This window comes from Nomia melanderi, chromosome 8 (assembly GCF_051020985.1).
Source record: "Nomia melanderi isolate GNS246 chromosome 8, iyNomMela1, whole genome shotgun sequence".
NCBI classification, from domain to species: domain Eukaryota; kingdom Metazoa; phylum Arthropoda; class Insecta; order Hymenoptera; family Halictidae; genus Nomia; species Nomia melanderi.
Window position 1 is genome coordinate 7,293,893 of NC_135006.1, and position 1,141,465 is coordinate 8,435,357.

Consider the following 1,141,465-nt stretch of genomic DNA (forward strand, 5'->3'; position numbering starts at 1 on the left):
GCTCAGTCTGGTTTAAAGCGTCGAGCGGTATAGATAGATCTAACGAGTGAGAAAATCGGAAAAGTGATTCTTCTCTTTGTAAATAAGTTCTTTTAGTAAAAGTTCTTTCGGTAAATATCATTCTGTGAGTTAATAATAACAATTAGAAGTTTTCAACCCATGTATTTATTCATTTTTTTTCATTAGAACAATGGCAAAACGTTCAAACGCGAATGAGTCTCATGACACAAGTAATAGCGAAGATGAGCTCCAGATAGACGTTTATACAGATATGTTAGAAAGACTAAATGTAGAAGAAAAAGATAGCAGTGATAGTGATATCGTCCAACCAACAAGGCGACGAAGGGATCGCATAGATAGTGATAGCGATGAAAGTGATACGGAAGAACGGTTTATCTCACTGTACAAAATTATAAAAAATAAAATATTGATTATTTTGCAAATATACATTGCTTGATATCAACCAATTTATACAAGTCCAATATCATTATAATACATGGTTCCAAAACTGTACTAAATAATACGAGGGTCCGTAAATGCACGTTTCCACAAAGTAGCGCTGAGTAGCTGGTAGCCAACGTCCAGAATGGTTCGGAGTGCAAAGGGTTGAAGTCTTAAAACCCTAAAAAAAAAAAGAACAACACCACATATCAATCTCTCATGACTCAAACAATTCAATAATTCATTCGCAGCTTCCAAATTTACACATCAAGACTTATGGTTACAAGTTGATTCGAAAATGAATTTCTGCGATTTTGCCCAGCCAGATATCCCAATCGGCGCACCGCGCGAAGAAGCGTGGTGGTCTGTCACGTCGGGGATCGGTCCGCATCAGGCACCGCTTATTTTTCTATTGTTAATTAACGTGTACGGCGTACGCACACTCCGCCGTAATAGGGACACGCGCATTAATGTCGGCTGCGCTCTCGTGGTACACACGCGGTACACGGCAAAAGCGTATGTATCCCCCTCGTGCTCTCGCGGTCTGTCTACCGGCTGCTACCTCATGCGTGCGTCCGCATTCCTAGCCTTCAATTACGTTAGGCTTACGTACTCGGGTTTGCATCGCGCTGTACGCGCCACGATCGTCCATTAGAGCCAAGCGCAAACGGCGGACAAACGTAAACCCGAGGCCAGGCACAGCCGCGTTATTATTCAGGCAGAACTGGCCGCTTTGTTGGGTACCGTCCGTTGCGCGGAGCTAACGGGCATGCCCGCGATCCGCCATCCGGTTTGCTGACCGCGGCGTGGCGCGGCGCGGCGCGACGCAACGCGTCGCCGTCTTGCGCGCCCGACGTTTTCGCATGTAAATCGATTTCGCTGCCCGTTCCCGGCTTGGATAACGAACCGCAGCCACTCCACGCTCGATCCTCGTCGATCTGATCGGAGGGTGCCCGATGGAGATGTCTTCGAGCGTTACGCTTGGAAACGATGCATACTGCGCTTTGCAACTGTAGAAATATTGTACTGTATGTGGGATCTCGATTAACCCCTTAACGCATAGTTTTTTTGAAAAAACTGGCCAAAAAAATCAATTTTGATATACTGCGCTTTTGTTCCATGGAAAAAGGCTATATTTTATTCTTGAATAAATAAGTGTTAGAGATTACAATCCCATGTAAATGACAAATATCAATAAAACGATTTTTTTTCTTTGCTCTTACATTGTTATTTTCACAGTTTGGCCTGTTTAGCGCGCTCGAATTAACTCGAGCGTGCGAGTTAAGGAGTTAAACCTTTCACTGAATTTTCCGGATGAAATTGTTCAAAAACTACCAGTCGGGTCCAAATGATCCACGCTTGGTTTCTTCTTTCTGCGATTAATGAAAAAACAATAGATGTTACTCTGAGCAATTGTTAAGGAAATCGCTGCAGCGATACGCTCTTTACTGAATTGGAAATCAATTAAAGTTTTGATAGATGCAATTTTGGAGTTATCATAGAGGAATTTCACGAAGTCAATTTAACTGCTCAGTAGTTTTAGTGTTAAATATGAGATTAAGTAGGTCCGTATAATCTTTGGCGGATGATTGTTGATTTTGAATTGGTATTAATAATGCGTCAGTTGATAAGCAGAACTAAACTGTATTGTGTATGAGAAACACTGGCTTTAGTCAAAATGATACAATGAACTAGATGTCATCGGACTCGTAGGTCTACAATTGTTTATAACCTAAGGAAAGCAAACCTAAGGGCTTGGGAAATGAATTGGACACAGTCCTCGTTTTTTCCTTTAAGTAAACAACAGACTTTCTGGCATGCTCTTACAGGTTTTTCCTTCACTTGGAGTACGACCTCCAAAGCGATACGACGTCCTTCAGCCTCAAGAAATAAAATGTTACTGAAAGAATTTACGGTATTAACGAATTATTTGAACCCATTTCCAATAGTTGATTTGACGGGAGACCCGTGAAAAAACAAAAGACACAGGGGAAAAGAAAGACCGTGGTAGTAGAATAACATGCGCGAGAAAAGGTTCTCTGTAAGATTATTAATAAAAATTCAATATCTCATTTCTTTAACAATACAATTCAGCAGCTGCAGTACAATTCCTAGTAATGAAAGCTTTTCGTTTTTACGGATGATTTTGATTTACGATGAGAAATCCGATATTTCATATCACACGATCTAATATGTGTGTCATATGTGTATATTTTTTCTTGTTTGATTAGAATTCAGTGTCTAATGTTAAAACGACGTTTTACTTGGCCGATGATTTACTATTAGCCATTAAAAGCTACTATTTAAGAGAAAGAGGTTGGTACTGTTATTACCATATCTACAGCAAGGTAATGAGGGAACTAACAGGTTTCATGATAAAAAGAAATAAACATTTATTAACCTTTAACACTTTGACTGCCACGTAAACACTCATCAAAACTCCCATGTACTCGAAACAGTTTTCTCTATTAACCAGAAACTGAGAAATTAAGATTCTTCTTAATAATTGCTCCACTATCTTTCTTGTATCTCATATATCCAACAAAATTCGGTACATTCGATACGTCATGAAAGAAATTAATGTCCACGTTTCTGTAAAATATAATGTCACCCGAATCAATTTATTATTTTTATCACTGTTATTATTGTAACGTTTACAATTAATGTGTTAATTATTTCAGAAGAAGTTAACACTTCTGTGAATTCCTTTCCGCTTATTATTCATGTTACGATATTTTTTTGCGATAAGAAAACTCGAAATACTTCCGATCCGTTAAGGGATAATACTTTCAAACCACCTCCAAGCTTCACTACTTAAATAATCTGCATCATCCGCGAATATTTCGATATTTTACATACTCTCGAATACACTCCCCGTTGATCACTAAACGTTCACACATTGTCGCGCAGCCTCCACGGGTAAACTCGCACCCGTAAACATACAGATTCACTCTGATCACATATTCTAACCTTTTTTATCGTAGTCTCTATCGCATCCCCTTAACATGCCATCATTATTCCGGCGTACCAATCGATCGAACTCGTAAAATAATAAATTCAGATTCCCCGTGAACGGTAGGATACCATCAGAGGTGAGATCGTTCGTTTCTTTTAATTCGTCGAGTCGGAAAGAACTTAATTGTTAAACGCGTCGTTCAAGTGGATCCGCTTTTTACCGGCGAGAACAACCTTTCGTGAGTAACGTAATTACTAAAATTCCCTGCGATATTACAGGCGCGGCTGCCGGATGTCTAAGTCCGCGAAAAACCGTCCGCGTAATTACAATGCAAAGGATCCGGCCGGCTAAAAAGTTTAATCGTTTCTAAAACACCGCTAGTTGTATTCACGGATGCCCGGACTGATGAACGAGCCGCAAAGAAATCTCGCGGCGCGGTGTTAATGCACCCGGCGCGGACCGATTGACAAGATGTCATTATTAAGTAAACGCGAAAACGGAAATCAACGATCAGGGGTTGTTACATTGGTACCAGCCACGTTTTTACGACCGATAAACAGTGTAATTGTGAGCGGCTCGCCGGACAATTAACAGCGACGCGACTCCGCGTCCAGATACAAAAAATCTGTATTGCTTCCTGCGACATCGACGCGTCTGCTTGTGGGAAATCGCAATGCAAAACTTCGGGAAATGCGACATCGACGCGTATCTGTGTCGTGAAAATGGAACCTGGGGGCATTTTTGATGTTTCGCTTATCAGCAATACATTGTAAATGTAATTGGATATCAGACACAAGCGAGATTTCAGTCGAACGATGGACGATACTAAATTATCTGTTGCAGAATATAATTAGCACTGAAATAATTAGTAAAATGATTTGTAAAGTGAAACTTGTTATTAAATTGTAAGATATGATACTTGTAAGTACAATATCATTACTTTGTTGCAGCACAGAAACGAAATGTAATGATTATACAGATGTATTACTTCTATATGATTCAATAAGTTATGGTAATTGTAATTAACAAGTACTTAATTCGTTATAGTGTTCTTTAATAGTACAAAAAGGAAGCTCTTTGATAATTAGCACTGAAATAATTAGTAAAATGATTTGTAAAGTGGAACTTGTTATTAAATTATAAGATATGATATTTGCAATTACAATATCATTAATTTGTTACAGCAGAGGAACGAAATGTATAATGATTATAAAGATGTATTACTTAAATATGATTCAATGAGTTATGGTAATTGTAATTAACAAGTGCATAATTCGTTATAGTGTTATTTAATAGTACAAAAAGGAAGCTCTTCGATAATAGCTTTCAAATCTAATATATATTCCGTACCGATTAACTGATTGGATGTTTAATTAAGAGACGCGTCGATTAAAGAATTGCGAAGAGTTCCGTGTCGATGACACGTAGAAGACGAATTCGTCGAAATAAATCGAGCGGTGATTACCAGCCGACTGGATGTTTTAGAAAAACAGGGAAAAAACGAGACTGGCTCCTCTGCCTTTTCCATTCTCGACTAAAAGAGACATCAAGGCCAGACGATGCCCGGACCACGTAGTAAAAGGGGGCCGAAAAATGGCTGACAGGGGACAAACGAGAACCATTTGTTATCACCAACTTGACCGTTCTAAGTACCGATGAGAATCATTCATGGATTGCCTCGGTCTTGCCACGGTAAAATGTGAATGATCTGGAGGCACTTTCGCATTCGTTGTGGTAAATTATTGTGTTCAGGTTCGGGCGATGCCGTTATTATGGGGTGGAGACACCGATGCTTGAAACAATTAAGGTATCACGTTTCTGAAACTAAATTTCGACGATGAGAGAATATGGTCTCCACTTAACATCGAAATAATGTGGTTGGGTCTTGAAACCATCAAATTATAACATGTCACTGTGTATTACAAATATACTGTAAATATACGCTACGAGAATAATGGCCATATTAAGGTGTTACTTTTTATAGTATTACTTTCTCATAATTTGTTATAGAATGAGTTATATTAATGCATTTATTATATGATTTGTTTTATTATTTTATTATTTTTATTTCAGAGTAATCACATACGTAATATAACTTAAAATTATTATCTCCTTAGTTGAACAATTAGTAATTAATAGACTAAAACATTAAATAGAATGTTCTTTTCGAACGTCGAAATAGTATCAGCAATGAATATTTATTACTTTAACACCTATTCACTTTTACTTATTTCTAATTAACGATTTCCTTAATTTAAAATTAGTGTGACATAAAATTTAGCAATATTACAAATACGTACTAACTACCGACAAACTATTAAATTTTCCAAGAACATCTCTTCATTCTTCTATACCCAAAGATTTCCATAAATAAACCCACAAAACAAACTCCCTTGATATTCGTTTTTCTGTCAAAGTACAGACAACTTCCAGCTGCCATTAGATTCAGGGCAGTAGAACAATAAAAGTTGATGTAGGTATTCAATTTCGTATAATGTATCGCACATTAAATACCGAAATAAAACACTGAAACAAAATTAGTCTTCGTATGACTTCCAAAAGTATCATGGATATTTCATAAGAAAAAAAAACAACGAACTTCGCAGTGAAAGACACTATCGAGTGCAAGGGGTTAATACTTCATACAATTAAATTAATAGAAACTCGCAATTGCAGTCGAAAGATGACTTGATGTCTAGAATCAGAGCAGTACAAGAACGCAAGATGTTTTTCTGCTTTACAGTTCTATAGCCTCGATAGATCACGCGAAAGAATATCAGAAATTAGAAAATAAAACCAACAGAAAATTGGGCGATGAGAAATGAAAACTGATCGATCAGCCGAATTCCTGTACTTCACCAAGTGATATCGTAGCGCAGTACTTCTATAACTCGCTCGAACGAAACCAAGGGGTTGCTCTTCGAATATCTAGCGGCGCACGATTCGAACGATGTGCAGCAAAGACAGGAGCCGTAAGATTCTTGAGAAGTTCGTTTCGAAGGAACGGACACGGGAAAAAAAGGAAGCAAAGTATGAAAGAAGAGCAGCAGTCCAAACGGCCGAGGAAGGGTAACGGACGTGCAACAAGGCCGGAAATTGGCGAGGCTAGAAACAATTACTGCGGTTGTATACGATGCTCTCCTCGCCTTTCAATTATACATTTCCGGGCGCGGAAATGAACTCCCAATGCTGTGTATATAATACACGCAACGATGGACATGGGACCGTGTTCGCCGAGGCACGCTTTCTCCCTTGGAAATCGAAGAAACTCCGAGCACCGGACCACCTTCCACGCTATTGTCTTCGATAATCGATTAATCGGTCGCACTTGCACCCTTATCCGGCCTAATCCCGCTGATCTCTTAAGAAGATTGACCCCGTTAAATAATTCAATCGCGCACAGACTTTCAGTGAACTGTGCCGATTTATTTGCGGGATTCCTTTCTTGCGACTGAAAAGAATTTTTCAACGTAATTCGAAGGCTTTAACGGAATTGTACGTTTAACTGTTCGGCTTATAATGGACTCGTGGTGAAGATTTCAAATGGAATTTAATAAATATAAATATTACTCGATTCGTTTGATTTCAAATTAAATGTTATTCTTCTGTAATCAATAGTATTACACTGTAGAAGCAGCGTGGATATAGAATATACTTAGAATTTATTTATCTTCTTTTCAATAAATTGTTAATGATAAAGTAGATTATGGTTGAGAAAGAAATCATAGGGCAAGGGGTTAAAGGAATTTTCTTATTCTCTGAGTTAATAAACTTGTACTTTATCAGCTCTGAATTAGTCAAATCAGATTCTACTATTAATCTTTTGAAGCAGAGTTTGAGGAAGTACAATTATCAATTGAATTATTTGAAACAAGACTGCTTTAAAGAAATAGGAGCACAAGGTTTTCTGACAATATTTATTGCTTCTGCTACAAGATTTATACCATATTTTTGTGATCAATCGATCGAAATGGTTTCGTATTAAACAAATACATTAGTCATGCTAATTATTAGGCTACATCTTTATGCATTTATGAATCTTTATGTACTTATCTATAATATATATATATATATATATATATATATATATATATATATATATATATATATATAATACAAATCATCGCGTACATCATCAAAACTATTAATATTCTAATTTAATTTTTACCATATTTAATTTTATAATTGATAAAATACATTTTTCTCTTATTATGAGAACGAGGACAACTCCGAACCTCTATTATTTTATAATTTCTTACTCAAACAATAAAAATTACAAGAGCCAATTACATCTTCATTAACCCAATTACTAAGACTTCCACCCTTCAACTGTGTTTGACGAGTACGCTCGTCATGACAAAATGATCAACCTTCGCCTATACTCAGCACGTGAAAAAATTAATTACCTTTTGCCATAAACGTTGAAATTTTTGTGAAACTTACAAATATATTTCGTTTGTTAGAACAGATTAATTGAATCTGCGATAGCTCTATTTATCGTGTAAAAAAATATTGTTGCACGCAACATAAATAAAATGATGTTATAAACACTCATAGAAAAGCCATCACTCATAGATACTGTACAAACTGCATCTAATACGATATAAAAACGAAAATGTAATACCAAAGAAACATAGTTCCTACAGCAACTAACCCTATGACAGTGGAATTTCATTTCAAACGTTCTCTTCACAGACGAAAACAATCGATGACGACTGTACTCATCGAACACCGTTGGAAGACCGCAGGGTTACGCTAATGAAGCTGAACAACTCACACGCGCCATCCTCAAATCCAAACTCGAGCGATCGAGTCCGTTCGATCTTCCCCTCACTTTTCCGTGTTCTCGAAAGTTCGAACGGAAACGGGGTGAAAGAACAACCACCTGTCAGTCCTCGAATGAAAATCCATTGTCCCGAGGCTCGGCCTGTCCGCGGCCGCGGCAACGCGTGCCGCCGACGACGCGATTTCTGGAGAAAAAAATTATTCAAAGTCCCAGAAGCATCCCCCATTCGCTTACGTCCCTGAATGGTTAGGGGCGCTTTCTTCTAGTTGTTGGCAGGAGGACCTTGACTGATTTCACGAGTAGGCGCGCATCTGCACGTACCGCGAAACCTTTTCGAGGGGAGAATTTACGAGAGGGAGAAAAGGACAGGTACGCAACAAGAGGGAAGGAAAAGAAAGAGAGGAGAGAAAGTGATTGTGCGAGTGCTGTTGCCATGCAGTTTGAGTACCTGCTACGAACGTGTACGCAGGTGACTTCACGGAGTCTCTCGTTCCCCCCTTCCCCCTCCCCCGCCCTTGCTGGCCCCACGTCCTCCACCTCTTTGTCCCTCCTTCGCTCTCCCGCCCCCTCTCACCATCCCCCTCCCGCCCCGTCTCTCTGTTACTCGCCTCGCTCCTCTTCCGTTCCTGCCCGTGTATTTTTTTGTTCTTCTTGTTTTTTTCTTAGAAACCCCTTCATTGCTTCGTACAAAGCTATAGTTACACTCGAAGAGGTCCGAGTTTACGAACACAGTTTTTGATCGGGACACTGGAACGCATCCCGTGCGCACCGACGAATTGACTCTGTTGGCCTGGGCCCCGAGTTGCGCGTGCAAACCGATGATTTCGGCTGTCCGGCCCGATACGATGCCTCGCGCAGGGAATATTTGTCCCGAGACGAGCGCGGACCTGCGAGCACCGCGTGTCTCGATAATTCTGTGCTCGCGCTGAAGCGTATTTAACGGACCAGCCGAGCTTTCGATAATCGAGGAGAGATGGAACAAGTTCGACGGAGGTTTCGGTAGATGCGCAGACGGAAATGTGGTTTATGCGAAGGTAGATGGTTTTATTGGCTGATCGAATTGCGAGCCGAGGAATAGAGGACACGTGAAGTTGGAGTTGCGCGATTAATCGAGTGATTTCTTATGCGTACATGTTAAATTTAAGATTGATGCTAGGATAATGAATTTAATTAATGCTTCAATTAATGATATATTTTATTGAAAGTGTACACTCGGTGTCTTTTAATTGATTGATATTTTCTAATAAATTTGAGAACGTTGAATTCGTGTCGTAGTAATGAAATATTGGAACGGAGATGTTTTATTACTTTTTTTTTGTGAAGCATGCGCACATTCTAAAAGTTTCATAATTATTGGTTAACCCAGAATGAATGTCATCATAGTGTTCGTTCTTAATACACGCTTCTGAATGGAAAAATAAGGTAATAATATTCTTGAGCACCGAGTGTTTCACTTGTGCGTTTTATTAGCGAATTGTTCGATTATAATTGTACTGCCTTGCGCAAGCTGTAAGCTTTCTAAATTCTTACGCGGGGTTCCTTCTTCGGGTCACTGTAAAGTTCAATAAATATTTTAATATCAAATAGTGAACATTTTATTTGACTTTTCCAGCATTCTTAGCGTCATGGGTTCGAAATAATTTAACCGACATTAAGTTAACAAATAAAAAATAAGACTTTCTCGTTGTAAACTTAACTTTAAACAAAATCCCGTTTGAAAGTTCATTCAAACAAAGAAATTTCATTTCATATTTTCCCTTATTTCTTCATACAAAATATCCATGTACAATCTTCCCAAAACCAAGTTCTCCAATAATCAAATTCTACTGCACATCTCCATCTCACTTTCACTCAGAATCCCACCCTGCCCAATGCAAACACCAGTTACACCTCGCGCAACATTCGACAAGAGCACAATACCCTCGCAGAAAAAACCTTCTCTGACAAGAAAAAGAAAAATGGCAGCAACCTATAATACAATCTAATGTGACAGAACGTTCAATCGTGAGGGGGTGCCCCACGGTACATCGTATCCTCCTAATTACTCGCGATGAGCCCCAGCAGCGTCAACGGTACAAAGGGACACATACATCTCCGAGGGCAAGAAAGGAGCCCGCTCGCGCGAGTGGGGTGGGTGGAGGCGAGTAGGAGAATAAGGCAACAAGAGGATCGATAAAAGTCACAAATAAAGAACGCGAGACAGAGAGACGGAATTCCTCGAAAGCTACGATTTCTATTTGAACGAGAGAACTCGCGTCGAGACGGTCGTCCCCGTGAGTCACTTGTCCTCCACGAGATCCCCGTTGGCCGAATCGTCGCCGCCACCGCGGCCTCTCAGGATCCCCTTCGGTTTGGTCCTGCTCCTGCGGCGCGGTGGTGTGGTGCCATTTTTATAAGGCTCATAAAGTCCGTGAACGGCAGTCGAAAAATAGTTTCGTGCCGTCCACTCGAGCTGTGCCCCGCGGGTAGACGTTATTAGCTTCAGGTACCCGCCGGTATAAAATTGACTTTTTATCGCGGCAACCACACCGGCAGAAAGAGGAACGGAGAGAGAAGCAGATGGAGGGAGAGCGAGAACGAAAGAGAAAAAAGGAGAAAAACGGATGTTCGGGGCTAGAGGGGCGGAAGGGGGAAGAAGAAGAAGAAAAAGAAGAGAGAGAGAGAGAGAGAGAGAGAGATAGATCGAACGTGCGAAGGGGAGAGAGGGGAGGCAGAAGGAGGTAGAGTGGATGAACCGTCTTGAAAATTAGTCAGCGACGTTTTCGAAGATTCCTGAGACGGTGCCCTGTTCGCCTGTCCTTTTTCTCTTCCTTTTAACGGACACCGAAATGCCATTCTATCGGTGGTTGCACCGACGCGACCACGCGCGCCTTTCACTCTCTTTTCTGTATGCGTTAGCTAGCCCCTTTTCTCTCCTTTTTTTTTTCTTCTTCGAGAATTTTTCTCCCTCTCGCCCGGGAACCCCTTCTTTCCCCCTTCCTTATTTCCGCTCTGCTGCAGAATCACGTGGACTTCTTGCCCCGTGCTTCGTGAATTACGGTCTTGAACGTGGGACGAGGACTCTATTAAGTGCGACACGTTCGTGTTTGGACATTAATAAGCGGCGTTCGTCAATATTCGAAGAATGCGGCTCTTTGGGAACTTGGTTATCTGGTTTTGAGTGTTGCCTGTTGCGGGTTGTAGAGTTTCGTTGGGATTTTGTTGGGTGGTGCCAGGGAAGAGTTGATTAGTATTGACCCTTTCAGTTGTGTCACCTTTTGGAGCGATAAGAGTATTCGTGACACTATTTTTCAATCGAACGTTTGCGCTTTGATATTGTGCATTGTTTGCGGGAAATCGTTTTGTTGATGAGTCTGAGCTTTTGATTAATCAATATAAACTTTATTTTAGATAATTAGAAAATTCAGTTAGAGTTGACCGAGAACAAGCGGGGAAAGAAACTATGTGTTAGTATATTATCTTCAGATAAGGAATAAAATATAAGGTTTTCAAATATTTATTTGTAACATTTACACAAATTCCATATAAAAACTTACGTATTCAACTAGTTCGTAATTGAAAATCTTACAGAATGTCGGTAATTAAGTAATAATTTCATTGATTTTCAATTTGACAACGTTTCTGTATTTATATGTTTCAATTATTGTACGCGTACGTTAAGGTAACTCAAAGTTTCTATTTAACGAATAATTAAATTATTTTCGAAATTTTTCATACCAAAGAAGAATAACTCCCGACGGCACTGTCTAAAGAGAGTTAGAATATACAAGATTTTCTGCTTTACGTCGTGAAATTGCTCTTATGCGCTTCTCGACCAAGTACTCCAGACTTAAGTTTACCTGACAGAGCTCTCTAGAGTTTAGGGTCTCAAAACGTAAATTTTAAAGAACCCTAGTGGCGGGACACTAAACTTGCTACAGTAAAACTCAAATAGTAAAACGCAGTGTACAGTTCTTAAAAAATAATGGAATTGCAATGTTACAAAATAGCAGAGATAAAAGACGTACTATCAGAAACAATGAGAAATGTATTCTTTTAATTGAGAAACTTCTGACACTAGAAATAATATAAAGGCATTTCCATATATTCAAATTCCATTGAGTTACACCCTCTTAAACAAACTGTGGTTAACCGCGTTAACAAAACAATAAAAGTTGCGATTAAAAGAAAATACTAAATATTAATTTAGAACGTAAAAAATGTTTATAATGTCCAGTTAAATAAAGAAATAATTAATTTAAAAACAAGTAGTCAAATTATTAGCATCTTATTTCTGTTACTTTTACAACAATCCATTCGTAAATCCGAAACACCATTATTTCGACAGAAATAAATGAATAGAAATCGAATAATAATTTCTGAAATAAATAATTCAGAATAGAACCGAGAAGTATTCCAAATATTTCATTTCGCGACAGGACTTCCGTAAAGTACAATTGGAAGCAACCAGATCGATCCTTATTAGCACATAAAAAGTCTCGTAAAGATAATCAGACGGTATCAATTTCACGCTACAGTTATTCTTTAGTAAAATTACCGTTAAAAATTTCACTTTACAAGTGATCCTCGAACGTTTCCCAGTGAATCGCGCTCAAGAAAAATAAAATGGCGCTTACGTTTCCACGGTACGTGATTGCACGCTAATAAAAACGGAGAATACCGTGTATTGTTTAGAAGATAAGGGGCAAAATTGCCTTTCAATTTTTCCGGCTGTAAATGAATAAGCGGTAACAGGGCTTTAATTTGCATTATTCTATGAGACGTGCCATTACGGGGGTAACCAATAATATTCTCGCGTGTACCGTATGCCAACAAATTACGGTACTGCGTTAGAAATTATGCTCGATGGATACAGCGTTTAATCATTATCTGGAGCAGAATAAATCATTCTGGCACGAAACAATGCCTCGTTCAGCATCTAGTGAAAACTGGTCGAGCTGATAATCAAATTTTGCGTAAGAGAGCCGGGGGAACGAGTCGTGTATACTATACATACATATATATGTATATGCGAGCTAGAGTTAAATACATGCATTAAATGCATATATATATATATTAAGTTTTGTATGTTGCATCAATATATGAACTATTGAAATAAAATAACTTTCCTTCGTAATTTATATATGTTTCCTCGTTAATTAATTTCAAAAAACATCGTCTGTATCTCATCGAAGAATATTGAATATTTCTAGTATTACTATGGTATAGATACATACATACACGTCAATGCTTACCGCATATTTTCTGATAATTGAAAAATTACAGGACATGCTGTAATAACAATCATAGTACGCGTATCTGTGCGAACGACGTTGCGACAGTTACCGATATTTACGACGCACCGGCGATTTACGATTGTATATTCTCCTACTTTTCACGACATCAAAACTTTCATTCGCGTATTAAGATAGAAACTGTCGGACTTGTCCCATTCGCTATTATTATATTTATTATGTATCGGATTTATTTCTTGACACCACTATCATTTATTTCTTGACACCTGATCCGGGAATATATATAGTCGCGTGCTACGTGTGTTTTAATGTATAGTAGCGATCGAAATCGGGAGATCTCGTTTGCAGTGATAATTTAATTTTAGTGCATCGCGATTGATTTTCAGGTTAGAATTATTGTTGTTGGAAACAAGGGAAACTAGACGCGTACTACTCTGTTACGGATATAAATTACCTTATTACCGTAACAATACGATTTGTTGAACTTATTACGAAAAATGTTCATTCATAAATTGAAAGATATGTTCGATTCATAAAAATAGGTGATATTTATATACGTTTACTACTTGGGTAAACATTACATTAAAATATGTAAATGTTGTAATATATTCAAGAATATGTGTATACACTAACAATAAGTGTATTTCGACCACAATGAAAGACCGATCAGTGTTGATATTTTCAAATAAATTTGAGTAAGAAAGGACCCTGTATATTATTTAAACAAAACAAAGGAATCCGTCGGCTATATACGTCACAACGACAGTTATCGCAAAACCATGATTAATTCATAAATAAAAATAAACTGAATAAATCACTTTATTACATACTTCTCATCGACATTTATTATAAAACCATAATTACGTCATAAACTTAATAACAACAAATAAATCAAATGAATCAGTTCATTATATACTTCGCATCGACAGTTATCATAAACCCATAATTAAGTTACAAGGTTAATTTTAGAACTCTTAACTCTTTACACTCGCCAGGCGATTCTCAGTCATTTAATTCAACACAAAAGAATTATAAAATTCAAAATTTAATATTACGTTCTGTATAAGGTATGTAGCATCATGCGAGACGTAGAAATAAAATAATTCTCTCAACATGTACGCTTTATTCTACTGTTCCTTGAAAAATTGATGTTTGTTCATTTAGATTTTAACAATTAGGGGTTTGATAATATATATATCCATGTAATTGCATCAGTCGAAACTATCGTAAACATTTACAAAATAATATTTATAAAATTCAATATACATCAATTTGATAGTGTCAATATTTTATCGATATTTCATTAGAGAATAATGAATATCGTGGGAATGGATGTTTTGAGTCTGTGCAATAGATGAATGACGCGACTGTGTGTGTGAGCGCGTTCTGAATGAATGTTCAAAGCGTTGGAATATTCTAGATTATATTGATTTTCTCTGTATGTTAATAATGTTCGTTTTTTTTATGAATCTAGAATATTCCAAATATATGTGAAGTTAATGCATGGCGATGAAAGAATGTTCTAGAAAGTGTGTGAGTGAGACAAGAGCGTCTGAGTATATAAATAGTGTGTGCGTTGTTTCATTTAGTGTTTTATTGTGAGTTGTCAAGAAATAATCATATTGTTTCTAATAAAATTCTCTTTCTCCTACAATATTTGTAATGAAGAATATATCGTCAAGTGCGAAGGACGAAAACCTGAAAATACGCTCGAACTACTTATCTCGAGCTTGCTCTATCGATGTCGTTCTCAACACTAGTCCATTTCGGCGACCAACACGGGTCATAGATGTTTCACGGGTCTCCGCGCAGCAACTTATCAAGACAACGTGTACGGAACAACTGATGGATATACCGGCGTGACGCGTACGCACAGTTATTATCGCAGATTTGTGGACCGTTGTTGCACCTCGTAAATTCACGCTCGCGAGCTCCTTTGGAAACGAAACGGAGGGGGAGGAGACACGGGTGGCCGATGACAGGTTCGCGCGGACGGGACGCCGATTAATACAGCCGTCGCGTCGCGTCGCGCAAATCTGAAAATGATTCACGTACGACGGTAATTCAGTCGTCCACGCTTCTGCAAGCTCAGAAATTAATTTCTAGGTTTATCCCCTTTGCGCCGGCTCTGATCCTAACTAACTTACAGTACCGTGAAATGTTCCTTCCGTTCTTAGAATCCGCAGCAAAATGCTCCGTGTGAAATTTATATGACAGGCATTATCGTTTTTCTTATACGCAAAATTTCTTAATTGCATGGCCACCCTTATGAGTTGGCTCTCTCGTATTTCTTAATAAACAATTCCGAGAAGCTTCTGAAACGTTTATGTTTGATTTGTGAGTAACGGGTTCTAGGTTACTTCTTGATAAATACGGGGAATTTTAATAATTATGATTTTAACGTGGATTTTTGTAAGTGTAATTTCATTTCGTGGATAATATAAATAAATTATTGTAATTCGTAATTTAATGGGTACAACGTCCTTGGAAATTGAAATCAAGGACTGGAACATAGAGACTACAAAAAACTATTATTGTAAAGAGACACTGTTTAATAAGATTGTGCTATAAATTGACAAATGTGGATTATCCGAAAACATTATTCTCGTTTGCCCTTATTCGTTTCTTCTTAGATATTTTATTCGTTGTACGTTTAATATAATTTCTTGTAGAAAGTAGTTTCTCCGAGACAAAAATGAAAAATACTGCAACTTCTTGAACAAACAACAACTTGGAATTGATCTTGATTTTAAGAACAGATCCAGTTTCATTTGAAAAGGAAACACACAGAAGACAACCTGTGTGTACAGGATGTTTTATTTTCCTTCTTGTAAACGTTTAATGCTCTGATCGCTTTACAGCACTTGTACGGTGTTCAAAGTTTATGGAGTTCACGGTGTTCGGATTAATTGGTTTGTTTTAATTGACTTCTAGGTTAATTGAGTACAGCGTGCCTTGAATTTCAGAAAGCGCGATCCAATTAAGGCCAATATGCAGTTTAATGATAAGTGTGTAGGATGCCCTGTACACATTAGTATAGTTCCTGGAGTATGCTACGATACTTATTTTACTATCATAAAATACCTCTAGATCCTTCTAATATTGCAATCAAATATTATTTACAATATTCAATTTAAACAAAAATACCCGAAGATGCAATCCAACACAAATTAAATCGTAACTCCCATCCTTCGTGTTTCAATTTCACCGTCCGCAGAAAAGAAATTTAATCAATGACAGTTTACTATAGATTTCCAATTACCATTAGTCCTTTTTATTATTCATTTTACTACTAACGAGTAGATTTATTTTATTCACCTATTGACTAAGATTAGTTCACGTGACTTTCCTACAAAAATGCATACTCCTCTTAATATCGACGTAAAATGAAATTAAATCAAACAAAATGTACAGTTTCAAACAAAAAAAATTTGATTTTCAAATCAAGACATAATCCCCTGAAGCAACTTTTAGCTTCACCTTAAATATCGCGAATTGACACGCGAAACGTTTCTCGTAATTACAGCAATCGGTTCATCGTTTTAGCATCCCATTTCTCACCCACGAAAATAGCAACTTTTGTTCGAACATTGTCGAGTAAAGCAAAAAAAAGAAATACTTACGAAATCCGAAACACGTTTCAGTAGACGGAAGAATGATTGCCTGTCGAGGAAGTATTTTTACGGTGAAGTCAAAATTCAATTCCGCGAAAAAGTGATACCCGATTTCTTGCTGTCTGTCACGCGTAATTATCTTGGCGGTCGTAAACTCGCAACATATTCTTGTTCACACCTATGAATCACGAATAACCGGCAAGAACGAGTGTACACGTAGAACCGGGAGAAATACGATCAACTCCAGTTTATTTTCTGCTGAAGCTTAGTTTCGCGAAACAATTCGTGTTTATTGTCGCGTATCTAATTATCGCGGTGCTTCGCTTAGATCCAAGGGAACCCGATCTCCCGATCGCAATGTCCGATGATTGTGCAAGAAATGAAGGAAGAAAAAAAATCATCTATCGTGACAAACAAAAGCATTTTCATCGAAAGAATTCGTTAAACTCATTTATTCCCGAGATTATTAAATGTATTAATAAGAACAATATTCAAAGTGTTCCTTTTATTCGGTTTACGTAATCGGTTCGCAACATTCTCGTCTCGTATCGATTAGAACGTACTACAATCGCTACGTTAGAAAGAAAGTTCATTGAATTTTAATAGGATTACTATAAAAATGTGAAACTTAAGAAGGATACGTGTATTACAAGTGCGACTCGAGAAACTTAATGTTACATTATACTCTAACGAATTGGTATTACTGTAATACGTTTAGCAAGTTTATGCAAGGGAAATCCAATTCCGATTACCGGCTATTTCAGCTATTACTACTATCGGCATTATTTTTTATATCACCATTACAATTTGTCTTTTATTATCAAATTAGAAACAAAGGAAATGAGAATAGTTCACTTAATTTAATCAGTGACCCATAACTAAGAAATACACAACACAATCGTACACATGGATAATCATCTGTATAATTTACAGTAGTTTCTAATGATCCAATCGAATCGTCGCAACTTGAAATATATAATAAAAAGAAATACCTAATCAAAATCTGTGAATCTGTCAAATAAAGACGTTTACGAATCTCTATCCAATTTTGATTCGATTTCCATCTCTATTCATCGAACACAATAAGGCTCAATACACGCTGTAAATCCAGCCAAAATTCCTTCTCCATTATTTCAAAAGTCACATAAAATCCAATGGAACGTTTAGTATCGACTGCACGACAGATTATAGCGTCGAATCGGCTGTCGCTAAGTTTCCTTTAATCGCGTCCGGTCTCGTTCCCGGTAGGAATTAATGAATGCGCGGATGTACGGCTGCCGTTTTCACGGAGATGCTCGTAAACGGGCCTGAATCGTAGACGGCCGCGTCGTAAAACACGAAGACAAGTGGCAGGAAACACGGCGGTGACAAGCAAAGAAATGGATTGGTCGCTTTAATCATCGAAGCCCTGAACGTGCGCGCTATCGCGGTCTCTCGCTAATATCACGGCCCTGACAAACCATTCCGCGAGGACACGGGACGTCCTGTCCTGTTATCGGCGAGGAGGATCGGTCGGTACCACTAGCGGAGAATTTATTGGCCGCATGGAAGTGCCTTACGCAAGATTGCCCGAGAACGCACATACGGCCGGCGTATTTTACTCGCGGTAAGGATCGCTTTATTACCGAGAAACTCTTCGTTTCTAATTGTGCGTTCGCTTTCCCAGATGCGAGCATCCCGTTCGACGAGTGAGATATCTGTCGAGCGCGAACACCTAGCCGGTTACCAGAAAATCGCTGTCGACAGATCTTCTGTCGGATAATGAAACCGCAGCTGTTTGGAATTGTTGGAATCGATATTCCAAATGTTGTAAGATCAACTCATCGACAACAGCAACATCTCATCACTCCGTAAGCACATAGAATCATCCGGCAACAAACATCCTAATCACACTATTCAAGCGCCTACTCATCTAGTCTCCTGTACCTACTGACTCATCCTGTCCTCTGCACTCTGCCCTTACACTAGGCTTTGTATTTCCATTATTCACCCCCTGACTCGATATATATATATATAAGACGCATCTTGCCACAAGGCTCAGAAAACGACATTACTTGTACTTGAGTGCGGAACTGATCGTCACATAATAAAGTCTCTGAGTGAGTTTATCTTAAAATTCAACACAAATTTGTACGTTGATCTTGGGGGAAAATGGTTTGACCTTTTACACTCCGGACGCGTCTCTCACTCGCTACTTGTTTTGACATAGATCGTAACATTTGATATTTGATATTGAGCTTAACCCCTTAACGCAGCTTTTTTGAAAAAAACCGGCCGAAAAAAATCAATTTTGATATACTGCGCTTTTGTTCCATGGAAAAAGGCTATATTTTATTCTTGAATAAATAAGTGTTATAGCTTACAATCCCATGTAAATGATAAATATCAATAAAACGATTTTTTTTCTTTGCTTTCACATTGTTATTTTCACAGTTTGGCCTGTTTAGCGCGATAGAATTAACTCGAACGTACAAGTTAAGGGGTTAATATTGAGATAGAATAGTTTTATAATTAATCCGTTGCCTTATAATAACGTGTCAGACCCGTGTTACTTATTCATGTGCAACATATAATTAAGTATTACTCCTCTATTATTAATCTGTCAGTTTTGAAGTAAATGTAGACGCAAAATAATTACAAAATTTGTTTCATTCTCTAGTAAATTGTTAACAACAAAGTTGTATTACCAAGCACGATTGAGAAGTAAATCAGAAAATATTGAGTATTATTAGAGAAGAATTTCTGGAGTACAAAGAGTTAATAATGATTGATAATAAGAGTAGATAAAGAGTAATAAGTTTATTCGTGAAAATATCAGTCAATTCCTTGTTAAAATACTCTAAACGTTGTTTGAAAACCTGTCAAAATTTCTGAAAATATAATTTTCCAAATTAACTCAACAACATTAATTAACTGGTACAACAAAAATATTTATTAATTCAATTAGAACAGTCAAGCATGAATACTTCTATCATTCCAATGTCCCAGCATCCACAGCAACAGCACTTCCCTTGTTTCCCGCAAAGTTACTCGAACCCCAAGATGGCCGCCGCGCGAACAAAAGCTCCTAACAGGTTCTCTATTGGATTCCATGTCTACCGAGCAATAATTTCCACCGCGATTCTGACGTGTAATCCAAAACAGAAAAAGATTGTCCGAGTAATTTGCGTTCTATCCTCGATCATAAAACCCGTGCGGCGGCAGTGCGCGCGCGCTCGCGCGCCCGGTCCTTTCGTCAATACTGCATATAAACGATGATTCAGGCGTTGATGGAGGAAATTGTTCGAGGAACGGTTAGGAGATAACGTATCCGCGGTATCCGACGCGGATTCGCGTTTGGCTAATGTCCGGCTGGTTGATGGTGCTTAGATAACGCCGGCGATTTCTCTGGACGCCATCTTGCCCCTGTGTGTTTTTTTTTTCTTCGGTACGAGGTGAAGCGTCACGGACCACGCTGGAAATTCGAAAATAATGCAAAAGGAGGGGACGGATCGGTCGCAATTGAAGCGGGGAGCTAGACCGTCCGTTTCATCCAAGACACGGTTCGTTTCTCTAGACACTCCAGTGCACCGGCGATATTTATAAAGCAAACTTCACGGTGCAAAGACCCCAGGGCAAGTGCGCGGAGCGAGCCGCGAGTTTAGGCCGAGCCCTTAACTCCTTCGGCACATCGCGCGTCTTTCATAATAAACTACTTCCAGCGTGGCTCGATCTTCATTATTTTTACGGCGCCACCGCAGCCTGCTCGCGACATTTGTCACGATTTCCAGGCCGCTTTCGACCGGAACGATCCCCGTCAACGGCCACGCTCTAATCGGCCCGCGTAATATCCGGATTGATTTGGCTCCTCGTGGTCACCCGGAATTTATGAAACGGAAATAGAATCCTAGAAACACCTTCGCCGATAGTCTCTTCCAAATGGGGAAAATGAGATAAGAGCTAAACTCCATCGGAATTTACACTTGATCGCGGTCTCGGGATCGCTTAACTGCCACGGATACATAAAAATCCGCGGCTCATGTTTCCTAACCTGTATCTCTGCTACGGTTTAGTAATTCCGTTAAATGAACAAGCGGGATAATTTATCGATAGCTTACAATTATTTGAACGACGGGATTTTACACCACGCTTAGAATTTCTCGTTTCAGTATCCGCGTTAATGAGTCTTCGTTGGAGTATTGAATTAGCATCGATTTTTATCGGTGGATTTATTGGGACTGTGGTTAACCGAGTATAAAATTGGATACAATCAATTTCCACCCGCGTTCAAGTCGTTTATTCGAAAAAAATCTGATCAGCGTACAAACCGGGCGACGAAAATATGCGTCGGGTCTGCGCGTACTTCCGAGGGTATGCTTCATTTCGGGCGTGGTAACGTTAATTTGTACTAAGCTCAACGATTGCTTGTCAATATAAATATTTATTGCTTGGATCAGTGATTAGTAATGTATGTGTAGCGGCAAAGTTGAAATTCGTGGTAACAAGAAAAATGCAATTGTCCCCAATCGCCGTGACGAGAAACACAGCGAGAGCGTTTCACCAGACGAGCGTGTACGACGCAATTATCACGACTAATCGGTGATTTCTTTATAACGTTGCTGAGTCTTTCGCCACATCGCCTGCTTCTTTTCCGTCGTCGAATCTAGTTCGATTGTAGGAAATTCGCTCGTTGCGCCGAGACCGGTTTTGCTGGGATTATTCGTCATCAGTACCTGCAACAGAAGCCGAAAACTGCAAGTCAGTCCAACGCACACTCTTTTCCGAATGCAAATTTAATTATGTTTTCCTCATTCGTTCATTCACTTACAATAAATTGGACAGGACTTTTAATATTGCTAGAGAAATAATATCAACGTCTCCACAGTTTTACCGAGCGAGTTAACTCGTCGATTCGTCATTCGCCTCTGCTATCATAGTTTTCAAGAAGTGTTTATTTTTTGCTTGTTTATTTCATAAATCATTCTTTCAGTTTATTGTGTTGTAGTATCTGCGCCCAATAGTAAGAATTGTCTGTATTCGCTAAATATTATGGTTTCTTTATTTATCTGTCCGGATTTCTGTTATAAATACTTAACACTAGATTTAAGGAACCCGTCAAATTGACGCATATTGGATTTTCGAAATATTATTTTGTAATTGTTTACGCCGATTTTGATCGATGCGATCACACTGACATGTACCCCAATTACCTACTATCAAATCCCCAGTTTCCACAATCTAAATAAACGAGCATCGATTCTTTTAGGAATAATAGAATCAAGTGTACAATAAATGCCCGTAAACCTAGTGTTAACTCATTGCGTACTGGTAACGAGAAATCGCGTTTTTTATAAAGACATTTAGCCATGCAACTTTGTTGTTTACCATAGCATTTAAAAAAATATTAAATTTGATTCGAATTGATTATCTATTTAAAATATATTATATAACAATATGATATCTGAATGTTTGTATGTATAGTCATATAAATTGATCTCACTGAAAATTGCCATCCGCGCAATTCAGTTTTCTGAAAATTAGTCGGTACGCAATGTGTTAATAAATAACGATTTTACGGAACACCAGTTTATATCCATGTAAATCGTGTTATCTATCGCGAGAGTTTATAAAGGCAGCTGAATAAAGCGAACGAGTTAAAAGTAAGTTCAAAGCATCGGAACCATCCCTGGCATCCCTTTGAAGCCGCCGTACGCATGTATGGCGTAGGAAAACATTATCGCCACCTTTGCTGCTAACAAAAATATTTTTGATAACGCAACCCTTCTTTTCAAATATTTTTAACATACCAGAATGATCGCGTTTCCAAAGATTATTTTCGTCCAGTTTATTCCCTATCCCGATGACAGTATTTTATAATAAAATCATTCATTCCCCTTTAAAAATCGAGCTAGAAGATCAAAACAAAAATCCAGAAGTAAAAATATTTCATTAGAAAACGTTCCTTCGTGGTCTCATTAATTCAAATTAACGGTATCATCAAGGTATCATTAAACACGATGATTTTACTTCCTCCAGTGCAATTATATTTACAAAAAGAATACTGGTTATTAATATTTATAAAAACCGGATAGGTAGGTTACCGAGACGAATCAGATCATAACAAGAATCCAGTCCACATTTGTTACATCGCGAACTATACTTCTCACGTCTCACGTTTCTCATTTGCAACAGGAAGATTTAAACATTCTGTTCCGCCATTTATTAATGTTCAAATATATTTATTTCTTCGCTGTTAAAAATACGACGATCCAGTTTGCCTTCGGATCTACCTTTCATTTTTCCTTGGATATAATAAACATAATAAATACTAGTTTCCACGAGAACCCTAAGAAAGTCTGAAAAATTTCTGTCTTAGAATTAACACGCTAATTTGAAGAATAAGGTACATCTGTCCTACGATAGACAGACCGAATGATCAGTCTACCCGATTGTTCGTTTGACGATCGATTCGACGGTACCGCCGTCGAAATTGAATGCGTAAAATATTCCGGGCAGGTCGGCACGACGAAAACGAGAATTATGTTATGCGCCTGGCGTTCTTATCGAGAGAGGGTTATTTTAAGTTTTGAGTCGCATCCACTGGGCAGAATACCCTCTCCCGTATTTGGGCCAAGTGGCCTACCCCGTCTGCCTTGTAAATGAGGCCCTATCTACCGTCGCCGACACTTGACTTACTTGGTTGAAAGGGAAAAAGACGAAAACGAAAGAATGGGAAAAGCACGAAAAAGGAAACAAGAAGAAAGGATTCCGGTGCGCCCGGCGAGAACACGAAAACAACCACCGATGTCTAGCTAGAGATAGAAATCCCCCGGGGGAAAGAATTTTTACCTCGAGTGCCGAGCGAAAAATGAAAATAAAGGGACAGCAGCGTGCCGGCACTCGAAGCTGCATGGGAAAATTTACATGAAAGATTTCTATCGCTGCGCCAGCGCGAATTTCATTCGATGACAACCCCTTCCGGTGGAGTCTGATCATTTGGCTGGGAATTTTCATGTAAATACGGATTCTTCTGTTGATTGTTTTCTAGAAACGAGGATCACTCGCGGACTCATTCGTTCAATTGGAAGTTTCGGGCAGTTTAACACTATGTTTACGGAACACGTCAATTTGACGCAGATTGAATTTTATAAACATTATTTGGTAAATGTTTGAATCGGTTTTCGTTGATCCAATTACACGAATATGAATTCTGATTGTCTATTCCTACGTTTACAATTTCCAAAATCTAAATGGGTGTTAAAGAGGAATGGGAACGTTGTTAAATGTCTGGTAGGTGGTTTATTGTTAGATTTCGTGAAATAGAATCATGGGTATTTAAGATTAGCGGTCTATTAATTTGTAAGCTGATATTCTATGAATCGCAACGTTTTGAAACTCTATTTGCTTTTTCTTAAGTTTAAGTGTTTATAAAGATAGTTTTCTTGCGTTATAATCGTGTATTAAACTTTACAAGCTGTCGCTTAAAAAATTCATGTTAGCGTAATCACTGTTATGTAACAAGGTATGCAACAGAATTAATCCGTAATACAGTTATCGATATTAAGATCTTGAATAGATATTTAAAGAATTAGTAAAATACAAAGTGAAACTAGTGAAAGTTTTATAAATATAAATATCTTTAAGTTTAGAACAATCGGATAAGAATATATTATAAATGATTACAGTAAATTTACTGGTAACCAGGGAAGAAATTATCAGACGAAAGGTTGTCAATGCTAAAAGAGAATTCACATGAGGTGAAATTTCACTCGTGATAGCCGCTAAGAGTTAACACGAGTTAAATTTGCAAATTTCTTTCATCGAATATTAGCTGTTAAAAGTTAAGAAATGTCTCTTGGGTTATAGAGCGCCAAGTACCCCAGAGGATCTTGAGATGCGCTTTATGCCTTTCCTTTGCTCGCTTTTTCTATGGCTTGAAAGAACCTCTTTTGAAATTTTTAAGTGGCCAGAGAACGCAACACCGCGAATAGTTTTCAGGCCTTAATTGAGCCAAGTGTTCTTACTTTCGCCTACGTTGAATTCATCGTGGCCGCAGAAATATAGCATTAAGGAAACAGCAAGGTAAGAAATGATGAAATGCGATAATTAACGTGGTTCTGATAAATACTGGGTCACAAGTTTCCACGCGGATATTTTTCTGACCAGCATCTGAATTGCTGTTTCATTACTGAACGTTTATCGTTGATTGATACACTGACCAATTTGTAAATCATCTTGCGAGGCATGTGGTTATCCAAATTAATTTTGTGATTGGAAGAAGTAATATTTAAAAATACTTTTAATCATTTTTAGCATTTGTTTCGAAACATATTGAAAAAAATAGATATTTTACTACTTCTTCGAAACTTCAATATGTATATATAATGTTTCAACTGTTTCTGGTAATTACACAATTTGGCAATATAGATCAAATTTGAAACTTTGAAATTGAAAGTATTTACGATATGAACATATGTTTACCATAAAAATTGTGTCTATTACAATATAACTGTATTTTAATTTATTACAATACTAACTATCAAAATCAAAATCTCAATAGAAATTAATTTTATTTATCATTAGTTAGACAACATTGAACATTAACAAAAATATTCGCATTTCCTAAAATCTCCTTTCCATTGCTTGTTCCACAAACTCAATGATCAAACAACAAAGTCTAATACATTTCCTGAGAATACAAAATCTACAGAAAATTTAGAATGGAATACAGACTTCGATGCTTCATTCAATTTCACCTCACTTTTGATTCGCGTAGAACATCTCTACGCTGAAAATTGAATTTTATTCAGTATCGATTCATTTAAATCTTCCCGTAATTAAATTAACAATGATTCTGATTACGGGCGCCTGCATCGAGCATTGACTCGGAGTTTCACTTTACGTTGAAATCTTGTCGGTGGCTGTATCCCAGGCCGCCAATATTCTCTGAGCTTCTTCCCGAATAAGAAGAAGAAACGGCTGATGGAGAATCGGCGAAACAGAGGCAGATGCAGCAGCAGAGGAAGAAAGACGAGAACGTATCATGATCGAGCGACAGACACGTTATCGTGCGCGTAAAATGAGCGCTCATTACTCGATTGACGAGCTCGCGAGACGTTCAGGAGCAAAACGGCTTGACTCGAGTTTCGCTTTCTCGCTCAACGATGATGACGATGATGCATCCGTCTGGCCTGTCTAGACCACTCGCATATATACATATATACATATATATTTGAAGTTTCAACTTTCCTCTTCTGAACAATTTAAAATTCGAACTTTCCTCTTTTGAAAAGTTTGTAAATACTCTTCAATCATAAATGTCGTATCTATTACAAACCTGAGCAATCTGTTTGAGAAGCACTTTTCTAGAACTTCGGGAACAACAGAAATATTTCAGGTTAGTTGAAACATCCTGTGCATACTTAAGCGTTGTATGTATTCTATATTTATATATATACAAATTTATTTCCTGACGTAGTAATTTTTTTTTAAATAATAGTGGTAATAATATTTTCCAGCGATCTTAATGTTCAGAATGAAAAACATAATTAAACATTTCGTAAACTACTGTAGCTGCACTAACGTTGTAAAGATAATACTGGATAGTTTTGAATAAAGAATGCAGTCCTGCAGAAGCATTTAAAAATTAATTCTGGACACTACTTATTATGTTTGTGTATGCAAAAAAGAAGTGCAGCAGAACATAACATTATGTATGTATATTACAACTATCACTCGCTTGTCTGTTTCCCCCCACTTTTCTCTCTCTTTTTTCTTCTCCCAGCGAGGTGAACCTCACGAACACATTTTCCCGATTTACGTCACACGAATGATTAATCTCCTCGCCGGGACGATGAAATTAGTTGTCTCGAATGGAATTACTGAGTTGGTACATGCAAAATGTCCTGTCGACGGAGTTCCTAGTTTGCGATATGATAACGTGCCTGACAATTTTTCCTCGTTAACCAGAAACTGGGAAAGAGAAAGGTTGTCGCTACATGTCCAGCACAATTGATTTTATTTAACAATCGAAAAGATTCATTTCTTCGATCCTTACTGTATACAATTATGTCATTCAAGTGTGCGCGATGTGTTAATTAATACGTTAATTAACTAATAGAATGTTCTATATCGAGTCACTTAGAAAGCAAAGCTGTGAATCATTGCAAGAATGGTATTATTGATAATTAACCAGTACAACTTTTCCGATATTAAACCATATTTCTTGTTAAAAATATTAAACCATGTATATAATTAAAGCAATTTTTCTAACGAAACGAACTGAAAAGTACTTTTCACATCGATTGCTTTATTCAACTTCTTGAATTTCATTATCCAACAAAATTAAGGTTGTTCGACGTGTGGCAAAGAAAATGAATTTTTAACTCTAAAAACAAATACAAAAGGTAATACACAAAATTCAGGAGATACGTACAGCGATCAAAGTATTAAAACGTATGTTTCCACGAATGGTTCGATTCGGAATGCGTTCGCGTCTAATTGACATTTATAAATATTGATTGGACCGGTTCCATCTTTTAACCCCTTGCCCTACGATTTATTTCTTAGCTATCATCGATACAACTACTCTATCGTTAATGATTTATTAGGAATAGATGCAATTTCTATGCTCATTCTATGTCTACGTTCGCTTCGAAGGTTAATGATTAATAACGGAAAAGTAGTATTTATTTTATAGTGAAAAAAAATATAAACAACACTTGGATTTCTCGAATTCAGTTTAAGATTTTCGTCACGAGTCTGATACGATGTTGTAGGTGAAGGGGTTAAAGGAGACGTTGGGCCGTCGACCGTTCGCCGCTAAACTTATCACAGCTGCTCGGGATGGACAGATGGCCGGGGCAATGATACCCGGATTACTTATTAAAAACGGATTAAAAGTGTCTGTGCCAAGATTGAACTTAGTTTCTTATGTACGACACAGACAGATGCACGTATATAAATCGGTGGCTGAACCGAAGGAGCTTCAGCGACGCGAAGCTCGGACAACTAGACAGACAGATATAACGGCGAATCGAACGACGCGTGATCATTGAATTATTTTCATCGGGTCTGATTAATTCTCGCTGCGAATCTTGCGACCCAACATGTCATGTTTACATTACGAGGAAATTTTTCTGCCCTCTGTATTCGAGTCGGGTCGAGAACGTATTCGTCCCGAGATTTCAAATAATTCGATTGTCCTGGATCGGTCAGGATACTTAAATCGATAATGATTAAATAACATTAAAGGAACGATCAGAGAAATTTCTCTTTGGATTCTGTTTCATGACATATGACGAAAATACGAACAGCTTCGAAATTAATCGACAGAAGAAAAATGTATAAGAGTGTACAGTAAACAAATGAATAAATGTAAGCTTGAGTACATGTAAAATGTATATTCCTACTACTATTGTTATTTATTATGAAGTGTATGTAAATTTGATTGTAGAAAATTACCAATACTCGCTCGAATATTAAATATTAAATATTAAATTTTAAATGTTGAACATTAATATTTAGCATTTACTATTCAAAATTGGATATTTAATATTTAGCATTTAATATTCAAAATTGGATATTTAATATTTAGCATTTAATATTCAAAATTTGATATTTAATATTTAGCATTTGATATTTAAAATTTGATATTTAATATTTAGCATTTAATATTCAAAATTTGATATTTAAATATTAAGTTAATATTGAACGTCTCGCCCACTGCAAGTACGCATGAGAAGATGAAGGACTGTACAGTTTCATTCACAGCTTCAGTGTCGAGAGCATAAAAGGACAACGCTCCATTGCGGATACGACGATAAAAAAAGCAGTACGCTAATACTTGCCAAGAGGACGCGAAAAAGTATATATAATATGATATAAATATATATAATACACGGTGCCAAGATGGGAGCTGAAGGGGTGAAAAATAGGCAAATAGGCCAAGCTGGCTGGATGAATGACACAGGCGAGCGGAGGCAATGTCCCGTGATTACCAATTAGACGATGCAAACTGGTCGGCGCGTCTGCGGTGTCTACGACCTCGTACCTATTTTTCCCCTCCTGCTCTTTTTGTTCTTAAATATTATCACTCTGTAGCGTTTTACTTTGCTAAATTGTGCATACCAATGAAACGAGATGAACACGAGAATCCGTACAATCGTCGGTTTTTAATTAGCCGACGCAATCAGGTTTACAAGTAAAATGAGAATTAACGGAGTTCAGATTCGAGCCTACTAAATATGACACGTTCACATTAAATTTTAAGTGTAAAGTGAATATTTATGGTGAATTTCAAATAAATAATAACATTCAACCTCAATGGCTGTAATATCGATTAACTTGATGCAACCATAAAACTTTTAAATTGGACGAACCAAAAACAGTTTTCTTATATTTATGTCTATCTTATTAATAATTGAATATTTCTTGTCGCTCAGCGATTTTTTGCTTCGCGTGCTTTTGTTAGAAAATTAATAACTACGAAGATATTGATCCTTAACACGTTGAGCCCGGCGCCGAATTTGCTGCTCTTTCCGTTCAGCCGGCAGCCGGCGAGCGATACAATGTTGCGACAAACATTCAAGCGAAATGATACCTGTGAAAACAAAAAGAGGATTTTTGCCAAAACCAAAAATTGTGGCTGCATATAATACAGCAAAGACTAGTATTGATTTGTCAGATCAAATGAGCGCATATAGCAGTCCTTTGAGAAAAACTTTCAAGTGGTATAAGAAGCTAGTATTTGAGCTATTTCTAAATACCGCTGTTATAAATGCCTTGTTTATGTATCAAGAAGTGACAGGAAAAAAAATATCAGTCACAGAATTTCGCAGACAATTGACGGATGAACTCACACGGAGGCTAGATGAGGAAACTCCAATCCAACGTGAAAAAATTATTCATAAATTATATAAAAAGGAAGGAGACATACATAAAGTCCGAAGGTATTGTTCGAAGTGTTATGATAACAATTCAAAACTATTTGGACGAAAGAAAGCTACAAATATTACCAAAAAAGTTGTTACGTATTGTAATATGTGTAAAGATAAGCCGCATTTATGTTTAGAATGTTTCAATAAATTTCATTAAAATTACATTTGATCACATTTCATTGAGACTATATTTATTTTTTAACTTTAATACTGTCAGTCCCATGGACCGACGCAACCCAAACGAAAATTCTAGTGCCGGTCCTCAGGGACCGGCGCCGGCCACACGGAAAGTTCACTGCCGGTCCCCAGGGACCGGCGCCGGGCCCAACGTGTTAAACAAAACTACGATTTCTATATAATTTTCTGACAGTGTCATCTAAAAACGTAATAGGTAACAGTCCACAAGCGTGCCAAGTTTCATTAATATAAAACTAACGTCTCTGGCAAACAACTGAATCTCAAATATGTATTTCCATTTTTTAATGACACAAATGAATCAACTGATTAGCCTTAGGGATACAATCTGAGAGTAATTTGGTGTCTGACGGTCACAATGATCACACTTGACAAAACTTATCGAGTCCCATCAAACTCTTTTTCTCGATAATCTAATTGCACCATAAATCCTTTAAATCTTGTGAAAATTAGACCCTAAAAAATACATGAATTGGCAGAAACATTTACCAAGTAATGTTCATAAAATTCAATATCCGTGAAACTGGCCGGTTTCATAGACCTAGTATTAATCCATTCGCTGCCAACAACAATATTATATATAATTCAACCAAGGAAGAGGGCCATCTCGCCCCAAAATCAATACATATTCGTACAAATGCTCAATGAGAATCGACACAACCCTTCACCATAGAACGCTTGCAAAATTCCTCAAACCTTGTAGTAAACAATTTGTACGATGCACAATGCACCGTACAACCTAGAATCACGGTACCGATGGGCTCGTAAACCCTCAAGATTGAAAAGGCAATCAGCCACGCCAGTTAGTTTTCCAATCCTCCATAAACCTCAACCAACCATCCCTCATAACTCGCGTCCGCGTACCGTAAAAGTACCGTTTACCTCACCATCCCTCCTGCCAATTTTCCTCCACCCTTACCAATTTCCAGAATTCCTAATCCAATCATCACACTCAAATTTTCCCTCATTTTGCATAGTTCCTCCTACATCCCTACCGATGCACCATAAACTCCTCCTCAGCAAGTTTACCTTTTTTGGCGACGAACTCTAGTAACGAGAAACTAAAGAAAAACACGACTAGTTAACTTTAAATAAATAAGTGTTGAGTTATAACACTGTGTACACCAATCACATTACCTACAAAACGCGTCCTCGCGACATTAATTCGCCGTCGAGCACACCGGTCAAAGGCTCGTCGATTACTTTCCGCGAACGCGAGTTCTAAGAGCGTACACAATTAAATAAATAATCCGAAGCGACGAGGCTCAACGCGAATCTCGTTTTGTCGTCCGTCACCGAAGCTGCGGGGTACGTGAGATTTCGATCCGGAAAAGGAGATATCTCGGCACGAAACCGACTGGGTGCACGTGCACCTTTGAACTTTCGGTATGTCCGATAGAGGAAGGAAATTCCTGGGTCGGGAAGCCCAGACGCCCGCAGTAGTCGGTCGGTCGATGCCAGTCGCCGGCATCCAGATAAAACGGTGCCGGTGGTACAATAACATATTGAGAATTCGCGGGTTTGCCGGGGCCGACGGTGGTAGGGTGCCAGACGGTCTGTGCCAGTTCGAAAGTTTGTCCCGGTTTACCCGTCTGGCATGCCGGGAAGCGACGCGGACGCACGTGCACCGCACCTTGACAGGTTGAATATGGGCTCCGGCGTGCGGAGACAGCATATTGGGTTCGAAACTTTGCTCGTTTACAACGAGCCCCCGCTCTATGTCTAGCCGGCGTCGACTCCGCCGCCGCCGACGACGACGCTGGCGACGGTACCTGCGAAATAAACGTCGCGCTACCTTCGTCTGGCACGGGTTTCCCGCTTTTCCTTCCGCGCCTCGGTACACGTCATCCCTTTTTCTGTTACTGTCGGCTCGCCGCCAACGAGACTGCGGCTGAAACGAGCCTGGGACGTGTTGCGTTCTTCCTGATGAACCACGATTGCTTTCTCCCTCTTCTTTCTCTTTTTCTCTCGTTTCTGTTTTTGTGAAGTGAAGAAGATTCATCGGTTTCGGTTGATGGGAGAAGACGCTTTGGCAATTGGTAACGTTTGGACGTTTGCTTGATTTTGCTACGGAGTTCGTGTGGGAGATAACGGAAGTTGAGGACAGTTTCTCTCTCTGTAACGTCGCGTATAGTAGGATTGAGGATCTGGAGAGATGATTCGGGGAAATGTTACGAGAAGCTACTTTTCGTTTTTAATTATGTTTGAATATTTTTTATGGAAACTTTAATCGTCGCGTTCGTTATTCGATGGAGGTAATAGAAAATGAAATATTTGGAAGATTATATGTATTAAGTTCGTAAGCTAATGAATGTAAATTAATGTCGAACCAAATTGAAATACTACTGATTTTCAACTGTAATTCTAATACAGTTATTAATGAAAAGATTTATTTGAAAGAATATCATTTACAAGTGAATTTATTTTAAAGAAATTTAAAAAATTATTTTGAACAATTATTACTTTCAAAGGATATACTTTAAACAAATTCAAAAGAGTATTTTAGGCTTATATCATTTTCAAAGGATTCGCTCGTATTACGTGTAGAGGGAATTTTAATAAAAGTTGACAGCGATACGTGCTTCGAAGTTACTTAAAGGCCGGCGCTCGGAAAATGTGGGCCAATTACTTTCGGTCAGCGTTTCCACCGTCAAATACACGAAACAGGACCGAAATGAAACACTAGAAACACTCATGAATCTCCTCCGCCCTTGGGTGAAAGATTTCGCGCAGCCATCGGTGCCAACAATCTCTTGTTCGCCGAGCCACGGGATGTTTGCACAGAATTAATTAGTATTTGGTCGTCTATAGACTCTGGACTTACTAGACCAAACTATATAAACCGTGATGGGAATCGCCGCCAGTTCCCGACACATTTGAATTGTGCGCGTGTATTCGTGTGATTCGCGCGAATATTGCTAGTCATTCGTCGACATCGAAACAGAAGTAATGGAAATTATATTTATAGATACTATAGGCGCAGACATTATATTACGCAAGAAAATGCGTTGACCTTATGATTCAGAATAACAGATCTAGAACATTATATATTACTAATTCCAAAATGTTTTGTATAAAATTCATTTATACAGATTTAAAATTAACTGTTAAACAACAGACATGCGAGTAAAATTTCTCATACTTCAAGCATGAAACACGAAATATAAATACAATGAAATACAATTAACTCTTTGATCTATGAATTCTTTTATAACTTATTGAAATTACATTGATAATTTACTGGAAACGAAGAACTTCATACTTTATCAACGTTTACTTTAAAACTTAATAACTGTTAACAGACAAATAATATTCGACTTGAAAAGAACCAAAAATAACTCACGAGTCTAACACGAGACATTATGGCAAAGGGTTAGAAAATTGTTCGTTCTTCGATGCAAACGTATCCAAACCACAAACAAAATCAACTGATATTTATGTAGTTTATGTAAATTGCGCTCGGGAAATTCGATGTTACATAGAGATATCTCGCGTGAAGATAATCCCTTTGCATAAGGAGAAGTCTATTCGTCGAGCACAATACGGGCAAAGTAACAATTATCGTTAAGCCACGTATTCATGGAACGAGGTTACAGATCGTTGTCAGTCCGCGTTGATCATTCACGTGTCTCTACTTCGCAGAATGCATTCGCATGCAATGTGCATCCGTCCTAGACAAGCATATAGACAAATAGGCGGACGTAGACTTGCATGTAGCATTCGGCCGCCTGCACATGCACGCTTTGGCGGCGTTATGGAGACCGGGCAAAGAAATGCCGCGCGTCCTGACCAAACTTGACGCGACGTTTCTGCAACATGCGAGCATGTTACCTTCCCAGCGTTCCCTCGTCTCTTTCGTTTCTCTTAGCTCTTTTGTTATCCTTGCTGCACCTTATATTATCATGGTACGCTATTATATACGTCAGACAAATATTTTGTGGAGCTTGATGCAGCATTTTAATACTGCCTTCCTGAACGAGCACGAAAATACATAAAATCAGAAGGATATTTTTACATCGAAAAGGAAATTAAAAACAGAATGCATATCGACAGGATCGAATAAATAGAACCAAATTATATATGCTTATCAGTTTGCACTGTTCGAAGTTTTGGGAAATATTATTGATACCGAAGATAGAATTTAAAAATGTAGGTCACAGAATACGAAAGCAATCCTTCTTCGTATTTTTAGGACTTAAATTGAGTGACAGATTTAGGAAATGGAAGTAGGTTTTCTATTGCCAGAATTGATATTGGAATATAACTAATAATACATTTAGAAAGATTATTATGATTAAATTAAATATTGAAATTCGCCAGTTTGATCATTACCGAGATAAAAATTGTTTTACGGGAGAGTTTTAATGCATATTGATGAAAATCACTTAGTTTTATATATACCGTGATATATTTCAATTTGATCAAAATTTTTATTCAACGAATTATTCAAGATATCAATTACCTATCATTAAAAATATTATTTATATTCCTGTTCGCTACACGAAGATAACTCAACGTCACGTTCACATTAACAGGAAGTGTTGTCTTGTACTTCGACTTTTGGATGCCATGAGGCGTAAGAGTTCTTTACGAGACACGTTAATCACTTTTTCCGACGACAAGGCTCTGCATAAGCGGAAATGGCGACCACGTTGAATATTTTAGTTAGCGGCAACTTTCATAGCATGTTCATGAAGCTACGCTATTCCTGATACACTAAACGAGGTTAATACAATACTCTTATCCGGTACCACTGACGTTAACAATAACTTACAAACAAACAAATGGAAAATAACAATCTACTTAAATAATCTTCTCCGATTAACAGATTAACTACACAAAAATTTACGTATTATATACAGAATGTAAAAAAAAAGTAAACGTCCCCTAACTTATAATGACCCTAGGAAAAATGTTGTATGACCTGTTATTACAAAGTGACAAAAGTTCGAATGTTCATTTTTCCATCAGTAATTCTTTAATTGTATACAGTAATATATATTTCAAAATGATCCCCATTTTACCAAATAAAACCCATTTCTAACCCACTCAAGCTATCGAATACAAATAGAACCTCAAACGAATGGTCAACGAAAAATGGACAAAGTACATACTTAAACTTAACAACCCACAAATAATACCTGTGTCACAATCTATATTAACCCATTTGCATCCTATGGAAAAATGGAAAATTGCTCCTTACCGTCAACAGAAACGTTTGTTATATTATAAAAATAAAAATGGATCGAAACGTATAGAAAATTGTAAACAAAATGGTGTAAGCAAAGAATTCACAATTTTACTTAATGTAACGAATTTAATACGCATATTCTAATTGTTCTGCACGCTATGAAAGTACTCGAAATGGCCAACGCATATATCCACACAGTAATTATTACACTCATAAAATGTACCTTTTCCTTTTTTTTTATGAATATACAAACTACACAACGTTCGTGAGTTTCTTTCGACGAACTTGTTTCAATGAATATTAGAAAATGTTACTAGTAAATCTTTGTGGTAACGATGGACATGGTATAACTGTTCTTCTTGTTCATATGCGCTCTAGTTACAATGCCCCAGAAGGTGGCGCACATACATGTGCTCCGGTGATACGGATCAGGAAAAATCCGTGCATATATGCGCTAATGATGCAAATAGGTTACCACGCTGACTACCACGGCGGTCACCGAAAACCGGAATTCCCAAATTATTCGAAAACAACTATAATTTGTCAGTTAAATAATGTCGAATGAAAATGTTTAATAACGTAAATAACTATATAACGGTGTAACGTCAACATTACGATACGAAATAATAAGTAACTGTTCCTTTTTATCTTTGCTGCAAACGAGTAAGCGATACATAAGACTCCAAAGGTTTTCGTGGCAGTAAACGCGTTAACACTTTGACTGCCAAGTATACACTCATCGAATCTCCTACGCGATCACAGCAATTTTCTTAACAACGCTGAAACTAAGTCAATATTCTTCGTAACGATTGCTTTACTATCTTTCTAGTATCTCACGTCTAACAGAATTCAGTTCGTTCGTTTCATCACCGAGAAAAGTAATGTTTAACCCTTTTAGTGCCGGACGAAAAACGGGTGTCTGTGCGAAGATAACCGGACGAATTTATTAAGTTTTGGGAAGAAGCTCATAAAAACCAAACTAAATATGATATTTACATAATTCAAACAAAATTCTTACAATGAAATTAAACCATTTATAACGTTTTATAAATTTATTTGGAGACAGAGTTCTCCCGCGATGCGAATAGTAAGGCGGTATTGGATGCGCAATGATGTATCGTCGCTGACACTTTTCGCAAGTGTTGCGAACGACGATATATCGTTGTCCGGCACTAAAAGGGTTAAGTTTATGTGAATCATGGTGTCGCCCGAATTCGGCTGACATGGCAGTCGAAGTCTTAAAAGACAATCGAATCCCAACATTACAAAGGCAATAACTAAACGCGTCGGCGTGCAACGCGTATCGAATCGCGACCACAGGACCCATGCCCCTTTCTCGCGACGCCCCGCGTCACCTCCGATTCCTCGTCCTTAACCTTTTCCCGTCTGCCGTGCCGCTCTCTTAAACTACTTCATCGGTCAATTCCAGACGAGTTCAATGCGTACGCGTACACGCCGATTCATCGGCGCGCCGGCGCGCGTACAGACGGCCGGGCAGGCAGGGCAGACACGGATCTTACGTGTAGTATTCGGCCGCGTGCACATGCACACTTTGGCGGCTTTGCGGACAGAGAGAGGGAAAGAGAAAGAAGCGAGACGGTGATGGAGGGCAGCAGACACAGAGAGCGCCGCACGTCCTGACCGCGCACGAGCATGGTTGCGCGATAATCCTGTGATGGATGTCCCTAGGTAGTCGGGTAAGCCCTGCCAACCGGGCTGTCTCGGTACGTCGGTGTGTTTACCCAGACGGAAGCCGTCTGGCGACGATAGGAGAGCCGACGTATCACGTGTGGTGCGTACCGGCGATACGTCGGTTCTACTTCGACTAACCGCCTAGGATATGCACCTCCGACGAGACACGCGGCGTATCTAGCCAGGAATAATCGCGCCGGCAGCAGGAGAGACTAGCAGCGAGCTAGGGTTAGAGGGTTTGGGGCAGGGAGAGAGAGAGGTAACACGGAGAGGCTCGACCCTTTTTAAATTTCTGAACTGATTGATCGCGCGATCCCGAAGATCCTTTCAGCGTCCCGCTGCTGCGGCCGAGCATCATTTATTCTTGACGGCGTGGTTCGCGCCGCGAACGTCGATGAATTTATTTCCAATTTCTTAGAAAAATTATAATAATACATTTCACGAATTTCGGAGGATCTCCTAGTCTTGTGTCTGTACAAATAGAGAAATTTCATTTCGAATCCTCGCGGAAACGACTTTAAAATCTAAATATTTATTTAGAAAATAAACAAATTCTGAAGTGGATTAATTTGACCTGTTTCGTTGTTCTAGTGTTAACGATCGATCATTTTTTTTAGTATTAGGATCGGCTGTGGAAGAGAATGTAGTATTGGATGATCAATCGTCGTTATCTAATGATTCAATGTTTTCGGGCATCTTTAACATTCTATATTTTAGTATATAAGTAGTCGAATTGTAAGCAGCAACAGCATTCAAATTCTAAACTTAGTACCGAAACTCCGTCGAATTCGCTACTCAGAAAGCTTTTTATTTACAATTCTTCGTTAATAATAATATATTATATTCACCCATGTGACTTCAGCATTTAAATATATTTATATATTAGTATATTTCGGCTTACCGATGTTTTCACCCGGTATACAACGATAGGACAAATGTGGACAGACCCTATGTGCTTTCTATTCTTGGTTTAAAATTTTTAGGAGGTCTGCTGCATTTGATGTTGTAGTTATAGCTCTGATGAGTGGGTTGTTTTTTCATTTAATGGAGATATTGAGAAAAGTTCTTCGAATAGAGAGATAATGGACGAAGATATGTTTCAGAATTTGATTGAGATTTTAAGTCAGCTCCTATGATCTTCAGGTGTTTCAGTAAGCAATTTTATGTTTGAAGGACGATGTAACAGAAAATCTCAATTACAAGTAACAAGTTTCAACAAAAATGAGATATGGAAGAATTTTAAGACTCCCAATGATTACATCCATCGTTCACTTAAGCTTTCATAAAATGACCAAAAACAGAACAGCTTCTACGAGCTCAATTATCAAAAAGCTTCCTTCCTCCAGTCAAAAGATTAATATTTCGTACAAAAAGCTAACGTAAAAAGAACATCCCTCGTAGACGACGTGGTAATGAAAAAAAAAGGCAAAAAGCAGCATCCTCTCCAACTTCCTCGACACGATTTCCCTGAAAACGGCGAGACGCGTCCGGCGACCCGCGCAGCGAAGAACCAGTTAGCGTTCGCCCGCGAAAAACGAAAGCGTGGAAGGTCTCGGGGCGACGTTGGGAAAAAGTGTCCCTATAAAATCGCGATCCGGCCGAACGCGGCCTGATGACGGTACGACCGGGCCGAGGAGCGAGCGCGAGGACGCCGCGCCGGTCGGCAAAAAAGTAACGCGGCGTAGATTAGCGAGAAATGCCGATGGTAAAAAACGAATAATAGACGCGTCGGCTGCGTCGAGTCCCAGAAGCGGGTTCCGCCATGCTGCGATACCCCAGGGAGACACGTAGAGACGGAACGAAATTAACCGGAGCTCAGCGAGGAGGAACCGGACGCGAGCGCATAATGCTGTGCACACAGGAGGGCCGCGCACACGTGCGCGCATAACCACGTCGTCGGGTTTAACAGTCTGTCCAACGGTGTGTACACCCAGACCCGGGCTGCGCGCTCTATACAGTGTGTTCCATTTAACTGGAAATACTGGAACATTGTAATTCCCAAGGAAGACGGAGATAATTTCTTTGAAACGCGCTCAAATGGAAAGTAAAGTAATTAGAACAGCAGATTTGATTTCTAAACTTGAATTACTTTGTCAGGAAATAATCGATGGAAACTGAGATTATAAATGAAAAGGTATTGATTGTAATAGTAATTGCGAAGACTGTTTGGAAAAGATGATTGAAATGGTCCATGGAGTTACCTGAAATCGTTTATTAACCCCTTGATATAGAATATGAAACTCGAAAGAAGTTCTTAAACGGAAGTATAGGATAAGTAAACACTCGATTATTTTGGGTTCGACTCGGATGCTTTTCTATTATCGATTGTTAGAGTATACAGGAAATGGGTATGAATGAATTGGGAATGCTTGTTTGGGTTCGGGTAAATTATTGGTGATGAAGTTATTTTAACACTAGATTTACGGACGTTTATTCTAAACTTTATTCTATTGTTTCTAGAAAACTACATGTTCGTCTATATAAATCGAGAAAATTATAACTTCAAAACCAGACTATTGCAATGCGTATTCGCATAATCGCACGAATCAAAATCGACCTAAACTGATACTAAATAAATAATTAAAAAATGCAATATCCGTCAAATTGACGAGTTCCGTAAATCTAGTGTTAACGAATGGAATTATGAAAGAAATCGTAGGATAAAAGTTTGACAGAATGTTTAAAAGAGAAAGGTACAGTTTCATTTTAGCTGGTTAACGCATCCGAGACCAGGACTTTTTTAACCCCTTGTCCTACGACAACGAGCGAAACTCGTGGTGAAGATTTTCAACATGATTCAACAAATATATGTATTACTCGGTTCATTCGAATTCAAAGTAAATATTATTCCTCTGTAATCAACTATTATACTTAAAAAGAAATATGGGCATAATATATGCTTAGAATTTTTCTCTTTTTCCAATAAATTATTAATGACAAAGTAGCCGTATCGATCAGGGTTGAGAAGGAAATCACAGGCCAAGGGGTTAAGACAATCCCCGAGAGCCTTCTTCCATGTATATTGAAAATTTAGAACAGATTTTTGAGATCTCATTAAAACTTATTTTGAAGTCTTCACTTAAAACCAATACAAGCTTTAAGCTTGACACTTATCAATCTGTGTGATTGGACTTTTTGACTAAGCATCGCATTGCGCGTCTAGTGTGTAATTCGTCTTGAATGGACTAAGTTGGAATTTAATCGAGGACTGTATGAACTACGGACATTCTTTAATCTTGCAATACTTAGTTAAGAACAACCATCTATAAAATATTAAATATATACTGTTTTGCGGTTGTAGTACATTACATAGAATAAGAAGAAATACTGAAGGGAAGATATTTTGATTTTTGCCGGATTTAATTTAATCAGAAGTGATTTTTTCTACATGAACAAATTCTTACGAGGGATATTCACTAATTTCTAATCGTTAACTTTAATAGAACTTGGTAGGCAAGTGGCTGAAAAATATTCGGCGCATAGTTTTCTGAGACTGTCGACACTTATGTCTACGAAGCGAAATTAATCCACAGGATTAGAGGTGAGAATCCTATTTTATGAAATATCTTGAAGACAGGGAAAATATTAAATATAAAAATTGTACGTCTTTCTGTAAGGAACAACGTGATTTGAAGTGCACGTTTGAAGATTCATGGGTGATGCTAGTGTAGCTAACATCTTGTAACTACCGTACAGCTTAAAATCAAAACGAAATTATACGCATACGGAGACACGAAAGCAACCGGTAATGATTGCATTCGTGAACTTACGTTGACGTAAAAGCGTCAGTTAATCAAAGAAATCCCTTGAAATAAGGAAGACCCGGGATCAACTCTGCGTCTGCTACTCGCAATTCACGTTAACCTAACCCTTTGGAAATTGTAATACACCGAATATCTATATGTGACGCACTGTTGCAATTATCTTCAACGCCCAATCATAATACAGATAAAAATATAATGTACAGTATTGAATTTAAAAAAGAATTAAATTGGTATTACAATTTTTTCTACAGTGCCATTTACAAAAAAGGTTATTTAAACATAAATTACCTTAACGACTTTCTGAAATAGAAGCACCCAAAATTTCTAATTACATAAAAAGAATTATATACAGAGAATCTTACAGTACTAGAAAATATTATAAGTACAAATTCAGACTGTCACAATCTGTTTTCCACATAATTGATTTACCACATATAGATAACCATTTCATACAATCTTTCCAAAGACAGGCAAGCAACAACTGTAATTCAAAGATATCTACAACTCGAAGATAAAACCAATAGGTACATATCCGTATAAACAATCTTTCTCATTTCTCCATCCTAATATTCATCCAAACAATAAGAAACCCGAAATTCTTTCTTCCTATTTGCTGTTTCGAAATCCGTAGAATAAAACTGTTGTAATCAGTTAATTGTGTTTGACGAGTATACACGTCCGCCTAAAGCTTAGAATAACACTAATTTTTTCATCGATGAATTACTTATTTTTTCAAATAAACAAGTAATTCTTTGTGTTGCTTTGATTCGCCATTAAAATATACTAGGTGCATTCGTCCTGCATTTGACGAATACAAACTTCGAGGCGAATACACACGAAACGAGATATTTTTAAAACTAAATTCCACAGTTAACAGGTCAAAACTCGATCAGCCGAATGACAGGTCGCAGAGGTCAGGCTCCAAACAGCGACGGCTCATCTTACAGTATGTATTTTATATTTTATAAGTGAGTATTTTCAACTAAGTATTTCAAGATTAAAAATTCTCTTGGTTCATACAGTCCTCGATTAAATTCTAACTTACGTCATCCAAAACGAATTACACACTAGATATGTAATGCAATGCCTAGCCAAAAAGTCCGATCATACAGATTGATAATTGTCAAGCTTAAAACTTGTATTGGTTTTAAGTTAAAACTTCAAAATAAGTTTTAATAAGATCTGAAAAATCTGTTCTAAATTTCCAACATAAATGGAAGAGGACTCTTGGGGATTGTCTGAAAAAAGTTCTGGTCTCGAATGTGTTAACTAGCTGAAATGAAACTGTATCTTTCTCTTCTATGCACAGCATACTCGGTTCGCAGAACGTCAGGACGAAATAAATTCGGGTAAACATGGTCCGCGCGTGGTTCCCACATACTACAGGACACCCTGTATATACGCGTCCGTATGTCGGCACTGTCCGTAACGTTATCCGGGGCTAGGAATTCAGCCAGGAGCGGTCGATCGGTCTAGACGAGGTGTGCGTTATACGCCGGCACGGCATACATTGTCCGAACAATCGGCCAGACCCGGCATACAAATATGTACAACGAGAGATCTATTAATTACAACCAGCACCAGCCGGCTCTGACTCGTATCGACAAGCTCGAACCGACCCGCTCCGTGCCGCGCCGGACCGGGCCTGGAACGAGGCGCAACGGGGGACAAGCGCACAGAAAGAACATCAACGTTATTGCGCATGATTAGAGGTTCCCTTTTGGGCTCCTTTCGTGAGACAATTGATTAAACGATTCTCTTCTTTCTCTTGTTTCTTTTCTTCTTGCGGTTGAAGATCCCACGTTATTCTGTTCGGTTGACAGGGAACGACAGATATCTCTTCATGTATTCGCATCGCTTCTGGAGGATTAACTCTTAACCCATTTGCATCAGCAGTGAATGTGTATGCTTTTAGATTAGGCTTAATGAATAGTTAATCAATGTTACTATGTTATTATATTATTATCGTTGTCGTTATTACTATTATCATTAATGTTACTTACTCTGTTATTATGAATTTATATTATGACCTATATAAGTACTTATTTTTACACTTCAATTATTCGAATAAAAACAAGAAATTTGCTGGTAATAAAACACTTTCAATTTTGTCGTATGACGCAAATGGGTTAATATTTTATCTACCGCCTATGACGAAAGCAACCACTTGCGTAGATTTTGGCCATCGCGTAGAAGTATATTTTCCTCCCTAATTTTTAATTAAACCCTGAATCGGTGTTATCCTGTTAGCATTCTAAGACTACTGTTATATATTTCTTATGTATGTGTTGAATGCAATAACGAAATCCCAGTTTTAAACATGATAAATATATGTTACTTCATCAAATTAAATGATCGCTACATTGTACCAGGAAAGTTACCAATCTTTCAACTCCTGTAACGCTATAATAAAAAATCCTGCAAAATACTTCCTGAGATCATTATAAAGTTTGAATTTTCCACAGCCACTTCCATAAGCCATTTTTTCTTACGGTGGTTTTATCGTATGTAACACATAGGTAAGTGAACAGATTTTTTCGTTTCCAACACTCAAATGATTAGATCAGCACAGGGGGGGCCTCAAATGACCCAGTCACCGTACTCTTGCTTAGGCAATTCTGTTTCCTTTCTGCATTACGCCGGGAATTGACTCCCGCCGATCGGGGGGAACGGCACGTTTAAACGGTACTTATCGACGAGCCGAATTAGCGGTACGCACCGGGAATACGCGGTTCATCCGGATTTTCGTTCATCCGGATCAGACGTGGTCCCATTAAGCTCCCGGATATGAGTTTCCACGGGCGCGTCCAAGGCGCGCCGCACTTCAGTTCAACTGGGCATTACGTAATAATTTTTTAATTATTGCCATCAACATTGAAATTTACATTTGGGAAAATTTTAAATGGTTCGAGTATTCCTTAATGACCGCGAGCTTTGAACTCGTCGAATGAAAATTCGTTGCAGAAACTATGCTCGTTATTAACTGTAATTATTATGAAGTTTATCATGAAAAAATATATCTCGATCATTTAATTCTCAAACAGGGATTGAATTTATTCAATTCCTATCTGCCAGAAGATTAGAATTTCAAGATTGCTACAGTTTAAAATACCAATAATTCGTCATTATAAAACTACTTCTGTAATATCAAAGATTCATCTCGATACACATAAAAAGTCAAGTCATCACTCGATATTTCAAACAAGAAAATCCGACAGATCACCCTACAGAAACTCTTTTAAAAAAAAAAGACATCCTTGACCCATGTCGAATGTAACGACATCAGATTTATTCAAAAGTATACTCCTCTGTCGAGACATTTTCAATTTATATCATATTATTATTCTATTTTTAATAGTATTAGCAAATTTAATTATTTACACTGTTCCCTATCAACCAACTATCTTTCAAACACACATTTCGTATAAAACACATAAAATATTGTAATACAAAATGATAGAAACAAAAATGTAGAAGGAACTCAGGTTCCAGAGTACAAAGGGTTGAAACTTCCTCCAGAGCAATATTCCAAACCAAGGGGTGTAAACGATCAGTCCCGACCGCACAACCGCGTGACGGGTGTCATCGATATTACGACGATGAAAAGTGCGCGCAGAAAGAACCGGCAGCGTTAACACGTTAAGCGCCATGTCAGTCACTGGTGACTGACGCTCCTGAATGACTAAAAAACAATCATAACATACAAGACAACCGATGTAAAATAAAAATGTTTAATAAAGCAACTAAGTTGATAATAGTGTAACGCAAACGTTGCAACGCGAAACAATTCATAATTATTCCTATCTTTCTTTGCTACAAAAGACAAACTCTATGGGAAAACGCTTAAGATTTTCGTGGCGCTTAACGTGTTAAACGAAAGTCAATAAAACGTCGGTTTGTTCGCGCTGATTCGAACGACCGAACATGCGAGTTTCCTGGCCCGCGGGGGGTTGGGTAGATGGGTGGACGATTGGGCAGAGTGCCGCGGAAAAAGGGGTTTGCCGAGCAAACCGGCGATCCGTGACACTACGCAGGCGGCTGGCCAATCCGACGGTGCACCCGCATGCACCTACCTCGGCGCGCAGCGGCGCGCTAGATACGAGCGCATTTACGCTTGGAAACGTGCGTAACAACGCCTGCACGATCTCTGATGCCGTCGTGTGGACGTCACCGTGTACCTCCCCCGCTCTCGCTCCGTCATCTTTCTTATCTTTCTCGAGCTACTTTTCTCGCACACGTTATTCCGCGTCGCACGCTCACGGCCCGTTCATCCACCGTCATCCCTCGACTGCCTCGGATGCTTACCGCCGCGCCGTTAAGGGTAAAGAAAAATAAACGGGGAGGGAGAAAGAAGAAATGAAAGAGAGGATGGCGGTGAATTAGAAGAAGAGAGTGTCAGATAGAGCGGAAGAGAGCCGAAGGGAACCAGGGAGAGCCAAACGGAAAAGAGTCAGAGATAACGAGGGAAGAAAAGAGCTGAAAAGAGTGAAAAACCCCAGGGAGAGCAAGAGATACGTAAAGAGAACCAGAGAGAGTCAGAGAAAGTCAGAGAGAGTCAGAGAAAGTCAGAGACAGGGAGAAAGTCGGAAAGAGTTAGGCAAAGCGGAAGACAAGATATATATGAAGAAGATAAAAAAGTAGAAAGATAGGAAGAGTAGAAAGAGTGAAAAAGAGCAGGAAAGAGCGAAAGAGAACTACAGAGAGAACGGAGAAGGAGAAAGTAAGCGCACGATAATCTGGTACCCATGGTTAGTCAGCGGATCGGCGTCTAGACGGCAGGGACGTTTGTGTTGGATTTATTTGTGACAGTAGGTTCCCACCTGTTGCCTCCCGCGTCCCTTACGAAACGCACCGCTACAACTTCTCTCTTTTCCCTTTTTCCTGTCTCCCCTCCACATCCTCCTGTTGTTCGCCTTCTCTCTTTCTCCTTCGGCTTCCGCGACGGTGTCCTCGGCTTCTTCCTCCTCTTTTTCCCTTCCCGTATCCCACCAGCCTCCCCCCGTCCTGAGCCCGCACCCCCTTTCCCGAGTCCGTTCTCCACTAATCCGTTAGGCTACCATAAATCCTATACGTTCTCCATTCACTCCGTCCGGCTCCTTCCTGGCATTCTCTCGTCGCATTACAAAACAACGCGCAAGAAAAGACCGGCTCCGTCCTTCCCCGTCTTTCGGCTCGGCTGTGCGTCCGTCTTTCTCGGGGTTCGCTCTCCTTTTCTCTTCTATTCTGCTTGTCCCTTGTACTCTCTCGCTCTTACACACGCACGCACGCACGCACGACGCACGCACGCACGCACCGCACTGCACACCCGCCACCCACGCGGTAGAGCACGATTGATGAAACGGGTGGTGGTGCACACGTTGTCCGGAGAATTAGCTCATATTGTGAGAGAGTTAGAGCGGCGGAACGAGCAGTGGAAGGACCCCAGCCACGGAAAGATTAAAGAATGCCTCGTCAGTGACTTTGGAAATTTGAACGACCGACTGACGAATGTCAGGGCGGGATTTAATTCGGCGGCGAACCGACGCATGCCCCGATGCTCACTCGTCCGGACGTTCGGGACTTACCTACTGGGCACGTGGACTGAATTCGATTGATTCGGAAGGTATTCCGAGCGGCCAGAGAAATTGATTATTTTTAGGGTGCAATGAGATCCCCGACTTATGTCCTAATTGGTCCCGGGGTGGACAATGTAAGTCGAAAAGGACAGAGTAGACATATATGCGTATGTGTGACATACGTATTTATACGTGTATTTATCGAATTAGGAGATACATTTTGTTTTAACCCCTTGCCCTACGATTTATTTTTCAATTGTGATCGACACAACAACTTTGTCGGTAATCATTTATTAGAAAAAGAGAAAAATTCTATACATATTCTGTGTCTGTATTTACCCTATAATATAATAATTAATAACGGAAAAATAAATGTATAAAATGATACATGTTCCATGATACTATAACGTATTACTAGATGGTCTTCTCTTATTGCCATTAATATACGTTCTTTACCTTTAAAATTTACTTTTTAGTTAATATCAGAACATTTTATTCCACTGTTAACCCTTATCGGTCGCTAGCTTTCCATACGTGATTCTCACTAGGTTGTAGCTGGTTTTGACGGGTTCATTCGTTGTTAACTCTTATGTGACGTGCGACCGCAGCGACAAAGTACTGCTGTCACGTGAAAGGTGGTTTATGACCGGTAAAGGTTAAATTGTTTTATTATTTCCAATTTAGTTTCTTAACTTATAGTAGTTCTGTTTTTAAGAATAGAATTTAAGGGCGAGGACATCTGACACAGTAGCGTCATTACACATACATAAATAATGGTCTTAACTCTTGATCAATTGCACTTGTGTACTTATATTTACTATAAATATATTTCTATAAGTTCTTCAACTGTGTATAAACTTATATAATCTGAAATTCTTTAACCATAATGTTAGGGCGGAGAAAGAGGGTGTAGAGTAGTTGTCAGGATAACAGAAACAGAAACTCGAACGATAACAAAATGCATCACGGGTGATTTCGGGAGAAAAAACTAATTCTCGCTGCTGTCGATGCGTTACTCTCCGTGTCGAAATTGACACTCGCTCTTCTGTTCGCATTCGCTCACGCGTTCACAGGAATTGCCAACGGTAAAACAAAAGATGTCCTAACATAACAATATCTCTCATAAGCATCACGCGATCTTCCATGCTTGGACATACACTCTCTCTCTCTCTCTCTCTCTCTCACACACACACACGCGCGCACACTCACTCCTACAGTAAAAACGTTATAAAAGTAATCTGTTGCGCGACGAATTCTTTACTCAAGTGACTTAATATACTCGTTAAATACTCGTTAAAAACAATTCACTATCGCGCAACGTAGAGACGACGTAACTGCGAAACAACGTAAATTGGAGCCCCACTGTAAATACTTGCGAGCTGATGGTTGTATTGTGCATGTATTACTTGATAGTGAGGTGGTATTTACAGATTGATCGGTTATGCATAACAGTATTGATGAATAGCTAGGTAGTGTAGAAAATAAGATAAGAAAAGATGAAAACTGACCAATTAGATGCATGTTCCTCAGTCTAGCTATCAAATGTGTATAGTTACACATGGACATACAATTTTCTTCTACTATATTTGTTAGATTTGCACTTGGACCTACGTACAACGAATTCATAGTTAGTTTTATAAAACTAGGATTTCTTCGTGTCTAACAAATCACTGCATAACAAAGGGTTAATCTGTGAAGTATTTCCAGGAGTACACGTTCGTTCTATGCAGTATTTTACCAAGGAAGCGAAAATTACTAATTAACATCACTAGAAAGAATGTTCATTTCTGTAATAAAATTGAAGATACTATCATATTCTTAACCAATCTCTCTTACGAACGAATTACGTAAAATAAACGATCTATTAGCCAACAGTTCTTTATCTTATTACATGCAATCAATGCCAATGTAGGGACAAGAACGTGGTATTAAACACAAATCCTTGAAAAATCATATTTCTCATTAACATTAGAACTACCGAGCATTTAATATGATTGATATGGAACCTGTATAAAAATGGTAAAAATAGATTATTCTCAGTTTCTTCGGACACTCATTATAATATTCAAGTGAAACTATTTCGAAATCATCTCGAATATTCAATGCTTTTAAGGTATCAATCATTTCGAAACAAGGAAACCAACACCAGTCATTTTGACTTGTTTTAGTGTCAACACTAGAACTACCAAGTAGTTAAATTGACTTTTTGAAATTCCTCTATAGAAACTCTAATAGTACATCTATTGAAGCTGCAATTGATTTATAATTCAGTTTGCACAATGCAACACCAATTTATTTAATAATTTCTCAGAGGAACATCTGTTATGTTTTTAATAATTGCAAAAAGAAGGAATCAGGAATGGATCATTTTGATCCGTTGGTAATTGTAGTGTTAAGATATTTCACTGAATCAAAAAGAATACAGTAGATTTCCACTTGATTTTATGTAGTTTTTTATTCTTTAGGTTGGATTTCATGAGCAATCCTTTAATGACAATACATCAATGAAAAAATTAAAACTTTGGTAGTTAACTGTAAGTTAGTGAAATTTTTAAAAAGTATTAGATTGGTGGAATATTATTTTTACAATTTACACCATGCAACAAAGACAATAGATTAACTCAACTATCAACTTATTAGTACGCGACAGATTTAAGAGATGATTAGATAGAATATAGAAAATGTATTAGACAGTGTTAATACTGCTATAACTGCTATAATCACAAAATCGATGAATATTCAGAACGATAAAAAAATATCTATGAACAATTACCAACAATTCATTCATTCAGCTTATAAGGTATGCGATGAATTTTTCGAATCGCAATTATAACTTTAAACTTCTCTGCGACTTAATAAACGTCGCTCGACGCAAGCGACACATCTCACCAGCAAGCGACACAAATTCTCTCCTGACCTCGCGAATACGTTTCTCTTGATCAACGATCGTTTAACGGAAGATTGATTTCGATGATGTCATTGGTTCGCGTATGCATAAACCAGCACGCAATGAGTGTGCAGATTAAAAACCCGTACACTCGCTTTGACGCGTATCCACGCGTATGTAGGCCCACATACCATGGATACCTTCTGTCTGACTGGAATCTGGCTACGGGTTAGATCTGTCCGTAGTAATGAGATCACAAAAATCCAGGTTCAAAGCTGAGGACGCCGGTATCTGCCATTTTTTTGTCTCCTCCCCTCCCTGTTCGTTTTTTTATTTCGACTGGCTGCGAATTTCAAAGCGTTCCCCCCTCCAAAAAATACAATCATTCGAGATTACCAGTTCCAAGTAATCATTATACGCGGTCTGACTTAAATTTGTGGAATACTTAAGTGCCTACAACAGTTGAGCATTGCGAGCAATTTAACGCTCCGACAATCGTATTTTTTATTGCAAAATCTGTCATTAATCCCCTGTCTTGTGATTTCCTTTACGATTGCGTTCGCTGTAACTATCTTATTGTTAATAGTTTATTAAAAGGAGATTTCTATGTTTGTTTTACATCTGCGTGTACTTTAATGGTTAACAATTGTTAATAGAAACATAATATAATTTCAACTGAATTGAATATAATGACGGTTACATTTGCTAACTGTTCGAAATTTTCATCACAAGTCTAACATGATATCATATGATAATGGGCTAATGTATTATTACACTGAAATGTATTATTAGATCTTTATATTGTATTAATGTAAGACAGATATTAATTCTTTAGCTGTAGAAGCAAACACATTTATCGCTTGCAAACTAGTAAAATCATTATTATTTGAAGCGTAGAATAAAGCAGCAATTTAATTATTCTTAAAACGAATATTTTCGACTAAACACTGTATGGTAAAAATAAGTATTTTAATGCAGTGCGACAGGTTCTGAGAACAGCGAAATCGCATTTGAGTGACACTTGCTGACAACTACAAATTAAAGGAAGTCACGCGTAAGTGATACATGCTGTCAAAGTACTACTAAGAATTTCATTGAATTCTCAATTCCTGTCCGAAAATTAGATGGAATCTCTAATAGTGTGAACTGGGTGTTCGTTTAAGTCCAGTCTCCGTGAATTAATTTGTAAAAATTAATATTTGCATAGAGGTTCGCAATCTACCTATTACCCGTTTTCGCATTTTAATTACAATTAATCTGGCAAGTTGACAGGTACTCAGCGATCCAGATATCGAATGCAAAATATAACATTTTCTATGATATCGACGCGAGGTCGAATCGATCGCCGTAAATATCCATATTGCAAAAATGCATGACACGGGACATACTAGAAAATGAACGTAATACGTGTAAATGATAATTTGAGCAGACTATAGGCACAAATAAAATAACGTGTTTACATTTTTACTGATTAAATAAAATCCTGAAATACGAAAGTAGCAAGTCGTTTTGCACGTAAATTAATATAGAAATATCGTAACTTCTCATAAGAAGACATGGACATTTATCATTCACCATTTTTCAAATACTTTTTCGAAGCCATAAAATATTATGTTCACTTCTGAATATACGCAAATACTTTCATCAATGATCACATTAACAATTTTAATTAAACACTCGCAATAAATTTAAAAAATGTAAATTTCTATAATATGTTTTTAAAACCAAATTTCGTCAGTTTGCAGTTTCTTTTTGCGGCCATCGGAATTTATACGAGGATCACACTATTGAAAAATTACATGGCAGTATTGGTTTACGACAGATACCGGTGGACGATAGACCTCAGTAATTTTCTGACCGAAATTAAATCAAACAGAGATAAATTACGTATCTCCGGGGACCTTTCACATGTAATTTCTTTTTAAATTAACTTGTAATAACCCCCTTATATACAAATACTCGTTCGTAACGATCATAAAATATCGCTTTCCGATTTAAATTTATTTAAATCGCGCGTACAAGAACCGTCCCGGATAGAATTGCCATATTTAATGTTAACGATCCGAAATAAACAAAACCAGAATCCATGCGAATACACGGCACGCCCATGGAACAGCACATGAAAAGACGCAATTACGGACCCGTTAAAAGTGGTACTGTATAGCATTATGTATGCAAGCGCGTCGAATTGAAGTACGTGGACCGCGTTAAAAATTTTGTCCGATAATTTTCATAATTTCACGGGTAGACGCAGCATTGATGTATAAATCACGGTAGGCGATCGGCAGCGAGCCTTCTACTGTTCCTTTTTGCACACCTTCGCGGGTGTGCGAAGAGTACAAGATATAGTCCCTCGGATATCCTTTATTTTAACTAATGATAATCGATTAAATTCGTTTTGCTGCGTCCCCCCCCCCAAAAAAAGATTTCACGTATATTGAGGCGCGCGTTTTATTTAGGGAACAACTTCGAAATATCGACGAATTCGAAAAACTACCAGAATCTTTGTAAAATCTAACTCTGGGAATACGTGTAATCGGAATTATAAGTCAAAATTCGATGGCATTCAAGTATTTTGTATAAAAAGAAAATTCATTGAAGGATCGTTTACAAATTTAACACCAAAACTACCGACCAGATAGAATAACTTGTTTCCAATTTTTTATAAAAATTAGAACAGTACGTTTCTCGACCTTCGGACGGTCTCCTAGTCTTGTATCTGTATAAATACAAGAATTTATTTCCAGATCTTTCGCAAAAGTGTCTTCGTAATTGAAATACTTACAAACTAAAAATTTTGAAGCGGATCAATTTAACCCGTCTGGTAGTTCTAGCGTCAACAAATTTATGAAAAATCTTACAAACAGATCCTCCTATGGTACAGCAGTATGTTCCAAACCTTACTGAAACGAAGGAAGATCTTTTTCTCATTTAAATGTAATATTTTCATAATAACACAATGAGGTCTCGTATTTCTTGCCCATAATACCAGCGACGCGGGTCCCGAGCATTCCCCATAAATATGCCAACGGTTTCTTAAAATAAATACGCGGACAACCGTTGATTCAACATAATTTCCCACCGCATCAGATTCTCGGACGCTTATCGGGAAGATTAATAACGCCATAATAATCTAGTAATAACTAAAAAAAGCGACGGCAAGGGCAGCGGAGGAGGAGGACGGGCCGAGAAGCAATACCAGGAGAAAAACAGCGGGGAACGATTACATTAACCGGGAACATGATCGCCATTTATCGCCGGTGATCTTTGCCATTATCGGATAATAACATTACGACCGCGGCCGTGCCGCGTACTTTTAATCTATCCGCGGCTGATGTATTAATTGCACACGATTGTGACTTATAATTGCGTAGAAGGCTCCGTCGGCTTATCCGCGGATCGAGACTACGTCCGTGGGTTATTAGCCGGCGTAATGAAAGTGTCCGAATGTGTGAACGAGAATTTCCAGGAGCGGGCGAGCGTGAAGAGGCGCGTACGCTGCGCTCGCGGGATATATTTTCCTGGCCGGAACGAATGAATGTTCGGAGAGAAACCGTAAAGCTCCTTGCACACCTTCGAACATGTTGCGATGAGTAGAGCGATTCCTATAATACAGTCAACGAGACGGAGCAGTACACGTGAGCAAAATATTCATAGGATGATTGGTAGGTACACTCGACTGTCTCGGTAGCACCTAAGTTAGTTACATTTTGCATTTACTGCCAAGTTTTGAGGGTCCTATACACGTTGTGGCATATTGCAATGCGTGCATCACTAAAAACTATAGGGTTAAGTCTACTTCTCAATCCAAACTCGAAGTAAAAAGTGAGTTTTCTTCTCGAGTGAAACACATGATCCAATTGAGTCCTTTTCTCAATTCAAATTCAATGTCAAGCTGAGTGTTTTCTTCGATTCGAACTCAAAGTTAAATTGAGTTTTTCTCCAACAAAAACTCAAATCCATCGCAACATGTTTCAGCGAGTATGGGAGCCTCATAGGTTTCATGAAAGCTGCATCAGAGTCAGTTTGCTACCGTACTACTATTTTCCCTTAGTTTATCGTGCAATAGCAGTTGCTTCCAATACCAGACTGCATACGTTGTAACATGTATCATGAACCCTGAGTATTGATGCATACCTCGCAACGTGCTTCAACACGATGATGAATTGAGGCTTTCGGGTGTGAATCAAGTCCAATAGGAAAGATTCCCCCACATTATTCATCATTACAGTTGGATTCATTAGGGGTCTGATACAGAGGATGTATCTTGAACCCCAGACGAAGCCAGCTGCAATTACGGTGAAACGTTAGGAAAACTTTCGTTATTGTACACAGGTTACACTTGAAAGTCACAATTCAGGATAATCTAATAGGTGGCGAAAGCATCAATGCTACTATGTTTCAATGTGTGTAGGGAGTTTAAGAAAGGCTGGAGCGCAGAAAGATGAAGACAAGAGGGTGTTTGCCCCGCGGAGCTTCTGGGCCCGATGAGAACCGGCGAGAATCGGCTGCGTATCTGCATAAACCGGCACAGCGATGAACGAAGATCGTAGATAAAGATTGCACATTTTTTCGCATAACTTTGTGCCGTTCAACCGTGACTGACGCGACGACGGCTCTCCATGGATCCCAATGTAATAACGCGCGCGCGCGCGCGTTCATGGTGGACACACTCTGGACGAATATTTCCACCGATCGGCGTCCTCGATGTGGAAACGCGATAGACACGCGACGATAACGCACGAACCGGCGTGGAAACGTTAGTTTCGCGGATCGTAGACGTTTCCCCTCGAGCGAAACTGGACTGGCGAAGAATTTACGACGAGCGAACGGTAATCTCCTCGGGTAAAGAGATGAACCATTTTGATCGGCGTGCTTTTTTGCGTAACGCGGCCGTAGGAGATCGGACATTACGCAGATGGTTCGACGAACGTGGAAAGTTACGTAGCACTGGTGAAATGTGGATTTTATCTTTTAATTTTTAATTTTAACTTGCTTCGTGTGGGTAGATTTTATGAACTCAATAGAGAATGTCCAATTCGGATATTCTTCATTTTTTTTCTTATTTAGTCAATAATTAAGATTGATATTCGCATCTCTAATAATTTGCTTTGCAAAGGAAATAGTAATACCTTTTTGAACAGATCCTTTCTTTAATCGACGTTTATCTTTCCCTCTTAACACTTTGACTGCCACGTAAACACTCATCAAAACTCCTATGAACTCGAAACAGTTTTCTCCATTAACCAGAAACTGAGAAATCAAGATTCTCCTTAATAATTGCTCCCCTATCTCTCTTATATCTCGTATATCCAACAAAATTCGGTTCGTTCGGTACGTCACGAAAAAAATTGATGTCCACGCTTCTGTAAAAAATAATGTCACACGAATTCGGGTAACGTGGCAGTCAAAGTGTTAAATTCTCAAATCCCATACACAAGTAGCAATGTGTCTCAAAATATTACAAAATAAATCACAGTGTAAAGAAATTCACGTCTAAAAAACTCAAAATCCAACAAAGACAAACGAACATAAACAAATATATCATTCCAACTCTGTGCATATCAAGCTTTTCAAATTCCTTGCGAAGCCTACGGAAAAGTACCATTTTACGCGTGCCCGAAGGATCACCTGTTTCCCAGTTGCACAATTCGCTACGCCCCGCCCCGCTTCATCCAACGCGCTTATAAATATCTCGTAATAAATACCAAGATAACCTGCTAACAGGCTCTTAAGAGGGTTAATGGCGAGCCGAAGGATAAACAAGTGGGCATGGGGAGGCGAGAAGGCTCGAAAACAAGAAAATCCCCGTAAGAAGACGGAGTTAGCGACGTATCATCGGTATTCCCGAGCGAACGGGCGAGTGGGCCGTTTCTCGTTCCTTCTATTTTTTTCTTCTCTTCAGTTTCCGATGACGATCTCTCAACGTTGCCCCAAATTCCAAAGACAATGAGTCCCCTTCGGAGCAACCGAGGGAGATCAGAGCTGATCCTTGCCGTATCCTTGCACGCTCTGGCCTCTCTGCATTACATAATATCGAAACGACCTTGCGTTCCATCGCACCACCTGCGGCAGGACTACAACGTGTACGCTGCGTGCACAACTTCCGCTCCGAACCCACCTCCTCCTCCGGCGGCCGCCTCCTCCTCGTACGCTTCCCTCGCGGCGACTCACTCCTTTTTCCTTGCCCGTCCCGACCACGCCATCTCTCTTTTGCCCGTCCCTCGACGCTTTTTCTTCCCTTATCACTATTTTTGCTTTTGCCGAAACGAAAAGGGAACACCATGGCAGCCAGGGTGGCGGGAGGGGAGGATCGCACGAACGGATAAATAGAAGAAGACACAGGGAGGAGGACGCCAGCAACAGGTTTCGGCGGACACACAGCAGACCCGGGAGGACCCGCGAGTCAAAACCTTACGATTCACTTTTACCCGGCTCCTAACTTTTTTTCAACCGCTATCGGACGTGGCGGGAATCAAAACAACTTGCTCGCCGTCTAGACTGTTTGGTGCTCGGCTGGAAGAACTGATCGCCATAACAGGACCGACAGGAGGGGAACTATATACGCTGGACTCCGCGATATCGAGTTAGTGAGCACCAATGGCGGAGGTAGAAAAATTTGAGACTGGTATTTGGTTGTAACTTTGAGTGATTTGTGTGAAACACGTTAACGCATTGTTGATCAGAAATTTTACGCAGAAGCTATCTTATATCATCGGTTATTATTCTGTAATTATATATGAAAGTGAAACAATTTAAACAAACTTCAATATTCTTTATTTATACATAATGAACTGAAATGAAACTTTGAACATATCTTTTATACAACTTTCAATATTTTGCTTTTGCAATATTCTATATTGCCCTGCGTTTCAAAAATTGCAATGGCTAATGCAAATGTAAACACAAGTTAACTCGTAACCAGTCAATGATGCGTTAAGGAATAACTGTAAGGAATATATTAAATTTGGACAGGAATTTTGTGGTCGATCGTGAATTTGAAAGTAAGGTAAATGAAGTGCAAGTACAGAAATTATGGAAAAATTAATTAATGTTAATTGGAGAAATATATTCGACCCTTATTGCTATAATAGCTAGTATTATTGTAATAGCTACCCGCTAAACTATTTTAAATAAAGTATAAACTGTAAAATCCAAGATTTATTAATGTTGTCATTTGTGACTTCTTGAATCTTAGAGACTTTAATTGGACTTTCTTGATTTTGTATTTTTTCCTTAATAAAAGGGTTGCTATTCATAAGAGAATTCTTTTCAAATCAGTTACAAGAAGAATTGATTCTTTTGACAGATTCGATAAAATGTCAGTGTTTACTTGAACCAATTTAGAAAGTATCACGCTACATCTGATCTCGAGATAAGATTGCTTTTATTCCTTTTTTAATTGAATCGCGTTCGAAACTGCTGAAACGCAAGACACGAGTGCTTATTGAGCGCATAGGATTAAGGGACTTGAAACGAGACCATCAGCCAGCCATAACACGATATGATAAATATCTGAGCCTGGTGCACCGTTAAGATTGCGAAATATTTAGATTGGACGTGCTCAGCCTGAGAGTCGGAATTCCCTTAACTGATTTCGATCCACATGCTGCAGACAGGAAATATAATTAATCAACAACAGAATTATGGCGCAGACACCGTTACGGCCGATCTAAACCGTTGATTCGCACTTCAAAAACCGTTTCTAACATTTCCAGAAATATCACTCGATAGGACACAACTCCCATAAAATTGTAACAATAAATCAATATCACGAATATTTCTTTTTTATTATTAATGGAAATCATATAAAACGTGTCAGAAACTGATACACCAAGTAACATTCGTCTAAACTATTTTATGTTTTAACGTTTTCATATGATATTTTCATATTATATTTTATATTATTTCGATCAAAGCGAATATAAAATTTCTAATACAATTGAACAAAAAACATTTCATTATCAAAAATTCGAGGATTTAAAACAAAGATCTGTTCAAAATATTTCAATAACCGAAAGCAAACATCGAATACCTTAATTTATAAGATTCTGGCTATCTTTTACGCTTTCCCCGAGAAATTTTAATTTATAGCCATGTAAGCCGTTTCGACTTTTCAAAGCGAAATCGTAGAAAGCTCTTCCCGGCTGGCGATTTTATGGAAGCACCACGAATCCTCATTCCGTCAAGGGGAGCCCACGTTGGATTATTTATTATGTCATTAATCAGTCGAGTTTTTCCTGGTGGTGGTATAAAGGGCAAGCAGATGCAATATGGAAATGAACGTAAATCGTAAAAGGCACTACCGTAGATGTTCACGCTGTATCCGTGAAATGGTCCGCGACGGTCGCCGGTAGACGAGAAAGTCCATAAAATGAAATTGTTGCAGTTTCCGGATGTAGTTTAAGAGTGCCTTACAAGGAACCGCACTGCAACCAATGCATTGATTACGCCGGGAGAAAACTTTACAGTTTCGAGTGAATTGCCACCGTTGTCATATTATTTACAAGCGACGAAAGAAAAACGTGTAATCCAACGGTGGAACTTGATAATATTGTTACGAGTAAGAGAAACTCTTCGCCTTGGATTAAATCAAAAGTTATGTACGCTAAGTGGCGCCAGCAATTTCTTCATTATCAATTAATGAAAAGGTGTAACGATGTTTTAAAGTAAGTTTCAGAATTGATCCAGCACAGTAGTAGTTTATGAGAGAAATTTTGGTAAGTTCTACAGTATATTTATTAATCATGAAACTAAAAAATTTCATGAAACAAAAAGTGATTAATATCTCTGAAACGTTTTAAATACATACAGAGAAATAATACTATTATTCCTTGTAATTCTTCCAATAAAATAAACCCAAGTTTCGCAATTCACGACAACTTACAACGATCCGTTCAATCGTAGAAAACAATATCTTTAAAAATACAATCCCCATCTAGAGAGTGGCCATAAAAAGCGGTTGTTAACAGCTACTTAATTTACTTAACAACCAGTTTCTATATCGGATTTAGACATGCACAGTGGTGCACGAGGTGTAATGTATAAATTAACTCTTTTAACATGTGGACGTTACCCATTACATTCCTAAGTCCTAATTAATAATTCAACCAGTCGTGAACAGGGCTTACGAGTCAATCGGGAAACGCTTATTATTAGACGATAAATCTTGTTCCGTGACAGGCCGATAATAAAAACCGCTCGCCGCGCGGCGAAGCACTCAAATAAATGAACCTGGCTGAGATTTCATTCGGTCAGATACGGCACACGTACCACCTACACCTGCTAACGGCACTTTCGCACCACTCGCGACAATTTTACACTTTATCGGATCCTCGCGGTTTTACTGTCAATCGCCATTCGAGGGCTTTACAATGTCTGGTTTACGGACTCTCGAATCGAACGCAGGCCCTCTTCATCCGGTAGTGATGTACCTTTTCGTTTTCCTTCGGTTCTGGTGCCGGGCTTTCACCCTGAAACCACCCCCGCGGCTGTATTTCCACTTTACGATGTGGCCGATGCGTTCGACAAAGACGCTGCGTCGCGTAAAAACAAATGGTCGATATAAAATTCTGATTGCCGACTGCGATGTGAAACGACCGGGACAGAGAAAGACTCGAGCCGATACTTCACGCAAACGTCTCTCAACTGCGAATTATAATAAAGGGTCTGGCGGAGTAAGCATAGGCAATATACCCGTAGCAACAAATTCAGTATTTATGTTTGCTGGGTAATGCTTCTTGCCTCGCATGCCATTCTTATTGTCCTCGTACTTGTAAAATTGAGATGGGGTGGCAACCCCTAACATTGTAAGCATTTTTCTTTATTACTATTTAACCCCTTGTTCTATGATTTCTTTCGCAGCTATGCTTAATAAAACTACTTTATCGTTAATAATTTATTACGTAAAGAAAAGAATTTTATGCTTATTCTGTGTGTACGTTTACTCTAAAACTTCATGACTGATGACAAAAAAGTAATATTTCGTTTATATTGAAAACAAGTGAGTAACATTTAGATTTGTCGAATTTAGCTTGAAATTTTCATCGCTAGTCTGACATGATATTATAGAGTAAGGGGTTAACACTTGAACTACGAACGTTTAATATGATTAATATGTAATTCTTATAAAAATTGTAGCTACAGAGTATTTTTGGTTTTTTCATATGTTTATTATAGTATTCAATTGAAACTGTTCATTTTTCAAATCATTTCAGATATTTAATAATTTCAGAATTAAAAAGAATAAAGTAGGTTTGTATTAGCTTGATTTTATGGACTTTTTTATTCTTTAGGTTGGATTTGATGAACAGTTTTTCAATGGCAATTAATCAATGAAAGAATTAAAACTTTGTTAATTAACTGTAAATTAATGAAACTTTTAAAACTAGTGGATTTAAATTTAAATTTAAATTTTGATTCAAATAACAGCATTTTACAATATAAACACATTGCACAGCTATGTTTTTACTTTATGATTCATATTTACATACATTACTATCATACTAATATTTTTATTAGAACTTTGAATAACACTTATTTAAATATTTTTTCAAATTACTACTCTTAATCATACAAAACACATTAAAAAATAGACAAGCTAGTAAAATTAGATAACGTAAGAATTTCATCTGTTTCAATCAAAACTTCAATGCTATCTTTAAATCGCTACCCTTAATATTACAACCGCAAGTTTCATACGCTTACAAAACTAAGCACCAAATTATTCATAACAAGTAACAAAACAAAGAAATAATAAAACCCAACAACACTTTCATTCTCATCTCGCTAAAACCCTGCCCGAAATTTGAGTTTATCAATTTCCTCGGAGACATCTGCGGAACGAAAACACCCCGCCAAAGAGTGTTCTACAGAATGCTAAAACAAAACAGCGAAGAGAAAAGACGCGGGGCGTGTATTTAGAGTGGCAGGAACAGTGTACCGGGGGCAGGGGCGGCAAACAAATTCGTCCGAGGAAAAAAAGAAGCCAGGAAGGCGAAAAGGAAGGCCGAAAAAAAAGGGAAACGTCGGACATCATAGGGATAAAGGTACAAGCAAATTAGCAGCATCGCTTCAAGGTACACAGAGACGAGGAAAAACAACAGTCCCCTTTCCTCTTTCCCTTAATCCGCCCCGCAACTCCTGTGTGCCCCTTCCTTAAGCCGGGAGGAGCGTGCAATAGAGCATACGATGCGTCTAGACAAAATAATGATTTGGATTTCAATACATTTGCATTCATTACCCCGGACACCCCGTCCCCCGTCGCCCCCTACGCTCAACGCCTCCCTCCGGTGCTCCCGTTTTCGTTTCACCCCCGGCCCCTTGACCCCCACGGATCCCCTCTACCATTCCGTTTCATGTCTCGCAGAGTTACGCTCGTTATCATACGAATGCTCTGCTCGTGCCGTCGGCGCTCATTTTGTCGCCGTCGAAATGTGATGCGGCCGGACGAGTAAGCAGCAGCCAGCCGTCTAGCTTTTCGGCATGCGGTTTTGTGCACGTATGTAGGTACATATAGGGTGTTTGAAAAATATATGTCACGACCGCCGCGGCGTGTGATTCTATACCTTTCGTTTGATGGGAAAGCAATTGCTCGCGAAATTCGTTCTGACCTTGGAACAAGGGTTGACATTTTTTATATAATGCTCTACTTATTGTGGAGGTGAATAGATAGGATAGTAAATAAATAAATGGTAAGGAAAAAGGATATTGAATGTCACTGTTCCTTACTTTTCCTTTCGAACTTCTACAACAATTTGCAAGTAAACGATTCGACTCGTGATTCCTTTTAAACTACGCCTGACCCTGATTTATGCGAAAATCCGTTCTACGTGAATTCGTTTTACGCGAATGAAAAAATAAACAAAGTCTGTCGGTACAAGAAGAAACAAAATATTGGAAAGAGAAGTTGGTATAAGTTTTAGAAACATATATTTGTTTTACATAGTCAAATAAAATCAATAACAACAATGACATTTCAGAAAACAAAAATACATTTTTTTCAATAAATAAATAAAATTTACCTTGCGAACTTCTACAGCAATTTGCAAGCAAAGCATTCCCCACCCACGGTTCTCATCAAAATATTTACCTTCGTTATAAGTAAAACATGATATAAAAAATGTTAAGCCTTCTTTTCAAAGGCAACATAAATTCTGCGACCCCTTTGTAACATATTTTTCCCTGAAACGAGAGGTATAGAATCAAACTGTGATGGTCGTGGAATATCCTAGAAACACCCTGTATCTACAACGCGTACGTGTGTGCACGTATTTACGAATCCGATAGGTCAGTCGGATGAGGGTGGCCGCGGAGGAGAACGGACATGGTACAAGGGAAGTTGAGGGGGTGGGGACAGAGTTGAGCGGTGAAAATTGTTAGCGCGGCGCGAAAAAGGCGAACAACCAGTCTGGATTGTGAATTGCCGCGCTGCGACCGCACCGACGGTCCGGCTAATGAATGGTCAGCGTGCGGCATCGGCCGACGCCGGCTTGTTTGTTGTGCACACCTTTTGCATCGGGCACACACGTGCTGCACCGCGCCACGCCGGTACCGAATCGACGAACGTGTCCCGTGCACGCCAATTGCCGATTGACGTCAGTCCGATATCACGCGCGACGCGGCGACGCTCGCTAATATACGAGCGCGGGGACCGTCCACGGCGACGCCGATGCTCGTATATGACCTAGGAGTCTAATTTGCCGTCTGCTAGACGAAGCATGGATGGAATTGACAATTGGGTCACTGCTTTCGTGCAAAGACCCAAGTTCCCCGTTCTATCGGGCTTCGCGCCTCGCTCGATCGATGGGGACAATGGACATTGTTCCTTGCACCCCGGATGTCTGGACCGTAACCGGAAAATCATGAAATTTTTCAGTTTGCTGGTAGAATCTGCGATAAATCTTAACACATTGTTCATCGGTCACGAGTTAACTCGTGTTTGCACTTGCAATAGGCATTTCAATTTTAGAAATGCAGAACAATATAGAATATTGCAAAAGCAAAATATGCAAAATTATATAAAAGATATGTCTAAAGTTTCATTTCAATTCATTATGTATAAATAAAATATATTGAAGTATATTTAGATTGTTTCACTTTCATGTTTAATTACAGAATAATTACCGGTGACATGAGATAGCTTCTGCGTAGAATTGTTAGTCAATAATGTGTTAAGTTTTAAGCTACTGGAACTAGTTTAACATTAACCGAACTGACACTTTTCCCACCGTAATCAGTCAAGCAAGTGGTTACAAAATAAAGATAAAGAAGTTAGATGATACATTTTTTTTAGTGAAACCAAAAACAAAAGGGAAGACAAACATTGAAAAACTGATTAATTAGACAATATAGAAATTAATATAAAGTTAAATGAACGCGCGAAAAGAATTATAAGTCCGACCATTTGACTGGTTTCCGGTACGGTTACTGTTAAAACTGGAACTATCTGATAAGTCAAAATGGGCCGTTCTTGATTTCTTCTTTTACAAGTACTGGAAAGGTACAGACACTTTTTTTAAGAAATTATCAAAGAAACTGATTTAGTAATATTTAAACTGAAATGTAAGCCGAACGCAGTATTAATAAATGTATGTTTGTAGCTTTTGTACAAAAATTTTGAAAAGTCGATTTATATGCTCGGTAGTTCTAATGTTAGGGATGAATGCGTATTCTTCTATTTACTTGTGTATCGTAGAAATTATTATACATGTAAGAGAATTGTTGGTTGAATTTTATATTTTAATAATGATGAATCTAGTTGTGTAATATTGATTTGTTATGTCAGATTTCAATTTGTAAAATAAAATATTGTGTGAAGTAGAAGCTTTATTTTATGGCTGCCTGTTAATCGTTAATTCTACTGAAGTATTTGTAGAATTTGAAGATTAAGATTATTTAATTTTCGTAATTTGCGTAAAGTATTTTATAAGAATCTAGATTCCAGATTAGTTATTAGATTCTATATCTATGTTCGATTGTAAACATTCTGTCTAGTAATTTGGCAAATGACAATTTATTTCCTATTTTTTAATTATTTACTTTACATTAAATGATGTATGTTTAGATATTTTTATAAAGTCCGCCTGTGTGTTAAACGCATATTTTAGAAATGAAAATAATTTTACTTTCCATTTGTGTTTTCCCTAATGTAGCTATAAACTGGTATGTTATTATTTGTATTATATACCAATCCATAAACATATCTCATAATGTTTCTCATATTAAACAATGTTCTACAATAAAATATATTTTTCATAAAATTGTTGACTTTAAAATTTGCATAATAAAAATAATTAAACATGTTCATAAGAATCTATATGTATATTAAAGTAGTATGATAGCAACAACTTATTAAAAATGTTAATTATATTTAGGCCTAAAACGTCGAATATTCCCATTGTAAGTTCAACGGTGCATTTATCACAGTTAAAATATTCATTCCGAGATACAATACTATGAAATGAAAAATAAATCAACCACTTACCGGTTCAGTTCGGCCATCTCCCTCTTTTCCCAGTGACTGACCCTCTGTCCAGCCCATCTTCGATAGTAGTTTGAAACCTCTGTTGTCCTTTGTTATAGACCTATAAATGAAATGAAATATGATTTATAAAATCATTATAATGATAAATCTTGAAAATAAAAAGTAGGCATGTATGTACATATTGCCAGATCAAAAGGTTAAGTAAATTAGAAACTGTAACTGTAAAAAAGAATGTCTTATTTCTTTTTTTAATTTTATAACTTTAGTTTTTATGCTTAAATACTATTATGAAAAAACACATAATTATAAATTGCTCATGATGATTTCAGAGTGAAAATATTTGGATCTTAATGAACAATTAAAGTACTTACGTATCCATTGAACTTTGTTGTGTTTTAGCATGATGATCCAAGGAACCAATGCATTGCCTTCTACTTTGTGCTCTGTCTTGGTAACCTGATGCCAACTGACTTGCAGTTGCAACATTATCCTTTTCCACGCCAAACTTATATTTTAATCGTCTCAATTCTTGCTTATAAAGTGTCTTTTTTGTAGTTTTATTCTCTTCCATGCTATTGCACTGTTGAATGAGTCCTGGCTCGCAATGGCCACAAGTTTCGTTGCCATTATGAATGTGACATAATAATTTGGTATTTCCAACTTGTATGATTGAACCATGTGAAACTTCATGAAACTCTGATTCTTGTTTAGCTACAGACAATCTTTTACCATTTAAAAATGTACCATTTCTTGATCCTAAATCTATGATTTGATACATTTTTTTTTCTTCATTGTATAATAATCGAGCATGATGCTACAGTGTAAAATATCAAAATTAATTTATGCAAAAGTTATTCAAATCAATTTTAAATAGCTAATTATCTATATCTATGAATACTTACTTTACTAACATTTATGTCTGGTATAACTACCGAGTGATCGCCTTCTCGACCAATTGAACCACCGGTATATGCGACAAGAAAGAGGCTACCAATTTTTAATTTAGACAGATTTGTTTCTCTAACTATGATTCTCATACATGGGGGATATATTTTTGCTAGATCTGAAATAAAAAATTTATATTTATATACCAATAAACTAATTAATATGATTAAATTCTTAGTGTGAATGACATATAATTTATAAACGCATACTTGTATTAATATAACAATAAAGTCATAAATAATAAATTTCATTTCACAATAAATAAAAGTGTTAAGTTATATAAAATAGTGAAATAAATAACTAAAGCGGAAATTATTTTTGCAGTGAGGCCTTGCTAATGTTAAGAAAGAAATTAAAAATAAACCTTGATCTTCTTCATGGTCACTGTCACTACTAGTACATAATTCTGGTGTAATGTCATTAGAATTGCTGTCGTTATCATTGCTTGAACATTCACCCTCCTCAAGTTCTTTATCATCCAAATGTTCTTCCCTTTTTGCAAGTTTGCGTTTTTTCCCCTCATCCTACAAGAGAGACATGTGTGCATATTAAAAGCATAGGATAATTACCTAGGGCTTGACGTCTGTATTTTTCAATTGCTATGTTTGAAAGGCCATTTATTAACTCATGTATGTCATCTGAAACCTGAAATCAAAAATTTTCTTCTACGAATGATCTTTCTTTAATAAATTTTAAATATCAAGAAATTAAATCTCAACCTTATTCGCCTTTCTAATCTTCTGCTCCTTCTTGTTTTGAACTTGCACAGCTGGATCATTCACAGACACCTGTGCTTGACTATGAAATTGATAAGTTCTGCTGGCTTCGTCATAATAATAGTACGTTCCTGTATTGCCATCATAATATAAACCTTGTTTCTGAAATACAGTTCCTATATAAAATTTAAACATTATTAACTTGATACAATGATTATATAAATACTTACTGCGTCATAGTAATATCCACTATTATAATCATAATATAAACCTGAAGTTTCCTCATAAACAAAACCAGTTTGCAACAAAGCTGATTCAGCTGCTTCTTTAATTTGATCTGCAATATTGACTGATGTTTTATCATCATTAATATTGCAATTTTCTTTCTCATATTCCAAAGGATTTGTTTGAGTTCCATAGTCAATTAATATCTTTTTCTCTAGCAACTTTTGATTCTTCTATAATATATATATATATATATATATATAAATAAAATATATAACTATGATAAATACATGAAAAGAAAGATGAAATCTAATATTTACCTGTTCATTTAGTTTATTTCTTAATTTAATAATTTTTTTATTCTGTTTCTTAATATGATCACGCATTCTTTTAATCAATTTTAAAACATGAGGAAACTCGGATAACTCCTCCTGAAAGTCATCTTCAAAATCTGACTTTATTTCTCCTTCATCACTTTCACTAAGAGCACTACTTTCTATCATGTTTAAAGTTAAATACTGAAAAAATAATATAATAATTACATGAATTCACTTATTCTCTATATTTTTCTTTTCTTTTTAAGTATAACAATTCTACTAACTATAATTTCCTGAGATTCCTGAAATTAACTGAATTTGAAAATTAATTGTGTAAAAAAACATATATCGCAACGAAACGTATAAACTTTTATGTTTTTTTTTACGTAAACAAAACAATTCATAAACAAAAATAACAAGGAACTTATATAACCTCTATTTAAATATAAAAATTCAATTGAATTTTTTTCGTCAAAACACAATTCATAATGCAACAATTTTAATTAAAAATATTTAAATTGCACTGTTATTTTACAAATAAAAGTATTTACAATATAAATAGATATAAAAGATAACTTTTATATACAATGAAATATTAAAGTCTATTCACATTTTGAAGTAAACTCTAGTCACATTATTTCGCACACATTCATTCATTGCGTGACACGTAACATGAATGATTTCATTACATGAATAAATGTCACTACGAAGTTTACGGTTTGTAAATAGCATAATAAATATCACCAATAATAAGAACTAAATCATTTTATTCCATTCTTCTTTTTAATATTACTATTCTTTACCTTCCACTCTATCCTTCGAAATGTATATCTCTATTGTTAAAAAACAATTTTAAAAAAACTAAATACTGTATAAAAAGTACATTAAGCGAGCGGGAAAAAACAGGAGTGTGTATATGCAAATGAAACAAGTTTTCTGTTCTGACTACTCTGCCATCTGGAAACAGCTGTTTGTTAACACCCCCGAGCATCATGGCCGCTCCCAGTCCGATGGAGCCGTTAAAAATGACATTTGTTGGCTGAAATGCTATCGAACAGTGCCTAAATATCCTTCATTTATACGACGAGTGTAAATATCGTGAACACAGTTCAATTGTATTTCATATTGCCCGTATTCGCCATTTCGGGGATGACTTCCGTGTGATTTCTTTTCAATTCGTATGCGAATGTTCCTCCTACGCTACTCGTCTTTTACAGATAGTAATCAGTGTTTTGTTCAGACATTATTCAAAATAATACACGTATTGCATTGTCAGGACATGTTACAATGATGCCGATAAAGGATAACCAGGATGTGGCGTGCTTTCTGGTCACCAAACACTCGTGGAAGGGAAAGTAAGTATATGTTTCTTTGATCGTTATATCGCATTGAAAGTTTCACTAATTTATTGTTCTAGTGTAACAATTTGTAATTGCATGTATGGTAAATAATAAAATTGATACTTTATCAACAGATACATGTAACAAATCGTTTATATGATAAAACAACTTGTTGTTATGCTTTTATTTATCTAAAGTTTAAATGTTATAATAAAGTAATATACTGTATTAATATTGTGTGATAATCTAGTGTGTACTAAAGAAGTATATTGCTATCTAAAAATAGTCAATCACACATTATTTATGTACATGTATTGGGATTAACAAGGTTCCATAGCTAATATTTGAAATATTTAATAAAAATATTCGTTATTTAATTAAAAATGTTTAGAAATATTTATAGAATACATTGTACTATTAATTACTTCAGATATTCTCAGGAATATTATTATAATGTCAAAGATGACATTTGTATCTTACATTATAGGTACAAACGTATTTTCTCAATTGGATCCATGGGTATAACAACATATAATCCTACTACATTAGAAGTCACAAACAAATGGGAATACTCAGATTTTATAAGTGTGCAACCGACAAATAGAAATCAGTTGGGCTCGCATGAATTTAGCATAACAATGCGCAAAGAACGTAAAGTTGACAATATGAAATTTAGTTCAGAATACAGAGCTGATTTATTAACTGAGGCTCTTAAGTATAGGAATCAATTCGTTGAAAAACCTAAAGAAATTTTGGTGAGTTATATGTAATTTATATAAAGCTTATCAGAGAAAGTTGTAGAACTGATATTTAACCAGGCATGTTATCAATCTAGCCATATGGCAGTATCATTTTGATTAAACTATTCTGCGTTGCATTATAAATGAGAAAAATTTAAATAATGCTATAATAGTAAGGAATGATGAATATATTCTTTCCTTTATTTTATGAAATAATTTATTTAATTTTAATTTGATTAAATTATATATTTTCTTATGACAGAGATACCAAGCTTACAAACATCATTGGTCCGATACAAGATTACCTGTTGTATTAGAAGTAACGCCATTTAGTCTTGACCAATTAGATCCAGCTACTAACATGGTATTAGCCAGTTATTGTTACAAAGATTTTGAAGGAATTGCCACAATGAAAGATTATCCTAATGGATTTGTAATTGTATGTGGCGGATTTGGACGTTTACATCTATTCGCTTCTCAACACATGGAAGAAATTAAGAAAAAGTTACATGATTCAGCTATGAATAATTTAGGCATTACAATAAAAGTTTTGAAAGAACCAATCAAATTAGATGATTTTGTTGCTCAAAGATTGGGCAAATTTAGTGGGGATGAACATATAACAAGTGTTTCAGAGTTTACTGTTCACAAATATTCATCTAGACATATAGATCCACAAAGAAGAACTCTTTGTCTCTCTGACACTTGTTTATTGGAGAGAGATCCTCAAACATATAATATTTGTACTCTTAGGCCATTGTCAGACATTTTTGCTTTGATTCGTGATAATGAAAACCCACAACTATTCACTATACAATACCTTAATAATCAGTCACGCAGTTACACTGCAACAGATAGAGATTCTTTACTGGCATCTTTATTGGATGGTGTTAGAGCATCTGGTAACAGAGATGTTCATGTCAGAATGTATCCAATTCCTCGAGGAAAAAGACTTGGACCTCTGAATTTGCCAGTTGATGAAGAAGTTGAAACATCTCATGTTAAATTTTTACACCAACCACCTAGTGGACGTACATTTGCTGAAATTTTGGAAAGATTTAATGCAAACATTCCCTACAGTGGTCTGAATTATTCTGTGACCCAAGATGTAAGACTATATATACATATATATTTATTTATTATATGTATTTATCATTGAACTTAAATAATGTTAATCTTGTGTGTATATTCGTTAATATGTGAATGTTCATATCAATACAGTACATTGAAGCGGTAATAACAATGACAATAATGCATTAAAATACACTTGTGCTATAACAAAAGTTATAGAAAGAGAAAATATTTATATTTAGCTAAAGTAACTTGAATAATGTCATTTTGTAATTTAAATTTAAATTACTAATGAATATCTGTATATAAAAATAATTTTTAATATTATACAGTTTCTATATTTTGCTTTTCAGTATTACTGACTACTCTTTGTGTCGCAGATTTTATACGAGGGCTAGGCGGATAATATGTAAAACCGAACATGAAGTGATTTCTTATGAAAAAATAAGGAAAACATGCAGAATAAAATTTTTTCGTCCGAGGGTTAGTTTTCGAAAAAAATCGAATTTGAAAATCCACCACATGCATATGCAATTCGCTGTAGGACTTATAAACAAAATGGATGTTATAAGTTATAACATATTTTAGCTATAACTATATACATACACCGTGGATTTTTAAACTTGATTTCCTCGAAAAAGTAAGTTTAGGGCGAACAAATTTGATTTTACGCCCATTTCTTATTTCTTTGTAAGAAATTATGCATGTTATTTGATCAAGGCCTGTATAGAGTTTTCAAAGCTTAGCAAGCTTAACATTGAGTAACATGTACTTTTTTTAATAAATAAATATCATAGTAAATTCAAAGTACATTTTCTTTTTTGTCTAGGATGTAACACCGCTTGAATGGACTGTAACAACGTTACAACTTAAAGTACATCATGTGATGCTAAACTACTTACAGGGTCTTTTCACTGAAAATAAAGATAAAATTATTCTCAGTGCTCTAAATGGGGTAGTCAACAGAGATTTAGAAACAAATGGCGAAATAGAGGCACAGTTTCATTGTTTGAGAAGATTAGTTGCTAGTAAAATTGGTTTCACTGCATTTACTACACTTCCTGGATTCAGAGAATCAATTGGTCATAAAGTTGTAAAAGCTTTAAAAAGGCAAGATTACGGTGTAACACAGGCTGCTATAGATTGCATTTGTGCTCTTATGCAGCCGATGCATGATGATTGTGACTTAAGACAAGAACAATTAAATAAAAGTAGTCTTCTCAGCAGTAACAAATTCTTGGAAAGTTTACTTGATATGTGGATCAATCATATTGTAAGTGTAGAAAAGATGAATTTATATTACTCTTCAAAATATTTTTCAAAAACTCTGTTATTATGTTTTACAATAGTTGTTCTTTTGTATACAAGATTTTCTTAGATACTACTATACTTTTAAATATTTTAGAATCATGGTACAGGCGCTCTGGTAGTTTCTGCCATGCTTGATCTTCTGACTTTTGCCCTATGTGTACCATACAGTGAAACAACTGATGGAAAACATTTTGACAACCTCTTAGAAATGGTTGCTGCTAGAGGCAGATCCCTTTTTAAATTGTTTCAACATCCATCGCTAGCTATCGTCAAAGGTGCAGGCTTAATAATGAGAGCAATTATTGAAGAAGGTGCTCCAGAAGTTGCAGCAAAAATGCAAGAACTTGCACTTGCTGAAGGAGCTTTGCCAAGACATTTACTAAATAGTCTTTTCACTGTTGGCACTGATGGTAGACTATTAACACATAGACAGTTATGCAGGCATCTTGTAGGACTCTGGGTTACAGGACATCCTACGGCTATGGGTTTATTAAAAAGAATCATGGTAAATTAACATTATTGACTGAACATACGATATTATTTTCACTAAATTGCTAAACTGAAAATATTTAAGTTTATGTTCATTGTGCATTTGTACAGCCTGTTGGTTTATTAAATTACTTAGACTCCAATGAGAAGGTTCCCGAGTCTTTTCTTGAGAAAGAAAGATTGAACAATCGTGACAATTTAAAAATAGCAATAGATCATGCATCGAAAAATAAGAAGAACCCACAGTGGATTGCGATCGAGCGCCAAATGCGCGTGGTTGAGAAACACGTGGAACATGCTCTTCAACATTGGGGAGCCAGGATCGGCATCGAGCGCAAAGAAAAAATTAAAGAACGTCCAATAGTATTAAGGAAACGAAGGGAAAGGATCAAATCAGAAGCGAATTGGAATTTGTTTTATTATAAATTCAATCAGGATCATTCGCTGCCAAATTTAATTTGGAACCATAAAACACGAGAGGAATTAAGAACAGCACTTGAAAATGAAATTCGCGCATTCTGTTCTGATAAAGATTTGGCTGGTGGGACACTAATTGCTTGGAATCATAGAGAATTTGAAGTACAGTATCAGTGCCTGTCAGACGAGGTGAAAATTGGCGATTATTACTTAAGGCTTTTGTTGGAAAAAGATAGTCCGGATAGTCCAATAAGAAAATCGTATGTGTAGCAATTTAATTTTCATTTTAATGTAACATTATTCTAGGTTTCAAGTAATTCAATGACATTTGTTGTAGGTATGAATTTTTTAATGACTTGTACCATAGATTCATATTAACAACAAAAGTTGAAATGAAGTGCCTTTGCTTGCAAGCAATGACTATAGTATATGAACGATATTATGAAGATATTGGTCCATTTTCGGATACAAAATATATTGTAGGCATGCTGGAACGTTGTACGGACAGAATGGAACGTGATAGATTAGTCATGTTTATAAATAAACTCATATTGCACAGGAGAAATGTAAAAGACATAATGGATCAAAATGGAGTACGCACATTGGTAGATCTACTGACGTTAGCTCATTTACATACATCACGAGCAGTTGTACCGACGCAAACTAATGTAATAGAAGCAGGACCACAGCAGCAGCAAATAATGGAAAAAGAATGGTATTATAACGATGGCGATCAGCGGAAAGGTCCTATAAGTTTGAAGGATTTGAAAGAGTTGTATTTAACAAATCAAATTACATACAAAACAAAAGTTTGGGCACAAGGACTGGACGGGTGGCGAATGATTTCACAAGTCCCACAATTGAAATGGACATTAGTCGCAAAAGGATCACCAGTAATAAATGAAAGTGAATTGGCAACGTTAATCCTAGATATTTTAATCAAAATGTGTGAATATTTTCCAAGTAGGGATGTTGATGACGCGGTAATCAGACCCTTACCGCGCATGAAGCGGTTATTATCTGATCTTCAGTGCCTACCTCACATTGTTCAACTTTTATTAACCTTTGATCCGGTTTTAGTTGAGAAAGTAGCTACTTTATTATGTGAAATAATGCGGGATAACGCAGATGTTTCAAAAATCTATCTTACCGGTATATTCTATTTCATATTAATGTATACTGGTTCTAATGTTTTACCGATAGCACGGTTTTTGCAATTAACACACACGAAACAAGCATTTAGGAGTGATGATGTAGGTATAGCTTGTAGTATTTGTTTTTATTACTTAAAAGACGCTAAGTAATTATTGTATACCTTATTTTCAAGAACGTCGCGTCTGATATCATGCAGCGAAGTATTCTTGGACAGTTATTGCCCGATGCGATGGTGAGTTATTTAGAAAATCATGGCGCAGAAAAGTTTGCACAAATATTTCTCGGAGATTTCGACACGCCAGAAGCTATTTGGAACGCTGAAATGAGAAGAATGCTCATAGAAAAGATAGCAACACATATTGCAGATTTTTCTCCAAAGTTACGAAGCCACACAATGGCAAGATATCAGTACATTGCTATACCTGCAGTCAGATATCCACAATTAGAAAAAGAATTGTTCTGTCAAATATTTTATCTACGTCATCTTTGTGATACCGTTAAATTCCCCCAATGGCCTATTCCTGAACCAGTAAGTTGTGGTTGAAGCAAATAATTATAGAATGCTTATGCATAAGATTCTGGTGCACATTTGATATGGTACGATGTAATATTTAGGTACGACTATTTAAAGATGTATTAGACACATGGAAGAAGGAAGTAGAGAAAAAACCACCGTTGATGACAGTGGACGAAGCTTATAAAGTTCTTCAGTTGTCTCATGGAAAACAGCATAATGAGGCTGAAGTGAGAAAATCATACTATAAACTTGCACAAATGTATCATCCTGATAAAAATCCTCAAGGAAGAGTAAGTTATCTTCGAATTTTAAGTAATAACAAAGAAGAGGTATTTTAAAAAAGTATACTTTTATTCATAGGATAAATTCGAAGCAGTTAATCAAGCATACGAGTTCTTATGTAGTCGGAGTTGTTGGGCTACCGATGGTCCGAATCCTGACAACATAGTACTTATTTTGAGAACACAAAGCATCCTATTCCATAGATATTCTGACGAACTTAGACCATATAAATATGCCGGTTATCCTCAACTAATCAAAACAATAAAATTAGAAACAGATGATGAACAGTTGTTTTCAAAGTCCGCGCCGTTACTAGCCGCTGCCAGTGAACTAGCATATCATACAGTTCAGTGTTCTGCATTGAACGCGGAGGAGCTCCGTAGAGAAGGGGGATTAGATGTTTTATTGGAAGCTTATACGCGATGTGTTTCTGTTTTAAATAAATCAAGCAAACCTAATGATATAGCAGTACAAGTTTGTATGCATATAACAAGATGTTTCGCGGTCGCTGGCTCGTTTAGGGGTTGCAAAGATAGAATTATTGAATTGCCACAACTGGTTAAAGATATTTGTAGAATATTACATTTCAAGGTTGGTATTAGTTTTTAATTCAATGATTGAAGATAATTATTTAATAGTTGTATCGATGTTTTTACACTTTCGTTTTGTGCAGCATTTAACAAAATTATGTTCAGTGGCCACAGAGTGCATCTCTTCTCTTGCTACAGACAGTGTACTCCAAATGCAATTGTTACAATCAGGTGCTTTGTGGCATTTATTGCTGTTTATGTTTAATTACGATTATACACTGGAAGAAGGTGGCGTTGAGAGAAATCAAGACGAAAATCGTCAAGAAGTGGCAAATAATTTAGCTAAATTGGCTGTACGGGCTTGTGCTAGATTAGGCGGTTACATGACCGGAGAAAATGAAACACCTGTTAATCCAGTTACGGTAGCTGCTTTAGAAAGTTTGTTAACACCTTACTTAGCACGGCAACTTGGAAAAAACAAGCCGGAGGAAATATTGAAAATTTTGAATTCAAATTGTTCAAATCCATATCTAATTTGGGACAACGGAACAAGAGCAGAATTAAACGAATATTTGGAAGCTAAACGACAAAAAAGATTAAATGGAAGTGAAACCTTTGAGCATGATTTTAGCGATTTTAAATATAGTTCTCATGCAGATGAACTTATTATTGGGGAGATTTTCGTAAAAGTATATAATGAGCAGCCTGTTTTTCCGATAGAGGTAACACATTCTTTTTTGTTCTAAATAATATCGAAATAATAAAATAACGAACCACAAATATTTTGCAGAATCCTAAAAGCTTTACAATAAATTTACTTGACTTTTTGTCGGACTCATGGGAATACTTGACATTAATAGGAAATGTAGCACTAGCTAAGAAAGATCAAAGAAAATTAAAACATATTGTCATGTCTCTAGAAGCCTTAAGAAATGTGATCAAGAATAATCCAGGAATAGAATTACAATGCATAGGGCATTTCAGATTATTATTTGGACTTTTAAATAGTAATAATTTCAAATTAATTCAAAAGCATGCTTTGGAGGTGATTAGTAGTGTTACAAGGAATCAAGAGTGTGTGGATGATATTGCGGCAAATGAAGTTATGGTATATTTGTTATTATCATTAAATACCTTAAAGGAGTGTCAACTTCTTATACTAGAAACATTATATGCCCTAATGAGTTCTACAAAAATTGTAAAGGATGCACTATCTAAAGGTGAATAGTGATATAGTAGATTTTGTATTCCATATTTCTTCGTATAATCTCCCGAAAACAATATTTTTCTAAATGTTTAGGTGCTGTTGTATATATTCTTGATTTATTCTGTAATTCAAGTAACACACAAATACGTGAAACAGCTGCTGAATTGCTTGGTAAAATGTCGTCCGACAAGTTGGCGGGTCCGAAAGTAAAATTAGATCTATCCAAATTTCTGCCTAGATTATTTAGTGAAGCAATTCGGGATGTTCCTAAACAATGCGTGCACATGTTTGAAACGAAACATGAGAATCCTGAACTAATTTGGGATGATAATGCCAAAGCTAAAGTCTCAAGGATTGTCGCCGAATTAAAAGAGGAGTATGTGAATGCTGTTTTAACATATTAATTTGAAATGAAACTGTCACTACAGTACCATACATAATTTCTTACAGATATTATGCATTGCAAAGGCGAAATCCCAATGCAATATTAAAGTTACCTGATACTCAGAATAATATTGATATCGCAACAAGTGAGCCCGTAGTGGGTGGTGTATATCTGAGATTATTTGTAGCTAGTCCTGCATGGGCTCTTAGGAAACCTAAAGAATTTTTAAGCGAACTTATGGATACCACATTAACACTTATGTCCAAAGAAAAACCTGATGTAAGTGTAATATTCAAATTTAACTAATCATAAATAAGAAATTTCATCAGTATTTCACAGTATCTAATATTTTAAAAATATATTATTCTTTTAATTAGTCGGACATGTTGGAATTAACAACACAAGCATTAGTATGTTTACTTCAAGCACAACCAACTTTAGCCGACCAAGTTCCATCGTTAGGACATATACCTAGACTTTGTCGGCAAATGGCAATACAAAATAATCAACCATCTGTGTATAAAACTGCGATATTAATACTTCATCAATTAGCGACCAGTGAAGTGAGTGACATAATTTTTTTTAATATTAAATAAATATGATCGTGTAAATCATAAACTTTTAGATTTGTATATCATCCATTTGTCAAACTGAATGCATAAGCCCATTGAAACATGCGATGCAATCTAGGAGGGATATGATAGCAATAGCATGCGAGACATTAAATAGGTTATTCTCAACTAACGAAGATAGACTTATAAAACAAGTGAGTTAAAAATTCAGTACATTATGCATAAGAAATTACTATTCTTATTGGCATTTTTCTACTAGTGTCACTATAATTAATATTTTAAGTTTATACATTATACTTTCGCCTGTATTATATTGTATTATGTTTTCTTTAAATTTGAATGTTTAGGCTTTGGATGCTGAAATGGTACCCTATTTATTAAACATACTAGAGGGACGATTAGATGCTATTGAAAATCCTGCAACAACCAAAGCTCAAATAGTTAAAGCTTTGAAAGCTATGACTAGAAGTTTGTTGCTAGGGGAAAAAGTCAATGCTATACTAGAGAAATCAAGTGTTTGGGCGGAATACAAAGATCAACGGCATGATCTATTCATTTCTAATGCTACTAACTCTGGTTACCTTACTGGTAAGATATACAAATGTTTTATATTAACTAACATTAAGTAATTAACAACTTAAATAATGTGTACGACAATATACTTCAATGTAAAATTATAATATACAGCTGGAACGCCGGTGTCTGCTGGTTATTTAACGGCTGGTCCAAGTACCACTATAACCACCGGTCCACCACCAGTGGACAAAGAAGATAGCTTAATTAACAGGAACGATAATATCTGATATAGGTAGCATCGCAAGTAAATACAAGAGGCAGGTAAAAATGCCGATCCTGAAATTCCTATCGGTATGTCATACCGGTGTAAAGACTACATTGCCTGTGATTTTCGGGTCCTTAAACTAAGGAATTTATCAATCGAATGTTTTTGTTAAATTTACATTTATATTAAGATTATTATGAATATATATATATATATACATATATATATATACATATATAAATATAATGATACTCTTTATTATGCTGTATAAGCAAATTACATGTAAGTAATGTCATTCTTTACGGCGTTAATGTGTGGCAAAAGATAGTATTCAATGAAAGTCTATTACTAAACAAATTTTTCTAGGAAAATACACATCTGAACGAGAAAAATCTCTTGTGTCGATTTTCAACGGTTTTTGTAAACGGACACTTATTTTGTAATTTAGCAACTCTTCCGACGCAACTTTTTATTGCTTACCATCAAAACGAACTTACGTTGTCGAGTGAATTCATCTGTATCGTATGAGAGATTAAGGCACAGATTCGTTTATCAAACTTCTAATGAGAATAAGTAACTTGTACTCTTTAAAGATCGGAGAAACGATTTTACATCCCCTTACAAAATTAAAATTAAGACCAGCAAAAAAAAAGGAAAATACGTAGAACAGAATCTTTCATATGTAGTGCAACAATTTTCTCTGTGATAGCATATTAATCGTGATGAGAATGTAATGGGTAACCATGTGCGTGAATTGTTTTTCTGATATGAAGGAGATATGAGTTGAAGGATTCACATTCCTTTCGAACGGAAAACTAACGTATGCAATGTTTGAAGCATTGTTGCTGTATCTAAATGCGATTAGTACTTCTTGAAAGACGTTTAGATATTTACAACCTACCGCGATATTCATTCAGTCAAAATTTCGAATGTTCACAACTGTATATATCACCGCCATTTTACTTTTCTCACATTATCGTAGCCATTACACGGAACGTTTATGTACATATTACATTCCCTCCAAACTTTTACAGACTACATAATCGCATTTTCCGGTACAGCAAAATGTATTCGCTTATTTCGAACACATCGAGAAATTCTTATCGAGAAACGTTTTAAGTCTATTCATATAAATAGAAGAACAAATACGATCCATTATTTTATACTTAGAAAGGATTCGAGGTAACCATTTTATTGTATACATACGGCATACTGTTACTTTTTCATAGTGGTTCGCATGTCCATTGATTTTTTAACAAATTTTCTATGAAAGAAACAAAAACACCAAGAATGCCTGCTAACAAGATAAACGATTGCAAATGAAGCTTTAGACGAACACGATCACCGTAACCGGAGAGTCGAGCGTACACTTTGCTCATTGTTTCCGTGAAGCGTGTGTTCTTGCTCCTTTCTTGTTTGTTTTTTTCTTAAATTGTTATGTATTATATTTGTATTATGTTTACCGCTATTCTTAATTTACGCTTCAGACCGAAAAAGCGCTAAAACTTTTCGGCGATTATTATATTCGAAAAACGATTATTATCGCATAGCGTTCCTTGGTTTAGAGTTAAATAGGGGTTAGATAGAGTTCTTTGGGTAGGAAGGAGAAAAGAATTCTCCTTTTCATATCAATTTCTAGTATTCTAACAGGGCGATCGATTCAACGGTCTTGAACATCCGTGCAGCTTCGATACAATACCGCATGTTGCATTACTCTTCAATTGCTTTAGGAATGTCCACCGTTCGTAATAGACTTTTGCTACTTGCTGATCGACCAGTCGGGCGTCTTCGGCATCCATGGAAGCAATCGACAGCAAACAAAACATGATACAGTTCCTCTAAACCGACAGAAACTTCTATATTTGCAACATTTATAAGACCGACGAGCTACCGAGTTCCTCGTAGAGTCATTCGTTTCCCTTGCAGCACTGCACTAAACAATTTTCGTTTGCTTGCACGCGCTCGACTCGTCGATCGATTTTAGGAACAAAAATGTAAAGGAGACTCTTGAATGGATCGGTTGAATGAACACAATGATCAGAGGAACGATCATTAATCATCGAGTAAATGAGGAGAAAACAAGAAGTAAACAAGAGAATTGGCATGCTTGTGCATGCTGCGTGTAATATTGTTACTGACAGACAAGTAACTACGAAGAAACACGGGAGAGCCTTAGTTATTTTTATGTATTTTGCGCCTGCGTTCTTAACACATTGCGTACGGCACTCTGCTCGCTTAATGCGCTTTCAGTGCCCGCATATTTCTGAGCGTTCCAAAAAAACTTTGTGCAATGCATATAGGCACTTTTTGAATTCACATTTGTAAAGTATTCTTAAATATTACTATATGTTTCTTTCTTTCACATTTTAAGTATTATTAATTATACAAATAAAATTAAATCGATTAATTATTATTTTTTCTAACGTAACGGGAAAAACAGTTCATTTCAAATTTCTTGAGTCGCGATACGCGCGCATGAAAAAACAAAACGAGATTACTTTGTAACCCGGCCGCAAAGTTCGGTTTGCTATATACGAGATATCTTGTGACCCGTACGCAATATGTTAAGGTCGAGAGTAAGATATTGTATATACACACATATGTATATGAAAGAAGTTATACCACAGATTATTGTACGTATAATTAGAAAATAAATCATTTTGCACATGGTAATACATACTTCGAACCGTCGACATGGAGGACGGTTGTACCTTGTTCTACATTTTCTTTTTTTCGTGTCGTTTAAATAATGCATTATGTACTTAACTCGCATGCTATGATTTCTCATGATTTTACTGTTGCACAAGTTTGCGAGTTTATTCTTCGATTATCCGGTACTGATCTTGATCGTCGCACAAAATCTTATCTATGATCAAGTATTCGTTATCGGATTGATCGCAAATCAGCGTGTCCAAACGTTCTCCCAGTTGAGTGAACGTGGGCCTACTTTGTGGTATTACGTTCCAACAGGAGAGCATAATGTCGTACCTACGATAAGCAAAATAAATATATCAACAGTTTATCGAACATTTTATCCATCTTTCAGTGTTCCACAACAATGTTGATGTGGCGTAAAAATGTCTAAGACCTCAGTTAATAAGTACAGTTGAGAAATTCACTTTCTTTCTTATTGAATCTTTGGAGCTTTTGAAAAATATCTATCATACGATTACATTTCAAAGAAGTTCTGAAAAGGATTCGAATGGATATTTTACGCACAGTTCAACGCTGCAATTGAATGGCCGTCCCATTCTATAGCCTGATTTTAAAAACTTCAAAATCGCATTCATAGAAACGTCAGGATATGGATGAGCGCCCATTGTAACAATTTCCCACAGTAAAATACCAAAAGACCATCTAGAAGAATTATACGTGTGTTAAGAAGAAACTTACGCAGGATTTTTCAATTAAAAAAAAGGTGGAAACGTATTTACTTGTATGAATGAAGAAAGACAAAAATAGAAAGCAAAGTTTTTTAATAACTAACGATTTCTTTTAATCTTTAGTAACGTGGAGATACCAATAGGTATCTTAATTGTTATATAAACTACTATTCATTAAAGTATTTCAATGATTAAAATGTTTTACTACTTGTTTAGAAAATCTTTTCCAAATAACTTACACGTCACTTTGAGTCGTATAAATTTGATGCGTTAGAGCTTCAATTGCCATCCATTTTAAGGGAAGTTTCCCATTCCCTTGTTTTCTATACAAATTTTCTTGATAAACATCACGACTGAGGCCGAAGTCAGAAATTTTTACAATTGCGCCTGCACAGACTAAAATGTTGCGCGCAGCCAAATCCCGATGTATTATTCGACTGGAAGATAGAAATTCCTGAAAATTATTATTTAATTATTAAGAATAAATGAAACTTACAACACGATAAGTCATTCCAAAATAAATTATTGTCAATTACATCTTCTTAAGAAAAATTATGTAAAAGTGAATAAAATGAACATTTACAAATTTATATTGTTAATCTTGATTTCATATTCTTATTCGTATTGTATATTTTCAACGGTAATAGTAGAAGTATTTTCATTATTCTTATAAATTAAAGTTTTTATCTGCATATTTAATATATACTGAACTCAACATACAATGCGATTAAAAATGAAAATTATACTTTGAAAATATACATATTAATGAAAATGGAAATATACTTTACCATTCCCGTAACGATCTGCCTTGCAAAGTTCAATAAGTCAAGTGCAGATACGGTTTCTGTACATCGTGCTACATCTGTAACGAAGAAATACAGTAACCATCAAGACAGAAAATATCCATATAAATATATAATTTTAAACACAAAAATGTAAGTTACCTTGTTGGATATCGTACAGACGATTCACAATTACATTAACATTTTGATAATTGGGCCCATTTCCAGCTTATTGACGCAAGAAAAGATGAAAAATAAAAATATACCCAGACAGATATTAATTAATTTATTGTTTTATGTGGCCCATAAAGGAACAAATAATAAATACCTGAATTGTTCGAAGAATGATCTATGCCGCTGTCTGTAAACGAATTTACATCACGTCCGAACGGTTCTCCGTGAGTAAAGGCAATGCCTATCATGTTTTGCCAAATCTGAAAATTATTTATTAAAAGATTTTTTAAAAACCTCTGAAAAACAGAGGTAACGATGGATAACTCACTGTTCTGAGATAAGTCTGTAAGTCTCCCTTGCAACAATATTCCACGACCAAGACTGGTTTATTATACAAAAAGCAACAGCCAATCAACGAGGCGATGTTTGGATGATGTCCAGCGAATTTCATTATTAATATTTCTTTGTGAAAATTTTTTATATCTTGCACGCTTGGATTCTCTATAATATAACAATCTTCAATTGCCTTAAATTCATTTGACAATACAGTTTCTAAAACTGTTTCTCGAAACAATCATTTCTTGCACCTTTCAACATTTTAACTGCAACATCGGTTGAATTCCCAAATTTATCTTGTAACGAACCTAGTCTTACAACCCCATAAGCTCCACTTCCGATTACATGATTGAGCTTCAATAATTTTGGACATAATTCGTATTTGTCGTGTACCAAACGACTACAATTAAATTCGGTATCGTAATCCGTGTGCAGCAGTTTCATGTCAGTTTCTATGGCTTGGTTCTTTTGACCGAAATTCTACATTACAGGTATTTTAAAAAATTTTAACAATGAATTATTAAGGGTTGTTTAAGGTGAAAACATCGAAGCCGTGAAAGCACCAAAGCTACTATTAGGAACACATTGTGTGCCGGCCATTTTGTTCATTCCGACTTATATCAGTTACATTCAATTCATTTATTTATTATTCAACATATTTTCGAGAGTTTCCATTGCAAATAGAAATACTTTCAATCATACGCAAAAGGAATCAACTATCTACTTTTGTCAAAAATGTTAATGAAGTTATACAAGTATTTATTTAGTACTTTAGTACTACGGTACATGAAGATAGTACTTTTACGTTTCCCGCATACAATGTGTTAACTAGTTAGTTAAAACAAATACTTTTATAATATTGACAACGAATTTCTCGTATTAAAGGAAGCATTTTCGCACACTGACCTCGAAATGCGTGCATTCCATGGTAAAGTGTTTGTTTCTACGTTTGTAACATTGGAAATAAATTACACCAATAAACAGCACAACACCCGTGATCACCACAATCGTCACTATCATTACCTTGTTAGAGAATTCGTTTACAACTGCGACAAGAAAGTTACGAGTGATTCAAAACACAGCTGTCAGAAAATAACGATTACAATACTAATAATTTTGTGGACTGTCATTATAACAATTTATACATGCATTAAATTTATGTAAATTTAATATATTGTCATAATACTAATATAATACACACAGAGGTTACATTATATTTCATTACCGGCGACACGTCTTAGGATTGACGTTATCCCGCTCATTCCACCTAATGACTCAGCGCAAATGCTCACTTCGTAATAGGAATCAAGTTTTACATTGGAAAATATAACATCAGTTCTATTCTGTAAGAAATAAAATAGTTCGATCGGACAATCTAATTCTTTTAATCTATTAAATAAATTAAATGAAACCTATTCATTTGTAAAGAAGATTATTAATATTCCTTCTCATTTATCAACATAAGGGTTGAACGAATGACATCGAAATAAACCGTCTACCTTGCAATGTTTTTATCAGACACACGCTGAAGATTTCAATAAAAATTTAACAAGTACATATATTATTTAATATCTCTAAGTCAAAATCAGATGCTATTTTCCGTTATTAATATTTAACATCCAGAGTGAAACAAAGAATCAAAAAGATTTACTCACGCCAGGTACAATTTTAGTTAACAGATCATATTCCTCCTTTCTTTGAACTTCTATTGTATAATTGTCCGGTTCTAGATTCGGTTTATCCCAAGTGATATTAAGATCGTAGAACTCTCCGTAACGATAAATGTGTTCAGTTTGTAAACCTTTCACATTGTCAGGAGCTAAAAAGATACTGAATTTGTATGAAAGCTTCGCTTGGAATCTTTAATGAACGTATAAACCATATTTCACATTATCGTGCCATTAAAAATAATTAAATATATCAATACGATTTAATACGCTAAACGTGAAAAAAGTGTCAAGCAAGTTTCGACAAAGTGTTAGCGATGATTGGTTCGCGAATGTTCACAAAATCATAACATTGAAAATGAATATTCTCACCGCAAATGGTTAAATTGTAATAATCCACACAAGGTGGCGTATAGATAACCATAGCCGTTCTGGGGCTCATTTTTGCACCAACTTCGTTAACCGATAAGATGTGTACAGTATTATTTGTATTGAATTCCAGTTGTCCTATTGAGAACTGAAAGACTCTTACCTATGAAACGAAAGGATCAGTTTTCGCGTGATAGTCATGATATAATATCAGTGATAAGTAGAACTACCTTCCTCAAGTCATAATCTTTTAAATTATGTTCTTCACTCCAAAGTAATATATAATAATCGCAACTTCGATCTGAAATTGTAATATGTTTACGTATTTTCAAATTGTATTCGGATATACAATACTTTCCTTTTATTTTTATCAAATCCATTAAATGTTGATTAACACGTGTTCGTGTATTCAACATGTCAAATTAAACATACCTAAAATATAAACGATCTAAAAATGTATGAAGCAATAATAACTTATTTCTAAACGCGATACGTAAGAACGTTTTGAAAGAACTAAATTTTAAATAGTTCTGCACAAAGCATCCACATTTTTGTCATCGAACGTGGTATTAAAAATGTTATAAGAAATTTAAAGCCAACACGTAATTTCCAGTTGTCAGAAAATGATTATCTTTCATGTATAATTTTCAGCACTCGTAATGCAGAATTAAAGAGATTAAATTGTATAAAATACGTAAAAAAATGTCGCTTGTCACCTGCAGACGCATTTTTATTACCTGTTGCTGCTTCAAAAGCAATATCGGCGTGTAAATGATCTCCATTTTTCTCATCCACCTCTAGTTTTAACAAAGATATATTTTGCACCGCTAACGGTTCATAATCGACTGGAAAAAAAATACGTGGGAGATAAATAAAAAATTTGTCTGTGCCAAATAACTGTATAGATACATTGTTGCTAATATCCGGCAGAAAAAAGACGCACAGTGACCGATTTAGCCTTTTAGTCGACCAAAATTGAACACACGTACAGTGAGTCACAGCCAAAATCGTACATCACATATACGAATACGTTTCGTCTCGTGAAAAAGTTCAGGAAGGATATGGGGGAAAAAATATCATAAATCTATATTGTAAATGTATCTATATTTATTATGTAGTAGTATCAAAAGGAACAAAGTTGTCTAAATATAAAAAAAACAAAGTTACTATAATTCAGCCTGGAAAACGTCTCACAGCTAAAATCGTACATTTGTAGAAAAGTGACCAACAATTTGTTTAAATTAAAAATTAATATTTTGTTGGGTGCCCACGACTACATTCTACCGCACGCAATCTATTTGGCATAGATTTTACCAATTTTTCAGTAAAACTGGGTTCAATTTTTCTCCATTCCTCCATTAATACCCTTTTTAAATCATTTTTATTTTTAATAGTATGTTTCCGGATTCTAATCTCTAATTCATTCCAGACGTGCTCTATCACGTTCAAATCAGGTGATTGTGGAGGTGCGTTTAGTACTTTAGGGCAATTATACAGTACCCACATTTTGTCGTTATAAAACTATAAACGAATTCAAAATCCCTAATTTTTCGGCACTGTCCCTCAAATTGTTTTTCAAAATATTTATGTAATCATATTTATTCATGTTACCTTCGATAAATGCTAAGTTACCCACTCCGGCAGCGGACATGCAGCCCCAGACCATTACTGATTGCCCTCCATGTTTTACGGTACTGTTTAAATTTTGTATTTTAAACTCCTCATTTGGTCGACGCCACACCGTAATTTTTCCATCTGAATGAAATATGTTAAATTTACTTTCGTCCGTAAATATAGTTTCTTTCCAAAAATCAAAATCTTTGTATATATATTCTCTTGCGAAACCTAGTCTCTTTCTTCTATTCTTCTCGTTTATAAGAGGCTTATTCCGAGCTGTACGACCGTGAAAATTATGTTTTCTGAGTATTCTTCTTATTGTTTCTGGATTTACACTTTTCCCTAAATATGTTTCTACTTCATTAGTAAGTTTAGGTGCACTGATCTTCGGATTCTCTTTAATTTTTCGTACTATCCATCTTTCGTCGTACGCGTTGAACTTTTTGTTTGGAGCTTTTCTTGACGCATTACTTATTCTATTTTCGTTTTGGTATCGTTTTACAATATACTGAACAGTACTGGCCCTTCTACCAATAATCTTCGCAATTTTACGATAGCTTTTTCCACTTTGAAAATTTCTTATAACTATTTGTCGCTCTTCTATCGTTGTCTGCTTCATTGTTACTATCTTTCTCTTTTTTTTCAACTACGAACCTTACGACGCTAAACGAAAACTGCAAATACGCCAAACAATGTAATCTTTCATTTGTTCCATAATTTTCATTTGTTTTCAGGGATTCCCCTTGGGGAATATTACAAAATATATATACTGTACGATTTTAGCTGTGAGACGTTTTCCAGGCTGAATTATAGTAACTTTGTTTTTTTTATATTTAGACAACTTTGTTCCTTTTGATACTACTACATAATAAATATAGATACATTTACAATATAGATTCATGATATTTTTTCCCCCATATCCTTCCTGAACTTTTTCACGAGACGAAACGTATTCGTATATGTGATGTACGATTTTGGCTGTGACTCACTGTATATATTGAATTTTTTCAATATATTTAAAAATCAGTTATAAAACAAATAATAGGTGAATAAATATTAAATATTGTTAATTATATACACATACATAGAAAACTGAATATTTGTATGGAATTGGTTACCTTATGTAGCATATAATAAATAATAATAACACAATAGGTAGAAATATATGATTGGAATCGATTATGTAATAATATAGAATAGGTTAATAAATATTAATTGTACGAGAATATAGTCGTGCCCGGACATTCGAACGCTTCTTGTCGCGTTATAGAAATTATTACAATTGTATTAATATTACAATTGTAGAAATATCACTGATTATAAATCACGTTTAAGTATTAATAATAACACAAAGATACATAACAAAATAATAACATACTATCAAAAATGTAGTATATATTTACCTGAGAAACTTTCATTTTAGAACAAAGTGTAGACAATTTCTTTGAAACGCACAAAAATGTTTCGAATAATTACAAGAGCAAATCGTACTCAATGAAAACTCTGAACTTTCTATAAAGCACACGAGTTTATGAGTGGACGAATGAAAAAAAAAACAATTTGTACCATATTCCTCACATATTCAATTATCTCGTGGAGCAAGAATTTTACAGCTTAGGCGAAATTTTTGAAATTGTCTTTTGGCCGCCTAAAACGGCCAAATCGGCCACTGTGCGTCAGCTGTCCTAAATGCTAAAAGGTCAGGGTGGCAAGGGGGTATTTCCATTCACAATATTTGAGTCACCTCGGTTTCCGACACGTGACCGTTATTTGCCACACGGCAGTAAGAAAAGACGGAAGCGAGACTGAGTGCGACGGAACAAGATACAACGATGGAAAATAAAATTCATAGTGCCACCAATTTCGTATTCCATCGTTAAATCTCACTTCATCGCATTCGATCTCGATTTCATCCTTTGTTATTGCCATGTGCCAATAACACAGTTAACTGTGTTCAACAAGTATACACGTCATCTTAAAATCAAAATGATGCTGATTCTTTCAACGACAGATTATTTATTTTTTTCAGGTCAACATGCAATTCTCTTCCGTTTTGCTTTAGCTTTTCGTTAAAATATATTATAGGTGCATTTGGCCTGCGTTATCTCTCTAACTGATCGTCTGTGAACGTCTTTTCTCCGCCGAACAGTACCTATCTATCGTATGTATTATATTGATTTACTTAAAAACAAAAAAAGAAGAACAAACAAGATAATTGACCGTGTTCAGTCGACAATAATCGAAGGAAGAATTCTTCGATCTGGAAAGAAATTCCCGAACTTTTTTTTCTATTCTAAACGAAAATTGAAATCAGACGTCACATCGAATAAGCATCCCAAGCCGACATACAATACACTTTGACTTGCATTCAGCTTTGTTGAAATGAGAATCAGCGATATAGAATCAAGGACTCTACGGATACCAAATCAGATACACATCTCACAGCAGAAGAATAAATTTCACTCTGATGTTTTCTATCAGTAACATGTAAACCTTTATTTAGTAGTTATTTTCGGTTAGCTGTAAGAATGATGAAAATTGTATGCTGACGAGGTAATTACTAAATTGAGAATAAGTAAGAAATATTGAAGGCTGGTAAGTAATATAGGTTCGTCTACAAAAATCAGTCAAGTGGTGTACCACTTACCTTTCTCGTTTAGTATCATTTAATTCGAACAAATTAACAAAAAAAGTTCTATTCTGATATTTGTTTGAAAATTTTAAATAAAATAATTGTTTGGATATTAATCAAAATTTCTCCGAAATTCTTCCAACTCGTTATTTTTATATTAAACTAGATACATTTTCAGAAATTTAAGCTTATCATGTCAGTATGTTTTTGTTATTAAGATCTATCAAGTTCAGAAAATTAAATGTTCATATAGCAATTGCAAAAAAACACGTGTTACCTTCGTATGTTGAAAACGAATCCGTTGTTTCTGCCCGCAAAATTCCATTCTTGATTAATTTATAGAAGCGGTATCGGTAATTAGTGCCCGCTGTTAAATTTGTAAACATTATCATGTTGCCATTGATCTGTAAAATAAAGTTACTATGTATAGTATACAATAACATGGCTGGTTTTTGTTTTCAATTAATGTGTTCGTATAAAAGAAAAAAAGAAATAGAAACTAAAAATAATTATTTATAAAATATTTAGTCCTTTATGTTGTTAATATAATTTCATAATTAATTTTTCTTACAAAAACATTAAAATATACATTTCTATCCCCACTATACTCTTCTAAATGTTATTAGTGATACTAATTATTCTTAATATTTTATTGTTATTATTACCACATTTACAAGTCTCCAAACGTTTTCAGATACATTTTGTTCAATTATATACATTCCAGAATTGAATTTGATCATCATCAAATTGGCAGCAGTACAATGAAGGCTTACGTTTGCTACAGTGTTTTCGTTCACTTCTGGATAAACTATTGAAACATAATCTAAGTAAGATTTAAACTTTATTCTTGTTAGAATCAATAAACAATTACAAATAGCTAATTTCTTATATTACAATCGCCATATCTTTATCACGAGGTTTTATAATTTTCTTAAAATATTGAATATTTATTAGAAATTTCTTTCTATAAAAATTGCTATTATGCTTTACTATTCGAAATGGATAAAACTGGCGTACATATCTAATAATAATAGTAAAACTGTAAATATTTTATTTTTACATACTTACGATTAATGTCGTATAAGTAATTGATACAAAGATGTGACATTTCCTGAAAAGCATTAAATACCATGAGATTTCATTTCAAGTTGATATATACAATTGCTGTAAAATAAATGCTGAGAAATTTGTACAAAAATTATGAGAAATATGAAATAGAAAATGTACAGGATATAAATTGACACTATAGGTATGGATGTATCATGTATAAAGTATCTAGTCCAATTTAAATTAATGTATAATGATGATGACTAATCAGAGTGACAGATTCATATCGTTAACCATCAGTTACGTAAAATGCATTTAAAACCATTAAAAATAAAAGAAAACTTATAGAGGGCACTATTCAGAACAGTTCCATAATTTCTTATGAAAGTCAAAAGAATGATTATATAAACCATATACATAGTTTACACCAGCTATTTAAAATTTAACTGAAATTTTGGAATTTTACTTATGTATCTGCTCTCTTCCTTATGAAAAACACAAAAGCATATGTTTGTTTGATTTTATTAATTTTAATTAATTCATAGACTAATGCATATTCACATTCATCGAAATTATAAGGGTAAGTTGTTCAAATTTGTGACTTATTACTGAAGATCGAATTAATGGAATTATTAGGAGAATAAATCATATTGAAAACAACTACTATGGATAACCTGAATTTGAATAAAATTTATTAAGTAATTAATTGATTCTAGACTTAGATATTTTATTGCATTACTATAAGAAAATGAAAGTATTTAATTCTTTATTTTTTTTTAAATAATGGTACATTTTCAGTCGAAGCTATCTTTGCACCTTGACCCAACAACTTTACTTTTATTTAAATAACAATAGACCTGAAGCTATTTTCTATATGGTGTAGGGCCAATGACATCATCATAACAAACCCTTGAAAGGTACAACACAATAGTCAATATACTAGAATTTTGTTATGTCTGAATCCATTTATAAGAGTATTTTTACATTCTTCAGAGTGTACAATATCACAATCTTTTCTTATAATGTACATTACATTCATGCACGTAAATTATTTTAACTTAGAATTACATCTTGAGTAATTATCACTTGTTGACTTTAGTCGTTTATATTTAATTCTAAAGTTAACTATAAGAAGTATAATAATTATGTAGCGGCACACATGTAAACTAAATTATATTTTGTACTTTTGCACAACTATTAAGTCCTTTTAGCTTCATATAATACTGAGCATTAAATGTTTAATATGGTTACCATTAAATACATTTTCTTATACAAATCGGATACTCAATATAATATTTTATTTTTATTATATTTCATAACAAAATTATTTATTTACTAGTGATCCACAAAAACAAAACAAAAATTATTATTAAGCACATAAAAAAATTAATACAGTTTTACTGTACGCAAAATGATAAGATAAAAATTTCTTGAATGGTCTCTCACGTTTTCGAAGTCGATTCAACCTTTAAGTATTCTTATCAAGATCTCATACGCTTATATTGATACATGTATATATGGTAAACATATACGAAATTTGAAAAAATCTGATCGATTCATGGATATGATACTCCATCTTGATCAGTTCGTTATCGGAATCTGCAATGCGTTCCAAATACATAGTTGACCTTCTCCCGTTACGAAAACTGTTCTGAAGGACAAGGAAATTGACTGCTCTTTTGTATAAAATTTCGATGGAATTTATGAACGGCTATTATTCGATTCATATCATAGCTTACAATTGTTTACTAACAAAGAAGTATCATCTTCGTATTGTAAGTAGTTAATGTTTATAATGTTTAAATGCTGAATTTGTATATAAAAATGGAGTTTATTGGATTATATAACATATATATATTTTTTTTACATATACTGACATATCAAACCATGCAATTTACAATTCTTTTGCTGGAAGAAACGTATCGATTCTATTAATTAAATATGAATTTTCAGTTTCGACTTCAATTTCTGTCAAATGTTAATGAATTGAACGTGTCTATATTTGTACAGTTGCCACATACATTATGATCTAGCAAATGATAAACGATAGTATGTGCGTATCTGACGGATGGAAAATTATTCGGGTTGCAGCGAAGAACGTTATCACAAATCATCTGACAGAATTAAAAATCATTTCGTACTTTATTCAAAAAAATAGGTTATCGAAAAGATATTAAATAATCAAAAATTGTGTTTCTTCTTCACGATATTTATCTTATCTTTACGTATAACTAACTTTTTTATACTACTATTCATTATTACATCATTTCATCATTATATTAGCTTATATCAACTAAAGAAAAAATAATCATTTTCAAACCGTATAAAACTTAACACACTAAATGGTTGTGTCGAGTTTTATGTTCACACACATACACAGTACATGATACACAAACCTGATGCGCAGAAGGTCTATTCTAATACTTTTACAAAAAATAAACTCTAATCCTTTTATAAATTGATAAGAATAATTCTATTAAAAATCAAAAGTAGTGTCAATTATTCTCGAAAATAAGAAATCACTTCTAAATGTTTTCCAATTCTACATTGACCCCTTATGCCACAATAATCACAAAATTAAATAAATAAAAATATCATAAATTTCTTTTAAGTCAAAATCAATTTTTGCTTTTTTTCGTCGCAAATATAATTTCTCTTTCGTCTAGAAAATTAATTGGTCGTCGAAGAAACCGTAAAGGATTAAATTCATGTTTAATGAATTTTTGCGCTTACGTTCGGATGGGTTTCCAAGCAGTTGATCAATGGCATGACATCTTCAACGGAAAATCCATAAGTGAAGATCATGAAAGTCAGGAACAATCGATAGATCATATTTGCCACTACGATCCACCGGATCACGAACAGAATTCACTGGAAAAACCTCAAATGTTTATCGCAACGGGGATGAAACGAAATTTCGGGAAACTGAAGCACTTTCGAACATTCCCTGAATGTGTTCGCGTTTGAAATCATATGAGTATTTTGTGGACACACAATCGTATCCCCTTCCATGCATTGTGTGCGGCTATGTTTCACAAAAAGGGGGAAGCCACCTTGAAATAATGTGACTCCGTCTTGAAATCCTTTCTCTTCCTTGTTCTATATATGTATATATATTTTTTATGCAATATGTAAATAATAAATATCGTATCTTATTTCATGCCAGAATAAAAATATTACTTACATCGCATGGAGTTCTTGGAATAGTAGACATTTATGTAAAACTAAGTAGCGTTTCACCTGAATGATACGAAAATCATAAAATTTTATTTTTAAATACTATATTTATATTCATATTTTGTAGTTCACTGAAATGTGTATGAACAATTCTGTATATACATTGAAAATAAAAAAACATTTAAAATAGATGGTTAAATACAAACTTAGGACATTTATTGGCTGTACTTCCGAAAACTTGTTAAATACGATTAAGCTAAAAATTAACATACAGCCCTTTTTTAGATGGAAATAATGTCTGCGAGAATGAACTTTGTCTATTCGAAAGTTAAGATCCAAAATTTCGCAAAAAATGTTTTGTCATTTTTGTGTCATTCCCTGTAATTTCATGAACTCGCAGACCGTCTGTGGTAAAACGCTCTTTCACAAAATTTTACGTCTTAACTTTAAAATTGAAAAAAATCCTTCTCGTAAACATTTTCCTATGCGAAATGAAGCTATCGATGCAATATCAGACTAATCAGAACATAAAAGCACAGAAGGGATATACGGATAGACTTAGGTATATATGTACAAGCAATGTAAACTTTTGTCTCGCGCTCTCGGGGGTCCTTGGACCTCCTTACTGTATTAGTGTCACGCCCTGTCATATCAACTTACGCTGGTTTTGCATGACAGCGCTATAAGCGATAAGAATTAAAATCAAAAGTATTGAATACACACTTAAACTACGTACCTACAGTGAGTAACTTCACGCGTTGAGAGTTTGAAATATGGTAATTTGTAACGGATACGTTTGATGCAGGCTTACCATATTTATTACTTGGTCAATTACGATCATTTTGTGTCATGTGTAGTTTTTCTATTGACCGCTCTCTAGGCGTAGAGGGCAGAACAAAACCTCTGATTTTTTACACAGTCGGTAATTCAGAACATGTAATACCGAGTTCCATAAGCTTGCACTGTTTATCCTATACTTCATTTGTGATAAAAGTTTCAGAAATTACCGGGATTGACACTGAAATGATAAAATACTTTTTTACCAAATTTTGCATCTTAATCTTCGCATCACAAAAAATCCCTTTCACGAACATTGTTTTTATGCAGAATGAAGCTATTTGCAAACTTTCAGTCCCATCGGATTTGTCAGATTTTCGGAAGTACAGCTGATTTCCCTTTCCGTTTGTGGATAATAGAATTTATTTATTTTATTTGAACACAGACTTAAGAACCTTAAGCTGCGATTCGAAGGTAATGTTTATTAAATGTGCCTCTAGAGGGCTATAACAAGGAAATGTTCTCACAAATTCTTCTAGATATACATGTCATTGTTTAAAAATAATAAAACCCTGATCCAAATATCCCCGCTATTAAGTTTTGAAACGTTAAACGTTATACCTCCGTATAATCTTTTAATACTTGTAAAAAAACAAAAACTGTTTATACAAATTTTCTTCAAAATGTAATCAGTGACTGCAAATTACTCAAAATAATGGCTGTCTGAACTACTTACTAATGTCGTTTGAAAGTAAATATATATACAAGCTTCTATCCACCTACAAGCACTTCCGGCTGATACTGTGATGTATATGTGTCATCTTCATGTATTTTTACCCTTCACGGGTAAATATCCACAAAACAGCTGTTTGGTAGAAATGTTTATTACCACGTTTTCGACATGTGTTGAAAGTACGGTTCCTCTTAACTGCTGAGATGATAAACGATAGTAATGTAGCATCCAAAATGATTATCGTCGTATAATTCTATTTCTTAGTAATACGTAACCTCGATCACCTGAATAGAGCTTTATAGGAATTATCATGGCTCAGTGTAAGTTAACCCCTCGCGAATTTATAAATAATGCTTTTTCTCCGCAAATCGCTGTTGTATGTTCAACTGCAGCTGATGCCACTTGTCAAAAAAACAATTTATCATTCGTTGAGCTACTGCAACCATTCTGCAAATTAAATACTGAAGGTAAGCATTTTACGGTTATCTTTGAGTTCGTATTTCGAGTTTTGATAATTTTTCATTATTTTTTCATCCATCAGTAAATTTAAATTTATGCAATTAAAAATTTTAATTAAACGAAGTACTATCCATTTAATATCTTCCTGTTTTTCTTCAGTGTGATACATTTGTAGTAGGATATGTAATTGTATTTAGTGATTTAGTACTTTCTGTTAATATGCCTTTTCATTTTAATAGGTCATTTTAAAGATCCGCAGGGAAACATTGTAACAGTTAGAAGTCTTCGACTTTTTATACAAGATGTCAATGCTCATCCACCAGAACCAAATGTTGCTAAAAAAATGCTGAATGAAGCAGTTAGTTCAATGATATGTGAACATACAACTTTGATCCGAATTGGAACCACAGAGCTTGAAATACCTGTCTCAGTTTCTTGGTTCGAAGCATGGAGAGAAATGTTTCTGAGCATTCAATTCCCATCAGATCATGAATTTACCAAGCATTTTCTTGCTTGTATGATAGTTGTTTCTACAGCAGAGGACAATCCTTTGGAGAAAATACAAAATATGGGTGCACAGTTACATCAGAGTATACCTGGGAAATTGCCAAAATGGTTTAATAATAATACACTTAGATATTACATTCTAGTACATGATATTGTACAAGATGATAAGAACAAGTATTTATGCTTTTATTTTATTAATTTTTTGTATGTTAAATGCTATGAATTTTAAGTAATCATTTGCAATTTTTGTAGGGCTGAAGTAGTTTTTACAGAAATGAAAAATGTTTATGGTGCTAACAATTGTTTTTTATTACAAATGAATTCAAGACCACCAGGTCAAATTGATGACAATACTCATTTGCCAGATCCTTGGAGTCAATTTCTAGTGAAGCATTCAGATATATCTGGAGGTAGTGAACAAAGTAGCTCTCCTCGTACTCCTGCAGATACTAGTGGAGTTTCTTCTATGCCTAATGAAGTTTCCACTGATACAGAAAAGTATAATTTTTATCACGCTCCTTTAATTGTTTAAAGAATGCATATTTAAAGTCTATGTTTTAGGACAAGTCAAGCTGGAACACCAGTAGCTCCACAAAATTCTGTACTTCTTTCTCCAGATGTAAATAGTACTATTAATTTTTCTCCTGAAATATCTGAGTCTGCAAATATGCATTTAGAAGTTGGTCAAGAAGCTGTTTCTGTTACAATTCATCCTTTAAGTCCAACTATCGAGAAGACACAAAATCCAAGTTCTGTTGTACATACAAAAGGGCAAGCCATTAATAATACACCATTAAATGTAAATGTTTGGGCAGACTCTCCTAGTTATGTAACAACGCAACATGGTGCTAGATTATCTACACAAGATTTAGAAAGACTACGAACATTAATAACAGAATTCTGTTTAAAAAGTTTATTACCTTATGTAGAAAAGCAAATTGGTCTACTAAATGATGTAATATCAAATAAAAAAGGTGTCAGTAGATCACTTTTTAGTGCAACAAGACGATGGTTTGGAACGAATAAGCCTGGTATACCAGGACCTACTCCATCAAATGCTGTAATGTATGTTGTTTATCAATATTTATCACCATCCTTTTGAATAATCTTAAGTAATATAGTAGTAGATAAGAAAGAAATTGTAAAATTGCATATATAAATATATAAAGATCCAGCTTGTTTGGATTTCAGTTACACAACAGAATCTCCAGAATTACAATTGCGTCGCTTAGGTGACTTGTGTTTCATGTTCAGTCACTATTCACTTGCTTACCAAGCATATCATAGTGCAAAAAGAGATTTTGCAGCAGATCAGGCTTGGCTTTATTATGCGGGTGCTCTAGAAATGGCTGCTTTAAGTGCATTCATGCAAGGTGAAACTAATAGAAAAACTATTGAATATATGGATGATGCAATATTGACTTATTTGAACAGTTGTAAACAGCCACAGTTTGCAACAAGAGCAACGCTTCTCAGTGCCGAAAGTTTAAAAGGCAGGAGTTTATATGGAGAAGCTGCAAAACAATTAATTCGCATGACTAGCGAGGAATCAGACTTACGTTCAGCACTTTTATTAGAACAAGCAGCTTATTGTTTTATTGGGCCGAAAATGATGCGCAAATATGCATTTCATGCCGTTCTTGCTGGTCACAGATTCTCAAAGGCGGGTCAAAGAAAGCATTCGTTACGATGTTACGAACAGGCGTATCAGGTACTTTTAATTAGTTATCAATTAAAATATTGGGTTGATGCAAAAATTTTGATGAGTTTTTAAAAAGAAATGAAAAAAAGAACTCTCAACTCTTCGGTGACTAAATTAAAACTAAATAAAAACGAAGAAAGAAGTGTCCTTTACACATGTTACAATAATTTGAAAACATTTGCTTTGAAGAAAACAAATTTTTTATTAACCACGTACAAGAAACACCAAGATTTTTCATCAATCCAATAATGTAGCAATAAGAGTAATCCATATTTATATATCTGTTACTAGGTATATGATGGAAAAGGATGGTCATTAGCCGAAGATCATATACATTTTACTATTGGTAGACAGGCAGCATCATTGAAACAAGTTGGCGAAGCTGTTACAGCATTTGAAAAGTTGCTAAATGCTGAGAGTAAGCAAGCAGCTCCACAGCAGGCTACATTTTTACGTGAATTTTTACATATCCATAATGTATGTATTACATTTGTTATTGTTAATTACAGATAACTTCGCAATTCATGTATGCCATATTTCTTTTACACTAACTATTATATTCTACAGTTATTGTTACAGGAAGGTTTAGCAAATCGTTACGAGCTTCCTATCTTGCCTTTACCATTAATAGATAGTAATAATATAAAAGTATTATATGGTCCTACAGCTAGGCCCTATGAAAACAGTGTTCCAGCAAGTCATGTTTCATTTGATACTGAAGAATGCGATGATGTAAGATGGTCAAAAATGGAGGAAATGTTAATAACAGAAGCACAGGGGTCACCACCTATGATATTCAAACCACTAGTTGCATTATATTCCAAAACAAGTAATAACAGTGTGAAACCAAATGCAATTTTGAACGAACCAGTGCATTTTTTTATTGAATTATATAATCCGTTACATATACCATTGCCACTATCTAATATCAGATTATTATGGTTGTTCACTTCTGCTGATAAACAAATTACAAATGACATGAACTCAACAGAGAATTTAAAATTGGTAGAAACGCAAACAATAGAAAAAATTATTTTGCAACCAGTTTGTAAACAGTATATTATGTTGTATCTTATACCAAAACAAGTAGGAGAGTTAAAAGTGTTAGGCTTAGGGTATGATTTATCTAATCCAGCACTTGCAGTAGACATGCCAATTGTTAATCCAACATTAGCTATTTCTGGAAAAAGGTTATTTGAAATTAGGGGTCCTAAATTAAAAAATGTTAAAGAAAAGCCTGGTGCAAATTTGTATGGTGTAGATTATAGATTGGAAATGAATGTTATTGAAAAAACACCATGTATGCAGGTATTTGAAATAATACTTTGAAATGCAGTTACTTGTAAAAGTTTAATATTTCTATTATTTAATTATATAAATTTACTTTTAGGTTTTCTTTAGTAACTTATCTTCAAAACTATTATGTGGTGAAATTCAAAAAGTAAATGTTAAATTAAAGAATGTAGGAAATGCACCACTGACAAATGTGTATTTAGCGTCTACAGATGCAAAACTGTTTTCATTAGGAGACAAGCATATAAATGTACAAGGTAAATTTATTTGATATATTTTATACAACTTTTAAGTATAAGATTATAAAATAATTAATTCACTAATTTATATTATTTACATTGATTCTTATTTCAGAGCATTCAGTGAAAAAAAATAAATTGACAACAAAAATTTCATTACCTTTTGATAATGATACATTAAATGTTGGAGAGTTTTGTACAATACCGTTATGGATACGAGCGCCACATGAAAAAGGAAATCATCGTTTAGACTTACTTTTTTACTACGAGAACGTTGATCCTAAAAGTGTAGTAAGGCATCGACTTTGCAGACATACGTGGCATTTCATGGTTTTGGATTCCATACAAATCAGTGCAGTCGCGTCGAGAAGTGTATTATTTAAAAATGTTTCACCCACTTTAAACCTAATTGTTTGCGTTAAGAATGCAAATCACGTTCATGATTCCATTATGAACGAAATTATATTGTCCAAAGTTCTGTTTCAAAGCGATATGTGGTCTGTATTCAGTTCATCTGTCCTTCCAAGTGACATTAAAATAGAACCTCAAGAAGTGTTTCATTTAATGCTGAAGTTAAGGAAAAAGTCCGAGGGCGAGTCAGTATTTTCTCATGTGTCCTTAACTCAAGAAACTAATAGTACAACATTAGATGTGAATTATCCTTACATCAGTTTTATACAAAGAAGACATATTCCACCATTGGATGTAAATGAAAATTCGGTTGAAATGCAACAACAATTTCAACGATTGTCACAAAATATAGAACAGTCACATCTATCAACCGCTGTGTCCTTACATTCTACTTTAATTCTTCAATGGCAAGCAAAGGTGGTTGAAGGTGGTACTATTTCTAGACAAGCGATTGGCCAACATCATCTTGACCTTGAATATTTGAATAAAACATATAAACATCCCAAAGAAATTCAAGTTGAGCCCAATGAGTATGGCGCACGCTTGAAAATATTTGGGCCGGATAAAAATGTACCCGATTGGTTAACTGTAACTAGTAAAGAACAACTTTTAGAAACGGAATTTTTGAAGAACGTCGTATCTTTTTCATTAAGTCACGATAGACAAATCACTCATAATTTCAATCAAAACCGTCTGTGTTTCGTTCCAGTAATGATGTACATACAGAATCATTTAGAGTCACAAATCGATATTAAAGTAAATACAATAGGTACTAGCAGGTAAATCACACACTAAACTATATTCAAAATTATATAAACACAAATTTCACAGATATTTTAATTATTTTATTCTTTCTTTCAGTGGATCACATCTTCCAAATATAAAATCGCAGTTATATTCTCCACAAGCTTCTACATTTTATAGATACGCATGTCATTCGGCAATTTCTTCTCATATAGGACCACTTACCAGCAATACTGTAAAATTACAAGCTGTACTTCCAGCCCCTGGAACGTATGATTTAGCAGCGCGTGTAGAAGTCTCTGTAAGAGTTGTAAATACTAGAGAATTCATCTTACAGAAGTGGAAAATGGAAAGCATATGTATTATTAATGGTGACAGTAAATAATTAAGAAGCATAAAAGCATTATTATTATTAGTAATATCAAGTAATGTAATAAATTTATTTCATTTATGTAATTTAAAATCATTCCTTGATGCTATGTAAATATCTAGTACAGGTCAAATTATTACTATTATATCTTTACTTATAAATTTAATGTGTATTATTTAACAGATCCCAGATTTTCTTTTTTTTTAATTTGTTACAGTGCTGTTTATAGTATACATCAGAGATGGAATAGTCCAATCTAAAAGATTATCATAAATTATATTATTATAAATCAGTACATTAAAGTTATTTTACGTAAAAATAAGATTAATTGCGATATATATCAAATAAGTGTCAAAATTGAATTGTGGAAACAAAACAATGTTATGAATATATTTTCTGAATTAGCATTTCCCATGTTTTAAAATAACATAAGAAGAAAAATGTATAGATTAATAATTATGAAATGCTGTAAACAATAAATACTTCAAACTTAAAAACTAAATGATAAATTTCTTACAATAAAAAATTTCAATTATAATATGCAAATATGTATTAATAGAATAATGTTGTAGATACAGAAGTAAATATTTAACACTTAATAAGAATCATATTAAATACTGAATCAATTATGCACAATATATGTAAATAATATGAAGCTATTTTTTAACAGACTATGTAATTTCAAGACTTGTTGAATTATTATCCATGATTATACATAAAACATATACAATTTTTATAAAACAGCGGGAACCATTAAAAATAAAAACCCAATGAATTCTGAGGAAATCATAGTAATAACACTTTCCACTATTATTTATATATGATACTTTATATTTTGTACAATTAACAGCACACAACAGTATTGCTAAATATTTTTACATAAATGAATAAAGAAATATAAAATATTAATTTGTATAAATAATTAATTATACATACTTATTATAAATGTGTAAATTGTTATGCGTATGGAATACATACAGATGTGCATACAAGCACATGCAACAATACTGATATTTTGACATAGCATTATCTGTACACAATAATTTACATTTTGTATAGTTCATATCAAATAACTTCTGGCAACATGGTTCCTGAGTTAAGTTATGACAGTAGTTACATAATAGTCAATTTAAATTATGTAGTAGATATTAACAAAATAATCATGTTATTTTATAAAGAAATAAAATAATTATATAACAAAAATAAAATTAATATATTAGACAAATATTCAATATTTTATAAAATTTCTATAATGTAAATGAATATTTCCTTTTCCCATATACACATATACTTTTCCGTTAGTAGAAAAATTATAAATTTCTTCTTATTTGTTCTTATTCATGAGAGCATTTAAAGTATATGTATATAAATATATATAAATGTACTTGCATATAAATTTCAATGCTTAATGTAAAATATGAGTCTCTAAATACATACATTCGTCACGTTGGTTCAATACATTTGTTTATACAATTTTTTAATTTGCTATTTCAAGCATAAATCGTTTTATGTAAAGTTAATATTTTTTTTAACTATTGCAATACAATTTGTACGTTCGTTTGTGCATCGATAAAACATTGCAGTTTTTGTAAATTTAACTATGCTGATTTCCATATGCATATTGCTAAATTTCCAGCACAATACATGTATAGTAAGTGCTTCAGCTGATAAGTTATTTCAAATCCATAGCCCTCGCCCACAACTGTGTGCCATGAAGCACCGAACTTCTTATCCATCGTCTCTTTGATCATACGAGAAACACTTTCGTAATTGTCCGCGTATTTTTCAGCCGCTGTAACGCACAACTCCATTGCTTCTTGTTTCATTTCATCTGACATATCACATTTCTGAAAATATAATTATTTAAATGTATGATAATCAACTGAACTTATAACTTAATTTTATAGAAATAACTCCCGTTTAAGAACAAAAATTTAATAATATGTTCCTAAATTATTCTATAATAATAATAATAATACCACAACAAAAAGATATAATTTCGAAACTATTTTTTTCGTAATAACTATTATTGATTAAACCCCGATGACAGTAGTTAGATATATTTTTTACAAAATATGTAATTACCATTTACATACAATTTATTTTACTTACTCTGCAAAGTGGGTATGTATGTAAAATTTTAACGATATCATCTTTCTTTACTTCAGTCATCTTTCAAATCAAAATTTCATAAAAATAGTGACAGGTACTGCTCCTGTTTGAGAGACAAAGTAGAATTTGCCATCTTCCAGGCGCATGTTTAACCCTCAACCCTTAAGACAGAGGTTCTCAAATTCTAGCATATCTGCAGGGGTTTCCTTCATCAAATTATACTTATTTGAAGTAAAATATTTTGTAATTTTACTATAATCTGGAGTATATTTGATTAATTATATATGATACATATGATATTTTTACATTCATTTATTAAATAATTTATACTTGTAATTATATGTTCACACATGTGATCTTTGTATTTGTCACAATAAAAGCTTTTGTTCCTGTCATTCAAACTTATAAAACAAAATGCGTAAAATATATTTGATCGTTATAAATTCTTAAATGTTTTCAAAGTTTAATTGTTTACATTCAGAAGTAGACTTAAGAAAGCATTATTTAACATAGTGATTGAAAGTGGGGTTATATTTTCCGTCTAAAAAAGTGATTATCAGATCCAAAAAATTAAAAGATTTTATAAGAGTTTTAAGTAATGCATGTAACAGTATAATTGATGTATCATTTTGTCTTTTAACATAATAAAAAGTTAGGTATCATACAAATTGTATGTATTTATAATTGGAAAATATTAAAATGAATTAATACATAATTCTAATAAATCTTTAGGTTATTTAACAAAAAATTTGTTTTTCTTTAAAGATTAAAACTTTGCGTTGTGAACTTTGAAAATATTCTTAAAGTATGATCGTAATAAATAATTATTTTTTCAGACAAAAATGACATCTCGGTTCAGCGGGGCTTTGCAATTAACAAATCTGGACGATTTTATTACTCCGTCACAGGTATTTACTTTAATCTTTATTTCTTTTTTTATGTATACCATTTTTTTACATGTAATTTCTTTCTGTAAATAAGGAATGTATTAAACCCATTGAAATTCAAGCATCAAAAAGGAAAACTGGAGCAAAAATAAAAATAGAGGAAGATGGTACACCTTCAGTACTAAATGAAGTATATTATTTAATTATATTTATATCAAAGTATTGTCATCGCATATCAATGTTATTTCACATTGTTTTATTTATAATGTATTTGTTAGATTGGACAACGTGAAAAGTTGCAAAAAGTTGAAATCACACTTGCTGATTGTTTAGCTTGCAGTGGTTGTATCACGTCTGCAGAGGGTGTATTAGTAACACAACAAAGTCAAGAAGAACTTTTACGAGTATTTAGGGATAAAGTTTCTCAGTGTCAAGTAATAACTATTAAAACAAAAATCATTGATATTATATTATGTATGAATTAGAAGTAATATTTTTTATGCATTTTTCAGAATGTAAATAATACATGTTCCATGTACATACTTGTTAGCCTCTCTGTACAAGCAATATTGTCCATAGCAGAACGTTATAGTCTCAATCCAGAAGAAGCATTACATAAACTCGCTGGTTATTTTTATGAATTAGGAGCAGATTCAGTTTTGGACATGACTGTAGCTGATGATTTTGCGCTTCTAGAGTCAGCTAAAGAATTTGTAGAACGTTATAAAGCAGCTAAAGGAGGTGTAGATAATCATTTGCCAATGTTATCTTCTTCTTGCCCAGGTAATACATTTAATAAAAAACAACACAGAATATTAATGTTTTACAAATTTAATGGTTCTAAGATTTACATATATTTAAACATAGGTTGGGTGTGCTATGCTGAAAAGACCCATGGTAATTTCATACTTCCATACATTAGTGTAACAAAATCTCCCCAACAGATTATGGGATCATTAGTTAAATATTATTTAGCCGAAACTATGGGTCTTTTACCAGACCAAGTGTACCATGTTACTCTAATGCCTTGTTATGATAAGAAATTGGAAGCATCTAGAGAAGACTTTTACAATCGGGATAGAAAATCTAGAGATGTAGATTGCGTAATAACTCCAAGTATGTATTTAAAATTTTACTTGTAATATAAATACCTACATGTATTTTATATTCATTTTGTATTTGTAGTTGAACTAGAACAAATGCTTAATGAATCCAATACAGTCTTAAATGAAGTAAAAGAGAGAGAGATTAAAAGGCCGTTTGGATCACAAATTGATAATTTGGAAAACGATCTATATAGCCATAGTGGTTCTGGATCTGGTGGTTATGCAGACTTTATTTTCCGTTATGCTGTGAAACATTTGTTCGGAGAAAATGATGTACATGTTGAATTTAAAAACCTCAGAAATCCCGACTTCCGAGAAGCAGTGTTTCAAAGGGATGGAAAAGTACTTTTAACATTTGCTATTGTTAATGGATTTAGAAACATACAAAATCTTGTGCAAAAATTAAAGCGACAAAAGTGTACATATGATTATGTTGAAGTTATGGCTTGTCCTTGTGGTAAGTACATCTATATATGTGTATATATATATTAGTGTAAAGGTAAGATACCTTTATTCATATATGTCAATTTAATTAATAGGATGTCTTAACGGAGGAGCACAAATTAGACCCTTAAATAATATCCAACCTCGCGAGTTGGCATTAAAATTAGAATCTACATATCATGAACTTCCTCAAAGCGATCCTAATAAAAATCAGATTATTCAAAACCTCTATAGAACTTGGTTAGGAGGAGATTCTACCAATAAAGTCTTAGCATTCTTCCACACACAGTACCATGAAATTAAAAAAATGAATACAGCTCTTGCAATAAAATGGTAGTTACACATTGTATTATTATTTCACTATATACAGGTGGGGTTCTAACAATTTTTATAATTATGAAATCTGTACTTCATAAATTTTTAATATGTAATCTATGTACATTAAAAAATTGTATAAATAGTTCATAACATAAAAGTTTGTTATTAAATTGAAATTAAAATGTAATCACGACTCTGTTATAATAATAATTATGTTGTATTATTTAAACAGTAGGTTTATTGCATACAACTATTTCACAAGAAGTAAAACATATAGCACAACGAATATAAACTATGTTTTTATAAAACAATTACTTTATGAATAAGTTTTTTCCACTATAATGCTAAAATGTACAAGAAATATAAAATAGAAAATTGTTTACATACCAATTTGTTTATCACATTTACATAGTAATATTATTTATTTGAAGTGCAAAAGATTGTCTTTCATATTATCTTATATTGTTTTATGCAAAAATCTAACGTGACTTGTAAGTACTACCTCCGTTCTAAAATAAATGTCTACATTATGTACTTTTATTATGCATAAATGGAATACTTACTTTTGAACAGAGGGAGTAATAAGTATTAAGAGAACAATTGTCATTTCAGGAAAAAGTGATATAGTTGTTGCTTAACAATGTAAATATGTATAGTATGTAATTGTAATTGCACATAGTATACAATAACAGCCTATAATATTTATATATGTATATAAAATAAGTGAATACTATTTTTTAATATATAAGACTATGTAAGTAAATTAATTACTTAAAATAGTGTAGTTTTTAACTAATAATACTGATGAAATCCTTATAAATAATACAGACATGTAAATAGAAACATTATAAATATTAATACTCTTAAAATAGTTACACTTCATATTATGATATTCATTTGAAATAAGAGTTTACTATACACAGTTATTAATGATACCTCACATTATATTTCAATTTTGCTTAAACCGATTGTATATGACAAATATTAACTTATCTTTATAGTTATAATAAAAATAACATGTAAAAGTCTTGTTACAAGTTCATCAAATCAACGATTGGTGATACATAATTTTATATATATATTTCAACATTAAAATTTTCTTTGTTTCTTTAAAACTTGATTGAAAAATATAAACATAATTATAATATAAAATACAACCGTATTTTAAATAAATATAAATCTATTAGCATAATATATTAACACAAATAAAAATTAAATTATCTTTTTGGTTCTATTATACATAAAAATGTATACACAGTTTTTCAATTCCCTGGAATCATAAGTTCTTGATCTATTGTCATTTTCATTCTAAATTTATTTGGCCTGAAGCATAAAATACATAACTTAAAGAAATTAACACGTTCACTGCCCCAGCTATTTAACATACAATTTCCACTCACACTTACCACAAAAGAATAAATTTAACACAGACTATACATTATATGTAAACCTGACAGAAAAAATGACCATACATCACATACATGCACAAAACAGTGAACGTGTTAAAGAACTTTAATTACCTAGAGTTTTTATTATCTAAAGATTCTTCATTTTCATTCATTTCTTTAGATTCCTCTTTCATTAAATTTACATCCGTATAAACATCTTCAATGTATGTTATTGAATTATGATCTACATTAATCCCTTCTTTGTTTGCATACGTATTCAATAACCATCCTTGATTACTGCCTATTTCTGTTGACACAACAAGAAACAACTCTTTTTCTTTACTGTCTATCTGGTCCTTTAGATACACAAGCAAATCGTGGTCCTATTATCATATTAACTTTTACTTAATATATTACTTTCCTTATGTTACTTTTAATACAGAAAATCAGTTAAATGTTTTTTACTGACCTTTCCTATGAGTTGTGGAGAATCCAGTTTGGAATCAAGATTATAAAAGGCACCATGAATTTTTTTCAGGGCAATCCAATGACGTCTTTTTAAAGGAAGTAACACAAAACCTAATTTATACTCTGTAGGTACGTTTAATATGAAACCTTCAATATTGTCTAAACATAGACATTTAGGATCTCTAAAAACGCATTATAAATTCACAATTAAAAATTTCTTTGTAATTCAAGAATTTACACTTATGAAATATCATATTATTTTTAATTACTTTCTGTTAACAAACCTGCGTTTATCAAACCAAACTGCTTCACGTCCCTTTTGTTGTAATGCTGCCATAATAACATTAATATCATAATTACCAAGACCTAACAATGACTTATGAGGATTAATCCATACATCTGGACTTAAATTGTAACAAATCTTATCTAATTCTTGTTTACTAAATCCTCTTTCTTGAAACAAATTGTTTAACGCATGTAAAGCACAAAGTTCTTTTACCTATAAAAAAATGATAAAAATTATAGTATAAAGGTTAATATAGTTTCATAAGCTTACAGGTAAAAACATTTAATGAATTACTTGTCTTTCATGGTATATAGATCCAATCATATCAGCTGTTGTATTTGCAACCATTTTGTTTACATAATTTTTTTCTGTGTGATATTAGCAATTTTATTAGTATTTCAACTGCATTGCTCACTATGATTTTTATTGCATAACAAAATTTAAAACGCTTTGCAGTAAAATATCATTTATTCATAATTTTCAATAGCTGTTAACTGTGTCAAAAAAATCAAGTAATTGTCAATTAGAAATTAATCATTCATAAGACAATTATAGTCAAAATATATATTACGGACAAAAACAAATATTGTCACTACAAAATACACTATAATTTTATAACAGATCAATGAAAAGTATTGCCGACAAACATCGATACAACATACGTGCTACTTGTTTGCGTTCATTCATAATTATAATTTGTTAGATATTCGTAAGACAGGTTTATGATTACATTTCCTTGTGTTATTCGAAAATGCTAGTATTCAATGACAATACGCAGTTGACACATAAAATATTTTAGCTTACTGGCTTACTTAATGCTACAAGGTGGGTATTACAGTTGGGGATTTTTAGACTAGCAACTAGATTGTTATTGCAGGTGTCGACTAGTTTCCCTCAAGCTAGTGACCTGATCAGGGGTTCCCCTATTACCTCTACTTTAGGAGCTTCCCGAGTTGTTAAGTAGATAAGTGAGCAGCTCTGTGTTCAGTACAAAATAGGTGAAAGTAGGTATGGAAAGGGTAACTCTCGCGAGGGGAAAAACCCTAGAGAACTTGTTAGCTCTCAGTTCGACACCTGTGTATATTGTACTATATGTTACTATTGCTAAAAGCGCAAACTTTTACTGATATCTGACGCTTCTATTTTAACTAATGTTCAAATTGCTTGAATTTAAATTAGAAATTTTATTTTACGATTGTATTACATAATTATAATGTTATTGCACTTTTTGATTATGAACAGTGCATACATGTATGAATTTAATAAAAATGTTAATATTAGTTAACCTATAAAATATTAGAAATCACATTGAATGGTTAAGTTAAAAGTCTGTATAGGAATATGATTGTATTTCGAATTTAAACAGTAAAATTTATAAAAATGTTAGAAAAATCATTAGAAAAATTAGGATTTACTACATTTAAATTACTTTATTCTTAGATAAGATTTTTTTATATATATATTTAAAATGGATATTGAATACAAATTTATAAGAGAAATAGATTGTAAGCAAGGAGCTGTGCGGTCTGTACGATTTAGTGGTATGTACTGTTTTGTGTCAGTTTTTTATATTTAATATGGATTTTTTTTATCAAGAGATATGAATTTTCATCAAAAATATTTTTTAGTTGATGGTACGTACTGTTTAACTTGTGGATCTGATAGAAAATTGAAATTATGGAATCCGCACAGAGGAGTTGCTTTAAAAACGTATGGAGGACATGGAGATGAAGTAATGGATGCTTGTGCATCTTGCGATAGTAGTCAAATTGTTTCATGTGGATTAGATAAATCAGTGATTCTTTGGGATGTTGCAACTGGAACCTTGGTTCGTCGTTTAAGAGGTCATGCAGGTCCTGTCAATACAGTAAGGTGAATACATACACAAATGTATTTTATGTATTTATGTAGCCCAAATATAATAAGATAGATTCTCTTTCAAATATTAGATTTAATGAAGAATCTACTATGGCCATTTCTGGATCAAGAGATAACTCAGTTATGTGTTGGGACGTACGTTCTAAAGTCCCAGAACCTGTGCAATGTTTAGGAGAAGCTAAAGATTCTATTTCCAGTGTTAAGGTATCAGATCACGAAATTTTGACAGCGTCATTTGATGGGAAGATACGCAGATATGACATCCGCGTTGGTGAAATGTATGAAGATTATATGGGAGGTTAGCAAATAACATATTACGTTTATAAAAAGAATAAGTACCCCAAATGTATACTGTAATTAAGTATAATAGAAATATTGTAGATGCAGTGACATGTGCTAGTTTCACAAGAGATGGTCAATGCATAGTGGTTAGTTGTGCAGATGCTGTAGTTAGATTAATGGACAAAGACTCAGGAGAGTTACTTGGAGAATTCACAGGTCACGTAGCAGATAATTTATGCTTGGAATCAAGCGTTGATATTCACGATACTCATATTCTTTCTGGTTCAGCTGATGGAAAGTTGTGGATATGGGACCTAGTTTCTCAGAAAGTTGTTGCAAAACTTTCAGGTATTAAACCTACAAAACATCCAATAGTGTCCTTGTGCGTTCATCCGCAAACCAACTGTTTCTTAGCTGCTAACGGACCAACCATTTTAATGTGGAATGCTGTGTCTTTGGTGCAGGAATAATATTTTATAAAGAAACTTCTATTATGTATATTCTCAATCACAAGTACAACGTTATATTGTAAAATAAAGTTAATCGTTAATTTTTTTTACTGTATACAGAGTACGTTTTAATGATAACAAATAGTGCTAATGCAAATCTCGCGATATACGATATTCAAGAATTCGTTTCCATAAACTTTCGCGACGTTACCGCAGTCAACACATGAGTCTGTTACCTGTACATGAAAGAAATAGAACATGCTTAGGTTAAGCTGGGTCTTGGCATACAGTTAAAGAAACAGGCTACGAGTACGCACGTAGCGTAACTTCAGTACGAGCAGGACAGAGAGAGGAGAATACCATTGAAAGAAGAGAAACGGGAGGGAGCACTTGCGCGCGCAGGTGGCGCGATATCGGTGCGTCAGAATCAGTGGTTGCCGCCGTCTCGCCCGGGTGAGGGAAAGAAAAAGAGAGAAAGAGGGAACAGTACTGTGCAGCGAAGGGAAATAGAATAGCTGCGCAGGAGTAAGAAAGGACGACGGATCCGTATTACGAATGAGAAAGACAGACGAAAAGAGGGAGCAAGAGATATACAGCGAGAGACACGGAGGTGCTCGTACACGGGGCGGGCCTGCCAGTCTCAACCACTTCGTGGAGTACACTTTTTATTCTGTATTCGAGCACGCAGCCACTCTCAATTGTCGGCTGTTTGCACCTACACAATCGAGGATCCGTGACTCGCCCGATGCAGAATAGAGGCTATTGGACCGCGTGGTTTCGCCAGACTTTACTGGTAATCGGTCAGCACACTGTGAGTGAGGATTGTTGATGTTGTTGTTGTTGATCGATCCCTCCCGGCTTGCCGGCTGTCAAAGTCACCGGAAACACTGAAATCGTGGACCAAGAGAATCGCGAACGCAAGCCGAATTCAAGAATCTCGGTGTCAGTGGCAGTGGTAGAGAGTGTAGTGGAAGATACAAAGGAAACGGGTGTGTGAGGAAAGAGGGTTGTTATGGGGCGAAGCTGTCGTCTGCTGGTACTTTCGCCGCTGCACTTGCTGACTATATTCGGCTTCCTCGCGGCGGCTGATGCTTTCTCCACTGACAGTAAGTCGCATTTTTCGAATGTCGGATCCCACCTAAAACAGAGAAAGTGCAAGGTGAACGGGAGCGGAATTTTTTTCTTTTGAGAAATTCACGCGATCGCGCGACATTTGTTGATTGACTGAGTATACGTGTATGGGGATGTGCCATGCGCCGGGTGTCGCTTACATAATCGACATATTCCGCGTGCATTTTTCGACGACACGTTCCTGTGAATACGGTCGACGTAGGACGCGGGAAACGAGGACAGTCTCCAATGTAAAAGAATATATCTGACACGCGAGCTCAATATCTCCGCGATCTCTACGAGGGGGATGCTGGTGGCGTGGAGAGGTTGGTCTCTCTGTAAATGGGGGAAGACCGCGATAGATGGAAGCACGTGAAGATCTCGCAACAACTGTGCTCCTCATCCGGTAGGATCAGGGGTATTCTTGAAAACTCCCGTACAGAGAACAGCAGTGTTAGATACACATCACTGAATTTTTCATTTCGTTTCCCATTTATCTGTTGTAATTCTTACGGACAATAGAGACGTTCGCGACGGAAATTTATTTCCACACTTTTAGAGGATACCTCGAGAGCTTTTATTTTCGCCGCGCCGGGAACAAAAGATGAAGCTTGTAAATGCGAAACTTTTCTTTTCAGGGGAAAAAGCATCCGTAGAATAATTGATGTATTTCATTGGATGACCGGGAATTGTATATTTTTGTTATTCGATATTAAAAAAATATATAGAGTAACTTTCAATCGGTTTTAAAATATAAGCTGATACGATTGTTTATTACATTTGTATGATATTGATTTCTTGGAATTGAAAAATAAATGAAATAAATAGTCTTTGTTAAGGTAATTTTCAATTTTATGCATGTACATTGTTTGTGATTGACTTAATTATTAGGTAATCGAAGTTTGAGAATATTTGTGTTAAGGCAAACAATTTTAGAGTACAATCAAAAAGAAATTCATAAACGGCATAAAGTTTTGTACACATCATGTATAAGAAGTTTCTTTTCTACTTGGTTACTTTTATTTTTATTATTATTATTATTATGATAATACAATAGTTATCAAAATTTTATTTTTGAAACGTCTACTATTACGTGTACTATGATGCGTACTCGATTATACATGTTTCTTCTTTACGGTCTAATCACGTTTCTATTAACCTTTACTGTCACGTGTGAAACAAGGTGCTTCCGATGAAATCGATATCAGAGTGTATATTTAATATTTATTGCAATTATAGGGTATTAAAACAGCAACCATACAAAGTTATTTAATAATCGAACGAAAATACAAAGCAATTGATCTTTCATTCAAAAGATGGCATAGTAGAAATTGAATAAATCGGTTTGGATTTACTTGTCGCATACATAGAACGTAAACGTATTTTGAACGTCGTATAAATTTTGCGCGTGTGGTTAATATTTAAATTATTATCTTCAAAAGCGCCGTTAAAGTCACGTAAATCGTATTTCAAAATCGAATCATCCGTTTCCATGATATAAATTAATATTTTATACAGGCTGATAATATTTTTCGTCAGCGAATCGAAATATGAATAAATTCGTTATACTATAGGATATGTTTCCACAGAAATCTATTTCATTTTTATAGTATACATACAAACAAAGGCTATTCAATGTACGTTATCATTGCGAAATTATTTTTGAAGTACCGAGATAGGTAATGCTATTTCCGCACAGGTACTTGAGCACAGTCATCGAATCTTAATAATAACCATAGGAATGTGAGGTTAAATTGTCGCAGCTGTTTCTAGCTTTGCGAATACCTCAAAGCCTCAAAATTACATCAATTTCTAATTTGTTACGCTCCCTTTGTGCGAAGTTAGTTTAAACGCGGGGGCCGGCGCACACGATCTGACAAACCGAACCGGAATTTCATTATTTCCTTTACCGACCATATTTACCATTTGTCAATTATAACCTGCATTTATTTCGACTGCGGAATGTCGTTTCCTTACGCGATTATCAACACACGGTCATTCGTTCGAGCGACAGGCTTTCGGTGCATTTCCATTTAACACCTTAAATGCCAGACAAACATATTTCCTATTTTATCTGTAAATCATAACATCTATTTATATTTTATGTCGTGCATTCGTAATCTCCGTGGCAGAAACAGAAATGCTTATCCTTAAAATTACAATATTTTTGTATACTTTTTTGTTTACAAACCAATAGAAAATTATTCAAAAAATGAAAATTCAAAAAAATGTTCAGTTTTTATATGAATATGACAAATTGTATAGATGATGCACAAATAAATATTCAAATACCTGTTTGCCTATATAAGAATTAGATCGATTTATATGATAATTTCTAAAAGAGACATTCATTTTGTTATAATTGTGAAACAAGAAACTCGAAATGGATTATTTTGACTCATTCGGTACGTAGTTCTACTACTAAAGGCTTCACAAGTGCGCGCGTTTTACCTGTTTACGTAACATTGTAGCAAAGGCATTGTTGCGTGCACGCGTATACATCGAACCGACAATATTGATCCTCTTATCCAGCATCTCTATTTCTGTCAGTGTAACATCAAAATTGACGCGAAAAGCCACCCCGTGATTTTCTTTTTCGTCGATCGTCATATTTTCCGTGAAATATATTTCTGGAATTTAAACGACGCGAGTTAAACCAGAATTACGCGACGTCGGATTTCATGCGCATCAGTCGGCTAATGGTATGATTAGTTCATGAAATTCGATTCAATTCAACGTGTACTCGTGATTTCAAAGATGTTCGTTAGCGTCGCGAATCTTAAAGTCTTATTTCCTCTGACGCGATTTCTAAGAAACGCTCAAATTACCATTTATGCAGATATTGTATCTTCATACATTGATCTTGTACGTTTCAAATCCTTACTTTTCGACGTTATTGTGACATGCTTTACAAGATGCAGACGCTTAGACGCTGTTGTTGCGCGTGTAATTAAGATTCTTACGTAGATGGCAGTACTGACACTCGAAACGAACCGTTACGTTTAGCCGAAAAGGTGGCAAAGTCTCCCTTATTTTAATTTCCTTAGAATTGAGAAAAAATATTCAGATGCATGGTTTACTTTTGATAAGTACAAGTATAATGTTCTTGAAAAGAAAAACACGAATACCAATAATGATAAAAGTTCAAAATGATAATGGAAATGTGACAATGAAATAGCGGCAACGGTGACAATGTGGGTATCACAATTCATTTCTCACTATATATGCGTTTTTTTTGTCTTTGATATTATGTTTCGCACGGGAATTTGACCGAGTGTTTGACATTAATCAAACGTCCATTACGGTACGCGTATTGCACATGGTGTTTTAAGGCGGATTTCATGAGACTACGTGATTCGAATATAAAATGTAATCGTTCTTCACGAAATGATTTTTATTGGATCGCGAATGAAATGTCAGTTACGTGGACGTTGGATTTTTAAGCGTGGCGGTAATAGAGGGCAAAGATCAACACCTGAGAAAGGTTATGTTTGCTTATAAAAGCGTTCGGTATTCAAAACCGGCGTTACGTCGTTAGGTATTAAGCGACAGGGGATACCAAAGGAAGTTGTAGACGATAAAATTTCAAAAGCGGCGTCGCGAATTGAACCGGGAATAGTTAGTTATTCTATGGCCGTTCCTTGCTAGGTAAAGATTGAAGAAGTAAGAAAGATGGATAAGTGGTTTTTCGCATGAGTTGAGCGGTAGCTTGGAACTTAAAACGAATAGGGACAGGTCGTTTTGTTACTTTGAAGAGAACAAACAAAATCCATTTTCAGGATAGGATGAAAGTTTACTTCCAACTATTTTTGTTTTTAATCTTGCTTTTGTAAATCTGGGCCGGTATTATATTCGACTAAACTTTAAAACTGTCGATCTGAAGAATAATGATAACCGCAGATATGCTGTGTCCAGTTATACCACCCAGTCTGGGGATTAACTATTGTTTCGTTATAAATATTTATTATTTTCTAATAAAATACCGATAACGTTTTTTAGAATTAAAGGAAAAGTATGTATAAATTAAGAAACAGAATGATTTTATTTCAATATTTCATGAATCTATCAGTTATTTATTTGCAGCTATTCGTCTGTATATTAAATTTTAAACATTTAGGTTATCTTTGAAAATATATTTAGCGTTAGATGCGATGTACAATTATTTATGCAGACGATAGGATACTAGAATATTACAAATGTAACTGTCTCTCCCTAAATAGGGGCACAGTGTTCCAATAATTCTTGTCATTCGAGCTATATGCTACCCAGCTAATTGTAAAGCGATCGAAATCATTACAGCAGTAATTGAATTCGTCACGCATACATGATTAACATGTAACGAGTGTGCATATGTGGCGTTGAGGAGAAATGAAATTTTATTATCACACTTATTTGTCGTTACTTTCGCTCAATTAAAATGTAAAATTATTTATTTAATTCCTTATCAAGGAATATTTATTTAAATAATTTCAATAACTTGTCCTAAATTGTTTATATATAGAATTAATATTGGGAAAAATTTTCTAAATATAATAGATACATTCAATTATTCGTCATTCAAATCAAAATAAAAAAAATTGTTCAAATCCTAGCAAGAAACTAGCACTTATTCTCTTCTTTTGATCATTAATTCGTCGGTTTCAAGCATTTCGCGGGTTTTTTTTTCTTTCAACGAATTACCTCAGAACGAGGAAAAATTTTTCATTTCAGGAATTCCGATTCCTGTCGAATCGAACTAACAAAGTCGTTTAATCATTCAAACGGATCTTATAAATAGTCCAGAAATGATATCACTAAAATACGACCCGCGTTGAAATAAAATGGAAAGTAATGAGGTTTCACGAGTATCGATCTAATGTTTTCGTCGAATTATTTCCGGTGGCGCGGGCCGTTGGGAACTGAATCGAAATGGCGACTGGATTTTATTGCTCGCCTTCCGTTATATACAGTTTTTTTATTTGTGTCACGACTATGCTAAACAAATACGACTTATCGTTTTTCTAAATTTGCGGCTGGGGATTTTCCGTGGAAAAGACTGCGGCGAGATTGAATTGCGAATTGTATTTAATGTTATTGTATAAGAAAACGTAAATTAAAATTGTCGCGCGTTTTGCGATTCAGTTGGCATTCAAACAAACGACAACGTTTCGAGTTTCAAAATATTTGTCAAATACAAAATCGATCGGTATGTTATCGTTTACTCAATATCTTATGTTATTTATTTGGTGTCAATACTACATATTTCGAGTGAAATTTACGTTCTCTCATTACAAAGCAATTTTCTCCCTTCAAAACTACTGCTTTTCGAATATTACGTTTCACGTGTATCGTCCAATACGAAATGAAAGTTCTGGCATGCTCTGTTAGAAGCACATTCTGGACAAACTAATACATTTATTTAGTATTCCATTGAAGCGTTGAAACTATGTTCGAGAAGAGAATATTTGCAATGGCGTTATTTAATTTTGATGCATTGACTGGTACGCTTGACACTTTCAAACTTTTGTGAGAAAGGAATATTTTCGTCTGTTCTTGGCATTCGTTGCGATCGCTTTTATATAATAATTATGGAAGCGAACGGAGTAGTATCTTGCAAATCGATAAAACTATTATTGTCACAACTAAAAGAGTACAATACTTGTTTATTAATGTTACACAGGAGCACTTAGCATCGGTATTTGATATTTTCCAAATGCACTTGGCAGCTGACGTAATAAAGAGTTGTTCACTTATAAGTCGGAAACTTTTGCTTGCAAAAATTGCTAATGGTTTCAACAGTCGCTGTTTCCCATTATAAACTTTTTCAATACCGGCCTGAATCACGTTATTATCCGATTCGTGACCTGTACCGATTCGTTTCCAGGGATAGCAAGAAGATTCGGTCGATTAACGATGTTCGCACGACAATATTAATTTTAACGAAGTTCCGATTTGAAATTGTGTGAATAAAGATCGTTTTGAATAAAAATTAAAAGTAATTTATTGGAACGCAGACTTCGAACGCGGGACTAATCGTTCGTCGTGCTTATCCACCCATTTCCGTTAAAGATAATCTGAACTTCAAGGACTTCCTCGTGTTTATCTGAAATGTGTACAAAAAATATCAGATAATCTACAGAAACTTTTTATTTGAGGTTTGCAGTCGTTGCATCAAATTTTATCAAAATCTGAGGGGATTTACTTTAATGTCTTGCAACCGTTCACAATGTTACCCTTGATATCGTCGGAGAACTATAATCTGGAGAGGGTCAGATTTGATAACGTACGAATATTTTCTGTTAAGAAAAATCAGATTCCGTTATTGTTCGTGATTATGCTGTGTAAGTGTATCGTTAATCGAGTGAGAGTATTTTACCGATGGTAATGAGTGTAAACACGTTGTGAAACGAATAATAACGTGGCCTAGGTCAGTAATGAAGAAATCACGGTTTCTTTCAATTCATTCGAATTGTTCTGTCCCCGTCATAGATGTTATCGTAATCCGTTAATTACTTTGTATCTTTCATATTTTCTTTTAATTCTAGAAAGTATCTTTCTGTTTAATAATATTATTTTCAACAACTTTCAACTCATTTTATCACTTTGAGGACAAGTGTCTCTGCGTTTCTGACACAGGGCTGTCCTATTTTACAATTTTCGTTATCAAAATTCACTTTGAAAGTAAATCTACAGTTACAGCGAACAAAAAAATGATCAACAACAAAATACTAGATATTGATCATTATATACAATCAATCATTTTACCATTAATAATTCGTACTATTACATCATTAATTTATAATAGATTACATTTAACGCTCAAGAAGAATAGCCGCGAAGGAAATCATACGAGGAGATAACATTCAAGGAAGCCCATAATGTCTAAAATCGAAAGTTGCGAATGAATAATTCAGTTGCTCGAATAACGAAAGGCTGATGTGTGGGTATCCTTACTTTAAGCGTTTAAGACTCCAACGTGGAATTCCGTTTCCCACGAAAAGCGTTACGCAGGAGTGTAAAAAACTTCTCGTCCGCGGTGGGTGAAAGCGCGAAATTAGGGGGGAACGCCGTGGTGCCCCTGCGTCGTCGCGCGCACTCGTGTTCCGTTTAAATTGAACATTCTCGGACAATTCAGCTCCGCATTTCCAATTCATTTTTTCCCGAGGAATCGTCATGTGTTCGTTCGCGCACTCCGCCTGTCCTCTCCTTCCTACACACGGCGTCCGTAGCGAAAAGGTTAACGCGACGGCTATTACTTTTGCATACATACATACGTAATATGCGAATAACGAAGCGACCGTCGAATGGCGTCCTCTCTTCGCCTCGCAATTGGGTCGGGAACGTTATTCTTTCTCTTCGGTTGTATTCCTTTCCGCCTTTATTCCGTCCATTTCGGTGATCCTTATTTCCTCGACGATCTGTCCTCTTCATCGTCGAATCCTCCGCCCGTAACGTCACGCGCCCCTTACGGATCTCGAGACGCCTTATTTCATTTTCTCTGTTTCTTTGTTTTGTTTCAGACAAGACTTGTCCTTTAAAGCAATTTCGATGTGCGAATGATAAATGTATACCGATATCGTGGATCTGCGACAATACAGACGACTGCCAAGACAATTCTGACGAAACCGACGAGAAATGCAAAGGTGAGCGATGAGAAGGGTTTTATTCAAATGTATCGGTTTGTGCGCGTACACTTTGTACCAGTGGTATCGGGAACACCGGCGTAGCGGACCCGAGCCTCTCCTATCAAGATCGAATAAAATACGAGCTGCGCTGCGCGCTTCTTCCTGTTTCCTCGGATAAAGAACGACGAAAAGGGAGTACGTATAACGCGGTCGCCTGGATACCGCGGGATAACGCTGATCGATAACGAAACTCCGGGTAAAAGAGGATAATAGAAAATTTGAGGAAATGAAAGAGGGGAATTTGATCGAGCGATTAGTTTTCTTTTTTTTCTGTCGGCTCGGTTCATAAGTTCATGTTCGAGTCGTATATATTATTCCTCTTTCGCGCGATAGTTAGTCTTTTTGTAGAATGTAACGAATAGATACTTGTAGGATATTAAGAAATTGTAGATAATGAAGATAACATTTTATCGATCAATCTTAAATAGGCGAATCTTCTCGATTTGTCTATGGCTACGTTAAAATGTTATTTAACCCTTTGAGTGCTGTGGTGACAATTATAAGTGTATTTGATTAATACACGTGTTTCTTGGCATTATTGTTTGGTAAAACTGAAGAATTACAATTTAAATTTAATTACAACTTAATTAATTATATGAATTGACATAATTTATCGATCTTTAGATGAGCAAGAAAATATTCCGTCCACACGGAACGTTTCGACTGAGAGTATTCAGCACTCAAAGGGTTAACACGTTCTTTGACACGAAAATCTTTAGCATTTTACTTTTATTTAGTATCATAGTATAATATTACTTATTTTATTGTAACAAAGACGAATGGCATTAGAAATAATTGTCAATGATTTAGTATCACATTAAAGTATTACTTATTCTATCATAAGCGATTGGATCGAAAAATTCAATGCAGCAGGATTAAAATGGTAAAATGTGTTTTGTTCGCGCTGCTTCGAGATTCCCGAAAAATACGAAAAAGTTTGTGGACTTATCTGGTAAATTGTAAAGATTGCTTCGCTAAAAAGAAGAGTTGCTTCGAAAGTGAAGCACGGCGAAGTTCCTTGATTCTGGGCTTCATAAATATGGATTACCGGATACCTTCGGGTTATATTCCCCTTTTTTTAAGTAGCTATCGGCGAGGGGAAAATTCTCGGACCGTTCGGAATTGCGGTTCGTATTCTTCAGGGATACACGGCAGGTCTGGTCCTTTTTTTCGAAATTAAAGAAACGAGTATGAATAATTATGAAGAACGGAAAGGAACGGGTTTCTGATGCAAGCAGGAGTTAACGTTTCTTGCAAGGTGCAGGAAAATTTGTAAATATCTGTGGAGTGACGTTTCCAGTTTGAAATGATACTGTGAAACGAATTTTAGATTCTTTTACGTTGCCCAGATGTCTATCAATTATTTGCGTGTTAATTGTAAAAATAGATATTAGTTAGATTTCATTTTAAACTCTTAATTTTCAAAACGAACTGTAAAATACTCGAACAAATTCGCGTGTTACGGGTTTCTTTGAAAATTATATGAATATATTTAAATATTTAAAATTCTCCACGATTTTAAACTAGAATTTTTGAATAAATTAAACATTTCTAGTAGATACTATGAAAATAGCTTTTATAGTTAATACAAAATTTAACTACGTTTCCAAAACTACATTTCTGAAAACTTCAAGAAAATAAATGAATTCACCTACCTGATTCAAGATAATTAATAAATTCTTCAGAATAAACTAAATCTACAGGAATCAAGCAGCACACACTCTAAATCAAAATTCCAATCGAATTAACACAAAATTTGATTTCTCTCTCAAAACTATAGATTCTCGAAACTTAACACGTTGAATGGCATCGCTATAACCACTATGATTCGCTCAAATAACAATGCTTATTTGAAAATATTTTTAGATTATAAATAATTCTACTTAAAATGGTGACATTAAGCAAGAGTGTATTAATAATAACGCAATTGAATGAAATAATTGAATGATGTACATCTTTTCATTTGAGCTATTTTGCTCCGTGAAGTCGTGCGTCATTTCGTAACATCAACGTGTGAACTGCTGGATTCACTTTGATGAAAAAAAATCCTATAAATGTCACGCAACGAATATTTCAAAAGAAAATCCGCGTTGAACAGCATAATGGTTAAAAGACAGCCGTACTGTTCGTTCCTTTACGGTTTCCGGGGTAAGTGTCGTGCGTTTCAACGCGAATTTTTTATCGTAGGTTGCACCCCCACTTTCTCAATTCTGCAAGCCAAATATCCCCGGGAACAATGTCCATATGTTTTAGGGAACGCTGTTCATCATTCCTTACTTTCTTTCACCTCTTTCGAATAAACGTTCCACCTACGACACGACCGATCGTTAAAAAAAAAGGATTGTTGTATTGGAATCGTTTCTCCCGCGACCACGTAGCATTACACAAACCTTTCATTCGGGCTTGCGAATATGCTTTTTAAGCGTCCTCAGTTAAAGAACGGGAACGAAAATCGATTAAAGCTGCAGCTTTCCCGTTCAGGTGAATCGGTTTCGCTGTGAATCGTGTTGTTGCTGGATGAATTATACATACAGTGTGGTCAAGGTTTAGGTTTTGCTATCCTTAAGGGCGAAGAATGATCGCGTGAACATAACTAGAGAAATTTTTCTTTTCGCAGATTGCTATTGGCTATGACAAAGTGCCTTAGGAGTTTTTAATCCTTTGCGGACGGGGATTTTTAATAATAATAGTTTATAATAATAATATAATATAATAATGAAATATAGCAATGAAATATAATAACACAATATAATAATAAAGTATAACAATAACAAATGTTGCAGTAACATTAAGCTCTAAACAATCACAAGAATTTCAGTCGTTAACATGAAGCTTAAGAATTCGATATCCTAATTAACTCTTTCGCTGCAATGTTTCGTCTTCACGATGTCGTACGTACGATGCTATTATGGTGACGAGATATCTCATCCATAACATCGTTTCATCAACATCATGATGATAAAATATCTCGTTTATAGAATTGTTTCTTTGACATCGTAGAATCGAGATGTCTCGTCCATTGTAGCAATAAAAAATCCTTATCCGCAAGTGGTTCAAATTTATCCATATATCGCCGCCACCTTGTACACTTCGAAGTGAAACTGTTCGGTAATATGGCTGTTATGTAGGGGGTGCGTAAACATATGTACTTCGGGAACCTGCGACCTGTGTTTTCCGTCGCGGACAATTTGCGTCATGTTTGTTTGTTAAACGAACTGTTTCTGTTGATAAACAGGATGATGTGCATAGTATTCGGTGGTCGATACGCCATTGCGTGTCGGCGGTGACGCGTGTTGCACGCTGCATAACGACACACTGTATTTAAAGGAACGTTAAATATATTGCGCCTTGGCCGTAAAGCGAGAAGCTGTGACCAGGATTTAATCATATAAGTTTTTGTTCGTGGGACCTGCTAATACACGAGCCTCCCAGTGATTTGATCGCCGCCTTTCAATACGCTCGAAACATGAAGAAACTTACTTTCCGCTCGCCAACTACGACGAACAGCGATCGGAGGATTTTGTTGCTGAACTTCAATTTTTCATAATTTTTCTCGAGAAAAAAGATTTTGGGATTCTGTAGTTTGTAGAATTCTCGATTGAAAAATTGTTTAAATACAATTAAACAAAGGCAAAATGGAGTATTCCATGTATGAATTAATTGGAAGACAAAAATTGTTGTGATCACTATGGCTATGTAGGCAAATATGGAACAGTTGCATAAACATATATACGTAAATGCTTTTTTAACAAGTTACGAGAGAAAAAAAGTATTGATAGATTGATTATTCATTTATTCGAATAGTATAAATAAGAATGTGTTTAGTTAAGCATTTAGAGAAACGATAAGAAATCGACGAGAAGTTTATAAAATAATCGATTCATTTCTCTGTAGCTGTTTATTGCGATTTTCTAAGAAGGAACAATATTTTGAAACGGTACTGGAGTAAATATCGCCAATCCGTTTCTCTGTTTGCATCGAACGATAAACTATAACGTTTGTTTCGTGTTTTTATGTTCATTTTCCGCGAAACTACAAGTAAAATTAGAAGTTAGAATGAGTAGCCTGATTCATAAAAAAGATCGCGACGACGCTGCACGAGTGTCCGTTGTTCGAAGGACAGTCTATAAATTGCTAGCATCGTGGTTTACGCTGCTCAGTTTGTGGAATGTAACCGATTTAACAATTATTCTACTATCATTCATACCATTGAGCAATCCACGCGCTGATAATCTTAGTGCAGTATATCTGTTTTATTTGTATACAGTCGATTATTTTTGTAATTATTGAATCATCCACTTTAATGAGATATACATACGATCATTGTATACTTTAAATTAATACATGTAACAATATTTGAGACGATTTTCAATTATTTAGACACTCATGAGATATGAAGAACAGATCTATCGAAGGCGACGCTTCCTACAAATATTTATGAAAATAGTTGATTCATTATTAATTAAAGATAAATGTTATAAACATCTTTGAATTCCTCTTGGAAAATACACACTTCTCTCTTTTACGAAGCTTAAAAAAAATGTACCTATTTCACGAAACTTGTTCATTTTACCAAAAATATTACTTCTCAAAAGGCAATAACAACTCCCATCCGATTTAATTTAACGAACTACGACTCCAACAATTACCGGAACCCCGCGGGGAGATGAGGCCAACCTCCTAGAGGCGCTGTGTTCCATAAAATCGCGCGGAGAATCCGAAACAGAGCCGAGCCGTAATTCGCGAGAAATTGAGTTGATACACTCCGAGCACGCGGTGTTCGAAGAACGTGCGAGTAGGTCTCGATTAATGCGATATTCGATTTAGAGCGAATTATAAAACGTTAGTAGGTCATATTCAGTGTGAACAAAAACTCGGTTAACCCGAGGTTCGCGAGACTTCGTTCATCGATCCTGTGATTTATAGCAAAGTCAAATTATCCGGACGTGGATTAATGTTTTTAATTGTTTAACTGGACTATTGTTCTTATACAATTGTTTATGGACAATTAGCAGCTATTAGTAACCACTGATCCAGAACATGACTATGGCTACATAGACACAGTTTTAACACTACTCGTTATTGCGAATTGGACAAATGGCTGATTTTAATAATTGATTGCAAATTCTGCGTTTTCTCTCGTTCATTTAACTTTATTTCGATTTCTACATTGCCCGATTAATCAGACTTCTAATTTTTGAAATAATAATATAATGTTCCATATTAAGAACCTACGTGTTCCTAAATAATTAAATAATTATCCTTACGTATTCCTAAATAGTTATTCCTACGTATTCATAAATAAAGAAAAATTACTTAAAAATATATTCTAAGAAGAAATTATTTTCTTCTGCATATTTATGTATGCAGCAAATTGCTTTTGAATAGTCAAAAGCAAACATGTTTAGTGACAAATGGTGACAGTGGAATTTAATTTTAAAAATCTCCTGTTTGCACGCAATAGCATTAAAAAATGAAGTGTGTACTTATCAAGTGCAGGACGAATTCACATAATGTATACTTTAATGGGAAACCAAAGCAAAACAAAGAAGAATTACATGTTTATCTAAAAAAATAAAGAATTCATTGCTGAAAGAATTAGTATCATTTCAAGATTTAAGATGACGTATATTCTCGTAACTGGATACAAAGTGTCGGTACGATTAGCGTTAAATGCTAAAAGTTAATACAAAATTAATATAAAAAATGAGAAAAAAGTAATTAACAGAATAATAACTTTGCACTAGTCCGCGCCTCCCAGTTTGTAAATCGTTCATTTGGACTTGTTTGGTCGCGATTCGGGATCCCGGTTCGGACTTACGAACATCCAGCGGCGAGTTCGTTGAATTGTTCAACGTTTCCTCGAACTATTCTCGGAATCCGCGGCACGTGAACACGCTCGCCGCGTTAGATAATATTGTTCCCTCTGTTATTTCTTAAAGTTCGCATCGTCTCACTCATCCTCCCTTTTCCTCGTTGCATATTGATCTTACGATGCTCGTAATCGGCTCTGATTGGCGGACAGCGCTCGGCAGAAGATCCGATGCAACGCAATTACAGAACTTTCTCCGACCCGCGCCAACTTTATCGCCGGCAAAATTATTCAATCTCGACGGCGACGCCAATGCCGACGCAGAATGCTTCGTTCGAAATCGTTCGAATACGATCCCCCTGTATTTGGATCAATTTGTACGCCGCAGCTGTTTGCGAAATCGGGGATCGAGCATCCGTGTTTCCGTCTACAGACCGTTTTGCGTATCAGTTGCCATTTCTACCATGAACAGCAAACGGACAAGGAAAAAGTTTCCTTCTTTCGGTGTTTCTTGTGAACGATTAGAGTAGATTGAGACGATTGATCTGTTTTTGTTGAGATTGTTTGAGATTGTTGAAGTTGACAGAGATGGTTTCTGTTTGTATAGGAGTAAAAATATTAGATCGTGTAATATGAAACGTCGGATTTTGGGGAAAAAAGGAAAACTTATTCGATGTTCTAAAAGACGTTGGTTCAATGAAAATATGCTCTATTCGATTCAATACACTTCTGCCAACGTGTTTATAATCCTTTACCTTATAACGTGTCAGAATCGTGGTGAAGATTTTGAAAACAATTCAACAAGCATAAATATTACTCAACTCTTTTGAATCTAAATTAACCAGTTAACTGTGTTTGACGAGTATACTCGTCATCTTAAAATCAAAATGATGTGAATTCTTTCAACGATACATTTTTCAGATAAACATGTAATTCTTCTTCGTTTTTTATAATATATATTATATAATTATCCTTAGAATGCATTATAGATGCATTTGGCCTGCATTAGATGAGTATACACTTAATTATTTGATTTCAGTGTAAGCATTATCAGAGATTTCTGAAATTATATTCCACAGTTAATAGGTTAACAAATGGAAGAATCCATTTCGAATGGAACATCCTGTAAGATGAGACGCAACGTTGGTGACCTCGCGGCCGATCTCGCCGCGCGTGGCTATCGAAGAAAAATCGCGTTCGGTATCTCGACTGATCCATTATTGGATCACGTATCGTTCGACTCGCCAGGATTTGATCCCGATTCGTTAATTCGCGCTCGCGCACGGCATCGCCTCGCCATTTATCGGTTTTGCAAAAGGCAACGGCAAATCCGCCAGATTTAATGCGTTGTCTGTCGAATCAACATTCATCAAAATTCTGTACAATTCAAATAATTTTCCTGACATGCTCGATAGGGACATCGTATATTTATGACATCCATTATTTCATAGTTTATGTAAATCAAATTAACGTTTTATAGATTTTTTGTTGGAAATTATAACGCACGGGACTGACATCTGGAACAGACAATTGCTTTTTGTTACACTTTTGAAAACATTTCATAGAGAAGACGGGCTTTTACTTTGTGAAAAATTATTAACGAGACAAATGGTAGTAAATTAACTTTTACAGTACTATGTCGGGGTATATTCAATTTCATTTCAATAGCCACGAGCTTTTTAATTTCTGTTGCAAATGTATTGTATGTAAGTAGAATTTTAGTGCTTTTTATGTGTTCTCGAGCAAATACTAATTTACTAAACTGAACTACACTGAATTACTTCGCTGAAAGTATTGTAAAGAACGCTCGAGTTAAGGAATTTCTATACTCACAATGGAAAGCTAAAAACACTTCAGTTGTCAATGAAACAGAAATCGAAAGGTCAAGATTTTCCATAGCTCGTTCGATACGTGAAGATGGAAACGAATTGAAGAAGATATTCTAACGTTATCTACTTATCTGAGTTATCGATGTAACTGTTTTCAGCTTACTCAAATCTATTTAACCCTTTGAATACTGAATACACCTAGCGGAAACGTTGCATGTGGACGGAATATTTTTTTGCTCATCTGAAGATCGATGAATTATGTTCACTCTTATTCGTGGAAACAGAGACAGGCACAGATCGAAGAGATGCAGCACGCGTTAAGTATAAACATGCAATGAAGGAAATTCCGATTGCAATAATTTTAACCCTACCTTCTCAATCACAATACTGATAGAATGTTCTAATTCTTCTCATAAAAATGAGTCCAAAAACACGACGTAAATTGGTAAAGTTTTATTGATTTGACGTAAATGAACCTTTAATTTCATTAATTACGTTAAGTCAGTAAAACTAGTCCGATATTCACCGTGTTGGGACACATTTTAATCACAACAATCTCAGAAATTCGAATTGAGGGGAAAAGGTTAAAATTACTGCAATTAAAAGTTTCTTCATTGCATGTTTAATTTAATTCTGCTCGGTTAATTTCCACTGATGGGACCCGAAATTGTGGGATTTAAATAAGCATTACTGTACAGGTGAAGGGGTTAAAAATTTCGTACTAAACGTGTCGCGACAGCGGCACGCGTCAACGTTGACGTTTCGTTTCGCGTGAAACCCGTCGTCGCTCGGGATCACCTTTCTAATCGGCCGGAAAAAATCGTGCGGCCGATAATTACCGTAATTTGACGACCGATTACAGGCTCTGCCGCGGAATTCCGCGAGCGCGGGTTGCGCGGGACGAAGGGTAGGAAACAAGCAAGCCGGTCGCCCTTGTCGCTCCTACAGTCTCCACTGTTACGAGACATGGGAGTATCGGCAACACGTAGGTTCCCGGCGATCTTGCGTCAGACAGGTTTAAGTTTCTAATGGACTTTTTGCCCGTGAATGCACGAGGGACCCCGATGATCGCTTGATCGTAGATCGTTCACCGCAAACACCGCCGTCCGTCGACGCATCCCGCCGTCCGCCGAGCAAGATAACAGCTTTAGGCGAAACGCGCGCAAGCGGTTTACTGGAAAATGCCGCAGCCACGACTCTTTCGGAGGAATAGAGATGTTACGGACTAAGTGATCAACGCTGGGTTTACCAAACGCGACAATCTGACGCATATTGAAAATTTATAATCATTATTTAGTAAATGTTCACTTTGCCAGGTTTTCGCCTCACAAAATGTAGGATAAGAAAACTTTATGTCTCGGTTCTTCCAAACAATCGACATTTTCTTACGAACCGCGTGCATTTGTCTTTATCGATCGAAAGTCTGTAACGTTTGGTGAAATGAAGATAATGTAGACGGAAAAATAAAATGTAATTTGAATTAGTTAAAGTAATTGTATTAAAACGGCAGGGAATTGTTTAAATTAAAAACGGAGTTTGATGTTGATTAAATGAGAAGGTAAATTGAAGTGTTTTAATTAAAAACGATTAATTAATTAAAAACAATTGTTTAAATTAAAAACAGTTTACTTCCTAAACTTTTAACATTTCTTTACAAACGCTCTTCAAAAAAAACTATTTGATGGGGGCATGGAGCCACCAGTTTAAAATTCAAGTGTTTATTCCAACTCACAACGCAAACTATACACATTCAGTTAGGATGCTACATAAAGGTCCTCCAGTTCCAAAAATTCAATCCTATAGATCAAATAAAGCCCATATGATGCGGGAAACCTCGCAGTGCGTTCGATATTGGTAAAAATAGAACGACAAAAAGTGTCCTGGTCAAATCCGAATATCTCGATCTCACTTTAGCTTGTCAAAAATTATAGATTGACTGTAATAAAAGGCCTTTTTTAAAAAGGTTGACGTTATGCAGGTCAACTGTAGCGAGAATAACAAAATACATACGGGGATTTAACAAACAGAATATTTTTATGGTTATTAACGTTTTGTACTCAAGGGGTGACTCGTAATTGTCACTCAGTTAAAATGAGAAAATTAAAAAAAAAATGAACAAAATATGTTGAAGAAAATACTAATTAACTAGTTTATAAAAATTTATAAAAATATTTTATGAATTACTTGTAAAATAGTTCTGTCCTTTAATTCGTACACTATGTTTCTTGATATTTGTATACATTTTAATCTATAAATCCAATTACCTCTGGAATTGTTCATTATTTTAAAAAGGCTCAAATGCAATTTTTCAAAATAGAATTGTATAGATGTTTAAATTACATCTTTTTCAATGGATGGTTTCACCCCTTCAAAGTGAAGGCACAATGAAAATTGCAATATATTATTTTTGACTTACTCTACTTACACAATGTTTCATAATACTTCGAATTTCCGGATTCGATACCTTCCCTTGTAAGCACTAAATTACTATTCTCTCAAAACAGAAAAAAATTGCATTTGAGACATTTTGTAAATAACGTATACTTTCGAACGTAGTTGCATACATTGATTAAAACTGAATACTCTACGTAATTGAAGAAAATACCATCGACGTTTCATTAAAAAGTGACGAATACACGTAGAAGGAAAACCCTTCTATTGTAAAAGTTTAAAATTTCAAGGATTTCGGGTTGAAGCTCGAGAGCCGTTCGTTTATCTATTTATTGAGAAACTCTATGAATTATACAAGACCGCGCTTCGCTCACTATCCACGTAAAAATAGCCCACGCGTCGTTTCCTCGAGATGCACGCTTGAGACGGTAACTCTTGTCGCACAGAGATAGTCGATTCTCCTTCCCGGTGCAACAACCCTTTCGCTTTGTACCTGATACCAGAAATTTGGTATTGACTCCTCAAGGTGGGAGCAGTGGTAATATTTGTCTTCGGTCAGCAGATAGGATCGAACTGCGAAGTTAGCTATGTAGTCAACAAATAGAGGTTCGCAACTGTTTGCTTTAGTTTAACTCTTACGCCTGAACTATTCACGCGAAGTTAATTCAACGTGTGAAGTCGCGAAGAACTGGCGCAATCGCGTTAAGAACTTAGTGGCATACAAATGTTCGGAATTCCAACAGGCAATAGAAACTCAAGTTCGTTATAGAGAAAATTAGTGACTTTGATATGTTTGTTTGAGTATATTATTTATCTTTATTGTATTGATACAGTGATGATTGTTAAAAGAAGAGGAATTAATGAAGAAGAAATGACAATTTCATAGAATTAGATAAAATAGGTGTGTATCTGTATAATAATTGTTGCAATCTTGTGTGGAAGATATGTGTGGTTACACAAAGTCAACAAAACTTTTTCCTTATTGTCGTGGTTTTCTCCTATTCGATGCAATACAGTTTAAATTTGGTATGATAAAATTATCATAGTAATTACCTTCAAGTATATTTTTAGCACTTTCCTCTTCAGTTTTTTTCTATTTTTGCAAGCTACTCAACGTTCGACTTTCATCATGGATTTTCAATTTCATCGATGAGTCGTCGTTTCATCATTTTTCTTTGTTATTACATCGTCGCTATTACGTCTTCACCGACAAAATACATTTAGCTCGATAATCTTGGGAATTATTAGACTTCCACGCATCAACTTAAAACGAAAAACAGCAATAAATAATGTTTATAGAATATTTTTTCTTTTACGAAGTTAGCAATATCTGACAATTGTTCTAAATACATTTTTCTTTTAAAATTTTCCATTGTTCGAAATTTGGATGAAATATTCAAATAAAATGATTTTCGAACCAGTGAGTAAATTTCATCTTAATTGCCAGAGTCGTGAAATGATGTAAAATGATCTGTGTTTGCATGAAGTTTTGTACTTCAGTTCTCGAGTGCGTCAAAATGAAAGTGTCTGACACGAGAATGACGTTTACACAGCCACTTAATTTTCCAGCCGCAGAAGTTGCCTTTCAATGTGTTTAACGACTATTTTTGTCGACTAGAAATGTTGTTTCACGCAGTGACAATATAATTTCGTTTACTTAAATTGGTAATATATAGAATAATTCATAAATATTCATACTTTAGATGACGAATCTATACATGAAAAAAAATAAAAAAATGTTTTACCAACTTTTGTTGTCCTATATACATTAATTTTTGGGTTGCACATAATTAAAAACTAACACACACTGTGATATACCATAATACCTTTACATTTTATTTAATACTAACAATATTCATCAATATGTCAACTCAAAAAGATTTGAAACAAAAATTAGAAAATACAGATGCTGTTCTATTTCTTGAGTTATAATTAAATGTCATTTTTCTGCTATAAATTTTTTATCTTTAGAGTAAATGTAGGAATAGGAAGACCATAGAATTCTCTTTTATCTCTAGTAAATTACTAACAGTAAAATATATAGTTCTAACGTGCTCAGTTGTAAAATAAATCAGTCGGCAAGGGGTTAACGAAATTTGTTTTTTGGGAGAGTGTCCAACTCACTGTTAAGAAGTACAATGACGTGCGTTGAAGAACAAGACATTTTTAATATTAGCCTTAACCCGAAAGAGAATATAGTATTCGAAGCAACAAAATTATTAACTCCTTGCCCTATGATTTATTTCTTAACTATAATCGATACAGCTACTTTATGCTTAATAATTTATTAGAAAAAGAAATAATTTTTATACTTGTCCTATGTCTATATTTACTCGGAAGATTAACGATTAATAATAGAAAAGTAACATTTAATTTATATTAAAAACAAATAAATAACACTTGGATTCTTCAAATTCAGTTAAAAATCTTCGTCGTGAATCAGACACGATATTGTAGATTAGGCGGTGAAATTATAAAATTTAAAATCAAATATCGTATAATGCATTAACATATGAAATATTGAAATAAAACAGTTCTATCTCATAATTCATGCAAAGTTTCCCTTCATCTCAGTAACAAACGATATCATCGATATTTCATCGGAAATGAATAAATATTTATAGTATAAAATATACTCGAGTGCAAAGGTTTAAACACTCATAATTCAAAAACCAAGACATAAAAACCATAAACTCATAGAATTCTTTTTTACTTTAAAATATAGAAATATATTTACGAGTCATCTTGCACAATTTTATATCCAAATAAACGTATTCTTCAATCTAATAACTACGATCTCGTCGCGAAATGACGTTAGAAGATCAGAAATAGGGTAATGCGAAAACGTGCTTACATTTATGAAGAAACGCACTCGAGTATCAGGACGGTGTCTGGGGGAGACGCCCGAAGGCGAAGTCTGCGAGTTGCGAAGACTATACAGAAAAAGAGCAAGCGAAGGGTAACGTCGTTTAAGGAACCGGACGACAGCTATAGAAGCAAAATACTACGCTTCGTTCTGCTTCTCGGAACATTTCGATCATTTACACGCAAAATCACCATCGTCGCGTTCCCCAGGATTATTTTTCAGGACCTCTTTCCAACGTAACTTAACGGAATTCTCATCTCTCGTGCATTCGTCAGCGTTTTTTCCGCGAAGCTTTTATTCAATTCCCTCTGCTTTTATTCAATTATAAGAAGATTGAGAATGTTCATGTGAAATTCTTAATTTCAACCCGTTAACAATGTTTGGCGAGTATAATCGTCACGAGAAAATGATGAGTTTTTGGTTACACAAAAAATCAATTACCTTCTGTCATAAACATTGTAATTTTTGTAACCCTTTGATGGTGAAATTATATTTTGAAATTCTTTAAGAATATATTCGCGTGTGTAATTGAAAACAAGCGATGACGAGTAATCCGTTCAACATGGTTAAAGGGTTGACAGATTATTTTGTGAGGAGTACAGTTAAAAAGTGACATTTTCATAACAAATATTTTATAGGAAATTTGATTATTTTGTACTGGAATTTAATTGTAATTTATATATTAATTTACCGTTTTCGTAGCTTTTTTATTAAAACTTCTATAAAAAAAAAATTCTTTTGATTAACTTCTCTGATTGTGTAACTTTCATCCTATTGATTTATGTCTTTTTCAGGTTTGTGGTAGTTTTTATGGCCATTACTCTGATATTAAAATATATTCCTTTCTCTGACAGTGAAACTGATAGAATTAAAATACTCATTTAACCAAAGTATCTTCAAATGCTACCGTCTCGAGCTCCATATCGTTTAATTAACATACTACCATCTTTTTGTTGCTTAAAATTCAAAATGACTACGCAAAATGTCAAAATTAAAAGTATTCAAACTAGGTTAATTGTAAAGAAAATCATGTTATAAAGTACTTATACAACAATCATTTTTCTGCAACGTCAGATAAAATGAAATATTTATCAACGAAGAACTGGGGAAAAAATGTTAAACTCTGTGTCCTATGATAAAATTAACGTGAGAAATCCATTTTTAAAACATCGCCTTTAACAACAAACCAACCGACACTTCATGTTTACCTATCGTGACCAATTAAAAGGACTGAACCTTTAAAAAAGTTACATTTTTTATTGGACTAAATCCTAAATACAACAGCTTTCATAAAATGACAAAATAAATAAATTTTTTTCCATTGCAATTATAACCTTGAAAAGAGAATTAACAGAGACAACAAAAATAAAAATAAAAAGTTAAAATTTAATATTTTACAGAATTATTTTAATGTATTCCGATTCAGTGAGCTTGCGAAGTGGAATGAACGTCTTCTGTTCATCATTCTTCGAATATTCGTTCAATCCATTGCCTTTGATTTACCGCGGTAAATAAACGCACCATGTTTGACTCGAAATTAGCCAATCTTACTTTATAAGCTGGTCTGTCTGGTCTCTTCTCAATCTTTTTTCGCCGTCAGACTTCTCTTACTGCGACTTTGTTCTCTATCTCGCTGATCCCTTCCTTTTTTTCTCCGATCCTTCGACTCTCGTTTCCTCCGCTCAGGAATACGGTGAAGTTGCCGTCGACTTCAACCAATCTCTGCGAATTAACGCTAGAACTACAGTATTAATTATCACTTTATCTATCGAGGACTCATCGACAGGTTTTTCAACAATTTATAATTTTATTCTATTATTATTATTATTAACTCCTTGCCCTATGATTTATTTCTCAACTGTGATCGATACAACAATTTTATCATTACTAATATATTGAAAAAAAGAGAAAAATTCCACGGATATTCTATGTCCACCTTTGCTCTAAAACATAATAATTGATAAAACTTCAACTGCCATGTCACCCGAATTCAGGTGACAGCACTTTTTCCATCAACTTAAAAATTATTTTTTTTGGTGGCGTATTGAACGAACTGAATTTTGTTAGATGTACTATATAGAACTAATATAGAAAGAACAGTAGGACAACCGTTGTGAAGAATTTTGACCTTTTAGATTCTGTTTTATTATGAAAATTGTTTTGATTGTGTGGGGGTTTTGGTGAATCTTTATTTGTCAGTCAACGTGATAACAGAAAAATAATATTTCATTTGAATTCACAAGAATTGAGTAATATATATGTTTGTTACATTCTATTTAAAACCTTCACGACGAGACTCACACGTTATCGTAAAACAAAGGGTTAATTACCAATTAATTTTCGATTAATTTTCCATCAGCCACTCTTATCTTAAAGTTCTGTATATAGAATATCTCGATACACAGCAAAATTCATCGATATGATCAATCGATATACCGGATGTTCCAATGTAACACGAGAATCGATTACCGCGTACAAAATGTACCGTCGAGTCGTGTATTCCGCTTCCGTTTGGCGAAATTATCATGCAGATTCGAATTTCCCGGAAAAAGACGGAAAAAGAATTTCGCTTGTTGTCAGTTGAATTAAGATAGGAATTTAAGTTGTCGGTCCTCGGCAAAATGTTTTTCCCAGGAACTTCACGGATTTTCATATTTAAATTAGAAACTTCGCGGAATTTCGTTGCGCGGTTATATAGACCGTAAAAACGCCACTATATTTTCATTATGACGCCTTTTTATGCATGCAAAATAGGGGAGGGACAAGTTTAAGGGTCGTTTTTACCCCTAAAAATTTAAGAACATCAAGAAAAAAGCGTTCCGTTGCACCCCTGTCGAGGTTTTTTACAATGTTTTCATATTTTGATAGTGTGCCTCGTGTAATTATCTCGTTATGAAATAAAATTGGCTGTAATTAATTATAGCGTTACAGCGGCTCTCCATATCTGATATATGACACACTAATGACATACTTGATACGAGATGTTCGCTCTGTAATCGAAGAGTTTTAATAATCATTTCCCTGACAACGTAATTTTATCAACATTTTTATAATTTCTGGGTGCATATTTCTGCGAATTAATTCTTTGCACTCGAGAAGTGATTCTTAGTTACCACTTAATTTGGTGTAGTAAAATTATGAAGTCTTGTATACCATGTTACGCTTTGTGTAATGCAATAGTTATTTCAAACATCGAAATAAAATAGCTTTGTTTCCTAATTTACATATATTTCCTCAGTAACTTAGTTTTAAAGAATGTTATCTATATCTTGTCGGAAAATGTTAAATATTTTTAGTGAAAAACTTAATATTTTCTATTATTGTCGTCTATGAGGTGTAGATGACATTTTTTAAGCTAACTTAACGAAAGATTACAGTTATTTGAAAAATTTTTATTTTTTGTTTCAATTTTAATAGAAAGAGCATATTAATATATAAATAAATGATACGTGCATGAAAAGAAAAGTCACAGGTGTATTTTACTGTTTTTTATCGATTATAGGTATAAATATTATAATATATTTAATGACAAAATTTTGTAGTTTGTAGTGATAAATTTTAAATGGCTTTACTCCGGAGCCCTCGGGTGCAAGGGATTAATATTAAATATCGAACTTAATTAAACTATAATTCTGCTATATCGAATGAAGTGGCGGATGAGTGGCTACTTTACTTTTGAGAGATACTTTCGAGTACAAAGGATTTAATAAATATATACTTTAATAAATTAATTTATAAAACAGCACACTCTGAGATAGTTTCATTCGCCCTGTCGCGCCTTTCGTTTCGCTGTGGCGAAAAGACATCGGAAGAACTTTATTCAAATTCTCCTGATTATTGCGCCCTGGAAATTCGAGATCGCCGTAAACGTATACAATTTCCAGTCTAATTAATACGTTTTTATTACCCATCGGACGTACGTTTGCTTAACGCGACGTCATCTCCTTCTCCTTTTCCCGAGAAAAATTCATATCTTCATCACTTTCTGTAAGTTCTCCGATGGGACGGTAGAAATAAAACGGGGATCCATTTCGTTTTCTTTTTTGTGAATAACGCGCGCTGACCAGCGGAGCTCGCGATGGTCTGAGGTACAGGAAATTTGCTCGCCTGCGTAAAAACTGAACTGGCCGAATCAAAAGAAAGGCATTCGAGGGTGGGGGATATCGAGGGAGAATCCACCGGTTATATACCAGAGTTTAAAGCAGGGCCGTTTTAACAGACTATAGGCTATGCCTTTGAAGACAGACATTAGTATATTGGTATCTTGCTGATTTATTTAATATTTGCTGCAAGGCGAATGAAATTATGTAATTAATTAAGTTAAATTTTTGTACACATGTTCGCGAACGTCGTGACTTCGGAGTTACAAAGTATATTCTGTGAATTCTTATGTGGGTATATAAAATCCAAAAATGTAGTTCAAACCTTTCATAACAGATAAAAGTGTTCATGAAGCTCAACATTTTCATAAGACCCAGAAATGCCTATAAAACCTAAAAATGTCTATAAAACTTAACATTTTTATAAGTCTCAAAAATGTACATAAATCTCAAAACTTTCATAAGATCAAATATGTCCATAACGTCCAGAACTAGTATAATACTCAAAACTTCCATAAGACCCAGAAATGTCCGTCAATTCCAGTATCTTTACAAGACCCAGAAACGTCCGTAAAGCCCAACGTTTTCACGAGACCCAAAATGTCCATAGTTTGATCCTAACTTCATCTAACGAGCATGCGGCCCTGGCTTAGTGGGTCCATTCGTTTCGGCTGGCTCGCCCTCCCCTCCGGGTGCCAAACTTGGCTCTCCCGTTCTGGTCTGTGCCTGGCCGGTAGTTTTTCTTGCTCTTCTTCTCCCCTCCTCTGTCCGGCGCGGTAGCCTAGGGCCATCGTAATTTGTAGCGCAAGGCCTGCGCCAGTTGCATCAGTCTCCTGCCGAAGAGTTCTGCCGGGAGAACCGATTCGGTCAGCCGGGTCCGAACAAATGGGCATCGTCGTGCGATGCGTGCTGGAGGGGGAAACCCGGCTTCTCTCGGTGCACCATATAATTATGGTGAAAGCCAGTTCCGTGGTTGGTGATCGTGCCGCGCGTAGCGATGGGTACGCGCTCGGTCATACCGGGTGTCCTACAACTGCTCGCGCAAATCGGAGGGTAGTAATTTCCAATGAAATTTTGTTTTAGTTTTCGACTTAACACCAGGGCTATCGTACTAATGAGAACGACTGGTTTGAATTCTTTTGTTTTGTAATCACTGGTGTATATTATAAGTATTATATATTATAAATTAATTTAACAATTAATAGTTCTACTTCTGCTGCGTCGCGAATATCAATAGACACTCGAAAGAAATATATTTTTATAAATTTTGTAAAGAGCGTATAGATATTAATCATAGTATTTGATAGTACTAGATTTTTCTGCATCAAATACAAGCTTCGAGGAACTTCAAGAGGAAATCTGAATTTTATAGGAAATGGAATTGCAAGATAACGAACCGATAAACGTTAAAGTTTAGACTAATTTAATTTAGTTTCGAGTAATAAGGGTAACTGAGAATTATAAGCGCGCTTATGAAAATTATGAATTTGTTTATCGAAATTACTTGCAAAGGAAATAAAACCGTAAGAGAACGGTTTGGCAAATGTTTAGCTTCAATCGCGAGAATGATTCGCAAGAAAGATTGAATTGCCTAAAAATAAAGTAATATGAAGACTTAGTTTCGTCTACTGTGGTCGTTTGTAATTAAATTAAATTTCATTCGGTGTCAAATTTTTTTCCTTGTCCGAATGCTCCGCAAATACGTCTGTTTGCGTACGTTCCCGCGGTCTAATTATTACATACCGTTGCTTTTTACCGGGAGCGGTTGCAACGTGTATGCTCCGGAGATATTCTCAAACTCGATTCTCTGGAAAATAGAGTCCCACATAAAATTCCTTAATTAGGTACACAAGTTTGATGAATAAACTTTTATTTCTTTCTTTTTTTTTTGGTTTCTAAGCTTGTGTTAATTTTGAGTTTTAAATTAACGTTGAAATTTTGTCGAGCAAATTACCCGTGGAAGATTTTATTGTGTGCGTCCGGCAAATTTTTTAATAGACAATATTCAAACCTTCGCTGGGAGACAAAAGACGCGTCGCGCGAAAATAATTCTAAATAAACGCTGAAACATTTTCAGGGAAGCTTAAGCAAAGAGCACAGAACATTCGGCGACGTCGTAAGTCCAATTTTCCTCTGTTCCTTGGTAATAAACGTCGCGGTGTTGCAAAACATTCCGAACCTGTTTGCACCGTATCAACGGTATGTTTTGTGATTTCGCGGCCTTCCTTCACCGGCAAAAATGGCATTAAAAGTTCTCGCCGTATTTCCCAGTATCTTGCAGAGTTTTTACGGATCTCGAGGTACTACGTACACCGTATAGTCGCGCGAGAAAGAATAAAAATGCAAGTTGCATTCGTCTAGAAGTTTTTCCTGTGGTAACAGTGGAACTGTCGAGAATTTTATACGATGGATATGTAATTGTTGCAAGCACTATGAATGAACATCTGTTTAAGTTCCTGTCAGTATTCATTACATCGTGCAAATAGAATCATTAATTTTTTAGTTAATTTCAGATACATAATATTTCGATGGTGTCAGTAGTTGCTGGATAAGGAAATTGGTATGAAAACGGTTGTAAATTGAATATGCAGTTTTTCAATATTAGGATAGAGAAACTGGCGTCATGATACGATAATTCATTATTTTTAAGTAAAGAAAAGAAAACAGATAATTCAAACACTGAACGTACGCCATTTTTCATGACAGAAATGCAATTCACGGCTGTTTGCCCTTTTGCGATAGAACGTTAGTCCTTCCATTGTACTTTCGAATGAAAAAGAAAGGAACTTCAAATACTGAACACATTTCATTTTTCTCGATTTACTGTTGCATTGTATCATACTTCGTTTTTTACAATTAACCCGTTACTGCGAGGAATTTAGTTTCAAAATTCTCTTATTGTGCGCGCAATAAAATCAAACAATGAAGTGTATACTCGTCGAACGTAGTTAACTGGTTAACTTTTCGATCATCCCCCATAAAAAACTAGATAATTAAAAATAGCTAAAGAAAACTAAAACTAAAGAACTGCAGAAGAACATAGAAAAAGTTCTTTTATTGCAGTTTTGAATAGAAAGCAGAAACTAACTCCAAGTATTGAACGCACTTTATTTTTCTCGATATGAATGCAACTTTCCGACCCTCCCTCGCATAAACGAGCTCACAGCGTTGCCTCGCGAATACGGAATAGTCGAAGGAACCGCCGCGTAATCACCTGCTCCAAATGACCCAGTTACCAGGCGCACAAGTGCACATGGTGTTCGACGAGCCCCATTGAGCTCTGACCCAGCCGTAATCCCGCCGAAAGAAACTGCGTTGGTCCGCGTGCTGGGACGAGCCGCTCGTCAGCTGATTTTCGATGAAAAACTGTAGCCCAACGGTGATCTTCTTTGTTCATCGTGGCGCATATCAGCGTTTCCTAAATTTCTATGAGCTGCAATCCTTTTTTTGCGACTCATTTTCTTTATGAAACTTACGATTAGGTCGTCCGATAAGTTCGTCCCGTGGTGTGTTAATACTTCTCGCGATACGTTTTCTAATAACAGAGTAATCGAGTTCGAACTGCTTCAATTTAGTTAGTAGAAAGTACATATTTGAGAGCGACAGGTCGTGAAGTTATAAAAATTTTATGTTTAATGAAATATTATTTTATATGGTAGGAAAATAAACAGCACAAAGTAATGGCACGACCTAACATAATTAACTGTATTACTTAAGATGATTCGGGTGAATATGTAAACTGTATCTCTGAAATTTATATCTTTTGAAATGTCCTGCGACTCGTCAAAAACCAACTCGCAAACTATACTTTGGAAATTTGTGATCTAAATTGTATAATTAAAAGAAAGGAAGTCCAACATTAAAGGCAAAAGAAAACAGATTAATCGATAATGAAATAATAAACGTAGAAAGTGATATGTTGAATATAGATAAGAGATCTGGCAACGAGGATGCTGAATGGTGCTAAATTACGTGATACAGATATATGATAGCAAATTAAAAATGATTAAAAGATTATTAATCTTATCGATAGAATAAGATTTCATGAATACACAAAAAATGATACTATGATCAGCAAGAAATTAATTTCAGAATTTTTCTCTGGGGATCCAACAATCTGGACCACTGTGTAGCGGTTGCACCGTCTCCACGAAGTTTGAGGGCCTCCCCAAGCACGCACATCGGTTTCCTCGAACAGCTGAAATGTCTGGGTCAGCACCTACTCCAGTTGATAAATGAAACACGGCGACCTCGTTTAGCCTGTTCGCAATCAAGCTTGTTTTCTTTTATGAATTATAGTTCTCCGGCTCTTAGTTCTCTTAGGGTTTTAATGGATCTTTAATCCCTTACCTGAAAATATTGTATCAGAATCGTGACGAAGATTTCTAACAGAATTTAACGAACATGAATATCAGTTTGTTTTCTTTGCGATTATAGTTTCCTAGGTTTATGTTCTCTTAGTGCTTCGATTGGTTTTTAGCCTTTCGTCTTGGAATATTACGTCAGAATCCTGGTGAAGATTCCAAACAGAATTTAATAAATCAAATATTGCTATTTTAATAAATTATTAACGACAAAATGCTTGCTATTTTCTTTCAAAACTAGTCGATTTTAATAGAAAACTGTGCAAAACACGTGAAAAACAAGTGAGGTTGATGGTAGTTTTCGCTCTTCAACGCGGTTTCAGTAGATTTGCAACGTTCCATCGGCTTTACGGAGATTTTTAATTGTTCCTATTTGGGAGCGCAGGCTACAAATAGGTTAATTAGCTGAGGACTGGTGGTATTGATGAAGCCCATTTTAACTGGTCATTGGGGGATGTCGAGTCGAATAGAAAAGCGCTCTAAACCAACCAAAAACAGGACTTGCGAAAACAGGATTAACAAAAGAAACAAGTCCCTGGAACAGTTTACTTTTATGTCCGACCGAGGGAAGGGATTGCCAGCGAGTGGCGTGAGTTGAATACGGCAGCGCTTAGAGCCTATAGACACCATGATGCAACCTTTCCTTTCGGTTTCAAACTTTTATGAAGATGGGAGAACCGTGTCGAGTTCAGAAAACAATGAAACCTGCCTTTTGCGAGCTTCTTTTATTTACTGTGGTAGATTTTAAGTTTATTTATTTGTTTCCCTTCTAATTACTTATTTTTCTTATTACCAGCTTAGAAATGAAAAAATGGAACGATCGCATTATTTCGAATTTTTAAAATGTAAAAACAGAAAAGCGTAATTCAGTTTTTGGGCTGAAAGAAGCGCGTTCTCGCTGTTTGGTGCTTTTCTACTGGGTTTTCACAAAGACCTGTGGCATTCAGACGGTTACCCAAAATCCAGGTCATAATTATAGCGACCGATATTTCACTCATTTTCCTCCTCTTTTTTCTTGAAAAAGTTGTATTTGTTACTTACAGCTACTTACAAAAGGTGCAAATAAAACTACTAAAAACAGCCTTAAATTTTGGCAAAGTAGTACCTTAACTAAATCGTTTAATATCGTAGTGTAATGGATGATGAGCGGAAACTGCATTACCACCCTGGGAAAACTAGCCCCACTATTATCAATCTCTATTATCTAAATAAAGTTCGAGTACACATATTATAAGGAACACGACTTCAATAAATGAAAATGAAGAGAAAAATTTCTAACGCAATGTAAAACCTTAATGCTTCGTAATTTCTGATTCAATAATCACTGTTAAAAAGTTTAAAGTCCTGGATATACAGAACAATAAACTTAACGATATACATACGTCACGATCGAGGTCTTACGAGGGTAATTCATTTCGTAAATAAGCACGAAAATACCCGATCCCCGAATATATTTTTGCAAATATCTGGAAAATTAAAGCCGAGCGGCAGTAACATATACAGGAAAAAGTTGTTCATAATCAAGTCCCTCACAACACATTTCAAGGCGGTTTAAATAAGGAATCAGTGTTGTAAATAATTACCACGGTTTTGATAAGTTAAGTGTAACATATTGACCAATAGCAAATTAGTATCAAAAATAAGACGAGCAAAGATGAAAGCTGATCAATGGAGACCGGCATTCCTTTCAGGGTTCTTTTCGTGAACAACACGTAGTATTAGGCGACGTGAATCGTGATTCAGGAATTGTAGTGTGAAAGCAGCCCATGGTGAATGTGCAGGTCTCGGTCTCCTCGGGCCGAGTCAAGTGGTCGGCACATTGCCGGCCGCATCGATTGCTGGCTCCTTCTCCGGCCCGGGCCAAGCTCTTCTCTAGAGGGTGTGTTCCCTTCTCCTCCTTCGTCAGCTACTTTCGGCCGCGGCGTATATCGCCGCTGTTTCAGCACGCTTCGCGAGGCAAGAACCTAGCCCGGTCTTCGATTGATCCCAATTGAGTTAGAAATCGTTAACGGAGTCTGATTGGTCTGCATTTGACACAAAAAGACGGCTGGGCCTGTTTTGTCTTCGCTTTCCCACGACGGCCAAGCTCTCCCAAGTCCATCCAAGCGAGACAAAGTATCGTGATGCTAAAAATAAATGGTTTTTTTGGGGGGAGAAAGGAATGACAGTCGCACTACCCGCGTTATATAAGGGCGTTAGGGGTTTCTAAGTGTGTCCACTGTTGTTCGTAATGTTCCCAGACGTCTACCGCGCACTAAGAAAATGCGACATTTCTTTAGACACGTTGATGAGCTGTTAGGTAACACGTGTTTCTGGCCTTTTTTAGTTTAATGCTGACTGCTATAGGAATTTCGAGTGGTTTGTGTGTTGCTTATTGTTTCGCAAGAGGGATGAATGGAAACAGTTAACCCTTTGCACTCTAGAAGCACTTCTCAATCACTACTTGTTTTGATGTAGCGAAATTATAAAGCTTGGTGTTTGATATTCAGCTTTGTACAGTGCATCGATATGTGAAATACTGAAATGAAATAGATTTGTTTCTTAATTTAGGCGCGATTTCTTGGTAAGTTTCAGAAATGCCGTCTATATCTCATCAGAAAATGTTGAGTATCTGTTATGGAATATCTGTAATTTTCAGTGACAATTCCATTTTTCCTATTCTGTTTTTAAAAATTTGTATAGGTCCTCGGTCTGTGTAGTTATTAATTACACTGTGGAACACGATTTTTGGTTTTGAATAGCCACTGGGTGGTCCTTATAGAGTTTCTTATGTCTATTCACATATTAAACATTAAATTATTTAAAACTGAACGATCTTGAAAAGCTTTCTTATAACTATTATGAAAATTTATAAAACAATTAAATATTATATATACATATAAGAAGTGACCGGGGTCCAGGTCTATACAGCGCGTAGTCACGGCCCTGTATAGCTGTAGCCGGTGAACGATGGCCGTGCAGCGCGAAAGTTCCGTGTACGCGCTCTTCGCGGATATTTTCTTACCCTGTCCCAAAGAAAAACCGATCTCACGCTTCCCGCGTGGAGGGGGGGGGGGGTTCTCTTCCGAAATGTTTGCAGAATCCAATGGCGCATAGCAAATTCGTGCTAGTCAACCCACTTTTCGTAGAAATGTAACAGAAGTGCATACCAAGTACGCGCATCTACCCTGTTTCGAACTTTGATCATCATTTACAAACATTTAATGATACGCAAAATTCAAAATTTTTATAGTTACGTATTCGGGCAAGTCTCCTTTATTTTCTGCGATAAATTTTAACTGCCTATTGTTTTTAGTTTTCATGTAACACTTGGTTTTCTGAAAAATTCGACCGTTTTTGCAAAAACCCAGTTTTTTCGAAAACTGGACGTGACCCAGCAATTTGGTTTTCGGATTCGTATTTAGGGCAAGGAACTCTATAAGAATCACCTAGTGGTTGTTGTAAAAAACAAAAAAAGTTCAAATTTGTTCCACGGTGTCATTTGGCGTCACAGTGCTTACGTTACACTGTTATCTAATTACCCGGATTATTAAATATTTTTAATCGACATCGATCATGTTACATATGATCACTGTTTTCGAGCAGTTTAAAATCATCAAGCATTTGTGATCACCGTTATTCCTACGACCATGGCAGTCAACGTGTTAATGTTTTTATGTAAAATGTTCATACCCTCCAATTCAATTGGGACATGTTAAAATTTGAATTGCTGAATCACAGTTAACATCCTAGTTTCTCTTCGGTACAGTGCTGTTCGTTAGCTTCGAGTTAAGTATTAGCTGTGTCTCTATTTGTGTGTCAACATAAAATCTTCGCCGTTTCATTTCTCGCGAGAAAAGATTTTCCTTCGCATGGGAAAAATAACTACACTCTTGCATTTAGATAATTAAAACGTTAACAATGAAAGAACAATATTCAACGCAGTAAACAATACAGCTGCCGCAGTTTACTTGATTTCGTATTTCAATTATTGCCCGTGTTGATGCACAAACAAATATGAATAGACTCGTGACCGGTCAATAACGTGTTAACCAGTCTCACTGGGGAATTGCTTGCATCGCTAGTATAAATGGTCACGACGCTGTTTAACGTATGTAAGTTAAGTTGAACTCCAAACCGAATTCGTAATCAAAACTTATAGCTAATCAAGTTCGAAACCAAATGTTCTTGTAGAAAATTGTACAGTCGCGTGTGTGTTACTAAAAAGATCCCTTACTGGAGAATATTTGGAACATTTGTTTATTGTCCCAATAAAATTGTTTACAAATTGAAACAGTAAAAAACAAATGAAAGTCACAAGTACCTCTCTCGGTTCTGAGTTTTTACATCTTTCAACGCTGCAAGTTAAAACTAAAAAGTCCTCCATGTTGCACTCAGAGTTTAATATTAGGTTTTAATCTCTTAAGGCTAACAGTATTAGGGATTAAAATGGAATATTAAGTAAATGTCCTCTAAAGTGTGTATTACGTTTTATTATATTGTATGTCCGAGGCTAACTCCGGTTCAGTCTATTTTGCAAGTCGAGTATCCCCGAGTGACACTCGGGGTGGGTCCTTAAGGGGTTAACACTTTCGGAACAGTAGCAAAATTCATGAAACTCTGACTGCTACCGGTGCTCGTTATTTTCTATGACCTGCAATCTTTACATTCGTTTACAAGCGTATTATTTATTTGATATTATTTGCTTTTCTGTTTCCTCTCAATGATATCTTCGTTATTATATTTAGTTATTCGATACATGAAATAATTTACATTCTCTTTGTGCACGTTGTTAAAATGTAAATGAATATTCCAGCCATTGAATTACAATATTTGCTTGTAGAACAAGTACAATATTTGATCAAAGATTTAAATTATTAATTAGTTATTAATTAATTATATTTACTAATCAAAGATAAAAATGACCAATGAATTAAAATATTTGCCAATCAAAGATTAAAATGACCAATGAATTAAAGTATCTACCAATCAATGATTTAAATCTCAAATAAATCACAATATTTACCAATCATAGATTTGTATCATCAATAAATTGCAATATTTTCTAATCAAAAATTTATATTTTCAATAAAGCGTAGCTAGGTCACTGAAAAACAATATTTATCTGACAAATGATTCATGATTTACTAAAAATTGTATTATGTAACACAAAAATTGCTGGGATACAATAAAGGTGGTTATATCTCTGTGTGAGACTTTGTGGAGGGCGAGAATCGTGTCTGATTTGTCTATCTCGTTCGTCGCTACTTTTTTCTCAAAATTCTGGCTAAAGCGCGACACTAACGAGCTGAAACTGTACATCGGAACTTTGACGACAGCTTAAACGCTCCACATTCATCGCTGTCAGAACATCTGTGACATCCGGGGTTGTTACATAAACCGAGCAGATGCTTACTACCTATCCCTAGTAAAATGTTACGAAAACAAATATAACTCTACAAAGTCAATACAAATATTCGTCTAAATTCAAATGAATAATAAGGTACTGTAATATAGACAGTGTGTTGTAATAAAAATATACTATATAAATAAAATATAAATAATGTAAAAAAAATATACTTTTACAAAATAAATTCTTATTACGAAAGAAAGCAGTATATTTTTTTCTACTAAAAATATAGTAATTTCACTAATATCTTCTAACATACATTCCAACATAACGTCCAGATTACTTCTTATTTTTATAAAATAAATTCTCATTCAAAAGACAAATTTTAACACACTTATTTCAAAGATATTCCCGTAGGATGTCCAAGAGGACCGTAAGTTTCCAAGGAGGTTAATAATTCAGCCCAAGTCATTCGTCTTCAGTGATACACGTTTCCCTTTCCGCCACAGTTTGTTTAATTCCCAAAAACCGTACAAGGAGGAGAGAAAGAAAAGAAAATAGACGATGCAGAACAAAAGGGAGCGTGTAGCGAACGTCGGGCGAGGTTAACAGCTCGGATGTAACTCTTGTTACACGGTTAATTTCAAGCGGCAATTGTACAACGCGCTCGCGCGCGCACGCGCACGTTGCATCGGAAGGGGTCGGATATTACGCGCCCGCCCTGTTTTATAGTGGGAGCATTTTACAAGTGCCTACACGCGAACGCTATGAAAAAGTAGTTCGAGATCCTCGTGTGAATCGGCCTTTCGCGTCGGGAGTGGCTTTAAAGGCGAGAGAGCCTCTTCGGTAGTCAAAGGAAACTACCCCCGGATGCTGTGTCGCGCGTAGAGGACTAACACGCGTGAAAGTGGATCTCACTGCTTCGCGAAATGCGGCGCCTATGATTGCGCGGAATCCTCTATAGTGCGTTCGACGAGACGAGTCGCCGCAAATAAGCAAAACAGCGGGATTCCTATGTCAACGGTTTAATACTAAAACTACCGGACAAGTCAAATTGATCCGCTTCAGAATTCTTATTTTGCAAGTATTTAAATTATGGAGATGTTTTTGCGAAAGATTTTCAATCAAATTTTCGTATTTGTATAGATACAAAACTAGAAGACCCTTCGAATCTCTAAAAACGTGTTGTTCTAGTTTTTATAAATAACTGGAAATGAGATATTCTAATTCCTCGGTAGGTTTAGTGTTAACTATTAGCAGCCTAGTGATCGATCCTCTTTCGATGATCGTTTGCAGGGCCACCCTAACCACAGGGCTAAATGGGCTATAGGGGATTAAGGTGACAGCCTTTTGGGGCGGCAATACGCATTTATTTTTAATTCTTTGCACTCCGAGTCATCTTGGCAGCTCTGCGAAACTTTTTGGAAAAGTGAACAGGTATTGCGCCATATTAACCCTTTGCATCCTTGCTGATTTTGTATGTGAGCTACCAGTATCACCACGCCGTTTTTGAGAGAGTTATTTTGATGGGAATAAAAAAATTATATTATATCATTAAAAGAAGTATAATGATTAACAGTAGTTAATGATACATTTATCGCCGTAGCGGCGCCTATGGAGTGCAAAGGGATAAGTATTGTCGCCACAAATTACAGGAGTGAAAGATTTTTTTCTACACTGAAAAGAATAAAAAATTATGTACTCTCTTCTTTGGGACAAGGCAAATTAAATGATTTAAGTATTTTATCCATAGAGAGTGATTTATTTAATACGTGTGATATTATTAACTAGTTTGACAAAGAAAGAGCTGGGAAAATAAACATTTAAGTTATACATATAATAAGTTACTTTTGTTTTTGTTTATATAGTTTGTTTTTGTTTATATAGATTATTTGAATTTTGTACGAATTTTATATTTTCATTTGTTTAGTGATAATATATTGACCTTTTCTAGTTCTGGAGCTTTCGTAAAACTTCAACGGTCACTCCGCTCCCGCTTCCCTTCCCGTGTATTTTTTTATAAAGAGAGGTGCATTATTGTTAGTAGTTCACGGGCACCAAATATTTTAGGATGTGCTTATCCGTTTGGGACAGGAGTTTAAGAGTTTTCACATAAATGATAGAATCAAAAGTATAACTGATTGTTCTGTTATGTTGCTTGAAAGGATTTGTTGGTTCACGATTGGTATTGTTAGTGATATTGGGAAATTGGGTGACATACTTCGCGCGGATGGAAAAGTGGATCGCCTTTGGAGTTACAGACTGTAGGCTAGTGTCGCCTTGGGACTTACAGAATTAACTTGGAAACTATATTATCTCTTTGGGACTTATAGAATTGACTTGGAAACTATAATATCACCTTGGAATCTATAGTGTCGCTTTAGAATCCGTAGCATCATCTTGGAGAATATAGTGCCGTTTTAGTATACCTACAATATTACCACCAAAGCCACAATATCAACTTGTAAACCACGGCTAGGAACTGCAATTAAAAATTGAGATTATTTCACTTTGGAACAACAGTTCTTATCCATTCTAAATCTATCAAGAGATCTTTAGAGCTTAATCTTAAGTAGACTTCAAATCCTAAGCACTGGTAGGTAAAGTGTTAACTATCCGAGGTTTCTGCAACATTCTACCATTAAGTCGTAGGTATGTGCCATTATTTACAGCTACTGACTTGATTCGTTTGAATGGACTATAATTCAGTAATTGTATCGACACCGTACCGCGGCGTTCTATCTGCCAGGATTATCTGAGCGTTCACGGGTTACGTGACTGTACGTCCTACGTTTCCGACGATCCGGCTTCTCGTCGCAGGTCTCGGGGATACATTGCGGAGAGATAATACCTCGTTAGTCTGCGAATGAAACGGGACCATCAGGTATTATCTTTTCTCGGTTATTAATCCCAGGAGACGTTAATAATTATATCGTCATGTTTCTGGAAGAGTAGACACGAAGTAGACAGTGGATACTACTTCAATGCATGTATAACTTCGTACCAGTTTCGTAAGAAATTCTTTTGCAGAAGCGTATTCAAACAAAAATATTTACAAATATTAACGGAATCTACTTTTGATCACGATAAATATTTGTTTAATATTTAACCCTTACCACTCTAAGAATATCGTAGAACCATTGCCAGATGCATCGATTTTGTTAATTTTAAAAAGGAAATTCCAATATGAATGTTGAATAAGCATTAAATAATATTAATAAACAAAAAATTAATTCAGTCATATTTTACTGTTACAGTTATGTTTGATATATTCGTGCTTGTCAGTGAGACTGCCAGCTGGAGTGATAAGGGTTAATATTTAATAAAAAAATTCAATATTTAATAAAAGATAGGTTTGGCTTAGTTTTATTTCGAATAAACTTTTCTTAGATAGTAATTTCATATTATACTCTATTAAAAACATATGAACATACTTCATGACATATTAAATAATTATCGAAATGGGTAATGATGTGGTTTTGTAAACACATATCAAATATGTATTTTAAATCAACAACGAAATATAATTATTGGTATTTTCAATCATCTCAATGAATTCGGTGTACATCGTTCAATCGAATCAAATGAAATTCAGTCATTATCGACAATAAAATCAAATTGAACGATCCGTTGAATAAATGAAAACCATAAAAAAATTGTAAATAAACAAAAGATACTTGGCAACAGGTGGAAAAAATTTCAAGGGACGATTTTTCACGGGTAATATAAGACAGAAGCGAAAGGAGAAATTCGCGGTTACGGTTTTGTTTTTCGCTTATTAACGGTTTAAGGTCTCTTAAAATCCTGACGAACGGTCAATGGCGGCTACGTGGGGCAGGTCAGTGCGCGCCATTATCGTAGCGCCGTTATTGGTGGCTTTTAATCGTTAATTACTTGTAAACGAAGCCGGAACCGCAATTTTTTTCTAGTGATTCCCGCCTTATAGACATTATCATGGAAAATTGCCCTGTAAATCTTCTCGCACCTGTTGCCCCAACATCTTGCGCGTAACAATGATACGCGAAATGGATGAAATCGTTTACAGTTGGAAGACAGAATTGTAATATTCAACAGTGCGTCGCGACGCGTTCGTTTACGAATAAACACGGTGTAAAGGCGTGGTTTCCTAAACTGTCCGTTCGATTTACTGCCTTCACACGGCATTCGTGTCTATCGGCGTTAATGATGGTAATAACTGGATCGCGGTTGTTTACGCAAACGTACTCCTTTACGGTTTCGTTTACAACCGCTTTTTACAACTTCTGCGTCGTACCTGTCTCGCGTTGGAATCTTAACACTTAGGCAACCACCTGAGAAGAAACTACAACTACAACGTTTTTCATTAACTTTAATTGAATTCATTCAACGGATTTCATTAAAAATTGTATTTCGTGAAAGCAAGAGAGGTACTTGACGAATAGCGAATATCACTAGTTCAAAGCTTATTAAATAACAAAGGAAAATATACGAAATAAACAAAATAACCGAAAAGACTGAAAAGACTGAAATAAACGAAATGAACGAAATGAACGAAATAAACAAAATAAACAACATAAACAAAGTAAAAAGAATAAATGGCAATGCGTTGTTAAGGGAAAAGTGGGAGATCTTCCGCTAGATTAAAAAAGAAATCGTTCCATTTTACTCTTCTTTCCCTTGTGTGTTTTAACTGTTTGTCTTTAAACCTTAAATTTTCAAGATCTAAACGAATGAGCATCAACGTTTCTAGGTACGATAGTGTTAGTGCCCAGCACTAATATTCTTCATGACGCGGACGTGCGTAGTTGGCTATTTGTGAGATTAGGATTTTTGGTTAACATCTGGCATGCAATTTAGACTTAAAATATTTTTCCTGACGAGAGAGCGCATACTTTATTGTCTAGTTTTAGGATTTCGCTTCTCTCGCCCTCAATAGCCAAAACGTGTCATAAAAGGGGACAGTTCCGAAGGGTGATTTCGACAATATTTTGTAACGGTGAACGCACCGGAGTCACACCTGGAGGAATTTCCCCATGGTTGCCAAACTGTTCTCGCCGCCCCCACTTTCCATACACGAACACCCACCCAAAAAGGGCACGCCTCGGGCGCAAGGGAAGGGTTTTTTCTAGAAAAAATAGACTCGCTGATTGGTTGTTGTCAAAAATTAAGGAAAACCAATCAGCGAGTACTAGTAATGTGCTAGAGAGGTGGAAGTCCACCTCTAACGAAAGCGCTTCAGTTTTAGATTAGAGTTGTCATAGACGCCTTAGGGCTAAGAACCTAGCAGATAGTGTGTACTTGAGAAATCTAAATATAAGTGTTAGAAAAAATACAGTCCACTACACAACGTCTCTATTCGTCGCTACCACTGACGACGCTGTGACGCCCCACCAGATAGAATAAACTGTGCGATGAATGCCCGTAAACCTAGTGTTAATAATTAATTCTGATACCATTTGTGTTCGTTATGAAACGATAAATGAGATTATACGAAATGCTAAAAATTTTCGTAACGGTCGACGTGTTACCTACCGGACGAAGCGTGAATTCGGCCATTCTTACGCTGCTCTCCTTTCGTTAGCCAGTCGAAGCGACACACGCGAGGCGTGAAAAGTATTGAGAACGATCACGAAGATACGAGATGGAGCGAGGCGGGATCCATTTCTTGCTCTCCTATGGGAAACATCTGAAGTACGATCTGTCTCGCGGATTTTCTTCGCGTGTCCACATTTCGTCCCTTTGTGTCCAAGAAGATCTTTGATTCTCAGTCGGTCGGACAACAAAAGGTTGCCCGATGTTTCCAAGAATTCTGATATATAATAATTTTACGTGGAAAAATAAGGCGGAGAAGAAGAGTAAAATTTGTTCTTTTACGATTTTTTGATACGTGTGTATCGTATACGTAATCTTCATGAACGTTCATTGTTAATTTATTTAGAAATTAAGTTACAGTAACTATGCATTCTATCAGTTTTTGATACATTTATTTGCAGTGTTGTAATCATATCATATGTTAATGCAATTTTGATGCTTCTTAAACGTTCGTAAATAAATTATGAAAGTGACAAATGATTTGCTTACAATAATAATGATCTAACTACTATTTCCAAATTGTCGAGAAGAAGAAGGTACTCTAAGATATTTTTATATTATTTCGCACATTTAAGTACTAATATTACACTGTTGTCAATAATATTATTTATTATTAATTTTTAATATTGGCAATAGTAGTATTAGTATGAACTATGATTATTCTGAATCATATTAATCTGTAATTGAACTAGTTGTAGTAACGTTTACTCAAATTTCAGAACGACAAATCAGAAAATCGCTGAATTGTGATCTTTTCAAACTAATATTCACAAAAAGACAAAAACAGAACTTAAATTGCGTAAATACAATCATAGAAGTAATTATTCGTGTTATTAAATGCGAAAAACAATAACGAGGAAGAACCAATAATCTATATTAATGTCAGGGAAGCAATGAAAATAAAGGAAAAAGAACATATAAGAACGTATACATGTCATTTGAAAAGTCAAAATGATACTAATTCTATCAACGATGAATTATCTATTTATTCAGATAAACGTGTAACTCTTTTTTGTTTTGCTTTAATTTTTCATTACAATATATTATGGGCGTATTTGAGCTGCATTTGACCAGTACAGACTTCATTGTTTGATTTCATTGCGTGTACAATGAGAGATTTTCGAAACTAAATTCCACAGTTAACAGGTTAACGCATATTATAATATAAAGGGAAAAGTAGCATTCAGTTCGTTACGTAGTATCGTTTAATCGAAGTTTTCCGTTCGTTTTTTCTATTCTCTCTATTTCTATTGCGACTTTTCGAAATTCATTCAGTCTTTTTTTCATAACATCCTGTCGGTTCTCTTCTATCCGTTCCGTCGAGCGTTATTTTGTTTGCATCGGAAACTGTTAAAAACAAATTTTCCGGAAACTTTTCGTTCCTCGGTTTTTCCATCGTTGCGCAAAAATGATTAAATCTGATATTAAATCCGGCACGCGTTTCGGCCGGTCCCCTTTTTGTTCGATTCGAAATGCCCGAGTGAACAGGGGAATGCTCGTTCGCCGCATAAAACGCAATAACGACTAATCTCCATTTATAATAAAAAAATAGAGGCAGAAAGTAAGGGGAAAACGTGGAAAAAATAAAACGAGAGATAGAGGACGTTTATTACGAATATTTTTTTTCCGGGCTGCACATTTTATTTCCGTTCCCATCGACGTTTCATTTGTCGCCTGCTTCCGTGACCATGCCAATCACGATAAGATATTTCGAAAATATTTTTCCGTCAAAACTTCGATTTCACTTGTGGTTCTCGTTTGACACTGTTATGCCTGTCTGCGTTTCGCTTTGAACACATGGTTTTTTGAAGAAATTTGTTCGGCAATGTTCACTTGAAAAATTCGTCATATTATGGAATAATGATCATTTTGGTGTAATTATGTAAATATGTCCACTTTCAAAGACTTGAATAGAAAGTTTGTTGGAAAGAAATAAAAGTTGTCATATAATTGGTCTTGATTGAAATGTTCTGCTTACTCTCAGATGTATGAAAATTATACGGTAGAAAAACTTGGAAAAACTCAGCAATCGTGTATAATTTTTAGCGAGATACGTAATTTTACGATCGAGTAGGAAACTAATAAAAATGAAAAATGGAGCATTCAAAATTAATCGGGATTTCCCTGTTACTTAATCGTAGTTCTCGTAACTTTCACTTGGATCTTCTTTATTTGTCTATTTACATTCTGCGCAGCGATTCTTAGATAACACTGATTTAGTTAAATTAATTTTAAAAACCGTTTATAAAAAATTATGTTCAAATAATTCGTCAGCAATATCTTAAAATTTCTAATAAAAAAATTATCTTCATATAATTTTTTAGTAATTTCTCAAAATTTCTATTTAAAGTGTATTATAGTTTATGAAAATTAAATGCATAGTAAATCCAATAAGTTACATGTGCGTGGTCAAAATGAAATTGCAGCAAAAGGAGCTTTTTTAAATCCAGCTATTCAGTAGCCATTCATTATGGAGTCTGTATTTCATAATCTTAAATAACTGTTTTACATTAATTAATTCATATCTCTTTCGTATTATAAATTGTACACTCTATAATGTCAATTAATTATTCACCATTCCATTTTCATTTATTAAGAAACCAAATTTCTGTTATGCTTACTACTGATTTTAATTAAAAATGTCTGTACGCATGTTAATTGAGAGAAGAACAAGAAAAAGAGTTTGTTAATTCGTACATAAAAGTAGAAAAATCATTTATTTTTGTGTTTTGAAAAATTGAAAATGATTAGCTTTTATTTCTATTGCTGTTTAAAGAATATGGCGATTCATTTTATCATGACAAATGTAAAGAGGAACTCCCGTTTTTTCAATGAAAAATATGGCTTCTTTGCCATTTTTATAGAAAAAATGATATGAATGCCCTTTTGTTGGAACTTTGCACATACAATACTTTCATTAAATTACATTTTCTTCTGCGAGAACATTTTGTATATTCCACAGTAGCATTTGGATCGGTGGACCATAGAAATTGTATTTCTAAATTAATTCAACCGAAAAATTTCATGAAACTCACATAAGTTATATAAGTTGAAAATTATATTTTTGACCAATTTTTCGCCATTTTACCTCACTTGAAACTTAGTAAACGTGGGAAATCTCAAGATATTAAGCATTCACCCCACAAAAAGTACATTTTTTAATTGAAAACAAATCTTTTAAATCGATCGGTTACTTTTTGAAATATCTGTTCTGGTTTGAGAAACACTATTTTGGAAACAACGTGTTCGAAGTTTCACGTGATTTTTACACCGCCGGAATGCCTGTAACTTCGTTAATTTTCAAAATTTTACAGTTTCCTTTCAATTACATTATTTAATTATATTATTTTATTTATGCTTATATTATAATTCTATATGCTTATTATACTATATTGCATTATCAAGACGAATCCTGTCGGTTTCACCAAAATTCGCTTCGTCGTCTGCGAAAAGGAAGAAATTACTGTTGCACGTCATTTTTCTGATACAGGTTAACGAACGGATCGTTTTTCTTTCTTTTTGTAGCTCCTCCGGCATACTTTATATTTCCCGTATTCGAACCGCGGTTGGATTTTAAATAATGAAGGGAGGGATTCTTATTTCTGCTTTTAATCAGTTCGCGTTAATAATTTCCCGTATAACGAATGGATTATTCGACCCGCAACGAAATTAACGATACGACTGCGACTCGAATTTCGTTCGAGTAATAATCCTTATTTTCCCCCGTCGAAAATTTCGCCGATGCCCAACCCATCTCCACGGAAAATGAGTTGATTGGAAAATAGGAAATAAAGCTCTATGAAAAATCGATTTTCATTTAGCTGCAACTGGGCTTGGGCATTTACGCGTTTATGCAATGGTGAAATAATTGCGCCCATACTTCGGCCTTTCACCGAATGATTTTATCATTTTGTTGTTTACCTTCCACCACCAATAACGTTTTATGTTTGATTCGAATCAAAATTCTGAAATTGAATTGCATCGAACTGGATTTAAAATTAAATTAAAATTTCGGAATTTTATATTATATTTTTTAAACAGATGAAAATAATAGGTATATTAATATAATAAATAAATACATAAATTTTTCTTTTAAACTAGATAAAAACAGCACTATTATTATTAATATTAAAATATTAAGAGTGAATATGTCATCGATCTCCATAACAGTGGAGAAATGTCCAAAGGCAAAATTCCTTGGAGCGGAGTCGAGTCTTCGATCATTTAAAACTTTTCAAAGTTCGTTCTTTTTTCGACAGTTAGAGTCGACTGGGATATCACCCTAAGCGATGTTTCCGTCCGTACAACTTGCAAAAGGTATTATCGAGGCCTTCGAGTGCAGAAGAACGTTTTTTCGGAAATATTATACCAAGGTTTCGCTAACAACGCAGCTAGTATCTTTATCGGAGAGTTGAGTAATTGATCGGCTGACCAATTAAAACCGTGGCTGTTAACAACCATTGATCCGGAACATGAACAGGCGTACTTTATTAGTGAGCTAACGTGCGATACGTAACAGTATCGGAGTGTCATTCGATCCTCTGGTAAATCTAGGTAATTTTTGCGAAGCTATGCTCACACTTGAAAATCTTATTACTGATATTGAATTAAAAATAGGGATATATTTACGATTTTTATTTTCCCCTTGCTTTGTGATTTCTTTTTCAACTATGGCCGGTATAACTATTTTGTCATTGATAATTTATTGAGGAAAAATCTGTGATAGATAACGTAGGGTAATTCCTTTTCTTAGGGTGAGATGTATACTGTTAAATGTATCTTTAAGTGTGTTTAACTCTTTGTCCGATCATTTGCTTCTCAATTATGAACGATACTACTATCTTGCCAGTAATCATTTATTGGAAAAATTTTAGGTATATTTTATGTCTATGTTTGCTGTAAAGTATAATAATTGATAACAGAAGAATAATATTTAATTTGAATTCACAAGAATCGAGTAATATTTAAGTTTGTTAAATTCTGCTTGTAGCCTTCACTGCGGGTCTAACATGTTAATTTAAAGTAAGGGATTAAATATATTTTTGTATATATTCTGTAGTCGAATGTTTCTGAAAAATGTGTAGATTTAAGTGAAAATAGACAAATTACACTGATTTATATAGGGAAGTAAGTTAATAAATAGGATTAGTATAAATTGTATGAATATTAAATATTCTCATTACTCTTAATGACACAGAGAGAAAGCTGTGGGGAGAAAAAAAATTGGTTCCGAAGAGGAGGATTATAATAAAAATTCATTCGTTTACATAATTTATTATAATTTTTTACATTCTGAATGAGCAGAGCAAATATGATTTTACTTTTAATGGGAGAAGTGATAAAGAAATAATAATCCCTTTTTAAACCTATTATCTTCCAATCGCATTTCAAAATTCCTCTTATCTTCAAATTTTTCACATCCCAATTAAATACGTTTAAATTTTTTTTTAATTTAATTTAATTATAATTCATTATAAAAACAGAAATTAAATCATTAAAAGTATATTATACGATTGATATATACTGAAGATCATAATTTATAAAATGTTATAATTTATATAATAAAAAGTAATAATTTAGAAAATATTACAATTTATGTAATAAAAAATTATAATTTAGAAAATATTACAATTTAAAGTTTCCTGTTAAATTTATAAATTATAATTTAATATTATATATCAGTCTTATCAAATACTCGTCAGTTCCAGCGTCAAACGTAGTTAACACTAAGATTACCGAGCAGTTAAACTGACTTCTTGACATTCCTTTATAAAAACTTCGGGCGTGCATCTATTGAGGCTTTAATCGATTTACAATTCAGTTTTCGTATTGCTAAATCAATTTCGTTAATCATTTTTCAGGGAAACATCTGTTATTTTTTTAATAATTGCAAAAAGACAACATAAGGAATGGGTCATTTTGATCCGTCCGGTGGTTTTAGTATTAACAACCTGGTTAACATCGTGAAGGGTTAATATCTATGCAAATAATTTCAGTCTGAGGTTCATGAACTACTTTCATCGAATATTTTCCGCTAAGGGTAAATAGCAATATCAGTACGGGCACGGGAAGAACAACAATCCAGTGTCTCCTCCGCCGATCCCGATTCACGTAACGCGTGGCGTGGACATGTGCAAGCGCATTCCCTGAATCCATCGCGACACACACGTGCAACGGGGAAGGTGTGGCGGCCGGTTAAAGGAGGGAACGACGGAGGCACGAGCGGCGGGTTTCTGTCCGCAGGAATCTCGTCCCGTCTCCGATCGAAACCGATAGAACCGTGTTACCTATCGCCTATTGCCTTCCACTTCGTCGTCCGCATTTCCTCGAACCGCCGCTCTACTCCCTGTAGTCCAAAAACTGAAATTTCCTGGTCAAAATTAAATTTTTCAACTTTAACATTAAAACTACCAGACGGCTGAAAATGGCCCCTTCCGGATTTTTTCTTTTTTGCAATTATTAAAATGACAACACATATTTCTCTGAGAAATTATTAATACTAAAACTACCGAGCAATTAGAGTCACTTGTTCCTAAATTTTTATAAAAATTAGAAGAATATATTTCTGGAAATTTGATGGGTATCGTATCTGTATAAATAGAGAAGTTTATTTTAAATAAACTAAACATAATTTAAATACTTACAAACTAAACGTTTTAAAATGGGTCAATTTGACCCGTCTGGTAGTTTCAGTGTTAAAGAAATTGATTTATCCGTGCACAAACTGAATTGTACATCAATGAAAGTTTCAATAGATGCAGTTTTGGAGTTTCTATAAAGGAATTTCGAAAAGTCAAGTTAATTGCTGTGTAGTTTTAATGTTAACCCTTTGCACTTGAGAGACAACCTAAAGTAAGTACGAGAATTTGTAGTGACTTGTATTGTTTATTATACTATTTATTTTTTCATAACAACAAAAGATGCTATTGAAAATAATTATTAATGATTTGGTATTAGATTATAGTATTATTTGTTCTATTGTAACTGAGACAAATAGTACTAGAAATATTACTTATACAATATTGAAAGTGAATTAATAATGTAATCAGATATGAATTATGGAAAGAAGTTGTTTTATCCCGCCATTCGTAAATTATTTGTATTTAGTACATTTAAAAATCTAACGAATGTTTCATTACAAAATTTCTGACATATTTAACTAAAAACTTCCGAGTGCAATGGGTTGAACTTTGAGTGGAAATGAAGAGTCTCGTCCGCACTTGATTTTGTAATTTATTTTAAACTTATTATTTTCGTATACAAATTTATTTGAACCTTCAATATTTCAGTTTTGTTTATAATAACCGTATAGACAAAATTGCGACAGAATTAATTGGCGTAGTTTTTTAAAGAATTTTATCTACAATAAAGCGAGGACCTCTTAAAATTCGAATATCCTGTTCGTCTGAAGTAATTCCATCGTCAAGGATGAAGTTTTCGAGAAAAAATCGCTACGTTGAAAGTGTAACGAATTATTTCAACCTCTTACATTATAATGTAGAACGAAACTCGTGATGAAACTTTTTCTCTTAAAGTGGCAGCCTCCAGAAGTTCGAAAATCCGATGATATTGCCACTTTGAGTAATTTTCCGATGAAAAGTGGTTCTTGTAACAAAAAATTGCTAGGTTGAAACTACAATTAATTTTTGATCTCTTCGTATTATAATCTGAAAAGGAATTCTTTCGGTAACATTTTTCTTTCTCTAGAAAGTGACATCTCCCTGAACTTTGAAAATTCAAAGGGGTATTTTCAAAGAAAATTAGCTAAGTCAAAGATGTAATTGTTTTAACCCTTCGCCATATTACCGAACAAAACTCGCAATGGAACTTCTTTCTTCGAACCAACAACCCTTCGAAGTTCAAAAATTCAATGATATCGCTACACTCAATTATTAGATCGTGCAATAAAAAATGTCAGATTTCTTTTAAAATGGTTTCTCATATATGTTTGTACTCCTGCTGTTGTTATTCTTTTGTTTTTTATATAATTTCTTAAACAGTTTCATTATCGATTACCAAAGTACCTTTTTGGAAAAAAGTTTTTCCTAACTGTGCATAATAGCTATTTCTTGCATGGTTTTTTTTAAAAACATGGACATCGTCAACATTCGTGTAATTTTCTTATATGAATTCAAACTTGGAAATAGTGCTGCAAACCGCTGAAAATATAAACAAAGCATTTGAGGACGATACTGTAAATGAAAGAACATTACAGCGATGATTTGAAAAATTTCGTTTCGGTGATGTTTGTTTGCAAAACGGCGTGGTAAACCCGAAACAGTAGTTTATAACGATGTCTTTAGAATTTATTCATTCTAAACATTCAGAATGTTTCAAGAATGGAATATATTAACCTCTTACCCTACAAGTCATTTTTCAACTATGATCGATACAACTATTTTGCCATTGACAATTTATTGACAAAAGAGAAAAATTGTAGGTATATTCTATATTTATGTTTGCTCTAAAGCATAATTGTTACTAATAAAAGAATATTGTTTAATGTGAATTCAAAAGAATTGAGTAATATTTATGCTTGTTGAATTCTTTTTAAAATCTTCACGAGTTTGACACGTTATAAGGCAAGTGATTAAAATCATATTGGTAGAAGTGTATCGAATCGAATAGAGACTATTTTCATTGAACAAATTTCTTTGTGAACATCAAATAAGCTTTCCTTTTTTCCGCAAAATACGATATTTCATATTACACAGCGTAATAATTATCCGACAAGGAATGAAGTTTAACCAATTCATTGTTATCTCACAAAGTGAATTTCAATGAAAAATAATTCTCTAAAAAGCATTCCCAATATTGACCACGGTATTTTATCATTTCCGGTTGAATAATCGTTCCCTTTTTAAAACGAGTGATTCAAGCAACCCCGTACGCGTCGCTGGAACAAATAATTTCCGTGGAAAAAGGGAAAAAGGGGAAAAAAGCTTCGCCCGCGTAAAATAATTTTTTTCGGCCAGCGTTCCCCAGTGATCCCAGATCCAGTTCTGTTTTCTGTTCGAAATACACCCGGAAATTCGTCGGTTAAACGATTTCACTTTCGCGGCGTCCGTGATCGCGCGAAATTCACCGGTTGCGGTTCGATCGCGGCATCAGTGCGACACTTTTGTTCCACGTAGCTTCGATTTTTCCTGGTTATCCTCCTTTTTCGTTTTTCCCACCACCATTTTCTTTTTTCATTCTTTTTTTATATTGCGGAGTTGATTTAATTGGGAGGAGGAACGTAGGCGAAGGTTATTCGACGCACGTCCGCGCGCCGCGACGTGATTCGCGGAGAGGTGGAAAATGACGATTCGTGTCCCGGATGTCTCGGGAACAAAAGAAACGAAACTTCCGCGACGCTACGCTGTTCGGCTTCGTTCGTTGGGGATGAATATCTATCCGGCGTTCTACGCGCGGGGTGCATTCCAGTATTTTGATAAAAATTATGACGAAAAATGAGCAGTTCTCAACAATGAGGTACGCGATGAAACTCTTGGGGAAACGTGGTGGAAGTTTAACCCTTGATTCTTTAACACTAGATTTACGAACGTTTATTATACACTTTACTCTATTGTTTGTAGAAAGACTAACGCATTTGCATGATAGAAAAGTATGAAAACGAAATATCTAATTACCAATTTTTTTTAACTTTATTTAAGTAAAAAAGTTATAACAAGTAAAACGAACTTTATATTTCAGCATTTTGTAATAAAAAATAGAAAAGATAATATAAAATAATATATAAAATATAATACAACTTACTTAAGAAAGAACGAATTGCAAAGATGTGCTATTAATATTGATCTCTTGTAATAATGACAAAATAACAACAAAATTAAATGTATATAAACGCTATGATGCAAATGAGTTAATGTTTGTTCATTTAGATCTTGGAAATTGGAGGTTTTAAAATAGACAATGAATATACACATTCTTGTAATTGAATCAATCAAAATCAACGTAAACATTTATTAAATAATGTTTATAAAATTTAATTTGATGTAACGACAAGTATATTGGTCATATGAAGGAATTAATTATTCTCTGTTATAATATATTTCAATATGTTTCTTTTGTTAGAATAAAGTAAACGAACATGGAATAGCTTTATCTATTGCTTAAGAAAATATTATTTGGGGTGGAAGTAAAATAATAGAGAGAAAATAAATAAAATCGAGTCATTTCTTGTTGAAACTGTACAAATTGCGTCCCGCTTCTCTAATATATTTATTTACCATTTTATTCCTATTGATGTATTCTAATTATAATTCTTCCTATCTGTACAAGGGATATTTTAATTATGTATACATTAATTGAGATTGCGTAAAACGATAAAGCTTTGAAACCACTCTCCCAAAGTACACAAAGTAAAGTGAAAATTCATTTTCAGCAAAAGAATTCATTAGGAAACAGTGCAAATGAAATTTTGATGAAATTATATTTTTTTATTATAATTATATTTATACTTTATCATTCTTTGAAAATCGCTCCTATAAAATATACAGATTCAATTGAAATGTCATTCCGCTTACGCAATCCTATCGCGCATTCAGAACCAGTCCAATAAACTAAACTAACATTTCACCTTTTTCGAGAAATTCTTGAAAAAAGAAGAATGAATGAAATTTCTGTAAAATTATATAATTTTATCGCATTCTCAGACCCCACCTCTATAAAGTACACAAATTAAATTGAAATTTAACTCTTCGCAATTGGGGGCTCTGCTGCCAAGTCGTTTAAAACTTCTCTTCAAACTCGATGGCTCCGTTGCGAGCCCGTTATTACGATGCAAAGAAGTTCCAATTTTTCAGAATTTTTCAAATGAAAACAATTTATTATCTCGCGTATACATTTTTATCAGCATGCAAACTACAATCTCTCTACTAAAATTGCTTCAAGGAGCTGCTAATACAAGCAAACAAAACATTTGAGTGCAACAGATCAAATTCTGCTAAAAAGAAATTATTTAAAAAAAAAAGAAGATACCAATAAAATGTCAGTGAAATTGTGTAATTTTGTAATATATAATTTGTCAGGAATCGGGTAAAGCGATAGACATTCAAAACCAGGAAATAGACTCGCAGGCATACATTTTAACCCTTCGTATCCAGTTTTTATCCCTTTGACCTGTACTCTAGTCGTTCACGTCCATGACTAATTTTTTATTGTTTTTAACTTTTAGACAATACAAAAAAATTCTGAGATTTACTGAGGCCTCCACTTTAATCCACTTTAATAGTTCTTCGAATCGAAAATTTCAAGGCTCCGTTAGGAAACATCAAAATTAGTTAGATATTTAATTTAGTAATTAGTTAAATATCTAATAAAAAACATGTTGGTAAAAATACTTTATAATTCTCTCACTGAACACGTTTTTGTATATTCAAAAGTTTCAGTGTAATAGTGTTCAGCGAATCACAGGTAATCTGTAATTATATAATTATAATTGGTACCACGACTCGACCACAAAGTTTTAACCCCTTGCCTTACGATTTATTTCACCTTAAGCGTTTCTGCTTACGCTGTTTAATTCTGTTACTACACTGTGGATACGACTGTTACAAGAAAAATCTGAAACATTCACGCATCATTTAAATTTATTTATGAAAATAAGAAAATTATTTTGGTTACAATACGGCAGATTTATAAAATAATTTACAAAATCAAGTCACGCACGGAGAACACGTGCGTAAAGGGGTAAAAAGGTATCAATAAAATTTTAGTAAAATTATATAATTTGATCGTGGAAATGATGACTCGTGTGAGATATCTCGAGAACAGATAAAACGATACTTTTTGCTATTCGACTTCAATTTGCTGGGAACGAACAACACTGTTATGTCCGAGGAATGCATTCGACGATGTATCTAGGAATCCCGGTTATCGTTGAGTCAGATTTGATTGATTAGCTGGCTCGTTGTTGCTGACTCTCGCGGAAACTCGAACCCCGGGAACGGGTTAGTTCATTTCTCTCCGTTCGCGGAAACCGGCTAAATTGTTCCGGCCGGGTTGTTTTTAATTAGAAAACACTCGGTGACCCGCCGAAACCGTTTTGACCATTTCATCTTCGCAATACTGTTTCTTATGCTGCGTTTACGTCGTAGCTTCGATACTAGAGTCCAGTTGTTTAATGCATTAACTCTAATAAACATCACGCCAATTTATTTTTCGTAAAGCCATCACTAATTAATTTCTCTAAAATTTTCTGTTTTGCCATAAGAGCGATTGTTAATTAATTTTTCCGTATGGTTTCAGTTGTTAGTCTATGTTTGTCAGCAGGTCTAACGAACAACTCACTAATTAATTTCTGTACGCTGATCGTCGCTTTACTCGCTGAGAGTAAACGGAACATATTTTCACGCTCCGCCCTCGTCGGCAGTCTTATCGAGCATCGTAGCTTCGCTGTAAACGTACCCTTATGTGTGTCTGCTCTCTGAAAAGCGAATATTACTCTTTTACCTCGCAGTTTTCATGGACGGAACCTTGAAACCTTCTAAAACAGTGCATGGAAATGTCACCGGAAGCCTTGGCTAGGGGAGCTTTAAATATCGGGCAGGTCTTTTTATTGCAAGTAATAAATGTAATTGATCGATGAGCGACTTCCGTTGTTGAACTGTTGAAAGGTTACCTTAGGAAAACGGTTAATTGATTTGTTGCTCTCTTATAAGTAATATGTTACATATTTTTTTTATTCGAATGCACTTATCGTATCGCGATTCGTTTAATTTTTATAAATTTGGGTTTTATTTCCATGAAACTTACTATTTTAGTATGTATTATTTATCATTTTATTATTGCAATAATAATAATCCTATGATTTTGGATATTCTGCATTTACTGCATTACACTTTAAAATTAAATTAACTGTATGGTCAAAATTGTGATGTCGTGTGTTATAATTCCCACCTGAAGTCAATTACTCTAGAAGACAATCAATCATTGTTTCAAGAAAAAATTTACCTACTAGAATATGTGCGTATTAAATTAACATAAATGTGTAAAAAGCGTGGCGGAAGTCGACAGATATGATTAACACAATTAATAAATTATTGTAAATTCACGTTAGCTTACTTCCATTTTAATTTGTTGTATTTTTCACGCATGAATTCCCGAGCGGTCCATATATTTAATCCAATAATTTGTGAAACGAAAATGCTCCACGTTCGCGATTACAGTAACAAATTTGAATAAAAGTCCACGTGAGAAACATGAGTAGATTGAAAGTATTTGCTTTTGCTACGAAATAACTGTTTATGCGATTTGAATTCGCAACTTTCATAATTAATTATAAAATGTTAATGTTCATTAACATACATGAATCGATCGAATACGCTTGTAACACTTTCTCCGATTTCCAATTTTCTCGAATAACTGTAATATCGCTTATCGTAAAACGAAACTGTTGTAACCCAATAGTCTCCGATAGTTACATAAGATGTTGGCATAAAAATGTTCGTTACAAGCGTGCTAGTTTTTGTGTAATTCCAATCACAAGTGAAATTTCTACCTTCAAGCCCTTACAAAGGGTAGTTTCTTTGAGCGACACTGACGATTCTGGATCCATGTGGATTGTCGCGATCCACCCTACGATTCCCGGTTAATGAAAATTTTCGTTCGAGAATCTTCAGCCGTCAGCGTTATCGGAACGGAACTCGGGATCACGTGAGGGCACCGATGCAACGCGATTTCCCGCGTGGTCAATTACGTCGTTACTTTTGCGTTGGATCGTGCTCGAGACTTCCTGAATTCCGGTTTTATCTGCCCCTTCGCGGCGATTGTGCAACGACCCTCTTTACGCGAGCGCCAACGAACGAACGAGCGTCTTTCGCGATTAAACACGCACTCGATAGTGGGCATTATTTGAATAAAACTTCATTTGAATGATAATGGGGTAAATCGAAGAGGGATGGCTTTTTTTTAAAGAATTAATACATCGTAAATATTATTGATACCTAACAAGAAATAAAATATATTTGTGAAAATAGATATTCCTATATAAGAAGAATATTTAAATAGGCCTTTGTACAAGATTCGATATAACATTAAAAAAATGGAAAATATTTGACAAATGTTATTTGGTTATTTGTTATTCGTGCCATTCGTTATTCATTATTTGCTGTTCGTCACTTATTATTCGCATTTTCATATCCGATTGACAGTAAGACAATGTCATTTACGTTTCCTATTAATATGTACATTTTTGGGGAAAAGTTATAGAAAATGAAGAATAAATTCAATTTATTTATTATTCATAAATAACAAATATATTAATTATTTATTATCCGCAAATGACAATCAGATTGAATTTATTCAGAATTTCTTGTTCAAAATAACAAATAACGAATAAATTCAATTTAGTTTGTTATCCTTTAGTTTGAATTACTTTTGACCAGCAGTGCACGCACTTCTATTGCCACATTTGTGGGGAGAATGAGGATAAAAAGTGGGCGAGAAGAAACCGAAAGAAATAGATCAAGCCTTATCGATCCAGAAATACATGTGCGCGATCGGCCCAATGCTCTTAATCGGATTAATTCGAACACGATATTGCGCGTCTAATTGTGGTCCAAAGTTTTCATGATACTTTTGTTCGGCAACTTGCATTCGTATAGTTGATAACGTTTAAGGGAATGAATAAATTGAAATTGATCTTTTGTTGCGTGTTTTTGAAAATTCCTTTTTAGGGATAGCTGATTTTATAGATAAATAACAGATATATTTATTTTTGCTGAAAACAGAATTTTTTATCTGTTGCAATTCTTTTTATAATTTCATAAAAAACATCTAGTTTTTGAATATTCATTTGAAAGCGTCTCTTAATTCAACTATATTTGAATATCCCAGTTTCATCATTTATTTATGATTGATCTATTGCTTTCATGCATTTATAACGTTCATTACTGTGCAAAATTCATCAAAATGCAAACTTTAATGGAACCCCTAAACTTAATTTCTTTGAACAAGAAGTTCAAAAAATATCAACCTCCCAAGGACCACGCCCAGTTCCCTAAATTCCTTCCAAATCTTCCAAATTCTTCTCTCCCCGTTATAAGTATTACCATAATCCATTGGCAACGTAAACTTTTTAATATTTCCCATAGCCACCCTCAATTGCATAAACGAGAAAAGAATACTGATTACATATTAAAAGAGACATCTCCCTATAGACACCGCGAAGATTGAAATTCCTCGATCCCCGATCCGTTACATCCGAACACAAAGACCGCGTTCTGACCAACAACGAACCATAAATAAATGCGAATCAGCGAAACACGCGGTAATTGGAATAAAATAGAACGTCGACGGAAAGGGGTGAAGTCCAATGAGACGTAACGACCCTTTCGAAATCCAGCGAACTATTTTCGTCCTTTTTTCGTCAGGGACGAGGGTTGAAAGTTAGCGCGAAACTTTTGACCTCTTGCCCCGAAGTTTAATATTGGAATTTCAATATTGGAATTTCAATATCGGAATTTTGTTTCTTTTCCTCTGCGGATGAACTTTTTTATATTTTCTTCTTCGTTTCGCTATCCTTCGTTCCTCTTTTTTTCCTTCTTTTGTGTTTCATTTGTCCGGGTTAGATTTTCGCGAAAAGCTGGCGCAAGAGCGAGCGGCCGGTGTTTGCGTTGCATCGACGGCTGCAACGGCGTGTCGGGTTAACCAAGAAGTTGGCTTAGGGTATCTGGGTTCAGTCTAAATAGGCAATTCAACCTCTATACCGGCTCGGATGTCGCCGCGACTGCCAGCCAAAGTGGAGTGCTCGGAACGAACGATAAAGAAAAATCGGTGGACCCTGCCCCCCTTTCTTTCCTCCCCTCTCCTTTTATTTCCGAAATATTCTACAGCCGTCCCTCCATTTACGCGGCATCTTTTTTACGCGGTAAATTGAAACATCATATAGGGTAAATCGGGGAGAGATGGGACACTTTTTTAAAAAGATCTATCGTAAATATCTATATAATAAACAGAAACTATATTTATGAAAATAAATACATAAATAAATAATAATAAACGATAATCAATTGTTTACAATAAATAAAGAGATAATTTTGTTCTCTTGCTTTCATTGAGATTAATTTTGGAAGCTAGGGCAAAACGTTCTTAATTTTCCCAGTTGTGAGCGGGTTAAGCCATCTGAAATAAATGTGTTTGTGAAATAGCTTTTCTTTCCAATGTTTTTTGTTTTCTTTTGTATTGGCGAATAAAATGAAAATTGTAACAATAGAATTTTCTTCAATTTCTTCTACTTTTGGATATTTAAAACTTTTATAATATTAATAATTGCAAAATAAAAAAATTAGAACCAGTAATTTTAATTAGTATGATAGTTCTAGCGTTAACAAAATGATGTTACACTCGTCTCTCTATTTATGCGGAGTATCTGTTACATGCGGATTTGTTTTATTAATATAATAATATAGTTAATATAGTATTCAAGTGAAACTACTGATTCTCAAAATCATCTCAAATATTTAACACTTTGAAGATACTAATAATTGCGAAACAAGTAAATCGAAACCGATTTTGACGGGTATGATAGTTCTAGTACTGATATTCAGAAAAAGAGAGAGAGAGAGAGAGAGAGAGAGACAGAACTTGAGAATGAAACTTTTATCAAAATTATGTAAACTGCGCATATTATGTTGACATTCGCGTGTAATTCGTAAACGACGTTCTCGTTGTAATATTTTCGAATTTTACGAGCAATGTTTGTCGTGCTTCATATCGGCTATGTTTATACTGGGAGCGTTTGTGTACTTTGTTTCTTTTACAAATCACTTCATTCGCGTTCGAAAATTTAATTGTCCAGTTCGTTTAATTGCTCCTAGTGTTCGTTGACGGTTTCTGGATTGCGAGTTTTTCGCGTCGACCGGATTTAAAAAAAATACGGGGACAGGGTATAGTTTCGAGTCTTCACGGGGATGCACGATTTTAGGGACGCATTCGACGAAAATTGAAATTCTATGAATAAAGAAGAATATTAAATTCGTGTTGGTTAACCCTTTACACTCCAAAAGTTTAAATTAACAGTAGACTGCCTACTATTTAATATGACTAACACGTAGCCCTTACAAAAATTGTAACAGATTTCTTTCGATTTCATGTGTATTCATTATAGCATCCACGTGAAACTATTGATCCTTAAAATCATTTCAGTTTCAAAATATCAACAATTGCGATATTAGAAAAGTGAGACTCGTCACTTTGACGGGTGTGTTAGTTCTAGTGTTATGAAGCAAAGATGTGCTGTTAGCAAAGCTAAATTATATGAATGTTTAATTATTGGCTTATGATTCCTTTCTCAACTATGATTGATACAACCACTAAGTGATTTACAATGATTAACGATGACAAAACAATTTATTGAAAAAAGAGAAAATTTTAGGCACATTTTGTATGTATGTTTACCTTAAAGTATAGTAATTGATAACTGAGGAATAACATTTAATTTGAATTCAAATGAATCATGTAATATTATTTTTTGTTCAGTTCTGTTTAAAATCATCACCACGAATCTTACATAATGCTATAGGACAAGGGTTGACATTAAATATCAAACTTTATAATTTTACTGCATCAAATCTAGTGGCGAGTCCCAGTCGTCTTTTGGGTGCAAAGAGTTAAGTATCTGCTGAAACTTTACTTTGAAATTTATTTCATCATTTTACTTTGAAATGTACTCTGGATTTTCGGATTTTCCATTCAGGAATCTCGCGCAGATATTAGCCGAAATGAAAATATGTGGCTAAGAAGATTAGGAAATTTTCAGACTGTTCCCCGAGCCCTCCTTTTTTGTTCTATGCACCTTTTACGCTTTGTAAAATGAATAAAAAAAGCGCGCAAGGGGCAAAGATTAGTCCAGGAAGTCAAAGAAGTCGAGGGAAACGGGAAAACTTTTGGCGAAAGTTAATACGCCGGCGTGTATATAAAAAGAGCGAAAACATTCAAAACGTTATTTAAGGTGCTAATTGCCTTTCCAACTGTGTTATTGTAAATTTCCATTTTTAAGGCCACTGTTTCAATTACCGCGATCGATTTGCCACGTGCGCATATTGTAACACATTTCTTTGTACTTCGAACATATCATACAAGTTATTCATTATAAATTAGAGAAGTATTCAGTTTCAGCTTCGTAAATAAGTGTATGAATTTGGATTGGCAAAATAGAGGCTCATTAAGTCTTTTAAATGAAATCCTGTAATTTCTTTGAACAATGCCATATAAAATGCTGGAAAGGATTCATTGCTTATCATAATGAGCAGTTTTATTTGTAATAATATGAACACTATAATAGTGGAAATAACAGTCACGTTTGACAAAGACTTGAAAGGAAAAGAACGTTTAATATCCATACGAAGAAATGCATGTATTACTATAAATAATTAGGATGCAGTCAAATGTAAATAAAAAATTGGAAAATTTCTTTTTTGTATAAACGCGAATAAGTTAATTCTTCAACTCAAAAACGTTTTACCTAAAAGTACATTTATCAGAATAACATTAATGATTGTTTGCATTCTATTTATCCAACCCTTTTCAAAATTGTACATAAATCAACATTTTTGTTAACTTGCTATTATATACATTCACCGAATCAAAATCAACTAAAAGATTCTAAGTATCAAACATCAAACACTTCAAAAATATTTAAAAATTAACCACATCTCGAAACACTATTAATAACTATTTACAAAAAAGAAAATACACTTCCATCCTACACCACAATGTTTTTATTACTAAACAATCTCCCGTTAGAAACCAAAAATTCCCGATTTCGCCGTTTATGGTGCCACAAGAACACTTCAATCTCCTAACCGCGATCCAGTCGAAACTCACAAAACGAACGTTGCACATCGACGTTACTCATCGTTCGGTATCTCATTATTTGACATCTAACGCACATTGTTCGGTATCTAACGCTCCCATCGAAAATAAATAGGAGCCACGTACACTTTGAACTTTCCATCGGCCAGACAAGGCTCGCCGTCGTGTCCAAAGTGGAAACAAAACCAATGCGATCGCCAGTTCCCCGTCTGTCCCCCACCATGCAGCCGCCGCCGACAACCCCACCAGGCCGGGTCCAACAAAGACGATTTCTGACGGTCGCGGCGTCGTGGATTGCGTGGGCGCGAAAACTGTTTCATTGCCGGCTGTAATCGGTGTCATCGCGGAGGCCTTGATCGTAACGAGGAGTCGCGCGCGCTCTCGTATTTCCTGGTATCAGCGAAATGGCGGCGGTTATCGCGCTTTCAGCCCGTTCCGCAAAAAACGAGTGTGTAACGATCCCATTGCGATTCGCTTGGCCCCCTCCCTGGCCGGCGTGGTTGGTATCGCATGTCCGGCAACGGACCCGGGCCCCTATATAGGGGGCCCGCGGCCACGGCTTCGGGCTTACAGCATCCAGCCGCCATCGTGAGTGCATCGCGACCGATCAGCCGCGATAGTACCCTTCGAATCTAGCGTTCAGTAACCGTTTCGGATCGTGACCGGTATCTTCCGCGAGAAAGGAAGTACCTTGAAAACTGGTTCGTGGTTTTTCGGTCGCATTTTATTCAGTGATTGTCGGGACATCGATATTTGTTTGGAAGACTTCATCAACTGGGTTCATCTTTGGGGACTCTGGTCTAGGTTCTTGGCTGTTTAGCAGTGAAGAAGGAAGAAAAGGTTGAAAGTTGGTTCGCCATTTTTTGATCACATCTTATTGAGTGATTTTCCTCGGAATATCGATATTCATTTGGAAGACTATAAACTGGGTTCATCTTTGGGAACCCTGGACTAGGTTTTTGTCGGTTTAGCAGTGGGAAAGAGGAAAGTCTCTTGAAAATTGGTTCACGATTTTCTGGTCAAGTTTCATTCAGTGATTTTCATCGGGACGTCGATATTGAGTTGGACGACTCAGCAGACCAGGTCCACCTTTAGCGTCTCTGGTCCAGATCCCCGGCTACTTATCGAGAAGAATCTTTTGTCTAGACCCAGGGGAGTGTTTCCCGGTAATCTCCGGGCGGAGAGCTAGAGACAGCGAGTATCGTGAGTTCAGTAGATAGAAGGCCAATAGAGCTGGCGAAAGAAAGTGGAGCGGCGGAGTGGATCGAGGATTTTATTCGGTGCTACATGAAACTCGGTGAGCCTCGAAGGATGAGAGAATAGAGGACTCCTGCCACGGTGTCGTTGTCTCGCGCCCTCAGCGCTGCTTCATCGTCCTGATAGCAGTTTCTTTCCGATCATCCAGGTTACTCGCTGGTTATTCGGTTCTGGGTAGGGTGCGAAGAGTTCGAACCAATTGGAGGACAATCTTTCAGTCGCGTTGAAGGAACATCAACGAGCTCGAAGCTTGTCGATTGGACCCGCAATTCTAAATAGCGCGTCGTGGGGATTTACCCAGGTGGTAGCGGATTAAGCGAAAGGTTTTGTGAGCTAGTGATTCGGAGGAAGCGCGCTCGGGATCTCGAAGGGAGAACCATGCAATCCGTTTCCGGCTCAATGAGGCTTTTCAGCCCAGTCCGACACATGTGCACCCTGGTGCAGCTCGCGTGCGTCGCGACCATCGCGTTAACCGTGGACGTTCACCACGAAGACGATAATCCACTTCTAGGTCTGCACAAGTGCACCGACTCGGAGTTCAAGTGCAAGAACGGCATATGCATAGTCGGAACATGGGTCTGCGATGGCGACAAGGACTGCGGGGATGGGTCTGATGAGGATCCAGCGGTTTGCCGTGAGTACATTGTCTATTCTTTCTATTTTACGTAGTATATGATATAGTTCTGTGAGTAAGCCGTTCATTTGTCAAAGTGATTAACTCTATGAAACAGGGGGTAGGAGAATTTGGTTTAATGAAGTTAATGAAGAATCATTTAAGTGTTTTATAATATTGTACATATGCTAACAATTGCATAAATTCGAAATGTGAGGTTGGTCACTTAGACCAGTGAACGATTTGTATACTGTTGGACCTTTTGTAACGCGAAGGATCTGGAACACAAAAATCTGCAATCGATTGAAAATTTGTTGTTTATTATAATAGTAAATAATGTGAATGTTTCTTGATTTGAAAACAATGAAACTATAAAATTCCATTTTGTAACCGTAGTTTCTGAGACAATTAAAAAACGCATAGGTTTGCATGTTACGAATTAGTCAGGCTTGCAAAAGGCAAGCGCTACGAAACAAGTACAAATACTATTCTTGCTTGCCTTCCTTGTGTTTTAACGGGTTGATGCATTAATGCAACGACGCATTTTTGCCTTTATAAAGTTTGCCATCAACATGCATACCTTTTAAGCAATTTTTTAATCCTGCTATAGGTGGATTGCAATTTTTTGACCGCGTTATACGAGGCTCTGCTGTATACATATTTGTTAGTGTCTACTTTTCTGTGTTTTTTCCCCTTTTTGTTGTTAATCCTTTTGATACTATAAATTGGTTGGTTTTATTTGATATGTACAGGGCGTCTCGGATTTTCCTGTTGTACCGTTGTCAGTGTATGTTCCACGCGTGAATGTAAAAACGAATGGCATGTAAATATTGGCTCGTGAATGCTTCATCGAAAAGCACATGTGATATAAATACGAAAAAATGGTGGATTTGTTCGTTGTTCGTTTAATATTTCGTTGTTGAAGACTTCTATAAACGCAAAATTTCGGTTAATACTAAATTTGGTTAGAGAATTTATTTAATTAATTTTATTAGGGATCCCTTCACATAATATTTGGGATAAGCAATAGGGTGAGTCGCTTTAAATTAGAATCTATTTATAATAAAGATCTTGTAGTAAAAATCCTCAGTAAAAAGATATATTCAACTTAATAATAATTAATCTTCAGATTATGTTTAGCATTTGAAATTCAAAATATTAAGAATTATCTAGATAACGTTAATGGATTTGTATATATTTGCTTTCTGTACATATGAAATGAATTCTGAAACATATCTACGAAACATTCAGTTTCTTATACTGATACGAGTTTCGTTCTATTAATATCTTTTTGTAGTTAATGCTGCGCATTAATTCTTGCCTAATAAACGATTTCTTGAAACGTTAGTAATCCTGATAGTAAACATAACCTACAATAACCACAGTCAACGAATGCAGCTTATTTAAAACTTCGTTTCACATTTTTCAACATAATTTTTTGATCAATCATTTATGAGCCTATGGTGTTTTATTCGTTGAAAACGCTGGCACCGTTTGCCAAGAAAAATCTGGGACACCCTGTCTACTAGAATGGCATGTAACAACTAGAGAGATACAAGGAACTTTTTCTTACTACTTGTTGTCCATTGCTTCTGGGAAAGTTCATCTTACGTCATCTTATAGAAATTATCTCGTTGTAACGCAATGTGAGAAAAAGTTCGTATGTATTCCAGGCATTAAGATAATTATCTGACATTTTATTATTTTTTAGTTGTTTAGCATTGAAAGTATTAATACAACTAATTTGTATTTACCACTAATTACTCATTTATGACTAATTAAAACTAACTTTATAAAAGTACAAATAATCTATATTTATTACTAATCTACTTGTTAAGACTAATTTATTTTTCAATTCTATGTTCGTTGTTCCGTGAGAGTTCTCTCGCCCTAGAATGATTTTCTCGTAGAAAAGAAAAACATACGGTGTCAAAGATAATTCTAAGAAAACAATTTTGGAAACATTGAAACCTTTTTCCATAAAAAGCTAAATTACACATCAAACTCCCAAATACTTAAAAAAAAGTAGGAATCTTTTAAAAAAAAATAATTCCTTCGATTAGAATTGTAGATTGTAGATGTAATATATCGACATTTAAATTCACTTGAATTTTCGCATCAAACTTATTTTATATCGAAGATAATAATTACATTACTAATCTATTGTACAATCTTTGTAGAAAAGTCAAGTTTATTCCGAATAACATTCTCTTTCATCGAATTCAAACGTTCTCCCGAATATCTCGATTTTTTAAATTTCTACAGTGGACAAAACAGTACACGACGATTGAAAATCATTCTGATTCGAGGATGCTCGAACGGGACGCGGAAAGTTCAATATTTTCGCACGTCGCGTCGAGTAGATTTAATTCTCGATATCCGCCGCCGACTAAATAAAAAGATATATACCGGGTGGAGTCGAAAAGTCACGGGAACGATACGGTTGATTTTATCCTGTGTAAAGCAGTCGTAAAGTCCTCTTGTCGCAACGCGTGGCCGGGATAGCCAGCGATCGCGCTCGCGTGGGACAGAGAAAGGAACGAGCTCGTAAATGGATCGTTTGTTACGTTTAACGGCTAAATTATTGGCGCGGGGACAAATCGAACCGCGTCGGCAAACAGAACCGATCCGTGGGACACGCGCGCGTGTCTCGCGCGAAACGAGCCCTCACACTCGGCGATAGCGATGGGTCCAACCATGTTTCGATCCTGTGGGGACCATAATTTCTCAGACATGGAGAGAAAATTATTATTTAACAGAAAAATCTGTTAAATATCAAATGTCAGAAAATATTTTTAAAATTATATTTTCTGTGTTCATTGAATGCTGAGAGAAATAATTTTTGACACATTGGAGGAGAATTGTTGCAACAAAAAAATATAATATTAAATACATATATATTGAATGTAGAAAACATTTTTAAAGATATATTTTTTGTATTCATTGGAAGTTAAGAAAAATAATTCTTGTGGCATGAAAAGAAAATATTTTTTTTAAATACTTTTTTGATATGTGATATTTGTAATTGCGTTTTTCTGTCAGTATTAATTAAAAGCTGAGAAATAACATATTTTGATATTCAAAAATATGAAAATATTTTTTTAATATTTATTAATATCTACTATTTGATGTTTTGTCTGCACCTATCGTTTAATTTAGTTATTTGTACTCCCCTAATTCTGTGATTGCATAATTTTTTGGATAATTTATTTTTATCTTTAATGACTTGTATTGTCGGTTAAATCATGGTACCCAGGAACTACTAATACTGTATAAATGAAGGGGTATAAAAGTATACAATTTTTCTTTGAATCGAATTTACACAATACACGTCAGTACGTTGATTAACCCGACCGAACGTAAGTGGTACAAGTCAATAAAAAATTATTCTACGCAAGGGAGTAATTCAGTTTAAAATATCATGTTTTTTCTTCAAAACCTCGTTCTCGAGAATATCTAGATTATCTATTTCGAAAATTTATCAATTACACGTGCATTTGGGTAAATACTTGCTGAACATGTTCAATCTCAATTTTTCCAAAAGGAAAATAAAAAAAAATAAAATAAAAGAAGCGAGTCCTCAAATAACAAAATTTCAGTTTGGATATTTTATATATTTCCGCATGTAGAATAACCTCTCTTCGTCCATTGTACCATCCGTGTATTCAGTCTGAAAGTTATTCAAGCGCATGTGTGCTCAACATATATTCACGCTTGATTTTCTCGAAAACAGAAAATCAAATGAAAAAGTTCCGTTCTGCGTTTCCAACGCAACTTTTCCTGTAGAATCGTGTTCTTCCCAATGAAACCAATTATCGTGCATACTTCAGTTAAATAATAATAGGAAATATTTGTATATTCTTGCAGATGCTAATTGATTTCACTAAACTCGAACCGTATAACATTACAAATGGAAGTAATAATATCATAAATACTATTATTAATTTGGTACCCATTAACAGTAACATTGCAGTACAAACCGTCGGGTTCTCATTTACTCTAAATTTCGTTCCAATTAAATACATGAAGTTACGTACAATTACTGAGCAACTTTTGTTATTGTTCTCAAAATCAATTGCGCATGAAACATAATTCCACGAACAATGGATTTTTATCCATTTACTAAAAATTTAAAAGTGCACGGGATGCATGTAATTTGGAAAAATATTTTAAAATATTCAAAGCATGGTACTTTTTATAATGTTCACTAAAAAACACAATGTACCATTGTAATTCGGTTTTCTTAATTATATTTTTAACAATTTAAATTTTCAGAAAGAATTGCAATCAAGTAATCTAGATCTATATCTGACTGAAACAAAATAATAATTATTTAACTTCTGCTTCCGAGATTTTGAGAAAAAAGTCTTTTTCCAGATATTTTTGGATTAATTAAATATTAGTATCACAACGTTATTAACAGTATTAATTATTATTAATTTTTAATATTAACAGCAACATTAGTATTTACTCGTAATTACTACTACAAAATTATTAACAATGTAAGCTATTATTAATTACTGATATTACATTATTAACACATTGTTGACTGATCACGAGTTAACTCGTGTTTGCACTTGCATTAGCTATTTCAATTTTTGAAACGCAACGCAATAAGGAATATTACAAAAGCAAAATATTCAAAGTTATATAAAAGATACGTCCAAAGTTTCATTTCAATTCATTATGTATAAATGAAGTATATTAAAGTTTATTTAGATTGTTTCATTTTCATATTTAATTACGGAATAATAATCGGCGGCGTGAGATAGTTTCTGCGTAAACTTACCGGTCAACAAAATATTAACAACATCAACTATCAACAATTATCAATATATCATTCAACTAATTTAAGAACATCTCGCGAAAGGTCTTCCCCAATAACTCAAAAATAGAAATTATACTGTTATCATTCCGAACCGCTGATACCTGAAAAACAATTCCCGTTGCAATCGGGAAATCGAGATATCGGCCTCACGCCAGATGGAAACCGAATATTGAACTGTGGATCCCCCGTCACTGGTCGCCGAACGGTGAAATATAAATTGGGAGAGCTCGGCCGCGACCGAAACACGGATAAACCATCGCGTCACCGTGATTAGTGGCGCCGTTATTATTCTTATCACGGGCCGGCCGTTGTTATATTACCAGAGGTAAATCGTAGCGCGACGCTGCACCGGACCCGGTTATTAATAATAACCGCGTCTCGGAGTCGTCCCGTTGTCGATCGAATGGAATTAATATTCATGCGCACGAATTTTCCCCGGCACACGATCGACGGGTCCGTTTCGCAATTAATATTCGATTATAATGAGCTCTCTGCTGCGTAAACACGCGAGCCGAAAGACCGACAATGATTACTTTCGCGTTTCGCTAATTGTCTCGGCAACGGTCGTCACTTTCGTGGTGAATCATTCGATTGTTTGCCTTGTTGGTTGACAGTGTTAATGGTCGATGCCGTTTTGTAAAGTGCACCGGTTTATTAAAGATTTTACCTGTAATTATTGGAGGAAAGATAAGACAAAAGTTAGAATAGTTAGGCAAACTCATTGAGATATTGAGTTTGTTTTTTCTTTTGCAAATTGATTGATGGTTAATTAGTTTCTTTGATGTGTGATGGTATTACCACTGGTCGATGGCGTTTTGTAAAGTGCACCGGTTTGTCGGTTTTTATTTACTTGTGTTCATTTATTGATTCATATATAACGTCAACACATTCGTGACACACTTGACAAAGAAACTGTGAAGTAAGGTTTTTCCGTAAGAAGCTTCTTTCTCGAGAAAATTGAATTTGAAAATTCGTCGAGCATATGCTCCTTCATATTGCTAGACTGGTCTGTCTGACTATTTCCGGCTATTTCTACTTATGTGAAACATTTGACAGCATATCGCATCATCTACTTCTTATTGACCTTATTTATTTTTAGTTAAGAATATTATATTAATATAGTATGAAAAGAAATACGATTTTATCACTGTCAATATTTATCCTCGATGACGCAAGTAGAAGTGACTAGAAATGGTCAGACACGCCAATTGAATATTAGGATCTACACCTGACAAATCATTAAATATCATTTTTTCAACAAGTAAATTTTGTTATATAAATTTCGTTTATATTTTCGATTAATTGTTGCTCATATAATTTATATGTATTTATATAAATAAATTTAATATTAAACAAGAATTTAAAAAAATGTAATTTTACTATTACGAGAAATTTCAATCGAAATGAAAAATACAATAGAAATTTGCTTATATTTGACTGTATTTTATTACATATTTATTTTATGCTATTATCATAATTGATATCTTCACAATAAGAATCTTCACTGATGAAATTATTTAAAATTTAATTTATTATTCCAATCATTGATCATATTTCGTTTAAGATCACTTCTAGAAACTTTGATCAAATGTTTGCTTTGAGTAATTAGCGAGCAAAGTTTGATTTGAATACAACAATTAATCATTTCACGAATTTGTTAACGGAAAATGAGCAACTGTTACTTTACATTTTACTTGTTTCGTTATTGAATTTTAATTTTATAATTTAATCCTAATTTATTTGTAATTACATAATTTAATATTTACCAATTTATTGAATCCTTTGTCTGCTTCGTGCCAGTTCAAGAGTACAATATATTAAACGCAGTAAGCTCGTAATATTCTGCGGAATTACCAGTAGCTTCAAACTTTTCATTCGTCGAGACAACAATTAATAACGCGCTCTGTTAGCAGTCGATTGTTCCAATTAATTCTCGAATGGCGAATGATACAGAAATAACACTGCAGAGAAATTCATGGCTTCACTTTAATTCGGAATTATAAAAACAATCTTGCACATATACTATATAGTGTATATATATAGAAAATGTGAATAGAGAAACATGTTGCCATGAATTGCGTTTCTCTATTCTTGTGTAGTCCGCCATTTAAAATCAAATTTTTCATAAATCAGTAATTCGTAACTTTTTTGTGATCGATTGTATGATTTTACATTTTTTCCAAAGACTCTTATTTTTTTTTAATATTCCAGTATAAGTTATATCTTACTTGAATTTTCTGGTAAATAGGAGGAATCAAATAATTTTTATTTATCTTTAGCATCTTTTAGTATGCATTTATACTTACATTCAATTCTGAAAAGAAAAAAAACAGTAAAAGACAAGTTTCAATAAAATATGATACCTTTTTAAGTTTTTTTTTTATTTACAGAATCTCTACTACTTGAAATTAAATTCCAGTTAATGCTACTTATCCAAGTTTTTTTATATAAATAAAAATTGACTTGCATTCGTCGATTGAGGCTTAATCAAAATAAAATGTCGTTTACTTAGATATTTATTCTTGAACCCTTTGTGTTACTTTGTCCTGAATTATTTGTCAAATGGAAAATGAAATCTGTGTTCATTGTAATCTACATTTAATCAGAATGTTAATTATTAATAACTGAAAAGTAGTATTTCATTTCACCTTAAGGCAAATAAATAACGTTTATATTATCAATTTTTATTGATAACCAAAAAGTAAATAGTATTTATATATTTATTTATAATCCTTTTTAATAACCGAAAGATATTATTTCGCTTCACTCTAAAACAATTAAATAACATTTACATTTCCAGTTTTCACTGATAACCAAAGAATAGTTTCATTACAGCTCGAAGGAAACAAATAATATTTATTTATATTTACAAACTTTATTTCTAAATTTTTACTGTAAGTGTAGTTTAGTGTTTCAAGCAAAAGGGTTTGCATTGTTTCCGGATGATCTTTGAGAAGACAAAGCGGGGCGCGATTGAGCCGCTCTATCGTCGATCGTGCTGTTCGCAGCGATTTCCTTGGCGCAGACGCTGGTATGTGAAAGTGCAACATTTCGGACCGGTTTTGCGCAGGTGAAGCGGATTGATGCATGAACGAAAGCTACCGTTAGCGACCCTCTTGCAACGATGTAGTTTCCTCCGGCCAAATTCGGGAAAAGGTTTTTCGAACAAGGGTCGAATGAAATTGGAAACTTTTATAAATAAAAATGAATAAAAATAAATGAAAGTAAATAAAAATAAAAAACAGTAGGTATAAGTAAATGTAAATAAATAATAGTAAATCAAAGTTAATAAAAATAAACAAAAGTAAGTAAAAGTTATTTATCGAACTTTTAATTTCCAAATCATATCTATTCTGCTTTCAATTGACTTTGTACATTAACACTTAAAGTCCATTATAAAAATCCAATTTTAACTGCTATTTTATATTCAATCAATAAAAGTTTCTAAGGGAACATATTTTCTTAAACAGATATTTAAAAATATCCTTTCCTAATTAATATCGTTTAACCCTTAACTACCGAGGTGAAAGAAACACACTAGATACATTGTTGTTTCGTTAAACCAACATACACTTTAAAATAAAATCATTTTTCTTTTTTTTTTAATTAAAATGCTTGTATTTCTCATCACGTATCTACCTCGTTACTTAGATCATAGAAATAAGTTATCAATATTTTAATTAAACTCACATATTAACTTCGAAGTTACATTATTGATCTACATCGGTAATTAAACGTTTATGATCTAACAGCAGATAAATGCAGAAGAGAAAGTGGACCCTAGAATACTATTATAATAATAATTAAATACGTTTAATTGGTTTTGTGATACTCAAAGCCGCAGTTATGCGAGACTTACAATTAGAGGTCACACAAATATAGTAATTTCGTAACGAGTTCTTGGAAACCGTGTTCATAGATACTCCAGATCCACACATCAAAGAAATCATGCGATTATTATGCAATCCGGCATCCTGTTGCTGTAATTTTTTTACCGTGCTATTCGAGACTCCGTATAATTGGAGTACCTATGTTACTCGGGGATTGCACACAACAAAAATTTACCAAACAGTTCACGGTTTCAAAGTCGTTTCTTTACCCCGTTTTTTACCCCGCAACATTTCCCAGGAATCACTGCATCACAACTTTAATCTTTCCAGAGCAGAATTTCCATTTAATCAGAATATATTTCCTGTTTTTGAGAAAATAATGGTATTTACTGAAAAATATATGACATGGAAATTTCTGTTAATACGCTGCATTCCGTAACAGTTTTCTTGCGACAGAAAGATAATAGTTATAAAGTAACAATTCTGTCGCAACTAATTGAACATTTCAAACGTTTCATTAATGTTTCGTTGGCCCTTGCTTCGACTTTCACCTGAATTTCTTTCGAAATTCGAAATGAATAGCTTAACCACGATTTGTCGATCAAAATGGATGCTATAATTATCGAGACAGAAATAGTTTTCATCGAGTTATCTAAAAATTCAGTGAATCAATAATCTATCACTCTGTGAACTTTATTTCATTCGAAAGCTGAGATAAATGTTGAATATTTCTTTATTAATATCTTGATACAAGTGGAGGAAGGTTTAATTTACAATAAGCTGCGGGTCGTTGAATATTTGATTTCATCTCTTAACCCGAATAGTAGCGTACATTTCTGTGAATATCTGTGGTATACCTTAAAGAATTTTTTTCTTGTACACCACGTAACTTTTCTTTTTACATGAGTTGTGGCAGAAATTCTGTAATATTTCTTTGTAAAATTCCGAGTAATTGCTTTAGTTCAATCTTTCTGTGTCGCTGGTTACATACAGTAAACGACAGAAAGTTTTGTACACAATTTTCTGAAATATCTCAATTTCTTTTTACGCGATACGAAGAGTCTGTCGCGTAAATAGACAGTTTGCTGGGCGGTATTTTCTTCACACAGAAATTTCATTAAAACAATTGTTTATTTCTTATATACCTAATATCTTCTCCGTTGATATCTATTTTAATATATTTTTTAAAAATTCGTGATTTTTGTGAATAGAGCTCATGTTTTATGAAAACTTTAAACGCCCCGATTCACCGATCAAATCGTTACTAATTTTCTCACCGACCGCGACGCATTAAAACTAACTTCAGTAATCTTGTTAGTAAATAATAATCCCGAACAAAATTATCGTATTAACTTACTCGAAACGATTTGCCCGTTTACAATCGTAATTGCTGTCGTTATCGGAAAATCGATTAAGAAATCTTTCGTGGTTAATTATCGATTTTCCCAACACTATTAAATTAATGACCGTTGCGTTTATCAATTAAATTACGGCTGGCCGGGTAAAGTGTTCGGCAAATTTATAAATAACGATTCGATGAACGATAATTAGATTTACCTTTTGTTTTGTAAAACGAGTTTCCTTTGAAACGAACGTTGAGCTTTGCAGCTTTTAACCGTAGATCCATAAACTATATTCTTTTCACCAATATTTTTTAATATCAAATATAAAGTACAAGAAAAAGCACAAACTTTGAAACTCCTTTTTCAAATTATACAAAAAGGCACAAATAAATTAGACCAAATAACAGTATAATAAATAAAACTACATAAGTAATAGATACGATTTTTATTTTAACGAAAGATTAGTTAATCTAGGGTTAATTTTTTACAAGCAAAATTATGAAATTTGAAATTTAAACCTCGCAGTACCGACGATTGCAGTGAAATTCCTGGTTGATTTGCTGAAACAAACATCGTCAACTTGAATTTATTTTATCGCTTATTGCTATTGTTAAGGAATATTATGTTAATTAAATAACTGAACAATGCAAAGATTGTAAAAATGAAATAATAGTCGTCAGCATAGCTAATACTATTTCTACTGCGTAGGTGTCAAAAAACACCTTCCAAATTTTTAATTTAAAATTATTTTCTACATTTAGTCGTATTATTTATATATATTCTGAACTGACTTTTCGATTTTTCCAATAACGATTATAAAATTAACTATAGGAAATGTCAAAAATTCACCTGAAGAAAAATTATTAAACTGAGAAATGAAGTTAAAATTTCAAACGGTGTTGTTTGACACCTTTAGTAGAAATGGTGCTAATATTTAACTTTGTATAATGCATCAATACGTAAATGTTGATTTCTCTTTATATTGGTTATAAAACATGTCGTCTGTATCTCGTCAGAAAATCTTGAATATTTTTACTGAAAACTTTCGAGTGCAAAGGGTTGATTCGCAACGAATCGAGCCGCGTTCCAGAGTTCCAGTGATAATTATTGAAATGTTTTGTGCAATGATTTCGACGTGTATACGGCTTGACAAGTGTCTGATCTATAATCAAGGTATGCGGCGGTAATTATAATCGCTCGGATACTTCTGGGCCGCACTTAAGCCGCTTTTATCGGTGCAATTAAATAGTCCCGTTATTGGCGTTGTTTCGTTATCGATATGTTCAGTTAACATAACCCGGATAGACGTCTGTGTAAATCAATTCCGCGAATTCATACTCGCTATTCAGTGCTGTCCGTGTGCGTTGCCGTCGTGGTTAATCGAATAGTTTCACAGTACTGTTTCACTATAATCTCGATTGCGTAGGATTAATGGCGAATATCGGTTTACGATACATTATGATATGCACTACAGAATGAAGAAATATTTTAAGTAAAAATTATTGTGATATACTGCGCAATAATATTTAGTAATATTCTATTAGTAATATTATGGTATTTAATATTAATTAGTATTTAATATTCTGTTAATTAACTGGCAAACTTCTTCCGTAAAGTAAAAGTATTTAATAAGCATACGTATTGTATTATTAATATTATTGCATTTAATATTAGTTACTGTTACTATTGTGGTCACCACTTGATACATTATTAATTAATGGTACATATATTTATATTATACAATATTACTAAACATTTATAGATTTAAATGGAAGACTAAAATTGTGTATATGCTTATTTGATGATTTAATTTTTCTCCCTTGTGACTTCATTGTTCTATGTAATTGGAATTGTGCGGTGAATAATTAGTCAAATTAATTTTGAGTGTAGACCTTTCAAATAAATTGAGAATTATTTATCATGTATTTAATATTTAAAGCCGTTTCTTAATTATTTATTTTTAATATGTAAGAAAAGTAACAACAGCAAGATAATCAACCCCTTATCTTACAATATCGATTTCAAACAGACACTAGTGAATATAAATATTATTGGGTTCTTTTGAATTTAAATTGAATATTATTTTAATGTAGGCATAAGAGGATCAAAGAATTCTCTTTTATTTCTAGTAAATTATTAACAACAAACTAGTTTTAAGGAGTGCATTTGTGTAAACAACCATATTCCAAGGGGTTAACAAAAATCTAAACAACTTTCGCGTTCGAAACTTCAGTGTATACGAAATAGTAATAATATATGTGGTGTACACGTAAAAAAATTAAGTTCTGACATATAATGGTTGACTTCACCTGTTCAGTACGAGTTTTATTGGATTCAAAATGTCCGGGTCGGGCTTCCCTCGTTAGTATGCGAACACAGTTTTGAAATGAAAGGAAGACAATCCCCTGTCCCTATGAATCTGCTTTCGATTTCTTCATTTGCATTCAGTGCATTGTTAAGAAGCTATTTTACATTGTCAAACATTCCAACAAGAAATCGCAATTTCCATCAGCAGAATTCATTTTAACGTTCGAGGTCTCGTTGCAATTCCCTTTAAGCAGTTCGGTGAAACAGAAATAAGCTGAAGATCCTGGAATCGCGTTCTCGATCTCTTCGCCAATCAATATCGTACTTTTGACAAACCAGATATTCCGAGACACGAAGATAATTCTTTCTTCCATTGAACTTCGTTAATTAAGAGATAAGAAATAATATCATTCCAATAGTATTGCCATAATATAATTCCCTTATTCCAATTTATATTTTCTTAAATTAAATTCATATTTTATTTTAATTGATTGATTTATTCAGCATTATAAATTAAATTTCTTTTATTCGGAATTTTTTTAGGGATTTATGGTAATAATTGTTTATTCTATTATCTATCGTTGAGGAAACAAAGGGTTAGTTTAGGAATTAAAATATTCGAGAGTTCTATCGGAAAGATTCACGTAATATCAAGTTTATTTTGGATAATTTTAATTTTAAGCATTTTTCATAAATCAGGAGTGAATAATAACAATTTGAAATAAATTATATTGCGATAACTGCAGATATAATGTAATTGACCATACTGTAGAAAGCGTGGCGTTGCAGGTAAAAATTCAGTAGTTTCTTAAAATGACTGTGGAAACTGAATCGAAGACGCTGACGAATATAATTGAAGATTCGTCTCATCGTACCCAATTAACAGGTTAATCAAACGACATTGAATCGAATATGTTTACTCGATGTGTGCAACGTGCCTGATTGTGTTATTCCGTTTAATTCTTCATTGGCCCCTGATATTCAGTGTTTCGCCGAGTCGCAACCATTGTTCACGATTTCACGCTGCAGTACCGGTCCACTGGATATATCGAATAATTAAAGGAGAAACGACAAATATGTGCTACTCCAAAATATACCAAACATAAGGCAATATTTATATTCATTTTAATTAAATTCAATACAGAGGAATAGATAAATAAAAGCAAAATTAAAATCTTGTCATTGCGAGGTCCATAATGCGATTTTAAATCAATAAAAATAATATTAATATAAAATAAAATCTTATTATTAATACGTACATAGACAACAAAGGAGAATACATCTTAATTCTGAAAAAGAAGTTTTGTCTATTTCAATCTCTAAAAGTAAAGGAAGTGTATAAAAGCTACGTTATTTATGGAATGACCCAGTAAGTTCGCATCACTGTCGATATGTGCCGTTTATTCTGAAAATAGCTTAAGTCCATTTAATAAGAAAAAAAGTGACGATTTAAAAATAAGAAAACTATGTGAAATTGCAACTATTACAACTAGACTACGAATTTTTATGGTTTTGTGGCTCATTTGAGAGTGCAGAATTGCATAGAATACACGCAATGCGAAAAATATATAAAATATCTAAACTAAAACTTTCGTAATATTATTTTCATAATATTTCTAGGAAAAACTATTTTCCCTTGTAAATCCATTTCTCTACATAATTATACAGTAGATCCCAGTGTAACGCGATCAAAATATCCCGCGTTTCATTTTTCAGAATTTCGCGATATATTCCCCTTTTATAAACTGGCCCAACTGGTATTAACTTGGTTCTCTAACTTGTAGCAGTTTCTTTTGGAAAATCTCACTATCGTAATTATTTTTCGACGAATTCTTAAGTTGCGTCATACGGAATCCTATTGGTTTCTCAAAAATTTAAATTTGCATATAGATCTGTAGTCTAAGGATAGCCGACGACTTAATCTTTTTGAGATTATTATTAGAAATGGACGTAATCCATTTTCAAAATAAATGGCTCATATATGAATACATTACGGTTTGCTCGATTCTACCTCCCATCGCATCGCATCGCATCGCATCGCATCGCATCGCATCGGATCGGATCGGATCGGATCGATGATGGCGGCCGTTCAGAGAGCCTGGTCGACGCTCTGTGCGCTGAAGACGCACCGCGCGAGACGAGGAGTTATGTAAATTGAACGGGAAGGGCTCTCGATATTCGCCAAGGTAAATGCAATCACGTTGACGGTACTGTTTGCAAATGCGATCGGCGAAGAGGTCGGGTAACAAGCTATGAAATATTACTGTCGTCGATATCGCCGAACCCCCGGGACTCCTCCCAGTTAATGAAAAGAATCACTATCCGGGGAAAATCTTTTGAAATTACTGATCCGCCCCGCAGCTTCCTCCTTTGACATCGAAGACTCAGCTCAACTCGTTCGGGAATCGATTAAATCGCTTGAAACGCGAGTCATTGATGAATTTTTTCGATGAGTATTTTGAGTTGTTTTGTGTCGATGCATCTGGTTATTATTTTTAGTGGAATCTTAGGTTTTAATCAGTGAACCTTGATTATTTTTATTTTGTATAGTAAGTAGCTGAAATAGTTTCAGAGAATAGTTCTGCTGATAGTGTACTGCTACTAGTACTATTACTAGTACTACTACTAGTTTTACTAGTGCTGTTATTAGTACTAATTGTGTTAGTATAGTGATATTAGTACTAACAGTAGTACTATTATTAGTGCTACTACTAGTGATACTACTAGTACTAATCGCACTAATGCTTCTACTAATATTTCTATTAGTACTTCTACTAGTACTACAAAAACACTGTTTAACAAACTAGTCCATTGATATTATTAGTTCCAATACTAGTAGTTCGTAAGACAACAGTTCTACTGATATTCCTAGTACTGACATTAGTACTTTATAACACGGTAATTCTACTGATATCTTTTAAGGCTGGAACCTCAAATTCAATTTTTGTATTTAAGCAGAAAGGATCAATTGTGGTCCAAATCGAATTCCTTTGAAAAACTTCCTTCTGTAGATAAAGACTTTTATCGAAAATAGTCTGAAATGATTGTATAGATAATGAAAAGAAACATTTTGTAAAATATTTTTATTACGACTTTTTTTACTTGTTCTAATGTATTTCTAAAAAGGTTTCGCGAAGATTTTTTAGAATTCAATTTTATATTATTAAATTGTTATTGTAATGTACTTGTCATTACTAGAATTTATTATTTAACGAAGAGATCTATAGTCTTCGTAATAATATATCTACAGTAAATTTTCCAACTATTGTTTATTATTCCTCTGAATCTATTCAAATAAACATCTGTCTTATATATATATTTAAATTCATAATTTATATTTGAAACAGTTTATATTTCATTAACTCATTTATACAAGACCTTAATTAAAAGCCAAATTATTATGCTACCTTTGCACAGTCATAAATACTGCAACTATTTAAAATCAAATTCATTGAGTAGAGCTTACCTTAAAACAAAATCAAAAAGAAATGTTTTTGTTAAACATTTGAATATAAAATTTTGCCGAATTCTTTAAATATAAATATATATATATATAAGTACATATTTGTGGATCCTTAGGGAATAAAATTCACGGTCGGGTAAACCTGAAATAAGAGGCGCTCATCTTGCACCAAAAATTCTGAATGCTTCACGTATTGTCCTGTGAGTTGCAAGTTTGATATACATACATATATATATGGCGGTAAATAATTATCTCGGAATTTTTTGTGCTAGGAAAGTGGTTCTTATTAGTCTTTTCAAATTCGTCGGTTTACGAGTTCAGCGACAAGAATTCTAAAGCTAAACGTGTCCAACTATAAATAAAAGAATGAGATGACAAGCCTCCAAACGATAGCATCCATTTCGGAGACATTCAAACGTGCAATCAAATTTCGGTTTCCATTACCTAAAAACCTATGAAGCACTTTCAACCCCACGATGAAACAACAAACTTCCGGTTCGCAGCGTCTCTGTCGAAAACAATGAAACACGAGCTAAATACGAGAACATTACTTGAAAAAGTAATATTTATAAAGTCACATATAACTTTTTGTTTTAATTTTTCAGTTGAAACAAATTTTAAAAACAAATTTTTCTCTTGGTTAGAATATGTTTGATAATAATAGTAATTGTATGTTCAACTACTAAATCGAAACAAAAAATCATTTACAAATGACATTAACTTTCCAAGCCCTGTTTATCAGGATCCTTATTATCTAACTCTGTCTACCCGAAAAATCGCGTCTTCTCGACTACGTCTAACAACCAAAAAGGAAGACCGTTGCACTTTCAAAACTGTTCAAAAAATCGAGAAGAAAGCGTTCCAACGAAACGACTGTTCGACATCGATCGCTCTGTCGCTGGCTCTCCCACCCCACGTCGAAAAAGAACAAGGAAAAGAAATATTCGCGCGAACGGTTTGCGTCCGCCGATTAATCCGCCGATAACAAATCACGCGTACCCGATAAATCGTTCATAATGTTCGCGGGGGCGGTCGCATTAGCGGCGCATTAGCGCGGAATAGAATCGGATCGATGAAGCGCTCGCGGCGGGCGGCTGGGTGAATGGCGTAGGGTGGTCGGGGAAAAAGAAAAGAGGATTGACGACGAAACGATTGCGATGAAAAGGTTCGAAACCGTGCAGCAAGACGCAGTTCGAGTGCAGCCCAGGCGAGTGCATACCGAGGAGCTGGCTGTGCGACATACAGCTCGACTGCATAAACGGATTTGACGAGAGGAATTGCAGTAAGTTATCGATGCGCGGCCAGTGGCGGCGTCAGGCCGCGTCCAGACAGCTGTTCGCGAGCAGTTTGCCATGGCGTAGGCCGAGGCGAATTGGATCGCAATGTGAATCGGATCGAAACAAGAATTCAATCTACATTTGTCATATGGCGAATTAGATATAATTTTCATCTGCCACTTGAAAAACTTACAGCAAAAATTAATCTCGATTTGGGTAGAAAGAAGTCCCGAAAATCATTATTATTAATGTCTGAGGCTTGATATTTCTTGACTGTCCAAAAAAAGACGATCCGATAATCCTCGGTCTACCCTATATATTTGCCGACAGTTTGAACAGTTTTGCGAACAGCAAGCAAAGGATTCGTCCTTGAATGACGAACAGTGTTCGCTCGACAGATGGTACACATATCAGCAGATGTTTTTAGCTAGAAACATATCTGGACTAGAGGTGTGTGGGTACAAGAGATTTCGGGTATGAATCTGGTTGAAACTGAGCTAGTTCAGATGGGTACCCGGGCAGTTTGAAATTTTCGGGTATTCCGATATCTTCGGATAATCCGACATTTGTGGGTATCTTAACGTCAATATCGTGTTATCATCAGTTCATTTCATATAATAATATCTATAATTATACGAAATATTTATAAAATATTTATACTATAGATATTATTAACAGTAAAATACCTGAAATATCGGATTACCTGAAGATATCTGATTACTCGAACATTTTGGGTTGCCTGGGTACTCGTATATTTTAACCTTTAAACCGCTTGATTTTTTAATTCCCATCTCGAATTCTCTGGTACTCACGATTTCAGGTACCCACACACCCTAAATCTACACTGTAATACCCAGCTTCGAGCAAACAAGTCAACAACTTGCGATCAACCTTATAGCTAGTTCTAGTGCAAATGCAATACTGTTTCTCTCGGCGGGTACCTTGCGAGTAGCTCGCGGACAGTTCACTTCAGTTTGGACCAGGCCTTAGAAGTCTCTGTAGATCGATTGTCGGGCCAGGAAGGGCAAGGACTAGGTCACCGGAAAGAAGCGAAAGCCTGTGAAAGCTACGGAAACGGCCGGCGCAAACGGCGCGAAGGATTATTAGGGAGATGCTCTTTTCTCTCTTCCTCTCTCCTCCAGGGCACTCGGAATCGCAAATTGCATCCCCTAACCGGTGGACCCGTTTCCCATCGGGGCGGAATTGCGAGTCAGCCACCGGAAGAAAATAAATTACTGGGAAAGTAAATATCGGCCGTCGAAATCCGCGAGGTGACTCGCACAACCGCTTCGTCGTCTTGGGACGGAAAAGACTACGCGGAGACGCTGGCTAATTTTCTTTTTCAAATTCTTCTTTGTCCTTTTTATTTTTATTTTTTTCTTTCTTTAGTATTTCGTTTGTTTTTATTAGGCTGAATGAGCTGAGTTTATTTTCCGTTGGAATGTTAAATAATTTTCTCTCAGACTTTTCTTTCTCTTCTTTTTACATTTTGTTTGTTTATTGTTTGTTTGGTCTCTCTTATTCGAGACGGAAAATAATTTTCGAATATATCGAATTTTAATTTACCTCTAAATTTCTTTTATTTGTTTATCAGCTCTCTATACTCTAGAAATATGTTATCCTTTTCCCCCGAAACGTAAAGCAATTTTCTTCCAAATTCCTTTTTATTATTCATTTTGTTGCCCTCCCTTTTTAATTTTCTTTATTAAATTTTTTTTGCAAAAGACAATAAAATTTTCTTCGAAATTTTTCTTTCTCTCTGTATTTATTTGATTTTTCATTCGTTCGTTGACTTTTCCCAGTGAAATCACGGAGTAGCTGTGCCACCGGTGAGACGTGTCTCGTTGATTCGGAGATAATTTACCGGGTGTGTCATTAGATCGATTCGCGTGACCAGAATGTTTGGGGAACGTGTCTCGGGTCGGTTGACGGTGTTAATGCTTGCGGAATTTATGGGTTTCCTTCGGAATGGCTGCCGACGTTGCGTGAGCGTGACGATGGAAAATTGAGAGTCTTTTTAAAAGTACATAAGCGGTTTTTAGTATCCTCAACTTATTTGGATCCCGGTGCTGCCACGTTGATTTCTCTCCGTTCTTTTTTCTAATGACCCGAAAGTATTCTTATTCGTTCCCCCAGTAGAAATGTTTCTTTGAATGAGAGTAAACGCGAGCGACGCGCTCTCAGAGAATGTTTATTGCATCACGCGAATCCGCTTATCATTGGCGAGTACAATTTTCTTAGCTTTTCAATTGTCAACCTCCAAACTGTCCGTGTCATAAACATATCACATGAGTAATATTAATCCTTTGCACTCGAGAGGTAATTCTCAATCACCACTTGATTCAATATATCAAAATTACAATGTTTTATACAGGGTGTAACAAAGTTATTGCGCACAAATGATAGGGCGTGTACAACTCACTAAACTGAGTAAAAAACTCTAGCGAGCAGGAGTCCAAAATTCAATAGTTTCCGAGATAAAAGTAGATTTAGTTTAAATAAATTGTACGGTGACCGAATTAAGAACACCGAATTTCAAACAAAAGTTACAGGGTATGAAATGCTACATATCAGAATGAAAGATATTCGACCGTGACATGACTTTGAAATGTCCTGCAGAGGTCACGTCACAATTTTTAAATAGAATCCCATATCTTCTATTATATATTTTTGAACAGACATTCAGACGTTTCCAAACCATAAACATGAAATTCTTTGTATAAGTCGTTATCAAAATATCAGCATCCAAAGTTGCCGGTTTGTCAGTAGTAATGGTGGCCTACGGACAGTGCGACTGTCATGGAAGACTAAAGGAACACAATATCCACGGTCCTTGTTTGTTACACGTATGGATTTTCGTCTGAAAATGTGACTGCCATCGTTTATCGATCGGGCCACGCACTCACAGCTGAGAATGCAGTCATCGCACTCTCTACCTTCCTTTACTCTCCCATGCGTTCTTATAGGAGTCAACGTTTCACTTGATCCACCGCATTTCAAGGTCGAATCACTACAGAGAATCTGCCGAAACTGACGCATCATGGTTGCTCAAACGAGCAAGTTAGGAGTCGGACTGTCAGTGGGCTACCATCGCTACTGACAAACCGGCAACTTTGGATGCTGATATCTTGATAATAGGTTCTGCGAAAAATTTCATGTCTATGGTTTGGAAACGTCTGAATGTCTGCTTCAAAAATATATAATAGAAAATATGGAATTCTATTTAAAAATTGTGACGTGATCTCTGCAGGACGTTTCAAAGTCATGTCACGGTCGAATACCTTTCATTCTGATATGTAGCATTTCATACCCTGTAACTTTTGTTTGAAATCCAGCATTCTTGATTCGGTCACCATACATTCTTTTTTTAAACTAAACCTATTTTTATCTCGGAAACTATTGAATTTTGGACCCCTGCTCGCTAAGAGTTTTTTACTCAGTTTAGTGAGTTGTACACGTCCTATCATTTGTGAGCAACAATTTTGTTACACCCTGTATATAATATTATATTTTATATAATGCATCAATACGAGAAATATTGAAATAAAATAGCTTTGTTTCTTAATTTATGTACGTTTTCTTATTAGTTAGTTTTAAAGAATGTTATCTGTGCCTCATCGCAAAATGTTTAATATTTTTATTGAAAAAGTTTGGAGTAGAAAGAGTTAATATCAATTAAATGTTACATAAATCATGTTATAAATAAACTGTTTATTTTGAAAGCGGTTTAAGTGTATTAAAAAGAAAACGTTTAAAAATAAAGGGACAATATAAAATCGTAACTATTACATTCAGAAACTTGAATTTTTGAAAAATGTATTTAAGCTACATTACAAAATACACGGCTCGAACATATGACATGAAGGAAGCTTGAATTTTTCAGGAATTTTTTTCTTATTACTGTTTGGTCTCTTTTCAATTACGAATAACGATTTCCAATATTTTTCGTGCGTAATTGAAAAAAATGAAAAATGTACGACAGGTATAACGTTGTACCAACAAGAGATCAATTTAATTGGTTTTTTCTTTGAGTATTCAATGAAAAATAATTTCCCTGTCTTTCTATTTCGTTTCCTCTTTGATTACACTTTTTAATGATTCCAATGTCGTTGGTTAATTGTATTAGGATTATTTTTGCAATTGCTGTTAGTCTCCTGTAATTAATTGACAGAATGTCAAGTAGTTGAGTCATCGAATTAGGACACACTGCGTTTGTATAATGCAACGATACGAGCCACTTTCTGGACCGTTAATATATACATTGATTACCCAAATGCGAATAATATCTAATAATATTTCAACTTATTTCAAAATATTTCAGAACATCTCAAACAACAATATAACAATATATTAATGTTTATATAATGTTTATTAAACAATTTGTAATATATAATCATAATACTAATGGTAATAATTTTTCACTACCAATTATTACTGAACAAACCGTACGAACTAGAATATTACACGTAATACGCAAATGATGCAATAAATATTCAGATTCGTCGATTTCATTCCTCAGGTAAATGAATTTACCAAAAACGTATCCATCAGCAACGTAACATCAGAATATCGTAACTACCAGTTTCCTATTCCATGACAATTATTCCTGCGCGAAAGCGTGCCGAAAGGAGGAGAAACAGAAAAAGTAACCGGCGACGAGTGCAATTGACCCTGGGGATGCAATTTGCGAGTCCTCGAGACAGCTCTCGGACGAAAATAGATCAGTGGCGAACGATGTGTGCATCGTGGGCGTTGTCGTGGCGCCTGACGTCATGGTTCATCGTAACAATTGTCAAATTTTCATGAATCATTTGTCGTCTTTGTAGGAACGAAGACTTGCACGACGGAACAATTCACATGTCACTCGGGTAACGGCGAGTGCGTGGCGCTCACATGGATGTGTGACGGCACGCCGGACTGTACGGACGGATCAGATGAGAGTGAATGCAGTAAGCTTATGCGGAGACTTTTTTCACGCTTCTCTCGCTATTTCTTATTTTCTTTTAATACGATCGCAGCGACGGTCGCCGGTGACCGGCAGTGAGATTTTCGATTATCTCGTCTGCCATCGGGAACCGTTGCCGAGCTGCTTTCATTGGTCGTTATTAATCGTCGCCAAGCTTATCGCAGCGACGGTCATCGATGACCAGCGCTGAAATTTTGTTGAATTGGTCACCGCTGATCGTCGTTGAGATTTTTTCATTAGCCATTAGTAATCGTCACCAAGCCTTTCGTTTACCTTGCATGCACCCTTATCCAGCTTTTCTTCTAAACCTATTCAGACAAATTGGTTGAAGTGAACTAAAGTAAAGGTGAGGTAAAGATAAAGGTAACATTAGTTTTAGAAACATACCTATCGTAATCATGTGTCTTTTGGTTTCATTCGAATTAGAAATAAAGAATTTACGGAAAAAATGTTTATTTATTTGAGATTAGTTTGAGGTGGTCACATTAACAGTAAAGTCATTAATGGTCTCCAATAATTGAATACGTAATTGTTCATTGCATAATGATACATAAATAATTATATGGCCATATAAATAATTAGTGTATAGTTTACAAAGTAGACAAATAGTATTTACAGAATATACAACTTATAGAATAAACTAGTCGCACAGTAAGTACACAATTTACAGAATTCTTAATTATAACGAAATTAATACGTTTATCTGATTGAGAAACTTTAATATATACGTAATAGAACAAAAGTATCGTAATACTGAAAGGTAATACTAATAATAATAAATTATAATACTAATAGTAAGAATAATAAAAGGATAAAAGCGGAAATCTCGGTTGTTAATGTAAGAATGAACTGTCCTTCACGTGTATCTATTTACAGTCGGTGGACTCGAATCGCCGTAGTAGCTTCGCTTTCCGTCACGTTGATCGCCAAGTAACCAGCTAACGTTGAATCCGCAGCGGAAAGCTGATGATTAAGGTTGGATTTTCACGCGAATTCACAGCTTCAGCGCGTTTACTGCTCGACAAACACTCGTAAATCTCTGTAAGCGTGAAACCGTGTGCTGCAAAAAAAATGAAGGACAGAAAAATCATATGCTGGATGTTCTATTGTTGTTAGCTTTTTTCTTCTGCACACCGAATAAATGAAAAAATTGAAAAGGAAAACGGTTTTATCGTTTCTGTTTGAACATATAAAGTCCCATTCAAAAAATTCAAAGTTTCTCCACTGCTTCTATAAAAACATTCCGAACAGTAATAGTTAACACGCGTTACCATGAACTGCATTGAAACTGCTTTTTCTTCTTATTGTTTCTTCGTATTTCCCATTTATGAAAGAAAAGTCAGCTGGTAATAACACGAGCAACCTCATGAAAGTCAAGATTTATCGTGGCGAGCACGTTGTTTCGAAATTGAAAAGCAACCGAGTTATTTAGCTGCAAACAGTATTAATATTTACAAGATCGTGATCTGAAAATAATATTTTCCTAATTCTTCTTGTTGAAACTATTTTATTTTTACAGAATTGAAAGAAGAAACGAAAGAAAGAATATTCTACCCACCATCTTGAGAAAATAGCGAATCTATTCTCAGAATTTCTTTCAAATTTTGTTTCAAATAACATTTTTGAATAATAAAATATTTTCTACAAATTTATCATGAAACTAATGCTTAACGAGTCTTCCGCGAAAATAACGTTTGTAATTTGTTCGGTCGCACAAATCGTACACGAGCTGCCATGTTAAAATGAGGCGCCAATTAGAATTTGTTTCAATTTACGAAGACAATTAACGTATTACGAAATTTCAACGACTCGTTTTATGTATATTTACAAACGCGTGCTTAAAAGACCGCAATGCTGTTTTCAAAAGTCGCGAAGCTTGCTCGCAATAATTTCTGCTCTCCGTTCTACGAAATTTTGTAAGAATTATCAATTACATTTGGTCGCCAACGTGTCCAAGGTATTAACAACTGTCAACAATTACGTTGATTAGCTTTTATTATTTTATAGAAACTACAAACATTCATTTATCGAGACCGGGACCGACTAATATTTTAATTTGTTTATTACTATGTCTAAGTTTAATTCGAAAATTTCCTAGAAAACCATTACTTCCATAATTACGAAAAAAGAAATCATGAATAAGCTAATTTTGATTTGTCCAGTAATTTTAGTGTAAAAAAGGAGATCAAAAACCGAAGAGCATTTTATAAATTATCTTAATACCTGGACCGAAGCACTACGGTTCAATCTATTTTCAATGGATTGTTAAACTCGGAACGAACCGTAACAAAGTTGAATCGCCAATAACAAGTTGAGTTCCCCATTTATCAGCGCTTTATCGCACTTTATTAATCATGTAACAAGGTCTTCGCCCCGTTAGTTAAGAGTTAATACGCGATCAATTTAATAACGAACGCGCTAGCTGTTAATTGAAAGGCTTGCAGCACTTCGAATATCTCTTCGCCTTTTATAACATTTAACGTGAAATGTGATTACAACTATTTAAAAAGCATGCTCCCGCTTCGTAACTGTTTTAATTAGAAAGTTCGACGTCGTTATCGATTTCGGACCGCTAGATTGCGCATGTGTTTCTCAGTGCGTGATAGAGAAATTGGGAAAAACCACTTCAATAATACTTCTCGTCGAGCCTTAATTAAAAAGTTCCTGAAACGCGCAAGAGGATTTTCGAACGGCGCCGGAAAAGTTCCGAAAATGCAACTGTTCTAATTAGAAAAACGAAAAAATGCAAATTGACCTGTTACAAAAACACGAATCAGCGAGCCGGATAAATTTCAGTTAAATATTTGTTCGAAGCTTTACTTAAAGTTAACTTAAACAACAAACAAAATATAAAATCGAAAAAGCTTCGATCAAAAAACTGCGAATGCAAGTCGAAACGTTACAAGACAAGACATTTAAACGAGAAATCAAACAAAATTTAACAGGGAGTGCGGAAAAAGGGGTAATTCTATATGAAAAAATATATGGAAGAAAAGAAATATAATGTTCTCATTTATATCTTCAATTTCAATAAAATCCAGTTTGAAAATTATATTCATATACTTCAACATTCATTTATTCGGAAATAAATTCCAATGCAAGATACCATTCCACATTTTCGATTCATTTTTCCATCTACTATAACCTCACAATTCTTTCATTCTACCCAATCAACGCTCCATATATTAAAAAGCTATTCAAACTCGATTTTTAATAAAGCCTTAGTCCCTTGAATAAAACCGGCGAGCCACACGGGTGCTCGCCCTCAGTGCGAAACACAGTTTCGTAATTAGTTTTATGAATCCATCGTATCATAATAAAAATAATTTCCATACCTTTGCAGAGAAATTTAATTGAATCTATAATATTTCAGTCTTCTTCGCAACAGTCGTATCCACAAAGTTGACAAAATGAAATAGCACAAGCATAAACACGTGAGACAAGATAAGTCGTGGGGCAAGGGGTAAACAAACAAACTTTAATCTCTCCTCCAAGCATATCTTCTCTCGTAGATTCATCCCTATTTTTGCTTTCCGCCAAGTCGGAAACATCTTGTGTAAATCAAAAGCGCGTCAGGAAGCATGGAGATTAGGAAAGAATAAAAAGCTGGGGAAAAAATGTAAAAGCTCGCGGTAGAGGAAACAGCGATCGGCGAAGTTTCGAAAGGGACACGGGAAAGCAACAGCGAGGCAGAACTCGTAGAATAGAAAAAAAGAGGACAGTTAATAGGAGCGGAACAGTGGTGGAAAAAGTTCGTTTCATAAATTCTCGGAACGCGAGCCGAGAATTCGCGGCCGAGGAGTTGAGGATTTATTGGACCGGGGCTCGACGAGAATTATTAAACAAAGGGCAGAGCTGATGGACCGTTAATATCGCGTTAGGTGGCGCCCGTGCGGAGTGCTTATTACAGGCGACCCGGGGATATTAAAAGTTAGGCGTCGCGTTCCCGCGGCGTAATATACAAGCGGAACAGCTGAAAACGGCATGCGCGCCGGCGCCGTTTCGTATTTCACGGATTAATCGGGAACACCTTGCGCCTCCGAAATCACCGCCTCTACTTAACGCATTCGTAACCGCATATAATTACCGAGGGTCTGTAGCTGAACAGCAGTGAGGAGAATTAACGGTTTGCTAGTCGAACGCGTATCGATGAAAAATGTGGAGTGATTATGAACAGATACACGTTTAGCCACGTGTACCACATATGTGAAATATTTTTAAGAAACACACGGTCACGGATAACAGTAAATGTTACGAGGCAGCGAAAACGTAAAGGAACGATATGAAAATAGATGAAAATGAACAAAAACTTGAATATAACTTTATATTTTATTCAGAAAATCAATAGAGTCCGTAAGCAAGATATAACCGAAATATCCGATGACACGGATCGCGTTAAACGGAAACTAGAAGAATTGGAATGGCAGATTTCAGTGTTAAATGAATTCTAGTTTGTTGGAAAATAATCGATGGGAATTAAAATTATAAGTGGAACGACATCAGTTGTAATTATATTTCTATCGATTACAATTGTATCAGTTATAATTGTTTTCGAATAATTTAGAAATATCATCAGTGACCACTATCGTAACGAACGTGTTAATAATAATGTTTTCATAATGGTGTTAAGAACGAGAGTTAAGCAAAGAAATTAATCTTGGAACATAAAACTTTAACACGAGGAGACGACCAACCATCAGCAACAGACATTCATTGCTAGTCTTCTCGAAGCTGGGCATCAATAGCGACCTTAATGATTCGATCAGGGACTGTGGTAGCTATCAATAAGTATTAAATTAAAATATGAAAATTTAGAAGACCAAAAGAAATTTACAATAAAAGTAACAAATAGTCACTACTACCATACAAATGAAAAACAGGGAAACGTCATGAGCTTCCTTAGAGTAGAAACCAAGCGTTTTAACTCTAAAATTAGAGGACATCTGAATGCTGTGCTCAGTCTCTTCGACCGCAGAACAAATTGTGCAAAAGCGCCGGACAACTAATCGCGACGAGTAGCGCAGTCCTTCTTTTTATCGCTCCAAACATTATCATTACAATTATAGCTTCTCTCATCCTCTAATTAGCCTCACCCCGCATAATTACAGGACCGTAAATAACATTTCCTTTTCGGCGACGAATGAAACGGTCGAGCCCTGCTCCCGTATTTCCCGTCGCGTCGTGTCGTGTCGGTCCGCTTTTTTGTCCACGATATATCCCGTTCTTCCGCGCGTTTCCTCATTTTTCAGCACACTTGGAGGGACCAAACAGAAATTTAAATTCGGTACGGCTCCCCTTTCACCTGGAATCTAATGGGAGTCGTATATTTTTTCACATCTTTCTTCGGATCTCGTGCCGCGAATTTTCGAGATCTCGCAACCCTCTTGTCTCTTCTCGCTTTCAAACATCGTTTAAAAATATCGTGACACCGTGGTCTCTCTTTTTCTTATATTTGAGTGTATTTTAAGGTTGTCATATTAACAGTAAAGTCATTAGTGACCACCAACATTTAAATATATTACTTATTACTTAATAATACTTAATACATAATGGCTTAGTATACAATAATATAAGAATTGCATAATACAAGGCTTTCGGAATAAACATAACTTACTTATAAGTAATTTAGAAAGTTAATTTGTCTGAAAAACTTAAGCACATTCTCGATACTGATGGGATCATTTAGGTTCGTCTTCATATCAGATTTAATGTTACAGTTGTTTTGTTTTACAGGAGAATCAGGGGTAATTTATTAGAATGTCTTTAATGCTTAGAGGTATTTCGCAAAGTGTGTATTTAGATGGAGGTGCTTTGATAGTAAATATTCGTGTGTTTATCTTGAATCGCTTGATCGGATGCGACACCCTGGTTTTGTTATTGTCGAGGGGGTGTATGGTTTTTTCAACGCGTCGATGTAACCGAGGATGATTTATGAGCGGAATATCGGACGAGGTTCGAACCTGTCTTTAATGTGTACACAACTCCCCTTTTTTTTGGTGTCACAAAAGTATGTCGGGATTAGAAACGAATCGGAAAAACATGTTAATCCCCCGTAGCTATCGTTGCAACGCGCAAACGCGGTTGTAAAAAATTCATCTAGGGACGTGCGGTTTTAAAAAAGATACACGTGGAAATGAAATGAAAAATGTTTTATTACTGTTACGCGGAAGAAACGTCTCTAATGAACAAATCATGTGTATAAATAGACCGTACGATTGAATAAACATGTTGACGATATATTTTGTATTTATTTTCCAGATTTATTTAAATACGTCCGTTAATAAGGAAAATACTGTTCGTTTTAGTTTTTGATTTTTCGCTATCAGCTCGCTGAAACGTAAATACACGCTCTCAGATAAATCTGTTCGTGAAGTTATACGCTTCATCGATACTCATTATTAATAACGATTTGTGCCTCGATGGACTTTAGGAATATTATTTATCGTTTGTTTCATTATTTCGTTATACTTTCGTTTGATGTCCGATAGTCGTGTCGAAAATTATAGACTATTGTATCACGATTTTTTTTAACGAAGTTCATTTAGCGCGGATGTCCCATTGTATGCTGCTAAAACGTTCTCCGCTAACGTAACTGAATGTCATGATAATGTATAGTTTAATCAATTTTATTATAAGGATTTAAATCGAATCTTTTAGTAATGGACATTTTAAAAATTTTTATTATCCATTTAATATTTAATAATAATCTTTATTATTAAAACCATTTGAAATTTGTTATTACTTTTTCATGATTAATTCGTCCCCGGTATTACGGTACGTATCATAAAACACCCTGTGCGAAGTAACGTATTTCTTCTTTGATATTGCGCGTATACCAATTTTCACCAAAACTTTCCATCCTTCCTTTATTAACATGTTGAATGAAATTTATATTTTCATCTCCAAGTGTTAGTTATTAATATTCATTTATTTAACACTAGAGCCACTCAAATAATTGGATCAACTGTTCCATATTTTCTCATAGAATTATAATAATATATATAAATTGTTATAATATTAACTGTTATATTAACTGGTATAATAATTATTATATTAATCATTACAGTAATTATAATATAACATTTTTTTATTAATGAAATCATAGATAATAATATATAACTGTTATAGCAGTATAATGTAGTATATTTTAGATCGTATATTATCAAATCAAAATGAGAAATCCGAAAAATTGTTATTCATATGAGTGGTTCTATCGTCAAAACGTTAATAATTTCCTTCATCCCTTGACGAATTCCTCATACTTTGGTGATTGGGCTTTTCATTTTTCCATAAAACACCTCTACAAGCTTCTCCACTAATGTCAAGTCGTGCAAGCAGCGATAGAACATTCGATTTTTCGTTGTCAAGTGACTTTATGATTTGTTGGCCGTGGCGCTTCATGTGTCGTTACATTGAACGCAGTTTCCGTAGCATTTCTCTTTTGTTTCTTTCGTTGCCTCCCCCTCTAGCTTACGGCGTCGACCCTTCAACGTTTCGACGTATTATTTTGAAATATGAACACGAACGTTCAACGTGACCGCTATTAATTAACACGTTCAACGCCGCGTGCACTAATTTGGCTCACGGTGAAACTCATTTCCACGCTGAGCGATGTTCTTTTACGTCATTGATAAATATATTTCAAAAATGCAGTTGTATCATCATTTCATGCAAGATAAATCTTTAAACACTCGCATTGCGTTTTATAACTGCAATACGCATCGAATAAACGTTCTGGAAATGTTTCTCATTCAAATTTTTTAAACAAATTTTAATTTTTTATTTTCTCGATACATTTTTACATATTTATTCTAATTTATTTATTTATTTATTGTAATCTATTTATTGTAATCCATTTATTGTGCTTTATAAACATTTATTGAACTTTTTCTCTGCACCATTTTCGAACAATTAAATTCGAAGTAAATTCGAATTGAAACCGAGAAGGGTCGATCCGAGGACACTGCGCCGTGTCCATAGAGTATTTTAGTTGTAATCGTTACAACGAGACTCGGATTAGTGCAGCCCATCGTACCCCGTAACGATTATTTCGTCGTTAATTTGTAATTTATGGCAAGTATGCAGTCGTCGTTGTGTCATAAATAAAACATTAGCGGGATTAATCAGTCGATCGCGAGTAGCATCCGCGATCTATCATAATTCAGCAGTAGCTTACCATAGCTTTTATTACAACCAGTTATACGCGAGTTGAATAATAATATTATTCACGTCGGATCGCTATGGAAAGTAAATTTAATCAATTTCTGGAATAGATTCGATTTCGCCCTCCCAGTTTTAGTACTTTCCGACGGTCTCGATTCGGGGTGCACTAATCCGGAGCTTAATGTGCTCGTACATTTTTATCGATTTCCAGCGAATGCCTCAGTGTTATTTACACGAGTATACTGTGCGAAGTAGTTGATATTTTGTGTTCGTGTTGCGTTTCGTCAAGGTAAATTTTTAACGATGTATTCTGGCCATACATACGGAACGTTGAGAAATGAAAAGTATTAAGTCTCGTTTTATATTTTATTGTTTCATTTCACTATAATTAAAGCTATTATAATTTTTTATTTCATATTTCATTATTTTACTTTAGTATAACTAAGAACGTTATAATTTTTATATTTTATTTTTTATCTTATTGTAATTATCTTATTATAATTTTTATATATATTTTATATTTTATTTTATTTTTATTCTTTATTTCATTATAATCTTAAATACTATACCTTCGCTATATATAGAAATTCGGAATAACAACGAAGCGAAAATCCCTCTTCTCAATTCGTTTTAACTCGCGCTACTTCCATACAAAGATAAATTATACTCTTCATATTTTATTCGAAAGCTTTTCACTTTCTTTCAATTCATCTAATTTATAATATTTATTCGCACGTTATAATATAAATTGCACATAGAATATTAAAACGACAAGATTTCAAACCAACCTGATGATACGCTAATACCATGCAACGAATTCTCGGTTCACATTATGTATAGCCAGTAACGTAAGTACGCGCGTTTCCCGTGAGAACGTTGCAACCTTGTCGTAGCCAGCAGACGAGGCAAGTAGCTTTTTACCGTATGATAGAGTTAATGTCACGCCGTGTCGTCGTAGCAGTACACCAGACCGCGCTTGTCGTTGATCAAGCACCGGTTAATTGCCTCCTTTAATTACAGGACCATGCCAAGGAACTTACTTCTTCCGGCTCAGGGCTGATATCGTCTCGCGGCAGTTCCTCCTATCGTTCGAGCGCAACTTGTTCGGCGATTCTTGGACCGTCCGCTCGGGCGATCTCCGCTTTCGCCAGATATTGTATACATTTCCATGCATTAACGCGGTTGATTTCTGTTATTTAAATGTCGATGGATCTCTTGTTTTTCTCGACTGTCCACCCACGGAAGAAATGAGTTGCCTTTCAGGTCGAAGAAACACGGAGGTTCGGTTCGAAACTTTTGAGGAACACACGTTAGCTTGTTTAACAACGTTAATAGGTTGAATGCCACGAGAATTTTCAGTGTTTTCCATAATTTTACTTATGAAATAAGTAATAAATAATGGAATAAGTAATAATAAATCATTAATTATTATTAATGATTTTGTATCACAGTTCTTACCTGACGCTGCTATATAGTCACTTTCATTACTAAATATTTTTATTCAACGCCAATTTTCTTCTTGTAATCGTTTTCAAACAATTTAGATGCTCCTGTCAACCGTGACCGCCGTGGCAGTCAACGTGTTGAATATTTGCGAAACGTGACAGTGATTTTGCAGTGGCAATAACTCGAACTATTTAGATCATCTGATACTTGAAGAAAAAGAAAGCTTTAAATTAATAGTAGAGTTTATTGCATGCGTATCAAACGGTAGTCCTTTCTATCATACTGTGATTTAACATTTTTAACGCTGGAACTTCTGAATTGACATTTTCGTATTTACGCGTGGAAACTGTAAAACTACATTCATTTAAATTTCGATGAACTGATAGTTCAGTTTGTGTATTACTGAATCATCTTCTTCACTAAAACCTTTTCAATAATAGTGACCAAAGAAATCGGAAATGGATGACCCATCTAATATTTCTAGTGTTCATTTATTTTTTCGATAATTCCTTCTTTTCGAGTAATAACATTCAATAATCACTTGCATATTAATTCACAAAAGAATTTTATATCCAGCCATTGCCTACTGATTAAATCGTGTGTCCTCAAAGTTTCGTATCGAGGTCAATTAATTCTTACCGCTTGCATCCGCAAGCCAGCTCTGTGCACCTTCTGCTCGTTGTGATAAAAAAATAGTTGGGGCTAATGAGAATATAATCATTGGACGTTCCTAATGCTCTTCACTGTTCTGTTCCTGAAACGCGTTTCTATTAGACGACACTTGCCGATCCGATCAATTCACGTGCGCCAACAAGCAGTGCATCCAGCAGAGCTGGGTATGCGATAACGATGACGACTGCGGGGACGGCAGCGACGAGAAGGATTGCAAGCCATTCACCTGTCTTCCTGAAACGGAGTTTGCCTGCTCCGAGAATCACTGTATACCGTCTAACTGGAGATGCGACGGTGACGCTGATTGTCCGAATCGCACCGACGAAATCGGATGCAAGGTTTGTAAACAACCTGCGAAGAAGTCTCATGCGCTTTAGGAAATCCTAATTAATATCCTTTAATGAAAAGCTTGAAATCTTTTAGCAATTCTATTGGAAACTGATAAGGTGATTTTCACTTTAATCAGGATAACTTTATTCTAGAAAAATGTTAAACTTTACTGATGTCATACACTTCTTGCGTTGTAAGTCTCCGGTGAGAAGAACTTTTCTGTTCTTTTCTTATCTGTTTTCTTTTAACCCATTTTTAATGCAGTACTTAGCCAAACAAATTGGTAACACACAAATAAAGCAAACATTAAAACTAAGATCTCAAAATCAGTTTTGATAAGGCAATAAATATTTTGTCTAAATTTTCTATGTAAACCGAAAAGAAGGTTTGAAAAGTCTTTAGTTACTTATCGTTAAAACTGATCATGATTCTCTCATTTTTCTTTTTGTCCTTGGTATAAGACACTTAAATTGGTTTCATATGTCCCAGGAATCTGCCAATGGCCATCGTTCCAGCCACTGTGGTGCAAAAGAATTTGATTGCGGAGATGACATGACATGCATAGGTCAAAATTGGGTGTGCGATGGCGAAAAAGATTGCCCAAACGGTGCAGACGAATCATCGGAACGTTGTCACATTGTCTGCAGACCTGATCAGTTCCAATGCGAAGATCATTATACTTGCATATCAGGTATATACCTCCGTACAGTATGCATATTGTTTGATAAACTGAATAATGGATTCTATAAGTCATGATCAACTCTTGTTTTCTTAAATCTGATATAGAATGCAATTGTATACGAAATGTTATAATGAAATCCTTAAAATATTTCAGGCCACCTGTTCTGCAATGGCAAAGCAGAATGTGCCGATGGAAGTGACGAAAAGAACTGTACAAGTAAAACAGTCACTTGTGATCCATTGACTCAGTTTCAATGTAGCGAAGGCTCCTGTATTCCCATGTATAAGGTTTGCGATAAGAATCGGGACTGCATTGGCTGGGAAGATGAGAGTTCTGAGCTTTGTAATGTAAACGAATGTCTGGACAAGAAAGGTGGATGTTCTCAACTTTGCATCGACTTACCCATTGGTTTCCGATGCGATTGCCTTCCTGGCTATAGGTTAATCGATAACCGAACATGCGATGGTAAGACAAACTCACAACAAATTGATGTGCCATAAAATTGAATAATTTCTGTAGTGGGAAAGTATGTATATTATATATATTTTATTTCAGATATAAATGAATGTCTGGAACCAGGTAGCTGTTCTCATTTCTGTCTGAATGAAAAAGGCACTTTTAAGTGTAGTTGTGCTGATGGTTATCTCAAAGATCATAGAAATCACACTCGCTGCAAAGCATCAGAAGGTCATGCGAGTCTTCTCTTCACCAGACGGCATGATATTAGGAAAGTAGCTTTGGATCGACAAGAGATGACAGAAATAGTAAACAATACAAAGATGGCAGCAGCTTTAGACTTCGTGTTCCGTACGGGTATGATCTTTTGGAGCGACATAAGTGAAAGAAAGATCTACAAGTGAGTAGTGGTTTGTTTAAATCTGATTGGTAATTCTCTTTTAAACATTCCTTACCAATTGGTACAATTTTACAGAGCTCCGATAGATGAAGGTAACGAACGCACAGTTGTCATTGATGATGGTTTAACAACGTCAGATGGTCTTGCTGTTGATTGGATATACAATCATATTTATTGGACTGATTCTGAAAAGAACACCATAGAATTGGCCAATTTCGAAGGTAACATGAGAAAGACTCTCATAAAGGACCATGTGCAAGAGCCTAGAGCAATTGCTCTAAATCCCGCAGAAGGGTGGATGTTCTGGACTGATTGGAGCGATGAAGCTCGTATTGAAAAAGCTGGAATGGATGGTTCCCATCGAATGGTAGCTTTAAAAAATAATTTAAATGTTATAAATTACTGGAATCAAAGACAAGACTAGTAACGAGCTATATTATTACAGGTAATAGTGGATAATGATGTGAAATGGCCAAATGGACTGACCCTGGATTTAATAGGTAAAAAAGTGTACTGGGTAGATGCAAAATTAAACATAATTGGATCATGTAATTATGACGGATCAAATAAACGAACGGTTCTCTATTCTCCCGAATCGCTGAGACACCCGTTCAGTATTACAACATTTGAAGATTACGTGTATTGGACTGACTGGGATAAAGAAACAATATTCAGAGCTAATAAATTTACTGGTAAAGAAGTGAAACCCGTCACGTCAGTTCATACCGCGCAGCAGCCGATGGTCGTTCACGTATACCATCCATATAGACAACCGGATGGAATTAATCAGTGTCAGGCTGTGAATGGACATTGCAGTCATTTATGCTTGCCAGCACCGAAAATTAACTCAAAATCGCCTGTTCTTAGTTGTGCTTGCCCGGATGGTCTGAAATTATTACCCGATGGTTTGATGTGCGTAGAAAAGGGTAAGCCAAATAAAGTGTTGTTATTTTTAATCCTAACAGAGCAACGTGCATTGGTTTCATATGCAGTGAATGAAGGACGTCAAATTGTACGTCTTGCATGTTACAAGAATAATTTAACGCTTATGGTACAGATTCATGAGATATTCTAAGGATGGCATGTACAAGATTTTATCTTGATTTCATATTATTTCATTATTATATGCAATCTATATTATCAACATTTCCATTCTGTTTCATTATACAATTTCTATTTCAACGCATTGCATTTATTATTTGATTACTTATATTATTTTGCATCGATGTTGCATGAATATGGGATATTCCAGTAACTACAACTGTAGCACCTACAACGCAAGAAAGTAGTAAACCGTTCAAGAGACTTGTACCGCACAACGTTACCACCACTACTGACCGTAAGTACATTTACACGGCTATTAATATAATTACATATATTTGCATTATTTATAGATCATGAATGTTTGGCTTTGGCTTATTTTTTTTGAATATGTAATTGTTATAATAATAATACTAATAAGATATTAATAATAATCATGATGTAGGATTTAAGTATTTGCTTATATATATATATATATATATATATATATATATATACTAGTTTATAGCATTTACCTATATATTAATTTATAGTTCAATCTTAACAGTTAGAATTTTTCTATTTTCTAACACAGCATGGTTCATATGACATGTTCACTTTTTCATCACATTTGGGAAACAAGCTTATTCTAGTATCTTCTGTCCAAGAAAACGTACTAAAAGTACAATGGTAGGAAAAGTCACGGGTAGCAAAGTTATTTTTTTTTGTCAACCACATTGTCTTCTTTATTGGTATCCCTTGCATAATCTTTTAGAAAACTCACCCGTTTTTATCAATCTTTTCAATTTATTTACCGTACGTTATTTACAAATTAATGTTTGCTCGTAGATCCGTCACATTCGACAGATGGAGATGGAAAAGATGGTCTTGCGGCCGAATCAACGGATGCTGGTTTAGTTGCCGGTATAGTGATAGGCGTGGCGTCTTTTGGACTGTCACTCCTTGCATTAGTAGCAGTATTGTGCTATAGGCATTATCTTCATCGTAACGTCACGAGTATGAATTTCGATAATCCTGTGTATAGGAAAACCACTGAAGATCAATTTAGTCTTGAGAAAAATAGGTTTCCACTCCCCACTGCTACTGTTGGAGAAGAGGTAATTACTCAGTTTGATGTGTCACACAATACGTAGAATGTGTCATATTTTTCTACTTATACAAATTTATATAATAATTTATTTGATATGTATTTAACACCTGTTTTTTAATACTTTAATTTCCATAGGCTCAGGAGCCATTAACGAGTCCTGGAACTAATGATTATGTTTAAGATTCAATCTATTGATGAAACGGGCTTAGCAGGCTGTTGAAATAATGTCGACCAAATAACAAAAAGAAATCATATGTAAAAAATGATGAAACGCACTAACGTCGAGGAAGCCTATTTAATAGTATACCTGCGTTTGCCTGCCTGCCTGCCAACTCAGCTGTGATTATGTTTACTTTTTTTGTTTTTGTACTGTGCCTATTTGTTTACAAATTTAAGCATCTCCTCATTCAACTATACTGTACCTACATGTATATGCAACATTTAGATTTGCTCTGAGGCATAAAGGGAAAAATGTCTAGGTGAACTGTAATTGTTGCCAAATAAGCGTCACAAGAGCGCCCATTTTCAAGTAGTTAAGTAAGGTACCAGAAATTCCTACTGTGTAATGTTCTCTCTTCGGTTTACAATGCGTAATGTGTAATATAGTGCTATTTATCACACTAATGTGGGGTCACGTCGCATATATGTTTAAATTTATATAAATATATATACATAGAATATTTTTATCTACATGTAAGATCTTTAACTTGTTATTGTTTCACTATTTATTCTGTAAGAGTATACATACTCAAGTATAATTTTCAGTTAGATATTTAGATACTGTTGCATAATTAAAATCACATGTATATAAAACACAAATTCAAAGTGTATCATAGAAATAATTTTTAAAATCATTAGTAACAATATTGAATTATCGAAAACCTTTACAGGTTCTTTATGAATTTGTTAAATTATTTATAATACGTTTTAACATGTATATTATAAAATATTTTATAGTGCCAAAAAAAAAAAGAAACGTCCCAAGAAATCTCGGATTTAATGCTATTTACAGCGATCAAATAGTTTTCCTGAAACCACTGTAAACTTTTTTCCGATATCGAATATAGACCTAAGGATAGCAATACTTGTATTCAAATCCAGGAACAGTTCAAAGGATGGCGTTTAAGTATGTAAATGTATATCTCATTTTTGTACATGAAAGGAGCTTTCTCCTTTTATGTTATTCACGCAATACAAGCAAGCAACCAGTGCTTCGAGCTCGTTTACAGAAACCTTTTTTTAACAAGAATCTGTATTCATACGAGTGGCTCATATCATAGGAAACTGACTTTTGTCAGAAATGTTCTACTGCCGTTACAGTTGCAATACAGTTTGAAAACCAATTAGATGAGATAAGATCAGCTCAATGACACTAAATGTGACTGTGTATCTGTTAAAGTAAAAATGTTGTTTAGGTATTTCAACCCACTAAGAAGAAAATCAGTGTATATGTATAGAATTATTGCCTCAGGCTTAAGAATTTTACTTATTACATACTTTATGATTATTGTATTGAGCAATTAAATGTGCGACAGACGTTCTTTTAGGTAAGATTACTAAGAACTATGGTAATATTAGGATGAACTAGGAGCTGTATATATTAATTAGTAGCAAAATAAGTTTCTTAAACATTGAAAAATTATTTTTTTTTTCTTTATATTATGTTTCCATAAATAGTTTTCCTACTATTTAAGTTCATGATTGAAAATATGTCACTGTATCTCGTTTATTTCAATTGATTTAACATTAAAATCTAATTACTGGCAAAGTTTGAAACTAATGTTTGCTACTTTTTAATAAAGCATATGTTCTTACCTGCGAGTGCAAGAAAGCAAAGTCCAAAATTAAAATATAGAGGCTCGGTGGTGATTTTAATCAAAAGATAGCAAGAGTGTGGTGAGTATCAGTTGCAATTAATTGTGTGAGTCACAAGGCATAAGTTAGCTAATCTATTCGCCAAAATCGTGTCAAACATTATTTCTATGCAATATATATTATCACTACACATGCATAATATAAATATATATTATATATATATAAATATATATTATATATATATAAATATATATATATATATATATAATTTATTATAATGATTATTGTATAAATAAATATACAAAATAAATCACACTACCCTTATTATTATCATACCTAATAAGAAGTGTAAAATGTATAATTTGTAAAAATGTACTTTGAAAATATAGAATAGTAATTAATTTGTCTCCTGCATTTTGCATTATGCACCAGCTAATAAAGAGTGCAAAAACATATGTATACTTACTTACACCCGTTAAAGTTTCAAATGAAAATATCGATATATCGAAAGTATACAGTAGTGAACAAATCTCGTAGAATTGTATCCGACATGCAATTTTGAATCTGTGAAATAACGGTGTCTAAGGTTTTGCATAAAATTATTGAAAACTACCATGAATAATGCGACTACTTATCCTTCTTGTATAAAGATTGTAAGTATTATACAAAAAATACTGATTCTACAAATATTATGTAAATTAAAGATGAACAGTACAATTCAAAAGGTAGGTTAATATTTTTAGCCGACCACTAATTCAAAACAGAATAACGTAATGGTTTCTCAGAAATTCGATTTAAAAGAAGTATTAACACTTAGTAGTGAATTAATAGCGTTAGCTAATCGAATATTTGGGGAAAGAAAATGGAATCACAGTATAACAAATCAAACAATTGGTTTGTAATTTCATTGATTAATTAATGTGAATCATTTGAGTTTACTTAAAATCGACTTGTTTATTATTATAATTATTTCAGATTTTATAGAACCTTTTATGGGTAAATATGTTTGTGGTTGTGCAACATTTGTTAAAATTCAATTAAAAGATGGAACGTTCCATGAAGACATGGCATATTATTATGCAGAAGGAGCTACGAAAGGTTTAACAATACATACTGCGAGAATTGTATGTTTTACATTCCATTTTTTCATATTTATGCATATTGTATACATTAATTTTTTTGTCTTTGTATTCAGACTTCTCTTACAGAGGCCTTTAAGAAAACATTATCATGTTTTGGTTCCATAGAATCTGACATAGAGAAGTTAATAAACAAATCATCTAATTCACATATAAATAATAACTCAAAAGAAAATGTACAATGTCCTATATCTAGTTTAAAAGATAATGTACTTGAAACATTTACTAAATCTGAGTCATTTGTAAATCAAAAAATCATTCAAGAAGAAGATATGCAAGGTTTGTATAAAATTCTGTATTGATAAAACTTCAATAAAACCTTCAATAAGTCAACTTCAATAAGTCCTTTTATTGTTAAATGTTTTTAGAAATAATAGCACGACCTGAAAGTCAATGTAATGAAACTGAACAGGCAGTAGTATCAAAACAGAGTACCAAATCAAAAAGTCCAATAATAAGTAAAAAAGAAACTATTTTCATAAAAAATGTAAATGGTACAAGAGGTCAGCAACAGTCCAATGATGTGAGTCATCAAAAAGGAGAAGATACCAATCAAAAGAAACAGGAACAGCAAAAAGGTAAATAAATTAATAATTAATATAGAGCTATTATTAAATTAAATACAAATGATTTTAGCATTAAATGATGAAGAAATTTTACGAATGGAACGAAAACGAAAGCAAATGGAAAAGCAAGCTGAATACAAAAGATTAATGAAAGAAAAGGAACAGTTAAAGACAACAGAAAGTAAAAAATATAATCCAAAATATTAATGCATAAAAGCATTTATGTATATCATAGAGTAAAGAATGTATTGTGTATATCTAGTTTACAATTTAATATTATAATATATGTATATTTTTATAAACGTTTTAAATAATACATGCTTAAGAGGAAATATAATCATGTGTCATTTATGTACATAAAGTCGGCCACAAAAATATTGGGACACCAGTATAATTTTGACTTTAAGCATTATATTTGGAACAAATAAATAAATATATATAAAAATGACTTGTGACACAAAATTTGACATTTTACAAATTTGTCCTGTATATTAAAGTAATCACAAGTAATAAACTAGCCATTTTTTATGAATATATTTTTTATATTGTACTTTAACATAATTCAAGTCATTTTTATATATATTTATTTATTTGTTCCAAATACAAAGCGTAGAAGCCAAAATTATACTAGTGTCCCAATATTTTTGTGACCAACTGTATGTGTTATGTTAAACACGTATCACATGTTGTTCAAATATTAAGGTTAGGAATTACTTTAAGTAAACAGAATGTTTTGAACGTTATTAAAGATATATAATTTACTTAAACCAAAAATATTTAATTTTATTAACTACTTGATTATTTTTTTTAAGTGGTTGAATAAAAAAAATAATAATTTATAGATAACTTTTACTGTTAAAAAGAGTGGAATCATGGATCAGTATTTTAAGAGTTATGAAGAACTTGATGTATGTACATAAATATTATATATTGTACAATCTTATAATGAAATATGTCATTGCGCTTAATGGTATTTTCAGGTACATCAATTAATGTTGAAAGATAAAATTCGAACCCTTGCATATAAAAATGCTATAATGAATTCTAAACAATTATTCGAAGATAAAATTGTTATGGATGTTGGTGCTGGATTAGGTGACATATTCTAATTAATTTAATTTATATTATAATTGAATTTAATTGATTAATATTGAATAGCATTTTTAAAATGCATTAATGTTTTTTAGGAATATTATCAATTTTTTCTGCGCAAGCAGGTGCAAAAAAAGTTTATGCAGTCGAAGCAAGCGATTTAGTTAAATTTACCGAAAATGTTATAACGGAAAATAAACTGAATGACAAAATTTCTGTAATTCATAGTAAAGTGGAAGATATTAGCATAAATAATATTGAAAAAGTCGATATAATAGTTTCGGAGTGGATGGGCTTTTATTTAGTGCACGAAGGAATGTTGGACTCTGTTCTCTTTGCAAGAGATCATTTTTTGAAGGAAAACGGCATTCTCTTTCCATCTATTGCTAAACTATATGCATCGCCATGTCAATTACCATCCATATATAATTTTTGGGAAGATATTTATGGAGTCAGTATGAAGTAATAACAAATAATCTATTAGTACAATTAATAATTTTATTTTCTGTCAGTATTCAATATCTTTATTCATTGCATTATAGGTGCATCGGGGAAGAGTACAGGAGAGCAAAATCAATGAAGCCAGAAATATTATTTGTAGATGAAAAAGATCTTCTAGCTGAAAGCAAATTGTTAGCATGGTTGGACTTACAGTGCATCAGTACACAAGAATTAAATCTTCTTGGGGGTGAAAATTATGTGTCTGTTTGTAAGAAAGATGGAAAGTATCAAGGAATTTGCATTTGGTTTGATGTTGAGTTTCCAGATGGATCAGAATTATCCACGAGTCCCTTCAATGAAGCTACACATTGGAAACAGACTGTTATTATTTTACCTACAGACATGGAAGTTGGAGAAACCGAACCTATTGCATTTAAATTGGAACTGAAAAGAAATTTTATTATACCCAGGCAGTATGACATGGAATTGGTGTTGTTGGATGCATTAGAAATAGATCACGAGGTTCCTTGTTCCTGTTATATGACAAAGTGCATTGTAACAAGAACATTTATAGAAAATAATGAAATAAATGAATAATGTAGTACTATCTTACTGTGGTTTCATTACCCTATACATAACAATACGATAAAATAATAAATATAAGTCAAACTTTTCTCTTATTTTCGGATCAAGAACCCCTTTCTTGATTTACTCCGTTTTCCTTCTTAATTTGATAACTCGTAGGTATACGCGGCGTCTCCATATACAGTGTAAGATAGAAATATGTCTCTTTTAAGTTAACTTTAAGCTCAGGAAAGAAAACATCGATCATTCGCTGAGCGGAAATTTCTTTCTTTATTTCATTATAGTTAGTTATTATATAAGCTTTTCAATACAATGAATAATTCTTGGCGTTTTGTGTATAGCATATAATGTATAAAGTGGCAAGGATTATGTTTCCAACAATCTGCGCTTTTGACTGGTAGCGACGTCCGTGGTAAAACGCTCAAACTGGGAAGCAAACATTACCGATGTGGGAGTTCACGTGGACTGACTGTAGTAACTTCCGTGGCTAAACGCTCAAACTAGTAGAAAAAACGTTACCGATTTTTTCAGAAAGTTACAACAGTCCAAACGTGGCTAATTTTCCACAAAAAATGTTGTGACCCCTTAATATTTCATACTGGTGTATGCTTATTATTTAAATCTATATTACGTTCTTACTACATAGAAAACCATGAATATTTTTATGTTCGATTTTGGTAGACTCATTTATATTTTACCATGGGTAATACCAGTCATCTAGATTTCACTACTTACTGTAATTAGAAACTCAGAAAAATATACGTAACATGATCCTGCAAATATATTCGAAATTACATTGATGAAAGCTGAATTCGATTTATCTCCATTTTTAAACGGGATGGGAAAATGTTCTAGTCTGAATGTACTTTTTAAGAGTAATTCTTGAAATTTTATTTCTAAATATTTTTTATATCCTGTACGTATACATTTTTATATCTTTTTAAGTTTTTTGAAAATGGGAAAATGAACTGGACTCATCCAAAATATACATAAATGGATGGTACTGTGATTTCCTTTTTTTACATATACGTTCCTGTTCGTAAAGAATTACATTACTCTTCACAATCAGATAAAACCCAATTCTTATTTTGAATAAACTGCACGTTCATAGCCATTTGTATTATGTTTAATACATACTGTTGTGCAAAATAATTAGCCATTCAATCATCTGTTTTTAAACTGTGAAAAACGGTATATATTTTAAGCTGTATATAGAACAGAGAAAGTTTATTCATATACAGCATAAACCTAAAGTGTATGAAAAATACATAAATATGTATAATATACGCAAAGCACAAAAAAATAAGTAGAGACAAGTACACAAAATATGTATGCATGAAACATTGTAACAATATTTATAAAATGTACATATAGAACGATGCAAAAAAATACAAGGAAAAATAAAGCACTATTAATTTGTGTCTTACTAACATTTCTTTCAAATTATTTTCCTTTTAATATTATTGTCCTTGTGGTAGCAATATTTAATGAACTAAAAATTGAACATTCAAATAAGTTTACTAAAAATGAAAATGTATATGAATGTGTATTGAATTTTATGAACAACATAAAATGACATGGAAAAAAGTCGTTATGCATTCCGTAGCACATTGTAAATGAAAAAAAGTGAGACTTGTAATTATGTCATGTGTAACAATGGAATTATACATTGTAGTATACTCATGTCACATTTTCATTTATAATGAAAAAAATATATTCACTGCTATGTATCATATATATTTTTTAAATTAAATTATACAAAATAATATGTTCATATGAAATTTTATATTTAAGTTACAAAATATGTGCTGTATAGGTAATCATATTAAGAAACTTTTGAAAATCGTAATATAAATTTCATGAGTTTTGAACATATAAATGACATTAAAAAGATTCTATGCTGTGATAAAAGTTGAGCCTTTAATAAATAGATAAACAAGTTTAATTGTATTAATTAATGAAAGAAACAACAAATACGCGTGTATGTCAATGCCCTAAATAATATTATCACATAGATGAAAGTTATGTTTTTTGTAACATTTTACGAAAGCAAGTATTTTATTTCAGAACGTAAATATTTTTTTACACCTTCTGCATATTTGAATTTATATATTTTTTACATTAGTCAAAGTAAACTGTATATTCTCGTAACGCAGTTTACATTTGATGCACGTATTTTCACTTGCATAATGTAAAATTGTCAGTATTAGAACCATTTTTCAGTATCAGTCTACTAAAAATAAGTACACGTAAGAATTTCCACTGGTAATCTGTATTATTACCGCATTAGATAAAATAATTAGATAAATGTTTTTAATCATTCTAAATTTATATTCTTAACTTCACCCCGTAAGTTTTTTTGTGTATAATAAAACTTTGTATTTTACTTACAAAAATAGGAACATAGGAGGAATAGAAAATTGGACATTAAAAGAATTGTTTCCGTAGCTCCTTTTATTCACTTTCATTCGTTATTACTGTTATTTATAGGTATGTACAGAAAACCGTTGTTAACCAATTACGATTGTAGGAAAAACGCGGGCAAAAGTATGGAACCATTGCAGACCAATCGTATATCTTCGCACATACTCTCTTCAATATAGAATGTGTAAAAAGGTAAATATTTGTAAAGAAATATCTCGTAGAAAAGTGTTTTGTTGTGTATATATCTTCAGCAGTTCAATTCCTTATCGAGTCAGGTAATTGAAAAGTAATAAAAAAGCAGGTCCCATTTCCCCATTAAATCTGCATTGGAACTACAGATTGTTTCTCACTGCCTACTTTCGCGCCGACGTATAAGATTTATGGTGAAAAACGTTAAATGCTAATTAAAATTAATTCCTTTACTGAAAATAATTCACTTTCGGAACATCTATACGATAAGGATGACAATGATAATTAGTAATAACGACGACAAAAAAATAATGAAATTTCTCGAATATCGCAGATATAGGATTTATTTCCGTATAATAATTAGAAAATATAATTAAGCCGAGCTAAATTATGATGTCTGTTGATGTTCTTGTGAAACAGATGTTGGAAGTAACTCTCGTAGTTTACTTTCTTTTTTCATGGAACTCGGACATACGAGAAGTGAGTAGGATTGCTAGCTCACCATCGTCAACTGCAGACCTTTCCTACGAAATTCTTTGCGATGGGAAAAGTGACGGAGCAACCATTTTGATAAACGGAATATGTGAATGTTAAAGAAGTGCGGCGAACGTGCTACTTCATGTAGACGAAAAGCCAGTCGTCGTGTATCTTTATCAATCCTATTATTCTTCATCATGGATTGCGACTTCGTAGAAAATATTGCAGCCTGCGATGGCAATAAGATACCATTATTCTCGCGCGAGGAACGTGAAGAAAGAAGGTAAACTACTTCAGCTACTATACGCCGACGCCCATCTTGGGATACACATGTACGGAAACTAGTTATTTCTTTTTCTGGGCCTTCTCGGCAGCCTTGGTGACCTTGCCCGTAGCGTCCTTGAAATTGACAGCTTTGATGACACCTACAGCCACCGTTTGACGCATGTCACGAACAGCAAAACGTCCCAAGGGTGGAAACTCTTGGAAAGCCTCAACACACATAGGTTTGCTTGGAACAAGCGTGACAATAGCAGCATCTCCGGATTTGATGGCCTTTGGATTTTCTTCAGTAGTTTTTCCGGAACGACGGTCACATTTTTCTTTGATTTGAAGGAATTTACACGCAATGTGCGCAGTGTGACAATCCAATACTGGAGTGTATCCATTGCAGATTTGGCCTGGATGGTTCAGCACGATAACCTACACAACAAAAATATTAAGTTGAAATGGTTTTTTCTTAAAAATTATATTAAACAATTATAACATAATTAACACTCAGACGCCTTCGGCCGTCAGCAGGTATGGATATACCTTCCGGTGGAAACCGCGAATGAAGTTTGTAATTTCTCATCACAGTGATAATTATGATTTATTAATAAAAGTAGTTATTTTTAATATTCTCATAAACACTTACCTGTGCAGTGAAATCAGCAGCACCTTTAGGTGGATTGTTCTTTGAATCACCAGCTACATAACCACGACGCAATTCTTTGACAGATACGTTCTTCACGTTGAAACCAACGTTGTCACCAGGAACAGCTTCTTGGAGAGCTTCGTGGTGCATTTCAACCGACTTAACTTCAGTGGTAAGACCAGCTGGAGCAAATGTGACGACCATACCTGGTTTCAAAACACCAGTTTCGACACGACCCACTGGTACTGTTCCAATACCACCAATTTTGTACACATCCTGTAATTAAATTATACATATTCTTATAACAGTGTTCGAAAAAAATTAATGATTTACTAATTAATTGATTTTAGTCAGACACCTCTGACCATCAACAGATTACAAAATCTTCCGGTGGAAACCGCGAATGAGTTATCGATGTTATCATCATGAAAAAAAATCCTCAAATTTAATACTACCATATTTAGAGAAGTTTTTACCTGAAGAGGAAGACGCAAAGCCTTGTCTGTAGGTCTTGTAGGTGGAAGAATGGCATCAAGCGCTTCAATAAGGCATTTTCCTTCTGCTTTACCTTCTTTGCGCTCTACAGCCCATCCCTTAAACCAAGGCATCTTGGAAGAAACTTCCAACATGTTATCTCCATGCCAACCGGAAATTGGCACAAATGCAATAGCAGCAGGGTTGTAACCAATTTTCTTAATGTAGGACGATACTTCTTTCTTGATTTCCTCAAATCGAGCCTCAGAGTATGGTGGTTCAGTAGAATCCATCTTGTTCACACCAACGATCAGTTGCTTGACACCCAAAGTAAAAGCGAGCAAAGCATGCTCACGAGTTTGTCCATTTCTCGAAATACCAGCTTCGAATTCACCAGTACCAGCAGCCACAATCAATACAGCACAATCGGCCTGAGATGTACCAGTAATCATATTTTTGATGAAATCTCTGTGTCCAGGAGCATCAATAATAGTAACATAGTATTTAGAGGTTTCAAATTTCCACAAGGCAATATCAATGGTGATACCACGTTCACGTTCAGCCTTCAGTTTGTCCAATACCCAAGCATATTTAAAGGATCCCTTACCCATCTAAAAATTGATAAATGGTTTGTTTGTTACAACAGTTTTAAAGCATTAATTTTATTATTACTGAATAGTAAATATATATATTTATAATTTACCTCTTGGGCTTCCTTCTCGAACTTCTCAATGGTACGTTTATCGATACCACCACATTTGTAAATCAAATGTCCAGTCGTGGTGGACTTGCCGGAATCGACGTGTCCAATAACGACAATGTTAATATGAATCTTCTCCTTACCCATTTTGAAGTTTTTACGAGATTACTGGTTACTTCTGTAATGAACAAGAACATACATTATTACTACATATTATATACAATAAACGATAACCCTCTACACGTGGAGAATTTAATATTGCATTTAAAATATCCCTTCAAAGGAGGCTACCAAAATGATTAAATTAAGGTTATGTACGGAGACCGCATATTCAATTTTTAACTTGTAATATGAATATGGTAAATCTAATAAAATATGTATTTACATAATTTTGTCGAAACTAACTGGTGTCAAAATTATATAAATTTGTTTGTATTTTAAGAAAAAAATGCTAAAAATGCAGCAGGTGTCCATCTAACATCCACGTGGCGACGTCTGAATATTCCAGAACGGAACTGGCAGCCATTTTGTAGATGGCAAGATATTGCAACGTTGCCATGATTTCCTTGACGCTTAGCATTGGATGATGCCACGTTGTGAATTGCTTGTAATATTTCTAATAATCGGTGCTCTAATTAACTCTTGCAGATTTTAAGGTTATACTACTTTTAAAATTTGTGCCGAAAGTGGCGCAGCATAAGATTTCCATGCATCATTGTTCCCACGTTAACAAAAATAGTTAATTAATATTTCAAAAAATATAAATGTTGATTTTATTGGTGGAATAAATAATAAAAATGTAAGTATTATGGATTCATAAAAGAATATTAACAAACGGAATTAATTAGCTATATAATTTTTAAGTATGCTTGTGCGTGTATACCGTTAATTTTTTAAATTTTTTACTTATTATTTTTAGTAATATAAATTTCACTTGTTCTTTTTGCATATATATTATTGCTTATACGATGACGAGAAAAGATTATGGTAACAATTTACTATATCGCAGATCGGTAAATGAACTCCATTGTTGGGAACAAGTCGTCCCACAAGGTCGCCGCTGCATACAATTTCCAGCAGATTCATGATGTTCGTCCGCATACACCATTTATGAAGAATAAAGTCAATTATAGCTTATCTTCAATCAGGTTTTTAAAACTATATTTAAAATATTTTCTCTTCTTATTGCAGAGTGCACAAAGAGCAATATTACACAACAAACATCTCCAATGATGCACGAACGTGATCGAATCTCCAAGTGTGACAAGCGTCCGCCATACTGCATCCGGTTATTTGCTTTTTCCGAACATGTTACGTTTAAAAATGAAATTTAATTTGCGGTTTACTTTTCCGCGAGTATTTCTTTATATGGTTAACAATTAGTTACTGGACTGCACGCATTTTAAAAATTGTTTTAAAAGACTTTAATAAAGTTCAGCATGTGGTCCGCGTTCAAGCAGCCGGCTAAGACGACGATTGACCATGCGCTTGTTTTCCAACGTTGTAATTCACCGATAAAAATTACATTTCCGCAAAACTGTTGTCACAACACATTTCGTTGATATTTTTATCGTTGTTTTATGCCGTACCTGTCGTTCGATGCTACCTTCTCCGTAATAAAATCGACGGATTATTTTCCCGTATGAAAACCACGAACAACCACTCACCTCCAGCTGCCACGACAGAAAGAGATCGTCGAAGTGAAGTGACATGCGCATAGGGCTTCGCAGCCGTAATCTCGAAGCCAGCGCCCCCATTATATTGATCACTTGTAAAATAATGAACAGTTTCTTTGCATATTATTCATCATATTTCCTTCACAAAAATACTGAAAGTAAAATCGTGTTATATTTCATTTAATAATGTAATTATTAAACCCTTGATTTTTGTAACTATTTAAATTAAAACTCTTTGGACGAAGTAACGTTTTGGTTTCGAGGCTACGGTTACGCAGCACACAGGCGTGCCGGAGACCATATATATGTTATATACAGGTATTCCCAGGATCTGCATTTGTATGCGTAAGCATAGAATCAGGAAAAAAGGCAAACCACAATGTTCAGAGATAAATTGATGTATCTGTAACATGAGGTTCAATGATACGATTCTGAATCCATCAAATCTTAGAATATTTTAGCAAGAACATAAAAGAGAATTCAATCTGCTCCTTTTTAGACTGTTCCAAGAAGAATGAAATTAATACAGTTTTATTTGACATTATGTTTGATTTAATGTAATTCAGCATATACAAATAAATAATAGAAGAAAGTAAACGACATTTCATATTTTTATATTCTTAAATATTTCTGTAATGGTTATGTGCATTTGTCAAAATTATCGATCGACGATATTTTGATTACGTTGTTTATTATCGTCTATTTATGTATCAGCAGTAATTAATTAGTCATGATAATTGTCTAAGATAAATATAATGGTAAAATAGTATTTGATCGTGCATGTATGTTGGGAGATTTTTACGCGAACTATATATGAAGATGTAGAATATCTTCGGAGGTAAAAGGTTTTCTGGGTAATACTTACACAGAGAAGTAGTCCAAATGATGGCGTTTTATTGTATGCAGTGGGAGCGTTGACATGCAGGTCAAATTTTCTCAATCGCAGATGGTCAGTAGCCTACGATCAGTTATTTCTAATTATACACGGTGTGTCAGGATTTTTCAACTAACTTTGTCAGTATGCTTGATGGGTAGTAGGTAATAAAAAATACCTGATATGTGTAAGTAATTTGAAGTTTTATTTAATTATTTTTATTCAATTAAATTCAATATTCATAATGATTTAATACAAAAGTTAATTACATTTTCTCTGACGAGAAAAGGCTCGAGACTATTTGTAGAGTATATAGTATGCTTCGAAGCCTTTTAAATGGAGTCTTCAAATATTAATTTTAATAAAATGATTTTATACAGATAATTTAAATTTTATATAATGTTATATAATCGTTTGAATTAAAAAAAATAGAAAAATTTGTTATATGGGAAAACGAGAAGAATGTTTCGTAAAGGTATTCTAGAAATGATTATTCTTCTAGAACAGATTTAAAATCGAAACATATACCTGCAGAAATTAATTGTTTTACTATCATGTTATAATATTGACATGAAGACAAACAAATGTAATACTAAATTATAGTTTAATACAATAATATACATGTCTATTAGTAATCCTCTTGCACCATTATTAGGATGTCTTTAACAAAGAGCGGAAGTTGGCCCTTAATTGTGCATGATGAATACTGAATATTTGAATGCCTACATTCTATGACTTATGTATATGTAAAAAAAAGTTAGAAGTTGAATCAGTTGAAGAACAATAATAAATCCAAATTTATGTATTGTCTTCATGTATACTGATGTATATATTCATTTTTTATTAAATTATACATTATATCGCAAAGAAATGATAACCGTATTGTAATTCGTTTGTAATTATCGTATACCTATAATGAATATTTAAAAGTTTCTATTTAGGCTAACAAAATTAACATAATTAAGCATAATGATTGTAATATTTTAGATTAAATTTCATCCTTATAGCTAATATAAACAAAAAAAATCGAGAAAAATAGAATGACTAAGTTTAGTTACAGCTAATTGCGCAATTAATGTTTCGTAATATATATTTTTTATATCTACGGAAGTTAATATTTTCCAAAATAAAATTTCTTGAAATGTAATACTTCAGTTATTCAGAGCAATTCTATATAACATTTTATGTAACTGTCCGCATTTAACTGTACTTTTATATAGACATGTCCAATGGAAACACGTGTTTGAGTTTGTGTCCCCTGAGTATAGATAACCATGCTTGCACCAGCGAAAGAAACGATCATATAAACGGCGTTGCCAAATATGTAAAAGAAAATTTGCGTTCTTTTATTATTGTATTAATCTCTGGTAAATCAGTGAAAGATTTATTTAAGATGAAAACAAGGGAATTTTAAATAATATAGGCTTGTATGGACATCTAAGGATATAAGAACGGAGAAATATATTAAGTCTTTGTCTTGTGTTTTTGAAAAATTTCAAATTCAAAATTTGAGTCACTAATACGTGACAGCAGGAGTTGGGATACGATCGAGAATTAACACATTCACGTCAATACATCTTTCTGTATGTTTAATCATAGATCGTAATAATAATAATGTTCAGAAAAATAATGTGGAAATGTAATTTTTTATTACATCTCCAGTTTTCTGACTTCAGTTGTTAATTGTGGGTAAATGTTAATAGAGTATTTGACAAATAATTTGTTTATTAACATTGATTTATTTTTAGATTATAAAATAGCTGTGAACCACCGGTGGTGCATACCGGTGTGAACATATGTGTTCAATGAGAACACCAGCATGAATCGGCGTACAAGCAGAAGAACAAAAGTTGGGGGTGAGTTGTTTCTCGGAGTAGGTTTCCTGTAATCTCCAACATTCCTTGGAATTCCTAACACTCACTGGGATTATCGAACACTCCTAACTATATAATATACATTCATAGAACACTTTGAAGATTGCAAAAGATGAATACAATCAGTTTTCCAGGATTGCACTTCTGCTTTCAGTTTTATCAGATAAAGTGAAATATAATATTTTACAGAAATTGTATTTATAATATTTAAAAAATGAGAAGAGGTCATTATATTTGTATTTGCAAGTAATTTCTATCCATCTGCGTCGTTGTATATCAATAGACAAAAAGTATTGACGAATACATCCTTTTAATGTGGTTATTTCTTATATTTCAAATAGTTATAAAATATATTAATCATCGTTAATATGTTTATATTAATTATCGAAACAAGCGTTTGTACATATCTAACAATTAGAAAGCAATTCCATTTAGTTTAGGTATTATTTAGAATTACTGAAATTATTTAATAATTTAAAATATACGAAATATACAAACCTTAATTATTGATGTTTGATCATTTTGTAATATATACACGTATGTACATTGACTAGTTTGCACAAAAAGTGACAAGTTTTTATTGTATATTTATTTTCGAAAGTGCTGAAAATAAAATGTATATTATAATAATATGTCCTTATTCGTCGTGACTATTGTTAAAGTTGTGAAGTTTTTATTTCAATTGTAAACCGTGTTTCTATTTCTAACTTTTAAATATTTTCAATCACTTACATGTATTAGTTGGTTTCAGTTGCTTTGACGAATTTTCATTTTTACAGCCTAACATACTAAAACAAAAATGAAATAGCATTTCACTTTCTTGGTAATGCATTTTAGCAGACTTGTTCTAAAATAAATTTCTTAATGTTAAGTTTTTAAAGTTGCATGTGATACGTACAGATACGTACATAAAGTTTCCAGTTCATTTATTATTTTCTTTATTAAATTTATTTCGTGTTTTAATAAATGTATCAGCGCATCACGAATTTATTCAACTAAAATAAATATTGAATTTAATAAAAAAATGTATGTATCTTCAAATACAATTAAATAGAAAGAAATATGAAATCCTTTTTGTATCATAAAAAGATATAATCTATAATATTCATTACACAATGTTATTTCCTTACAATTACATTTTATTCACTCCTTTGAAATGTTGTAGTCAGCCCTACCATACTAAGCTGCCATTGCATCTCATTTACCCATCATTATTTGTTTGCTTTGGAGGCTACAGACAAGCATGACGCCAGTCTGTGAAACGATCGTAAAAGCGTATCAGTTGCTACTTACACTTCACCTACTTTTATGTGATCATATCTTGACAAGATGGACAATAGTACTATGAGATAAAATTAATCGTGACGTAATTAAGAAGTTATACCTTCCTAGAATCTTCTGTTTTAAAGAGACATAGAAATATTCCTTTTTAATGAAAATGTATATATTTACAATACATTTTAAGAGAAAATTTAAGCATATTCTATATTAAAGTTATTAATTTTAAATATTTGACAAACTACTTTTTGACAATCTTATAGAATATTTGAAAAGAATCATTCGAAAATAAAATATTAAAGGAACGCTAGTTTAAGGAATTTCGAAATCCAGTAGAGGTCACGTTCGAGCAACTTACTTATTATTTTGCTTTATCTAAGGAGATGTGAATACTACGAATTACAGTTCCTGTTTGTGTTTCACCGTGTAATTATTTATTTTTAATATTAAGCTTAGATTGTAGATGGTAGGTATATTTTTCGTATTGTCTTCTTTTTAAACTTGTTGTCCTTTATTGTACATACACACATAAATTATACAGGCGTCACCGACACCGTTTCGCAATAAGATAAGAATGATAGTATAAATTATTAATTAGAATATTTGCAGATTTTATAAAGAGAACTTGAAATTTAACAAATTTTTTAAAAGTTTCATTGATTGTTCAAAAACATTTTTTCTAGGAGTATTCTAACAGTATGAGCTACGTATATAAATACTTTTTATAAATAATGTATTAGAAGTCTGTGTTTATTTTAAGAATTTGACACTAGATGTGTTATGTTTGACACAGATCTATCGAAAAATAGTAGTATTTTATCACGATTGAATTTTTGTTTCATATGATCCAACACGCATTGCTAATGACCAACCCGTGGCAATCACGTGCTGTTGTATCTTTAAAATTTTTAATCTTCTGATTATTACTTTCTTCATTTTAGAACTGATTAAACAATGTGCGAAGAAATATGAAAAAAGAGGCATACTTCTGAATGATTTGTTAAATTTTGTCGATAACGCGAGGAGATAGTAGAAATGAATAATATTGACATTTAAACAAAATTTATTTATTTAAGGTCACATCAATAACACTATTTATCAACAAATGTTCACATTTATTAAACTCAGTTTGAAATATTCAAGATGAGTTTGGGTCGATGTAATAAGGCAAGAGTTAATGTTGTTTATGGTCAACGCTGGTGTCCATCAAATTTGTTTTCAACGAGTTCAGAACGTTCAAAACAGTGTCGGTGAAACTTGTATTGGAATGTGTTAAATTTGACATATTATAATCATGTATGGTTTTTCATAACGAGAGTTTCCGAATAATAAACACACACACTAGCACGTAAAAGTATTTAAAATTAATGTAGGGTAATTTTTGGGAGATGGCCGGTTCAATTGCCTTGCATAAACAATTGATATTTATACACAATTATAATTAATGTCTTTTAATACTTAATCAACTGAATGAAGAGATCTTTAATAAATTTTTTAATAAAATCTGTCGAATCGGATCAATTAAAGTTAATGAGAAAGGTTATACTTACAGTTTTTTTCCAGACAGTTGCCTAACAATAAATGTTAAGCATCATACATACAGAAATTTTAAAAAATTTTAGAAAATTTTTCTATCCGGTGAGCACAACACTTCCATTATAAATATATGAACTTTAAATACTTTTGTAAATCTGTGTACTTCGCGCTATAAGTGTACGTTTCAAATGCTGATCAGAAACTGTTAATTTCCTTAACACAAGTTGTTTTTCGTGTTCTTCATTTGAATATTCTATGAATACAGTTATAAGGGATTTTGAAAGAAAACATCATGCCAAGTTCAATTGCCTATGTATATTTGTGAAGTTCTACTGACATCCGATTGTACAACACTCGCACATGGGAGCGGCGCAGCTAAGTTTCGAAAATTTAAAAATAACTTGTATCGTTGAGGAGAGAAACGGATATATGCGTGTGTTAAAATGGACAAAGATCTGTGCATATGTGAGTGGGGGGAAATGGTATTTTATGGATAAGTATATAGTTCACAATACACACGATGCATGTTGTCTGCGAATGTAGTAAATGATCGCATTGTTGCAGTTGTGTTCCGTCGTGATGGTTTCTTTTGCGTGTTTATGTTTTTTTTTCTTAAGAATCTCGTTTTTGCTCTATTATTTGTGTCTCCCGCACGACAGTCACGATCATCCACAAATGTTTATGTAACCTTAATGTCGACATTTTGGTCAGTTTCTGTAATCGGAAGTAAATTCTCGCTTAATGTTCCTTCCACGCTTACTTTCGCTTTATCTCTCACATGTTCACCATTCATGCACTGTAATCTCAGGCTTGTTATCTCTCACTGGGACAACTGTAGCGTTGTACAGGATGATTTCTCGCAGGTTTTGATCGGAGAGTTGTTCATACAAAAGGCAGTAACAAATAAATTCGAATAAACGTATATACAGGAAACACTTGATCATCTGAACAAATCATGGCAAGCATTGTTTGAATAAACGAATTTCTCGGATGGCTGAATCTTATTTTCGTACGAAAGGAGACCATTTAGTTAGAAATGTATTATAAGTATTAATATCAAATAAATACTACTATTAACTTAGCACTAATATTAAATAAGAAAAAAAGAAACTGTTTCGAAGTGCATGAAGATAAAATTGGAATTACTTTTATATGTCATTTCCTCTTTTCCTTCATTTACATTATACTTTCACCATATTCGTTATTATTGTGTTATTATTAGCAAATATAATTTTATTTACTAAACAAATTTCGTTCTTATCGGTTAATTCAATTTTAATCGTATTGTGTTTCAATCTATTTGTACTTATATGTTGTTTATAACGATAATGGGCTTCCATGTTATATAAAAAATGAAAATATATTAAGAAGGAAAGTGCAAAGGAAATGAAAATACTTTATATGATTCCATATTCCTTTTTCTAACTAATTAAACAATACTGTTCCCATATTCAAATCTTCTGTTCATTTAATTTTTCGTCGATCGATATTCAGATAATCGTTCGTTCCAATGATAATAATCGCTAATGTTCTGATAATCGAGATTCCACTGTATATTCATTTAATTCTAATAACAATAACTATTTTTATTGGCATGTACGATTTTCTATTCCCTTTTCTATCATTGTTGTTCATACTTTTTATTAAAAAGAAAAAAAGAACATTATTCACTCCGATCGTATAGTACCTTTCGAATAACCCTGTACACAGCTTCCATACATATTCCATGCTATCATTATTGTATATTCATTATTATATTTATACTTATGCTATATTTATATTTACAAGAAGTAATTCGCTAAATGTTTATATTCAATATCGCAATCGTTATTACATTGTAACATTATTCCTGAGTGACCATTCATTAAGAGACTTTCCCCTTCTATTCTTCGTTATAATCAGATGGTTTACTTAACGCTGTCGTCGAGGTGACTCTGAGAGTGTGATTCAAGGGAGGAAGTTTCACTGGATTGGTAACACTAGTTTTTATTTAGTTGAACTGAGTACAAGTGTTTTAGTATAAACGTCGCAAATTCGTTCTTCTAAAAAAACTGAGTCCTCTTTTCCGTTTTTCCTCCGTATTTAAAGGATTCTGTAAAGGAGTGGGGGAAAGGGATTTTGGGAGAACTGAGGGCTGCAGCGATCTGGTGGGGGTGTAGCGTGGTAATCTTGGAATTCCATCGCGGCAGTCCCTGAGTTTTTGGAAAAGGTGAATTTTGTCGCCGGATGCATAAATTTGGCATCTAAAAGGAAAATTGGACAGTTAAAAGGAAAAAAGGGATTTTCAGGATACGTAATTTAAGTGTATGAACAGGAAGTTGTTTTTGTTTCGGAGAAAAGGCGGAAGATTGGAATGCAGCCTCGGAAAAGGCCTCCTCTTGACCATCCCTAAATGAGATAAAAGGAGTATGTGGAACAACAACGCTGAGATGCCGCGTCGCGACGGAAAGAAAAGAGGTAGTGAAATAATAAATATGGAAACACGCTTGGCGATAATTCAGTGATGCGTGAACTAATCTGTTTAATGCGATAAGCTATCGAGAATTCAACTTTTACAGGGAATGACGTGTTCTTTCAAATGTTTTAAGGATGTCGTTAATTCTCAAGGATATCAAAACGATCAAGCACATTCGGCTCTCAGTACACAAAAAATCATTATGTAATTCCGTTTTACTATTTAACCCCTTGCCCTACGATTTATTTCTGAATTACGATCGATGCAACTATTTACTCTGTTGTTAATAATTCATTGTAAAATGAGAAAATTTCTAGATATATTCTGTGCTCATATCTCCTCTAACGTTTAATAATTGATAACAGAGGAATAATACGTAATTTGAATTCACGAAGATTCAGTAATATTTACGTTTGCCAAATTTTGTTTAATATCTTTACCACGAACCTGGCACGTAGTTATAAGTCAAGGGGTTAATTTCAATTACAAAATCGCAGTAATGGGAAACAGAAATACATATATAGCAGCTAAGTAGATATCTTGAGATTCACAATATATCGTTAAATATCTTCGTTTCATAATGTAACCGTTTGAAAAGATTTCTGCATTCTTATTTAACACGTTCACTGCTAAATCTGCGTATCTGTGGTGTATGGGTAACTCAACGGTTCCGTGGTGCCAAACTCACGTATGCTATGATCGTTTACATTCCGATTATAATTTCGATTTCTGCGTACATACTAAACTATGTCTACACTGCTGATACTGTTCCCGAGCACTATTGAACCATGATGCTCGAGAATTTTACATTTGACTCTCTACGTTGCTCGTCAATATACCAAATTTCGTACCATGTTCACATTGCCCGTTATAACGGGGAACCAGCATTACGAACACATTAAATGATCCATGAAAAATCAAGATATCATTCGATATCAAAATATTATAAACTATAATTATTTTATTTTTGTTATTCCATGTTGAATATAATGCAAATAAACATGTAAAGAGAATGTTACATTAAGGAGTCTTCTGATTTTCGATTTTTACTGTTCTTATATAGGTACAGGTATATAACTAAAGAAAACTTGGATCATTTGTTATTTGTTTTAACTTTATAAAGTCAATGAAGTAATTTTAAATGACTTAAGCAATATACAAAATACTTAATATGTTAAATGTTGACATACAAACGTCTTAAGGATCAAGATATAAATTAAGTATATTTTTAAACGGTTAAATACTTTTGTCAATGAATGAATGTATAATGAAGAAACTGTAAAATTGTATGATTAATTAATAAATAATATTTATTTAGCAAGACATTTGTATCAGTTAATGCAAGCATGGTGTTAGCATACCGCTCGCTTGCATGGTTTAGTGTGTTCGTAATATTCAATATTTTAAATATACCGACAATGTAAACATGATTTCCATTTTTTAAATTTAAGTCATTATCTACGATATTATACACATTTACTACTGTAAGAGCTTAGTCTATAGGTAATGTCTTAAATATTAATGATCCCATTTGTTTTATTAAAAAGAAAACGTAAATCCTTAAAACTTTTAAAACAGTGCAGCACCCAGGAACGGACCTGTTTTTCGGCAGTGATCGTGTTTAGTTCACTCAAAAGACACTGAGAAATATATTTTTTTCAAATTTAGTGTATTCATCAATAATATTGTTATTTTAGGAGCTTAATGTTGTAATTACCCTTCAATATATTTTATTTTCAGTGAGACTCAAACGTTTCAAAATTTATTAACTTTTCGAAAAGATTTCTTCGAATTTCGAGATGAATTTTCGCAAGAAGTAAATGACATTCGAAAGTTGTTTTCAGTGCAGTATGAATATAAAAAGTGTCTCAATAGCATACAAATGTATTTGTTGTGTTTAATAGTACAGTAAAATGTTTAAAACATCTAATTTTAATGATTTCAAAGGAGAAATATTGTGATCGGATGTTGCTATTCTTAGTTATTTTTACTTTGGACTTTCCAAATTATTTATATAGATCTTACGAAACATATTAAAATGCAAAAAAGGAAAAATTTTCTTTCATTCTAAAATGTTGTTATCATTCTGTAAATAATTGAAAGAGTATTACGTTCCATGATTATTTTACTGATGATTCTATCAATGCAAATTTTTCTTAACAGAAATCATATATTTATATATGACAAAAAGTTGTTTGAGAATTTATTTTATTAATTTATATGTATTTTGAAATCATTTAAATTATACTTTAAAACACTTTTCTGTGCCGTCCAAAACAATGTTCATGGTAAATTGTATTGAAACATCCTTTGATAAAAAACCACTTTTAACAGAAATGTGAATATAGATATTATTAATGCTTCAAATATTTACCGAATGTCTTGATATGAAATAGAGTATTAATTTGAAAATTTTTCATTTAAATGTAATGAAATACATTTTTTTAATCATTTTGTGGAATATAGTCGCTGTTGAATTTCTTATTATATACATATAGTAATCAATTATTTAATGATTCTATTACTCCTCAAAGAAAAATTGGTTATATTTTGGATTACGTTGTGAATATTATATTCCTTTACAAAATATTACTTTTCAAATATTAACACAAAACAAAAGTAATTTTCTTCTGCCCCTATTTTTATTTTCCCATATAAGTTGTTAAATATTCTTTTTCAACTCTCGTTTTTTATTAATTTTATATTTACCGAATATTTTAGTTATTTTAGTTACAGTTTTAATGTATTCTAATTTCCTTGTTGCTTCATATTCTGCTTGCATCGACGTTGCATCGATATGTCTATACATATAGGGAAAACTTCATTAACAAATATAATCTATAAATACTAACATGGGAAATTTTCCAACTTGAACGTGCCGATTAAAAAAAAACTTGTTAGTATTCGTGTAGGGTACGTAAAAATATTCGACATGCTCCTAATAAACATGTTTTTAAAACTGAAATAGCCCCTAAAGTTGAGGAAACAAACCTACAAAAAGAAATAGAAAAATTGTTAAACATAAAAATTGTTCGTCGTATTAGAAGAAATAAAATGATACAGGTAAAATGTTTCAGATTCATACATAATGTTAGTTAATCAAAATGACTCTCTTTTAATCGAAATTTGTTAAAAATCAGTTAATATTTTGTGAAAATAATGTTTTTCCTTAAAGCTGTCAATTCAAGAAAATTAATATTTTTATTCGTGATTATGACAAATATAATTTTCTTTAACTATACATTTTTCAGATGGCAATAAAATACATGTCAAAGATTTTTCGTTGCCTTAAATGTGTGTTAATTCTAAGTTTTATCATAATCTGTGTACATGGATTGAGTAATGTACATTGTAAGTAATAACTAAAAAATATTGCGCGGAATGAAAAATGATATTTCACTAAGACGGATAATATAAACCCAATGAAGATAATGTATGTGAAAAGAATATTTTTTGCGTTTACTGAACAATTCTATTCACATTTAAAAATTTTCATTTAGTTGACTGTGGTGCAAGTATCTTTTTTAGACTTTCTGTTTAGTACAAATAAATAATATATATCCACATGTATTACTTAAACAAATTAATATTATAATAACAGCGGTATTAAATTACTTTAGTTTCAAAGCATCATTATAGTATCTCTTTTACTAATTTTAAGATATGTTATTTATAGATACACTTGAATATAATCATATAAATTGTAAATATCTGTAAATTAAAAAGATATAAAGTTGTTAAAACAAAATTTTGACAGTGATAGATTAAATATAATAAAACGTGTAAAGAAGGAATAAAAAATTAAAGAATTTTATGGCTGATATTAGAGTTATTATATTTAGTGAACATTGCATTCAACAACAGACAAACTCGGCAGTGTTTTATACGTCAGTAATCCACAAAACGACTAAAAAAATATCTCCATGAGAATAATTGTTTGATTAGAAATTTTATTGTACACTCGTTTCACCGATTATTTTTAAAACAAAGTAAATTAAGATGCGTGACTTTTAATCAGGCGATTGAGAGATTTGTATGTATAAGGTGAGGTCGAATGTGATATATCAGTACAGGTCTGTCAAACCGACAATATATCAATTGTATCGTATGTTTTTCTATGAACAAACTTTCACAAATTGTCTCGGGTAATATGAGACACTTACAACCTTTATACACAGTTTATTTCGTTTTTCTTTTATCAACAGCGATAAACATTTAAATGAAACTACTACCATGCAAACAATCGCTAGGGGATCGACACTGCACACTTAAGATAATAATTAACAATTGTGTTGATCGTGTAAATTAATTTTGCCGAAAGTTATGAATCATTAAGGCGATTCAGAATTTTATATTCTTCGATTTATACCATTATTACGGTTAAATACACAGTCTGTCTAGACCCTGGTGCGACAAAGCCTTTATATTTTTTTTCTGTAACACCATCTCGTAATGAATAAATGCATTGTGAAGTTTGACATGTCAATAAAGTCCACGTACAACTTCAATCTAATAGCATCTCTACGTCATTTGTTATTGAGGTTACATTTGACAAGGCTTCGTAGCGCATGTTGAAAAAACTATATGGAGCAAAGAGCCAACATTAAATATCGCTTTGAGTTATGCAAAACAGCAAGCGAAACGTACGGAATGATGAAAGGCGTGTACGGTAGTGATTGTACAAATCGCGCCAAAGTTTTTAGATGGTTAAAAAGTGCGCATTCAGAAGAGCCGTATCAAGACATTGCTCACTGTTTTCTTCGATTTGCAAGGAATTTTCCACAAGGGATTCATACCTGAAGGTCGACTCGGTAACGCAGAATATTATGCCCATGTTTTAAATCGCTTATGGAACAGGATTCGTCGAGTTCGGCCTTAATACCGAAAGCAAGGGATTTGGTTCCTTCTGCACGATAATGAACCAGCGCACAAATCCAAGATTTCAAATCCCCCATATTCGCCTGATTTACCTCCGAGCGACTTTTGGCAATTCCCAAAACTAAAGTTTGCACTGAAAGGAAACTGTTACGACATTATTCAGGATATACAAAGAACTTCAACTGCGGTTTTGAAAGCGAGTACCGAAGAAAAAATATAATGATTGTGTTAAAAAATGTTTAAACTGCTTCCAGCGTTGTATTGATTTAGAAGGAGTATACTTTGAATAAAAAAATATAAAAGGACCCAATAATTGTACTCTCACTTTTTTCAGTACTAGTCGCACCAGACCTTGGGCAGACTGTGTATTTCAGAAACGTTATACATTTCGTTCGTTCATTCGTTCTTGTTGATACATCGTCTTCACATTTCAATAGTGTGATTTAAATTCCCATCATGACCCAATGTATACAATACGACAGATTTAAAACAACACCTACGGTGGAACAAACATGGTTTGGCACTTTGTATTATCAGCCGGATCTACATACATTTATTCATTCACAGTTTTAACATTTAACACCTTACAAATAACTTCTGTGGCAAATAATATACAGTAGGGGAATCCATTTGAAATTTCGTTTTATTATGTTTATATATCTTCAGAAATCTTTTTGACCTGCATTCAGATGTACTTGAAACTAAAAGAAGTGCTGCAAAGCAACTTATAAATGATGCGCATGAATTAATTAAAATTAAATCTGTATCTATTGATATAGATTAAGTACTGCATTTTTATTTATCTTATTTTTGTCATGATAACAAAACGATATTAAAAGATAAGAGAACATGCGTAGCTATTTATGATGCTTAAGGGGGGAAATACCTTTAGAACCTCAAAGTGTAACTCAATTTATTTTAGTTTTGTAATCTTCAAATGTATATTATAAACGAAATTAATCAACTTTTTTAAAATTATTCTTTCAAATCCACCTCAAAAGAACGTTAAAAGTTTACTCCCATTAATGGACAAGCGGTGTGAGAATAAATTAAATTGAACTGCAAGCAGCAGTATACGGAGTGGTAGTATCTACCTCCAAAATTTTGTAAAATTGTTTTAAATAAAATGAGTTTATTCCTTATTATATTTTTTAAATGCTATCAATCGATTTGTTTTCTTAATGGAAGTCCGATTGAATATCGCCTTTCTTGATGAATTTTAACTTACATTGACTTTCAATAGTATTATATGTTTTATAAATTCACAAATAATTTTAAAATGTTTTATTTTTATCACAAAGATTTCAGTAATTCATTGACACAAACTTTATAATAACAGGTTAATAGTTAAAGAAGTTTAAGGTTTTTGAGGCGATACTACACAATGTTGTATATAATAATGTCTCCTATATTAAAACGATAAATTCCTTCTGTAGAATTATTAGATGTAGGGAATAGTTCTGTACTTACATATTTTAGCAAAATTAGACTATAACTAAAAGGGAATTAAAATGAACACAATGATCTTTCATACATTTCCATTCTTTAGTGAATGTGTATACACATTCCAGTGTTAAATATTTAGTGCCTTTCATATGACAAATTCATCGATATATTTTCGGGTACTATGAATTATGTTAAAATGTGTATCAGCGAAGTAATGTTGAAAAAGAAATTTATAGTGCAAGCTTAAATGTATTAAATATATACATTTTACACGGGATAAAAATAGTGTACGAATATTGTTCGTAGAATATCGTAAAAGTATTAAAATATTTAATTGTACAAGAATATTTTGAAATCTCAGGAGGATTTAATTATAAAATATTGCAGTTAATCTATTGTATTAACCCATACTCACGTGATTTGACCTATAAATACTACGTTAGAGTTGTATTATTAATATAAATAAAAGAAAATGAGTAATAATAAAAACATGTCACGAAGCATTAAATACAAAGGAGAATAGAAATTCTGCAATGGATAGCAGACACAGAAAGTGTAAAATACGTTGAGCAAAAACGAAGAGGAAGTAGTGTTTTTTAGAATTTAGAAATACTGCAGCCTTAAATTGTGTATTAAATTCAGCTTTTACACGCAGACAAATTGTAAGAAGATGTATCTGAAAAGAAAGAAATTTGTTATTAAACCGTCCTCGAGTACATAAAGACGATCAATTAGAATTTGTATTTGTCCATCTTCAGTGGAAGAAAACATAACGGTAAATATTTTTTACTGATAAGAGAATAAGTCAATTTAATCCTTTCGATTCTCGGAAAGATAAAAAAATTTTGAGTTATTAGCTTCTAGTGAGGATATAGATATTAAAAGTATTGGCTATTTAAAATTAATTAAATAACAAATTCAGTATTATGCTTAACAATTGGTAGTTCTTGATACAGTTGATACATCATTATAATTTGATACAACTTGATACAATTGGTTAGCGTAATTTTGGATTCTAGAATTGTAGGAAATATTGGAGGAAATATAACAAAATGACGTATTAATGTGGACAGCAATAGAATACTATTAATTGTATAAAAATTGCAATTGATATAGAACAGAAATTACGTTATTTAAGTAAATAAATGTACTAAATATGCTCTAATAAATAAACGTTGTAAGCAAATTATAGATCCGTAGTGTATATAATTTAAAAATTATTATAAGGGACGATGTTCAGATTTGGAAGTACAGAACTCTTTCCACTATCTAATCGAAAGATTACGATGTGCAAATGAAGATGATTGTTTAGGAAGACTGATTTGTTAAATTGACGCCTTTGATATTATAGAATTATAAAATTTGAACAGTATCCTAACGTTCTGATGAAGAAATGTGTGTAAAAGGAATAAGATTGTAATAAAAATATTTCTCAATTTATTATTAAGAATTTGATGTAACAAGATTAGAGGCAAAGGTCAGATCAACATAGTATGACTCTAGGTTAGATTAAGAGAATATGACAGTTATTGCATGTGCAATGATTGTTATTCTAAACATAATAGTAATTGATTACAAGAGTATAGGATTGTGCGAAATGAAATATTTAAATACAAAGTAAAATATGAATAAACAATCATTCGTTTATTATGATTTTTTTGTAACTGTTATAAAAAAACATAATTAATCCTGTGTTTTTTTATAATTATTTGGATTTTCAATTAATACCTTTTAAGTAATAAAATATAATGTAATTAGGGGAGTCCCGTTCGTAACAAACAATATAAAATTATTTTTAATAATTTCAAAAAAAGTATATTTTTCTATACAATGGTTTGCAACAAGGATATCTACATAGTTGTCTCACACCCTGTAGAATCGTCACAAAACAGTTTCATAATTATTTGATATTTATGGAGGTAGTACTTTATAATTGTTTCAATTACTACCTTTACATAAAAATTATTGACGTTACTTTTCAGATTGCATCAATCTCTGTATCATAAGTTATGTAAATTGTTTTTAGAAAAATAATAAAAATCAACAATAATAATCAACAGTAAGAATGAAAAATTATATTTTCTGTTGAGACGTAAAATAAGGTGGAGTGTGAGGTGGAGACAAAATCTGTATTTCATAAACAACAACCTTCAAGTATATTCATTTATGAATTATGAATTTGCAAAGCTAAACATATAAACATATAAATATTCGATTACAAGCTTTAAGATACGCTAGAATACCATGTATTCTCTAAGCATATAGATTTTTGACAACGCAATTTATTTAATAACTGAACATAATTTACTCTCTTTCTTAAATTATTACTTCTTTATTTCAAAGTAAGATAATTTACTAAAAACATTTCGCGCACAAGCATGTTTTGCATTATGTTTACATACGTACTAAGGAAATCCAACCATTTTCTGGAACAGGTATCGAAATTAAAAAAACTTTTATGCTGCACTATTCGTTTAGCTGTAATGAATAGCAACAAAACATAATATGATTAGAAGATATCTTCTTCTTTAACATAATTTTTATACATTCCATTAGTGTCGTATTTTTCATCTTGGGTCAAATTACACTCAGTTACTATACTCTTATACATTTGTTGTCTACCCTTTTTTTCCCACTTCGTTTCTGAATATTACACGTTTCATTCAACAAATCGAATTCTCGCCTGTCCAAATGGTAACTGTGCGATACACTTACAGAGATGAACAACAAAAAATGTATTCAACTATTACATTTTACCCGATGATCGAAAAACACAAAAGAAAACTTTGTTTTTGTTAAAAAATTGCGTCGTATTATATATTTCGGAGAATTTTTTCTGTCTTCTACTTCATTTTCTTCTACATCTTCATTTTTCCTAAACGTAACCGACATGAGATGAGTCACAACCTTTGTGATATTCAAACGTTTCTTACTAACGAATTTTGAGTTTTGTCTGAAAAATCGTGTCACCGAAAGTCGGGACTGGAGTCATGAGCATGAGTTTCAATGTTTCGCCAGCGATCCGAATGTTTCTAACACGAAAGAAGCATTAGACGCGAAAAGTTGTTAGAAAGTAACAAAAGAAAATTCCGTATCCTCTAAATACTTATATTTTTATTTAAGACACTTCGTTGAAAATCTCAGGAATTATTTATACTCAGACTGTCTGTTTTTTTGTCCGTGGTGTGTAATATTCAGATGACTATTGTACATAGAAAACTGTTACCTCATTAAGTCCCTCCGCAATGTTTTTCCAAATGTAATTAACACTGAGTATTGTTATCGGCAGAATATGTCAGTTCCTGAAATAACGTTTTATATATCAGCGCCATTCGCTGTTCGACTCGATCATTATTTGGTCATCTAGATTATTATTCTATCGGTGATATTTTTATTCTAAATGTATACTTTTACGGGTGAAAAAGGAATTTACTGTCATTAGGACAAACGCGTGCATCAGATTTTGGAACGTAAGAATTACGAAAGAAACATTCGAATGAAATACTTTTTATAACAGAAACTGTACCATTGTCGTCGTTTTAGTACGAGCCAAATAATGGAGTGATAATGTAGCCACGAAAAATTCTACATCGATTAAATATATACAATAATACAACGTGAATATTGGGGAAATTGGATAATTGTGATCCAATGAAAATTTCTGCAATTTAATAAAACTTTTGATCCTGTTGTGATCATCGTGGAGAAATCATTTCTTGGCGTGAGAGTAGGGAATTGTACAACTATTAATTCCATTACATTCTTTTCGAGTTATTGATGCGACTCCTTGTGAATGCATTTTTCCTAATAAAATACATTCACATTTGCAGTTTCTGTATTTATGGGCTTTTTAAATGTTTAAAAAGGAAACAGTACAAGGAAGTGAAAATAGCGAGATTGAGTTTTCTATGTAACAAATTCTTTCGTTAAAGGAGGACAAACTTTTTTTTATTTCTGTCGTATTAATTTTCTTTTCAAGTTACATATTATCTATTTAAGTAATACGTGTGACCTCAGAATAATTGATAAGAAAACACACTTTTTTTTTTAGATTTTAATACAACATAATAATTCATTGATAATGATGAAGACTTTCTGCACTATTTTCATATTCCACAGAGGAACGCAGTATGTGACAGATAATGGTCGGAAATGAGAACACAAATCAGAAGCAGCAATGGGGTTGGTGGTTCTAGTTGGTCCCGAACATGAGTTACAATGGATTTGTGTATAAATCTTAATTATTTGACTTTTATTTGGAATGCGTGAGATAGTGAACAAGTTCAAGAAATTCTTAATAAATTTACGTGAACAGGTGACAAGTTAGTTACAAACTAGCATAAAACCAATGAGCTACTCGAGGTTTCAATTATCTTTTAGTTTGAATTAAATGAATTCAGAATAAAATTATAGATTGATTGAATATTATACTAAGAATAACTTTCCAACAATTTCAAGAAAGATTTCACGTCCAAATTCAATGCTAAAATCAAACGGTACTTTGGATTTTAGATTGGCATATGATAGGAAACGCAATTCCGAATAAAACAGTTCAATTATACATATGTTTAACGCTACAAATTAATTATTAAATATTTCATGTGCATTGTTTACTCTAAGAAGTATTTACTTAATTAGAAACGATTGTATTACATTTTTATAAATAAAACTCGTGAACAATTTTACCTAAAAACAGTGATTATTCCTAATAAAAGTCGTTGAAATTTTAATTTACCTATACACCTAACAATATTCTTATAGCCTGTTATTAAATAACATTAACTTTAAGATATTCTGAAATTTTTTCTGATGATTTTTCATATTATTACATAACTTGTATTCCATTCATAATTTTCGTTACAAATATCATTTCAAAGAAACGTTTTCGAACGTATATTTGCCAGAACTGTTTTATTCCAATTTTATTTCCTATTAGGCTAGAAGATTCGTTTGGTAGTATTACTTTACCCTTTTCGAGCTTGAAAGTACCATTAATCGTTTTTAAATATGATTTCTATATAGTACACCTTAAAAGTTATGGAAAACGGAACGTCCAGGGCGACTGGTAAAAGAAAAGAAATCAGTGCAGACAAGATGAATACGATTTTTGCACAAATCCATTCTAAAAGTCGCGCATGGAATCGTGTTGATCGTTGCATCACGCATCTTATTGTTAACTCATGGTGACACAGCACGTGTCGAACGCAAAATTTCTTTCTCTCCCCCTCTCTCTCACTCTATCTCTCCCTCTCTTTTTTGTTCGTTCACACTTTGAATTAATCTCTATCTTTCTTTCGGACTCACACTCACATAGCACTTTACTATTACGGATTACGTATTAATCTATACAGCCCTACGATATACGGTTTATTGGCAGTTTATTTACATGCGAGTCGAGCTACGGCGCTAAATTTATTATACGACAGAAATTTCGATGTCAAATAATCTGGGTATACATTACGGAACATTCCGAAAAGTAACGGTACGGTAAAACCAATAAATTGTTTTATGGCACAGTAACGTTTCCCTCTCTACATATCATTTTGGATGGAGAGTGTCGTTGTTGATTATTAGTCAGTCGCTTCTTCAGCGTTTTGTCTTTATGAATTGAGCGAGTGGAAGTAATTGTCAAATGTTACTTCAGCTTAGTATTTCGTAATTTCTATTCACTTGAGTCGAAAATGTGTGACCACTAATCGATTTTAATAATTACAGCGATTTTTATCGTAAAGTATCGTTTTCCTTTTACTATGCCATGATGCGAAGGATTAATAATTTAGTTTCGAATTCCATTATTAGAAGAGGCAAGGGAAAATAAATAATATGCTTTACTTGACGTTATTAACAATTTCTATGTGAGAAATATAAAATGAAGACTAATATTTTTAGAAAATGTTTATGTGAGTTTATGAGGGACTGCAGTAGAACTCCTGTAAATGTTCATGATAGATCTGAATAAAACAGTTTGGCCTATCTATTGTTAGTGAAAATGAATCAAATTATTATTCTTTACATTGTATGATGGGAGTGACATGTCACAAAATACAGTTAATTAAAATTGCCATAGACGAGGTATAATTTTTAACTTGTACTTTTATGGGTATATTTGATCTTTTAACTGTGTCTGAATGTTGTATTGCTCATTGCTCGCTGGAACTGTAAGTACAGACAATTGACAGAAAGTAACATATTTTCACTGAAAAAAATCAGTTTACTTATTTAAACCCAATATTTGTGCACAAAAAATTCATTGTGGATTAATTGTTTTTATAATTATTTTATAACAAAGTATAAAATTAATTAGATCAATTATAATTATAAACGAGAGAATGTTCTGAAATTCAAGTTCCGACAGATTATTCACTTTTTTATTACTATTTCAACTAAAACACGACTGATTATTATAGCTCACTGGTAATTGTAACGTGGATTTCGGTTTTGTACAATTAAATGGTTCCAATTACGCTTTGCTATGCGTTCATTAATATTACAGAATTAATGATGAAAATTATTCAACCCGAAAATTCTGATTCTATCGAAATAACGTGTGTATTAAAACACACTGAAAAATACAAAGAATAATTTTTGTCGATGAAAAATCATGTTAATGTGATGAAATCGAATCGCCATTAAATTTCTATTAAATTGAAAATGAATTTAATGGAAATGAAGTCCTTTAGAAAACAGATACAATAGAATATTTTTATCCAAGTTTACAGATTTACATAAATGATAGAAATAATAATAACATATATATTTCTTGTGGAACAGTACGATTTTACAACGCCATATTATATAAATGGTGATGTCATTGTTTAAGAGTAGGCATTTATTCCCGTTGAGTCATACTAGGCATTCGTAATATGAACAAAGTATGCTAAACACTCTGTTATTGCCAACAATGCTTGAAATTTGTGGCTATTGATAACGCTTGACGCACTTCTAAAATAGTAACGGGAAATTAGAACACGTCGGACAATTTCAAGACTGGATTATACTTTACATTTATTACATTCATCGTTTATGTAATTTTTGTAACATAATGAAAATGAAATGTTCATACTTTAATTTTAATTAATAATAAAAACGTTCTAATATTTGTAATAAACTATCATACTTGATGCGATGAAGATTTAATAAAATATGATTATATTCTGATTATTTTCAGTCCATTGTGTACAATAACATTCCAGAAATCTGTGACAAATCCTTCTGCCTTATATTGTTATTAGAAATCTGTGGAAATCTTTATATCAATGAATATCATTCATAAATAATATTAAATAATATATTGTTGTTCCAAATACTATTCTAAAATGAATATTTCTTTTATGAATGGAAAAAAAGAATTAATAGAATAGAAGTTCTTTCTACGAGAGAAATTAAGGAAAAGTTGGAACAAGTTTTTGTCTTGTTAGAAGTTTCCAGAAAGGTCTTGAAAATTGTTATGAAAGACGGAAAAAAGGGGCTGTTCAAACTTCCGCAGCCGTGAGAAAGTAATGAGAAATATTAACGTTAAAATAGTATTGAACTTTACACTTTCTAGAGATTTTGAAAGAGTCAGGGTAGGTATAATTAAAGGTATAAAATTTATAACAAAAACACGGTTAGTTACTGCAGTGGAATAAAGTAGCTTTCAATCGTGCAAAACAAGTTTTTCAAAATTGTCTCTACATATATTTTATAAATATTCATGATTTCACAAGGAACAGAAATGCTAAAAAATGTTGATACTATTTATATTCAAATATTTCGGAATACCATCTTTTATAAAGAAGAAAAGGAAGTAATTAGTAAGTAATCGGTAATTGTTTTGTCACAAAGATAATAAGAGGTAAATATATAATATTTTTTGTTTTATCTCAACGATGCAATTTCTGCGATGAATCAATGTCGTATGCGGTAACAAACCTTATAAATAAAACTAAAAACTCCAACATGCAAGAAAGAAATTTACCACTTAATCATCACTTCATTCATCAATCATCATGGGTTGATAAAAACTATGCGAATATTATTTCGTCTTACTTTACCTTCAATAGAAAGAATATTGTAATTTATTTATAAACGTTTCAGAAAAATATGATAATAAATAATGTGTATTACGAAATATTCATGCAGTACGTAAACGTGTAAGAGCATTTCAATTTCAGAATTGGAAATGAGCAGTTCAATCTTTTATTAATTTACTGATGGACATAATATACAGATAATATAAAAAAATGCAGTTCAGTTCCGATACTTTCAAAAACTTCAAATTTTTTATGTAATTTTACTTTTCAAATCTTCAAATTAAAAATTTAATTTTCTGATAGAAAAAATAAATTATTATCTCTAACAACTTAAGACATAGTTGTGACACAAAACCTGTAAATATAACAAATTGTTAAAGATAGGAAGTTTGACAATGCAAACAAATTCTATTTATATTTTAGAAATTTTTCTCTATAAGGAGTTAAAAAGATTTGTTTAATAAATAATTCAAAATAAAAGTTCTTGCCACCTATTGCCACTATACTGAAGAATATATATATATATATATATTAATTTATTCTATTGCATAATATCTATTTGTTCATTAATATTGTTTGTTTTCCGTAACTGTGCATCATCTTTTTTAACTGTCCTCTGTTAGTATGATTATAAAAGAATCCCTCCAATAGCAATGATCAGTACATTTCAAGAAAGTCCTACTGTAGTTGCGATTTTTACTTTTGCCTTATTTGAATTCGTTAGTCTCGTTACACGTATATACATAAGTGTACGGTTAACATGATACTCTCATAATTCAAGTGAAGTTTAGTAATAAGATAACGTTACAAAAACGATATATATTTATAGAGTATAAAATGTGATAGTAGTATGCCATTAATACTACTAGCATGATAGTATAACAATATCATAACAGTACACTACAAATATATGTACCTATTATAGGTTCGTTCAAAATCTGAAAATTTGTATAACACCGCTACGACTGTGTTTATCATTAAATCCTCGATTTCTAATCCCAACAATACTCTCCATGCGCAAATAAACTCCGTAGCTCAACCGCAGTGATGGTAACCATGTTTATTTACAAGAAAGAGTACACGGTCGTGTAATTGAAATATCTTCTGGCGTTAGTTTCATTTATCTTTGTACCCCCATTTTTCTCGTCATCTTCACTGGCAGTGTCTCCTTTGCCTCGACTATGGTGCCCAGCCGTTCCATCGGGCTCCTCTGGTGATGATGGCTGCTTAAGTCGCTGTCGGGTGTCTCGTCCGAGTCCACGTCCATCAAATGATCGTTTACCTGAATTTTCACGACAGCGTCTACCGGGTACTTCGCTTCGTCGATAGAAGACATAGCTCCCCTTTGCGATCTTGGCTTGCTCGACGCTCTGTCGCTCGCTTCGCAACGCGGACAGGCGTGGCCGTTCGACGAACCCTCGTCGCTCTGACATCGGAAGCATATCAGATCACCCTCGTTAGAAAAATCGCAGTGTGCACATTGAAACTCACGACTATTCCCGTGACAGAGCTCACAAATGTCCAGCTCGTCGTCCTGATCCGAGTGTTTGTCCCTGTAGTGTTCTTTGTTGTTGACGTCTTGCTTGTGCTTTTTCGACCAGCCTTGCCGAACCTGGTACTCTTGATCGCAACAGAACGAACTAGGCGAAATACTTTGGCCATTATGACCTTGACCGCGGTGTAACGATTGCGGCGAGGACGCGTGAACCGGGCTTTTGTACGCGCGAGACGTTCCCGGAGTCTGTAGCTGATCGTCGAAACGTTCCTCGACGTATTTAGCGCAATAGGAACCAGGTGTTTGCGGCCTGTAAGTGCAAGTTCGAGACTTCTGATCACACTCACTGCATAGCAATAAATTTGATTTGCTGCCGGGTTGCGAAGCGTATCCGTTGCACGTGCCGATATATTTCTCGTCCTCGTCACTTTCAAAGAAATGCTGACTGAGGCTACCGATCGATTTCGTGTCGCTAGATCTACCAGAGATTCTAGCCCCTTCCGGTTCGTCTTGATCTTCTCCGGTATACCTACAAGGAAATTCGTTCTAGTAAAATTAGTACGATTAAGGAAAATGTTTGTACATTTATCCTTCCATTTATGCAGCACTCTTTTTTGTGCGATGTAAATTTACCCCTTCAAACCTGATTTCAGTAGAAAATTATGTTTAGTTGCCTAACCACAATGAACCGTTATTCGATGCACTATAAATAACAACGTTATTATAGTATACTACTTTTCTGATAGAAATAGGGTTAAAGTAATGTGTATATGAAGGGGTTAAATTACTGTCTACGCTGTGTTGTTTATACACGATATCAATTTTGGCGATTCTCTTTTAGTGACACCGAAAAAATTTACTTTTGTCTTCTGAAATGTTATTATTATCTTTTGGTTAAGCTATGTGATGTAAACATGTATTTAAAAAAATTGTGCCAGTTTTTTCCAATATTTCGTTTTCTTTTGTACTGACACTAAAATTGTATAACTTTAAAAAGAGAACTGAACTTAACAGTCTATTTTTCTAACAGTATCTGTCATTATGATTGATCGATATTTTGACGAAACTACATTTTAATACTTCACGGCCGATATTATGCATAAATACGTGGCTTCCTTCAACCAGCATTTATTGATACTTATCATGTAAACGTCTTTTTTAAGAACATGTTCTTAGACGTTACACAAGAATCTTCTTTACTTCGTTATATAAAAGAGAACATTTTAACCCTCATTTTGAATTCAACCTTTTCAAAAATTAAATTCTTATAAAGAAGTAATTCGAATTGTGTAACTTATAACGATACAAATAATATAAAAGATCCATATAAATATATGCTTTATGTAAATTTGTTTTCGAATTACAGTGTAATTTATATTGAAATAATCTGTTCTATACAGTAACACAGTTAAATATTATTCTATTATTTGCAAGATTTCCAGTTATGGGATTATGATTAAATAAAATGTCAAAATAAACTGTTGCTACAAATCAAAAGAGCTACAGAACTAAATTACATACAGCATAAATTTACTTCTATTCCTTTTCATCATTTATACGTGAAAACCGAATCTATATTTGTAGTACTTTACGTATTGTGTTACGAAATTACTATTACAACTTCAAATGCATACGAGTCTAGTAGAACAACGACTGAATCCATTAAAATGGTAAAGACCTACCTATTGTCGGTGGCATCTGCCAGGTAGTGCCATTTTCGTCCCATTTTCGTTTTGCCGCGCTCTCGCGGCCTTGTTTCTTGTTAAATGCTACTTTCCCGGTTTCTTTCGTTGTCTTCTACGCTCCACGAGCTGCCAGTACGAATTTGCATCTCGATCTCAGCCAATCGATGCTTCACTTCCCTGTGCTGCTGCTTCAGTTTCACGCTCGTTGCTGCGTTTTCAGTTTCCAGGCAAACCAGACGTTTTCGTAAACGCTTGATCTCGGCCAGCAACGTTTCATAAGTGTCTAACAACGGTGCAGCGCCTTCGCTGACTAATTGTGTCATGCTGTTGTAAGTCATTCCTACAAAAAAACCATATAATTTTAATACGAACAGCATTATTGATTCAGTGTATTGTTTGTACAATTATTGCATTCTGTGTGAGAATTATTTAAAGTGCAGGTTTAAATAGAGTTCCTTTATTTATTTAGGATAGGTATATAACCGGTTTACATACTGGTCTTATTGGTGAAAATTAGGGACTGAAATTAGACGAAAGTTTAATTACAGTTTAATTACTGTGTTGATATTAATTTGGGACGATCGGAATATTTAATTATATTAATTTAAAAGACGAAATAGAAATCAAAATGACTAAACATTTATGTTTTAACATCTACGATAACAATAATTGTATAATTATTGATATACTGTAATTTGTGAATTACTTTTCTGTCCATGTTTAACAGTTTGCTGATTCATGTTTTCCCCATGAATGAAATATTATTTTCACTGTTGATTTCAGTGTTATAAAAGATGAATGATTAGACGTAATTAACTTTGTATAATAGAGAAAAATGTTTATTTGTAAAGAAAAAAATTATAGCACGCGAAAAATTTATTTCAAAAGACAGTAAAAAAATATAGAATTGATATTGAACAAGTTGTTAATATAATTTTACTCCATCAGAAAATAAAGTGTTAAATATATTTCTACAGTAAACATAACTACTATCGAACAATACTTTAATGAATTGCATATAAAAATTTTAAACTTTAGACTTAAATAGTTTCAGTTGAATCATTAAGTTATATTATTCTCACACGGTGCCTTCCATATTTAGTGTATTTACAGTTTTGTATAATATAATATTGCAGTAAGCATATAAAGGAAACTATGAGAGGGTCATCTATCAAACGATGGAGGTTTAAAACAAAAAAGATATAATGAGATAGTAAATTCGAAGAGGCAGCAAACAGGATTAATTTTTAAGGTTTTGACTTAAAATGAGTTTTTAAATTTAAAGTTTTGTTTTAGTATGTTACACTGGAACTCCGATCAATAATAATATTATAGTGTAATAACTTCATATGTATACACAGTGTATGTATACACAGTTATCTAAAATGAATAACTAAATAACTGTTATTTCTTCCCAAAATTTGTTTCTCGTGATGATGTTTTTAATAAAATAACGAATTCAAACAACTGCAACAACGAAATTGCTTATTTACTCTAATGCTTTAAATCACATTTTATTGTTACTCTGAGTGATATTATAATAATTGATTAGCTTGATAAACATATCTAAGGTTAGAAAATATTAATATAAATATCGTCTAATTAAATCAATGAAATAATGCGTTGTTGTAGTTGATTTTATGGTAAAAATCTATAATCACAGTAAGTGCCAGTGAATACCTAGATGAAGTTCGACAGAAGGTGGAACAAACATGTAAGGATATATATGTTCTACATGACAGAACGAGACGAAAATTAGGAGTAATAATAAAGTTGCCTTTGATCTATCGGTTTTTAATTATAATCACTTGAAAATTGGGGACAGAACTGCTTATAAACAGGACATTCGACGATCATTGTCATATACAGGGCAATTCAATGGAGTAGCCCATAGTTGTCGTTAAATGAGGACCAGGAACTCACCTCGTTGGAAGTGGAACACCCGTTCACAAAGACGTGAGCATCCTACATTATTACATGCAGGGTGTTATAAAGTTATAATATTGTTACAGGAATGTTATTGGCCAGTAGATCGTAAGAGGAATGTCAAACGAATACTTAGGATGTGTTGATAATGTGTTTTATAGCAAACCCGCATACAATAGAATATTTAATGAATCGATTACCTGCTGCGAGGTTAATGTTGATTCGTCGATTAAATACCTTTGGCCTCAATTATGCCTAGGTAAACTCCTTTGTTCATTTGGGAATGAACTAGAATCAAGGTGCTCACGAAATATTACATCTGTACATTTGTATGCTTTGTAACTTGATAAGTATCGATAAAACTTAATAAAAATAATTAATAATAAAAGAATTGGCCAATTACTTTGAAAGTTATGTTAGTTATTAGTTAAAATAATATAATGATATAAATAATATAAATGCAAGTTAAAATTATGTAGTTATGCAATGAATGTTTCAAATTTTGTTGGTGTTAGAAACAAATTCGAAGTATTAAGTGGTTTATTCAGTGGTAAAATTTGCCATTGTGTTAGACATATTATTTTAATAATCACTTAAGAGACAGCTCTTGGAAAAATTTGTGATACGTATTATTTTATTATTTATTATTCATTTTAAAGATTTTAAAATAATCTTCAAATAGGGGATCGAAATTATATTTTTGTATCCGAGGGTGTAGAAAAAATGTTTGTTTGTCTTGCGTTCTTTCGAATCAGAAATTCAATGTTTTAGAAATTAATTATAAGAAATAATTTTCACGTATTCTAGAAGCTATTGTATACTTTTAGCAATTAATTCTTATTATATATAAGCATTATAAAATTAAATAGTAAGATATAATTAATGTTAAATTATTGGTATTACGCTATAATGGATTTTTTAATTTTCAACCTTAAAAACTATTTTCTCCCGTTTCTAGGCAGTTCTGACCCGAATTGTAAGCAGTTATAATTAAAACAATTAAAGCTGAATGATTATTTTATTATTCTTGATTTTCGTCATACTTTATTATGTAGAATCACATTTTACATTTTTCTCTCACCTGTTACATATCCTATAAATATATGTATTGTGAGCAAAGGAAGTAGATAAATGATAATAAATTACGAAATACACAGTTTGATATGGAACTAGATAATTTAATTTTTAAATTACACTTTTTTTCGAAAGGTCGTTCTTTGGTATTTCTGTTGTAAGGAACTACGTGTATATAAGGAGTATAAGGTACTCATACAGCGAAAGATTTGAATAGTAATTTTATGAAATCAATGTATTTCCTAATTTTTTTAAATAGATAATTTACACGTATAATTCAAAGTTTTTACATAAAACGTTCATTAATATATTAACCAATTTCACTAAAACGTTTCTTAAATTTAAACAAATATATCATCGAAGTTGGAAAATTAAGTACTATAGATGTCCAAGCTTTTTTACATGTATTCAGTACGTTTCAGACAGTAGATACTAATGATGTTTTACTAGGTAATTTTAAAAATGTTTACCTTTTAAATATTTCGAAAAATATTATATTATTTTTTATATTAATATTAAATACTATTGTGAAATAAATATAATTTAAAATAATAGTTTAATAGATATATTGCAGATATGTTCATGCACATATATTTTTATGTGGCTCAATTCTTTAAGCTACTATAATTGTTAGTAGCCGAGAGTAGGGACAAAAGTAACATTTTTAACATTTGACCCAACTGCCAGTTACCTTCCAAAGATATAAGAAAGGAAATTACGCCTTCAGTAATAATGTTTATTGGTTTTTCTTTAAAAAACAAGAAGTATCATATAGTATAAGAAAAAATGAATTAAATTTAAAAGAAATAATAAAATATGACAAATAATTTAATTTTTATAAATATTTTTATAAATTTTAATATTTCATAAATATTATTAACATTCATGAAGACGTAGAAACGGTACGACAAAAGCAGAACATTGACTATTTATATATATTAAAATTTGAGTTAAAATTCTGCGTTTTTCTTCGTTTATTTAACTTTATAACAATTCCTATATTGCCCGATTAATCACTTTTCCATTTTTGTCTTTCCTTTTATTTCTGTGTCCAATAAGAAAAATTTATCATATAACTTATTTACCTTTATTTTATAACCAGTTATTTCACTAGTTACGGTAGAAATAGGTATATACAAAGTGTCGGTACGTTTGGTGTTAATAAATCACGTTTTACGTGTTAAGAATTTCATTCTGTTAAGAAATATTAAGAAATTCATTGACATAAACAAATTACACGAAAACTCTGAAAAGTACATGAAAAAATGAAGTTTCACCAGAGAGTTATGCTGAGTTTGTAGAGTGCACTAGTGCCACTTATATGCATTTTCTTATAAAGCAAGTTATATGGAGAAACTTTTCTGCAAGCAAGCGGTAAGTTCAGCGACTTGAAGTCTCTAAAACTACGAAGAACGTTGGGATATAGATAGCATTCAACCTTCGCGCTGCTTGCGCTGAAAACTGTTAACTGGGATTCCAAAAGGCTCGAACAGAATCCTGCTTTCAGATGTTTGAATAGTTTAGAATCTTCGAACATTAAACCGTTCCGATTTTTCGCCAAGTACTTACGTATCTATTAGGTTGGTGCGTATGAAATATCGGATTTTTAAGTGAATATATAAAACTGCATATATTTTTTCAAAAGCTGTTTATTTAATTAAAATATGCTCTATTTACTTCAATACATTTTCCCAAGGAGATTTTAATGCATAAATGCCCGCCTTAAAGAAATTCTGATCTTTAGAATCAATAAACTCTGATATGGAATTTTTCAGGCTGTCTTCATTTTCATACTGTTTAGCTCGTAAAAACTGTTCTAAATGTTTAAAAAAATGTAAGTCGGTTGGCGAAAGATCCGGTGAATAAGCTGGGTGCTGCAAAATTTCATATTTTAATTCATTTAATTTCGCAATTGTTTTGTACGGCGTATGCGGCCGAGCGTTGTCGTGGAGAAGTATTGGGCCATGCCGATTAACAAGTGATGGGCGTATAATTTTCAATTTTTCATGCATTTCATCAATGTACTGGCAGTACTTTTCGGCTGTAATTGTCTCCCCATTCGAAGGAATGAGTAGTGAATTACTCCAGTCATATTCCACCAAACTGTTATTAAAATTTTTCGTGGATGAAATGATGGCTTTGGAGTATGAGCACAAGCCTCATCCCTATCAAGACACCGAGTTCACCTTTTCCTATTGTCATAAAGAACCCATTTTTTATCACAAGTAATAATCCGATCGAATAATGGCACTCGATGAAATGGGGTTAGTAATGATGAGCATACGTTCAATCAATTCAGCTTATTTCACTCGGTCAGTTCGTGCGGTACCCACTTATCTATTTTTTTCATCTAGCCAATTTCAGAAAGGTTTCGCAATATTGTTGTGTGGTCAACTTTCATTCTGAAGTTCCCTTGTAAATACAGTTGGATTCGTTTCCACCAACGTTTTCAGAGCATCATTTTTCACAGACGTTTTAGGTCTTCCACGCGGTTCATTTTGTAGGGAAAAATCACCAGACCGAACATTTTCAAACCAACGCTGCACTTTTCGATCGTTAACAGTGTTCTCCCCAAACGCCTGGTTTATATTGCGTGCAGCTCTTGCAGCATTATTACCAAGTTTATACTTATATAAAAAAATTACACGAATATCGGTTGAATTCATATCGGTATAAAATTCAAAACAAATAACAAAAAGGAACACTTTTGAGATAATTTTCTTTGTTGAAATGTGACTCTGGCAATGGACCGTACGACTATAAACGAGGTTGTGCCAAAAACAAAAGCATGACGAAAACAGAGAGACAAACGTTCACATGTAAATAAAAACCGATATTTTATGTGCACCAACCTAATACAATACTCAAAGATTATCAATAAGACCTATTAATACTTATCACCATAGTGTAATTGTATTTTGTGTATTTAAAGAAATTTCGTAGGAAATTCTAAGACTGTCAAATAATTCTTGCCAAAGGTAATATTTTTATTAGTATTTTTTCATGAAGAATATGAGTACCTTAATGAATTCTACGAATTCTGAAAACAAAATGAAAGCACGTTTTGCGTCTTATGGAAGTTGATTAATAAATGCAGTTACAGAGAATTCAAAATCACAACAAATTCGAAGTCCTTAGCTATATGAATACCTTTGCTACCACGCCACGTGAGAATTACTTTAGAAACGGTCGACGTAGATAAAGGTCGTGAAAAAAGTATGCTCGTCTTACGTGGTCCCTTCTTTATCTTATTACTTTGCAATTCTCGTTACAATTTAACAAGCGTGACGTCTTCACAGAAGCTTTTACCCGAGGTATGCGTTCATAGTGAAAGAATAATAAAAAATGTAAAGGTTATAGTAATAAAACTACAATTAGTAAACACTTTAGCAACATGAATTACACTAATGTACTTCATAATAACATATTTTGAAGTATAAACTATAAAAACATTCGTGTTGTCAAGAACCATTAAACAGATGCCTTGGGCTCAAGATTCGAAGTCTTCAGTGAAGACTAAAATTAAATAACTTTCTTATATTACATAGAACAATACTACATATAGAAAGAACAAGTTATATGTATTAAGTCGTGTAATATGAAATGTCGGATTTTTCTTACTCATAAATGTTTGTACTCCCGTTGTTGTTATTCCTTTGTTTTTCATATAATCTCTTTAACAGTTTGATTGTCGACTATCAAAGTAACTTTTTGTAACGAACTTCTTCAAACTGTGCATAATAAGTATTTTATACGTCGTTTTTTGAAAACAGAGATATCGCCAACATTCGTGTAATTTTCCTATATGAATTCAAGCTTAGAAATAATGCTGCAAGAACCGTTGAAAATATAAACAAAGCATTTAGGAACAATACCTTGAATGAAAAAACAAGAATTGATTTGAAAAATTTCGTTTCAGCGATGTTTCTTTGCAAAATAAGCGTGGTAAACACGAAACAGTAGTTTACAACGTTGTCTTTAGAAAGTATTCATTAAAAACTCATTGGTAAACTGTGTATCGAATTAAATAGAGCATATTTTCATTGAATAAACGTCTTTTAGAGCATCAAATAAGCTTTCCTATTCTCCGCAAAATCCATTTTATATTACACGACCTAATAGTTAATATTAATTGTATATAAAATAAAAAGTAATTACCCTATACGATTAAAAGTATAATTAGTTTTCATATACCTATATTAACACTTAGCCAACCGGATGAAGAGATCTCCTACTGTTCCCTCAGTAACGTGTTGCCATTTATTTCCTTTATTCGTTTCTTTCAGTATTTAGTACGTCTTGAACTAGGGATATTCGCAATTCAACAAAAACTCTGTTGCTTTTGTAAAATATAATTTTCAATCAAATCTGTTGAATAAATTCGATTAAAATAAAGGAAAAAGATTATAGGGTAGACCGAGACAAATAGGATTATTTTCTATTTAACATCAGAGAATTAAAAATATTTGATCCTTAATGATGAAAAACGGGAAGGGTGTTTTAATCTTCCTTTAGCAAATAGGGAACAAAAAATGAGAAACATAATTTGGGATGCAACAAAAAAAGACCGGATTCTTCCGTCAATCCGATTCGCCTCGGTCTGCCCCAATTATAGTTTCTTTAGGCGGTTGCTTAAGTGTTAATATCTTGATTCCCAGATTGTAAAGCTATCCAGATAGAAGATCTCAAAAGCAAACGATATTCTTATATCTGATCGAGTACTCAATCATCCCAGATAAGTGAGTAACCATCCCAGATGAAATACTTGCCGGAATAGGTGGATTGTCTGCCGGTAGAAGGCTGTATAGCTCCGGATTGCGGTGCTCTAGCGGTTTGATCTTCGCTGCTGTGGCCGCTGCTTGTCGCACTCATCGGGCTATCCATGCTTCTTGGAACGTTGTTCGCGTTGACATTGTTCCCAGAGACAGGCAAACCGCGCGGTATCACCGGGCTCGGGCTAGGGGAGAATAACGAGTGGCCGGCCGAATACGTATGAGTAGACTTCGTGTCAATTGGCGACACCCACATCTCTTCCAACGGTATACGACCCCGCGATTCCACCAACCCTGGCGTACTCTGACATCTTCCCATTGAAGCTGAAAATTTATTTCATCTGCATACAGTGGCTCGCGAAAATATTCCCGGGTCGTAAAAAAATGTTCCGTACCATAAACTGTAGCAACTCCGTGCAAAAAATTGTACAATCTACTTGGACTCGTTTTAACACTTCGACTGCCGCGTCAGATTCGGGTGACACCATTTTTATATACACTTGAAAATTAATTTTCTTGTCGACATATCGAGCGAACCGAGTTTCATTGGATGTAGGAGATATAAGGAGGACGGTGGAGTAATTGCTAAGAGAAATCTCGACTTTTTAGTTTCTGCTTTATTGAGAAAACTGTTTTACTGTATGGGAGTTTTCGTGAGTGTTTGTTAGGCAGTCGATGTGTTAAAACACCTTCTATTTTCATGTTTCTGGGGTCGGCATCTTCGAAGATGGCTTCTATTGTGTAACAATTAGAGGAGTGAGGATACTTTTTCCCTCTAAATTGTAAAAATTTTAATATGGTGTTGGAGATTGAAATCTCTTTTTCACAATCATCTTTCGAGAGTTATGTCATAGAATTCAATTGCCTACCTCGTTCTTTCGGTTTAGATGCTCTAGACTTTTGTATCTGAGTCTATCATAAATCAAATGTTTCTGTCGATAAAATGGAAACGCTAATTGATTTAAATGGTAACATAAGGCATGAAGTCACCGTGACATCGTAACACAAATATTAATAAAAAATCCTTGAAGAATAAACCTATTATTTTGTAGTAATTAAATGTATTTTTATTGTGAATCGGTGGCATTGTAAAAAATAAAAAAAGATCAAGATGAAGTTTTTTCTATTTCAATGTTTATTTCAAAGGACAGTTTGGTAAAATGTTAAGTTGGTGCGCATTTAAAAAAATTTCATCAAGTTTTCATTGACATTTTAATATAGGTACTTGTTACGCTTCTGCGATTACATTATAAATGGTATCATATGTCCTGGTTCTTTTTGATAAATTAAGGTAAAGACAAAATTAACATATAGATAAATAAATAAATAAAAGTAGATAAAGATGAAATTTTTATACAAATAAAAAAATGTACCTACTTGGAAAAAGACCATATGTAGGAAGTTCTGTAAAATTACGTCATCAACGTTGCAAAAATGTTATCGAAGTTTTTCTTCCATAAAAATGCACCGAACACAGTTTCGTGTCTGATACGCGAAATGGTGGTTTCGTAACAATATATTGCGTAAGACAGATGGCTTTCAATGACTAACCATGTGAGCTTTAAGACATAAAATGTGGTGACGTATTGAGGCTTGATGAATGGTTTTGAGAACACCTAAATCCTTTATCGGAATATATTTCATTGGTCCAGAGAACGTGGACACGACATCGTACCGACAACACGAAAAGATTTGTGTAGTTTAAGATAGCATGAAATAACCAATATCCTTAACTCTCTATTGCATGAATTTTTTGGAGTTAAATAAATATATGGATATTATTCTATTTAAATGTTGGTGTGGTAATGAAATAAATAAGAAAATATTAATAAGTAACGTTATTTATTGCATTTTATGACTGTACCTATATAGGAACTTCGTATATACAGGTACAAAATTAAAAAACGACTTAATTTCATATTTGAAATTAAGTTACAAATCAAGAATAGAATTCAATAGAGAGTTAAAGAACATCTGTTCAATCTAGGCAATGTATTTTCTGCAATTCAGTCTATTGAAATAAATTCCTTTCATTTGATGTTTCAATAAAAAGTAAATTGGTATATATTTGTTCGGTGAACACATGTACTAATTATTGACTAAATGAAAGTGGTGCAATGGACAAAAGCTAGCATTCGACATGCAAAAATAAATAAAAAAATATACCTGATTTTATCGAAAACGGAATTTTAAAATTTCCCGGCGAAAATATCACTGGTTTAATTGAGAGTTATTGAAATGCACGCAAACTGTATAGATTTTCAAAATATTTTTCTCAAAAACGAAGTCTCAAATAAAAGAAAAGTCTGTTCTATGTTTCAACATTGATCATTGCTGTGTTGAAATATAAAATTACTTCAGAATTTTACTTTGATTTCAGGTTAAAAAGAATTGTTTTCAATATATTTATACATTTGACAATAATTCATTTCTCGTTAAGTAAATTTGAGTTGTTTAATTTATGAATATTGAGATAGCTTTTTGACTCTGTCTTTCAATGTACTATGGTATATCAATATTAAATTCATTGTAGGTTTACGTGCAGGTAATAAACCAAATAAAGGAATATTTTGTTTATAAATGTACCTACAACAATCATTGAAATTTTGTAATGCATTAATATTATATGTAATATGTAATTTATTATTATTTGTAATACACTAATATAATACTTTGTCGTATTGAAAGATTAAAATTTGGATAATTATAATAAAATGTATCACATTATTATGAAAATTTTTCGTCAATTTAAACAATAGGATTATACAACTTTTTAAATAGAAGAAACTGAAATATATTTATGCGGATTATATTCAGAAATAAATACTATCTAATATCTACAAATAATGCATAATATATACACATATTTTATGATGCATCATTTCTAAAGTTATTTATAATACTTTACTTTTCAAAATTATTATGTAATACATAATTAAAATGCAAGAATGAAAAAAATATGTAAATAAACAGGTTCAATTAAAAAATACTAAAATACCACTTTGAAGCATACAATTTTTGCCTTCAATTTTTTCTTCTTATTTCAAACCATAATATAAAAAATTCACGTACCTGCCAGTTTACAGTTAGCTCTATATTTCAAAGAGTGAAGTACATTTCTTTACATTACTTTTATTACATTTTAAATTGATTCACAAAAGAAATATAAAAACGAAATTATCTACGTATGTATTATATATTTCAATAATCTAATAGGTAGTAATTTTAAAAAGATAAAAATAAGAATTTTTTAGTTGTAGATAATGTAACGAGGACAGAGGTAAACATTTTTTTTGTCTTATCTGTTAATTTGTTTTCCTACGCGTGTAAGCGTTTATCAATAGAAAAATAAATTCCATTTCTATGGATGTTTTTCATTATTGTACGTCATTACTTTTATATTACAAAGGAACAGTATAAGATGTAATTCTGATATTTTAATTAAATTTTTATAAGGTGCAGGTGAGAATATATGAAACAAATTTGCGAAGTTGTAAGGAATTCCTCCCACTCGTTTTTAAGGAAGAGTAAAAATAAATTTTGAAACGTAATGTTTCTTTACAAGAAAAAATGAGAAAGTAGAAAAGGGGAAGTAAATAAAATATTCAGAACATTTAGAGAAACAAATCATTAATGATAAAAACGAAGAAAACAACAAAGACTTAGAAAAGAATTTAAATCAATAAACTTTTGGAAAAATGGACCAGTAGAAACTAATATTTTCTATTTTCGTTTGAACATTCACATTCTCTTTACAGAATAACAGAATATCGTCGGATTAACTTCTATCATTTGCAAATGATTAATTGTAATACTTTTACTAGAACGTGTCGCTAATAAATGTTTGGTTGTCGTATCAAATTATTGCGAACATGTTTTTTTACATTATTTTGACTGGAAAATTATTATTCCAGTTTTCATCTATATAAAATGTTACAAAGAAAAATTACAGATCGAATGGGTTTCCAGAAGAAAGACTTATGTCTTATTTTATACATTTTACAGGACGGTGGAAAAACAAATTATTATTCACTGTAGAAAAATGAAAATAATAATTCAATAATCGAAAAGTAATTTATGACTTATTAAAAATACAAAATTGTATTAAATCCTTATTTTCTTTTCGCCAATAGGCAATAAATTTTGGCACACATTAATTATAACTTGTTATAAATTATAATAATAATTATTAGGTTCTAGCATACAGACTGATATTTTATATACAGTCAATTTTCCCATATAACCATCAATGTTTTTCTTTTCCTTAATTTTTGATACTAACAGTAACAATTAAAAAACAAAACTTTGTAGAAATATTTTCCAGACTCTTTTCTTTCACTATATTATAATAACATATTTATTATATTATATATTCTTTATTATTTACATTTTCTCGGAATATTTTCTTCGCAAAGAAGAACTTTTGAAAAATTTGTAACGTAGACTCTCCTTCTAGTTACCTATTTAATTATCTCTTCGCATTCTTACAAGAATCGATGAAGATAATTTTTCGAAATTTGTTCGAAGTTCCGTTGCGTTGCTCGTATTTCACTTTTAATTGTTTTATTTAAAAACGGTCTCGCTGCGCACCTAGCCGCGCACCCAGCCGCTTTGGCTGAGGCGTCCGGCCATCTCTCATTTTCACCGGCAAGCTTCTTTAATTAAGCCACCGCACCTTTCTCATTGTACAGCCACTGCAGTCGAGTGCGCGCACGCGCTTCGACGTGTGGTACGTGCCGCAACTTTACTTCAGAGTACACACGAAACGATTCACTGGTTCGAAAGTTCCTTGGTGTCGGCGCGAACTTTCTTTCACTCGAAGGAGGAAGCTGCGGAGTAGACAAGCTGCATTTGTTTTGCTCCGAACTTTAGTATTAATTAATTAGAACTTTGCGCTCGGATGCGCCTGTTGCCGTCACAATGCAGAAGAAATCTTTTGATGTCTTCTTCGTTATCTTCCATGTATTCGTGGGCTATGAACTGCAAACACGTTGAGGCTATCCCTTCGTTTAGCATAGTTCAACCGTTGCACATGATATATGCCTGTGTTATTTTCATCTACATCTTGTATTTTGAACGTTTTGTATTGTATTGAATGTTTAATTTAATTTAGAAGGATTTAGAAAAAGGAATTATATGAAATAATTGTTTAAAAAAAATTTGAAAGTATTAAAGGTGAGTTTTTGAATACAATAATAAAAAAACGAGATAATTTTATACATAACACGAAAATAAGCGAATGAATGCTTGGAATGGTATAATCATTAGCAGAAACGGATACTTTATTTAGAATTATTTACAAGAACTGAAAAAGAAAAGGTATTTCTTTTTATTAAATCAGGGTTGAATTTATAAAATAAAAATCTGTTTCATATGTCTATATTGTAAAAGATAAATAAAATCCAAGATTAGTTAAAAATGCAACTTTTTATGATTGGAACAAAAAAAATAGGAATTTGTAAATTAAATATAATAGATAGGTGCAGAGATAATGATTATTTTTTGTAAAAATAGATTTGTAAATATATGTATACGTAAATAATACGCAAATGTAATTAAAATCTATCGCTTTCGATAGCCTCCAATTTGTAAACAATTTTGGAACCAGACATTATAAGGGAGTCACCATATCCTAAGCAGAAAAATAATCAATGAAATGACCCTAATTTATTTTTATACGTATTTATATATCCATAATAAATTATATTTAAATCTGTAGCTTCATATGACTCCTGCCAATAAGTTTTCTGTATTCAATAGCAGTGGATATAATATAGATGTCTAACTTAAGTGAGACACTCTATATATTGTAATTTGTGTGAATACTCCTTTAAACAATAACACGTCAGTCAACTAACGAAACAAATATATATATATATATATATATGTGTGTGTATATATATTCGTAAATCATATGTCTCTACTCAAGCAGGTGAATGAAGCTAAAAAGCAACGTGTGTGTGTGCGTCACTGTGACGTTTCCAATTATTTCAAAATAGAAAAAAATATTCCCTTGTCATAGAAACTCCTATCAACTGAAGCCTCAATAGCGACACAGAGCGAATATAAAATGCATACATGTAACTATACAGTAAATTTGTTCGTACAGTGTTTTGTTAAATTTCCCATTCACTCCGCACCAGAGTTTTGTACAATCAATAACATACAACTGACTTCCACCCTTTGTAATATCACATGGATCGATTCTAATAGCCAGAGTGGAAACTCACAATCAATCATTAACGAATAAAATAGTGTGCTTATCGACTACAGCTCGCTTTGATTGTTTCCAGCGAGTTTTGCTATCCCTGCTGATTATATTAAGCGTGATTAATAACAACGAATAGTAATTAACATAATCTCTTTAGGATAATAGATATTTTGAAACTTTTGAAGATAGGTCGGGAAATAAATTAAATTATATTTTGAACCTTCTTTTGTGTATACTGTAAATGACACTTCGAAAAAATATATAGAAAAATAATGGTGCCACATTTATTTGATGGAGTCAAAGTGTATTAATTTTCTCTATGGAGGGGTAAGTTGATAGATGTATAAAATAGCCTGGTATAATTTTTAATAATTTTCTTAATATACGGAATATGTTGTTATATATTTATACAAGTAAAAAAAATATAAAAGAATGACTTTTTTCAGTATTTCGCAGCACACTCTTTACAGGATATGCATAGTATGATAACCTTTATCAAAATTATTTTCAGATATTTCAGTTTGATCAGCTTCTTTGTATAATTTAGTACCACTTTTTTAAAAGCAAAATGAAATAATATATTTAAAAATACTTTGGTAAAATTACTACATCAAACATCAACAGTTCAGGGTCTAACAGGGCACCAGGCTTGATACGGCGAGGGTTAAATATTTTTGTAAACCAGTATAGATATAGAACAAGTTAACTTTTTCAGGATCAGTAGCTTGTAGCGTTTCTGTTTAAACGCTGAGACGATTTTGTGAAAAACGATACTGAAATTTGTTTCACGCTATATGGGGTCGATAAGAAGTGGCGGCGATAAACCAATCTAGTTAGCAATTTTGGAAGTAACAACAGACTGTCTTACTGAAGGAGATACCCTGAAGTTATAAATTTTTTATATAACCCTATAAGTCCGTTTCGCGTCTCAGGGGGCAAGGCTTTTGTTAAAACTTTTTGAATTATGAGAGTGAACTCAAACCTGCAGAAGCTGTCCCGCCACTAATTTAGTTTCCATGAGTCCGATTTTAAATAAGTTAATTTAAAAAAATGAATAACTTTAAAGTGATTTAGGGTATGAATTTAAAGTGTTACTGTCTGTAACAAAACTACATCAAAATTACACAGAAAATTATCGATTATTGGAAAATGATGGCATTCAAAAGCATATATTTTTTAGAATGTTTCAGCAAAGTTTAGTCGAAAATTCGTACTGTACAGTAGTGAAATTATAATAATTATAATAATTCTTTTTAATTAATAAGTTATATCGCAAACATATTGGAGCACTTGTAAATTAAAGAAAAACAGAATTTTTCAATTTACATGCCAATAGCTGTATAAAAAAATGTCATAAAATTGTTGTTTACATAAACCAATTTTATTTGTTTTCCATTTATTTCAAGTGTCTTTCCATGCTACAGTTTTTAAATAAACACGTTTTTCAGTTTGCTTGATGCCACGAAGTCTCACAATAAAAAGAAAGTTTCAAAATAACCACCATGAAGTCAGAGATACACAATTTGGAATAAAACAAATTTCATTTTATAGATAAAACTATCATTATTTATAACCATTCGAAAATTTTAAAAATAGTCATTATTTTTCATGCAACAGTATTTGCATTTCCTATCACTCTGGGTGTGTAACTCCTGTAGTCCAATTAGATATATGTTATTGCATCGATAAGTGTTGGACTATAAAAAATATTTTTACATTTCTACTATCTGTCTTTCGGAAAGTATAACCGTGTACGATGTCGTTTTCTCATTTCTACGTGAGATGTTCTTAACTTTCTACCGTCAGTTTTGCCTGAAGCAACCGCTGGCGCCCCTGCTTTGTACAGGTGAGTTGCTCAGGTCTTTTGAGCGCGATAGTAGTGCTTTGCCAGACTTGGAGACCAAGCTTCTATGGACAGAACACTGTACTTACGTTGGTCTTATTACACACCGCGAGGCTCGAAACTGTAACCACTTTGGTAACTTCGTAAGTAATGACTTTAGAGGAAATTGATTCTGATGAATGTTACATGAAAAGGTACCGTATATAAAGGATTGTTCTATGATTATGAAGAGGATCACATAGTAATTTTTTTCTTATTATTTGCGTATTCACAATTCCAATATTCCTTTTAGATTTTTTAGAATTACGCAAAATTGTTTGACTTAAATTGTCAGTGATACTAAAATAAATTCAACGATATGTGTTACTGATGAGAAGACCCCTTTCCTGATAATTATCAAAATTATACAGCAATATTATTCAAACCGAATTGTTCAATAATTTAATGGATTCATAAAAAGATTCTAGTTTTTCGTATTTTCATATGTTAATATTTCCATTGATCACTTTTATGGAACATAAATACGTTTACGTAACAACATCCGAAAATATTGCCGGTTGTGAATAAAAAAATGAAAAACTTATAAAAGAAGGATGTTCAATGTATAGAACTTAACGCTCGTCTATCATGAACTTTGGGTCTGTCTTGATTTTGAGCCAGGGAGGAATGCACTAGTTTGTAATCTCGATTTACACGAAACACGAGTATCGCATAGGTCGTCGTTTCTATCGTGTAAGATGCAAGGAGATACTGTTGTTAAAGCCAGAAACTTATTCCACAGAAAAATATGATATGCATGCATGACGAGGTGTAAACCTGTTAAGTAATTTTTAGTGCTTTCAATACTGTACACGCTTTCAGTGAAAAAAATGTCAGAGGTACAATTTTGTAAGCGGTAGTAATAACTTGTTCATCCGTTAAATTACATTTATTAAAGTTCTTCTTACTCAATTTCATATGATTCATTCAGGTATTGTAGAAAAGTTTGACTACAATACGTACCATTTAAACAAATATTAAATAAGCATAATAATATACATATTTATGTGATATTTATTTCACCTGCATCTTTTGTATTACGTCTTGTTAATATTAGAGTTTTTGTAAGCGAGTACTCTTCCTTGTGATAGTGTAACCACTATCATCATTAAAATTATTTCCTATCATCTTTCTTATAACCCCAAGTTACTAGAAATATACAATTTTTTGAAACTCAAATTTTTCAGGAACAGCCACTCATTTTATAAAATGACGGTTCTGCTATACTATGTAGGTGAACACTGTAATTTGCACGTAGCGTCATTTCAAAACCGATGTTCACACCCTGTCACTTCTGTTCGCACCCCGCGGTGCTCGGCGCCGGTATTGCGACAAATTAATTTTGTGGCAATATTGGTGGCGTGGGTGGATCGAGAGGGTGGTGTTTTATATACGACGGACCATGGTCACGCAGCGAATCATGGTCCGGGGAAAATCTTCCGTGCGACCGTGCATGACGGCACATGGGTGTTCCACGCAACTGTTACAAGTCATAGTTCTTTTCTCAGTATAATAAGACAAAAATGGTATACGATACAATTTCAGCATCGTAATTTTTTGCAAGTGAAAAGTTACCTAGGCACGTATCTTTCTGTAGAGATCTTGTTATTCCACGTACAGTAAGTATCAGAGTCAAATAGATAGAACATGTTCAGTTCGTAAGATAGATAATGAAATTTAAAAGATAATATGGACTGATTAACTGAAATGTCATTTAATGTTTAAATGTTGATTGTAATGAAATTTTGTGTGTAAATGAAGTAGCGATAAAGTTAGATTTTTAGAAAATTTCAGAGCTTTTCTCTGGACCTTAGTATAGTTAATGATTATTAATTTACAAGTCTATGCTTCCATTGTTTAAAACGTAACTGAGCAACGTTTTGGCATATCTTTTAACACTTTGTCTACTGGACTATTATTAATAGGCTTTTCAATATCTATCTTATAGCAATGAACAGTAATTTTAGTGAGTAATTTTATTTGAATAATATTTTCAAAGAAATAATAATTAAAACAAATTTCAACAAATAAGAAAACTAAAACCAGTCATTTTAATTGGTATGATAGTTCTAGCGTTAACAAAAGGATGTTACACTTGTCCTTCCATTTACGCGGAGTATCCGTTTCACATGGATTCGTTTTACGTGAATGAAAATCGCTTAAAAAAAAACTGTCAATAAAAAAGAAAACAAAATATTGGAAAGAAAAGCTGGTATAAATTTTAGAAACACATATTTATTTCACATAGCTTAACAAAAGAGTAATATTAACCCTTTACACTCGAGAGGCGACTCTCGGTCGTCATTTGGTTCAATGTAGCAAAATTATAAAATTTAATATTTACTATTAAATTATCAGGTGATATAAGGTGATTATAAGGTGATATAACCTTTTAATTCATGAAGTGTTAAAATAAAATATTTCTGTTCCCTGATTTACGAAGTTTAATATTTATGCATAATTTCTGGTTATGTTGCTAAAAATATTATCGATGTTTCATCGAAAAGTGCTGATTATTTATAGTGAAAAATCTTTCGAGTGTAAAGGGTTAATGACATTTCAGAAGACAAAAGTAAATTTTATTCAGTGTACTTAAATTCAAATACCTTAAATTGATGTCATGTATAAGCAATAGGGGTAGTAAATCAGGGGTGTTCAATCTTTTAGCTTCCCTAGGCCATATTGGAAGAAGACCGGTTGTTGTGGCCGCACACAGATTAACAGCATATTTAACTTGTATTTGTAGTATTGTTAACCCCTTGCAGCACAATTTGCCGGGAAAAATCCAGGCCATAATTATAGCGACCGATATCTCAGTTGTACCACTTATGTTTGGTCCGAAATTATTATCACGTGTGAGACTCGTCAAAGTAGTGCAAAGGCTTAATTTTTTAATTGTAATCGCTACTGACCTTCTTTATTATGTTCCAAAAATGGAGAGATTGTGTATTGAAAATATGCAAATGGAAAGAAAGTAACTGTCAATAATAATCTTACATTTCATTACATTTATTATCTATCATGGCCATATCCATTATGTTTCAAATAATTATTCTTTATACACGGTTATTTATACAAAAGTATAAATCGAAGTAGCGCAAGGGGTTAATGGGCCTTTTAGTCGCAACTTCATAAAGTTTGTAAGTTTATCATTTTTTGTTGGGCTGCATTCACAACCGTTTTAGTATGTGGATTGGACAAGCCTGGCGTAAATAGTGTTATAATTAAAAAAAGAAATTCGTGTGAAAAAGTACCGCGTAAATGGAGGGAAGGGTGTATTTGAAATATTCTTACCTTTTTCGGAAGGTGCCCTCTTGTACTTCTCCAATCTCTTCACCGCAATAGCTTCGAGGCGGAATCTAGCTGCCGGATACTCCTTCAGCACGTCCCACATGTCCTTCTTGCTGAGGACGAAGAGATCCGAGTAGCCCACCGAGCGCACGCTGGCTGTTCGCCGGTTACCTGCGACGATGTAGCCATTTATTGGTTATCGGGATGCATCAAGCTTTCGTTTGTATCCGCTCAGAATCGATCGTTTCTGAACCTCACAAATTCATATTGGCCGTGTGATCCTACCTTAACCAACTTTGCATATTGTAATAGATTTTCGATTCTATTATGCAAATTCTATTATCGAAATATTAAAGCATAATCTTGGTTAGTACGCCGTAAAATTCATGCCTAAAAAATATTCACCGGGAATCGGCAAGCTATGCGGTACTTTATTCGCATGAGCATATTCGATTACAACTAACGTCTTTGTAATACAAATTTTGTGCAGATACGCGGCGAGTTTTGAAAGTGTTACTGAACCGATGTGGTAGTTATTGAAAGATTTAAAGAAGTACGTAAGAGTACGTACGGTGTACGATAATGAATAACGTAACAATAATTTTACTTTAAAAGAGTAATGTTATTCCAAATGAATTTATTAACTTCGTATACCAGTGATATTGAAAAATCAAATCTACGCTCAATAATTCTTTTAGTTTAAAATAATAAAATTTTTTAATTTCGATCGTTACTGTCCATTTTATTATGTTTCAAAAATGGAATGATGGTGCGTTTAAAATCTACAAGTAGAACGAAAGTAACTGTCAATTATAGTTTTACATCTCATTACATTTATTATCTATCACGGTCATATTCATTATATTTCAAATAGTTATTCTTCATGCATGGATATTTATACAAAAAATATACAAAAGTTTTTTAATCTTTAATTAAATAAGAAAAAATATTTTATTGTTAGGAGATATTTTATGTAGCAGAAGATAATATTAAACTTGTGTTCAATATATGGAACAACAGAAAATAAAATATTAATACGCGATTTATTTGCACAATGTTCATAAATGTTTTCAACGTGTAGAAATGTTTTGTTATAGATTAATCACGAACAAAATACACTCAGAAATTGTCAGTAGCATAAAACAAAACATAAGCTATAAATTGATTCAAGCTGAATCATTCTGTCTTACTGAAAAGAATTAACGTAATATATATTACATGTTACAGGACTGTTTTATAATTCTACACTTGCAATTTAAACTGTAACTTACGTATTCTGAAGAATTTTTTAACTAAATTTTCATTATATTTTGTAAAAGTTGAATACTTTATTTATGTACATAAATTCTTTATTAGGAATATTAATACACTGTATCTACTGTGCATGTAATTTTAGTTTTGCATGTTTATTTTACTGATACTATAAAATAATAAGAGGTGCAATATCAAGCTATTAACTTTTAAGGAAGGCAATTATTTTGTGTAAAGTAGCTATTTAATAATAAATTACAGTGAAAAAATATTGTATTTCGACGAAAATGTGTAATAATTATAAAATACTTTGTTTAAGATTTTTTTCCACAAAATTAAAATTAAATTCATAAAATTATTAAAATTATTATACACGAATTAATAGAGGGAGTTATTCACAGGAACATTATATATCATATAATCACAAAATAATTAATGACTGAAACGAAAATATTAAATACGATAATAATATACTACAAATATGCCAGTCTCGGATATTAAATATATGTGTTACGAGTGCATAAACTTGAAAATTTATAATTACTAAATATAAAACTATTATTTCAATATTGATGTTTCCGGATTTATTAAAGGAATGTTTTATTGTAATCATTCTATCATCTTCCTTCAAGAATCTCATTGCTCAAATATAATTTTATAATTGAAAGTAGTATATGTACACTATCTTTCCTCGTAAAACATGTTGACAGAAAGTTTGTTACATGGCAGGAATTGTACAATATATAGGAAACTAACTACGATAATCAATATGTGACTGTATAAAATAATGACAAATTCGAATGCAGATTAATTACATTCATGGAGAACGTATGCATTACAATAGTAATTCACAGTCATTATTCAGAAACTACGATAAGAAATGTCCGTGGAGAAGTGTGAAAAATAGTAGTATACGAATAACAATAGTGCATTAAATAGTAATAGGAGAATTACAAAAATCGGAAGTCCAGGAAACACTTTATGCATTCATGATTTATTCGTGATATTCATTCGCTGGCTATGATTTATTAAGTCGATGTCGATTCGTTCACTCCCTCTTGTAATATCAATGTAAGTAGTCATAATTATCATAAAATTGCCATAAAAATATTCGAACACTTGAACACTACAAAAAATGTATCTATAAATGTAAACATAATTTTTCCTTACACCACAATATAATATACATGGACTACTATCAATACAGGTACATAAAAGAAGGCAAGGGATGATTTCTCGTGCATTTGACAATTAACAGTATAAGCTCAATTTTTTATATGAAACGTATAATAGTACAGAAAACATTTGCATTAGTGTTCAAATATTTTCGTCACCTACAGTACCTTATCAATGAAATACTCGCGTTTAATGATAATGGTAATTGGTGCTAACATGAGTTAATGATTTCGCACAGTTTATAATGGTTACTTACATGAACTTCTGTTTTGAAATGATATTTGATAATGCCAGTGAAATAAAGAAACAAATACATGAAAATGTTTCCTCGAGAAAATGAAAATGAAAGACTACGAGAAAATGTGAATATCAGCATATCATAGAAGCATTATTGGTCGCAAAGCAAATGATAGTGGAATTAAAGAATATTAGTAGAGCATGTCTCATTATCAAATGGCAAATTCTAAACTAGGTTCTCTAAGGTAACTACGAAAGCGTGATAAAAATCGAGAATGACCAAAGGCATGTCATTTTTGTCAGAAATCGATCAACCAACACGACCTACAATCGATATTTCAGAAAGGTTCGATTTGTATGCATGAAGTACCCAACATTTTTATTTCTCAGTCAGTATGGGCGATCTCTGTTATAAAATACGCTATTACTTTCGAGTAGATCGTGTTGATATATTAGCTGAAAGACAACAATCGATAAAACAGAGGGTCGAAGGCTAAAGGGCAATACGTGTCACGGGCCTTGTTCAAAACGAATCGACGATCTCGCAACGATTTTTACCCATACTTCTTTCATTCATTTTTATTTTTTTCCTCGGTAAGAACTATGAAATAAAATAAATAACGTAAACGTAAAGAGAGGACGTTGGTAATATTAAATATCCTTACAATTATTAAACCCCTTACCACTTTTTAAATAGTATGATAAATTCATTTTACCCATAGTTCTATTAAATTTGAGATGTTCTTATTTTTATTTCTATTTCATTCATAGAAATTTCTAAGTATTAGGCGAAGCTGGGGTAGAGCCGGGGCTGCAATGTATTTCTGTTTGTACCAAAATATTGGATGAAAAAAAGACTTCAAGAATAAGAAAATAACGATTCTTTTTGGAAAATATTTTTTTATTCGTAAAAAATTAAATTCACCGGAGGTATGCAAAAACGTTTTCGTCCCATAGGGTTGGGTAAGACCAGGTGTCTTTTAAAAGGCATATAAAATATTATATAATTATAAAATTTTTGTTTCCATAAATTAAGAAATAGTAAAAGAGTTTGTTTGAACAATTTTAACAAATATGAACCAATTCAATTTTAATTAAACCTATAGAAATTTATATTATATTATTTATATTAAGGCCTTAGAAACTTTTATTGTATTTATAAACGATTTTAGTTATCTTAACTATATATAATATTAATCTTAATTATGAACTAAACAGAAATCGCCATTTTTGTTGCCATAAATTAACAAATATTATTTTCGTTTACCATTGTAGACAGTATGCAAAATTGGGATCTAGTTCTACTTTAATTATTAAATATTTCTACTATAGTATATGACAGAAAGGCGAATATAGCGGCAAAATACTCTGTAAAAACTGTAGAATAGAAAATTTTTTATTTTTTTGAATGGATCCTTCAATGTCAAGATATAAAACAATAGTCACAAAGCAATTACTTCACCTCCGAAATGCTGAAACTTTTCAACTTGAAATTTTTAACTTCGTCTGCATGGAACACTATGATGATCTCTGTTCTGGGACTCATTCTTCTATATATTTCTTTATACATCACGGATTACTGATTCATCTCAGATGTTGTTTCATTGCATAATACAATTTGAAACAATTTGTTTCGTTGAAAACAGTGCACATGGAGCTTTAAAAAATTTCACTTTCACTTTATAACACTGAACTACCAACCAGAAATTATTTTTAAATCACACAATAATTCTATTTTAGCTTAAAACCTTTGAAAACTTTCACTTTCAACTTATAACACTGAACTGCCTACTAGAAATTATTTTTAAATGTCAAAATAATTCTATTTTACCTTAAGAGTTTCCAAAAATTTCACTTTTAGCTTATAACACAGAACTATTAACCAGAAATTATTTTTAAAGGTCAAAATAATTCTATTTTCTTATTAGAAAGTAATTTCATAGTTGCACAAGTGTGATGTTAAAATCTCCCTGTTATAATAGCGACTATATTGGCTACCAGATGATAGACAGCAGGGAATGAGACCGGTGTGCCGGACAGACGGTTATGTCAAGCTTATGTGACTGTCTGATTTTCCGGGCAAATGGATCTAGAGGGTTAATATCCTTGCAAGGCAGACAAGCTCCCGCCAGTTATTCATTGTGAACCAGACGTTCACAAGTCACAGACATACCCCCGGTCAAAAACAAGTATTCAAACGATCATTCACGAGTCACAAATCGAATCAAGTTACTTGCAAACTTTCGCTCAAAAAAGTACAGTCACTCGTAAGGTCTTATTCGAATAATACTCGTTCTAAGAATGTGCCACATACAAACTCTAGATCGAAGTTTTCCGTTCGCAAGCTAAATCATCGAAAATAATGAATGATCGACTTTCGTTTGTCAAAAAGTTGCATACACGCTCTCATGCGAAAATGTTTATTCAAACAAAAATTACAAACGCAAACTCTTTTAATCTTTCAGAATCTCTTTTTAGATTAGAATAGTCGATGCAATCGTGTCATATGAAACAATTAAATTCATGAATTTATTCGTTAATACTTAGCCGACTACACGATTTGTGGTTTACTATATGCGACACTTTTAAACAAAGTTTCGCAACTGACTAGCTTCAAATAATAAAATAATGAATATTTTGTAATTACTATAACTCGCACAAAATGCATGAAAGTACAGATATATTAGACAATCTGATATTTCTTACATATTATAGCAACGTTCGTAAGAGACATTTAGTAAAATACATTTTTCTGTAATCGATGACAATTGAAACAAGTATATGTTCTCTGAAATTTTTTTCAACAACAAAAGTTATTCCATTGATTATTTTAGATTACTTCTAATTACTACAAATATTACTACACATTACTATGAAAGCGTATCTATAAGATAATTAAAACAAAATTCTATAAATATCACTCTCACATGATGCGTATATTCACGTTCGATCGCGTTGTACGTCGTTAGTTCGTTGCGTGATCGACGATCGCGAATGGCAGGTGGATATCGACGACAGGAATGTCAGTGACAGAGAGTGTACAAGAGTAAATAAAGTTACTAGAAAGAATCGGTTTCGGATCGGCTCATACCGGCTCGACGGCTTGCCCTCTCACAGAGTGGTAAGAACGTGAAACGTGAAATCGTGATTGTGAAATACGAAGGGGACAGCTCACGGGCCCCTGGTCCGCTTGGAATATTTACCGCACTCTTTACCTGCAGTCCCCATATTGAGAATGCTGATCTCCCCGAAGTAGGAACCCGCCTTTAGTGTAGCGAGGACTGTCTTCCCATTGTCAGCCACCACTTGCAGTCTCCCCCTGTTTACTATGTACATCTCCTTCCCTACTTCACCTGCAACAGATTTCAAGACAATTTGAAGAACAAAATTTCAGCCAGTTCTCTACTATGCGTACTATGTAGAGACCAAGAGAAGTCCTTTGGAAGGAATGAAAAGAGGCCCGCCCATTATTTCACCTATTTTCGGCTTTAACCTGTGATTTGTTGAAACAGTTACACACGCTAATCGATCAAGTAACTATATGACTGAACAAAGCGCGCTATATATGTGCAGGGTGGTTGAAAAATATGTCACGATTATTACAGAACGAATCTACATCTTTCATTCGATGGAGGATGTAGCAGTACCATGTACTTTTCAAATAGGACATGCCGAATTATGTGAGATATAGTTCTGAAGAAAATATTTTATACGTACTTTTTCTTATCGGCCAACATCCATTTTGAAGGACTGAAAATGCCACTCAAAGATGAGGGTTGAAAGTATGTGTTTTACAATATATCTATAACTAGGGGGTGCGAATAAAAATATTCTTTTTAAATTGTATGCCTCAAAACGAACAATTTAGATTTCTTTCCTGCGCCTCCTATTTTCAAAGATACTGTGAAAAATATATTTCTCACTCTCAATTTTGAGGAATATTTTTACTTGTTCAGAGTGGATGTTGACCGATAAAAAAAATACATATCTAATATTTTCTTGCGAACTATGTCTCACATAAATTTCATTAAAATCAACATGCGCTGGTTTGAAAGGTTCCCTTGTTAGTTCGCTTCCCCTAACCCAGAGGTGTCGAGCTACTAGTACTTAACATGCTCCCCTCATGCTAGTGACTCCCGATCAGCGATTCTTCTACTACCTTTGCTTTAGAAGCTGCTACAGACTGTGTATATGAGTGGCTCTGTCTATAGTGTTCAATACAAACAGGTTTAATACAAATGTACAGTCCACTTCTTACATTAGCTCCTTCGACTCCAAGCTAAGAGTGCACAGCGACAAGGGGACTCTTCCACTCACGATGCTCGGACCGCCTCAGCTTTCGACGCATAGTCATTATGGGTGCGTGTCAATAACAAAGGACGCAAACGAGACCGAATGCGACGGAGTATGATGGAACTATAGAGAATTTTGTTTTCTATCGTTACGTCTTACTTCATCGCTTTCGGTCTTGTTGCCATCCTTTGTTATTGCCACGTGTCAATAATGACTATGGATCGAAAGCTGAGGCGGTCCGAGCTTCGTGAGTGGAAGAGTTCCCTTGCCCTTGTGCACTTTTAGCTTGGTGGTCGATGGAGTTAACGTAAGAGGCGTATAGTATCTACATATGAAGAGGGCAACTCTTTGTGATGGAAAAGTTACTATGGACCTCTCGAGCTCCCAGTTCGGCACCTCTGGCCTAACCCCTCTGGCCTAACACCTCCGCTTTACCCCTTCCACTACCCTATTCCTAATCAGCGGGTATCCTCCAACAACCTCCGTAACCACCGCAGAACCCTTCGATAACGTTAGAGAAAGGGTACACTATGTTCCCTTCAATTCCCCCGATTTGGTCACACTGGGCCTAACACACACAATGAAACAATTAATGAAAATTTCATTTTTAAAGTTTATCGATTGATATACTCGTTTGTGAAGTGTTCTTAATATTAATTAATTTATTACAATACACACCACCTTTAATATCAAGATAACTGTCTCTACTGTCTTATTCACTGTTAACAGAAGACAATGATGAGAGTATTCGTAATTTTACGCATGCCAACTTTTGATACCATGAAATATTCAAATTTCCTTGTAAACAAGAAGTATTTATATCACGAAATGGAAGTGTTTTCGGACTAATGTTTATATGACCTATTTTCAACCTTAGGAGGAATAGAATTCAGCACCAATATTTGCCCACCTATTTCCCTTCACTCTGTATGCGCACACAAGTACGTCTTTAAACGTATCTACGTGAATTAAGTGCAGCGTTTAATTCACGAAAATGAAACATTTACCAATAATGTTATAAACAAGGAGAATAATGTTCTGCTCAACAAGGATTTATTGGTTGTATGGTTCACTCGATTTCTATATTAACACATTCGCTATTGTCAAATGTTTTGCTTTTCTAATATTTATTGTCGGTGAAAATGAAGAAATCTTAAGCTAATTGCCGCAAATTATTGACCTTACAATAAAAATTAGCAAATACGTTTTGAAATATTAGTTTTGTAATGATTTGTTGGTTAAAATGAAGAACTTTCCGGTAAAGAAAAGTACTTGCAAAAATCTCAATGTACGGCAGCGGCAATCAAGAATAGAATTTGAAAAGACGTGAATTCACGTCAGCGTTCGCGAATGCGTTGAAAAAATATTACCTACTTATTATACAATAAGTTTAGCGTTTAAAAATATTTTCTCCATTCTTTTACATGAATTGTCTTTGAATGATTAAATATTTGAATATATTCTTCTTTTCATTAATTAGTAATGCAATTATTAAACAAAATTTGGAAAATGCTGCTTTTATGCATATAATTAATGTAAAGATCAAAATAAATTTTTATTTATATGAATTAAAAAGATAACAGATTCGTGTTTATAAGAGACAAAGATCTCTTTGATCAAAATGAGAAATTATTCTCATTTGTGTAGACAACTTCATAAATCACAAGGACAACGACTATTACACTTCAATAGCGAAAGAATTTAATCAAGTATAAATTAAATAAATGGTCATTTTTAATACAAAAGGAATATTTCATAAAATGTGCCTCAACGAATTTATGAATAAGTCTGATTAGAATAAACACTGTTCACTTGTTTTTCTGTTCTAATTCATAAGGAAGGAACATTAAGAAAAATCATAAATAAAATTTTTTCTTTTCTTTTTAAACAATACTTTTATTATACCTTAAAGTGGATGTTGGCTTTAAAGATGATCCACGGTTGTAGTGTAAGTTTCTTTCACCTCGGTAGTTAAGAGATAACGCAATTGAATTGATCAAATATATAAGTTATAATTTCTTGTACATAAATCGAAGTTCAAAATGTACAGTGAAATAATGAAGACAGTGAACACAGACACTTATGTCTAGATAGTCGCGAGTTTCAACAGGTTATGGACCTTCACAAGGTCACAATATGCACAAAATAAAATTAATTTAAATAAAAAAAAATCGAAAACTATTTCTTTCTCTACGGAGAAGCGAATCCTGGTCTACAGAGTACAATTCCAGAACATTAACCTCACATCATTATTTAACTTGGTGATTATTCTGATTAATACTGTACTTATGGCGTGATAAATTTTTAATAACAAATATCTAAAAAACTATTGAGTGTCTGCCCTTATAATGGTATATATTCATAAACAGGAGAACCAAATCTACCAATATGCAAAGTTTCAACGAAATCGGTGACCCGAAGGCCTTGCACTCTCCTTGTCAGAAGCAAGAAATACATCAGTCGTCCTATTTTGATAACACTCTAATAAAAACTTTGTATTCCAATATCCAATTAGTTTCATTCCAAAATTAAATTTGTAAAAAGTTAATGACAAAGGAGGAAAACGTTTTTTAAATTTGTATTTAACGAAATGAACTTTATAAGAATCACCCATCGTTTATAAATATTCCAAAACGTAGAAGAAATAAAAATTTCTTGCAGTAGTATTACACGTTAAAAGATAATCGATTCCCACTTTCCTTTTCAATTCGTTAATAAGTGTTTATACAATCTAGGTTATTTTGCATAATTTAATAATGTTATTCTCATAGTCACGTTATTCCATTCTAAAATTTGTTCGCTGTATTTCACAAGTTCCTTCATTTACTGACGTCATTAAGTCTATACAACGATCACCCGGTCGCAACACTCGTATTCTCCACAATAAACGTTAACTTTTTTTGTCTAATTGTACAAGATGCGTCCGAATGACATGCGGAGTAGCAGATAATCCCTTATGAAAGTAAGAAAAAACTATAAAATAAAATTGTTTTCTCTAATGTTTAATATTCAAGAATATTTTATTCTCTATTTTTTTCTTATTTTTTCATAAACAATCGCCACCCACCTTTAGACATGTCATTCGTACGCATACTACACAATATTATTTACATAAACATTTAATTAATTATTACTCATACAATCCAGGTTAGTCTACATAGTTCAATTATTTTATTCCCATACTCACTTGACTTCATTATAAAATTTTTGTAATCTACGAGTATCAACATTTTCTGGCGTCATTAAAACTTTGCAACGGTTGCTCGGTTGTAACGTTTGTATCTTTTATAGCAAACGTAAAAACATTAAGATTCCGTACTTATGAGGATCGTCATCGTTCCGTGACATAATGCGGTCATAAGTCGCGTTTAACTTGGTCGCCGCCAACTGTACGGCAGTGATGCACTCGCAGTATGGTCAGTCATCAAACGAAACCGTCTATCACAGCAGTAGGAAACGGTTGCCGCATTCCGGGAGCCATGCGGCTGACGTGCTGTTTCCACGACGATGAACAAGACAAAGAAGGGAGAAAGATGACCTCATCTTCTCTTTCGCTCCCCTTTTATTCAGTTTCCCCTCTGTGCATTTCCCCAGGCGAGGGAGAATTATTTGCTTGGTTGCTCTTGTTCGCCGATTCGAAGGACCGAAGAAATATTGACCGACCAGCGACATATCTGACGAAAACTATTCCATACCTAAATTGATTGAGCTAACTCGGCAATAATTGAATTTCTTGGCAATGCGTATGGGCCTTACGGATTTAAGTTAATAAGTTCATTTATGCACTTGTATCGTTATGTTATATATGATGGACTGAAAACTGTTTCATTACTACCAATTCATTTCACTTTTTGTTATATTTGAATAACCGAGTGGTAGAAATACACGTGAGAGTATGGGTCAGAATATAGATTCATAATAATATTGTAAATAATAGTGATACTATAATAATATCATAATATTGACCGTTGATTGATAGGTTAGCTTAAGAGAATATATACTTGTACGTTAATAATGCAAATAGGTTAAGAGAGTATGCAACTTTGGAAAGTTAAAGGAAATGGCTGATTTATTATGAGTTTTTCACATATGTGTAATCGATAAAGATTGAAAAATTAAGAATTAAAACTATGCTTTAGCTGTATATTCGTATTTTTTATTCTTTAAAATGATAATGTTTCATAGAAACTATATTTCCCTCTTTTCTCAGAAAGTTGTTGTATATATGACTACGTACTGTTCTGCAGAATTTGAAGATTTATACAGTGTTCCAGAAGGAGCTCGTAATATGAAGTAAATACACCCTTAATCTATTGTAGGTAATAACTTTTTCCTGGAAGGAGGTTCCCAATTTCTGCGTAAGGTAAAGTTGAACGGATTCTGTAGATGACCATAAAAAATTCAAGAAAGGAAAAATTCGTAATGTATATTAGATACTTAATTTATTATAGCCAATAACTTTTTTCTAGAAGGGAATATTCGAATCTTGTGTAATGTAAAATTAAATGGATCTCGCACATGTCCATAAAAAAATTCAAGAAAGAAGACGTTTATCGTAATATGTATTAGATCCTTAAGTTACTTATATATATGGTAAAGTTAAATGGATTTAGGACATAACCATAAAGGAATTCAGGAAAGAAGGAAATTGTGAAATGAACTGGATACTAAACTTATTACAAGCGATATTCTTTTACTAGAAGATTTTCAACTTTAGTGTATAGTTAACCCCTTTTCTTATAATAACGAGTTAGACGCGGGAGGAAAATTTTCAACCGAATTCGACAAATCTAAGTGTCATTTATTTATTTTTCATATAAATGAAGTATTACTTGTCTATTGTCAACCTTTGATGTTTAATGTAAACGTAGGCATACAGAATAAGCATTAATTGTCTCTTTTTAAACCATTAACGATAAAGTAGTCTTATCGAGCATAGTTGTGAAATTAATTTATTTAAATGAGTGTAGGAAATATCCCGGACGAGCCCCCAATATTGTAGGAATTATCCCGGACGAGCCCCCAGTATTGTAGGAAATATCCCGGCTGAGCCCCCAATATTGTAGGAAATACCCCGAGCGAGCTCTCAATGTTATAGGAAATTATTCCTCACGAGTCCCAATATTTGTAGGATACGTTCCCGAACGCGTTTTGATTGTAGAATTCTTTCGGAACTAGGACATTAGCTCACTAATAACACTTCCGCTGTGATATAATATTAAATACACTTGTACTGATCTCTAAATGCTCGCTCGCTGATCACACGCCAAAGTATGGCACAAAAGTCTTTCATCTAAATCTCGCACCAAAACGTCTCGCACACAAGTCTGGCCCAAAAATGTCTTGCACCAAATGTATCGCACCAAATGTCTCTCACCCACGCATTCCCACTTGCTTTTAAAACACACCCCATTCGCTCTGTCTTTCTTACACTTGCACCCTTCTCACTCGCACCTTTCGTCCATAGCCAAAATTCACGCAATCACGTACACAGTTTTCTCACGGTCCAGTCGCTCAGTTCCAGACACTCTTCCTCGCATTCTTTCAGCCACTCAAGATTTTCCAAACGCAGTCACACTATTTCCCAAATATAGTGGTGCCGGTCCGTCGCAATATGGACAACATTGTTAATTTCATATAGCTAATAGAGAAGAACTCTTCATAACACCATTAAAATACTCTGTGTTACAGCGTTTCACGTTTACGAATTTCGTTTAAAATTCCCATTTGGATATAATGGTCCAACTTGTATTAATCTTTAAATAAGGATGTGTCTCTCATAGACCTATATATAAAATATTGTGAATTTTAGAACCAGTGAAATCTTCGTTATATATTTCGTTTATTTTAAAAGAAGACTAAATGATATATTTTCAGTTTCGAGATATTTAAAGGTTTGTCATTGAATAAATTAAAAAATATTTAGTCTTGAAAAGCTAGAATTTATTATGATTGTGCAATGTTGTGTGTAACTTATAAGGAAACATGATTTTTGATACTTAAAATGTCTTGGACTATTTTCCACATTAATGGCACTTATAGTTAATACTACTGCTATGTAGAAATATATAAATATGAAAAAACAAATATAGTAGATTTTTTAATTAGTTATAGACGAGGATATTAAACATTAATCGGTAATTTTTAGACTTCTACACTTAACACTAAAACTACCGAGCATTTAATATGATTAATATATAATCCTTATAAAAATTATAACATTAGAATGTTTTCAGTTTTTTCAGACATTTAGTACATTCAAGTGAAACCATTTATTTCCAAGATCATTTCGAATATTCAATGCTTTTAAGGTATCACTAATTGCGAAAAAAATAATCGAAACCAGCCATTTTGACTAGTACGGTTCCAGCGTTAAACGGTAAATTCGCGTTCATACTTAACCCCTTGTCCTATAATTTGTTTCTTAATAGTGCTCGACATAACTACTTTACCGTTAATAATTTATTAGTAAAAAAAAAATTCTCATGTTTATTTTATGTCTATGTTTGCTCCAAATGGTAGCGATTGATAATAGAAAATTAATATTTAATTTGGATTTAAAAAAATAAATAACACTTAGATTTGTCAAATTCAGTTTAAAATTTTCGTCACAAGTCTAACACGATATCGTAGGTCAAGGGGTTAAAGGTTAAGTTGGTCCTCTGATTGTATCAGTGTCTTACGGAAAATGTCATTGTCAGACTTATTTTTCGACGATATTTTAACCGCGTTTTAGGGAGTTCTGCTATAACTGTTAGCTCAGCGAAGATCGTCGGTTTTTGAATGAAGTAAAGAGAAGTTGGGTCGTTAAACCCGCGCGCTGTGCCGCGCTCAGTCATCATAAACAGTTATTCCGCGGAATAAAGTACTTCTCTTTTAACTGCGCCTCCTCGATGCGCTACTGACAATGAGGCCAAGTGGAAAGGGTAGGCAATCACTTTTCGACCCCCTTCCAGATTGGTACATCTCTTGGCTCGATTCCAGTGGCTCGTTCCAAAAGTGAATCACATTGCATCCGAAAAATACGTCGCCCGGTACGAATGGAGAAAACTGGAGCTAGATGTTACGCCTACCTTTGCGACAAATGTAGTCGCCAGGTGAGAACAGGACGGGCCGCAGTCTCAGCACTAGTTCGCACAGGAAGCCAGCCTCCGTGTTCTGGAAAATCTCGACTCGCCTCAGCGTATCCAGATGCACGTTTATCGCTATCTCAGCTTTCAGTTTGTCTGGAACGTAGCGAGGACAAAGACGCTCGTGGATTGCAGGTGTTTATATGAATTGAAATAATTAAAAATGTTATAAGAAAAATAGAATCATGATAGGAAACAACTTTTCTTAGAAATAATGGAAACTACACTTTGGATATTTCATATGTTTTCTGGTATCGTGTGTGTTCTACCCAATTTTGCAGTTTATAACTTCTTATAAGTACATAGGAATGATTGAATACAATAATAAGAATATTGAATTTAACCCTTTAGGTCTTAAATAAAAACTTTCAGGAAAAATGTATTTATTGTCACAGTATATGTTAACTAACTTTTCATTTTTAACAAAAATAAATATCTTTATAAGGAATTCTATTCTAACTGTCAAAAGAAAAGAAGGCAATTGCAATATCGATTTTATAGTGGTGGCTCCGCGACCAGTCCATTCGCATTTTATTGATATTGAATTATATAGTTCCAAGGCAATGACACCGGGAACTAAAGGGTTAAGTATATTTTGTATTTTTATATGTATATTTCAGATTTATGTTACAAGTGTATGTAAGTTTACAGTCTACTTATTAAAACAAAAGTTTCTCGAAATTGTTTCGTGTCAAAATATTGTTCCTGAGAATGAAAAGAAAATATCGATCGACTTGAATGACTTTAAATTTCAGAATTGTTATTAGGACTCTCAATCTCGATTCCAATTATTTATTAATGTATAATCTATTGCGCCCTTGTAATATGTCAGATATGCTGACAGATGAGCATTTAAACCCTTGACCTATGGTTTTCTTCTTAACTATGGTCGATACAACCACTTTATCGTTACTAATTTATTAGGAAACGAATAAATTTTGATGCTTATTCTATGTCTACGTTTACTCCAAAGCTTAACGATTGATAATAAAGAAATAGTATTTAATTTATATTCCAAACGAATGAATAACACTTTGGTTTCTCAAATTCAGTTAAAAATTTTCGTCATGAGACTGACACGATATCGTAGGTGAAGGGGTTAAATTCACTTCTCAGAATCAGTATATCCCGGTCCGAACAGATTATGAGGAACTTTCAGAAATGCAGTCACAGCTTCATTCATCGCATTAGTATTAAAGAATTTTTAAAATAATATCTTTTTGAATCCTTGTTGAGTTTTATAATAAATTATATTGTGCCGCCAAAATTTTTTCTTCTTTCTTTGGCCCGTTCCTAAAAAAGTTTCTCCTTCTGCTCTAAACCACTGTTTATCAGTGTGTTTCATGTTACATAATTTTGAATAATTATGATATGGTAATTGAAAGTAGTTTTAGGATAGTTTCATAAAGTATTTGTCTAAGTTACGTTGACATGATATCGACTAACAATCTTTACCTAACAAAATCTCGTGTATCTGACAGCGACCGTCAAAATATTGATAGAAACTTTGGACAACTTTACCTGGAAGGCAACTGACAGCTTTTTCCTCGTCCGAACATTTCTGTGTTAACCAGAGGTAGTCGAACCACTTAATAACCTTCACTTGTAAATGCTTTGGCACTCTTCTCATCCTCATGTACGTTTTCACGCCATCCAACTTTGCTGCAATAAAGAAAAATTTGTTCCTATGAGATACAAGTTGCTGTGAGAAAATTTGTAAATAATGATGGAACTGATCATTTGTGTATAACGATGTTGATGTTTCATAAAAATTCTATCGTTTACGAGAAACATCACCGTTTTATGCATCGCTTGTTATTTATGTAGCAAAAATAAAAAGGAAAGATTATTATTTATTTGGTATCACATTTACATCATACTATTATCTAATTATTTACGTTAACGAACATTTTAATTCAATATCAGTTATTTCATAAGTTTAATAATTATTTTCTTGTCATTTGGAAGTTCCAGTCATCAGTGACTGTCGTGGCAGTCAGCGTGCTAAATCTAATATTCCATCTTATATCTAATTTTATAGGTATGTTATATTAGTACTAATTGTAATAATGTTATATTATATTAGTTAGTTATTAGAAATGATATTAAAAATAAGTTTTCGAGATTATTTCAACTTTATTCAAGAAACTTTAGTGATTTAGTGAATAGATTATTTAAAAACGTGTATGTTAAATATCTCAAAAGATGAATTAAAATTCTAAACTCCTTTCTCAACAGTAATACTGTGTTTTTGTGTTGTCACTAAAAAGAATGGGAATTTGCAAATATAAGCGTATTAATCTTTATTTGATATTAAATCTTATTCGAGGATACGTTTCCGTTTAGTTTGGCGAATGTGTATATGATGAAAGTATTTTACGTATGCAAGTAAACAAAATATGTTTACTCTGCAATACATATGAATCGTTGTATTTGCTATGAAATATAATTCTGAATATGTATTGCTTTTTGAATTATTCATCTCTCCCGTTGAACATTTTGTTTTTATTATTGCAATTGGGAAAGAAATATGACTTGCTCCAGTTGCATGAATTATTATGTATATCAAATAGATTTACTATCCGCACTTTTGTTTGTTATTTTGATAAACGACCTCGTAGATTACCTTTAACAAAAATTTATGTAAATTTATAAGTAGATTTATCACTGACGACTTTCCCAGTCAATGTCACAGAAACGTATTTCTTGCAGGTCTAAAACTTTCGATTGATCCTTCGGAAAGTCTGAAGATTTCAAAGGATCCTGAACCTATTTTTGGTAAATGAGAAACCGTCAAGTTTTTGTAATACAGAAAGATGAATACGCCTGTGGAAACGTTCCTCGCCGACGCATCATAATCGGCCACGGAATTCATTTTCTGATTTCCCAGTGGAACCCCGATGAGGTTCTAACTATTCTGTCAAAAATTACTTCTCTATTGACGAAAATATTTTAATTAAAATTTCATCAGAGTAATTCTTTCGGACAGTTGATTATCATTTATTTGATCCGAGTTGCCAGAGTTCGTGGTAACCAAACTTTAAAAATAATAAAACGAATGAAATTTTGGAAACGGTTACACTGGGTTATATGGGGCACACGATAACAGTTTTAGATAAGAATTTATTATTTTATGTTTTAATCATGAATTATTCTTCTGATCGGTTATAATATTAACGTTATTCGAATTATGTGTTCGATATGTTTATTGTAACGAAAATAGTTTTTTTATAATTGAAATATATGTAGCACAAATAAAATAAATTGATGAAGAAAGTTAATAAGTAGATATATTTGAAATTATTTAATGTTTAAATAACGAATATGTAAAAAATTTAATTTGAAGTAAATTAAAGAAATTTTTATTATACAATTGTTTGCTTGATGGATATCGAATTTCATGTAGATCGCCATCGAACAAAAAATGCATCAATAACAATTGTATGAAAACTGGTTTAACAGTCATTTAATTTTTAAAATTTATTTGTAAATTAAAATGTATTATAATACATTAAAAATGTTATAGAAATACCTTTAATTTCATTTAAAAATCAAATAACAAATACCTAGAGCGCAAATAAAGTAGGACATATTAAAATAACTTATTTTTAATATACATTATTATCTAAATAACATTGTTTAGCAATAATACATACATAGTATGACATAAATTTTCTATGTAATTAACACTAAAATTACCGAACGTTTCAAATTGACCTATTTCAGAAGTTTTATTTTGCAAGTATTTAAATTATGAAAGCGTTTCTGCGAGAGATTTTAAATTAGATTTGTGTATTTGTACAGATACAAGACTAGGAGACCCTTCGAATCCCATGAAACGTATTGTTTTAACTTTTATAAGGAATTTGAAATAAGTCGCTCCAATTGCTCAGTAGTTTTAGAATGAACTACTTCTCAAATGAAAATTCAATTTGACTAACTATTCGAATGGAACTCTATTTCAATAACGTTCAATCCTTTATTCCATAATAATAGACAGTCTGCGATTCGCGAAATATTATAAGAAAGCCAGCATTGAAAGTTTTATAAAAATTTATGCAGTAGTTTGCTGCATTATCGTATGTTAACAATCAAACTCGCAAAGTCTGCCTCCGTAAAGCATTATAATATAGGTTTGAGCTTCAATCGAGAATAATAGAGTCAAACACTTTAAAATCGAGAAATACTCGACGGAATGTCGTTGTCTGTAGATCGATCGGCGGTTACTCGGATGTCTATATCCATCGATTTATAAGATGCTCGAAGCGATTCGAGTCGTAAAAGAACCCGTACACGCGCTCCATGTCGAACGTCCTACCAATCACCCGTTCCGCTTTCTTTCTATTACAGTCTCTCGGTTTAGAAGGATGAATGAGTCGAGTGGTGCGAATTCTAGGGCTGTCACTAGCATCTCAACTCCTCTCTAACTATCCATTACGTCGACAACACGCGTCGCTTCGCCAATGAACTAAAAATAGTTGGATCTGCTGACGTCATTGATCTGTTGTTCTTGGATTAAACTATTTTAAGTTAATTGATAAGAATACGAAAGTAGATTGACTTCTCGAAAAAATAATGACTAACCCTTGGAGTATTGTGTCTAGACAGTTTAGACTCATATTTTTGAGAATTCCGTCAAGGAAAGAATGTAAATTGAATATAAGTAATCAATAGTATAATAATAAAAGAAAAGTAAATTATAATACAGAATAAAAAATATAGTAATAAATGTTATATATGTAAAAAGTATGGTATATATGTATGTAATGCACAAAACACGCTTAGTCTGTTAAATAAGTAATAAGTAACGTAGAGGAATTATGTAAATAAGAAAATAACCAGAAAAGAATGTGTATGGATTAAATATTATATATATATATATATATATATATATATATATATATATATATATATACTGTATGTGTCTTCTTTACTTTATCAATTGTTATATAAAAATTCGAAACAACTTTGTTATTATTAAATAAATCAATGAAATTAGTTATAGAGGTCATTTAAAAGCTAAAACTTATGTCTATTGGTTGGAACGGAATAATTGTAACAAAATTTGAAAGATGATTGTCTTAATGGTATTTATTTTGACATTTATGAAAGCTAGTAGTCGTTAAGTGTTCCTTTGGACAATGAACATTGTGACACAACTGGAATTTCTATTATTTTGGAGTTCTCTAGTCTACTCATGCTGAATTTCCATCGAAAGTTCTGTAACATTGAGACCACCTCCGGATAATTTTACAATGTTGAGGACCACAACTTCTACCCAGGTATTGAAATTGTTGTCTACATATTTCGTGAATATCAATCGAATTGTTGGAATATCAAATCGTATAGAACGATAAATTTGCAACGCGAACTGGATACATGAAAATCATAAAATATTTTGTTAAAATATAATTGAACAATATAATTAAATACTGTTTTAAAAGTTTAAAGGGTACTAACAAATAAAAATTGTTCACGATATTAATTCAACTGTACATGATTACATTTCTGTAAATGATGATATTTTTTTGTCAATTAAAATTTTATTAAACGTTAGGCTGTATACATAGTGTAAAAAAATAATGTGGCACAAATGAAATTGCCGAACATTGGCACCGAATTGAGAACACCTGATTGTCTCGAAAAATAGGAGTGAAATGAAGAAATATATTAGACAAATTTGACAGTGTGTGAACCGATACATATTACTGTTTTAAATGTTTGACTGTAAGATGACCTTGAAACGCCTTTCAAAGGTCATAGTAAAATTCTTAAATGTAACCTTACAATTTATATTCCATGTTTTTGTAGATAGAATTCAAATGTTTTCAAACAATTAGAAATTAATTTTTTTGGATAAGCCATTATCAAGATGTAAGCAGCCAAAGTTTACCGTTGGCTGGCAGTGATGGTTCCCGACGATAGTGCGACTGTTATGAGTTGCCAAACCGATTATATAAAGGATATTTTTTATTGGTCAACTCGTGGATTCACAGTTGAGAACGCACTCATTACACTAGTTACAACGATGGACATTCGTACGTTGCTTTACTCTTCTGTTCTGTCCTTATAGACATTTATAGGTGTTTCAATTGCTCCAACACATCTCAAAGTAAAGACACTACGGAGAAACTGTCGAAACTGAGGCGTCATTGTTGCTTAATCATGTGTTATACTATTCTGTACCCATAATGTGTAAGCCGCACTATCCGTCGAGTATTATCACTACCGACGAATCCTCAACTTTGGATGCTTATATCTTGGTAATGGTTTATGAGAAAAGTTAACTTCTCATGGTTTTAAAACGTTTGAATGTTAATTAAAAAAATATGGAATATAAGCATAATGTAAACAATGTAAATGAAATAAATAATTTAAGAACTTCAATATGTTTTTGTAGAATGTTTCACGGTCATTTTAAGGTTAAATATATACAATCGTGATATGTATCAGTTTGCACCCAGTAACATTTGTTTAACATATTTCTTCATACCGCTCCTATTTTTCGTGGTAATCAGGTGTTCTTTTTAATTGTTTGTTAACTTAAAGCCTATTTTCAATTGGAGTACCGTTAAGATTTCCAGACATGTTTACTAAAGTTTTTTACTGAGTTCAGTGAGTTTTATTCGCCATTTCATTTGTGTATCATAATCTTTGAACACCCTGTATATAAGATATAATTAAGTATATTATTTTGTTAATGTTAACCATCTAACTATAAACTATTATATAGAGAAAATATATATTATGTGATAATCAGTCAGGTTCATATACTAAAAAGGATTACCAAAAAATAATTTACTTATAATAATGCTACTTTTTTATTCTTTGTCTTTTTTACTGACTCATCGTACACTTCAACCCTTATTTAATGTTCGAACTGCGGTCGTCGGTGGCTCAGTCGAATGTTACATGAAAAGCCAGATAAATAGATTTTAATAACTAATATACTTTTCAAATAAATTAAAATTTTTTGGTTTCATAACGTTGCTTTAATATCTGAGATCATTAGTAACGTTTTACATTTAACAACCTACAGTTTTATATATAATTTTATAAGAATTAGTCAGTTTATATTAATATAATAAAACTGATATGAATAAGTTTCTATAAGTTATTATTAAAATTCAGTAGTGTAGCCATACTAATGAATAGCTTTATACCCTTTGTCTCTTGGTCGTATTTTCTACATTCCAATATAACGTAATACAGACAACCCTCGCATAACATGGTACTTTTATAACACAGTTTCACTCTAAGTTTGAGAATTAGAGGAATCCCCGTATAACACTTAGTTTTTAAGAGCAACATCCGAAATTAGGGAAAATCGCGTACAACACGGAAATAAGAGCTTTCAAGTGCACAAGATGCATCATTGGAAATTTTTCTTTTGAGTGTGTATGTCGTATCAGATTTGCCTGCAGAATTTAAAAATTTATTGCAATTTGATATTCTATTTTCTTCGCAGAGTATTAAGTACACTTGACAACTTCGTGTTTTTATTTTTGCTACATTATACATACATTAATATTTTGCGGATGCGTATTATTAAACCTTTTCTAGAAATTGTAATTATGTTTTTCTACTTTTTCGAACCCATATAACTCTCTTTTTGCACTAGTCCTTTGCTTCGTATAACGTGGATCCGCATAGTACGGCATTTTTTAGGAACGTTACAATCGTGTTATATGGAGGTTACCTGTATATAACATTCCTAAGTAATAAGACGTAGAAGACATCATAGATTAGAAAATGTTACAAATCCCACGTTAGAAGTTGAGTTTGCCAAGTAGCTACATTGATTTACTTCTTGAGTGGACGAGCCACAATGGGCTTTTGTTAATTCGTTAAACGAATGGCCTTTTTTGGCATGATCTCACGTCGTATCGCTGAATTATTCATGCTGCGTTTTCTTTTGGGTTGCCTTAGACCGGCTACCACCCCGCATAGTGGAGCTTCTCGTTAAGATGTTTACGTCGTGAATACAAACGCGCCCGGAGAGAAATAAACGCAATCATCGAATACGAGGTTGAATGCGCTGGAAAGGAGTATAATCAACGTGCACTCGTCCCTTTCTCTCTTATATAAATCACAAAGCTTTCACGCTTCGTCGTTTTGAACGTAAGTCCGTTCCACTGCGAAATGTCATCTGCACCCATTATACTAATTGTCGGAGCGTATTAGTTTAATTTTTGCGTGAACCTTGCATTCTAAAGATATAGAACAGAAGGAGATATTTTACATTTGAAGTATCTTTTACTATATTAACCCCACATCACTAAATTATAGTCTTTTTGTTGATATACGAATATTTTTCGACATCATATCAAAATTACAATAAGAATATAAACTTTTCTACTTTTTTCGAAATTAATGATATAAAAGATGATAAATAAATTAATATTATGTTTTGCCTTATTACACATTCATAAAGAAGTGATTAACGCAATTAATATTTTCAGGAGAAATATTATAAGTTACGCTTTCGTAGCTTTTTAAAAAACTGTTATTTGTAAGAATATTTAAGTAAATGGAAAATCAATGTCCGATGATTAATCATACACGTATGATAAAAAACGCTTCATTTCTATTTTACAGATATCTGAAACGCATTAATATGAGAAATTGCTCTAGTGGCACTGTGCCAGAATTCCATTTATCCATATTGTCAAGTAAGGGTTGGAATTGACTACTTTAATTTATGAATCATGCTCCGATAAAAAGTAAAATAAATTACATTTTCAGTCAAAGATAAGAAAAAAGTATTCTGCAGGTGTTACTTTAAAACCTCCATCGTAAGTCGTTTTTGCCTGAATTCAGCTCTGCATAATATAAATTTATATAAAGGTTTCTTATTAAATATTTTTGTAGCATAAATTATACTATCCCTCATGTCAAATATATTTTTGTCAAATTTTTATATAGTTGCACAGTAATTAATTTTTGTTTTTTTTAATAAATCGACAAAAAAAAATAATGAAATTAATGAAAAATTGATAATAAATTAATTTATAATTTGTATATAAAATTACATACAATTGTAACGTATACAGATATTTATTATAACATTTTACACATAATCCTTTTCATTATTAATGGTATGTTACCAATACTATGTTTTCCTCTTTTGTTAATCCAAATAGAAAAAAACGCGCAAAGGAAGAAACAGGAAGAGGAAATTTGATTTGGAAAAGCAGGAAGCTATATGTACAAACAAAAATACGGTAATGCTTAATCGTGTCAACGACTCATGAGACCTCGGTAATTAATTCGAACTGGCTTGACTTATAGTTTTATAATACCTGGGTTTCTTTAAACTGCAATATAAAAAAGAGCGAACGAGTACAACGGACAGAGGAAAAATGGTCGAGGTTAAAAACCGCGAAATTCATTTAGCGAAAGGACGATGAAAGACCCTGGAATTTAAAGTATAAATGCTCATAACCGCGTTATTTCTTACGTACGCAGCTTGGATTGCGTTGCACAGACTTCATTTCAGTATTGTTATGAAAAACGAATGAATTAAACTGTAAGGGTTGCGTTGAACAATTTCAAACAACGATTGTATTGTTTTACCTTCTCGTAAGAAGATAATTTTTAACCTCCATTTTTAATCATAAGCTATTAAAATGTAAATTTTCATTTACTTCTTACGTGTTTATTTTTCTTTTTGTACAGATTTCGAAGTTAGCATGAAATTGCTTTAAAGCTTATTGAAAATATTTTTTTCTTTATATAACATTTTTTTACTCACTTCCCAATAAATTATTTTAACTGCCGTATGCGACAGATCGGTCATGGTAGGCTGCTATGTGCAGTACTACTGTGATTGATCGACACCATCTTTCGATTTCTTTGTTTTATAGATGAAACTTCTGATTGAATTCATATTTATAAAGAAATTATGCCTCGAAGTGAAAATAAACAAACACGAGTTTAGCTCTAAAAATTGTCCTCCTTTATTTCAACAGATATGAAAAATCTATTACCGATAAATGTAAAGATCAAATATAGAATTTATCATTTAAGTTAATTAAAGGAATAATGTATATATGAATAAGTTACCAATATATTCAACTTGTTTATCGAAATAAATAGTTTTTTTTTAAAAACAACCAGAAAACATTACTTATTTTGTATTCTAATGAAATTTTTCGATTTTTTGCACGTGCTATCAATTCCATAATTCTAAAATGATATCTGATTCAACTAATTGTAGAAGTAGAGCATATCTTAATATTTCATCATCATTTCTTGAAATGTTATTAAGCCAGTACAAATTGCATATATTTAAAAGTTTTCTAAATACCACTTAGTAGCCAATTGGATTAATGACAAAACAAATTAATAAACAAAATTAGGAAACAAACATCTAGGCAATCTGTTTACAAAAAAAAAATAAAAAGTTAGAATCATCTCAAATAGAGTTGCCGAGCATGTAACAATTCGTACGAGGAGAATTTCCGGAATTAACAGTTATCCAGTTAATTCGATACTCTTGACAGAGTAACCACACGACTTTCCTCCAATAACCATTCCTTGCAGGAAGTCGGCTCTTCACTCCTTAATGTAGGCAGCTTCTAAAGGAATTGCATACTAACTTGGATTTACTAGGTTGGATGTATCGTTTACATTTGTATTCTTACGCAAAACGATTCAAGACTATCAAGGAAGAAATCTCATTCAGCTCAACAGAAATTCGGAAATTATTTCCATCTCATTTCAGTTTAAGTCTTGGTTATATACTGATATTAGAATAAGTTTGGGATGTATCGATCACATTTGTATAAAGTTTCAAGCGTAACTTATAATTTAATTACAGTTTAGTAATAATTATTGCTGTGAGATCTACAATAGATCTGTTTGTTTTATTTAAAAAAAGGAGTCCTCTTACGCTTTAATAAAAAACAATCAATCCTTGTGGTTGGACTATTTATCTTGGACTTATACTACATATAGGGCACACTACACACTGTTAAATAAATTTTCAAAAATATTCATTATTACTAATTATTTTAATTTTGAAGTTAGTTGAAGTTAGTTGCAATTATAATTTTACATTTTTAACTTAAGTTACTGTTACCAGAAAAGAGCAAGTGCCTTATGTTTTTATATCGTTCGCTAACCCACAGTTTCGTCAATATTGCAAGAGGGAAACGTTGCCACCGTTTCTTTCGAGGAAGTACTAAAAGAAGAAATCGTTAAAAAAGCCATTTGATGATAAAACGCACCTGTATGCGCGTAAAACATAACCCAGTGTAATTGTTACACTTTACAAATTACTGCAATAATGTTACATGGGTTTAATGGTTAAAATTAATTTTTACCGAAAACAATTTAATTTCTTATGAAAATTAAACGAATTATTTATCTCGAAACTTTTTGTAATTATAAATTGTTTATTTCGAAACAACATGTCTCTACTGTGTAGTAAAGTGGTCTGCATAAATATTTGGACACTATGAAATTCGGAAAATTATTGCTGTAGGTATATATTTATTATTTATGATTTCAATGATTCAACACTTGTTTTAGGTGCTATAAATAATGCTTTGATACTTTTTCCTTGTTAATAAACCGTAAAAGAAATAACACACAATTTTACGGTCGCAAATGTATTGGTAAACTTCGACAAAGACGAATTTATTAAATATAAAGTGTCACTAGTGTTTTATACTTCCAATTTGATGTTAACATCCATTAATGTCGCACGTATTAATAATGAAAATGGAACGTAACGGTGAAATATATCATTCGATATGCCATAACTCGTTGTTTTTCATAGTAAAAAGGAAAGTCTTATAGATGAATTGGCAGTTTGCATTTTAATATACGTTCAAGGAATGAAATAAAATAGATAATAGAAGAGTGTACAAAAGGTAAGTGTTAAATTTCAAATTTTTTTCAGATAAAAGTTATTTAATGCTACATTAAATGTACTGTGCCGCTATGTCAAGAATGTTATGTTTGAGTATTGTCAGTATTATTAATAACCACTTACAATAAGAAAAATTACCGTGAAATTGTATACTATAGAATAGTTAACAATTTCTCAATTTTAGTACTTACATTGTTCTCGAAAGATATTCTTGAATAATATACTTACAGAATATTTTCATATAATTATATATTGATACTATACATTTAATAAAATAAAAGAAGCGAATCTCCATTGAGGGTGATTAATATATTTCTGACATAAAGTTTTATGACGTTGAGTTAGATATGACTATATTTTGAATTCAAAATCCTTGGCACGTTTGCACTGATTTTACCACGATTTCATACGTCGAACTAACTTTGGGTGAATATTTCAGATGTATCGATGAACTAAAAATCGTCTTACACGTGTGTACTGGTTGAAATATGTAGCTTATTGCAAAAGTTTCGGGAATCTTTCAATGTGGTAATTTATATCATTTTCGTAAAACTGCATATTTTTAAGGGTAGGAAGTGCTGATACGACACGATTGAAAATGTATTAATGTTGAAGGAGAATATTTCGAAAAATAATTTAACCATTAGTTCAAAATTATTTGTGATTTTTCTTATACTTTCAGTGCAAACAAAACTCATATTTAAATACAGTTTTAGAAATTAATTGTCATATCGAAATAATTTTGTTATTCATTTGTGAAATTATTTTAATCTTAGCTACAGTTAAGAGAAAGAAATATACATTTAGGCGTGCTTTGAAAGTTAAGAAATAAAATTTTGAAAGAAAATATCCTTTGGAACATATTCATTCTTTGATATGATTCAGGTTATATATGAAATATTTTTCGTATTATCACAACTGAAGAAGTTATTCAACTAGATTATGTCACATAAGATATCTTGTATAACTTCATTGACTTTGTTCCTATCGTTGTCACAGAATTATATTAAAGATATTCATCAAATATTGAAAGCAAAGTTCTACGTGCTACTGAGAAAAAACACGATTCGTCTTTTCGCATATTCAGAAACGTTGGATCAAACGTAAGTATGGCCTCATGAAAATTGCACAAACTGAATATCGCAGTTTTGTTTAACCGCTCGTATTTCTTTGATGTATGTTAATCCGATTTTAACCTTCTCCGCTGCTTCAGTAATCTCTCAAGAAGTATTTTGAAACATTTACAAAAACATGAAAAATCAGTAGAAAAATTAAAATATATGGAACGTAATGTAGTTTTGAATAAACACATTATATGACATCAAAGTTACGTCACATCAGAATGAATAAGCCAAAAGATTGAATATTTAAAAACCTTAATACAATGCTCATTACCAAACCACTTTTACAATTGAAGAAATTGACAGAAGAATGACAATGCATCAAACATAATGGCAATTTAGAATACACAAAATTACATTATTACAAAATAAATAAACCAAAATATTCAATATCTAATAGTCATAGCACAAAGCTCATTGACAAACTACTCTTAAAATTTAACAAATTGGTAGAAAAATGGTAATATATCAAACACAACTCCAATATATTTACAATAACCAGATTAAGTATCATCCAAGTCACGTTATTCTGAAACGACCAACTTATACAATCCAATACCCAAAAACATCAACATAACCCTCATTACCAAACCACAGATATAACGCGGAAGGATTGAATAACCAATTTGGCTCGCAGATTACCGCGGCAGACACACAAACGGACCGACTGCCTCTCCGAATTGAATGCTTTGTTCGCCGGGTATCGGATTCACCTTGATGTTTCGATTGATATCAGACGGCGGAGACTACTCGAGATCAATTCGCGATCTCGAATACATCCTGTTACCGTATCAACCGGTCCCGTTTAGAGGTTGTTGCCGGTAAGCAGCAGAAGTAACAAAGAGGATCATATTAGTTCTGGCACGTCCGCCTAATGTTGATGCTTTAATACCTGATTGCGTATGCGTGCGTCCGTTGTGACCGCGTAGGTTTCCCAGGATTAGACTCTATCCGGACAAACGGCACCGGATCGTACCAGTCTAGTTTAGCGTTGAGCCTTTAATCTGTACGTTATACCTCTTATCGGCGCGGCTACCTGGACGGAATCAGCCGGCGCCGGATCCAAAATTCAGTACAGCCATTCATTATCGGTTATCAGGCATAGCGAATCGGTGAGGTGGAAGACTGTATTTCGGGTCTAGCACCGGCGGGCTGAATAGGTGCCTAGCTGTATATAACCGGTTAATTAGACGGCCCGCGGAGAATGATCATCGGCATTCGTTGGACGACTACAATATTAGACGGCTGATTAAGCCGATTATGTTATCCAGGCGGGCGATTGTTTATTTTGAACAGCGGACTAATTAACGAATGATTGTTCTGCAGTTAGAGAGTGAATTAGTTCATTAGCTAAGTGAATATTGAATTTTCGGAGGTGGTGGTAGGGGTGGTTCGCGTGGACGAATCACAATGAGCGAAAAGGAACGAAGTACTTTGCATACGATTGCGCCGTACAGTTTGATTTATTTGGTGTTTATTGTGGAGAAAATTGATCTTACGACTTGTGATTTCTTTGGTAATTATTCGTCGTAAGAAACATGATTTTGTTTGTTTGATAGAAGACGACCACTATTTGGTTTTTAGTTAAAAGGAGAAGTTGATATTTGTGTGTATTGAAGTTGATGTGACATTTTTTTTGTTACGAATTTGATTTGATTTTATAAGGAAGGGTGAATATTACGGTTTAATGGAAAATTATGGTAGGGATCTTCTAGGGATTGTAAGTTTCGAGCTTCACTATTTCAAAGCGAAAGTAGATGGAGTTATTAAAGAAATACTTAGGATGCAATTTATTTCTTGCGGAGGAAAGCTTTAATAGAGGTTCATTGCTGGAATTACGTACATAGATTATATTTTTAATTTATACCGGCTACGATGTATTTAAATTTTCTATGCACTCAGAACCTTTTAATTTTCTCATCTTTGTGTGCAATACTATGTATATACTTCTTATTAATGTTATACAACTTATTTATAACAGTATAAATAACAAGTATATACATACTATTGTACTTATTATTGCATGGCGATGCATTCTTTATTAATATAAGAATATTAATCATATATGATTAAATGGATGATACAATTCGAGAGCATTTGTTTGCAATATAAAAAATTAATCTGATGTATGTAATAGCATTTTTAATGGAAGCTAGTAAACATTAATATTTAATTTTATTCAGGAAATTGTGATGAAACCTTGTTAGAAATTAAACATCTGCTATAAATTCTGTTATACTGCGAAATTCTATGCATCAGTGGATATTGAGAGTTATTTGCCACAGCCTCTATTACGGACGAAAGCAAGTTAAGTGTGTGTCGGAGAGCTGTCAGCATTGAAAAATATAATTGGAAAGAAGAGTCTTTTCAAAGGCAGTTAGGTTTCTGAATCAGTAAAAATAGTCTAACTTTGTAAGCTCTTCTGCGTTAATTATGAAGTGTTAAATTATACAGCATTGAAAGTAATGCCAAGAGAAACATAACCATTAACGAAGATTTGTAACTTGACTTAGTAAAGTTTGTTATGATTTTTATTCTTATAAAAATTTAATAATTTAATAATATAATATTTCAATAAATAACATATGATTCGAGGAGTTATATTAGTTAGTATTCATTATTAATTTAGATGTTTTAGCTGAATTTTCATATTGCCAAAATAAGAATTTGTATCTACAACAGTTTCTTGAAACTATGATTACATCAGTTTATTTCAATATTAGATATAAACTATCTAGGAAATTTTTGAATATGTGAATGACCTTGTAAGATGCAATCAAGAATGTATGGCATAAAATTATTAATCTTTTATTATATTATTAACAGAATTTATTATATGTATTGTGGATATGTTAAATGAATGAACACGTAACTGTGCAAATGAAAAGTGTGTCAAAACTTTCGGTACGATTTTTCAGCGAAGTTATTTTGAGAATAATAAGGCATCTCATACAGTAATCAAAATAACAGGTTATAATGGTCGTACAGCCAAGGAAAGATCCATATTAATGTAATCAATGAAACATTAATTTATTACTTCAATACGCAAATAAAATTTACTAAATTACGTATTAAAAAGTAGTGTCGTATGTAGTGATAAATAGAAATTTAATATTTGAAGGAATTAGAGTTTTAAGAAATCAAATATGCATACAAATGAAATGTCGAAATTCCTGTTGAATATTTATGCAGGTTGGCGGTGGCGTCGTGGCATGGGGTATGTTTACTCACAGGGTGAAATGTTTGCATCTTATTAATGGAATTATGGATCAAAATGTTTACTTTTATATACTGAAGCAAAACATTACCCTTTGTTTTTCTTCGGTATGCTCATGTGGCTTAACGTACAGTAAACAGAAATTTAAACGCGAAACCGAAATGTTTATGTGAAAAATACGTGCGTTGTAAATGGTTTTATGAATTTAGGATACTATTTGTTACTCTAGTTATTATTCTTAGTATTCGATAACATAATTTTTTAAATGAAGCACAGCTGATATTTAACAACTTAATAATTTTAACTTAACATTCTGTATCATGTAGGTTGAAACCTATTTTGCGAAGTATGACAGTTCGTAAAATAATTCACAAAATCAAAATTCTGTTGTAATTTGTAGTATTAAAAAATTGACCCTTCAATGAAAAATGCAATAGATTAAATCTTTTAGATTAAAAGAAAAAGAAATATTAAAGTCAATTAGATAAATAGCCTTTAAGATAGAAATTTGCAAGTACAGTTTATTTTCACGAAAATAAGAAAAAATTCTAAAGTAGGAAAATAATTATTTACACAACTCTTTTTACTTTCAATCATATTATATTTAAGTTCGAGCGCAATCCCCGAGATCGACGTCAAAAAGTGACCGATTTGGCGCGGATTGGCCATAGCAATCTATGAAGACTGAGCCGCGGGCTGTTCTATTTCTGACCGTATTCCGAGCATCGACTACTGCATTTTATTACTAGAAACAGCTGCCGTATGAAAGATGCCTCCAGGTCAAGAAAAATTTGTCAGAATAACCGAACTCCCTTAACACTGAATGGATCTTCAAGCACCATTAACTTTCACTTCCAGAAATATGTTAACCCAGTAATGTCAACGTTTCCATGACATTATGAATACTTCAGTTGCCGCATCTGAGTGATCAACCACATTTATTCAGCTTTCGAGGAACTTCATTTCCATTTTCCAAGAGCTTAATTCTCTATTCAAAGATAATTTTGCACAGAAACTCGCAAAGTTAATATCCTCGTCAATAAAGAGTAAATATGGAAGGCAATACCATTTTTATGTAATCCACATTTCCAACTACCTCGTTTAATTAGATAGTTATTTACATTAGAAAGGAAACCGATCGGTGGAAGATTTTTTGGGATTTTTAATTTAAAATTTCAGTTAGGCGGAGAAACGGTATTGCAAACTGAGTAATTAATATTTGACTTATCTACAGTTATTTAACGATTTTTTAAAAGCATACGGTCAGAGACAAAAAGATAAGACACCCTATGCTTCTTTATGTTTTGATATAATAGCTGAAGAAAACATACGTTTTAGTACGTCAGCTACATTCTACATATAGATAACTCTTAGCATGTCGAAGATCATATACAGTATCCGTTTTTAAGAAATATTATGACGGTAAATGTAAACATATGTATATATGCAGATAAAGTATATATATATATATATGTTTGGAAGCTTCGTAATTCCAACATACATTCCTGTTGATAAGAACTTCGAAATTTGTATTGTAAACAAATATCAATCGTTCAAATTCGGCAGTTCAGATATGAATGCTCTTGTGACTCACTACATATCAAATGTAAAAATTAGTGTGATACACATTAGGAAAGTCTCAAGCTTTCAAAAATACTGCGGAAAGACTCGACTAGATTGAAAATGGCCTAGAAGAAAGTTCGGAGTAGCATGAAACGGATCGGTTTCAATCGGAAATGGGCTTCCAACCAGTCGAATGAACGACAACCGGACTGTGATATACGATGGCGATGCAATTTCAACTTTCTCGTTTTCGCTGGCTTACGGATCTTCTTCTTCAAAGGACAGCTACAGATTTTAGATGACAGTCGGTAAGAAAGAAGGCGAGAGGCAACGTTGATAATGTACAGAAATCAAGAATGCAGTTAGGAATGGTCGAACGATGGGAAAGATTTTTGGCGGAGATCCAATGAGGATGTTTCGCATCGCCAGAAACGATGAGATATCTTCCCGGAGTACGCAGAAGGAAAAGTTCCACGGATTCTTAACATTAACCATACTGGAACTTTTCTTACTGTAACTAGTCAAATAAATGGTTATGAAATAAAAGTAAACAGGTTAGATGATACATTTTTTAAACGATTTAACATTAAAATTACCAGACAAATCAAAATGACTCATTCCTGATTTCTTCTTCTTGCAATTATTAAAAAGATAGCAGATGTTTCTCTGAGAAATTATTAAACAGTTTGATTTAGCAATACGCAAACTGAATTGTAAATTAATGAAAGTCTCAATAGATGCATTCTTGGAGTTTCCATAGAGGAATTTCAAAAAGTCAATTTAATTGTTCAGTAGTTTTAGTGTTAAACGAGGTAGTTGGAAATGTCGATTACCTAAAAATTGTATTGCTTTCGATATTTATTCTTCATTGATGAGGATATTAACTTTATAAGTTTCTGTATGAAATTATTTTTGAATACAGAATAAAGATCTTAACAAATAGAAAGAAACAAAGGGAAAGACAAAAATTAGAGAACTGATTAATTGGACAATATAGGAGTTGATGTAAAGTGAAATGAACGAAAGGAAATGGATAAAGTATTATTTGTATATTGAATTAAGAATTGTAATAAGTATCTTAGAATTCGTTCAAATTTTTATAGAGCTCAGACAGTGGAAAATCAAGGCAGACTATAAAACATCCATATTGTCGGCGGAGGGTACTTTTAAGCATGATCACAGATTTTTATATAAAATATCGTGAGTTTTGAAATCAGTGAAATTTTCGTCATATAGTTGATACTATCGCTATGTACAGGTATTTAAATAGGAAAAAAAATAAACACGATACACTCCTGTATTAGTTACTACACATGAGAATGTTTAATTAATCGGTTATTTTTAGACTTCCATACGTAAAGGTTAAATTCACGTCCCTACTTAACACTAGAACTACCGTGCCAGTAAAAATGACTGGTTTTGATTTTTTTTGTGTCGTAATTATTGATGTCCCAAAAGCATTCAATACTCGAAGTGATTTTGTAAATAAATAGTTTCGCTTGAATACTATAATGAATGTCTGAAGAATCTGAAAATAATCTGTTGTTACAATTATTATAGGGATTACATATTAATCGTATTAAATGGTCGGTAGTTCTAGTGTTTAAGGTCAAAATGTATTCTTCCAATTCCTTATACTAAATGTGTTCTACGTATTTACATGTCGATATCCACATCTCCAAAGGTTAACGATTGATAATAGAAAAGAAATATTTAACTTATATTTTAAACAAATAAATAACACTTAAATTTTCCAAATTCAGTTTAAAATCTTTATCACGAGTCTGACAGGATATTGTAAGGTCAAGGGATTAATCATTACAGAAAGAAAGAATCAGGTACAGGTCATTTCGACGTGTCTGACAGTTTTAGTGTTAATACTGTAACTGAACGCTCTTTGTTGGATTAGAGTTTTGTTCCTATAGATTTCAATTTCTGACTAAAACTGTTACCATGATGCGCGCTCTCTCATAGTACCATTCTGAATGGAGGTGTCCTGATTGGAATTACAGAGAGGACGGGTTGGGCGAGACGTAGCTTGCCCTTAAAGGAAATCGGCTGACTGAGATTTAATCAGTTTCGTGAAAAGTGGAGACCGGTACGAAGCGATTAAACTATCGAGAAGCTGAAAGCTTTTCCTTTTGGTTTATTGTTTGCCGTCGACAGGGAATGTAGAAGGCATGTTACACTGCGTCTTTATTCACTTTGCTTCTCGCAGAGTATCGTTCACGAAATATGAAAAGGTATCGTCACAGGCGGGTCTAGTGTGAAATATTTCTCTTGATCCTGCGTTCTGCCCCAAGCCATTATCCAGCTCAGCAGGTATTGTGAAAGAAAATATGTAAACGGGCTAGTATATAAGAATGGAGTTTTGCTTTTATATTCTACATTTACGTATACTTTATATGATGGTATGATAGTCAAGATGGTATGGTCAGTCGATACTTTCGAATATACTTCATAGGAAAACATCTACGTAAAGTATGTCTTTATAGTTTGCATAATTAAGTGAGTATTATAACCAGTATTTCCGTATATTGTATTTATACCAATTAAGTTCTTATTAACTGTATTGTATAATTAAGAATATGAAATTGTGAAAAGGATTTATCCGTGTTGCTTGTGTAAGACAATATTTTCTTAAAAATAATACTCTATTATAAATAGAATATATTCATATAATAAAGATAAAATACAACAATAAAGTGTAAATAGTACGTGGACATTAACATGTTTTAGCAGTAGTGTATATGAGTGAAATGAAATTGTTATTTCATATTATTATTGTAAAATATAGGTATATTTACCATTCAAAAATGGATACTAAGTATTTCTAGAAAGATAGTTTCACTTTCCAGTGCTTTAAAAGCACACCAGTAATTTTACTTTTTGTTTGACACTATGTCATGAGTTTCGGTGCACGAAGGATCATTAAAATCACGTTCTAGAATCACAAATTGTTCAGAGCCACGTATTGGAGAAATTTGACTCTAATTGTAGACTTTATTGCTATGCACTCAAGAAATAAACAAATATCTTCATTATAATAGTAACAGACAAAGGTTTAACATTTTTTAAAATTCATTATTAAAATTACTTTAATAACAAAAAGCTTTAAAACGAAATCAGCATTGCAATAATATAGAAAATATAAACATGTATATGATAAATGGAAATTCAATATAATGAAAATATAAGAAATTAATGTAAATGATGGAAATATAGAGAGTATATATTTTACATGTGTGACAAAATATATATATATTTAAAAGTCAAATTAATAATTATCTAAATTTTAACTTTAGAGACATAAGCGAGTAGAAATTGTTTTCAATGATACGATATTTTGCCATAAGAAACGCATTTTATAAAAGATATGAGTAATCAGACAGAATTCTAAACATTTTTATGGAAGAACCATACTTTTAGTGACTGTGAGTGTTAAAGATTGCTATCAACCGTCAAGGAATTTAGCTCTAAACAGTAAAATGCTTTAAATGGCAGTACTAAATCGTGCATTATGCCTGTTCGTAAATTTAGCAATTATGGTGAATTGCGCTTTAAACTGAAATTTGGTGTAAGAAAAGGAGAGAGGTTTGAAGGATCCGTAATTCTGCTCATTCCTTTGCTTATAGAAATCTATCACAAGTGCAGTCTGTCGTATCTTTTATTTCACTCGATCAAGGCACTCTCCTTAATGAACGTTGCTACCGAGTGTCTGTATCAATATAAGAACAGATGAAAATTATAATTATCTAGTGAAATTTCTGTGAATTATTAAATTATTTATCAGAAACTTAACATTTAGAACTACCGAATAATGAAATTGTTTCTTATCTATTTCCTCATGTAAATGGTAAAAGTGCAATTATTAAGATTAAAATTGGTTTATACTACATTACAGAAACTAAGCTGCATCTTTTTAATAATTGTAAAAGTAGAAACCCCAAATGGATTAGTTTGATACAGTCCTAGAGTTCAGTAAAAAAACTTTGAAATAAAAAATATTTCATTATTTGAAGATTTTAAGGTGAAATTCCAAATGCGTATACGATAAAGTAACAGTAATTGAAATCTGAAGTAAAGAATTAATATTATTTCGAACAGATATTATTTAGATGCCCATACATTATGTCAAATTTCGCGAAATATCTCATTGTCATTTTCGTAACATTTGTTATGAAAAAGGATTATTATAAAACTTACCACCATTTGTATTATTCATGAGTAAACAGTTTTAAAATACAATATGTCATCGTAAATCTTTCATACGACCTAAAAATGTATGTATCATTTTATTTAAAATATTACAGTTACTTTTCATTTCCCCAAAAACATTGCTCACATAAAAGTTTTCATACGCTGTTATGTTGGATATAAGAAAGATTGAACCCCTTTTTATTTCATTCTTTCTCTTAATCTCTATAAAAGTACACTTGGAATATTATAAATTATTATAATGTTATGTTTTTAATAACCTCAGAAATCCAGTGTAAACAATGTGATTTGTTTATATTATCATTTTAGAAAATTTGTTTTCTGTGATTTCATTTTTGCACGAAGAATAACTTTTGAATAGCAACACCCTTTTTATAACGTTGTGAATATTTTTGTACTTCATTCCTTTCTATTATCGTACTTATAAATTCAACTTGCATGATTTACAGAAATGTAAACAGTTGAGAGAAGGAATTATGTAATAATGTTCAACGAATTGGTAATACGTTAAATATCTGTAAAATTGCGGACACTAGTGATGAGATATTACTAATTAAAATTTTTAATTATCGTATACAAGTATTCAGCTTAGAATGTATTTTTATTGATTCGAAAGAGTGTTTGATTCTCGACACGTTTGAAACGATTATTCCGAATGAATCATTGTCAATTCCTAGTTTTTTAGAAGCAGGCAGTTGCCTTTTCAATTTCCTTCCACTTACGACTAGTTGAGTGGATTGAAACTTCTGCACTTACTCGGGCAAGGGATGATTATTGCGAAGAGTATCATAAATGAAAGTGAAAACCTTCGTACATTGTTACGTGTTCCGTAACTTTTAATTTTTGATTATTTTTAATAAACAAGATAGAATAATAATATGAAGCGTATTATTGTTCACGTTCTATTACAGCGTAAAAGATGAAAAATAACTTGAAATAGTATATGTAGAGAGAAATGGGGCAAAACCGGGACTGTAATATATTTCTGTTTTTATAAGAAAAATGGATGGCAAAAGAAACATTGAACATGTTTACTAAATTTCTTCGTTAGACTTTAAAGAATAAGAGGACAACGATTCTTTTAGGAAAACATTGTTTTGTTCACAAGAAAATACAAAGGCACAGTACAATTGTAAAAATTGTAATCTTTTTGTTTCCATAAATTAAGAAATTCTAAAAGAGTTATTTTGAACAATTTTAACATATATGAAATTATTCTAATTAAGTTTAACCTACACGAATTTATATTAATGGTTTAAGAACTTTTGCCGCATTTATAAACAATTGTAAATAACATTAACTATATATGATATTCATTTTATAAAATGAGTTCCTTTGCTGAGCATTAAATATTTCTACTTCAGTGTCTAAAAAATAAAAAGGTGAATAAAAGGTCACGAGGTAATTATAAAGGTATTGAAATATGATACATGGTCAGATCGATGCTTTTACCAAAAGAGTTTTTAGTTCCATAATGACTTTCCTTGCATGTTCGATATTTTTTAAGTCCAACAGGCTCCATTTTTAAAAGCGTGACATTTATATAATTACACGTTGCCGTGAAGACTGCGGATTTCTGCCATGGCCGAGCACGCATCGGTCGTTAATCTTCGCACTTTGAGGATTTTTATTTTAACCCCTTTATCGCGATATAAAAGGACAAGCATTAATATGCTGGCCGAGTAAAAAAATAATATCTTCCGTGAAAGACAGATTTTCTTGATGCACGCTTACAGGGAAAGGGAATAATATAGTAGTTACGTGAATTTCAATTTCTGTTTTAATTTAGTTTCTTATTATATTTCTATAACATGGTAAACTTTAATAATTATTAAAATGTTATCATTTCGTAATATTTCTATAATAATTGAATATTAAATTAACTGTGTTTACTGTTGTCTTTAAAATTGTCGTTTCACCAATCTTAATTCTTTACAGTTTAATGCAACATTGCATTGATGTTATTTATTACAAATTAATATATAACTTTAATTATTTATGTAAAAACATATGAGAAGCTTTAAGATTGTACTTACACATGTCATAATTATAATATTACGAATCATTCTAGTACAAAGTGATCAAATATGTTTCCATTTCAATAAATTTGAATGTAAAGGTTAAGAAGAATGCAAATAAGAATTTATATTGTTATAACTATAATGTTTACAGTGATTATAAAATTACGAATAATTTTAGTATAAATGGATAAAATACATACCCATTTCAGTAAACTTGAATGTAAAAGTTAATAACAATTTAAATAAGAATTTATTAATATAAACTATTATAATTCTTATAATTAAGAATTACATTGTTTCCACTGATAATCAGTGACAAAAACTTTTTTCACCTGTAATGGTGAAAAATCTTTCTGTACCAAATCATTATGATCAGGATAACATACTGTTCATCGTCAACACAAAATATGTTTCAAAAACTTTTAATATTTATTATCGCATACAAGTTTCATTACAATCGTTGTGTTATACTTAACTCTTTTAGTGGCGACTGAAAGTATCTAAGGTTTATAAAGGTTCTAAATATTTGTTGAAAATCATACGAATAACATAAGTGTAAAACATTATAAAAAACGGAAAAATAAATACTCTTTTACAAACAGTATTTTTACATAAGAAAAATCATCGTTTGGTCATAGTTTTGTATAAATCATATAGTATGAAGTATAAATATTGCATTTTTAATAATTTGTAACAAAATAACTAATATCGAACCATAAAACTAAAGAATAATTTCATGATTCACGGCAAGCATCAGAAGGATTATGCGCTACATAACAAGTGATTCGTGTAGCTAGTATAATGTTACTGAAATAAAATTTTGATATTGTTATAAATATTTATGTTTAATTATCTGGCTATTGAGAATGTGTAATATTTACTTTTATTACTTACACAAATTATTTAGCATTGATGCTTACTAATGCATACACCGTGTAATTCTCTATTGCACAGATTACAAATTGTTGCGATATATCGTCTTTCGGCACTAAAAGAGTTAAAATTCTTAAGAGAAGGAATCGATTTTCATTGAATTCTTCTTTCTTTAAATTGCTTCGGGAGTCCTTGATTTCCTATAAAGATCCCCGATCTAACGATGTTCTTTGTGAGAATCGGAACACCATTAAGTATTCGTAGAGGTAACGCAATACGTACAAAGTGGTCTGTTAAACTCACTGAGACCACAAAGAGCGGTTTGGGTCTGATGATCAACAAAATGTACCGTGACAAAGGGAAAGTGACGACTCGGTCAATGCTGCGAAAAGTAGCCCCTTCCTAAATTAGTTTCCCTTTTGGACCAGTACTGAGAATGTTTGAAGTACTAAAGACTGTGCCCGAGGACCCTAACTGAATCGAATTCACAAAAGGAGACCTCTATTCGATAGCTCCCTTCGGTGTAGTACCTTACCGTAACGTTTCTTTCAATTATATTTATCGATCATATACGACAAACACTGATATTATGTCTACACTTGTTACATCCACAAAAGCATTTAAAATTGATATATTTATAATGTATTCTTAAGTTTATAGTGTATATAATATAACATACATTTGTATTTTATATATTATAATTATATTATATATGTTTGGGGTATATGTGAAAATGGTATGTATATATTTTATTGAAACAGAATAAAACATGTTCTATTACAAATATATTTATTTTAAATACTTTTATGGACCAGTGTATGTAAATCAAATTTAAAGTAAACAATTGGAAGTTTACTTCAAATTATTAATATCTTAATAAAATAATTGAAAAATTTTTACATATTTGTATGTTAAAATATTACTTTCAATATTGAGTCGAGCTATTTTCGCTGTGATACATCTCTGTGAATTTTCGTAATTTTTGAAAGTGGTTTGTATTATTTGTTTATTCTTTTGTTGGCTTGCGGTTCTGACGTGAAAGCTTGAGCTGGACAGCGTAAGTAATTTCAAAAAGGTTGAATACCGCAGGGTTCAGTCATTAAAATCAGAGTGAAAATAAATAGTATTTTTTAGCAGTATCGTGGTTATAATTACTCACATAAAATTAAAATTATATAAATTACAATTGTGTATCACCCCCAGAAACGTTATTAAAATTATAAATTATTGAATACTTATGATTACACGATATCCCTTCTGAATACGCCATTAATGTTACTTTCATTATATTACTACTGTAATTTTTGATTCTACATATTTACAATATTCCAGTGCATCGTTAGCATCTAGTTCAACTCTACGATGAAATAAACATAAAATAATCTATATCTAGAATATTTTAAAATAACTTTCAAGATAAAAATTTTTGTTTACAATTAGACTGCAATTGTGAATTGACATTTTTTCCTTTAAATTAATTTATAAAATATATGATAAAATTGGCTATTATCGAAGGTTTTGGACAAAAATAAGCTAATAATTAATTCGCCTTAATTAAATTTATGTTCGAATTACTTATAAATTGATAGTTCTAAAGTATTTACGATTATTATTATCTACATTTATTGCAAATGAACAATAATAAATGACGGAAGGGAATGGATATCTGAAAAACTTTTATAGTCAAAGTATACAAAGTGTGTCTAAATGACATGTCAAATGGATATGACTTTACGAAAAAATAAAAAAAATATAGAATCAAAGTTTCTTGTCCAATGTTCAATTTTTAAACAAATCAACTTTGAAAATTCATCGCGTATAATATAGTTACAACTAAAATACCATTTTCCATACGATATACAACACTTATTCAGTTTATAAACAATATGAACATTATATTTAAAAATGAATGTTACTAATTTCAAGAAAATTGAAAAAAACATTGATCATAAAATATTGCCATAATGGTGTATTCCAAAAGACTTTACACATTCGTCCATTCCGTTCTGATTAGAACATGCGGATTTGGATAGAATCTTTTACAATGACAATCAGTTTATCCAAACATTATTGACAAAGTATTTTCTTGTTCAAATTACTAACTCTTAATATTACGTAGGTATTGTTTATAAACAAAACGAACGTTGCACATCACACAGAAAATCGTATTTTAGTTATAACTGTACGCTTATATACTAAATTGTCAAATTCAATTTTTTCGAAAATTCAACTTCGGACAGAAAAATTTGATTCTATATTTTTTCATTATTTTTTGCATAAGTAATCACCTGTCAGCTTTTCGACATGTCATTCGGACGCAGCCTGTATAACTGAGCGTTCATTTCATTCCCTGTAGTTACCGTTAACTGTCGTTTGCTGATTCGTTGGTACCAGTGCGGACATCGGGTATCGTGCGGATAAAACTGCGGCCGTATCTTCGTTTTCCGTTTCACTGAATTACGATTGATCTGTGACCTGTGCAATGATTGCACGCCTGATAAACCGCAATACGGTGCTGTTAAGTTGTCGCTTGCCGACAGTTTCAGATTAAGAAAATTGAACGTGACAAGATACAAACGAGAAAACTTTATAGACGGTAATTATGTTTCGTGTTAAAACTCCGTCACGAGAAGAAAGAATATTAGCAATTAAACGAATCGCTTTAGTGCGAAAGTGCTATAGCTTTTCGTTATTTGAAAGCGTTTCAAGTTAAATGTATGCGAACAACCATTTTCAGACGATATTCATTTATTTTATATGTGTGTTATAATAGAAGTGTTTTATAATAGAAGTAAGCAACGTGAATGGAAAATATTTTTCTTTTCGAGTTTAAATGGGAATGTATTTGTACATATAATGTATATCTATATTAATATTTGTGGTTATTTCTAATATATATTTTGTAGCGTTAGAAAATAATGTGAACATACATTCTATATTTTATATTAACATATTTAGTTTATGTAAATATAGTTTTATAAGATGTTTGTGCTGACAACGACGACTGAGCAACAAATGAATAAAACAACAGTTGCTTCTAATGAAGTATGTGTCGATTGTGTTGCCGTGCTATTTATATAACGTCTTGGGTGTGATCTTTTGACATAGCAAATACTATTTTTATGTGTATTTATATTAATAATACTCATTGAATATATATGTAGATTAGAGTACGCTGTATTTTTTGTTTGCTGAGTTGTCACATATGAATTAAGAATTAAGTTAAAAATTAATGTGCAGATATACAGATCTAATTTTAGGCTTTGAAGTTTCCTTTTGATTAGTTCTTGATCATTGAAATTAACATAAGAGTGGGTTTTTGCTTAAAACGAATGGAATTGATAAGTATCTGCAAGATATTATACTCCATTATATTATATATAATATATTATACTACAAAATAGAATTGATAATTTTCTGACAATAAAAATGTTCTCCTGATATTTTACGAAATAAAATTCTTATGAATAAATTATATAAATTGAAAATAATATTATTGAATTATGTAATTCTTTTGAAATTTTCATCCCTTGAAAACATCATATATGTGAAACAGAATTTTTTTTCAGATATTAGATTTAAGCATATATGATATTTATGCTATTTATAGAGAAGACGAATATTTAAAAATATTTTAATCACTGAACGAATGTACGAACGTTTATTAAGATGTAAGTAAAATTCAACAAATGTATAACCTATGATAAAATAAGCTGTATTGGAATATGAATATATTGGAACACAAAAAACTACTTAAAATTTTTCGAATCAAGTTTTAAATATCGAATATTAAGACAGAAAGTGCTATTTGAAATTCAATTTCCATTTACAAAGGGAATTTGCAAAAGTATTTCATTGCGTATGACAATAAGCTAAGAACATAATGGATTCCAACTAATGCGTATTTTCATCAGATGGAATTATAAATCGGATATACCTTGACCGTCAGATTATTTCGTTTTCATAAATTAGAAGTTGTTAAATGTATTTCGTTGAATACGTTCTACAATGAACGTCATACACAAAATAGAGAGACGTGTTATACATTTATAAATTGATATCGCTACACAAATATGTTCCCGTTCTAATATCATTAATTAATTCAGACATGAAATATGAATTCCATGAAATCGTCGTACAATATTCCTATTTGAGATTTCCGATTAATTTTAGTACTTGCTTAGAATGTGACGAATTTATGTGGCAGTTATCACTGTATATTAACCAATGTTAATTATATTTATACAGTCAGTGTAACATCAACATGATTAGAAGAGATGGTACTCTCCGTTTACATTTCTGTTCCTCCAATTTTCTTTATGAAACAAAAGTTTTGCAACTGCATTATCAGTAATATTTACTTTGAAAGAAAATCACTTGAAAATATATATCAGCAAAATAATAAATAATTACTATTTTAGTTATTAATTCATGATGAAAATAAATTCATATCGTTATTAATTATTCTTGCACGAAACAGTTTTTATGGCAACTATGCACAGGTGTATTTCACATTAATCACATTTGATTATGCAATAAACTATGCTTATAAAGTTTATTAGCCATAAATAAGCCTGGAAAGATCGCGAAGCAGGAAAAAGTTAGTTCAAGCTAAGATCGTGTACCAGTCACCTGTTGAAAGGGAGAGACGGAAATAGGGGAGGCAAGGTGGTGATCTAAAGATTGGGTAATAGACGGAGAAGAGGTGAGAAGTAAATGGAATAATTGTCGATAGATAATTCTACGGGAGAGCAGATGGTAATTAAACTCACCGCGTTAACGGTAATTAGATAGAATGATACCTTTGAATAATACCAAACAAGCTATGTTTATTGTTCTTTTTGAGAAATTCCGAAGAATTTTTATCAAAATTAGTTACTGAAAATGTTCGACGTTATTTTAACCCTCATCTAACTTTAAAATAAATCTGTTCTATCAATTACGGGTACATACAATGATTTTCATGTATTATTATATGAATATATTTACTTACCATGTATTATTAAATGAATATATTTATTTACTACTTAAGTATTTTAGTTATTGTTTAACATTTTTGTATCAAAAGATTTTGATTTATTATTATATTAAATTCATGCAAAAATTTTGCATTACAATACCTTTACCATGACGGAGTAAATAAGCTTATAGAAATGTGTGAGATGGTAATAGTAACCAATGCAAATTATATAACAGATCAAGTCAATAAAATTATTCGAAAAACTTTTCTTTTTACATCTTATAAAAAGACGTCAACACTTTTGCATCACCCCAATATCTTTCAATTATTCTTGTAACGTATTTAGATATTTAGATACAATTTAAGTAGTACTGTATTTTTAATAATTGACGGAATTAGCTTAATTTAGGAAAATCTTTGTTAGTATTCTTCTCTGTTGAATATTTAGAACGTTTTTGAATTTGTTTATCAGTAAGGATGTTTTTAGACCGCACATTTAAAGTCATAGAAATTATAAATGTAACTTTTTAGCAATTTATTAAAATATAAAAATTCTAAAATTTTTATTTGTTTCTTATCGATTCTCAAATTTCGAATATTTCAATTTCAGTGTAGCGGTACGTGGCTCGCAGCGTTGGTAGAAAATAGCATTGACCGCTTACAGACGTTTAGGTATAGGCAATTAAGCCTACCCTAAAGTCTGTAAGTCGGCGAAAATATTTTACACTTTTTACACGTGCGTAGCTGAATAGGCTACCCTACCATAAACGCTGCCAGCCATGTCCCGTTAAGGCTTCTTCGGCCGCACGGTCAGCGCGGCTCGGAAAAAACATTGCAAATTAGAAATGCATAATTTTTCCCCTACCAAAAATCGAGGCGACGTTGGAGAAGGGAACTAGCTCCACCCTCGAAGTTTCTAAGGGGTAACGCCTTTCCGAAGGCTAGTATAAATAAAGCGGAAAGGCGCGAGGAAGCACCTTTTTACATTACGTTACTTTACATTACGACACATTACCCGTTCTGCCTCCGAACACTCATCTACGCAAATAAATAACTTGTAAGCATATTTGTCGCGAATATTAAATAACACACTACATTCCGACATTCAGTATACTTTATTTTTCCGGAAAAAAATCATAATAGAGTATAAAAGCAGCGCCAACTATAAAGTAACAACATAAACAACAATAGTCAACAACTTAAGGGACGGGGATACGAACGACAATATACTCGTGTGGCGTATAACCAATAAACTAACCTTCTTTAAAATGGTTTGAAAGAGGAGGACGGAAATAGAATAAATTGAAATAGTTGACACAGGAAATGAAAGCAAGAATGTACAGGCAAGGAAACGAGAACCACGCGGAATTTTTTAGAAAACACTGGAAAAGGTAAATATTACATTGCAGAAAATGACAAAAGAAATCTTCAAATGGGAAAAGCTGAAAAAGAAAGGTACAGAGAAAGAGAAAGTTCAAGGGTACAAATGTGTTCGAAAATTGGTCAGGTTTGCACAGTAGACAGACGTGACAAAGTGTAACGTAAAACGTAAGAATCGCTGTAGCGTACGCATTGGAAGTCATAGTACCAGAAACTCAAAGAAACAATTCAATTTATGTTCTTTGTATTGAGATTCGGTGAGTGAAAGAGCCAATTGCGAATGAGAATACTAATACTAGATTTACGAACATTTTGTGTACAGCTTGTTCTATCGTTTTTAGAGGAATTGATGTTCGTTCATTTAGATTTTGGAGATTAAAGGTTTAAAAAAAAACAATTAGAATACATATTTGCGTATTTATTTTTTTGGGATCTTTTATTGTAAATCGAAATACCTTCAATTATACGTGAAATAAATCAAATTTTTACTTTTCACGTAAAACGTTAATAAAATGAATACAAACATTTATTTAGTATTACTCGACTATACATGAGAAATATTCAGTACAGAAATAACGTGTTTCTATGCAATCATAGTATGGTCCATGCAGAAGTTACAAGTCTTAGTTATTTCCTTAGAATAATAAAGAAAAATATGACAATAAAACGATGTAGTTCAAAGTAAATGTAATGATACGTATGTGTTTAATAATCACAATATTTCTTCAAATGTAAGAGTATATTTTTTTTCATAGATCAATTCCCCTCATTATTATACTTAAAAAAGTATGGAGGTAAAGTGCTCGAGAAATAATTACTTTGATGAATATCTTTAATTATCGTCTTTATTAACGATTTTTTAACAGATATTCTTCATTGCATTTTATATATTCTATACATAGAATTCCAATTATTTTTTTTAAATGTTCTTTTAAATAAAAACATGTATTTATTATAAAATATCTTCTAAATTAATCACATTTTTTACACAAAACAACAAGAATATTCGATTTATGTAAAAAAAATTTTCGATCATTCATGCAGCATTTCTTTTCTATAATAATTGCACTGGAAAGAGAGTTATAACTTGAAATAGTTGAACAGGTCAATTTGTAGATTTTAATCAGCTTTATAACTTCTATGACTTTTTGTACAATGAGTTACAAACTGATAACATTAGCGAATTTAAATTGTAGTGTGTCAATATTATGATATTGTATTTTATTGTAGAAAAAGTTCTTGATCGTTCAAGAAAGTTGAAAGATAACGAATAATGTAGAGTCTGTTTACTTATCAGTTCTGTCGTTTTTACGACATCGAGATAAAATATGGTATATTAAAAAGGTAAATCCCCTGAGAATTTGCACCGTTAATAAAAGAAGATTTATTCTGGCCTCGCGTCGAGTCTACGCAGAGATCATTGTTAGACTGACAACCCAATTTAGGGTTATCAGCTTTTACTGTAAAAGTAATGGAAATTTTCGACTTGAGACGTATTTTATGGTTCTGAATAAGCTTCAGAGCTTCCATATTTCAAATTTTTATGAAGAGAGTTGCTTGCAGGTGCGATGAAAATCATTACACAGTTATTAGAGGTTGTATTGTACAAGGTGTTCGAGTAAAAATCAGCACTTGACTGTTTTCACTGTTTCTGGAGATGTGAAAAAAAACATTATGAACGAAACTGTACAGTATAATAATATCTATATATTAGTAATGGTCATCTTCATTTTTTCAAATGGTATAATCTATTTGTTTACGTAATAATCGATGCAGTGGTATATTTTATATAAAATTGTATCAACCTTGTATATCGAAAAATTGTTAGCTCAGGAGAATTTCAACTTTAGTTTTGTTGATTTCTTTAAAAATAAGATGTAAGAAATTCATCAAAATTAAAATTAAAGTTAATCATTTAACTAAATTTAAATAAACTAATAATTTTTCGACATAGATAGTTTGGTCCTATGTATGTTGATAGTTTGTAGTAACGAATAAAAAAATTTATTGTATTTATTCATTGTTACTTATTTAAATATCTCTATATAGCAATAGTATCAAGTATCTAACGAACATTTCACTGGTTTCAAAATTTACGATATTTTATATAGAGGTCTGTGAAACCACACGTTCATACATAAAGGTTAATTATTATTGTATTAAACAAGTTGCAGTAACTAAATCAAAAGTTTAGTGGTAACAGCCGTCAATATTTCCGATTGTACACATTTATTTCCACGGCAGCTACGAAAAGTCACATTGATCTGTGTAAAATGAGAAATGTAGAAAAAGTGAATCGCCCGCGATATCTCCAGGAAATTAACAAATATATCGAGGAGTATTTGAAAGGCAAGAAATGTTGGAAACAACGATGGTCTGGCTTTTTCAGTGGAAAATGTTTTTACTATATTATTCTCAATGCAAAGCTTATACCTGCTTTCACTGGAGAAAATCAGTCTAGCGAAGCTTCGCGCGTGAAAATATAGCTCCCAATCGTATTCTTATTTTAGAGGAAAGAACCTTATTTAGTGAACGCTTTTTAAGCATGGCCGCTGCAATTTAACGAGAGTAGATTTAATTGCAGCTCGAATTAGCGTTTTTTTTCATATTAAACACACTGATAAAGTAATTCTTATGTTTTAAGAGGTTAGGTTTCATTATGTGTAACTCAGATGCTACAATAATTATTTGCTTAGTTTTTGTTGTATTTAAAACTCTTCTTATAGTCACCACATTTTACACAATAGACATCTGAAAATTGGTTTTCAAATATTTGTTTACGTAAATCCAATCAATATAGTTATATTATTAGATATTATAATAAATATTATATGAAATGTTACAATAAATATTATTGTAAAAAACAAAACAAAAAGATTTATTCTGAGTCAATACTTCTTTTGAATATTTTATAACATTATTTTACTAATATGATTTTCATTTGACTTAACGATACTAATACTTGAATAAAAATATTTCAACAATACAAAGTAATATAAACGTTTTCTCAATAAAGACTGCGAAGATAGAAGCGTGTTATAGTGATTTCGTTGCCGTTGATCCTTACGCTGTCCCTAGGCGAAATATTTCGCAGGGAGACCCTAAACCGCGTCGACCATGAAACGTCATTCGACAGAAGAAACCATTACCGGAAATTGAACGATGTCGAAGGATGACCAAATTCCGAGACGTTCGTGCGTCTCGGTGTATGGATTCCATTGGCCCGAATCATTTTGCTTTGGCCAGCAGACCATCTTCTGTGATAGACAATCGTTCGATCTATGTCGTGTCCACGACGACGACGAGCATTCATGAACCACCGACGTGACCCCTTATTCAGGAATTACAGGGATTAGGCGTGGCACAACGGAAATCACGCACACGCTCACACTTCCACTTACAATCCATAAATTGGACCCAAATATGAGCCGCTGTTTTTATTTTTTTATTTTTTTTTTTAAAGTGGTATAAGTTTATTTTTGTCATACATTGAGATATTTAAACTGTTAATTGTGGAATTTAGTTTTAAAAATATCTCGTTTTGCGCGTAATAAAATCAAAAAATGAAGTGTGTACTCGTCAAATGTAGAACAAAAGTACTTAGGATATATTTTTATGAGAAACCAAAACAAAACAAAGAAGAATTACATGTTTATCTGAAAAAATAAATAATTCATCATTGAAAGAATTCGTATCATTTCAAGCTTTAAGATCACGTGTATACTCATCAAATGCAGTTACCTGGTTAAGGATTTGCGTTTGAATCAACTTGAAAATAGTGGCAAACGTTAATCAATTCAGGTAATGTTTATAAAATCATAAATTTGTTCAATTTTATTACGCAACAATAATTAATACAATTTTTAAAGAAAATGAACGATTTTTTAGCTACAAATGGGCTTATTCCACTTTCAAACACATTTCTGCGATAACATTTTGCAGTTAAACTTCTTTTGATTAATTTATGAGGATATTGTACATCATTGACTGTGTGATTATAAATATAGAAAAAGAAATATCTGTATCTTACTAAAACTACTATTGACTGATTTTCTTAGCGTTTTTGTCAATGTTAATTAAAGCGTATTAACTCAAGTATTCGTTGATTTCAATAAATGTTAAAGTATTATAAAACAAATTAAAGATATATGGGTTGAAAGTCAAACTTACTAAAAACTGGGTTGCACTTACCCTACTCCACCTTATATAGTTTTAAAAAGAGACTTATATAATGCTATTTTCTGTGGAGTTATTGTTTTTTATTGTAATAAAATAGGAGTGAAGTATTATTAAGAAATTTATTTCTCAACAGTAAATAGATATAAATTTTATAATAACTTATTATTTGCTTAAGAACATTAAATACATAAAACTGTTACCGACTTCTCTTAACAAAAACTTTTTGTTTACATAGACAAAACTGTAGTTTGGAGCTTAAATAAATTAATAAAATTCAATACCCATGGTTTTCTGTTTCGAAAAAGTACGAGACTTTTTTAAAATTATTTTTTCGATTATGTTAAAATTAAACAAATTTAATAGTCATATATTAAATTATTTCTGTGTCATTTAATATAACAATTTTTATTTTTTTTCAGTTCATATTTCTTCAGTTTTATTTGTATTATTTATATAAATTGGTTTTAGAGTGCATTGAATAAACTTATGTAGAAACGGAGTTTCAGTATATTCAATATTCCATTGTAATAACAATAAACTGTGGGCATTGTAAGATATATGGTAACGGTTTTCAATAAACAAGAAAAATATCTGGGCAGCAGGCGATATTTGAATTTTATGTTCCATCAAAGTTGAAGCAGAAGACAGTTTATAACGTGCAATATTTCACGGATGAGAACGGTGGCGTGTAATGCTTATGCCTGGACAACGTTCAGTAATTTTTAATGCCAGTATTTTATATCATAAACCATAAGCTCTATCAATTACTTTAGTGAACGAAGATTATACGCCACCCGTGTAACATTGCACTGACTCTTTGAAACTTTTCCCACAATTGTAGTAGTACAGCTTGTAATACAAATTCACGCAACAAAGTTACCCCAAGATTGACCTTTTTTTAATTAACAATATTGAAATGAGCTTATATTGCTTAACTATAACGATGCTACGTAACTATCAATTTTTTATGCTAAAAGTTAGTATAAAGGAAATGATATTACTTACATAATGACCTAATAGAAGTAATAATAGATAATTATGAAATTAATAAAAATCACTTATTGACAGATTTCCACTAAAATGAAAGTAAAAAATAATTTACGAAAATTTAAGGAAATAGAACATACGTTCATTAAATTATGAAAAACAGAAAAATTGTTTTTACCATGAAGAATCAATTTTAAATAATTATACATAATTAAATAATTGCGATATCAATACTGAAATTTCTGCTTTAAAATAGTATTTTATATACTTAAAGCGTTAAACAAATTTAATAAATAAAATTCATTTTTTTCGTACTGTGGGTGGTCTAATTTTTAATCCGGTTGAGCATGTATAGTGAAAATTAGAAAAACGCACACGAAAACGTAGTACAACGTAAACAGGGTATTTAAAACGAATTTTACGAGAAAAATATATGCATACTCGGTGAATCTACAAAAAATATAGTGGAGTCAACGCTCTTTAGATTACAAGCGGCTCCTCGCCAAAAACGATTCCTTACTAAATGCTAAGTATTTTCAAATATATGGACTCTCTTTCCCAAACGAATTATTTCACCTTTTTTTGTATTTTTATTCAAATTAGTTACTAAATTACGGGGCGTAAACTCTACTCTTTTATATCTACTCCTGCTGAATATTAATTTAAATGCTTCAACAAAATCAATTATAATCTTCTTTACAATTTCCCCCTCTGTACGCCATTTTAGATCCACGGAAGACGCAAAGAAACGGAAAATCGTAATTATATGTTAATTATTTTACTCATTTTTTAATTAATTTATTAATTGCATCAAATATTGATTATATACATTATCAAATTCAATAAAATTTCATATAAAATTAATTTTACATTTCATAAATTGATAACTTGATCACTAAATGGAATGCAAATGAAAATTCTTTTAAAATGTACGTCCTAGCAATGTTACAGTAAAACGGACGCAGATCGGATTAGCGGCGCACGGATGTCTCTGGGACCGTTTTAAAAGGAAAAGTTTTCAAACAGACATTTAAACTTGCTCCCCTCCTCCCAAGTTTTCATAAAAATTGTACATATCGGAGGAGCATTTTTCGAGAAGAAAAGTGCGGCTCACCGAAATACTAAATATTTTTCCGACGGACATCCTCGGGAAATATCGCGGACCTCCTTCATAAACGAGAATTGTTTGTCTCGACTTGTGAGAGAAGTTTTCGTCTAAAATGAGATGCTATGCTATGATTTACATACATATGACGATCGTGTACTTTTTCCGTCTGCGTGGCTTGTTACATTGCTCGGCAAATTTGTGCGGCAAGGTATACTGCACGTTTATTCCACGATTTTAATGACAGATGGTATTAATTGTTTACGAACACAGATGTCCGTTCTGAGTACTTTGAATCTGATTTATTGGAGCCGTTGTATACTTTATTTAATAATCTTACCAGGCAATTAATAGATTTTTTGCAAACGAATAAATTAACATTAAAACTACCGAGCAGTTGAATTGACTTTTCGACATTTCTCTATACAAACTGCAAGAATGCATCTATTGAGATTTCAATTGATTTATTCAGTTTGCGTATTGTTGAATCAATTTCTTTAATAATTTCTCAGAGAAACATCTGTTGTATTTTTAATAATTGCGAAAAGAAGAAATCAGGAATGGATCATTTTGGTCCGTCTGGTAGTTTTAGTATTAATGAATGTTTAGGAGAACCCTTTGTTACGAAGTTTTGGAAAGTTATTTTTTATAAGAAAATGACAGAGTATGATGTAAAGAACGTATTTACGAAGTTTTATTTCTTTATTATTACTGTAGATGTCAGAAATTAACCCCTTAACATATAATATCGAGTGAGATTCATGGTAAAGATTTTTAAAACAATTTGATACGTAGGTAGGAGTACAATTATTTTGTTACTCTCAATGTTTTCATCTTTAAAATAAACCTTCATTTATAATGAATAGAAAAGTTGTTTGTTTATTTGGGAATTATGAATAGTAAAAATTGTCAGAAGCACTTGTCGTAGAAAAAATTGTACGTCAGAGAGTTAAGCGTACAAGAAAACGCAAGTATCCGTTCGACGGACGTTAATGTTAAATTAAAATCAAATGTACACATATGTATCAGTATCCTTGAAGAGGTTAAGGGGTGTTTTTACCCTTTTAAAGTGGATGTTGGCCAGTAAGAAAAAAATACGTTTCAAATATTATCTTAAGAACTATGTTTCACACAAGTTTCATCAAAATCGGCGTGTACTGGTTGAAAAGGTTCCCTTGCAAGCATTATGCATGATTTAGCATGTGAAACGAAGAACACGAGAATATATAATACACTGTAATTGTCGATGTAGAATATTAATTTGACTAAATGCAATGGAAAATGGTTAAACCCCCACACATAATATTTTCATGCGAATACCCTCTTTCACAGTGCCTCTGAGCTAACATTAGTAATACGATTTGTGCCGCGGGCCTCCAACAATTGCGGTCGTGTTCGACGATCAATTTGCGGTATTCATTTCGATTTTAAGCGGATCGGATCACCAGCTATGATTACCGGGAATCTCAACAAGCAAGGTCCAATTACAGGGTTATTATCGATACTTGATCGTGCACAAGAAATATCAACCTCTCGCTGGCACAGGATGGTATAAAATCCATAAAACCAAAAATACGTATTATTGATTTCCATCTGCGTTAATATCGCGTAAATGACAAGATCAATTTCGGATTGAATTCTCTACGATCGTTTCTTTTTTGCGGTTCCCCATTTGGAAATTGGAATAATTTCGCAAACAAGTTCGATGATATTTGCGGATTAACTGGTATATAGACATTTTTTCGGTACGAAGTATTTCATACACACGAATATTTCTGGGAGTAATCAGTCGATTACTACGAAAATGAATTACTTGTTAATTTATTCTCAATGTTCAATTTACAATTTAATATCAACGTACGTAATTGTTATTATTTAACATGTTTGTGCAAATATATTGATAATTAACGTTTAGTATTCTTATATTATGTTAAGAAGTGATTTCTGTGCGTGAAAGGCACTTATACAGCTTCTGATGTCGAGTATATGCTTTTTTCATACAAGTATGGTATTTATTCAATAATAATTACTTTTTTTTATTAATAATAACGAAGCTATTAAAGAACTTTTTGAGAAACGTATGAATATTTGACATTTTATTTGAAACGTTGTTTATAATTATTGTTGTGAATTTTTTGTGGATTCCAATATGAAATTTTATTTAAACATATTAATCAAATAGAACAATTCTTGTTTGGGTATTAAATTATATTATGAACGAATTTTTTTCAATTTAATCGTGCTTTAATTTTTTCATTGTAGTAGATCTTATTTCTATCTTTGTACATAGTACATGTTTCGACCTTCTTATATACAATGAGCTGCATTAAAAATTTCAAAATATATATTTCTACTTTGAGGATTCACAATTGGTCATGTATGTTAAGTTTGAAGACTATTTGATAAGAATTTTATCTCGTTCAATTCAACCTAATATATTTTGAAAAATTGTTATTATTTTGTCACCAACATTTCCGTTCTTTCTATTGCAAAGATATTATAAAGTTTGCCTATTATTCATCATTTCAAATTACAATTTTTATTTCACACTGGAATTACCGCGTTCGTCAAGATGACGGGTTTCAGTTTTTTTATTTCGCAATTATTGACACCTTGAAGATGTTAAATATCCGAATTTGTCTTAAAAATAAATAGTTTCACTTGAATACTGTAATACATATATAAAGATACCGGAAAAACTTATTGTTAGAATTTTTATAAGGATTACATATTAAACATCTTAAACGCTCGGTAGTTCTAATGTTGATAAAGCAGTATAATATAAAGAAAGGCGATAAAAAATGCTGCGTAAAATAGGTAAAAAGAAAATTGTTCCTGTAATACCTTGCCATATCTCTAAATTAATTTTCAGCGCAAGAGGTTAATGTACCGAATATTATTTGATAAAAATTATATATTCGTAATGCAGTCTATTCATGAACGTTCGCTTGTTCTTTTTGAATGGTCCGATTAATTAACGTTGCACAACCAGCTACTCCACTGCCGACAGTTTCCATACCTCGTGGATGTGGCACGGTTTCCCGAAAATGTCGACGGGACTAGGTTGCGTCATGATATTATCGCGGCTGATCTCGGATCTCTGGGGACAAATACCCGGGAATATTCGCTTCTCGATAGGCCGGGGGCACTGCACAGTTGCTTCGGGAGAGAGAGAGAGAGAGAGATAGTTTTGTTTTGAATCGAGAATTTTCCCATTTTGTGACTGCCATGGGACCGTCGATAAACGACGTTTGCCATAAAAAAGGCTCGGCAATAAATTGAAATCTTTAGTTCGAAATACACACATGCTGTGTGGGATTGTTGGTTTTATTATAACCCATTACAAGAGAGAAGTTAAATATTATAAATTATATTATCAATCGTGTTAAATGTTGGATAGCAAATTTATAATATTACACTGTTTTTTTTATTATTCTATTATGTGAATTTTATATAAAAAAACGTGAATATAATGCGTGACACACACACACACGCGTGTGCGCGCGTTTTGCCATTATAATATAATGTTACATTGTTCATTGACGTCTTTATATTGTACATATACACCTATACATTGAGGACAGGACTTGAAAAGGATGAATTTACATGGAAAAATAAGTTGAAAATGTAGATCGATATTTTTTCCAACGAAGCTTCACTCCCAAATAAATCTCTGATGAAAGCGTGGCTGGTGCGTGTAATTTCGTCGTGCTCATAATGAGTGGGAACGGTAGATAATAGACAGACTCGTTGCCCGAGCTCTATTCAATGGTAGGCGTGTTGGTAGTAATTCAAATTTAGATTTTTCGAATAAACCAGGAGCTGCAACGAAATTTTATTTAAAGATTTTTACATTGAATGATTTTATTTCAAATTTTAAATTGTTAATATGAGTTTTCTATGATTTGCTCTCAGTTGTTCTACACTCGAAAATATCAGCAGTGAATATTATATGAAACGTTTATCATAAGATTGATGTAAGTATTTTCTTGGAATGATTTAAGAATATAAATAATTTACATATTATTTAATGTGAATGTTTTACTGAAAGACTATTTACAGTTTATATTCTAAAATATCTATATGGTTTATGTAATTAAAAATTCATTAGGAAATAACATTAAATAATCAATTATTATAAAAATGGTGTAAGTATAATTATAGTCCAGAAGAATATATTATATAAAAGTCATTTATATAATACATTTATTTATATTTTAACTCATACAATTATAGAGAAACTCATTGTCACTGAATTTTATGAACACTTTCAAATTAATTGAAATATAAACTCTTAAATACCTTGACACAAGGAAAGATAGACTTGTATATACCACTTCATACTAAGTAATCCATATGATGTAAAATCACCGGAGCGAAAAATATTAAAAAAATTCATTTTCATAAATCAAATTAATATGATATTCGCTTGATATTTATATATTTTAAAGAACCAATAAGATAAGAGAAAAAGAATAATCCTTCGATAATTTATACGTTATTTTACAAATGGGGAATTCTTTAGAAAATATTATCAATTTTTCTCGATGATTTTTTGTCTGAAGTAGGAAAACCCTTTAGCGCGTTAACTGCACATCAGCCAGAGGAAAGGGAAGGCAGCGTTAGGTAACGGTTGCTGAAAGTCTTCGATGATTTTTTGATGAACATTAATCCCTATAATGTGGCAATCTCGCATTTTTCATATCATGCAATACGGTAAAAGTTAAGCCAGCTTAGAAAGCTACGTCATGTCAGGAATATAATTTCCGGATTTTTGCTGCTCTTACAACGCCGAAGTCGTTAAAATCACTAGCCTTATAAGAAGCCAAGATTCGAGATTCTTTCTAATAAGAAATCCCATAAAATGTATGGTTTATTCCAAACCTTGTTTGTGGAGAATGAAGATTTCTCTGACAGAACAAAAATTTTTGCAAAGACCGAATCTTCTATTAGTGTTATAATTTGGACAAAGCTGTTACAATAATATTCGATTTATTGTGCAATATATATTGCAAAGAGAGTTTCTAAAGTTATGTAAACAGATTCTATTTAATAAACAAACATAAATATTAATTTACAACTGGCTTGATTGGAAAAATAATAAGTATGCTACAAAACTGAATATTCCAATAATATTCGGTTACACTCAATAATATTTCTACCGAATGTATATTATGTTTAATAATGAAATTATTATTAAATTAAATAGAGTATTACTTAAATAAACGGAATTCCAATTATTTGCAAAATTATTTCATTATACATTCTCCGATACCGTTTGCTAATTAAATGTACACATTCATCGAAATGCGACCTAGACGTGAAACTCAATTTCACATATAATGAAACACCACGAAATATTCTGTCGCGCGAAGAGATTCGTCGAACATTCTAAGTAATCCAATAATTCAGTATAGCAGATACAGCCATAGCAGAAATTGAAATTTAACTCAATTCGTGAGGTGTCTAAGTGGTAATTTCACATCGCCATGCATCGTTTAACGTTTCCGCTGTTATCTCGTAGCTGGAACGCGACAAGTTAAGTATTACTGCTGAAAAAGTAATCGATTTTGTATCATCCATTATTTCTTCAAAAAGAAATAAGTATTATGAAATTTGTTTATAAATAACATAAAATAGTATTATTAAAAGAGATGTCTTTACATTAAGTAACATTTTTCAAATTAAATTAAATCAATTTTAAGTTATTGTTGTAATATTTTCCATATTACTATTAGGCTAGTTATAAACAATTTATATGCTAACAATTGTTTATTGCCTACTAACGGCAGTTCATAAAAAATTACTTATTGCATGCTTACGCGCAACAAACAATACAGTGCAGGTAATAAGTGACGGTTCACGAAACATTATGCTCTCGTCACGGTATTGGTTCTACATGATGCGGAGTGTGTGTACAGCGTTGTCATTCGTGAAGCGTGCATCACACGTCACAGGTGGATACTGTGACAGAGATGAGAAAATAATTGAAAAACCTCTTCTGCAGCAATTTTATATTGTTGTATGCTTGCATGTGCACCCATTTACATCATTTGGAAAATTCATACTACATGCAGCACGTTACTTTATTTTATTATTATATTATATTATTGTTAGAAATTGAATGTATGAATTTATTTTGTTCAGTGCGAGATTCCTTTGTTGTGTTATACTTTATTGTTCGTATTTAATAAATACATTTCTGTTCCAAGTATATTCCCCACTTAACTAATTCGACGATCAAATTATATTATATTATATTGATAGGACTGATGAGGAGGTGAACCTCGATGAACGTTAGGTCGACTATGCGACGATACACAGACTTATAGACTAACGAGAGGAAACACCATGGATGCGAGCGAAGTATAAAGAAACAATCAAAGAATACGCGGGAGCGAACGCGTCTCAGATGATGTTTGTTTGCTCATCGCGTGCTTATTGCCGCGGTTTATATGAAGGCCTCAACATATATTATATTATATTAGATTTTATTATGTTATGTTACAGTTTATTATTAAATATAATATATTAAAATATATTAACTATAAGAGTTACAGTTAAGTATGTTCAGTTTAAAGATTATACGATAGCACAAAAATAATCCTGAAACATTTGTTCGAAATATTATCTACATATATTTTATGTATTGTATATGCGCCACAAAAGTATTGGAACGATGTAAAATTTCCTACAAAACAATTACGCGTACGTGACACTCATTTGTGTCTATGCACAGAAATGAGTAGTTGACGAAGTATGTCATACGAGGAAAAAGTTTCAAAAAAGGAGAAAATTTACACGAAAAAATATGTTCAAATATTTTTTGATAAGTTAAGTAGAATAATAAATATTTATCTTATTATTTGATATTATTATTGTTTATAAGATTGTTACTATTTCATATTACTTGTTTTATCTCATTACTTTCTAAAAATTATTTTCAACCGTTATTATTATTATTTGCTGTTATATTGCAGTAACAGCTTAAAATTTTAAGACGTTTACATTATTACGCAGTACTGATACCCGTAGGGATTTGTAATTTCATAAGTCTATTATCCAGTTGAAATACAGCGTTTTCAGACAATTTGCAATATCTTCTGCGCTTTAATTGTTGCTGAACTTGATAAATTTTAGATGTCTCTAAAATAGAGCTTCATTTGGACATGCAGATACGGCATATCTCGAGGGACTGTGCTAAAGACAGCCGTAATTGAGAATGTTATTGGTTCATTACCGTCTGTGATATGCTGTTTGTTAGAACCGTACAATATGTACGGACATTAGAACTGCATCATTAGTCAGAGAATTTTCATTATTAAACCCTCGTTTTATAAACTTACTTCTAGATTAGTCTGCAGCAATGTAAATTTATATGAAGATTCGTCGACTATTTATAATTGTTGTATAATTACTTTAAGTATGAAATGTGTTTACTTAATTGTTAATGTATTTCTTTTTACGTTTTGTTACTTAAATATGATAACCGAATACTTTCATTAATTTTATTTCTTGGCGCCCCATATTTATTGCAATTGTTTTAAGAAATTCTACTGATTGCACCATGAAAAATTATAAAGTGTAAGTATACATAACAAAACTCATTAAAACAGAACTGGAATCGATTGCTTCTTAGGAATAGTGTTGTTAAAACAAAGTATAAAATTACTGCAGAATGGAATGTTATTAAAATAAATGTGACATTTATTTAATACATCGACCACCTAATCAGTACTCATCATGTTACTCATAAAATCACAACAATTTTTCTAACAAAACGGAAAATATGGAATTAAGATTTTTCACAGAAATTGCACTTTCAACTTTCTCATATTTCATAAATCTATGAAAATTCAATTTGTCTATGTCATTGAGAAAATTAATTTTCATATCTACACAAATAATTATGCCATCTAAATTCGAATGATTTATTATAATGCTTGTTAAAAAGAAATCTTATTAAAATACTTATTAAAAAAATAAAGATTAAAAAGAAATACATTCAAAGTACTCAACGTATTAAAAGATATCTTAATACATAGTTGTATCCAATACATTCGTATCTTTTTGTGTACAAAACAATAGTGGATATCAATTTTTCAGTGACTCTCTTCTTGAACAATGGTATTGGTAATACATGCATCTTCGAATGTAACAATACTGACGAACAGTATTGTGATCGCGAAACACTTGAATGTACTACATAGGTTTATCGAATAACTCAGTCGTGTGTGCACGACAGTAGTCCTTTTGTCGAACAATGGCATCTTCAGAGGACTCGCTTTGTCCATTTCCAGGTACGAGTCTATTATCTGATCTGAAGTTCCGTAGTTTACGGGCCCGTTGCAATCTGATCTGTATCAGGCCATTCTCCGACAAATAAGTACCGTAATTCATGTATTTATCAAAACGCGTTCCACAAGTTTGGAGACACGAATTATTGTTGGTTAACACACTAATTGTAAGATAAGCATCGATCAGTTCGACAAGTGTTCCACTTGCATGTACACTAACCTTTTGATGATGAAATCAATTATGATACAGGTAATAAAATACTAGTATTGCAATTGATAATGTTAATAATTAGTAGTGATTAATATTATATATAACATTGTAATATTAGTATTCAATTAATTCGAGAATATTTCAAAGAAGCTTTTTTCTCGCGAAAATTCAAAAATAGTGGTTAGACCACTGTCATGGGACACTTGTGTTATAATAAAAAGGTAAACAGTTTAATGTCCATGTGCTTATAATGACGTTATTTTTGTATGGACCTCTTTTTATTTAGAAATTTTAGATAATGATTTGTTAATTAATCGGGCAAGATATTCTGAAAGCATCACTTTAAAATTAACCCATCTTCTTAACGATCTGCTTAAGAAATTAGAAAGAATGACCAAGTAAAATTAAATAAAAGTTACTAAAATGATAAAGTACATTGTTCAATATAAGACATGTTTATCATATCCTTGGTTATTCTTATTATTAAATATGAAATTAATTGCATTAAACTAGAAAATAGTATTATTACTGTGGCTATCTAATAAAACTTTATTAAATATAATTATTGTATAGTAAAACATCAAATCATATATTAAATTAACACTCTGATCTATAATATTTTGCTAGGTATTTGTAGTAAAAATTTACACTGAATTTGATAATGACGAGTCTTACTCGATTCACATTAATTGAAAAAAATTAAAAAGTACATTGTTCACGAATCTTTAACTGTTACAATAAATTTATTCTTAGAGTGAAACATTTGCAGCGTCAGTAATGATAAAATAGCCTACAACTAGATTGGTCTTGATTTATTTAGAGTTTACTTTGAAATACTCAATTTAAGTAATCTTAATACTTCGTTTCATTTAATCTTTAAATATTAAGTTTTTGCTAATATTTTTGAGCAATCCTTTTCCATGGAATCGAAACTTTGACTAGCTGTGTAATATAAAAAATATCGAAAATAATATCACTTAATTAGCTCTCGCTTCAAATTTATTTCTTTAAGATGATCAAAATAAAGCAAAAAATCGAATGATTGAAAATATCATTAAACAATATTTCTGTACAATTTTATGTTAAAAGTTTCAAAGAAAATAAAAATGTTATGGCGCTTCACGTACAGTACATGAAAGACTATACGGCAGGTGTCGTAATATTAATAAAGATAAATGACACAAAAGATGGTAATACATATATTGCATACAAGGGAAAATGGATGCTTTTAAAGTTCCATAGTACGTTGCGTGCTTCTCTTATGGCTTTTAACAATTATGGTTTCATCTAAAATGTTTGCTTCTATATAAAACAAAAAATATGAATTTAGAAAATTCTGTTTATGCAAGAAACAAATCAAATACTAAACGTGTATAGTGCAGAAACTAAAAACAGGTTGTTTCTTTAATCAATAATTTTATTTAATATATAATAATTCTTTATTTACATTTTCGAGAAAAGTAATTTAGAATTGTTTGTATATTACTTCCGACGATAACTTGATTCGTATTATATTATAACACAATAATTAATTTTGCAATTTCATTGCGTATGATCACTATAATAATATAAAGGATTTATTCAATATTTATTTTTCCTTCAATTTCTAGGAAACCATTGTTGTCCTACTTTTTAAGTAAATGTAATTCTTATATTCACTTGCCGAAATCCCCAAGTGTTATCAGGGCTAAGATATAAACATGCATATAGAATTAGGATTAGCACGGTGAGCAAATGCGAGTTGCATCTCCTAATTTGTGAAATCCGTTATTTATGTCGTGCACTAATTGCTCACGATTTTCCGGGGAGCCCTAGACAGGCTTAGCTGAGTGTTACCTAGCAGGGAAAAGGTGAAGGGCCATCGTTCTTTGCCAAAGGATTCTAGAAATTTAATTAATCTGACTCGATAGAAACGACATATACATCGTATTCACTTCAACGCATTACACTTCCGGCTGAAATTCACTGAAATTTGTGCTCCGTGGAGAAGGAACTTATAAAAAACAATTGGAATTCGGCAATGGCCGTTCATAATTTCATAAGTTCAAAACGGATATCGGATTAAGTTATTCCCGTTGTTCTAGAATGGAATCCTATTACAGCTGTTCTGAATTTTTGCTCTTGTGAGAGGGTTGGTGAGCCTGTTCTACATCTATTCTTCCATTATAATTCCTTTAGTTTGTTAATTTATTCAGTACAATATTTGTATCAGTATATTAACCCCTTGCTCCATGATTTATGTCTCAATTGTGATCGATACAACAACATTGTCATTAATAATTTACCGAAGAAAGAGAAAAATTCTATGGATACTTTATGCCCAAATTTGCTATAAAATATAGTTATTGATAATGTAAAAATTGTATTTCATTTGAATTTACAAGAATTGAGTAATATTTATATTTGTTAAATTCTATTTAAAATCTTCAACACGTGTCTCACACGTTATTACAAGGTAAGCAATTATTATTTTATCATTAATCCGTATTAGGGATGAAATAATATTACTCACGATAATTAAATTTTAATCAGTTTGCAGTATGCTGTATCAATTTTTACTTTTCACTATCTGACAGTATTAATTTATATTATTCTTAAGTAAGACAGAATTAAAGTCGCATTAATAAAACTGATAATTTTCATTAACATTATTCAGTGTTGTAATTTTCGTCGGAAAACGTATACTTCGTTACTCATTATTGCTAAAATTAAACGAACAGAAATAATTAGGCGAAATAAATATTTTATAAGAAATATACTTTTATTAGAAATTTTTTATATAAAAAGAAGTTATACTGTTATTGTCATTCGTAATAAAATTTTACATTTTTGTTTCATATAGTATACACAGTAATATTAAGTAATGAATTACTAGAAATACAAATCCTTTTTTGATAAATTATAATAATTTTCTCTTCGAAATGTGCAGCACTGTTGTATCTTTAATCAACAGAATCCTATTGTATGCCAGAATTGCATTATCAACGTACTGTTTAGTATGCATAAATTGTTGTAGAAACATTTTCTCACTATCGAGAATATTGAACGTTGGATATTCAGTTATCGAATGCATCTACGCATGATGCAGAATTGTCGGTGGACTGCTCAAACTGTACACGATGCAAATGTAGACAGCAAAAACCGCAGCGAACGCAGCCAAGGTAAAGACAGCCGTTTCGAATCCTGCGAGGACAGAATCGAAACTAAATTCCAATTTCATGGCAACACATCTGTTTTTGATAATTCGACAGGCTGAATTTGCGCACGCTGTCTCCATTATTTTAGATAATGTTTGTTCACGAAATACTTGTTTCATGAAGGGTCCGCGTAATGTCTGCTCTTGCGAATATACAATTGTCAACGTGTCAGTTGTCGGAGATATGTTTCAAACTTTCGCATATGAAATTGAAAATTTTAGTTTCAATCCAATACTAACAATAAGTTGTATAATTTCTGCTGTAATTTGCATAATTATGTTGCGTGTGTAACAGATTGTTATTACATTTGCTCTTTTTAATACTGGAACTGCTATGATAGTCAATATGACTGGTTTAAATTTTCCTATTTTGCAATTACTGATGTCAATGAAGTATTAAATATTTGATTTTGTAATGAAAACGAATGACGTGTGCCATAAGAGAATATTACAATATTATTGTTCATGGAATGATGAGACGAAGTTTTAAATTTTCTATGATAGTAGAAGATAATGTATTCGAAGAATGATATTATATGTATTGTTATCTATGCGACGTTTTGTGCCATTCCAGCGCCTAATGAGGATTTATTTATAAATTAAAAGTTTTAAATTGAGAAACAGTTATGACTGACAGAACGACTCACGTGTATTTACCATTCCTTTTTATAAAACAATATCTTCTACTGTAGATTGGAATAAAATTTTATGTATTTCAATGAAATATTTGAATGAAATTTACACGTCTACTATTGTTCACGTGAATTTAAATTGTAAATATATGGTTTCATTGAAAATTTTCGAAGAAATGAACAATTTTCTCACTTTCTTTAGTTTCTTCGTTCATTGAATTGAATATATTATTCGTAATTGAGCATGATGTTTCATCAATTCCAGATTTCGACGTTGTTGCTTCATCTTCAATGTTAATTATCTGTTCGGATGTTCCTATGAGAGATTATGCGAATGTTACAACATTTCTTAATATTGTAAACCTAGTTACAAAACGGAAAGAAAGTATCGTTTATCTGTATTCCTCATAATTTATCTTGTCTTATTGTTAATTATTTACTAAAATATTTCTAAATACTGACATGGTTTTAATAATCTATATTTTTCTTCAATTACCTAACCAAGTTCATTAACTCTGAGTGAACTTGTGCTATAAAACTATTTCTTCATTTTAAAACTACCTATGTATCCCAATGCAAGTTCAAATTTTTAAAATATTATTCAAGTCAAAAGGTATATTCTTTGTAATACAACATTTTCCAATAATTTAATTATGTAGTATTTTAGTTTCGAAAAGTTAATCAATAATATTTTCACTATAACATGGACGTTTCTCAATACAGATTATGATAAGCATGCATAGAATAATATTTTATAGCATTTTTCAAGTACCACTTTTCTCGTCGATACATATACAGTGACTTACAAAAGTATTTGAACATTTACCATGAAATACTTTATTAATTATAATAAGTATATTATACAATTCTTATCGAAATATTATAAACACTGTAAGAAGGTACGACTCCAGATAATATAGGTAAAGTTTCAAGAAAATCGGAAGATATATACAATAGTTATGAATTATTTCTTGTAAACGTAAAGATTGCTGAAGCCACAAAAGTATTTGAACAAGTACCTTTTCAATCATTAATATTTAGTACGTCCACCTTTGGCATGAATAACATCTTGTAACCGATTATGCATACTGTTTACTAACTTTTTTGTAACACTTGGTGGTATAGAACTCCACACTTCCAGTATTTTTTCTTTTAAATTTGACTTGGATGTTATATTAAATTTTTGTAATTTTTTCCCTATTATTGCCCATAGATGTTCAATTGCATTAATATGAGTGCTTTGTGGTGATATAACCAACATATAAATACTTTCATGAATCACTGTACGTATTGAAACATTTTTGTTTATGGCGCTTTACAAACAGTTATTTTTCTTATTTTATAATAAAACTAATTTTATTTTATTAAGTGACAAACCGAAAACTCTGTGATGCTTTGTGCAAGGTTAAACCAAAAATGGAGGACGAAACTTTTTCCTGTGATGCTTCGTTTCCGAGATAATCGTATTTGGAAATCTGTCGGATATGACTGACACTAACGAGGAACGGGATAACGTGGCTGTTCATGATTTGCCATTTCTTTTTATTTTAATCACGAATGCATCCGTATCAAAGAGTTTTCGGGATCGATTTCCTCAAAAACGTAGCCCTCTCTAAAAGAATTTAATTCACACTTCCTATTTATTCTTTTTCATCCATAAACTGATTATATAGGATATAGGTTTACACTCCCTACAATTTCTCTCCCCAGATATTTCTAATAGTAACATTTCAAGAAATAAAGGTAGTAATATATAATAACACATAAGTAAGTAAATAAAATTATAACTAATTAATAATAGAATAGATAAAAATAATATAATTATATATTAAAGCAGTAATAATAATAGGTAACTCTGAAGAAGCATTAATATTACTACTATACTAAAAGAAAAATGATAAAAATGTTAATACATTACTTACTACGCTTGATTTTTTATGTTTCTTAGAAAAAATGAATGTGTATAAATAACTGGACGAAAATGTACATTATTTTTACTTCACCTGCTTTCCTATCCTGATCCGCCATTTTCTGAAACAAGTGTGGCGTTCTCGAAGAGTCGAGTATAGTTCGAAAACGTTCCGAAAGTGTTGATTGAATTCCACGAACAAGTTAATTTAGTTTTGATCTTGCCTTAAGGTTATCGCGGTGAGACGACGCCAGAAAAAGTCAAAGGAACCTTGTAGCTATCAACGAAGGACAAGTTCGTTCGGTGTGTTCCTTTTAGCCGGGTCGTCGAGCCGGAATTGCCATTTCGGACGTTCTCAGTTAGCAGAATAGACGGTAAATTTACTCAGGATTCCCGACCTCCATCTTCGTTAAGCTGTCGTTAAGCGCAAAAGGTTTTTTCTATTTCTTGCTAGTTTCGTTTCGTTCTGCGGGGAAGTTTCGTGAATGGTCTCGGCGACGACGAATTAATCTGCCTCCGGTGATTACGCAGTTAGACGACGCTACCCAAGACTAGCGCATTTCCCCGAGGAGATTTTCTGTACGAACGATGCAAATTTATGATAAACATGTTGTGGCTCTAATGAGGCCGGATGTGGAAAATTGTTTAATCTTCGTGGAAAAAACAGAAGTATGACAGAAGTTATGACATTCTGACAGTACCGGAAAAGAATGTGGACGCTATACTTGAAAACAGTTTATTATTCGATAATACGATAATTAAAGAATGGGTGTCCAGAAGGCTCTGTTTCTGCTATAAAAGAAACAAGTGCAACATTAACCTCTTGCCTTATGATTTATTTCCCAGCTGTGATCGATACAACAATTTTGTCATTAATAATTTAGTGAAGAAAAAGAAAACTTCTATGCATACTCTATGCCCACGTTTGCTGTAAAATATAATAATTGATAACGGAGAAATAATATTTCATTTGAATTCATAAGAGTCGAGTAATATTTACTTTTGTTAAATTCTATTTGAAATCTTCACCACGAGTCTTACATGTTATTGCAAGGTAAGGGGTGAAATTTAATATGAGGGTAAATCTAAATAGTGCTAACAGTATCCATAATGTGTTTAAGTTTTCCAGACAAATTAACCTTCTAAATTCATTATAATTATGTCTATTCTTGTATTATTATTCATAGAACTAGTATATTATTATACAATAAATCATTAGGTAATAAGTATTATTAAGTAATAAGTGACGTATCCGAATGTTAGTGGTCAATAGTGACTTTACTGTCAATCCGACCACCTTAAAATAAACTCAAATAATAAAAAAAATAGAAGAAAGGTCAATGGTATGTTTCATAAATTTTAGAGGACAGTGGGAAATAAATTACTACTCATTCTGGTGATTCGACAGATGGCTGGTGTAACATAGGTCTTTCAAATTGAAAAGTGAAGATAATAATAATTAGAAAGTCATTTATTACTTTTTGACAATATGAAATTGAAGCAAGCCTTTCTTTCTTTTTAATAGGCAACACTGTTTGGTACAAAACCGGTAAATTATTAGGTTCTGATATGTAAACTAAAATTTGTAACAGGATATTTTTTCCACGTAGTTGTCAATGTTTATTTTTCTTTTATGTTTAATTTTTTATACCTCGAGTAATAATTATGAAATTCTGTAGAAATATTTTTTCATCACATTTTATGCTTTTTCAGAAAAAGCAACTTTTGAATAATTTGTAACAAGGACCCTTCTTCCAGACACTCATTCAATTTATTGAATGAATTAATATTTATTAATTAATGCACAATGAATGTACTACTTTATCCATTAATTTGATATCGATATGTGATAAGATAAAACAATATTAATGGAATATGATAAATAAATAGAATTTTGTTGTGAAATTATTGAACAACAAAACTTTGTTAAGTATATTTAAAGGGAAATGAATAAATATACCTTCATTGGATATTATCTAAGATTGAAATTGTTTTTTGTAATTGTCATGTTATCCATACCATTATTTATTAGGCAATACTTAATAGATTTTCGTGCATTGAAAACGATGTAAGAAACCGTTTCTCTTTATTGACCTTAGTTTTAAAAAAATTTAATTTTGAAAAATAAAAATCATTTTTAACATTGAAAATTAAAATCCGTTTCATAATTGAATTTTTCAAAAATTGAAGAGACTAGAAAAACGTGTTTTTCAGACTTGTATTCAGCTAAAAAGAATTTTAAGATTCGTCTATTATGTAGTTATTGGAAGCAAGATATGTATTGGATAGTATTATTAAACAATGGATAGAACAAGAAATATTAAGTATACGTCAACATTTACTCTATTTTCGAAACGTCAACTATATTTCAACAAAGCTGTAAATTCGATAATAAATTTAGTTTTTCTTTCACCTGTATTTTCATAGCAGCATTTTAATATTGCGGAATATTTTTAAGTGTAGATTGAGTTTCCTGGATACTTCAAATTGAGTATCTCACTCATTGTCAAAGAACTCTAGTTTCAAATAAATTAATTTCAGAGAAATGTTGGTTATGGCCGCTCCGACGTAAACTAAGATTTATGTCATACTCAATTGAAATGCTTCACCCGAGTCTGATTACGAGTAAAATTGACAATAGATACACATTTTAAAGCCTTACTGTCAATAATTTACTATTTTCGTTCACGAATATTTTAATTCTAAAGGAAAATGACTTTAAAAAAATATTTCTAACTTAATATAACTAAATATGAAGTGTACATTATGATTCTTAGTGAAAAATATTAAATTAAATACGCAATTAAATTTCATACGCATTGAAAACAAAAAATATGAAAAAATATATTATTTTATATACACTATTTGGAAGTGATAAAATAACGATATTGCTATGGCCATTTTATATATTGTTAATTTAAGAGTGATATGAAAAATTCTCCTGTATCACACAATACAGGACTGAAAAGTTCATTATATTTGTCAATAATAGTAATATAATAATAAAAATTCCACTTTGTTCTTTTTATCAACGTAAAAGTGATATCCGAATCAAAGTACATTTTTCTATTCAGAAAAATGGTAATGAGATGGAAATCTTATGGAATAAGATGTTAGAGAAGTTCACCGGTAAGAACGTTGGTATTTCTGATTATCCTCTTGGATATCCGTTTCCATGCACTGATTTTTGGAATTCGTTAACTCTCCGTGTTGAATTAGATCATTCTTTTTGTACAATTTCTGACGGATTTTCCTCTACGACTGTAGAAGCACTAGTAATATCGCTTTCGGTAGTTTTACTGACGTTGCTGTCTTTACGTGACGAACTGGCGTATATTTTTTCGGATTCATCCAATTTACTGTCCTTCGACTCTTTTTTACGTCTCTCTAGGTTTCAATTGACACATTTGAATTAAAACTTTCATTTCACTTTGAAATTCTATACTTAACTCTCTTTCTTACAAGATTGCTAAAAAAAAGTCTTGTTATCATGAATATACGCATATGTTAATTTTTATCTACAAAATAGAAACATTATCAGCATGTTTTCCTATACTATCATATTTTATTTTTCAAAATTCTATTTTGTCGCGAGAAATAGCTGCAACTTTCCTTTAGTTTATCGTATAAAAGTTGGTATAAAAGTTAATATTTAGAGGTAGAAGCAATAAGCATACTGTAAATCTTTCCACAAATATTAATTTTCATAAGTTATTTATAAAATTTACAGTAAGAGAAATTTCTGTTATCGATAAAATAATACTATGTATTAGTTAATACTAATACAAATATTTCATTTTTTCATTATGTCTTCATTGTAATCATCAGCAATGGATTATTACATTAGATATTTAGATATATTCAATTGTACCAAAGAATTTTTTAAATTGATTTTCTTAACCGTGAGCTCACAGAATCACAGAAATTGTTTCATTTCTCTTTAATATAAATCGTTTTCATTTTTTAAAATATAACAGTACGAAATTGTTATACGTTGGAGCATACCTTTTTCTTTGTCTTCTTCTAACATTTTTGCTCTTAAATATGCGAGTTTTCTGCAATTATTCTCCTTTGTACAACCAATAATAGGCATTTTTCGAAGATACTGCTGTAGGAACATATTTATGATTTTTCTTCAATTTCAAATTGAAATTATATGTACTTTTTTTAAACAGAATTTGTATAAATTGTCTATACTTGTCCATAATTGTCCATAATCCGTATTACCAATATCAAATATAATAATCTCCGTAAAAATGCAATAAAATATTCCTTGTAAAGTATACTTTCTATATATACCCATTTCGCAATTAATATACTATTATCACTTGACTATTAGCAAGAAAATCATCTTAGTTTATAAAAAATAATACTTGTAGAATATTTATTATTATTTATTTTACTCGTTCGATTGGTTACTAAATATTCAGCCATTTTTTTCGTATTATTGCCAAAAGGTCAGATCGTTAAACTAAACATTCATTGCCTGTATGGTTTTAGAGAACAATCCTTGAATTTTAATCTTATAGTGTGAATACTTTTACGTTTTCAAGAATAAGGTAGAAGTACTTAAGTGTTTTACTCATGGAAAAATTCTTATAATTCAGAATAGCTGATTACACAATGTTATCGAGCTACCAAAAGTAAAATTTTTAAGAATCTGTGGTATGGTAATACCAAAACCTACTTTCGGAAAGCAGAAGTAAAAGACGAAGTCTTTGTTTCAGCTCGATGTAAGATTATCTTCGTGACCCAGAACGCTTCTTTTAAGAAAGATTAACGAGTCCTCCTTTTTAACAGTAGTTATCGCATTCTGGCGACCTGGAACTTTTCTCTTTCCGTTTCTTCGGTGTCGTTCGTGGTAATTCGTCAGCGTATTTGCAACGTTCCTCGCAACCCGGCAGTCGAATATCTTTAAACGACTGATACAAAATACAAAGCTATACTGGATTTAATCACTTGTTCTACGATTTATTTCTAAATTACGATCAATCCAACTACTTTGTCATTAATAATTTATTGAAAAACTGGAGAAAAGTTCTGGGCATATCCTATGCTCACGTTTGCTCGAAAGTATAATAACTGATAATAGAAGAATAATATTTAACTTGAATTCACAAGAACTGAGTAATATTTACTTTTGTGAAATTCTATCTGAAATCTTCACCACTAGTCTCACACGTTATTGTAAGGCAAAAGGTTAATAAACTTTTCATGAGATATTGTTTTTTTTAATATACATAGAAACTAACTTCGAACCTAATATTTCTTTCGAAACTGTTTCCATTGTTGTATTTTTTAATTTTTATTTGTTCAACTGAAATTTGATGCTTCAAGTCCTTTTATTTTGCATTTCAAATTTGGATTTTTTTTCAATTAAGTAAAATGTTCCAAGATTAATTTTAGTACGATAAATGATATTTTAGTTCTATTTTTTATGGATATAATTGTGTAATTGTGAAAAGTATATAAAAATCAATATCCCTTTATGGTTTCTTAAGAAATCTGTTATTTTATGATATTTATAATTTTTACTTATAAATTATAATTTTACTTGAATCAAAAATTAATATCGTAGTATTCAAAAGAAATTATTCAAACGTGAATTATTTGACTGATGAAATTACGTTAGAAGGGTACAACGACACTGTTTAGACTCACTAAAAGGAATTGTAACCAAAATTCAACATTAACTCTTATAATGTTTCCCTAATTAGGCACATAAAAGTAAGTAATCACTCGTTAATTATAAATAAATAAATTATTCATTATACAAATTTATATATAAGCAGAAAATAACATTTTTCTTCAATGAATGTGGATTGAATAATATCCATTAACGTGTTTAGCGAAGAATCTACAGGATAAGGAGTTAAGCAGTATAATACGTTAAATAAATCATCAATTTCATAATGTGTAAGAAACATTGTCATAATTTAACGTTCTAATGTTTCTGGTTTGGACAGAGAATCTGGCTTTTCATCAAATATCTAAAAATGCATTTTAACAAAAACTCATGTTTTCCAAAAACTGCAGCTGTTGTGCGATTTTTTTGTTTTTCTCTTTTTAGAATAGGATTTTTTCCAGAATAGTCAGTAGATATTGCAGATCAAAGTTCTTGTTAACCAGTGTATTTAATACCTATGTATTAAGAAAAAAGGAATGCTAATTCATAGCGAAGTATCATGGATCGTATCTTTCATTATCATATTAATTATCAATTATATATTACTATAGTCATATACATTGTTTATCATACGTTGCTACATTACACATCTATGTAACCATCTGTTTAATTTTTTCGATTAATAGTTTCCTACTTTCTAAAATGAGGATTTCTTGCATTTTCCCAGTTTAGATTCCATAGGCGTTTTATTTACATGGGAAAACGTTGAAGACCTTTGGTCTATCGTTCACCAAAACGATCAATCAAAATCACCTTAGTAACTAATAAGTTTTCCATAAAGATCTAGAATGTACTGCGAGTTTCATCGCATACTTACGACTTATATATCGACGTAATAAAGCCAAAGTTGTGAGGCAGTATCTCGTGTGGTAGTAAATCATACGAGATCAATAAATATTCTCGATCGTCAACAAAATAATCATTCTACGTAATGGATCAATGAAAAAGGAAGTATTCTTACTTTTTACGGTTTATTTTATTCTATTATCGATTAGATATTCCAGGTTTAAAAACGTTTTGGTGATGTGACAAGTTACTCTAGTTACGTTAAAACTAGTTTTTACGTTTCTTTATTAACCCTTACATAGTGGATGGCCATTTTTTCCTATTTAACATTGTTCGAAGGTTTTAAGAAGGAATCATACCTTAAATTTTATGTATAATGTTACAAATGTTGCAGTATATATTACAGTTATACGTATATATAATTTAAAGAATATATTAATAAATAATAAAATATAAATAGAGTATTGGCTACTATTGAATAAAAATAATTCAGGATTCCAGAGAATAAGATTCATTTCGTTTCTGGTTATTAACTTCGCTAATGAATTATTTCCTCTTGGGAATGCAACCGTAAGAATCGTTGTTAGGGAGAATTCTGTAGCAGAATTCAGAATGAGCTTCCTTTCTGAAGCTATCAACGACTACTGCTGAGAAACTTTTTAAGGATGTATTCTGGTCTAGAAGCATCATTTTAGAACAACTTCTAGAATTGTTTTACTGAACATTGAATGAATATATTGAACTTTTTATATTTCAATTCTTTATGATTGATAATAATTTCTATTTTCTGTATATATATTATTAATATAAATTTCATTATTGATAGTTAAGACAGCAATGTAAAATCGGCTGAAAGTGAACTATAATTAGCCATCTTAGGGATTATTTCAAATTCATTGTCCTTCTTTTTTATAGTATAAAATTTGTTTTTCCTTTTGACAGTGAACATTATGTATAGGAGTAAGATGAGTTTATTAACTTATTTGAAATATTTGTAATTAATAATTTTGTTAAAAAATGATTTATAAATACTGTTTGCATTATTATATTGATAGTTAACTTCTCAAAGTTAATATACACATAATATTTTAATAAAATATATTATGTATATGTAACATATATTATACACACAATCATAATTTTGATATGAAAAGGTTTTGTTCATTGTGTATACTATTTGAATCAACTTCAATTTTCAAAAATTTCACACTTAATTTGAAAGTATTATAATACTTTTATATTTCTAATATAAGTAATCCTCTTTTTAATATCTCAGAAAATATTAGAGAACAGTACTTTTTATTCAATTACATTTAGTTTCATTTAAAAATATTTTAATAGAGTTACTGTACGTATTTACGTCATCGTACATTGTTAGCAAAGTATACAATTCGATGAATATTGTACATATGTCGACGAACATTTGTTTACTGTTAGCATCGATCAATACAGACGTGCTTTTGTTTTAGTGCAGGTCGAGCTAGGTTTCGATAAATTTTTTTTGGACAAAAATATTTTCGGTGAAACTTATATTGGTTATTTAAAAAAAAAAAAAAAAAGAATATCGTTTGACAACGGAACATTCAGGTACATGAATTATAGAAATTTCCAGTTGTAAAGTAAATGCAATATTCAAAACTCGAGCGAAAATATTTTTCATAGAAATTTCCTCATATGATCCTAGAGTCGGAAAGTTTTTATTGTACCTGCGGAACATGTGGAATCTGAAATCTCTTTCATACGGTCTACAGTTTTGCCTGTATTATTAGTCTGTTGCAAAATTCTGGGCATATACGGCGTCTGTGTTTGCTTTAAACTATAATAATTGATAATGTAACAATAATATTCAATTTGTATTCACAAAAATTGAGTAATATTTATGTTTGTTTAATTCTGTTTAAAATTTTCACCATGAGTCTGACACGTCATTTTAAGACAAGGGGTTAAGGTCTAAGGGAAATTGGTACAAGGTATTCTCGTTAATTTTTCAACTTGGAATTTATAATTCAAGTGTTTTAAGACATTTCTGTGTTTCCACGATAATGCAAGACCAAACGTGTATATGGCAACGCAAACAAATAAATATCAGAACTAAAATGGAAATTTATTCCACATGCATCATATTCCCCAAATCTGGCACCAACAGATTTTCATCTCTTCCGAGTCTTTCAAAATGATTTAACCAGTTAATTGCGTTTGACAAGTATACACGTTATCTTAATTGGAAAATATATAGTTTGAAGTAAGCACAAAATATTTCCAGAAACCGAATTTTGATACATCGAAAAAGACAGAACTTACGCAGCAACCTTATTAGAATACCATGAAGCTCACAAAAAATTTCGAAATTCGAAGTTGGCTTCTACTTTGCGAACCAACGGAATTCGGAAGATTTCGTCTGGGAAATTCCTCCCTTGACAATTTGCGGAACTTTTGGAATTATTTAGAGCTGGTGCGGCACAGAGGAACTTCTTAATAGAGGCGATATTTATTGAATTACTTCGAGTATCGAGCCCCGCCTCGAATATCCCGCAGTACGTTCGCAAGGAACATTTCGTATCTTACACGAAACTGGCTTCGGTTCTATATAATCGAAATACTTTGAAGAATGTGCTTTACATTTTTACGGGGGAAAAAGAGGATTCGAGTTTTTTCCCGATGTGAATTAACTCGAAATATATCTGCTCGTTATATTCCCTGACGATATGATTCGTTTATGAAGAACTGGACCGTTTGCGAAGTTACACGGGCGAAAAAATTTCCACTTCGGCACATTACAGCAATTTTCGAAATAAAGCGCGCCATCGAACAAAGAATGTAACTTGCGAATGAAAAAGCACTTGTCGAACTTTTGCGGGCTGGGCGTACTACATTGATAGTGAGTAATGTACTGGGTCTGGCAGAATAATTGTCCGGTTTTGAAAAGTAAATGGAACAGCAGTTTAGATACTATTCAAATCGAAAAGATCTGTTTACTGTTTTGCTTTCTTCATCGCTGCTTTTTATTATTATGGTGTAAAAATGATTTTAGATTATTTAACGCGATTTTGAGTAATCTAATTCTAAGTAAAATTATGCTTGAGAAATAGAGTTTTCGGTTTCGTAATTAACTGTTTCTGAAATATAGATTTTTGTATGATAAGTTCATATTGTTTTTTTTAATACTACTTTATTATTAGGTTGTAAACATTATTTCAGATCATTTAACATAATTTCGAATGGTTTAAAAGCAGTCGTGATTGAGAAATGTAGAATATTTGGTTTCATAATTAAATAACCTTTGTAATATACATTATACCAAACCTTGTAAAATAAATTTATATTGTATCTTTTAACTACTGTTTTGTTATTACGTTTTAAGAATGATTTTAGATCATTTAACATGATTTCTAGTGATCTAAGTATAGTCATGATTGAGAAATATAAAAGATTCTGTTCTATAATTAATTACCTTTCCAGTGTACACGTTAAAATACATTGTAGGGTAAACGCATTGCGAAACCTTTCAGAAATTAGCAAGGTGAAAAAAATATAATATTTCACCCTGCCAATTTCAGAAAGGTTTCGGAATATTGTTGTATGGTGAACTTTCATTCTGGTAGCAAGTTCCCTTGTAGATACAGTTGGATTCGTTTCCACCAATGCTCTCAGGGCATCATGTTTCACAGACGTTTTGGATCTTCCACGCGGTTCATTTTGTTGGGAAAATTCACCAGACCGAACATTTTCAAACCAACGCTGCACTTTTCGATCGTTAACAGTGTTCTCCCCAAACGCCTGGTTTAAATTGCGTGCAGCTTTTGCAGCATTATTACCAATTTTATACTCATATAAAAAAATTACACGAATATCGGTTGAATTCATATCGGTATAAAATTTAAAAAAAATAACAAAAGGGAACACTTTTGAGATAATTTTCTTTATTGAAATGTGACTCTGGCAATGGACGGTACGACTATAAACGAGGTTATGCCAAAAACAAAAGCATAACGAAAACAGGGAGACGAACGTTCGCATGTAAAGAAAAACTGACATTTCATATGCACCAACCTAATAAAATCGTGTATATTATAATGTGCGCCGGATCTGAAGGGAATAAATAAAACTACAATTATTACGCACGACTAATGTTGGATCGTCCTTCAAGCCAGAAGATACGCAGCCCGGATAGCAACAGAAATTATCAGGCAAGGATTTGTCCTCTGATTTTCCTGAGGCTAGATCTCCTTCAGGCTTAGACTTAGAAAATGATTCAAAATTCTTTTTCTCTTGTTCTGCCATTTGATAAGCGCAATACCCTTCAATCGTTGTTAATTTTTACTCACGAGGAATTTTGTTAGCACTCCTTCATTTGAAGTGGAACATCCATTTTTCATAAAACGAAAAATGTTCTTTGTAATTTTAACCAAACCGATTGCGCAGTTCCTGATAAAAAGTATTCAATTAAATGAATTCATATAACTACACAGAAGGTTGGTTAGATATATTAGCATAAATATTACTAGAATCAATACGCATGTCTCAATTTCATTTTATAAAAAAATATCATTTCTTAATATTCAGTGTGTATCTTTCATTGACCCGGTAATGGTTTTTTAAGTTTAATATTTATGTAAAAAATTTCAATGTTTCGACAAACAGCCAACGCAGAAATTGTTTCAAACGAGAAATAAAATATAATGAAAATGTTTAAAATATAATAAAAGGATAATAAAAAGTATAATCAAAGTAATTATAAATACAGACGTGTTTGTACATAAATGTTTAATATTATGATCCTTAGATATGATAAAGTAGTATTGCAATGTTAACTTATTGTTAGTTTCTATTATAGTATGATATTTACTATAGAATAGAAAATGAAATATTTTTTCATATTAATAAGACAAATGAATACCTGTTTACATTCTGGCGATTATAATATGGATGTACTAATATTTACGTGTTGATTTATATATTTCTTATTATAATGCTTAAACATATTTGTAGAAATAATTTAGTAATAAGAAAGCAATTATATCTTAATTTCCTTTTTTTATACAAAACAACGAATTTATAAATGTTTTAATCCCGAACGGTCTATTAATATTTAATATTCATTACAGTACATGCCTACTGAGAGAATAAAGTGTAAATACTATTTTTATCCACTGCTTGATTAACGAATGCTTCGTTAAAATTACTTTTTTAATGAATACATAATGAAGTACAAACATTTTTTTGGGGGATAATATAATGTAAAATAAGAAAAAGTTTCAATAATATACCTATTTAATATTTTCTAATATAAATATAATCAAAGGTATAATTGATGTATAATTTCATCATATTTTAATATGTTTGCAATATCATATTTCTTACTTCATTATTGCCATCTTTTTATTTGGTTTATAATTCATCTTTAGATAGAAGATACATTTCAACTTTGACTTAATAAAACTGCATGTAAAACAAAATAGAAGAAAAAAGATTGCATTTACAAAATGTGTTTACTCACTTTGATTGATTTTGTCTTCTATAAAGCACATTTATTATAAACTTCCGTTATTCGCGTGAAAATTGAAATCATCTTGAAGAGCCGAAAAAAATTAGCAATAACTTTATTCCAAATCACGAATTTTGATGTCAGACGAGCCGGAAGGGAATTTAGGTTACGAAACGTTTATGTGACGTCTTGTTTACGTCGTCACGTTTGGCAACGTGTTAATCTTTTGTTAAATATAAAGCTGCATATATACATAAATAGATGCAGAGTCAAATTCGTTTCTCATTTTCACTACTAACGTTGCATCAACTTAATCAATTAGATGTATAATACATGCATTTTTATTGGCGTTTGTTATTCAACATAAATTCACTTACAGTTTACGACGAACTAAATTTAGTTGTAAAGTTTTAATTTATGTTAATCATATAAATTTTCGTTTAAATTTCTGAGTTTATTGTTTAGAACGTGACTCGGTTAATTTGTCGCAATTAAAGAAATTATTATATTCAATATTGAAAATATTATAGTAATAATATCACGGACTATGTAAAGTATTCATACCTTTTTATGATTCCGAGGAAACATTCATTTCGCTGAAACATTCAAAAGTTGAATGGGGAAACTCAAAAAGATAAATATTTCAAATTTATCGAAACTTCAGTTGACATTTTTCTTCGAATGCGAGACAATTTACAATTTATATCATACACTGTTTAAATAAAAACTTTCATGTCTAGCAATATTTCGAAATAACAATGTTAGTATTTCTGGATTTTCAACTTTTTTATGTTTTCCTGTTATACGAAGGCGGATAAGTAAATAAAGAATGGTGGATGGAAACTTGCAGTGTAAATCTAGCTGAACTGCTATTTATTCTGGTGGAAATATCTGTATAAGGGGGAAAGTTAAATAGGAGGTTTAAAAACCCGGTGGAAAGATAAAATAAAAATTAGTAAGGAATACAAATATACATCGAACTGTTCGCACTGGACGAAGCAGTGGATAATGCGCACAACTTACAGATAATAAAGGCAAGTCGTGTTTTAAACGAAAATGTATTCAGAATGTTTACCGTTAAAAGTGGAAATTAAGTTCCTAATTCTAGCTTACAGAATAAAACTTCAAGTAATATACGTCTTTATGTAAGATACTTGAACATAGTGTAAACCAAATTTGTGCCCCTTATTCATTGTTTTATTTCACTTGTTTAATAAAATACTTTGGAATGAAAGATTGAAAAAGAAATGAATTACATTACTAATATTCTTCAATAAGTTGATTGTCGTGGTGGCTATTGGTAACTGGAGCTTCTGAATTCATTGAGAATATTTACCAGAAAATCAATGCCGAGTAAAAATATTTAATAACACGAATAACTAGATAATAGTGTATCTTAAGAACAGTAATACCAAATTATTAATAATTATTTCTAGTGCCATTTATGTTTTCTATGAAGGAATAAGTACAGTAGAACAATGATTATCAGAATCATGTAATTGGGAGAATAATCCGACCAGACAAAGGATTTTCCGGATAATTAGTTTAAAAAGGACCAAATTTGTGAATATGTTATAAATCAATCAGAAATTAATCTTTCGTATGCATTCGATATTTTATTTACCTTTCAATTTCTCCACTAGATACTCTTTTTCTTTTAGCACTCGTGATATATCTACATGAAATCTAATCATTCGTATTAAAAACAGAAATATAGGATATTAAAATGGGACACTTAAAGCAGGAAGAATACGTGTATTAGATTATAAACATTGATAAATAGAAAGTTTGATTTGTATAGCCGATCATTCGCTTAATCGAAAGTCAGATAATAATTGGTGTTTGAATAACTAACATTTTACATTATAATGTTATGTAAAATACGTAAAATGTTAACCCTTTATACTCGAGATGCGCCTTCCATCGCCATCTGATTTGACGGAGCAATATTATAAAATTTTTATTTCAACGGTCACGCGTAATGAGGATGATTATATGGAACATCGAAATAAAATATTCCAGTCCCTTAATTTATATAAGAGATAATTCTTCGTGTTAGTTGCAAAAAAATATCGTTACTATTTTCTGAGGTAATAATGAATATTTGTAGCGAAAAATTTTGTCGAGTGCAAAGGATTGATAGCAGTCAATCTGTCAAATATTTCCGATACCATTAACACTAAAACGACGAGATGGGTCAAATTGTCCCATTTTAGAATTTTTAGTTTGCAACTATTTAAGTTATGACAAGTCTTTTGCGAAAAATTGTAAAATTAGTTTGTGTATTTCTACAGATACAGCAATACGGGATCGATGAAATCTCGAGAAATATATTATTCTAATATCTATAAAAACTTAGAAATAAGTCACTTTCCAACTGCTCGGTAGTTTTAGTGTTAAAAATGAGAAACATTGTACTCCCTTTCATCAGGGACACACCGTATATTGGGTTCTGTGCAAGCATCAACTTAATTAATTACATGTACAATATATGCATTCTTATTAGAGTTTATTCTTCAACATAGGTATACCTACAGTGCGTTACCGACGTGAACCCAGCCGGCCTGTGGCTCTAAAGTGTAGAGGGGCAAAGGGACTCGTCCGCACACTCCAACTCAGCTCGCGGCTCGGCCAGTAACAAAGACGCGCTGAAACTAATCCCGCCATTACTATCGAGCCGAGCGCCGCAAGTAGATGTCATCCCTTGTCCCTCTTCACCTTTAAGCCACTGGCCAGTTGGTTCACTCCAGTAGCGGCACTGTACAATTTACGACGAATTAAATTTAGTTATAAAGTTTTAATTTATAACGATCATATAAATTCTCGTTTAAATTTCTGAATTCAAAGTTCAGAATGTGACTCGGTTACTTTGTTATAATTAGCAAAATTATTAAATTTAATATTGAAAGTATTACAGTAATAGTATTAAGGACTATATATAACTATTCACATTTTTGTATAATTCTGGAAAAATGTCAGTTAACATTCTTCTTTGAACACGAAACAATTTAAAGTTTATATCATATACTATTTGAATAAAAAACTTTCATAACTCGTAATATTTTGAAATAACATCATCGATATTTTTGGATTTTCAACTGTTTTATGTTTTTCTGTTATATGAAGGCGGGTAGATAAATAACGAATGGTGGATGGAAACTTGTTAAAAAGATTGTTAAGTGCAAAGGATTAATTACAGTCAACTTGTCAAACAGTTCCGATATCGTTAAAAACGAAGAAACTGGTGTTTACTTCCTTTTATCTGGAACTCACTGTATATTGAGTTATGTACAAATATCCGGCAGTAATACCTGAGTGTACACAGCCAGTTGTTTACTAAGAAAATCTAAAAGATTAAAGACTTTGGAAAGGTGAATACTATCCACGTGGGAATTTAGGTTGTTGCAAAAAAGAGAATTAGGCCCGGGGCATCTGACCTTCCATTTCACATTTGAATAGGCCACTGCCAACGGCAACAGAAGATTGAATCTTTTCGCCGCTACGTACAATGTGCCTTCTATTCAAATGCATTGGCTTATGTGTGTGTACAAAATGGATGGAACAGTTCGTTAGAGAATTGAAATGCCCGCGAAACCCATGTTAAAACGGCTAGTCCTTTTCCTGCGGTAAGTTAACTACGTAGTTTTCGAATCGCGCAACTTTTGTGTTGGAACAAGTTGGGAAACTCCGAATTAACAACCGGTGCTCTCGAACACATTTAATTGGATCATTTCAATATTTTCTTTCGCGTTGGGATCATTGTTATTAAAATCACTAATGAGTGGACTGTGAGAGTCAACGAAAGCGGAATGGTGAGATAATGAGACGGGTAAATGAATTATTTAAATGAAACAATGAAATTGGAAGAAACTGTGGTTGTAAAGCTGAACTGTTGAAATAATTTTAACAATATTGTATACGTCACACACATTTGCATATAATTTATATTGAATGATAATAACGATCAAATTTTTTAAACCGTGAAATACATTTACTATTTATTTTTCGTGTGCATAGATATTACTTAATTGAAGTTGTGCAGTAAAATGAACATTTCTTCCTTTGAGGATTTTTTTTCGAAAAAGTTGACTTTACATATTTACTGGGAACGTTTGCATCAAACCGAGTCTTAATAAACTGTTTTTGATGTCACTGGAAACATTATAAACCATTTTAAAGTACTGAAAATCTACAATTTTTTAACGTGAGTGGAATAGTAATTCGTAATTAAAACATTAAGTGGAAAACTAAAGAATTCGCTTTGAATTTCGTTCTTTTAAAATATTTCCATATTTACCTACCAGTTTTATAAAATTTAAAAAATACTATCAATTTCTTTACTCTTTACAGTATCAATGTAATAATTTACTTTTTTAACTTATAATTTTAAAAACTCTGCAGGTTTTAGAATCATCTATCAAAATCTCATTTTTCATTTTTAAGTAAATCACTTATAATCGTTTTTTCATGAAAATAATTCAAGATTTCAACGGGTGAAGGTCCACGTTATAAATATAAAATTTCAAGTAAATTGAGATTAAAGTTATTTTGTAACATACCAACAGGTCATTTTATACCAAATCGATCATTTTTTTGTTTTTGACGTCAGAAGGTATCATAAAAATGAATGAGGGGTGATATTATGAATTCAAAGGTTTTATAAAAAGCCACCTTATACTATCTCCACTTATTACAATTACTCAGTTTTCAAAAAAAATATATTACATAACAATTGTCACAAGTTTTTCGATATGTAAATTGCCGGTTCTTTGGATAATTCCACATGAATGTTTTAAATAATTTAAAATATTTTAATAGCGTGTAATAGCAAAATATGTAAAAGTACACTCATTTATTGCAATAAACGGTTGAATACAATTTTTCAATTATACAGTGTCTTTACTTATGTAATTTGGTTTTTAATTTCGATTAAATCCAGTGATACTATCCGTGATAGTTGATGTGACTACTAACAACATTCTGTCCGGAAATCAACCGGCTGGACCTGCCTTAATATCATAATATGACGGCGCATAATTAACGAAATTAATATTGGCTCAGCTAAGGCCAGCCATTCAGATACTGTGGTTTACCACAATAGAATACAATCCAACGGTCAACGAACTGTCAGTTAGTCCTACAAGTTTACAGGTTTATTATTAAATACTTCACATTGTTTTATTAATTACGTGCAATTGAAATTTCTTAATATAATATTTTCTTTTTTTATGTGTATTATATAATATTATATATAATATTTTTATATATAATTATATATAATGAATTATTGACACTTATAAATTTTAAAAATTGTTTCAATTTAAACTCATTACACTTCCCGAATGTTCATTCACTGATTTCTAGGTTATTGCATTCTTCGAATACGTATTTTTTCGTAGTATTTATTTTATTGCAATTTAATTTTTTACTTTTTAATGTCCAATCACATTCGCGGTGAATGTTTCATATTGGATATAATAAATACGAATACTTATTCAATTTTAGTCATTTGACGAAAACCTGAAATTTTACATTTACATACGTTTAACCTTTTCAATTTTCATATTTTTATTAGATAATATTTTTTCCATGACTGTTAAATTCTAAATATGTAATTTATAAAGAGATCGTTTAAAATTAGTGTGTTGTCTAATCTAAATGTCATAGTTTATCTAATATGTGTTTTTCTGAAAAATAGCTAGTTCTTTTATAAATTAACTAAATTTAATAAATTTTTCGATATGTTATTATATTTCGTTTAATTTTTTATAATGTACAATAATTATAAACTTCAGAGAATGTCATATTGTTTTCTATTAATAATAATTAACTTCTGTATTTTTTATTTAAATTTTACAAGCATATTTTTGTATTTTTTCCTATATTTACGCTAAGTGTGGTGAACAAATATTTATGACGCTTACATGTCGCATTTATGTTGCTAACTGGATGTGTAAAGAAGACAACGTATCGTACTATAAGTTTCTTTAAAAACAAAAAATGTAGAATGAAATGAAACTTCATAAACATCATTTATCAATGTCGTTCATGAAAATGTTCGATAAAAAATCTTGAGATGATTAATAGTGCATTCATTTTAAAATTTATTAATGCGCATTGCGTAGCATCTATATATTCCTTAAATGTTAATTCCATCGCAATTATTTTCCAGGACCTATCAATACCAGCTGAGAATCATAAATTTCACTTAATTGCGGTTTCTGTAGCGCAAGAGTGGCGAAAAGATTAATCTTCCTACTAACGAGCTGTACATCATTTTACAGATAAATGTTATGATTAGTATTGTTTTCCTACAAAACTCTATCGTAATTACTTTTTCACATGTAACCACTTTCAAACTAATAAGCTGTCTCTGTCCTTTCCATACACATAACAGAAATGTTATTTGTTTTTTTCAGACAACAGGAAGAAACGAAACAAAGAAACTAACTTTATAGAATCACTGCTTATTCTTCTAGGCTTATTGATACTAATAAATACAGCTAAGTTCAAGATTCTAATAAGATATGTGGTGACCTCGTGACAGATATAGATGTAACATCAAAGTTGATATAAAGACGAACTTAAATGATCTCGACCAGACCGATAACATGCTAAAGTTTCTTAAATGTACTGAATTCATTACAACAAATAGTCATTTATTTTCAAAATGATATAATACTTAATTATATAACAACTATGTTGCAATGTAATCCGTTTTGTTAGTGTACTGTATTGTTCATTACTCGAATATTTACGTAATTACTGAAGATTCGAAAAAATGTTTCAGATGAAAGTTGTTCGTCATGACAAGGCGCATTTAGTATTCTGTTTCGATTGCTTTTTACATTTATCATTTGAAAAGATTTCAAGGTCAATATAATTTTGAAAAGTGGAACCACTTATTTTTATTGTTGTCAGTTTACTGTAGTTTTCAAGAGCAATTCAACATAATGAATACAAAACAGTGTACAACACTTGCTTGTAATTAATAAGGAATCGATTATTTTCATAAATATAATATTCGAGTGTACACGAATGAAACGGATATACTGAACATGTATCTAGCTATTGATGGTCACTAATGACTTCATTGTCAACGTGATCAGCTTAAAGTACACTCAGACAAATAAATAAATATATAAATAAATACATACATAAATAAAAAAATAATTTAAATATTCAATTTAAGTGAGACAAAGTGAGTTTCAATAAAACATTCGCCATGGATCAAAAGATACCTATCCAGTTGGAACCGGCTAAAACTGTGCATTGTGGACTATGCTCCAACATGTGCACTCAATGCCAATGTTCGCTATACATATTTGGTCCAGTGCGTCTCTGCCGCAGAAAATAATCGGTCGATACCATACACACGCACTGCAACAGCATTTACAGCTAAAAATGTTATCTTCTATATCGTACAGTATATTTTTATACTTATTGTTAACGCAGTAATAAGTTCTATCAACAACACGCTCGTAGTAGTTCAGTGCTTGTTTCACAACGTTGTGAGTTCTTAAGCACAGGTCATCTGGTTTCCTTAAATCGGCTCATTGAATAGAGACATTATACAAGTTCGTCGATGGTTATACCGCTAAGTCATAATACAAAGTAGATTGTATTTAGGAGGAATTGAATTTCTTTTATCGTATTACACGTATTTTTCGTTACATTGTTGCCGAAGATTTTGGCATTTAATCAGTAGAAGGAGAAATTAGGATCTACGAAAAAAATATTCATAAAAAATTCAAACCACAAAAATTAACTAACTATGAAAACACACACACCTATATTTAAAAGAATGATAAAAAGTAAGCACTCAAAGGACTTAATAAAGGAAAAGCTACAAGAATAATAAACAGCGCAGTGTAACCTCGTTAGAGGTGGCACTCTTAGATGTATATAAATGTTATAAAAATTTGCCAATGTCCAGATGGATAAAATACAAAGAAAAATTAGAAATAAAAAAATTTATTGCTGAAAAGGTATGCCATATCTAATGTGTAAAATTCATAGTAATTTTTTCAAATTCTCTTATTTAAACGAGTTAATTTAAAGAAATGAACATTGTTGACGGGTTATGAATTAACTTGTGTTTGCTTAAATTGCTAAGTTGTATTTGCACGAATATTATTTTGTATCTCAAAACAATATTGATTTTCATAAGAGTGTTCTAGATCGAATTTATTAATTTAAAGTTAAATCATTTTAACACCTTGTCCCCTCAATCCACATTAATCAAATTTGTTCATATAATCAAAGCAAAAAGAGGAAAGAGAAACTGAAAAATTAAGATTTTTCACAGAGAAATAAATGAAAATAAAAATAATCAAATAATTGCTTGAAATGTTTACTAGATGATAATTTTTTCGAATTAATTCTGTACCTAATATTTAATGTGCTTATTGAAAATAAGGGGAATGTTCTATGTTACGAGCGAATTTAGATACGACTGCACAAAATTAAATTTAATATCCCATCAGCGTCGCCACGTTAAAATGTAGTCCAATTCCCCGAAGGAAATTGTAAGAATGAGAAGTACGCCATTACGAGATCGCCACGGACCGTTTCACGTTTCTTCGGATTCCGTGGGATTACATTTACAATATTAACCCCACCGCGGGCTTGGAACTCATGGCAAATACAGTCAGTTCCTGGTGAATCGCAAATAACTTTGCGTTAGGACGCTAGAAAATGAAAACGTAAATAATGCAAATTAAAAATTGCACCAATAATGTAGTGCTGTAATGAATGCGGATTTTATTTATACGATGATAATGAGTTTGTTCAACGAACTTCGAAATTTCTGAATAAACGTGGGCTCTACCTTGAAGTCAGTAATATTAAATAAAATATTCCGTTTTGTAAGTAAATCCTATGAAACTGCATTTGATTAAATTCTAGATTAAAGCATAAAACTTTTTGTTAATTTTATGGGTCGAATGTTAGTTCATTTTCTGGACACTTTTCTGTGAAGAAATAATTTCTAAGTATGATGTAGAGTAATCATTTGAGTGGTTTGTTACTATCTATGGTAATTGATCATTCATTTTAATTTAATTTTGTCCCAAAATGAAACAAAAATGTTCGATAGTCTAAGGGTCAATTAAAGGTGTTCATGTTAATTGTTGGAAAACCACCTTCGAAAGTATCTCATAATATGATTACTTTAAATGTCATATTAGTTTATTTACAATCTATTTGATTATGATCACTTAAGGATTCCGTGTAGCAGAAAATGCGAGGAAAGTTCAACTGTAATAATTTCTTTTGATAACGCAAAGATAAAATAATTAGCAAAGAAGTATTTTCTTTAACTTCTTAACTGTTATGCCCATGACACATACGGGTGAATTTACAAAGAACAATATTAAATGATATTAATTTATTTAAATTTAGAAATACAGTTTACTTTTTCTATATAAACGAAAATCTTTTGTTACTATGAATTGAATGGTAACAATTTTGCATTCATAACGAAATGTAAACAAGATTAACTTAATTTGAAGATCATGAATAACATTGTTCATCATGAAAATTCGGAAAGTGATTAACGTAGTACTTAAATCAATGAAGTCTTCTTGAAATCTATCAAATACATTTCTCATTCTCAATTATAAGTCCCTTTTCAAATCTAAAATAAAGGCGATAATCGACGAAACAAATACCTGTAACATATTTCAGTAAAAACAACTTTCCAACAAAGTTTCATAAAAACTCCCGTATAAGTAATTATGAGATAAACATTTGTAAATACACAAATGCACAAAATAAATATCCAAAACATTCAATTTCTTAATCCATCATTGATTACAACAAGAAACATCCTTTTTTATTTGTTATTTAAGGTCACACGCACCTATTAAGGAACATTCTTATTAGATATTATTATTCATTGCTTCTTTTTTCTATCTCTGTATTACATTTCCCTACAGAAAGCTCGGCTATCAGCGATCACGTATGTATTTTCATTCCAACGAGTTTCGCACCGTTGATACGAGTGACGCTTCACGCGAATTCAGCTGAAAATTTTGGTTCCTGTTCCATGGCGTACGCGGAGGCCAGCTGGAAACTGTTAGAAATTTTGAAATTGAAGTCTCATCCAGAAATGGCGCGCTAAAGTTCCTCATGGCTTTGCAACGTTGTTAACTGTTTGACTCGCCGCTTCATTCACGACACGTTTACGTATATACCAGTGACGTCATGCTAAGGGCCTATGCACACGAGCGACGCGATTCCGCTGTGATTTCTCAGTGGTGACGTTGGCGATTTTACACACATGTACCACGTACATAGAGCAAATTTCATCTTACACAACATACACAATTAAAAAAGGAAGAAATATATGTATTTGTCATCCTCATCTCTTGTATTGGAATTGGCGATCTCAAGGTACCAGAGATGGACCTACGAAGCCCTGGTATGGACGAGATTAATATAATTACTACGGTGTCCGAGTACCCAACGGCTTCGGCCGTGTAAGACAGTTTGGAGAGCCAGTAGACTCTACCAAGTAGAGCTTTGGAAAGTGAGCGGAACGCTACCAACAGCGATTAGCTCCATCGACCGCCAAGCTCAGAGTACACAGCAGCAAGGAGACTCTCCCACTCACGATGCTCGGACCGCCTCGATTTTTGGTGCATGGTGATTATTGACGTGCGGCAATAACAAAGAACGGAAGCGATACCGAATACGACGGAGTGAGGCAGAACTACAGAAATGTATTCTTTATAGTTCGTTCCGTTCGCTTCCGTTCCTTGTTATTGCCGCGCGCCAATAATCACCATGCGCCGAAAACAGAGGCGGCCCGAGCATCGCGAGTGGAAGAGTCCCCTTGCCCCTGTGCACTTGTAGCTTCATGGCCAATGGAGTTACAGTGCGTTACTGACATTGATACCAGCTGGTCTGTGGCTTAAAAGTGAAGGGGGACAAGGGAAGATGTCCACTCGTGGCACTTGGCCTAATAGTGATGGCGAAATTATTTTCGGCACGTCTTTGTTACTAGCTGAGCCGCGAGCTGAGGTGGAGTGTGCGGACGAGTCCCTTTGCCCTTCTTCACTTTTGAGCCACAGGCCGGCTGGGTTCACGTCAGTGACGACACTGTAACGTGAGGAGCGTATAGTACCACCATGGAACACGTTACTTCCGGGAATCAACACCAGTAAGGTTTCAGCCTCGCCTGGTTGGGCCACATCCCAATCTCACGCCTATGGGGATCCTCTAAGATGCTCTGGAGATCCCACGTTTGCCCAGCCGATCTTTTGTTCAGAAGTGAAGAGGAGCAAGGAGACTCTTCCACTCACTACGCTCGGGTCTCGGCGTGCGCTAATAATGGTGCGTCCAAAAGCCGAGCGTTGTGGATGGAAGAATCCCCTTGTTTATCTTCACTTTTAAACCAAGGATGGCTTGACTAACGTGGGATCTCCACAGTAGGCCTAACGGCAGGCATTTGGAGGAAAACTAAGGCTCCCTCTATCATCCTTGTCACGATTCGTTACGATCGCGCAGTGATCGTTGTGATGTTGGTTCTGCGGTTTGGAAAATGACGTAAGATTAGAGGTGTCTAACTTACTCTCCTCACGCTAGTAACTTGGAAACAGTGTTCCCCACTACCTTTATTCCACGAGCTGCCCGAGACTGTGTTTGTGAGCGGTTCTATGTAGTGTTCGATACAAACAGGTAAAAGTAAATGTGTGTAAGATCATTGCCACGTTGTTTTCTCAATCGCGCGGGATCGGGTTGCTCGTGTGCATAGACCCTAAATCTCAGTCCTACGCGGATCGAACGTAGCTTGGCGAGCACACCGGGAATTCTCTTGGTCCAGAAGACTTTTCACGTTCACGAGTGGAACGCCGATTAACTCGAGACGCAACAAGAACAGCATTCCCGATGAACAGCTCGAGGGACACGAATGGACGTAAAGAACAGACAATAATATAGCGTCTGCGTCGTTTATCCTTTGTTCTTTCAACAATTCTTGGAAATGAACTAGGCTGATTAATCGTAGATAGCTGTATAAGTTGATTTTTCGAACAGAAAAAATTGATGTGAAATTATGCATTGTTTTAAATGGAACGTTGTATTATTGAAGCGCCGCTTCGAGATACTGCTTTTCGATACGAGACAATGGAAATAGAAATGAGACTCTAAGGTGGTCGCCAATGTGTGAATTTATGAGAAGGATACTGTACTGTTTGATATCTCTCGGTATAGACCATTCAGGTGTGATGTATTGTAAGGATTACAGTAAACTACGGGTGTTTGTGCATTTATAGGGCATTCGATACTGTGGGGAGCTTGGTAAAAATTGTGTAATCGTAAAGTTTTATGAAGTTTTTACGTGGTTTTAAGTATATCGAAAGTCTTTAGGAAAATAGAATTTAAATTTATTCTAGAAAGTGCTTAATATCTTGGTATTGCATGAAGATTTATAGTTTACTTATAACAAATTGTTAGATTAAAGATATTTGATAGGACTTAAGATTATTCGTTGATAATTTTAGTATTATTTCTAATATTCATAATTTATGTGCGAAAATTAAATAAAAATTTGTATATTACAATACTTTTTGTCTTCAGTAGTTCATTAGCTTAGTGAATTATCTATTATCTAGTATCTATTATAAATTAACTATATTTAGTAGGTTCACTAGAATACTTTATCTATTATATTTGTTTCTTTGTTTTTTATTTCACTAAGCAATAACAATTTATTATATCAAAATTTTTTAAATTTTTAATACTTTTAGCAATCATGAAATTTTCTTATTTAAAATTATTTTTATTGTACAGTGAATGCCACAACAGTACCTTTCTCATTTTCTCATGTAATCCTTTATTATAAAAACAACCTGATACGATAATATTATAGAAATATAAGTACAGGCTCAAATGTAATTTTGTTCAGTTTATGATTAAAAATCGGGAACGTATAGAAATCGTGACACATTGTTGAGCATAAAATACCATGCTCCCTTCGAAAATTGTTCTAGTTTCCTACAGGCCAGCCGTGGTATAAGAGTGTTTCTAATAAAGATACACTTTCAAAAGCAGTGAATTTAGAACACATTCGTGTTATATGGCGATACAAACTTTTCTTTAATGCGTCCATGCAATCAACTGCGTTCATTGAATCACCTTTAAAGCAAAACAATTGCCAGCTTAAAGGGTTGTTAAAGTTGCAAAACACTGACCAGTCACCCGCCGATCGAAAGGAATCAAGTGCACAAGAAATAATTGAATTTGGCTTTCACTTACCCTGGAACTCTTTTCTAGCCGCGCTGACGGAAGTAACAATGTTGGCCACGTGCCCGAGTACGGTGGCGAACAGTAGCAGACCAAACAGCAACTGAGCTATTACGAATAAGTATTCTCCTTTGCTTCTCGGTCTGAAAATTAAACAAAAACAAAAAACGAATCGAAACGTTAGTACATTTTATTTAACAAACTAAAATTGTTTGATTTTTTCTAATCTCCTGTAGTGAATTCACTACACGTTTATTTAATTATTCGGTTAATTAAGAATGGGGGGGGGGGGCAGAGTTTTTATTCCTGTGTGGAGAAGATTTTAGAGGAACATATTTCTTTGGAAAGGTACGGTCAAACGTGATATCGTTTTATAAATTAATTAACTAATATGGTGTAGTGTGAGGAAGTTTAGACTCATGAGAAAAAAACTAAAAAATTATAAAATACGAAAGAATTAAGATATGATTTATAAATATGGGATTATCGGTGAATGTAACTCTTTTTTGTCACTAAAAGGTTTTTAAAATTAAATCGTCTCAAGTGACAAGTTTTAATTTTATCTGAACTGTACCGATTTTTTCTAATTAATGTTTTATACATACGAAAAGGAACAAATGAATTTCGTTGTAAATTGTGGAATATTGGAAAATTTTGATAAATAATGGATTACTAAATAATTAAGTGGTTTAAATTATATTTTATATTCCACGGTTACAAAACATGGAAACAACATGAAAACTCTAAGACTTGGTTTCGTTACCTGAAACAGAAATATCATTGAAAAAATTCTTTTCTGCATAGATATAACAGTGAATGAATAAAACATGGCATTCAAAGGTCTCATTCGTATTCTTTTACTTAAAAAGTTCAAGCTCCATCGAAAAAAACAAACTGTAAAAATATACGACCTTGCAAAACTTTGGAATCACTTATGTGATGGAAACACAACATAGATTTTTAAATAGAAAATATGTTCTACATATGAATATTTGACTTTTACATTTTAAATTAATTCTTGACTATAAGAAAATAACAATATAATTCTTAATCCATATTCATTTGAAATTATTATTCTGGCGTACTTTATCTCCTTATCGTTGAAACAATTCCACTTCTTCTTATACAGATTTTTTTATAGAAATTATTAAACACAATTGCATTAAAAATTCGACATCTTTGAAGATTTAATCCACAAGACCTAGTGACTGTTTAAAAGAAATGGTTTTATTAACAGATGTGAAAAGAATATGGGTTATAAAAGGAGTATTTTATATTATAAAAGAATATTTAAAAATGTCTTACATTTTTTAGATATAATTTAGGAACAGAAAAATGTAGTGTTATTAAGTAAATTAGAAGAAATTATTAATTAAGAAGTATTTTTCGTTACTTTCAAAATACAGTATAGTATCATACTTATTGAATATAGTATTGAATATGGTATATACAGCACTTTTATATTGCTTCAAAGCAATTTCAATAGATAAGATGATTAATGTCGAATAATAATCTTTAATACCATAAATAACTAGATAGTAGTGCAACTTAAGAATTGTGATTCCAAATAATTAGTAATTGTTTTTATTTATCGTTACTACGAAAGAATAAGTAACATATAAAATATGAATGAAATGAAAAATTAATGAAATTAAGAGCCGTGGCAAACTTAGGAATTATGATATCAAATAATTAGTAAATGAATTAAATTAATGAAATGAAAAAAGCAACTAAAAATGAATGAAATTAGAAGTATAAACAGACTCACCGTGGCAGATCGCCGATGGTCGTTAGGGCCAACGTACACCAATAGTAGCTCTGCAAATATTGTTTCACAACGTCCGCTGTTTCAGAGTCGCTGAACACCCAGTTCTTACTGCCGAAGCCGTTGTTCTTATAAATAATGTGATAGAGGCACCCGTTCCAGTGAAAGATCACCAGTAAATAATGTATCAAGGAGGTGGAGCGGAATAAATTCGGATAGTTCGTGTGTCGCTCAGTTCTATCCATGAACGCCCAGAACCTGCGTGACAATGGACAAAGAAAATTGGATGAATTCCGGTGCGATGGTCATAACGTGGCGATAAATTTCGAAATTCCTATTAAAATATTGCGCGGGGAATTTCTTCTAGCCGGGCCACAATGGAATTTTCGCTTAACTATGAGGACGAATAGTTGCTAAAGAATTCCTCTCAACTGACCACGTTTTGTGTACTTTCGAGTTTCCATCGTACGTCTATCGGTTTATATTTCAGCTACATACATGGCCCGGGAAACCAGGGTCACGGTCGAAAATTGACTTCGCATTTTTAACCGGGTATCTCATAAAGTTAACCCATTCGAGGCAGATTACATACTGGATGTGTAATGCATTAGAGGCAGGCGAGTTACACATCGAGTGTGAGATGATCATGAATTTCTATTATCAGTTACTAGCGAGAAACTAGCTTATTTTATTGGCTATTGGTAAAAATTAAAGGTATGCAAACATGACAACTTGTATTGGTTACAACAATAAATGTGTCCGCACTTTGTGCATACCTATTTCTAAAGCAACGAATCGAATAACTAATTACAATATAAAAGTAAACAAATTAGATGATAGATTTTTCGCAGTGGATATTGAAATAAGGAAAGAAAATTGCAGACTTATTAGTTGGGTAATATAGGAATTGATGAAGTTAAATATTGGTGAAGTTAAATGAACGAAATAGAACACAAAGAGAATTTTTAATCAAGTTTTAAAATTGATCATTTGACCGGTTGTGGTAGGTTCAGTGCTCAGCTAAGATCTTAGAAAAAGTCATTCACAATCAAGATCGTTAGAATGACCAAAAATTAACAGTAATGGTGAACGCAACGATTGAATATGTCGTTTTTAGACATGAAATGTAGTAGAGATGAAATAAAATGGATATTGGTGTTTTCGAATATGGAACGGAAATATCGAATCGCGGTACGTGATATCCGTTAACAGTAAACCGAAACCTTAATAATAAACCAAAAACATGAAAAAAGAATGTCTCTATGAAGTTTTAACTAAAAAGGTAGTAGTTTCGATTGAAAAAACAGATTGTTTGTAAGCTTTGACCAAAACACAATTTCAACAATTTCGTTTAAAACACAGATTGACTGTGCTGTATCCAGTACAAAAACACGGTCTAATAGTTCTTTTTACATAGATATATTCCGCTTTTAGAGGAAAGGAATCACATTGGTAATCAGTGGATTTGTGTACACTGACAGAGAATAACGTAAAAGCTTTGGTAACATTTTTTTCATTCATATACAAATCCGTGAGCAAACCCAAATATTCTTTGGTCATAACGTTGAGTTATGATTATTAATTAAAGATAATTAGCAAAATACACAGACAGAAATAAAGGAAACAAAAAATGAATTATGATTTACTTATTCTGTCTGCTTAAAAAGATATTGCCTTATACGTAGACTGTGGATGTTTGTTCAAGAAGGTATTTTATAAAACAAATGTTTAATAAATACTTTTTTAATCTTTTCAAGAACGAAACCATAGAAAATTAACAAATTTTTAACGTATAAAATTACTGAAAAGATTTAGCGAATTCTATATAAGATCTCATTTTATTATACTTGTATCTTACGCACTTGTATCCCTCCACATAAATTACAAGTGTATAAATCCACAATCTAATTGTAATATATTATAAAAGTTTTGATATTAAATACAAGTACATACTACTTACCGATATATCTTCACAAGTCTAAAACTTCGCAGTATACTATTGAATCCTATAGATAAGTATAAAAAGTCGAGTGGCAGCAGGCACAGGATGTCCATGTAAAATGTTGTGCTGTTGGTGTAATGATTCCGCAGCTTAGTTGCGTCGGTCTGCAACACACCATCTTCCAAATATCCAGTTCGAATGTGAAATACTATATCCAACACGTATAAAAAATCCGAGAAGTAATCCAAGCAGAACCACACCCACCGCGTTTCGCCTAAACAACAAATAAATCATTTTGTTTTAAACGAAAGAAATGTATTTTCAGTGTTGAATGTAATTATACACTAAATTATTGATTTACAATGTTACGAGATACAATAAAATGAAATACATTTTTCCTTATTTTTCCTTATCATTATCTTGCAATGTAAAAAATGTAAAAAACGAGCCAACGAAACAATTTTTTATTCTAGCATATTTCTCTTTCGAAATGATTTAAATCACGATAAAAAAACTTGTTTGCAACATAAAAAACAAAGGAGATATTTAGGTGGCCTTCTTTAGCCGAGAAACTCTGTATATTCTCTAAACTTATAAAATTTAAGATATTGAAATTATAAAGTAAATAAATGATTTAAATATTGGAAATATAAGAATGTACTTAATTGTTTAAAAACACAGGACTTTTCATCATTTAAAGCTATTCAGGTAATGTACCTATTATTAAGAATGTAGATCTTCCTTTTTTTAATTAAGTCAGTTTACAAACGACTTTATTTGAAATTATAAATTATGCGAATGTTTGTCAGAAAATTTGATTACGGCTGATGTTCCCTTTATTGACCTATTTGTATCTTATACCGACCATCTTATCTGTCCCCATTACCGCACAGTACATTCAGCTATTACACTGATGACGAGATATTGATTCTGTACTTCATTAAACTCTCTCTGTTCTTACGTTAATGAAGAATCTCGAACTAACTTTTATGTTAACTACACTCATTAATAAATGTTTGGGTAACAAAATTATACATGAAATAATCGAAAAACGTTTTTAATTTCTGTAGATTTTATACAGATGTTTAAAAAACAATAAGTATGTAAAACAAATAGATTCTTCGGAAAAAGTAGTAGAAATAACGAATCATTGCAGTTTATCAATACCTGCAGTTATAACATTACAATTAATATTTCACATATAGTAAATAAGAAAGCATACCATGCTATACTGTGTTACAGATCCTAATCAACAAAAATAGAAAAATCATTTATTCGATAGCTACAGTTTTTTAAATAGTAAAAAGAAATAAAAGAAGTATAATATGTTTGTACGCTTACCGATAATTCTAACAAATAAGTTTCTCGTAATTATGAAAGTAATCAGTCAGAACAAAGCGAACATATAACTGCTATAATATGAGTAAACGCTGCATATGAAAATTTAGTCACAGCAAAATCTCGAGAGATCGATGGAAGGCAAGGAATTTTCTGCTTTTGCCAAACTGGATGGAATTCTTTCTTCGATTCGTCGGAGAATTTTGGGATAGGGATGTGAAGTAATTCACCAAGCTGGCAAATCCGAGCTGGAAAGGAGTTCTTTCACAGGAGTTGCCAGATAGGCAGTGGGAAGTCTGCTTCCTATCGGAGGTGATCGTCGATTCAGTGTGGTGACCCCGTCAAGAACGAATACCGAGTTATCTGACCGGTAAAGTTGCTTCAAAATTTCTGCTATACGGTATGCGGCACTGCTTTTCAACAATTTTAATCTATCAACCCGAAATCAAGCGTTTATTTCAATTTTTGACCGAGTACCTTGCGTTTTACCAGTATGTACATCATTAAAAATATATACATTTGATACTTTATTTACCAGTAATTATTTAGTGATGTTTTAAAGATCAATGCACAGCTGAGGACTGTTTAAGCATGTTTTCGATGATAATAAAAAGTGTAATTATAAATCAGTAAAGTTTCTCGTTTAACGTAATACAATGATGTTTTCTAAGATAATTATGTAAAAGAAAATGATAAACCTTGCTTTTGATAAAGTATGTGATAAATATATTTTTAATTAAATTTCATGTGAATGAATAGTCAGAAAATATGAAGTTAATGGAATATTGTCAAAAAGAGTTCGATGATCAATATTTGTATATACGTATAACAAGCACTGAAAAATAGGCAGACACGATATTGGTTGCATTTAAAAACACAGTACGCATTCAATGAACTTTTAAACAGAAATAATTGAAACTAAATTCCCTTGTGAAAATATATTTTGAACTTTTAATTGATTTTTTAAAGTAAAAACATCCCCTATAAGGCTGCAAATCGGATTATGGGATACACAATATTCTATCATTGATAGAATAAACAGACTTTTTGTTTCACCGCTCAACTGTTTTAAATTCTATTAAAACAATGATTTGTATAATATACAGTATAAAACATTTTTTAATAATACATTCAAAGGTATCACAATCATAAAAACAGTCTACATTGGTTTTATAAATAGTCGTATAACGTAAGAGAGTGTGAAAACAGAGCTAGAAAAGTGTCTACGCAATTGCATTAGCAAGACACCAGCCTTGTACAGGACAAGAAAGTACGTTAACGAATTAGGAGTGTGGAATTTGAAATTGCTAGAGAAAGAGTGGCGACGCGTAGTCGTTAGCGGGTTAGGGGGCACTGATCTACCTCACGCCGCGCGCGTTTCGAATAAACACAGAAGGAGGGAAAAAATAACGATGGTTTGTTACGTTGTTTGGAATGAACAAGGAAAAAGGAAGAAAGGGAGCAACGACAGGTACTTGAGACTGTTGATCAAAGTGACAGTTACCGGTATGCAAACATGCAGCTAAGTGTGCATTGTGTAAGTGTGAGTTTGAAATCGGGGCTAGACGATTATTGCATGAGAATGGAAAAGACTGGTAACGAACATAGGTAAAAAAACTGAGGTAATTTCAGCTTGCAGAAATAATGGATAAATGAAAAAATAATCGATGTATTTTGAAATGCTGTTTCTTGTACAGTATGTGGGATGGGAAGTGATAAGTTAGATGAGACGCGAGCATGTGTGGAACGAAGAATGTGTGAGTTGATGCATGTGCTGAGCGAGATATGGCGCGTTGACCCAATAGAATAAACAAACACATGGCGAGAGATGCATTACTACGAAACAAAAAAGGCGACAACCAAAAGAGCCTAAGAGGGGAGTCAGCGTTCAGAGGCCGAGAACAGAGCACATCTTGTCATCCCTTTTATACCTTATGTTACTAGAATATATTGTATTTTCGTTGAGAGACTTTCTCTTCATAACCGAATTTTTGTCATTATTATCACCGGTACTCCTATTTCTCGTTAGTCAGATATCCTTTCGGAAGACTGACTAGAGAGAGGGGATCCCACAAGTACATTTATCAATGCTAATATCGTTAAAAATGGTTTTACAATTTGGTAGTTATAATTGTTATAATAGGAGAAATGTCAATTTGTTATGACAAAGATAATAATAAAATTACTGTTGTAATAGGAGCAGTGTAACTAAATTTGTCATAACAAAGATAATAGTTAAATTATTATTATACATATTTTTTTTTGGTATACGTAGGATTGTTATACTAGAACATTTTTTTTATACGAAGAATGTAGAAGTAATACTTAATTGCGTTTTCTATGGCCATTTTACTGTGATTTTCAATATATTTCAGAATTATATAAAGAGTTGTATTATATTCAATTCGCCTAGTTAGCTTTGGGTTTAGTAGTACCAGAGGCCTCTTATAATATAAAGTGATGTCCAAACTGAGCTCCAGAGCTTAAGCTCCTTCCTCCATTTATTCCCAAAGCCACTGAGCACTGAACGCAGATTACCATTGCGCATTAAACGATGACCACTGAATCTAAACCTTCCTTTGTAAAGCGAGACGTCGTCCTCTGTCGAACGAAATTTCCGGAAGAAGCGAGTATTTAAATTGCTAACTAAATAACGCTAAATTTATTTAAATTTAGCTTAATGTAGCTCTTAGAAATTGGATACTATACGAGTACGATTAAGATATGTAATTATTAAAATTATCAAGGGTACACTTGCTATAATTTATACTGATATTCATTACATTAGGCAAGTGAAACAATTCATTTTCAAAATGAATCTAGATATTAAACATATTTGCAATATAATACCATTAATTTTATATTTTGTTAATATTCCAGCAAATAAAGGAACGATACCTTATTTGAAAAATTATTAGTTTAAATCAATTTCGTCACTTCATATAAGACTTAAAATAAATCAGAAATTATTGTTTTAAAATATACATATACAGCTACAATATACTACTTCCTGCTGTTAATTTCAACTCGTACATTTTCTAATAATTTCAATTTGATTTTATGATTCGTGCACTACAAATCTATTTTTTATAATACGATTATTAAAATATTAATATGTGTCTAATTACGGTAAATAATAGTAACCGTGTATAACTAATACATGTTACACATTAACAATTTAAAACATACGTATTAAATGGCATAAAAATAGATTAAAAGATTAACAGCAAACATCAAATAAAGTTGCATACAAATAGACTAACCGTTTATCTCTTGGAAGGCGAACCTATAGATGATTACCCAGAAATTGTACAGAAAGGCAAGGGATACCACCATTGACCAGTAATAACACAGACGTCCCGCAGGATCAAAGATGAAGGACCAATTAGGAGCACCAGTACGAAATCCCTTAGTTCCCGATTGCCCGGGGTACCCTCTGCTACCACGTTGCTGTTGCTGTTGCTGTACTGTATACCTGCTGCAGACATAGAATTAATTACAGTATACAATTAAATATATTTTCACATTGCTCGTTATAAATGTGTCTCATTTATAATAAAAGGAAAAATAATATAAGAATGATGGGTACCATAATGTCTAATTGCCTATATATTGTAAAAGTATTACGAATAAATGAATTTAATCATATAATTAATAAATTACTGTTAAATAATCGAGGAATAATTGTGTACGTTGCCATACTGACATGTTTCTTATTTAACTAACATACGAGAGTTTTAGTATTTGCAGTAGCACTAAGAACAAAAGTTGTTACTGTTGGTTTAAGACATTTAGAATCCTTAGGTACAAAGGGATTTCAAAGTTTCTACGAGTTGAAGTAGAATACAAATTTAGAAAGGATGTATTCCAGACTACATTGGATGGAGTATCAGTATTCTACTGTTATGGTATCTTTTACTGATCATTGGATTCAAATCTTTGTTTATGTATCCACTAAATTTAAAAATCCAATATATCGTTGCCGTAAAGTATACTCGCAATAAAATTCCCAACATAATAGTATTTCCAATTCAATCTGTTCTTTACAGTTTCAGTACTATTTGAGAAAATCTTGGAATACTTTGCTACATAAACAACCTTTTTATATAACTATTTTGGTGTAAATCAACGAACTATCCGACTACGGTTTGTTTCAACTCGGAGGAACATGTATCCGTGAGGTATTAGAGTTGGATATTATTTCAATCGTTTAGAATGAATACCCGAAGATAATTGATCGAACAAATACTTGACATTTAAATTCTTCAGTTATATAATAATTACTCATATAATAAGAATAATGAATAATAACTGTAAATTCAAAGACTATAGATATTGTGAAAATTGGCAACATTTATTTACGAAATAAGTAAATACAAATATAGGGAATACTGTTTGAAAAAGAATGTGAATTTTGTAATACAAAATTCTGTAGCTTGAATTCGTAGACACCAATACCTAATGTAAGCAGGCAAGCACGAATTTGTCGGTTACGTCAGAGAGACGGACTGGAGGCACCGGATACACTGGAGGCACTGGTGTTAAGGGGTTAATTAATTTTTCACGCGCCTTTCACCCTGGAGAGGAGGTTCCTTTATCACAAACACGGTGAAAACTGGGAAGCCTGCATCCTCTTTCAAATTCCGACTAACTACATTTGGGAAATTAGCAAAATTATTTACCATGTTCATGGTAAGCTTATCTTACAGTATTATGTAGCACCAACATTCTCGTGAAAACAATCGTGTTGCACGATAATGGAATTTATAAAACACAATCTTTTCTTTTATACTTCTTCCTCTAACATCGCTTAGAACAAAGCTACAATGATTAAAATTATTTTGTATTCAAATTGTATTTATATATGTAAATTTTGAATAAATTTAAATATATAATTTTATTATATTCCGGTAGAAAATTTACATGCAATTTCTACATTTGCAATTTACAACATAATATATAATGGGTTTAAATTCACTTAAGGTTTATTTTTATTTTTCTTTCCTATCTTACATATTCCTTAAGCACTGCTTATTATTGAAATTCTATTAAACTCTATTATAAATCGTTACATCACCTTTTTATATTTTTATTCAAATTTTCTGCACCACGGAGATATTTTGAAAAAATTATGACAGTTCAATGGTCAATATATGTATTTTTATATATTTTATAATTTATAAAACGCTTTCATTATCTTTTAAAATATATTAAATCGCTTCTTCTTATTTTGATGAAAGTTATATGAAGAGAACGTTACAATATTTTACTAGAAGTATAGTAAAAATAATTTAAAATTGTAGAATGTTAATTGCTGCACATCGTTCTGTTGAATTTGATATTTGTATTTCATTGCGTCATCTTACAGAAATTTCTTAAACAAATTTGATGCAGTTAATTTACATATATTCAGTGTAATTGTAAATATGTATATATCTCATTAAATTGATTTTAATGTAATTATCCTATGAACTGAACAGAACATGAGAATCAATAAAGATACTCAGTAAATTATAATATTCTACCTTTCATCGATTTCACTGTCACTTGTCAATTAATTTGAGATTATAACAGAAATTAAATAACTTGATACTGTAGATAGTATTTATAAACATTAATACAAATATATATAAGTAACAATGGCATTCATTTTTTCCTGAGGTTTTATTTCCTTTTTAATTCTATCATAAATTTAATAGTCGAATTCGTTAATTATATAATCGCATCTTGATAAGTCGAATTTCAAGGGAAGGAGAAAAAACTTGATTTATAGAGATTTTCACTAACCGAGTTTTTCAATTACATACAGTTTAACGAAATAAAATTCGACTTAGATAGGTTTAGTAAGATGATTGTAACAATGCAAGATAAATGTGTAAAGTATATACCGGTGGGCATGACAGTGACAGGAAGATGTTAACCTGTTAACTGTGGAATTTAGATTCAAGAATCTTTCGTCTTGCGCGCAATAAAATCAAAAGTAAATTGTGTATTCGTTTAACGTAGGATAAATGTACCTATGGTATATTTTAATGAAGAACTTAAGTAAAACAAAGAAGAATTACATGTTTATCGGAAAAAATAAAGAATTAATATCATTTCAAGCTTTAAGATGACGTGTATACATATTCGTTAAACGCAGTTAACTGGTTAAAAGAGAACTTCAATTTACATATAGAGCTCTGGACTGTTCTGAATTCAAGTCGTGGAAATAAAATAATAATTTAGAGGTTTTATATTTCGAATTATAAAGGCTTTTATAGGTAAACAGAATAGAATGAAAAAATTTTTCGAGTTGTAGAGTTCCGTGTGATCGAGGGTCATTACATAAGTGCCCTTAAATTTTTCTCAACATTAAAACGTATTTACGTGTTATCTGAAAACTCTAAATGGTGCTAACTTTTTCAACGATAAATTATTTATTTTTTTTTACAACCATGTAATTCTTCTTCGATTCGCTTTAGTTTTTCGCTGGAATATATTATAAGTGTATTTGGTTTACATTTGACGAGTATACACTTCATTATTTGATTTTATTGCGCATACAGTAAGATATGTTTCAAACTAAATTCCACGCTTAACGGGTTAAACAGAAATTATACTAGTTGTATTAGATGCTCAGTTAAAATCCTAAAATCTGCAAGGCGAGAACAAAAAATATGAACACGAAGCAGCACCCTGTAGTGCGCCAGAACTGTCATAAACTGCTACCTGTAGGTAGAACGCAGGTTATAGTCGCACTCGATTGTTGGAATTTACCATCTGCAATTCTAGGAATTTGCGACTCGTTGTCCTCTGAAACGTAACTCCGTAACAACCAAGCGAATGCCCAGCTAAAAGTTCCTCCACCAATCACGTTACGCCCCTGCGCAGACACCTCCCGTGACCAACCACATTTCAGCTTGCTGTAAGTAATTTCTCTCGATAGATTCTAACTCGATGTTATAAATACTTGAAATTTCTGCGGAAAGTAATTAATTGTATGAGACAAAAGGATAGTCGCATATTTGATGGTATCTTATCAATATCGAGTATACCATTTTTGGTGCTGTAATTGTCAAATTGTACAATATAAAATTGTCATTTTTGTAGATACATTATCAAAGTAATTATTTTTGCTTACATTATTTAAGAACAATTTTATTGCGTATGATAAAAGCGATAGGATTTTGTATTTTTATTCGATTAATTTTTCTGCGACAATTATATCTGCAGTTAGACATAGTGCGAAATTATCAATCCGTGTTAATTGATTGATGAAGCTTAGTTTTTGAACTTTTGCCTTTATTTTACTGATTAAATCTTCTGATAATGTAATATTATTGTAAGTGCTTTTTTAATACTAATGGTTTTCAGTAAAGTCCCAAAGTTTAATTAACACTGAGTCATTTTTCACTAAAAAAAGAATTTTTGTTCTTAAAATCTTGCAAAAAGCGAGAGAGATTTCTTTATCGTTACATGTACCTCATAAAACAGTATAACGAAGGAAACTTTCTGAGCAGTTCTTCTGTACAACCATAAATAACAGGGACATTTAGGAGTTTTCATTTACATGGCCTACCCTGTATACTAAAAATGAAGTTCGGAAAGTGTTCGTAGATTTCTAAGTTAGTAGTACCGTTCTTTCAAATAGTATACGACGATAATAAAAAGTAATACGATTTGTGACTATGTAATCTAATACCTGAGATGAACTATTTTTTTATGTGTATTATTATGATTGGAAGTATAGTCCTATTTACAAATATTGAGAGAAGTTGAAGTTTTATAAATAAAAGAAGATGTCTAATGGATGTTGCATAATATTTATTTGTTTTCTAACTTTTATCGAAAAAAACATATAAATGCGATTGACAAAGGATTTCTGTTAAATCTTAAAGGATTTCTAAGATTCAAAATATAATTATAAAAAGGGAAAATTAATTATAAAATCTTTACTATAACTTAAAGAACCTATTAATTTTGTTCATTCGTATATTCAGTATATACTCTATCGTTGACGAGTAATTTGTATAAGTCAAGTACTTTTAAAAGTTAAATTACAATGGCATAATATACATTAAAATACACACAATGGTTAGAAATTTTTATAAGCAAAATTATAAAATTATAAAGCTCCAAGTTTTATGAGCATAAATCTAAAAAATATAGTAATTTTAATTTATTATGAGTACCTTACCATAATACTTATGCTTATAATTTTTCATACATTTATGGTGTTCGCAAATTTATAAAATTTGTAAATGAAAACAAAATTCTTTTACATTAAAAAATCCTAATGATATTTCTACTTTTTTATCATAAAGAATCTTATAGTTGACAAGATAAAATTATTCCACATTCTGGTTTCTTTAAATGAATTTTTCAACATGTGATTTGACATAAAAAGTCATCGATCCAATAATTTTTAATTGTTCAGCTGAATCGGTATTATTATTGGTGATCACTGAACCGTAACGTGAGTGAGGGATATTATAGAATGAGAATCTTCCTAGCATCAGTGCGTCTTCGATTCCTGACGAAGCCAACTACAATGACGGCGAAATGTCGGGATAGAATTCCTACAGGACATGCATACACTTGAAAGCCTCTATTCAGTAAATATTCCAGCCATGAAAGCTTCAAATCTACATATACTTATGTACTTAGTTATATTCACATCATCATATATGCAGAATAAATGAAATATAACTGCACGTATTAAAGCATTAAGACGCTAACGCAGATTTGCCGTGTACGCAATTGTTGTTAAGCGGGTCATCAAATTAATAACACTTATTATTTGTATTTTCTAATTTATTATTACGTATTTTCATATGAAACCCATCGCGGAAAGAAAATGTTTGTACATCACTATTACATAAAATGGTAAAGTCAAGTAAGAAGTGAGCGTCGATTTTAAGGCGGCAATTACAATAGCAATTAATTTAATTTTTGAAATCTATTTCATAGATTCTGCCACAATAGATTAAATGTCTGTTCAGTCGTGTAAATTGCATATTATTCAACATTTCCTAGTTAGGTTTTATTTTATTCTTTATATTATATAATTAAATTTTACTTCTTGTGATAGAATATGTTTATATCTAAATATTAAGTTTACCCGAAAGTTCTATCTGTCAATGTCATCTCAAGTTTCCATAAATTACCATCAATTACCACAAGAGGTCACCAGTAACGATGGAAATTATATTATTAAGTAAATATTGAATTGACACAAGTTTCGACGTTTTTTTATAAGAAATAAGAAGGAGAGCTCTTAAATGTTCGCTGCACAAATTAAAACTAAGAAAAAACGAAGAAAGAAGTGTCCTTTATGCACGTTATAATGGTTTGAAGATAGAAGTAATTTGTTTCGAAGAAAAAAATTTGTTAACCACGTAGAAAAGTCGCAAACTTTTTGTATCGACACAATATCAATTAATGCGTTGAAAATATAGTATTCTTTTTTTAATTAAAAAACGGATAGAACTTACCAGTGGACCAAATACTTTTTATTTTCACACTGAATGCATGATCTGAGTGTCAGACAAAAAAGAATTAAACAAATGTATGCATTCTCGATTAATGTAATTATTGGTGCATCTATGCGTTTCTTGTTTTACGTTAGAGACACTAGGATGTATATAACGCGTACACGAAACAAAGCTGTCTTGCTTGAGAAGCTCCGACAGAAGTTCCTGTTTATCTATCTGCGTCAAACTAGTTAGTTGTGGGACATTTGCATGATGTAACTAAAGGTTAGCACATCTCAAACAATTCTGTGTCTGTCATAAAATTTGCTCCTTAGAATTGCGCCGGTGTAAGCAGAAAAGCACACGTTTCATTTAGCGACAGTGATGTCAGTGGGACTTTAAGCGAAATGTTATCTCTGAAAAGGGAAACGCCAGCACGTATGCGTAATTAAGATTTTTTTCTAACATCATGTAACGTTGGGTACACTTTGCGCAAAGATAAATTGAAAAATCTTTTGTCTCGAGAAAACTCTTCTTTATCGAGATATCGAACGTAAAGTATCTGAGATTTGATTTCTTCGTCAAGTAGTATGCACAGCGTGATTTATTTTAATCTCTTTAGCCAACCGTTGCTACGACTATGTAGTAGTATTTGGTACTTATTATTAGGTGCACAGCGTATATTTAAATTGATAATCGTGTTGGAGTAAATATTTTTCTAATTACATTAATACTATAGTTTTGCCTATCTGGGTGAAACATTTCTTCAGTTTTAAACAAAAAATAATGAAGGGAAAGGGAAAATATATTTTAGATTAAAAAGGTTTTGTTTAACTTAAGTTTTAAAAACAAAAGAAGTATTAAATATTTATAAGGTGATCCAATAGATAAGGAAGTAAACTGAAAATATTACTGCGCGTAATCCACAGATACACCATAAATACTTACATACAGATACACCTAAATAATTACAATATAAATATGTGAATATAATATTCACAATATTCAATTCATTGGTCCAACAAAGCCAGTCATAAATGTAAAATATTAATAAAAAAGGAAGCTTTCAAAAATGAATTTTTATAATGATATTCTAAGAATACCAAATCTTCCAAACGTTTTTAAATCACAGGGCGATAGACTGTTCTTCAGAAGAATATTCTAGGTGCACCAAATTTTGTTACAATGCATGAAAGAAGAAAACGTAATCATTGACATAAATTTTAATTTTCCAGATGTTATCTCACCACATTAATCGTTTACTAGAACTTCTATTGTACAGTATAATTAATACAATATAAAATTCTTAAGGAGACGGTATCATCGGTTTCCGTTATAGAAAATTAGTCAAAGAATTTTTCCGCCGACTGCACAGAGAGCGCAGGAACCACGGGGATAAAGAAATGAATTATTCACTTTACATGATAAACATGAAGGCGGAGGGTCTTTATTTCGTGATATCCGGTGAATTATTCATGCATCTCGGATGTGTGTCACGGTAGACTAGCATTTCGGCGTGTGAGATGCATATAATCGAAACTGCAGTTTTTCGTTTTAAACTTATGCCCAAGGCTGTGTACGGTAAACGAAAACATGGTAGCTAACGATATTTATTACCTACGATGATCGAGGCTGTTGTCTCAGCCGGCGGGCCAAAACTCGATCATCAGCTACGTAACAGCAATAATCGATCGCATACTTACGTCTCGGTGCCGTTGCAGCTGCTGTTATTCAGATGATTGATGGACGTCGGTGTGTGCAGGTGCGATTGGTCGCGCGAGGGCGTCAGTGTATCTGTATGCAGCTTGAATCTGCCCCACAGATGGTCTCCCTTCTCTGACTTACGGCCTAGGTCGAAATCAGTCGCCTCATAGTTCATGTACGCCCCCTGAAGCGAAATAAGATATACAGGTTTTTATCGGGCGAGGTACTTTCGTTGCATTTTTACAGTACGACGGAGTAATACTTTAAATTTCGAAAGTAAATGAAAAGATGTGGTAGAACTTTTTCTTGGTGACGTCTTGTGGTTTAACATGTTTAAGGGGGGAAATACCTTTAGAACCTTAAAAAATCGCAATATTTTTTTTTTGTAGGATGTTAGTATAACGTCTTAAGAGTATGGTGCCAAAATTTTAAAGCGAAATTCGTAGCCCTTCTGATGCTATCGGGACTCATAGGCGGTAGCCCACCGCAGGTATATATTCACGCGCTCGAAGCGGAGGATCCGCCTTTTATAATTCCCTCCTTTCAATCATTGTAAACATGTTACTTTACATTGTTTGCGTTATACAAGAAAAATTAGCATACAGCCGGCTTCGAAATATTAAAAAAACAAAAAACCTCGGTGGAAAAGGCAAGCTGACTGATGCGCTTATCAGGAAACTCACCGCATACTACGGCTTAGCCATACGAAGAAATATTCATAGTGTGGAAAATATGAAGGAAGTTATAATGGCCTCGTATTATCACTTATGCTCCACCAAAGAAAATCCAAGGCACGAATACTGCCCGGTAGGAAATGACAGCTGGTGCAAGTGGCAGAAAGCTGTAGCAACAGGAGCAAATTTGGACCTTATAGAACATCCTGCACCACTGCATCCAGACGTGCAGAAGCACATCCTACCAATTTACGAAGATTTATCTGAAGAGAATCTACTTGACAGGTGCTTGGGCGGACATACTCAGAACAATAACGAGAGTTTCAGCTCAACTGTTTAGCGCTTCGCTCCAAAGCACCTGCACTCAGGAATAAAAATTATTGAAATTGCAGCATATTTGGCAGCTGGCTTATTTAACGAAGGATATGCTTCAGTTTTAAGAACTATGAGTGCTTTGAATACTGTAATTGGAAAACAAGCAAAAACGTACGCCGACAAAATCGACGAATAGAGAGTAATTCGACAGGAGCGACGCACCTCATTAACTACCAAAGAGGCTCGAAAAGCAAGAAGTGAGCAACATATGGAGGAAAATCAGCTCTATGAGGAAACAGAAGGAATATTGTATGGTGCAGGAATCGCAGACTAGCTGCTAAGTCACTGAAATTATTGAATTATCACTTATCGAAACTTTGAACGTGTTTATCTCAAAACTACATTTTCGAAATCGGTGGAATCAATAACTCAAAAACTACTCAATTAATCTTGCTGAAATTTTGCACACATATCTATAACACTATTGTCTTCTATATGAACCTAGAGATATGAAATAAATTGTAAATAAAAGTATCTTTTTATAGCAAAATATAGCGAAAATTTCATGTAAAATTCAAAGTTTCTGTTTAAAAGCTTGCCATTTTTTCAATTTTCAATATTTTTCGCTTTCTTTAGGTTCATCTACAAACTGTAAATGTTAGTTATCGAAATATGTCTTGCTGGTTTGTTTCAAATCAATGTAGCCAATGCTAGAGCTTACACCATTTAATAAGTCGCACCACAATCTTCCCGAAAAACAGGGACATAACTCCGCTATTTTTAAATATTTTGAAAAACAAAAAATACGTTGTAATAGAGAAAGAATAGAATAAATGATAACCAAAGTTTCAAAAATGTAAAACAATCCTTTCCTTTACAAAAAAATTCATAAAGATCAGCTCGTTTTCATCCGTCTAAAGGTATTTCCCCCCTTAAGTAATAGAAACTATAGAAAAATAGAAAGTGGAAATAGAAAGTTTTATAGAGAAATGGCAAATGTAAATGCTATACGTCTCTCACGTTAGTTCCATCGACCACCAAGTTAAACGTTCACAGGGGCAAGGGGACGCATGGCCATTATTCATGCGCGTCAATAACAAAGGACGGAAACGAGGCCGAATATGACGGAGTGAGACGGAACTATAGAGAATTTTGTTTTCTAGAAAAATTTAAGGATAACTGAGAACTCTTTAACAGTTTGAGAACCAAGCGGCGCGATCGCGTTTCTCCGTTACAATGTCTAAAAGTGCCACCCTATCAGTTTGTAGAATCAAATTAAATTTATTTATTTGTTTTCCTTTTGATTACTTATTTTTATTTTTGTTATTACCTGCTTAGAAGTAGAGAAACGAAACGATCATGCTATTTACAATATTTTTATGTGAAAATTAGAAAAGCGTAATTCAGTTTTCGCTGATAATAAATTCACAATAATAGAACATTATGTATAATAATATGCATATTATTTCTATGGAAATGTGTAACATATATGTATATCATTAAGCAGTTGATAAAAATTAATATTAATTATACTTTGACCTTTACAAATGAAAATCGCGTAAGTAGAGTCTGCCGGTGAAAGAATAGCTGGTATAAGTTTTAGAAATACATATTTATTTCACATAGCCAGACATTTCAGAAAACAAAAGTACATTTTATTCGTTGTTATTAAATTGAGAGCGCACATAAATAGTCTTTTAATTTCATGTGAAAAAAGTCTTTATAAATCGAGGGCCAGGTGTATTCTTTTCAATTCTATAATACAAAATGAACGAGATCTGTGATATCTCTTTCATTCGCGATTCGAAATCGGTAAATTATTCCGTTGAACGCTGCATCTAGATTTACGACGAATGCGTCAGCTACATTTACCACATTCATTATACCGCGGGACGAGTTTTTATTCGATTCGCGGTGGCTCGACACGGGGCCCCGTGTTATCATTGTCACTAAGAGTGGTACGATTAAAAAGTTTGGATCGCCGTAATTGAATACCGCTGTTAGTAACGTAAGAATAAGAATCATAGTTCGCATCGGAATGGGTTTGTTTAAGAGAAAGGTCCGTGCGGTTGTGCCAGGAAGTTGATACGGACAATTTATTTGATTAAGGTACAGTCCCTTCGTTTTATTTCTCTCGCTTGAAAAAATTGTTCTTTTGTGCGTTCAGGCTGTTCAGTCTCTTTTCCTTTTACTTTCTGCCTGTCAGAATAAGAAAATTTTATCTTTTCACGGTGGTACGGATGAACTTTTACTTAATACTGCTTTTTGCCCTTCGCATTCTTTTTCGGAAAATAAACAAGTCAATGAAGGATACCATGAAAAATATAATTCCTCGTGGGTAGAATGGAAGAAGTACGCTAATGGATAGAAAAAAAGGAAGAAATATTGATATGATGATGCGAAACGGAAAAAGACCTAGATAAGCGTATGATTAATGACTTATATTTCTGTGAGTTCTGGATGTTATAAACCTGTAAAGTATACCATAACTGTAACTGCACGAAGCGCGATAAATTATTCGAAGTGAACGTATATTAGAGCTTCTTTCGTGCAATGTGTTATTAAAATATTGGGTCATTCCATAAATAATGCGGTTTTTATATTTCTTTTGCTTTTAAAAATGAAGATAAACGAAAATTTTGTTTAATGTAATTATTAATGTGTAGAGAGAGAATTTACAAATAACGAAGAAGAATATGTTTTAGGTCAAAAACAGTTTTGTCTATCTTTAATTTTAAAAAATAAAAGAAATATAGAAAACCGCGTTATTTATGGGATCATCGAATATATAACATGTTGGTATACGTGTATTATTAATTTGCAAATATAAATCGAATAGTTTCTATTGTTTTATAAGTTGGGATTTCCTTTTAGTGATACTGATATTTGAACTTTCTATTTGAAATAAAAGTCACAAATCAAAAAGAATAAGATTATTTGAAGATAAGAATGCGTTCGAATAAGCTTCAGAACTTTATTTTTGGAAAGAAGTTATTTCTAAATTGTGATTCGGCTAAATATTTAAACGATAATATTAAGGGATAAATGATTGTAATTTTAGAATCACGTATTTTTATGCATCGTAGAGAAAAGTATTTTTATTACTCTGGTTAAATCGAATAATAAACCCGAAACCCAAAACAGCGAACATTAAAATATTTCATTTCATCATTGCTCAAGTATATTGTTACTCGGATAATGTTAACTGAAATAATGTAACAAAAAAATGAACAATAAGGTAATAACTTTCTTTAAATAGTACTTAGTATATCATTGACTTTGAAATCATTGAATAAAACTGATTAAGTAGTATAAAGTAATATTATTGAGCACAAACAAATCTGATTGTAAAAGTTTTTGGAATTTTTCAAATAATTTATTTCAGAATTCGTAAAACACATTTTTAGAGTATTTTGAGTATTTAAGTACAATTTAAACGTAGCACCAATTTTTTTAATCGCGTTTCCTTTCTGTAATTATTATATTTAGTTACTCTCTTTGATCATTCATTCATTTACGCGACGTAATTTGGAACGTTCTGATCGGTGCAGCACTGTGCAATTAAGAATTGAGACCACCATTATGACCTTTCGTAGAATATTCTGCCTTCCGTTTACGTTTTATATTGAACTAAAAAAATAATACTCAAATATTAGTATTAATAGAAATAATTACTCTATTGTAATTACATGCAGTGAAATAAATTAACTTTTAATCGTTTTACATTATTCAGGGAACGCATATGTTTCTTGTCGAATTAGCTTTTCATAATTTTCTTGATTACTTTCACTTCAACCTCACTTTCAATTTTCTGTTCAATTAGTCTTACGTTTTAGTTTTTTAAGTTGCCTATAACTGGTAGACATGAATAGGAAATCATTTGATACAGTATCTAGAAATTATGGATTAAAGTTGTAAATAAGAGAAAATGATTTGGGAAAAAATTTTATAATATTACTTACAGGTTATTTATAGTTGAGAAAATAATAATTTATAATTCGAACACAATACTGACTGCTGTAGAATATTGAAAAATGGTTTACGATAATAAGATCTCAGTACCAAATTTCATAGTTTTATCAAACTACTTCATAATTTTCCTATCTGACACCATTACAAAGAAATGTAATTTTCTTATTCTTGTTACCATTGTTAATATATTTTGCATTATATACGTATGTAAGACTTTCATTTCTAAAAAGATAAATAAAATGTATACATACATGTTTCTAATAGTTAGTACTATACATTATGACTGATTATTATTTTGTATCATTATTTATTTGTCAATGAAATAATGCGTCTTAGGTTGCAGAACTAAATTTGTTTTTCTAATATTTAATTGTACAGTGATCATTCTCAATATTAAAAGCTTTATTTTTCTTCGCGATCAATTAAAACAATTTTCAATTTTTGTTTCGTGAATATTTATAATAATTACGAATTTATATTGAATAAAGTTTAAAAAAGGATATTAAACCTAAGAATTTTAATTTGTATCTGCTTACGACACGCCTTACCTAAAATCGTCTGTAGGATACAGTTTTTTCCTTGGGCGTTACAACTTCTACTAATGCAGGCATCACATTAGCATAAATACAACAGTGAACAATATGCTTTCTTCTTATTATACCCTGCGGTATACCGTTGAAACCATTATGAATGAAAAGAATTCGTATGTATTTTCCCAGGGAATAGGTAAAAATAACGTAGCTGCAATAAAATTAAGTTCGTTCGTCCTGTTTTTTAAAAGTATACAAAGGAAGAAAATATTCCTATTAAATGTACTCATAAAAATAAAAATTTTCCACTCTATTACTGAAATATATTTCATATGTTGTTAATGATAGCTAGTAAAAATTGCTTAGAATTTTGCTGAACTATGACGAATGTAGTTGAAAGATCAAAATACTAATAATACTATAATTAAAGTAATGTGCTTCATTTAAATGCTGGTTATTAAATCATAGTTCAATCATTTGCAATTTGTATAATGTTGGCTATAAAAGATACGCTTGTTTACATATATACACAGAGTCTTGTAGTAATGTGGGAGTTTTGGAGTATTTCTTACGTAAATGTATATCAAGAAGTTCCTCAGCATTTTGCATATCGATTTATTATGTTCAGAATTTTTAAGAATCCTTTCACATGCTTCGTTTAATTACGTACAATTGTTTTATATCCCCAAAATTAATAATACGATTTTTTAAATTCACAATTATTTTAAATATATTTACATTATGAACAATATAACTGTTTCTTTAGTTTGTCATTTTTTTAAACATTGAACATTAAAAATATTAACTACCGAATTTTTTAAACTTTTAAGAACTCTTTCAATAAAAATCTGAATCATGCACCGAAATCTTAAATACTAGGAAAAAACCATATATCAATCTCTTATTATTTTAGTGAATAAATTATATATTTGCAGCTTGAGATTTTAGATATAAAAGCTTGAAATCATCATTACGACAGCATTTGACTATGAAAGGTTAACAAACACAACAAGAAGTAGGAAAAGAGTAATTACAAAACTGACCTGTTGTTGCGTGGGTGTGTGGCGATTCATGCATTTGCAGCTTAAAGCGGAAGTGGAACCCCCCGTGACACGGTCTCTCACACCACCGCCGCCACTCGATATAATCACTCCTGGAAAATTAAATCAAGATATTTTCATCAGTCAGGTTGATTATTTCTTCCTGTGCTTTTAACGAGTACGAGAATTTAATAACCCGAAATCGATCGAATCGTTGTCAGATGTATAACGTGTAAAAGGTATCGATCATCATTAAATGAAATATAGAAGACAGAGATCAATGTCGAGTATCGAATTCCAGAGTTTGATGGATGATGTAGTAATCAATAGCACTTCCATGTGAAATGGATGACGTGGATTATAATAACAATGGGTTAATTATGTTTGTAGCTTTCGGGATCAAGAGAATAATAGTGCTGGATAGTAAATATACAAATTTCTTTATATTAAGCTATGTGTATTCTACATTATAAAGTGTTGTCATGATCGATTACTAAAAATGGTCTGATAGCATTAAACCAAACGCTGTTAAGCATTTGGATTAATCAAATTTCTGTTTAAATAAATACATACATAATACAATTTATAATAGAATTTATGTATTTTACTTCGCTGATGTTAGTAGAAATTCATAACACTTTAATTACACGATTAACGCATTTACGATAAAGATTGAAATTATTTCATAAGGATTTAAAACCATTTTTTTGTTCATACGTATTACAGCATAAAAACATCACCTATCACGTGGTTGACCAGTGATGAGTGTAACGGTGTTTATCGTTCTGTATTATTCTTGAATTTCATTGTATTTGCACTTATATTAATTTATGTTTGAAAGCAATATAGATCTTTATAAGACCGTTACAGGTTGAATTCATTAGTTTAAACTATTTAAATCATTCCAGCATACTATATGTGAATAAAGTAAGTATATGGAATAATGTTTCTGTAAACAAATTCACAGGTCAGCAAAGTGTTAAAACTTTAAATATAAATGTAAATGGATTCTAAAAATGTTTTCCACAAGTTCTCGCTTATCTCTGCATCACATTTAGATACGAATAATTTTAAATGTCTGTGAGCAATTAAGATATTGCTCCGCTTTGAAAGGCACACGGCGTAAAGAATCGTTTGAGCATGCGATTATCGATCGAAATTAAGATAATTCTGTGTTTCTTGATAACGTTTCTCCTCATTTATGAATTACAGTTTGTTCTCCAGAAATTTGGCTAGAAAAAAGGTAATGAAAAATTGTAAGAAAGCATTATTAACATTTTAGATGTTATGGGTTTAAAATAATATTTAATATTAGACTATAAAAGTGAATAAAATGAATTATTGTTAGAATCGTTGGAGTTTAAATATCTTTGTTGATCTATAGAATAATTAGATTTGGCAACTGTAGCATATTTTATATGATAGTTATTGCAACAACATTTTATCCCACTTTTATTTTCGATTACTTTTACATATGATAATAATATTATAAGTACTTTGATAATAAATAATCTGGATTATAAGGAAACATTAAAATTATTACTCTAAAATACTTTTGAAAAATTCCGATTTGAAGAATGTACGTTAAAGAATATATAGTTAAATAAAGTCCAACAGGAGACATATATAAAAATATTGTATATAATTTTAAATGTCACTGTATTGAAAATACACTAATAAATAAATAGAAAACTGTTATTTAATATTATGCATAGTAATAATTCTCTGCTTTAGATAAAAAATGTCTCACGTATTATGTTGTAACCCCAAATTGTTTTAATTTGTGCAATGAATGTTTATTGTAATTGTTGTATTGTTCATCAATTTAAAATTCGCGATTATATATTTCAATAAATTCTTTTATTCACAACTATTTAATCTTTTAGTATTATTTAATTTTCAGTCACTGATATATTTATGTTTAACGACAATTTATTGAATTATTATTTCTATGAAGTATTTGTACAAATAAATTATACATTTATTTTGTGGAACGATTTACTGTTGCCAACTTTTCAAAAACTTATATAAGAGTGAAGATTATCCACGTGTATTCCCTACCATGTTTTACTTATAAACATAATTAACTCCAGAAGTACATTGTGGGCTCGTTAACAACTCCACGAAATTTAATCTTGTCTGCAGACGTGCAAATGGACATTAGAATATTAAGTTTTTGCTTGACTTACGAAATAACAGGAAAACAAGGTTTGTACGCGCTTTGATTAATACAATAATTAATTAAATTACATTGTACGGTTACTTGATGCATTTAAAGAAAATTATGTGATACGTTTATAAAATTGATAAACAATTAATTTACAAATGTTAAGATATTACAAGATTACATTTTTAATATGCGAATATACCAAATATTTGAATATGTTAATATATAAGAACGTTTCCTTTCTAATAAGTTATAAATGTAAAATTGTTTGATGTGCTGTAAGAATATTTGATCTAATACTTTCAAAGTATTTAAAGTATTATTTTTAAATAAATTTGTCAAAGTGAAACTGTTAGTACTGCAAAAGAACTTGCATAGATAGCTACTGTTAATTACATCAATTTTCTTGAATCTCAGGAGAAATTAACTCGCTTTACTTGGAAATTGAACGATTCATTTGTTTGTTTCAAATGAAGTTACATTAAATTTATAAACTTAATATAAAGTAGTACCTTCTCGCTACATGATATGTCTTTTCTGTACATTTGGGATGTATGATTCATGAATTATTATTCATATGGCTTCACAGAAGTATAGAAATTATATTTCGACAATATACAACATAACACATTTTACATTTGAAGACTATACACGCATTATATAGAATTTACAGAAATGCATATGATAGTAGAGAGAAGAAAATATTGGAAGCAGATTTTATACTTTCCTCCACTTTCAATCTAAAATTTGGAACAGCGAAATTGGATAAAGGAGACGTGACCAAATAAAAGTTTTACATTGACGAGTGTAACCTTCGACTCGAAATCACAGCTAATTAGTTTTACATTATTTCACAATAATTTCAGGTGTACAAAATTATGTAGATCATTCGAGAAGTTACTGAAGATAATTTTTCGTAATAATGTTGAAGAAAAAGGAAAAATACGTTGAAAGCTATGGAAAAATCGCAATGCTCAAGGGAATGGTTTATGTTAGAAACGTCGTCCCCCGTATTTTGACTGTGTGCTTGCGTACGTGTGTCCGACGTTCAGCAAACTGAGTTTTTTACATTGCGCCCGAAAATTGTACCTTCAATTTTCAACTCGTAATATCTTGGAGACGAAATCTTGACTTGCAAAATAGTAAAAAGGTGTAGAGAAAATATCTTGTATATATTTTCCGGTTCACTAAATTCGATTTTGAAATAGAAGTTTGTTTATTGATTATCAATAAATTGTTAGTAACTTGTTGTTATATTAATAATGATATATCCAGAACATTATTAAAATATTGTTAAGACAATTAGAACTGATGAGTGTATTATACAGATTTATTTATTCGTATTTAAACTTATCATAGAAAGCATTTTGGTCTATTTTAAAACAATTTTGTACATCTTAGAAAATAATTTTCATAGTATTTAAAATCATATACTTCAATAGTTTATTACTTACTGTTAATCAAATTCTTAGTGAAATATGACATATTGTAATTCAACAGTAATGGCAATATGGACTAGTTGATAAAAAGGCAAAGTAACAAAAATCTATAATATTATATTTTATTAACTATTATATTCTGTAAAAAAATCTTGAAATATTTTCTCATGAAACTAATAATATCCAAATAATTACAAAATAAGCCATAATTAACGAATATAATAACAATAAATACGAAAAGTAAGCGATAAACATATTAATTATTTTCAACTATTTAGGGAACGAAGCTTCATACGAAAAAATTTCTTCCTGTATTTTTCAATTACTTCTGCTTACAGAATCATCTATTAATCAATTTCACTTTTCGATTCTGTAAAAGGTATAGATTCATTTGTATCCATATAAGTATTCACTCCTGACGTACCGATAAAAGAAGACAAAGAAAACAAAGGTTTTAAATTTACTGAATTTTTTATCCTTTAACAAGGTAGCGGGTCTAATTATTTTCACAGGATGCAAGAAACATTTCCCAAGAGATATATTGCCGGAGATTTTTCTGCTTTCAACGCTTCAGCGATAAATGCCTTGGCGCGGATGCTATTTCCCTTTCATAAAGTCTTGCGAACTTTAAATATGTTTTTACAGTGAACAAATCCAGCGGAAGGTTTAGTGTGGACATACACTTAGAATAGAAGGAAATACAACAGAAATTAAATTAAAATTACTATTTAATTGTAGTGCAAAATAGAATGTTTCATCGTTCGATTATTTTAGAATTATAAATTAGAATTTAATAAACTGGTTTTTGGTTCGCATCGTCTCATCAAAATATCTCGTTAATGCTTTTAAAACTGCACACCATTCCTATATACAAGGTATCGGAAATTCGTATTTCCTCGGCGCGTTCTCTCGGTAGCGAGTGAGTTCTTTAAAGGTAGGTAGTATTCACTTCCGAAGTTTTCCGATGAGAGTATCATATTTCCAATATCCGGCTCACCGCAACCTCTCTTGATCCAGAAGTCTGCCATCCGTTTCAGACAAACTTATTTTCGTACTGACTAAGTGCTTTCGCAGCTGAAAGAACTGCTATCAGCGAAATGAGCAAATTAATAATATACAGTCGCAAATTCTTTGCAAAAGGGAATTGTCATGAAATTTTTTGGTTTAAATTCAAGATATTGAAACTGAAGGGTTGAAAATATGAGACGACTTTCATATACCTTTAATATATAATGTGCTTAAAAAGTTTGAGGAATCTGTTTATAATTATTTTATTATAAGTGCTGCAAATATTTACAATCTTTTTCAAACTACACTCCTTCAGATTGCACATATTTCTAAAATCTTTTCTTCTTTTTTTAAATATATTCAATATTGGAATTTAATATAGTACCTCCTCCTTTTTTTATAATTTTCCGTATAGTAAAATGTCAACTTTTCAATTCTCCTTCTAATACGTTGATAACAAACACGCATTCATCAAAACTCCTATATAATCGAAATATTTTTCTTAATAAAGCATAAAATAAAAAGTCAAGATTCTTCATAGCGATTGTTCTACTAGCCTTGCATATTGTACACCCAATAGAATTCGGTTCGTTTGATACAACACGAAGAAAAATAAATTTTTAAGTTTATGTTAAAAATGGTGTCACTCAAATTCGGATGTCGTGACAGGCAAAGTGTTAAGCCCTTGGCTTAAAACGTCGCGTGAGACTCGTGAGGAAGATTTTAAAAAGAATTTAACAAACATAAATATTTCCCGATTCTTTTGAATTCAAATTAAATCTTATTCATTTGTTATTAATTACTATACTTTACAGCAAATATAGACATAAGACAAGCCTAGAATTTTTCTCTTTTTCCAGTAATTCATTAATGACAAGATAGTTGTATCGATCACAGTTGAGAAAAAGAAACGGGGTTGATGTGGAAAAAGTGACAATTCTATTGGGGCAAAATATGGCGAATACGGTGGAAATGGACCACGAAGAGTGATTGTTTAGCAAAAAAAAATAGGCTTGGTTAATAACGATAACTAAATTGAACGGAGCACATACGTGATGCCGTTTGGTGACTGCAGAGTGTCCTATTTTAATCTATGATTGTGATTATTCCCGAAATTGTTCGTTATTTAAAAAATGTTTCAAGTGCAGTCTTTCTATTTTTATGAATTTTCGCGATAGATATGTTACTTTCTTTTATAGAGAATGACTTAGAGTATCAATCGATGCAAAGCAAATTAAACGATTATATTTGAAAAGATTTTAGTTACCTCCATATCACATACATACGTCTATTTAGATACGAACTAAGTATACCATATTATTGTTCTCTGGAAACAGAAATAATTGCATTTCAAACATTTTTTAAGTAATGAATAGTTCCAGAGATAATTATATTTATAGATTAAAATGGGACGCTCGGTACATTGCATACGTTGAAAAAGCCGGTTTCCAAGCTCCAGAGTCTAGATTATCACATTGTACGTTTTATACGAATAGTGTCTGAACCTTCTGAACACACTTTTGAATAATGTGCTTTATACTCTTTGTAATATGTATTGTATTTCCTTTGTGTTTGATTTTGTTTCGAGTTAGTAGCTGTTCCAACACAAATACCCATTGTTTTTGGTAATTTTAATCCAATGAGATACATGACCTGAAGGAACTCAAATTCGCTATTATTGAGATAACACGGTCGAACTACATAGTAGTAGCACTTTCAATACTGCAATACTAGTTCATTAATACGGTATTATTCCTTTTTTAGCAAATGTTTTTCTTTAGAATTCTGTTGTTGAATTTAAGACTGTTCGACGTGTTATAAATTAAATGTTTATCAATGGGAGCACTAAATAATTAACGATAATAAAAAATTCGTAGAAGTTAAAGTATTTAGAATTAGCAATTGTTTATTAACACGTTCCATGCCATTATGAATTTCAGTTATATTTCGCTTCTAAAGTATATCTATTTTTTTAATAATATATTAAGTTGTATTTAAGTTTTTGGTGACTTTTATATATATATATTGATATCGTTTCTTTATATTTATACTGCTTTGTGACGTGTAAATACCACTATCCGTGGCGGCTACTTATCCCATAAAAATATTTTCTAGTAACAATTACCATGTACCATATGTGGTAAACGCGGCATTGAACGTGTTAAACACTCATTAACCCAGTTGCATCATTAGAGTTTATATATACGCTTAATTTTCCTGGTCAATATTACTTTCTTCATACTTCCTTATGATGCAAATAGGTTAAGAAATATTGACACATTACTTTCCAACCTTCCTTCACTCTAAAATTCAATTGCAAATAATGTTCCCTTGTTTAACATGGCGCTGCAATTTATGGTTTTGCTTATATGGCGGCAAAATTCTTAAAATGTTTGAAGCTATTGTAATTATCAATAAGTAAATTAGTTTTCAACTACATGACAATTTTTTTACGTATCAAAATAATTTCACGAACTACAAATTTGATGATTCACTTCATCTGATGTGACATTCAAGTGTGAGCCACTGGTGGTACACACCGTTGTCAACGCGTTAAGGAGAAAAGTACTAACTTACCTAAAAAATCTTGTTCTATTCAAAAACAACATTTTAAGGTACAGCTTCATTGAATTACACATCATCAAACTATGCGTTGTGTATTTTGTTTGGAAACTTTTTGTCATTTCCCATTGTATTTATTTACTATGTTCCTATATTATAACATAAACACCACGATGAAAATAGAAGGAACAAGACATTTAAACCAATTCAATATTTTTCTTCTTCCACCAACCACTCACACTCAGTATTATTGTGTGAACAGTGTGCACGTTCAAACACTCCCATAGACAGCCGGGGAGATACTGCATTTAATACGACTGCCTTACTGTTCCACAGTTGTATAGACCGAATTAACTTTACATGAATATTTAATGAACACACTCAACTTATCTGTACTAGACTGTGTTTATTCAAGAGAGCTTACTAGATGGTTTGCCCCGATCCACTGGGAAAATGCCTAATTTTTTCTAAAGCAAACTGGAATTTTCTCGTACTAGTTCATGTTTCAAATTTTCGTCTCTGGGAAAGATGAGTTGAACTGTTTTAGAGTGTATTCCATGGGCACTGTCTAAAGCGGAGTTCCTCAGTCTATAATTAGCAATTTGCGCAACCAATATTGGATCGTGTTAAAATTTTAACGAATCACAGAATGACGGTTGCTATCTTGTTTAAAGCGAGAAATTTATAAAGTGGTTTAAATATTTTAGCTGCTCTACTATTACAACCAAATTAATTATCATTCATAATATTGACTGGGGCACAAGTGGATCCCAAGCATTATGTTTTTGCTGTAATCTCAATTTTCTGAGGTATGATCAAATTATTCCTGTGGATTGTAAACAATAATTTATAATTTAGAATATAGCAATGTATTCATTTTTTTCTAATTAGTTTACATGTTCGTTTAGTAACAGTTAGGAAAGAATACAATAGAATACAATTGAACTCCAGCCGGTATTTAATCTTAGATTTCGAGTCCGCTGTTGCAAATGTTAAGTTAAACGGAAACAGGGTTTAAAATTTTCGAACTTTCTTTTACAGTTTGACGGTTTTGATAGTTCTCAAATAAATTAAATATTGAAACTAAACTAAGAATCGACGAGTATGATGTACTTCAGGGTTAACGAACATTTTTAAGATGCTATAATTAACTACACTAACATCTCTTTCCTGCTTGATAATGCAAACAAATTTCCCCAATTTTTTCTTTTTCTTTTTCTAATTGTTCACAAGACTGAAAAAACACAAGTTATCGTCAGCCAGCTTCATGCCATGGCAAGAATGACAAGGTAATTATCAGAGTAGCTGTGAAACACGATTATAGGAAAGTAATACTGTTTATCACAGAATAATCAAAGTTAATCTACCTCAAACAGTCATTGTATCAACTAATCCTCACATAAAGTGACTTGTATCCAGACTGGGGATTTTATATATTTATGGAAAATGTGGAAATTTGAAATTGCATGGAATGCACACGTTACAAAAAAAATATTTAAAATATAATGCTTTTCATAGTGTTTTTTAGAAAGAATTATTTTCCATTGCAATTTTATTTTTCTAATTATTACTAAAAATTTTAATTTAGACAAAGAGACTAGTTATAACATATTCATTTAGAAAGCAATAAATATATTAATTATATATTGTGTCCCTTGATATCTAACAATCATTTTAAGGATAGCTCTAGTTCATATAAATGCATTTCGTATTCAACTTCGTTTTCAAGTTACATCATGTTTGTTTTCTAAAAACTTTCACTTATATTACATGTTCCGTCGTGGAACAAGGGGCCCTTCGGGATACCGAGGACCGCGGCACGTCGATACACGGTTCTGGTTTATGACACGGGCGCAAACACGATCGAGCGTTCGGGACAGTTGATCCGGGGCCCGGCTTCGGCCATTGTGCAAGTCAGTCTCGCATTTTCTGTCCCGTACAAAAATCGCCCCTGTCATAAACCAGACGAATTCTCGCGCAGCGGCGAGGATTACCCGCGGCCATGGGTACGTACTCGCATCGGGGTACACCCTTGCACGCTCGTCAAGGTAGCGGTATTTTCTCGCTGTTGCCAAATGTATTTTTTACTCGAAACTTCGTCGATCTCTCGTTCCCACTCCGTCAGCATCCCCTTCCATACATCCGAAGGAGGGGTAAGAAAGTTGACTTGTGGGTGCAAGAGTTCCGGCGAAAGATAGTTTTACACGCACATTCGACAAGAACTGTTCTCTTCACAGTTCCGCACCCGCATTCGACAAGATAGTTCTGTACACGCATTCGAGAGTACACGACTCGCAACGAACACTCGTAACGAACACTCGCTAACATCTTCAAGAACGTCTGACATTCGAACATCGTCTTGCTCCATCGGTCGAGCCATTCGCAAGATATTCGCACCACTGCTTCACCACCGGATCCAGGTGCCCAAAATTAATTTGGCGGGTACTCAAACGAATAAAGCGAAACGCGTCAACGGGCTAATTCACGTTTAGCTTCACGAAATTATACATTACACTTATATTTTATATGAAATATTTATATTTGTATAACCATAACTGGTTAATTATTGATACATTGTCTTAACCTTTCAGTAGCACCTGCCTTTAATAACACGATTGCCCGAAGAATTGTGTAACTCTAATTTTCTCGGGAAAGCAGCTACAAACGTAAATATTTTATTCTTTCGTTTGGCTCGTGTTTGCGCGTGGAACAATTTTCTCCCCAATTGTACTTTCCCCCTTACGGCATCTGTATACGCTACTTTGTATACGGTATGGGTGAAAAAGTGACGGGCTGTATGTATTTTTCTTGCTTACTTTCCTGTTTCTTTGATAAATGGATAATACGAACCGTAATCCTGATGTTTTAATCCAGCCTTTACGAACTATAAGGAAAGACATTTAAAATAACCTTATAGAGAAATGAAACATACCCCTTTGTGATGGAAATTGTTACTTGTATGTAGCCGCAGGCAGTGTGTTTATTAAATTCTCCAACAGAATAAGTTCTTTTTACATCATTAACAAACAATAAATCATCCCGCATAGATTAATAATGGAAGGTAAGATAAATATATACAGAGAAGTAAAAAGAGAGCTGTTGTTTCTCTCTGGACAAAAAATTCTGTATACTAGGTTGTTTTGAAATGTATCACACTATACAAAATTCTTAATAAATAAAATTAGTGAACATACCTGTGGAAAATAGGTGAAAATAAAATTCTTCGCGCCGGACTTTATCAAATCTCTAAATTAACACTTTCGCTACCAACGCCGCATATTTCTAACGGTCGCAATTCTATATTTTACGTAAAGAAAGTGAAATTAACCCTATAAATATTATTATTTGAAGTTATGAAATACGACATTATATTTAGGAACTTAATGACTTGTTTTAGTTTCATTTTTTCAATACTTTCTATAGAAGATTTATTGGACTGAGTAGAATATTACAATTGAGAACACTATCACTGAAACAAATGCTGGTAGAGAACGTGTAAAATTCCAGCGCAAGAGGTTTAAAAAAGTGGATCATCTCTACTCGACTTACCCTAGCAGGAATAATATTAATATGGTCAATATTTTGCAGCAACAAACATCGATATAACATTGTTTATGCTACACCCGTCCCTCCATTTACATGGGAGACTTTTACGCGATGATTTATTTCTGGAAAACAAGGCAGAGTCTCATTATTTTATGAGATTACTTTATATATCCTCTCCTATACCAAAAAGAAGTTTGATTAAAATATCAGGATTACAGTTGGAACTGTCCCCTTGCGAATCACAAGAGAATAGTGCCCTCCATATCCGTACTTGACTGCGCTGACTTATCGGTCTAACTCTATCATAATTTTGTGTCCCTTTTTATCAACCGTCAACTGTTATGTATATAATGTCTCTGTGTATTTATGTACGTTATATGTGCTAATATCAGCTGACACATAATGGGGTCGTTCAGTCGGTCGACTTGCGGGAGAACTCGCCAAATGGCAGTGGGGCACGTGCAGCTTCTAGCAGAGAAGTCTGTCATCCCTGATGTATAGGGCGAGCCTCGTATTCTGACGGCTTGGAATTAGTCACAAATTACCCGGTGTACGAGAAAATATTTCAAATAAATTTTTACGGCGTGACATACATCGCGAAATATTTTTGTTCAGGTATGATTGAAACGTCAATGTGATTAAGTCGATTTTTTTATATTTTCAGATTTTCGTTAATTTTAATGTAATAAATCATTTTCTTTTTAGTTATTAAAGGATTTACACGTTTCTCCGTTTTTTCTAAGTCAGAAAGCCCTTCTTTTTATAGCTTCTGAATATGTTGTATAATAATTTCAGAAGCCAAAACATTAATTTTCTCAATTTTTGTTTTCTGCACTTAACCGCATTGTATTCTGAGCGACCCATATAAAAATGGACTTTAGATATTTGAGGAAGACGTCTAAAACTTTTTTTATAATTTCTACATAGTATTAAAGATTTAGAGTAAGATGTACTCAGTTATTCGTTTAACACTAAAACTATCGAGCAGTTAAATTGATTTTCTAAGAATTCTCTATGGACACTTTAAGACTGCATCTATTGGGACTTTAATTGATCTAAAATTCAGTTTGCATATTGTTAAATCAATTTCTTTAATAATTTCTCAGAGAAACATCTGTTATCTCTTTAATAATTGCTAAAAGAAGAAATCAGGAACGGGTCATTTCGACCCGTCTGGTAGTTTTAGTGTTAATAAACCTTGCACTCAGTTTTTGAATATTTAATTAGGGTACGTCGGGGAGAGATGGCCCACTTTTTAAAAAAGAAAACTATTACATCATAAATATCTTTGATCTCTAATAGAAAGAAAATATATTTATGAAAGTAAATACTTATAAGAATAATTAAATAGGAAACAATTCAAAATATAGATATTTGACAACCTAAATGAGATCGATCCATCTCATCCGAATTACTCCATTTATTTAACACTTTCACTGCCAAGTAAGCACTCGTTAAAACTTCTATGCAGTCGTAATAATTTTCTTAATTGAGCAGAAACTAAGAAATCAAGATTCTTCATAATAATTGCTCTATTATCTTTCTTATATCTCATACACCCAACAAAATTCGGTACGTTTAATACGTCATCAAGAAAATTAATGTTTCAGTTTATGTAAAAAATGATATCATCCGAATTTAGGTGACGTCACAGTTAAAATGTTAATAGAGTAAATCACCGAATACACGATTCGTAAATATTTTTGTGTGTAGATTATTTTAAAACCAGAGTCTCGTACAAAAATTTTATTCCACTTTCTCAATTGATTTTACTCATGTAGAACCACTCCTTTTAATTTGTTTATCATTTTACCTGATACTTTATCACTTCACATTTCAACTGAATATGACGAATTAATTCGCTTTCAAGCTTAATTTCATTTCCCAATAGTTATAAAAGGAAACCATGCAATATTAAAATGTACCACTATACTATATCTTCAATAATTAATTTAATTAGTCTCAAATTGCACGTCCACGAACGTTCACGTTTGGAAAACACGCAGTCAAAAGGTGGAGATTTGATTCGTTCAAAAAATATACGTTTCCACTTAAAATAATTGTACAACTGTAGAATACACAGGCATCGTTGCACTACCGAAAAAACGTGCTTCAAATATAATCTTTGAAACACAGTTATCTTCAAACCATTAATTTTGTTTATGTAACCTTATCTATACTCCTTTTTTCATTGTATTCAGAATAGAAATGTAATTTGTATCGTTTGCATGAATCACCCTACATATTAGTGAATTAATCACAATAACACATACGTTCAACGTTATTCGTTGCAAAGTTAAAATTGTTCAATACTCCAGTTGCTAAAACAAATGTCCAATTTTTCATTACGTATTCCGTATAACCGATGGCAAAAGATTTCTTCTTTATATTCTGGTCAAAAACGATCATGTTTGAACTTTATTACATTTGAGATGTGTACGATGTTACGGAGAACACGTACCCATGTTTTCTAGCTCACAATCTCTTTGCAGAAAGAAGTGCGGCGGTTGTACGTGAAATCCGCCTTTGGAAATCGATATGCACGCTTCGAGGTAAATTCATGAACGAACAAGCAAACTGAGAGGAAACCGGCGCAGATACTATAATACTTTCAGCGGCACGGGTTGCAAACACAGAATGCCAATGGTCACGTAACGCAGTTACCGAGACACATCCATCGAAAATAAAGTGAATCGCAAATAGAATGTACAAGCTGTTTTACAAACAGTGAAAATAACGTCGTTTAAGGATGAATTAAAGAGTGGAAAATTTCTTGCGGTTCGTCTTTGCTTTTACGAAAAAATAACTTCGGATTTGTTTAACCTTTAGATTGCTGAAGGATAATATATCTTGGAGTATAAATAAAAATGTTAACTGGGCAAACAAGCAGTTGGAATTGCACTGTTATTCATTCGAATAACTATAACGAATAATAATTCGTTTGGAGTTTATTTTATGAAATATATTAGTCATTTGATTCAGTTACAATAATTTTCCTTAGATCCTTCAGTTAATTAATTTTTAGTTAATATAAAGTTTTAGTTAATATAATTACACTTTTAGTTAGTTGATTTAGTTAAACATTTTTTTTGTTACAATATATACCTGGTTATTCATTCTAATTTAATCTTGTCTCTGAGTGAAAAAAATGTTAAGATTGTTTTATTTCGGAGCTTGATAATCGCAATATTCCTAATTAAATATGTTTAAAAAATTTTCCTGTGAGAAAAATAATTAAGAACGGTATACATAGGACAACGAAAGAGAAATGAGAAAAATTAATCTCATTCTACTTTACTTTTTTACTTTACACGCGGGGAAATCTAATAATCGATTAAACATTATATATTGCCATCCGATTTGCGATTATTACAAAATGGAATTTAACAAATTAATTGTTTAATGCATATTCGTTTAAGAAACCATCACAAAAGACTACATATGTAGTATAAAATCAATAGAATAATAGATATAAAATTCTAAAAAGTTTTTAGAAATTAGAGAGCAGCTACAAAATGAGATACTGGAAAATTAAATTATGTCTCTGATAACACGCGAACGTTTTGTTGTATATTCGTAAACAATAATCAGAATACGTATTCTTTCATACAAAGGTAGTCTCGCGAATTAATTTAAGGTTTAAGAGTCGAAAAAAGGATTCCCATGCACAATAGCTTTTGCTAACTGTAGGTCTTGTAACATGTATTGTCTCTGAGCTTTTCATGAAAGGTTGAATAGTAAACCGCTTACGAAAAGAGATGAATTTCTCGTCTATAATTCTATTTACATGCGAACATTTTATGACTTGTTCTAAGTTATTTATTTTCATGGAAAGTTTATTGAATTCTAGAAAAAATTAATACAATAATTAGTATTTTTAAATTTTCATTATACAAAATTTTAATTAAATAGCAAACAACGACAAACAAAAGTCACCAAGTCAATCGTTACGAATGTATTAAATATTATTAGAGACTTTTTTGTCATTAAGATCCACATGAACATAATTAAGTGAATAATTAATAAGAATGATATTGAATTATTTACTTCGTAACATAAATACGTACATCATTTATTCTTACTGATAGAGATATTTCGATTGATCAGAATTGAAAAATTTTCAGGTTAAATAAAATGTTGGTTTCTCAAGACCAATAAATATTCGAAGAGAACAGATATACAGGGTGTTCGGTAACTGGTGGTACAAGCGAAAGGGGGCGATTCTACATGAAAAAATAAATCGGAAATATAGAATAAAATTTTTCCATGCCAGGCTTTATTTCCAAGAAAATCGACGTTGAATTTTTGCTTATGTCACCAGTTACCGAACACCTTGTATAAATGGTGAATTAAATCTTTTTTCCCGATTAATAGGTTAATGAAATTCATATAAAGACATTGAGGTGTTTTTTTTTTTTATCAAAAGAGCAACTGCTTTGCGGTGTGCGCTTCTTGTTTATATTAAAAGAAATCGGCATTGTTCTTGAAACGAAACCCTCGAGTGAAGATTAATGATTCGACGAACCTCTCGGTTTCGATATTTTGTTCAACACCGACAAAATATTTCAAAGTTATTCAAATTACTGTGTTAACACATGAAATATAGAAATAAGCTAGTCCTTTTTCTTAATTTTTATATGATTTTTCTGAGTACTAGTTGCAGAATATGTCACTGATATTTCATTACGATAAAAAGGACTTCGAGTGCAAACGGTCAAACTAATATCAACGTTGATATAAATAGATATGTAAGTATACAATAGACTTTTTAGAGTACTAATTTCGCCATTACTATCGGGCCGAGCGCCGCGAGTGGACGTTTCCTTTGGCTGCCTTCATTTTTAAGCCATAGGACGGTTGGGATCGTGACAATAACGCACTGTAGATCAATCAGTATGCGCAGTTCTCTTTGTTCGATAGGGAATCCTGCGACGCGGACATTGTGGAAAAATTGAAGGATCAACAATTCTGTATAAACTCGTGGGAATTCTATTTGCATATGCCTCTGATTTTGAGAAAATATTTTCTTAAATGTAGAAGAAAGTATAATTAGATGTGTCTTTCAGGAATCGATTTACAATGTGAAAATGAGCAATTTTGTTCAATAAAAATTGAAAAAAATTAATTATATTTGTATATGTTTCTGCTATTAATCATGTAGAATCGAGTTTACCCTATTAAATATTCATGATGTGAATTGTGTAAAATAAAACGTAGTACTAGTTTTTCATTTTGTAATTAAATACTTGGCACATATTAATTTTGCAGGTGATATAGTAAACATGTTTCAGAATTGATTAATGTTTGAATTTATTTTCGGAAGAAGGTAAATTAATAACTTTTTAAACCCGTTTCAGACAGTTTTTGGGTGAAATTTCAAATTTAATTTGTTTTTTTGCTTATTATTTTATTATCTATTGCTGTATTTTATTCTACTACTGCTTTACATTGTAAAACGCTTGCTTTGTGAACTCCTTATTCATATCTGTTCCTTTTCTGTACTAAGAAGAATCTATACACAAAAACAAATAAATAGATAAATAAAGAAGTAAATATCCAAATTTATTAAGTTATAATATTTTACTTCGTTATTACTAGATTGTAGACGTGTACATATTTATAGCATTTTTAACTCTGCAAAAACGCAAAGACACATGATCACATTGAACTTACTACAATGCTTATATAATTATTTGAGATATGTATTTAAATTTATACAAATGAAAACCTTTTGTAAAAATAATCAGATTCTACTTCATATGGTCTGAAATAGAACCATGTACATTCAAAAATACAAATATTGTTTATAAATTCCAGAAATTGTATTCACATCTGCTGTCTATGTAGTTATTACTCAAAGATGATGCCCAATTCGTCTTTAGTCGTAGGGCGTGCGCGCAATCGATCCTCAGAAGATCATAGGACAGTGACAAACTGCGGTAATACGCTTTTCTATACCCGGTGAATATAAATAATTTATTTTCCAAACACCCGAAGGTGTTTGCTATACTGCAGCTGGCCGAATGTTCAGAACTATTCGTATGCAGCCAAGCAAGTGTACCGCTTTCTTATCGCTTACCGCGCAACAAGGACAGTCGACGAAAACACACAGTGGGCCAGACAAATCAATAATGGCCGAGTTCGGGTTTTCGACCTACCAGGTCGATGATTTATACAGAGTGAGGCACCTATCTCGATCACCTCGAATAATTGCTTAACGGTACAGTTTATGAAAACGTTGAAAACATGAGTTTTAAATAGCACTAGAGACCACAACTTATAAGTGCGTGCTTTTTTATAGATAGAGGCGTTTCAGACATTTCAAGGTCACTTTGATGCTTTTAAATGAAATGACCTCCTTTTTGTACCATAGATCGTTAGAGTGTCAAATTGTGAGTATAAAAGTGTTGATTTTTATACGTCCTAAACCTGATAGTTAATGAGATTTTAGTAATAGTTTGATTGGAACAGACTTTGATAATCGTATGTAGTTTTGTCCTTGGTTCTGAATCAGATGCATAATAATAATTCATTTTTACAAAATGTTTTATTTACGGATGATGCAACATTTACCAACCACGGACAAGTTAATTTAAGGAATATGCATTACTGGACAGAAGACACTCCTCATTGGCTTCGGGAGGTTGGCATCAGCGACATAGGAGTGTAAATGTTTGGTGCGGTACACTTCAGTCGAAAGTCACGGCAATCGAATAATTGGACCATATTTTGTTGACGTAACATTAACAGAGCACAAGTATTGAACTTTCTTAACAGAAACATTTCTAATTTTGTTAAAAGATAACATTAAATGTCCGTTCAATAAGGTGGTATTAACATGGTGGTTGCCCTGCATATTATGCACGGCAGACAAGGGAAGTTTTACAAGGACAATTTCCTAATAAGTGGATTGGTCCTGGCGGTGCATTTCCGTAGCAGCCTCATTCACCAGACCTGTCACCATTAGATTATTTTCTTTAGGGTACATTGAAGGATAAAGTGTATTATGAATCACCAACAACGGTAGAGGATATACGAAAATGAATTGTTGAAGCGTGTGCTACACTTCCTCCGAAGACAATTTAAGATGCCACTTTTTCATTAATTAATACGTTGCATTACTGCATTCGTGTTAACGGACATCATTTTGAGTATCTAAACACTCTATAAAGATCATCACGGAAATTATAGACGACTTCATCAAAGTAACAATACGTGACATATTGGTAAACATTGTCAGATAAACACTGCCATTTTCGCGAATTCCTCAGAGACATTCATTTTACGCGGATGAATGTTTCAATATACTTTATTTATACATATTTCCTTGCGTTTCAAAAATTGAAATGGCTAATGCAACTGCGACCAGTTAACTCGCGACCAGTCAACAATGTGTTAAGATGATTAAACTTATTAAAAATGAAAAACTATACCTAAATCTTATCGATGTTTTTTTAGTATTTGAATATATGACGAAGATTCACAAAAGAATCAACCATAATATAGAAAAAATAAAGCCATCAGATACATCCAAATTATTATACCGAATTAATTGAGGTTAATAATTTATAATATCAAAAATATTCCAAGTATACTCGGAATAGAAAGGCAAGCGGTTGAGTATAAAATGTAATTTTAATTTAATCACGTATGTCGTTCGTTATTTAGCAGTATATGTAGACTTAGTTACTGGATTCCATGAAAAAATGACGTATTTAAACAAATTTTGCAATTTAATTATATTTCCTGAATATGTGAAGATATTCTAACATGGCAGTGACGTAGGTGACAAATAAAGATTTCAGATAACTGTCGTGGGTAATCACATTAGGTACAAGTCGGACTGTACGCCCACTAGACTACTTGCGGGGATAAAAGACTTTTACGCAGTGGCCCGCAAGGGTGCTGGTCCAAGTCGAGCACACGCTTGATAGCCCCTTAGCTGCTTTATCGCATCTAGAGGTTTACGAGAAACGCTTCTGAGCAAGTAACCAAGACGCTGAAAGCTCGGGTCTTTAATAAAAATTCGTCAATAGTAAATACAGTTTCAGAACCCAATTCCAGTATAAACTCATTGCCAGGTGCAAAATACCGTTTGTTGATAATATTTAAAAAATAATAGATTTTGGTGGTTTGGTAAACGAAATCATTGCGAACATAATTTATTTTCATCTTTACCTAAATGTTTCAGTGAGGTTAAAGATAATATAAAATTTTAGATTCACTTTGCGTTTATACTTAGAAATTGTATGACACGATATGCATAATCCTTGTACCTTTTATTTTTATTGTAATACTTGACTCAAAATCTTTTTTAATGTTTGTCCATTTTTTATTTGTGAAATCTGTATCAGACTCATTATCAATATTTAATATATTAAATGAATCTCTTCTCACGTTCTAATGCAGACAAAAATGAATTATAAACACATTTCTTTAGTGCTAAAAGTTTTCTGTAGATAAACTCATGCCAGAAACTGATTGTTATATGGTAGTTATATTTGATATTTTTTTTTTAATATAAAACAAAATGCATTTACATTTCAATTGAATAATTGTTACAGTTATATACTTACTTATAACTGCACGTATATAGTTATATTCACTTTTAACCGTTATTTGAACATTTTCCGAATGTTTCAGACCATATCTCAAAGTTTAGTTAAAAGATTTGAATTCTGGAAAACATTTATCTTTTCTCGTAAACAAGTTTGACAGATTTAAATAGGAAATCGCACGAAGCACTTATATCTAGAGAGCCGTTCACCGCAATCGGAAACAGTTTAATCTCATTATTAGTAATTGCGGACTACAATTACGTCATAATCCCTTATAACTGTGTTTCAGGAACCAGTCGCTTTATCACTTAACTGAACTGGTTTAATAATTTTGTTACTACGATACCAATTATTCACGATGAAAGCGACCCAGCTGTCGAATGCATGCAAAACAAGAAATTTTACAATGAAAAATAATATCGTATGAAGAAAATTGTATGTAGTATAAAACAATTTAATGAATATTAAACATATTTTGTATAAATATGCAAATCATTTTATACTACTATAGCCTTCATGTATTAAATAAAAAAATACAATATTCCTAGTATTAAAAATATATTATTCCTAGTGTTACGAATAACACAAATTAATTTGTAGCGTTGTAGTATACGAATGTATGTGTATATAACCCGTTATCATTACGGTTTCTATATTAATTTGCTCGAGAGGAAGTTAATTTCGCCCAACAAGTTCATTTGTCCACCTGTGCTAACTGCAATAGGTATGCGTTGTTTGTATTTAATTAATTTACAATTCAAACATACATTTACATACAATTTAAGAATATTGTAATTCTGTATTATCCCACATTATATACTATTTTATAGAATCTTAAAACCGTAACTGAGTAATTGTTTTGCTTTATAATTAAGAAATGAATAGGAATCATTGTAAACACTACTATATATTTTTTATTATTATTATTAATATTATTAGAATGAACGATTTACATTTTCATAAATCATTGTGTACAGGTATCAATACAAAATAACGCTAACTCTACGAATGAATAAAGGAATAATTTATAAAAAAAAGACAGATTAATGAAAAGTATTTTGTCAGTGCGATAGATTCGTGGTGAATAAAACGGTTGTGGTGAAAGGGGCGGTGTTATAATGCCCGTATAGTTACAGCACGGAACTATAGTGATACAGTCGTGATATAGATCCGCAATGTTCGAAACGGTGGCGGTATATTCGCGGTACAGAGCAGTATCGCGGTGTATGGAATGGGAACGGTAGAATCGCGGTACGAAATATACGCACGATGCGTGGATTGGTGGAGATATAGTCGCGACACTGAATAGTTCTGCTTTTAGCATTAACCCCGGTACAATTTCGCGAGCAAGAAATCACGGCAGGTAGTAGAGATTTCACTCCACCCTTTAAAAGCCGGCGTGATGTTACGATTATCGTTAGCTTTTAATGGCGGTTTGTGACATGAACGCGTCATTGCATATGTCCTTCGCTTCAGACATCCTTTTATTTATAATTATTACGGCTACCAGACAGTTCTGTCCGTTTTTGAATTAAAGGAACATCCATTTTCAATAAATTTATTAATATTTACTAAACAATATAATTTTCATTGCTCTTAATGACCTCTAGTGTGGCGGTAATTTGTGAATTTCATTTCTGTGGAGTGTCTCATCATTTGAAACTTGAGATGAGGTTATTGAGCAGAAATATCTGGAGAACTAATATTACAGGTAAATTATTAAACGAATTTCTAAGAATGTAATTGGAAAAACGAAATTATGATAGGGAATGGTTTTTTTGGGAAACTTTATAAAAATGACTATACTGTGGAGATTTTATAGAATTTTTCTTATCGTACATTGTGTACAATTTTAAGTTTTCTAATGTTCTAGGAATGTATAAACATTTGTGTCCCAGTAAGTGTCTTGAAGTTATTCTAAAATGATTAATTATTACTTCAAAAATTTGTCTTAAAATTTCTTTTGTAGCTGCGTTGATTAGAATATACATTTAAACTCATTCAATTAGCATTAGTTCTAATTTTTACACGGAACAAGTAATATTCCATTTTGACTAAAGGTGTAAATAATATTGATATTTTCCTATCTTATCTTTAATTGCCTTGTTTTGTATCATTTATGGGTGAAAAGGTTCATGAAATCAATTTATCAGTAAATAATTTGCAATGAAAAAACGACGGGAAAAGGAAAATAATACTATGGGAGTTTGTTAATGCATCGATGCGAATGTTTTCCTACAATGCATTTTGTATGAATAAAAAATAAATAATTTCAGTTTTCAGTGGAATTCCAAATTTTCAATAAACAGATTTATGCATATTTTTAGCTGAAGTACAAACAACAGAGTAAGTGCTTGCAAAGTGTGTTTTTATCAAAAAACACAATGTGTTCTGTTTATCAACATGTTCCTGTTTTCAAGTGTAATGACGTAATTATAACAATAACATTGCCAGCAAATTACATTTTAGCAAAAACTCGCGAACGTTATATAAACGTGAATTCTAAAGAATAATAAACTTGCATACTTGTTTTTCACGTAACACTTGTTACATCGACTTTTTTATTAAACAGAAAGTACATAATATGCTAAATATTAATAATATAAGAAACAGAACAATGAAACTATTTAATTAAACTACCTAATACAATTTATTTGTAGAATTAATTTTGCTTTCCAAATTTATTATATACTTATTAATTTTATCGTTTCCATTCACTATTTATTCATTTAATTTTATTTTTAAAATGATTTTTCTATTTGTAACTGCAAAATACATATCATTTTTATTTGGTAAACCCGAAACAATGAGATGGAAATGTAACTAAAGGAAATATGTTAGTGTTAACGTAGTAAAGTAATATTTAAGCCAGCCAGTGTAAAATTTTTAGTCTGATAACATATCGTGAGTCCGATGAAATAAATGTTCTGATTACCCACAATTATTACATGGAAGTTATGGATGGATTATTACCAAATAAATTACATACGTACCAAGTAGAGACACATCTTTGTCACTGCATAGTTATTTATATTTTGGCGACCAGTTAAAGTTTTCCTTTGGTTCTATTATATATTATGATGTATATATGAAATGTAATGTTAATATAATGACGATATTATTGTCGCATGAAATCCATGTTTTAATGAAACGATAAAAATACATAACGCAAATATAAATCAATCAACTTCTTTTTAGACTTATTTCGTATGGAAAAAAGCATAATTTCTAGACATTTTTTTCTCGTTCATAACACTCATTAAAACTAAACTATTATTTAACAATGTGAAATATTAAAATAATGATACTAAAATAAAACTCATCTATATAAAAATGATGATAATCTAGAATTCGTATGAGAATCATTACTATGATAATTATTTAGGACACAGAAACGATTAATCTAGTGTGACCTGTATAAAAGCGAAATATTCATTGACTGTTTCAACGCAGATTTCAACGAAAACAGAAGTTGTAACGATTTACCGAACAGGTATACAAAGCGATGAAACCTTCCGTGCAAAATAAAATTGAGGCTATAAAGCTTTCATCAATCGTTTCATCTCATTTGAATTCATTTGAAATGATGAACACATTTTTCTTTTTTGTCGTATGAATACGCAAAGGGAATTACCGATCGAAGCTGTTTTGTGTAGATTAACTGAACTGAATTTCGTGGTACAAAAGTAATCGCGTGACTTTGTAGAGATCTAGAATTTCAGCTGCTTTTCGTTGAAATCTGGACTATACACTCATGGTACCGAAATAATCTGCGGAAACAATGAGTTCCCAAGACTATAATACCTACGGACCGTCTAACCAAAAATGCTGTTATTTTTAAAATTAGTATTAGCTCCTTTGTTTCTCAATATATAAAACGCAAACAATACTTATCTCTTAATTCTAATAAATTAATAAAATCTCTAAAAAATTGATAACCGTAGTGCAATTGAATAACAAATAAATTTGGATGCAATAGTTAATTGAAGATTCAAGATCAATATTCTGTTTATGCAACTTCGCTTTTCAAATTAAAATATTTTGCCTTAATTTTTTTTCTCTTCGATGCCGAAACAGAAATTGCAGAAATTCTGATATAAATTATTATAATTTAATTAGGGTAAATTCAAGTTAATCAATTTACATATAATTTTACAGGGGAAAAATGTCAAATTATTCTGTACATTTTCATTAGTTATCATGATTTTATACATTTAATAGAATATAACATTTTACGTTTAAACAGATTTTATTATTTTAAATGTTATATAATCTAATTTCAAACGTTAACACAGAAAAGCTGTTTCTGGTATCATGATTTTGAAAGAGGTGGCTTATCTAAACTGTCCCTCTTTATTGCTTATTTTCCTTCCCTATTTATATGCATAGCTTTCTCTTGGTTACACAGATCATCCCCACCCGTAAAAAACTTGTAGATTTTTTCTTAAATTTAGTTAACGTTTTAAATGCTACCGCACTTCAATATATTGTAATATGATATTTTAAATTAATATAAAAAATGTGACTGTTTACAAATTACATCTACTAATTACTCCAGTTATTTTATTTACAATATTTCTATAAAATTTGCTAAATTTAATATCTCTAAAAATCATTTTATTGTCACAAATCATCAATCATTGTCATATATCACAAATTTTAATAATTCGTATCCTTTAAAGAATTTACAAGATTCTTTTATTGAATTTACGATTAATATTTTTGCTAAATTAATATATTTATATACTATGTTTACATTATGATACAAAAGTAAATAACACTATGGAAAGATTATTGGTCAGTCTAATAATACAGAATTATATATGCAATCCGATACTTTTTTTTGGAAAATATGGTTTTACAATGTGTATAACTTGTCGAAGAATGATGGGAGATATAAAACAAGGCAACAACTCACGTGGAAAACAGATTTTCTTCTTAAATACGTATAAAAAGATTAGAAAGGAGGAACAAATTCTTCTTTTCATTTTTGACTTCTCATTATTACTAAACATATCCTTAACAATTTTAAATTCATCGTTTTTTACGTATGAATATACAGTAAATTTACACTATTGCTATTGTTAAGTACTCGTGATTACCGGATTGGTGTTCGATTTTTGTTGAATTTTGCACGTGGTGTGCCGACTAATAAAACTTGTACGGTTCGAAGGACCACCCGATATAATCGGGAACAAAACTTAGAAATGAGTAGGAGGTGAAGTGGACTTTGACTATAATGCTATGTGCTTGATCGAAATTGCTAATTTGTGCTTTGTAGTCCGCACTTCCTACTCCGTACTCTGTGCTATGTACAATTTGAGCTGATACTTGTCTAAACTTGATTCTCAACTGACTGGGCCTCCCAGAAACGTCTTCGACGACACCTCCGCAAGTCGTCTTCGCGGGGGTGAAGTCGTTCTGGTTGGCCCTTTAATTCTAGAAGTTTGTGGAAGGGAGAGTGCCCTCCCTTCTTGGGTCTCCAAGTTGCTAAGTAAGAATAGCGGGCCTTATGGGTTCAGGGATTTATGGCTGCCACGGTCCCTTCTCGTAATACCGTAAGGACGACTGCAACTTGCGACGGGACGAAGGCTCTTATTGCTACGAAAAAACTAACAAATGTACAGCTAAGTCTTAGAAAGATAAAAAGTGTACACAAAACTAAAACTGCGGTCGTTCAAGGGCCCGGACGAAACGGTAAGGCTATAAGTGGCCTTAACAGCTATCATAATATGAAATATTCAAATTATTTCTTGTATTCTTAGTTTTTATGACTAAAATTGAAGTTCATATTTTATATGACTAAATTTATCTGAACATATGCTTTCACAGGTTTTAATAGACGATGTAATGTTCCATTAGAAAAATTAACAAATATTGCAAATGAAAAAAATTTACCTATGTTATTAGACTGCTTATGAAAACAATAAAACATTCCATGTTCAAGTTCTTCGTACACCTAAAATTCACGAGAAGAATGTTGATTAACTGTTTAAACACACAACACATATGAATATTTTTATATTGTTACTAAAAATTGTATCGCCAAGCTAGAATGTTATGTATCGTTATAACCTGCTAATCAAATTTTTCAATTTTTCCATGAAGAACAATTTTCTCAAAAATGTATGTAACCTCGTAACATCTTTAAAAACTGTTAGGTCATATATATGTCGTTTAAAGTGAAAAATGTATAGCATCATACAAAACATTGTATTGAAACCACAGAGTAGGAACAGGGTTATAAAAAGATCGTCTATTGGAAGGAATACGAAAAGTTGGTTGGCATCATAGACGCTAACTGACGTAAGTTACTTTCTACTGTACTATATGAACTAGCAACTTTCTCAGTATGGTTACTATGCAGATTTGTATTCACGATACGAGGACACCTGATATGAAAGAGGAAAATGTTTCAGAAAAGAGTGGAGAGCTCACAGGAATGCAGGCAGATATGTCTGATAGTCTGGTAGCCAGAATGCGTTGCATAATCAAAATGCGTGGCTTGAGGAAGAAACAATGGGTCACTCACTTACTGTTATCTTACCTTCCTAGCACCTTAGGAATTCAAGTATTGTTAAGAAGTGACCAAGTTTTTGCTAAACACGATTTTAAAACCTATCCTTTTTGCTCTTTATTTCTTACAGAGCAATTGCAGGTACAGCTAGAGCTGTATTTATTTGTCTTATGATTCAATTATATTTATTTATACAATTACTTCTTTCTATTTGCACTTCTGAAAGAATAATAATTTCTGTTTTTCACAATTTCATATTTTATTGTTTAACACACTGAAAACTTTTTTCATAAAAATTAAATTATGCGTCAAAGTCTTAGCTACTACAAAAAAGAAGAAAACCACAATCAATCTCTCATTACTTAAATAATTAAATTATCTATTTTCAGCTATCGATTTTAGATATCAAAGCTTGAAACCATCATTAAGGTGGAATTCAATCAAGGATTCATTTTCTTCATTAAGCATTCCTAAGCGTTTTCTTCATTAAGCGTTCATAACAAGGTAAAGCGAATTGCGCAAACCTCTGTTGATGTTATTTCTAAGATCCATGGAGTTCTGTTACTAAAACTTTTCTGTTCTATGTTTCTTATTTCTATTCTAACTGCCCTACTCAATACATTATTGTAATTGTGCTCATACAATCAGTGCAATTTTCCCAAGAAAATAGAAACTTAGAAGTCAAAATTATCCACAGAAATTACTATTACAATCTTTTCGCATTTAAAACAGTAACTTTATGTAAATTGCCTCATGTAATTGCTAATAATACCGACGGGTTAATGTAACTTTAAAAAGTAAACAAGAAAAGAGAACCTTCTCGCATTTTATGGATCCAACAAAATTCGGTTCGTTTCATATGTCACCAAGAGAATTAATTTCCAAATCTATAGAAAAAGCTGTATTACTCATATAGAGATAACGTGGCGGTTAACGCGTTGAAACAAAAAAAAAACCAAACTAAAAACTTTCAAAGATCGACATTCCCCTCCAGCACACGTAACGCCTGTTCCGGTCGAAGGGAAGGGGCGCAGCGATCCCCTGGCGTGAGGATGAACGTAACTTGGCAACCTCGAGGACTTTCCCATTGCCCAGCTGTGAGGTTACCGCTTCCAAAACTCAGATTTATGTCACGCCGATTGTCACGCGGGATTTTTATAAATGTCCATACCCAGCACATTCGGTCGCCAAACGCCGTAGACGAATGCCCTCAAAAATTTTCTTCGAAATTATAAATTCTCGAGTGTACAGCGCCGTAAATCTTGTGTCAGCGTTGAACGTTAACACAGTTGTTCGCGTTATAAATCCGACCGTGTCAAAAGTTCTACGTGTATCGTTGATGCACGATCAAATTTTCCGTGGTATTCCGTTCGTTTCTCGAACTTGCAAACAATGGACATTTTAGCGTGGATCAAAATGGTACTGTTAAAGGTTCAAAACCATGATAGACAGTGGCAATTTCCGGAAGATACTTTAGTTTCTACAATGCAACATGAAGAATCACATAGTCTATCATCTAACGCCTTTTAAATTTCTATGCATCGTTGTATTACAGGGACTGTTTCATTTGGAGCGGCCTGTTAAATTACTAAAAGCAGGTGGAATGTCGAAAAATTTAGGAGAGAAGAAGTGAGCGTTTCGTCCGGGATCTACCAGAGTTGATCTACGAGTGTTTGAGGTTTACAGATGTTTTATATACAAATTGTGTACAGACTAGGTAGGAGCGAGAAAGGCCTTGGTGTGCTTAGACCAGCTAAGTCCGTTTTCACCTACTGGCCCCTTTTCGCCAGGCGCATGGTCACTCGCGCGGTCAAATAAGAGGCTTACACACCAAAATAATGTACTTACGCGCGTAGTCCATTTGACCAATGATAAATGTTTTTAGTTAAACCGATGGGATATTACTCACTTCCAAGATTTCTGGAAGACGCCGATGATGCCCCCACTTTCCTTTTTTGTCAATGACGAGAGTTTTCCAAGAACTAACCAGTCAGTCAGCAACAAGACTTCATAAGCTCAGGGGCTTTTCTAATTTATGTTTATAAACTTTTCTGTATACTAATTTTAGTAACTAAGGTCGCCACATAATCAAACTCCAAGCACTAGCTAATATTACAGTCCACTGTAATTTTAATAAATAAATCAGAGTTATTTTCAGGTACTGCGCATTCCTTTACCGCATTTCTCCTGCGCTGTTCACTTTCCTGGGATTAGTAATAGTCAGGAACACACACCTACGCATCTTCCCAGCTCCATATGTTAATTTGACTCTGGTTAGTACGTTACACTGTCACCCTCCCTTTCCTTGCCTATTTTCTACCGGCTCTAATTAAGCTTATTATCAGAGACGGGCAAATAGAAGCTTGTAAATGCAACACGAGTGAGCGTGACAGACCGTTGCAGAGCCGCAAGACTTCAAATTGTACCGCATTCGAGCTTGTGTCATAATTACGAATCTAATACACGAATTCGGTTAGCTCTCATTTTACATTAAATTTCTGTGACCGACTTGACGAGGTCCTTTCGGTGAATGCTCTTTCAGAACTTTGGATTTCAAATGAAAGTCTAGTTAACGGAACTTGTGTCACGTTTCAAGTCGTAAAGTGATGCGTAAATAAAATTATTAAGTTAGCCAAAAGGACGCATTTTTAAATGAAATTTAACGTGTTGGCGACCACAGTTGAATTTCTAATACCTTCATTGTGGACTGTGCCTTTCTTGCAATTGTTTCGCGTAATATCATTTTTACACATTTAAAACATAGTAAATAAACCAAACAAAGCAGTTTACATAAATGTTATATGTACGATATTTTGATATAGCCAAATTGATACCAAAATGTACCATACGCCAAATATATTACAGTGAAAGTATATGGATATGGAATAATATCGACAGGGATATAAAAAGCTAAGAAATAACTGTGTTTATTAACAATAAGAAGAAACTAACAAAGTGTAATTAAAACGACACACAATTGCTGCCACGACGGCTAACGTGCGACTCTGTCGATACAGGCTCTCCTCCGACAATCATTCTTTTCACTCGCACTCTCCACAACTCTCAAACACATCCTTTCGAAGCCTAACTGGAAACCTTGGTCCTGCGACGTTGTGTACACCACTTTCCCTCGTCCGTTAGGCTTCCCTCTTTTATGGCCCTTCGCTCACACTCATTCTACACTCACAATTCTTAAAAACATCCTATAACTACGCTGAAAATTCTACATACTAGAATATGTTAATATCATCATAGTAACGGTAATCAACAGCATCACATATGTTCAGCTGTCTAAACTAATCGCTGTCACAGATATGTGATGTGTGGTTGCGAACATATTAAAGAAAAATTTCGTTACGTTAAGTTAAACTTCATCGAACATAGAACGCTACGAGGCGATTAAACGTTAAAAATCCAGTCATTCCATCAGTATTTGTACCATCAAAGTTCAATTTGTATAAAATAAAGTGATAGTTATTATCTCTCGCCTTGACTTCTTCCTTCGATCGGGACAAGAACCTTTCCGTAAGTTGCGACAACGTAACAGTTTACTTACGTAGCAACTTAAATGATTGTTGCCAGAAACTTTTTGTAGATAATGTACATACAATCAGCCACTAAAAGGATGTTCGACTCCAGTAGAACAATCTGCATATTTTAAGCAACGCAAGGTAAGTAGAGCAACGTTCTACAATAACTGTAGGCTGAAACTTCGTGATGATGTGTGGCTTGAACGAGGTAATGCACTTCGCAGCGGAAGAGCAAAAAATCATTTGAACTTTTTTCTCGTTCCATTTGGGCGAGTCTAACATTATAAATTATATGAATTATAGATATAACGAATATGTTCCTTTCGGTTCCAAATACATAAAAAATCAACATAGAAATTACTAAACAGTGAAATTAACTAATATATATTTTCTTATAAACGTATTGTACATTACAAGAGTGCATTTACTGAAATATTGATTGGCAGATGCGCATTTTGAGATACATACTAATAAATCAGTACATTTAAAAATGTTTCAGGAAAACATTTGTATTCTTTTAATGATTGTAAAAGAGGAAATTTAATATTAAAATTACCGAATGAATCAAAATGACCCATTTTGAACTTTTTATTTTACGATTATTGAAATTATAAAACCGGTTTCGGGACGAAATGTAAAATAAATTTGTGTATTTATACAGATACAACAGTTAGAAGACTTTTAAAGTTCAAATAATGTACTATTATGTTCTTTAGAAGAAGCTATAAGTAAATCATTCTAATTGCTCGGTAGTTTTAGTGTTAAAATCGGTTATTCTAACTCATTTGGTAGTCCTAATGTTAATGATGTTAAAATCCTGATTCTGCATTTAAATTTTCAAACTATTGCGTATTATAATTGTTTATGCTTAAAATATAATTTAGCAAGCAGTGGCGTAGATAATTACATACTCTTCCTGGAATACTGACCTAGGCTCGTGATGAAGACACCAAATTAAATTTAGCAAATAAGATTCATTTAATTTCCTTGAAATGTAGCAAAATTAATTGATCTAATCGAGGTATGTTATTAACATCTTACTCTACGATTTCTTTTACAACTATACACGTAAGAACTATGTTACTGTTAGTAATTTACTAAAAATAAAAGAAAATCCTTATGCTACATTCACTAAGTCTACATTCACTTTATAAATTAAGAATTTGTAATAGAAAAGTAACATCTAATTTCAACTTAAAAGAATAGAATGACATTTACATTTTTTAATTCCTATTCGAAATGTTTGTCCCAAATGTAGCACAATACTATAAGTTAAATTAACTATTAGAATAAATGTAGGTTTATAAAGAGAATGGAATTCCCTCTCTGTTACTAAAATCATTAACGTAAAGTAGTACCTGTAAATGCAATTGCGGAAGAAACCGCAAGGCAATAGGTTAAATTGCAGCTCTGTTTCTTTTGTGATACCTTTGCAAGAGAAGATCTTTCTTTCTTTGTAAAGTTAAAGCAACATTCTTGCAGAATTTTTTCTGTAACCAGATAAAGCTCAGCAGAACCTAATCTTTGCGAACGTATGTACCTATGTATACACTATTCATGATAAGTTTCCAATCACTTGAGGGTTATTTTCTAATTTGTTAATCAAGAAAAATGAAGCGACAAATTTTGACATTTTAATCATAACTCAATATGTGCATATTACGAAAATTTGAAAAAATTTAGCTGCGGTGTTTTTTAATTTTACATAATCATTTATTTTGAATAATGTTCTTTTACATTTTTTCAATTTATCGCTGCGTGAAAAATAATTATTAACTAGTTTGTTTAAAATGTATAAAGTGTTAAATGTATGAAGCTTTAGTCTTAAAGTATAAATAGTAGTTTCTATTTTGTTTTGCTCAAATGATTCTAAAATAACTGCAGTCCAAAAAAAAAGAATATAAATAGACTTCGAAGGCGAACGAAATTTACAGGAAGAACTATTTTCTATTATATAATGTTCTGCTCTATTGTAGCTTGCATATATATAGCACAGTATATTTTTAAAACAAGAAAATGTGGTCCGAAACTTTCCGCCACTAATAAACGTTTCCCCCTTCGCACTTTTACTCTTTTCTCCCTCCCACGCTATCCATAAATCACTACTCTAAACAGTAACCCACGTAGTCCTTGTTAGTGTTCCAACACAGACTGCTGTGCATGATTCGTGGACGTTTTACCTAAGTCCTGACAAAAGGAACATTTCCTCTCACACTCGGAAAGTTGAATTTCATTATAATAATGCCTTTCTGAGTAACTTGAAAAGAATAGGAAAATCATTGGTCGCACATTAGCCGCGAAAACTGCCTGGAAGAACTTATAGTGCTCATGAAATTCTAAAAAAAATCATAAGGAAATGTCGTATTAACTGATAGTGTAGTTTAAACATCTATATATACTTGAATGAACAAACAGAATCGATTTCTTAAAACATTTGATTCTAATGTTTTCATCCGAGAGTTCAAATTCTCGATTATCCGGACGTTACTTATCCAAACACCGGTTATTTGAACATGCGATTATTCGAAGATTTGATTACTCGAACATTCGACTATTCGAACACCAATTATTCTTAGATTTTTTCACTGTTTTACGCAACTTCGAATGAAGTTCAAATTTCATCCAATTTTTCACTTTCAAAAGTCTTGTAAATGTATAAACATCCCCAGTCTAATAATCATATTCCATTCAATTAAAATACGAGCGTGCAGATAAACGTGTAACATTACAAAATACGGTAGTCCAAGTACGAAAACACTTCGGAACACTAAATCAGCTCGTAGGGGAACAATCCTTCAATGGGATCGGAGCTTTCAGTCGAAAATGGACGACGCAGGAGTCTCAGCATTCAAGCCGAACTCTGACTGATGAACCTGTTCGAAAAAGGTCACTTTGTTTCGTCGTATTTCAACGCTTCAAGAATGCAATCACGGGAACTCGATTCCAACCGGAGTGCTATAAACCAGTTGTCTACCCACTTTTCCTCTTTTCACTCGGATTTTATTCCTGTGCGCACAATATTACGTATCGCTTGGACGATACATCGAAGGTCGCTTCGGGAGACGAGCTGAGACATCAATTTCGGATAACTGAAGTTCACCATTTCAAGGGATGACGTACTCGTGAACATTCCTCACTTTCGTTGTGCGTGTAATTGACAGCGCAGCGGGACAAATTTTCCGGAGGGACGAAGAGAAACGGCACCAATTCGCCGCTCGCCGATAAATCAATGCCGACTTGCTCGACTTTAGGCTGAAATTATTTTAAAACAGCTGCCCTCTCCCCTCTAATGGGACAAATTAACCTCTTTTATTCTGCTCATTGGAAACGTCACAGGAAGAGGCATTCCAGATTTAAAATATTTTTTGATAATTGTTCTGAATCACGGCTCCACTTAAATGATATTAACACTTGTCCTATGATTTCTTTCTCGAGAAAAAAAGCTTTCACGAAATGTTTTTGGATTACTTAAATACTAATATCAATAACTAATAATAATTGATATTGCTAGTAACATTATAGTGTTAGTATTTAGTCGATTTAAGAATACAAAAGCTTTTTTTCTCAAGAACTTAGAAATAAGAGTTAGATCAATATTATTTTGAGTCATTCATTTAATAAAAAGTTACTATCAGAGAATCTTTGTTGGTTTGGAGGTAGAATAATCGTTATCATCATGAGTTGGAAAAGGCTAATATCTTTCCAATTCCAGTATTCGTTTAATGATTTCGTCGTTCCAAACAGTTAACCAACACCGTATGTTAACTTCATAGCTTACGCTTGCATGCGGAGTCAACATTTGATTTCGAGACCCTCGAATAAATCAACTGGATTTGGAAGATATGTCACTTCCCGTGACATAATTCATGCAAGGTTGCAAGGTGAAGTCTGGAGAGCGATTATCTTCGTGTTACATGACCTTGCACGTTTAATTAATCATGTTTGTGGAATTACGTAAAGAAGAAACAAATTATAATGGATTTCAGTTTACTGTAATGAGAATTTATATTTAAAATTTTTGTTACTTCTGTCTTTATCGTATGGAGCACGTCAGTTAACACTTCAATGAATTCCTTTATTAAGAAGACAATTTTAACGTAACATATCTTACTATACATTAAGTAAAAACGAAGAATGAAGTATCCTTCATACGCGTTACAATAATCCAAAAACAGATATTATTTGTTTCGAAGGAAAAAACTTTTAATTTGTTTGTTAATCATGTACAAGAAACGTCAAAATTTCTACATTAATCTAACATTAGGTGGCGGAAAAAGTTCGTGCGGTTTTCTTGTTAGCAATGAACTAAGATCCGATTTCAATTAGTATTTCACTAATTTAACCCTTTACCTTATGATTTATTTCTTAACTATAACTGATACAACTACTTTATCGTTAATAATTTATTAGGAGAATAAACAATTTTAATACTCATTCAATGCCTACGCTTATTCCGTAGGTTAATGACTGATAATAGCCAAACACTATTTAATATATATTTAAACAAAAATAAATAACACTCAGATTTTTCAAAATTCGGTTGAAAGTTTTCAAGTCACAAGACTGTCGCGATATTGTAGGGCAAGGGATTAATATATAAAATTGGTATTAGCAGCGAGATATGTTCATACCGTTGGTGTAAAATAAAATAAAATTACTTTAAAAAACAGTCATTGTGTTTAAATTTTGATTTAAAAACTCGCCCGAACTTCTTCCGGCACTTAATACACAGGTAATAATAGATTATGTTCTATCGCATACCTGATTTATACTCGACTCCGAATATAGGACTCCTGCAAGAAGTTTCGCCAATGGAATATCAATAACCAATAGTGTTTCGTTAACCGTCCTATTGCAAATGTCAAATTCGACAGGACTGAAGGATCAAGGGGCACAGAATTAATAATGACGCGGTGTGGCGTTACAACGTCGAGCCTAGAACGCGTATGCGCGTGTAGGGCGTTGGTCAAACAAATCACGGCGTTACAAAGCCGGCACCACTCAAAGTGTTGCACGTGCACACGCTGTCCGCCCTCGCTTGCAGTATTGACACGCACTGTGCTCTCCAGCCTCTTATGTGTCCTTGTTGCTCCGGAATCTCAATGTCAACGTTTTCGTGCGTAAATATTTACCCGCATCGTGTCGCTGTTGGAGTTGTAAGTGAAACAGACTGCCGTCCCGCTGATACATTATTGCCAAAAACTACATAGACAGGCTACCTACACGATTTTCGAGGCGTTTTCAGCGTTAAGTCAAAATTCATTTTACAAATAACTGTGAACCATGAATTGACTGAGATGTCTTGTTCCCGGCACGATGTTGGTTGATATTCTACTTTTTTGTTAATCAAATAGTTGCTTTGATATAGAAGCTATTTTACACTAGATGGATCGTTTTATATTTGTCATGGATTGCATTCAAATTGATATGTGCATAGTTTACGTGATAGTGGGAGAGATACATATAATTAACCGGATAAGCGTGTCTCTGCGTACAAATATTTTAATGTTAACCGTATACAGGGATGCAAATGCGCCTCATACATTTTTAGTATAAAATGTAGAGAAAAAATTTGGCTGCATAAATATTTACTATAGATGCATTTTCCCTGTCTTTAACGAGTACACACATTATTATTTGATTTTATTGAGAGTACAATGTAAGATTTTCGAAATTGTTTGAAAAATACAAAGATTTCAATTTGACAACTTTCTCGATTCTTCCTTTTTTTAAATATCAGATTATTGAAAAGTATCATTATCAAAATAAAATAGATCCAAAATCTAAGAATAATACCCTGTTTCGACGAATATGTATATAGTTTGCGTACAAGAAATAGAATATCACCAATTTGAACTTGGTTATCGGAGTGAATAGGCTTTGTAAAAAGATTTGAAATTCTGAAATTCGGTATCTGCTGGAATTGAGTTGCACGTTAAGGGATTATTGGGAAAGGACTTAGAATTGAGACATATTCTGTGAATCTCTGTGCATCACACGATTCGTCCCATCTAAAACTCCTGTCGAAAGACTTACTTCGCAGCTAGATGGCTATTTCTGTTCGCACGCGTAGGATGTCAGGAGTAATGACGCACGCGTGTATATCAGTAAAGGTAAAATGAACAAAGCTATTTTTTATTTTTATTGATATCACTTGATCAGATGATTCTGTTTAGTACAGCATCTCTATATATGAGTTAATAACATAATTTGACATGATAAAGTAGACAAAAAACAATGAAATAGAATATTTGATGTGTATAACTTAGAAAAATATGATGAATTCCGTATATCTAATTACAACCCTGTATGTGACTAATATATTGTCTAGGCTATAATCGTTTATTTCATAGATTATTAAGTATAATTCATAGATTATTATGATTCTACGATTTTTAGTAGGTTTCCTGGTTAGATTCCTTTTTATCTTAAAATTCACACCCCTAAACGATAAAAAAGTTTGCCAGTAAAACAATATCTAGAATCACATTTAACAATACTTTTTTTCAAGCATACAATTTCCTTTTTAGTTTTAACCCGCTGCGAAGTGCAGTGACGTTATTACATACATCTAATCCGCTAATGGAAGCTTAACACACTCTATAGCCTTAGTCTGTCCAGCTGGAACTAATAACTCAATTACTTCGGATTACACCGCTTAGGAATTATGTATTCTAATTCAATACGCAAATCTTCATTGTTTTCAACTTGTTTCATATCAAAACTCATGATATAGAGATATTAGTCAGTGTAAAGTTTTAATAGAAGGATTACATATGTTCTAGGATTCTCAATATAAACTTTTACTGACCTTCTTCGGACTATGATAGCCACTACGGTTCTACATAGTTTTAAACTAACCATGCATTAATGTACGTTGATACAATTACCTAATAACTCATGTAATTTTCTATTATCTGGTGAAATTGCCAATGTTACAAAACAAATTAGCTTGCAGTTACCAGTTCAGGAAAGTGTAACGTTGAAAAGTAGATCAATAAAACTAAACTTAAAAATTCAATAATGAATCTTTAATTGCTAGTTCCTCGATTAAAAATAAAAAGAACAGGCAAAAAGATGAATTATTATAACACATTTTAATACGTTCCGTGTCACCGGAAATTTTGGTTGTATTTTGCTTATAAAGTGTACTGAATTAAACATTAAATAAAATATTAAGCGATATTCGAGTTTATGGTGACTTTTGTTTATTATGATATTTCTTTACGTTTTCGTTGTTTTCTAACGTGTACCGCTATTTGTGGCCACCTGTCCAACAAAAACTATTTTCTTACAAAAGTTAGCATGTACCAAAAATGGTGCATGCGGCACTCAACGTATTAACCTCTTCAGACCTGGCGCACATTAAAATGTACACAGTTTTACTACCTCAATATCTGATAAATTATTAACCCCTTGACCTACAATAACGTGTTGCACTTGTGACGAAAATTTTAAATTGAATTTCACAAATTCAAGTGTTACTTACTATGTTTAAATATAAATTAAATATTACTTTTCTATTATGAATCGTTAACATTTGGGATAAACGTAGATATAGAATGGGCATGGACGTTTTTTCCTTTTCTAATAAATTGTGAACAATATAGTAGTTGTATCGATCATAATTCAGAAATAAATCATGGAGCAAAGGGTTAAATCTGTGACAGGGAACCATATATGCATATATCTTTACTTCGAGTGTATTTCTAGCAGAAAAATGGTATACTACCACTATCTTATTCGAATTAATGTAGTTACTGATGGTGCATTGAATGGCGGTCCATTGTTGTTAGATATCTAAACATAATTTTGTACAAAAATCAGGTCTGGAGGCATTAAAAATTAATGGAAATCATTTTACGATTATTTTATTAGCTGACAAAACACCTCTGTTCTACTGATAGGAACGCATGGGAGCTTTACTGTTCAAAGTATACTTACTACAATTTGATACTGAACTTTTCAATGGTTTATGCAGTAAGGAATTTTCTCATTAGGATAAACGCATGCGATCAACACGCATTATAATTTTCCACATAAAGGGGCGTCACCAACCAATTATCTCAAACGATCTCGGGAGTCAGACTTATGGACCACTTTCAAGACGTGGTGAGAATAATCGTGAACTTTCCTAGAGATCGTGAGACCAACATTTACCTGAGTCCTACGGTTGACGGCTTTGAAAGATTAAAGGAGCAAGATCGTACATACAAAGTGTGCCTGAATTGTTAGTTTAGGTTTCAAGTACTTAGGTGACTCTGCATGAAAAAATAAGTAAAAAGTAGATTCAATATAGTTTTTACAGATCTTTTATTCATACATTTATTAATTTATGTTTTAATACAGATTTATTTGAAAATGAGATTTTACATGGAAAAAATGGCATCTTGCATTTAGAGGGTAAATGTTTCACCTGATTTTACAATAAAATTTATTTGCGTGAGAATATTACACAATATGTATAAAAAAATTAGTAAAACGAGTGAGGAATATTATTTCAAAAAATTGAAGGGAACAAGTTAACAATTGTGGAAAAATCGCAGAAGGGTGCTCAAGAGAGCAATCTGCGACGGGATCATCACCCTCTATTTTTTGATTGTACGTGCGCGTAATTGAGGTGTATAGCACATACCTTGAAAGACGAATCTTTAATTTTTCATTTGTTAATAACTCTGAATTAAACTGTTAATTTGCAAATAATTTAGTATAGCTAAAAAACTTTTTAATTTACGTTCGTTTATTCATTATGTAATATCCATGTATGTCGCAAATAACTTTATACTTTTTGAACATTCTGTACTTCTTAACATAAAAACTACGAAGTATATAAATCAAAATGACCCATTCTTCTTTTAATATTATTAAACAGATAGAAACATATTTCTGAGGAATTTTTAAATAAGTTGATTTACATAGTAATATACAAACTGCTTTTTTCCTATTTTTCTCTGTTAAGTTGGGATGAATAACCGACAGTGTCTGAGTTGTTGTAACATTAGAGATGAATATTATGAAATATTATAATTAATTATAATTACCACAATAAGATATAATGTAGTATTAATTACAATATGATTTCTATCACTGTAAAACGAAAGAAAACCGAATACGCTCATAAAAAAATTTCACTTCCATCCGTATTATACTATCATCCATGTTACACAGAACTTCAGCGAACTGGTAACAAATAGAAAAATATTGACTCCATATGAAAAAATGAATAAAAGATTTTCAAACAAATTTTCTGTGACTCGTTCCATTTTCGAGAAAATTGAATTCCAGGCACGTATTTTCTAACCGTGTTCACGATTAACTAACGAATCTGCTAATCTTTTACCATTTTTATTGCTTTTATCTTACTTGTAAATACTTGTAAATTTACTCCTTTCCAATTTGCTACACCAATTCACTAATACCTTAAATAAGGTTTTTCATTTGAACCAATCAGCAATGTTGTTGGGGAACCCAAATAATTAATACTTCTACAGAAAACCAAGGACAAGACACCTGAACTGTTCGTGATTTACAAGAAAAAATACGTTGTTCTTTCAGGTCTAGAACATTGCAAAATGAAATTTTTCAAAACTTTGAATTTGAATTTTGAATGCATTAGGCTTGACTTACTTTACTTACATACAAAGTTTCATAAGTTTTTTAATTTCTGTGTTCAATACGTTTCCTTGTTAATTGACGATTTTTATGTTACAGTGTGAAAACATTCGTACGCTGACAAAACTTTTCCTTAGGGTTCCAAACCACTCCACTGTCGTGACATATTCCCAGGCCCTTTTTTCCATGCGTTTTACCTTAGATATTCGTTTGATTTCAGGGTGACATCTCCATAGCCGTCCAAGTTGTCAGTACTTTGCAAAGGTTTTTGTATTTTAAGAATAAATAGTATTTTAAACGTTAAGAGTATTTGGATCACAACAATGATGAACTTTGACGTATATAGTGTTTAATGTGACAATTGACAACTGGACTTCAAATATGTACTTAAAATGTGATTGATATAAATAATATGAGTAGATAATATTTATACTTCAACTTATTCCTTCAACTCCCTTTAATGTAAAAGTTCATGTCTTCTATACGAGGATCAATAAAGGGCGGGTTTTTGCTTACACAGTATCTACATCATGAACTTTACGTGACGTAAACATCAACAAAGTGGAATATTATGTTTCTGCATACATAAAATAAACACTATGTTTCACAGAATTTTCTTTACATCTTCCAATAGCTCTATGTTATTTTAAATATTGTATTTAAAATGTACTTTAAAGGACTTTTGATTTGTTTGATAGAATAAAAAATTGAAAGCTGTGCAAAACAATTTTCGTTACTAATTATAAAATCAACAGAACACAATTTAAAAATGTTGAACGTGATACGACATAGTAGTACCTGTGAACAAAATTGAACTTAAATCACATTTGACAAAGTACTGAAAAAAATCTATCAATATTTATTTTGATAGATATATCATAATTGAGGCATGTGTTTGCTAACGTGATTAACTTTATAAAAAAAAGTAGAAAAATTGATGAAGTTAAACATATATGTATTCGCAAACAAGCAACCAAGTACTTCGGTACTAAAATTTGGAAACACACAAAAAGCGTAGTTAATCATTTCGAGCTACAATTTAATTAACGTTAGACCTACAAATTGGTCGAAATATCTTTTTTCAGTTACTAGAAAGATGATGATACTTCATTGGGAACATATTAAATAAATTAATAATAGCACGTAAACCAAAGTATGTACAAATCAAGATTTCAACATTCAACATTCTGTATTTCCACAAAGAAATCTTAACCGTCTGAGCGCATTTCACTCGTGTCGCATCAGCTTTGCATTCAGTGTGTTATTTATTAGTATAACTTTCGCAAAACGCACTTGTACTGAGTAATACAAAATTATTACATTTGTAACATTATGATGTTACGAGTAATACTCGCTTATAACAATACCTTGTATACAACATTATATTTTCTCTATTGTTGACCCGTATCAAAGAGAAGCGTTCCACACTCAAACGGTTAAATAGCCAATTTAGTTAGTAGTTTTAGTAAAGATAAGATGATGAAAATAAAGAAAATAAGAAGATAAAGAAAGAAATCTCCAAATTCGAACGATTTCGTCACAGTCCATTCACAAAAATACAGCAACAAATCTTAACGAATCGTAGCTCGCGCGTCTAAGCTAACGAATCTACATCGTCGTGTCATATCAACGTTGCCTTTACCAACTGTACGTGATCATCCCAAATAATAGCAATCTGTAGCGGTGAGAAACGCGAGCTATCACTTCGATCTTGCGTGTCATTTGATTTCCGTCGACGTTCGAGTTAATCCGTTAAGGGGTGTTAGTTTCGCACGAAAACGATCGCTCACGCGGGGAATGCTCGGATAGGAAACGCCTCCATACGATGGTAAACGGCCAGCGAGATACGGTACGAGGGCCTCGATGCATAAATTGTCTTTCGATTAAATGGCCAGATTCCGTCGCTCTTCGTAAAAGGTAAACGAAACAGCCTATCCGATTACGATCGGCTTTGTCCCCGATGCGATGGTATACGTTCTGCTGCGACGCTGCGTTTCATTACTGGGGGGACTAAAACTATGCCATTCTGCAGTAGAATGGCCCTTCACGGAACAACGGGTCCGCGTATCCACGCACATCCTTTAGTTTACACTCGAGTAAATTCGCAGTCGTGCCGGTATATACGAACGAAAGTGTTCCTGCCTCTGCTCGAATTATTCAGAGTTCCTAGATCTTCTACCATTTTCTCCTTTCCTTGTCTTCTCTGTTTTCTTACTTTTTGTTCTATCTTTCTACCTTGGTTCCTTTATTTCTTACGTCTTACACTACGATTTTCTTGGACCACTGTTCGTTTTAACACTAAAACTACCAGACAGGTCAAAATGACCTATTCCTGATGTCTTTTTCTCTGAAATGTTGTAAAAGAAATTGGTTTACCAAGGCGCAAACTGAATTGCAATCCAGCTGAAGTCTCGATAGATGAACTCTTGGCGTTTCTATAGAGAAAGGCGTTGATTCGAAATCGGCCAAAATTATCCGAGACCGATTTTCTTGAAACTTTGTATACTGGTGGCCCTTTAACCTGTCAACTGCGGAATTTAGTTGCAAAAATCTCTCGTTCTGCGTGCAATAAAATAAAAAAAATTAAGTGTGTAATCGTCAAACGCAGGAAGAATGCACTTATTTTAATAAAAAACCACAGCAAAACAAGGAAGAATAACATGATTATCCGAAAAAATAAAGAATTCATCGTTGAAAGAATTAGTATCATTTCAAGCTTTAAGATGACGTGTATACACGTCAAACGCGGTTAATTGGTTAAAGATGACATCAATGATGGCCCTAAGTTTTCGATCAGGGTATAACTGCGAAATTAACGTAGGGTAAGAGTTTAATATAGAGCACGATTGTCGAATCGTCACACATATGTGTATCGGAACTATCGCATTACTCACGAGAATGTGTCAATATGCTTACGAAATGAAGTCGTTACAATGATCAGAAAGACGGTATGAAGCTGAGCCGAATGTAACGCAAAAAATTCCATCGAAGTAATGGACAATAAACAGCAACGGTTGCGGCGTCCGAAAACGCGCCATTATCAAAGCATGTTAATATTGGTCATAACTGTCAAACACATACTGCACTGATAACGAATGCGTATCAATACCGTGGACGTATTTGCAGCTATCGAGTGGAGAACGATATGCGTGTCTCATTAACGTGTATGTACGAATTACTCCAGTACGCGCCGGGATCGAAATCTGTTGGTTAATCAACAAGCAAGCTGCGACCAAGCAGTGCTGTTGTAAGCAAATTTAGGGCCCAACCGCACGCAGAAATCCTGACAGATTAGCTCTATCGCTTCAACGTGCTGGACGTTCTGCTAAGCACGATGATCCTCTCACTTTCTTGGAGAGGTATCATCTTGAAGCGTTAGAAGTTTATTAGATTTTCGCTATACGAATGGAAATGGTACCATTAATCCCTTCTCCTATAATATCGTGCCAGACTCGTAATATAGATTTTCATAGAATAAGTATCGCATTCTATGCTTTTTATAATAAAATATTAACGACTATGTTGTTTTATCAAATATAGTTGGGAAAGTAATCATAGGATAGACGATTAACACTAGAACTACCGGAGGTTTAATATGATTGCCGTGTAATGTTTATAGATTATGGCAGAAGAAATACATATCATTTTTTCGCAATTCTATTTTTCTAATTGTGTTCTTAGATATTGAAGTGTGCATAAACGTTTTCAATTATTATAAATCGCAAATAAAACTATTAATTTTTGAAAATAAGTTTAGATATTTAAGAGTTTTATGATATTAATAATTGTAGAATGAGAAATCTAATACCAATCACTTCACCTAGTACGGTAGTATATGTATTAATATAAATAATTTAATGTAAAAATTCATTGAATACAATATACATATTGATTTCATCCCGATTTCTGCGTATTTGAGTTACAAAAGCCAATTGATTGATTATTCACTAGTAGCGCAAGAGAATAATTTCCGTGAAACAAATCGTACACAGGACGATTAGATCCAATGAAGCAAGCAATTTCGTGAATTAACCACGTTGCTTGTCGAAAGTGTCTGGCAGGGATCGCGGTTACCGCCATATTATTCCGTAAATCGGTGGGCACCACATAACGGTGCTCTGAAATTGATGCACGTGTTTAATTACGCCTCTGTCACTGTCTACATTAGAGGACAACGCTTTCGATTTCCCTGAATTTGAAAACCGGTTACCGGAAGAATAGCTATTAGTCAAGGAATGGAAACAATGATTTCAATGTATTAAGAATATGAAACTTGATTGACATAAATTTAGAAACTGACTAGTATGAATATTGCTTTATTTATTATGAAATATGTCCTTGCACTAAAAATATTTATATAAATAAAAAATTTTATGTATAAAAAATAAAATGAGTTAATCAATTAATTACATCATTTTGAAGACATAAATGACAGTAAATATTTCTTTAAAAAGTTTCGAAATGGTAGAAGTAATATAATAAACTTTCCAAGATTAATATATTGATCCTTGCAGGTATAGTTTCAAGATCTTTTTAACTGATAAGCTATTCTGTAATTTATATAATAATATAAGACATATTATAAAATATAAATACTTTTTGATAATACATTTAAAATCAAAATGAACAAATTTGTTTAATTTATTTATGAAAAAATACGTTATAGCTACACTATTCGCGTAAAACAAATTACTGTAAAGAGTTCATGTCTGAAAATTGATTATTGCTGGTTCGCGAGAATTCCGTGTAAGTTCTAAAAGAAGGAACAGGAAAAGACAGAAATTGCAATTGAAAGAGATGGATACCAAAGGAAGAAACGGTACAAATGCGAAAAAATTCAATGAAAACGATGAAGCAATAAATCTAAAGATACGCGTGTGGTGCTCGTAAGGATCTGATCGCTAACCGTACGCTGAGATTAATCAGCCCAAAGTGAAACGTTGGAAAAGATGTTAGAAAACAGAAAATGATTCGACTAATCTTAAAAATACATAAATATCTAGTTATATCCAAAGTATTTCATTTTTTTCGAACTGCAATTTGTTTAAGTTATAATTTTGTTCGTGTTAAATCTTATATTTTGTACAATAATTTTTTCCTTTACAAGATCAACTTATCACAATTTTTAATTTTAAATCGAAGTCAATATCACTGAGGTCAGGATTACTCTCTTTGAAACGCACAAACCATTTGCAAGGTTTTAAATCGTTAATAGAATTTTCTTTATAAATTATTGGAATAAATGCATTGCCTCTGACAGAGTTTAAATCTGAGTTAAATTAAAAGAGCAATACATTTCAGAAATGTACGTTTTTTTTTCTTTTGCCATTCTATCTCTTTTTAACAATTCAACCTAAATTTTTAGTGATTTTGTAGTAATTATATAATTAATGAAATTAAGAAGATTGAACAATTTAATATATACATACAAAATATATATTAAATATATATTAAAATATATATAATATATATAACATAATTAAAATATTTTCTTTCTCCTGAACGCTATTAGAGAAAAATATAACAAGAACAAGATAAATAGTTAACAAAATATTATATTTGTAGGATTATCAATTTTTTTCATGGGCAGTGATGTGGTCAAAAAATGATTAATTCATGAATTTCAAATAAATGTCCTTATTAAAGGAGGTGTTTGATAGTTTGCATAAAATATTATCTTCAGTACATTCATAAGTGGCTTTCGGGTGAGTGCCGTGTCCAACAGAAATTTGTTCCCAACGTTTCGCCATCATTGCAGCTGGCTTCATCAGGGTTAAAGACACACTGATACTAGTATGTCCCTAGGAAGACTGTCTTTATATAGGTACCCGGTTCATGTTCCGGATCAGTAGTCACCAGTAGTTTTTTATTTGGTGACCAATTGGTGATTTAACTTATTGGACACGACTCTCACCCGAAAGACACTTATGAATGTAATATTCCAGGCCGTGAGAGCATTAAAACTATTATCTTCAGTATTTAACAAATTATACATCTACCTTTGAAATTTATTTATCGGTATGATATGTATTCAGCTATTGATTTAAAGAACTAATGTTTGAAAAAACAATATGGCTGAATTAATTAATTCACTTTGTAAGATACGCAATAATTTACATTGTTACACAACTTTTATAACAGAGGTCAGTAGATATACATTTATACTATTATTAATTTTATTTATAATTTTTATTTGCCATTTTATTGGTGTGGGTACATAAAAAGATAATTTTTTTTATATTAATTAGTTTTAGGGTTGTGTAAAAGGGAGAGTGTCCCGACAAAAATTGTGCTATAGTGCAACCTTTGTACTGTGCCTTTGTGATGCCAAAAAAAACCAGTCATTGTATTATTTTAGTACTGTAATCATTTTTGTATTTTATGCTGGCAAAACCACTATTTCGAGTAACCGACATCCGTTGCATTCAAAACTATGAGAAACTATTGAACCAATCTGTTCTCACGACCCTGTTATGTCAAAACTAATATGTAGAGATTAATTGTAATCGTTTAACTTAATATTTGTCAATCATTTATACACGGCATTCTGTATTGAAACGGTAGCCTTATATATCACTACACCAGTGATTAACAATATTGCTACCTTCTATTAACAATTTGTATCCAACTAGTGACCAATAAATATAAATACACGTGTATATGGAATATAATAGAATAGAATTGAAGAATTTGAACATTTTATTTCGTGTCGTTGTTGAAAAAAACTGTTTACGACTAATAAATTATATTTATTTTATACAAATAATTATAGAACATATCGTAATATTTATAATTGAATTTTTATATGACTGAAAACAATTGGAGGAGTTTTGGGAAATGTATTCATTGTATCTCTGCATTCTAGAAATAATGATTATTAGAACGTTACTAATAAATAAAACTCTTTGAAGAATTAATATCTTCCCGGCATTCATATTATTCCTATGTCACAAACAATTTTAAAGATGTTCCCAATGCAGTTTAACTACAGTAGTCTGACTTTAATCTTTTTAACACTTTCTACATAGCTAGCAGAAACTCTTTCGATGTTTATTGCCATTTCTTTCATCTAATTAGCGTTGCTTTTATTTCGGAAATTTATAAACGAAGTTTCAGTTAAGTTTCTGCCAATAATTTCAAGCAAAATATGACTTAATTTAACGCTGTATCGGCGTTAAGGGATCTATAAGTGGGAATTTGATTAGTATAGTATGGATTTTATGGCGAAACTGATTCGAATTCAGAACATCTAGCCATAATTGCGTCAATTTCGATCCTCTATTCTTGTACTAAACTTACAGTAAAATAAGATGTATTACTGAACCGTGTCGTCGCAATATTTCGCAAGAGGTAGCGAAGGTTCGCGTCATTTCATTGGTCTCAGCGAGCAGAGTTTGGTTAATAAACAGATTTTACGATATACCTATCGAGCTAAAAGGTGTAATATTACACGATTCAGTTCTCCTACGTTGTACAGACGCATTCCGTCGTAGAATCTTGTAGAAGCGATGATGGGCTTCTGATATAAAATTCTTCGAAATGATCTCATAAAACGAAGATGTAATAAAAACATTGTTAAAGCCGTTCGTGACGAGTTTATTTTTATATCAAACGACGCTATAATTATGTTAGTAATATGCAAAAATATAAGTTGCTTACAAATTATATAAAATTTCAGGAATATGATTTTGAAAATTAAATTCAAATAGTGAGGTCTGAAATACGCAAGGAGGTCGTGTATCTTAGAGGAGTAATTCCTATTATAGAAAAACTGCTACTTGAATGGTAAATATGTTCTATTTCTTCTATATCGGTAGATGATGATTTCTTAAATGAAAAGAGCTTACATGAAGAATTATTTAATTTTGACACTTTCCACATTGTCTTAAAATGACGGATTTCAAGTTTCTTATTTCGAAATTATTTATATCTAGAAAGTGATAGATATCCGAATTGATTTTGTATATAAGTTGTATCACTTGAATACTATAATAAATATATGGAAGTATCGAAAAAATATATTGCTACAATATTTATAAGAATTATATATTCATCGTTTTTTAAAAGTAATTCTTAATAAATAATTAGGCGTTTTTCAAATAATTATCTTGAGAGGAATAAATATGATATAAATATTAAATAAATTATGAATAGGAAAGGATATAAAAAAATATTTGAGATACACACTAAAGAAACTCAAAGGAGCGAAATGATAATACTTTAATTTAAAAATTAAAAGTAGAAACTAATTGATTAATGCTATGTATAATACCTTATGATAATTTGTTTTCTTTAATTTCTTCATTCGTTAAAGACAAGTTTAAATTTAATCTGCAACTTTATGAGACAATTTAAAACCAAAGGGGGAATAAAGGAAGTTCCCTTAAAAAGGACAGACTAATAACAATTCCTTTATTAAATATTGTTATGAAATTACTTGAGCTGTGCTGGATGCTATATTATCACTTCAACGTTTTACAAACACGAACAAATATTTTCTTCGGTTTGTTGAATCTAAACTGTGATAAAATTCTGCATTTTCAAACTCTTAGGCGAGTTCATAGTTAATTGTCTTTCTCTCCTATTTCAAACTGTCTTTCCAAAGAAACCTCTTCTCCTTGTCACGAATTTACTAAGCCGCAGTGCCTCTTCCCAACACAAATTTTCGCTTGAATAACACAGGTACGTCAAAAACTAATTTGCATTGCCCTTCAGGAAGTCTGGTTATACGGGCAGTCGAAATGTGTTCACGCTTATGGTAAGTACGTGCATGTAAAACGTGCACAATTCATTCCTGAAGGCAAGAACCACACCCACGTATTTACCGACTAACTTTTGGAAAATGGATATCCATTTTGCCCTACATGGTAAATCAGGAAGAGATGGTTCTTTTAAACCTTTAAAGATTTCAAAGGTTCCTTTAAAGAAGGTCACTTAAGAAAAACTGTTATATCATAAATTTCGTTAATACCTATTAAAAAGAAAACGTATTTATCAAAGTAAATATGCAGTTCATTTTGAAAGTGAACTAAATCATATATTTTTAGTTTTGAGATATTTAAAGGTTCGTGTTTGAATAAATCGAAACATATTTAAATTACAGGTGAAATTATTCGTGTTTGAATTTATTGAAACATATTTAAATTATAGGATAAATTATAGGTACATGTTTAAATAAGTTGTTATAATGTTTATATTATATAATAGAATATTTCAATTTACATTCAAAATGTTACTGCAAAGTCAGTATACACGTATTATTTACATGCCTTCAATCACCGTTCGCTAAGACATGACGGCTACGCGTAGTCTACTAGGCGCTTTTACGTCAGTGGACTTTCGTACATCCTCTGTTAGTTATTTTCACACCATCGTAAGATTGCTTTAAAAGGAGCGGTGTTATACTCTCGGTTAACTATTTGTTCGAGCGGATCAAAATTTGTACCTGCAGGCAATGAATTTCCCATGGCTATAAAAGTGCAAATACACGAGTAAGAAATTTGCCATATTCTTTTTTGATAACGGATTGTAGAAGTGTTTATATTTCTGTTTTATTTTAGTTTCTTATTATCACAAAAGAATTAAACTTGTGAGCAATTTCAGTTTTTGTTTAAACACGTTATGAAAATCGCTATCCACAAAAATTTCGTAAATTACGATACTTGCTTGTAAATCTGTAGCTTAATCTAGTTAACTAAAAATAAAATACTGAAATACCTTATTAAAATTTTATCTACAGAAAAATAAAAATTGTAAAAATTTGACAAACTATAACCTGATTAGATGTTGCTGGTAACTATTAAAATGTAATAGTTGATTTGCTAACAATTTGTGATCTTCAATTGTTATTAATCTGCAATTGAAATTAGGCTGATTAAGGTTAGTCCTAATTTTTTTTAATAATAACACGTTTCTCGCAATCATTACTTCTTATTCGTAATCAGAGTACATTTTGCATAACTCTGGTACAGATATTCTTTCAAAGAGTCTTCCTTTTAAAAGATGATGAATTTTGATATTTTCAATCTTTTCTATTGCTGGCTGTCTTGAATCTTTGAATATTCATCGTGAAAATATTGTACTGAAATACAGGATCTATGGTGAGCCATAAATGCGTTAGTTATGATGATTTTTATTTATTTTGGCAAAGTTAATCATGTCCGATAAATTGCACCATTGTGTTTTCATCAGTTCACACTGCTGAGACACTTGAACATTCACTTGACTTTTCTAACTGTGAGGAAATTCTCTCTTGGACATTTCTTAGCTAAGTGGATTATCTGAACCCATCAGCGGGACTTGGCAAAAAGGTAAAATTTGCTAACCTTACTTTGCAACCGTGCGTTGAAACTTAATTACTTACCGACAAGCATCTTCGTAGACCTCTGAGTGTGTGTGAATGTCACCGGATATGTTCAATTTTCAATAGAAAAAAACGAATAAAATAGTGTAGTATCCAGATTTATGTAATATATTTTACGTTTGAAGCTTAGTACTAACCCCTTAACTTAGAATATCGTGTCAAATTTGTGACGAAAATTTTAAATTGAATTTGAGAAATCTAAGTCTCATTTATTGTTTATAAATATCAATTAAATATTACTTTTCTATTATTAGTCGTTAACCTTTGTAGTAAACGTAAATGTAGAATAAGTACAACAATTTTTTTTCCTAATAAATTATTAACGATGAAGTAATTGTATCAATCATAGTTACGAAATGAATCATGAGACAAGGGGTTAACCTGTTAACTGTGGAACTTAGTATCAAAAATATCTCGTTTTGTGTGCAATAAAATAAAAAAATCAAGTGTGTACTCGTCAAACATAGGACGAATGCGATTCGATTTGATTTCGATTCCGGTTCTTTAGGACCGATATTACATTGATTCTACAACTGCTATTTTTCGGTTCTGCATTGCGGTTGTGTATCTCGGTTCTGCACTTCTTTCAGAACTCTTTCAACTTCACAAGGGTATCTCGTTGATGTCGTGTCCAAACTGAACTTCGTTTTAAATGATATTGGTCGTGACCGTGTCAAGCACACTTATCGAGATCGGGCATGTTTATAGAGAAAGGATGTAGCTACAAATCAAACACTCTCATAGAAGCCCGCATCTTACTTCGTTCTCGAGATACAGACAAAAGTTTATTCATGTTCACTCGGTCTACATAATACAATAATTACGAAAAAGACATTGTAATTGTTAAATTATGAGATCTGGACAATGAATTACATTAGTCGCTCAGAAATATGAAGATTCATGTAAAATATGAATGAGTATAGGGAGACGTATGTTACAACGGGCACGACCGGGAAGAAAAAGTAGAAATAAAAGACTATATCCATTGCCACTAGAGACGTCTAACTTAGGGAAAAACTTAAAAGAAAGAAATATTAACTCCTAGCCTTACAATAACGTATTGAATACGCGGAGTAGATATTAAACAGATTTGAACAAGCATGAACATTACTCGATCCTTTTGAATTCAAAGTAAATACTATTCTTCTGTTATCAATTAATATACTTTGGAGCAAAGATTAATATAGAATATGCCTATAATTCTGTTTTTTTTTCTTAATAATTTATTCATGACAAAGTAGTTATATGGATCATGCTTGACAAATAAATCGTAGGGTAAGGGTTAATAGTCACCAACTAGCATATACGCGTTTACATTAAGTAAATAACATATATTATCAGAAACCATTGAACTTTATAGTAAGATTTTAGTTTTCACGATAAAGAATAATATGTTGATGAAAATAGGTAATCATTGACAAAAGAAACTGCCATTCAGATATGTCAGCTGATAACCACTGGCTAATTGTAGTTTGTGTATACATAACAATATCTGTCAAAATACTGACAAGTTGCTGACACTTCTCACACGTATAATAACTTCTAGAAACTCTCCATCTCAATCGCTATATAATAACCATTTCAGTATATGAAATTTAATGAATCCTACTAACAGTTCAATATTTACTGTTACAGTACATTCGAACAGTTCAACGCATCCGAAAGAGCAGCGTACAACTTTTTTAATCAAATTCCGTTCATCATTTCCGCTTATTATCGGTGGAGTTCCAAACTCTAATCTGCAAATGTAGTGCTCGTAGTTTCTTCTTGCTTTTTAATAGCAATTCACGTATCATAAACTCATGTCAACCGGAGTCACATCTGCGAACGACCGGTACCGTTACTTCGAGTTTTTTACAGCGTGAAAAGCGTGTTTGCCGCGTATCTGCATACGTGACGCTTTTTTCTGTGTCAGTTATACGTGGATGGCAGAATTTTTCGATGAGAATTAAAAAATTAATAATCGATAACACTGTCCTATCAAGCTTTTATAGTAAATACATAAACAACTTCCAAATTTTTTAATTCGGTTTTATAAAAAATTCTTCGATGAGACTTACAAAAATGATAATCGATATTACTGGTCATAAAATTATATTTAATTTTTAATGCTTTTTAGTTAATAGGTAATTCTTGTATCCTTTATAACTCTTTGATTAGATATTTTATTTTTATCAAAATTGAATTTTTTAAAAATCTCAATTGAGAAAATTTATAAGAAAAATTGCTAAGTGATTACTACAATGTATTAAACGAATCTCAGATTATAATTCCATAATTCATTATTTATAAAAATTAGGAATTGTTACATAATATTGAATAAATAACATCCCTTTTTACGAAATCAGCAAATGTTCCAATCCTTTTGTGCAACAGGGTAGATAGTGTACTGTATGTGCAACACAATGAAACGCCATTAACGTGAGATAATCACATTTCAAAATGACCATGATAATATAATCATCATTGCGTCATATTATAAGAGCGTGTTACTATGCAAATTAATTTGCTTTCCTACGCGCAAGGTGTGAATTTGGAATTATTTATGTGGCGGTGAATCGTGAATAGGATTTTGAATAGAACAATTGCTGTGACAGAAAACGAGGTTTTGGAAATTGATTTCCAAACAGCAAAATAAAGAATGGAAATAATTCAAATTACTGGAAAATTTAAGTATTGTATATACAGATACTTATACTTCTGTTATAATTACAAAATTTAAAAGTTATAAGATATAATCATAATGTATATAATATGTACAATATACAAAATATAGATATTCTATTAATATAGTGTGCCATTTATTATATTTTAAACACAATTTTTTGGAAAACTAGGAATAAAATAAAAAAATTTCATTGCACATTTTTCACTCGTTTTTACACAGAGTATAAATTCCTAGCAACTGTGCCATCGATATTTCATATATTCACTGTGAAACAATTTTTTTAATGAAACCGAAACTGAAAAGTGAAGATTCTTCATAACGATTGCTCTCTTAACCTTCTTCCATGTTATAAATCCAATCAGGTTCACTCGAAGTGTCACTGAGAAAATTTATTTTGAAATCAACATAAGAAATTGAGCCACTTGAATTATATTTATGGCAGTTAAAGTTTTAATTTATAGTTAACTAAATGGATCTGTGCTTAACAAATATTTACGTTTAAATTTTTCGAAAATAAGGTTTTAGATTAAATAATTCTACTTTATATTTAAGGTATAATAATTCTATATCTATATCTTATTTCGTAATCCGAAATAGTGGCTACATTTATCTCACAAAATGAATACTATTAAAAACTCAGATATTCCGTACTATTGCACATTTATACACCTAATATTCCTCGAATTAAATCATCGATGTCCAATCTAAGCTTTGGAGCTTAAGGAGCTGCCATCACTTTATCACCGTTGATTCCCCGTTAATAGATGCATTTCTAAGTACATTTCCGTGCCCTATGCCAATGTTGTCCAGGCTTCATTTACTACTAAATTGGGTTTCCCTTATTCCATCATAGTTATTAACCGTTTGGGCGCGGAATAGTTTCCTTCTTGAAGCATATAATTTCATACATACTCTGTTGAACTTAGAACGAAATCTGCATTATTTGACAGGCTTTATCATACTAAAATATGTACCATTTTTTTCAAGAATCCATTAATGCAGTTGTAAAGTGCAATATTATTTATTTTTATATAAATCGTTTCTTCGCATCATTGCACGTAAAAAAGGTTTAAGATACTATCATTGGAAATTCAATATTTTTTGAGATACTTTATTTCGAATATTTAGTGTTGCGCCAATGCTTTGTCGTATAGGCATCGCTACTCTGTTATCTTATTTAATATCCAACAGAATGCTTTCACTGAGTTTTCAAAGTAAAATGTTTAAGAAAATGTTGACTTTTCATCGATTGTTTCTTGAACCTTCTTTACGTAAATTAACTGTGATAAAATGATTCGAGTAAAAACAACAGAGTTTCATTAAGAATAAAAATATAAAGTGTAATTTATGAAAAATTTACATTTATGATAAAATTGGTACTGTAGTATGATAAAGCTTGTCAAGTACAAATGAATTATTTAATTATTTAAATTATTCCTAACTTCCAGAAATAGATTTATAACCTGCCTCAGTTACTAGATACACTCTGTATACGCGTATCAAGTAAGTGTAATAAATTTATATATTTTTTATTACTTAGTACAAGCGTGTCTTACGAAAATTATACTGATAAACAGCAGCACCATCTCGTCGTTCGTACTGGGACACAACACGAGAGAAGCGTTTTATACGGTCGTGCTCCTTTGCACTCAAACGGTTAAGGATACGTAAGTAGATGTAGGTGATACGCAGGACGTACCATTAAGACAAGTTCTACGTTAGCAGTTTTTACGTGCTTTTTCTCCGTACGACCATCGTGATCCCTTTTATTTAACAAGCCATTTGTCGTTTAACTCCGCTGTATTCCACGTTAAATAGCTCGCGAGCCAATGCCTTTTCCGCAGCCTGATCCATCATCGACCTGTAGATATAGGATGAGTCGTAAATTGGTCGCCAGGATATTCGAGCTGATTCTGCTAGTTTAAGGATCAGATTTTTCAAACTAAAGATCACTAGTGTCGAGTAAAGGATTTATTAGTGCAAAAAATTGCGATCATCATTTTACCGTGTACAGAACACTAGAGTTGTTTTTTTTCTTATCATCGTGAATATTTCTATTCACATTCTCCAATTATATGAAAAACAAATTCAGTAAGTGAAGTAGCAGTAATTGCAGTATGCTGTAATTATGCAACAATAATGACTGAGATGAATAAATATATTTTTGAAATACCTATAATGTACTTTTTGATCGTTCCTTGAAATTATATAAATATTATTTTTGCATTTTAAATAATCCTTGAAAGCTAAAGTTCCTCGTGAGTTTACTACGAAAATTCTGGTTTTACTGTAAATAAGCTTTTACTGTAAAGGTTAAATAGATACAGAGACAGTATTTCACTTCAACATAATGAGGTTAATTATATCTATATATATGTTTAATAAATTTAGTTTGAAACTTCTATTCAGAGTTTTATTTGATTTCATAAGGAAAAAATCAAGGAAAAATTACAGAATTATATTTGTCGGAAAATTGTTGTGTAAATAAAAAAATAATTCCCACTGTTTTTATTTTATGAACATCTCAATTGCTTTGTCTGTAAGAAAATATTTAGAATTTGTTATAAACAAATTATTACAGATATATGTATCTATTTCATTATTGTACATTTTTACGATGTTGTATCAAAGCTTATCATTGATAAAAGTATACAATAACTTCAATACGATAAAAAGACTCTCGTTAATATTAATTAATCTTTTCAGCCTGAAAAATAAAAAAAGTGTGAAGAAATTGTTTGACATTTTTATTGTGCACTTTCGCAAACCAGTACAGTTTTTTAAAAAGTCGGAATTTCCGGGTTCCCGATAATCCCTGGTCAGCTTCACCGTCTTTTTTATACGTTTTTCGTCGCTACAAAATAATCGTTAGCGTGAAACCACCGTAACGATCCACTGATATCAACGCACGTATTAACTGCACATCGTTGACAGCTTGTATATCGGTTTTTTAGAGTGACTATTTACGCGAAAAATAATAGTTATTTCTTCAAATGAACCCGATGGTTGTGCATATCTTTTGAATGTCTTTATTGTGCGTTTCTCTTATGTAAAATAATCAGAGATAATAAAATGTGTTGAAACGTAGCCAGTTTTGTGTAATTCTATCGAAGAATACGCAAAATCAGGTAATAAAACTTTATCAAAAAACAGAATATGTTCATAAATCTATTAATTACTAGTAAAGGTTTCTTAGTACCATTTATTACGCAATTTTTATAAGAGAAATAATGTTTAAAGTTTGGAATACCTTTTAGAAGAAATTTTACAGGAATAATACTATAATATTTAAATGTTTCATAAGAATATCAACAGATACAGCATGTAATACATAACAAATATTGATTTTCTTATTGATATTAGAGAAAGATTTGTTACTTCATTTTACAAATACTGGATTTACAAATTCTAGTAAACAATGCAACGTATACGATGGTATAGTTGGATTTGTTTCAACTTCTTATTCTATTAAAATAAATATACTAGAGGTTACTTAAAGAGAAATAAGCTACTTTCAGTTAACTTTACTTCATCTGCTTAGAAAACTCCTTCCTGCATTTTACAGTGCTCCTGCCGAAGTTTTGTAAAACTTTGGAAGCATTATTTTCTATTCATGGTATTTTCAAAAGTGTTTTTATTGGTATTAAAATGAAATTGACTACGCATGCTGTCAATTGAAGATATCTGAACATAGAAGATAAAAACTGCCGTAACGCATTGATTATAAGTATGTTTGTATAAATTCTCTCCAATTATATTCATTTTTATTTACCAATAAAAATCAGGTATCTTCATATTAGTATGTTATTTACTAATTTTATTAATTTTACTAATATAAAACTTGAATTAAATATTTCAAAGTGACAATATATGTTGATTGTAAAAGTATTTAATGCTTTTTTGAAAATAATATTCTTAAGTCAATCAATATCTTATGGAATTATTGTTCTATTTGATGATTTATATACTATCTTAAGAGTATAAAGATAAAGTATATAAAAGAAATGTATAAAAATGTAAACGAAACAATCTGACCGATTTTTATTCCGTAATAAACGCGTTTTGGTATAATATTGTTATAAAAAATGTAAAGCATTAATATGTAGATTCTATGCCGCAATAGTCTATTAAAATTGTTAAAAAATTCATGATTGTGTATAAAATACTAGTTTATCACAAAAGTTACAGTTATTTTATATTTAGAATTCATTTTGAATGTTATATTTAATAATTTCGAAACACTGTACAAATTTTGTAATGAATATATAAATGAACATATAAATTAATTATGAAAAAATGACTAAAAAAGATAAACATGGTATTTACATTTTCTACATGAGAAACATAAAATGTTTCTTCTTTTAAAACTTTAATGTTTTACCTGCCTCAATCGTATTTTCGTATCATGTAATGCATAAAAAACAGTTTTCCAGTGATCGTATTTAACAGTTGCAAATGGTTTACAGTTAATGATAGGGATTGTTACTTTTCTTTAATCCATCGGGATCGCAGGGAAAAGAAAATATTGGTTTGCGCAAATATATATATGTAAGCAGAAGTTGCGAGACTTCGACCTTTGTATGTTTCGCACAGATTGTGCAAATGGGGGTTATATGTGGAAGGGAATTATTCCTACGGGACGTATCACGGGAAACGAACCCCCGAGTGTAATTTCCGGGTGTTATCTTCGCTTCCAGACGTGGTCAGTGCAAACAGTATTAGAATTTAACTATATCACTAATAATCAAGTTATAATCACCCAAGTCATTAAAACCTTATTACAAATTTCTCCTTGTCTATGGTTAGGACCTATTAAACAAATGTATGATTACAAATTTAACACTGTACATGTATAAATTCGATTTACAATAAATTCACGTTTAACTTCTGATACCTTCTATATCACTTCAGTTTGAAAATCCATTTTTTATAATTAAATCGTATATATTTTATTGTAGTTATAAATTATTACGTATCATTAATGTGATTTTAATTTTTACACAGTATACAGAGTAATATATATAAATATAAAATTATATATTCTTATATATATATAAAGAAAAAAGTAAGGTGCTAATTACTCAAACTGATTAGCATCTATTATTTTGAGAAAATTTTCAACTGAAATAAATATGAATGAATTATTATTCGAAATAAAAATCAATAATAACTAATTGTAAGTAAAATAAAAATAAATGTACTATTATATACATATATAGTGCTCTGTTAAATTATCTCAGACTATGCCATTAGAACTTCAATGATTAAAATATTACAAAATTTTTTAATCATAAAGGAAATTACATTTTATAGTTAAATATACTTGTACTAGTAATTGCGTACACTACTTGTGCTACTAGAAACTTATAATTATCATCATTATTGTTGTTATTATTATTAGTATTGTACTTTCCTATTTAAATTAATCTTGTTATACTGTACATACACATATTAAAATAATTATATTATATACACATAATTAAACTAACACATTTTTACTTAATACATAACAATTATAAACTGAAGTTTCATTTGGAAATAGCAAAATCATAAGAAAGGAAATTAAATTGAATAACTTGTAAAAAACGTTAAAATTAATTGCGAAGACGTTAATTACATTATTTCTACGAAATATTTATTCATTTCATTTTTAATACGTTACTTGGTTCGTACTAAATATCTATTTTCTCTGCTTACTCCATACGTATTCGAGTACGTTATCTGATATATCCATGGGATGTACCTGAAATTATCAAATAACACCTTCAAACGCTATGCATTTATTTTATAATTTATTTCCCTTTTATATAAATTTTAGAAGAAAAGCGCGATAAAACTTTTTTCGGAAAATTTCAATATTTAAGAATCATGAACAAATCTGAAGGCAATTAAAAGTGGAACCGATTTGATCCTTTGTTAAGCGCGCCATAAACCCACCCACATGTTCTTCAAACAAACTTTTATTAGCGGAGTGGTACTTTCCAACGTCATCGCACGGTACAGTAAACAAGGCGAGCAAAACGTAGCATGAGAATGAAGCGAAATTAGTGAATAATGACTACAAAATGTCTGGTAGAACGGAATGGTGGGAGGAAAGCGGTGCAAGGATAGCGTGGTAACGAAAGAAAAGTGAGATTAGTCAGCAAAAAGTAGTGTGAAAAGCAAGGCGAATCTGCCGTGACATGAAAGTCCGGAGAGCGTTATAAGGAAAGAAAGCGCGAATAGTCAAATCGTAGGTGGAAGTGTAGGTACGTGTATGTGCGAATGAGGATAACACTGTATAGAAAGCAATTATATAAGATATCTATTTTCTCACGTATTATAGAAATTATGAGGGATACAACATGGTATCATGTTCGTGCTGCACGACATTTTGTGATGAAAATATTAAAACTGTTTCATGTAAATTGATATATGTTTCCGTTAAATACACTGTATAAAATCATGCAATTTCTGATAAGGTAGCTTTAAGGTAGCTGTGAAGATTTAAACTGTGCATGTTTAGAGAAACTGCACAGTAATTAATATCTTTTAAGAAATTATTTCACGTTTATAAATCAAGAAGCAGTAGGAAGAGAAATGTTTTTGTAATATGGAATTATCAGTAACTTAGTATGTAGTCCATAAAACGTTTGTAATTAGAAAACATATGCAGCTTTATAATTAATATTTGGAAAATGGATACTGTTTCATTTGAAAGTGAATCCATTTACCATTATCAGAGCTGATTTTTCATGTACAGCATATATTATTCCATAATTATATATATGCATATTTACATATTTTAATGTTTTCATATTTTTGTTCTTGTCAAGTTTCGTATATTAAGAAATAACAATTTCATTGCTTATTGAAAACGAACAATATTTCTAATGTATTTTATGTAGTAGTGTAGAAACATAAAAACACAAGCATAATAGTACTTCGTTAAATGACAGCTAAATTAGCTTTCGCGAAAACGCTGGTGGAAATAATGGAACACAAAAATTTTCAGTCGTTCACTTTTAAGTACCTTCTTCTTGAAAGTAACAGTAGAAGGCGTGCGCTGTCAAATTCAATAAAATATCAATGCTACTAATGAAAGCCTTCTTTCACTTTTTGTAATTATGTTTTAATGAAATTTTAGAAAATTCCCTCGGGAAATCGATGTCGAAGTATTAAAGAATATTACTCGTATTGATTCCAACAAATCAATCTCAAGAATGAATTTCGATCTTGTTGGTAATGAAGATCGAACAATTACCCACTCCGCAAAACAAAAGACATTCGCGCGCGTTCTCGCAGCTGTGTGCGTCCGGTGCGTACCGGTGCTCTGTATCCAATAAGATGTAAGTTGAATATTGTAGCATGTTTATTCTCAAATAAATCATTATCACTAATCCGGTAGTGTTACTAAATAGTGCACCACCCATAGTTATTTTACTGACTAATAACCCAACAGATCTAAAAAATGTCATTTAAAAAACCTGTTACTCCCGATTAATTTAAAATTAAATTTAAAGTAATTAAAATAATTAAAATCATCTTCTATGAACTATTATATTAGATTGATTTATAGAATTATTACATATAAAATGTTATACATTAAAGTCGAAGGCACAAGGGGACTTTAAAACGTTTGTACTTAATTAATGTACATCTGATACAAACTTTTACATTTTGTTTAAATACTTTTATTTGGCCAACCATTTTACAATTATAATCTTTGCAAATTTTACTTAAATATTCTTAAAACTAGCGAAATTGTAACTACAGAATCTTTATTACGTTTATTAAGTAGTTATGTAAAAGCAGCATGAACTTGCATAAAATGTTCTATAAATGATTCTAAAATTTCATGTTGTAAAAAGTATGTAAAGCATCTAAAAATTCTACTTTTCATTAAAATGATTAATTATATGAAAAAATTTCTTGGAACTATTTCTGTTTTTGCATCTGCTATGAACAGTATATAAATTGCATTCTTTAATATAAATATCTCCCAACGCAATGATAAAAAATCCTTAACTTCTTCCAACAGGAATTTATTAAAATAAAAATGGCAGAACTGATTAAAAAGTAAATCGTTCTGAACATTTTGTTACATATGAAAAGTATAACAAACAACGTTCGATTATTTTACAGGCATTGTTCGTATGACAAGTATTTTTGAGTAATTGACAATTAGCGTTACATGTTATCAAACCGATTTTCATAAACGATTAATCAATACTGTCAAACAGGTATATGTAACATGTCCAATCCAAAAAGAGTAAAAACTGACGTGAAAATTTTTAAAACTCAAAATTATGATTTTTTCTATTTTATTAATTTTTATACAAATATCAAAGTAACGAGAAAGTTTTATGGCACACGTTTTAAAAAGTGCAACATATATATTAGATCTATTGGAAAGTTCAGTCCATTTTTTAATTAAAACAGAATAATATATTTTTATACAGTTATTAATATTGACTGATCAATGTAATTTTCATCGTTACTAATGACTTCTTCCCACCGTGATGGTAATTTGTGGAAATTTGTAAATCATCTTTCGAAAGTTGAAATGATATTATCAGACAGATTTTTCCGGTAAATCTTATAAAATCTACACAGAATATGAAATACTAACCACTAAATATGAAATACTTGAAAAAATAAAGGTTTTGTAGATATCATGAATTATATTCATTTATTAAGTTGACATATACTATGAAGCGTGTAAGGAAATATATCATATTCATTATTAATCTTATTAGACACAGAAGATGTAATTGGTGAGGTTTGATTCTAATTGTAACACTTGACTAACTGCAATCTCAACCTTCCCACAACTAGACTAAAACAACTCGACCGACCTTTGAATAGTTTCAGCAGATGTTAATTCACTTCCGGTGTAATTCGGAGGCGTATCGAGTACGTATTCGACATTACGGTCTACATATGTCGCATATTACTCATACGTTAGAGCTTTTATCAACTATAATAAGTATAATCACTTCTGCATATTAATTAATCTCTGTTGTTCAGGTGTATTAAACAGAAACATATACTACGTCGGTATATTAAACTTTGAGTTCTTTTTCTCTAATTTGAGTTTTTATATCTTCTTGTAAAGCAAATAGCTAAAAATAATTAAAAAGAACAATAAGTAACTTGTTTCTCATATAAATATTTTTACATAAACTGTACTTACTTAAAAGTTAATATCACTGTACTCTGATTATTAATTTTAATTTTGAAACTTACATTACAATTTTGAATTTGTAATTTTACGAGAACCAATTTCAAACATTTATTAGCTGTTTAAAATTACTTATATTGTAGTTCTGAATGAGTGTAAAATCTATAAAATTATTTTTTATCTTTATTATGTCGTAAATAGACACTTATAATCGTTATTTGAAGACAAGAGGCTAATAAAGAAAATTTTGAAAGTAATATGGTTCTCTAAGCTTAATAATAAGAATATATAAACAAATATAAAGTACAGTATCTCAAAATATGGACATGTACCTTCCATAAATACATAGAATCATGAAAAGGCTAGATTATAAATTACATAATAAAAATTAATGTATTATAATATTAAAACAGTCAAATGTCCCACTATAAAAATGTAAAAAATTTTCTTTTTATTTCTATTTTTTCTATTTACTGTAGTTTAAAATGTATTTTCCACTTTATTATATTAAAATTACTATGAATGTTTTGTTCGCTATATTTAACCAGTGTTCTACTGTTTTATACATGAAGTAAATATTATTAAAACATTACCGACTGTTAAAGGTTAAATATTTTAAAGAATTGCATTTGTTTTTTAATGTTATATAAACAGATTATCAAAATAATAGTCAAATAACTATAAAAAGGATTTCTCATCTATAATATTATATTTTTGCTATTCGATTACATGATTCGACATGAATATGTTCAATCGAATTCTGATCTTTCGATTGGAACTGTATACATAATTCATGTGGAGCATAGTATAATAACAACTCCTTAAGAATTCGGTCTGTATGTTTAGCATCGCCGTGATATTGATTTCACAAATCAAAATACTCAACCGGGGATTCTAAATTATCTTCTCATATAGCAGGGTATTTGTAGTACCTGTTTTATGGTACTATCAATGAATAATGAGTTCCTCAATCTTGGTGTCATAATTTTAAAAGGTAACAATTTTAAATATCTTCATTCTTCCCAATTTTTTAACGCTTTACATCCTACATAACTGGCATTTTCTTTAGTCTATGTTTAACAATAAATACCACATTTATGTATAATTAATTTTAAAAATAGATCTTTTTTTTTAAATCGTTAAATGATTTATCACCGTTTTAATTGGACACAAGAAAGCTTATTGGACTATATTCTTTAAAACGATAAATCCGTGAGGTCAATTATTAATGAATGTAACAATTGTTTTTGATTGTATTCCACATCAAAATACATATAATGAACCAATTATAATCTGTTTAGGTAGACAGCTTGGGTAAGTTATGAATGAAGGATGCCAAATTACTTCTTCCTTTCACAACTGTTATACGTTATTATATCGGTTAATTAATAGCCTTCCCATTGTGCACTTGACACTTCTTGATTTATGAGAATAAACCTCAGTGCAATAAACTAATGATACATGTTAAACGACCTTCTAAGTATGATAAACATTTATGACTATAGTTAGTATCGCCAGAATTGATATTAATGAGTCACAATAAAGTTCTTTGTACAGATTAGTATCTGTTGTATTCCATTAATCATTATATAAAACTCATAATTTTGTTTGTTTACAAAACAGTTGATTCGAATTACAATAAGTATTACAAATTACTTACAAAAACTATAATGATCGTTCGCGAGTTTTCTCATTTTCGGATTTATTCCATGGTATAGGTACTATAAGTAGTTACTAAATATTTTAAAATATTGTTATACAATTATAAAATACGATACAATAATGAAACATATTTTTTGTAACATTACCAATGATAATTTTCGATAAATCCAATCAAATTATGCGTTTCTCAACATTTTTATTCAATTTTTATTTTCAAACAAGAAAATATTTAGTCATAAAAAAACGCAACCATAATTAATATACGGTTAAATATCCCTTCAAAGACGTCTACAGAGCACTGACTTTTATACTGTACTCAACGGTTTTATTTTTTCGTATGAGTTGATTATATTTTTTCTTGCATCTAGGATCAAAAATAGCTACAAAAAACATTAAAAATTCCAAATTATCAACAAATTATGGTAACATCTGCAATAAAACGAAAAGGATTTGAAAGAATTGAAAAAAGGATCAAGTGTCATGAAAAATTTTATAATACCTACACGGAAAATTTATACGTCTCGCGTATCAGAAATGACAACAAAATAGTAGACGTGATCGCTGAATCTATTAAGGGAAATTTCATCCGTGCGTTAATCACGCATGTATAATCACGAATTCTCATGTGTAACTCGACCTACCGTTTAACACAGACCTTTCACCTTCTGCGTCCGCAGCATTCTTCGGTACTGTATTGAACTATCCGAAGTTTATTGGATTTATGAAATATAAAAAAAAAATAAAGCAATTTATATCCAATATTATAACGCATCTTTCTTTTTCTGAGTATTGTTTGTATTTTGTAAAGACGATATAAAGTACTCAAAGTGTTAATATAAATATTTATATATTTACATACTCCGATTTTAATTTCTTTCATCCCAATAAGAATAAAAGTGAAATTTCGCAATTTGATATTAACTACGTAATACCACTAATGAAACTAATACGTGTCCCCCTAGCGAAGTCAACGGAGCGCAAAGGATTAGTAACAAAGCAGCTTCTTTGTGGTAGCTTTCAATCTACTTGCCTACAACAAGGGAAACAACGTAGACGTGTTACGGGATTAAATTCGTTCATTAATCTTCAGCAAGGGGTTAATCGATATACTGTTGCGAGCGCATGTTTCTTCCTTCGATATCGTCCTTCCTTTCACCAAGTTATAATATTAAGTTAAAAACTTCGGAATTTTTTACGACCACTGTTAGATCGTCTTGCCGCGTAACATTTAAATATAATAACATTTTCTCATTTCATTAATGAAATTTATAAGAAATATATTTTAATCAGGGCATATGTGTACTCGATTTGTTGGACTAGATTTCTTATTTTAGTTTTAGATTATACAATAGAATCTTGATCGTTCGATATAATAGGGTCGTTAATAGCTCATATAAATGGAGACGCGAGAAGATACTTGTCAAAGCGTATTTGTAAAATTGAATGGTAGATATTTAGAGGTATAATCTAAGGATACGAATTATTGAGGTTCCGTTTAACGAGGACTCTGGACAATCTAGGTCATCAAGAATAGCGATTTAGTTATTTGAGAATTTACTGTATTTAAATGGTAAGAAACACAAATTTTGTAACACTTTCGTTCTAGCACTATCTAAATATCACTAAAATATATTCATTACTAATAGGTACACTTAGTTAAACTTTTCAGAAATAAACAGATGAATTTAAATTGTCTAGTTGAACTAATAAATGATTAATAGAATAGGAATTTACTTGTTATTCGAAGTACTTTTATTGAGTGCTTTGTGTATATATTTTTGTGTTTAAGTTTATAATTTCATTATTCAACGCTAATTGAAATTACGTAGCATCCATTATTCTTCTAGTATACAATGCATATTGTATAATTTTTCCAACTAGTCTTCCACGAATAATTATTTTCAAACATTAAATTTAAAATCTATTCGTCGATTAATTAATCATTGATGCATAACTAAATAATTCCATAATTGTAAAGAAAGGAACTGTCATATTATATCGAGGAAACACTCATCGAATGAGCTAATATTCGTTAAATATAATTTCCCTCTTTATTCAATAAATGAATTATTCAAATGAACAGTTAGGATCACTTGTGCATACGATTTATCTGGATGAAGTACTCAACTTAATAGGAATTAAGTCATTTGACTAATTATTGTACATAAATATTCAGTGCAGAGAATTTGAATAATGTCTAACTTTGGTCGGTGGTATGTGAAACACTAACTTCGTGTAATTCTGCCAAGCACAGCTGATAGTAAATATGCGGAGTCTACGGTAGAGCAAGGAACTGTAAACATTAGTGAGAATGTTACAGCTCATGGTAAGTCGAATTCCACCCGCTTAACAAGGTGCTCGTTTCGTGTAAAAAACATTTACAGTACGGTGCATGTACCGTCTAAAGTTTACCATTCCAGGTTGCGAGTTTTGAGGTCATGAAATTAAGAGCGCCACACTATTTCCGCAATTATCATAAGTTACTGTACAACGTTTTTACTAATATAATTGGACATAAGTGAATGCAGATAAGGATCCAGGAATGTAGGCACTACAGTTGTCAGTTTTTCAAAATGGAAAAAGGAAGATTTTTATTGATGCATTTAAATAGTGCGTTCTTGATACATTTTTTTTACGTGAAACTTGTACATTCAATTCATTCATGTGAATATTTCTGCTTAATCTTTAACTCAAACATTTGTCAGTTTCTTAAAATAAAAGGAAAATTTTTAGAGACAAATTTTTAGAATTTTCTCCCTCTTAATTTGTATTAAATAATGATATTAATGCAATTTTCTACGCACACACATGTACAGACCTGCACGTAATACCTTCAAAGTTACTCGTTTAGAACATTTTGATATCTAGAAACTGATTTTGAATTATTTACTAAATTGCTGCTCGTTGAAAAATGTATATTTTTGTCACGTCGTATTCGAGAGAAAAACAATGTTATTGGGGAATTAAAAAACATGAGGTTAAATTAATATTAAAGAACGTGAGAATATCTATTAGAATTATAAATTAAGTGAATGTAAAGATACTAATTACAATTATAAATTAAGTAATGTAAGGATACGAATTAGAGTTATAAATTAATAACAAGATATCTATTTCGCCAGTTATTATGGTTCTATGAACGGTATAAGAATGGATAATTATTAACTTACTATGATTAACTAACAGGATCTAAATTCAAAATCTAATTATTCGTTATACTGAATAACTGAATTAATAATATCTTTTGCTTCAATTTCTTTATAAGCTGGCCCCGTTGCATTTATACTATCTGGAGTTATTTTCCTTACACTTTACTGCATTTTTATGTATGTATTATTTTTAAATTTTCAGTGTATAAGTTTATAAATATTTATTTTCTCACAGAATATTTTTTAAGCCTCTAAAAGCCTCACATCGATTAAAATCTAATATAAACATTATTTATTCATACGTAAACATATAACCCACTTTTTCATTTTATATCATACGAAAATTTCATTCACGTTTCAGATTCATAGGCTGCGTAAAATGTAAAAAATTTCCGATAATTTGTATCATACATTGCCTTTTCCCTCTTTACAGAATATGTACCCACAATACTTATCGATCGATTTTCGATATGTGCGTTATGAATTCAGAGAATCATTTTCTGTGAAATTCATCACCTTTTGTTGATATAATTACATATATTGCAAAAAATAGGTGACTTTTCATAAGGAAAGAATGTTTTAACTAGTATAGAAGCAATGATTAGAAGTTCTAAGTTAGAAGTATTTATAAGAGAATTTAATTTGAACTAGGTCTATATGGATTCTTAAATAAATATTACTCTGTGTGCCATGCTAGCCACTTAGAGTATAAAATAAAATAAAAATAAAAACGTAATCTTTCAATACAACAAAAATTATTGCGGTATATAATTTTAGCCATCAGTATGATTCAATAATGGTATATAAAAAGAAGGAAAATAATAATAGAAATTGTTTTTTTTTAATAACAAGTGATTTAGTAATCTTTTTATCTCCCAATATTTAATCAAATTAACAACGTTAATAGAATTTGAAGATATATTCTATTGATAGCATCACATTCTTCTTATTTAATATTATAGTGCCTGTATTATACTGTGAGAACAATTAAACTAGCACGTCAGTAGAATTGACTTTTTTAGTTACTTTCCTTGCATATTTTTATCTATAAATTTTATTTCTTTTTAAAGTGTTTTGCCAACTTTTATATAGCATATTCGATTGCTTAAAAGAACTGATTATGTATAATAAATAACAATATGTTACAAAAGGTAATGAAATATTTAGTCACAGGGTACATGAATAATCGTTCAAGAAAAATTGCACGAACCTTTTCGGTTACCTAATACTTTTGGAATCCCACCCGATTCAGGCGAATATTTCCGATCTAACCCGAAGTTCGGATATCCCACGTATTGAACTATCCGCACACCCCAACGAATAGCGATCAGCTCCCGAAATAACATAGGCATACGTGCTGAGTCACATTTTAAGAAAAATTAAATTCTTGTGTCTTTAGCAACGCTTTAATAAAAATATAATCGCTTATTCGGTCTTTTCATTTTTTTAAAATAAAAAGCAGTCGAAGTATGATTGTATTTAAATAATGTCTAGAGATAATTTAATATTAAAAAAAAATAAATAAGTAAATAAATAAATTTGATAGTAAATTATGTTTAACACATTCATCATCAGCGACACATTTTTAATGACAAAATTTAATAATATATTGTTATTATGAAGATTATTAACAAAATAAATAATAGTAGTGGACGTATTAAGTTTAAGAATTCGAATAAATTATTGAATTTAATAAATTTTTTAATTAAGAATTTCTAAACAACTTCAGCTAAAAATATTCATGAAACTTAATGAAAGTACAGTAAAAACATACCCAAAGTCACAATTAAATGACATTCATACCTGTTTTTACAAAAGATTCGATAAAATCCATATTTTTCGTTGAAAAAACTTAGATTTCCTCTGAAAGAATTTTATTAGAACTAGGATATCCACTTCAATGTCTTATCCGTAATTAACCTAACTATCGTTTAAGCATCTTGAACACTGTATCAATAAAAATAGAATTATTTCGTGGCTCATAAATATGTTACGATATAAAAACGTCATTAGGTCTAGAAATATTTTCTTGATGAAAATGAGTCTAATTAGGACGCAACTCGTATAATGTGGATTAGGTCAAAGTTAGAACTTTTGCACGTAATCAGAGAACGAACCGCTGTTACGGAATCTCGAAAATGCGACGAATTTGCCATGATTATCTGGTTTATAGCGTGTTAAATACCCTGTCATTATGAATTGTGTGCACAATGTTCGGTTATGTTGCAGATATTTCAAGAAATGATTAAAAAATCTATAAATCGAAATAAAATGAAAACGAAGAATAACGAAATTGTAGTTTCGACCTGGTTTTCTAATCAATATTTATTAATATCCGCTAATAATATGATAAGATTGATGAAGAGGTGAACCTCGATAAACATTAGGTCGACCATGCAACGATACACAGAGTTATAGAGTAACGCGAGGGAACGCCATGGATGCGAGCGAAGTAAAAAGAAAACAATTGAAAAATACGCGGGAGCGAACGCGTCTCAGATGATGTTCGTTTGTTCATCGCGTGCTTATTGCCGCGGTTTATATGAACGCCTCAACATAACATATGAGGCAATTTTTGTAACGATTATGAATAATTATTGGCGAATCTTCATAGTTTAGATTATAGATATTTCATTTATTTGGTATTTAAACATTTCTTTAAGTTACTGGACTGATGCAAAGGTTCCGGTGTTTGTTATAAGAAATAAAAAGAAGAGTTCTCAATTGTACACTGGATAAATCAAAACTAAGTAAAAATGAAAAAAGAAGTGTCCTTTATACACTTATATAGTTTGAGAACAGATGCTATTTGTTTCAAAGAAAAATTGTTTTTATTAATTACGTATAAAATATGTCAAAATTTGTGCATCAAACCAACTTCAGACAGTTTTCAGCATACTCTATCAGTTTTCTTCTGAAGGCATAGGTGTCACATATTTAACATCGTCTAGACACTGAATGCTTGAGTAACATGGTTCGAAAGCGGAAGGCTTCATCTAACTCCGAGTAACGTTAATGTAGGTTCGCAGCATTACTTCGTTAGCATTAATCGAATTGACACGCAGCAGGTGTCTATTCGACGACGGAAGCTTTGAGTAATTTTCACGGGATCGCTGAGAGAAGCTTATAAGGCATAGTTCGAGATACCTCGGCTCTGGCGACGCATTGTTTTTGAAAGCTGCGATTAAAGAGAGCGGAGGTCTCGTTCACATCGTGTTATCGATTAATAAATTTACATCGTTGAATACTTACAGTAATATTCTTAATGAAAATTAAGATTACAGAATTAAGGTTAGTTTATTATACAACATTGTAGAATAGCTTTTGTTTTTTGTAACGAGTGATGACAGAGTGTATTAAAAACTGAACTTGCATCCCAGAACTCTAGTTAATGTAAATAAATCAATAATAAAATGTTCTTATTGGTTAAAAATTTTAATAAGTATTGATGTTTATCCATCTAGACCTTTCCACTTATACTTATCTGTACTGAAACCGTAATATTATTTACTGCCAAAAAGTTTCCTTTTCAAAGAGAAAAATTGCCAAAAATTGACAATATTGCAAAAATGCCATTTTAATCATTTTAGATGATCACATTGTTATTATTACTATTAATACTTAAGTTCAGTGTTTGTTGTCCAAACGCTGATATTCTACATTCTATCTTCTTATAACACAGTAGTTTTTATCTAACGATCAGTTGTGTAAAATGGATAAAATAGTATATTTTTGACGTAATCGTTATTACTGTCATTATTTTTACACGGGCATAAGAATTTTTATGTCGTCAAATCTTAAAACATTCAGAATGTGAAATCAAGCAATTTAATTAACGAGCAATCCACTTAATTAAATGCTAAGCGATTTCTACATGCCATGAATATCGAAGTCGTTGCTCATGCGATACAGTTTCGATGAGCATACCACACTCTCTAAGAGGTAGTCTAGTAGTGGGATAATCCGTACCGTTCTATCTCAAATGCCACTGTTACGAAATCTCTATTAAACCTGACACCCCCTCCAAACATCACATTGACACACTACCATTGTCCCTAGTCTCCAATGCTTTTGATTCCTCAGATGGTTTGCTAACACTAGAACTACCAAGCCTTTAATATGTTGCAGTCCTTATAAAAGTTGTCACAATAAATTTTTCTTCGTGTATCCATTATAATATTCAAGTGAAACTATTTACTTTTCAAATCATTTTGGATACTCAACGCTTTTAAGATATTAATAATTGTGAAATAAATAAACTAATAATAATAAGTAAATAACGTTTAAAAGCATGATTTTGCTCCTAATTAATTGTCAATATTATACCTAATTATATTTTTCGTAGATCTCATAGCTTGGATTATTCAAGCTGTGTTATATTCGTATGATTATTATAAGTTCACTGAAATGCGATGAATGGAAATTATTCTATAGCTTGTTTAAACGTTCATAATCTGAAATACACAACTTGTACTGTAAATGTATTTAATGTTTTAATTAAATAAAACTATAGTAAATTTTATGAAAATATTTAACTATACCTAAGTCTTTAGTACAATTGTGTTAATATAAAGATTTAAACATCTTACTTTCCTGACTTGCAAACTGAAGGAAACGAAATATAAGCTTTGAATTCTGTAGGAACAATCGTTTACAGTTTGTGCAACACTTCTTATATCATGAGGAAACCTGTGTCAGGCAGTGGTTCGAATTCTTTTCAGGAAATTCCCTTTTATCGAACTGCTTTGAGGATTTCGAAAGGGTATATGGAACCGGATTACATAACTTGCCCGTTCTCTTTCGAAGCCGATACGACAATCTGTACCGTTCTCTAGCGACACAATCATTTAGCGTGATCCAACGATTGACCCAAACAAGATTCTACCTTATTCTTTTACGTCTTTCAAAGAATTGTCAATTCCGACTGACGGTTTAAGGCAACGATGCGACTCCTCGTACACACGTAGAATCATGAATGAGGGGAAAACCCCTTTCGAATGTAGAAAGGAATAAAGGAGCTTTAAGTTTTCGATCGTCCTAAACCCCCAATTTAAGAATTTTTGAGAAAGAGAAATGTTACAGCAGTACAAAATTGTTCTAACGTGAAAATTAAAATAAGAATTTTCGGAAAAGAGAAGTGTTATAGCATTAAAATTATTCTGATACGAAAATATCGAACTCAATTTGGTAGATATCGTTATCATTTGTTTTGCAAATGAGACTACTTTACTATTATTAATATTTAACATTCAATAGAATACTGATGACGAAAGTAAAATAATATTTTCTCCCATTCATTTTTATAATATTCAATTATTTCATAACTACTACATAAACAGATAAATCAAATGCCTTCGTCTTCTTAAATTATTAGTACTGAAGTAAATCGAGCGACTGTCATCATAAAATATTGATAAATTACAAAGAAGAAAATATATTATTATATAAATCATTTCTGAGAAGATTATAGAAATCGTCTGTATTATTATTGGACATAATGAAGCTAAAAAAATTGCACACTCTTATCTTATGTAACAACCGGTAAATGAACTGGAAAAAACTAGAGATCAATTTACTATTTTTAGAGATACCAGACACTTAAAATTCATTTGGAATTTGTTCGACAAAAATAAATTATTCTACACAAATGTTTATTACGTTTTTATGACAGGAAAATTTTATTTAACTTGCATACAGACGAAAAATTTGAAATTTGTAAGAAATATTGTACAAAACTGTGCCACGTAATGTATTCCCTTGTACAAGGAAAATTTTTATTATAACATCGACATCGATCGTTAACTTCTGCGATACTGGATAAGCCACTCTATGTCATATTACACAAAATTTATTATATAGTCGCCGACTTTCCTCCGTGTATACTAATAGTGTTAAGAAACTAAGTTATATAAAATTTCAACCTCTTACAAAGACTACTTAACGCAGGTCTTTAAACAGTAAGGGTTTTGTACTTAACTTCATCAAAGTAAAGATATTATGAAAATAGAATTTTTAATTATATTTATACCTCTTTTTATTTTTTTTAATTCCGTGCACATTTATTTGAAAAATTTGATTAATACTTGAATATTCGATCATTTGAATAATTTCGTTGCTCTAAAACATAGTCAATATTTTTATTTTATTTTACACTGAGAATTATTCGATGAACAAACTTGAATATGTTAAGAACAATAGTCTTAGAATGAATATCTAATACTTTTACAAATACACTTCATTGTTCTATTGAACATAACAATAAAAAATTGCGCTGTCTATATAAAAAACAAAACTGATCTCCAAACCTTCTAAACGTCATTACATTTAAAATATTGTTATCGTACTATACCTTCTCAGTAGGTAAGCATATATACCTTTTCAGTGAACTCTCTGCTCGTTGTTCGAAAAATGGTAAAGCTTTTTGAGGTAGACTGAATTAGTGGAATATTTAGTATATTATATTTAGAAAACAACGAATAGTGCAAATATGAATTAAATAGCTACAGTTTGCTGTAAAAAAGTTTTTAAGTATAAATATAGAATAAAATATCATTTTTTAAAAGTGGGAATTTTATTTCATTAGAAAAAAGTATGCTTCTTCAAATCTTAATATATTATACACTAATTAATTATTTAAAAGGAAATTAAGTAATTATACACTATGAATCATATTATAACTAATATGCTATTTCGTGTTTCTATTGTTAATTAATACCTTTAGTCAATCATATGTCTGCTCTGAGCAAGCAAATATCAATTCACGATGGCAATATTACATTTCTAACGAAACATTATTATTATATAGACAGCTGTCAGTACTAAGCGAAAATTACTCATTGTCAGAGTTGAACAATGCGGAACTCTATGTGAAGATAGTATAACAGTACATTTGATACAATGTTGTTTGTTCTAAACATCCCTCATTTAACATGCCTAGAGGATACGTGGTCCCGCTTCTTGCGTTACATTCAGCTGTTTCTCATGAAATACAAACTATGACGATACAAAAAGTTTAATAACGAATAAATTCTATGTTTAATAACGGAAAAAAACTGAAAAATGTTGAAAACGATAAATAGTATTCGGTTCTTAAAATATACAGCTGACAATCCAATTGATACTCGTAGATTTTAGTTAATTTTTAATGTAATATAGTTCTCAAAAAAATATATAATACATATATTTTTATATTAAAAATTGTTTATATTCGAAGCGTGAAGAAACCTCAAAATTAAGATTGAAAAATTTGTTTTAATAAATATTTCAGGACCTACTAGAAACAGATAAAATATTTCAAGTGTAGTATGTGTTTTAATTTTTCACATTCGATAAGAAGTGTATCTGATTCTCGTTAATACTTTTCATAAATATTATTCTAGGTACATTTTTAATAAATTTCTAATAACATTTCACAATTATGAAACAATATAAACTTGAACAACGTTTTATGACACAGTTTTACGTTAAATTCCGGAACAATCTAATTGTAAAACTTCTTTCCTAGCATAAATAATTTTTAAATAAATCTGTTCTGAGGAACAGTGGCAAACGAACTAAGAACAGAAGTAACTAATGAAACTGTGAGAAAGTGAAAAATTCAGGGTACTTTTACATGAAATTTTTGTTTGATGAACAATGACTCAACCAAAATTACTAACAGTGTGAAGCCTTCGAATGATTAAAAAAGAATGACATTTGTGTTTGACTTGAGGTAGCTTCAACGTAACAATGCACCCTACCACACTTACAAAACTTCTGTCAAAAAGAGTATATCTGTAGTACATTCATCACTGTAACAATGCACACTACTACTCTTACGAAACTTCTGTCAAAAAAAGATATTTCTGTAGTGGGTATATACGTTCATCACTTTGTTTCTCCGAACTTCACAATACCCATTTCGGAACTGCAGACAGAATTCAAATAGTTGTTTCCGAACAATTAAAAGCACTTTCAATTCAAGATTTCCGGTACAGTTTCCAAGAATGGGAAGAACGTGAGTGTAGCTTTTCTGATTTGTAGGTAAGTGTACAATAAAAATATCCATGTTACTGGTATCATTATTTTCTCGGCAAAACTAGTGGAATGAATATTACATGAATTTCATATGAAAATTATTTTCATGTTAATATATTAACGTATTCTTTCATATAATATCTGCTCAATAAACGCTTTCAATAAACTGCTTATTCAATATTCGAAGTTATTCAGTTGCGCTTTTGACCAACATACAATAAACTTTCGTGCTCATTAGGGTTCCTGCAGCGCGAAATCTTTATAAATGTGAGAAGAGAGGTTACACTGTGATAGAGAAACGTGGGAGGAATAACCGCTAGGTTCACCCAGTCTCCCATCAATCTCTTCAGAGTTGCGCAGTAAAATCGGTCTTAAAACACTCGGCAGACTTATACTTGCACATCGCACATGGTGATTACAATTTTAATCACGTGAGGTTTTTTCAAATTGCACACATATTTTCTTTAAAATTAACTTCAATTTTAGAATAAATTAGAAATTAACTTCCTAATTTCCAAGGAGTTCTTGAAATTTTGCATAAAGATGTTGAAAATCATTATTCGTAATTAAAAAGAGATCAGAAAAATGGAAAAAAAGAATTTCCTTGGAAAATTTAAATCTTCATTGAGTCATGTATTTATAACAAGAATTATGTAATATTATTAATGTAGTATATTTATGACACAAGCAGTCAGAAGGTTAAAGTTATGTTCATCGTGGATACAAATCTATGAGTTCCCTAAATTTTAATGGAACTAGGAGGACGAACTTCAAAGCAACTGTTATGAAATTTAAAATAATATGAATTGCTTAATTTGTTTAACTAAACATCTTATTATTTACACATATATGTAGTCATCATTTAAAGGGAAACGTATTAAACATTATTAGGTACCAAGGAAAGTAAATCATATACAGAACTTATGAATATATGATAAAAATTGTAAATATGAATGTCTAATGTCTTTAGTAAAAATATAATTCAAGTGTTAACCTTCGCATGATTATTTTTATTCAATATTAATGACTATTATCATATTTTCAAGCTTTCTTATTTACTAATCAATTTATATTATTATACAGGATGTCCCGTTTTAACGTATTAATGCATTTATTTGCCAGGACTATTCGTCATTTAAATAATATCCACATGTAATTTGTTTTATTTGAGAGAAAAGTAATGTGGTTACATTTAGAATATCTCTAGGGGGACATGTATTGGAGATATACTGGTCACTGCTGTTTTCTTGAGTATAATCATGTACTTACTGTCTTTTGCATCAATCAATGCAAATTGATTCTTCAATTCTCCAGGAATCTTTTAAGTCATTCTCTACAAAAAATATTTACCTATCCACATCGAAAACTCATCAAACTAGAAAAAATTGCTTGTGAGACATTTTATATGCAAACTCTATTACAGTCTAAAATGGTCATCTGCCGAGTGAAAAGCTGTCAAAACATTTTTATCCGACTGTTAGCGACCGTCGCTAACACGGTTTATGGCACGGACGTGCGTGAAGGGCTATTTTAGAGATTTAGGATTTTTAGGTTTTTAGTAAGCATGTGTTTTTAGAGTGTAATATACTTCCTGGCGAGAGAAGACGATTTATGAGTTAAAAACTGCGAGTTTTAGAAAGTCGCTTCTCTCGTCCCTCAATAGCCGTGGCCGTGCCATAAACAGGGAAATTCCGAAGGGTAGTTGGACACGTGCATGTAACGGTAAAGATATCGAAGGTCCGCCACCTGGACGAATTTCCACCAGCGTTGTCTTCGCCCCCACACGAGCACCGCGGCACCCTTCCCCAAGTGAGCGTGCTAAGGGCGCAAGGAAGAGTGTCTGCGTTAAGTTAGATCTGCTGATTGGTGACTGCCAAAATGAGAAGAAACCAATCAGCGGACAATTTAGAAAATAGGGACTTGGCAATCAAGAGCGAAGATCGCCAGAGTCAGTCGCTCAAACACGAGCAGTGAGTTAGCAAATACCGGAACAAGATAGTATCTTAGACCATTAGCAATCTTAGTGCCCTTTAAAAACCTGAAGACAAGTCAGAGATCCTGCACGTTCAGATGTAAATAAATGTTGAGAAAAAAGGAAAACAAGTGCAGTTCATTAAGTGAATGGTGAGCCAATTAAGTGAGCGGGTTAACCATTCTGGTCCTTCGAGAAGGTGCTAACTAGAAACCAGGTCAGAGTGCATTTGGAGGTATGCGTGTACACCGTGCGCTAACACCGACTACATGTTGTTAGAATAACTGTGTATACACTTTAGCGACAGAACTAATGAAACTTCGTTCACAGACACGGTCCATTGTTTTCGATTTCAACTGAAGACAAAAAGTCATGCTACAGTAGTTTACAGGCTATCTACAAATAGTTTCCGAAACTAAGCAAATTGTCCGAGGACATCCACAATCCTTGCAAGCGGACACATGTTAGCTGACAATGTCCGTTAGTGGGTACAGAACTTTATAGTTCTTTTCGTGTTGCACCAATTGTTCGAAGACTTCTGTTTACAATAGTAATAGATAACGCATTCCAGTAGCTAGTAGTAGCCAACAGTTTGTATGGAACAGGGACATTTTCAAAGCAGATAAAAATATTAATTATACGATTTTTAGTTTCTAATAAACTGGCTAATAAGAAGAAATGTAAGTTACCATTATCTTTTCTTTATTCTTGAAAAACAATTTATATGATATTAAAAATATTAATTAAATATAGTTGTATATCGATAATATAAATAAAAATAATAATTTATATTCTGAGAATTTTTTAAGATTTTCTATATTATGATATCAATCAATAAAGTAAGTATAATTTCCTTTATTTAACACTAGTTATTCAAATAAAACTCTTTATTTTTATAAATCATTTCAAATATTCAATGCTTTTAAGGCAGTAATAATTGCGAAACAGGAAAAGCGAAACCAGTCATTTTTACTGGTAGTACTAGTGTTAAAGTTTATAACGAACATTTTTTGTTATGATCAGTAATTCCCAAACTACTTGATCGATTATGTTTCTCATCCCCATATTCAACCCATCAAAGTTAAATGCTTCTTCGAGAACCGTCATATTAATGTGTCATATGTTCAACTTTCTTGTAGACAATGATTGATATAACGCAAAGTCTATGATTATAAACAAAACAGAATATTTACTTCAATTTAACAAGTGAATCTCCCAACAAAAGGAAAAGGGAAACGATTGAACAGTTAACATTACACAACTGAATACTTCAACTGAATATGGTTACTTCAATTAATTTCTACAAAGAGAGTTAACGAATAATTCATACAGCACAAAAACAGCTTTCAATTCGAAGGTAAAATTTTGTTTATAATAATTCTATTTCGCATTCATCGTCAAAGTTACAACCACATGTTACAATCGCATCGTATTTATGTGATACGAAGAAATTCCGATCGACAGAAATTGTTTACAATTCGTTACGCGTATTATGGTTCGTTTCTCAGCACGGTTTTCGATAAAGTTGATGGTTGCCCCGCTTTATGCATTAAACACACTGGACTCTGAAAAAGCAGCCCATAACACGCAGTACAGAAACCGTCATTTATTTGAGTTTTGCGTGTGACATGGAGGCACATGAAGCCAAATCAATTGGAAAGCATTAAAAGCATTCGTATGTTTACTGAACCGCCCACAAATAGCTTGAATGTTTGAGGTCTAATTTCCTTTGGCCTTAATATAATAATCAATCACTTTTTTTTTCTCTTTCGCATGATTCGATATAGAGTGACAGGTTTATAATCTTTAACAGCACCGAAGAGTATTATGTACAATTCGAAATAGCTTGAAATTATTTGGATAATATGAAATTTCTTTAACATGTTAACTGTCACGAGATTTTTTGCCGTTTAACATAGTATTACTTATTCTTTTATAACAAAGACAAGCGACATTAGAAATTATTATTGATGATTTAGTATCACAGTTCTTATGTTACATTATTACCTAGTTACTTACTATTACTAAGTACTTTCATTCGACACCAATTTTCTTATTGTAATTATTTTCAACGGATTTAGACACTACGATCATTTCTTAGTCAACGCTGATAGTCAACGTGTTAATGGGACTGCAGGTAATGGCGGAAAATTGATTTCTTTGGATAAAAAATATCGATTCTTTAGCATGTTTTTTAAAAAGAAAAGGATGAATGTTTTAGTCGAAACCCTGCATATATTTTTATTATGCTTTTGTTAAGTTTCGTGAATGTTTTTAGTTTTATCATTTACTTTACAATACTTGAATCATTGATTGTATTTCTGCATACCTAATATAATATAAAATATGTGATATGTAATATAATATAAACAGTGTGTCGTTACCTTTAAGAGACGAATTTCAACTTATAATATACCTTTATTTGGCGTTAATCGGATAATACGCAAAAATGGTAAACATAAATCAAACTGACGACGTATTTTCTGTAAATCTAAAATAACAATAAGAAATAATTTCACTATTGTGCAAACTTAGTTTTATTTAAAAACAAATACTTTCTGAAAAAAACTTTCAGAGTTAGAAATACGAATAACCATGAGTTATTTATATTATGATTCAATTTTATTAGTAAGTAAGTCTGCCTGTGTTAGTGTTCAATATTAAAGCTATCATTTCATAATTTGTTTTATACATCAATTAACAAATACGTTAGTAAGTGAATAATAATTTGACCGACAGAATATATAATAAACGATATTGTTACGTTTTCAGTATTATAAATCGAATAGATCTGCATTAAATGAATAAATATTGTTTCTATTTCGATTTATAAAATCGCAAGTGCATCTGCTAAACCCTAAAATTGACAGTTGACATAGGCAATACAATTAGGGTAACAATTATATAACGTGATCGATTGAACGTCGCGACGTTTCTAATGACCTCGCATCACTGGAGCTTCCGGAAACGGATTGCTGTTTAATCGATATTTTTGATGCTTGGGGAAGACCGGTCATCTTTTGCCAGTTCTCGTGTGGCTCGGGAAGGGCAGACAATTCTGATACCTGATATTCACATTGACACGTTGACCGTCACGGTGATCATCGATGACCGGAACATCCAAATTACTTAAAAACAATTACAAGGAGAAAACTGATGTCGAATGAACCCTTTGCATCCGTATGCAGATGGTTCGGTATGGAGATGACAATACAAATTTGCTATACAACGTTGTAAATTGTTTTAGAAAATACCACACTTTAAAAGATTATAAAAATTAAATCTTATTAAGATAGTAATAAACAAAGTAAATATGAAACGTTAAGCGTGGTGATAATTATAAATGTATAAGATTAACTGAGGAATTAAAATTCCAAGCTAATAACAACTTAATCGATTGTATATATTAGCATAATTTAGCATCAGTATTGAGAGGAGCAAAAAAAATATTCCATCCACGCGGAATGTTTCGGTTGAGAGTAATCAACGCTGAAAGGGTTAATAACTGATTCTAATACCATTTGCTCTAAATTCTCATGGCAGTCAACATGTTAATATTATACCGCTACCTGTTTATTGGAAAACACATAATAAGCAGTAGACGGATACAATAGTATCACTCAAAACAACTCGTAATTAGCAAATTTTTTAATTTAATATTTTAAAATATAGGACCAAAAAGGAAAGTATTAATTTTGTGCAATCCATCATACCTTATTTTGTATGAATTATAATATTTTATTCTAAAACTTTTCTCAAAGTTTTCTAATACTCCAAAGTTTCTTTACATTTTCCTTACAATTATTTCGCATTTCTTGAAATGTTTGATTTAAAATGCGTTTGAAAAAATATTTGGTTGATAAAAGGCAATGAAAACAATCTTATTTACTGTACAATTGTTTGGAAATAAGAGAAATGCAATTGAAAAATATCGAATATCACTCAGTATAATAGTACTTATAACAAAATTGACAAGTCGACAAAAGAATACAAAAGGCTAAGTGCTATGCCGTAAGAAACCAGTCATGTCAGAACGATCGATATTTTTATACTTTTATCCTTGTTCTGAAACATTCTGTTTACCTCGCGAACGTGTCGGCTTTTGGGCACTCAGAGTGTTCACTCCTTGCCCTACAATATCGTGTCAGACTCGTGGTGAAGATTTCAAATAGAATTGAACAAATCTAAATATCACTTAATTCTTCCAAGTCCAAATTCAATATTATTTTTTTATTATTAATTGTAACAATACTCCTCAGTAAACGTAGACACAGAATAAATATAAATTTTCCTGCTTTTCTAATGAATTATGAAGAATAAAATATCTCTATAGAGCGCAATTGAGAAAGGAATTGTACGACGAGGGATAAACCTGTTAATCGTGAAATTTAGTTTCAAAAATCTCTCGTTTTGAGCGCAATAAAATCAAAAAATGAAGTGTGCACTTTTCAAACCCAGAACGAATGTACCTAGGGTATATTTTAATGAAAAATCAAAACAAAACAAAGAAGAATCACACGTATATCTGAAAAAATGAAGAATTCATCGTTGAAAAAATTAGTATCGTTTCAACCTTTAAGATGATGTGTATATTCGTCAAACACAATTAACTGGTTAACAGATAGAATATGTCCCTATACTACTATTCTACTACATTTAATCAATATATCACTAGAAAATGATGAATACACCTAACGAAAAACTGTTCGAGTGCAAAGGGTTAACAAAAAGTCTCATTCAGTAAAATAGTTTCTTTCTTGTGACTAGGCACAGACTGTTGGCGTTGCGTCAACTGAAGCTTTTCTGGGGGTAAACACGGTGCCAAACCAAAGGATGAGTCCTGTCATCAGGATACCATCGTGCTCACCGACCAAGGTAAATCAGACGCAAAACCTTTGTAAACGTTTCCGTGTACCAGAATCGCGTACCTGCAGAGGACACAATTTACATATCCACTTAGCAGGTTCCCAGCTGTAACTGTCGGGTTCGCAAGGAAGTGGACTACGACGACATTTGTAAACGAAAGACGCAGTTCAGTGAATAGATGACCTCGATCTATGCACATGTACTACTTCCACGGGAATGCGGGAGACGACAAGAAAAGCTACCAGACGCTCCTTCGTCCAGAAGGGATTGTTAACGAATCCAATTCGGTTGCTCGCGAACAAGAATACAGAGGTTAGTTTGAAGTTTCTGATAAAATAACTCTTGAAGCAGAACATAAAACGGTTTTCGTATTATTAGTTTAGTAAGTAATTAATGTCGGTTTTCAAATTTTATTTTTAAATCATGTCTCGTATCGGAAGTTCTTTTAACCTAGTGACTTACAATAACGTATCAGACTCGTGACGAACATTTTAACGAACAGTTAAATCTAACTGTTATTTATTTGTTTAAAATATAAATTAAATACTAATTTCTTATTATCAATCGTTAACCTTTTAAGTAAATATACAGATAGAATAAACATCAAAATTGTTTCTTTTCCTAATCAATTATTAACGATAAAGTAGTTGTAGCAATCATACTTAAGAAATAAATCATAGGGCAAGGGGTTAATCAAAATAAAATCCATTGAAATTTACATCTTTTTGCCAACAGACAATCAGTTTTTTAATTCCAATAGTAAAATTCTGGTTTTCTAGAATTCGTGAATTCTTTGAACGCATTTTCTGTAGCCGCTTCGTTGGTAAACACATATACTCACTGGATGGTATACTCACTGGTTAAAATAAAATTATTCATCCGCAGGTTACTATTTCCATCATATTATTCTTATCGTGTGAAATTAGTATGCATACATATGAATATCTGGCATAGCATGAAAGGAGATAAATTTCCATAAAAAGATAATTAAGATATGTACAACTAGATTTTTCCGTATGGAACCATAGTTTTAACTAAGTTACTATTATAATTTGACGTATTGCATTTATATTCACGTTTAAAACAGACTCATTAAGAATTCAAACTTAATGTAACGATAAATAATGGAAGCTATAATATAACCTATTAATGTTACAGTTTAAATTCCACCGATAAATTTATTTCTTACTCAAATACCTCATAAATCGTTATTACGTGATACATATGTAAGAAATGCAAGTGAGCGATACATTATTATGAACAAGGAGAAGTACATTTTAATATAAAGTTAAACATGTTGAGAAGAATTAATTTCCGTATACGTATAGAAACTTCCGATGTATGTAGGCGATGCATTGGTAAAGTTATTATTACCCTACTTCAATATATCACTTATAAAGCTGTACAGAGTAACATGTTCTACAAAATAGAAAATGTATTTTTCATGTTAGTTCCTTTTATAGCGCCCTCGTTAAACGATTATAAGTGTATTGGATTTATCGATTAATCAACAGCCTTCATACTAATTATATAATGTTCACAATATCTCACGTTTTATTTAGAGTGGGTCATATGAAATGTTGCAGGTGATTTTTCTTACTAATTATAAGTTATGAGATGTAAGAATCGCGTTAATTGATATCGAAAAATTAAATATGTGAACGGTGGAAGATAATACAGGTATTAATATCGATGAAAATCACGGCATATAAAAAATAGTTTTAAAAGTAAGTATAAGTCTTAGCACAGGAAATATCATCTTCATTTTTATATAAACAAAATGGAACATTTGGTACTAAACATTTTTGGAACGTTTATTCAAAAGACGACTCCTATGTGTTATTTAAATGGAATATTAAATTATTAGTGTAAATACTTAAATAATAACGAATTCAATTCAAAGTTGTACGTTTTGAAGAAACACTTTTATTTCATGAACATATAAATTTTACGTATTAACAATATTTACAGTGACTCACGAAAGTATTTGAACACTTACTATATAATAAATAATGCATTGTATATATCTTTCGATTTTCTTGAAAGTTTACCTACGTAATCTAGAGAGTCATACCTCCTTACAATGTTTATAATATTTCGGTAAGAGTTGTATAATACACTTATTATAGTTAATAAAGTATTTCATGGTAAGTGTTCAAATACTTTCATGAGTCACTGTATATTGACCTGTACCCTTTGTGTGTCTCATGCTGCATATAAGACAGAATATGTAAATAGCAACAATAAAATGTTTCATTACTCATGGATATATAATAAAATTTTAAGGCAAATATAATTTCTTTTGAAGTCCACTTTGTTTAATAATTCATTTTTTCTTTATATTACTTTTGCATATATTATTACATGATAAGAGAAATATATTTCAATAATAAAATGCGTTATAATTGATATGTTACAAAGTATATATCACGCAAATTAATATGATTCAGTGGAAAATAATTTTATTTTGTTTTGCATGATTATTTAAAAATAAATTAACAAAAATATGAGGAACAAGCATGAAAAGGAAATGACCATGAACAGACTGAATTCCGACAGAGAGTAGACGTTCTTCGTAATAATACTAACGCTGCTAAAAGCAATTACGTTTAGACGCAAATGGAGGAAACATAAACAGTCAAGGAAGCGGACGAAAATCGTGCCGACGGAGTTACGAGTTCAACAGTCGTGGATAACGCGGCAACGAGAATCCCCAAACATTAACAAAATTTCTTCAGATTTGCTTCCGTGGTAGTTTCAGCCCAAAAATAATATTAATTCCATTAAAATATTATTCAAAATGTGCAAAACTTCTAAATAAATAGTGCTACTTTCATTTTTCCGTAATTATACCCGGTGTCCCATTTTATTCTATAAATATAATTATCTCCGGAATTCGTTATTTAAGTAATATCTCAAGTATAATTCTTATTGCTTTTTAGGGGACAGTAATTTGGTATAATTAATTTATTCCTAAGTGGACGTGTGTAGGATCAAAGTCACTACTATTTTTTTCAAGTATAATGACAATTTTTTACATCAATCGATGCAACAAGTTATTATGTTTTTCTTTTATATTTATCTTCATGATTTCCAATTTTGTATCTGCATCGACTTCATTTGTCTCCGATTAATGATTTATTTTTCATCCAAAAAGTAATTTTCTCTCTCAGAAAATGAAAAATTCCTTGCTTAAACTATATTTTGTTATATTTGATTTATACATACCTAAACACATTTACCTGTAAATAAATAAAAATATGGGAAGCAGGTATTACTAGAAACTTTCTAGGTAAGACAGTTCTTTGCCACCTTACCAACTATAAATCGTCGCAATTGTGAATATTGTTCGCACCGCAGATATTCGATCCCTTTTCCCTGATGAAGACGATGGAAGTAGAGCTTGATGATCACAGAGAGTCCTTCGTCAAAGGTTTTGCGGTTATTACGAAGGAATCTTCGTGGTTGCGTTCAGTTTCCAAAGGCATTGACAGTACCGAAGTATTGATCTCCCTCAATCCACGTAACACTAACGTGATATCAATAGCACCACGGTGAGAAAGCCATTTTAGAACAACCGAGACATATGGAAAGGGGGAGGGAAAAAGAAAGAAGAAATGGCCATTTATGTCGCGGAAAATCGAAAGGTAGATTTAAATCCCACATCATGTTGAACAAATCATGCCATCACACGTCTTTTAAGAAAGCAATTTTTCTGAATTATATTAAGTTCAGCGTGCATAAACGCTTCTGAAAAACAAATTTATGAGCATGATATCGTGGATTTAAAAACACGTATTTTTAACTGTTTAAAAAAAATTTGTAAATAAGTATTTATAAAAATAATCTTGTTTTCTTGTTACATAAAATATAACTGATTATATTGTTTTAATACATACATTGTAATGTGATTTTAAATTACACTATTCATTTTTCTGTTTTCAAATGAACGTTAAAATAATGCTTTAATTACTCAACGATATCAGTACTTTTCTGGCTATAATTTTATCGTATAAAGTGGATATTGTGTAAATAGAATTATATATAAATTTCCAATACTTATGATTATATAAAAAAGCACAGGAATCAATTCTATTTATAATTTATATTTGTATAAAGAACATTTTGAATATAGAAAACTATATTTTCGTATACCTAAAAATACTGTAAATGTTTACATTGCATCTGTTATATACAATATGTTTCATTTATGGTACATATTACATATTATAAATTACATATCTGATGATGATAAAGAAAACTCACCACTGTCATTTTGACAGTAACATCAAGGTTATCGACATTATTTTTCACTTCAACATATATTCGTATAGTACGCCATAGCAAATAGAACCGTGAAGATCATTATTAAATCATCATAATAATCTGTATATTTACAATATCTATAAAACAATCATACATTTTTATAAAAGCTACTTTTTATCAAAGTTGCACCAAAATCAAAGTATGTTATTTCGGTTTAATCCTTTGTTAATCATTTTTCGCACTTTCAACAGTGAAACAGCCTGTATATGCTCATACGTACTAATTAATTTTGTCAGAAACTGCGATCTAACAATAGGTTTATGTGGTATCGCGTATGCTCGTATTGTTCACATCGTTTTTCTTTACGAGTTTGATCTCGGTGAACATTCCGGAATGGAAGTTTCTCGTAACATTAATTCAGTTTTTGAAAGGTTAAGCTACAACCTCATTATTTACGATAAACTGACACTACCACTTAAAGTTTCTGAGAATTCAGTTTATAGCAGTGTAGCTGTCTAATGATTAAGGAGGTATACTACTGTGTTATGTCGAAAAATCGAATTTTTTATTAACGTTTTCGTAATACTTTAAGTGTAGAAAATACTCTTGCGAAAGATTTAATTGAAATTCAAAGTTTTAACGAGGTTATAGCAACCTGAAACGGGAGCACGCGGGCATTGCTAAGCTGAACTAAAAACTTTAAAACCATTTTTCTCTAAACTGCATTTTATGAAGAGGTGGACATAACTTCTTTGAAACGATTAGGGACATCGACCTAAAACGCTCTTCTGAATCAGAATAACATGTATACGTTTATTTTTCTTAATTTAACAACAAAGACATTACAACCTTCATGATGATTCATCAGATGATTCAGTTTTTGAGTTCTTCATTTCATTATAGTTGATACTAATAATGTTTATTCCTTGAATTGATAATTATTGTAATTATCTTAATTTCTTTAGACAATATAAAAACTTCAACAGGTATTATCTGTTATTAAGTACGTTGTAAACCGTGTAGTATTGATGGTGAGCGTAATGATACTTTTGTTTATAAAGTATATCTTTCTTATATTATGCAGATGACGTTCTATTAATTAGTATATGATATCCAATATTGTATAGGTATAAAATATTATTATGAAACTTTAAATTAAAGTACCAATTATTTATTAAGTTTTGTTCTTAATTTTTATTGTTAATTTTATGTGAATGTACAACTATTTTGTGTTTTAAAAAATAAATTAAAAAAGTTTTTAGAATTTTGCTACGGAATTCAGTTACGGATTTCTAAGAATTGTACTCCTCCAGCTAAGGAAACCGCAAATCGCAAAAGAGTTGATAAATTTCCACCAATCTAACTATAATTGTTGTATAAATAATATTTTTATATAAATATTATATAAATTGGAAATTTGAAATTTAATAAGTAAGAATAAGTAACATTTACGAAATTATTTAATACTTATAACAATGAAAATTCCGTTAATGTTTATTTTTTCCGTATAACAAATACTATATTTTATGACATAAAAACGATGTTTTCAACTTTTTCTCATTTTCTGCGTTACAATCGTGTACTCTGCAACGTAACCTAATTAAATAACCGATTCCAAAAACTGACCGTACACCTATCGCCGAAGGTACTTCGAAAGTGGTTTATAACAATATTTCTCCATGACTCACCGCGTACCTAACGGTGCATCGAAATTGATTTCCGCGTTTAATCGCACCGCTCTCGCCATTTCGCTTAGTTGCACACTGTACCAACATTTTTTCGAAACGCAGAATCTAATCGCTCAAAGCATGGATATCGTAGGAAAATTCATAAAATTTATACGAACCTAAAATCTAGATATCATTTCCAGCTAAGTGAAAGTAACTTAACTTTTCGACAATTCTAAAATATTAACTGGAGAAACCTTTAAAATCATTTAATAAAATATTTAATATAAAGTCAAATACATAAATATTTTGTATGTACTTATTTGCAATAAGTTCATATTATCGTTATAATCTTACCAATGAAATTTCAGTTGATACGAATTCTATTTTAATACTGTTAAAAAACATAGTACTACTTTTGGGAAAGGGTGATTTTTAATAATACAAAAATGAAAAAATTATTTTCGTTGGTGAAAACTACATTTTATGTAATACACTCACAATGAAAATAAATTATTGCGTTTAAAATAAGTTAACGTGTTATTTTTTTTCAAAACAAAGCAATACAATAAAACAAGGAAATTCTTCGCCATTCAAACAATTAATTCTTTTCAATCCAACCTAAGTATTATTTTTCTGTTACAACTTGTTTGTGCTCTAGAGTAGTTTAAAGCAAACACAGATGTAGAATGAATGGCAAATACTTTTTACCTCCTAATAAATTATAAACAGTAATATTCCAATTGTGAAAGATATTTTGTTTACGTTCGCAGATCGTTTCAAACAAGCCAGCGTATGACATACATATCAGCCGGACAGGATCGATGCACGATACTCACGAAATGGCATTAACGTCGACGATTTCTCATCTCGAATGTATCGTTACTAGTAATGACAAGGTAGCGACTCAGCGACAAGGTCATTAGCAGCCCAGTCTCGATTATACGCTATCCAACTCACGTTGTTAACCTGCCCATTTTGCATTCCATTTACGACCAAGTATAACATTATTTCTCATTTCGAGTGAAGATTCACGTCTACGTGTCAATTAAATAACGGATTAGTTATATCATTTGTATTTCTCCTATTACCTCTACGAATGAATTTTTTTTAAGAATGCGAAAAATTGCGAGGCACACACACACACACACACACACATTTATCATATTAAGTACGAAAATTAATACGTAAAGTAATAAACGGAGATTTAGCTGAAAATCTAATTAATACGCAAGATTTGACTATTTTATAAGGTTTCATCGAAACAATTTTATTTGTTGAATAAGTATTGTATTTGATTTAATTCCAACAAAGACGATATTTTTCAAATATTATAAAATATTTATAAATCTGACTTAGTTTTAAAGAACCAAAAGTGATTATACATTTCAAGTAAAATGTTCACTATGAATGAACATGAAATCTCATATCATAATAGTCAGGTAATAATGTAAATCAATATTTGTTAAAATAATGGTTTTCGAAATTATTTTCGATAATTTACTAACTTAATATGGTTTCAAGCTTTGTCAAGTATTGTGCTAACTAACAATGAGTAATTGGGAATATATATTTCACACGTTTCCAATTAAATACCACTATATTTACATTACCTGAGTATTCAACAATTAACTTCGAAACTGTACGGTATGTATGGCATATAATTAATGAATAATTCATAGATAATGTAATAATACGTAATTAATAGTCGCACGTATTTTGAATTACAAATGGTAATGTCGTTAACGGTCACTTATTTCGTTAGCATTCTGTTGATAGGGATACATGAATGAAAATCGGACGTAATTCTCGGAACAACGCAGCGGAAGTCGCCATAAGTTCCCTTTGGCGTGCCATCTGACCGATGAAAGCATCAGCACACAAATTTGTAAATTAATTCGTAACTTTCCTGCGAGGCGCCCGGGAGCGTAGCCCGTTTTAGTGTCGGTCTAGAAATATGTATCGTGCAGGGTTTTGCTAATTTGGCTGAAGCTTAGAACTTTCATTCAAAGGCGTTTACACAATGAACTTATTCGACTTTTTGTCGGTAATTGCTAAGCGACGACGTTAATTTGAAATGGTTTCATAACATGAGCTAGCTTACTTAAGGCAAGAGTCTAACATGTGTTTATTACTTTTAATAATGTGAGAAAGTTCCTGAGAAAGCAAATATTTATTTTAGAACTATAAATATTGTAATAAAAAAAAATATGTTCGCGCTCATATTTCCAAAAAAGGAATAACGACATAGAATTTCACAGATGAATCTTATCTATTAATTATATCTGAATGTTGAATCATTAATCATTTTCATTCGTACGAATCAGGCCGAGATAATTAATCTTTCATCTAGACTATAGTATTCGATTAATTATATTTTAAGAGACATTTACTTCTCATTTGTAACGCTTTTTTATCATTTATTATGCGCCTCTTTTACATAAGAAATATAAAAATTTTCTAGGGTGTTTCTAATAAATTAGTAATTAATTATGTTATAATTACTAAAAATAATACTAAAATATAAATTCATTTATATTAACACTGATTGAATATTTGTTCTTGTTTTTATTAATTGTATTATAGAATTAGTTTTAATTTGATATCAGAAATTTTATAATAAAAAAATTAAAAATTAATAACATAAGATATGTATTTTGCTCGAATATTAATGCAAAGTATATTAAACGTTTATTCATCGTTCTTCGCACTTCCATAAAACTTTTCTGAATGATAAGTACCTAACAAAACTTACGACTTGTAATTAATCTCTTGACTACGTTGAGAGGAATCCATTTTCTGGTTTTCAAAATGTATAAACGATATTTTCTATGCTATCGAGCGTGACAGATTCGTAGAATATATAACAACCAAAAATTTAGAAACTTTTAGTGGAAAAGCCGGTAAAAAATCGGTCGTTTCATACCTAACAAACGAATGTTATCTTAAAATTACCAATCGTTACATTACTGGTAATTTTACAAATTTTTTTCTTTCCTTTTACCAAAATAAATAGACGCTTTACGTCAAAATTATTTTTAAGCGAAAGGAAAAAAAAGGAATATAAATACGGGGAACACTTCATCGCTGTAAGCATGACTATGCTTAGAACATAAATTGTCTCTCTAAAATATGTTCAGATTAAGAAAACGTTTACATACTTGTGCACCTTTAACATTAAACGCACCGGTACTTTATTACACTTGTCACTACCAAAATCAGTTATGAAATCAAGGTAAGTAAACAAGTCGAGCAATAAACTTTTCTCAATGAAAACCAAAACAAAAATACAGACAGAAATTGTGAATGTTATTAATCATACAATATAGAGATTGATATACGTTTAAATAAACAAAAGAAAATACACAATTATATATCGAACTTAAAAACCGGTCATGTGCAGTGACAAATCTTTGCAATCGAAAATCTTTCCGCAACGTTCATAATTTTTTAACGAAATATTTAATTATAATAAACAAATAATACGTGAATAAAGGGATAGATCCATTTTATTTCAATATTTCATATATAATTACATTACACAAAATTCCGTATTGAATATCGAATTCTATAATTTTTCTACGTTAAATCATATGACAACTTAGACGTCCCTCGAGTGCAAAGGGGTTACATGTTTCAACTCGTATCTAGTAGGCCACCCAGTATGTACATATAGATTCGTAGTAATTGCAAGCGTGATAGTGAGAACGTCCATAGTGGCGGAGGCAAATAATTCGCAGATAGCATCTAAAGGCAAATTGCAGAGAAAAGTACTTCTCCCTTATCATCAGTGTTAGCGGGATTCTCAGGGGGGACATTACCGCTTATATTATGTATACGTGCACACTCAGCAACGTAAACTGCTGCTTTTTCTCCCTGATATCGAGTCCTACCTCTGCCAGGTTTGTGCTGAGCGTTCGAGCATAATCAGCTGCAACTGCTGCTGTTCAGACAAAAATTAAGCCGGACGTACGAGTTCTGTACCCATGATACCTTACAAAGTTGTATTTATTCTGTTCACGTCCGTCTTTTGTTATAAATTTCGTATATAAATATGGTTTCCCGAAGTAACAATTAATTAGAAACAATTGCGCTTTACAATTAATATTTAATGGCACTTTATCATTAATATTTAATAATTTTGTTAACATCTTATTACTATATTACTATTTATTTCTCTTCCCGTTGGTTATTCGAAATTCCGAATGCGGTATAATATTATGTACCGTTTCATATAAATATTCAATTTATATGAATAATTCAGAGATGAATTTTCATAAAGAACATAGAGTTTTATGATGTATAGCCGAATAATGGTGGTTTTAAAGACCGCACTGGGTAAGTCGGATGAAATGTATAAATACTAACAATCATACAGTTTTTCTGATAGTAACTGTTGAATTGTTGAATAACAAATATTTGAATAACAAATATAACTACGCGTTGCGTAGCAAATATTGCAAATGTTGCAAAACGTACTGTTCAGGGAACTGATACAGACATAGAGTAATTGGAAAAGAAATTGGGTACATTAAATGCAAGATAACTTTACACCCTTCTTATGTGTACCACCTCAATGCATCGTATATTCAAAGAAGTTTTGTGTTCTTAAAATTTCATTTTAATAACTTTAATATCGAACAAAATACAGTAATGTATGCAACTAATTTTCGTCCATTAACATTGGACTATTTATTATAATATTCACTTTATTATAATATCATTGCTACTATTATTGCCTGTTATTATTACAAATGTCACAAGAAGAAGAATCTGGCAGTAAATAAATGTATGGATAATAAAATACTATTGTTTAATATATTACAGTCGCATTTAATTCTGAAATTAGATAAACAATAAATTCTCCTATAAAAGAAATGATTGTATTTCATCTATTTCTTTAAAATATCAATATTATAACATTAATATTATAAATATTTCACAAATTAAATTAAAAATTAGAATGTGTATTCCTCGATTCACAAAAGTTACATAATAATTAATTCACAATAATTTAACTAATACCTATGTACGTCTTACTTTTCAAATTCAGTTTTCTCAAAATCAGTGTCCTACATTCGTGCTTTCATTGTACGTAACACCCCAATTGCGAAAGGTAAATTTGCCAGTGTGCGGTTACGGTCTGCAATATGTATGTCAGAAGAAGTCACGGAGAAGAATGGGGTTGATGATGAAGGGAACAAAAAGAGAAACAGGAGATGAAGACGGTTAGACGGCGGGAACGGTGGCTGGGAGGGAAAGATTTCGACAGCAGTGTACATGAGCCGCCCTCATTCAAAGATGCGGAGGACTCGCTGCAAACATTTAGCGGGGATGACGGCGGGAATGCGCGGAAGTAGCTCGAGGACTTTGAAGAAACACACGAAATTTGCGAGTGAACCCCGTATAATGCACCGCACACAATTTCATTTTTACACGATTTTGATATCACATGAATTAGTTTCCTCTTTTTAGATGTTTTCGATTTAACACATTGTTGACCGGCAATTATGATCAGAAGCTATCCCAATTACCAGTTATTATTCCGTACTTAAGTATGAAAGTGCAACAATCTAAATAAACTTTAAAATACTTTATTTATACATAATGAATTAAAATGAAACTTTGGACATATCTTTTATATAACTTTGAATATTTTGCTTTTGAAATATTCGATATTGCCCTGTGTTTCAAAAATTCAAATGGCGAATGCAGGTACAAACTCGAATTAACTCGTGACTGGTCAACAATATGTTAACATGAATTATTCTGCCTCTTTATCCGATTTTGATTTACCAGAAATTATTTTTCTCTTTTCAAACGCGAATTGAAAATAACTCTGCCGCGCCTGTTTAATGCGATTAAATAAATCGCTGAAAACCATTTATATGTAATATGAAAACGTATGTGTCTTTGAAGTGACATAAAATTCACAGTACTAACCTCTTTAGCGCTAAATTTTTGTTAGAATGGATAAAGACGATTTTAGTTTCTGTTTGACTGCAGTTTATTTTGTTGAAATTGATACAAATTCAGGAATATGAAGACGGCCGAAGACAATTATAAAAATTATACAAAAATAAAACAAGTGTCCTTTTCATGGATTTTAATGTTAAACTAAAATCAAATACAAGTACACATAAATACATTTATATATGTAATAATAATAATTATTATTATAAATATTTAATACATTAACAAATGTATATATTATACATTTGTTAATGTATTAATTGTTTATTTATCGATTATTATTAATATACGCCAGTACCCTTGAAGAGGTTAACGCGGAACGTAGCCATGTATCTCTCGTGTTATAAGAGGCCCTACTGAACAATCATTCACACGCAGAAAAAGAAGGTAGCTGCGAGGGTTCGAAAAACTTTTTGCGCTCGTACTATAAGTGGGGAAGATCGTGGAAGCGACTGACTCAGTCGCTGATTAATGGATTCGCTGGAGCTGTCATTAGTAAATCCATTCACTCAGAATTGCCTCGGACGAAGAAGCAAAATGGCAAGACACGCCGTGAATATGTCTATCATGATAGGAATTGCGAGTCATGCAGTATCGAGCTGGAAGGTTGAATCCAATGTACACGGTATCCCGTTTCACTTGTACACTCCAGTTATTCCCATTGTTGTTGGAAGTTGGAAAAGCGAATAATTTTCTTGTTTACGGTTTGGAAACAATTGTCCTTCAAGAAAATTTCGAATTCTCATTTCAAAGGCATATGTATATACAATAATAATAATAATAATTGGAGTAATATAGTTTTATTTAGAAATTTTATTATATTAAAATAATATAATATGTAGGATTGGGGTTGCACTGAACTGACACCCTGGGTAATGTATAATCACTAGATTTAATCAATAAATTTTACAAAACCGTTAACAGGCACAAGATGTTTTTGCCAATGTTACAACATGACTGACTCTCTCTACCCTCACGTTGACGTCGTTTGTCTTTTTGTTTCGTCGCGAACGCACCGAAGCGTGCTCGTCGTCTTCAGATCTCGATACATTGTATCTACCGCTACTCGCGCACTACATCCTTCGTAATATTATAATTAGAATAAGTATAATATGCTTATTGGGAAAAACATTGAAATTATCATGAAAATTATGCAATAAAGACTAATTGTTATTATAATGAAGGATATTATAATAACTACTTTTAAAATGCAGTCATATGAATGGGATAGTATATAATAATTACTAAACAGCAAAATAACGCATATATGAAAATAGAAATTCAAATATTTTCAAATCGACTTTCATAATGCAATAAGTAATGTATTTAACATCAAGTCAAAGATAACTGTAGTACCTGAAATTTCAGACAACTTCGAAAAAACAAAAGTAAGTTTAAAGTGAAACAATGTAGAAGTAATAAAATAAGATTGACGCATTTGCTTATTGTATTAATGTATTGAAGACCGAATAAACGAGTACAGAATTGAAATTAAGTGACGAATTAATAACGAAATTTGATTGATTACTTTTTATACGAGTTACGTTTAACCCTGTTTTAGGAAATGTTCTAAAATACTTAAAATTTAAGACGAATCGATCGTGGCGCGGATCTTTACCAACAAATAAGAAAAGCAGCCAATATACGACTCAATCCACAAGGCCAGGAAGGATTGAAAGTTCATAGAAGCATGTTACTGAATTTCCGGATAATAAAAAGCACTGTTACAATAGCAGCGCAAAGGATCACGACGAACTATCTATTGAAACGGACAGGGACAAAGTATTTCCAACACAGGGAATTCGGATTTACAGAGAACATTTGTAAAGAAGCACAAATGAGTAGGTCAGTTTGATAAAGAAGATCATATTGTACCGAAAAATTGTTCAAACCTTAGGATTACAATTGGACAAATAAATTGAAGATATTTTTGAGGTTTGTAAACATAAAATAATTTTGCATTTGAAACGCCTGAGGAATAATATAGTGTAATTCAGAATATTTGAGAAGTTGATCTTACACAACAAAACGATTAAGAAAAGTTCTCATGTATATACATTCATATTGCAAAAGAAATAGAATTTATTGATATAAACAAAATTGTAATGACACAACTTTTATAAATTATTTGCTTAACACAATAATTGGAAATCGATTTACACGCGCAATATGTACATTCGTATGCATTCACCTTACACGCACACTTTTTGGAACATATTTTGTCACCATTCGGTACCTTCAAATACATGTGGTATATTCTGGATTCATTAGATATGTATATAAAATGAATATTTTAGAAAATCAATAATCTAGAATATTTCAACTATCTTAGCCATTTATTCATGATACACATAGGCGAACACTTGCGCGTTATCTATTCACACGCATTCAATCGTCAATGTACTTACACCTACAATATGTATATATATGTGTTATGTGCAATAAAATTTCACTTCTTAATTACAAGCAATACTGTGTAAAATATTATATTTATTAATATATAGTAAATATTAATATTTAATAAATAGTAATAAACATTAAACACTTAATAAATAGTAATAAATATTAAATATTTCATTAATAGTAATATTTTGTTTTAAAGAGTGTAACTTTAAAAATAATATGCCACATGTATTTCAATAAACATTAATTTATTATAGCACCTATTTAAAAACAAAATTATTTTATAAGGAGTTATGGTCTGACTATACATTTACTTCTTATTTATTCAGTTTATTTTTCATCCTCCGTAACTCATAGTGGACAAAATTCAATGCTACTGCAATCACTGTTTTTCCAAATTTACCTGTGGAAATACGAATTTCCATAAAGTTCCGCAGTCTAATTATAAATTTCTATTTTCAGCGCTCTTCAACTACGAGAACGCGAACGTGTTCGCATACGAGATGTGTGACTCGCAAACGACTGCTATCTGATAGTTTTTCGGTGCTAGAGGGAAAGCGGTTCTCAAGTTTATGTTCACTACAGAGTTTTACTCCCGAGAGTTCCTTTCGAGTCTAGAACTCGCAAATCGACACGTAGCATTAGTCTGATGAAAATTCCTGAAAGTAGCGGCATTACGAACTTCACTCGTACGCACGGAAGTACAAATAATTCTCCCTCGTAAACTGGAAAGAAGTTTTTCTCGTCACTTTTTTTTTCATGGAACGGCGTCGATGAACCTTTTATTTGCTATTGCCGTTTCGCTTATTATAATCAAAATAAGAAATAAGATCTTTATATTTTTCTACTTTACCTGCGATAAGGTATCTAACTTTCCATAATTTATGTTCGTGTGTAAAAATTATTTTGCAACGTGAAATTAACAAACATTAAACTTTGTATAAGAATCAGCTTGTTAATTAATATAATTTTCAAATATTTAATAAGTGGTTAGTAACTTTTAAATGACAATGGATGCTATACCAACTTTTAACAGAAAAATGAAGATACACGTGTATGTAACTTCAAAGTTTGATAGAATTGTAGAGAGTTGACAGGAGACACATCAAAATCCTTAAGTATTTAACTTTTCGAAAATTTGAAGCAATTTTTAACGAATATCTTGTCAGCATCAGTGAATCAAGCGCTGGTTACACTATCAGCGACCTATACTACTTGCAATAGAGATTAGCGTTGACCGTACCCTTATACTCGTTGTAATTAAATTAGAACTGTTCCCTATCAAAGTATTGGCAAAAACAGCGTATAAAACTTCAGTAAATTTCTATCTGCAGCTTTACTTAGTTCACTGACATACGATTAATATCGGAAGATGTATTTTACCCTTGATATACTCAAACATTCTCAATTTCTAAATTCCAAATAAAACATTCAATTTCTTAATAAAGACGAAACAAATTACTATTCCTACCAACGTCAGCCACTGATGCAATTCAAAACTTATAAATAAAAAAAAGACGAAATGACTGGCTTCGAATTTTTTGTTTCGCGATAATTGATATCTTAAGGGCATACAATATTCAAAATGATTTTGAAAATAAATAGCTTCACTTGAATATTATAGTGAATGTCTGAAGAAACTAAAAATAATCTATTTTTATTGTTTTTGTTCGGTAGCTTTGGTGTTAACGATAAAATTGTCTAGAGCCTCGAAAACAAATTCTCGAAAGAAAGATTTGAAATGGCACTCACCGGAATGGAGTCTGTACGCCGGTGCATCAGGTACCCAGTCAGCAATACTGAACAGCGCTTGCCCCCTTGTCCCATACTTGAGACCACCACAGTGGCAAGGTGTCGTAGCGATAGTGTCACCGACCACCGAGATTTGATTGAGCTCAAGGCTGTTATCGGAAGGGCACAATCTTGTCGCACTGGTGCTAGCACCACCACCGCCGCCGCCACTGCCTTCCCCACCACCAGCATCGCTGCGACCACCGCCGTTGCCTCTACCACCCCCACTGCGGCCCCTAAGCGACTGCACCAGCCGCTTGGCGCTCGAAGACATTCCACGGAGGTGATCCAGCCTTCCGGTCTTTTCTGTTTCCCGTCTTTGCCGAAGCCAACAGCGTACGCGCCTGGAGATATCCACCTGTGATTTTTAGGATGGTTTCAGTATGAGAGTGACGCGCATCTGAAGATCCGGTACTTGTTTTGAATCACGACTCCAAACAAGGTGTTTTTATGGTACTTACGTATTATACGAACTACTTCTATTTTTGAGAAATAAAATATTAACACATTGCGTGCCACCGGAAATTTCGGTTATATCTTGCTTATAAAGTGCACTGACTTTTTAAATGAAATATTAAGTTACATCCAACTTCTGGCGGTTTATATATAATATATATTGATATTATTGATATTATTTCTTTACATTTTTGCTGCTTCACGACATGTACCGCTATTTTTTGACATGTACCTTATAAAAAATGTTTTATTACAAAAATTGTGCGTGTATTACAAATGATACACGTGGCACGGAACGAGTTAATAATAATGGTAATAATAATGATGATAATGATAAAATAATAATAATGTGGTATAATATTAAATAAATACTAATCCAAACCTAACTCAAATAACTGATCAACGCGACTTTGCGTTAAGAAGCACGTGCCTGTATAATAGGTAAGTATATTATTAGTTTTTTGACAATGTAACAATTATTATTTGGGGATGATTTACATATAGAATTATAAAGAACAAGACCGTGAGAAATATTTTATTGATTTTTGATGAATGTAGAACGAAATGCGAAGATTTGAGTGTTCTGGATTAGGTCTAAATTAGGTTTTGTTACGTCGTCACGTTATATGGAGGTGGTAAGTAGTAAACGTAGACACGTGGGATGGTAAACTACAAATGCTGCGTTAATTGTTCTGACAACCTGATGCATACTCATATTATTATCTTTTAGGTGGAGTTATGATTCGGAATAAATACCGAATATTGTATAAATCTTGAAAAACAGGTAAACATTATCACTAATATGAGTGAGGGTTGAAAAGTTGGTTGCATTCAAATTTACAAAGATTAAGTAATCAATACTTAAAGTTATTTTCCCCCATTACTTTGAAAATACAATTAAAAGATTAGTTTTCTACATAATTTCCATGTTTGCTTAGATATGGTACTTTAGAATAAATTTTTCTATTCCATTTTGAGAAACTGTTGACCATCTTGCAATAATCATTTCTGTGTTGCATTTTTTATTTTCGGAATAGTACCATGACGTCTTTCTTACTGTTTAATCATTAGGTCGAAGATATTTAATGTAACTTCAAAATGAACATTGAACAATGTTGCCATTAAGCCTCAGTGAAATATCTTTAATATACAACAAGCTCTAGGCGAATGCAATTTATATTTTGATTCTCTTTTATACATGAATCAGTTACTTTATGTATATCACTGAACATTTGTTGATAAAAATTGTAAATAAACTATTGTACTCAGGATTTTATTAACATAGATAAAATAAATAGTCTTCAATATTGGAAATAACTTTCTCACAAATTGCAGTTCGTAGATACTGATTTCTTTATACCTATTTATACTAATTATAATTCTGTGGTGATTTGTTTTGTTATTTACTATATTAATTTTACTTTGTATGGAAAAGAGATATCACCTTGAAAACAAACTGAAGTTATGAAATAAATTTTTTATCCCTGTATAGACTATTTATGTATACACAGTCTGCCCAGAGCCTGATGCGACAAAGCCTTTACATTTTATTTCTGTAACACCATCTCGTAATGAATAAATGCATTGTGAAGTTTGACATGTCAATAAAGTCCGCGTATAACTTCAATCTGATAGCACCTCTACGTCATTTGTTATTGAGGTTACATCTGACAAGGCTTCGTAGCGCATGTTGAAAAAACTATATGGAGCCTCTGAGTTATGCAAAACAGCAAGCGAAACGTACGGAATGATGAAAGGCGTGTACGGTAGTGATTGCACAAATCGTGCCAAAGTTTTTAGATGATTAAAAAGTGCTCATTCAGAAGAGTAATATCAAGACATTGCTCACAGTTTTCTTCGATTCGCAAGAAATTATCCACAAGGAATTCATACCTGAAGGTCAAACGGTAAACGCAGAATATTATGCCGATGTTCTAAATATCTTATGGAACAGGATTCGTCGAATTCGGCCTCAATACCGAAAGCAAGGGACTTGGTCCCATCTGTACGATAATGCACCAACGCACAAATCCGAGATTTTACGCGATTTTTTGGCCAGAAAAGTTAGTACAGTGCCCGAACACCCCCTATATTTGCCTGATTTACCTCCGTGCGACTTTTGGCAGTTTCTAAAACTAAAGTTTGCACGGAAAGGAAACCATTACGATACTATTCAGGACATACAATTAGCTTCAACTGCGGTTTTGAAGGCAAATCCCGAAAAAGGAATATAATGACTGTGTTCAAAAATTTGTAAACCGCTTCCAGCATTGTATTGATTCAGAAGGAGTATAATTTGAATAAAAAAATGTAGAAGGACCCAAAAATTGTACTCTCCCTTTTTTCAGTACTAGTCGCACCTGACGTTGGACAGACTGTGTATTATGGAATCTACATTTGGTAATAAATAGTGTTAGAAACTTCGTCTCAAATGTTATTATCAGTTGCATTTATGGTGTTCCATTAAAAATACATTATATAATTTCGTAATATTTTATAGCACGTAAAATATATTGTTAAAACATCTTAATTTATAGTTAAGTCGGATTCAGGCTATTACAATAGCGCACACGAATGTCGACTCGAGTGTCACGCGGTCGAAAAGCAGTTTATACTGTTGGATACGTGCTGAAAGCACCGTTTGAATCCATTAGCGCTTCTGCAGTTTAGCCCGCAAGAGTCTCTGGCAGGGCAACGTGTCGAAACTGTTTAGTCTTTACTTTCATATAATCCAAAATGTACATCCAAAATGAACTGCTGAAGTATATCTACCTTATAAAAAAAAATAACTGAAGATATATTATTTATGTACTGACTTACTCTCAAAATTTTTGTGACTCTAAAATCATCCGTACAAAACCTATTTACATTTCCTTTAAAATTTAAATTTTAAATTCAATGTATTAAATGCTGTGTGTACAAAATATTTTTAAAGAATAAGTATGTTTTTATTATTTAGCTTTCTATCATTTAGAGAGATAAGAAGTTTCTGTTTATGGTCCCACTGAGTTCACTATTTCACTATATCGTAACCTCTGGGTATTCCAAGATTTATCGTAAATATTAGGTGAATCCATAAATTCGTGTTGAATTTAGTGCCAATATTTACATTCACTTTTGAAATATTTCATTCAGATCGTTAAAAAAATATAGACATTTTTCCATTTTATAATCTGTTCTTGTGATTGTCAGGTCTTTAATTATGACTTATGTTTTCATTGAAATATCGTTAGATAATATTCTTGATGTTTACATTTCACACATTTTTGGTAAATCGTATTGGAGCACATAATCACAGAGATTATTTATAGATGATCTACGAATTATGGATAATGAATAAACTTGATATTCAATTTCAAGATTTCAAACTAAATAAATCCTGACTGGTTCAAATTTCTTTTGTATTAATATTTTATGCAAGTATACTTTTTCGATTTTTATATTTTTAATGATAGATAATGATACATTCTGTAAATACATAAAATGTATTTCAAAATTTGGAAACACAACATTGTATTTTGATGTATACATCGATTAAGATTTTATTGCTCTCTTTTCGATATTTCCATACTGCGTTTAATCTTTTTACTTTTTTTTATGAAGTATTGGTACTGCTAACATTTTCCCATTGCAAAAATATTTTGTTCGCATTCGACAACCGTAAAGTTTTCATTTCACTTTGAGTATTAGCAATTCAATAGAATTAATCCCGTTTTTATATGTTAAAATGCAAAATTCTTTAACAATATCAATAAACATAAAAAATAAAAGTAATATAGAAGGAACATGCTAAACTGTTTTGTAAAGTGCACCTTTTGATGAATTTTTGAACGGGTGGCTGAATTAATGTGCTTGTAACACTAAATATCAAACACATATTCCTTTTGATACCTTTGACTAAGGGTTTGCGTGGGTGCTTTAACTATTTAAGGGTCTTTGTAGTCCATCTGCTCATAAAATAGACATACTCATTACTTTGGAAACCCGAGTGCTGCATTTACACTGCGAGTCTGGGTACAGGTAAGATATTACGGTGATAACATTATTATCTAATGATTTGTCTGCTTCAATTTACAATTAATTGAATATTAAGTAAAACACAGCTATTGAAATGATGTTAAAATATTTAGAAAAAGATTTCTTTATTTTTGGATAGTATGTTTAATTTGCAGAAATCTTGATGCGACTGTATGAAAAATGAAAGAACGATAATTACAATCTGTTTTAGAAATTTAAAGCTTCTACCTAGAGAATAACTGGATGACAACCTAATAGTTACCAGAATTGAAGTATTTAGTGAATCTTGATGCATTTTTAAACCACAAAACATATTAAAATGAAATTTGCATTGACAGATATGGAAAGAACAATTTTTTTCTAATAATATATGATATGATATACCTTAGATCTGTTTCTAAATTTAACTGGTCTACAAAAACCTCAAAAATCGCTTATCCAATACTTTAATCAATACTTTTCATTTCATTTCCTTTATTCGACCTTCCATTCCGAGATTGTAAAGAAAAATCAATAATCGAATATTGCCTATCAATTAACAGTAGACCCAACCAGGCAGGTGAAACTCAATCACTTCACATTCTCTTCTTTTATTATATGATAGATTAGAAAAGACCAGATGCTTTTCCAGAAATTTCCTAAACAAATTAATTTCATAAAACAATCCAAAACACACCTAAATAAATTAAAATCTCAATAAACACACTCTTATATTTTGTGTGAAAAAATGCAAAACAGTAAATATCATTGCTCAACAGTTTCAAAGTTAAAACACAAATATACTAGCCGCATAGACTAATGTACAAACATACTTATAAACTTATAATTACCAGTCCGTATTTGAATATAACAATACAACGGTAATACAACATCCAATGAAAAATTGTTACACCCAATACGCCATAGAAATGATTTTCTAAACCGTACAATGAATCGTGTCGCCCGCAACGCGACTGACGTATCGGCGAATCTGTGAAAAAAACGAAGCACTACAGGAACAATAAATCTGAAACTCACCACGAACGAATATCCGTCACGTCAATGACAGTCCGCTACCTAGGAGTACCAGCCGACGATAGCCACACACGCACACGCCCTCACGCACAACTCGCGACCGGCGTCACCGGCCTGAGCACACAATCACGCTCATGTCCTCTGTTCGTCCGGCTACGGATTTCTTGGATCACACGCGCGACGCAGAGAAGATCGAAACCAACTTTTACATGCACACGGCCGGATCACGGAACACTTTGGCGCCCGCGAAGGAAACAGTGATCGACGATCGACATGACAGCATCACACGACCAACGAAACCGTTGAATTCGTTAACGCGTCAACGAAGAAAGTACCCGAACATCCAAAGTACACGTCTCGCGAGGCACGACGGAAACGCGCGCGAGTTTCATGACCAAAGCAGGCACGCGGAGGAACGCTGGATCAAAACCGCGTGGCCCAAGGCACGCGCGCGCCATTCGCTTCTTTTCCGCTTTCTTTCTCCCGTGTTTCACGTTTTTCTTTTTTGCGTCGGACGTTGACTAATCCTCCCTTCCTCGCGAAACAGACATTGCGGCAGACTTTTTAAAAAACAACCGACATGCAACAAGTGTCTCGGGTCACGACACTCGTCACATATGCTCACTTACTCCGCACTCGATGATACTCCTTATCGTTCGCCACGTCGTTCACCGTTGGTCACAACATTTCATTTCCGTCGACTCGATGGCGTGTCGGTCCCTTACGCCTGGAACAAAAACGGGAGGATTTTATTGGATGCGTTCGATCAACTGAAAGATTTCGAATTTTATCGTTTGCCACGTTCATTGTTGTGGGGATTTTAATTTTGCGTCACTTACTGTTTTGTAGTAAATGGAAACAATTAATTATTTTTTTATCATGATTGTTAAGTTACATTATTTAGTTAGTTAACACATTGTTGACCGGCAACTTTACGCAGAAGCTGTCCCACGTCACTGGTTGTTATTCCGTAATTAAATATGAAAATGATACAAGCTAAGTAAACTTCAGTACATTTTAGTTATACATAATGAATTAAAATGAAACTTTGGATATGTCTTATGTATAACTTTGAATATTTTGCCTTTGCAATGTTCTATATTGCTCTGCGTTTCAACAATTCAAATAGCTAATGCAAGTGCAAATATGAGTTAACTCGTGACCCGTCAAAAATGTGTTAATTCGTTCGTGATTATGAATTTGAAATATCTTTACTGTAGATTGTGTCCTTCTTGCAATTGTTTCACGTGATGTTATTTGTGTCATTTTTGCGCGTTTGGAAGATAGTAAATAAATCAAACAAAGCGGTTTATATAAATGTTATACGTATGTTGTATTTTAATATAGCTAAAACAACATGGAGTGTACTAAATATATGTTAACCAGTTACATAACTGCATTCGACGAGTATACACATCATCTTAAAATCAAAAAGATACTAATTTTTTCAACGATAAATTATTTATTTTCTTAGATAAACATGTAATTCTTTTTTGTTTTGTTTTAGCTTTTCGTTAGAATATATTATAGGTGCATTTGACCGAGCATTATCAGAAATTTTTGAAATTAAATTCCACAATTAACAGATTAACATCGTCATAGCAACAGTAACCAACGGCGTCACACATGTGTGATATGTGTTAATATCTAGTCAGTTAAAATTTAATCAGTCAATATCTTGTTACTCAGAGCGTTAAATACTTTTATTCGTTCTTAATCATATTACAGCATTTTACGTTATTCTCAAGCAATTGCATCATTATTTTCAAGCAATTTAGAAGTAACGGTGATCAGTGACTGCCGCAGCAGTTAACGTGTTAAATAGGCGTATGGAGTCAAAGAGTCTTCGCTTGTTTGTTTCATTCTTGTATTTTTTTTAAATGGTAAAAAGTCAAAGAGTCTCCGCTTGTTTGTTTAATTCTTGTATTATTTTAAAAGTAGTAAATGTTGATTAATAGTTATGCTTGTTTGTACTTGAATATTAATTGCCAGTGAAATTGACCATAACCTTTGAATATGGCAGAGGTCACCTGTTTAAGAGTTATTCATAACTATGGTAACAACCCTAATTTTGTAACCCCCTTCGGTCCAGCAGTGTCGATCAACTAATAAACTACATAAAGTTGTAATGAGGAAAGTTTTAGAACCCATAATGTTTGAGTGGACCTTATTTTCATAGTATTAGCAGAAAATAAAAAGGTTCTATTGTTATAATATAGGATTGAATGGTTCATCAGAAATTCATAGAAAATTTACCATCCCAAATAATTCATCAATACGATTAAAAAGTATTAACGATTGAATGTATAGATTTCTGTCTTTTTTCTTCCATTCCTCTGAGCTTTTTAAGAAACTAATGAGATTCGAAAGTTACGATTACGAATAAACATATTTATGGACTCTCTAATACGTGAGCGTTATCGGTAGAAATGGAAATTCGTATCTGCAGATAACTTTCTGCTTGGCGAGGCAAAACTTGTTTAACTCTGTATTAACCTGCAGTTTGAGCAATTTATTGGCCATCATCAAACGTATAAGCACAGTCAGCAATTAACAACGATTCAACGTACTTGCACTACTTTATAATAGAATTTGATATTTTTTGGTTTAATTAGATTTTGTATAAATAGATATACACAAAATTTGAGTATGATGAAATGTTTTTTATTAAGTAATTGGAGAGTGTAATAATCTTTAAATGTAGTTGAAAGTCTCTTGATTTAGAAAATACAAAATACATAGGTATTAGAGTAGTGCAATATATATCGCAACAGAACATTATATGTTATAACAATATATTGTAATATTGTTATAGTATTATAATAATCGTAATAGATAATAGAATATTTATTTCGCCATATGATACAAGCGGATCAACACTATTTCTATATTTATATTCTAACCGTTGATTTAACTTTGTTTATTGTGTTTAAAAATAAATGTCTTTTACAAAATTATTGACACTAGCTACGATCCCATTGTTCCGATATCTGCCAATGAGTATCGTGTGTGCAAAGAAGAAGACTGACAAACTGAACATAAGGGATATAGAACTGTCGTGTTCAGTTGCCTTGACGTATTATTTCCACCTATTATTCTCTTCCTGCCTATAAAAAGGACATTTTGACAGCACTGCCGAGTCTCAAACGTCGAGATACGAGCGAAGGCTTTAGCGATATATTGAATTATTCGGGAGACAAAGGGAATCAAATATCCCAGTAACTTCGACAATCATGTACCCAAGCTTTGTTGCACTCCGAAGTTATACACTTTGACCGTAATTATGAATCCTAAACCTTTTCATATTCATAGAAAATAGATGAGAAATATATAATTCTAATTTTACAGCATTGTAATTGATGAGACACATCTGTATTTGTATATAGTAACCTAAAAATATTTTGAAATATTCTGAAAAATTATCTATAATCGTGTTATGTGTTTATATGCCTTTTTAATAAACTTATATACACCTTGGTGGGCATAACAATTAATTTTTTTAAAATGCGACTATTTGAATATTCTATCTTAATGTTTCTTTCCTTTGCTCGAAAATTTACAAAAGAATACAATGTTTACTGGAATAAAAATTAATAAAAGCTTTACTAGAAAATTTTTAAAGAAATTACCATTCCATGTAAATATAATTATATTTATGTATAAACTGTACATTTTTCTCAAAACAATATTTTCAAAATCCAAGTTTGATAATTTTTTAATCACCGAAAAATATTTTTCTTAATTTCGTTTAAATTGTTCAATTGTCTCAAAAGTTTATTTCGTTTCTTTAATATAGGGTAAGTTGGAGAGAGATTGTCCACTTTTTTTTAATGGAACTATTACATTCTAACTATCACTAATACCTAACAAACAAAATTATATTTATAAGAATAATACATATAAGAAGTATTAGTCGTTTATGTGAAGGCGAGAAATTAATTAAAAGCGAAATTTAATATCAATGAATGATTACATATTCGAAGTTTCTCAGCAATGATAATTAGAATATGATAACAGAATTGTCGATAATATTATTATTGTGTTCGGAGATTGAAGCGTGCTTATTAATATTGAGAATTTGATAGATGAGTTGAGTGATGTGTAGTGTCCCCCGACTGAGAATTGCTTTTGGAATCTAGCATTAATATAGAATTTCAATCTGAAACAATGGATTAATTTTCTTTCATTTTAAGGAGATTTTCTAACTAACAAAGAAAGGTATCAAAATTCAAACAATTATAAAACATTGCGTGTAAACAGAATTAGTCAAGCCTAATATATTGCAATTTTTTTCGTGCCGAATTTCACTTTTTTTAAAAATTGCAAATTTTTCTTTCCTGTGAATTCCCTAGAAAACAGTAAAAGATAGCGAAAACATATTTCACAAAAAATACATTGTTATTTTACGTCTATAAAATTTTATTTTGCAATTTTAAGATAATAAATGAAATAATAAATAATTAAAAGAGAATTCTTTATCTTAATATTTTCTTAAAGTAGTGATAGCTATATTTTGTATTTTATACATAAAAGTCCTTTATTACGGAAATATTAACAACAGTTTGCAAATTAATAAATCTACCGTCACCTCAAGTATAAATACAATATTAATTTAGCTTTATTATTAATAAATATGGTAGTCAGATATATTGTGTTAGAATTGAGTACTTTAATTTAGAGTGACAGGCTTGAGAATAGCGAAATCTCGTTTGCGTGACATCAACCCATTACCGCTGGTTAAACGAAGTGATGTATATGTGATACTAGGCATTAAAGTATTCATTTGGAAACAGATAAAAATTAATATGATACATAACATTGTAAGGTAAAATTAAGAGTTACTTAAAAAAGATGTGTTTTACAACAACAGAATTCGAATTTTAATTAAAATCGGCTTGGTTGATATATGTTTCATAATGATCAAATTTTGTTTGACGTTTTAACAGAAGAATTTGTTTTTAAAACCATTTGCAATAACACAATTGTACTAATAACAAAATAATACAGTTTATATTTTATAATTATTACTCTTATTCTAAAAAATAATTCACCCTTTGTAAATAAAGCAATACACTTTTATACTTTTGTTGCCTAAAATGTGATTTTATGTATTCATTGATCATTTGAAAGTATTATTTATCGAAATCTATATCATTTGTACTTTTCGATAATTCTGTAAGCAATGAATTATCAGCCTTAAATAACGTATATATACACTCTCTATGTCATCTACAATTAATTTATGTGAAACAGCAATTCTGCTAGACGTGTTCTGAATACCTGAACGCAATCTAACGTGATTTATGTCCATTGAGCCACTCGTCTTTAAATGTTATAGCTTTCATATTTCAATGTTTCCACAAAGATACAGAATTCCACATTATAAATTATTAAAGGAAAATTTTCGTGTACAATTTGTTTGTATAAAACGAGTATAAAATTAATGTTATTGCTTCCGTTGCATATATTTCACAACATTCTACTTCATTTCATGCATTGTTTCATTTTTTCTTTCCTCAGAATTAATCTTCTTACTGTATTGTTTTAATAGGTACCTTTAGTCCTTACTATTCATACATTAATGTAATTGTTGATAGTAACTTATGTTTGTTAACTTAACATACATCTTTCTATTTTCATCAATTTTTAAAATTAATTCAAACTTTTGGTCAATTTGTTTATCTTAATTAATTCAGCGTCAAGTCTTCTGCCTTCACCTCTATAGATTTCTTAAATTCATTCACTTAACAATTTCAAAAATCACTGAATACTTCCGAGATCGAACAGTGTCGAAAAAACAAAGGAATAGCAAGTTTCAGAACGAAAGTACTTTTGAGAATCGAAGGACTATAATTGAGGAATTTTTTCGAATTGAAAGGGGAGTTGTTTCTTTCTAAATGTGACCCCTCAGATGAGGACGCCTCAGATAGGCAAGCAACATGAGTAGAAAACCGAATCAAGATAATTACGGTCTTGTATTTCCCTATAGTGAAAAGCAATTTCGGTAATTTCCCCTATAAAAGGTATCGCTTTCACAATCCCCTGAGCATTTCAACAGTGTCACTATACCGGATCATTGCATCATTAGTATTCAGTGCTTCTCTCATAAATGGTAAATGCACGCAAAATGTATTCTTGGTTTCCATCTCTAATTTTCTCTGACTTTTAAGTTCATTTTACCACGTTTAATTAAATTTTTCCTGTCAATTATGTTGCTATAATGTACAAAAGGATACATAGCATCCCAAGAGAGTACTCTTTATACAATTGGACTGTCCATTTTATATACGTATAGATTCATTCTTTTAAATTAATACAACAAAGTCTTTATATGCATCTTAACGTAAATTTTTTAATTATAATCAATTTATAATTTAAATATTAAAAACTTCGTCTATTTTGAAATTTGAATTGATTTATTTTGAAGTTTAATTGAAATTTTGTTACCAAATGAAATTTCATGTTCATTTATTTTGACCTTTCGGCATTACAGGAAGGGTTCGTGGCAGCCATAAATCGATAAACCCATAAGGCCTGCGATCCTTACTACAGCTTTTCCCTGTCTATTGTCCACATATGGCGTCCAGCCATCAGCATTTCTAACTCTCTAGTTCGTCTGTTTTAGCATGTGTTATTAAGGCCAACGCGTTTCTTGCCTTTTACCTGCCACCGTCGAGGATTGCAAACGGGACGAATTAGTTAGTAACATTAGCAACTAGGAAGGCCCAAGAAGGGAGGGAACTTTGTCTCCCTTCCACAACCCTCTACACTTACAAAAACTAACCAGAACGTCTTCACCCCTGCTAAAACGACTCTATCGAGGCGTCGTCGAACACGATTCTGGGAGGCTCAGACGGTAGGAATTCAGGTCACAGATAGTACGATATTAAAACCAAACAAGTCACAACAAGAACAAAGTCATACCTTAGCACCTACACATTTTCTAAGTACTGTTCCCGATTATTCGGGTGGTCCTTCGAGCAAAATAAGTTTATACGTCGGCGCACCGTGTGCAAAACGCCTACAAAGCTCGAATACCTTTGTGGTAACCACGAGTACTTAACAGTTTAATTAATAAAATCAAAAAATATATATAAATTTACAATAGAATTATTTTTTGATTTAATTAATTAAACTGTTAAGTACTAGTGGTTACCGCACAAGTATTACACACACACACACACACACCTAAACTCGTATAATCATAAAAAAATTGAGTGAATCTGTTAGGATTTTTCAATTGATAGAAACGAAAAAAATACCCCAAGATCTCAAAACAAAAGAAGATGGACTTACCCTATTTTCAAAATAAGAGACCGATTAAATATTATCCGAAGTTGACAAGGTACAGTAAACTTTTTCATCCTATATTTTGTTAGTGTATTTAGCATTTGTGAGAAAAACATTGATTAAGAAAAGCACGAGCATCCTGTATTTTTTGTACCAGTTATATCGTAATGTAACGATTCAAATTGATAAAAATCGTATAAAATTGGATAGATGTCTAGAAGAAGGACATACTAAATTTTTTGAAAGATATTTTCGTTAAAGAAAACTTAAAAATGGTCAAAAACCAATATTTTTATACTTTATTTTATCTTTGACGTTAATGAATTACTTTTCCATTATTATATCAGTATTTGTTTTTCAAGTGTTTTAATTGTTATGGTAAGCAATTAACTTTTACGAAACATAGCATTTACTTTTCTTCTAGTCATCCATTCAATTAGTCAAGGATAAAATTGTATTGACTAATGCGCATGCGATAATAAAAAGGGGGAAAGCGGTAGGTATATACACATATTATATCTATATATATCTAAAGAGATGGCACAGTGAATCATTGGATAGAGTCAATGGCTTTCCAGCGTCGCGACCAAATTTACCCGAAAGTGTATCTGATTGGCGATATTAACTGAATGATACTGAATATTAACGCAATATAATTGCCTGCTTAATTGTTGAAGACCGCCAACGAACGGACCGTTTCCCACCAATTCCCCTTAGTTCCCCCGATAAACCACAAGTACGCATGATGAACCTATACATACACAACGAACGTATACATATCTGTTCATACGAAGCATCGTTGGACGGGATACAGTGCAACCGCTTCTGTAAGTCTTCGAAAATAAAATTACGTTATTGAGACTGTGTATTTTAATTTTCCAAATACCTTTGTTTATTCACTTAATTAATTTTTTTATTCATTTTTATCCATCCTGTGATTATTAGGAATTGTTTTTTTTACATAAGAATTGATGTGACCTCGTTGAAATTGTTCTTTCGTGTTTGGATTTTACGAGGATCCTATTGAATTGACTATCACTGTGCTTGTATAATTCTGATGCCAATTTGAGGGTATATCGTAATATACGATAAAATATATTATCACATTGCGTACCGGCTAATTTTAAGAAAACTGGGCTGTGTAGCTGGCGATTTTCTATTAGATTAATTTACATCAGTAAACGTAGACAAATACAATATCTTATTGTCATGTAATATATTTTAAACAAATAATCGGTTTTGATAAAATTTTGTACTTTTATAATCATGCGGTAATTCGCAAGGTTTCATAAGTAGATATTTGTATAAAAATGAGATTTTTCGTTCTCAGTATGCAGTATATTAACATTTGAACAAAAATATTAATTAAAAAGTGTCACACAAAAGTAAGTAATCTTATGATGTGAAACATGTTCCTAGTTCAATTTTTAAATAAAACGATAGTAACTCTTCTAGATAACGAAAAATGGCACCAAACATAAACCTAATCTAGTATATAGTCATAAATGGCAAAATATCAATTTTTAATATTTTTAACTCGTTAATATCTACTAATTTTCTTATTTAAAGGCATCTTACACTTCAATCGCGAATTATGCATTCACCTGTATTTACAAATGCTACGAACTATCTCCACAATGTTTCTCATAATTAAGTTTCAAAGATAAACATATTGGAACTTAAACAAATGTCCAAAACGACCAAAAACGAAATTTTATCCTACTTTATATATTACGAGTTTCTTAAAATGTTCTGACAATTCCCATAATATTGTTTATAACATACTAAGTACGCGAGGCTACCCAACTTCATCATTTTAAAAATTAATTTCCTTCGAATTCCCTTTGCATCGCAAGAATGTTTATCAATTAATCCCAAATCAATCAGACCTCATCGCGACACAATAAATCGCGGACAATAACATTAGAACAAAGATATCGCTGGTATGGAACCGTCATATTGTCCCCCGCACTCGGTAGTACCAGCAGTATACGTGGCATGGTCTGTTCCAGGATATACAGGATGCCCAATGGGACCGTATGCTTCGGCAAGTGTCGCAATGGCAGCTATAGACGCGTGGTGCACGCACAGGCGCTTTCCCCGACGCCTGGAGAGATGTCGCCGTGTAACACCCTCCTCGGAATACCAGACAATATTGGCCGAATTATTCACCGGACCTCTACCGGAAACGATCCTATTGCGTTGACACGTACCAGCGACGTCTCCAACACCCATGTATATGGCGCAGTGAACATTATCCTCTGATTTTACGCGGGCTCTTTTGTCTCGCCGCATATTGATTTAATGCTTGAATACTCTTGATTTGAAATTTCTGGAGGTCCGGATTGCGTGTTGCGCGATCCAATTCAAAACGTATTTTTAAATATTCTGAACAACGCTGTTGTTTGCAGTGTTATTTGTTTGTTCTATTTTGTATTGGAATAAGCTTTTAATGGAATAACTGTTTTCTGGTCTTGATAAACAGCTCCTCTCGATAGAAACGTATTTTTAAATATTCTGAGCAACGTTGTTGTTCGTAGAGTTATTTGTTTATTCTACTATGTTTTGTTATTACTTTTAATCGAATAATCGTTTCTAATTTTTAATGAAAACGTGTTTTTAAATATTCTGACCAACTCTATTGTCCGCAGAATTATTTATTTACCCTACTTCATTTTGTAATAACTTTTAGTTGAATGATTATTTCCCGCTCTTGATAAGAAAATATTTGTTGAAAAATATTCGCTGGATTAAATTGGTTTAATCCTCTTCGGATGAATGATTAATTTTATTTTATAATTTAAAAATTTTTGCGGAACGTAGTAATGACTCGAAAGTAATAAATATAAAAATCTTGGAGAAATTTGTTTATTAATTACAAATTTTTCTCGTCAGTTCTCATGTGTTAACATTTAAGTAATTTCTTAGAAAATTAAATATCGTTATATTAAATAATACGTAGATAGATTCCAGTAATTGATATGTTTTACATAACGAGTTTATGTTCTACTTTCTTCCAATGGCTTACACAGAAGTGTGAAACTTGGAATATTATAAAACTTTTAAAACATAGCTATTTAGTGATATTTCATTCGTACCAAGTTTCTTGTTTCATCGCAAAGTCGAAAGGTGGAAGTGAGCAAAGAAGTAAAATCGAATACGGATCTGCGTTTCAACTTAGAGAAGTGTCTCGCTGTTAGTGTCGGAAGACGTATTGTCCTACTATTCAGTTGTTCAACAGTCAACTTCGAAAAAAGTTTGCAGCAGAATCGGAATCGCGGCTTCAGGAATTCTACGGCTACTCCTTTATTGATCCGAGTGATGTTGCATGAATGTCGTCTGCACTTTCATTGGGAATTTATTTTTAAACTAAGATGTTTGTTTAAAACGATAACTTATGTACTTATTATTTTTACTTATTACACTAAATAAAATTACAGATAAAATGTAAAATAATTAACTGAAAAATATTTGTCTCAAAGAGTACCAAAATGAAAAAAGATAAACATATTAATAATACATATTATAACTGTAAGACCTCAGAAAAATAAATATAAATACACCTTTTATATAAAATTAAATATAAAATATAAGTGTAGATATTACCTAATAAATGATTACTGACGTATTGAATTATTAGTAACGTATGTTCATGATCGTAATCACATAATAATTATCCTTCATTGGTTTCTAAACAATTAAATGTTTTATATTTTTTTATATTTCCATAATTGTTTGTTAATGTTTTAAGTTATTTGTAATACTTTAAGTTGCAAAATTTCTTAAATATTAAAAACATCTGTTATTCAAAGATATTTGCCTACTTTTTGTTTGACTACTCTTTCTCCATTTGTATAATTAGATGTCATATTTGTGTAATTGGATTGTTGCACGCATATACACATATACTTTGTCCAAATACTATCTTTTGTTTCCATGTTGGGTACAGGACGAAGCCACTAAATCATATAAATAGTTCATGCATCATGCGGTACGTCGCATATCCTGGGTTCAGATAATAAGAGTTTAGCAATACGTTCGGTGAACCGGGTGCCATGATGAAATTAGTTTAGACATATGAAACTAGCAAAAATGTAGTCCTAATTTTTGATTACACATGCATTTTAAGATACATGGAAAATATATACCACAGTTTACTTCTGAATTACTTTTAATATTTAAGCTTTATGAAAAAAGACAGAATAAAAAATACCATTATTCACTACTTATATTTTGTAATAGATTTGTTTGAGATTTTCCTGTGGTACTGATTTCTTTATCATTTATTTCAGTAAGTTAAAATGTTTTTAATAAATAAAATTAATTTTATTACAGGAAATTATATAGTTCTTTATGGTAAAATTTTTATTGACTAAATTGAAAGTTAATTCCATTAGAAGAGGATAACAACAATTCTTTAAAGTGATAATTTTAAATCAAATAAACATTAATAATCGTAATTTTATAATTTTATTGTAGTTGTATGTACTAAATCAAAATGCCATATAAATGTTCAAACATGCGTCGTATCTTTCTTTTGTGAAGAATTACAATTTTCTGATCTAATAATTCCAAGTGTAATTTATGGTATAACCGAGAAGCTATGTGAAACTAAAATTTTGTTTTTGAAATATCCTTTTCGAGAAATTTGAGTTTGAAAATTTGTCACGTACTTCTGCAGTTCACGAACTGCTGACAGAACATTACATTCATTTTTGGCTTTCGGGTGAGAGACATGTCCAGTAGGAATTTGTTCCCAACGTTTCGCCAACATTGCAGTTGGCTTTACCAGGAGGCTAAAGGCACACTGATACTGATGTGTGCCAGGGAAAAGTCTCTTTAAATATGTATGACAATTCTTCGTCTCTTCGAACTTGATCATGTGTCCCGTGGTCAAGTGATGTTCTGCGACCGCAGACTGGGTGTACTTTAGTCTGGTGCAACGATCGTGTTCGATGAGGCGTGTACTCACGCTCCTCCCGGCTTCACCGATGTATACTTTACCGCATGAACAGGGAATTTTGTATATTCCCACATATGATAGGCGCGGTAATGGATCCTTAGGGGAGGTGAGAACCTGTCCTATTTTTGTTTGGGTCTGGAAGATAGTCTTGATGAGCAGGTGTACTGTGTTGGAGTCTGTTGACAGTACGTTGGATCCTACGTGCTGGAAAGCCGTTGCGTATTAATGCGTGCTTCACGTGGTCAAGTTCCGTTTGTAAGTTGTTTGTATCGCAGATCTTCAGAGCGCGGTTGACTAAGCATCTGATGACGGAATCCTTCTATGCCGGGTGGTGGTGTGAGGAGGCGTTAAGTTATCTGTTAGTGTGAGTTGGTTTCCTGTAAACTTGATGTCCTAGGGTGCCATCCGGTTTTCTTGTAACCAATACATCAAGGAAGGGTAGGGTTTTGTTATCTTCTGTTTCCATGATAAATTTAATATCTGGGTGTAGGTTGTTTATGAAGTTGAGGAAGGAAGGAAGAGTGTCGTGACCATGGGGCCATACCACGAAGCTGTCGTCAACGTATCGGAACCACTCAGAAGGTTTCAGAGGGGCTTCGTTCAAGATGCGTTCCTCTAAATGTTCCATGAATATGTTGGCGATGACTGGTGAGATGGGTGAGCCCATTGCGGTGCCTGAAGTTTGTTCATAGTATTCACCCTGGTATACGAAGTGAGACAGTGTTGGGTTAGTGAGATGAGGTTACTTGGAATTTTGGTTTTGAGACTTACTAGTATGTCAGTGGGATTGGTTTTGACCTGTTGGATTTTTTATATAAAGTGTTCGGAATTTTGTATATGAGTCTTAGTTTTGCCCGTGAGAGGAGTTAGGATGGTTGTCAGGAATTTCGACAGTTAGTACGTAGGTGAACCTATTGCGCTGACTATGGGTCTCAGGGGAATGTCTTCCTTGCGTACTTTGGGAAGTCCATAGAGTCTCTGGGAGCCCGTGATTCTTTGGGAGTGATGAGTTTGGATATGGTTGCTGATAGGTTGGAGCGTTTGATGAATTGTATTGTGTTTCGTTCTAAGGCTTTCGTAGGGTCTTTGTGAAGTTTCTGGTAGGTGTTATTGTCTAGTAGTTGCGTGATTTTGTCGTGGTATTGGTTCTGTGACATAACTACCATGGTATTGCCTTTGTCCGCGGGTAGGACGTAGATCTCCTTGTTCTTCCTGAGATCTTGTAGTGCTGACACCTCCTCTTTAGTGATGTTTGGTTTCGGAGGAACGGCTTGTCTCAGGATGTTGGTGGCTTTTTCCTGATTTCATTGGCTTTATCGGTTGGTAGCTTGCTGATAATGCTCTCAACTTGACCAATGATCTCCTCACGAGGTATCAGTTTAGACGTGATGGCAAAATTGTGTCCTTCAGAAAGAACGGATACGGCATATTGCGTCAGTGGAGCGTCTGTCAAATTTTTGACTGTAAGTGTTAATGGTGCTGTGGGTCTGTCACGTGGCTTTAGTTTGTGGAATTTCTCTGTTTGTTTCTGGGTGCGAAGGATGTATGTTTTTCCGCCTGCTCGTAGCTGAATCGGTCAATAGTATCCCATATGCTCCTGAAGAGGATCTGACTGAGTTTCAGAGACAAGTCAAGGATCCTGATGGAAGTGGAATTGTTCAGCTGACCAATTAAAATAACTGGTGACCGTTGATCCGGAACATGAACAGAGTACATACTTAAAGAGACTTTTCCCTGGCACACATCAGTATCAGTGTGCCTTTAGCCTCCTGTTGAAGCCAGCTGCAATGTCGGCGACACGTTGGGAACAAATTCCTACTGGATACGGCTCTCACCCGAAAGCTAAAAATGAATGTAATATTCCAGGCCGTGAAAGCATTAAAGTTTCTATGCTGACCGAACATGTTTAATCTCGACTTTGCTGAAAACCAAGCTTGCCATATACAAATTTTAATTTACATGTTTTACTTGCTTTCATATACAAAGTAAATTCTGTTTCAAACTTTCGACTTATATTTTAATTTTTTCATGTTTTCCACGCTACTTCTGGTTAAATTAACGATTTTACGTAGAAACACGTTCAAAACTAACGATATTAAAACTAAAGGAATATGAGTTGAACTATAAATTTATTATATGGGCACTCCTGCAAAATTTAATTTGTCACGTAAAACATAGTAGTATAAAATTGTCATAAAATGAAATTGTAACACTTGATCGATGATTCATATAATACGTACTATAATAGGTCTTTATACACCACGTGCGCATAACTAATTTTGCAAAGCTTTAACGTTCGGTTTAATTAAATTTCCACTAATCAGAGTTAGAGTGAACAGATCCGCGCGACATATTTTATTCAATTGACACGAACGATATTAGCTGACAATAATTGAACAGTAGCCTCCATAGAATTTGTGGATTATAAACCGAAATTATACGTGTTCAGGCACATTGTCTTTGAAATTAGGTTGTTGCATAGGTTTCGTCCATTACCTTGTGCATTCTACTAGCATGCTATTTTGCAGTCTATTTGTGTATTACTTAATGCAAATGGAACCATTAACGGTAATTGTCAATAATCTTTATTGTCAATAATCACGTAGGATACAGCAAAATAAGTACAAATTAAATTGCTGTCCTCAATGAAGTAAAAAAATAGCGTTTACAACGAATATAAAAGTACAAAAATTGCAATGGAAATTTATTTTGTCGTGCAGCATGTTGCCCTCAGTTTAATACCAACAGATTTTTTCTGTTTGGAAATTTTATAAAATAATTTAATCTTTGAAAAACATTTCTTCACATATTTAACATTTTCAAACTAATAAAATATGCAATAAATTTTATTTTAATGTAATACAATTTGCAAATGTATGAGGAGCTATTATAAGTAATTATATAAAGTACGCACTTTGAAATGAAATGCATTATGAAAAATGGTGAAGCACGTTGCCCAGCGAATGAGATATATAACAATATAACGCGGGACATACGTATTTTAATCTCCGTATAAAACGAAACAATAATAATAAAAGTAATATAATTTCGTTATTTACTAGCTTTTTATTTTGCTCAATGATTGTGTTCAGATTGCTAGTTACAGAAATTATAAAAGAAAATCCTTATCTTCAATAATGATACGAGTAACTATCACCTTTTTCTTGCATTTAAAACTGTAAATCACGTTAGACACTCTAGAAAATTGATTTTATTTATGCTTAAATGATAGTTTGTGATCTTGAAAATAAAATTTGATTCATCTTATCCTAAGTAATAAATTGTACTCAGCCATTTTTGTATTTTTGTGCCAATTTAAACCATACAGAACAAACCAACAATACCAATTGAAATTATATCAAAAGGTCTGACCATACTTCAACGTTGCCATTTCATTAAAAAGAAAAAAAAAATTCTTTTATTCCACAGATATAAACTTCTAGTTTTAATTTAAATACAGATTATTTTGACTATATCTTACATTGGGAACCATACAATTTTATCTCATGACCATTTCTTCAATATTTCAACGTTCATATTTATATTTCAATATTTCAATATTTCAACAATCGCTAAATTTGATAATTATTTAACTCCCTGACTGCATAATGAATGTATTACATAAAGAATATTGCTACTATTACATAAATATTAAATAACTCCTGCTATAAATAGACAACAAAATTTTAATTTTCCAACAAAATTTGTTTGTATTATTTTTCTGACCTCTCTTTAACGCTAACCGTACCTGAAACCGGTCAAATGACCGGATTTAAAATTCTGCATTTTCTGTCGTTCATTGAATTTTATATCATCTGTCTTATCACATTTTTCAATTTTTGTCTTTTCTTTTGTTACTGTTTCCATCAAAAAGAAGTTATAATGTAACTTGTTTACCTTTGTTTTTTAGCCAGTTATTCGATTGATTACGGTAGGAAAAGTGCCGGTACAATTAGTGTTAATTCCGAATAACGATTTCCAGTATCTTTCTTTTGTGCAAAATTGAACTAAAAATCTGTGACAGTCAAAAGGTTAAACGGAGAAGAAACTTGATGGAGTGTAGTGAGGCAACAGCGATACGCAGTTAGAATGGGGATAGGCCTGATACCTAATAGACATTCACACGCTGCGGGACTGGGATGAAGTTTGATAGAAGTTGAGGAAGTTTCCGCGCCTTACCAAACTGGATGGGATTCTTCTTCTGGCGAGTTGAGAGAATTTTGAAATGGGGATGAGATGGTACTGATTTCACCGTCCCGCTAAATCCAGCTTTAGCACTGATACGGGATTCCTTCGTAGGATATGTACAATAGGGGATGAAAGGCCATTTTCCTATCGAACGAGAGGTTACTCTGGCGAGAACAAGAACCAATTCAACTGTACAGCTAAGTATATTTGAGAATTCTCATCTTCGACACCCCTTGCTGTCTGATTAACGTTATCATCCGCAAGGTAGCCGACAAGCGTTCTTTCATTGCCGCTGTTCAATCTGTTTGGCGCCATTTTATTCGCATAGTATGGAATGATTATTTCTTTTTGAAAAAGAAAATACTTTTTTGTTTTATTTGTATAGTATGGAATAATTATTCTTCCTGAAAAAGAAGATATTTCTTTTCCTATGGTTTTTTATGTAGTATAATTATCCCTTTTTGAAATAAGCTATTATAAATAACCACACTCTGTAGCAGAAAGATATTTTATTAAAAATATCAGTTTTTTACCATTGTGCATCGCCGTTTATGTAATTTATTATTTTTTGTTTACTGTACATATCTACAGTATAATTTTATATAATAAAGCAATACATGTTTTCCTTGTTTTGCATAGAACATTTACGGCACTGAACAATTCCCTTTTCACTTTTGGGAAAAGTGTATTGCGCAAATAGTGACCATACAGAACACAATAGTGACAGGCAATATTTTACAATAGAGCTTTCATATTAAGCTATAATGGAAAGAGTAAAAACCTCTTTCATAATTTTTGCCTGAAATGAATACATATTTATAACTAAAAGCAGAAGCTTTTGTTAGATACGGTGTAATATTCAGCTGTCATATGCAAATATAGCGGGAAATGTGCACTACTCTTTACATTAAAAATGCATACAAATAATTACTTGATCGATAATATTTTAAATTCCATCTAATCCCAAAAATACATGTAAATATTTTATCCTAAGTAGTTTTACATTATTCAACGGTTTTGAATACAAAATATTTAAATAAGTATTTATTGTCTAACTAATCTTCCATTTGAAACCATTTTCTAATTAAAAGAAATTCGAATAAAATTTGAACTAATACTTATAATACAATCTGTATTAAATTTATATTTCAAGGATGAAAACCTAGTCAAAATTGCTTATTTTTAAATTAATTAATAACGAATCCCCATCTTTTCTTTATAAAAATATCTTTTGCATGCAGATCACAATTTTTTAATTATCTTCGCCGTATCACAGTTCCTGATCCTACTAGTTATTATGAAAATTTTTCAATTTGACTACTTTGATATGGGCTACTATGTTCTGGAAGTCCTTGTAGAGTTATCCAACCAAAGCATAAGCCGTCGTGTAGTTCACTGAAAGCAGTTACCCAGTGTACAGTACAAGAGAAACTTGTCAGGGTATTCCAAACGTGACATCAATTTGAACTACTCCATTATCCAGAGGACAATACTAAGTTAACGCAATTTCAATGATACTGTATAGTGTAAAAATTATCTTTAAAGTAAACAATTCACGGGGATAAAAAGTTCATTACTAATAAATGTTTAAAAACCTCTACTACTCAAATCTAAAGAACAATCTAATATAACACTTTAATTTATACTATTAGTAATAAGATTTTTATACTATTAGTAATCAATTTTTTTATTTCTAGATTATTGATTTTCTGGATATTGATCATTTAAGCAGGTATTTACCTCGAAATTACTTGAAGAATGTTACCTAGAATCATTAAAAATACGCATTACATGGTTGAAAAGGTGAAAATTGATCTGAAATTATGGTATTAAGCAGAAAATCAGGGTAGCAGAATAAAACTCAAGTAAAATGATACAATATCAATAGAACTTGGCAGAAAATTATTCTATGTAAAAATAAATAATAAATGCAAATCGAAATTTTCGTAATGAATTTACAATATTTAATTGCTAAGGTTTGATGGATACACTAATTGCATTGTGCACTATTAGGCAGTAATATAAATAATTTCGGATGCAAGTAAGTATGAATTCAATGAATTTAATTGACTTATTGAAAGACTTATTACAAACCATGTGGAATATATCCAAACATATTTATTTCACAATCCAATAATACGAGTTCCAATGATTCTATCTGACATTGAAATATAAATAAAATAAAAAGTTACGGTATAGTTTCGTACAACTGGTCACGTCACAACAAAGACACTGTCACATGGCAAAGTGACTGAATTAGCACTCGAGCTGTCACGGCATAAAGGGCTCAAAGGACCGTATCTTGAGAAGCATATCCTACAAATAAAGGGTTCGCTGAGTAAAGGTGTAACGTGTTAGTGAAAAATAAGTTTCCATAATAATTGAAGTTAACATGAGGTACCTTTTTATTCCTTTTTCTTCTTATTTTTTCTAATCACAAAGTAAAGAAAGATGAATGTTACATACAGCGGTTACAAAGAGGTGTTTATGTCTACCCCAAGACAAATTTTTAATACATTAAACTGTTACAACTTTGTAAAAATATATATTGAAACAATCCACGTGGGCTCGCTTTAAGCAGTAATCTTCTACTTTTACAGTTCCGAGTTCGTCTTTCTAAAGACGTTTGTACATAATGTAACAAATAGAAAAATCACTTTATGTATTTTAAATTATAAATATTTAAGCATTTCAAAAAACTCTGACAAATTTTTGTATGGCCAAATTCGCAATGATCTTGAAGATTGTATTATAGCTACTATATAAAATACAGAATAATTTTGAAGTAAATTTAGTTTAAACTTCGAATACCTGTATAGTTAACGTCCCTTTTCATCCTCCGAACCTTTCGTTTAAAGGTTAAAATTAATTCAGCCCAGTTGGCTCTGATGGAGGGGGACGATCTATGAAGCCTTGAACTAGAGGTAGTCGGCCTGACTAACCGACACTGTGCAAGAATATATTGTGTAACTCGAGTAGAAGCAATGTACAGTCGACTGATACATTAATCTGTCATATTCAGAAATAGGTAGAACACACGAGTTTTAAAACTCGGTTGTGTATGATATTACACATTGACCCTTTGTAAACGAGGATTTTTAAAAATTTTAAAAATTGTTTCCTTAACCCCTTGTCTTATAATATGACGATATTAGTAATATGACAATATTCATCCCAAAAGAATCAAACGTTTCATATTGTTATAGAATAAAACTTCATTTTTTCGAACTTCATTTGTATGAAATAATTTAATCATAATATCCAATTTACTGAATGTTACAGATATGTTTCTAAAGTTCACATTATAATTGCTTTGGACAGTTTTGTAATCAGATTTTAAAAATTTTATTAAAACATTTTGCATTATTCCTTTATTGTATAATACATAATAATCGTCAGTTAACATCATATACGTCATAACCGCAATTAAATTGTAGAATAAGAAACAATATTTTAATAAGTAAAGATCAAAAGCAGGATCTTTGGTTGGCAATTCACTTTGTTACAATTGTTTTGATAATTTGAATCTACATTGACGGTATATCTTGTAGGCAGGTCATTTTCAAACTATTGTGTCTGTAAATAAAGGACGTTAACTTGTGACATAAACAAAGAACTTTGCTTAGGTAGTTTTGAAACTATCAGAGAACATATTGCTGAGCTCTTACCATTTGTTAGAATTCAAATCTTTGTGCATATTTCATTGGTAAATCAGAAAATAGTGAATTTAGATAGAATGTATATAAATTCAGATTCATATAATTAACATCACTATACGAACGATAAAATAACAATGGAAAGGAAAATTAATAAGGTTTTATTACAAAAACAATACAGTTATCTGATAATGAGTAGTCTCATTCCTCAATTAATTGGAATAAATGGCCTCTTATTGTAATAGCAAGTATAAAAGTACACCAAAGAACTGGCGTATTGTTGTAAAATTGCAAGAAGATGCGAGTAAGAATACTCCAAATGCCAGCGTCATGTAGCTGAAGCACTCAATGCCCCATTGTACGAAGCGGTGCATTGTAACATTATTGTTAGGAAATTATGACGTCAATGAACGTCTGCAATTTCTTCCGTGACATTGTTCTTTTTACTTCAGTACTTTTTCATGAGTTATACCTCAGTAAAATAATACTTTCAGTGTTATAGAATATATTTTATGTTTTATACTTTACTAAACTGTTAATTAAATATATTTTGATATTTTATATTTTATTATGTTAAATTGATATTTTAACCCTTTTATTACTTCGATAACTATAAAAATATGTGATCTAAAATGTAGGTTCAAGTTAAAAAATTATTAATTGACCTTCATAGGTCCTTTCGAAGTCATTATAAGGTTAAACGAATGTCAACATTATTCCTTGACATTCTGTAACATTTGTTAAAAAAGGTTTTCCTATTACCCATATTTTTTTGACACCCTTTTACGTTTATACTCAAAAACTCATTTGATGTTTTTCATTTATTACACGTTTTCTATTTGTCTTGACGCATTCACTAAACAATGCTAAATTAAATTCGAATTGCTTTTCACGATACGAACAAATGAGAAATTAACGCTTTGTATTCGAAAGCTATTTCGCTACAAACATTTATAATTTCCTAATGAAATATTGGCCAAATTAATAACTGTATTAAATAGAAATAATATTTGAATCAAGGGATAGAACTATTTTATTTTAATATTCCATGCATAATTGTATTATATCAAATATGATGTTGAATATCGAATTTTGTAATTTCGTTACGTCAAATCAAATGGGGTCACTCGAGTGTAAATGAATAATTAGTAACAGTAAAATTTTTCGTTTAATAACAGAGAAATACAACACTACTTCACTGCACTATATGATGAGCGTATAATATTTACACAGCCACAGGTCTAGCTGGTTGTTTCAGCTGAATGGGTTAATATTGTTATTATTATTGCGTTCCAAGTTTCCATCTGTTCCCATCCGTACTCATGCTTATCTTTCCATTACCTGTTTCTTTTCTTATCCATACTTCTATTCTACTATACCTTCACTTACTCACCACATATATGTACATCACATTCATTTTACGTAATTTATACTTATATTTCCAATAATCGTCTGTATTATACAGTGACAGTAATAATACAATTACAACGGATATCATAAACGAAAAAGAATATTCTAATGTTAATATTAGAATTTATTTATTATAATTTAATATTGTTATAACTAATTTGTTATAATTCAATAATTATAATTTGTTGTATCAAATTCTACGATTAACACCTTGACCTGTGATTTCATTCACGACAATGCTTGATAAAGCTACTTCGTCGTTAATAATATATTAGAAAAAAAAAGAATGTACATTGAAATTTTCATTGCAATTGTGACACGATATCATAGGACAAGAGGTTAGCGAGTTCGTAATTATTAATGGCCATCTGTATTATGCTCACAAAGTAATATATATACAATAACAAACGAAGAAAAATAATTTATTTCCAATGTTTTCAAAAATTACATATTTTTTTAACAAATAATAAAAATGGGGGTCGATACAATTCGACAAATTCTAAGCATGCCTACCCCCTGTGAAAACATGAAACATGGATTCCAACAAGCAAGAGATAAATTTCTAAAATGAAAACTGTCTGGAGTGTCGGTTAAAGGATCCGAGAGCAGAAAAACGAAGAAACTTCTGTAAGATGCTTGAATGTTAAAAATTATTGTGTAAATTTACATAAAGCCTGGAAATATTCGAAGAGGTTACGTCCAATTTCAATATTCCTCATATTCCGTCGGTCGCGAAGAATCCTCACGTGGCTCCTTTATCTTTAGGTAGGACTACGTAAAGGATGCGCGGCAACTCAGAGGCGAAAGATGAAACTGGCATCCTTTGAGTTTGATTTCACGGATGTTTACCCAGCTACATTTCGCAGCTCGGTTCCAGAGGGAAAACTAGATAGATCTCCGAAATAGTAACTCAATGGAAAGCTCGTGTAAGTTCGAAATCCTGTTAGAGACTCAAACCGAGAGTGTCTTGAGAATTTACCATCGAATACGCGGGAATATTGCGACGAATTGTATACGCATTACACAGTAAATTTAATAAAATTAATGTGAATTTGGGAGTAAACAGTTATAAAACTATTATAATAGAAACTGATAAAGGGTAGTTTAATTGAAAGATTCACGTAATGAATCCTTGTGTTAAATTGGTGAATATTTAATGTTGTTTCATCAAGTATAATCTTGAATTATACATAGTTTGTTTCGGAAATCGTATATTTCATCAAAATAGAATTTCTAGATGATTTTATGTCATTCTTTTATAACTGACAATGAAAATAAGAAATGAGAAAAGGTTGATAGGTAAACATTAAAAACCAATTATGTTGTATTTTAATATGAGATCTCATGTACACGATAATATAATTATGAAGAATTATATACACAGAGTTATAAAAGGATTATACAAAAATTTCCAAAATTAGAATATATAATTTTTACATATCTTATCTAACCCTTACAGATTTTCATATTTTTAGTCCTTAAATCATTTCTAAGGAATAATTTGTTCGGAAATGAACACATCATAAGAATAGTGTTTCAAAGAATGATTCTTGACTGTCGATTTCAATTTTTACGTTTAATAAATGCAATCGTTAAATAGTACATGTTGCACGAAAAAAATTCTACTATCTCTACATGCTCAATAATCACTAACCCCAAAGGTTACGAAGTTATTTTAATCGTGTCCCTGAACGAGTATATGGTTTTCAAAGGCCATGTATAAAAAGTCAACTCTAAGATCCTCTTGATAATCGTTTGGATTACCTCAACATCAGTCGATTAGATTATTCATTGTCTATAAATACTCAAATAACGAAGTTCTACTTATCGAACGTATTTTAATTGGCAAAGAAGTTTGGACATATTTTATGAAATATTAAAATATTACTGCATGCATTGAAAATATGAGTAATATTATAACCTGAATTCGAGATGCTTCGATAATTTTCATCGAGCCTAATACAAGGATTTGCAGGACATAATTATCTCCGTACATTCTATTATATAGCTAATATAAAAAATAAGTAATTATAGATTATTATAATCTGATTAATTCCATATTCGGTACACTAAATTCAGTTTAAAGTTTCATAAGATCACTAGTGAATAACTAACGTATTCAATAAGTGTATTATATATACATACCTCATGTATATTACCTTAATGCAATTCAACAGTTTGATAAATGTCAAAAGCCATCTATCATATTCAGTTCCGTTGTGTCTATTGAATTCAGTTCACAAATAGCTCTTATCATAGACATTGAAAATAATAATTAATTAGTTAATTATAAATGAAATGCGCATTGCGCATTATGCAATGAAACAGTAATTATTACAAGACATCATGAACTAAATAAGAAATTACCCACGCATATATTATTCGCACTATATAATATACGAAATACAAAGACCAAAATTTTATTAAATTTCAGTGCTAGTATTATTAACGAATCATAGTAACACTATTAATTAATCTATTTAGAACAGTGTTAAAGATAAATCGCATGCACATTTTAAAATCGATTCCGTGTACAAGCACCAACGTGAATTGTCGAATGAAAGAAGTTTCACTTTTAATTCGTAGTGAATTTTTTGAACCGAGAATGTACAACACGTCTGCAGTTGCTTGTGACATCCGTTGATGTTTCCATGTTTTCAGTTCAGCTATAATTTCTCCACGGAAAATAAACTGGTGAGACCCGAGCGACTCGAAACTTTTTGACTGACAGTAAATAGCAGAACGTTTCCGGTTTTAAAACCTGCATATTCCATTAGACCCTACGGAAATGCGAGGGATTCGCAGACGGTGCAGCACGAGTCTTATGCAATATTTCTACCCTTAATTAGTCAATATTACTAAAGATGCGCAGGTCATATTGTTATCAACGTTGTTTTTATTTTCTTTATAAACTGCATTTATAAATGTTTTATCCATTTATTGAGTTCAAACCAATTACTTCTGGTTATTATTGATTTATGTAAATATACTGAATAAAATACTTGTATATTCGGTGATATTTTATTAAAGATTCTGCTTTCGGCAGACCAAATAAATTTTAAATCAGATAATTTTATTTAAATAATTTCAAGGTAAGTTATCGATTTTAAATTTGTAACTATTTTAAAGAAAAATCTAGAAACTATTTAGGTAATCAATGTAATCAATACATTGACTTCGGGCAAAATATTCTTGAGGGATTCATTTTTGTTCTTACTTCATTTAGAATTAATCATGGTCAAAGTACGTACTATTTCTTGGTTGTTACATATTTTCTTATAATAACTTATTTCAGACGTGACAATACTTTCAGTTAACTTGTTAACTGTGGAATTTAGTTTCAAGAATCTCTTATTTTACTCATAATAAAATTAAACAATAAAGTATATATTGATCAAACACAGGACGAATGTACCTAGAGTATATTTTAATGAAAACCCAAAGCAAAACAGAAGAATTTCATCTTTATCTAAAAAAATAAATAATCCAACGTTGAAAGAATTAATAATATTTGAAGCTTTAAGGTGACGTGTAAACTCGTCGAACGTAGTTAACTGGCTAATGTATTATCAGATATTTCCAACTTCAATGAAATGTTTCCCAGTTAAGATGTGTCGTAACGAACAAAACAAACGTAGTCTGTTGGAACCAGAACAAGCCTGGAGAGTAAGCCACACATGGGAGAACTTCCCATTACAAGCTTAAGACAGTCTGTTGAGATAATTTAGTGACATCTGAGCGAGCACTGTTGATCAAGTAACTAATTTTCCCACTTTTTCGTGCAGTAAATTCCTTCTTCCTTTACTTAACATTTTGCTTTATAATAGTGAATCAAATTCGTAACCAGCACTTTACACTGAATCTATTAATTTAATTATTTAATGAAACGTAAATATTATTCGTATTACGTCAATTACAGGAAAATGTTATTCTTCGTTTTTAAATACGTAATTTTCACATTTTCACTCCTGCAATGAACATGTAATGTTTATGTATAATTAACACCTAAACATGTTCAAATTAGAATTAATTCCACATTAGTTGTACTATCTGTTCGAATTAAAAATTTATCAAATGTATTTACGTGTGCTCAACAAATATTGGGTTTCGATATTTTCAAAAATGAAATTTGAATGTAAAAATTATTGTTTTATATTCTAAATTTTTAGTTTGTTATATAAAATTCATTACTCAATTACACCAGCAATTATAAAAAATAATCTGTACGAAATATTCATGTGTAATTATAAAGACCACCTTCGTCACGACATTGGTTCATTTCAATATGAAAGCGACCAAGATGATTGCACTGCTTGGCAGTTTTTGACCGAATATCTTCGGTAACCTATGCCATTAGGACAGTTTAATGTAATGTAGGAAATCCTAGTAAGAAAAGGGACCGACCGCAAAACCAGCCAGACTTGAAAACCACTCTTTCGGGTTTCGTCGGCTGATCAACCGTGCTTCGATAGTTATAGCCACAGAACCATCCAATACTTTTTAGTTTCCTAACGTTTATTAAAAGATCTGGAAATTTCAATGTAACCCCTTGTCCTATTATTTCTTTCACATCTGTACTTGACAAAACTACTTTGTTGTTAATAATTTAATAGAACAAGAGAAGAATTTGATGCTTATTCTGTATCTACGATAACTCTAAGGAATAAAGATTAATAATAGACAAGTAATATTTCATTTATATGAAAAATAAATGAATAATATGTAGATTTATTGAATTCGATTGAAAATTTTTACCACGAATCTGACTCGATATTATAGGAAAAGGAGTTAACCGTAATAATAATGTAATATTATAGTAAAATATAAATTATATAATTAATGATTATACTATAGATTAACTTTTCTGCTCTGATACGCTTATGTTCAGTTGACAATAGTATCCTATATACAAAGTGTAAAATAAAAATATAGTGTAGTGTATACTATATTTTATAAAACAAAATTTTGTATTTTCCTTTTTGAATTTCCATTTTTTAAGGATTTCTTGGTGCAAATGGGGTGAATGTAAATGGAACAATAATGAACAGAATACATGACGCAAAATAAAAACAGTAGTGTAATATACATTCGCTTGAAAAATATTCTGTCACCGGTAGACATTTGAGATTTATGCTTTTTATTTTTCCCTTTGACTTTTGATTTAGTTTGTAAATAACAAGGCTTGCAACGTTACTTCACAGTCCATAATTTCCAGGCACAAAAAAGTATGAACTGTTTGTTACAGACGTGTAGTTACTTTAACGATTCATTTGTAAGCTTAAAATAGTATCGTCTTTCAAATCCTTTGAACTGGGAAATATTCATTTTTATTAAACTCAACTTGAATATACATTGTCAAGTGAACACGCAATACAAAAAAAGTATCATGTTAAGGTGCAGTATAGTTTCCATATATTAAAAATTGTGTTTAATAAAGTCAGATAATAACATAATCAAGAAAAATAAATTTCTAATGAAATAGTAAAGTCTATATATTAAATAAAAATTACATAACTTCAAATTTGTCATTGTTGAGATTTTACAATTAATTCTTATAATCATTCACTTAATGACATTACTTCTATCTCAGTTGAGTATTTTATTGTACAAAATTACGCAAAACTATTTCTTCTTAAACAAAATTATACTGATTCAATACACTCAAACTTATTCCCCAAACGAATATTAACTTTTACGTTGAATATTCTAGCAACAAATGGCCGGTATCTATTTTTTCCTTATATTTTTAAAGAGACTTTAATGGCAGTCGGATTTAAATTACAATAAACACAGATGGAGGGTGAGTGACTCAGGGGGACAACCAGACCATTCTGAAAGTGGAAAGCTTCAGGGTCTGACCTCAAAAGCACTATAGCACTCAACTGTACGTGTACGCAAGGAACATACTCTGCAGTGAAAGTGTGTGTTAAAAATATACCATATTTTATATATGATATTATAACTGTTATAAGCTGAGAATGGCGTTTTAGTGCACACGTGGGGTCTAGAAATACGATAGTCTATGAACCCATGAGCTTTCGTACCCTTTGATTGAAGAAAGATGCTTGAGTAGGACTCCCATAAACTTGGTCGTTTACAATACAATACAGTCGTGCGTTATGGAAGGGTCATTTCATGAATAATATACCTGACTTATATATTTGTAGATATAATATATAAAATATAAAATAATAATGTGTTCCGTCCGGGAATTTCCAAAGGGTCGACTCGAACTTCGTTCGTAACGGTTCCGCCAGACATGAGTCAACTTGGAAGAAATTTCTAAGGCATGGGAAAATTTTCGAGGATCCCTCGCACGTGGCCATTGCCCTCACCCTTGCACCAAGAGGGCTGGCCAGAGGAGGTCGTCCAAGACACCTCCGATTTTTGGAATTATGTGCTGATAGGGTATTTTAAGGTGTTGTATAAAAACACTTACAAGATCGCACTCGCATCTGATTCTACGAGATTCTACTGCTTCACACTCCGAAGAAGCATCTAATTCGAAATTCGAGAATTCGTTCGTCTCGAAACGCGTAACATCAAAACGGACTCTCAATATCCTGAGAAACCGGTGGTCTGATCTCAATTATTCGGAGATCAGAATCGAATCAGTCGATTTCTGAAGAAGTTTGGAAATCGAAGCGTCACGATCATTAACGAAACCTAAAGTTAAAGCTGGACTTTACAACCCCAGCCGAGGAATTAAATCCGCGTTGGTGATCGTGCACGGGCGTGCAATTTATCGAGGTTGCCACACTGCGACGTAACAAATGTAAAATAATGCAAATAAAAATAGTAAAATAAAATATATATAATGTATAAAATTTCAGTAATAGGAAAAATAATAAATGTCTAAAAACTGACCTACTTTGAAAATGATTTTTAAGAAAAAATAAACAGTGAGTATTGTATACATAATGTTTTTTATTAATTTGATTATAACTAGTTGTAATAATAACGTTTCCTATAAATAAAATTTTAGTAATGTATTCAATTTGTTGGCCCTCAAATACGTAACTCACTGCATTGATTTGCAGCAGCCATTTTCATGTGTACAGCTTTTACCAATAAGTAAACAATAAATTAATTTCTTCAAGATGTACGTATAATAAGAAATTCATTGTGTCATTCTAAAAATTGGACAAAAACAGTAGAATACAGTACTTAAAGAATATATTTATTAGTCAATTTTCTTACAACAAGAATAGTTTAAACTTCGAATGATTTTTAAGAAACTATTTTTAAACCTACATTGTAACTATAGTTCATATTCATTATAGATGAAACTTCTGCAAACACACACTTTGCTAACACTCTTGTTATTAAAGAAACAAATTCCCTTTGAAATTTTGTTTGCAACATGTTACTCCGCACTTGATGTCAAGGCACTTTTATATTTAACATTGTTTTTTATCTGTATTACATTTTGAGGTCAGTTAGAAACTTCACGAACTGGAACTTTGAAAGGTAGTTTCATCCCCGTAACACGAATACGAGCATCTAAAAAATAACCGTAGAAAACGTTCAGCACAAATGTTGCCTCTGTGCGAAATTTGACAGATGTGCATTCTCAAAGTTCCGCGTGGTTTTTCTGATAACAGCCGCTCGTATTCTCATAATATTATTAATTTAAATATCGTTTAAAATAAAAATGAGTTAGCTTTTCCTTCATTCCAAATGAATTCGTCCAGTAAAACGACTTGATGAAATTCCACCATAAATGGACTTTTATGCATATAGTACATAGTTTCGTATGTATTTTTAAAAAGTTGGAAACACATAATGTTTAAATAACTAAAATAATTAAAACAAAAGATTATAATATAAATGTAGAAATAAAGTAATCTGTACTTCGTTATTAAACAATTTTCGCTTTGTTCAACTTCTTCGCTTCTTATACAAAAAATTTTGTCTTTATACGAAGTACAATAATGTAATTAATGAATAAAAATGTAATAAATGTTCCTAAATTTCATAAAAATCCCGAATTGAAGATGCAACAGAAAGGAGTGATTTCTGATTCTTAAATTGTGAATTATTATCTATGAGTAAAAATATTCCAGATATATAATCAAAGGTGCATCTGTGACTACATGATAAAATACGTCTGTCATATATTTTTACTTTCGACATACTGGGGTTTAAAGTTTTACGGTTAGTAAGCTGTAAAATATTTGTCGGTGTCGCAGAAACCTTCTTCACGACATAAGACGATGCTTCCTATAGAATCTAAAATAGAAAGATCTCGGACTTACCTCACAGCCGTACAAGTGTCTCATTTTATATTTTAATTCCATTATTCTCACTTTCAAAATCAGTATTTCTAGAATGGCATGCGTGCACAAATGAAAAATCAGCTCAAAAATATTAGATCGAATCTGAACTCTAATTAAATTTCATTTCAGTAATATAGTCAGTGCACGACAAAGAAATAATTATTAAATGGAAAAGAATAAATTACTTTTTCAAAGTGGTTTTATTTCTTAATAATTTAAATCTGTGAAATAAGAGATGTTTTATAAAATTGAAATAATTTTTAAATGGTCAGAACTTGCATAAATTATCATACATTCTATGAAATTTTTTATTACAAAAGTTTCTTACATACACATGTTTTTCACTAACAATATTTTTACTAAATCAAAATCTTCCAAATTAATTATTAAATGAGAAGTGGCTCAAGTTACAACAAACAATTTTCTCTGCAAAATTTTTTCGGCTTTATGATTTTGTAATTTTTTAACTTTCAGGAAGCAACTCATATCTACTACAATATGTCTAAGGAAAAAGGGAATATCTTCTAGACTGCCATTAAATCTTGAATTAAAATTTCTCACAAATGCGAGTTTGTCAATTTTTCTTACAAGTATCACATGTTAGATTTTAAAAATAATAAGATATTTCTTTAAGCAGAAACTTGACACGAATTGTTAATTAAATAAATAAAATACACACGTAACACATTCCTGAATGGTTAATGTTTAATTTATTTAACTATGTTCGATAGGAACTAATATATTACACCATTTTATATTATATATTATATATGTTTCTTAAATCTGTTATAAAACATTCTCGTTTCAAATATGTTCATGTAGTTAAGATTATCATTGGGTGTTAATGTTACGTGTTTAAAAATAAAAATACTAATAGACTCATTTTGTATGGCACACTGCTAATAAAAATGCAGAATTACTTCCAAAGAATAAAGAACTAGACGAACAGAATAATTTGCTCCACTGTAAAATTAGCAACGCCATAAAAACTTCCCTGACGCCAATAAGTTATATCAGGTCAAGAAGAAAGAGACGCAGAAAGTCATTCAATTAACTCGCTTGTTAAGTTTGACAGGACATTTAAATCACTGTACGGACGGAATTAAGTAGTCGAAAGAGTTTGCGTGCCGCGTTATAAAATCTGCTGAAGACTTTCTTAAGAGGTTCTTTAGAATGAGAGCAGAATAATGGTTGAACCGATGGCGTGCTGCAGTGGTCCATTTGAAATAGCTAAATTGAATTCATTAGTGACGACGAACAAGACATTAGTGTCGACTTATCATTTTACACTTTCGTGAACATCTTTCATTATTAAATTCTACTCAAACTTTCTATCTTTTCAATTTTCTGTTTCGCTCTAATTGTAAGTTATATACAAGTTATTTTATTGTAGCAGTATGTATGCTTGGTGCTTCCAAATTACAAATTAAACATTAATCCAAATTTACATAATAAATAAACTAATTATCTGATTAATTTAGAGATAAATATATTAAATACATATGAACGTTCTGAATGAGTAAAATAATTTTCATTATTTGATAATAATACATTGCAATGGTAACAATGTATTGCAACATAAAAATAAATATCCGAATACAACAAACAGCGAAGATAATTTTAATAATAAAATTTCACAGAGTTTCGGAATGATTGACATTGCCGAAGGTAATTTAATGCAACAAAATACCTCGGATATTTATGTATTCCTATTGTATATCATAATTTGTGTAATACGTATAAAATTAAATCAATCAATTATTACTACACAACCTAGACTGTCAACAAAAATTATTATTCCTCTACGAACTTTAACAATTTTTAATTATTGTTCTATTAGACAAAACTTGTCCCTTGCTCTATAAGAAATCCTTTGTGCTTTTACTGTATTTTTCGCCGCACTTTTGCAAGATTCATAGTATTGAAAATACAAGAAAAAGAGTGAATCTATAAAACCTGGCTACGTTAACAGAATCCAAGCAGAGTTTCAATAGAAAAATAAAAGCCAAAAGAGAAGTTTATAAGCCGATCATCGGTTCAAGGCATTCACGTTGGAACATCTTTCCACGTCACGGAAATGAAGTGGATAAAGTAGACAGGTCAGCAGTGGGCGTGCCGGTGGATAATTAAAATAAGTAGGATCGAACCAATTAACAAAAGCCGTATGCCTTTCCCCTTGACGTCAAACGAGGCGTTCGCTTGAGCTGATCACACGTTATTTAAACAATCGATTATTTGTGATGTCGCTACTTGTTTACTGTGTCTTTCGCCTTATTGTTTTCGACATTTAGAAAAGATCGCATACAAAGGTGTGAACGGTTTACTTGAGAACAATCAGAAATAAAACTGAAATTTATTTCGAGATTTTAACACATTATATACTAATATATTTTCATGGGTTTCCATAGAAAACGGACATACTTTCCATCATACGCAAAAGGAGTGAAACATCTACTTTTAACGAAAAACGTTAATGAAATAAATTTTCTTCTATTATTCATTGTCAAATTATTTAGTTTTAAAATGACTGTATCAGTATAGAAAACAAAATTTTTCTAAAAATTTTGATATTTATGGCCACTGTCGACAGTTATATTAACCATCACGATGATTGCGCTTTGATTGCTAATGATTTCCATTAGTCACGCGCAAATGCTCGAACGGTGGGCAATATCATTTTCTCGAATATCAATGCGCATTTGATCCCCCTGTGTAACGTCCCTTATGGTTTCTCCTTGTTACTGCGGTACTAGAGACGCGCCATCCCTTTCAATTAAGACTAGAAGGAAAATGAAAGCTCATCCATTTCCTTCTCTAATCACCTAAATAATCTACGAAGCTCAATAATTACTCAACTACTTTGCCGAGAAGAAAGGAAGACGGGTGGATATATATGTATATATAGAAAGAAATAAAGGGAAAGAAACGATGAAGAAGAGAGGGAAAACCAGAGCAAAATAAAAGAGAAATGAAGTTGCAACAGGACTGAACAATAGGGATCGTCAAATTACTAATCGACCTCAAATAATTTACAGCGGAAGGAGTGCAACTTGATATTTCAAAAGTACTTAAATTGAAAGCACGTTATAGATCAATGAACTGGCAATGAGTACCGTTATATTTAAAAGGAAAACGCTGTCGATTTTTCATTAACCTAAGTGGTGGCTTTAAAGTCGAAGTGGATTGGGTATTTATATTCCCAAACCTTGAGAAGCTGATCGCAACTAATAGCGCTTATAAGTGAAAATGTATTCAATAAAGTTTCTAGGACGTTAGCTTTTTAATTATATGTATGTATAGTACTCTAAATTATTCGCTTTCTTTTTAAAGAAATTCGAAAAATGCATCTATGAAAATATGACATTGAATTGCACTGATTTCAGAACGTTTTATATTATTTCATTATTTTGTAATTACAGTCGTTACAGTTAATTGTAAAACGTAGTGCAAAAGAATCTAGGAATATATCCAAGATTGGTTAGATTTAATCAAATTATTATGAACTCGTGTGACATCATTTATGACTCTTTTTTTTGTAAGTATAATAGTCATTTGCACAAATCATCTAAATAAGGTATGATATAGATCTCTACCTAAAGTGAATAACTATTAGCATTAAATTATAGTGTTCCTAAAATCTATTCAATAATTAAGTTCCAATAGAAATTACATAAAACATAAGTTACTACATTAAAAAAGCAGATGGTATTATTCTCATTGGAATTTCGGAGAGAATATTAAATCACAGAAAGTAACATAAATTCTTTTAATGAGTATTATCAACATGGATATATCATGTCTTTTAGCAAATTTTTGCCATATCCTCGTTACCCATTTTACTCTTGTTAGATATACACCATTGTTTCAGAAATTTCGAAATAGGTATTATTATGAAAAATAGTTTTCTTATCTTTACCAAAAATATATTTCTAATATTTTTATTTCCGTATCAGCACCTGCAACATGCGACTGCATTAAATATTTTATAAACTTATTTTTGCACTCTATTAATCATTGCATTATAAATTAATATTGCAAATTTACACGTATCACTATAAATCATAAAAAATAGGCTTGTAGGAAAATAGATATTCCTGCAACGTTTAAATTATTCCATCACAATTTGTTTCTGTTTTAAGCCAAACTCTACGTGCAATCTAATTCATAATACGTGGCCCGCCGCATATAACTGACGGTTACTGATGCGTGATAAAGTATCCATTGTTTTCGATTAAATCCAGCTATTCCGATTCAGTTTTTTATTACGCCATTAAATTAATTAACAGTGTCCGTCTGATGTAGCTAAAACAGAATTTACGAGTGTCGCTTATTGAAAACAGTACTCGAATCCTGAAAAATTAATGTCCCTCCTGTGATAATCATGTATAATTACTTTTTTGTCATCCTTATAATCATTGATCTTTTTGTCATCCTTTCGTTTATCATTAAAGTAGTAAATGATTATTGTGAACAATTTCATCAAACTCACATTACACCAATTTTATTTTCTGAATTTATATTCCTACAATGAAAATAGTTTTTCTGTATTTATACCTAGATTAAGATAACTTGGTTCATTAATATTAATGTATTACTTCCCTCGGGTCATTATGTACATATAAAAGTATGAAGATTCTGTTGGGTTTAATAAATAATGACACTTCTTTATTGTTTATTTAATAGAATATAAACCTTATTACAACAGGATAATTATCACAAAAGACAAGACAAACAAACAACAAATAACAAAATCGTTACCCAGAACAACAAAACATAATGTGTATATATTATACTATACCTTTCTAACAGATTCATTAAATTCAATTTTAATTTACAAATATGTTTTCTTTGATTGGTTTGGAGATATGAAAATAAATGTTTGTGGGACTATAATTTGTATTATGGCCCAGCATATACAAATTAAGGATTTATAAAAATTTTAAAGAAACAAACACTAAAAGAGAAGGAAATACATTCTTGTTCTGTCTGTGAGGTATAATATTACAATCAATATTTTTCAGTGCCTCTTTGGACAACTCGGCTCTTCGTTGAGTTGTTCATATGCTACGTTTTACATTCTATCTACGACTTCGTTGTATATTATGTAAATACTGTCTTGTAGTGTTTTCGAATCAGTTCAGTACGTTTAATAGCAACACGTGCAGTAAGTGTCTAACATAGTTCTGTGAATGAATTTGAATGCATAATGCAGATTACATAAATGCACAAGCGGTGGTTATTTTGAATAAATTTTCTAAAGACAGATACACAATTGGTAACTACTATAAATGAATACGAAAACAAATATAACAAACATTCATATGAAAGTTCTTTATTATTTAGTTTTATTATTTATTTTATCCATTAAAATTATTGTTACGTATAGTTAGTAACGAAAGTATTTAAATAGGGAGAGAGGGAAAGGGTGAGAGAGGGGATGATGGTAAGGGGGAGAGGGGAAGAGAGAAAGAGAGAGAGCCGTGTCGCTGCCAGATGAAATTGCATTGTACTTAATAAGAAAATTAAAGCGACAAAAGGGATTATAGGGTAATCAGCGTGTAATGATTACTTCAGTTACTTCAATTACTTCTCTCATGAGTACAGTATTATAGAAGAACTCGTAACCGATTTAGCTTACGAGATTTTGATTTCATACGAGTTTACGTTGACACTTTACGTTTCTCACTATTACAGAACCGGTTTGAAACTTAAATTCATGGCCACGATTTGTAATTTCTACAAAATTACCTATCAAGCAAGTTTTTTTACGAAATAACATTTATTTCAGTATTTTTAACAATTATCTTTTACAAATATCTATGTGGTTACTTCAGTTACTTCAGTTAATATATCGTAAAATCTGAAAAGTACATTCAAACATTACGAAGTTTGACCACTTTTGTCAATAGAAAGAGTTGGAAATTATTACGTTAATCAATCTCATAACCTAACCATTTGACGGAATAATTATCAATCACTGCTATCGAATTACCGATTAATTTTTTCGCTAATTTAAAAACGGAACGTTACAATTACATAGTATTACATCTTAAAAAATAGACTAGCAGTTCTACATTCTTGATAAACTATTATACTAAACATTTAATTATAATCCGTTTTTTCTTTCCATATTTCTTTAATTTCCATGGCTAGTGGAGTGTATTTATTGATGTTTCTCTGCTTCTTTCGTTTTTATGTTTGCGTCGTTAGGGATTGTTATGCCTATGAGATATGTTTTTTTTTATTTTTTTATCCGTGTATGTCATATCTGGTCTGTTGTGTGCTGTTGATCTATTTGTGCGTAGTGTTGTGTTCCAATATATTTTTCCTGTTTGATTCTCCAGCATTGTCTTTGGTTTGTATGTGAAGTATAACATGGTTGTGTAATTAGGTTGTATTTTTGTGCTATTCGTCGGTGTATTATTTTTGTTATTGTGTTGTGTGTATTTATACAATCGATTGCACCTAACAATTGTATAAGACATGTACATCAATGATTTTTGAATGTGATATGTTAGATTGACAATGTGTATAATATATCATACAAATTTTACCATTAGTAAGTAGTGAGTCATTGTTTGTAAGAAACTGGTTTCAAATTATAGGACACAGTTAGCATTCAGCAGATCATAGTCATTAATAGTAAACATGTAATTCATTAAAACATACATATAATACTTTTAACATTGACCAGATTATACTGATTGATAATGAATACTGTTACAAGCATTATATGTATGTATTAATCAATAAAATGTTCACTATTAATGAGTATGATCTGTTCAATAGTAATTACACCCTATAAGTTGAAACATATCTCAGAAACAATGACTCACTATTTACTATTATTATTATCATCATCGTTATTATTACTATTATTATTATTATATAATAATATATGTAATAATGTTATATAATATACTATTATAGTATATTATATTAGTTTATTATACTGTTACTATATAATATACTAATACTTATAATAGTATTATATATATTATAGTATTATATATTAGTATAATAATACTTACACTAATACTAATATACTATTATATTTCTTAAAAACGAAAGTAGTCCATATAATACGTAAGTATCCGCCTTCGTCACAGCACAACAAGTGCCATTTCTTCTCTAACAAAAGGGTATTTGCAGAATTTGTACACAAAGTTCAATGGTTACCGAAGATTAAGATTATTTGCAAATTTGAATTCGGTTTCTGCACTCGTCGCTCGATTGCGGCTGATATTTTGTGCACGCGATCAACCAGATTCGCCTGTGACATGACAAAGCCTGTCGATAAATGATACCAGCGGGGAGGGAGTTGCGGCTTGCGCGGGGACACGAATAAAACGAGATAATACCTCGAATATGAAACATTGGCCGAGATGTTATAATGCGAGCTGCTCTGTACAAAGCGATCCCGTGAAAAATGCAAGTTCGTTACAAAGAGCCACCGAAAATTCCACTGGAAATTTATTCGCCGAATGGAGGTTCACGCCGCGAATGTATTTATTATAACACAATACGTGAGTCGGTGACAAAAATTTAAAGCTGCTTACAGGCACGCGCAAAGCAAATTATTATGCAGATTTTGTATTCATCTATACGTATTATATTCAATAGACAAGTATTTAGTACTTAATAAACAAACTTGGTTTTTTATAATGCGTTAATTAACTACCAATTCTTGGTTGGGCAACTTTGCTCGAGCTACTGAAAAATCAGAATTAATAGTAAGAACATTTCATAAAAGTACTTTTTCAATAACTCAGAGATATGAGTTAGATCACTATTATTCTGCGCCACTCAAACAACAAAAAGAAACATTGGTTAAATGCATAGTTATTAGAATAAAATGAAATGTCCAGTCTGCTTTGATATAGGAGTACAAAAAATTAAAGCCATAGCAAACGAATCATTCTAAGAGGATGAATTCGCTTTTACAATAAATCGACAGTTCTTATTTCTTACCAAGCGGATATGTCCGCCACTACGCTATATCGAATGTATCATTCTGAACGGTTAAATCCACCGTTATGCCACAGCAACAGTTTCCTCTGAACGGATATATCCAAGATTAAGCCAAGGGTATGTACACCATATGTTGTTAAATCGAATAGAAATCTGTATCTCCTCCTAGTATATCTGCAAGAATCTACAGTGATCTGTAACATCTTAAATAGAGAGAAATTCGTGTTTCTCCAAGCTTGACCCGTGAAGGCGAACGCGAATGAGTTTTTAAAAAAATGACATATGATACCCCAAATAAATACTTAGATAAAAATGTAGTGTAGGGCTCATTTTTAATTAATATATTCATATTTTTAATCATTATATATAATTTTCTTTATTTTATTGCTTTATCAAATTTCTCTTCAGTTGTCCCAGTTGTATAACAAACGAAAATGTTACAATAATAACGAGTACGTTATTTCTTTATTAAATAAAAAATGATTTAGTTTTCAATGAAATGTGAAGATTACAGAAACTGTCAATGAGTACTATCAAAAAGTACTGAATACTTTAAACTTTCTGCTAAACAGCTGAATAATTTACTCTTACATTTTAAAAATTGTTAACAAAAATAACTCATTTTCATTTGAAATTACAAGATACTCTTTAGAAGTAAATAAATAAAATGAAAATTATAATAGAGCAATCTTAACTGCACGAGGTGTTTCATAACATGTAAGAATTTTTCAATTAGAAAGTGGATAGAGAATACATAATTCGTAATTTAAGTTGCAGTATTCTCGATTTTTACTGTTATTTCTGTTTTAAATATTTACAATACTAACATTGTTCAAATAATACATTTTTCACGCATAACATTTATTTGCAGTCACTAAAGTAGTTAAAAATAAGCTGATTTAAATTTCAAACAAAATATAAGCATACTTGTTTCATAGCATCATTTCGATGAGAACGGTGCTTTAAGATTCCTTCAGAACATAAAGGGTTAAATGGCGTTTGTGCACACCATTATAGCATACCTGAACTACTCGACTAAATGATAAGATATAACAGTTCTTGTCTAAGACAGGTTCTTGTCTACATGCATATCGTACAGAAAAACCATGTTGCTGGGTTTAAAAAGTCTATTTAACTAAAATATATTTTAAAAAAAAGATATTTTTTACATTCTAAGCAGTGAAACGGCTCTTCTAAAATCGACCTTAATAAAATGAACCAGACTATAACCTAAATTATTAAGATTGTATAATAAATATAATATATAAAATTATGTCACAATGAAATTTACAGTATGATCTAGACGATTAAAAGCACAGTACAAGTTAGAATAATACTTATTTTAGTAGAAAATGTAAGTATAGTTTTAAGTAATGACCAGCAGTGACTTATTAATAGTATACGAGAATAAAACCTAATCTTTCCAAAATTATATTCATTTCTCTCATGTATTTTTAAGTAATATAAGCTTATAGCATTGCCGATTTTATTTTATTTTGTCAAAAGCACTTCGTAATCATATTTTGTGTTCTTAGGAAAACAAACAGAAATCATGTTATTATTTATATTATTATCATTCGAATAAATATGCATATTTTATTAATGTGTATTTATAATGTACTATAGTACCTACTGTTATTATTTATAATATATTTAATATAACATAGAGAAACTCAAAACTATGCCTATGCTATAAGATTCATATTCTGTACCCTGACTTTTCATTCTTTATTCTGAGCTCTGCACTCTGCACTCTGATCCTCGACTGACTCGCTCATTATTTTCTCACTCGCCAACCGCACAATCTACCACTCAGTTCTCGTCTTTTCACTTCTCACACTCAACATACATTCCTAAAAAACATTGAAACATTCTACGTTTACATCTAAAATCTCCATAAACGCCCTCTTATCACTATTGTCTCCCAACAATACTTTCAAACCATAAGAAATAAAATTTAAAAAAAAACACCGAAGAAAGTGTTTTTGAAGACATCGGTGTACAAAGATTCCTGTAGTCTTCATCAAACGTACGAACATTCAAACAACAAAAATAAATTAATGAATTATTTTATCAAATGACATTCATCAATCTTTTCTAGGTATGAAAGCCCCGAATATTTCTTTTTTAAAGCAACAAGTTTTAATAATATTCATTTCTTCCTATTTAATCTAAAATTAATTTTGTCTAAAATTGAAAATCTAACATTCAATACGAACGAATGAATTTTAAAAAGAAACGTTACAGACATATAACATATCCTAACAATTTTCCAAACGAACTAAATGCCATTCACATAATTTCAAACAATAAATATTCATATTAAAATAAATTCATACTAAACGTCAAAACTTGAGACCATAGGAACAACTAAACCAATAAACGATGTTTACACAGCTGGGTGAAATATCAGAAAATAACATCGTTTGTTGAAGAAGTTCAGGGAAAATCACACATTTCTTCGAATAAAGGTCATAGGAGGACCATTCAACTCAATGAGTAGAGATATCTGGAAGATTTGGATTGAATCACAAGATTAAAGAATCAAGATATCGAGAAACTACCTACAAAAGGATTGTTATTGTCCGTAGATTAGATCAGTATATTGTCCTAAGCAACGAGGAAAGGCGAAACAGTGTTTTCTAGCGGAACTTTTGAACTGTGACAGTATTTTCTGAGACGAAACGGAATAGGTGGTATTTTATTACAATATACACACTTATATAATATACTATGAATACTCTTACATTAATATATTATACGAATTATTATAATTTTGTATATTGTCATTAAAAAAGCAATAGAAAGAACATATTATCATAATACAAAATTCTAGGAAGTACAAGTCGGGTCCGCACTATTTTCTTACAATAAATATAATTTATGTGAATAAAATTTTCTAGTTATTTCTATCATACGACAAAGTATTCCAAAACCATAGAAAAAATTGGTAGCACAATTTTCTAAAGCAAAATTCCCAAAAATTGCTGCAATACTTTTTACTTTTAATATTGTTCCCAAGGTTCTGTGTTCGTTGCCCTTGGTATAAGTTTTCTGGCCAAGCCGTCACAAATCCTTACACTTTCACTATATTTTACCACTTTCTCCGAGTTTATCCGTGCGATCTTGCTTTCCTCTTCTTGATGAATTGTCTTTTCTCATTCCACTTTCCTTCTTTTCTTTATCTTTCTTTTTAAGGACTGACAGTTTCGTCTTAAAGGAAGTTGCTAATTTAACTCGGCGTTAAAGAGCGCTGTAATTTTGCATTTTTTAAATTATTCATCATTGAACTGCGAACTTTTTGTACTTACGGGAAATTATAATGTAGGAAAATGCATAGGAATTCATGCTATCTCAGAAATGTATAAAATATCCAATATGTAGCTTTTTATAACTTGCATTAAAAATATTTTCTGTTGTAACGAATATTAAAAATATTATGTTCTATCGTATTTACCAATGTTACTAGTTTTATTATTGGCATATAATGAAGTAAATTATTGAAAAGTGTGGTTGAATGCACAATATTTAGTTATTGAATAATAATTGCATATTTTTCACGTAAAGTAATTTAGTAGTTTACGTATGATTGGGTCAATTTCCCTTCAACAAAAAGAAGGTAGTAAATTAAGTCGACTTCATACATCAATCTACTTTCTAGAAACCACCAATTTTAAAGTATAGAAATCTTGAAAATAACATTGATCTAATATTAATAGATAGATATTAACTCTTAATATTAATACCACGAAAGACTTTCTTAGAAATACAATCAAATTTTATAATATTTTACGGGTCACGTAAAAAGAATAAAAATCTTGCAAGTTATTATTATTTAATTATTCGCAGTCTATAACCACAAATAATTCAAGCATTCTGTGTGTCGTTTAAACTTATTATTTATATTTACGAAATTATATAAAATAGCAAAAATATACTTGACAAAACAAAATTATGTTAATATTCATTATGAAAACTTTATATCATCCAATTATTAAGGATCTAGTATATTTTTAAAATATACACTGATGCACAAAAGTATTTATAACCGATATATTTATTATAGAAACGTTGAACACATATAATAAATATTTTGAAATTTCAATTAAGAATAATTTAGATGCATTTTATTTAAGTCGAATAACACATCTAAGATATCAGTTTCCATCACAACTATATTAATTTCAACACTAAAACGACTGTTTAATATGATTAATTTATGCCTCTTGTAAAAATTATAACAATACATTTCTCTCGGTTTCTTCGTATATTCATTACAGTATTCAATTGAAACCATTTATTTTTAAAGTCATGTCGGATGTTTCACACTTTGAAAATATGGAGAATCGCGAAATAAGAAAAGTGATGTACGGTAAATCGTGTTTATACTAAATTTCTGTAAATTTCTGTAAATAGTATTAAACACTTTTGTTGACCAGCAGACGTATTACGTTGCGTTTAGGCGTTTTCTGGGAAATGTAGCAAATGGGAGTCGGAGAGAGTAGAATTCAGCGAGCACACAGAACGGGGAACAACATCCCGGAGCAATTGATAAACCTTCTCTTGAGCAGCCACACCTAGGCACACTGCTGTATTGCCGTGATAAAATACACTTGCCGCGTTACCTGCTCCCCTGAAAGGAGTTCCATTTTTTAACCCGCGGCGTAGGAAAATCCATACTGCCCCATGGCCAGAGATATTTTGTTCCCCCAACTTGGACGAAATACAAATATTAGCACACTTCGAAGCATCAAACAGATGTAGACGAATATATGTTTACCTTACCGCCCGTGGTAAAATAAACTAGGGCAGTTTTGTTTCTTGCGATACGGTTACCACGTTGTGTAATTAATCAGACGTAATCAAACAAATTTGTACGCTTCAACGCTTTTCTTGCCAGTCAGCTTCTATCACACAATTTGCAACACATAACTGAAAACATCATTTTTCTGTGAAGATTAAATATTTTTGTGAAATGTTTTATACGTATTAAAATTATGGCTAAGTGCTTTTACTTATGTAGTAATTTTGTATTCCTTGGGGTTGGGTTGGTAATGTGTAAAATATACCAGAAAAGATTCCACCATTAGTAAATTTAAATTATAATTTAACACTAATATTTTGTTTATGATATATTATACATATTGTCAACCTAACACATTCAAGACTATCGATGTCACTCCATCTCTCTACAAGTATTACATGTGTGCTTAATAAAAAATTGTTAAAACCCAATTCAACCCAAGAATAAATAATTAGTATTAAAGATTATCAAAATGGCGCACATTAACATAAGAAAATTCATTAATAGAAAGATCATGACGTATTCAAAATAGAAATATTAATTTAGTTCGAATGATAACAGAAAGCATACCGAATAAGAATATTTTTGATTCTTTCGTTTCAATCCATCCCAAATGCTCGAATCATCCACACCAAAATACGATTTTTAAAACATGTATCTATACTAAACAGGGGCTACACCAAGAAAAAATGAATTTATATTGTATAAAAAATTATTATATATAACTTAAAAATAACTAAATAAGCTATAAAAAGAAACTGAAAGAATTGGTTAGACCGTTATTATGAGAAGAATTCACGGAAATTGATCATTTTTCAGCGACGTTCACAGGGAAGTACCTTCTTAAAATCGTTCGCGCAGTTATGAGAGGTTCCGTATGAATATTTCATTTAAGTTCACAATCTAGACATTTATACTTGAATGTACGATTCTATATGAAATGTACATTTCTTTTCACATTTTATTCATATCCCGCAATGGAATTTCAAGTTCCATTACGGAAATATTATTCGCAATAGTGTCACCTTCTTCCGGTACAGCATGGCAAAGCTGATTTTCGACGTTTCACTTTGAATGCAATCAAGGCGACGAAATGTTACGTGTGCCGGCATTACTTCAGGAGCACTACGTATCATAAAACTCGATAGAAAATTTCAGATTCACTCGTAGAAGAAATAGAAATATCGATCGCAGTGTGACAATAGAATCTGATACGATATTCCGCTACAAGGAATCAGTAACGTTAGTTCCAGAAAAAGTGGTACGTAAAGTCACTGGCGGAAGATACAAATGGTGTATTATGTCTCTCCAATAAGTAGGTCTTATTCTGTCAGATTTAACCGGTTAGCTGTGGTCGACGGTTACACACATCGCGCGGAAAAAGTGGTTACCTAAAGGTAGTTGCTACTTAACCGGTTAACTGTGGAATTTAATTTAAAATATCTCCCGTTTTGCACGCAATAAAATCAAAAAGTGAAGTGTGCACTCGTTTAACACAGGATGAACACACTTAGAGTATATTTCAATGAAAAATAAAAACAGAACAAAGAAGAGTTACATGTTTATCTGAAAAAATGAAGAATTCATCGTTGAAAGAATTGGTATCATTTCAAGCTTTAAAATGACATGTGTACTCGTCAAACGCAGTTAACTGGTTAAATGGCAATTTCAGTGAATACCAAAATATATTCGAAAATTTCAAGATGTTTAATAGAAAAAGATTAGACGTTTTATAGAAAAACGATATACAGTGCGGATTTAGGTGCACAATTCAGATGCACACTTTTCATACAGGTCACCACAGTTAACTGGTTAATATCCATTTTCTAGAAAATTAAATATTTATACGGTTGTCATTATAATCTGATCTATTCTCTTTAAATGAATTTTCATTTTCTCGAAAGATATCAGGGATTGGATATCTTGTATTTGAAGTATCTTAACGGTTTGTTTTAAAAAATGGAAGAAAGTAGAATTAAAAATATTAAGATATTTAATTTGCGATAACAATTCGTTTAAAAAATGGAAGAGAAAAGTTTTACTGGTTCTTAGGAACAATGTAGTAAATAGACTACGAATCTTTATGTAAAGTAATATTTCTTAATATAATTTACAGAAACTGGAATTAAACTGGAATTAAAAATAGCAATAAATATAATATTACAAATAAATGGTCGAAACTTTCTATTCATTCCTGACTTTTTGTAATTTTAAAAATCAATACATTACAAACAATATAAAACACATTTAACATTCCATATAAAATATTATAGGTCAAATTTGTGACTATAAAAATATTGTAAACATAAAAAATTTCTGTATGTATGTTACTATATTCTATATTCTATAAAAACATGGTACAAATAGAAAATTTATATATGCTATGATTATTAGTTGCGAAAGACAATAAAACTTTATCCCTTTAATGTTTTCTCCAGAAATTAGCTAGTTAGTGACTTGCGTGAACATCCTGCGAGCACAACGACAAAGGAAAATACATTTCACGGTAGGTGACATACATATTTACCAAGTGAACGGCTTGCAAAGCAATTGTAAAATATCGAGTAGACATCAGAGATGGTATGTACTCCACAAATACATCGATACAAAGATATAAAATGGAACTGAAGATAAACGAATAGTATTTGCCAGCGAACAGAGAAAACGATGAACGTCGAAACAATATGAATCTGTATCGAAAAGAACGTCAAAAAGAACCGACGAATGAATATGAGTTCCTGTTACGTATACGTATGAACATTTGATGTGGCACTTCATTTTCAATTTTCAAACTTTAGTTATTACAGTACCCACGATTTTCAGAAGTTTATTACAATACGTATGATCCTTCAATTGAGAATTAAATTGCGAATTGGATTTGTACTTCCAACTTGATTGATTTCACAATCTTTTGTAAATCTGTTTAATTATTATAATTCCAAACGTTGTACATTAATACTACTGAACAGTAATTGAATAAAGAAAAATGTTAATAATAATTGGAATACTGATATTTTTTTATTTTTATGTGTATATATTATTTTTTTATTTTATTTTTATGTGTATATATTATTTTATTGAAGTATTATCTCTATGCAAGTAAAAATTTAAGTTTTGTTATAATGTATTTTAATATGAAGTACAACTTTACTTTTAGTTATAAATAAATATATCTTTTCGAAAATATACTAAAATAATATAAAAACAAAATCAGAAATAAATTACAAATTTATACTATTCTTTCATATCTAAAAAATAATTGACCGAACATAATTGGCTATACGCTTTCAATGCTAATGGCGTGTTCAAATAAAATCATTAGATATTTGAAAAACAGTGTTAGTTTACTGATTGCTCGATTATTTTCGCGTATAAAATTTAATGGTTATAAATCATCGAATATCATTAATATATGAAATCAATTTTTATTCCCACCTCCCTTTTAATGGAACAGTAATCCGGCTATAACACAGGACCACGTATACGGATTAAATGGCTCAATGTTTTTGCACAGCCATATCGTTACAAACAGAACAAACATTAATACGAAATGCTAAAAGAATCATTTTTAAAATGTCTACATTGTTAATGTTACTATAACAGATTGTTCGTCGGTGTGTTTCTATACGTTTCCAAATATTTGATTGAAAATATAATAAATGTAAATACACAGAATCGAGGAGGATGTGATTTTATATCGAAAAATAACTCATAAACTTACAACGAAATTGTTTCATTTGAAAAATTCTTTTTAAAAAATCAAACACAAATTGGTTGTCGAATATATGCTACGATTTCCAACATTATCTATGTATTAGTAATTAATGCATTAAACGTACTTTTAAAAGATTGTTAATGCTCTATATATTAAATTCAATAATTACTTGTTGAATCGTAAAGTATTTTTCAAATATTACTGTTTACTCTTTTATTACTTTCTACCGCGATCTTTTTGTTTCAGTCTGTTCTCAACTAAAATACGACCCTACTACTTGATTGCCGCATTATATAGGTATCAATATCCTGAAGAAAGTACAATAAAAACTTTTCAGACTCCATTCTTACGGCATTAATAAACCTACACTAGAGTTTATTCATTAGTATCTATATGTCAGTTATGTCAACATCATATTGAATTGTCTCGCTTCGGGTTATTGACCCTTGCACACCAGCGAACCATAGCTGACTTGCTTTGTGTACAAACTTATCCACCAGCTGATTGTTCGTTCTATCATTTTAGAATTATTGGAATTTTACGTTCTGACTGAAAGTTTATAAAATTGTGTAAGGTAAAAGCATCAGTAGGTGACCGGTTAAGAGAAATTTTCTGGGTGAATAATAGTAAACGCTTGCTCCTTTATTAAATAGAGAAACTCTATGCGTGAAAATGCTGTTTGAAATTCTTACATTATCCAACAAAGCAAACTTCTTCGAAATGGTTATATTATTCAAATTTTATAGACTCTTTTGAAAATGCAATACTTGCGTCAGAAGTTAGCCATCTTTGAAAACAAGAAAACTAGTAACTGACCATTTGTTAGTCGGTAATTGACCATTTATATATAATACAACCAAAAACGTGCTAAAAGTGTTTCGGAGTTTGGTTGGTATATGCTGCTGCATATCTATCGCGCCTTTATCAAAAGATTATAACTTTTAAAAATCTTAGTTTTCACGTTTTCCAGAAAAATGACCAACTACTGATACCAGGTCAATTACTAGTGCCTTTATCTTAGTACTGTTTTCCAGTCTGGGTTAGGATTGTTGAAAATCAAAAGATTTGTAAAACCATTTATATCTTGTCAGAAGAATATTATTATTGCAGAACGCAAGGAAAGCATGAACTACATATATTCGTATTTAGAAACTATTAGTCACCTAACAGTTGTTCACATCTTTTTAGATATTTATTTTAAATCACTTATTGTGTTAAACTGACTTTATTTACCTAAATGTTTATACCAAATTAAAGATCAATACTTTTTACAGTATCTGACAACTGTACCGACGAACTAATTTTAAAGAAACGAGAAAGAAATCCTAATATCCATGCGAGAAATGATTTATTATTCTAAATTAATTTTTTCATTGAAAATTTTGTAATCTACACATTTATTTTGTAAAATTAGGGTCCCCTAATACAATAATAACATACGCCATAAAAATTTAATCAAAGTTGGTAAGAATTATACAAGTTTATAATTTCATTTATTTCATTCAAACTTTATTAATTATATGAAAATACGAGCATTGACAAGCAGATGCACACTCAAACTTTATCGAACACGGTTCATTAATTCAGATATTCAAAGTAGGTCTAGAAGTATGGAATCAATACTTTCGTCTTCGTTTCATTGAATATTCTGTGCAATTCCTTTCCTCGAGTCAATTCCATTCTTTTTCCTACCGTGTAATCCTAGTAAAATACGTCAATTCTTGCTCCCCTGTTCGTTACGTTCAATTGACGTTCAGTGTGTAATAGCTTACGATCTAGCGACATGCAATCTAGAATGATAATCTTGCAGTCCTTCATAGGTGACACGTGGCTATGACTAGACGGCGAACTACTGCATACGAATATCGAGTGCCGTTGATCAGATTTCCGTTTGTTCAGATCACTGATCCTTTTGCTCTATCTCTTGCAAGATTAACGAGTTACTCGATTTCACATTATGCGCCTATTTGTTCGCTGAGGAATTGCACTAACGTCGAATTTGTTGGACTGACGTCATATACAAATGTAAGGGACAGTTCTTAAGAAAAAAAGTAGCTCTGTATAGGCTGGCCCAAATATAAGGTTACAAAGTAAATTTTATAAATATCAATATATTTTTTTATATTATATTGTCGTTATCATTTTATAACAATATATTATTTTTGTCATATGAAATGATTCTTGAAGTAAATAGTATCTATTCAGTTTTATAAAAATTAACCGAACATTTAAACTATGACTCTTTGTATCAATACATATGCAATAAATATAAAGAATAGTGAAAAAAGTGGAATGTAGGAAAATTGATGGCTAATGTTCCCGTTTATATATCTTTTGAAATTTCTTAAGGTTACGAAAACAAGTTACAAAAAAAATTTTAAATTTTGGAACTAATTTACTTTTTTGTTATCTAAATAATAATAATATCTTAATACTTATAATTAATAAAATATATAATTAATACTTCATCACATCTATAAGTATATAAAATCTTTGAAAAAATATAAGAATTAATTCCATTTCTAAGTATATTTAAATAATTATAACTTAACAGTTTCAATTAGCGAAACATATATAATTAATACTTCATCACAACTGTAACTATATAGAATTTTTAACAAAAATTATAAAGATTAATTCCTGTTGTATGTCACAATTATATTATCTATAGTATAGCCGTGCTGTGTATAAGGGTGGATCCCTCACACACTTTACTCATCCTTGACTCACCACCATTAACCTAACAAAGAATGACGGCAGTGGTAAAAGAGAGAGAACTCAGCTTGTCGCGTTCGACGCAGATAGCAATGGATGGCGTTATTCTTAGCGTCTTGGTTTCCTTGACAACGAAAGCAGAGCAGGGGATGCTCGATTTACCCGCGGGTGAAGCTTGGACAGCACGTCATGTACGAAATGTCACAATACTTGTCTCTCTGTGCAGATTCAACTCCTGACATTGAAGGTTTGAATGTATTGCAATTCTTTTCCGTTCACAAAAATTTTATAATAGAATTCAGTGTATCGATTTTTTAAATGTTCTTATAATCTGCATTTTGTTGTTGTAACACTGTTTTATAGTCAAGGATTTTATTTATGATAATTTGCACTTCTTCTTTTATACACTAATGCACTAATGTGTATTGTAAATTTTCAGTTTATTATAAGATTTCATTACAACGCATTAGCTTCACGTTGTTATTATTATTTTTCATTTGTATAATAACTATAAAGATTAGTGTAAGAATGACTTTCGTTGTTCGTTAATAAGTTTGTATCTTTCGCGTCACGTGAAGTTATATAATAATAACTTATTGAATATTTTCGACAATGTATTTTTCTTCTACTTTCTGTTCTATGATATTATAAATTCGAAATTCCAAGTCTGAAGCATAAATTTGAATACTTGAAATATTACACAATATTATTCAGAACCTATTAATGAAACTTTTATCAAACGAAAGAAACACTGAATAAATCGAAAATATGCGAAATGATAGTGTTAAATTAATCAATCCGCTAGAATACCTAAAACAGGATAGTTTAAAATGGCAGATTTGAAATAGAATGTTACAAACACAGTTTCTAAGTCTATTTAGCTACAAATGCAAATTACATTATAGACTTTCTTATGTAAAATTAAATTACGTACATACATGAAGATATTTATATCTACTTCGAAGTAACTTCAAAATTGCAAAACATTTCTGAATAATAAAGTGTTTAAAAATGGTACTTTAATAGTTAATTTATATATACAAAGGTTAATATTTATATTATTTTACGTAAGATGTAATTATTATTATTGGATGACACAAAATACTATTATTGAAGAACACCTGGTAAATTCTTTTCTTGTTAGAAGAAAAGAAGTGAGTTATACAAAGGCTTTGTGTTTAGACTTATGTTGGTCAAATGGAGAACGCTTCCCCTCGGAGCAGAATGCACCGATGAGAAGTCCACCACAGGATGAGCCAAGCCACTATTGTTGTTAATTGTTGTTAATACTCACTATATTGAGACTAGGGTTAATAATTTTATTATAACAGCACTTTCTTCATTCTTTATTTTCTCAAATTTAAGTCGGTTACTGTGTTTATTGCTCTTCCTTAGTAATGTAATTTTATTAACTCCTTTTTTAGAACTGCTAGATTTAAATAATTTCTATAAAGCATCTGTCACGTAAATTTTAATCAATCACAGAATTTGAAATTTATTCTAATTTTGGGGATAATAGAATCGATTCTTTTTGTGTTTTGATCATTCTTCTAGTCTGTAGAATATGTTCATCAATCGATTTTTCGAAATTGGATAAGCTGTCGTAGCTACGAAAGCTCAAATGATTCGAGACTATAGTCGACGCAGAGGTGCTTTGCGCTTTGAATGCGAATTTCTCGGAATCAAGTTTTTCAACGCTCTCCTATGAATTTCAGGAAAATTGCTGAGTTGATTGCTTTTCTCATTATACTTCATATTCAGTACATCTGTCGCTATCGTCTCTTTCAAAATCAGGTCAATACTTTCGAGACTTCGATTCTTTTGGCACGTAAAAATCACTAAAGCTAAATGAAAATATGTATTTCTGACTTTAATCGATTACATTTTGTAAATAATTGTTATATTTGTGATAAAGGGAGAGCTATACTCATATAAATAAAGAAAACGTATAACTCAATTTTGTACGATCAATAAAAAAATTGTGAATCCTAGGGTAAATCAGTTAAGATGTTCAAATAACCAAATTTCAATGCAGTAAACATTTAACATTTTTATTAATCATCATAATTGTTTTATAAATTTATATATATTTCGTTCATCTTTTCACTGCTACGAATTTTACAGAATTACCACCTTTTTCTCCTTTTCAATCTCTCTTTAACATATCCTACTAATTTATTTATTTCCCTTCTTTTCCTTTGATATAATTAAATCAATTAATAATGTTTTCTCTTACGTTAATGTCATTTTTGTTCTACGTTTTCGTACTTCCATATAATTCTTTATATTCATGTAAATTTCTCATGTTATTTAAGTTATTATATCTTCAATATTATTATTAAATCGTTGCTTCGTAGATTCAGAAGCAAGTTACTAAACAAGTTATTATTACTATTAATATGGTATTTCCATTTTAGTTATATTTTTCTATAACAATAATTACATGTATAAGGAATTCAAAATTGCAAATAAACATTTAAATACAAACGACAAGTTACAATACAGTAGAGAACTCTAATAAATGAATTTATTATATAATCGAAGAACATGATGATAATATTAGAGAAATATCACGCTTCTAAACGCAATCAGTTTCATATCAATGTGAATGAAGTTAGCCCTACTACGTTTATTTCGTTACCTCTCCCGAGTAATGTTTCTCGGAATGTGATTATCGATTAGCTACCGAAAGCAAACCTGCAAACAAACATATCCAATCAAACGGCAATGATTTCTTGATGAAAATGAGTCCGAACACGAGGTAAACAAGATAACGGTGAGGTCGAAACCTGTGCTAAAAAAGTTTGCGCTGTAGTACTTCAATATGTAGCGGTACGTGGCTCGCAGCGTTGGTAGGAAATAGCATTGACCACTTATAGATGTTTAGGTATAGGCAATTAAGCCTACCCTAAAGTCTGTAAGTTGGCGAAAATATTTTACACTTTTTATACGTGCGTAGCTGAATAGGCTACCCTACCATAAACGCTGCCAGCCATGTCCCGTTAAGGCTTCTTCGGCCGCACGGTCAGCGCGGCTCGGGAAAAAGATTCCGAATTAGAAATCCACAATTTTTTCCCCTGCCAAAAATCGAGGCGACGTTGGAGAAGGGAATTAGCTCTACCCTCGAAGTTTCCAAGGGGTAACGCCTTTTCGAAGACGCAAATAAATAAAGCGGAAAAGCGCGAGGAAGCAGATTACCCGTTCTGCCTCCGAACACTCGTCTACATAAATAAATAACTTGTAAACATATTTGTCGTGAGTATTCAATAATTTGGGTGCCCGATAAATTATCGAATATAATTATCTCAAAGACGAAGTTTTTTAAAAGAATTTTATTCCATGTTTTCTACGTATCTGTTTTTACTGCTCGATAATCTCCATTGTTTTTATAGATACAAAGAAGCTAATAAAACTTTAACAGCAGTCGCTGAATATAATGATGACCACAGCGTGGCAGTAATAATTTTTGGTTAGTAAAAGAGTTTTAGAAATTTCAAGATCACCTTCACTTTCTAAAATAGAACTACATATTTTTTATATAACAATCATAAATCTTTCGTTCATAAAATCGTGTTATATCTCCAAAAAACAATGGAGATAATCAAGTGCTAATCTTTTGTGAAACAGCTTGTACATTTTTCGATTCTTTACTCGACATCCCGTAACACCATGCAAACACTTCCATCTATACAGCGTATTTTTCAAAATTTAAATAATAATAAATAAAAAATGGAACACTCTATTATATGTAAATCTTCGCATCAAGCATCAGAACGTTAACCGAGGTAAAATTTAAGTAAAAAACTGAAACGAGGAAACGAGCAACAAGCGAAGCATTACGTCGACATAATAGACGAGCAGCGTGTTCAGCGATTAGAGGAGTGAGCGTCTAACCGAATAAAAAAGACCCGTACAACCTGTAGAAATGAGATTTTGCTCCGACACGGCCACCCTCAGCCTCAGGCTGGGTCTACATCTATGCAACAGTGCGCACGAACCAGTGCGCGAACCGCGCACAGCCAAGTGCCGGCCACACTAAACGACGCGCGCCGAAAACGCCACTTGAGACTCTCGAAAACGGTCGATTTTTACGACCATCCGTGCACCAAAGATCCACGAATGTTCGTCAAGGCGCGCACGCAGAATACTTAGCCGCACACAGACGGTTTTGTCGGAAGAAAGTTCATAGACAGGGTATCCCAACAAATCTGTCCGTCTTAACCAATTTACTGCGTTTGACGAGTATACGCGTCATCGTAAAACTCGAAATGATTTTCGATTGAATTTGAGACATCTAAGTGTTATTAATTATAATCTTCTGGAATATAAATTAAATATTACTTTTCTATTATCAATTGTTAACCTTTGGAGTAAACGTAGACATAGAATAAAGATTAAAATTTGTTGTGTTTTTAATAAATTATTAAGAAAAAAGTAGCTGCATCGATCATAGTTAAGAAATAAATCATAAAGCAAGATAAAATTGGTTAAATGACAAAATGATAGTCATTTTTTTCACGATGAATTAGTTATTCTTTCAGAAATACATGTAATTCTTAGTCCTTTTACTTTAATCCTTCGTTGGAATATATTATACGTTCATTTGCCCTATGTTTGACGGATACATACTTCTTTGTTAGATTTTATTATGCGCATAATGAGAGATTTTTTAAACTAAATTTCACAGTTAATAGGTTAATCCCTTCTGCTGCAATATCGTGGCAAAAATTTCGAATCACATTTAACTAATATAAATGTTACTTAATTCTTTCGAGTCTAAATTGAATATTATTTTCTGTTATTAATATTTCTATTATCAATTTTTCTATTACCAATTTGACTGTTATTAATTGAATATTATTTCTATTATCATTAGTGCTTTAGAGTAAACATAGACACAAAATGAACGTGGAATTTTCTTCTCCTAACGAATTATGAACAGTGAAATAGTTCTTGCCGGGTACAGTTGTAAAGAAGAAACAAAAGGATAAATAACTTTATAGCGTTAACCCTTTGAGCTTGAAAGTTTTTTCGCTACATACATTCATATTTTTTCAATAAAACATTAATTACAGTTTGAACTGTATTAAATTGAAATAATACACTAATCGAGAAACAGAAATATTTTATTTCAATATTTCATGTCTAATTACAATGAATTAATTCTTAATGAAGGAGATTCAAATGTCTACGTGCAATAAAAAAAACTAGTTATTTATAATTATAATTATTACAACAAATTTGTGAAAGAATATTCATGTACATAGAATAAATTATTCATCTTTCTGAAATGTAATAAAGTGTAAATTAAATGAAGCATATATAAAATATGCATAAATGAAAAAACCCGTATTTTCTTATATTTTTTCTCTATCTGTGTCAACTTACACAGTGTAGCGTATTCAGCAGCTGGAACAAGGGTCCCAGAATTCACGCCACTTGAGAATCTTGAGGAGATCGCTCCACTGTTTGCCCCGAGTGCAAGAAAAGTTACGAACAGTTTTTACGTTTTTCAGTTACTTTAATTATAATATAATATATTTTTACCGTGTATTGCAACGTATCGTTATACTTTATCTCGCAATTTCAGTGGCAAAAGCTCTTTTATTTCAATTACGTTTAAAGTCAGTTGCTTTTCCTAACCTTTCCTGACTTTTTGCGTTTAGCCAGATAATGATCAAAATATATGCTATCTACCTATTAAAATAAATAAAAATTAATCCTTCAAAGTTACGTGACAAATTTAAACATCGTGTTTTTAAATAAAAAAAATTATAAGAAAAGAAACGACGGACAGGTATTTCGGTTTATATATTAATGTTTTAGATACGATTGTATACTGAATACAATAGAAAACATATAAGTTTAGAAATACTAATTAATTAATCATATTTCAAATCAAATATTAATCACATTTTCTCAGATTTTATTTATCAGTTCATTATCTATTGAATAATTTTGTTATATTTTAAAGTATTCTGTTGATCGTTCTTGTTAATATTAAGAAATAATATCCACATTTCTGTATTCCTTCTTTTGACAATCAATACTCTATATTTGAAAAATAGTTGTGTTACAATATTGATTATTATAAAAAATATTAAAGTGTCCTTTTTCTCATAAATCGTTCAGTTTTATCAAAAACTGGAATTTTCAAACCACCTTATTTTGAAATCAAAACTATTCTGTTAACTTTTAATATTTTCTTATTTATTCTAATTCGAGTCTAATTTCGCATGTATTATATAAATGTATTATCTTGTCACGTTTTTGATTTACTCGTATAGATTATTTCGAATAACTATTCATTACCACTTATATTTTCAATATTGCTAGTTTTCATCAGTTTCATTTGTAATTTATTTTTCATTTATACTTTCTTTCTTACGTTTTTCGCAGTATCAAGTCATATAAGTGGTTAAATGTTATAAAAGTCAATGACAAAGAAAATTGAATGAAATTGAAAAAAAGATGAAGAAAAGTAAATGAAAATCCAAGAAAGGAAGCGAGAAAGCGTATTAAATTAACAACAGGGAAAAATAAAACTGAAAAAAAGAAGAACGACAAAACAAATGACAAAATCTTTATTATGTATCCTATTCTACCATATTTCATATAATTTAGTAAAACTTATACTATTCGTATATTGAATATGCTCTTCAACGCATCAGAACTTAAAAATTCCTAAAATAACCCCACATGTACCATATATTAAAATCCTTAATTTTAACTTGTATATGGATACCATTTTTAAACAAAACCATGCAAAATAAATTGTTATACAGAGTGAGTCATCAAACTGTTCCACCATATATTGCTTGTAAACCGTTTGTTACATGCAAATAATTATCTTCTTATCATAGGAGAGTCATAAATATTGCTTCAATCCAAATTCCTTCAAATAAAGTACACACTTAACACCACAATTCAAAACTCGAATTATTTTCAAACTATTCATTGGACGATTCTTAATCTTAATGCTCAAAACATTTCCAATAACAATCAATTCAAATAAATCTTCCATCGTTGAGTGAATACAAAATATCTAAATAATCCCTAATTTCTCAACCTATATATCCAACAGTCCCTTCACTCAGCCTTCAATACTTCCCAAACCCAACCGCTACACACTCCATTCAAGAAACCCAAGGCAATACTCTGATCTCGCACAGAAATCAATCGCGAGACCAATTATTACATATCCACTATAAAATATCCGTCACCTTTCCGCGCCTGGCAAACTGTTCACAAGTAATTTAAGTAACGCTGGAGTAAGACGACTCACCCCGTACACGCAGACAATCCCCCCTAAGTCTCGAAGTTTAATCCTTTCAGGGTTAACCGGAACGCAGGTCCGCCAGCAGGTTAAACGATTTCGACGTTGCTAGGGCACCTATAACGAGCTACTAAGCGCCAAATGATCTTATCAGGCATACACGAGCGCACACGCATACAGAGAAACGTGAAACGCATGCCGGGATACGTACGGTGGTTAGGTCCTCGCACCTCGTGGAGAGCACCGGTTGAAACGCGGAGCTTCAGAGCGTCGAAGCCATCGGGCCGAAATTAACCAAGAGATGCGGCTTCCCTAGCGGTGATCGATCGCCGGGAAGATCGACGGTAATCAGGCGGACAACGATGCACCTCGCGGTACGACACAGCTCGTAAAAGTATATTGTTCCGCGGCGATATCAACGACGACGACACCATCCACACATTCACATGGAAACGCACCGCGGTCTCGCGGGCAACACGTTTCGGTGCACCCCGTAGCTCGAGTTCCTTCACAGCAACTTTAGTTACTGTCTGATCGGACTCGTCGAGGAAGATCGTGAAACATATTGAAAACCGAACGAACACCTTTGCACCCAACTTAGAAAGTTGCTGGTCTGATGCAAGGATTAGCGTGAATACCAGCTTTTCACATGAAGACAGGGAGTTTAGATGTTGTTCGGTTTGCGTTCACGCGTCGTTAGCGTGGTGCCAGTTAGGTGAGCATTGGGGTCTCTCCGCGGAGAGTCTTCAGTGAAACTTGGGTCATGTGGCTCGCTTGGCGAATGTCGGCTAGCTTAATGGTCTTTCTGTTGTTATTTTCGAATTCACTAAGTGTCTAACGTTCTGAAGATTCTTCTTCCTGGTAAAAAGAGTTCTTTTGATGCTGATGGTTCTATGTGTATACAGCAGGAGATAATATTTTGCTTAACATCAGCATGTTAACATCAGAGTCGGTCGATGGAATTCGAGATGCGTGGCATTGGTGCCTGATTGTTGCAGTATAAAACGCACGTAAATGCTCGTGAAATGGTCAGACACTTATTTTACCCTTCAACCCTTACGTCAATGTATTCTTTGGTAATAAGAGAAAGTTACGTTGTAGTCTTTTTCGAGCTTCCGCGTTCATCCGATACACGCGTTCCAACGATCAATTCATGTTCCTCCTTTTGAATCTTAATGTTCGATCACAATCTGACTGGTCCAACCAGAAATCCTACCGAGCACAGCGCTGCTTATAAAAAGATCCATCGAAGATCCGATCGCGAGTTGCACAATGTGACGTAAGTTTCGGTTTAACAAGCGAAACGCATTGATCCTTCACGTCGGACGCGACGCGATTAGTTGAAATACAGGAACGGCTGCTTCACACAAGCGACACGTGCCAGCCTCTTCATTATATTTTCCGTTCCCCTAACACTCTCGTTGATCTCGTTAATCGCTGCTCGATTACCGGACAGTTAATCCAGCGATGCTCGTTGATGGGTTCCCGTAGTGTCTGGCGAGCAACCACCATATATTCACTCCGTGTCACTCACACAGGTAGCCAGGATTGCCAGCATGAATCGGTGACACGCGTCGATTGTACGGGATCATCGAACCCGGTACGATTCGTCGGCAGTATCTACTTACGTGCCGTGCTCGTTGAGAATCCGGATGTTGCAACACTGCCGCGAGCATCCGCAGTATCACCTGGACCAGCCACTAGTCCGGAGAGGCTACGCTGCGAATAATCCCGTGGAATCTGTTCGCCGATGGATATCGCGGAAACGGTGTAACTGTTGCCACGTCGGTGGCTCGCGCTATCGAGCACCGCTCGATCGTCACCGGCGACGTGATCCCCCCCCCCCGAAAAAAAGAAGAAAAAACCGCGGAAGTCTTACATCGTGGTGGCACCGAATCGAGGTTAGCGCACTGGCACGTCGAACTTGCGGCGGTGGCGGCGGCGGCAGGCGGCAGACATCCACGTTCACGCAGCGAATCGAAGACGTTCCACGGGCCAAGCAGCAGCAGCAGCAGCAGCAGCAGCACGTTAGCAGCACCGTCCGGTGTCCGCTGTCATCGGAGCACAAATTAACGAGAGCGAAGCGTGTCGTTCGGCGGTTCCCTGTCACATGATCCGCCGGCGGATCCTCTGGACACGGCTTCGTCGGTCATGTCCCGGCGACAGGAATCGCGACAGGAGTCGTCGGGACTGTGCTCGACGCCCGTTACCACGCCGTTGGCCGATTTTCGGCCTGCTGTCCTCGCGTTCAGGCGAAACTGGCGACGGAGACAACGAGGAACAGAGAGAGAGAAAGAGAAAGAGTGAGAGAGAGAGAGAGAGAGAGAGAAAGAGAGAAAAAGAGTGGGAGAGAGAGAGAGAGAAAGAAAGAGAGAGAGGGAGAGAGAGAAAGAGAGAGCGAGCAAGAGCGAGAAAGAGAGAATGAGAGAGAGAGAGAGAAAGACAGAGGAACGTAAAAAAAATAGGAGAAATGATAATAATCGTGACGCCGGTTTCTCCTGCCTTGTTCGTTGCCCGGGGAGCGGCTATGGCGGCGGCCTGGCTCTTACTGCTGCTCTCCTCGATGCGGGGGTGACCGAAAGGGGTCGTCCGAAGCTCGCGGGCCGAAGGGGGAACGATTATCTCGCAGCATCCCCATCGCGCAGGACCAGCCCGTGCGACGCGACGGCTACGTGGAATCGAGACAGCCACTGCTGTGACGGGGGAAGAGAGGGCGCTGGTAGAACAGAGACGACCGCAGAATCTAGCGGGATGCGGGAGGGGTGGCTACGTCGGTGCGAAGGGTGTAGGATCGAATGGAGGACGGAGCGACGGAGAGAAAGAAGGAGAGAACGGGTTGGAAAGTGGAACCGGAGAAAATGGAAAGGGACGAAGATCGTGGATGAAAGAGGAGGATTCGGAATTTACTGGTTGGAGAAAGAAATGATATGCCTAGGGGTTGAACGGGGGGCGAGGAGGGTGGGACGTGACGGAATAAACCAGCCTATCGGAGGGAGAGGAACGATGGAGGGACGGAGATCAAACGAGACTGTGAACAGTTGGAAGAAAAACGCCGGGGAATAATACCGAGCCCGGAGACGGCTGGAACTATGAGACGGTGGGAATAGATGCGAATTAAGGAGCAAGAAGACCGGAAGGGCAAAAAGCGATGCTGGGGGATGATAAAAATGATCGAATATTGAAGCTGTTAGAAAAAAAGCGATGGATACGGGTTTTTTCGACGGATTGGCCGGTGAAACGTGAGGAAATTGTGTAAGATGAAAAAGGGAACGGTGCATGGGATTGAACTGAGGAATAAGGTACACGTGAATTGCGGATAATCCTGAATGAAGTGATAACAGCGGGAAATAAATACTGCAGGATTGAATATAAAAATAGAAGTATACACGTGAAACCGGATATTCCCCGTGACGCTAGAATGTGGGATGAGTGAGGGAGGAAGATAGCGGACACCTTTCTTTCCCGGCTCTTCGTGACACCGTTACGAATAGCAAGGACTCCGTCGCCACCGAAGATTCCGGAGGAAAAAATAAGGGTTAAACCGTATTCCGTGCTTGCAAAGATAACTAACTTTTTTCACCAAGCTGCGCTAAAGCGTGAGAGTTTCGTGAATGTAATAGAAACATAAATATGTAAATTAGATTTTTATTGGGACGAATAAATTTACAAAGAATATTCTATTTTAAGGGTAGAAACTATTGATCGGTTTGTTATTAATTTTTAATGTATAAAGTCTTTAAAAGATTCTTAATATATAAACTATTCTATAATTAATTCTTAATACATAAGTGGAATCATAACAACGACAAATGTAAGCTGCATTACCATAAAATAAATCCTACATTGTTCGGCTAATGGGAAATGCCTGTAAAATTTCTTTGTGAATAAAATTTTGTCTGGGAATTAATTTTATGATTTAATTAAGTCAATATACTATAATTATCTCGTGATAATATTGGAAATACCACTCGAAGTAGAATGGGAGATAAATAATGAATATCTAAATGGACTGATATAGATCTCTTTACCGAAACGCATATACTAAAATAATGCTGTGGGTAATATAGGTAGTTGTCAGATACATTCAGAAAAATTCAGTTTTTTCGATATATGTTTGTTAACTAAAAACTTAATTTTTTAATTTATACAAAATTGTGCTACCCAAGTTCGGTTGATTTGGTGGTCATAATGTTAATTAAGTAATTTTTATTGTGAAGTATGAAACGTACGATTATTGGGTTTCTGGATTTTTTTAATCTGTAAGCGTATAACGACCGCGTTCTGTCTTTGTAAGTATCTACTGATCGCACTCGAAGTTTGGATTCAAAAGCGCATGGACAAAACTAGAACGCTGAACGATAGGCACAGCACAGAAGTAAAGAACCAAGTAAACACTCGTATAATATATCGATCAGGAGTTTCCTACTTTTGGATCACTTATGAGTAAAAAGCGAAGAATACAATGAAAAGTAGGACACAATAACTTTTCAACGGACAAGAAGCAGCTCGTGTATTGGAAAAAATGTTGTGAGACATTTATATGTTGTCAGGTTTATAAATTGACGTGAATAAAATTATAATTTATTAGAAAAGTATGAAATAATAAAATTATAAATTTAAAATTATTAATTTGATTTGTATTCTTTACTTGCCAATAGCGAAACATTATGTTTTTTAACAAATAAATTGTAGCGTATATGGCGTAAAATATTATGAGATTGAAAACTTTAGAAATTAATAAAAATTTAAAAAGAAACAAAAATACATTATTTTCGATAAATATGGTCATGAAAATTAACTAAATTTCGAGAAACATCCTTCTTTCAACTGATAATTACAATATCTTCTAATAACGCCTATACATTTTTGTAAATAAGGATAATTATTTTAATAAAAGAGATCTCTTTTAATAAAAGAGAATTTATTTTATTATCTACTGCAAATAATTCTCAATTTTTCCATATGCTTAGCTTTTTCATCAACTGCAAGGTTGAAATTACATCTTACATTAATTAAATGGCTCAAATGTTCTGTTACGTTGATTAATATGAATAACTCAAACTTTTAAATAAATAATATAAATAATATCCTTGCAACCTCTACCCATTTTCAGCGTTTTTTAGAATTGGAATGTTTCATTCTGAAAACTCGTATCACCCTGGGGAAAAAATAAATCAAACTGGAAAATAAAAATGCTTTTACAGGAAAAATATACTGGAAAATTTAAAATATTGTATATTGGAAGCTTCAAAATTTTTTTTTTATAACATAGTGCATGTAAAGTAATCTGCATAATATAAACTACATTTAATATGAATTGTAGCAGTTAACATATAAATAAAATGCTTCTATGGATTATACAAGTGATATAACCATTAAGAGTAGAAACGGAAGTAGTAAATGGACATATTAGTCAGACATATTTAAAAAAGCACATTCATCTTCATCATGATTTTCTTTCCAACTTTAATATTTATAATTACCTTTGCTTTATAGATATTTTTATATAGTTTATAGTCTCTTCGTCGTCACTCAAATTTGTAATAAAATTCTGATTAAGAAAACTATTATAAAAATAATTACTTAAACATTAGAGCCATCTATTACACATGTATCAAGATATACATACTTTTTAAATATCCAGTTAACACAAATATCGAAACTCTCAATTAAAATAATTTAATTTTCCAATACATATCCCACTTGTTAGTATTACACATTCAAAATATCTTTCACAAATAACACTCTTTACATTAATTGGGAACAATTTCATTTGTAAAACTTATTATTGTGAACAGACGATAAAATTCTTTTCTCCTGCCCCTAAAAAATGATTTTAATAAAACAGTGTTTTTTCCAATTACATTGTAAATAATTTTTATATTATGTACATCTTTTACGAGTTTTTTCATTTTGCTACCCAAATTTGGCACTTTACCGCTTCGGAGGTATCGATTATATGGACCTAATTTACTCTTTACCGTTGAATGAAATCGCTTGCAACTATTTAATACACTTAGTATAATCAATATGAATATTAAATACACCAACGAGTAACCAAAGCGAGTTAAAGAACCATGTACCTTATTCCCAACTCTCCAGAGGCTTTACATCGTACCTATTAAATTCTTCCATATAATACTAATACATTGGGGAATTCAGTCGCGTGTTGTCAGTCACTGGAGGAGGTGATGTTGGAAGTATTGCGATATCGAACAAAACAGAGCAAGGAGGGAAAGAAAAGTGGGACGAGCTTCTATTTTCTTCAGAATATAATAGGACCACCAATATGCAGTGAAATATTTCTTATGATAAAAAATCATTACTTATTTATATGAATTTGTTATACGTTACCTTTGCTGTGTGAGTAAATCAGAATAATAGTAATTTAATTCCTATTTCTGACTTTTCAAAGAAGAAAAGCTTTTGTGAAATGTTCTCGGATTAGGAATATACTGATATTGCAATTACTAATATTAATATAATTATACAATATAATTATTAATATTAATAATGAATGAAATTAATATTATTGATAACATTGTAATATTGGTGTTTAATTAATTCAAGAATATTTTATAAAAGTTTTTTTCCCTAAAACTCAGAAATAGGAATTAGATCTGTATTATTCTGAGCCACAAATATGATTCCTAATTTTAAAGCGTATTGTAACTTAATGTATTTATTTCTAAAATTTAAAAAAATATATGAATGCTATTTATACTACATTTACGGAACTTTAGAATATTTATGTATACAATAATGTTTTAAAGTTGTATTTCTTAAATTTCTCGCTTCGCCTTTTCTTATGTTTTTCTTTTAACGCGTTTCTTGCGAGTGCTTATTTAGACAAAGATTTTCACAGCGTTGCATGCTTCTGAATTGCTCCTTCTCATTGTCAGCGAGGATCTTATTTTTCTCCTACATTCTTTAGATAACAAATAAGAAAAAGTTATTAAGTCCTTGTTCTGCTTTCTCCTATTCAAGTACTTTTTACTAGTATCATAAATAAAAACTTACATTGTAATAAGACATAATTTTTAAGTAGAAACTAGCTCCAAAGTTTATAATGCTAGAACTTGAAATTGAGTCGTAAATGACCCACCGTCGTCGTATTGCACTAGTATTAAATATTCAATCGCTTGAATTAAATATGAATTTTAAAAGTCAAGTTCTCTTTGTAATAGTTACTATTCGCACTTAGCAATGTAATGTTACAGCAGTATCAAAAACAATGCTAATTATATTTGTCGTAAAATATATTTTCAATATATAAACTACGTATAAATATAAATAATCAAATAATAATTCAATAATAATAATAACTAGTATAAATGTATATAAATAAAAAATTATGCCAGTGTAAATCTGACTTAATCAGAAAATTTGATTAAATAATTAAGTTGGACAGAAATTAAAGTGCTCGTTAATACTACCATTGAAACATTCATAAATGAAACTTCACCGATATAGTTGCAAGAAATCTAGTTTACCATGAAATATGCGGGTGCCGATAAAAGCATTTATCCCATCCATAAGTCAATGCTGCGAGGTCAATTCTAATCGTCCTCATTTTACTGGGTGCGGCTCAATTTAACTTGTGAAACGTTCGTATTTTCTGACTATGGCGAGCATACTGGTTGGGAAAAGTACGCAAGCCGGCGCATGAATTTCTCATGAATTCTCCGAACAGAATCGTTTAAATCAAGTAGCCATATGTGTATAACATCTTAATATGGAGGAGCCAACACCATTTCTGAGGAAACCAGCGACTGAGGATAAGGAACGCGAGCTGTGTGCTAATTTCATTTGTAGAAGGTAGTGGCCAAAACTAAAGAAAATTCTAATCCTCGAACCAAAACATAGTCATCAAACTAGAGACACGTTGACATAGATGTGATATTATATAAAGAATTAATTCATTTCAAATTATTATAAAATCAAAAGAAGAAACGTTTTATATTGTCAATGATTTGCAAACTTCTAGGTAATAAAATTAAAGAATGATCCTTCTAAAGAAGGACCTTGATAAGGAGCAACTTTTTACATGACATCACTTAAATTTATATATTAATGGCATTTAAGGGAAATTAAGGAATGTTAAATAGAATGTTCAGTTTCAATTATACCGCAGCTCATTTTCCAAACTGTAGTACAAATATATTGACTCGTACTAAGCGAAAATTGACAATTTCTAATAACAATCGAGTAAAAAGTTATTTTAAATAATGAATTAAGTAAAAATAGTAAAAATTGTTTCGTTTGAGACCTTCATTACGAAAAAATTGAGTTAGCAAATTTGTCGAATGTGCCTGCATCACTATTTATATGTGTACGGTAGAAACAACGAGTCACGAACAAAAATGTTAACCGGTTTCTATTCAGTAACACGCGAACCAATGAATTTTCAAGTTCCATTTTCTTACAAACGAAGCCCCGGATAATCTTGCTTGATAATACTACTATAAAAATACCCTGGGCACAATAACATAGTTTTGAACGTGTATTAAAAATGCAAATATTAATTGTAACTTATTACATTCATGTATATATACTCAGAAAATTATCCATCTCGTTTTTGGAACTTTTCTTACATAATAAAGGCTTTAAGAACTTTTTGTTATTATGACATATAAAGGACATATTGTATGAGAGGATACTGTAAAAAAATCAATATCATATATTCTTTATATATATTTTTTTTAAAATAAATAATTCAGGATTTCAAAGGTTTTTGGGCAGAACGTTTAAAAAAAAATGTTTGTTTTCTATTATAGTAATAATTTAATGTATAGTATTTAACAGATTATACTTAGTATTTTGTGGCCATATCTTTTGCACTAATGACAGCGGCACATCGATATAACATAGATTCAATTGTAAAAACAATCTGGCCGAGAACTTTTGAACGTCACTGTATATATTAATTCAGATATGTCTATTTTATATGTTTTTATTTATATATTTACTTTGTCATGCTATGTTAATCATAAAAAGATTTTCTAATTTTACAAATTCACTGCACAGAGGAACTGCAATAAAAATCCTGAGACATTTTGTTGTACGTCTTGCGATTAAAAAGTTATAAAACTTGATAAATTGAAACTTCCGTTTTCATTTCATTTTAGTTTGTACAATTGTAATCCATAAATGAATAATTTTATTTTAATGAATACTATACGATTCCATCTCAAATTCACACAATACGTAACATACGAAAATGTGTAAAGATGATATTTATAGTCCATAATGTCCCATATAATTTCAACAGATTTATTGCTTCAATGAATAAACAATGTCGAGAAATCGATTTTTATGCATGCTGCTACAACGGAAAATAAATTTTCTGCCGATACATTACAAACTATAACCACACTGTTGTTTGTACAATTTCCATTCAAATTATTTAATAAATTTCGATACTTACATAAACTTTATTCCTTACATTCGTTTTTACGGAACACTTGTTTAAACATCGTTCAGAATTTATTGAAAAATAGTCATCCATTTACCAATTATAACAATGTCCTTCAATTAATACAGTTTTATTGTCTCACTGTGCGAATACTTTTGTCTGCCACTATTTCACGCTCAAACAGGTGCGGTATAACCAAAAGAACTGCGTCGCATTCAGCTGTTCTAAATGATCCAGTAACCGTTTCCTGCACATTGTACACGGTTTGCTACATGGCTCCATTGAGCCCTGATTCAGCCATAAAACTTCCGAAAAGGAAATAGCGTCTGCCTACGTGTCCATACGGGTGTGTTTTACGTTATAAAACGAACCCCACTTGTCACTGGTTGATTTTTTACTACTCTTCGAGGAAAGCTTCTGATGCAATTTTAACCCTTACTATGATGATTTCTGTTTGTTTTGCTTAAAAAAATTTCTATTGATGTATTTATGTCCATATTATCGTAAAAATAAGTAAAAAATCCTCAGTGCAATAACTTTTAATTTAAATGGAGAAACTTGAATGTAACAACGGTGTTACACCATACAGAAAAATATTTTGCAATATACATACATGTAGTTAGATTAGATTTATGTTAGACCACTTTTATTTTTGAAAATTTAATTATTTGAATCACTATGAACGCTCAAAAGATAAAAATTTATACGTGAAAACGAAAACCATTTTATTATCGTTTCTACTGGTCTATATGTTTCATTTTCACGAAGAAAGCATTGTTTTCGCTTAATTCATCAAATCTTTTAAATTTGATATAATTAAGATTTGTCAATTGAGATTTGGCATAAATACAATTATAATAATTTTATAATAAAACACAGTATGAAATATTTATACTTGCATTTTAAATGCGTGTTTTAGTATAAAATTTCTGTAATTTGAATTATGAACGATAATAAGCGCGTCTAACTTCTTACGGGCAATAAGCAAATTCACTGTGCATAAATGCTGTAACTACAGCAGGACATCTTTTGCTTCAGTGTAAATTTATGTTTTTATAAAATAGTTTGGATTATCTTTGCGTTGCCCTTTCATTAACAGGACTTTCCTCGTAAATATCATAAATTTGTTTTCCTGCATTTGCTTTTGTATTCTCAACTTGGTATTCGTAAAATACCGAAGCAGGGATATTTTACTCTATGGTAATTATTTTTTACCACGATTACAGTAAAATAAAATAGAAGTCTTCAAATGATACCATTATTTTTATCATACTTTTGACATACCACAAGAAATTTGATTGTTTACGTTCGATAATATTTATAATAGAGAAATTTAAATTTCTTCCAGTTATAAATTCAAAAAAAAATCAATCTTCTGCACACTGATATGTTAACTAATATAATACCACTAACATGATCAATTTTGATCCTTGAACAGTAATGCCTGTATCCATTTTGACCCTCGAACAGCTGAATTGTATAGACCAATGATTTATTCGAATGCGTTTACCCCATCAATCTGCGAAGCCACTCACTATCTCGAAACTACAAAATTGACATTAAAATATTGTTGTTGCCGAATGAGATTAGATTGTGCTTTAAGTTATACAACATTTTTTGTTGTATTTATTTGATACAAAACAAATTTTCGCTACAAGTAAATAGTAAGTTATCTAATATAAAAATTTGACTCATTAAGTAAAATGTAACTTATTTATCCTAAATTACTCATTGTTTTAATTCCTCTATAACATACGTATACTAAATTGCTCCTGTTTCTCCTTTAAAAGAAACAACTGTAACATTAAATCTGATATGAAGACGAACCTAAATGATCGCAGCAATATCCAAAATGTGCTTAAGTTTTTCAGACAAATTAACCTTCTAAACTCATTATAATTATTATGTATTTTATATTCCAAAAATCTTGTATTATCATTCATACAACTGTTATATTATTATATACTAAGTCATTATGTATTAAGTATTATTAAATACTAAGTAATGTATCCAAATGTTGATGGTCACCAATAACTTTACTGGTAATGTGATTATCTTAAAATAAACTCAAGTACAAAAAAAGAAACATACGTATACTACTAACGTATACATATTATCTGGTATATTGTTAAATAAGTATATTGATAATATGATGAAGACCTTCTCAATTTTATACAGAAAAACATATATGGGATATTATTGTCTGAGAAAGTAGGGAAAGTGCTTTCAGGAAGCATTCAATATGAAGGGAGTGAAAAAGGTGATCGATATAGTGAGGTGGGTATATGAATACAGATTCCTCGTCCAAATAATCTATCCTGCTTAGCCAGACAACACTCAGTCCAATAATACACCAAAATTAGATTTTAAATTATTCATTTTTATTCAATTATACTGAAACAATGCCCCATTTTGAAAATGATTTGATGTTTCACAATGCAATTTCGAAGACAGAGAAACTCTAACATCGCTGAAGAACAAAAGAACGTTCCTTTAAGTAACAACTAGCCCTAAACCATGCAACCCCTGCTTCCTGAAGCAGTCGTGCGCATTCAACTCACGTACCGCATTCACTCGTACATTCTTCGAAACGTACCACATTGGAAATCCTATAAATTATACTATTCGTGCTTGACTCAGCAAAACTCTATTCAGCCGGGCTCAATAATCTGTCGAATCTTACAAATTCCTTTGCGACAGCCTTTTTTAAGATTAATCTTTTAGATGATTGTGAAAGTGGCGTGAATTATACATCTTTTATTTCAATATTTAATGTTTCGAATGTGTCAAGAAACAGTACTTCATTGTGTGACTTGGTACAGAAAAGTAGTGATGTTTGATAGCACAAATGACTTGAATCGCTTTCGAAATTTTATTACAAGAAAAAGAACTTCGAAAATAGAGTTGGCAACAAAAATATTCATTTATATTTTATGATTTTAATTGTTGAAAAGAATTACTACTAATTATTGTCGTAATTGTGATTAATTAATTTTCGAAATAACATTAAAATATTGTTGTTGCCAAACGAGATTCGGTTGTACTTTGAGTTATACAATATTTTTGATTATATTTAGTTAATACACAAAGAATTGTCGCAAACATTATTGTTTTAGTTCAATTACATAAAATATTTCAATGTACGTACTGCGATTAATAAATAAACTATTTAATTAATAAAAATTTACATTAAGTATCGTGAAAGTCAATAAAATAACAGTATGACCATACATGGTAGTTCATTTTCAAATAGCCTTCGATGGAGTTATTCTTATATCTGAACATTTCTATTCTTACACATTTAAGGTCGTTCAAATAATTATGAACTATACATGCATGTAATATATACTGCATAAACATACTCTAAAACAGGTTAGGAATCACTATTAATCATCATCAAAATTAAATCATAATAAATCTTTTCATATACATATTTCCAACAACTTCGATCTCAAATGCAGAAAGAAAATTGAGCTAATTATAAACATATTATTATTTAAAGTTACAATGTGTCATTTTCATTTAATAAAATATTATACAAACAATATTACGAAGATCATTAGTATCATCAGCATTAAAAGTGTCGAAGAATAATGATGCATTTGTCTCTTGTGTTTAAAATTGATATTTTTGTTACATATCCCAAGAAATTAGTTTTTAATCATTGCAACTGTGTTTTTGTCATTCTCAAAACTTATCCTGCTCCTATTAATAGACATGCAGTTCTTATGCACTTATAGCATGCGCACCCGTCTGAAACTTTCGTTCGAGTTTTTATGTTAGTTCGCCCACAAAGTTTGTACCGTTTTCTGCGCAGTGATTTTATTATCCTTCTTCCGTAAGAAATAAAATCTAATTTGACTTCCTAAACGTGCAGTTTTCCAGAAATGTTTCACATTCTCCTTTGCACGGCTATCATTTCTGTGCATTTTCATTTTTTTTTTTTTTGAAAATACGATTGAAAGGTTGCAAACAAGTATACACCGAAGTCCAATCACATTATTTTGGAAGGTAAAAATAAATAGAAAAAGATCACACTACCGAAACGGAAAATTTTATCTCCGAAATATCGTGTGTATTCAGATCAATGAAAAAAGTGAAACGAAGAAAAAACTTGGAACGGTATACTCGTGTAACAATATATTGTTATGTTTTTAAAAGAAAACAATTGTTTAATTATAATCGTAAAATTTTTAATGAAATAAATATTGGAAACAATAATAAACAAAATAGAGGTTAGAAATAAATCAAAATTAAAGTTGCTCGTTAAATGAAATACAAATTGAATACAATACTCTTAAGTATCGAAATAGGATAACCTTCTTGGGCGAGTCGATCAATTCGTCCATAAATATTGATGTTTACGTAAAAATTCACGTAAACATTCACTCCATTTATTAAATTCTCTAATCTTTGTGATTCAGTCACGTTGCTATTTCAGTTACACACAGATGCGGTGTATTCAGTTTCTAGGACTTCTGGCTGTCCTATATAGAATTTTTTTAATTTCAATCTTTACAAACTGCATTACTACTGTTATAATATGTGGAGAACTCATATTACAATGCACAATTTGGGACACTCTTACTTTATACGATATTTGCAATTATGAAAGCGAAACCTTTTTCTATTATTTAAATTTCTATTAACCGAATACAATGCTAATCTAAACGGTGCAAAGAAAACATTTATATAATTATTTACTACTGAATGATTGACATTGTTTGAAGTCTATATAAACATTGAAAAATTAACAAATTCGTTAAGAAATATGTATTACAAGTACTTTAAGAATTAAAATATTAGCAGATACGGCATACAGTTGCTTGATAACATTGTTCTCGAGTGTCTCCAGAAAATCGATTATCTTCTAACTTTAGTTATTCCACTTTTATTTATACCACTCGACGTTACATACTATTTTCATCATTCAATATTAACTATAGATACCTGCATGAATTAAAATCAATAGGCATAATGACTGTACAAATGCCCCCTGTGACAGTTCTAATATTTTAGACGTTTCTAATTGTTTACACTCAGCAATGTTTACACTCAGCAATCCAAACTAATAGAATGTGATCTTGTGCCCATTGGGAACATTCGAAACTCGTGTTATCGTTAGATCCTATCAAAAACCAACAAAGAAGAAGACTACAGTGAACATTGGATAATTGCAACATCGACGACCTCATCACAATTGTCACCTTTCGGTTCCGTTGAGTGTAGCAATCGTCCGATGTTCACTGTACCTGTAACAGCGGTTTCCAAACTTTAAATGAGGACGATGCTTTTTTCCGATCCCTCAGTGCAATGATCGCGAGTTAGATTGATGCGTAGGATTCGCGAATTGCCAGGCATGAAAAACAATGTACAAAACCCTGTCAAATGTCAAGCGTGTAGCACCGAAATTTGTTACCAACCTATCCAACTTCGATAACGAATAACGTGACACCAAAGCGAAAACAAAAAACTGTCATGACCGTGCATCACTCGAGAACGTCATAAATCGAACAGCCCAGACATCACTAACATCTCAATTCAACGTTCCTATCTGCCTTTATAGATCTGTGAGTGTGGCCGATGTAGGGGAGATCGGTGTAAAACCGTAAGCGTTATTATTTTATTTCCATTGACACCGCAGGCCGATTTTCTTTAGTACACCTTCTATTCATGTGAGTTAATAATATAGTTTATCATGATAAAATAGCCAAAAGACAATGTAATAAAATGTTTTGACAAAATAACGGCTTAACGTATATAACATAAGAATTCGACGTCTTCAGTGGAAGAGCTTTTTCAGAAAACACTGTAAGTACCAAAATTGGACCATTACTATAGAAAAGGCTCGAAGTTCTAGTGGCAGTCAATATGTCAACACTTACGCGCTGGAGTAGGTTGCACGATATGTCACTTTTGGTGCCGGGTAAATTTTCAAAATCTCAGGAATAATTCACCGAATTAACAATCAGCTAAACACGGTTTAAATATTTAACTTTGTGGAAGCATACATCCAACGTAAAGTTGGATAATATTACTCTTCCTTCTAAAAAATTTGTGTTTCGAATGTTTAACCTGTTGCATCGGTAGTGTTTTTGTATTCTATATTTCAGATTGTTTTGAAATATGTTGTATTAATAGAAATAATTATGTTTTATTTTTAAAAAAACATAGAAATGGTTAATAGAATAAGATAAAAATAAATCAGAAACGATATAGCTCGCAGTGTACAGATCTTCTCTCTTCCAAAGCCAAAGCGACTATCTCCCAACTCTCTTGCCATCCGCACTTAAAAATCATTCTTTCCAACACAAGCATTCTTCTCACTCGCACTTCCAACAAACTCTCAACCACACCCTACTCTCACCACCACGCACTCATCATCCTCGCTTACGCATCGCTCGAGAAATTCGCCAACCCTTGGGTCTGGTCTTCATCAGTCCCTTTCTCTTTTATGGCCCTCTTCCTGTCTTTCAGATAATCACTGTTCCACTGCCTTAAAATTGCGATACTATAAATATGTCATTTTGTATATAACATTAATAAGCAAAATTAATATACGTATACGTGTAAAATAGGTAAAAATACAATTCGTTGCACGACATTCTGCCGAGTCTCTGAGTACTTACCAAGGCAATGGGTTAAAGTGGTGACATGAGCCTTATAGAAAATATCAAAGACTACTAGCATTACATTTATTAAATTCGAAAATGCTTTTATAATGTACATGATTTTAGTATAGTATATATAATATTAGTTAAATTTATACTTGTCCCTAACACGTTTAACCTATTTGCATCATTAGCACGTATATGCGCGCCACCTTTTCGAACATTACAACTAAAGCACATATGAACAAGAACACGAACCATTACACTATGTTTGTCATTACCATAAAGATTTACTGGTCAACATTTTCCAATATTCATTAAAACAAGTTCGTCAAAGAAAACTCGCAAACATTGTGCAGCTTGTATATCACAAGGAAAAAAAGAAAACATAAATTTTATTTATTACATTTCTTTGTTTGCGCCACTCTGCTTGTAATTTTCTATACGTTTTGAGCCAATTTTATTTTAATGAAATAAAAAACATTATTGGTGATAAAGACCAATTTTCCACTTTTCCGTATAATGCAAATGGGTTAAAATCGTTTCAGTACAGTACTGCTTTCTTCTGTATAAAAAATAAAAAGGTTACTGTTTTTTTTCGCTTACCATGGCCATTTTACCCCAACACCCCCTAATGACTTTATTACAACAAAACTCTATTGCAACAAGTCGCTTGACCTGTTATCTAGCATTATCAACGGACTTGTTAGTAACATAATTACAATTAGCACGGTACTCGATGCGAAAGACGAGATTCCGTAGTCCGGGAAATACGAGTCCAAGTAATTATTAGAATATCCTTATTACTGGTACCGTGGGCCGAAGAAACTCCCAGCACTAGAAGCGCGGAAAATTTATCGATTATTCGGTCCTGGATGAAGCTTCGAAAACAATCGGTTACTAGAACTACGAGACGACCTAACTCTCTACCAACCGATGATCCATCAACTGTTTTAGTAATTAACGAGCAACCGTCAACCTTGTATCCAATTCGTCGACAACTAACCTGTCAATTAATTAATCACATTCCAATCACATTTATACTTGTCGGTATTGTTTGTAGGAATTTGACAATTCCGAAGTTTGGCAATCCCTGTATCATATCGTAGTGAATTAGAAAACGTTAAACTTAAGTCTTATTTTCATTACAATAAACCTTATTTTTAAAATAAAAATACAGTACACTTGCAATATTTTCCTTTAAAAATGAAATCTTTCATTTCAGAACTTTTCACCGTAAAAAATTGTCGGAGTTGCTGGATGACGATATTAAAAAAATTAATGGAGTGTAAAAAGTTAACACTTTGATCACTGTCACTTGAATTCAAGTAATACGATTTTTTATACAAATTTAAAAATTAATTTTCTCTATGATATATCAAGCAAATTGAATGTTTTTGGATCTGTGAAATATAAGGTCAAAAGAACAATCGCTGTAAAAAATCTTGACATTCCAATTTTTATTTTGTTATGAAAATTATTTTCATTGTGTTAATAACTTGAGTATCGATTCGACGGGTAACACGTTAACACGTATTTTATAGAAAATTTCATTTTTTAAGAAATGAATTGTGGAAGTTAATTAATCGTATCCAATTAGATTGATACTCGCCATTATTGTTCGAAGAATTTTCTTCTCTATAAAGAAATCGAAACACTTAACGATTATTGTTAAATATACATTAATAAATGTTCAATGCATACTTTAATTATATAAGAAAGGATTAAAGAAAATGAAATTATAGGAATGTTTTTTAATGTATATGATTTAATGTATTGGATTTCATAGAAAGAAGTAAAACATGTATTGTATAGTAAATCTTTAATGTTCTGGATGGAATAAATCTTAAAAGATTTACACTCTTATAGTTGAATGATTTCTATACAGCTTATGCATTTTGTGAACTTAATATATTTAATATAACTTCATTGCATTTATTGTGGAAACCACTTACATTATAGTTTACATAAACTCCTCGTATTATTGAATAAGGTAATTTGCTTGTAAAATTCCTTTAAATAAAAATTTGAAATAATTTAAAGATTAAACCGAGTCTAAAGTAATTTTTATTATCATTCCTGTATTTGAACATAACGCAGTGCATGTTTTTGTAAAGTTAGGTAGGCGGAAATTATTTCTTCTTGGGACAGCTAACACACAACTCTGAGTTCGGAGACACGTCGTAAACCACGCGTGGATCTAGGCTGAAATTCGTTACTGAGTAATTTGGAACAATCGAGTGCAATGCAGAATTCTGGATAATGAATTTATATTATGAAGTAAGCTAAATAACTTTAAATATTAAATTTCACAAAATTAAATCAGAGGAGGATGAAACAAATTATTAAATATTTTTATTTCTAATTGTGAATGTTACCCTTAAGAAATTATGAAAATATACTTCCGCTGTGATTTTTCTTAATAGCCGTTCAGTTTTAGTCTACATACAGGGTGAAACACAATAAAGAAATAAATTTAACAGAAATTAAAGAAATTTTTATATTTCAATATAATAGTATATTTCATGAATAAAATTATGAAAAAATTGTATCTGATTCTAATGTCAACAAATTAATTTATAAAAATTGATTTTAACAAAATTATCCACAGTTGATACACTATTTCAATTGACTCAGAAGTAATTGAACTAGTACAGTTATTTGATTCACATTATACACGAATACAAACATATACTACCCATTATGTCATACTTTTTATATCAAATTACACATTATTACATAAAGTTTGACTATTTCTCCATTAGCCACACAATACTTTTTATGGTCTTGAATCATATTAAAAATAAAACAGAATACTTTTCAATACATCAAAGTTTAATTAATGACTTTAAATATATTAATGTTAACCAATTATTATTTACAATACAATACTGAAGTCATTAATTACACTTCTATATATTAACATTTTTAACGTTCTTAATATAACATTTTTTATAGATATTCTATCTAATTAGGTTAGTGCTGCGTCTAAGCATTACTGACTATTTCTACATGTAACAAATATTGATCATGGCACGGTATTATCTGAGCTTCATTGATCGATGTATTTGCTAGCTAAGTGAAAATAACCAGCGATGGCCAGAAACGTGAGCTAAATGGCGTATACACGTGGAATTTAAACCTTTCACGGGTTACACCGAGCGAGACTCCGACAGAACATCAAGTACTAAACTGTTTATTCCGAGTAAAACAGGGCAAGCCAACGGGTAACGCTATTTAATCTGTTACTATAATATCAGCACAAACCGCTGTCGTTTATTATTGTATAAACTATTTCCATTAACTGATATTAATTCCTATCTTGTTTATTTTTACAAAATTTAAATTAAGAATCTGATCAAATTTTTTACATCGGTACGTTACAATAATTTTAAATCAACTACTTTAAAGCTATCAAAAGAAAACAGAGTACAGAAATACTTGCTAAAACATATGTTAAAAAATATGGAACCTGTCAAGAAGAAATTAGATGGCGGGTCTTTCCAAATAGGATTAACAGAATAGCCTAATCAATGATAAGCAGAATCAGAATCGACCATACGGAGTTACCTTTTTTACCTATTTACTGATGCTTTTGGAACCATCCATCTATAAATAGTTCAAGACACTATTGGCTATCAAACGTTATATTCGAATGTCAAAAATATGATCAAAAGAAGAAAATTAAAAAGTTACCCAATAATATGATAGATATAATACTAAATTCTAATGATAATTTACAGAAACTTTTTCAATTTTTGACTCTTGCAATATGATACACAATACTATAGATTGTTAAATGTGAAACGTTGCTAATGGCCTCAGATGTTAAAGTAACATGATACAGATTTATTTAAACAAGAATTCTGAAATCAATTGTCAACTTCTATTTTTCCTTACTGGAACATCAAGTTAAAATTATATACAGAGTAGCTCACCTTAAATAAGCCACCCAAACATATAATTGAGTGGTGTCGCATTAGCTACTCAAATGCGAATTTGTGAACCAAAAGTGATTTTATACTTATCTTACTATGTATATATATTAAAACTTCCAACACATAATAAATTTGGCAAAATACGTACTTTGAATGAATGTTAGACCCAAAGGGATACTAATATGCAAAGATTCAGGAAAATCGGTCTCAGGTAATTTTGACCGATTTTGAATCAACGCCTTTCGAGAGAATTAAATGAAAAATAATTATACCAGTAAATGAGAAACTTTACTTCAATTTCGCAACATTTCAACTAGCTTTGAACATGAAGGAATGTAACGAAATAAACGTTGAACGTAACTTACTAATTAATTCGAATAGAAATTTATAAATAGTTCAATTACACAAATGATTGATCTTATCCAATTGATTTTAACTGAAACCTAAAGTTTTGGATAGAATATGTACTATTAATTTGGTACTCTCATAAAACTAAAATTTCAAAGAATGAAAGACATATTTTTCTTCAGCGTTTCTTATATAAATGAATTATGTGAACCAATTTGCTTGCAAAATGTTCTCGAACTGTCATCTCTATTATCAAGGTTATCATCGTACCCTTTTTTCCCGAAGTAACGCTCACTGAAGCGGAATAGAAAGAGAAAAAACAACGTCTCTACCGAGGAGAAAAATTGGTAGTAGGAAATTGAGAATGAGAATTTAATCTTCGAACAAGTTAGCTTTGAAAAAACGAGCGTATTTCTCTGAGTACTTGCTGCAACTTTAGAAATCACCGGGATTTCAGTCGTACGAAACAGAAAGGGTATAATTGGCATCATGTATTTGTACGAAGCAATGAGTTACAATCAGTTCGACTGTTCTCGGCAGTAACAAGTTTTATAATTGCACTGTATTACAGAAGCAACGAGCTTTAATGTTTTTTAAATATATTATGTTAATTCTTTTTTCTCCTTTTTTACACGTTGGATACACAAATGACACACTGGAACCATAACATCTTTCGTAAACACAATACATTGGATACATTTTCCTCCATTATTATAATTTTTGTAATTGCTACTAGAAAATAAGAGTATAATATAATTTGCGTTAATAATTTCGAAAAAGGTAATGGCTACTCTAAAAAGAAAATAAATTCTCAGTAAGTTACTTTTAATAAAATTTAATGATTAAACTCATGTCTCGAAAAATTGTATACACTAGAAATAATTGTGTAATTATTTCTAATATCATTCGTTATAAATGAATAAGTATTACTATACAAAACGCTCGAAATTCTCTTTGCAGTTAACGTGTTAATACTAAAACTACCAGACGAGGCAAAATGACCCGTTTCTTGATTTCTTCTTTTACAATTACTAAAAAAGTACGGATGTACCTTTAAGAAATTATTAAAGAAGCTGATTTAATAATACCTAACCTGAAATATAGGTTAACTGAAATCTTAATAAATCCACAATTATAGATTTTATAAAGAAATTTTCAAAAGTCAGTTGAACCTGTTAACTGTGGAATTTAGTTTGCAAGCGCAGAGCAAACACATCTATAATATATTCTAACGAAAAACTCATGCGAAACGAAGAAGACACACATTTGTCTGAAAAAATAAATAATTTGACGTTGAAAAAATTAATACCATTTTGCATTCGAACACCTTGATGTACAATATCGTGTCAGACTCGTGACGAAAATTTTCAAACGAATTTGAGACGTCTAAATGTTATTAATTCTTTTGAAATATAAATTAAATATTACTTTTCTATTATTAATAATTAACCTTTGGAGTAAACGTAGACAGAGAACAAGCATTAAGAGTTGTGTTCTTAATAAATTGTTGAAGTGGTTGTACCGGTCATAGTTAAGAAATAAACCATAGGTCAAGTTAAAACGTGTATACTCGTTGAACGCAGTTAACCGATTAAGTGCTCAGTACATCTAGTATTAATAAGTATATACTTACGTATGCCTACCTTTAATTTTCGCACACAAATATCTATCTATGACACCCCCCTATTTTTATTTTACTAATGATCATTGAAGATTTCCGATTTCATTGCTAGGGGCGCATGCCCATCACAACTCTTCCGCGATGTTCCCGTAATTGGAACTTTGGAGAGAGATCTCTCCTTGACGGACGAACTGATCCAGGTGGATTTTGTAGGAACGGATGACGCAATTTCCAACTGAATCTCATTTGAGGGAAAGAGTGAGCGAAAAGGAAGAAGAGAAATCCTGGATGGATGCTATCGTATTGAGAGTAACGAAGCGTGTGCTCGAGAAGCCAAGAACGGAACTTTAATTTCGAGTAGTTATGGAACTCTAATGATCTAAGTCTCGTCTACATTGTAGACGCGATCGCGTTTCGCGATTCCTACGGCATATGAATCCCGAATAAAGGGTATGGCGAAACGCTACTAAATGATTTTACTTTTACAATGAAATTAATTTATTAATGAGAAAGATTGTATGGTTTGCCTCTTTTGTTGTAGTGTATGTCAAAATGCTAATAAAACTATTGTTATAAAATTCTGATGTTGAACCAGCAACAGTATAAAATCATTGAGAAAAGTTAAACAAATTTCATTTTAAAATGCTACTCAATGATTTGTGTATTGCGATCTTTATCGAAAATGGTAACACTGAATATTCACGATTTGATGGTTCTAGGAGTATAGTATATACAGAATATATAATACATTTGAGAAATTTGTCTTCTTGATGAAGAAATAAAATGAAGACTGGAATTTAAAACTAAATTAGGGAAAACTTCATTAATTGTAAAAATTCATTAATTGGAAAACTTCATCAATTTTTCATTAAAATTGTAGTTACATTAATAACAGAACTACAAGACATAGAAAATATTTATTATGTCCAAATTATGTCTGCTATTCTTCTTTATACGTGTTGTGTTGCAGTTGAAAAGGAGTAGCTCCTACGTTTGACCTAACTTTTAAGTACATATGATCATTTACCGTAATCCACCGTAAGAGAGAAAAGGACAACCAATATCACTGACTCCACCTTACTTGGTAGCGGGTTTGTGAAGCTTTAACTGTTGTGGTGGTCACCTAATTCAGCTACTAAACGGCACACGTAAGTAATTGATTCAACTAATCGATTCCTACTCGTGTATCTCCCTTATTTCGAAATGTAGCAATCCTTTGAAAGCTACGACCAATTACAAGAATTGACACAGGTACATCATGTTTCTTTATCACTAAGACTACCAGACGGGCCAAAGTGACCTATTCCTGATGTCTGTCTGTCGCAATTGTTAAAAAGATAACAGATATTTCTCTGAGAAATTATTAAAGAAATTGATTTAATAATACGCAAACTGAACTGTAAATCAATTAAAGTCTCGATAAATGCACTCTTGAAGTTTCTATAGAGGAATTTCAAAAAGTGAATTAACTGCTTGGTAATTTTAGTGTTAAACTCGTTAAATGAGTTAATTGATAAGTGAAAATTTAATACGCAATAATAATAATTATTAAGCCCCTAACAGCCTGTAATATATAAAAACGCAACGAATTCACGAAGAGCAATATCAAACCTTATTAATTTCTTTAAATTTAGAACCACCATTTAGTTTTTCTGTGGAAAGAAAGGCTTTTATTATTAGTAAATGAAATCTAATAATTTCATGTTGATAAATAAAGAAGGATAATACTTGATTTGATGTTTACAAATAACACTAGTTATCGGTAAATTTGGACTGTTCAGATGTTAATTAAAAATTAATTGTTTATCGAAGGTACTGTGCCTCTAAATATCTCAATGTATTGCGAAATAATTCATAATCCGTGGTTGAACGTTTAAGTATTGGAAGTCAATGGATATTTTAGCAGGACAACGACCCGAATAGTTAAAAAGTCATTATTACTAAACTACGAACGTTTAAACATTTATAGCTGTTCCTGATCTGAATACATAAAAGAGGAAAAATTTCAATGAAGTTTGACGAGGTATAACATATTTGTTGCTAGAAACACAATAAACTTCTCGACAATAAAAATAAAATATAAATAATAAGTAATAACAACGTCTAGTGTTGTAAATTTGTATAAAGGTCTAGAATCTACTTAGTACTTAATTCTGTTTACCACTTCAATTGCTGAAATGAAGTATGATTAAACATGAATACAGAAAAGTATATTTTGTAGAATTATGTTTATAAAAATTCCAATGAATTTATATTTTACATTCTGCAATTTCATTCATTTTTAGGCTTCTAAACTGAGTTTCTTTCGTTTCACGTAATCTGTTTTAAGCAAATCTATCTGAACAATTGCAATAAGTTTCATAAAGATTTAATGAATAAGAATAGAACCATCTAAAGCTTTACATTTTTTATAAGCTTTATAAAGCTTTTTACATTTTTCTTTTTAAAGGATAATATCTGTAGGCCATTTTATGGTCAGTCAGTAGATTTTACGAGGCAAGGCATAACCGTTACTGTCGATATAAAAGGTTTACACAATTCTATACACAATAATATATAATTAAAAATAGGAAGGAAACATTTAAACCTAGCTCACAAAAACAAACATAAAAATTATAAGGAAAACAAGAATTATTCAAAATTGTTTTCACTTAACTTAGTGTTTTCCAAATACTTCTCGAAATGTTCGAACATTTAAATAAATCTATTGCAAAGTTTCCCCACAGGAATTCCATAATCGTACGGCCTCCGATAACATTAATTATCGGCTCAAAATAGTTATCATACATCGAACGCGCATCCACGACCAGGAAATTTCTCTCTTCCTACCTGTACAATTACCGTTTGCTCGTTCCATTGATTTCCTGATGAATGCTGCGATAGCTGCAGATTTGATAGCAGTTATCAGTCCCGATATGCTCAAGCAATACCAGATAATGTGTTTAATCGTCGTAAGAGACAGACGTGTCGCACTTACGCGTCGCTCTCCAATAACATTCATTTTAAATCAGTTTTCAGTTTATTTTCAAATTACTTTCTTCTATACGTGTTTTAATTAACGTTTTAATTAATACCTATTTCATTAACTTGTACAACACCTTGAAGAAATTTGGTTAAGTTACTTACAAAGTGTATTAACTATTCGTAAAATATTTGTAGTAATATATTATGTAAGGTTCTGCTAATTTTTATATATTTTACTAGCATTTCGTTGCACTTTTGTTTTTGTAACGTGAATCATTATCGGTAACCCCGTGTGTCACAAATAATTATTCTCCTACCAAAATTGGTGTACACCGTCGATAATACATAGGGCGCTGAAGCTAAACATTGTTAAACATGGATTCGAATGTGTGCAAAATCTGTGGCACCTGTGCAATGAAACTCATCTTCTGTGTTTCCTGCAATACAAACGCACATCCTGATTGTTTGCTTACCACTGGACATCCATTCGTCAATGGAAGATTCTTGGACTGTTCTTGTCACTCGCGGCCATTCAAGGATTCACGCGAAGATATATTAATTCAACAGTTTGACGACATGCTTCACTTCGAATTTGACAAGTTCGAGGAAAGAATTACAGAAGCCTGGAAAGCTGATATGGAGAAGATCCAGTTTGAAATAAATAAGATCGCTAACATTGTGGCCGCCCTTGATCTTAAAGTTGCAAGATTCGATCGATCTCTTGTCACGAATAGTACCAGCCATGTGGATACTGAAGAGACGACAGTGTCAAGAAACATCCAGCCAGCAACAGGAGCAAGGTATCGTTACCATTGCACCACTTCCGGAATTAAGGACCAAGGAACACCGGAGTTAAAGGTGGGTGCACCTGCGGGATGCGTCCTGTGCAGTCATCACGTGCAAGAGCAGAGGTCTGGGGGAACGTCCTTAGTTCCTAGAGTGAAACCGTTGTGGGGAAGGATTCTTGACTTCACGAATACTTCGACGCTACGTCGCCCAAAGATCAACGAGAGTATTCGAAACAGTCAAAAACTGAACATGAAAGAAGATTAAGAACTAAGTCACTCTGAATAATAGTAGTTTCACACTTGTTTCTGAGTTCTTAAGAAAATGTAGCTTTTGTGAAATGTTCTTGGATTAATTGAATACTAATGTTGCTATTAATGATATTGATAATTAATAGTGATTAATGTTGTTAATAATGTTATATTGTTAATGTTATTGATATGTTGTAATATTACTAATATTAATAATCAATAATAACTGATATTATTAATAATATTAATTAGTATTCTATTAATCTAAGAAAGTTTCACAACAGCTTTTTTCTTGAGAACTCAGAAATAGGAGAAAGACCATTATTATAATCAACAATTGTCATTAGTCCGATCTGTCAGAAATTGTTGCGATACTTATCTTATCGACAAAAATGTGATATATTATTGTGAGTTTAAAACCTTCTGAATAATTTCTTGTTTTCAATGTCAACAAAATTGATATTTTGATCTGTTCCTGCTTATTGCATTGATACACAGATAGCATTAAAATTAGAATATTAACGAAATTATAAGAAGGACAAACGAATGGTATAGGATACTAAAAAGTAAGCAACCTTGTTGAAGCATTATTTCTTTTTGGCTGTGATTTACAATCAGTCTATACAAAAATTAAATCATTTATTTAAACCAATCAAGTAAGATTAACTTAGAAACTATTTTCGAAAAATTTCGTTTATATTTTACTAGAAACATTCATTCTTCCAAAATATAGGAACTCCCATTAATTATCTATCACAGTTTTAATTTTTTAATTCCTCAAGGGACCTCATTTTAGACAATTTACCTTTACCATCCAAACACTAACTAAGCATACATTCTTAACATTCGATTATTTTAAAATTATACTTTATATGTATACTTGGTGCAAGATTAAGTCACGCAGTTGAGTTTGAATATCCATTGATAATGTCGACGATAGAGATCGATAGACTCGGATTCCTGTGACAGTTTTATCAACGTGTGAAGAGAGGGTAGTCACTCACCCGAGTTTGTCGTGGCAAAGTGGCTCGATGGCCATTGATATCCTTCCTTTTTTTCTTCCCTTGGTTCCCTATTTTTGTCAGCAATATCCAATTCCTTCCGACCACTCGGTCTTCGTCGTGGTCTCTCTTGATTTGTTTTCGCCTGTTCTCGTCCGTTTTCATCGCGTTTCCTAGATCCTTTATTCGTTTGTATTTATATCTCCTATTTACTACTCACTTAGAAACCCTTTCAAGACGATCAATGATTTTCTTTACACCCTATCAAAGACACAATACGAATATTATTCTTAGTAATTTATTATATAAGTTGAAATTATTAAATACCATTTTTTATAAAAGAAGTGTGCGATCATTTTTAGAAACAAAAATTGTAGGAACAAATAACTAAGATATAATTTAGTGTGAATTTTTTCAATGACATACAGAGCATGTTTTTAAATATCTATTTAATCGATTAAAGATGAGATATTGTATGAAATCTTATATTCATTTGTTATATAAACAGTGTAGTTTTATTTCTTATGATTCATTTATATACTACAACTAAAAAGTGGAATTTTATTTATAAGTTTTTATAATTTTCTTCCAAAAGAGGTTTTACAAGAACAATGATATTTATTTTTATTACGTTATGGGCATTTAAACGTGCTTAAACAATTTTTAAAGTAATCGATACACTTATTTACGCGAATATGTCAGTCTATTTTAAAAACTAAAGATTTACAATAAAATCTAAGTACACAAAAAATGTTTAATTTAGAAATTTGTACCTTCGATAAAACTGAAATACACGCATTAAACATTCTACTCAAAGACCTACATCTATGTTAAATCTTTAAATTCATCCAAATCCTTTTGTAATTTCAATTTTGAAATTTTATTCTGTAGGATAATATAATAGAAAAGAAATTTAGTCTTGGAAATCGTTACAGTGGAAGAGGTTCTTGAAAAACGTGGTCAGGATTCCACTAACGTGTCGAGTCTGTGAGTGTCGTCCAATGGGAGGGGTTCATTATTCCATGAGTCAGCGACAAGAAGTGACCTCGACTTTACTTCACCCTCTGACTGCCACCCAACATTCCCATATAACGATATTTATTGCTAAATGTTTAGTAGATGTTAAAAAATATTCATCGAAAAATTTCGTTAAACACTTCTTACAAAATAAATTTCATTCTTACGAATGTTCTTTATTACTATCTTCTCGTAGTTTACATTTAATTATTTTTAAAACATCACAATACATAGGTGAAATAAATTTAGTTCACTTTTATTATAATACAGAAGTTATATAATTATATCATTAGTTTTGAGCTGATATCGAACATTAGGTAAAAGTAATATATGGCATATTTTTCCCTAGTACAGAAATTATAATACACGAGGAAAACAACTATTAACATACAAAACCAAAAATGCACCCAAAAATTTTGTCATGTAATTATATATTAATTAATATAATAGCTAGATATCAAAAAGCATCAGAAGAAATGAATCTATTCTTTCAAAATTGTATGATTTCGCTCTCACGACTTATTTTATAATTAATAAGTACAATAAAGTACTCTTTTTCTTTTCAGACGGTCAAAGATGAATGGTCAATGGTGTGAAAATTAACCCTTTGCACTGTACAAATTTTCTTGCTATAAACGTGCATCACTTTCTAATGAAATATCGAGGACGTTTCCCAAAGCTAATATAAAGAAAATCATATATGTTAATGAACATAATTATTCTATTTCAATGTTAAGTATCTAATTTTATAATATTGCTTTATTTCGATAATGAAATGACGACTGAGATTCGCTTCTCGAGTGCAGAGGGTTAAATCTTGTCCAATGAAGACGGTAATTCTTACACTGCCTACTGTACATTCTTTAATTTGTCAGAAACAAGTAATAGCATTGGTTGGATGTATCGCAGAAAAATTGTAAGTCGAGTGCCCCCGAAGGTTCATTCGATGCTTCCCAAGCGAATCAGCGAATTCTCCTGAAATTTTGATAAGACTCCTGGGAAGGAAGTCGGAATCTTAGAGTGGAGAAAGCCATGAGATGGTTTCTCGTTTACAACGCTTCTACGAAGTAACTTTATTGATTGATTATCGAGATAATTCGAGTTATACGTCACTTAAGGTCGTTTTCTACGCAACAAGGTGAAAGCTTCGATAGTGTTTAAAACTGTTAAAATTAATCTTATCGTTTCATTACTGTGAGATTGTATTACTTTATCTACTATCGTTATCGATTCAATTAATATATTTAACCCTTTGCACTCGATAAATTTTTCACTACGTATGTTCATAATTTTCTAAGGAAACGTTGATTATATTTTGGACTGTATTTGATTGAAATAATACGCCAATGAAGGGATAGAACTACTCAATTTCAATATTTCATGTCTAATTATATTGTATTAAATTTGATATTGAATATCAAATTTTATCATTTTCAACATATGAAATTTGTGTTTTTCATTTTATGTGACTAGAATGTTAAGAAAGTACAGAAATATCTAATTTTGTTATTAAATTTAGTTAATTGCAATTTTGTGGTAATAAAAAATTGAAAAGTCATAGTTGAAGAAAATGTTTTAACTTTAATTATAATAAAAAATTGAAAAGTCCTAACTGAAGAAAATGTTTTAACTTTAATTATAATGTGATGTTTACAAAACGGAAATACATGAATAATTTACAAAATGAAAAGTATATGCACACATTTTTCTAAATTAATATTTTATTTCTTTTAAATAATCTGTGAAAGTTCCGGTTGTGTAACAGTATTTGAAGTAGGTACTTATATAGAAGCAGTACTTGGTTGGGGACACGTTATAAGTGGCAGGTGTTATTCGGCTCATTAGTTTTCTCATTAAATGCATGAACCTTGATTCTTGCATGCATTTTCAACCCCAGTTTCATGTAAGTATGATGAATCTCGTCTAATTGAATATTTATACAAGGATCGATGACTGAATATTATTTTCTAGCGAAAATAAATGAACCATTTTCTAAAAACTGCGACAGTGCAAAATTATTTGTTTCCTTCCTTTGTTATTGCCCACAATATTTTAATTAATTGTATATGGAAAAAGTAAAAGTGTTGATCTTTAAATAAAAAAAGTAATATCTTTTTTCAGAATCGGTATTATTTTATCCTCTTTACTTGTTTCTTCATTATTCTCTATTTCATTGCAATGTCACTTATAAAATAGTGTGTACATTATCGTCTATTATTATTAAACACATCAAATTATTATTGTTATTTCAGAAAATGAATTTGAACTTTAGATCGAATTTCTGGTTCTGATCTATTTTTACATTATTATTACTGTATTCATAATGGTTTTACTTTAGGTAATACAGATCTGTCCACATTTTCAAATATCCATGCCGAAATTGTACTCACTGTTTTGTATTAACATTTAGAACAGTTTAATAAAAATGTTACTCGAAATTCTGCGACATCTGCAAACATAATTTACCATTGTAAATATTGTTTATATAAAACAAAATACAGATTTTAAGATTAAAATTTTTTAATTTTCAAATTCCATTTTTCTTCAGAACTAAATTTCATTATATGTCAACCTACATTCTAGATTCACTTTTACACAAGAAATTAATGAAGGTATATACCTGTTCCGGCACGGTTTATTTGGTTAAGATACATATAATAAAAAAACGGCAGCTCAACGACCTAAACCCCGAGCGCACAGCCACCGGTACCTTTGCAGGTCAGAAGGGACACCGTACCCCCTACCTCCACTACTAGTAATGTGGGCGTAGGTTAAAAAACTATAACTAGCAACACCCCGAGCGTTTTAGCCTTCTGATTTGTCACTAAGGACAACGCCCTATCTCAGTATTTTTATATATATAGAGAGACATTGAGAAACATAACAGACAGACAGACATACATCACAAGTTCATAACAATCACGCTGTACTCACTGGACAACACATTTTAACTTTTTAAACATATACACATTCCTTTCACTCAATATTAAACAAATACAGTCCACTTTCGAACGAGAAAAGGAGAAGCCTTTTTTCATCACATCTATTTCACACAAGGTTAATTCGGCGTGTGAAAGGCTTACGCCACGTCCACTAATACGGCCTGTACAGCGTGCACGAACAATACCTACTATTATTCTCGTGTTTGTAGCAGAACTTCTCAGGTTAGCGAGTTGACACTTGCACTATCACCGTTAAATACTTAAATTGTAATTAACGAATTAATGACAGAATCTAAATCTTCCAGGTGTTGGGTGTGAAAAGGACATTAAGGAAATGAGAGCTTGAGAAATTCGTGCCTCAAGGTAATTAAATGCGAGTCGCCACAGCATCCTCCTAAGTATGCAAAGTTGAATATTCTGTAAAGTGAATAGTACATAACAGGAATTGGTAAACTTAGTAAAAAGATGAAGAAAATAAAGTGCAGAAGTTGCTTGAAAAAGCAACTGTGACAAGTTTACACAGTTATACTCAAAAACCATTTGTAATTTTACAAAAACTTTTCTTGCGTTGAATAAAAATTCATGATAATTAAATTTTACATTCCAAACAAATAAATAACGAGGAAATAGTTATTAGGTTTACCGACGCTTATTATATAGTTCATTCTACCGTTCCTAGAAAATTGATATTTGTTCATTTAAATCTTGAAAATCACAGGTTTAAAAATAAACAATTAGGATACACATCCGTGTAACTATATCAATCAAAATCGATGTAAACATTTACCTAATAATGTTTATAAATCAAATATGCTTCAAATTGACGCGTTCCGTAAACTAACATATTTTTAGTAACTGTCAACTAATTTCGTAGTATTGTAATGTCGGTCGGAAAGTCACGTTTAATCTCGAATGAACGTTCTCTTATTCCCAGACAAAAGGATAGTGTCGTTTTTCTTTTTATCATATCCTCTACCGTGCGAAACGACATCAGATTTAATTAAAAGTTTACATGTATCGACATTTTCGTCGCAGTAGGCGGCTAGTACCTTTGTTCGTAGCTTGACCACACTGAAACAGTTGGCCAATATTAATTTGGCGGGCAATAGTCGGAATCAGAACGCCTACCGCGACGGCCGGGACCTGGGACCTATAATCCCAGGTGGATTGACAAAACAAGCCGCGCAATTTGATTCGCGACCGTACATTTGCCTTTGGTCTTTCGAGCCGATAGGCAATCAGTAGTAGTATTCGTATATCCAGCTTAATTCATCTACTGTGCCGCGTAAAAATATTTGATCGCTTGAGATAATTGCAGCCTAGAGCAATAAAAACGGGAACACCACAATATATCACTTAATATATTGAACAATATAGTTACTGTTAGTTTATCAGTATTATTTAATTAAGTGTTTCTAGTTTTTATTAATTTATCATTATTATTTAATTGTGTGTTTCTAGATTTCGTTAGTTTACCTTATTATTTAATTATATCTGTCAAATTATAATTTCTGTGTGTTTCTTATATTTGTCTTTTTTTAGTTTTTCTTTGTTTATTATCATTATTTAATTATTTTTTCTATTACTTAATATATTGTGTTAACATAAGTGTTTGGTACCTTGTAAATTACAACGTATTTTATTCCTGTTTCATTTGAGAAAAAACTGATTTGATATTTGTAAAGAAAGCATTTCTGTATAATCTCGTTTACTCTATATGGGAACAGGAGACAAAAAATTGTAATGAGAATAATGTTGCACTCACATTAAAATGGAAAACCTATGCAAAGGAACGCTTTACAAAATGAAATACGTTTCTGTTATAATTTATTCTTTTCCTCGAATTTGTTTCAAAGAAATGTATCTTTTGCAAATCAAACAAATATTAATTTCGTGCATATTAAGAGTTTTTTTAAAGATACTCTAGGATAAACACATTTACTGTAGTTTATCATTGTAAGTAGAAGTAGTTGACGACAGTTCCACAGGCAAACCTAATGAATTATCAATGTTAGTATTCTTGGAAACAAAGTTTCACCAGAAAAGATTTTCTTCTTCATTATCGATATTTCATATGTTTTATTGCTGTCAAGTTGTACCTCCGCTGATATTACACCCAGTATAATAGTAATATCCATAAAATTCCATTATTACCTATAAACTATTTAAGAAAATCAAAATTTTCGAGTTCCCGAGATTGCCTTGCATAAAATATAAACATTTTTCTTTAGTTTACATATCCATATCTTGAAGATAAAACCTTTAATCTTCTGTTTTAAGTTAGATAACAATTTGTTTATTTTGGCATTACTATTTAATCATTTGCATTTATTTTTAAGAATAAATATTATAATCCAGAATAAACGCATGAAACGAATTGATCCATCCCTAAAACAAATATTTAACCTACTGATAGACCAAATATTTAGTTGGTTAGACACAGAAACACAGAGAGCGACGTCATATCAATGTAAATACATTCTTTTACGATAGTATTGTAAATACCTAAGATAGCAACATATGTATAACGAACCAATTCAACATACAACTTCTTTGAAATAAGGAATGCATATTGAAACCTGTAAATTATTAAATAATTGTACACAAAATACTGGCAATAATGATACTTCTAATATTTTGAAAAAATAAAGATACTTAGGTATTATACAAACTACCTTTGTTTTTAGGAAACAAAATATTAATAATAATAGTAATAATAATGATAATAATAATAAAATATTAATAATGTGTTATAATATTAAATAAATATTAAACCAGATCTAAACCAAATAACTGACAAGCGCAACCTTCAGTTAAGAGACAAAGATGGTCCGTATAATACGTAAATACCAAAATAAATTACAACCTACCATAGTGTAGATTTTTTATTTTGTTTATTATGTTTGAAAAAATCAACATGAAACATTTATTTAACACGGACGTTTCCGACAAAGAGCCAGTAATTTTATTCAATAACGCATGTGTTTATTCGAAATTCAAACTCAATTCCCTCGAACACACTGTTACAAATATTAATATAAATGTATATCAATGTTATTGCGGAATCCAATTAATGGAATACAGAATAAAAACAAATCGCTATTATTACATTGTGTGAATTGTGTAGGAAGCATTCATTAACAATTCTTTATACTGTTTATCATGAATCTGTTATCGTCATTTTCATTGTAAACGAAATGTAAATTTACTAACGATTTGTAAACATCTGTTCGATATATTAATTCATGAATCATGAATTATCAACGAAAAATGTAGGTATAGTAAAAAGTGATATAGAAGGTGAATTTATAAAAAACAGACTCTTAAAGCTCTTTGCTGTAACTGAAAGCAAAAATACATCTCCAAAAGAAATTTCATGGGTACTGTCTCCTGTTTTTAATGATGAACAAAGATATTCAGATATCTTATTTTACTAACTTAGCCTGTATGTGTATAGAAAACATATTAAAAGGAAGTGTATACTAGAAATAATAAAATCTGCACTTCAAATCACAATAACCAGGTATATACTTACGTTCAACTTCATTAAATATTTGAAAAATTACTTTTCAGCTTAAATAATAAAAAATAATGGACATTTCGGTTGGACTCGTGGTGAGAATTTCAAATCGAATTTAATAAATATTAGTATTACTCAATTCTTTCGAATTTAAATTAAACATTATTCTTATGTTACTGATTATTATACTTTAACGCGAACGTAGACATACAATATGCCTAGAATTTTTCTTTTTTTCTATAAATTAAGAACGACGAAGTAATTCTACCGATCACGGTTGAGAAAGAAATCATAGGGCAAGGGATTAAAAAATAATAATTGTTAAAAAATAACAACACTCCTGAGAGAGATAATGTGATGTGTAACAGAAAAGGCCCTAATATTCAATAAAATGTCAGATGAGCATGTAAAATCTATTAAAGAACACAACTCATCATTTGTTTATAATAATCAGCATCGCTAAGTAAGGTTTCCTATAGTTGAGTATTCGTGACGACTTTTTTACCTTTCCATTCTCTCATGGGATGCTCATCCCTTTCGACATCTGTCCAAATTATCTGTCCTCTCGAAATCGCGAACATCATAGGAAAATGATAGACTTATTTAGCATCTTAACCGCCATGGTGGCCAAATAGACGAGAAATTAGAAAAATAGATGAATAAGGTAAAATAGGTAAAAAATAAAAATTAAAAAATTAAAAAAAGAATAAATAATTCGGTACATTTAATCAAACACCCAATACATTTTCAGTAATATATCACAGCAGTTACGGACGCACATACCGGGATCTCTTAAAATCATTCGAAATTTCTGCATAAATGCGCATTCAATCTTCGCCGGATGTGTCAACCTTGTGTATCCAGAGATACATCCTCCACGAGAAACATTGGCACTTCGTCGAAATACAGACTTCAAAATTTCTCCTTTCACTTGCGTATTTTTATCATGGTACTAGGTCGCCCCGATGAATAAGTTGAGAATTCAGAAAAGTCACAGAACAGCACAGAGACGGTATCTATTGTATATTTATGACGACTTGGAACTTTACTACGGGGCAGAAAGTTCGTCACGAAGTTACATGGAACATTTACATTTCTAGAAGATTTCATACGTTACAAATTTTAAGATTTTTCAAAGGATACCTCTTATGATAGAATATCTACAGCGAATGAAAAATGCTTCTGTCATGATATAACATAAAAATATTTGGTCGATGTGTATAAGACAATTCTATGTCTGTTCATTATGAAAAAGAGACAAATTTTATTTGTAAAATTTTCTTTGTATTTGTAAAATGTTCTTTATCTGTAAAGTATTCTTGTATAAAAATTGGATAATATTCGAAGAAAAAAATATTACGAATACTATCTAAAATTTGAAATATAATATAGCTTACACAGAATAATATTTTAAATTAATAATATTTCGACAACTGAAGTCGTACCTTTACACCCACAACATAGAAAGGAAAGAAATATTTTAATTTTGTATTTCAAATATTTCTAGATATAGGGATGAAAATAAAATGCGAAAAAAGATTACAATATAATATAAGAAACTGTTTGACAAATTGATAAATAAAGAAATTTTTTAAATAAAAAGTGGACAGTTAGTCTTTACCAAAGAATCAAACCAGTAAAGAAGTATATGTCAAATTAAAATTTAAAATAGTCTGGAAATAAATTACTATTATCAAATAGGTACTATGTCAATACTATATTGATGGTAATAATGTATTTTATATTGTTAAATATTCACATGATTTGGAATAAAATAAACTGATTACTATTATAAATAATATTTTATTTAATACCGCTTAGAAATCCTTCACTTTGAAAAATAATCGAAAACGTATTACTACTATGTCGAAATTTTATCATTTTTTAGTCAATTTTCACCTGTGCTTCACTGAAAAAATCAGTGAATGTCCTTTTACTGTCAGGACTCAATCAATTAGTATTTCAAATGCAGCAAAATCATCGATAACGAAAATTCGCCAATCAAATGGTGCCTTTACCATTCATTTAAAAAAAGTTTGTATTCATCACACGTATTTGTGCCACCTCCGCTGCATTTAAAACGGTTACACAAAATTGATTTTGCAGGCAAGCGTCGAAATCATACTCGTTCCACGACGATTCTACCTGAGATTTAAAACACGTTACAAATAAATGAGTTCCAGTTGGGTTTACAATGTGAACGTGATCCCTTTCCTACTTTAGAGATTAAGAATTTCCAATACATATTGTTTAGTTCATTTTTGTGTTTACTATTTCTTGTGGTAGCAAACATTTTATATGTTGACAATGGTAGAAAAATATTTGCTTTAAAGTTAAAAAAAAACTGAAACCAAAAATTATGACAAAGTGTGTATGGTCAAAAAATGATAATGAACCAATTATTCTTTTTATTATACGTAAAATTTATGTGAGAATTAGTTAAAGATTTCGTACAAAATTGTAATAAACAAATGAATGTGGAATTTTATAGAAAACTACACAACTCTAAAAAATGGATGTTTTGCAAATTGTTTGTAACATTACACGGAACCAATTCTTTTGAAATTTTTAGATCACTCTGTTGTATTCAATCCTTTAATGCGTTTTCTAAAACCAGACAAATATTGTGGAATAAAAATATTTGTTCGACGCGACGGCATTGAATTTGTTTGTTCTTAGGCAACATAGCTTCGCTTGTATTCATTTTAAACTGAATATTTACAAGGATTTTGTTTTCTCAAAGGTTCACGCATCAGTTGATTCGATTTTTTAGAAAACAAGATGCAAGCTGTTAAAACTTGCAGTGATTAGAAGGAAAATTGCGCTTTTGACGACATATTTTCCTTTAAATTATGCAACGAAAGTAATTTATTTAGAATATACCATTATAGATTAAAATTTTATTAATAAGAAAATATGTTTGTAAATATTTGCCCAATGTAAGTTAGTCGAACTAATAGTATTTAATCTTTCTTGCATGTAAATTTTAAAAAAGCACTTTTGGGGATAAGAGAAATTTAAAGTATTAATTATAATATATGTTAACACGTTAAAATAATAAATCATACAAAAAAAGTTCGATTTTCCTGAACTTGTCACATAAGGCACCTCTACTAAATAATAAACTGAACAATGTTTAATTCATGAAATATATTTATTCAATATTATATATTATAAATAATTGACATTAAAGGTAATACTAAGAATTATTCTGAAGATTACTATTTATATACATTACTCATATTACTCCAAAAACTGTTTCCACAGTTCACACTCTGAACTGTACAACTTCTGACTGACTCGCTCATCCTCTACTCACCCCATTCTCTGACGCAGCCACAAAATCCACCACACTTTTCCCTTCCGGCATTAGCTGACACTCCACATGCATCTCCAGAAAACGTTCGGTTACCCAAAACCATTTACTCGGCCCAAGCACTCGAACTCATCAATCAAACACCCAAGTCTCTTTATTCTAACCCATACTTCAACTAAAACATGTCTGAAAGTTTTAATATTTTTCATAAACATTCATTCAGATCACACACTCTCTGCGAATAACAATGATTCACTTTGTATTTACAAGGTTAAAAGATATTTTTCCAGTAGACTGATTGTTAAACAATACAATCGTCGATAAACTTGGTTAACTTATATTTGGAAAGTTAGAAATAATTTAGAAAAACTATAGAAAATAAGTCGTAATCGAATCAACAACCTTTGAATCATCATCACTAATACGTGATCAGATTACATTTCACATAACTGAACACACTGCCAATATGACGATGAAGTACAAGTCTTTTTATGTCCATACTGACCGATATGAGTTTTTCTTAAACTTCGATTCAAAATCAACTTCTTTTTTAAATTTTTAGTAAATTAAAAGATATAGGGAAGTAAAACCAAGTATAACTCTAAATACTTAATACTAGACTGCCAAGTAAACGCTCATCAAATCTCGTATGCACTCGAAACAGTTTTCTTAATGAAGAAGAAACTAAAAATTCAAAATCCTTTATAACGATTGCTTCTATATCTCATACATCCAACAAAATTCAGTTCATTCGATGCGTTACCAAAAAAATTAATGTTTCAGTTTACATAAAAAATCGTATCACTCTAATGTGGCTAACGTAGCATTCAAAGTGTTAATCAACATTTATTACTTTTATAAAAAACACTAGAATTAAATAAAGACTCTTTGACATCATATGTCTACTTAAGAGTTAAGAAAGTGTCTTTCTAGTATACGGTTTTATAATTTTGATTAGTTACGTGTAACCATATTAATTAATAGCAAAATTAGTAATGAAAAATATCGGGAACTGAAGTCATGAATTCCAAAGCAGCACAAGACCACTTTCTAACGTTATCCATATGAGTGATTGATGTAACCGTTGTCAGCTTACTCAGACTTATTGAATAATATTAAAAATGTACACGTAATTAGGATACATGCGTAGCCAATCTTTGCGGCAAGCATCAACAAAATAGGTAATTAATGAATGGACGAAGTTGAAAAGAATGTTCGATTTCCTCGGAACGTTGATTGGTTGACTTGTGCCAAAAAACAAAACAAAAAATTGAGTGAGAAAAAATCAAAACTAATCAATCAGCCGAATTCCTCATCCTAGCAAACAAGTGACCTAGTAATGGAACCGTTTACGAGTTGAAAATTGCAACTATCACTATGGATACTTTATAGGTAAGTGTTCATTCAATAGAACTTAATAACAACGCAGTTTTTAGTCATTCACAAACGTAAATATCTTTATAAATACATTTACTATATAAATTACATTTACAAAATTTATACAAGAAATTATTTTGTCTAATTATACAGTTGTAAAAAATTCTTCGATAAATTATATCTACCAATAGCTTTTACTTTAATAATTTAAATTTTGACAAATAAAATTAAAGTTCAATACACATTTATATTTAAACCATAATATTTCTAATAAAATTGTTAAGCATTCAGGATTAAAATGTATAACACATTTTTAGGTATTATTTTGAACTTAGGTGTCATCATTTTTCTGACATCTATGCAGATAAATACAAATAAATAAATAAAAAACGTGTCCTTTTTATCTTTTTACCATAATATTACATTTTTTGAGAATAATTATTTAATCGAATAATTAATTACTCATATTTCGATTTTAGTTACGATCTAGTGTTTAAATTTTGACGAGCCTAAGAGGCATGCCGATTGAAGAAGCAAATCGCTCGAACGCTTTCGTTGCCAGCCTCGATGAATTTCGTACAGACGTAATCTCCAAACTCGACAATAACATAATTTTTAGAGTCGACAACATTGTCAAAATTGACTTCCCATGCACACTCTTTTCATGTTGCAGTTTCATATATGTAGTTCAGTACTCTGCCTCGCGATATGGGACTACCACTGTCACTAGGATGGTTCAAACTCATGATAGGTTGAGCAGAAAAGAATGGTACCCTCTACGCCTAGGGCTTGGTGACACCGCCAGGGAGTAATCAACCCATACAGTGCCAACAAGCCCGCTCACCCGTAGTACCATTTTGGGAATGGTTTCCCCTTCGCGGGGATCAACATCCCCACTGTCAGTTGAGTTATTTTGTATACTCGCCAGTGGCAGACTAGCTCAGGTACCTTGGGGATAACGAAACCCCCTAGCTCACACTAGCGCTAATCCCTGAGGCATAGACGTGTTAACGAACAACCTTTTAACTATGTAGTTAACTGTGTTTGACGAGTATACCCGTCATCTTAAAGTCCAAAATAATAATAATTTGTTTAAGAATTAATTATTTCTCTTTTCAAATAAACATGTTATTCTTCATTTTGTTTTAGTTTTTGATTAAAAACTACTGTTTTTGGTTAAAACTACCAGACGGATCAAGCATTTAACTTATGACAAGGCTTTTGCGAAAACTTGTAAAATAAATTTATGTATCTGTACAAATACAACAATAAGGGACCCATCAAATCTCAAGAAATATACTATTCTAATTTTTATAAAAACTTAGAAATAAGTCACTCCAATTGTTCGGTAGTTTTATTATTAAAATCTAAAGTGATATTATTTTTTTCAAGGATGAATTATTTATTTTATCAAATGAACGTGTGATTCTTTATCTTGTTTCCGTTTTTCCTTAAAATATATTATTGCAGCATTTGCCCTGTGTTTGACGTGTATTTTTACAACTAAATTCCACAGTTAACGGATTAAGTATTTAATACTCAAAGGTGATTAAATTATTGAAATATGTAAACAGTAAATTTATATTTAAAAAAGCACCAAATTAATTCTTACACTTTCTATGAAAAATGATAGTCGTTTTATATCTAAAAAAATTAGTTTATACAGACCAACGGATCAAACATTAAAGAAATGGGAACGTTTTTTCTTTTAAAACAAAACATACCACAATTAAAGGTTTACCTTAGGTTTCTTTATTTGTAGAATCTCCAGAAACATCTTTATTATTGATACACTTCATATCACGTTTAAGGAAAAAGGTTCCTTGTTATGCTGAGTAAAACATGTAGGACAATGCCGAAATGGATTAAACGCGTGTTCCTAACAGAAGACTAGGTTCCAGATTATACAAGCTTCTGAATAAACAAAGGCGTGGACGAGGATTGTTGCTGATAATACTAATGTCACGTACCACTCCTAGTACTAACAGATGGATAGCTTTAAAGGATTACCAAGAGTTCACAGAGATGAAGCTCCGAAGACTGGAGAAACGTTTTCCTAGTTACATAACGTATTGGTGACACACGAAGATTTGAACTTAAATATTTTTGTTGTTTATAATCATATATGAAAATATCAAAGAAAAGACAGTCGTTTCAAATTATTATAAAAAATTTCTTCGGAATGTGTATGAATTTTGAAAGTATCTAAGTTATTTGTTTTTCCGACGTTATATGACATATTTTATCGACACAAAATTATACTTAATAAGAATAAATTCTATCGTATATAATATAGGTAATTTTTGATTGTGCTATTCTTATCAAATCATAATTAAAGATTAAAACAATTTAATGTTTATCAATTCATTCTCATCAAATGTACGTAAACGTTTTCATTAAATGAATATTTCTTTAAAAGTTTCAATACAGATGTATCTATATATATCTGCAAATTTAGAAACTATATAATTTTCTATAATTATTTGTTTAAAATTCAAAATCAATGCCCGTAACTATATTTGTGGTAATATTAAGATAACAACAATAGAATACAAGAATATAATGATATTTAGCTACGGTTATTACAAGCTATTAAAAATTAACAAAAATATATTTGCATCCTCACACTTAATACATTTACACTTAAACCAATGAAATTAATCTTTGCATCTTATTAATTCGTCCTGAATAAAGCTACTTAATAAAGAATAAAGCTACTATCACTAATCATCATTTCAACTCTCGTTAGAAATATTTTTTTTAAATTTTAAGTGCAGTATAAATATTTCAAACAAAATAAGTAATCGGAACATCTTGTGTATTATAAAATTAGTCGGAATCGCGTGTTAGAAGCTGGTAGTAGTCCTGCGAAGGTACACTGTCACTTACATTTAACTGAAGTACTCTTAACAAAAGTTTCGAAACGAGAAATCCAGACTGCTAGTCCATTTGTTTTGCGAATTACAAAACCCTTGACTATTCTCACCTGTTTCTCTTTCACCAATACAAATAAAACTAAATTGCATTTTCCCTTAAAGAAGATACTTGATATTGTGACTCTAATGATCTTGTAACTCCCTTTACAAGATCTCTGTATCTTTATTACAATTGATCGATAACGGTTTTAATAATTTCATCCATTCCCACAATATTATATTCTAACCTCTTGACCTATAGGATTCGTGTTGAAAATTTTAAACTGAATTTGAGAAATCTAAATATTACTTATTTTCTTTATTATAAATTAAATATTACTTTTCTATTATCGATCGTTTAGAGTAAACGCAGACATATAACAAGCATGAATATTTTTCATTTCCTAATAAATTACTAAGGATAAAGTAGTTGTATCGGTCATAGTTAAGAAATAAATCATAGTTTTTCTTTAACGTGTTGTTCTATTTGTGAAATAGAAAAAGATTGTACTCGAAATATTTCTTTAAATAAGTATCCTATCAAAATTAAATTCATGGTAACGTTCAACTACATAAATAATAGTAAAACATAGTATGGTCTAAAATACTTGAAATGTCGCTGCCCGAATTAGCGAACACAGTCGCACTCACAGGTAGCATCCTCATTCTGTCATCCTCATCGGCGCTATTAACAAAGTGGGAAACGAGTTTTGCGGTGTACAATGAAGCAGAGGCACACGGAGCTCCCGAACTTCCAGATTAATTGGGCTTTCAACCGAATAACATTTATTCTATTATCAACGATGTATTTGTAATTCAAATCGTTTCCCGACGGCAAAGCAGGTGATTCCATCAGTACACCACTACCACGTAAAATCGATGCGCCGTTTCCCACATGGAAGCGCAATTTCAGAATTTTAATAAGACCCAGAAACTAAATTTAACATTAATTATAAATCCTACAAAATTAGGTTAAATTGCCTGGAAACAGGTACTTGCAAATTGGAATGAAACCTCAAGTGCTTTTTTATTACGGATAACTAAAGGTCGACCTCATCATGAAATTAATAAAGACTTGTTTGTGCATTTGTGTAGAATGTGTTTCGCATCAAGATAATATTTCAACTTTATTACGAAAAATATCTGTCTTTTAATTGGTATTTCGCAGAATTATGCAGCTTTCGTGGGATATATTTTTGTGAAATTCTTATACTAATAATAACAGTAAATATTCATATTAATAATTCCTTCACTGTAAAAATGATTTTGCAGTGAAATAAAAATTCATTCCAGTACAGAGTTTGTTAAATTCTAAACATCTACTAATAATGACAAAGCAAGAATTTCAGCGAATGAAACATTAATGACATTCTATTTTATCTTACTAACATAAAATTTATTTATTGTTGTTTAATAACAGACTATAATTTAATAATGAATTCTAGAAAAGAACTAATGACAATATTATTTTAATTTATTCTTTTATTCAATTGTTTATTTATTTATTTATTTTGGAAAGCTTTTTGAGAAACATAACTATTAATTATTTCACATTCTGCGCAACTGTTAAATAATTCCCAATTTATATTTATATAAACCATATTGCTGGTTTGGAATGGAAAAATCATTGCAATTCCCGTGCCACAACAATTAATGAGGTACTTCACTTCGAAACTTGTTATTCCCAGTATTTTTTTAACATTAAAATAAAAAAAGCTTGTTATTCAACGAATTGAAAACGTATTTTAAATGTTTAACCATGCTCAGTGAATGCACCGACAAATTATTATGTATCTACCTATTCCATGTATTTCTAAGCTTATTGACAGTTAATAAGTCGCCTGGGCAAACAAAATTAATCCATGTTTCCAATATTGTCGTAGCTTTTTTACTTGTCTGGCGATTTACGCAGTCTGCGGGAATAAATATTTGTTCAATTAATTAATATGTTATTTGCTGACTATAACGAAGGGATTTTATTATGGAAAAATACATACACGTGGATAAAATACGACATAACAGAAACACGAATAAAACAAGGTATTAAATAAAATATTGAAAACGTGATATTTTTCTAGACATCGTTCATTAACAATTGTCAGTGTTCAATACAATGTGTGTGTGCCTTGTCTGAAGGGATTAAGTGACGCTGTAAATATATTTTTCAGTAGCTTGTTTCTAGGATTGACGATTTTCCCGTAACAAATGTTTATTTTCTTTAAGCAATGCAAGTAACTACAAATATGATATGTAAAATTTTATAAACATTTTATAATTTGGTATTTTAAAATGAGTGTACAACTATGTTAATTACTATCAATGTGATAACATTGTAGTTTCTTGGAGCCTAGTCTTTCGTTCTATTCTTTAATATTTGTATAACAATAATTTCTAATTTGAATATGTGTATATATAATTCTTATAATTACGTTAACCGATTTAATCGAAAACTTTTTAACAAGAGCGGCACAAAGGTAAAATTATTTCTAGCTATCCAACAGTTATTTTGAAATGCGTATGCAAAATTAAATCATTATTCTTATACGTTCTCTTCTCCTGATAATGAAAGAAACATTCCTTCGACAGTTTCCCGATAACCGTCTGATTCACTGGAAAACTCGAATAAAAAAATTTGGAAATCTCACTTTTACTAGTGGTAACCTGCTGTCAGATCTATTTTTATCAATTCAGTGACCACGTAGTTTGCTATTTTGACAAGCGTCTTAGACTCGAGGATGATCAGGCTTCACATCAGAATATTTTAGACTTTATACTCAGAATATAACGTTATGGTTTTTAAACTGTCATTTATAAAACCCAACCTTTAATAAGTAAAATAGATACCTGTTTTAATACGTTAAGCTACAGTTTCTAAAATATCATAGATTTTAAGTAAATAAATAGTAATTATATTGACATTTTGTATTATTATTAAACATTAATAATATTATTACGAAAAATAATTTCTAACATTCTTTTGTGCAAAATTAAGAAAAATCTCTGACTGTCAGGATATTATATGCAGCGGATAGATACCGTAAAAAGGTGTTCTGGGTTTTGAGCCCCTTGAATGTCTCGTCATGACCACTTTAAGTGGCATTAAACAAACACCTGATCCTTCACGAGCATGGGTCTCAGTGATGAGTCCTGTGTCAAAGATAGCACTTTCCTTGTGGCATGCGAGAAAATGAAACATGCAACATGCACGTATTCCAAGAACAGTTTTTCTTTCGACCAGATAAATTAAATAGATCGAAATTCCACGTGTAAATACAGTTTATTAACATTTTGTATTTCTTTATAAGTGTAGTATCATTATACAAAACATTTCTTCTACGACACCTACCTCCATTCTCAAACATTCGTAAAAATACATTTCGACTTGTAGAAGTTAACACATTATTAACCGGTCACGAGTTAACCCGTGTTTGGACTTGCATTAGCCAGTCTTCACAGAACCGTCGAACGGATTAGACGTGTTTACGAGAAGTGATGAAATTCCATGCGACCTCTGTCTATAGTATACATTACGAATAAGTGAAGTTTAAGTAAACCAACGGGTTATCCTGCCATTTGGCAAGAATATCTTACATTCAAATAGCTCAAACTGAACAATTACAATTCAAAATTGCCAAAAGTGGAAAAAAATACATCATATTAAATGATACGTAACAAAAGAACAGCAACATTGAGAATTCCATAAATTCTATGGAAATCGAAGAGCGATTAGGTAGTGAAAGTCAACCTATTTTAAACAAAAAACGCAAAAGCTTGCCACATATGGACTCCTTCACAATGGATGCTAATATGACTGAAGACAAGTGGTTGGCAGAAGTACCTCTTCAAAATTCATTCGGTCTTCTTCCAGAAATTAAGGACGGATTTATTAGAAGTGTCATGCCAAGAAATACCCAGCCAAAGCCTCTAGCAATTTACATATATCCAAAAACAAACATTAGCAGAATCATCAAAGAGATAAATGTACTTAATCATCAGGCACGTAACATCAATTATCGCGGAAATTCAAGTTAAAAAGTCTTCTGGTTTTGATATAATTGATGGCAAAATATTAGAAGAACTCCCTGCGAAGGTATTAAGGATGCTTACAATTATCTTTAACGCGATACTGAGAATTAAATACTTTCCTATTAATTGGAAGGTAGCTCAAATACATATGCCGCTGAAAACCAAAAAAAGTCGTCATAATATTAGAAGTTATATAAAAGTGTAAAGGGTGAAAGAGAAGACAGAAAAAGATATCGGCATTATATGTATATATTAGGTTAAACTGATCTTTATTTTGCATGGGATCGTTTACCAAAATGTCCGATCAGCTAGTCCACCCCTTTTCGGACCAGGCATGTCCCCGCATTTTCCTCGGCACTTCCAGCGTACAAGGGTGAAGGTGTAAAAAAGGCAAAGGCCGAGCCTGACCCTTTGTTGACACCTTGCTGTGCCATCTGTAAGACAGGACATGGTGTCACCCGAATTCAAGAAACGTGACAGTTGAAGTGCTATATATACAATAAATATACTGTCTTTCAAATAGTCAACAGTAGGGTGACGATACTTGATAGCTGCGTGACTGAATCACCAACCATCACCCGCTGTCGCCTTGGCCCTCGACTTTCATAAACATCTTCTCGAGTCACAGGAGGTCTATCCCCATCATGAATCGCCCGAAAGCAAAACAGCGTCGGCATAATTGCCTTGGACAACCAAGTTGACACTACGTCGCTACTAACATATACAAAAATAAGTAAGAACTATCAGGTAACAAACCATTAGACCATGTTATTTTAAATGATCATTCACGATTTCATTATTACTATTCTATTACAGGTACATTTAGAATAGAATAAACCATAAATATAATAATATCAATTACTTATTTAATGTTCACCTGGATGGGTACTTGTGTACGTGTAAATAAAATTTCATATGCATCCTCTCCTCGTTCGTATAGTGATAAGTATCCTTCATTCGTTCGCTGACGGTCGTAGGAGACGGACGTACCGCGCAGTGCATACTGTTTGATTTTAAATTCGAAAAAATTACACGTACAAAAAAAACAGTGAAAACCCATACAAAAAAATAGAAACAGCAGAAACTACGAAAGGGGATAAAACTCCAGCCACCAGTAACAGTGCGGATAAAGAAAATCAGTGCGAGCAGACATGCTCAATAAACAATTTAAAAAGTGGGTCTACCATCGACCAGACACTAGAAAAATGACTAAAAAAAGAAAAAAATACGGAATGGAACAGTACCACGCTCACAAGACAAATAAAACATATCATCTCAACCAACAAACGAATTAAGAAATTACAGCCAACACCTAATACAGCAATAAAAAGAAAAAAAGGGAAACCAGCAAACACGGAACTAAACAAACTAAGGCTCAACATCAGAAGAAAAACAGCAAAATGACACCCACGACACCCGCGTATGAAGAATTATTAAAATCCAACCAGAAACTGAAAAAATTGGTAGAATCGCTTCTGAAACAACTGTATGAGGAAAATACAAAAAAAAGCCTACGCCAATGAATCAAGAAAATTTGGAACATATGGATACCACACGGGAAAACCCCGGAAAAAACGACCAAGGCGATACCTAAAAAAACGGTCAGCAAGAGGTCCCGACAATCATCCCCACCACGGCCAGATAATCTAAAACAATACACGAGCGGCTATTGACAGCAGGCAAAGGTACCCAGCAGTCCACCCACGCATACAATCCAACATCACACAGGTAAACTCCTGAACAATACAAAAGATAAAACCCAACAGGCAACGGACATCAGCAACACGGAAACCAGACCACCTCCCATCACCCTTCATGTAAGATCGGCGAAAAACACAATTAACATATTAGCTTAGCATATTAAAAACTTTTAAAAACACCCAATCAATGCTAGAACACAAATCAGCTTGCGAAATATTAAAACACACTAGTATACAATGTTTTACATACACTCCGCAAACAGAAAAAAAGAGTTACAGTTTTATTAAAAGATCTAGAGGGTGACTTCGATATAGACGAAATTCTACAAGAATTAAGAAATAAGAAAGTCGATAGTCTGGAATTAAAACTCTCGATCTGTAAAGGCTCCATAACTGAAAGGCGCAACCTCCCCATATTTATAGTTCAACTCACCGCGAACAGCGTTTTAAACAATATTAAAAAAATAAAGGCAATATTACATACAGTAGTAAGGTGGGAAAAGATATTAAAAAGAGACCGCGTGCAATGTAAAAAATGCCAAAGAATTGAGCACATAGTGCTCAACTGTAATTTGAAATACCGATGCGTGAAATACAATACACCGCACAGCCCAGGAGAGTGCCCGCGATCAAACGTAGATGCACGTTCAGAATCAGATGATGCTAAACCCTATTGTGTCAATTGCAAGCAATTCGGTCACCCTGCTTCGTACTGCGGATGTCCAAAATTAAAAGAAATAAAACAAAAAATACAGGAACGTACATTACAATTAAAACTAGAGAACGAAAAAAAGGCTAAATCATATCAGAATATAGTCAAACCAACCATCTCATATAGTTCAATAGTAACAAATAAAAAAACATAGATTTAGAAAAAGCTTTTGATACTGTTTGGCTGGATGGACTCTTCTTTAAACTATTAAAGAAAGAATTTCCTATCCATTTAATTAAAACCGTTTGGAACATGTTGCATGATAAAAAATTCTTTGTAGTAAATGGACAAATCTGTTCCAGTAGAGCTTTTAAAATCGACAATGGCCTGCAACAAGGCACAGTGAATTCTCCCGTCTTGTTTAACATATTTATAAGCGACCTCTTACAAATGTATAGCCTAAATATCGACAATGATAAAATGGCAATAGCTTTTGCAGATGATTTAGTAATTTACACTAGAGACAACAAAGTATCCAAAATTCAAAAAACCCTTCAGGAAACTTTCAATAAAGTACAAGATTTCCTCCATACATGGAAATTAAAGTTAAACCTCAATAAATGTGAAACAATACTGTTTAGACCATATATTTCAACAATATCAGATGCCAATTTTGATACACGTAGACACTCTAATAAATTCCACATTCATGACAGGTTAGATCCAAATTGTAGAATACCCCACAAAAACATTGTTCGCTACTTAGGCATACATATAGACTTTAAACTTAACTATAATTTGCATGTTAGTTTACAAATAGAAAAAGCACAGAAAGCATTCTTATCCAATAAACGACTTTTCTATTCGAAAGACCTTGATAAGCGTGTCAAAATTCTTTGTTACAAGCTTCTTATACGACCGATCCTGACCTACGGCTGTCCCATCTGGTACAACATCAGCGCTGGAACCATGGAACAACTACGAGTCTTCGAGAGGAAATGCCTGAGAGCCTGCCTCAGCAGATACCGGACACCAGAGTCCAACTTTACTAAGCTCGTCAAGAACCACAGACTATACGAAGAAGCCAACATCATCAGAATAGACCTATTTATTTTAAAGCTAATCAGAAATCATTGGGCTAACGTTCATAATGTTACAACCAATAGTCTCATTCACTGCTCCACTTTTCCAAACCCTCTATACTTCAGAAAAGCCATGGTAACAGGATATACCCCACCAGAGTCCTTCATCTATCTCGATAGTGAAGGATACATACAAAATTCAGAAAATGTGCCAATAATTTACCATGTACACAGAAGAACTTTTGACAAACATATCACATATGACAAGAATATCAGATTCAATGACCCAGACATGCGTTACAACTATAACTTATCTAATGTAGATAAAAGAGACAAACACAGACAGAACATCAGATATTGGTGGTTGTGACCTTATGAAACGTTTGCCATTCATATCAACCACAGAAACAATTGTAAACATTAAATAATCTACATATATTTTCCATCACTCGAAAACTCCTCGGTAGTATAGTGGTCAGTATCCCCCACCAGAGTCCTTCATTTACCTTGACAGTGAAGGCTATATCCAAAACTCAGATAACGTACCAATCATCTACCATGCACACAGAAGAACTTTCGACAAACACATCACATACAATAAGAACATTAGATTCGACGACCCTGACATGCGTTATAATTACAAACTATCCAATATAGATAAAAAAGACAAACATAGGCATAATATTAATAGATACTGGTGGCTATAACTTATGAAAAGTGAAAATTCCTCGGTAGTATAGTGGTCAGTATCCCCGCCTGTCACGCGGGAGACCGGGGTTCGATTCCCCGCCGGGGAGTAATTATTTTTAATTTTGCTTTTGTACTATTTTGGCGTTCTCTCCAACCTCGTATATTGTTCCACATACCGCACAGTGATAATTGTTCTCAAAACAATTCATTTCTCACCCCTTCCCAAAAACCCCAACCAGATTGTATAGTCCTACCTGTGCCGTTGCTATACATATTTAATTATTTTTAGCGTATAAGTACCCAACTTTGTAAATATCACCTGTAGCATTAAGTGCAGTTCCCATGTATATAGCGACCAGATTGTGCGTGCTCAATGTTTGAGCCTTAGATCTCTGTAAATAATCCCGTATTTTTCTGTTATCCTTTTTTTGTATGTTTAGGTTTATTGTACTATTTTGTAAATATTATTTATCGGCATAATAAACATACTGTTACAAAAAAAAAAAGTGGTCAGTATCCCCGCCTGTCACGCGGGAGACCGGGGTTCGATTCCCCGCCGGGGAGATAAATTAATTTTTGCCCGTTTTAGAAGCATATAACCTAATTTTGCATTCACCGGACCTCGTGGTTTGTTCTAATCTACAGCGATAATAGTCTCCGAAACATTCATTCTTTCTTTCCTTCTACCACTATCTTAAACCGACTGTATAGTTCACCTGTGCCACTTCTATACACATTAATCTGTTAGAATATAAGCGACCAACTTGTAAATACCACCTGTAGCATTAAGTGCAGTTCCCATGTATATAGCGACCAGATTGTGCGTGCTCAATGTTTGAGCCTTAGATCTCTGTAAATAATCCCGTATTTTTCTGTTATCCTTTTTTTGTATGTTTAGGTTTATTGTACTATTTTGTAAATATTATTTATCGGCACAATAAACATACTGTTACAAAAAAAAGTTATTTCAAATATTTTACATTCTCTCTCTCTCTCTCGCGCGCACGTGCGTGCGCGCGAATGGTATCTCTCAGTACCCAAACCTCCACGTAACCTCTTGGTAATACACAGACACAGGCATTCAGAACCATTCACCTTGTCTCAGACACAGTTCATTCATTCATGAGGTCTTCCCGGTATTTAACCACATACATTCAGTAATTTATTACATTTGTTCCAACTGTCACTACAATCTAAGACTGGTGTGAATGTAAAATAAGATACTGATCGAAAATATATTCTGAAGTTTGTTATGTATGTTGTCTACATGACGTCTATAGAGCGAATGTCCCGAAAAGAACACTTCCCAGCTTAAAACCACGGATTGAAAAGGTTCCGAAAATAACTGAAACTGTCACACATCGATTCTGACTAAAACAATTATGAAGAACCGAAATAAAGTCATAACTGTTATTGGATATATCGATTCAGAGTTATATCGGTTTCAGTTCCGGTTTCTTAGAATTTGCGATTCTGTATTTTTTTTAGAACCGAAAGATAACAGTTATATAACCGATACAGTACCGATATAATATCGTGTAAGAAAATCTGAACGAGGGGAAAATACAACGTGGGTTGCCTGTGTTTCGTCAATGTGTAGCCTTGGGGAAAAGCATTTTCGAGGGTTAGAGTACAATATATAGAGCACGGACCACGCTGACAAAGGGGATCCTAAAAGTAGAAAGTGCCCTTTTCGGGGTATTCGTTCTGTAGTCATCAAGACGACAATACGAGATTTTTTTTATTATGCGCAATTTCAATCTTATACTCAGAATCTATGTCGGATGTCTTTTGGCTTGAATTTCGTTAGTCTTCTGATTATGCTGTCGTCATTTAGTAGGTTTGATGCTAGTAGGTTTTAGTGGTTAGCGATTCTTAGCCCGTATTTTTCACTGAAGCAAATGATTTCTTTCTTGTTGCCGTTTATTTTAAGATGTCTATGGATGATTGCATTTGAGACGTATCACGGAGCGTTGGCCATTGTTCTAAGGATTTTGAATTGTAGGATTACAAAAGAATTAACCTCAGTATATTTTATAAAGTTACGTTTATTTTACACCTACGTTATAAGTTATCTTATGTAAGATAGGCCTTTGCGGGTTTAAATAAAGTTGGAAAACTGTATTGGATAGAATTTTTTTATTTCGATGTTGTCACCTCGAAAGCTGCAGAACGAGTGCCTTGAGGAGGGTACTGTTTAATTGGAGGACCCCCTTGTCAGCTTGGTTCTCGCTCTGTTTACTGCACCCCGAGAGTCGGGAATGCTTTTCCTTAACACTAAAACCACCGAGCAGTTAAATTGCCTTTTTGAAATTTCTTTATAGAAACTTCAAGAGTGCATCTATTGAGACTTTAATTGATTTTCAATTCAGTTTGCGTATTGCTAAATCAGTTTCTTTAATAATTTCTCAGAAAAACATTACACAATAATTGCAAAATGAAGAAATCAAGAATGGGCCACTTTGACCTGTCTGGAAGTTTCAGTGATAAGAAGGCACCGATTGGCGAAACCAGACGACCAGTGTTTGACTTTCTCTTCATTCGAATTTTTTATTTATTTATCATAATGGAGCCAATGGCTAAGTATTGATTGTAATTAATAATTAGTCACTACAACAATTAAATGTATCAAATATTGAATATTCCTTATTCATTGTTGCCGTGCAGAGAAAATTTAACACGCATAACACGTGTGCATGACACATGTGTGATGTGAATTACGGTATTGTTAACATACATTCTTCAAATTGGGGTAATTATAAACTTTATGCTTCATTTGCATGAATAATATGTGTACATTTATATTCAACTCGCATTTGCAATTAATGAGTGCTTGTAAACAATATGTACTTCCCACTCAATCTACTGCGTGCAAAAACCAATTATGCATTCATTCGTATACAGTGGTCATAACTGTTAAATAATCAATACGTCGGGAAATCGTTTATAAAATTTTATGCAGTCATATGCGATATAAAATATTTCAGAAATGTGACAGATCGTTGAAAAATTATTCCTATGCAAAACGATAATAAACAATAGAATAAGTGATAGTTCATATAAATATGATAATGCATAAACTTTCATTTATAAGATATTTCTTGAAAAATAAATTCATCATGTTTCGAGAATAAAATAAATATAATTTACTTACACATTGATTATACTTTCTTATGCCTGCAGAATAATAAAACTAAGAATAATGCATTCATGATAATAGCATTATTTATTATAATGATTCATGATAATATTTCATTGTATGATTTTTATTGTTCAAAGCTTGGCATGCAGGACAATTTTCTCAATAAAAAGTATTTGCTATTTTACTAAATTTATATAGCAGTGCACATATATTTACATATAAAATGACCATCAATCAAATAACTGTTTCAATTATTTCTGTTTTAAACAATACGATGGAATTTTTAACTATGAGTATAATGATACACTTCTGCTGGGCTCAACAACTGTTTTCTTTAGTGAAAGCATCCCGCTGTCAAAAGATTAAATATTTTCATAATCTCTGATTTAGAAACCTTTTATAAACTTTAATAGAATTGCGTTAAACCACATATACATATATTAATTTGAATCCTACATATTAATCACCTTATTTATTTCACATTAATATTATTTTTATAGATGTTTTTATATTTTTAGTAACTTCTTTTGACTTTCCTTATATACTATCATCAGTTTTAAACGATTAAAGAAAAAGAACAAAGGCAAAGCTAAACGTTCAATATAGTACTCTGAAAAAAATACTGCACGCGAGTTTTACTTAATGAAAATTCATTATACGAACAAAAGGCTTATACTCTTACGATCAAACTTTAATTAAAATTGATCTGTATCGGTGTTTAACTGATTCACGGTTTGAATGATATTTATTACTGATATTCAACAGAATTGAATTAAGATAATGTGATGGGACTTTTGCACATACGTTGCTTTGCTTCCCGAGTTAACACGCGTCACGGCTAACGCAGGTGCAAGAAAGGAAATGTAAGATGAACTTAGTGAAGAGAAAGTCGAACGCTGGTCGTCTGCGTTTTGTCAATCGGTGCCTTCTTAACATTGAAACTACCAGACAGGTCAAAATGACCCATTCTTGATTTCTCCATTTTGCAATTATTGTGTAATGTTTCTCTGAGAAATTATTAAAGAAACTGATTTAGCAATACGCAAACTGAATTGAAAATCAATTAAAGTCTCAATAGATGCACTCTTGAAGTTTCTATAGAGAAATTTCAAAAAGTCAATTTAACTGCTCGGTGGTTTTAGTGTTAAGAAAAAGTATCCCCGAGTCTCGGGATGCAATAAACGAAGCGAGAGCCACGATGACAAGAGGAGGTCTTTCGGCTAAACAGTAGCCTCCGAGCGAGGAACATTGCATTAAAAAGAATGTATTCCAACAAGTTTTCACCATTTTATTCTCCTCATAAAATACTTACAGAAATAGATACAGTATTTCTGCCCTTGACGGAAACGAACTCTGTATTTCGGGCCCTAGGCTCATACTTATAGTGGATCACAAGCAGCAATAGGGGTGAGCAGAGTCTATCGGGGATGACGAAGGACGGTCAATGTTCGACGGGTAGCTGAGTTATCCAGTGCGCATGGTATCGCAATAATCCATCTTTAATTGCTAATTGTTCAGTGATTGAAAGTAGACTAACGACATTGCGCAACAGTCGACGAGAAACCTCTCTTTCTCTCTTGCTCTGTTCGTATCTTATAATAGTAGGTGGATCGAGTCAATCAGTTATAACAGTAGACGGGGGAAAAGATATTGTTTTCAAATAATCACAACGAAGCCGGTCGTTAACTCGGTTTTTGTGAGGCGTGGATTGCCAGTAAAGTATTTTTACAGAAGCGTTGAGATTTCTTGCGTTTCTCGTTCGCACATTCCGCGGATGATTGGAACTAAAGAACGTTTAACGCCTCAACTGTGTATATTTCTTTAGAATACTGGAATTTTCTTCTTCGATTTTTAGTTTCCTTATGTACTTGCTTAACGATTCTTGAACAACCGGATGCATCAAAATGATTTATTAAAGATTTCTTACTTCATAAATATTAATAAAGATAAAATAACGCCACTAAGAGTTTATTAAATAGATTGATTTATTAATATGAATTCTAAAATGTATACTAGTTCACAACGGTACTTAAAATTAATATATTTATAATGAAAATATTGTACTCCCAAGGTAGTAGATATTTTAAAATTTTCGAACGTATAATGCTCAGGGTAGATGTGGGAATAATGTGCATAAATTTTATTGAAATCAAATGTCCAGAAGAGATCAAACGTCTCAGATGTCCGTTTTTATTACAAATTTATATCGATTTAGTACTGTGGTCAGTATAAATTAACCGAAATTTCAACAAATTTAACTTCGTAAATTGTTTTGTACAAGAAAATATAATTTGGTCAATTTAATTATTCAGTGGTTTTAGTATTAAATCGTATCACAATATTCGTAGGAATATAAACTAAATTGAAATTGTATTCATTGCGGACTAAACTCCTTTAATTCGTTGTCATCCTCTTTACTTTCGGTTCGGAGTATTTTTAACTGAGAAGTTAGCCATTTAATAGATTAAATACAATTGAGAAACTGTTATTGAGTTAATCTTGTTAGGACCTTATTCTTCATCTCCTCCATTTACTCAGCCATTTACTTGTCTATTTAGGTTTACAGAAATCCTAATGTAAAAAGATGTACATATAGGATATTGATGAAATTACAATAAATCAGTTAACAATCTTAAAATTAACATTTTTATATATTTATCAAAATCGTTTTTATATATATATTCTATATATTAATCAATACTCGAAGAGCATTGTAAGGGTAGATTGCAAATATTTCAGACAACCCGAAAGTAACGTTGTATTGAATATACGTTAATATAATATTTTTAATTATAATAAGTAATTTATAGCAAACATCACTTTAAAAAAAATGTTTAAATATCTTCATTGTTTCCAATCGTGTAAAAAATATTCAAGGAAAAACAATCTTTTACAGATCACTTCTTTTCAATTTTTTTTCACGATCAAATATTCCATAGGCTTTGTGGCTGACTTTCACATTCATGGTATTCACCATATCTACAAAGCTTTTATATCAATCCGCGAATTCTACATCGTCGATTCAAACCTTTTTTCAACGATTTCTACAGCGATTTTGGAGCGATTTTCCAGAACTGCAAGTTCATCACTGTTTTAAGCTATTTTATTTTTTAATTGAGAAAAATCACACTATTATATCAAATATTTAATTTAAAATACCTATTCTATTATATATAACTAATTCGAAAGTGAAAATTACAAGATGAAGGAAAAGTTTCAGAAAAATTATAATTTTCTAAAGGCAATAAAACAATAAAATAACAAAATAATAAAATAACAATAATAAATAATTATTTGGTAGCGATTTGTGTTAAATGAAAAATTCGGAACTACTGTAATAAAGCATTAATTATTATTATGTTATAATGGAGACTCGCTCAGATCATCTGAATCTGTTAATAAAAGTTTCATATATGTATAACATGAACTGTAATGTTACAAATTTGACATGTTATCACAGTAGTCCTAAACTCTTGTTTGATTCAGAATAAATTAATACTGGACGGTCGTCCCTCTCGATTGGTTCCGTTAAGTTAAACACAAACAGCGAACATACAAATTGACCTACAGAGATTTACAGAAACTCACAAATCAGCTTGTTAATTAATTACTCACCTTCCGTCTATATACCTACAATCTGCTAAAAGCACAGTCCACGATAAAAATAATCTTAAAATAACACTATACGGTGACATCTTTCGGTCTAAATATTAGAAAAATTTCCAATTTCTTATAGTTCCCAATTAAGTTGTTGTTAAATACAGTTATTGTTATTAACGATAATATTATAATAATGTATTAAATTATTAATAATGATATTATTATTATACATTAAATGGAAATGCTCTGCGATATAAAAACCTAAAGCAGTTACAAGTTTTGTTAACATTTCTCCTTATTAATTGTTAATTTATTGTTAATAACAGTGTGAATTCTATTTTTATATGTTTCTGCCAAACTATTTGATTGCGTTTCGATTGTTGACTAACTTATCGCGAGATGCAAAGGTATAAATTGAACACAACCAAAATACAAGTTCGGTAGATTGGATACGACACTTTACACTGAATCAGCATTAAAATTGTATAAATGGGGTAAATACGGATCCTGCAGAATTCGAATGCGGGCTATGTTATTACAACGGTACAAAAGTTGTGGAGTGGTACAACGGATATGTTATACTAGCGAGGAACACCACCCGGAAGAAAATACTGCAACTTTAGATTATAAAATCTAGCCACTGCGCGAGTAGTAAAACCTTCCTGCAGGCGGTGGAAAAGATATTTACATGTTCAGTTTTCTCATAATAACTTTATATAATAGACTATATAATATAATATATCTTTATATTATACTGTACATTAAACTTCATTATATTGCCTACATTAAATAACATTAATATTAACAATTTACTTTTTCAAAGTAATGCAATGCCTGCGACAATTCTGTGATCGGAAAAATATATATTTAACCTTTACAAATAGAGTTTTTGTTCAGTTTTTACAACGCAACATTTTAAATTATTAACACTTCTAGAAAAAGATATTCTTCTCGTGTATATTAACACTTAGACAACCGCCTAAATAAGACTATTGCTATAATCTTTCTTATTAACTTCAATTGAACTGATTTAACTGATTTTAATAAAAACTTTGTTTTCTAAAAGCAAGAAAGTTATTTCACCAATTGCAAATAACTTCATTTCAAACTTACTAAATAACAAAAGAGAAAATAAACAAAATGAAGGGCAATGCATTGTTAAAGTGGGAAATCTCCTCATTCAGTTGGCTAAGTGTTAAAATACTAAAATGTCCAGATTGCATAACTTAAATGTGCAATAATGTTCTTTCACAATAAGCTAATTTAAGAAAGTGAAATATATATATATATGTTTTCAAATGTCTATTAGAAATTTAAGCAGTCGGAAAAGTCAGTTATCTAGTAGCACATCATATAGGGTGCCTAATATATGGTCTGTGCACTGTCATATCTCCATTTTTACTGCATTGGCCGTCGAAGAATGGAATGGATGGTCGTTGACACAATTAACCCCCTGCTTTATGATTTATTTCGTAGGCCCGCAAGTCGTCTTATTGTTAAAAATTTCCCAATAGGAAGAAAGTAGGACACCCGTGGGGGAAAAGAAGATACTTAGAAACGAAATATTTGTCATTATTGTATTGTATTGTTCAATACTATTGCTAATACTTCTAAAGATGAACGAAGATAGACAAAATAATCAATTTCTTTTATAATAGGTGCTACTTAAGATTTTTCAGTAATCCTATTTCCTCTTCAAGCATTTGTTTTTTCCTGTCAACTATTCTTCTCGTATCAAATAATCCTCTTTTGTTCAGTTAGGAAATTAAGGTCACCATATTACCATATAGAAGAAATCCAAAAATTACTTAAAAGATGAATTTAAAAAATTTGAGTGACATTTACTTTGTTTAAATATAAATTATATGTTACTTGTTTATTATCAATCGTTAACCCTCGGAGTGAACGTAGATATAGAGTAAGCATTAAAATTCCTTCTTTTCTTAATAAATTATTAACGATAAAGTAATTGCATCGGTCATAGGTAAAAAATAAATCATAGGGCAAGGAATTAGAACTTAAAAATTAACACTCTTACATATTGGACTTACAGATTATTGCCTAACTTATATACTTTAAATAAACAAATAATTACAGATCATTAATCTGGTTTCAGATCTTACCAGAAATCACAGGAAGCAATCCGAAAACTCATCATGTACCATCTGTGTCACATTTCTTTATCCTGTGAACAACCTACGTCCAGTCACGTCTACAAGAAAATATAATGAAAATTTACTGACCGTACATTTTCGTTGCAATGGATGGCTTTAGAATCTTTCAGTGACTGTCTCCCTGTCACCGATAGTACTGTAGTGTTACGATCACTGGAGTCACAGACTATCATGTTTGAAAATCCATGCGCAGTGTTGTAGATGATACGGGCACGATATTACCTTCGGAGGCTGTCGAGGAATATTACTAGAAAAGAAGGATCGAGCACATCATGACAATAACAGTAGTATCACAGTGGAATAGGCAAGTAGAACCGATAAACCAAATATTAATATCCCTGTACGCCAAAATCTGCTTGCGGAGAACCTAAAAACGGTATCGTTAGCTCAACATGAAAGAAACATATACAGGGTAGACCACGAAGCGTGGTTAACTGAGATTATTCTGCTACTAGTTGTTCAATCGGAAATTTTTGTAGCTATAATAATATGGTTCAAGACGAGCTTTAAAATGATTATACCATAATTTTTGTCAACCCTTCTTTTCTAGAGTCATCAAGGTCACCTTCAGTTTTTTACAAGTAAACCTACAATATTTTTACACCCATCTTCTGGGGGATACTGAGACGAATTCAACAAATATCATAACAAATTTTTCTGAATCAAAAAAGATTGAAGAAAACTCTTAGTTGGTAGAGTTTTCCAAGATTCTTAACAATTATTAAAGAAAAATAACAAACCATACTGTTGTAGACATTCCAGAGCTGTTGATAGATTAGTATTAGTTATTATTGAGTTGACCCCTCGCATACTGTTTGTAAACATTTTGATCTGTATCTTGGGACATGTATAATGATATCGAACGTGAACTGTTAATAATATTTCGTGATCCGGCATTGATAACACTGAAGAAAAAGGGTTAACAAAAACTTTGGTACAACCATCATAAAGCTCTCATTGAACCATGTTATTTTAGCTAACAAAATTTCCGATCGAATCGCTAGCAGCAGAATGATCTAAGTTGATCACGCTTCGTGGTCCACCCTGTATAAACTGTGCATTCAGTCGTAGCATCGAGACCATACTATTACATTTATTATTTCGGACGCATGTACCTTTGCGAGAGAGCTGGTAGCTATGAGGGTTGATCGAACAGGAAATGTACTGATATATTTGAAGAAGAATACGATTATGTTGACGAACATTACAAAATAGATGGAAGAAAAATCAGCGAAATTTTAATCCAGAAGAAAATAAAATAGCCATATGCAGAAGAATTGAGCTGGTAGGATTATAAAGGATGCATATACATATGCAGATGCAGTTCATGGTACAATTCAATGATAACCATGTAGTTAACCCATTTGGGACATCAAGGTTTCTTAACCCCTTATCCTATGATTTCTTTCCCAATTAGAAACATTTCATTATTCATAATTCATTAGAAAGAGGAAAATTCTACACTTATTGTATGTCTACGTCTACTCAGAAGCATTACAATTAATAATAGAAAAATAATATTCAATTCAGACTTGGAAGAATTAAGTGATATTCATATTTGTTAAATTCTATTTGCAATTTTCGCCCAGAGTCTGACACGATATTGTAGGGTAAGGGATTAACATGTTCCGTGCCACGGAAACTTGGGTTATATTTTGCTTATGAACTGTATTGACTTTTTCAATAAAATAATAAGTTATATTCAAGTTTTTGGTAATCTTTATGTATTTTGATATTGTTTCTTTATGTTTTCAACTGCTTTGTAACGTATACCGCTATCCGTGACCACGTGTCCATTGAAAATATTTTCTTATAAAAATTGGTGTGTACCATATGTGGTACACGTAACACGGAACGTGTTAAAGATGGTGCTACGGAGCTAAGACTCGAAGTAATCACTTTCACCCCATTATTATTCATTTTTCTAATCCCGATGATTTTTATTGTGGGTCACCCTTTTTAAGGCTTTAGCTTGAAATTGATACAAATTTTTATTTTGCATACCTTGAATTTTCACTAGTAACTAGTAAAGTAGAACTATGAAAAGATCAATAAACCCAAGTACCGAGAGTTCTTATTAGATAGCGGATTTTTATACAAATTCAAAATTTCAAGAATATAATTAGAAAAATAGAACCACACTGGAAAACGATTATTCTTAACAAATATTATAGAGATCACTACACTTTCGATATTTTGTAGATTTTTTCGTTTTGTGTGAATTCTGTGCAATTTTGCATTTCAAGATTTCCCATAAATGCATAAAAATCCGCAGTCTAGTTATTACTGTTATTAGATCCAGAATCGCAGGCCCGTTTTATCATCGGACACCTTTAGTTATCGCTACTAGCGATGGATTTGGGCCTTTTTCACTTTTCGTTTGAGTATAACATGTATCATGAATCATGTGGTCGTGCACGCTGTCCAGACAGTAATAGTGGACTTGGCGTAACACTTTCACACGCCGAATTAACCTTGTGTGAAATGGATGTGAGGAAAAAAGGGTTCTCCTTTTCTCGTTCGAAAGTGGACTGTATTTGTTGAATATTGAGTGAAAGGAAGTGTATGTGTTTACAAAGTTAAAGTGTGTGTGTTGTCCAGTGAGTACAGTGTGATTGTTATGAACTTATGATGTATGTCTCTCTATATATATAAAAATACTGCGATAGGGCGGTGTCCTTAGTGACAAATCAGAAGCTAAAACACTTAGGGTGTTGCTAGTCATAGTTTTGACCTACGCCCACATTACTAGTAGTGGAGGTAGGGGGTACGTTGTCCCTTCTGACCTGCAAAGGTACCGGTGGCTGTGCGCTTGGGGATTTAGGTGGTTGAGCTGCCGCTTTTTAATGACATGCTAGTTTCGACAGCTGGTCATTTATGATACCGGATTTAAGGATTGCAGCTAGCAATAAAATGTTTCCAAAATTTACTTCTTAGTCTAAGCTAAATAAACCGTGCCGGAACATCATGAAAAGGCTGTGGTCAAAGGACCATAAACTTTAGTGTGCCCTTTTTATGCATTCGTCACAATAATTAATCTTGCAATTGATTCATTGACTTTAGACAAACGTATTTTCAAAGTGTTTATCAAGTAAGTACTTATTTACATCCCTCCGTTTCCTGCTTATTGATACAAATGACGGTATTATAAAATTTCATTGTAATACGAACTCAACTGAAAGAAGTGATGATTTTGCTAATTAGAATATATTGTTTTATTATTATTTGTTATTATCTGTATTGCATTCTCTATATAACCTGATAAGATTGATGAGGAGGTGAAGCTCGATGAACGTTAAGTGGACCATGCGACGATACACAGACTTATAGATTAACGCGAGGGAATGCCATGGATGTGAGCGAAGTATAAAGAAAACAATCGAAGAATACGCGAGAGCGAACGCGTCTCAGATGATGTTCGTTTGTTCATCGCGTGCTTATTACCGCGATTTATATGAATGCTTCAACACAATCAACTCTTGAATAACACGGTTAATTGGTTCCCTGTTATTGAAAACCATGTTATCCGAGATAGGCTGCCATATAAATATAACGATCGAGTTCCCTGTTATTCGATATTCCAGATTTATACGTAAATGAACATTCGGTTCCAAACCTTCATTAAAAAAAAATTGCGTTTAAAAAAAACAATTTTTATTACTTTTCACTGCATTTACATACAATTTTTCAAATTATTCTTAATCTAAGGGAATCATTCCGTCACTATAAAATTAACGGAAAATAGGACAAGATGGTAAGATTAAGAAAAATTTACTATATAATTCTATATTTACTGATTTTGTGTCTGTAAAAAATATTCTTAACCGTTTACTGTTTACAAAAATTAAAATTAATTTTATAAAATTTTAATAAATAAATTAAAAAAAATAATTTTGAGAAAAGTGACGAAGTCTCGTGTCGTGTATGGAACAGGATGGAACGTGTCTATTTACGTTTATTATCTATTTACGCACAAGAACAAAATGAACTAACTCTAGCCAATGGTAACGTATAGTTTATCGTATGATTGGCATGATTTTTCATTGTTGGTAACATCGATGCATAATAAAACGAAATAAACGATCGTCCCAGCTTGCCCCACGTCACATATCTTGACCCAGCTTCCTCTATCCACGCTTCCACCGGTTCCTCGTACGTTCCGTAACCTTGCGACACTCAATTAAGACCAGCAGTTTCGATTATCGATAATATGGGCAACGTAATTGAAAAATTCAGTGTCGGTCGTCAGCATGGCGACGAACGAATTAATGGCCGACACCGGTAAGAGTGACAAAAAAAAGGTAACTCGAACGAGGTCGAAAATAAAAGAAGTTCGTCAGCAGGAATTGCGCGGTTCTCTAACTGATTTAGGATTAAGTAGAGGTTGGTCGGCTGGAAATGTGCGGTCCAGTTTGAGGCCACAATCCTTTGCCCATGAATGCCATTGCAAACTTCATTAAAGTCGGCCGGTTGCCTTTGTGCCGTGGCACGGATATTGTTGTTGACATGTGCTCGTAGTAAATACATCGGTAAATATCCATCGATATACGCAGGCCACGATCCATCGTTGAAAGGAATCCCGCCTGCATAATTATATGAAAGTCGCTTCCTGAATTAGAACGTTGCTGCAATAATGCTGTCAGCAATTATAGCAATAATTCTGTTAGAGCGGAGGTTACGTGCACGCGGCCAGGAGGAAAGACAATTTGCGTCGTGTATTAACGAGGAAATGGGTATTGGCTAGAGAGCAACGAGCACGCACTTATCATCAAGGAAAAACAACATGTGACTGTCGCAATACACTTTATTTAACATGTTAAGCGCCACGAAAATCTTGACCGCTTTTCCGTAGAGTTATTTTTTTGTAGTAAAGAAAAGTAGGCACGATTATTAATTATTTAGCGTCGCAATCTTTGCATTACAATATTATCAACTTAGTTACGTTATTAAACATTTTCATTGGACATCGATTATCTTGCATGTTACGATTGTTTTCAGATAATTCAGAAGCGTCGGTCATGAGTGAATGACATAGCGCTTAAGGTATTAATGTTTCGAGCATATTATACATACTTCGTTTTTAGTGTATATTATGAAGTGGAAATTTTAAAAACTATGAGATTATTACCTCAGAGTAAATATTATTGTTGAGAAAGGCTTATAAATAATCTCATCTTAGTTTCATTAGATGTTTTATAATTTTGAAATAAATTACAAATAATTACGTATAAGCACGTTACACATACAGAAAGAAGTCACTAAGAATTATTGTTTTAATGACTATAGAATTATTATTTGAAATTTATGGTAGAATAATTAAAAGTAAAGGAGTAATAAAGTACGGACGAATAAAAAAAGTTTCTTGAACAATTTTCAAATAACAATTATTTAATATACAAAAAGCCATCGTATGAAATATCCCATCGAATCTTATGGTAGGTATAGTTTATATAAAATGATTAAATGTAAATAGTTTAATGAATTTTTAGAGTCTCAACATTGTCAATTAATTGATTTACTGTTTGGATACAACATTTCAAATATAGAGGGGATTACTGAAAAAGAAAACGAACTCATTTGTGATAGCTAAAGATCAGAATATACCTACTGATAATACAGAATATTTGTTTTGTTTCCGTCTTTATCTGTCTAATGATCATGGTAATGGACAGTGGGTTGAATGCACCTAGTGTCACAGATGAGCTCATGAATATTACAGAACTACAGACGATAATTTTGCAGGTTCAAATTGAGCTTCGATTTAAAATAATAGAGCGTTTATATTAGGAACTCTTTTTCAGAAATAGTAATTTCGTGCTCCTTATAATTATTTTTATTCTGTTAATACATAATATTTTATATCATCCCAAATTTTTTGTTATTTACATATGAATGTATTATAAACGTTTAACATTTGAAAAATGTGTACAGTTTAATTTACATTTTTACTAATATAGTTTATTTATTTAACATTGGAATACAGCACGATTATAAAGTACAACATCTCGTTATTTTTCTTAATTCTATTAACGATAAGAAGATATTCCAATTTGAAAAGTTAAAAATTATTTGTTCGAATTATATTTCCTAATGCGTAATAAAAAAATATCATATCGTCAAGCAATTAATGAATTAATTTCAATGATTATTCCATAGAAATAGGATTATTTTCTACGATATAAAATGAAACACATACATATGTACGTGTGATCACTGATTATGGATACCAAAGATTATCAGAGTGCAAACATTCCACGAGTGACAAGGATCATTTGACCTAAGTAAGACGAAAACTTTCAATCTCGGAATAATTCGAACCCGTACCCTTCGTAATCTCAACAAACAGAAGTTCTACGCTCGTCCAATATTTCCTCGATAATAGGCCATTCCACACTTTCATTAAAAAAGAAACGAGCCTTTTCATCATCTCTGTGACAATAGAAAAGATCGGCGAGAAGAAAAGAGGAGAGATTGAATGAGACTTTATGTTGACATACTTCGACATCCTGGGGAAAGGAAAACGGAAGCGGGCCGAGTAGAAACACCAGAAATTGTAGGGAACGAGAATGGAAAGAATCGAAAGGAATGAATGAGAGGGAATTGAATACCGCAGCCTCCATCGCAGCCGTGGCCTTCAAAACCCCTAACCCCTGCGAAAATCGATGTCAGTTATCACGGTTTCGCTACTAACCATTCTGATAACGTGTTTCCTTCCCTTTCATCTTTCCGCGGCTATATAAGGCGAAAGGACTGCGTAACCTATTCGGCGTGACATTACAACGAAATCGAGAAACTTCATCCTGGTAAATACCTCCATGAAACCCGCGGTTTATTTTACGATCGTTCACGCTTAGGTAGCATATGCACATGGTATTACTCTGCGAAGGTCCTTCCTCTTCCTTTCCTCGAAAAATAATGGTAGAATATGATTCATATATGAGTCGCTCAGAAGCCAATGCGATTAAGTCGATTTGTTGATATTTTCTGATTTTTGTCAATTTTATGGAATAAATAACATACTTCTTAGTTACTAAAGGATTTACTCGATTCGTCGTTTCTTCTAGGTCAGAAAGTACTTTCTTTTATAGCTTCTGAATATGTTGTATAATAATTTTGAAAGCCGATACATTAATTTTCTCAATTTTTCTTTTCTGGACTTAACCACATTGGCTTCTGAACGACTCGTATAGTAAATGTGATTTAACACTAAACGCACCGGCATTTTATAATAACATATTTCTACCGTAACTAGTCAAATAATTGGTTTTAAAGTAAAGGTATACAAGATACACGATAAATATTTTTTAGTGGAAACATAAACGAAAGGAAATACAAAAATTAAAAACCCGATTAATCGGACAATATAAGAATTGATATAAGATTAAATGGTCGAAAAAGAATGCAAAATTTTTAATCAAATTTTGATACCGGTCAATTGACCGGTCGCGATACGTTTAGTGTCAAATCTTCTATTGTCAAACTGCCATTTCGTTTGTAGCAGTGAAGTTGGAAAATTTAATATTCAATGTTAAATGTCCAAGAAATGAGCAAGAAACTGAAAAGTGAGGAATATGTTGAGATGGAATGTTTATTCATAATTATTGTATAATGCTGTGCAATTGTATACGATTACACGAACCACGTAAAGTAAGTCAGAAAAATATTCACTGATAAGGGAACTAACTGAACCCGTATATATGGATTTTGATCAAATTTCCATGGAAGCGAGTGTCCTCTGAATAATATTTGACACGTATTCTTTTTATGGGAAATCGTTCATGTTGAAGGAATGGCGACTCTCAAAGATGGCAGCTGAAAGAATAGTTTTTGAAATATCTCGATCACAGAAGATATCGGAACAGAATTGATTAAAAGTTCTGTATTTTTCAGTCGGATGAATACATAAAAAGTTCATGAAAAGAATTTGTTCAAATATCATAATAAAACTTTGTGTTTATTAATAGTAATCTTTCTATTAAGTGTTAATCAATCTTCGTGTACAAACTAAACTATAAATTATTACAACTCGCTATTAATTTATTTATTGATTATGATTTATAACAATTCTTTTGTTTATAGTTGCCATTTTCTTTGATTTACATACAATAAAACTTTAATATAGTTTTAATAGTATACACGCCTCTTAACATGCCACATAAGCTTGAATATCTAATTTATAATTCCTCCAATAATGAAAGAACATACATTCTTATCACCATCGAATTCAAAAGTAAACATTTTTGGAAAATGGTAAAAAACGCATGCACTTAAACATGATTAAAAAACAGGTTCTATCAATGAAACGTGATACGAACACACGGCAAGGTACGGCAGAATATATTATATTGTATAGGCTAATAGTTCCCTACATTTTTACAGTCCATATGACGGACTTAATTACTTGATGGCATTTGCGTTCCGCTGCATTGCTGTTGGTCTTCCAAAATTCCAAAAATTTACGAGTCCAGTATTCGTTACACACCGAAAGTAGAACGGCTATTATTTTTCTTTTTAACCGGAATACTATGCAACTGTATATCATTGTATTTAGAACGAGAACAACGCAGCACGATTCTGTAAATTGCATGATCTTAACTTTCAATTATGCTGCGCTGTGTTTGTTTACCAACAATTTCTCATAATTTATGGGTAGAATAAAGTTAATAAATGATACCACAAACGTTGTTAGTTTTAGTAGTGGCAACCATATACACTCCAAAACTTCATCACCAGGGATTCGAAACGTATACAATGTACCAGAAGTTCCTTCAACGTGGTTTCGTAACTAATTAAGTGTATTTTACAACAGAAGCGATTGTTACAAAATATCTGTTGCGAATCGAAAACAAACTACATAAATTTCAATGATTTAGTAATTAAACTAGGGAGATATTTACTACCTACTTGGCAGATCTTCTTGTCTTTGTTCTTGGACGTTTCTCTAATTGTCTTCTTGAAAGATAAATAATTTTAAGTTCAGTAAAACTGAACTATAGGTACTTAACACAAAAAGATAACAGAAAATAGAAAAGAAAATATAACGAATATAAATATAAAATCTCGTATAGCAAATCACATAATAATATAATGAATTATGTTATATAGTTATTAAGAACGATGATAGCTTTTGAGTAACTATGATAAGCGTCGATATTTGAAATAAAAAGGATTTTCTGTATTACATGAGAGCGATTGCTAATCAAATTCCACTACACATATGGCAGATAATAAATTTCAGGGTGTAGATAATACGTGTAAAATTGAAACAAACATATTTATCAATATGCTCTATAATGAATAATAAACAATTTCTAACGAAATTTTACAAAAGAAGAAAGTTTGATCTTTTTATAGAACATGATATTTCCATTGGAAAATGCCCAAGAAGTAGAAAATTTCACAAATGCCTTGTTTTATGTTACGAAATATATAAAGATCGTTTAAGAAGCCTTAAATAAACAACGTTAAGAAATTTTTTAAGAAAGTGGTAAGTCTAAAAATATAGGAGAAGAAAGCATGGAAAATGAAAATATTTTGTAACGAAGAAAACAATGCCTATTAAATGTTCTTAGCAGTCATAAAAATGACAAAACCTAGTGTGCAGTACTTAACATTAATGTAATTTTAATGAATATACACTATTCCACGAAAGTATTTTAAATACGGAGAAAATTATTAACCTGATAGAATCATTGTATCTCAGATGTACCTATATTGTTCGATTTCAATGAAATTTATACACATAGTTCACATATTATACCCTATGCATCATACATACAAAAATTTCAAATATTCTTTGTCCATTTCCACTGTATAAAATCTTACACAGTTACTTATTTACCTATTTTTCTTCTATGTATTCAGGCATTAAGATTTAATAGTTCTTTAAAAACTGGGCCATCCATCCTCGACTTACCCTATCATATTTTAAATACTTTCGTTCACTAGCATATTTTTTATAGTTTTTTGAAATTGTATTCATTTGGATAATTATAATTCGTTGGAAACTTACCAATGCATCTTTGAAACCAAAAGACATACGTGTATATTTCAATTGCAGCCAAGAAGTGGTCAATCCTTTTTTCTCCTGATCTTGATCACCCACAGGAATCCGGAAACTATTATATAGGACACTCTGAAATATCGCGTCCCCTCCACCGAAACCAAGATTTCATCGATGTATGGCAATAGATAATTTCCCTGCAGAGTTTTCCGATTTAAAGTTTGAAAATCTACTACTACGCGCGATTACTTCTTATTTCTTACCCGAAGCATCTGCTCTTTTGAATACTATCGCATTAAAATGATTATTGGTAGTAAAAATTGTGAGATAACCTGTTTCTGTAAGAAATGTGGGATCTGTTACTCAAACTACTCTCACTGAATTTCTGAATTATTTAGTTCGAACGGACAAATTCTCTGTAACGTCGAGAGGATGCAAGGTTAGGCAGGATATGGGTAATTAATTACCCAGTGAATAGAAATTGTCACTGATACATGATAATAGAATGTTCTATTTGAGACATTTCGAGCTTTTTGTATTTTTGTCATTTCTAAATTAAGACATATACTTATGGTTATTAGCGGTAATTTTGGTATTATAAATCTTGTTATTGGGCTTTTTTTTTTGAAAAGTTCTATTATCTTCCTTGTGCTTTTTGGAATTATTAATGGCTTCTTTATGCCAATAATCTGTTTAAATATTCTTTTTTAATTTTTATACTTCCATCAATGGTTAATAGTACATTCAGCTATAAATGGAATTTCACAATTTGGAAAATTTTCTTCGTTACATTCATTTTGCAACATAGAAGTATTGCAAACAAATATTTTAACTGTATAAATAGATTACAATAAATAGATTACAAAATATATAGGAGAATAAAATAATGGGAATTTATGTAAACATCAAATTTAAAATAAATTCAACAGATAATTGTTTACGCAAATACACTTCTTATTCATAGATAGGATAATTTTACAACAAAAATTTTTTGTTTGACTTTAATAGTTTCAAAATATTAGACAAAATATGTTCTAATTTCAAGTTCAACGGTTACTTTCACCATTTCAACTACTATGTGTGGATACAAAACTTTATCTAATGTCGCCCAATATTCTAGGATAATACATCGCAAAAAATATAAAAACGTAACCATTCTTCCAGCAAAGAAAAGTCATTAAAATTTAATAGAACGTTTATTATTTAACCGAAATAAATATTTTTAGCGCATTGACAGCAACTTTAATTAGGATTCAATTTAAAACGCTTTCTTTCATTTCCCACTGTCCATTTTTTCATCTGTACTTATTTTTACCACGTTACTTGTAGCCTCATTCCTTTTCCGGTTCTCTGTCCTTTCTTAACCTTCTTTTTTCATCGTAGCACGAACCAATTACAAGTTCCCACGTTTGATCGATACAAATACGTGCCCATTTCATCAAACGAAAGAGAAGAAAATTGTTTTCGTTCCCTTGGGAAAGTCAAAACTTTTACGTAAAATGTCCGCGGTTTCAAAATTTATTGCACATTTATCTTTGCTGTATTTATTGATTTCCCTCATATTGTGTGAAACGTATTCGTCGCTCGAAGAAAAATTGTTAGATAACTGTTATTATTAGTTGAACGTATTCTATATGTATTTGATTTTGAAGAGAGAAAGTTACCTAACGTATTTTAACTTAAACCAAATTAATATTTTCGTTTTTGTTATATATTTAGGTAATTCTCTTAAAAAAGTAAGAAATAAAATGTGTGAAGTAAACATAATTATTACAAGTAAAAGAAGAAATATAAAAATATTTTAATTATAGATAAAGAATTATTCATTCACAGCCTTATATTTTTATCATGTCGTAAATATCAATTTATAAATATCATACAATACTTCAAATTTTCGAACTTTTATTTTTACGTTATATTATTTTCTTTTTTAGAAAAAAAAATATATGTATACAACAGGTGTAAAATTACTTTATAAATTGAACTCCAACTTCTCCCTGTTTAAAGTTTTAATTGAGCACATTATAATTTTGTGAAACATTATATATACGTGTATATAAATTTGTAACACGACAGACTCAAAGAGTTATAAAATAAGTTGCCTTCAACATCCAATTTCTGTTCCAGAAGGAATATTTAATTCTTATTACATAAATAGTAGTACTGTTGTTAATGTATAAAAACTTGTTACAAATCGAGTAGAAGTATTCAATGATATTGAATAAATTTCATATAAATAAAATGCAAAATCATTATAAATACTAATAATGTGTAAATATAAATTTTTAATCCATTTCTAAAATAATTCACAATTACCAATACACACACAAAATTAGAAAAAACATAATTAGTACTATCAAACATTTCTTAATCTATCGAAAAGGATGAGTTGTTTTACTCTGACAAGAATTTAAACATAATTCTCGTGTATGTGACCCTTAATCATGGTGAGATTATACATAATACAACGTAAGAAATTAATAGATATCTTTATGTATGCATATAAATAATAAATTATGTTTTTGACGGATGACACCACCGATGTAAACAAGAGGGAGTAAGTACATGAGGTGTCTGCTGGATAAAGCCTGCATTCAAATCAGTGGAATGAATAGGATAGAGTGATTGAAAAACAATTGGCAATTAATCGTATACAAAGGAAAGGAATAAACGAGTTGTCTAAGCGTGAAAATAGGTGACTTTATTTTTTAAAAATCACTAAAATTTCATACGCAAGAAAAACATTATATAATATGATAGTATACGTGTGTTATCTTTAATTTCTCGTGTTATAATAATCGTACAGGAAAGGTGCAAATGATACATAAAGACTACCTTCTACTAATATGTAAACACTACCTATATTGGAATTTCTATAAGATATTCTCTTAGGAGGAATATAAACACACAAATAGACAGAGACAAAATTATAGTGCACTCAAGGTTTATTTTGATTTTCTTCAATATGTCGCGAAATTTAAGGAAGTTAAATTGATCAGTCAGTGTTCAGTGCTTCTTGACATTGGCATCTATGGCTTTTCGTGATGGGTTGTGGTAAAAGATTATCTGACAGTGAAATAAACGTAATTCTTATTTTAAGAACGCGGAAAGTAACTATTACAGAAATTGAGAAAGAAATTAATCGAAGCAGAAAAGCTGTATATAACATATTGAAAGATGTGGATAACTACGGTAAAAGGAAAAGTTCTGGAAGGCCAACAGACTTATCACATCGTGACACGACAGCAATACTTCGTACTGCATCAAATTCTTGCGCTACTGCAAGAGAAATTGCTTGCAAGGCTGGAGTACATACTAATATTGAAAATGTTCAACGTGTGCTGTAAATGAGTAATATTATAAACCGGTCAAAAATAAAAGCCAATCTACGATTAATAAAGAAACAATTAATTAAAAACCAAATTGATAAGTATGCACAATGCATTGCAGGTACGAAATTTGTGTCCCAACAAGGTAATGCTGCCATACAAAGAGCAAAAATTATTCATGAATATTTTCCAAAGGAGAAAATTTCTGTTTTGGAATGGTCGACGTACTCCCCGGACCTCAATATAATTTAAAACTGTTAGGGATTATTATCAAAAGCTGCCCACGCAGAGGGTAGACAATTTGGAAATTTAAATGATTTAAAAATCTGTATTAAGAAGAAATGGAAAAATTTATCACAATCTTCAAATAAAGTATTGTATAAATTCTTACCAAAAAGGATGATAGAAGTAATCGAGAACCACGAAAGTCCCACACATTATTAAACACAAGTAAAGTTATGTCATTATCATATTGTAGTGTCTAGAATTTTTAGCGTAGGTTAAGGTATTTTTAAGAAGTGTGAATGTAAGAATGAGTATGAGTGAAGGATAGGCTGTAAAACGACCGAGGGGAAGTGGCCTGCACAACGTCGCGGATCCAAGATTGCAGAGCCAGCTTTCTAGGGGTGCATCCGAGTGTTTGTGATGAGTGCGAGTGAGAAGAATGCTTGTGGGGGAGAGAATGATTTTTGGAAGAGAATGCCTGTGAGAGAGTGACGGGAGAAGAGTCGTGTGTTGGCCTTCGTGGCATTGAGTTGTACTTTTTACGTGTTGTCCGTGTTGTTTCCATATTTTATTAAATACATATATTTATTCCTAGTTCTCGATTACTCAAGATCCATTCTTTCAGTATCTATAATATAGTATCACTATAATATTTGCCTGTTTTAAATGTATATAATATGGAATATTTTTTAGTCGTGCTATCATTTTATCTATATTCATTTGGATATTTGTATTTTTACTAAGAGAATTCGTTGAAGAAAAGTCAATAAAAGTTATGTTTACACATTAGTAGACGGTAGTCTTCATGTATCATTTGCACCTTCCCTATGCCATAATTATAACGCGAGAAATTAAAGATAGCAAACATATACTATCTTTTTCTTTGGGAGTGTAAATATAAAAACAAAATAGTCTTGTAGAAAACACTCTTTTATTTAATAGTGCCTTCTCTTTTTTAAAAGAGTGCAAAATTGTGTAAGACAATATGGTGCGGTTAGTTTTGAAAGTATACATATGTATATATGTATAATATTACATTATAAATGGCAAAATGATAATGGTTACTTTTAATTGCATCTAAGAATGTATTTAACGACAACTTTGATGAATCATACATTTATGAGCAGAAAAAATTTTAATAATTGAAACTTTTATCTATAATTTCTGTCTCTACTTAATTGGTTACGGAACAATTTCCCAATATTTGTACGTTTATCAATACAAAATCATGTACACATTACTCCGATAACTAGACTACGAATGTCTACGTAAATTCAGATTTTTAAAAATATAATTAGAAAAATAAAATCACTTTAGAATATGATTTTTCCTAACAAATATTATAAAAAATACTACACTTTAAATATTTTATATATATTTTTCATATCGTACGCAATTTACGTAAATACGTAAAAATCTACACCCCAATGATAATAAAATATTTATGAATATTAAATCATACAAATATCTCATTAATTCTAAAGTTTCATGATGGTATTAGTAAATTAAACTTCGAAAACGGACAAGAGTGTATAGGCAATCGGCGGAAATTGAGAAACCGATCCTCGCGAATCAGACTGGCTGCAAATGTACGGAGATATTCGTAGGTAGGTCCATATCAAACAGGAATATCCGAGCAGGAAACGCGGACAGCGAGAGTAACTGATTTAGTCGCCGGAAACGCGGCCGCTGTCGCGACGCCAAGAATGTCCGCACGGTGGTAACGAGGTTGATGCGTATTGCGGTTGACGAACGGTCGACATTTCGTTGATGGTTGTCTCGGTTATTGCAACTGCACCGCTGAGATCACGTTGCATTACCACGATTCTATCCGACTTTTAAATCAAAAATGCAATAAAACGCCTGAAGGATTTCTCAGATATTTAAAAGGCGAATTTCATCGTATATATTGTGCACGAAACGCAACGATACAGTACGCTACTGACAAATATAGCAAATACAAAAGAATGTTAGAATATCGATGAACATTCTTTTAATTTGTATAAAAACTTATTGTAAAAAATATAATGTTTCATTTAAAAGAACCGAAATTGTCTTTTTGATCTCCCATATTTAAGCTACATCCTGTTGCAAAGGCAACGTTATAAAATGACACTTTACAGGCATGCAATTTTTACAAATAAATAATGTTTCAACTTGGTTCGTTGCTCAGACGAATGGGTTAAGTATCTCACCCTGTCGATTGTATATGTGGTTCTGTGAATACGCCCGCGAGAGGGAAGTATGGTGATGACATGCCCACATTTGGTATACCCTGCACTCGCTCGTGCATGTGGTCACCTCCATCATATGCAAATACCTATACGGTCGAACATCTCTATTGTGTGTATAGGGATATATACAACACCGAATATTTCTATTATTTAACCCTTTTGTAACCACAATGCTCTTTTTACGAGTTCTTTTATTTATCTATCAATCATAGGTTTTGCAATGGATTTCAAATCGAGATTAATTTTTATTCCACCTCAACTCTTCGTATTCTTCAAAGTCAAAAAAATGTACATATCCTACTAAACATTGAACGTCGTGAACGAGAAAATAAAAGTAAATGATGTAACAAATAAATGTTGTTTATTAATTTACGTTCACTAATTTATAAGACGACTAAGCTATGATTAAGAGTTTCTAAACATTTCGATGCACAACTGTTGTTGTATAATGGTGTATAACTCATTTGACAATATCATAATGAATGTAATATGTTTAACATTGTAAATTTGATTAATATTTTATAAACAGTAACAGTAAGTGTAATATAAAATCAAGCCTAGAAGAATTTTATTTCATTCATCCCTTAAAACTTTGAAGAATTCAGCCTTGTTTAAATTTGTTTGTTCGATATTTCAGCTGTTTCCACCTTTCTCAGCTCTCACATAAATATTTGAATGACTTCAAATCCTGGCATTCACCTGGCTAACTTAAAGCTTCTGCAGTTTTAGAATACGAAGTCTGCTTCACTTCGTTGTCATGTTGATATACTCAGTTGACCGCTATTTTTCCGCTACGTTGTAAGAATTTTTTATCAGATCTGTTATATTCTCTTGATTTTCACAAATACGCACTCCTTGAACACAACAATGCCTGAAACAATAGTTTCCTTCAATTTGTTTTATCGGTGAGGATCCTGAATGAATCCTACATAAATTTCTGTTATTGAGTTATGGTTGCTTCATATTCACCCAAATGAAAGGATTAACATCATACAACCGTCCGTTACACTAAAATAATTTATATTGACAATCCCATTTCTGTATGGTTCGCGCGTTTTTAAGCAGCAATTTAATCGACCTTCTGTGGGGAAAGATTAATTGTAACTAATTTCATTTAGTAATTAATTAATCGCAATTATTCTAATTTCTCATAAGAAATATATTTTTGTTTTTCTTAATATAGTTATATTGCGGAGAGGATCCTCTACTTTAAAACGATTTATTAATAATGAAATTCACTGTTTAAAGTATAAGCCCTTGCCATACAATGACGAATGAGACTTTCGATGAAGATTTCTAGATTAATTTAATAAAAATCAATGTTATTTGTTGTCCACGAATCAAAGAAAAAAATTATTTTACTATTACCAATATATTCTCTTCAAAATAAATTTGCACTTACAGTAGAATAGAAAAGTTGAATGCGTTTCTTCCAAATTGTCGATAGTAAAATGTTACACGGGCTTAGTAGCGAAAGTAAATAATACGTCAAGGGATTCTATAAATCTATCGCTTTACGATTATACTTAAAAGCAAACATACATATTTAAACTATTTAATGTCATCGTTACTTTATACGTACAATTACATAATTTGAATAAAAGAATAGAAAAGAGTTTGATGAAATTTAAATAAACCTTTTTATTTTTGACACTTTTAATATTAACAAAATATACAAAGTAATATTATTATTTCCGTTATACATTTTTTCTCAACCTGCTAAAATATGTATAATCGTAAAGATACATTAGGATAATTTTTTTCAATTAAAGCGTGTTAAACATAAATGCGACTTATCTGAACAGTCATTACAGAATATAAATACTTTCATAGTACATTCCTTATGGACGATGTACCAAACTTTTCAACATTATTTTAACGTGTAAGACTTAAAGAATTAAATCGAAAATTAAATTCAATGTTACATTCAACAGCGAAAAAAGATTAAACCACCTAAGTGAAAAGTATAGAGCGAAACGGATGAGATCCACGCAGCAAGAAATCTAATCAAGTATTCATTTCACTTGTAATTTAATAAACCCTAAATTATATTTTTAATTGATCTTGCTTCTTGCAAAATCCTGTGTGGAAATGAGAATTTGCATAAATATTTATAGTCTACTAACACTGATCGACATAATTAACATGACAATTGGTCAACAAAAGAAGTTTTTTGTAGGCCAACGTAATTAATAATAACGTCATGTTGATACTGCGTTTACACATTCATTTCTGATTGTGACATTAAAAAAAGTAAAATTTTCTTAGAAATTTCAGTGAACAATAATATTAAAAATTTAATAAATTTTCTCTTTCAACACCTTTCATAAAAAAATTTATTTGCATTTTAGCACAAAAGTGTATACATACTGTAAATCGCGTGTGTATGTACAAATCCATTATTATTCATATATTTTAACGAAGATTAGTTACTGTTTTCTTAAAAAAATTCTTACTGATGTGTAAGACAAAGCTAAAAATACTACGAGAGTAAGAGATCTTAAGGAAAAGGAAAAACCACTCATCTTCTGTTTACATAGTAAAGAGTAAATTTATACAATCAATTACAATGTCATATAAATAGTAACGACTATATCCGAATTACAAGTATTACAATATCCTTACGCGTGTAGTAAAAAACATTATCTACGCTATACTACACTTACATAATATTTATCGGCAATATATACAGTTTTCTGTACTAAACGGAATTTTCCCCGTGTTTATCGTTACCGGAGAAAATGCCAGCCACCGCGGTTATAAAACTCGACGAGTCCAAAAATATTGTACGAAAGGTTTCATGACCGCACTCTTTAAGATATTAACTTTTTACAGCAACAGTTTTTTTTAAAAAGATTAGGACATCTATCACGATCAATGGACATAAAAAAATATATATATACATATGTTATAGCAAAATACATATATGAATTTTCGAATCAAACTGATATCTCTCTCGAGATGACGATATTAATAATACTGTATGACTTGAATAAAAATTTAGAGAAGAAGATATAGTTCACATTTTTAAGTTAATTACGCTTCTATGGTAATTATCTGTGTAAAACCAATAAATTACTTTTATAGGATTTGATTTAATATTTTTTTAAATACATTTTAAATATGTCCATATACCGTGTTAGTAACTGGTGTACGCTTCGCCGAAAAACTGTTTCATGGAAATTGTACGACACGGAACTCTTAAAAATCTAGTGTAAATTAAAAACTGAAGTACGGAGTGCTGCCAGAGCCCCCGTGGTTTCGAGCAAGAGCGCATTCTAAGTGCCAAATGATAAAGTAAAAAAATATCATCGATTGATCCTTTTCATTCACGCCGATATATTTAGAAGATTTTCGTTCTTAATGGTCCTTTTCGCGCGAAGGCATATTTAAATAGACTTTGTGCGTATATATTAAGAAGGCAAGAACTTAGGTAATTAGTCCTTGTAAATAATTAATAGATTTTCGATTGTTTTCCTTGCAATTTTCCAATACTGATATCACATTCTCGATTGAACGTGGATATTACTTCTAAATCTTTAAACAGTTGTTTCCGTTTCCGTTTTTTTTCTGTTTGAAATTATTAGAAGTAAAAATTGCAAGGAACACAGTTGTCAGTTATATCCACAAGGACTTCTTTAATATAATTGACATTTATATTTCATAAAAAAGCTCCTTTAACATCTTTAAGAAATTAAAGTATGTAACATACATATACTCGAGAAGACTTAATCAATCGTTACTAACTGTATTGACTGACAATATTATTTTTGTAGAAATATTTTAAAGCTCCTCGTTTCTTCATTTACAAAATGTTATTTGTTTCTTCCCACAGAAATGTTTGAAAATGTTTAGCTTCGATTTGTCTACTTTACTCTGACAAAAATTAATTTATCGATTTCTCGATTTAACTATTCAGAGTTTGACCTCTGTGAAGAAAATTGTAAAAATAAAAGGAAATAATATCGTATTACAATTATTAATATTATCACTTATAAATGATGTACAATATAGGAAAAACTGGCATGTTTTAGGAAATTGTATTTACAAGCAAAATGAGAAACTGTGAATATTTCGTAATTAACAAAGAAAATATTATCTATGCAGTAGTAATCTTTCATTTCTTCCACTACTTCTGAAACGTTGTGATATGTTCGTTTAACAGATTGCTCACTGAGCTGGAATATTTACAAATATTTTTTCTGTACTATAGATAAAGTGTAATTCTATGTAAAATAATATGTTTCTCAGAAACAATTATAGTACATTAAAAAGATTACAACAAAGAAAATAGTGATATTCCTTTATACCAATATTCTAATTTTATAATATTAATTTCATCAAATGTTCATGATATTTGACAACTGAATGCTTTAAGAATAATCAAAATATACATCACATGTACATTTAAAATAATTCAAATAACGTATAAATGGTTATATGAATATTTCAGACCAATAATCAGATTAATGTAACATATTTTGCATATAAAAAGGATGTAAACATTTATATCCTTGAAAAAAGACATCAGTATTTTGTAATCCAAATAACAAACTATCTTAAGATAAATCTTTAAGAAGTCAGCAATTACTATAGGTGTAAAATTGAACACCTAATAAAGGTAATAATAAAATAATGCTAATAAACTATGGCCTTTTACAACTATTTCATATTATACGGTATAGGATTCAGGAGAAACAAGTATTGACATTTATATGTTCAAAATCTGTCTTCACAGTATTTTCTTGTAATTATGTTTTGATAAATCTCGTTATTATGCATAATACATTGCATTGTAAAAAAAATTAACGTACTGCAATTTATATTTATTTCCAATGGTATAATTATAAATATAATTTTCAAGGACATTGCATTCTAAACAATTTTGATAAATAAATTGAAGCTCGAAAGGAATTATTTTAAATAATATAATAGGGATAATGATGCCATAGTCTCTTATTGTAACTTACATTGAAAAACCGAAACTGTAACAAACATGGCAGCTATATTAAATTTTAGACAAGAAATATATGATTACTGTTAATTTCATAAGTTAACCTCACACATTTTATTTTTTCACTTCAAAAAACCACGAATTATCTTCAGGCACTGTAATAGACTAAATATATCTATCAAATTAGATAAAATGGCACAAAAATGTGTGTGTGTGTATGTGTGCGCGTGTGTATATATATTTATATACACACATATATTATGTATATATACATATGTACTTTCACTTTTTATAAAAGGCGTATGTATTACAGCATTGGAAATGTAATGTTCTTTGCCGTGTTGTAAGTCCAATTTCATTCGTCTCCCTGAGACAAGAGCTTGAATTATCTGAATATTACATATAAAAATTAACGACTGATACAGTATTATATACAGTATATAGTCGTTAATACATATAATCATAGCTTCTTAAAGAATAAGTGGCAATGTACATTTTCTTTATAAAACACACGTGGTTCTGTTGGCACAAGGCAAGTAAAAAATTTTACCTCATTTCTAAAACTTTGCAGCGTCTTTTATCTTTCATCTGCTATTTGCACAAATGTTTTACAGTTTTCTGGATATTCGAAATCAACACTGATCATGATATAAAAACTTATCTTCCCATCAATGTTTCAAAGGCTCTCTACTTTCTCGCACAAACCATTCACTGACGCCAACGAAATAGATATGACATACTTGCATATTACTCACGCCCTGTACTTCAAAGATCGGATTTGTCCTGCATGACTTCCTCTGAACAATTTCTGAAGGATAAAGAAAGTAAAGTCAACAAGACTATGGAAACATAGAACACAACAACTTGCACCAACTCTTTTATTATAAATAAAGGTTAGATTCATTTTTGATAATATTCTGAACCAAAAAAATTTATCAAATAATGTAAATCGAGTTGGTGAAGAAATTTATATGTGAAAGTATCGACAAGAAATATTAAATAGAAACTGTACTGCATCAAACGAAAAAAATGTAACAAGCGAGGATGTTCTGTAATGTATTATATGAAACTTCAAAGGATAAAACCTAAAATAGTTAAATAAATATGCATTAGTTAAGCTAAACATTAAATTAATTGTTATTAAGACCTCCTAATTAATAGTATAGGTACTAAATAGGCACCATTATTAGTATAGTTTCTACAATGGTCTAAATAATGTTAGGTACTTATGAATAATTTTGATCTCAAAAAAAAAAATGATTGCAAATTGTTGGTGCTGTATGATCTGTGAAAAAACATTACAAATCAATTTTTTCAAAAGTGTAGATACATACAAATATTGACACCAAATAAAGGAAATCAGTAGATACGATCGAAAGTAAATAATTGTGAATACTGTGTTTGCAAAATATGCACATTTCATAATGCGCTACAGCAGGCATTCCTCAGCCAATATGAGTATTTTAATCCATAAATATAACATATTATTCGTAAACCTTCATTTGAGTTTTTCCAAATGAAGAAATAAACTTCTACAATACATTTACATTCTATTTAGTAACAATAACTTTACATTGTTTAAATGTACATATAACTAGAAATGTTAATCCAGTCTTTATAATTACTCAAAATTAAATGACTTTACACACATATCGATGTCTATATCAATATGCAGAGGACCTTTACGTATATGGATCTTCTAATCGTTGTACTTTAGAAGAAGAATAAACACAAAATGAAAGAAGTTTAAGGCACAATAACAATGGACAAGATGACCAAATGTGGTTATGCAATAGTAGCAAAAGGAAAAATTGCATTGCTTTTGACATACTAATTACAACCTTCTTAACGAAGCCATACTGAGGGAACTGCATTTGGCCTTTCGTGTCGGTTGAACCGACATGGGTGCTACTAGAACATCATCTCTAGATGGCGAGCCTGAACCACCATTACCCAGCTCCTGGAAAGATATACGAACATCCATTTATCCTATTATCATGTACATAATTCAGAGAAAATACCTGAAGCATTTGAAAAAAGGACACTTAGCAAAGTAAAAAAAATATATATAACATGCAAACAAGGTTTAATTCACATTGAAATATAACTATAAATAAAAAAAAAAAAATAATCTATAAAACATGCAACGATTAAAAAGGTGTAATAAAAAAAAAGCTTGTACACATGGTTTTTCTCAGTGCAAATATATTTTACAAAAAAAAAGAGGAAATGAGAAAACAACAAAATGGGATCCAGCCAATTTGAGCTCTTTGCTACAAGTTATAACAAAAACAAAAAAGAGAAAGAGAACGAAAATAACTATTGGTATAAATGCCTCTATAAAAGCAAAGTTAACTTTGTAAAAATATACATTTTCAACACTTGTAGAATCCAATCTAAAGATATTGCTTTATTCATTAACAAGATAAATATAGAATTTTCTATCTAATTTGTGACGCGAAGTATTTTGATCCAGTCGAAACACTGCGTGACGTCACATTCCTAAAACCAATTTTGCTTATTGAAAAGTAGATCGCTATTAACCTTCCTCTCTACTCCCTTTCACGAGAGAAGTCGTTAAAAGGATAACATTTCCAATGTGTTCTTGATTTGATTGTCATTTCATAATTCGATACTCATCCGATGAGATAAGGAACTATATATACTTACGTGGTAGAGAACTTATCCATTAATATTTCATCATCATAAACATGAGATTTACAATTAATCTTGTACCAAAATAAAATAAACACACACTATGAATGAATATAATTTATAAAATAAAAAATCCAATAGTATATTAAAATGAACATAAAAAAATAATATATTATAATATGTATATATATATGTATATATATATGTACAATAATTTAATTTTCTGAAGCATTTGATGTTGCTTGTATGTTATAAGAAAGGAGAAATGTGTTAGTTCATTTAAACGTTAGAAAAATGCAAGAATACAATATTAAATATTTATATAATATCAAACTGCCAAAATTAATACAAAGTAACATCATTATTAATTAGAACCACCAATAACTTTGCAGCCATGCGTTTAAGCAGATTCTAATACGGAAGAAAGATCTTAAAAGCTCATGTTGAAGAGATAACAATCTCCTGTCGTGAAACGAAAGTAAGCAAGGAAAAATGAAAAAAATGCATAAGCACATAGATAAGTAAAATACATGCGATAATAAACAATCAACTAACGTTAATATTGTTGCAACTAGCAAGCCGCATCTGTGCAAGTTGTTGACTTGCGGGTGTAAGACTATTGGTTGATCCAAATGGTGACATCATTGTTGACATCGCTCTTTTCAGTTTGCTTGGGGTTTTGTTAAAACTAAACGCTCTGCCGACTTTCATCCTTGTACGAGACGCAAACCTGAAGAAAAATATTCGTTACAAATTTACTTAATTTAATGACCAAGAATAAAACTAAAGCAATATTGAAACTTTATTCCCCCCTGAAACTTTGTTACATTAATACAGCTATAATAATATAATTCTTTATGAAGCAATGCGATAACTATATATACTAAGAAGAGGGAAATAAACTTTCTAAAAACCAAAGGAATTAGCAAACGTAAAATAAAAAGAAACCCCAAACCTTAATAAACCAGTTCAAGTGAATATTACGACCTAATTATTAAAATTAACATACATACATGCAAAAGCCAAATCATAAATTACTAAATATTTTCATGCTGGACTACCAGAAAGATTTACACAAGTGTCAATCTACATTGCAAATGAGTAAATATGTAAATAGGGTTAAACTAGATAAAATTTTGAAATTATACAAATTTAATTGTCTATAAACAAGAAACATATATTAAATTATGTGAATTTGTAAGTTTTATAAATAACTGAATGAAACAAATATTAAAAATTTTTATCAATAAATGTTAATATATAACTAGTAACAGGCTGATAATAATGTGCTTGAACTGGTTAAATTATTTTTGTCAAATCGAATTATTTTAAAAAATGGAACTAATTTACTTAAACAAGCAAGGAACAAAGGATCAAAGCAAGTAAAAAAAAGATAATCAGCCTGGTGCGAAAACTGACGGTAGTGGGACATGTAACGTGGTTTCACACATGCTATTGAGTAGGAACACATACGGGTCCATATACTCCAGGTAAAAATTATGAAATAGGCTCCTGCAACCAAACGAGTCGTCGCCCCATTATTTTTTTGTTAACATGCAATACAGGAGAAAAACAGTTTAGAGCACCAAATAACTTCTCCCTTTATAATCATCTATTGTTTATAAAAATATATGTTCAATGCAACGATATACACTATATATATTAAAAGTGCAATGACTTTATTTTTAATGCATTCTTCTTCGATTAAGCACGTTACACTTAGGGTCTATCTAATATTTTACAGTCAGGGAAAGAGAACTGTTTTTATAACCATCAAATCGAATTCATTCGAGTGCAAATGGAGAGCTACTATGCTAGAGATATGTAAAGTATGATACTATGAGTTTTGCCAAACAACTTTTAATACTTTACGTCATATCGTTTATCACGTTGATATATCCAACTACCAATGCATCATACAATTTTCCTGATTTATTTTAACAACAGTTTGATAAACTTTCTGATGAAAATATATTCAAATACAATAAAACTAATAATTCTACATTTTGTCTAGTGTACCTCCATCATATTTACTAGTTCTCCATTTTTATTCAATTCAGCTCTATCCAAATCAGTAGAAGAAGAAAATTGACAAAGTAATATATTAAGCAACATATGTATGTAACCAAAACAGAATATATTAAATATAGAACATATAGTTTAGTAAAACTTAGTAATAATGCAATAAGGTATACTATAAATTAATGTTACACCTTGAGTTTAATAAAAAATGTGTATGGGGTAGCTTTGAACAAATTTTGAGTAAGATACTTCTGTGAAAAATATTTAATCATTTACTTTTAATAAAATATTATTTAAAATTTTAAATATATATTTATACCTACGAATTCTTTACATTTAGAAAATAAAGATATACCTCAAAAATTGAAATAAACTACCTAAAGTTTTTGAATAAAGATTATAATGTTAATGATACATTAAATTACACAATTTTTAATAGAAACTGAACTGATTTATATTTTGAATCAATTCTATGGTAAGTGTTGTGAGACAATCCACGTGTTTTTAGTACTTAAGACCTTATATTTACGATTGTTTTAGCAATAAATAAAAGTCTTAAATGTGAATATATAACAAAAAGAAAGTATGTGCCAATTATTTTATAAAGAATACCTCATACATAAAATTAATTAAACTGTTGTGTAACACTTCAAATATATCTACTCGTTAGAATAGAATGATTGACTATTATTTAGCCTTGGTGTATATACCAAAGTCTCAGTTATTCTAAATAAAAATGAATACATATTTTATAAAGATTTCTCTTCAGAACTGTAAGTACTTACATTCATAATACATGATATAATTTTTAAGTTTCTTTAAGAATATATATATATATAGAATTTTGAATTTCTAAAAAACTAATATACATTTTTATTATTTTTGTGATAAAACAAATTTGTAAAAGGAAGTGTCATCAAAGAGTTTTAAGAATACTTAAAGTATTAGATTTTGTACTAAGAAATCCAAGATTCGTAAATGTTTTGTTATAAAAGTCATCTACTATATGTAAAAATGAACTTACAGTTGTGTGAGGAACGAAATCACTTATAAAATTAAAACTGTACAGCAAATTCAGATTTAATTTTGACTACTTACTTAAATGCTTTACTTAAAGTTCCTAATGCTACATCACTTGTGTCAATTTCAAGTTGATGCGAATCAAGACTTATGAGGAACGTGTCCTAAACATTTAAAAAACGAAACTTTTATAAATAACAGGTTTTACCACTAAATAATATTACTGTAATAATAAAAAGTGATATACACTGAAATTATTTATAAAAATTCACTTATCACTTACCGCATCAGCTTTACAGACTGTATTAGCCATTTGCCTGCACAAAGTTCGTAAATAATTCGTTTTATTTACTTCTTCATCGGTAATTGTAAATGAAAATAATTTCTCTTTTAATTCCTGATTACTTCTCACCATTAGAGCAAATACTTTATGGCATTCTGCAAATACATAAAACAAGTTGTATATAAACTATATAAAGCATAATGTAATTACTAATATTTTGCTGCTTCTACATACAAATAAAAAATTAACTTAAAAAAATACAAATTTTAAATAAGGCATATCTAAAAAATAGAATTAATTTTCGCATATTAAACATTTATTATCCTTTGAAAAAAAAACATCAAAATTTAAATGGAATTAAAACAAAAGTATATAAATATTGAATAAAATAATTAGAAAAAGGGAATTTAAAATTTTCGAGCATAATTGTTTAATATACTATATTACTAACATACCGTCAGTTTCTCGTATATCCACAACTTTTTTTATCGTACTAAGTGATAACATTTTAATATGTTTATACGGTTTCCCTTGACTTAATTTTGTTGTATGCAATCCATTCGCTGTATTAGGACTTTTTAATGAATTAAAGGCTTTTGATCTTTTCTTACATATTTCGAGTGTATCGGTAAACAGGAACAAAACTAAATGATCACCACGCCCGCTCAAACCTTCGCTAAGTTCCATCACATCGCATTTACCAATAAATGATCGATGTGAAGAAACTAAATGCGGTGGACAGTTATCAATCTCATTGAAAATATCAAACATAACTAATTGTCCCTCAGTTTTTCTTTTATCTTCGTTTATGTATGTCATGACTTCCTTAATACTGCTAATTGACAATTCCAATGCGCTATAATCTGGATTATTTTTACTCGTATGTTTAAGGATATCTAAAATACACAAGCATTGTAGTACGATTTAATGAATTACCAGTATAATTCATCTATAATTAACACACTCACCATTTAATAATAAACTAATACTGGGTAACCTTTGTACTGGTTTAATTAATAGCTCCTTCAAGCTTTGTCGACCGCATTCAGGTTTTGTCTGACAAACCTTCAGAAAGGCATGAAATCGTGATTTATTTTGATCGCATTGGTCGAGCATTTCCTTTGTATTTTCGAAGAAGTTAACGTACGATGGATACGCCTTGACTAGGTCTGGTGCATACTTTAGAAATATATTGCCTATACTAATATCCTCCATCCAATGTGTTGCACTGTATCTTAATTCTTCTAACATTTTTTTATGAACTTCATAAATGGGTGGAAAATTACCAAATATAATTTTAGCTTCTGTACCGTTCAGTAGCTCGTCACTTGTATCTATAAGATCTTCCAATGGTGATTTAAACAACTAAAAAGAATGAAATATATCAATTCGCTATTTATGTTAATACAAAACGCATCTAACATATACTCACTGTCATAATAGTACTGAGAATGCCAACATAATTCGATTCAGTTTGCACTAATTCTAAGAAAACCTGATGACGCGGTGATAAATTTTTCCTAGAACTGTCCGTATTCACAGCTTCCACTTCTGGAATATCTGACAGTTACGAAAAATTCACTTCTATATTATCTTCCCTTTTATATGGTTCATAATAAATACTTTTTACTTGTTAGCACTGTTAAGTTTAACAATTTAAATCATGTATTGTTAGTATGATAATGTTAAGAGAAGGTAATTACGTATAATATATCAATTTTATTAAACAAAACAAATGAACCACAAAAGAAGGGAAGATGTACTTGGATTGTTAAGACGATTAAACTGGTTATATTGAATCATTTTATAAGTAACAATTATTATTATAAGTAATATTTAACCGTTTGAATGCTAAGTGGCGTGATCACGCTTTTCCGTTACACTGCCTAAAAGTGCCAGCCTATCGGTTCATAGAATCAAATTAAGTTTATTTATTTCTTTTCCTTCGAATTATTTAGAAAATGGAACGATCGCAGTCTGCAGAACTTTTTTATGCAAAAGTAGAAAAACGTAATTCAGTTTCTGAGCTGAAACGAAAGAAGTGTGATCGCGCCGCTGGCACTTTTCGATTGAGTTTTTGCGAAGACCCGTGACACTCAAACGGTTAAGACACAATGTACCTTGAGAAAGAAACATAATATAAAAAGCTCTAAATTAACTTTAATAGTAACTAACTAACCATCGAGCAATGGCTTATCTGGACTTGCTGTACAATCGAGAAAACTTCCACTGACACTCAAAAATCCTGCATCACTGATGCTGGACCGCCTTTTGTGCAAAGCTGGTGAATCTGCACCGTTTTGAACCAAACTGGATAAAGTTTCCGCTAAGCGTTTACGTTTTCGTCTTGTAGAAGCTGTACTCGGAGTAGTTGTTTGTTGACTATCACGTCTAGATGATATCGTTGGCGATAGAACAGATTCCAAATACTAGACATAAAATAAATTATCAAAAGCTAAATTTACACAACAATCTTAATAAACTTACATCTTCAAATAAATACTCTTTTTCATCAGCTGCACCCTCATTTTGCACGGATGTCCAAAACCACTCGGCTTTCACAATATGAGCTCTTACAGAAGCCAAATCCGGTAATGTATTTACATTTGATTCATCCACAACCTAAAATAAGAATTATTTATAATTTTACATTAATTTACCCGTTTTAAAGATTGATACATATAGCAGATACAGTACTTAGTATCTTTTATACTAATACAACAAAAAGATTAGACTAACATGACATATTTCATAAGATAAAAAGTTAATGTTTATGAATAATGAGCTGTAATGTGTACAGATACGTAAATATTAAATTATTAAAAACGGCATAAGGATAACGTCACAAAGGCAGAACAAACTATGTCTAAACAAATATGTAATCTACATGTAATAACACATTTATGAATAAATATTTCCTTTCCTACATATATTTGTAATGTCCTAATATTGCCCCAAATCAATAATTAACTAAAAAACGACAAATTAATCTGTGCCTCCACACCCAAAATACCATTAAAAAAATAAAGATACCGAAAATAATTGTTTGTCCTCCATTTTCTCATGTGTCATATAATCATCTTTTGAAGTATAAGATTTAGAAGGAAGATTTGAAAATTTTCCGAACGATGTAAACGCACTTCTTAAGCCACATTCGGTATCCGATAGCTTTGCTACCTTTGCAGGTACAGGGAGAGGACTAGGTAAAGGAGTGTACTTCTGTCTTAGATGAGTTTCTGGAATTTGTTGAGATGGACTAGCAAGTACATACTGTTTAAATATTGGACATAAATTTATATGACTAAGCTTCGACAACATGGATGAACTCAATTTACATGTACTCAAAAAGCTTCTTTTTTTCGTTTCTGGCATAAGATGATCATGCAACCGAGAATCATTAAATTCTGTGTCAAATCGTTTCAATAAATTAGGATGAGAATAAATTTTTTTAAACTTAAATTTGTCTGGAGAATTAATTTTATGAATCGCAATGCAAGACTTTGTTTTTCGCCACTTAATATATCGCCTAGGAGTTATAATTTTCCTATTGAGAAAGAAAGAACTTTGCGAGCACTGTGTATTTTTGCAAGATTTCAACAAACGAGCTTCAGTATTAAAACAGTGTCTGTTTACATGTTGAGGAAGTCTCTTTTTACATAGTGTAGAAGACTTAAAATGTGACTTTGACTTAGTGTATACATTTTCATTATCAATATTTTCATTTGAAACAACATCAGATATATTATTCCCTACCTTTTTCTCATTATTAGCTAATGAAGATGAAAATGTTGAATATATATCCAACATAGTAGATGTTACGGGGGAATTAATTTGCCCTGGTACAGCTAAACTGTTTGTTCGCGTTAAATTACAAGGATACTTTGTTGTAGACATATCAATGCCTGAATCAGTTCGTGGTATAGATACTTCAGACATATAAGACTCATCTGGTAAATGTGGGCAATCGTATAAATTATCATCCATAAAAATAGCTGAATCTTGACTAATATTGTCTGAATTAGAGTGATTAAATTTATTTTCTTTGCATTCTAGATATTGTAGCAGAGAAGAACATAAACTGTGCGAGAAATACATAGTATTTAACTGTTTTGGCATTTTTGTGCAATTAATATTGCAAGAATGGGATAAATTCACTGTTTTTGAATTTGGAATAGTATTGGTATATGGATTGTAAAAAGTGAAGGGAAATGGTTTTGTTATTGTGTAGCGTTGTGGAACATAATTAAGATTTTTAGTGTATGGTAGCGTGTCAAAAGCATTGTTGCATTTCTTGTATTCGCCATTTCCTATATCTGTTACCTAAAGAATATAATAATCATTTGTACATTAAGTGTGCATGTATGTAAAGCTCATGTTGTATGCTGCAAACAACATTATGCTATGATATAAAATGCTTTCTTAACTTACCACATGTGTACAATTCGGATCATCAATTTCTGTAGATTCACCACCTTGTTGTTGTAAAACTTCACACATATGATGTTTCTCTCCTTCGGGGAAACCAAAAAAACATACTTTCGCTCCAAAAAATGGTTTCAACTTGTAAGTTGTAATCTAAATAATAAAACATTTATAAAATAATAAACATAAAAGCTTTATGTTAATAAATGCCAGTGAAAAATGAAAGTACAAAATAATTCTAATAAAAACATTGTATTTATTCTGAATAAGATTATTACCAGTTCTTCATTGTTTCCATAACTGGAAATATCGTCTTTGGCATTCCATAAAGCTGTCACCCAATCCATTGACATTACCGGTACCCTAAATGTGACAGCATATCTATACTTATCTCCACCGCAACAATTAGCAATGAGATGCGTCACTTTTGCACCCATTTCTTTTCTAATACTTCCACCCATATTATGAATCATGTTAATTAATTTGGTCTACAAAGGTAAAACTTTTTCATATTCTGATAATATAATAAATCTAAATTAATAATTTAACACTAACCAATTCATCCTTTTTCCTAAATCCAGTAAATACTACCACTGTGCCTACCATAGCTTGTGTATACATAGGTCTGTTAATACTAGGTAGTGAGTCCTTTCTTTCTGCTAATTGCAGAAGAGCCGTCGGTCCCAATATTCTGTAATTTATTTAATTAAAATAACCAAAAATCAAATTTTTTTGACTACTTCTTAACAAATTAGAAAATTAACGAAAGAAATTATGTCAAACCTATGAGCACTTTTATGAAGAGCATCGTATTCAGGTCCCTCAAACTGTTTTAATATAAAATAAGTACAATACGTTGTATCTTCTACATATTCTAAACCATTTTCTGATTTAAGGACAGGTACACTAAACTGCTGAGCAGCAGCACCAAGCGCAGGATCATCTCCAGCTGCACTAATTAAGCATATTCGTTTTTTACGTGGAATAATCACAGCTGTAATTAAAAGAAATATTTCATTTATTCATTATCACTACAAACTCCTAATACCTAATCCTAATAAACAAAAATAAGTAAAATTATCTCAAATCATTGCAAGGCATTTTATTGTTCTTAAATACTTTCATATGTACAAGCTCTTAGAAAAATTTATATTAGATTATATTGACTAAAATAATAATATAAAAAGATAAATACTACACAAATTTTATATAAAAATACATGATAATATAAATTTTTTTAACAAATTAGGAAACAATTATGAGATATATTTTATGACTCTTAAATAATATTCTTCAAGCCTAAAGGATAACCATAATTACATTGAATGACTAACTTTAATGACAGTGAAGGTAAGCCTTTGAAATTCACAAACAAAGACTGTAATAAATCCCTATTATCATATACCTCTTCTTAGTTCAAACAATAAATATCAAACAACTCTCTTGTATCTTTTACTTTACATTTCAAATGCCTCATAAATAATGACTAAGCCAAAACAAAACAAAGATATATAAATCCTAAATACTCAAAGTGACATTTTACATTTATTTACTGAGTAATGATTAACTGATAACAGAAGCGTAAAATTCAATGGTAAATACAGAAACTAAACAAGAAATGTTATATTTCCTATGATGCCAATTTAATAACTTTTAAACGATAATAACATAAATACTACTAAAGATACAGTAAATACAAAATACGATTACAACAATAGTCCACGAAAAAGTTTGTAAATGTGTTTCGAAGTGACAAATTATTCATTTCTGACGTAATTTTGGAGAATAAGTCAAGGCCGTATTTATAAGGAACCGTTGACATTCCTCCCGCGTAAAGTTCAAAACATAATACGAGAATACATGGCGAAGGTAACGGATATTAAATCTTAATTTATATATGGATCAGGATAAGTGACAGATATAAGACACGAGTATTGTCGCGTGAGTTTTGATAAAAAGTGAGGTAGGGTTAGTTCACTCTGTTGGCTAACTTATACGTATCAACTAATAACGAACGTTAGCCCACGAGCATAGTATCGAAAATGACAATGTTGATGAACTTACGTTCACTTCTAACTGCCTCTTCACTATTTATATCACTGATACTGCTGTAAACGCTTTGCTCTTCCATTTTGGCCGTTAGTTACAACATCGTTTCACTTGTACGCTCTTCTTCGCACTGATTATTGAGAGCGCCTCCTATAGGCGAATCCAGCCAGAGAAAAGACCCGGAAAAATAAGAGAGAACAGTGGGGCTTGATGGCGCTCTATATAGCACCTTTGCTTTGTAGAGACGATATCCGAGTTCGAATCCTGAACAGGTCCCCCACGTGAATCTTTTTCATAGATCCTACAGTACGTGAGAAACCTCAAATATATCCTCTGTATATAATGTGTGTGTGTATATATATATATTTATATGTATGTACTATATTGTCCTGTGTGTATACGAGCGTGTGCGCACGCATGTGTACAGTGGCATCGGTATTTATGTGACGTGATCAAAGTTTAATTTTTGTTTAGTTTCAATTTGAATGGTACTCTAATCCAACTTTCATTTATTAATTATTTTTATTTCTTACTAAGTCATCATTGAACACTACACTTTGTATAGATGGTTCTATATAAGCAGAATGTAATGTATATGGTCATATATTTTATGGGAAGAATTTTCTGCTTTGAATTCAGTATATCAGAATCGTTCCAGCGGCTTAATATCTTTTTACAATTTATAAATATTTTGATAATATAATAAATAATGTATTGTTTAAAAAATAATATGTTTACTTTATTTTATTTTATCCCTAGCATGTCAAATTATAATTTGAAAGAATACTTTAATATTTTAATACAATATTTTGGAATTACCATTACTTTTAATTATAATTATAACTAAGGCACCGTTAAAATTTCATTACTTATAAGAAAATAGTTATCAGAAATTGATATATAATGTTATGAACAAATCATCTTCACTTGTGTTACAACTACTCGTTTTTTAATAAATTTAAACTTCGATATATATATATTAATACCAATGCGACTGTGTATATATTTGAATATTGGCACTAAATAACATTTTCTATCGTCAATGTTTATTTAAAATCCATTATGAATATGGCAGTCTTATGATCCACTCTGTTTGCCTGTTTGACATAAATGTCATGGAGTTGCACGTATATACACGTAATTATCAGTAACACTGCGTTTTTCTTTACTTATCTCCGTCGTTTTCTTTCAATACATATTCTTCTACCCACTTGCCACTGTTCACGAATTGCTAAAGTTCTACTTCCTTTTTTGTAAATATAACGCGCGCACACTAAATAAATTCTACTCACTTCAGATTAGTATGAATAACTCGCTTTATCATTCACAAAGAGATTGATCAATTGTGTTGGAATTGAAATCGCGTAAAACACAAACTGCATTTCGCAATAGGATTTGAAGATTAATAGAAATGCATAACAATCTACGATAAAAATCTGTATTTTCTTATTATGAAATGACTTTAAATATCGTAAACTAAGAACATTCTTCGGAGCTTGTACGCGCCGTTATAGCTCACAGTAATGTGAAGTTATCCCTAATCTCATGTACAGGATGCCATTTGCATCGCATACTACCAATTTTTATTTTTTTGTATGTTATAATTTATATTTAATAATGTTTTTAAAATTCTATATGTAATTATACATTAATAATTATGTAACAAATCACTGATTTATTAATGTCTAAAGTATAAAATCGTATAATCTTAACTGTATATGTGTGCTTTAAAATCTAAATATGAATGGATCTTTTCTGAAATGTTTGGCAGCATTGTCAACTGTTCACTTCAAGTTTTTGTAGTAAATAATTTAAATAATTATAATAATGTCCAAGAAACAGGTTGAAATTTCAATTTTAACGAAGTAAATAATAGGAGTTATATTTATATAACTAATGTTTTCGAAAATTAAATACATTATACTTTTTTATAAAAATTGAAGATATTAAAATTTCATTTGTAGTTTATTACAGTTTTAAAAGTAAATATGCTACAATATAAATATATGTTGTTGATAATGTAATGACTTTATATAAATAAGAATAATAACAAATACTTGTAATAAAGGAAACATCCATATATTTAAAGGACATAAACATGTAAAATATGTTGTACATACAAATTAAATTACAAACAATTTATAAAGTTACCTTTTATTCTCTTATATAAATAACATGGATATAGCTACTTTTACATTGTATATGTGTTTTTAAGCAAAATATGACTTATAATAATACACAGTATATACATATAAATATTTCACTTCAGAAGTTTAAAATTTAATTTTGCATTATTTTTAAAATTTTTTATTTTAAAAGAACAACTCCAAACTTAAATAAATTTATTTCACTGTTCATAAAACTGTGGATGCTGTTAGGTAGAGATGTTAAAAATGATGTTGAAAATACTACTTTTAGGATGGATTATTGTATGTATATTACTACTTTATATACTACTTACTTTAATAAACAAATGAACATACTGTAGAAGTTTCTTTGCACGCTTTAAGAAATGCATGCTGTACATAAATTAAAAATGTCAATCTCTGGCACCATTGGTACATCTTAAGAAACAGAAGTACATCGGTTTATACAATTACATATCTACTTTGCATTATAAATTTTTCACATTTGTTCAACTTCAAATTCATACCGAAGTTGATTCTCTTAACGCCCTGGAATTATACACTATTAACAAAATACCTAATTTGTTTACAAAATACATACTATTCTGTATACTATACACCAAAAATAAAAATAAATAATATTTTTATCATGCATTTTACTTGTATATTAAAAAAATATTTTATTTTGATACAAGAATTTTATAAAACTACAGTATGATTTAAAAGTACAAAAATGGTTGTACCATTCCAGGGTTGTTGCACTTAAATATCTCCCAATAAAAGCACCATTGTCAAAAAACGATTCATACATTGACAATATTTACTTAAATTAAAAAATTCCATTTCAAAATCTTAAATTTTATCAATTTGAATTTATAAGAATCTTACTACATGTGACGTAACATAATAATAAAAACAATTTTTATATATTTTTTGATAACTATTTCTAAATTACAAAGTATTAAATGATAAAATTGAGTAATTTAACTTTTATTATATTTAATAATTAAATGAATAGAGACGGTTACCACTAAAACAATATACGTTTGATTTCGTTCTACTGTATTCTCTTTGTGATCACTTCTGCATACTAAAACATAGTTTATTTGACATTCGTTAAATTTTTCATTTACTTCGTACTTGTGTATTTTTAATTATATCAATAAGTTAGAAATATAAACGATTTCATACATACTACCTTTGTGTAAACAACATTTGAATGTATTTGATATCTTATGTTAAACAAATAATTATAAAATAAATATATCGACATTTACTTGCAAACTGAAGTACAATTTAATATATATTATATTAAAAATATTGACTGTAAATATATAACATATTTAAGTAATTAATAGCAATGTAATTTGTAAAAAAATGTTATAAAATTAATAATGAAATAATTGAAAATTACTAAAAATTGTTAACCAGATATTTGAATTAACATAGTTTTGCAGTATAAAAGAATACATTATTTTACTCCGTGATAAAGTATTAAATTTAAAATACATAATAAAATTGTTTTAAACATAGGAACTTAGAGTTAAGAATGCAAGTTACAGTAATAAACATTTTTCGAAACAGTTGCAACAGAAGTTTTAAATAATTTATGATTTCTGAATAATGTAATCATAGTAATGTATAATCATAATACATATTCTAATCTTTATATTATAATCCATAATTGGATTAAATGTTTCTACGCCGTAACAGGAAGTTTTATGCCGTGAACAGTATGAAATGATGCTATACAAAGCCTATGAAGCATAGCATTGTAATTCATATCAGTAGTTCACTCGACTGTATGAAAATGTCTCTAAACATTTTTGAAGAGGTTACACATTATTTTTTGGTCAAAAAAACTAATGTGAAAAAATGTATTATCATTTGGAGCGTAAATTTTCCTCTTCATCATCACTATAATCATCACTTAAGTAGTAACTACTTCTTGAGAATTCAAAACGGCCAGTCTTTTTTGGTGGTGGACTGTAAAGTAAAATAAATACATTAGTTGAATATATTTTCATTCGCAAGTAACAGATATAGATATATTATTAAATTTTACATTCATATTGTATTCGCAGAAATAACTTGTGATGCACAGTTTAAATCAAAGAAATAAATAAACTCTGAATGCATTTTTTTTACTTGCATAATTGTCAATGGTTCCTTTTATGTAAACTTAGAATATAATTTATATGCTGAAGTGTTAATTTCTTTCCTTTTCTCGTTAATAAAAATAAAGAAACTTTACTGAGAAATTGAAATGATTTACATTATCTATATTATGGAACATACATAGATCATTTTTTGGTACTTTTAAAGTAAATAAGCATTTTTATAATGTAATGTTATAGCACAAATTGCAAGTTGGTTAAAACGAGTTGGTTCCCTATTGACGATTATGAGAGTGTTAATGATAAGCATAAGAAAAGCTATTTATTATTATATACTATTTTCATTTGACTTAACATAGGATAGTATACTAACATAACATGCTGCAAGTGGGTGGTGTGAAGTATTGAAGGTTTTCGTATGGAAGCGTTACAGAATGAAGTGGTGTTGCATATTAATCAATTGACTTGAATGCTGTGATGTACCTTGTTTGATCTTCATCATTATTGCTGCTATTACTGCTATTTGGACTACCATCCCTTTTTGGACTTGCAGGAGGAGATAGTGCTTGCATCAGACGACCTTTACTTTCATTCCAAATTGTCGACTGTAAGTAATAAAAGATAAAAACTTATTAATTTATGATAATAAAGATATAATATAATGCTTATTATACAATTACATATATACGCGTGTACACACAATATTTTTGAACACTTCTATTTTTTAAATATTTTATTACAAAAATTTTACAATTATTAACTTCGATTAAAAAAGGGGAGGAAATTGTCAATTAATTGGTATATTGTTTATTGTTTTATAAATGCATATTTTGCAATGTATTTTAATACTAAGTACAAAATAATGTTTCTATAAATAATACCCACCAATCTGCCCTCCCTGCCAAATAGCAATAGAAAAGCATCAATAAAATCTCGAGATTTTTCTTCCCATTTGCTGATCATATCCATACGTTTTTCACCAATGTTCTCCATTACACGTTTACCCTTATCTTTCAAATCGTCAAATTTATTTTGCAACCGAAATTTCTTTTCCTGCAATTATAAACAACTTAGTACAAACTATTGCAATTAGATTTTGCACTGTAGTATTAGTTACATACATTGAGAAAAGAAACATTAAGTTCTTTGGCACTGTAACCTCGTGCAAGATTTCTTCTTACATAAATATCGTAATCCCTAACTATTCTGGCTACAATATCTGATGTGGATACTCCTTCTGTTCTTTGTGTAGCTACAAACATACCTTTTGCTTTCAATGCAGCGTATACATCTGTACTATCATCCGTCATATAAGGTATGTCATCATGTGCAACAAAATCAATCTATAATGTTGAATATTAAACTACCGATACTTCATACATGTTTTGACATAGGAATTATTCATAGTGAATTATACCTTATGTTTTGTAAGAAATTCATCGTCCAATTCCCATGGAGCATCTTTAACTACTTCATCTACATATCGACAATGTCGCACTGCATCATACCTTTCATCATCAGTCATGACTGTTCTACCTTTTTTGCTATGAGTAAGTTGATCATTACAAACTGTAAAATCATAAAAATTATATAGTATTTGAAAGTAATAAAAGGGAATAAATATAAATTAATATTAATACAATTATAAAATATAAACAAATATAAACGAATTAGACTAGAGATTTTATAATGCAAGTATCTCTCTTTTATCATTTATTTATTTTTCTTTTCATTGCACAGTTGTACAATATATTTCATTTAAAACACATTTATACTCAATATTATATTTATATTTCAAATACTATAATAAAATTATATTTATTACACATACCTCCAACAATCAGATATACATTAGGAAAAATGTTTTTTGCTTGTAAGAGTTGTCGTGCATGTCCTTGATGAAAGAGATCATAAATACCATCTGCGTATACCCTGACTTTCCTAGGGGCTAAAATAAATATTATGTTATTAATAAACATTTCAAACAAAACTTTAATGTTTTTACCTGACTACTACCCACTTAAACTAACCTTTACCACTTTTTGCCATTTTCAATGTTATACGAATATTATAATCACATGCATTCCTTTCAACAAGTGCTTCAGGTTCATCACTGAATGGAGCTTCCTTACAAATAGACTGAAATACATTAATTAATATAATAACAAGATAATAAACATTACAAAAATTAAAGTAAAAATGTTTAAATCATGTATATACAAAATAATATTAAGAAACCCATTAACACACTGTATATATATATTTTTGAAACTCTGATTATGTATATGACAGTTTTCATTGACTCAATGTTATAATAAAAAGTAGTAAATACAGTTGTATAAATCATAATAACCACTTAATATAATAACATATTTGGATTAAATCTTATATCAATTTTTACAATACTACTAAAAAGTAAAGATTTTTATTGGCATGGAATGTGTTAATAAAAATAACTATTTAATTAAAACCATCATTATAATTACTAATTTTTAAATAATATTTGTAAGTAACAATGATTTACTCAGAAAATAAGTAATAGTACACTTCATTTATAAACATAATAATAAAAATTGTAACTGATTAATTTTAAACGAAAATATATGAATTATTACGTTTAATATAATAAAAATTATTAAAAAAAAAAAATTGAACTCACTGGAAGTTCTTTGTAGCAAACAGAAATTTCACTATTATATTTTTTTAGTGAAATTTGATCTGATTCATTATTTGATGTCCTGTTGGTCCCCCAAGTCATTGCCACCAACTGTTAATGATATTAAAAAATGTTTTTTTTATCAAAAATAATATTTTGTTCTTCTGAGAATAATAATCTTATTGTACTGAGATAAACAGTTTTTCCAATTGTAATATGTTCTTTGTATACAAATTTTTATAAATACTTTCCTTTGATACATTAAAAAGTGTATTATGTTTCACACTGTATATCAATATACTTACTTGCAAGACATTAACACGTTTGTGACCAGCGTCACATATTTGTGATGTTTAACATTTTGTATTTTGATAACAAAAATTAAATTACTTTCACGTGTGTTTGTATCTAAAATCATAACACATAGTGTGACGTGTAGAAAGTTAACGAGATTTCTTTCTTGAATTTTATTTTCATTTTATCATGGCGATATGTTGCATTTTGTAAAATATTATAGCTATAAAGATTGCTATTGAATTAAACACTGGTCACGAATGTGTTAAGCAATATTACTTGGATATACTTTAGATGTATTCACAGTATTATATCTGCCAGATATACCAACGATATTGCATCATATCACAACATTACCTTTATCATACGAAATATCAGTAGGATTATATATTTTGACTTTGACATTAAGACAAATTATCTTTGAACGATTACAGATAAGTTTTTGATTTATACATAAATTCCATATTGTTTGATATGAATATATCATAAAACATAATATAAAAATGTAGATTAATGTTATAAACATAATAACTGATAATGATTTATATGATCGAGAACAAAGTATTTAATATATAATTTTAAAAATTCATTCTGTAACACTTTGATCAATGTATTTCTTATTAACATATTATTTACACTGTTATTACCTTCACAGAAATAGTGAAAAAATAATATAATAAACAATAAGTAATAACATTAACATTATATATAACGTAAACACTACATTTCTCATCAGAAAATTAAATATTTTACAGAAGGTAAAACTATGTACATCATTATAAAAAGTAAATTATAAATAAAACATATACATATATTTGTTAAAGTACTGAAACATACTTACAGGATAAATTTGTGAGTCTTCTGTAGAACAAGATGCATCTTCCCCATTTTGGGTATTCGAATGTGATGTAGAATTCAACATAGTTTCTTCTCTAGCACGTTTTCTAGACATTTTCTACTATTTCAATCTCTGGCCCATATAAATCCTATTATATGATATAAATAATTGTCAGTAATAAGAATTGTAATCAACAAGAAATCAACTATTAAGCATGTGTTTAAATATAAAACTAAATATCTGAAAGCAAAAAAATTGGAATCACTGTTATAAAAATAATTCATAGATTTATACATATGTGATGTAATGTATATATTACACTGAAGGTTAATTTAAAAACAAGGAAACAAAAAATTTTCGGAAGTACTTTATAAAATTAAGAAAATCTATAAATACATACAATAACATTTAATGTGTCAATAAAACACAATGAAAAAACAGATGTTGTTTATAGCTTAGTTTCACGACATTATTTTTTACGTTATATTTCGTGACATATACATAAAGCAGAAATTTACCCGATTTTTATACGTTAATTTAAATAATGAATACATTTTATCGTACAGCTTTAAATTTATAAATCATTGTAACTATAAAATATCTGTAAATAGTTGTTCAATTTCCGAAAAGCAATTATGAATGTGTCAAAATTGTTGCAAATTAGTCATGTGTAATATTATAGATTATTTTTTAATGAAATTTATAGATATTCACCCATCTTGTAAAAATGATTAAAATGTTACATATACATAAAACATTAAAAAAAAGACGAATATAAGAGTCAAAATGTAACCAAAACGCGTGACTCATAAATACAATACCCACAGCGGAATGATAATTTGATACAAGAAACGTGTAAAACTCGGTAACTTAACGACCCGGCTTTCGTTAGTCTATCGTTGTGTGTACTATCAGACATTGAACATATTTCCTTTTCAATTTTTAAAAATTCAGTTAAGTTAAACGAACCTTTTCACGCCCTAATTTTGTTACGTACAACTACTACATGAAGAAGTCATAGGATGTGACGAAAAATCGAAGTGTTCCGTTAAAAATTCATTAAACTCTAACATCGGTGAATTTTTGCAAAACACTTTAACAATATGAATTATAAAGAATACTTCATACAAACTTTAACAGGTATTCCACATTTAACATTACAGTTACATACTATTTAACAGCTGACCCAGCAGACACTCGCCACGACACTTGTCGTGGATATTCTGCACACTGCACGCGCTTCAATACACAACCAGGACCGAATAACAGCACTATGAATCCTCAGGTAATAAAGTGAGAAGTATCCGTGTGTGCGTTCTACGTTAAAAGAACATAGAAATCACAATTGAGGGCAAGAAGCCATACCAAAACCTTTATTTAAATCTAGTTCTGTTTTCACACATTCCGAAAATAAAATCACAGAAATATATTTTATTAGGTGCATATTCTAAACTAAGACTCTTTATTATTATCATTGATAAGAAAAAAATCGTATAAAAAATCAATGAAATTAAGCATTTTAAGACATATTACATATCAATCTAAATTAGTTTGTAGTTGAAATAATTTATTTTGATTATAACTAATTATCTATGAAATTAATATAAATTCTTTATACAAATTTATGAACATTAATATTCACTTTCTATTGTCAAATAATATCAAAATTGTATAACGATAACATGATAAAGATAAAACATTGATTTGTTACACAAAAAATTAATTTTAAAATTACCGCCTTAAAGGCGCTGCACAAAAAAGGATTGATATGATTTAAAGTTCCTCACAGTATAAAGTAACATACGTTTTAAAATTGATTGCTAAACCATATATACTTTACAATTGTTGAAGTAAATATACTAAAAGTCAATTTTACACAATGAATAAAATCACTTAATTTTATGAAATGAACTTGAAATGCACTCACATCTACGTAGAAAGGAGTTTCACAACAAAATGACCGCCACTTATGAAAGAGGGGGGAAATGATGACGTAATATCGGATGATCAAAGGCGTCACATATTTGTAATATCACATGCGCATAAGTATGTATGTATTTAATTTAGAAAGAAATAATATATGATAACATTATTTTTATTAACATGCTGTTTCTTAGGAAAGTAATTTAAAGTTAAAGTAAGAAAGTAATTAAAAGTAAAATATTCATATCGTATATTAAGAATTACATACTCTATACGAAATAAATCGATTAAATGTTTTATAATTTTTATGATAAATTTTGTTAGATATCATTCTTTAATTATCCTTGTATTGAAATGTCGGTGAAAATTGTCTATTTGAAGGAAGTATAACGATAAAATAAATTTGACGTTGTTTATCTTGCTGAATATGTTGATAACAATGTTGTAAACTTTGCAAACATGATATAAGTAAGTATAGTAACATTTTATCTAAGTCAAATTATTTTACTAAACAAAATATTTTCATCCACTACATAATATTCAGTATATGTTTATTTAATACTTAAAATAAATATTTATTTGAATATTTAATCAAAATATTTGAAAAAATATAAACAGTATTTAGTGCATTACCGAATACCATTTATCATATCAAGCATTGCAATATATGATGTAATGACTATTCAACAAGAAAGTATATGGATAATAAAAAAAACTTTTATATAATTTCAATTCACCTAAACACAGATTATATACTATTCAACTGACCTACCGCTTATAAAACGGTTTGCATGAAACAAATTACTCGGGATAGATGGGACACGCGGAAATATGTGGTTATAAGAATAAATAAATCATGAGTTGCGTGAAAGTCTTGCGAACTATCTAGACCCCGATAAACATTTATATATAGGGTGTGGTCGAAATTATAATACTAGTAAGAAGCAGGTGATTCTTTATACAGAAATAAATAAAAAACCCGTAATAAAATTTTGTCGTCTAACGGGTTTCGAGAAAATAGTTTTGAAAAACATATCGAATGCGCAAGCTATTACATGTGACTTATCGAACATTCTTATCAATAATGTGTGTTTTCTTTTGCTTGTAATTATAAAGGTATGTATAAATAATACATTCTCAAAATCAAGGTTTTTTATAAATACAGAAAATAGTTCTATATATTTTTTCACTAAGAATCATCTTCGGTTTGCTTTTACCATAATTTTCGTTGCACTCTGTGTATAAGGGAAGTGTTTGGCATTTAAAATACTCGTATTATTCTAAATTTTAAATATGGTTGTGAAATATAATGTATTAACGTTATTTATCTAAAAATTGCGTTATCAAAAATGTTTGATATGTTTACTTTTGAAATGTAATGCGGGAAAGATTGTTATGATGAATGTAAGTAACTTCACTGAATTAGAAACACTATCTTGAATTGTAGTAAACGCCAAGAAGTAAGCAATGCAACTGTAATTAGAATTTTAGATTATAATTTAATAATTATTTTTATGCAAATTCCTATTTTCATGAATTATTTTATAATAAATGTGATAAGAAGAAAAATTTATTTTACTTACCAAGATTCCATATGGTAAAAATAAAGTAGGAACGTCATTAATCGTTAACAGCGAAAATGTTTTCTTACGTTTTACGAATTTCGTAATCATCAAATATGCATAAAAATTCCGAAGTCCGATAATAAATTAAATTTTTTTAAAAATATACTCCATAAATATTTAGCTTTAAGTAAGTAAAAAATATACCGGTTTTAAAGGTGAAATAAAAGAATCAGTTAAAAAAGCTGGTATTTATTTTAATTAATTTATTTTAACTTTAAAATAATCTCTATATAATTATAAGAATTATAATTTTACTTTTTATGTTTTTGCGTCGACATATTTTGTTACCGCATATCGCATAAACAGTCCTTCATTCAATTTAATAAGATGTTCACATTCACCCATAGTATATTTTATACGGCTTATATTGATCTTTATGAAATAATTGAAATAGTGCCTACGATTTATCAATGATAATTACATTTATGTAATTCAACTTTATGTATTTATTTAATATTAATATACTTTGATATATATATATACAAATAAATGTTCGACCATTATTTCTATTCCCTTACATATATCGTAACAAAAATTTTTTTTTAAGGATTTTATGTTGCAACTAGCCGCAAATTTTATATGAAGTATATTTTCCATTGCAAGTTTGCATGCAACAGTAAATATTATGTCAATTGTTGTGTATAAATAAATAGCAACAAGAACAGGAAGTTGTAATTTCGCTATTCCTCTCAGTCATTTCATTTGTAACATTGTTGTCCTTAATTTATATTCTTGTTATACAATAATGTTGAAGAAACGTAATGCCCAGCATTATCTTTTTTCCCATCTGCAGATGTCACAACAACAAATAAGTGTAAAATTACAGCTAAATAAGTGTAATAAGTTAATATAAATCAGCTGTAAAATTACAAAATCAAATAAAATTTCATTAAACTGAAAATACCGGTTTCTTTCAATCTGAATTCGAGAAATGTCAGAGTTAGCAGGTGTTATAGTATACTACGAATTATATCATTCAAGACTTAAAACTTTTTGAAGTTCATTACGTTTCATTTCAAGTCATCGTATACGGCTCCGTCTAACTTCAACGCTGTAATATTATCAATATTATTATTAAATAACATTTACTGTACCTAAATTTAATAATAAAATACCTAAATCACAATATATTCTGCCATTATTTGATGGCAATAAGTTGGTGACTTTCCAATATATTTTTCACTTTTTATAGTTTTATTATTCTTCCGAATAAATAGTTTCAGAATGCAAATAATTGGGACAAATAAGAGATCGCAGTGACAAAAGAAGATTTTGATGTTCGCGGAACAAAGCTATCATTTATATTTAAAAATACTATGCAATTTACAAAGCTGTAATTAAAAAATTTAGCATCGTTCGGCTATCAATGGCGGGAAGTGTAATATTGTAGTAATTTTGTTGTGTTCAAAATGAATCCACATATGTACATCTGGTTATATTATATTGCTGTTCCTTACGAGTAATGCAAACAGGAAACTAGTTAAAAAAATTTTCGTCAATGCGAACTCGCTTATGTTTTAGTTTATGTTTACATTCTTAGATTTATGCGCAATGTATAATACGTCGCTGAGTGTGTTGATGAGCGTGAATTTCATTTCACGTAATTTGCAGCAATTCCAAATAGTAAAAAACGGGAAGAGTATTGTACCTATTAGTGAAATATAATTAACAAATATGCGCGTCGTGTCAAATAGTTACATACGGTATAGTGTCTCTCTTTATAATTAGGCTGGAGCAAACGTTCCGTAGGTATAATGTAGCTACCTAAAGTCTGTGATTTCACGATAAGCTTTATTAAAGCAAATGTGTTTTTTTCTCTTTTATGTTAAGGCGTTTAAGTTCGGGGATAAAAAACAAATGGCTAATTAGTAGGCTGTGCACTAAGTGCTTCGTGTAATGCTTGTTGCTGATCTGCTGTCAATGCATTTATGCATGCTTGGAACATAGACTCGTTGTTCTAAAACAAACGAAAAATATTATTTATAATATAACAATGAGTAACATATAGAGTTATATAAGTCTGGTTGTCATGTACCTGTATTTGTCTAACAATACTAAGAATTCTGCCCATAACAATATTATCTGATGGTACTGCATCTCTGTGAAGTGCTTCAGCAAAGAAACTTATTAGTCGAGGTAGATTTGCATTGTTTGGCCCTAAAACTGCTACATGATTTGCTTCAATAAGATCGCAAAGATATCCATATACGTAAGGTGCTTCATCTTCGTCTTCTACTACTGGTAACCAAGACAACCTACATTTAAATAACAAAAATGCAATATTTGTTATAACTAATCATTAATATAATATACATATGCAATAATTCCTTGAAAGTCTCGAACTGCTAAACTCTGAAATTTACTTCTTGAATGTTCGAACATTTTTCATCCTTTCGTTATGACATTGCACGAGGCCAGTCTTTAGCGTACAAGTTTAACAAGGACAGGGCCAGACATAAAAATCTGTTATAGGGTAAAACCTTATGCATGTTATAATACATATCTAGAAATGAAAAACTCTCATGACTTTTTTCATTGCAAATTTCGGAAAAAATGAGCTTCAAGTTTGCATGTTACTGTAATAAGACGATAAATGATATTACAATAATAACATACAAGTTACTTAGAGATTATAATTCAAAGGAAAACACAGAAAAGCAGAGAAAAAAAAAGAATTCCAAGTATGGAGATTTGGAACGTCACCTTGTTGTAGTAGGTTTCTTCTAATCGTCTTATTACAGTAACATACAAACTTAAAACTCATTTTATTTCGAAAACGGAGAAGCATTATCAAAAAGCCATGAGGGTTTTTCATTTCTAGATACGTACTATGTCGTGCATATGGTTTCATTCAAAATAGATTTTTATGTCTGGCCCTCTCCCTGTGAGCCTTATACAAAATTCTGTTAATTATATAAGAAACGGCAGATTTCATCATCGATTGCGCTTGTACAACCAGGTCATCGTGTATACGTCGTATACATCCGGCGTTCGTAATGAAAGGGTTAAATCTTCCTTCTGATTTCATCAAAATCGTGTCATCAAATGAATCGCGTTGTTAAGAGTGATTTATTTTGCTTCATTTTAATGTGTTTACTTTATCAATGTTCTCATATGACAAATGTGCATCGAGAGAGTTTGTAACGAAATGTTGATGTTTTCCGATCATAAGTAGTATGGAAAATTTTTAATTGATTTAAATGAAATATTTCAGAGATTTTCAAGGAAACACTCTAGTATAAATGAAAGATTTACCAATGAGGAAGTATTTCATCAACATTAATGGCTTTATTATTATATTTAAGAATTTTTGTTACTGCAGAAATAGCATTTTCAGTAGGATTAACATTTTCTGGAGATCTAGACTCTGGATCATTTATAACTTCCATTAACCTAGGTAAGGCTTCTGCACATGCTTGAGCAAATGCTTCTCCCCCATATAGCCCCAAAACTCCACAACCGTAAGCTGCTGCCTGTCTAACTTCCGCTGATGTGTCTGACACATATTGTATCATTGGCCGAAGAAAATATTCTTGGTATTTTGCGCACTCGGGCCCACCAAATTCTATCACATCGTCAAAGACACACAAAGCCCATTGATGATCCGACCAAGATCTTTCAGGACTTAACAATTTTACAAAATGCCCACAAATTTGATCGAAATATGGGAAGAACGATGCTTCGTGAGTTGTAAATAGGGCATGTAGGATATCTGCTATTTTACTTAGTGTATATACATCCTCATCGTCTTCATCTGCAAGCTGTTCTTCGACAACCTAACATAAACATGAAAACTGATATTGGTACATTTGAAAACGGCACTCATTGGTCTTTTTTTAGATGTTCTAACGTTATTCGACTAAATAACATTTTCCCCACGTCTTATTAATCTATTTCAAAACGTGCAATAAATAAAAACTTATAGAACAACATATAAATAAATAAATATATATTAAATCACAATCGTACCTCATCGTAATCTTCATCTTTACGTTTTTCCAATCTGGCAACTGCTCTTTCAAAATGCTTATTAAGTAACTTATCTAATATACGTAAAAGCTCAGCCATAGGTTGTGCTCCTAAACAACCAGTACCAAGTGTTTCAATACACTTAGCTAATGAATATAATAATTCCAATAGGACTTCAGATTCCGGTTCCGTATCAATAGCGTTTAGAAGGTCTGGGCAGATGTACGCCCACATTCCTTCAAGATATTGTGGACCTGTAATGTAATTATTATATGTATTTAAATATACTAACCTATTGTTTCAGAAATCCAATCGAAAAGTGCCAAGACAACATGATTGTGCTATATTTTATGCCTATAGCAGTAATTGTAATTCTGATAAGTAGGTAACGTTTAGCTACTGTGAAAATAATGAGAGCTGAAGTTTCAGTTTAGTAAGACCATTTTAAATAGTAACGTTATTAATACACTGTAAAATCTAAACACGTCAACAGTTGAATCTTGTTTACATTCAGACACAGTGTCACTTTTTAACGTGTAAAGCGATCAGCACAATCGTGTTGCGTGGTACTCAAACAGTTAATACATAAAGGTTCTCAAATTCTTTTATAACTTCTGTAACCTTTTATTTTTGCACAGTCAAGAAGGTACGGTAAACTTGCAGCAGCCGCTGTTCTAACACCATCATGGAAGTAAAACTTCAACATGGGAACCATTAATCGTACTACTTCTTCTGCATAATCCGCGAAACCTTCTTTTAATTCTCGCGCGTAACAAACTAGCATTTCACAGGCAGAAGCTTTATCTTCTAATCCAGCTGTTTTGATTCCAAAGTTTTGCTGTTCTCCAAGAGAGACAAATTCCCAATCCACATCTTCCATACCCTCCATATCTTCATTATCAAGTAAAGCGACTTCAGGTTTCATAGATGCTGTACGTAAAACTGGACCCATTACCAGTGGCAAATATTGTTCAAACTGTTTACCTGAAAATATTGAAATGTTATTTTACATTTTTTAATAATGAAAATTTTATTTAAATACTATTATAGATTTAATAAATTACATAAATGTACTTTTGGAACTCTCCTAATTCTCTTTGAAAACAGACTCACATTTAAAGAAGTATCAAATATAGTTCCTTTTACATAAAAATATTCTTCTATATCATAATAAAACTACAATTTTAAAACAAAATTAGAAGAATTTCACGGAAGTTAGGACTTTGATAATTCTTTGGAAACATTAATATAATGTGGAAACAATATGATGAGTTACCAAGAATTTTACAAATTCGAGCCCAAGCAGATATTAAATAACTTGTTTGTGGATCATCATCTGGAAGGTCTCCTTCTGAATGGGTTTTTAATAACATATCCATAACTTCACTGGCATCTGCAATAAACTATACAATCGAAAAAATATAATAAAATGCGATAAAATATATATTATACAATTACTTTATAATTTTATTTAATTACCTTTTCAGGCCCAACTGCAAGTCCTATAAGACTCACACATTCGATAGTTTTACCTCGAAGCATTTTGTGTTCTTGAAGATTTGCATTTTGTATAATATATTTTAAGCATGGCATTAGTCTGTCATAATATGTTACAAACTGTTCTTCACAAGTATCGGCTACCGACGCAATGGTTGTCACGACCTTTCATAAAAACAATATTAAATTACAAAAATTGCTGTGTAATGAGTAATTTAATTTATATGTTTAATATTTCAACTATGACATACGTACTTGTTCAAGAACGAGTTTCGTTCCCTTTTCGACTAGTTCCTGAAATTTCGCAGTAAGTATTGATTCCAATTTAGCCATAATAGCATCTAAATATGGTGTTAATATGTATTTCGGACAATCTTCGCTGAAGTTCACAAGGGCTGCACCTGCATGAGCTTGAACTCTTGGATTTGCATTATCATCCAAAACCATTAACAATCCGGGAATAACTTTATTGTGGAATTTCTTTTCAAATGTAGGTGCAAAATCGGTTGACATTTGACCCACCGCGTTACAAGCAGCATATCTTACACGAGGGTGCTAAAAAACATAGATTTAATAAATAAAAATTATAACGATATATTTAAACATTAACTTAACATTTATGTTGTATGTTCCATGACTATGACTAATTAAAATTAGTCAACTCTCTGAAACTCAAAAGCGGGTATTTTAACACACATATTGTCAAAACGACAATGTGGTCAAATACCAAACTTCTGTTTTACTCTGCCATGAATGTAACGCTATTGTGTTCACAAATTGAACACAGCTGCTGACTCTATTCATGGGCTGTAAATTTAATTTACAAGTATGATTCAATTTACCGGATCTTGTAGGTACTGAATGACTCCATCCATGATTTGTGGTAATATTGCTTCCATTTGTTTATGACAACCTTCTCCCACCGCAGAAATTGCCATAAGAGCTGCATGCCTAAATACAAATATTTAGAGTCATAATAAAATTTCGTAGATTATTTAATACACATATGTAAACAAATATGTAATGTTTGTTCCAAAACTATGACAATAATAATTTTATGAAATTATTGTCAACTCCCTGAAAAGAACATCCTGGAAGGACCTCACGTAACTATTTATCAGAACGATAAATGGAAACGGAGAATAACCTCACAGGTTACTCTATCACAGATGTAACGCAATTATTTGCATAAGGCATATAAACGCTGACATTTCTGTGATGACAATGAAATTGTAAAAAAATAAAAGTATGTAAATAGAAAGTAATTACCTGTATTTCCAGTCGCTATTATTTAACATCGAAGGAATATTCTGTACAATTTGTGGTAGCATTGTTTTACCACCTAAACCACATGCTAATCTGTCTAAAGCACTTTCAGCAACAACATTGTTACTGTCATTATCATCGTCGACAATCTTGTCAGCAAAGCTCCAATTTTTATCCTCCTCTATGTCTGTCATCATCTTTAATACTAGTGGTACTAAAGATACAATATATTTTCCGCCTACTTTACGTACCATGGCAGGAGCAGTTTCTGATAATGTTACTAATACTTCTAACGCTAATTGTCTCCAAGAATCTGGCATTTCTTCATTAGAAAATATTTTCATACACATTTCCATTATATTTCCTAACTGAAATCTGAGAAATTTGGGCGTCGATCCTGCCAAATCAATCAAAACTTTTAAAAGAGCGTCATCTGTTTGTTTCTCTACTGACTCAGCAGTTACTTGTACAACTGCAGGTAGTAGCTCTGAGAAGTGTTTTTGTATATTGTCTTCTGTATCGTGCAAAATAATAAATGCTGCAATTGCTCTTACAGCTTGAAACCTGACCTAAATAATTGAATTTATTATTTATTGTAATCGTATTTATATTAAAATCAAATGCTAACATTTGCAAACATTGTTTTATATGAATCAGTGTAACAGGTTTGACAGATACATGAAATAATATTTCTTGTATGCCCCGTATCTGTCTGTAAATTAAATCTTCACAAGTTACAGTCATCAGAAGGCAATTTTTTATAGGAAAATCCAGTGACGAGATGAACGAGTAAACGAATCTCGTGTATCAGTCTTCCATATCAAATTTTAATATATTGTAAAGAAATTATTTCATACAAATTTTAATTACAATTACCTCGTAATTTGTAGAATCCATGAGAGACTGCTGCAACATTTGTTTAATAAGATCAAGGTAATTTGCTTGTTGATTTGCAAAAACGCCTGGGACGGATCTATATGTATAAATTTATGTGTATAAATATATATTTGAAAATATAGACTCTATATTATGAACTTACGTGAACATTCGAAGAGCGCTTTCTTTTAGTGCTGGCAAAGGACTATTAGCACATTGGAATAGGAACTGCAAAAATTCTGGCCACTGATTATTACCATCTTCATCAATCAAGTTTCGTGCAACTTCAGCTGCAACTTCACAAACTTTCCGTCGAATAGTTTCTGTCTGTTCATTTTGAACAGACAATAAAATTTGTTCTTTCAGCTGAGCTTGTGCTTCTGGCGGAATCTAAGGTAGAATTGTAATAAAATTTACATAATGATTACAAGATATGTATTTACTTTAAATACTTCTTTATTACAGTCAATTATGATTTATTTTGATAAAGTGATTTACTATTTTAATTGAATTTTGAAATTAATAAAATTTGAATTTGGTAAGTTTATCTGTGTATACTAATGTCTAACACAGTTGAACCAAATGTAATTTAATAACTTACATGGATTGTATACGATTAATACAAAATTTGAATTTAATAAAATACTAATGACATACATAATAAACACATGGTAATAATTTCTCATTTAGAAGTTAGGAAGACCAGTTTCTTATTGGCAATAGTTGCTGGCATAAACTTTAAAATGTATTATATGATTTAAAATTATTTTAGTGTTAGACTCTTCTATATCTATTAAAAAGCCATGATTACTATACTTCTATTATATAAGAATATAAAGAATAAATGAATTGAATTAAAATAAAAGTATAAAATTATATGTAATAGTTAATGGAAATGCATAATTACTGTTGGATAAAAATCCACAAACTCTGATGAAAAGAGTCTGCGTAATAAAACTGCAGCCATAGCACGCATTTCTTCGACAAGCGTGGCATTGCATAACGATGTTAAGAGAAATGTCACCTTCCTTTCCAATGGTAAATTATTGTATGCCTCCTAAAATATTTAATAGTTATAATACTTAATGGAATATTTATTATAACTGAAACTAATATTAATTGTTTGTTTCAAACAGATTGATCAATCATACATTGGTACCTAATACCTTAAATATATTTTATCGGATAAAGCATAATTTCCAGACTATCAATAATCATTGTTAATTTATAATTTAGAGAATTTAAAAATATTCTAACAAATAGTATTCATTAAAAAATTATTCAATAAATAGAAAGAAAGGAAAATAAAATAAAGCACATGTTGCCTTATAATATTAAACAGTGGTATATCTTATTCATCTTAAATTATATAATAAGAAAAAAATGGATACACAAAATATTTATTATAATAGCAACAATAAAGTGGTCATAATTGCGCATCGAGGTCCATGTGAATAAAGGTACTTCCTGTAACATCCAAAGCACGTTCAGGAATGCCGGAAATCAAACCGAAAACGGTTGCGTGTAGGCGGGAAAGCGAATACACAAATTATCAATCTTACCGAGTAATCACGTTATGGAAAATACAATTACACAAATGGAAACTGTTTTACTTTAATATTGATGAAAATATTAAACAAATATAAATTGTATATTCAATTTTTAAGAAATTCATATTACAATGGAATTTAAATTGAATTGGATCTTTGTAAAAGATTGGCGGGTGCATGCTTCTGTACGACACCATTTTGGATTTTATTAAGTTGTTCTAAACACTTGTCAGTATTCTTCTTTTTTGTGTGTTAGATTTACTGTAGAATGATCTGGTTAACACTATACAATGATATTTTATTATGCATCATAAGTTACATGTATAATTCTATATAAATAATCGGTGAATGCTACTCACATGCGAGGTCTGACAACACGTTGGCAACGTGCTCGAGAATTGAAGTATCTCATTTTATGATACATGTGTTGTTATAAACATTAATACATACAAAATACGTATGTAAAAATTATAAAACGTGTACGCACCTCTGCTTGTGATCTGGCATCGTTATCCGTGCTAACAAGTGTATTTAAAAGCTGTTGAAACCGATCAAGGTCTGCCGCCATTGTCGCCGAACGAATGAAGCTAAGGCGCATACTCCTGGAGTTGATCGTCAATTTATCTTACCAAGTTAAATAATTAAAATATCCCTAGATACTGCTAGTACTATTTTTAGATCTGACAGATCAGACAATAGTTACAAAAACATTTATTTGTACTTATTGTACAAAATAACTCTGTACTTTAAACACATTTATGTAGAATTTGAAATATGGTTATTACAAAATTTGAATTTGTGATTAAACATTATACAACTTCGACAATTTACTGTTTTGAATTGATGAAGTTAATACATTAATGCTTTGAAAATGTTACTAAATTGAAACCATGAAATATTCTAAAGATAGATAATGTACTTATGTAGGTAAGAATTGTCCTCTGTGATAGTATTATAAATCATTGCCATTTTTGCTTTCCCGAAAGCGACTACAAGAACAGTATTCTTTTCTATGATACAAGGCTCTATGGCACTAAATGTAATGCTGATGTATGTACTCTGCGCTCTATTAGTAATTAACTTGTTTACGTTTCTTTTGATTCAAGAAAGTTTCTTCAACTGACAATATTCAATGCTATTATTAAAATAATATTTATTCTAATATATCATGAATTTTAAATCATTACGCTACAGCAGAAGTGTCGAACTAGGTACTATCCCTCATGCTAGTGACTTTCGATCAGCGCTCCCTCATTATGTAACATTCAACAAACAAGTGAAAATAGATATAGAGAGCTCTTTCTCCTCACAGCTTGATTAACGAGAGTTACCCTCTCTCTACTTCTCTGTATCCTGACTACACTGTGCAGTCTGTCATCAGTACAAATATACATATGAAAAAGTCTCCCATTTTTTCATGGAGCTGCTCATAAGATAAGGGCAGCTCTTGGAGTAGAGGGTACTTACTATGTAGTAATCACTAAGTCACTAGTTCGACATTTTAAACTATAGTTATTACTTTGCAAAATATTAATTTTTTTATGCAAAACATTTTTATATGTATAATAAAGGCACTTGTATAGAATAAAATAACGTTCAGAACTTATCAGAAATAACATTAAGTTCAGATTTTCTAACGACAGTTTCTTAAAATTTTGTTAAGCAAACTGATATGAGGAAATGATTTATATAAAAAGAAATATTTCCTCAGTGTCAAAAAAGTCAAAGAAATTTTATTAGATTATAAGTTTAAATATGTTGATGACCGACAGAACAGCAAGTTAAAAAATACTATTACCTGTTATCTCAATTACTATATTTCTAATATAAAGTATTTAGTGATCGTAAAACAAACATAAATATATGTATACAGGTATTCGTTGATTAAACAAAAATAAATGCACAATACAAAAATAAAAAAATGTAATGCCAATGTTGTCGTTTGTATGTTTTATGAACGTTTACTGAAGCGAGAATTTATAAAAACAATAATAAAGTAATCGGTAAAATTTTCTTTCCCTTATAATTTTTACAACATGACATGTATCATTAAAACAATATTTTATACACGAATATTATAAAGTTGTATTGTCACACTGTTAGTAGACTACATTTCTTCTAAACTTATTCCCGCTTTATTTATTGATTGAGAAAGTTCTTCGTTTAAAATGTGTTTTTTTAAAATATCTTTTAGTTGATCGTCAGTGATATCCGTTGTGCTCATTGTATGCTTCTGTATCTTCTTCATTGCTCCCATTATGGAACTTTTTAAACCCGCGTTTATTTCCTTCAATTTTTGATAATCGTATTGTAATTCGTCCGCTTTACGTCTAAGGTCGGTATTGAAATTTCTCAAGGTATACAGTTCATCTTTCAATGCGACCTTCTCGGACTCTAGCTGGAACAATTTCGTTCTGGTTACTTCCAGCTGAATTTGTACAGATTCCTTCTCGTCTCGTAGTTTCGTTACTTCCACTTTCAAAGCTTGAATCTCCTCCGACGCATCTTGCAGTTGAAGATATTTCTTTTCGTTTTCTGAAAAATTAACGACAAAATTGCATCTCAGCGTGTTTAATTCCATTTTGAGGGCAACGTTCTCGATTTTCATTTTATTGAAGAGTTCTAATAATCCCTCGATCTCTATTCCAGGCTGTTGACCTGTTATCTCCCTGCTGTAACAAACACTTGCTCGGTCGATACACGCTACAGCACCTGCAGAGTCGTCCGAATAACGATCCGTATAGCTGTTAATCTCATTATAATAAAGATTCATGATAGGTCTAATTGCAGTTTCGTTCTTCTTGCTTTGGGCTAACTCAAACCTGTGCTTCTGAAATTCCTCTTTCATACGACTCAATATCACCTTGACCTCAAAGTTTTGTCTCCTCAAGTTCGATAACTCGTACTTCAAAGCTTTGTTCTCTACCATCAGTTTCTTCAGTTCATCCTTCTTATCCTTTGTCTTCATCTTCTCGTTCATGCGTTTGACGGGTTTCATGTCATCCTTCTTTGCTTTATTGTCACGGTTCTCCGGAATATGGTCCTTAATTTGCTCAGTGGGTTTGATGGAATTCAAGTCTTTTATCGCCATGATTTCCTCTTTTTCCGCTTTCGAACCATCGAATCGTAAATTGTTAACGTATTCACAATACAGCGACTCCTTCTCCTTTTTCAACGTTGTGTTCATCAATTCTAATATCTTCATTTGATTTTCGATTATTCTATGCTCACTGTGGACATTGCTCAATTTTATTTTCAGATCCTCCACCGTCCTCCGTAGCGTCTCGTTGTTTTCTATCGTTTCGTTGAGCTTGTTCCGCAATGACACATTCTGTGATTCCGCTTTGTCACGCTCCGTTCTCAATTTCTCGAATTTGATAGAAGAATATTCGTTTTTCGTTTCAACTTTATTCAGCTGATTCTTCAAGGCGACGTTTTCGGCGTCGAGCTCGTTAATACGCGTCGCGAGGTCATCCCTTTCTGCCAGAAGCACTCGCACACGGCTCTCGAAATCGGTGTTCTTTAAAGTCAACGCGAGTAAGCTGTCGCAGTTTCGCGAATTCTCGCATTCCAAACGTTTTATTTTATCCCCTGCGCCATTCAACTCCGCTCGTGCGTCTTCTAACCTGGAAGCTAGATCTTCCGTGCTTATTTTGAAGTTTCTTATCTCGTCCCGGAGGACATTGCATTTGAACTTGTACTCCTTGGTTTCGTCCTCCAGCTTCAAGTAGTTTGCGTTAATGTCTCTCAAAGATTTGTTTAGTAATTCCTTTTCCATCTTCAAATTCGTTAATTCCATCGCCAATTGTCTTTTTTCGTTCTTTAGCTGAATTCTTTCGTCGTTCAATTCATTGTAGTCCGATACTAATTTAGTTAGTTCCATCGCCTTTATTCCAGCCGTAGCTTTCTCAGCGTTTAATTGACGTACCAGTTTCTCCTCTATCGCCTTCAGGTGGAGAATGTCCTCCTCCATTCTCGCCTTGCTGATAGAAAAAGTCTTCAATTCGGTTTTCAGATCGACGATCTCGCGATTCGCGTTATTCAACTGCTGCATCGACGTTTGCAACTCCTCTTTTAGTCGCTGTACATTGTTGTCCGCAGATAACTCTTGCATTTCCTTCGCGTTTTCGGTTTCCTTATGGACGTTCGTAGATTGATAGACATTCATTTTATTGAGCAACTTCATCTTTTCCTTTGATGTAACGTGAACATTCTTTCCGATATCGGCAATCTTCTCGTTCAACGTCTTTTCCATAGCATCTTTTTCAGAAACGATCAATTTAATTTCATCATTCTTTTTCTGAAAACTGTCACGCATCTTGCCGATTTCCTTTAATAACCTTTCTTTATCGGTCTGAGCGTTCAGCAATTTCTTTCTCATCGAATTTGCTTGGCTGATTATCTGTTCTAACTGTTCCACCTCCTTTTTGTCGTTTTCCTGTTCACGCTGAAGCTTCGATATCCTTTCCTTCATCTCCTTCGTTTTTGCCTTGAACATGTTGTTTTCTTCCGTCAGCGCCGTTACTCTTCCTTGCGTGTCTTTGAGTTCCACGGTCCTTTGCTCAAGTGACGCCTTCGCGTCGGATAACTTCTGCTTGATTAGCTCCGCCCGTTCGTCCTTCTCGTTCGCCTCCACTTTTAATCGAACGATCGACTCCTCCAGTTGCTCGATTCTCTTGAACAAACTCGAGCTATCGTTAGACGCAACGATCACTTCCAATTGCTTGATCTCACGACATACTTCGCGAACGAGCTTCTCTAATTTTTCAATGTCCGCCCCTTCGTTCGAGTTTCCTCTCGTTTGCCGATTCAACACATTTATCATCGTTCTCGCCTTTCCGACGATCGCTTCCAGCTCTTCCAGTTTGTGTAGGTACTGAAGACTTCCGGGCCCCTCGACTTTACGCTGTTTCGTTACATAGTCGTTTTTAAATTTATCGATCTCGGTGCAGATATGCTTCAGATTATCGTCTAGGACAGAAGTCTGTTTCAAGCATCCACTATTTTTTCTTTCCTTTTCGAAATGCCAGGATTTCATCAATTCGACATGCAAATGCTTTAAGTTCATGCGTAGGCCAATAATCTTTTTAATATATTGTAAGCAATCGGGATCGCCAGCGGCAAGTATAGCCTCGTAATCGTTTTTCAGTTTATTTTTCAGCTCGATCGCCAATCGTTCAGCATTTTTTAGGTTACCTTGTCTAACCCAATTCGTATCCCAGGATTTCTCTTCCAAATTGGCTCTACATACTCCCAGTTCTACTTTCAAATGATTCGCTAGGTTGTCCAATTCGACGATCCTTTTTTGATAGTCCTCCGAATTGTTACACTTCAATCGCAGCATGGCTCTTAATTTATCCATTTCATAATGTAAACTATCATTCTTCAGTTTAGACACTTGTAAGTGTTCGCTGACATTCGCTAGCTCCTCGTAGAGATTCGCAATCGTCTCGGCGACCCTGTTGACTATGTCGATAAATACTATTTCTATTGTGTGATCGATCATCATGAAATGCTTCAGTTTGCACTTAAAATGTTTGAGCTCAGAACCACGCTCGTCTTCATCTTTTTTCGATCGACTTTCGAAATGAAGAATTTTGTTGCTCAAATGTTCCTCTTTGACGTGTGACTCTTGTTTGACTTCGAGGAGCTTGTCGTCAGATTTCCAAGCATTGTCGGACATAACATACCGATCCTCGATTAAAGTGCTTTTAAACTCCGCTATTTCTTTCTTCAACACCTGATTCACCCCTTTGAGTCGTTTGATCGTTGCCCTTTGATTCTCGATTAACGGATCAGCATGCAAGGTGTCATCCATTTCTCTTCCGGCAACTTGTAGCGCCAGCTTCAGTTGCCAAATGTTAGCTCTGAGTTTCGTCCGATCATCGTGCCAATTTTTCATTTGCTTCATTATGCTGTTTAATTTGCTCAATGTGATAGATGCGACGTAAGCGATCCTTGAGCCCTCTTTGTACACGTTTTCATTTCCGTCGATTGGTAAGCAAGTACTGACACATTGCTCAACCATCGTTGCTTATCAAGTGTTGGGCATGTAGTTTAATCGGGATTTTCACTTTAATTAAATTTAACTGGAATTTCTCGGCTGACGCAGTTCAACTGAACCGTACAGTTTGCGGTTCAGATTTGGCGAAGGAAATTTTTAACTGACGCAACCGTTGAAACTGAAAGTTATAGAAATTCAATGATGAATTTTTATTACTATACACATGTATAACATAAGGATCATTTTTTAAAATCAATATATTCATTTTGCCATTGACATTAATAATTATATTCATCATGTATTAATTATAAGTAATATATTATTATATAATTAACTAAATGTTTGTGCATACATATGAAAACTTTACATTTTTAATGATACTAACGATTCACATTGAAGGTCAATAACTATAATTTTTAAATCATTGTTTAACACAGGTCATAGAATTTATTCCTTCTTTCAATTGTAACTTATATTTGCATTCTCTTCTTGCAGATGTCAATTATTAGTATTGATATAATCACACTTATTATTTTTATTATGAGACATGTTTCTCGTTATAAAACACCCTGTTAGATAATGTATTAATTTGTTAATACAAATTTATTTACATAAAGTTTACAGAGTTTTATGTTGAATTAGATTATTCTTACTTCTAAAATATAATAAAGATGTCATAATAATTTCTTAAGGTATTCCATAGAATTTAAACAATCAGTGTGCACTTCAACTTTTAATTTAGATTCAATTTTTAATTATTAAAATATGACGAAGTATATTACATTTTTACAGCAAATTTTTTTTCTGAAAGCAGATTAAAACTTTTGGTTATAATGTCAGTAATTTGTTTTATAAATATCTTCACGCTTCTCACAATAATTGTAAACGCTCACATAACGATTAAGTAAAATACATATAAATATCTAAAATGAAGTGAATAATCAATTTATATGGGACGGAAGGTAAATGATTTTTAATCCATTACCTTCTCTGTCTTCCTTTATGGGAAAAAATGCATAGAGAAATTTACAAACATTTATAGCTATACTTATAGTTATAATTACCTTTTGTATAATAGTATAACAGCTACATAACAATAGTGTAGTAACATTATTGTCCTGATTATACATGACTCATATACTAATGATAGGATAAAAATCATTGATAAAATCATTTATTAGAATTATTAACTTATTGATAATAGCTTTCCAACACGTTAAGAAGTAATGAAAACAACTAACATTCCAGAAATGAATATGGGTGACAATTAAGTTGAGTCAAAAATCGAGAAATGATATTTTATTGTTTAAAATAATTTTAAGGTCATGATTTCATAAACCAATGAACTTATTCTAGTGTTGATTACAATATTGCACTGTGAAGAATAAAATAATATAAAAAAGGAAGATAAAATGATGATTAAAGTGATATTTAAAATTTCCTTGTATATTTCTTATCACTCAAATAATTTTTATATTCTGTTTAAATAGATAATTATTTATCATCCACATTGTAATTAATTATAACATGTATAAACTTTTAGGGAAGTCTTCTTAGTGTTATCTTAAAAAGTGGTCATGAGCTGCCTGCTTTTCATAAACGTAACTCCAGGAAGACGATTAGTTGAACCTTTGTTTACGAAGCTACAATGAATTTCCTCAAGTTGCAGTGATTTTGTGGAGTCATTGTTTAACTTTGGAAGTTCGTAATGCGCAATTGTTCAAGGTTGGCTGAATCTCCCGACCAATTCGGCCGACGAGGCAAGTGAACGGAATTACAAAGAATAGTCGAGATAAAGCACTAAAAGGACCACTATTAGGCAATTTTCAGAATTTGAAGTTTCTTTCTATTTTCAACATGTTTCCATGAAGATTTTACCAATAAGTCAGTAATGTTTTTGTAATTGAAATCAGTCTTTACACACTTTATCGTTATCTCGAATTATATCGAAAGTGAAATTGATGAATAATTTGAAATCAATTTTCACTTTGTATTTATTAATATTTAAAGAATAAAAACCTATGCTTATTTTAATATGAGCGTGCACATTTTCGTTTTAAATGTTAATTGTTTGCATTTAATTAGATTGTATGGTTTCGTACCTCATCGGAAAATATTAAATGAAAGATGATGGTTTAATTACTCTTGAATTATAAGCAGTCGAAATTCTACGAGAACATTTCATGGTAAATAAGACTTTTTATTTTCAATAGTGATATAATATGTCATGGAATTGCTATTTGATTATATTAAAGAATAATAGAAGATAAAGAGTAATAAAAGAAATTTGATATTAATCAAGTTATCGAGATTTATCGATAATTATTTAGACATGTCAGTAGAAGTGCGACTGCTGCAACGATATACTTCATTTTAATCTCACATATTTCGGTGAAATTTTTAGTTTCTGTGTTTCGGCTCCCCGAGAGCAGTCCCACGTTTAGATGCGCTGTTCGTTCTGTGTAATCGGTTTAAGATAATAATTCACTTGTATTCGTGATTCAGTGACACTCGTTAAGGAAAAAATAGAGGCGATATAATTACTTCCGGATAACCTGTAAAATATGACTTAATGGATACCTGCAAAGCGAGGTGGGAAAATTGCAAAAGAAAGCAATAAGAAGTACAACTAATTGTAATTAATATAATTTATTACTTCCTTTTAAAATTTTTTAAATACTTTTAAATAAATTAAAAAAATTTTTTTATTATTTTCCTGAAAATACTGAAATGATTAATGAAAATACATTTCGTATTTCTTTCTATTTTTGAAGTTTCTTTAATACAATATGTTTTAGTACTAGAATTATCATATTCGTTAAAATAATTGGTTTTAGATGCCTTATTTTACGATTATTGAAATTGTGTAGGTGTTTACACTCGATATTATTTAAAAAATTATTATTTTTATTGACACAATGAAATGTTGTATGGAACCTTGCAAAAATGTATTCTTATCATTTTTATAAGAAGTTAAATCATTTAAAATTCTTGGTAGTTCTAATGTTAACAATCTTAATGAATGATCATATGATACAGTAGTTTTCGATGAAAACATACTATATTTATATAATTTATATATAAATTATATTTTATTTTTCACACAAGGAATTTTACAGAATTTGCACTTGAAAAATCTAGAATGACTTGTGATTATTTATCGCCGTTCAAAATATTCTAATATACACCAATAATAATATTGTAAAAATAATTTGTAATTTATTGTCAATGTTGAAGGATATCCTGCACCATGGAGGCTGAACCTTCTCTATCGTTTTGTCGTTGTGGATGTAACGCACCATCTTCGCTTGCGTCAATTGCTCCACCACATGAGCCATGTTGTTGCTGCAGTTACAATCCCTTTAGTGACAATTCCAAAGAATCGGAGATTTACGATCTCTCATTTGCCCTGAGAAAACTTGCCGTAATGAAGTGTCAGATGAAGAAATGGCGGATGGAACGACTTCAGTTTGAAAGCGAAAATAGGTCTTTGAAGCAAGCCCTCCAGTTATACGGTATCGATGTATGATATTTTGCACCAATTTTCTGCTTTCCAATCATGCGATTCGTGTTAAATTGATTAATTGAAATTTAAATTGAATACTCATATATTGTTCATATCTTCTTTCCTTTTCCCTTTCCTTTTCGAAACTATTTAATAAGGGATCTATATAAAAAGTGTAAAATAGCTAATGCTCATGATCTCAAGAAATAAATTTACATTTACGACAAACAGTTCCTACTCAGCTGTTTTTTTCATCTGATTAAGTAAAACACGTTGTTGTAAGAAAGTTTAGTGATTGATTTCATGATGATTGATTAATAAAATATCACTAATTTCTTAAATAAAAACAAATGTAAGAAATTTGGAAATGAAAACAAACATAAAAATAACGATTCTAATCAAATGCATTAATCAGTACGGTTACTGTTCCATGCGTATTAACCTACATCTACACGCATCTCGTTTTAATGATCAATATCGGTCCTTTTAAACAGATTATTAAATTCATTAAACTTTTCACTTGATAATTAGGAAAAAAGCAATCATTCCGATCAGCTTCCGAAAATTTTTGATCACACATCCAGATAATGTGGAGTTACGGAATGTGTGGATAATCAGGAATTTAGATAATCGGTATTCGATACCCAAATACTCTGCATTCCTCTTCATTGGAAGAGCATTTTAAATTCACATAACGGATCCTCATTAACCAAAATGGAAGTATTTCCATTTTCAGAGGAAGAATTTCTTTCCATTTCTAGTTACGTGTCTTTTTACATTTTCCTATCTATATATTTTTATAACAATTTAATCCATATCCTTCTTCCTCTCTTTGCATTCTTCTCCATTAGAAGAGCATTTTAAATCCACATAACGGATCAGCGTTAGCCAAAATGGAAATATTTCCATTTTCAGAGAAAGAAGTCATAAATACACAAATATGTATTCCTTTTCCAGTTATATGTCTTTTTTATATTTTCCTTGTATGCGCATATATTTTTATTGCAACTTAATTTATTTCTGTCGCTCTCTCCCTCTTTTTCATGCCATTGTCGCTCACTCATACGCTCACTACCATCCGCCACCGGGCTCACTGCTATCTTTTTCTTTTCATGGCCGCCTTCTTCTACTTTTGGTCTGTTTTTCCTCATACCAGCATTCTATTTCAATCCATTCATTTCTTCTTTTTCTCTCTGTTTCTCTCTTCCTCTCCTCCTTATTGTGTCCAACTCCTCCGCCCAGCTCCCCCCTCCTTCACCCTTCCCTAAAATCCACCTTATCAACCCCGTTTCGCCCTTCCCACCTCCATTAACACATCCCACCGTAATATACTCCCAATTTTCCTCTCCTCAGCCGCACACCCTGCCCGACCGTCCTCTCCGAGCCAATATCTTTCCTCTTTTAGTTCATTTCCTAGTCTATATCTGGCTATTCATTCATCTCCTTTCCTTCATGGGTATTTGCAGGTATTGCAACAATTCCTCCGAACTTATTCCTATATGACTCGCATTACGCAATATGTTCAACTAAAGATTGTTGCTTTTTAAAGGTTTAATCCTTTGCGGATGAGGTTTTTTTGAATATTCCAAATGTTCAACAGAGGCAGTTGAATTATGTAGAGAATTTTAATTAACACTAGAACTATCGGACAGATCAAATTGACTCATTTCATAATTTTTTATTTTCTAAGTATTTAAATTATGAAGCTCTTGCGAGAGATTGTAAATTAAATTTGTGTGACTGCACAGATATAAGAATAAGAGACCTTCCAAACCTCAAGAAATATACTATTCTAATTTTTGTATAGGATTATGAATAAGTCATTCTAATTGTTCGGTTGTTCTAGTGTTAATGTGATCGTGGTTTGATGGTAAGAATGAAAGATAATTATTGAACGACTCAGGAAAAGTGTGTTTGACCTAATATTACTTGTTGTTGGATGTTTTACCTTTAGTCAACGAGTTTTTGGCAATAAATGTGGTTACTATGCTTTAGCAATACGTTACTCTTTTAACTCTTCGACTGCAACGTCACTTGAACTCAAGTGTGGGTAGTAGGGTGCGAAATGACTGACTAGTTTTAACGAAAACTCTTATTTATTACTCAACACTTATAAGATACGCGGAAAGATTTCCGTCTGACCTAGCGCCAGAACGAATGGACGTGGAGTGAGATCTGGTTATCACGGTGGCTTCCATTTAACGTCGCTTCACCCCCACATCTTTGTCCGCAGGCAAAGATATGGGGTACATGGAAATTCCCATGATTCCGTTCGGAAAAGGAAGGTTTTCCCCCACGTGCGGAGCTAGGTAGTTTGTTTGTTTCGTCGCCCGTCTTAGGGCTCGACAATTTAACGCACCCGCACGGGTCTGCAACGCTGATGTTTGCTTACCCGTGCTACCTGGGCTAGAGCATCCGCACGGCAAGAAAACCTTTCCTGTGTCCCGTTATGCCGCCACATCAAGTAACGTAACTTTTTGCGCAGAATTTAAAATTAATTTTCTCGGTAAAATATCGATCAAAACGAATTTTGTTGGATCTATGAGTTGCAAGAAGACTAATATATCAATTGTTGTGGAAAATCTCAACTTTCAGATTCTGTTTTGTTAGGAAAATTATTTTGATTGTATGAGTAATTTGACGAGTGTCGATGTGGAAAACGTATTAAGTCTGATAATGAGTATATGTAAATCTTTTCTGTTTCTAAAAACCAAAATCCACCTCAAGGACCATCATTTTAAAATATCCAAAGGGTTATGAAAGAAGAAGTAGATTCAGTTGCAGATTTGCAGTACTGTTTCCAGGAATGGGAATACCTTCTGCGACGGTATATAATTTCTCAAGGGAATAATTTTAAAGGGAGTAATGTTGATTTGTAGCTGAGTTACTATAAATATTTCCAAAGAAACTGTCTTATTTCTTTTTTATACATACTTTGAAGTTAGTTCTACTGGGACAACGATAAAAGTCATGTAAAGTGTAAGCTTAGGTGTGTATTTTTTTGGAAATAATTGATTAACTCAATTGTTGAATATTTTATTAATGTCCAGTTGCCATTTATTTTATTCCGTTTGAAACAAAAATTATATTCTCTAGTGAATTCAACATTTTTTTACTTCGTAACAGCATTGCTTTACGGAGCAAGTTGCGGAAAATAAGAGTGATAATAAAAGGTTATGGAATGCTTCTTTTAATAAGATGCTCGACGGTCAAAGGGTTAACATTAAAAATGCAGAGTATATTCAGGTATATTCAAAGGGTAGATTCATAAATGAGGTATTTCAGATAAAGTGAAAGCTTTGTTTATATTTATTAACGTTTTAGCTTTATTATGCTTTTGTTTTATTATGTTTTATATCGTTATTACACGTTTTAAGCAATCGTACGTATTTAACTACATAAGTATAATAGTTAATTAATATATGAATATAAATATATAACATTGTAAATAGAATATAATATAGCATAATATAATATAAACATAGAGTACATCGGAGACAGATGGCCTACTTTTTTAAAAAACTACTATTACATCATAAATGTCATCGATACCTAACAAACAAAATATTTATGAAAATACATACACATAAGAAAAATAGTTATATAGGCTTTCGCGCAAGATTCAGTGTACCACTAAAAATTATTAATTCTGTAAATATAATACAGGAATAGTTATGAATATATAAATAAAATGTACAAACAAGATTCTCTGTCTATATGACACCATTTTCCAACAACATTTCTCAACACTGATAAAGTCTGTACAGTCGTTTAAAAACATGCCACGAAGCTCCTGTTTTAGAGGCATTACCTTAAAATTCTGGTTGCTTGCCGCGGCCATTATTTTGCACGTGCAAATATACGGAATGTTTCTAAAGATTAGGTGTTTTTGTGTAGGTGTAAACGCGGATGAGATATTGAAGCCTGATCCGCTGCTCGTGCAGTCCCGGGAAGAAATCGAATGGCTGCAAAATGCAAACGCGGCGCTTGAAGATAAAGTGAGGGATCTAGAAGAAACCCTCGCCGAACGAGATTGCTGCGACGATCCTTGTGCATCGGTACACTGTCTCAGGGAGAAGATGAAACTTTTGCGGGAGCGATTTGCGGTCAAAAAAAAAGAGTATGTCTCGCCAATCTTTATGGCTGGTTCAACTGTTGTATGTCTAGAACTACCGAGAATTTAACACGATTAATATGTAATTTCTACAAAAATTGTAAGAAAGATTATTTTCAGTTTTTACAGACATTCATTATAGTATTCAAGTGAAATTATTTATTTTCAAGATCATTTCGAATATTCAATGCTTTCGAGATATCAAAAATTGCGAAACAAACGAACCGAAACCAGTCATTTTGACTGATACGGTAGTTCTAGTGTTAAATACGGACGATTTAATTGCCTCAATACTTTAACATATTCAACATGACAGGATTTTTACAATTTTGATTCTGGTGATAGAAATTTCGTCAATTTTTGTTTCCGTAATATGTTGGCTGCTACGTAGGTTATTGGTGAATGGAGCTTTCAAATTAGAAGAAAATAATTATAACTTGTAAAATAACTGATGTAGAATACAAATGTTCAGCAGAGTAAATAACTAGATAATAATTTAACGTAAAAATTGTGATAGCAAATAACTGAAGCCATGAATTTCAAAACAGCACCAGTCAACCAATCAACATTTCGAGAAAATCAATCTAGCTTCTCATCTTTGTTTATTCATTTACTACCTATTTTATCGATTCTAGCGGCAAGCATTGGTCATATGTATCTACACTTTCATTACGTGTACATGTTTAATATTATTAAATAGGTCTGAGTAAGCTGAAAACAGTTACATCGATAACTTGTATAGATGACGTTAAAAAGTAGACTTGCTTTTATTTTGGAATTCATGATTTCAATTAATAATGTTTCGTCTCTATTTTTCCTATAGGAAAAATAAGTGATAAAACGCTGATGTCTTTCATGGCAGTTAACATGGTAACTTTTTCAAATACAAGAAAAATCAATCCTGTGAAATTATATATTTTTGTTAGAACTTCGTAATAAAGCAATTGCTAGTCACGTTCCTTTGACATTTTTTTCTTATTCTTTATCATAGGATATATTAGCACTGTTTAGTGGAAATAAACCAAAATACCCTGTATGTGTCAAACTTCATCATTCAAGAGCACGTTCTGCTGCATACATGTATCCTCCTCGTATTGAACGTATTAATCCCTTTGCCCTATGATTTATTTCTTAACTATGATCGACACAACTACTTATCGTTAACCATTTATTGGGAAAAAAATGTTGATACTTATTAAAAAAAATAAATAATATGCAGATTTGTCAAATTTAGTTTAAATTTTCGTCACGAGTCTGACACGATATTGCAGGTCAAGAGGTTAAGAGTAGGATTTTTTTAATGAAACAGAAATTATTGTTTCAAGGCTGTATGTTATTCTGCAGAATTGTTTTAAATACTTACGTGTACAATACACATGCATAGAAAATGCATTTCATTTATAGTAGAGGTTTTTCTGGTATTCTTTGCAGAAACGATAGTGTGGTTGTAAAGGAAACCTCTGTCAAAGGGGTCCAATTGGTGCAGCGAGACGAAAGCCTCTATGCAGTATTTTATTTTTGCATTTCAAAGAAGTAAGAGCCGCCTTGCGCTAACAATTTTTAAGCGACTTTTCTGACGCGCAATATTCGCAGTTCTCATTTTATATTCGTTTTCTTGTTACATTTACTGTTGTGTTTTTTACTTTATTTGTGAATAGAACAATTCCTGGGGCGAAACGAATGTAAAATTCACAAATCAGCAACTTTTTTTGTAGTACGTAAATTGTATTATATTTTGTACTTACAATATTGGAGTTTCTTTTTGGGTTTAAGCAGTGATCGATACTGAATTATTAGGGGAAAATTATCAAAATAAAATATAAGTTTGAGACAGATTATAAACTTCAAGTAGGTTCTGTTAAGATTATAATAAACTTCAGTGAATATAAGCTGTTCAAAATTCGTATCAATTATATTCAATATTTTTAAAAATGTATTTAAAATTTCAATTTTCAGTTCACACCTCAAAGAATACTTATCCTTCCTAAAAATGGAAAATAATCACAAAATTTCATTCGACAATCATTTTTTTATACTTCTCGACTCCTGACTCATAATTTCACTTTCATAATTGGTAGACAGAAGAAATTGTGGCAATTAAAGGTCCGTGCAATATTTCTGAGTTAATTACTGCAGGTTGTCCAATGAAAACTAAAATTGCATTTCCTGACAGATTAAGGGATACGATATCGCAGTTGAAATTAAAACTTGCCCAGACAGAGGAAGATGTAAGCTGTCCTGCGATATACCGGCTAAGAGCGAAGCTCCGTGAATTAATGAGGGGGGGTCAAACGGCGGACCAGCAGGTTACAAAAGTCGTCGAAAGATCGATCGAAACTTTGGTGGATCTCTCGAAAAGCTGCGAGGATTTACGTCTTGAAAATGAACGTCTTTCGGCCGAATTGGCCGAATTACGCCGTGAATTGGCGGATCTCGAGAAAAAGCAGCTCGCAGACGAGTATCGTGCGGTCGGCCTTCAAGAGGAAACGCTGAAGACAGTTGAAACAACAACAGTTCCAGAGTATATAGATGTGTCGGAGCTGCTGCAGAAGCTTCAAGACTGCGAGCTCGTTGTTTCCGATTTGAAGCATCATCTAGGGGAGAAAGATAAGGTTATCGATGCTCTGAAGAAAGAACTCGAAGCGATGATAGCTCAACAAGATCTGCTGGACCAGATTGCGGCTATGAAAGAAGAGCTCGCTAAAAAGGACGATAAGGTATTGTAATTGTCGTGTCGTATCGGTCTACAAATTATGAGACTTAGATCACCTAGACCGGGTTTAGGAATAACGAAACTGGTGGTAGTTGGTTGCAATTTCCCAAGGCAGACTCGGCTGTTCGTGGCGAAGTTATTTCGTCAGATGTCGAAACTGATCCGTCTGTAATAGTTGCGGAGATGATTAACCCTTTCGATACAATAGACAAGATATCTCGTGTATCTTTATTATTACTGTGAAGTGTTTTATTGTTACAGAAAAATGAGAAAAATGAATTAGAATTCCACAGTTTAGCTGTTAACCAGTTAACTGCGTTTGACGAGTATACACGTCATGTTAAAACTTGAAATAATACTAATCTTTCCAACGATCTTTTCAACGATAAGTAGTTATTTTTTCAGATATACATATAATTCTTCTTTGTTTTGCTTTAGTTTTTTGTCAGAATATATTATAGGTATATTTGCACTACGTTTAACGAATATATACTTCATTGCTTGACTTTATTGAGCGCACAACGAAAGATTTTTTAAATTAAATTCCACAGTTATTAGTATTAGCAGCAAGTTATGTTTATGCAGTTGTTATCAAATCAAATCAAATTATTTGACAGAAACGTTCTCTGTGTTTAACTTTTAACTTAACCCGCGTCAATTTTTTCTGGTACCTAATATTTTGAAGCAGAAACAATTGCGTCTACTTTAATCATTGAATATTAATTTACTTCAGATACGAGATCTTCTGAATAACATGAGGCAATCGGAAATAAATTTGGTAGGCCTGACTCACCTTAGCTCGGAGCTGGACTCCTTAAAATCTCGATTATCTGAATTCGAGAAAGAGAAGGAGTCGCTTCTAGACGAGATAAAGGAATTAAAGGAAGCATTGGTGGACAGAGATGCTCAAATAATTGACTTACTAGAACAAAAAAATCAGTTGGAACAGGCGTTGTCGGATAAGAATGCGGAAACGCAAGAGATTCTTAATAACTTGAAGAAGGAGATAGACGATTTAGTGTCGCAAATGGCCAGTTTGCAGGACGAACTCGATGAGTGTAACAAGCGAAACGCAGAGCTTCAGAAGTGTTGTTTCGAAAGGGGCAGACTGTTAGAGAAATTACAGAGTATGGAGGAAGAACTGGCATTGCTCCGAGACGAACTCGGGGCCGCGAAAGACATAATCAGTAGGTTCGAGGAAGAGATAAACACTCTGAAGGCTGACAAGGAAAAATTGCTGTGTGAGCTGGACGAGATTAAGAAACAGGCTGATGCGCTAAGTGACCAATTGGCAGATGAGAGGGCAGCCAAGGAAGCTTTACAAAGAGAGTTTGAATCAATTCGGGACGAAATAGAAGAGTTACGAAGAGAGAATTCAAATCTAAAAACTCAGCTCGAAGTTGCAAGGGAGGAAAACGACAAGCTCAAGGAAGCGAATAATGGTTTTAAAGCAGAACTGGACACGATGAGCGTAGAACTCGACAATTTGAAAAGAGAAAATGACGAGCTACAAAGGAATTTAGACGCAACGAAGCTAGAAAATCAAAAATTAAAAGAAGATGTGGCGGCATTAAAGAATGACCTTAGAGATGCCAGAGAAGAGGTGGTCATGTTGAGAGTCGACAGAGAGGCGTTAAAAGCAGCGGACGAAGACGCAAGGGGTAAGATGGATGAACTCGAGTCGCAAGTGGAAGACCTGAAAGCAGTAAAGGATCGGTTAGCCAGCGAGAATGCCGACGCGAAGGCTAGAAATTTGGAATTGGAACGGGAATTAGACGATGCCATGAAAGCAATGGAAAAAATAAAAGCAGAGAACGTTGATTTACTTGATGAATTGGAGCGTCTGAAGGGAGAATTAGCGACGGCTCGTAGCGTGATCGATCAATTGAAAACGGAGATTGGTTCTTTGAAAGACGCTCTCGACAAGTGCGTGGGTGAAATGGAGACGTTAAAAACCCAAAACAGCGAACTCAAGGAGAAAAATGAGTATCTACGGGCGGAGATTGATCAATGCAAAGCCGACGGGGACTCTCTGAGAAACGATTTCGATCGAGTAAAGAAGGAATTAAGTGAGGCGAACGCACGACTAGGCGACGCAGTTAACGAGCTGAACAAATTGAAGGAAGAAAACGAATTGCTTAAACAAAATTTGGACCGGCTGGTTGCTGAAAGGGACAAGCTGCAAGCGGGGATTGAGGAACTTGAAAGCGAAGCGGAGAAGCTTCGAGCGGACTTGGAGAACAGACATAAGATAGAAGCCGCATTAAACGACGAAATCGAACGAATTAAGGGCGAGAAGGATGTGCTGGCGGCAGAATTAAGTAAACTGAGGGATGATTATTCTGCTTTGGAAAAGGAAACGGATCGGTTAAAGACACAGTTCGAAGACTGCAATGCTGAGAATGCGACGCTAAAGTCGGAGAAGGCTCGGTTAGAAGGTGAAAATGAGAGGTTGAGGAGAGAAGGAAATTCGTGTAAAGAAGAGAACGATAAATTAGAAGCTGTAGTTGAAGAATTGCGGAAAGAAAAAGAATCGTTGAGTGACGGATTCAATAAGTTGCGAGAGGAGAATAGTAAACTGCGAAAGGATTTGAGTATTTTAGAGAACGAAGTGGATGATTTGAAGACGAAGTTTGAGAATGAAAGAAAAACTAATAAAAATATGATAAACGATTTGATGGTACTGGACAGCAAGGTAAACGAATTAAGTCAGGCACTCGATGAGGCTCGGGCAAAGAATGAAGCCTTGGCAGAGGAGAATCAGAAGCTTCAGTCGAAAATACGGAACATGGATCAAGAGATAGGGGATTTGAGGTTAGAGTGTGCGGATTTGAAATTTGAGATCGAAAATTTGAAGCAGCAAATCGCTAACTTGAAAGCACAGGTTGCTACATTGGAAGAAGATGTGGAATATTGGAAATTGGAAAATTGTAAAGTTAAGATAGAGGTAGATAAATTGAAAGCTGATTTGGAGAAGGCATTACTGGATTTGAGAGAGTGTCAGGTAAATGAGATCAGTAATTATTAGTGAGGTACTAAAGACCATTGTTTTGTTGTCAATTATTAAAAACGCTTATGTAAGACATTTTATATTAGATAGATGGATATATATATTATATATTAAAATTATATATTATATATTAAAAAGGATTACTTTATTACTTTATGTATAATAGATTAACTAATTAATTATATTTAACCAGACGTACGTATGCAAGTCGGTGAAATTAAAAAAAATTAGTTTGTTAGTATGAATTACAGCAAGGGTGTATTAAAATATATTAATTTGGAAAAATAATAAGATTACAGTGACACGCAGACAGTGTACAAACAGTTGAAAAAATTCTTATCATATTTTCTGTTTATCATTTAGATTATCATTTATTTAGAAGTTTAAGCAATTTTCTAAGGAACTAGCCTATTCAAGAATAAAAAAAAACACAAAAAGCGTATTTGAAGAATTTATTCTACAAAAAGCCTTCAATACCCATTTTAAAGAAATATATAATTTATATATTGATTGAAAAGCAATGAACGTAAGATAATAATAATTAATTTAATGAAATATAAAATATTTAACACGAAATAATGATATATAAATTAACTTAAGATTTTCTACTTATAAAACTGAAAATATTCATAATCTTAAATAAATTCTTAACGTTATTGAGAATGAATTTTTACACTATTATGGGCACGTAGTATATTGAAAACTTTTTTCAATATTCAATTTTTCCTTACTTTCAAAAATGTCGAAAGTTCTTCGGAAACTAATTTTTGCTGATTTACTTTCCACATATGGAAATAAGTTAAAAGTATCTTCCTTTCTTTAACAGGCCGCGAAAGAAGCATGCCACGCAGAGTTAAATCGACTACAGACTGAAAAAGCCAGCCTAGATAAAAAAATCGCTGATTTAGAATCGGAAGTTGAACAACAGAAAAAAGACCTGCAAGCGAAAAGAACAGAAAAGGACAAGTGCGACGTGGCGCTCGCTGCTCTGAGGGATGAGCTCGAGGCGCTAAAAGAAGAGTTGGAAAATCTGAGGGAGGCTAATAGAAAATACAGAGGAGAACTGGATGACCTTACAAATCAAGTCGCAGCATTGAACAATGATCTTAACAGATGTAGGGAAGAAATCGCAGCGTTGAGAGACAGCAACGAAAAGTTGAAAGCCGATGTGAATGATTTAAATATCGAGAAAAACCGGCTACAGGACGAACGTAACAAATTGAAGTCCGAGGTGGACGTTTTAAGAGCGGAGAACGAGAATCTTCATCAGAACCGTAACAAATTGGAGAACGAAATCAACAGTCTGAGAGGCGAGGGTGACGGACAAAGAGTAGAACTCGATGAACTGAGATCAGATTTGGCTGCGCAGAAGACAGCAGCTGACAGGCTTCAGTCTGAGAATGAGAAATTACAACAGCAATTAAACGAAATGAAGGACGATTTGGACGGACTAAACGACGAGAAAAGACGCCTGGACGCTAAAGTGGAGGACCTAGCCAAGTCGCTTCGGGCGGCGGAAGCTGCAGTGAAAGCTTTAGAAGATCAGCTGGCGGACTTGCAGGCCGAGAAACAAGAATTACTCAATGAACTTCACCGACTCCGCGACGAGCTGGCACGCCTTATGAACGAGATTGACAAACACAACACTGCTGCTGAAGCAGCCATGAAAGAGCTGGCTGACTTAAAGCGGGAGCTAAGTGCTTTAAGAGCGGAACTGGATAAAACTCGCACTGAAAACGAAGCACTGATCGCCGAGAACGAGAAACTGAGGTCTGACGTGGCGAAATTAAATCAGCAGTTGCGGGCATCAGAAGGCGAGAACGCGGAGTTGAAAAAGGAGAACGCAACGCTATCGTCTGGATTAGCCATGATGAAGGATAAATTAGCACAAACGGAAAATCACTTGAACGATCTGTACAACGAAAATGATAATTTGAAGAAACGGATCATTGATCTTGAAAATGCAGTGCAAGAGTTTGATGCATTGAAGGAACAGTTAAAGGATTGCGGGGCGGAATTGGAAAGATTGAAATTGGAATTGCAACAATCGAAGTTGGAGAGCGAAAATTTGAGGAACGAGTTGCAAAATGCTCGGAACGTACTGAACGGATTAGAAGACGATTTGAGAAAGATGAAAGTTCTGAATGATATGTTGCAAGAAGAAATCGAGAAATTGAACGCGGTTATTAATAATTTGAAAAACGATTTGGATAGTCAGAAGACGATGAATGATAAGATGAAGGATGATTTGGAGAATCTGAAGACGATGAATGGGAAACTTAAGAACGATTTAGAGAATCAAAAGACGATCAATGAGAAACTTAAAGATGATTTAGAGAATCAGAAGGAGATCAATGAGAAAGTTAAACATGATTTAGAAAATCAGAAGGCAGTCAATGATGCGATAAAGGACGAGTTGGAAAAGCTGAAAGCAGTGAACAATAATTTAAAGAAAGACTACGATAAGTTGTTGGCTGAAACTGACGATCTAAGGTATGAGAGCTCTAAACGAAAGTCCTCCGAGGCGTCATTAAAGGACGATGTGAATAAATTGAAGAAGAAGAACGACGAGCTGAAATCCGAAATTGCGAGGTTGAAAAATGAATTAAAGGACTGCCAGGATGAAAACAATAGGTTGTTGAAAGAATTGGAGAATCTGAAGAAAGAAAACAGCAGATTGAAAGAGGATGCAGGTCTGAGGATTAAACCAGTAGAATTCCAATTTTCTAAATGTTCATCATGTGATCTCATTTCAAAAATCAGTTTCATGTTCTTAGATGCGTATAATAATATTAATAATATTATTAAAATCAGTTTACTGGGCTAATTTTAATAGTGCATTTATTAAAATAGTCTATAGGCATTAATATTCGTTTTACAAAAAAGTTACTGTGAAGTTATGTTTTTATGGTTATACAATGATAAATTATGAATAAAATAAATACAGAGAGAGCGCCTGTGATGTACAGAGATGTCGTGGATGACAGTGGAGATTACATTAGGGCGAATGATTTACTGAACAAGAAACTTGAAAAACAAAATGAAGGTAAATGATTTAAAAAAATTTTGTCAATGGAAGGGCAACTTCATAAAATTTAATTGCTGTTGCTAATATAAAATCGTATACTTGCGCATAAATAAAATAAAAAGAATCATTTATACAACGAATGCTGAAAAACTACAGTTTATATTTATTAAGTACATTCAGTACAACAACTTCATTTGGAAGTAGACAAACATTTTTTCAACAACTGTACCGTTTTCACTGTTCAACTACTTAGGTATGAATTATAAACTATTTTCATTTACGTAAAACAGGCGTGCAACGTGTTCGAGATTACATAATTTACTTAGAAGGGAAGGTTAAAGATGAACCGAAAATGGCAGATAAGATGGACGACGATTTAAGTATTGATCCAGAAATGAGAAAAGAGATAGCAGACTTATTGAAAAAGTCGCAAATTCTATCCGACAATATTTATAAAACTGAAAAGGAAATTCAAAATGTTGCGAATATCTTGAAACAGCTTCAGGTAAGTTTTAATTACAGAATTTACAATAAACAATAAACGGTTCGCGTAATAAATGCATATTTCATTCTCATTGTTTATATCGTGTACAATAAGAGATTTGACTATTAAAAAAAGACAGCTAAAAAATATCTTATAAGCATAGCATACCAAATTGGCTATAATTTTCTCAAATCTTCCATGTGTTATCGAAAAGATTATTCATATCGAATTAAAATTAAAAACATAACTTTTGACAGGAGACTGCGCTTGATGAGAAACCAATAGTAGCGTTCGATGCTGATTCTTGGCTCAACGTAAGTGCTAAAAGTAATCTTACTGTAGTCATCAAACTAAGTGACCTTTAACTTTGGAATGGTAATTTACGATAAGATATTGCATGTACAGTACCATTGAGAAGTATTCAATCTGTTGTTTAACGAACACCTTTACGTTTCTATAATAATAGAGAAACATAAGTTGATAGACTTCAATTCCTTCATAGACTTTAACTTAACACACCTAACTACAGAAGAATGGTAAACTAACAATCATAAAATGACATAAGGCAACATTCTTTGTTCTTTCCTTTTCTCACCGCAAATCGGATGTGAGAGAGTTCCGTCTATTTCTACGAGAACAAAAGCAAAAATAAGACAGGAAAGAATGTAACTCAGACTGCTGAAGAATCTTTGGTTCCAAAAGTTCACCGAGCTTTAGAGATCGTTTTATTCGTGCGACTCTAACAAGAAGGTGGGAAATAGGGTAGATCTAGCGACTACACTGTTCCCCCTGTAACTTCGCGCTCTGGTGACTCCTTTAGCGCCTCATTTCTATTCTCATTGTTTCGTGGCGCTATCCAGCGATAGGCGTGTCTTCGAAAAAGGGGATGAGTTATAAAGACAAAACGAGAGCAAGGGAGCCTTTGTGTGCGGCTATCCACATGCATGCGTGAAGGAGTTTATCTTGCTCTAACTCTTGAGAGATTCTCTTCTTCTCATGCGTTCGGTGAGACGTTACAGAGAGCAAATGTCACGTTTCGTCAAGCTTGACTTGCAAGCTGAGTGTGTGTGACACAGAGGAAGATAGGGGGGACGGAGAGAAAGGGCAATAGCGCTACGAAACGATGGTGAACGAAAATGAGAGGCTAAAGAGGACGTTAAAGTGCAGTCATACGAGGAAATGTTGTAGAAATAGATCTAATTTTCTTGAATTAGATTCATTTAACCCTTTGCTCTATGATTTATTTCTTAACTATGATCTATACAACTACTTTATCGCGAATAGTTTATTAAGAACACAACAAATTTTAATGCTTATTCTATATCTACGTTTATTCCAAAGGTTAACAATTGATGATAGAAACGTAATATTTAATTTATATTTCAAATAATTAATATCACTTAGACACGATATTTCAGGTCAAGGGGTTAAATATATATGTTGAGCGTCGGGTGCTTAAGCTATGTCCTCTCACGAATTAACGTTGGAGGACGAGTTAAAATGGTGTCGTGGTATAATGACGATATCGATATGATATTATATGATACGATACGATACGATATGATGAGTTACGATACGATACGATAAGTTAACGCTCCGTCGGATAGCGTAACGTCGTTGGATGATGATTTGCTTTCTGATGCTGGTTTAGTGACGATACGATACGATAAGTTAACGCTCTGTCGGGCAGCGTAACGTTGTTGGATGTTCGATAATTTGGATTCTGATCTCCTTCCGGGAAAAAACGCCGTACTTATATACTGATTTTCCTTGGTGGTGGGGGCACGAAAATGGAGTTCCTGGAGGAGCATCTCCCGAACTCGGAAAACGGCGTTGGAAGTCGTACGGTGGTTTTGTATGAGATTTTTGGCCTAGACCTTGCCGCACTACTTTATTACTGGCTTGCTGGTCGAAAGTGCCCATCCGACCTTGGTGCTACTAGAAATTGTTTGCACGTTTTCGAGTGGTCATTGATGCTCCTCCATTTATCACAGGATAAATATTACTCAATTTTTTTTATTGAGTAATCCAAACATAGATAAACAATATGACTAGAATTTTTTTCTTTTGTCGGTAAATTATGAATAGCAAAGTAGTTGTATCAATCACAATTGAGAAATAAATCATAGGGCAAGGGGTTAAGAGGATGAAATCAGTCCTCAAAGTTAACATTTCTTTGGGTTTGGATTATAACCGTTTAATGATGTAAAGTAGTTCAAATCTTTAAACAAATTGCTTAAGTTGTGTATACTATTCGCCTCTTTCGAGCATAGTAGTACCCAAGTGTATAAAAGTTCTATACTCGAAAAGGGCGAACAATACCATGATCTTGTTTTTAAATAAGTGTATTTGTTTTTGTTATTATTCATGCATATATGAAAATAAATATAGTTATGGTAAAGGATAAAAGCATTGTTTCATCTACAAAAGATGTCATTTTGAATGAGCTGATAAAATATAAAACGGTTTTTATGTTTCATTTTATATCTTACATTTGCCTTTGTGTAATAACTTATTTATTGAACATAAACTATCTATGCATCATAAAATATGCATTAAATAAGATTTATTTATGTATGATTAGTAACAGTATGATTAAAATTCATTGATGACAGTTTCCAGTAATTGCCCACTTAATTTTTTTTACGGCGGTACGACTGACCAAGAAAATATTTACTGAATGAAATGCTAACGTTTTTACAGTTCGCAGCCGATAGTTATTCTTCTTCTAAGAGGGAATAATTACTGTGAATGAAAATATTAGGTTCATATTAATGTCACTTAATAAATCACTCCATATTCCGGAGATAATAAAGTCGCTCAGTTCCAAAGTCACAAATCTTAATCTTATCTCTGAACGTGTATTAAAATTTTTATGATTCATAGACTAACGACATTCATCACTTTTTCAACCATTAAAAATTAAAAGTCACTCATTGTTCAATCAATAAAACTGATTATTTATAACAATGTGTTTAATCATTTTCTGAAGGATACTGTGCACATAAATAAATTACTTCATGGTTCGTAATATATTTTATATAGTTTTAATTATTTTATGTTCATTGTGTTCAAATAAAAACTTTGTGGAAAAACTTGATAGCTGTGAAATCGGAAAGGGTTTATAAGAAAAAGGTATGAAGTACTCTACCTATGTAAGTATGTGAAATTTTGAACGAATTAAGTTTAAAGTTGTTTTGTTATATACATAATTTTAAATGTAACATTCTAGTTCTCACAACCTTTAAATTACTAATGTGAGTATGTAATTATGCATTGAAAATGAAAAATTTTAAAATATATTTGGAACTTATTAATATTAAGTGTTTATTTCTTTGAAATCTGTCGAAATGTGGATCATATAGTATATAAAATGCACACAATTCTATTTAAGAAGGCACTGATTATCTTGAAAACTCCTCGATCTTTTCATATACATAAAAGAATGTTGATATTGATATCCGCAAGACATTAATTTTCAAAATTAATGTTTCTTTATAGATACCTACATATTATATACACAATATTTTCAAAATGTTCAATTTTCGAGTTTCATTTAATTCAAATACACGAGTATACATACCTATGAACTATAAAAGCTTGGTAATTACGTGTTGTACGGACAACCTTCTCCTAACTGAATTAAAAGAAATATTTTATTATTATTATTATCATTATATCACTATTATTATTAATATTTTATTTTTTAAAAACAAAGGTAGCCCGTATAATACTTAACTACCGAATGCTTATCATATCCATATAGCAGTCTGCTATATTTCTTTAAATCTGACAATCCATATTATTTGTTTTAGTCATTAACGTTAACGCAGTTGGCAGATCTTCATGACAAGATTTGCTTGCTAACATCGGATATGGTGCATCAGGACAAACCGAGCGCTGTCAGCTGCATGCCGGGTGTTCCACTAAGAGCAGATTACAATATTTTAAATCAGCGGATAGCCGCTCTACAGAAACAGATAGCGGAGAAGCAAATAGAAACGGGATGGAAGCTGCAAGAGCTGAAGCGGGCTCTTCGGCAGGAGCAAGCTAACCTAATTCGAATCTCTGACGAAATGAATTTAGAGAGAAAACGTAATTTGGCCCTTCAGTTCAGAATGGATGATGCATCTTAATTTGGTTTTCTTTAAGCTCATTGAATGTCGCTTTTGGAGGACACTTTACGCATAAGGAGTTCTTATAATGTATTCATTAAAAAAGGTGTGATCAACAAGCAGCAAACAAGACATTGTTTTCTTTTCTATACAATATTTATTTTTCAGTTGTATCCCGTACTAATTGTCAATGTATAGTATGTCTAACTAAGAAATACACTAATTTTATTATACACTCGGTCTCTTGAATTTGTAAATGTAATATGTAAACTAATAGAAACAGATAATTAATAAAAACAGATGTCGTCGTGTGTGTGTGTGTGTGTGTGTGCGCACGCGTGTGTGTGCGCGCCAGAAAATTACGCACATATTGGGCACATCACAATTATCTTTTCCGCATTACTATAATTATAACAGAATTAACAAATTTTTACATCTTCATTTAAATTTAAACTGGATAACAAACAAGCAGACAAGCACATTTTATTAATTGAAGAAGCAGAATTTACTACTATACTCTTGGACAAAAACAGAAAGAATAATATTGTTTACAGTTTTATATAGTTTTTGCAGGATATTTTTCACATAGCATGATGAAACTACAACTGACTATTTTTTTAATATTACGTCTTATAATTGGTCTGTTCTAAATGCTTATAATTCATTCCGTAATCTAACTTCTCTCATTCCTATCTTATCTCGCTTTTATTGTCTCGCCCAAATTGTTATGAACAATTTCGTTTTTAATTACTCTTGTAACAGAATGTGTTGACGTAACCAAGATTTCACTCAGTTGTTTTATGATTACTATTATGTATTGTTATCGTTATGATATTTTTTACTATGGTTATTTTTCAGAATAATTTAACATTAACTTAATAATTTAACCAAATCATTAATACACAAAAATATGTTCACAAAATTCTTCTAAGACTTCTAAAAAAAATTCAGAAATATTCGTATGTATCTTACCGTAAATCATTACTTATTAACACTTTACATGATCTGTATAAATATATAAATACTTACACTGGTCTTCAAAAGTATTTAAAATCGACATATTTGCAATAGAAATGGACATCTCAAACGTGTTATTCAATTTCAATGAAATCTATACTATAATCATGTATACTATAATTCAAAAACATAAAAAGTTGTCGTCCATTTACAAGTATGATACAATATTCTATTTTAAACTATGCCTAATCCAACGAAATTTTCCAATAATCGTACAAATGATCGCTACTACAGTAATTTAATTGCGTTGCACCGGTTACACCCTAATTAACGAACCGGGAACGGAAAAGAATGCTGGTGGTCCAATAACGCGCAACATTCTGGAAAACAGTAACGGTTAATAATGGCCGATAGTTTCTCTGTATATGTGCAGGTGTGCGTGCGCGTTTATTCGATTTCGCGCGCGACAACGCGATTTCCTGTTTCGTTTCGAAGATCGTGTTGTTCGATCGAGATTAATTCAATTGTAGCGCGGACCGCATCCGTTCCCACGACTTTATCAGAATCCGTCGGTGTATGGATTGCGGTGTGCGTGTGCCGGGACACCCCGCACCGGATATTTCTCTGACAAAGAGTATACACATAATTGCGATGCGCTGCTAGATCAAGTGGTAAATGAATTGACGAAATCCGTTTAGCCGTATGTCAATCGGGTCCCGAATTGGAATAAGCTCGTAAAGTGGCCGAATGTCCAGAGACACGGGCCGTGCGTATTATCAAACTGACGTCAGCTTATTGAAAGTTACCATTGGCGACCATTACGGTTTGCCAGTTTACCTTTCGAGAATTAATTGTCTTCGGGATTTACACAATCGATTCGAAAACGCGATTAACCGAGTTTACTTTGAGGGCAATGATATGGTCGGCTAATTTTACACTGCCCTTAACTGTTTCACTGCGTTTTCTGGGTACCGCTTAATTTACGACGCTCGGATTTTTACGGTTACGCGCAACATTCGGAAATTACGGGAGTCACACGCGTTCACAAATTCGCCTCAGTCGTTTATTTTCGTTTAATCGCTAATGTGCGGTATTGAACGAGCGACGGTGAATTATTTTAGACTATTTACGAGTGATCGATAATTTGAATATAAAGTTATTTCGATTTGTGTATGTTTCTTAGAGTTAATACAAAAATATATTTCTGAAAATATTTAGTATATATTTTTTATTTGTATTATTATGACAATTTTAACCTGATCTTTGTGACCTAGTGAATTATTACGCATCCACTACAATTGCGATTTTTAGTGGTGAATTTCATACCACATAAATGGATGATCTTACTACTTCAATATTAAGTACTTGTACGCGAAGCAATATGTTTTAAACAAAAATTCAAAATGCTATGAAAGATTTATTGACCTCGATTAAATAATAGTTGTCAAATTTTTATAATAAATCATCTATATTTTTTGTGTTGAGCAAAAGTAATGAAAGGAGAGGTATTTATGAAAAAGAAGTTACTTTCGGATAATTTTTTAAATTTTAATAATTGTGTGATTTAATTTAAGTTTCTGAAAACCTCTGAAAAGTTAGCTATGATTAATTTTTCTTGCACAGTTGAAACACGTGATCTAATTCTTACAAATTTAACAACAAAGTTAACTTGGACCATAGAAGGTTTAATAAAATCCATCATAGTAAACTTCGTTTTCCTACATCAATTAAAATAATGCAGCACGTTAAGAAGAATATTACAGAAGTCATATTTTCCAGTTTTGCAACTTTCTTTTACACAAAAATTATAACCAATAAGCAAGACAAGCATCATATACTCAAGTAAACATAGACGCAAAAATTGTGTCATGTATTTATAAATTGCAGAATAATAACTGGACATTAAAAGGTATCAGAAGGAATGAGTTCCTCATTTTACAATATTTTGTGGCTTAGCTCCCTCTTGCACTGGACCCCTCAAACATTCTTTATCACAAAGAATATATTGCCAAGCTTCGCGTTATGATGCAAAAGTGATATTGTCAAAGTCGAATTGGATAAAAACAGAACGGACCTCGCTGGGCAATATGGTAACACTCGCGCATGTTAAAGGTAACATTTAGTCAAGCATACTGTCGCTAAACGAATGCCAAAGTTCTGATAATACCACCCGGCTAGCGTGATGCGATTTTCATCAGACCGTAGGCTACTATTCTGGTGCTCCAAGGAACCGAAAATAGCGGAAACAAGTCACGTTATGCCCACCTTTTCGATGAACTGGTCGCATGCCAATGTTAACGGTCGATAAGCTATTCTATTTGGTACTATTTTCTGATACGGGTACGTGAGGGCGGTTGACTTCTGTCAGTCCAAGGAGGTGATTTCCATTGACATCGGAATATTTCTTCATTGAAAATTTTGCTTTCTGACTGCGTTTTGCTTTATCTGGGAAGGAGAGGAGAAGTTCAGTTTAAGAATTCACTCTTCGTGGAGGTATCAGAGTATACTAAAAATTAAGAAAAATAGTTTCTTAGAATTTTAAAGATGAAATGTGAAATCTGTTAAATTGGGGGATTCTATAAATTTCGCTTAATAGTATAAACGCGATAGTTGAAATTGGTGTCAGTTTCATAGTTTAATTAATTAAAAGATAATTTGATTACATACGTTTATTCATTTCAGTAAGTGTATCGCTCATAAAATTTGAAGGCCGTTTTGATGTATAAACTCTTAGTTTGTACACTTGTAAATGCGTTTTAGTACACTCTGTAAAACGTAAGAAAGATGTATATTACAATACATCTATGAGCCATGAAAAAATTATTGATATTTTTCAAGATTAAGGAAAAATAATTTTTTTTGTTAACATTAGTCTGTACCACCTTTTTCTTTTCTAATCATTTCATCTGTAACGTATATGTTCTTCTACATCATTAAAAAATAGAAATATTCGAGTACTTACGTTGTGTTGGGACCTTTTATATATTTATTTAACTTCCTTTATATAATGTTCACATTAACATTATTCGTTTTTTATGTTTCGTTCATGTGAATTAATAAAATCCATAAATTTCCAAGAGAAAGCAAAATGGCAATTCAAAAGCAATAACTTATCCAAATGTTTTTCACTTGCACGTATCTCACACATATTTAAAATTGAATTAGATTTTTATTTAAAATACATAGAAAATATGTAGAAAAATGTTGCCTGACTTTTTACTATGATGTCATTCACTGTATTTAATGTATCTTACGAACAAAGGAATGACTTTTTTTTATTAAATGTGTACGACGAGAATTGTCACGCTCTTTTATAATATTTGCAGTTCTGAAATATTTAATTCGTGTTTATTATTATATGTTTACCAAGTTTTATAAGGACGGGGGCACATTATATGAAAATAAATACCTTTTATTTACTATTTCAATGTTTTTGCTGTTGTAACCTAATACATAGATATAGATATCAATCTGAAACACTTATATACTGAATATTCAAGGTCAATTAATTAAGTGGTGATTCATTATGTGGTAGTGTCATGCTTACGAGTGACACTGACTTTTGATAAGATCGCAATTCTGGAGACATTGTAATAGTGGATGAAACCTACTATGAAATAACAGCTGGTGTCAGTCGGAAAGTCCAGTAATATTTGTGAAGAACTCGAAAAGCAATATTGGGTGCAAATAATACCATGATTTATTGGTATTTCGTCTGTTGCGCGTTAAGCTTGTGCTTAGTGCAGGTGAGGAGAATAGTGTAACTAAACTTTATACAAAAAATTTATGTAAGTAAAAGTGAGTCCAAAAATGAAAAAATTCAGCGAGAAGGCTTTTCACTAAAATATAAAACTAAAATGTATGTATATATACGATTCATTCTTTTTCGGAGAAGTGGATGAACATTTAATATTTTGACGTCTTGTATATTTTAAACTAATGTTAAGCTAGCATTATTTAGTAATTTTTCGATTCTTATAATCTTCACAGACATAATAAAAAACGAATTCAATATCATTCATGAATTCCTTACCATTAGTATCGTTGACTGTGAATTATATTATCTTCTTAAAACGTTTTACTTTTACCTGTTCTGATTTACAATAAAATTATCTCGTTAATAAATTGTACAAACTTTTCGTTAAACAGATTTATTGTATTTTAACCATTTTTTATCGTTACAAGGCAGAAATTGATCTGCTTTTCGAAGATGGTACTTGTGTGTTCACCAACGACAAGTATATTAAACCAGATTCCTGTGGAATGGAAGTTGAAGATGATAGTGAATATGGAACTAGTTTGACTACCAGATTGGAAATTGTAAAAGCAGTTGACAAAATTGTGGTATGTTCTTTTAATCTTTCTATAGTAGTTATATTACACTTTGGTACATGTTCACATATTATGACGTCTGCGTTGTGGTAGATAGAATATTTACCGATGGCATTAAATATAATACGAAAGTTAATTAGTATAGTTTGTTATATAGTTGACAGGGTTCATATTTTAAAATATTAAAAACATTGAGTAAATATTGTCATTACATTAGCAATTCCTCACCAATATGGATGACCCTTATATGTATTATTTGAGGCTAGATTCTGAATGGCTTTCATCTATACACATACGACGGTAACATGTACAGACGAAGGTTGTTCAGAATGATGACCTTGACAACATATTTCAAGGTTATCCAAGTCGGAGAAAAATCATTAATTTAAATAATTACCCAAATACTACTAGATGTTTCTAAATAGTTATATCATATCCTTATAATCTTGTTGCAGGCTCTAGGCAATATCAATGCAGCTCAAATGGGTGAATATACGAATGACCTTGGACTTCATGTAGAAATGGATCTTTGTGATGCTTTATCTAATCCCACCAGTATTGCGTTTCCCATATTACGAGCTCTTGATATGGCTGCTGACAACTGTCCTCCAAAACCGGTACGTTGGAATAGAATGAATAGTACTTGCGTATACTCAGACTATCCGACACCTATCATTTTTGGTTTTATAGAAAAAAAATGTGTTCGTTATTAAAAAGCCAGTCTATTTCAGGGAGTTTACGGAAGAGAGAATTACGTGATTGACAATTTCGATGGTTTGCCAGATTCCTTTCCACCTGGCAAGTACTTGCTAAATATTACGCTAATGGCCGGAGAGAAAGAAAAACCAGAGCCAATAACTCAGTTTCATCTTTACCTAACAGTAGTTTAATTTGAGGTGGATTGTAAGATTGTATTATGTATTACAAGGGATAATATTTAAGAAGTAAATATGTATTTGCAAATATAAAATACAATTGATTTCATTTCTCCCCAATTCCAAAATTGGAATATGCTTTACTGCACATTTTACAAGTGAATTGTGTAATTTTTAATCTTCAGAATTTCATACTATAGATTTACAATAATAGTGCATTACTGCAGTTAATTATACGTCACGATGTAACAAGAAGTTATACCGATGAATCTTCAAACGAGAGGGTTGTTTATGAGTAACTGTAGTCAAACAGTCGAGAATGATAAAAATAACCTTAAAAAACGTATAGTTTACAGGAAATAATATTTTCGTACTTCTATTTAATTTTCAATATAGTTAAACTAGTTCGTAATACATTTTATTAAGCGCAACAGAAGATTTATTTATGATTTTGTGTACAGATATAAATTTTATTACTTCACTGGACAACTTTACGTCACTTGAAAGACGTTAAAAATTGATTAGTGGTAATTTTTGAAATAATACAATAACTTAAAATATGCGAAGAAATGATAATAATGCTTTTTGCAACTTTTAATATTCTTTTTTGTGCTTCTCAATCTTCAAACAATAATTGTTTCTTCACAGATTATGGAATCATTACTTCTTCAGTATCACATATCATGCATCTCCGACGGGGTAGAATCGTGCATTCGTGAACGATACAGCATCGTACTCGAAGCCATGTAAGACGGAAATGAGGTGAATTTTATGTGAATAACACAAAATAAAAATTAATAGAGCAATGCAATATGACGTTTTTCACTTTGCGTGATAATGACCGTAGCCATAAAATAAGACATTAAGATCGCCCGAAAGATTTGAAATGCGATTTAAAAGGGAAGATAAAATGCTTTCGTCGTGTTCATATTTCTCCAGTTTTCTAAACATTGTGGGGCAAAAATAAACTTATTTTATATTGGTTTTATATGAATAAACATGTTGCTTTCACACGTAATTTTGTAATTAAATTGGAAAATACATACGTACCTAATTTTTGCTACAATTAATAAACAAATTTATTATATTTATTTGTTTTTAATTATTTAAATATCTATACATAGCAATAGTATGAGCTGTATAACGAGAATTTCACTGGTTTCAAAATGTACTTTATATAGAGGTTTGCGAGACCATACATCCATACTTAGAGGTTAAAAAGCGTATATAAAATGCATGACCATCAATTAGAAAGATTTCGAAAATTTGATATTAAATGAATGTGTGTCAATTTAAGCTCATTAAAACAGATCGCGAAATGTCAGTGCCGTTTTGTTTTACTCCACAGTAAAACACATTTACTACTTGCCTATATTTAATTAATTTTCGAAAGTAATATGTATATGCTGATTAAAGTCGATTAATCATTGTCGAAAATACAGATACAAATAAAATATTTCACAAGAGTTTTGATAATTATGAAAATTCACTTCTTTAAAGTTTAACTGAGATTCATAAGAGTTTGATCTTGTCGATACAATATCATTAAATCTTAATTTAATAAATAAAATTTTATAAGCACAGTTTTATAATTTTAATGGATATAAAAGTCTGTAATCGTTGTACAACTGGTAAAAGTAGTTCTGAGATGCTCACAAATTCATTAACAGCAGAACTAGATACTATATCCATCAAAATGATGGGATTCAGTTTTCTTATTTTATAATAACTAATATCTTAAAAGTATTCGCTATCCGAAATGATTTTCAAAATAGTTTCACCTAAATACTATAATGAATATCGAAAGAAATCATAAAAAAATGTGTCGTTACAATCTTTATAAGGATTACATATTTACCCCAATAAATGCTCGGTAATTGTGATGTTAATACGTTGACCAAATCGGGACTCATTAAATTACTCGTACAATCGAAGCAGTTATCCTAGCAATCTAGACCACCTTTTCACAGCGATTGCTTTCTTATTTTTCTTTTATTTAATAGAGACAACAACAATTGATTTAGTCATCGAGAAAGTTTATTTTTAAATCTGTACAAAAAGTTATCTCATCCGAAATCAGGTGAAATGGCGGTTAAACTGTTAAAAAATGCGAAATATACAATACGCTTATATCTTATATGTATAAATTAAATAAATATTTTTTTTTATTTAAACTCCAAGTCATTCCTGTACTTTGTCCTATAGGACATTCGTCAGGATAATTTAACATTTTAAGGATAACGCGTGTGTATGTTACTCCCATTAGGTTAACACTGTTGAAATAAATATTAGTTAAAAGTACTTTTATAAATTAGAATAGAATAATAAACTGCTTGTAACGTCGGTGGTTTGTATACGATATACGACCGACGGGTATTGTTCTAGAGTGGAATAAAGTTTGTCGGGGAGCAGCATGCACCGTAATTTAATTAAATACCGTATACCTATAGAAATAAAAATAGTGTACGTTGCGAGAGAAAATGAAACGTGGAAACTGTTCTAGTTCAATCTAAAAACATGTTAATAATTCCATTTGAAACATACCTGAGCATTTTATTCAAGGTATCGTATCGCGATACTTTTAGCGGCTGTTTAATTTGAAATCGCGTGACGTTTCTCAATTGACTTCCAGCTTTGTAATCATTTTCATTTGCTTGCATTGATGTAAAATGGGGCAATGATTAGATCGTCCTGATATTTGCGTAACACGCATGTAATCAGCACAGCGTGCAGGCCAGTTATTAAGAAAAGTATCGACTAACGTTTTCCTTAATAATGTTTGACCAAAAAGTCCATTTTACGTCTGATACCTTCTATGTTACAGAAACAAAATAATAAAAGTGAATTCAGGTTGTACATTCATTTTTAAATTTTCTCATAATTTTTATAGAGTATTCCATCACTCTTGTATTTTTTACGTAACTTTTAAACACAATAATTCTTATAAAGTAAAGTATAAGCTTGGACGGTAAATACTAGAACTTTTTAGCAGTTTCATCTTTTTTTTCTCACAGGTTACTAGCTGTTTATAGGATACTGCTATTGCTTCCATCCGATGTATATAATGTCTCGATAAAATGATGTCATAATTATTATTTTTATCGTTTTATCTGCACTGATAAAGTTGCTATAGTTACTATATCTTCTTAAGGATAAATCGCTTCGAAATTTTAGTTTTATAAGAACAAAAGTCGTTATAAGGTACGGTCAGGCCGGCAGGATGGGCGGACTACGCGATTTATCGTGATACCAATATTTACCCCTAGCCTGCACAGCTCGATCCCTAGAGGTTCAGCAACGAGGATTTCGAGTCAGCAAATCCGGTGTCCCATTTAGTTGGTTTGGAAACGATTCAAGGAACTGCATCGGTAACGCTGTGAAAAATGTCTTATTACATTGAGGGATTCGTGCATTTCTTAGGTATTGAACAAACTGTCCCCGGTACGATGAAACTACCAAATTAAAATTGACGATTTAGTTTAGATTTGTCACCTATGAATTTCAGTTTGATGAAAAACGTGTAGTACGCAGTGAGCATGAAAATCGATTATTCTCATGTTTGTTGTTTTAAGTTTATATTGTAACTATTTTGATGTAATCAAGGTATTAATTGTAATCAGTTATATTTTATTATAATAACATATTAATTTGTTACATTTTATTAATTAGGCTTTTAAAATTGGTATCAATAGTTGTTTTGAAAATATTTGATTGTTAATTTTTTCAACATCGATTTTTTTCGGAACAGACAGAAATAATTTTTGTTTTCGTTTGATTGCAGTTTCTATTAATCAAATTCATACGAATGGAACAATATACAGACGAACGAAGATAGTAATGAAAAAGAAACGAAAACGGGCAGGCGTCCGTTCAAGTGGGAATATATAATATCTTAGTTTTTATTAATAAACCGTCTATTTAATTAGTCTTTATTGAAATATAAGTTGAATTGTATTTTACACATTTTTTTTTAAATTTTCACCGTTGCATCTCGATTTTAATTCGATTTTACAAATAACGAGACTAATGAATTTCACTATTGGCCACAAAACAAAATTGTTTTCATTATAGGCAATAAAACGTTTGATGAATCAAATTCTTAAGAATTACCAACGTGTCTTAACTACTATACTCTCTTAAGAAAGTAATTTCAAGAATGCATACTGGTGTACTGGAATTTACAGCCTAGAATGTCCGAGTGTACCGAGTAAATTGAATTACGTCGCAACCAGTTTAAAGAATTCACTTTTATATTTCAAACTCGTAATTGAGGATGTTTCTTAGCAAGCTTTCTCACAATATGTGCGTGGAAATAAGACAGTACAATCAGATTCTAACATATATACGTTTTTGTAGAAAAAAAAAATAATAAGACAATGCGCAATGGGACACTTTAATACGTAAAGCGCCACAAAATCTTGACCGTTTTTCCGTAGAGTTATTCTTTTGTAGCAAAGAAAAGTAGGGGCAATTATTAATTGTTTGGCGTTACTATCAGCTTAGTTATGTTATTAAACATTTTCATTCAACATCGGTTATCTTGGATGTTACGATTGTTTTCCAGTCATTCAGAAGCGTCGATCATCAGTGACCGATATGGCGTTTAACGCGGTAATCACAGATTCCTTCGGCTATTGAATCGATTCATTGTAACTGCAGAACCTTTGTAAATAAAGAAAATTTATGCTCTGTAACAGGTCAAGAACATTCAACGATCGTATTTGTCGATGTCAAATTAAATGTCAATCCGTTTGTTTACAGGAGCCGAAGATTATCCGTACAATTAAAGCAACTCGTCGGAGAAGAAGCAGCAGCCGTATTATCTCGCCAAGATATCTCAGAATTTCGAGCATCCACGTCATCTGGCCAGTGTGTATTTTGAACTTAACCCCTTTCTTAGCGTGCACCCCAGAATCTTATTGCGGAAGCAATAAACTTCCTTCTCCAACACTCCATTGTTGGCGTTCTTGGACTTTTAGTAACCCCGTCGTAATTGTGACGAACGTAGCGCTTCCCCATTTCGTTCAACGGACCCTTTTGTAACCGACTGGAGAGACTATAATCAGCGATAAGAAATTTCTCGCGATCAATAATGATTTATCTCGCCACTCAACAGTTTAGACGTGCAATATTTAGCGAACAATAGGACGCTTTGGCAATCTTAATATGAGGTTGCAATGTACGAAATATTTGTTCTTTTCTTAACCCTTTGTCCTATGATTTATTTCTTATTTATGATCGATACAAGTACTTTATTGATAATGATGTATTAGGGAAAGAGAAAAACATGGATATTTATTCTATGTCTATGTTTACTCAAAAATTTAACGACTGACAACAGAAAGATAATATTTAATTTAGATTAAAAAAAAGTAAATAACATTCAGACGTGTCAATCGAGTTTAACGTTTTCGTCACGAACCCGACACGATATTGTAGGTCAAGGAGTTAATAAGAGTAGATCAGTTTGTATTATTTACCATTATTTAGCAGCTTATTTTTTGGTGAAAGTATATGCGTCATACGAATTGTGATATCTTTTTCATTGAGTTGCAACGTCTTTTTTTCGAAGTCTTTCCATGGAACTATTTTAATTGAAAGTTCAGTTTGTTTGAGAATTGAAATATTTAGAAAGTTGGTAATAATGTCAGTATTTATTGTGCGTTGTTATTTTCAATTTTTCATTTTATCTTCATTATTGCTTTTTCCACAAGATTCGCAAAACGAAGTTTCCTTCAGTTTACTTTTCTTCAGTTCATTCGAGCACCTTAATGGGGAATACAGTCTCAAGCAAAATAAATACTGATATCGTTCTGAATAATAATTTTAAAATTAGGTTTTAACAATGTATCATATTATGATCATTTACGTATATTTTTACTGTTGTATTTATCTTTCAGTAATGAATTATCATGGAAAGAATTCTTTTCTTAAAAAAATATAGTTATTCATTTCATTAAATTTATTTCATTTGAGTAATGTTTTTATTGTTAGATAAACTAGAAAATTATAGGTATATTGTATATTAAATCACTATATATTACATTTTTATTTAACTACTTAGTAATTATAAATTGTTCAAGTTTTTTATGTGTTCGATATAAAAAGGAAATATTGAAGAATTTTAAATATTATTTCAAATAAACGACACAAGAAATTTGATGAGTGTGGGAGTGTGTCACAAAGAAGTTATTATTTAATGCAACATAATACGACGGGAGTGAAATATTCGCATGATTATTTCATATTTTACAATTTACTAGAAGTTTCTAAATATTATTCAATATTGAAAACACGTAATCATTAAAACAAATAAAGAAATATATGTACACTTCGAAGTTATTTAATTTGCTAGATTCGTTTTGATTCCATATATTAATGTCTACCAAGATGATTACCATTTAGAATAAATTGAATACCTGTCTTGCACGTAGCCGTGCGGATTTCCAATTAAATCCTCTTACAGTTGTAATTGATTGTAAATTAATCCGTTGTGGGCCGCATTTAGCCTAACTGTTACTCGCTAAATTATTATTGGATAACTGATTCAAATTGTAGATCAAGTGATGTTTGACGATTTGCGTCGTATGATTTATCACGGCGAATAATTAATCAAATAAAAAAACGCAACTCAACATGAACGTATATAAAAGATAATATGGCGCTGGAGAAGTTATTTTCTCATCCAATATTAACATAATGTTAATGGAAGCCGTTAATTAGCATTTTCAGTTTACAGACGCTGGTATATGACCGGATATATCAATTGGAAATCTAGGTAAGAATTAATAACATTATTTACAAATTACTCTTTCATCATTATATTTGAATTGAAGATATTACGTAAAAGCAAAATAAGTACATTTTTCGTTAATGTTGCATTACTTCGTTGAGCCATAAACAGAATTGGGTTGCATGCTGCTCGTGTTTCGCAGGGTTTTTCGATAAAATATTTAATATTTTTCTAGTAATTTTCATATTTCTTGATGACATGCCGTAATATTTTTGCTGCTTTTTCAAGCACGAAATGCTAGCCAAGGCCATGTAATTACACAAAAAAGATTGCTTCATAAAATCACATATATACCATATTTAAAATATTCGAGTGTGATAAAGTTTGAAAATTTCATGTAGTCGTTTATCAAAGTTATTTAGCTTTAAAATATAGCATCATGAATTCCATATTTTATAACATTCAGTCAGATACTCGACGAAGACTTCAAATGAAGTTAAAATTCCGTTCTGTCAACAATTTAGAAGTATTGAAGCAACTGATTTTAAAAACAAAGCAAACTTTTGTTAATTACCAATTGAAAAAACAATGGTATCACCATAAAATCGAAACATCGTATCCCGGTGTACAATATAAAACAATTCCCCAGTACATGGTACATCGTTTTTACCCAGTGAATATACGGAATTCAATTCTGCGGTCAGAAATGAACGACAAATGCCAGTTAGTTCGTGTAATTCAATCATTACCTTTTAACAGTATATCGTGATTGCGTGCTCATAACTTCGTTCTCAGATGGAAAATAATAGTCTTTTTTGCAGCGACGATAAAATTGGACGTGACGAAATTCGGAAACATGGAAATGTACATATTTATTAAGCAGATTATTTAAAAGTTTAATATTCAAACGAAGTCGTTTTTATTCACGTTTTAAAAATATTTTGGAACAGATGAAGATTAATAAGTTTTTAATAAAGTTACAATATTTTAGAACATATAAAACTGTGTTTGTTCTTTTTTTGGTCTGTAGTATTTATCACGTGTATATTACAGGCGGAAGTAAAGTGTTCGTCAAAATCGACCGAGTATTTGCGCGGCGGTTGAGTTCGTCACAGCGCTGATAGAGGGTGACAGGACAACCGTTTCCGGATACACGTGAAGTGTAGTGCAATCCACAGGCAGATTTATGCATCTTTGGTAGCGACTATGCAAATTTATTCAACTATTATGTTATCCTTATTAACTCCGAAAGCATCCATTAGCTTAATACTTGTAATGTGGCAACTAAAGGTTTAACATGTGAGTGCAAAATATACTACTGATTCAGAGATTGAATTTATTCCTTATTATAAAATATTTTACAAAAATTCTATGTAACAATGTACTAATAATAATAAATGAGGTAACATTAATTTTGGTACAGTAAGTTCAAACAAGCTAAAATGAATTATTAATGTGTTTTAGTAATCTTACTGAATTACTAATTTGAAATATAACGTTTCTAAAATAACATTATTATTCATTGTAGTTTAATCATTTTATTGTAATTGAAATTTAAAAATTAAAAATTAAAAGTAAGAACTTAAAAAATTTAGAGATCAAAAATTAAAAGTTAAAACATTGAAACCTATAAGAATTGAAAATTAAAAAATTGAAAAAATAAGAAAGCAATTAGGAATAAAAAATTCAAGATTAAAAACTAGAAAAAGTTAAAAATGAAAAAATAAAAAATTGAATATTAAAAAATAAAAAATTAAAATGAAAAAAGAACTAACTGTAAAAATAAAAAAATTTTAATTTATAAAAATTCAAAAATTTAAGTTATAAAAATTGAAAAATAAAAGATTAAAAAATAAATTTAAGACAGTAAGAGGTAGATATATGACACATTCGGTGGAATAATAAAAGGTATTTTTATTTGCATTTTTGTAAAATTTCTAAAATATACTGTACATAATATGAATTTACGGATCATCCTAATAATAACATAATTTCAATGAATTTAAAGCTATATTAGTCAAATTATATATTTGCTGATCTATATTTCACAATTGCTGTTATTTTTTGCATGTAATGCCTAAAACATATTGTCATCAACCATTTTCTGAAAAATTCTCAATAAAGGAATAAATTTCAAATGATAACAAAATATATTCTTGTCATACAAAATATTCTGTAGATAGTTTAAATGTTGAGGTCCTGTTGAATCCTTGAGCACTACTACTATAATAGGTAATGTATACTGCAGATACTAATAAAAAAACAGTACATGTTAGTGCAAGCAAATGAGAAATTATATTCTTCTGTATTTTATTTTTATGAAGAAAAGGTGCCTCCAATAAGGGTGTGGTTATTGATTTCTTACTTTAATCATGAAACACCTAGGCATGATGTTGCAGAAGTTATAAATAGAAGTTAAGAAGTAGAACGTGTACTTATCCACATTGAAGAATGGAAATTGCGCTTGAAACAATATGAAGACAGGTAGAAAAGGGAACATAAGACTAACAATTTATTTCTGAAACAATGTATTACTATTACATCGCTGATTACTGTAATCAATATTTATTGTACGTTAAAATGTACGTAAAGTTGAAATAATTGAGGAGTTCAGAATAATGAGCAATTAAAGTTAATTATTATAAGAATTCTAACATTATTTATTCTTGTGATATAATAATGAGTTTGACTACACAGAGGGGGGACGTTTAATATTATCACAGTATTAATTTCGTTATTGAATGTACAGCAATTTTCGACTGATTATGCTAAGGTGGATAAAAAATGAATCATAAAATAAAAAATTCCGTGGTATATATCCAGTTAATAGCTAGTTCAAGAGGTCTTTTCTTATAATATAATCAATATTGTAATTTCTTAATTATTAAGTGCCATAGTATTATAAAAATATAGTTAGAAATATGTAATTATAGAAAACAAATAAACCTATGTAATTGTTAGATTACAAAAGATAAAAATAGTACTTAACTGATGAACATATTGGTTCGAAATAAATAAGAGAATTCGAATTTGACAAATTGTTAATCTCAATTTCCTTGATGAAAAACTAATTATCATATAAGAAATCATCTTGACTGTGCTTGGACAATTCTTTGGCACTTGAAACAAGGCGCTAACTTTTCAGAAATGACTGAAACTGCGTATTTTCATATAATTCTGATTTAAAATCGACTAACTATTACGTAAAGTTGGTACCTACTTATCTCATCGTGATTACCACTTGAAATATGATTACAAAATGATTACAGAATATATTGATTGAATTTTGCAATTATTATATCAACAAATTTTCACTCGTTAAATTGATACCATTCGTTTCATTGCATCTTTACCAATTAGTTGTTTAATATCTTTTCAATAGATTTTGATCGAATTGTAATTACAAACTTTTAACTATTACTCTAACTGTTCAATTTCGAAGAAGAGTTTCAGCCTCTTAAATCAGCTTGTTAGGAAAACCCATAACTTAACCATTTCCAATCTATGAGAGATTGCACAGATCTTCTATTAATTGAATCGATAATAAATTGTTAAATTGAACATAACAGAACAAATGGAAACATTGTGAAACAATTTAACCCTAATTTATACATAGTGCGTTATATTAAAATCACGAAAATGTAAAACAATTGTTTAATAATATTTTCTATTGACAGTAGTCGAACACAATCCTCTATTTAAAAAAATAGTTTTTATAATTTTTTTTTGGGGTGACTGTTGTGTAGGAAAGTTTGTTTAAACGTTTTGCAAAACTTTTCTATTAAACAGTATTCTTTATCTTCATTGCCAATTCATGTATAATAATAATATACTAGAAAACAAAAGGAATTGTTACAAAAAAGGAACAATGTATATACTACCTATGTACAAGTATAGCGTTCCGTTTCGTTAAAATTGATTTTTACAAAAAGAAAATTGCAAGAGTGTCTACCTTCCAAATATACAGAATAAATTAAGTATCAAAAGATCAATATGAAGAAATAATACCAACGTCAGCCTCTAGAAACATTAGAATTACTAACAACAAGCAATAAACCAGTACAATGAACGAATTTTGTTCAATAGTCGATAAATTTTCAAAATAAAAACTTCCGGAGAAGGAAGCTTTACATAAAAAATTTATTCGTGTTATATTTTCACGTCGAAATAATTCATCGAGCATCTATCGAAAGGCGTGTACCCGATTTACGTAAAACTAGTTCTTACAACCTGGAAACTTTTATTCAACTACAAATTTGAGTCATTCGTTTCCCAGATAACGAATGAATAGTAAATACGATGTTCGGTGTTCTCACGCCGTTTTCTGACATTTGTCTATTCGTCGTGAGTTGAACAAGGGGAATAGCCTGTAGTGAGCAGTGGTGGGGGTAGGGAAAGAGAGTATGAAAAGTGCTCGGAGAATGCTTTAAGCTGCCGCCGGAGGGTGGCGAAATTGCACGAATCGTCCCGAGCCGAGCCGAAAGCTCGGTCACCCCTGTCAGTAGGCCTGCCGCAACGCAGCAGTGAGCGCGCCTTCTACTTTCTGTAGAGATTACGCGCTTTCTCCTTGCAATCCTAACGACACACCGTGGATTTTCAACTAACAATCACCACAATAATCGTTTCTTTAACACAGTGTTCAACAGTCATCCATAATTACATCGAGATCACCATAAATTTCAACTTCCTTGTGAGTCAACTAAGAGGATTGGATAGATGTCAATTGCAACTCTTCCTCGCTTCTCTTCTAACAATTAACAATTTCCTAATCAAATTATTTTACACTGTGGACTTGAAACTAATCAAACAGTGAATTTAATAAAACTAATCAAAAGAAAAAGTTCTACACACTTAAACAGTCACTGGAGTATTCTCCCTTGCAGTGTGTCCCTAAATAGTTCATAGTAAAATATCCTCTAAAGGTGAATACAAGATCATCGAATACACGACAAAGATTGCACTGTCTCCGGTTCTAAACATTCCTACGTAGTGCCAACAGCTGCGACCACTGCGGTCACAAAATTCCTTTGAAGATACCAGGTAAGAAGAGCCTGATCGCGTTCGGTCACGATACTCACCTGACGTCATTATTTGCCCCGTGACAATTGGGTAAGTGCGGGGATTGGCGGTTCCTCACGGGCGAAGGATGCGTTCGATACGACACTACACCGTGAAACCATTCTAACGACAGTCTGCACGCCTCGTCGTGATACCATCTGATGGATCCTAATGACGCCGCTCGAGTGTTATCATCAGCATCGCCGGGGACGTCTATTTCCATCGTTCGATTCCCTCGTCCCACGCGCAGCTTGTTCTGAAAAAGGCCGGCGTTACGTCATTATCAGCGAACGGTGACAGGAACCCGTGTGAAGTGTAGCCGTGTATGAAGCGGCCGTTAATGGACCGTGGACGGGAGCGTACGATTAGTCCATCGCGGTGGTGCCATTAATAACGATCAAGACGCTTTATAAAGAACGGATGCGGTCGCGTCCTGGGCTGACGCCGGTTTTGAAAAAAAAAGGACGAGACCGTTCTGCGCTTTTCGTTCGACCGTTCTGTGAATGAACTCTGGTGTCCGATTACTTTGGTTCACGGTTACCGTACCGCGTATCTAAACGCTGAACGATAGTTTGAAAAGTAAAACAACGATTTCCCGGGGAACATCTAATTATAGACGAGTTGTTCGGCGAAGGTTACAGAACCTGTGCTGTGAAATTGTGAAAAAGCGAGTGTGCTGTGAAGTTCGTGCGGCGACACCGTCGGAAGCCTAGCACACTCCAAGAAGTATAGAGGATTGCTACCGAAAACGGAGTTAGTAGGTGGCTAAGGACTGGATTCATTGAAACTTATCAGCTGTCTCGAGCTACTCGCCATCCGGCGGTTAAGAAAGACGATATTTGAACCGGGAAGAGGAGCCAGGACGCTTAGAAGGATTCGCCTGTTCGGCCACGCACAATCGCAGAATGAAGGGGATGCTTCTGCTGATGAACATGATGATGGTTAGATTTGTCGCGGCGGAAATTTTCCTCGACAATGTCGACGCACCAAGTAAGTGATAGAAACTTCTGATTTTCCGTTCGGCCGTGCTCGGCCGTTTAATCAAGGCACAAGAGCTGTTTCACCGTTAAGAAGTCCTGGAAAGGGGTTCCTAAGTGAACATCTTGAAGCGGACGAGTTTTCGTTGTTCGTTATTTCGAGTTCGGGTTTCTGGCGTACGAGGCTAATCCGAAATAAACGTCCGCGGTGTACCGTGTTCCGTTTTATCTCCGGTAATTGCTCGCGTTCCCATGGCCAATCCGTTCTGGAAATCCTATTCAATTCGAGGCACCGCGGCAGGGTAACACGGCCTGTCAAAACGTTGCGTTTAACGCTCGCTCACCGCGGACGCCGTAATTATGCCACCAATTAATGAGGAAATACAACTCGTTGCAATGTCACTCATTCATAAAGACGTTGCCGACAGGCTCATAATCGTTATGAACCATTTATGGCTCGTAATGAAGCTACCGGGGGATGTTGGTGTAAGGGTGGCAGGTACCGGGCAAGAAAAAGAGAGAAGGGCGCGTTAATATCGGCCGCGATCCAGGTTTAACGGTACGCGCAAATGGTATGGAGAATTCGGCTGTCAATAGTTGTTTCGCGGGTAGCGCGACCCAGGTTCCCCGTGCTCTACGACATCGGACCGGACCGCAACCCGTTTATTTAATCGATGTATTATGCAAATTGACATAACGGCTCCACTTCGGATGCAGTAATCGACCACCATCTCTCGACTGATTCACAATGGAACAATGTGTACGTTGAATAATTGGCAGTAGCGTGCTGTGGCTTCGAAATCAAAGCTACTGGACTTCCTCGCCGTACCTCCGATCCCGAAATGATGCACACGCGCATGTTCAATCTTTGTTATTTAAATACACAGTTTCGGGAGTACTTTCTTTGTTCGTGGGTTTTAGTCCCGTCTCTCTTGCATAGTTCTCTTTGTGTTTGTTTTCTTGTCAAGTTTAGCAGGATTCTGAAAACATTTGTACACTTCGGTTTTGTGTCTCTTGAGTGAAGCTTGTTCTTTTGTATGCTTCACTGTCAACCTGCTGCGATTTTAAAGTTTACCTAGGTTTTTCGGTTCGTGCGGAATACGTGGAGAGTGTTTTATGCATTATATGTCCGCGAGTTTCAACTGTTGACGATTGCTTTGGTGATAGTGGATTAGGTGCTTTCATTAGTTTGTTACGTGAATTAGATTTAAACTGTAAGAAACTTTCACCGTGAATATGCTAAAAGAAAGCCTTTCACTTTATCGAAAATCGTGCTTGTAAGCAAAGATAGGTTCTCACTCATTTTTTAAAATACGAACAGTGTAATTTAAATATAGCGTTCAAAACAATTTAGCCATATGTTTTCATGTTTTATTAATATATGCATAACAATTTTATATTTATTTTTAAAATGCAAATCTAAACTGAAAGTAGTTCACGTTATTATGAAAAGTATACTATTTTTACAAAAGGAATAAAAGTAATTAATCATAAAATAGTTCTTGTTGCGTTTACTTGTTACAATTTTAACGTTATCATAAACATAATATAAAAATAATGAAAGACAACACACGCGTATTTACGACTATCATTTAATACCTATCAAACTACCATTGAAATGTGGTTAAAAAACGTTATTAAATGAAGGAAACATTTGTGTACAAGCGAGCCTATGATGTCCGAAAATGCAGCACATAAACAGCATATTATTTCAACATTATGAATTATCTCGAACATTAAGAATGCTATTATTCTGGTTTTAGAAAGCATTAGCGAAATGTTCACTCATGGGTGGGTATTAAACGGTGTATAACAAACAGACTCATTTAGTAGACAAGATTAAATATACGAAAAGCTTCCAAATTGTATATTAAACTCTGCAAATTTGCAGCAGGAACCATCAGGACGATAATTAATATATTATATGTTGATTGGTTCGGATTTACCTCTTGAAGACGCGACAACACGAATTTCATGAAAATTAACGTGGGTCACATAGAATAATTTCGCGACAATTGAATTCTGGTGATTACTGTGGCTTTGTTTGACGAGAATATGCTCCCAAGCAGATATATCTCAAGTGTTGTATCTACTGGCGTGTGCTAGTGTTTCGCGAATGGTTTCCAATTTCATCGTTTCCAAAGTGTGTAAACGTATGGTTTATTTCCATGAAACAACTGATTGCGTTTAATTGTTCTGGCGATTAGCAAAACAAAATTTCATTTCATAAGTCAGGGATATTATTGAATACGATTATCAAATAATTATTCGAAAATACATGTTTAGAACGCATAAAACTTTGTTGTTGGTTTCTAAGATATGATGAAACGAATTGCAAATATTACCTATAAAATATTTTCAACAATTACATATAAAAGAAATCAGGATTGAGGAACAGTAGTACCAATGTATTGTTCAAGTTGTTTTAATGTTAGATGTAATATAGTATAAATTTAAAAATATTCTTTAACTATGATTTGGAAATTGTCAAAAATATGGTGTTTACATAAACTGTAAATAATGGAATCTGTTCCTCAAATCGTATAGCTTTCTTTTATATTTCATAATTTAAGCCTCATTTTCAATGCAAAGCATCATGAGTTATATTTGCATTGCAATATTTGTGAAAAGATTATATTGATTTTATTTAGAAAGTTCTAAAAAATACAAATATACCAGATGTTGAATCCGTATCTATAAGTGAATTCTGCAAGGGTTAAAGTGTTCGATTAAAATAGAAACTTTTAACATTTTATTAATATTGGAATTCTTAAAATGAGAAACGTGCGTTAAGGTGCATTAAACATATTTCGTCCAGAAGTAAAATCGATGAGCATAATGTGTCCGGTCTTCGTTTCGCATAAAATGAGCAGGTGCTAGTGGAAGCTCAAAAATAAGAATGAAAATGAAAAATCACGTTCTGAATATAACAACAATGTTATTCATTGTAGCTTAATTCTTTAAATTTTGATTAAAAGTTAGAAATAAAAAATTGAAAACTAAAAACTAAAAAAAAATGTTCTTTACAAATTTTTCGATTACAATGATTAATAAATACAATGTGCCCGGTTCTCGTTTAGCATAAAATGAACAGAGGCCAGTAGAAACGAAAAAAAAATAAAAATGGAAAACCACTTTCCGAATACAAGAATAATATTTTTATATGCATTTCCAAAATAATATTATTTCATGTAGTTCAATTTTTAACATTTTAATGAAAAAGCAGAAGTACAAAAATTAAAAATGAAATGTTACAATCCAAATGACAAAAAAACTTAAAATTAAAAATGAAATGCTACAATCCAAATGACAAAAAAACTTGAAAATTAAAAAATTCTTCTGTTGAATAAAACAATCGATATATGCAATGTGCCCGGTCCTCGTTTGGCGTAAAATGAGAAGCAGCCAGCGGCCGTTTATCATGGCCACGTAAAAATTACGGTACCGCGTGTAACACGACACGCGGTCAAGGAACTATCCCTTCTGTACGTGTATGCAGCAGCTTTGGGCCGATGTGGGTAACATTTCTACCTGCTTTCAAGTGCTACTGGGGAAATTGCAATAAATTCGAGATATTACGGTGTCGCCGTGCTTTGTAAATAACGCATAATCGCGCAAAAATTTGATGTTAATACGGTTCGATCGTGCAGACTATCGACAGTCGAGGCCAATATATTCCATGAAATATTCCACATTTTTTTTCCTTTTCTCTGAGACCGTTGACATCGAATAATTTTCGACACGCGACATATTGTATATTTCGCGGTAATGATGTAGCAACGTTGCTTTTATATTGAACAATGCTTCTCCCTTTTTCATATCTAATTAAAATAATTGGGTTAAAACAATCTATGCTATTGTGTCCATAAATTTAGCAAAATGTATCAATCAGTTTTTTTTTATTATAATGATTTATTAGACATACATTTTACTTGTATTCAATATGGAATGATCGATTTTAGAAATGTTAATTTTACAAGTTTTTTATGGATTTATTTTTAACATATCGACAGCACTTGATTTTGTACATTTGATTCATTTTATAGACATATAGACTGATAATGAAACATTTTAGGAGAAATAAAGTTGAGAATTACAGTTCTTTTAGCATTATAAATGCGTGCAGGCAAACTGTGTTATTTGAGATTTTGATTTAGATTCAACTCTGATAACACTTTGACGTCGTAAGCACGTACGACAAATATACTTCCCACTGTCAGTAAGAGAAGTATTCGACCGTTATGCATACTTAGATACAATAAATGTTTCATAATTTGTTTCCACATTGTTCAATATATTTTAAATTTTATTGCATCTATATACCACGAATGCAACTTGTTTCAATAAATATTCAATAATCTTAATCCTGGAACCACCGAACGGGTCAAAATGGCCCATTCCTGATTTCTCCTTTTTGCGATTGTTAAAAACATAGCAGATGCTTCTCTGGAAAGCTATTAAAGAAATTGATTTGGAAATACTTAATCTGAATTATGGATCAATTAAAGTATTGCATACATTATTGAAGCATCTATAGAGAAATTTCAAAAAGTCAATTTCAGTGCTCGGTAGTTGTAGTGTTAATATATTTCGATAAAACTAAAATAATCTCAATATCTCTTGATCCAGTCACCTGGTAATGAAATTTCAATGGTATATGTAAATAAGTGTATGTTTTCCGCTACAATAAATTTATTTGTATTGTTTTCTTTATGCAGAATATGATTTCTTCACCGTATATACGACACCAACGCAGTGCCACCGGAGAGCGTAGCGATAATGCCAGAACATTTGCTACAAGTAGAAGAATTCAGTAATAGTCAGACGCTTTGTTTGATGCGTTCAACAGCACGTATGTTCAACGAGTTATGAAATTTGTTATTTTTGTATAATTGAGATATATCGTAAAATATATTTCTGCACTTCTAATTTATTATTTGCATTCACTTACATCTATTTTTGAACATGCTACCAGTTCAACGAAATACAGTTTTGACATTCTGGAAAATGTTTAATATGTCAAGTGCCACGAAAATCCTGAGCGTTTTATGTAACACTTATTCTTTTGCAGTAAAGTTAAGTAAGAACAATTATTCGTGATTTGGCACCACAAACCTTGCATTACACTATTATCAACTTACTTACAATATTAAAAATGATTATTCAACATCAGTCATCTTGTACATTATAAATGTTTTCTAGGAATTCAGAAGCGTCAGTCAGTGACCGACATGGCGCTTATTGTGTTAAAATAGTGATAAATAACTAACATATATTTGACAAACTATAATGTAATCAGTGGCAGTTGTAGTTGACAGATATGTGTCAAAATCTAGCTGACATTATTCATAATAGCTATTCAATTTTTTACATCCATTAAATATGGCAATGGTAACAATTGGTATATTAGAATAGAAAGTTCACCATTTACTCAGGATATTATGTTCAGCTTCGAATATTTTATTATATTACGAGATAATTTCTAATCCGCAATTGAATGCTTTAGTCTCGGAGGACAATAGATGTTCCAATCGAACGATAAAACCAGACAAAATCAGACCAGTTCTTCTGCTGTGCAAAATTTTAAAATTTATTTAAAACTTGGTCTAAATTTTTTAACAAAATACAAATGTTTCATCACGAAACATCCTCAATTCTGTTTGAATGAAAATTTTTGTAAATATTTAATATAAAAATTAAGACAATTATTCAAATATATCGGTATCACTTACAATTTAATTCTTTAATATGGTATAATGTGTTATAAAGCTTTTAATTGAACTACGAGGAATTTTTATCGTGAAATTTAACTTTTATGTGGATATTGTGTAATATTTACAACATAAAACAAATTGGTATAAATAATTTAATAATTTGACGTAAAAGGCTATTCATGGATTTTAAAATATATTTTAATTCAAATATACGATTTCATTGTTCAAAAGCGTAGCTTTTGCGCTTGAATACTATTACAAAATCAACGGAGGTCTTTGCTGAATGTATGTTTTGCATAAAATTGATTTTATTTTACAGTGGAAAAATTTCCCTGAGCAGAGGTACAGCGACAATTTCACGGCGACTGAGAACAATGGTAACATTGCGTAATAATTTCAGAAAAATTTAATGAAAATTTTAATTTTGAAAATTGAAAATTCTTTTTTATTACTTAACACACAGTGACATCGGAACATTATGCATACTTTATTCTTTTCTCGCGTTTTAACATTTCATTTTTCACTCTTTCAGTCTAATCGAACAATCTTAATTCACTTGGTCGAAATCTAAAATTGTCGAAATATGTTAGTATTATGGGAAAACATTAGAAATTGAAAAAGTACAATTTGATTTGCTTATTACAAAGAAATATTAAACAACAACCTGAAGTCTTAAATAACAATTAAAATAACAAAATTTTCAACCAAAAATATGATATCTATTACTCGTCAGAAACAAATTTATATTATAACTGAATACCATAAATATAGATTATTCACTAATATTTTGTTAAAAGTAATAATTTTAATAGTCTAATGACTCAGCGTCGTCATAGTTTAAAGAATTCTAATACTTTTACTTTCTTTTATTTTATTCTTTTATTACTTTCTTTACAGCCTTTTTAAAAGCGAAAATATTGTCTTTATAATATTTCTAAATTGGCTTTCCTGGTTTGTCATACTTATCTTTAGATTTGCTATTAATATTTCATTACATTTTTATGAATAATTGTATAATTTTTAGTAAATGACTTTACAACATTACTTCGACGTAAACTTCAACAAGTTTTAATTTTGAAAAATCCTTTTTTATCTAAGTGTTTGCACTTGCGCTTTCAGCAAGAGTATAATGCGTAGAATGCTAACGCCGCATTCCGCGAGTATTTCTTGATTCCGAATAGCAAGAGTACAACAGGTACAAACCGCCGAGGAAGTAATAGCGAAAAGAGATGACGTTTCCCACGGGCAATGTTTGCGCAGTGTAGACAGTGACAACAAAAGTTATTCTAATGTTCACCGTCCGAGACCCGGGAGCGTTCTTTCGAATTTTATTCCGTCCTTAATTTTATTTCACTGACGAAACAAATTGTTAGGTATGAAACAATTTTCGTATAAATTTCATTATTTTTGACAATGTATTTTAATTATATAAATTTTCCAATCCAGAATTCATCAGACACGATATTCTACTTTTACTATTTACTTCTTACTCTCATTTCTGAAAAAGAAATGTAAATTTTTATATTTCTGAATAAAGTCGTATATAAATGGAACATTTGAGAAAGGTTTATTTGACAGATTTTGAATGTTTAATATCATGTTGTTAAATTCAATAAAAAAAAACTAATTCAAATTAGTAATTATTCTTTAAAATTAACATTTCAAATAGAATTACTTTTCGTTTTAAAAGTTCGAATTTAAGAACTTTTTTAAATAACAAACAGTTCTGGAAGTAATTGCATTTACAGATTAAAATGGAAAACTTTGTATAATAACGTTAAGAAATCCTATGATAATTCTTACAGCAAATGCTCTTGTACCTTGGACTTCCTTGATGGTTTACAGTTAAAAGCTTGCTTTTTCCAAAACTTCCTCTGTAAAAAGTTTTAACGACGTTATCACATGGTAACAGATCCGAACGTATTTTGCCCCGAAAATACCTTCAAGGTACTTTAGAGATTTATAGTGCAACCAAAACCGTATTTCTTTTACCTGCGATAAATCAAGTTTAGAAGAGGAAAGTGCCTTTCAAACTTTCATTTTTCTGATGATACGTTGGAAGTTATTGAGCTCATAGAAGATATTACACAAATGTTTGATGAGCTTTGATAAAGTATGACTTATTACGTTAGCAGGAAACGTTAGTCAACAAAATGATAAAAATATTACTTTCATTGTCTTAAACTTGAAATTACCAACATAACTTATGAAATTAATACATACTTTTATGACATATTTATGTTACGGTAAATGTGATTAATTCGGTGATTATGTATAATTGCCGGTTATTATATATAATCACCATTAAGTTTGGTAAATGTGATGAATTCTTGAATATTTATCATACTAACCGACGAGTTTATATAATTCCCAACTCATGAGAGTTGGCAAGGACTTTCAAGAATAATATTCATAATGGCTGCTCGACCTGTTGTTAAATATTTACGTCCGAAAAATGTTCTGTCTCAAGTTTATCGATGTGCTTCTTTATCTGCATTTGAAATACAGCACAAAACTCCAACTATTAAGAAAGTAATACCTATACCAAAGGCACGTTACGGTGGACGACATACGGTAACTCTTCTCCCTGGTGCTGGTATTGGTCCAGAGTTAATGACCTATGTAAAAGAGGTTTTCAGTTATGCTGGTGTACCAGTAGATTTTGAAGATATAGAAATTGATCCTAACGCAGATGACAATGTTGATTTAGATTATGCTGTTACATCATTTCGTAGAAGTGGTGTAGCATTGAAAGGAAATATTGAAACTCGTAATACAGAAGCTGGAGTACTTTCTCGAAATGTAGTTCTTCGAAACGAGTTGGATCCGTATGTCAATATTTTGAATTGTGTATCTTATCCAGGAGTAAATTCACGCCATAAAAACATTGATATCGTCATTGTCAGACAAAATACAGAATGAGAATATGCCATGTTAGAGTATGAAAGTGTAAAAGGTATTGTGGAAAGTATGAAGGTTATTACAAGTTCGAATTCACAACGTCTTGCAAGATATGGATTTGAATCTGCTAAACAGAATGGAAGGAAAAAGATCACTACAGTTCATAAAGCAAATATAATGAAACTCTCCGATAAACTATTTGTAGAAACATCAAAAAAAGTCGCGAAAGATTATCCAGGTATTACCCACACTGATATGATTATTGATAATACTTGTATGCAATTGGTTTCCAATCTGCATCAGTTCGATATTGTTTTAACAACTAATCTATATGGGGCAATTGTTTCGAATGTAGTTTGCGGTTTATTAGGTGGGGTTGGATTATTAGCTGGTAAGAACTTCGGTGATCACTATACTATATTTGAACCAGGTACTCGTAATACTGGTACTAGCATTGCTGGAAAAGTATTGCAAATCCTATCGCAATGTTAAATGCTGCTGTTGATATGTTGCGTCACCTTGGACATAAGAATCATGCTACTGCAATTCAGAATGCAATTAATAAAACTATTAATCAAGGTATACATACTCGTGATCTTGTTGGACAAGCTACAAGCAGGGAGGTTGCAGATGCCATTATGAAGCATATTAAAATAGCATCCAATTAAGACTGATAAGAAATGTTTTGTTGAATACTAATGTTTGTAGAAAGAATATCTATATATTGTTGAACTGTGCTTTTTTAGCAAGAATATTCCATTGTTTGTTAAAATATTACATTGTCATTGTGATGGACAACAGTCATTATACTCATTAATCTAAAGTCATTTAAATGGCACAAAGTTTTACGCAATAAGTTTTAAGTAAAGTGACAAATCTGAATTGTGTTTTACATTAATATTTTATCTAATGTGACATTATTATATAATGAATTATTAAGATATAAACTTTGTAAAGTATTCATTGTAAGTTTTTGTTACGTTGCGTTGGGTCGACGTTTGTTCGCGATTTTTCGTTGACCGCACGTGTGATGCCCGCCAAATTAATATTAGGCACCTGGATCCGTCGGTGGAGCAGTGGTTGCGTCTTCGCGATACGTTTGTGTTCGGAACGAATGATTTGAATGGGCAACTTTACCCTTAAACGTATCGGTAACGAGATTTTTGTGAACGAGTGTCTCGAGCGAGTGTTCGAATCCGGAACGATGATTCGAGTGTGTTTGGTAGTACGTTTTGGTTGCGAGTGCAGTTAGTGAATATGCTTCGTCGGAGCTCTTGCACTCACAAGTCAACATTTTATCCCTCCTTCGGATGTTTGGAAGGGGAAGCTGACGGAGTGGGAACAAGAGAACGACGAAGTTTTCGAGAAAAAATGAATTTGGCAACAGCGAGAAAATCCTGCTAAGTTGACTCACGTGCAAGTGTGTACCCCGGTACAAGTACGCACCCTTGGCTGCAGGTAGTCCTCGCTGTTCCGCGTAAGTTCGGTGAAGCAGCGAAGGAAAACCCGTTGTCTACCTAGGTACGGGCACCCACTCATGGCCGCGGGTAATCCTTGCCGCTGAGCGAGAATTCATCTGGCTTATGACAGCGGTATTTTTTGTACGGGTCAGAAAATGCGAGGCTGATCTGCACAAGGGCCGAGGCCGGGCCCCGGATTAACTGTCCCAGACGCTCGATCGTGTTTTCGCTCGTGCTATAAACCAGTCCCGTATACCGACGTGTCGCGGTCCTCGGTGTTTGATGGGGCCCTTCTTCCGCGACGGAACAGTATTAATATAAACATATACACTTGTTCAAATTTTGTAATTCTACTCAAGGTCTACTCAGCTGACCCTACATATTTTCTATAACATGGAGGTTCGGAGACCATGCTAACCAATATAAAATTGGTATATCGTCAGCTTGAAAATAACTCGTTACCACTTTAGCTGTATGAACAGTTGCATTGTCCTGCTGAAATATGAAATTTTCTCCAGCAACTCTTTGAGCATGATTTTGAATTTGCTCTTGTATCAGTTTTTAATAACCAGTACTTTTTAGTCTACCATTAATAAACTTGATTTCGGTTTTCCATTGTGTCCAACGCTTGTCCATATTATGACAGATCTCCCAACACACTGACGGCGACTTAAAATTCTTGTTTCCTTTCGTAGATCGCGAAAATAATATTTCCAACCATCAGGTTCATCTAAGTTCAGTTTCTTTTCATCAGTAAAGAGCACTTTCTGTCACTTTTTCTTCCACTGTAGGTGATTAACAGCAAAATCCAGTTGATGCTGTTTGTGTACTACCGACAGAGATTGTTCAACAGCAAATTTCTTCCGTTTCAGGTGTCCTGCCTTTTGTATAACTCTTTTTACAGTCTTACTGTACTTACGTGTCTTACAGATATGCTTAAGCCACATGCTGCTAAAATTTGCCTAGGTGTAAGAGCTGAATTTGATGCATACTTTAAAACTGCTCTTTTATCTCTTGCTGTAAGGGATGATCATCTTCTGGGATCTCTTCCGAAAAAATTACGAATTACACATTTACTTCTTTTTAGTTTTAGTGAAATTTGTTTTAAATTCTCTCCTTCTGTTTTTCTTTGAAGGATTTCTATTTCCTCATCCACAGTTAAAGAATTGCCACGAGGCATACTTTCAGTTTTTACGCTTTTACTAACGCTTACTATTGTTTTGATGTTTTATATTAACGAAACTACTACAACAGAGAATTTACAGTACGAAATATATGAATGCATTTAGATACAACGGCTGTCTGTAGTCGACTAACATTGGTCTCTTATAATTTTGTCTACTAGTGTACATGTGCCCTAACATGAAGACAAATTCCAGTTACTTGCGTGTAGCAACAATTCCCCAAGGAATTGAAGAAAGTAGACATTTCCTTGGGGAGAGACGAACGCTGGTTACGTGATAGACGGAAAAAGAAGTCCAATTTAGTGTCCTCTAAGGAACACAGTAACGATTGATGATTCTAAATAACTGAAAACTGTGCGTTATCGATGCTTTCGAGTTTTACAAGTTTTTCAGACGGGGATGTATTTTATTTTACGGTCCTGGCGTGCCTGCTGATTTATCAAATTGACCGAGCAGAAAAAAAGCACGTACTCCAATAGCGCGTCGAAATATCTCTACTGCTTCGTAGTTTTGTTATTTGATTTGCGAAAGTCATTGAAGAACACTGTTAAATCAGTTGTGTCTAAAAGATTATGTAATTTAATATATTATATATTTCACGGTATCTATTAATATACAGAGCTTCTTCGAACTTTACAATCAAATATAAATATAGGTATTTACTTGCAAGTTTGATAATCTGAAGTTTTATTAGAGAGTTGTAAGATACATTGAAAAAATATGTTTTATTAAAATTAGTATACTGAATGGGATAACACAAAAATATAAACTGATTGAAAATTTTCAATTTTCGTATCATCATTTGTAATTGATTACAGTAAATGTTTTATTACATATTGAGCATTATATGAATAATAAGAAAGAATATTTATATGGATCAGTAGACACGTAAATAATTATTCGATCGCATTATTTTTGCTAAAGGCAATATAATAGACAAAAGAATATATAGTATTAATGTCCATTTATTAATAAACCTATATTGTAATAAAAAAGTTAATCATTAAACTTTTTGTTATTTGTTTAATTTTTCGTGGTAATTGTGGATAATTCGTATTTACCTAGATATTCTATGTGGTTTAAAGAAAAGTAGAATATTGAAAAAACTTGGAAATAACCATGAAATAATACGTTACCAAGGCATAATTTAAAAATTATCATCAGACTGGAATCAGTTAATTTTGCTCACAAAATTCTAAGTAAACTCGAAAAAGTTCTTCTGTTATGCTTGGATCTGTGTTTTTATTACAATGCTTCAGAAAACTAAAGAGAAGTAAATATAAAGAAGACTATTTTTGCAGATTTTGTTGGAAAAGCTACAATAGAGATACAATAAAAACAGCTGGTGTAGAATGAATCGAGTGTATCTTTTGTAGCATTCGCTAACATTACTCATGCTAGAATATAAAAGTAAAGTTAATTTCGCGTGTAATGGATGTGTAAAGATAATGACCATCCCTATTATAATAAACTTAAGGTAATGAACCAAAAATAGTAATTTAAAATAGGTAATGAATAACTATGTATTTGTTCATATGTGAACCGAACAGCGTGAGTTCTGGGTGCTATCACGGCAATAGTAGGCCGGATCAATGAATAGGCCGGTTTCGATTATTGTCGACACCGAAGATGTTGTTCTCACGCGTCCCTGCGACCTTTTACAGGGATAATTCTAATGAAATACTAAATTTGTGGAACCTGAGATGAATTGCGACTGCTACTTGCGATTGCTGTCCGAAGACTGTGTCTGAAAACTGACTGTCCGCCCAGAGGAAAGATGTCGAAAAAGTAGGTTCGCGGCGATTTCCAGAACTAAATAGCGAGTTTGAGAGAATGTCATTAAATGATGACATTGGAAAGGAAATATGGTGTGGGTACGTGCGTTACCGACTTCGCGTCGAGCAGGTTCGTGAAACCGTAGGGGAGTTGGCCTGCTTGCACCGTAGGGAAGTGGGTCCGCACGCAAGGGGTGGTAATCGAGCGACGCTTGACTACCTGCTATTAATGATTATCCTTTCTTTACCGAAATAATAGTTATGGCCCGGAGACACAACCTCGTTAGCTGGAAATCCTATGCTAAGAACAGCATGTGAATTGGGGAAGAAAATCTCTTATGATACAGGGACAGATTGAGATGTAGGAAATTTCCAGCTCAGGTTGTGCTCCGTCGCATTGAAAATTAAAAGTCTCAATGATGAGTTTATCTCAATGACTACTGAAGAATTGAGAGCATTGAGATGCCGTTCCGGAAATTGCGCCGCGAAACAAACTATCTAAGGAACATATAACGTCCCACTACGTAGAAAAATATCGTTAAGTAAATATTCCGTAATACCGAAAATCTAACTTTGCACTACATTTATTAAATGAATGTAAACAATTTCTATTAACCTATTATTCGTTCGTACAAATTTCTAATATATCATTACATTTCTGGTTTATTTTTCAAACAAACACATATTAACATTTAACATTTAGCTTATTAGCATATTAAGGCCAATATTATCGCGAGTCTGTCATAGTTTACCCTATAGTATATTAAATAGTCAACGTGGCAAAACAGATATTGATTATTCTAGGACTCGTTATCACCGATAAAAATAGCCTTCTTTTGATTACCTTAAACGTTTATTTTTTGATTAACTGATGATCTTTTTTTAAATACATTATTTAGTTTATTTTTAGAGATTTAAAAAAAAAGTAAAAAGAGAAGATGCAATGAATAGTTTACGCTGAAACCAATGAAAGAAGAATAAAATTGTTGCATAAATGATTTTATGAGAATTATAAAACAAACAATTCCGCATAAATATTTTGTGATGGAGGAGAAAATTAATTTACCTAAAATGAGAATGTGATTTTTCAACAAAAAGACCGTGGTTTCAGTCTGCAAAGGAATGAACAAATGTGAAACAATTCGAATGAGTTGAAACCAGCGAACTGATAGGCAGTGGGAAAAAAATACGAGACCTAGCGTATTTCAAAGTTCGGTGGGGTTAACGAACGGGACAGTGTCAAACTTTCCCCGAGAATTAACGGCTGAAAATTTTCCGCAAACTATGCTTCAATTGTGACTAATGTGTCGAATCGATCGAGCCCTAAGATATTCAGCTGTGCACTTTCTATTGTTGTTGTTTAGACAGTTCTATTGGTCGACTGATTTTATTGTACACTGCAAGTTACTTATAATCAAGTGACTTCACTAATTTTGTATCTACCAATATTAGGGTATACTTGGTTGAATTGACAAATATTATCGTAATATTAGTATTATATGTATTCAACTTAAACCTAACAAATTTAGATCCTTTGAAATTTTACAATAAAATCGTTAAAAATATATTATTTAAACTAAGAAACATGTCCAAGATTTATATTGAAGAAAATGTTATGATATATTATATATTGTTAAAAATTGTTAGCAGATGTATAAAAGAATGGTGAAATAGGTATTAACATTTAAGAAGTGTTTATGTATGTGCACCAACTATTTAAGTTAAGTTTACATTTTATTTTTCAATGATATTCTAATTCTATTTAATAATAAGCCTTATTAATTCTAATTAATGATAATATTCGTATATATAAATATTATTATAGTACCTCCATGAAAACTTCGTGAATTAGATCGTCTGAATATTACGCTTACTACATCTTGTTTAACTCCTTCGATACTATGAGAATGTATAGATACCAAATTTTTTTTATTTAATACTGAAAAGATATATTTGCATTCAAAGTATACTGCAGTGAGATGTTAGTAACAGATATTATTGCATTGATAACATAAATTATTTTTGATTTCTAAAGGTATGTGTTTCTATTTATCTAGCAACACATGTAACTATAAAAATATACCAGTGAGACTATAATTTGTATTGAAAAGTTTAAACATTGAGAAATAAATATTTGATTTCAAGAAGGCACATATACGATAACTTTATTTTGCTTTATGTTATATGTATTGAACTTTTTGGATATTACAAAATTAAGTAACCTCGTTACTTAATTAAAAACTATAAATCAATGTGCGCATATTGCTATCCTCTTTCTCCTTTACAGTTAATTTAGCAGTAACAGATGTATTCGTTTGGAAATTTTAAGAAAAGACGATAAAGTATGTCTTGGCTGAAGCTTAAAAATATAATTATTGAAATGGATACTTCGCCGGCAGTTCGTCTGCTTCATTTAGAATATTGGAATATTTTTTCAGTGAAATATTAATCGTACTAAAATATATTTAGCAAGAAACTGTCTATACTTCTACATTGATAATATTAACACTTTCCGGTGTTTGTAGAAATTAGTGGAATCGTATTGATAAACGTTTTAAACTGGTAAAATTCTCATTCTCTGACAGTTAATGAAATAAATATTTAACGTTACAGAACTGATGACACGCAGATATCAAATAAATTGTTGTAAGTCATCAATACCATGATTGATGTTGTTTGTACCGAAACTTTCCAAAGTACGAATAAAATCTGTGAAATCTGTAATTTACACTTGTCATTTCCATCAGAGTCGAGTATCCGTGGTATATATGTATACATTAATACTTTGATTAATGTTTATCGATTTTAAATTAAGCATTATCAAACTGAAGGCAGTACAGTCTGCAATTTATATTTATTATCTGAACTGAATACTTCATATTTTTTACAAAATACTACAGTACTTTGTAAAATTATCAAGCTACTTTTATATCAAAGTGCATGAATGAATGAGTGACTGAAAATGCTGCGATTTTCTTTTATTATTTGTATTATACGTACCAACGTGCAATTTCTTTCAAAATTTAATGTTTATTTATAAAAAGGTACATATACTAATATATATTAATATAACGACTACAGAAACGTACCCTTAGACCACTACATGTCCAACCCTCGTATTTCAGTGTTTGTTAAAGATTTAGCTTTTCAAGATTCGTGCTTGTTTTACACTGTACAATTTGTCTGCTATTCATTTGAAAAACATTAGGTAAATATGTTATGAGTTTTATATTTTTGTACAGTTAACTGTACAATACATCGGCTACTAATTTAATAATTATTAATAATTTTTGTGCTGATATTATATTTTACCTTCTATGTTTATGTATATATCAATATTTGTAAATGTGTTCACTAATCACTCCAAAATGAATGTGATTTTTACATGTAAATTAAATACAAAATTGTATTGCACCTATAATAAAATACTATTAAACAAACAATTCTATTTTACAATAAATGTTATAATATAATTTAACATAACAAGATACTGGCGAATAATGTTTACAGTAAAAAAGTAGAATCCTTTACATATAAATTAAATGAGTCCGTGATGCGCGAATAGATAAATAATAGTAACTGGACTTTTTAACTATAATATATTCTCCCAAATATTGTAACTACGATATGATTTCAGGTTTGTTTTTTTATTTATAGGTGAGTCTCTTCTCGTATAGGTAAAATAAAATGTAGATTCGAGCAAGTTGCCGACGATCGATCTTCCGAATGGATACTAGTCTGGCTTAGCCAGTAATGGATTTAGATGGACTTCGGAGTACGATCTCGAGTTTCGTTGCCAATGCTTTCCATGCACCGGAAACTTTGAAAAGCAACCCGATGGTTCGCCGGACTTTTAAAAATTGCAACGCATTAGCTGCTTCAAAATTTCTTCTGGGTCTATACATACTGCAACAGTGAAACGAAAAAATATTTTATGTAAACTAAGGTTATTTGTGTTGGCCGGCAGGAGTGGTTAAAATATAAGCTTGATTTCAGTAACAAATTTAACCATGTACGAATGGTGAAATTTATATAGAAAACTTGTAGACAATGTTCTAGACTGTGTTTTTAATATTATAGTGATCCCGGACGAGCCCTCAATTTTATAGTGAGTACTATTATTATTAGATATTGAAAAGGTGGATCTTCAGTAAAAAGAGAATTAGGAATAAATATATATGTATTTAATGAGATAAAGAAACAATATGGACAACACGTAAAAATACAACTTAATACCATGAAGGCCAACACACGATTCCCTATCACGCACAAAAATGTTCTTCTCCGCTGTCTCTCACCAAAATGTACTTCACGCACGCATTTCCAGTCGCTTTTAACACACACCCCCATTCGCTCTGTCTTTCTCACCCTTGCACCCTTCTCACTCGCATCTTTCGTCCATAGTCAAAATTCACGCAGTCACGTACACTATTTTCCAAACATCCCGGCGCCGGTCCGTCGCAATACGACCTGGTCGCCCTTACGCACGCACAACAAGCCATTCATCCTACAATACTTTAACCTACGCTAAATAATTATAGATACTACAATATTATTATATTTGTTAATTATAATGTATACATCTTCTCAGAATCTATCACTAAAAGTTCTTAACGTACAATGTGCATGTATGTATTACAAGCTTGAAAACAATTTGTTTGTAAATCGTAGTTGCTGTTAATCTATTAAAAATGATTGTTAAATCTTTGCAATCAGATTATTTATAAATATCCAAGGACTTCGTCGTAATTGAAAAATTCATTCACCTTTTATTACAAATTTTTCAGAAAATCTTTATCCTTTGTTTCCATCCATTTATTTATAATTTACAAAATATTCATAGCTAATTCTATATTTTAGAATGCATTCATTGAGTCACCTCATAAATACTATAGTTTCTTAAATTTTTCTTTTCTTTTCAAAAATTAAGATAAACCAAACTCTCTTAACCTAACCTAGATAACGAACAATTTACAGTTAACGAAGAAAAATATATTTCACATTGAAAAATGTTTCGTTCATTAAAATTTTTATATTAACAAAAAAGGTGTAGAAAAACGCATTATGTAGAGGATAACCTAATACCCAAGTCCATTACATCAGATCAAAATCTCTAATCGTCTAAAGACTGTAATCATCATATTTATATTGCCAGAAGAAGGATTACCTTCCCTTTGCATCTCGCGAATAAATCGTTGAACGCCAACTAACTAATTTCATTGAGTAGCAATTTCGAGAACAATTATCGGTGGACTTGTACGATATACGGTTCGCGATCACGCATCCGAGCGTCCGCGGAATTGTCGACGCCGACAATCGGAAGAACCATCCAGCACTTTGATGGTACACCGGTAACCGGCATCGACTGGTCTCTTTTTCACGATGCAAATTTCAGAACGCGTAATGTACACGCTCGTAAAAGCGGCGTAACACTGTGTGTATATACACTGATTTTCGCTTGCCTCTGATGTTTGACGGCCACCCCTCGTTGCCCCCGATTGCAGATTATCGGATGGATCGCGGAGCATGTTTATCGCGGGGCTATAATTCTGACCACGGTGAAGAGAGTAAAGAGATTTGCATATAAAACAAGCAATTTACTCTGTATTGATGGGATGGGGTCGGGATGTGAACGTTAGTGGGTGGGGGAGTTATTACTCCTGTTTTAAAGGATAATGGAATAAAACGGTCGCCTTGTGTCCGTTTTACATCGTTATACCGGTCATCGGGAATTTGCTTTGATTATATAGTGGAAACGCACGGCAATTGCCGTGCCACTATTAACTATAGGGCATAATGGATGGAAGCGAGGTCATTGACTTGTCGCTTTTGATATTTAATCGCGGCAAAATTCGGGCAACCAACTCTTGTTAAGGATATCCGTAGGCGTTTTCGATGGCAATTAGATATTCGTTATGTATAGAACTGGGGTATAATTCGTTCAATGTAGATTGATTGGTAACGTGAGTGATGAATATAATAATTTGTGATATCGCTTGTTTCAAAGTCGACTTGCTTGTATAGTTTTTTGTTGTATTGTTAGTTGAAACTGGATATAGTTGATATGACTGATTCTTCTGAAGCAGTTTGTTAAATTACGGAAAAGAAGTGAACTTGGAAATAGGTTTAGAAGACAGGGAGTGAGCGCTTTTCCGGGATCTACCAGTAGATTCGTCAGTAAGGCATTCTGGTAGACCCGTGCCTTATACGCTTGGATGAGTGTTAGAGGTTTACAGATGTCTTATAAACAAACTATGTAAGGACTTGGATATGTAGGAGCAAGAAAGGCATTGGCGTGCTAGCCCTCTATTGATGGAGTACTGGAAGCTGCCGTCACACTTCTTATGTAGTGAGTTTATAGAAATACGTATATTGATATAATAAGAATAGAACCATGAGTAATTATATATATTAGTAATTCTTTAACGATTTCAATGGCATTGAAATATATCGTCAGGTCATTTTGAATAATTTTTATTTATATATGTTGTACAGACATATGTACATACATACATATAGACGTGTGGATTTGCGTGTACTTGTATATATTACTTGAGTACTCTTCCTCATTAATTTTATTCTAAAATCGTGATAAATCATACTGGGACACGTTAAGATAATCAAATGTTTTCATTATATACAAAATAAGATAAATAGCAACGTTTACCTACTGGAATTTTTCGAAAGTAGTTTATCGATTGAATTAATATTGTATTAATTGTATTACTGTTCATATGTTGCGGATCGTATTATAAACTCTATAGGAATCAAATATTTTGGAATTACTTATTAAAGTAATATGGCGACGGCATTAGCGACGTGTTTTCCAGCAACTTGGTGAATTTCTTTTCTGTATATATTTATATTATTGATTAAATCTTGTTCTTTGCATTAATTTCTGGTGATAAAGGTAGATTACATCGAGTGCTCGATATTTTCTCATTGTTTCCCACAGTACCTATAATAAACCATAAAAATGGGTTTCGCTGGCTTTTAATCTGCTTTCCTTTTATCCTTATACCACTTTCACAGGAAACAATTGAAAGGCGGAGACAACGACGACGCCTTCTCCTTAAATCCAGTTCGTTTCGTTTTGAAATCCAATTTGTCTCCAGATAAAGTATTCATTCTCGACTTCTGTGAATCTCGGCGTGTTCTTTACTTCAATTTCATTTTCTCGTGGACAACTTAATTTAACGTTTTTTCCCACCGCTGCGCAATGTCTTATTAATCTCAATAATCTTTGGCAAGATCAAATGATGTGATAAGCATAAACACAATTTTTCAATTCTGATGTTCGATGAGGACTATCCTTAATACTAGGTTTACGAACATTGATTGCGCAGTTTATTCGTATGTTTCTAGAAAAATTAATGTTCGTTCATTTAGATCTTGGAAATTAGAGGGTTAGAAACAGACAATTGAAATACATATTCTTGCAATTGTATTAATGAAAATCGACGTGAACATTTATCAACTAATATTTATAAAATTTAATATATGTCAAACCAACGCGTCCCGTAAACCTAGTGTTAATATTGTCAGAGACTGCATTATATTAAACGAAATTTATTTTCATGAATTAAATTCGTTTGGTATGGATTCAATATGTTTAATTACTTTGTTTCCAAATCATTATACCAGTGTTGACAAAGGTGCTATTTGAGTGCTAAGATTCTTTAAATATTTTTAATATATTCTGAAAGTTTATGTAGTTTTATATCTCTATATTTTATACATTTGTCTTATGTTATTGTTTGTAATTTATGTAGTTGTGTACAAGAGAAAATTTTATTCCCTTTCATTATATAAATAAATAAATGTATAAATATTCATCTTATTAGACAATGTTAATCAATTTTCAACGAGTACAAATATTAGTAATGCAAATGTCTAGTTTTTAAACAACTTGACACTTCTTGCCATCAATGACCGTCTTAACTAAATTTTTGATTTTTATGTATTCATGGGAAATTTTTAAATTGCAAAATTGTACAGAATGCACACAGTAAGAAGAAATACATAAAAACATTCAAAGTTTAGTGCTTTCGGTATTTACGTATTACGAACTACATTGTATTTTAAGAAATAAAATATGAATAATAGTAGTAGACATGATAATAATAATAAAATATTAATAATGTGTTATAATGTTAAATAAATACTAACCCAGACCTAATCCAAATAACTGACATTCAGTTAGGAAACAAATTTAGTCCGTATAATACGTGCTTAATCAGTCATTTGGGTTAGGCCCGGGTTAGTATTTATTTAAAATCATAACACATTATTAATTATTATTATTATCATTGCTATTACTATTATTAATATTTTACTCCTTAAACATAAATTTAGTCCATAATTCGTGAGTATAAATTTAGTCCATACTTTCTACGCTATTCTTTAAAAAAAGCTATTCTTCACCATAATTTGATTTTTCCAATAATGTCCTTAAGAGTTTAAATTTGCTCGAAGATCCGCACTCTAATCATGACACTTAATAGTCAACGCGTTATAGTATATTACTTCCCTCCACATTGATGCGTATTACAGGAACATCTTTTGCGCAAAGTCACCGTACGTTGCTGAGGCAGAAATTTATGTATCTAAATGTTTCCCGTGCATGCACGCTAAAGGTTACGCGTACTAATCTTGACGGGAGGAAGGGAAAAAGTGCTTCTCGACAAAAGGAACCGTGGAATCCCGAGTTTCGAGTAGACGGGATGGAAAAATGCAATATGGTCCGTGGCGCGTAAAAGATAGCGCACACCGGTACGAATAGCATTTCCAGACAAACAGCTCAGCAATCACAGTGGAAGATGGAATGCAAAAAGTCCTTCAACCGGTAAACGTCCTGCGCGACGTTGGCTGCAGGAGGAACTCCCAGCCCGGCGTCGTTATTGCTTTGCATTTATAGCCTCATTTTCCGTCCCTACCGCTGTTTTCTCGCGAAAGTGCATTGTCGAAGGGGATGAGCAATGTCGATGGAACGCGAGGAACTTCTCTTTGAGAGGAATCATCGAACCCGGAGCGTCAGGACTTCGAATAAGCCCCGGAAATTCGCCACTTTTGGAAATTAATTCAGGGATTTGGCACACCGGGGAGCTAAAACGTTGGAAAGTGGAATCTTTATGCATTTGGATACCTATTGCTGTTTAGTAACTATATTATACGAAAATAAAAGGAAAATCGTGATGAAATTATTTGAGTAATCGAGATAAAGAAACTGAAGTAAAAAGTCGAATTTCTTATAACGCGATTAAAATATTCCGTGTTACAGGGGTTTAAGTTTACGAATTTCGCGTAATATTTTTCTTCTGGATTTTGTTCCAACTTGTATTAAGTTGGTTTTTTGATTGTATCAATTTCTTAAGGAAAATCTCACTTTTATAGTTATTTTTCGTTGATTTTGTAATCACCCGAAGAGAATTCATTTATTTCTTCTATTTCATGATTTTATCTCAAATCTTCGGGATTCTTCTATGTTAATATTACATATTATTAATTGATGTTACTCTTAAATAATAAGAGTTTTTCTAGATGCCGTACCATAGTATTGATACATTTAAATAAAAATATAATAGATTTTTCAATTTTTATTGGCACACGATAGTTTGAAAAAATTTTAATATTTCAGAACATTGTTATTGTGGCAGAGCTTCTCCTTGCACTGAGCTTCTTAATTGCAGGAAGGATATAAATTGACTAGCAACAGTGATGTACAAGTTGTACAATTCGTCCGCTCTGACGGTCGATTTATCACTTTAATTTCCAAATTCAGACCTTACTTCTAGCACCTCTGCGATAACAGTAAAATTAACATAAATCTAAGTTAAGGCGTCTATAAACAGAAAGTTTAAGCGTAACAGTGAAACCAGGAATTGCACTTCCGTTGGATTGAATGATTTGATTTTACGAATACTGGTTGAATTAGGAAAGAAAACTTAGAACATAAAATTCTTTAATAAATGGCTGTTGACGCGAGTACTGTTTAATATTTTAATTATGAATTGTTTATAGTCAAGTCTTCTAGAGAATTATCAAGAAATTATATTAAAATGTTTCAATGAAAAAAGGAGTAAGTTCTATGAGAAATTATTTAACTTATAATTACTTATAATTTAATTACTAAAATAATAAACAGTATTCGTATATGTAGGAATGATCCCGGACGAGCCCTGAATGTTGTAGGAAATTATCTCTTACGAGTCCCAATATTTGTAGGATAGTACTTGTACTAACTGCATTATTTTATCCCATGTATTATGGTACAGCAATTGAGTTATTCTTTCTCCCTTACATTTTTTCAACTAGAAAAATTTTATTCCATATTTTCGATTATTTTTTCCTATAAAATCATTCTCTTCCTAATCGTATCACAATATTGTATGAAATATTAGTTTCTATTTTCCTTTAGCACAAACTTTAATAATTGTATAAAAAGCAATTTATACAATAAGAAACAATATTTGTATGTACAAAGATGCAAATATTATAGAATTAAAATGATCCAAAGCGTAATGAAAATTTTTTATTGCCAATATAGAATGAAGATTCCAAAGAAAAAGGGCTTTCGCAGAATAGAGCCATGAACTATTAAGTACAATAAAAAATTCTTTTCGGCAAACTGTAATAAATTAAATGAATTCATTTCATGAAAACCACCTTTCTACTTCGACAATATTCCTAGGATTTTTAAAAAATGATAGCATGTCGGAAATAAATGAACAACAACGATTACTTTAATGATTAATTATTTGCTTATTATCTGAAATAAAATTTGGATTTCACCAAAAAATTGGAAGGTACCTTATACTATACCTAATATTATCAAAACCAAATATACATAGACACGTTTGCCCTACAATTTTTTTTATGGGTCACTTGTATTTCAAGATTCTCGTGGCGCACGATGCGAGTGCGCTTTATCTCTGGTACGGTTGACCGTGCTTTACTTTCAAGTTCATATCACTCTGTCACCGTGAAATCGGTGTTCTTAGAGATACGTTTCGCTGCGTAACTTTCCCGCAATCGTGATTAGCATGGGAGGATCGTGATTGCAGCACGTGTGCCAAAAAATGTTGCCTCCGTGCACTGATCCGCTGATTGCAATCTTGTTTAAGGGTACCCGAAGGTTTGTGAATCCCGACGCAAAAATCAGTTGATAACGTCGCTTCAGTTTCGATAAACCTTTTTTTTAAGGGTAACACCGGCAACGGAAAGGTAGAGAGATTGTATCGAGATATACCGCTGATCGGACTGAATGATTATTTCTTCAGGGTGATTGCCTCGAGAAAGAGGGAACAGCCGATAAACTCCCTTTTATTACTTTGACCAAGCCACTTTATCTTTGTAGTGTACGAATGGCTGCTATTTGCAAAGAAAGGTATGTATCCAATTAAACATTGCTCTGTTTACACACCGATGTACTTTACTTTCAAACGCAGTGATTTCATGTAAAATATATATCTATTATACTCTGCTATTGTATATCGAGCTAAGATTTTTCTACTTCGGCGATTTGAAAGCAATTTTAAGAATCTTTGTTTCTGTCTTGTTTGCCTGTGTTTGTACGTTTTAATTGTTTGCAGAAAGAAGTCTGTAAAGCTTGGTACTTGCGGGATAAAGGAAATTTAATATTGACTGAATTTCTTTTACCATTCTATTATTTGAACTTTTGAAGTAAACGTATGAAAATCGTGGTTATTTTAAAAATTTAAAGAATCGTTAGATATTTAGATAAAGTTTCTTATTTATATAAACGAACGTAGAATAATGTATGAATTTAAAGAGTTAGAGGATAGTGTGTGAATGAATTTTTGTATCAGTAATCCTGTATCTGTAAGAACGTGTTTCTTTTTTGGAGTATGAAGTTATTTTAACCCTTTTCACTCTGGAGGTGTCTTTCAAACAACTGATTTAACACAGGAAAATTGTAAAGTTTGATATTTAATATTAAACTTTGTATAATGCATCGATATGTGAAATATTTAAATTAAATAGTTTTGTTCCTCAATTTATGTATGATTTCTCGTCAAGTTAGTTGCAGAAAATATCGTCTGAATCTTATTAGGGAATGTTAAGTATTTCCAATGAAACACTTCTGGAGTACAGAGGGTTAACTGTTAAGTATAGGTAATGTGATTTATACATATATATTTGCTTACGGTATATTTATTCTCAAAAATGCAACTTTTCTCCTTTGTTATGTATTAATCAGAATAAAAGTAATTCAGTTTTCGACCCGGTAATGGAAATGCAGTGGAAAGCAACGTCAATAGGATTCGACTCACGTGCTGCCCAACTATCGAAGAATCCCGGTTTTCAAGATGATGGGTAATAGAATAATAAAGTTTGCTCGGACATGATACCATCGCGGCCATAAATATTTGATCTTACAATGGTAGTATGCTTGTTTCTTTTTTTAACATTTCATTCAATGAGTGAAATAACGTATCAACTAGAGTACACATACTGAAATATTTATTATTTATAAATATTTAGCATTAACGGATTTAGTATTGGCAGGATAGTAATATACGTTTTAAAACATTATACGAGGATATAACTATAAGCGAGGATGATGAGTGCGTGGTGGAGAGAGTGGGGTGTGTTTAAGAATTTGTTGGAAGTGTGAGTAAGAAGAATGCTTTTTAAGTAAGCTGGTTTTTAAGTGCGGATGGTGAGATATTTTGAGAAGAGTTGCGTTGACTAGAGAAGAGAAAAGACCTGAACACTACGAGCTATATCGTTTCTATTTATTTGTATTTTATTCAGTTATCTATTCCTGTGTTTTTTTAAATAAAAGATATTTAAAATACCATTCATACCACGCTTATGTTAGAGATTTTCCATTTTCCATAAAAATAAACATATGGAGTAACGTATTTCTGCATTAGTATAATTATGATAATCTTCAATCATTGTTATTTAATTACTTATCTCTGATGCTAGTAATTTTTATTAATTTTAATAATTTGTTACTATTATCTCAGACAAGCTGATTGACTAACAATTTTAATATATAAGTTGACAGAAATATTTTAAAATAAATTGGGTTATGGAATTTAAGGAGTAATTACAAAATCATATTCCACAGAAATAAATAGAATCATAAAATAAAAATAATAATATACCAAGTGATTATAGATTTTTCTTTAAAGCTACTCGTTATTAATGAAAACAGTACTGCAAAGTTTTACATTTTGTGTTTATTAAATAAAACAGCACCTTTTACCCTGGATGTCTTAGTTAACAGTACTGATTCGAATTTATGTTTGATTTGTACGTTTCATGTGAGCAGATACGGCGAAGCCACTGTAGAAACTGGTCGATCGAATACAAGGAGGAGCCTGTAAGGCGAAATCGTTGAATTTCCTATGAACGCAAGGCTGCTTAAATTAAAGCGAAAGATGGTGGAATGGGGAATGAAAAAGAAAGACGCGTTCCGTCTCGAGTCTACCAATTCGACCCACGTAGCTTGGTGTATGGAAAAAATTATTTTTGCTGAATTTGAAACTTTCACGAAAATGTATTATACAAAAGTTGCTTATTTTTATAGAGGCACATTGCATACAAAATCATACTTCGACTTAATATATACAATATACAACAGTAAATACAGATATATAAACTCTTATTAGTAAATGATATACATCTTACAAATTTATTATTTGTAAAGAATGGTTAAATAGGGGATGCATTTTTTTATATTAATTTGCAAGGTAAGACGGTCAAGTCTTGTTTTTTAAATGACACTACATCCCTTCTGTTGATTCACTTGTTAATATATTTTAGTTCAATTATTATTTTATTTTGTTTAATTACTATAAACTAATTCTACGAATAATATATGGTAAAAAGGGTTTATTGTGTTGGGAGGAGCTAACAAGATACGAAATTTCCCATGAAAGGAATACATACCATTTTATGTGCTTTTTATTTTCAATGGAGAGGCTTTGAGGTGCATATTATCCTACTTAAGAGTGAGTTGGATATATTTATAATGATAAATCGTCGTAAAATATAGATGCTTAGCATTAAGAGATAACATAAAAACATACATTTAAATCTAGATTGAAAATGTACTGATACAGCTGTGTTATTCCAGTAGTAAATCCGCAGCAAGGAAGCGTCATCATTCGCTCCGTTTTCATAAAAAGATGAATAAATGCTTACTTCATCGTTTGTGAAGAATAAACAGATAATTGTAGGTTTTTCGTTACTTTCTCGACTCGTAAAAAAATAAAGTACGTCGGATAAGAAATTTTGCGACATCCTCTTTAGAATCTAGACCCTTCTTACGACTAAGAGCACTTTAAAAATGTTGGAATCATAACAGTAGATTTCAATTTTCTGCTAATACAATTCAAGAGTTTTATAATAATTCAATATATAAATTTCAGAACGCATTGAAAAATAATTATAAGAACAAATATCTATTACTTACTACACTATAGACGTTTATGGAAACTTATATTTTTTAAAACCGATTTAGAAAAATCTATCGTTTTCTTCCTTCGATTAACATTAACCGTACCAACACTTTACTTATTCCTGTCATAAACAGTTAAATAACTGGCCACAAAAAAACGCAACTTAGATAATAAATTCTTTGTAGTAGGAACGGAAACAGAAGAAAAGAAAAAAATTGAAAATATAATTAATCGAACAATAAAGGAATTGATAACAAGTTCAACGAACAAAAGAGAAAACGCAGAATGTTTCATCAAATTTTAAAACCGGTCATTTGCGGTACGGTTAATATCAATGATTTTAATATATTAAAAATAAAATAATTTTTATTTTATGAAAATAAAAAAATATAATAATTTTAATTGAGTTTCATCATTTTTCATGTGCTGGATCTCGAAGATTATTCTCCGTCGTAAATATATACAAGTTCGCAGTCTAGTAATTACTTTGTTAAATAAAATCGTACCTTGAAAAAGTTTGGATTAGGTCAACTGCATGCTATAAATCTCAAACTTTTTCGAGCGCTTAATAGAAATTAGCAACGGATGGAGCAACTGTGAGGAAGTATCAGCTGAAGAACTGTCTAGCGGCAAGTGCAGAAACTGCGTTTGCAAACTCATTTTCGTATAATTTTTACTGTTTAAGTCCTTACACTAATCCGACCACGTTAATGAGTCTTTTCGGAGTGAAATATTGCGCTCGGTTAAGACACGATACACGGTCCATGTAATTATGAAAAACGTTAGCGTGTAGCGATATTAAGACTAACGTACGGAATATGAGTCAGAATATACATACTTACTTACTTGGTACTCTAATAATCGTTGTGGTGGACTTTAATCGGGGAGTGGAATTATTTATACATTCCACGCGATTCTGGACACGTCTTTTGCTTCTGTTCGCGTGTTCTATTGTCGGTGGTTGTTATATGACGAAATTCCACAACGTTTTTTGCAGTAATCACCAGTTGATATTAGTGAAGTGGCAAGTGAAAAAAGAAATTTGAAAGACATTTGCAGCACCAAGTAGGTATTTGAAAAATTGATCGGATCTGAGAATATATATATATTTGTACACATATACACACTCCTTTCACTCATTATCAATCAACAACTACAGTCCATTTTCAACCGAGACAAAAACACAAAGTTAATACGGCGTGTGAAAGTGTAACGCAACATTCACTAACATTGCTTGGACAGCGTGCACGAACAGTCACCATTCAAAAACTTCAAATATATTTGGAATATTCTAGATTCATTTTATGTGCGTGGAAAATAAATATTTTAGAAAATCAATAATCTAGAATATTCCAAACGTCCTGACATTTATTCATGTTACACCGCACGCACTCGCGCGTTCGTATACTCACGTATACCCACTCGTCAATACACTCATACCTACAGTAGTAATTAAATTGAATTTTACCCATTTTAGTGTAGCAACTTGCCACTCAGTTTATGAAAGATGTTAAAAAATACTGTTTGTAGGATACGAGTTAACTTTTTACGAACATGGAATGTTTCACGTGTAAAACTAGATCGAATATGTGGTACGTTTCAATCCTCTACGTTTTAAAATTGCACTAATGAATGTTATCTTCAAAAATTAAATATGTCTATTCTATAAAATGAATAGATTGATGAATGAATTATATAATAAAGGGTTAAGATTCGTATCATTAAGAATCCAATTAAAAAAATAGTCTGACACCTCTTCCTTTTCTTGGTGAAGTAAATGTCGTCACCTTCAAGGGTAATTCAGAAACATAGTTTTTAGAAAACACTAATTATAATTATAATATTGTATAAGTATGCCAAATTGACAATTTTTTAGAGTCATTTATGAAAACGGTCTTCAATTCTAAATGAATTTTCGCCAAATAATCGATGCGACGTATAATGTAATTTACAAACTATTCCTGTGAATTAGTAAATGAGGTTTTAATTGAAATTAAATATTCAGAGTATGATCAGGAACTTAATTTTAAGCAATTAAAGCAAATGATTGTCTTTGGTAAAATGTTCTTGGAAATTCTCATTGATATAGAGACTGGTTCCATCGGTCTCATTTCCGAAATCTGTTTTTAGTCTCCCATCTTTTATAATAATCTTTTATGAATAATTCAATGGTTTTTCATCATTTCAAAGAGATATACGAAATTTCCTGTCTATCTTTTTATGTATATCAGAAGAAAATGGCCATTAGAAGTACCAATACAAAAATGACTAACCAATTCATCTACGAGTTTCGATAAAAATTTTTTATTGGAGTTCTGTATTTTCCTTATATATCCTTATATATAGAACATAATAGTTAATTCAACATATGTATTTATATTCTGCAATATCCCGTATCTCGATCACAAAGGTTTAATATAACACTTTGTATTCGAAAGGCGATTCTTGCCACTCGGTTTGGTACACTAAAATTATACAACTTATATAATGCATAAATATGTGAAATATTCGAATAAATTAGCGTAATTAGCTAAATTTTATATGAAATCACGGCTAAATGATCCCATCAGTATTGTAGGGTGCGGCGCATATGGCCGGATACCGCACGTATACTCGGACCGTTATGACCAGGCCACTAACTCAGATGGTTCACAGGCGGCCGATGATGACCTGCAGAATCATGCCCCGTGTTGACGGGATTACTATTTAAGACAATTGTATGGCCTTTTTAGGAGAGTGTAGTTTCGCGAGTTGGGAGGAGTAAGACAGAGTGGACTAGCGTGGGACAGTGTAGTTTGAGAGTCTAGAGTAGTAGGCCAGAGTAGACCAGCGTGGAACAGCGTAGTATTGCGTAGAATAGATTAAGATACATACTTTAGTTTAATTCTAGCCATTATAGTCCATTTAAATAGAAATAAAAATACACCTGTGCTTGTTCTTGCCAGAACCTTCCAATCCCATAATTTGCCAGACAAATTAACCTTCTAAATTCATAACCTTATAATTAATACATGTTTATTCCGAGAATCTTGTATTATCATTCATAAAACTAGTATATTATTATACAATAAGTCATTATGTATTAAGAATTATTAAGTAATAAATACTGTCTCCAAATGTTGTTGCTTACTAATGACTTTACTGTTAACGTGACCACCTTAAAATAATCGAAAATATAAAAAGAAACGAAAAAATCCTCCGTGAAACCGTAATCACACCGGTAATGCCCCAAGTATCGTAATAGTAGCTTCGCCGTTAAGCCGTTTATCGTTTTACCGCGGTCTCGTTTCCATGCCCGATCGAAGGGTGGAGATTGCTAGAGGAACGCGACAGCCGTGACCCGATAAAGCTGATTTTAAGTCGCCACACGGAGATAACTCCTCACCTTTCCTGCCCTCCTACCGCGACCCCTTCCTATTCGCGTTCTCTTTCTTATCTGCAGCCGCGATCCAGCTTCTGGTCTCGTTCTTTTCCCTGATGCCGGAGACCGAGGCGACGCAGAAGAGAGAGGGCCCCGCGACTCAATGCGGGACTGATTGGTCCGCGCGATTGTCCGTTGCCTGCGATTGTCTCCTGAGCACGGCTGCCAAAGAAATCCGGCAAAGAAGAACGTCAAAGACCGCGGGCGAAAAGAAAGGAACCGCGGCGATAGAGGCCGGGCCAGGGGGCCACCAATGAAAGGGGTAAGGGGTAAGATCCTTTTCTTCCGGTTTATCCTTCGGAGCTGCAGATTCGTTCGACCGTCTTCGACGCTTCTGACTCTTTGCCCGAGTTCCCTCGTTTGGCAAAAACGCTGTTGATATCAATCGCGCGACTGGATCCGGCGACCGCTAAACTAGGGGGTTCCTTGAAATAATTACCCTGGCGACATCAACTTTCGGTTATCGATCGTTGGCGAAAATTATAGGGGTGAACGGTTCCGCGATCCTGTTCGATTGAATTCCCTGTTGATTGAAACTTTGATTGGCTAGGAGAAAAAATGTTTGACGCATTTGCTGAAGGAGCGAATTGTTTGATTTGATTTGGATTGGTCGTTTTCTTTCTCCGGTATTTCTGTTGAGTTTAATGGTTATTTATGATATATTATTTTTTGGCGTTTAAGGAATGAAGTATTTTATATTGGATTAGCTAAGAATTGTTTCTTTCGAGATTTTTATAAGAAATTGTTCGAATAAAATTTAAGAGGTGCGCAGTATTTATATATTTGTATATTAGGGATGGAGAATAAAAAATCAATTGACATTAATTATGTGTAAGTGTTAGCAATTGATAATGGAAATTATTTAGTTTCTTAACTTAACTATATTTTATAAGTATGTACTCGTGATTGGCAATATCTATGTCCAAAAAAAATTATCTTCTAAAGGTGTGATGTTTAAAATTGAAAAGTGTAGAGATAGAAAATAATATAATTAAGGTTATATTTAATATAATAGTAGTACTGACAGTAAATTAATTCCATTATTAACTAATAGTTAATAATTTCGTTCGAGTACGTTTAAAATATAGTGAGTATACTCTAACCGGCAATTCTGAATACCCTGCCTACCATGTCATTCATCTGGATAACCAATTACGTTGCATCACCAACTGCATTGTGCATTGGTGCATACATCGTTACCCGGTAGTCACCGGTGAACTTGCGAGGAGTGAGGCTGATAAAGCATTGTTTTAAAACATTCATTTTCTTCCTGCACGATAATCATCTTGTTACTTTCATATTAATTATCACACATCGTTGAAGTATAAGGGCAAAGTAATGAGTTATTATCAGGCAATATTATCGTCATTTGGTACTGTTGGTATAATTAATCCTTGTCGATCAAAACAGTATCTTTGAAACCTGTATCAGTGATTCTGTGCCATTCAGAGATAAATTAAATAGGAATTATAAGCGAAAAATGTGAATTCAGTGAGTGACGTATATTAAAAACATTGTTTTCAATGGGAGCGTGAATTGTAAAAAAGAATATAAATGTTTTAAATCCTGAAATTAATTAAATCTTTGCATTTAACAGTATTAAAATTTACAAGTTTATAAGGAAGTCGCTTGCCTGAATTACGTTCACGCGCCACTTATTTACAACTTGTATAATGTTCTACGTAAAGTACAAAATAATTAATTTTACAAGAGAATATATAAGGTAAATGCACCAGTAATTGTCCAGTTAAGAAAAATTTTCTGCGTGAATAATGGTAAACGCTTGCTCCTTTATTAAATAGAAAAACTCCAAGCGTAAAAATGTTGTTTGAACTTCTAACATTATGTAGCAAAGCGAATTTTTTTCGAAATAATTAAATACAAAACTGTAACAATTTAAGTAATGAAAGATTTAGTCATAAAAAGTTAAAAGCTTAAGAGTTTCTTACCGTGCATTGTATGCTGTTTCTTAACGACAACGTTAAGGGAATTACAATACGGAGGTATACAACCAACGTCAATGAAATCAATTGTAAGTTTTTACGAGATTAAATTTAATTTAGGTAAAATTGTTTCGGAATTGGTTTGGTAGATGCTGTAGCATATTTATCGCGCCTTTATCGAAAGATTATTACTTTTAACCCGTTAAGTGTGGAATTTAATTTGAAAAATCTCTTACTGCGCGCCCAATAAAGTCAAATAATGAAATGTACATTTGTAAAATGCGGGCCAAATGCACTTATAATATACATAATATACATATAATAAACAAAGAAGAATTACATGTTTGTCTAACAAAATAAATAGTCCATCGTTAAGAAAATATTCCATTTAGAGTTTTATGATGACACGTATATTTGTCAAATGCAGTTAACTGGTTAAAAACTTTATTTTTTGCGTTTTCCAAGCTGCTATATCTTTCCATCAACACGAATATTTCACGATACTCTGTCTAGAATTGAAATAACCCGAATTTATCGAAAAGTACGATAGGAATCTGAAATCTGATTTTACTCTCATCTGTTATTGGTAATTTCCCGTTCTTTGTATTTACGAGGAAGAAATAAACGCAATGAGGGTCTGGTCCGATGAAAGTGGAAAGATTCAATAGGGCTACGATATTAAGTAAAAGGGAGTTTCGGGTGAAAAGGAAAAAAGAATTTCTTTCTTGGTCTTATCCTTTAGAGCTAGATTCATTTTGCTGGTCACCCACGTAGTCATTGACTTCCTATAACGTTTCGACTTTTATACGGTTCTCGGCTTTCAATGTACGGGAAGAAGCATTGCCGGCATCAATCGTGAGGAACGAGCGTGATTTTCTTCGATAAAACGACTCCCCGGCCCAAGGAACCGTAAGATCCTCGAAACAATGTTGCGCCACTGTCCTTCTTTGTCATACTGGCCACTACGAGGAAGATATTTGAAAAGAAATTACATTTCGAATTTTAGACATTCTTCCCGCGTTACGTATTGGAACACTTATCTTCCTGAAATCTATGGCAGCGTATTTGGAGCAATATTTTCCTTCTCCGAGTTTTGTCTGTGAAAGCATTAGGATCTTGAAGATCTTCGTCGAAAACAAGAAATTTTGCAGAATTTTAAGGACAATTGTGTATTGGATTGTAAATGTATGTTAAATTTTATAATTATTACTTGGTAAATGTTTGGATTGATTTTGATTGATGCTGTTCTGCAAATATGTATCGTAATTGTCATCTTTTAAAGCTCTAATTACCAAATTTTAAATAAACGAATATCAATTTTTCTGAGAACGATAGAAGTAACTGTATAATAAATTACTGTAAATCTAATGTGAAATGATGACAACCAACTGATTTCATTCGAAAAAGTTAATGGATTCCCATATCTAAATTATTCGATCGAATAAAGTTAACGATTGCGTACATGAACAAGATTTCATATGCTATAAAAAGGATAAAATAAAACAGTTGTTTGCTTTTATATGAAATATTCGCATAAGATAAATGTCTTTAGAATTTTCTTTATAAATTTTTTCTACTTTTGTAATATATTGTAATTGTAACAAACTAATGAATATTATAATTACATTTGTGGCTTTGTTAATATTCCATTTAAATATAATTAATTCTTCTGTTGCATTCTTATTTTATGTATGCGTAACATTGCCTTCTCCCTCTAATGCGTATGTAAATGACTTTTTGCAGTTACTGGTTTCGCTTGTTTGATTGATTACTTTCCGTCAAGAGTAATATACGATTGTATTAAAAGTCAGCAGGTTATTTCGAATTTTCAGCAAGTAATTGTGTACCTAGTTAGAAGGCTTGAAGTATCTATAAAAGCACTTTTTTAATTATGCAATAAACTTTTTTGATTAGAACGAAAGATTATATTTTATTATTCACTGTAAATTGAATTGTGTAATCCATTCATTGCCATTTACTTTATTAGTTAATAATAAGTAATTACTGAAACAAAAGATTTATCAAATTTATGAACAAGAATCATGCAATTCCTTTACTTTAAAGAACGGTTAAATTTTTGCATTTTATTTGAAAAATACAATTACCTAATTGGTCTCGTTGTAAAATTGAAAGAATTTATATAATTCCACCTTCATAATAATCAGCTAGGATGCAAGGAGAAATTATCGGAAACGATAACTATAACAAGTATTCGATCCGTAGAGTCTGAAAACGCTGTGCAAATACAAAAGACATTAAGAGCTTTCAATAATTTAAATATCAGCTCAGAAACTGTTCAACGAGTTTTAGGTAAAGTTGGAGTGGAAGGACGGAACAAAGTGAATAAACCATAATTCGCAGCAAGGTACATGGATATGGAACTAGAATTCGTGAAAAAATTATAAAAGGTTCTTCTTTTTCCAATAAAATATAATTTTTATACTATTTGGTTTATACCGTTCATCGTTTATATCCATTCAAATTTTGTACTTTTAAAATAAAAATTCCAATAGTCCCATTCAGGAAAGAAATATATTCGAAATATGAAAACAATTTTGTTTTCTTTTAAAAACTTCACCATCAAAATGGTTATCGCTTTGTCTTACTCCTTTCTAAAGCTCACTCTGAAGTTCTGCTCGTCTAGACATTTCCTCTGGTATTACTGTAATTTCAAGCAGACTGATAAGGTAGTGTTTGGTCATAGAAACAAACATTCCTGTTTCTGATTGCACTGTACATGCTTCAACACTAGAGTAGAACCTTGATTATCCAAATGAATCATGGTGCACATGGTTTAAATAATCAAATTATGCAACAAACGAATAACTTCATTTTCCGTGAAAAGAAAATTTCGAAATATTCTATCAATATCAATGTAAAAACGAAATTCAACGATTTTCTACTGCTTCAGTTCATTTTTATACGGAAAACCACTTGCAAAAAAGTTTCATGTATTATCATTTTCATGCTCGTTTCCTTATTTGACTTTATTTTAAAGTGTTCGTATTACGAATAAACTTATTAGTGGCCACCAAAAGGTACATAATTTATTATTATACAATTACAAGATTCATGCTTAAGTTTTACTTGATAAACATGACTTTTTAGCGAGTTTTACGTTTATACTATGAGTCTTTTGTATTTTAGTAGTAATGGAAGTTTAAAAATCGTTGCATACGTAAAAAGGGAGCTCAACGGTCGGAAGTTCCGTAAATATTAACTCCGGATCTTCTGTACGTCGGCCCCGTAATAGTAAATAATGCCTTAAAGAGAAGATTCAGGAGCATATCATATACAGTTATCCAAGAATTCTAGTTTACGATAGTTTGCTGGCCACTTTACCGGTCTTGAGATGCAACAATCATTGAGATCGTCGAGTCGCAACCCTCGAATTAAACTGTTCCGAATTTAATGCTTTGCCTGAGTCTCTCTCGTATGAAATTGTTGACAGCTCGCCAGTTCCTCGATCCTAAGCATATTAACGTAGGTTCGTGGAGTCGAGCTAAGTCTCAAGGTACTTTTGGACAAGGGCAAATTGGATTGTATTATATAAGCCATCTATTTTCATATTAATATATAATATATTAATCAAGTAATATATATCAAATATATAAAATTAATTTCCAATTAACGTGTATATTTAGTTATTCATTATAGAATGATGTATTACAGTAGAAACGTTTTGAATTTGACCGGTTGAAATTATTTTCTGACAAAAAATACATTGCAATCACTTCTTTCTTTACGGTGTTTTTTATTTAATAATAGAAGTATCTTATAAATACTAAATGCATATTTATTTCTACTAATTGATTGGCAACATTTTGATCAATAAATATACTGAGAATCGAAAAATAAATATCAACAAACATTGATTTTAATATAAAATGTATATGTCTATTTTATGATTTGTATAAGGTAAAAAATTTAATTTTGTGAATTTCATTATTTATTGTCACGTTAGTAGTAACAAAAATTTGTATTGGCTGTATGTTGTTAAGTCAATAGAATACATATTACTATAAGCGAAATACAAAACAATTTCTTTGTAAGTAGGCAATAATAAAAGAAGGGTATGTCTGTTTAAAAGATATAATTTACACGAAAAACTTTAACCAGTAGTAACCTGAACAGTGAAAACCTCAAATATCTCATAAAAAAGTAAGATAGTTATTCAGCAAGGCTAGATTAAGTTTAACGTTAACTTGCAGTGGTTTAGGGGCTAACTGATTACTTGTAGAGATTATGATAGTAAGTCAGAAGTCAAACGAAAATTGTAGATACATAGTTAGATACTTAATATTTCGTCTTTATAAGAACACTCGTAATCCAGTTACAATCATTACAGTTTAACCCTATTATTGCATTAAATGTCTAATTCACTCATGCATTAAATCTATCTCTAACGAGCTCCGCGATATGAAGTTATCAACAAACATTTGGCTATCGCGTGTTCTAGATCGACCAAAAGTATTCCGATCGTGAACTGTGACATATCAACTTCTGTGATCAGTATACCGGCCATTTCTACGGGATTTCACAGAGGTTTAACGTCAAAAACATCATAAGTAATGATATACGACACAATAAAACAATATAAAATTCATTTTAACACACTCATTGTTTCGCCAACTATAAAAATTTAAAAATAAAGAGTGATTTTCCATTTGTAATGCAGAAATAAGCGATGAATAGAGCAACCGAGAAAAATGCACCAGCTCTATGGCTTTTTAGTGACGAGTATTGTAAATGGGGTCAAAATATTATTAATATAATACGAATAATATACAATGTATAATATAATACAATAATATAAAGTAAATAATATAATACAATCGAATAAAGTAAATAACGTAAAATAAATAATATAATGCAATAATATAAAGTAAATAATATAATACAAATAAGACATGTTTTATAATGAATCTCAATGTAGTGGAAATGTAGACTGACACATAAGCTAGTGAATAGATATCAACGTTTCTAATTTTTCTCGAAATTTCTATAGTATTATAGCCTTTGCATGCTTCTCGAAGAACAGGTGATATACATATTTCCCTTTTCCTTCTCCTCTATAACCAGCGCGCTACGCTTTCGGTGTCATCTGTTATCTGGTTTCATGAACGGTCGCATATTACAGTAGTATACTCGAGCATTGGCGCACCTTAGGACAAAGGAAACGCATGCACAGATAAACATGGTTTCGTGTATCCTAAATACTATGGCTAGTACATTAGGTAAACGGCCTTAAGTATGCGCTACATGCAACATCTCGAAATAAGAGGACCGCAGTGTTTAAATTGATAATTTGAGCAGTTTATATCATTTCTCGCTGCTTCAGCAGGGAATGGTTGTTCTCGGCGAATTGAACTTACGCGTAAACTTACCGCAATAATAGGTATCTAAGAAACTGGATTCTTAACATTGACCGAGCGTATCATAAATATTCATTTTCTATGGAGTGTTAAAGTTCTGGAGTGGTTCTGTTTACGATTTAACTCTGAGGTAACATCGCTTTGGTTGAACAGTTTGGAATGTGACTCTCGAGTTGCGTATAATGCTATTTTAATGGCGTAATTACTTCTGTTGTGATCACGCTTCGTAACTAGTTCTGTAGGCACATTTCGCTTAATAATTTATTTAGCTTTTGTTTTAATTTCTGTCTTAGTATTTTAGGTTTTTTGTATTATCAGAAAATTTCAGTTAATTTCGTAAAAATAAATAATTAAAACATCAAATTATTTAAAACAGAACGACCCTGAAAAGCTTTCTCATAACTATTATGAAAATTTATAAAACAATTAAACATTATATATACATATAAGAAGTGACCGGGGTCCAGGTCTATACAGCGCGTAGTCACGGCTCTGCATAGCTGTGGCCGGCGAGCGATGGCCGTGTGACGCGAAAGTTCCGTGCACGCGCTTTTCGCGGACATTTTCTTAGCCTGTCCTAAACAAAAACCGATCTCACGTTTCCGGAGGGGGGGGTTCCTCTTCAGAAACGTCTGCAGAATCCAACGGCGCATAGCAAATTCGTAATAGCCAACCCACTTTTCGTAGAAATGTAATCATGTATCATTTACAAACATTTAATGAGACGCATAATTCAAAATTTGTATAGCTACGTATTCGGGCAAGTTTCCTTTATTTTCTGTGGCAAATTTTAACTCCCTATCGTTTTTAGATTTCCCGTAACACTTGGTTTTCTGAGAAATTCGACAATTTTTACAAAAACTCAGTTTTTTCGAAAACTGGTCGTGACTCAGCAATTTGGTTTTCGGATTCGTATTTAGAGTAAGGAACTCTATAAGAATCACCTAGTGGTTGTTGTAAAAAAACCAAAAAAGTTCAAATTTGTTCCACAGTGTTATACTCTTACGTAGTCTAATTTATTTACGTTTTTCTATACCATTAATTTCGACCAGAAGTATCAAAGTTTGTTTCTTTTGTAATTGTGATATGACATAAAAAAATATTAATAAAAAGAACATAGTTCAGTGATCTGATCATAGACCATTAAGTTTACGTCAATGTTCTTGATCTATTATTTTATAAAATATCTAATTATTCCACAGCTTAAAAGAATTCGCTGTTTCAAAACTAACAGATGCATCTGCAGTGCCAAGAATAATGAATTAGAACAGTTAAGGACACTATGTGTAAGTTTCTGAATTAAATAGGGTGCACATGTGGCGTCCAACACTCACAGGCGCCTCTTACTACAAAGTAGTACGTGTTACGAGCTTCCCTTGCCTTTTGGTCACGCATTGTTTACTTTGTAACTACCCCTCACCTGGCAACACTTGACGCAACCCGTGTTTTTCTCTCGTGTTGCCAGTGTAGTAGACGTATTCGATGACAACGCATGAACCTTCAGACAGCAAACGGATCGTCTCGCAGTTACACATCATTTGAGCCGTGACACTGGAGTGACGTGTATACACAGCAAACCTCTTCTTTGTCGTGTGCTTCGTCAACTTTGTGAAAACTTCGCGACGCATAAAAGGTGTCGAGTATTGACACTGAAGAATGTGTAATAGTATCGCACGAATCCATTTCAATTCAAAATTGAACGTCTCGAAATTCAACTCATGCGAAAATGTGAAATAACCATCGAACAAATATGTATACAAATATTTCTTTATAATATATAGATTAAAACAGCGGTTAATTTCAAAATTAGAAGATTAAACATAGATCGTGTCACGTAAATGAAACTTCTTTTAAGGTAAGTTTATTTTTATTTTGTTAAATACTTTTCAATAGATTATAGATGATACAAATACTCCTAAAACAGTAAAATAAAAACATCAATACAATTCAAAACATTTTCACTTCAATTTCAATTGAATTAATCCATCAAAGAAAGAATAATTAAAATTTTAAACAATGTAACGTATAGAAAGATAATTAAAAGAATTCTTTCTACTATGATACGAAAACTACAAACGAATAAAATCACCAAATACACACATGCACGCAGCTATATAAATCACATAAACACGATTAACACTAAAACTACCAGATGTGTCAAAGTGACCCATTCCTGATGTTTTCTTTTTGCAATGAATAAAAACATATCAAATGTTTTTCTGAGAAATTATTAAAGAAATTGATTTAGCACTACGCAAACTGAATTGTGCATCAACTAAGTCTCAACAGATACACTCTTAGAGTTGCTATAGAGATATTTCAAAAGCTCAATTTAATTGCTCGGTAGTTTTAGTATTATAAACGAACAATTTACACAGTTCAGTATAATGCTTCTCCGTCTCCGAGTATCGTTATTCCGCAAACAACACGTTCACAGGTAATACTTCGCGTCGATCAACGACGAACGATCCAATTTCGTTCGCAGCCTCCGATTCCTGTAACATTTTACGAAGCAAGGATTTTTACAAGTTAAAGCCGGCGGGAGTAAAAAAATAGCGTTTCCTCGTCGCGGAAAATCCTAAAGAGCGAAACATCAACGGTAACACTCCGGGGGGGGGGGGGGGGGATGCCTCGTATTTTTCTCTCATCAACGTTTTATGCATGTTTATACTTTCTCGGGCGTGGAGGGAGAGGAATGCGTATAAAATTCCTGAGTCCGTAAGAGGGTAATACGAAATTGTGTATTGGGATACCCTATAAAGTAGCATAAGTCTTTCGATCCGAAGTTGACCGGTATGGTATGGCGCGCGGGTATGCAGGATGCGTGCGAGACCAGCGCGCAGTGTAACGCGAGAAAGGACTGGCACATTTGATGTACCGAAAAATCCAATTGCAAGTCGCAATGGGCGAAACTCAAGGAACGACGCATGGAGCATTAGTCACGAAACGTGCCAAAGCGCCGAGAGAAATGTGTCATATGTCGAAAGGGTCTCCGGCTATTTTCTCTCGTTTTTACAATCTCGTTCGCCAAGTTCCTTCTAGCTGGCCGAAAAAGTTCGCGTTATTCGTGCGCCCGCTCCTCCCCAACGGTTTACCCTGCGCCGTGTCCCGGTATCGACTCGCTTTATATTTTTCTTGGAAATAACCTTTAAATTTCGAGGATCGGAAACGGGAGGTTCGCTTTACCGTTATTCGATATTCCGGGTTCGTCTAAACATAGCTTTTTACGCTGCCTGGTTTGATGGTGTGTAAGCGCGTTGTGACTGAAATTGCTGCGGTACCTGGTTAGTTGAAATACGTGGTGAGCGTGAAATGTAAGGGGATCGGCTGGTATCGTGTGCTGTTTATTTGAGAATTGTGTATAATAGTTAGTTGGAATGTTAAAGTTACGTTTTGTATTGCAACGTGCGATAAGGGATGTTTTCTTAATAAGTTAATTGAGTTACTAATCTGAGGATGGAATATGATAGTTTAATTGGTAAATGTTAATTATTATTACTATTACATATGAAATTAATTATTCATTAATAAGCTTGTTTGAGTGAATTTGGTTTTATTATATTTGTAGAATTAGGAAATTTTTGAAAACGTAAAATATGCTGGAAATATTGTAAGGAGAATAGAATAATATAAAAGTAGAATATTCGAAAAAGTAATTTGTGGTATATCTTGTGGCGGCCAGCCACGAGTGTGACGCAGCAGCGCGGACCATGACGAAAATCGACCGTTCGTCGATCGTCAATTGTCTCCAGCGTAGAACCCAAAAAGCGCATAAAAGGACGAGTTCACGCTGGACGACTGAGTATAAATCTAAACGTCGCGCAATTCACAATAAAATATTTTCCACTTACTGCTTCTTTGCTACATTTTTACCTTCACCACAATCTCAACATTGAAAACTAATGGAGAAAGATAGTCTTCGAAATATTAAATTAGCCTTCATTCGTGAAATTCATTGATTTCTGACGCCGTTAGAAATTATTATAATCCAATTTCCTCTATTGCTCAACAAATGCTATAAATTACACAACTGAAATACATGCGATTATCAACAGTTGCTAGTAACCCTTAATAATGCAGCACACATCAAATATGTTTCTTGTCACGAAGAAGATTACAATCTACCGAAGTACAACTTACTCAATGCCTGGTAATAAAATTACTCAGACTGCGATATTAACATTCCTATCCTTTATTCCATGAAAGTCCGTCTCTCCGAAAGGAACATACCGCAACTCATATTCCGGTCCAAAGAAAACAGAGGAAGGAGCTGCGTCGCAGAGCGATCAAACTATCCATTTCGTTCGGTTTCTCCCTCGGTTTACACAGATGTCTGCCACCAACAGGAATCGAAACCCCCGATCAGACTACTGGCACATGCGAGAAAGAAAAAGCCAAGTCGCTTCGGTCGGCGGTAACCAGCCTTTCTAACGCGTATACGTAGTTACACGCGCACGTGTACGTGTACGTAAGTCCTCCTCTTTTCTTTGACAAGTTGCTCGTGCCTCCGCGCGGCTCCCAATGTCGCTGTGTGTTTGCCGAGTCGACGGTTTTGCGGGGGTCCGACGTTGTTTTCCAGAGCATCGACGGGCGGGGGTCGTTACCGCGTTTGCACGGATAGTGCTGTTTACACAGCGAAGTTTCCGCGAAACGGGCATCGTCGCAGACTCAGGCGGACGTACGATAACAATCGCTAAAATGCGCGTGACGCTTCTCAGCCTCTGCGTTTATGCACCCTGTCACTCCCCTTTTCCCTCTCTCTTTCTCTCTCTTTCTCTCGCATCATTCCTCTGCATCCTTTTGTTTTCTTGCTTGCTTTCTTAATCTCTTTTACTCACTTCTGCTCTCACTTCCTCTGTTTCTTTACTTAACTCTTTTCTCCTCGCCCCTTCTGTGCGTCTTTTTCTGCTTCTCTCTTCTTCCTTTTTTCCTTTTTTGCCTCCACCCTTTGCTTTCCTTACTGTTTATTTTTCTCCTACCTCTTATTTCTCTATGTGCCTCTCTCTTTTCTTCTTTTTTTCTCTGCCTCTTTCACAGCTTCTATTTCTCTCCTCTTTCTTTATATACACTTTTCTCCCTGTATTTTTCTGTGTTTCTCTCTTTCTCTCTTGCTATTTTTCTTTGTTTCTGTGGACTTCACTCTGTCTGTCTCGATCTATCTGCCCCTCATCCTCATTCAACGACAGACGTGTTTACGAGAGTTTCACGCCAGTGCATGACACCGTGATAACTGCTCGTTATCGGACACAGCGGATCTAGTTGTTTTTACCACAACCACCTGGAGACCGTCGTATCTTCGAGCCGATTCGATAATGCTTGTCACGATGCGGCTTGGCTTGACGGTTTTATGGACCCGCGACAGGATGATGAACGCCAAGTGCCGCCGTGAATACGGATACTCGTACTCGGCACGGTTCAATGGCGACCCCTTAAATCGAGCTTAATAATACTATTCGAAACGTCGAGTCGTTTGATTGCTCGGAGATCGAATGGCTTTTTCTGCATTTGAATTTTTGGGGTGATCGGTTCTCTCGGGGGAGATTTGAAATTGGTTGGCGAATGGAATGGATATAGTGATGGTTTAGCCTAAATTATTTGAATACTTTATGTAAGGAACGATTTCGAATAAAGATTTATTTAATGAATGGATATAGTTAGGCGATTCTCTGCTTTTTAAGATTAATTAAGATTAAATTATAGGTTTCGACGAGTTTTGATTCGCATAGTCAAGATACTACTGATCTGTTAATAATAATTAATACAAAATGTCTTATCATTGCTCGAACAAAGAGATTAAACTTTCTAAGAGCAAAGGCTTATTCTTACAGGGGTGTTATACCATTTTGATCAGTTGATTTTTAAGATCACCTAGTGTTATATGGTATAGAAGTAAAGCATAAAAAAATATTTCATACGCTATTATAAAGGTCAAGTTGATCAGCTGTAGAAAATTAATAACATGAGCGAATTATTTTTCTGACCTATTTTAACATATAATATTTTAGTTATTCAGATTGCCGCTCCTTATTTATATTTTAATTAGTTTTCAGAATTTGAAATACAATACTCGATCCTTTGAGGGTATACGATACAACACATAGTGATCGCAATTTCCGACATCATGCTAGCACGACAGTTTCTACATTTGAAAGCTTTAGCACTACCATTAGCTATGCAAAATCATACTGCTTTAATAGGTTAGGTGTACAGAATGAGCATGATGTTCTCAAACACGTTAATCTATATCATTAATCCCAGACTGCATTTGTATCGCGTCATTCCCATTTGAGAGTTAAACAAGTTAACCTGTACCATTAATCCCAAATTTCATTTATATCGTGCCATTCCCATTTAACTGTTATCGAACAGGAAAGTATTTCAAAATGAAAGACAGAAACAAAACAAATACAGCAGAAGAGTTTTTGTTTCACTGAATAAAATAACTGTATAACGTGTTACAAAACGGTAATTAAAATGTTTTGTAGCTTGTAGTATGTACTAACTACTACAAGAGTGATTCTAATTGAAATTTATATTATGCAATTTTATATTCGAGAGATACTGAATATTTATTTTCACACTACAAGTACAATAAATTTGGTACATATGATGTTTAAAATCATTTTTATTTACATTAATAACCATTACCAGTAACAGTAAGTTAACTGGGCTGGTCATTTTGATCCATTTCGAACTTCGTGAGTGAAATTACATAAACCAGTTACATTTTTTTCTACCACTTGTACTGATTTTTATCCATACATCTTATAAATTCATTTATAAGATCATTGTGTATAATTACGTCGTTTTTTAAGTTGTTGATTAAAGAAAATGTGCGATTTTGTTCATGAGCAAAATTGACCCGTGTTGATAGTGATAGATATATAAAAATGTCGGTACACCTAGTGTTAAATGGTAATCCGTAATATAAATTATTTATTTGTATTGTTAGGAAGTTTCATAATAACGGTTTTTCCTGGAAATTGCATCCATAGATCAGAACTTATCCGAACTGTTGACAACTATCATTATCACAACAAAAGAAACAATTAGAAAATGCGTGGATTCTTCTTGAACTGTTAAGGAACAAATACATATGAATGTGAGAAGTCTATTGTCCCACTTTAAAAAAATAATTACAACTATCTTTGTTTTCCTTACTCTTTAATTTTTTATTTCTGACATTCAAAGTTTAGGTAATAATCAACACATTCATTCTACATAGAATCTAACTCAATATCCCGACAGTTGAATTATACGTCTATTAATAAACAACAGTTTAAAAGTGGAATAGAAAATAGCACATTCATAAATAAACTGATAAAATAATATACATCAAAAAATAATATTCGACGCGTTCATGGCTCTCGATTCGCCAATAACTATAACCAGACTACCTACATTTAATGCATCATCTTTAATATTTAAGTAACCTCATTACCAATATCGAAGATGATGATTAAATCCTGATATGACATCTGTTAACCATCTCGCATGTCACAGCCTCGTAACCGATACAGAACACATTGGAACAGTTCGAAAGTTACAGTACGCGAAACCCATCACCAATTTAGGTCATCCAATCAATTCGCGTGCCTAATAAGATCGCAACGTTCGAAGTGTCTGCCGATCGTACTGCCTCGATTTCGATTCTCCAACTACACGCTGGCTGCTTAAATCCACGTGTATGTTAGTGAGCAAGTGTGCATCGGTGTGCATCTGTATGTACAAGGAAACGGGTAATGCGTTGCATTACCGATCCGCGACATGAGCTTGCGTTTGCTTTGAATAATTACTCCAGGTTCGGCGTGTACCCAGATACGTGTTTCACCCTGAGAACGGATCTACACGACTCCCTTAAGTAAACGTTGATACCCACCCCGGAATACGCATGTTAAATGTGTAAACGGTACCTTAGTGTTGTTTGCGTGTGCATCTGGTACGCCAATAACTCAATGCACGAGTCACCAATTTGCTAGGCTTATCCCATGGATTTAATCGGGTAATAGAACTTCCGTGTCCCATTACCACTTTTGCGCACGTAGCGCTGTCTACTCCTGGATCATCGTTTGTCTGCCTTCGAGTATCTGTCGTTTGAATTATCGATTATCGATGCGTTCGGATTACAGAGGTATTCGACGCCATTCATTATTCGCGATAATTGTAAAAGATTGATACGCGTTGTCAGATCACTGGGCTCTTATATTAAACTGCTGTGTAAGATCTGCCCGCTTTCTAGTTCGTTAAAACAATTTGTCTGTCTTATTGCTTCTATGAATCTTTAACACATTCCGTGCCATTGGAAATTTCGGTTATATCTTTCTTACGAAGTGCATTGCTTTTGAAATGAAATATTATGTTAGATTCAAGTTTCCGGTGACTTTTACATATATATTTTGATATTATTTTTTTACGTTTTCATTGCTTCGCGACGTGTACCACTATCCTTTGCTACATGTTAATGTGTAATATAGGTCAATGGACCAAAGAAGATGTTTATTTTATCTATCTGGTTTGTAAGACCAGATATTTTTTGTAACTTGGTTACACTGGCGTACTGAGTAAGTTTTAAATAATTAACAAGGCTTGGCATGATTTATCGGACTGTGTGTCCCTTTATTTTCTTGTTGATAACACTTGTCCTAATATTATGATGATACTGTGATATCGCTGTCTTGATAAACTCTGGCTAATTTGTACAATCGAGCGTGTCTTATACTAATTGTGGAGATGAGGGTGTGTACTGTTTCATTTGCATGTTGAAAGTGGGAAATATTTTCGTCCAATGAAATTGTTGGGGGTTGAATCTGCTGTCTTGTGGTCACGCCTTGTAGGGTAAGTCGGACAGGTCAAGTCAGGTATCGTCAGTAGGAGTGAGGAGTACCGTTAGGGTGTCGTGAAGCTAAGCCGTCCTTTGTGTATTGAAAATGTCTTAATTTGTTTTTTATGGTGTGTCGACTGGTTAGGGTTTTATTTAATGTGTCCGGGCCTTTTTCTCTATCGTTGTAAAAACTAAGTGTTCCTTGATTATAGAAATGCAAACGGGACGGTGAGGGTTATTGCTTAATTGTATGTATTCTTAACACTACATGTCTCACAAAAAATGTTTCCTTACAAAAATTGCTCGTGTGACAAATGATACACGTGGCATGGAACGTGTTAAGACTAAAACTACCAGATAGGTCAAAATTACTCATTCCGGATGTCTCCTTTTTGTAATTATTAAAAAGATAACAGATGTTTTTCTGAGAAATTATTAAAGAAATTGATTTACCAATACGCAAACTGAAGTATCGACAGATGGACTTGGAGTTTCTATAGAAAAATGACAAAAATTCAATGTAACTGCTCGGTAGTTTTTGTATTAACCCTCTGCTGGCAACATGGACAATTAGCACTAGAACTACCGAGCGTTTAATATGATTAATATGTAATATTTATAAAAATTGTAGCAATAGAAAATATCTATTTTCTAGATCATTTCGAATATTCAATGCTTTTAAGATATCAATAGTTGCGAAACAAAAGAATCGAAACTAATTATTTTGACTTTTAAGGTAGTTATAGTGTTAAGCAATTGTCGAAAATCTTATTTCTTCATGACTTCATTACGATTTTTAATGTATATTTCCAAATAAAATGAAGATTTGGCTAAAGTGTCATTTGTGTATTAACCATTAATGGTCTAATGCCGTAAGGTCACGATACACCACTTTTACTTATTGAATCAAATGATAGCGTATATTGTGACAAAAAATCAGTTAATGTTAAAAATTTTTCATATTCCGAGTGAGTAAAAAGTAGAATACAATTATTTTTCAAGGACAAATCTGGAGATTTTTAAAAGAAAGGAACAGTCTAACTATTGAAGAAATGGGAAACTGTCATAAATAGTGATGAAAAGTATATAGTTTGTGGTAAAAATGTTTGTGCACAAAATGTTTCCAAAAAACGAAGAAATATTTATAAAAGTTGAAGAAGAAATTTAGTATTGAATAATCCAAATCGTACAATGCAGTAAGTTATATACATAAAAATAAGATGAAACATTTTGTTTGCTTCACAAATGTTCTCTGATTGAAATAATATAATTTCTGTTTGATAAAGTGTTTGCATTGTGGATTCCATGAATAATGAATGTCCAACTACTGAAAGCTTGATTGCACTACTAGGTGTCACTGTTAGTAACAGGTGTCGGTTTTGATGAACAGTTATTTTGAGTGAGGATTAGATTCGATCCAACAGTTAAAGTGTAGATATATGTTGTCCTTAGTGTTATATGATATAATAGCTTATGCATTCTCAAACAGAGATAACGTTGCCAAAAGCAATTTATGGATGAGCATAAAATTATTTTCTCGTTTGGTAAATAAATGGAGTTGTTCCATGTTTACGTAAATTTTTGTAAAATGATTTGTTAGCATTATAAACACATTACATTGAATTTGTCAGTGTTTTTCTAATGTTCATTCACATTACATATATTTTAAAGTACAATTATTTCATTTATAAAATAAATAATTACAACATTTCTTCATTTACTTTGTATGTATTATACTTGTTGTTTGTCTCGTAAGTATACATTCTATTTCACGATATCAAAAAAGGTCTTCTTTTAAATATTTAAATATTTTTAAATGCACTTTAAGCAATTTTACATCTCTTAAACAAAGTTAGATAATTTTATTGCGTTATATTTAATATATTCAACACATGTCACATTCAAATTTTTATGGAAATGATGTATTAGTTAACTTAGATTATAATGGACAGTAAGCAATATATTTTGTAACAAACATTCAACTGAATTAATATGACTAAGAATATATAATAAATAATTGTACCGCCTATACGTCCATTTTCGATGCTTATATAATATTTTGAGAACTTTAAAGAGATAAAGCACAACTTCCGCCTGAAAGATTTATTCACAGCGTGCGTACTTTTCTAGAAATTTTAGCGTTTCGGGTAAAACCGGACGCACTGTATATATATACATTATGCTTTTTCATATATATATCTTCGTAAATGTTTCAACTGAAACGATTTCGTAATGTATCTTTCAATCTTTGAAAGTACACATATAAAATATTGCGATCATCGCGTGGAGGGTATCTGTCTTCGAGGTTTTGAATATTTCTTCCATACGTCGAAAACTCGTCAATAAATAAAAAGTTAATAAACTTTTAAAAAAAAATGCTATGTCTTGTATAATAAATTGTCTCGTATATATTATATCGTTGTAAACTAGTTTTCTTTACGACGCATTTCTCGATTCGACATTATGCTTTTTCATTTAAATTCGCATCGACGCATAGACGCACCGAAAATGTTTTATAGCTTGTAAATTTGATGGGATAGTAACTTCCGAAACGCGTCTACCAACAGCAGGCACGTCGTTTCTTAAGAGTGCAGGATACTCACGAAATTTTTCTCGCGAAATTTCCAGGTACTAGAACCTCTTTCATTTCGCTCTAAATAATAAGGTTATTGTGGATATGGATAAGTTGAACGTTAAGTGATCACCCATGACATGATTATTGCATGAACACGATGAATGAAAGAGAATAACATTTTTTATGACGGTGTGATAAACATTATGGAACCAGTAATACAAATGTATTGCGTTAAAGTTTAATAAATGTGTGAGATTCATTTAGGTTTTTAGGTAAATCTTTCAGTTATTGTTAAGTGTAAACTGTATTGCGTTTATAGTCATTAAACTCTCTATCTGGTGTGCACATATTTGCAGTGACTATATTCTTCAATGCAAATTCATTTTCTTCGAAAAGGATTATATTCTTTCTCGTTACAATCTTTCAATCCTACAATATTAAAAGAAATTCTTTTCTGTTCAGTATTCTAATATTTAATGTCGCAATATATACGTAAAAGGAATAAACTGAATTGTTTAAGCATTTTAGCGGGAAACACAAACGTTTCAAAAACATGTTCAAAGTTCTTTATACACTATACAATATAAATTCATATAATGCATGAACTTGTACAAATTCATTTGAGCAGAAAGTTCTAAAAGTTTGTTCTATATTTTTATGGACGATAAGGTCGCTATACAAACGGAGCAACTCATTAAACACTCATGGAATTAATAAATATCACACGAGACTTCTGTAGTGCCAAAGTTATAAAGTTGAAAAATGGTGAACAAAGCACAGAATTTATTTGAAGGCGATATACGGAGATCTATTCGTGGATTCTGTGCAGTTTTTACAATGCAGCCTAAAGAATCGCAGACAGTCAGTTTCGGGTGTCTAACGTGACGTATAAAGCGTGTTCAATGAAGCATGACACTGAATTTTCTGTTAGGTTAAACAGTGAAGCGATATTTTAAGGAGTTTGACGCACAGTACTCCACAGATACTGTAAAAGCTATTATAGGAAACGTTAATGGTGTGAATAATTTAAGGTTTATTTAAGTCTATGACGTTGAACGTATGTAGGTATTGATAATACATATGATGTTTTATATATTTACAATAGAATGACAAAACGAATGTTTTATAAATAATCACATTGCCTTTAAATGAATGACAAATGACAGTGGAATTAACAAGTATGTTTTAAAATTGATAAAGTCAATAAAACAATGGCTTGAATGATTTAAAACATTATACTATTGAGCGTACTCAGAGTTTGAATAATTATATCCAAAACATAACAATAATTCTATTTTTTACAAAGGGGAACTCCTCACATTTATTACATTTTTTACATACATTTCTTGTGGACAGAGATAAGAAGATCATTTGCTACTAACAGTAAACAAGTTTTTATGAACAAATATGTACAACCCATTCATAAAATCATTAATAGACTGCAACCTATTTTGCCAAACCAGAATCAGATAAAGCAATTCGATGAAACAGTGGTTGAATAGAAATTCATTTTCTGAAGAATCGCAGAAAATATAATTGTAGTGCAACTCTGAATGTAACCATAAAAAACATACTCGAATGCAACGTGTATTCATTAAGAAACTATTTTTTCCGAGCCGTTTCCTAATTACAATTTCACAGTGTATTGGTTAATTAATCGGTCGACGAGATAAATACTAAAGAATCATTAAACGCTTGTCACTGGACAAAGCGCGGCAGAATTGAACGAAACTCTAGTCCATTACCTCCATGAATACTGAAAAGAGGCGGATTTGCTAATTCAATGTCCAATTTATTCGGCGTTTCACACCGGTAAAAATTAGCAGGAAAGTATTTTGAAACGTAAACATCCGCGGGAACGACTTTCATTTATTATCACGGATAAATGCTCTCATCGTTTCTACCGTGTCGCATTCGATGGAACCTGCCCCCCTCCTCCTCGCGGCCGCGTGCGCGGCCGCCGAACGCGTTAAATCGATAACACGAAACGATGCTGTCAACGTAAGTCTGTTTCGGTCGAATTTTTCGATGCTCCACCGACAGCCCGGTCCCACAGGACCGGGATTACAAATTCAATCGGACCTGTTATTTGTCGTAACACCGACGTCCGCGCGCAAACCATAAAAGGTGTATTAAAATCCAATAATTTCTATGTGAAGCCTCGTGAACCATGTTACGTCACTTGCCCCCTTTTTTCCTCCCTTTTTTCCGCGGCTACTCGTTCCGCTGAAATCTATCGAGCCGTCGATAAAACCGCATCTACACTCGCCATCTCGCTCTGTTACTATGATCCGTTACAATATTTAGATGACAGATCACGAATATACTGCTAGGAGACCACTTGATGGCTAGGCTCAGGGATTCGGCTGATCGATCAATTTCCATTTCTTCTCAGTCAATTTTCTGTTGGTTTCATTTTCTAATTGCTGATACTTTTTATTACTAATTTACTAGTCATCAAGATGGTTAGACGTAATGAATCAGGACTATAAAATTTTAAACCAGGAAGTTGTTCATCTAGTACCTCTACTATTTAATATGACTATTGCCTATTTTTCTATATAAACGAAATTCTTTTACTTGCGATAAATGAAATGTCAACAATTGTATATTAATAACAAAGTGAGAACAAACTACTAGATTCGATGTTCCCGAATATCAATGTAGTTCTAAAAAATTCTTTCATTAAGGAGATGAGTAACAGGTCGCACTAGAGTATGGCGCGGTAGCGACTCAGGACGCGGCCTAATGAAAAAAGAACCGGCAATTCGCGCGGTTGAGCGATAAGTCCGGAACGATTAATTCGAACCGCGGAAGAGCGACGGCCAATTTCTCGGAGTCCCTTTTCCGTGTCTAAGGTCGACGAGGAAAAGGATAACGAGGTTACAGAAACTGCAAGCGCGCGGCGTGAGTGGCGGCGGCGGTTAGGTGGCAGGACGATTGATGAGGTGGCTATGAAAGCCAATAAAATCGCGACGTCGTGGTAACCCCGGGACCAAGGTCATAAATCGACAAGTAGATCGATTAATTGGCTTCGTACCGGTGTGTATATCGTTCCACCTTTGGCCGGACGGCGCTTGTCGGGTATACGCCCCTGTACCCGGAACTTTTGTTCCTGGCATCGCAGCCAGTGCCCGCCGCGGCGGGGCACGATTCAGTGCAGGCTGACCGGGCTCTGGCCAATTTGCAGTAACTCGGCTTTCGGTCGGTGACTGACTAAAACTGGAAATTTGTGGTCGCAGCAAGAAAATATACGTGATCCAGCGGCTGCGGTGCCCTCGATCTGAGATTCCACCGTGCGCCCGTTGCGGAGCAGAATTAGGAAGAAAATCTATGTCGTTGTCGCGGATGGATCGTGTTACACGTTTTAAATGTTGCAAATAAGGGAAAGGCATTACAGGGCATAATAATTCTTTCGTTAACGGAAGAACTATAGAGGGTGTTCTGTATTTTAACACTAACTGTACTGGTCTGTATATCCTTATTGCTATCGTAAATAGTCAGACAACTAGCTGCAAAGGAAAAGTAAACAAATTAGATGATATATTATTTTTAGTGTAAATAAAAACAAAGGAAAGACGATAATTGAAAAACTGATTAATAGGACAATATAGGAATTGATATAAAGTTAAATCAACGAAAGAAAACGCAGAGTTTTTAATTAAATTTTAAAACCGGCCATTTGACCGGTTCGCGGTATGATTAGTGTTAACACTTTGATAACCGACAATTTCACGCAGAAGCTATCCCAGTCACCGGTTATTGTTCCGTAATTAAGTATGAAAGTAAAACAATCTAAATAAACTTCGATATACTTTGTTTATGTGTAATGAATTAAAATGAAACTTTGGAGATATGTTTCATGTAAATTCAAATATTTTGCTTTTGCAATATTCTATATTGTCCTGCTTTTCAAAAATTTAAATGCTTAATACAAGTGCAAACACGAGTTAACTCGTGACCGGTCAACAATGTGTTAATGTATCAATGAAATTATTTCAAAGACTATCCGGTTTTTAACTGCTATCGACTGAAATATTCCTGATTATGTAATTTAATTTTGTTGCAATTTTGTGGATTCAACTGTTATGAAAAACAAACATTACAGGTTCAACGGAACTTATTTATGAAAATAAATTAATTATTTTGGTTGCGATACGGTAGGTGTGTAAAATAATTTACAAAGTTAAGATTCACAGCAAGAGCATGTGTGGGCGAGACTTGACATTTTTATTCAAAGTTAAATTATGTCTCATATATAATTTTTTTCTGTTACGGGAGAGTAGTATTTTGGTACACCTGGCTGTCTATGGGTGGACACCTGTAGGAGATAATCACTGATATTTTTTCCGTTCTTTAAGATAATGATAAGTTTCTCACTTTTCGTTTGAACCTAGTTATGTTCTACAGATTTCTAATTAAACGAAAATCTCTACTTTTATCCACAGATATAAATATTATAAAATGTAGAAAATACAAATAATCTTTAAAAAGTTTTGGAATGATCATTAGATTCTCACAATATAATATTAAAACTCTACACGTGAATTGATCTTTCAATATTTGAAATTTACTATTTCAGGAAAATGTTAAAAAAATCGGCTGCAATCGTCGTAAAATTTTAATGCTTTTTAAACCTCGGCGTACATGACCGTTTCGCACGCTGCGCGTCGCACGTCGCGTGTGGAAAATATCTGAATCCCTTCGATGCTTTTGAATTCATTTGATTACAGGAGCATTTGTTGCTGTGCGTGTTACACGCAGAGTACAAACAAATGTGCTTCCCCAGGTTGTGCGCCGCACGTTGCATTTTTGCAGCCAAAATGTTCAACGTGTTACAATTGAGGCAATTACACAAGAATTTTCTGTATTGCGCGCAACAGCATGCGCAAATCACATGCAACCGACTGCGTTGGAAATCAAAATACGGCACAAGATAGAATATACCTCGCTGATTGCCATATTTTCATCGCATAGGATTGTTTATCATGCGCGGATTGCACCACTTTCAAATATTTAATTACACTGTTCAACACGCTTTTTGTTTTGTAATAGCCCCTAGGCGATTCTTATAGAATTCCTTGCCTTAAATACGAATCCGAAAACCAAATTGCTGAGTCACGTATAGTTTTCGAAAAACATGGGTTTTTGTAAAAAAGGTCGAATTTTTGAAAGAAACAAGTGTTACGTAAAAACTAAAAACGATAAGCAGTTAAAATTTGTCGTAAAAAATAGAGGAGAGATGCCCGAATATGTAGCTATAAAAATTTTGAATATTTCACATCATTAAATGCTTGTAAATGAGGATCGAAGTTTAAAAAAGGGTAGATGTGTGTACTCTGTATGCACTTCTGTTACATTTATACGAAAAGTTCGTTGGTTAACACGAATTTGCTATGTAGCATTGGGTTCTGCAGATATTTTTGAAGAGAAAACCTCTGCAGAAAGTGTGAGAACGGTTTTCTTTTTGGACAAGTTAAGAAGATCTCCGTCAAGAGCGCGTGCACAAAGTTTTAGCGCCACACGGCCGTCGCTGGCCGATCACGGCTAGTCAGGGCCGTGACTACGTGCTGTATAGACCTGGGCCCCGGTTACTTCTTACACGAATATGTAATGTTTAATTGTTTTATAAATTTTCATAATGGAAATAATGAAAGCATTCTATATACTATTTTAAATAAATAATCATTTATTTAGAAGAACGCACTTCTAAGAAATAAGTAACAAGTAATTATAAGTATTTATCATTTATACCAAATTATTTTCACTTTATACATGAGGAGGAACTATAATCAGATTTTTTGAATTCTCGTGAATCAGATACTTAAATTCGAAATTGAATATACAATTAATAATAGCGTAATGAGTTGTTAATTGTGGCCATAAGGCTTGGGCTGTAGGAGGATCCTAGCTTTAGAGGGAAATATGTATTTTTACATTGATAGTCATTTATAAAGTAATTTATTGAAAAATTTATATATGACAGTGGATCTTATGTGAAATTTCCTTTTTATGTCAGTGGATTCTACTCGCCAAGGGAAACACATTTCAAAGGAACAATCTGTTGGAAAGAAGCACTTAACGCTAAAAAGGTTGATGACACTTTAGGAATAATCTGATTCTTGATGATATTTTAAAATGAAATGCAAACAATTTAGTCTCTGATAACTTTTTAAAATGAAATGCAAATAGTTTGATCGTTCATAACTTTTTGAAATTTGCTCCTCTGAATCAATTTGTAATACACCGATAACAGAATCAACAAATTGAATATGTCGAAAGAAACAGTTGTTGGTTTTCATATTTTGATGAAGGATTCAATAAGTATTACTATTTTTAAGGATACAAAATGTGTATTGTTACTTTTTTAAATTACCAAACAAGTGTCGATGCTTTTGCAAAACTCTAAAGAAATATTTATATTCTTATAAAACCACCAAATGGGTATTGATATTTTTCTATAACAACATATCTGTCTAGTACTACTCAATTCGATACTATAATTTGATTCATTATCGAAGTTAATAATATGCTGGTATTATTCTAATTACTAAGAATGAGCCTGTACAAAATCATCGTTTGAAGAGATAAACAATTACATGTAATGTGTATTGCATAAAACTAAATCTCATTTAAGGGATTATTAGGAAAATGATTAAAAAATTATGTAACTCTAAAAGTAGTGTTCGTGCACGCTGTCTAGGCAGTAATAGTGGACGTGGCGTAACACTTTCACAAGCCGAATTAACCTTGTGTGAAATAAGTGTGATGAAAAAAGGCTTCTCCTTTTCTCGTTCGAAAGTGGACTGTATTTTGTTTAATATTTAGTGAAAGGAATGTGTATATGTTTACAAAGTTAAAGTGTGTGTGTTGTCCAGTGAGTACAGCGTAATTGTTATGAACTTCTGATGTATGTCTGTCTCTCTGTCTCAATGTCTCTCTATATATATAAAAATACAGAGATAGGGCGGTGTCCTTAGTGACAAATCAGAAGCTAAAACGCTCGGGGTGTTGCTAGTTATAGTTTTTTAACCTACGCCCACATTACTAGTAGTGGAGGTAGGGGGTACGTTGTTCCTTCTGACCTGCAAAGGTACCGGTGGCTGTGCGCTCGGGGTTTAGGTCGTTGAGCTGCCGTTTTTTTTATGATATGTATCTTAACCAAATAAACCGTGCCGGAACAAGTAGCCTTTCAAATTAATACAATTCTTATGTGCATGAAATAAGTCGGACTTCGTGTTCGTCTATTATAATACAGATGAGTAAGTAATACAAACCTATTAATCATGATAAAATATTATCTTTCTTTTCTTGTGTTCTTTTCCTCGTAAGAATCTTAAATGATAAATGAGAAAAGTAGATGGATGTTGGTCTCAAGTAAATATGATATCGAGGGGATCTGTTTTTTGTACACACCAAAAACTACAGTATAATTTACCATGAAAAGGGAAGAGGGACCCTAAGAACGCTTACGATCATTATTATGATATACATACATTGAACTTTAGACTCATATTTTCGATATATTATAACAATAAAATATAATTGATACATCAACCTAATAAAATAAGGGAAACTATATTGGTAAACTGAAATTAAATTGATATTTATAATTTATCGTAATTAAAAGTAACATTTAAATAAGTTGAAATTGAAGATACCGCTAGAAGAAATGTACGAAACGTCTTGTTTATCTCACGAAATATGACATGAAAAAATAAAATTTATACATCTACGAAATTTACATATTTTAATGAATATAATATTATATAAATACGATATGAGATATAGCTTTTATACTATGATTAAAGCGTCTTATTATTTTTTCTAGGATCAATATTAATAAAATCTAAATATATTAACAACAGATTTACTTTTGATAGCAAAACAAAATGCAATAAAAGTTCATTAAAAGATTTCTTTTGTGTTAGTACTCATCTGAGTATAACATTTAATAAAAGATACTTAATGTATTTTTAAATATTGTATAAATAAAAGATAATATAGTGGTAATTAGAAATTATAGATAAAAACTTCTTTTGAAAACATTTAGTATATGATCATTATATTTTAGTGGATAATAATGAAATATTCTATTTATAACGGATTACTGTGCTTAATTACAGAAAAGTTAATTTATGAATAAAAGACAGATCGATTTATATCTCACTTTTTTCAGAAGTTATAAACGTAATAAGAAAAGCGTAGGTCATTATAAACTGACAATAAATGCTTTTTCATGAAGTACAGAGAAATAAAATTTAAAAAAAAGTCGAGTATAGATTTAATATTCTCTTTCACGTCGCAGATGCATTTATCGAGATAGTAAGCTTTCACCCAATTCCCGTCTAGATCAATTTGTAAATATGTGAACCGTTACGAGAAGATAATTCATCTCTTGCTTCGTAATTTATTGCCCGACTGCGCTAGCAAAATTGAATTTATTATTAAAAATTCTTCAGTAAGAAAAAAAATTCTATATTTATTGCAGGCCTGTCGTTACTGTAAAAGTTTCATATTCACAATTATATATATATATATATATATATATATATATAAATCAATTTAAAATCTCTACAAAAATCCAAAGTTAGACATGATCTTTTTATATTTATCCAACAGAATTACAGAACATTACCTTTTTTGTACTCATCTAATAGTGTTATAAGATAATACCTTATTTTTACATTAATCTATCATAGTTATATTAAAATGCCCTTTCTTATATTAGTCTAACAGAGTTGTACAACAATACGTTTTGTTTAGATTTATGTGACAAACTTGTATAATAATACCCCCTTTTCAATTCATCTAGCAGAATTTTATAATAATACCGTTGTCTTGCACTGTGTTTCAGTTCCTATACTAGACGTATTGTCAGTGAATGGCTCTAAAGCTGAAATTCCTTGCGACATTAATCCCTCAACCAGAAGCGAGGTGGTGAGCATGGTTTTTTGGTACAAAGGCGAAAGGGATGGTGAACCGATATACAGCGTGGACGCTCGCGGCAAATCGATAGCCCAGGCGAGGCTCTGGTCAGATCCAAACGTATTCGGTGAAAGGGCAACTATGAGGACAAACGTGGAACCTGCGAAATTGGAGATCAACCCCTTAGAAACGAACGACGCGGGAGTGTACAGATGCAGGGTAGATTACAAAAATAGTCCAACGAGAAATCAGAAGGTTAACCTTACCGTGATAGGTGAGTACGCTGTCCTTCACGAAGATACTATTATTCAATAATAAAGTGTGTGAGCATCTTTTTCTGAAAATTTTTCAAATTGATTCAAATATATATATGTACATGCGCGCGCGCGCGCGCGTGTGTATTATATAATATTTTAATATATATATTTTATAATATTTTAATCTATAAATGAAATTGTCTTCAGAATTACTCATTATTTTTAAAAAATGTTTTAAATACAATTTTCTTCGTTGTAAGAAGACAGTAATTTGTCTGTGGGTAATATGTGTAGAAGATATGAAGGTTACTATTACCTTTTCAAATATAATCATGTATTTCTTCACGTTAATACATGCACCAGATTCTTCTTTACAAAGGAGTATTAAGCTATCTCTGTCAAAGTCCAATTGAAACATAAAAATTATAGTTACAACAGTTTTTAAATAACGAATAGTGTCCAAAATAATTCCGTTGATACATCAGAATGGGAGTCCCTGGATAGATCTACTGTTTAATAATAAGTTCTTAGTTACATTTGGATTATTCAATTTTTAATTTATCCATTGAAACTTTCAGAGTCTCACAAAAAAGTCTAGTTGTCTTTTATTGTAATCGATGAAGTTAGAATCATTATCGATTGCAATAACTACATGTTGAATTGCCTCTTCAACTGTCTCTTCAGTTTTCTCAAACACACATGGTTTATAGCTTAATAATATTATGAATAATATTAAAATAATACTGTGATAATTTATCATTCCGATCATTTCATTTTCTTATTGCTTTATATTATGTAAGTGAAACGCATGATAAAGTGACGGTTTTATTATATTTTTATGGAATTCGATTTGAAATATTACAAATTATTTAATACAGAGGAAAAACTTAAAATATTTATTTTAGAATTTTTAACAAAAAATTATCCTTACAATAAAGAGGTGATAAATAACAGCACATATTAAATGTTTTCGTTCAGCAAAATGGTAAAATTAAAAAGCAAGAAATATATTACAAAATTTTACTTTATACGCGTGTAATTGTTATTAAAATAAGTAGAATCTCTAAGCAAAGAATAGTCAAGTATTCAGAATAATCTTGAACGAATTTGCAAAATGAATTCCCCTAAAGATTAAAATTTGCCCAGAAAAAAAATGTTATCACGCACTGCTAATTTTTTGTACGTAAAGGATTGCCACCCTTCCGCTGTTACCATAATTATGACCGCACCCCGAATATCAAAAGCGTTCTGTGAATTCACACAAAATGTATTTGTCAAAGCAGGAAGTTAATGAGATAATTTTTCAGATATGGCAAAGGCCAGCATTTTCTATTTCAAGCGTCTCGTTTATTTAAGGAAAGTTTCCTCGTCGTGGGCATTCTTAACGCATTGCTTTAATATAAATTTGTAAAAAGTTCAAAGAGCCTGGCGGTGTCCGTAACTGGAACTAAGTACGAGTTCGTTATTAAAATGGTTCTAAAGGAAAAAAAATGTATCCTGAAATATATTAAGACTCTTCTATATTGTACTTTTCTTCATCAAGGTTTTTATAAAAGCGACTTTAATTCTTGGTTGCTAGATGATCCATTCGAGTATCGAATACAGATAAAAATTACCTACAATATTCATAATATTCTTCGAACGACGTTACAATAAAAATTAATGATTCTATATGAAAAAAAATAAGAAACTTTGAATTTTTGGAGTAATAATAACTCTAATAATAATTAGTACTATATTATTTACTAAGTAAAATTATTACGCCTTACAAAATCATTGTATTGGTTACTATTTTAGTCGATAGTACTATTTATTTGAGATTTTTGACACTAAAACTACAAAATTGTGTAGTGCATTACAAGGTAAAATTTCTTATGAAATTATAAGTGTAACAAACATTTTCACAGAAATAGTTTATCTCCATATAACCATTAAACGGAAGGAAGATATAATTTTACAAGTTACCACGTCTACGGATTATACGGTTCTTTCCAGTGACAACACTAATATAATTTTTAATTAATTGAAACTAGCGTAGATTCAACAGGTGTTGCGGTGTCGGTGTTCTCGTTCCAAAGTTAAAGAATGATGCATTATCATGTATTATTTAAGCAATGTGCTACTTCGTTTCACGGTATGTCACTTCTACGTGTTTTATAACGCAAGAATGCAGTAAGCATTTAAACCAAAACCATTTGCTTGTGATTTAGAACTGCACCGTGGCCGTCGCTGCATTCATGGTGCTTAATTGTATTCATATTACTAATCCCAGACAACTAGAATGGATTCAACACGCAGTATCTTATTTTCAAACAGAAGTTGCATCTGGAATTAGCAATGGCAATGTAAACGCAATATAGTATATGAAAACTGCATGAGGAAGTTTAGAGTTTTTTAGGTTACGGATGTGCGGGTGTGCCAGCCAGTAACATCAAAAGATGCAATCTAGACCTATTTTCAAATATTTCCAATGTTCAGTTTTGATTAACCGTTTGAGTCCCAAGCGGCGCGATCGCGCTTCTCTGTTACACTGCCTAAAAGTGCAGTCTATCGGTTCGTAGAATCAGGTGAAGTTTATTTATTTTTTTTCCTTATAGTTATTCTTTTTTATTTTTGTTATTATCCGCTTAGAACTGGAAAAATGTAAATGTGTTTTTGTAAAAATAGAAAAGGGTAATTCAGTTTCTGAATTGAAACGAAAGACGCGATCGCGCCGCTTGGCATTTTTCGGTTTTTTGCAAAAACCGGTGCGACTGAAACAGTTAAGTTTTTTAAATTCATTTCAATCAATTTCTGATCTTTGAATTAATAGTTTCGCCTTTGATTAGTATCTTCAACCTTTGATGCGATTTATAAACGATAAAAGAATGTCTAAATGTATAAAGTGATTAATTAAATTATCTCAGTCCATCGAATTAACAATATCTCATTGAACACAAATTCCTCATCGTATGTTAAGAATTTTAATTATTTAAGTATATAAAATGTTAATTAAAAAGATTGATATATTTAATGTGTCCCAGATAATTAACATATGCACGATAATTTTAAATTAATTATATAAAAATTTTGCTGATGAATTGAGTTTGCGGTCGAAAATGAAAATGTTTATAGCTTGTCAGTCAGAATTTCTAAATTCTAAGTTCTCAAATGTTTTGAATGTATAAAAATTTGGCGAGTCAGCCTGCTCCACGATGAAACAATTTTTCTTATTTATTGAGCTATAAATAGTGTTTAACAATGATACCAGTGAAATAAGTGTGTGGAATATTGATAATAACGTTGCAATTTATCGTTCACAGTCGATTGAATTCACTACTCTGAAACCTTAATGCTTTTCATAGCAATATTCGAAATTATTTGTTTCCCTGGTGTTCCATCTACTCTTCTGAACAGTCTGTACTGTATTTGTATCCCATGCCAAAGTGTAGCAGATTGATCTTTCTTATTATTAGTGTACATACAAACGGCATACGCATTTCAAAGGAATAAGGGGGACGCTGCGGAAACTATAAATTTCAGGTTGACTTCAATAGTATCAATATAGGTATTCAATACTGCGGTAGTGGTTACATATACATACTAACGCTCCTGAGTATTCCAACAGTTGGTAGACTTGTGGCATTAGTGAATAAGTATCGGTAACAAGCGTGTAAAGTGTCTAAAAACATTCCTTGTTAGCTCTTTTTTCATATAAATGAATCTTTTTAACGTATACTGAAATTAATCAAATAAATTGTAACATACATAAGTTAGGTTGCAAGTATAGACGTCTTTTAATTCTAAGAATATATAGAGAATACTTATTGTAAATAAGTCCTTTATTGATATATCCTTGAATTTAATATTTCATTAATAAATAAAAAGTAATATTCAGTGTAATCGAAATTTGTTACAGCTCAGTATTTTATTGTGACAGTAAAAAATCTCCTTGCCTTTTTTATGTGACATTTGTATTATAATATAAAGAAATAACATATAGTACAATAAACTCTTTTATGTAATGTTTCTGTTTTGAACAAATTAGAACTAAAAATTTATGAATTACACGTGCACTTGGTTGATACGACCGAGTATGGATGGTATAATCGACAGAATGTTATTCTAGACACAAAAATAAGTATTAAAAAAATCATCATTAAATGCTTTTCATTCACCTTTGATGTTCTCGAAAATCATGATTCAGATAGCATTCAAATATTTATTATGTGCTAAAATTAAAGTCTTACTAAAATCTTTTAATTAAGTAAAATTAATATTTACTGATAAACTGTGCACCGCATCGAAAATAAGTTGGACAGGACTAATTTTACCGATTATATTAAATGACAGTAAATGAATGGGTGTCTAGAAGATGGGCCTATGTTACAAATTGCTGATGTAACATAGGGTCCTTTTCCAAATTGAAAAATGAAAATAACAATTCAATAACCAAAAAGTTACTTTATCAAATACAAAATTGAGTCAGATTTTTTTTTGATAATACACAAAATATAGTCATTTAGAGTCATATAGACATAGTAACATAAGCCACTTTTTATATATATAATCATCAATCGATTACCGATTTTTATGCATTTATGGGAAATTTTGGACTGCAAAATTGCATAAAACGTACACGACACATAAAAGCATGAAGTATTCAAAGTTAGTGCTTTTTATAGTATTCTTCACAGAAACATTTTTTTCATCGTAGTTCTATTTTTGTAATTACATGTGTTTTTAACAACTTGACTTCGCAGAAGATGCGTCATCTAGTTATCAACGTTCACTATTATCTTGTACTTCGTTTCTGATATCTAGAGTAATAATTTCTTTACGTCATATTCTGACCTTTTTTCACAGAAGGAAAAGCTTTTAAAAAATGTATAACAAAGTCGTTGCTTCTATCTAGACACACATTCAAATATGTATTCGTCTGTGGTAAAGAAATGTTCCAAAACGTTGGTTAAAATCGTTATACAATGTGACTCACGTAAGTTTATTTTTACGATAGTGCCACCAAGTAGGCCGGCGATTTACACCGGCTTTGGTAAAAAATTGGCCGGGACACTTACTTTGAACGAGGGTAGCGTGTTGTCCTTATGGTGTGAAGTACTCGGGGGTTCGCCGCCGCCGAACGTCACGTGGTATTTTAAGGGGAAAATTCTGGACGATACGTACACACTGGAAGATGGGCATATCACGATAAATCGACTTAATACCTCGAATGTCACCAGAGATTTTCTCAGGGCTAGGCTAATTTGCCAGGCGAATAACACGCATCTAATCTCTCCTGTCAGGACCGAGATCGTTTTAGATCTTAATTGTAAGTAAAAAGTTGGTTTAATTTATTAAATAAATAGATACTTAATATTTGTTAAGTATAGTAACAATTTAGAAGATTACAAGCATTAATAATAAGAATTCTTCGAATTAAGTATAAAATTTGTTCTTTAGGTTTGAAAAATTTATGTTTACAAAATTACCATTTACTAGTTTAAATAATTGATCTAGAGATACATTATGTTGGAGATACTCTTATAATAGTGTCACAATGCAATATCTATGTAATTCTATTTAGAATAAAGCATTAAAGGTCTTAAGATTTCAGAAAATATAATGTTAAAAATATCTGTCTTATTATGTTATTTATTTGTTTATAGACACTAATTTTGCTTTCAAAATAATTAATCATATTACTAAAGCCAACAGTGGCAACGATCTATTTTAGATTGTAATCTGAAGTAATTCAGTATAATAAAATAAATAATTAATATTGTCATTTCGGAGGTCTAAAAAATTGTTAATTGCCTCTACTAAGATTCTTTGTAAATCTAAAATTTTTGAAGAATCAATGATTATACACGATAATCAATGTTTTTACACGATTTCAATTTAATATGACTTATGCTTCTCTTTTTATACGATTAATTTGACTTAACGCGAATCAGAAAAGGCGAGCGTGCTAAAATTATAGAAACTACTTCAGATTTCAGTTTAAAGTAATTCGTGTGTTACGTTTAACACAATTTGGAAATACATTAATATTCATGTAGACGTATCCCTGGGATTTCAGTGAAACCGTTGGTAGTGAATATTACGAACAAGAAAACTCATTTGTCGGCGCTAAGAACGTACGAAATTGAATGTGCCAGCGCAGGTTCTAGGCCGCAAGTCGTGATTACTTGGTGGAAGGGAAACCATCAGATTAAGCATATGGCCAAAAATGTGAGTATTACACTTTTGAATCTGTACTTATCGCAGAAGATCGTTGGGCTGCGTTACGGAAGTATCGGCAAGCTTAGATTCTGAGTTCTTCATAGTATGCAGATCCGAACATTACGAGAAGCGTGTTAAGCTACGTACCAACGATGGAAGACAACGGGAAGTATCTGACATGTCGGGCCGAGAATTCAGTTGTACCTGATAGCGCGTTAGAAGATAAATGGCGCCTGCTAGTCTACTGTGAGTATTATCAAATATGAATTCAATGTTAATCCAGTACTAATTTAGTAATAATTTGAAGCAATTTTTTCAGTTGAAAACAATTGTAATACTCTAAATGATATGAGTTAAGCATTAAAATATTTTTTCTTTAAAGCATTAATCTATTGTATTTTTTCATATAAGACTATATTAAGGTACAGGTTTTCAAATTTATTTATTATTTCATTATTTATGTATTTATTCTTGTTAACTTTGTTCATTTTCTTATATACTTTAGATTTAATATATCAATTACTTTAAATTCGTTTCTCCATTAGAAAAGGAAAATTTTTATTTAAAACTTTCTTATTTTTTTTATTACTATCTAGAGCTATATAATCACGTCTATTTCTAATCTATTATACTTTCATTGTTGATAGAAAGTCTATTGAACATTAACTTGAGGTCTAGATGTGTAAGAAGGTTTCGTTGGGCACATTCGGTATTTGTTTTTCTGATTGAAACAAATGAAATGATTAAAATAGTATCTAGATACTGAACATACAGTTTATCGATTAAAGGAAACATACACGAAAAAGAGACATAAAATGATAAAGAATGTATAACGTAACACTTTAATAATGTTTTATTTATGCTAGTTTACCGAAACTCTGCTGTATGTTTATTCAATGCAAATGTACTGAAATTATTATTTGTAGATACACCAATAGTGACAATTAAGTTAGGCTCGAGTTTAAAGGCGAACGATATAAACGAAGGCGATGATGTCTATTTCGAATGCGACGTTCAAGCGAATCCGAATGCATACAAGCTGGCATGGTTCAAAGACGATAAAGAATTGCATCAGAATACGACAGCTGGAATTATTCTGCCGAGCGGACAATCTTTGGTTCTGCAACGCGTGACTAGAAATTCCGCCGGTGAATATTCCTGCACGGCGACCAATACTGAAGGAAAATCCACCAGTAAACCGGTCACACTCGAGATAATGTGTGAGTATTAAGTAGTTTAAGATTTCTTTTCATTCCAAGAAAGTGTGAATGTGAAACGTGTCGGTTACGTTTAAATTCAAACAAACAATACTGACTAAATATTCGATGAATATAATTAACCCTAACAATACGTATAATCAAATTTATATGTTTCAGAATATATTAAATTTTTAAAGTTACTTAATCGGGTTTTTCATTGTTGTTAAGAAAATTAAAAATAGCAGATAAATGAAAATTATATTAATAATGTTACGTATTTTTCTCTATAAAAATATCCGTGATTAGTACAAATGAAATTGATTTTAATTTATTTAGATTGAAGGAAACAAGAATTACTTATTTACAAAACTCAAACAATGAATTTTCGATGTTCAGACGCTGATATTCATGAAACGACGCATTACATTATTCAGTTGGTTACAACTTTATGTCGTACATTAACGAGTGATGCTCGCAAGGAAGATCTCAAATTGAAATGAACAAAAATAAATAAATCTCAATTCCCTCAAGTTCAATTATCATGTTTTAAAGTAAACATGGATATACAGGAATACGGAGTTCTCTCGTATTTTTATTAAATGATTAACCCTTTGCACTCGAAGCTTTTTCTCACTGATATTATCAGCAACTTGAAGTACTTTTAATAGGAAGAGCATATAAACGTACAAAAAATGACACGTGCACGAAAAAAAAGTCATAGATGTATTTTACTGTTTCTTTCATCGATTATAGATATAAATGTTATAATACATTTAATGGCAAAGTTTTACAGTTCGTAATGACAAATTTTAAATGGCTTTGCTCCGGAACCCTCGAGTTGGAAATAATTTTAAAAACTATCCCACTTTAAAAGATTGTAAAAATTAAATCTTATTATAATGACAATAAATAAAATAAATATAAAACGTTGAATTCTACCGCTGTAAATTAATTTAATTCATTTCCTTAAAAATAAATACAACTTTACACCCAACAACATTGAAAATAAATCGAGTGTAAAGGGTTAATTTATATTTAAAAATAATAAATGACATTTAGATATCTCAAATTCGGTTGAAAGTTTTCGTCACGAGTCTGACACGATATTCTAGGCCAAGGGGTTAATTCGACGGGTCCCGATTAGAGAGTCAACGCGTTAAATCGTACGGCAAGCGGTGAATTTCTACTGGCGAAGGTCGCATAAGTTAACATTCCGTGTCGTTCCCTATCTAATTTTCAGACGCGCCGATCTGCAAGGACGGCTCTTCCACTCAAGTGGTCGGCGCCCTGAAGCACGAGACGATTTCGCTGGTCTGTGGGGTGAAATCGAAACCGCCGCCCACGACTTTCCACTGGACCTTCAACAATTCCGGGGAGCTGATGAACGTTCCGGCCAATAGATTCACGCAGGTCAAACCTCTGAGTCTAATCACGAGCCACTGGCACGGGTCCAGGCTGAATTACACGCCCGAGAACGACATGGATTACGGGACGGTCGCCTGCTGGGCCCAGAACCGCATAGGGGAGCAAAAGACACCCTGTCTTTTTCAGATCATCGTCGCCGGGAAGCCGTATCCCCTACAGAACTGCACGGCTCTTCAGTCGACGGGACCCTACGCATATCGAATGGGTAAGCGACACTCGACTCGGCACAGGTCGAAACCCTCGTTCTGACCTAAATAGCGCTAACTACTACACCATTACGGCCGGCCCATCATCGAGGATGACGGTTCACGCTCAATAGCCGCCTTGTTGTGATCAACAGCTTGTTTCCTATTGTGAACGGTGGAAACCGATGGTGACCAATCACGCGTGAAAAAGGTCGTGAAATTAGGCGCGTTTCGGGGTCCCGACGCGGGACAATTTACCGGGTCGAAGGTGGCTTTCGTTGCGGATAACTTACACCGGGGAATCCCTGTGTTTCAGATATTTGATAGGTACATTTAGGGGTTAGTTGTTCGCAGTGACGCGTTACGGGTTAGATTACTGTTTATACGAGGGTGGGATGAATTTTCCTGTCTTCGTTTAAATAAAAAATGAACTGGAAGATGTAGCTTTAACATCTTGCAGACCGGTCACGAGAATGCTCGTGTTTATCGGTCCGAGATGTTAAATCGTTTAAATTGTTTTAGTATATTGTATGTGAATACAGAGTAAAAGGATAGCAGAATGAGGTCTTTGTTATTTATTTTTAGAAAGATTTTTCTAATGAAATGTTGGTGACACTTTTTACAACATAAAGAGGAATCATGAATTGAAGGGCTAACATCAATGTTTGATTTCAATATTTTATGTATCAAAAAATTATACTATTAATATTGTTAATATTATTTATTGATATTAATAATTATAAGCTATCATTAATTATTACGATACTAATATTGTTCTAAGTTTGCTGCCAAAAACCAAGTAACGATTAAAAATCGTCTCTCGAGTGTAAAAAGTTTAGCTTAATAGTACAGTGTCGTTCGATTTTCTCTGCTATAATATATAAACGTATCTCTTATTTTTTGTACACGATAGGTCACGAAGATTTTAAAGCTACAGACGCGCGAGACGCTGATTGGTTGATCGTCAGATGCTTTGAGGGGTTTGACGGCGGTTTGCCGTTGACTAATTACGAGCTGGAAGTCTACAGTGAAGAGAACGTATATCATGTCAATACTATCTACTTGAATCACACAGAGAAATCTAGTTCATTAGGTCCGGTTTTCGAAGTTCCTGGTTTGGAACCTGGTCGCAACTATCGACTTCATCTGTACGCTGTCAACGCTAAGGGGCGCAGCGAACCTGTCGTCCTTGAACCGGTTACGCTTAAAGGAGTCGCGATGTATACTACTGATGGTGAGTGCCTCTATTAAATACATTTTTGTCGATTAGAGCAATTTTTGGAAGACGCAAAAATTATATCCTAGTGCGAATCTTCTTTGCTGTACGTATACTACAACTTTTGTACTCTACTTTTAAGCTTAATGCATACGCAATAAAATGAATTGTTATTATATTACGTAGGTGAAACTGTACAAAGTGTTCGCCTTTTATCAAACTACTACCGCTTTACTTTGATATTACAAGACGATTTTTTAAGAATATAAATCTTAGTTTAAATACCAATTAAACATGTTATAGTACAAAAAGCCAGTTATAGAATTAAAAAAACTCATAAAAGAAGGAAGCTCATAGAAAAAATAAAAGATTTTTCAATGCCATATTATAATTAACTCTTTGAACTCGAGTGCTCCGAAGCAGAGCCATTTGAAATTTGTCGTTACAAACTCTACAATTTTGTCATTAAATATATTACAACATTTATATCTGTAATCGATAAAAAACAGTAAAATACATCACGCGCGTATCATTGATTTATATGTTAATATGCTGTTTCTATAAAAATTGTTTCGAGTTGCTGTTAATATCAGCGAGAAGAAACTTCGCGTGCAAAGGGTTAAAACAATCGATCAGGACACAGATTCGTCACTGAAATACAAATTTCAAAGCATCAATAAAATACAGTATGCTTCGTCTCTCTCGTCAAGGTTATGAATAATCAACCCAAATCCACTTGTTTCATAATTAATGTACTTTCGCAAGATCAATTCGATTTCAGTCTACATTTATTAACGGTAACGAAAGGCACGGGACCGGCGCCCGTTAATTCCTAAACAAGAGAGTGTATGTTAATTACACGGTGTTATGTCATCAGTTGAACGACGCGACGCGTACCGCAAATCGTATTTTCCCCAGATGCGTTCAAAGGCACAATTATGCGCATTCAGACTAACTTCAGGATCTCTCTTAGCGTGTAGCCCTTCTTTTATACGTAACGTTTCTTCGTATCCTTCTTCCGCGGGCCTTGAATTAAAATCCCATAAAAACCCGTAGTCCCTTTCTTCGCTGCTGTCTCATTCGGAGCGCATTTATCGCCTTTAATTTCCATCCTCATGGTTTATTCATGCCGATCCGTGGACGATTCCGCTGTGTGTGGAAACGCTTGCGTACGAACATCTACGCGGTTACGTGTATGCATCTGTGTGTAAGTAGCTGAGTGTGTCTGTACGTGTCCAAGCACGTGCGCGACGCGAGCTCATCTTGGATCTCAGTTGCACGCGCCTTTTCTCTGCTGCTAACGTCGACTCGTCGCTCGAAGTACCTACAATTCCATTCAAACTTCTAGAAATCCTTTGATAATTGTCTTAGGGTACGTTTCTACCGGAGCTGCGATGGAAGCTAAGAGAATGACAATTTGCGATTGACGTATCATCGATCAATTAATATTTAAAACAGCGGTTTCTGATTTTCATGTTTCTACGATCCCTTTAAACAGTGAACTGTGTATGATGAGTATACACGTTATCTTAAAACTCTAAATGGTGCTAGTTTTTTTTTAACGATGGACTATCTATTTTTTTAGACAAACATGTAACTCTTTTTCGTTTCGCTTTAGTTTTTTGTTACAATATATTTTAAGTGCATTCGACCTGCATTTGACGAGTATACACTTCATTATTTGATTTTATTGTGTGCACATTAAAATATTTTTGAAACTAAATCCCGTAATTTACGGGGAAAAAGAATCTAATCTTGGCGCCTGCCCGTTTTTCCTTATTCCATAAAGTAATATTACATTTAAATAGAAATTACAGTTCTGTTAAATTTTTCGAGCCCTTTTTTACATTAGTAGGCGCCTCTCAATTTGCAAATCGCTGTCTTAGGGTAATTCCGGGTGAAATGATCTGATCTCATTTAAATTGTTATATGTTTGTATTTCCTATTGTTTTCAGTGGTATGCTGAATTTTGCACGGTTTCTATTTAATTATTCTTCTTATATGTATTTGATTTCATTAATATATTTCCTATTGTTAGATATCAATGATATTTTAATGTAATAGTTTTTTTTAAGCAGTGGGCCACTTTTCCCAGAGTTAAGAATAACTTATAGAAATAAAGGTTACCCCAACTATTGCATTTCTTTAAACTTCTATGTCACAGTATTTTTGCATATATTTGTTTATTTTCAACACACATAACAACGTATTAAGATTCAAGAAATGGAAACCGAAATAATTTAGACAAGTTTTCAAGAGAACGTGACATATTATAACGAAGCTGATTTAAGAGTGGGTACTTGAGTATCTGGTTTTTCACATAGATTTGAACGTAGCTCTATGATTCGAGTCAGTGTTGGAAAAATGAGCTCTGAGCCTATAGTCTTGAAAACTACAGTCTCTCAAGTCTAGAGTTTTAAAAGTTTAAGTCTTTAACGCGCGAGTCTTTAAGCTCGAAGACTCGAGCCATCTGTTGCTATAAGAACAGCAAAATCGAAGCTTAGGAAATTTGAAATGCCTCGCAGATTGAATTGTATATTTGAAATGTTCAACGCCATGTTATTATAGCAACAGACGGCTCGAATCTTCGACTGTTTCCAAGCATAAGGACTTGGGCGTTGAAGGCTCTCAAGCCTCAGTTCGAGCTTTCAAAGCTTTAAGGCTGACTCTTGAAGCTTTGAAGACTCAGTATTTCAAGTTGAGCCTTAGAGCTTCGAATGCTCGAGCTTCATGGAACTTCAAGTCTTAAAGACTTAGTCTTTAAGGTTAAACCTAAAAGCTTCGAAGACTCTAGCGTTTTACAATATTAATTCGAGCTGCGTAGGTTTGAACGTAGGCCTATGCATCGCTTCAATGTAAACGATTTTGTCTATAAAATACAACATATATGTATGTTGTATTTTATACATTTACTATTTTTTTATTATTTTATTATATATATTTAATGTTTCGTTCTCATTTCCGGTTTTATCGAATATCGCAGCTCTGCTATAAACGTACCTTTAACGCGTGAGTATACATGGTGCGTCCGAATGACATATCAAACGGGTTGAAGGTGAATCTTTATGAAACACAACATGAAACGAAATGGTTTTGGCTGATGTTTATTTTGAGAAACTCGAATTTTAAAATTCACTAATTTGTTTGTGGTGTTTATTGTTTAAGGGAAATTTTCTGGTATAAATGTTGGTCTTAAAAGTAAGTTCGTACACAAAAATTTGAAATTCATTAAATTAGTGATTTATATTAGTCTAGTAACGAATGCAAATGTACAATAAAATTTTTTAATAAAATGCTCGGCTTACAAAAAGGTCTAGTTTGAAAGTCGCATGAATTCACGACTAATGTAAGTAGAATTGGCGAATAATGGTCAGACGTGCGAACACAATTCTTTAAATTGTCATGTGTCCAGAAAATATACTTCAGTTTCTTTCGAGATAAGAGCCCACGTGAAAAATTGCATTCAATTGGAACATATTGTAATTTGAACAATTTTTAAATGTTGAAATACCTTATATTATATCATAAAATAATGTTTGCTGGTCAATATAAGAATACTATTCACTAAAAAAGTCCTGTAAGCTTTTACTAATATATTCCCTCTATGTAAATGCTCTTTAACTTATAACTTATAATAATTCATAACTTAAATATTATATAATTAAATAATTTTATACACACTATCGAAAACAATCAGCCCTACTAATTGCGATTATTAAACTGCGGATATTTATAAAAACTCCAATTTTTAAGAATATAATCATAAGAATGGAACTAAGATAAAAACTGGTTTTTCCTAAATAATATTCTAAAAAACATTAAACTTTACAAATATTATATACTTCCTTGTATCGTGTGCATTTTGTACAATTTTGCATTTTCAATTTCCCGTAAATGCATAAAGAACCGCAGTCTAGTTATTATGATGACCATCAAATGGACAGGTTAAAGATTATATTACATAAGAGTAGGTAAAAACTGTTTAGGCTTAATGTGGGGCATTTGGCGAAGGAGGTATTGCGTAGCTTTTCTTGCGAATAATTACGAATATCGAATGAGCACCTTATTCAATGGGTCGGGCTTAGGTGGCTGGCAACAGAGCTTCCGCCGCAGACCTCTCTGTTTCATCGTCTGGTCCTACAGACTCCTCCTTTCCGTAGTTTCTAATGATCGGTAGACCTGTAATTACTTAATCCGCTCACGGTTGACGCACCTGACGATCAAAAGATACCAGTGACTGGGTCTACATAGACCCGCAATTATCTCCTTTCGCTTTTATCATAATCATCAGTTATCATTCTTTCTGTTCAGTAATTGATAATGTAACCCCTTGTCTTGTAACATCGAGTGGGACTCGTAGTGACGTCTTGAAAGCTGAACAAATATAAGTATTATTCGTTTTCTTCAAATCGAAATGAAGTATTATCTTCCTCGAGAAAAAGTTTTATCTGTATGGTAAATACAGACTTACGATGAATATAGGATCATTTTTGTCTAGTTAATTATTAAGGATAATAAAACTTTAAAGAGAGATAAGAGATTCGTACGTTGTTAGTTGCAATTTTTTATTAAATACAATAAATTGATTTTATAAAATACAAATAAAGTTCAAGAAAAAATCTCGTTAATTTCGTACACGTTTCTCTATGCATTCAAATTTTATATGGAAACACATACGAAAGCAATTTAATTTTTTTTACGTAAGATATAAAATTTTGAGCATCACAAATATCTAACGTTGGTCGAAAAGATTGGAGGATCATTTTTCAATAATTTGAAAATCATAATATATTGGGTTGGTGCAAAAGTTTTGACGTTTGTTTTTTATAAAATATAAAATGAAGAGTTTTCAACCGTTCGCTGGTTAAACTAGAACTATGTAAAAACGAAGAAAGTAGTGTCGTTTGTACACGTTATAATATTTTGAAAATAGATGTCATTTGTTTTGAAGAAAAAAATTTGTTGTTACATATGTATCAAAATCGTCAAAATTGTTATATTAACTCAGTATAAGGAAAAGTTTTTTTTGTGTTATGTAATACCGGAAACCAGTGAATAAGTGAATTACGGGTGACCCAAACAATGTTATGAGTACAGAACTTCAACGAGGATCTTGAGAACATAGGTGAAAGTACATGAAGGCATGGTCACTGGAAGGTTAATTTACATGATTGAATTAAGTTGAACAATTACTTACGTTTAGTTAAGAAATTTGCATGTTTCTTAAATAGTGAAGCGATTTTAACACGTTACAAAGAAGGCAACGAAACATCTGTTAAGTACTAAATGTTTATTCACAGATATTGCGTGGTTACTTAGAGAAAATGTTCGTGATCAAGCCGTAAGAATAATATTACTCTCTCCAGCATATTTTCTCAAAGGTCTATTGATTTATGTAAATTTACTTAAGTAGTTTTACAAATCCTGATCGTTTGTCTTTTTTCTTATCATTAATGAATGGTTTCCCCTGACTGTTCTGCAAACTGACTGTAATGTACTGCTTGTCGCTTTATCACTAACATTCTTTGCTCTAGTTAATGGCACGGTATAAATAGGTAAACCGTTAGCACTTAAAAGTACGTTTGTTATTGTTCTTGTAACATGTTGTTGCTGAAGTTACGGTTATTGGATAAATCAGCTTTACATCGATATCTTTTTGACCAAAAAGTTTTCCTTTTAAATTTGTCAAGTCTAATATTTAATTAGATTACCTGTTAGACGCTTAGTAATTATTTAAATTATTATTCAGACTAATGCGTCTTTTCCTGTATATACGGAACCTGTTTATTTTGTAAAAGTTATCAATCTTTTTACACTTATACTTAACATTTATTTATTACCAGTACAATGTCACCTAAAAATAGTGTTTTTACGTATTGAAAATTTCGAATAATTAACACTTAATAAATGTTGATAAAAGTTGATAAACTTTAAATCCCTTCATTAAGTATATACATAAGAAATAATAAAATATATAAGAAAATATAAACTATCTATATTTTATATAAATATCTATTTATTAAAGAGATTTATTAAATAAATGTATTTCGTAAGTAAATACTTCCAAACAATTCTCATACTAAATTATATATCCCAATTTTGAAATACAATACAAACACGTTCAAAACTTTCATCAAACACGTTCGAAATTACCCAGCATTCCGAAAAATTGAAAATTAGTTATTGAAACACGTAAACGCGGTACAGTATTCTACAGGTAATCCGGAGACGAACTTTATCAGCGGGCAAACAAGCTCGTGTTTGCTGAAATCCCGAATTTCTTCTCTAATTTCATTGAAACTTAAACTAGGGTATTAGAAACTGTTTCTCTTGATTACAAATTGCCAGTAAACGTTACTTGTACTATAAATTTAATTATCGTATATATGTATGTATGTATGTATGTATGTATGTATACGTCCGCGTCGGCATAGATATGTATACACATATACACAAGCAGCGGAGCTAGAACAGCGTGTAGACTCGAAGCGTTCGTTCGGCTAACGAACCGAGGCGTTTTCTGAATGCCAAAAAGCTCGGGTATCGTCGTCGGCGGTCTGGCCTCCTCTTCCCTTCTTAATCTTTGCTAACGGAAGTTCTTTACGTTTCCTTCGTGATCCAATAAATAAAGGGAAAGAGCGAATCTCGTTTACCGGACACGTTTGAAACGCTTTTCCACGAGCAGACCCGTGTCCCAGCCCTGTGTTTGAGTCCTCGTTCAGACAAAGACAAGACTTGACTCATCATTTCATTTGGAAAGGAATGCCGGAGCCAGCGGTGGAGCCTGTGGAAATTAACCTTTCGTTGGTGAACACCGTGTCCCTTGCGAGAATGGCTTGTAATCACAACGATTCTGACAGTTTCTGGTTGTTCTAATCAGTCGTTAATTGGAAACTCGTTTCAACCTGAATAAATTACCGTGGTTCTTAATTATTTTTTAATTACTCATGCCACCGCACCCTACACCCCCCGCCCCACCCCTTTTCGTGGAGGAAGTTCCGTAATTTCGAAGCTTCTAATTTACGAACGAACTTTTAATTGGTAATATCAAGGTCCGCGACGAAATCTCAAACGTCCGGTATTTTTTCGCTCCTACTGACCATCTGCTGGCATGATTAAGCAACTGTGTATAATTTTACTTTTGCTTCACTTGTTTTCTGTTAAATAATTTGAACTTTTTGCTTTGGAAGTTCTTGGTCAACTGTTCTAGTTGAAATTGGAGTATCTATAGAGTTTTACAGCCTATTTTGTTGAGCTCAAAAGGAAATGTGCTAAAGTATTTCCAAATATGAGCGACGATTAATATAGAGTAATACTTCGATTAATGCTCAACATATATTTATTGTATACAAGATATGTTTATAGATAGCGAGTAGGAATAAGAAAACATACAAATAAGAATAAAGGAATTTCACTTTAAAAAGTCATTTTTATATTAAGTTAACTGTTTGAGTGCTGAGCCTCGCAATCTATTTACTGTTATCTACTTATCTGTTACGGTGATATTATTATTTTTCGTTCAACAATGTAAGTATTTAAAATCATGTTTTTTCTATTTGTCGTTCTTACAATGATTTTTTTGCACTTATGTGATGGGTCAGCACTCAAACTTAGTTAGTTATTAATTAAATATTTAGTTATTAATTTTTTTCTCATTATCATAATCATTAGTTATTAATGAAATATTTGTAGCTTGTTTAGAATCCGAGAAAAATACATATTGTATTGAGTCAACGTTAATTCAGGTAGTGTTAAACGGGGTTTTACCATACAATTTTTTATTACATTATTATGTAAACAGTGGTTCGTAATTTTAAAAATATAACGAGATTTAATAGTTATATATACCCATATATGCTGAATATATAAAATTATTATACTTGAATTTTACATATAGAATTTTATACAACAGATGGTACTTAAATATAAGAAGAAACTGATTAAGAACATTTTATTTTATAGATACTTTTGTAGTCCACCATTTCAAAATGTTTCCTTGTACCAGGAGTTATTGATTTTTTGTAAACTATTGCTTCCTTCCACGTGTTTATTTAACTTTGTCTTTTATGATACAGATTTAATAATAAAATAAAGTCAGTATCAGTATTAATATTTATACAAGATTAACTAAGTAATATTACTTACTCTTTTTCAGCGTCTTTAAAAAGATACTTTGTACAAGGTATTATACGAAGTATCTTATTTTAATTGTTATAAAGTTTTCATTAATGCTTTCGTTTGTATATTTCAAGCCTAGAATATTAAAGAATCAAGAAGAAAAAGAAATATAAACGTTTTGAAAATATTTGATGCATGACCATTTTATAATCGACATGAAAGAAAGTCACAAAATTATATTACGCGAAAAAAACAACAAAATGATTATTCAAATGTTATAAATATTAGTTCCGCCTCAAACACTGTCTATCATACCCAATTTTTCCAAACTACATGCATAATAAAATAATCATTCTATAACATATACGATATAGTATTTATTAAATAAAAAATACAATTTCATTTGCAAAGTAATAGTATCGTTAGAAAAAAGACACTCCTATATCCTAACTGAATTGCACTATTTATTTTGTATACTTTCTACAAGCAAGATTAAGGTAATTAGAGAAATAGACGTTTAAAAATGGCAGACGTACCGCGAAGTAGAAAAAGTTATACTGCTGCTGGACCAAACTATTCGCAAAACATGTGCTAGGTGCTACGAGCTGTGCCATCGAGCCCGACAGTGACTGATCTCCTACGCATCTTCCTTGTGCACCTCGTAGCCAGAACACTTTTAGAAAATGAAAACCTCCTGGCTCACTCTATCCGACTGTGTGCAAGCACCTTTTAGAATTAAAGTATATCTGTATATGTATATCCAGACTGGGATACTTTTTATTTTCTACCAATATACAAAAGAAACTAATATGCGTATTTACGCTTCACACATTAAGAAAATGTAGGATGCATTCTTGGGTCCTTGACATTTTACATGCAAGGACTATCTAACATTTTGACCGTCACACCATTCGAATTTGGGAGACACAACTTTTTGTATACATTTATAAATGAATTTTCTTTGTGACATATCGAACAAAATGGATTTCATTGGATCTATGAATTGCAGGAAGCTTCACAAAATAATTTTACAATCCTTGTTTCATTAATACTTATCGTACCAGCACTTTATATATAATTATTCCTATTGTATGGAATCGTTAATTAACTGGCTACAAAAGAGATATAAACAAGTTAAGCGATCAATGATTCTTAGCGGAAATACGGACAAAAGGAAAGATAAAAATTGAAAAAACTGATTCATCGGACTTATATAAAGTTATATGAACGAAAGAAAACACAGAATTTAATCAAGTTTTAAAACCAGTCTTTTGACAGGTTAGCGGTATGGTTAATGTTAAGAAAATCGTTTCGACTGTATAAGAATTTAATGAGTGTCAATTTGGCGGTCAACGTAGTAATCTTATCTTCGATGCTTCAACGGTAAAGCCCACCGTATAAACTCGTTCACTAAAAACACGAATCAAAATACAAATAATCAGCGCACCCAAACATAAGTATCGATACGTATAATTACTTGTTTACCAACAAAATAAACTTTCAATCTCTCATCTAACGTGTACAGTTGGGAGACTTGATGTCTAGAGGAACAGGAATAAAAGATGTCCTAATTTACAATTTTATAATTTAGATTGGTTACGCGTAACCGTATTGACAAATAAAAAATTAACCCCTTCACTTACAATATCGTGCCACACTCGTGACGAAAATTTGAAACTGAATTTAAGAAACCTGTGTTTTATTCGTGTGTTTTAAATATGAATAAAATATTACTTTTCTATTATCAATCGTTAACATTTGAAGTAAACGTAAACATAAAATAAGTGTCAACATTTTTTCCTTCCCTAATAAATGATTAACGATAAGGCAATCGTATCGATCACTGTTAAGGAATAAGTCATAGGGCAAGGGGTTAATGATCCAAAATGTCAAGAACTAGGAAATAAAACAAACAGAAAATTGGATGAGAAAAATGACAAAAGATGTCCCGGCCGCATACTTCACTCATCAAGTGATCTAGCAGTACACGTGTTCTTCCTCAGAACACTTGAACAGCGTTCGCCAGCCAATTATAAAAAATAATGACAGTTTTTAAGAAAACCGTGGTGGGTTTAACAAACCCCTTTAGTCCCATTAATATGAAAAGCGGAAACCAGCGGAGCTGGTAACGATCGCCTTTACGTGAGTCACGTCTTCCTTTGTCCCCAGGTCGCGGAACTTCGGCTGAGGGCACGGACTACAGCCTCTTGGTGGCTTGTTTCGCCGGCGGTATAACGGCCATATGCATTCTGATTGTCGGGATAACTTTGACCTTGTATCGGCGCAGCCATCCGATCCGCGGCATGAAGGCGCACACTGAGGTCGTGCAATACGGGAACAAAGAGGACGGGGTGGCGATAGCGCCGCTTAACAAAGATCCCCGCGATGAGATCAAGGGACAAATGTTCGCCGATATGCCAGACGACGATCCGGACGTGATTCCGAACAAGGTGGACAAGAGGCCGGACATATTTGAGCCGAATTACGGGACCGGCAAGCCGGAAAGATCAAAGGACTTCTGCCACTTAGAGGATCTCGATTATCCATCCCCGTCCTCGGTGTTGCACACCAAAGACTCTTGGATCTATCCGAACGGGTACATCGAGAAAATGGAAAAAAGTCTGAGCCCGATGCGACCGAGCACGCTTCCTGTCCATCGCGCGCTTGACGTTTACACGAGAAGCTCGCGAGTCCAAGAGAGCTGTATATAGACTGATACGGTTTTTAGCTCGCTGAACCTGATTACTTGTTCGGCGCTCGACACTGGCTAAATCTGAGTTCTCGGCTCGATTCGTGATCGGATACGAACGTCAATTGGATCTTATTCGGTGGAGTAATGTTTTTCACAGGTGAACATAACAGATGTCTCGTAGAGTTTTTATTGCGAAATTGGCTAACGTGTTCTTAGAATAAGACTGACATTGTAATTTAACGGGATGATGAGTGGTTTATCCAGAAAATACGAAATAGTCTTCTCTTTTTAATCGAAATTAATCAAATGAACAATCGGTATTGTTTGTGACGAAAGTAATCCATTTGCATCATAAGGAAGTATGAAAAAGAAAGCCCTTATCTCTAACCTTTTTTGAAACTTTATTTAAATAGAAAAATTACAACGAGTAAAAGAAACTACTATTGATTAGAATTACTATTTTCATTTCCGATAACACCCCACATTTTTATTTTTTAGCTAACGGAATATATAATGTCACACTCAGTGCTCTTGCGAGAATGACCAATAAAATTGAGCGTATATACACGCTCCGATGATAGTGACCAAGGAAATTGATCGTGTATATATGCTAATCATGCAAATGGGTTAAAGAGGAAAAATGAATTCGATGTTGCGTGGAAATCAGATTTTCAATGATACTTTGAAATACAGAGATTTGTTATGAAATAGTTTATTTAGATCAATTTTTAGTTGCGGAACAAGTTGGCGAAGTTTCCGTGAAAACCAATGGGACATTATGTACAATTAGAAAGTAACGATATCTATGACGCAGTAAAATTGTGAAAAATGGACACATATCATTACGTTCGATTACGATGACTCGTACTGCCATTTTGATTTCCAAATTGATTAAAACAGATTAAATTGAAATTTGAAAGGAACGATCGGAAAGGATCGGTTTCTCATGCGGATTCGTCGAGTCATGCCAAACGCGTCAAACACAATAAAAGACGTTTGTAAATAGACAATAACTATTCTTAAGACTCCTTTCCGAAGTGTCGAAGACTTGCTCTTATTTTTCACCTAGATTAAGTAACCGTATTTAAATGTAAAAAAAATGAAGATCGGATAAAGAAGGATTGTCATTTGCGGAGGATTCGATTCGCGGCGTTTGTACATAGACAATAAATTTTTCTTCCTTTAATGTTCTCGTACCCATCGGAAGCTCCTGTAAACTATGTGGTTTCGTGTTGAACATTGTTTCGTGAGGATGTTTGATGTACTGAGAAAATGGACACGTTTTGCTCGCTGACGTATTACCATGCTTCGTGGTCAACTTTGAATAAGCATGTAAACCTTTGTATATATGGATAATAAACCTGGTTGTTTAATAACTCTGGCAGAAGATTACTCACGAAAAGGAAAACCCCCAACATTGTATATAGAATGTACAGGTAGGTATTAATATAATTATTTCAGTTAAATGTTTTTTAAACAATTATTATAAGTCATAACTTCTTGTGTTGTTATTATTTGTACAAATCAGTGTAACTTGATGAGAATTTTGTTACATTTTAATATATTCGATTACTGATCTTTAGCTTAACGTGGGAAGAATAAAAATAAATTATTATTTTGTTTTTTAATTAAGTTATACTAACTTATTCATTCTGCTCATTGAAGTGCATAGATGCTAGAACTACCATAAAGAAATTCATACTTCAATGTATGGATTTAATGAAAAAATTTACGGATTTCTTTTACGTACAAAAATAATCAATTAATTCACTTGATTGTAGATTTATTAGTAAATACAATATTTTATAGAAAAAGTGGGTTTGAATTGAAATATATTTGGTTCTTCATTACTGGTTTTATTACAACGATAATAACAGGAAAACAAATTTAAACTTCATCTCTAATTTTATATCTATTTAAAGTTTCTTTTACTGTTGCAAATGCTATAAATGCATAAAATCCACGCTCTAGTAGCAATAGATGTGTCAACTAAAATCAAAGTCATAGAAAAGGGAAGTTTGACTAGTTAAATATCTAAAACTAATATATTCAAAGTTGTTGTCGATGGTTTGGAGATTTTTTTAATACGACGTAGAAACTTTTGTGTCAAAGAACATTTTCATCGTAATTTGTATTTGCGCCAGTGATTTAAAAAACCGCTAAGTACTGAATAAAAATCGTGAATTGCAGGTAATTTCATCGTACGGAATTTAATGCATAAAAATGATAAAGTATCATAGAAGCGAAGAATATTAAGGTTATCCTTAACGGAATACTAGTTTAATTGAACTATAGACGAATAAATTCTTCAAAGACACAATGATTTAAAACACTTAAAGTTTGGTTTGTATCCAGGAAAATTAGAAATGATATGAACATCTTTTAATAATTTTAGTTACTCGATATAAATTCAATAAAAAATCGTTGTCGCTCCAGAGGTCTCATATAGATACTCTACAAATTTTGTCGCATATTAAGTCGTTGCCAAACAATAATATTTAATGGAACAGATTATACCACCAACATATTAATATTTTAAATGTACTTCCGTTCCACGTAACGGCTTTTCCAAGAAATAATTTTGGTTAAAATATTCTACACAGTCTGTCGCATTGTAGACCATATTTAATACGAAACTTCCTGCAAACATGCACTTTCAGAAACCAGTTTGTCAAACTAAAATTAAATATAAAATTCAATGTATTTTGAACGTTCGCATAACACTGTTCCGAACAATAAGTAATTTTAATGTTGAGCATGTTGCGTATTTATTCACGCAATGTGCCAACTTATATCACTTTTAAGCTTTCCAACTTTATTATGATTCGATGCGTGTTGATCCTGTTTTTCACGCTACGCAGAACGCTGTTTCGCAGAACATTATTTAATACAGTCACGTGAGACACGCACTTGATTTTACGGTAATTTCGTGTTCGGCTTAACCGAACGCTAGTCTGCTTAGGCATACATTGGCTACATAACACCCGAAGCCATCGTTGACTGATTTTGGATGCGTTGCGCGCAATTTATTGAATTGGTAGATATTATTTGTAAGCCGCTTATCCGACACTGCGAATCTATAGATCTCTCTCGGAGGTATCTCGTTTAACGGTTAACACCGGGTACACAACGAGTCTACGGTCCTCTCGCGCAGATTCCAATCCACTCGTGGTTTGACGTTGCAACAGGGATCCAGAAGATGATGGATAACGATAAATCACATTGTTAGCGCAATGTTGGCTCGGTAAATCTGGTTTCGCAACGCGTTGAAATAATTTTTCACTTTCAATTCTTTACATTTCGACGACGAATACTGATACCGAATATCATCAAATGCTATAAGAATTTTGTAAAGCTGTTTTGTGCTTATAAGGACACGAATCTTTTTCATTTCCCTATTTATAAGAAAACCTTTTATGATATTTATCAAAACTGTATTATATGTTTTGAAAATATCGAAAGATTATTATAAACAGGACACATAGCGTATTTTAAATAAATCAAGGAATAAATTTTTATTTTTTTATTCTGCAACAATTACATTCGTAATTATAAAAAATGAAGTTCTAGGCAACAGAAGTCAAAATTACTTAAACGCTTTGAAAATGTTGAAAGCTACTTACGTAATAAGAATATACGTATTACAGCTGATCAAATTTAATTATTTTTCTTTTTTTTCTTTTTATTCTTAATTTTATTTCCCTTCTTACAATATCGTAATTATAAAAGATAGCGTCATTTTAAATTTAAGTATTTTCAACATCATATGAATGTTTTTTTTTTATAATACTTTGATAGCTGTAGCATTTATTGTAAACTGGATTGAATATTTTCGCCAACAGAATAAGATGATAAAAACAAGAGATTGGACGCGATGGATTTTGCATTCGTATTTCATTCTGCCTCATTTGAAGTACACTAATCATCTCTGTGTACTCCCTGCCTACTTCGGTTGACAGAGATGGATTCTCTGTCAACGTCCTGAATGTGAGTTTTGGATAAACAAGCCGATCTGCAACTCAAACGGAGTCCCCCTTGAGTAGCTGTATATCAACTGTGACATTCGTGGACATCAGAGATAATCTGACGCCATTTGTACGTACACAGTACAACAAACGGGTAAAGCGATAACTGATTGCGAGTGTTTTCGAGAATGTTGTGTTGGTAATGCGAGTGTTGGTAATATTACAACAAATTAATAATTAAATGATAATAAATTTCTAATAGTTTTTCCTTGAATAATTTCCTACAAGGGAGAAGTAAATAAATTCTAAAAATGATTCTACTCCAATTAAATGAGATTAACTTGTGATTCTTGCATTTCAGTTTAACAAAACAAATTACAAGACAATATTATGTAAAATATAAGACTTTTTATATTCTAATATAAATATATTTTGTAGCTTCATTAATCGCAAATGATGATAAACTTACCAGTAAAATTCTTATAAATAATAAATTCATGAATTATAAATAATGAGTTAGATGATTTCACCGTCTTCTAACACGTTTACTGTAGCATCAGTTACATTTAAATAATACAATTCTTTGTTTGAAATTAAATTATTGTGATCATGTATTGAATTAATTAAATTTCCTTAAGATTTTCAAAATTTTTTAAATCTTTATCTAGAAGCAAACTAAGTGTACCAAATTATTACCATTTAAAAAGGGAAAAAATATCATTTAAGACATTTTTTAAGTAACGAGTTTCAGGGATAATTACATTTATAGGTTAAAATGGAACACCCTGTATACAGCAGGTCAGCGCTCCTTATTGCTAGCATCACTGTCTACGCAAGTTCAGCAGAAAACGGCTGGCAGCGAGGGTGGAACACTCCTTCATGGACTTCGACAACTTTTACGTTACCAGTTTGAACTACTGGTGAATTTTTTGTGAAAAATCCGCTCCCCGTTGAGACTTTTGTATTTTCTCAGTGTTGCTCGTTCAATTCGGATTCGTTTGGTAGTTACTCCGCAGGGGATTTATTTGAAAATCAAATAGGTTGGAGAATACTAATCAGTAGGATTTACCACATTAACTGTTACGTTAAATTGTGGTCGTCATAACATTTATTATATATTCGTAATATAGTATTATATTATAATTTTTCTAAAACTACATAAGTTATACTGTCTTATACTCTTCCACTTGTTTCATATTCTTCGACATTTAATAGCCGGTTCTTATAGACTTTCATATGCTAAATACAAATCAAACAAATGTTTTTCTTCTTTATTTTCAGTTTTCGAGGAATACAGTTCTGAATAGAGAATTATTTATATATTTGTGGTATATTAATTGTGAAATTTGTACAAATGTTTCTTGCAAAAATAATAGACTTTCCTAAGTAAAATACATTTTTATAACATTAGGAGTATTTAATACATTCACAATCGGGATATGTTTTTGTATGTCTTATCATAAATCGTAATGATAACATTGTTTGTAAAAATAATGTTCAAGTGCATTCTTTTGTTATGTCTCTAGGTTCCTAATTTTAATTCCTAATTGTGAGTGTTACGTTTCGAACAGCAATTTATTCAAAATTTCTTTTATCTTCTTCTTATATTGACCGGATATGATTTGACAATGCATATAGTATCCTGGAATTCCCTAATCGAACGGAGAAACATTCTTTGATGTTTTAAGATAGTCTATTTCTTGGCGACATAACGCAGATTGTTAATATAGCAAATTCGTTCCTTGAAATCAACAAAAATTACAGATCATCTTCACTTCTCAGAACCACCCGATACAAACTCCGAACATCACTCGTGTAATCCGATAATGCTAAGCATTCTGGAACGTTCCTTACTGGCCTCGCAGATATTCTATCGATATAATATATATTATACCAAATTTTCTATTACTTCAATAAATTTTACGATATTGTAATATTCTTCCACGACAGTTTGTCAAATCGTCTATTCAAAATTTTATGCGTATTATCATTCGTTTAGGTTTAGTAATTTATGTAATATTTGAAAGTATATTTTTCTCGTCACAATATTGCGATTAAAATAGTCTTGTTAATAATCTATTGTGAAATGTATTATAATGTATATCGGCACTACAATTGTAACAAAGGGTAGAGGAATATTCTCGAATTAAAAAGGGTAAGATACATTCAGAGAGAGAAAGAAACGCATATACAATGTAAACAATTTCGGACTGGGCCCACTCCGGTCTTCTCGGAGAGCTCCAAGTTGCGACACTCTTCGACGTACAATCGCGAGGTGCGTGTCGGGTGGGTCCGTGGAGTAGTTAGAGACGAATTTTGTCATTAGTTTGTTATAGTCACGAATTAGGGCAAAAAACTCTATCTTCATGTGTACGAATTTTTCAACTCAATTTAAATTTATTATTAAAAATAATAACGTAGTTTTAGTTTAACAGATTTTGCAATAGTTCGAGTTTTACAAAATTTTAATCAGTGGAATAGTTGACTGCGTGTGTGCTTTTTCCAGGAACCAGGCATACAGCAGGCATTCAGAAGTACATACGAGTTTCAAAATCATTTACAAATTTAAATATATACATATATATTTTGGTGAGTTATTTTCCTTTACTCTTTCAGTTATATTTTATTTGTAATAATCGTTTTTCTTGTTTGTAATCAGTAATTGTGAAACTCAACTTTTGCTCACAAGTTAAATTCAAATTTATATTTATTCAAAAGTTATTATTGCACACAACATTATATAATTATTTTTATAATATATTATTTTCCATTTACCTGAATGATTTCTCGTTTTCCTTGATACAACCTTTTTATTAGCCTCCTTTATTATTCCGTAATATTAGCGATTTAATGAAAGAGCCCGTATGTGACTAGCGTATCTCCGAATCCATATAACATTCTAAGATCTAAATCAGGTTAATTTTTTGGCTCTACAATGTCACGCGCGCTTTACGTTTACCGGTAATCACTTTGCTCTACTACCACACAACCCCAATACCGCATTTTGCGTGTAGCGTTCCGAATACATGCGCGTGCGCCGCACGTAATATGGGTACATGTTAATAAATAATTTGACGAATAATTTACTTATCAACGTTGATTTATTTTCACGTTAGCTATGTACCACCATTGGTACCTGCCAGCTTGAACGGAAAACGTTTATAACCAGCAAACAGCTGTTCGCGAACCAACTTTCCTTAATATAGGTTGCGTTGATTATGAAAATGACGGGTTTATGGCAGAGTCTGAATACATTACATAATAAAACGGATACTTTTCGCCTTCGCCTACCAAAGAGTTTAACAGAAATTTATTTTCTTACTGAGAAAATAAAATAGTTAATGAAACAGTGTTACCCATTCAGGCATTTGAACATCTTAACCGTACTGCAAACTCTGTAAACGAGGACCGAGGATAGTTGGAGATCGGTATGACACTGTGACAGAGGGACAGTAGGATAGAATGGTAGCAGGACCAAAGGATAAGAGAATAACAGGAAGATTCACGCACGGAGGCAAACGTGTCGCACACAGCGACAGACAGAAGATTCCCCAGACAAAACGTCGCCAGAGAAGGTAGAGAAACCATTCATCGTCCGTTTCGCGTGTCACGACAAAGCTGAAACACCGAGCGAATATCCAATTGGAGAAATAACGATTTCTGTACACGTAAAAAGAAAAACAATGATGTTTGATACACGCGATGTAGACAAGTCTCGCTATTTACATTAGACAATACAATTGGGTAAGCAATGCTCGAGTGAAAGATTCTTAACTATCAAAAGAGTTGTGATTTCGATTCTTGAAACAATGATTTTATAAGGGCTAGGGAGTTTAAATATCATTTTTGGTGGTGTCATGAATTTCATTTTAATATTTGGAAATTTAAATAAAACTGTCTGTGTAATGAAGGGTAAGAGATAAGTTCATTTTATAAGTTCATTTGTGAAAGGTTCTAATAACAAGTGGGCTATAAGGTAAAAGTGTGACACAATTATAAGAAATAGGGAAAACATTTGGCTATTCTAAAATACTTTACTAAATGATAAGGTCATATAACAAATGCTTTGTTTTCGTAATTAATAACTACAATAATATATAAATTTAACATATATTACATGATTATACATGAAGAATTGTTAATATAAGAAAATATATAGAAGCGGAAATAACGAAGTGAAAATATAGTTGGGCATACACATGTATTCCATATATTTTGCACTTCTCGGTATTTTATGTTTGCATAATCTTCTATAATTCGACAAATCTTTAGTCCATTATAATTCCCATTTTCATAAGGTACTTTATAAACATTGGAATAAGCGCCAGAAAACTTTTTTCGATAAACATAAAACAAAAATACCAATTATCACGGTTAAAATATGCATTTTACAAATTTCCACAAGCATATAAATCCGCAATCTAATAGTTATATACCAATGCACATTATCAAACGTCGAAACTAATCGGAGAAAGAGAGAATCGCAATCGAACAGTAAGAAAACGTGCCAAGTGATGCTCGTCCTGTCATTGAACTTCGATGGAAATGCTTCTCCTCAATCTCTCCGCGATCTCTAAGCAGATTCCAATTGCTACTAATTAGTAAATGGATATTATATTTAGATGAGGAATTCGAGGAGGGATTACCGTTAATTCAGAGCAGATAATACGCAGAATTTCGCGCATGGGAAACACCGGGATTTCAAAATCGAGGAAATACAATATGTACATTATCGTTGCACACGAAACACAGTTATCGAGTTCCCCAATCCTGAACGTAAGTAGTAGCACGTGGAATGTAGAATGGAAATCATATTCCACGTAAGTAGAATTTCTTGGGCTGTTTGTTAAATTCGAAATTGTAAATCTGCCAAGTTAGAGTTCCGAAAACGAATGTGAACACGACGTTCGAGTATTATAGAATCGATATCTCGTGGATATCGATCGAGAATTCGAGGATACGGTCACTTATTGTAAATTCGTTGGAAGGTCTATCGGCCATGTCTTTTGTAACAGAATATTATCTTTTATGGCTTTCCGAGGTAACCGCCATCGAATTTCCATAACGTTTCTGAAGCAATTTATATTCAGCAACTTGAAACTTTTACATTTTACTTGAATTTTGTATCCGATATTTGCCGAATGTCTCTCTGTTATTGTTAACACATTCTATGGGAGCCATTTTTCTCACTTCGATTTGCAACTATTACATTCATGTTACTTATTTATTATTAAATATGCTTTTGGGAGCTTTCTTTGGAAATTGGAATATTATACTTTCAAACATATATAAGAGGAATCGAATTAAATAAATTTGCTTGTAACATAAAATATTAATGAAATAAACAGAAACATTTATTTATTCGATGCTATACGAAAAATGTATTGGTACGTTACCTGTATATGATGTGTTCACATATTTGTTAGAATATTTTAGTAAATGCAACTGATACGTTGCTACAATACATGGAAGAATTTCTGGAATTTGGTTGAATTCTTGTTCAACCGGAGGAATAACAATTTTTGAAATTTGTAGTGATATTTTTATTTTAGAGCTGAGTAGTTATGGGTAATTCGGGGTTGAAAGTTATTCTTTCTTAATTATTGTTTTTTGAGATGATGAAACCTCGGAAAATGGGAAGACTGGGAAGGGGAAATATTTGAGGCCTAGAGTGATTCATGTTGCTGATTGGGAAGTTAAAGGTCTACATATAAAACTGTCAGCTGGTTTTTTATGTACAGAGCACTGTTGCTTGTATTATAATTAGGTATAGTTATAATATTATCAAAAACCTTCGTGGAAACAAAAATGATAATGGCATTAATGTCAATAATAATAACAACCACACTAATTACAATGATAATAGTAGTAATAATAATTAAAAAGAGAAGATGGCGATTGGAGATATTGTACTGCATTAGAGTAGCATATAACAGCAACATATCACCTTTATGAAATATAACATAAAAGAAAAAAAATTTCGTTAACTTCCTCGATCTTAAATCATACATCATGATTTAGTTATAAGTACACGTAAGAGAAATTTAATTTTGTTTGCGCAAAGTATAGAATATTAGCCGTTTCCAGTATGTGACAACAGTAGAATATGGTACATTTTAAAAGCGTCGAATTTTTAAATTCAACCAGATATTGAAATTTTGTTGTGTATTCTTCGTTTCATAGAAATGATCAGACATTTTCTGTGATTTCATTAAGAGCAGGTTGTTAGAGGAATTCACGGCATTGCGTTGCTTGTGATAATATCTTCGAATACCTGCCACCCAAATTGTACGCAATTGCACATTCGTCGTTGTCGACCGTGCTGCGATCATTAGTGCGAGTTTGCGTCACGTTTACAACGGAATCGATGAATTACTCCGGTATGGAAAATGCTGTCGACGTTCAATGAAGGGATAATTCAATTGATCGTATTATGACCTTCAATCATTCAGGAAGATAAACAGATACTTTTGCATAATGAACCTTAATCGAAATTAACTATATATTCAATTAAACGAAAGCTTACGTTCTATTTGAAATAAGTTTGATTAATGATACCGTTTGAATAATGAATTCTTTGGGAAGCAATCGTGTGTAAAAATGACGACTTCACATCTTCTATAAAGAATAAACATTAATAATTCAAAATAATCACAGCTTGCGTTTTTGTATTTATTTGTTCTATAATATTCTTCATTATCCAAAGCAATCTTCTTTATTATAAGAAATATTCAATTTATTAAAAATTTAATTGGCATCATCATTCACTGCCACTATTAATTCGCTTGCTGCGAATGATGCTATTTTGTCATTTACCAAAAGTATTTATTATATTTATTAAAAGTATTATTATATTGAAATACAATTTATGAATTTAACACTAACCGTACCGGGAACCGATCAAACGACCGGATTTAAAATTCTGCGTTTTCTTTTGTTCATTTAATTTTATATCAATTCCTATATTGACCGATTGATTGGTTTTTCAATTTTCATCCTTCCTTTTGTTTCTGTTTTCATTAACCAATTATCATCACATTATCCAATTCCCGCGAATAACCGGTAAACTATTTCCTAGGAGCTTATCACTAACTCGCGACAGTATTTTCACCGTGAACTCAGCGTTGATATATCACCGTGCTCTTTCGTGTTCGTTCCGAAATTTATGACGGATGCCCTAACATTTTGGAGCCTCGTAAATTTTACTTCCTTGCGCCGAACACGAAACGTGTGTTTCCCTTTCGAAAGAACGAATTCTGCGATTAGTTGATGGAGCTCCGTAACTTCGAGGAACTTCCAAACATCTACCATGGTAATACTTATATCCCTTCCTTCCATGGAATGAGGTACCATCAGTTTTATAGAATTATAACTTAAGTGAGAAAGCGATGATATTGTACAATATATAATTCTGAGTAATTTTTCTTTATTTGTATAACTGTCATTAGGTTTTAGTTTTAGTAAAAATATGTTTAACGCGTGTTTAATATTATGGAGTTTTTAGAGTAAGAGTTTAACTCTTTGCCGTATGATTTATTTTTTAACTATGATCGATACAACTATGTCATCGTTACTAATTTATTAGGAGAAGAAAAAATTGTGATGCTTATTCTATATCTACGTGTACTCTAACGGTTAACGATTGATAATACAAAAGTAATATTTAATTTATATTTCAAACGAATAGATAACACTTCAACTTCCCAAATTCAATTAAAAATTTTGAATTGGATTTGATTAATAATTCGGAAGTTAAGTTTGACTTGAATTGAAATTTGATAAAAAACAAGTATAACTAAAAGATAATTATAAAACTTATCAGTAACGAGTTGCCAATCGTTTTGCAATGGACTAATTAACTACAGTTTAAACAGAGTGAACTAATTTTTTAAACTAAGGCTGAGCAACGGTAACATGTATAAGAATAGTTGTTCTAAATTTCCTTGGCGACGTATTTCAATTATTTCTTTGAAAAAAATTACTAAAAATAATTTTCCTATTGGGGCAGTCAAAAAGTATTTCAGTCATTCTTGATTTGGAAATTTAATAAAGGGATTGAACGAAAAAAATGGGAAAAGCATCGGGGACTCGGGGTTATTCCCTTGCTTTATCTACGTTTCCGTTTCATCGCGTTCTCCTTCTCATCGAATACACTCCGGCCGTTCCGTGGATCGTACAAATTGGTCACTGTAGCGAAAGACTAATAACCAAATTAAAAATTTAATTATAAACCTGTGGTGTACAATTCTTTTTTATCACGCGATATTCAATATGACAGATAGATTTGATGCTTCTAACTCGGTTATCGATGATGAATTGCCAATTGTACGATATCAATTATACCGATGTTTTGAAGGCTAGGAATGCGAACAGGAGGATTTGAATGACGAAAACAGTAATTAATAAAATTGAATTTCGAAAAAGAGTTTTTACAAAGGGTTCATTAGGTTAGTGTAGATGTCTATATTAATTAAATTCATTTGAACAATTACCAATGCACTTTATTGTTGAGTGTCACTATTAACATAAACCAATCCATTTTGTTCCCTCTAGTGTAAATCACATTATTAATGCTTAATAATGCAACTGAATACCATTTACGTGAGAGTTAAACCAAACACATTAGTATTATCAGAATGATATAATTTCTGTAACTATTAATGAAACAATAATACTTATTATCTTAATACAATATACGCTTGTCTATACCAATAGATAACATCGAAACTATGTAACAGCTGATTAATTAATCGAAAATTTCGTATGGCCTAGACGCGTTCAATCACGTTTATTAACTCTTTGACTATTATTAGCGCCTATAGGTGCTTAACTTACAATAAGTTATTAAATAAAACGAAAGGTCTTGTTAAATTTGTGACATATGCGGTAACAATATTAAATACGAATGAATAAATGAATACATAAATAAATGAATGAATAAGAAAATAAAAATAATAAATAATATTGGTTTAATGGCGTGTAATTCAGTTTTATGATTATTTCAATACTTTCTGAGATATGTATGCCGATGAAAAATTTTGTCATCCCGAGTGTTGGTCGTGTATGAACTTCTATTGTATGCCACGTGCGACACGTACAAAGGTCTGCCGTAGCCAAAGGGTTAAAGAAATGACAGAATACTTCAATATTAAACAGACACTATCCATGTTTTAATCCGTTTAAAGGTTCTCCCGGGTACGCGTTTAACCAGTGAATTCACATCACCCAACCAAGAGGAAAGGTTCTATTAACTGCAGTCCGCGTCCATGACCATGAAGTGGAAGTAACTTCGACAAAAGCCTCGAGGGAATTTTGCATTCGTCGCGTTGCTTCCAAACTGCAAATATTGGTACACTATTCCAGACGCATCCACTGGATTTTTATGATCTACATTCACAGATATGCGTTTGTTACCGTACACAAAGAACATTTCTACAAACTGAGATCATGTTTATTATTACGTATACAGGAAGACATTTGCAATGGAAGCTGGTTGTACAAATACAAATGACCCCTTTCTCTAAAAAATATTATATATAAGATGAATTTTCTAAATGTTAAATTATGTTAAATATTTCCAGTTACTTAAATGTGATTTTTATGGCTTTTATATTTTCATATTTTTTTATTTATGGCTTTAAGATATTTGTTTTGATTTTTGATTTTTGATTGACAGTTGTTACTGATTTGAGAGTGTATTATAATGTTATTAATTCTTGACCAAAAGATCCACTTTTTCAATACTAAAAAACTTTCAAAATTGTAATTTTTGATATTCTAATTTTACTTCAAAATATTGGTACGATACAAATTTCGTGTTACAGAAAATAATATTTCAATAATTACATAGAAATGTATCGCACGATTCCGACTTTGAGTGATTTAAATGTTTAAATTTTGAGAACGCTTACAATACAAGAAAAATAGTAATGCAATGAAAATTAAAAGAGAAATACTCTAAACAATTAATTCAATTATTTTTAATTTGTATTTCATGCAGGAAATTTCATGATAAGATTAAATTTCACATTTCAAAAAGCTGATAAAAAAATGCAACTGCTTCATTATTGACATGGGAGATATAAAGATGTTCAATGCATCAAAACCCAGTATTGAAAATAACAGAGAAACATGGGTACGGAAACCGCTTTGATGTTTTGCTTTAACTGCAGCGATGAAAATTTAATGAAATTGATTTCAATTTGTAATCAACTCATAAAAGCATATTTTCCACCGTTACAAAACCTCGTAGCGTTCCACTGTGTTGCTCACAAAAATAAATAATAAATTTATATTACATTGTTCACCAAGCACAATAGGACCTGGGTTAACCGACTCGCTATTTTTTACGAACTAGATCGTCTAGACTCTAGTTATTCAGGAACTCAATAATTTCGATTCTTAAATTGTAGTTCAGTATATGTACAATCGAATTGTACAAACATAGTTTGAAGAATTTTTATTTGAGATCTTATTTATGTGGACTGTCTATCGTTTAATTATCACTAGGTTTACAGAACGCGTTAATATGACGAATATTGAACATTATAAACATTACTCGGTAAACGTTTACACTGATTTTAATTGATCCAATTATCTGAATATACATTATAATTGTCTTACTTTTAATCTTCATTTTCAAACCTCCAATTTCCAAGATAATGTACAAAAAGATTACTTTAAATAAACAAACTACACAAACAATAAATATCCATAAACATAGTTGTAAATCAAATAATCAATATTCTACTGTAAACTTCTAATTGCTGATCTTACTTTTTATGCTTTCTTCATGTTCCTCATATCTCACGTTCACTTTTCAATCCTGCTCGGTGCCCAGGAACTTCCAGCACCGTATCGTTCTAGGGGTAACAGGATTTTACCGGGTCTCATCAAAATTTCAAACGGTAACGTTTCCGAACCGCTGCCGTCGTAAATTCCTCCCGCCGCGCGGTTACATTACGCTCGAAGGAGATTTATCTCTTCATTGACACGAACCACTCGACTGTGTGTTCGCTAGAATTTGTATCGTCCTCGGATAAAGCGACGGGGAAACGTCGCGCCTGACAGAGAAGTAAGGGCGTCGTCTGTTGAGATGGGTTTTAAAAGCACCGCGGTGTTCGAAGCCGCGAAAGAATTTTTGAAATCGGAAATATCGAGCGCTTCGACTGCGTTACATCATGAAATTTGTATGACACCACGACGAGCCTTTATATAATAATTATATCTAATATATAATGCTGGTTAACGATTATATGCATATTATATAATGCTCGTTAACAATTAAATGTATATTAATAATATTATATATATTTACAAACGTAGACGCTTCTACATAAATGGTTTAATAAAATATATCATACTTAATGTAATCAAGTATATCATGAGTATATCTAATACTGATTTTATGGAACATTGTTTTACACGGTTTCTATTTAACACATTATTTTACTCTTATTTTTATACATTTGTTTGATTTAAATGGAATAAGAAACGAAATTTATATTTTGTTACAATAACTTAAATAGCAACATGAGGCAACATATCGTCTGGTTTATTAGATCATCCCATAAGTAAAGTCGTTTCTTATAAATTGTTTAAAGAGTAACCAAAGAACATTTTCGAAAACGGTATTAAAAAGTTAATCGAAGTATTAAGTTTTTATACTAGAGGTTAGTATAAAAAAATTGGCATTACTTACGCATTGAACAAATATTATTTAACTGGACGTTGCTATCTATCGTGCAAAACTAAAATTTATTGCAATGCTTCATTTTTTTAAGAGTGTGTATAATTTTTTAATTGAATGCTTTTCAACTGAAAGTATGTGTATGGATCAAGGTTTCTGACAATATAAATTATACCCGAAAATGCCAACTTTAACACGTTGACTGCCACGAGAATTCCTATCGTTCTAAACAGTGATATTTATTCATTTGTAACAAAGGCAAATGATATTGAAAATAATTGTTAATTATTTCGTATTATAGTAGTCATATTACGCTATGACCTAGCTACTTATATTACTAAATATTTTTATCTAAAATCAAGTTTTTTATCGTAACTATTCTCCAGCAATTTGGAAGCTTCGGTCATCACTGACCACCGTGGCAGTCAACATGTTAACACTAATTAAATGTGTAAAATATATTATACAGGGTATTTGAGTTTGTTTCTAAGCGAATATTTTTGAGGATAATTATATCATAATAATAAATATACCATAACATAAATATACCTTAATATACCATAGTATAAATATATCACAATATATCATAACACAAATATACCTTAATATACCATAATGGCTCCGGAGAAAAATTCCCTCACGAAACGGTGGCGGAGAAACTAATTGCGTCCAGTGAATCGACGTTTTTTGCGTTCGAGCCTCGACGTAGGGTAACCATTCTTCGTCGGAGGCTTCGCTACGAAATTACGCTATTTTTCTGGAGAATACCACGGCGACGAAGTTCCGCGGGTCAAAAGAGGCTAATGCCTGAAGAATGCCGCCGTTAGTAAAGTTTTCTACGCCACTCCCTTCCTTAGGAAAATGGGTCGAGCTTTTAACCGCGAAACAGCTATTCGAGGACGATAAACATGCATCACAATTGGTTGCTTGTTATGATCAGTTTAGTAAACAGAGCGATAGAGAATTGAAGTTACATCTGAACAGGGAATTCTGTTGTAGTATCAATAGAACTATTTAATTGGTAAACGAAGCAAATCCCTCTTGTTCGTGTGGAAGATGCATTTTGGAAAATGTCGTCGGCCCTTAGGTTACTGTTGATCTTGCTTTAACGAGTTTCATATTCGTATCGAAAGAACGAAAACAGTTATTTTGGTGAAATTAATTGATTTAATTTGAATTGATAATTATTTTTTATAATCACTAATACAAAAAGTTGCATTATTAATCCGCTGTCCTATAATATCGTGTTAGATAGATGAACATTTTCCATTGAATTTGATAAGTCTAGATGTTATTTATTTTTTTTTTTTAATATAAATTAAATATTACTTTTCTATTTCTCTGGAATAAACATAGAATAAGCAACAAATTTTTTCTTTTTTCAAATTATTAACGAGGAAACATTTTTATTAAGCACAGTTTTGAATGAATTCATAGGCAAAGGGTTAAAAACAACTGTGATTTTTAAAGGTGAACGAAGTCTACATTTAATGCAGTATAACATTAGGAAAACTGCATACATTATGCTTGCATTCTGATTATAGATGTAGCGATTCTACTGTAGTAATTTGTTTAAAATTTACTGAATTTTTCAACCAACTATCCTGAATTTAGTTGTAGAACGAAAATCAGTGCGCCATTTGGATACACGCGAATGAACCTAAAATTTCACAGTCTCCAAATTAATATTTTACACGATATGTTCTAAAGTTGAATAAGTGTAGATTCTTTAAAGAAAGCATGCGACAGAAGAATTATAATCGAAACGGAAACAAATGTTCAAGAGATAAATGTGGCACAAGTAAATATTATTCTAATTCTAAATAACCTCTATAATATACGTAATTTTTTTAGAAACGTGTATATAATATTATTAGGCACCCACACAATATTACTGTTATTGATCATAATTAAAATTAGTCAAAGCTAACATATTAATTAATAAATCTATATAGCTCCACTTACTTTATAAGTATCTATTTGATTATATACGCAGTATTTATCCTGTAATTAGTTGTTCGATGATATCACCCCTTATTTTTGGAAGTGAAAAATTCATAGTAGCCTGTGTTGATGTCAGCCAATATTTGGTAGTTTCGTTTACGTAAAAAATGTGGCATAGTATTTAATCCTTTTAACCATTTTTATGAATTTTTATACAAATTGAAACTGACATATTTTTCAATGTCTCTGTCACTTTGAAGAATTGTTTCTAATAATATCCTACAAGTACACGAATTCAGAAGTGCTTCATAATTCTTATAATACACGAATTTTTTAATCCCAAAAATTAATTAATCCTATACAATAATAAAGAATATTTCAATACCTATAGAATAACATATTACGAAGTACTATGAAACAACGCACGAAAAACACATCTTAACCTTTTAGACTACCAACGGGATAATGCATCTCACAGCGTAATTAAAATTTTAAATGTAGCAATCAAGCCGTTCCAATTGCTCCGTTGTTCACTCCAGTGGTAGTTTGGGGTATATTTTATGAAATAAATCAGTTATTTGATTTAGAACTGGAGATTAATCTATCATTTCAGCGTTTTGTTAAAATTTATGCCTGGTTATTGATTTTAACTTAATTTTGTCTCAAAGTGAAACAAGAAAAAGATTTGATAGACTGAGGATCAATAGATCAACGACAGATTCATGATTCAACCGAATTCATGTTTCATTCTTGCCATCTCTTATTCTGGTGACTAATATTTAGGGTTGTACAAGGATAGATACAGTGAGATAAATAATCTGAGCCAGTGTGAACGTAAAGTTCCCCAACTAAATCTTCAGATCGATTTGTGGAGAGCGACTATAGCTAGCCGCAATATCAAAGGGGTTAACGGTATAGTAAGCAGAAACGCAACTGAATAATCAGAAATATTGCACGACCACCTTATTCAATGGGTCGGACATAGTTGACTGACAACAGAACCTCTTTTGTAGACGTATGTATGTACATATATATATTGTGTTTATTGTTTTAATTTCTCCCATTTGTCTAAAAAACATAGGAAGTGGTATAATATTCATACTGTCTTACGTGATCATAAAATATTAGGATGCAAGTATAAACAAGTAGAATTACGACTAACAAGAAGGTGCTTGCAATAATTATAATCTCAACATTGCTACTCCAGTACTTCGTGAAACCGATAATATAAACAAAATATTAAATATCATTAAAAGTTAATGAAAAATCAGAATTTAAAATGTTAATGTTGCAATTCAATTTCCTTCTACTTTGGTTAGAAATTTATTTCATTGTCTTCAGCGGTTTTACAAGTATAGATCTTAAAAGCACGTGTACAAAACATTGTAAGGGTAGACGATCATCAAATTTTTCCTCTTAAAAATGAGTCGTAGTTTCAGCGGATGAGATATGTGCAACGATGTTGTTCCAAGGGCAGACGAAGAATTGCGAGGGGCTAAAAATCACGACACAAGGAAGTAGAACGGCATAGACACCGACATCACGGTGGCACAGCAAAGTGGTTCCGTACTTTGCGAAATGAAATACAACCACGTCTGTAAGATGGTAGCCACACCTACGTGTATGCGACGTCTTTTCCATGTACACTTGAGATTTCAAATTATCCCACCGTTTCAAATTAAAGATCATTAAAAATATCTTCATATTAACAAAAGAGTAGAATCCTTTCTTACTTTTAGATATTTCATATTATTTCTTTTTTAATTTATATTATTGTTACTTTGCATGCTATTGATTCTTTCAAGTAATATAATCAAGACCATCTCTACTTTCCCACATAATTTCACTGCTCAAAAGATTCTGGTTGAAATCGAAATTTCATAAAAGTGTTTTTTTCCTCTTTGATGAATTTTTTACAATAAAATCTATTGTCATTCTGAGTATCGCAAAAGTCGATAAATACGTAAGAAATATTTTTAATAAATTTGAAGTGCAACGGAAATGTTACGTTGAAGGCAACAGGTACATCTTGTATTTACAGTGAAAAGATAATATATTTGTACAGTGAAACTATGAAAATAAAAAGTACATAGGTACTGTAATCCTTGAATTTACAATTGTATCAAAATATGTATATTTGCCTGTTAAAAGCATATATATTGCGAATAACAGCTTTATAATCTTGAAAATAATATGAAGAGTAAGTGGAAGTACTTCAAACTCTTTTCTTCCTTGCATCTTATTCATTTACATACATATGTATTAAATTATATACAATATATAAGCTGCATAAATATTTTTGATTTTGGATTACGTTAGTTTCAGTCAAGATTAGTTAAAATTTAATGTTTGTTTTAATTATTTTATTTAATATAATTATTAAATATCTCTTATCGTTTAAATATTTTTAATATTCAAAAGTCTTTCAAATATCATATGAAATACTATTATTCAGTTTCATACTCTTCCTCTATTTCATTTTCTATCGTTGAAAACACTTCAGCCTAAACGTGAAAGAGTATCCCAATACGAACTCGTGAATTCATAAGAACACTTCTCACTTTTAGAGTATCCTCTTAGAAAGTACATATGTACACAATCCTGAAAGTTGAGTACTCACGGCATTTACATTTTGCGGAGATGGGCGTGTTAGAGTCGCAATCTTTCAATGATATCTCCTAACTTAAAGGGTCCAAGGAATCAACATTCTACATGTTTTTAATCTTCAGATTTTTAAAAACATATCTTTAAAGTTATTTTATATAATTCGTAAAACTGTAAATGTTACAAAAATTCAATTTCTAAATAACTTCATTCAGTACAAATGTTTGTAATATTCTATTATGTATCGGAAAAAGTTCGTGCTAGTTTTTAAATAAAAATTTAAACACAGAGAACGTTTTTGGAAAATAATTTTATTTTATTTGATACCAACGGCATAAACATAACTTGCTGCTAACACCAATTTCATTCATTAAACTAGTAAAGTACTGATTGCAATCAGATCTCAATTCGTTGCTAACAAGAAAATCGCACGAATTTTTTCCAATGCCTGATACAAATGTTAAGAAACAAAAAAATTAACTAAGAATGTTGTAGTGCATTTTCGTTCATTATAGACAAATATGTAAACGTGAACGTTTCAGCGATTGATTTGAAATAACTTGCTTCATTTGACCTAGTCCTGTACCACTACCATTTAGAAATAGGGAAATTCTATATTGTTATGATGCCACGACCGCATCTTGTTTCGTAGCTATTATGTGGACTACTGGCAATGAAATATTTCCTATTCGAACTAGATATTACTCTTACCATAGTGAAACCTACCACACAAATGTTACGCTTAGAATGAAATTGCTTATACCATGGCAACCGTCTGCCAAGTTCAGGACCTATCGCGAAACGTAATTTCAGTTAATTATCTTCTCGAAGTACTTGAAGGTTATTAGAAAGTCAAGAGCCAGGAATGTATTTTGAAATAAAACATTGTTTCATAATTGACAGTATCTAATATTCTTCATATTTCAGGAATTTTACCTGTATTAACAGGTTATGCACGTAAATTTAATAGAGGAAAAATTCCTGAAATATGAAGAATATTAGATACTGTCAATTATGAGACAATAATAAAAGTCAATTAGTTTTTGTCGATATTAAACAATTTTTTATCCATTTTTTATCCGTTAGTTTAACGGAATGTATATTATTAAAATTTTAAAAGCTTTACAGTTGAATAATATAATAAAATATCTATACACATTTGTTATAAAGGTATAAAAAATTGTTTAATTATCATATATATATTGACGTATATTTTGTTGTCCTGGGTAACGATTTTGTTATTTGGTTGTTTGTTCGTCTTGTCTTTCGTGATAATAGTCCAGTTGTAATAAGATTTGTATTCTATTAAATAAATAATAAAGAAGTGTCATTATTTATTAAATCCAACAACATTGTATATACCTCACTGAAAATATAGAATAATGTAGAATGACGTCAGTGATATGTATACTGCAGATTGAAAAATGGTGCAAAGTATGTCAGTGGCTGTCAATGTGTTAATAATAATTAACGTCAGGTCAAAGTTAAATGGAGAGTATTGGCCCAGCAAATATCAAACTCCAGGGAAATGAAATTTTATATGCGCTGACCTAATACGTCGAAGTCCGTCAGCTATTAATAACGGAGTACCGAGCTGTTAATTGTTACTGTACGGTATGGCGCTGGTATCCGAACTACCTGCTCCCACAAAAGCAGTATTACTTGAATGAAGTCCGCAAATGAAATTAGCAAGTCTCAAAGTAGTTTCAATTGTATTATTTAAACGCGTAGAGATTATGCAATTAGCCTTACCCTTTAGAACTAACACCTTCTACAATCGTTTCGTTGTTTCATTAAATATTGAATTGTTTCATTATTCAATACAGGCTGCAATTAATTATAATGTAGTTACGTATCGTTTGCATGTTTTACTATTTATTACAAACTGAGGAACACTAATTGCGTAATTATTTCTATAACAATTAGATTTAATTATGGCAATTAGTTTGCTCATTTTCAATCATAAAACTATAATATTGAATAACATTATACCAAATTCATTGCAATTTATTGATTCTTTTATTTTATTTCAATATGAACCTGCGTTTTACAGATGGCAATGTTTTTGAGATTTTGAACTTTTGTAATAAGAAATAGGTTTGTTTTTGCATTCTTATCTTGAATCCTATTGATAATATAGTTACCAAATTATATCATAAAGTTTCTATTTAAGTCATATGTGTGATTTCCTTTTGTACCATAATCGGAGTCTTTTTATGCAAATGAAATGAAAAAATGACCCATGAGACGACTAAAAAGTTGTAGATAGTAGAAGTAAATACATAATTTATTAGAACAGTAAAAGTTTTATTTCTACTAGTAATAGTACTATTACTAATTAATAAATTTCTCGAAAATATCAAGAAACTCTTCCATACATTCGTATATGGTAAAAAAATGAATTCATAGACATTTATTATCAAAATTGATAGATATACTTGAAAACTGAAGCCAAGCCAACCTTAAAAATAAGGAATTTATTTATATATACGTATTCGTTTCATATTAGAAGCGTATAAGATGTAATGAGTTCTATCGATTCCTTCGACTTGCTTCCACGGAAGCGGTAGCCGATAAAGTAAACAAGACTTTGTGATCCATTTGAGTGAAACACTGAACAATATTTCATAATACAAAATAAAATTCGCTCCAAGACATCTAAACACGGTCGTACGTTCTGATATCTCTGCTTCCAACGGTTTTGGTAAAGTGCTTATCCTGGTCGAGACAATTCTTCGACCTATATTTTTATCTTTACTTCTACCTTACTTCGATATTTTTTTACGGTTAGATTCCATGTCTAAAAAACGAAGACATTATTTTATACAGTCATCAATTTTTTACAATGTGTAATGTATAAATAATATTAGTTATTTTTGTGACAATTTGAGAACTAACCCACTCTAAGGTATAGCAACAAAAGATAATAAAATAAGTGTAAGTTAAATATAAAGAGAATAATAATAAAAAAATAATAAAAAGTAGAGTGAAAAAAGAATTGAAGTATTATAGTCAAATAAGGAAGTGAAAAATGTATACGAACTAATCATTTACCTAACAAAGAATGACAAAATCGTGAACCTGACCAAGACCTAACCTATCATTCGAATAATCATTATTGTTTTTACATGGCAAATTTCTAAAAACTTGGTATTAGTTCTTCTCATTTCTGCGCATTTGACTAAACAGTGAAAAATTTGAGAGTAACAATTATGACAATACATTATATCTAATATAAGAACATAAATGGCTTTCATTCCTTCAAGATAAAATATTTATTTCATTACTTAGTGCTAGCAAGAATTTGTACTTTTTACAGTATTTCTAAAAAGATCCAACTGTAAAGGTACATGAAGCTTAATAAAAATATAGTAAAAACACATTCAATACTTCAGCAACAAGAAATTCGTACTTTTTTCCAATAAAAAATCCCAAAAACCATATGTTTAATCAATACAAATGAGAGTTAAATATAATGATCCAGAATTTCTACTATTATCAATTGGGTTGATTAACGTAACAAAAAATAAAAATTAAGCTTAATCAGCATCTAACTATTCACGATCTGATCTTCGACACACAGATCCCTCGTACGTTATATCGAGGAAGGCAAAAGCTATTTTGTCGACGGTCGTGGCGGACATACTTGAGGAGTCATTGGAGGATGCAAGAAACTTGGCGGTAAATGCCGGCAAAAGTAACGTGACTCGAAGTGAAATGGAAAGGTCGCTGAGGAATCTCTGTCTCCGTTTAAGCACCGTGCCGACGTACAACAATCGAATCAGCCCCTGCAACGACTCCGGCGAAGAAAATGTTCACCGTAACGACACCGTATCTCCGTCTAAGGTTGGTCGAACGAAGAACGACTGTTAATAAAATTTCTCAACCGCTCGGACACCGGAATAACTGGACCATACCCCGTCGATAAACAAAATAGGTTGTTCCAGAAGGATCGCGTCGCGGCTGCAGCGTCACGACGCGCTATCACGGGGACGGCAATCATAAAATAATAACAATCTATCGTAATCTCCGTTTCCTGAGTTAAATATGAATTATGCGCACCACGATACGCTTTACTGTCATTGGCTGAACAAATGTAATCGTCTTTATGGCGAATAAAAGGCGGTTTATAAGAGACTATTCGATTATATTGCAACTATTAAAAATTTCATTCTATGAATTGAATTCTTTAAAAGCAACTACTGAAAATTTTATTCTTTAAATCGAATTTGCTATTTATTTATAATATTGAGTTGAATTTATAGTGGAGATTTTATATGGAATTTATAGTGAATATGAGGATTATAGTTACAGTCCAGATCAGTTGAACGAAAATATTGTTTTCGGTTGAGTGTTTAATAGTAAAACTACCGAGCAGTGAAATTGACTTTTTGAAATTCCTCTATAGACACTCTAAGAGTGCAGCTATTGAGACTTTCATTAGTTGTCAATTCAGTTTGCGCATTGATACATCAATTTCTTTAATAATTTCTCAGAGAAACATCTGTTATCTTTTTAATAACTGCAAAAAGTAGAAGTCAGGAACGAGTCATTTTAACTCGTCTGGTAGTTTTAGTGTTAAGCTTTATGGTACATTTGGTTTTACAATGAAAATATAATTTACCTCTTTGTTAGGATATTAGTAACAATAAACCTGAGGATTGTGAACCAAGTCGGGACAGGCATGAAATGTTGAAAGAGATTAGTTAAATAAATGAAGTAATTATGCTTGAACAGTGTTTTATATATTATGCAACTGAAAAGGTGGGATATCTGTGGTTTCATTTTATCGTTGTCAAAACATTTTAAGTCCGTAGTACTCGATATCGCAGCAGTCATTATGTTATTTAAACTTGCTCTAAACGTATTGGTTTAAAAAGCAACCATAAATGAAGTTAGATGAGATAAAATGATAATAAGTAACTCATACATAGAGAAACAGGATGTTATGAAGAAAAAGAAATGACGAAGAATAATGCTCTGACTGCTATAACAGACTTATTCTCATGTCAGTTTCTTTAACTTCCTAATTACCGGAGATTTTTGTCAAAAATGACATGTCCAACTTTTTTATTGTTTTAGGTATGTTGCTATGTTGCTAGAGTATTGCCGAGCAAAACATTAACCTAGTTGACAAAGAACGTAAGGTGATGTTGAGAGATTTTTGTATTTTTTATATACGGTATCTGTGACATGGTAATTCAAAAGCATAATATAGGGTAATTTCGAGTGAGATGGCTCCCCGAGAAGATGGCCCTCATTTAAATTGTCAAATATCTATGTTTTAAATTGTTTTTAACGGTTTTAATGTTACATTTTTTAATCTTGCACGAAGGCCTTTTTAACTATTCTTCTTATATGTATTTATTTTCTTTGACTAGCTCTAACATATTCAAAATCACCATTCGTTTCAGTAGAATGTAAATAAAATGTAAATAAAATTCGAAGAAAAAATCGCGTCGGCTTTTCGCACTTCACATCATACGTTATCATTTAAATAAAAGCACACGTGAAAGTAATTTAATTTTCTATATGTAAGATACAAAATGTTGAGCATCGCAAATATATGACACTAGTCACGCACGCCTTAACATTAAAGCTATCGAGCAATTAGACTGACTTATTTCCAATTTTTTATAATAATTAGAACAACACGTTCTAATCTTGTATCTGTACAAGTACACAAATAGAATTAAAAATCTTTCGCAAAAACGTCTTCATAATTTAAATATTTGCAAAATAAAAATTCCCAAGTGAATAAATTTGACTCATTCGGCAGTTTTAGTATTAATGATATTTATTAAGTAATAGTTCTTTTTTTAAAAAAGTGGGCCATTTATCTCCGACGTAATCCAAGTAAGATGCAATATTAGAAAGGGCACGAGTACTTCATAGTACAATATTTGGTCACTCGAATCTGTGGACCCCAATAGCTAAAGTAATCAAATAATTAAGCAGCGAGCGTATCAACTACGCTCGTGCATATCACAGGCTTACGCATATTTGCGGGCAAACGTGCTTCTATACGTCATAAGTGTCATCGTTGATGGGTCAAATCCATTTTCACTTGGTATAAGTAAACGTTAACTGTTTACGCGCATCGCGATGTATTAGAGGTCATGATTTTCGATGAGTATTAAAGAGACACGTTTAATACGTGTTTAGCAATTATAGATTCGTGTTCTCGATGTATGGCCAATTATGCGTTTCAATGCACGCGTTTGTTAATATTCGAGGCCTGTAACTTTACGCTCTAAAATGTAAGTTGGAGATTGTTTAAAAAGCAGAACTTTTTAATACATCTGTAATAATTTTCAATTTTGATTTAAGTTAAGTAATCCCATTTTGATATGCATTGTCAGCTTTGTCATTAACTATGCTTAATTTAATGAACTTTTGGTAATCATAAACTAATTTAATATTGTAAACATTTCAAATATCTCGAAAACTTTAAGTATATACAATGTTAAATTAATTTCATTGCAAGATTACCAAACTCACTTAATTATAACCGTTCAAAGAATCCACAATATCATTTCCTAGAAGTTTAGACTAAACTCCACCCGACCAATTCATTCCCACAATTTCCCTCAAAAAATGAACATCCACCGGTCTAGTGGACGGTTTAACAGTAAATTCATCGAAGTAAACCGGACGTACTGAAATCCTCGAATTGCTCGTCCCATGGCGCAAAAGGCAGCAAACAATTATCCAATAAAACCGCGAAAAATGAGGTCCGTTCTTAAGACCGCACGCTGTCTCCACAGTTTAAACCGCTCGACCGGGGGATCTCCACTTATACGTCTCGCAGATTCTCTGAGCCGGTGGTCAGTCGAATCTTCAGCGGTTCTCGAAAATTGTCCTGGCCGTGATGAAAAGGAAACGACGACGAACGACGCCGCCGTGGAAAACTGTGAAAATTCCGGGGAAGAAACGAGCTCGACCCAAGAAAGAAACGAGAGCGAGAGGAACGAGAACGACAGCGGTCCACGGTTACCACGAACTACACAATAGTTGGCCGTCTCACAATGGAGCGAGTCCGGGCTGCGGGCGAGCAGATGGAATGAGTTTTTCTCCGTTTGGTGCCGAGAAGACTATTTTAGTTCCTATTCTTTCGCCTCACGACACGCACTTCTCTCTCTCTTTCTCTCTCTCTCTCTCCCTCTCCCTCCTTTTCTTACCTGTCTTTCTATCGTGCTCACTCCGTCATACCGGAGGCCCCCTTTTCACGTGGCTCTTTCTTCGTCTCGGAACTTCGTCTCATTGAGGGCTTCGCGCCGCGTGCTGCCTTCATAAAATTATTATTTTACGAAGCCTCGGGAAGGCGGAGTCCCGGTCGAAACTCATTTTAGACGAGACGCGGGCGCGTGAAACTGAAATTAATTTGTTTTCAGTTCTCCCGGCCCCGGCGCCCATACCCGCTGCCGTGGCGAATTTGAAGAATTTCGGGAACGCGGCGTTTCCAGGGGACGCGGCGCGATAGAAACGGCTCCGTACGAAACAGGCTCCGATCCGCGGCGCTCTTGCTGCGGAGTGGAGAGTTTAGGAACCATGGGTGAATTCGTTTTCAAAGAAACGATTGCGTTTTTATGACTGGCGTCGATTGTCTGGGTACTTCTTGGTGAATTCACCCATTTGCATCATACGGGAAAATGGAAAACTAGTCCTTATCACCTAAAATGTGTTTTATTGCATCAAAATAAAAATGGTTCAAAACATGTAGACAATTAAAAACAGAGTGGCGTAAACAAAGAATTTTATAATTTTATTTAACGTAATAAAGTTAATAAACATACACACACATAAATACAGGAGTCATTTAGAAGCCAATGCGGTTAAGTCCATTTTTTGACATTTTCTGATTTTTGTAAATTTTAATGGAATAAATAATATTCTTTTTAATTATTAAAGAATTTACTCGTTTCTTCGTTTTTCTAGGTCAGGAAGCTCTTCGTTTTATAGCTTCAGAATATGTTGTATAATAATTTCAGAAGCGAAAACATTAATTTTTGTTTTCTGAACTTAATCGAATTGTCTTCTGAGCGACTTATATATGGATAATAATTTGACAAATTAATTTTAATTGTTTTGCACGCTATGAAAGTACTTCAAATGGCCAATGCATATAGCCATACGGTAATTATTGCACCCATATAATGTATCTTTTCTTTTTTGTTGTGATATGCAAGCTACACAACGTTTACGAATTTTCTTTGATGAACTTGTCTTAATGGATCTTGGAAAATGTTGACCGGTAAATCTATATCGTAATGGTGGATATGATGTAACTGTTTGTGTTTTGTTCATATGCGTTCTAGTTAAAATGCCCCAAAAGGTGACGCGACATATGCGCTCCAGTGATTCAGCCAGGAAAAGTCCGCGTATATATGCGCTAATGATGCAAACGGGTTAATGGTGAAGTGGAATGGTTAACATTGAAAATGTAAAGTAGGGTAAAATGACCCATTATTGATTTCTTTTTTTAATTAGTTAGCTGTTTTTGTTGAGTATATGAGTAGTGAGGAATGGCAAGGTTTTGTGTTATGGCGAGTATACTCGTCCGAAAATAGTCAACTGGTTAAGGGAGTATTCATTTTTGAAATAATTCATTTTATAGGTATACGTTAGTTGAATGAAAATTGTTGCGAAAGGTATTTGTAGATATGAACATGTACACATACCAGAGAATATATACATATTTTTTTATTTTAACTAAAGTCAACAAACACTTCAATAAAAACGCCTAAATAGTATCTTTAATAAAAAATAATAAATTTGGAGTTCGTTATTTTGATGGGTTTTATTATTCTGGTGTAAAAAGTTGACTTATTTTATTATCTTCCATCAGTTTTCATAAAATAATTGTAGAGGCACCACGTGTGGCACTTTTAATATTTATAAATATTCACAAAAATAAAATCAACCTTAATAGAAACGGATAAAGATGTATATCAAATTTTAGCGGCCAGAAAATCCATGCATCTTAAAAATATTGTTATATTTTTCACTGTCCAATAAGAGCGCGTTACTTTTAAAAGTAACAGACTGCGGCGTAGGTGGCTAATGGCACAAAAAAAGTTTCTTCGTATTATTTCCGTCTCACATTTATCACGTTTTTTTACGTACGGAGAATGTTTAGGGAACATAGAACAACAATGTTGTTTCTCGCCCTTCTTCTAAACCCATCTTTGATAAATATGTGTAGAGGTTTCACTGTTTAATTAGGATCTGATCAAGTTAGTGTAATCATTTCTGAGAAAGGTGAGGAGGCGTGGCTGAGGAGTTTCAAATAATCCTCAGGTATGAAAGGGTTCCGGGCAAAGCCGGTGTGAGACTGAAATTAATTTGTTTTCAGTTAATTTCGACTCCAGTCAGACCACCTTGATTGCGTCGAAGATTGTTTAGCCTGACGCCGTTCTATTCATTCCCCACATAAATTGTCGTTCCTATGGAGGGGTTATTAATTAGAACAGAACTAATTAATACAATTCCAGTTAATTGATAAACGTTCCTTTTGTGGTGCATAAATCATCGAAGGTATTATAATATTTCAATTCTGCTTCTTCAAGCATTAATGAAATTTTGTTTTAAATCTCTATCAATATCAACTTGTAGGATTCAGAAAATATAAGGCTTATAACATTTTTTCCGACAGTGATATGATCTTTGTATTTTATTGAAACAAGTTAGAAGTTAGAAGTTTTTCGACTGTTACATTCCTTAATATAAAATATCAAAGAGAAATATAAAATGTCTTATTTCATAAAATAAATTAATTTTTGGACAATAAGAAAGTCATTCTTGACGTAAATAACTTTATATAATAGTAATGATTGCAATAATTGTTCATAAAATTCTAAGTTAATACGTTGGATGGCATGGGGGTCACCGATGACCTCTAACCAAATCGAATTATTATAGTTCACTCAATTAAATGACAATTATTCGAAAGCATTTTTATATTATAAATAATGCTACCTGATGCGGGGACATTGAGCAAGATGAATGGGTAATGATAATAATACAATTCAATTAAACAATTTAATATTACATCTTTTTCCATTTTGCGCATTTTGCTTTATAACTATAGCATTTAAGCGCGTTAATAAAAATTCAACTATTACAGAAATATTTTGGCTATTAACACAATTACTGTAGATTACATAGCAATATCGAAATAAGTATTACATTCGGCATGATTACATTTTTTTGTAGTAAAATATTCAAAACGCGAAACAGCACGAGTCGTTACGCAAGTACGGGTAAATATTTTGTCAGAAATAAATGTTTTTCGAAAAAGTCGTTCCGTCCTTCCGATAAATATACACTCTGTGGTACAAGGCAACAAAATCAGATAAAACGGTCGAAATTTTGCGGCACATTTCGATATAGGAATGTAATACATTTTGCTGGTCTATGGCCGGAATTCCGAAAATTGTGAACATTCGTTACTGTGCCACGACATATCTGCTTAATCGCGGATTTTAAAGATTTATCGATCGATCCATTTAACTAACCGAAATTATTTTTCGATTGATTATCGACATCTGATCTTTTTCGATGAGTTTTCTGTTCTACTCGGCCACACAGCGATGGAAAACGTTTCGCAATTGTTGTCCGCGCGACGCGAAACCTGAATATTTTCATACAATTCGTATAAAACCGGCGCACGAACAAATGCAGCAACGAAGAGGGACGTTATATTCGGGTTTTAACAATGCTGCATTCAGCGGAGGAAAATAAAGGGTTTCGAAGGTATCCAATTAATTTAAGAATAATGTACATGCGCTTTGATTCATTGTAGCTTTTAAACCGTTGAACTCATGTAATGTGGAAATGTGCTTTAGTCAAATAGAAATTGTAATAACAATTTCTTGATGGTTGCAGTTTTTGAGAAAACCAATGCTTGTTTCGTTAATTTATTACATAAAATTAGATAATGCGATCAGATTTATTGATTGCTTGAGACTGTACAGAAAGAGTGTAGAGTAAAGAATATAGATGAAGCAAGAAGGTTTGAATTCTTAACTGTAGAATTATCATTGGATCATTTATTATGAAAGTGAGGAAAGTACATTTCGGAAGAAAATTGAAAAAATTAGTAAGTGACACATAATTAAGTAAGAATGTTTAATTTTCAATGATTTTTAATTTGAAGTAACTGTAAGTATTGGTGAGTTAAGAATTCGTGTATTCATCAATTTGTTAGTTTAATTCGGTAGTTTAAAGAAATAGTAGGTGAATCAAAGAAGTAAAATTCTAAAACAAAATTTGGTTTACTGCACTTAGTGGATCATAGTGGTAAATTAATATTATAAGATAAAAGTTGTCAATCAATAAGTAGCTTTTATTCATATTTTCAATTAATAATGTTTGTTGACACCTCTACATTTTACTACTTCTAACATTAATCTTGAAAATTAAATAACTTCTTTATTTAAATATCTCAATTCGAGCATTTTAATTCTTCTATCTTATATAAGCGATGAATTTATTGCCTTAGAAATATCCCGTGCATTATGAAAACTTGAATAGTTCAAAACTATTTAATGAAACTGTTAATAGAAACTCGCAGTACTTTTATAATAAATAGTTTAAACATTCTTTGAACTTTTATTAACTTTAAACTTCATTTTTGTTAGAATGTACAGATAATTTGAGATTTTAAGCAACTATATATTTTTATATATCCCATAACGTAATTTAATATTCACCGAAGACCAGAAATATATTCACGGACTCTATTCATTATAACGTTATAGAGACAAAATGTTACAATCATGCAATTTAGATCTTCTTATACATTATTATATTTATGAGCAACATATAAGGAGACAAGCAACAAAAAATTCATTTGTACATACTGAAATTTTATCTATTAAGATAGTTCAGAAACTGTATGAATGTTTCAACTGTAAATAACATGTTAACTATAACATATCACCACTACACTATATAATCATACATAACATATTAATCTACAAGATAATTAATAATACAATAACATAACAATACAACAACATTATAAAATACAAAATGTCTCACAACTAACCGCTAATACTTCCTCATTCTTCCAAAAATTTCGTTCATTAATCTCTGTCCCAACATAGTCGCTCCATATGAATGAGATACTTATAGTGCTGCTTGACAGTTCAATTCAGAACAAAATATTCGAGACACGTGGCACAATCCTGTTTTTACTTGATAGATAAGTTCTGTGTAAAAAAATATACTAAACCTATAGAAAAATAGAGATTAGTTCCAATCCTAAAAATTCAGTAAAATAATATAATAAACAATATAAAAATTCATGTAAGAATTTAGATGATTATATTAAATCAAATTAAATAGTGTAAGAAGAAAATAAATGTCTTTCCAGTTCATGTTAAATAGAACAAATCGTGTGAAAAGAAAAAAATCATTGGTCTTATTACCAAAATCCTGTGAAAACAAAATTGGGTGTAATAATTTTAAAAATTTCTCATAATCGCAATATTTAGGATACAAGTTCGTTTCTTTCATCGCGCCTGAACACAAATTTTCGTTTCTTTTTATATCATCGCTTCGATACGTATACGTACACCTTGGCAATGCTCTAGTTCACCGTTATTAAATCGGATCCCTGTGAAGCGGCCGGAACAAGAACGAAAGCCGGTACCGTGCGAGTTCACACTAAGTTTCTTGTAACAAGATCTTTCACCCTCATGGAAAGTTCACGCGGAAAACTACCTTTAGTGGTTCTACCTTGAAACCAGTGGTATTCCGGGTACACTATCCCTTCTAATTCTCGAATTAAGATCGATGCGTCGTTTTTTCCTCTCTCTTTTTCCTCCCTTTCATAATTAAAGTGGCGAAGGGCAGCGTGTACACCGCGTTAAATAATTTAAGAGTTCTATCGATCTGTACGAGTATTCTTAAAACGTATTGTACAAGCGTAAAAATAAAATATGGATAGGAACATTAGAAGTTTCCGAGAATGATTAGTGGAAGAGAGAGAATGGATCAACTATAAAGTGTGAGATAATTATAAACGTGCAATTTTCAGATGGAACAGTTACTTCTTAGTTATTATATTTTATTTAGATTCTTTGCCTTTTTAGATGTCAAATTACAAAAAATGGTTAGCTTCGAAGACATTATTCATTAAATTAGTAAGATTAATCTTACATCTTCTGGTGAGTTTTCAAATTAGTTAATTAATTGTTAATAATTTATTAGAAGAGAAAAAATGTATATAGTTGATTTTGTTATATAAGTTATGTAATATATTGACTTAGTGTAGTTTAGAGTTGAAATTCGGTATTGCTGGTTTGGATCTTGAGAACGTTCTTGATAAAATAAACAATGTAGTTATCTTTGTGTTACTATTTTGAGCGTTATACAAAGCAACGAAGACGTGACATTATTTAGAAATTCTTGCGTGTTATAGTATCCATTAAATTGTTGAGTATTTTACATAATGTAGTTCTACAATTTCGATTTAGATTTGAAACATGAAACAAGATCGATATTTCATTTACTGAGGAATTACAGCTACGTAATTTCCTTATTGAAATACATTATAAAAATGTTACTAACTTTGAACTAGATCTTCTTTTAATAAGTGGCGAAAAATGATAAAATTAAAATATTTTAATTTGTTTCTTAATGCACTTACATTAATGAAATGTAAATGTACCTATACATTTTTATTCATACATGCATAATTCCATTTAAAAGCTAAAATTTGACTGCCATTTCTCAGAAATTAAATAAATCAAATAAAAAATTGTGATCAGTCAAAGCATGTGCTTCTATAAAATATTTATTTGTCATCTTCAAACGTGAGAACACATTGCATACTACAGATGCTCGTAAAAGTATCCAAATATTTGTTTCTTAATTATTATTGTAGGTGTCAGAAATTAAGTATAAAAGAAACATACTTGATTACTATATTATTATTAAATTATCTTCATTTCTCAATTCAGATGAAGGGCGTATGTAGTACGTAATGCAATAATTTGTTTCTCAGCCGTCCTTCAAAACTTATAAAATGAAAAACAGTCCTTTCTTTCAAACGCCCATTCACATCGAATTCTCGAAGCACGAATCTCTTAATTCTCAAAACAATCCCATTAAGTTATAACACAACTCAAATAAACGGTTGAACATTGGATAAAGCCTTAGACGTTAAAATATCAAAAAAAGGTGGGTCACCCGAACTTATTAATTACTAGCTAAAGAGTAACCAATACTTCAGCCAAAGTTCCGTGCTCATAAATAATTCATCGGTTTCAATTAATTATCCGGGGCCTATTTAGCTATCGGCTATCAAAGAACCGGGGACCAATAGCCACGGCTATCTCATTTCTTTCGGCGACCTACTTCGATCTCGCGCTGCTTCCATTGTTAATGAAATATTCCAGTAGCTTAGCTTTACATTAACGAACAGAGAGAGAGAGAGAGAGAGAGAGAGAGAGAGAGAGAGAGAGAGAGAGAGAGAAAGTGATGATGATGAGGAGGGGAGGACGGGTTGTCATCGACTCCGTGAGTCGTCGGACTTTTAATTTCCCGGCGGGATTCTAAAAAACTTCTTCCACCGGTCTGAGGGAGCGTCGCGCGAGGATCGGGGCGTCGCGACGCAACCAACCGGAGAATGAGCAACTACGACGGAGGGATGTGAAAGAAAGGGAACGAAGAGGGCCGCGATAAAAGCGATCCTCGATATTCCGTGGAAAATAATCTCCGCGGGGATACTCGGTGATAGAATTTAGCCGGATAATTCGTCGCAGCCGTTGCGAGAGTGTCGGGCTCCGGGAATGGATGTCCCGTAATGCGGCCCTTATGCCTGGTGTATAATGCAACGACTCGCATGGAGATGCTCTGAGCACTCCGTGAAACGACGATGAGTTCCGATACTCAAAACTCCTCTTTTTGCTTCACGGCGATATTAACGCATCAATTGTCGCGATTGTAATACACTGGCGGACGAGAGTACAGAGAAAACAATCAAGCAAGGAATGGTTTAAATTTGAATCTCGTTTTAGGGAGTAATTTGTGCTTATAAGGGAAATTTTTCAACCAGCACACGCCGATTTTGATGAAACTTCTGTCAAAGATAGTTCTCAAGAAAATACTTGACACGCATTTTTGTCGGCCAAGGTCCACTTTAAATGGGTGAAAACACCTCTCAAAGTTCGGGGTTGAAAGTATATTTTTTGGAATATGTCTGGAATTAGGGGGTGTAGGAAAACAAATTATTTTTTAAATTGTTCGCCTCGAAATGGGAAATTTAGACTTTTTGTGTACACCCTGTAGTTTCAGAGATATTATAAGAAATATATTTTCAATCCTCAACTCTGAGGGATGTTTTCATCCCTTCAAAGTGAACGTTGATCAATAAGAAAAAATAGGTGTCGAATATTTTCTTGAGAACTATGTTTCACATATTGTCATTCTTGTAATTATTAGAAGGTTTGTATTAAAATATCGTGGAAAATTGGTTGAAATAAAATTATATATTTATGAGTTACACCTATTCTTTGTAATATTCTCTCTACATGAATTTTATTTTAAATTGTACGTATAACTTTGAGTAAAACTAATTACCTAACTACGTTGTAAAACAAGGATATTAAAAAACATCATTTGGTATGTCACATTATTAAAACAAAAATATTTCGTTGACCCACATTTTGCTACCTATTTAACATGTAATTTAACGTTAATAGTACTAAGTATTTTGAACAAAATTACAAGTATTATTTCCCAAACTATCATTCGATTCTATGTGGACTTGTATATACGGTGTTTCGAAATGAGTAGTATGATCAAAAAGAAAGTGATATAAATGATATGTATATATACGTTCATACATAAATGAATGAATTGAAGGTATAAGGTAAACGTACAAATACTTAACCAATTAATACTACAAAGACAGCACATACAAGTAATAGATATAAATACGTTTGTATATAAATATAAATATTTGTATTAGATATTAATTATTTATATCTATATAATCCTAACTGGCTTATGATCGGTACATTTACCTTACAATAAAGTTTAACATTTATCAATAAGGACTTATGAAAATAAGCGATGCCATTCGGCTGCGATCTCGCGTTGCTCGTACCTAAATCGAGTTTGTAAATATTTGCAAGGAAACGAAACAAAAAGAAATTGCTTTAACAAATGAACGATCGACCGAGGGTCATCTCTTTTCGATACCAACTTAAATCGTGCCACTGCCGGAATAGCACCAATAAACGAGCTTTACTTTGCGATGGTGGAACGTGCTAAGAACGGCCCAGTTCGCCGAATCACGTTTCGACCATGGCTCACGTGCGCGACTCATAGTTCCCATCGCGATCACTGAACTATCCACGCGCTCAGATATCTTTCCGCCTCTGAAACATACGCTTTTCAACCTCGCGTAATGCTGCACCCTTTGGCATGCCTGGGGTATTATATTTTCAACAATCCCGATTTATCCGATTCTTTGAACATTGAATTCGTTTTTCTATCGGGAAATAGAAAAACGAAATATACGAAATTGTTGATTGGTTTTTTCAAATATTGTAGTCAAATGTTACAAATATTTAACACGATACCTTAAATATTTTTCATTCCAATTGTCTTTCTTAAAAATTATTTTAATCACGAAGCCATAAGTTTTATGTAAGTATTCTTAAGAACTTGAGAAACCGATTTCTTGTAAGATACTTTTTTTATTAGATATTTTGAATAATTATTTTCTTGAGTCGTATACTGTTCATGATAATTGTGAAAAGTTTGGAGAAGAACTTTAATATTACTTTTACAAAAAGTCCAAGAGCTATGGTTGACGTTTTTTGTTGACTGCGGTTTTAATATAGCGACGAGAAAGTAGCGAGAAAGAACCGAATCTGATATGTAACGAATAAACAAGCTGGAAGATACCTTTTAAGAAATAGCATATTGTTGTCCCCTAATGTAAATTTATTAAATATCGAGTGTCATTTTTTTAACCATCTTATTGAAAAAGCATTTCGAATCATTTCTAGTTGTTTTAATTTATATTTTACTATCTATGGGGCATTTTTGTGGACATTACATTAATGAATTAAACGAAGAATATATTTTCTGATGATAAAAGAAAAATCTAGAAAATATAAATAATAAAATGAATTATCCATAATTAGTTAAACTGAAATTTCCATATATTTCCATTTCATATTCGCTCGAGTTTCATTTCTGTTATCTGAAACTTGTTCACAAAAATGTTCAAATTTCATTTTCACTCGATACTTATCGATGCAATACAATCACTCGCGGCCAAAGTCTACGAAAACAGAAGCACGTAACGCATCGCACGATCCCATTCCCGCAGAGCAATGTCGCGCTTGGTCGGGCCGGGTCGCGAGTTCCGAAATGCCCCGGTACATCAGCAATCGCAAATCCATCTTCGGGGTCGCGTTGGTCGCCGTGAACGGAGCCGGCGATTTCTCCCGGCACGTCACAGGATAATGCTTTTAGCTACGGCCGGTAAACTCTTTATTTCCGCGTGATATACGGGCGGATTGCACTGTTCTCTGTGCGGATTAAACGAGCTGGATCGGCCCAGCCGGCGTCGTCAATGGACTTCGTTTCGAGGGTCCTTTCATTATCCGAGGAACATGGGCCCAGGGTTGGAGGAATCTGTTCGCCAGAACAGAGAGGCGAGAGGGTAGGTGACGCCGAATAAAGAAAGAGTCATAGAGGAGCGCTGTAGGAGGAAGCAATGGCCGCGCGGGGGGAGGACCGACGAAACGAGCGGACATTAGAAGAAACAAAAGGGGTATTTTTACCGCGGTGAAGTAGAGAGAGAACCAAAGTTTTCTCTCTCTTTCTCTGTCTCTCCTTCTCTCTCGGTTCTGTTAGCCGCGAGTATAACTACCCTAGGCCACCTTTATGCCAGCCGGGTCCCCAAGGATTAATGTCGAACGGCACGCTGCCAAAAATGGGGCGGCTGACCCGCGCGATAGCATGCGACTTTAAAACCGATAAACCCGCGAATTCGGGTCAGTGTAGTCCGTACGAATGGTCACGCGTGCGGGATACGAATCGTTGTTTACACATAAATGGTAATCCGAGTGTCTCGTATTACCAGCGATAACTTCCGAACAGCTCTGTTTTTTTCAGGAGACAGGAGATCAAGCCTCGGATGAAAGGATTAGGAGATTGATTCGATCAAACGGTTACTGTTTTGACGCTGTAAATTCCGTGGCTGGATTGTGGTAGGTGAAAGGTGTTTGGGTGGCCAGCGTTGCACCGGTAGTTACTGCGAATTGAACTTCGCGCTTTTCTGTGGATGAGCTTTGGGGAAATTTTGAAAATTAGGGAAATTGAGAATTTACTTTGGAATGGAAAGTGGAGGGATGTAATGAAATGTATAGTGGCGTGATAGTAATTAATTACTTAGATGATTGGGTGGAATATATATATATATATATATATATATATATATATATATATATATATATATAGTAATAATAATAATATATATTTGTGTATTTATACATTTATATATTTATATATTTATATATTTATATATTTATATATTTATATATTTATATGTTTATATATTTAGATATTTATGTATTTATATGTTTATATATTTATATATTCGTATAGATTTTATTACACAGCTCTACTGTTCATTCCAAAGCCAATTCTCAATTTCCCTACTTTTTGAAATTTCCCCAAAGCTCATCCACAGAAAAATACGGAGTTCAATTACATAATATGATTATTCGATAATCCCATAAATACACATACCAAACCATATGTAAATAGTAATTCTATTTAGTATGTGTATTATATGATTATCAAATAATCATGGACGTAATTTCAAGTATAATTAGTAACAAAATTTAAAATATTAGCAATTGAAAGAGAAATACAAAATAGGATATTTGAATGAAAGATTCCGATCTGCGAAATTTTAAGTAGTATGTTACATTTAGAAGATGAAACCCATAATGACAGCGGAAAAATAAAACGACGTAAGAGGATTATTTTAAGAAAAAGTTTAAAAATTTTAACTCCACGTTTTGTAGATTTTTTAACATGCATTTTAGGAATTCACAGTACTTTTTTAAAACCATGAATAAGCTGAGTATTGCTTACCTTTTTCTATGTTTTTACGGATATTATTTTGCGATTAGTAATTTCGAAATTGTCAATGCGTATAAATAGCGTTTCTTATTTATTAAATTATAAATTCATGTATATTTTGTCATATTATTTTTAGATTTTCTATTCTCGTACACAAATCAATAAAAATTTTGTGACCCTTGATATTATATAAAGCCTTTACTTTTCTCTGTAGCATGCCCAACCTTGCATTCCCGACATAAAAAACTAAATTACAAGGTGAATTATCCTAGAACTAATTTTACAATTTACACTTTCACATTCTTTCCGTCACGTTACATTTTTCTGCGGAGATTTCTCCAAGTCAAGTTCCTTCCGCACGATGTGCAGAGGACATTGACGCTCAGGATGATGGACAGCTGACTCGCGATTCAGCACGGTCAGACTCACTTCACACGTCAGCGTTTTCGGTTGGTGATCTGAGCAAAGGTCCTTGACATTCCACGTGATCGGTGAACATGATGACTTACAATTGGAAATCAACGATACATTCGAAATTGTTACTCCTGTGGCCGCTGAAAATTTGTAAACCCCGCGAACAGAATCACGGACCAGCAGATGTGGCTATACCTAGCTGAAAGAGAAAGTTTTATGACAGTGGAAATAGAATATAGAAGTCCTCGATGAAGGTTTTTCTGCATTTTAAAAATTGAAATATTTTTTTCTAATTTTCTTTCAATAAATTGAAAGATAATAGATAACAAAATCCAGTTACATTAAAAGAATGGTTCTTTTCAGACATCAAAAATGTGATTAAAATAATTTTTATGCGATTTTACACTCTTTTCTCAACGATTAATTAATTTCAGATGTATAAAAACAAAAAATTAAAGGAATAGCTCTTATGTATATAATAAATGAATGAGAACCCACAAGAACATGAGGACTAATGTACTAAAACTGTTAACAGAAAATTTTCCATAATTAAATTATGAAATTTCACTACACCCCACTATATTCTCCTTTTTAACTTTTCAGGTTGGAACCAAGCATTTTCTCGAATTTTCACAAGGCAGACATTAAACTTATAAGGAATAGAAAAAATATACAGATTACTTCATAATCGCCGGTACAGATTGGAAAATGGTAATTTTAGATGAGAAATTAAGTACAAAATGTACAGTAAAATACCTGTATAACTCGTTTTGGTTTTATCAAAATTAAATTTGAACTTCGCCCGAGTACGCGTGCATGAAAGTAGTTTTTGTAAGTGTCTACGGGAAACGAAGAATATTCTCCTCATTTCAGCATGTCCCCGAACGTCAGTAACTGCACACGTATCCACGCGGAAAAGTTTCTCTTTTTTCATCTTTGTAAATCGAGCAGAATATACATCCTTTTGCAACGAATGTTTCATTCGACTAAACCTGCAATAAAAAATTGATGAATCTCTTTTACGATTTATTTTTACTCTCTTACGAAGACTTCATACCATTGTGTTTTGCGTAATTAAAAATTTAATTACATCTATTTTTTAATACGCTTTAAACGACGAAATATGGAAATAGAATATCTTTTGTCTGTGACGTTAAATATCATTTCACAGAGTGAAATTAATGGACGGAACTTTATTCGAACGAATATGTAACTTCCTTCACCACGTAAACGTGTAACCAACGGAAAGAGCAAAATAATATTTGCTTTCTGACAGGTAAGTATTTGGCAAAAAATTATTTGCAATAATTTCTGTTTATCTTAGCATACTGAAAATTACGCTCCTATTTCGTGAAGAAAATTGAAAAATTTTGACCTAGAATTTGCTTTCGGTGCTACCTTCCAAAATTTTGCGAGATTTTTCGAAGGAAAATAAAGGGAAACACGAACTGTATCGCAATGTTTGCGTTTCGTTACAAGATCCTGTTTTCCCGAGAACGATTTTTCGTGCTAGCTAGAAAACAGCCAAAAAAGTGTTTGAAGAAGAAAACAGAATTCAGAAGACATGTTAAGTAGTTTTACTGAAACGTTCGTTGGAACAAGTAACTAGGTAAACCACAAGGAAGAAGTTATTTCGTTTAATATTTTTCGATGTTTAATTAGAGTGTTTTTAACTTTTCATTTTAATAATAGTACATTCAAATGTGATATTCTTCTCTATGGACATTATTGCTATCATAGTTGAAATATCAAAGAAATTTGCGAGGTACAAAATAAATATCCTCCTTATTTGTGTTAGAAATCGCGTGTAGACTACGTTCTCGAAAAATATAGGTAAATCTAGGATCAAAGTGGTCCATGAACCTCGCTTTCATGGCGTCACGTTTCCCCATGGTCGACTATACATACGCATTTTGCGTCCTTCTAGTTTCTGCTATAGGAAAAAATGTGGAAGGGACCTATGGTCCTTTTACCTAAAAAATTTATTTGGCTCCTGCCTCCAGCGGACACCGATGATCCTGGAATTTAAATCAGAAAATATGGAACGCGAGTAAAGGGATAATATTTATTCGACTGGAATAATCTTTTTTCTCAAGAAACTGAATTATTTATAAAAATTGTTCGGTAAAAACTCAGTGATTCATGTGCAATGAAATGTTCAAGAACAAAATGAAGAATACAAAATTATAGAAGAAATAAGAATTCAATTAATTTATTATTATTTTTTAATAGCGTACAGAAAATTATTATAGGCTTGCAAAACATGCTTGAAAATAAAGTTTAAATTCTTAAGTCCGGAAATAAGTGGTAATTCTTGAATTTTTCGGTAATATCAGGTTTTCTAAATATCGTTTAGAAATAAGTGAAATAAAATAAACGTAAAAGGTATCATTTCATTCTAATTTATTAGTTATTAGTACTCATTGCTTTTACTAAAAACTGCTTTGAAGCTTACTGACATGTTATCGGCCGATTTTGGCAGTGTAAAAACTATTAATCGGCTACTGGTACGTGTGACAGAAGTAAGTACTTGCACGTCACCGTTGCTAATGTTCGAATCAATTTTTCCTTAACTTAGTTAAACTAAGTTTAATTCTAGGGACAATATAATCAAATGTAAAAGTAATACGCCTTAAATGTTTTTCTCGCAGGCTATAAACGTTCCTTTTACATGACTACTAAACTCCGAGAATCGTTCACGCCGACCGTGAAAGGTGTCTCGCAAGGGCCGGTGTTTATTGTGGTATTTTCCGATAGCACGTGAAGTGTCTAACAGTACAGAAACCGATGGACGCGTTAATTAACCATCGTTTGAGCGTTTTGTTTTTGGAATAACAAGTAGTATGCATAATACCTGTTAAAAGGAGCTATCTCCCGGAACGAAATATAAAATGACATTCAGGGAATTTTAATTAATATCAATGTTTCTAAAAACGCCGAATAAACTGATCTTGTAATAACAGTCTTGTTTTTATTATTGGAATAAGAATATTCATTGGCAAATTTGTCTTCTGATACTAAATATAAATTTATTTTCAAAATGTTGGATTGTAATAAATGCACGTCATATGAAAGAAAAAAATATGTGTGCGATTTTTGTATATAAACAGAAAACATTGCATTATTTGCTTACAATTAAGCTCAAAATGTTATCAAATATAATTTATTATGATCTATTATGGGGCTGTATTATCCTCACGTTAGTAGAAGCTGCAAAAATAACCTACTTCTGCAATACATATTAAACTCAATTAAATTGCTTCTCTTTGATATTCACTTCTCATTAAAGGTAATCTTATTAGTTCACCTACATTTTACGCAAAACATTGCAAACAATCTAGATTACGAATCAAGAAATCCAAAGCCACGACCCCTTCTTGCCCAAAATATTTTTAGCATCATAACTGAGATATATATTAACACATTGTTGACCGTGTGTGCACTCGCATTCCCTATTTCAATTTTTGAAACGCAGGACAATATAGAATATTGCAAAAGAAAAATATTAAAATTTATATAGAAGTTATATCCAAAGTTTCATTTCAATTCATTATGTACAAATATAGTATATTGAAGTTTATTTAGATTGTCTCACTTTCATATTTAATTACGAAAGAACAACCGGTGACATGGGATAGCTTCTGCGTGAAATTGCCGGTCAACAATGTGTTAAGGAGTCCACAAAGAAATCCATTATTTTTAGTTCCAACAGAAAACTTCATTTCATATAAATCATCAACCTTAATCCAAAAAGTGAATTTCAGCAATATATCACTACATGACAAACTGTCCCAGACGAAGAAGAGAATAATATTTAACATTAATATTCCAAAATTTATAATAAATAATAAAACTGCCTAAAAACTGAAGATTACAGATATCTCCGTTCTCTCTAATATTTGTCTTATCACGTTGAGACACCCGGTATGCATAAGTGTAAAAGCCGGCTGAATTGGTGAATGTCATTCTAGGATCACGGCTCGCGGGGCAAAAAGCTTCGTCGCAATTTCAAAGGCATCGGAGCGTTTTTTTCTCTCTCTCTTCCTTCTCGCCGGCGCCGAGAAATATGCCTCAAAGGAGCGGACAGAACGGAAGTCGGGATCCCGGGCGTAACGACACACAGTTGCCTCGCGTGGCAGCCACCTTTGGCTCGCCACGCACCCTTCTATCCCTTCTCATACATTCATTATTTTCTCGTCGACGCGAACGAAAGGACACGGGTGCGAGGAACGCGCGACAACAACGACGACGGCGGTGACGACGACGACGCCCGTTGTGTCCTCTGCGCGTGGCCTCCTGCACCCCTTCGTCCCACGCGCCGCTTTTAAATTATTTTAAACCGTTGTTCTGGCGCAATATGACGGGGTGGGGTGTCGGGGGTGAGGGGCGACGCGATGCTACGCTTCACGAATATCTCTGCCTCCAGTGTGAGAGATGGAGAGATGGGGAGCGAGGGGAAAAAAGGTAAAAGGATGAAAAAATCCCGTGCAGGTGTCGTCCACTGTCGAAAGCACGCCTGGGATATATATTTGCCTGAAGAGCCGTCCTTCAAAGATGAATCGCTCTTTCGGGCTGGCGATTGTTCTGCTTTCCCAGACAACTTTTTTAAAAACATCCGCCCACGTCGACCGAGATGTAAATATTAAACATTCGCCGCGCGAATCGCTGACAACGCGGACACGTAAGTGTTGAACGTCCCCTCCATGGAACATGGACGGTCTTTCAGGATTTCAGCGAACGACAGTCGTCAGGGTTTTCGATTTTTATTTTTCAAGCGGTTTTGAGGAGGGGACACCAGTACACCGCGAATGTTTATGATGAAGCGGCGTGTGTGGATTGGGGATAGAATGCTATCCCCTCGTTCTATGATATTGACTCGGAACCGCGATGACAGTTTTTAATCGAATTCAATAAATGTAAATGTTTTGTATTTATTTTTTATGTGAATCATATATTGCTTCTCTGGTATCAATCTTTTACCTTCAGAGTAAACGTGGACGCAGAATCAGCATCTAATTTTTTTCTTTTTGTACCGCATTATCAGCGAGAACGTAGTTTTATGAAACATAGTTTTAGAAGTCATCGGACAAGGGGTTAACCTCTTGACCTACAATATCCTGTCAGACTCGTGGCGAAAATTTTCAACAGAATCTGAGAAATGTATGTGTTATTAATTCTCACAATTAAAGATTTGTTATGTTCTTAATAAATTATTAACGACAAAGTAGTTGTATCGATCATAGTTAAGAAATAAATCACAGGGCAAGGGGTTTTAAGGTCCCCATACACATTGGAAGGTGATTGATTTGAACCGTTTTCACTTGTTGTGTTTGAGTACAACGTGTATCATCAAACCTTGAAAGACTCAAACCCATCTCTTGCGATGCCTGCATCGCTGGATATTTTAATGTGTATGGAACCCTTTACTGTTGGAGTATTTAGTTGGTCACGAAATACCTGTAACTTTAGGGCTATTTTCTTTTTTGATCAGGTGAAACTGTTAAAAAATTTAGTGTATTGACTGAAACTTCTGTTCTATAAATTTTCTTGGTACATAAGGGACTTTTATTTTCTCGGAAGTAGATGGAAGTTATAGTTAAGCGGGAACATTTACTTTGATCTGAAAAAGTTAAAGCTGTGACGAAGAGGCTGCTTGGAATTGTTGCGGGATAGGTAGATCTGAAGTTGGAACCATAATCGTTCGGTGAAATTGCATTATTGTATACAGATTACAATGTACTTCCTGTTTTATATTTGTCTTGATTTCAATCTCTTGTAACTGTTGTACCCTATTCTTAAGTATCGGCTCAGGAACATACAATTCTTTTGATAAATCTTTTCTAAAACTTTGATAAATAAGTTTAATTTTTAAAGGTTAGCAATATTATTTTAACCCTAGTAGAATTAAGAACGGAATTATTTTACGTGGAAAACTAAGTAGAAAATCTAGAATAATGTATTTTTTTATTATATTTAATAGGAATGGGCTAATATGTCAGTTCATGACTTACCATTTTTGCTATCTACAACTATTAATGTATAAGCTTTCGACGTTAATTATCTCGGAAATGAATTCTCTAACAAAGAAAGCTTGTTGTTTGAATTTGACTTACTTTTGCATATAGTTTCTCTCTTTATCAGCTTATATGTAATATAAAATGTATATATGAGGTATAACAAGTAGAATATTCGCTTCATCAAAGAACGTAGACTCGCAGATTTCTAATTATGTTAAGATAATTTAAATATCAAAAAAGAATATAACCGTAAAAAAACACAATTGATTAAATCAAATAATGACACCATATTGAATTAACTTATAATATTTATACATCTTTAAAACCAATATCACATCCTCACAAATTAATACACTAAAAATATATCAAAGTAGAATAAATTAAAAATATACCACAACATAGAATAAATAAAATGCGTTGAATTATTGAGACTAGGTCACATATAATGTTTTTGTATACGTTATCAAGAAAAAGCTGAATGCACCATTAGGTATTTGTCCAACAGTGAGAAGATAATGAAACAAGGGAAAGTAAAATCTCACGCATCCACCGTACAAAAAAGGCGATATAAACTTCCCTTTTTCTCATTTCAAGGTACCTAAGTAAGACCTTACTTAACGTTGCTCCGTTTAACATTCTTTCGCTGTATCATGGTTTTTTTCGAATTCTACATTCTCCATTGACTCACTGTAGCACAGTTTCTCAAATCGTTGAGCTCACATACTACATGTTACAAATTAAGACAAAAAAAAATGGTACATGCTTTATTCATTGTCCTGTTTTATGTATCTCTATTATTTTCCTCTTAAGACTTAAGCATTAATATATTAACGTGAAACATCACGGAAATCTGGAGCGTTTTACATAACACTCATTCTTTCACATCAAAGATGAATAGAAACAATTATTAATTGCTTGGCATTATATTTCTTTTAATACAATTAAAATGTTATCTTGTAATGGTACATTTAAATATTTTAATTCGACATCAGTCACCTTAAATATTATAATCGTTTTCTAGCAATTCAGAAGTGTTTGCTATCGTTGACTGACATGACATTCAACGTGTTAATCACCGGCCGGTGAAGTGTTTACATAACTTTGATTAACAGCGTGTTTCATTTAGCACTTGCCTTTTTTGAGACATATCCCCCATGTTAAACAGGGTCTTACTGTATCTTCATATTTTGCGCGCAGCAAAAAATTTATTAAAACGCTTTCCGAGATCTGTAAGAAACACTTATTGCGCGGGAATCAAGCGCAATTACCTGGAGCAGAAAAGTGGTTAGAAAAGAGCGCCGTACGTGACATTATTGCAACAAGGGGGGCGATTTGCAGTGGCGGAAGTTGAGCGAGAAGGAAAAGTGCAAAACCATAAGCAGCCAACGGCGTCGGCCGGGGGAACGGACGAAAACCGGGGGCGGCGGAGGAAGCGAGGCTCTCGCAGACCAACAAAGATAAGACCGTAGTTCCACGGAGTTGAACCGTGGTAAGCGCGGGACTAAAAGTTCGTTCTGCTATCAGTTGCCGCGCGGAAAGTAAGGAACCTCCGTTACTTTTACCTCTTCGGTAACTGTAACTCAGAAACGCCCAGAGAGTTTGGTATAAGTTATTTTATTAAATCCACGCCCTCAGGAAATGGCTAGTAGCCTGTCCCGGGGATCGTCGTTTAGAAAACCATTGTTACAAAACGAAACTTCAAAGCGGAACTGCGTTCCTGCAACGAGGATCATATCGTTTCGATGAGAACTAACGACTATGTGCTCCGTGGACTGTCCACTCCATGGGAATTTCGTTCTTTCTTTTAGCAGCTATATTCGCGGTTGAGATAGAGATTCTCCGTTTATAATTTCAAAATTAACACCCTGTTTTATCATTCTTCTCGCAATTGAATTGAAGGGAATTATTTCACTGCTCATAGTTTGTTAGAAAAAGGGGAGAAATGCATGTTTATATATTCTATATCTATGTTTACTTTAAAGCAGAATAATTGACAACAGGAGAATGATATTTAATTGAAACTGGAAGGAATTAAATGATATGTATATTTGTTAATATCGGCTTGAAATTTTTCATATTTTTTTATAGTATGTGGAAGTTTTATGAAAAAATCACAGATTTTTAATATTATTTATTACTATCAATGATTATTTCTCTTCATTACTTGTAATTTTTATTTCATTGTATAAATACATTAAAATAATGCACAACTATTATAAGTAAAAATATTAAAGTATAATTTATAAAAAAACATTATGTAAAATATTACAAGAAATGAATCTTTTATGAAAGTTTAACGATTTCAATGTTTTGCTAAAAAAAATCTACCGACTGTTTCAGGTAGCCTTTAAAAGTTATTGATCCTAAAAGACTCAAATATTTTTCAAGTTCGAAAGGTTAAGATGATTTTATAGTTAAATTTTTAATATGAATATCTGGAGTAATCCACTTCTATCCTATTGGAATAAGCCGAGTATGTAAATCATGCAAAGCAAACAATCTTATAATTCTTATCAGCTGCTTAGTCAGCTGCTTATATAAGTATATTCCACAACGTCTCGTTCAGGTGTCCGTGACAACAATCGACGTATCATAAACCCATTACACAGCTTATGTGGTCAGTTACCTTAACAGATGTGCAGGCGTTAAGCTCGATTCCCACAGCCGGTGCGTCCCCCACGTGCTTGTCGTATACAAGCTGGCCCAAGCAATAGGGACAAGTAAGTAATAACTTGAAAAGGCTAAATAATAAAAGCATCCAAAGGACACTTTCAAGATCTTTTTCTCATAGAATTCAGTTATTTAATCAAGAGTTGTAACCCGCTTTTGACAGTGTCAAATAGTATTTGCAATATCAAAAATATTATTTTTTCATTTTATTGAGAAACAATGAAACAGAATTTTTGAAAGTAGGGAAATACAAATTAATCTTTAATTTCGATTTCTGTCAGATGTTTTAACGTCTGTTTCCAAAATGCAATTACATACTTTTCCAAGCATTTTGTTGTGAAGTTTAATTTTATTTTTGAAGATTCAGGAATTTAAAACGAATACAGCATTCGTGTTAATATCGGTAGAATAAGAAACGGTTTCAAATTAGGAAATTTATTATGCTTTAGAAACTGTCCGATTTAATTTACGGGTTTGCGGATTTACAGATATTTAGGAAATCATTTATATAATAAATTTTCGATTTACTTTCTCTGTAATTAAATACATATAATTATTATACAGAATTTCACAATATTACAAATACTTATGTATAATGACAAAATTATCCACACTATTATTGTATGTATGCAGTTTAACGAAGACTGTGCGATTTTGATGGTATCGTACACCAAGAGGGACCTTCAAAATGAAACCTTCAAAGAGCACCCTTATCAAGCTTTAGTGTCAGAGCAGTCATATTCTTTAAGAACAATACACACGAATTAAAAGTGCTTGCAGCCACGTTCAGCGTCTTCAATTTTAAGATTGTGTCTCTATTCTTGCCTGTTTTTAACTCTGATGGAAAAGAATTTGCATCAGCGCCCCCGCTAACGGGATTACTCGTGGTTTTAGTTATAATGGTATGCCTTATATAAAAGTTTTCGTTTATACAAACTGTTGCTTACTACTGGATTTATTATTCTTTCGTTAGTATATCGTTGTGTCGTAAATCAAAAATTTTGAAAATATTCGTAATCTCTTTCTGTAACATATAAAATTACGGTTTTCCTGCGAATATTCTACCATTTTTTAAATGCAAAATCATAATAGAATATTTTTATAATATAAATAATTAATAACACTGATAAATCATCATGATGTTATTAAAAATAATATTTATATCATCTATATTATTGCAACGGAATGCGTTCCCAACGAATTATAACCATGCTTTCCAACCGATAATACCACGAATTTTATTCGATCCTACATTATCCCAGCCTCTCCATGGCGTCTCGATTCATTAATTGAAAAATCGCAGCCTCCAGGCGAGGCAGCGTTAAAAACGCAATTTTACATTCGCCGCGTTTTTTAATATCTAGCGCGGAGCTTAATCACGCATCACGGTGCAGTTGTTTAATCGTTCAAATAACGATCCCGCTGAAAAACCCGGCGCCAGGGTTCATTCTTTCAAATATTATACTTTTTATTATTTTTTTCTGTGCATATTCCCGTTGCGTGTCCATTCCGCGGCGATTTTCGTGTATTTGGAAGCGGAGCGTTGACCGGAGTAACCGTGCTCATTGAAACCGCGCCCGAACACGCGGTGATTACTCACGGGCCACGGCATAAGTTTAAGAACTAGCAATTCGTGTAACGGCTGCACGTCGAGCCGTTAACGATACACGGTGCGATTCACGTCGTGTTAATCAACCCCACGTTCCGAAGATTGCGCGCGCAGAAGTTCATTGTGACGGGTTTTATGTCGAAATGAAAAAAAAGAGAGAGAGATAGGGGGTGAGAGCGATTTTTAAGTATTCCTTCTGATTTTCCACCATCATCGAGGTACGGGACACGGATTGATCGCGGGGGGACGCATACGCATACAGACATGGGGGTGATGAGCATCACCGGCAAGAGGGATTTTAGGGGAGAGAGGGTTAGCTCATTCGCTGGAGGCTCCATTCATTTGCCGGCGTTACCGCGACTGACTGTTCCGCTTTTTTACAAAACTAATTGAATGCAGTCCCCCGTTACGTACAATGCGCCAATTACCGGGAGAACTGTCGTCCACTGGTTGCGGGGACGCGCTGTTACCCCGCACGGACAATATTAAGTCCGCGCCGATTTGGCAAAACAGTAGGTCCGTAATGACACTAATTAGGTATACTCTGCTAGTCTCCTGCCCGGCCTGCACCCATCCCGTCGTGCTAATTCTCCCTTCGTGCCGCTACGGTTTTCCAACCCTCTCTCCACCCTCGCCCGCTCCATCGATGTTATACACCCATTTTCGTTTACCACCTATTCGCCTACAATGTACAGGGCCCCGTTGCCTGTCTCTTTCCTTTTTCTTGAAAGAAACTCTCTTCTCGTGGGTTTGCACCCTATCTTGAGGGTACGTTTGCAGCGGGGCTGCGCCACTCGATCGGAACAGCGACGGCAGCGAATCGTGGAAATATATGTTTGTTTTATGGAAGCGTTTGTGTTAAAGCGATGCGTGGAGCTGTGTTTAGTAAGCGGTTCGGGGTACAGATAGTATAATGTGTAATATTCAAATTTTTAGCGTATTCTTCTTATTATGTAGCACTTTGGGGAGCTTGAGAATCTAGAGAAACCCTTGTAATTCGAAAAATATTTTCATTTCTTCCCGTTAGGCTTTACAAATTTTGTAACTTGAAGTATAATATCATTGTAATTGGAATTGTTCTACTCGTGTTGTCTACGTATTTTACTTCTACTTGAATTCAGGAAAAGTTAGACCTTTATAAGTCGAAGTTTTCTTCTAACATGTTTCTGTTATTGTTGCATTTACTACTTTATAATCTACAGAATTACAATTTATCAACACGTGTGGTCATTGCATCGATTATTTAAGATCACTGACTCTACAATCATCTTAAAAAGCCTCTCTACCATATAATTTAATTTTCTTTCGTTAGACCTGTACAATTCCAAAACTCAGTAAGTCGAAACCACTATAAGTCGAAGTTCTTTGCTTTCCTTTGAAATCTACCTTATCAAGGTTCGACTGTAATAATTATTCTTCGGAATTCCTCATCGTATTGCTCATTCACTTTCATAAGAGTTTAAACTACAAAAACTATACGACGATAACCCTTAAATAATATAATATTTGAGTAACTCGAAGTCTTAAATAATACGATCAAAAATTTCAACAACCAAATCATTAATTGTATAATACGGTATTCCAATTACACGATATTTTTACATAGTTATTTGGAATATCTAGGTTCACGGTTCTGAGTAAACTAAATCATTACATCTTTATGAGTTCTGCTTGTAAGTTTCACATAACAATGTGTTGAACAAAAGGAAATCAATTGACACGTCGATGTGTGAATCGGTATTCAACAAATTACTCACACAACCAATGTAATTTTTTATGCAGTTTCATAGACCCAACGAAATTTCTTTTCTTTCATACGTCACCGAGAAAATTCATCTTCAAATCTATACAAAAAGTTGTATCACCCGTTTATGGTTAATACGTGTTAATCGTGTTATTTAAGAGTTGTCTGTATTTTATAGCTGCTCTGATCGACACGCGGCATTCTTAGCTTTTATCGCAGCTTCGCTGTAAACGTACCCTAAAGCTGGCACCCCTGCGCCGTGGTTAAACGCCATCTCGAATAATGACGCGAGTACTATTCGACGAAATTGGGGGAACGAGATAGCGGTCCTTTTTGGTTTCCGGGGGGAGAACGGTGTTTCCAATTCACCGCCTGGTAGACGACGACGCTACGCAACGAGGTATCGCAATTTCTTTCTATTCTTCTACCGTTTGCTTAGGGGAGCAGCTATGCTGAGGTGGCGGAACGATTTTTCGGTGTTTGATAAAGAAAGTTTTATGTGTGATATATGGGCAGTCTCGAATTTTATGTTTACTGTTTGTTGGTATGTTTAGGAAATGTAAATGAGGGAAACTACAAGATACCGTGTTTATGTCAAACACTTCGATATCTACATTATTTGTGACGACATCAAAATATATATAGAGACATTGGTTTACGTTGTTCGGTTCTGGATTATGAACTATTTTCGTTCTAGTTATTTTGTTTTGAAATTTGGTTATTGATATTCATTCAGTTATAATGGCATTCTTTTGCTATTTTATTATTGTTTTTGGCAAAGAATACATTTTATATATTTACAGTAGGATAATGAATATTGAAATAAACTTTGATGGAAAACAATGAAATTTATTTTAAGTTATTTTTAACTTGGTCGATGAAACTCTTAGTGTTACTGCTTTTGGCATGTCTAAATAGGTTTTCAATCTTTCCTTTGTCTCAAAATATTGTATAAAAATTATAAACTTAGAAATAATCTTCAAACTGGCAAGTGTATGAGCCTTGTTTGCAGTAATAATGCGAAAGAGGTCAAGAAGAAGAAGATTGAAGTGGTGTTAATTAACTGAGAAGCCCGGGGACAAATTAATTTTATCGATAAATACAACGATGAGGTGGAGAGATTGGAGCAAATAAGATTGTAGTTTCAGTTATTATAGTAATAAGTAAAAATGGATTAGAAATGTATATTTATATCTACTCACATTATGCGTGCTGTTTTTAATATCCACTGTTCGTGCACGCTGTCCAGGCAATGTTAGTGGACGTTACGTTACACTTTCACGCGCCGAATTAACTTTGTTTGAAATAGTTGGGATGAAAAAAGGCCTCCTCCTTTTCTCGGGTGAAAGTAGATTATATTTGTTGATTGATAACGAGTGAATGGAGTGTGTATGTGTCTACAAAGTTGATGCGTGTATTTGTCCAGTGAGTAAAGCGTGATTTGTAATTAACTTATGTTGACATGGTCGTGAATCTGTAACTCTATATATGTAAAAATAGTGGTGTAGGGCAGTGTCCTTAGTGTCAATCGGAAAGCCGAACGATCGGGGTGTTACCGATGACAATTTTTTAGCCTACGCCCACATTACTTGTGATGGAGGTAGGGGGTACGTCCTCCTTTCTGACCTCCAAAGGTACCGGTGGCTGCGCGCTCGGAGTTCAAGTGGTTGAGCTGCCGTTTTTTATATGTCAACTGCAGGTTAGTTATGACACCAAATGTTAAAATGCAACTATCAATAAAACACTTCCAAAATTTACTTATATTATGTTAGAAATGAGCGAACATAATTGTCCATACCATAAATCTACTCGCATCGACGGCTGTGTCGCACCTAAACAAATCGTGCCGGAACATCCACGATTGGTTATCATCTTGAATTTCAAGTACTTACATTTATACTTACATTTTATAAACAAATTGAACGAAACGAAATTGTACTATAATATAATATGACCATATTTTTCAATATTCTGTTCTAAACATTTTCTGATTACAGTCATGGACTGCATCTACTGACAAAGTCTGATCACAAATATCGGGATATCCTGTAGAATAAAACTCAGAAAGTTAAATTCAAGTAATAATTCCTTAAATTCAAGTAATAATTAATTTGATTTCCCCTGTAAGTGATTCCAATGCTAATATTTATTTTAAAAACTGGTTACAAACGTATCTGTTCGAATTAGATTTGAACAGTCAAGTCTTTTTTTCCTAATTCTTTTTCAAAGAGTTTAGAGAACTGTACATGAGAAGATAAAGCGAGAAGCGCTCGATGGATGACAAGCTCAACACGAGGCAATTGGTAAGGCCATCCATCGATCTGAATCTATATATTGCATTGTTTTTGGTCGACCATGAACTCACATATGTGTTTCACGCTGGATTTCTCTTTGCTACTTTATTTATTCCTTGTCACTATTTTTTCAATTGAATAAACGATTGTCAAATTTTGAAGTATTTGCTATGTAACATATCTACACGCAGTGTAAATATTAATAAAATTGCACAAGCGTGCACAATGTTTTCAATAAACTGTCAAAATTTGTATGTACTACTAGCTGTATTGTTTCTGCTGTAGCATACAGGGCGAGTTCCGCAACTTGACGATTCTAAATAACTCATAAAACATGTAATGTACGAAAAAATGACAGAGAAATATCCTGATTGAAACCAGTTATTACATTCTACCTTTCTAAGGTTTAGTAAGCGTCTCAAAGAAACTGACACGTTTAATGTACAAAATCTTAAGAAATGTGGTACTTTTCTCGGTATGATTTTTATCATTATTAAGCTTAGCTGATATTTCATATCGACAAGGTATTTTATAATGCCCAGGATCGTCTTTAACAATATCAGCTGTCATCGTAAACAAAGTTATTCTCCAAATATAACAGTCCCGTTGAATGAGCATGCCATGTAATGCAGGATAATTATTAAGTATCCGTTTTAGACCCTACATAGTCCAATGACTTTTTATGCAGAATTCGATGCTTAATAGAATTTAGAAAGAAAATAGAGGCATTGCGTTTAAAAAAATCAACGTGACCTGTATGTCTCGGTAAAAGAGTAAAATAGCATAAAATCCATATTATTATTGAATGCCTCCTTCGTAACCGTGCAACTTTTATCCGAAACATTTTTCTTACAGTACACATCTTACGAGTTATCTAGAAAGTCGCGTTGCATGAGTCAACCTGTATATTCATAACGTTTTTCTAAAAGCCACGTTTTTTTAAATCAGATAATATAACTTCTTGTGAACAAATAATCTGATTAACACCGAGTTATACATGCAAAGCGACAAAAAGATAGAATTCAAAGCTTCTCAGGTGGATAGTAATTGTTAAATGTAGATAAAAGTTTTAATAAAGGCATGTTGAAAATTTAATATCTTTCTAACAATATTTTGTTTCGGTTAGTGCAAAGGGATTTGATGGTATCCAGATATTGTTCTGTATAACGAGTAAACAATATAGAAATGAAATAAAATAATTAAATAAAAACAAAAATAATAATTTTGTAAAAAGAAGTAAAGAAGTCTAACCATTTATTTGTTTTTTGATTACAGAAAATATAGAAAATTCTCTTAATATTATCATACATCCTTCGAATCAAAATTGAATATTTCTCCCAACATTGCAATTTTGCAATTCTTCCGTGTAATACGGTGTTATTACTTGCGCATCGTGACAATTTCGTATAAGTTCTCTGTAACCGTTCATTGATCGTGTGGATGTGTAGCTAACGTTCCCTTGATGAACCTTAATGATAAGATAATCCAGTGTTATGATATGTCTGTACAAAGTGCAAAGGAGTTACGTAATCCCTTGTTATTCTATCGTCTTAGAACAGCCGAAGTACTAAATGGGCTACACGTTTTAACCAAAATAAAAAGCTATTTATAACCTTGACAATATTACTTGCTTGATTTGTGCCAACCATCGGATTTCCCTTATTTAGTGAATACTATATTTAATTTTCTGAATTCTTTTCTCATAAAATAATTTGTATTTCTGACTCCAACGATCGTAAGTAAATGAGTGTAACAATAACTATATAAGTATTATTCGTTTAAAATGACGTTCATTTACTGGAGGAGTCATGTGATATATCCTTTTTAGACAGTAAATTCAATAATATTGAGTTCACTGTTACGTATAACAATTATATTATTAGTGAAACAATTGGAAACGAAGTAGTTAAACGTAATAGTTAAGGACTTGTCGAATATGAAACCCTCAAATTTTTTATATTTTGATAAGTTAATTCGTTCATAATTTGATTTAATCTGCTTCTGGAGAATAGGGTAAGTCGATGTACGTACTAATTATTACGTAACCAGTACAGGCTATATAAGTATAAATATAAATATAAATATAAATATAAATATAAATATAAATATAAATATAAATATAAATATAAATATAAATATAAATATAAATATAAATATAAATATAAATATAAATATAAATATAAATATAAATATAAATATAAATATAAATATAAATATAAATATAAATATAAATATAAATATAAATATAAATATAAATATAAATATAAATATAAATATAAATATAAATATAAATATAAATATAAATATAAATATAAATATAAATATAAATATAAATATAAATATAAATATAAATATAAATATAAATATAAATATAAATATAAATATAAATATAAATATAAATATAAATATAAATATTTTTGTATATAAATTTAAATAGTTATATTAAATAGTAAGTATTTATATTTAAATAACCTTAACTGGTTAGTTATTGTTACATTTACCTCATTTGGCTTTTTCTCGTTATCGTTTCGGTAGATTCGGCATGGTAGAACGAAAATAGTCTGAATTTCGTAAAATAGATCGGCCAAATATTTGTACCTTACAAAGGGTCTTTGCTTAAGAATTCAAGTGCATGTCCCTTAGAGCAAACAGGAACAGGTCCCAAGGTAGTAGAGTAGCTTCGCTGCTGTCGTGAGTCTGATACAGCTGTCAACCTTCGCTGGTTATTGATACCTCTGAATTGTAAGTTGTTAATTTGCTAGAAGATTATCGAGTACTCGTACACAAATATGCATTAATTCTGACTTTTCCTGTACTTAATAGTAAACGCGTTTTTCCACTTTAACATATGCGCTTTTTGTATGACATATTATTGACTTAAGAGATACAACAACCAGTCTAATTTTTTAAATAAAATAAAGGTTATAATTTTATATGGATTTTTAAAGGGAACTATAATATAATATATATTTACAGTTCATTTGTTAGTATGTTTGAATCTAAATTCAATAATCAATAAAGTATGTAGACACATATAATTATAGTGTTTACTATATTATATATAATGAAAGAGTGGATCTTGAGTAATCGAGAACTAGGAATAAATATATGTATTTAATAAAAGATGGAAACAACACAGACAACACGTAAAAATACAACTCAATGCCATGGAGGCCAACACACGACTCTGCTCCCGCCACTTTCTCACAGGCATTCTCTCCCAAAAATCATTCTTCTCACTCGCACTCATCACAAACACTCAGATGCACCCCTGGAAAGCTGGCCCTGCAATCTTGGGTCCGCGACGTTGTGCAGCCCACTTTTCCTCGACCGTTTTACAGCCTATCCTTCACTCACACTCATTCTTACATTCACTCTTCTTAAAAATACTTTAACCTACGTCAAAAATTCTAGATACTACATAATTCATAAATTATACACATAAGATCTATTCTTTTAATTATACAGAATATATGAATATGTACATAAAGTAATATACCATTTTGTTTCATATTGTATTTTAAGAACCTTATAAACTGCAGTTTCAATAACGTTTCCTCCGTTTATTGCAACGGCTGATCTTTATTCCTCGTAAAAACAGATTTTCAATTAAACGTTTATCAATTCTATTAATATCGGCAGAATTGTTTTTAAGTTTCTATTTGAAATTCGTTTAAATGCTTAAGGCGCTGTTAATATTGATGAACATTAATATATAGACAGTAGTTACGATTTGCATATTTTATTACTAAAGACTTAATACATGTCAATAATGAATGCTACATACTCCTGTTAACCTTAAATTTAATTAAGTAACACAGTGATATATACACTGTTGTGCTTCAACATGTATAGTTAATTTAATTTATTCTTATCCTTCTTAGTGTCTATATCACTGTGTTACTTAATTAAATTGATTGAGTACATTATTGATAAAATAGGCATTAAAATCAGTAAAACCATATTTCATTTGAATTGCTTAAACAAGACTTACTAATCAAAGATAAAAAAATATATTTCAATATATACCACTGTACAATATACATTACTATCACATATAATTGTAATAAAAGTAAACATAGTCATCTATAAAAAAAAAAACAAAAATCATTCTTAACATTTTTCAAATGTAAAAACTCGTTTAATTACTTATATGTCATATCATACAAATAAAAACAAAAAGGAAACTTCATAAGAATGTTCAAACAATCGAAATCAAGAGAGTTAACGATGGAACCATATAGTGGATGTTTCGTCAGTTCAAAGCAGTTCAGAATAACATTTTCCCATTGTTGAAATGCCATTTTCTCACCTGGATTGTGACAGATCCCGCTTATTTTACATGCGTTTTATTCGAGAGAGAGAGAGAGACGGACAGTCGAACATCCTCAATGTCCCGGATTTCACATCGCCTTGTCTCGGTGCAACCGTAAGTTACTCCAAACGGACGCACCATTTGTCGTTCTTCGATTTTCAATCGAACGTCTGCAAACTGTTTACGGCTCCCATATATCGCAGCCGTGAGAGCAGCGCGAAGATTCCAGAAGTACTATATTTTCCGATATTGGGGCCCCGCACGCGAACTTTGGCAACTTTATTATAATGAACGGCTCGTGAACCGAGAAACAGTGCATTGATATTCGATTGCGATCGTGACCGATGAACATTATGCTCGCGTGCAACCGCGCTGGTCGAGGGCCTCGTGATTAGCGATAGGCTCGAGGCGGCTCGAGTTACTCCCATTACATACTGGGTGTTTAATAACACCTGAGGTTCACTTTAATGATGTATTACGGTCATGGAGACAATAAGAAAGGTTTGCATAAACATCCACTTCATCAGCTCGTTGGTGACGTATAGTTCTTTTTAACACTAAAACTACTGAAAAACCAAGACTATCCATATGCAATTTCTTCTTTCGCAATTATTGAAAACAGAAGTTTCTCTTAACCAGGTAACTGCATTCAAGGAGTATACACGTTACCTTAAAACTCGAAATAATACTAATCTTTTTAACGATGTTAAAAATTAATTAAAATTAGTTATTTTTTTAGGTACACACGTAATTCTTTTTCGTTTTGCCTTAGTTTTTCGTTAGAACATATTATAAGTACATTTTCACTGCGTTTGGAGAGTATATATGTAGGATCGGGGTTGCAGTGAACTGACACCCCGTATAATCACTAGATTTAATCAATAAATTTTACAAAAACGCTAAAAGGCACGAGATGTTTTTCTTGCCAATGTTCCGACACGACTGACTCTCTCTACCCTCACGTTGCCGTCGTTCGTCTTTTTGTTTCATCGCGAGCGCACCGAAGCCTGCTCGTCGTCCTCCGATCTTGATACATTTACATATTTCATTACTTGACTTTATTGCGCGTACAATGAGAGATTTTTTTAAACTAAATTCCACAGTTAACTGGTTAGAAATTACTAAATAACTTGATTTCCTGATACACCAACTAAAATATAAGGCAATTGAAATCTTTATAAATGTAGTTTTGTAATTTTTCAATAAAAAGATAAAGAAAAGTGAATTTCTCTGCTTACTGTATGATGTAATCAAAACAGTATTTTGTTTGAAATCTATGGTGCCTAGGAACAGGGAACAGTTTAAGAAATGAGGAATTGCTGAACCCTGATATAAATATATTCAGATATGTTCAATATATTTGTCGTATTATTCGTTTTATGAAGCAGTGGAAAATAGTGGCAGATTTATAATAAATTGATCAAAAGTAGCTCCTTCGTTATAGACATTATATTCCGTCACAGATCCGGCTCGAAGGATCAACAAATGTTACGTAGTAGATCCGGCTCGAAGTACCGAAAAATGCGACGTCGCCCGTACACGAATACTAACGCGGATTAAATTCCTCGGCTGGGGTTGTAAATCCCAGCTTTAACTTTAGGTCTCGTTAATACTCGCGACGCGTCGATTTACAAATTTCTTCAGAAATCGACTGATTCAACTCTGATCTCCGAATGGTTGAGATCAGATCACTAGTTGTAGTTGTCCCGAACGATGGACTGACTACTGTTTGAATGAATGAATGATATCTCGTTACTCCGAACGATTGAGTCTCTGAGAATATCGTCACTCCGAAAGATTGAGTGTAACTGATGTGTCCCGAACGATGGACTGAACGTTGAATGTCGTTACGAATAGTCTCTGAGATATCGTCACTCCGAACGATTGAGCGACTTATGTGTCCCGAACGATGGACTGAACGTTGTGTAATGAGCGAAAATCTCTGGAGTGCGATCCTGTAGGTGTTTTTATACGACACCTACAGGTTTTGTGTCGAGTGCGCTGATTGGAAAATTGAAAATACCCAATCAGCACATAATTCCAAAAATCGGGGGCGTCTTGGACGACGCCCCTTGGCCAGCCCTCTTGGTGCAAGGGTGAGGGCAATGGCCACGTGCGAGGGATCCTCGAAGATTTGCCGATGCCTTGGAAATTTCCTCCAAGTTGACGCATGGCTGGCGGAACCGTTACGAACGAGGTTCGCGTCGACCCTTCGGAAATTCCCGGTTTATGATATGGTCGGTTGTCTGTACGAACGACGAAATTCCAAAACTATTGTCTGGACATGCGCGGATTAACTAAATGATTTTCTCATGGTTTAGGGTGCAATTGCCCCTTGTAACTAAAATAAATAAACTGAGTTCGAAAAAAGCTAATCCCGAAAGTAAATTTGTTGGCACGTCCATATCATAAACGAACCTTCGAGGATTTTCTCCGTTTTGTTCCGCGTCGGACGGAACACATTACATATTTCAACAAGACATAACTAAATTCTTAGAATTAGAACATGTTCATACTTGTAACGTGTATATTGAATTTAACGCTAAAATTGTAAATACTTTTTCGTGAAAATGTTTTCGTTGTTTGACATATATTACCATTTCAAAGTCATTCCTGTTGTAGCTTAATGGAAATTTGATTTAACAAGCATGGATACTACAGGTCCAAACAGTTATAAAGTGGAATATTGGACTCCTGCCTATCACTCGTAAATGAATTCGCATTCGTTAAGTCGTCGTCTAGAGATCTTAAAACGATTCTCATAAAATTTCTCACGAAATGTTTCCCTTTCAATCGATTTTATCTTCCTTATACTTTCAACGTCACCAACATACAAGTACCAACAGAAACATCAATGTCATTTATATTGAATCAATGCTTATAGATAAATAGAACTGTTCGTCGAACAGGGGTAAACTACTGCTTCTAGTCACTCGTAAATTTAGCGCAGTTAACGTTTTATCTAACAGATAGCTATTAATAAGCTTTTCCCATTGTGACTTTAACTGGTTAATTTGCTATATCTGTTGGTTTTAGCCAACGTACCATTCACCATGAAGTAGAGAGAGTATAACGACATATTGTTTAGTTGCGTAATTTGCATTTGTGGAGGAAGCAAAAATTTGTGAAAAACCTTTGTCAAGACGGTTATTAATAGGCTTGTTAATGATTTACATTAAGAGATGACCTAATAATTTTCTACGAATAATACTTCTGATGTAATAATTCGGTTATGTTATTCATTATGATTTGATAATTTACGATTGTAATTGCAAATGGCACATTGCTGTTAAAAGTATCATCAAGGAACCGTTAGGTATTAATTATTAACCATCAATGAATTATTCAATGCAGCAGTGAATCAAAACTTTGTTTTCAATACAAATAGGTTCACTAATATTTGTATATTCGGTTACATGGAAAATCAAGTATATAGGTAACAAATTGATTTACTTAATACAATTCGTTTTTCAATATCAATGTTACGGGTAATTATCTAATACCTAAAAGAATTAAACTAACTCAATACCTAATAAAATGAACTAATTCATTATTCTTATTTTATAATTCTGACTTTGCTGTGGGTGAAATTTATTTATTTTATTCAACGTCCTACTATTGTATTTAAAATCATAATATTGATTGTTGAACATATCCCGTTATCAATCACAATGTTACATTATAACAAAATGAATATTATAATTGAGAAAAGTGAAACAACCTTTTTCATCATTACTTTATAATGATCATTCAATAAACGCAAATAAATGTAAATTCTTAAATAATGTAATTTAGTCATGTTAGTACTATAGTATTGCAAATATCAACGTATCATTGCACTAAATTTATGAGAAATTATTTGCAACAAAGTTATTGATACGCCGTTACTCGCTACTGGAGACGAAGAATGCGTAGCTATCTCAGCGAAAAATTGTGCTTTTAGATAGTCATAAATGTGCCAGTTCGTTTCTTGGTTGGCTATCTAATGTCAGATTAATGTCTTATCACGAACGAAAGGAGAGGTTGCGTTGGCGGTGCCCAGGTGTGTTTCCTCGAACGGTACACTTTCGAGCAGACTGTAAGGCGATGATCATAATAATTCATTGAAAACGATTCCCTTTCACTTCGATGCTCAGAGAATATAGAAACATGTATTTTATCGTAAAAGGGGTACTTGTAACATTGAAGTGTTCTATATAAGTATATTCTACGGAACAAAAGAAGAAAGTTCATCTTCATTTTTCATTTAACATATAGAACTGCTAATTTTTCGTTGTTCTTTCTCGTTTTCTATGGTTATTAAATAATCGTCTTTACAGCTTTTTTTGTATTTTATTAGTAGGAGTACTAATCTTTATTTACGTAACTTCATAAATAATATTGCCAACCTAATGGCTTATATTACCAGCTCAATAGTCTTTACGCAATATATGATACATACTTATGCATGCAAGATATACGTAAAATTTTTCAGTTCAAAGTTATGTAAAGATCATCCTATTATAGGTTATTAAATTCATCTCGATGCGAGCTGTAACTTTACCAAATCAAGTATGAAAATTGTCATTTTAAAAAATTAAGGTCACCTTGATATTTTATTAAAAAAGGAAATTTAAAATAATTTTCCTGTCGAAGTTTCCTTTTTGTATAAATAAGGGATGAATTGAAACTTTTGTTTCAAACCTCTTTCTCGAACAATTCTTGGAAATGTTTATAATATGGTGGATACTCTTAGACGATACAGCTTGTACGCCATTAATTAATCAAAATTATTATTAATATACGTTTATGTTTCAAAACTCCACTAAAGACGCAAAACCGTTGAATATCCGTGCGGTCCCAGTTCGTTGGCCGAAGACCTAGAATGTCCCTCATCCATCGCCCATCTTGCGTAGGCTAAAAAGCACAGGACCACAGGCGAGCTTTTCGGTGAAAGATTAGACGTGCGCGGTCACTTTAACCAGACGTATTTCAGGCTTAATCTCCTCTCTTTTTCACGTTAATTTAATTCAGCTCCTTGGTCTTTCCTTCATTTTTAAGACATTCGCTTTGTCTGTCTTAGGTTTCCTCCCTGCACTCTCTTGCCATCGCCCAGCTCGCCCCGCCCACTTCGGCGAATAAACCAACGGGATTGCGCCGCGCTTTCCTTCTTTTGTTTTATCATTGAATTACGACGCGCTGGGCATTAACATTTTCCAGTGATTATTTAAATTGAAGACAATCGTGGCCGCGACTGGATGTTGGCCGCAGTTCCACCAGTTTTAATGCTGAACGACGGTCGCAATGGAAACCGAGCGGGACGGCCTCTAGTTTCATTCTTTCTTTCGTTCATCCCCCCCGTTGCCGTACTTTCCACCGTCATTTCTCTCGACTCGCCCTCGTCTTCGTTCGTTCGACTCCTTTTTTGGCCGCTTCGGAAAATAATGCGGTCCGCTTCTTATATCCCGGATGACAAAGCGCCATCGAACTTCCACCCGCGTATTTCTATAATTTCATTCCGCACGCCGGTTCTTTTCCTGTTCCATCCCTCCCCCTCCTTCTTCCTCCTTCCCGTGTCGCTCTTTTCTCAGTCGCGAATTGGTTTCCGGGTACACAGTTTTTGGACGATTTATCGGGGACGATCCGCGCCAATTTCTTGGGCTACCGCGAATTTAGAGGTTACGAAAAACGATTAATAAAATGCGGTGTGTTTTTTGTGGATCTGATCATGGCTTTTGATATACGACAGGGTGGAAAGTTTCCTTTTTGAATGAATAAAGAATGAATTAATGGGTATTGTGAAAAATTGTGAAGATTGTTTTTAAATATTTTAGCGAAACTGCCTTTTTAACAATTTTAGCCAAAATTTTTGGAGTTTTGCTTGCGAAGGTGGACTAAGAATGGAAAACAATCTTTTTTCATTTGAGGTTTCAATGAAAGAAAATTAGGATTGAACATTTATTGAATGCACTTAACTTCACATTAGAACCATTATAACGATCAAAGTGAGGGGTTTCGGTTTTCTTATTTCGCGAATATTAATATCTTCAGAGTATTAAGTATCCGATATGATTTGAAAAATAAATAGTTCCACTTGGATACTATAACTTATGTATGAAGAAACTGGAAAAAGTCTGTTATAATTTTGAAGAGGATGACATATTAATTATTATAGTGTTAATGAACTGAAAGTACGATTGTATTTTGTAACAGGGATAGGCTGTAATTTATTTCCTAGTGTAGTTAGAAGAAAATCGTAAAGGAAAACTTTACAATATTTAATAGATTCTGTCAATAACAGTTTCGTTCATAAATGCATTGACGCAGTTGTAAAGTACAATTACCTTTTTTTTTAAACTGAAACTCTATGCTTTTTTACATACATCGTTCCTTTACGTCTTTCAATTGGAAATCTCATTTAGAAGAAAATGGGGTTTGAATTTTATTGAACAACTCTGTATTTACAATTGTTCTGAGAACAGACTTCAACATGCTTTTCTAAATAATGTTTTCAATAAAAATATTTTGTTTTTCATTTAAAATTTTGTAACCATTTTATAATCTTATATATTTTCATATGTAAAGTAACTTCCTATCAATGTGCGAATTGTATTTAGTAAAAAATTAGCAAAATGTGTACTACATGAATATTCAGCTTCTGGTAAACGAAATATCATATGAAAAAAAAATATATTTCTTGCCATTAACTGATTATTTTATTTCGTAACAGCAGAAATAATCCTCTACTTAATTTTCACCTTCTCTGTAGATCAATCTTGATTTTGTCTATCGCAGATATTGAATGCGCAAATGTAAAGCTTTTAGCACACACTCATTGCCTATAAACGAACTTTTTGACAGATATTGCATGCGTATGTGCGAACTTTTCAATGGGTACTTGTTTTGAATTCGCAATACTCCCGGATTATGTGCACATATTCTAGTGGATACTCGTTCTGTATTAGAAAATCCTATACAAAGGGTTTACCTATGACGCTCGTCGAGTTTTCCGCAGTTTCTGCAAAGTGAGTTTCTGGTCTTCACTGATTTTTTATCGTGATTGTTGGATTTTTGCCCAGTTTTTGTATTACTGATAATGACTGATAAATTGCCTATTTCCAGGGAATTCTAAAACCTTTGATTTAATTTTCTGAATGGTTGATAGTATTTTATTTTGTCATGTAATCGCACTTTTTAAATTTCTTCCTTGCAGTTTCTGAATACTTTTTATATGGATAATATGGAGAATTTTCTAACTACCCAAATTGAATTTTATAAAACAGAGCTTTATTCTTTCTTGTGTTTTATATTAGATATAGAATTAGCATTAATATTATATACTATATTAAACTAAATCTTTTTAATTTAACATCAGATATTATGTACGATGAGAATCTGAGGAACAACTTTTAAATGAATGTAAAAAAATATTCAGTAATTTAAGTCCGATAGAAATCTTCTAATAAATTAAATAAATTTTCATTATAAATTAAAATTTACATAATATCTTATAATTTTAGACAATATAGTTCATATCAATAATGCGAACAAAATTAACAGAAGGACATTTAATAATATCTCAACTTCAATACTTCCCAAATGAAAATCGTGTTTTACTAATTGTATATAGCATATATCTACATTGCATGATTTAAACAATTAAGAAAAGGGATGCTTCACCTTCTTAGTTAATATAAAATAGTCTTACTTCGTTGCATGTAACATTAGGAAACATTAAAATTTGATCACCCCTTTTCTACTTACCGTTTCAAAGTATCACGCAATATCTTTCTGCTCCCTTACACCCTGAAGAACAGTGATATGAAAATGTGTGAAAAGTTTCATAGTAAAATACAACTAAAAGGTCCAAAAGATCACGGTTCTTTAAGATTACCGGCACTCTTTCGGTAGCATTGTTCCGGAAGGTTAGAGTAGCCATTAAGTCATTCTTGACCCGTGTGCCCTCGGATGATATACGAGCATAGTTTTAACTCGCAACTATCCTCTACAACCTCCGCTTTTCGCCCCAGCCTTACCGACAGCATCGTGACTGTTCCGTAGTTATTCCACGGCGATGCTCCTAATTGCCGTATTGCCGACAAGGAGAACTTCTATACGGTAAAAACTATACAGACGAAGAATGTAGTGTACACGAGAAGTTGTTACGAGGTATTACGATGATCGTTAGCTGTTCAATAGCAAAATGGCTATTTGATTGAAATATCGACAGAGTTCACACATTATTATTGTTGACACACTCACGGGCGCATGTAGTTTTTCAATGTTTATACAGTGACTCAGAAAATTCTTCGTTCAGGTAAAAACTTGAAAAATAAGAGTTTAATAATCGAAGAATAAATAAATTTTTAAGGAATTTCTCCCGTAAACGAATTCTTCCGTAAATATTACTTGCACTGGTGCAAAATCTTTAAATTCGACGTACTTAATCAAATCGTTTATACCTATATTGTTATTAGAATATAATTTTCGCACATTCAACGTTTCATTTGAGAGAGTTTAAATACTGTTGTGGTTCACTGTACATTCGTGAAGATTCAATGTGATGCCTTATAATTTTGTCCATCCGTATAAATATGTCGTCCTATTTGAATGAATGCAAATGTTGTTGCTTATTGATATTATTCATCGTGCATAAAGTTGATCAGCTTTTCTTTATTGTTATTCGTTAGCAGCGGAAACATTTTATTGAATACATTAATGACAAGAGTCCCTATACCCATGTCTCAACAAGTTTCCAATATGCTGTCGTCTACGAATGGTTTGCGCTTTTATTCGTATAATTTGCGCACAGATATTTGCCGACGAGTAAACAAAGTATCAGCGAGATTCGATCGGTATTGCATATTTAACCAGCTTTAGTTTCCATTTTATTATATGCACAGAATTAAATGTGCACCGTCGTGTTTGTTCGCGGGTTAGTACATATCTTTTAATGACTCTCTTTATTTCCTGTTATGTATTATGAACAAACAGAAGATACGGTGAAAGCCATGGCGAAATATTAAATTCCTTTGGTAGAAAATTGCACGTCATATACTTTGCTTTCTGACAAATCTCATGTGTAGTCCTCCGATGTTTTACATTTCCATGAATGCGTTTATTAGTACCACATTTCAATGCAGATAGCGTATCGTTCTGTAAACGTTATACGCTCATCCGGAATTGAATGACTGTTTTATGAGCTCGGAAGCTTTTGACTATGTAATGTTTTCTTCAGAAATGTCGTTGCAATCGGTAATATCTGTTCAAAAGCTATTCATTTATATTTTCATAGGATATTTTAAAATCTTCCTTATTTAGAGGAACCAACCATATTCTTTTACTGTGTCTTTCGTAAATGAAAAGGGTGAAACGCACAACGTTTCATTTAAATTTCATTTTTTCATACATTCGAAATATTATACAATAAGTTGAAACACATATAATACTGACAATTTTCTTGTATTTTTTTTTTAAACTGAACAAATAAGATATTTGTGTTTCCGATTTTCTATCGCTAAGAAAGCCAAAAGAACTAATTTAGAAAAACTAAAGTCTATAAAAAAGATTCATTAATGTGATCACTCTTTATAAATATATAAAATTCACTTTACTATGTAATTTCAATTGATATAGATAATTATTTTATTTCTGATATTGGTAAATAAAGTAGTGTGCTGTTTTAAAAAGTAAATACCTTGTAAATTGTAACATTACCACAATTTTGCTAATGAATGTTTTAAAAATAGATGAAGATTACTTTAGTTTCTAATTAAATTCTTATTAAATAAAGGAAATAAATTATTCATGTACTTAATAATATAATAACTTTATTCGTGATTTTGTTTATGAAATAAACAATAAAAATATGAGTTCATTAATAAAATTTCTTTAATTTTAACGTTACTGTCAAAGTAAAATTAAAGAATATTATTAGTCTAAAAACACATACTGCGGTTAGAACAATTCATTCATCATAAATAAATATTATGTTTATATAAAATAAAATTCGAAGTGATTCAAATAGACGGAAAGGGAAAAATAAGTTCCTGTTTGCCAAAACGTGATATATTATTACAATAATTATATATGTTGATGAACGAAACCATCATCTCTTTTATTCAAGGAAAACAACTTCAATGCGTATGTATGTACTTATGCCATATTTGCGCTCGTGTGACATTAATGAGCACCGGACGCTCTCAAACATATACGTGCACTTAATGAGGAAGAAAAATTGCAACGAGTTGTACAGGGTGTTCACATAATTACTAGCCAACTTTTATCTCCTAAATAGTACGTATGTGAAACAAATTAAACAAAAAATTGTTTTACTGTTTTTTGTAATATCCATAAAATTTTCATATTTGCTGTATCTCTGAAGAAATGAACTGATCTTTCATTTTTCAAACGGAACAGTATACCTATATTAATTAATAAATTGTACTATAATAGTTTTATTGCATAATGATTTTCGAGGTCATATAAGATCAAGCATCAGAGAAAGAATTGAAACATTTTTTACTATTATATTTGCTATCAATTCTTACTGATAACAATGTATTCTTTAATTCTATAAGTTTTATTTTTATTCTCAGAAGCTACTCATGAAGACTGCAAAAAGTAACTCACCGGAGTATATTTAATTTTGTAATTATTTAATTATGGATGATAAAAATTTCTGCAACTTTAAAAACAATTATTTGGACTGATAACATGGAAAAATACATTTTTGGGTGTAAAACTTATAGAATGAGCTATATAATATTATGAATAAGAAATAGTAAATACAACTACTATCTTTATTTTTGTATGATCTTGAAGTTTTAAATCATCATACCAAATACATATGATTGTATCCGTTGTAATACAAAATTGAGATACACAAAAACTTTATATAAGTTATTACGTTGATGATAAAAAAAGTGTAAGACTTATTTCCTGTTCATTTTATTCTAATATTTACTACTTTCGAGAAAAGTGTTGGCTAGAAATTGTGTGAACACCTTGTATAAGAGGAAGCGAGCAATCCAAAGTATCTTTTTTTTTAGCGTTCTCGCAGCCTTCTTGTGTCGGCGAACTATCTTAATCTTGCCGGGTGCCAGGTGGTGCTCAAACTACTGACATCGTGTCGATGACCTCGTTAGACGCAGCAAGACGTAATCCAGATTTCGCCAATGAGATCAACGACGGCCTGAAAAGATATGAACACTTTCATGCTACTATCGTGGGAACCATTACAATCGGTTTTGTCCAATCATTCGATTAATCGAGGTTATTCTTTATGTTATTGTAAAGTCCTGAACGATACGTTAGGAGAAATTGGGCTGTCAGATGGGTTGATTGAACTGCATTAACTTCCTTATTACCAGAGAATGTTTCTCTAATTTTGTACAGGAAAGATGTTCGAAATCGTCATTTATAACTAAAAAGAGCTTAGAAAAATAATAAAAGAAAATTTCTTAGAAAACATCAACTTTCTTTGTTGCATATATTTATAACAACAGTTATATAATATTTATACGATATTAATAGTTCGTATGGAATAATTATATATAATCTGTTCACCATTAAAATATTATAATATTATATAATATATATGTATATAAATTTTTAAATAGTATTTTCAGTTGCATTTCAAATTAAAGAGCTATTTTATAATATACTGTTTTATATTCTTTAAATGAAAGCATATTATCGACAATATATTGAAAGTATTAATTCCATTAAGTTTTACGGTTTTACCTTATTTTTTACGCAAGTTCCTTCCTTCTTAGAGATGACTCACAAATTTTTGTGTTCTAATAATATTGCAAATTTAGGGGGTTGTTACTGTAAGGCCAAAGCTGTTAAAATATGATGTCACAGGGCAGTTTCTGTTCAATTTTTACTCCCCCATTTTCCTTTAAAGTATTTCAACGTATGACAAGGACGTTGCGTGTATGTATATAAATATGATAATGCAGAAAGGGGCACGTGAATGGCAGATCTGAATACCTTTACTATTTATAGATATATAAAAGAGCTGTTTAGGATAATATTAAAGTTTTCGAACAGGCGAATAAGATGATAAAAAGAATGGATTCAAATAAAAAAGAATAAAAATTGTTTTTCTTTTTAAGTAGTGCCATTTATAATTACTCGGGCGACAAAGATTGTACCCGTTTTTTAAAAAGTAAATACAATGGTTGCATATTATTTTATTATTTTATTGCATATTACTTTATTTAATTACTTATAGTTTTTCCTGAGCAAAGAAAGTTCAAATTACAAAATTCAGATAAATGTGTCTCTACTAACTTATCGCATATAATATTTTCTAGATAAATGAGACTTCGTCAGAAAATAGCGAGGGAAGTTTAGTATCTACTTTGAAAGACTGCGCTTTACGTTAGCTGTCAAGCAAAGGTGGACAAAAATGATGAATTGCCATCACGTCAACGTTTATGATAATGTATAACCCATATTTCACTTTTTATTTGTTCGTTATCAGAATCAGAATTTCGTCTAATAATCGTTAGCTCACAATAAAACTAGATATTCGCAACATTTATTATAAATTTTCCAAAACTGTTTCCATTGACCATTTCTGTAATTTTTTTCAAGTTCTACCATCGTGATCGTAAATTTCTTTCATAAAGTGTATTTATTACTTCCATAGAACTTTCTTTACATAGAATATCAAGTACAAAATCCAAACAGAACCATAGATCTTATAGATAAAAACTGGATTCCTGGAGATACATCACTTATCCATTTCTAAATTATTATGTACCTACTTCTTGAAGAAACATTCTTATTTTTTTATTTATTTTTTTATTTAAGTTTATTTTAGGGCGGTCACATTAACAATTACACATACCTATTACTTAATAATACTTATTACATAATAACCTATTGTACAATAATATAATAGTTCCAGGAATAATAATGCTAGATTAACGAAATAGATACAATTACAATCAATTGAAAAAGATAATTTAACTGAAAAACTTAGGCACATTCTGGGTACTGTTGGGATCATTTCGGTTCGTCTTCATATCAGATTTAACGTTACAGTTGTTCCTTTTAGCAGAGAAGCAGGGTCAATTTATTAGAAAAAAACAGTCCTGCACACCTTGATCTTAAAAGAAACATAGTCCAGCAGCACACAGTAAAATCGATTTTCCATCGAAAACACGAAAAATTCCCCCAAAAATCGAGAAAATAATGGGTAAACAAGAGGTTAACATATTCCAACTCTGTTCATTACGAACTTCCATTTTCCATCGGCCCGTGAATATCGATTATTTATCAAACTAGACTCATCTACTAAATTATTCCAACAAATTCCTCGTCCGGATTCGCCGCGTCCTGCGCTGTTCAACGCTAATTGCCAAAGCTTTGTCGGATTCTCCATCCGGCCAGCCTCGATCAGAAATTCCAATTACGAGCTGGGGATACAAAACAAAAAAAAAAAAGAAAACGAGAGACACGCACAATGGATATAAGCTTCGGGAAAAGCGCGTGGGAGAGCTCAGTTTGTCCAGAGATTCAGGGCCGGTCCTCGCGGAGGCAATACGATAACGATCCAGCGAATTCGATGAAACCGATGAATCTCGAGTTAATTAGCGATTAAACGAAGCCTCCGCGTTATCCAAGCCGTGCCTAATCGAGAATCGATGTCGATTGTACAGGCGTTATTAACGAGCCTGTGTGATCATGGCTGATTGGTCACCGTGAATCAGGCCGGCGTCCAACACGTCGTTTCATGGGTATCTCCCTGTGTCACGGGTTTGTCTGATTCACGCACGTCTGTCAAAGCGAATCAGGAAGTCGACGCGTACCGTGACCACACGGAGCCTGTTGAAGAGGGACAACGTCCATGGCGTCGGTAATATACACAGGGTGTCCAGGACGTAAACAGCTAAACTGTGGAGACTTAATCTACAAGCGGAAAAAGAGGGAAATGGTACATTTCTGGGATTAGAAAGAAAACTATTAATTTTTATTATTCCGCTTGACTCGTGAATTCTTTTAAAGAAGGATTTGAAAAGTGCACCGCTAGATGGGAAGCTGGCCTGAAGGGTGAAGGGATTTATATTTTGGATTAATGTGAAATAATGAAGCTTGTTGTTGAAACTATAAATAATTGAACCTTTTCCGATGTATTTAATACTAGAACTGCCGAGTATTTAGTACGATTCATATGTAACCTCTATAAAAATTGTAACAACAAATTACTCTCGGTTTCTTTAGACATTCATCATAGTATTCAAGTGGAACTACTTATTTTCAAAATCATTTTGAATATTCAATGCTTTTAAGGTATTAGTAATAGCGAATTAAAAAACTGAAACCAGTCATTTTGACTGGTACGGTATTTCTAGTGTTAATATGAGATTCGTCAAGTGCTTTGTTAAAGAGTTACAAAGAATGTTGTGATTGATGATAAACTTGTACTGAAGCATAAGGACAAAATATTTCAAAATGATAAATTAAAAATAGTAGGTAATGTTTCGCTGAGTTATTACTATAATTTAATTAATTTTATTACAACTAAATATAATTCTTAATTAAAATTATAGTTTTTTTTTTAACATACGCATGTAACTCTTCTCTGTTTTGCTTTGGTTTTTCATTAAAATATACACTTGGTTCATTCGTCCCACGTTTGAAAACATTTCATTTTTTGATTCTATTGCGCGCAGAACAAGACGTTTTGGAAAATGAATTCTACAGTTAACAGGTTAATTACGCTTTGAGATATATTACACTATTGATAATGTAAGACTTACGTTTAGGTCACCCTGTGCTGTACACGAGCGCGCGTGTTTGCTGAAGATCGAAACATCGTGTGTCGCCAATAAAATCGACTCCACTTTCTGCTCCGAATTTTCGGGAATGTTCTCAGCTGGCTAATGGAACAGGTTCGCGTGTTCATTGATTCACCGTTGTTATAACATTAGGCGGATCGAATAAATCGGATTCGAGATACGGCCGCGCCGTTTCACGCGTGACTGAACCCTGTACCAACGAAGAAGTAGTGGGACGTTTGCTGTGTTTGCCGTTCGGTTGGTCAAGGACGGATGTCGGCGTTGCGATTTGTGTTGCAGGGATGTTTCTGTTTCCTTTTGTTTTGTTTTATTTTGTTTTGTTTTGTTTTGTTTGTTTACTTGTACCAATTGCGAGGTTCGCTGCACTTCAGGTGATGAGGCGATAATGTGTAAAGTGAGAGAGTATTTCTTTATTTCATCTTGAACGTGTGGAATAATATTTAACCCCTTGCCTATAATGACGAGTGAAACTCGTGGTATAGATTTTTTTAACAACTTAATGAAAATCGGAATTATTTATTATACGTAGGGAGATATGAGCAATTATTCTGTTATTCTCAATGTTTTTATCTTTGAAACAAGCTTTCACTTGGGACAAGTAAAACATTTTTTTTTGGTTTCTCACGAGTAATTGATACTAAACTTAGTTAGGCAAAGAAAATTGTACGACAAGGGGTTAAATGGGTAATGTACATAAAAATGTTATGGAAAAGACAACTTTTATGAGCTTCAAAAATGAGGAAAAATGTTTGATATTTGCTAAAGAATTTATAAATAAATTATCGTTTGAGAAAGTTATGGTATACTGTGATAAAGTTAAATACGAGCTAATTCGTGACAAAAGAAGAAACAAGATCTACACAGATATTAGACCTCCATAATAAGTAAAATATTTAATTAGATCTTAAAAATAATGATAGTTGGACAAACGATCCGTGGGTGTTTTTCTAAGAAAGGTGATTAAAATTGATGGGAGAAAATTCATATTTACTACGAGAACATCTTACCTAGTTATTTATCGTAATTCAGCATAAGAAACTAACTTAAGAAAGTTTACCTTTCAACAAGATAACGACTTCAAAGATATACTTTAAAAGTGACATCTTCATTTTTTACCGGAAGAAAATCGACAAACTTGATTAGCTACAGTAGTGACCAAACTGCAATTCCTTGATTTAGTAATGTTACATTTGAAGATATATTTTAGATCTTTTTTATGTAATTCAATAAGTTCTTTCTTGATAGAACGCAATTACAAATATTGCATTATCTGCGCATTTTAACGTGTTGATTGCAAATATACCCAAACATAGATAAGTAGCATTGAAACTTCAATCAAATAAAATATAGATTTAATAATCTTGTTCACCTAACATCATAATACTTATTAAAGTACGAAACTTATGTTTGATTTTTGTTTTCATTAAATTCGCCCAAGAAAATGTAAATTTAGATAAAAATTTTACAAACAAACAAACACTAATTCTCTTTTATTGAAATTAAGTGCTTGAAATAAACTAAAAACATTCATGCTTTTAAACTTCGTAAATTGTAAAATAATCTCAATAGAGATCTACTTTGTCTACATTATCTTACTTTTTTGTTCTTGGAATGAAAAGAATTTGATGATGAAAATTATGGTAAAAATAACAAGAAATTTTCCGATAAAAATTTAGTGGTTTTAAATGCTTTATAAAACACCAAACTTTAGAAAACTTTTTCTTAAATATGGTGAGCAGGAACAAATTTTTTAATGAAATAATAAAGTTTCAGCAATTTCATTCGGAAAGTTTTCTTCGGGTTACCGAAGTTTCCTTGTTAGACGTATTTCATGGATTTCAGATAGGTTTACGATTTTCCCAATGTTAATTCTCAGCGATTTTGTAATTTTGTTTCACGTACCTCGATCTTTTTCTTTGGACAATAAACTCCTAACATTATCTTCGTAACTAAGCATCCAACCTAATTTAATTTGTATTGTATAATAGAATAAGTAAGACTAAAATTTTATTTCATAACAAATACAGTTAGATTATCATTGTTCGAAGAAATTCCACGGAGTCATTAACATGCCGTTTGGACAGTTAAAGTTTAACAGTTTGAATACTGAGCTAAACAAAATTCGTTGTCTACGTCGCGTGTTATAACACGAATGTTACATCACAGCATTTGTTATATGTTTGTAAAATATGTTCTATAATTTTTCTAAGAGAACAAGAACAATTATTGATAGCAAGAAAAGAAGCTAATTTATAATATCTTTTATGAAATAAAATGTATTCCTCCATTTCAGAAATGTATAATCTATGAGCGATAGAAAACTCTCAGTTGATAATTTATTACTGTATACTTTCAATGTTTTAACTCTGAAACAAAATATTGGGAAAATATTTGTGATGTAACAAAATTTTCCTTAATCGTAATAGAAAATTCAGGATCTTCATAATTTTTTTCTGGTAATAAACATTTACACTATATCTAAATTACAATTATATGAAGTCGTTAACTAATAAGCTTTCTCGATGACAGTTTCAATTATTTTCTGACACTTTAAATAAACTTAAAAACTAGTGTTCTTTAATATAAACCATTGTTAAATAAAAATCTTTTTATTGGTCAAGAATATATATATATATAATCACCATAAAAATTGAATTAGAATTTTCTAGAAACTTTCCATCTCTACACATAACGTTTAAACAATGTCTCAAGCATATTTTGTATATTGCCAAAAGGAAATCTTGTACATTGAATTGATAACAGATTTAACAATGTTATTATATCACACGTACATACTTTTGTCCTATTAATATACATTTTAGCAACTTGATTGGACAGCTCATTGTTCGCAGGCGAAAGAAAAGAGAAGATTAATGGTGTTAATATGTGATAATAAAATTTGCGGCAGTTTATATTGGATAATTTGAGCACCTGTGGATATTCCCTTCATTGCAGGCTCATACATATTAAAAAATTAATATTCGGCCGGCCAAGAAGTTTCTAGTCCCGCGAAATAAGCAAGAAACTTCCGACACTTTTCACGCCACAGTTCTTTCTAAGGCGGACAAGTTTTAACGGGTCGGCGCATACATTGACGGCGTTCCAAACAGAAGTTTCCGCATCCGCTAACATTCGTGGATAGTAATTAGAATTGCCTTCTCGATAAATCACGCGGTACAGACATCGTCGGTTTAATTACTTTCCTGTTCTAACCGACGTCAAAGCCCGTTGGAACTGAGGAACGACAAATATTACGAGTAATATAAATACTTTTATTACTTTTAACCCTTAACTCCTTGCCCTACGATTTAACGAGTTCACTGTGGAATTTAGTTTGAAGAATCTCTCATTGTGCCCGTAGTAAAATCAAATAATGAAGTGTGTACTCGTCAAACGCAGAACAAATGTATCTATAGTATATTCGAACGAAGAACTAAAGCAAAATGAAGAACTACACGTCTACCTGAAAAAGTAAATAATTGATCGTTGACAAAATTGGTACCATTATGCATTTTAAGATGACGTATATACTCGCCGAACGCTGTTAACTAATTAATTTCGCAGTTGTATAATATTTGTTAAAGCTTATGATATAACTCATGTTATTTTTCTATTTAGGTTTACTGTAAACCATACAAATTAATAACAAGAAAAAAAGTTTTCCATTGAAGCTTAAAAGAATTAAATAACATTTATATTAGAACTGTTTATATTGAAAATGGGACAAATTCATTTTCGAAAACAAATTTTTGAAGAAAATTAAGATAATGATAACAATAGATAGAAGTTAATATATTTTTATCTTTAAACAATCTAGAGTCAAGATAATTAAAAATCCGTAATAGTTGAGCAATGGAATATTTAGTGATTAACCGTATTGCGAAAATGTTTATTTTGAAAGTACAAACTTACATCTTGGGTTGAAATTATTTTTAGTCGAATACATTGCGGCGCAAGTTGGATTCGGTAAAATTTAGTAATATTGGCAAAAATATTGTGAAAAGTAATCGACCTATTTATTAAACTGTATTCGAAATTTTCGTTACGAGTTTGACACAATATTAAAGGATTAAAGGACCATAAAGGAAGGTAACGTAAATGTCTGGTAGTATCCAATGGATCCCATATATAAAAAATAGTTATTAAAATATTTAACGAGAGTTTTCCTTACTGGGTACATTAATTTGATACTATTGCAATGATAAAATTTAATTGGCGCATCAATCTTTGGCTCACTCAACTTTCTAGGTATTAATTACATTCTATCTTGATGAGGATCACCATTCTATTTTCAATTAAATGATCAATATTATCACATGGTTTTTACGTCAAAATATACTCTAAGATATTCTAATATACTTTGTAAATCGTGAAGGAAATATAGAAAATATATTTAATACATATTTTATCTTCTGACTATGAATTAAAAAAAAAACTTAATGTTATTACCATAACAATTTTCTGGCAGATTTTTAGTATAGGAATATATATGTTATTGGAAGATTATTGAATGAATTTAATAATTCGTTTGCACATTATAATGAAAGTGGAACATCTGAAACATTCCGTACATTTTATAAATTATCACAAATAAAAGTTTTAATGAAATTAACATTTTCACGTTTAAATATGTGAAAATTTTATGATATGTATGAACTTTATTTCACTTAAATACAGTTTGAATTTTATACGAATAGAATATGTATTAAGCAAATAATGTATGCATATGTCAGGCTTTAAACATTCAGTTTTACAAGAAAGATATATTATACCATTAATTACTTTCACATAGATATATACATAGAGATGAATACATGTTGCATTCAGTATAGTTAGGAATTAAGTTAATTAACATTTTCATAATTATTTATCTGAAATTGCATTTAATATTGATATAATATACTGATAATTATACATATTATACGAAGTCATCATTTCGTTGCACTCTATACGCGAATAGACAAATTTCCATTGGTCAAATATACTGCATGTTACTAACATCTTTTCTAGTGCTAAACATATGTTATTCTTAATTATTAATTATTAATTTAATTTATATATTAAATAAATATAATAAATACATTTGTTTTTCTCATTCTATGTTCATTTCATCTTCCTTTTCTTATCATTAATGGCATTAGTCATTAATATTAATAAACACCGTGTGTGCAACACAGGCGTCATCGTCATTAGCATCATTATCATCATCGTGATCGTTATAATTATTATTATTATGATTATTATTATAACAGAGCAACATTAATCCACAGCTTACATAACAGTTCCTGCTTCATACCGATCATCGAACACCCTGGTAAAATTAATCGGTGCTGTTGCAAACCACCTTCTACATTATCACCAACTACACGATTCAATTATAGTTCCCCAATAAACCGCTTTACATCAAATTCACCTATCATCACCTAGCTCAACATAACTAGATCGTTTTTCATCAATCGCAATTACAAAAACTATAAATATAAGCAACCAATTTCAAAACACTGCTCAATGATTGCTGTTAATCAGGCACAGTAGAATAAGTTTGGTAATACACAAGAATCAGGCAAATTGTGCCCTACTTTCGACAATCGTTTTTCTCTCTCTCTTTCTCTCTCTTATTTTCCCCGTTCACTTTCTCTTCTTCCTGCAACTCAGTGATGTAACCGGTCGGTCCAGGCTCAACCTGCGTTTCGTTCGAACCGTCAGTAACCGGTGCCGCCATTGTGTACTCTACTTTATTGCAAGCATTTGTCTTACCGTAATATTCGTCTTGGAAACCTCTTTTCATTTCTATTCTACCCGGTATTACCTTTATCCGGACTCTCCCCTATTTCCTTTTCCCGGTCCCCGTTGACCTGTTACAGGTCAGACGGCTATGGTGCGGCCTGTCCCTTCACTTTCGCCCTTTCAACAACCGGCGAGGACTAATACCACAGTAATTTCGCCCGATAAAACGGCAACCAAGACTCAACGCCGGCGTGATAGAATGCAAGGCGGCGGGGTTAATCTCGCGGTTTCCTACTTCGTTACGTGTCAACCGCAGTCTTTACCCCGTGTCTTGAAACATGAACGTTTACAAAAGCCCGGAAATCCACGTTTATATCTCTGCCACTGGCGTTCGGGGAACATTCTTTTGGCACTTTGTCACGTTTCTTTTTCAATCCTCTATTGTACGCTTACAAAGAAGTCAGTATTGCGCACTCTCGTCCCGAGTTTGCTAATCATAACATCACGGAAAAATATTCCCCTTTCCTCACTGTGTGTGGCGCTTTGACAAATTTGAGTTTGCGCGTATGGAATACTCATGTCTGACCCTGTTACGTTCTTCGAGACATTTTTACTCGATCACGTTTTCAATTTTCGTAGCACCATTTTATTTGTTGAATTCTTTTCGGTTTAGTCGCGTTATAATTTTGTTGAAAGTATTTCGATATTTGAGAATGGTGTTAATACATTGTTATTAGACTATGTGTTTCTAGACTTTCAATAATATTTTAAATGGATAAACTAAGGGTTAACGGTGTCAAAGTTCATCTTGGGTAACGGTAATGGTAAAAGTAGATGAATTTTTGTTAAATCGTAAATAAGCATTACTTTTATTACATGACGGCATGTATTTATTTGCGAAATGACAGAATAAAGGTTATTGTTACATATTAGTATACAGTTGTTGTTATAATATTATTTAGTTAGAATATTTTGATTTCATTACACATTGTGTCAAAAAACGAATGAGCTTCGACGACTAAATATAAATATTGTTAACAATAGTAATTCTTATAATTTTGACGGAAGCTATTTCTCTTATTTGTCATAACAACTGAGAATGTATAACAAATTTTATACTAAAATGTGCAACCATCAAACTATTCAAACACGAATGTGACACTAATATTGAACACTATCTTACATGATATGATTAGAGACGAATTATTTAAATAAACCAGTTCTATCCTTCCATTCGTATATCACTCCTATTGAACAATATTAATCAAATATCAAATGTATCAATATATTATATGTAATTATTATATTACATATTATAAAACACTTGCAATTCTTCACGATGAACCTATGAAAACGTATCGCGAATTTTGACCGTCCAACTGTCCCGTACGTGAACCGTAAACTTGTTACCTTTCCCTCGAATCGACTGCGAATTTGCGGTGGAGCGTCGCATCGCGTCGGAAGTGAGAGAGAACACGCGGCGCTCCGCGAAAAACGTCACGTCGATGACACCGGATCGCTGGCTCGCCAGGAACAAAGCAAACAAATGACCAAGAAAAACAGAATAAAACTTGTTTCGTTCATTACAACGTTCCTCAGGCTACCGTGCAGCGCCGCGCGTGCTCTCTAATTTCCCACCCCTTGACCCCATCCCCAGAGCCCTTTGGCCGCGCACACAAACCCCTCTTGCAAGTACAGCGCCCGGGTTAAACCGAACCAGGTGGTGGCACGCGTATTTGTGAAACGTGATTCGCTCCGGTGAACGTCGAGTGGAATCAAAGGAGGGTGTATATCGATGATGGACGAGTAAATCAGCGACGATGAAATGGTGCAACGTGAACACGAGGAAAGATATTAACTCTGAAATCGAAAGGCTGCAGTTGTCTTCGGTCGTTCTACGGGCGTCACCATGGTTTGTCCCTTCAAGAACATTTTTAGAAGCACTGTAAGAACCTCGTCCACGACACAGCACGCCATTTTAATAAAATTTAGATTTACTTTATGGAGAAAGCGAGAAAGTTGAATAATGGTTGCGTATGAGTTAATCACTTAACTGCGTTCGACGAGTATACACATCATCTTAAAATCAGAATGATATTAATTCTTTCAACGACCAATTGTTTATTTTTTCAGACAAACATGTAATTCTTCCCTGTTTTGTTTTAGCTTCTCGTTAGAATATATTGTAGGTTAATTTGTCCTTCGTTAAATGATTATACACTTCACTATTTGATTTCATTGAAAGCATTATCAGAGATTTCTGAAATTAAATTCCATAGCTAACAGGTTAAGGGTATGGGGTAACAAGTTTCACATCTCGTTTATTTACTAAGCAACATATTTTTGTAAGGTTATCTTTATGTTAGAGAAACGTTTCTAATGAATATAATTGTTATTATTTCAGATTTGTTTATTAGAATTGTTAATAAATGGTTCGCTAAAGTGCTTAAGATAAAGAAATTCAATTGTTGAATACAAATTGATTAATAATTGAACAGTCATACGTGAGACGTGTTTCTGTGGTAGTAATCGATAATGAATATCTTTCACAGAATTCTTTTTATATTGGTTAGGTATTTATTAAAAACAAGGAATTGGTAAAATTAGATTTCAAACTAATTTGAATCTATAATATCGTATTATTAATTTTCCACAGAACGTGTTCATTTTTTATCAGTCCCTCAATGATTTTTACTAAGTTTAAATGTAATTACACTCGATTCTGTAGCTTACAAATCGATCAGTTTTATAAAAAATTTCTCGGAAACTATGATATTAATAATTTAGTAAAACTATACTCTTGGAATCGTACGTTAATTGTGCATTCGTATTCATATTCCAAGATAGTGTTTCAAACAGCCTCGATTCGCTGTGTCTTTAAAAAATGGGAGAAGTAATGAACATTTCTAGGAGACGATCAATCATCGATCATAATCGCTATGAATCACGGGGGTTGAGAGTATAGAATAAGTAATATCCGTGCCACAGAGAGATTAAAAATACTCGTCGAAACTCCCTGGTTCAGGGCTGAATATTGGTAGGCGATTTGTGGATCCTACCATTGTATCCTTTCCGCTACATTATTGAATTGGATTTCGCACCGATTACCCGTTGTACGATTGATTTTACGCCGATTGATCCGTTTTATCGGACCACCGACGAGCCCATACCGGATACTGCGTATTAGCGATTACGCATCCGACAGATTCGTTCCGCCGATTGGGAAAACAATCCTGGTTTGCTGTTCTTTTTCGCTTGATTCGAAGAGTGTCTTTTGTATTTCCCTCCATTTTTTCCCTTTCTGTACTGTAAATTCAAAACTCTGTCCGATGTTGATTGCGAAAACACTTCATCGGAGAGCAATAAACAATGAATGTAGCAGATTACAGCGGGAGTAAGGTGAAAGGTAACATAACAAATTCAACATTTGAGATTGAAATTTGACGTTAAGTTTTGTCAGAAGGAAATTATTTGAATTTTGATAAGAGATTGAATGTAAATTATTTCACTATAGAAAATAAAAAAAGAAGGACAGATAATCGAGTTAGATAATTGACAAATTGGGAAGCTTTCAATTGATTCGTGAAACGTTCACTTCATCTTAGATCGTCAAATGTGTAATGTTAAGGTACAATTAAATTAACAAATGAATTATAATTAGAAGGTAAACTGTAATCTTTAAATAAAATTAGTAAATAAAATATAATATAATAATATGAATAAATAAGAAAAAATAATGATAAGAATAGATAATTGGATTTTGTAAATGGTTTGACATAGCAACTGAATTACATAAATATTAAGTGTAGAATATAAATATAAATATAAATATCATATAAACTGAAGGAAATTTAATATTATAGCAAGAAAAGCGACATTTCTAAAATAAACTTACCCCTACGTGTGCTGATGAAAATCGAAAATATAAAGTCAGCTTTTATTGATATTTTCAATGACAAAACTCATTATTAGTAAAAGGTGGAAGCGTGTTCAATTGATATTAATATTATATTTCGATATATTAGAATGTATGATCGGCCGTGCAAATTCGTTGGGCGGAAATTATAAGTCAACTGTGCATTCAAGCGATATTATAAATGAAAGGATCACGTTGTATGGAATGCTGCACTCCGCTATTCAATATAACCACGTTTCGAGACTCACGTAGATATGAGTATTGCATTCCAGCGCACCGATCCGAATCGTGAGTAGGTATCGTTGCCACGTGTACGAAAGCGAGTATCATCCCGCTGCTGTAATAAGAGCACCGTGTGAAGCTTCCTGTCGTTCCGATAAAAATTACCTCGACGAACCGGCCGAAGTAGAAAGCTTTCATCGGGAATAAGAACGAAACGACTTTCTTTGCAGATTTCCCCGAGTGAAAAATCGAAACGCGAAAGATTATAGAATATTGAACGTACTGTTTGGCAATGTACCCTTTTTAAACAAATGGTAATTCTGTACTCGTATTATTGTGAGTCCACTGAAATCGTATAATTTTTTTCTTTTAATAAGGTTATTATACGTTTATTATTAGATGTTTAGTGGAATATTAATATTATACTACTTAACTTAATATAGTATTAATATTATGCATATGTGATTAAATAAATTTTAAAAATTTATAATTGAATATAAAATATAATTAAATAATTTTGGATACAGAATATTTCTTAATTGTTTAATGGATAGAGGAATAACTAGATTGTAGATTTTTACGCATTGACATTAGGAGTATTAAACACATCAAAATGATGCACTTCAAATTTTTTAATCTGCAATTATTAAAATTACAAGGATGTTTTTACCGGAAATAGAGCAATCAATTTATACATTTGTACAGCTTTGATAACAAAACTTATTTCGAATCTCAAAAAATGTACTTTTATCATTTCTATCAGAAGCTATAAATCAATTTTTGTAATTGCTTGGTAGTTTTAGTGTTAACCTCACTTTTTCAATATTTTGTTCAGAAAATTTGTGGATTGAATACAATATTATGATAGAATATAATAATTAAATTTATATTAATTAAATTATATTGTAATGTAAATTTATATAATTTATTTAATATAACTTAATATAAATTTAATAATTATATTATAAAATTACATTACACTATAATTTAATTAATATACTAAACTTAATATAAATTTAATAATTATATTATAAAATTACATTATAGTATAATTTAAGTAATATAACTTAATATACACTTAATTATTATATTATAATATAATATTGTATTTAATCTCCAAATTTTCTAAATAAATATAATATTTAGTATAATTTTTCAGTGAAATCAAAGTATTATTTCAAATAATGCAAGTTTCAAAATAATCTCTATTGTTATTAATGAAATTCTGTCTCTTTCGTGGGATCATATGAATACTATCGCGAAATTCAGTAGCTTCAATCAAATAATAAATAAACTTCGATCAATAAAAGTTTATGTTAATTAATTACTGAATTTTACTCGCCACTTTGCTATGGAAAATTAAATAAATCAACAAGATGCCAGTATATTGGTATGTGATTTCAAAGTCACACAAGCTTATAAAGGATTAACCCCTTGACTTATAATATCGTGTTAGACTCGCGACGAAAATTTTCAATTGAATTTGAGAAACCTAAATGTTATTTATTTCCTTAAAATACAAATTAAATATTATTTTTTTATTATCAATCGTCAACCCTTGGAGTAAACGTAGACATAGAATAACTATCAACATTTTTTCTTTTCCTAGTAAATTACTAAGGATAAAGTAGTAGTGTCGATCGTAGTTGAGAAATAAATCACAGGGAAAGCGGTTAATATATTCGCGGTAGAATTTGCAATCGTGAATCGGTCAAATTGATATCAATGGAAACGAACGTGAATAGATAATTTCACGTGTCTCCACTTCATCGTGAGAATTTATGTCTCAATGTCACTGGTGTTGCCAGGATGTTGGCCGCGCGTATCGTACAATTTGCGGAAAATGTTTCAGCGGTGTCATCATTTGGCCCAGTTCAGCCAAACTTTCGTCGATTTAGAACGTCCGTGTCTGTGGCAACAAAGTCGGAATATATGCCCTTATATATTTGACCACCCTCCCCACGCTTCGTTCACTCGTCTCTCATCCTCATGCTCATTCTATCACGAAATCCTCCGTTTATCCTGGCTAGAAACTTTCCTCGCGCCGGTGTTTGCACCTTCTGACAACACTACCGACATTATGGAGGGACGTACTACGACTGACATTGACAGAATGCACTGAATCAATACCATCAGTGCAAGATACAAGAGGACCGACACCTTCCTCGAAATAAATTTAATTGATTCGTGTTTATTCTTTTTTTTTCAGATGAATATGGTAGGCATTTGTATCAAATCATGTTCCCCCGGCCTTACAAAACTTGATCAAGGGTAGGTACATCAGTACGCCTTCACGGCGAGGGTTGACATTATTATAATAATATAATAATGTAGGCTTACTGCAATGTCCCATTGTGGACACTTTTGCTGTTTTAGCCGGCCAAAATTAAAAGCGACTGTGCATTGAATTTTTTTTATAATGTGGTTATATATAATAATACATATTGATACCAAATTCTAAAATATATTTTTCTTGAATATATCAAAATATAATAGTACGCTGTAATGATATATAATAATAAATTATATAGTATATATATATATATATATATATATATATATATATATATATATATATAATGAATAAATGATGATAGAGTGAGTTATATTAAACATTATAAACGTAATAAATAACAATAATAATAATATGATAAATAATAATATGTTATTACTAACAATAATTAACAAATAAAAATCAATTACATAATGTATAATAAGTCAATAAATATTCAGTATAGGAGAACCCGGTCGGAACCGAGTGCTTGAACGCATCGGTTCAGATAAAATTCTCTAAAAAAAGGAGGGGTAAATTGGGGCAAGATTCTTTTCCAGTAACAAAGAGAAATCTTTGGTAAATATGGTAGTGTTTAAAACAAGGCCGGATTTCGCCGTACAACATATCAAAATCATACGTGAAGTATTATACTTATGAGTACTCTCATTGCTTATACATAATGCATAAATATAAACAATTAAAGAAAGATGCATAATAAAACGATCACGTATTATTTAAAGTACAATATACACTTATCTCATTTCTGCTGAAATATTGATAAATTAAGATAAATTAATTATTGAAATATTGAAATCAAGGAATAGAAGTATGTTATTACAATGTTTCAAGTATCAATGTATTATATAAAATGTAATATCGAATTTCAAGGTTGAGAATTTTGTTGTGTTGTAAGTGGCGACTAGAAGTTGCTTTTTGAGTACAAAGGGTTGAAAGACCATAAGGTTATATTGAACCTACTTCGATATTTACGTCTGTTCAATACATTAAAAAAATGTTACATATAAATAAGTATAATAAATTAATGAATTAAGTAAAAAAAATAATAAGAAACGAATATATAAACAGTTATTTAAATCATTTTTCATGTATGATTTTGATTATGTTTATAATCATCAACATTTGTTCAAGAGGATAAAATAAAGCATTTTTATTATGATACTCAGGACAACTTAAATGTACATGAATAAAAAAAATTTTAATATGTTATAATATATTATATATTAAAAATATATCAGTGAATAGACAACTGATGTTTTTTAGAAAGATTTTCTAACTGTATAGTTTTAGATACTGGAGTTCCATTTGTAAGTAAATTGAAATTAAATTTTAACAGAGGTTCAAAGGTATCTCGTTACATCCATAATTGAATTGGTATTGAAAGTGCCAAAATCCAATTTTATGGATCCTGTTTATAACAACTTTATAATTAGCCTAATTTGATTAAATCATATATAACATTGAAATGTAATGTAATCTTTATTACCGATTTAATAGCACAAATTAGTGCTTACACTTAGTACTTATCCTTTAATTGGTAATAATAATTGTTAGCATTTTAACAGTATTCAGACGACAATTGCAACTACTCGTTAAATAATTTATATTCAATTGAAAGTAACGGAGTCCACGAATATTTAAATAATTTTAGGATTCACAGACTCTATCAATCACATTCGAAGCAGTTGCTGAAAATTGATTTGGTAGGAAATAGTCGGAGTCACATGCATACAACAACGGCTGAACTACGGATTTACAACCCCATGGGGTAAATTGGAAAGACAATCTGTGTAGTTTGATTGTAGTCGTACGCTTTATTTTCGTCTTTCGCAGCGTAAAAGTGATCAATAGAAGGATCCGTACGCAACCCATAAATTCCAAAGGATCTCTCTTTGGTGAACTAAACTTGTTTTTAATAAAAGGATGCATCAGCTGGATTGTTATACGATAAAATAGTTTAAACTCTGTAGTTATAAACTAGTATGTAATGCCATTATTTGTTCTAATGCAAAGCATAATTTATCAACTAATTTTAGATAAATTTAAATTAAAAAAACAATACCATTGTTAATCGGTGTTTCTGTATCTTCTTGTATGCTTTAAAAATTATTCTTGGATATAGAGAAATTGTTATAAAAAAGTGACGGTTTATACAGATTTATAAAATAATTTCTCTTGTATGAATGCTGTGGGGTGTATCACTTTATTTAAGTAACAAATCTTTCAAAATCAAGTTTCACAATTTTATAAACCTAGTTGTTGAATTTAATGCAATAGATTTATTAAATTAAAAAAAATTCAAATTATTCATGAAATATTAATAAGTTTAAATTAATTTACTGTTTAATTTATTAAATCAAATTTGTATTCTAATCATTTTTGTGTAAATACTACAATTTGTTAAATACATAGGAAAACAAAAACGTTAGTGTAATGTGTAGAAAAATAGATTGTCGAAGTTTCTTCGGAAGTTCAGTCTATACTGAACACGTACAATTTGAGGAAGTGCTCTGAATTAGTGATTCGTCTTGCGTCAACCCCTTCAACTTATTAATCTCTCCAAATTTCCTTCAAAAGGAGATTACTCAACGTAGGTGGAAAATTGAAATCTCGTAACCAGCGGAACTGATCAAAACTTCCGAAACTCTTGTAATCGACAGAACTGAATTGAACTTCATGGACCGCCATAGTATCGAAAACGTCCTGAACCTTTTAAAACTTGTAAACTCTTAACTGAAAAATCAGTAATGACATTAGAGCTTTCGAACTTTTTGTGCCATATGTAAAAGCTTTTTTTCTAGGAATTTGATTGCAATATTGTTCTTGAAACGTCAATGATTTCACAAACACTTGAAACAGAAAGTTTGCACTACAAGGTCTAAACTAGAGAGTGTTCCTATATAAATATTACACTATTGCATTTATAGTAATCACGGCACTTACAAACAAAATAAAATTGCATTATCATTATAGCAAATATTATTTTCTTTCAATTTTTTAATTGTATTACATACTGTTATCTAAATTCTTTTTACCATTAGAAATTTTACTGTCGTTCCTTTAGTCCAAACAAAATTTTCCTTAATACTTCCCAAGGATTTTAAAATTTTTGAAAGCTTTTTAAAGAAATTATAAAGCACATTCAGTATTTACATTTTGATTATAGTTGATTATTCTTATAAACATGTCCTTCATGTTTATATAATTGCATAAATTAATTATAATTTTAAGAGAAGAGAGTAATGTTATCATTAAATATCATTTGTTGGAAATTCCTCAAAAATCGGTAAGGAGTTATTTTTCGCGGTAAAAAGAATCCTCTCGCTGAAAGTAATGTAATGGTGAATGTCTTTATAGCTTTTTCTAACTACTTTAACTACTTAATGAGTAACTTTTTCTTTGGAGGTATAATATTTATGAACTTCGGACCTGTAAAGATTTATTTAAACCAGTTATTAAGTTATAATTAGTATCTATTTCAAAAGGTTTGTACTGTCGGCTTTTGACTGCACTATTGCAAACTGCTTTATCTTTCTGCGACAGTGATATTATGCATATTATATAATAGTGCTATAAAATCATAGAAAACAATGGACGTTATATAACGAACGAAACGAAACTGTAATATTGTGGTAAATTGATAGAATCACATATGAGCAAACTCAACATTTTGTTTCCAATAGTACAAACCTCTTATCATATAAATCCTCATTGTTTTTGCAACAAAAATGTTTTGCGTACAATTATATATACTTAGATCATAGTACACTTAATATTACACACAAAATCAAATTAATGAGAAAAGGATATAGGAAAGGAAATATATGAATATCATGATTTGATGATATTGATTTTTGAGGGAAAATTTATATGTTTATGCGATAATTTGAAAAAAAATAGAAATTAGTGATTTATTTCTTTTGTTATGAGTTTGGCTAAATAAGATACTATTTGAATCAAAAAGAATGAAGTAAGTTAGTTTGCTCGTGGATCATGGCTTAAGATATTTAATATTTATAATTAAATTAATTATATATAAATAATGTAACTGGATTACGATAAGTTGCATAATAATCAATTTAGAAGCAGATCTGGAAATTCGTTAGTACGGAACTATTTCAAAAACGTGTATACATGAATTGTTTAAATTTTTATGTATATTCTTGAAAAATTTAGTATCTATATGTTGGATTAATGGTACAACGATATACAACGACTTCTCCATCCAATTTCGTCGAAAAAATTAGTTTCCATGGATTTCCAGGGAATCGACATGATCTATCGACGCGATTCGTATCAGACACACGTTTCGATTCACTCTTTTGGAAATTCCAGGAACGATGAAAACGTTTTGAACTATCAGATAGTTATACATCCAATTCTTTATATCGCTTGCAAACGTATCGGTGTTTCAATCATATTAGCCGTATAGATAGCATGCAAGTGCAATCGTCAAATTTATGATCCCTTCGTTGTCTTTACAATTCTCGATGTATTCGAGTTGAAAAAATTGGTGATTCTCGGTGAATGTAATTCCCTGCAGCAGCAAAATGATTTCACCTCTTTGAAAATGTATTAAAATCTATGTATATTCTCGACATACTTTAATGTTTTCAAAATCCACGATTTCCTGTTCAAAAAGAAGCAATCTCGTTGCTATGCTGCGCATATTTTCTCATTCGCATTATAGCCATTCTTTTTATCTGAAATGAATACTTAAAACACAGGACGGGAACGTTCTTTGCGAGAATCGCGATTCTGCATCTATATCTGTACTTATTGCGTAACGAACCTTTCGTAACTGACGTAATTACATTGAATAACATGCCGTTTCGTTACAAGCAGTGCAAGTACTTGGACAAATGAGTTACCTCGTTATATTTATATTGCTTGCATACCTCCACGGTTACGTGTTACGTATCCGAGCCTTGAAGTAGAACAAAGTACTGAAAACATGCGGCAAATGGTATCTGAATCACGTTAAAATGTCGTCTTTGTTTGTTACTTCGCAAAATCGCCGCTTTTAATTGATTCTACATTGTACTTCCAAGAATACCTTTAACTGCGAGTGTACGAACCACGCAGGCGAATTATACATCGAAAATTTCACGGTTACTGATGCAGCTAATGCACGACCTCTTTTATTATTAATCTTGCTAAGTAATGAACAGAAATATCATTAATATACGGAATTAAATGAACAAACACACGAGATTCTGCGTCGCTATTTATAAAAACCGAATGCAATTAACGCCATGAAGAATTTAAATTATGGTGAGTGAATTCGATCCTGGGGCAATGTGAAATTGAAATGTGAATGAAAATACCGTGTGCGCTTTAAATAATTATGCAATGAACGGCACGTATTGCTAGTAAATATTTTACTGTTCAAAGAAATATCTTAACATTTGGTAAAGAAAGAACTAAGACTAGATAATTAGTAAAAAAATGAGAAATTCTGACCGTTACTACTTTTAGATTGTTGTCGTCTTTGAGTCCGAAGTCTTTATTTTCCCTTTCAATGGTGACTTTCTTTTATTTCTGCTAGCAGATGATAAAATATCAATTTTTCTTTAATATTGTTATATTTTCATTTATTAGTTATCGGACACTTAAATTAGAAATAAAATAAGAATAAGATAAGAACGAATTGATTTGACAAAGTTTCGTAAATAATAAAGTACTTAAATTAATATTATATAATTCGTATCTCTTCTGTTTTTTTTCCTATTTATAGCAGTAATACTCATAGGGGTATTTAATAAAGTCAGTGTGTACACTGAACAATAAAAACAGGTAATACCATATTATGTTAGTAAACTAGTAAAAACCACACGTATAATTTGAAATTTCCTGTATTTATAAACATTAATAAAGGAAAATATAATTATTTATGATAATATACAATAATAGAAGTATTCTTTTAGCGATCGAAGAAATTAACGGTTAATAAATAGACTTTGATAAATAAACTTATACTTCCCAAGTATATCGAGAATTTACATAGATTTGCAGAAAGGGTTGACTTTAATTTATTCTATTTACTTTATTCCTTTTTATTTATTGTGTTGGTCTATGTATTATAAAAATAGTTCTGACAAGAATTGTTCTCTGGACTTAATATAGAATACAGTGGAAAATCCTGATACGGAAAACGTGTACATTTCCAAGTCGCGTGTCAACGGTGACGGTTCTACACGAATGCTCGATCCCTTCACGGTAGACAATCCATTTCTCTGGCTCTTGACACAGTCTCGAGAAAAATCAAATTCGTACGATTTCAAACTCTATTTGGAACTTTCGAAGTTGTATGTACTTTTGCGAAAAGCTAGTACACACGAGGCCTGTCTGGGAAGTATATGGCTATTGATTATTAAAAGAAAAAGATAGCGTGCAGTCTTAATACCTTAACTCCTTAGTCTCTTTCAAAGTGCTCTCTTTGAAACTTTATACAGTTATCTTACTGATTCCCTTACTATTTTGAACAGTTTAAGAAGCCAATTTTCAAGATTGCCATCAGTTGCCTTGTAAGGTTTCCTTTAAAAGGGCTTTCTGGTTCAGAAGCACTTTTTAAGGAAAATATTTGGAATTTTTCTTTAAAGAGTCAAATAGACGGACATATTTTAATGTATTTTTTATATTCGTTAAAATATGTATTTAGTCTTATCGAAGGATTATAAAGTTTATCGGAGTTGGATAGGAATTAATATGTGGACATTAATTTTATTCATTATGGGCATAGATATGTTTGGAATTAATATAACCTTCTTAACATATTTTTTCAATTACGAGCACATAAAGATACATGATACGATTTCGTCTATTTTATTTGAATTTACCTACTGAACAGAATAGAAACTTTGCCATATTGAGATAATTCTATTTTCAGCTGTATTAATAACTATGCACAGTATGTGAATAATTGAAACGATAAATTGAACAAATCAGTAGCTTTTAAGGAAATTGTGAAATGAAAAGAAAGTGCGCGCAAATACCAAAGGAAATGTTTCCTAGTGATTTCAATACCATCTGTTCGCAATATTCGTGAGCAGCAATGTCTGGACCAGAGCAGAAATCAATTGGACTACCTCTAATAACATAAAAGTTTCTACAGTTATCTTCTTCAACTTCCAATTAGATTTCGTAACTTGGATATATCTCACGAAACACTGTACTTGGAATTATTTCACTCTTATATTATTAACGCTACAGCTACCGAATTTTTAATGTGATTAACATGTAGTTCCCACAAAAATTGTAACAATAGTATGCAAATGAAACTATTCATTTTTAACCCTCCGCCGCACAGTGGGGTATTTGCCCAATCTGAGCGGCAAAAATTAAAGACAGGTTTATATTGACTTTTTACACGAAAATATGAAAACGTAATATAATAATATACAATAATATGCAATTATATGGCACATAACAATAAATTTATTAATATAAATTATATTTAATTTCATATAATTATATACAAAAGTATATATTTATATATCATATATTACACGATGTAATATGCAATAATATAATATATAATACATAATAATACATCATAAATAATATATAATTGTTTAATTTATCCATTTTCTGTGAATTTTCCATCCTAGTGAGCAAAATTAGAGAATCACAATATTTCTGTTGAAAAATTGCTGAAGTTGAAAGTGATATGTTTATAAGAAAAAGTGGCTTTTTGAAACACTGCAGATACCGGAGACCCAATAGACGCGGTGCCTAGTCGGGAGGCGGTGGGACTAAACGGGCGGAGCTAACCGCACGATGGGAGGGGCTACATCTGGATGGGATTCGGAGCGAGGGCTCAGAGGGGGAGGGGCCCATCGGAGGTCGAGTCAAGCTGAGTCACCGGATTTGTGGCACGCCGCGGTAAACAAACCGTTCTAGAACGAAAAGGCGGACGTTTGAGGAAGATATTTTTGCATCGCAATCTGAAAACCTTACCTTTGATCTGACAAAATTATTTGTGAAGTTGTACAACTGTATGAAATATCGATAAGGTATTAGTTATGTTAAAATGTCGATATGTACATAAAGATTCACGATACAAAGTTAATGAACTATTAAAGTTAGAGTAAATACATACTTACCTGAAGACTTTGATACTAAAGAAAAATTCTTATAACTTTTCCAAAACATATGGAAAATGTTGGAAGAAATTTTAAAAGTGAAACGCGTAATCGAAAAATGCCTAACTTTCGGAATAGCTGAGCACTTTTTAAGTGTCCCAAGGGTAAAAAAATGTGTAGGACATTGTTCTTCACATATTCAGCTATCTCAAACAGCAAAAATTTTTCACTGTAGGTAACATTTTTAAAATGAACGTTTGGCTGCCCTAGATTGGACGAATACTCTACTGTGCGCCAGCAGTATGATTTTTCATCAATGTTACCGGCAATATGAACCTTTTATGATCAGTCTCAATTTTTCATTGTTATGAGTTTTGTGAAAATTTGAGAAAATATTAAAATACTTATTATAGTCCTTAATTTAGTATACAAATAAAATGTTGGTTAAATTATCATATCATTTAACGATAAAAATTGAAAACCATGATTAAGTCATCGAGAGATCAAATTTTCGATAGCTCTTTAACCTGTTTAACTGTGGAATTTAATTTGAAAAATCTCTAATAACGCTCGCAATGAAATCAAAGAATGAAGCGTATACTAGTCTAACGCAGACCAAACACACTTATAATATATTCCAGCTATAGCTAAAGCAAAACGAGGAAAAAATACATTTTTATCTGAAAAAATAAATAATTGATCGTTAAAAGAATTAGTATCATTTTGATTTTAAGATGACGTACATACTCGTCGAACGCAGTTAACTGATTAATGGTCCATATTGCCGGTTGAGGGTTAAAATCATTTCGGATATTTAACATTTTTAAGATATCAATAATTGCGAAACAAGAAAACTGAGTCACTTCGAAAGGTGTGGTAGTTCTAGTGCCAGATACTAAAGTCTGTGTGATTTTATAAATCTTGATGATGAAGGAACCGTGCCATTTACTTTGTAGTTCATTTCGACTGCGTTTCATAAAGTGAACAGCGTATCGATCGCGCGGAAGTAATTGAATCTACTGTCGCGAAAATATAATTTCACTGAATTTTGAGTCACGTTTGCGCAATTCTGACGGAAATTCATGCGCAGAACCAACGACCAGTCATTTTCACACGGGATGAAAAAGGGGGCTCCCTAATCTCTTCGTGAAACAAGTGACTAAGTGCGATAACATTCTTGAGAAGCGTTCCTTCTCGTAATCTCTAGCGACTTAAGTAATGGATGCCGCGCTGATAAAGTCTCACTCACACCATCAGAACTAGCCTGCGACCGCATTACCTTTCCACGAGTAGTTTCAACTTCCTGCAAGCCCAAATTATACACAGCTAAATGATGGATGACTTCCGTACCATTCCGAACGCACAGAACCTGCCCCACTATTCTGACACTGTTCGCCCGGTACATCGAGATTTCTATTTTGGCAAGTATTGTTTATACATGATGTTACTAAGCAGGTTCAATTCTGGAACGAAGTTCGTTTTCTCTAAACGGATCCATGTCCTGGCGAAAGTAAACAATTTATTAAATACTAATTTCTGACACTTTTATCATTGCTGTAAATAACGTTCGTAAACATTACACATTTAATCCGTTATATCTTGCTACTATTTATATTTACTTGTATTTAGATCACAGTATAAAACAGATAACCCGCATTTGAATCTCAAAGTGTACATTCAGTTCTTATATTTTTATCATTTACGTGAACCTCACTTCCTGGGTTGTTTTCGTAGTATCTATTTTATTTCAGTAGAATTTTACAATGTTCAATTTAATATTCTGTTACCGAAATGTAACTGTATATTCACATACATGAGCTTTTACGTTCGTTGAATGCTATTTTGTTTATTCAATAAAATTCATGTGGCTTCTAATACTTTCATAATATTCATACAATACATAGGCAACAGGAAATTGTGCTTAAAATATTAAAGAATAATTACGTAACAATTTGCCCGGACAATCCTAGTTAATGGACCCAATGACACACGAGTTTGATGCTAATGATATACTGTTGATTAATAATTCATAATTTCACTCTGTTATTGCAATGCTAATTGTTGCTGTTGAGTCCGTTGAATTAATGAACACAGCGGAGCACTTAAATGTTTCTACTGTTTCAATTGAAATGTCCACCTAAATATTTCCATAAAATTAATTTCTACCAATTTAAGCAAAAATGAAATATAACTTAAAGAAAGATAAACAATTAATACGGTAGCTAAAACCGGTATAAGCTACTATCAAAACATTTATCCTCTAAAATAATTGTATTTCATATGTTTCACTTATTTTTATATACGGAGCACCTCGTGTATCGTCTAATTTGGGATACAAGTGATCCAGTCATCGAGCTTCATCGTCCACCGCGCGAGAGTTACGGAATACCGCAGCCCCTAACAAAATTGTGAAAAAATACGCAGGTAACGAAAATCGTTTTATTTCCCGCAACGTGTTTTATCTCGCAGAGAAAAAAAGGGCATGTTAACGTTGTAGTGGAAGAAGGGAACAGCTCTGTTCGTTTTACCGTAATTCTAAAACAGTAAAAAACTAGTAAAACGTGCGCTATTTTCATAAAACGAAAGTAGGGGGAATGTATTCCGCGTGAACAGTTGCCGGGGCGAACATTGTACCGACGAATTCGTTAACGTGCTTTGAAATTGTTGTGTCTCCACAGCTGGTTTCCCTTTACGTTTTAAGAATCTTCAGCGTCCAATTGCTGTTTACCGAAAGAGAGCCGCGTAAAAAATGTCCTTTCCAGGCCCCTAGTTGTCGTTGTTAACCGGTTTCCATGCTCGTTCTTCCAGACCTTTTGTCCGCTTCAATCCTCGCCTCGGTTGAATTCAAATTCGATAATTGTTCCGCGCCTGACAACTACGCGTTCCGTTCGGTTCGAATTTTTTTCGTCGATTAAGTGCGACGTGTCGAGGAGCTCGCCGTCGCAATTAAATCTGATAAAAGTTTTTTCACCATCGCGCCGTTTATTTTTGTCAATCACTTCTGCACGAACTGGCAAGAACCGTTCGAATGATCGACGTTCTTCACACCCGCTTTACCGGCTACGAATTCACTTAGCAATTACAGGATCGTTAATGATTGATTTTCTCCGCACTATTTTATTGTCAGTGTAGTGCAATAGGATATGACTGTTATTAAAGCTACAAGTACTTATAACTAATCATTCTTAGTATGACGTGGACATATTTAATAGTATATATGTATATAATTTCTATATGCAATTTTTTACAATTGTTTGTCCTTTTCATGTGAACATCTTGGAATTACTTTAGGTATTAAATTCGTTGTTAGAGGATTCTAATTGAAAAATTCTTATATTAACCTTGTCACCGCACCAAAGAATTCATTTACTTCATATTCGTGCAGCTTTCATTGTATCGTATTTTTGACACTGAGCTGCGAGTTAATGATACAAAATTCGTTACCTATTTGCATCGAATCATTGTGAAAAACAAATACTGCAACGATATTATAGATGTTAATCCACAATACTGTTAATTAAAATATCCAGTAATGAACGGTCATGTGAACTGATTGTAAGTGAAATGATATTTCACGTTGTCCTGTATTTTCAAAATTGATTCATCGAACGATGAAATTCTACATGACAATTATGAGAAATATTTACATAATAACTAATTTTCTCGTATTAATTGTACAACCTGTTGTACGTATTTAAATAATTTCTTTTTTTTCAGAATAATTAGAAAAACTGTTCTTCGTATTTTCTTATGTTTATAAATATATCTTATAAATTATATCTCATTAATTGTTTTACAGTATTTACAAACATTAAATAGTAAGTTTAACTTGTATGATTTAAATATTCGTCCATCCTGCCAATAAATAATTTGCCCATTGTCGAACACCAAATAATAAATACCACTTAACTCTTAACTATTTGCTCTCCTATGTTGAATGTGACTCGACATCAGTTTTATTTATAGGTGTAAAATACAATATATTATTATACTGTTTCCAATATTATTAATAAAAAGAATTGTTTACACTACTTTCTACAAAATAACTATTTTTCAAAATGCACTTCAAATAAAACATTTCTAATGATACAGAGTTATCTAGAAAAAACTGCAAAAGGAATTCGGAGTGGAAAGGATTAAAATAGCATGACACTATATCAAATGTTAACATGTTGGAAAAGTACAATATCATGTCCAACCAATCAATTTCTCAGATACGCTTTTAGGCAGCTCTCCTTCGGCATAGTAGTCCCTGCGTAGCGTCACGTATGCCCATAAGGGTGAAATACGTTATGGAAGGGTTACACGAAGATCCACTATAAGCGGAATAAAAAATCATATAAATGAAATAAATAAACACACCCTGCCCTAGAAAATCGTGTAGGACTTATGGTAAACATTTAAACTAAAATTTAATCAACACAAATGACATTCAGTTTTTTTAAGCTCAAATTAAATATTATTTATCTGTTTAATGGTATGTTTTAAAGTTAACTTGGATATAGCTCCTATAACGAACACAAATTCCTTCCTTTTTCTAGTTCATTATAAACCGTAAATTAGTCCTGGCGAGTGCGGTTACAGAAAAAATCATAAGATAAAGAATTAAGCGAATAACACATATAATATATAAATATTAAATAGATAATGCATACAAATAAAAACATGAAGTTTAGAATAGATCTAAATCTTATTAATTTCCTTTAACAATGTATTACTTTAACAAGTAATATTTCTCTGTTACATTCCTCAACAAATTAGAATCTAATATAGTCTCTAAAATGACTTTCAGGCATTGTTTCAGAATGAATTTTCCATCTGTTGAAAATAATGTATAGAAAACCTCAATCTGCCTGTCAAATTTATATAAACACGATATATTTCTGTAATATTCAATTAATATAATATGTCACATATAACACGCTGTATTAACGTTTCTTTGCATCAAATGCATATAATGGAATAATAAAAAAAATATACCATATGTAACATTTGCTATTTAATATAATTAGTCGATAGTAGTCGATAATATAATTTATAATTTTCAACTTCTGATGTCTCAAGAGTCATAATAAAGAACAAGAACTTCACATTCGATATATCAGTTTTATCCAGAATTGACGTGTTTGATCGATCTCGGTAACGCATAATGAGGATGAGGCATGATCTCTCTTTCCATCATGAAGGTGGCGAGAAAGCACCATGAGATGAGACGATAAAGTTTTGCGGGAGTAGAGCATCGCTCAACTAAAAGCCTCACATGCGTATCTACTTGCGTACTACGCCATTGATATCTTTGACGAAGACGAGAATGTCAAAAAATTTTGTTATACCTATTTACGGATCTTCGTAAAGGTTGTTATAGGAAATAAAGTATAGGTATATCTTAAAATTACATAGGTACATTTTCGTATTATTTTTATTACTAAAACTACCGAGCAATTAGTGACTTATTTTCATTTTCTTAATAACAATTAGAGCAATATGTTTCTTGATATTCGAAGGGTCTCTTAGCCTTGCAATTGTACAAACATAGAAATTTAATTCGAAATCTTTCTGAAAAATGGCTTCCTAATTGAAATACTTGCAAAATAAAAATTCTAAAGTGGGTCAATTTGACCCGTCTAATAGTTTTAGTGTTGACCTATTAAAACTAATAACACTCTGACGGTGGAATTTCTGTTTAAAATTCTTTATTTGCTTGTGTAATTGAAAATAAGCGATGACGAGTATACTCGTCGAACATGGTCAAAGGATTAATAATTATTTTCGAAGTATACGTCGTTGACTAAGTCTTCTATTAACTCTTCAACGATGGAATTGCACTTAAAAATTGTTTATTTCCATGAATAATTAAAAACAAGTGATGACGAGTATGCTTGTCAAACACTGTTAAAGGGTTAACACAAAGAATCACACTTTATTTTAGTGCGGAGAAAACTTTATCCAAATTACAAATATTTAAATCAGTGAACACAGTCATTGTTTACTACTCTCGAATATTTAATAAAATATATTTATGTAATTTCTATATATAATTATAAAATTGTAAAAAATGATAAAAGTCCATTTTTTAAATTTCTGTATCATATTCTTAGTATTACACAAATGAAAATATAATTTCTTAAATAAGTTTCGGTATATACAAGTACCTTTTGTTTTTAGTACTTTTGGAATTAGAAAAGTGAAATTAAGCATGCCGAAAAGTATGATAATATTAATGTTAAATGAAAGTTTAACTGTTTTCTTTGTTCAATAGTGTAGTAAACAGAAGATATTTACCGAGTGGCCGAACACTTAATAAAAAAAATCGACTAGTTTAATCCGTAAAAAAAAAGGATGGATTTACGGAAATGCAAATGGATTTTGTGTCATGCTAATGTTTTGGTTCACGCCTCGCTGCTTTTCCGCGATTTTTCAGCAAAAACTCAACCGACGTCATCTCGCAAGCATCGTGCAATTTTTTCATATTTCGCGGACTGAAACTTCCTATACGAGGACGCCGTTTTGTGTTAATTGAGGCGATAAAACAAACATTTGCCGAACGAGCAAAAAATCGTCCTGGAAATTGAGCTCCAGCGATACTATAAAGATTGGAAAATTGTTGTCGCAACTGCAGCGCAAGAAATGGGGATTACCATGAAGGCGTTGAAATAAATACCGCAAAAACAAATAAATAACTTACATTTCACTTTTTTCGAAAAACCTTTTGAATGAAGTAATATAAGACGTGATAAAATGGAATTTTATACGTTATGATCTCATTCTTGAGTAGATCAAAGAAATAAAACAAGGTGACAAATAAATTTACTTACGTAAGTAACTATGAAATAAATGCTGCTGAGATGAGTTACCAAAAAATATATATTTTAAGAGATTTCAGTTATGTATAATTTCAATTATGAAACATCGACTATGAAACTTGGAAATATTATAGAAAAATATTTAAGTGGTCTTTACTATTTATAAAAGACAAATGTTGAAGTAATCTGTACTACTTAAATATTTATTATCACTAGTAACTAGTTACTAGTTACAATGATAGTTATGTCATTTTTGACATAAGTCAAACAAGACAGTACTTTGTTTTACAAAAACGTATTATTATTATTATTATTACTTTAATTTAAGTGTTAAGTTTAGATGAAAGAGAAACTGATTGTGGAATGCTACTCTAGAAATCTACGTCTACTGGTTATTCCATCGTGCAAGGATGAAAATTGGTCTGCAAGTTACTAGGCCCAAACGTGTGCCTAGCGTACTCGTAAATCTTGTATCCCATCTGCAGGTTTACGACATATCGTTGGTACTAAATTAAGTTCTATGTCCTGACTCCAGTACCAATTATCGACAGCTGGAAAATACCACTTGTCTGTACAATCTCGAAAATGGCGTTTTCCAACCGTTCATGCCATAAACCCTTTTATTGAAGGTTTTAGAAGATGTGCATTTCGGTTGTAACAATACAATAGAACCTTGATTATTCGAAAACTTATGCATATAAAGATGTTAATCCCTTTAGTACCCAAAAAACGTAGTTATAAATACCTTCAATGAAATGAAGCGAGTGCCCATTGTAAACATTAGTACCAATTCTGGTTTTACATTATTTTTAATCAAAATATAGATATTACTTTCAATATTATCTGTAATGTTCACTTTCTATGTTACTTCTAAACGGCACACAGAAAAATTGGAGATATTACAGAAGTTAGGCAACACTAAATTATAGAAGCAAAAGAAGTCATGTAGGACTAGGTCATGTACCCCAATTGGGGTACTTTTAAAAATTCTGTCACAGAAGTCTGTCAGTAGAAAAAGAACAAGTTCCACTGTCGACTTTGACAATTCAAACATTTGAGAGTACCGAAAACCTCTTTTAAGGTACGGTATAAATATTCCAATTCGACAAAGGACTCATTGTCGGTTAACGACCTCTTGACCGAAAACAACGTTTCATCCACACACGTTTGAAATTTTTATTGTAATACTACTAATGAACTGTGAACCTACTTGACCGACATTCACTTTGAAATGATGGAGTTATTCCGTTGAGATGAAGTTATGGGAGACTAAAATCCACTGGAAAAGTGAATACACGAAACGAAATGTAGAGCAGCTTTGTAGAATCCAAAATATTTTAGAAGATAAAAATAGGATAGTATATGTATTTGCGTTGATTGCCTGATTTTTATTTAGCTAAGAACCGTGGTTATTATGGAAAAAGTTCAAATTTTTCTCAAATTATAATAAATCAACCATCTATCGATATATTGAAAATAGAAACACAGATATAATTTTAACGCAAGTTAAAAAGTTGTTTAACTTGAAAATATTGCGTGACCTAACAATTTATAATCTATGATTTCTAGTATTTATATACATTAATATGAGAAAAAATAGTCACTTAAGATAGCAAAATAACAGAAGTATTCTTTTTAAAATAGAAGAAATTAACGGTTAAGGGATATACAATTGCTCTTGTACGAAAAAAAGACTATTTTAATTTATTCTCTTTTCTTTGGCCCTTATTTTCTATTATATTATCGTATTTGTTAAAATAATAATTCTGCAGATAATTGTTCCTCGACTTTAATATAGACTATACAACAATTGCTACAATTCACTCGCAAAATACATGTAAAAAGTAAAATGCAGTGCAGTCTTTGCAGAATCCAAAAAATTTTACAAGGGACAAATATGATAATATTTGTCGGTTGGTGATGCCCGGTTCTGATTTAACGACGAATCTTGAACGCCAACTTCTTCTGATGCGGATGAGGAATTCGATACGCGTTTGAGAGCTTCCGTAGGAACAGCTTGACTATAACGACCTCTTCGTATTGCGATTGTAGGTCTTCCTTAAAGTAGCCATGTCTCATGGGCTCGTCAGTTCGTTGGCTGGGGATTACATTCTGATTCGTTTCAAACTTGCCCCAGTTACGCATAAGGGACTCCGTGGGAGGCAGAATACAAACCTTCCTCATATTTTCTTTAAAGTATTCCAATCCGGAAATATGAAAACAATGTAAAATCAACACAATTGTAAGCTCACAAACGGAATAGAATATAAAAGAAATCAGTGTTTCAGTATTTTGAACTTCAAATTTGGTAACTATTAGTCGCAAAGTAATTTAATTAATAGCTAGTTCTCAGAAATTTAAAAATAATAAAAATGTAATATTGACAATAATAAAACAATAATGCAAATTTCTACAAGTGTGTATGCTTTGATTCTAAAGCATCTTCATTATGTAGTTAATAATAAGCTATAAACTGCGTGGTTATGTATCGTTTTTCTTGAGAAAAAGTGACAAGCAAAAGTGTTTATGGAGTAATTTTTTATAGATTACTTCATGTTTGTAATCTTTTGCCCACAGTATAATTAGATAACAGTACGCATTTGAATCTCGAACACACGCTTTATATGATACGCCAAGTGTAACACACCATAATAAACGACTGACACACGCGAAACGAGTTGAAACGTATTACATGTCAAGAACACGGTTTTATCCGCGTAGTTACCTAGCGGCAACAGCATATCTCCTCTAGAACGGAAGTCAGAGGGAGGGTGTACCTTACTCATTTGCTCACCCTACCAGTTAACTGTGCTCAATGAGTTCCATGATTAATGCTATCGTATGTAGCTTGAATTAAACATTTACAGAAAACTTTAATTAAGCCTTCAACCACAAAAAGCATACATATGCTTCCTCACACGCCTACAATTATAGTATACGCGGAGTCTACGTACAGAGTGCTCCATTTTAATCTACAAATGCAATTATCTTCGAAACTATTCATTATTTTAAAAAATGTCTCAAATGCAATTTTTTTTTGTTTTGAGGAGGCAGTAATTCGATAGAAGGCAATGTTTTGAACAAATAATTTATCTCTAGGTCAACATGTAGGAGACGTAAAGCTCACTACTACTTTTTCAAGTATAATCAATATTAATATCAACCAAGTACAAAAAATAGATTTTTCGAGGCATAGAATTTTAATTCCTGAGTTTAAAAATTTCACCAATGTTAATTCGTATAATTGAAAAACAGATACTCAGTGTTTAGATAAATGTCGTTCCACTGTATGTACACGGTGATTAAAAAGTATCTATCAACAGAACTTCGACGGCAATTCGCAAACAAATGCGATGCAATGATAAAAAACTTTAACCCTTATCAAGGTCACCCCGTCTTCTAGATTCCTTCCTTCCTCTTCTAGTTCCAGCCTTACAAGGGAACCTTTTCAACCAGCACACTCCGATTTTAAGGAAACTTATATGAGACATAGCTCTCAAGAAAATATTTAACATCTATTTTACCCCTCAAAGTGGAGGGTTGAAAATATATTTTTCACAATATTTCTGAAACTAAGAGGATCAGAAAAGAAATTGTTAATTTAAAAAGAAAATTTCCTTTCCACACCCCTTAGTTACAGAGATATTCTAAGTAATATATTTTCAACCCTCCACTTTGAGGATTCTTTTCAGCCCTTCGAATTGGATGTTGGCCGATAAGAAAAAATACATGTCAACCATTTTCTTCAGAACTAAAGTAAAGGCATCAGTAATTGATCTGATATCAGTAGTTGACCATTTTTTAGGAAAACATAAAAAATAAGGTTTTTAAAAGTAATAATATTTCGATAAAGGCGCGTTAAATATGCTGAGGCATCTGCCGACCCAACTCGGAAATACTTTTACCTGAATTGAACTGATTGTCATAAACACTAACAATTTATTTCACTGACGTTGGTTGTGTACCTCCATCATCCAACATGGAATTAATTTTTTTCCTTTGTTCGTTTTATTAGATAATGAAAAGGTTCAAACAGCATTTCCACGCATACAGTCTCTCTATTTAATATAGGAGCAAGCATTTCCTATTGTTCACGCAGAAAATTTGTCTTAATTGGTCAACCACTGGTGCTTTTACCGTACATCTCACATACATTTCATCAAAATCAGCGTGTGCTGGTTGAAAAGGTCCCCTTGGTAGGTGATTCAGCCAGTTTGTCATTAGCTCCTGATCGATTTGCAATAAAGCAAACGTGAAGCCGGATTTTTCGCGGAGTTCCGTGCCGTTTCGCTTAATCACTGATTAAATTTCCTCTTCTGCAACAAAACGCAACCACGCGCGAATCCACCTTTCACACAATTACCGTTTCATCGACGACGATGTACCGGTACAATATTAATAGATCATCAGCGTTATCGTGCTATTTCCATTGAATGAGATCCAATCACCGAAAATTATTCACCCGTCCCTGAGCTGCGCGGTAATCATTAATCTCTCGTCGTTGGCTGCTGGCGTCAAAACTACGGCTGCGATTTACAATCTGCCTTTTATACCTCAGACGACGCTAAAGTACTATTTCTTGGGAGCCGATGCAAGGCTGAATTAAATCCTTAAGCGCCGAATTAACGGACTACATAGCGAGCACGCACGCACAGGTAAACAGAGCCCCGCCGTACGCCGTTAAAACATTGAAATTAATATAGCCCTAGCGCTCCCTGTTACAATGAAATTAATTCCCGGTAGTTTCGGGCACGACTAACGAGTTTATATCAAGATTCCAGTAGGAAATCCGGAAACCTTACTTCTTTCGGGAAGTTACGTCGTTAAAGCGTACCGGATTTGTTATCCAGCGCATGTTCTTCTTTTGTTCATAAATGCAGGTGGGAAAACATAATTTTTTTAAAGAGATTTTAAAAATATGGATCTTTATATTATTTTTTATGCTGGAATGAAGCACATCAAAATTTATTTTGTTAAGCTTTTTTTCCGTACTCTATAAGGTGTTCCTTAATTATGCTAAATTAAAAAACTTTATAATTGATAGAAATAGAATTATTAAATTGAATTTGTTATATAAAAGGTTGTTTTTTTTAAATTCTTAGTTTCAGTGATAATTGATATAATTAAAATACAAATTAATCACTTTTTAAATTTTCTTTCTTTTAGCTGAAAAAAGAATATAATGAATTTCAATGTAAAATATAATATAATATACGAATATATGTTTCCGAAGTACCTGGAAAATAATTGGTTGTTTATGTTTAGCTGAGCGTATCCTTTAAACTTTCCGCAATACGACGTTCATTACCCAAATTAATTGGAAAAATTTATAGATCAAACGAGGAAGCTTCTAAATAACAGGAGATACTTCAAGTTTTTCTATTCCAGGCGAGGTAATAAAAGTGGACTGAAACGATGTGTTTTTGTTCAGTTTTGTAGCCATAAACTTTCTTCATTACGAATTCTTATAATTTACTGTTTATCAGTTCACTAGTTGTAATACATTTTTTTTAAACCTTAGATACAATTAATCAAATAAGAAGATCTTGACACAATAAAATCGTATATGCACAGCACATATTCGTAACAATAATTAAGGGTAAAAAATAAGTATACACTATTGTTTCTGAAATAAATGAACGACTCGACAAATGTACTGTTTTAGAAATAGTAACGTTATAATAAGTTTTGCAAATCTGGAAATCTTTTCGAAAAATTGCACATATACAAATACATTGTAATCGATATTCATCCTATACGTTTTCATTGTAAATATTTCGTGGAAAATCAACAGAGACTGAATTCTTATAGTGTTAAAAAAAAATAGATGTTTCGTAAAGTCTGGTTTCTGTCTGATCTTTAGATATGTATTTTTCAATTTTCATGGACACCGTTCGAAGCAGTTTATGTGTTGCTGGATTAGTCGAGCACATACATAAATATTCTCTTTTTCCCTTTTAAACCGTTAGCAAACAACAAAACGTGTAGAAAAATATAAAAAATAAATTTTTCGAAAATCTGTGACGAAATATAGAAACAGATCCATGATTTTTCTTGACTAAATACACCTTCGATTTTGTATTTACTTTAGCGACGAAATAATTGTTATCTGAATTTTATTGCAAGTTTTTAACTGAGTATTCAAAACATATAAACACTGATTGTATTTTCTATATCTAACAGTAATATACGTTATAAAAATTTTATAGAAGAAAATTTTGATATACCAAGTGTATATATTTATATTATTCACTGTGTTCTGATTTATCCTAATTTTATTTTGTAACAGAAATTTAATTTGAATCCCATTAAAAGGTGTGGTCTATACATGGAACTACAAAATGAAATTAAGTATGAATTCGCAAAATAATGACAATGGAATGAAACAGAATAGAATAGATGATCTGTATAATTATAAACACAATATAATAATAATTTCCAATAATTACAACACAGTAACGGATTGTCATAAAAGATTTGACAAAAATCCCTTTAACTTGTAGTCTATACATAACTATAAATATAATTATTTTCGAAGTTATTTGTTATTTAAAAAATATCTGAAATGCAATTCTTTTCTGTTTTGATGAATTTTAAACTATATAGATTAACACTTTTTTGTAGAGAATGATTTTTGCATCCATTGATGTAAAAAATTATACTTGAAAAAATGGTAGTAACTTTCTTATCTCCTATACACGTCCATCTGCACACAAACTAAGCGTACCAAACTCCTGTCCTCTCAAAACACAGACAATGTGTTGGAACTATTAATCATTAATAATATACTAGAAAAACAAACAATTCCATAATTTCGTAGCAAATAGTTTCAGAGTTAGTTGCATTTATAGATGAAAATAAAATGTCGCATACTCGATACAATAATGGGAAATACCTTGGAATGAAAATCAGAATTTTCAGACTGAATAGCTAAACCTGACGTTCTCGTATTCGATGTAGAACGCCGAGTGCACCGGGTTCCGATTACTCGTGTCGTTTCCCGATTTTCCCATTGAATAAAATACTCGTCAAGTTGGTTGGATCCCATCAGATCGTACCGTACAGTGGAATCATATTTAGAGATTGCAAACGTTTACGTTGGAAATGAACGATTTATTGGATATACTGCATCCTAATAAATCTGGAAGCGTCATGTGTGAAACCGTGGCTTCCGTCGTCACCTGCCAAGGGGGAGAGATGTCGCGCGATCCTTCCTTGTTCCTAGAACGTCCCTGATAAGAGACGGGGACAAGGGCGTGTCGATATAGGGGTAAATCGAGGGAAGATAGCTCCATAGGAGACACGGCAGCGCGAAAGTACGATTCGGTAGACACTTTCGCGAAAGCAGGATCCATTCGTTTATGTATTATTGATTGGGCCGGGTGTTCCATTCTCGTGATACCGATCTCGCTCGCCGAGAAAAACCAGATTTTCATATAATTCTGTCAAGCACTGTGTTCATTATTGTCAGCTGGGTTCTGTCCAACGCGTTTCAAATTGGTAGACATTCACCGAAGTATTTTGTGATATTTCATGCTTGATCATACTAAGCAGATGGTTCTAACGTGAGAATACTGGTTGGGTATTCCATTCAGCCTTTTTCTCATTCATATGTAACTATCTTGGTATTTTAAATCTGATTGCTTTGTATCATTACTTAGTAGTCTGTCTAGGTACTTGTTATTGCAAATTGAAAGGACGGGTATTAACAGGGAAATTAATCGTGTGAATTTTCAGTATATTTTAAGAGGTTTCTAGACTTACGATAATAAACGGAATTGATAAAATCTTTTACAACCGCCTGTATTAGCGGATTTAATAATGATCTTTGATTATTAAAGCTATTGTACACTGTAATAAGTCAGTCATTCTTACAATCCATGTATATATCAGATACGTAACGCAAGCAGTGTTCATTAAAGATAAACTATAGCAATACTTAATCAACGTCAATTAAAAATTCATAAGATTCATGTAAAGTATTAGAAAATTAAATGTCCATTACACTTTGCATGCACATGTTTAATTAGCTACAATACCTATATACTTACACAAACGTGAGTAATATACTAATTAACCTCACTTTATCTATGTACATACCAAAATTTCATCTAGTTTCATGAATTTAGATTAAGATAAAAGATTCTCGATTATTCCTATCGATTAACCCCTTGGCTTGTAACAATCTGTCAGACTCGTAGTGAAGATTTTCAACATAATTTAACAAACATAAATATTACTCCAGTCATTCGAATTCAAAATAAATATTATCCTTCTGTAATCAATTATTATACTTAAAAGCAAACACAGACGTAAAATATGCCTACAATTTTTCTCTTTTTCCAATAAATTATTAATGACAAAGTAGTTAACAGAGCTTCCAAATCGTTTGAGAAGGATTATAATAAGAGAACTGATGACTAATCAAAACACCTAGTAACATAAGCAACTAAATAACAGTATAACTTAATAACAACGATAAAAAATCATTAATAATTAATTCTAATAATTTCCCTCTTTATTATGAAATAATAAACAACATTATACAACACGCACTTTTGGTAGCGATCAGCATGTTAAGTTCACGTAAAAAATGGTACGCAAATTCGGCTGACGCGATAGTCAAAGTGTTAAACGGGTTCTTGTTGTACGCTCACCACGGTAAAGGGGAAAACCAGAGTTAAGGTGTATCAGTGTTAAACTCCAGCCGAGCCGTACATATAGGTACTATTAGCCTTTTCCGGATGAATGTCGACATTCTGCCGAGGTCAAACTTTCATGTTTGCGATACCAAGTTGCAAACAAATGATTTCACTACTCAAACAGCAAGAAATCAGCACGCAGTTTTCTTATTCTCTATTATCTAAACATTTAATGTCTAAGTTCGCAGAATTTGCAGAAGATTCTGTATACTTCAAAGAACCTTTGTCCACAAACGGTTGGAGTATCGAAAAATTGGTTCCATTGCGCAACACACTCAAAATTCTGGTAGTGGTCAATATGTGAAATTTACGTAAAAAGCGGTGTCACTCGAATTTGGCAGACGCGACAGTCAAAGTGTTAAACGGATTTTTATTGTACTGAACTATTCGCCACAGTAAAGGGGGAAACGGAGTTAAGGCTTATCAGTGTTAAACTCCGGCGGCGTCGTATATGTAGGTGCTATTGGAGTGTCGAAAAATTGGATCAAGGAACTGTTCAGGAATGTAGTCAAGGGTATGTGCCAATAAGCACATTCCGGAAGAACGAGATTCATCCGTTCACAGATTACGCCGGAACAGATTCTCCATTTCCAAGGCGGCGAGGCTCGATGATACGTCGAATGGTTCAGCTCACCCCCTCCGCGCCGGGGTAAATTGCGTCTGTCAAATCCGCTCTGTAAGTCTTTCCTCGATATTACGGATTCCGTAACCGACACGAATCACCAAGCGATGCCGAGCAATTGCACGCGCGCCCGCGCGCGATCCTCCCGGTGTCGCATCGGTTTGCTCGTTCTTACAATCAGCATAACATTCCTTCCACCCTCTTCCTGCCCCCTCCTGCCGCTCCGATCCTGCTATCAGACCTCCAATCGGATTACTCAATGGTAGTAGGACTAACCTCGAGCTTCGACACATGGCGCATCGGCTGCTTGGCAGAAACCTGGTCCTGCAGTCATGCGGAAAAAGTTTTCCAACGGGACTACTGAAACTGCGGAAAAGTTTCTTTCATCGAATCGAACGTGTTATTGCTTCTAGATGAAGTCGTTGCTAGGAATTGTTACACTGACGTTAAATGACAAATTTATTTTGTCTGGTTCTTGTGATGTGGCCGTAAAAATGGCCATGATATTAATGTGTATTTTCCTTTAACCTGTTAATTATGGAATTTAATTTAAAAAATTTTCTGATGATGCTCGCAATGAAATCAGGTAATGAAGTCTATACTCGGCGAACGCAGACCAAGTGCATCTATAATATACTAACGAAAAGCTAAAATAAAGCGAAGAAGAATTATATGTTTATCTGAAAAAATAAAGAATTTATCGTTGATAAAGGTAGTATCATTTTGATTTTAAGATGACGTGTATACTCGCCGAAGAGAGTACTGGGTATAAAAATTGATAAATTTTTATATGATCTATTTTATGTGAAAAATACTTGAAGAATACAGGATAAAGTTTATTGAACATTTAGTACGGTTCTTTTCGTGAAGAACGAAATATATAATGACAAGTGTGGGGTGCTCTATTTGAATATAACTTTGTCAACAAACGCTACGACAAAAGAAATGTCCGACATTCTTAATTTATTTGGTCACGTAAAACTACACTGTTCCCGTTTGAACCCCGAGTTAAATTACTCTGTACAATCTGATCGTTCGCATAATCACTGATCATCTTACAATTAGTGGTGAGCAATCAATCTTTTTAATTGAATACGACTCGCGTTACTACTTCACGACAAAAACGTTCAAAAAATACAGCAGTCCTCTCCACAGTATCCACACATATGTTCAAATAGAGGGTTTCGTATCCCATCAATCATTGGTGGACGTTACGCTAGACGCGTGTTTAACGAGCGACAAAAAATAATTTCGAAGATATTGGATAGTGTAGTTAATTGAATGGAGTCATTCTCATAAAAGTCACACGCCAGACGGTCCAGTAAGAATTTTACGAACCGTTGTTGATTTTCCAATTACGGTAGACGTTTCCGCTTAGCAACCGCCAAATGTTATGGCCGTCCGTCAACGACAAAATGAGCCATAGACGCGCACCGGGTCTTCCTCTGTCGCCAAGATTGCCGTCGTCGATCTGTTTTCCCTCGGGAGAGAATGCCGAAACGATTCTCCATCAGTATTTCTTCCCCACGGGACCGGGCAGAATAGAGTTTCTTAATCTCTTTTTATTGCCAGTAACTAGTTGTGACTTCCAACCGTGCCTAGCAACCCAAAGCCTTTTCAACTACTGTTCCGCGTCCCCGATTTTCACATGTTCCCCTATCCGCACCCTTCATCGTTTGTTACCACCCTATCAGCGTTCATTCCGCATCCACACCATCGATAGGAATGATCTAACGAGATACGTGTATCCAGCTTGTAAGCATCAGATGTGAGAATTGTTTCTAGTGAAAATGATTATTTTCAATTTTGTTGTGTGATTGAAATACAGTATTATTTTGCTATTAATATTTAATGTTTGGAATAAATATGTTCCAATTAATTCTTCTTCATTATTAAGGATGAAATAATTTTGATCACTTTAGTCGTGAAATAAATTGTAAGGTAAGCGATTAATCGAGTAGATATTTTATACTTTGAGTATTATTTTATAAGTGTTGTACTGATTGTAATAGTCTAACTAATGGTTCAAAAATTTACCGTAAAACCTCTCGAATCGAAGAGAAAGCATTAATATACCGAAACGGAGTTGACCGCTTGCCTTATGATTTACTTCTCAACTCTGCTTGATAAAACAAATTTGTCATTAATAAGTCAGTAGAGAAAGAAACGAATTTTATACTTATTTTGTATCTATATTTACCGTAAAGATTAAAAATTAATAATGCTTAATTCATGTTAGAAATAAATAAGTAACACTTATATTCGTTAAATTCGGTTTGAAATTTTCATCGCGAGTCCGACACGTTCTTATAAGACAAAAGGTCAAATGCGACTACTTAAGATATCTAAAAATTGAAACTCTACGTGTCAAAGATACGGTGTATATCGGTGAATCGACAAGCACAAGTCGCGCAAGTGGAATACTCGTAATAAATCCTGATGACAAAATCGTCACGTGTGTACATTCGTTCGCAAAGCAAAACGGAACCAATGAAACGTCAATAATAGATTTTTCGGCGAGCATTTCGTTGTGTACGAAGGCAATTCTCCGCGTCACTTTTTTCACATCGTTCCTTCCATGGTACGAACGCGAACGCTCCAAAACGTGTCTACCTAACTAACCGATTATTCATTGCTATCAAATAGGGGCGATTAATTGGTTTTGGGAGCGACCACCGCGACCATGCCATCGACGTTCGTTAAGTTTATTCAGTTACCGTGAATACACCGATTGCTCGGTCGTCGCGTTGCGTCGTCCGGGGATGCTGTAAAACGGACAGCGCTCGCGTTACTATTTTTTCCTCTGTCCACCCTTCATTTTGCGTTCGTCGATTAACTCGGGTCTATCGTCCTCGGTCGAACAGTCTGAATTCAATCCTGATCTAATTACGAGGAAAACTGATCTCCCAAGCGTCCCGGACGTCTTCGGCGCCGTTGCTCCGCTTTGTCTACCGACGAACCAACCCCATCCGGATGGATATCCGAACTCCATTTCGAACTTAATAGCCACGCGAACGCTTACTTTTGCCTGTGAAATTAGCCCCGCCGCGGGCAACCGCATTAGCGTTCCCATGGAACCGTTTCGTGACATAATAAATACACCTACTGGCCGTGGATACATAATTACTCGAATTTCAGAGGTCACAGATACATCGTATTCTGTTTTTATACGAATTTCTGTTGTATGCATTCGATTTAGTATGAATTATTTTTTTCCATTTACACGATTTTTTTTTATTTAACACATAAATTACCAGACGAGTCAAAATAAGCCATTTCTGATTTCTTCCTTTTGCAATTATTGAAAAGATAACAGATGTTTCCCTGAAAAATTATTAAAGAAATTGATTTAGCAATACGCGAACTGAATCGTAAATGGATTAAAATTTCAATAGACGCACTCTTACACTTTCTATAGAGAAATTTCAAAAAGTCAATTCAACTACTAGGTAGTTTTAGTATTAATACGAATTAGAAAAAAATTTCGTTTCTTTTCTAAATTATAATACGAATTTTCATGTAGTTTATTGTATTATTTATATATTATATTGATTTATTGATTTCTTTGATCTGGAACTAATTTGTATTTTTGTATACATACAATATATTGTCTTGCATGGACCGTGATCTTTTAAACTTTGGTACTTTTATATGAAGAGTGATGATGTGCACCGAATAGTGTGTTAAAAAATATATAACTATATTTAAAGAAACAACATCATTGAACTTTTATCTGAGACATTTTCGAGTATCACTCTTTTCGAGTATCCAGCTAAATTTATACTACGTATAAACTTCTCCTAATCTCTATAATGTAAGCGTTAAATCACAGAGTAATTAAAGAAGCGATTGCCACCGATAATTCTATGATGTTGAGCATTTTATGATGAAAATGGTAATATGGTAAACCTAGTGAAACTTCAGTAGGTGATAATTAATACGTAGAAACTATAATTTTGTTTTAATTATATCTTAATTTTCCAGATAAGTCCACAGTCTTCATTGAACAAATAGTACATAGTGCACAGAATACGTGAACAAGATATTGTTCATTATTGTTCAAATGTTTAGAGTAACATAAAATTTTATAGCTAATTATATACCATTCGCCATCACTTAAACAGGACGCAAATTTGTTATATTAACTCTTGTTTGCAGTAGACGATGAGAATTAAAGATTTAAAACCATTTACGTTTTCCATTTCTCTCTACAGCAAATTTTCATGAAAATGGCTCAAGAAACTTTTAAAAAGTAACTAGAAATACATTTTTCCACAGAAACTGATCGTTTACGTTGTTTAAAATTATTATTAAACAAAGGAAAATTTTCCTCTAAAGTGTATGATTCTACGACGAATGCTTTTTAGAGTACCGAAGCAAATATAATTTTCATGCTTATTTTTTAGGGTTGTTTTCTCCCTCATTCATGGTGCCGGTAATCGATAGAGAAAAATTATGAGAGGAGGAGAACTTCTTGCCATAATTTCATCAAAATTTGTGGGAGAAAGTTACATGATGGTTCTTATCAGAATGATTAATTTTTAGGACTTACATAAATTTTTCTTATTCCATCTGATTTTTCAGAATTTACTGTTAGACGAGTTGTTCGCTTAATTAAGTCTTACTCTCGGTGAAGTATTCTTAAGAAGAATTGCAGTACATGAAAAGAAAAAATCCATGGAGACGCTCTAGCTGATTGCATCCTTCACTAGATTGTTTGCGTTTTGATTTACTGATACCTGATCCACGGGGAATCAAAATACTCGACATCACCATTCATAATAAATTGCTCGAGGACCCAGAGCTTATGATTTCATAAAAGTTTAATGTTTTGAAGAATGAAAGCATAAATTAAGTTTTATTCAAATAATTCAGAACTTAGAGATTTAGAGGAACTGTCTTCCTTATTGGGGCTGTAAAGGATGCACCTATTAATCAATATTTTAATTTGTGTTTAAAAACTATATATTAAGGAAAACTAATTAAATCAATTAGGAGAAGATGAAGCGTTAAATACGGAGCATTTTTAATTGCATTGAAAATTTATTAAACTTTAAACAAAGTATGAAAAATAACTATTACTTGAAAGTGAAGGAAAAAAAGTTAAAAGGAAATAAATGATGTACAAGACAATCTTGAATCGTTTCAAATTGCTGTGATAAAAGTAGGATAAGTCATTTTGCAAATTTTATACAATTGGATAGTAATTATAAATTAAATATATAAATAATTTACTTAAAATAATGATTTATTCAACATCCTTTAAAGATTTTTCTTCTGGCAACGCATGTAAATTACGGAGACTAGCATTTATATTTTCAGCAAGAAATTATAAAATAAAAATAAACTTATAATTTTCATATTGTAAACATAAGTTTCAAATTGCAATAACAAAGTTTATTAAAGGGATAATACTTCAGGAACAAAATAAGAAGATAAACTGGTATGATTAACAATTTCACGAATAAAAAAATATTTGCATAATATATTTTCGAACTTTAAAGAATTCAATATTTGGGGTTCTGTAGTTTTACTGTCGGACGAGCTATATTGCACTTTAATTTCACTAAAATCTATCATATTGAATGGAAGGTGTGATTGATTAGGTGTGAAAATACCCATATGTTGTTATGCTTATGCGGTGCGTGACGCAAGCTTTGTAATGCATGATGTGGTTTCTATTTTGCCATGTACGAAATATCACGTAATACACATACGTGCAGACACATTTAATGTAATGTCAAACATGCGTCACATTACGTGCATTACATTGATACCGCGTGCACACTATATGCAAACACTGCAAATATCTTTTAGGATACATGAAACCAACCATTTGTCATTGATATACACAAGTTATTCGTCATTCGCATTTGCTCTTCTCTTGATGATTAAAATTATATCAAGCGCTAACACCTTCACGGTGAAATTAAAACGAATAAACGTTGAACGCAATGAGTGGTATAAGTGAAATCGTGATAATGCAAATCAGAAACGTATACAAAATTTGTTTACCTATGGAGCTTTTTGCATGTGGAAACAGCGAATTTAAATGTTTGTTCGATGATTCGAGTTTTAGTAGCATTATATAACGTGCCGATCATTAATGGTTATTGTTATTTGTATTCATTTATATATACATTGACAACTAAAAATATCGTTTTTAATAAAGTATTTTCATCCGTTTTACGTACATAATTCTATTAATGTACCTTTCTGCTGTATATAAAATACGAACGATATATTAACATTTAAAGGGAAAGATATTTTATCTGCAAATATGCAAGAAATATTAGTATTTAGTTTATGAAGTGGAAAAACTTATACATAAAATGAAGAAACATTAATTCATAGAATGTCCACAGTTTAATGATAATAGACGAACTGCCTGTTTGCATGTTTAGTTGAAATTAAACAGTCAATACAAATGAGTCAATACAAATGCCATCAGATCTAACATAATTCCCTCTAAGTACATTATCATTTTGTATACTACATCATATAATTTTCTCAGAAATGTCTGTACTTTTAAAAATTACTAGTAATTTAGAAAAATAAAAATATCAACAATCTCAATAATCTATATTTCAGTAAAATAATTTCAAGCAACAGAAAATATATGTTCCCAAACGATCATATTCTCATACAGATAGATTCAATAATTTACTTATTTCCCTGAACAGTTCTTCCATACCTAAACCGTTAAAAAACTGCGAAAGCTAATCGAATGCCACGCAAACAACACTATAACACACACTCTTTAACAAAACCTCAAATAAAAATCAGTTATACCCAATAACACTTTTAACACACATGCACTGAATATCATCAGCGCCACCGATAATAAAGCCGGTGGATCAGTGAAATAAACCTCGCGACGAGACGAAACATAAATGCGAGGAAACAACAGAACTTCTCCCGGTAATCCTAATAACATTCTTAACATATAACCTGTACTTACTTTCAACGCAATTAAAACTTCCCGTCCTAAATTAAAGCTCGTGACGTTTCATGAGCGATACCTCTCGTTAAACGAAAGTTCAACAAAATCATTCCGTCGACATTCATGAAAACTTGTAACGGAGTTTGCGCGCGTCCGCTCGCTCGCTCGCTCGCACGCCAGCACCGATCCCTTCCCCGTGTACATATGTACACGGTTATCCATGAATAATGCGCAAGAATGCGCTATATTTGTACACGAATGTGTGTAAGTGGACGGAATGCTGATGTAGAAATTCGACGAGAGAAGCGGCGGCGGCGCGGGCCCGGTCGCTCCCATATGCAAATGCGATAGCTGTATGCGCGTTAAATAAGATTCGTTGCACCAATCGTATCTACAAATATTTGGCGTCAAACGAACACGGCATCCGACGATTTAAGCCGACGCCACGCCGCGCCGCGCCCCCGAATCGCACGGTTTCACGCTTGCGAGCCATTGTTTGCATTAACTGATGAAAATAAAGTCGGGACCGGTCCGCTGCCGGTAGTCGCAGTTAATGAGGCACGTACGCTGCTTCGTACACACCGTCAAATAAACGTGGTTAAGTATCTGGAGCGACGCTATATCTTATCGATCTACCCATGGCCCGTTTCAACGCCGCTCCAGCAGAATTTCCTTGGGAAACCACACTCCAGCGCCGACGTTTCTGACAGAGACGGGGAATCTGTGTACGCGAATCTGTCTTTCGCACGAGATTTCGATTGTCGAGACGGCCAAAGATTCTCCATTGGCGCCGTGAGTTATACTGCGATGCACCCTGGAGATTCTTCGCTGAATGTATTACTTTTCTGTCGATATTTACTTTGTTTTATGCGAATTGGCTTGTTCTAGCGTGACTTTGTATGACGAATGCTGTTATTAATGGGTGGTAGTAATGTGGACATTTCTGAGATGAAATCATTTATTAGGGTATTCCGTAAGTAACGTTTCTTTTATGTTAACTAGAGTAATTGGTTAATGTTATGTACTGGAAAAGTTCCTGCGGGCCCTTAACACTACTTCTACCGAAGGTACCGGAGGACGCCTTTTAAATTTTTAACTTAAAATTATTTTCCAAGTTTAGTTGCATATTATGAATTGACTTTTCGATGTTCAAAATAACGATTGTAAAATTAACTGCAGAAAATGTCCAACATTCAATTGAGGAAACATGATCAAAGTGAAAAAATAATTTTAAAACATGTGTAATAACTTTATAAATTGTATGCTTCAAACTACTATATAACTGTGTAACTTAATTTTATTTCAATATACTTCAGTAACAAAATGTACTTTGCTCTGTATGATGAAATGTAAATACAACATTTGTAATTGGAATCGTAGATCGAAAATTTAATATGAGCTTTAACCAATATTTCAGTAATATTTAATATTTAATGTGAACTTTTATTAATATTTTAATAATATTTGATGTTTAATATTTAATTTAATTTCTTCCGTAATTTATTGTAGTGTAAGAAATAATCGAAAAATATAAATTTTACAATTTTTATTAAAATGATGTTTGGATGAGTGCCTTTTAACAAAATTTAAAGGTGCAGATACAAAATACGTTATTAACAATATGTTCATATTCGATAGGGCACACTTACTTCACATAATTGTATTCGCAGATAGCTTTAAATAAACTATTGAAACCAATTCGACATGAGTTGGCACTATCACGTAGGAGTTTAACGCTAACCTAGTTCCATCGTTTCACCGAGGAATCACAAGAACATCGTACAATAGTATCTGTACGAATGTTCAGGTGAATGCCCGTTCTTCGTTACAAAACGAGCACAAAAGATATTGACATTTCCGGAAAAATATTATCCGCCAATTTCGGAAGTTATATTTGAAATAATTTCCAACTATACCCATTTATTGTTCAAAGTATTGCGGAATTTAGTGTAAATTGTAGCTAAGATATACGTATCACTTTTTAATTAATTTATACTGAGTAAACTGAAAAACTTTATGTATTCGCAATTTTTAACAATTTTAAAAATGTTCGAATTCACAAATACTGAAATAATATAACCAACATTTCTCAGATACGATATTTCATTTATTTCAAATACGGATTACGAAGATCGACAGTTTACTTAAACATTTATGTATCGTAAATTACACAAAATGTTCAATGTACGTAACTGCACAGAATCTGGCATTAAACAGACAAACAGAATTCGTTTTGTTAAATCACATTACTAAAAACCGCAGTTGTCAAATAATAAATATTATTTATAAATCAATAACCATGTTTTACATGTTATAATTATAAGTAAAATCCTACGGCGCACGTGAACTGATAAAATATGTAACAAAAGTATTTGCAATTCATTTATGTGTGGACTTTTCATTAAATAATTTAATATCATCAAATATTTATTTTCCCTTATTGTACATTTCCGAACGCACATAATTTTCCGTTTCAGCATTACTATATCCCAATGGATTGCTGCTGTTCTTTGAGCAGTTTCTATTCACATTTTGGAAATACGATCATATTGTTCTAGATGTGAAATGCCGAGTGAGGAGTAATTAACGCGTGCATCGATTTCGATGTACTGTTAGGCACCTTACAAGGCTCAGAACAATACCGTCATAAACTGCGAGCCCAGCGAGACACCCTTGTTCATAGAATCGGTCCCTTAATTAGGTCAAACAATCATATGAGTGATTCGTCCTAGAGAAATCGTTCTTTCATCTCCAGAAAAGATAGCTACCAACCAGGACCCCCCATATTTCAGTTGCAGTTGTTGATCCCCTGATGCAAACTTCATGGAAAAATCAGAGAAGTTCTGCGCCAGAAACCCTCGAAGGACTTCCATACTAGCGCTCGTAAAAGTGCAAACGAACATTTGATTATTCAATATGAAGGTTCGACAAATTCAGACGGATGTGGGGAATCAAATCGTCGATTCTATTGAAATTATAGTTAGTTTTTTATCTAAGCTTTTTGCTTTGATAGTTGTTTTTGTAGAGGAACCTTCGAAGCTTGAATTTAAGAATTTAATCAATGTATTTGTATATTTATGTATTGGGTGCAAGAAAAAGTTCTTTCCAATTTTGTGGTAAAATCAAATTTTTATTTAAAATAGTAAATGCTTAAACATTAGTTGTGTGTAAAGTAATCGTTATTGTTATTTAGTTATATAATTAAATTAATACTATCGCAATAGAAATTCGGTTGTTTAAAGAAATAAATTTATCTAGTTAATTGAAGTACGTTGGAGAGAATTACACCTGATCCATACATAATCGAACCTAATTTTTCATATGTAGTATCATGTGTTTTTGATATTATAGAAATATTTTAAAAATATTAATTTATTCATTGTTGTAAATTGTAATAATGATTACTACAGGTATATTTCGCCCTTAAAAATATATTCGAGAATTGTCGTAAAATTTATGACTGTTTTCGTTGGCTTTAAAGAAATCAATGATAATTTTGTTTACTATAAAAATTGTTATTGAAAATAAAATTATCTGCTTAAAAAAATTTTTTTAAAGTTACAAACGATTAGACACGAATAGTATGATTTTTATCAGTTTTCTGATTCATTTATTGTTCAAGGATTTTGTTTTGTTTGAGATCGCTTGTAGCTCATTATTAAACATACGATTATATGAGGAGAAGTTGTGCTACAATATCGTAAATTTGAATTACATCAGTTGGACCGCTAATCTGATTACCCTGCAACAATTTTGAGTGGTTCCCAACATTGATATAATTAATGGCTTACAGTTGAACTGTTAATTCATTACCAGCTTAATGAATGTAGCATGACTCGTTATCGCTAACAGAATCGAAGAACAGGTGCGTCTATATACCAAGGAATGTAAGCAAAAATGTTCAAGGAGAATGACTTTGAACATTAAAGTTAAATTTTCTTTCACTTTAGCGTGTTTCTATTTAATAACCTTCACTGTGAGCTGTATATTCCTCTTTTTTAAGCTTTCGAAACAAATTTGAAATTCTATATTCTCTTTTCAAATGAAAAAATTATTATAAATAAAAATATTATGGTAAAAAGCTGCACAAAAAATAATTTTTAGTTTACTTGAAATATTGAGTTGTTTAGAAATTTTTAAGAATAAATAATGCATAGATAACAAATTCGGGAGGAAAATATTATAAAATATTTAATACGGATAAAAACGGAATTTCAGAATTACAAATAATTTTCCTTTTAAGCTAAAGAGTAACTTGCATGCTTTTAACTTCCTACCACAAAATCCGACAGAAGAATTATTTCCTTTAATATTTCACACACACGCAACCCGACACAGGATTACCTTATCATTATGCTTCACCATGGAAATATAAATTAATCTACAAATATATGAAACGATCAATAATATAGACGAATGTCACAGAAAATACAAAATGTTCATAAAATAATCAGAACCAGGTTAAGATTCTTGTACAAACTACGAAATCCTTTAATACAAAATCATTGAGAACGTATAGATGTGCAAAAATATGAAGAAAATTGTCTAACTTAATTAACAACAACAAAAACAGCAAAATCATCCGGTTCTATAAAAAATTGTTTATAACTTTGAAAATATTTATTCCTCTATGTACATTAATTAACCCTTTGCTCTACAATATCGTGTCAGACATGTGGCGAAGATTTCAAATAGAATTTAACAAGCACAAACATTTCTTTCTTTTGACTGCAAATGAAATATTGTTTTTTCTGTTATCACTTTTTATACTTCAGAGTAAACGCAGACATAGAATGTGCCCAAAATTTTTCTCTTTTACCAATAAATTCTGAATAACAAAGTAGTTGTATCGAGTACGGTTCTGAAATAAATCATAGGGAAAGCGGTTAAGAGCATTTCCCTCAAATCAGTGAATATTACTCAAACCTTTATAACCTTTCTTTGTGAACCTGCATACATCATAAAAGGGCGGAAAGAAATGTTCCAGCTTTAATTGCATTCCCGGTCAGCGTCGATTACGAAAGGAGTAATTAAAACGGATTAGTTCGGACGTCAATAGCGTAATGCATCTTTCAAGCGATGATTGAATCACATCATTCACAAGCCGGAAATATGATTTCCTTTGTAGTGGATGGTATCCCCCTCTAGTTCTATCACTCCCCCTTTGCATATTTTCAAAGTCCTCGCGACATCTGCTCCGCCATCGAGAGAAATTTTCAAACCGCCTCGAGCTCTTTCACTCCCTTTAGTTGGAGTTCCTTTATTCCGTCGGAAAGTTAACTTTAATTGGGTTGACATCGATCGCTCTAATGAGAAAAGTTGTCAAGTGGGAGGCACAGAAGGGCAGGTCGCGTAAAAGATCTCCTATGAGCGACACGCTACGAGAACACGACGACGCAGTGCGCGATAACTTCTTTTCCTTTTGACTGGCCAGTTCTCTGTAATCTTTCGAAAGTTCCACGTTACCTCTGTTCACTGCTAATCATTTGTCCCATCATGGTGTTGGTTTATCACATTTCACGGTAACACCTTTAGGCTTAAGATAACGACCTATCATTACCTCCCTTACTTATGGAAGTAATTTTCATTATGATTTTTTGCTGTCGTTTGTTATTGCCTGCGGTTGCTCTATTGTAATTGTTTGTAAATCAATTTAGGTAATACGTAACAACTAGGTGACGACACTTATTAATCTCCTGATTATGATTTTCATCGCAATGTTGCTGGTTAAATTTATTTTACTATTGACAATTTACTACTACGGACTATTGCTACTACTTTTATAAAGAATTTTTTTTCTCGTTGCAAGTGTTAATTTAAGAATAAAGCAGTGATATATGCAATGAACAACATTAATTTTTATTAAACTAATCGAACAGTTTTTATTAGAGGTTTCACTTGTCATTATATGGGAACGGGTTAAGCTCTTAACTGTGAAATATAGTTGGTAAAATTTCTCGTTTTGCCTGCAATAAATCAAAAAATGAAGCGTACACTCGTCTAAAGCAGGCCAAATGCACCTATAATATATTCTAACGGAAAACTAAAGCAAAACGAGGAAGAATTACATGTTTATCTGAAAAAATAAATAATTGATCGTTAAAAGACTTGGTATCATTTGAAGCTTTAAGTTGACGTGTATACTCGTCAAACGCAGTTAACAGGTTAATACATGCAAGAGATGGGGCTTGAAAGTAATATCAGAATATTTCAAGATTTCAGCTATTTAATACGATAATAACATAATATTGTGATTTATTTAATTGAATTACAGTACTATTAGCATTCAAACATTCGTGATAACATTTTTTCAAAAGAACAGTTGTCGATGAACATTCTCCAGTTCGCCCGCTACATAATTTAACTCCTTATCATTAGTATGGTATTTCTAGTGTTTGTACCTATTAAGCAACTGTAAATTACCGCACTTATATTTATTATACACGCGTGCCCTACGTTATCGGTAAAATCCGTGTGTTTTGTTTACATAAACATGGTACTATATAATCCTGCTTTGTCATGTTCCAAAGACTGCGTTTTGTGGATTAGTCAGTAAAATTCAGAAATAAACGGAGTTTTATCAGTATCAATATTATTAGTAACAATATTTTTATAAGATTAAACATTAAAATATCTTAATTACAAAAATTCTTTAATCTTTGTAACAAATGTATCCTAAAAGTTGCCATTTTTGAAATGAGTAAAATTTATTATTAAACAGCACGGTTGTTGTGTGTTGTTTCACGATGCACCGAGAATCCATATTACTTATGTTCCGACAAAGTGGCTAGTATAAACTAATAGCAACAGTTATTAGAGGCAAAGTCATATGGAAAGCAAATTGATATTGCAAGATGTTCAGCAACAGGTGAAAGAAAATTCAAGGGATAATTCTGCATAATAATATAAGGCGAAACTTACAAGTAAAAAATAACAGTGTTAACCTCACTTTTCGATTGTTAACAATAAAAAAGAATCATTTCTACCTCTCGTGCAATACGTCTACTCTTTCATTGACTTGCTTCACGCGCGCCACTATTAACGAATCGTGATAATTCAAGGAGATTTTTAGTGACCAATAACGTAAAAACAAAACAAAGAGTGCAACTCTTTTAATCTTAATTCTTATCTTATATTACTAAATAGAATTACCTATTAATTTTTCTCCCACCTGTTGCGAACACCCCTTATAAGAGTATAACGTGAACCTATTACATCTAACAGCACCATCCGCCACGATGTCTAAGTCTACGTTATCCAGTCAGTCAGTTCGATAAAACGTTTTCAATATTCGATAATATTCAGGAACTTTAATAACAGTTACCTAAAGTTTTTTTTCATTCTTAATCAACTGCAATGTATAAAAAAGGCAATCTTGAATAACATAACTACTGATGAAATATTTCAAACTGTTTCTCTAACGAAGGAAAGAAAAGATTGAAATCAGAATCAAATGCATAATGAAATGTATAGATTACACAGTTATTTTATTAACTGCTGTTTTTTAGCAATTTCCAAATTTTCTCAGGTCTTGTGACAAATTAAACTTTTGTAAGAAACGCTGTTCTCAGGTATTTTGAATTAATATGTATTATATCAATAATACGAGATCTTGTAATTAGAATAATTTTGTTGACTATGAAAATAACTAAAAATGTTAAACTAATAAATTAGGCCTATAACAGTGCAATTAAATATCACGATTTTTATGCGATTTAATACCCTCAACAGAATTTGCGTAGAAAAATATCATTTAATATTTTATCATAGGAACTGAAATTTTATTAAATATTTCATCTCAAATCTAAGAGAAAATTCTATTGTTACTTTTCGTTTCAAAAGCTGTTATTGAAAACGTCAGATTTTATTGAAAGAAAACTGTGCATCGCAAAGAATTCATGCGTCAATAGTACGATGAATAAAACCTTGCACGTAGAAATAGAAAATATGAAACTATAAACTTTCATAATATTCGCAGAATTTATCTGGAATTTTCTCATAAAGAACAATTTGCTCACGATCATTGGCCATTAAACGAAGTAAAGTGAAGTTGAAACTGAAACATATTGCGCTCCGCAAACCGAAGACTTTTCAATGATAATAATGATAAAATTGTGAATATTCCAATTTTCCTTCGTTTCAAATTTATTATCGAAGTTTACGCATAGAATACCGTCTACAATATTCCCGCTTTCACGCATAATTGGAAGGAACAGAGGCTGGCCTGGAAGGTACAGGATGCCGGCTGCCGAGCGAATTTTAATTACATAACGAGAATTTCTAATTGCCGTGTAATTTTAATTTGTAACGAGGGAGATGACTATTACAGCGTGGTCTACAAAATGCCATTGGGAGCCGTAATGTGGTACAGTTACTGCTAGACAAACAAAAGTAAATAACGCTCGTTTTAAGAAAATTTTAACGCTTCTTAAATGTTGTTACTGTTGAATTTAAACAGAGGTAAACACACGGAGTTAATCACTGACGTGAAAATATATTGTTCTAACCAACTTTTACTTTGTGTAAAGATTACAGCAAGCTTCATGGCTGAAGAAAACGCTGCAAAGAACGATAATGATAATATGGTTCTACAAAACTTTAATGCTGCACAAGATTTTTTATGGCATAGATGTGGATATTAATTCGGTGTCTTTTTAAAATAAATATTAATGTTATAATTATTTATTATTTATTCGTTGAATTAAATTTTATTATTAATAATATTATAATAATAATCTATTTTAATAATAATTTAATATTTACTATTATAATTAATAATATTTAGTAATAAATTATTAATATAATCTATCATTTTTCCTCAGATATTATAAAAGAATACAACACCAATCAATATTTTCCACATCCAATACTACTTTCTGAAACGTAACTGATAATGTTTATCTAATCAATACATCAAATTTTCATACTCATAAGATGAAGAAGTTACAAAATTGCGGTCGGAACACTTCTAACAAAAAAATTGCTTAACAAAAAAATCGTTATTTATAGTTAGTGGAGTTCGATATAGGGACCTGGGCACCCGATGAAAGAGTTCAACATCGAATGACGATAAAAATGGAAGAGCGACGGGAACTTTCCTGAACTCAAAACCGCGAAAGTGGTCACGTTAAAACCAAACCCCGAGGTATCTGGAAGTTGTGCGGACCTTTTGGGAATCGGTTTCCGACGATTTTTTGGACTTTTTCGTCTCTTTCAATTGTCCTTGATATATCGGAACGTTGACAGGGTCTCAGTAAAGAGATTTCCAACTAAACTTCACACAGAGATATTCGGACTTTGATCGGTTCTCACATTCACTAAAAAGGGATGGCGGGGAACTAGAGAATTTGAAACACCATGAAACTTTTCGTGTAATTATATAGTGTAATTCATTCGTAATCGGAAATCTGGTTTTTCTTCTCGGCATAGCACGAATTTAGGGGATAGAATCATCTATTCGAGAAAACTTTGTTTTCTCTTTCAATAATATGCCGCAAAATATTTACAACTTTGGATGAAAACAACTTTTGTAAAATTATACCTTTCATTTCATCTATTAACTCTTTGCCCTATATAATTTACTAGAAAACTGCAGAATAATAGTAGAAAAATAATTTATTTTCAAAGAAATTGAGCAATATTTATATTTACCAAATGTTGTTTAAAATCTTGACCGCACGTTCAATACGATATTACGAAGCAAGGGGTTAAAATGGAATTTATATACTTTGGTAATTGATGCAAAAGTATTTATTGATAAACTTTTTCGTACAGGTGTATTTATACGAAAGATTTACGTGTTATATATTTCTCTATATAAGTTAAATTTCTATTATCGGTTCTAAAGTCCGTTTCAACAACCTTTGAATTATGAATTCCGTAAATATTAAACATTAAGCAAATCACTACGTATCTGCAATTCCATTAGAGATAATACACATTAAAACTAATTAATGATATGTTTATATCACAATAACTACGCATACATACATACATGAATATTGCGTTACGGTAGCTCAGTATAATTATTGAGTGACTTCATGAAAATTGATTCACCGAAAACTTATTAATATTGAATTTAATTATATCGTATTTAATATAAGGCGGTGGTTGACATTTGCAATTGTTCTGTATATTACTTGTTATTGAATTCTACATTAGAAGAAATATACGAATGGAAAACAGTAAGTAGATTACTATTGAGAAAACTACGTTTACTTTCGAATTTCAAAACGTCGATTGAGCTTCTACAAAAACCTGCAAACAAAAATAACAAAAAGAGTAGAAAAATGTATAATACAGATAGTAATAACAAACAACCACATTTGACAAGATTTATATCAATTAAAGTACATTCACCAAGCATCAAGAGACTTTAACCTATAAGATATTTTATTTAAAAGACGATCCTAACGAGCCAAAACTTTTTTTTGGTTTATATCGAAAATTTAGGAAAGAAGAAAACGATTGGCAGCTGAAAAATTAACACTGCAGACAAACCAATGCAGGTTTCAATTTGCATATACCTTTAATTCATAATTTATTTGAAAATGATCGTATTTCCATGGCTAGATATTAAATTATATGCCTGGTGTGTAATTGGTCGTGAATGATTTAACCCCTTCGTGTGTGATATACTTCTCAACTATGAACATTACAACTACTTCGCCATTAACAATTTATAAAAAAAGATCAAAATTCTAGGCATATTCTGTCTATGTTTACTTTAAGGTATAATTATTGATGACAGAAAAATAATGTTTAATTTGAATTCAATAAACTTAAGTAATTCTTATGCTTGCTAAATTCTCTTTAAAATCTGCACTACGTGTGTGACACGTTGTTGTAAGGTAAAGAGTGAACCCGTTCCCGCCAGAATCGTTAATAGACGAATACCAGTGTTTATAAAACGACAAACCTCCTATAAGTTTAAAAGAACCGAAGAAGGTGCAAAGGGTAAGCTATCATGGCAGAAATAAAGGAAACGGAAAGGTAAAGCCGAAAAGAAAACTCAGGGATGAAGAAAAGAAAATAGGGGAATGAGGTATGGGTGTGCGAGTAGCGGCACCAGGGATGATATTTTCGTGGTAAAATCCGTCTTTTTCTCACGTTTCCTTTTTTTCTACCTTCCTTGGAAAACCCGCTGCATCCCTGAAAAAGATATCGTCGGACGAAGACACACCCCTTTATACGGCACGTGCGAAACCGTCGCGAAGGCAGGCATCTAACGTGGCGGCAACGATTTTCCAAGGAAGCAGACCATTCACCTTTTACGTGCATCACGTCCCCCGTGTAAACGCATTTTATAAACTCGCCGTTTCGCATGCACATGCGTGAAGGTACAGTTATTATTGTATGGAAATATGAAAGTCATTCGTTATTTGAGAAGACGTACATAGCTTGTTAGCCGAGAAGATTAAAAATTTGAGAGAAATGATTGTTATTGCCACATAAGGTTATTGTTGGTTAATCGACTGTGAAACTTTATTTAGATTTCAATTTTGATCAGTAACTTGTAAGAGTTAGTGGGAAATACAAATTTATGTACTTTTCATATGATAATCAGATAAAGAATATGGTTGAGAAATAAATAATCACTTGAATAAGTATTTACTGGTAGAATAAACTTTTTTTAATGGATGTCTCTAATACTATAAGAGACTGTCAATTAAGTTATTAGGGTAAGTTACTCAGGATCGTGATCTTACTCCCTAAAGTAAATTAACAACTTTTGCACAAACTGAAGTTTGTGATTGGCCAGTTTTTTCATGTGGATTATTCAAAAGTCAGCGTTTTCGATTGGTTTTAACCTGAAAGAAGAAAAACATGCCCAACTTTCTCTCAGTCTATGGTAGTACAACTTTTTTTATTGTTGAAGGAATTTGTTTTAGCTAATTAACATTGAATGATGTTTAACAAAATAATGAAATAAATATAATAGTAATTGAGAGAATAGAAATCTATTTTCTACTTTCCATTTCCTTAAGATTTCCTAAAACGTCTAATAAACTGAAAATTGGTAATACAAGGGAAAAATGTAAAATATTACATTGAGATTGCAAGTTCCTTTAGTATTAATTAAGAATTTAAAGAATTCAGAATTTAAATAGTTAGGAATTTAAAGAATTAAGAATTTAAATAATTAGAAATTTAAAAGTAAAGGGCATATTATTCCAGTAAATAAGATGTAAATCTGTGCTAGAAGTAGAAACGATAAGAGATAAAGGAAATGGCGCACAAGTGATAATGATCTTTAACTGTTCGTATAGATACCGACCTACGTACCTACATTGGTAGCCGAGACAGTTTTGTCGCATCGTCTTGCTCGAATCTCTCTCGGGATAAATAGTTCGGTACCTGATACTCTGCTGGAGTCTCACTTGGGATTAACTGTTGCTGGGTTAACTGCATTGCACACACTGAAGAGGATGCAATCAAGACAAAATTCATCAAGTCTCGATAATTTATGATTGAAAATGAAAGTACATTGCCATTAAGAAGCTCTAATTCCAAATGACCAGCAATAACCGGGCCGTTGATGTAATTACTACTAAATTACTTAATGTCTTAGCAAAACTTCTTCTAATGAAGAAAACATGACTATGATTATTCTGTGAAAGTTTATATCTTCTTAACCAACAAAAGTTGATAAAATTAAGCTTTTTATACAATATAACGTTATACAGATGTATCTACTTATTGTTCTCACTGAGTAAGATAAAGGTTGCTGAAACAACAGGTAATTTTTATTACCAACAAACATAATTTGATGGATAAATGTAGTTATGTACTTTTAGCTTCAATATTCTATGGAAATGGGAAAGAGACATTAAACGTATTTTCTAAAAAAAAAAAACAAATTTTATTTTTCAAAATTTTATAATCTTTTCCAAGTTTTATTGAAACAATTTATTTATGTGAACTAATATTTAAAATTGTGAATTTGCATTGACATTTACACTCGAATATTAATACATAATTACTACCACTTCTAATATTTAGGTAAGAATTATCAAAGTAACATTTTTTATTACTATGGAAAAGAAAGGATACGAGTGTATTTTAAAAATACTTGGTATTATAATCCATTAAGAAAACCTTCAGATCTGAGATAAAATTTGTCCATTATATTGAGAACATGTTACTAATTATACCTTTTATTAACAGACCAAATTGTTTTTTTTAAGTGAATGAACCATTAATGAGAACATTGGTTAATAACTACGTGCGGACAAGAGTATCAAAAGTTTAATCTTACAATGCTAATTGTAATAATCCTAATTATTTCTTAAAAGCTCAATTTTCATGGAGCTCAATTCTTTCAAATTCATTTAGTGAACAGTATCAAGTAAAGATCAGATTCCTTATTAGAGATTTTAATCTGATCACGTAGAACGTATTAATAATCTTTGCTAACATCAAACTGTCAATTTGCCAAAAACTCTCAACAGTCTGTCTTATCTCATCATGAATTTCGCAAAGACTCACGAGCTCCCCCTTAATACGCTTTCATCGTAGTTGTGGAGTTGAGGTTGTGATACCTCTCGACGTTTCCTAGTGAGTGTAATTTTGGATCGTAGTGAAATTTCCTTCCGATGTCGCTTCCCAATAAAGTCTTGCTTCGATTCCCATCACTGAAAACTAATTTATTTTTTTGAAGATTGAAGAATGTGATTCATTGGTTACACATTCGAATTTAATGTACATGAAAATCGTTTGCAGAAACAGAGGATTATTTGAGCCGTTTATTTTGAAAGTGGCCTAAATCCATTTATACTTAAATTGAGGTATTTAAGGATTTGTGTTTCAATGCAATTAAAAATATACGTACAGGATACCAATGAGTCATACTGCTTAAGTGTATCTAAAGGAGTTAAATTCACAATTCCTATTAAAATAATGGCAATTATTAAGTGAATAATATGCGCTTTCTTACCAAGAATGGAGTTAAGCCACTTTCAAAATTAACAATCAGATTCGTTATAAAATTTGAAAGAGCAAGTCCATTCAACATAATTTAAAATGCTTCAAATTGAAAAAAAAACAATACTAAATTTATTTTATATATCTTTACAACACTTCAAAAACAATATTTTAAAATTATTTTTATTAAAATTTTTCTTTACTGCAGATCAACGTAAATAATAATTACTTTTCCATATAACTTCTTACAAAATCTGAGCAACATGTTTCATTCAAATATTAGATATTAATCGATTGGTATTATATTATCGACATTAATATATCGGGTACTCGATTTTTCTGTGCAAGCGCTTTTGTTTTTTCTTCCATTAAAGATAAAACCAGTTATGAGGTATACTCTGACCCACATTAATTGCTTCATAATAACATAGAATAAATATACTTTTACATAATAGTTGTATTTGATTTAACTTTTACAATATTTTTCTTGAAATTGATGTGAAGAACAATGGTAAAAATGCAAAGTCCCAGATGTATTTTCCGGTAATAAGATGTTCATATTGTAGGATTTTCAATCTGTGTACTGTGTAGGAGAGGTGTAATGAGCAATACTCTCCGGATTTTAATACACTTTTAATACTCTTGACTCCTCCAACGCTTGTCTCCGACTACCCTTCCTCACTGCCTTCACGCATCTTATTTCATTCCCAATTATTCTATCTTTCTCTTGTACTCACCCTCTCACTCACACAGTCTTTAACATTCGATCCCAAAACACTCTTTAATCGTACCTCGATCTCTCAAGCTCTGTCACTCGGTTCTAAACATTCTTCTCAGTCACCTGATCCCTATCGCTCGGTCATAAACACTTTTCATTTGCACCGTAATCTCTCGCATGCCCTACACTCCTATCGCTTGGTTATAAACATTCTTCATTACCCTACAATATAAAACAAAATCACTTCGCAAAATAATCTAATAACGCAATCAAACCAATTAAAAAATTTAAGGCAAAAAACAATTGGGGGTTATACATGAAAAATGAAATATTTAATAAAAATATTCAAATACGCAAATAAAGTATTAAAAGAATATTAAAATACTAATGTTAAATCGATCAGTTGTTAGGAAATTTAAAAATACTTATACAATTGAATCGATATTTATGGTTTTTCTTTCAATTAAAAACTTATAGCAATACTAATTCATTTTAGTTTTAACTAACAGAATATAAGTAATTTTCCATTTATCTCGAACTTACTTTAAAACTGTATCCACAACCATATTGTTTTTATTAACCTATTTATTCCAACGAAATCCTTATTCATATGTTGATTTTTAAGTTTTGAGAAGACGGTTCCGTTGTTGACAGAAAACTATGGAGTGTACAAAGTAAAACCAACCGCATTCACTAACCTCAAACAATGTATGACGTAAAAGATTGAAAACATTTTCCAAGACTTGTTAACAGCGGATGATATTGAGATCATCTATTAAAGAAACGTTTCCCCTTCCTATAAATGATTAATATACTACTCTTTATATGTGACCCGTATTAAAGACGATAACCTATATTGGATATGTAATTTTAACCTACTATAGCCCAAATTTCTTTTTGTGACAATAACGAAAGTGATGCAGTATGAAATTAATAACTATCAACCTATGAATACAAATCAACAACGTATTCAGTAGTCTTAATAATGTTATTAAAACGAATAGGTTTTATAACTTTGAAGTTAGAATGACGTTAAACGTTTACGCCCGTGTGTATAAAAATTGTAGTTGATTAATTATTTAATTTCATTCGTCATTTTGTGGTAAAAAATTAAGTAAATCAGTTTAACTCAGTATAGTGATATGTGACCTCGAAGTCACTATAGAGAGTTAAATAACTAAATAAAGAAGAATCATCTGCATTTCCATAATCACTTTGTTAATATTACAATCTATATTTGTAAGTTACGGATACTCATATAATATCTGTGAACCACGAATTTACTCAAATATTCTTACAACAGAGATATACGCAAATTAACCCTTAACGGACCGGAAATATTTCAAGTTTACTTACCGTCAAAAAATACCGTAACATAGATAACAAGAGGAAACAAATTCACAGAAGCGACCTAGCACAATATTTCACGTGTGAATTGTAAATATTACAACAATAACAACGATAAAAATAATAAAGTTAATTAAAAAATAATAAAAGTGCCATCCCGCTTACATGGCGGCATTGATTCGTTTAGAGTTAAATTATAACTGACTCGTACAAGTTATTTCCCCGTCACTTATATGTCAAAGTTAACACTTTGCACTTATATGTCATGTTGGAGACAACAGTACAAATTTATTACACTATATTCGTAATACTTTAGAAAGTGCTACAATTTAAATGATTATAAAAATTAAATCTTCTTATAATAATAATAATAAATGCAATAAATATAAAACGTTGAATTCTACCGTTGTAAATGACTTTAACTCATTTCTCTAAAAATAAATATAAGTTTACACCCAACAACATTGAATATAAATCGAGTGCAAAGGGTTAAAAATTTCGTGCCTCGGTGAGTATCGGTTACCCAGGAACGGACAAAGTCAACTCTTCCGGTCATAGCAAACTACACCAGGTTGTTTTCCAGGGTTGCCGTCGGACGATGCATCACGTGGGCTGTTCCTCCGTCGTAGCCGTTCAAAACAGCTGAACATTTCGTCGTTACTAGGTGATATTTCCAGCCGGCGCTGCGAGTAGTTTTCATTTTACCCTGAATCGCCGTTGGCATGCTTTTCCGGCCGTTTTCGACCCACATGCGACCCAGGTGAACGAAGAGGAAAAAGCGGAAAAAACACCCGGCCCACCCGACGACCCCGACGAGTTTTCTATGGCCGATTCAAATTATGCGACGGTCATTATGGTAATAACCGTTCACGTATCTCACCGACTATTAATTCCGGCAACGGCATAAGCCGCGTATTTACGGGCGCGCGGGCATTCCTGCAGCGCTGCGGCGACAACAACAGCCGACACACACCGGCCTGCTGGAAAACAGCGCGACGGCAGCTGTATTAAAAGCCGGAAAATTGAAAGCAAAACACCGTCGTCGGGGGTTGCTGGTTCAATCCAAGAGATACGACAGGACTATGGATTAAAAATGGAATAGGAAGGAAGACTGCGAGCAGACGAGGACGGGAACATTGAAGGCCGAGGGATAAGTTTTATGAAAATCTGCCGACAACAAGGAATCCGTGAGGAAAAAGGATCTGTCGTGGTAAAATCTCTTTTACAATAGATTCTATTTCATCGAGTAACACTCGATTAACGTGTATCGATCGAATGGGTTACACTTGCCTTGATTTACGCGAAGATTCGTTCCACGATTCGTTTTACGCTATTTTCGTTCGCGTAAATAGAGTCAGTTGGAAAACAAATATTGGAAAGAAAAGCTGGAATAAGTTTTAGAAATACATGTTTATTTCATACAGCTAAACAAAAGGAATAATAACGATGTCATTTTGAAAAACAAAAGTACATTTTATTCGGTGTCACTAAATTTACGTCTCGCATCAAAACTATTGCCTAAATAGTGTTCTAATTTCCCACATAAGAGGGATACTCGTGTAAAAAGAACACGGCAATTCGAAAGTCATGTGTACTATGATGAAACTCGATTTATCTTCGTATTTTAGTCCTTTTTGGTGGTGAACAGTTTACTGTCTATGGTGTACGTCAGCGCAATACAGGCTTGAAAAGAATAATTATATTCGTTTATTAAGATCTTTAGAAGCATTTTATGATTATACTAATTGTTATTAGACTGTAGAATTGGGGAAGCAAAATGACGATCAAAAATGGGTTTTCCTAGCAAATGTTATAGAGGATTTCACAGATTTTGTACATTTTTTCACAACGTATACATTCTGATAATTTCTTCCCTGCTAAATTTCCCATAAATGGGACTATTCATGATTTCTTAGATAAAATAATATAAACAATATTAAAGGAACAGTAAAAATAATACGGCTGTGTATTTTTTACGTCAAACAGTAATGTTTATTGTTTTTTTAAATAATTTGTACTTTTTAAACGGTTTTATGGATCAAAGAATTTATTCTGTGTGAAATTGTCTCATTCCACTGCAAGATCTACAATCTGTCGTCTCCTCTTAAGTAATTAGCTTTCCGTGATAAAATCCTCATTAAGTTCTTCTTAATGAAAAAGTTCTTTTGACCGAAGGGACATAAAATAATTGTAAGCGACAACTTACAACAATGTTAGAATATTTATATGAATTACTGATTCATTATCCATTTTAAATATAAAAGTATAAAATCATATAAAACATTCAGTCTTACGTTTTCTAGTAAAAATATCAAGTTTTATTAGCAACATACAAATGGTCCAAACGTCATCTTATTATCTGGTCATAAATTTTCTAAATGACAAGAAATGGTTTTAAAGTTACACTGCGAACAGTACGATAACATTGAAATATAGAAAAAATTAATATTTTATACTTTTTGAACTCTTAAAAACACTTTTCCGAGATAGACTGGTAAAGTTAATGCCTGTTTAAAATTATATCGTGGGAAACAACATTCGCGATCGCAAATGGAACGATTTGAATACGATTTATCGTTATTTGGAAAATCACACGATCATCACAAAACATCGACGAAAAAGAAACAAAGATAGGTACAGAACAAATTCTGAAACACGACCACGTAGCATCAACGGAGAACAAAAGTCACACAGCCCAACTATGGCTATTTAATTTTCATTCAAAACAAAAGAACAGAAACAAAGATACCTAATAACACCGTGGACAAATACAAGGACCGAGAAGACTGGCAGAGTTTCTATCAGCATCGAGAGCAGCGAACTGCCGCCAGAAGTCACGGGGCGGAACACGTCTAGCATTCTATATGACCTATTCGGTCGCGGGCATAATATACGACGAAACTGAAGAAAAACTGTTCGTGAAGTGAAAAATCGAAGGTCTATGAAGTTGAGAAAATTCTAAAAATATTAGAATTTGAACTTCTCAGATGACATGCATCTGCGCGCATGTATGGTGGTTCTATTCGAATGGAAAGATCTGTTCCGCGTACGGAAGCAATGGCGTAACAGGGAAAGCATTCGAGGGACTAACTAGGGGAGAAAAAAAAGAATGTTTTTGGTGAACCTCCAGCGGCAGGTCCTTTCTATCTGGCCAGGCACCCTTTTTCGATCGCGTTCGGTTGGTATCACTTCTTCACGGTAGGATGGACACTGAAAATACGAGAAGGGGAAATGGGTGATAAGTAACAGACAGAGAGAAGATAAACAAAGCGAATCCCTGCGTTGCTTTCTGATCTACGGGGCTACCCGTTACGCAGCCAGCGTTTCTTTCGCCCCTGCAGAGAAATCGATCGGTTATGAAAACTCCTCACAGCGAACTACACAATCTACCCACATGTGCTGCTTCCTTTTTCGAGTAGCCCACCCTCCGCGCGCAATATTCATATAGATGCGGAGGCTAAGCCGACTTCTCGGCGGGTAGGCTTGTCGAAGATTGCAAAATGGAACGTCAACGAACGCTCACTGTCCAAATTATGTAGCAATACGTCTAACAAATGTTTTTAAATCATTTAGAATTAGGAGTGTCACGTTTGAACGAAGAATTTCGATGTTTCAAAATTTTATTTTGTGCAAAACAATTTTAATATTGTTGTCATTATACAAATTAGAATTGAATTCAAATTAAATTAGGAATTTCAATTTTTAAGCAATTCTATTCTAGCTTGAAAAATTTCAATTTTTAAATCATTTAAAATTAGGAGTTTCACGTTCGAATGAAGAAGTTCGATATTTTTATTTTGTGTGAAACAGTTTTACTATTGTTGTAATTATACAAATTATAACTGAATTAAAATTAAATTAAGAATTTCAATTTTCAAAGAATTTTATTTTAGCTTGGCATTTATTTTAGTTTGAAACTGTTGGAATCAATTTATTAATTTCAATAAATTGAGAATTTCTAAATCAGGCTTGTCTAATATTACTTTCAGTTAGATTTAGATTTATATTTAGGTCGCTTCGAATAATTCTGATCGCATTCCACTAACCAGATTGGGTATTATTTAATCATCGTGCGACGATCAGTATTAATGGGCACTAAAATCTTGGCCCCGCAAGTTTCCAGAAATTCAATCACAGCAGAACTTTGAATCACTGTAATAATTATTCGGAGTTTGAAAGTTTTTGAAGTATTGAAATTGGTCTTGTCCCACCTGCGGATCTTTCAAACTAACTAAGCATGTTGAAGGAAAAATGGAAACATTTTAACATTCGTGATCTGATCTCATTGTCTCCTGATAATTGGTTTAAGCTAGTAATTATGCACGTTAGAGATAATAAGATGTATTTAAAAATATATTTTTTAACCTATTTTTTGATTTTAATTAATAAACAGATTCCAGACTTCGTTTATAAAACCAAAGAAAACAGAAAATTTCATAAAATTGTATTCCTCCTTATATTATGCTTAATATATTGAAACTATTAACATAGGAAATAAGGCAAATACTATGTTATTCCAATCATGCGGTTGTTGACTACAAAAATGTAAATTTGCATAAAATTTTGAAGACTGCACTTTACCTTTAAATACAGAGATTAAAATTGAATGTATGCATATTGTTGTATTAATTATTTATATTGAAGTGCCACCTCTTCATTATGCGTTAGATATTGGTGAAAGATTTATGAATGATTTTATGAAACATGCCAGAGTACAGAATAATAATTTAATGGTGAAATAATTATATTTAACTGGAATAAATCGAATTAGACGATACGAGATATAAATTTAATTTCAATAAATATTTATAATATGAAAAGTTGTATAATAATCAAATTATAGAATATGCAATCAAAATTATTAAAATTTTTTATTTTATAAATGACTGATACGATTGTGAACTTATAAAATTCCAAAATCTGAAGGGCGGCAATGTAAACAGGGTGAAACATTAAAAAAAATTGAAATTCGATTGCTGCCAAACTGACATAAATGAGATATAATGTCGTAAAAAGAGTTTCTTCCACATGAACTCCTTAGCAGTCTTTAAAGTATTTCAACGTAAACTTGGGACACCCGGTATAGATAAGTTTCCGGACTTCTAAGAAAGTTCCAAGATTTTCGAAACTTTCAAATCTTCCACGGTTTTCGAGACCTCCAGGACTTTTATAACTTGGAAGACTTTCAAATGCTCGTAACTTTGAATAATTATCGCAGTAATTTGAATTTCTCGATATGTACAGAGTGTCACATTTTAATCACCGCAGACAAATAACATAAAGAATGTTCTGTCGATATTAATTTTGTTTAAACTCTGCAACTTGTATGTTACGCAGGAGATATGAACAATAACCCCTTCTGATGTCTAATGTAAATTCATACCTACAAAATTTCGAATAGTAATAATCTCAAGATTTCTACGTACTAAAAATGTTTAAAATCTGTATTAATTAATCAAATTTATGTAGAATTAGATTCAAGAGATACAGTAAAAGCAAACAATCTGAAACAAACACCTATGCTACTTAAAATTAATAACCATTCATATTCACAAAAAGATCCATAAATTATTTTGTTATAAGTTATAAGAAACTTTAACTACAGTTCTTGAAACTAAATGTTTTATTTGTTTTTCTATTGAATTTCTATAGTATTAGATGTTAATACGTCATATCGCCTTTCATACATACAAGTCTAAATAAAAATGACACATTCTATAAATTCACGGGAACATAGAAAACAAAACATGATAATGGCTATTGTTAAAACTTTTCTGGACACCGTTATTATAGACAGTAAGTATAATACACTATACAAATAAAGGAATGACAGAAAGTAAAACAAAACTTCTTCGCAAAGATTTACATAATCAAATTCAATGTAAATTGAATTGTAGGTTGGAGAGAAATGCACTCCTGAATATACAATGCGCGCGTCTTGTTGCGCTTCCCTCTGGTACCGAATTAACGTAAAGCTGATTAATCTGCGAGTGTCAAGTCGCGCGGGGTATTCGAGAAATACCGTGACGAGTGTTGTGCACTCCGAAAAAGCAACACCGATCGAAATCAAAATGAAAGCGGTTTGGCTAGCGGAAGATATTGCCTTTGCGATGGCCAAACTCTATCGCGGTAAAAGTTTCACGAACAATTCCCGAATGAAGAGATAACATTTTTAAAATTCGGTCCGAAGCTATTGCGCGATTTTCCTTTGCTTCCTTTGTGGCATTGTGGTTTTCTAACACTCTTGTTACAATGTGTAGAGCAATTTCAACAATTTCGATTTATGAACGATTTCGTAATTCATATACCCACGATTCTATTTATTTGTTTCTTTCAAAGGAGAATTAGATATTATACTGTTGAGCATAGTATCTATCTATGATAGATAAAAATTGACATTAAAAGATATAAATTAATCTGTTTAATCGATTCACTATATTTCCTTTCTTGGTAAATTACATACAATTTATTTTTAAAAATTACTAGCTTCCATTATTCGGTATACAATACTATATCAAAATAATTGAAACTGTAATTTCGAGGCATTAGCGCAACATCCTTAAAAAATTTTATTATTTGAAACTAATTGTAATTCAGTTTTCAGTGATCCATTACACAGATCTTATTTATTAAGAATGATATAACGAAACTTTCCTGTTCATATACGCATTGATATTAAAAGAACAATTAAAATTCAAACAGAAAAACATAAAACTCTGTGTTTTTGTCTTTTAATGATATAAATTAAACACAATTATTATACATAACTTTCAACATCTTTTTCATAATTTCATAAGTTTAAAATTTTTATATGTTATTTTACGATTTTCATTTCATCGGAAAATTAATCATGCTTCCGAACTTTTTTTCATTGCTCTTCCTTTCTCCATTATACAGTGTATCGGAAAATTTGAATTAACTCAACACTGTTTTTTGAATTAACAAACACTTAAACAACACTGTTTAAAAAGTTAAAAAAATAGTCACCGTAATGAGTCCTCATTTTTCATTTTCCGTTTCATTAAATACACTGTTTCAACTGTGTTGTGATTGATACAAAGTTACTTGAGTAGTGTCTTACAGAATATAAGTAGTATTTTATAGAATTAAAAATCTAATAACAGAGAAATGGTAATCTAAAAGATTCTGTTCGGCTGTTTTCTCTGTAAGGATTAATACAATCTTTTCCACGATTAAGAAGCTGGAGAGCATCATATGCCTGTAGTTTGTCGTACTACCAGGATTTTTGTTGGATTTTTAGAAAGCAGAGGACGTTGGCATGTTTCCAGTTGCCAAGAAAGTATGAGAGGTGCAGGATTATTTCTGAAATTTAACTGTGCAGCTAACTTTATTGTTACATCTTCAGTTACACGTTGACAATTAGATCTCAAACTACGGTTCTTACAGAAACAAAATAATGTAAACAGAGAAGCACTACAAATTAAAAAATACAGTAGATTGTTATCCATTGACTACTATATTCTTATATTGCAAATTATTGAAGTATAACCTTGTAATAAATATAAATATAGTATTGTGTTGAATGGAATTGGTTTAATTCGTGTCTATATTAATAGCACTCTAATTACAATTTATTAGTTAAAATTTTACAATTTTATTATTCAATAATAAAAGTAAATAGTGAAACGATTCTATTGGGAGAGAAATTGTCTACAGAAGGGATAGCCAGTAGGGAGGGGAGAGTTGAAGGTAATGCCACATTCTTACCGACTAAAACCCCCACAGTGGCCATCCTCAGGCGCTTTGGGGAACTCTTTGGAACACCTCCGTTGCCTCCTCAGTAACTTAAGTGCCTAAGTAATAGAATAAATTAAACAGTACGTTATTAAATAATGAATAATCGTTATTATGTAGTTAACAATACAAAGTAAAATGTACACAATTATGTAATATGTAATTGTTAATAATGACATTTACAGATTTTTGCTAAAAATCAAATGAATAACACTCACGCGAAACGTATGAAATTCACACAGCAATTAATCTGTTAAATAAATATAACTGAATTGTACTGAAGAATATGAAACTGTTCACATTTTTCCAATTATGTATAAATTATCAATACGAAATACGTATAACTTACATATTTATTTAATAGGACAAACAGCTATTGCGACTGATAAAATATATAAGCTTTCTTCTTTCGAACAACGATGATGGAAATGATTGCTAGAGAATAAATGGAAGAATTTTGTATGTTTGTTTTTAAAGCCTTGTAAATTTCCAGATAACGTTCGGGCCGATATTTAAAGTTCATAATGTTTGATGGCACTATGTTTTGCTACAAGTTCCGACTTTTCATTTTTTTATTTATTCGGTGAAGAGATTGCATAACTTCTTATAAAGGAGAAGTTCGTCTTTTTATATACTCGGCTGAATGTGTTGCGGAGTTTAATTAGTTTGATTAGAGTTTAATTGCACAGGATGAGAAGAAAGTTTGCATAGGATGGTTGGACGAGAGCTCATTGATAGTGTTACATGTTAGATTGAAGGTAGAGATGGGCAAGAAGAAGTCAATATTAGTATGCGAGGCTCTGGGTGTTTCATGTGAAAATATGTTGCTATAGGAGATATAGTAAGGAATGTTAGTCATACGTGTGTAAATTAATTTTCCTGAGTTATTTGTTGTTTTAAAGAGAGGGTTCAGCGTTAAAATCAGCCCCAATGATGAATGATTGCATACGCATTACTAATGAATCAAGCTCTTCGTCAGCAGATTTTACATTTGCTGGAATTTCAAACTCTGCCTGTAATATTTGGTAGAAATTTTGGAACGAAATTAATGGATCAGAATCAATTGTATATAATTCAATAATATAATATAAAATATAAAACATTGAAATCAAATGAAAGAAACGTTCGGGACAATCTAATGTAAAGCTGTAGCCATAAAGCTTGTGTCTGCTTGTTTTGATGTTTGTAACTAGGGAATTTGCAAATTCGTATAAAGTATGTACTTGAAGTTATTGTATCTATCTTTGCAGAATATATACCGATTCACGTATTTGAATGTTGCCAATATTTCTTTCATCAAATCTCAATATATACAGAAAAATGTATTTCGCGAATATGAAGGAAGAAGTATAAATCTGAATATGTTTTCAACTTTAGTAACGCATACAATTGTTTGCAACTTTTAGTTAAATATGTCACCTGGTGTATAAGCTGGTTCACTTGTTCTAGAGAGAGAAAGAATGGAATACCTTAAGGCGAGATTGTCGCAAAGCAGACTGAGAGTGTTTGTGTTTTTAATTCTCATTAGCGTTGTGGATAGAATTAATGAACCCTTTAAAGCAAAATCTTTTCTAACATTTTCTGAAGTATATGGAAAAATGCATAAACTATTCAAAATATAGTGGATTTTGTAATAATTTTCAGGTAAAATCATTCTCTGTCATAATATTGTTTTTCCAATTATATTCTTAAGAAATTCAAGCGTCTTTTGTACCAACGCTATTAACCACATTGAACGTTAGAAATATCTTACGCTTGTCGAATTATTCTGGGTTATGCAAAATTTTAACTTCAATTCGATATTTTCTTTCTTCATTTTTAGAATCATCCCTAGCCGACAAACGAAACGGGAAATGAGTGTTGGGAGCACCAGTTAACAATTTACCGCGATGCGTCAATAAAAATTTCATCGTATTCATGTAGCGGTGAAGCTGCGAGAAGAGTGAGAGGGTCATGATTAGTCTGCCAATTACTCCGTAATAGATGCAAAGTTATGGATCGACTAATTAGTTGGATAGAAGTTAAAGCGAGTTCCTGTAATCAAGGCTTTTCGTTCAGGTATCGTGCGAGCTCGCAATAGAGTTCGCTATGTGCTCCGACATATATTAATTATTGCCTTCTATTCGTGTTATGCTCGAAATTTAAAAGATATGCGAGATGTCGCGAGTTCTAAACGTTATGAAAATTTTGTTTGTTATGTAGTTAAGGTATGTTTGATAGCTGTGCTGTGTTTGGTAGCTTCGCTATGTTTGGTAGCTACTCTAGAACTGGGAATTTCCTAGTCTAAATCACTGTTCGAATTGGTACATTAGAGTGAACCTCTATATAGTAAAATGTAAACCATGTATTCTCATTTTATAAAATTCCAACTTCAATAGTTTCAGTATCAAATAGTAATAAAATTCTTAATCCTTGCCTCTGATGTTACTATTCTTGCGTTTAAAAAGAAAAATTACTTCCGAAAAGATTAATTTTTAACGCACTATTGACCAGTCACGAGTTAACTCGTGTTTTCATGTCCAAACGTTGTTTACTGGTCATGAATTAACCCGTGTTTGCACTTGTATTAGCTATCTCAATTTTTGAAATGCAGGCAATGTAGTGTGTTGCGAAGTAAAATGTTCAAAGTTATACAAAACATGTGTTCAAAGTTTCAATTCAATTCATTATGTAAAAGTAAAGTATATTGAAGTTTGTTTAGATTGTTTCACTTTCATATTTAATTGCGGAATAATAACCGATGACATGGGATAGCTTTTGTGTAAAATTACTGATCAACAGTGTGTTAAAAAACATTTCCTTCGATTATTCTTCTCTAATGATGAATGTACAACGATCTTTTTAGTTTGATAGTCCTCAATGGAATAGGGAATGGATGAAAAAATGGAATAAGTAAATTTCAATGGAGGTATAAGTTGCGGTTATTACATCTTTAATAGGCCATTTCCGAGAGGTAGATATCACATCGTTTACTTCGTTTAACAACTTCAACTATACCAGTAACGCTAATGACCTACCAAAACAAGGAGGAAAATAGAAGGGTTTAAGAAGTCTGAGAGGAGCTCTCAAATTTTCCTTTAATCTCACTACTCGGGTTTCCAGGAGATAGACATTTCAGGAACTGGTCAGTGAAACGCGATCCCTGATGCAACCACTTCTTTGCTGCCAATTTAATGGCGTTTTCTTCCTAACAAGGTGTAGGCTAGGGTGTGCATGGACTTGAACAGGCTATCCGAAATGCGACCACTTGGTGCATCGAATTACTATTGGGGGAACAATGCTATACTCTTACACGTGGGGCCGTCAGCAACAAACCTTGCATTAGGTTCTAGTGTTTTCTCGGCGTACTGTGCGAGTACTAAAGTCTGCTAAAAATAAACGATACTCTTATATTCATGGATATAAACTATATAAAACAGGATCAATAATTTTATGTTTATAATAAAATTATATTTATAATGTTACACTTTTAGTAAAATCAAGTATAAACTTTTTTCTAAACTTAACACATAATCATCGTATTTCTATTAGTTTAAGTAAAAATCAATGGATGCTATAAACTAACGACTCACCTTTAAATTTAACCATTTCTAACAATTATTTCAAATCCAAATGTATTCGTGTATTTTCTTATTATGAAAATTTTATAAAACTACCATTTGTGCTTGTATATCACATTTCTTTGTAGAATAATTAATGTAACTATTGAATATTAAAGATTAGTTATGTTTAAGGTGACTGTTGATAACATATACATACTTGCTAACGTAATACAGAATCAACACAGATCCGTACACAACAAAAGTACTTGTAAATATTCAAAATTCCTTCTAAAAGCAATTTATACACCTAATATGTATCAAAATTTCTAGTTTGCCGAAAACTACGCCATATTGCACTTCCATTATTGCAATACTTCATTATCAACCAGATTTTAATAGAGAATATTGCACACGTCCTTGTTTATCGTAACATTTATATAAATCTTTTTTTACAAGTATGCATATATTTTAGCCCCAGTCAATCGCACACGCGAATAAAAAAATAAATACTGTGACGGAAAGTAAATACGATTTTAAAATAACCTACGTATCGCCAGCAGGTTCTCGCATTCCCGAAAATCGTGTCATTTACAATCTGTCTTCGGAGGACGTTTATTTCATATCTACCGTCCGATAAACGCGAATTCATATGAATATTCGGTAAACGTTCCGTTCATATGCTGCATTTGTCCGATAAACAGATGTCATTCGCAATTTATCCATATTAACCATTAAATCTGATCGCTTCGGCATATAATGAACGCACATAGCCGAGACCTCATTTTTCAACATGCGCAGAAGCATTAGTCCCTGCTGCGATGATTAATATGATGTCCTTTCATCCGATACGCTCGCAATTCTCAATTTCGGATTCGATATCTCCACATTTACGCTCAATTTAATACCCACCGGCCATACAAGTCTACCGCTGAATAGTCGACGCGAGGATTCATTATGAAATTTCTTTCGTAATATTCCGCCGCTGGCTCTGCACCGACACCAGGTCGAACAATTTTTTTATCAATTTTTAGGTCGAATTAATATCGATTCATTTAATCAGTGGCGAACGTTCAGGATAAGCTTACTGCAGCGATGCGTATTCAGTGTGGCGTAATGAGTCGCATTGTTACCAAGGTTGACGACGAATTTCCCAAATCGAATAATAGATTGATGCGTTTTCAATCAAAGGCTATTAACTTTTCATATTTAAGTAGGTATTTCAACCGGACAATGTTCCAATCATTACCATTTAGATCACGCACAAGCAGCTCACCTGTGTCGGGGAAATCCCAATTGCCGCAGTACAAAGCCGGAAGCAGCGACAAGAACAAGTGGCAGCTGAGAGAGGGGATTATCTCGTAAGAGAGGCAAAATTACATCGTATGCATAATACCACAGTCGTAGCCATGAACATACATGTATGCGTGCCTTCAATTGCATACTGACTAGGGAATAGCCGCTGCTGCATGGTAGCTACCGATAGTCTGTTAGGCGCATCAGTGCATTGCGATTATTGTGAAGTGCCATATCATTTATTTAAATTAATTGTGAACAAGTTAAGTTTTAGTGGACACTATTATAATTTGCTAACGGCGGTAACGCTTCTGTGCGATCGATGGATATACTGTTAGACACTGTTTTAAATTATACTGTGAATTGTTACAGCTAACTATATGAGATGTTTGAGCGTGAAAAGGAAATTTCATGTTCTTTGTTAATTTTTCATTGGTGATAATCTAATTTCTTTACTGAATATAACGAGTTCCACGAGGTAAATCAAAATGAATGAATTAGACAAATGTACAAGTGAAACTCTTAAAAACTTTACGTCCAATGTAAGTTTTTGTCATATTGCCGAGGGGTTAGGTGATCACCTTACCATTTCCGCGTCACTTAGAACTTAACTAACAAAGCACAAATAAATACAAATCAATAAATATAAAACACGTTCTTTTCTTATTTTCTTACACCAATATTACATTTTTGTATACACTCGTAATTTCTTATAGACATTTATCGGAATTCACTATTAACAATACTAAACAATATTAAACATAATTCACAAATTCAAAATACAAAGATAAAAATGTTTCGATTCTCCATTTATAACACGGTATGTAGATATATTTCTGAGCATGCAATAAATCACTACTTGTTTAATTAAAATATAAATTATTAGGTTCAATTTTCCAACAGTGAAGTTTCCAAAAGAAAATTATCAATATTATTAACAACTCTGATATCTGCAACAGCTCTGCAACGGATCAGTTCTTCCTAGTTTTAGATGCTAAATTATAAGCACTGCCAAAGTGGTTAATCTTTCTCTTGGAATCTAGTTCTTCAAGGAAACAAAGCAATATACCTGTTTCTACGTCGATCTACTGTCACGTTGGTCTGTTTATCCTACCCGCTGGTGGGTATCTCTCTGCGGGGCTTTACATCGATCCTACTCTCGTCGCAACTCTTTGCTGACTAGCTGGGAACAAGACTAACAACATCTCAAACAATGTATTCAGGGTGTCAGAGGTCACGAGTCATAGGTAGGGGTTTACCCGACGTGTCTGCTGAATAGGTGTATCGATTGTCAGTTGCGAAACAGTGTAATCGTGCTGTTAACTGCATGATTTTGATCCATTGACTTCTGCCTCCAACAGTGCAAGAGTGATGAACATTTATAAGCATTCACTCGTGCATTCTAAGAGTTAAAAATCATGTTCTGTAACAATTTAGTATTATAGAACAATTTAGATTACACATATATTCGAGAATTTAGGTATTACATAATCCATGTCCTTGAAAATGAATGATCAAGGCGAATCAAATTATCTTTTCTTTGATAATATAGGAATAAAAATACTGAAATATTATTAATAAAACGTGAAAAAGAAATTTTAAATCTTCCTTTTGCAAGTAAGAAACAAGAAATGAAAATTATAATTTACAATACAACAAATGTGGACTGAATATTTATTTTGATCCGATACACTTCAGCTTATCTTAATTATTCCTTGGATTTCCTTGCATAGAAATATTTATATTCCAAAAAAATATTTATAAAAGTGTTCACTCTTTACGCAAATGGGTAAATGCTATTTAATATTTTTCTGAACCTTAATAAATTTCAAGACATCAATAAACATTTCACTAATGTAATAAAAAGGTGTTACTAACATCAGCGTTCGCATTACGAATTATGAAACGAATTCTCTTCTCTCGGGCTTTATATTTTCACTTGAACACCAACTTTTCGGATAAACCGGGACAGAAATGTTATTTTCTCATCTGAATGGTTTTATTAGCTTCATCGTTCCACGTTTAATGGAGATGAAACAGTGGAACATAAATTACTTTCTTTGCAGAAGCCAGTCTATGTGTTAGTGAAATATTTAAACCACATATGTGATGTCTGTTTCTCTTTGTAGAACAAAAATTTTCGTGCAATTTAAGAATTTCCCGAGTGAATTATATATACTGTTTAATATAAGTGATTAATAACACAGTTTGATAACAAAATCACTAGTATCTTGGCATTTTGAAACAAATAGAAAGTAAAAAATAGTTTCTTTAGAAAAAATTTAATATTATCAAATTAACAATACCACTGTTGATTTATTTCATGCATATATTGTTCACACTTTAAACTAATAAAAGATACCGCTTGTAGTATAAAAAATTACGTACGACATCATTACAGGTAAATTTAAATTATAATTGAAATTATACAAAGATATAATTTCGTAATAAAAAATGAAAGATAGATTTAGCTTTAAATTAACTAATTAATATTGTTATTCACGTTCAAAATTGCCCAATCAAGTTAAAGCTTAATATTCCATTAAAAGTGTAAAAAATTATCACACATTATGGTATCCTTAGAAAACTAACAATTAATTGACATATCACTTAATTTGAAATAAATAAATTCTTTTATTTCTCTTTATTTTTCTTCAACTCGTATAGCATTTCTGAAATAAATTTCTTTGAAACCGAATTCAACCGCGCTATACACCAAATATTTATGTTCTATAATATAGGATTTATATGTTGACAGTCCGGTTCTAAACGTTCGAATAGCTTGAACAACATATGTTTTATATCCTACCTCTAGCGACGCCATGTTAACTCTAACATGAGCTGCTAGAGGGAAATATGTTCGGTAGGATACTGTTCAAACTGGCACGCATAGTGTTTACTAAAGAGGCACTGTTATAAATCAGAATTTTCGGACAGCCAATCTACAAAGTAGTTTCAGTATACGATAAGATATAAATAAACGAGAGTTATGTAAACACTCGATGAGATAGAATCATTATATTATGTAACATATATCACAAGAATTTACTACACATCCTGTGACTTTTATGACGAATCTTTGCAATTTTAACCAAATTAACGCTAAAGATCATCAACATTTTTTTAATAAGTTAAAAATAAATATTTAATCTTTTTAACTAAACATTTAACTATTTTTTGATGACCACACTTAGTATAAGTGAGTACTTTCGAATATATAATTTTAGATACCTTGTCTTTTTATCTATCTCTATCTTGACTTCGTAGTGTATTAACATTAAAACGGTCATATATACACACATGATAATAAATCGTGCCTCCTGATTGCTTTTAGTACAGCATCAAAAAATCAATAATAACGACATATAACTTTCACAGAAATCTGATGAACAACGCAGTTAAACAGAATTTAACAAATATAAATGTTACTCAATTTTTGTGTATTCAAATTGAATATTATTCTTCTGTTATCAATTGTTATGCTTTAGAGCAAACATATACGTAGAATACGCCTAGAATTTTCGTCTTTTCTCAATAAATTATTAATTACAAAGTAGGTGTACACAGTTGAATTGAATTACAGTTGAGAAATAAATTATAGGGCAAGGAGTTAGCAAAGAGAAAGAAAAGGACGACAGTTGCAAACCAAAACAGGTACCTCGCTAAACCGACAGCAATTACGGCTGCACTAACAGGCTTAGTCCGGATACCGTCTACCACAAGGGGTCTGCCATCACAACCCTTGCCAAAGGATTCAGGAAGAGCTTTAGGGGTTCCACTTGAACTTGTCCGCCTTACAAGAGGGATGGCAGTGCCGCCTGCCGATACCTGCTGGAACTCTACTGATTAGAGTATTGCCAGGACAACATGTCCGCGTACGAGTGTTACCAGATGACAGTCTCGCTTGAACATCCTTATATCCTGGTCTCGATGTCCTTCCATTGGTCCTCAGGTACTTAGTGAACCCTTTGCATTCGATTTATTTTCACAGCTATTGGGTGTGAACTTGTAGTTATTTTTCGTTTAAAGTAATTTAAACCGGTAGAATTCTATATTTTATAGATATTTTATTAATTATTATTATAATAAGATTTAATTTTTATAATCTTTTAACATATCATATCTATTTTATAATAAATTTGTATTATTACTTACGTATAATAACGTTATACGTTATATAATGTATAACAAATCTGGGAAATGTGTTGTAAAAGTTTTTTAGTTCAGTATATAAATCAAGTATATGTTGAATATTTCACGAAATACTTAATTGTTGTTCTACCGTTTATAGTTTATAATTCTATGTTTTATCATGACGTTCATGTTATGTTACATATCCTTACATAATGGTACAATAAACTGTTTATATACAAACGAGACGTTTTTTAACTCCTTGCCGTACAATATTATGTCAGACTTGTGGTGAAGATTTCAAATAGAATTTAACAAACATAAATATTATTCAATTTGTTTCAGACTGGAGTTTTCTCTTATTTCCAATAAGTTATTAATAACAAAGTAGTTAAGATCGATTACAGTTTAGAAATAAATCATAGGGCAAGGGATTAAAATTAATTCTATAGTATGAACGTAGCAGTATAAATTTAGAAACGTGGTGCTATAAGCAATACTTGAACGTTACTAGTACTTATTTTCAATGTTACTACCCTTTAATGAGTCAATTATGACATTGATACTCATGAATTTAGTTATCACTAAAATTTTGTTACTTTTAATGAACAAATTATTACAAAATATCAAAGATCTATATAGCAGTGACAAGCACAGTTTGCAAAGTAGCTGGATTTAACAAATAAAGTTAGCGAATTCGAAATTCGGAAGCCTTTTATAATATGAACTTTTTAGCTTAACGATAATAAACTGGGATAAAAGCGTACGAGCAAATACGCAAAAGCTGTTGACGTATTTAGAATAGATGATACTAGCTTCCCCTCGAAGAACGCTAAATATCTTAATTGGCGGTGTTTAACAACGCGTGGGCGTGTATTTTCTGCGGCCATTCATAACCTTTTAACGCAATTAAGCGACCCATGCTACCTGAGGGCTAAAGAGTACGAATGAACCCGCGTGTTGTCCGCTTCTGAGATAGCCACGTATTTTTGCTAGGAAGGATTAAGCATTCCCAGGGTTGGAAGACCTAACCATGATAATTAAAGCGCTTAACCTATTAACAAACAGTAGATGGAATACTAATACCAGATTTTTCTTGCTATCTGTATATATTGACTTTTTGTCGTCAACTATTCACTGAGTACAAATTATAAGATCATTTTACATAACAACTAAACTATTTTATTTAATTCAAAATTATGGGATTACATCTTATCGGTTTTTTTCTACAGCTGAGAATAGAGACAAATATTATTTAAATATCAGTTAATATATATTATGTAAAAAAAAAATTTGCTACGTAACTCCGTATGTATATGTAAAGTATTACACAATGGGTAATATAACGGGAAAAGTTGTCTTTGTATAGATTTAACTATTGAATGTGATAAGGTTGAATAAAAAATTAGTAGAATTCTTAAGAACAAGGAAACATGAAAAGTACACATTACACTACAATATTGAAGAACAGATGCAAACTTTTCTATCGCTGTCAGAAAAAAAAATGATAAATAATAGCATAAGGGTGGCAATTATTTCTGTAAGATTGAATAATTTATTGACCTAAGAAGTAAGAGCTAGTATTTCTAGTACAAACGCTGATCTTTCAAAGGAATTTCTTAACATCAATGGGTAATTGAAGTTAAAACTAAATATTCCATATTAAATTTGTTTTGTTTGAATCGTTAGCTGTACTGAACAGCATTACGTAGATAATAATTTAAAGATAGCGTGAAGAATGTAATTCATTATTGATAAGGAAACAAACGAATCATGCATTAGAGAATGAAATTTCATCATTGGTTGGTACAAACCGTTAAAGTACCTTTACTATTAGGAAAGCAAGAATAAAATCCTACCTGGAGTTAATTCAATCGATAACTGACCGCGCTATTCGAAACATACCTTTAATTAATTCATTGAATAATTAAACAAGAGTAGGACGGACAGTTTTGTTTTGCAGCAACTAGTTGAGGCTGTTTCGCGATTGAAACACTCCAATTTCATCATGTCTGCACTAATTGCTAACCCCGATGCATTTATAGTAAATGAAATAAAAATAACTCAAATGGAGTTTTTTATGGAAGAATCGAGAAATCTAATCGTAAGGTCCTTTTTACAATAAAAAACGTAAGATACATACATTTTTTTTATTTATAAAAATTCATAAATTGTTTTGGAAGTGTATTTTTAAGAACACAAGGACTGAAAATTCGTGTATGGAAAAATACAATTCTCTTTTAAGTTTTATATATTCTTGAAGTTAAGTGCAGTAAGATAATTGATTTGAACGATGTATATGAAAAAGATAACGATGTATCAATAAAGAGTGAAATTACAGAGATTTGTGATGACCTAAATGAGTATAGAGAATACCAGAATTCAAATAAAACCTTAAGCTCTATTTCTAATATTCTTAAAAACATTAAAAAGAAAAATACTAGAATTATAAACGTTGAAAAAATCGAAAACGTGTAAAAAATAATGTATGAGGTTGCAACAATATTCATCAATACTCTCATATGCATACTTATCAATGTCATCAGATTAAACATTGTTCAAAAGCTCCTTGCAGCTGTACAACGGTAGCTAAAATTGAGTTTAACTCTTCTAAAGAGATTTTTTAACTTCTGAAGAACTGGTTAATCAGTCTACTTGTAAGGAGAGTCCATTTTAGGAAGATTTATCACATCACTTCCTCTTATCCGTTCTACGAAAAGTTATAAAGAACGAAATATTTTTAAATGAAACAATATATTTTTCAAGGCGGACAGTTACTAAAAATTGGAAGTATCCAGAACCGAAACCATAAAATATGTATTTTTTGACTACTGTTGTAATTAATCTTACCCAAAAATGGAAAATGTTAGCCAGCTCTATATTCAGCATTATCACGCAACAGTTATTAATTTCGTACATTTCTATTCAAACTCCTCCATTTTGTACCTGAAAAGCTTAATATATCTGAATCATAATTAATTACCTGGTTAATCCATTATCGTGAGTATATTGAATGAATTCGTTCTGCTGCTTTTAAAGTCGGAGGATATCGTCAACCCTCATCAGCAATAATTAGCAGGCAGCATCATTCGAATTTTCCATTAAGAGGAGCTGTGAACTCAATTTGTGAATGTAATAAATGACACGCTTTTATCGGGGTGTAGGTGGTGGTGGAGGGGTATCATGATAAAGCCGTTATAAATGATCCCCGCATCCTGAAATGTAGGAAGATCGGGTTATTTTTCATTAACAGACCGTCCTTATATTTTAGTAAGCCCATAGAGGAGTTTTCCAAGTTAATCTACCAAGGGATCAAGTGCATCCACTTAGTGAGGTTTAAGCGATAATTGGGAATTGTTGTGCCGAGACCTTGCACTTAGTTTAGGGCTGGCTTTATATCAGCTTTATCCTGAAATAGGAGCCGTGGAACCGCACATAATCCAATGCGCTAGCGTAATTACCAATAACTTGGAGTGTACTACTAATACATGTATTCTTGAGAATCTTTTGATTACTCGTTCTACGGAATGCAGTGTGTTTGCTCGCAGTGGCAGAGAGTGGGTGGTATCTTATTGGAAATTATGAGAAATTTTGCAATAAACGTTTTTCTTACGAGGAATCGGCATTGAAAAATAAAAATCAGCAGTCTGTAATCGGCAATTTGTATTTATGAACAGATTACAGTGGTATGATAATATTTGCTGTCCATGGGTTTTATCATATTGGGATTAAGGATAACAATATATTTACTTTTCAATTATGAACAATACAGCTACTTTGCCATTGACAATTTGTTAAAAAAGGATGAAAATTCTAGGCATATTCTATGTCTATGTTTTCTCTGAAGTATAGTTATTCATAATGTTTAATTTGAATTTAAAAAAGTTGAGTAATACTTATGCTTGTTAAATTCTCTTTAAAATCTTCACTACGAGTCTGACACGTTGTTATAAGGCAAGGGGTTAATGTCCGTTTCTCAAGTTAAGTTCAGTAAGTCTTTTTTCTTTTTTTCCCTTTTGGGTCAGAACTACAGAACAACTACAAATGATTTCTCATTAATGTTAAATAAGACGCGAGCAGATTATATTTTTAATACTCACACCTTTCGTAATAAACATACCAAATATTAAAAATATATAAAAGAAAAATCTATTTTCTTTATACACTTAAGCGTACCTACATATATCCCCTCTTGAATATTCAAATCTTGCAAAGATGTAGTTGGAAGCTAGAAGTCATTCCCTAAGGTAAAGGGGAAGATTCCCAACATAGTAGTATCGTTTCCTCCGCTTGGGAAGCCCTTTGCAACTATAAACTGTTAGTTATGAGCCGGTTTATTACTATAAATTATTAATTTACTAAGAAGCTTTGATATCTGATTCACTGGTATGTCCGTCTTAAACCTTCCTCGCAGCTAAATACAAATCCGGTTTTAGAATGCCGCAGTATACCTTCAACCGAATAACCCTCAAACATGTTTCTTTATCATTCCAATCATCGGAGAATTCATTTTTAACGAATACATAAAAATTCCTTATTTCAAATCAGTCCATATAACATAAAAAACGTGCAATCTCTACTTTTATATGATTATTACAAAAATTCCTAACAGAAAAAAACTGTAAAATTGACTCGATAAACGATAATCGAGGATTCAATAATAAAACATTTCACATCATGAAAAGCGTGAGAGACAATCACGTGTAACATATTCGAGTTTACATGAATACGTGGTATAAGTAAAGAAAAGCAAAAGGGGAGAGGCTGATGTGTATGAACGAATTTTGTAAATAATTAGTAATCTTTATACGTAGTTGAAAGACGGTACGCGTGTCTTTTAGTAGTACGCGAAGTAGTACACGGTTTGGTTCTGGCTAAAATGACGCCGGTACATAGTAGCGAAATATCCGCGTAAAAGGATGCTGCACGGAAAGAAATGGTCCGCTCATTATAACGACGTTATTCTCAAGTAGGCGTATATAAACAGCCGTGAAAGGCGCGAAGGATAACGAGGTGTCCGCCGCATAAAGTAAAAAGCCAACCGTTCCGCATGGACGTATACTTGGAGCGTCGCCATTCTTGACTGACAATGAGACCCAACGATAAGTCGAAAGACTGCCGGTTGGCATCCGATAGAATCTACTGAATACGAAGGGAACTAATTTCGGTCTGGAAGGATTAAAACGAACGCCGCTGAGAACTCGGTATTAGCGAAGAGCCTAACCACATTGTGCTTTGCACATTAACACTTTTGTAGTCACGCCTGATGCCGCAATAGCGTCGAGTTATATTAAGATTAATGTCTCCGTTTATGACCACGCCTTCTCCACGGAAGACTCGACATCGGCCGCGTGACTTGTTTATCCGTTCTATTAAATGGGGCTGATAAACGAACACTACATTAAGCATTGGATTGGCCAAAAAGTCTCGTCGCATTTTTAAAGTAAATTGATCTGCATTGGACTATACGTTGCGTATTTCGTTCGAAAAGTTTCTGTTGCCTTTTGGTTTGCCTATTTGAAATATTTATTAGTACATTATAGTATAAAGTATACAAGTTCTAGTGGAATACAAACGAAATAGGTCTAAGGGAAAATCGTCGTTGAAAAACGAAGAATACAAATGGATAAAGAGTTATGCTACTTTGCGTCAGTGATAATGAAACTACTTCGTCAAATTAATTAATACCTAGCTTTCAAGTGCTTTTAAAAATTAATAAATAGTAATAATCATTTGTAATATTAGATGTCACTATTTCTCGTGTATCTGAATATATACATAGTACATATGTGTGTAAAAGAAGTATAAAATTGACATTTGTATATATGAATATTGGGTATTGACTAGTAATAACTTTCATGCTACACATTTATCACTTGATAACATTTATCAACTCTGGGATATAACACCGTACGATATGAATATTTTTTTTTGTTTATATGACTGATTTATGTCATACATCAATAATCCATTTTATGCACCAAATAGAGCAAACCTACATATATTTCAAATCCGTTATATAGAAGCTGGTGGATAAGTTGTTAAAAGTAATGAAATGAACAGTGTTGACTATATCAACATTGTAAATAATCATTAAACACAGGCTATGAACAAATGTGTTGGAAGAGTTTGTTTCTTTTTCAAAGAGAAACCTTAAACACATTTCCGAAATTACATTCGTTCTACTTTTGATAAATTTATAACAACGATGCATATTTCATTTAAAAGGTTTAAAACTTTTTTAACAATCCAATACATTGGGTAATACGAAATAGAATTTTGAACTGTTAATAAGCTCTTAGGATTCTAGAAACTACAAAACAATTTAGACCTTATAATTAATTAGTACCTACAAATTAAACGTGGTTTTCGTCTTTCGTAACATATTTAATTAAAAACCGTTTTGCTGAACAACTTGACAATCATATAATCTTAAAACTGTGTCAACAAATGTGCAGTTTACTTTGATTACCTTCGAATTTCTCTGTTTGTTAGATTTCGCATTCAACTAACTAGAGTTTTCTTTAGATGGGCACCACTCGTGTCACAGATAGATTATTGTCTCACTCGTGCTGAAAAGGGATTAATTAACAGGATAATTGGGAAATTTAAGAACTTCAGATTCAAAATAATTCTTTAGTCTTTCAAAGAAAACCAAAAGAATAGAAATAGAGAAATTCCCACGTGAGGATGGAACACGAAAGAATCAGATCTCTAATTCTGCACGGGCGCCTTTCTCAAAATGATTCCCGTTTGAAATTCAACGTGTAATTAAAACGAAGTTTTATGTCATTATTTGATGAGTGATGCTTTAAGTATCATCTACATAAAACTGCTATTTTTACTTCATTACATATGTAATAAATGAAACTTGTTATCTTACAATACTGAATGTAAAATTTAAAGATCATCTTGTTACATTTTCTTTAATACATTCAGATTTTTTTAAAATACTGTATCCGAAAACCTTTGAATAATGCACAATTTATCAATCGTATCTAAAATTTCAAATTTTTAAAATAAAAACTACATGTTTCAATATCAGCGGAATTATAATCGATTTTACAGTTAATATATTATATGGAGTTTTAAAGAACAAAAATATTATTCACTGAAAAATTGAAAAGGATAAAGTATCTTTCATGATTTAGGAATCTTGAAATATTTTTTTCTATATTTCTGTGCTGTAGAATCAGTGCCGTTAATATTTTGCGGGAAAATTTCGTAGAAGCAATTAGTTAACAGCGACCAACATAAACGCATTTCCACAATGCATTATACACAGCAATAATTATTCATCGTTACTGCAAACATTCATTTACGCGCATATGCGGTCAGATGATCGACGCCCAACCCTACTGAAACATTTCGACAAGTACAGTTGCCTCATTTCTCTTGTTTTGTTATTTTCCCTGTGTATATCTATCATTGCCTCCAGTTTTGCAGCTTACAAGCACGTATACCTAAATATCCAGGATACGTATATATGTACTTTCATTCTATATACACCTTTAACCGTTCCTGTATTTACTTTCACGTCATTCACTTCGAATTTCCCATTGTAAATGTTTTCGTTACTTTTGCTTCATTAACAATTGAGGCAACCGCCTGAAAAGAGCTACAACTACAACCCCTTGCATCAACCTTAATTGAACATATTCAATGCATTTTATTAAAAATTGTGTTTCACAAAAGGAAACAAGGTATTTATTGAATTGCAAATATTCCCAGTTCAACGCTCACTAAATAACAATAAGCAAGAAATGAACGAAATCGATGGCAATGCGTTGTTAAGGGAAAATCAGAATCCCCATTCAGTTGGTTAACAATAAGTGTTAAGATTACAACGTTTTCTCATGGAAACTTAATTATAAATCTATTCAGTGGCTACTGGGGCATTGTTAATATCTTCGTATTACATACATGTAAATAAATTCGTATTGCATGTTAGAAAATGACTATTCTTATTTGTGGTAGAGATTACAGTTTTCCACTTAAAAACATGGCCATAATAATTCTGCTAAATTAATTCGTTTTATCGAAAGCTTTATATGAAACAAATACATATGTATTTACATGTAGAAAATTACATAGCACGCCCTTATTCAATCAAGTCGCATCTCTTGCATTAACGGTAACAGTTCGCTAAGTTTTCTATAAACTGTCAATTAGCATTTCAACTTATAAGGAAAGTTGCAACATCCATATTTTCAGGTACGATGAACTAGAAATTTTAGTTCCGACGGAAGTTTTCGTCAAAGTTTATACTTCATTATGTATCAAACATTTCACGTTTTAAAGTACATATAAATATTTTGAAAATGATACTATTTTTAATGAATACTTTCAATTTAAATATAACTTCCTACAACACAAATTAATTCCCATACATACTTAATTCGGACATTATTCGAAGTTTGTTGAAAAAAGGATTAATCTACAATCGTTAATAAGTTGAAAACAATAATTATTTAAAGGATCACAAACGTTAGACGAAATCAGAAAAATCGTCACTTCAGTTATATCTTCCAGCATAGTAATATCCTTGAAGAGTATTTCCTTGAAATTTTATTAAAGAAATATGTTATTGTCTAGAAAATTTGAGCCTCAACTCTAATAAGTAATGGTAATCAAATTGAGGATTAAATAATAAATAGTATATAGACATCAACAGATCGTAATCGAACAGAGATTCATTTATGAGCGATAAATCCATTTATTAATATCTAAATGCGAACACTTCATTACATTTAAAGATAAAACCAGTGGAAAATATCGGCAGAAAAAAGTTTACTTTGATCTAATAGTAATGGAGTTGCAGCCGATATCGTCGCCTGCTTATTCAATGGAAAGGCTCTGACTTTATTAAAAATGATGCGGGCAGTGTAAACCAGTGCAGAGTTCAATACTCATCAGCGAATCGCCAAAGCAGGTAGTCTGCGTGTAAATTTCACCAGGCAAACGACGCGAAGCTCAAAGACGAATGAGACACGGAGAAGAGAAGAAGCATAATTAAGAAGCTTATACGTCAAAGGAAGGAATATTCTACAGCTCAGGCATCGATGATACTGCATAGGAGACAAATCAATATTTTGAAAAAACGGTTAGAATAATGAATGGCTTTAGTTATCTGGCATACGAGAAAACTTTTACTTTTTATTTCAGATGCATTTCAGAATATTATCCACTTATTTTCCCACTTTATCATCTTTGTTTTCAACTTTTCCCAATTTACGAAACAACCTTTCCGTTCATAATTTTTTATATAAATATATTTCACGCATATTCTGCCCTCACATTTTTCAGTTGATATTACTATATTCCCCGTTGTATCGTTTGAAACGAAGTAACCAACATTTCTTCACCAGCTGAGACTTCCAAGTGCGCAGTTATAACACGTTGGATCGCAATGCTACCTCTTCATTTTATCCAGTGAATTTCGAACACTTTGACTCACCGTCCAACTTCACAGCTCGTTCTGAAAGTACGTGGTTATGGAATGCAACGATACGTGCCCGAGATGTAGCTGGTCACAGTCCTGTATGCGTACTTACTAGTACTTACCTTCTCATTACTACCGTCCAACGTTATAATAATTTCTGCGCGTCTGGGGAACAAATGATCTCGTCTCATGTCCTCTGAGCCATTTCCTCCTCTCTTTGCGTCAAAGTTTTTTATGACTTTTCATTTGCAACGGAACGCTGATCTTCGTCAAAGCCCAGCTTTTAGACAGACCTTTAGGTGTCCCTAAAAAGTAAAATGTGTGAACTAAAAGATGTAGTGAAATATATGAAAAAAAATATTTTACTGTATCTTTATATAATAATAATATATGATGGTATTATGTGATATATAAAATATGTTAATAAAATTATTTAACTACGTTTTTATATGATACTAATATTTATGAACACATATATTTATTTATTTCCTATGAAATCACATCATAAGAGAAGAACTAGCTCAAAAGTAAGAAACCCATAATATGAAGTAGAATTTTCTACTGTAGTACGCGATCAAAGTAAACTTCAGTTTACTACGTAACTTGCTTGCGCACCTCCCTACTGTAATGCTTTTAGGAAAAGGAAGTATGATATTAAAAATATTAAATTCCACGTGTATATCTAGACTTGTATAGTATAGAATTATATTAGTTACTTTATTTTTGCGAGAAGTACAGAGACTACGTACTTATTAAAATAAACTATAAAATTGTTATTTTTTTGGAACTAAATATTGAAGTATATTTACTACTCTGCACAAACGCTCATAAACCAATATACCTATACGTGAACTAACCATCAATTTATTTCATTTATAGAGGAGTTAATTAGCACTTACATTGTCCTGTCATTTGAATTTGGATGACATAACGTTTCGTATAGATTTAATCATGGATTTTCTTAGTGGCATATCGAACAAATTGAATTTTATTAGATCTATTATATGCAAAAAGATTATGAGAGTAATCTTTGAAAAATCTTGACTGTTCAATTTTTCTTTTATGCGGAAAATTCCTTTGATTGGGCAAAGTTACTAAGTAACTATAGTCTCTATTTAGTTTTGCTGAAATCTTTACTGCAATGCGTTTTTATATTTATATTAACAATATATGTATACAGACTGTACTCTTACTATCATGTATGTACTCAAATGTAATCAAAATATTAATTAATATAGTCACTTAAAGCTACATTTACTCACACTCGATGGGGCGAATTAGCTACCTCTCTATGATTCAGAATCCGTAAGTTTAATACGGTAATAGAAGTAAAGCAATATTTAAAACTGCAATTTGGCATTGCGGGAATTTCATTTCGGTACGAGTTAATCACTATCGAACACGTGCGACTATGGTCTCGGAACAGTGGGAATATGTTCAACACATGCGTTAAAGGGTCCGCTGCACGGAATTAGCATTCGGTGAAATTGTTACGCATTAATTAAAGTGTCTCGTGCGTTTGTCAAAGTCAAGTATACAATTCTATAATTATCTTAGCATAGAAAAGCTGCGCGATAATATGCATGTGAGTCCGTAGTGAAAATGTAGATACGAATTCTGTAACTAAAAATAAAACAGCTATGTATGCACTAATTAGTACAAAATTAAGCTACCGAAAATATTCGCATGAGAGTACATTTTTTTTCATTATTACTTCAATTTTTTACCATTTATATCATCACAGCAGAACGCTTACATGCTTCGGATTGTATTATCAGATATTTCATGTCAGCATTATATAAATCGCTTTATATTTCGTGACAGTGATGATTTCATAAAAGAGCACTAAATTAATATTATAATTTATATAGGTAATTCTATTAAAGAAAGAAAACGAATATACTTTTCTCACATTTCCGGATATCATAAAATGAATTATAAATGATAGTAATGGCGAACGACATTTAAATATGCGACTAAAGATACAATTCTTAAACTGATTGATATCAATACTTTATGCCAGGATGAATATTAAAGTCATATATATATATATAAAACTGAGATCGTGAGATGATTATGGTGTTGACATTTTATTGACATTGCTAAATAAACATTTTTATTTGAAATATAAGTCGGAATAATAAAGTTTTCTATCTTGAACTAACCTCCATTAAATATAAATAACACAACCTAAACGTCATTCTTGGCTTATAGGTCAATTTCCTATGTCAACTAATACACAAATAAATCTGCAATTAAATTTTCATTGAATTCATTAATCATAAAAATCATAAGAAACACGTATAAATAAAATTCACATTCATACATCGAAATTCTTAAAATCTGGAATCAATCCTTCTAAGTTTACATTTCATATTTCATCATCAGTCGCCGTTTAAAAAAATGTTCTCTTTTTCTTCATTGTTCCTTTAACACCATTTTCAATGAAATCTATTAAATTACTTAATATAATCTAGTAAAACATTTCGTGTGCACCTAATTAAAGCATATATCATTGAATTTTAAAATCATTACAGGGAAAATCAAAAACTCAAGTGAGAAAAAATGATTAAACGTAAAAAGTAATTTTGAGTTAAAATTTAAAAAAAGTCTTCATATTTTCTGCAAGAATAGTGTTAACACGTTGATTGATACCATGACTACCGATGACGAGAGCTTCCCAATTGCTTGAAAGCAATTGCAAATAAGAACAGTGATTCCAAATGAAAATTCTTAATAAGATAAGTAACTAATAGACAGCGCAACGCAAGAACTGCAACACCAATTATAACCCCCTGAATGGACAAATTTCCTCGGTGTGCAACATTATGTATGAACTTAAAGTCAACCAATACTCATGTTTCCATTTGATTATCAATACAAAATTTTTGGCATTTAATTCCTCGTTTGGCATTTAATTCTTTCTATACAGAAAAAGTAAAACATGGTGCCGAATTTAGATAAATTAATAAGGTTCGATAATGTCGTTTATCAATCCATCGTGTTCTTATATGTCACGCAGCTGTTCATCGACACTGAAACTACCGAGCAATGAAGTTGACTTTTTAAAATTTGTCTATAGGAACTCTAAGAGTACATCTACTGGGATTTCGATTAACTTATAATTCATTAGTTCAAATAGATTCTTCTAAATCAATCTTTTTAATACTTTCTCAGAGGAGCATTTGTTATGTTTTCAATAATTATAAAAGAAGAATTCACGAATGGGTCATTTTGATCCATTCGGTAGTTTTAGTGTTAAACAGTTATTGGACTATTTCTAATAGTACCATTCTTCTTCGGTTTGAAAGAATAAGCAGTATTGTAGAAAACGTTGAAAACTCTCTTGGCAGTCAACATGTTAATACATCAGGGTGCCCAAAAGTCTTCAGCATTTGTTTCTTTCCTATCCCGGGAGACTCCGGTGACAAGAGACAGTGTTGAGAATAATGGAGTATGCAAACGCAGTGTACAGCTGCCCTGCTATATACAGGTGTATGCTAATTCACGTAACGCTCCTATGACGTAACATAGGTCTTCGTAAAATCGAGCATTGAGTTTGCTAGACGTGAGAGACGTACCTTGTCGAAGGCCGTGGTCGCGCGTAACGATGTGGACTTACGTGTTTATCGACGCGTTTACATAGACGCATTTACACGCGCGAACGGAGACAGCCCCGGCCAGCTTGGCCATTTCACGTACCGGCCAGCTTTTCGATCGATCGGTTCAATCGAACTGCGACGCGATCATGGCACACGTTACCGGTCGTGTTAAATCTGAAAGGACGCACGAATTACTGCCTTAAACACAGCTCACACTCATAACTAAAACCTTGTCGAGAGCAATATATTGTCAGGTGAATATAAACCAGTAACCAACCAAGTAAGGCTATGAGGACGGGATGTTTATATTATGAACGTAAATAGACAATATAAATACGAATATGCTTGTATATTTGTATAAATGTTTATATTAAATATTTTATATTAAAATTGATATTATATATTATAATACTATAAATATAGTTATATTGTAAGTATTATTAATAATATATTTATACATTATAAATACATATTTATATCAAAATTTTGTATTAAAATATTGAATATTTGTACTAAATATTAATTAAAAATTATGTTAAATATTATATTGAAATATTTTTATTAAATATTAATTAAGAATTATATTAAATATTTGTATTTATAACCTGAACTGGTTAGTTTGAAATATTTATCTTACTTGAGAAATTATGCTCACAGAGAAATGTTTGAATACTACTGTTATCGAAGGGGTTCCTAAGAAAACTATATCCTTGACATGAGATTTTGTACCGTAGAACTAGGTTATCCGGACTTTAATTATCCAAACCAGTGATGCATCGCTTTCCATTTGTTTTTCTGCTCTTAAATATACCATTTCACCCTGTGATTATTCGAACAGTGATGTTATCGTAACTATCTTGGTCCCAATTAATTCGAATAATCGAGACTATACTGTCATTGTGTTTAAAATTCCATTTTCACATCAATAATATTCCTTGTATACATTTATCCAAAAAAAATATTTAATAATACCTTGGTAGGTAGACGAATTCATACTTGATCGACCGTAGTCACGCGAGTGTAATTTCGTGGTTCTCAGATTTAGCATATTAAATTGGAATATTGACTTCTAATGTCCTGCGTTTAACCAAAAATATTTCTTATTCATGAAGCTCGATAAACGTTATATTTTACAATTGACAACAGAATTCCTTAACATCGAAGTATTACAAAATTATCGATTACTATAAAATGGAAGATATGAAGTTTACACTTGAAGTAAAACGTTGTTGGACAATACTATCGGGAATCATGGAGTGTTTTTCTATAGACTGTTCTCTGTTTAATAAAACATCCGAACAAACTGATAACACCAATGCGAAATGAAATTTGAAAACTTAACGAGGCGTGAAATCGTCGAATACACAGGTGAAATTGCAAGCATCTACGAAGTACTTATACTTGAAAAACTAACTTCGTAAACTCGCTTTTTAAACGGGAAAGAGTTGGTAAGTAACTTATGATCGCTGCATTTCATTACCCCAATTGTAAGTTTACACATTCGGTGTAGACATTCAAACTCTGTTTTCTCTCTGAATTCGTTCTCTGTTAACCGTTCCTCCTTTTCCGATGCGTTCTGTTAAAAAGTTTTATTTTCAAAGTTTCAATTATTCAACGATGGGAATCGTGATTGTACGACAACATTTTAATTTCTGCGGCGCGATTTCAGTGCGTGCCTAATGAGTTCTTTGACTCAAATATCTTGCGGCAATAAAAATATTGCCGGAAAGTTCCGTCCGTTTTCGATGTAAAAGGTATTAATAAATTTCAGTACATTTATTAACCTTCTGCATTCGAATGTCGTCATAATAATGACTTCGAGCTGTCACGTTTAAAATCGATAGCTACGAATGAACAACTTAATTATTCAAATAATGAAAGATTGGCACATGCTTGTTTTTTTCTGATATTTCATCTAATATTTTGATACGCAATTAAATTTTTTATGGAAAGAGTTTAAGGTTTAAAAAATATTCGTCCGGAAAGAGTTGATGTTTTCTCAATAATATAATTTCCATCGTTACCAATGACTTCTTTCTAGCGCGATGGTAATTTGTGAATCCGATTTCTATACGATGACTTATGTTTGAAAACTTCAGATGACATTCTCGGGCAGAACTTCCCAGTATATTTTCCCCATGTGTTTGAGAACTGGCAGTGAACTAAAAAATGGATGTTTCTCTCCTGGCGAAATTTACAAGTATGGAATCGTATGGAACACGTGCGCACATGTAGCAGAAACACTAAGCCATGCGTGTACAGTATCTGTTTACACGGTAATGCGGCACGGTGTTGCACGATAAACTGAGATATTAACGCAATGTTCACGCTTTTATACAGCGCGCTGGTTGTACCGGGCGACTTAATGAAAACTTAAAATTATATTGCCGGCAAGGTTGCAATCGCACTTCGTCTGCACTAGAATTTTCACATGGTAAAAGGAAATCTGTAACAACGAAAAAAATATAATTTTATTTTATTGACACTGCATTGGTGAAAGAATATGAATAATATTGAGTGTTGAAATTATTAATAGAATTATATTTTTCTTAAGGTTTCAATGCCTTTTAGATGAAAATTCAGGTATTTTGAAATATTTTTCAGTAGTAATGTTTGTTAGTCTTTGAAAACATTAGACACAATTTTATTCGATAATAAATTAAAGTACAAATGTAACTAATTTGCATGGAATAATTAATTGAATGAGTCCAAATCTGACTAATTACTTTTAAGCTGTGTTCAAAATATTGTGATACGTACAAACATTATAAATATTGGAAATTAATCCAGATTTGTAAGAAAAACTTCTGTTTTCAAATATAATTATCATAGAGATACTTCCCTCAATATGCATTTCCAGTAAAATCCAAATGCAGAAAAAGTGATCCAGATAAATATTTTCCTGATCGTATATTATGATGTGGATATTAATTCAGACCTAAAATGTATAAAATAAATATATTAAAAATATAGTATAATTCTAATGTTATGGCATGTCTCAAAATAATATTTTATAACGTTTTTATAACATCTCATTTAAATTAATTAATGAACTTGCTATTTATATTTCAATAAAGACTTTCTTCATTTTTCACATTTCCTCTTTTACTTTGATTAACTATATTTTAATAATATGCACGTATCAGATAATGCATACCAGATGTAATTAAACTTCATTGAATTTATTCAATGTTCCCCAATTTGAAGCTTCCATTCAAATTTTCTCTTGGTAAAAGCGGTAATTAAAATCATTAGTAATTAATTCTTATTCCTTCGAAAATCAATAGAATTTGAAACAATAGGAAGTTGTTCAACGAATATGTATTATAATATAAATATGGTTTTACAGAATGCTCCATTGTAATTTTATGCTTAAAACTTTTAATGAAGGTACTATTACTATTACTATTGTACTGCTACTATTCTTTAATACGAAAGGTATTCTTAATCCAAACATAGTACAAAATATATGTAAAAAAGCATAATTTTTTCATGCATAACTGCACTTTCAATGAAGTGAATCTGAAAAATTGCTTAAATACATACATACGTATACATTAAGCATTAGTGAGAATGTGTAAATAATAAAATATGCGTTACTCTTATTTAATAGCACATTCCAGTACAAAATGTAACCAACTATATTTATTTCTAATGATCAATATTTTCTATCATTTTTCGTCTTCTTTTATCTCTCATGTAATTTTTCAATACTTTCTTCAATACATTTTTCATCACTCAATTTTGCGTCTTCATCATTGTTACATCTTTTCATAATTTAGAAAATACTGCGTGACAATAAGTATTGAACAAGAAATATATTTTAGCAATATATTTTAGCAAACCAAGCATAATGTAGGAAATTTCAAGGAGAATAAAAAAACCTGTAGAAAATTATGATCAATAAATCGACTGTTGTATTGACAAAGTAAATATTCTATACTAATATATTTTATATATTTTTCAGGAAATAATAATTAACAAATCAACCGTTACATCGACAAAGTAAATATTTTATATTAGTATCTTTACGATCGATTATTTCCATTTCATTTATATACGAGTTTACGAGTTTAAATATTAAATAATACTTGGAAAAGAAATTTTGCAGTAATAACAATTTTACCATTCGTTCAGTAAATGAATGTAGGCTTATGAATCCAAATAAAGTCTTAAACCAACGTTCCTCTATCGTTCAGAAAATATATGTATACGCCTTTAAATAAAGAGTAGAGAATGTACCTTTCTTAGCAGATTGTTCCTGGTGATAATCCTTTAATCTCTCCTCCACTCGTCCAGTTAATCTCGCGGCAGTTCTTTCTAAAATGTTGGAGGTGCACCATGGAGAAAAAGGGACACTAAAAAATTCGAAACGGCACCGTTCGACGAGTGAACTCAGCAAAGTATTAAAATCAAGGATTGGAAAGGGTCCGAAAATAACTGTTTGAAACTGTTATATATCGGTTTCCACTGAAAAAGTTAGAGAGAATCGAAATAAAGTCATAATTGTTATTCAGTATACCGGTTCTGAGTTATTATACGAGACACTCGGTTAGCCAAATGGGTTAACTCCACAATACAAAAAGTAGACAAATGTGTCGCAATAGTTCTACATTAATATTTAAAATTTCCCATTAAATAGAAAATCAAATAATCATTTTATAACGTATTTCACTTGATTGTTATATGTGTAGGTTCAATCTAAAGAATATGTAAAATGTATAAAATAGTATATCTTGAAAGTAATTTTTATTATTATTGCAAATCTTGCATAGGCAAAAGAATTATGTTATTTTGTGGTATTACATCTAATAATAAAGTTTATTTTAAATATGAAAAATTACGAGCAAATGTAGAGCTTTAACGATAAAATCTTAAAACATTCAAAAAATGGAGATAATCGAATTGGCCAATGAGCAGTTTATATATTATTATCGATTCCACTTCTTCAGAACTGATACTACATGGCTTTATAATTATTATTTTTCGATTGTATTTAGAACTGTTACAATATCGATTCTGAAGAACAAAAACCGAACCTAATGTACAGTGAACATTGGATAATTGCAACATCAGGGACGTCTTCATAATTGCAACGTCGTTCCTTTTAATTGCAACAAGTTCCTTTTAACACAGCATGCTGCTCTACGACCGGTTACAGTTGAAGAGTGCATTAACATGATCCGAATATTGCCAAACTTAACAATTCCACCGTCTCTTTCCTTTCTACTCACAGTCCTTTTCTACATCCGTAATTTCAATCGCTTATTATACAAGTAATTACGATCGTAACTCTATCGTGTTTGATATTACTTTAATAAGAAAAAACATAACGAACATGATGGTGAAGGTTTCATTAATCAAACCTTTTTATTTCTGAGTTAAAGGTCTAAAGCTCATCACGAACCTTTAATTCCTTGTTCTCGAATCTTTTTCTCACTGATATTACCAGCAAATCGAAGCAATTTTAATAGAAAAAGCATACTAAGATATAAATAAATGATACGTGCATGAAAAGAAAAGTCATAGATATATTTTACTGTTTTTAATGAATAATATATTTAATAACAAAATTTTACAGTTTGTAATGAATTTTAAATGGCTCTGTTCCGGAACCCTCGAGTTTAAAGAGTTGATGTTGTCGAACGCATCGACTCTGTCTTTCTTTTTCTTCGTTTCTTGGGGTCGAATCGATTTTACCTCTTTATAATTCCAACATTCGGGTCCCAGTGAGTGTAGCTATTATCCAATGTTCACTGTACCGAGTAATAGTTATGACTTTATTCCGGTTCTTCGTAATTGAACCAAAACCGATATCATAACTGTTTTCAACCCTTGACTAAAATTACGGAAGAATACTTATTAACTGCTATAAATTTCTTCTGAGCCCATTGGAAAAACATGACGAGCTGATTTTTCTTGCCGATTATTTTCAGCGAGAGTCGTAAAAAAAACCCCGAGAGATGTATATATATATATATACACAGACCTGCGAGATAGAGAGTTGTATAACCGTCACAACCATTACTATTCATTAGGATTTTTCCAGCTATATGTCTTCCTTAAGTTTTGTTTTTTATCTCCTACGAGCTACCGCATTACTAAGTGAGTTCAGATTTATCACGTGGTCATACTTTATTAAATTCATGCCAAGTGCTGGTCGCAGTTGCTTCTAGCATTTCCATTGACGATACGTGTCCTTATCATTTTCCTGTTTATTATTCTATTGTAATATAACATTAGCGTATGTTATCGTTTAGTAAAAACAATATTAACCGGTTACCTGAGTTTGACGAGTATACGTGTCATCCTAAAGCTTCAAATGATACTAAGTTTTTTAATGATGAATTCTTTATTTTCTCAAATAAATATGCAATTCTTCTTTATTTTGCTTTAATTCTTCATTAAAATACACCCTAGGTACATTCATCCTGGGTTTGACAAGTACACACTTTATTTTTTGATTTTATTGCGCTCGAAACGAGAGATATTTGAATCTAAATTTCACAGTTAACAAGTTAACATGTTAACCGTTGAGAACCCTGTTACATGTTAAGAACCTTGAGTATTCTACATGGCCATTCGTCTTCCATAGCAAAGACAAATGGAAACAATTATCAAATATTTGGTATTGCAGTTCTTACGTTATATTACTATCTAATTAATGAGGTTATTCAATATTTTTATTTGGAGTTAATCATTTTGTATATTGCAGTGGTTTTCAAGCAATTCGAAAGCGCCGGTGATCGATCATTATGGCAGTCAATGTGTTAATTTTTTAAACTTACGAGGTGTTAGATGGTAAAGGTTAATCTAAGATACTTCGTGTTCGGATAAAAGTAAACGTTGCAGATGGTACTTCTTCTGGTTAAGCGATTTACATTGAATATAACAGGGAAATATAGAATATATAAAAACTCAGGAAATATGAAGAGAGATATAAAAGTAAATACTTAAACAAAATAGCTCTTCATGTATGCAGCATCATTCTTTGTATATTATTATTGGCGATATTTTATGATACTTCTGTATTTCTTAAATTGTAGGAGTTAGTAATTGAAAGTTTATTTTCGAAGCATAAAGTTTAACGTGCACATACAGTTTAAAGAGATAATATTTGGACACTGTTATAAGTTTTTTCTTAATTTTTATGCGCTTTGCTACTTCTTTAATAACTTCCGAAATAAATTAATTTAATATTACCATTGCACAAAAGTATGTTACACAGTTTGAGTGATAATATACATTACACATTTTTAGTCTTACTACAGCTTTACGCTCAACTGAATAAACATGAATATTATCAATTTTTCACAGTCTAAGTATTGCACCATTTTCCCACAGTCAATAATTAACATTCAAATCAACTGTAGATTTCTAACTCAAGTAAAATTCCTTTCCAATTACAGTAAAGTATAAACGAAAATAAATTGCTAACGAACCCACTTACAAAAGAAATCCTAATATAATTTTCCAAAACCATTATAATCCTAACATAACAAAGGTATTGAACACTAAAAAAAATGAACAAACATTTTTGCAAATATTTTCAACACACTAACGACTTTCCCACACAAATATTATTAATCATACGACGCAAATATAACAAAGAGCATCGATCACTCACGAAATATCTCGGAAAAGCGACAAAGTAATGCTGTGCCAAGAAAAGAAATTGCTAATCCAAGGAATATCGGGCAGGGAATCTATTCTAGGGAAAGCGACGGTTCCTTCCGTTTCAAATATCGATAAGGGAGGGAAAAGATATCGAAGCTTAACCTCAAAAAGAGCATGCAATCGTTAAAACACTCAGCCAGACCGAACCGGGGTTGTGCCGTCACAGAACTAGTCGATCAACTGGTAAAGATCAATCACTGCGACGAAGATGAAAGCACGGGAAGAAAGGTGGAAGAAAAGAAGGAAGGAAGGGGATATCCGCTTGTTGGATCAGCAAATCGACCTGTTCAATTAACTATCAAGTGGGAGTCCAAGAGTCGTGATTCATAGGGTGAGGCGAGAAAGGCGAAGGACGAGCCGAGGAGGGGAGTGACAAATCGACCAATCAGTCGCGATGATGAAGTTCTCCGTCTTACTCCTTCCTCCTTAAGCCTCCCTTTGCGATTCCATTCACCGTGCCGCACCGCGCCGCGCCGCCGATCTGGCCCAGGCGGTTAAGAAAATCTTCGGAAGTTTTCAGAACAATCACCCTCAAATATCATTCGCTCGATTAGGTCGGCTTCAAATTGCCGCAAAAAGCGCGCCATAGTTTATCTAAGTACTTCGGGAAACAGAGGCTGAAAAGGACGAGGGAAAGGATAAACCCAGGGGTACAGTTTACTATGTCTAGGGGACGTTATTTCGAAAGCTTTAAGGGATTACAAACGCCCAAAGCAACATAAAATCAATCATTACACAGATATTTATTACGCGAAGGATAACGCTTTTTTTTTACTTTCAGTGGATATTAACAGGTTGAATGCTATGGTGGTCACCGGTGACCCCCAACCAAATCGAATTACTATAATTCACTCAATTAACACGTTAAGCGCCACGAAAATCGTGACCGCTTTTCTGTAGAGTTATTCTTTCGCAGCAAAGAATAGTAGGAACAATTATTAATTATTTCACGTTACAATCCTTGCATTACATTATTATCAACTTAGTTACGTTATTAAACATTTTCATTCTACATTGGTTACCTTGTATATTAGCATTGTTTTTAAGTAATTCAGAAGCGTCGAACATCAGTGGCTGACATGGAGCTTAACGTGTTAAACGATGATAATTTGAAAACATTTCTGACAAAAAAGCTGTCAATTTTTTCAGAAATACATAGATACATACACCTATCCTTTTATTTTGATAAGAATAAACATGAACTCTGACAAAAATACCTTCAGAATTTTTATAATTCGAAATAAGAAATTTGAAATCCGTAATTTTCACGGGTTTGGTTATTTCACTGTTAATAACGAATTATATTCCATAGTTCAGTGATATGCATATCTTTTGTGTACAGATGGGGAGATAGATGGGAAATCCGCTTTTACATGTTACATGTCGCTTTGAATATTTGATTACAACTTTGTAATAACGAATTCGTATCACGAAATCTATAACGAATAATATGACATTTGTTTCGTTCGTTTGGTTATACATTATTCGACTGCAAATTGTCTGGAAAACCTCAAAATATAATAATTCACAATCGACATTTAAATAAAGGAATCACAGTTCTTAGCTTTCTGTTAGCACTAATATAATCCTCAACTTAGTTTTACGTTTGAAATACTAATAAGAATAAATAAAGATGTAGATTATCATTTAAAAACGTGTTCAGACAGAAAAACGACAAAATTACTGCATTTAGTAATATCAGGGTAAGAAGAACGTGATTGAACTAACAGAAACTCAAATAACGTAGCTGAATTAAAAGGGGTTAAAAACACCGTTGTCCAAGCTGTTTTAGTACAAGTCCATCATTTTCTATCATTTTAGTACAAGACCATTTTCAACGGTCTCATTCCGAATGAAGGTAACGTACAATTTTTAATCAGAATGAAATCTTGCCAACGACTATAGTCAAGATTATTTTCGTCATTTGAAACTGCATTCCGAATCACCGTGGTTCTGAATTTTTCCCCAATTCTAAATTAGAACTAACGCATACACACAAGTAATACTGGTTTGTCTGGCGGATTTCGCTACATCGTGATAGAAGTCCAACGATAAAGTCTGGATCGTAAAACCGCGAACGAGCAGATTTACCGAGATGGCTTGCAGAAATGAAGAAAGTTAATGGTGGCAATAGGAACGCTCGTAACAATAATGCCGGTCGTGAGAGTAACAATACGGAATTATTATTGGATATTCGATTAGCGGAACTGCATATAAGGAAATTTACAATCGAATATGAGGGACAGTTACGGATGAGCATAGGCGTTTGTAGAAAAAAGAACGGTTACTTAGGAATATCCCTTTAGATCACTTCGAATACGTTATATCGAGATATAATACATTTGGTAAGTCAAAGCTTTATACTGACCATTTTCTACAGAAAATGAACTCCTGAACTTTATCACGGTATAAAACTATATTTCTATTTTTCACTTTTTTTTTCAACTAACTCTGGTTCTGATCTTTTTTCGTACAGCGTGTGTGTATATACTTTTTAATTGCTTTTATTTAAAAAGTTTACCTGGAATTATGAGAAACTATATTTGTTAAAAGCATTGTTGTGTTTATCCCTCTTAAATACACTCAATGGATAACTCTAGGAAATGCAAACGCTTTTTACGCGTTAATTGCTTACTTTCAAGATATTAATAATCGAAAGGTAATAAAATTTATACCGGCCATCTTGACTGATTCGATAGTTTTAGCGTTAGTCATCGTAATAATATTATTCGAATATGTGTATTCACATATTAAACATCAAATTGTTTAAAACAGAATTATATATACATATAAGAAGTGACCGGAGTTCAGGTCTATACAGCGCGTAGTCACGGCCCTTAATAGCTGTGGCTGGCAAGCGATGGTCGTGTGGCGCCAAAGTTCCGTGTACGCGCTCTTCACGGATATTTTCTTAACTTGTCCGAAAGAAAAACAGAAATTTCTACAGAATCCAATGGTGCATAGCAAATTCGTGCTAGCCAACCCACTTCACATAGAAATGTAACAGAAGTGCATACAAAGTCCGCACATCTACCCTTTTTTAAACTTTGATCATTATTTACAAACATACAATGATATGTAAAGTTCAAAGTTTGTACAGCTACGTGTTCGGGCAAGTCTCCTTTATTTTCTGCGACAAATTTTAATTGCCTACCGTTTTTAGTTTTCACGCAACACTTGGTTTTCTGAAAAATTCGACCGTTTTTACAAAAACCCAGTTTTTTCAAAAACTGGACGTGACCCAGCAGTTTGGTTTTCGGATTCGTATATAGGGTAAGGAGCTCTACAAGAACCACCTAGAGGGTATTACAAAACAAAAATTGTGTTCCACAGTGTATTTATTAAAATTCTTTAGATATTCTGGTTTACCTCAATCGACCGTATGTTTACTGCTGTATACGGTAATTATATGTATTTATAACATATAATACTGCTAAATGCTAAAAGACATATATAATAAATATTATACGCGTGTTTAATGTGAACAGTCTATATTTGAAATAAAAATAGTGGATACAGATCTTCCCCTGAATTGGCATCAATGAAAATGTTGTAAATAATTATTTTCACATTTGCCTTAATTTAAGGCTTTTTGTCATTGTTTATATTTATATTATATTCATTATAATAATTAGTAAAACGGAATTAGTAAAGTTTTTACATACGTGAAATCGTAAATAATTTGCTCGAAAATTTGAAAACGTATCATGAATAATAATATGAGAATAGTCTTGTTTCTTTTATAAGAACAGACAACAACATATGTATAAGAAGCCTTCCTTATACTTTTCGAAACGACAATATCAATTATCAGACAGAATACGAATTTCAAATATCCAAAGTAAATTATTTTAAGGTATGCGAGGAAATATACATAAAACATTAAATAAATATAAAGTCATATAAAGTTATGTACATTAATATTCGAATAAATCATTCAATTGAATGAATAAAATGATTTCCTGTGAATAACAAACAGCTGTTGTCTTGCTGAAAATTTTGCTTAAATTTTGCTAAAATTAATAATAATTTATTTGTGTATTTATTTTTATTTAAAAAATTATAATAATTCCCTGCACTTTCACCAAATGAGTATGTATGTTAACACGTTAAATGCCGCGCGATTTCATCGAGCAAAATACGCAAAATGACAAAAGATATAATATTGAATTATTGAACTGAATTGTGTTATTGTTATTGCACATTTACGTTGCTGAATGTCGCTGCACTAGGTAATATTATTAATAATATAGAAATGATTCAAATAGTCACCGTTTAATTGAGTGAATCATAATAATTTGATTTGGTTTGAGGTCATCGGTAACCCCCCTGGCATTCAAGGTGTTAACCCTCTATAGGCTCGTGTGACTTTGAAATTACATACCAATATATTTGAAGTTACATACCAATTATTTTGTTGTTTCATTTAATTTTTTACCGCAAGGTAATAAAGTCAAGTAATTAATTACCTTAACCTTTTCTATATTCAAATATGAACGTACAACGTCATTATAACTGCAAAGCTATAAAGTATATTACTTTTAATGAAATTATTAAAACTATTGAATATATTATTAATTTTTATTTACAGGTTAATATTTATTGATTTCATACCACATATATTTTTTTATAACCACGAAAGATAATTCGGTCTATACGGGGTTCACAGTAATAAAAATGGAGCAGGAAAAATAAGGAACAAATTGACTACCTAGTACGAACGTCAGAGAAGAAAAATTGTCAGTACCATAGCAAAGGTCCGCATTCAAATTATAAAGAGGACAAGTTTAATGTTGCATGTATGCGATGTCCTCAAACATGACTCTCATATCGTTAGACGAAAGCCGGAGTGCACGTCTAAACTTTTAGCCTGACCTAAAGTTCTCGGATTTGTGTATACCTGTGCAAATGTATGTACATCCTAAGTGAAACAGTGTAAGTAAACTTTAGATGTAGAAATAACTTTTCAACTTAAGGTAACTCCGCGTTCTTTAGCCGGTTTACGGATCATCCTTCCCTATGAGAAAAAGTTATATCTCAGTGAACCTAATGGTCTTAATTTGAATTCACCACCATAAACAATTACAATAATTCTCACTGAAAGTTTTCGGCCATTGTGGAAATTAATAACAAAAACTAGCTGGTATTATTTAATATTTTTTATTATTAGATTTCTAATATTAGTTATTTAATTTCAATAAATATAGTTCTTGTGTAGACATTATAAAAATAGTGTAGTTATAGTTTAATTCCTGAAACCAAACTCTATTTAATATTTTAGATTACATTACATTCTTTATATTGTATTAGTTTCTTCTTTGAAATTATAAATTATTTTTGTGTAACATAAACTCCTGTAATATTATTGAACTTTAGAAACATAGTTAACTATGTTATATGAAGCTGATCTACAATATATTTTGTAATACTTCTACCCTTATTATGTCACAGTTGTATAAATAAAAATCACTTATCGGATTCTTTCTGTCGTACGTATATTTAATATATTTTTATCAAATAAATCCTTCTTCATTTTACTTGCCTACTTTATTATTAATTATATATCATACTTTTTACTTGACATGTGTAATTCAATTTTGTGTCATATGGCAGTAGTAAATATAGGTGTCAAAGAGTATTTCTATAACGTATCTTCCAGATCTGTGTCTATTTCAGAGTAGAGTTGTACAAACTATACCTATGTATATTATGCAAATTGGACAAGGGTCACTCTCATGTCCATATTTGTTAAGAAATTCTTTTAAACTAAAAATTTGTATAGAAAGATTGCATGTTTCTCAATAAAATTGAAGAGAAGTATAAACCCTTGTTGGGTGTTCACAGCAGCGTCCTTACTTGGAGCTGATTAAATGAGACCGCTTGCTTCTTCGTTAGTGGACTGTATTTTTCGTGTGTACAATTATGTCTGAACACTAAGACGCGCTTGTTTGATGTGTTTCTTTCGATCGTTTTTAGTTGTCTGTTTCGTTGGCGATCTGCGAATCAGATCGTCAGCTCCGAAATTTAAGAAAACACCCTGATGGGTTATCGCCAAAATTGACAAGTCCCAATCAGGGGCCTTCGAAACGAATTGTTTCCACCCTCGCTGCGCCCTTGGCGCGCCTAGTCTAACGAGGGTGGGGTGCTACCTAAGACATGCAGAGACTATGTTTTTAGCTTGGATACAAATTTCTTCCAGGCAAACCCCAGGTACCAAGTGTCCTTAGGATACCATTTGGTCGCCCGTCAGAAATATGCATTTACAACCCGTCGCTGGCTGCCACATGCGGGTGCAAGGAAAGTTTTGGAATTTGATTTCAAAAGGCCAATGAGTATTGCTGCGATGTACCGTTAAAATACTAAACAATAAGAGCCGTTTTTTTCCCCGTGCTGTAAAGAGCTTAAGTCTCTGCATGTGTCGACTCTATTAAGCCGTGACGGCTCAACAACCCTGTAAGTTTGATTGGTATTATATTTTTAATTGTTCAATTAAGGTGATACGGTTTTAGAAGTATGTAACTGTTAAATTTACAATGAACATTGTTTATTTCATCTTTGCATATTAAAATTTATTAAATGACATGCAAAAATAAAAATAATATTTTACTAAATTTTTATTTATGTATTTACTACGCAACAATTAAACTTATAACTTCGATCTTTTCCTCTAAAAAAAAGTTGAAAAATGTTTGAATCTCAAGCATTAATATTTTTTACTAAATATTATGCACGGCATGAAAAAGTACAAAAATGCTGAGAAGTAAAAGCACGATGGCGAGTAATGAAATTTTCGGGTTTACTGTTTTAGATAAGCGTAATATTTAAAATGAATACCATACAATACACAATTTGACATTATCCTACATTTTTCTATGAACAAATTTTTTAGTTTGCATTTTATGCTTCTCGTCCGTTCTGCGCGAAATTAAAAAGTTCGTCATAGCTATCATAAAATGCTTGTAAAATATTATATTTCTCCCATTGGTCTAACAATAATCCAACTTGGCCGATAAATATTTAATGCATGTTTAAAAGTTTCAAAATGACTGCTGCGAGAAACGGTTAAAGTATGCAACTTTAATGTATTCTCCTGACCTAAATGGATTTTTAATTAGTGTTTCAACTTGGATAAGAACAGTGACAAAGGAATAGTCGGAGTTAATGCGCACAGTCGGTATAAAGAAGTTACGCGGAACAAATTCTATCTCGTACTACTGGAAACGCGTTCAACGAAGTTTCAGTGAGTTCTCATGTCCGTGGAGGCCAATAGCGATTCGTATTGAAGCAACGGGTTTAGCCTAAAGGATTTAGTGTGAAGAAATTTTACAGATTTTGCGAAGAAATTATTAACACTAGAACTGTCATACAGATCAAAATGGTCCGATGCGAGTTCCTCCCTTTATAATTATTGAAAAACATTAAATAAATTAATCTGATAATACACAAACTAACATGTAAGTAAATCGAGGTTTCAATAAACGAAGTGTTATAATTTCTGTAAAACAGTATGAAAGTGTTAAGCATCATATAAAAATTTGATTGATCATAAGTAGAATAACATTTATTTTTATAATATCATGTAACGACAAAATAGAACAATTTGATGAAAATGAAAAATCGATTTTGTCATTAAATATATACAGGCTTTCTCATTTAAATGAGAACACTCTAATAGCACCATTGTTTTTAGACTTAGTGTAGAAGTAGAACCCTATTACATGAGACTCCATTTCAGAAACTACTGACAACCTCGAAGTTTCGAAAACCTGGACTTAAAGAACAGATTTACCACTATAAAATTTGCCCCCTCAACTAGTATACCTTTATCCTATTTTTCCAAGTCTCAAAACAACGGAGATAACAGATTATTCCCATTTAGTTAAACCATTTAGTATACAATAAAATACATTAATAAAATTCATTTCCAAAATCGGAAAAATATTTCACTGAACACAATATTTACACATATAAATGATCAATTGCTCAGAAATTCGAAGAATAATCACCTCTGATCTCCCTTTCAGCTATTTCGTACTTTTTAATAGAGTGCCCGAGAGGGGGGAACTTGCGGAATGGTATAACGATCCTTTCTTCCTTCTCCTTTCCTCCGTTTCTCTCTTTTTCTAACCGGTTCGCGACCCTTTTCCTCTTTCTTCGTTACCCCAGCGAGCCGCTTCATCTTTATAAGTTTCTCTTTTTCTTTCCCGGCGTCTCTGTTCTTCGACACAGTTTTTTCTTACCAGCAACACCCTTCTGCAAGAGTTTTCCTGCATAAACAGCAGGTCATTAACTAGCACTATGGCAGGAGATCGTATCGGTCTTATCTCGTCGAGACTGTGCCCTCCGCGCGAGCGCGAAAGCCTAGGCGAAATGATTCATCCGCTTCCTTCGCTTCGGGTAAGACCATCCCCGAACGCGTTATTAGTTTGTTGTTGGAAAGCGTTTCGGATGAGCATGGTGGGCAATGAAGGTGTTAACACGGGACAGCGTATAAATGCTTCCGTGATTGATGCGCGGTTGCAGGAGGGATTAGTCCCGCAAGTAGCGGTGAGATCAAGTTCAGCACACAAGGTCGATCTAAACTACTGTCACAAATCTTGCTGGCGTACTTTACGCCTCATAAGCCACCGCAATATTTAGCGTGAATGAAAGCATACATTTAGAAACTGTTTCCCTTCAAATTATTTACACTGTCCTTAACACTGAAACTACCGAGCAATTAGAGTGACTTATGTATTTCGAATATTTTATAAAAATTGGAACGATACGTTTCTTCAAAATTCTGAAGAGAGTCGATTTGACCCATCCGGTAGTTTTAGTGTTAATATAATTTAGTTTAAATGATAGCACAAATGTATAACTTGTTTTCCTTCAAGTTATTTATACATCATATTGTATTTCACAGTTATATGTGCAGTTACGTACATGTACGTAAACTTATCCGTTAGTAATATTTAGCTTAAATGAAAGCATAATTCGTGACATCAGTTTCTTTCAGTATATTTACGTATTAGTAATAATTAGCGTAAATAGAAGTGCAAATTCTGAAATATTTTTTACAAGTTGTTTTCACATCATATTGTATTTTGCTAAAATTTATTAATTATAACACAAGTTTTAGTATAGTTTCATATATTTTAGTACTCTAAGAATATTAATATACATATCTTTTAAGTTTTAAACAGAAGATTGTAGTATGTTGATATTACAGTTACAATTCTGCAAGCTGAACACTAAATGAAGCGACAAACAACATTGTAGCAAAAATTCAAAGTTTCACATACGTACTGTAACGTACATACACACACATAAATTGTAATGACGGTCCACATTAAAATGATGGATAAATCATCGGATTTTGTTTAACAACGATACTCCAAATGTATTCTAAAATGATCATGATTTAAATGTTCCATTTCGTTTCTCATTGTTTCCAGGTGGTCTATCATCAAACCACACTCCTGTCTATGGTATATGGTAAAACATTTCTGAAATAAGCGAAACGCAAACAGAACGTCAGCGACGTTCAAATGACATTATGTCGATTTCCACTACCATGGATGATTCAGTCCATCGACAATGATGGCGTCTATCGTGGAGGCCGTTGCATTTTCTCCGTTTTATGGCTTTAATGACGGAGCAATTTGGCGCGTCTAGTTCCATTGCTTTCAGCTGTTCTTTTCTTGAATGCATATCCAGACAAAATTCACTGAGAATATGGTTCTCTGCTGATGGCTTGACAGAAAGGAGGATGAAATACTCACGTTGTTATCGGCAATGTATAGGGTATCGAAATTTCCACGAGTTCAAAGCGACAAGGGGCGGTCGTAATATACCACCATCAAACTTCTGTTATTAACACATTGTTGACCGGCAATTTTACGCAGAAACTGTCCCATGTTGCCGGTTATTGTTTCGTAATTAAATATCAAAGTGAAACAATCTAAATCAACTTCAATACACTTTACTTATACATAACTGTGATTATTTTGTATTCATTATGCAGCTAATTTTACTGTTCCCAGAAAAATTGATGTTCATGCATTTAGATCTTGGAAATTAGAGATTTAAAAATAGACAATTAGGGTGCATATTCATATAACTGCATCAATTATGATCAACGTAAATATTTACCAAATAATGTTTATAAATTTCAATATGCGTTACATTGACGTATTCCAGAGCACCTAGTGTTAAAATATGTACGACGTATAATATAATCACGGAAATAAAGTAATTGAGCAGAAAATAAAAATATAACACTTGACACAGTATGTAATTTAATAGATTGTTATGTTTCGAATTACATTGTTCTTACTTTTTATTGTTGCCTTCTATCTTCTACTACAAGATTCGTCAGATAATGTAATTCAGCTGTTCGTGTACGCTGTCCAGGCAGTAATAGTGGACGTGGCGTAAGCCTTTCACACGCCGAATTAACCTTGTGTGAAATAGATGTGATGAAAAAAGGCTTCTCCTTTTCTCGTTCGAAAGTGGACTGTATTTGTTTAATATTGAGTGAAAGGAATGTGTATATGTTTAAAAAGTTAAAATGTGTTGTCCAGTGAGTACAGCGTGATTGTTATGAACTTTTGATGTATGTCTCTGGTCTCTCAATGTCTCTCTATATATATAAAAATACTGAGATAGGGCGGTGTCCTTAGTGACAAATCAGAAGGCTAAAACGCTCGAGGTGTTGCTAGTTATAGTTTTTTAACCTACGCCCACATTACTAGTAGTGGAGGTAGGGGGTACGTTGTCCCTTCCGACTTGCAAAGGTACCGGTGGCTGTGCGCTCGGGGTTTAGGTCGTTGAGCTGCCGTTTTTTTATGATATGTATCTTAACCAAATAAACCGTGCCGGAACATCAGCAATTCCAGTAAAATAATTTAGTAACTCTTAATCTCTTGTCTTACGAATTATTTCTCAACCATTATCGATACAATTAAATATCATTCATAATTTATGGAAAAAATGAGATAAATTTTGAGCATATTCTATGTTCACGTTTGCTCGAAAGTATAATAATTTTTGATAGATAAATAATATTTAATTTGAATTCGAAAGAACTGAGTAATATTTATGTTTGTTTAATTTTGTTTAATATCTTCGCTACGAGTCTGACACGTTATTATAAGTCAAGAGGTGAAATATAATGTAGATATTATTCATAAACATTTTTCTTGTCTTTTTATAAGGAATAATTTTATACCGGGTTAACATAATTAGTTGCATCTTAAATGTTTGCGTGACAAGTACCATGCATATTTTGGATTCATATTTCTGTGACACTACGTATAAATATTGAAATCGACTTCAAATATTGAATAAAATGTAATATCTGTTCAGCGTGTGTTCAATATATCCAATGTAACTTTGCACATATGTACATATCGTACGGACATTTAACTAACGTTATCATGTTAAAAGGTACAAATATTCTGTTCATGCTACGGTTATATATATCGAACAAAATCATAGAACAAAATGTAGTTAACTACAATACTTCCCTTCGTGGTAAATGAAACGTAGCTGTCGTACCTGTCAGCGTTAAATGCTTAGTATTGACAGACAATGTATGATAATTAAAAATTTGAATAACTTAGATTATATTTTAATTGACAGCACGAACTTCTATATTTAGTCATCCGTGTATTAAATCATTCTATAAGTAATGTCGTTTCTTATTTTATTTTGTGAGATATTTTTTAATGTCATTTCGAAAATAACATTAAACAATTAATCGATAAATGGGAAAAGGTCACGCACAACGATAATCAATATCAATATCAATACATCGATTATTAAAAAAGAAACGGAGGTATTAATTCTTTACACTAGAAATAAGCATAAAAAGTAACATTATTTATGAGATGACCCAGTATTTTTCAGTTCGTATATTGCAGTAGTTGAAAAATAATTAAAATCTTCATCATTTATTGTCGAAAACATTAATTTTAACAGTTTTACTTCTAATTTCTTAATTATAAGTATGCATACAATACAAACGACTATCGTACGTTTAAAATGTCAACTGAAATATTAGGCTAAATCGCACGAGAAAATGAAATTAAGAAATTATAACCGTGCGTTTTCATTTAATTTGTATTGGAATACAGAATACATAAATGAAATAATAGACACACTAAAATACTGGTGCACAAAGGACATTGGTTTTCAATGTAAAACTTTTTTAATTGGTTTTTATGAATCTACTATTGTACAGAATCGGGTGGCATCATAAAATACACTGTATACAAGCTCAAACTCATTCTTCGGAAACTATTTTAAGCAGAAGATAATTTAACTTTGCCCATTGCATTTCTCTCCTTTCCACATCTCATGAATTTTCTGTGTGCATTATTTCAATGGTAATTGGCTGTCGATAAATTACCTTTTGTCTAAAGATTACCAGTTCCTCAATAGGTCGGGATCGTGAATGTTCTACATAGAATTAGAAGTATCTTCGGTACGTGGTAGCTTTTGTCAGACGAAATTTGTTCATGGACGTTTATCATAAGTAAACCAGGTTAGTTTAATGAATTGTTGAAAGGAACATTGTTTATTATATCTTCCAATATAAAAAATAATCTGGAGAATAATAAAACTATCGACGGTGATAAATTAAACGCTACAGAAACAAAATTTTTGGTAAAATGGTAAATCATTCTTCATAAGAATTCACAATAATGAAACGTGTTCTCTTCTGATATCTTTTTCTATCATCAAAAATTGGAAATTTAAGGTACTCAAATTGAATTGAACATTCTACGTCATATTGAATAATATACAACCTTATATGATAGTTGTCAACAAATAGTAAATTTTATTCTAAACTTATATTGAAATAATTTCACGCAATGGACCATAATTCCTCAAACAAAAATGCCAACGTATTATATTACCATTACACTGTACAAATAACAAGAGGCCACTACCATATTCTTCATTACAATATATCCACTGACAAACGGCCACCAACTAAATCCTCGATAAATATTCATTTAATCTCCTACATGCGCAAAACTAAATTTATCTCTTTTAATCGACCGTACTAGTAAATGCCGGTGGAACCTAATGTCCGATAATGAAGATTCTAAATAGAATAATGAATTAATTGCGCATCATGTGGAAAGTCCATAAATTTTTTAACTGAATTTAAATCCTCTTCCCTACGGTATCTCGTAGATCGTGGCGCATTTCTGGCTGAAATATTTAAGTGAAATTACCGTCAGTGGCGTATTACCATAAATATTGTTTACAGAATTAGGTATGCATAACACGTAAAGGATTAGGTTCCCGAAGCTGCTGTATGCAAATCAGAGGCTCGTCGTTCTGATGCACAAAATTTTCGTCGAACACGCAAAGCTTTGCGGGGAAGGCAAGCGATCTAAATCACACTGTCTGCCAATACTGTGCGCTCACCTTTGTCCCGTCAAAGGGTATCAACAAAGTAGAAGTTGGTCCCCGCCGCGGACGGGGCGGGTACAGATTTTATGGAAGTAGGTGTACGAATCAAGTTCCCGTCTATCCGCTCCTTTGTTCGCCGCGGAAAATGGGCCGCAAGAATTTTTCACGCGGTTCCACCTCACGTATTCTGTGAAAGTTCCCCGCGAAAGTTATCGGGGTCGACTCAAGCTATTGCCTGCCGTCGTTCTTCCATACTTTCTGGATCCGACCGAAAATTAATAGCCCTCCCAATCGGTAAATTTCGATGGAACAGCCGAAACAAACTTGTTCCGTGTAGCAAAACGGAGCACGTAGCGCCTGGAAGATGCATATGCTTATTTCTCTTTTCCTGGTGGAATAGTAAATTTTTCCTGGAAGTACAAAAACCGTTTAATCTTCGAGAAAAATTACTTTCCTGGCCGTGATAGCGTCGAGGAATGAAATTACTGGGAAACGGCCTGTTTGTGAATATATTATTTATAGGAGTTATTGTAATATAGCGTTAAGTGTGATATAGGATTGAACAATAGTATTATTAGAAAGAAACTCGGATGAATATGAAGATGTTAAATGATTTTCAAATGATTACGTTCGTTGTAGAGGAATTTATTTCATTTATAATAATTGTAAAGTTTTAACATAGGAATATAATGAATGTACTTGGAAAGTACTGTAGTAGTACTTGAAGTATTTAAGTACGATTAAATTTTATTATTAAATAAGTCCTTATTAATAATAATAAGTAACATACTTTGAGATATTTTAATTAATTAAACTTAAATACTTAAATCGAGATTACTAAACTAGTAAATTCCGAGCGTTGCATACTTTATTAAAAATTCACGCTTGAACAAAATCGATGGCATAGTTATGAATTTATAAACTTACTGTGAACTATTTTTATATTTAAGCACTATAAATAATATTCAGCAGCTAATTAGATATGTTTTTAATTATTTATTTTTGCATCATAAACATTTAAGGTGTGGAAAAATGCTGTATGTTATTTTTCTTTGTTTTTCCATAATCAACAGAAAAAGATGATTTGATGTGTTTTTATGATTATATTTTTGAACAGTCCGAAGAAAGTAATTTCGTTTATTATCAACATTATTTTGTACACCCTCTATATCAACGTGTAGGGTTAAAATTGCATAGTTAAGATTCAATTAATTTATTTACTAAAAGTATTAATAGTATCCTCGTATAAATATGTATCTTAGATACAATTAACTATTTGTATTTTGTATTCATATATGTTTTATCCATATGAATTTCTTCCTGTGTTCATAAAATTGATAACGTTTTCAGTTATCATTTTTGCTCAATCCCCTAACTACTGATGAATTTTAAAACAAAATTAAAAGGGAAGGTAAAACAGAATTTTATAAATATAATACAGAAGGACACCAGAAGAAATAATAATTAAAAATATCAACTAATAGTACTGATAATATAATTCTAGCAAAACGTAAATGTAATCGTAATTAATTATGCAGGCTAAAGTACGTAACAAAATTTGCCTTCCTTCTTCGTGAATCTTTCATAAAGTTAATGGTCCATGTAACCATTAGCTCTGAGTTCGTCGGTTCCGCGTATTCGATCGAACTCTGATTAAAAGGTGTAGCAAAGGAAAGAGTCGATTGAAATGGGAAACAGTAATTATACTGTGTGATCAAGATCAATAACAGTTGGCGAGCTGTTTTTAATGGTTTCAAGTTCGGGAACAGTTCAAGCTTCAATTGACCTACCGGCCAACTTGACGCCCTCATGGAAGATGAAACGAGGGAGAAGGCGTAGAAGGAGACCGTACTTGTGATTCTGAAATCTGGCCACATTAAGTATCAATAAATGCCACGATAAGTACCCATAGAGAAAGCACTGAAGCTATTGGCTTTGGCAAAAACGAGTGAGAAATATTTCATGTTGCATTCCACGAATCATAAACTGCCGGGAGAGAAATAATATTATTATTAGCTTATTATTAGCTATAACATTAATATAAAGAGAAGTGAAGTGGTAATTCTAGTGTAACGTACAAAAACGTGATAAACAATTGTTTATATAATTACGTAGGTATTCCGTATTATATCTGTTTTATTGGATTTTGATTAACACAATGGGAAATAAATGCCATTTTGAAAGATATCAGAGTTACTGCACATTCTCGTATAACCGTAGTCGAATGCGTTGAATATCTTCACTTATTCTTACATGGTAATAAAGCTGGGATCTTGCGAACTTGATATACATTTTTATGAGTACCAGTTTGAATGAAATATTCAGAGTACTAGAATTACACTACTTTAAAGATATGTATGTAGATCGACGATTTTATTTCCTCGTAACTTACTACATCCGTTTTATAGGTGAAATTTCATGTGATGCTGTAAACAACATTATTATTAAATTTACCTTACCCCCCATCGTTTTGTAAAACGAAGAAATAGTTTATCTGTTTAAACATTACACATAAAGTTAGAAACTGCTTTCCTGTTATCAGTATTTTACCTTCAAAGTAAGTACCTACAATAAACAGAAGATTGCTTCGCGTTGTCTGAAATTATTAATAATAAAGTAAATCTGGCAAGCGCAAGCGCGAAGAAAATCGTACCGTAAGGAGATAACGGCGTATGTATTACTTACTCTTATTTTCGTGTCTCCTCCTCGTTGGCGATGTTTTATGAATAGTTTCTTTTACGTGACCCCATAAGAAATAATCCAGGGAGTTAAATCCCGATGACACAATCATGCTGAAACCATGCTCTCTGAAGTTGGTTTAAAGTACATTAATAAATGTAGTAGCTCGTTTTTCAAAAAGCCCTTATATTTAAATCTAATGTACCATCGAAAAAATATTGACCAATAATTCGATACCTTTCAGCATACGAAATGAAAACATACAATATAAATATATCTACTTTCCCAAATAATTTAAAAACTGTGTTGGACTTGTCAAAATGTGTTATCGACGACGGTCGATAAAATTATTGATTTGTAAAAATTATTAATTATTTTGCTACTTTTGTTATGTATGAACAAGATGAATTATGTGTTAGTTTTCACTATCCTATTAGCGTTGAAGTGTTCATTATGTTGATTTATTCTGTAATACACAATTAAATCTTTATAGCGCTATTGAGTTTTATGGTTTGATTAAACAGAATCCCGGACAAATTTGACAAAACTAATAAGCAATCCATTATTTAATTATTATTTACCACTGAACCGTTCATATTATTCGTATACGATTAGTTTGAACAAGTAAAGTTTTGCAGCACCAGTTCAAATAATTCGAAAAATAGAATTTACATGACGAAGCCTTCGAAACGCAAGCTTTGCTGGTTTACGTTTACTCATATTTTATTTTTATAAAATGTGCAAGACCTGCAGATGCAGGATTCGGAAAATGTTCGGGCAATCTCGCATTAAAGATTAATTGTAAGAATAATTAATTATAAGAATACTATTATTTATAAGAATGATAAGAATTATAAGAATTAATTATAAGAGTAATATACGTTGGAAGCGAGCGTATGCATTTCTAATAGAGCAAAGTGAATTCCTACGGTTACAATCGTTAATTCATCGTCGTTTCACTTCAGTAGATTAGCCATGCCGTAATCGGACATGTTGTCGGGATAATCACTGCGTCGCACAAGGTAAATTGCGTCACGCTAGTTCGCACAGCGTGAAACGACAGTTAATTTAAGTATCTTTCAATTTCTTCAAACCTGCTGTCCCCGTATCAGCTGGTGTAAAATCCTGATTACAGTATAATGGATGATCAGGAACCACGGGAGCGTAATGGTTCAACCGGTTACGAAGTGCTGACAGTTGATTAGTGTAATTAGATCGCACCTGTGGTTATGCGAGTATTGTGTGCGTAAACTATGACCACGCCACCCTACGATTATGTGACATATAATACACCATCAACGATGATGCATACTGCACGTAGTACAACTAGAATAAGTGTGAGATCAATATATTCACCAATATATGTACACAAGACATGCACACCAGTGCGTGTATAATTGCAATCTCCTCTTCAGTAACATTACACTTATATGAAAATGTATATTTGATTAAATGGTCAACACAGCAGATCATTGAAAATAAAATTGCTAGATATAAGAATTAGTTTTAGTTAATGTATTGCCTTATAATCTATCACATAGTTAAAATTTTGTAACGTAAAATGAGTAACTTTGATAGTGCAAATTTTTCCCAACATAAGAAAGAATTCGAGTCCGATAACAAGATATTTTTAATTTAAGTAATTTGGTCACCAGATGATACATTAGGAGAAAATTCCATTTTTTAAACTTTTTAATTGTTTGGCGTAGTTTGCCTTGCAGTATACGAAATAATAGAATATAAATTGGGAAAATAAATCCTACATAATAAAAGGTTAAAAAATCTATAAAACTGAGTGACAAATAAAACTTTAACTGCAAATTAGATTTTTTTAATTGGTTAATCGACAATTAAAATTTTCTTGTTTAATTGAACAAAGACCATTGTCGAAAATCCAGAACCTAAGGGAAAAAACATTATAAAAAATATTGTTAGCAATTATAAAATATGAAACATATTTTCACTCAAATTGGTGCTTTAAATCAGGACGAAGTGCTTTACATTTTACAAACGACAGAATTCCAATGTTAATGCTTTAAGAGTAAAGCAAGGTTTGAACACATGATCGGACCAGGTTAGGTAGCCTCAGATATAATAGTTGTAAAGGCTATTAGTCTATAGATACTTTTGACAACAGAATAAACTAGGGTTGAAAGATGCAGTGTATAAAGGCAAACATAATAAAAAGAGGAATTGTCCCACTGGTGAGCAATTACAATAGAAATTTCATTATTGCAAATTATCTGCGATCTTTTAATTCTACATGTAGCTCTTAAACGGTTCTTAAGTCCATTTTTCGGCAGCTGATCGATCTCAAATTCCATATTAACAGATCGAATGTGAAATCAGCATACGTACAATCCCACAATTTATTTAATGACAAAAGGGTTAAGAGTAAGGGTAAGTTATTAATTCAGAATTGATTGCAGAAAATTATTTTTCAACCTTTATCTTTTCTTAAACAAACGTTACGAAATTTTCATAAAGATCCAGTCCAGTTATCGCTTATCAGTAGGTCGCAGCGCCCTCTGTGTAATCACCCAGGACTTACGGAGCTCGGGAGCGCTCCTAAAGGAATTCCTAGGAAACAATATCGTGCCGTTTAACGTGCCGTTTCACGCCAGGCTCGTCGCCGTGCACGGTCACCATCTGTCTCACGAACTGCCAACGTTGATGTTTCGCGGATAGAAAGGGCCACCCACTCGGGGATCAAGCACGATTTTTAAGCCACGACCAAGACATCGGGGTCAAGAGTCATCCGAGCCGCAAAGGGGACTACGTGACGCTTTGTTGACACCTTCTTCCCAAAAGAGACGCCTAAACACCAGAGGTGAAGGCAGGAGGACATTCTGGAATGCTGTATCCTAGCTGCTATGCACGTCCAACAATAGAAGTCTAAAGGGGCTGTCCCGAATCGTTAATCTATTCGAAACCAGGGTTTTTTTAACACTAAAATTTCAGGATGGGTCAAAATGACCTATTACTGGTTCCATTTTTTCCATTGAACTTTTTCTTTGAAAAAGTACTAGCCGGATTGATGTAGCAATACACAAACTGAATTTAAAATCAATTGAAGTCTCAATAGTTGCAGTGTTGGGGTTTCTACAGAAAAATTTCAAAAAGTCAATTTATCTGCTTGGTAGTTCTAGTAGTAAAAGATGATCCCTAACAGCCAAAACTTTTTTCGGTTCGTATTGAAGATTGGAAAACACATTTCCCTGTCTTACAAAGACCCATTTAGAGATGCTAGCTAGAAACCAGTACAAGTTTCAATCTTTACACGCCTTTAATTTTTACTTTATTGTGGGCATGATTAGTTTTTTTGGTTAATCATTGAGTACTGTAATTTGATATAGTTCAATGTATCATTAAATGGTTTAGAATTAATTTATTAAGTCTATTATAAATATTGTTAAAATCTTGCTAAAGTAATTTTTATATTTTGATAGCAATGCAAACAATAACAACAATGGTTATATGAAATAATTGATACGTTTACGTTCTGACTGTAGCTTAACTGGAAATTATCGATTCTCCCTTTGCACTACTATCTATATATGTACTTGAACAGAATTAACATAGATATATAAAACATTGAAAATTTCTGCAAGTACTAACTAGAATAAAATATAAAGTCTTCTTTATCTAGAACTCGCACAAACTTTCCAGATAACCCGACATAATGTCCTGTAGTAATTGAATTATCTACTCGCCATGTTAGGACTTAGAGCTGAATTGTTTCCTTGGGGATTCTGTTCATGATGAACTTCGCGTTATTCACATTCCTATCGCGTTTCTTTGTATTTATTTGTACCGTGCTCGAATACATTTTCGTCGATAATGCATCGTTAATTAAGTTTAAGTATTTTCATAATACTATTGTAAAAAGCACCGAAACGTAATTTTCGTTAGTGTAGAATTCAGCGCACGTATTTACTTCGTTACTTTCGCCCACTGATTCTAGTTCATAGTTCGTGGAAGATTTCTCGCTGAGAAACTAAACTTGCCATTGTCGAGTGCCAGACATCGGACCTGAGCGTGTCTCACTAATCCGAACCGCAGTGTATACTCTACAACGATATACTGTACATGAATAACAATTTTAGAGAAGGTTTACAATGAAACCTCAAATTTAAATATTATATCCGATATTTTGACAGATAATTGAATATCAGACAAATTTATTAGTCATTGCTAAAGAAACGAATAATTTGAGATTTCTCACAGATATTTTCTTAGTTATTTTCTAATTTACATGATATTACTATTTTCTAGAAAGAAGTATATTTAAATTAAATATAAACATTTAAATATTTAAATTAAAACATACTTTTAGGATTATTTAGGATTATTTATTAATATCCTTACCATGATTTTAGTCGAGATAGTACCGTTTATTTAATTTAATGTATTAACGAATTATGAATATGCATTAATAATTATACGACATTGTTTCTTTCAATTTTCTGTTTTCTCGAAGAAATATCTGGGACTGATGAAGTACTTTATCTGATTCTTCTGAGAAAAACATGTATTAAAATATTAATGTATGTCATTTTGGAAATGATGGCAATTTAAGTATATTTGTCATTATTACCTCGCCCAATGTAACCGACACTTCTGTCGTTTCTACTTTCCCGAAACAAACTTTCGCGTCTTCGGCAAACCACGTAATTTCCCAGCCGAACCATCTTGCCGTAGTTAAAATGTACATTCCTGATTATTTGCACTTTCTGTTCACCAGATCTTCCGTCTTGTTCCACTACTCACATACAATTTTTTCCTTCTCTTTACGTTTCCTTTTCAAAAACGTTTGCCCCTTCGTATCTGTCATCTGTCACAGTATTTTAGAAGTTAATTACTGTGAAATTGAAAATAATACACCAAAACCATAAATTTCATAATACATTTGTTTAAAAATATTATCTTATTACAAAATATAGTTATATTATAATACTATATATAACATTATGACATTAAAAAATATAATTATATTATAATGCTATATATAACATTATAATATTGAAAAATATAATTATATTACAATGCCATATATAACATATAATGATATATAAGGCATTTCCTACATAAGGATAAGAAGAAAAATCTATAACCTCTTCAATTGTTAGCATCAATTCCCTTGTGAATTTTACACTCTTTTCAGCTACGAATATATAAACGCAGAAGTTGACGTACTAAGAAGGTTGTAGACCCCCCGTAATCGTGATATACAAACTGTTCAGCGATCAACCATGACAGATAACCCCATTTCATCCAAGCAGCAAGTATCTCCCTCGCTCCATCGTCACTTTGATCTTAGTAACGAGGAACTGACACGAACGACCTGATGTACTCTTATTTTCAAAGCCCCGCGTACACGCACGACTCTCAAGAAAGCGACAGCGTGAAAAATTTAAAATTGTACTAGACAAGTACAAAGTATATACACTTGTTTGCGGTTTATACAGTGGCTACACTGCGATTCTTGTCTATACATCAACTACAGTGCAAATTGTAAGGTTATTTCCATTAGGATCATCAATATGCTATATATATAATGTACTATTTATAATTTATTGCATTTATAATATTATAATGATAATCTATTAATATTCCTTGATCATTTAACATTAAAGCTACGGAGCAGTTAAAGTGACTTTTTGAAATTATCGTATAGAAACTTCAAGAGTGCATCTATTGAGACTTTAATTGTTTTACAATCCACTTTCCGTGTTGCTGAATAAATTACATTAATGACTTCTCGGAGAAACATCTGTTACCTTTTTAATAATTGCTAAAAGAAAACATCGGGAATGAGTCATTCCGACCTGTCTGGCAATTTTAGTGTTAATTATGTTGCAATATGTCGCAGTTATGGAAAAGAAATTATGCAGAGCGTTGTCGATGATTCGATATATTTCAAACTCGAAAGCAGTTAATTATCATTCGCGTTTCAAAGAAACAACTTCCAAGAAAATTATGTCTAGTATATTTCAGTATATTCGTAAACAATAAGACGGCATTAGGAAACGGATTTAGCCTGTTTTTATTTCACGAGAAACTTAATTTTCTACGAATTTAATCTTAAAATTTATTCCAATAATAATTGTGATAACATGAAACAATCGAATGTACAATTATCCGAAAAGGTTTCACCATTTAGAGAAGAGTAATCGCATGATAAAGTCGAAAACGCGAATGCAACAAGAAAATTGCCGAAAATGTATTTACGAGCATGTTGCTTTTTAAATTTACGAGCAAAGGTCGTAAAGTTTGACAAATTGGACGCAATTTCCAGAAGAACCGGAGCCAAAAATGAAAATACATATCGCGTGTCGATACGCGTTCAATTTCAGTTGGTGCGATTAAGCGTAAAATCTTTCTATATGCAGTTTTTCATGTCCACGCCGGTACTGCTCTAGACGCTATAATTCAAAGGATAAGGATATAATCCGGATCCTTGGCAAAGTACAGACTATACGATAACACAAGGAGCAGGAAGTTCCGTAAAATATCCCCTACATTTTTAGGCGGCCGCTCTATTCACTGGTCGACAATATACGCCCTCCAATAAATTAAATATAAGCCACTACCGCCATAGTCGTTTTTTGTTATTTATAACGTAATTATTGGCCACTTCCCCCGGACTTAGGTTACAAGGGAACGAGGAAATTCGTTCTGCCGGAAAATGACATTGCTTCATAATACACTTGAGGAAAACGTAAACTGTTGAACGATTTTCTTAAAACCCCGATGATTAAAGACGCTTTCATTAGAACCGATTATGTGGTCTATGGTGGCATATAACATTGACAATGTTTATAATAAATTTAGAAATAACAAAAATTGTGCTGTTGCATGCAAAAGGGGGCTTAATTTCAAAAGAAAGTTGCGAGATATCATAACTTTAATATTCGCACGTCATACAATTTTAATTTTGCTGCTTTGTAATCTCGTTCATAATCAAAATAAGCATATTTACTTAGTGGAATATAACATTGAGGTACTGAGTTTAATTAACAAGAGGATAAATTTTGGTTGGAGAGTTTATAAAATTTAATAAATAACATGGTTTGAATGAAATAATGTTTGATTTTAACGTTACTTCAAGAAAGTTACTTGTATGTTCTTCAAACTTATCAGTAAAAATATTACTTGTATTCAAATTTTAGTTTCATTGTTATAATCATATAATAAATGCATTAGTAAATTTACTTTTAATTACAACTTTCTCTGAATTATCTTACATAAAATAGAAAAATGTGATAAACAATGTTTATTATTAGCGTTGTTTTTTGTTATTTATTTAAGTCGCATGATATTTAAAATAAATAAATAATATAGGAAAAGAAATATTTTTAAATAGGAAAATAATGTAAAAATTTCATTCATTTCACACATTCGATGGCATTTTAATTTTTCAATGATTGATTACATGATCAATTCATGAATTTATGGGACTATGTTAAAATGGGTATATATTTAACATATATTAATATAGTCCGCCAACTCATAGATTCATAGAATTTTATATTATTTAGTCAAATTTGAAGATGCATTTCATTCAAAACTAAATTAATACTTTATAATTAATCACGTAACATTTCACTATTAAACAACAGAAGTTCACAAAGTTTTTAAAAAACGGTACTTTTGAATTAGACTTTAATTGTATGCACTGTGGATACATTGTTGACCAAATCTATAAGTTTACATAAATATTTTCGACGCTTGCGAGTATCTATGAAAGTTCCAATTTGTTCAATGAATTAATCCAGATTTCTTTAATTACCGAAAATGAACATGTATAGAGAACAGATAGTTAGTGGCTCGACTTTGGTAGGTTTCAAACTTAATTATTTAGAAGCGTTATAAAACCAGTTAAGTTTACTTTGCTCGGTAGATTATGTGAATAATTTGGCTTCATTAGTTAGGTGTAAGACACCGGACTTGTGTTGCGCGAAACGTCCGGGAGCAAATGATGGTGCAACCGACAATAACTGTGACCAGGCTGGTGTAACTGTTTATGCACAGCCGACATTTTATTAGACAGAGCGTCGTCGTCAGCGCCATATTAGATTCCAAAGTGTACCACAGCTCCGCATTCCAGCCAATGTGCGACTGCTCGCCAAAGTGTTGGCAAGATATTGCGATCGGCGGTGAAGACAACTGTTACCCGAAGATCACACTTGGATACAGGATCAAAATCGCCTCGAAATTTCATCACGGTGTATCTAAACACCTTTTCACGCACTGTTATGCCATTGGTTATTCTTTAGTTCTAATCCAAATATAGAATGTGCTTTCGAGTATCTACACTCTCATTACGAATAAAGAATGTAAACATACATTTAGATTTGTATAGAAAAATACTCGTAAAAATAATAAAACAAAAATGTACTTTTATACACACTCATATATACTTTTTATTAAAAAAAAAGAGTTCATTTGCATTTATATACAGTATGAGCCCGTTCAACTCCTACTCCAACTAACGCCGATTTGATATAACGCGATTTTTCCTCGAATTCTAAATACTCTTTAAATATTCCAGGATTTAAGCCTTTCTCCTACAATATCGAGTCAGGCTCGTGATGAAAGTTTTCAACCAAATTCGAGAAATCTGAACGGTATTTATTTATTTCTCATATAAATGAAATATTGCTCGTTTATTATCAATATTTAATCTTTAGAGTAAACGTAGGCACAAAATAAGCATTAAATTCTTGTCTGTCTCTATTAAATTATCCACGAGAAAGTAGTTCTATCAAGTACAGTTGTGGAAGGACAAGGGGTTAATGTAACGTGTTTCTTGTTATCGAAAACTGACTATCAAGATAATGTGAAAGTATCTCAATCGCATGTTTTTTTATTTCTATTTACTATGTGTTAAGATAGCTTCATTTAACGTAGCTAGGGACGTATCTTCAGCATTAATTGAAATATTAATGTACTTAATTTGGTTTCCTAATGTAACAGATACCATTAGATATTTAGGATGAAAATTCATTTAACAACACTGTATTCACGGAATATTGGTTTTAGATTTGCCAGAGAAATGGAAGACAATAATACTATTCAAACTCATGTTTCCTTCGGTTTCCCAATTTTCATAATTTTTACAAACAGAAGCTTGCCCTTTCGCGTCAGAATTAATGTATAACATAAGCATTTAAAAAACTCACATTTAAGTTTAATATTTTCTTATTTCCATTTTACGTGAAATAAATTCTGTATAAATACAGTATTAAATTTTAATACATGTTTTAATGAACAAGAACTGTTCTGTCATTACGGTGGTATTTAGCTGCCATCAAATGACTGAAGCCTTTGTTTCAATTAAGCATTCTCGTATTTTCCAATTGTCACTTTTCGACGCAGTGACATAATAACTTATTCATGTCACAGACTGCCTCTGCCTAATTAAGGCTATTGTTCCATTAATACAATTTCTAGATCGCCATTGAAGATTCATATTTCAGCAATGAAAATCATTTGCATGTTTTTGTTCAATACGATACCCACCATGATAGTAGCTTTAATAATATGTCACGATTTCTTACGTATTTATGTATTACGAGACTTTTTATTCTTGCTTGCTGCAAAAAAATTTCTTTAATTTCTAATGAATCAATCGAGAAATCTTTCTAAATTGTTTAAAATTTGAATTAAGACGACAATAATTTGAATTTGAATTTACAGGTTCGTAAATTCCAATTATGTTTGATCAGGACGTTACAACGAGACCTTTACAGATGTAAAATTGATTACATCTACCCAGTTGAGAAAGTGTGTAGCCAGGTTAGAATATAATTTTCACAAAACAGCGTGCACACCCCGGAAAATTAAACGAAGTTGATACAGAACTGTCATATGCACAATGGTGCAATAATTCAAGTTTCCGTGTAGAATTCCACGTTGCTTCAGTTTCCTACAGTAAAATAAATGTACGTAATGTTACATACTGCGTTAAGTTATATTTCGCTGAATTTTCTAAATTTTGCCCTAATACCGATTGTGTTAAAACTTATACAAATGTAGTACATTTAAAACAGAGGTATGATCAGTGTAAAAAATACAGCAGATTCAAATATAATAAATAATATGCAACAATCTGGAATGTTCATCATTATCATATACAATAATAACAATGTAATTCAATCAAATGATTTAATATTATATTCTTTTCATTTTGTGTATTTCTCTGTATGAAATTGTGCGGCATTCAACGTATCAAATCATTGTTAAGGCCACTTATAGCCTACCGTTTCGTCCGGGCCTTTGAACGACCGTAGTTTTTAGTTTCGTGTACACTTTTTATCTTTCTAAGACTTAGCTGTACATTTGTTAGTTTTTTCGTAGTAATAAGAGCCTTCGTCCCGTCGCAAGTTACAGTCGTCCTTACGGTATTACGAGAAGGGACCGTGGCAGCCATAAATCCCTGAACCCATAAGGCCCGCTATTCTTACTGTACATTTTCGCTGTCTATTGTTCACATCTGGCGTCCAGTGACCAGCATTTTTGACTCTCTAGCCCGTTTAGCATGTGTGTTTAAGGGCCTAAGCGTTTCTCGCTTTTTTTTACCTGCCACGGTCGACGACTGCAAACGGGACGAATTAGTTATTAACATTAGCAACTTGGAGACCCAAGAAGGGAGGGGACTGTCTCTCCCTTCCGCAAACTTCTAGAATTAAAGGGCCAACCAGAACGACTTCACCCCCGCGAAGACGACTTGCGGAGGTGTCGTCGAAGACGTTTCTGGAAGGCCCAGCCAGTTGAGAATCAAGTTTAGACAAGTATCAGCTCAAATTGTACATAGCACAGAGTACGGAGTAGGAAGTACGGACTACAAAGCACAAATTAGCAATTTCGATCAAGCACATAGCATTTCAGTCAAAGTCCACTTCACCTCCTACTCATTTCTAAGTTTTGTTCCCGATTATATCGGGTGGTCCTTCGAACCGTACAAGTTTTATTAGTCGGCACACCACGTGCAAAATTCAACAAAACTCGAACACCATTCCGGTAACCACGAGTACTTACCAATCATACTCCGTGAAGAAATGAACTCACAATAAACATACAATATAATTTTCTCATTTGAAATCTCAATTTCAAGAAAATCTGACCAAACATTCAAACCAAATTTTCACAAAAGTGATGCGTCAAAGCGTATTGTACATTCTCACCACATTTCTTCCTACAGAGTCACAATCCTCCCGCTTCAATCAGCAGGGGTACTCAACAAGCGCGTCAGTCGTTAATTAATTCATTCTTATTAATTAAAAAATATAGACAGCGGTACCAATGCAAACATTGCAAGATCAAACGTGTCAACGCCTCTATTGGAGAAATGTAAATTTCAGAAAAGAATCAGTGGGTCGGAAAGCGCGGAGGGTGGATGAAAAATAAGTTCCCCCAGCGTTGTAACGTATAAATGAAATTGCACCGCTCTAATTGCATCATTATAGCCATCGACATGACTTCGAGGGTCTGCAATCAGTAATCAACCCTCGCTTCGATCCCTTTTACGTCGCGGGGCGAGCCCATGAGCCATGGGTTGACTTCTATGAGAAAAGAGAAGAGGATGCTACGGGTGTAAAAAACGGTGGGAAATTCGACGAAAAACGTTCTCACGTAACTAGAACATCTCGAAGGTCAGTGAAAGTGTGAGTGGTCGAACTTCGTAAACGGCGATGTTGTTCAGGCGCAGTGTCCTTCGTCAAGGCTGTCGATACTCAAGGATAATCTGCAGATGTTGGAGTCGCAACGAGGAACAACACTTGAAGCTAAGGACGCTTTTCCTAGCGACGTTGTCGAGGAAAGTTAACAATCCTATCTAGATGAGGGATCGATACACGAAGTATCGACCCTTTCAAAAAGCGAATTAACCCTTTGCGCTCGAATACAACCATAATGACGACTTCCTCCTTTTCTATTTAAATTCGAATGCACATGAATAATTTAATTATACAAATAACGAGTGATTTATGTGTGGGTTTTTTTTCTCTAGTGTTTAACACATTGTTGACCAACAATGGTAACAGTGGCAACTTTACGCAGAAACTATCCCATGTCACCGGTTATTATTTTGTAATTAACACTAGGTTTACGGACATTTATTGTGCGGTTTATTCTACTCATCCTACAAAAATTCATGTTCATTCATTCCGATTTTGAAATTTGAAAATAGATAATTGAGGTACACAATTATCAAATAACGTTTATAAAATTCAATATGTGTCAAATTGGCGCGTTCGGTAAACTTAGTGTTAAATATTAAAGTGAAACAATCTAAATAAACTTCAATATACTTTATTTATATATAATGAATTGAAACGAACCTCTGAACATAGTTTTTATATAACTGTATATATTTTGCTTTTGCAATATTTTATATTGCCCTGCATTTCAAAAATTGAAATAGCTAATACAAGTACGAACACAAGTTATCTCGTGATCGGTCAACGTTTAGGCGTGAAAACAGGAGTTAACTCATGACTGGTCAGTAATGTGTTAAGAAATATATCATAAGGTAAGGGGTTAAGTTGGTCCTCAGCTGGTATCAGTTTCTTACAGAAAAGCTCACTTTCATAGTTATTCTTTGATCATTTTTAAATCGCGTTATAGTGGGTCCTACTGTATTTAACTTCATAATTCTGCCACATCGAATCGACTAGCGGCTAAAAGTCGACTACAAAGCATTGATACAGTAAGAAAAACAATCTGTTGATTAGACAACCCTATCGACGCCCCTCATTATTTCGAGTAATCTCTTACACAGGCCTGTCCGTTCGAAAAACAGGCTATAATAAAGTCATTCGCCGGCGGTCCCTTCCGATGTCACCGATTTTACCCAAGCGATAAAAGTAGGTCTCGAGAATATCCGCGTAAGCTCATTAAATAAATCGTCTTGGGCCGCTGTCGGGCCACGGCCACGGTCCACGGAGGAGGGAAGCCCTCGATCCAGCCGAAGGACGCGTTAACGAGTATCATGACTAGGCGAACGGTCCCGTTCCTCACTCTGCCGCCTCTCCACGAGGATTCGAGTGGCACGCCGCCCGCTGCCCACCAGATATCATCGTAATTTATACGACAGCCGTTTGTTTCGTGGGCTAGTCGGCCGGCGATAGCAGAACTTAGATGCGCGGCTCGATTATTCCACGACCATTTGGCCGTCATCAGCATAAAACGGGGTTCACTTTGTTCACTTAACTTTCATATTACCCGAACACTTCGAACGCGCACCGAGGACTCTCGTGAATCGAGCATCAGCTATTCTTTCGTCGTACTGTTGACGTCGAGGGAAATCGACCGGTCGAAACCCTTCCTTTCGCGCAGTAACGTTCTCCCGGTTGTATTTTATAGGCCGCAAATTCAACAACGGTTTCACTGCCGCTATGGAACCTTCGTACTCGGAATATTCCGCGATCATGCGGATGTTTTTCGATCCCTCAATCGATCCAGTGTCGCGTGTACCGCGCAGCATCGAGTGCTTGCTGTTCTCTTGCGGTCTTTTTAGGAAGAGAATGTTTTTGTCGTGATAAATGTATTCCTGATAATTTAGGGTACAAGCTTTGATTAGTTTTTCAGTTTCGGAAACGCGAGTGGAAATGATAAGAAGCTTTTGTTCTGTGTTAGACAAGAGTTCATTGCAGCATGAAGAAACTGATTACCATGTAACAGAGGATTAAAAGATTTTTATTTAACTAGTTAAGGTTCGTATATTTTAGGACGATGAAACGAACATTGAATAGAGAAACTTCAGGCAATATTGGAAACTTCCAACCTTTTGTACTTGAAGGACTGTTACCAGGCACGTTAAATATTTATTACTTTGCACTGAAAAATTTTAAATAATTAATGATATGTTTATATGTAAATAGTAATTCAACATTTGGACGAAATTGTTCATAAACTTTCGCTTGTGATTTTTACTTTTAAGTAGATAGTTTACTACATATGCATAAGAGGTCCAAAAATCGAAGTTGTAAGATTTATCTTAAAAAAGTTGCAATGCAAAGGATTAAATAAATTTAAAAAGGAGAAAAACAGGAATGAGTGTTTCCTGTTCTTAAATTCTTTTGAAGTTTTCCCTGTTTTATATTTGTCAGGAATACACAAAAATTCACGATACGACTGTAACGTATCTTCGTCTATATCATAAGTGGAGGCGGGGAGTAATATACAGACACGTTAGTCATTTAGTATGATTCTGAACGGTAAATCCACTGATGAAGTATCTTATGCATTTAGCCTGTACCTGTCACGAAAGAAAAAGATTGGCGAAACCGCGACTAAAGGCATGGAGAATTAAATAGATTGCTCCGAGGTTTAATTAATCAATTCATATTGCTATAGCATCTGAAAACATGCTTAACTCTTATGGCAATGAGAACTTTTTTCTTGCACATTTTTCAGTTAATATGGATTACCTGAATATATCAGAGGAACATGCTCGTGTAGTTGTTAATCAACGATATTTTGAAGCATGAAATAAAAGACACTATTATTCATCAATTTTGATTTATCTTTATTTGTAATATTTGTAATATTGAAATCTACAATATAAAATATAAACATATATAAATATAGGAGATTTTAACATTTTATAATGGTATTTTTAAGCTGCAATTATTGTGTTAATTTTTGATGACTACTAAAGTCAATCGACTGAGACAATTTTTGACGCATGTTTCATAAAAACTAAGCTGTTTCTTATATCGAAGTTATATTAGAAACGGTAAACTCATTCCACGCTATATCCATGATCATCCTGTTATAGTATTATATATAATAACATAATTAGTTTCATAATGGACGCGAAACCAGTCTATTGATTACGATGTCGAATGATATAATATTTAAGACCTATCATTGATGTCTCGTCTCGTGCATGTTGCGTTTTGTATAAACGAACTATTAATCTGTATGAAAATGTTAATTTTGTTACTGTTTTATATAAATCGACGTAGTATGAAATAAACGATATATTCCATATTTTAAATTCCTGAAATAAATCATTTCCATTATTATTAATAGATATATGCATCGAATGATGGTTATCGTTTTTGTTGTGTTTGTTTATGCCTATATTTTTTGAATTAATGAAGAACTTTCAAACTTACTTATTATACGATACTAAAATACTAATAATCCCAAAACGGATATAGACATGATCCCAATTTAAATATTCAGTCTTTTCGTCTTGTCTTTTATATTATACAGAAATAGTTTATCAAAATACCTGCAGACCCACGGAACGTCTATTAAAAGAAATATTTTATTTCATCAGAACTTTTTCATATTTAAAGTATGCAAATAACATTATATTATTCAAACACTTCGACAATTTAATCGTTTTAAACAATTACAAATATAGACATTTTTCTTCGCCATCTAAAATGTTCGAAGTATTTCAATCCCATGCGCATTCTGAATACGCTACAAACTCTTTCTCGAGATTAAGATAGGATGAAATATACAATACGTTCAACATTGACATTAATAACTATTTCTCACTCTTTAAATCCTTTCTCGGTTTCTACCGGCACTGGAATTCCAGGTTCCTGGATGAATGTTTCGAAATATGCTAGAAATGTAGCGGGAATGATTTATGAAACAGTTGCTTGTTTCGGATCTGTTGTCTTGCAATAAAGTAGCAGAAGCGCTTGATTACTCTTCCCTTCCCGCTCTTCTTAGCGTCGACCAGCTGCCTGCGCGCCCAGACTTCCAGAGCCACTCCATTCCCTTAATATTCTCGAATTCCCAGAATTTCCTTTCATATCGTTGGACAATCTGGCTAGCTTAAACGATGTTTATGGGTCGAGTCCGTATAATGTCGGTTAAATTAACCTCTTTAGGAGAAACCATGCGTAATCAAAGCACACTGACGAAATGATTACCTTCGAGGGTTTATTCAGGGGAATATGAATCATTATTTGATTATTTTTGTATCGTTCCAGTTCGTTGTGTCAGATTTAAATAGCGATGCGTACGAATGGACATACTGTATACGTAATAAACAAATAGATGTCACGAACACCTCATTTGTCAATTTAAACGGATTAACTAATTTGAGAGCTTAATGGGAATAATAAAGGAAAGTATGAATTTTTTCCTCCTCCTGTTAATATTCCTTTCAATTACATTTAAGTGAGAAAACATTAAAATTATTGATAATCATAATAGTATCAATAACGAAACAATCAAGGCTACTCCGAAAGAATTACCTGTGATATTAAAGTGGATATAAAGATTCCATCAATATACATAACATGTTAATACATTGTTGACCGGTCACAAGTTAACTCGTGTTTGCACTTGCATTAGATATTTCAATTTTTGAAATACAGGGCAGTATAGAATGTTGCAAAAGTGAAACATGAAAAGTCACATAAAAGACATGTCCAAAGTTCCATTTCAATTCATTATGTATAAATAAAGTATATGAAAGTTTATTTAAATTGTTTCACTTTCATATTTAATTACGGAATACCGGTGACATGGAGTACCCTCCGCGTAAAATTGTTGGTCAACAAAGTGTTAAGGTTTTTCAATCAAATTAGATTTTCTGCATTCATTATAATTGGGAATTCTGTGATAAATACTACTTGCATGTATTGTAGACTACATACTGATTATTCGTTTAATTACTGTTTCATTATTTAATACGTAATTATGTATGCAGTTGTTGTTGGTCATTCATGACTTTGCTGTAGTTGTGACCACCTTAAGATAAATAAATAAAAAAAAAGAATAATTTGAAAAATTCACAGTACACTTCGTTTGGCGTTGTCGATGCAAAAAATTTATAAAAATTTATTCGTAAAAACGTGGACGATATTAAAAAGACATGATAACACAGAATGAACAAATCTATCTGGGTTTACACGAAGTATCACTGATTGTCCAATCGTGGCATGAAAATTGAATCCAAGTGGATCCTCCATGTTTGACTATCACGAATTCGGATATGGCGACACAACGTAGAAATAAGCAAAGCGTATTCCTGTGCCGCTATCGCCAGGACGACAGGAGTGGAACAAACGACTGTCGCATAAATTACACCGGTATCTTGATACTCGTTGCCGCTATGGATCCTGCACGAAGAAGGTTTGGATGTGCTCAAGGAGCTATCACGATTACAAGGAATTTTGTGGATCGGAGATTGCTCCGCATTAATGAGCACTTCTGCAGAAATACATTTTATCCTGATGGCTTTTGACAATACTAATTGACTGTTAAGTGGCAATCGAGCCTTCAGACTTGTGATAGTAGGACGTAAAATACTACCTCTTTCAATTAGGATGCAAAGTTGTGTTTTATCTTTTTAGTCGAGAAAGGAACTGATATGAAAGTAGTAAAAGATTAATACAGTATTTTATACCTTTCTTCGGAGTTTTTCCCCTAAAAGGGCCTACATAAGTTTCTTCGTTGTTAATAATTCGCAGAGAAAGAAATTATATAGGGTGAGCTAAGAGAAATAGAATACTTATGTATGTTTTTATTAGAATTGAAGATAGGAGAAATATAATGGGAATAGAAGGAAATTAATAATATGAGGTAATGTTACCATAAAACCTAATACTCTGTCGTGACATTGCATTGTTGATCAATTATTTAATTACTTAATCAATTTCATTAATCCATTTGCATTATTAGCGTATGTATGCGCGGACTTTTCCTGGTCTATATTACCGGAGCACATATATTTGCGCCACCTTTCGCGGCATTATAACTAGAGAGCATATAAACGAGAAGATATAAAAATTTACTCATCGACATTTTCCAATATTCATTAAAACAAGTTCATCGAAGAAAACTCACAAACACTATGTGGTTTGTATATCACAAAAAGAAAGAAAAGATAGATTTTATTTGTTACGTTTCCTTGCTTACGCCACTCTGTTTATAATTTTCTATACGTTTTGAACCATTTTTGTTTTAATGGAATAAAAAACATTTTTGGTGATAAGGACCAATTTTCCACTTTTCCGTATGATACGAATGGGTTAAAAAAGAATACATATTGTAAATCTGAAATATTCAATTCAATGTACCCCATATAAAGGATTATGTTAGATCGAATCTGAAAATGGCAAGGACATCTATTTTCGTATTCATGTTTTATTACTTCAAAAATATTTAACAACAAACTGCTTTACTATAAACTCTGAATTATTATTGAATTTAATAATTATTGTTAAATTTAAATATTTTCATAAATTTTGCCATTAAACTATTACAAATAAATATTAACCGTTTGAAACAAAAATGATTTGTTATTTTAACACAATATAGTTATAATAGTTCAAACTTTATTTTTGATATCATGAATAACTATAGAATTATTTTCCTAACTAAATTGAATGACAGACACATTTATACGAGATAATATTGCGTATTCAATGTATGATTTATATTATACTACTGTTAATCCCCTTTTAGGAAGTAGATAGCAGTTGTATCATCGAAACTTCTCCCGCAGAATAAACTTTCCAAACAAATAAAGAGCTGTCAGAAACATAGCCAAAAAAGTTTACGACGGAGTGAATCACGTGAAATTGTTTTGCACGTTGCAAATTTCACAGTGATTTAATGAGGAATTTCTGGAATAATATTTCATATTTCAGTATTATTGTAGAAAATACGAAACACTTCAATTGAACATAACGAATAATTTTAACCTTTTAAATAGTAATAATATAAAATAATACATTTTTACAGCTTCGTACATCACGCTAATAATGTTTATATATTTATAAATACAAATAAATTTCTGTTTACTTTTTTCCAGTACCATAATATTAATATAATAATCGATTATGTTTAATTTGATTGATAATATTGTTGAAAGGGTGGAGTTTTAATTAAAAGTCAGATGTAAACTATAATTATTATTTTTATTAACTTAATGTTCAATATTTCTATATTTTCGAGAATTTTTCATATATTTTTTTTAATTACAAATGAAAAGTTTGTCCATTAGGTGACGACGTATAGTCGATCGTTACATTGATCCAATGCAATTGCCAAGTAGGTTCAAGGGGTGTAAAAATCGCTGAGGGTAAACTGGGGTAAAATAAAAAATATCCTCGTAAAAATTGACAGAGTGCGAAGGATGTCAGCGAGGGATTAAGCCAGACCGCGACAGACCAACAGGGAAATTCCTCACTTAAATGTAGGCTGGGCAATTTTGGGGATTTTCACCCTAATCGCGGTACGGTCGGATGAAAAACTGCTCTTATAAAACGTGTATTGGAAAAGCACTGTCACGTGCTTATAAAGTAGAATGGATGATAGGGTATTATTAGGGGCTTACAGAGGGTAGGTGATATAACTGTCACCTTAATTGTCTTCGTATTTCTTAGAGAATAATATTTTCGGAGAATATTAGACTTATTTGATTGTTCTTCCACTATTTTTTTTACATGGGACCCTTCTTTTCTTGTGCGTAAAAAAAGTTATAACGCGAAGCTAATAAATCGTAGGATACGAATAAACAAAAGTTTATAATCGGATAAACAATGAAACGTTTCATTTCGAAAAATGCAACTTTGAAATTTATAATAAGATATATTAATTGCACAAACATTTTCTTGATTAAATTATTTCCTCGAATATAATATGGATGAATCAAATATTTTTAGGTCTTGAAGTAGAATACTTTTTCATCGAACGATGAACAAAAATATATATAAGATACTGTTTGTTAATGTTCGTCGTGGATTCTGACTTGAAGTCCGTTGAAGTTTATTGAAAATTACACTATGTCTGCCGACTAATATATGCTACAGTTTGAAGGACCACTGTGGGAGTAGGGTGCGAAATGACTGACACTATTTAACGGTAACACTTATTTATTTACTTAATACTTAAAAAGTACGTGGAAGAATTTGCGTCTGACAACGTAAGACCAACTTACGTAAACCAACAACCTATCCACAGAAACGCTAATCACTCGACATCTCTGTAGGAGATTCAGTTCTCAAAAGTAAAAAGACCTTGGTTGCTCGTTTCTGATTTTAGAATTCCAAGCCACACAAATATCTACTGGCGAAACATGTTCTTATCGGAATCGGGACTTCGGGCTCTGCTAAATTTGCATACCTCTCGGAATAAATTCCAGATAGACGATATTCGATTTCGTTCTAGATATTCGGGATTCAGTCAGCCGATCAAGAACACAACGCCTCTTCCATATATAATTGTCTAAGCCACGCGAACACTTACAAAGAGAGCGCGCGAAGTGCCTCCACCAATTTTAATATGCTTTTACAGAATAATAGTAAGGAGATTCTTGTTACTGTCTGTTAAATGTTAAGTGTAGTTGTTTGACAATTCCGTAGATTCAAGTATTTAAGATACGTTCACTCATTCTTGTTTTGAGATGCGCTAAACATTTCTCTCTTTTATATTACATTAATTAATGGTATATATAATGTGTACTGTAGAATTTAACTGTGATTTTCGAAGTGTTTCTTTTAGAAGAATTACTTTCTTTAAATTTATTACGTTCTAAAGTTTATTTTTCATATTTTCTTCTTAGCTAAATTTCCCTTTTTATTAAAGGTTGTCATTATTATGCAGTTTAATGCAGAGTATAGTACCCTATACAAATTAAATTAATATAGAAAATATGTTTGACAATGATGCCAAAGAGATGGAATTATTTTTCATCGTTCTCGCATCTTTTATTATACACTTGTACTAATACAACTTAAACAATTAAATGGTTTAAATTTTATACCACATTACCTTATCGCAAAAAATTTATCCAGGACACCTAACTATGAAATAAACAATCTTTTTCATTATTTTATATATTAACATCTAACAGCAAGAGATGAAAATAATAACTATAAGAAAGTACAATTTTTAACACCTCATTTGTCACAAATAATTACTCGCTGTTCCATCCATATTCTTACATTTTAACAAGAAATTCGATTACATTTGCATATTTCAATATACTAAATCACTTTTGCATCTCCTTTCGAGAATGACGTGCTAGATTATCTCAAGGAAAATTGAATTAAAAAGTTTTCGTGTATCCCCATTGAAAAGAGTTTTATGCAAAGCGTAATGTAATTAGTATAAGAACCCTGTAATTCGATAAGCCGATAACGTGGATGCTCCTGTTCTCCACCCATGGCTGAAATAACTGACCCTGTTATGTCGGTAAACACATCAGGGTCCTGGCTCATCGCCATTCCTCTTGGTCGAAAAACCTCTTCTTCGGTGTAGGATCGTACACTTTCGAGATCAAATACGACGACTAAAAGAAGGATCAGGTGAGCTCAACGAAGTGGACCACCGTTGTACCGGTCACAACTGCCGTCCTCCTCACTCTGGCCACCCAAAACGTTATAAATCCGCACTGATCGAAGTGAAATGATTATTATCCTTTAATCTGTCAACCGTGGAATTTAATTTAACAAATTTCTCATTTTGCGTGCAATAAAATAAGCAAATGTAAGGAGTATACTCGTCAAACGCAGTTAACTGTTTAAGCGTGGACGGGCGACTGTTGCTAAGCAGAGAAATTTAAATAAGTAAAAATAAATAAATGCAATACATTTTTAAAATAGTGGCTACAAACGAGAATGTTTAACATTAATCGGTAATTTTCAGACTTCCATTCTTAAAGGTTAAGACCAGCGATGTACATACACTTAACTTTATGTTTACACGAATTTATTTTAACACTAATTATTTTTCTCTTTTTATATCATTTGTTAGATTCAACGTGAATTGGAAGAAACTTTACCTTTTTTTAGACAATTTGGTTTGATTTAACGCAATTATCCGAGTTAAACATGAGTTTTCATGTGATATATTGTATTGTTTTACTGATTTCTTAGGTCTGGAATCAATTTCTATTATTCTATAGGTACGATGTATTTTTTACATGAACTTTTTTACATGGAATGTGTATATTGTGTAAAAACAGAAATGAGTGTAAAATAATTAAAAAAAAGTAAATATTTAAAACCGATGTATTTATAGCGGAAATGTTGTAATTACTTTTTTCTAGTGGACAAATAAAGAAAATATAATATAAAAATCTGCATTTTATAATGCATAACTGAAAAAATTAATCTCTATATAAATATAAGGTGGAAATATAATAACTTATTTAATAAGAAACTATGTCTTCAATTCACTATACCAAGATAACGTTTGTCGAACGGATTTCTACTTATCCAATCCTTTAGAAATGGCAACCAATTCCAGGTTTCTTTTAATTCTCATAAATCCTTCTTTCTCCGTCACGAAGATCATATTTGTCGATAACTCTAATCTCTTAATAAGTTATACAGTTACATGGAATTCTAATAAATACAAAAAGAAATGATAATTGAACAGCAAACAGGAAATAAATCAACCGTGAGCAAAATCAGAATCAGCACTCTGTACCAACGTCGTCTTTGAATGATTAATCTTCCCGAATCACAAAAGACTTTCTTAACCTACGAATATAAACTCATTCAGTTGCCGAAGGCTGTGTCAAACGAAAATAAAGTAAGTAGCGCGTGAAATTTTCTGGGAAGAGGTATCATTATTAACGATCACGAGAATTTTTCTTAATCCGAAGAAATGAAATGAATTCATAAAGACGTCTCGGACCCGTGCGAAATGAGAAGCCCGAGTGGTTAAGCAAGTGATAGATTCTCAAGTTTAAGTGATGTGGGAAAGGAGGAATGCAAAACGTTTCGGCGAGCATCCATCATTCGATTCACATCTATCCTATCGTTTGGCACTGCTCCGCCGGATCTTCCGGTTGCTTTCATTGATAAGCGAGATAAGTGTGCCCATCGCGGCCGGTTCTCGCTGCGAGGAAGACGGATGACTTTCAGTGACGGCCGGCCACGACTGATCGCGTGTCTGCGTTCCACGCCTCTCGATTCTGACCGGTCTCGATTTCGAGATGATTTATACACGATTGCTTGCCGAAAACTCGTTTTGCCCAGGGGAACCTTTCAACCGGACAGTTTATTTTATTTTGACCGCGCGTAGGTTTCCTACTATATCACCGATTGGGACCACCAATTGGTGCCTTTGAGACGGACCGAAAAACGAACGGAAGAAAACATTTGTCTCGTGAATAGGGTAAATTGTGAGAGATATATAGGTCAAGAAGATACAACAAATTTGTACGCATAGCAAACTGTTTTTTTTTTTTTGAATGGATATAAGACATTTTTACTTGATAGTAGTTACGTGAAAATGAAAAATGGGATTGTATATTGTGAAGAAGACTGTAGACGCAAGTTTGAACTTTGATGAGTTAATGCAGTAGCTAAAACTATGAAAAATATATAACAATTATAAAATATAATGAATAACTATAAAAAAGTACAGTATTAAAATTATTAATGTATATTATGAATACTTTTCGCCAAGATAACTGTCTCTTTTCGTAAATATGTTTTCGTTATCTTGGAAATAAAGTTTGAATCATTATATCTCAGAATTTGTCAACCTACTGAAAACAAGAATAGAGAACTACGTTAATTTTTTAAATTTTTTCTGAATATTTTTAATTCGTGTATATTAGAATCTATATTACTATTCTTATATAATAATATAGACTATTCTTAGTAAATATATTCATTTGCTACATAAGAAGATACGTTTGCCAACACATTGCACTGGAAAAAAGGAGTATCGCGAGACTAACTTTTCAATGTGCGATTAAAATATAAAAATGAACAATTAGCAGGAGTTTAAATATTCATAACTTTACTACATACATTCATACTAATATTTCATTTTTACATTTATATTATTATCATATGGAACGAAATAAACACTTATTTGAAGCAAAAATGTTTTTTAAATAAAGCAGTAAGATGATTTTATGTTTTTGGTATACCTAGAGTTTCAGTTATATCTGGAAAACTGGAACGTGGGTAGATTTCTGTTATGTAATATTTGGTGTTGTGGGTGGTCGCCGGTGCATCACAAATGTTCTACGAGGACTTGCTTCCTTGAACGGTCAAGAATGTCGAGCGATGTCGTAACAAGGGAATCATATATATATAGAAAACCTAGCTCAAACTATCGTCGAACCCGTTATGGTCATTTCGAAATAAAAATACTGCTAATCTTGAATATTATTTCTTCTTCGCTTGATTATTATTATACATTATAATATGAACATAGCAAGAACATAATTTTATTTAATTATATTTTTAATCTTATTTTATAACTATATTTAAATTATTTTGATTATCGAGAAATGTATTTAAATTTTTCTACACAATAAAGAGTCTAATAGCAACAAATAAAACTGAAAACAATATTTAAATTTCAGAATTGACAGCTTTAATATCTACTGTTTAATAGACAAATTATATTTTCTATAATTAGTATATTATTAAATGTAATATGTAACTGAAATATTAATTTTAAAAAGAGTAGAAAAAATTTGTTAAAGCCATTAGTTGTATTATAGAATATTAAAACGTTATGTTTCTTGTCTAGCATATTTAATAAAAAATGATTTATTATTGCCTAAATGTGCAAGATTGGTACTGAAGAATCAATTAGAATTTAATAAAAAGATTGTTTCTTGAAAAAGGACATTAAAATCAAGTGGTTATGGAATGAGTTGTTTGGTTTTCATAGGGTTGATAGACAAATTTTACTACTTTACATATACTGTCAATAGCTTCTGATTACTAATGCATACCAATTAAGGAAAATATTAACGAATGTTTACGAGAGATTAATGTCATAGAAGTTTCTCTAATATACAGATTTATGTTTATGGTACTTCTTTGGCGGTCTACTCGTTGATATACAGTTATTAACCGGTTCAGAATTATCATATATCATCCATATTTCATTTTGAATAGTAAATTTCTCCAAGTGCGTTTCATTTTCTCTCGAAAGTGGCCATTGAATGATGCAACTTGTTGCCATCAGAGTTAATGAGCTGTTTGATGAGTTAATTCCTTTAATTGGTGATATATTGTTCTCAGCAAAGGATACCGATACCTGAAACTGAGTTGCCTGCGTTTGATGCAGGTTTGATGTCCGACGTGGGTCAGATTCCAACAGTTTTCATAATTCATTATTTTCCGCTCATCGAAGCCTTCCCAGAAGAATGTATCTGTAAGATTTTATCGTATCCTAAAGAAATGCTTACTCCTGTTAGCTATTGTTGTAAATAACCTATTTTGTATAATTTATATTCTACATATAAAATAAATTATATCAAATATTTTGAAGCTAATCAATGTAATTCTCATTAAATTTCAATAAAATCATTGTTTAATGATTTAAAGAAATATAACTTGCATTCACAATGGAATTGTAACTGATCATATCACCGACTGCCTTGTTTTCTCACTATTTCAAAAATTATAAATCGCATATTCCAAAAGTAACCTACGAAAGAATTCCCACCTGTTTGTGCGTCGCAGCGTTGACAATTGTTTTAGCGACGATTGAACGACGCGAAGGAACTTCGTTGGTTGAAGTCCTGTGGTGTACGTATTGAGTGGAGTGTATCTTCGGTGACTACCACACTAAGTGGTGAAAGCTTACTGGTCCACTGAATTGTGGGAAGTTGACTGTACCAGTGTTTAGTGAGAAGTGTCGAAGTGTCTTCTCGTCTCCGACGTCGACACCTCGTATTGGATTGTATGAGAGGTTCCCTTTGTTTTTTACGCCAATCGGCGCATCCTTGCTACTTTCTAACTAACGCCCTTTAGCCACCCCCTTTCCGAGCGGGGTGGGAGCAATGTGGGGGCAATTTCCTGCAGGTTGAAACCTGTCTGTAAGAACCGGTGTATACATGTTTGGCCGACTCTTCGGAAATCCCGAGTTTATGACCTGGTCGGTTATTAAGACGAAAGAGTCAAAATTCTATGACTATTGTATGCAATCCAAGTTGGTTCAAATAAATGTTTGTTGTCGCGACGGTACATGTCGATTGTAGTAAATAAAACTCAAAAGTATTAAATAAGAATAAAGACGAAACTTAACTGTCTATACCGTTCATGTCATAAACGAAACTTCGAGAATCTCTACTTACAGTGTTCCGTATAGGACGGAACACCACCCTTCCCTCCATCTTTCAATAAATTCAAACTTTAACTGCCTAATTCTCGAATAAAATTATTTTCCAATGAATTTAAGATCTGAACACTCACGCAGCTATCACATCGAACTGTCATTTAACCACAACCTAATGTTCCCCAGACGCACGCAAAATACATTTTTTGTTTCCATAAACATAGTTCAGCCAACATCAGCACAAGCCATCCTCGCAGACATCCGAGCGCCGCTGTCCGTGTTACACAAAATTTCTCCAACATTCACTTTGTGTAATGAGGTGTAACGGCGTTTGATGTTAATGCGTTCTTGAGCGGAAGTAAATAACAGAAATAATCGGGCGCGTGCATTTCCCGCCGCAAGCACAGTTTGCAGTCTTCCGAGGTGCCGTAGGTGCAGGCCGCGCGTCCCTCGAATAGTATGCACTCCCGTTGTGCTTTTTATTCGCCGTAAACAGCTTTAAGGCCATCCCTGGCGGAATCATTAAAGACGTCCAGGCTGTCTTCTTACGCTGCGTGAAACACACGCGATTCCACGGCCATAACCTCGGAACTTTATGTTCAGTTTAGTGGTTACGTAAATGGAGAAACTACCTGTGTACTGTTCCCAGAGATACTGGCCGAATGATAGCTACCGGATTAACGGAGCCTCGTTGTATTATTCCCTGTAACGCAGAGGGGAAACTAAAAAATTGCAATGACGTCGTTGGATAAACCGTAACTTATACCACTTTACGTTATGGGCTGTGCTAAAGGATTTTGTCTACGAAACTCGTATCCCCTTCGATCAATGCAAGACGCGACGGAGAGCGTGGTTCAGCCGAGGACACTTACACGAGACTTTGCTTCGCTGGCAGTCGATTTCTCCCAGAAGCCTCCTTTATAGGTTCATATTATTTAGAATGTAGTGCGGCTCAATAGGTAGTGCAACTGTGTACTGATTTTACATGTTATAATAAAATGAAAATGTGTAATAAGATATGTTTACGAGACGTTTAACTTTTTGGAAGATTAAATTTGTTACTGATTCATTGGAGATATGTGTATTTAATTGTTTAATTTATTCGCAGCTTGTTGCAGTATTCGAGGTTTAACGTAATGGCGGCTTAGAGTCTTTAATTTGGGTGTGTTTGTACAGAGTATTAAAATTAAGGATCTATGACTTGGGAGACTTATATTTATTACTTTGAAGAGTATTGTGTTTTATTTTCTACCAGGTATCTTACTATTCTCCTTCTATTAACATTAAAAATATCGAGCAGTCAACTTGACATTTTAAAGTCTATAGAAACTCTAAGAGTTCATCTATTGGGATTTCGATTAACTTACGATTCACTTTGCGTGTTACAAAATCAATTTCTTCAATACTTTCTCAGAGAAGCATTCGTTATCTTTTCGATAACTGTAAAAGAAGAATTCACGAATGGGTCATTCTGACTACCCATTTGGTAGTTTTAGTGTTAAAGAGATTGAAACATTGATATAAATATGATAATTCAAAAATAGATTAATAGTAAAAATGAAAGTTAACACATTGACCTTCATAATTTTCAATGCATTTTTGAATTATTTGAAAAAAATTGCAGTAAAGGAATTGATGTCAAATAAAAACATCTAGTAACATAAGTTACTGAGTAATAACATAATGTAACTGTGGCACTAAATCATTAACAATTATATCTGTTACCATTTGTCATTGCTACAAAGGAATATATCTTCCTCATTGCCATAATATTAACCCATTGCTCTATGATTTCTTTCACAACTGTACTTTAACCTTAATAATTTATTATAAAAAAAAATAATTTAGTACTTCCATTTGCCAGATTCACTTCAGACATTAACGATTGGTAATAAGAAAGAAACATTTAACTCGTATTTGAGAAAGTAAATAACATTTAGATTTGTCAAAATTAGTATAACATTTTCATCACGAGTCCGATACGATACCGTAGGGTAACGGGTTAAAAGTTTAAGCGATACCAAAAGAATTCTATGCGAAAAATCGATTTAAAACGAAAATAGACGATTAATTTAGCCCCCTCGCGGGTGTTGCATGAATCAGGAACGTGGCAAAAAGCGGAAATGGAATCGATCACCGATCCTCAATCTGCGTTGATAAGTGCTCGACCAAAAAACCACTCGCGGCACGAAAATCCGAACAATAATCCTTTATTAACTATTCCCACTCATCTGTCGTCGCAACTTCTGATCGAATGGGAGATTCGGAACCCACGCGCTGGGACAGACCGTAATTATTCGTAATTTAACTTGGCTTGATTCACGCGGAGAAAAGCGGAGAGGGCAAGGGCTCCCCGGTATCCTCGAGACCAGCTAATGACCATGAAATTAGCATAATGTCATGTTGCATGACTGAACGACGGTTCGATTCGGATCTGTTCAAAGTGTTGGACATAATCCAGCGGACGAAATTTCGTATCGGTGGCAGCTGCCTGGACAGGAAGTTGCCGGCGGAATGAAGGCTGAAGTGACCGCGGACACCTCGTGTGTTCCTGATCCGCGCATTAAATTCCAATGGAGTAGAAGGAAAGGCATCGATCCAATCTCATTGGATCTCTCAGTTCCATCGCACAGACGGATATCAGATTTGATAAGAAACTAGGAAATTAGTATTTTCCGGGTTTATATTGAGGCTAACTGAACATTCTATTGGATTTTCTGTGTAACTTCTGTATTATTTATAGAATAAAAACAAAGGAATAAACTTTGGTAGAAAAAGAACAGTTAACACTTAGCAAACCGAATGGGGAAATCTCTCACTTTTCTCTCAGCGACATATTGCCTTTTATTTTATTTATTTTTTCTTTTGTCATTTAGTAAGTCTTAAACTGGAGTTCTTTAAAATTCAACAAATACCATCTTGCTTTTACAAAATGAAATTTCTAATAAAATAAGTTAAGTGAGTTTAATTGAAGTTAATGAGAAAGGTTACAGTTATAGTTTTTTAGGCGGTTGCCTAAGTGTTAAGATCTCCCACTTAACAAGGCATTATCATTTATTTTGTTTATTTTTTCTTTTTAGTCATTTAGTAAGTCTTGAATTGGGGATATTTGCAATTCATTAAATACCTTTCTAGTTTTTATAAAACATAATTAGACAATTGAAATTAATGAGAATGGTTATAGTTGTAGTTCTTTTTTTTATAGGGTCGCTTGAATGTTAAGAGAGAAAGGAACAAAAGAAGTTTCAACATTCGTTTCCGCTTTCTCTTTCTCCCTAGCACCTCCTATAAACAGGACCATATGTCTGAAATCATTGTACATCTCACTTCACGTATGTAGATCACTCATGCTTTGTTTGCACAGCTATCTATGAGATATTTGAATTACTGTTAATTATTGTGACTGGATTATTTCTTGCCAATAATTTTAATCATTTTTTCAATTTTCAATGAGTAATTTAATTGTTACGTGTTTTACTAATTTCCATTATATCTATTTGCAATGCCGTAATTAATACATATATGAATATGTATTAATTTTATGTTCCGCAAATATTTTCAGATGAATTTCAAAAGTACTGACTTATATAACAGAAAGTATTAAACTGTAATTGGCAATACATTTTATAACAGCTAACTGTTACTAATTTAAATGTAATTGAAATTAAGGTAATTACCGCGGATTCTCATTAAAAATTACTGAAAGTAACTTTCAACTAAATCAGGGGTTACACTTTAATCGTCAGGCTTAATATGTGATCAGTTTATATCTTGCCCAACTCCGGTATGAATAATAATAATAATAGTAATTTGTAAATAAATACTCAAGGCAATTAAACAAATTAACAAGTGAAACATAACCATGTGATAAGCTATCAGTAGGTAATTCTATCTTTGCATTGGAATGCAAATTTTGTGAAGCATGTGTTACTGTATCAGAACTAAGCATTGCAAAACTAAGCAAGTGTTGATATTTGAATTTGCAATTTATATCTGCGTAACTTGACTTCAAATCACAAAGAAGTGGAAAATATTAATATGATGACACGGAATTGAAACTTCCACTTGATTATTTAAACTACAATAGAAATTAGTATTTTCTTGGCTCGTGTATTACATTTTATCACGTAATCAGATTTATAGAACAATTTATAACACGAAAGCAATTTATAATAGTTGAATCTTTTATAAACGTCGAGTATGTTCGTCCATGTTACATAACTGACAAACAAAAGAAAAATGTACGAACAGTAGGAAAAAAGGGTGAACATTAATCCCTTGCTTTAGAATTTGCATCGTAATCGTCCTCGTTGGAGATTCCTTATCATTAACGCTACCGCTAGCAGAATGGTAAAAACACAAGGCTACATTTATCCTAAATAATAAATATTAAAAATGAAAAAATAATGCTTATTTTTTAATAAAATGTAATGGATAACATCATAATAAGAATATTCACGAATTAATTCAAATTGAATTCAAATTGAAATTTTCGCTGAGTATTTAACACAATATCAAATAACATTGGGTTAAATTCTGATCTTATAATATATTTAGTGACCCAAGGTGAAAATATAAATATAAACATTATTCAATATTTCATACTTAATGGTAATCCAACGTTGAAAATAATATTCTCTCACTTGTGCTAATTTGTTAGCAAAAACTAAAATAATGCAATAATTCTAGTAAGTACAGTGGCAAAAGTAATCGAAATTTAATCTAATAAATAGACTGCGAATTTTTATACACTTATACCAAATTGAAAACTCCAAAATTGAACATAATGTACACGATTCTGTGTACGAAATGGTCAATTCTAAAGAAAGCAGTGACTGCCGAATAATTTCCAACCTCGTTATCGATTGCCACTGCGAGGTATACGAACCGCTTTCAGCCGCTCTGCTTGCTTTACTAATCCCCATTTCATGGTAGGATTTAGTACATGTCCGTGTAAACACGCGATTCCTCCGATGCGTTCGAAATAAACTGTCCTCCAATCGTTGTGTCGTAATTTGAAAAGTTAAACGGAGAATTGTCAACAGACCTCCGCAAAACCATAAATTTATATACCTTCGGTAAAAATTTATAAAAAGGAAACACAAAAGAAATTTTTTTTTAAAGAAGACGGTTATAAATACTACATCAAAATTTTATAGTCACTTATGATTAATGTTGTTAATGTTAGCTTACATAAATTGAAAATAGAAAAGATTGTAGTGTTTATGATACGTTTTTTTATTCACTTCTTGCTTTCCTAGCTTACCTAATAATTTCTCTATGTTATGGAGTTCCTACAAAATTACTGAAAAATATGTATTGTTGAAATCTACAACCTGTAGGAATAAATAAAGGACTTAAATTATTTTGTTCTTCAAATCATGACGACCTCAACATAATGTTTCAAAAGAAATATATTGCTATTACTATAATTTGTAACTTATTAATGATAACGTCATCACGAAATAAGTAAATTTGTTAACAATGACTGCATTAACGTCCTCCTTTTGAAGATAACTTTGGAGGTTTAAAACAATTTAACTGTTTTTTAAGGAATATTTATCTTTAAATATAGTTCATATCAAACCACGACAAATTTGTTTTAACAATATTGATATCTATCAGTTTATTTAACGTTAACCAATCTCAATTTTAAAATTAAAACGCAACTTTCGACTCACCACCATTAACTGAAACCATTACATTCTTTGCTAGTAGATTTTTTTATAAAAATAAGAAAAATAAATGCAACAGGCATAGAAAATAATATTATACACATATCATGTGTTCTAGGTAATAAAACAATTATATTAATAGTTGGAAATCAACTAAGAATTTGATATTGAATGCAAAGCATTATTGTGTTTGGATTAGTAAGGGTGAATTTTCACATCATCTAAATTCTACATAAATCTTGTATATTATATATTTATTTAAATATTTCATAAATACTATGTATTATTACTAATATACAGAAGAGCGGAAAAATAACAAAATTAATAAGGTATCAGAAGTTTTTGTCGAGTCCGTCTTCACTGCATAGAATGCCTCATATCAACTACATATAACGAGGTTCTGCGCCCGATACCTGAAATTTAGCAACAAGCCGACTTTATTGAATCCATTTTGGAACAAGGTGGTGCAAAATTAAACGGATTATTCAACAAATTTCTGTTGGGACCTGGTGGATTCACGAATGAGCTTCCAGGAAAATCGAGGAAATAATCGCCGTGGGGGAATTTTCCGGCGGATGAAACGGAACGATGAAAAAAAATAGATGGAAGGGAACACTGAAATTGAAAAACAAAGAGCAGCAGGCGAAATTGAAGCAATGGAAATGATATAGAAGCTCGATACCACCCGGGGAAATTTCCCGGGACGTGCGGTATGCGAATATTCCGGTTGCCTGCGCCAATGCGACGCGGTTAAATCTAGCTTACAAAAGGGCTGTGATAAAAAGTTCTCAGTCGTTGATATCGACAAGCAATATGTTTACATTAAAATATTATTGAAATTCATTAGCTTCGCAATTGAGAAATTGCCCCCGTGGCTTTTACAATGAGTGCCACTGAATTGTGCAATATCGTTTAATTTGGAATAATACGCTTATTAAAAATTAGTTTTATTCTTCATTTAATTTTTATTTTCCTTGACATCACAATTCAGCGATTTATATTAAAATATTATAGAAATTAATTCACTTTGCGATTGAAATATTTCCCCCCTTGATTTTTACAATGAATACAACAAAATTATTCATGTCGCTTAATTAATAATACGACAATACGAATACTAAAAATTATTTTCATTCTTTACATAATTCTTATTTTTCTTAAAACTATAATTTAATTATTTCAGAATGTAAAGTACTTTAGTTTGGAGATACTGATGTAATATTATAAAAATTAATTACTGTGTTCCAATTTTTCTTTAGAAACTGTCCTTTCATAATTTACTTCGTAAAAGTTTCAACTTTAAAGGAATCTATCAGAATATTAATAAAAGCATTCAGTTAAGTTTCACAGAAAGTACAAATTTTCATATTACATTTTGTATCAAATTACTTTCTACATATTTCAGAATAATATCGATCTTTTCAATACAGAAGTCAATTTCTTATAAAATTAATGTTTTATATAATTAGCCCATTTGCATCATAAGGAAGTATGAAAAAGGTGATAGTGACCAGGAAATTTGAACGTATATATACGTTAATGATGCAAATAAGTTAATTATTCAATGCTTGCAATTGTCCATGTTTATATTTCCTTGCTGTATGAACTTCTTACTTTTTAATTGAATACTAATAAAAAGACAAGTGTACGTATGTTATCAGAGAAATTTTCTATGTCAAAAATCGACAGTTTGTTGCTACCAATCCAATTCGTTAACATGAACCGTTGAATGAACGTTTATACGTGTCAGCTTAAGTGTAGCTTCATCATTTTCGTACTGCATGGTCACGCCATAAGCCGTGCCACTTGTCATTCCAGCCAGGACCCTCCAAGGAAGATTTCCGCGAAACAGAACGGTCTTCGTACCTCCCAAGTGAGTACGAAGGGGAAGCCGCTACTAAAAATTAAAAAAGAAAACAGCGACACTGACAACAGCTTCTACATTCAGAGATTAAACGCCTTCTCTTCTCTCCAAATAAGGTTTCTGCCCTTTGAAGCACGGTTGTACACATACTTCCCTTCGTATTTTGTTTATCGTGTTCGCACTTGCAGAAAGGACTATGGTAGAAGGATTAAATCTTGAATGTCCATAATTCTATTTACATAAACATTTCTCCCAACATTTCATTAAGCACCACAAATTTGTCCACGTTTTCAGGAAACACATTGAACAAACCAAATTCTATGAGATTCACAAGATAAGAAAGTGGTTGAGAGGGCAATCGCTACGAGTAAGTTTCAACGTTCCCATTCTTCTTCTGTTAAGAGAATTGCTCTAATTGTACGAATAATTTAATGAGCGCCAATTTAGCATTCAACGCGTTAACATTCATCAAACGTTTCTTTCGTAACTGGAATACCTTAAGAAATATTGGCAACTTGTACTGCGAGCACCCGGTATACTCGTTTCTCTTTTCCATTCCGGCCCCGTTCATTAAACTTGCATAGGATAATTTTATCCGTCACTTGTAAGCGCGAGAAACTTTTCTTCCGCGAACCGTCGTCGGCGTCTCACCTCAAGGAATATTTCAATGACGCCATTAGCTTCGACGCTTGATGCTGTCCCAAAGGGAGAGCGTCCCAAACGCCTTGAGAAGGTGCCGTTACGAGGAAGGCTCATAGAATACACAAGCGCATATTAGATTTACATGTAGATAGTGCTCAAGCAGCCGGCTACAACAGCGAGCGAGAAGGAAGCGTGTCGATCTACGCGCCCCAAACACTTTGCGCAAGGACTAGGAGACCCCGGGGCGCGAATTGAAAATCAGAACCCGAACGCCAGATAAGATGGAATAAATTAGGAAACGCGTAGACGAGTCCGTGACTCGGTCTCCGCCGAAGAGTCTTCTGTATCCTCTTGCCTCGCTGGTGTCTGCGTTGATTTGAGGCTGTTGAACTTCAAATGAATATTTACGCGGAGCCAAAGCTGTTTTCGATGGAAGAAATACAGCGACAAGTGATACCATTACTATGATCCGGTCAAAGGAAGAATCAATTTCGTAGATCTGCCGCCATTTACCCGGCAAAGGAAATTTCCACTCATCTTCTTGTAAACTGAGTATTCTATTTTAATCTATAAATGCAATTATTTCAGAGACTATTAGTTATTTCAGGAGTGTCTTGAATGCAATTATTTCTGTTTTAAAAGGGCAATAATTTTATATAGTTTATGTCTAGGTGAACATGTGTAAAAGATATGGAGGTCAAATATAAGCAAAAAATTTTATTTTGCAATAATCGAAGCAGCAGGTTGTTCTATATAATAAAGTATTATTACGTTGTTGTACGTACGTTGAAAAAATTGATTAAAACAGAATAAATTATATTCGAGGCATATTTTAAATAATAAATATTTCTAGAGATAAATGCGTTTGTAGATTCAAATAGGACATCTTGTACATAACAACTTTGCGTTGAAGTAAGGAAGTAATTGAATAAAATTAATCCGGGGTTATTAAATAATTAGTAAATAATTGTATCGAATGTATATGTTTTACGGTACAAAATTTTAAGTCACCCAATTCTAGTACAATTAAATTACTCGTGAACTGATTCTAGTCACACTTCGTTAACTAATGTCTCACTAACTAAATGATTAATTGTAACGCATATATTGTATACTTAACAAAATAGTATTTAGTTATTGAAGTTAGTTGTTATGAAATATGCTTAAAACTAAATTTAAAATGAATATTCTTTTTACTAGAAAAGGATCAGAATCGTTTGAAGCGCATCTTGTATCTCTTAACACACTGACAGTTGCTGACATGGATCTACTTTATAGTATTTTATTTCTATTTTTTGTAGGTCTACGCAACATTCAACTAACACTCTCGTCACCAAATTCACCATATATCAAAGTATTACATGACATTATATTAGCTTTAATGCTTTCACGGCCTGGAATATTACATTCATAAGTGGCTTTCGGGTGAGAGCCGTATCCAATAGAAATTTGTTCCCAACGTTTCGCGATTATTGCAGTTGGCTTCATCAGGGACTAAAGGCACACTGATACTGGTATGTGCCTAGAAAGACTGTCTTTATAGATACCTAGTTCATGTTCCGGATCAGTAGTCACCAGTAGTTTTTAATTGATCAGCTGAACAATATATAAACTTTTTAATTGGTCAGCTATAAATATATATTATATACTTTTAATTCCATTTTCATTTGGAATTTCATGAATATCATTATCGATGCTTGAAAGCAACAACAGAATTATAATAGAGCAAATCTTGTTAGTTAAATTTTTTCATGGTTTTATACTTCTGGCTGATAATGTGTATACGTACATCTAGGTCTGTAAGTGTTGGAGTCGAGCTGGCATACCAGTTATCACGAGTCGTGTAATGTCTATCAAGTAGGTCAGATAATTCAAATAAACGTAGCGATCGAGTTGTGATTGTAAATTGTGCTACCTGGAAGTTGAAGATACAGCTTCCATGGAGACATTAACGACGACTATTGCAATGGAGCGGCTAACCTCCCTCTTCCACGGACTAGGCAACACGAATTTCGTATTCCGTGGAGCTTTCATGCTGATGGAGTTAAACTAAGTGCAATTTGCGCTTACTGGCCGTCATAAGGCGAAGGTGTATCACGACGATTGGAATACGTGTCACATCCGCTCCGCTTAGGTGATACGCTTGCGTGCACCTTCCAATTGTGTCTTTACTAAAGTAGAACTAAACCAAAAAGTGTCACCCTCGATCACCGACACGCAATTGTACGCACGTGTATGAGACGTTCTTCCGAACGCGTCCGTAATTGAACCAACTGAAAAACTGACGTTACAAACAGGTTGAATCCTGGAACAGGGGAAAAGTTGTTGGAAATGAACGTAATGATAGTGGATTAAATTTAATGATTCAGAATAATCCATTCTCCTGCATTGAGAATGTATGGTTTTTCTGTTACTTATGACCAGATTGAACGGATTTATGCAATTATAGATATTTTTGGAACGTTTTGTGAAGATTGAAACCAGAGATTTGTTGAATTCATTAAAAATATGTATTAAGTTGTAGTGAAAGGAATGTGTAGCTTCATTAACCTTTTTACTTTGTTAAATTCTTTACTGCTACATTCGCTAAAACTACATAAAATCTGCGGTTTATTTCTATGACTTTCATTTCGCGTGTTAAAAATTATGGTCAAACACAAAATTTATATTTAGCTTTAATATTCTTTAATGTTAAACATCATTTCCACACATTTTATTCAAATTGAATATCTGCTATTTCCTATCATCGTTTTCTTCGACCTAATACCTTCCCTCAAATTAATTCTGCTATGAATAAGAATTCACTTATTTAGATGAAATGTTAACCATTCCAAAAATCCATTGTGCAGTCGCCAGAAAGATGAATAGTCCAATAGTCAAGAATCGAGAATGCTGCCAGTGAACAGAGACGCAGCGAATCGTAAAACGTTTAATAAACTTGAAATGGCGGTAGAACGAACCACTATTTGACATGACCGACGCCTCCCTCTCACTGTGAACGCTTCGATAGATTTGATTTCATATTGTTTGTCGTTTAATTATATTATATACACTCTGTATTCCTGTTTCACATAGTTGTTAACGGTTGTGGGCACCGAACACGAACCATTACAATGACCAAACCACGTACAATGTGCAACAAAGAAAGGGGAACAAAATTAAAAAGTGTATTCTGTTCGTTTTCAGGGTAGAAAAAATCGAAAAGTGATGGTTTCTAAAATTTTCTCTCTTCTAATTTTTCTTAATTTCCTATTATTTAAGAATATGTAGAAACTTTATAACAACATTAAATAAGCCGTGAAATAAATTGAGATTTATTAACTTAAATTTTCCCATACAATTAGATTTTGAAAAATATACAGAAACGAAATAAACAATAATACTCTAATGCTTTTGTGGAATGTCATTACGTTTCTTTAAATAATTTAATTTAAGGCAGATTCTCTTAATATCATATATCATTATGATTTACAGTTATAAATGATAAAAATGTCAAAATTATTACCATAAATATATAAATACTGTATTCTTACATTAATTACCCGATTTTGATTATTCTTATTATAAATTATTTATTACTATAAATACATTATTTATTACTAGAAATGCTATTTCTAGAGAGTGTAGTTCTTTAAATAAAAGACTTGCGAATTTTTTTCAATATCAAATTTACTATTTGATATTATGTCACATTGATTAATTGAAAGCTAAAAGAAAAACTGAACAATTTTTTTACATTTTCTACTTCAAAGTGACTGATATCCAATACTTAATAAAGTTTCAAGATAGAAGGAGTATTCACAAGAATAACTGAATAAATGACAGTAATTCATTTGTGGTTGAAACGTACACTAGTTCGTACTTTTTCTTGAGGACCATGGTTTATTAAGAAATGTCTGAAAACTATTAACAGAGGTAATCCTGTGAACTTCCCTTAAAACTACGATCCACTTCGATATGCATAGGCTACGGTATTAACCACGCTAAAATATTGATCATAGTGTTAAAACGTACCTTGAATAATTAAAGAGTGCATGCTTAGTCTTTCTGTTTATTAAAACATTATTTCATATTTCTTCGATCAAACTTATTTCGAATCACGTTTTAAATTTAAGATTAAAAATTTTCCTTCTCCACATTTAACTACATTCTTTCACATTATAAATATAAGTATTTGGACTATGAAACAATAAACATAAAATATTTTCTAATTAATTACTATCAATTGCTTGATGTGTCTATAACTATACTTTATAAGCTATTGAAGTATCTGATAATTATATTGTATGTACGTATATCACTTTTGAAACAAATAACCACAAGGGTTAAAATAATTGGGCATCTCATAATTATGGGTTACATCATGAAAATATTGTAAAACGATGTCAGAAACTGACTTCCATGGTATTTGAATCACAACAGACATTATTCATCAAAATCAATAAATAGAATATCTGAAACACCATTTTGTTTTAAATGTCTGATTTGTTTGGTATGAATACATAATATCGATATTGTAACATATACTTGATTTATTCACTAAATTAACGTTAATTATTACTCCTTATAGTCAATTATAGTAGTTGCGTGCAATATTCGGATAATGAAATAAATGATCAGTGATTAATGTTAAATCGCGTTAATGCCAGATCCCTTTCATTCTTCAATTTATATCTCATGAATCCTTTGATAATCATTCTTTAGTTATGAATTAAACAATTAGAGTTTGATGAAAGGTGTTGCAGTAATTTTATATTTTTTAAAATGTGTATTGATAATGTAATACAGTTCAATTAAAAATGTTTTGTAATAATACTAACTACTGGTAAAAAGTCTTTAATTAAACGAACTATTAAATCTAGGAAATAGCTTCACTTATAATAAATGCAAACACATAGTATTGTGTGTAAATAAAATATCAGAATAAAAATGAATATGTTTATTTCTTTACAAAGTACATCAAATGGTAATCAAACAACTATTCGAAGTATTCAAACATTTTTAAACGAATTTAAAAGCATTTTTGTTCATAAGATTAAACATGTGCCAATATTTGTCACATCTCTTGAGATCTTTTCACAAGTTTCACATACACATGAATACTATGTTACTTATATATATTTAAAAGAAAAGAGAAGATTTCTTATTTCGTTAATATTATTTCTAAATATTTTCAGCTCTTCTACTATATTTCTCTGCCACACGATACAATTCAATTTCCCGTTTTTAGTCTGCGCTCAAATAATTCCTTCAGCGATCACGTTCACAATTGTGATCGAATACTTTCTGCCAGAGACAGCGTATTTACAAGTCGGTCAATTTACATGCGACGGTACGGAAGGCGTGTTTCAATTCACCATTGGTAAATCTGTCATTCGGTTGGATTTCACAGCCACCGGCTCGCGATTGGTCGCCGGAGAAGAAGATAGAAAGTGGTAACAGGATACCTAACCGGGACGGAACTTAATTTTCATGCCGAACAACTTTTAATCAAGTTCGAGAAATTAGAAGGAAACCTCGACAAGCGCTACCCTCGCACAGCGACTTTTCTCCCTCCACCATTGCGCAGTTCTCCCGTCTGTGTCTTCGTTTGATACCCTCTTTTTAAGTTCCCCTTTTTTCTCGCCGATACCTTCATAGTTCTTCCCACCTTCTTTGCTGCGAAACAGGATGTTGGGAAAACTCGATAAGCAGGAAATGAGCAAGTTGGCTAACTTCATATACCCATCGGGTATATCGGGAGGTCAGAAAAAAACTTCGTATTTCTCATGTGCTCTTTCAGTTGGTTTCTTCTTTATTTTGTTGTTGTGGATTTGTAGTTATATACGTCTAACATTACATTTGAATTTATATTTTCTTTGCAAAGTTTGGAGTTCTGGAGTCTGAGTTTAAAGTTAACATTAATTTGACTTTGAGTATGTGATTCCAGTTTATTTGTTTGGTGCAATGATTTTAGTGATAGTAGATATTAACACCAGGTTTACATTTAGTGTACAGTTTATTTGATACTAACATTTATTGTACAGTTTATTCTGTTGTTCCTAGAACAATTAATGTTTTTTCATTTACGATCCATTAATTGTTCATTTACGAATACGTATTCCTGCAATTGCATCAATAAAACTCGACGTAGGCATTTAACAGATAGAATGTTTATAAAATTCAATATGCGTCAAATTTACATACTGTTGTAATGTACATTGTACATACTGTTTCTCTAAATTTCAAGGTATAATGAAAATAACATCAAAATAACAGGAAAATAACATTCTCGGACTAAGTTCGTGAATTGATACAGTAAACTTCCTAAAGTAATAATTCATAATAATATGTATAGTGAGCCGTTTACATCGATTTCTATAAATATTTTTGAAATCAACAATCATATACAGTAAAACAGTACATATTTTAGATTACAGTTATATGATCAATATTAAAATATAAACAATTGATATTCTGTCATGAATAATTATACATTATACCAGAGTGAATAGTTGCTGCATCGACCATCTTGTTAAAAATATAGAACTTTACTTAAGATGAAAAACCTATTTATCTTTCATTAAATTATGTCCCATCCTATAGAAAAATCGCCATTACATAAAAGTTACGTAGAAGCAATAGTAAAACATATTTTAACACAAAAGTTACACTGGTCCACAAGAGTATTGAACTCTTTGCGGACAAAGATTCATCAAACTACAGAAAACCGTCAGCAAATGAAGTTAGATTATATTTCAAATGCTTAAATAATATTGAAAAAGGAACCTAAATACCGATCTCTTGCTGTTCGAGAAATAAAGTAATTTGTTTGCGCATTCCAAACACGAAAGTTCGATCTCGCCAAAACGTCAACATTTGTCCGTAAAGGGTTAAAATCGATAGATTTACAATGGAAATGTACTCATCGGACATCACGAAATTCCTGTACGTTTGATGTTTGGAGTACATGTGAGAATAATATCCACACATTTCACTGAAATCGAATAATACGTTTGAAATATCCATTCCTATTACAAATACATTGATTATAAATTCTTTTATAAACCAGTACACACAACGGCAACAATGAATTACATTTTCTGTATAAGGCATTCCACATGTTTAATCAGTTAGCTGTTTTTGATGAGTATACTCGTCATAAAGAAATAGGAAGATTTTGTGTTATGACAAGTATACTCGTCAAAAACAACAAACCGGTTAAGGGAATACATATTTATTTTCGAAACAAGCAATTACTTGGATAAAAATTTTTGAAAATATTATTTGCAGATATGAACACGTACACATACCAGAATAAAGTACACATTTTTGAAAGAGGTCGCAACAGTTAACTGGTTAAGAACTGTCGTGGAGAATACACGAGAGCGGTGGCAGCTGTACGAATCAAGTCGTTAAACTAAAAGTGTCTGCGTGCAAATTGACAAGGAAACAGCGACTGTCAGATAATTCTTTGCGGTCCTGTCCTAGGATCTGTGTCAATTAGAATATGTTACGCTGAAAAGTAGAACAGCCGGGCCATCGTGTAGCATAACACTAAATTTGTAAAGTGGTTTGTGGAAATTTAAACCCCGGCAACCCTCAAACACGAGGTTCGCAGGTCGCAGGTGGAAAGTGGGCTTCCGCTTTAATGCGATTCTACCAGTAATTTTACGCTTCGAGCATTTCGAAAAGCCACGGGTAAGAAAACAGATCGTCGAATGGGGGAGCGTAGATTAGGGAAGATGCGAGTGAAAAAAATGAAAATCCACTCGGAGTCCTTTTGCCCTACGTGTTGTAAACTCCGATGAAAAAGCCCTTTGAAGTTGTCTCCAATCGGAAACCGACAGGCTTCGAATCTTCATCCCGTAATTACGAGTGCCCTGAGGCAGAAAATTGACATCCATTCGCGTCGCGTACACGCTGCCGCGTAAAAATATTCTTCAAGATCAAAACCGGCGACTCCCGATGCATCACGAATTCGCGCCGAACGTACGTGGTTTATGGAATCACTGGGAAATGGCTAATACAAACGCACCCTTTCACGCATACGCGATGCGAGCATAACATTTCTGTGATACGTTCATGTAATTAAACATTTAATCATTGCTAAAAGGTTTTCACGGTGTCCGACGATTTTTTTCGGACGAACGTTTTCGCGTAACGCATTCATCTGAAGCAGGTGTTTGATGTTGTTCCGTGATCATGCGAGCTCTCTTTTGCATCGATTACTGTTCACGAAAAATGTAACCGCCTATTGTCGTCGGAGCAATCAACATGCAAATGAACACGAATCGAGTGTTGAGTGGAACTGCACTGGCGCAATCCTCTTTTATTGTTGGTTGTTGATAATCCATTTACATTCTGTGTTACCTTTTGCGGTGTGTCTCGTTTGGTTTCATGATTGGCATTCATTTCTTTCCTCTTGTTTTTTTTTGACAGGACGTAGAAAATAATTTATCACGCGACTACGTTCTAAATAATGTAATTTGCATTGTTAATTATTTTGATTCAATGTTGTAAGTACCAATGATTAATACATTTCATTCAAGAAACCTACGAGATTGTCTTAATATACTCTTGCACGTCACATATAGAATTTTCAAGATATTTCTTAATTTTTGAAACGGTACCTTATAACGTTTTGCAGTTACTGTTTCGCAATTAAAGAAATCGAATTCAGTAATTCCTGTAGAATAGTTTGTTTCATTATTTGAAGTACTTATATATAAAAATTATAGATTTTTATATATTTAAATCTTATAGTTAGAAATAAAAATATACATATATTATTAATATATTAATAATACAGACAACATTTCCACATCACGCATTGGTTTCAAAGAATACACAACATATTTTCAAGTATCCATTCATACCATCCATAACCTTGTCATAAACACTAACAACCACAGCACTAACTTTCCTCTAAGAATAATTTGTATAAAAACACTGATTTAGGTTACACATCTACAAAGGTACTCCCAGCTATCATAAGTTCTCACCTCATTTCGTCCTTTTGCTTTTTCACCCTTCCTCACTTGTTCTGATTTCTCTCACTCTTCACCTTCTTTCGCCGGTGATATTTTATCCCTTTCTCGTGCTTCGGTCCCTTTCTCCTCGTTCCTTTCGGCCCAGTATATAGAAGTGTACACGTATAGAAGTGTGCACCGTGAAACGAGGCTTGTACTGCAAGGCGCACATGCGGCACTGCAGCTGCCGTTGCCGGCGTACAAGCGCTGTAATTTACCGCCGGTACAATTAGTTTGCGTATATGAACCAGAGGCCGTTCGGTGTAAACTATGAATTCGTATCTGCTCGGTACACACGCCGGCGTGTACGTTACTCGTGGATTGCGATTAAATGCAAATTGTCGAAGGTCCTTCCCCCTGAAGACCCCACGGGAGATCTCTCTGGGCAGCCGTCGCATCGCGTCGTCGACGGTTCACGGGCCTGGCGCGGCATCCTCCGCGAAACAGACCGAAATTTGTCATGGAATACCCCTTTCTTAACACTTTTATCTACCGTTCCTGATCGAGGTAACCACTTAACACGCTGAATGCCACGAAAGACATCGACGTTTTACGTATCACTTATTCCTTTGTAGCAAAGATAAAAAGGAACAGTTATTAATTATTTATTACCGCAGTTCTTACGTTACACTGACATCTAGTTATTTACGCTATTGAACAGTTTTATTTGACATCAGTTGTCTTATGAATTATAATTGTTTGCAAGTCATTTCAAAGCTCCGGTCCCATGGGACGACTATGGCAATAAAAATGTTAACACTTTATCTACCGCTCCTGATCGAGGCAATCATCTGAGTTGAATTTAAATAATAACCCACTGTTATAACCATCATTCAATTCTCCTTTCAGATTAAATAATCCTTTTCTTTTCTTTATAAATTATACATAATTGTCGATTTTAGATACGAAAGCCTTATGCCGCCAATATGGCGACATTTATTCTTAACTTCTTCAGTCCAGACGCACAATACAATCTACACGGTGTTACTACATCAACATCTAATAAAATATCAAAACTATAACAAACAACCAAACAGCCTTGATTTTGAAGCTATTCCTATAAAAAAACTACCATTTTACTCCAAATAATGTTATCAGTGCCGCACTGAATACCGATCCTTCGTTGCTAGGTAATCTGTCAACTGTGAAATTTAGTTTCAAAAATCTCTCGTTTTGGACGCAATAAGATTAAAAAATAAATTGTGTACTCGTCAAACGCAGGACGAATGCGTCTAAGGTATATTTTAATGAAAAATTAAAGCAAAACAAAGAAGAATTACATGTTTATGTGAAAAGGTAAATAATTCGTCGTTGAAAGAATTAGTACCATTTCAAGATTTAAGATGGCGTATATACTCGTCAGACGCAGTTAACTGGTTAAAGTAACGACACCTAACATGGAACACATGATTTGTCAAAACGAGAGATATGCATTTTTTTCAATAACTGCATCAAAACACGAAGAAATTAATAAACATTCATACACTAATCGATAACAATGCAAAAGTTTAAATGCCTTCAAACCACGGTAAAGAATGTAAATAACGTCAAAAACAACGACTTGAAAAAATGGCTCCTAATATGGAACACATAGGTAATTTGTAAAGAAAACTCATTTTATAGAATTAAAAAAGGTAAATAAACGAATTTTCCACTTTTTCGAACTTATGTTAATTTTTTTCTTTTGTTTCTTTTATACATTGAATATATGAATAACGAATCGGGGCCACTATATTGTTCGTGAACACAATGCATTAGACTTATTGTTTTCCATTATTATCATTTTTGTAATTGCCACCATAAGTTTTATTTCAATTTTAAGTCTAGATTTGTTTTGTTAGACATATATATATATATAACCTAATACCTAATCTAATACCTAAAGTGTATATATATATATATATATATATATATATATATATATATATATATATATATATACACTTTAGGTTTTTCTTCGAGAATATATCAGATCACTATAATGCAGTATCCTGTAACGTAGACATTTCTGGAATTTGCTTAAAGAATATTGAGCTCTAATAAGAAATACAAAATCTCTCGACACCACCTCACGTTCTTTGTTAGAACTAACTTAACGATTCGTTCGGGAATATTTGTGGCAACACATAAAGAAATAAGGACGTGGAAGTTGTCATTTTGTACGTAATATAACCATTTTTATTAAAAGTACACGTGTGATATCCACTTAATGGACTTTAAATTTCATGATTTCCACATTTACCTGATAGACTCTATATTTCTAAAGCCACTGCTCTTCACTCTTAATTAAGTGTGCTTGTACTATGCGAGGCAACAAATTTTTAAACCTGGAGAGTCTACACATAATCTCAAGGCAGATCCAAGTCTCTCTTCAGCTGGATCTCCATCAAACTTTCATCAGACACACATTAATAATCTCCTGCGATCAGTAATTTATATTTACTACATATTTAAACTCGACACACAATGCGATAAACACAGTTCAACCATTTTCCTTACCCTATAATTTATTTATCAACTATGATCGATACAACTACTTTATCCTTAGTAATTTATTGGGAAAAGAATAAAATGTTAATGTTTATTCTACGTCTGTGTTTACTGTAAAAGTTAACGATTGACAATAGAAAAATAATATTTAATTCATATTTTAAACAAATAAATAGCATCTAGATTTCCCGAATTCAGTGTAAAATTTTCGTCACGAGTTCAACGAGACATTGCAGGTCGAAATCTGATGAAACATTAAGCAACAAGTGACTGCCTTTCCCAAGATACATGTAACATTAAGAAAAAATTTCTAGACGTTGCATCAGTGAGGACGCAACCTTATTTTACCGAGGACTCTCGGCCGAAGCTCGACCGTCGCGCCGTTAAATTTCAATGAATCTAAAAGCGGACCGAGTACTCCGGTTACGTCGATTTCAATTTGAGATGGTTCGGGTTCCCGTTGTTCCTTAGTTGGGGAATCTCACCAACCCGCGCCCCTTTAGTGAGGATCATTTTCCTCATTCTATCCCTTCCCAGTTTCTACTCCATACCCGGCGAGCAAGATCTTTGAATGGACAATTTTTGACGGAAATTTTCACGTCATCGTGAATAATTTCATTAAATTGTTCGGACGAAGAACAGCCGGAATAATGGTACTCAGTCGTCCGTCCATTGTTTGGCGGCGGATGTCTCGTGGGATGAAGTACTCAGGGATGAAAATGCGATTCCAGAACTACGTGTACAATTCAGAATCAGTGGAAGAGAGTGGAGATAATAAGATAACCAACGTGGTTAGAATGGAACCGTCGTTTGGGGAACAAGCGCAACGTTTTCATCCCCCCGAGGCATCTTCCAAAGGTATTTTCTGTGTCAAATAGAATTACCATTACGGCGGAGGGGATGAAGTTTTAAAATGCTCCCAGAACATCGTGTATTACACCGTCATTTCGTGATTCAATTTGTTTGAACGAAATTCCTGGCTTGTAACAACTGCAATGACGCGTGATGGGATACGGCTGGTGAAAGTTTATCTCCCGTGATTCTGTGTAACGTTTTTGATTTAATGAGTCTACTGGAACTTGCGACGATTGAAAACTGTAAAGTTGATATACACTACTCTATAAGAGTAATCAAAATTGATTTATCTGTAATAGAAATGCGTATCTCAGACGTGTGTACGATTTCAATGAAATGTATGTGATTACGTCATTCTCATACATACCTTAAGCATCATACATACGGAAATTTCAAATATTTACTATTTGGTAAGTAAAACATTTTTAGTAGAAATATATCCATTTTAAATACCTTTGTGGATGAGTGTATATATAGTTTTACATAATTAAAGATTACATGTAAATATTTGTTTGGTTTCGTAGATTTCACTACAAACAATGATATGTATAGATACAAGTAGAAGGTTTGAAAGATAAATGGTATGAATATTTATAAAATTTATGCGTCATTTACATCATATAGAAAAATAAAAAAGTAATATGCGTAGAAGTGTGAATATGTAGATTATTTGAACTACATAATGTAACAAGTAAAGAAACACAATTGACAAAACCAAGTCTAGTTAGATCTCTCTGTGACTTCGTTTGTTATATTTGAATATTTATATTTCGTTTGATACACTACGTTTGATATAAATTATCAATCAAATGTTGTGATACATTTATTGACAAGAAATATCATTTTTATCCTACTCCTTTTAAAAATAATTCTTTGTTAGTATTAAATTGTATTATATTAAAGAATATTTTCAACATTAAAGCAATATTAATATTAAACACATGAAGGTAATTTTTTAAACAATGTTTCAGACATAAATTTCATGATTGAAGTTATAATAATAGAATGAAATAATGGAATATGATAATAAAGTAAACCTTTTATGAATACACTACTAAAAAGATAAGATAGATACATGAACATAAATATTCATAAATAATATGATATTAAAAACCTATTAAACTATGATATTCTCGCTGTTCGATCTAACCTTGCTAGTATCTCCTAAAATACGCTGAACTATATTTTGCTCAAGACTTTCTATTTTCGAACGAAGAAGATTAATAAAAAGAAACGGCTCAACCAGGTTAATTAGCCTGACGTGGGGCGTTACATGTAAGTAACGTTGACAAATACACCGGAGGATCTCAGTGTGGTTACACCGGAAGTGGTAACAGGATTAGCTCGGTAACTAGGTAATATGGCCGCGATACCCGTGCCGAGAGTCGAGAAATTAAGAAATTAAGACCTTAAAAGTATTACCGTAGCAGAGGGTGGTTAGTACGTGGTGTTCGGTCGAGGAGAAATAGCGTTCTGCCTGGAATGGAAAAAAATTCTGATTAAAACTTAATCCAATCTGGCTCGACTTCTTCTCCTCATTATTCTGAGAATGTTGTACATTGTCCTGTTTTCATACAATTTTCACACTCTCATCGTGTCACGTTGAATATTTCTTCGATCCGAAACTTCAATCTCGAATGAAATTGGTCGTTTAATCCTTGCACGTTTGCAATGACCTTGCAAAATTATATTGCTACATGGAAAAAGAGTTTAGAAATTAAGTTTATGAAAATTTAGAATATTTCTGTAATAATGATTTCCATGTGACGACATTTTATTGCAAAGGATTGTAAAAAATAGAAGCAATGTTGTTATCACTTTTTTAACATACCTTGTACATACTTACTCTTACTGTCACCAATTAAATAACTGGTTACAAGATGAAGCTAAACAAATTAGAAGATAAAACTTTCTTAGTGCAAACAAAAACAAACGGAAACATAAAAATTGAAAAACTGAGTAATTAGACAATATAGAAATTGATATAAACTTAAATCAACGAAGGAAACGGAATTTTCAATCAGATTTAAAAACCAATTATTTGACCGGTCGCGGTATATATAGTGTTAAGCATTATTCCAATGAAATCACGCAAAAAGGCACTTCAATAAAAACACATACCCAGTACAAAATAAAAGTTTAATAGTTCAATAACAATTCTTTCTACCCGAAATTTTCGGAATTTATTGAAGTGTCGATGTACGGGTCAAAATAAATTCCGAGATTACGGCAGGCTTATTTTAACTATTGGCAACCAGTCGGATATGTATGTAAGGCATAACTAACACGGAATGTTGGTGTGAGTCAAAGTTTGTTCACAATTAGATGGCAACAGAACCGTGTTACGTGAAAGCTGGATCATAAATTATTAATTTTCTATTGACACCAGCGTTGCCCGCATATGTGCAAATAGTAACATGAATTATCGGTTGAATATTGTATCGTGTTCTCGATATAGGATAACCTCGATTGTCATCTACGGTAATTAAAGTTATTGTCCTACATTGACGAACGTTACAGTCGCGTTTGTTTTAACCGAGTGCTGTCGACCAAATTTCTCGTATTTTTACGAAAAATAAATGAACGAGGGACATATGTTAATTTTTTATTCTGAATTTATATAGTGACATTATTTTTTTGGATTACTAATACATATGGCGTCCTAATTCTATCTGGTTAAATATTCTGAGTATATTCTGTAGTTATAAGTAGAGAATGTTAAATAAACGTAGAATTTTATACTATCAAAGTGTTATAACGGGAACTTAAAACATGGAGAAATCTCTAGATTTTTGTTTATGGAAATTTTGAAGAAGGACATGCATTAAATAATAATAATTAATACGACTGAAGAAACTCCTATGAAAAATGAATAATTCTATCATTGACATGAAACCAGATTAAAAGAAGCTTTGTCAAATAATAAGTTCAATGTTCTATTTCTATTATTGTCAACAATGGTAAATATTGTCTAATTAAGTATTAATTACTCGTTGGTTGTTTGGAGTATTAAGATATTTATGAAAAATTCACGTAACAAACTCAACAAGTATAAATAGATGACATTTATATGATAAAACATAATTGCATCTTTTTTCTTAAAATTTTTCTTACAAATCTTTAATAAAGTTTTAAATAACGTTAGTTATGTAAACTACATTAGTGTCCTGTTTTTTTAGTAGAATATATTTTTAAGATTGAACTAAAAAAACCTACTGCATCTTGTATATTCAAGAGACGGGAATAGTAGAGTAACAAGCACGGCAAGGACAGCGACTTCAACTACTACATGCATGTACCTAAAATCCTGTGCAAAGTGGTTTATTGCGAGTCAACAGAAGTTTTGTCTTCTTTACTTCGTCCGGAGTTTACAGTCTGATTATACGGTCTTGGATGCTGGAACAGACGCAAATAGAGATAATATCAAGATGATTATGTACAGATCTTATAGATTTCAAATACTGCTTAAAAGAAATAATATATTATTGACTAATTTAATTGAAAATAATAAACGAGAAAAACAAATAATTTCTTCAACGAAAATAATTAGTAAATTTATTTGAAAATAAGGAAGCGTGTAAATAAATTTCGAAACCTTACTTTTGAAAATAAATAATTTTAAATAGTATATTTGTTAAGTATTCGGCTATTTCAAATACTAATATTATATAACAAATAATATGTTTTCGTGCTTACTAAGTATGCACCGTATGTAAAAATATGAACTAATAGTTTTGAAATAAAAGTGTCAAGTACTATAAAAAAGGGATCTTTATTTTTGTGGTGAAATCTAATAATAAATACGTAATTCTCAAATAAATATTAAAATAACTGATGCCACAAATATATTATATCTTAGGTAACATTAATTAAAATAATGTAACAAAGAGAATAAAAGATAGAATCAAAAATTTATTTGAAGAATTGTTTGGATAATACTTTATTTGGATAACGTTCAGTACTGGCATTTAATTTGTTCAATCTGAAACAAACTCTCAGACTTGAAATATTATAGATTTTACTTTTTTCACTTGAAAAACCGTTGTTCATTGTGCATTTAAATAAGTTTTTAATATCTTTTTAATTTCAATTAAAGTATTTTTTAATCTCATTTAAATAATAAAATAGCATATAATATATTTCCAAAGTTGTGCTTCTAATTTAATTAACAACTTAATGCAGATCATGAGTATTGTAACCACATAACATATTCGTTTCCAAAATGTAGCTACTCATTTGAAAATATTTCAAGAGAGGATCATAAAATACTTTTCATTTTTCATCTTCGATCAGATAACTGCGTCAGTGATGAAAAGTCTTGAAATATTGATTATTTGAATGACAGCTATGAAATATTTGTCGTATTCGATGGAAAATGTTAGCGAAAGGAAAAGGAAATTCTTCGCGTGGTGCCCGATGAGAAAATCTTTCTCTGTTCGGTGCCATCCCTCATACTGTGAAATTCATTATTCCACAGTTGCGTGCTTGCCAAAAGGAAATCGTTGCCGCTAGGCCATCTCTCCTAGCCAAGGTTTCTGGCCAGCTGATACAATATATCAACTAGACCAAGCGATAATTCAGCAAAGTAATTTTTCACGTCAAAAAAGGAAAATCTTATGCACTGCTAATCGGAAAAGGGGAAAATAAAACATGAAACTGGCCTGTAAAATTGAAATTTTGTATACAATCATTGTCGCTGTTATACAGAAGTCCTCTAAAATGGTGGGAAACAAACAATTGGTTTTTGATTTATAGAATAAACCAAATATTGATGGTTAAATGGTAACAATTGTAACTGCATTGATTTCTAAATAACAATGGTTTATTTATATCAGACATATTTTGTATCTGCTTTACAGAGATTACTTCGCCAATATATTGAAATTTTAAACAGTTTCTTCATGTAAAAGTAACCAAATATTGTGACATACATAAACTTTGTTGCAAAATCGATCTCCCTTTGTGTTCTGCATTTAATAATTAATAAATTTGTTTACAATCTCTTGAGAGTTACTTGTCATGGGATTGTCGTTAATATCATATGTAAGGATTAACGTCATTTAGATTGATTCAATATTTACAAATAATGTCAATATTTTTTGTCTATATTTATCTCCATATTTTATAATATTCAAGGTATTCGTATTACTTGTAAAAGTAAGAATAATTTATTGCGCAATGTATTATTTCTAATAACAGGTCACTACTACTGATTACTTGTTACGCACGTCTCTTGTTATGTGTACTCTCCACGTTGTCCTAATTATTGTATCCTTGCTAATCCTTGACAGGAATACCGAAACTAATCGTACCAGACAACAGATAAGATAACGGTTTCTGAGTTACAATGTAATCGAAGTGCAGAGGATTACGAGGAAATGCAGCCTGTTCTAAGCGATGTTTAATGACTTAAGGAAGTAGAAAATGACAAATACTCTCGTTTAGTTGGTTTCTTTATTAAATATAAATGTTTATAATGAGGTTATGATTTCAGAAGGAAAAGTTCTTTGATTGAAATACTACGAACAGTTTAAGACAATTACTACATTTTAATTAGGTCAGTCATTCACTATTTTGTTTAATGAAAATCCATTTTCTCAATTACATTTTGTACACACAGGTTAAAATACATGCAACTATGCTTAATTACAGTTTCCAAGTGACTAAATTCTATTGTTAGGAAATGTACGTTTCATGTCAAATTGAAGGCATTCATTAAATTCGAAACTCTCCAATTACTCACTTAAATAGAAATCGTTTCGCGACCCGTTTCAGGATAACTTGTTGATATTGTTGTTCTGTTGAAATTGTTTAGTAAAAAACAAGCAAAATTTAGTACATAGCATTCATTCCGTTTTCATTTTGAAATTAATGCTCAAGGCCTTATACAACTATTAAAATAATCACCCAGTATACATATACATAATGTGTTATAATGAACATTAATTAAAGTAGAATTTAATCTTGTTACCTTTGTAAAGACATAGGGAAGGAAAACTGTATACTGTACAAACAATATATTACAATTTTAAAAAAGTATGGTTTCCTGTTGATGTCAGTTACAAATTTACTGAATTTTGTAGATAGTATACTATGACATAAATAATATGATATAATATGAAATACTATAGAAAAGTTTTATTTTGTGTAGTTTGACAATGAGTGTAACAAATGGCAGCAGTTATTCAGAGTCATCAGTGAGAATTCTCGGTGTATCTCCAACAAACTATATAAGAGAAACTGAGATAACGCTACAGATCCAATCAGGGAACCGTTGATTATGATAAGAGGTCAGGGCGTGTAATTATTCATGACTAGCTGGGTCTCTCGGTCGAATCAATCGATAAGGGAAGTCAACGGCTTTACAAAGAATGGATGGGATACAAAAAATACGAAAAACTATTCAGTGTCGACGAAGTGAAACGGTGCACATCTGCAAAAAGGTAATACCCAATAATGGAACTCAACCTTATTTTCCACTTTTCATTAGATATTTACAAGACTGTTGTTAATGCGTATTCATATTAATGATATAGCAATACCTGCCAAGGAATGATTGCTCTTAACGTCACTGGAAATGCAGCAGCTGCTTTTGTATTTCCACTTGCCGATTCTCCTGTAATCTGTATCTAATGATGACTGTTTCTGTTTTTCAATCGATGGAACCACTCGACTAGCTACACAATTTTAAAACTGTTCTCGCTTTTTCCATTATAATTGCTTGACTTTAATGGCATATTGCGTTCAGCTTCATCGTCAATCCAGATGGAAAGTCGTTTTTCCATTTCCTCAATCACATTTGTTCATGTGTAATATAGGTCAATGGACCAAAGAAGATGTTTATTTTATCTATCTGGTTTGTAAGACCAGATATTTTTTGTAACTTGGTTACACTGGCGTACTGAGTAAGTGTTAAATAATTGACAAGGCTTGGCTTGATTTATCGGACTGTGTGTCCCTTTATTTTCTTGTTGATGACACTTGTCCTAATACCATGATGATACTGTGATATCGCTGTCTTGATAAACTCTGACTAATTTGTATAATCGAGCGTGTCTTATACTAATTGTGGAGAAGAGGGTGTGTACTGTTTCATTTGCATGTTGAAAGTGGGAAATATTTTCGTCCAATGAAATTGTTGGGGGTTGAATCTGTCTTGTGGTCACGCCTTGTAGGGTAAGTCGGACAGGTCAAGTCAGGTATCGTCAGTAGGAGTGAGGAGTACCGTTAGGGTGTCGTGAAGCTAAGCCGTCCTTTGTGTATTGAAAATGTCTTAATTTGTTTTTTATGGTGTGTCGAATGGTTAGGGTTTTATTTAACGTGTCCGGGCCTTTTTCTCTATCGTTGTAAAAACTAAGTGTTCCTTGACTATAGAAATGCAAACGGACGGTGAGGGTTATTGCTTAATTGTATGTATTCTTAACAACATTGCTTCTGGAACGGGCAACCTTTGTTGCAGAAGTCGTTGTGGTTGTAGTTGCTGATAGTACGATTTTTTCTTTATTTTTTTCAAATTGTCCGTATTATTGAAGTTGACAAATTTAATACAGTGCCGATATCAGATTGCCGTTGACCTGCATCTAATCGTCTTAACACCTGCATTTTAGTTTCCAGCAAAATGCTTTTTTTTGTCGCTTTACTTTCTTTTCCTTTACAATCACCCATTGTAAGAACTAAAAATTGCCGAATTTATCACAGCAAAATAAAATATTATGTTTATATCTTTACACATAGAATAACGTTGATGACCGCTTATAAATCTGCCGTGACGCAGGAAAGATACGTTCGTACTGTTATGCGATTTCGGGGAATACTGTTGGAACCTTTAGTTTGGACAGATTAACAAAAGAACGTCAAAAAAATGTATGGTCTGCTCCGCTTATGGTTGATGCATGCCTGTTTCATTTGCACACGTACACAACAAATACCAATACCGCGTACGATTTCAGGGAATCCCAATACTACACGTAATACTGAAACAGCGTTAAGTAGAGCAGCATTAAGCGGGTTCTTACTGTAGTAACTAATGAGAAAAACATATAAGTATATACAAATATTTTTTTAATTTTCTCTCTTCAACCCTCTGTATCTCTTATATCTTTATTTCATATCTTTATCTAATTAGTTACTACATAATTACATAAGTAAATGTAAATATAAATTCCTACAAAATAATGTCTGCGACTTCCACAATTTCAAATATGAAATATAAAATCAGCAAAATTCATGTATTTTATACATCTAACATCAAAACCTTTCTTTCAAACGAAACAAGAGATTTTCTTTCAGCAATTCTGAATTAAAAATTGTCATTAACAATTGATAGTATATTTCAGAAGAAAGAAGAAAAATGAATTTCAAAGTAATTTCCTTTATTAATTTATAATTCGACAATTCAACAGTCAAGTAATACATTTCACGTTTTCTAATTATATCTAATTACTTATCTCCCCAAATACCTCACGGGTAAGTAATTTGTCTGTTTCAAATCGCTATGTTTGTTCATAAATATTCTCCATGCAAGTCGATTGCGGACAAATTCGAAAAAACTCATTTAAATAAGGACTTGTTCGTGTATTATCACGCTGGCGAATAGGAAACACGAAGGAGAAAAGGCTGTTCCATTGATTTGAAAGAAAAAGAGATCGTAAAAAATTGCGCTACAGGAAATATGTTTTATGTTTGGTGATGTATTATATTTTCCATTCTCGACCGGTGGAATCTGTTGTTCATCACTAATCATCCAGGAAAGAAATTTTGTTGCCGCAGTGGCTGCGTATCTAACCTATCCACGACTAATTTCCGTTTTCTCTTGTGACCACCTATTGGTCGATTTCTTGTTTAGTAGTATACAAAATCATCGTTAGATTTTGCTTGTAATTGCCTGTGGAAGTTCGCATGTATAACTTTCTCTAGATACGACTGTGTAATTAAGTTAATAGTGTTATTCCTATTTTATATACAGTATTTATGTATTTGATTGTGTCTTTGGATTAACTTTAGTTTAATAGTTTGATTTCGATTCAGATGAACTAGTATTTATCCTTTAAATAATTATCTATATTACCAAACTATTCACGAAATGTATATAACTTAAGTTAAAACGTGTATATTTCAACGAAATCTTTTCTAAGAGATACTACGTACTTACTTATTTCAAGTTTCGTCAAAAACTGCTAGCAATATGTATTTTATTTAAGTAAAGAGGGAACTCGGAAGGCTGAAGAAATAAATTGAAAAAATTGAAAAATCCTTTTTTGTTTGAAATCTCGTGTCGCTATACTCTTTTTAATTCAAATTAAACAGAAGTGATTCAATCGGCAAGAAATTATTGCACGCGCAAGAGTAAGTGAAATGTGCGCTATAAAGTACTTTATTTAAATCCGCAATATCGATAAAATTTGCTCAGAACGATGTTTCGAACAAAAAGGTGTTATACTACAATTTTTATTTATTTTTGGAAGCAGAATAACCTTCTATCTATTGAACTACGTATATTTCCAAACAATTATCGTAAAATGATTTTGTTTATAAGAATATTTTGTATTAAATTACTTACGATTTACTATTATTTCTTTGTTTATTTAATTTGTGGTGAATTTTGGGAAATTGATATTTAATTTTTTTAATATATGTATACTTGTTACACCTGTTTTGATATTATAGTATGAAAAAACGAGCTTAACATCGAAATGCACAAAATGCAGTTTCACATACAATTTTTTTTTCATTACTTTCATTAATTTGACGTTGCACGATATTCGCGACAACCGTAGTCATTTCCTGGATATTGTGTGCACGTTCATTTAAAAGAATAGCAGACGTTACTGGATACAATATTTTCATTGGAGGAAATAGTAAACATTTTACTTAACGGAACTGAACCCTATTTAACCTAAACGAGAAATGAAAAAATTCTCAAAAATATACGAGACCATGACTCGCGAAAAGAAGTGTGCGTTTAAATCACAAACTGTATACATTTATAACGGAATGAAACAAAATACTTGGAAAAAATTAATATGGTTTTTATTTTGCTTTTAACTTTATACACTTTGTAATTCTTGAAGTAAATATTATTTTTGATCGTGGTACTTGTTAAAGAAAACTCTGAATACATATTCGGCATTAATTTGCATGTTTTCTCATTAGTTCGTTTTAAACAATGATCCTCATCGGAAAGTGTCGAATATTTCCAGTGAAAAGTTTCCGAGTGGAAAGGGTTAAAAAGATAACAGACGTTCTTTTAAGAAATTATTAAAGAAATTGATTTAACAATGCACAGACTGAATTGTAAATCAATTAAAGTCTGAATAGATACGCTTTTGGAGTTTCTGTAAAGAAATTTCAGAAAGTCAATTTAACTGTACGGTAGTTTTAGTACTGTGTACTCGCGGTAAGCGGTATTTATGAGTGTCTTGTTCGTAGATCAGCTCTCTAAGTATTTTGAGCCGTGACTTCGCTAGCTACCCCACCTCTTGAAACACGGTTCGTTAAAACTGCTCCATACGAGCAGCGGTCTGGACAGGTCAGCGTTAGAGGATCACAAGCGGTAATGGATAAGGAGCGGTCCGATCCGCAGAGAGAGGTACCTCCGAGCAATTGATCCCTCCGTACAACTTTCAGTAATAAAAGTTGGGATCGGCTCGGGCTCCAGCTCAGCTTGGTTCGCTCTTTTATTTTTCGGAATTATCCTCCCGCGATTCCCACAGTTGCGGGTATTGGCTGCGCTGCGGACGACCCATAGTGGACGAAGCCTTCCCGTCGAATCCCAGCTTGGGTGAAACCGCCGCGGTGACATTCTTAGCCTCCGTACGATCACGGGGATTTCCCATCGATCGCACAGGCCAAAGGCCTCTCTTACGTTCGAGTTAAGTGGGGCGAGGATTTTCCTCGACTCGATTAAAACTGCTTGATCATAACCCACGCATCCGACGACGTATATATCCCCTCGACGTGAACGTTGTAAGAGTCTGTTTAATCCCTTGCCCTACAAGATCGTGCGAGATTAGTGACGAATGTATCGAACAGAATGTAACAAATAATAATGTCATTCAATCCCTTTGAATTCAAATTAAATATTATTTTTGTATTATCAATTAGGTTCCCGAAAGTAAACGTAGACATAGAACTAACATGAATTACTCTCCTTTTTCTAGCGAATTGAAAGCTATAAAGTAGTTCTATCGAGTGCAGTTGTGAAAGAAATCATAAGACAGAGGGTTAATACGAGGAATACGTTCCAAAAAAGTTTAGCGCTAAATAAAACAGCGTTAAACAAGGTCATTTTAACAGGTAAATGACTGGAATGTACGTTGTTCAGAATTACTATATTAGTGTTTTATGAACTTGCTGTAAGTGTTCAAAATAGAATGTTTCTTTTATTATTATGTGATCTGTGATTTTTCTTTAATTTTTTTAGAATTTTGCATAGAAAGTATCAATGATTTCGTTTCGTCATATAGTAACCATGATCGGGATGAATCGATTGAAAGGTTAACTGCACAAATGTTATTAATTACGTAGATTATGTAATTTATTATTTTTATGAAAAATCTGTAAAAATGACAATATTAGAATTTTCTAAAAGGAACAATATATTTCGTTTACACTTTATGAGAACGTTGGAACGTTAAATCCTTTCGAGTACTAATACCAATAAATCTTGTGCACGAAGGGCAGAGAATATTTCTGCTTTACTTTCATAGAAAATATGTCAACGACTACATAGATGTATATAATATACAAAATGTTGCACGGAAGCATAATAAATCCTTCATTCTCCAAAGGTCCTAACCGGTTCACCCGTCGAATCGAAAGTCGAAGAACTCTTAGCATTCCGAACGCGTTTCTTTCCTCACCAGTACTCAACTTCCAACGTATTCTGAATCTAAAGCATTCTTTCCTTCAATTCGAAAGCAGAATGAGACTGCAGACGAACGGCACGGTGGATGAAAATACGTTCATGTTCGAAGGACGATATTAAAGAACAATAAATTACAATTTTCAACAGCTTAAAGCACAATTTGGTGTAATGTTAATAAAATATCAGTGAGAATCACAAACAACTGATCATTCTTCAAAATAAAAGTTTAGTTCAAAATAAAAGTTTAGCATCGTATGAACAATGAAACACAATCGACATCGAAGTTGTAGCATAATTATAACAGATCAATTGTAATTATTCAGTTAGATTTTACTTTATCACTTCGAGTTTTCGGTTGTTAGTAAATATTATTAGAAGTTTATTTTAAAGGATGTACAACAGAGATTGTAACTAGTACTATATCGCATCGGACCATACTGATGAACGCTACCGACAACAATTGATAAAATTGAGCCGAGCATTGAAGGAGAAACGGCCACAGTATACTGAAAGATACAACAAAGTGATTTTTCAGCATGGCAATGTTCGGTTACATGTTGCAAAACCCGTTAAAGAAACGTTACAAGCATTTGGATGAGATGTTTTATCTCACCCACTGTATTCACCAGATACTGCTCCTTCTGATTACCACTTTTTTCGATCGAAGACGTACAGCCTGTCTGAGCAGCGCTTCCAGTCTTATGAGAATACCAAAAGATGGGTCGATTCGTGGATAGCCTCAAAAGGCGAGTCGTTCTTTCGACGTGGAATCCGTCTATTGCCAGAAAGATGGGAAACAGTAGTGGCTAGCGATGGACCATACCTGGAAAAAATTATTACTTCAACATTTTTGTACAATAACGCTACATTTTTACAAAAAAGTCCTTTAACATTAATTCCAATTCCCAATATATGTTATGCATATGAATTTTACCGGAAAATTCGGTAAATACTGTTTCTAATAAACGCTTCATCCTTTGTGCATATAGAACCGAGTGTTTACCTTTTTTTTACAAAATCCCTAATAAAAGCTAATAGTACTTTTTGTAAATACAACTCAATGACTCGGTTGTGCGAAATCTGTTGCTTCCCACCTCGTATTTTTTAAATATCAGTACCGCCCTGCGCTAATTACTGGTTTCCGGTTCGTTACGACTCACTTTCAAGCTGGTCCTTGTAAAGAGACAACGTGAACAGATTAAAACCTCGCTCTACGGCGAATTATGTCTATCCGTTACGTTATCGTCTTCAGTAGAAGTTTGCGGATATCCGAGAGTTCTGGTCCGGCGCACAGTGGGGCCGTCTGTAGATAAAACTCCGAAATTCGATTATTCGCGTAATGAAAATTGAAGGTTACCAACTGCTTGCTAAGTAGTCTCTGCTATAAAAAATGATTTTTATTTCAAAAATCAAAATTTTGTGCAAATACATTCCATTTTTCTATTTAAGCAACATTTGAATCGAAACGCAAAATATCCATTGTCATTGAAAAAACTGCATAACACCCCTATAATGTAAACAAAAATATAACCACCATATGTTTAGCTCTATAACTTACAACTTTTGTCTGAAGCATTTTTTTCTATCACTCACTTTTCGAATTATTGAGTTTTGTCCAGAAAACGCCCATTTGGCCGCACTGTGCGGCGCGGCGACAATATATCCAATAGATATTAATATATCGTCAACCTGACATTTTCAGGTAATTCGATGATCTCCGTGAAATCCGATATTTTCAGATATCTTCTTAATACTAGTGGTATGAAGTACCTTTTTAACCTTCGCAATGTGGGCGATTCCAGCGACCGTACAGACGACCATGCCTGGGTCCACGTAGACCCATAATCAGATTTTGCCGACACAAATATTTTGAAGTTATATTCTGTTATTTTGTTGCTCCTCTTTAATTACTAAGGGATTTTAATAATTCTTTTAATTAATTAATTAATTAATTAACACGTTGACTGTTACAGTGGTCATCAATAAGTCAATAAGTAGCTAGATAAAACTGTAAGAATTATTTCTCATACCATTTGCCTTTAATATGAAAGAAGTATTACTATACAAAACGCTCGAAATTCTCGTGGCAGACAGCGTGTTAACTAAACAATTGAACAACGCAAGAGCACTTTCCATTTATTCTACCTCAATTGTCTGTTAGTTCTATTTCCTAATGCCTATTATTTTCAATCATTAACTCATTATTTGTCATTGCAGTTACACGTAATAAATCAATACTATAAAACTGTAAACCAAAATGTCACGTCTTGCCCCTGTGAGGTTTCGCTAGACATCATCCCCCGACTGTAGGTTAAGTGTTAAATAAAATCAGGAATCAATGAAACAGATGTACCGCTAATTTAACTCAGAGACAGTACCAATGAAAGAGAATGGGCGCGGATTCAAATCCATGGACATCTTTTTTACTTTAGCCTGAGCGCATCTACTCAAAGGACCGCCCGTTGCATTGCCCTTGCTTTGACAATACTCCTCGGAACCGCTTTCTATTCATTAAAGGCTCACGACAGCTCATTTAATCTAGTTAGCCATAGTGAAGGTCGTAACTCAAGCGCCGCGGAGTCGTCGTTGTTCTCGTCGTTCCGGGCGTGTCTCCTCCATAAGAAAACTCCCTCTTCTTTATCACGCTTTCTCCTGATTCAGATTGTAATCCCTTTTTATAATTAGTCGCTCCATTACCATAGTTACGATCGAAAGTGATTATCAAGCTGCTTTGAGCACTTTCTTTTTGCTGGAACGGATCTGTCACGAAATTTAATGGAAATTTATCTGGTAGAAGACGCGGAGGAATTAAGTCGGAGAACGGTGAAGAAATGATACCTGCGACCGGAGGACGAGGAGAAGTGCTGGACTTTGTTGCGACGAAAGCTTTAGGAGGCAGTTAAGAAATTTTAAAAGAATCGGAAAGTTTATGGACACTTAAATTCAGTGAGATGTAATTATTGAAAGAATACAAAAATCTTACGAAACTTTACTGTCATGTTTTCTTGACTTATGTTGTGTTTCAGATAGTGAAGAATTATACATGTGTGGCCACCTATAGAGTAGTCACAGTACTTATGTTTTTAATTTTTGTCAAATATTGATTTATATTATATATAATATAATGGAATATAATAAATCAATATTGTTATGTAATATAATACAGGCAATATTATTTTGCTTAAATTAATTCCTTTTAATGCTTCGTCAGAAGTATTCATTTTTAGCTTCTACCCGACAAAAATGTCACTTGTGTGTGGTTGATATGGCACTCAAAGTCTTGAAAACGTCCAGATCCTTATGCGTGTCTCAAAAGACTCTAAAGACTATTTTCATCACATGACAAAGACGTGGCTAGGTGCACTTGGCTCTCACTACATCACCCCAAAATGCGTCGCATACTCTTTAACTGAACAATTTGAAGCTATTCTGCCTGAATTTAATTTTAAAATAATTTTATATTTACACAAAGAAATAATAATTTATCTTGAATACATTATAGTATTTTTCAACCTTGAATTGATAGATGTGTATTGTTGATAGTTACTTTATGATTTTACATAGAAGTAACATTACAAATATAACTAATATACGTACATAGTTCTGTAAGTAAAAGCTTTTGTATATTTAGTACATTTAGAACGTTATTTAAGCTGTTCACCTTATCATTCTATACGTCTGTATATTTCAATATTAATAGCTCGATTGTTATAGACATATTTTGTTAAATCAAATTTAAGATTGTTTGTTTACTGTGTTTAAGCAAAATTAGATTTTACTAGTTTCAATGAAGTTTAGTATGTATATTTATGATTTTAATATTTCATAGTATGATACTTTGAAAACCAATTGGTCAAAATGCAGCATGTCAGAACAGCTAGCATTCTAAGTACAAAGAGTTAAGAGTTACAATTTTCAATTCAATATAATTCAATGTTTTGGTATAATAGTGATTAACAATTTTGAAAGTAAGAAAATGACAGTAGTTGTGAAGCATTAAAAGTAGTATACCTATCTATGGCATTATTCTAAAAATTTAGCATGGTAGTACGGTACCTAACGTTCCATTTCAGTATTACCTAAAATGTCTCTGTCCAAACAAATGTCCTTTTCTCCAGAGTACCACGGATGAGCACGAAACGATTTTACGGCGACGGTTGGACACGGCATACTAGATCGCGGCGTATATCTTTCCTTAAGTAGAATCGCACTTAAGTGCATACCGACGTGTAAAGGGGTTGGTTTCCAGTAAACCAACAGGAATTGCTGGTTGCCTTTACAATATCTACAAACCTTTACCTCACGGCTGTTTGCTTCTATCTAATTTTCCGTACATCTTCAAGTAAAACCGTAGTTTTGCATCAAAATTTATCACTGCAAAAGCGAAACATATAAGAGAATAGCATTGAACAATTTATATATCGTGTCTTCTACGAATAAACAGAATTATATAGAATAACAGCAAAAGGTAAAAAGGAATTACAAAATTGTGTGGCATAGGAATGATAAAAAGTTGAATCGTTATTTTAATTTTCTTAATATTTCTATAAAATCAGTATTTTATTCATTTTTCATATTTTCTATAATTTAAATAACTACACGGACTAAATTACTAGTTGTTTCTTTTGTTAACTTGCCGAGAGTTTTCAGGAACAAATAAGAGAAAATTTAAGACATTATTCTTCATGACAATAAAGTTGAAAATCAAGGTTAGAAAGATTGTTATTTCAGCTCCGTTTTCAAGTTATCCACAATAATGAAGAGTAAACGATAGCGGCGCGAGTCAAGCTTTTGTCTCTGTCTGTCGGCAATACGTCATTGTCCGCCTTCGTATTTACCTGTCTCACATATGCCATTATTCGTTATGTGTCAGAAGGGTTAGTCATCAATACCATGAAAACGAATATTTCACGCTTGATTTTAACTGTATAACTATAATTATTTTTTATTAACTTTACTAACTATAATTCCTTAAATTTTTTCGCGTCCATTTCAATATATTTTTAACATATTATTTTTCATTTAACGTATTTTAAATTTAATATATTTTTCTTATTTTTTAACGTTTATTCAGAATATGAATCAAACTTGAAATTACATTAATGTTCGAATATTTTTATAATTAATTAAATTTATCGACGATGATTGTACTATATTCTTATTTTCGTAGAAACATATTAAATGTATTAACCCTTAGCACTCCAGGTTTTCCATTTCTCTTCTTAGAAATTATTAGTTCACATCGTAAAATTAATAATATCTAAAAGGTTCAATTACTATTCTTTTGACTCAAAGACTATAAACTTCAAATTTAATTATTAATGTCTATTTAATAAAATATATATACATTTAACTTCCAATTTTAATTTTCAATTTCAAATACTTCGCTTAAAGAAATTGAACACCGTTTTGTCGAACGTTTTATTCAAGCTTGCAACTATCGGTTTACAAAAGCTTTCCGTTTGTTGTTACTCGTGGCTACCGTAATGGCGGTCGAGCTTTGTTGAATTTTGCACGTGGTGTGCCGACTAATAAAACTTGTACGGTTCGAAGGACCACCCTATGTGATCGGGAACAAAACTTAGAAATGAGTAGGAGGTGAATTGGACTTTGACTCTAGTGTTATGTGCTTGATTGAAATTGCTACTTGATACTTTTTAATCCGTACTTCCTACTCCGTACTCTGCGCTATGTACTATGTGAGTTGATACTTGTCTAACTATGTGTTTCCAACTTGCCTTGCTCAACTGTCTGGACCTCCCAGAATCGTCTTCGACGACACCTCCGCAATGTCGTCTTCGCGGGGGTAAAGACATTCTGGTTGGCCCTTTTAGATCTAGATGGTTGTGGAAGGGAGACACAGTCCCCTCCCTTCTTGGGTCTTCCTGGTTGCTAATGTTAATAACTAATTCGTCCCGTTTGCAATCGTCGACCGTGGCAGGTAAAGGCAAGAAACGCTTTGGCCTTAATAACACATGCTAACAGACGGGCTAGAGAGTTAAACGAGGAAATTGAATGAAATATCGTACATGGAAACTTTTGATTGTGAAAGTCCATTATTCTCTTTACACGGAAAACAATGGATGGTCCGGGATACCGAAGTTATGAAGCGTTTAAAATAAAACGAAAAACGAATATAATGCAACCTTTTGAGCACTATAAATGAACAGAATACTCAGGTACATGTAGTTAGTCAAACTTTTAACTGAATATCCAGGATTGAAACTAATCAAACTCAACGAACTTATAACTATCTTAATTAAATATCACGTGTTTTTCTAACCGGCGGTGAAATCACGAAACGCAACGATATTACACTGAGAAGTGAGGAAACTTAAATATTCACTTAAAGTTGGACACGAAATCTCTAGTACGCGAAACTTTGTTCGGTATTGTTCGCAGAATATCATAAACACGTATACGTGGGTGAAATTTTCAGCGTCGAAGTTCTCCGTTATCCAAACGGTATGTTTCCTCCCGTGATTGGATGTGTTCTGCGCTATTGGCTGAATGTTTGATCACATTTGCCGATTTTCATTAAAACTGTTGCACGATACGTTCACTACTGTTTCTAATTAACAGTTTCAAAGATCATTACGGAACTTCTTTATTTTGAACTGATTTCAGAAACGATTTGAAAAATAAATAGTTTCTCTTCAATACTTCAATTTACATATAAAGAAACCGAAAAAGATTGACCTTTACAATTTTCATAAGAATTACATATTAATCATATTAAACGTTCGGTTATTCTAGCGTTAATTAATTTAATTTGCCTTTTATTCTGAAGCAAGATAATTACAATTATAATTATAAATCATTCAACTCCAACTATTTGGTCTCATTTTATATAACAACATAATATAACAATATAAAATTATAAACGCCCTTTAGAATAAAGCCGTTTTACCCTTCGAATTTCTTTTTAAATATAAATTTCACAATTTATTAAATTACGTCAAATCCTTCCGTATATCATTAATACAATAAAAACAAAGTTTTAAATTAATTTTTATTCTGTAGAGCAAACAACCACCAGAAACATGTAAATAATAGAATTTCACAAGAAATTCAGAACAATGCACGGTGCTCCATGAAATAACAATTCATTTATTAGGCAAATCCACTAATTACATCACGCAGCTTATAAACAAAGATTTAAATTTTCAATTCCAGTGGTACTAGCAAAAAATGTTCGCTCTTATCTCATGACTCGACTCTTCAGGAACACTCGACGTTAGCCCATCATACGTATACACACGTGAGAGAGGGAGAGAGTGAGAAGAGTGTGTACGAGCATAGTATTCGTCCGTGCTGTCGATTGCACAACGCGCGAGCCCGGCGCCGCACCGGGTCGTAAATACGCGATGGCTATCGTGTAATGCGCCACTACTCGAGACTTACAACTTGCCGTGTAATATATTAATTACAAACAATTAACTATTCTTTGCGCCAGGGCCTACGTGACTATGTGCGCCAGCCCGAAACTCTGTTGCCACCCTCCAACCCCTACTAGCTCCTTCTTTCACGTGGCAGCTCACTCCGCTGGCATGCACGGGTATTTCAGTGTTATGCTGCGTTTACACCAACCGAACAAATGCTTGTTCGACCGATTTGATAAATTTTACACCTCTTGTGTGAACGTTAACCAAATTATCTATGTTCATCGTAAACGCGAATGTTTATATAATTTAATACGTTGATCGAAGTCGGAGATACATGTTTTATGAAACAAGCGTTGGGAAGTTACGGTTTCTAATAGTAATTAGTTCTTAGTATATTGTTATATTACTATATTGCTATGTTACTATTTTATTATTCCGCTATGCTGCTATGTTGCTATATTGTTAAGTTATTACTATATTCATGTATTACTGAAATACTGTATACATCATCGTATCAACATTCCTAAGCCATATAAATCCCGATACAAATTGACTCTCTCAAATGTATCGCTAAACAAATTATTCTTTAAGTTCGATCAAAAATTTTCGTTACCCATGTAATGGCACGGCGATTGGCGTATTAGAAATAGCGTGACCGAATGATACAGTCAAGCATTCGGGAATATATATAATTACTAATAATTAAGAATAATAATAAACTGTTTGCTTATGAAGTGCAGCGATTGTTCTTCAAGTGTTTGACAAGTTACGCATCGAGAATGCATGAATGCTCACTTGAACTTCTATTATTTTCGAAGTGCGATTGCGAATTGGTGTAAACGCACCATAGAGGTCGAGGTGGCATAAACTGAGGTTGATGAGGACCCAGTAGAAGGTGGCGCGGGAGATGGTTAGGTGGAACGTAATGGTCGGTTCGCTGTTCTCGCGTGCCAAGGGGTAGTTTCCCCCGTACCCGTGGCAGCCAGCCGAGTCCCGACGGTTTACGTGCGGTTCGGACGTCGGATTCGAACGACGCGACGCGATGCACGTAGGGATGTAGATGAAGGGACCGCACGTATACATCATATATACAGGGTGTCATGTAACTGGTGGTACAACCAGATAGGGGTTGATTCTATGTCAGAAAATAAGTCGAAAATATACATACAATAAAATTTTCTCATATGAGACTTTGTTTCCGTTATTTGATCTTACTGCAAATCATTGTCTCGATAGAAGTTTACGTTGATAAAGACTTCTAGCGTCACGAAAATATTTATTTTCATGACACTCCGTGTATAGGGTGTATTATAACTTGGAGGACTGTGTAAATAATTTGCGAGAACTCAATGATTAAATCGAGTCAAGTGCTTAGAAATGTTATGGTTTCTCGAAAAAGTCAGGTTTCTCGAAATTTCTGAAATAATTATCTTAATACAATTCGAATCTTCATAACTTTAGAAGTTCTCGAGAAATTTGAGTCTTTCGGGAACACTTTTATGAGAACCAGGCTGTTTTGAGAAACATAATTAGAATCTGGAAGAAAATACCTAACCCTTTCTTAGAAGTTCTCACACACTTTTAATTGTTACATGTGAGACCTACTTCAAGAGTGGATAGGAGACATAACAATGAAGGAAGTTCAAATGATCACGCGCCCTATTTTGTCTTGTTCGTGTTTCAATAGTCTACAACTCGCGACTGCTTACTTTCATACAAAGTGCTTAACACATTGTCGAGGGGAACACTGACTGGCGTCTTTAAATTCTCATACGCTGTTGATGGGGAACGCCAATTCGTGCTCTTCACTTCGTAGATGTTTATAGCCAGAGATATTAATCGGAAATATAAATAATAATTACTAAAAATATTTAAAAATGATTACTTCACTAAGTTTTAATAAATTCTGTAGTAAGATAATGAAAAAACCCAGTTTTTTCGAAAACTGGACGTGACCCAGCAATTTGGTTTTCGGATTCGTATTTAGGGTAAGGAACTCTATAAGAATCACCTAGTGGTTATAGTAAAAAATAAAAAAAGTTCAAAATTGTTCCACAGTGTTATTAGTCCTTAATTAAAGATGAAAGTGAAATAATCTAAATAAACTTCAATATACTTTATTCGTACATAATGAATTGAAATGAATCTTTGGACACATTTTTTATATAACTTTGAATATTTTGCTTTTGCAATATTCTATATTGCCTCGGGTTTCAAAAATTGAAATGGCTAATGCAAGTAAACATGAGTTAAATTGATTACATCGAATCAAGTATGAAAATACTATAATACTATGAAACTGATTAATTTAGGAAGTACTGAAACACATAAAAATGCCAATAACTTAAAAGTAAATTCACATAAGGCACACGTTCATCCGAACCTTTCATTATTTTTGCAACCATTGTTCCATTGAAACATGCTCCACGTGTTACGATACACCCTATATACATCATCCCTCTATCTCCGATTTTTTCTGCCTCTTATAACTCTGCCTCGTTTCGCGAATCTCCCCTCCCTTGCCGGAATGGTTTCTTTTTTCTTCTCCTCCTTCAATCCGTAATTGTACGCCTAATTGCGTAACCTTCCCCCTGGTAATTGCTCGTTGTAACGTTAGGACACTCATTGAGGCAATTTCTTCCAGGGGTTGCGAATACGAACAAGGATACGCGTGTCGTCGAGATTTGAAAGGAAGTTTCGAGTGGCTCGGTCGGCGTTAACGACTCACGACCGTCCCGTCGTAATCTCGAGCGCGCCAAAAGCAATTCGCCCGGTTGCCAGACGATAATTTAATTAATGCGACGACGGCGTCCGGAGCGCCGCGGCGGCCGCGAACGCTGAAAAGAAATATTTCTCAAGGAAAAGAAGACGCCGCGCCGTGTCGACAGCCTCGTCTCGCCCCGCAGTCGCGTTGTCAACGCTCATTTCGCTCGGGTTCTTTTAAATTCCGCATTCGATCCCGGAACGGCTGACCCAATCATGCAAATTAGACGTTATCTTATTAGTTTTCTTTATCTCCCATCCGTAACAGCTTGCACATTTTACTCTTCCAATTTCGTCTCCGCCTAGGGAACCGGTCCCGGGGGTCGATAAACTATACCTGTTTTTATTTCCTTTTTTCGCCTCTCTTTCCTTTTCTCCGCGGGTCCAACGGCGTCACCTTATTGCCAGTTTAACCAGCGCGGAGGAGCTTCGGCTTTACGTAGAAATGGATGCGCTAGCGACCCATTGCCCGCGTACGTGTACGCGCTTGCATCTGTGCCGTGTCGTATGCACGCGCAACGTGTTAAACGCTAAGTTTCAGATTTAAAGGGAAACCGTAAAAGTAACATATCCCCAGTTAACGGGGATGTCGGGTTAACTTTGTCTCAGGTAGAATTTGTGGGGTTCGGTTCAATGGAAGCAGTTAGAATATTTTGTTTTTCGTTTGACAATTACCGGCCGGCGGAGGTAAACAAAGATGAGTGTGAAGGTTAATGGAGGGATATTAGATTCTGAGGGTAATATAAGACTGAGCTGGGCGAATAGTGAGGAATAATACTGTTCGTATGACTAAAAGAAATTCATGCGATAATGATATCGGTATAATACAGTGGCAATAGGCTGAAGGAGAATAAATACTAAATATGAGTGTCTTATAATGTTGTGTTATTAAAAAGTCTTCTTGGTTTTTTAAAGGAGATTTGTGCATTTGTTATATATACCACAGTTGAAGCTTGTTACACAATATAGTAACCATTCTTTTTCTAGTATCTTTTTTTATCTTTCGGATTATATCATCTATTAAAAATTTTTGATGCAACAAAAATTCCTTTTCTATGCTCACACAAGCATATAACTTTTTCATTTTTTTCCGAAAAAGGAAATTTGAAAAATATTTTTAAATACTAAAAAACAGTCAAAAACTATAACGTATATTAATAAGAATAGTAGATGGATTAAAATGTTCCTTCTCGGTTCCTAATAATTTATAGTGAATATTTAAAAATGCGTGAGCTCTGGTTCCTGATGGAATTTTAATTTATTAATTCTAAGCGATGTTTATAATAAAAAACTTGATCCTACTGATTGAACAACATGATTTACTTTATATTAATTCTAGGTTCAGGATTTCTTAACATTAGGTTTACGAACCGCGACCATTTGTCGAATTTTATTGATACAGTTACCTGAATATGTGTCGTAATTGTTTAATTTTAAACCTCCAATTTCTAAGATTTAAATGTACAAACATCAATTTTTCTAATTGTAAGAACAATAGAATAAACTGTACAATATATATCCGTGCACTTAGTGTTAATAAACCTGAATATTTTTAAATTCAAGCTTCATTTTGTTCAAAATTATCGTATAAACTCTACTTTTTATCTTTAATTATCATCCTTTAAAAACTGGATTATATTCGTTACATTTGAGCAACGAGTCGTAGGTAGAGATGCGTTTCACTAAATTTTCCTCCATTAGTTGTGCGGCACCCGAAAGTAGTATAGAATTAACCCTATGCACTTCGTTGGCTTCGCTACGAGACCACTCATAATATACTCCATAACTGCATTGGCTTTGCTATAGGAGCGTGCATAATTTCTCAGAGACTACATATATTATTAAAAATTTCAAAACGTTAAATTCAGTTAAATTCAGTTAAATTCATATATATTAGAACAAAGTTAATCAATAGGTAGAAATGATATTAGCAGGAGGTATAAATTCAATGTTCCGTTGTTTAAAGTAATATTTTCAACTTTCAACGTTCATTAAATCACAGGAAAAAGATACTTTCAGTATTCAGTACCTTTGAATATAATTTCCCGGAATATTCATAGTTTTGGTGCTTCTAATCTATCAGTTAAACGCTGGCAGATGAACAAATGGAATATGCACACGAGGAGAAGGCTGAAATAAATGATTCTCAGTGAAAAATTTGAGCGTAGCTTGTTGGAGGTCGACTCAAGTTTCTGCTAATTATTCAACCGCCAATCCCCAAGAGAAAACAGAGCAAGTATGTTCATTACTTTGGCTTGCTGGATAGTTAATTCATTCAGTATGTAATACGACGTGTATAGTTTGGCTAAAGTTGTAGGCTTTATTTTAAAATGAGACGAATTGGATAATTGATACGCATTATCCCCTTGCCTTATAATATTAAGTCAAACATCCGACGAAGAATAATTAAATTCAATGTGTTGAACAATACAGTGTGTTTCGACGAACTGAGAACGCCCAATTTTCTCGAAAAATACTGGTGATATGAAAAATATCCAAAACAAAAACTACAGAGTATTAAGTTCTACATACCATATTCTTATTTGTTTGACCTTGAGATGACCGTGGACCGCTCTCTAAATGCCAAGATACAATTTTTTAATGAATCCGTATATTTTTTATTACATATTCTTATAGCTATCATCGAGCCATTTTCAAAACACTATAATAACGTTATTTTTACTTAAGTTGATTTAATGTCTATCGAAACGGCACAAGGAGAAGTGATGTCTTCACCGAATGTTTTGCTCATAATTTCGATTAGTTATACGGAAGTGTATTAACGATTAGCAAATTAGCATTGTAAGTGAGATGAGAATTGATTAATTTGAACCCGCATTCCACAGTGTAGACATCAACTGATCTTCCAACAATACCTGAACGGAACGTTAGTTCTAAAACAACAATCTGCCTTTCTCAACTCTCAAACGTCTGAACCGGTACGTTACGTGACTGATGGTATAAACAAAACTTTTGTCTAAACTGAAACTTTTGAATGGATAGTACAGGGTTAACCTAAAAGAAACAGTCACTTCCAAAGTTTTATAGAAAGAAGAGTTCTAATAGCACGACAAAAAGACCCAAACAATTTGAAGAGTAGGTCCTGAAGTTTACATAGATAAGTTACAAGTGCTGTATATGTGATCCTTTTGTAACACGGCAAATATCAATGCAATAGTCCAGTTCTTCACAGTAGCAGCAGCTACTGTGATTCATTACTTAACCTCTTGCTCTACAATATCGCAGCAGACTCGTGACAAAGATCTCAAATAAAATTTAAGAAATATACACGTTCCTTAATTCTTTCAATTCCAAATTAAATATTACTTTTCTATTATCAATTATGGTACAGAGTAATCTTATACCTAGAATAAGCATGGAACTTTTTTCTTCGCCTAATAAATTATGAAGGATGAAGTAGTTCTATCAAGCATAGTTGTAAAAGAAATCATGTAAGGGGTTAAAATCCTCCTCACTTGTAGAAAAGGAAGAAACAAAAACCCTGTCCTTTTACCCCTATGATTTCTTTCTCAACTTCGAACGACAGGACTACATTGTCATTAATAATTTATTGGAAAAAGCTCTTAAATATAGTAATTAATTACAGAGGTATAATATTTACTTTGAATACAAATGAATCGAGTAATATTTATGTCTGCTAAATCACGTTGAAAATCTTCACGAGTCAGACACGCTGTTGTGAGGCAAGGAATTAATCCAGACTTCATACTTTAATTTAAGGGCGTCAAGTAGTACTGACGTCACGAAGACGTAACAAACAAATTTCAATTCACTGCTTAAACTGTCTTTGTATTTTTTAGGTTAACCCTGCATAAATACACTTTTGCATGGAACAATGCAAATAAGGAGCACTTGCCGAAAAAGTGTACAAGTTGCGAGGTGTTTAAGGAAGATAGGAGACACCGGTGTAGGGGATGGGGGCGAGAAAAGAGGGTGGTGACTTTACGCGATCGTCGGAAACGGACGTGGGTGGACGGTAAACGTGGGACACAGCGCCAATACGATAGAGGAAGCTGATTCCACCGGGGCTTGAACGGGTATCGAGGGCCAATAAATTCCGACAAATTGTATTACCCGCGTTATATACTGTCGCGCATGAAGTCGAACGGCCCGTATTCTCCACCCTCGAGCCACGAAGATCTCTTCCCGCGGATACGTAAACCTCACGACAATGTCATTGGTTACTGCGACTGAAATACACGCACGCGTCGCCAACGAAAACGCTACAATTTCTATGTTGTCCACCGTTCCTCTCCTCCTTTAGTTTCTATGGTTTTTCTACACCCGGCGATTCCCATACCTTCCTCGGCATTCTTCTTTTCTTTTCTTGCGGCTTCTTCTGTTCTTTTCGGCGGATATTTGAAACCGTGGGTGAAATATGTTTTAGATATAGGCGGGTGTATTTGCTGAGTATATTGCACGTTAAATGTCGTACCTTGCGTGTTATATTGGTTTTATTATGACCACGACTTTCATTTAACACGAATTATTTGTCTGTTAAAGGATAGAGTTCTGGTGATTTTATACGAATTGGAAAAACGTTTGTTCCCTTTTTCACGATTTGGTTTGATTTGACAAGATCACCTGAATTTTAATGTGAAGTTTTATATGGTTTGTTGTATTATTTTACTGGTTTCCTAGACTGGAAGTTATCTCCGGTTTCTTATAAGTACAATACATTTTCTTATATACATCTTTACACGGGATGTATGTGTCGTGTAAAAACAGAATAGAGTGTATGTTCTACTTTATACAGTGTAGAATGCGCAGGGTAAGTTATGGAAACTCAACGAGTCATAGCACTTTTCTTTACGATTACAAGTAAATGTTGCAAAATTGAACGATTCGATAAAAATCTGTGAATTACTTCATACAACTTTGTATTCTCACGATTTATTTGGTAAAGGAGAGAACAGTTACTACATAAGTGGCAACATTTACTTTTTGTGTTAAATGCAATATTCTATGTGCATTTAATAATATATTTTTGTATTGATTGAATTATCTTCTCTTTTGTGAAGTATTCAAGTGACATGATAGAAGAAAGAATATTTCTCGATATTGTGACTTATTTATGACTACATGCATTTTAAAATTCAAAATTCATGATTTTTTGTTAATTTACACTTGGTGATAAAATATGAAAATATGGCCATATTTTTTTTATTTCATTCAGTAAACGTAATAGATATGGAAAGTAATTATTTTAATAAACAGAACGCTTTTTATAAAATATGTCTATGTGTTTACTTCTTATTCCATGAAAACACACGATTTTTTTTGGTTACCTAATATATGATTTCTCTATCGTAGACAGATAGGTAACACTATCGTAACTTAGAAGCCAATAAAATGTTTCTTCTCTTACTTAATAATTATAATATTACGCAATGATAACTAAATTATAGATTTTTATGCATTCATGGGAAATTTAGAAATACAAAATTATACAGAATGCACACAAAACGAACAAATATATAAAAATATCCAAAGTTTAGTATTTTTTCTAGTACTCTTTAGCGAAATCTATTTTCCATTTTAATTTTATTACTCCAACAATTCTCTTAAAATTTTGAAATTACACAAAGATCCACATAATTATATCACTTTATCGATTCATTTGATTCCTTTGGAAGGTTTACAAATGAGAGTTCTTTCAGAGTTATTTTGTTGTCCAGAATTCAAAAGAAAAAATAAATTCCACCCTCATTCTAAGTCTACATTTGCTCTAAAGTGTCACAATTGTTAATAGGAAAGTAAGATTTATACCTGAAAGAATTAAGTGGCATTCATATTTGTTGAAGTCTATTTGAAATCTTTACGAATCTGATACAATATTGTAGGGCAAGGGTTTAAAAACATAAACAACGTTCTCTTACAATTAGTATCATGATATTTATTGAATTTAACGTTCAATTATTAATACCTCGAAAACGAAGTTTCTGCCTTCAAAATGTTGAAACTCTTATCGATTTGTATTTGCATGAGAAATATTCGTATTGGAATATGGAAGATATTCATAGTTTCCCTGTAATTTATATAGCCTGTATCAAAAATTTATTCTATTCTTTTTAAAAGAATGAACAGCATACCTCAGTATGGTTAGCTATCTAGACGTTCACGTGGCCTGCGCTTTTAAATTTCCACCGGTTGCCATCCACTTACCCCTCTCGATCTGAGATGGAGCGCTCCTTCTCCATAACCGATGCCAGCCTCTACTTCCTTACGAGGAGCACCTCTATACGTTTACCAATAAGCTCGACCATCGATTTCCCTTCCGATCCCTATTACCTATCCCCTTTACACCCTCCCAGCAAACATATTCTCCACTTTTCAAATCATACAGATCGTTCATCAACCGTAACTGCTTTATTAGTTTTTTCTTCCCCCATTGTAATCTACACGTACCATAGTATCGCCACTTTGTTTTCCACGTGGCCGAAGTTTCCCTTGCTTTTATTTTTATTCTGCAGTTTTCCTCTACCCGTATATTCAGGCCAATGCGTTGTTCAATTTCCATTGTTGTTTGCAATTGCTTTAGACATTCTGGACAAGTATTCACTAACTTTTCATAATGACCAGAGTTGTAACGCTAAGCAAAATGAAACAAACCAGTTAACATGAATGATATGAAATAAAGAAATTTATTTGCTTAAAATATATTACAAATCCTAGTTTTTTACGAAGCAATTTAAAAGGTGTTGTCCTTTTCATAGAATTATTAACATTTTAATTAATTTTACTATTAGTTAATGCGTCCGACTAAATCATCTTACGACTGTCCAGGTCTGTCTAATTACAATGAATTTACTTTTACAATGAAAAATCAATTTACTTCAAGTCAGCTTGTTATATGCGATCGTTTTAAATTCCATACTGTTTTTTTTCACAGTATTGCCTCCATATATGTCAATAAATCTTCAATTTGAATGCCAGTCCAACATTGCATCGCTACTATGTTCATCGTTCAATAGAAATGTACATTGTTACTGGTTTTATACCATGAGAATTTTATAATATTATCCACCATTTTCTCCGTTCTCAATTGTCTAAATCGAATAGACGTTTGCCAACTTGGTACATTTTCGTGGTGCTTTCACGTGCTCGACTGGCCGTGTCACGCTATCTTCTTCCCATTCCACTTGCGCACTTTTAAAGCGTGCCTTCGATGTTCCAGATGTAACCCACTTTTGTGATTTCGAAACACAACGTTGCTTTAAAGTGAAAAACGATGCTTGTCCGCAGCGGTCGACTATCGAGGGGAATCTGGGTGTATTCAAAAATAGAATTGTGACCTAGGTAAAGCAAAATCATTCGAGTATCTCATCAGATAGCCAAGTAACCGAACATTTCATAAGATCTTATAACCAGTTAACTGCGTTGGGCACGTATATACATAGGTAATCTTAAAACTCTAAATGGTGCTAACTTTTTCAACGATAGAGTATACATTTTTTTAAACAAACATGTAATTCTTCTTCGTTTCGCTTTAGTTTTTCGTTAGAACATATTACATGTAAGTGCATTTGTCCTGCATTTGACGAGTATACACCTCATTATTTGATGTTATTGCGCGCACAATAAGAGATTTTTTAAACTAAATTCCATGCTTAACTGGATAATTGGCTAATAGAATTATTATTACTTGACTCAAAGATTTTCATTTTCCAATAATGAATAATTATATTTTTATTATTTCACACCAAAATATGAATTATTCGAATATTGATACTAGCATTTTCGAGCGTTTAATGGGATTAATACGCAATCCTTATACAAACTGTGACAATACATTTTTCTTGGTTCCTTAACTTAATATTTTCATACAAATATTTAGTAACATAACTAGTTAAATAATACTGTAATATGAGTATTGTAATATCAAATTATTAATAACTGTTTCTGATACCATTTGCCTTTGTTACGGAAGAATATGTATTACTATACACAACGCGTGAAATTCTCATAGCAGCCAACGTGTTAAAGTATAAATAATTGTAAAATAAGAAAAGGTAAGCTAGTGTTCAGGTAAGACAAGCAGAGTACTCGAGTGAAACATACTCGGGTAATTTTGTCTCATATATCCAGGTAAAAACATTATCTCTATTCAAAAATAAAAATGGTACCAAGGTACATTCAATTTTGTGGGGATTACGAATCGTTTGTTTAACACTAAAACTACCGAGCAAGCAGAGTGATTTATTTCCAATTTTTTGTTACTAAAACCGCGAGAGGATATACATTCCTAGATTTCATTGTACATTTTTGAAGTTTTCATAATGCAGCACATGGGGTTGCAATATGGGGTTTAAATATGGAGTTCTCGCGAAGAATACAAATCGACACGATCACGTTTTCCCGAACCAGTATCCTGCTGAATAACACATACACTTATTTGCATTGTGAGAGCTTGTTGTTGTCAGTCAGATTTTCTGAGCCAATGAAATGAAAGGACGATATCTATGAGCAGCAGTATATCTAACGAATAATACATGTTATACTCTAAGACACAATTATTAAAATATCATTTAAGAAAGGGAAGAACTGACCCCTTGCACATTGAGGAACAAAGTTTTAATATTAATCAGTTATACGATCCATTTAGTTATATTATACGTTTCAATATTCTTGTGTAAGACAATCCTCATGAAATGTTTGCAAACGTGAAAATTGACAGAAACAATGTTATTGTAGGGGAAAAATTCACATTGCTTTTAAAAGAATCGATTTGTTTGATAATAATTAATAAAGATATTCTTTCACAATTCTTGTTAACACATACATAACTTGCATTACAATTGATTGATATTTATTATCGGTTAAAAGATTGAGTTACTTTTCATTTCGTGTTAATTATATTAACAAATTACCTTTGTTTGATTAAAGTTCTGTATATTATACGTTTCCGGATTTTATTATTTAATACGTATATCAAATTTGTTGAATTCTTGGCCTAATGATTACATCGTTGTAGCACTGTGTGAATTATGTCTTAACTGATTTGTTAAAAGTTAAATTTCAGAAGTTAAAATTAAAATATTAAAAGTTATAATAATTTTCGAGTTGAATCGTGTATTTATTTCTAGTGGTATTATATACTTCCATACTAACAATTTATATATAGAAACAGTCTACAATGACAAATTACACATTGTATTATATGGTACTAGTAATTCACCACAAACGGATACTATAACAGATCCAACTATTTACAGTAATGCAACGATTAACCATTCCCTACGGCACCAAGCTTCAAGCATATTAAACAAATGATCGGGCAATCTATTTACACGTACAAATTACAATTTGCAGATCGGAAATTCGCTTATAAAATGTATGTATTGCCTGTAAGTGTTTAGTAAATATTTCCTTAGGGCAGTTTATAGATACTAAACCAAATATGCATATACAGTAAACAATTATTTATTAAATGAGTTATAATTATTTATTTATTACTTATTTATTATATATTATTATTATTATTAAATATTATATTCTGATTATTAATTATATATTAATCACCTATTTATTAAATATTTATTTATTAAATGTGGTATATGTAAGGTAAAAGTTGATCATCGTCAGTTGACAGTAATAGTTGATCAGTTAAGAAAAATCTTCTGCGTGAATAATAGTAAACGTTTGCTCCTTTATTAAATAAAGAGAGTCTATTATTGGAAATGCTGTTTGAACTTCCTACATTATGTAACAAAGCGAACTTTTTTCAAATAGTTACATTATTCAAAGTTTATAGATATTTTGGAAAATTCAATACTTGCGTCACACGTTGACCATCCCTTAAAATGAGAAAACTATTAATTTACCATATGTTACTAGTTAACCACTTACAGTAAAATCAAAAAAACTAAAGGTGATTACTTGAATATCGTTTATTTGCAACGATTATGACAAGTTACAAGAGAAAGGACAAATACGAATGAATAGAAGTTAATACCACGTTAGAAATGAGAGACATACAACCAACGCCAATGAGATAAATTATTAGTTTTTACGATAAACAATTCAATTCAAGTGAAAGTGTTTCGGAATTGGGTCAATGGATGCTGCATCATATCTACCGCGTCTTTCTCGAAAGATTATGACTTTTAAAAACTTTATTTTTCACGTTTTCTTGAAAAATGGTCAACTACTGGTACCAGGTCAATTACCAGTGTCTTTGCCTCATGTGTTGTAGATTATAATTTATTAAATGTTTCCTTTGGACAATTTTAAAGGTTGTAAAGTAAATTAAACAATATCCACGTTATTTAGTACAGATTTGTTTAAAGAAGTTACCACACCGTAAAAGTGTATTGCACTCGTTCCTAAAACACTTACCAGAAATTCGATGCGATAGAAGAATACCTCCACGAAAATCTGGTTAACCGAAACGAAGACCGGTTAAAGAGAAACCGCATAAAAGGGAGTCTACTGTAGTATTAATATGATTTATTTGGATAACGTTCTAGGAGATTTTCGTTTATTCTCCTATTTTATGTATTCCGGTAATGTTGGACAGATTCGTGGAATTCTTAACAGCCTTACAGCAAAATTTTGAGTATAGCAAGAATCATAAGATAGAACATATACAAATCAAACAATACCACAGAACCGACCAGGTATAATACTAAGTATTGAAAAGCAAAACACGGATACCTCATAAATATTGCAGTATCCAATGACTCACAATTATGATATTAGGTTGTGTAATAAATCAGTTTTCTTCGTTTCGAATAAAATAAAATACTGTAAAATTATTATATTTACCTAATCCATGATATATTTATTATAATCTGTTCAATTATCTTCTTTTATCTGTTATCTAACGTATGTAATATATACAACTCCTCAGTTTGCATATTAAAAAACTGAGATATGTATAAATTTACTTCAAATATATTTTTAAATGATTTTCTTCGGAAAAAAATTTTGAAAAGGACGAAGTAAATATCTCATGCCGCAGGGTCCGGTCAATATGATGGATGTGGTAAAACATCCCAAATTGGGTTCAACAATGCTTGGAAAAGTTTCAAGTTTCAAGTTTCAAATTTCAAGTTTCAAAAATTTTTGAAGCAAAAACGAGATGACCAAATAAAGCTGATAAAATAATAGTGTAACAAAAAAACTACGATTCTATACCATTAACATTAAAACTATCAGGGTCAAAATGACCCATTCCTAATGTTTTCTTTTTACAATTATTAAAAAAACAACAGAGGTTTCTCTGAGAAATTATTAGAGAGATAAATGTAGCAATGCGCAAACTGAATTGAAAATCAAATGAAGTCTGAATAAATGCACTCTTGGAGCTTCTATAAAGAAATTTCAAGAAGTCAGTTTAACTGCTCGTTAATTTTAATGTTAATAATTCATTCCAATACCAGCTGCCTTTGTTATGAAGGAGTAAATAATGTAACATTCAGAATTTTCGTGTCAACTTGTCAATTTCTAATGAAATACGAATAATTACTTGTCTGCTTCCACTCAAAATCGTGGCGAAGGCTGATTGCGAAGTACTTCACTTTTGACTCCATTGAGAAACTGATGTTTCTCGTGGAATGCTCAAAAAGAAACCATCCGAATGTTTCCTGGGGAAAACGATATGCCACGCAGAGGATGAAAATGTATTTCTTTTATGGAACGTGAGCCTGAGTCTTATGTGGATGAACAATGGAATGGAATAGAGTCAAGAAACCAGAATGCCTTAGTGTCGACGCTATAACACGATTTACGCGGGTGTGTGCTGGATGATATCGCGCAGGAAATTACGTCGGCAAATACGAATGAAGGGTGTCTCATAACCGACAGTGCACATAATCCGAAGATTTTACACGATAAAACCAGTTGAAAATGATAAATATCTTTTTTTTCAATTTGATTTAATGTCGCGTCAACAATTAGGTCATTAGCGACACAGAATTGTTCGTTTGCTTTACTCTAAATCTTGTTGTATAGTTGGGTTTTTTCGGGTAGTTTATTATGTTTCTCATATTTGCTCACTTTTATTATTCCGCGGAGTTTAGCTCGTAATTTTTTTTAAATTGGTTAGATTCTCTGTCGTAGAGTATTTTCTTTTTTTCTGTTAAATGCATAGTGGCTTTCTTTTAGTGCACTTTGACACTTTTCATTCCACCATGGAGTATTGCATTTTTTGTTCTTGTTGACTGGTTTTGGAAGTACTGTCTGGTTAATTTCTCTTAGATTGATTTCATTGCCAGTCTTCGCCAGTTTCGGTAGTATTTTCATTTTTTGTATGTCTTATTGGATCTGGAGGTTTAAAGTTTAGGTCGCTTATTTTGACAGTACGTTGGTGATAATTTTCCGCTGACTTTGAAGTTGATGATAATGATAAAAGTCCTTTTATCCCAGTTTTGTTTATGTTCGATGCTTCTGTCGTTGTCAGTATAATGTCCTTATTGAGAGTTAGGGGATCTACAGAAAGTCAGCGAGGGTCGTTTGTGCTTGTGTTTGTCTGAGAGATATTTCTGTTATGGTCTTCGTTTGTGTTACTGTTATTTGTTGCTTGGCAATGTGTCCCTCCTGTTTACATATAAAGCATATATGCTTGTCTGTAGTGGCGAAAATTCTGTGTTGTGTGTCATCAACTGTGAGTAAGAAAGATCCTGGTATCCTTTTGGCGTCTTCTGGCTCTATGTAGACTTCTCGTCTGAAACTAAGTGCATGTGAGTACTCAGGGTCGAATATTCTGGCTTTTAAATATGTTATCTTCGAATACAGTTTAATGTTGTGATTTCTTAAAATATCCTCAAATATAGAATTAGGGATTATTGGTGCGACATTCGAGCGGATGATTCGTTGGATCCATTCGTTGGATTCGTTAATGGTAGTATCATAGAACAGATTTCTATGTTTTCGTAATTATTGTTATTGACTTGTATTTTGTTGTTAGGTTTGTAACCGTCGTTTTATTGTCCAAGTAGATGCAAACTCTTCCGTTTGAGATTCGGAATATATATTTCATTGGTTTCGGTCCTATTATGTTTCCTATGACTGTGGCATATTCCTTGATAATGATGCTGTCTATAGTTTGTAAGATTATGGCTTGATCTTTATTTGGTGTGTATTCGCTTTTTGTAGCCGTCGCATAAGAAGTTTTGGGGTCAGTTTTGTTTATGGTTTGGGGTCTTTGATCGTTTACCGTATGGGTGAGATTCCTGTAGTCAGAGACCTCATCCATCTGTTGGTTTATGGGGTGGTGTTTATATCACTGTTTTGAGGTCACAGATCCAGGTATTTAATTTGATTTATAGCTATGTCTGTCACTAACTTTGGAATAGCACACGCGAGCGGTACCTGGTAAGCACGTCCTATCGCGACGGAAACCGAACTCGGACTGGGTAAATATCTTGTTTTTGTGAAAGGATCGATTTTCGAGGAAGCTAACTTTAAACATTTGCCTATATACATGTATTATACAATAGCTAGACAATATATTTGTACAGCGAGATTTTTTGTAATGACTTTATATAAAATTATTATAGAACACTGAGTATAACATGAGTTGACCTATTATATATTTTTACCTACTATAAATAAAAGGGTAAATAGTAAACAAATGAGTTACGTTTTAATTCAGTGACACGTTCTCAACAAAAATTTGAATTAAATTTGTTCGTTTATTTTAAATTTTCTACTTATGTTTCCACGATAAACCTTTTAAAAAATCAGTGATTGTTTAATTTTAAATTGTATGAGTTGAGTAAGTATTCAACGTATCACATTGGATCGATAATTGGATACGAATCTATCAAAGTGGCAATTGAACTAAGCATAATACATCTGGATTTAATCATACAACGTTTGCAATTGGTTTTACGAAAAAACTCGGTAATTTGATGATTTAGTTAGTTACCTTTTACCTCTTTCCATGCATTCTGTAACGCGTTGTACAGTTCGATGATAAATATAAGGTGACTCGTATTAGTAGGAGGAAGATTTGAATGCCACTAGCTAGAATTGTAAAAGGTTCGGATGATATTAATTGGTCAAACAGATAATTACAACGCGGCCGGTTTGTTATCACTATGTGCATTCACCTCAATGCGTGTTTCCATGCAATCCGCGCGTTCCTCTAAGGTAATACTAGGTTCGACTGACTGGTCGAATCCTCGCGTTTATTTAACGAGCAGAAAATCGTGAATTCGCACAGTTAACGAGCCGCAAGTGTACCGATGCTAGCGATTTTATATTCTCTCCCTCGTTCTTCCAGTTTATTCTTTATTCCCTTATAATTGTACTGAACTCTCAGTCACAATGAAATCGAATTACTATTAAAAAATAATTAACTTCAATTCATAAGCATCTTCTATTCACATTTCAATATTGAAAATGGTTAGGTACACCTAGGCAGGTTAAAGAAATTGATCCTTCAAAAATATATTTCCCCTAATGTACTATACAGAAAAATCTCTCAAAGATTTTATTAAAACATTTACGAAACGGATAATTCATAACATTAAGAAAAAAAAGATAAAATGTCATTAAATGAAATTCTAGTTTATACTTTCTAATTGTTATAGATTTATGAATAGATAATATCCGTAATTTAAATATAAATACAATCTGAATAAATAGTATTTCCTTTCACGTGTAATTTGTAAATTTTCGGAAGGACAACTACACAAATTCATTGCGTTAATAACCAAGAAAAAGATAAAACATTGAAATGTCGTTAAGACGTGGTAACCGTTTCGGAATATATTACTAGTTACGATGGCTGTAACGTAATAAAATTGAACGCGGTGAACGTGCGAACAACCCTTTAAACAACACTGACGGCACCCTATATGTAATGCACCAGCTGTATGTGATTGCGAATAATTATTTAATCCCGGTCAGTGCTCCCTGTGCCGTTTCTCTTGGTCCCTGCATCGTGCCGCGGATTCATACTGTCCACTCGTAAATCATGCTTCTCGATAGTGGCTTATACGTACGGCTATCGAGACTGCAAACTGGCTGCATGCGTTACTTCTGAGTCTTTTTGGCGTCTACTTAAGCCATATTTCATTAAACACACCAGTAAAGTGCACAGATTTATTAGAGTTCTGTCTACCTTTATTAGCAATCATTTAATTAACTATATGGCATTGCACTACAAGGGTTAACGAAGTTCAATGAAACACAGTTTACGATGCTAATATTGCAATCCTGTCTTCGTTAATAGCAGTTTCAAAGGTATACTTGGAAATGTAATATTAATTAGTATTCCAGAATTTCAAATGTAATCTAAAATTCATTTAAGATGAAATGATGAAAACATATCGTGTGTAGAGTTTCCATAATTTTGTGTGTATAATAAAATTTGTGTTACTAAGAAAACAATATGATAGTTGTAAAACTGGTTACTAGTATATTTGTCTTTAGAAATATATTACTATTTATTCTATTGCTATCTGTTGTTATTTATATTTTATTCTATTATACTAGTATAGTATATTTTTCTTTAGAAAACATAATATTAGACAAAGTAACGTATTTTTATTATTAATTCTAGTTGATGATAACTCGTTTCAATGGCAATTCGTTTTCCACGAAATTTGCAGGTAATTTTCTACGACCCTTCACCTGAACAAGACAAAACGGACGAAAGCTTGCGATATTTCAAAGTTAAACTGTCAGAGTCGAATGAGGCGGACACCGCGATCGATCATTGTTTTCTATCGTTTTGTGAAGTATTACAGTTCCGCAATTCTCAACTTCTAATATCACTGCACTCTGATGAAGTGTGAAACGATGCGTCGGAAGTAATATCGTTCCTCATTTCCGTTTCGTGAAAGTACAGGTGCAGATCAAGGTAATTTACTATTTAAAAGTAAAACGTGATATGCAAAGTGTTGCTTTACATTCTGGATGACATTTGTACTAGCATTCTCCTTTACTCTTAGTATCAACAAACAACGAAACGTAAAAGCTGTATGTAAGTTAATTTACATGCACTTATAGTTAGTTAAACTAGAAAATAGGTTGACAAATGCAAAGTTGTAGTTAAGTAGTGATAATTCTAATAAATGTTCTTTAGCTTAATTGTAATAACTATAATTTTCCAATACTTTCAGCTAGTCAAATAAAATAATTAAATGGACAATGTCGGACCGAAACGTTGTCTTATATTTTATTTTACATATACTATTTATTTCAATACGTAAATCATTGGAGAATGGATTAATAAAATAATTCATACATATCTTTTATAAATCCCCTAAAAAAGCTATTGTACCCCTAATGATCAGCTCGCATTGCGGATTATTTAACTAAAAGGAAAATGAAGTCGATATCTACCAAGTTTTCGTAAAAAGCAATTTACAGTACTAAAACATTAATAAAATATTAATAACAAGAAGAAGAAATAATAATAAAATAATACTAAAATGGTACGAAAATAATATTAAAATAACACTAAAACAATACTAAAATAATATTTTCCTATTCGCAAAACACAAGTGTACTGTTTCACAAATCTTATGTTAGAAGAGTTAACGACCAGCTTGAACAATAAATGTTATTTTCACCTTAAACAGCTACGTCTTACCGCCGCTGACAACATTCGAAATTTTTCTAGGAAAAGATCATTCGCTCAGGTTAGCAAGCATCATCACGATGAAGGTTGCCGGACACACCGTACCGGAATTTTTGCAACAGTGGAAACAGAGTAAAAGACATTTATTCCTGCCGCGTTTATAAACTGCGGCGTAGCAAGCAAAATACCGTACAAAACGACTGTAGCCGCATTCGAGCACGTAGGCAAATTCGTTGCAAACATCGAGACAATGGGGTATGACCCGTCGTGGACGGCATTTTAAATCGGTTCCTTTCCGTCCTCGTATGGAGACACGTTTTACCTTTTGTTCTTCGTTCTACGCCGTTATCTCACCCCTTCGGTTCTTTCCGTCACTCGTCCTCCTACCCTTTTTACGTTCCGTTCCTATGCCGGCCTGCGAAATTTACCCATCGCCGGCTTGCAAGGAAAGAAGGAAAGGATAATGAATCCCTATTCAGTACAACCTGCTGCATATAAATATATCTGACTCGCATACACAATAAACGTTCCTGTGGTGATAGGAAGTGCACGTGACAGTAATGTTAGTAAGTATCGAAGATTCCGGGATTCAGGAAATTTAGTGAGTTTTTTTGTATAGCATTGTGTGCAAAGTGGATTGGAGACACCTTTGAAACACTGCGTGCCTTCTAGGAGGGATGACAATAGAGCTCGCAACAGTAGTACGATGGAAACTCGATTGTTTGGATAAATGTTTGAGTAAATGTAAATTAATTAACACGTTAAAAGACACAAGAATCTTGAATTTTTTATATATGATTTGTTCCTTCGTAGCGTAGGTAAATAGAAACAATTATTAATTATGTGGCATTAGAATTCTTACATTACACTATTGTTAACTTATTTATGTTATTAGTTATTTTTAGTCGATGGCAGTCATCTTACATATTGTTACTTTTTTGAAGGAATTTAGAAGCGTCAATCTTCGGTAACTGACACTGGATTTAACGTGTTAATTATGTAAGTAACATGGACACGTATATGTTAGCAACTAGTTAAAGTATCGTTAAGGAGTATTATTGTCAGTTGATCTTTACAATGTGTACTAATATGTTACAAGCTGACTTACTAGTCCAGATAAGACTGATTAAAAATAATGTTCATGGAGAATATTGTTTAGTGTGAGTCAACCGATTGTATGAAAAATATAATTATAGAATTTCCTTGAAAGCTTATATGTACTTATTAGGATTTTGGAATATCGATTGTTTAACCCATTCGTTACCACAGAAATTAAGAACATCTTGTCCTGGGTGTCAAACATTTATTTTAACTATTTAGATACCATTTATTTTATTCTATTTACTACGAAATATCTCGTAGTTGGCAACGGATGGGTTAATAATAAATAAGAAATTTATTTATGTGCGATATGCAGTCATTCGTGTATTCTAGTTCATGACTACTTGCGCCTTTTGTATAGCCTGTGAGAAACAAAGGCTCGTTGCGACTTGTGTAACCTGCAATGGACCGCAAAATGTTGTTATACCGTTCGTAAATTTCTTAATAGGAAATACATACAACACGGAATTATAAGAAGATTGATGGCAAAAATGAATACTAACAATAAGTTATAAACTACGATTAAAAACAGAAGGTAAAACAGTTTAATAATTAACCTCTTGCGCTCGAAATTAATTCAGTGATTTGGCAAAGTCTTGCACGAAGTATTTTGTTTTTACCTATTTCTTGTTTACTTGTTCCTTAATAAAGGGATGAATTTGATTATGAATGCATGTTGCAATGCGAAAAACAAATGTTGACGTTGGAATTCTACTTGAAGATTCTGTTCGAACAGATGTTCCACCTAGAGTTGTTCTAGTGTATCTTCTGGTTCCCAAAACTTAGGCTACTTGTATACTGAAGTTGGCAGCGTCGATTGACCACTTGAAACTGTACATGGATTCTGTCTACTTCTGTAGACAGAAGCACTTAGTGAGTTCAAGTACAGGTAACTGTTGAATGCACGAGGAATTTACGATATATCGATCGTTTTGGTCCTCTTGAATATATTCTTCAATTATTATAATTTTGCCTTTTTTGAGTGACCAGGTGACTTATATTAGACATTCCATTTAAAAATTTGAAGGTCACTCTCATATCCCAATAAAAAAACAAACTGCCGACAAAGCAACTGCAGCACTATATGTGTCCTTATGCACCAAGCACCTGTTGTTTAGAACCTTCTTTTAATAATGAATAATAATTTGTAGTGATAGTTTTACAGTGAAAAATAATTTACAAGTTATTTCTGATCGTCAGATCACGAGACAGACTGTTTATTTTAAGTACAGGTCAAACGCAAAATAGAAAAGGTCTTCGAATTATAGATGCTCCACCTGATCGACCTTTTGGGTAAAAATAGTTTGACAAACGAAAATTCGATTTATAAAAATGTACTAAATGTCATATGACCTATATTTAAATGCGAAAACCAACTTATAGAGGTTAACCTTCTTCTGAATTTGATTTGCAGTGGTAAAATGCATATTAAACGCGAGGCAAATAATTCAAGTTATAGAGTTCTTGTATTTCGAGTTGTAAAGGTTTCCCCACCCAAAACAGAAGAAAGTAAGGGAGAAGTTATATAAATTAAATGCAAGAAATTTTATAAATGTAAATTATTCCCCGTAAGAAATGATGTTTCAAAGGAAACTTGCCTTTACTTTCTAAAGGCATATACAGTGATGTAGTCATTTTATTGATAATTGATTTCTTTAAATAAAATGCCTAGTGTGAGTCACCTAGTCACCCAAAAATGAAAAATTTTAACAGTTAACCAGTTGACTGCGTTCGACGAGTATACACGTCATTTTAAAGCTTGAAATATAATTCTTTCAACAATTTATTCTTTATTTTTTGCTATAAACATGTAATTCTTTTTTGTTTTGCTTTGGTTTTTCGTTAAAATACACTCTAGGTGCATTCGTCCTGCGTTTGACAAGTACACACTTCATTTTTTTATTTCATCGCGCACAAACCGAGAGATTTTTCAAACTAAATTCCACAGTGACCTGGTTAAATGAATGTATCCAAGAGGAAACAAAAAACGATTGACCTATCGCAAATATTTCGACCACGAATGAAGGATATTGATTCTTATGTCACAGAAGCGTAACTAATGATTGTGGTAGTGTCGATGAACAGGTTTAACAAGCGGTCAACCGCGTGAGTTAAACGCACGCATTGACTGGAATAAGTCACCCACGATCTAATGCCCGTGCGAGCATAGGCTTGCTATAATCGCGGGCGTGATGCTCGTGACTTACATGACTCGCGCTGTCGTTACAGTCCATGCCTGTACATGATGCGACCTGTGTTATATGGATGCACTCAGACACGAGAATCGGTGATCAAATCGGAATTGGCGGGTACGGTGAGCTAGGACAAGGGTTGCAGACGACGAATCTAGGAAACTACATAGGAAAATTAAGCCTGGCGTAACTACCATGCGTCACGTGACGCCTAAGGTTGGCCTGACTAACCGCGCGAAGTAGGAAGCAGAAGCTGCGATCGGATCATCGTCGATATTTTGTTGCATGGTATTTCTCGGGTTTCGTTGAGATTTTCATTTCTCAATCAAGGATCAGAAATGAGTGGCTTAGAATAATTGTGATGTAACTACTATTTCTGAGTTCTTGAGAAAGAAAAGATTTAATGAAGTGTTGTTGGATTAATTGTATGTTAATATTACAGTTCCTAGTATTAATCATTAGTAATAATTAATATCACGAAGAATCTTGTGATATTAGTATTTGATATTATTTGCAGTTTATGAGTTGTCGAGAAGGAAAAGGTTTTGTGAAATAACTAATGATTTTTCATTCTACCAAATTCGACAATGTAACAAAAACGTATTGCATCAAGTCATCATACATATATTGTATATGGATTATTAGTATTGGTTGTAAATATATCTAGAAAGCAATTACTAATGCGACTATTATAATCTTGTAAGCGATGAAAATGAAGAAAGGTTGAAACGCGAGTTTATTCTTCCCAGGATATATATTTTCAACTCTTATTTTTTAGGACTATTTTGAAGTTTTGTACACGTGTAAGTATTAATAAAAAGATGTTACATATTTTTTTAAATAACCATCTCTCATGTAAATTTAATCAAGACTGGTATCAAGAATATGATATAACTTTTCTGATGGTATATTATGTTTATAAATGTGAGGTACATGTATTTATAAATGTGTATATTTTTCTGATTTGAATTACCATATTTTAATTACCTTTCGTGACACAAAAGAGAAACAATTATATGCAATGGCTCTTAGAGCTTTGTCATTATGAACCTGCCACGTTTCGCTGGTATAACAAATTAATCTTGTAATCAGTAACCAATAAATCAAATTTCAGTTTTATTAAAGGATTAAAAGGTTCATCACTTCTTTCAAAGGAAATGGCTATTCCTTTTTAATTTCTTTATGCATTTAAATATTTTTCAACCCTTATTATCTAAATTACCGTTCATTATGAAAAGGTTGTGGATATTATTTATATATTGTTTAACTGATATGTCCAAGATTTTGTGTTTACATGGAATTAACCAGTTACTAAACAAAATTATCTTTTTAAAACGTACACTTCTGAAATGAAAGTAACGATTTCTAAATCGCTTGTTTCACTGAATTCATACATCATTCATCAAGATAATAATAATAATAATAATTCAGTTTTGGAATCCGTTTTCCATAAACCAGATTAACCGTAATTGCATTGACATATGACTCTATGGATATTTCACATTTAATTTTCCTTCTATACTAAATTTAAACGCTTCATTATGCAACGTCCGCTCATAAATTATATACATTCGCACCGTTTAATGTTGCAGTGTACGTCCATTATATCTTCCCCAGTGGAATATACTCGGCTCTGTACGCAAGCAACATCCCAATCGCAGCGATGCGATCACATTTTACGAAAAAACTACTGTATTTGCAATTCAATCATTACTTAACGTGGAAATATTCTAAGTGTAGTCTAGAGTGAATGTGACGTTACAATAAAACTTTAATTTTAATTATATTAAATAAAATAATTTTTGGGCATGTTTGGTACATAAGACATTTTCATATTGTATTCACTTATTGAAATCTAATACATGTATGTTTTCACGCCTCACGAATTCAAGTTGATATTTTTAGAAATTAATCGAAAGAAATTAACAAGTACGTTTCTCTTTTTAAAAAATTAATACAGAAGAACTTCTATAAATCGGGGTTTTTAAACATTGCAGTTTCAGGGGACATCAATGCATGCATTAGAAAATTTCCTCTATTAGATGTTTTATCTAAAAAAAAGTAATATTTTTCCAGATTTCCATCGGTTCATTTAAATACCATGTGTTATGAGATCCTAATCATTTCACTTTGCCCATATTATTTAAAACGTTCCTTTAAATTTAAATTTAAATCCTGTTTTGATACATTGTACTACCACAATAAGTACCAATTATCGAATGACGAAACAATGTTCAAAAGGCGAAGCATGCCTCAACAATTATGTTCTCATACACAAAACGTTAGTAATTACTGTCAATTATAGAGCACTATCAGAATGATGCAACTTAAAATACTGGAAAATGTGGTATACAATCTGAATTACAGACAGCTAATACTTAACGAGGTATAGAATGACGAAGGTGTGAAATAATGCCAGTGGCTTTATTAAATGGCAATCCCACGTATTGAATTTCGGTCTGTGGTATTTTGCGTTTGGGAATCGAAATCCAACGGACAGTTTCCTTTTTTTAACGTATTGCCTGCCACCTATACGTTTTCAGCGCACGCTGAACACAATCTCCGTGCAAACTGATACTTTCGTAACTAATTCTCACTGTGAGCCAAAATGACGTACTTTTCCAATGCGCAGATTTCAAATACGATGCTTTCGAGACAATTACGCGTACTATAAATGCAGAAAAGCCAAGGGCCTCTCATAAAACAACACGAGAGCATAGAACGCTGTTAATGTGCCGCTTGGAGCAGTTGTTCGGCAGCCAGGAGAAGAACGGAAAATTAAATTACCCAGACATAGAGTAACCGAAATGAAACACACGAATTTAATTAACATCGCGAAGTTCGGTGTTTTACGGGGCGTTCGCAAATTTACGGAAACGAAACGAAAACCATCCCCCACTCGGCGCGACCCTGTACCTATATCCTTTTCTCCGACGTTTCCCCCGTTCACAGAAATCGGATATATAACCGCCGCGAAACCGTGAGTTTGCGTTGCAGATTGGAAACTGCATTTCGATTTTTCGCGGACGATTTTTTCCCTCGGCCACATTCACTTCGACGCATGGCTTGGGTAGTCCTCCCCTATCTTGCGGCTCCGGAACACCCTCCGGTGCAGCCCTTTCACTTCAGATACGCTGGAAAATAGTAAATGGCTCCGCGCATTTTTTGTTTCGCGTGGCCGAAAAAAAACGCACTGGGGGAGCAAGGAAACTTGAAAACGCTAACGAGACTGATGAAAATGAACAGCATTTCGAGTGCGTAAAATGTCAAGCTTTTTTAGATTGATGTAGGACACTTTCTGGGAGAAATTAGGTTTTAACAATTGAACTGAGTCGAGTTGCGTTGGGTGAAGTTGATATTTATTCTGTGAGTGATTTATCGGGCATCTGTTTGTTTCAAATAAAATTATAAATTGTGATTATGCGAATGCGTGAAGCTGTTCTATTTTATTTTCATAAGGAGTAATGAAATTATAATTATGTAATGATTGCTACGGGGGCGCATTCAAATGCAATTAAAAAATAGTAACACTTTTTAACAAATAAGGAAACAACGCACATGAAAAACGAGGAATAAATTATGCAAATGTGAAGATTTTTGGAATTCAATTGATTGAGATAAGCACGTACTTCGATTTTGTGATTTTTTGATTATAAGAAAATGTAAAAAAAAAATATTTCGACTCTTTTTACAGACAATAGAATACATTATATTAATTTTTCAAGTCAAGAACAGTTTTTATATCATAAACGTGAAGCATTCATTTAGTTATAGTTTAGAAGTACAAAGAAAAGCCTGATAGTCTAGCTAATCAAAATTAAGGTCAAAATAAAAGTTGCTATAATTCGCACCCGAAATTTCACGTAAACGAAATCTTAATCGGCTTACAGTATATACAAGTAACGAATAATATCATACAATACAAATTCCAGCATCATCCGCAATGAAATAGTATCGTCCCAAGAAAATGAGAAAAACAGAGGGACCCGAGCGAGCCAGCAGAACTTATACCCCGAGATTCTCAGACCGGTCATCCGCGTCTTAACCATCCCAACCGCGCTGCCCTCCGAGCTTTTCTACTTTCCCGACGCATCTTGAGGGCGGTGGAGGCCCCTAATCCCACAAAATGAAACGAAAACGCAGAGACCTTTTATCCGGCGCACTCAATGCGCCATCGAAGCGACCGAGCAACCGAGCTCTCATGAAAATTAATTAAATCACTGATACCGGCGGCGAAATTAAAATATCCAAAAAGTCCAACAATAGAGGGGAGACAACAAACGCCACGAGGAGACAATGAAATAACACAGCGCGGCGTTAGACGCTATACGAGCAGTGAGAATTAAAGTGGACCGTGACAGCCTATAAGAGCGGTCCACGCACAACAGTCACAGAAAAAAACCTTACGGAACGAACACGGAGATCGCGAAAAGAACAATGGTGAAAGTGAATGCGAATGCTGGAAGTGAGAGGAAAGAATGACAGGAACTCACCACGGGGCGGGGGGATTAGAGTGGGAGCGAGAAAGCGAAACGACCGTGTCAAGAACGAGCGCGCGGCCGCACGAATCAGGGGATGGACGGGAAGGTAGCGAGAGTCAAGGTAGCAAAACAGAGGAGAAAGGAGGGTGGACGGTATATAACCGTTAAAAATGCCAGTGGCACGTTGGTGGTGTACACGTCGTCCGCTATTGACCGGCTGGCGAGGGGGCCGGAGGGGTGGCAATGCTAGCGTGGGCGCTGTTGGCGGAGGGTGGACACCGCGCTATTTTATCTGCCATTGAAACTGGAACGCGCTGCGGGGGTGGCAGTTGGACCACGGTGAGGTTGAGCGGCAGGGGTGGCAGGGTGGAGGGGGGCGGCCATTGGACGGTGGTTTTTGGCTTCGACAGGAAACGCAAACGCTGAGGTAACGAAGCGCTCACGGTGATCGGACTCGCTCGCTAGCGGCCTGAATCAACCTGTATCATCGGTCTATGCATCATTAAAACGCGTGTTGTTCCTGATAGACATCAATAGCGGCGCATTTGGCCCCCGACAACGCTTGAAATCATTTTTCCCCGCTTTTGTTTCGAATCGACTGACTGCGCGGTTCGTTTTCCGGCGTTCTGGCGTCACGCGCCCGCCACCTGATAAATTAATGCGAAACGAAGCAACGCGTGAAGCACATTTTCTGGAGAACGCTGTTGTGATCAGGTAATCGGGGGGATCGAAATTGGACGGTTTCTGAGAATTCGGTGGTACTGTTGAGAGGCAGATTTTTGAATGGTGGTTTGAAGATATTCGAGCGTGTTTGTGTGTAGGAGTTAAGGGATGGGAATGGCGTGGGGGATGGTTAGTTAGTAACATTTTGTTCAAAGCTTTCTTATGTTTCATAGAAGTTTGTGAAGTCAATATATATGATTAGTATTGGCAAAATTTGAAAATATTATTTTGCCTCTATTATTTTGATAATTTTCGGTATAAGATGTTAAAGTGGTGTCTGACGCTAAATAGTTTATATAATAAAGTGAATTTTCACTGGAATTACAGTTTGTACTCAAACTGCAACTATATATTTGCAACATTCTCAATACTCAAGATCGTTATATTTAATAATATAGACTTGTACAAACAAAAATTATTCTCTCAGAAATGTATTGCTTTTATTACATCTTACAAAAAAAGGAATTGCATACTACATGATAACAATACATTTAAATCAAAAATAACTCTACAGTCTGCACTTTCCGTGCTATGCATTAATATCAGTTTTAATTGTATAACTGTAACAAATTTGAATATAACGGCATCATTAATTCCGTCAGAAAATCTTGTAAAGTGGCTAATTCGTGGTTCTTGTGCAAAATTAACAAGAACGTAATACCAATTCGGGTATAGTGGTGTAGGAGGAGAAGATGAAAAGAGACACGAAAGTCACGAGCAAGCAGTGGTTCGGCCGAAACTCCTCGACAACAGAATTGCTGTGTTTTCAGCGTGGAAAGTTTAAATTAACAACCAACACTTCGTAGTGAGATCCACTGCGCACGGCTCACCACAATCCCCACTCTCCTTTCTGTTCGAACTCCTGCATATTGCGCGAATTGCGCACGTAGAAACGATTTCGCCGTGGAAGATCGTGTAACTGTTTCGACAGCCAGTTTCGGAAACGATTTACGCGAGAGTACGCAGCTTTAAAGGTCTCGCGTGTTGCTGTTAGGTCTGGGACCGAACTATGTGTTCGATACGACGCGATGTAACGAATCACGGATGTATACGAAATTCATCACTCGTGATTACGATCGTACGTTCGCGTTCTAATGACGCAGAGGCAATTCATTTTTCACGGACGACCTGTAGTCTCCATCTAAATATACGTAGCCGTGCGGAATATCGAAATTACTTGGTAAATAAATTCTTCTGCAAGTCTGAACATATTCCAATTTTGATAATTTGATTATGGATTACTGAAATTCAACATTGCCATTTCACTGCGATATGGAACTAATAACACAAAAAAGTGTTAAATATATTCTGCTTTATTTATATTACTATGTAATTTTAATGTACTAAATAAGAAATATTTTTACTGTCAGTTTTAATGTAAATATAAATTAAAATTGTATATGCTAGATATATAAGTACTTTTTATTATTATAAATACATCAATACGTATAAAAACAACTTTTTATGTTAAAAACAACTTCAACTAAGAAATAAGTTTGAGCATATTTAATTTACGTCTATATTATCATGAAAATGGTACTTTAAATTACCTTCGAAACATACTGGTGTTATCATGTTAAAATATTTTATGTAAGGTAATAGGATATGTTGAATTTCCAAAATATTTTGCAAATATTGAATATTCTATCTCAGGTATCGGCTAAAAGTAAACAGTAATAAGGGATGGCCTGAAATCCCGCGACTTACCTGAAGTTTTCGGTTAAACAAGGCCAGGTCGAAGGCACAAAAATATGGAAACCTCCGAAATTGGCAAAGTGGTAAACGTCTTCACTTCGGAAAGTATAATTTGTATCTAACGGTCTCTTCGAACAATGATGTTTCTGAATATAGTTTATCTTCTATACTTCTATAGTTTATACTCTATTCATTCAAATATGTTGTTACAACGTAACATATCATGTATTCGTTCGTACTGGAAAATCTATAGCGGCTTCTTTTAATCTTATTTTATTTTTATAATCTTATATAAATGTCATATCATAAATATTAATACGCATATAAAATCTTTTCGATAAAACAGTACAGAATTAACATTTATTTTTGTTATTCATTTAAATTCAATGCTGAATATTTTCAATTTTCACAGTATCGACTCCGATTAAATAAATATTAATCATCAAAGCCGTGGTTACGAATGAAGTCTCGTATCGAGTAAATCGCAAAAATTGACCTGCATTTCACGAAGCAAACGCAAAAGTGTGTCATTTATCATGGTGATTTTGAAAGCCGCGATTCACTCCATTTTCGTTCAAAGAGTTGCCTCTTTCCCTTTGATCCTACATTTGGAGATTTCGCACAAAGGCTCTGTAAATCCTGAAGCGAATAACTACAGTACAAACGCATGAATCAAGGTGAATTGCTTGTGTATTATACGTATACGCGGTTGATTCAGCTATGAAATGAAGCAAATCTTGTGTCGTAAAACGATTTTTACGTACGCACGACGTAAGTGCTCCAGTTATTTATATTAACTGATTGTACTATTGAGCTTTGTATGGCTTCACTATTATTTCATAATATATGTTGATATTACAGTAGATAATAATTGTTATGATTTTATACGTTTAAAGAACCCAGGAAAATTTTATTCTTTTTTACTGGAAATCATTTTCTAATTCCTCAAGCTGAAAAATTGAATTACAGGAATTATTTGAAAAATATTTGAAATTTATTATCTCTACCAACAATAAAGTATATGTACACGGAATCTAATTGTAAATTATATAGCATTAGATAATAAGAAAAATAATTATAAAGTAAGTAAATTAATTTGAATATTTATGCTTCCCTAGAAAGTCAACAAATATCACATTATTATACGAAATTTTAAAAATACAAAAACTGAAAAAATGCAAGTTAAAATGTAGATCATTATTTTTAACCTCGCTACATTGATATGTAAGACATTGGCTAAGATCCCTGTGGTCCAAACAGATACAGATTTAACTTCTTCGAGTTTGGTTGCGAAGGTGAAGAAGTTCTTTGCTCTTCGATGGTGAAATTGGAATGTGATCCGCGCCCGCGATATCTAATAACCCTTGGCGCCTTATTTATCGACCAACTGAAATTTCTACAGCAATGGACCGAGCTAACTGGAGAGTTTCTGTGGCATAACCACTCCGGTTTCTTCACCCTTTGGAAGGGGAAAACTGGTCGACTTAAGGGTCATTGTAGATGTGACCGACTATCTTACAATGTAACAATATCACCTTGTTTTAGAACATGATATTAAATACATAATGAGTCCGTCTTTGTAAGTAATGTTCTATAATCCTTGTAATATTATTAACATGTGTGAAGCATGTTTCATATGCTTAAAAAATAAATTCAATAATTTTAAGTAAGTTTAATAGACGGAAGCTATATTATTAATGCTTTATATCGTTCTAAGTATTGTTAAAAGCAACATTATTTTCAGCATTTTCTCTTATTGTATTTTAAATAGTCCTCAAGATACAACTATTTTTATACCTACTGATACGAGTTCTTAAATATTAAAATAACATGGACTTTTTCGACAATGATGTCTAATTCTGTGGTGAACATATAGTAGCAACAGTGGCAAGTTGACTAGCAAATAAACCTTCGAATATATGGATCCAATTATATAGAAAGTTATAGGAAGGGAGAGAACAGACGCACTGGTAGAACAAATAATACTATACTCTTATAGTTTTAAAATTACTGTAACATAAACTTACAAAACAACCAGCTCTAACTACCATCAAATTGTCATGTATAGAAATGGTAAACATTTTGTCAAATAACAAATCAGCAAACAATTATATTAATGTTAATTCGTAACTCTATTCATATTCGCAGACTATTCAACGATCGTCTTGTATATACAGTGAACCATTATTTTCGTTCACATTTCAAATTGTCTATATCAATGAGCATTAATTTCAATCGTAAACTAAATAATGAATGCACCATGAAAACATAATAAATAAAATCAGAGCACGCCAGAATAATATCAATTCGATTAAATTAATCATTGATAATAATTTCTACTAGCCGTCAGCTAATTTCGATTTCCGACTGTAAACGATACCGAAAAAGATTTAACGGTAAACAAATTGAGAGTAACAGAAAATTGAAGTACACGGAGTTCGGAACCATTTATTATAATAACAAAAAACTTCTGAAACTGATTTTTCAACGCAGATTACAATAACGACTTGGGTGTACTGGTTGTCTGACCCGTCATATACGTATTACGTGAAAATTCGCCAGAATGTATTCACCAGAAGATTCGTGTATGTGCAACGATTTGAGGAAGAGCTCGACGATGCGGGGGTTGGCGAGACACAGACCGACGAGACGGAGGGGTGGATCATCCATCATACCGCGGAAACCAGCCGGCACATTGCCGGAAGTGACGTCATGCCTGAAATATCGACTAATAATTTATACGCAGACGTTAGCGCACAGACACTGACTTACGAAAGTATGCAAACATCTTTCAACTGCTTAGTAATTAACGAAAAAAATCGTGATGCATTTCAGATAGATTAAAGGAATCTGCGAAACCTACCCCTTCCAAGTATTAAATGTACGAACGTGTATCTTATCATTATATTACATATTTATAACGAATATTTGTTCGTAGAAAATGGAAAAATTTTTATAAGAATTTGAGAATGCTACTTCATCAACTTATTAGTATTTTTAAGAGAGGAAGTTAATTTCCATTTATTTCCTCAAAAAATTTTAATTTTGCATAAAAAGCTGCAGTCTACTTATTAGAGGAAAATTATTCTTGTGAACTGATACCAACTATAGTACTATAGTATTAGTATACTTAGTATTAATATACTTTGTAAGAAATTGATATTTCAACTTGAACTTTAATGAAATTTAAATTGAATTAATTCGAATTAATTATAATTAAAACTGTAGATATTTATACAAGTTGGCATGCGTGTCGTATAATATTCCATAAATACGTAAATATTCACGCTTTATGTAATAAATTTACTGCAATCACATTTTCAAACGCACGCAATTTATACATTAATTTAAATTTATGTAACGTTTTTCTTCTCCGTATTTTCTTAATTATTAAATATACAATTAGTACTTAATCCACGTTTTCAATATAACTATTCGCTTGTGTCATAACGTAGAATGTTGAAGCAATATTAAATCCGTTACATGGAAATCAATATTCCTTTATAATACCATAGAAACCATGCGCATGTACAATATTCGCTATTTTGAGTCATATTAGTAAAAATGAAACTCCATTGGTTGCAGTAATTCTTTATTAACCACTTCAGAGCGCCTGCAAATTTTCCATAACGCTCGTTACTGCCGGTGTTTGTTACGTCCAAGCGGCGTCATCTCAATTGCCGATAACGATGTGCGCCTAATTACGGCATGGACTGCTGAGAAGGCAACGGTCGACAATTATCTCATCCACTTCGTGTCGCCTTGTGCTCTATTACGTGGTCCTTATATATTTTTACGAGTGTCCCCCTTCTAGTCTATTAAGTATCTCCAAGAATTTTGATTGAAAACTTTAAAGGATTGCGTATTTAAATTACACAATAATAAATGTAAACTTATATTTTTATATTCTCTTTTATACATACAGTCGGGGACAAAAGTAACTGGACAGGTAGTAAAAATGACTATTAACGATGTTTAATGAAGATAATTGTATTGTTATATAATTAAATTTTACTGACTAGGTATTTTCATTGTGTATACATTATTCAAGCAATAATTGAAAGTAATATTTACAGATCTGTATAAATAAATAATGTATAATGAATAAGGCAGCCAAATGAGCTGGAAATATATCGTGCGAATTATCATTATACAATCATCAGAGTTGAATAAACAAATCATCATAGAGTTATCAGATACGAACCATTTTTTTCTACGCATACATGTTACTATCGCTTGGTATTGGTTTCTGAGATACAGACAAAAATATTTTTGTTTATATATATTCAATGGATAAACTTGCTGAAACAAGACTTTCTTATCGAATTCGATGATTTTGAAATATGTTGTAGAAATCAAGGTTTTGAACAATTTCTACCTTCCACAAAAATGTCGAACTCTTCTGATCCTCAAGATATTGATAAAGAATTCTCGAATTAACTAATTTGATAATTAACTGTAACAAATACACTTCATTCTCTAAAACTACCGAGATGTGATTTGACACGAGCGTAGCTGATTGGCAGTTCGTCAAACTACTAAAATATTTCATAATCTTAACGCAGTTATTAAATAATATACTTTCTGAAGTAGTTAGGCTACTATTTCGACGGAATAAATGCATATACAATACATATAATAAATGAAATCCATTAGTTTAAAATTATTATAAATTATCAACAAATAATATATACTACATAGAAATATTAATTATTAGTTATTATCACTATTGTCAAGGAACTCTAGATGTGCATCTTTCTTCTAAACTTATAAACGCATCAACATCATAAGCTACTAGTATAAATTACAATAAAATTAATCATTCCAAATAATGTTCCTACAATATACATCTTCAATAATCGATAACTGGAAGCTTTTCGAATCAAGTAATCCTTTTACACTGATCTTAACTGGGATATCCTAAAAAAATCGTACATTATAAATCCAGATACATATTTAATACTCGAGTGCATAAAAACACTTGCGCCATATAAAGAAGCTTAGCGTTGCGTTGCGTCGTTATCACGACAAATAAGTCTCGCGGACATGTTGCAGGGATTCGTTTTCCCGGAATAAAAATGAAGAGCGAACAAGAAAGTGGCGTGGGGCTCGACCCTCGGTCCTTTTAGCCGGTAGAGAATCACACGGACCGACGTTGCCGACTGACAAACTTCTCATCCTTTTTCAACGGGCCAACGCAGCGACGAGAAAAGAGAGCTTCTCGCCCACTCAATATTCCATATTTCTCATGACAATTTCTCTCGGCAAATTTATAGACTTCCCTTTGGTCGAGATGGCGCGCGGTAAGAAGAGCGAGGAGGGGCAACGAGGAGGCGGGGGCAGGAAATCAAGAGAAAGAGGGCGAGAGCAAACCGAGAGGATAGAAACGGAGGCTGAGAATGACGATCGCGTAAAGGAGGAGGATCGTCGGGTGTTGATGCTTGCAAAGGAGGAAAAGCTGCGAGCGAAGGAAGGAAGGAAGGCGATCGAATAAAAAGCTTCTGCCACCTCTTTCACCCACTACCCGTTGCAATCAGTTATAAAGAGACACGTCGATACGTTCGCGCACCTTTGTATGCGTGTGTGCGCGCGTGTGACTGGTTCTGTGTATGTGGTTCGTGACGGTGAGACCACGTGGATTCGAGCAAGTGTATGTTCCCCGCTTTCGCGTAGATGTCGCTACCCTGCAGCAGCTGCGGGTGCAGTTTACGCAGCGTAAAAGTTGTCATCTGACTAGGCAGCAGTGTTTGAAGGCTTTATCAGAAATTCAGGTTTTGTTAGTTCATATACTATGAGATAGTACGTTTTTTTTTAAATAAATAAACTTGAGATAGGATGGATTATAAAGATTTCTTGATGTTTGAGGATTATTGAATTGTTGCTTGATTTATACTTGGTATATTTATTAATTTATTGTTGAACTGAAATGCTCGTTTGTCGAGCAATATGAAAAAGTATTATTGTGAATTGTATATGAATTATAGTTCTTTATCTTACTTTATCTATTGGTAGTTATTTAGCAATTTGTTAGAATTCAATGATTAAGATGAGGTTCTCTTAATTAATTGTTTAATGGCAAATATCAGTTACAAGTGACAGTTTCTATTTGTTTGGGAATGTTATGTAAAAGAAAACGGTTAATATAAACTATTGTGTTTAAATTGTTATTTATGATATAGTAGCTTTTGAGAAGCTGATTAACAGACATTCAGTAAATAAAGTTTCAAATTTATAACTGCTAACGAGTATCTTTTCATATGATAAATTTCCACACATTTAATTGAATAATTTTATGTGTTTCAGTAGACGTATAAAAACCAAAAGAAAAAGGACAGAATAAATTTGCAATGGTAACAGATGTATTTAAATTATTTTTGTAATATTAACCTTTAATTATATAAAAATAATAAAAATATCGTGAATCGTTTATTATGATTCTGAAATTTAAATGTTTATTATGCTTCCCTGTACATTTGTTTTTACTACTTTCCGCTCTACTGTGAATATATGCATAAAATATGTGTTCCAGGAAGATTGGTTAACACATGAAATTTTACGAATTCCTCGTTCACGTTTATTCTGACACGAATATGACGCCACCACGTTGCGATTTAAATAGATAACTTTTTATACGTATATAAAATATTCTTTATTGTAAGGAATTGAGTAACACTACTTTTAGAGTGATAGTAAGGTGAGAACTTTTATACACAAAGTTCTTGAAGTCGATAACCTATTAAATAGATAATGTGATCAAGCGGTAAGACGATATTCTTAAAGACGCAAGCCGCTAAACCTGCTTTTCGTCACTGATTAGAGAAACACATTGCTATAAACACCTACTTACTTGTTTTAGTGCTACAAACTGTATGCGTTAAATCCACGAGAAAAAGAAAAATTCTGCGATCTCAAATTGAATTTATTTATTAAATAGAATGTTGGTTTTATTAATAACATGAGATTGCTTTATACTCAACGCAACATCGGCATATTTTGGAAAACATTCTTGACTCAGTGGTTTTTAGGTATATAAAACCATCTCATGGTATTAATAAAGTTCAATTAAAGTTTCAGTGATTTTTAAGATATTTAAACTCGAAAATAATGCAAAGCACGAAATCATGTGTATATTAATAAAAGATTGACCAGTGTAAGCAGATTCTAGAAAAGTTCATTTGTTTCAATAATTCATTGTGGTGAAAACTTCATTTGTGGTCACAGATTAATAATAACAACATTTTCATGTACATTTATATACACACAATGAGTACTCAAATGAAAAATATACACATATGAAAACTGGCTGTGATTGTATCCTCTCGTGTTTTTTTAGAGATAAGTTTTTTTGGTCCTCGAATTATCTCTCACTGTTATACTTGCAAGATGTTCGATCAAAATTATTACTTGTCCCCAATTTTATGTACCACTTCAACTCTTTGAATATAAATAATAATTAATAGAAAGAATATATATCAAATATTACTGTTACACATACTTTGCACTATAATTTCATAAAAGTTGACAAATGTTACTTCGATAATTTTCCTAATCAATTCCTTGTGTTCATAATTACTTCATAATTAATTGAGTGCAGATTGTTATGTACATATGGAAAAACTGTTCCAATTTCCACAAAAAGAACACGACACGAAGCAGTACATAAATCATGCAAAGTGTACTGCTTTTTATAATAATTCTTAAAAGAAACAATTCCAGTCGTAAATAATTCTATTTTCCCAATCACATCCTTAAGAATTTGAACTTGCATAAAGATCAGCAATCTAATAATTATCAATCATTAGACACGAAAGGTGAGTATCTTATTATTCGGGACAAGCGAAATGTAGTAACGTGCGAGAACAGATTTCATAGATACACTGGTTGTTTATCTGACCGTCGATCACAGATGCATAACAACACAATATGTCGTCACGAACAGCCGCAAATCGACTTATCTCGACTCGGACAAGCAACCACCAGTAGACGCCTCGCAGCGCGCTAATCGCACGAGCACGCCCGCCCGTTAGATCGAACGTAATGCAACCCCGGTCCCAAGGGCACGGTTTGACAGGTTGCGTCCTGACGATCGATCTGCCAGGAACCCATACGAATCGATTCTGAACCCCTCGAAACTCCGTCGTTTCACCGTCAATCTTGCCTTTCACCGCGTTAATTGGATTATGGAGTTCGCGTCCTACCTTTACCACCCTCCCTAAATCAAGTATATCGTCTGATACCGGTAAATATATCTGTTTGTGAATTAAACATTCGAATTTACCACGTACGAAATAATTCGCCCTCCTAGGAACATCATTTTCTACTGTTGACTTGGTAACGGTCTTCTTTCCCCTTCAACTGCGTAATTATGCAGTGACAGGAATTCGAACTCATCGTTCTCTATGAGATGAAAGAAAATTAAGCAAGCAAATTGAATCTTCAGTTCCTATTTCAGTAGAAAAATTACTTTGATTGTAAAAGTAGTTTCATGAGTATCGATTTGGCTACAAACATGTTTAACCGTATGAGTCCCAAGCAGCGCGATGGCGCTTCTCTGTTAGATTGTTGAAAAGTGCCAGTCTATCGGTTCGTAGAATCAGATGAAGCTTATTTATTTCTTTTCTTTCTAATTATTCATTTTTATTTTTGTTATTGCCCACCTAAACCTGGAAAAATGTAACGATCGCACTATTTAAAATTTGTTTTTGTAAAGATAGAAAAGCGTAATTCAGTTTCTAAATCGAAAGGAAAGAAGCGTGATCGCGCCGCTTGGCATTTTTCTACCGGGTTTTTGCAAAAACGGTCTCAAACGGTTAAGGTTTCATTTTTCTCATTTCGCAATTATTGACACTTCAATAATGCAAAATATTCGGAATGATTTCAAAAATAAATAGTTTCACTTGAAACTATAACAAATATACGAAGAAACTGAAACAAATCTATTGTTACAATTTTTATAAGAATTACCTATTGATAATATTGAACACTCGGTAATTCTAGCGTTAAAAAATGAAAAATAGAGGGAATTGCGAGGAATATCGAAACAAATTCAAAGGGACGCAGAGATAGCGATGGGCAGTTGACGAGGTCGGCCCAATAGCGGCCTTTGTCGTCACCTGATTCGGCGTGAACGTACTGAAAATGCTATTGCATTCATGCGAGGCTCGTCATTATGCGCGTGACATAATGCGCGATTGCACTGTGACTCGACAATCACCGTCACGGCACATCGAGCCTTGTTCTCGGTGCGTCATTCGAATTTGCAAGCGCGTCACAGCAGCCCGCGGCGCGAGTACGCCCGATGAGGACAGGACTTGTCCACATCTAAATCTAAACCAATGCCACCGCGGCGCGCGTACACCTAAGCATCCACGGGCTAGAATGTTTGTTCTCATCAACGATACACGCAACTAATTACGGCCACGCCACGGCCCGTCTGCCCAGGATATTTACACTGAGTTGACGTTAAACAGTCGGACTTGCTTCCGGTGGAAATTTATTTGATGTCCACTTTATATGCCCGCTTTAAACCGGGACGGACCGTTTCACCGCGCGACGCTTCACCCTGCGCAACTTTTGACAAGACGCGACGGACATTAGACATTTGTCGACTGTTTTATGTGTATAGGGTGTGTCACATTTAATACAAAACTTTGTTAGTATTGTAAATACTATCTGTTTCTAGATTGAACAATGTTCTGTATTGAAACGTTGTTAATGTTATATGAGTAACTCAGAAGCCAATGCGGTTAAGTTCATTTTTTAATATTTTCTGATTTTTCTAAATTTTAATGGAATAAATAATATTCATTTTTGTTATTAAAAAATTTACTCGTTTCTTTGTTTTTTCTCTAGGCCAGGAAACCTAATATAATTTTTAATATAATTTTTTCAATTTTTGTTTTTTGGGCGTAGCCACGTTGTCTTCTAAGCAACTCATGTGTGTTTCAAAGAGAATTGAAGGGAACAGTAACATATACAGTTATTGCGCTAGAGTAATGTGATTTTAAGAAATAAAAAATATAAAAGATTTGTAAAATAAGGATAAATATGGGTAATGAAATAATACAACAAATTAATGAGTCATTCATTCGGATGAAACAAAATAAAAGTGAGATTCTCAGGGTAATATATTTCATTTTGGATCACTGTCAATGTTGTATTATTGGTGAAAATGGCTATTTTGAGATAGAATAAAGAAATTGGTATTAATTTATTAACTACAAACAATAGACAGAGTTGGTGTGAAGCTATATGTATATCACTTAAACGTTCCCTTCGAATATTGTATTTTTGTTTATAAGTTTTTGTTAAGCATTAAACATTCTATGTTTATGTAACATTTTATTCTTATTTTTACTATAGAATGTATTGACCATGTTTGGCACTAAAAATGTGAGACACTCGGTATAAGCTGAATCATCTCAGACTATATCCTGGAACGTCCTCGTTGCCTTTAATGACGCAGGAAAATGTTTGAAGAAACAAATATTTGGTCTAAGGGACTAATAGGAATGAAAATTACTTTCTTTAACTGGTAAATAAATAACGACGTTATTAAGTTAATTTTAGTGTTCAGTTAATACTAGATGTCTTAACATCTTTGTCCTATTTTCATTGTGTATAATAATAAATAAAAGTAAAGAATAATATAATACTATTAAAAAATATTACACTTATAAATTGAAACAAGAGATAAACCTTTCTCTTACATATAGACAGTGACCGTTGTAATGTATAAATTATTATTCGTAACATTAATTTTGTGAAATTAATAAGAAATTTTTTATTAATTTGCGTATAAACACTTAACACTATATTGAATATTTAATGGAGAAAAATAAAAGAAACTCTGTAAGTTTCTTTACATTCTTGGTCGGTTTCAATAAGGCCCATCTATAATTTCCTTCACACTTCATTTACGTCGAAAGACCCCGTGATATAATAAAATGGGGAAGCTTTCTCTCGTATTTTTTCTTTTAAATAAGAAATACTTTCACGGAAACTTTTATTGAAATTTTAAGATATTCAGGCACACGTATTCGCAGCAGAGGCGGTCTTTTGACGCTAGCAGCACGGAACAGGAATCCCCATTTCTGTATGACTAAAGAAAAAGGGGATGGCAGAACTTTGCCTCATTTCCGAAGCAATGACGTCCAATCGTATTCCTCGTTTCCGGGGGCCAAGCGTCTTGCATTATATTTAAATATTCATCGGCGATATCTTATATAAAGGTCTTGATACTGGATAGAAAGTTTAATTGCTACTTTGTATAATAATTCAAGGAATCTTTCCTTGGTTACCAATTCTTATAACAAATCGGCCGGAAAACTCGGATATTGGTGGAGAGGTAATTTTACCAGAAAAATATAAAAGGACCCATTTCTCATTCGAAATTATGAAATCACTCTTTCTATGATTTAGGTGTGCTTTAACTGTTGTATAGATGTATTCCAGTGCAATTAATGGTACGAGGTGTTGTGATGTTCTCAATTCAAAGTTTTTACATCTTGATATCTATTTGATTGTTGTTGCACGAATGATGATACGATCGATATATAATATTGCGAGCAAATTTAGCGTGTGCATGATTTGCGTGTGTTTTTGTATTTTTTGATACATCGTTGAATAATCTGTCAATTTGATTTATATATTTGAAGAACTGTTTATTAAATAATTCATATTACACTATGTAATTCTATCAATTGTGTCATTTTATTTCGTTTTATTTAAAGTAACCGATTCTTGTTATTGTTAGATTTATATTTTGGACAATATAAGTCATTGAAGTATGATAATTAATAAATATCATGGTTAACTTCAATAGTATTTATAAAAATGATTAATATTTGTGAGTTTTTATGTAAAATTGTGTATTACACTGATAATTTAATAATATCGTTATAAAAATCAATATTACTTGATTTATTATTTTATATCGGAAATTTATATTATACTTGAATTATATTTTACAGAATTTTCTTCGTATTTTTAATGATATTTCTTTTATATCGAATAACTTGGATATATAATAGACGAACAATAAAAAATTGTCCATGTCTGCGAAGCTAAGGCACAAAGTAGAGATTTCTTAATTTTACGTGCCTTCTTTGTAATAAAATAGGAACAAAGTGTTCATAAAGCGCGGCGGGCAATAAAATCTTGAACAACAAGAAAACGAATTACCCAATCAATTCTACAGAAAGTAAACACACTTCCTTGATTGCGCCGTCGATACTTAAGAACATTCTTATTTTGTTCAATCTCATGTTTCCAACGAGGTTTTTAAATCACTGAAATCGTAAACTGGAGTTACGGTAATTTTTTTACGAGTTGTATTATAGTTTACAACTCGTTCGATTCGGTTGATCTCTTGACATATAAATGAAAGAGCTTGTCGAAGATTTTATTACAGATGTTTCTTGCATCTCATAAATATCAGGATGTTGTTATGTTTACAATGAATCGTTAAGACCTCTATTAAACTGTGGGAAACACAATTTAAAGAAAGATATCTAAACAATGGAGATTGATTAAGTGGAATTCGTAATGTCTAAATTATGTGAATTGTAGGAATGCTTTGTTGGAAAAATAGACTTCTGCATTTCTTGAATATATTAGTGTTTATATCATGTTACTGTATTGAATTATAACAACTGACTATATTAAGAATCATTACGTACACTAAGAACAGCTTCAAATTGGAACCTCTAAATATTTTCATTGGTTACAAGTTTATATTGTGGTAATTATCTCTAGATTTACGGACGTTTGTTCTACACTTTATTCTATTGTTCCTAGAAAACTACGTGTTCGTCTATATAAATTGCGAAAATTGAAGCTTCAAAACTAGAGTATTGCAATACGTATTTGCAATGAAAATGAAATACAATGAAAACCGTTACTAAATAATGTTTCAAAAACTCAGTATCCGTTAAATTGACGCGTTCCGTAAATCTAGCATTAAAAAAAATTAATTCTTCATTTTTGGTTTGAATGGTCCCAATTCAGAATGAAAACATTTATTGAAACCTTTACAATAAACAGAGGTATATAAGCGTGCAAATATATGTAAACGCTTTACTCAATAGAATAAAAATCACAATAAATTAATTACTTATATGCGTCTTTTATTTAGATTAACAAATAGAGAAACAATATTAGTATAATAAAAAAGTCAATAGAACGGAATACAAAACTTTACTAACACCCAGAGTTATGTACAGAAGTAACATCTCTGTGAATAATCTGTTATTAAAAAAATTATGTTCACTCTACAGTTTCGGCTACATTTAGTTTACTAAATTTAATCTTCATCGTAAATTTTATTAGAAACTGTAAAGCAAGCGTTAAGAAGGGCTAGACTTTAAAGACTAAAAAGGAATTTACAGGAGAAGATCGAAGATCATTTAGATTTTTCCTTTGATTCCGAGTGTCCCCATTAAGATGGATAAACTCAGGAATAACTAACGATCAACGGTGTTTAAAGCAAATGGCCAATTGTGAAAGAGAGCGGAAAATACTGCAAGAGGGGAAGTTTAATGATTGGAGTTACCCTAACGGCAACGCCATGAGCATTACAGGCTAACACCTTCTATCCTTCTTTATCAGCTCGTTATCTTCTGTCGGGGAACCTCGTTGCTGCCAGATTTGACTTGCAAGTAAATCTTCCTTTTAAATCTTTGGAATCAAGTACAGTATCATCATGGTATTCTTACATATACAATTAGTTACTGTTCTACAAATTTATTAACTGCTTATATTTAGTCAAATTATTTCCACTATATTATATTTATGACTATATATAATTTATATATATTATAAGACGCATATAAGTTAAATCATTCGAACTGATTTAAGGTAAAATATTGAAATTATGAAAATGAAATGAAATTTTGTATAAAAGAATGCAAGCATCTTTTTTAATGTTCAAAATATTATTATATATTTATTTTATTTTTAAAATTTATATATATATATTTATATAAATGTTCATTTTCATTATAAAAATACGAGTTCATTTTATTGTTACACGTGCAAGGAGAGGAAGTTCATAAGGGAGCAAAACTGCTAGCGAATTTTAGCCAAATTAAAGTTTTTCGTTCACCGTTCTTCGTCTACCTATTATAGAAAGAAAGAAAATAGCAACCGTTATATTTTCAGCGTACGTGACCAATCAGGTACATCGTATTCAATTTGGATTATTCAATTTTGTAGAGATTCATTTTATCTAGCTTTCTCGTAGATATTAATTTCTAAAATATTAGATATCTAGCGCGTACAAATCTTTTTGATTCCATTTAATCAACTACAATTTATCTACTACCTTGAATACAAAACCTTCACTCAATCCAGTGCCCACAAGATCATTTTTATGTTTATTTTAAAACTTTATCTTCGAGAAAATCCATTTTTACATTTTCTCGACCAATCATGCATTTATTCAACAGCCGACACGATATGTTCGAACTTGATTTTTCCGAAAATGGAGCTCCAAATAAAAAATGTATCTCTACGTATATAAATTCAAAGTTTGTACAAAGTAAACATCCATTGACAGTAGAATTTAAATATTTATAACCGCAAACTGAAATTTATTTTCGATTGTTTAAAATTCACTTTAAACTTTTCGTCACGAGTTTAATTTGATACTATAAAATAATAAGTTAATATGTATGAATTATATATTAATTTGTGATAGAACTGCATTTTTCCTCGGTTCTTATTTTTGTGAATTGACTTGTTTAACAGATGAACCAGATTAATAAACATTTGTCATATTTCGCGTGTCACGCGTTGCATTTTGATGCTTCATTCATGCAACTAAAGTTCGATGTACATTACGACACACGTTGCGTCACTTATACGACTTCTTCTGTCATAATCTTCCAACAAGTCAATGACACGTGTTCTATAATAAATTTTCGTCTATAATCAGTAGAAATATCGATAGTATTGCCATTTGTACATACATTGCGAGTATAGTCAAATATGTAAGTAGGAATATATCTCGGTATTTTCTACACATTAAAAATAATTTAGAATTTACTCGTCTGAAAATTTTATATTAAACTTTCCAATGATAATGACTATGTTAATGACAATTATATCTCTCTTAAAAAACATTGAGTTCCTCTTGTAACAGTATGTAGATACAAAACACAATACAAATAATTATTACTTGCGATATCAAGTTTCACTTTATTACGTGTTTCCCTATATTTACAAGTTATTGTTACCTACGCTGCTTCCATAAGTGAGTATTTCTACTTTCCATGTTAATAATCAAAATGTTCCATAACTAAATTTATAACGATAACTTATTCACAAGCCAATTAATTATTATAACATTATTATACATATCATTTGTATTTCCATTATCACTACATTTTCTTAACGTTTTTTCAAATAACACTTAACACTTGTTACGAAATTTTTAGGAAATTTCATAATAAGTAATATAAAAATTGATAAGTAAAAGATTCCAATGTCTCAATAGCAGTTATAAATATACATATAATAAATTATATAATAAACTTGAAGCTATTGATTGATAACAAGTACTTCCCGACTTCGTTCGCTGGAAATATCAATGGTTATCACAGGGATATTGGAATTTCAGCTTTGTACATGCAAACAAGTTTCGATGCCAAGGAAACAATAAAACCGAAGGAACTCGACGTAAGCACTTTAAAGTTACAGAAACAACGAAGGAGGTATGCCTCGCTACACCATGATCGAGCATAAGCAAAGCCAGCCGGAATCGTTAGAACTCCATCTCACTTTATTGTCATTCCATTTTTCTCGTCTGCAAATAAACGCTCGGCTGGTCACGTCTATTGCGTTACACGAGAGCGAACGAAAGTTTCAATTCGGCGAGGGTTAAATAGTCCTCCTTTTTCCCTTTCCTGGTCTCTGCATTTTTACTCCCGAGTCTTCTCGTCACTCTCAACTGCTATCGTGTTTTTTCGTATTTCCTTACATTTTTCCAACCTTACTTTTCGCAACCATTTTCCTATCTCATACTTTTCGTTTTATTAACGGTTTTTTGTAACTATTTATAGTTAAACGTTTCTTTCTCTACCATTTTACGCCACTCACCGTTCTCGTTACTTTTTTAACTACGCACATTATGTGTATATGTGATTTTAATTTAAAATTAAAGTTCATCGAATGGACAGTAGCTTTATTTTCGTATATTTTTCATAATTATCTTCGTTTGTCATTGTATCGTATAAATTGTATAAATTTAAATAAAATAAACTGCAGTTACAACGGAAACTAAAATCATCTTTTTCTATTTGAAAAAGAATTCAGCCTGGAAGAGATCAAGCTCACTTGTATCTAACATCGGCTGGTATCACGTTTTCTTACTCTTGTAGTAGGATTGTCACTTGGAATGTTTTAAGAATTATTGTTGCACTTGTAACATATCAAATTTTATTTTACTTAGAACTGTAAATTTGTATATAAATTATTGTCGTGTTAACAAATTGAAACGAATAAAAATTAAGTACTTTATTCTTATTAAATGTTTCAAATGAATTAGAATTATGCTAAAATATTATTGAATATTGCTGAAGTTAATTCCGTAAAATTCGTAGTATACGTATATATAATTCTGAAAAATAGAATGCTGCAAAAACATTTGTCCATTATAAATGATAAATAGTAACAGACAATAATTGTAAATATATTGTATATTAAATGTATCAGTGTAAATATTGTAAAAATAAATACTTCAACATTAAATAATTATGTGTTTGTATACTGAAAAACATAATGCAGAACATAGAGAAATCAGATGTATATATCTTTCTGTATTCATATTCTATCAAAATATTCGTATCAAAAGTAATTCAGACTAATGAATAGAAATGCATCGAATAATACAAATTTTCGTATAGACACAATGCAACGATCTGCAAAATAATGTACAATTAAAATTAATTATTTCGAAATTTCATTACTTTTTGAGTTATACTGACAATAAATACATGGAATGTTTGAAATATCAAGTAATTAATTCAGTTTCCCTCGCTATTGTTTCGTGGCAATTATGAAACGACATTTTTAGATCAAATGGCCGTTGCCATTATTATACATTACATGGTATATTGTAAATTAGCAATATTATTGTTTTACATATTCCCGAATGTATGATGCTGAATTAATGAGGTATGCGCAGCTGTATGTACTCATGCTAAATTACCTTATCAAGACAAATAAATGTATCAGTTGAAACAATACACCCCTCTATAATAGTATAACAAGCAGGAGATGTTCATTGAATTATCATTCTAAATATGTCGCGGTGTTTCTGATTTTTAGAATTTATGTATAGACCAAAATATACTATGCAACTGCGATAGAAATGTTTACTTTTACATTTGTATTATAACCATACAAAAATAAAATTTAAAGAATTAATTAAATTTTTATACGTAAACATATACCTAATGTACATTTATTTATTTTAAAAAATCGATATTCAGCTGTGAAATATTGTTTATAAAACAAATAATAACACTTCTTATTCCCTTTACATATAACCAATGGATGTATGCAGCAGAATCATCACATGAGTCGCTCAGAACCAAATGCGGTTAAAGTCCATTTTTTTATATTTTCTGATTTTTGTAAATTTTAGTGGAATAAATAATATTCTTTTCAGCTTTAAAAGGTGTACCCGTTTCTTTGCTTTTTTCCAGGTTAGAAAGCCCTTCTTTTTATAGCTTCTGAATATATTATATAATAATTTCAGAAGGAAAAACATTAATTTTCTCAATTTTTGTTTTCTGGAAGTAACCGCGTTGGCTTCTGAGCGACTCATGTGCTGACTATGATTTTAAAACTACTACCCATAACGAAAAAGAATATGTCTGATATGCATCGAAAATTAAAAAGCGTATGAGACAGATTGAGAAACTTTATCTTACATCTTATTATAAATATTTAGAAAAACCAGCAACGAAATTGCTGGTTACAGAAAGATAGTTTGTCCAGATGGCAGTGTACGGAGTTTTTGCTTCAGTAGCGTTTACTTTAAACTGATTATGTGAAATGTCCCCAGCAACATCTCATCTGCCCCTCTGAATATTTAAGAAGCACACGTGTACATGTTATCGCATCCCTACTTAAGATTTACCACAACGCAAACATTTATGCTGCTGCACGCCTTCGTATACCGTCCGTCTGTCGTTATTTTCAGTGCTCTTTATTCTTTCTTGAATGCAAATTATGAATGAAGTTAGTAGGAATTATCTTTTATTTTCAATATTAACCCAATATTTGACATATAACAACGCGTCAGACAATTTAACAAGCATAAATATTACTCAATTCTTTTGAATGCAAATTAAACATTATTCTTCGGTTATCAATAATTATACTTTAGACCAAACGAATAAGTAGAATATGCCGAGAACTCTTCTCTTTTTCCATAAATTATTAATGGCAAAGTAGCTGTACTGGTCACAATTGAGAAAGAAATCATAAGGCAAGGGGTTAATGATTAATAATTACATAATAATTCGATTTGATATTAATTATTAGAAAAATCGATGAAAATTGTTTTTACAAATGTCACTTCATGTAGAACGAAGATTTTCTATACTGTACATAAACGGGACTTTTTTGAAAAGGATATTATTTTTTCACATGAAGATATTATCTCTTGCGCAGAATGGATCACATAACTGTAACTAGTTTCATAGTTCTTGTTGAGCGTCGCAGTTAGTTATGGCGATGCTCTGGCTCAGTTTCAGATTAGTGTTGCTGAGCATGAATGAAATAATGAGATTTTCGATGAGTTGTAAGTGGATCGATATTGATACATTGAGCTGTGGAATTCTTCGTTAGAGATTCCGTTGATTCGTGTTGTTTGTGGAACTCTTCGGTAGATGTTCCGTTGATACGTGTTGTTGATGGAACTCCTGGTTAGAGATTCCGTCTATATGTGTTGTTGTGGAACTCTTGATGAGAAATTCCGTTTTGTGCTAAGGTCTACCCTTAAATAGTTAGCTGTAAGGGTAGTGTCAGGGGAGACACGCGGATTGGTTGTCTCCTAAAGTTATAAGTTTTGGATAGGGAGGAGGCCGCTTTTCCTGATTGGTGACAATCACCGAAAAGTTGACCGCCTCCAAGTCCATCGGTCACCTGCAGGTATCGAGAGTACCTTATAAAATAATATTGTAATCACATGCGTATAATTATATAGTTCATTAACATTTGACACGGAATATCCTGTATAGAATCATTTTAATGTAGTTGTTTTAAGAATTAATGGAATATTATCATTAACACGATATATAAAGATTTTGCACGATGATGTCGCATGACTGCACTGTCTCAATAAAAATTAATGAAAAATATTCTCTAGAAAAAAGTAAAACAAGTAAGAAATAAAGTGTAAAAGAAATGAATATTTTCAATCCAACAAATTGAATGCACCATTAATTTTGATATTAATACAAGTTTAACATTCAGGCGTCAACGTTGGTGACCCTTCCCTCTCAAATAGTGATCAATACCGTATCTAAATCACATCAGCTGACCCTGTATTTCTATGTCCGTAGTGGTACTTCTATTCTATTCTACTCGCACTATCATTATCGAATTACAGATTTTTATACATTTATGGAAAATATGGTTCCATAATGTTTACTAGAAAAAAGACCATTTTCTATAACAGCTCTGTTTCTTCGATTATATTCTTAAAATTTTTAATTTACCTAAGAATTCACAATTCAACTATTATCAACTACGCTCGACAGAAGAAGAAATGATTAATTCAAAATATCAATTTCTATTTTCACAAATTATCGCGTACACGTATGGATAAAAAAAGTAATTCAAAAGCAAATTTAAAACATATGAACAGTCGATAGATTGACCGTTCTTTCTTTGTTGAATCCACATTTTCAAACTCGAACAGCAAACGTGTTAAAACTAATTCCACCAGCAAGATCAGCAGCAAAGCGATCGTATTTCCTTTGAATGTCCTTACATCTGTTCACGGTTCGCTTGCTTTTCTCTTAAAGGATTCTCACGTCCGTTCAGAGAATATTGTTCTAGTAGATCCGCAAGAAGTAGATCGGTGTCTCGAGTGAGAAGGACACTCGTAGGCGAATACAGTAACGTATGCAGCCAGGTGGTATCATTTCCTTCCAACAATAATATTGTTCTTGCCGTCGTATGTGTTCCTTCCGCTCTTGCATTTACCCTAGCCCCCGCGATACAGCTTGTGTACGATATCAGCCTTTCCTTTGCGGAGAGGAATAAGTACAGGAGCAAGTCTTTGTAAAAGTGGAAATCTCGCAAAGAATCCATCATCAATGCGGTGATCGCAGTCGCAGTGTGCTTTCAAAGAAGGGAATTGCTCTGAATGGGAACCTTATTCTCCTGAAAATCGTGAATGTCAAATTAATGTCTACGACAATTTTGTCGAAGCCGCATTTTTTCATTTGAATTTCAGTATTTGCAGTTTCAATTTCATACCATTTCATGCGACAAATATGTTTTATGCAAGGTGTATATATCCATGCAACTGTGATAACTTGTACGTTCTAAAGAATTTGAAGTGGAAAAGAAGTCGTGAGGAAAGAAAAAATCCTTCCCCGCAGTTATTATACGTAGGGAATTCTATGAATATTTGATTAAGTATTGTACATTAATTCAGGTTGAATTGAAATCAGTATTGTTGCTGTGTATCCAGTAATTCTGCATGGTTATTCAGATTTTCTTTTGGAGAGTGATATGGGCAATATATTGTTTGGAATGTACAATTATAATTTAAAAATAATTGATGGTATTTTGGTTAATTATGTTTCTACTTAATTAATTTGAGAATAAGAGTCCATCATAAAAGTTAATCATAATTTTGATGTATTGTCAGAAATCAAGCAATGTTCAATATTCCTTCATTCTCCTATAATTATGATTTATACGTCGTTTTCGTTTAAGATAATTTCAGTTATGTTATTAATAATCAAAATAATTTGTAATAGAATAGATATAATTCGAATAATTTTCTTATAAAGATAGTACGGCGATTTGTAAAATAATATACAATTGAAACTAATTACTAATGAATTTCATTAATTCTACAATTCACTTTAAATAACTCATAGAATTTTTCAAACATTTACTGCATATATTGAATATTCGAAATAATCAATTTTCTCTTTGATTGCTTTGTTGCAATTATAATACAGTTTTAGTTTACGTGATTATTAACATCATTACACATTACATGGAATATTGTTAATTAACAACATTATTGTCTTACATAAATTGATGTCATTTTAATGAGAACTGTGTACCTATACATATTCACGCCAAATCACGTTATTAAAATAGATGTATGTGGCAATTGGAATTACAAATCCTTTTACATTAGTAATAACAGGAGCACATTTATTGATTTATCACTGTAAATATCTCTGTACATTTCTATTTTCACTCTGCATAATATATGAATATTAAGCGCAGTGTACGATATAGATGGAATTATATATATTTTTGCATTAATGTTATTATGTACATATTATTTAATCCAAAGGTAATGTTCATAAAATTTTAATACCAAAATGAGACGAACGGATTTTAATCAAATCATAGAAAGTAAGTTTTTAAAAAAATACATTTGAGTTGAGTAGTCTTTTAATTCTGTTTCGAAAATTGTTAAACAAACTTTATAAAGCTTATTACTTCAATTAAACTGATCGTGATTTTTGGAATTAAATTTGATTTCAATCTTTCATTATCTTTGACAGTCATTATAACATTTTATCACTGGCTTCTAAATTACTCATTCAAGTCTAAGTATAATTACTGTAAAGAAATGTACTAAAAGAAATATAATATTATTTTTATAGTCATATTATATACAAGTTTAAATAATAATAATCAAATAGTAATAATAATAAATTATGTATAATATTAGTATAATTATTCTGCAAAAAATATATTGGTAAGGTATATAAGTTTGAAAAAATTAAATTGTCCAAGAAGTAATCTTAATAGCTGTACTTCTAATTAGCAAAAATTTACACAAACACATTTTAATGCTTTTCTCCATCTGCTTTTATCTTATATACTAAATTGGTTATTAGTAGATTGGCTTGTAAATACATTAATAGTAGAGTCAGAAAAGTCGCATAATAACGCTTTGTTTCCAAGATGAATGAAACACGTTACCACGTTACTACGACATTCGTATAATTGTCAGAAAGATTTGGTTGTCGCGCAGAGGCGAAATATTCCCCGTATGCAGGGAATATATACGCTTTTACTAAACCAGATCATAATGGTCGGGCCAGATACCGATGAAATGGACCTGAAAATTACTCGGTCAGTCGGAAACGTGAATCGTCATAATCATGTATGGAAATAGTTCCGCGAATGAAAGAATCAAAGAAAATATAGAAAATTAGCGAACATTATAATGTTTACTTCTGTTTCTAGACGAAAGCAAAACTGGTTTTGTCAAAAGTCTCTAAAAAATAAAGATAAAATGGAAATTACATAGTCAATTATGAAAATGGAAACACTTAAATATCTCTGGTCAAATTGAAGACAGAAGAGAACATTCATTTGACATTTGTTTACTTCTGCATGACTATTGATCTTCAAACTTCAAATAAAAAATGTATAAAAATGGAGTTAAACAAACCCCGAAATATAAATAAAATTCACTTCTCTGTTCATAAAGTTATAAACGTATTTAATAATTTTCCATTTTTTACGAACGAAAAGAAATACTGAAAGGATACACACAAACACACACACACACACACGCGCGCGCGCGCGCGCACGCTAAAACGAAATGAGGAATAAATGCAAAATGATAGTATTGATATTGGTAAACACTGAAAATAAAATTCAATCAGTGAGAAGCTTCAATTCTTCTCGAAACTGCGTTGCAGTAGGGAACGTACAACGTGGAATAAAAATACAGTAACACGATAAACATAAAGAACAAGGTTGAATAATTGTACTTTAAATTTTATTCGCACTTCCTGGTCATATATTAATATACCGCTCTGTTACTAAAGCGACACGACGTAGTAACTTCCCTTCCTTTCAGGAAATACGAATGTTTCCTTCATAAAGCTGGAAAAGCCGCGGGATGTTCCATTTAATAAAAACTCTCGGCTTCACAAAGATAACATTCATTCAGGAAATTACAATTACCACCGCAAAATGCAAATGCGAGACGGACTGTTTGCGGGAAATCCAAAAAGAAAAGTCCCGACTAAAGAAAAATGAAAGGACACTGCGTGAGTATAGCTACACAAGTTCATTTCAGATTGTAATCTATTCAAAAAGAATTTAATTTCTTTATGTTTCTGACTGTCAGTTAGTCACCCTTGTTCCTCGTACTCCAAGGGACCTTTCCGGCGCATAACATCTTTTTTTTCTCGCGCATTGTGTCCCGTAATTGCGACAAAGCGAAATGAAATTTTTCTTTAATATTTACGGGACAAACAGAATTTAATATAATTGGTCCAGAAAATTCTTCAGGTATCAAAAGAGCAGAATGTCTCTGAAACTGGTCTCGTAAAGTTTGATTTCGTAGGAAATTCCATAACTAAAACATTGCGTTTCCATTAAAGGCGGAGGACTACCAGATGAGAAAATATTAGTATGATCGTATAAATGGCATTGGACTTCACACTCGCGAGAGAAAATATGAAAAATTGTTAACGGGCAAGTTGCAGTGTTTACTGAATTCTATTATCAGGCGCCTATAATACGTAAAACGTAATTGAATTTTGAAAATGTATCTAAGTCCTGTTGTATAAATTAATTGATTTGGTAATTTATTTCTCTGTAAATAACATAACATTGAAAACATTAAAGAAATATACAAGTTATGCTTGTTTGGAGGCCAAATAATCTGAATATTACCAGATATAATTTTAATCAAATCTCCCTTTCTCTCTCTCACTCTCCCTTCCTCTCTCCCTCTCGCCCTCTCACCGTCTCGCTCCCTCGCCCCCTTCTCACTCTCTCACTCTCTCATACATATAATTAAATTACAAAATGAAATACACTAATGAAAGTATAAGTGTTACATTTAATTGCTGAAAATATAAGAGTGAAATATACGTAAGTTATAACTTATCTAAAGTGAAGAATCATTGTCATATTAAATACTGAACTTCAACAGACATTACAAATTATATGTATATCCAAAATACGTATTACTGAGAAATTTGTAGTTTTTGAGTAGTTAATTCATCAGTAATGTGTTAATTTCTAGTACGAAAATGAGACGCTTGGTACTAAAAACCATACAAAATGGCGTGTTTCAGTTTTCTTATTTCGCAATTATTGATATTTTAAAAGTGTTAAATATCCCAAATGTTTTAGAAACAAATTGTTTCACTTCAATACCATAATCAGTACATGAAGAAACCGAAAGAAGATCTATTGTTACAGTTTTATAAGGATTAGATGTTAATTATGTAAAACCTTCGGTTATTCTAGTGTTACTGGCAACGACAGTTACCTCCTACTGGTGTAAATCTTTCTCGTACCCTAAAGGATGAAAGTGTTGATGCTTTAAATGAAAAACTTCAAGTAGCTACATGTAACGTGTCGCTCCGTTGCGTCGCCTGATGCCGTACAACGAGCAAAGAGCAAAGAGGGAACGTCAACACGCAATGACGCATCAAAGACCAGGAGACTCCTGAGGGGGGAATTTGTGAATATAGGGACGCTGTGTCCTTATCCCCACTCACTTTTACGACTTTGGCTTGCAGTTTCCCTCCCGCGTTGGTTCGCGAGTTCCAAAGATTGTTCTTCCTGACGAAATACCAAGTCCGATAACCCTGCTTTAAAGACAGTGAAAGAAATGTTTATCCTCAAAGGCAGCATATTATAAACATACATATTTTAATCGAAAATACAACAGTATTTGTCGACACTAAAACAACTAGATAAGTCAAAATGACCCATTCTTAATTTCCTGGTTTTATAATTATTAAAAAGATAACAACTAGTCCTCTGAGCAATTACTAGAGAAATTGATTTTGTAATACGTACACTAAATTGCAAATCAATTTAAATCTCAATAGATGCAATCTTGAAGTTTCTACACAGGAATTTTAGAAAGTCAATACTTGGTAGTTTTAGTATTGTCATGTATCGTATAGTTAAAAGAATGATAGAGGATAATATAGTCTGGTATACTATCTATACCGATTCTTTTTTCAACTTAGAATATTATAGCGCTAGAAATTTCTATTTAAATTACATACGAGCTTATGTAGAATATTATTGTAAGTATTGTCTAGATTTTGTTACAACTATTGATTACTACTTTTTTTACTATCATTTTGCTAGCATTGATTGCGGAATATTGATTAAGTGTTTTTTATATATATATATATATTACCCTATGGAAATTACGAGCATAATAAGTCTCAAATATGAGATCTTTTCTATTAGCATTTAGACATGAATTATTTATTACAATCTGTATCAAACACAAAAACGAAAACTTTAGATGAAACAGAGAAGATAAACCTAATTGTATAACATATTCTGAAATAATAATACATTAATCAAATTAAATAAAACGAATGACACATTGAAATATTCCTATCGATAATTGCCACCAATTAGTGTCTCATTCTGTTCTATGAAAACAAATTAAATGTTTAATTGTTAAATTAGTTTCTCCAGATATTTGATTACATACTGTTTGATATTAATTAATATTGATCATATGTTTGTTCAATGTTATGAATTAATCACGTTTTAAGTTCTATAAATAATATTAATAAATCTTTAAACGACAAAAATATAAATTTTCTTACCAACTCAACAGAGAAGTTTATTGTTTTATTACAATTAATTTCAATTTTTTCAACAAGCGCACTCAGTCAGTATTTATCGATTACACTCGTCATCGTTAAAAAATAATTAAGCGCATAGGTGCGCACTTCTAAAAATAAATCAAATGCTTAAAGGGTTAAGGAAAGTATGGTATGGCATTTCAGATTCATCAAAATCTTACAGGGGCGGAGAGAAAGCAATGATCGCTCGTTCCATGCAAGTGTTCCCGTCTGCAGAGAATGTCTCGAAAGTGAGTCACTTCCTACCCCCGTTTCGATCCCCGGTGGGGTTGTCGGTCGCTGTACGACCGCTATGCAGGCAGGCAGAGCCCGAAGAAAAACACGAGGAGGAGTTTGTCGGAAAACGTCGAAAAAAAAACCACTCCCGTAAAGATATCACTTCTTACGTTTCCGTCGACGGGGCGCTTGAAATATCAGAGACCGGTAGTCGAAGAAAATACTTGGACTAGGGAAAAGCAATCCGGGTAGAATCGTCTTGGAGAAGGAGGAAGTGGAGGAGCCCTGCCTGTCGGCCGCGTAAATCACGATCCGGAAGAATGATTTTTATCTATGTATTTCTAATATCGAATTTCGGAAACACGTTTTCTAATTAACACTCTTTGCGGTTCTATTCATTTCATGTGCAAATAAAAATTATGATTGATTTTTAAATTTTAGACAAATTTAATACAATAATAAATCTTTATTTTATATAAATTGTTTTCAGAATAAATATTTTAAGTCTTTCATTTTTATTTGCAATTTATAATTTTACATTCTAGTTATTTCCATTTTATGCGTCCAGAACAGTGAAAGTGTTCTGTCGAGCATGATTCGCCTTACAACCGCAAAGGATTAACATTTCGTCGTATTTTTGTTACTGTTTACGATACCATTTAATTCATTTAGGAGGACGAAAAATATTTACTTGTACGCTAGAAATGCATATTTACGTTAAATATTACATTAATTAAATTATTTTGTAATTTAATTAATTTATGAGAGCGTAAAGAATGTTTTATGTTCGCTGAAGGAGCACTTTTTTTTTAAAGTAAAATATTTATAGCCGCGAAATATTCATTGTGCATAGTAGTAATACATTGAAATAAAGAATGAAAGAAAAAAAACATTGATGTTTATTAAATTGGGCCAGAAATCTTTGTTACGAGCCTCTGTTGGTTTACTGATGAAGAGGAATGTGACTTTCGAGGAGTTTAATTGATCCCCCATGCGTTGTTTCTTTTAAATGAATGTATTTACAGACGAAATATTGTAACAGTGTTTTAAATTAGATTTGCTTGTGTAAAAATTATATCATTTTTGTATGAAGTACTTCAAATAAAATTCTACCTCCATAGTATTCATAGTATGTCTTTTCTACCATTACGTATGCAAATTGAATTATTTGTCGCGAATACAAAATTAATTATTCTGCAATTAATGTCGTTTGCAGTATGAATGCAATTTTTTGGATGAAAAGTGTGAATGGAAAAAGTGATATAGATTAGCGGAAATAATGAAAAACGAGAATTTTAAATTCTTAACTGAAACAGATTCATATCATTCCGTTAAAGAACATACAGGTCAATTTTTTTTAAAAGATTAAAAATATTATAACTCGATGAAAAAGCTGTGCGAACACATTTATTCTTGTCCATAAATGTAGACGTTTTATATGTCACGACTTTACTTTATTGATTTTACGATCAGATTGTATCTGTATGCTGTACGATACAAGGACTCTTGGTAAAATATTTGCAATCAGATTATGAATTTACATATAGTGTCACGTTTTTTAACATTAAAAGTACTGAGCGTTTAATATAATTAATATGTTGTCCTTATAAAAAATATAATAATACATTTTTTTAATTTCCCCGTATATTTGTTATAGCATTCCAGTGAAACTACTTGAATCTACTCTAATATTTTTAAAATAATTTTGGATATTTAATACTTTTGAGAATCGGTAATTGCGAAATGTGCAAACTGAAACCTTAAATATGTTTGTAAGTAAAACTTCATCAAATTACTTGTACAATCAAAGTTATTTTTCTCATCAAATAGGGACTGAAGAGTCAAGATTTTTAATAGCGATTACTTCCTTAACCAGTTAACTGCATTCGACGAGTATAAACGTCATCTTAAAACGCTAAATGGTATTAAATTTTTCAACGAAAAATTATTTATTTTTTCACATAAATGTGTAATTCTTCTTCGTTTTGCTTTAGTTTTTCATTAGAATATATTATAGATGCATTTTTTCTGCGTTTGACTAGTATACACTTCATTATTCGATTTTATTACGCGCACAATGAGAAATTTTACAACCAGTTAACTGACCAGTTGACCAGTTAACTGTAGAATTTAGTTTAAAAAGTCTCTCATTGTGCGCGTAATAAAGTCAAATGACGAAGTGTATACTATTGTATACTATATATGCAGTAAATACAGATACTTGCGAAATAAGAAAAGTGAAACGCTACTTAGATAGGCGCGTTAGTTGTAGTGTCAACCTAATTCACGAAAATTGTTATGTATAAAGAATATAATTAAAGTAACACATTCAGTGTAGTTTTCAAGAGTGAATCCCACGGTCACTTTGGTAAGTACAGTATCACGTTCGAAACTATAGTATCGCTTTGGAAACTATAGTATGAGTTTGAGAACTACAGTACTATCTTGGGAACTGCAGGATTGCCTTGGGAACTACAGCACTGCTTCAAGAACTACATTTGAGAGCTATGGTAAAAATTTGAAATTCAGTTTGGGAATTATAGTATATTCAACGAGTCGAGGAACTCGAATAAATGAAATATTCACATGTTAAAAAATATAACAGAGACAACAATCGTTTCTATTTACTGACACTGATGTCAAATATTAGTCAACTGTTAAATTCTGGGATGTATTTACATGAGTTCACAATAACCTGACAATCGTCAGAACATCAAATAATTTGCATTATCATATACTGTTAATTTTCATCTGATTCACAATTGTTACATTCTATTTGCAGTTCTTGTACAATATTTTCATTTGTTGCGTCAGTTTTATGTTATATTCCTGCTTATTTTGTTTTGTTAGTATATTAACATTTCTGATATTTATATAAATATGATTTAAAATTATTTCGCCTCTGTGTGCTGCCTAAAAGCTACTTCATGTATTTGTTTACATCTGATGTCTCGTTTCGCGCTATAGTTTTCATTTTTACTGGATGTATGGAAAATGGAGTAAATATCATTCTTAGCTCCGCCAAATTTTAATACAGAATTGGTTTCAATACTAATAAAACAAACTTTAGCAAAACTTTGAATTTCCACGAGCAACCGTAATTACAAAAATGCAAATGTAGAATCCTGTCATTCGACATTTTCATTAATCACTCTCTGCATAATAATAATCTTGTGTCTGTGACACAGTCAGGTTATTATCGGATATTCGTAAATATTCCACTAAAGCGATCCTCGAGACGACAGACTTGCATAATGAAAGCCTAATTAACTGAAGGGATCGAACGAGTGCGTTTAAACCCCCGAATTAATAGCTTCAATCGGCAAAAAGCGTACGGGGCCGGCGTCACACACGTGATTTGCAAAATTCTGCAGATCATACAGAGTTTCGCAGACTCAGCGGAACCGGAAAGCGGTTGATAGCCCGCCCCTCTTAACCATTGCTAAGTTAGTCCTTCAACCTCTCGAACGGATATCGAACGCGGTTTCGCACACTATAGCCGAATCAAAATAAACTATACACAGAGTTCATGTTATCATTGACCGGTGTTTATTTTTCGTAAACAACAAGTATGGGAAGAAAGAGATGGAAAATATTTTGCTAACTTTTGTCAGGACGTCAGGCTGTTTTAACTCTTTGAACTCGAGGACTCCGGAACAGAGCCATTTAAAATTTGTCAGTACAAACTGTAAAATTTTGCTATTAAATATATTATAATATTTACATCTATAATCAATAAAAAAAAAACAGTAAAATACATCTATGACTTTTCTTTCCATGCGCGTATCATTAATTTGTATGTTAATATGCGTTTTCCATTAAAATTACTTCGAGTTGCTGGTAATATCAGTGAGAAAAAGCTTCAAGTGTAAAGGGTTAATATTTTCAAGTTACACTAATTGTCGATAACCAACATCATTTCCAATTCGTTAAAAGAAGAATGATTCTTTTATCTAGAGAGTTCATATTACTACTAGTCAGTATTTTTATTGTACGTGATTAATGCAGTGGTACTTCGGTTATCCGTTTTAATTAGGTGATCAACAGCTGAGATAAAGGAAAACTCGAAATGAAATACCTCGAAGCATGGTCTAACATTACATCGTATGGGAACCTATATCTTGAGGTATCATCTAAGGATACATGTTACTGAATTTATGGATAATTAAGATTCTAAATAATTTATATTTAAATATATTGAAGAAACAAAGGGCAAAATATTTTATTGTTTTTTTCTCGTGAATACAGTAATGTCCTGTGTATCAATAAATAACAATGTTGATGATCAGTAAAAGTTTGAATAGACGTACCTAAATATCAAAATGGGTTTAATGGACCCTTCTGACCTTTTAAGGGTTAATAAAGTATAATGTAAATTATTACATATATTATTGCTAAAAAATTTTAATTATGAATTATTTGAAAACAAGGATCAAGGTTTTCTAAAAATATGAAAGTAAAAGCTTATAGTCATTCTCAAAAATCAAGGAGAAAAAATTCAGCTTATGCAAAGTGTAGAAAGAAATATGAAAACGTATGTGTGCATCTATACATACACGTGATCTACCTATCGAATGAGACATATACCGGAATATAAAAATGTGCGTAACGCATTCGATTTCTAATAGAAAGTGAGAGTTATATTTTTAGATCCGTAAAGAGTATGCATCAGAATGTTCGCACATGCACATAAAATATCTGGCGCACAGGGTGCACATAAATAACAAGTATGCATCAAAAAGTTTGTGCATACATACGGAGTATCTATCAAAAAGTTCAGGCATATACAGCGAGTGTGCACCAAAAATTTTGCACATAGACAACGAATATTCACAAAAATACTGTAATTGCTCTATACTAAATTCGCCACAAGAAAAAAAAGAAACTGAAAAATTCGCACGGAAATACATTTATTTCTAGATTTATTGATATTCATTGCATTTCATGTACAACCTGACATTCCTATAACGCAAACTTCAAAACTAAATTTTACGGTATGTACGTAATATACAAATTTTCGAACAAAAAGTAAGTAACGAAAAATATAAATGCTTTGTCAAAAAGCCAAGCATTGAAACAAATATGTTAAAGCTCAAGATGAACAGTTGACGATAAAGAAAATGATCATACTGAATGGCGTATAACAACGAAAAAATATTAGCGTGTATTATTTAATATTAATGTATACTTCGATTATCTGTGATTTCATTAAAAAGAAACTCGTTAGAAACAGGTTACTTTAAATGCATTCTTCTATAAAATGTTTATAATTAAGAAAGACATGCTGCCCTAATAATTTCGCTGTTATTATATATAAGAACACATGAAAATCGCGACACTTGTCTGATAAAATGTATATTATGTAATTATGTACTATGAGAACGAATGAAGATAATATTAAAAATACAATTCCGAATAATATAATGTAAAATTAAAATAAATTAAAATCCTTAAAATTCTTATCCTCTCTCTTAAAATCTTATTATTAAACAAATGTATTAATAACTATAATTTATAGATGAATTCACTGAAATTGTTGATAATAAAAAATAAATATTCTAATTGTAGGATAAAAACAAGTACAAAAATATTTTTTCCTGAATATTTTGAATTTTCATTATTCATATTTAGATTATTTTTTCGTTAATGTCAAATGGATATTAAAAGATAAGTATTTTATTGTTAAAAAATCATTTTAATCAAATGACAGTGATCCTTCCAATTCCTTGTAGATTTACTTGATTGTAATTTTATTAGGTTTGTGAATTAGACATGAATTCGAGGAAACGGAATCCCTAATAGTACAGTAGTAAACATAGACATGCGCGCGGGTTCAATGTTCTATTTCCCACGACAGATGCAAAGCGCTGCCGGAATCGGCCTGTACAAATAATCTCTCTAAACCTTTTCTTAGCTTCACGTCGGCGTATCGCTCTTAGTAAACCGCCGTATTCATGAGAAGAGGCAGGCTGAAATTAAGAAAAAACACCGATGTTTCCAGTTGGAAGCTGTGCCAACCTAAATATTATGCTGGAGCATTCCTCGAAAACAATCGGCCATTGTTTATAGCCTTTAAATGAATCTTTCCCCCTTGTCCGGCTCTCTAAATCTCAGGAGGAGACGAAATTACTTGATTTACTGTTAATATAATTCTTCCGTTCCGAGGTGAATAAATAACGACACTGAAACGCAAGCGAAATTTAAAATTGTCTCCACCGTAAAATACGAGAAATAAAGGGGTCGTTTCACTTGAATGTGTAATATTTTACTTTCAGATATAGCACTGTGATGGTGCCTATAAGCCAACAAACATTACAGGAGGAAAAGCATTAAAAATTCTTGCGCTAAAAGAAAACAGAATACTTTGACACTTTCATTACTTCATAACGTCGTGTTCTTCGAATTTTCTTGCAGCAATTCTTTTAGAAGAAACGAACCACAACCCATTATCACATTTTCTGCACGCCATTGAGAAGATATATTTTAGAATGTTGTTAATGAAAATTGATACAACTTAAAATACTTTTGGAATCATTATACACTTTGAGCAGAAGATTATTCCTATAAAATTCCCTATTATTCCCTATTATATATACATAAATAAATATAGTGACAAATATATTAATAATTATATATTATATGAATAATTATTATAATATTCCCTAGTATTCCCATTGACTAAAATTCATTATTTCTTAATGAAAATAACAATTTCATTTAAAACCTGACAAAATCACTGATAGGCTAAAGAAATTGTTCAATTGCAGCTGATCAAAGCAACTCCATAAAATCTACAATTCCATAGAACTCCACATTCTAACAGTTACAAAAATATAATCAGTTGTCCAGAGAAGGCAGGCAGCACGGTCGTAGAAAAACATTTTTGCATACCGTTGAATGTACAAGGTGGAAGGTCTCCACTCCATCGATAGACCGAAACTTTAAATCGATCTCAATGATTCGGAAACGGCTAACAGATCGAATGGAGCGTGCTCGTCTTACTCCGGTACCAAAGTCGAGGGGCAAACTCGTGTCTTCCGTCGGAACAGTCCTACTTCAATATAGAGAAACAGTTTACCTTGCGCTTGAACGCTCGAAGAAGATAATGGTTTTGTTGCTCTACGGATCGATCGATCGGTCCTGTCTCTAGACCTCGCGTGCCTCTTCGTCTCTCCTTGCCGGTCTCGTAATTCCTGTCGACAGGGACGATAAGTCACCTGAAAGGCACCAAGAACTAGCCGCGATTCGATTCAGGAGACTTCTGCAATACCCCTGTCGCAATTCGTGAGGTAAAACTACAGGAAGTTGTCCCTCAACCTCGTAGCAATACCTTCACGTCGTTATAAGGCTACCATCTTCAATGATAGGCATAAAGGAAACTGTTTAACCTATTTAAACATCGGACATCGGATGTCAGATTGCCGGTGACCCCGTCCTCAGATGTCCTCTGTGTCAAACAAGACTTGAAATACAAGACGACACGAGTCTGTTTAACACTAAACTACTGAGCAGCTAAATTGACTTTTTGAAATTTCTCTACAGAAACTCCAAGAGTGCATCTATTGAAATTTGATTGATTTACAATTCAGTTTGCGTGTCGCTAAATCAATTTCTTTAATAATTTCTTATAGAAACACCTGTTATCTGTTAATAATTGCGAAAAGAAGAAATCAGATATGGGTCATTTTGATCTGCCTGGTAGTTTTAGTGTTAACCACTTGTCTTATGATATCGTGTGGAATTCTTGGTGAAGACTTCACACTGAATTTAATATAAGGTTGGTGCATATGAAACGTCGGTTTTTCTTTACATGTGAACGTATGTCTCCCTGTTTTCGTTATGCTTTTATTTTTGGCGTAACCACGTTTATAGTCGCACTGTCCATTGCCAGAGTCACATTTCAACAAAGAAAATTTTCTCAAAAGTATTCCCTTTTGTTCTTTGTTTTAAATTTTATACCGATATGAATTCAACCGATATTCGTATAATTTTTTTATATGAGTATAAACTTGGTAATAATGCTGCAAAGGCTGCACGCAATATAAACCAGGCGTTTGGAGAGAACACTATTAACGATCGAAAAGTGCAGCGTTGGTTTGAAAATTTTCGGTCTGGTGACTTTTCCCTACAGAATGAACCGCGTGGAAGACCCAAAACTGTGAAAAATGATGCTCTGAAAGCACTGGTGGAAACGAACCCAATTGTATGTACAAGGAAACTTGCTCCCTGAATGAAAGTTGACCATACAACAATATTGCAAAACTTTTCTAAAATTGGCAAGGTGAAATATTATATTTTGTTCAAAAAAATATAAAATATTATATTTTCAAAAAAATTATAATAATTATTAATAATTTGTTATTACAGTTCTTAGGTTCTACTATTATTTAGTTACTTATTTGACGTTAATCTTGTTTTAAAAATGAGTGATTCTAAAAATATTTACAAAAGAAGGTATTTTGAAATTGCACATAGCGTTATCATTAAATAAATGGGTAAAATTATAGTTTCTATTTTCAATGAAAACTAGCAATGCTTGTAACTATTGATTATAGCAAAAAAATCAGAATATCATTTAGTAAACGTGTTTCCTAAACAAATTTTGGTTTCGAACGTTATTGTTTTCTACAAGCAACATATAGAAATTTACAGATTTTTAGATGCCAGTATAAAAAATTATTTTTCTGTGTAATATTATTGCACTTGCGTTAACGTTATTCGCATTTGGCCTCGTTGTTCATGGTTATCGTCTATCTGTAACACAAACCTTTAAAATACTTCACTAAACAAATTAATAATAGAAGAACAGATAATTCATTATTAATGTAAGTTTCAAAATGCATCTGAATATGTTCAACATTTTTTAATATATTTACTATCAAGTTATGAAGTTGCTTCGTAATAAATTCTACACTTGTTTTTCTAATTCAGCGGTATCTAAATCGTATATCAATTAGAAGAGACTAACTGACAGTTGCTGAAAGAGATTGAGAGAGATTCCACGTGGTGTACGTCGTAAATTAAGTACGCTACAAGAGGGGGTGGGGAAGGGGTGAGAGAGTTGTTTAAGCGTATGATGCTCTAAAATTATTGCAGCAACGTATATTGTAACTTGTACAAACAGTTTCCCATTGCATAGTTGGAAACAACTTAACTCTAACTCTGATTTTGATATGGAAGTTGTTAAACATTCTCTTACAAGTTTTCTCTATGTACTATAAAAAAATAGATCATTTACCGTGTAAAAAATAATCTATGCGAAATATTAGTATTTTTAAGTATTTTTTGAGTAGTTTTGAAGAATAATGAATGTTAAGAAATAATTAGTAATCGTGAACTTATATGAACTAAAAATACTATCTTATAAATATTTGGTAGAAGTATTAAATTATTTTTAGAACCGTATAGTTCCTTACTTTCTATTAACGTTCTTCTTATAAAAATTTAGTGACGCTTAAAGTTACGTACTACCCTCATCGATGTATCAAGATTATCGATATTTTGAGGATATAAAGACAATTTTATGGCCATCGATACTTTGGCCATTATCTATGAGTAATGGAATGTAACATCTGTACTCTATGGCTGCACCGCAAAGTATACAAATACTTTTGTACTGAAACACTTCATCGAAATATTCTATCTTCGTGTCTTTATATGCCTAAGAGGTATTCAAATATTTGAAACTCGCAAGTCAATTTATTTCGAAATGAAAAATTCAAATCCGTCTATTACTGAATTGTAACAAGGTGTACACGTAGTTTTAGAATTGGTAATTTTAGTTGAAAGATATTGCGCTGCTTGAGCACTGTAGACAGATTAAATACCTGAACAATCACGAAGCTTGCTATTTTTACCCCGCGATCGAACAAAATTACCCTTTTCGACCTTTTTAACCGTTGGATCGATTCCACTTATTGTGAATCGGACTGACCTAACCCATTACATTCCGCGATAATCGATGGTGATGCTATTTCAGAGAAGATAGGATCTTGGAAGCATGATAGTTTCGTATAACTACGTTGAATTTATGGTTTCGTACTATGCTATTTCGATCGATGGATCGAAGGGAAACTGATTACTTTCTAACGATAGTAAGTGTTACTTTAACTATCGCGTAAACACAGTATCAAGTTCAACCTGTCCGCGTGTGCTATATGCGTGAAACCTATTTTATAGATTTTAAAGCATTAAATGCCATGCCAGTCACCGATAACCGACACTTCCGAATTGCTAGAAAATAATTATAATATGTACCGTAACCGATATCAAATGAAAGTGTTTAATAACGTAAGTTAGTTGACAACAGTGTAATGTAACAATTACGATGCCAAACAATTAATAATTGTTCCTATTTATCATTACTACAAAACAATTAGTGTTACGTAAAACACTCAAGACTTCCGCGGCGCTTAATCTGTTAAACATATATTTCTACACACATTTCTAGAACAAGAATTAAAACTATTGTAGTATATACACCTACTTATCGCGGTTATATTATTTCATTTTAACATACAGAAGCACTAATTTGATATCCATAATCGACATCCATAACATTACCAAGTTCTTCAAAAAATTTGCAACAAATGAATAACAAGGGGTATAAAACATATAATGGCACAAATACCTAGGAAACCATGTAAAACAAAGCAATAGAAACAAAATCACACTAAACCTATCAAACACAAACAACAAACTGATCTATCATTAAAGAAAGAACATTCGTTATCCCAAACTTTAAAATCAAAACGCAAAAATCTTCAGATAAAGTTCTTCCCTGACAATATCTCGTAATCAGTACTAAGTACTCTTATACTTCCGAAGAAAAGCGCTTTTCCAACTGCAAAATCCTTTGACTAGGATCGTCATAAAAGGATGAACAACATTCACCGGCGAGACCTACAGCAATGCCGACTCTTTGAGGAACCAAAGATATCTCCTCGAATCGTCACGGCCTTTTGTTTCTCAGTGATTCTGCGGAGAGCGGGCAGGAACCGCTGGTTTGCGTGCACGATGCGATGGGCTAATTAATTAGACCTCCATGGAAAGGCATAGCGGCAGTCGGCCGTACTGGGGAAGGATCGGGCGACGTGGATGACACGGGAGATAGGATATGTATTCTAATTCGGCTAAGGTGGAAATACTCACATATTCTCCGGGGCCGGTACGAGTCCGCATTTCAATGAGACCCCCGTATGTAAGACGTTAAATTGGCTTTCTCCTGTCTGGCTCTCTTTGCTCCCCGTCACTTTTCGCGGGGGCTCGAGCAGCTCCGCCTTCCCATTCGTCTCTTCTCGAAGTTCAACTGAATCTGGCTAGAGAGGATGTTTACTCTCTTACGCAACGTCTAGCTCACTTGGAGGGTTTGTAGTTCGCGCCAGTAAGCATCAAGCGCTCGGAAACTGCTCATATCGAGGATATAGCGCGTATGAAACCGCCACTTCGAAACTAAACCGGCGAAGCCACGCGTAGCCTGGCTTGGGGATAGCTGGTTCCAGGTTACTCGGTGTTACCTTGCTCCACGTGTGGAAGTTAGCTGAACCGCAGTCCTTCTGGCTAGAACTGTACCGCCTACAAGACACTCGACATCTTTCCTCAATCTTTACTAGGGTACTGATAACCGCCTGTATGCGCGCATGTGTGCACGATCGGAATGACAAGTGGCCCCGACCCTAGCACCCCGGAATTCGGTTTTCCTCTGGCACATCGGATACCTTCGGGTGGTCTGGTTTTTGTTGAAGATAAGAGGCTGTCTAGCCTGGCGCCCCGTGATGAACTTGTTCTCGAGAATTCGAGTGCAATCGCGACTCTATAGAATGTATCGATTTACAGTTTGGATATCAAGAGCTCCAAAGATGTAGGATTTTTTAATGCTGGATTTGATACAATGAGTTAACTGTTTATTGTACTGTTTTGTACTTTATTGTATTATATTATAGAAAGATCATTTTTATATCAATTCTATGTAGATGCGTGCGTGTAAAGTATTTGTAGTTTCTGCGAATATAATCTTTAAACGTTTACACAATGGAATTATTAATCTTTAAAATGCATTCGCATATTATACTTATAAATAAGTGCACAGATATACAATTTTCACAATAGTCTGAGAAAAGAGCTTGTAACATACTGTGTTAAAGGATTTTCAGGATCATATTGTATGTGTGAGATATAGATACTTAAAATCAGCAAATATATATAACGAGAAAGTATCTTATAAATAAATTTATGTCTAAAACACCGATTAAACTGACTAATCCGGATGTTCGAATTTTTATCAAACAGTTAACCAAGGAATTGTCTATACACAAAGGTCAATAGAATTGTGAGGTAAACAAAAATTCAATCCCAGAGTGAAACCGATATTCCCCTCCTTTACATAAGGACTGCGCCGATTTCTTTAAATCTAGCAACTACCGTGAAACTGTACTTCGACCGGGCGAAATCTATCTCGAAAGAGTAAGTTCCGTAAATTACATCAGTTTCCTCGGCGTAGCGTGCAACGAGCAGTTTTCGCGCCATATAAATTCTGTGTTCCCCGAATAAATGATGTCATAACCGCGAACATATCGCAAACGCGGGGATTCAGCGCAGGTGTCGCACGGACTCCAGGGGCCAGGTGGACTGTCACCGACGTAAGAAACGTCCCCGACTCGGGAGCCCGGCTTCGAAACTCGGTGGCCAGGTCGTCCCATCTCGATTTCTCATCACGTTTCGGTAAGTGGAAAGCATGAACGTACAAGTTTTGGGTACGGATGATAAGATAGAACGCCGAAATTTTACTGAATGATCTCGGCTTCGTCGCGATACCTTTCGAGAATATAACCGTTTTCGCGATAGAATTTTATGTACTTAGAAACAGCCAGCGATAAACAAGATGTGTGGGATCAACGTAACGGCTGTTCCCGTTGAGACGGCGATGTTACTTTTAACTCTTAAAAGCTATTCCCGGTGAAAATTCACCCTTTAGGAATTTTATTTTAACTCACCCGTTGGCAACCAACTATCCGAATACTCGTTTTGAAACCTTCTTTTACATAATTTTCTTTTGTTTTCGTGAAGATTTAAAATTGCTTGGGATCATTATTATTTGAATACTTTCACATCGATTTTTACTTCGAAAATAAAGCATTCAAGTAAAATTATTGTAATATTAAATCTCGAATTACTTTAATTGAGTTGTAATCATTATATTTATATATTTTACTATTTCAGTATTAATGCATTAGGAATGTGTAACTTGAAATATGACGAGTGGGATCAACATACTGGCAAACAATGGAGTTATTTTAACATATTTAATTATTTAATAACGGTACTTTACAAAGCTAAAATTGGATATGAACTACATGTAACATACAATTCCTTCTTGAAATCAGCATGCAACAGAAATTCTATTACAGAACAAAATAGATATCAATTACCTGAGGGTTAGAAAACTTAACGACTAGTAAACCAAATTTTTTCTAGAATTTACTCTCGTTATAAATAGCGATATTTTTTATTGTAAAATAGATCAGATCATTAACGTATAATTACATGATACTGTAGCCACGTTTTTAATAAAGGGTGTACAGAAAGCTAGGGGATAATATACATACATGCAGTGAAATAAAGAGTGTCTTAGAAATATCTCTGTCTTAAAATTAATTACAGTTGTTTATTTATTCATTTGCTGGTCATACTTTGAGTCTTTGCATTGGGACACTTATATCTTATACATTCAAAAAAATTCTCACGTTCCACGTTAATTCAAATAAATTCCAATGTAGAATATTTTCGAAAGTAATAAACGCAATTTCTCATGAAGCCGACATTCCTTTGCTTCATATGTATTATTTGCCTCGGTAATAACTTCATTCACAAAAATATCGGAAAACATTAACACCGTTCAAAAACTGAAATCTAAGATTCTAAATATTCAACAACGATTTCCTTTTGCGGTAAACTATGCAGGTAGAAATCATTTTCTACCTTTGTGTGCTGCGCCAATGCTAACATTTCATTCAGAGGATGTTGTGTAATTCATGGAATATTGCTGAATACCTGCAGTATAGATACCAGATGACTTTTAAAGTTAAAATTTCACGGAATTGCATTTGGTTTTCATTGATAGCATCGTACGAATGCGTGTAAAAGGGCTGAAAACAATTACTTTTGCTTTACTCATGAAACACATTAAGCAGCTTTATAATGAATACACGAATAATCAAACTCGTTTGACAGCGTTAATAAATGCACTAACAATCGCGTAAAAATTCTTGTGGGACACAGAGGCACCCGCTATTTATCAACATCGCGATTAAACTGACTGACTGACTATCGTGCTGGTACTCGGAGGTGTATGGTAATAGTTCATTATCAAAGATTGACGATTAACAGGCTGGACACACAACATTAGTTTCCCGAGAACGAGCGTACATAGTGTATACGTCTGACAATGTTCAGATAAGTGACTGTGCAAACATCTGAGTAATTAATTCTCATTGTGATTAATTGCGTTATTTAATTAAGATTATCTTTGCGCGTTACTGTAATTCATTTCTTTCCTGATACGTCGAGAGTGCAAGATTATATGTTTACTAAACAATAACATTAACATTAAAAAATTATTATAATACTTTCTTGATATTATTTTATTAAATAATGTTTATAGTGATGCTACCTATATTATTTATTAGTATAATATATTAGTAATAAACGAATAGATAAGCCTAATAATACATGTATTCTTAATTTACGCCATGTAATGCAATGCAGAATATTAATCACAATTAAGTAAATATTAAAATATTACGTCCATGTATCAAAGCTTTATTACATGCAATCACTCAGCTAATATGTGGTATTTTATTATGGTCATTCTTTAAAACCGGATGCTTAAAGCATATTGATGGTCAAATCGTAAACGTAACTCGCAAAGAAATTACTTCTATATGAATTAAAATAAAATATGATGCCGTGTACACATGAAATGATTTGAAAGTTTGACTGCATTTAAAAAGGATATTTGCAAAGAATAATAAATATCCATGTGTGTTTACCAAATATAAAATAACATATTGCTCATTGGAACGTAAAACTGATAAAAAACCACATATGAACGAAATATAAAGTATTCATTTGAACAGTTTTAATATTTCTGAATAAACAAGGTAACAGTTGTCGGAAAATTCTGTCTGTGCCTAGTAATAATTAAAAATTTTTTCGAAACAATGATCAATTCCATCGTGTATTTTGTAAGCAGCCAAAGACATTCACTTCTGTATTATTATTTCAATGTTCTTTTACTGTTATAGGGAACGTTGTCCACGTTGAAATTGCAGATACCCATTGTATTTCATTCAATACACTTTGCCAGGGGTAGTCGTTGTCCACTCGAGAGGTTATGAGTCTGAAATGATTGGAATGGAGTGGACAGACATTGTAATCATCGGCGTATCTCAAGTTCCTTCTTTCTAGGAAAAATATAGTAATATATATTTCCGGGCAAACAGAGGTTTAAAAAGAGAACGATATGAAAAAAGCCATAACGATTTTGCTAAGAGGAACTACATATATTTTATAATAATGTTCGATCTTCTATAAATGTGTACATCATATCTCTTACTTTTTATAAAAATAAAATAATTCTAAATTGATTGTGTCTGTATTACTGGTATAAAAAAAGAATTCATTGCGTTGAATGTCATAATTAATAATACTTTTGTTCTAGTTCAGTAATTTATTATATTGATATAACAGGTAAATAGATTTTTAAAACAAAACAAGGCTGATGTGCAACATTCATAGGTAATCCTAAACAGATCAGAATTGTTTAATTATGCAACTACAATAGAAGAGAAATTGAAAAATATTTTTAAAGAAATAGTACGTCGCAAATTTCAAATTTTTCAGGAGAGGTATGCCAGCTAATCTTACATTGAATGCATTGTATCATTATATCATAATAATATCACCTTTCATATTGTCAGTATTATTGTTAACAACTCACAAACAGAAGAATCGTGCTTAAATTGTATACTACAGAATAAGAAAAAACTAAATTTTCCAATTTTGGCACTCAGTGGTTTATAGAAAAATTCTTCAATCATTTAAAAACCAATTATACTTTCGATTATTCGAATAATCCATTAAATGTTATTTTATGATAAAATATCTAAATACCGACTATATAATTTCTCATTTTCAGATAAGGGTAACACGTTTGTTCACAACACCGTCAAGGATTGACCAAATATCGTTGAACCTTTTATAGATAACAGAAAGAGAAATATTGGTAGGTAATACAAAAATGTGGAACGATGAAAATTAAATGCATGAAAGTATACACATTGCTCTCTTTTACGCATTTTCACCGGAATTAAAAATAATTTACGATTCACGCAGACGGTTAATGGTTGTTGTTTCAGAGCTGTGAAAGCGTATTCACAGATCACCGTGTCGACTCGAATCACACAGCACGAACAAAAATTCGGTGAATTCATCCATTTTAACTTGTTTCACCCTACGCCGCGAGTGAGGAAAAAAGAGGAACGTCGGTTTAATTATTTTCCGTACCCATGTCAACTCGTACCAGTTCGTGTGACAATCGAATATCGAAAGCTGTTACGGTTTCCGCGTTAACCGTGCTGTATCGGTGTAAGTGAAAAAGAGAACGTTTCCCCATAGTGCCCTGGATTATCCGTTTACACGTTTATGCGTGTAATTAGAGATATCGTTTATCATTAGCGGACACTTGAACATTCATTTATAAATGTTTAGTAAATGCTCCAACACTTAACCAAATTGTTTTTCAATATACGAATTTGCAAACTGCAATTTACAATGTTGTACCATTCATGGTGAACGTTTCTAAACATTATTTACTGTCCAATGTTTTTACCAGAATTTATAAAGGAATAGCAAATTAATTAACAAATTATTTTTAGCCATCGTTATTTTTATTCAAACAGTCAACAAATAATCCAGTTTTCGAAAATGTTTTATAAACTTAATCACAGTTAGATATAGAAAAGGAAAATTGCAATACAATTTTTCTTATAACATTATTCTACTCTTATTACTGAACTATTTACAAATGAAAATACATTAAAATACAAATTTTTAATAAAGAGTAACAAGAACTATTTCAAATATAGCCTTTGGAAGGTATATAATAAACAAAGTAGAATTATACTTGTCTTTTAATCGTTCAAATCAGTCCATAAAAATTTAGATGTACACAAACATCCACTGTTTACTTATTTGTACATGTATCTATTCAGTATTAAACGTTCCATTTAGTAATAGCACGATAATGAATTAAAAATTATACAAATAAGATTTATCATTACTAAAAAGAAAATACATTTCAGCAGCTATAAAACTGAATTTACATGCGCACAACGTAACGCTTGGCATGCAGTGTCGGGAGTAGAATCACGATACGTGTAACGAACTACAAATAATTTCTGTCTAACTAAACTTCGTCGCGTCAGGAACATTTATCATGTTTCACGTTATTCGCCGGTCGTTATTGATTATAGTTGAAAGTACCGACGCAAGGGTAATGGAAATTAATAAATGATATGTAACTATGTAATAACAACAGCACTTCCTCGCGAACAGTTTGATGTCTGCGATAGAGTCACAGGGTACCGTCCACGCGGACGTTTTTGTTCGCCAAGAGATTGCGCGACGAGATTGTAGTACACGTATGTACTTACACACTACATACTTGCATACATAATCAACGTCCTATAAGTGGTTGTTCAACCAAGAAATGCTGATTCTACATGACAAGATAAGTCAAAAACATAGAATAAATATTTTTGTATAGTTTTGTATTTTGTATTTGTATAGTTTTTTTATTTTTAGGAATAAAGATGAATAAATCTTTGTTTAATCTAAAATATATTCTCTTTCATTTATAGATTATTTATCTACAGGTTATAATTAGATTTAAAAAGATGTTGTTTACTTCAATTTTTAATAATAAAAGAAACATAAAAAGCTCCGTATTTATGGCATGATTGATAATTGATGCGAAAGCTAATTAAAATACGTATTTTGTACTTAAAATTATATGCACAGTACGAAATAACACTGAATCAATACTACGTAATGTATACTGTTTACTCTGCAACAATGGAAAGGAATATACAAAATAAATTTACATTAATTAAATGTAAACTTGTAGCAGGTGCGATGTTCATTGAAATTATTTTGTTGGTAAACGTGTGTCAAGTAAATTTCTATTTGCATTATTTATTTGTATATTCAAGGAATAATACTTCCATATGTACATCATGCGAATGAAAATATTCATATAGTAGTCCTTAAATAAGTAATTTCGGTTCGATCCATGTTGTATTATACTTACACCAGTGTTTAACATAATAGATATGTATGTGAGGTTGAAGTATATTATTTTTAATATTCTATGTAATCAATTTAAATAATAATTCAAACATAACGTTTTGGTATATTAGATAGGTAAAACAATTAATACACTATTACAGTTGTCGAAATGTGGTCGAATAATAAATCTCCAAACTTATTTCTGTTTCGATAAATTAATTTTCCTCCGGTTTATCGTAAACGACCCGAAAAACGTAAAATCAATTTAAAAATACGGTACGAAAGAATAAAATAACTTTGTCAAAAGTAAATATTATCACAATTTCAGTTCATAAACAGAATTCTCGTGACGAAATTGCGAAGAATATTTAAAGAAATCTATCGACAATACAAACTACACATATAATACAAACATCTTTAGATAAAAAAAATTATACGTATAAAATGAATTGCGATGTGATTCTCTATAAAAACATTCTGCTCTGGTAGAATATACAATTTTACATAAAATGACGAAAAATTCAACTATGATTTAATATCTGAAATTTTTAAACAAATTACAGTCCATGTTGTCCCAGGAAGCAAGAAAGAGAGGTTACAGTTCAAAGAAAAGTATCTAAACAATAATATGGAGTTCTGAAATAATCTTATATTTTTAAACGAATAAAATATTATTATTATATGAAATTGATATTGAAAAATTGAAATATTAAATGCAGTGAAATAAATGTTATGATATGAGGATAAATAACAACATTTGAAGTCGAAGAATTAGTAATAATCGATTAAATGGAGAATGGATATGTTTTTCGAATTTTTGAAAGAAAATTTTTTAAAATGTTACTTTCAACATTAATATGTATCCCTAGTTCGATTAACTATTTATAGTGGATACTGAAAAATATGTCAAAAGGAATTACATTTAAAATGGAGTTTAAAAGACAAATGAAATAATATACCTCTTTATTTTACAAAAAGTGAAGTTAATATTTCACTAGAACTGAAATATTGGAAAAATTAGTCATGATGTACGATTACTTTTTTCCAAACAGATTATTATATCAAATTATAATATTCACATGAACTTAAATATAAAATAGTAAATTATGGGATAGAAACCTCATGTCGTCTTAACTGTTTACGTTAAATACTGTTAGAATATTATAAAAAGTTCATAAAAATAAAATTATGAAAAATAACTTTATAATTTTCACACTATACAAATATTTTTATCTACAATACCTATTTATTTATGTACAATATTTCATAAAAAGTAACAAATCATCTTTATAAAATGAAAATAAAATTATGAAACAAACCTCGTCAACTTTCTACGTCCGTAAACTTAATATTAAAAAAGTCGGGTTATAAGCAACGGTAAAAGGGATAAAATTGTTCATCAGATATTATATTGTACGGGTGCGCGGCGGTGCATTATCGCGAGCACGCTGCTCAAAGATAAAACAACGTTGGTCGCGTAAACATTACGGACCCAATACTCTCGACAACGCGCATTCATTATTAATACGTCCTGATAGTAGCTAAACACATCTAAATGTGTGAACGCGCAGTATTCTATTTATTGCAAATTCACCATGACGGGGACGCGGGCACGCTTCGCTGCGTAAAACTGTGAAACGTTTACGAGCTATGGGAGTGTTCACGATCGGCCGCGATAGAGGGTCTCGTTTGGTTTTCTCATTAGCGTGACACCCTTCGAAAAACAGACGGCCGGTTGTGTCGCCACGAGATATTTCGGACCACGTTAATGTCTTGTAAAACGAAACGATGAATCTGTAAATTTCGTTGATCCCCTATCTCGCTGGGGAACACGGTGTGAATGTTCACACGACCGCGCGCTGCGGAACAAGACTCGTTTACAAGACGAAAAGTGTTTATTAATTGTTTAAAAAGCCCTCGTTAGTGCTAATTCTGATGAAAGAACAACTATGTACACTAATTAAGCGGATGTAAAGGGCGTAACATGGCTGGAGGATTTTGGAACGCGATTATGTTTTTTTCAAGACGGGATTGAATACACATGTATTGCATACATGTACGGGGTGCTCCATTTTATTTTATAAATGTCATTATTTCCGAAACTATTCCTTATTTATCAAATATATCAAATGCATTTTTGTCTATTTTAATGAGTTTTCGATGTAGGTGGGTTAGTACTTTTTTCTAGAGAATGACCTGCTGCATTGATTAATGCAAGATAAATTATATATATAATGCCCTCGTGTCATTTTTAAATAATGAATAGTTCTGAAGATAAATGCATTATTGGTTAAAGTGGAACACTTTATCTACAGTATATGCTGTCGAACTGAAATGCTTTTTACAATACGAATTTGTGTATTGTATTTTGAAAAAGAGAAAATTAAATTTGTATAAATGGTTTACTATATCGAGTTTTAAAAGATGGAGAGTCCTATAAATGCAGAAAACCTGCAATTTGATTTTTGTATAACATATGTATCTAAATGTTTACATTATTATTGGATATAGTGTACTAACTACGTGGTAACTAAGTAACTAATAATTATTATCTAAATAAATATACATTAACTAAATATTTATATTACTTTTTAACAGAAAATTATATAAGTTACAACGTCGATATACACAAGTTATAACGTCAACAGTTATAAAATGAAATGTTATTGTTTTTAGTTTTATTCATACCTTCATGTTTCTTTCAGGTATGTACAAAAGTGATATTGTTCTATGTAATATCTAAATTTACATTCTAATGAAATTACTTAATTCCAAGTTACAAAACAGAATTTAGGAGACGAAAGAATTGTGAAACGACAATAAGAAACTATCTCATCTAACATGCAAGGAAGTGCCAAGGATTTCTCTTGTCACAAATTCAGGTAGATTGCACGATGTCCTATTATGCAGCTGGGTAATAACAGGACATCCATTCCAAGAATGTAGAAGAGAATTTCCAAGCATAATTTTGCATTGATACAACAGGGAACAGTAAACACGATGCAAAGAGAAAGACTGAAATCTTACGACGTACAATAACTTAACCGATTCAGAGAAAAAGTGATTTAAAGAATCATATTGAAACAATGAAAAACAGCAATAAGAAAAGCACAATACACGATAGAATTGACCACCAAACTATTCTTTCGTTACATTCTAAGAAATAATTATTCCGGTTACATATAATTAAGTTAATTTTATTATTAATGAGTAAATTAATAGAATACAGTAAAAATTTGAGACAGAATAAAAAAAAATTTCCTCAGTTCCCATGATACCATTCATAATAAAACGAGAATGTCTCCAAATAAAAATCATATATCAATTAAATGTCAATAACATTAAAGAACTTGTGTTTCAAAGTGGAACATAAACGGATTTCCCGACCCGCCTATAACTACCTCTAACAAACATAATATTACCTATAACTAAAGACAATACTTGTACCTTTCAAAAGATGTTAAAAAACACAGATTCCTCCGTATGCAAATAGATACACTTACACAGTGCTCAATTCCCCGGTGTTCAAGTTATAGTTACGCGAAGCCTTAAAACTCGGGATCCATCCATTAGAAGCGGTGAGCCGGTTAGCAATCTTGAACAGCGCGTTTTGTAATATTAAACTGATTCCGTGTAATTGTATCGACACGGAACTTTCGAGTGTTTAAATTCACTTATCGAGTGGCGCCGTCCGGCGAGCAATTCCTTGAATTGCTCTTATTGAGTGATTACGGGTGGTCCATTAGTCGCGATGTTCGTTCGAAATCCACTCGAGGAAAACGCAGAATTACATTTTCCTTGGGTGAATTGAGAAACGATCTTGGCCGAGCCGGGCGCGGCGCGGCGGAATCTAGTTTGGGGAATACGTAGCGGATTCCCACCCACCGAAACATCCACGTGGCCATTACTTGGCAGCAATCGTAACTCACCGGCAGTCGGGATGCCAGCTGTTATACGTATACACGCTGCGTCCCGACTGCATCAGCGCTTGAAATTGGAAACCATATCGCGGGATATACAGATTATTATGCCATTAGGGTATAATGGGAGGCGCATTCGAGTCCACCGGGGAAACGAGGAAGTAGATTTCGTGGCTGAGAATCCTGGAGAGTGTGGCAATTAAACCAGTCGACGCTCGGGGACGATGACGTGGAGGGAAGAAATTGTTTTACCGATGTGGAACTGCCGACTTCGAATATCGCGGCACCATCCCACCCCGCGCAAAAAACGAGCAATGTAATTAATGACGCGGACGGATTGAAGGAGCACGTTTGAGGGACGCATCTCGCCGGAAGACCAGGGATACGGATTACTAATGCGTCATGATCATTAATTTCACGAAGTCCGACTGCGTGGAAAAGAAGCGGTGTAAATTCCAAATAACTTTGATTTATTTTTTTACAAATTAAAATGTATTTTATTAACTGCTGTTCGGAGTTTGATTATGCGGCGGCCTTAGTCGTTGAGTTAACTCTTTGCACTTGAGGGTTTCGGAGCGAAGCCAGGAAATACGTTAACTGTAGAATTTAGTTTGAAAAATCTTTCGTTCTGCGCGCAATAAAATGAAAAAGTGCAGTGTGTACCTGTCAAACACAGGAATGCACCGAGGGTATATTTTAATGAAAAACCAAAGTAAAACAAAGAACAATTACATGTTCATCTGAATAAATAAAGAATTCATCGTTGAAAGAATTAGTATCGTTTCAAGCTTTAAAATGCCGTGTACACTCATCAAACACAGTAAATGGTTAAAAGGCTTTAAATAGGCTGTGAAATTAACAAATTGCTGATTGGTCACGAGTTAGTTCGTGTTTCCACTTGCATTAACCATTTCAATTTTCGAAACGCAGAGCAATACGGAATATTGCAAAAACAAAATATTCAAAGTTATAAAAAAGATGTGTCCAAAGTTTCATTTCAATTCAATAAGTATAAAAAAAGTATACTGAAGTTTACTTAGATCGTTTCACTTTCCTACTTAATTACGGAATAATAACCGGTAATATGGGATAGCTTCTGCGTAAAATTGCTGGCTAGAGAATCTTCTGGATATCGCCACTGCTTGTTATGATTTTGAATCTGTATCAACCGAAATGCTTAAGCGTCGAATGACGGCGGCAATTTCGCTCGAAAAATCGTACTAGATCGAACAGTAATTTCGAAACAATTTCGAAACAATTTCTTCGAAAAGTTGGTCACGAGAGGAATATTCGATGAACGTTCGGTAAATCCGCCAACGGCGGTTATACACCGTCGGTTTTAATTAACCTATAATTAAAGTTGAATTAGCCCCCGTTGCGTGTATCAATTTGAACTTCGCAAATAAGTCTCCGGGGATAGTGCGTTGCGCGAACGTAAGCCGGCGACCGTTACGCCGGACCGTAATACTCTCAGCTGCTCTTAAAAACAATATCGTGCACGACCTGCAATTGGCGACGTTGAAATAAAAGGAACTGCAAATCGTCCTGGCGCAACCAGCGTGAGGCTTCCTCTCACGCGTAAGCTGGCCATTATTCACTGCCGGTCGACTGAAAAGAACGCGGAATAAAGAAAGTCGCCGGATGAACGAAAGGTGGAACCAAGGTGTGTTGTTTATTTAAAGAAAGGAGGGAGTTAAAAGCACAGCGTGAGTCTTCCACGCTGTTCCTCGCATACGATCCATTTGCGTTGTGAATAGCCGCAACAAACGAAATCGCGCAAAACAGTGTTAAGCCCTCAAGAACATATGTACAGACGATTGTATTCGAAAACATGATATCGGAAGAGCAGATTGACATCGGTGAATTCTATGCATGACTCCTATCTTTCTCTTTCATTATATCAATGATATTGTACTTCATGCACAGCTAATTATAATCTTGAATTATTACGAATTGCGTTTATATAATAGGTTTATGTATCCGCTGACGTACTAATGTGTAATGTAAATGTACTAATTTGTACCATTCATGGTTTGAAAGATAATAAAGATAAAAAAATATTTGAAAGGTAACCTGTGAAAGAACAGCTGATAAACCTCCCATAGATCATCAGTAATTCGGGATTAAATCGACGTTTCGCCTTGAAATAAATATTCGAAATTCTATAAATGGACATTAAAAAATTTGCTAAATTTCGAATTAATATAATTTAGTAATTTTCTATGTGAAAAAATGATGTAGATCGTTTTTCTATTTTATCCTTGCAGTAAAGGGAGCCCATAAATTTTCTTTTGTTCAACGCAGATCTTCCATACAAAGTAACAAATAATCTTAAGAATCTGATAGATGTCCTTTAGGGTAGGCACGTTCAAGTAGGACTTTCACGGGCGAAAGCTTTCTGTGAGATTCGTTACACGCAGGGTCAAAGGCATAAGAGAGTGGCTACAACAATGTCCTGTGAGTGAAGCTTGCGCCTGCAAAGAAAACATACAATGTACTCATTTTGATCAGACTTTGTAAAGAAAATAATCGGTGGCTATAGTCAATTAATGCAAAACACATTTGTTCAATTGTTTGGTAAAGGACAGTCGAAAATTTAAACTTTTTATTACAACGTTTAGCTTCGTGGACATTTTTTTCATACCCGTTACTAATATCTATTAATACGCAAGGAAAAATTACAAGATATTTTTTGTTACTGATTTTATTTTTAACAATTTTAGACAATAAAGTAGTATCAGATATTTCTTCAAGCAATAGTAATTTGTAAGATAAATTACTGTACGCCCTGGAACCTTAATTTTCATAAATTGTGCTACATATTCGCCAAAATTATTTCTACTCAGAATGCACTTCGTCTATACAAAATAGAAAAATAGAAAATGTCACTAGGTCATTGAAACTAGAGCACGTGTTGCAACAGTTAACTACTTCATAAACAGTGAGATTTAAATTTAAAATACTTCATGATATGAATACAGTAAGATTTCTTAATTATTGATACATCCCATCTTAATCTACGTTAAATAGAGATAAATCGTTCCTGTGTTAAATAGAAAGTTCTTTTTTAAAACAAACCAACATATATCTACACCTTTGCAATATTAACGGAATTAAAATAATGTATCACAAAAAAATTAAATATTAAATTTTACAAGAATCTGTAATAATAAAAGTGTATGTGTTACTGAACCCTTTTCACCTGAGAAAAATAAAACAGTTCTGTCCCTTAATTTATGCAAGATTTTCCTTTATGCTAGTTGTAGAAAATACAGTGGATATTTTCTCACAAAATAATGCATCTTTATATTGAAAAGTATCGTCGAGTGTAAAGGATTGACATCTCAATTTCGACACTCCCATCACGGTAAAACGGTTCATCGTGATGCGTTGTTTTTTTATAAAACGATTATATTTTATAGAACAAGGAGATTGTGTCATAGCAAGAATCGAAACCGCGGAGCGTCGCTGACTTTGCTTAATATAGACCGGAAGTAAAGAGACTTTATCCACTAGTGTGCAAAACACAAAGTTTATTGCTAAATGTCTCGTAAACGTTTGAGTGTCTACGCCAGGGGTGTCCAACTTGCCGTTTCGCGATCAAGTGCACCTTCTGTACTGTCCGCAGACGAGGTTTATTTCTATCCTGGAAGAACTGAAATAGCAGTGCGGCAAGGAGAAGACGTCCATTCGCAATGAACATTGACACCTCGGTTTCGACCGACTTTTGTTATCGACCGAGTCGCTTAAACGAAGTTCGCAAATGAAACAGTACACGACAAAGTGGAATATAAATAAAAAGTTTGACGCCCATATTCATTCTTTATCATTGTACTACTTCGCATTGTTCACAAGAAGAGCACCGGGATGTGCAGAGGGGCAAAAGAAATCACTAGCTAAGGCTTTTATTCGTGGTTTTGATTGGTTATGTGTAACCGTATTGACAAATAGCAAATTAGTGTCGAAAATGAGATGAGAAAAGATGAAAGCTGATCAAAGCGATTCGGATTTCTTTCAAGGCTTTTCTCGTGACCAACGCGGAGTATACGCCTCTCACGTTAGTTTCATCTGCCAACGAGCTAAAAGTGGACAGGGGCAAGGGGACTCTTCCACTCACGATGCTGCCTCGGCTTTCGAAGCATGGTCATTATTGGCTTGCAGCCATAACAAAGGGTGGAAACGAGACCGAATGCGACGGAGGAAGATGGAACTATAGAAAATTTTGTCTTCTATCGTTATGTCTCACTTCATCGTATTCGATCTCGCTTGCGTCCTTTGTTATTACGGCGCGCCAATATTACCCATACGTCGAAAGCCGAGGCAACCCGAGCATCGTGAGTAAAAGAGTTCCTTTGCCCCTATACACCTTTAATATTAGATTTGCGGACATCTTTTGTACAGTTTATCCTTCGAGAGAAATTGATATTCGTTCGTTTCCATCTTAGGAATTAGAGGTTTAAAAGTAGGCAATTAGCATTCATACTTTCGTACCCGCAACAATCGAAATCGATCCGAACATTTACCAAATAATGTTTATAAAATTCAATACGAGTCGTATTGACGCGTTTCGTAAACATAGTGTTAAACTCTTCATTCTCTATCGTTGTATTTAACTTTGTCATATTATGTTTTACTTGCGATCTTCGTTTATGCGACTTATGTCAGCCAATAACAGAAGTCAATCGAAACTGAAGTGTCAACGTTCATCGCGAGTGGACGTCTTGCTTCACTGCTGTTTCAGTTCCTAGGGGATCAGAATAAACGTCGACTGCGGACAGTAGTTTCTGAGCGAGGCGAAGTGAGCTGCAGCTATAGGAGAGTGTGTCAATTTGTACGTCCCCACTGTAGATTCACGCATTAATCCGGTACGAGGCTCTGCCTATCGGAGAGTGTAGTCTGTAGTGTTATACTTGACTTTCTATTCAACGAAACCGACACGTATGAGAATCAGTGGAGAATATTAGTTATACATTCGCGAGAGTATCACCTCAGATTTTTATTGAAGTGTAAAAGTCAGCGGAATTTTGCTAGGCTTTGTTGAAATACACTGGAAAGTATAACTACAAGTAGCTATCATTAACGCATTGATAGCTATTTGTTAATTCATATTTATTAATTCATCATTCGAATTTATGATTCTGCAGTTACTTCGTGTTTGAAAACTAATTGCTACAGTGAAAGACATTCCCTCGAAATACGAAAATACTGATTCTGTATTATTTATATGAAATGATATTTCAGAGATATTTCAGATATGAAAGAATCTGACATGCTGATTTATTTAATTCTGCCGAAACTTGAGAGCAAGGTGAATATATTTTGAACTGTATTTAGAGCGATTAATAATAAAGGAAGATAATTTAAAAATAGTCGGCTTCCAACTTCCTCGTTGCCATTAAAGGCGTCAATTAAATTACTGTTTGCTATTCCATGAGGCAGAAAATTCTCGTATATTTAATCAATACGATTATTTATACCACTGATTCTTGTAAAAACTAGGTTTAATGAAATTTTTAACGCTTATACTTTTTATAGTATACACTGTATACACTAATTATTCATTGTACTTTACTGTATTTACTTGTACACTAAAATGTTATATTTATAATAGAATTTTAATAATATATTATATGAACAAAATGCACGTAAATACTAGTCACACATGTATGTACCTAACTTATACAAAATTGATACATTAAAGTGTATTTACGACCCCAAGAACACATTGTATTAAACACTGAGCCTCTTTATACCAAGTAAAAAATAATAATAATACTAATATTTGTATTATTCTGTATATAAATAATACTCCAAGGGATTTTGTTTAGACATATACTTTCACTATTAAGGTAACTACACGTTATACAATATTATTAAGAAATTTCTTGATTGCAGCAATAAAATGCAAATTTTTTTTGCTTAGGAAGCGTTTCTCGTTGAATAGATGTAAGTATCTAATCACACAAAAAAATTACACATATTGTGTAAACGTAATATCTAAGTAGTGAGTTGATAATAGCCTTATTTCCTATTTTACGAGTGTCTTCTGGTAATAAATTCGGGAAGAGCTGCATTCCTTCAACTTCGACGTCACCTCTTGGAAACACGTCGATCAATGTGTTTATCATAATTGATAGATGAATTTAAACTATACCTGGACCCAGCCACTCGTTCAATCAGTTGTACATAGAACATCAGAGATAAAGATAATATTCATTTACCGTAAAAATGGTTTGGCTGTTTATACGTGCTTGAATTAATTAAGCACGACTAAATGGATTCCATGTTGATATCACAAACAGGTTAGAATTAAATATGTAGACATTATCGTAACTATGTGGTTTTAAAGATAACCCAAAACGAACGGTAAAGTCGAAATATTTTAGTTTTCTTTCATAAAATGTTTTTAAGGTTTTAAAAAGGAATGTTTTGAGTATTGTAAATTTCAATGGGATAATGAATTATTATTAAAATTATTAATAACATCTATAGTCACCTTGTTTTCCATTAACTTTTTCAAAAGGTTATTTGTTTTAATTTTCAGTAACATACATTTTTTTCTTAAACAGGTAACTTCAAATTTGTAATATTGAAGAAAGAACTGGATTGAAATAGCTGCTTTCGTGAAACAGTACAATTTTGTTGAAAGCTTTGTTAACAATCCATATTAATTATTGAAACACTTGAAATTCTGGTATTTTTAATAATCACGAGTAATCACATCAGAAATAAGTTTATAAATATTTTGTTTACAACTATATTGTTTTTCATCTTTACTTTTTCAAACGAGGAACCTCATTTGAAAGGATTCTATTGTATATTTTCAACTTATATTTTCATACAAAATTTTCCCCGCCTAGTTAAATCATCAGTTATTAAATACTCTGTACGAATAATTAAATAAAGTAATAATAGTAAAACAGTATTATCATTTTTACAATCGTCAAAACTGATATTGTTTATCCAAAAGCCCGATAATTGCATTCCAATACAACTAAATTTGGACGAAATGTATGGAACAAATATAATAACTGATACAATAAAGTAAATAAAAAAAATAATAATAGATGAAACAAAGAATAAAATACATGGAATAATGACATGTTTCTTTGCTATGCCAAAATTATGTTCTATATTTTCGACTTATCTTTGTATATAGAATCATTCTTTTAGGTTGTGTCATGAATTACAAACACCCTGCATTTATTTCATTCAACGTGCACATTCAACTTCTTACATGTTTTAAAAAACAATATAAAAGAAGAAAGCCGCAACGTTAAGAACACGAGCTGAACGTAAAACGACAGTTACAAATATCCATCGTGAGATAATAACAGTTCGATACTTAATCAAAGTCCTGTTTTATCGGTCGGAACGAACACAAAACATACCACGAGGAAAGAACGTATCAATGGCCCCGAATTACCAGACGCATACAAATAACTGGACAGATTAATTGGTGCGAAACGATTCACCGCAGGTAGACAGTTAGAGGCTGTCTAACAATATAAATACCTGGCTCTCAAACTAATCCCTTGTTTGATGCATCAAGTGTTTCTTTCGTCAGCAAGACGGGACAAAACTACACACACGCACACGAACACTTGATAATCGTTTCTACGTATAGTGTGAACAGGGTAGCCCATTCTGACACGTAGCGTTTTCTCTTATTTTTTATCGCTATTATGAAAGCCTGAAGTTTCGAGAATTTGCCGCAGGGTGTTTAACAATCAGGACGATCAAAATACCTTATAATTAGGTTGATATTGATCTTGCGAAAATTGATAAAATAACTGAGAAAAAATCTTTGGTTCTATCGTGCATAGATACTCAGAAATTATTTTGACACTAACCCTACCGGAATTATTTAACACTAACAAATGACCGAATTTAAAATTCTGCACTTTCCTTTGTTCATTTAACTTTATATCAATTTCTATATAATTTGATTAATCAGTTTTTCAATTTTGGCCTTTCCCTTTGTTTCTGTTTCTACTAAAAAAAATGTATTGCTTACCTTGTTTACCTTTATTGCGTAGTCATAGAATTAAAATAATTGGAAGGTGTTTTAATTTTATTTATAAGCTTTGATTATATTAATCTATTAAATTAAAGATGTTTCTGTAATAATTTATCCGCACCTGCTTTTTATTCTACGAATGTTTTAATGGCCATTGCAAAGTAAGTATAATTTACTTATTTAACAAAAATACGGAGAGAACATAACGTTTCGAAAAGAAAACAACGCGATCGTAAAATCGAATTAAAAAAAAAGGAAAATAATTTGTTCTTTGGAAGTTAAGTGCTTTTATTTCTAAGTGGTTAATTTAATATTTTCCTTTTTCAAATAAGTGAGCAGTAAATAAATATTTCATATGAATATTTAGATTCACAGAAAAAAACTAGTTACAGAAACTCGACATTCAAATGAAAATATTTTGTTTATTTTCATGTGTAATAAAACAGTTTGGAAATTTAATTATTTATCCATTTTTTCGATTAATTTTTTAATATGATATTATGTAAACTTGTGACCAAGAAACAAATTAATTTGGGAAAATGAAAGTCGGATGATAGTTAATGCATATAAATCAAAGTAAATAATAATTTAAAACTTTCTTCTGATCACCATTTAGATTGTTAAAGTTGGGAATACTGTTCTCCGTCTTATAATTACTATATTCTTAGAATAAGTAAGTATCCTTGTAATTTGATTAACGTTGAATGAGGTGCAAGACTCTTGGAGATCCGTGATTAATGTCGAAGTTTGATCTTTTATTCGAATTAACAAACGATAAAATTACAAAAGTAAACTAAAATTTAAAACGTTTCATAAAGTTACGACAAGTTACTTGTGGCTCGTTATTTATCTTTTATTAACAGATACTTTATCATTTATGCAACTTTCTTATACAAACTTGTTTTCAAAGTATAGCTATATAATACAAATCAGCTACACCATAAATCCATGATTACATACACAGTTTTGTCGTTCCTAATTTTATTAATATATAAATGCATTAGAACCTCTACAATCCAAAATATACACTAATATGTACTAGATATAATAGAGCACAAATAAGTAAATATTAACCCTTCCTACATCATTTTTAGTCTTACATTCACATGTCACTTTAAGAACATATAAGAATAAAAAAACATGTTTTATGTTTCAAATTTATTATACTTAATACAAAATAGCTATATTAATATCATTATACTTTTTTTATTATTATTATTAGTAGTAGTATTATTAGTATAATGTACTACTGTTTCAGAAAGAATATGCAATAATGTCATAAGCATGCGCGATTGGAACTATGTAATGAATCTTGTTAAATTGTTTGAGGTATTGGAATTATATTAATCCGTTAGATGATTATGTAGGTATAATGACTGTAATAACATCCACTCGAACTCCAGATTGCTGTCTAATACACTTAACGACATGCAAAATCATACGTCGATCGGAGGAGTCAGAACTGTTATTAACGGGTCACAACAGTCTGGTATTAAATGAAATTGTCCATGGCTAATATGAATTATTTACTCAACGTAATTTATTTATGGACAAGGAAATATTTTAAACGAATCTTATAATTGCACTACAGACAGATAAATTGTTCTTTACAAAACAATTGTAAAACAAAATACGAAATGTCATGACCAGGTGCTTCTATTAATTTATAGATGATATAAATCATTATGATCTCAATAATTTCAATACTTTTGTATGATAAGTAATACACTATGATATTTTAAGGATACTTATTGCTTGTCCGTAGTTAAAAATCATTATAATATTAAATAGTTACTTAATAGTATACAATTATGAAATGATTAGCTTTATTATTACTATCTATTGAAGGCGACAGGAGATAAAACATTCGTTTGCAGTGAATTTAAAAATAAATAGCATTATATTTGCATTGAAAGTATAGTATAAAGTATCCCATGAATATTAACATAAAGTAGACGACGTAATAAACATTCCGAAGATATGATTCAAAACGATTTCATGTAAAGGCTTCAATTTCAATCGAAAAAGATGTACATATCAGGAACATCAAAGCGAAACTGAATCCCATAGCTGCAGTTAATTGATCAGATATTGATGTATCGCAAATAACTGTCATGACATTTTTCGGAGCATATATATATATCAATCCGCAGAATCAAATCATGATCGGTGAATAAAAAAAAAATATTACCTAGCCGATGGCTACGAAAATTTTGCTGAACATTTCGGGCGGTCGTAGTTTCTCGCGGCGGAAAAAATCTGATAACCGTACACATACGACTACGGATCAGGGAATGTTGATCTCCAACGAGCTTGACCCAAATACGCAACTCGCGGATTGGATATATTTTTCTTTCTATTTATTTTTATGGTTTCTGATGCCCGACCTATATCACGGTCCTCTGAATCATATCTCGTCGCGTCGGTGCATTCACTGCCACATTCCTTTGTTCTTTTTTCTGAAAATAGCTTGGAAAAAAACTTTTATATAGGAACGCAAGGAAAACGGGTTCATGATAATTCAATTTGGAATCTGATTGAAAGTAAATAATAAATATAAAATCAAAGTGAATAAGCTAAAGGGAAAAAACTGTTATGGAAAACAAATAGATCGATTGTTCATAAATATCTGATTAATAACCGTAAACTCGTTACTCTTGTATTTTTTATGATTCTTCTGTCTTGTTTTCGAAACTACTATCTGACACTTTACATGTGCAAAAAAAGATCTTCCGGAATAAATGCAATAAAGGGAGAGAAGAGAACAGAAATTCGATCTTATTCATTATTCCTGTTTTATATCCGTTGTCCAGATAAAATGTTTACACTGTTTCCTTTTTGCAATTTCACTTTATATCTGAAAAGTGAGTAAACTGGATTTACACATTATTTAATATTACTTATTGTATATATAACAGATACAAAACAAATAGTGACTCCGAAAAAATAGCGTTAATGTTCACTTATATACATTTTATAAACATTATTTGATAATCGTCTACGACGATTTTGATTGTCTATTTTTAATCCTCTAATTTCTAAGATTTAAATATACGAACATTAATTTTTCTAGAAATAATAGAAGAAACTGTACAACAAATGTCCGTAAACCTAATGTTATAATACAAGCATAGGCATATGAGCCGATTCTTTTAAACTGGTATAAGTTGATGTTTTTATAAATTGAAAAATTCAAGGGTTCATGTTTGTATCAACTTAAAAATATTAGTAAATGTTAATCAATTCGAGCAAAGTTTATAAAATCATAAACTTGTTAATTTTTATTACACAATAATAATTAATAATACTGTTAAACGAAATACACGATTTTTTAGCTACAAATGGACTTAATCCACTTTAATCTTCTTTCGATCAATTTATGAGGGTATCGTGCGTCATTGATTATGTGATTATAAATATAAAAACAGAATATCTATATCTCACTAAAGCTACTATTAACTAATTTTTTTCCAAAAAAAGATTTGCACCACATTAACACTAGAACTACCGAGCACTTAATATAATTAATCTGTAATCCCTATAAAAATTATAACAATAGATTATTTTCAGTTTCTTCAGAAATTCATTATAGTATTCAAATAAAACTATTTATTTTCAAGATCATTTCAAATATTGAACATATCAATATTTGCGGAACAAAAAAATCCAAATCGGTTATTTTGACTGGAACCGTAGTTTTAGTGTTAAAAAAACGGCTCATATAACGATTTGACCTTGAATTTCCAAAATTGAGGATAAACATGACACCGTCAGTGAAAGCAGATATTTGTATAGGTGGTTTACCTTAGTCGAAACACCTTATACATCTCATAACCGAACTCACGCGGCATGGAAAATGTCCGCAATGTTCGAGCCGTTGCTACCAGCTGCGTCCTTTCTTTCTTTTGAATTCATCAAGATATCACGTGAGGACTGGTTTCTGCGCGCGGTATGAATTTCGTTCCCAGAGTGATCTGTACACCGATTGTAATCAATAGCTCTGAACGCGGTAACACGGACACGAAGCATTGCCTCGTAGTGGATTCTCGTCGATCTCCAGTATTCGCGTGCATCTTTGTGATTGATACCTGCACCTTTGTCATTGATAACGTTATGTGCTGTTAAATGCTTCCTGGCGTCTTTGCCAATTGAAATTCTATAATTCTGTTAAGAAAATGAACCGTAATTCGTTTTCCATCATTGATTACATCCCCGCTTCATTTATTAAACACTATGCAGACGAGAATCAGCTATTCGGGATATTATTCATATAAAATGTTATTATGCCCTGAGAACTGAAATATTAAGGATTGAAAGGACTATATATTATCCTTGTAGTTCTATAAACTGCTTGTTGGCAATTTTTTGACGAACATTCAAACGACGAGATATACCTACGTTCGAGCGTTTAGGAGATAGAGAGAGATTCATTGAATACACAATTGATAAAACGTTTAGAAGCAAAAGCATGGGTCAAAAATTTTGTAAACTTCAAGATTAATCAACATGTAGAGATTATTTGGATTAAATATGTAATATTGGGAAAACATTACGTGTACGTATATGTATGTACCTATTTAATTTTATATATTTCTTATTCTACTTTATATTATTTTAAACTCTTCCACCAGGAATTTAATTGAATTTAAAATATTTTATAGTTACGTTTTTAGTTGTTACGTTTAAAACAAATACATAAGAATCAAATAAAACAGAAGTATTTGTACTAACTACTGGTAAACAAAATTTCTCATTTTGTATTTTAAATTGAGATTTGAATTTATGAATTCCTTTAAAACATCAAATTTCAAGTTACCGATGTAGTACTGGTTTTATTAGTTATAGAGACGAATAGAATAATATTATTATTAGCACGTTCATTAACGTTGGTGTTTCTACAGGGAATGAACAATCCCGACGACGCAATCCCAAAACAGTTGACTCCCTAAACTCACGACGCAGTAACGAGGAAAGCCTAATTATTCAAGAATTTCTGATCTCCCATCATGAGCCCCAAGGTGACAAAATCTGATCATTCGAGTGTTTTTTTACAGTTTGCCAAACTGCTCTACAATTGTTTATTATGAAATAAAGCTCGATCTAATACATTCTTCTTTTATAACATTTATACATGTCATGCTGCAGAAATTGAATCTTTTTTTTATACCCTCAAATACAAAAGTGCTTCAGAATTAGTCAAGTAAATTATTAAAAGTGTTTGACAGTTAACTACTACATATATAAATAAAAATATATGACATCATTAAAAAAGCACGCGCACACAATATAATGACTTTGAAATCTTTAAACGCATGACTTGAACATTAATATTTGTATGGTTATAAAATTTTCCTCTTCAGATTATATAAATGTGATTTGATACTTTCCTCTTTTCCTTAATAAAAAATATTTGCAGTAATTGGAGTAATTAGATTAAGTGGAATACCTTGCATGCCAGCAACAAAAAGAAGTATCTATCGCTAGATGACACAGTCTTTATGATAAAAATTCATAATAAAGATTTTATCCAAAATAATATCTAATAATCTTTCAAAATATTTTAATTTGAAGTTACTTATTATTATTATTGTTTATTATCTTCTAATTTAATACGTTGTTTCCCTTGTTTCATGTAAATAAGTATTGCATATTAGTGGGGTCAGCATTTTTCCAACAAAAGATTCTGCCACAAGGCGGTACCGTTTTCTGTTTGGAACAAAAAGCAACCACGTCGTGTTGGGTACCCTTTGTCGCTGTTATTATTAACATCACGGATGAATGCTTCTGGTCTGCTCTGGAACTGTTTTCACAACTTCACTGACAAGGAACCGACTTGGTTAACTGCATCCCTTTGTCAGTAGGGACCACCGTAAAGTGTTTACAGTTCTAAAGTAAACCTACATTACGATTTAAACAGACAAGAGCTAGTAAAATCCAGCTATAATAGGAATCGATGATGAAGTACATATGTACACCAAACACCATCGATACGATTCGAATAGTTATTTCTTACAACCTTCGTTTGAAACTTTATCGTATGTGTTAACACCGGCATATATTACCGGTGGTAAATACACATCTAATATATAACATTAACATAAATCAACGTTAATAAGTAAATTCTTTATCAAATTATTTATTTATATTTACCCACAATTAGCAAGTCAGAAAACTAGAGACGTAACAAAAGAATACATTTCAACATTGTTTCGTTATTACTATTGCTATGATCTATGACTAAACATATTGAAACATCTCCCGTCGTGAATGTGTTAAAGAGACTCGGTCCTAAGAAAGATACAAAAGGATAAATATTTTATATTTAAACGATGTTTATATTTATTATGTACTATTGTAAATAGGAAAAAAAATTTAGAAAAGATAGTGAAATGATAAAATAGGTTCCCTTTTTATGTATTCGTTAATATTATAACTACAACAAAATAGTATAATACTTGAATTGTACTCCTATAATTGAAATCATAAAATATAATTTTTACGCTGACATTTATAATTCATATAGATATCCTTTACACACCATACCTATTATGTCCTGGAACAACAGAAACAATTATTTACGGTAGAAGTACTTTATGTTATTAAATTTCAATTATTATTTGATTATTAAATTTTGGCGTACTTCTTAATTAAATAATTTTTTTAAAGAGTATATCTAATCTCATCGTTCATTAAATGAAAAACAATTCGTATTAGAAACACATTTTTCTAAATCCGTTCTTCAACCAGTCAACTGCGTTTGACCAGTATACACGTCATCTTAAAGCTTAAAATGATACTACGTGATCCTTTCGACGGTGAATTATTTATTTTTTCAAATAAACATAAAATTCTTCTTTGTTTTGCTTTGTTTTCTCATTAAAATATACTCTAGGTGCATTCGTTTTGCCTTTGACGAGTGCGCATTTCATTGTTTCATTTTATTGCGCACAGAACGAAAGATTTTTTAAACTAAATTTCACAGTTAACAGGTTAAATAAAACACTGTGTTTGAAAACACACAACATAGTATATTAATCAATCAAACACAAATTTTGGTGTATTTTATATATTTTTTTATTTTGCAACTAGTTGAATAGTACCTTCAATGACTCTGATAGCATGTTCTGCTTGAAACTCAACGCGTTTGATGTATCTGCGAAATAGTTACCCGGATGTTCGACCCAGCTATTCTTTCGTTCTCGGTTTTCTTCTCAGTTCACCTCGAGACTCAGTTTTCTCCCGATAATTGCACGATAAGGTTTCGTCGAAATCAGAGATTAGAGACCGTGGCAGTCCGCACTCGTTACTACACGATGGTGCGCTCTGATAGTTGCTGCGGGAGCGATATAGAGTTTCATGACGCGCGACCTGATTAAACGCAAAGGTCTCGCGAAGGTTCGGAAATCGGGATCTATGCTATATGAACTGAAAGGATGCAGAGATAAAGCGACCAAAATTACGATATGAAGTTGTGCACGCCAACTCGAGTCTAGAACTGATACAATATTCACTTTGTTTAATTAAGTTCCGTTTCGAGGACCTGTATACTGAACTGCAATGGCTTGGAAAAGACACTCGTATCGCTTTGTGACATCATCGAACGATATTCGACACGGAAGAAAAAACAAACACTGCAATTATAATTTTTCACAATATAAATACAAAATTGACTAATGAAAGCTTCTTGCAATGTAGAAATTTATATTACTTTTTCATATTAAAATATATACTATATATGCAATATTAATCATGTAAGACATGAATCTAAAATATTGTTTATATCTAAACTATTACACCTCTATAGCTTGTAATAATACACAAGAAAATGATTTAGAAAAAATGTGTTATGAGAAAATTGTGCGGCAATAAATGATTTTTATTTATCATCATATTTTTTGAAATTTCAAAGTGATTGATGTGCTTAGAAATAGGCTAACGTATTTTCGTTAAAGGAACATTAAAGCCAATAGAAAGAATTTAACTGGGTTACATTTTTAATTGATTCTTTCATTACTTTATATTAAATGCTATATTATCTAATATAAGTTCTTTATCATAACTTTGTTAGAAAGAATTACAACTTATATTCACATTTCTACGGGCACTCGTTACTCTACTACCGTAAATCTGATTTTCAAATTATCGTATAAAACATCATGGCGTTATTAATTCAAGTACCTACTGATTGTAGGAAAGGGAACGCTGACATAAAAACATATCTGAATTTCGTTACTTACATCTTCCCAAATAAAAATGTGCACAAGGTAAAAGAAACTAAAATTCAAATTCCCTTTGTGTATATTAAATTTAAAAATTAATTGAATGCCCTTGATGACATTATGAATAGACATAAGAAATTCTAAACAATGTATATTTACACAGTATCTATTTTACTTTAGAATATTTAGTTATTTCTATTTCTACAATAAACCATACCTATAAATAAAGATATAATAATATTATAGTAAATACTTAATTATTCGGTGTAAAAAATATACTATTCCTATAGAATAATAGAAATTGCATTCAGTTCTAAGGATTCAGTAAAATAATACAATTAAACATATGAGAATTCATGTCAGGCTGTAGGTGACTATTAAATCAAACCAACTCGTGAAAAAAAATAAGTTTCTAATTCATATTAACCAATTAACTGCGTTTGAGTACACTCTTCATTTTTCATTTTATTGCGAGCAAAACGAGGGATTTTTTAAATTACATTCCACAGTTAACAGATTATATCAAATCAAATTGTCTGAAAAAAAGTAATTCGTATTAGATCAAAATCATGTAAAAACTGGATTGGGTGCACTTAAAACATGTCACATAACGTTCCACGAAACAAATTGGGGTCGGAAGATACCCAATCATTGCGCGCCCGTACTACCTGCTTCTGTTGTAACCACAAACTTGTGTTACCCTGTTAACCGCGATACACTTTTTCTCCATGGAATGACATACGATCTCTCGTTCTTCCTCGGGGTACGTCAGGAATTCGTCCCGAATATCGGCTTTCTTTTGGATGTTAGAAAAAAGGCAGCAGGGGAACAAAAAGGCTCGAGGTGAACACATTTGACGCGCAAGAAATCGAACGGCGTCCGGTGTTCGTGAAAAAACGATCGGTCTTGGGGGGAGGAAAAAGAAAATACACGTGTCAACGGTTGGATCCACCTTGTCTACGGTGTATACAACGACACGTCCGAAACGAAACTGCATTCCTTCGGTCGAACGGCCGAGGAAGAGTCGAGGAATGTTAAGGGCTTAATTATGCGGAGAGGTCCCAGCACCCGGGCGGGCGTGCTCGAAGACGTTTTCACCGATCCCGGTGCAATTCTCAGCAACGAGTGCTTAATTACGGCTGTACGGAAATTTATTTTACTCGTGAGTGTTTCAACGCGCAACTGGTTATAAACAGATTTCGTTTGTGCGTGTGTTAACACGTTGCTTGCACATTTTTCACTTTCCATCAACGTCCACTGGAAATATTCGAAGACATTTTTTCGATCACGAACATGGTACTTGGAAGATGGTACTGTCACTATGAATAGCACTTGACAGAAGATTATTTAATAATTGTTTCCAGATAGAAGTAAACACTTAATATTTGTCACATTGAATGTAACGTCACTCATATAGGGGTGACAAAACTTTTTGTATAAAAAAAATTAGTTTTCTCCGTGATATATGAAACGAACGTTTGGGTGGACCAGTGTTGAGAGAGTAATGTTTGTGAAACATCTTGACTTTTTAATTTCTGTTTCCTTGGGAAAATTACCTTGATTGTATTAGTAATTTGATGAGTGCCGATAGGGGAGACATACGTGTTAATAATTTAATATTCTTATTAGATTTAGTATTTATATTAGAATTTAATATTTTTATATTATTCTTTACGCTGAAATAAAATATATTTATAACTATTCATTCGCTTTCATTTCTTCTTATTATTTCTTCAATGTTCTGTATAGAAATTATAGACAAAATTCAAATTCTAAGTTTCACGTCTATTATAATTACAAAATTCGTTTTTATTTGGAGTGGCGATTAAAAGTCATAGGCTTCATACGTTGAACTTTCTCCATCGCATAAAGTCTAAAACGATTTTATAATCGTTACCAATAAATGTTCTTTAGAATGGTTTTCTTTGACTCATCAATGCCTACCTTGACTTAAATGCTTTCAAGTTCGAAGTATATCATAGCAGAAAGATGTGCATATGGAAAGGATTAAAGCATAAATGTAACGACACCACTCGCGTCCAGCTGTGTGTCGGGTTTAAACGTGTTTACGATAAATCAATTATATTGAGACACAGAAAGAACTCTGAATTCATAAATTAATGCTAGGAATATTCCTGACAATAATAATAAATAACCAACAACTGAAAACAATAAATAAATACGAAACGTGTACTAAGCCTTAATCTCAAAAATAGCAAAAAATACACTCCATGTTATAACGTCAGATTTGTAACAACAGGTTTATAAATCTGGACAGCTTTTGAACTTTTAACAGATGTTATATCACTTTTTGATAATTCTTGGAATCTTACGTTTCTGATTGAATGGTAGAGAATAAAACTAGAGTTAGTGAAAGAAGAATCTTGTATCTTGGATCTTGAAACCTGTGCAGTACTCCAACTTTGTAAAACAAAATTGCTATTGTTGTACTTTATAGTATTCTCTTTGGACCAAAAATCTGACGATAGTATTGATTAATTTCTTTTGATCTTCTTAAAATAAGTGTAGCAGTTAATTATTTGAATTGAATCAAGTAAATTAATTATCTTTGCCTTTTTGTGAAATTGTCTCAGCATAAATTGTAAAAGTTTTCAAAATAATAAAAAGTAAGCCAGTGCCCAAATGTTGAACTTAGAAGACCTGAACACAATAAAACTGAATATTCCAATTTCCGTTTATAATTATTTCAATACTTCCAGAACCTATCTTTCGTTGGTCACTGTTCCTTTTTAATTACTCTCTTCCCAATTAAAAAGTATTCATAATAGAAATCAATTGAAGGGAGATTGGTTCAACACAAACAACTTAATAAAAGCTCCAAGCTTGTATATGAAGAATACAGACACAAATGCTGAGTTAATATACGATACCTTCATTTTGTATATTTTTTTTCTTCAATTTAGTCGAGATTATAAGCGTCAATATAAAAAGGGAGAAGAGAACGAGTGAATTGAATAAGGGAAACCGATATGAGACGTCATACAACCTGTGTGCCTCGAAACTCATCGCGTACCCCATCATATTCCAAATATATCAAACATCAGTCGACGTTTTAATAGGTCGTGCAATATGAAATACCGGATTTGTCTTACTCATCAATGTTTGTACTCTTGTTGTTGTTATTACGAAAATTCCAAAACCGTTTTTCCAAATCGTACAAGATAACTATTTATTGCACCATTTTTTGAAAATGTGAACAACGCCAACATTTATGTAATTTTCTTATATGAATTCAAACTTGAAAATAATGCTGCAAAAACCGCTAAAAATATAAACGAAGCATTTGAGGACAATACTGAGACTGAAAGAACAGTGCAGCGTTGATTTGCAAAATTTTATTTCGGTGATATTTCTTTGCAAAATGAGCCGCGTGATAAACCCAAAACAGTAGTTTATAATGACATCTTAAGAATGTTTTAATCCTAAACATTCAGAATTTTTTAGAATAGAACAAATTTTCATTGAATAAACGTCTGTTAGAATATCAGATAAGGTATCCATTTTACCGAAAAATCCGACGTTTCATATTACACGACGTAATAACTATTTATCTTAACATATGACTACTGATACCAGTACTAGTACTTATAAATGAAGTTGTTGTGATGTAAATAAGTGTAACACGTTCGTGACCAGCATCACATATTTGTGACATTCAATATTTTACATCTTGCGTAAAAAAAATAAAATTACTTTCGCGTTTACGTTTATCTAAAATCGTAATGCATAGTGTAACATGTAGGAAGTTGACGAGATGTTTAAAAAAAAATTTTGTTTTTATTTTATAAAGACAATTTGTTATATTTAATGAAATATTGTAACTATGAACATTGCTATTGAAACAAACGTTAGTCGCGAATGTGTTAACACTAGATTTACGGATATATTACACTGTAGAGGTTTAAAAGTGGATGATTAGGATGCATATCTGTGCAATTCCATCAATCGAAATCGGCGTAAACATTTACAAAATAATATTCATAAAATTCAATATGTGTCAAATTAACATTTTCTGTAAATCTAGAGTCAACGACGAATATTTCGACGACACAATTAAACATTATTTTTACTTCCAAATGGTTCGTGATGAATAAACTGACTGTCTTAAAAGAGTGTAAATGTTATTACTAAACATTTTATTTAGATAGAAATAATATGATATTAAATTTTCTTAAAATTATTCGTTTGTTTTGCATATTTATTTTATATATGCATAAAGCCTTTAGTCTAATGATAACAATTAAAAAAATTCCCTACTTTAAGTGATATGTAATAACTTATTTACTTAATTAATAGTATTATAATTTAAATTATATTGTACTTTTTGTACAATTATTGATTTACATATTACAAAATGAAGATTCTCCGACTGACAGCAATGTTATTCAAACAGCAACGCCACTGTTTATGTCACCGTTGGTACTTCGCGAGAAAGTTCTTACTTCCCCGCGTAGTTCAAGTCCGAAAAGCTGAAGCAATTCATGCACGATTCCGCAGAGAAAGTTTTGAGAAATGTTTGCTCTTGAAGAAAATATTTAAGTCACTGGAAAAAGATGCAACGTAGGTACATAGAGGAAAAGCCTTTCAATAAATATAAGTTAAGAGATGTTTTTCATTGAGTTAACTGTGGCTACACTTTGTCAGTAACACTGAGAATATAATTTTCACAATCGAAATACTAATTCATGAAATATAAATGACTAAAAATAGGAAGAAAATTAAAATATTATTGTACATAATCCTATATTAATTTATAACATAATTATTCTCATTCCTTTATACTAAATTATCACAGAACAATTAAAAGATTCGTTTTATCATGATGTAACTTTAAAATGATACAACGCAATAGACGTGTACTATTATCGCATGCATCCTGGCATTTATATTAAAAAAAAAGAATACTTGTTGAATTCAATACGACCATCTGCCGATTCCAATTAACCTTTTCTTATCTGCAATCGAAACTCTGTTAATTGCATTTCACGATTCATATCTTTACGACAGCGAACTTGATTCATTGAAACAACGAAAATTACAGATATAATCTCGAAACTTATTTATAAATATAATAAAAAGAAAATGATATATTATTCTTTTTTAGAATAATCGATAGCCATAAAGCAGCTCTTTTTGCCATTTACATAAAGAGTTCTAACGTAATGATACGCGAAAATGTTAATTGACATAGAATTACTGATTAAGATTAAACTCTGGCAATAAGTATGGAATACTAATGATACAGAAAATTCAGAACATTAAAAATAAAGTTTATATTCGAATAACTCACCTTTGTTATTCGAATAAATTCATAAAATATACTATTATAAGTAATGAATAATATCTGAGCGACTAGATGAATTTATTCGACTTAAATATTTATTTCGCATATTTATACAAAACAATTTGAATAACGCCCAGTTTTCATTATTATGAGGGACCTTAATGAAAAGGACCATCTTAGTATTGTAATAACTAACAGAACGTAGAAAATTTATTTGGTATTCAAGGTATGTAGCCAGTAGTCTTCAGCTTTGCTGAAAAAGTGCGTATGAACCTGTAGTACTGGACAAAAATTTCTGGGAAATCAAGGAAAAGTTATTTAATCCACAAAATATTTTAAACGATGAAAGAAAACGGTATGAGGTGAAAGAACAGCATCAGCTTTATCCCACGAGAATCTTTGCTTCGAGCACGTACTTCTTCATCTTCCAGTACATTTTCCTCTGCGCGATGGCAAATGCTTTCCCTATGGCGAATTTACTTTGGTATGCTTTCACGTACCGAACAAGGCGTAATAAATGGATAGAACGATAAATTGAGTAGGTGATATTTCGTTCAATAAAGCGAATCTGCCACGTTAACATGACTTTCGAGTTACCACGTCATTATCTGTTAGGAGTCCCTTAATTTTTGCGTTGCTTAATATGTTTTTCAATATTTCAAAAAATTGACTTTATAATAAATAAGCATAGAAATAAAAAATTCATAGAATTTGTTGAAAAAGTATAAGTGTTTAATATTTTTGATTTTGAGAATGAATATATTCACATTGAAAAATGATTTGCTTAAAAAACATCTAAACATCTAATAAGTTATCTATGAAAATATTATATTTAATATAAAAATATTATAAAACGTTCATCAAAATGCAACTATAAACAAATCTCGTGAGATTTTTCTACCTATATAAATACTTGATCCTCCACTGCATGTTGCTGTGGCAGATGAAAGAATTCTGAATGTTTAAAACGTTCCATGTCCAAAGCAACGTTTTATCTGTCCATAATGAGCAGTTCAATGATTTTAGTCGACGTATATGGTAGCAATACGCTTGAATTATTAAAAATAACGAAGGTAATTTGCAGGTATCTACATCTCGTTTCTGAAGGACCAAGATAGATTAGAATTCTATTGATCTAGTATACGGCGATATATCTGTATGTGCGATTTCTCGCTTTAACATATCTTTTTAAAAAGATTTTGTGCACGCTAAAAAGCTCCTAATGTATAAATAAACTGAGAGCAGAAATTAATTATTATATGAAAACTCTACGATAATAAGTTTGTGATACATAAATAATTTAAACGATATTTACTTATAATTAACTTTTGAAAATCGCTCGTTGCAAAGAAGGAGCTGCGCAATAAGGAAACATAATTTCAAGATTGTAATAGAATCAATTTAGTGATTTTCAGCAATTTATTTACTCACTTTTGAAACAAATATTCTAATTCAGGGGCTTTTTATTATGAAAAAGTATTTATATGACATTGCAAAATATATTTCAAAATGTGTCTCCACAATCGCATAATTTGTATTCAATATTAAATAATTTCTATATCGTATTTCTTTATTGTTTATTTCTTACAATTACTAAATAATCTATTATCTAATTCACTATCAAATATTTTACACAGTATTAAATCCATAAATAAAAATGTCGAAAAATTCACCGATAAAGAATAAAAACTAAAATAATTGTATTGAATACGATGTCTAATATTCAAATCCATAGACTATTAATAGACTGCGGATCTTAATACGAATTCAAGTTGTTACGAACATAATTACAAAAATAAGATCACGATGAAAAATTACATATTTCTTTTAAATTCTATAAAAACCTATACTTTGGATATTTTATATTTCAAATATCATCAAATTTCCCATAAGTGCATAAAAATCTGTACTTCAGTAATTAACGCTTGGGAGCTTATTATTCTCATATAATTCTACTTGCATACTGATTCAATATGCAGTCTGTTTCTGCAGAGTGAAATGTTTGGACTGCTTTTAGCTGATTGTTGCTTCTGTAAACTGTTTTATATCTGTTATTCCTAACATTCTGAAAATTTTCCCGCCACCAGAAGTAACATATCGTGCAACCTACTCCAACGCGTGAGTGTTAATAAGGACAGATCTTTTGTATCTTTTTATGCAATGTAAAGTAAATAATAAAATTCTCTGCTTTACTCGGACAATTTCTTACACAAATGAGAAGTAATACATTACATTATTCCTACTTTATTAACATGGTCCGTAACTTTTCTCTGTGATTCTGTGTCACGGTTCTATTCGATTAACGAGTGTACGATATCGGATACAATGAATCCAATCGGGGCAAACGATGTAACAGAGTCAGCGAATGACGGTGAGAAAGTTTTCAGGACCTCAGATTTCAACTCCGGCGGTCCACGATCGTATCGTGTTTATACTATTTCCTTCTACAACAAATTTATTCAAGCTGAATGGGAAGTCAGGTTTTAATACGTCCTGGCCGAAACGGCCGAACAGAAAACACACTTTTATCGATACTTCAACTGCTATTCTTTCGTGTACAGCGCACGATCTTATCGATTTAACGGCCCGTTGTTATTGTACCCGACCTTTTTACGGAACTTCCATTATAATTGTTAATAGAATCTGAAATGAAGGGATTCCTGGCCGTCGATTCGTTCATTATTGTTGGGTCGAAGAAAATTAACAAATCTTGATTTAAGTTTCTCAATGCCCGTAGTTTCCCTTAACTTAAACAGTTTTTATGCCCATGGACTTTTTATACATGACACAATGTGTCAACAATGGATCCTGTAATAAATATACTTGCAGTGTACTATATACTGTGTATCTACACAAAATTACAATGACTACGTATTTATTTACTAAATTTAATTCATTCATCTCGACAAATTTTTATTATTCTAAACATTACGAAAGTGAGATGATACTTTTTCTATATGTCGACATAATTATAATCATAGGTATAGTTACAGTCAATATGGTAGACTGAAATGTCTATAAATACTTTGCCCATCACTTTACTCAAATCTAGGTGACGCCATATTTTACACAAACTTAAAAATTAATTTTCTTTTCGGTGTATCGAATGAACTGTATTTCGTTAAATATATGAGATATAAGAAGAACATTAGATTAATTGCTATGGACAATCTTGACTTTCTATTCCTTGCTTCATTAAGACATCTGTTTTGACTGTGTGGTAGTTTTGATGAGTGTTTGTTAATCAGTGTACGTACTAACACATTGTTGACCGGCAATTTTATGCAGAAGCTACCCAATGTCACTGGTTATTATTCAGTAATTAAATATGAAAGTAAGACAATCTAAATAAACTTCGATATACTTTATTTATACATAATGAATTGAAATAAAACTTTGAACATATCTTCTATATAACATTGAATATTTTACTTCTGCAATATTTTATATTGCCCTGCAGTTCAAAAATTGAAATAGTTAATGCAAGACCAAACACGAGTTAACTCGTGATCGGTCAACATTGTGTTGAACCACTGCCATGACTTATTATACACAATGAATTATATAATTTTATCAATAAAGTTAATAAATTCGTAATTATAGTATCATAGGTATTAGGATCTCTATTGCAACAAAAGAGTTTCACTTAATCTCGCGAAACCGAATAATTATCTGAGATCCTCGACAAATATTTCAGCGGTCTCGCAAATGCGAAATCAGCCTGCCATGCATCCCCGTTCGTTCCCCCACGATTGAAATTATTGGTATAGTGTCGGAAAATGTCCACCTGTTAAACGAAGGATAAATTTGGAAGATTGATCACATTTTTTGGACATTATTAGAGGTTGCGTGTTACGAGTATGCATAAATATGGGCAACGGGTATGCATTCATGTATTATATGCACCACGAAGTGATGTATGATGATGGTAATATATTTTGGTACGGTACCAACATGTTAGGCGCAATGTCGATATATCCGCCAACGAGGCATAAATCATTCTTGAAGAAGGTGCCGGATAAAGAAACTATCGAGAACAGGCTTAAATCGTAAAAGTCGAAAAGTTTCGGCCGCGAATTTCGGTAATGAGAAACCCACAGCTGCACGTTCTGTAAAACCTGCCCTGGGCGATGCATCTCAATTATGCGATTCTCTATCAACTGACGTCTCATATGCGATTCAGTGTGCGTATAACGATATTACACCTTATTAACATGGATACCGAGCTGCTGTCAGCGTCACCACGTGTTGTAGCCGCGCATACTTCCTTAATGTAATAACCTGGCGCTATAGCTCATCGAGTGCAATAAAAACATACGGGTCGTAGTATTAATAACAGTATTTCACGCGAACTATTCGTAAGGATTTAGAGCAAATGAATTTTGGTTTCAATAATGTAGGATTAATATTTGACTGGCTCCGAATTATGTGAACTAAGTGTTATTTTTGAGTTCTTGGGGGAAAAGGCTTTTCTGAAATGTTCTTGTTTTAATTGGAGACTAGTGTTATAATGTTATTAGTAGTAATGACACTAGAACTACCGTACCCGTCGAAATGACGGGTTTCTGCTTCCTTATTTCGCAATTATTTATATCTTAGAAGTGTTAAATATCCAACATGAACAAAATTTATTGTTACAATTTTTATAAGGATTATATATTAATCGCGTTAAACACTCGGTAATTCTGGTATTAATTATTGTTAATTGTTAACATTCCTAACTATAATATTAGTATTTAATTAATTCAAGAACATTTCATAAAAGATTTTTCTTCCCGAGGACTCAGAAGAAGTTAGACCACTATTACTCTGAACTGTTCATTTATAAAAAAAAATTGACTACCTTGTATCAGCACACAAGTAAATAAGTAGCGTACATGTAAATTCTACATGACGTAAATCATATAAAAATAATTCTTACTTAAGGAAAGGATAGAATAAAATGTAATTCTAATATTTGAAATTAATTTTTTTTCAGATTAGGAAGAATACCAAATACAATCCTAGGAGGTATTAAGGCATACCTACTTTCCCACAGATTTTTTGGACAACTGCGTTGTTACAATTTTAAAACATGTAAATGACTGAATACCGACATGTAAATATAGTCCATTCAATTTCCTTTTATTTTTTCACTTGTGTTTTCCACTTTTTATTATTAAAAAATAAAACGTGTAGTTGCAGAAAATTCGGAACTGTTATATGTTCGTAGTATAAGGAAAATTGATATTTCTCATGCTGTATTTTCGTTTAATATTCGCACGAACATGAAAAGGGCACGAAACTTTTTTTGTACTGGTAGAAAATATTAGTTTCACTTATTTTCGAACCTTCTGCTCTATATTATTAGTAATTTTATTTTATAAACTACCGATAAAAAATATCAATTGTCGATAATTATTTACGTCCCATTGCTATCATACATTTATGCGAAACAGTCACCGCAAAAGGATTATTCCTTACTTACAGAACGTATGTAATGTGACAACTATTCACATTATATTTTTGTAATCAATATGATAATTTATAATTCATTTTTTATTGTTATAAAGTGTTATTAAGTTGTTATTCAACGATGACACACTCTTTCATATTATATAGTTAATAACAAGTTCTTGCTATCAACTTGGTACTAAATAATAAAAACTGATGAAGTTTTGTAACAAAAAATAATTGTTACAATCATATTACGAAACAAACGTGTGTTTCTATTTTTAAAAAATACAGGTCGTTAGAGCGGTCTTGTCCGATACACTTCATATTATACTGTAAGTCATACAGCTTTAACCTTTTTACCACTATATATAAAAAAATTGACGTAAATCACAATGATAATTTCAAGTACTTCTTCCTATATAATGTAGTTTTCATTCAGTACTGTATAACTGCTGTTAGCCTCCACAATAACAGCGCGATATAGCGCGAAAGCAAACTAATAGATCATCTAGGTCAGTCACGTGACTCTTGTATGTGCAAGTTATGATCGTAGTATAACTATACGACACTTTGCCGTGATTTGACTTATCACAATTTGACACCGATTTAAACAAGCTTATGTCATAAAAATTGTTTTCAGGTAATGATCATAAGATATTTGTTTACGTAACTACTATAAATCATAAATAATTTTATAGCTGTAATGTTTCTGCAAGTAGGGAACATCAGAAATAATGTCTACGCATCACCAGTTATTATTCTACATGTAGAGCAAATCAATAATTTAATACTATATTTAAATACTTTAAATAAATTATATATTGATGTACGAAGAGAAGTTGTTAAACTTAGTTAACTTTATTTTTGTACGTAAAAAGATATAGAATATATCTTTCACATTCTACGCTGAAAAAATAAACAGAAGTTTGCATATACCCCTATTATTATAATCGTTTTGTTATATTGAATTGATAACAAATGATAATAGGAATTATTGTTTCTAAATACTGGAAATAAATATAATTATTTAATAAATTATTTAATAAATCTATTGTACTAAAAACAAAACAGTTATTATATCTTCGTAAATAAATTTTGTAGAAACTGAAATATTTAAATCTCGTCTATAACAAGTCTATGTATATAGTTGCGATAGAATTATGTAGTTTGAACAAACGTACTTGATTTAAGATAAATTATAAAAATAAAAATTAGTATTTATTTTATTGCATACTGCAACTCAAAATGCAATTTCCGATGTTTAAACGAAGAATACTTTATAAGAGGGGAACATCAATAATATCACAGCTCATTCCCCGCACGAATGAGGCTACATACACCTAAATAATTAACAAAAGCTACTTTTAGAAAACATATTTATTCGACAAGACTTTTTTTAACCAATATTCTACAACATTGTTTTATAAATATTCCCAGAACTCGTGAAATTGTAACTATCAAGAACTGACCTTTTCGGCGTCATCCTTGTCAATTAAGCCTGTTAGAGCGGTTATGTTCATATGAATTAAATCAAAGTTAGCGAGCGAAAAAATCAAAGTGAGAAGGCACACCAGTAGCTCGTAGTAATGGAAGTTGTTATTCGCTCGAGGACTACGGCTCAATGATAATACAACTCGCAAATGACTATGAATAAATCCGCGAGTAAGTGAGATGTCAATGCTCCACTATTCACCACGCGTATGCCCCTTGGGCTCTCACACCATAATGCCCGATTTCATCCCACTGTTCGACGCTATGACAAAGCGAGGCGCCACCAGCTCTTGCGCCCTCATTCATTCCATTATTCAAATCACAAAATAGCTGACTTTCAAGCCTACGTGCGGAGAACTTACCAATAATTGATTGCAATGCCGCATAAGGATACAAAGTAAAAATAAAAGTTTATGTAACTAATGCGGAAGATTTCCTGCAAAGATTTAAATAATAATAAAATCATTATTGATAGTGTTTTTAATATTCCCAGTTGCTTGATTAATAAAGATTTCTCGATTTCAATAAAACATTGCAGAATCAGTTTTAATATTACTATCTACTTTTTTTCATAAGGTTTTCTTTATATTATTCATGGTCCTCTCTATCTTGTGAAACTTAATAAAACTTTTCTGAAAAATTATACTTTGAAATTGAATTACTTATTCTTTAAAATTTGTTTCAAAATCAAAATTTAAAAGAAAGAACAATTGTATTAAAGCCCAGTCGTATTCATTCACTTTTAAAACATTCTTTTTGATCCTATCTTCAAATAAAAGCTAAGAGAAATATTTTTGACGCAGCAGGTGCTATGCTTGAAAATTTCGTCACGTGTTCAGGAAATTACATAGAAACATGAGCGAAATATACAAAATTTATTTATAAAATATATCCGAAATTAAACGCTGTCAATGATAGAAAAATTAATCCCATAGGAGAAATACCTTGGAAATTCTTAAAGAATTTATCAAAAGAATTTTTAAGGAAATTCTTAGAGTTATACTTGCCATGTATACGTAGCCCCTTATGCATGTCGAGTCCACTTGACATGTAAATTCCACGTCAGCGCGCAGAATCTTTGCCGGATACGATACTGACCATGATTTCCTGACCGCCGATACATTCGAATGTCCTCGAAGAGAATGATATACGATACCGGTAATGCATTCCGACAATGGCAAGGGTGTCAGTCGTAACGTGGAAACATTACCGAAAGATACATAAGTCATTCCAGAAGTTTATATGAGATTCAGGACCGAGTACGTTGGATTAAGCAGGAACACCGGGGACATCCGGTAACGACGTTGTGATCCGCGGTTTTGGGTCGATACAGCGAAAGTAATTTGGGGATTTCAAATAATGTATAGCGACGATCCCGCGATCTGTGTCGGTGCAGACAATCGATCGACAGAGTGTGAACTATGAAACAAGAACAGCACTTTGTCGCGAATTGTGAGACCGCAGACTTGTTAGAAATTGTAGTGACGTTGTTGTCGTTCCGATATAAGTTAGCTTAAAGGCAATCTGTTAAGTTCCTATTCTAAGCTGATAACGTCGAAACTTTTTAACTATGTGGGATATCGGAATTACTATTCTACAGCGACGCATGAAACGATTCTTCGCATAAACACGAACGGAAAACGTAATATTTATCGTATATTTAATATTCTGAAAAAAAACAATTTTGAAATTTCGTCCAATTGCCAATAAAGTGACAAACAAGAGTTTTTTAGGATCATTACCTTTTGGACAAATGCTTTCTATCGGATACTTTCTTACTAACTACGATAAATTCTTAGTTACTGTTAATCGAAACTGGTAATTATTCTATTGTTGCTTCATATTTTATATTTTTTATATAAATAAGGACTGACGGAATATGTTTAACGTGTACTGAAGTATTTTGTAATTCATAAATATTACCCCTAATATACTGAAGAACAGTTCATTTAATTGATCGCAATAAATGAGTACATTAAAGCTGTCTTACGATAATTATGCCCCATATGTAGCAGCGAATTTTAATGTCAGGGTTCTACTGCAATGAAAATGAAATATTCTGTTGAAAAATGTGAAATAATGAACGACAGAGCAATTACTGCAATGGCACAAGGGTGTAAATTATGGCTAATAACGTACATACACTATGTAAGACGACAATCGACACGAAATTGGTTCGTACCGTCCAATCAGAACGTACTCCTCATTACGAGTGTAACGTGTTTACTGTGATGAGCCGACCGAGGAACATTTCGATTCGGTAGGTAATCGTATAACGATAAATGTCAGAGCTGAACAGCTCTGTAGTGTAATCAACGATCTTTGTACCTAACTCGTCGGTGCACAAAAGAAATCGAAATAAACGCCTCTCGAATAAATACCTCCTCACACTGCGGTTATGCTTTTTTCGGCGTCTCCGTTATTTATTACGGGTTACACTGGTATAAGGTTTTACACAAACCTAATCCCTTTTGTGGGCCAAACGTGCCACTGGCAACGGCTACGATTTTGTGCAATATATCGTTGAAACAAATGAGCCCAGTCGTATATTAATATCAGGGACATTTGAAATTGTACTTCACAGTTATTCTTCATGGCCGGTTGTTAGGGTGACAACAATGAGTGCCTTTCGTGTTGCACGCGAGAGGATACTTACATTCCTCAAACATTGGTTAGACTTTTTTGCTGCATCCATGGCTGGCAGCGTCTTATTAAATATGCTTTGATTTTATTTAACTTGTTATGCGCAGGGTGAGATAAAAGAAGGGACAGTTTATAATGAATAGAACATTACTCTAATTGTTTCGAATAAATATTTATTTAATATAATTAGACAGATTCTTTATTAATCCAACGGGTCATTCAAATAATGATTATTTGTTACTACCAGTAGATGCTATAATTTATTCGCTTATGCTATAATTTAAAACATTCTTTTGACCATGCAAAAATTGTAATAATAATAAACATTCTTGAATGATATACTACTGTATGCATTTTACATATTCGTTAGATTAAAATTATGCCTATAATAATAAAGGAAAATACATTCTATTCTCTTTATTTTATTTTCCATTAAAAAGGCTATTTGAAGCGTCAATGTATTATTTCATCACTTTTCTCTAATTTTTGTGTTTTAGTATTAATCGATTTGGTAAATGGTCCAATTATTTACATTGATGTGCTCATTTAAATATTACCTTTCTATTTAAAATCTTTTATTCTAGAATCACTAAGCAATAATATTCAAATTTGAGCAGATTGCGAGGGGACAGAAGAAAATTGAAAATGTACGTAACCGTAGCCGGTTCGCAAAACTTTTTTCGGTTTCGACAGGACAATGATTGCGGCCGGTCGAAGAGTAACATCGCGACGGGACAGGGTTTTGCGGCGAACCACATTGAGGTTCCTGTACCTGTAATTCTCATCCCTCATTACGATGCTGGTCTCGTCTTGTAATACGAGGTCTCCCGACTGAGAATCGACCGACCGGAGGCTTTACTGCGAAGAGAGTACTCGTAATCCTAAAATGAAACTTCTCGCAGATACTGGCACCGTGGGTTATCGTGACGGGATGCCTCGAAGCGGAAGAGATACACGACGAGACGGCAAGACCCTAAGACCTTAAGAGGAATGTCCAACTAAATGACGTCTTGAGTACTCAACTTTTAACCCGTTGCATTGCCGTTTCACCGTTCGCCGGTCCCCTTTCCCCCGCCGATGCGGCACTGGACTCGGTTACGTGGCGATAGTCTCACGTCTGAGGAACTTCCGAAGATTGACTTCTGATTCGTGTATCTGGATTAACTTTCACAGCAGAAATTCGGAATAACCTTACCATACCACTAAAGCACGAGTTCGGTTACTCGGAAAACTGCGTTATAACACATTGTTGACTGGAAATTTTACGCAGAAACTATTCCATGTCACTGATTATTATTTCGTAATTAAATATGAAAGTGAAATATTCTGAATAAACTGCAATATACATTATTTATACATAATGAATTGAAATGAAACTTTGGACATATCTTTCATATAACCTTGAAAATTTTGCTTTTGCAATATTCTATAATTTCTTGCGTTTCAAAAAATTAAATGGCTAATGCATGTACAAACACGAATTAACTCCTGATCGGTCAGTAATGTGTTAACTAAGGGTATAGTGTTAACCTTGCGAGCTTGAACTTTTTCTGGATACAACATTTCGAACCTTTTTGGCTCTTTATTGCTTGTAATATATGATAGACTTCGAAGCAAAATTTATAAATAAAGTTTTAAAGGCAGCGTTATGAATAACACTTAATCTTTAGTGGTTAGTCCAGAAAACTGTTGCCGTGTCTGAGAAACATATTTTGAGTTCAAAGGGTTAACATGAGAAGCACGATTTAATTGTAGTTTTATTTGCGAAATGTTTATAGCAATTTTGTGATATTGAGATGTTAAACTGAATGAAATTGCAATTCATTTTTTTGCGTGTAATCGTGACTTCGTAAGAGAATTTATTTTATCGAGATTCAGTGTTGAAAATGACGCGAATAATGTTTTAATGGTAATAGCAGGTATGTGTTTGTATAATTATAATAAATGTTCCCTGCTAAATTTAAAATATGTTACAGTGGACGTATAATAGGATATTTTTTTATGTTGTTTATAAAAGGATAATATTATCATTAGAATGATCATAAAGAATAATAGCATCAACGACAATAACAATAGTATTAATAATATGAATAATAGAAATAAATTACATTTAAATGATGTTATAATAAATTGTATTTTGTAATAGTCAGATAATATTTATCTGACGTTGAAATTACATTTCAAAACGCTGTATTTTCTTCAGTTCTAAAAATATTACTATTATTAAAAATTTAAAAAAGATTGACCTCAAAAATGATCCCGTTACACTTTATATGCAACTGCAAATTCCCCCATTTAAATTCCCTAAAATAACTGGCCTAATTGCACATTCACCGCCATAGCATAAGAGGGGTGTCATTATTTTCGATCTTTTCCTTTGATTAACTAATATCCGAGTTCAAAAGTCTGGAAAAAGAGTGCAACGATAAAACGTTGGATTATTAAAGGCAGTAAATTGTATTAAAATTGAAGTAAGCGAGCAAGAAACCTATCCCGCGTACAACGAAAAGCTGTTCAATTATTTTCTCTTTTATTTTTAACACTCGTAACCGTGCGCTTCGCCTGAAGAATTAAATCATTAAAGATCCGTGCACTACACCATTCCATAGCCGGGGTGTAATTACACGACGGCCGGATGTTGAAATGAAATTTCTCGTGAAAATTGCCACCTCGTCCATCGGCCGTTTTTGTTCGAAAATCGCTGCCTGTTTAAATCCTCCGAGACGCTGGACGTTTATTAAAAATTTAATATTACAACAAATCCGGTCGACGGCCTCGACTCTTGACTTTCTCGTCGTGGCTAACACCCGGGATAGCAATACAAGTGTCTCGGTGAAATATTCACCGGGTATTCAGAAAAAAAGGATCTAATGAAACGAATAGAGCGAGAAAGAGCAAGAGAGAGAGAGAGAGAGAGAGAGAGAGAAAGAAAGAGGAAGATAAAGAAAAAGAGAAAAAGACAAAGAGAGAAAGAGAGGAGCAACGAGGTCAGAAGTAATCCGTTGGAAATTAACCTTAAATCATCCCAACCCCTTAATCGTGAACGAATAGAGTGTCCCATGAAAAGGCCAATCGGACCCAATCGAGGGATCGTAATACCTTTTTCTGATATCAGTGGAAGAAGCGACCGGTCACGAAGGGGGACAGGGGAGGGTCACGTTCACCTTTTACCCCGAGGAGGTGGGCGAAGGTCACCGGAATTGATTTCTCCGCCCTTTTGAAATGGCCGAAGCGTCAAGCTCCGGCGAACCGTGCTTCCAGAGTTCCCCTTCGATTTTGCTGCAGCATCGGATGTTTGCTCGTCACGGGTATGCACGCGCGAGTATCGTTGGGACCACGTTTCTTATCGTCGAAATGTCAGCAGAAAAGACAGTATTTCCCGGCAAAAAGGTTTACGAATTTCGACAAGAACGGTGTTCCAGGTGTGAACGCCTAGCGTAATTACCAGCCAACGAACTGTAACTGATTGTGCTAAAACAATTAAGGAACGTGACTCGAGGCTCGAAATCTCGGAGAGGCGACTTATACGGTAGCCGTTAGCGGACGCCCGGTCGATCTTATCCATTAGCGATCTTGTCCTATTAAGCTTAGATGAAACTCGAGAATACCCGTGTTGAACGTACGAACCACCCCCTTACTACACCTGACGCTGAAATATTTCGCTAGCAAACAGGAAAGTAAAACAATGATTAAACGAGACTTTATTGTAACGACGACAGAAACGAATCGTAACTCGATGGCCAACGCGACGGTTCGTTGTCTCTCTGTTAGTCGTACGCGCCGCATCCGTTTCACATTTGTTGGAAAATTTCAGGAATATCGAGCAACCGGATTATCCATTACGGTCGGCCTCTCCCCAAAACATCAATATTCACTTGACCGAAATAATGGCGGCGTAAGATCTGTTTTATAGAGGGCCGATAAATCTTTTATATTGATCAATATGGTCCAGTCGGTCTTCCATTAAATAACAATATTTACGATCAGGTGTTTCCTGGCAATAAAGATTAAACAATCGGAATAGGTAGATCGAGGAGGCCTTTATCTCGTTTCGAATTTCAAAAGCCCGGATCGGGGAGATCGCGGACCCACGTCCAACCCCCAACCCTCCCCACCCCTTCACTATTAATGCGCGCAGGTATATAATCTATAAATCCAACGTGTTTAATGAATTTTTCGCTAATATCAGCAATTCAATCTACAAATAGCGCGCGGTCCGTTTTGTCGTGCTCGCGATTCGAATTTATAACTCGCGGGCAGCTTTGACGTATCGCACTGCATTGGATATTTGCTCGCGTTCGTGAATATGCGACCAGAACACACGCACGTGCACGATTACTTGGCCATTCAGAGCGGCGCCCGCGACCCTAGCCGTTACAACCGGTTAATATAAGGTAAAAATGTAATTTTGGCAAAACGAATTTTGGAATTATTTGCATTGTAAATTCCAGGCCGCGCTGGTGACGCAAATGTGCGCGATGTAAAAGTTGATTAGATGTGGTCGGTTGGCGAGGAAAAAAATTACGAGACGAAAGATATTAATTATTGCGAATAAAATCGCACGTTTATCTTGATACACGCTTTTATATTTGTAACGAACAATTAGTGTTGTGTGGGAAAATTAAAGGTTATCTTGGTTTTTTTCAATGATGTTGTATTTAAATGGGAAACAACTTGTGTGCGCTGTTGTATCGATTACAGGAAACATAAAGATGTCATCATGTTTCGTATTTTCTGTGCATTTGTCATTACTAAAAAAACGGTAACAGTTGATTGAACGTTCTTTTTTCCTACTTTTAAAAATAATATGTTTTTCGCCATTCTTCAATGCTATAGGAGTTATTAAATTTATAATGAAGTATTTATTCCTTTTCAACAATTTCAATATTTTCATTGATTTAAAGTCTATAATAAAGAAGACTTTATCTAGATGGGAAACTGAAACACGTGTCTATCTGTCCACTTGAGATTTCACTAATTTATGACTTCTTATCGAGTATAAATTCTTGACATTTCAACTCATTAAACTGATTTAAAAATTGTTATCGTATTGTAAACAAGAAAGTAGTCGCTTATAAAAGCAAAGGTAACTGCAAAGTTTACTTCACTATTACATTCACTGTATCATTTATCAGCGAATAAAAAATCTTTTTTTTCTAGAATCAATTCCATACCCTCAATTTTAAAGAAATGACCAACTCAATCAACTCAAGCACTTTGCGTATCTATCGCAGATTGGCTAATACTCATAGGATCAGTCTACGTACCACACATTTTTAGAGGATTAAATTAACGAATGCACTTTCGACTGGCTTTGTATTTATATAGAACATTTAGTTCATTTTATTTCCCGAAAATCCTTTGTCAATCTGCCTAATAAATAGTCTTGAAAATTGAAATTCGCATGTACATCCGAATAACAATTCCAGCAACCTGAGAGGACATCTCAACGCCTCGCGGCGCTCATCAGCATCCTAATGACGTTTTCAAAATCTCGCAGCCTCTAATTTAACCGCTCGAGCGTTCG

At 32.5% G+C, this 1,141,465-nt stretch overlaps 18 protein-coding genes, 4 long non-coding RNA genes, 2 other non-coding genes and 2 pseudogenes across 120 annotated transcripts; 13 read left to right on the plus strand and 13 right to left on the minus strand.

Moving 5' to 3' along the window:
• Positions 1–476: 476 nt before the first annotated feature.
• Positions 477–66,956, minus strand: LOC116426432 (angiogenic factor with G patch and FHA domains 1). Of its 14 annotated transcripts, none has more exons than XM_076370348.1 (10): positions 66,531–66,716; positions 66,205–66,222; positions 65,924–66,121; positions 65,609–65,836; positions 65,382–65,540; positions 65,027–65,186; positions 64,620–64,780; positions 64,089–64,531; positions 63,718–63,817; positions 21,285–21,743 (listed from the first exon to the last, which is right to left on the minus strand). In XM_076370348.1, exons 3-10 carry the CDS (start codon positions 66,104–66,106, stop codon positions 21,603–21,605), a joined length of 1,575 nt encoding a protein of 524 aa, XP_076226463.1. In that variant the 5' UTR covers positions 66,107–66,121; positions 66,205–66,222; positions 66,531–66,716; the 3' UTR covers positions 21,285–21,602. The 14 variants fall into 14 exon arrangements, with proteins under 14 accessions (XP_076226464.1, XP_076226463.1, XP_076226460.1 ...); XM_076370345.1 differs by having other exon boundaries at positions 66,205–66,232; XM_076370347.1 differs by having other exon boundaries at positions 66,472–66,716.
• On the plus strand, positions 66,663–79,390 carry Rme-8 (receptor mediated endocytosis 8). 2 transcript variants are annotated; one of them, XR_004234908.2, is made up of 19 exons: positions 66,663–67,275; positions 67,748–68,015; positions 68,263–69,108; positions 69,976–70,344; positions 70,477–70,887; positions 70,983–71,548; positions 71,626–72,541; positions 72,616–72,972; positions 73,059–73,250; positions 73,321–73,833; positions 73,916–74,494; positions 74,563–74,992; positions 75,073–75,355; positions 75,430–75,643; positions 75,742–75,927; positions 75,990–76,130; positions 76,284–76,524; positions 76,624–76,999; positions 77,084–79,390. XR_004234908.2 is itself a non-coding variant. In XM_031975340.2 (18 exons), exons 1-18 carry the CDS (start codon positions 67,208–67,210, stop codon positions 76,737–76,739), a joined length of 6,696 nt encoding a protein of 2,231 aa, XP_031831200.2. In that variant the 5' UTR covers positions 66,663–67,207; the 3' UTR covers positions 76,740–79,390. The 2 variants fall into 2 exon arrangements, 1 of the variants encoding a protein (XP_031831200.2); XM_031975340.2 differs by having other exon boundaries at positions 76,624–79,390.
• Positions 77,392–93,506, minus strand: LOC116426431 (tyrosine-protein kinase receptor torso-like). Of its 17 annotated transcripts, none has more exons than XM_031975351.2 (20): positions 93,415–93,506; positions 91,909–91,964; positions 91,458–91,823; positions 88,746–88,788; positions 88,343–88,500; positions 87,955–88,081; positions 84,166–84,273; positions 83,659–83,729; positions 83,432–83,591; positions 83,048–83,211; positions 82,618–82,735; positions 82,299–82,438; positions 81,644–81,872; positions 81,385–81,557; positions 81,211–81,316; positions 81,045–81,110; positions 80,889–80,962; positions 80,340–80,554; positions 79,937–80,074; positions 77,392–79,705 (listed from the first exon to the last, which is right to left on the minus strand). In XM_031975351.2, the coding sequence occupies exons 3-20, from the start codon at positions 91,554–91,556 to the stop codon at positions 79,534–79,536; spliced, it is 2,361 nt and encodes a 786-aa protein (XP_031831211.1). In that variant the 5' UTR covers positions 91,557–91,823; positions 91,909–91,964; positions 93,415–93,506; the 3' UTR covers positions 77,392–79,533. The 17 variants fall into 17 exon arrangements, with proteins under 17 accessions (XP_031831211.1, XP_076226452.1, XP_031831212.1 ...); XM_076370337.1 differs by lacking the exon at positions 93,415–93,506 and adding an exon at positions 92,638–92,750; XM_031975352.2 differs by lacking the exon at positions 93,415–93,506 and adding an exon at positions 92,638–92,749 and having other exon boundaries at positions 88,343–88,485.
• A 215-nt stretch (positions 93,507–93,721) lies between these two features.
• Positions 93,722–100,094, plus strand: l(3)76BDm (trafficking protein particle complex subunit 8 homolog l(3)76BDm). Its single transcript, XM_031975341.2, has 10 exons — positions 93,722–93,878; positions 94,110–94,551; positions 94,630–94,875; positions 94,939–95,442; positions 95,569–96,088; positions 96,371–96,556; positions 96,647–97,387; positions 97,470–97,629; positions 97,727–98,801; positions 98,884–100,094. The coding sequence occupies exons 1-10, from the start codon at positions 93,722–93,724 to the stop codon at positions 99,149–99,151; spliced, it is 4,299 nt and encodes a 1,432-aa protein (XP_031831201.1). The 3' UTR covers positions 99,152–100,094.
• Positions 100,095–100,230: 136 nt separating this feature from the next.
• Positions 100,231–101,417, minus strand: LOC116426436 (dynein axonemal light chain 4). Its single transcript, XM_031975388.2, has 2 exons — positions 101,249–101,417; positions 100,231–100,983 (listed from the first exon to the last, which is right to left on the minus strand). Exons 1-2 carry the CDS (start codon positions 101,306–101,308, stop codon positions 100,735–100,737), a joined length of 309 nt encoding a protein of 102 aa, XP_031831248.1. The 5' UTR covers positions 101,309–101,417; the 3' UTR covers positions 100,231–100,734.
• LOC116426433 (putative cytosolic Fe-S cluster assembly factor CPIJ010948) lies at positions 101,165–104,232 on the plus strand. 8 transcript variants are annotated; one of them, XM_031975378.2, is made up of 8 exons: positions 101,165–101,260; positions 102,085–102,156; positions 102,230–102,325; positions 102,414–102,569; positions 102,648–102,918; positions 103,003–103,251; positions 103,321–103,698; positions 103,781–104,232. In XM_031975378.2, the coding sequence occupies exons 1-8, from the start codon at positions 101,180–101,182 to the stop codon at positions 104,020–104,022; spliced, it is 1,545 nt and encodes a 514-aa protein (XP_031831238.2). In that variant the 5' UTR covers positions 101,165–101,179; the 3' UTR covers positions 104,023–104,232. The 8 variants fall into 8 exon arrangements, with proteins under 8 accessions (XP_031831238.2, XP_031831230.1, XP_031831233.1 ...); XM_031975370.2 differs by lacking the exon at positions 101,165–101,260 and adding an exon at positions 101,321–101,479; XM_031975373.2 differs by lacking the exon at positions 101,165–101,260 and adding an exon at positions 101,560–101,918.
• Josd (Josephin domain containing) lies at positions 104,090–107,098 on the minus strand. 5 transcript variants are annotated; one of them, XM_031975383.2, is made up of 6 exons: positions 106,958–107,098; positions 106,440–106,639; positions 106,144–106,358; positions 105,861–106,041; positions 105,524–105,774; positions 104,825–105,326 (listed from the first exon to the last, which is right to left on the minus strand). In XM_031975383.2, the coding sequence occupies exons 2-6, from the start codon at positions 106,491–106,493 to the stop codon at positions 105,266–105,268; spliced, it is 762 nt and encodes a 253-aa protein (XP_031831243.1). In that variant the 5' UTR covers positions 106,494–106,639; positions 106,958–107,098; the 3' UTR covers positions 104,825–105,265. The 5 variants fall into 5 exon arrangements, with proteins under 5 accessions (XP_031831246.1, XP_031831243.1, XP_031831242.1 ...); XM_031975382.2 differs by having other exon boundaries at positions 106,808–107,058; XM_031975384.2 differs by having other exon boundaries at positions 106,950–107,002.
• On the plus strand, positions 107,020–207,749 carry LOC116426430 (Lipophorin receptor 2). Of its 11 annotated transcripts, none has more exons than XM_076370330.1 (16): positions 107,020–107,149; positions 107,586–107,686; positions 107,774–108,017; positions 108,095–108,321; positions 117,364–117,486; positions 170,378–170,500; positions 192,354–192,476; positions 202,877–203,112; positions 203,594–203,795; positions 203,940–204,251; positions 204,342–204,642; positions 204,718–205,009; positions 205,088–205,568; positions 205,895–205,981; positions 206,512–206,780; positions 206,909–207,749. In XM_076370330.1, exons 2-16 carry the CDS (start codon positions 107,614–107,616, stop codon positions 206,951–206,953), a joined length of 3,138 nt encoding a protein of 1,045 aa, XP_076226445.1. In that variant the 5' UTR covers positions 107,020–107,149; positions 107,586–107,613; the 3' UTR covers positions 206,954–207,749. The 11 variants fall into 11 exon arrangements, with proteins under 11 accessions (XP_076226445.1, XP_031831239.1, XP_076226447.1 ...); XM_076370331.1 differs by having other exon boundaries at positions 107,130–107,153; XM_076370332.1 differs by lacking the exon at positions 192,354–192,476 and adding an exon at positions 187,416–187,532 and having other exon boundaries at positions 107,107–107,686.
• Positions 207,750–209,034: 1,285 nt separating this feature from the next.
• On the plus strand, positions 209,035–212,583 carry LOC116426422 (Arginine methyltransferase 8). 11 transcript variants are annotated; one of them, XM_031975320.2, is made up of 8 exons: positions 209,035–209,241; positions 209,332–209,482; positions 209,564–209,712; positions 209,784–210,006; positions 210,096–210,305; positions 210,364–210,474; positions 211,136–211,201; positions 211,274–211,388. In XM_031975320.2, the coding sequence occupies exons 1-7, from the start codon at positions 209,203–209,205 to the stop codon at positions 211,150–211,152; spliced, it is 900 nt and encodes a 299-aa protein (XP_031831180.1). In that variant the 5' UTR covers positions 209,035–209,202; the 3' UTR covers positions 211,153–211,201; positions 211,274–211,388. The 11 variants fall into 11 exon arrangements, with proteins under 11 accessions (XP_031831180.1, XP_031831182.1, XP_076226475.1 ...); XM_031975322.2 differs by lacking the exon at positions 211,274–211,388 and having other exon boundaries at positions 209,314–209,482; positions 210,364–211,168; XM_076370360.1 differs by lacking the exon at positions 211,274–211,388 and having other exon boundaries at positions 209,318–209,482; positions 210,364–211,168.
• Positions 212,584–215,350: 2,767 nt separating this feature from the next.
• Positions 215,351–219,363, minus strand: EF1a-F2 (elongation factor 1-alpha F2). Of its 3 annotated transcripts, none has more exons than XM_031975311.2 (5): positions 219,259–219,363; positions 217,595–217,769; positions 216,894–217,502; positions 216,418–216,693; positions 215,351–216,203 (listed from the first exon to the last, which is right to left on the minus strand). In XM_031975311.2, exons 2-5 carry the CDS (start codon positions 217,736–217,738, stop codon positions 215,847–215,849), a joined length of 1,386 nt encoding a protein of 461 aa, XP_031831171.1. In that variant the 5' UTR covers positions 217,739–217,769; positions 219,259–219,363; the 3' UTR covers positions 215,351–215,846. The 3 variants fall into 3 exon arrangements, with proteins under 3 accessions (XP_031831171.1, XP_031831170.1, XP_031831172.1); XM_031975310.2 differs by having other exon boundaries at positions 219,181–219,335; XM_031975312.2 differs by lacking the exon at positions 219,259–219,363 and adding an exon at positions 217,977–218,126.
• Positions 218,241–219,182, plus strand: LOC116426423 (uncharacterized). Its single transcript, XR_004234906.2, has 3 exons — positions 218,241–218,390; positions 218,601–218,680; positions 218,783–219,182. It is a non-coding gene; the product is annotated as an uncharacterized LOC116426423 (long non-coding RNA).
• Positions 219,364–222,161: 2,798 nt separating the features above from the next.
• LOC116426439 (uncharacterized) lies at positions 222,162–223,794 on the minus strand. Its single transcript, XR_004234909.2, has 4 exons — positions 223,146–223,794; positions 222,914–223,010; positions 222,748–222,803; positions 222,162–222,618 (listed from the first exon to the last, which is right to left on the minus strand). It is a non-coding gene; the product is annotated as an uncharacterized LOC116426439 (long non-coding RNA).
• A 19,722-nt stretch (positions 223,795–243,516) lies between these two features.
• Positions 243,517–539,031, minus strand: LOC116426438 (cyclic nucleotide-gated channel alpha-3). 10 transcript variants are annotated; one of them, XM_076369706.1, is made up of 18 exons: positions 538,011–539,030; positions 536,594–537,876; positions 480,119–480,842; positions 474,590–474,986; positions 377,734–377,843; positions 371,199–371,383; positions 363,304–363,518; positions 358,721–358,976; positions 356,764–357,018; positions 355,008–355,138; positions 279,565–279,705; positions 277,987–278,139; positions 269,824–269,973; positions 263,960–264,127; positions 252,570–252,896; positions 247,808–247,819; positions 244,798–245,140; positions 243,517–243,644 (listed from the first exon to the last, which is right to left on the minus strand). In XM_076369706.1, the coding sequence occupies exons 4-17, from the start codon at positions 474,900–474,902 to the stop codon at positions 244,878–244,880; spliced, it is 2,679 nt and encodes an 892-aa protein (XP_076225821.1). In that variant the 5' UTR covers positions 474,903–474,986; positions 480,119–480,842; positions 536,594–537,876; positions 538,011–539,030; the 3' UTR covers positions 243,517–243,644; positions 244,798–244,877. The 10 variants fall into 10 exon arrangements, with proteins under 10 accessions (XP_076225821.1, XP_076225822.1, XP_076225824.1 ...); XM_076369707.1 differs by having other exon boundaries at positions 536,594–538,433; positions 538,885–539,027; XM_076369709.1 differs by having other exon boundaries at positions 363,304–363,515; positions 536,594–539,031.
• Positions 371,932–372,522, plus strand: LOC116426437 (uncharacterized; annotated as a pseudogene).
• Positions 539,032–561,265: 22,234 nt separating the features above from the next.
• Positions 561,266–565,978, plus strand: LOC116426415 (uncharacterized). Of its 2 annotated transcripts, none has more exons than XR_004234904.2 (2): positions 561,266–562,723; positions 564,901–565,978. XR_004234904.2 is itself a non-coding variant. In XM_031975295.2 (2 exons), exons 1-2 carry the CDS (start codon positions 561,655–561,657, stop codon positions 564,928–564,930), a joined length of 513 nt encoding a protein of 170 aa, XP_031831155.1. In that variant the 5' UTR covers positions 561,266–561,654; the 3' UTR covers positions 564,931–565,978. The 2 variants fall into 2 exon arrangements, 1 of the variants encoding a protein (XP_031831155.1); XM_031975295.2 differs by having other exon boundaries at positions 561,266–562,137.
• A 15,752-nt stretch (positions 565,979–581,730) lies between these two features.
• LOC143174754 (uncharacterized) lies at positions 581,731–587,324 on the minus strand. 5 transcript variants are annotated; one of them, XM_076369608.1, is made up of 5 exons: positions 587,271–587,324; positions 583,308–583,433; positions 582,975–583,144; positions 582,723–582,864; positions 581,731–582,584 (listed from the first exon to the last, which is right to left on the minus strand). In XM_076369608.1, exons 2-5 carry the CDS (start codon positions 583,430–583,432, stop codon positions 582,569–582,571), a joined length of 453 nt encoding a protein of 150 aa, XP_076225723.1. In that variant the 5' UTR covers position 583,433; positions 587,271–587,324; the 3' UTR covers positions 581,731–582,568. The 5 variants fall into 5 exon arrangements, with proteins under 5 accessions (XP_076225723.1, XP_076225722.1, XP_076225721.1 ...); XM_076369607.1 differs by lacking the exon at positions 587,271–587,324 and adding an exon at positions 586,874–586,898; XM_076369606.1 differs by lacking the exon at positions 587,271–587,324 and adding an exon at positions 586,088–586,717 and having other exon boundaries at positions 582,975–583,141.
• On the plus strand, positions 586,590–586,661 carry TRNAD-GUC (transfer RNA aspartic acid (anticodon GUC)). Its single transcript has one exon. It is a non-coding gene; the product is annotated as a tRNA-Asp (tRNA).
• Positions 587,325–613,787: 26,463 nt separating the features above from the next.
• On the minus strand, positions 613,788–630,215 carry pbl (epithelial cell transforming 2 pebble). Of its 6 annotated transcripts, none has more exons than XM_076369731.1 (18): positions 629,959–630,215; positions 628,682–628,967; positions 627,401–627,611; positions 627,173–627,308; positions 626,896–627,105; positions 626,624–626,770; positions 625,229–626,515; positions 624,683–624,817; positions 624,375–624,624; positions 623,628–623,746; positions 623,164–623,560; positions 622,651–623,091; positions 622,196–622,350; positions 621,991–622,076; positions 620,290–620,382; positions 619,426–619,600; positions 618,057–618,175; positions 613,788–617,023 (listed from the first exon to the last, which is right to left on the minus strand). In XM_076369731.1, exons 2-18 carry the CDS (start codon positions 628,746–628,748, stop codon positions 616,981–616,983), a joined length of 4,071 nt encoding a protein of 1,356 aa, XP_076225846.1. In that variant the 5' UTR covers positions 628,749–628,967; positions 629,959–630,215; the 3' UTR covers positions 613,788–616,980. The 6 variants fall into 6 exon arrangements, with proteins under 6 accessions (XP_076225846.1, XP_076225847.1, XP_076225844.1 ...); XM_076369732.1 differs by having other exon boundaries at positions 620,344–620,382; positions 623,628–623,755; XM_076369729.1 differs by having other exon boundaries at positions 623,628–623,755.
• A 1,622-nt stretch (positions 630,216–631,837) lies between these two features.
• LOC116426425 (putative choline-phosphate cytidylyltransferase) lies at positions 631,838–640,222 on the minus strand. Of its 14 annotated transcripts, none has more exons than XR_012999069.1 (11): positions 638,625–638,791; positions 637,869–638,014; positions 636,701–636,845; positions 635,569–635,676; positions 634,940–635,048; positions 634,741–634,857; positions 634,327–634,478; positions 634,031–634,252; positions 633,795–633,962; positions 633,283–633,514; positions 631,838–632,778 (listed from the first exon to the last, which is right to left on the minus strand). XR_012999069.1 is itself a non-coding variant. In XM_076369640.1 (11 exons), the coding sequence occupies exons 3-11, from the start codon at positions 636,809–636,811 to the stop codon at positions 632,676–632,678; spliced, it is 1,212 nt and encodes a 403-aa protein (XP_076225755.1). In that variant the 5' UTR covers positions 636,812–636,845; positions 637,869–638,014; positions 640,204–640,222; the 3' UTR covers positions 631,838–632,675. The 14 variants fall into 14 exon arrangements, 13 of the variants coding, with proteins under 13 accessions (XP_076225755.1, XP_076225752.1, XP_076225757.1 ...); XM_076369640.1 differs by lacking the exon at positions 638,625–638,791 and adding an exon at positions 640,204–640,222 and having other exon boundaries at positions 633,393–633,514; XM_076369637.1 differs by having other exon boundaries at positions 633,393–633,514.
• A 1,795-nt stretch (positions 640,223–642,017) lies between these two features.
• Karybeta3 (karyopherin beta 3) lies at positions 642,018–650,005 on the minus strand. 2 transcript variants are annotated; one of them, XM_031975309.2, is made up of 14 exons: positions 649,891–650,005; positions 648,761–648,910; positions 648,017–648,243; positions 647,854–647,950; positions 646,981–647,546; positions 646,554–646,662; positions 645,967–646,266; positions 645,694–645,876; positions 645,491–645,617; positions 644,836–645,198; positions 644,215–644,468; positions 643,501–644,021; positions 642,281–642,500; positions 642,018–642,202 (listed from the first exon to the last, which is right to left on the minus strand). In XM_031975309.2, exons 1-14 carry the CDS (start codon positions 649,999–650,001, stop codon positions 642,107–642,109), a joined length of 3,324 nt encoding a protein of 1,107 aa, XP_031831169.1. In that variant the 5' UTR covers positions 650,002–650,005; the 3' UTR covers positions 642,018–642,106. The 2 variants fall into 2 exon arrangements, with proteins under 2 accessions (XP_031831169.1, XP_076225751.1); XM_076369636.1 differs by lacking the exon at positions 648,761–648,910 and having other exon boundaries at positions 649,891–649,994.
• On the minus strand, positions 647,669–647,795 carry LOC116426440 (small Cajal body-specific RNA 8). Its single transcript, XR_004234910.1, has one exon.
• Positions 650,006–680,920: 30,915 nt separating the features above from the next.
• Positions 680,921–682,641, plus strand: LOC116426424 (uncharacterized). Its single transcript, XM_031975323.2, has 4 exons — positions 680,921–681,079; positions 681,519–681,677; positions 682,121–682,282; positions 682,397–682,641. Exons 1-4 carry the CDS (start codon positions 681,029–681,031, stop codon positions 682,553–682,555), a joined length of 531 nt encoding a protein of 176 aa, XP_031831183.1. The 5' UTR covers positions 680,921–681,028; the 3' UTR covers positions 682,556–682,641.
• An 11,147-nt stretch (positions 682,642–693,788) lies between these two features.
• On the plus strand, positions 693,789–776,498 carry LOC116426418 (neural cell adhesion molecule 1). The gene is made up of 9 exons (XM_031975307.2): positions 693,789–695,321; positions 753,770–754,114; positions 759,094–759,405; positions 760,156–760,307; positions 760,403–760,544; positions 761,225–761,518; positions 762,738–763,127; positions 764,021–764,341; positions 774,611–776,498. Exons 1-9 carry the CDS (start codon positions 695,237–695,239, stop codon positions 775,150–775,152), a joined length of 2,583 nt encoding a protein of 860 aa, XP_031831167.1. The 5' UTR covers positions 693,789–695,236; the 3' UTR covers positions 775,153–776,498.
• LOC116426419 (isocitrate dehydrogenase [NAD] subunit gamma, mitochondrial pseudogene) lies at positions 703,403–704,591 on the plus strand (annotated as a pseudogene).
• Positions 776,499–905,118: 128,620 nt separating the features above from the next.
• On the minus strand, positions 905,119–921,380 carry LOC116426417 (uncharacterized). Its single transcript, XR_004234905.2, has 3 exons — positions 921,275–921,380; positions 915,344–915,429; positions 905,119–905,268 (listed from the first exon to the last, which is right to left on the minus strand). It is a non-coding gene; the product is annotated as an uncharacterized LOC116426417 (long non-coding RNA).
• Positions 920,355–924,482, plus strand: LOC143174761 (uncharacterized). The gene is made up of 3 exons (XR_012999065.1): positions 920,355–920,747; positions 921,249–921,452; positions 923,807–924,482. It is a non-coding gene; the product is annotated as an uncharacterized LOC143174761 (long non-coding RNA).
• The last annotated feature ends 216,983 nt before the right edge of the window (positions 924,483–1,141,465 follow it).

Coding starts and splice junctions, on each gene's coding strand:
- LOC116426415 (XM_031975295.2), top strand. CDS start 561,655: ATGGATTCGAATGTGTGCAAAATCTGTGGCACCTGTGCAATGAAACTC. Junction 562,138..564,900: donor AAGGAACACCGGAGTTAAAG/GTGGGTGCACCT, acceptor TTTTCTTTTCAG/ACGGTCAAAGATGAATGGTC.
- Josd (XM_031975383.2), bottom strand. CDS start 106,493: ATGGTTGCAAATACAACAGCTGATATGATTGGATCTATATACCATGAA. Junction 106,042..106,143: donor GTTTGGTTTGATAAACGCAG/GTTTGTTAACAG, acceptor ATGCGTTTTTAG/AGATCCTAAATGTCTATGTT. Junction 105,327..105,523: donor TTAGATAATAAAAACTCTAG/GTAATTAAAGTT, acceptor TTTATGCTTCAG/GCCAAATAAATTTAGAATGA.
- Karybeta3 (XM_031975309.2), bottom strand. CDS start 650,001: ATGCGCCTTAGCTTCATTCGTTCGGCGACAATGGCGGCAGACCTTGAT. Junction 645,877..645,966: donor CGAAACTCGTTCTTGAACAA/GTACGTATGTCA, acceptor TTTTTATGAAAG/GTCGTGACAACCATTGCGTC. Junction 644,469..644,835: donor TGACTGTGCAAAAATAAAAG/GTTACAGAAGTT, acceptor ATTACATTACAG/GTCCACAATATCTTGAAGGA.
- LOC116426425 (XM_076369640.1), bottom strand. CDS start 636,811: ATGTCTAGAAAACGTGCTAGAGAAGAAACTATGTTGAATTCTACATCA. Junction 635,677..636,700: donor AAGACTCACAAATTTATCCT/GTAAGTATGTTT, acceptor TATCATTAACAG/TTGGTGGCAATGACTTGGGG. Junction 634,253..634,326: donor AATTTCTTACAAAACATAAG/GTATAATTCACT, acceptor TCAACATTATAG/ATTGATTTTGTTGCACATGA.
- LOC116426418 (XM_031975307.2), top strand. CDS start 695,237: ATGAAGGGGATGCTTCTGCTGATGAACATGATGATGGTTAGATTTGTC. Junction 763,128..764,020: donor ACCCTACGCATATCGAATGG/GTAAGCGACACT, acceptor TGTACACGATAG/GTCACGAAGATTTTAAAGCT. Junction 764,342..774,610: donor CGCGATGTATACTACTGATG/GTGAGTGCCTCT, acceptor CTTTGTCCCCAG/GTCGCGGAACTTCGGCTGAG.
- LOC143174754 (XM_076369605.1), bottom strand. CDS start 586,158: ATGTCTGGGTCATTGAATCTGATATTCTTGTCATATGTGATATGTTTG. Junction 583,434..586,087: donor AAAGTTCTTCTGTGTACATG/GTAAATTATTGG, acceptor AAAATCAAACAG/TATGCACTGCGCGGTACGTC. Junction 583,145..583,307: donor GTACACAAGTACCCATCCAG/GTGAACATTAAA, acceptor TGTATATGTTAG/TAGCGACGTAGTGTCAACTT.
- pbl (XM_076369729.1), bottom strand. CDS start 628,748: ATGGAAGAGCAAAGCGTTTACAGCAGTATCAGTGATATAAATAGTGAA. Junction 627,612..628,681: donor AGAGGCAGTTAGAAGTGAAC/GTAAGTTCATCA, acceptor TTTTAATTACAG/CTGTGATTATTCCACGTAAA. Junction 624,818..625,228: donor AGGACAAACAATTATTTTCG/GTATCTTTATTT, acceptor TTCTTATTTTAG/GTTGTGGATGAATCAAATGT.
- LOC116426430 (XM_076370330.1), top strand. CDS start 107,614: ATGGATATTGAATACAAATTTATAAGAGAAATAGATTGTAAGCAAGGA. Junction 117,487..170,377: donor AACCGACGAGAAATGCAAAG/GTGAGCGATGAG, acceptor ATCCACTTCTAG/GTCTGCACAAGTGCACCGAC. Junction 205,982..206,511: donor CGTTACCACCACTACTGACC/GTAAGTACATTT, acceptor GTTTGCTCGTAG/ATCCGTCACATTCGACAGAT.
- LOC116426438 (XM_076369708.1), bottom strand. CDS start 474,902: ATGTCTTCGAGCGCCAAGCGGCTGGTGCAGTCGCTTAGGGGCCGCAGT. Junction 357,019..358,720: donor AGACTTGTGAAGATATATCG/GTAAGTAGTATG, acceptor ATTGTCACGCAG/GTTCTGGGCGTTCATGGATA. Junction 264,128..269,823: donor GACTGCAGGTAAAGAGTGCG/GTAAATATTCCA, acceptor ACATCGTCGCAG/GTAACCGGCGAACAGCCAGC.
- EF1a-F2 (XM_031975311.2), bottom strand. CDS start 217,738: ATGGGTAAGGAGAAGATTCATATTAACATTGTCGTTATTGGACACGTC. Junction 217,503..217,594: donor TCGAGAAGGAAGCCCAAGAG/GTAAATTATAAA, acceptor ATCAATTTTTAG/ATGGGTAAGGGATCCTTTAA. Junction 216,204..216,417: donor CTGCTGATTTCACTGCACAG/GTAAGTGTTTAT, acceptor TTTGTTGTGTAG/GTTATCGTGCTGAACCATCC.
- LOC116426432 (XM_031975366.2), bottom strand. CDS start 66,106: ATGATAGAAAGTAGTGCTCTTAGTGAAAGTGATGAAGGAGAAATAAAG. Junction 65,541..65,608: donor GTGGATATTACTATGACGCA/GTAAGTATTTAT, acceptor ACTGTATTTCAG/AAACAAGGTTTATATTATGA. Junction 64,532..64,619: donor CAGACATAAATGTTAGTAAA/GTAAGTATTCAT, acceptor TTTACACTGTAG/CATCATGCTCGATTATTATA.
- LOC116426422 (XM_031975317.2), top strand. CDS start 211,166: ATGGATCAGTATTTTAAGAGTTATGAAGAACTTGAT. Junction 211,202..211,273: donor AGAGTTATGAAGAACTTGAT/GTATGTACATAA, acceptor TGGTATTTTCAG/GTACATCAATTAATGTTGAA. Junction 211,389..211,480: donor GGATGTTGGTGCTGGATTAG/GTGACATATTCT, acceptor AATGTTTTTTAG/GAATATTATCAATTTTTTCT.
- LOC116426431 (XM_031975351.2), bottom strand. CDS start 91,556: ATGATCTATCGATTGTTCCTGACTTTCATGATCTTCACTTATGGATTT. Junction 83,212..83,431: donor TTACAATTTAACCATTTGCG/GTGAGAATATTC, acceptor GTATCTTTTTAG/CTCCTGACAATGTGAAAGGT. Junction 80,963..81,044: donor TCTGTACGATATCCAACAAG/GTAACTTACATT, acceptor TCTTCGTTACAG/ATGTAGCACGATGTACAGAA.
- LOC116426424 (XM_031975323.2), top strand. CDS start 681,029: ATGATTTATTGGTATTTCGTCTGTTGCGCGTTAAGCTTGTGCTTAGTG. Junction 681,080..681,518: donor TAAGCTTGTGCTTAGTGCAG/GTGAGGAGAATA, acceptor TATCGTTACAAG/GCAGAAATTGATCTGCTTTT. Junction 681,678..682,120: donor AAGCAGTTGACAAAATTGTG/GTATGTTCTTTT, acceptor ATCTTGTTGCAG/GCTCTAGGCAATATCAATGC.
- LOC116426433 (XM_031975370.2), top strand. CDS start 101,393: ATGTTTAACCCTCAACCCTTAAGACAGAGGTTCTCAAATTCTAGCATA. Junction 102,326..102,413: donor CACCTTCAGTACTAAATGAA/GTATATTATTTA, acceptor TGTATTTGTTAG/ATTGGACAACGTGAAAAGTT. Junction 102,570..102,647: donor ATAAAGTTTCTCAGTGTCAA/GTAATAACTATT, acceptor TGCATTTTTCAG/AATGTAAATAATACATGTTC.
- LOC116426436 (XM_031975388.2), bottom strand. CDS start 101,308: ATGACTGAAGTAAAGAAAGATGATATCGTTAAAATTTTACATACATAC. Junction 100,984..101,248: donor ATACATACCCACTTTGCAGA/GTAAGTAAAATA, acceptor TTATATTTTCAG/AAATGTGATATGTCAGATGA.
- Rme-8 (XM_031975340.2), top strand. CDS start 67,208: ATGATGCCGATAAAGGATAACCAGGATGTGGCGTGCTTTCTGGTCACC. Junction 71,549..71,625: donor GATAGTCCAATAAGAAAATC/GTATGTGTAGCA, acceptor CATTTGTTGTAG/GTATGAATTTTTTAATGACT. Junction 72,542..72,615: donor AAGCATTTAGGAGTGATGAT/GTAGGTATAGCT, acceptor CTTATTTTCAAG/AACGTCGCGTCTGATATCAT.